The 994,961-nt window shown below is 39.5% G+C and overlaps 1 protein-coding gene across 11 annotated transcripts; it reads right to left on the bottom strand.

The window, feature by feature from the left end:
• Positions 1-47,831: 47,831 nt before the first annotated feature.
• NLGN1 (neuroligin 1) lies at positions 47,832-830,000 on the bottom strand. Of its 11 annotated transcripts, none has more exons than XM_060767500.2 (8): positions 829,187-830,000; positions 602,642-603,474; positions 602,118-602,177; positions 431,710-431,769; positions 412,056-412,208; positions 67,284-67,496; positions 53,295-54,084; positions 47,832-51,249 (listed from the first exon to the last, which is right to left on the bottom strand). In XM_060767500.2, the coding sequence occupies exons 2-8, from the start codon at positions 603,132-603,134 to the stop codon at positions 50,415-50,417; spliced, it is 2,604 nt and encodes an 867-aa protein (XP_060623483.1). In that variant the 5' UTR covers positions 603,135-603,474; positions 829,187-830,000; the 3' UTR covers positions 47,832-50,414. The 11 variants fall into 11 exon arrangements, with proteins under 11 accessions (XP_060623483.1, XP_067322149.1, XP_060623482.1 ...); XM_067466048.1 differs by lacking the exon at positions 829,187-830,000 and adding an exon at positions 699,534-699,557; XM_060767499.2 differs by lacking the exon at positions 829,187-830,000 and adding an exon at positions 641,168-641,974.
• Positions 830,001-994,961: the final 164,961 nt, after the last annotated feature.

Here is a 994,961-nt window from a genome sequence, read left to right as displayed (position 1 = left end):
ATGTGAACACTGGTGGAGTTTGTGGAAAATAGACCTTTGCATTTGGGAGTTGTAGTTGCTGGATTTATAGTTTGCCTACAATTAAAGAGTATTCTGAACCCCAGCAACAATAGAATTGGGCATAACTTCCCACACAGAACTCCCACAACCAACATAAAAGATTGTGTTTTCTGAAGGTCTTTGGCAACCCCTCTGACACCCCCTCGTGACCTCCCCCCCCTCAAAACTTCCAGGTTGAGAAACACAAAGCTAGAGTAACATCTCAATTTTTTCTAGCTCAGTTACATCTTTATTGGAAACCTGCTGCTTCAACTTAGCATTGAAAACCTCACAACCTCTGAGAACGCCTGCCATACATGCAGGTGAAATGTCGGGAGAGAATGCTTCTAGAACATGGCCATATAGCTCGAAAAACGTACAACAACCCAGTGATTCCAGCCATGGAAGCCTTTGACAATATATTTAAAGCCTGTGTTTCTTTAGCCCCCACCCCACCCCCACCCTTTGCTATTGTCTTGATGCTGATGATGTGCAAAAAGCTCCCACCAAGGCAAAAACAAAGAAGGAAAGGGCCTGAGTGTAAATCTCTCTCTCTCTCTCTCTCTCTCTCTCTCTCTCTCTATATATATATATATATATATATATATATAACTAGCTGTGCCCTGCCACACGTTGCTGTGGCCTATAGTAAAACTTATCAAAGTTGAGGTAGATATCTGGACTATTATGAAAGAGAGGTACCTACCTATTCCTTCCCCTTTTCCTCCCCCTTTCTCTCCTTTCTTCCTTCTCTACCTCTTTCTTTCTTTCCTTCTTTCACTACTTGGTTTCATCCTTCTCTCTTTCCTTCATTCCCTCCCCCTTTCTTCCTTTGCCTTTCTTTCTTCCCTCCCTGTTTGCTTCCTTCTTTCACTTTTTATTCTCTTTTATTTCACCACCATCATAACAATAACAATAATGCAATGCATTGCCTCTGGGACCTGACACCTCTCCCATTCCCCCTAAAAGGGTCTCATAGGAACAATAGCATCATAATAATAATAGAAATAACAACCTTTACCCGCCACGTGTTGCTGTGGCCAATCTTCCCTCTTTCTCTCCTTCTTTCCCTCCTTCTTTCCTTCCTTCCCTCCCATCTTTCCTTCTCCTCTTCTTTCTCTATCTCTTTCCTTCCTTCCCCCTTTTTCTTTCTTTTCTGCTGTCTCTCTTTTCTTTCCTTCCATCTTTCCTTTCCTTTCCTTTTCTTCTTCCTTCTTTCTCTAACTTTCCTTCCTTCCCCCTTTTTCTTTACCTCCCTTTCTCTTTCTTCCTTCTTTCCTTCTTTCCTTCCTTCCTGTCTTTCCTAGATTTTGACAGGGCGGGAAGGGGCGGGGTGAGGTTTGGAGGTGGCGTGAAGTAAAAGGAGGTAAGATTGGGGCGGGGGAGTGATGGAGCATGGGGTTGTGTGTGTGTGTGCGGCGGCGGGGGGGGGAGTGATGGAACGTGGGGTTGTGTGTGTGTGTGCGGCGGCGGGGGGAGTGGGGTTGCGTGTGTGCGTGCGGCGGCGGGGGGAGTGATGGAGCGTGGGGTTGCGTGTGTGTGTGCGGCGGCGGGGGGAGTGGGGTTGCGTGTGTGCGTGCGGTGGCGGGGGGAGTGATGGAGTGTGGGGTTGTATGTGTGTGTGCGGCGGCGGGGGGAGTGGGGTTGCGTGTGTGTGTGCGGCGGCGGGGGGAGTGATGGAGTGTGGGGTTGTGTGTGTATGTGCGGCAGGGGTGCGTGTGTGTGCGGGAAGTGGCGCGGCGGGGCTTGGAGTGGGCATGGTTTCCGCAGAGGGAACGTTGGCCGGAAGGGCATGTGCGCGCGCCAGGGAACTTGCGGCTGGGCGCCAATGCGCATGCTCAGTTGTTTTGCCATTTTGTGAGTGTGTTGTTGTGTTGTTTTTCATTTTGAGTAGATACGTTTGTACCTTGTGGGTTGTGTTATGGGCATGGGAATTTTGGTTAAGTTTCGTTGGGGTTTTTTTGAGTTTTGTTTTTTTGCCGTTTTGAGTGTGTTGTTGTGTTGTTTTTCATTTTGAGTAATATGTTTGTACCTTATGGGTTGTGTTATGAGCATGGGAATTTTGGTTAAGTTTCATTGTTTTTTTTTAGAGTTTTATCCTTTTGCCGTTTTGTGAGTGTGTTGTTGTGTTGTTTTTCATTTTGAGTAGATATGTTTGTACCTTGTGGGTTGTGTTATGAGCATGGGAATTTTGGTTAAGTTTCGTTGGGGGATTTTTGAGTTTTGTTGTTTTGCCGTTTTGTGAGTGTGTTGTTGTGTTGTTTTTCATTTTGAGTAGATATGTTTGTACCTTGTGGGTTGTGTTATGGGCATGGGAATTTTGGTTAAGTTTCGTTGGGGGATTTTTGAGTTTTGTTGTTTTGTCGTTTTGTGAGTGTGTTGTTGTGTTGTTTTTCATTTTGAGTAGATATGTTTGTACCTTGTGGGTTGTGTTATGGGCATGGGAATTTTGGTTAAGTTTCGTTGGGGGATTTTTGAGTTTTGTCATTTTGTGAGTGTGTTGTTGTGTTGTTTTTCATTTTGAGTAGATATGTTTGTACCTTGTGGGTTGTGTTATGGGCATGGGAATTTTGGTTAAGTTTCGTTGGGGGGTTTTTGAGTTTTGTTTCCTCGTTGGATGCCCCTAACAAATTTATATATATAGATGAGAGGGTTTAGAAATGAGATATGGGGGAACATTAACCAATTGGGCCCCTGCTGGTCATTCAGTAAATTAAAATAATACAAAATACTAACACCATAAATTAGAAGATAATAATAATTCCAACAACATTTTATTTATATTCCGCCCTATCTCCCCAAGGGGACTCACAATAAACATACATGGCAAACATTTAATACCATTTGGACAGACAAGAACAGAACAGATAGAAAGAAGGCATGTTGTGTTGAGTTGACCTTTGGAAGGTTGTGCTTGAAATCCAGCCACATGGGTTCTGTTCTTCCAGCCTCTATGACAAAACACCATCAGGACTTCCTCCTTCCTTTTTGGTCGCCGGCATTTCTGGTCTTTTTCTTTTCATGGTGTTGCAAAATGCCTCCCCACTTGTTATAGGGATACCTACTTTCTCTAATTATAGCACAAGCTGTTTTTTAACTGCTTAGGTCAACAGTAAGCTGGGCTTGATAGTCGGCAGCTCACGCTGACCTGGGGCTTTGAACTAGAAACCTTTCAGTTGGTAGATGTTATCATTGCTGGTGAATTTCCAGCTGCGCTAAATCCCAGCCCAAGGTACAGTCAGTCCTCCATAATTTCTGGAGTTATAAATCCTGGTCTGTTTTCCAGGAGCATAGTTTGCATTACCTTTTAGTTGCATGGGATAGTGTTCTTTTGCATTTCCCCAGGGCTGCTACAGACCCAGCAGCACCCTGGAAGTTAAACAGTATCAGAGTCTGCAAAGCCAGATGCAGGCCCTCTGCAGTTATTGGTTTAGGAAAGTATCTCTTTGGGTCTAGAGACCGCCCTTTTTCCAGGGGAAAGCCTCCTTCAGTAGAGAAAAAAAGCTTCAGATGTGCTGTTGGTCAGCTAGGTAGCTCTGAAAAAATCATTGTAAGTACAATTGAGTTAATTGAGTAAAGGAAAGGATTGAGTGATTGAGTTATATAGATAAAGAAGCTAATTGAGATAGATAGCAATTGAGTTATAGATAGCAATTGAGTTATAGATAGCAATTAGGATATAGAAATGTTATTGAATATTATTGAGCAGTACTTCATCTCTAAAGCTAACCTTGAGCTATAGATAGGAAAAACCTGTTTTTCTAACCATAGCAGCTCGGGGTTAGGGTGAAAGGATCCCAGGATATTTTCTACCTTTTGGGGAAGAGTTACCTCAGTAATTGAAGGAAAAAAGAATGAAAGATCATCTCTATGGTTTCACCAATTGACTGTTTTGTTTGTAACTTTGACAAGCTGTGCCAAGTCTGCAAGGACTTTGAGAAATAAATATTCTGTTTTGGTGTTCAAAACCTGTAGTAGCCTCAATTGCTGGGAATCTCAAGTTTCTAAAGAAAGACCCCCATGGTCCGCCCAGACAAAGAGAGAAGCACATCTTAGTTTTATTTTTATAGGATCTGGGTGTGATGGCACAAATCCAGTACCTCCATAAAAGTGAATACTATGAATAAAGAATTTGCTATTTTTTTTAACCAGAGAGAACACCTTGCTGGGAATTTCTAGGATTTTCCAGCATGACTCTATGACTTCCACTAGAAGCCGAACATACAATCATGATGTAGAACCTATAGGTTCACAAATAGGTTTTCTCCTTAGAAATGTCAATGTCGTCCATCATGATTGGAAGAAATTGACCATAGAGTCACACTGGAGGACCTACAGATTTCTAAGGAGAACAATCTAATCCAATTTGGAAATAACCAAATGTATAAATATCAAAACTGCAAATGTGTAGGAATAACTGTACGCATTTTTTTTACCCTCTTTTGAAGTATTTGAGGATTTTCTCCTGCACTGTGAGGAAGGGCAGGAAGTAAATGCTGACTGGCCCACGGTTTCTCTTGAGTAAAATGCTTGAGTGGAATTTTTGATCTGCAACTTTCCTTCACTTTCTGTCTTAACACCCTTAATTGCTACAACACACTGTGTCCTATTAAAGAAAGGGGAGGCTTGCCAGAGACTGCGAGCGTGAAAGGTGGCAATTCCTCATAAAGCTGAAGCAGCATGCTTGAATGTTACAGTTCTGTTTTTCCTCTTCCTTAATAACTCAGGACTGTATTTTTCTCCCACCTCCATTTCTTTCTTTCGACACCTCCCAGCCGCTACCACCTACACACTCCGATCTGTTTCTCCCTTAAAATCTTTCCTCCGTGTGCATAATTGTTCCAATTTTGAAGGAAATACAATAAAAGTTTGGAACACAGCCATTTGCCGTGCTTCAAGGCTGTTTTCCTAAACACATTTCTAGGGAGTAAATTCCTTTGAACACAGCTTTTACTATTTGTGATGTTATGTGTATATATGTGTGTGCTGCCATCTGGGTTTTTTTCTTATTATTTTGCATTACACTTTCTCCTCTCCAAAGAAAGCCTTAGAGCAGAATGGAGGAGATGTCACCTTTGGGTCCCATTCTTTTCCCAAAGCCCCACTTTTATGGCCCCAACATACTCTCCCCCCTTTTCCAGGCTCAGTTCTAGTGGAGTTTCCACCTCTAAATCATTCAAAATGCAAGAAACACACTTACAAATCCAGCAGGTTTAACTTTCTATAAAATCCCTTCCTGAATGGCTTTTTGGAAGCTTAAAATCAGTCCATAATTGAGACCAGAAGTGATGTGATGTCACTTTTGATGTGTTGCCAACATACCAGTGTAGCTGCCTTAGAATATGCCAGGCTTTTTAGCTAATAGAGAACATCTTTTAGAATTTTGATATGTATCTCTTGCGGATTTAATTGGATGCTCTCCAGTTTTTGTTCTCTTTTCCATTTATAATATATCACACACACATTAATGTACTGGATGTTGTTGGGGTTCCTCCAGCTATTTCCCAAGCCAGATAAATATCAAAACCTTTAGGTTCTTGTGGGTTTTTTTGGGCTATAGAGCCATGTTCTAGAGGCATTTCTCCTGACATTTCGCCTGCATCTATGGCAAGCATCCTCAGAGGTAGTGAGGTCTGCTGGAATTAGGACAATGGGTTTATATATCTGTGGAATGGCTGGGGTGGGGCAAGGAGCTCTTCTCTGCTGGAGCTAGGTATGAATGTTCCAACTGACCACCTTCATTAGCATTTGAATTAGCATTAGCATCAAAACCTTTGTATGTGTATGTGTGTGTTTGTGTGTGCAGTCAGATGATCCTCTTTATCACTAAGATGAACTCAGGATGTTTGTTAATTTGACTTGAGGCCGGAAATATGCCACTCCTGCAGAAAAGGAAGCTCAGCAAACATGAATTTCTGAATGGGCAACCAAGCCCTTGACTGTATGGAATTACCACCTTTGTCTTTTGGGTCTTGCGCCCTTTCTCTCACATGAAACTGGGCACTTGAGTTAATCCAAAACTCATCAGCATATCCACATTACTATTTCCTCCAGGTTCACACCCTCCCAAGGGGCATGTCTGCAATGGATCCTTTAAACTGACCAATTACGAGCTGTCTTTCTTCCTGCTATGGGAATCTCCTCCTGCAGACTGTGACATCAAGGGAACCCTGGGCAATCTTGACATGGGTCTTAGCCTGCCTCTCATGTCAGCCAATCAGGGGAGGGAAGTCTGAATAGCTGTCGGAACTGTGTAAAATAACATGTATTTTTCTGTGAATTTATGCTTGTTGAAGCATATTGTTTGCACCTACCAAATTTGGCCAAATTGTAATAAAGTTTTGCCTTCAACCCAGAGTGCTTGTTCTCCATCTGGGCTGGAAACTCAATCTGGGCACAGACCTCCTTATCCACTGTCCTATCTGAAATTTCAACACATGGATGCAGAGCTTGTAGCTGTGGAGAGCCGATTGTATATTCTTTATCTTCATGTCTCTGTTTAGTCACCTTTCAGAGAAAATGATAAAGATTTTAAAACCCTTGGTTGTAAAATAGACTTTCTGCTTTTTCTCCCCCAACCTTAAACATTGTATTGCCCTCTTAAACGATAAAAGTTATCTCTGAAATAATGCAATGAAATGCTGCTTGACATTGAAGAATCAGAGGATAATGTTTGACTGAACTGGGTTTTGTTTGGTACTTGACAAAATGACCCATTCTTAGGCAATCATTAAAATCACAGGCTACAAGCTCCTGTCCTCTGAAGCAAATTACAGCTTGCAGACTTTGCAGGTCATTCTCTTTTTAACACACCAAATGGAGCCTCAGCCACTGGGTTATTTCTAGTTTACTCCTTTGCAAGTCATGAAGTTTTAAAAATACCATGTTTGTAGGAACAAACAAAAATATTTTTACAGGTGTTTCGCAGTGTCCCTAGTGGGAATTGCCTGGTAACAGTAAGGGGTTTTCCTTCCTTCCTTCCTTCCTTCCTTCCTTCCTTCCTTCCTTCTTTAGCAGATTGAAAACAATTCCTTTGGGAAGATATGTTGTGCAGAGTTTTATGTGCATTATTAAGCACTACGCATTGCTTGCATGAATTCTTCCCCACAAACTAAAGCATGTTTATGTATAAAAATCCACATACAGGAAAATGTGCAAATTTGCAGGAGTTTTGTGCATCCATAGCTAGTAATAAAAATGCAGATTGCATCCAGCCCATAGCAAGTCCAGAAATGTGGAAAGGGGAAATTTGCATAAAGCACCTGCAAGAGCAGATTCCTCACGCAGCTATATCAACCACCTTTACAGGGTCATGCTTAGGCAGGCTCGAGACAGAGGTGTATGGAGCAATGCTAACACTAGGACAGATAAAGAGACTGCCACCAGTTGCCAAGACTGAACTTATTAACTGCTATGTGTGATGTTGCTTCCACAAGGAGAAAGCTCTAATTATATAGGGTTTATAAAGGGGTTTCTGGGTTATTGGCATTTCTCTAACCAGAAAAGAATGGTCCTATCTACACAGTCACATAATGTGGCATAGGAAACAGATTAGTCTGTGGCTAATTTGTTTTCACCTGGAATAAACCTGATTATCCAGGTTTATTTCAGGTTGGAAAAAGAAACCTGCAAAGGTCCAGATCTGAAAATGAAACTAGGAAGTCCCCCTAGTTTTCTCTGCATTTTTGGCAGTGTGGAAGGGCCCTATAAGGGGTTCTAGATTAAGCTGTCACAATACTGGACTAAATCTTATTGTAAATTCAAATTTAGAATAGACCTATTGAATAAATGGAATTTTTCCAGGTCAACATTCAGCAACTGATTTCATGACTCTCCTCTATTTGGACTTAGTGGACTAAGACTTTGGGAGACTATGGTCTGAATCCTCACCTGCTGTGTAAACCTATTAGATGACCCTCACAATTTTCCTGCCTCTTGTCAGGGGGTTAGACTGGATGGCCCATGAGGTCTCTTTCAACTGTTTGATTGTAGGATTCTACCTTGGGGAAATCAACCTTGGAGAAAGGTAAGGACAAAGTTCCTCTGGAAAAAAATCTTGCCTTCATACAAAAAATAAACTAGCACAGGATTAATAAACAAAAGTAGCTGAATCTGATCATTAGAATTGAGTTCTGTATCTATTATGCCTAGCATTGCTATGCGATCCTTAGTTCCCAGTTCTTGTCTTTGTTCATCCATGCTTCCAATGTAGTCCTAATACAGGGACCCCAAAATACCGAGGTCTGGGGATGGTCACAAGGTCCTTTGCTCAGCTCAAAATATCAAGGGGACTCCACTACCAGTGATTCCTCTCCCAGGGATTCATAAATACCAATAAGGGTGCAGCTGCAGTCTTGATTTGAATCTGGAAATGCTCCACTACCATCTCTTCACACAGTAGACCTCTCACTTGTAATCTTAAACTCATATAGTTGGAAATGTCACTTTTGGATTTCTAAAATCCTCCCCAAATGAAAGTGTCATGGTGGCAAGAAACCATTTACGGAGACTAGCAGGTCTGTGTTTGGACTTCTGTCAAGTCCTCTGATCCCCCCCCCTATTTGATCCACATTTTGACACTGTCTGGAAATGCCCACAACAAAAAACTTGTGAAAGCTTTCAAAGAGCAATATAAACCGGTTCATGGATGCAGCCCGTGTCGTCCATGGCAAGCACAGCACATGCCAATGCCTGGCATTCTACTTCAACAATGCCTGGAGAGCCAGAAGTAGTCCGTCCTTGCTATAGACAATATTGAGCTAGTTTGCTTATATGAAAGACAGCACTCTATGCAAGAGCTGTAGTCTGTGACATTTCTATGCAAAAGTCAAATGCATGCAAAGCAAGTAGAGTGACCATAAATAACTTCTATCCTGGTGATGTCACAGTCCCTCTAACTGTACATATAAAGTGAGAAAGAGAACCTGAGTTCCAGGTGATTCCCAAAACAGTTCTCCAATCCACAATCCACAACAACCACCCTGACAACTCTTGATGAATCAAGGCAATTATGTTGCTCCCATTTGTACTTTTGCAGTATTTATCTGTTCTTTCTCCAGAGCAGCTGGAGAGAAGGCACCAGCTGTGGAATACACAAGTTGAATTAAAGCAACTTTACGACTCCCTCCCCTCCAATTGCTTTTGATGCCTACACAAAAGACAGTGTTTCTTTCTTTATCTGGAACCAATTACCCATCCAATTGTCAATGAGGGTAGACATAAAAAGAAAAACAACTAAGCTGGTGGTGCTAGCAACATGAAAACCACATTGTCTGTACTAAAATTATGAGGTGTTAACATAAATCCTGCCAGTTGGCAATTAATTGTTTTGCTGTTTGGTTTGTTCTCATAGCTTCCCCTATCCCCTTAATTTTTGTTGTTGTCACTCTACCATGTTGACTCCAGCATATGGAGGCCTTATCATGGGATTTTCTTGGTAACATTTATTTAGACACTGTACCACATTGGCTGTGGCCCCTTCAATACAGAAATATGTAAGGAATTGAGAATGTGTAGTTGTTGTTCTGTGTAGTGGTCTGTGAACAGGTGCCAGTTTATGGCAGCTGGCTGCCAGTACACAAGAAGTGCACTAATATATTACCTGGAATTGTTGGGGGTAGGGGGTGGGGAGAACTGTCTTGCTACTGTACCAGGTATCTTAAGAAGTACTGCTTCATAGAAGCAGAGGAAGTTTGTTAACTTTTTGGAGTTCTATGCTTGTCATGATGGCTTTAGGTTTGAGGGAGCTATCATCCAGGAACATAGCCCCTTTAAAGCTCTAATTCTCTCTCCTGGACCGAAGGAGCAAAGGCACTGTTTTTATGCATCAGCTATATGAAGTGCCAGTAGGCTATTTCACTGCACAAAGAAGACCAAGTTCTGTATTATATACATTTTAAAAATAACAAAAGTGTGGGAATTGCTATCCTGTGCTTAATTCCTTTTAAGTCACCACGACCTGGTTGCACACTTACGTGCTCATAATAAAAATAAGGGCAACGATGTTGTTGTGTGCCTTCAAGATATTTTCAATTTATGACAACTGTAAGAGGTCTTCTTGGCAAGATTATTTTTGCTTTGCTCTGAGACTAAAACAATGTGACTTGCCCAAGCTTGTCTAGTGGTTTTCCATGGGCAAGTGGGGATTCAAACTCTGCCCTTCAGAAACACAGCCCTTTGCGCAAACCACTACACCACACCAAGTCATTAGTAGTGGGAAGGATAGTCAGTTGATTTATAAGAAACTTTAGAAGATTACTGAATGAGACCCATAATAGCTTGTGCCCATTGCGATTGATAGGGCAGGGGGCAATTAATTCTGGTCTTGCCTGTGGAACTCACTCCCCAGAAAAATTAGGTCAACTGCATCCCTCCTGTCTTTCAGGAAGAAGTTGAAAACATGGTTGTGGGACCAAGCCTTTGGATAGCAGGCTGACAATGATGACAATTATGACAATGCTATGGAGAATGGACTATGACAAGCTTTGCCCGAGTCGTTGGTCACAGAATTCACATTTAGATATGACCAACAGTTAATACTATTTAAACTGTATTTTAATGTAATTTAACCTAATGTTTCTACTCATTATGTTTTTACTCATTATGTAATTGTTATATTTACTATGTTTTGTATGTGGGGGCATTTGAATCGCTGCCGGCTGTAAGCTGCCCTGAGTCCCCCTCCAGGGATTGAGAAGGGCAGGGTACAAATATTTGAAATAAATAAATAAATGTCCTTTCCTCTTTCACTGAAATGACAACCTATTTGCATTTAACCTGAACATTTAACACCTAGATGGTTTGGTAGGGTACTAGGTATGACCTCCATCACTTTTCTATCTATTAAACAGGCAGGGAACTGTGCCCCATCTACCATAATCAACCAGTCTACACTGATCAGATTTTAAAAATCCTCATCTCATGCAGGCTCCTGTTTCTTATGGCAGCCAACAAAATGCCATGGCAAAGACTAACAAGGACATGAAGAAAACGTATCTGCCATTTTTCTCAGACACTATTATTCATTGGTATAGTGCAGACTTGAGAATGTAGAGCCCTCTAGCAAGTCCAGCAGCCTTAGCCATCTTAAGTAATGATGAGAGATGGCGGCTGCTCTCCTGTCTCCATATCTACACAAGACAATTAATCTTTATGATCAGTTGTAGTTGTCTGGGAAATTTAGTAACCTGTTTAATCCTCTTTGAAGATACTCTTTTGTGGCAATGAATTCTATAAATGAAAGAATCACAATATAAATATTTGTGCTATCTGTCCCACTGATACTTAAAAACAACAGTATGCCCGGGTTGTTGTAGGTTTTTTTGGGCTATATGGCCATGGTCTAGAGGCATTCTCTCCTGACGTTTCGCCTGCATCTATGGCAAGCATCCTCAGAGGTAGTGAGGTCTGTTGGAACTAGGCAAAAGGGTTTATATATCTGTGGAATGACCAGGGTGAGACAAAGGACTATTGTCTGCTGGAGCTAGGTGTGAATGTTTCAACTGACCACCTTGATTAGCATACAATGGCCTGACTGTGCCTGGGGCAAATGTTTTTGGAGAGGTAATTAGTATGCCTGTTACAACTGGCAGAGAAATACTTTTCTGAATTGCCTGAACAGCATCTGTCCTGATAACAGATCAAGAACATAAAGTTGAGAAGAGAAAAGCCAGGCACTGGGAAGCAAAAAAGGTCTTTGTGACTGTAATTTTAACCCCAGCCCACAATCCCCACAGATCTCATTTGTGTATGAATTGCATATGAATATATGAAATACAAAATATTGGACTTCTGATGCATCCATACAAGAAGGAAAATGAAAGACAATATCTGAGAGATAGAAATCTCTGTCCCTCTTTTTGTGGGATATGCTGCTTAGACTGAAGTAATTAAACAGTGGTGCTGTTGACCCATGGGAAGAGTTAGCAAATGTTGGATCATAGGGACTGTTGAAGGTTTTCATAGACTCTCCTATTGCACATAAGAATGTCTTATTGCAACTGGAGGCATTACTAAAATGAACTACTGCCTGACTTTGCTGCATCTTTTTATCCATTCCTCTTTCCTTGTGTGCCATATCTTTGAGATTGCAGCCCAGAGGATAAGGATTAACAAGTGATTTTTGTAAACTAGTGTTGTCGAAGGCTTTCGGGGCTGGAATCTCTGGGTTGCTGTGAGTTTTCCAGGCTGCATGGCCATGTTCCAGAAAACTTGCCTTGGAACTTTGTAAATTAACATTGGAACTTCTTTTGGGTTCTCCCAGAATGGACTAAGCTCCTGTCTTTCACTACTCTACCCAGAGAAAGGAGAGGTTCCTGTCTTTGATAAAAGTTAATATCATTCAGGTAGGTAGGTAGGTAGGTAGGTAGATAGATAGATAGATAGATAGATAGATAGATAGATAGAGGACCCATCCCCTTCTCTGAATTGAGTAGCAAAAAACCATTTTAAATTTCTGGGCAGGAAAAATGTGGAGGGATAGCTACAGCTGGTTGGCCCCTTGAGGTGGTGCTGGCTCTTCATAGAATGGTGCTTTGATATAACAAAATCCATAATTTTGACCTTCATATCTGCTTTCGATTTATACATTCGGTTTACTTATACACAATTATGTGCATATGTGGGTGGTAGAAAACTTTTCTCACTAGATATGTCACTTATTCTTTTCTACGTATACAGTAGGCCTGGGTAACAATGGAAAAATTTGTTTCTAAAATCGATTTGTATTTGGGGTTTTTTTTTGTTTTGATATTTAAAATAATTACAAAATTTTCCTTTTAAAAAGTTCGATATTTACAAAATTTCGTAAATGGTAAAAAATTAACGAATTGATTTCAGAAACAATAACGAATCGATTCGTTAATGGCGGACGCGACCGCGAAATACGCTAAAAAACCTCCAAAACCTTCTGAAGCTTCCCTCTCCCTCTGTTGTTGACTGTTGGTGTGATATTATAATTTTTTTCACTAATTAAACCATAAAACTGGCCCAGACATGCGGAAATAATAACGAAACGACCTCAAAACAATAACGAAACGAATACAATATCGAAATACGAAGCATTTACAAAACGTTTTTGAAAATTCGTTTTTTTTAATAATTGCTCCAGAATGGTTCTTTATCGTTTTGTAATTGAAAAAATTAACGAATAATTAACGAATTACGAATTAACGAAACGAAACCGCCCAGCCCTAGTATACAGTAATAAATAAGTCACATAAATAGCAGAACAGAGTCATGCTGAACACTTATATATACAAGTCACTGTTTTATGAGGTCTCTGTAGCAAAGTTGTAGTTGCTTGATTAAGAATTTACACTCGGTGTTTTCTATGCTTTCTTTGTGAAACACACACAAATACCATACTTTGTGAAACACACACAAATCAGGTGGATGGATGAATTCTTAAGATAGTTATATTGGAGAAGTTTCTAAAGTTCTTTTGGTCTGGTTATAGGTTGTCAGTTCTTTTACTAGTTCTTTTGAGTTAAATAAACCTGCTCTAACCATCACTTGAGGCAAATAAATTAAATAGAGCTGTCTTTCTCTTTCTTATGGGCTGCTGAACTCTGTGGCTTGCATGTTGAATTCAAACAGTGGAATGGAGAACAAATTGCAGATTCAGGACAGAGTGAATGACAAAATGCTTTCAAGTAGAACTAAGTCATTAATCTGTCTTGAGGAAACTCCTTTCATACAAGTGGACTGTATTATAATGGAGCTGATTGGATTTAAGATCAAATTTTACGTACTGACATTAAAGAGGTCTGGCAGAGAAATAAAAATGGAGCATTTTGTAGCATTATTATGGCATACATAATCCATGCAGCCTTGGGTGGCTGGCCATTCTTGTTGCTTGCTTAATTAATTGCTATTGATGCCTGCTAAATTTCAGAGCTTTCACAAGATCTAGACTAAGAGTTTTCACATCTTGTGGGATCTATATATGGCATGCATATAGAATTGTGAACCTTCGTGGGTGTACAAAATTCACTGGCAAGGTGTCAGTCAAGATAGGACAAAGGATCTATCCCATAACATTGCCTGAGATCCCCCATCATGGTTATTTGTTGTTTATTCATTCAGTCGCTTCTGACTCTTCGTGACCTCATGGATCAGCCCACGCCAGAGCTCCCTGTCAACTGTCACCACCCCCAGCTCCTTCAGAGTCAAGCCAGTCACTTCAAGGATACCATCCATCCATCTTGCCCTTAGTCGGGCCATCTTCCTTTTTCCTTCCATTTTCCCCAGCACCATTGTCTTCTATAAGCTTTCCTGTCTTCTCATGATGTGGTCAAAGTACTTCATCTTTGCCTCTAATATCCTTCCCTCCAATGAGCAGCCGGGCTTTATTTCCAGAAGTATGGACTGTTTGGATCTTCTTGGGGTCCAAGGCACTCTCAAAATTTTCCTCTAGCACCACAGTTCAATGGCATCTATCTTCCTTCGTTCAGTCTTCCTTATGGTCCAGCTCTCGAATCCATAGATTACTACGGGGAATACCATTGCTTTAACTATGCAGATCTTTGTTGCCAGTGTGATGTCTCTACTCTTCACTGCTTTATCGAGATTGGTCATTGCTCTCCTCCTGAGAAGTAAACATCTTCTGATTTCCTGGCTGCAGTCTGTGTCTGCAGTAATCTTTGCACATAGAAATAGAAAGTTTGTCACTGATTCTGATTTACCACTTTTTGCTGAATACTGGCATTGTGAAACCAATTTTTGCAAATGTGTCCAAGGACTTCTGCACACTAACCCCCCTCCCCCATTTTGTTTCATCACACAGGCAGTCCATTCTCCTTGATAAGGTATAATAAAAGCATCCTTAAATTGACTATGGAAGAAGTCGGCTGTGGTGGTATAAGGGTACTTATCCAATCAAGGCCCAGCTCCCATATGTTCATTGGGGTGAGGCCTCTTTAAAACTACAGAGTTACCTGAAACTGTTGATGTATTTTTCTCTTGGCAATTACTGGAAGGGGCTTTTAAATAAATTCCTGGTGGTGTGTGCTCCATTGCAGTATAAGCAAAATACTGAAATTTGAACAGTTTATCTGAGCACATGCCCTGAGTAGCGTACTTCCAACAGAACAATAACTGTTGCTGTTGTGGGGCCTCATTGTTGAACAGACTGCCTCCCTTTGCCGGTTTGGATCAAATGGCCACTATCAGGCCTCTCTCCATTAACTGGATGGGATTTGGTTATTACTTGTATCCATAATTCATTGTCAGTGAGATCCCACCTGAGCGTGGGAAATTTGGCTGCCTCTACACAGAAATGCTCATTGTACATTAGCTAAGTGTTGGCTGTGAAATCATAAGCCATATAGATAATGTTTAAATATTGAAAAGGAGAAAAGGCTCTTGCCAGATACGTCTTAACAATAATGCCAGTCTAGATAAAAAAAATCCGGTAGGCCAATTGGCCCAATTCCAATAAAAGAGGAAAATATGCTAACATATTCTGTCCATAATATTTTATATATGGTGTTTTGTACTAAGTGGCCACCTAGGGCTATCATATTAATTTGGCTAGAATTGGTGGTGGCTAGGTCGATGTATCCCCATGAAGTTTTGCAAAACCTATGGCACCTGGTTAAGGCTGAAAACCATCAGCTGGCTATGATGAAAGATAGCTCACTAAAGCCTGAGTTTCAGTGTGTGACTGTTGTTAGATCCCTCCAGCTTACATATTTTTATCCCCCGAAGGCCATTCAGTCCCCTCTTTGTTATCTGCCAAGGCCATACCTTCACTTGTGCTGGACATGCTTCCTGCCTTATTACCACTACTTTGTGCCTATTGGTTCCACCTCCTGTTCGCTTGAGAGCTGATAGACCTTGGCACCACCTCCTTATTGAGTACAGCTTTAGGATTTTTGATCCATATCATATGCCCGGAAGGTAATATTCAATTGATACTGTGCTGAATATTCATCCATGAAAAAAACTGATCTCTCTCTCTGTGCTATTGTTTTCAACAAATAATGATTATTTTCCCCACTCTCTGGCTGCTTTATCAGCTTCCAGTTCACACCTTTGGCCTGCATCAATTCCTTAATCATCTTAGTCAATCAGGGATCATATCATGTAAGCCATTATGATATGGTGCTCTGTAGCCAATCAGATTTGCCTACATGATACTGTGATTAAAGGCAAACACAGTCAATGCTTTGCTTTTCTCATCAGATAATGGATCTTATTTCTTCTTCCAATGCTGTTTCAGTATTAGCATCACCCTTCTTTTGGCTTGCTCCTTCCACCACTGATCATAGACAGTCAGGGACAATGTACTGTAGTAAAAGAGATGAAGTTGTAGTGCTATGTAGCCAGTTTAATTTCCATGCATAATGTTACAATTTCATAATGTTTACTATATTGTCCCTGAATGGTTATGATCAGAGATCTTCCAAGAAGCCAATGTTTTGCTATGGTTCATAAACCTACTTTAATCTCATGGGTGGGAGAGGAGGATATGCCTCCACTGCCAAGGCAATTGTATAGCATTGTAATAGTACCAAAAGAAACATATGCCTAGTTGCCACAGGAACAGTTGCTATGAATACTTTCACTCTTCTCAGGCACCTTTTCCAATAACTGGGCATCCCACTACAATACCTTGCCACAATCCAATGGTGGCTAGAGTTGCTAGTCCATACTGATCACAAGAAGAAACTCTGAAGAGAAGACTTGCATATTTTTACCTGCTCCTTTCATAGCAGATAAGTAGAGGTTTACTCATTGCTCCATTCATTGATCTTAATTGTTTTTGAAATGAGAACATTTTACGTGCCTGGAATTGTAATGCACTCAACCATCAACACCATACTGTACTTTTAACTTACCCAAGTCCCACTCATCCCCACTTGTCGTCCTCCTTCTTTTGCCACCTCTCCTTTGTCTCCTCCTTTTAAAAACAATTTGTAGTCAGGTTTTGAAATATACACTCACCTCTTGGAGCCAACTGTATCCTGATTAAAATTTATAACAGAAAATTATCAGTAGATTATTTCTGCTTCTTTCTCAATTGGCCCTAACCAATCAGTGTTCATAGGCAATCAGGGAAGTGAGTTTGAAAGTCCATAACTGGGGGAAATGTTTAAAGAATTTCCAGGGAAAGAAAATATCTGCAGAGATTAGTGCAATTGTATATCAAAAGTTGCTCATATATCTTTTAGTGTTCCTCAAGTTATTTCCCCATGAAAGATTGTGTTGAGATACATCTGGTCCCCATCTCAATCCAGAATCAATTTGCAATTTCCGAGTACAGTTAAATGGCGCAACTATTTTTTTCAGTTCATTTTTATTGACTTTTCAGAAATATGACCTCAAAAAGCAACTTACAAATAATAAAAATGGTTTGACATAAGGACAAGTACATAGGAAAAATACAGAGCTAATCAAAATGAGAAAATTAAGTCAAATGTAAGGTTCAATGAAACTCATATATCTCAATAGCCTATTCACCCCTGTTCTTTGTAGTCACTGATAGAGTTGATCTAGTGTTGGTTGGCTTCTCCCTTCAGTAAAGTCAATGGATGGTTGCTTACAGCTACAAATTAATTGGGCATGTTTTTGAACTGAACTAGACAAAAATGTAACCAGATTTTAGCAAAAGAATAGAAACAGTACCAAATGTGAATGTTGAAAAGCTGCTTTTGTTGTTTTGGTGCCAGAAGGGAATGACTGAATCTTTGAGAAACACACACAATATACAACCCCTTTTTTGCATGTTGACCCTTGGGAGCTGTAGTATAACATTGAAACTTTCCTGCATGGTGAACTCATCCTTGTTTCCTCAGCCTGTGCAAAATCAAACAGTTACTGAAGCAGAAAATATAAACTTCTCAGCGTCAAATTCAACAGCTTTTTTTCTGGTGGCAAGGACATAGTTTGACTTCTCTTTTGTGTAATGAGCCATCCTGATTTGAAATAGCCATATACAACAACAAAGGCTGGAGAGAAGACAAAACCAAACCACTGAATTAAAGAGAGGCAGATAGTGGTATTGTGCTTTAGTAAGGAGATTTATTTATTTATTTATTTATTTATTTATTTATTTATTTATTTATTTATTGCATTTCTATACCACTCTTTTCACCCCTGGGGGGACTCAGAGCAGTTACAACATGGCAAAAATGACCAAAATTCAATGCTGAACATACATATAAAAACAATACACAACACAACTAAATCAATAACATATAAATATGAATTAAAATCATTAAAAACCATTAAAACTATACAAAGATACATCATAACATAAACATAAAACATATTGAACAGGATACACATTTGGCATCCTCTGTGAAAACTACAAAATGAACCATGTCTAGGAGCAGAGAAAATTAAACAATATAGAAAGAATTAAAAAGATGCAATCATGCAAGATCTTAGACCAGATGTTTCCATACTGTGTTCCACAAGTGATAGTGAAGGGCTCAAGGGCACCATGCTACTTCCTGCCTCCTCCTCTTTCTTTCTATTCCTCCTCCTGTGAAACGGAGGGAAATGAAAGTTTGGAGTTGCAGAAACAGCAGCAATAGCTGTAACAGTAGTGTCCTAATATGGCACCCACCCTTTCCACCTGGCTGCCTTGCTGGCCAAACTCTTTTTTTTCACCACCCAGACCCTTCTCCCTTGCTTGCCAAAACCCTATCTCCCCACCACCACTCAGGGGGTGCTTGATTGTGCTTTCCTACATAACAGAAGGGGGTTGAGCTGGATGGCCCCTGGGGTTTCTATCATCATCATCATCAGCAGCAGCAGCAGCAGCAGTAGCATCATTATTATTATTTGAAACACAACACGATTAGTACACAGCAAACAAGGTCACTATGCTAGTTGTTGTATTGGATCACACGTTGGACACTTCCCAAGTGTCTAGGACTGTGTGATGTATCAGCGAATAATGTGTGCAGATCCCAGTAGGGTGACCTTTTGCAGCTGACAGATGGTAATTTTGTCAGCACGATTGTGTTTAAGTGCAGGCCAAGGTCTTTCGGCACTGTACTCAGTGTGCTGATCACCATTCGGACCACCTTTACTGGCTTGTGCCAGAGTCTTTGCAGTTCGATCTTTAAATCCTCATATTGTGTCAGCCTTTTCAGTTGTTTCTCTTCAATCCTGCTTTTGCCTGGTATTGCAACATCGACGATTCATACTTTGTTTTTTAACACGCTCGTGAGATCAGGAGTATTGTGCTTCAAAACTCTTGTCAGTCTGAATTCGGAAGTCCCAGAGTAGTTTCTTGTGTTCATTTTTTGTTATTATTATATAAATATTTCTTGGGGCTCCATGAGAAACTTCTGCTTCAAAAAAGGAATCTCTGGCTTGGATCATGTGAATTCTGCAGCATTAGAGTGCAGCATTAAATGTCCTTCCATCTAATTTTGTCTAATTTTCTATTTGTTTATTTTTGTTGTATTTGAATGTAAGTACTTTTGACTTCAGTTCCAGTGATTTGATCATAGGCCACACCTAATCCCATCACCTGTGATGTGAGTCCTATTGGTATGACCCAACCTTACCTTGTTTCATAGAACAGTAGGGACTTAGAGCTTGACTTCCTGAGTTCTATATCAATGTCCTAAACACCCAACTTATTAAAGTTTCGGCAGAAACAATAAATGTTCACACAAAGGTAACAACTAAAACCCGAGAAAAGTAAATAGAAAAAATATTTTAAAATATAGTAACTCCCAACTTTCTTTTCAACATATAATCATATAATATAATACTATCTAATATAACAATATTATGATAACTATTGTATATCATATTAATTTCCATAACCAACATTTTTGTGCCTCTAAATAGTTTACAAATGTATTTCAGTTATTTAAAGAAATATAGGGTTTTCTCTCCTATCAAAATGGATAATGCATTCATTTCTGCTAGCTCATTCAGTTTTTGTAACCATTCTTCTTCCATGGATATTAATGTATTCTTCTATGTCTGTGTATACAACTATCTTACTATCATGAAGAAGCATTATCATGGTGCCTTTCTGGTTGCTGCTCAATACATCTCAAAAGAAATGAAACATTGTAAATGCGGAGCAAATCTGGGACAGATAACTTAGTCAGTGGTACTCCAAAGAATAGACTGAAGACCAAATGGAAACTGCTGAGAAGCAAATTTCAGATCAACATACGAAGGTATATGAATGCTAGATTGGGGTGATGGTGGAAAAATTAATGGAAAGAATCCACCTCCCCATTTTTTTAACTTGAAGCATTTTTTTCTGAAAGAACAATGATAAAAATGAATATCTCTTTTAAAAGAAAGCATAACAGCTGGAATTTACAATTGGCACACCAAAACTGATGATTTAGCGTGAATAGCTGGTAAATCAGCTCCATAGCAGCTAAATGATGCACAGATCTGTTCTGGGTTAATGTGGGTCAAAACTACCTACCACAACCTCAAACTGTATTAACTAGATTGGTCCAAATTCTGCCCCAGACACTGGACCAAACCACATCTTTGGACCCATGCAAACAATTGGGTTGGTTCTGAGACAAAATGAGCTTCAATTGTTTATGTGACCACTCCATGTTACCTGAGCTTTGGAAGCCCAGAACAGGAAATGACACTCACTATCCCTCTCCCATTCTCCTTTTTGCGGTAACTAACAGGCACAGCATGGATCATGACAGTTGCTTGTTGCCTGGAGTGATGCTGGTTAGAACAATGAGGCCATTGGGTAAGGGATGGTGGAAAGGAGAGAACAATACCTCCTTCTCCCCACTCTCCCTTATCTCTCTGAGCCCCAGCCAATGTTACTCCAGCTGATGAGAGACCAGCACAACCCATGTCATACTGACTGGCCACTGCAACAAGCAGAATGGAAGAAAGTGTGAGGGTGGCCATCCAGTGATGCCAAACTGGGCTTGATGCCACTGGATGGTCAGGATTATTTTCCACCTTCACAGCAGCTGGTGGTTTGTGGTCTTACCACCCAGGGGCCAATCCAGCATTCGCCATTCTGGATTGACCCCAGGATAAGTGATCAATGTAGACGCACCCAACAACTGTTATGGATACAGAATGACTTCAGTTATATAGCTACATCGTATCTTCTTGCTTGAATTCCTCAATCTCTACTTACAACAGGGGTCTCTTTCTCTGTTAATCAAAAAGCAACTGAATGACATCCCCAACACTTCTGATGAATGATCCCCTTTGCAGCAGACATATGCAAGGTATCTGTTTCAATCCTACCTCTTGCTCATGTAGGGGAAGCTGAGAATGTCAACCCGTTGTTTCCTGATCATTGCAACAGTGACTCATTGATCACAGTGGCTGCTTCCCGGTAATTGGAGCTGGGGGAATTTCATGGTCCCTACATATTTAACTAGGGAATACATAGGGATCATGAATGGAAACCACAACTCTAATTATGCATTCATAATTGCCTTAATGAATTCTAGTCAAGGTTGTAAAATTGTGTATCTCTTCTTCCTTCTCCTCCTACATTTTTATATCTATTGTTCATGTATTTATTTCTACATTATTCCTGAAAGCTATGTTTTACACAAAGCTATGTTTGTGTATAATCATGCACATTGCACATCATTGCAATTCCTGGTCTTGGTTTCCCTTTCCCATTTGTTTTCATGGGCATGAGTGACACCCATAGAAAAGCTGAGACAATGGTTAACATTAGTCATGCTTAATATGAAGATTACACACACATACACACACACACACACACACACACACACTTTCTGCCATTCTCAGACTCAAGGTCTTTGGTTTTTTGCTCTGCCTCTCCATTCAGAATAATTTGCACGAAAAAGTGCATCCTAAGCATTTACAAATTCCTTGGGGCAAATTGATTGGTTCAAGTCAGTCTTTTTAAACATCAGCCAGAGATATTTGCATGCATCGGGGAACAAATATTGGCAGTTGCATCGTTCCTCTCGCATGCATAATCACTTGTGGAAAAGCCTAGGAGGCCAACCTGGTGGAAGTGCCTCCAATGCTATCAACTATATTAGAGTTGCATCTGTTCATGTCAGGTCTCAATTTGCTCTGTTCTTTCATTTCCAGCCCACCCACCCCCCCTTCCCTTGCCAAAATTAAAAGGCAGCTTAGCTGATTTAATCTGTTGGGGTTTTTCTTTTCCCTGCACAGTTCTGAGTCTGACTCATTCATCCTAATGCAGTCTAAAGCAATTGAGCTATTATTAAAGCCTTATAATTTCCAACACACTTCTGTGATTGCTATTTAGATGAGAATGCTTGAGTCTGAATCCCACATGATTTCCCTTAGTGCTGGCCTTGGCAGAAAGCATACTTTAAAAACAATCAAGATAAATAAAATGCTTCCAAAGTCAATGATGAGCTTGAAGAAAGAATGTCTGTTTTAAAGTGAATCCTTTTTCCATCCTCCTCTTTCTTGTTTCCACCTCAATTCCTCAAAATGGTAGTCTTAAATGAGGATTTTGGGGGTTGGTAACTAGAGACACACTGAGTTTCCAGATGGTGTGAATGAAATTTGAAAATGAGCTGAGATAAACAGAGAAGCAGGAGATTTTCAGGACGACCCCATAGGGAGTTAATTTCTTCTCCTAGTCTGATATTGGTTAGTAATGAGGGTCATTTAGCAATTTCTAACATCCTCAATTCATTTCGGTTATAGCATTATTTCCTGTGGCTAAGAATACTCCAAAGGTGAATAGGCGAACGAAGTACATACTGTTGTCCATTAAGAACTGATTCTTTCTTAGCTCGAACAAAAGATGTTTGTAGCTTAATTCATACTTAGAGGAAGTCTTTGTGTGTTAAAGAGCTTATTAAATGGTTTGATTTATTTATGTAATGAGTGAGAGTGTATAGCACAAGATAACAATTTATCATGGCGTGAAGGGTTTTTGAAGTGCAGATGTGCTATTAAAGGTACATAGAGAAAAATTACATAATTTGGGATGGTTTTCTGAAAGAAAATCATGTTTCTAGATATTCCTGCAAATATCCAATTTTGAAGGTTAAAATCTTCAAATTACAAGAGCACTGAACCTCTTTAAACACAATAAAATTTACTTCTCAGATAGGCTTGAAGGATGGCATCCAACTTCAAGGAGACTGACCTCCGAGTAAGGATTGCAAGATCATTCATAGGATAAGGCTGTGCAATTACAATCCCATGAACACTTGACAATAAGCACCATTGCATACAATGGGATAATGCCCAGTCTGCAGCTTCCTGGCAACAAAGGAAAATATAATAAAAAAGATATTAGCTAATCAATCTTAGAGCATGTGAAACAGATGCCTATCTTTCTTTACTATGTGTGTTCAAGTATTGAGTAGAAGGTGCTCATTTTTCAAATAAAGTTTGTTTTTCATCTTCCTTAACCTCCATGTAGTTTGTCAATTTAGACATATTTGCTTTGTCCCATAAGTTGATTTGGTAGTAACGTAAAAAAAGGCATTTTATCTTGCTTCCAATACAGGTTTTTGACAGAGGTGTCAGTTTTTTAACTAAAGAAGTTAATAACCTCTGCTGCAATTTTTCACTCATTTTGAGCATCATTTGAAAAAGTGGAAGTGCATTTTTGAAACAGGATTATTGGCAGTATATTCATTTGCACCTTAATGTTGGTTGCCTCTCATTTATTTAAGTGGGTGTAAAACTTATTTTAGTCTCAACCAGACTGCTTCAAGGTATCAAGAGTTTCCTTTTTTTATTGTACTTGCATATTAATGGGCTTGCAGCCAGGTTTCTCTCTCACCCTTGTATCTTGAGGCTTTATAATCACAGTGATGAAGCGCCTTAGCAATGGGGTAATTTTGCATTGGTGCAAACATTCCTATTTTATCTTTATCTCTTTTGAATCTCTGGCTGCTTCCACATAGCCAATTAATCTGAGCCAGGATTTAAGAAAACAGGTTTTTAGTGCCTACACAGGCACCCCATGAATTGACTGCAAGCTGCAAATGAGTCCATAATCTCCACTGATTCAGCATCTATTTGAACCAAAGTTTAGTTTTTTTTTCTTTGCTTCTCAGACAGGAAGTGATGCTACATTGTAAAAAGCAGCTGATCAGCACCTGCCAAAAGCAGAGCAGGGCAGGGCGAGGCATTGAAATCAAGCATTCTAATGGAACTACTGTGCTTTCCTTGCCGAGGGAAGACTTTTTAAACTTTCCTTGGAGCTTTGTATCTGGGTTCTTTCTGCAATCCCTGAAGCATTAACCTTTTACAGCATAGGTGTTTCAACAGGCTTTTGATCTTTGATATGTTGTTTAATTTGTGTTAGATTTTAGTTTGTTCTTGTAACCCACTCCGAGCCCTAGGGGAGTGGCGGCATATAAGTTTGAAATATAAATAAATAAATAAATAAATAAATAATTCAGGGCATTATCTGTCAGTTTACTCTGAAGTTAAGGAAGGGGAAAAGTCCATCTTCATATAGGAAATGTATATGAATCCATCTTCATATAGGACATGTATAAAAAGGGTGTATAGTTTACTATACAAGGTGAAAACACTTGTGTCTGTTTCATGAATTGGCAAGAAAAGAAGACAGTTTTGGCTGGAAGTTGTTTCCTCCAAACAAATCTGACTAGGAAGCAGGAAATCAATTGAGGAAAAAGGCAAAACTCAAGCTCAAGCAATATTTTAAGCAATGCATTCTGAGCAACATAAGCACCATTAAAATTAACAGAGAAATGCCATGCCACAAAAATATTCTATTGACAAACAACTTCTCTCAGAGGAAATACTTTTCTATGAAGCAGCACGACACATGAGCGATATTTGCTGTTATGTCCCTTCAAGTCATTCCTGACTTATAGTGACTCTAAGTGAACCTATCCCAGGGCCTTATGGGGAAGATTTCTTTAGAAGGGGGTTGTCTTTGCCTTCCTCTGAGGCTGAGAGAGTGTGACTTGCCTAAAGTCATGCAGGGGGTTTTAATGACTGGACAGTGATTCAAAGCCTGGTCATCTGAAGTCAGGTTCAATCTCCAGGCCACTTTGCTATTCTAGCTCTCCTGTGGGTAATATGCAAGGCCAAACATTTCCATCAGCCACATAGCATAACCAGACTGCTGAAGCATGGTTTTGGTTTTTTTTTAAGTGTAACTCTCAGGACTCCATGGTCATACTAGGTAAGGGGATCTGAGAAGTGTACTCCAAAAAGCAGTATGTCCATTATGAGTTATGATATACTCATGCTTTACACACAACTGTAACAGGAGACAAGGAGTTGAAAGAGAAAAAAAGTGTTATTGCATTGCAAGAACCACCCAACAGGTTGGTGGGATGTGGTTAACTTAGCGGATCACATGTTATGCAGGCATACTTTCTGAAATGACTGTGAAATTACCAAGGACAAGGAAAGTCAACTGGCAACACTTTGACTCAGGAGAGAGTCATTTGAGTCCTGCCTGGAAGGTAGCCCCAGCAGGCGAAGTGTTTGCTCTTGGTTTAATAGCATCCACAGCAGGCTAAAGAAGACCTAATCACTTCATTAGACTAACAAAATCATTAGAGGAAGATTTGGGTACGAGGAGCATATTTTTAGATATATTCCCTTGGATCGCATGAAGGCAGCCATCAAGATGAGGAGCAAGTGGCTCGAAGTTGCAGAGGTCATAACAACTCATAGCGAGCAGGAAAGTTGAAAAGAGGGAAGGTTTGAGAAAATCCTCCTTTCCTGTAACTTTAAAACATTAAGGACGATGCTGTGGTGGTTTTAAAATTTATAAGAGGTTTTTAATAGGGATTATTTCCTTGCAATGAAACATAGCATCTCTTTGAAATGTAAATACTAGTGTATCAAATCTGAGTATCCAGTTGGTGTCCTCACTAAAAAAAAGAATGTTTGATGTGCTTGTTTGTTGTTTTTTTGCTTTGCTTTTTTTCATGTCAGAAGCGACATCAGAAACTGCAAGTCACTTCTGGTGGGAAAAAAATTGGCCGTCTGCAAGGACATTGCCCAGGGGACATCCGGATGTTTTGATGTTTTACCATCCTTGTGGGAGGCTTCTCTCATGTCCCTGCATGGGGAGCTGGGGCTGATAGAGGGAGCTCATCCACGCTCTCCCTGGATTTCAACCTGTGACCTGTCGGTCTTCACTCCTGCCGGAACAAGGGTTTAACCCACTGCATCACCGGGGGCTCCTCTTTTTTTTTGCTTTGTCCACTATATTTATATCAATATTGTATTTTAGGGGGAAAAGATGGATGGATCAGATAAAATCCTGCTAACTTTGGAATTGGTGAAGCTGAGGTCTCGTTAGATAAATTCCTGTTCAGATAGAAAAGCTTAAAGTGTAAATTGTATATACCTGTGGGAATATCATACATTTACTATTCCACATAAATATTTTCAGCTATATTAAATACTTAAATATCACAATGATAACTGCATAAGTAGAGGGGTTTTTGTTTCCTACAACTTCTTTTTCTGCATATTGAGTTTTGCAGTGGTGTTACTATGCAAAGTGAAACCTGCACTAAATGATACCATCAGAGGGGTGATACCTAAATGTCTGTCTCATTGAGGTGCCTAACACATGTGACAGCAGGAGAATTCATCTGGCAGTGTGGCAAATCCATGGGGCACTGGGGGGAAACTGTTAGCCTGCGCCCTGCAATGCCACCTTCCCCATTACACGGGGGGAGTGTCGCTGCCTGGCTTACCCCCACACTGGCCCCATTGTCAGCTATGAGACAACACATAGCCCACCCATGTTCTCAGAGCTCCATCCTAGGATGCTTCCAGGATGGAGTCCCACAGGAAGTAGCCCTGCGTCATGTGAAGGGCTCCGTCCTGGAAGCATCCTAGGACAAAGCCAGAAGTCAGTGTGATGAGGCCCTAGGTTGGCTCTTCTGTTAATAAACTTTAGACAGCTGGTCAAAACAGAATTGATCAATTTACCTTTTATTGGCTAAAGCCATTCTTTATGTTTAAAAACATCCTCTTATTTGGCGACACATGTATATAATTTATTTCTGAAGTATTATCATTAACTTTACCTTCCATTCCAGAAATATTCAATTTTATTTACTCAGAATGATTGTGTTTTATTGCATATAAGTAAAAATCTATGGAACATGTTCAATAATTTTACAGATTTTCCTCATCCCTCTATGTTCCTTTTATGCTTTGTATTTGTGTTTATTGACTGGTATTGTGGATTAACATGTAGGTTGTGGCATTCCATTGGCACAATAGTGAAGTACTAATTTAGTAAACCAACCATCAATATAAAGATTTGAATTGTCTACTGGCTAGGAAAATATGGGCACACAGTGGAGAGGAGGTGGAGATCTCGAATCATGTTCCATTTCTTAAAACTGAATGTGTACTCTGTTTGATGGAGGCAAGCCAATTCAGTTTGTTTGTTTAGTTTCCTGGCTTCAGTCTGAAATGTGTTAAAAGCAAGAGGATATCATCTGCAATATTGTTTTGGTTAAATCAGAATTATTTGAGGAATTATTGAAGCTAGAACAAGCCAGGTCTTGCTCCAATTTACAGCTGAGGAGGTTATATACATATTGATGTTTCTTGCCATGCAATGAAATTTGCCCTGTGATGTATTCAAGCAATTTGCTACCGTATTGCAAATTCTATTGTTATTTCTGCCATCAACAATGGTCTGATAACACGTGGTTGCATATACACACACTGGAGTGCTGAATGAATAATATCAAGTTAGTGAGCAGCAATAATGCCAGGATGATTTTGCTTCAGTCTGTGTGATGGTTTATTTTATCAGCTCTGCTAGAATAGCTTGGATATCTTTTAGCCTTCATTGCCTGGTCTATTTTTGTACAACGTCCTCAACTTCTCGCTGATTTGCACACATGAGCGTACTGTTCCAAACATGTTCTTCCAATCTTCCTAATTCTCTTTTTATTCAATGAATCCATCTTGAAATCCACAGGCAGGCAATAGCCCCAGAATCCTCTGCTGTGTGACTTTCCAAGATGCCTTCATTATCTTGCTTCACATTGACAGGGGATGGAAAAAAATGAACAAAAAAGAATTTCCATATCTTCATTTCTGAATGCAAGAAACACACTTGGTTTTTCAGATAACTCCATTGTTACAGGATAATATAGAAAGGCAGGACTGAACCACTGCTCTTACAGAGAAGACAAATGGTGCTTAATGAACTATTTCCAGACCCCTCTATCATTCTTCTCACAGGGCAGGGGTATATAACCTCTGAGGATAGGAGTTGCTTTGTCCTGAGACTGTATCCATTGCCATGCCTGCAACTGGGGCGTGTAGTTACAACCCCTCGCCCCACCCAATTCTCCTTTTGAAAAGAGGTGAGGAGTGCATGATTGATTTAAAGTCAATCTACACCTCTAGGAAGAGTGTGGGTGGTTTTTTAAGCAAGGTGCATGCTCCCTGCACCCCTTGTTTGAAAGCAAAATTGTGAGTTCTTTAAACATCCTGCATTGCTAATATGCTTCTACAATATGACCATATTGAATCACATTCAAAAGCAAGATTGTAAGAGGAGACTGAAAGACACAAAAGCAATGACCATGCATGGAGCCCATGGGATGTATGGTGCCCAATCCTGTCATCATGGAATAATCACAGATCAATGGTGGACAGGCTTTGCATGCAAGTGCACATTGCCACCATCTGTAGATATCACTGAGCTGGATTGCAATCTGAAATTATGCTGTACTGAGGTGGTCCAACTCACTGTAAGGCATTCTTGCACAGCAGAGCCTGAAAAATCCTGTTATGTAGCTGAATTGTATCAAGGAACAGTGGAAAAGACCTAGCATTTTCTTCTCTTTGATCAATAGGTGCTCCAACATGATGTTCCCTGGTTCTCTTTAATTTAAAGCTAAAATCAAAAATAGCCTTGCTCAACATTTAGAAAAGTGAGAAGTATGTTTTAGACAAAAGAGATGACATTCTGAACAATTGTGTGCAACTTTCCAGTTTCTCTGTATTACAGGATTCACTGAGCTGGCATTTTGTAAATGAATCCTGGCAGAGAACTGTTGCTATCAGAGCAGATGGAAAATGTCCATTTTTGCAGGAGAGCAATGGCCCAATTCCAGATCTCTTTATGAGTAGCCATCAATGTTGGTCAAGCTGACAATTTGCCTAGGAATACATATGTGCGCCTAACCTCAGAAAAATCATTCCACACATCTTCCTGACTGCTTATGGAGTTTCTGCTCCAACATTCTACATTTGTAACTGTATAAGCTCTGTTGGAAAACATGGATAGGAGATTTGTGACTTTACAGACATTATTGGATTGCAAGTCCTATCATTCCTAAAGGTTTGAAATCACAGGAGCATCAGTCTTTAGATCAGTGGCTCTCAACCTGTGGGTCCACAGATGTTTTGGCCTTCAACTCCCAGAAATACTAACAGCTGGTAAACTGGCTGGGATTTCTGAGACTTGTAGGCTAAAACACCTGGGGACCCACAGGTTGAGAACCACTGCTTTAGATCTTTTCAAGGGCTTTTAGGAACCTTGTGCTTTCCTCAAGTTGCCCAGTTCATTCTCATGGTGAGCAGTGGAATTCTTATGCAATGCTAGTTAATAAAATAAGGCACTAATCTCAAATGACAGTGACACTAGTATATTCCGAGTGACAGGGCAATAAAATTGCATTAAAGATGGAAAGAATATTTAAGATATTTGAAAACATGTGGTTATTTCTTAATGTTGAGAAACTCTGAAGAGAAGAATCCTGGATGAATGAGAATCTTTGCAGTTCAGGACTTATTCTAGGCAAAATTCACATGGCTATTTTGTACATGAAATATCATATTCTGGAAAAGATTGTTTTCTGCACAGAAAATTATTGTAATTGGTGTCTTAAGTATGCCATTTTCATTTTTTCCCCTCTATGAAACAGCATTTTTTGTGCAGAAAATAGTTTCTATGTTCTAAAATTACTCATTGCTCCCTTTGAGTAGAAAGTATCATAATCACAACATTTTCAGTTTTAAAATGAATTGTCCAAGAGTGATCCTCAGGACTGAGATATTTCCTTGAATCTTAGAGCTAGATCCCTGGGAAGATGTTCTGTACCATGGACATGAAAGCCATCAGCCTCCACCCTCAGTCAAGACCAAGAAACATTATTTATTTGGATTAAGGTAAAGATAGGTAAAGGTTTTTCCCCTGATATTAAGTCCAGTTGTGTCCGACTCTGGGGTGTGGTGCTCATCTCCATGTCTAAGCCAAAGAGCCGGCGTTGTCCGTAGACATCTCCAAGGTCATGTGGCCAGCATGACTGCATGGAGCGCCGTTACCTTCCCACCGGAGTGGTACCTATTGATCTACTCACATTTGCATGTTTTTGAACTGCTAGGTTGGCAGAAGCTGGGGCTGACAGTGGAAGCTCATGCCGCTCCCCGGATTTAAACCTGCAACCTTTTGGTCAACAAGCTCAGCAGCTCAGAGCTTTAACCCACTGCACCACTGGGGGCCTATTTGGATTACAACACCCCAAATTCCTCAACAAGCATTTCAGAGTTCTGAAAATGAGATAACAGCAAAGCATCCTGATATGAACTGAACCTAGAACTAAATCCCAGACTTATGCAACGTTCACAGTTTGGAGACAGAGTAACAAATATGAAGGTTTTTTAACAGAGGCTGGATGACCATCTGTTGGGAGTGCTTTTGTTGTGCATTCCTACATAACAGAATGGTATTTGACTGGATGACCCTTGTGGTCTCTTCCAATTCTATCATTCTAGATAGAAAATATTCCATAAAACTCCTCCGTTACAAAACAACCTAGTGTTACCTTGAGAACAGAATGATAGAATTGGTGGGAGAGTACATTTTATTTCATTAGGAAATGGCGGGGCTGTTGGTGCGAAAGTAAGAGAAAGTCCAATTTCTTCACCCCAGGAACAAAATTGAAGATTGTATGTGTGATGAAGTGAATAATGCTTCATCGCAAGAGGCCATTTTCAACCAACCTCTACCCCCTGCATCTGTTAAAAATAAGGATTTTAAGTTTGGTACCTACTTTTCTAAATGGCTTTGCCCACTCTCACTTAAGGTCTCTGGAAGGCAAATGTAAAGATTTTTTTCTCCTTTTTGCAATTTCCTGTGCTCTCCAGAAAGCTGGCTATTTTTAGCAAGAGCTATTGTTCTCTCCCAAACAGGCAGCTGCCTGATTAATTATCTCCATTGTACGTGCAAAAGGAATATTCTTTTCTAGGTGAAAATGAAAGGCAGAAATGCAAGAGGGAAGTGATGAAAAATTAGTTCCAGTGCTGAGCAGTAGCTAGAGATATTAAGCAGGAATGAGATGAATTATTGAGACCGGGAAAGGCGGGGGGGGGGGGGGGGGGGGAGAAGTAGAATCCTACTGCCCAATTTTAGGATCTATCATCAGCACAGTGTCTTGAAGAAAATGGAAACATAGAAATTTGGGTTAAAAGGACACTTTCCTGAGAACCTGGTTGCATAGTGATACAGTCCCAAGCTGTTCCTAGAATGAACAGAAGCAGCGGAGAAGTGACTTGTGTCCATTGCAAAGGCCATTTGTCCTACCACCTTCTTGAGCTTCTTTGTTGAGAACAAAGGAGGGGGCCTTTTTGGTAGTTGCTCCCAGACGGTGGAACACCCTTTCTACAGAGACCAGGATGGCCCCATTCCAGCTCTCTGTTCAGCAGCAGATCAGAAAATCAGGCTTTTACAAACAATGTTGTCTGCTGCTGCTTTTAAGCATTATAATATTTCAATGTTGTAACTTATATATTGTTTACTTTTTTCAGTATTACTTTAAACTTCCTTTTGACTTTTGTAGTCTTTTTGCTGGTGGTGTTTTAACTATTTTGTTTGCTACATTGACTCTCAATGGGAGGAAGGCAGTAGATAAATGACATCGTCATTGTCATCATCAAAAAGGGAATTGATTTCTAGAGGTGCACTTTTCCCTCCATTTCTACCAATCTGTCCATTTCAGAACTTAGAAAATATATTTTGGATTGCAGCATCCAGAATCCAGCAGACAGCATGGCAACTGGCCATATTGTGCAGGGGACTCTAGAAACTGTAGTCCAGAACCAACATTCTTCAACCCTTTGTGTTTTTCAGGTCATCCTTATGACCCAAACTGCAAGAATATTCATTATTGACCAACCTGTCATGTGTTACCACAGATATAAAGGACAGACATGTGGGGGCAGCTGAGGTTACTTTTGGCTAAGAAGGCATCACCACCCATAAGAATTCTTCCCTCTAGTGAACGTTTGCTTCACTTCCTAAATGTCTAGCATCAGAATAAATTAAAACTTAATTTAGAAATACATCTAAATGAAGGGAAAAGCTAAAATTACAAAGGGAATGGAGACAAAAGGAAGAGTTCTAAGTCTAAATCATTTTCTCACTCTGTACAATGCTAGAAATCTCAGAATGAAAGAAAATGTCATGGAGGAGGCAGAATTCTTATTGTGGAGCAATGCTCCCATTTTGCTGTCTCAGTAGCTCTACTCCTGGAAAGGAACACATTGCACCTAGGCTTGCCAGACTGAATAGAAGATGGATGTCTGATGGCTTTAATCATTAACACAGCATGAATCTGGCAAATTATCGTAACATTAACTACGAAATATTTCCTTCCTCGCTCCCCCAATCCACTTTTAGCTGAGATACACCCCTTCCTAATAATATGCCTATCTCCTGGATGGTGAGATGGGAGTGTGTGGAAGCATCCAGTTGTGTTCCTGTATCTACCATAGGAACTGATATGTGTCCTGCCATATGAACCCTGCTGGATATTTGTGACACACTTCTGTTTTGCACAGTAGTCAGTAGTCACATTGAGGGGATGCTGCAGCAATTAATGTTGGGCTGAGAGGGATGCTGAGGGAGGAGACTGGCTACACTCCCACCTTGCCCAATGACCTGCATGACCATTTATTAGGAGTGCTTTGATTGTGTATTCCTGTATGACAGGGGGAAGGACTGAATGGCTTTTGTGCTCTCTCATAGAATCATAGAATCAAAGAGTTGGAAGAGACCTCATGGGCCATCCAGTCCAATCCCCTGCCAAGAAGCAGGAATATTGCATTCAAATCACCCCTGACAGATGGCCATCCAGCCTCTGTTTAAAAGCTTCCAAAGAAGGAGCCTCCATCACACTCTGGGGCAGAGAGTTCCACTGCTGAACAGCTCTCACAATCAGGAAGTTCTTCCTCGTGTTCAGATGGAATCTCCTCTCTTGTAGTTTGAAGCCATTGTTCCGCGTCCTAGTCTCCAAGGAAGCAGAAAACAAGCTTGCTCCCTCCTCCCTGTGGCTTCCTCTCACATATTTATACATGGCTATCATATCTCCTCTCAGCCTTCTCTTCTTCAGGCTAAACATGCCCAGCTCCTTAAGCCGCTCTTCATAGGGCTTGTTCTCCAGACCCTTAATCATTTTAGTCGCCCTCCTCTGGACACATTCCAGCTTGTCAATATTTCTCTTGAATTGTGGTGCCCAGAATTGGACACAATATTCCAGATGTGGTCTAACCAAAGCAGAATAGAGGGGTAGCATTACTTCCCTAGATCTAGACACTATGCTCCTATTGATGCAGGCCAAAATCCCATTGGCTTTTTTTTGCCGCCACATCACATTGTTGGCTCATGTCTAACTTGTTGTCCACGAGGACTCCAAGATCTTTTTCACACGTACTGCTCTCGAGCCAGGCGTCCCCCATTTTGTATCTTTGCATTTCGTTTTTCCTGCCAAAGTGGAGTATCTTGCATTTGTCCCTGTTGAACTTCATTTTGTTAGTTTTGGCCCATCTCTCTAATCTGTCAAGATCGTTTTGAATCCTGCTCCTGTCCTCTCCCACCTTTATGATTGTATTATTCTAACAAATAGAGCTGCAGGATTCGTGCCTTGTACTCAATGTGGCACCAGTACTTGCTCTTCCTGTTATAGGAGATCATTCCCATTTCTGGCAACTCTAATTGAGCAATAACATGATTGATGAATGCATGGGCTGTTTAAATCTCAAGCAATCTAATTCATGGGTCCAGATAGCCAGATCTATGAGTTTAAATTTGTCTCACTTAAAAAAAAATTCTTTCTCTGTCTTTTTTCTTCCTAACTTTCATTTAGAAATTATCACCCTAAGCAGGTCACACATCAAGAGTTACTACCAGAAAAACCCCATAATTAAATATGGTAGTTAAAAAGAACAATAATTAAGTGACCTTTGTCTGAAAACACTGTTGCACAAGAAACAGTCGTATCATTTCCCATCAAGAACATGTAGAAAGTTAAAAATTCTGACAAAATGTCATTGAACCATAACTAAAACGAGATGGTAACTCGTCATTTTTTTCTCCACAGTAAATAAAGCAGGACAGCCATGGCTTTTTAGAAAGTCAGATTGGGTCTTTAAGAAGCATAGTACTGCATGGCTTCAAACACTAGCTTTTGAAAAGATGTGCTATGACCTTTGAAATCAGAAAATAGTGGGTGAAACTAGTTCAAAAGCAAAACAATAAGGTAACCTTTCAGGAAAGGGGCATTTGCCAGGGGTCAAAGTCAAAAGTGGATTGAGTAAAAGCTACATAAACAACCTAATCATACACTTTGATACACACATACATCATGCGTACAGTTGAGAGCAATGGCGCTTTGGAATTGTGGCTGGATACTTTGAGAGAAGCTCTTTTTTCCTAGGCATACAGCACATGATAACTTTTTTGGTGGCCATAATGCATGGAGAAAGCATGATTAAGTTTTAGTTCCATAGTCTAAATTATTAACTTTTAGTTAACTTTTAGTATCAGACACAGTTCATAGAATTGTAGAGCTGGAAGAAACTGCAAGGACCATCCAGTCCAACCCCCAGTCATCCAGGAAAATCTCAATCACAGCAGTCAAACTATAGCAAATCTCCTCCCTCAAATCTCCCCACCCAAACCAACATTAACTGCTGCAGCATCTCCTCAAGAAGCTGGTGGACAGCATGGTAGCAGTGTCATTTAACAGATCTACTTTTACCTTCCTCTATTTTCTACCAGCAGAGCTTCCAGGCACACTAAGTAAATCACAGGTATCAGAGTTTATGGAACCCCAAGCAGTACTGATATCTAGAAGGGCATCACAATTGTATATGGGTTGCAGTAAAATGCCAAAGTGCTCTGGAGCTTCTGTCAACAGAATATAGTGGGGCAATATGATTAAGAGAGAGTTTTGCTACACCACACAAGGAAGGGGGGAAAGGACAATGAAGGAATGTCGTACAACATGTTAATAGATCCCAAGGAAGTCTTGTTAATCTACCAAAATATGAGAAGCCATTTTCATGCAGTATTAGGAGGCAGGGAGTGTGATAGTGGGGGGGGGGGGGTGTCGTTCCTCCATGCGATTTTCATGGCCTACTTTGCAAACAGACAGTGCAAAAGCTGGAACACTTCAAATGGCTTTTTCATGAAGCTTCCATGAGTCATAGACCTTAAGCTGGAGATGTAAATTTTTCACTCTGTTTGAGTTGTTCCAAGTATTATACATTCGAAGGCCAATGAGTTTCTTGATTGCTGTCAACTTAGAATGACAACCCAAAGGCTTTTTAAAAAAGAATTGTGACACAACACATATTTGATAAATGAGTCGCCGACAGGCTGAGAAAGGCGGTACACAAATACAGTAAATAAATAAATAAATAAATTTATATCTTAAAACACATCAGACTAAAATCTTCAATAGTTACAATACTTCACAGTTCAGAGGGTATTTTAGTGTTCTTATAGGCTAGGGATTGCCCCCCTGTTTCATTCCCAGGGTGAGGGAAAGGAATCTCAGGAACAGAGGGCAACTTTGTGAAGGTTTTTTTCCTCATCTACTATTTTTGCTCATCTTTTAGATATTTTGCTTGTTTGAATGATATACTGTGTGCAACAGTTGTAGAGTTTATTCCCTTCTTAATGAAATCACCTGGAGTTGCCTCTGTTGACACCACAAAGGGTCATCCCTAGTGCTCAGGTTTAAGGACTGAAATCTCAGGTCCTGGAATAGTCTTTAACCTAGCAGTTGTCCTGTAAAAAAATTATATGAACCATGTCAGCAATAAAACATAAGGGAATTTGAGAGCAAGGAGAGTTAAAAGAGTTTTGATCTCTCCTCCACTACTCAGGGGATTTCCTCATGCTGCTAAGCTGTTAGAAAGCCAAATAAAGTGGACCCACCTTTCAGCTACTGCAGGGAGTCCATTTGACACACAGTTGGACCCACAGCAGAAGCACCTGCATCCAGTCGTTTATCTGGCACAAGGGAAAACAGGATATATTCCAGAGCTTCCTGGTATTTTGGAGGTTTGGACAGTTGGATAAGGCTGGATTTAGTCTGCTCCAGCTTCCACAAATCCAACTGACCACCACTAAGCCATCGGTCAGAAGCAACACGCTCACAGAGCTTTGCTGCAATTGTCCTTTTTAGTGCCCAGCCATGTGAGCAGGATAAGTGACATCACCAGCAAGCTTCTGCAGGGGAGCTGTTTCTGGCCTGTGTCACAGAGGTGGTAGTGGCTTCAATGCACCCTCACCCTAACCAGTCACCAGGACACTAAAAGGGCTCGAGGTACACTCTCATGCTGCTTTGGGGTACCTCCAAAGAAGTTTACTCCAGAATATTTGGATAAGTATAGATTCAGTCAAATTTCACCCAAAATGAAATATGAAGACAAACTTGGAAGCTTCATAAATTTGTGATTAGTACAGCAATTACCCATTAGATTATCTGTCTATCTCTCTCTCTCACTACTTATGTATGTTTGCCAGTCTGATTGTAACATAAAGGCTGTTGCTAGGTGAAGTAGACCTCTGTGATGATAAAGAGAGTTTATCTAATATGAAGAAAACTAGCTGAATGGGGCCCTCTTTGACTGGGTCTCTCTCTATATAGAGAGGTGGAATTCAACACTTTGTTCATACACCAAAGCCTCTGCAGATACCGAGTGATAAAGAAGACCATCTTTTAAAATATATTATTTACTGTGAAATGTTAGGTTTTGACCTAAGACAGTAGCATGGGGCATAGCCTCAGTGTTTTTCATCCATTAACACAGTAGAAAATAAATGTTATACTTTATGATACCTGAAATATATAAAGCCTTTGATGACCCTCTTTGTGGAAGAAGTGGCTATGTCATCTCCCTATACTAGAAAGTACCAAGAAACAGAACCAGGCTGGAGGAATCTTTTAATAGTTTTCTAATGATATCCTTTTCTACTCATGTAGGGATAACCTAAACAATGGTACATTGAGGACCTTATCACATCCCCAAATTTCCCCATCATAGAACAAATCACTGACACAACCAGCATGGAGCCCACAGGATCCCATCACATGGCAAACAGATATTGTGCTGGCTGCATCGGCAAACTGTTCTAGGATGGGGAACTCTGAACACCGGAAACTACCTGTGTTCACATTGAAAATGCTGGGGACAGCACAGGAGCAAGGTGGAAAGGTATGTTTTCCAGCATGTGATGGGCAAGCAGATGATGCAGGCAATGGGTGACAGATTTGACCCACTGCCCCACATTTGCCCCATTGCCTGACAGATTCCCCACATCAAGGACCTCCATGTGATGAGGTTCCTAGACAGCTGCTATTTTTATTTCCCTAAATGCCCCCCCCCCCCACACACACATTATAGCTTTGCTTGGAGGCATTGTGAAACATTTAAAAAGAGAGCTCCATTGGCAAAGCAAGGAAGAGAAGCAACGTGGTTGAGCTCCTAGGGGCAATGATATGATGAATAGGGGCCAAAAATTGATTTGCCAATTTTTATTTCTATTGTTGCTTCATTATTTTATTTAGAGGTCATTTCTGCATTCTTTGGATTACTTCTTATGCATTTTGTAAAATATGTTCAGTATTAGAAAATGTGATAATTTTTGCTGTGATAGTTGTTCAAATTAGCAACAACTAAATATATTTTATGCATACCTTTATATAACAAACCCTCCAAAATTGACTTCTTAATTTTGAAGTGTTTCCTCTAATTGTAATTCTAATTGTCAAATGGTGTTTTTTTTTTAATGTATCTGCTTTTTGGGGGATGGGAAATTGATCTCTAAAGCTGGCTGAAGGGAATTGGCAAGTGCTTGAAATCTGAGAAATAATGTTCAGAGCATCAAGATTCTTTCACATCCCTAGTGATAACAAATTCAAATTTATCTCCAATCACTGTCTTGTTCCAGTATGATTACAGACATACAAAACCTGTATACCTAACATTTAGGGACTTCACCATCATGGATGCCAAGTACAGCTAAACTATTCCAACGGGAGCATAGAAAAGTGTATTAGCCATATGTTTCTTGCCTAAAGCAACCTTCATAATGAGAGGAGAGAAGAGACATAAATATATTATGAGAGGAGCTAACTACCAAATCATTACATAAAAAAACCCTCTATGCTTTCCAGATCCTGGATATTTTTCAATGCGGATTCTGTGACCTGGATTTTTTTAATGGAAGGTTCTGTATTTTGGAAAAGTGGATATTTAGAGAAGGGCTCCTAACATGGAATTTTCCAGTTTTCATGGGTGTCTTCCATACCCTCGAGTTTATCATCTTATATTTGTTTCTTTTCTTGAACAAAGGAAACTACCTTATATGAGATCTTGTTCATAGTAGGAGAATTCTAAAGCAACATTATAAAGATAACAGAGAATTAAAATCCTTTTCACACTGCATAATTATGGAAGATTCTTGACACTTTAATAGCTATTGTGATGTTCTACAGAATCCTGGGCTTTGTAGTTTGGTGGGGCACTAGAACACTCAGGTAGAAATTGCTGAATACTATAGATACCTCACCAAACTATAGATATCTCAGAAAACGATAGGTCCTAGGATTTTCTAGCATAGAGCATGGCAGGTACAAAGTGGTTTCAAAGTACTAAAATAGTGTGATGTGAAGGGGCTCCTCATGAAGGTCCATCTGTTAGGGTTGATTTGATTGCGCTTTTCCTGAATGGCAGAGGGTTGGACTGGATGGCCTGTCCAACCCTCTTCCAACTTTATGATTCTATGAGGTCCGTTCAACATTGTTAGATAAGGACAGGAAAACAATGGCCTCTTGCATTCCTATGGTATGGACAACAAATGGGATATGCATCATATATTGTCCATGAACCACAGTTTTCTAATCAGTACTGAATGTTCTGTTTCCTATACAAGTATCGAAGATGCTTTTTCACCTGGAACTTCTTGCAACATACCTTTAATTTGTTGACCAGGCAGAATAAGAATAAGAGATCTAGCACAGTGCAGTGCTGTGAGTGTTGTGCTAGGGCATTGAGAAAGTGAATCCCCACTTAACCATGGAAATACACTCGATGATTTGGGCAGGTCACATTTCCTCTGCTGAAGGCAACAGAAAATGTGCTCAGTATAAATCTTGCCAAGAAAAGTCTACAACAGAAGCTAAAAACAGTACTAGTGGCAGTGTAAGGTCTCTGAAGCAGAGCTAGAACGGTTAACCAAACACATAAATGATATCTACAATATCTAACCCGCAATAAAGCAGTAGATGCACTACAGTGCAAAGTTCCGTTATTAGCCATTTGAGTTATCCCAGTGAAATTTTTGTTATTCCATTTATCAAGTTAAAATCTTGGATTTAGATCAGTGGATGGAGTTGCTTTTTACCAAATCTCTGTCCTGACATCTCTATGGACCTCCAAATAATAAATCAAGTAGACAATAATATTAGCAAAAACCTATTGGGGTAAAAAAGCTGAACATCTGGTACTTGTGGTTTCTCCAGCAATTCTTCTTTATTGGTGCTGAGCAGTTTATCAGACACAACTCATTGTTGGCCTCCATTCCAGAACAGAATTGTACAAGAATTAAATCCAATGAGGAAATAAATCTGTTTCAATGAAGTGTGTTTGAAAGCAAGAAAAATTCATTGGAGACCACAAAAGGACCTCTAAATAGTGTGTTTTCATTTTGAGTGAAAGAAGAAATGCAATTCTCACCCACAGCTGCCAGAGAAATCATGACAAACTACTTGAAAAAAAATGAAATTAGAAATAATAAGAACTCACAGGAAAGTGGCTATACCTTTAAATTTTATTTTGTAGTTCTTGCTGTTCACTTTTCCAGTTATCACTGGATTATCTAATATCTGCCTATAAAAACAAGAGTGGAAAAGACTAATATGTTGAATTACTGTCAGAGAAGACAACAATCAGAATTAAAACCGTCAAAATATTTGGCATCTCCCTCAAATTTCCCCTTCTGTGCATCCAGAAATTTCCTGTTGAAATTAGAAGCAGATCTAATGTTTTTGTTGTGATGTATTTAGAACAAGCACATTTTGAAAGGGGTTTTAGTTTCCTATGTTTATGTGGTTTTGTGTATGTTCAAGGTGGAAAAATTCTATTTCCCCTTTCCATTGCTATATTAGTTTGCTCTGGATATTTTAAAGTCCACATGAAACTTCATATCACAATTATTTTCCACTTGAATACTCACTGTATGCAGTTTTGTAATTTATGCTATTTAAAAATAGTTGAAAACCATAATATGTTTGTGCATGCTGCTTTTCCAAATATGCCAATTTTGTATCCTCCCCCCCCCCCCCACAATTATGTATATGGAGTTGTGCATGCACTTTGATAGACTGGTCGCGTTGTTTGAATGCCTCATCATCATCTTCCAAAGCAGATACTTTGTTCTCAAGAACAGAAAATAGAATGTTGATAAAGAGCAAAAGAGATTTAAAGATGGGCTTAAAGCTAACATAAAAAAATATCCACCTGTCACGTAAGGCGCATTTTGAAAAACACTTTAAGACAATGATTATATCAAATCTTCGTTGCTTCAAGTTAAAAAAAGCACCACAGCCTGCATTGGCAAAGGTAAAAGGTTTTGAGAATGGAGATCCTCAACATCTGGAGGTTCAAATGTTGAAATACAGTAAATGCTCCACATATGGGGGTAAAAGGCACAACATTTCCACAAAAGTAGAAAACCCATAGATATAAAAAACTTCACATTTTTTAAATTTGGGAGAACACATCTCTAGGAATTTCCAGGTCCATCAGTGAAACTCTATGGCCACCTTCTGGTAGAAGTTGATGATAGAGTCTCACTGGAGGGCCTAGAGATTCTTTCAGAGACCTTATTAATTAAATCCACAAAATGCAGTAGGATAACTGCACTGATTTAGGATAAATGAATAATAGTTAATGCCTTGTATCCTGTTTCATCTTCCCAAAGAAATACTGCTTTTTCAGGTTTTTTTGCACTTTCCACAAAATTCTTAAAAATGTGAATCCTCTATATTTTTATTGATGGAAAATATGGCGGTAAATTTGAATGCTAACTACTAAGTAGGCACTCTGATTGGAATCCTATTGGTGGTTATTTTAGAAAAAGGTATCCACTATGGAACCCACCTCTCTGCTGCTGGGTGGGAAGAGGAGATTTTTTTTTTGAGGTCTGTAAAGGTTAAGTTGGGCATATGTACACTAAATAATTATCTCATAGCTTGGATATAAGTCAAATGCATAGCAACTACACGACTCACAGAGCTAATTCAGGTTAATGTGGTTTGAGGTCACTTAGTATAGCATCGAATCATATTAACTGAAGTTATCTTCATACATCTAACTATAGAAATACAGTCAGGTGCTATTTGGCCACTTCCCCTAGCAAAAAATGGAGGTAGCAACAGAGAGCTGTATTTTACTTGCAGGGGAAGGAAGAGGGAAAGATTATACATGGGAAAGCCTGGAAACAACCCAGAAAATTGGGGAAAATTATGGAAAAAATGTATAGAATATGTTCTTTTTCAATGATAAATAATATATCTATGACAAAGTATTCAAACTATATAACACGAAGAACCTAACGAAATATTTCTGAGACTTTTTGTTTCTACACATCCTCTGCCTAATTTTTCCAGAAAAAAAATTGCTTTGGGGAAAAAAACAGGGAAAAAGGTTTTTATTTTCCCCAATTTTGCTGGGGTTTTTCCCCCCAGGTTTTCCCATCTCTAGGGAAGTTTTCTGTCTGATAGTGCTTAATGCTTTGCTACTTTGGATCTTAATCAGCATTTAAATAAATATATTTTTGTTCAGTTCTAGACTCTTACAGATAGCGGTGAGAATCTGGCTTTGTCATCATAATTAGATATGATCTAATGGGGTCTCCAGAGGTCTCAAAAGATAATGGAATCATGTAACATCTGGCTATGGAGACATTTTTCTGTTCCCCCTGATCTCCAGCCATGAAATGACCATGAAGAAGAGGACAGCATTTCAGATGTAAGTACAGCAGGAGATTTGGTTTTTATGGAGGAAGCAAAGAAATACCAAAGGGGTACAATAGGATGTGTGCCCCTTTGCCACTGACAGGATGCCAGTCATTTTCTGCTCTAATATAATCCAAATAATACTAATACTACTAAAGTTACACTCGTTGTAGACCTTCAGTGGAGGTTCATATTCCTTACCAATACTGATACCGTTTTCTTCAACAGATGCTCAAAGGACCATCACCTTCATGATTGCTTTCCTCAATGGATAGTAACTCACCTCAGATGGAAAGGCTTCTGATCACATGGTGTTATTCTTTTCCTAAAGAGGCTAGAGAGCTGCCTAACACAAGCCCATAAGCAGGACTTGAGCACAATAGGCCCCTCTTGGTCATGATCTCCACACATGGTATACATACTCTTGATTAGTATTGCCCTGGCATTATATTTTATGGGGGGGGGGAGCTAAAGTGTTAAAGTGTTATGGTGATAGACACATCTTCAGTAGCAAATATTTACATAGTCATAACCTGCACACTAACAAAAATGTTTTTTTAATGGAAAACACAAAATCAAAATAAAGACATGCATCAGAAAATGTTCATAGTGACTGTTGGTGCATATGGATCAGGTTAAGAATTAGCCTATTCCTTTTAGAAACAGACTGCCTCACACCAATATTTCTTCTTCTTTCTTCTCCTCCTCACCCTCTTATAGGCATAATTCTTTATCAGCTAGTTAGTTAAGTATACTTAATGTAAAATCCCTTTGCATACTGATATACTTAGCTATGTAGCTGACACAGGTTTCTGGCCGTTGTAGTAGTAGTAGTAGTAGTAGTAGTAGTAGTAGCAACAGCAGCAGCAGTAATCTCTCCCCCCCCCACCCCAGCTGAAATTCAAAGTGACTTAGAAAAATTGCAGCAGATTCAGAGTGAAAAACACACATACAGCTAAAAATATACAAAATATGTTTTTAAAATATAATTAAACTGACTTTACAATGAAAACAATATGAAATATTGTCATTAAAAAGACAAGACATCACAATACAGTACATTACTAGAAACCTTGCAAACAGGTCTGAAAAGCATGTTTCCCCTAATAGGAATAACTTATTTTCATATGCCAATGGAACATAAACAAAGATGATGCTAGTCTAGCTGCCTAGGAAGGGAGTTTTCAATCTGAAAGCTGTCACCAAGAAAGTCTTCCCTATATCACTAGCACATATATCCACAGGGAAGTAAGACTGTGGACCTATTTATATGTGAACATAAATTATGTAGTTTGGACTGGGCCTGGAATCTGCAAAGGTGTTTTCATATTCTGCTCTCAAACTGAGGCAGAGGTGAGAGTGGAGTCCTGACCATCCAGTTCAGCTAAAACTGGTTTGAACGTGGAGGACAGTCATTCTTAACATTTCCATTATTTGCTGATTTTGATCTGGGGAAAGAAGGGGGAAAGGAGGGGATAATGACCTCCCTCCTTTCCCCAAGTTGTGCTGCTGGTACCTTTGCTGACATAATCAAAGGCACTTGGCAATGGTCAGATTCTCTCTAAAGGGCTGTGGGGCTGGTCCCAAGTTCCAGGGAGGCTCTGGAGCTTTCCTCAAATTTGTCTAACATGGGGTAAAATAAAGTTAACCAGTTTTGGGTTGTTGTAGGTTTTTTCAGGCTATATGGCCATGTTCTAGAGGCATTCTCTCCTGACGTTTTGCCTGCATCTATGGCAAGCATCCTCAGAGGTTGTGAAGATGCTTGCCATAGATGCAGGTGAAACGTCAGGAGATAATGCCTCTAGAACATGGCCATATAGCCTGAAAAAACCTACAACAATCCAGTGATTCCGGCCATGAAAGCCGTCAACAATATATTAACCGGTTTTATCATATATTAGGAACCAGAAGTCCCTGAATATTGTGTGGACATCCAGGAGTAATTTTTGGGATGTCCCAATTTGGGATATTTGGACTGTGTAAACATACCCTAAGAGAAAATCTTTCTGAAAAGATCTTAAAACGTGTGTTAGTTCATATGGGAGTACGTGTTTACACATAAAAAGTACATGTTGCTCTTTCACTCTTCAGAAAACAAATAGATTTGGGAACTGGAGGGGAACAGAGTATTAGTGCTGACATCACAGGCTTAAGCTAGTATGCATATACCACAACAGTAAACAGTTTTGCTTTTGCCTTTTCATCAGTTTACTATACAATAATGCAGAAAATATATGCATATGTCTCCACCACTAGAGTTTGTGCCATGGCTTTGAGAGAGAGAGAGGAGGCAGTAAGGATTGTGATAGCTGCTTTCAATGCTCTTAAGACTATTCATTTGTCTTCCCATATTGTTGTATGCAGATATGTCAGCACAACCTTCTCTGCATCTGTGAAGACTAGGAGTATCTTCTAGCCATAGTTTTTTCTTTTCATCAACTGCAAAGGGAATGTCATATGCTGCAACAAGGGCTGGTATATAACTATGACATCCCCAGGCTGTATCATAGATGGTGCTTAGGCAATGGCCTCTTTGCCCTTGACTTGATCCATTTATGCCCTGCTCCAGAAGCAAAACATGTCTGGTAGAACATTAATGTTAACTGAACTTTTGGCAAGGTAGGCAGTGAACTTCCAGTGACTAAAATGTCACTGTAGTGATGTACTGCTTCTTCTGGCTTTTATTCTTGAGGACATTTTCATGACTGCAATTTAAAGCGGTTCTGGATAGCTTTACTGTGATCTGTGGCCATTTTCTCTTTCTATCAGATCTCTGTTAACTGCATTCCCAATATTCTTCACTACAACTTGTGATACCTAATCAAAGCAGTTAAAGAGTCTATCTGAAAATAGTATTCAATTGTCCAATGTCTCTTTTCTTCAGAGGATTCTGAGGGCATTATTAGCCAACTTCATGCCTTCTCAAAAAGACTTTGGGGGAGGGGGTTTCTGATGGGGGTCCAATATCAACATGAATTTTACCCATTCTCATTTGAAGTTAGGGTTGAAAGCTTAACTGTTGTTTTTACCGTGGGCCCTTGGCATCCACTGAGGCTCAAGTTCCATTATGCACACAATAGTTGGAAATACAAAGTAGAAAAATACATCAGCGTTTGAAATCCAATTCAAAAATTAAATGGGAAATTTCTCAGAAAAAGCATATCACGCATGAATTAATTTTCGGAAACACATTTTTAAAAAGAAGAATCAAAGCATGCATATTTTGGATAGATAGAAATAAACTCCATAAAACATCTTCAAGGTTATTCAGTTAATTGCAACAATGTTTCATATTTTATATTTCATATTTTACCCTCAAAAACGTGATTTATTTATATTTTTTGCAATTATAGAGGGGCAAGCCAAATAAAGCTCTCAGTAATTCTCCAAAAGCTTTGTCTTCACTTCTGCTTCATGTGACCATTTCAATCCAGAGGTGTGTTGCAGGCACAGGGAGGTTGTGAAAACAGCTCTTCCAAGGTTTTTCTCTTTTCATGTCAATGGAGGAATTAAGCCTGCAAACCAAAAATCTCTTTCCCTCCATGAAAATAAGTGTGGGCATTTGCACACCCGAAACTTCGGTTTCTGCGTGAGAATATGGGGATGCAATGCTTCATTGTGTTCGTTCTTGAAGCAAGCAATTAATTAGTAGTTTTAGCATTTTTTTTCCTGCTGCAAGGCAGTCTTAAAAAAATGCTGTTTTTGAAGCATATTTGCAATTCATTATTCTGAACAAAATTCACAGGTAGAAAATAACATTTTCAGTGCAGAAAACTGCACTAATATGATAGTCTGTTACCTGTGCAGCAAATGCTGTTTACTATGGAAATTAATAATATGCACATAATACATCCCCAACTATAGTATAGATGTATTATTTTCTGCACAAAAAGTTGTGTACTGCATGAATAATGCTGTTTTTCATACAAAGAAATCATTTGTGAATTTTACGCACATGAATTGTAAATGTTCTCATCAGTCCTGGGTTAGAATTTCTGGATATTTCAAAACTGTATTTTCTAACCATTTCACAAATATTTTTAAATATTATTTCCATACATGAAATTGAGCAAGTTCATCCATAAAAATGAGAATAAGAGAATCCCTGTAACAGCCTGGTTAGTAATACTTATGACTGATTCTATATAGCAGGTATAGGCAAACCCTGGCCTGGGGGCCAGATTCGGCCCCTTGGGTTCTTTTCTCAGACCCTCCTCTCTCTCATCATCATATCCTTCCTTCCTTCCACCCTTCTCTCTTTCCTTCCTCCTTCTCCCACTCCCTTCCTTCCCTTTTTATTCTTCCCTCCTTCCTTCCCTTCCACCCTTTCGTCCTTATTTCCTTCCCTCTTTCCTCCCTCCTTCCCTCTCTTTCTCCTTCCTTCCTTCCTTCCTTCCTCCCTTCCTTCCTCCCTTCCTTCCCTTTTGTCTTTCCTTCCTTCTCTCTTCCCTTCCTCCTCACCTTTCCCCTTTTCATTCCCTCCCACACTTCCTTCCATCCATCTTTCCTTCTCTTTCTCCCTTTCTTCCTTCCTTTTCTTATTCCTTCCTCCTAGGGAATGTTTAGCTGGGAGAAGAGAAAGTAGAGAGGGAACATGAGAACCATATTTCAAGATTTAAAAGAATGTCCCATTGAGGAGAAGGGGGAAATTTCACTTTCTGCTGCTTTAGAGACCAGGGAACAAGGGAGCAATGGTTTCAAATGACAAGGAAAGAGATTAGACTGAATAGATTAGGAAGAACTTTCTGAGAGTAAGAGTTGTTGGAGAGTGGCATTGGCTGCCTGGGAGTATGGTGGACTCTCCTTCTCTGGAGGCTTTTCCACAGAGGCTGTCTATCGAGAGTGCTTTGATTGTGCCTTCTTGCATGGCAGGGGGTTGGACTGGATGGCCCTCAAGGGTCTCTTGCAGCTCTAGGATTCTATATCAGGAGTAGGCAATATGGGGTCTAATGTATATACTTTCTCTCTCCCATCCACCACCTCATCCTGAAAAAGGCTAACTCTTTTGGAATCTTAATGTTTCCCATCTTTCCTTCACTTTCTGTCTCCGAAAGAATAGAGGAAGGGGAAGAAAGGCAGGGAGGAGACTTGGAGAGGACCCCATCCACTCCTCTCTGGCCCACCATGTGGCCCCAAAGTTAGAAAATTTGCCCATGGCTGCTATATAGTTACACATGCATGTGTTTCATTGTCAACTGTGAAGAGTCACAACCATGGTTTGTGAACTGGTAAAAAGAGGAAGTTACATAGTTGCATTGCAATGCTCATTCTTCATATCATAATTATTGACTATCTCAATAATGCCTTAATATTTTCAATTAAAAAGTAAACAGTAATCAGAGGTTATATGGATAAGTACTATTAATACTATGGGAAAACATTCAATAGTAATAATGGTAACAAAACACATCAATATTGTTTTCCATTGTAGTTTTCCAATGTGTGATCATTGTTTTATAGCCATCTTTTATTTGAAGGTATTTTCCCCCATTTCCTTTCCAGCAATCAAGTAGCACAATACAATCCTCTGATTAAACAATAGCTATCTGATGGCAAACAATTCTTTTTATTGGTTTACATTTGGCAGGTCACAGTCACAACCACATCAGGCAAAAATTGCACATCGACCACCCTGAATTTTGAAGACTTGCCCTAATTCATCTTCTACAGGGGAAATTATTTTTTGACAAGCAGGGCCACCATTCTATGCTGCATTAAGAAATGTAGTTCAAAAATTAATGCTCAGGAATGTGTTTGCAATTAAGACATACTTTCCAGTTTCATTTTATGACTCCTATCCTTGAGATAACTGATTTTATTAATGCTTATCGGCTATATACCCTTTTATATGCAAATGTGAAATATTTTAAAATAACTCTGGGGGAGATTTTGAATGTTTTAAAGCATTCCAAAGCTTCTAGTAATGCCAACTTTATGCCAAATATATGGCCAAATATATTGTACACAGTTCAATCTTACACATATTTATTCAGAATTAAACCCAACTTTTTTCCGGTAAGCAATGCATACACTGGATTGCAGCTTATTACTTACACATTCACAATATGGTCACATTACATAAGGAACACAGTCCTTATGAAGAATTTTAAGGTGTTTCAGTCCAAAAAGTAAACAATTTTAGTTTAATTTTCACTGTAGGAGGCATACTGAAGTCTTCAAAAGCCAGACTGGTCTCAAGAAATAGCTCTTTATTCTGAGACAGCTACCGTTACTTCATTTTTTAAAAAATGACAAAACAGCAATAAACATTTGAGCTCTTTAATGAGCAAATATCAGGTCTCTTAGCATTGGAATAATTATAATATTCATTATCCAGATTAGCTTTATTTTTTTTCACTCAGTGGGGCCAACAAGAATGGCCCAGAAGTACAAAGAATTTTTTCCCATCAAGTAGTATACAATTTGTTGTGTGTGTAATAAGCTCTCAATCTTGAAAAAGAGTAACTGAAAAGAAACATTTCTGTTACTGCAGTTAGTTTGTCAGAGAAAGTTCTGCGCATTATCTTACAAACTATCAAAATTGCTAGTAATTTGAAAAAATGCAAAATAAAATAAAAATCACATAACTTTACTCTAATAGAAATATAATACAGGAAAAAGAGAGAATGTATTCATAAGGGATGTGCTCTTTAGTCCATCTCAATTTTTTCTCTTTTTTTATATAAATGTACATCTGATTACACATACAAACATTTTTAATGACTGTGACATACCATTTTCTTTAAACTTGAAAATAACAGGGTGAGGAACAAAGACCTTACTGTTATTTTAGACCATTCCTTTCAAATCAGGACCATGTTAACTAAGATGCAGAACTGAAAAATTTCCAGATTGTAATTGTACTCCTCATATAGCAAAATTATACTCTGCAGATATCGCTTTTCTGAAAATTCCAGTAAACTCAGAAATGCAGAAGATAAACAGAGCAAAAAGGAACCAGCTTGAACATACTCAAGCAAACTGGACCACATGCATTGTAATTCGTCAAAAAAGAAATAAATAAATCTAGAATTGTAATTGTGGAGATTATTTAGGGAGGGACATCTTTATATAGTCTAAAATATTCCTTGAAAATAAATCTTTGGAGTGTTTTATTCAACATATGGAAAATATGCTTCATTAAAAGATGACTTATTGATATTGTAAGCACTATAACTTAATCAGGCAGAAAAATACTATTGTCTATTGTCTTCTTTTGGAATTCCCATCCATATGGGTTCACTACTGTTGAGTACAGTCAAACAACGTAAGATATACTGCCTTCTATTATGGAGAAGCTACTGGAGATTTTGGGGTTGTCACTAAGATTTTTTTTTCCCTCTTCTTGAGAAGAAACTTTTTATAGGGCATGCCAATTGAGGGAAGAAGCTTCTATTGAGGACTCCAATGGAATAAGAAGAATTTTGATTACATCATAGTCAGTAGCACAGCCACCAAGCATAACAAATGATCATGCACATCGTGCTAAAAATATCCATTATCCTTTATTCCCATAATGTTTATACTGACAGCACTTATGTGATAATGTCATATCTGCCAGATTATAAAACTCCTTTCTTCCTTTTTTTAAATGGGCAGATCTCAGCTTATGACCCCCTTCCTAAGGCCTTTAACAACATTGGTGCTTTGTATACTTATCCAAATATGTAAATATGGTCTACACAAGAAAACAGTTCCAAACAAAACGGGTGAAAATTAGCTGACATTCCATTAATGTGTCCCTTGTGCATATTCAAAGAACTTTTTAAAGGAAAAAAACCCAATAATCAGTCATCATTTCTTTCCCACTTTTGTGTTGCACATGCCAAATGCCATTATGTAACTTAAATCCTCAAAAAAATTAATACTTGAATGTGAATGTAAAAAGTATCATTCAGGACAATTGCTTCAAGCAACTGCAAAAAGTTATACTTTTTTAAAAGTTCATTTGTATATATGTACAATGCATTTTCCCCAAATCCCCAAAGTTCTTGATATGTATATTCACATAATATCCCTCCATATTTAAATAGTAAGAGTCTTGTAGGTCAAAAGCCAAGTGAAGTCTTCTGTAATTATAACCCACTGTAATCCGCCAAAAAAATAAAAGTTTGTTTCATCTTGTTTTGGCTATACCCTAGTTGTTGAATGTGAATGGGGGTGTGGATGTGGATGTGGGTGAGGATGGGGCAGGGTGTTATTCTGTCCACCGGTAAATGTATTAAATGTGTGTAGTGGCTGAATCCCAGGTATAGTGTTGGGAATCATTGTAATGGTGTTTGGGGTCATTAAAGGAATATCATCAGGTGACCGCCTCATAGCTAGTGTGTAGTCTGGGGGGCAGGCGGTCCTGAGAACCACCTCATGTGGATGGATGGATTCACATTCATGACCCAAATCACTGTGCTTCATTTGGAGGGACATTATTTCCTCTTCTTGTGCATGGGTGAGATCATTGGTAGTTGTACGCTGAGGGCTACATCTCCGGTGGACGTCATGTCTTCTCTTATCCTTTTTGTAATATAATGCTGCAAAAGCTAATATGTTCAGGAACAGCAAAGAGGCTCCAACAGCAATAGTTACACTCAATTCCGTGGAATAGTCTCGTTGATCTCCAGAAATTAGGCTTGGTGGTTGTTTGGGATCATCTTGCTTGGCTGTAGGAAAGGCTGAAGTTACAGGTACCAGATTTTTCCGGGTTGGCCTGAAAGTAATATCAGTTGATGGCACTTTTGTTGTCGTAGAGGTATACTGTGAAATATCATTAAGATTGTGCAGGTGAGGTACAAGTTCCAACCACAGGTTCACCTTGTTGGCTCTGTAATGTTCTTTCACTCGTGGTTTTAATCCAATATGAAGGTAAAGTTGGTCTTTTTGAGAATATCTGGTCCATGCTACTTCCTCAAAACGATTGGGTTTTGTGTGAATGAACTTTGTATCTTGTGGGACTGGTTGATTTGGATCCCTAGAAAGAAACAAATGGACACATTAAGCTTTTATGAAAATTGTTCCATGCTTCCAAGGGGACCCTTTTCACCTTCACACATAGCACCAGCATGTCACAAAACACAGAATGATGAGAGTTTAATCTAAACATAATTATGCATTCAGAGTAAAACCACTGAAATAAATGGAACTTGCCAGTTAACTATCATTAGCATGACTATTGATTTAAGTAGTTCGGTTCTGAGTATATGGCTACATTTGGATCCATCTTTATTGCCTTTGGTTAAGTTCTCTAAAATATACAGAACTGCAGAAAGGCTTCCACTGTAAAATATGTAGGTCCATCTCACTTGCTAAAATAAAAAATGTTGTGACAAGCAAGATCATAAAAAGAGCTCTGTTAGATCAGAAAGTGCACGTAGTTTAGTACCAGCTTCAGAGTCAGTCAAATTATTAATCTGTTCTAGGTTTGAGCCCAAATTTTAAAGAAGTTATCATAGATTTGCCTCTAGGAAATCTACACTTTATGTCAATAGCACTAAATGTTTTTACCTACCAGCTCCTGGTATTCAGTGACAAGTTGTCTCTAAAGATTTACTCACTCATCATACCTACCTTGTCCTCCAATATTAGACAAGTTCCTGCATTTAAAGCCATTTACAACATCTATGTATCAGTACTCAGAAATAAGAGCTATTCTGTTCAGTGAGTGTATAGGATGCTGTAGTCTTTATTTTATTTTATATGCCCTATGAATTCATGTTAATTATTGAATTTAATGCACCTTCTGCTTGCCTGCTGTTCACCAAAAACAGAAATCTTAACAACAAAACAAGTGCTTAACTAGCACTTTTCAAAGTATTTGAAGTGGTTCAAATACCCTTATAATACCATTAAGTGGGGCAGTATTTGTCCTCATTTTGCAGAGGGTTTAACTAAAACCACCTAGTGTTTTCACAGCCAAGTTTAACAACCTCATTACACGCACCAAATTCAGTGTCTTAGGATGCTTCCATCCTGTTTTGGGGATGGAGCCCCACACTGGCCATCACACAATGTTATGTGACTTCTGGCAAAGGCCCCACCCTTAACCAGGGTGAAAATATCTTTGCATGCTTCCTGCCAATATGGGAGACTTCCCATTTGTTGGCACCAATGGAGACAGCACAGATTTCCCAGAAGGGCAGTGCTTTCCACATATGATGGGGGGAAGCATCACCAAAAGGGAGCTGTATGTGGCCCGTTGCCCCTCTGTTTCCTCCAGAAACCAGGCTACTTCACTTGGCCTTTGTAATAAGGCTATTAGACTCAGCCATCTGAAGACCCTTCACATTTATCTTCAAAAGACAAATGTCCATTATAAATCAGCATAATAAATATGCATGCTTTTGTTGTAACATAAATTGTTTTCAAGACATTTACATTATCCCAAATCTTAAATGTAATACATACAAAGGGAATAATTCATCTTCCATACGTGCTGATTACATATGTACGATGGCATTATTGTATCACTCAATGTGGTCCTTTGACAGTATTTGTGGTGAGATTTGAATGCATTTCCATATATAGATGTAATCCTACTTCTAATCCATATTTTGATTCTGATTTCCTCACTAAAAGTTCAGTTTGTGAGGCAGCGAATGCTTCTGTTTCTGTTATCTATGTTTCCCATGCTATGTCCCACTATCCAAGTAACTGGTTAACACATAAATACCCTACCCTATATAGAAGATAAAATGTCATCAGATTTTTTCCAAGTATATGTGTTATTATTTTCTTCAAACAGATCATAAGAGATAAACTGACCTCTTAGTAGTGATTACGTCTAGTTATGAATTCTACATTACACTTGCTTGATTATTTTATATGGGCAGCTCTTTATGAACATGTGATGCTTTAAGGTATGAAAGTATTTAATAAACTCACAGTGACCAATGTTAAAAACCTTGCACAAATAAATATTCCTTTTTTTGTGTTCTGGATAACATGCAAAAGGGTAGTATCTGATCTGACCAAATGTTTCATATGGATTGTTTGACTATATCATCAGCCAGTACTTACCCAGTTTTTGCAAAGTTTGTCCAGTACGTCATCACCACTGCACTTAGCATGACATCATTTTTTGAAAAATTACAAGGAAATAATTCTGTAGGACCAATCATTGGGATTCCTAATACATAAGGAACCTCATCTCCATGGGCAGCATCTGCCCATGCAGGTACCTGATCTGTTTGGCAATGATGATAAAAGGCATAAAAATATGTGGGTGATCCAAAATTCGAATGAAGATCAGCTGTAGCCACTGCTGGTGCAACCCACTGATGATCGGTAAACAGAGCCAAGAGTGTTTTCCTTCTTGTCTCAGGATTGTGTCTATCTGCCCAGTCAGTATACATAAATTTAATGGTTTCTCTCAATATATCTTTGCCTTCAGGGTATCCATATAAATTATCAACAAAGTTTGAAACTGCAAAGTCAAAGTCACTTGCAGATATGCCATCTTCACTATCAACAATGTTTTCAACAAATTTCAGCCCTTCTCCTTGGTTAACTCCCAGCATTATATCATAGTTCAGGAACTCTCCTTGCTCCATCAATATCTGAGGATCATCTGGGATCACATCTCCATCAATAACTGGCCCAAAGGCTATGTGGTATCGAGCTGGTTGGATATCCTGGTCAACAAGTTCTCGGTAAGGCTTCTTCTGTAGACATTCTACCAATTCAACAGTATCTGACACATTGCAACCAACTTTTGTAGCCAACATCCTTGCATATTTTGCAGGCTGGAAGCTGACTGCCCAGCTGGAGAGAGCTGTTCCACTTTGAGCAATTGCCCTTTGAAAGAGTCCTGTATAGGAAAGTAGAGGAGCAGGTTAGAAAAGTGACAATAAAGAAATAACTAAGTAGATGGATACATGCTTAAAATGTTTCAGCTGTCTAAAGAAGGCACCGTATCATTGCAATGTAAAATTTTGGGGTGGGGGTGGATGGGAGGAGCACTGAATTGTTAAGTGTGCAGTGAAATTATATGATAGTGTCATAAGTAATATGAATATCACTTTATTTATTGTAGATTAATAAGGAAAGTAAACAAAGTGGAAACCTTTCAGCAATATTATATATACACAGCAATAGGTGTTTTTTTCAGATATTTAATGGGGAGGAGAAAAGAATATGAAAAACTGGAGTGCTATTGGATGCAGAATTCTGCCGTACACTCAGTGACATTGGCCACAGAATAGAAGGACTGGGAAGGACTCATACAATTTATTTATTGCTGCCTATATTATAATAGTGTTTCCAAGAGGAAAATGGCTTGTCCTGAATTATATTGTTAAACCATACACTAAAATTTATAGGAACTGTTTCAGAATCTGATACGAAATGAGAAATATCTCATTTCCTCACCCATGAATAATGTGATTTCATTTGTTTAAAAGAAAAAAAGACCACATCAGACCTGCGTTTCTCACATCTAACAGGGCTAAAATTCTGAACTGACTAGACAAAATTTTTAACTCTCGGTATACTGTTTTTATAGGTATAGAATACATGCATACTACACAAATGCAACACCATTGTTCCGCTGTAAGTTGCCGTGGTTTCATCCTATGGAATCCAGGGTTTGTAGTTTGGTGAAACACTGGAAAACTAAAATCCTAAATACCTCTCCCTAAATTGCCAGTCCCAGAATTCCATGGAATGGAAACATGGCAGTCGAAGTGTAATAATAATGCTTTAATGGTATAGTGTGAATGGGCATTCAAACATTTTAAAGAGAATGTTTAACTAATGTTACCCTATATACACACATCCTTCCTTTCTTATATAGGTAGAAAGCAATTAATGAGTGTTGGACAACATTTTTGAGCATGTTCATTTAATTTTAAATATCTACCCTTTACACAATCAGATCAGATCAACCATTGGTTGTTTGTAAATGTAGTGCGTAAGCAAAATCTGCTGCAATTAACTAGCTTTCTGGAAAGAAATGCAAACAACATGCCCAATTCTGATAGCAATATTTAGTCAATATGACCAGTTTCAAACATTATCATGATTAATATACTTGTTTTTACAGGTAGACAGCAACTGTGTTTGATTTGGGCTAATTACTTAGTTCTGAGGACCTTGACCATTTTTGAGTGGGAATTTCAGTATGTTCAAATTTCTATATGAAATTATATTTTCTGTGCACCACTCAGGTTAATTGGAATTTTGTTATCCAACAGAGATTGCACTTTGCCATATGGTGCAACATTTTTCTTGACAGTTTAAAAAAGCATACAAAAGTGGATTTCAGTTTGTATGTTGACTGAAATATATGGCAAAATATATGCATTTTGCCATATATTTTAAAACATCCCAAGTAAATGCAAACATGGAACTGGATTATAGGAGGAATGAGAAAAAGAAGCATTGACTTCTGAGGTTTAGAGTTTATCTCAGAAGCAGTACCGTTTAGAAGTCAGTTAGTGTCAGTATGCTGAGTGTATAGTGAGTCTTTACTGAGTCAATGTTTAGTAATGTATTAGACTGAAGAGAATGTTAGTCTGTATGTAACAAAGAAGAAACTAAAAGAGAATGCCTAAAGAACAGTATAAACCAGGGGTCCTCAAACTAAGGCCCGGGGGCCGGATACGGCACTCCAAGGTCATTTACCCGGCCCTCGCTCAGGGTCAACCTAAGTCTGAAACAACTTGAAAGCACACAATAACAACAACAATCCTATCTCATCAGCCAAAAGCAGGTCCACACTTCCCACTGAAATACTAATAAGTTTATATTTGCTAAAAATGCTCTTCATTTTAATTATTGTATTGTTTTTGTGTGTTTTTTGCACTACAAATAAGATATGTGCGGTGAGCATTGGAATTCATTCTTCTTCTTTTTTCCAAATTATAATCTGGCCCTCCAACAGTTTGAGGGTCTGTGACCTGGCCCTCTGTTTAAAAAGTTTGAGGACCCCTGGTTTAAACTTTGAATTAATAAGCAATGTACTTGTATGCTGAATACATGAAATTCTGAAAGTAAATCACATACATTAGAATCATAGAATCAAAGAGTTGGAAGAGACCTCATTGGCCATCCAGTCCAACACCCTGCCAAGAAGCAGGAAAATTGCATTCAAAGCACCCCCAACAGATGGCCATTCAGCCTCTGTTTAAAAGCTTCCAAAGAAGGAGCCTCCACCACACTCTGGGGCAGAGAGTTCCACTGCTGAACAGCTCTCACAGTCAGGAAGTTCTTCCTCATGCTCAGATGTAATCTCCTTTCTTGTAGTTTGAAGCCATCCTAGTCTCCAGGGAAGCAGAAAACAAGCTTGCTCCCTCCTCCCTTCCTCTCACCTGAATTCCCCTCACATATTTTTACATGGCAACCATGTCTGCTCTCAGCCTTCTATTCTTCAGGCTAAATATACCCAGCTCTTTAAGCCGCTCCTCATACAGCTTGTTCTCCAGACCCTTGATCATTTTAGTCACTCTCCTCTGGACACATTCCAGCTTGTCAATATCTCTCTTCAATTGTGGTGCCCAGAATTGGACACAATATTCCAGGTGTGGTTTGACCAAGGCAGAAGGGAGGGGTAGCATGACTTCCCTGGATCTAGACACTATATTCCTATTGATGCAGGCCAAAATCCCATTGGCTTTTTTTGCTGCCATTAACTTAATGAAGATTTCTTCTTTTTTTTTTTTTTTGGTCTTTTGAGAGTATGATTTAAAACCAATATATTTTATGGGAGAGTAGATATTTTCTTTTGGGCAACTGAAATAACACTTCTGAAGATTTGCTATATATTTTATGCATTGACATATCTTTGTTCCTAGCAGTTCAAAGAGAAAACCAGGAATATCAGTCTAATAACAGAGGGTGGTTATATACAGCCCTTTTATCTGGGAACAATCATATTATAAAAATGTGATTGTTCTCTGGTTCTAGTCCACCCCCATCTCCACCCCACACATACACAAAAGCACATGATTTTCTTGCGGGGGGGGGGGGGGGAAGCTATCCACATGTCTTGCTGGGCTTTTCAGACATTTGGAAAGCACGTGTTAAACAGGAACCCTTTAACCCAAATCCTTCTAAAAAAAAGTGCACCTTTCCATGTTTTTGTAATACCTGTAGGCATGAAAAGCATATGCTTTTCTTTCCTCCCCTGTAGACTTCTTCTGTGGCCACATTTCCCTCTCAACTTACCAGAGGAAGGCTCCAATGAAGGCCTGGTGCCTCTTCCCCTCTCCCTCCTTCCTGGAAGAACCAACAGGAGGAGAAATCCCCCTACCCAACATCCTCTTTTGACTCTTCCAAGGGAGTAGGGAAGAAAGGAAAAAGACTGCAGGCTCAAATGAAGTCTTCCTCTGGTAAGTTGAAAGGGAAATGGGAGTAGGGAGGAGGAAGCCTTCCTGATCTTGGACCAGCAGAGGAGATCATCTAGTCACTATCTCCCTGCAAAATCCCAGGGTTTGGGCCAGTTGTGTGGCCTCCATTCTGAGAGGAAGTGAGATTTAAAATCCCAATTCCTTTCGGATTTTTGGTCTGTGCAGAAGGGCCTTAAGACTCCAATATCTTTCTTCACATATACTGTTGTCAAGTCACACCACCCATCCTGTATTTGTGCATTTCATTTTTTTTTCTGCCAAAGTAAAGTATCTTACATTTCTCCTTGTTGAAATTTATTTTGTTCATTTTGGTCCAGTTCCACACTTTCACACCACCCTGCAGCCCATTTGAGTTCAATTGCTCTGCAACAGTTAAACCTCAGTTACTCTGCTTAACTAGTTTATGGGCAAGCCTGTAAAGAAATCCGCCTTTCCTGAAAGTGCTGATGTCAACTGAAAAGCTTGTTAAATGCTCCATTAATGGCTTGATTGAGTTAAACTGGTCAAAATTCTCAAACCATAAAGCTCTGTTCAGCTCTTTTAAAGAAGAAAATCCTTTTTCCATTGAACTGTGATAATGAAAATGGGTGAAAGAGTAGAAAAAGAGCTTGCAAAGGTGCTTTAAAAAGCAATTGGTACAAGGTCCAAAAGTAGTTAGTTATTACTATGATTCTAAACTTGAATTTTCTAGTTTCCTATTTTTCAAATAGTTACTTTTAGAGAGCAATGTTTACTAACATAATAACACAAGACCACTTAAGCCTACAAATACATAACTTCATCAGAGCCATGGAACAGCCTCCAGAGTTACAGAATAAACAATTGCAAAATAGACAGAGACAAATCGCAAGTCCAGTGGAACCCCAAGGTATGATTTGCACCGAGTAATAAATGCATAAACTGAGCCAACATTAAACAAATAAAAGTTGCACTGAGCCCAAACCTCTGTTAGTCTAGAGATTATGTGGCTGCTCTGACTACACATTTTAAACTATTTTAAGGACTTGTTTTAGTCCGTGTTAAAATGGTTTTATCGGGGCATTTCAAAATGTTTTCTGGGGTTTTAAATATTTTATCTGCCAGACATTGCCTTGAGGGTCCTACTAGGTTAACAGACGATAGATGTTGTATGTGTTTTAAATAAACAAATTGTTATTGTTGTCATATGATGTCAAATTGGCTTTGACTTATGGTTTTGACAATCCTAAGAGTGAGGGCCTTGAAAGAGGCCCTATCATTAGCAGATTTTACAAACTCAGAGCCACAGCTTCCTTGACTGATTCAATGCTGTTCTCTTCTTTTTGCATAGCCTTCACTAAACAGTAGAGCTGGGTAACCACGGAAAAAATTGTTTCTAAACTGGATTCGTTTTTAGGGGGGTTTTGCGTTTCGATTTTTAAAAGAATTCCGAAATTTTCCTTAAAAAAAGTTCGAAATTTACGAAATTTCAGAAATTACGAAACAATTACGAAACAATAACGAATCGATTCGTTAATGGCGGACGCGATTGCGCAATACGCTAAAAAAACCTCCAAATGGGACAGGGGGAACTTCTGAAGCTTCCCTCTCCCTCTGTTGTTGACTGTTGGTGCGATAATTATATTTTTTTTTTCACTGAGAAAACAAACAGCAACCCTAAAACTTGCACCAGACATGCAGAAATAATAACAAAATGATTTCGAAACGATTTCAAAACGATTTCGAACCAATTACGAAATAATTACGAAACGAATTAAAAAATTCGTTTCATTTTTTAGTTGCTCCTGAATGGTTCAATATTGCTTCGTTATCAAAAAAATAACGAATTAATAACGAATTACAAAATTAACGAACGAAATCGCCCAGCCCTACTAAACAGCATATTTTTTTCAAGTGAGCCACATCTTCTCTTGTTATGTCTGAAATACAATACAATTTGTTGCATCATTTTGTTTTGACAGTTCAGCTCCCTAAACCCTGGGCAGAATGGTCATTGATTATTCAAAATCTGAAGGCTCACATATGTATTGAGAACACTTCTCAACTGGGAGATGAAATGCATTGCTTTATGGATTCACATGCTTTAGCAATAAACTAGAAACACCATGAAAAGTCTGTGCAGCAGTCCCTATACATTTTATGTATGAGGTTGGTTCACATATGTTGTATGTGCAAATGAACTTTCAAAGGGAGGGGCATAACTCCTACAGCAATTCATATCTCTAAATCAGTGGTTCTAAACCTGTGGGTCCCCAGGTGTTTTGGCCTACAACTCCCAGAAATCCCAATTTACCAGCTGTTAGGATTTCTGGGAGTTGAAAGCCAAAACATCTGGGGACCTACAGGTTGAGAACCACTGCTCTACATGTTTAAAGTTATCTGAGCAGAGCAGTGGGCTGGATTTAACTTCCACATGTTGAAAGTTTGCTCTATCAGATGAAAGAGGGGCAGATGAATCCGAAAATTTAAGAAAACTTGGATTTCAAGCCAGCACCATGACCTCCTCTCCCCAATTGTCCATTCTGGTGAGTGTTACGGGGTGTAAGAGGAAAGAAAGATACCAGAAAAATGTCTCACCATAAGTAGGAGTAACTATCTCCAATAATTTTCCTCTTCACTGCCCATTAACAAAATATTTAGATTTCTAAAAACAAAAGTAGGAAATATGGGAGCTACTAGTCCAATGGAACTATGGAAAAGCTCCAGGAAGTCTTGTTTACAACTCATAAATATTCCTTGCCTGAAACCCTGTCCTTTTCATGCTCTGGACACTAGTGAATTAATAGTGTGTTGACGTGATGTGCCAGGGGTTTTGGGTCCCCTCTTTCTCTCTCCAAAACCCTTGGCACATCACATCAACACACTGGGACTTCTGGAGAAGCCTTTTACGGTATATTTTGGGGTGAAATGGGGGGGGGGCAGGGGGCACTGTAATCCCTCTTCTGCAGGCTGCCAGAGTCCCCAGAGGTGGAATGGGCATGGGGACTGCCCCCTTGGATAGTAGTTTAAAAAATCTGTCTTTTCCCAGCTTCAGATAAATATTAAGCCATTAAGAAATAAACAACAGAAATATATGAATGCATGAATTAGGGGAATGCCGCCCATGCTGACACTATTAATTCACTAGTGTGCATCAACAAAGTTCACATGTGTCTGGCAGGTGCTGGTTGTGCCAAATACAGATATAATTACATCTAATGAATTGTTTATCAGGAAGTGCCTCTGCCTTCTGAAAATATATTTGGGTACTATCACTTTTAAGCATGGGGCATCAATCATCTATTATCTTCTGCATATCAAAGAGATAATAAGAAGTGACAGTGTGATGCAGCAGTAAGGAAGAGGTTTGAAAAAGGGAGTGGTAATGATCTGCATTTATTCAGTTTTGAAGGTTTAATTGCAAATAATTATTTAGGTGCCCACTGTTTCTTGCTTTCTCCTAGGACAGTGCAAGTGTTTTTGAATTCAGTTCAGAGCCAAATCTGGTGATTTGGATCAAGTTCCAATTCCATATTCCATACAGATTCATTTACATCTAATCAAATGCCACCCAGACCTTTAAAAAATGAGATTTAGAAATTTGTTTTCCATGTTTTTGCATCCCAAAATTAAGGGTTTGGTCTGAGAAGATGCAGGGTGCTTTCACCTTACAAATTTATAGCACTATGATTCCACTTCACCACCACAGTCTCATCCTGTGAAATCCTGTTGTATGTGGTTCTGTGTTTTCTCTGTATTTTAATTTAGGAAGGAACTAGAGATCTCTAGCCAAGAATACTAATACCTCTTCCTTTAAGAAAATCACCTAAGGGCCTTCCTACACTTAACTAAAAACCTGAGTGGAAACAGGCTACCCCCCTCCCCCCCACACACTTTCCCCCAAGTTTTAGTCCCCATCCTCTCCCACAACCCAGGGCTTTCCCTCAGAGGGTGACTAGTAGATGCAATCCTCCAAGTGCCAGGAGATCCGTGCAGAGGGCCCCTCCAGTAATTGGGGAGGGGAGGGGGGAGGGGAGGGGGGAGGGAAGGGGCTGCCCTCCTGCTCTTTTGGGTTCCAGGAGGCATGGTTATGGGAATTGACTGGAACGTGTCCCTGGGAGTCAATCCCCACAGGGCCAGTACCTCAACAGATCTGGACTTTTCAGTAAGATCTGGATCTGTGTAGGTATTTTATTAATCCAAAGTAAACTGGAAAAATCCAATTTACTTGGATTAATCTGGATTTACCTGAGCTGTCATTTGGAAACCCCTTAATTATCATGGGTTTGGGCCTTTGTAGAAGGGCCCTAAAATTGGAAATAACCCTGCCCCCATAAGTGTGCCTCCCACATGAGCGCAACTTGATCACCCCTTATCCAGAATTCTGAAATTGAAAAACACCTCTCTCTTCCCCTGCTCTCTATCTGTGTTTTTATGTGTGTGTAGGGTGTAGATATTTAACTTTATAAAAATGAAAATTTGATAGATGTTGAAGAGAAGCAGAGGGTGCTGAACTCCAAGCTTTCGCTATCATATTTGGACATATCATGAAATAGTTTGACTCATTGGGAGAGAAAAACACATACAATAATGTTTAATAAAGTGGAACGCAGTAGGAAAACCACATGGCACATGAATTTCTTTAGTAAAGAAAGCGATGGCCAGTGACCACAAGTTTGTAAGACCTGAGCAATTCTTTTAATTGCCAAGGATCCATCAGTCATTGGGTTGCCATAAGACAAAGTTGATTTGACAACACATAACAACAAAAAGAGGACTTTAGAAAAAGAGTAGCTTCAGAAGCTTTTGTATTAAGCACTTTTACAATTTCTTTCCCTCTTCATCTCACCCCCAAACACCACCATTTCAATGGAATCCTTTAATTTGTAGCTTGTTGTGGCACCAAAAGTCTCTGACAAGAAATAGTAAAAATCACACAAAATTACAAGTTCCAGAATTCCATAGCACTGAGCTATGACAATTAACATAGTGTCAAACTGTTATAATTCTGCAGTGTAGATATAGCCCTAGAGTTCTCGTTCATAACTAATATGTATTCACAGTACCTACCTACTTAATAGTGTAGAAATCATAAAAATGACCCAGTCCTGACTCACTAGGTAACAGCTGCTGTAAGTGATAGAGGTCTGTTGATCATCCCACAAGCATTATCTTCTGCAAGCAAGAATTGCAAAGGAGTACTCTTCTGATTGTTTCTTGAGAGTATGCTACTGAGCAAGGGTTGAAATCATCAGCCTGTTGAGCTTCAATTAATACGGGATCATAACCATCACTTACATCACCTTCTGCCCTGGAGGTCTGGATTGGGGTGGGGTTCACACCAAGAGATGCCATTCTCAGCCCTTCACAATCACTGGGGTTAGGGCAGTGGTTCTAAACCTGTGGGTCCCCAGGTGTTTTGGCCTACAAGTCCAAGAAATCCCAGTCAGTTTACCAGGTGTTAGGATTTCTGGGAGTTGAAGGTGAAAACATCTGGGGACCCACAGGTTGAGAACTTCTGGGTTAGGGGCATAGGCCCCCAATGAAGGTGGGAAAATCACAAATAAAAAGTGTTATTTTTTATCTTAGACAATACCTCCCTAGTAACCATTAGGTTATCTCTTACAACTCTGTGATCAACTTCTAATTGATCTGGATGCTGACCATAGAGTTGTGTTAGAGGATCTAGAGATTGCTAAAGAGATGTTCTCTTTAAGAACCTCTAGGTTCTCCAGAACAGCTATATAATCAACTTCTGTTGGAAGCAGATCATAGAGTTATACTGGAGATCTAATAAATTCTTAAAGAACATTAATCCAATTTGTGAATAATCAAATCTGCAAAAGTCAAATCCACAAATGTGGAAGGTTGGCTGTACTTAGATTGCTGATAATCTACAATCTTGGCCATCGTGTTTTGCTTTTATTTGTTTACATGTAGAACATTTTGTATACACAAAATTTTGTAAAGGGAGCCCGTATATAAAATAAATCTAATAAACCAACAAAGCACATGAAGTAAATTACAGTTCCTCTTCCCTGAAATGTTTCATGGGTGGAGGATTTATCAAACGACACGGATGATAGCCTGAGGAACCATATGCTTTTTTTTGTCTTGTTGCTTGCCTTTTCTACATGAGAAAAGAGATATACCAACTCTAGAGCAAGTGGGAGAAGACATAGAAGTGACCTTGATACTTTGACAAATGGATCACACATGGGGAAAAACACTTGATCTTTCCTTGGAAGGCAAGGAGTGAAATTCACAACACATTCAGACAAAAGACTTCTGAACTAAGTGCCCATTTTCTTCACAGTAGATAACAGTTTGCAGTGGCCCTGCCATTAGTCTTGAGAAAGAGAGCTGTGTCGCTGAACTTTCCCACAGACAATTCTGCTCATATAAAGCTAAACAAGCCCTTGATGACTGTTGATATACACTTGGGGTCATGTACACTGTGAATGTCACTAACTTTCTTTCCAAAGAAAGCACCCTTAGGAGACTAAGATAGGGATGTAACAATTCTAGGTTTTAGTGTTATGAAGCCTAGAGTAGAGATATTTCCACCAAGTTCCACAGGAAACAGGAAATCAGCTGTTTCCAACATCATAGACAAGCTCATAAAGTCCTATTCAGCCAGATACGTCGTTTCCCTTAGTGACCAAATGATATCCACTGAAATTCTCATTAAAGACCCTGCCCCTTATTTCACCTGGCAAGCCTAAGTAGACTATAGTTTATTCTTAATCTTAAAATGCATCATGTTTAATGATGACTCCAATATCTTGACAATCAATAATAATCAAGAACTAGATTATTAATAGGAGAGGTACACATAGCACTTAATACAATATTAATTGTGCAATGCTACCTGTTAATTCTTAAGAGACCTCATTATTGACATTTTTGTGATGGATGATGATGGATGTAGATAACCTTGAGGGCTCCTTCTGCTAGACACAGTTGGTCATACATTGTTGATGTGTGCCTTCAAGTCATTTTTGACCCATAGTGACCTAATGCCAGGTTTTTTTTTTTTACAAAAATCAACTTCAACTTAAAATCACACCATGGTACAATTTTTTTTAAAAAAAATGAATGAGTAAAACCACTCTTAAATTAAAAGAAAAAAAAATCCAAAATAAAAACACAGTTGCGGTATACAATATTCAAGGCATTCCCAATAGGGGTAGAGAAAGTAGCAATATACATTCCCTAAAGCAGTGGTTCTCAACCTGGGGTCCTCAGATGTTTTTGGCCTTCAATTCCCAGAAATCCTAACAGCTGGTAAACTGGCTGGGATTTCTGGAGTTGTAGGCCAAAAACATCTGGGGATCCCAGGTTGAGAACCACTGCCCTAAAGCCATTTTGAGCTTTCCAGGGATTTCCACAGCTACCCATTTTTCATTATATATATGTGTGTATGTGTGTGCATGCATAGTAAAAGCAAAGAAAGATGGAATTTTCTGCTATCAGTAATTTTATTTATTATTTTTGGTTGCATTGATTTATTACTGTTATTAATAACATTTTATTGAAAGTATTTTATTGATAACATTAATAAAACATTTTTAAAACAGTAATTCCATTCTGTTCTTCCTTGGTCAGATCACACCTGGAATACTATGTCCAATTCTGGACACTGCAATTGAAGGGAGATGTTGACAAGCTGGAATATGTCCAGAGGAGGGCAACTAAAAAGATCAAGGGTGTGGAGAACAAGCCATATGAGGAGCGGCTTAAAGAGCTGGGCATGTTTAGCCTGCAGAAGAGAAGGCTCAAGGGAAACATGATGGCCATGTATAAATATGTGAGGGGAAGTCATAGGGAGGAGAGAGGGAGTTTTTTTCCTGCTGCTCCTGAGATTTGGACGCGGAACAATGATTTAGTAAAGGAGATTCCACCTTAACATGAGGAATAACTTCCTGATTGTGAGAGCTGTTCAGCAGTGGAATTCTCTGCCCCAGAGTGTGGTGGAGGCTCCTTCTTTGGAGGCTTTTAAACAGAGGCTGCATGGCCATCTGTCGGGGGTGCTTTCAATGTGATTTTCCTGCTTCTTGACAGGGGGTTGGACTGGATGGCCCACAATGTCTCTTCCAACTCTTCAATCATCCATTTCCAAGTAGTTAGATAAGTGAAGAGGAAGTGAAAGACTGCAAAAAGTATGGATGTATTCAGGATCACACAGATTCTAATAGGCTTTAAGGAGTAGGAGTATTTTTGTATGGTTTCAAACATTATAATTTTCTGTATGAATTTAAGGCAAAATGTTTGGCCTTCAAATTCTAAACCAGTAAGAAGGCAAATCAATTCAATGGTTTTAAATTTTTAAAGTGCATCTACACTACACTATGTTTGGTGTAGGGGGCCGCATTATCCTGAGGCATCCAAATTATACCTCAAAATAATGCAGTTTGATCCAGAATCCAGAAGTTGTTCATTTAAATAACGTTCACGATTATCTAGTTTCCTGCTTTCATGGTAAGTTCAAGAACATTTCCCCATCTATAGAGAGGCCATACTATATTAATCTGTATTGCCTACTTGTTTCATACTGTAACATCTAGCAAAATTAATTTACTCAAGTCAAGTCATTAGGGCCTTTTTCATGGCTGCTTCAAAACTTTGGAACTTTTTCTCCAGAGAGACCAGAAGGTCCCTGCATGCCTTTTGTGAAAATGTTCATCGCCATTGGACATTTATGGACTGAGAGGTGGGCTTTGAGGGATGGTCACTGGGATTTTAGTGTAGATGTGGAGTTTTAACAGTTTAATGTTCAACGGTTTAAATGTCATAGATAATTTAATTTTTTTTATTTTTATATTTTAATGCATTTACATTATTTTAATTTGCATTGTTTCATATTTATTCTTTGCTGCCTTGATCCCCCTATATTGTGGGGAAAGGTGGGATATAAATAAACATATAAAGTATGTCATTTAATACGCAGCTGTTCTAATATTTCCTGTCACACTTATTATGCTATATCTTGAACTTATTTTTGTAGTCCTTCCTTTTTTTGTTATTGTATAGAACTGATTTCACCTCACCTCTGACTTTTTTTATTTATTCAAGAAAAGCCTTTATTTAACCAGAATATTGTCATTTCTAGTTTTAAAAAAAGACCTCTCTGTGCCTAAAACAATATGGGGAAGGGACCCATCTGCTATGAAGTTGCCTTTCACATCTCTTAGGGTTTGTTTTTGTTTTTTTGGGGGGGGGGGCTTTCTGAGAGTGGAACAGGTTGTTGTGTGTGTAGCCCTCCAAGACTCTATGGGCAACCAGTGCATTTCCTGATATCATATTAGTTACCCCTGATGTTCATTATTTCCATCTTACTGTGATACATTTTCTCCCATTCAGATTATGAAATGTATACCTGACACAGATCTCTTGCTCTACAACTTGCTCATTCATTTCATAACAGAATGGAAAACAAAAGAATAACCTTATGGTTGCCCATTACAACCAGAATGAAGTTATATAAACTAGGAAGAGGTTATCCTGTTTACACCTCTGTGTGCCAGTTATTTCCATCCACCCCATCTCTCCAAAATGTAGGAGTATTAATATTTGCAAATTGAATTGGTTTTGGCATTCCTTAAACACAGAGCAAGATACAATATACAAGAGCAACACATAAAAATCATGATGGTGGCATGCAGACACCAAAATCGTCAAAATTTGCAACCTGCAATAATACCTTTGGTTGAATTGCTCCAACGGTTACCTTCAGAATAATGGGATAAAGTCAAGAGATTGACACATGAACCACCGGCACCAGATCCAAAAACAGTTATTCTCAGCGGATCGCCCCCAAAGAACCCAATGTTCTCACTTGTCCACCTCAAAGCCTGAATGAGATCAAGAAGCCCATAGTTTCCTTTAGCTGCTTGATCACCAGTGCTCAAGAAACCTGCAAGTGAAAACAGAAGAGAAAAAAAGAGAATGAAAAAGGATTTAGAGCATGTTATATTTCAGATTACGCTTGTTGTGCCGTTATCATCGGACGACTGCTTTCAAATATAACAGGAGTTAAGCGCTATGTAAATACATTGTGTTCTTTATCCACTTGGCAACAATTTACAAGTGACTCATCGTTCCCACTACAAATCCTTCGGTGTTTATTATAATAACGTTATGCATGATAAACAACTGCATGCATTATGCAGGCACTTTTGAGGAAGATAGCCTGCTTTCAGCACAAAATGAAATGCTAACTTCTCCTGCAATCTGTTTCTCAGTGTGTGTGTGCAAGGCCCCATTTCCAAACTAAGCAGGCCCATCGGGATCACTTACAATACACAGCAAGGAGGAGGCAGAGGTATTTACCTAGTATAGCCTTTTTCTTGTTCTGTTGTTAAAATTCAGCAATTGATTGTCATCTATCCAAAGTAGGCTGATATTCTCCAACAAAAATGGCCCACTAGTAGATCACCATTTCTTTTCTGTCTACTTCTGATTTAGCACTTTTATTTGTATCAGCAATGGATAGGGGAATGGAATCAAAAACAAGTAACAAAAAATCATTTCCCTTCATCCATAAACTTGGAATGATTCAAACAATGTTAACACCAGCTGGCATTTTAGTATGTTTTTGTTATAGTCCAGGAAAGCAGAAAATAAAGCAAGCAAAATGTGCATGCCAACACTAATTTTGCACTTCCTTCATACAGATATTTATCACTTTCCTGTATGTGTGTGTGTGTGTTTTGGTGTTATATTTATTTTTCAAATTCTCTCACTTGCAAACGTTTTTGAAGTTTTAGAGACATGGTGGATACTGAAAACAAAGAAAAGATCACCACATTTCAAGTTAGCTAATAAGTTTACTGAATTAAAATGCAATTTTCTCAGGATCAATCAGAAAAAAGTTTTAAAATTGGAATTTGAGCCATATGTACAAAATATCAAATTGTATGATGTTCCTATGTTTTCAAAGTTTCTTGTCCTAGAAATAACTTAGTGCTTTTGGTTCAACCTTCTTTATTGGTTCTGAACATCGGAATCTTTGATGTTATTCAGGTTTCTGGTCTCCTTCCCTTTCCTTTCCTTCTCTTCTCTTTCCCTGTCTTTCTCATTTCTCTTTTTCTTTTAGAAATATTTGTTGTTCTTCCCTGTTTGATAAGGTGTTTTGATAAGGTGTTATTTTTTTTCTGCCAATCATATTTGTTTACTAATTTAATCATTTGACCACTAAATGTTTAACTTTTAAGTTTCATCTTAGAATTGAAGAAATATAGTTTACAAAAACAGGTGGGAAGTGTTTCTGGAGCGCCACAAATTTGAGATCCAAAGGTTGCATGTAGACCAACAACCATGAAATGTCCATTCCCTCTTTTCAGATTTCCTCACTGATAAGACAAGTTTTACGGTGAATCTCTGCACAAAAGTTCTTATCTTTTGCAAAGGACATCACACACTATATATAGGGTTAGATCCAGTTATCTAAACTACAATAACAATGAAATAAATGGGACTAGGGTTAGTAATGAGCAACAAGCTCCATTAATTGGAGACTGAGCCAAAGCAAAGCTAACAATGGAATTCAAAATAACAAAGGTATATTGTGCTGTTTTGTTTTACAGTTTGCATATTGTCTTTTAGCTTTAACTGTATACATGGTTTAATTGTTTTAATTTTTTATGTTTTTTCCTGTTTATTGATTTTGCACACTTTTAATCTGTGTTGTTTATAATATATTGGGAGGCATCTTGAGTCTCACTTATCCAACATAAACTGGCTAGCAGAATATAAGGGAACATGTTGGATAGTAAAGAGGGATTAAGGAGAAGCCTATTAAACGTCAAATTATATTATGATTTTACAAATTAAGCACCAAAACATCATGTTTTCCAACAAATCGACAGAAAAAGCAGTTCAATACATGGTAACATTATGTAGCAATTACTGTATTTATGAATTTAGCACCAAAACATTGCAATGTATTAAAACCGCTGTGGCTCTGGACAGGAGGCAGACAGCGTTAGATAATTCAAAATGTTGGATGAGAGAAGACTGAATAAATGAGACTCTACTGTATAAGTAAAATTAATGAAATAAATAAATAAATATTTTGTACCTATTGCACAATGTCTGCCATTGAAACCTATCTGTCATTTAGTATCAAACCTATAGCATCGTTTTTGCCCTTGACATTCCAGTGTCCTCAAGCACAGCTCTTTCTCTTTCCACATCAAAAGAAATACCACAGTGAAAGAGTACACTTGTACACTTGCTCCCCTATATCCACTAATTCAAGCAACCATCACTTGAAAACATTCTCCTTTCTGCCACCATCCCATCCCCAACAATCCTAAATGCAAATTTAGCTTTTGCCACTTTGTATAAGAGAAGCAATTTTATTAAACCATTGTACACAATGGGACTTGAGCATCCACTGCTTCTGGTATCCAAGGGGAATAGGGGTCCTGGTCTTCAATGACTAAAATAAGACTAGTATCAATGTATCCAAGGGGAATAGGGGTCCTGGTCTTCAATGACTAAAATAAGACTAGTATCAATGTAAACACATAAGACTAGTATCAATGTAAACAAATTGCAGGCCAAATGCCTGCAATTGATATGCTATTCTCTTGTCCCTGGTGACACCATTCATTGGCAGCTTCTTCCTGGTCATATAAACCCATCCTTTCTCTTTCATATTGGATTCTATTTCTCTAAAAATCTCTTCAAACTAAAGAATTGTGGAACATTAAAAACAGAGCATATATGTAAGATTGCAAGTCTTAATTAATATCTCTAAAATCAAATCCATACAGACTTTCATCTGTCAGTGTAGTACATTTTCTCCTTCCTCACTTTAGTTCCAAGCACCACCTCAAAACTGACTATATACTTTCTTGTTTTGGGGTGCACTGTAGTGAAGAGGGGGCCCATCCTCCTCAATTTCTTTATGGAAGGAGTTTCATCAGCTCAACCATCCATTGAATTCTGACCATTATATTTAAATACACACAGAGAAAGACACATGAACTTAAACCTCTGCCTTTGTTCATGTGAGCAAGCTTAATATAGTTACAAATTCTTACCAGATTTCAAATTGTCTCTCATCTCTGTGTTCTATAGCATTCAGTAGCTTAGAGACTCTTTCTTATGCTATTAGCAAACATTGTTTAAGAAGAGCAGCTATAAGCTGCAAAAATTGCAAATGTCGATCTTTAACCTTCTAGTTCATCAATCAAGCAGAGGAGCACTTGGATCAAATCCCTCAACTTTTCCAGAGGGCATCTGGCTACAGGGTGCTTCAGAAAGACCAAAAATGTCAGACCTTTCATTAATTTTTAAAAGGAGTACTTCTGTTCATAACTACGTTTAATTGCAGAAAATGAGGAAACAACCTTTAATTATGATGAGGAGTGGACAAAATTACCATTCTAATCAAAAAAGAAGATGGCCTATCTGCAATGCCCTTTTCATACTGGGTATCAGTGATTGAATCTTATTAACAAACCATAAGGGGGCAGGGGTGGGGGAATCAAGAAAGAAAGGGAATTCTTACAGGTACATCATCGCAAACTATCTAGATAAAATACTTAATCACAAACATATTTTATCCTGGACCACTCTGGAATTTTGAAAAGTTGGAATTATATATAAATGTTGGGAACAAGAAACACAGATACATTTTAATTTTAAAATATACCATAGGGGTTGAACAGAAGGGGTTCATTTAATGCTTGTGATGCAAGTTGGATATTCGCATAATTTCAAAATGACATACACACATGCGCACCTGATATTACTTCATGATGTTTTTCATGCACAATATTTATACAGTCTGCTTCCAGAGATCTACAAGAACAGCCACAACTCAGGGATTAATCGTATCCAACTAGGCAGGGTGCATCTATAGGCAGCCCTCCAGATCTATGGATTCTGGATTGACCGATTCAACCATCTATGGTGTGTGTGTGTGTGTGTAAGATACAAATTAAAATTTATAAAAATATAGTATGATCCCTGTATTCACAGGAAATACATCCCTGGACTTTGTGAGGATATGCAGATAGTAATTGTAATAGTAAACCTTATTGAAATGAAGGACTACTCCCCCAAAATGCTATAGACTTGTGCTAGAGAATATAGAAAATGTCTAAAGGAGAAATATTTTGGCAGACATGGAAAAATGACACCGTGGGTACCAGTCTCATGGGTAAGGGGTGCATACTATTAGAGATTACTGATGGCTTATTTGCTAGACCTGCTAGAATAGATCACATAAATTAATGCCATTTTCCTATGTTGAATCCCTCATTTTAAAAACTGATGCAATTTATCTATTCTATTTAGGATTCACCAATAGGACTTGTTTTCAGTTTTTGCTAGCATGTTAAATCTGGAAAACTTGGATTCAAATTTCAAATTAACAGACAATCATAGAGTGCCTTTCTCATTGCGAAAATACAGAGGAGCATTGTTGAAAAATATTATTCTTAAATATCTTCAGAAAGGAGTGCTTCCTAGTATCACTGTTGAACTCCTCTGAATGTTATGATGTTTTTCTTCTCCTAAAACCTACCATTTTATACATTATGCCAAGTAGATCCAAGCTTATCCCGAGACCGCAGTCTTTGTCTTTCTCCTTTTCTTTGTAACAGAAGATATTTGAAGATATTTGTAATGTTTCCTTTTAGCCTTCTCTTATCAAAACTGAAAGCACCCATGTCCTTCAGTTTTTCCTCATAGTCATAAGCATCTTGGTTGCCCTGCTCTAAAATATGGGACTTTGAAGGTTGTGTCTATGTGGGACAAATAAAATGGGATTTGCAACTGCTGTGGGTAGACCACAAGATGTATGACTGGATTCCAGAGGTTAATACAAAACGAAGGTAAACAGACTTTCCTCTGGATCTTCCAAGAGTCTCTAGTACAGGCCTGCACAACCTGTGGCGCTCCAGGTGTTTTGGACTTCAGCTCCCAAAATCCCTGATCGTTGGACAACTGGCTAAGGCTTCTGGGGGTTTGAGTCACAGACACATGTGCAGGCATGTGCTAGTATGATCCAGGTGATTTTTAGGAATAGACAGCTGGATTGTCCACACATCCAAAAGACACATAGTATATTATAATAATTAAAAACAAAGTCAAATGATGTCAATATTGTCCAAAATGTAACATTTTCTAGTTAAAGCCTCCTATCCACATATTGTATTGTGCTAAAAGGTTGACTTTTTATCAACAAGTCCTGTACAAGGAAGATTGCTATCCTTACATTTTAATTTGAAAGAATGTAATTCATACCCTCCTGAGGTAGAAGACACCTGTTTAGGAAAGTCTGAATAATGTGCTTCAGAAAACCTTTGCCCTATTACATACAGGAACAAAACTGATTTTACATAATTATGTTGATCCTCAATGGTACAGAAGTAGCCTGACATGCTGTTATATCATTTTATTAGATGGTTAGGCTGACTTATTCAATAGACAGTTCAAGCCCAAGAGGTAATATTTCATTACTTTTAAGGCAATATCATCAATTTTCTAGTCAAAATCAACAGAGACAAAAATGTCAACTTTCTACTCTCATCACTTCAAAGAAATGTATCTGACATCCAAGCTTGTGGAGGCCCACATACTCCTCTGCCTGGCAAGCATCTATGTAGCATATGTTTGCAGGAAGCATAGCACATAATATTTCTTCCCACTCCAATTATACCGTGCAACTATAATTTCATTTGAAAGTGATTAACAGCAGAATATCTTTAGAAATAAGTTCTACTGAGTTCCATGCAGCTAACTTCCATTGTAGTTCTGTGTTATTAGATTATAGCCTTAGGCAACATCATTTGCATTAAAAAAAGTAGTTCAGTTATTGCATGAACACTAGGAATAAAATGTCTCAGGTAATAAAATGTTGACTTCTGACCTTAGAGAGCTGTCACTGAGTCTGATCAGACAATATAAGGATACTGTGAACAAGTCTGAATCCATTCTCAGAAAAATGTACATGTCTTTAAATCAGATCTTTGGAAGCTAAGAATGCCTCACTTTTGTTGGGCCAGTTGAGACCCTCAAAGTAAGCTAGAATTCCCAAGGACCCTTCCTGAGAACTAATTTCAACAAAGTAGTTCAGGTGAAGGGGTACAATGCATGATCATCAAGTTTGCAGATGACACCAAGTTGGGAGGGATAGGTAATACCCCATAAGACAGGATCAGAATTCAAAACAATCTTAACAGATTAGAGAGATGGGCCAAATCTAACAAAATGAAGTTCAGCAGGGACAAATGCAAGATTTTTCACTTAGGCAAAAAAGAAAGAAAGAAAGAAAGAAAGAAAGAAAGAAAGAAAAAGGAATGCAAATATACTTAATGGTGGATGCCTGGCTCAGCAGCAGTATGTGTGAAAAAGATCTTGGAGTCCTCATGGACAACATGTTAAACATGAGCCAACAATGTCATGCAGGTGGCAAAAAAAAAAAAAAGCCAGTGGGATTTCGGCCTGCATAAATAGCCATATAGTGCCTAGATCCAGGGAAGTCATGTTACTCCTCTATTCTGCCTTGGTCAGACCACATCTGGAATCACATTCTGGGCACCGCAATTGAAGAGAGATGTTGGCAAGCTGGAATGTGTCCAGAGAGGGGTGACTAAAATAATCAAGGGTCTGGAGAACAAAACCTATGAGGAGTGGCTTAAAGAGTTGGGCACGTTTAGTCTGCAGAAAAGAAGGCTGAGAGGACACATGATGGCCATATATAAATATGTGAGGGGAAGCCATAGGAAGGAGGGAGAAAGCTTGTTTTCCGGTGCCCTGGAGACTAGGACATGAAACAATAGGTTAAAACTACAGGAAAGGAGATTCCACCTGAACATGAGAAAGAACTTCCTAACTGTGAGAACCGTTCAGCAGTGGAACTCTCTGCCCTAGAATGTGGTGGAGGCTCCTTCTTTGGAGGGTTTTAAACAGAGGCTGGATGGTCATCTGTTGGGGGTGCTCTGAATGTGATTTCCCTGCTTCTTGCCAGGGGGTTGGACTTAATGGCACACAAGGTCTCTTCCAACTCTATGATTCTATGCTTCTAGGTGAATGAAATTCTTCCTGGATGATAACCTGTGTGTTTCTTTGTCATTTGAAACATCATACAGACACACGTTCTGGGGAATGTGACACTCCTGCTCCTCATTTTGTGGAGATTTAAAAGAACAATAATCCGTCTATCCTACTGTGGCCTTTGAGGCAAAGAAAGAACCATCTCTTCCTAGGGGACCTTCAGCACTGAGAACTAATGTACATTGTATGTTTTTATTATTTATTTTGTGCCTGTGAGGCTATGTAGTGATGTAGATACATCATTTCCAACCCACTGGCAGAGACCCTGGTGTCCCAATGCAACGTACATCCATTTCAAAGCAGTATCGATCTCGTTCACATCAGCTGCAGAGGAACCTAGTACAAACAAGCTTGCCTTCTTTTAATGCTGCACAAGTTCTCTTCCCGGAGGATCTGTTGCTGAGTTTCCTGAACAAGCCATTACTCTTCCCCTAAGCGCCTTCTCAAAAGGTGTCTGGGTTTAAAGATTTCCCCTGGATGGGTAAGGGACAAAAGCAAAAATTCAAACATGATGGTGGTGTCTGGGGGAGAGGAACAAATGAAGCTAGCATTTGCTCTTTTTAGAAAGCATTGATTTGCAATTCTATACTACTCTTGTGCTGGTTTCCCTAGATAGATGAAACATGAAAGCCATGTGCAGAGTTAAAAAGAAATACAAAAATGGGGAACTACATATCTATATGCAGTGAAGCCCTGGCAAGCCCTTTCCCCTTTGAAAAGTACCCTTAGAAAAAGGTCCAAGACAAAGTGGAGTTATTTAATTGTATCACTCTAAGGTCCCTTCCACACAGCCCCAAATACTGTGGTGGGTCACGTAAATGACACCTCAGAAAATCCAAATTAATCTGGAGTAAACTGGATTGAAATATTCACTGAGGACTGGATCTTTCAAGGTATTAAATTAATCTGGAGTAAACTGAGATTTCCCAGTATACCCCAGATTAAGTTAACACCTGGAAAGATCTGAACTTTACTGAAAGGTCTGGATTTTTTTCAGATGTGAGCCTGTGGGGATTGACACCCAGGAATGTGTTTGGGATCCCAGGGGTCAATCCTCATTGCCATCCTGGTTCTTTAGGATGACACCCCTTCCCCTCCTAGTCCCCTCCATTTCCCCCCAAAATTTACCTGAGGAACTTGACTGCATGCTCAAGCCCTTCAGTGAAAGCTCCTGATGCATGAAAATGATATATTGGGAGGTTTGGAGAGCCCCCCCCCCCCCTCTCCAAACCTCCTGACATGTCATTTTGACACATCGGGAGCTTTCTCCGAGGGACCTAAGAATGCAGCAAGGCCCCACCAATTCGTTTAGAGGGTAAATGGGGGGGGGGGACTGGGGAGTGTGTCTCAGAGTCTGAAGAACCAGGATGGCCGAAAGCAGTTCTGAGAGTCAATCCCCACAGACCCAACACCTTACAGTAAGGTGTGGATCTGTTAATCTGGAGTAAATTGGGAAATCACAGATTACTCCAGAATAATTTGAGGTGTCATTTGGATGCCTCAGATTAATTTGGAACCCATTATGGATTTAGGCCTGTCTGAGATGCCCCTAAGAGGCTTTTAGGTCATGTTTAATCATTTTACGGACTTTAATATGTATATGCATATTGACCCAAAACATTGTTGCTTATACATTTTTGGATTTCAAATTTTATTTTTTAGCTAAAACTTGTCAGTTATATTTGAAAATATCTGAAAAATTGCTAAAAGCCATATTTTATGAATGTAAAGATATCCTGATAAAAAGAATAATGGATAACTAGATTCTTTGCAGTTCAAGACCTATGCTATACAAAAACCTTCCTGTAGTTGATTTGCACAGAAAACAACTATCTAATAAAGGTGTGCAAAAATGGCAGAAATACGTTTTGAATAACGCTTTGAAATTTGGATGCCTCCCATTTTGTTTTGAGAAGATTTGGGAAGATTGCGGGGGGGGGGGGGTGTGTGGAGGTGTTTCAATTTATAATTCAAATTCTGAAGTTTCATTACTGTTTTGGCAAGATTCATTCCATTAGCAGCAATGGGAAAAATTTGAGGCTCATTCCTTTGTCATTTTTATGGCTAACTTACCAAACTTTTAGGCCACATTCACGACTGTGAGCCTGCCATGTTTCATAATGTTTGACCATCCATTAATTTTTAGGAAAGTTTTTAACTTTTTAGAAATAACATTTCTTTAAAAAAAACCAAAGGTGTATCCCATTGAATTTCTTAAAAGTGACAGAACATGTGTAGGGCATCATTCCTGCCCAGTTTGAGAAATATCCAGTCATCCACTGATTTTTAGTACCCTTTTTCCAAATTTACCACCTTGGGCAAATCCACTCTCTCAGCTTCAGAGGCTTGAAAAATTAAATTTATGATGGCTATCAGAATAAAATTTGCCACACTTATACGCACGTTCCAGTCATCCACTGATTGTTAGGAAAATTATAAGTTTTTTTACAAATATTTTTTAAAAACAACTAAAAGAGGTATCCCCTTGAGTTTCTGAACAATGAGACATTATTTATTTATTTATTTATTTATACCCCGCTTTATCTCTCCTGCAGGAGACTCAAAGCATCTTAACATAAAGCATCAGCATATATTTAAAAATATACAAATATACAAACATTAAAATGGGATTAAATATAAACAGTATTAAAAACTCCCCGTTAAAAACAATGAAAACACATTAAAACACATTCACAATTAAAAACCAAAGCACCCCCTGAATTGATCTTACAAACCTTCTTCTTTAAAAGCCTGTCCGAATAAAAAGATTTTAGCCTATCACCAGAAGCAGGACATAAGAAAGGTTTCATAAAGATTCATTCATCTACTGATTTTTAGGATTTTTTTTCTATTTAAGCACAAGTGACTAGGCACTGGTTTTAATCAGAGGCTGGATGGCCATTTTCCAGGAGGCCTTGGATGGTGCCCCCTTGCCTGTTAAGTAGAATTGGACTAAATGGCCTTTGGGGATTCCTTTAAACTCTCAGCATGATATTATTCTATAAACAGCATCTGGATGGCCATCTGTCAGGAATGATTTAATAGGGCCTTTCTTTTGGGTAGAATAGGGTCAGAATGGGTGGCTCTTGGGTTTTCTCCCAACTCCACAAGTCTAATAATAATAATAATAATAATAATAATAATAATAATAATAATAAATAGATAATTATATAATAGTAATTTCATCTTCCTGCTTGGCAGAATGGGGTGGGGCTGGATGTTCTTTGGGATCCTTTCCAATTATGAGTCTAAAAATAAATAATGAATTAACAATTTAATAATAATAATAATAATAATAATAATAATAATAATAATAATAATGGAATTCTATCTTCCTACTAGGGCTAGGAAAGAGAAGTATAATTTTAATCACTTTCTAAGATCCCCAAATCCAAGGCCGAATGATAGAGGAGTGTAATTTTAAATCACTTTCTAAGTTTAACAAACCAAAAAGATCTCTCAACCACTGAGGGGACCAATCTATATTTGGAAGACACCCTGAGTGCCTTCAGGGAGAGAGGCATGGATTAGAGATAAAATTTTGTTGTTGTTGTTGTTGTTGTTCTGCAGCTGCCACGTTCAGCACCCTGCTTCCCTCCCATCCAAGGCAATGTTGTTATATTGTAAAAAATGCTCCAAATCATGGAATCATATATGAATTTTCAGAGGGACCTGTTTCAAATCATATTGCTTTGGAGGCTGGTTTGCCGGTTCATATTTTGGTGATTTGTTACTTCGAATTGCCCAAATCTTCTGAAATACAAAGTGACCTCCGAAATTTTGCACACCCCTACTTTCTAAATCAACCACATACAATTTTGAGCAGACTAAATCAAACTGCAAATAGGTTTTTCTTTAAAAAAAACTTTAATTATTGCCTGCTTTGATAAGAAAATTACAGAAAATTACATCACAGCTGGTGATGGTGGGAGAGTTCCTATTAACAGAGTACACACTCTGAAGAGTTCTCCCTGTTCCAGTTTTATCTGTGGTCTCCTTGTAAACTGGCAAGTTTTCAGGGCATCCTTGCCACAATTTATAGCTCTGTTGAGCCTTTAGAGAAGTGGTTCTCCACCTGTGGGTCCCCAGATGTTTTGGCCTTCAACTCCCAAAAATCCTAACAGCTGATAAACTGGCTGGGATTTCTGGGGGTTGTAGGCCAAAACACTTGAGGACCCACAGGTTGAGAACCACTGCTTTAGAGTCATACATTTTAGATCTAGCCTGGCTGTAGACAAGAGGCTATGACATTAGTAATGAATCTGAGGCTGGTCCACCTAGTAAGCATATGGACAACAACTATGTCGGTGCTAATCAATAGTCATGCTCACACAGCTGCTGTGTGAGGGGGATTTTGGCTTTTTTTAAAAAAAGAAAAACAAAAAACAAAGCCTATTGACTTTTTAAAAGCTATTTTTTTAAAAAAAGCATTAAAAAGAATGTGTTAATAACCTGCCACTTGCTATTTACAAGATGTCAGTAATATAAACAAGTTGCATTCTACTCATAGAAAATAACAGCAAACGAGTAACATGTTGCATTTTCCTGGGAGCATTCCAAGTTCTGATCGAAGCTGTGAAGAAATGGCTTCATTTGTCAATTTGCAGTCTTTTATTTTACATTAGCCATAAATAAGAGCCTTTAAGAAGAGGTAGATTGCAAATATGAATGCATGCACACAATCCCGCCGTATTTAACTCCAGCTGTAGCCATGGATATAAGTCACTCAAGCTGGTACGTGTGTACTTTCTCAGTGCTGTCTGAAATACATTATGCTGTAATGAATTAATATAAAGGAATAAGTGAGTTTGTTTTGTTTTGCTTCATTTTTGTTTGCTGAGCAAACCCTTCAGATAGCATCCATGGTAATATTTCCATCTCTGTGGATTAAGAGCATCAGCACTCCCACTTTAAAGGAGCACACCTGCAAATTTGCCTTTTATCAAAAATCTTGCCTTGTTGGCTGTTGCTCTGCTTACGGCTATTTCAGTTTTCACTTGAGAATGGGAATCATTTTTCATAAAGTGAAGGGCTAGATAAAGCATTGATTGAATTCTAGTACCTCTCTTTTTAAAACATCATATATAAACCAAGGTGAAATAGACACTGGGTTTCATTGTAAAAATAAAATAAAATAAAATGGGTGTTCAATATCATAAAGACCAGATGTGCCGCTCCTTTTTTCTGGAATGCAGCTAGGAGCAAAATGAGTTCTTTCCATGTAAAAGACTGCCTGATGTCATATGAATCCATCAGTTCCTTGTTGGAGATAGTCCCCATTTTCTTGGATTCTTGGGAAAAAATGACTGGGAATGAAATTGCAAATTATTTTCACAAGTTTACAGTCCTTTGGGTGACAAATCAAATCATTTTTATTGTTATGAACACTCGATCTGATTTTATGTCGAGCTACTTTCTCTTTAGGACCCTCTTACGGTAATTGTTCTTGCTGATGCTGATACGGTTTTTAAGGAAACTATGTATAGCATGATTCCTGTATCTATGGATTTGCTATCCATGCTTTTATTTATCCATATCCAACAAAATATGCCCTCCCAAGGTATTTTCTATATGCTTCAAAATGACGCTATGGTGTTCTTGGGCAGAGGTCCTTCATTTCAATAGGTTTCACTATTATCCATTGTTTCACATATTCATGCTAAGTTCAGGAATGTATACCACGTGGATACAGGGTCCAAACTTTATTTAATATTTTTTAAATCTTTCAACCTATGGTATTGTATAGATACTTAGAATTTACTTAGGAGTATGTCCACATGAGCTCTCTTCTTCACCCATGGTATACGTTTGTGCTGCAAATAACTAATAAATCTTATCAAAACTAATATCTTACTCAAAAGTAGACTTGAAATATGAGGGTTATCCAGAAAGTAAGGTTACAAGATTTTTTAAAAAATACAAAGAATGAATATATTTTAATAAAACTTGCATGGATTGTAGCATAGGTATTATATTATTTTCCACATAATTACCATTCAGTTAAATACATTTTGGCATCAGTAGAATGAGTTTTTGATGCCCGTGTCATAGAAGTTTACCTATGGCTTTTTCAGCCAGTTTGTCACTCCAATTTTCACCTCCTCATCATCAGAAAAGTGTTCTCCACCAAGGTGTTCCTTCAATTTAGTGAACAGATAATAATCACTGGGTGAGAGATTGGAGCTGTGAGAGGGGTGGCTTAAAACATCCTAACCAAATTAAATCAACAACTCTTGTGCTGCATGAACGGTGTGTGGACATGCATTGTAATGAAGGAGATAGACTTCTTGCTTCAGCATCCCACAAAGTTTGTTTTAGATGGCTCTGTGAAGTTTCTTCATGGTCTCACAATATATTCCATACCCATTTTGTCACATGCCATCTTGACGTTATGTCCTCTCAATAAACTGAAAGGATTTTGTGATGAATCGCAGTGGCGTTCATGCCCTTAGCATTTAGGTAGTGTATTACAGTGGGTGGAGAGAAACAGAACACTAACAAGTATCAAAGCCACTGAGTGAAGGAGAAATTGTATGGGATGTAAAATATTTCTGTAGACTGATGAAAGATGTAAATATTAATATATCCTTCTGGGGAGTATTATTATTATTATTTATTATTCTAGGGTTCCTAGTACTCTGTGTTCCACCCCACATGAACTATTCAAAATAAGAGTCTATCTACACTATACAGTTATAGCACTTTAATATCATTTTATTTGACTTGGGTTTATTCTATGAAATAGATAGGAAGTTCACTAGAAATATCCAATTACCACACCATATTGCAAATGTCAGAATACCATAGAAAGTTGCCACATCAGCACACTATAAATCCCAGAATTCCACAGGATGGAACTGTTGCACTTGGTATCAACTGATACATTTGTGTAGAGTGGATATGACCTAAATCTTGAACTTAAGTATCTACAATTTGCTGCAGGCTCTTCTTGCTTTCATTCTTTAAAATCTCTCCTTGACATTGTGTTTCTCCTTCACTGTGATAAGTCACCACATGAAAGATATCTCAGCCTTCAAGAAGGGATGAGGCACTTTTTCACATTCCTGGGTGCACTGCATAAGTTCTACAGAATGCTTCTCAAGGGCAAAGGACGCATGCCTATAAACTGAGTAGCATCCAGTAGCATCATTCTGCTTTCAAATTCCCTCCATCCTTTCTTGTTCCTGAAGAGTTTAGGAAATTTGGGTGCTATTTTCTTATGCTTTTTGTTTACTACACGAAATTCTTGGGGTTTGGCACACACAATGAAAAACAATCCAGTACAAGATTTGTTTTTAAAAAACAACAAAACAACAATTTTAATTGTTTGAAGTCTTTTCTTGCAGCAAAAAGAATATTGCTATAATTACTTGTTGCTTCCATTAAGAAAAAAAAGTATGAAGAATTGCATCCCTACTCTATGGCATATGCCACATCCACTATAATTGCAATCCAGTCCTGTCAGTTTCATCATAAACCGAAGTCTGGGTGCAATTGTGTCAACTGCCCTTACTAAAATTTCATAGGGACAGTTAAGTCTCTATAGAATTGCCAAAGCTATCTGCCAGAAAATCCTCCAAAACTTCAGCCTCTATAAGTCCCTTATGGTAATAGCCTCATTTCATCTCTGAAGGAAGGCTAAAAAAACTTAACAAGGAAATTATCTGTCACTGATATCTTCAATCCTCCCCTCATCAATTCATATCTCCCTCTACCTGTTAGAGATCCAGTGTGGTGTAGTCATTATAGCCTTGCACTAAAACCCTGGAAACCAGGACTTGAATCTCTGCTGAGCCCTCTGAGACCTTGGATAGTACACTCTATGAGTCATAGAATCATAGAATTGGAAGAGATCTCATGGACCATCTAGTCCAACCCCCTGCCAAGAAGCAGGAAAATCACATTCAAAGCACCTCCGACAGATGTCCATCCAGCATCTGTTGAAAAGCCTCCAAAGAAGAAGTCTCCTCCACACTCTGGGGCAGAGCGTTCCATTGCTGGTGATATGATTCCATATTATCTTGGTTCTCAATTAGAATCAATGTGATTTTTGTAAATTAACAATAATTTAAGTTCCATTATTTCAGTGGGCCTAATCTAGAATGGATTATAGACCTTAGTGGCATTGGTTTCTTCCAAAGAAAGTGCTGAAAAAGCAATAAATAGAATGTTGGGATTGGCTTTGCAAAACAGTTCTATATAAAAAAAACCCTTTTGTTGTATTTTATTAATGTATATTAGTATCAGTAATTTGGAAAAGAGAAACAGACCAAAATGAACTGAGGACAGATTGATAAATTCTGTATGTGCCATGTTCTGGGCAAAATGTACAAATTTTCAAATGGTGCAAGGAAGAAGTGTTGAGGCATTGGCTCCACTTTGGAAGGAGGACCATGTAGTTCTGAACATCAAGATCTGGGTATAAATTTGGATGAGGAGCATTCTGAAAGCATTCCTATTTGATATAAAATGGAAAAAGCTACAGAAAGAGAGATATATCAGTCACTTAGTCATTGCCAAAAAGACCGAGAAGAAGAAACAATGTATCACTATAAAGTACCAAAGCCAGCTCTCAAATGCATAACATTAGGGAAAATTGACATGCCTTGGTAGCATCTAGCTCAGTTTGAATCATCCTCAGGAGATGAAACTAAAAATATTTCTGATGGTTCATAAAGGGATGTGGTGAAAAAGGGTCATGAGCATGTAAAAAACATGATAGTCAATCAAACTAGGTCATGAATTGTAAGTGCCTGCATCAGAGACACTAATACCTCCATGCGTGAAAGCCTTGTAGGAGTTGTTGTCATTTTCATTATTGTTTCAGCAGACCTTTTAATCATGTTCTGTATTGTCCATATTTCTTGCATGTCAGTGGGTATGCTTTGAAATTGCTTTTAACTCTATTAATGGTTTAATTACATATGAGCTTGTGCCTATTTTAAGTGATGTGAACTGTTGTGTGTAATTTTTGTAAGTCACCTTGAGCACTAAAACTAAAGAAAAGAAAGGACCATTTGCACCAGCTTTTGAGAAGAAACATCATGTACAGTATGTCCTATGTATCTATGGGTCCAGTATCTATAATTTCATTTCCCCACGTCTGAAAAAAATGTTCTCTCTAGGTATGTTGCAGATCCTCCAGCATGATTCTATAAAATGCTTCTGTCTGAAGTTAACCTTAGAGTCACACTGGAGGTATTCTTTATAGTAATCTTCTAGGTCCTCCAGTGCATTTCTATGGCATAATTCCACCAGATGCTGACCACAGAATTGCACTGGAGGACCTAGAAATGCTTTAGACACATTCTCTAGGCATATTCAGGTTCTCCAGTAAGATTTTATAGTAAGTGTTTGCTGAAATTCATTCATTTCAATAGAGTTCACTATTATTTGTGGTTTCATAAGTCCAGGAGTGTATTTTCCACACGTATGGGGGTCACACTGTATAAGGGTTCCTATGCCAATGTCAGAAGGCCCTAAGCCAATACAGGAAGATTAGAGTGATTGGATTTAAGACAAAATAGAGATATGGGACCTCAGCACATGAGGTTTGGGCTCCACCGTAGGACACTTCCAGGATGGAGCCAGGACAGAGCCCGCCAGAGCTCATCACATGATCCAGGGCTGCTTCTGGTGGAACTCCAGACTCTAGACTCCTGGCTCTATCCTGGAAGCATCCTAGAACTGAGCCCTGAGAACATGGGTGGCTACCTGTGTTCTCATTAGGTAAGCCAGGGACAGCGCAGGGGGAAGCTGGGTATTCCTCTGTGTGATGGGGATGGCAGTGATGGGAGTGATGCAGGGTGTAGGATGACAGTTTTCCACACTGCTCAACAGATTTGCCCTGATACCCCACAGATATTCCAGATGTCCTCTGGCTTGAGGACCTCCGTGTGATGAGATGCTTAGAGAAAATCAGAGGGATGCAGTTATATCTGGATATTAACTGCAATTGATAATCAAGAAGAGCATACTGAAAATGATATCCCTCTTTCATTTCGCATATGCAAGTTGTGTTTACAAGGGAACAAATCTTTCATAGAATTTCTATGAGTATGACAACACCAGACACTAAAAGTAACAATGACATTGGCCTGCCTCCATTACGGTAGAGCCTGTAGCTGAAGCTGAGATGGTAGCAGATCTAGGACAAATATATTGCAGTACTACTTCACAATGTAAATACCCGAACAGTAGAATTCATTACCCCAAGATGTAGCTATGGCCACCTATTTGAAGACAGCTTTAAAAAAGGAACTTGAGTAAATTCATGGAGGATGGGATTAAGACTAGTAGCTATATATCACCTGCCATTACAGAGACAACATGCTTCTGAATATTAGTGGTCAGGGAGTGTAAGACCAAGTAACATGGATGTGGAAAGATGGTAAGCCTTCGGTTTGTTCCAGTATGGTTAATTCTTACGTTCTTTCATTCTTATTTGCATATGTTAATATATTTGTGTCAATGAATATTTATAAATACTCTAAATTAAATAGAATATGATAACCTCAGCTTAGAGGGCAAGAATGTGAGCAAATTACATGGGTTTGCCTGCTTTATTTGTAACCTAGCTGCTATCTATTGATTGGCAGCTTTAAGGTTTCTACTTGATAATGTAAACTTTTAGTGAACAGACTTCCAAGCAGGGCTCCATCCTCTGTAAAGCAGGTCAATATGACCATTTTGAACCTACACATATTTACTATATGGGCACAAGAAGAAATTTGCCAGTTTGGACCAAAAGTCTATTGACCACACCATTTTGTTTCTTAAAGAGAATGCCTCTAGTAACTCCACAAACAGATCACAACAGCTCCATTTTGTGCTTTACAGTAATTGGTATTCAAAGGATGCTGGATCTAGAAAGTCATAATGACATGTAGGCAATGATAACTATTGGTATCCTCCAAGAATCTGTTTAATCCTCTTTTAAAACCATCAACCATACGAATATAATTATAGTTATACATGCACAGTACATGCAGAAGTACTGTTAATAATACAAGGCCTACCATTATTCTTAGACGACTTTGATTAGAAACAGACAGCTCTGTCTAGCCATCTACCCCTCTCTCCCTCTCTCAAATTTTCTGAGATCATTTAAATAAATACAAGATGTCAAACAATACTCCCCCATTCAGGGAGGAATAGAGAGGAAATGAAAAAAAGCAGGGTGAGTGTTCAGTTCCTTTCCAGTTAATTGAACTTAGAATGATTCCTGATACATGTATGAAAATTTCACATTGGTGCACTTCAATTAAGGCATAATAAGAGTGCGAAGTAATTTATACTCATAGATTAGATGTCGTCTGTGAAAAATTACTGATTAACTCGAAGTGGGCCTCTGGAGTACTAGCGAGCAATTTAGTGAGGATCTCAATTTGTTGGTTCCCTTCCTACTTGGATTTCTTTCTCCTCTCCCCTGTTCCAAGACACAATTCTGATTCCCTTAGAAATTATATCATAATATTAGGAAGTTTGAACCACAGAATGTGCAGCTCATATAATTAGTAGATCTCAGTGGTAATTTTATTCATTAAGAGTTATGCGATTCAAAATTATATAACTCTAATTTTAAAGGAGCTATCCAATATCTCTATGTGCAATATCCACCCCTTTTCTGCAATCTTCCGAGCACCTTTTGTTGGCCTGGGTGCGGGGGGGGGGGGGGGGCAGTGAGACACCCAACTGGAAAATAAGTAGGAAAAGACTAAGAAGGTGGCCAGGCAGCTTCTGACAGCAGTATTGTGTGTATGCATCACTTACAGTGCTCCATGGCCCATAAATGTGTACTTAGGAGCTGCTGGGAAGGTGGTGTAATGATAATAATGATAATGATAATGATAATGATAATGATAATGATAATGATAATGATAATACTTTATTCTTGTGCCCCGCCTCCAACGCCCCAAATGGACTCGGGGCAGCTTACATGAGGACAAGCCTGAAGTTCAACATGGCTAAAATAACAACAAAATTCATAAAAACATTTCAAACAGCATAAAACAACCACAGAATGCATTGTATAGCAAACATCTAGCAACCTTCAGTGGTCTGAATAGTGCACAATATTGAATTTGGATGTTACACAAGGAGGTACCAAATACCTCCTTTGGAATATTTTTTAAAAAGGACATATGGATGTCAACAGCATGACCTGGGGTGACTCATGTTCATGTCATGTTGCTGTTCATCAAAATACAAAACAATACAATTAAAAACAACAATATTTGTAAGATTTTTTACCATCTAAATTGGAGTGAAAACATGAGAACAGCTTTCTTTATTCTTGTACCCCGTTTCTGCTTTTTAAATAAAATAATAAGATAGCAACCACCATAGATTGCAGCCACACTATACCATTATAGCAATTTGATTCTAGGGCCTCATCTACATTGACCGTGTAATGCAGTTTCATTGAAGAAAGTGGTTTCACTGTGCAGGTAACTACATCAGAAATCCTAGAACCAATTTGGGCCCAGATGGTGATTGCACAAATGACATTAAAATGTTTCTTTTATGCACTTTTGTGGAAGTTTGTTATCTGGCCAGCACAGCTTGCAACTGCATTAAATAATCCATGTAGATGGAGCCCACTTGAACTGCTTCAGCTTCATCCGATGGAAATTTGAGATTATAACTTTGTTGAAGAATAAAGAATTATTTACTGCACTTCCCGTGAACCAAACACTAAAGCATTCTGACAGAGAAGGAAAAATATCTGTTTTGGTCTTTAAAATGTAACTATGCAGACTTATGGCCATCCATAGGATGTAGCTATGACAATTAATGTGATATAAAAGTGTTATAATTGTAGTGTGAATACTCCCACAAGGACAAAAATAATAATTGTTTACATAAAAATATTTACCTCAATTTATACAGAGTTCAATAAAACTCTTCAGAAATTCGTAAAACATTTTTGCAACCTTATTCAGCAGGGAGTAAAGAAAATATTTGAGTTGTGCCATTCCTGTAAGCGGGAACATTTTTTTAACATTCCTCCCAGGTTTTTTTTTCTCATGCAAGTGAGCCAAATCCATGAGAATCAATAACCTAAAATTAATTGCTGCAGAGGTGCCCTGGTTAAGATGCCATGTACATTGCACAGTTTACTATGTATGATACTTGATGATCACCAGAGCCAGGATACTTTGAAATGCAGAGCAATGAATAGGAACAGCATACGAGGATAAGAAGCTGCTGCAATGAACTCTGCATTGTGAAAAGTTCCATAGCAAAGTTAATGTTTCATATTTCAGCAACTGTAAGTCTATGAGATGAACCATGACTGTACCAATGCATTGTGCATAGCCTTTAGAAATGCAAGAAAGAATAGAAGGAAAGAGTACACTGTAGCTAAAATAGGATGTGTGGGGGTGGTCTTTATTTCTGATGAAAAGAATGTTCAAAAATATTCAAAAATGTGAAAAGCACATTTTCCAAGTGTTGAAAAATCTTGATTGACTGACAAGAATTTTTGCAGTGATTCTGAATAAAATTTGCACATAGTTGTTTTACATGGAAGTGCTTTTCTGTGTAAAAAATTATATTTCTGTCTTGAAATACTTTTCATACAGAAAATCCAGTTTTCCACATAAAAACATCACATGTTAATTTTGGACAGAATAAGTCCTAAACTGGAAGAAGAAGGAAGAAAATAGCTGAAATTACTTAGAGAAGAAACTTAGTGAATAGTTACATCCCTACTGCCCAGATGAGTTCAATGAAAGGTGGCTCTTGTCATGGTGGGAGAACAATGAATGTGTGCAAAGCTCCGGACTGAACACACAACAACTCTCAATGGCTAGGGATTTTATCAAAACCCAGGAATCAGCTCATCATCAAGTTCTGTCAATATATTCAACTGTCTCTGATTAGCAAGTATCAATGTTTAGCAAGTAACTCAGAGCTATTTCTTGCATCTGTCACCCAAGCTGCATTTACAATGTACAAATAATGCAGTTTGAAACTAATTTAACTGCCATGGTTGAATGCTATGTATTCCTGGGAGTTGTAATTTGGTGAGGCACTAGTATCCTTTGACAGAGAATGTTAAAAATCTTGTAAAACTGATCTCCCCTTCATCTATTGTATCTCAATTTGTTCTGTATAGGGATGAATTTAAAGAGAACAGGGCTTCATAACTTTTTCCATTCATTACCCCTTTTTGCTTGAGTAACTTTAAAGTGACTCCCAGGTATATAGGTACATAAAAATAGCTTTATAAATCAAACATTTATTGATGAAAATAATAAAGGAATTTATTTAAAACAATTCTTAGGTATCTATTAGGTATGTGCGATCCGTTAAAAAATGGTTGTATACTCCTTCCAAAAGTAGGGAGTGCTGGCACTTCATTTCTATAGTCTTTCTGAATTTTGGGTGGTTAAAAGTTTGGAACCTCATGGAACTTACAAATTTTCATAAGTACTTCATTAAGTACTTATGACAGGCCTTTGATTTTTGATATTGCTGTTTTTAAATTGTTTTAAATTGTTTTTAAATTATGTTAGATTTTAGCCATTCTTAAGGCGCTCCGAGCCCAGAGGAGTGGTGGCATATAAGTTCAAATAAATAAATAAATAAATAAATAAATAAATAAATGGCAGTACAATACTATAGCATTGAACAAAACATGCAGAATAAGTACAGGATGCCTTAAATATACACCTGTTGACAAACTCTACAAACTAGCTGGCATCCCCCCCCCCCCGCTTCTTGATGTGCGATGGGAAGTTGCTACTAAATGTGAGAGAAATAAGGTTGAATACTGTGAAAGCCATCCACTACATGGCTACCAGCCTCCTCCCAGCAGACTCAAATCAAGGAAAAGCTTTATGAGAACTACCACTCCTCTTGGCGTCCCCCCAGCAACAGCAAGGGTATCCCCCTGGGCAGATAATCCAGGAAATCCCAACTGGATGGCCCCCCACAAGGGTCTTCCTCCAGGGGCAAACCAAGAATGGGCTACCTGGAAGTCCCTGAATAGACTCAGAAGCGGAGTGGGCAGATCAAAAGACAACCTGGCAAAATGGCACTACCTAAAAGAATTCCATACCTTGTGTGACTGTGGAGCAGAACAGACAGCTCTGCATCTGTATGCTTGTCCATTGTGGCCTACCTCATGTACACAGGAGGAATTGTTGGAGGCTATAGACAATGCCATTGCTTTTGCCCGTTTTTGGTCAAAAGATATTTAGCCGCCTGCATGCCTTCTATTTTTATCAGTTTTATACTAATTTATGCAATGCTTTTGATATGAAATAAATAAATAAATAAATGGCAGTTCCACATGCTCAATAAGGGAGACATCATTGCCAGTGGGGAAACTTCGGGGGGTTCCTACCCCTCTCATTTTTAAAGTTATTGAGGTGAAAGTTGCTACCATGGTAGAACACATTTACCACTGTTCACTCCCTAAAGTTCATAACATTTGACTTATTTACCAATTTTTGGTGAATTTTCAAAGTTTTTATAAAAATATTTTAATAATAAAGAAAATGTGTTCCTGGTTTGAAAGTGTTATTTCCTGTTTCATTGTGTGGACTTTCCTTTGAAAGTCATTGTTCTACTCCAGAAACTTTGTTTTGTGGCAGAAACCATGTTAAATTGGTGGAGATTCAAAAAGCAAAATGTGATATATATATGACAATGTCCCTTGCGCAAAGACAAAGTTTCCATATAATAAACTTTCACCATATTTTTATGACAAAACTAATTAGTAACTGCCATTTATAACCCAGGAACAGAAATCACAGTACAGACACCATCAAGGGACATCTTGACTGACCCCTTCTTCTGGGCAGAAAGGCACCATTCAAACTCTCCTGACATCAAATTACTATGCTTCCCCTATTGACACACAACCACATAACTAAAACTTAACACAGATTTATATTATTACTTACTTAAGTTCTCTTTGCAGATTCCATGACTTTATATATTATATAATTAGACTGACTTTAAACACCATGGCTTGCTTCTGTAGTCCAATGCATTCTGGGAAATGTAGTTTAGCACAGGCATATGGTTTCTCTTTGCTTCCCATTAAACTACTGTAAATGGGGAAAATTCAGGGCTCCTGACTCCCTCATTTTTAAAGCTATTGGAATGAAACTTTCTAGAATGGTAAAATTGACCACTCTTTGCCCATCAAGTTTCATAACATTTCATTTATCCACTGAATTTTGGGGAGTTTTAAAATCTTTTAAAAACAACATTTTAAAAAAAACCTACAAGAGCTAGCTCCTTGAATTTTCTATCCAATGACACAAGATGACAGGGGATCCCCCCTCCCCCCCAAAAAACTTTCGGAAATACTAATACATCTATTGATTTTAGGGATTTAATTTTATTTTTGAGAATAGCAAACTGTTTAGAGGAGGGACTATTCATCGCTCCTCTTCTGAATGATGCATTCTAATTCTGATGCAGACTGGGAAATGTAGTTTAAGGCAGAGCCTTTTGAATTCTTTGGCATAGGGCTTCTCCCCTTTCCCCAAGTTCTGTGCTGCTCCAGAAATGCAATGCTTCATTCCGAGAAGCAAGCCATGAAGTTTCAAGCAGAGACACCATTTACAGGGAGAGGAATGCCAAAGGAGGCAGGTATCATAGCTTTATGCTGCCTTTCATGAAGAGAAGCTTGCTTTTTTGCCTTGCACGCAAGGCAACTGACTGGGAGTCTTCTGAGCTTTACAAAACAGAAACAAAAAAAAATTATGAGGGGGTCAGCTTCAATTCTTAAGTTTTTGGAGTGGGCAATACTGACACTTCAAAAAGACTTTCAACTTACAAAACTTCAGATTTTTTTCTGATTTCCGATTTTTACGAGTCATTTGCACACCTTTACTATCTATAGTTCTATATCTATATCTAGCTATAATCTCTCTATAATTTTCCATTTATTAAAGATTAGGGAAATTTTCATACTAATGAGGTTGTAGTTGTACTTGTTCCTTTTTATATAAGGAATTAAATCTTGACTGAACATTTGTTACTGCAGGATGTAGAGCATCATCAACATTGTTCATTCCATAATGACGTGTTTACTTTGCAGCCTCAAGTGGTAGAATATGTAAATGTCTAAAGCAACCACTAGGTCGCAAACTGCACTAATTTTTGTGACCCCCACATTTTGTTTGGGAACCCCAAATGGGGTTGTGGCCCTCAGTTTAGTAAGAAAATCCAGTAATTCTAACTGCCCAGTTATCTGACTATGTATTGAACAAGGTAATTGTTTAGATCACACTGTATTAACTTTGAAAAACATTGTTGTAGTGTTGTTGGGAAGAAAACTTCTTTAATGAGTTTAAAATTTCATTTAATCATTCATTGTATTTTGAGGTTGATCAATCAGACAAGTCTTTTTTTACAGACCATTAGTCCTGAAATGTAAATGTAAAATGATAACAGGAGACAAACCTGGTTTTCTTTCACACCATGCAATGATAGCACTATAATTGTACTTTAACTGTCACAATTCCATCCTATGATATACTGGGGTATGCAGTTTAGGGGTGGATGTTTAGGATTCCCAAAGAGGCAATTTAGGTACTTCACTAAACTACAAACCCCAGAATTCCACAAAATACAGCCATAGTATTTAAAATGGAATTATAGTGCTAATACAACTATAAACTTTAGAAATGAAAACACTAAACTCAGCTTCTTTCTGCCAGAATTTGTTGCCATTTTAGCTGACATATGCATGGCCATAAGTCTACATAGTAACATTTTAAAGACCAAACAAAAACTAAGCTTCTTTAGATTTAAAATCTAGGTTTCTGGAATTGAAAAATCAGCATCCAAGACCATTATCAGAATATTGAGCATGATGAATAATGGAAAACAAGCATTTCAATTGATACATAATTAACTGAGATGATTGCTAGCATAATATTTCATTGTTTCTATCAGCAAGATGGCAAATGACACTGCCTAACCTGCAATTATATCATATGACACCCACCTCCCCAAAAAATGAAAGAGCTGTTGTGTCTTCCAGTAAGATTACAAGCAATGAGAACTGCTAAACTGAAAAGCAGCCAAATGCTCACCTAAGCTGCCAAAGAAGTCATACAATAATGCCAAATGACATAGCAGTCAGAAATAAAAGCAACACAATCACAAAAGAGGGGGGAAAGAATGAACAGTGTACTTGGGCAGCTACACACAGATGAGAAGAATCCACCATTCTGACAGTGCAGGAAAACATAGCTAAAGCATGCCCAGAGGTGGCCATCCAATTTCTGCTTAAAAGCTTTGGGTATATTCCACTACCAAACAATTCTTGTTACATTGATTCTTCCTAATGTTTAGTCAGGCAGCATCTACACTGCCCTATATCCCAGGATCAGATCCCAAATTATTTTATTTGAACTGGATTATAGGAATCTACAATGCCAGATTATCTGGGATAAGCAGATAATCTGGGTTCTGATATTGGGATATAGGGCAGTGCAGATCAAGCCACAGAGCGTCTTTTCCTAGAATTTGCCTCTATTGGTTCGGATCCAATTCCTTGGAGCAACATAAAGCAAGTTCAACTTCCACATGGAGGCTCTTCAGATATTAAAATTATGCCAAATCTTATTCTTTTCTTCTCCATACTAAACATACCCAGCTCTGAAACCACCATTTCTCTAACTGCCTTCTTGTCTCTTTTCCTGCTCTCTGGTGGCTTCAGACTATATTGCCCCAGATTTCTCTGGATCTTGGTTACTATCATGCCCCCTGTTTTTGGTGCCTTTGTGATATTCTGTTTTTCTCCCTTCAAGGATTCTTTTTAAAGCACTACCGATAGTTCATACTCCTACCTCACATATTCTTAGCAACTACACTTAGATGTAGCCAACATTTGCAGGTTTCACTTTTGGAGACTTGATTATCCATCATTTTTATTACACCATTATCTCTAAGAATCTCTAGGACCTCATCACACTAGAGCATAGACCCACTTTAAATCCAGTTGCTGTCTCCTGCAGAATTTTAGGGCTTGTAGTTTAGGGGAGTGGCCTTTAAACAGCTCAGGTATAGAGGTCCTGGGCCTCACTAAATTACAAACCCCAGAACTTTGTAGGAGGTGGCAACTTGATTTAAAATTGATCCATGCTCTAGTGCAGGCATAGACAAACTTTGACCCTCCAGGTGTTTTGGACTTCAACTCCCACAATTCATAACAGCATCAGAAAGGGGCTGTTTGAAGTCCAAAACACCTGGAGGGCTGAAGCTTGCCCATGCCTGCTCTAGTGTGACGAGGCAATAAGTCTCAATATTCAACTTGCACTAGAAAGCTGTGTGACACAATGTTCCCCTGTGAGAGGAATGGAAATGTTATCGCATCCAAGAGAAGGCTGGAAATCTAGCAGTTTCCCCTTCACCATCTGTAGAGATAAACATGAACCCTGTCATACTCTGAACCCTAAGGTTATGCCTGGAGCAATGGAAATAGGACCAATACTGAAATTATTCTCTTGGGTTCCATAGCATTTGTACACAAGACAAAAACAGTCTCAAATTTTTCAAAAAGAAGGGTTTCCAGTTTCCATTGGAGGCTTTGTCTTTTGATTGTAACAGTAAGGTTTTTGTAATTCCTACTTTGTAACATACACCTTAAATAGCTAGTGCCACCTTATTATGACCTCACAATTCCTTGTTTGTGATAATAGAAAATGGAAGTATAAAGAATACTCACAAGCATCTCATTCTTGATAGAAGAGGATGTCTCAAACATACAACCACACCACTGGGAAAAGATTCTTTACACTGTGGGAATTTGCTTGGCATGTTTGGTTTTGAAAACAAAGCAAAATACTGATCCTTATTTGCACAGAAATATTTTTTTCGATATTACAACCTATTTTTCTGAACCAGAAGCAACATTTTTGCTAATACACAGGGCAAAAAATGCTATGCTTTTTTGTTTGTGTTAACACCAAGTCTTGTGCACAGAAATGCACACTTTTGTTTTGCTTTGTTTTTGTACACATAATATCAGAAAAAATTCCCCAAGTGCAAAATGGCATCAAAAGCTGCTCAAAACATCCTAATGCAACAGGGAGGGGAAAAATCCACTTGAAATTATTTGTTCTTACATGCGAAAATTAAATAAGGGAAGATTTGCATCCCTAGCAGACAGTCTTTGAACCCTCAAAAAAGGAATATTTAAGTATGTAGACACCTATTTATTATTTAAATTGTACAGAATTCAAGGAGGCTTGCAATAAAGTAATAAAAAAATGAAACAAAAACATGAAAATGCAAAGATGAAGAATAAAAATGAATGGTTACCACTGTACTAGTCTCCCCCCCCCCTTTTAAATTGCTATTATTATTTGATCTGTATGGTTGTTGTTGTTGTATGCCTTTCAAATTATGGTAACCCCAAGGAAAAGGAAAATCTATAACAGCATTTTCTTGATTTGTTCAGAACAGATTTGCCTTTGCCTTCCTCTGCAGCAGAGAGATTGTGGCTTCTCCAAAGTTATCTAAAGGTTTTCCATGGATGATCAGGATTTGAACCCTGGTCCCCAGAGTCATCATCCCATGCTCAAACCACTCTAATATATGGATTCTCTTCATTGGCATCATTTGCACTGAAACCTTTTGGGATTCATTTGACCAGATATCCAAAGAGGAAGAATGGGATTCAATCTGAGAAAAATGTACGAAATGGGCTAAAGTCACATGAATGAGTTGAGCAGTTTGCTTACAGATTTTTTATATTGCAGGGCCCCATCTCACACCTAAATTGTCACAGAGAAAAAGATATCTTGAAGCCCATCTCAAAATCAGAAATGTCATCTAATAAATGATAGAGGATGGGACAAGAATTGCAGAAGGATAGCTTTCTTGAAAAATGTGTGTACCTTTTCAGCAGAATTCTGTCCTTTCAATAGTGATCTAGTCATTCTTTTCATTGCATGTAGACTATGTCAGTTTAGACACCAGTGAATGAGAAACTAGAATAAAGATTTCTAAAGAAATTGGGAGAATATAATAGGTTTCTGTTTGGGAATAGATAGGCAGCATGTTTACTAACAGCTGAGTGGATTTTGATATTTCTGATACAATACTGGACTTCCCATTTTGGTAATCTCCACTCCATAAAGCATCCTCATTGTTCCATGGTGAGAGTGAACAAAGCAAGATCCCACATTGAAAGGAGGCTTACCAGATTTTGGATCTCAACTCTGCTTTAAATGCTTATTCTGATATTCTTGGTTGTCTCATACAAATGACCCTATGGGGAAATAGACCATTTTCTAGTCTTGGGATTCAATCCTCTGAACTCAGCTATGGTTGCCAGATTATTTATAATATAATACAAAAATGAGGGAATTATGACACCCAACCCACATTTTTTCTTCCTTTTCTCATTTTTTTCTAGTTAATTTTGGCAGCCAGTACATAGTTACAAAGCCTGTCACGAGTCTGCTATTATTAAAACTGACTGTGACTCACTCTTCATGCAATATCTCTGTGTGAAACCAAGGGCTATATTTGGGTCAGGCCAAAGTGGGTGGAAAGAAAAAGAAAAAAATGTAAATAGTTACAAATCAGAGGCATAAATCCCTTTTCTACTTAGAAACCATTGCATCTCCTGACATTGGCTGTTACATAAATATTTCTCTGATACACTTTGTATTGAAGCCCTGGAGCGGTTTGTTCTGACGTGATTAATATCTTTAAGAAAGCACTCATTATGAAATAAATCACTTATTATTTCATAGCCAATTCACACTGCACATGTTTACTGTATCGAATTATCCAGAAGTGGCATGGAGGCAGGGAATTCATCAAGGTAGTGGTCTACTTCATCCATTTTTAAATTACTGAAACAGCTGCCTCCAGTATCGACTACATAAGGGGCATATGAATGAACTTCTCACCCATGGATCTTTTTGTATTGAAAACACTGTATTACCCACAAGACACAGTAAAAAAAATCTAGAGGGTTTTCTCCCATCCCAGGTACTTAAAATGAGTTTCAATATAATATATGCAACTGGGTACTATAAATTCAAGTCAACTGTGTCACACTTGGAAACAGATGTTGGATGTACAGTAGTTGAAGACAGAACTGTGTTATTCTGTAGTATTTAATTTCCTTTTTTAAAAAAACAAAAAAACAAAAACAAAACCTAATGTTGAAAATGTACTAGGAAACCATGGCCTATATGCAAGTGTTGCCACCCATGTGACACTTTTTCACCCAAAATGAACGGCTAATTAGTCCAAATATAGCTCAACCAACAGGAATCAATCAATGGATTTAAAGTTTATTAAAGAAAAGAGGGTTATATAGAAAAAATCTAGTTCAATAGTAAATTCCAGAATACAAAATAGCAAAATATTTCCAAAGTACAGGGTCTCGCTTATCCAACCTTCACTCATCCAATGTTCTGAATTATCCATTGCAGTCTGCCTCCCACCCGGATCCACAGTTGTTTCAATACATTGCAATGTTTGGTGCTAAATTCATAAATACAGTAATTACTACATAACGTTACTGTGTACTGAACTGCCTTTTCTGTAGATTTGTTGTAAAACATGATGTTTGGGTGCCTAATTTGTTTAAGGAGCTCCACTGGCTGCCATTTATTTTCCGAGCCCAATTCAAGGTGCAGGTGCTCACCTACAAAGCCCTAAACGGTTTGGGACCACCCTACCTGCGTGACCGCATCTCCATCTACGAACCCACACGCTCGCTTCGATCATCTGGGGAGATGGACGCGCTTGGTGGGGACACGGGACAGGGCCTTCTCCGTGGCGGCCCCCAGACTTTGGAACGCCCTTCCAAAAGATCTCCGACAGGCCCCTACATTAGCAGTTTTCAGAAGGAATTTGAAAACTTGGCTGTTCCGTTGTGCCTTCTCGGATTAGGAATCCCCATCCCAAGTCCTAGTAGCACTTTAGCACAATTAACATTGCTGCACACCGTACTTTAATATCTATGCCCCTCCTGCCATTTCAGCACTTTTAACCCTGTACCCCTTTTGCCGGCCGAACCAGTTTTAATATGTCTTGATGTATTGTTATTGCTGTTTTGCTTAATTGTGGATTTGCTTTGTTATTGCTTTATTATGTTTTCTATTGTATTGTGTTTTTGTGGCTTCGGCCTCTGTAAGCCGCATCGAGTCCTTCGGGAGATGCTCGTGGGGTACAAATAAAGTTAATAATAATAATAATAATAATAATAATAATTTGTAAAATTAAAATGTAATTTGGTGTTTAATAGGCTTTTCCTTAATCCCTCCTTATTATCCAACATTTTACTTATCCAATGTTCTGCTGGCTCAATTATGTTGCATAAGTGAGACTCTACTGTATACATAAAAGGTAAAAGCAAAAGTGCATTCCAAATACTGGCTTAAAAACATTTCAAAATATAGTTTACAGTCATATCAATCTTGATGCAACAAACAACAGAGTCCAATACTGAAAGTAAAGCCAAAAATCCATACAATGTAGCAAAGAGTTGTATGCAAAACATGGTTCCCTAATTCCAAGCAAGAAAACATGACATGAAAACAAGGCCAGAAGCTCCTATCCTGGAGCACATGAAAAATGTGGCTTTCTCTTGGAAATTCAAAGTTTCTCTCGCACTGAACAACTAGGGGGCTAACTTTTTTTTAAAAAAAATGAATCCATTCTCATGGAGATGCTATCAGTCTAACACCTGGCATTTTTTTGTTTATCTTTCAAACTCTGGGAAAACCTTAATTGCCTTTCCTTGGCTATCTCTCAGTAACTGGAGATGCTGAATTATAGACAGCAACCTAGCCTCTTCCATCTCCCTAGCCTATTTTTCAGGGTCAGGAAGGGCCTCTGGCAACATTTCCTGGGAAACATTCTGATACAAAGCAGATCTATCTATGAGGCAATTCCCATCATCAAGAGAAGAGATATTTCTCCCTGAGGCACTACAGGAGTGGTGGGCTCCAATTCAGACTCCAATTCAGGAGCACAAGGCCCCACCACCAAAGGGTCCTCCTCCTCCTCAGACCAGACCTCAACACCCAGGATCTAATCCTAGATTATCTGCTTTGAAGTGGGTTCTATGAGTCTATACTCTCAGATAATCTGGGATAATCAGATAATCTGAGATCAGATCTTTGGATATAGGGCAGTGTCCTTTGATCCCAAACATTTGGCATGATGGTTATTTAATGAGGAAAATTAGTTGTTTTACTATTGATTAGGGTGACATTTTACAGCTTCTTGGAGTAAAACGATTATCCATACTATTAATATAGGGTCATCTACGCTGTAGAATTGATGCATTTAACACTACTTAAAGAATCTTGGCCTAAATCTAAAAACAATCTGTGCTGATACACTATCACTCTCTGACAGAGAAGGCAGAAGACCTTACATGACTTCATGACACTGAGTCATGGCACTTAAAGTGATTTGAAATTGCATTAATTCTACAGAGTAGGTGCACCCATATTTTCACCTGGCTCAAAGTATTTATACATTTAGCCTGGATCCAACTAAAACATAGGTTTTGAATTCTCAAGAATTCTCAAGAAGAAGAATGTCATAACAGTGCTTCATGGATTACAAAATGAAGACAGAGACTATTGCCAAGCTAATGGAAGATTTGGCAGGTCAGTATGTCTGCCATGTTGTCAGGATGGGCTGATTTAAGCAGAGGGCCACTGAGAGTGAAAAAAAAAAAGCCTGCTCAAACGTAAAGTTGCTGTCAAAACTATTCATCTGCAGCGTTGCCCTGACTATTAAGAACACAAACAGCTTCCCTACAGGTCTAATTGGATTTTCTTGTGTTGTGTGCAACCCACAGTGCTCAGGACAAATACATTCTACTTTTGGTTTCTATTTATTCTACATGAGTGACTTCATATAATAGACTTACCTGTATGGAGAATAGAAGAATAAAGCAATAAGCTAAGTCAACATACAAACATTTGCCATGCTGCTGAGTGGTTTGAATGCTCTTCACTAACCACATGTTATTATTATTATTATTTTTTAAATAAATCAGGACATTAAACACTTTAATGCACAATGTAGCTTTCAGACACCAGGGTGTTTAACAGAGAGTTGGATCAGACAATACACTATCAGATTACAAGATTTTCTATGTTGCTGAGTAAGAATGGGGTAAGAACAACCCTGTTTTGTCTCTAAACTAACTAGCAATTCACAGAAGATTCTAACATTCGTATGGAGCCTAACAGGTGCACATTCAATCCCACATGCACCACCTAGGAGAATGCCAACATTTCAAAGATGGTATATTTTAAAACATGGTACTCATTAAATTTGAAACGGAACTCATTTATTATATTCAAAGTTTAAAAGAGCTAGAGAGCAGTAATGTGGGAAAACACCTGCAGAAATAATATTAAATCCAACTTTTGCTATGATTTGTCAATGTTCAATGAGGCACGGAAGAGCTTAGAGTTGCATATACAGGATGGGCATCTCTTATTCAAAGTGCTTGGGGTTAGGACAGTTTTCAATTTTGATTCCCCCCCCCCCCCCCCCCAGATTTTGGAATACTTATATTTGCATATACATACATGATGAGATATCTTGGAGATGAAACCAAGTCTAGCCATGAAATGTATTTAGGTTTAATATCTACCTCATACGCATAGCCTGGAGATAGGTTTATATAATATTTGAAATAATGTTGTGCATATACCAAATTTTGAGTAGATTCAACCATTATGAAGCAAGGGTGCCACTAGCTCAGCCATCCACATTGTCAGTTAAAGATTTTTGGAGATGCCCAATTTGTGTAGTGGGCCAACAATATTCACTGGGGTTGGGTTGCAGAACTCCTCGGGGGTATCAAAATCCATGGATGGTCAAATCCCATTACATACATTAGCTGTATATACATAGAATCACAAAATCAAGGTTTTCTTTTGGATTTTTTTGTACCATAGTTGGTAGAATCCATGGATGTAGGATCTGTGGCTATGGGGGGCTCTCTGTACAACCTTTCCTTATATACTGTCCACAAATGGTAGCAGTAAAAGGAATGGCCAGTCAAAACCTTGAGAAAAAACAGCTATCCTGAAGAAAATTAGAATAAAACAGAGGAAAAATGGATATTGTGATCTGTTAACTGAATCAAGAAAAAAAAACATTATTGTGTAGAACTTCACTGAAGAGAGCAAGTATTACAATTGATCTCCTGTCACCCTGTGGCTTTTCTGCTAGCATGGACAACTGCAGGGTGCCAGGAAAATGTCATGGCCAACAGAAGACATAGTAACCCATTAGCACCCTCTGAGCATTTATATTAGTGCAGGTTCAAGAAGGGTAGAATAGAAAAGGATAAAGCACTTCCCTTTATTTCTGTACATGGGCTGATGGTTTCAGATCATAAAGCCTGGGTCAAGAAGCTCTAGAGCAGAGGTGATGAATTTATGGCTCTCCAGGTGTTTGGGCCTCCAACTCCCAAAAGTCTTAGTCAACCTGTCAAATGGCAAGGAATTCTGGGAGTTGAAATCCATAACGCCTGAAGGACCACATGTTTAACACCACTGCTCTAGAATAATGCTGGGCATATAGTGTATTGCTTTTCTTTCATCTAAATAGCATTTAATGGCCTTTCAAACTCTACAGATCTATGGCTGCGATTCTGAATGAACGGCAACGATGCATAACTTTACATGATGGACCAAATTCTGTGACATCGTATGTAGTTATGCTAGTGTGTTGTGATGATGCAGAAGTATGATGCACCAAGTCCCGCTATTCAAACTGCACAATGTGTCCTGATGAACAGGACTGCTCTCTATACACACTAGGTCTTGATCAGGCATTAGTCCCTATGTAAAACATGTCCTAATACACAATGTATTCTGATGCACATCAGAACATATTGTGCATTGGGATGCATTCTGCATGGAGACATGTTATGCATTGAGATTCATTTTGCAAGGAGACAATTGCACAACATGTTTCAGAGATGTAGCTATGTCTCTACTCCCCATTCTGAGAATAAATGCATTGAGTCACATCGAAATTCACCCTTACACGATCCTATGTTGGTTTACAATTATGTAAATATCTAACAGGATACCAGTCATTGACTGTAGGATTCTTGGTACACATGTTCGATCAGCTACATCATTTTCTTCCTTCCACCAACAGAAACTAATAATGTCAAAAATGGATGATAAATGGGCAAGGTAATGATGTCTAGATAGAGAATAAGCAATAATATATACACTAGTGAGTAAAGGAGAACTCCCTAGGAGCTTAGATGACTAAATTGAGGCTGTTGCACATTTCATGAGAACACATGGATCACTAGTAAAAATGATAATTCTTGAAAAGATAGAAGGCAATAGGAAAAGAGGAGGACTGAATACCAGATGGATAGACTGAGGGTGTATCTACACTGCAGGATTAATGCCACTTGGCATTACTTTAACTACTATGGCTCCATGCTATGGAATCATGGGGGTTGTAGTTTTACAAGGTCTTTTAACTTCTCTGCCTAACAGTGCTAGTATCTTACCTAATATAACTCCTAGGATTCCATAATATTGAGTCATGGCAATGAGGCTCCATCTACACTGCCAAACAATGCAATTTGAACTATATTATAATAGTCAGTGTAGACTCTTATAATGCAGATTGAACTACATTGAACTGGATTACATGAGTCCACACTGCCATATAATCCAGTTCAATGCAGTCAATCTCCATTCTGAAACTGGATTATATACCTTGGTGGTGCCAAACAGCACTAACTCTATATTGTATTCTTTATCAAGGAAGAGAAGGCCCTGAGGATGCAAGACTTGATGGTCTTTCATTCATAGGGTTGCCATAAATCAAAAACCATCTGATAGCAGTTAACAGCAATGATAGTTTTCTTGGGACTATTAAACGGTCTCTCTCCCTGTAGATAAAAAACTGTTTCAGGAAGAAAAACCGATTGTTTTCCCATCTGAAAATCTAGAATTAGTGATGTTGTTATTTTCATGTATTGCTTGTGGGTTTTCAGCAGATATCTGGCTTGCAAATGTTGGAAAGAAAGTGGTGAATATATTATGGAGACCCTTTAATCAATAAATCAATAACAACAATGTTAGCAGGAGCTAACAATTCAATTTAGGCCTTGATTAAGTCAATTGATCTCTTATTGTTTTGTTTACTTGTTTGAAGCATTATTGGCCAGAGAGTGGTGGCCATCTAAGTTAACAGTATTTGAGTATTCTGAAAAGGTAGCAAATCTTTGGTTATTATTGCATTGTGATTGCATAGGGTTGTCAGATAGAGTAGAGGAAAGGTGTCCTGTATCTTTAATAGCTCTGTAGGAGAGAGAATTTCAGCAGGTTTTGCTTGCCACAAGGTACAAGAACCCTGGGCACATCTACATTGACAACTAAATGCCACACCGGGGGGGGGGGGGGGGTTGATCAGTGTAACTTGGGGAACGTTGCTAAATGCTGCTATCAAGGCAGCTCAGGGACTCCCTCTCAGGCTGCAAAACAGCCCAATCCACAGTTTGAGATGCCATATTAGGCCTGCTTTATAGTTCAGTGTAGATGTAGAAAGGTCCCTGTCTTCTTCTATTTTGCCTGGCAACCTTAATTACCAAAGTTGGAGAAAGATATTTATGGATATAATTTTTTTTTGCATCATTTGCCAGACAATGATGAATTTGGGTACCATCAACCATGACTTGAGTGAATGAGAAGAGACATTTGCTGCTGTGTCTCAAACTGTAAATTATCTAAGCTCAGCCCAGCTATTCCTGCACTGTGTTTTGTTCAAACTGTGGAATCCACTGTCTCAGGATGCAGCAATGGGTTTCAACTTGATTTAAAACCAAATCAGATCAATATATTGCAGTTTGCACTACAAATGCCTATAAGTCAGGTTACTTACATATCACCTTCAATGTCAGAGAAAGAATTGCTCTGTAGGCCTTTTACACAAATACCAACATTCAATTTGAAGCCAGCTCGAGGTTGGGGTGTTTACAAAATAAACATCCAATGCAAAATGCAACATGATCAAGCCAAATTGAAAAATCTCACTGGAATTTCTGGATCAAGTCATAAAATCTGCTGAAGCTGATCAGTGTATGCAGCATGCAAAATAGGAATCAGAGATCAAAATGTGGAGTGCTTGTGAAGACAGGGTTAGCACTGAAGCATTTGTAGAAAGAAACTGGACACACAACTCAGCCGAAAAGGAAATAAACACTTTCCCAGAGAGAAAACCATAGTGTTCCCTTTCCCTTTCTTGCTTTACTTTGCTTCAGTTCAACGCTGATTCTTGTTAATTGGTGCATCTCACCAGAAGAAGTAGGAAAAAAATTATAGCTTGGATCGAATCGACCTGCAATCAGTGGATCTTTGTGGGCACTGTCCCAGCTTGGAACTGATTTATGGTGTGCCTGTGTAGGCACCAAACCACAAACCAGTTCTCTTCAATCTCTGACCTGACCCATATTAAATGGCTATGTAGAAGCAGCCTGTGTTATCAGTTGCTGAGGAACATTGGCTGGTAGTTCCCATGTCAGTGACCTGAGAATTTACTTTGGGGGTTTAGTCTAAACTTTAAATGAGCTATTGATTGTGCTAATGTCTTTGGGAGATACGACTCAACACTTTGGATAACTGGGATTATTTAAATCTAATTTCCCATTGTTCTTGTTAAGTTCTTACAACTGGACTACTGGTGTCACACTGGTTGTGGAATCAGACAGATTTCTTTCACTTTCCCAAAGGAAAGTCTTGAGCAATCAATTTTCTAGTAATGCATCATACATGTGTGATTATGCATATTCATGATAATTTAGGCATGATGATTATACATATACTACGTGTTTCAGAATTGTGCCATTGTCTTATTTTTATAATCAGTGACCTACATTTCAACATGTTCAAATTTAAAACAGCGTCAAAACCATGATTCCTATTTAAGAAAGATGCTCACGCCACTTGCTCAGTTTCTTGTTTGAATGAGACAGAATCAATCACATACAAAAACACCAAATGACCTTACTACTAATTCTTCATTTACAAGCCTTTGGAGTGATGGCTGCAGATCCGCAGCACAATTAAATACTTTTACTGCCAATTATCCTTAATTTAAAGATGTTGTATTTCTGGACACCATTTTAACTGACTCCTCAACACTTTGCACCCGCAGAACTACGTTTAAGATTACTGTCACTGAATTGTAATTGTAGTGGTGTGACCTATTATGCCATATTTTTAGAAATGTCTTGGTTTGTTCTTTATTTGTTTTATTTGCATGGCCAACATACCACCTTGAATTAAGGATTTAAGGTTTGCAAGTTTCATCCTTGTAGGCAAGAACAAATGAATTTGCTATTTTTTTTCCTTTGCGAAAGGGAATAGGCCAAAAACTGTGCAGGTTTTAAGAGTATTTGCAACTTGGGAATTACTGTTTGACATCTTAGTAATGACATAAACCAGTGCAAGTCTGGTTTATGTATTTTTTTTAATATAACCACTGCAAACACTGGTATTCTCTTTCCCCATCCTTCAAGCTCTCAATGTTTTACTCTAATAGCCCTGCTTTCGCCATAGCCAATCAGTGGCTAGTGGAAATCTGGGAGATCACAGAAATGTCTGGGTATGGCAACAGGCATTGAATAATTAGATCACACGCTGAGACTTCTGAAGTATCCTCTCATATCACTATAGTTGACAGAATTGGTCTATATCTGAATATGGGAAAATAGGTGAGTGCTCCTCAAATCCCCCATGCTTGTCCTGTCCCTGAATAGTGTAGGCAGAGAAGGTAATTTTGCCCTCATTCAAAGTTGATTTTTGTCTCCCTTCCTGATTTTTTAAAAAGACTTCCCCCAAAAATGACCACAGTTCTTAAAGTATGGTGAAATTGTTCCTACCTTTCTATATGGCATTTTTTTTTAAAAAAAACCAAACATGTAGGTGGGGACCCCAATATAATTGCAGAATTTCAAGTTCCCCTTGGGGAGTAATGCCATGCTCCAGTCCCTAGCAGTAATCCCTCTCAAGGATTATGGTTAGGATGGATTTCCATCAAACACGTGTGGGGGTTTCAACTTTTTTAGACTGTTACCTATACCAAATGTTGGGATCTATACCTATATCCCATCACTGGGGCTACCAAATGTATACTCTTAACCCACCCAATGTAAAGACTTCCACAGTACTTTTTGCAAATACTAATGTGAAGGTCTTCCCTTATGGTCATCTCTCCAATATGCAAGAATTTCCTCCTTGTGTGACACCAAATGTGGAAATATCAATGTTCCCATGAGGATTTATATTACTATGTAGTACTCCAACAGGACTCCATCCTTCCACGTTCGATGCTGCCATTGGAGACATCTTGTCTGAATATGAATTCAGGTCTTCATAGCCAGAGATTCTGTTTCACCCTGCCACCATTACCCTGTTGCTGGCCTTCTCCTGGTGCCTAGAATGACACACCAGGAGAAGGAGCAATTTTCCACCTCCCTCTTCTCCTGGCACATCATATCTACGTAAGTATGGCTTTAAGGGGTTTTGGGGAGGGGGCTGTCTTGGGGTTTCCAGTCTCCAGGAGCCCAAAAATCCCAAGACAGTTGTGTGGATGGGGCCTGGAAGTTGCACAATGCAATCCCCTGGCCGAATCCACACAGAGCCCACAGCTGGAAAAACCCAGATCTTCTGAAAGTACCAGGTCTTTTCAGAAGTCAAATTAATTTGGCACAAAACAGGATTTTCCTACTTTGTACTGAATTAATTCGCTGTTACCTGAGGCATCGTTTGGACACCTCAGGTAAAAATGCGGGAGCTTGCACATTTTGTGAGCTGTCTGGACGCACCTGGGGACATCACTAATATGCCAATGTATATAATGGGACTTGAGCATCAATTGATTACAGTATCCAGGTAGGGTCCTGGAACCAATTGCCAGCAAGATACCAAGGTTCCATTTATGAACAAAAACAAAACTTTCAAAAGTTAAATATTAAACATCAGATTGTTTTTGTATCTCACTTAAAACACCATACGCTCTTCTCACAAGCTAAATCATACACTTACCAATCACACCACTCAAACTCATTTCTCTCAGTAACTCCACCTCCTCTCAAACACATTTTCTAGCTGTACTCCTCTAAAATCCCAGTCTAAATTTCAATTTTTGCTCAAACCAAAGACCAGTTCTCATTCACCCATTGCCTCATGCATATCTCCTCAAATATTTGACCAATGAGCATCCATCACAATAATCCATTCTCTCTCTCTTCCCAACAACTACTTTTATACAACATTTTATATAAAGAACACATGACATCATAATCCCCGCTACCTTCCATCATCCCATAGATGAGTCACCCCTGAATCCGCAAACACACCATCTGTAATAGTTAGCTAGTAGCTACCGCTAGCTAGTCATCCCATGTAAAGAAGGTCACCCAGAACATATATCCAGGAAAAAGGGAAGACCTGTCAAACAATTATTTTCTTTTAGTACTGGACTTAAAGGAAATGTCAGTTAATGCCCTTTGACTATTTAAGGTCTCCTTAATGTTCTACATAATGCAAGGGAACCCATGCTCCTATGCAAGGAGAAAAAAATGGAAGGAAAAAGAAAGAAAGAAAAAAGAAAGAAAGAATGAAAGAATGAATGAAAGAAAGAGGGAGGGAGGGAGATGCTGAATGTGAATATTCAAATATGAGCTGTTTCAATAGTGCAGTGTGGAATTAAATCTAAACAGGCAAATTCCAGTTTACGACCCAATAGCCTTAATCATAGCAATATATTTGCTGTCTGGGGCCATATTCTTAATTTGAAGATTTACTTAAGAGATTTTGCTGTTCACAGGTCTCAGTGCCAAAGCTAGAGTTAAGAAAAACAATTTCTGTAAATTGCAAACTTGTTGTGGGCTGTGCATTTTGAAAAGCTCAGCAGCCAATTAGCAAACCATGTGGTAACAAAATTGTTAAAACATACAATTCTAAATAGCTCCTATTTTCTGCTTGGGGGAAAACTGATAATCAAAGCGAAGAAGAGCCTTAGAGTCACCCTCAGGCTAATCATATTTTGCAGTGGGTAAAAGATGATTGGAAAATAGTGAACAACTCAAGTTGCAGTCGACATTTTTCTACAATTAGGAGAATAAATCATGAATACGTCCTGGAAGTACTATGAGAAAAACTCTTAAAGGCTTTGTAAAAGGCCCTTAAATGGATGCCCAAAGGTGTGAAGGACACAATGCTGTGGAATGAAACCACATGAATTCCATGTCTTTCTACAATATCAAATATGATCATATGGATTATTTTCACAATGCCATTCCTACCATACTACCCCATCCCCATGCCAGAACATTCAAATCCATGCTTAATGTACTCCCATGCTTCGAATCCATGCTTAATGTACTCCTAGGGGCTAAAACATTATGTCCAGAAGCAGGGAAACCCAATGAATTTGAAGACAGTATCTATCATAAACTGATCTGAAGTTGAGTAAATAGTTCAAAAGCATGAGAAATTTGGAAAGCTGAAGGAAGATGGAGTGGTAAAGCTCCATTATAGCTGAAAGGCTAAATATAATAAATAAATAAATAAATAAATAAATAAACAAACAAACAAATAAATAAATGTGTTTCTTTACAGAAAAAGGCACCCCTTGGCCAAAAGTTGTAACAGATGTACACTAGATTTTAGAGCTCCTAAATATAAAAATGCCAACAATTCCTTTTCCTGGAGGTCTATTTGTAGCATGCTTTTCATTTGACTGGATTTACTGCTGGAAAGGAGGCCATAAAGGAATTTCCCAACAAAATTCATTAAACTAGATTTAGTAAATGAGTGGTGTGTGTGTCCAAGTTTCTTATCAATTTATGATGATCCTATAATTTTTTTCTGAGGTTTATTAGACAAGGGATACTAAAAAGTGGTTTGGCCAGTTCCTTCCTCTGAAATATAGCCTACAACGGTTGATATTGCTGGGTAGCCTTCCATCTAAGTATCAATCAGTGCTGTCCTATTTTTGAAGATCTAAAGGGCTGTCAACACAATTTCAGTGAAACATTAGGAAGGACTTCCAGGTGTCACCATTGTCTGAGGCCCCATCTACACTGCCATATGATCCAGTTTTAGAATGCAGATTGACTGCATTATTTATTTATTTATTTATTTGCCATATTTATATCCTGCCTTTCTCACCCTGGGGGGCGGGGGGACTCAAGGCAGCTTTAAAACAGGCAGCAATTCGATGCCATACACCCAAGTATCAAATAAATCTTTACAATTAAAACATGAAATATTAAAACATCAATTAAAATCATGCCATCCAAAACATAATCCAGGGCTGTTCCATTTAGGAATCATATTGATACTTGGTAACTTATTGTACTGCATCAAAAGCTTGGTCCCACAACTACATCTTTTTTTTTTTACTGGAGCTCAGGAGAGAAGGGGCTGATCTAATCTAGTTGTGGAGGGAGTTCCACAGATGAGGGGTCACCACTGAATCGCCCTGTCTCTCATCCTCATCAGTTGCACCTGTGAAGAAGATGGGACTGAGAGCAGGGCCTCCCCAGACAATCTTAACCTCCAAGATGGTTCCTAGAGTTAGATACATTCGAACAGGTAAACTGGGCATTGAACTGGATTATATGGCAGTGTAGATTCATATAATCCAGCTTGAAGCAGATAATCTGGATTCAGAAACTGGATTATGTGATAATGTAGATCCAGGCTAATAGACTAACTCAGAAGATGCTGAAACTCTCTTTACTGAGATGTTAAAGCACGATCCAGGAATGCTTTGGTGGTACATTTCCTGAACTGCCAGGTGGTTGGAATAAATGATCCTTGGAGTATCTTCCTATTCTACAATTCTATGATGCTACTATATTGGTAGTTCCATCTATTACACAAAAGCTGACACAAATTTAAGTAGAATGACCCTCTCCTAGGGATTTCTCAGCTTGATAGGTTCCGAGGAGGTTTGTCATTGCCTTTCTCTAAAAGATGGTGTTCCTTATACATAATTAATTACCGATCCAAGATAATGTAATGGATTTCCATGTCTGAATGGGGATTCAAAATTTGGTCCATCAGAGTCATAATACAATACCACCGTACCATGTTGACCATCAAGTTTATCAAGTCTGATGTAAGTTGAATAGAGAAATGTGGAAAAAATATGGGTAATCAGCACTTATAATGAACATAATGAAACAAAAGTGAATGTACAATGAGACTGCATTATCTCGTGAACCCTCTACACAATTCACATTGTAAAAGAGGTAGGGAGTAATAAAAAAACCTCCCACTGAGTCATTTTGTAATTTAATTGTAAAATTGAATTATAATTCTATGATCAGATGTGTTGTCCCTTTTTGACCCAGACTGTGTCCCAGAAGTTGTTATGTTCTCATTGAGTAAATCCCCTTGATATTAAAGTCACCTAGCTGTAAATTGGCTTTTCTCCCAAGCTAATAACTTAAGAGTCTGCCTTTAAAACAAATGGAATATTAAAATACAGACAGCTGACCTAAACTTGGCCCATGAGGGCAGGTCTGCAATTTCCTGAACTGCACTTTCTTTAGTCTCTCATTTGTTAAGTTTTGCAATATCAGGATTTATTTTTTTTTACAAAAACTGTCGCTCCTCTATTCTGCATAAATGGTTGTTGAATACTAATGGTCTGTCTTCTGTTTGACAAATGATATAATCTGATGGATTATGGTGACAAGCATGATAGGAACAAATTGCTTACAGGTTTAAATTTTGTACATAATCATTCTATTAGTAGTTTGACTTGGAGGAGAGGATTTATATAACAAAGACTTCAAATTCCTTTGCTACATTGCTGGTTTGTCATAGTGAATGGGTATATCTGAATGGGTGGAAGAAACCAGAAATATATTCAATGAGTGAAATAGTGGCAAAATTAGAAGGCTCTCACCATGGTAGTTCCTGTCACAACAACTCAAGTTTATTTATTTATATTTAAAATGCAGATCCTTGTATTGAAATTGTCCAGGCTTCCCACATCTTTTGATGTCTTGCATTTGACAATTTGTTCTTTCAACAGATATATTATGTCTTTGTACTGAACAAACTCCAGTCCACTCTTTAAGCCATATGTTATTGGGTTTTTTTCAACTCAGCATTGCCTCCTCCCCCAAAATCAACTTGATATCCTGTCTTAGTTGACTTGGCACCACTAAATAGTCAATGTTGCATTTGCAAGCTAAAATGAAAAACTGGGTTCTGCTTTTCAACCATTCTCAGTTTTTCACAGTGTCTTGGTCCCTAATCTGTTGAATAAGAGGGGGAGGTCTGTAACAGTTTTCATTTCCAGGAGTCATAGGTATTTTATAAAGTAAATTAGTCTTTCCCTCTGAACACCAATGTGATTTTAGGTTGCATCAATAGGTTTATAGTGTCTAGATTGGGCTTGGGCAAACTTCGACCGCCAGGTGTTTTGGACTTCCACAATTCCTAACAGCCATGCCTAGTCTAGATTGAGAAAAATAATAGTCCTGTTTTGGATAGATCTCACCTAGAATACCGTATCCCATTCTGAGTACTTCAATGCATGAAGAATATTGACAACCTGGAACACATCCAGAGAAGGGCAACCAAAATGTTCAAATGTTTGGAAACCAAGCCCTATGAGGAATGGCTTAGGGAGCTGGGTATGTTTAGCCTGGAAACAATTTAAGAGGTGACTTGATAGCCATGTTGAAATATTTGCCAGTAGGGTGAAGCTTTGTTTTCTGCTTAAGATCGGGACATGGAAGAATGAATTCAAACTGTAGGAAAAAAGATGCCACCTAACTATTATGAAGAACTTACTGATGATAAGAGCTATTTGGCAGCAGAAAATGCCACCTCAGAGTGTGACAAAGTCTCCTTTTTTTGAAGGTTTTTAAACAGAGGATGAATGTTGGTTTCTGAAATAAACCTCATGTGAATTTTGTGCAAAGTATATCTCTAATTAATTATGGCAATATTTTTGCAAATGAAGTGCCATTTTCTGCTCGAAAAATAATATTTATTTTCTGCATAGGAAGTGCTATTTTCTATGCAAAACAACTATACACAAATCTGCACAGAATATATCTGGAACTGTGATTACTGTTTTCTTTGCAATACAACTATGTGCAAATTAGCATAAAATAAGTCCAGACTAGAGAAAATTCTCATTTACCACAGAGAACATGTTGCTTACTGTACACAAAAGCTATGTACAGTTTTCTGTAAAATAATTCTTGATCTGAGGTTATTCTTCTCATCAAGGTTTCTCAACTCTCATGAAATATATTTTTGACAATATTTCAAATGATTTTCAAATTTTCAAATATTCTTTAAATCCCATTGAGGAGAAAGTAGCTAAACTCGGATGAAATGAAGGAATTGTAGAAATGGTATCACCTTTGCTGATCAAATGGTTCTAAAGCTTTGACTGACATATCCTGATTTTGATGGGCTATATTCATGTAAAATATGGTTTTAACCACCAAAATTTCACAGAATGTCCTGGTATGTAAACATAAATACAGACATACAGACTTATAGTAATTGACCATTTCCTTTCTCATCACAGATGAGGAAGTTTACAAACTTTTCATTTCCCTAAACCCAAGGTATCTGATAGTTGTCATAATTTGGGAAGGCTGACATATTCATCAACAGCTACTTCAGAATCTATTCCTCTATTTTCTGTTTTCCACCAAAGCCACCTTCATATTATGTCTTTGTTTTCTAACATGACCTTCTATCTGCAAAAGCAGAACTGTTGGTAATTTTTTTTTCCTATGAACAAAATTTTATAGGTATTTTAAGGGAAGCTTTTCACAATTCCTGAAAAAAAATTGCTTCAATTTTCCAATTCAGTTGGACATTTTGTTGGCCAAGCAGTAGGTCTATCTGTTCCATATCTTCAGTATGATATTGCAGGATATAAAATTCCATATTATTTCACATACATTAATATTAAAGCATTTTTTAAATTATAGAATGATCTTTCCATCCCTCATTAAGTGAAATAAGGCATACTCTATGTATAGCAATAAGAGGTTGGAAATATGTCTATTAATACTTATCTTTTCCTACTGTGATCCCAAACATCACCTGCCACCTAATTTGTCACTCCCTGTTGGAATTCAACTGTCACAATATCAAGTGTGGAAAATCTGCATTAAAAAACACATCAAGGCTAGTTTATGATGACTAAAGTTTTGGAAATGGACTATGATAAGCTAAATGAATTTATTAATTACGGACTTGGCAAAATGATGGCCACTATGCTGGCTTTTTATTGTATTTTTATTGTATTAATGTAATGTTTTAATAATAATAATAATAATAATAATAATAATAATAATAACAACAACAACAACAACACTTTATTTCTACCCCGCTACCATCTCCCCAAGGGACTCAGTGCGGCTTTCATGAGGCCGAGGCCGAATACAACAATACAAGCAGAACAACAACAGTACAAGCAATTAAAATAAAACATAGACAATAAAATATACAACATTATCAATAAGACAACACGCAGTTAAAAACAGTGGGAAGGCCACATGTAAAGTTAAAATGGATATAATGCTGGGACATGGACGAAAGGTGATAGTGGCGTTTGTAGAAGGGCATATGAGAAGATCTAAAAAGTGTAAAGTGCTTATAATTGTTATAATTATTATTACTATGTATTTTATTGTGTGAATTGTAGGCATCAACGTATGCCGGTTGGGAGCCGCCCTGAGTCCCCCTTAGGGGGTTGGGTTGAGAAGGGCGGGGTAGAAGTACCCAAAATAAATAAATAAATAAATAAATTTATAAGCATTAGCATAGTCCCAGATGCAATATCTGCTCAAAAACAAGGTAAAGGTGTGTGTCCCCCCACATACCTTGTTTTTAAAGAAGCAGAAAAACAATTGCAGCATTTTCAGCAGTTATTTCAGCTTTTCAGCAACAAATCAGCAGTTTTAAAACCTGAAGGGATTTTTTTTTATTCCTACTGCAGTTCTGCTAAAATTCAGTATATTCATGGAGATATACCTTTTACCCCCAGGAAATGGCTACCTGTAGTTTACAGATTCACAGTACTAGAGAGCTGAAATACTAAACTTGCAATCAGAAATATAATCACACTGTCTGATAAGCTAAGTTTTCAGTTTCAATGAAAGCCTTGTTTTAAAAACCTTTCATAACTTCAGCAAATAGAACAATTTATAAACTATAACCCAGACCACCTCTTACTGTAACCAAAAGACTTTAGCATGCAGTGTATAGATTTGTATTTCAGTATGCCCATGCAAAAAAAATAATCCAGATCCCCCTATAGCTATACCCCTTTTTTGGGGCTTGTGGGGCATGAACAGTCTTCTTTTGCAGAGGCCATGTAACTGTGGAGCACAGTAGAAGTGGTTCCCTGCCCAAAAATCAAAGGTAGTAGTACTTCAATCTTATCGCAAAGGCCAAAGTGTCCCGCTTTGCCTGTCTTTATGGAGGTAAGAGAGGAACAGCAGGGCAAATCTGTCACCTCACACATAGCTCCCTCTTGGCAACACTTTCCTCATCACACATGGAAAGTGTCTTCCTTCTTGGGGGGATCTGGTCTAGCTCCATTGAAGTCAGCACAACACAAGAACCTTCCCGTGTTGTGAGGGAAGCATCCAAGGACACTTCCACCTTAGTCGGGGGTGGGGCCTCCGCTAGAATTTATATGACATTTTGTGATGGCCAGCATGGTACTCAGTCCCCAAAACAGTCCCCAAAACAAGCATATAGGACACTAAATTTCATAAGTGTGATGAGGTTGATTGAAAAAGCAATTTACTTTCTATTTTGCTGCTGCCCCAGGACCTACACTTCAAGAGCTGATGGACTGAATGTCATTCTATGTTTTGACTTCTCTGCCCATACGCTTGATGATCAAACAGTTCAGCATTACCACAATCATTTGTAAACACAATTGGATGGGTCAATTGGCTTCCTTGGTCATAGGCTTTCTGTTTCCTCTATAAAAATTAATGTTTTATTTTGCCTTGTCTCCCTGAACTCTCTGGACTCTGAGGACTTTACCACACTATGATCAAATTTAGTTGTTGCAAACCCATCCTTATAGAAAGCTAGACACATCCCAATCACAGAGCAGTAGCACTACTGATTTGGGACCTCATCAGACTGAGGTCCTCAAGCCAAGTGACAGCAGGGGGATTCACCACACAGCATGGTGAATCTGGTGGACAGTGGGGGGAAATTGTTGCCCCATGCCCCACATTGTCCACTGCTCCTCTTACCTTACTCCATGGGAGAAGTGTTACCAATGGCTTCTCCTGTTCTTCCTAATGAGAACAGGGGAAGCCTCCCGTGTTCTCTGGGAAGCATCCTAGCACCCTGTCAGGATGCTTCCTCTATGGAACCCCACTGGAAATAGCCTTACGTCATGTGATGGCATCTGGAAGGCTCTATTGAGGAAGTGTCCTTGATGCATCCTTATAGCACCAGTGGCAAAAGTGGAATAAAGACTATATATGGGTTTCCCCCATGCACTAAAAATACAGCCAAATAATAAGGAGAAAACCTGAAATACCACTGTTTTGAAATGACATCATGTCAATGACAAAATTTACACTCATTGTTACTCTGAGTTTCTAGTGTGTACCCCAAATCTCATGTAAGAATTTGTTAGTTTATTATCCTTTTCTTTGGTGACCTGCCTGCCTACTCTGATTCCTCAATTCCTTCTCATACATGCCAATTCATTTCATACCCACCAAGGACATCTTTCCTTAGTTAGCTAACCAAAATTAGAGTAGGAATACAGGTCAAGAAAGATGGAGAACACAGTCTCAATGCCCTGAAAGTTCCTGGAGCACATTATAAAAAAAAACCAGCCAAAACATAGTGAGAAGGGGAGACAACAGGAGAGCAGCAGCCATGGTGGGGATGATGCAAATTAGAGGACATAACAGTGATATTTTCCACAGTTATGGTGCATAACTTTAGGGTTTAGCATTCTACTTTTTCAATGTTGAAAATGTGTTTACAAAAAAAAAACATACACAATTTTAATTAGCATAGGTGTGCAATATTATCTTGGAGAGTTGTGTTGTATTCTAACTGTACAGCTTTTAAGGTTACATGGAGTTGACTACATTGTGCTGTCTTTCTGTGCCAAAAATAATTTAAAAGTTCCTGCAAGGTATGAAAACTTTCCAAGTGCTGTTTTCATTTCTATCACTGTTTCCCAAGTGGTTGGGAACACCAAATTTCAGAAAAGTTGTGACCTTCTTTATACAATAACTTTGTTCTCCCACACCCTCATCTATCCTTAACCACTAGGTATATACTCTCTTTTTTGAAAATATGTTTAATACCAGAAGTAGACATATAGAGAGACTAGTAAAGCACAACCTGAAACTATGCATCAAAATCATTGCAGGCTCCACTAAATTAGTCATGTTCTCCTCTGGGTTGTGAATGCTGCCCTTAGAAAAGTCCTTTGAAACAAAAGAACTCGTGAAGACTTAAATAATGTTCCAGATTCCTCACATGCCCTGTGATTCTCACCAACAACTCTTGAAATTTTAATGCCACCTTAAACCTCAGGAGCTTGTCATCATTGTGATCCCAACAGGTTTACTATTTTGAAAACAGGCTTAAACAAAGTCTATTTGAAGCACATTTCTGCTTTTCAACCTGTGTTCTGATGAGACAATACATCATTACAGGAAAGGGGCCATGATGATAAACTACTACAGTATATCTTCAAAGTGGCATACTTCTCTGTAATGCATGCTTTCCATGATATATCATCAAGGGTTTGCTGGCCAGAATGTAAGTCCAAAAACAGATATAATCTGTGATCAGTATTAATGGGTTACCATGGGATGGCTTTCAGTATAATCCAAAGGAATAAACACACCAAGGCACACAGAGGCTAAGAAAATATTAAAATGAAGCCGCTTGAGGCAGGATTACTTCATTAGAGAGGAATTCAGATTTCATTTAAATGTTAACTATGTCGTACCTACTACAAAAGTTGTGTAGGGTGAGACAGAGTTACACATTCAACATATCATTTAAAATATCACAATCAGGTTGATTAATGAGAGTCAGCATTGTGTAGTGATTTAAGCATTGGCTGTGACTTTGGAGAGCAGGCTTTCAATCCCTACTCAAACATGGAAACTTACGGAATGAAATCACAATCTCTCAAGTTTCAGAAGAAGCTGTTCTGAACCCCATGATAGGTTTACCTTGAGGTCATATATTGGAAAGCTGATTAACCAGTTAGAAGCATTGGCCTACATCTCTTAGTTAAAGCCAATTATAATAGACCCAATAAATCACCAAGAATCTGATACACCAGCTATTTATATGGGTTCCATTGAGTCAATAAGTTTGTTGTAGTTGAGGTTAATCATCATATTTCTAATACTGTCATTATCCTATAATCGACATGCAAAAAGCCAAAGAGTCTAATGCGAGATTTAGCTGGGCAAAAAGAGGTCTGTCACTGGAAAAACATAATGGCCCTGAAGAACAAAGTAAAGGAGGAGCAAATGAACTTTCTACCCCAACTTCTGAAAAAAGGACCTCATTGTTCCAATGCATCACACACATATTAATTGCACAGCACCGAGAACCCACTAATATTAGGAACCTCTTCACACTGGCCACTGAAATCACCACGCATTGTGGCGAATCCAGAAACTGTCGCTGGGCCCCATACAGAATCTGTTGTGTCACACCCCGTATCGCCTGGCTTACCCACAAGGCACTGCCATGGAAGAAGCACCGGCCATCTGGCTTCTGCCCATTGCTCCAAGGCAATATGGGAAGCCTCCCATGTTGCTGCAGTGGTGGCATGCTCCTCTTTGCCACCCCTTTAAGCACGGAACCCTGCTGGATGTAGTAGTACATCGTATAATGGGAGCCAATGGGCTCTGTGCTTAAAGTGGTGGCAAAGTGGAGCATGCCACCAATTCTTCTCCTGTCTGATGAGGACTGGTATGACTAAATTTGTCTATGAATTCTAGAATGTCATACATTCCCACTGTCCCAGTTTTGCAGAGACTGCCCCAATTAATTCTCTATTGTTTTACCTTTTCAATTTTTTCTTCAACCCAACTTTCCCTTTTCTTTCACTTGATTTTAATATCTGTAAAGTGAATTCAAAGTCCAAAAGTTGTTCGCACTCAGTTAACTCAGCATGGGAGGCCAGGAAAGTAGAGGCAGAATCTTGCCCTTCCCAATAGACTCAGGCAAAGTCAAACTACTGCAGCCCTAGTCTGTGTTTTTCTTCTGCTGCCCATCATGTTGACCACACTATGATGTCCCTTCATTACATGTGTCCCAGTTATCATCTGTGGGATGCTGGAAGTTACAATATGTATGTGAATAAAAGAACCAGAGGAATTGTTTTGAGCAAGAGACTGGGAAGGAGATATATTTTTAGGTGTTAATTTTCTCCCTGTATGGTAGTTATATCTGGAGGCCTGTTTTGTTGAGGCTGTGGGGATGTAAGGCTGGGACATTAGAAAATGTAAAATGTTATGAGTGAGAAAGAGGGTAAATAATTCCATTAAGAAACACACAAGAAAGGGGTTTTCAGTAAAAAAAAAATCATCTCTTGAACCAAATACCATCTTCTAAATAGAATCCATATATTATAGTAGTTTAAATATGCCTGCTTCTATGTACTAGGCTGTTTGACAATGGTGGAATTATAATGTGTGGGAAGGAACTGGTTTGACAACCATTAAAGTTTGCATTTGTGTTCACTGTTAGTATATTTAGTAAATGTAGCTCTATTTGAACTCACTATAACCTCACTTTGTAACTTTTCACACACAATATAAGTCATAAATGCATATATATCACCAAGCCATCCTTATTACGTGCCCTGGAAAAGGTTGCTGCTAGCATGCCTTCCGCCTCTGTATCTGGCTCACAAAAGCCCCATTGTCCTCTTCCTGACAAATGATGTGCAACAAATCGACAATCCTCATCCTTTGCAGTTGCTGTGGCTTAAAAAATTTATATCATCAAATGCACTGCCTCAAAGACAGGAGTCTTGCCTCAAAAAATTCAAAATATTGCAGGCTAATAAAAATTTTAAAAGCCCAAGCCTTTCTCCTGGGAAAAGCTGTCAAACATCTTTTGAAGGAAGAGACACAAACTCCACCCTAGAGTAGGAATGCTTCGGCTTTATGGTGGGAGCATATATACATCTTTAAAAGGACAGAAATGGGTTCACTCTCACTGAAATTTGAAGTACAAGGTAAATGTGATACAAAAGTATGTTTTTCCATGTGAAAATTATAGATTTGATCTGCTCTTGAAGATCAATACATCCCATACTCCATAATCCACATTCTTATCTAATCTTCATGAAGATGCTCATTCTGAAGAAAGAAAGGAAAATGTGCAAAAATTTGCTTTAAGCATGATTTTCCCCTCTGCTTAATTATTTTATTTCACTGGCTTCACCATTTTTGACAAAAAGCAAAGTTCATTTTAGTCCAGAAGTTCTTCAAAATAGAACCACCCATCACAGAAACTGTATGTGTATAATGATAATAATCCAGAAATAATCCCTGTTGTCTCAAGAGACAACATTTAACAAGTCTATGTACCCAGGGAAAGAGGAGATACATCTTTGTGAAGGGGTGGTTAACAGCAATGTACATGCTTTACATTCACAAAACTCCTTGTTCACTTCCAGTCCTTGTTGTTTGGAAAGATAAATATAATGGGAAAAACCAGTGCTGAAACCTTGAAGAGCTGTTGCCAGTCAGAAAGGATGACAAATGTCCACCTAGTCTACTATAGGTTTTGACATTTATGTTTCAGCGGGAAATGTATGAGCAAGTCCACACAAAATGCCACTCACTCCAGAATGATTTGTCAAGAACTGTAGACAAGCATATCAGTAGCAGATGTCCAAACATTCCTTCTGAATACACCATTACCTGCCAACTTGGTCTACCTCTATTTCTGATAAGGTCATTGGACAACTGCCCTCTGGTTGACTGGGTCCTACTATTAGGCAGAGTTGAGGATTGTCTTAAGTAGAAGAAGCTAGGATGAAAGAGTAACAATCTTTTGCTCCATTACAAGCACTGGTAAGTTTCAATTGCCAGTCCAGCTGCCTCCTGTATGAGAAATGAGACAAGTGGAGCAACTCATCCCTGGGAGCAGGAAAAAAAATTAAGCTGTCTCTGTTCTCTCATAACCCAAGTGAACTACGATACCCTTGGCACATGATAGATTGGAAGTGATAATATTAATTGGAAAAGTGAGCAGAAATAGGTTGCCAGGAGTCAAGACATGGGACATAAGAAGATGCCCAAAGATGGCATTTAGGAAGAGGGGTGCTCTAGCATCAAACAAACAAACAAACAAAATCAAATTAATTAACTTTAATTGTAGATAAGAATCCCTTGAGACTTGAGAGAGAAGGATACGTAGGGACAAAAAGCAATTGCTCTATCATTTAATGAAGCTTGGATTTCTGGTGCCAAGCTGATCTGGATTCCTTGTGAGATTTCTCAAACATATCCAGGAAACACTGCTTCAAGTACTCAGCTCTATGTAGAAGAGCAGTTTCAGTGCTTACACATTATGAGTAGCCAAGAATCAAATGACGAAGCTCACTATGCCTTTCCTGCAAAATCAATGCAATAGTTTTCTCACAGGATCCAGAAGAAACAAGACAAAACAGGTTTTTCTTTAATGAAACTGATAATAGTGCATTAAAAAAAGAACAACCCTCAGTTCTGAGAATTCTTGCAGCTTAGGAAGGGGCCTTGGGTGAGAAGACAGAGTATTAATTTTTTAAAATTTCAGTCCACCAGTCAATAAAAAAGAGATTTTTAATGAAAACACACATACACAACAACAGCACCTACCCAGCACATACATTCATAGTGAAGTTACAAAACAACAAAAACTGTTGCTTCTTCTATGTTGCAGTAAGAAAATATTTAATCCCTCAGTTTAAAAAATGATGAGGTAGGTGGAGGAATGCAAGAAATAAAAGAAAAACATATGACTGGAATTGCTGTTTTCATTACAGAATAATAACATCATCAACAAAGAGAGCCTTTAATTTCCTCCCATGGGAAGATGAGGTTAGAAGTACTACCATATATTTATCTGCAATTGTTCCATATCATATGATTCACATAACAATAGCAATAATTGTTCTAGACATATGGCTCAAACATGCCTAATTCAGATCTTGGTATGTGTGTCAAAAACACCCCAACCACATGCAAGAAATGTTTACAATATAACAACCTATTATATTTTTCTGGACACATCTGTCTCTTCACAAAAAGTCTTATGAATCTATGGGGAGTCTATCTCTAAGAAACTAGAATTTGGCTCTTCTGTTCCTTTGGTAGTTCAAATGATCTTGAAAATCGTTGATCAGTCAGGATACTTTGATTGTGCTTTTCCTGCATGGTAAGGGGCTGGACTAGTTTACCCATGTAGTCTCTTTCCATAACTGCAATTTTGGTTGATTCACTGCCATATGTCATGCTAATGTTAGACTGAACATTTGTGTTTCTTCATTCACAATGTTTTCACAAATTCTGATGGAGGTGATAGTATCATAATACAACAGTTGCCTTCATTTATGAAGTATACCATAATATGTTAATTTTGTGGAACTTTAGTCTTCTGTCTCAACAAATGCCACCAAATGAGGGTCATAGTTGCATAAAAGGACCAAAGCACTAAGAAGTACACAATTACTCCATTTGTAATTTTAGTTAAAATAATCAACCCAAAACTCTGGATCAACTTATCCATAGGTCAATATGAGTAAGATACAGTAAAGTCTCACTTATCCAACATAAATGGGCTGGCAGAATGTTGGATAAGTGAAAATGTTGGATAATAAGGAGGGATTAAGAAAAAGCCTATTAAACATCAAATTACATTATGACTTTACAAATTAAGCACCAAAACATCTTGTGTTGGATAATACAGAACGTTGGATGAGTGAAGGTTGGATAAGTGAGACTCTACTACACTTTAATTCTTATTTAAAAGAAACCATTCCCTTCTCAAGCAAAATGCGAAATCTTAGTTTGTCTCAGGAAAGTCTAAAATAAGCACTGACCCCATCTGCTCTCTCTGTCATGCTACTTCTAACCTTTCTTAATTGCTTGCATGGGTGGCCATGGCCAATTGGCTCATAAAACAACATTGGTGCTTTCCCCTGTTTGTGGAATGACCCTCAATTTATCCATCCATATCAAAATCCATAATTTTGACCCCAAAACCTGCCCATAACTTATACATGAGTTCATATAATAGTACAGTGCAGTCTCGCTTATCCAACATAAACAGGCCAGCAGAATGTTGGATAAACGGAAATATTGGATAATAAGGAGGGATTAAGGAAAAGCCTATTAAATGTCAAATTATGTTATGACTTTACAAATTAAACATCAAAGCATCATTTTTTACAACAAATCAACAGAAAAAAAGCAGTTCAATACATGGTAACGTTATGTAGTAATTACTGTATTTACGAATTTGACACCAAAACATCACAATGTATTGAAACAGTTGTGGATCCGGGCTGGAGGCAGACTGCATTGGATAATATAGAACTTTGGATGAGCCAAGGCTGGATAAGTGAAACTCTATTATATAACCAAACCTCTGAAATCCATGTGTTTATTTTTTTCCAATACTGAATACAAGTTGGAATCTTGCAACATTGCAATAGGTAAAATCTATTGTGTGTACAATAATAATGGAAACATTTATTATAAATCCCAGCATGTGGTGCCAAACAATAATTGGGAAATCAACTCCACATAAAACTTCACATATTAGTAAAAACAGTAAACAAATATGTACTTTTAAAGAAGTGACAGTCTGACAGAAATGTATTTTGAGCAAAAAAAAAACTTACACTAAAACCAATTCTTAGTTCCACCAAATAAATGGGAATTTATAGCAACACTTACAGAAAACAAATTGATTCAATGGGTCCACTCTGCAAGAAGAAATTGGATTAGCCTCAAGACATGTAACAAGAACTAATGGAGAAAGTAAGACACACAGTGGACATTCAGTAATGTCCTATTTTTTTTATAAGCTTCATCATATGTTACCATGAACTGGACAATATTTTTGTTGCCTATACTATATTATTTGATGTCAATTCAACTTGTCTAGCAATCTTATAAATGTGAGGCTTCAAGAGTCCTGGTCATCAACCGGTCTTGCAAACTGAGTGGCTTCCTTGATTGAATCAATCCACCTATACTGCTATCAATTTATTTTCCTAGTGCCTTCCATTTTATCAGTGAGTCACATTGTCTCATGATATGTCCAAAGTACTCAATTCAGTCGTCTTGATTCCAAATGAGAGACTTCAAGCTTTATTTGCTTTGAGACCCATTTATTTGTCTTTCTTGTCAGTCCATGTTATCCATAGAAGTCTCGTCCAGAACCACATTTCAAATGCATTGCTTTTCTTCCTGCCAATTGTCTTTACTGTCCAGCTTTCACAACCACACATAGCAATTGGAAATATTTCACTCTAACTTTGATATCTACTGATACATCTTTACATTATTATCCAGTTCCAAATCTTGGCCTATCTACCTAATCCAAAAGAAATGGGTGGGGGGAATAGACATCCAAATGATTATTTTTTTTGTTGTGTCAGGAGTGACTTGAAAAACTGCAAGTCGCTTCTGGTGTGAGGTAATTGACCGTCTGCAAGGATGTTGCCCAGGGGATGCCCAGATGATTTGATGTTTTTATCATCCTTGTGGGAGGGTTCTCTCATGTCCCCGTATGAGGAGCTGGACCTCTCCTCAGATTCAAACCAGTGACCTGTCAGTCTTCAGTCCTGCCAGCACAGGGGTTTAACCCACTGTGCCACTGGGGGCTCCAAATGATACATGAGGTCTATTCTCCATAACATCCACTAAGACCAATTAACCAACATTTTTTAAAAAAAATCACAGAGTGCTCCAAAGTTTCCTAAAGCTCAGGAGCTCACCCACACTTTATGGTGATATGAACAGTTGGGGCAGTTCAAATTTGAATCAGCCACAGCTATTCAGTTGTTTTCCATGGATTTGGGTGGCCCAGGGAAAGAAGTGGCACTTTCCCACCACCTTCTCTATTTCTCTGGTGCTCCAGCCACCGTGAGTACATGTGATGAGCAATGATCACTAGCAATTTTACTACTAAGCCAAGAACAAGAGGGAGGAAGTAAGAGTAGCAATCCAGCACTGCTGAATCTTGGCCATGCGGACTTCGGTCATGTCAATGAGTTTTAGTATTTTTCTGCTATTGACTAATTACTTTTGATTGATGATTGAGCATATGTATCCAAAGAATATGACCAAAAGGTAACATATTTGAATCTGGGGAGTGGCATGAGCTCCTGCTGTTAGCCCCAGCTTCTGCCAACCTAGCAGTTTGAAAATATGCAAATGTGAGTAGATCAATAGGTACCACTCTGGCAGGAAGGTAACAGTGCTCCATGCAGTCATGCCGACCACATGACCTTGAAGGTGTCTACAGACAATCCTGGTTCTTTGGCTTAGAAATGGAGATGAGCACCAACCGCCAAAGTCAGACATGACTGGACTTAATGTCAGGAGAAACCTTTACCTTTACTTTATGTATCCAAATAATAATCATCTATCCTGAAGTTTTCATTGCCTTCTTTATAATTGTGTAACTCAACTGTGACCACTACTGCAGTTTTCTTAATGTTTAACCGTAGCCTATGCTCTGAAGACAATAGCATCATAGATATATAACTAGACAGACAGACAGACAGACAGATGATAGATAGATATTCTATTGTTAGTCCCATTTAGAATTGACCCATTATATCAGTGGGATTTACATCAGGGTTACCTTACCACACAACAGCTTTTTCAATAAATCCGCTCTAGAAACTCAAGAACAGGATCTAATATTCAAAAAAATTACAAAGAAATAAGTTTGCTGCTCTCAACCTGAGAGGTTAGTCCTCAGTGCTGAATCTTTATTTGATTATCTGATTATAAAACCACACTTTATATGACATTAAGGGGCAATTTCTAATTGTGGCAGAAGGCTAGGTGTGATCTGAGCAATGATCCATTACATAAGGGCAGGTGGAACCTGTCACTATCTTATATAGCCTGCTAACATCTACTGGGATGCTTTAAGGCAATATATTAAAATTTATCCAATGCAAAATACAACTGTAAGACCAGAAGAATCCTTGTGGGTCACACTAGATTATGATCTAGTTCAGCATTGTGTTCCTATAGTGGCCAACAATTTGCTTATGGCCAGGTCAGAACCAAAACATAAATGCACACATGATCAACAGTTCTCCAGCACTTAATGCGCTCTGGTACTTGAATAAAATAGATCCACCATTATTGAGTCGCCGATTTAGGCTGAGATATTAGCGGTATACAAGTGTACTAATAAATAAATAAATAAATAAATTTAAGAAACCAGAGGTAAAAGGTATTCTTGGTAGACACGGATTATCTAGACCCGGCACAGTCTGGCTTTAGGCCGGGGCATGGTACCGAGACAGCCTTGGTCGCCTTAGTGGATGATCTGCGCCGGGAGCTCGACAGGGGGAGTGTGTCCCTGTTGGTGCTGCTTGACCTCTCAGCAGCCTTCGATACCGTCGACCACGGTATCCTTCTGGGACGCCTCGCAGGGATGGGTCTTGGAGGTACTGTTTTGCAGTGGCTCCGGTCATTCCTGGAGGGTCGATCTCAGAAGGTGTTGTTGGGGGACACCTGTTCAACCCCACAACCATTGTCTTGTGGGGTTCCTCAGGGCTCAATATTGTCTCCCATGTTGTTTAACATCTACATGAAGCCGCTGGGGGAGATCATCCGGAGTTTCGGGGTACGGTGTCATCTGTACGCGGATGATGTCCAACTCTGTCACTCCTTTCCACCTGCTACTAAGGAGGCTGTCCAGGTCCTGAACCGGTGCCTGGCCGCTGTGACGGTCTGGATGAGGGCGAACAAATTAAAATTGAATCCAGACAAGACAGAGGTACTCCTGGTCAGTCACAAGGCCGAACAGGGCATAGGGTTACAGCCTGTGTTGGATGGGGCCGCACTCCCCCTGAAGATGCAGGTTCGCAGCTTGGGTGTGACCCTGGACTCATCGCTGAGCCTGGAACCCCAGGTTTCGGCGGTGACCAGGGGAGCATTTGCACAGCTAAAGCTTGTGCGCCAGCTGCGCCCATACCTTGGGAAGTCTGACTTGGCCACGGTAGTCCACGCTCTGGTTACATCCCGTTTAGACTACTGCAACGCTCTCTATGTGGGGTTGCCTTTGAAGACAGCTCGGAAGCTCCAACTAGTCCAACGCTCGGCAGCCATGATTTTAACAGGAGCGGAGCGCAGGGAGCATACAACCCCCCTGTTGCGCCAACTCCACTGGCTACCAATCTGCTACCGGGCTGAATTCAAAGTGCTGGCGTTGGCCTTTAAAGCCCTAAACGGTTCCGGCCCAAGCTACCTATCCGACCGCATCTCTGCCTATGAACCCACGAGGAGTTTGAGATCTTCCGGGGAGACCCTGCTCTCGATCCCGCCTGCTTCTCAAGCTCGGCTGGCGGGGACGAGAGATAGGGCCTTCTCGGTGGTGGCTCCTCGGCTGTGGAACGCCCTTCCTACGGACATTAGACTAGCACCATCTCTAATGGTATTCCGCAAAAAGGTGAAGACCTGGATGTTTGTGCAGGCGTTTGAGTAATTTAGTGCAATCTGGTAATGGAACATAGGAATGGAACAATGGACGACGAACCTGGACTACGCTTGGATGATGAGAAGATTGGGTACGGTTGTTTTTTGTAATAATTGTGCATTGTAATTGCTTATTGGTAATTTATGGATAATGTGTTAAGTCAATTGTTCTATGTTGTATGGAACCACTGCTGTTTCTACTGTTTTTACTGTTTGTGAACCGCCGTGAGTCGCCTTCGGGCTTGAGATACAGCGGTATATAAGCAAAGTAAATAAATAAATAAATAAATAAAAGCTCTCAATGTATTTTCAGCCTGAAATATTTCTGTGGTCTGACAGTTTGCTGTTCATTGCCACTCCTCCAGGGATTTTTCCTATTGCATTGATAAAGTGAATGAACAACTCAGAGCCAAATGCTTTGCAATTTGTTTCATACACATAATTATCTGTTAATTTGGTTCTCAAAGGTAGCAATGGGTAAGATTATAAATTTTCTCCCCACTGCAAGATCTTCAAAAGCTGCATTGTTCACAGTTTGAGAATCATTCTGCACACAATTTGTAGGAACAGTATTTCCTGCACACACAAAAAATGTTAGCTCTGCATAGAGATATTATTTTCTGTGCAGAATATACTGTTTCAAGCATAGAATATGCTATAGTAGGGTGCTTGTGCCTTTTGGATACTAAACAGGATTTTTGTGGTATTTTTATGATACCCAACATTTTATTCCTACACATGGATTGCACGACATTACTGTAGGCTATGTGTATGTTGAAGATTACAAACAGGAAAATGTAAGAACTGCTCTGAGCATATCTTTTTTTAAAAAGTATAGCTTCGCCTTAACGTTAGGCATAGCAAAGCTGTCTCAGTCAGCAGATGTGGGATGTCATTTAGTGTGACATTTTTGTATGTTTCCTGATGCGGATGGGGAGAAGTGCCTATGAAATGTGCTGACACATATACCAGCTTACCTTGACTGGCTTTGTGCATCATAACACAGGGTGATGGGTGCCATTTGCAATTCTCCCTCAGGCAGAAAATTATCTTATTTTGAAAAAGTAAGTCTAACAATGGCCCATGTAACATGCTACAAAGTATATTGCTTTTTCTCCAAACAACAATGGAGTTAAACCTGTCTAGGTCAAACAACTTAGGCAAGTGGAAATCACATATGAACTCTTTTATTATTAGAAATTCTTTGTACCTTTTACCTGAATAGGACGCTTGACATTTATCCTCAAAATATGCTTTTTTCAAACCATTTTGTGAGAGTCTAATCTGTGCCAGTGATAAATTTATGATGTTATAAACTTCCCTTAGCCAGAAAAGCTGATATTTACTAGTCATTATTAATATTTTAGGAGGCCAATGGGAAATTAGCACCAAAGGGCAGAAATGGATTGAGTCATCAAACTTGTGCTATCAAGTGTATATCATTGATGAGGTGAATATTTCCAGATGAATATCTTTTGACTCAAAAATTCAGCTGTGGGAGGTAAAAGGAGAGTTGTTTAGATGGGTGTACAAAAATGTCTCAAATACACATAGGAATGTTGTCTTCTACTAAGCCAGTCTTCAGGTCCATCTAACCTAGAATTTTCTTCTCTGACTGACACCGGTTCATTAGGCCTTCTGAAAGATCTCCTTTCAGCCCTGTTTGGTGAAAGATGTTATGAGCTAAACCTTCAAACTTCTGCATTTCATGTCTAAGACTAAGCAATCTTAGTGATATATTACTATTCCTTACAGAAATGACTTTTTTTCTACTTGGTGTGTGTGTGTGTTGCCACTGCAAGAGACAATGGCAGGTAGCATCCCAACTCTTCTAGATACCTTGCTAATGGACCAAATTGTTCTCCACTGAAAGCAAACAGATGGTACTCTTTTTGGAACGAATGATTAGTGGCTGCCATCACATATACTCAAACTGTTCTAATTTGGCAGAAAAAGTCCTAATTAATCTTAGGTCATCCCATTGTGCAGCTGATTTAAAATGACTCAGTTTCTCTGTTGTCCTCCAACTTTCCTTGTTCATCCTAGCTTATTTCAGTTGTTACAGAGTTCAAAGAGCAGAGGTAGTTAGCACTTGGTGAAACATCAAGTTTGGTTGGGAGACTACACAAACATTTTATAGACAGTTATTTTGGTGTCACCCTCTCTGACGGTGTCACCCAGTATGGCCTACACCCATCACACCACCCTAATGACATCTTGTACAGATAACTGTAGCTACTCTTATTCCTCATTAATAACTTTTGCTAACTCAATCACTATCCTAGATTGCTTGGCCATATGTGTCCCAGCTTTCATTTGTAAAATGTTAAAAGATATGCCATCAAGCAGTCAACAAGAGCTTCCCAAGTACCACAGCTGCTTGTGCTATCAGCCCTGAGCAAAATAAAATGACAATCACTCATACACAAACACACGTACATACAGAATGAGCAGTCTAAGCATCCTGGAGCACTTGATGCCAAATTTGTCAATCCCTTAAAATCACTGAAATTACTTTTGCTAAATTTAGAGGCAAATCTGAAACTCATTTTTTTTATTTAATACTACAAAGGTGCCTTGGAAAACACTGACATTATTGGAAAACAAAGTTGATTCCTGGTCACAAGCTAACTATACTGGATTACTACTCATATATCTCAGAGAATCTCATCAATGTTCTCATCATGACTTTGGTTTGCATCTTAAATAACCATGTCATAGAAACAAGAATAAAATTAGAGAAGAGATCCAGGAGCTGTGTCTGGACTTCATACAAACACACTAGATGTTTAACAGAATGTGATAGTTAACTATATTACTTTTACTTATGGGAATGTATTGCTATTTGTAAATGTACTTAAAATCCAAATATGAAAGTATTTTTTTAATCCATGTGCTCAATGGAAATTCCTGGTAGGCCTGAAATTTGCCATCCACATAAAGTGGCACCTCACACTTCAGGGAATCTCATCTATTCTTATCATTATGAAGACTTTTGTATGGAACAGTCATGACCACAATTATGAATGAATAAGATCGAGCTGCCTTGCAACTGGTTCGTATTTACAATTTTAAAATATTCAATAATATAATGAATACATAGCAATCATAAAAGTTCTCCAATCCTGCTGTATTGGGCAATAGCCACTGTGAATAATGTGGATCTGGTCTTTTGATTAAGATAGAACTGGTTGAAATATTCACTTCAACTTGTTCACTGTGAGGATAAATTATGACAGAGATCCTGCTTCTAATTATTGCACCAGAAATCACTCATAGGAATAGAGGTGGAAACATCAGTATGCGGTGTTCCAATTGATAGAAGAACACATCCCTGTTGTTTACTCTAGTTGCTGCCTCGTATATAAGAATTGGATAGATAAGTGGGCTGGGAGATGCTACTTAACTACCTAATTAAAATAGTTACATAATGAAGTTGCTCATTTAGGATCTCAACCTACATTTTTAAATTAACTAATCTTATCTGCACCTTCTAAATTAATTAGTAGATTAAGTAGTATTTTCATTGGTATTTTCAATTTCTGTATGTTGATTTGCAAAATTTGGAACGATATCCAGCCAAATATATGCTTTATGATAAAATGCATATGAACAAATATTCTACAGTATCATTCGTATCAAAATCAATACAAATCTTCATGTAAATTTCACTCCTGAAGTAAATGCAAGTTCATGAAGTTGTCAGAACCGGTTTATGAACGAACATGAGTAAAAATGATACCAACCCAACTGTAGAATGATTGGAACATGTTTACTTTCCCATCTATGATCAGAAGAAAAAAAACCAGTGAGAACATTACTTGAATTTAAAAAAAGGATATGCATCTTCAAAAGGAAAAGAAATTAGCAAGCAATATGTAGCTTCTCCAATTGACTGGCATGGCATTAGTCATATTAATATGGTATTAGTCATATTATATTTACAGAGCCCTCATTGTTTTTACTGAAGTATATTTGGAAAAATAAATAAGTCAAAAGATCCTGTTAGCTTAGTTACTCCTGTTGGGTGTCTAGGCAGTAATTCTGGCATCATACATAATTAATTCTATGTCCTGGAGTCTAAATAAAATACATTTTAGAAATTATGAGGTGATAAAAAAGAAATAAGCCACTCGTCAACATGCTACCTAGAATTTCAGCAGTACATGGGAAATCCCTATGGTGAAGATGAATAAACAATTCTTGTAGAATTATATTTCAGATTCTGTTTATTACAAAACAAGATAGTGGACAGACACTGAGCTTTATTGACAAATGACCACCCTGTGATCTTAGATGGAGAGTCTTCTCAGAGAATGTTCCCTTCCCCACAGAAGGGCATGAAACTTCTCTCATGAATTGAGATAAGACAAGAAATGACAAAAAAAACCACACCAAAAAAACAAACAAATTTCACATACTTAATTTATGACTGATTTCACCTAATTATTTTGTTTACTAGATACCTGCATTCAAAGATGTGGTGCTGTTTTTGAGACACCGTGTGAAATGAAGGCATATTTATCTTGGTCTATCAACAACAATATGCAATCCTGTTCATTCAACCCTCACTCCAACTCTAGGTCTTATGTCAGATTCCCTATGCATACTACACTACTTTCAACCTTATTTCCAACTGGTTTTCTCCAGCAAGTATTTCCTTTAAGAATTATCTCCTTAGGGCCTTCAGGATTTAATACTATCTGATACGACATTACTGGTGGACCAAATGAAAGATGTTTGTCATTGTAGTAGGTTGCCTTCTCCTAGGGCACCATGTATGAACGTTATTACCAATTTGTTACAGCGTTGTATGTGTAAGTAAAGTACTTAAGTAAATTCCATCCCACTTCATATTAATCTGAATTAAACACACACACACCCATTGGCATTCATTGAAGCTAAAGGCTCCAAATCTTCAGTGAATGATTCTAAACAGGTAGTGGACAAGGTTTGACTTTTGCCAGATTTCCAGAGAAGTTGAACTGCAATTAAAGAAAAACCACAAAAGTCAAAATCTTAGAGAAAAGCTGAGCAAGTGTTCAAAATTGCTTTTAAGAGACCATTGTTCCCCCATCCTTAAGAGACACTTGTTTGAATGAAGAAAAAAGATAGAATAAAATCAGTAGTAGTTATCATGCATGTTAAATGGATTTCTAGTATTTTGCTGGCAAAGCTATGAGAACAAGTTGGCCCAGATTTAGATGCTAACTAAACACTGTGAAGTATTTTCTTCCCTTCTTGGTTACTCTGCAAGGATTGTCACCACTTGTGACTCTACTACATGATGGCAGCATTACAAATGGGTTGTGGCACTCTGGTATTTTACAAAGGTTCTTGTCTCTTTTTATTTCAGTCTATCACTTTAATACATGACAGAGTATAAATGCTGTGGTTTCATATCTAACAAGAGCTTAATGGGAGATGAAACTGTTTCATTCTTTGAAAAACTTCAAGCTAACATTACTATTGTCCATATAGTCTATTTCTGCCCTACACACTATTTAGACAGTCTTGAAAATGTGTTGCCTGGCAAGTGACACATGCAGAAATCCTCACATTCCCCAAACTATATGAGATATTGAATAGAAACTTCTCTATAAAGAGTATTTGGTCCAGATTTGTGTGCCATAACATTATACTCTCTGGCTATTGGGAAGAACAGGGGAAGGGCTGAATCAGTTTCCTTGATTCTATGTTTCTAATAGCAGTATTCATCCATAACATCACTCCCAAGAACATAATGGAAAATTAGATGGTGGACCATATCTAGCACTAAAAAAGGATAATTGTCAGAGCAAGAGCATCACATAAATATATGGCAAAATTATATGCAAAGTTTTAGCTACATTCCAGTAAGTAGTATGTCACATGCCACCCTTTTAAAAAATCAAAAGTCAAGGCAACCACATGTCCTAACAAAATTTGGTTGAAAAAATGAGGTAAGTAGATTAAGTTAATATGGAATTATCTTTCACAAAGCAACTTGACTTTAATGTTATTTAACCTGGTTAGTCGTGTAATTCAGGCCTCATCTACAATGTCATATAATCCTGTTTCAGAATGCAGTTTAATTGCATTGAACTTGATTATATGGCAGTGTAGAGCCATATACTCCAGCTTACTGAAGTTCAATCTGCAGTATATGAGTCTACACCGACCATTATAATGCAGTTCGAACTGATTATATGGCTGTGTAGATAGGGCCTCAGGTTATTGTAAGAAGTTGTAACTTCCAAAGGTCTCAAGCTTTTTTTCACATCATATTCTGCCTCAGTTCTTCATGTGTGTATATCCTGCATCTCCAGCTAGTCTCTCCAGTGGTGAGGGCTGATGGGACCAGTTGATGTGCACATCTGGATAGTATTCTCCCAGGGTCCTTCCACTCTATATCTCAGAATATCAAGGTAGGAAATCCCACATTATCTGAGTGTGGACTAAGAAAACCCAGATCAAAGCAGATATAGTGGGATTTTCAGCCTTTATATTCTGGGATATAGGACTGTGTGGAAGGGCCCCCAGGGAAGTATGTGTTCCCTCATTGTGGGCCCTTCCAGAAAGCCGCTTAATCCAGAGTAAGGAAATAGAATAAAAAATCTTGGTATCACAAGGAGAGTCAACACAGAGAGCTATTTGTCCCAGAAAATGCTACTACAGTGTCCCAAAATATTTGGTTAACAAGAGCTAAAGGGAATGTCAAAAAGTACGGTGAGAAATCTGTTGGAAGTTATCTTTCTTTTTTTTCCTGAATGACTCCCCTAGATGTGTTGCACCTCATATCATTTTGTCAAACTTGCAGCTCTAATGTGAATATAATAAAATCTGCACAAGCAGATTTTCTGTCATTATGTCTCCTCAGGTTTGCCCACTTGAACCCCATTTCCTTTTGGGCTCACTTGCCTGTGACATGCTGGTGTGGACTGTGTAATTTCAAGCTTTGTTTCCTTTCAGTAATACATAAGAAATGAGAAGAAAGGAGTGGTTGGAGAGAGTTTTCATGGTTATTGCTTTCCTCTTGTGCTTCCATTTAGGCCCCTTCTATACTGCCAGATAATCCAGGTTAACAAAGCAGAAAATCCACATTATCTGATTTGAACTGGATTATCGTAGTCTACACAGCCATATAACCCAATTCAAAGCAAATAATGTGGATTTTATACAGCTGTGTAGAAGTGGCCTTAGATACTTGTGTGAATGTGACTCCATCTGTTTACATCCCTCTATCAGCTGTTTCAGGATTTTAAGGGCTGAGATTTACAGTGCTTCATAGCAACACCTTTTCACTCCATATTGAATTTTATGCAAACCTTTTTGTCATGTGTTTTTCATGCAGTCCCATGATCAAGCATGCATTATTGGTGCATGTTTTTAAACCACCCCCTTTTTTTTATTCCACTTCCTACCAGATTTTCAGGCATGTATAGATGGGCCCTGATCTAGAAACCTTCTTGAGCCTTTCATAATAGTCCAGAAGCGAGCCTTTATTAATTTCTTTTGTAGAACTAACCACCACAGAGAAAGGAAATTAGAACGAAAAGGAAAAAAAATAATCATGAACTTTTACCATCTTACAAGTTAGAATATCCCTTGGAGCAGCTGGGTAAATCTTGTAAGCATTTGTCTTTTTAGCCTATAAGCAGTGATAGTTTTTAATTGGGTCTCCTACAGCACCACATGCATCACCATAATGAAATCATAATGGGCCAGTTGTGCCTTTAATGACACAGGCATAAATCTTGAGCTATTTCACTGACTTCAGAAGAGTTGCTCTAATTTATACCAAAAGAAATGAAATACAGCCCCCACTTTTCAGGGTATATAATGCAGTTGCTGATGCTAAGATTAAATAGGTAGCAGGTGGGTGGGTGAGAGGAGAGTATTCAGTTTTGCACCACATACCTAAACATTTTTTTTAATTTTCCTTTGTAATACAACATGATACTACCGCTCTATTTTGCTTTGATCTGAGTGCTCCAGTGCACCTGAATACTGTGCCCACTTATGGGCACTACAGTTCAAGAAAGATATTGACAAGCTGGAAGATATGCAGAGTACTGTGAGTAAAATGGTCAAAAGGGTAGGAGATGCAGCTTAGGGAAGGTGATATGATAACCACATTCAACTATTTGAAAGAATGTCACATAGAAACAAGAAAAAATATTTTTTTTCTGCTACAGAAAGTAGGGCATGGAGCAATTGATGAACTTACTGATGGGAAGTTCTGTTCAAAAGTGAAATTCAGCTTCATCTTTCAAGAGTAGGATCCTGTTTGGTCATGGAAATCCACTTGATTTCCTTGGACAGGTCCCATCATCTGATGAAGGAGACAATGTATATCAGGAGGGAATATCTGACTTTAAATATCTCCCTCCCAGCCATTGTCTCACCAACATTAGAACTCAGACATTTGTAGAATGTCTTAGGACCTTATCCCATTGGGAGGGGGGGGATCATAATGACATTTAGTCCTATAGCATTACAAAGCACAAAGTTCTGTTTGTCATTCCTTATCACATGTTGTTCTTTCTTACCTTTTCTCCTGAAATAATCCATTTTAAGATTTATCACACCAGCAAGTGAAGTTACTATCCACTCCATTAAAAAAAAAAAAGAAGAAAATATTAGGAAAAAAACTCTGGAGCTCCCGGAGCTTTTCCCACTCTCTTATCCTGTTGCTCTGGAGGAGAAGAAAGGCATGGATTTATTTCTAAGACAGTAGAGAAATCCCTTGGAATTCAGATCTCTGAATAAGAGAGAGATGGAGGGAGTGAAGGGGGGAAAGCAGGAGGATCCCTGAAATGTTTCTTGTGCTGTGTTTGAAGCAACCCAATGAAATGCACCCATTACAACTGTGTCCTTGTATGGCTGGTAGGTGGGGACGCATCCACACAGCACCCAAAATGCGGGCCCTCTTGGAATTTTACACGAGGCAACCAAATAAAGGTTCCGGGAGGGCATTTAGACACACTCCGCCAAAAGTGTGTTTTTTTAAGCCAGCGTGGGGAAAGAAGTCCTTCCTGACCCAGGTTTTTTATTCTTGTGTTGGAGCTGACTTTTCCCCTATATGGAAGTAGCCTGGGAGAACAGACTTTGCTGGTGTATCTCTTGCATCACAAAGCTTTTCTTTAGGCAGAAGAGTTTACCAAAGCTCATTGCTCCCTCTTTCTTTGCATTTTTTAATTACGCCCCCAACTCCTCATACAAAAGAACGGTAATGTAGAGAACTTATTTGTGAAGCTTAAAGAACTCAGCAAAAGATGACCAGTTACTGCCTTCCTGACCTGCATTTACATGGGGAAATAGGCAGGAAAAAGCAGTGTGAAGGAATAATTAAAGAGATGGCACTCTGGGGATTCTCTGATCTCAGTACTCTCAGTTGCAGAAGTCGGAAATTTAAGAACTTAGCAGTACAGACAGAAAAAATGAAGATATTTTGAAGTTTTGGAATTTTGAATGATTACATTGATTGAAAAACTGTGCCAGGATCATAAAGCAGAATGTTGAGAGAAATGTCAATGCTTGGTAGGGGACCACCTACAGGAAAAGCCCTTACTCCACTCACTGAAGCGATTCAATCCAGAAAAATTTGACAGCTTCCTCATGTGTTTGGGTATGTTTTTAGCAGTACTGAAAATGGAATTAGTTTCTTAACAATTGGTGGCCTCAGGATATGAAAAGAAATCATTATAATAAGCCACTCAATAATAATTTTCTTAAAGTATCACATTTTCTGAAGATGCTCCTGTAGAAATATTTCCCCACTTCTTATTCTTTTTTAATATCTTTATTAGAAAATTTTCAGTTCCCAGTCCTTACTCTTCAATAACTCTTGGAATTCTTAGTCAGTAAACATATAAGATATTTCCATCCCCCAAACGGCAGCTTTACGATTAAGAATAGCATTAAATCTTCTCCTTTTCATATTTAAACGAGCAGACAACATTAAGAGACTCTGTCTGCAGCCAAGTGCAATGCTTTAGGCAAGTTATAATCTGTGGAAAGGTCACCATCCTTAACATCCCCATTGACGAATAGGCTAGTTTGGCAATGACCAAATGGCCATTAAAGTGCATAGTGATTAGGTAAGCACATTCAATTACCCAGTAGCAAATTATCATCTCTATTTTTTTCCCCAAAAAAAATGTAATAAGAGACTTCAATCAGTGATTGTCTTTCTAATTTGGCAATGCTTTTGGATGGAGTAAAAATTGTGCGATGTGTCAAGTTCAATCCATGGTGTCCCCTGTTAAAAGATCTCAAGTTGAAGAACTAAAGAAGATATCTGTTGAGACTTTGGATTGCCACTTCCAATCGATGCAGTAGTCAATACTGGGATAAGTGGACCATCAACTGTATCAGTATAACTATGAATCTACATAGGGCAGGTTACTTCAGTGTATTTTCTCTGCTGGCAGAGAGATTCTGGGAGTTGTAATCTAAAATAACTTTATAAATACTATCCCAGCTTCATAGATCAGCTTCATAGCTTCATAGTTCTGCCCTTCTCTCAGAGTTGGTAGCTTAGGTGAAATGTAACTAGGGATGTACATAGATACTAACTTTATTCTTGAAGGTAGCAATTAGTAATTTTAGCAATTTTCTTCCTGCTGCAAATATAGTTTTTAAAGACAATTTTAGTTTGGGAAATATACTTTGAAAGATTCACCCTTCTGTGGAGAAAAAAAAGACATCCATGCAGAATATAATGTTTCTTTAAAACTGTTTTAATTTTTGTGCAAAAATTATTGTAGCTTGGTCCTTAATCTGTGCAAACACTGCCAGTTGATTATTCATGCAAAACACAATCTATTTCTATTGCGACCTCCTCCCATACAAATTTGACACACTTGCAAAGTTGTAGTTCTATATCCAATGCATGTTAAATGGAGAAAAATGAAATTCTCATCATGTGTAGTGGGTACAATCAACAGGCACAATTATCTCTAAGTATGAAGATATCATGAGATATCTTTAAATCAATGTTAAAGATAAAAAAATAATCAGATAAAGGTGAATTCACATCCAAAATTAAATAAATCCTTTATAAAGAGTTCATAAAAGCCTCAGTTAATTGGGTGTCAGGTTCACTTCTCTTCCATCTCCCCTTCTTCTCTATCTTCAGATTATTATTTTTTTTAAAAAAATAAAAATCCCCCCAAAGTTTTGCATTTTTTCAAATAATATTATACCTTCAACATGATTCAATATTTCAGTAATAGAGAATTCTCTTTCTCTGGAAGAAAGATGGAATATGAATTCAATAAATAAACAAACTAATAATTTTTCAAATAATCACCATACCTAATATTAGCTGCTAAAGTGTGTAACATTTTTGGGATATTGTGCATGTGTGCATGAATAATCTTTCCATCTACTTCCTGAAGAAAAAGAAGACGGAGGAGGAGCAGGAAGAAGAGGAGGAGGACCACTTTTCTGGGTTGTTGGTACACCATCCTTTTACTGTAGCTCAGAGTAACATATATTTCAGAAATGGACAGTTGCACGTAAAGTTACAGAACAGCATTCTTATATATATATATATATATATATATATATATATATATATATATATAGTTTTAAATGAATGCCTCCATATAAACTGTCTATTTCCATAAAAGTTGGGGCCAGGAAAATAAAGATACCCAGCATTATGTGGACAATAAGAATGGTGGCATATGTAATAACATTTAGTGGAACAGTATGGAGAGTCATAGAATTTCAGCAGAACATTAAATTGCTCTTTCATAATGAAAATGACTAACAGAGTCTCTTCAAAGATAGAGCAGGCCAATTAAACTGGGAGAGAAACAGTTCAGGTCTGCAATTGTCTGTGAAAGGATGAGTCAGGTAGTGCAGAGCACAATTCCAGTAACAGTTTTCAGAATTGTAATTTTCTCAGTTCTTGTGGGTTTTTTCGGGCTAATTTTCTCATTTTGAAAAGTCCCTGCTTGGTTCCAATTTTTTAAGGAAAGCTGGGAAAGTTAGAATTTGGTACTGACAGTGTTGAAAACTACTTGGAAACTGAATTTAAAATTCCAAGTACCATTTTAATTCTACAAAAAATCATGGAACAATGTTATTCCTTGATACAGCATTATTTTGAGTTGAATCAATAGGCAAAATGGCTATTGCTAGTCCCTTTGTCCCCAGATTTCCCTCAGGCCCCATCTAAACAGTCACATAACGTGGCATAGGAAATGGATTGGCATGGGTAGGTATCTGGTCATCCCCCAGCCAGAGAGATTTGGGGTTCCCTGTGTGGCCCCAAATACGAGTGGCATTGGAATTTTGAACACCAATTCCTCTCACATTTTGGGCAGTGTAGAAGGGCCCCCAGAACACTATACCATGACCTCTTATCCACTTCAAAGGTTTTAAAATGAGAGCAGACTGTCAAACCCTTTCACTTCCAATTATCTCTTCTCCCCTGCAAATCCATGGCATTGGATCCTCTTCCTAGACCACACTATCTCTAGGGTGTTCTGGCCAAATCTTAAATGGAACAGGAAATCTCAGATTAAATTTACTCCACTTCTCACAGAATAGTAATTGTTTAGGTTGGGTGAGGTGGGTCAAATGATGTAGATATCATGGTGAGCAACTTTCTCCATTATAAAGAGCTCAGAATTCTGGGCAAAAGAATAAAGTAAATACATTAATATCCTACATTACTAGTTATTTATTAAATTAAGTGACTTTTCAGGCCTGACCCTCCAAACCCACCTTAGCTGCCAGCAGCCATACTGGACAATATTTTTTTCAGTTGTTGACTGGGGCAGAGGAAATGAGGATTGCAGCCTCTTGTTACCATTGGAGTGAGATAGTTGGAAAGGCATCCAGCTGTGCTCCAGTTGCAACCTGAACAGACCTTAGTCACTCAATGTGGCTGCTGGCTGTTCAGATAGGCTTGAAGGGGGCATTTATAAACATGACAATAGTGTCATGATCATAAATATGTAGCATTGCTGGAAATGGAGCAGTTAAAAATTCATACATTCTGGTAATTACTCCATTGCCACAATACAGGAGGCCAGTCATCATTCTTAAATGATGACTGGCACAACCTGGGGATCACAACCAGATACAGTGAAGACATCTCCCATTGTGCTTTGCTACTCTGCTGCTGAGTATTCATGCCCAGTGTGGAAAACTTCTTACCACACTAAGACAGTGGATGCTGCATTGTCACAGTAAGTCTATGCCCTACAGCACTGGAGAAATTATACTCTTTAGCCAGTATTGTATCACCTGACATCCACTGGGAAGTAGCAGCCAATAATGAAAGGACCAAGGCATAGATATCTCCAGCCCATCCCCTGTTCGGATATCAGCCAGCATGCCAACACCTTAAATCAAGAAATAGTTTTCAAAGATCTACAGAGATACTCACAGGAACACCTCAGCAAGCGAGAGTCCTAAAATGGCAGGCTAAAACTCAGAACTTTAACCCATGGCTGAAACCAAATGAGAGACTCCCTCCTGGGCACACAGAAGACTTGGCAACTTGGAAGGTGCTGAACAGCCTGAGCTCTGGCACCATGAGATACAGAGCCAACCATAAGAAATGGGGCCACAAGTGGAGTCCATGACATGCGCGTGTGGAGAAGAGCAAACCACAGACCACCTATTACAATGCAGTCTGAACCCTGCCACATGCACAATGGAGGACCTTCTTACAGCAATACCAGAAGTCACTACTGGTCAAAGGACATTTAGAATAATATCATTTTATAAACTCTGTTTTTAAAAAATAGATTACAACTGTATCCTCTGTTTGCTTCTAATAAGATAGATGATGATGATGATGATGATGATGATGATGATGATAGCATTCTTAAATTCACTGCCCATTTCCCATTTGAGGTATATAATTGCCTACATCCAAACATGTTGGGTTGTTTCCCCCCTTTTTTTGGTAAAGCCATCATGTTTGGAAAACCAGAGAATTCAAAAATAACAATACTTTTATGTAACATGTCTCCCCCTGCACATAGACCTAATTAGCAGCCCTGTGGCAAATGCATATGGCAAACTTTGCCAAGGAGGTCTAATGAAACATTCTTTTTTTCATCTCCAGTTCCTTCCTTTCCAGAGAACCCATTCCCCTTTTTGAGCACAAATGAACACAGTGAAGATAAGACAGGCACAGGGGACATTAAAATGTCAAAGCCAGAGTGTGTTTGTGCTTGAGTCGAAGAGCTGCCTCTGTTTCATCAAAATGCAAGTGTAAGTTGTTGTTTACAGGAAAAAGAAATCACCCAGCCATCCATGTACATGAAAAGAAAAATACCAACAATGACATTTAAGAATAATAATTTTCGAACTATATTTTGATATCCTGGATTGATATTCCATATAGAAGTCAGGGGTTGAACCACAGTTTTCCAGCTCAATTGGAATGGGAAATTGGTTTAAGAACCCTTGAAACCTCCCATTATTACACTGTGACAGGGAAAGGAAGGAGGGAACATGGGGGGGGGGGGAACAATGTCCAAGCCAGACTTGCTGAATTTCCAAGTAGACAATATTCACATTTATAACCAAAGAACTCTTTAGAAATGGGAGTCCTTAGCAATCTTTTATTTTTCCCTGTTGAACTATCCTGCTGCTGTTACAGCACCAATTAAGTAAACTTGCTTTTCTATGCATTGTAGGTAAGTCCCATCAAATTACATCTCTTATCTTCATTGCCTGAAGGCTTAACACTTTCATCATGCAGGATTTTTAAAGCAGTTTATAAGTAATCTTCTCAACTAAGGAGGCATGTAGATAGATACTTCAATTTTCACAGCTGTCAGTCACATGAAAATCTGTCTTGATCCAACACCCTCAAAAGAGTCATTCAAACAATTTGGATCTGATTCTATCAGAGAACAACGACTGAATAGATCATATATAAAACACTGAAATGAGAAAATAAACAGCTGCCAAAATGGGTTATGTCGGGGGTCCACAAACTTTTTAAACAGAGGGCCAGGTCACAGTCCCTCAAACTGTTGGAAATGTGGGCGTGCTTTTGGCTGATGAGATAGGAATTTTATTGTTGTTATGTGCTTTCAAGTTGTTTCAGACTTAGGTTGACCCTGAGTGAGGGCCAGGTAAATGACCTTGACCTTATTTTGAGGACCCCTGGGTTATGTGATTGTCTCATCCTATGAAACTCCATGACTTCACAGTTTGGCTTTATCCAAAAAGCACCCAAAATCTGTGATTCTTGGTGATATTAAAAAATGGATAAGGAAGTAGAGATTTTGTGATATGTGTTTTATTGATACTCAATGGTATCACTACATCTGGCATTATGATATAACATCAAGATATCATTGCTTATATTGATAAAATATTACAGGAAAAGGGAGCAGAATTCAACATGGGTGTGGTCCTTTCCTTTTCATTGGCAACAGTGCCACCTGTAGCGTCTTCTCTGCCTAGCAAATCAGTGATCTTCAGACATTATTGGAATAAAATGGATTACAAATCTGATGATCTATTCCAGAGGCATTTGTTATTTCCATTTTTTTTAAAAAAATCTAGAATTCTTTTATACTTCAAACAGTATTATCTTCACATCCTCATCTAAACTTTGGCTCTCGTTATGAATCTTGGGCCCCTTCTACACAGCTGTATAAAATTCATGTTCTCTGCTTTTAACTGGATTATATGGCAGTGTAGACTCAGATAATCCAGTTTAAATCCGATAACGTAGGTCATAATAATAATTTTATTTTTATACCCCTCCTCCATCTCCCCGAAGGGACTCAGGGTGGCTTATATAGGGACAATCCTGATAAACATAGTTAAAATATAAAATAACAAATTTCATCAATTAGATTTTCTGCTTTGATAACTTGGATTATCTGGCAGTGTAGAAGAGACCTTCAATATCTTTTGTTGTTATATATTTTGCTATCCTTTTTTTAAAAAAAAATGTGATAAATAAAGTTGTTAGAATAGTGTTCTCAGAGCCCTCAATCCTGCAAAACTCTGGGGTTCATGCAGTGAATATTCCCAGATCCGTCCTACTTACACTATAGGACTGTAAGCAGGAAGGTATTAATACTGGAGGCAAATAAAAAAGAACTAAAAAAAATCATAGATATGAAAAAATGAACTTATTTTAAGTACTGAAGCTTAGATGTTAACATGATTTGTGATGAAATGATTCCCTGGCCCACAAGAGCTTCCTCAACAATACATTTGTTAATTTTAAAGTTGTCATACTACTCTGTTGCTTTTCCTGTAACAGAACAATATGGCTACTAGTCTGGAATGTGAGTTCATACTAGCCTGAACTGATATTTTAGAATATGTTCCTAAAGACAAAAACATCATGACAGGAGTCAACACATAGAACACTACCCTCAATAAGACCAAAACTATGTAACCTGAAAACTGGGAATAGTTGTACCTATTACTGTAACAAAATCTCCAAAGCAGTAGTCTTGCCTGCGAGTTAATTCCACTCAACTGAAAACTCTCTCTGTTGATCCCAATGAAAAGGCAAACTATGTATCAACTCTATATCAGTTGGAATGTTTAAGAAGGATCTAGACAAAAGTGATGAGACTGTAAGATATTGAAATTACAGATAAGGAATTTCCAGATAAGGACAGAAATCACCTTATTGTTCTCAATCCATGGACTACTGTTTGCTTGGCTTCTCGAGATGGACTCTGATGATTTGCCTTATTGCCAGTATAAATTAAACAAAAGAATATCACATGGGATGGGGGAGTCAATAAAAAGAGAGTGTCTTCATTTCCATTGTTCAGCCCTAACGACTTCCATAGAGGTTGTGGTCAAGCTCAATATAGAGAGATACCCAGAGCTAGAGGATGAATATTTAAATTGAAAGGAGAAGAGCATTGATTTTTTACTAGAACAGTGATTCCCCCCAGGAAAGGCATGGAAAATCATGCCTGCCCAGACTAAATTGGGACAAATGGAGCATAGGATATAAAACTGCTGGGATTAATGCCACTAGGTAGAGGCAAATTAAGTGATCAAAAGCAAGAGACATAGCAAATTTCATTGACTCTATTCAGGACACGTGTACAGTTTTAACTATACCGCTGCCATCAACTCTGCTGGACTGGCCACGTTGTCCGAATGTCCGATCACCATCTCCCAAAGCAGTTACTGTACCCCCAACTCAAGAACAGAAAAGGGAATGTTGGTGGACAGGAAAAGAGATTTAAAGATAGGCATAAAGCCAACCTTAAAAACTGTGACATAGACACAGAGAACTGGGAAGCCCTGGTCCTTGAGTGCTCTAACTGGTGGTCAGCTGTGACCAGCAGTGCTGTGGAATTATAAGAGCCACAAATAGAGGGTGAAAATGAGAAACATGCCAAGAGGAAGGCGCATCAAGCCAAACCTCACCAGAACAGCCTTCACCTGGAAACCAATACCCTCACTGTGGAAGAACATGTGGATCAAGAATAGGGCTCCATAGTCACCTACAAATCCACCATCAAGACACTACACTTGGAAGGGAATCATACCCGGGCAGAGAGGGATCACCTAAGTAAATAAGTAGAGTTCTAACATATCCATCGCATGCCAGTTCAGCACACACACAATTTTGGCAATTATAATTTGCATGGATGGGCAAAGTGTGCCCCCTTAGTAGCATGCAGCGCTCAAACCTCCATACTGATTAAGCTATGGAATTGAGCACAGTCACAACTATGGTCCATATTGTTGAAATTGTCATCAGTCATGCAAAAAATAGCTCACCCTTTTCATCACTCTTTTTAGCAATGGAACACTGTAGGGTAATTGAGGTGTATAATTTAGGTAACCCCCAGGCCATTTTTGGTGTCCAGATTGTAGATGGCCCCCTATTCTGTTTTCCAGGAGCTGCCTGAATTTGGGAGGGCAAAAGGCCATTTTTTTGATCCAGCAACTGGAAGTTTAGTTTCCATTCTAGGAAGGAATGCCCATTGGCACAATGGAGGAACTTCCTATGCTCCCCTTTCCTTCATTTAAATGGCCAAACTTGGAGGACACATTCACCACTGCTAGCCCAAAACGTTTGGCTCATCCACTGATTTTAAGGAAATTCTTAAACGTTCTAAAAATAAAAACTCAATTTAAAAATCAAAAAAGGTATCTTGTGGAAGGATCTGATTGAAATTCAGTAGTACCTCTCTCTCTCTGGCTTTTGTTCTGACCACTTGACTCAGCATCACCTACATCACAGCCACACCTCTATCTATCTATCTATCTATCTATCTATCTATCTATCTGGTAGATAGGCTCAGACTTCTTGCATGAGGGAAGGTGCACACTCACACAGAAGTCACAAGAAAAATACTAGAGAGTGTCAAAGAGGAACAACAAACAATTTACACTGCCCATGCCATTAATGGGAGATCCAATAACCAAAAATGCCAAATCATCAGGAGCCCGTTTTAAAAAACGGATCGGTACGCAGCCCTATAAGTCAACACCTCTAGGTCTCACTGGGTTCTATGGTGCAGGGAATTAACTGCCATCCTTCTGCACCATGAGGATTCTGGTATTGCCAGCTCTGGAATGGTTCAATCCCTGAAAGTATATGGAGGGAGCAATGTTATCATCCAACACAATTGAGTTTTTCACCATACTTCCAGATACTACTTAGCAGATTCTGCATGTAAAAGAGTTTTCCCTCTGTGTGCCATATGCTCCAACAATTCCCAGCTGAAAACCAGGACAAGAATTATCAGAATGTGTCCAAGGTGGCAGGGATAAGGTTACCTTTCTCTTATTACATGATTCACTAACATGCATAACTTACACCTGATTTCAAAAATATCTCTCCCCCAGGAAAAAATGTCTCTGTTCTTTTCCACACTCATTGTTTATTTTTAAAACATCCCTACTGTTAAATACTATTTTGTCACACCAGCTAAAACACAAAGGTTTTTTTGATCCACCATGCCCTACTGTCCTTGGACTATTCTCAATGCAGTGATTCTGCACCATTTTTTTGTGTGTGAATGGCTATTTTCCCATGTGGAAAGAAAGCTGAAAGTGGGCCTTATTGAACAAAATGGGCTCATTTCATGATTCATTACCCCTTTTTTGTCCTCCTGCATAAGCAGGCCTCTTTCAAATCCACAGCAGGGATGGGCACACAATGGGGGTGGTACAGAGTTATAAAAAAAAAGTTCTGAAAATTCTTACTCATCCAGTGGAAGACCTCATATATGCTTAAGATGATATTTCTCATTCTCTACTCTGATCTACTTTATTATGCTCCACATCATCTATTCTTCTGACACAAAAATGACAGATGCTTGAAAAAGGTTCTTAAATACGTTAAGTGTTTCTATGTTACTGCAACAGTATTTTTGATTAAATTCATCACAAGAAAATGAGTGTCCATAATAATAATAATAATAATAATAATAATAATAATAATAATACTTTATTTGTACCCCGCTACCATCTCCCCATGGGACTCGGTGCGGCTTACATGTGGCCACGGCCAAAATACATCAAACAACATCAATAACACAACATTAATAAACAATCAATAAAATACAAATCATATAAATCACATAACAAAACAACTATCAATAGTAACATATAAACAGTTTTAAAATGGCTGGGCCAAATGTAATAGATTAAAATTGAAAAATATGCTGACGTGAACAGGTAAAAATATAACTGGATAGGATTTTTCAGAGAGAAACGAGGGAACAACCATCCTAAGTCAGTATTAAAGTGCATTATGAGGGCATATTGCTGAGAGTTCCCCTTATTCTGGGAAGGCATACTGGAACAACCACGTTTTTAAGCTTCTCTTAAAGACTGCTAATGTTGGAGCATGTCTAATGTCCCTGGGAAGTGAGTTCCAGAGTTGAGGGGCCACTAATGAGAAGGCCCTCTCCCTCAACCCCACTAATTAAGTCTGCAAGGGAGGTGGGAGCATGAGCAGGGCCTCTCCAGATGATTGAAGAGATTGTGTGGGTTTGTACATAGAAATGTGTTCACGTAGGTAGGCGGGTCCTAAACCATTCAGGGCTTTGTAGGTCAGAACCTGCACCTTGAATTGGGACCGGAAAATGAACGGCGGCCATAACATTCATAACATAACATAACATGTCCATAACATTCCTATTCATCAAATCTCCATACATTCCACAGAATGCAATCACAGCTCCTGAACACCAAGAAGAGCACATACATTTAAATGGATGGAACTGGACCCTGAGTGTTGTTTTCCTCTTGAATATGAAATCTGGTGCAAAATTTGATTGTTATTCTTAACTGCTAAGTCATCTTTGACCCATGACAACTCTATGAATGAAAGATCTCCAAATCAAGCCTGTTCTCAACAGCCCTACTCATATTCTTGCATATTCCAGACTGTTGCTTCCTCAATTGAATGGGTCCATCCTGAACACAGTCTTGAAATTGACCATTACTTTACCAAGCATTGCCATCTTTTCTAGTGAGCCATCTCTTTTCATGATATGACCAAAGTACACCAGTCTCCGTTTAGTCATCTTGACTTCTAGGGAGAGTTCAGGTCTGATTGTTTTAGGACCCATTTATTTGTATTTTTAGCAGTCCATGCACAGTTCCCCAGCACCGCATCTGAAAGAGATTATTTTCTTCCTAACAGCTTTTTTCACTGTCCAACTTTCAATAGCATATATAGAAATACTATTCAATGATAAACATTTACACATCAGGATCTTTTCTAGTTCCTTCAGAGCTGCCTGTCCAACTTTTAGCAAATTTTGAAAAATTCTTCAAAAACAAACTGAAATAAGATTCTCTCCCATGTGTACTGACCAAGTTCAATAAATTATTAATTCACAGTATGGGAAGGAACTTGTTTATACCTGTCTGAATCCAGGTGTTAAAGGTTAGCAACAACTCAAGAAAAAAAGTCATTGCATACACAAGGTATGAAATTTTCAACCTCATCATGTGCACTGATGGAATTGCCACACATCGTGGTGAAGCCGGCAGTGCTTGTTGGGGGCATAGGGAATTCAATACCCCACGCCCACATTACCCGACTTACCTATTGCCCCATTCCACAGGGGGAAGTGTCGGCTGCCTGTTAACCCCCTCCCACCCCCTCCCCCATTGATCCAATACAACATGGGAAGCTTTCACTGGAAGTAGCTCTACATTGTGGGATGGGAGCCGATGGACTTTGTCATGAAAATGAAGAAAATCCAGTACCACAAAACCAACCCCACAGGAGTTTTAACCCTTACCTTTGCTATCCAAAGCATATCTGTCTGTCCGTCTGTCTGTCTGTCTCTCTGTGTCTATCTATCTATCTATCTATCTATCTATCTATCTATCATCTATCTATGGTTGGTGTTATACTTTAAAATGTACCTGTGTTCAAATTCAGTTCTCTAATTATATGTGATGGTCGGTTATCATCTACAGCCTTTGGGGCCCCAGTCATAATACAGTCACTTGTATTAAACTTATTAAAATCCAAAAATGAACTTTTTAAAATATATCTTTTTATTGCCGACAGGTAGAAACATATATGAACTAAATATGTTTTTAGCGTTGCCATCTTCTAAATTGGAGGATTTTTCTACCAACTGCTTCCTGGAGAGTTTTGGTGAATAGACTTTCAGTTGCACCATGTAAATAGGGAAAGTATGAACATTATGAGCTCACCAGGGAGTGTAGGCAAAAGAATCTGCAGCAGGATAGTCTACCATAAGATTCATGAATCTAAACTCCTATCTCTGAGTTACAGGATGGCAACATTATCTCTGGCAGGGTTGTGATTACTCAGATGACAGCAAAGCAGATAAGGAATAAATAATGGAAGAGCATACACTTGAAGACAGCATAAGCCATGAAGGGAACAGCAGGAGCAAATACACTTTTGGGCCTGAACTAGTGGCATTTTTTGTTTATAGTTGTATCTGCGTTTGTGCAAAGCTTCATCTTAAAAAGCTGGCTCAGCATGTTCTTGGAGAATTTGGCAACTCAGACTTTTAAATGAGCTTGTTCCTCCTTTGCTGTGTGGTTCTTTAAGTAAACATTTGATAGTTGGCAGCCATCCCTAGTTTTGATCTCCTGCGAAAACACAACCCAGATGAACTGATAGCAGAATGAAATTAAGATAATGTTTGTCATAACCAGGAATTAATAGAAATATCCTTTGTAAAACTTTCAGTTTTCACAATGCAGTTGCAGAGACTGGGAAAGTTGCCATTATTGACTATTTCTCCTAAGGCCTCATTAGACACGGCAATTTAAGTGTTCTAGGATGCTTCCATCTTGTCTTGGGGATGGAGCCCATGCTGGCCATCATAAGGGCATCATAAGGGCCAGGCTGTAGTACAGCTGGTTAATCACCAGCAGCAATAGATCACTGCCGACCAGAAGGTGGCAAGTTTGAAGCCTGAGTCAGATTAAGAACCCAACTGTTAAGCCTAGCTTACTGTCTACCTAAGAAGTTCGAAAACAGCTGAGCTATGAGTAGAGCAATTAGGGACCACTTAAAGTGGAGAGGTATTTTACGACACCATAAAAATGCAGGCGATCAAAGAACAAGGAGGAAAAACTATGATCAAATGGGCACAGTGTCTTAGTGGCTGAAGCGACAGCACCTTCTGTGGCTGGAATAGAGCATACACTCCAGGCCAACAAACCTCTATCTGTCTTGTATGTCTAGAAAAGGCACTGAACGTTTGCCATGTCTGTATGTTTTGTGATCCACCCTGAGTCCCCTTCAGAGTGATAGGGTGGAATGTAAACACTGTAAATGAAATGAATAAATAAGATGTTGTGTGACTTCTAGCAGAGGCCCTGCACTCAACTGGGGTAGAAGTGTCCTTGAGCACTTCCCACACAACAGAGGAGCCTGCTCATGTTGTGATGGCTGCAATGGAGTCAGCACCGGTCCTCACTGGGAGGGAGATACCATGTGATGTGAGAAGCATCACCATGAAGGAGCAGTGCATGGGACAAGAAATTCATCCTGTTGCCCCCTCTGTCCGGCAGTGAAGTGGGATGCTTTGCCTGGCCTTTGTGATGAGTTTACCACAGGCCATGCTGTCTGAGTGATTGTGGGAGTTGCAATCCCAAAGATATTTGCCCCACAGTCTGCAGATGTCTTCTGCTGAATCAGATCATCGGTCCGGTTATAAATAGTAAGCATACAATGTCCATCAGCAGCACTTTATGAACTCGGTTGAAAAAAAAATGCATTTCCCATCTCCATTGCCTATGACCCATGTTACTGGAAAGAGTAATTGTTCATGGGATCCTCTCCATCTAAAGCACACAAACGATAGCTGAATCCTAAATTCCTCTTACAATGCTTATAATACACTTAGACCCCTTTTATGAAACTAATTGGCTTGTCAACAGTAGATGTGAGAGAAGTCTAACAGTATTAGTAGACAAAAATCTGAACAACAGTTAATAGTGTGATACATCAACTAAAACAACCAATGTAATTCAAGGCAGCATCAATAGATCATGGGAATTAATAATACTACTGTATTCTGCTTTGGTCAGATTTGGAATACTATGCTCTGTTCTTGGCACAACAATTCAAGAAGGATATTGGCTGGCTGGGCTGTATCCAAAGGAGGGTGATCAACATGGTAAAAGCTTGGAAACATTTCCTATGAGGAGCAGCTTAGGGGGTTGTATGTTCATTCCAGAGAAAGAAGGTTAAGAGGTGACATTGTAACCATGTTTAAATAATTGCAGGGATGTAATATGGAAGATGGAGCAAACTTGTTTTCTGCTGCTCCAGAGACTCATGGGTTATAGAATCATAGGCTTGGAAGAGACCACAAGGGCCAGTTCAAACTAGAGAAAAAAAACTCCACCTAAACATTAGAAAAAACTTTTTGATGGTAAAATACACTTCCTCAGACTGAGGTGGACTCTCCTTTGGAGGTTTTCTAACAGAAACTGTATGACCATCTGCTGGAAGTGCTTTCATTCTGAAAGGTTAGACTGGATACCCCGGGGGGGGGGGGGTCTCTTCTAAGTAAGATTCGATGATCCACCAGTCACACAGAGTTTCAGATATGGATGTATAAACTGTAAACAGGAGAAAATTCTCCCACACACTCTTTCACACAGAGACTTCACACACACACAAAGAGAGAGAGAGAGAGAGAGAAAAGATGCAGGATTGCATTAATTTCACACATGCTCATTTGTAATGGGTTGTGGTGCAGCTAGTTAGTAGCCAGCTGCATTAAATCACTACTAACCGAGAGGTCATGAATTCGAAGCCAGTCTGGGTCTGAGTAAGCTCCCAACCATTACGAGTGTATCTTGCTATTGACCTATTCAGCCTGAAAGACAGTTGCATCTGTCAAGTAGGAAATTTTGGTACCGCTTTATGCGGGGAGGCTAATTTAACTAATTTGTGATGCCATAAAACCTTCCAGCAGCACACAGAAGACTGAGGAAGTACTTCATCAAAGGACCCGGTGTCACAAGTGGATGGTGAAATGGCAGCTCTCTGTGTGGCCGGACCTGAGCATACCCTCATGAAGCCGGAAAAAGCTGGAATATTAATTTGCTTCTGTGTCTGTCTATATATGTTGTATGTCTAAATGGTATTGAATGTTTGCCGTGTATATATGCATTGTAAACCGCCCTGAGTCCCCATGGGGTGAGAAGGGTGAAATATAAATGCTGTAAATAAATAAATAAAAATAATACTCATACACATTTACAATAGATCCTATAATTTTGATCTGAAAACCCCACAGTATATATCACCACCAAGGGGAAATGTGAGAACAAATGACTTGTCTCTATTGGTTCTCCAGGTGTTGACTGCTCATCAGTCTTGGCATGGTGATATTTTTGGCAGAGCCAACATAACCTGGTTGACTCTGAGTTCTAGTATTAATGATGAGAGAGAAAATTGTCCATCATTTCTCTGTTCTCTTTTGACTGCGAGACATAGATTCAAATCTCTTTTATATCAAATTGTGCTTATCTACCCATAGCTCCTGTTATCAGTAAGCTGATTATTAGAACTGATAAATAGGTTATTGCCTTGCTGGGTTGCTCCCAGCACTGCAATGCATTGACCTTTTGCATTTCATTCCCCAGATTCTATATTAGAAGAGCTTTTAAAATTCCAAGTTACCTGTTTCATCTAGATTTCATACCAGCTCTACTCTGTGGGTTTATTAGTTCTCGTTCTCATTAAGCTAAGTGAAACCCCTGTGGCCTTTGCATATTGAATGCCCCTATGGTATGGTGCATCCTTCCTAGCACGTCTCTTACCGCTGAAGGAGCAAAACTATTCTCTTATAATATCCAGGTCAAACACTGAGCAAGGGCAGCTGATGAAATGTTGTCCTTGTCTTTCTTTTATGAGCATTAATGATCATCCGTATGAGGAGCTCAAAAAGCACAGTGCTGCCTTTGCTTTGGGAGGTCTATCCCCTTATAATGGCTTAAAACAAAGTCACCGCAAAACTTGAAGGACAAATATGGCACACTGTAATCAGGGGGGTATTTCAAATTTCATCCCCTAAACCCTCCTTTTTCCTAGGAGAGGTTATTATTGAGCAAGGCTGCTAGATTATCAACAGAGAGGTTAAAAGAAGGAAAGAAAGAATGACTCCCTCAAGGTTGGAAAACATAAGAAAACACATTCAGATTGTTCCATCTTCTCAGGGTGTGAATGAGTCCTGGATCTATTGAAATTGTTCCATGTAAAGAGGAGCAAATGGGTTGAATGCAGGCTTAGACTGCAATCAGAAGAAACCAGATTGAGTCTCAGTGGAGCAATTCACTCCCTGGCTAACATTAACCTAGTCACTGTCTCTAAGACTAACCTATCTCACATGGTTGTTGTGAAGATAAAGCGAAGTCCTCTCTGTACTGCTTCGAGGTTGCTTGTAGAAAGATTGGTTATACATAAAATGAATACATGAAAATAAATCATTCCTGGAAGTAAACTCCATAGAACTGAAGGGCACTGGCCTCTGAGCAAGCAGAGGATGGAACAGTGCTGTGCTGACAGTAAAATTCTATAGTACTGGTAGAATCATCCTATACATAACCAGTCAACATATGTTCCCCTGAGTTCAAGAATGATAACCTGTCCCCATTAATACCAATGAATTTTATGGGTAAATTTTAGGATGCATTTTACCAGGGTGTATTTGTTATGTGTACAAATATATTTTGTATCAAAATATTTGACAAACACATTTAACACGTACAACATACAACCCACATTACAACCAAAGTTAAAATAAGCAAGCTGTTAATAAGGGGTCAAGATCCTGATCCAGATCAAATATCTGCATCACCCCTACAATTTACACCAGTCGACTCCAAATATTAAGTTCTCAGCTGAGTTGCTTTAAATAGAAAAAGGCTGTTTTGTATGTTATTTTAGCATCCTGTAGTTTTAATATAAGGATCCCAGTGTGCCTTTTCTATAATGTACGGCCCGAGTTAATACCAATGCATTCAGTGAAAATACCCAATTGAAATCACCTAAGAAATGAGTGGAATCATGGATATTTCAATGGGGTTTGCTATTATTTGTGGTTTTGCATATCCCTAGGAGCATATCCCCTTTGTGCACATTGCCATGTGCATAATAAGATAGTTCTGTGCTTTCATGTTGGAGCATCCAAGAAATCAGTTAATGTGTGTGTGTGTCAACTGTAACATAAGATGCATGAATCTGATTGGTTGGGTAATGCTCAGGAAGCAGGCTGAGCCTGGGACTTTTGGTTACTATAACATTTTGTTCAGGCTTGAACTATGCCGGTGCAGAGGGCAATGAAGAGAGAAGCAGAGAGAGACAGTACTCTTGTTCCATGAGCTGCTGAAGGAGTTTATTCACATGGACAAAGAAAGACCATTTTAAATCTCCGAGTCGATGCAACTGATCACATGATTGAAAATATGTTTTTCTGATTTACGAAGAGTAATCTACTTGTTCTTCATTGTTCATCCGTGTGGCATATTTTCGTTATCCTGCAAGGCAGTGTGTGATATAAGGGTCAACTTATCCGTCTCATGGCCAAGAGTCTTTAATCTGTAGCTATACTGATGTGAGAGACTTTGGGTGCACAAATTTGGAAAAATGATGTTTAGTTTACACCAAGGATGAACATGCTTTTTTGGACTGATTTTGACTGAAACTCTCATAATTAGCTGTGTTATAATTATATTGTCGAAGGCTTTCATGGCCATTATAGCCCACTGGGTTGTTGTAGGTGTTTTGGGCTATATGGCCATGTTCTATATGGCTCACAACATTGCCATAGATCAGGCCCGTAGCCAGGATTTCATTTTGGGGGGGGGGGTGAATTTTTTTCAGGGGGGGGGGGTTCGGGGGGGGGCTGAGTTTCGGGGGGGGCTGAGTCTGAGTGAAAGAGGGTCTAGCCTAGCAAACCTTTGGTATCATTACCCCAATACCCCCATGCATATGGGATATATTGAGTATGGTGATCAGATCATGATATGAATAAACATAACAGTTAGCTGTGTTATAATTATATTGTCGAAGGCTTTCATGGCCATTATAGCCCACTGGGTTGTTGTAGGTGTTTTGGGCTATATGGCCATGTTCTATATGGCTCACACATTGCCATAGATCAGGCCCGTAGCCAGGATTTCATTTCGGGGGGGGGGTGAATTTTTTTCAGGGGGGGGTTCGGGGGGGGGCTGAGTTTCGGGGGGGGCTGAGTCTGAGTGAAAGAGGGTCTAGCCTAGCAAACCTTTGGTATCATTACCCCAATACCCCCATGCATATGGGATATATTGAGTATGGTGATCAGATCATGATATGAATAAACATAACAGTTAGCTGTGTTATAATTATATTGTCAAAGGCTTTCATGGCCATTATAGCCCACTGGGTTGTTGTAGGTGTTTTGGGCTATATGGCCATGTTCTATATGGCTCACAACATTGCCATAGATCAGGCCCGTAGCCAGGATTTCATTTCGGGGGGGGGGGGTGAATTTTTTTCAGGGGGGGTTTCGGGGGGGGCTGAGTTTCGGGGGGGGCTGAGTCTGAGTGAAAGAGGGTCTAGCCTAGCAAACCTTTGGTATCATTACCCCAATACCCCCATGCATATGGGATATATTGAATATGGTGATCAGATCATGATATGAATAAACATAACAGTTTAAATAATGCACCAGTAAGGCCTTTTCGCAAACCACCATGAGAATTCCGGGGGGGGGGGGCTGAAGCCCCTCAAGCCCCCCTCCCCCTCCCCCCCCCCCCGGCTACATGCCTGCCATAGATGCAGACCTTGCAATAGATGCAGGTGAAAGGTCAGGAGAGAATGCTTCTAGAACATGGCTTCTAGAACATGGCCATATAGCCCAAAAATCCTACAACAACTCTTTGTTAGAACTGATGGGCACTATAGGCAAAAAGAAAAACATTGGGAGAACCACTGTTACCAACCTGCAGTTTATATAAACCATTGAGTTAAAAATGAGATTAACTAATTTATGTATGTAATTATTTAATACTCTAATGTCTGGTACAGAATATGCTTGGTGCAAAGTCACATTAAAAAAATGCAACAAATCAAAATTATTAATAATGAAAATACCAAAGCACAGAAATGACCACTTGACCTCATAAAATCCAAATAGAAATAGAAATCAAAAAGATCTCAAATAAGCAACAAACACAAAACCTATCCAATCATACTGAAAGTAAGCTAAATAAACACATGGGAAGAAGAAGAAGCTAGCTTTACTTCCACTGTTGATCATGTAGAAAGTTTTGATCTTCATTATGCACAGAGGCTTCACACATTGGGCATCATACGGTTACTCGCCATACTCTTTCTTCCTTTGTTTGTCAACCACTAATGATCTCTATGTGTTTCATAACATTAAAAAAACTAAATCATGTACTGCATCATATTTGCAGCCTTCATGCACACAGGAGAGTCTTCTTGCTCAACCACGAGTCTCCATCTGAGGAGAATGACATAAACATGTCAGCCGTGGAATGAGTTTGATGCTTCCCCAATTTGTGCAAATTTTTTAGCCTACCTTCAGAACACCTGAATAGGAGTTTAAGGTTAGAAAAATCTTACTGGAAAGAGAATTCCAAAGTCAGATTGCCATTATAGTCCTGCTGGATCATGTGTATTGATGGTAGCACTCAATGAGACAGATTTTCATATAAAAGTCGCTTCATGTGGAATAGGACAGATTTCTAAATACACATGTATATAACACATTTATCTTGACTATGTATTATTTACAGAGACAGTACTGGTTATTATGGGTCTATGCATACTCATCACATGAAATATTCCAAAGCAACATTCATAAGCAACATTTTCTAAGTGAGTGTTGGAACTGACTTCAGTGTTTGTTTTTTGTAATAATCATAACTGCAGCAGGTATACTATTAAAGCACACCATGAATCTCAAACATACATCCCTTAGAAGAAAAACATAAGTCCAACTCCGAATCCATCACAACCTCACCAATGCACAAAATTGTAAGCATCTTAAAAGCAAAGGGTATGGAAAAGAAAGATTTTCCCCCTTGCCATCATTCTGCATCTGGTAAAAACAGCCTTGGGCAATCTGACTTTTCATTTAACCTATAGGGCAAACTTGAAGCTTGGATGAATTTATTTTACATGGGAAAAAAAAACTGGGATTAAATCTATGGTACTCCTCAAAATGTCCTTAAGGTTCTGAACTGCTAGTTCCCCTATTAATCACCTGACAGACTTCAGTGTCAATCAGTTTATTTTTACAAGGTTGATTGATTCTATGCTCTATTACTGCTGCTATGTGAGGAATCATAGTTTACCTCTCCTTCTTTTTGGGTGATGAAGTAGGAATAGTATATATTTTAGTTTTCTTCCTCCAGAGCTGGGCAGGTAACGGAGCTAGCCAACAGTGGGAACACATTCCCAAGAGTTTCTCCCAAAAATTAATACATGTTTGCTGAAATTAAATCTCTGGCATCTCTGTAAGCAATTTGAAGTTTAGTGCTGAAAGCTTGGCTCAATAACAGGCTCAATTACAAAGTTAGAAAATAATGCCAAAGTTACTTGCAGAAGGTATACAGAAATTATAGTTAATTAAATTCAGCATATTAGCTGTTCACAAGTAAAGACAGCCCTGTTTTTCCCAGTCATTAGGAACCTGCCAATAGTCTGTTAAAGACTTAACGATGTGATAGCATTTGACTTTGTGAAAAGCAAAACAAAAAGGGATATATTGTCCTAAATTGGTAATCTATGTGTATATGCAATTTCTCGTATGACTCAACTGACCGGAACATCTAAGATTATTGAAATGATAATACCAACGTTGTTCTCTAATTAGTGTCTATGGTACTACAAAGTCCTTTGCATACTGATATTCCAAACCAACTCCGCTAGATATTTGATTTTTTTTATTGAAATTCGGTTTTCTGCCTGATTGTTCATTTGTTAACATGTTGCCATGTCATTCTTGGCTCTTGGTTTCTCAAAATAAACATTTAAATATGTATTTTTAAGCAAGTGGAGCCCCCGGTGGCACAGGAGGCTAAACCACTGAGCTGCTGAACTTGCTGACTGAAAGGTCGGTGATTCAAATCCAGGGAGTGGGATGAGCTTCCACTGTTAGCCATAGCTTCTGCCAACCTAGAAGTTCGAAAACATGCAAATGTGAGTAGATCAATAGATACTGCTTTCGGCGGAAAGGTAACAGCACTCCATAAAGTCATCCTGGCCACATGACCTTGGAGGCATCTACAGACAATGCTGGCTCTTCAGCTTAGATGAGTACCACCCCCCAGAGTCGGACACAACTAGACTTAATGTCAAGGGGAAACCTTTACCTTTACCTTTTGAAGAAAGTGCACATTTAAATGCACATTTTGAAAATACTCAATTTGAAATTTTAAACAGTCGCATGCCCATCCTGTTCAGTCTCTCTCAAAGATTGGAATTTTGAAAACGTGTGTATAAAAATGCACAAGAACATTCATTTCTCTCATATTCACATAGAGTTTTGCCACTTACACACATTGAACTAAATCCAACTGCTAGTCAAGCAGACTAAATCAACTCCTAAAACTCAACACTTACATAAATCTCACGGGTTTCAATGGACCTGATTTAGTGCAGACAAGACATTGGATTTAGGTCACTTCTTAGATCTACTCTTTCTTTCTATATTAGTATCAGAATAAAATGAGGACTACAGCAACGTATTTCATTGATACAGATTTAGAATAAAATCTCAACACACTGGGAGATGACAACTCTCTATAGACTCTCACTGCTTCACTGAATCCTTTCCCCTCCTAAGGTTAGATCTTAATATGAAAGCATACTGTACAGCATAGACAATTTCTATGCTAACCCCAATTCATTCTAGTTTACTAGGTATTCCGCATATTTAGTAGAATGCCAATGTAACTGACATCAATGAAATCACACACTCAGTACGATGGATTGGCAAACTGCCAGACATCTAATCCACTGTGGGGTAAAGAGGTAAAGACATGACTGACAACAGTTTAGTCCCAAAAGGAGAAAGCTTCAAATTTGGGGGTTGGGGGCACCAACCACCACAATACTTTTTGTTTCTGAAGCTATATTTGGATTCAAATCATAGTCTTTTCAAAGTAAGTTATTTCTGCTGAGATTTTCTAAAATCCTTATGTTGTTATTTTCCTTTCTCAAGCTGGAAAAGATATTGCTATGTTATAATTCTTTGCAGATGATAGTGTTTCAAAGAGGCACAGCTTGGGAAAGTAACTATTAGGACCAAAATTCCCACTAAATTCATTAAAACTACTTCCTGAAAGCCTGGCAACAATAAGTCATTCCTTGCATTTGAGAGTTTGACTTTTGCAGATTTGATTATTTATGGTACTTGGATCAACTGTCACCAGAAGCTGGTCTAAGACTCATGCTGGAAGAGCTAGAGATTCCTAGAGAACTATTCTCAGGTAACAAAATAGCCATTTTTATTTGCAGTTTTTCACTTTGGGGGGGGGGGTCTATGACCCCTAATTGTAGCAAATGTGAAAGACTGACTTTAGAAGGATGGCAAAACTTTAGCCTTGATGCTAAGCTGTTGTTCCAGCTTAGCCTTCTGAGCCTTCCCAGATAGTTATACTTCATGACACCCTTTTCCCAGAAATTTCCCAACCTTTTTATATTTCCCCCATTCTAAAACCGTTCCTAGAACCTAGTTGCTGTCATCACATTTTTTAAGGAGAAATGGTGGTACATTAAGACTCATCCTTTCCTATTATCCTACTCAGCACTGGACTATGCCCCCCAAAACCATGAATTTGCATGGTAACATCAAAAAGAAAGGGATATCCTACTTGGAGTGTAATATATAGATAGAAGTTTCCCACATATAATTAATAAGTCTATGAATTTGTAGTATTTCACTCATCTTCAATCCTGTTTCTTGCTGTGGGGAGAAAGGGGGGTACTATCAAGCTTAGTTCAGTTAGGAAAGAAATGCAATCTAGAGAAGCATGATGGCAGAGGGAAGGGGTAGATTTGCTTTGCACCACTCTCCTTTCACCCATAAAACTTTATGGGTTTTTAAATAGTTTGTAATAAAGACATTAGACAATATTTGCAATTTAAAGTATATTATTCTCATGGTATCATTTGCCTTTAGTCTTTTCAAATGTATTATTCTGAAGTCAAATTCAAGGTCGAAAGAAAGAAGAAGGGAGAAAAAAAATCCTCTCCAGAACAGACATGGATAGCTGCCAACCTCCAAGAATGCCGCATATGTACCACAGCACTAATAAACTGAATTGCATTAGGCATTACCTAAAGAGAATGTTAACTTATGAAGATTTCACTCAATACACTGCACCTCCTTGTCTGATGCCCAGCACAATATACTACCTTAAATGCCACATCCATTCTGATAAGCATAATGAGACAAAATTTATTATTGCATATGCAAATTGGTAGATGTCATGATTTTTTTTTATTTAAAAAGTGAAGAAACTTTCTTGAGACTTTTTTTTCTCTTGTCCCCCTTTGAACTGAAGAATCACAACTGGAATATAGCCTAAATTTGAGTACCAGTGAATCTGCTGACATAATATCCCTGCAATGCTGCAGTGATGTATATCAGAATACTGCATTCAAACTATAAGCATTGTGACCCATCATAAGGTCACTATCTATCCCATAAAAAACTCGATTTCCAACATTGGCATTTTTCAAAATTATAATCAAAAGAATTTTGAAAGTACCCTCAGGTTTTAGTCACTTGTCACCCTGTTTTTTTTATTTTAAATCATATATAAGGTCTTTGCACACTACAAAGTTGTAGCACTATGATTCCTATGGAATCGTAGAGCTTACAGATCCATGATAGCTCTCTAGATGACAATCATGCTATGATTATGGTGGAAAACCCCATGACTGAGACAAAAGATCTCCAAGCAAATCTACTGATTTATTTTAAAAAATCAGAATTCTCTGATCTTTTGGTCTGCATCTACACCTACTGAAATAATCTGGGGTTATAATCATAGACTATTGCTCATGGCCGAATATGGTTGTCTTCCAAGTATAGGGTCTTGGCGGTGGGTCCATAGGTGACTGTAGACACCTATTATTGATCTGCATATTTTTTCACAGTGAGGACATCAGTTTCCAAATGAAATTCAAGCTTTGACTTGATGTGCCTTCCTCTTGATACCTTTCTCCTTTTTGCCTTCCATTCATGCTTCTTTGAATTCCACAGCATTGTTGGTAACAGCTGACCTGGGATACATCCAGAATATGATATGGAAGCACCCCAAAGCCATGTTGCAGTCCACACAGCCAGCAGACCATGGATTAGCACTGGTGTCCTGTCATCTGGGGGTGGGGGCACCACCTTTGTTTTGCTGACCAGCTTCCTGGTAAAACCTTGATGACAGTGTCATTTCTGGTGGGGTTGCAAACAGTTAACCCATTCATGTGACCATCAGAAGTCATGTAGCCAGGAGAGTTCTTCTTTCTGCTTCTGGCCGGTGAAACAATTGAAACAATGAAAACAAGATCACCCTGGATCCAGCCTGATACAAGTGACCACACACCGAAAACACTGGAGGTACTTTGGAGGATCCTGCAATCTCTGGGGTAACATTCAATTCTTCTTGTGCTAAATTAACAACTAGAAGCAGTGCTTCTATTGTGAAGCTGGTTGTACATCATGTGGACTGCTCACAAAGGCTTCAACATAAATCTGCTTTATTTTGCTTGTGTAGACACAGGTCTCAGCCATTAATATATTGTGTCAATACTGTTCCATGACATTTTCGATTCAAAACATGATTCAGAAAAAAAAATATTTTGTTTTAGGTTTTGTGCTCTTGACTGAGAAATGCCCCCTTCCCAGAAAGAGGGGAACAAGAAGACAACTGTTCTCTAGTTACTATATTATTTAACTAGAATAAGGAGATATCCTGCACATGAAAAAAAAAACCCTATGTAATTTCTTTGAAGTTAGAGAATGCCCTGGAAGATACAAAGTTTGCATAAAGAAAGTCAGTGCTATTTGGTAACAATTGCTCAGAACATGAGCATACCCTCATTACAAGTGCAGGGACAAGCCTCTGGAATGCCTCTGGGCATATATGGAAGAGATTGCTGTCTTAATCCAAAGGGCCATAAGACCTAGATAAAGATGAAGAATCAAGGGACAATACTGGAGTCATGAGACATAGGGATGGAAGGACCTGGTGCAAAGATGCACAAACAGTTCACTATATAGTTTCCCAGAGACATCAGAGCCAAAGAAAGATGCAAACAAAGAAACAGTGTTTTTAATTACTCCTCACAGGAAGCATCCCTTACTACATATGCCATAAAAACAGAGGACACGGAATAGGATGAAGTGTACCAAAGCTGAAGAGTGGAATCCCCTAAAGACATAATTTAATCTTTTGCTCTTAGAAGAGTTATACTATTCAGCATATAACATATGGTGATGAGCATGGAGCCTTAGCTGAAAAAGATGTGTAGTCCAAAACCAAACTACTTGAGAAAGATGTTGGCTCAACTCTAGCCCCAGATATGAGAACAGGTTAGCTCAGAAAGTGTACAGTTCTAAAAGAACATCTTCTAAAAGTCCTTTGATGTGTTTCTTGAGGATTCATTGAGGCCTGGTCAGCTGATCAGATGGAATAAGAGAATATAGTTAAAAGTCATGATAGATAACTTTTCTAGAATCAGAGGCTTTGTGTAACAGCTATGTTTGTATGATACAAAATGATACAATGCAAGAGGAATGTGAAATGTGTTATTTGTAAGTTTTTCACAAGCAGCTATTTAGCCAGTGTCAACAGAATATTGCCTAGACATGTGTTGACCCCTTTAGTCTTATTGTCTTTTGGGCATATTCCTTTAGGGATGTCAGCACATTTACCAAAACATGGGGTCTTTGGTGAATATATAGGAACTTCAACATTTCAAAACATTCCAAAGGTGTTGGTAGGAACTGATGATTTCCCCCCATGGCTGGAGGTGTAGAATTCACAAATGGAATCTGACTTGGGGATTCCAAAGATCCACACTCAGATTAAGGAATGTAGAAATGAGTATAGAATGCAACCAAAAACAAAGAGCTCCTCTATAAGCAGGCAGGCTGGCCTAGTGTAAATCTGGATCCAGAAGAGCCCTGGATCCAGATCAACTCACTCCCAATCTGACATCAGCAAATGTGGTGGGCAAGTGCTTGGACTGAGCTTTGTGGCTGGATCAAAGTGACGGTGAGACAGGAATGAGCCATCCCCTTTGGTTGCACCGATTAGCAGAGGGAAAGGTGATGGTGGAGCTGTCCACCTAGGCAACAGACTGGCTCAAACTGGACATGATCCAGCCACCCAGACAGCCCTGAATGTCTGATATACTCTGGAATTTTAAGCCAACTTTGGAAAAACCTCTGACTTTGCCAAAAGTGAGGCAAATGAGGACTATATTCAAAAACCTGTGATACTCACTGGAAGTCACTGTGTATTGTGAAGATGACAAGGTATCAATTCAGACTGAGTGTAGGGTTTTCACCCCATGCAGATAAGCTCTAAATGAGCAGTTGAATTAAGTGTTGTAAACTAGGTCTGGATGAGAATGTGTGTGGGTACAAATAATAGTTGTACAGGTTTCTACCTGTAAGAATACCTGCTTTCACTTGTAGTCTCCCAGGGTTTTTAATAGCTACAAAGTGAGGAGATGTTAGGAGAAAGCTATGCTTGCTCAGCTGTACTGTAACTATTAAGAGCCAAAGGAGCTCCCTTTAGGTCAAGAATTGGTTTCCCTTGAGGCTGAGAAAAGGTGTCATAGGCTTTATTGGTTCATTTCAAGTGTGTCCCAGTGCAATATAAAATGACAAATTGTGCAAGGAAAAGAGTTAAGGTTACACAAAGCAGATCAGAGCAAACAACTCCTTAAAAGAGCTACACATCTTCCCGCTTTCCCTCCGAGTCCTGGCCTCTGGACCCAGAGAGATTGTCTCTGTCAGGAGCACAGAACCTGATCTGAAGTAAACTCCCAATAAAATTGTAACCTTTTTTTAAATGGAAGCTGGTTTTAACTAGAGCCAGTAATGGAAGCAAGTCACAGAATAGATTACATAGTGTCAGAGCAGCAGGGGTTGATATGAGGAAAAGTAGAACTCTAGATGGAGATAAACCCCAATAAGATACAATGCCAAGGGGAATTGAATTTAATAACTTCAAAATAAGGGAGAAGCACTAGTAAAGGGAAACCATACAAGAGACCATTCACTGCTTCAGATTGCAGCATTAAAAGTCTTCCATGGATTTACTTGGCCTACATTTCTACATTCAATGTATCACAGTCCAATAAGGTATTTGTGTAAAGCCTGGAAAAGAAAGGAATTTGCAGAAAAGAGCCAGAAAGGAAGTAAAGCATGTAACAAATTCTTTACCTATTGTTATACATACAGAGTTTTTCATAAAGTTATTCAAATAAAGGAGATTACATATATACAAATCTTTTATAAGAATTCATGAAAATAATGTTCCTAAATCTTTGAAATCTCCCCAAACTTACTCAATACTTTACTTCCTCCAAATCTATTACATTTAATTTTGTCTCTGTTACTACCTCACAGCCATGGTCCAAAACCTCTGCATTTCAAACCTAGAGCTCCCAAAACATCCTTTGAAAATATTATTGATCCTGAGCAATAATGCAGAGTTTTAGAATACTCAAAGAGCTTCAAGACTTTATTGCATGAATCAGGCAAATTGGCATTGGAGCTGGATTTCTGACAGCCATCCCTGTCACATAATGCCTGGGCATCTTGCTGTTGGTCTGTAGGGCTGTGCAAACTTTTCAGAACTCGTCGTAAGTCAGATCAAATTCATTAGATTCGCATTAAGATGAGATAGCCAAGGTGCGGGCACTATCCATGTCAAAACATTAAGAATCAAAACTTTAGCCTAGTTTTTTTTTTTTCATAAACTGTGACACAGTTTTCATTCACAGAGCAACCAAGCACTGCCAGAAGGAGAAGCCAAACATGTTGCCATGTCTCTCAGTCAATCAGGGTGAGGAGGTGAAGGTAGAGTCACAGCCACTGCTCATTAAATTCCCCAGCACCTCGCTGCACCCCCCACGCACACTTGGGAAGGAAAAGAGAGAGAAGCACTGTGCTGGGTTAGCTTTCCAGGCAGGCAGGCAGGCAGGCAGGCATAGGGCACAGGGTTGCACCAGAGACAAGACTCCACTAGCTTACTATAGCTGAGGCTGACTCTTTCTGCTGGGGAAAGAGAAGTGGAGAGAAGGTTTGCATGCAGTAGAGACACTGAGAAAGGCACTGGCAGGCAGGAGCTTACTTATCCTTTTTGGGGGCGGGTGGGCATCTTTTGCCTTATGACTGTTTTATATTTTTTGTTGTATTTTAGAGAATCTTTGAGGGTTATTGCCTGGTTCTCTCTGTGTGCTGTGTGTTCATAGATCCAAAAAGCACACAACCATTTTTTTCACCCAGCCACAACTTGCCTTGGCAGCATTCTCTGTTGTTTTACTCAGGAACAAGTTCCCTTAGCTGTTTTTCCTAGCACAGGTGTGATCTCTGTGTGCATAACTCAGCAAAAAAGAACACAACCACTTTTTTACTCTTGCACAAGTTGCCTTAGCTGCTGCTTCTATGGCTGGTGTGATCTCTGTGGGCATAATCCAGCAGCAGCAGCAGACCACTTGATTAATTCAGGCACAAGTTGTCTTAAAATGTTTAAAATCAATGCCAATGGGAAGTCCATCATCAGCATATGGGAAGTCCATTTGTCTATAAATGCCTATGGGAAGTCCATCATCAACATATGAGTGCAACAAAACCCTACATTTTGTGTTTCCCAGCATCTCTTCTATAAAGGCATTCTGCCAGTTACCAGACCACACACACACACACACACACACATTTCCTTTGTGACTAGTAGTAGCCATTAATGCCACAACCTCCCTGAATTTATCAAAACACATTTTAAAACCATTCACACTGATAACCACCATGATATCCTGTAGTAATGAACCTCATTTTCAAAATACACTGTGTGAAGAAGCATTATCTTTTGTCTGCCCTGAATCTCCCAGTGTTCAGCTTTCTATCTAAGCACACATTGCTGAATAGTGGGACATTGGAACAAATTGCCCCAGGAGATATCCCCCAACTGTCCTTATTTGTCAGGGACATTCTTAGTTAACCCCATCACCTCATTTTGCAGTTCTTTAAAAATGTCCCAGTTACTCTCTTGTCCTCTTATTTTTCCTTGTCATCCTAAGATGACCACAAACTTACTGCTACAAACTGAGTTCAAGCTGCAAAAATAGTTAGTTTATCAGTGGGGAGGGCAGAGGGCAAAGTCTTGTCCTTCCCAGTAGGCTCAGGCAAAAGGAAATGGCTGTTGCTTTTCCTAGCTTGTGTGTTTTTCTCATTACTAAGGGGTGTACTCTTGACTACACTCTCATGTTGTTTGGCAATATGCACTCCCATTTTCACCTGTGAAATGTTTGGATAAAGCATTCTTAGATAGCTCGATAGTGTTACAGCCTCATCACACTAGCATGGATCAACTTTAAATCCAATTTCTGCCTCCTGCAGAATTCTGGGGTTTGTAGTTTAGTGAGGCCTTAGAGCCTGTCTGGCTGAACACTTTAAAAGGCCCCTTCCAAAACTAACAATCTCAGAATTCTCCAGGAGGCAGGAACTGGATTTAAAGTGGATCCATGCTCTAGTGCGATGAGGGCCTCAGTCATTTAAAAAAGGGTAGTCCTGCTTGATGTATTTGCAAGAAAGAATAAGCATAAATGAGCTGGAGCTCTTTCCAAAATAAAGCCCAGTTGTTAGAACATCTACTGCAATGACTAAAGGATTTCAACAAGAATTTCATCAAGTTTTCTATATGCAAATCCTGACTGAAAAGTGTAGCTTGCTGGGCTATTACAAGATGTTGCATGTATATGCATAAAAGGGCATCAACCCAAAACTACTGCATGGAAGTAATGGTGCCTGTAGGATACCAGATGCATCAAAAGCAGTAAACTGTGACCCTCAAGCTCCTGTGAAGAGGCAGATGATGCCACATGAAAGAGTCCTTCAAAGATCTTGATGGGAGTGGGGAGAGAAGAACTGAGAATATGAAATTTCCCACTGCAAAAGACACCCTGCTGTTTCTTCCCAGAGGGACTTCAGATATGCTTTTATGACAGCCGGGCTTTTAAAGTGTATCTCCCCTTCTGTTATCAAGCTTCGGTAATTGGAAACAAGTTTGTAATGTTAAAAAGCCTAATTGTAAACATTTACAAGAGAAGCAAAACATGCACAACATTCATGATACTGTTGAAACCTGAGGGGAGGCTTAGCACCTCCAGATGACTGAGGGGAGGGGGGGGGGGGTTATATTATTGAACTTTAAAGAAGACGAGTTTATTTGGAAGCACCATATTAAGTTCCTGCATTGTTGTTTTGTGCACCCCCACTTGCTGAAGGCACAAAAGAAGGGAGGGAGGGAGGGAGGGAGGGAGGGAGGGAGGGAGGGAGGGAGGGAGGAGAAATGAGCTGGCTGACAACCAAGCATGAGACTAACAAGGAAATATTTTGTGTTGCCTCAAAAACTTTCTAATAAGCTTTACGTGACATACATTTTTGCAGATTCTGGCCCACTTCATCAGGTGCAACTGATGAAGTGGGCTAGAGTCCATAAAACTTTATGCCAAGAAAAAGTGTTTTATTTGTTAAAGTGCCAGAAAACACCACATTCGTTTTGCAGCAAATAGAATAATATAACTGTCCTACCGCCTTTGGAAAAAACTTAAACCCAGGAAAGACAGAATGTAGCATCTGGACAATACCAGCCAACCTGGACAATATCCAAGGAAGGCCCAAAACAGGGCTGGAAAAATATTTGAAAATACTTTTAAAAATTGGATACTAAGAAAAGTCCCAATGAAGAGAAATGTGAAGTGACAAGAATCTTTGCAGTTTCAGGGTTTTGCCTGTATAGAATCTCCACATGTACTAAAAAACCCTCTAAAATTATAACAGTCAATAAAAAAGAAAACTCAAAAACAGCCAGAAAAACCCATCTCCACATGTGTTTGCGCAGAAAATTGTATTTTTGAGTCACAATACAGGATAATGACACCATCCACTGAAACCTTTGGAAAACCACCACAAGCCTGAGCAGATGATATCATTGTTCTATATCTGTCAGTAAAAAAATAGTAATAAAAATTAAAAATCTACCATTAAAATTTAACTAAATTCAACTTAGAACTACTAGACAGCAAAACCACAAATTATAACATTATTAGATTTCTAATTGCTAAAAAAAAGTCCATTGATAGTTTCCACTGTCTTTCAGAAAAAAGATCGGTTGGTTTGCATTTTCAAATGAACATCAATTTCTCAACCTGGACAAATTTACAAACTTTATTCTTGGGCAAACACTTTTCTTGCAGCTGTTATCACATATCAAAGAAGTAGTCCATATTTTTTATCCAGTTCTTTATCAATAATGCCAAACAAAAATAAATTCTAGTGATCTTGCAAATTCTCCCTTTACATTTTTTGAATTAACATATAAATCTTAGGTCAAGAAACATTCACCTTCTTGCAAGTCCAACACATGAGAAAAAATCCTTCCTTAATATTTGTTGACATTTTTGACAATCTATCTGGCATCAAATACAATCTATATACATCTTTCTACACAAAGTAAAATTAATATCTTTAGACTCACACTTTCCCCCATATATCAATTTGCACGTTACGCCCAAAATTTTGGGCTCACCTTATTGTGTCTGTTTTTATAGATTAATCTTGTATCCATGATGTCAAAAATAATGTATACAGTGGAGAGAGAGAACACTTCTAGAACATGGCCATACAGCCTGAAAAAACCTACAACAACCCAGTTATTCTAGCCATGAAAGCCTTCAACAATACACAATGTATGCTGTTTTTGAATTACAGGATCATCATATAAATTTAACTAAGGCTCCATCTACACTGTCATATAACCCACTTTCAGAATACATTGAACTGGATGGCATTGTAGACTCATATAATCCAATGCATTGGGGCCTTAGCTAACAAAGTAGCTAACAGATTGCCAATTATGTATTTCAGGGTGCACTGTTTCATGTTTCTGCCTTATCAGTTACACCTCTAATAGGAAATACTCTTTCCATAATCTCTGGGATTCCATAACAATAGCAATTTTGACATCAGTTGTATATGACTCCTCGATACTGATCTTCACATACAAAAAAGTCTCCACATTCAGAATGTCAGTTTTCCTGATTCAGGGCACGAGGGTCAGTAATAAGTTGAACTGACAACACTGTGACACAAGATTTACAGTCACTCCTCCTCAGTGTGTTTTATAGCTGCTCTATGAGATTTTATTTCAGGGAAGAAGCTACATTGATGAAGAGGTTTAATTGTCTGTCAGTGTGCCTTATGGTGTAGTTGCTACATTTACTTCAAGAAAGAATCCACTCCCTTGGTTTTCCAGGCAGCCGTCCAGCTTAGGAACGGTACGTCATTAGGGCAAGTAGTATGTGAAAAGTTCTCCCTCTCCTCCCCGACATCCTTTCTATCCTTCCCCTGGATCTAATAGACTATCGATTTTCCATCATCAGAGATCAGACTCCACTTTTACCACTCATTCCTCTGATTAGCTGTCCATTCACTTGAATTCTCTGGACTGTTGACACCTACAGCTCTGTCCATTCAGCTAATCAACACAAAGATAATGGCTTCAATTATATATCACTTTGAAAACTCCAGCAATGGCATTCCATGTATATATGCTGTGACTCTTCTATTGTTTTTCACAAGAAACATTTATTCCTACCTGCGCCCCTCCCCCACTATTTAGCATCTGAATAGCCCTTGTATTTCTCAACTACTGCATTGAAAAAGAATATACTTACAATTCAAATCAGGATTAAGTTAAGCATTGGTGATTTGTGCTATTTCTACCTCATTTCTAAACCTGTAGTGTTGAGGAGACCAAGGTGGTGTAGTTGCTTGACCACTAGACTCTGGAGAGCAGGATTTGAATTTCTGCTTGGCCATAGACACCCAATAGTTGATGTTGGGCAAGTCATGCTCTGCTAGCCACAGAGGAAGACAAAGTCAAACCCTGTCTGAACCAATCTTACCATGGAAACCCTATGATAGGGCCACCGTAAGTCGAAATTGACTTGAAAGCACACAGCAACAAAATCAACAATACTGATAAATCACATTGCATCATAACCATGCGGTATTTGTCAAAGTAAAGAAACTCATTGAGTTTGGGGAATAATTTTTAAAGTTAATCTCAGGTCTGCATATTTTCTGCATTTTTAAAATATAGTCATTTACACAGCATTTTCATTCTATTTTTTGTTTGTTTTTCAAAAAGTAAATAGCTGAAGTTACACGAAAATTAAATAGGAACAGACTTGAGTGAAGAGAAGACACTACAAATAGGAGGCACATACACTTTCTTGGGGGATCATAAGATTTCAAAAGTGAGAATATTTGTGAATATTTACAGCCCCTACATTACTGTCTGCATAGGAACCCAAAAGAAGTGGGCTTCCCCATCGCTTGTCCCTATTGCAATGCAATAACTACCACGCTGGAATGGAGACAACCCAAATCCCCCCCAAAGGGATTTGGGGAGGGAGTGGAACCCAAAGAAGCAAATTGGGCTGTGCAAATTGACCACTTGGTAGTTCCAGGACTACCCAGGAATCAGTCCCCACAGGACCTGTACTCCATTAGATCTGGGTCTTTGAGGAAGATCTGGGTCTAATGGAGTAGCTAAATAATTCATGACAAAGCATGGTTTTCCTGCTTTGTCACAAATTATTCCTCTTTTACTGGAGGCATTGTTTGGACTCCTCCAGTAAAAACACAAGAGCTCGCACATATTGGGCCCTGTCTGGATGGGCCCAGAGAACCATACAAGATTAGTGCTTCTAATTTCATGGAAGTCTACGAACATGTGGAGACCCGTGGCAGGAAACTGTATGACATTCAAGATAGAGTCTTCTGCTTCTTTTACCTTGGAAACCATGTCACATAACCACCATGTTAGAGGAATCTGATGCCATCCTTCTGGGGCTGGCATGTTCTGAGGAGAAAGCTTGAAAGGAGATAGCCATTGGAGCAAGCTCTTTAAAGAGTCAGTGGCCATTAAGGCACAGTCAGTACTGATTGCTGTTGAAAGCAACTAGAAGTCTCTTTTGTCAAACCAAGTTATTGGTAACTAGTGGTCAATGTAGAAGGTGTTGAGAAATTAAATGTAGAAGATGCTGAGAAATTCAAGAACCCTTCTAAACTTCTGTCCCTGGTGGTTCACCACATGAATGGCAGGGAAAGCATTGCTCCAAAATGTCTATCTTCTTTGAAGCATTGCTTCAAAGGTTTCCAGCAATGCCAAAAAAAATAAGGGAACAATTTGACAGTCTGATCATATTTACCACAACTTAAGAGGAAATACTTTTTTAAGATAGAGGAAGGGATAGAGCAGTATAAATAGTGTAGGGAAAATGTATTGGATTGTTTGGCTGGAGATGCACAATTCCTTGGGAAGTTCTACAGATACAGTGGAAGCAGAGACAATAACATCTTTAATGTGCATGACAAGTCTTGAAAAATCTTCATATTCAAGTCTGAGATTGCGCGGTAAATTATATTTGTTGTTTAAATGAACTTGTTATGCATGGATTATATAATTGGACACAAACTGAACATGTGCTGTAACACCTTGTCCTTCTAGATCGCCTCACATTTGGTGCTTACAACAATCAGTTTGAATCAGTGGAACAAGAGGACTCTAACAAAAGTGAATGCCCAGGAGAAAGTCTTCTATAGACAAAAAGCTGAAAAGACAGTTTGGCAAAGCTTTAGAAGGTGACAAACAATATGCTTTCTTTTGACTTCTCCACATTTCACAATAGACGAAAGCTCATTTTATATTCTACCAAGCTGTTTTCTTGTGAGATTTTGTGAAAGAACTAGGGACAAGTTAGCATTCATGCACATTCTGCCTGCCATGTTGTGTTCAGCTCAGGCATTTTGTTGTTAAACTGTTACAATCTTTAAAAGTGTAATTTTCAGTGTCCTGCCATACAATATTAATTCTATGCACTCTTTGCTGGATATTTCCTTCTTTGCTGCAGTGCAATGAAAATTAATAGTTTTAGCATATTTGAAATCTGAATGTCAAATTATGAAAAATGCTGTATAGCAAGCTCATTTTTCTTTTCAAACAACAATTCATAGATAAATAGTCATGTACCTTTGCTATCATATGGATAGATGTAGATATAGATATTATAGAAGCAAGCCCAGAAGATACTGATATTTTAACTTTTTGCAAGAAAATAGCTCTGGACTCTTCCATGCCAAGCTTTGACAGTAGTATATACCCTGCAGTATCACTTTAATAATAAACTGTGGTGGAACAAATTCAACTGTTACAAAGTTCATTTTTAAATATTTCCCAGTGTCTTTATTACAATGATTATAAACTTATTTTTCCAGTAGTACTATAAATCAAGCATTCTTAGTTGTTTCATTTTTTAATATTTATAGTTAATGTATATGTTTTCCTACTAATTGTTTGCTGTAGTTTTCTTTTCTTTTCTTTTCTTTCTTTCTTTCTTTCTTTCTTTCTTTCTTTCTTTCTATGTCTTCAAGTCACTTTTATCTTCTGGTGATCCTAAGGCAAACTTATCATAGTTTTGAGGGGCAGAATCTGTCTTCCTCTGAGGCTGGGAAAGTGTGACTGGCCAAGGTCCCCCATTGGGTTTCCCTGGCTAAGGTCTCCAAAATCCTAATCCAGTGCTCAAATCATGTGAAAGATATGCAAATTCTTTAAGAGTGATGTTGGGGATATGCCTAATTTCCATAAGTTTGGAATAGAAATTTAGGTCAATTGGCATCATAACCATCCCTAGAAGGATATGCCCCATATGCTCTGGGTCCAGGTAAAAAGCAGTTCCAGGAAGAGGTGAGATTATCACACTTTATGGGTCCTTGCTTATTGACCACTCAGTTATGGTACGTCACAGGTGTCTAGAGTCATTTCTGATCAGCATTGCAATCCTAGCCAATTAGACAAACAAACTGCAGCAATATTAGACATAGGCACAAATATTATCTGATGAATTGATCATGTGGATTGATCTCAAAGGTCTTTTGACAGGGCAACCTGCCAGTAGAAGAGCCCAAAATGTGGTGGGAAAAGTATGGGGGAATGAAAACAAAAGCGTTATGACAGCTCTAAGCCCTGTCCAGACAATAAAGTTTCAGCTCCAGAAACTTGAGCTGTGACCATATGGACCAAATAAAATGGACTCACCTTTCAACTGCTCTGGCAGTCCACATGACATACAACTGGATTCATAGTGGAAACACTGAATCCAGTAGTTAAGGGGAAATAGGATTTACTCCCTAGATTCCAGGATGCTCCTGAATGATCTTGACATTTTGGAGCCATGGGCACTACAGCTGTATGCAGATGGACTGGATTTGATCCAGTATCCACACTTCAAAAAACAAACAAACTATCACTGTGTCGCTAGCCTGAAGCAGCTCCTTGCAGAAGTTTGCTGGTGACATCACTTCTGATGAGGTTACAACAGGGTGCCAACACATGTGGTAAGGAGAAGCACATTACTTATCAAGCATCTGTGAGGAAGCTCCTTCTGAGCAGCAACACAGCAATAGCAGTGGTGTCAGCTCCAATGTGCCCTCAGCTCAGTCAGCTTTTTGGATACCAAAACTGGTCCAGGGATGCTTCCAGGCAGTTTTAGAGCAGTTTACCCAAGAATACCTGAGTAAGTGTAGACCCAACCATTACTGGCCCATCAAGCTGGAGAACAGCTTCTCAACCTGGCTAAAATGCTTGAGGACAGTATATTTCCCTCATCATTATTAATATAACCCATGTGAGGTCAAATTATGTTTACAACTGAGAGAGACACTAAACCAGGGGACCTTCCCCACAATAGAATCATAGCAGTATTGTCTCACTTCAACTGGAATGGTTCTATTATACCGCATTCTGGGATTTGCAATTTGGGAAAAGTCATTTAGTGGTTTGTCAGACTAAAAATCCCAACATTCCATACAAGGCAGCCATGATAGTTAACTTGGAATCGAAATGCAGTGTGAAAGAGTCCTAAGATTAAAAATGAAAATGGTGAAAGGACCAAAGGGGTAATTAATGCTCTCTTCTGTTTTAATGGAGTCATTCTCATTTCTAAACATATTGTCTTTCCTTTTAAAAATGAAAAGAAATGACAATTTGTCCATAGGTAGAAACTACTGGCTATATTTTAATTCAACCACTGTCTTTTTCATGTGTTCCTTTCAGCGTTCCTTCCGTAGCCCTATAATTAGCTGGTGCTGCTTTGACCAGTCTTTCCAGATTTAGTTTATTATTCTTAATATTGGGACGACCATGTGTGCACTTGATTCATCACCTACAAAGAACCTTCATAACTTCCCCTTAGAATGTGTGCCAGTAATTTTCAAGATTAATTTGTCTTTAATGTCATGCTCTGTTCAAGCTCCTCTTAAAGCTTCTACCTCTGTACCTTTCACTGAAGAAGTCAATGTCATTCCTTGATGAACCTGCAAATTAATGTCAGACAGCTCACTCCCCTACCTTTTTGATTGTAGAGAATAAGGTAGCACTTAGGAAAAATTGCTGGCTAACTATCATCTATTGTTGAAGGGTCTCTGTTTCACCTTCTGATCTAAATTTTCTACAAGTATAATGATAACCTGGCTATTGAATACTTCACATTATTATATACTGCAATGCTGATCAGATTATAGTGAATTGCTTACAAAAAGCTTCAGCATATTTTAGATTTCTTGGAATTACTTGTTTTTCTATGGCTTTCCCTCTCTCTCTCCCTCCCTCCCACTCTTCCTCCTCCTCTCTTCCTCTCCCTTTCCCTCCCACCCTGTCAGAGATGCTCTCACTGGAGATCCTGTACTGAGCAATAGGTTGGACCTCATGGACCATAGGATCCCTTCCAAATATATATTTTCTATGCTTCTTTCTTTCTTTCTTTCTTTCTTTCTTTCTTTCTTTCTTCCTGAACAAAACCCTATGATCTTTCAGCCAGAAAAAAATGCAACATAGTTTATTCAGTGGTACGGAGGAAAGACAAAAATGGAGTTTAGGTGATCAGATCCAGTTTATTGTATTACCACATGATATATACCTTTGGATTATAGCCATTTATTTCCAATGATCTAAATGTGTGTGTGTGTGTGTGTGTGTGTATCTTTCAAATATCTTCAAACCACTTCTCCCATTTTTTTTAAAAAGTCTCAACTACTATGAAATTATTTGCCTTTGAGCAGAAGCACAAACACCGATGTGTTGGTTATCTTTTAGTGTTAGTAACAGGAATAATAACAAAATAAATAAATATTCAAACGAATGCACAAAAAAAGTTATATTTTGCAAAGTATTGTGTTTCCAGCAAAAAAAGTTTGAATGAAAACATTGTGACTGTAATTGGCAATGATACAAATGGTTTTATCCAATATAAGCTTGCAGAAGGGATTTGGCACATGTGATGTCATTATGCTTGACTGTACAATGCATATGGATATGAGCACACACTGCACACCAATGCAAATCTAATTCACACATGATTGCATATTGCCCATGCAGACATGTCATAGATATTAGGTTGCACATTAGGTTACACAACATCACAATTCATTATCAATTTGGCACTGTGCAAGTGCTGTGAAATGATGAGCATACACATAATCTTCTCAATGTGGTATCCCATATCCCATCCAGGCAGGCCCAAAAACCAGGACCTGTTTCACTTTTTACTAGAGGCGTCCAAACGATGCTTCCGGTAAAAGCACATTAATTCGGAACAAACCAAGATTTCCTAAAAGTAACTTGAAAGAGGGTTATCATGCTTTGGCATGAATTTTGGCACAGTGTGGGAGCACCGCCGTGTGTACTTTGCACAGGATATTGCAGATTTTTTAAACATACAAATACCTCATTGGAATTCCACAAAGAAGTCCCAATGAGTGATACGTCCATCAAAATGTGAAGAAACTTTTGCAGTTTCACCCAGATGCGTCCCCTACATTTTCTTACCCTGTAGGGAGAAAACTTGATCTTTTTTTCATTTCTTTTGTGCATGAATGAAACAATTTAAAGTTTATATCCCAACATCTGGGTTACTGCAGATGTGGGATTCTGAGAAATTCATTTATGGAACTAGGGAATAAGAGGAATATTTTAGTGCAGCTGTTAAAAACTGAACATCAGAAGCTCTTGCTGACATAAACAAAATAATGCAATGATCTAGAGATCCATGTCTAGCAGGGAAAGGGTAATACATAACCATGCACTAAAATCAACACATTACTTATTAAGAAATTTGAGATGGTGAACCAGAACCTATCTGGTCTATAAATGCAGAGACTTCCTTGCTCCCTGCACAGACATACTTATGAGTATAGACGTCTATGTCAATGGACACAAATAAAGCTCTTCCTTCATGCAAACAATACAAAACTCTTGTAAGTGCAAGGTTTTGGGTATTAGTGGATGTTTAAACATTCCTTGTCTAAGAAAACCCTGTGAAATTCAAGGCCAACAGGCACATTGAAAACACTTACATAAGGACTCTTAGGACTTGTCTACACTGGCACTATACCACAAAAGTGCACCAGAATTCACACCTGGATGTCTATATAATGTCCAAGGATTTCCAGTCATTTATGTGAGGTAAATCAGGTTAACCAGTTTAACCTTGGGCTAAGCAAAGTTGGGAATGGTCCGGAGTTTTCCATCTCCTTCTTCTTAGTCACACAGATGCTTTTGCTGATATTAACAAAATCAGCTGACAATGACCAGGAGCTATCCTGGAGCTCAGCGATTATCCAACAGTAGTAATGGAAACAGGAAATATGATATTTTAAGCCTAGCTGGATTATCTGGACTCTAATTTGCAATGTGTGGCCACTTCTGAGGCCAGTTTGAAGTACTGTTTATCCAGACTGACCCCGGATTCAGTGGTTTGTGTAGATGAGCTCTAATAGCTGGTTCACCCATTAGGAAAATTGCTGTCCTCAAGAGTAATGAAAGACTCCAAACTTCTGCACATGAAAAAATGGAGGAGGGTAACATTGCTCCATGCACCAAAATGACTTGGGCCATCATGTGCATCAGATTCTTTTGGTAGAGAAGAACAAGTTGAAGTCAAATTCATTTCTTCTTGGAAGCAATGTTCAAGTTGTTTTTGAATGAAACCATTTTTTTAAAAAAAATCAAGAGAATTTACCCTCAATTAATGGTATTCAAGCCCAGAATCATAGGCCAAATAAATAAATATCCAGTGCTGAGCCTGTTTCATCAGAACAGGCCTGCACAGGGAAGTGTAAATAAGGAGTAGAGAAATCTATGTTGTATAGAGGCTCTTAAAGTCAAGTTATCTATTTTATTGCACAACACTTAACTTCTTTTGCGTTATGGCCCGGAGTTAAATGAATGCCAATCGTGCTCTGGGACTGGAGTACTATGAATTTATATTAAAAATGCAGACAGTACAGTACACACCGAGGTGCAATCTATTGACTATGTCAGTAATAGCAGCTTTTTCATTTTCCCCTTGTAATAGAAGTCATTGCATGCATTCAGAATGGATTCTCAGCCTTTATTAATCTCATCAAAGAAGCTGCCTTGGTTTTGGAATGCTATTGATTTATTTTTTAAAGAGAGAGTCAGTATTTCTTTTCCTGTGTCTTCTTCACAATCTATTTCATGTTTGTCATTTTAAAAACAAAACAAAGAAAAACCCAACAAATTATAGGCCAACTGAAGAAAACCAAAATGATTTGCAACATCTTTAGAAAATTTGGGAAGGATTTGTGATGGAAAAAGATGCTTCAAGAGACTTGTAGCTACCACCAAATGGGACAACAGAAAATGAATATCTTGTAGCTGGCGACATATGGAAAATTAAATGCCAGCAAAATAGACAGATAGTTCTTAACAAATTGATGACTATGTGTGTATACATTTCTACCAGCACATGCACTTTAGAAGATGTTCATATTTTTATCGAGTCATATTTATTTGGGAAATTTCTATATCACCTTTCTCCAATGGACTCAAGGTGGTTTACAACAGTGTAGAAACATACAATATAAAATAGACCATTACAATTAATCTAAATAGGTTACGTAGTCCTTCCTTGTAGCTTTTAAAATTATAATTAAAATAAAAAAACATTTTAAAACTTCTCAAATGTAGAGAAGATATAATTAAAAGTGCTATAAATCCTGGACTCCTGTTACAGATCAATTAAAAGCTATTCCAAATAGGAAAGTCTTCAGATTTTTCCTAAAGCACATGAGGTTGGGGTTGCTATAATCTCTTCTGGCAGTGCATTCCAGAGCTTTGGTGCCATGCCCAAGAAAGTGCTATCTCTGGAGTGTTTTGAGTGAAGACTGTCATTAATCTGGGTAGAGATTAGCATCTCACTACTTGATCTCAAGGGTCTGCCCAATCTACATGGTAAGACACAGTGTCTCAAGTAGCCTGGACCAAGACCATGTAGGGTTTTATAGGCTGAAGCCAGCACTTTAAATTTAGCCTGGAAACTAATCAAGTGCTAGTGGAGCTGTTCAAGGAAGTGGTTGCTCCCAGTGAGCAATCTGGCTGCTGTGCACTGAACCAATTGCAGTTTCTGGATACTTTTTAAGGGCAGTCTCATAGAGAGCACATTGCAGTAGTTCAACTCTGATGCAACCAATGCATGTACTACTGTGACTAGGCCAGGTTTCTCCAGAAACGGGTGCAGCTGGCGCACAAGTTTTAATTGTGCAAAGTCAGTTCTGGTCACCACTGCCACCTGGACTTCCATATTTATAGTGGAGCCCAGGGCCACCCTCAAACGGTGAACCTGAGATTTCAGGGGGAGTGTAGCCCCACCTAGTTCAAGTTGTAACCCCATTTCCAGATCGATCCTGCACAAGATCTGCACTACTTCTGTTTTGTCTGGATTAAGTTTTAATTTGTTTGGCTTTTCCAGTCCATTACTGTCCTTAGGCAACAGTTCAGGTGTGAAACCACTTTCTTGGCGTCAGATGGAAAGGAGTAGTAGAGCTGAGCATCATTTGCGTACAGATGGTACCGAACTCCAAAACTCTGGCAAGGCAGTTCCTATGCACCTTCCTTGCTCCAATGTATGTCTATAGTGTGAAAAATATCTCAGAATGTATTTATATTGCTCATATTTATATCACTCATATCTAGTTATGGCACTTTCATTATATTAATAGTTCTCTCTGATGTATGTATTTTCTCCTAGAACATGAATGTATTTCATTGACTGAGGCTGGACCTACACTGCCCTATATCACAGGATCTGATCTCAAATTATCGGCTTTGAACTGGATTATGCGTGTCTACACTACCAGATAATCTGGGATAAACAGATAATCTGGGATCAGATCCTGGAATATAGGGCAATGTAGATCCAGACTGAGTGTGTCCTTTTCAACTGCATGCTTGCAAAACCATTCTCCCTTTTGCAATGCAATTCTGTTTCTGAGTGTAGTGTATTTCTCTAAAGAAATAACCCATGAAACGATTACAAATGTGCAGATTGATGAGGGCATGACATATTTTGTAAAATAGTGTGGAGTGGAGCCTTTAATATAGAATCTCGGTTCCAACAAAATACTTTTCCATTTCTAAAACAGCCTGTCTAGGTTTTTGAGGGACTGTCCCATTCATATCTCTGATCAAGGGGTCAGAAGAAACCATACCTTCTCATTGGTAACTTCATGCTTGTGGAACTCACTCTTAGTGAGAGTATTTCATTTCTTCTAACCTAGTCCATTTAAAATCATTTTTAATCCATGATCTGTTTTCTTATGAAGTTTTTGTATATAACATTCTTCATATTTTAATGGCCATAATAATTACAGCAACAATCACACACTGAAACAATAAACAAAAATAATCAGCAATATGTTTTTTGTTGCTTATTTTCATTCTCTGGCTGGATTGATTTATGTCATGCTGCCATTTCTTTAATTACCAAGCATATTTGGGGTGTGCTTGTGTGTGTATCCCAACAGTGGAATGTTTGGGTTTTAGACAAAAAGAGGACCCTTCCAGACAGGCCCTACATCCCAGGATATGATCCTACGTTTTCTTATTTAAACTGGATTATATGAGTCTTCACTGCCACATAATCTGGGATAAACAAAAAACCTGGGATCAGAACCTGGCATATAGGGTCTCTTTGGAATGGCCCCAATAGGCCTATTTGTAGATCATGATACAACAAGGCAAAAGACTACAATTTTGCTCCTTTCCAGTTTTCTGGCAAGCTGATTTCTGGTACATCCAGCTTCCTAGAGCCCACATTGGGTCTTTGGGAAAACTCTGCGAATTGTAGGACACATCTAAGCTGGGACTGGTGTTGAAGTCTGGCACCCTAATTGTGCCATTCCTGGAAGGCAGGGGCTTGGACTAGATGTCTCATGTGGTCTCTTCCAACTCTATCATTCTATGATTCTATGAAGCATGAGAGCCTCACTCAGGTCAAATATTGACTAAAATAAATCAAAGCTAAGCTGCAAAGTTGAATGGAAGCATTTAAATCAATAACATGTTTTAAATGCCATTGAATATTGCAGAAGATTACAGTTTCATGCAGCACAGAATGAATGGGTTAACCAATTTTACCTTTAATCACCTGGATTTGAAATAAAACTTGCTTCCCAAACACCAGGGAGTGATGAAACAAGGGTTTTAAGATTCGAAAGAAAGTGTGTGTGTGTGTGGGGGGGGGGGGGGGGATCAATTGCCTCAAAGAAGATAACCGAACATGCCAGAAAATTTCACTTGGTGTTCTCAGATTAATTAGGTTCTGCTGCAAACAAATCTTGACTGACAGAAGATTTAAATCCTTGAAGAGGCATGCATCTATTTTAAAGAAAAGAGAAAACAACAACAAAAAACCCAGAACAGAGCACTAAAGTGGATATTTGATTTACAATTGAAACTCGAGAATCATTTATGCAAAAATCAGTGGTATTACCATAAGAGCGATTTCCAAACTTCTAAATGCTATAGTCCCAAAATTGTGTATGTTGCTTTTCTGCCAAAAATGGCACTCTTGGGAGCTAAATTCACAAAGTAATGATAACATTGTCTTTCTTGTGGATGTCAGTAAGGCAAAACATAAAGCAAAATGTGGAAGGGCACAACTGCATAAACCACATTCTTCATGCTTTGCACACTTAAGATTTGACATTCAGTCTCTGACATCACCAGCTAAAAAGGATCTTAGGCATCACATCATTGAAAAGACTTTTGCCTAAAATCAAGTAGAACAATTGTTGAAATTGAGACAGATGGAGAAAATCTTAATCCTGCTGAATGTTGCATAAGCAAAGAAATACAAGAGTTAAAAAAGACAAAAGGGCTATTCAGTTTAATCTATTGCCATGCAGAAATGCATAATCAAAGCACACTTCACACATGGCCATCCAGGCTCTGTTTAGAAACCTCCAAAGAAGACTGCACAACACTCCAATGGAGTGTATGATACTTTTGGATAGTTCTTCCCATCAGGATTTTGTTTTCCTGTAATTTGAAGTTGTTCTATGTCCAAGTCTCTGGAGTAGCAGAAACAAGCTTGCTCTACCTTCACTGAGGGTGCTTCCAGACAGTGTCACAATACGAATTTTAAAGTGGGGGAGAAGTAAAAAACAAACACTGAGACCAGGCATGTAGCCGGGGGGGGGGGCTTGAGGGGCTTGAGGGGCTTCAGCCCCCCCCCCCCCAAATTCTCATGGTGGTTCGCAAAAAGGCCTTACTGGTGCATTATTTCAACTGTTATGTTTATTCATATCATGATCTGATCACCATACGCAATATATTCCATATGCATGGGGGCAGTGGGGTAATGATACAAAAGGTTGCTAGGGTAGACCCTCTTTCACTCAGACTCAGCCCCCCCCCAAACCCCTCCTGAAAAAAACTCAGCCCCCCCCCCCCCAAAATCGAAATCCTGGCTACAGGCCTGCCTGAGACTTCAGAGCAGGTCCCCACACAGATTTACCATCCTGGGCTTTCTTCCCCCACCATCCACTTGTTTGTCTCGGGATAAAATGGAGGGCAGATGGGGGGCATCTATCAGAGGTTTTTTTATATATATATAATCACTCTATTATGTGCTGATACTCATATACGCACATGCAAATATCTCAATGTAAAAAAATAAAGATTCCCATGTGTGCATTTAAGCATCAGCACATAAAAGCAAGATTTTTTAAAAATCCACCAGATTTCCCTCTTTCCCCAATTGCTTATTCACAATCTATCTAATACTATAAGTTTAAAATCAATACTTTCAGAGGCCTCTAATGGCTCTCCACTTCTCCTCTCTTTAAACCAGCTGGAAATCAGCTGTGTCTCTGTGGAAGCCTGGACAGCTAATCAGCTGTTTTGGGCTTTTTAAAACCAGCATGGGTGAGTGGAAAGTCATCTCTACAGGGGGTAAAGAGGGAAATCCTGATCTTTACATGACTACAGAACCACACAGTCATGGGAAAATAAGTTTTTTTCACCCAGAACTGGGATAAAGGTGAACCTTTTTGAAATGGTTTTTCACTCCATTCCTGCAATTGAGCACACATTTAAAGCAAACGTCATGTGAGCCCCCCCCCCTTTTAACCGATTATCTCCCAAATTATAGCTACTGTGTGGAAGGGCCCTATGATATCTTTACAAATATTTAAAAATGACTCATGTTCAGTTTGTGGTCTACTAAGGGCCCTTCCGCACAGCCATATAACTCAGAATATCAAGGCAGATAATCCACAAAATCTGCTTTGAATCAGATTATCGGAGCCCACAATGGCATGTAATCCAGTTCAATGTGGACTTTGTACAGCTGTGTGGAAGGGGCCTAAGACTCCTAGATTCCTTTCACTATTGTCAAGGTAGGTATCTCCCATCTTATATCTTTTATTTAATTTTTCTGCCTAAGTGTACTTTCTTAACAAATATCAAGATAGTTGAAATTTCCCATTACTGCTAGATTTCTCCTTTGCAAATGTTTGATCCTCTGTTTCAGGAAATCATCATGGAACTCCTTCATTTTTCTTGTGGGTCTGTAATTGACCCCACAATGATATAACTTTTCTCTCTCTTTCTCTTAATCTTTATCTAGATACTCTTAACCTTACTTCCAGAATTTCAGTCATAGATCTCTTCACACATGCATATATTTTACCATATAATTCTAATCTTATTCTTTTCCTGTTTGGTCTATTTCTCTTTACAATCTTATACTCCTTTATTACTACATTCTCATCATGAGACACATCCCACCGGTTTCAGTGATGCCAATTACATTATATATTTTTTCTGGCTTAAGACTTCATCTTATTTATTTCCCATCCTCTGCATATTAGTGTAGGAAAATATAAGACAAGTCCTTCTCCATAGTGCTTATTTAAGATTTTCTTCCCCTCCTAGTTTTGTGTTCTTGTATTATTTGCTGAGTTCTGTCTGTAATATTCTGGCTATTATTTTCAGCATTTGATGAACTCCTGCCCTCAAGAATACTGTCTACCTCCCCCACATAACTCTGTTCAAAGTCCTCCTTATCAGATTCTGATACTCTTGGCAAAAACGTTTCTGCTAACTGGCACTCCTGAAACCCATCACTTGCTGAAAGTCCATCTTCATAAAACTACAGACCACTGTCCAAGAAGCCAAATAGTTTCCAGCAGTACCAACTGCAGGACCATTTATTCACCTTCACTATTGGAGGAGCAATGACATGACAACCTGTGTATCAAGGTCCTTAATCTCCCTACTCCGAACCTCATAATTCCTTGTGATTTTCTGAAAGCTATGTTTTATAATACCATTGGTTCCCCCTTAGAACAAAAAGAAGAAACAATGGCCATTGGGCTTGATCAGTCTAGTCAGCCTCTTCATTACATTATTGGCTTGATTGGTCTAGTCACATGTAATATGTTAATATGGACTCAAGAAAACTCATTTGTCTTTTTCCCCATGCCTTACATTGGTAGGAAGGAAAATACAAAGGGTTTTCAACAAGTTTCTGCACTTTTATATTTTTATTGGAAATGGAAATGGTGAGGGTAAAGGGACTAGTAATCGATCATGTCTGAGAGTGTCATCTGACTAGTTTGCCTGGCAAGTCAGCTGATTTTGCAATTTAATATAAGAGCTATTATGTTGTGATGAAGATGACTTCAAAATGTATAAATTGCACCAAGGAAGAACAGCATTCTGCCATACCATCTTGTGGGCAGAAGGTGTGGTGGGAGTACAAACTCATCTGTGTATGTGCGCTCAGTAGGGGGATAAAGTTCTCTCATGGAATCATGTATGAATGGATTGAAATGTTTGAAATGGTCGTACTGGTGTGACAGAAGTAGAGTGCTCCAGATATCCAGCTACAGCCATGACAAATTAGAAAGAACCCTGGAACTTATATCAGTACATCAGTCCAGTCACTATGTAAGTGCTCAACCAAAGACATTTTTTGCTGATGGTATTAAAAACTTGGTATGATGCTGGGAAAATGTGTTGCAAAGGAAGGTGACTTATGTAGAAAAGAGATGCAATTTGTGTTTGAATTTTGTAAAAAAAACCCTCAATTTAAAAAAAACATGGAAAGTTTTTGCAGGATCTTCATGTATGAAGATTGTAAGTGGTTCTTGAGAGGATCATTCAATACATTTGCTGTATACTGTAAAAAGGAATAACATATATTTTAAAACAAATTGAATTGCTTGACTTTTCTGTGGAAGAGGAATGTGTTGGTCAAGGGAGTAAACTAGGCCAGAGATGGAACAATAGAATAATAGCTGCAGAGTTGTGTTAACATAGACCAACTCTCTAAAGAGGGAATTCTGTGACAGAAGACCTCAAAAGGTCATTTACTGCCCAACGGCAGTTAAATCCTTCACTGAGTTGGTTTTATCCATGACAGTGCCTCAATGCCACTTTACATTGTGGAGGGAATCAGATATAAGGTAATCTCAGCAGGAATATGCTGTGTAAAGCAAGTCAGAGGTTTTTAAAGTGTCTGGGTGTACTGTATGCTCAAGCAAAGTTACAAATTAATCCCCAGAAAGTAAAGAAAGACAAAGATCAGTACCGCAATCTTTGTAGCAGTCTGGAGGAGGACAAGGCATCAGGAACAAAAGGTTCATGGTTGTGTTGTTCTGACCTTTCAACTTACAAGGCACTTCAGAGACAAGAAAAGAGGAGAACAGCAGGTTGTTGGGATAATGTGCTCATGTTCGTGGCTGGCTAAAAGATATAAAGAATCATGCTGAATGTATTTCACCTTATACATTGCAGGGATAACCATTTTCTATCATTAAATCACAAACAGGATACAAATGATGCATGCATCCTTTAAGTAACAACAGATAACTAATCGGCCCTCCCACTGTTGTGAAGTAGAAATGATGGTCTATTTCAGTCATTTGTATATACCACATTAAAATATATCAATAAGTAGATGCAGTTTGATGCACACTGTAAACTAAAGCCCCCCATCCACCATTATTTTTGTTTTTTCTAAGGAAATTAACCTAGTGCTAACTACAATAGACATATTTCTTTTCAGTTATTTATTCCCAAATGTTAATGATTTTTTTTCAAAGGTTTTCTCTCCTACTGGATGAGATTACAAGATATTTATTGTGTTTTTAATAAAAAAAATTCCCCACACTTCAGGACTTTCTACAAAAATGTTACAATTTATTGAAAAAGAATGTATTGCCTTTTCAATATAAGAAAAATTATACAAAAATAATTTAGTACATAATAAGTTTCTTGTGCAATAGAAAGGAGCTGAGAACAAAAGAAATCCAGACTGTTTTGTCAGATTAAAACACATTGGATTGGAATAAACCGGGAATAGGTTGAAAGGAAAAAAGAGCCACCAATTCAGAGAAAGTTTAGAGTAGTGATGGAAATTTACTTGATAAATGTATCCAGCCTAGCAATGTTATGTTATGAAGCACAAGCCTTGAAATAAAAACTTTTTGTGAAATAGATTTACTAGACCCTGGATGAACAAGGCCTTGTAAATCTATGGAGACATAGACCACACACAATGGTGTATTTTGCAGTAATCTTATTTTCCTTGTGACAATTCATCAGTGGGTTCTCAAGTAGGATTAAAATGGGATCTTTTTCTAGAACATGATTTCAGAGATGAGACACAGCATGATGCAGTAGCTTCACTTGAGCATTGTGTAACAACTTAGAGTTTTAGCTAGGAACTTGGAAAGCCAAGTTCAAGTTCCAGCTAAGCCATACAATTCATTGAGTGACCTTGGCCCCAGTTACTTTCTCTCTGGCTGATAGCACTCAGTTGTTGATCAACTGGGGACAGATCCAGACAGGTCTTTATCCCAGGAGAATCCATGTTTTAAAAATGCAGATCTTCCTGTCCACACCCACCCCAGAAAGCGCACACTTTCTGGAGTGGGTGTCCAGATGCTTTCATGGGATTGGCTCACAAGAACATCTGGAGGCCCTATCACCCTACCCTGAAGCCCCCAGACCACTTTGAAAAGTAAAATAAACTTACCCGCCCTCCAGTACACTCTCAGAGCAGCTCCCCCAGCGCATAGAAATGACATGCCAGGAGAGTGGGGGAGGGAAAGTCATGATGACCTCTCCATGTTGATTGGTGGTTAGATATAAATGCATCTCTCTCTCTTTATTTTTATTTTTAAAAAGATGAACCTGAATCCTATTCTGTTCCTAATGACCCAACTTTAGAAGTAGGAAAGTAGTCATGACATGCTTCAAGAGCTGCTGGTACAATATCCTATCCATCACAAGTTCCACTGTGTACATTTGTTTACTTATCTCTTCCAATCAACAGGACTAACTTCTGGAAAAATCACTTTGAGACTGGAATGAAACATTATTTTCACAATTCAATGTATGTGTTCCAGAGATAGATTATCTACCATTCAGAGCTCTAGACAAGCATGTTATAGGCAAACTATACATCAAGCTGAATCAATAGCAGATTCTCCCAAAGCAAAACAGAAGACATTTTCAAAGAAAGTTTGATACCAATCAGCCCCATGTTTGTGCTGGTGTTTATATTCAGGCTCCCCTGCCACATTTTATGTCCTACATAATATTTGCAAAAATATAAAAAGAACATAATGGGGTAGAGGGTGTGGGCAGTATGTAGAGAATATCAAATGACAGTTTTCTGTATGGCAACTAATATGCAGATGACTCTGGATAAAGACTGAGTAGGAGTGTTAAATTTATGCAGCATATAGAAGGTGGAAAGAAAACCTCAAGCAATGCGTAATGATGATATTGTGTCTGTGTATATGGAGGAGGTAGCTTAGTTACATCTTTTGTCTGCGTTGCTTATTCTTCAGTTTTGATATCTACCTTGCAATTAGCACATAACACATGCCAGGAAGCATGGCAAAATACCAGGTGGGGCTTGTGCACTGCATCACTGATCAATGATCGTTCAGTGGGGTTTTCTTCTCAGAACCTTTCTTCTTTACTTTACTTTCAATGTTCTTAGCTTTACATGACCACAACTGATTTAAATCTTGGTTTATTTCATTCTTACACATGAGAATAAAACATTTCAAACATTTATTCATTGTATGTAAGATTAATGGTGCTTTTGCACAGTTTTAATCATTTTAGGGCTTTGAAAAAAAGGAAAGATGGGTCGGGGTTTGCACATTGTTTTGTGTTTTTCTTTAAAAACATGGGCTAGAATCATGTTGGTGACATATAAAATCAAATTTGCAAATTATGATTACAAATATTCAGTTTTGGTTGCCAAGAATGCCCACTATCTACATCAAGTGCCTGCCCATAATGCCCAGCTTCTCACTGGCTGCAGAACTCCCCCCGCCTCTTCTTTAGTGACTGGAGTACAAGTCAGAAGACCCCAAATCATTCAGGAAGATAATGCTGTTGTTGTGTGTCTAGCAGCAAGAAAAGAATGGGAGTTGGGGTGAAAATCCAGTGTGCAAGGTGGTAGACACATATGGAAAGAATGAGAAAGATCTTAGTATTTTTCATAAATGCACCACTGAACTTTTTGGTTCTTGGAGTAAGTTCTCATGGCAGACAATTTATTTCCTGCCTAGAGAAACAGGTTATCTCAACATGCCAAGAGAACCTCCTTTATTGAGGGCAAGTTAATTTGTGAACCTTATTGAAACCCCTTCTACCCATACTTTGATTAGTTTGAAATGACAGTGGATACCTAGTAGTTTTGTTTCTGCGCACATGTGATGACATCATATCAGACATAAAACATGGTGCAAGCCATCCCTACCAATTGTGTAAAAAGAGAGAAATGATGCCAAGGGAGTTAAGAACAGATACAGCAAACAACAAAATAGCACTGAAATAAAGACCATTGTGAATATGTGTGTCAGTGACTAGAAATAACTGTCAACAGAGGAGGAAGAGGGGGTGAGGGTTTTTTTTTGGGGGGGGGGTTGATGCTATTTGTATGGCACCAGCATGAAACAAGTAAAGTCATATTTTCCCTTTCTTATTTTCTCTGTCGTTGTCACTGTTTTCATCTGTAAAAAGCTAAGAGGCTCTAAATGAAGTGGTGCCAATTTCAAAATGGTCTTAATGCAGGAAATGAGTCAGGACAAAATTCAAAGAGCGACTGTTGGCACAGAGATGATTCTGAAGTTATCCAACCACAGAATTAGCAATTAATAACTATAAATACAGAGAGAAAGAAACAATTTCTGAGAGCAGTAGCCTTTGAATCAAGTGAAAGTCACATCAAAAGAACTCTTTACACAATCAAAGTCTGAGGAAAATAAAAAAATGCACACATTTCTGGTTCTCTGATGAGTAACAACTTTAGAACTAACTACAGAGTAGAATTACTTTCATCACCAGATTACTGGAAGCATGTTAATCTCTAACAGCACATGTGATCTACAAAATGGGGGGTGGAGAGGGAGAGGGAGAGAGAGAGAGAGAGAGAGAGAGAGAGAGAGAGAGAGAGAGATCTTCTGATGTTGTTGGTCTACAATTTCCACCAGCCCAAACCAAAATTGACAATGATGAATGATCATAGAGTTTATAGTCTAATAATGCCTGGTGGGACACAGTTGCCCATCCCATTTATTAAAGCTGGTTTACAAGTCAATCAAAGATGATCGCTTGCAATTCTCATTCAGCAGCACTTTCCTTTCTACATTATTTATCACTTTGATGAGAGTCGCTATATCTTAAACTCAGAAACATCATCATAAGTGTATGTCATAAGAATGAAGTGCAAACATGTTTGATTTTCCACAGGTGCTCAGACATCTTGTATTCAATATAAAGTACAGTTGGCTCATTTGTAAAACTATGGAAAAACCAAAACAATATCCACTAGGACCACCATTTTGTACCATAGTTTATACATTAAAGCGGGATGGTCATCTATGGCATGTACTACATTTCAAAACATGTATACTGGCCGAGGACCTAAGAGAGATCCTTCTCAATGGCTGTTCCCTTCCATGGGTGTTCCACTTTAGCTCTTTTTCCACCAAAACCTCCAAGACTTTTCTATTTAGGCAGGTCTTTAATTTTTAACCACGTAACAGAAGACTGTTTGAAGGTGGTGTGCGGTGTGTTGGGTTTTTTTAAAAAACAAAATAGTGTGGTATTATAGTTTGACCATTGGACTAGGACTTAGAGGACCGAAGTTCAAATCCCTGCTCAGCTATGGAAACACGAAAGGGAATGTCAAACCCCTCTGAACACTTCATGATGCAGTTACGTTAGGATTGTCAAACAACTTGAAGGCACACAACAATAACAATCCTTTAAGTTTTTAATGCATTTTAATCTGTTTTAATCATGTTAAAACAGAAAGCTGTCTCTTTTATAACTTTTGGAAAATAAGATGCTAGTTAAACTTTCTTTTTAAATTTTTGTAAGCCACTTTGTATCACATACCAGGAAGAAAGCAGGGTATACATTAAAGAAACATATAAGATTAATGAAGGAAATATTTTCTTCATAGCAAAGGAGCTCTGAAACTCCATATTCCATTTCTACATCCTATACAAAGATCTTTGCCAATTTAATGAGGTGAATTGAGAATGTTGTTGAATTAATTTATGATTCTCCTGAGCAGGTGATTATAATGGCCACTTGACACATGCTGTAAATCTGATACTTTGTAATGGCAATACCTTTTCTGTGTTGAGGAAGAAAGATAAGGAACAGTTTCAGATGTAACTATGCTTGATATGTCTGAAACCATTGCGTCATAAAATTGGAAAAGACCACAAGAGGCATTCGGTCCAACCCCATTCTGCCATGCAGGAATAAACAACCAAAGAACTCTTAACAGATGGTCATTCAGCCTCTGTTTTTAAATGTCCAAGAAAGAACCTCCACCACACTCCAAGTCAGCATCCAGAATTTCACTGTCAAACAGTTTTCACAATCAGGATTTTTTTTCCTAATGTTAAGGTAGATTTTCCTGTAGTTTGAATTCATTGTTCTGTGTCATAATCTCTGGAACAGCTGAAAAGAAACTGGCTCCACCTTCAAGATGCCATTCTTTCACATATTTAAACAAAGTTATTATGTCTTTTCTTAACCTTCTCTTTCTACAGGCTAAATATACACTGCTTCCTAAACTCCTTCTCATAGGGCTTGGGTTACAAACTTTTGACCATTTTGGTTGCCTTTTGCTAGGCAACTTTCATCATGTCAATATTCTTCTTGAATTGTACTGCCCAGAATATGGACATAGTGTTCCAGATTTCCTTCACACCGCTGCCAAGCCTTCTAGATTTCAAAACACCTTCAATAGTACAAGGCCACCTGTCCTTTCAAGGTCACTGTTTACCTTAGAATAAAACACATTCCTATATAAGTCTATTTCAGATCAGTTTCTTGATGTTCAAAGGTCCTTCGAAAGGTAGAGAGGAACAAAGGTGCTTCTGAGGCTCTCCTTAGCTGAAAATTTTCATTGGTTTTTAGGATTTGAAATCACCTCATGAACCCATAAGGTTTTTTCCCCGGTATACTGTTTCCTCAAGTTTTGTAGAGATAGCCATGGAAGTGAGAAGTTCAGTGCTATTTATTTCTGACCTCTTCTCTTCCACAATATCAATGGAAACATGTGAAACAATAAAATAATCAAACAAATAGACAAATAATAATGAAACATTATCTGAAAAAGCAATTATGCACATGATTGGATCAATGTTATCTTGGTGTTGGGTTTCACCAGGACATATAGTTACATCAGTAAACTACTCAACAGGCACATCAATATTACTTTATTTCCCCTCATCTTAGCAGGGGGATAAGCATGCATAGATAATTCACAGAGGGGGAAACAGAGCAACGGAAATGAGAGCGATATGTGCTCTGATTCTGGAAATGATTTGATAAATTTCTCTTATGAAACAGGAATTCAGCAGGGAATGTGATACAAGGTGGTGCAAACTCACAGAATAATAAAATAGCATGGTTGTAAAGACTTCTTTTTGGGATAAGACAGCTCTGTCCACTAAAAATATTTTCAATTCCACAAAATGAATTCTGCCCAATCTTTTCATTTTGTGCAAAGTTTTATCAAAAACCCCACTTTCATCCTTACTTAAGCGTGAAATCCAGTCGGCTAAAGTGTTTGTACCACATTAGGTAGACTATGCACAAAGGCATAGTCTTGCCACTTGGACTTTTTTTTGTGCTAAAGCAATGGTTCTCAACCTGGGGTCCCCAGATATTTTGGTCTTCACCTCCCAGAAATCCTAACAGCTGGTAAAATGTCCGGGATTTCTTGGAGTTGTAGGCCAAAACACCTGGGGACCCACAGGTTGAGAACCAATATACTAAAGGATTGGACTGAGCAATATGAATGGCTTTCAGTGGTATTATTTGCATTAGTATGGTAGAATTAGGTATCCACTGAAACTTAAACTGGTTCAAAGGAGAGAGAAAAATATTTCAGTAAGCAATGGAAAATATTCAGAAGAATGTATCTCCTCTCCTTCATCACAATGAACAATAATGGCAAATTGTCTCATGGGGAACAAAGGTTGATTGTTTCAAAGTACAAAGGAGTCACAAGAGCCAGAATGGTCTAGTGGTCCAATGATTTATTACAACTTGGGCAGACCAAGTTCAAAATCCTGCTTAGGCATGGAAACCCACTGGACTTAACTTGACAAGTTATACTTGCTAAGATTTGGATAATGGAAGAAAGCAAATCTTCTTTGGATAAAATTAACCAAGAAAACCCAAGACTCTCAAGGGTAGGTAAAAGGGATCCCTAGAACTACCCATCACTGTCCATAGCTGTTTGTGTGGCCACGAATCCATCAATATTCCTTATACTACCCTTCTTTCGGCAAATAAAAATAATCACTTGCCTCTTCTTAAAATCTCCATGAGTAAAAACAATTATTAAAGGGATCAAAGATTCTGCCTGAAATGTTTGGCATTTTTTAAAAAAGAATTTTTTAGATTTGTTTCTGAATTCTTGGTAGTCCATTCAGTCTTTAGATAGCCCTGAGATCAGGTAATTGGACTCACCTGCTCTCCCTATATGCTTTGTACCACTGATGAGATGAATGAAAACAAACTTCCTATTTATCAGTATAAATCACTGAAACTCTAGCATGCTGTCCAGGATTAACAATCTATCGTGTCTAAATTAAAACAAAAACAACCAGGAAATGACTATGCTTTAATTGGATTAGCTATTGCTGAAATGTTTTGCTTGGAAATCACCCAAATGAACCCACACTGGAATTACTCTGATGTAAGCAGTGCCAGGATTAAGGCTTAGATAGTGTTGAATTCTATAACGGATTACTCTACCCTATAAAAGAAATTGCGTGTTTTAATCAGGGTGCCAGCAACCCGTCACAGCGATCTGTTGTATCTTACATTGACAAATGGCTTATTTTCTGAGCCATTTGCTACTTAAAAGTTTTATCAGAAAAATCGGTCTTTTCCCCTCTGCTCTCCTGAAGGCTGCTTTGTCGCCAATTTTGCAAGAAGGATAGAGAGAAGAAGAAGCCATACAGTTCTTTTCCGAGCCATCTTGCTGCCAAGTTTGCTAGCCTCAAATGACTTTTGTGCTTTTCATTGAGTTTGGAATAATTGGTTGCCCGTTAAGTGAACAGCTGTATGATTTTTGTTTATACATTTTTTATAGAAATGTCTGTGGCTGCCTTCCTGAGATCTGTCAGTCAAGGAAAGATGTGAGCGCAATCTATTTGAGAGTGCCTCAAGCACTGCAAATGAGGTTCTCTTATTTCTCAATGCTTTCCCTTTGATATCTTCAGGCCTTCATTGTAAACACGGGTCCTTTGTGTGATAAGTGCGGAAATCTGAGTGATGGGGATAGATATCTTGTCACTGGAACAGCAGCTGCAATGTATTTATGGTTGAAAGCCATTTTAATAGTGCGTCACTTTGCATTACATGCGCTAATTCCTTGATGTTAATGTGCTGTCTGGCTGAGCATACTTGAAGCAGTCGAATCAACTTGGATTTTGACATAAGAAGCTAAATCCTGCAAGGTCAAAGGAATATTCTTTGCCCCCTCTTTGAATCAGCACTAACAGGGAGATAATGAAGAGACCATGTATATTAAGGACACTCTAAGCCCCATACCATACCAAGGGGTGTCCAGATGGCCCGGATTTCATGGGGTTGCAAAGTGCTTTACAGCACTTTATATGGGATTTCATATCCCATGTTTACTGCAAAAACTATGGTAGTTGAAGTAACACTTTGCATGATTACAATCCAAATGTTCAAGATGCTTTAGCCTGCAGTGGTGTCTCTATTGAAGGGAACTCCTTGTATATTGCATAGTGTATACACCAGAAGATACCTTCCCAGAATCCCAGAATGGCTTCTGCCCCTCCAGAGGAATAGTGGACTTGGGCTTCACTCCACGACAGCTCCAAGAAAAATGCAGGGAACAAAATCAAACTCTGTACATGGCTTTCATTGACCTTGCAAAGGCATTCGACACAGTGAATCATAGCGCTCTCTAGACAAACCTCTAAAAAATCAGGTGCCCTAACAAATTTATGAACATCTTGTGATTCCTCCATGATGACATGATGGCAACAGTCTTGGACAGCAGTGGCTCCCAAAGTGAGCAATTTAAGATGGAATCAAGTGTCAAAGAGGGATGTGTCATTACCCCAACTTTATTTTCCATCTTCATAGCAATGATACTTCAACTTGTTGATGGGAAGCTTCCCACCAGAGTGGAAATCATCTATCGGACAGATGGCAAGCTATTTAACTTTCAGAAGACTGAAAGCCAAAACCAAGGTCACAACAACATCTGTTATAGAACTCCAATATGCTGATGATAGCATAGTCTGTGCGCATTCAGAAGAAGACCTACAAGCCACTCTAAAAACCTTTGCAGAAGCATGCAAGAAGTTCAGCCTCTCACTGAACATTAACAAAACCAAAGTGCTCTTGCAGAAGTCACCAGCCAATCCCTCTGCAATACCAGAAATGCAGCTTAATGGTGTAACATTTGAAAATGTTGACAATTTCCACTAGAAATGATGCACCAAAAAAAGAGGGGGTGAGGAGAGAAATTGCAGCTCACCCCCCCCCCCCCACACCGGTGTCATTTCTATGTGCACGATGACTCTGGCACTAGGGAAACAGTCGCCGGGTAAGTTATTTTCTTTTTTAAGAGGTTTTAAAGAGGTTTGGGGAGGGGGTTACAGCCCTCTGGGTTTTCAATCCAGAAAACCTGATTTAACCCAGAAAACCTGAGCGGGCTTCCAAGGGGGAAGTCCATACAGGGCCCAAGTCTAATCCAGTACCTAATTAATTTGGGATAAAGCAGTATTAATTTGCTTTTACCGGAGGCCTCAAGTAAGTTACGTGAGCTCATGTTACGTGAGCTCATGTTTTTTGGGCCCTGTCTGGATGGGCCCTGAGTAAAGATGGCTGTAGGAGTGATCTGGAGATTTATTACTATTGTGACCATTGTGTCTATTCATTCTTTGTTTTATGATCACAAATATTGCAGATTGTATAAAACCCATGAAACTATTAGATCCAACCCCCCCCTCCCCCCCCCCCCCCAGAAAAAAGGTTCAGTACTGGGTTAGGTTCCATCACGTACCGCTTTGGGATCTGTGATAGGGATGAAATGAATTTTTTTCTACCACTGAACCTTTTCTATGAAATGACCTCACCTGAAGAATACATTATTACAAGGGCATTTCTGAGAAGTAAAGTGCATTTTAAAAAAGCATTTTAAAATGTGAAAAGCAAAAAAAAAAAAAAAAAAAAAAGAAAAAAAAAGAAAAAAAGCATTACTGAAAAAATCACAAAAATAAAGCTTAGTCAATGGGTCAAGCCTGCACAAATTAGGTATATTACAAAAATAAATATGCAAATTAGACACTTGTAAAAATGTGCAAAATTCTGTATCGGAAGAAGACATAAAGGCTGAGATCCTATATCATGTTTTTATTGTGTAAATCTATACTCAAAGTTGTGAGCAGTTCGCTTAACTCTTCTGCTGAATAGTAACATTGTGCAACTGATTTTGTATTCCCTAATACGCCTGTTCATTGTCTGTTGTACAATGGAGCATTCCCAATAACTCGAATGCCAGTGAATCAAGTGATATATTGAAGGCACTGACAAATAGTTATGTGCCATTCAAAACTGTGAAGCTGCATCCACATTATTATTATTATTATTTTGCAATTTCAAGACTCTGTTTACCCGACTGTGAATAGAATAAGAATGTTTCATAATGCCCCCCTCCACCTGGCAGCATGAATAAGGGAACTTATAAGTGTATGAAATGCCAATATTCCAAGCAAAGTCTCATAACTTGACATGAAAATACAATGGGAATAAAATGCAAGTGGGTAGAGAAGTCAACAAAATTGATTCGAAGGGTATTTTTACAGCCTGAGTTTGTGAAATGGCTGTAAAACTACAAGAAAGGAGATTCCATCTGAACATGCGGAAGAACTTCCCGACTGTGAGAGCCGTTCAGCAGTGGAACTCTCTGCCCCGGAGTGTGGTGGAGGCTCCTTCTTTGGAAGCTTTTAAACAGAGGCTGGATGGCCACCTGTCAGGGGTGATTTGAATGCAATATTCCTGCTTTTTGGCAGGGGGTTGGACTGGATGGCCCATGAGGTCTCTTCCAACTCTTTGATTCTATGATTCCAAACTTTTAAATACACACAAATATTGTGTTGTGCAGATACTTTAAGAGCTAATAGGCACGTGGGCAATACTTGCATCCCATCAATCATATTCCATTAGGAAACTGTGACAATGTAGTTATGTAAGAACACATGGTGGACTTGTCATTTCCCAGAAGATTCATTTGCTTACTCCCTTCTCCTTCCCTGTCATGAGAATGTTTTATTTGTTTGTTTGTTTGTTTGTTTATTTATTTATTTATTTATTTATTTATTGTAGAATCTATTCCTTACTATTTACATAAGAGATGATGGTACGGTATAACATATTATGACCCAATTTTTCACACATCTCACAGAACATCAAAGCACTGTCGCAATTAAGAAACATAATCCCAGTTTTAATTGGTTTAGTAATTATGAGCTGAAAGATGTGGTGTGAACAAGGAAGACAAAAGCATTGCCTTAGTTAGCTGTCAAGCATCTTTTGGCAATGGGGTACTCATACACCCACGGTATATTCTGATTTTGCAGATGTTGCTACCAAATTTGAAAACATTTTCACTCAATTCCCAGTAAATAAGACTATTATTTTATCTTAACCAATTTAAAACATTTAATTTTATTATATATTTTTTGCTATTATTGTGTATTATTTTGTATTATTCCTGATGTTGTTTGTTACTTTGTAAGGCATTGAATGTTTGCCTGTTTTTGTGCTGTAAACGACCCTGAGTCCCTTTCGGGAAAGAGGTGCGGTCCAGAAATAAAGTATTATGATTATTCATTCTGCCCCAATCTTTCTCTACCACAAATTATCCCTGCTTGCAGTCTTTATTCATCTTCTCACATCTGACAATCACCTTTTCTCTTTAAAATCTTTACCTTTTCCCAGGCTATCATTTGTCCTACTTTACTGAGGACAGTCCATCTATTAGCATGAATGTCTGAGGCCATTTATTCATTGGGAAGTGTCTACTAATTGATCAACTTTCAAGTCCATGTTGGCTTTTAAAATTAAAAACCTCCAAGGTGGGAGGCAAAGTTTTAATGTTTCCTTTCTGCAATTAGTACATGGCCAGCAGAGCAAGCAGACACACACTTCTCCTGGAACTGACCTTCTACAGCATGGGAAATGGATCTCATTTTTACTGAAACAGTTTTCCTCTCCCCAAGAAATGGGGAGAGAAAAAACATTTGTCTGCCTCACACGAGGCAGGGAGGAGTTCTGGAGGAACCCTCCAGAACATCCAGGGGCGTGGCCTGCTAACACAGGCCAGGCCCTCCCAGGCTCATTCCACGCCTGGAAGTTGGGGAGAGAGGTCGCAGAGAAGAGCGAAGACAAGAAGCCTGAAGAGGTTCAACAAAGAAGAGAAGAAAAGAGGTTAAGGGGATAAGAAGAGCATCTACAGGTCTGTACAGGGGTCCTGGGGGAGGTAGGCTTCACCCACCCCCCACCCCTCCCGGACGAAGGCTGGGCCCTTCAGGGCCCTTCACAGAGGCCTTGGTTATGGCAAACAAGGGCCCACGTGGCCAGGGGCCTGGAGCTGGGCGGCTTGGCATGTGGCTAGCTCGCAGCGTCAATTTTGGGCGCCGTCCGGGCCGTTGATGGAGGCCATTGTGGGAGATGGGGCGGCCGCCATTTTAGGATAGGCCCAATTTCGTTTGCCACATGGGGCAAAATGAAAGTGAAAGTTATTTCAATTACTTTATTTTGGGCCGGATGCGTGTATATGTAGTAGGTATGATGTTAAATATACACAGGTAATAGGGGAGTTATACCCTTGGCTACAGTGGTTGCTGACCTAAGGTCGATAGTTCTTATTTGGGAGCAGAGCGAGCTCCCGATGTTAGCCACAGCTCCCAAAAAATGGATCAGGGAGAGAGCTCCTGCTGTTAGATCCAGCTTCTGATACCAAAAAAAAATGGATCAGGGAGAGAGCTCCTGCTGTTAGATCCAGCTTCTGATACCAAAAAAAAAAATTAAAATAAAATAAAATAAAAATTATTAGTTTAAATAGGATCAGAGGGGGAGCTCCTGCTGTTTGATCCAGCTTCTGATACAAAAAAAATGGATCAGGGAGAGAGCTTCTGTTGTTAGATCCAGCTTTTGATACCAAATAAAATAAAATAAAAATTATTATTTTAAATAGGATCAGAGGGGGAGCTCCTGCTGTTTGATCCAGCTTCTGATACCAAAAAAAAATAAAAAAAATAAAAATAAAAAAAAATAAAAAATTTTTTTTTAATAATAATAAAATAAAATAAAAATTATTATTTTAAATAGGATCAGAGGGGGAGCTCCTGCTGTTTGATCCAGCTTCTGATACCTAAATAAATAAATAAATAAATATTATTATTTTAAATAGGATCAGAGGGGGAGCTCCTGCTGTTAGATCCAGCTTCTGATACCAAAAAAAAAAAATAAAAATTATTATTTTAAATAGGATCAGAGGGGGAGCTCCTGCTGTTTAATCCAGCTTCTGATACCAAAAAAAATGGATCAGGGAGAGAGCTCCTGCTGTTAGATCCAGCAATGAAGTCAAATGGGAAGGGATCAATAAGCCCTGTCGCGGGCCCTGGCCATAAGTATTGCAAGCTCCTGATGGGAGCCTTAACTTATGTGACCTCCCAATGGTACAGTCTTTGCCAGTTGCTACAGGTGAGCTCCCTTGGTTAGCCCCAAATTAGGTTGGCCTTACAGTCGGCCTGTATACTCAAAAAGGAAAATGACTAGAGCAATAAGCCCAGTGGCAGGCCTGGGTTGGTATAGGGGGGCGAGCTCCCGCGGTTAGCCTCTACTTATGTAAACCTTATAGTGGGACTAATTGCAAATGTGAGTAGATCAATAGGCCCCAACGATAGGCTCTGGCTACTGGGGTGCGGGTGAGCTCCGGTTGTCAGCCCCAACTTGTGATAACCTCACAGCAAGACTCAATGCAAATGGGAGTAGATCAATAGGCCCAATGGTAGGCTCCGGCTACTTGGGTGCGGGGCGAGCTCCTGATGTCAGCTCCAACTTGTGATAACCTCACAGCAAGACTCAATGCAAACGTGTTGCCCTATATGTTTAGATATATATAAGGGACAAAGTCTTCGTCAATTTGTTATACTGGCGCTATATACTTATTGACACAGTCACTGGTTATTTTCCTTTCAGGATGGCGCCGAAGAAGAATGTGGGCGGCCCTAAAGGATTACAGGGCCAAGGCCTTGTTTAAATATCAAAATCTAATATATGGGGCATATGTCAACTACACTGGTCAGGCGTGGCTTGTTTACGATAGCCTCTTTTGTTCTGAGGCTGCCACGATGCCTAACAAGCGATGGGACCTCATCGACAGTCAATTGTGGATGGAGGTAATGAATACAACCAGAGCAGTTTCTGGTGAGAAGGCCGATAGTGGCCATACTATACAAAACACTAAGAGAGTCAGCCCTTTCGACAGGGAGGCCCAGCACAACAGCTGCAAAGACAAAAGGGTATGTGAAAGATCAATAGGCCCAGCGATAGGCGCTGATTACGTGGGTGTGGGGTGAGCTCCTGATGTTAGCTCCAGCTTGCGATAGCCTCACAGTGAGATTTAATGCAAATGTGAATAGATCAATAGGCACAGCGATAGGCTCTGATTGCTTGGGTGTGGGGTGAGCTCCTGATGTCAGCCACAACTTGGGATAACCTCGCAGCAAGAAGCAATGCAAATGGGAGTTCATCAAGATTCCCGGTCTAGCCTTGGCTTCCCTTGCATGGCATTTTGAGAGCTCTGCCTTTAGGTAAAGCAAACACAAGTAAATAGCATATTAGTTGCTTGAACAGTGGGTCACTTGAAGGGCGAGCTTAGGGTGAGCCTCGGACTATTACGTTATAACTATATAAGAGTCGGTTAGGCACAGATTTAAGCAGTTATGCATTGCCCTATATATATAAGTGATAAAACATTGTCAATTTGTTTTACTGGCGCTTTATACTTGTCGGCCCAGGGAGCTTGCGCCCGCGATGACTGTAAATATCAGCACGCCTGTGCAATATGCCAGGGTAACCACGCAACCAATAGTTGTTACAAGGGAAAACCCACAAGAGGTGGGCCAAGAGGCGCCCAGTTCAGTAGAAGGAACCCAGGACAGGTTAATGTTCCAAAAGGGCCCCAGCCCGATCAAAGCGGGTCCGCTTAGTTGCTGGCTGGAAAGTTAGCCTTACAGAGCTGCAGCAAATTACTTGCGTTGCGGCTTTAGGAGGATTTTCAGATCCCGGCCCTTGAGCCATGTTCCCCACACATCATATTATGAATAGTTTTTATATCAGGCGGCGGCGTGGAATGCACGTTTTGCAGCTACGCGTGAGTGAATTGGTGACATTAGCCAATAACGATACCTCACACCGCGCATTTTTGGTTTCCGACATCAAAGTTTTTTAAGATAGTGTGGAAATCAGAAGTAGAACTTCCAAAACAGACCAGAAGTTACATACGGTTGGTTTCAGCCTAGTTATCATTACCGTCACAGGCCACGCAGGGCTGGCATATAGAAGAATGGTACTGGTCTGCGGACACAGTTATGTCTTCTGGGCAGTGAGGGAGGCCCACAGGACTGCCTATGGCCAGCACTTGGGTCTCTCTTCCACGGCAACGGTGGAATGGAGAGGCATGAGAAGCCTGCGTTGGGACGGTTTGTGCCCCTTTGTTGTTTGATGCCGGGAGTGGTTTTTCCTCCTGATGTGTTGGTTATCCACCTCGGTGGTAACGATGTGGGCCTGTTAGCAGGCAAAGCCCTCTTTTGGTAAGCACGGGCGGACATTCGAAGGATTTGTTGGTCATGGCCCAGGGTGCACGTCGTTTGGTCTGCTATCATACCTCGTTGCTAGTGGCTGGAAGGAGGCGACGTGGGAAGGCTCGAGAAAGCCAGAAAACGAGTGCACTGGGCCATGCGACTGTTCACGCAGGGCTGGCACATAGAAGAATGGTACTGGTCTGCGGACACAGTTATGTCTTCTGGGCAGTGAGAGAGGCCCACAGGACTGCCTATGGCCAGCACTTGGGTCTCTCTTCCACGGCAACGGTGGAATGGAGAGGCATGAGAAGCCTGCGTTGGGACGGTTTGTGCCCCCTTTGTTGTTTGATGCCGGGAGTGGTTTTTCCTCCTGATGTGTTGGTTATCCACCTCGGTGGTAACGATGTGGGCCTGTTAGCAGGCAAAGCCCTCTTTTGTAAGCACGGGCGGACATTCGAAGGATTTGTTGGTCATGGCCCAGGGTGCACGTCGTTTGGTCTGCTATCATACCTCGTTGCTAGTGGCTGGAAGGAGGCGACGTGGGAAGGCTCGAGAAAGCCAGAAAATGAGTGCACTGGGCCATGCGACTGTTCATGATCCAGCGGAGGGGTCATTACATTGAATACCCAAACATCACACGTGACGGCGAGAGGTTGTATTGTGGTGATTGAGTACATCTTTCAGAATTGGGCAACCAACGATTTTCATTAGATTTACAGGAAGGTATTAGAGGGGTGTTAGAGGAATTGGTGGGGGATGGGGGCTAAATGGACATTTGCCCCCAATCCGTGGCGTAAATAGATAGGGAAATTCCTTTAGTCGGTGTGCACCTAGGGCACCCCTTTAAGGGGTGAAAGGCCCTTAAGTTAAACACTCACCTACAGTGTAAAGGGTGAGGTGTGTTAATGGCCTTTATTTGGAAGGAGTCTTGATACAAGAGCTCTGGAAGAGACTCCTCATTCCTTTCCCTTGATGGTGATACGGTTTGATTACCGAAAACCAGGTGCTTCGCCCGGAAATTGTTATTGTCGGGTAGTGATGCTACCTGGGTTAGGTTACACCAGTTCCTTACACCCTTGAGTTAAGTTAAGAAATTAAATAGGTAACGTTAAATAAAAGTTGCCCAATTTGAATCCAAAACATTGGTGTTGTGTCTTCTATTCTCGTGCGTTTCTTCGTGGGTTGGCAGACAACAGTTTTCCTCTCCCCAAGAAATGGGGAGAGAAAAAACATTTGTCTGCCTCACACGAGGCAGGGAGGAGTTCTGGAGGAACCCTCCAGAACATCCGGGGGCGTGGCCTGCTTACACAGGCCAGGCCCTCCCAGGCTCATTCCACGCCTGGAAGTTGGCCCACCACTCCCGCCCATTAACAGTATAATTTGCGGTTGCTTGCGGAGCCGGGTAGGAATTTTTTCCTCTTCTTGTTTTATAGGAGAGGTTTTTTGCCCACCCTATACTGTTTAGGGGCTAGATAGAGGAAGTGGGCTACGCGTTAAATAGGCCAGGCTTAAATAGATAGGGAAATTCCTTTAGTCGGTGTGCACCTAGGGCACCCCTTTAAGGGGTGAAAGGCCCTTAAGTTAAACACTCACCTACAGTGTAAAGGGTGAGGTGTGTTAATGGCCTTTATTTGGAAGGAGTCTCGATACAAGAGCTCTGGAAGAGACTCCTCATTCCTTTCCCTTGATGGTGATACGGTTTGATTACCGAAAACCAGGTGCTTCGCCCGGAAATTGTTATTGTCGGGTAGTGATGCTACCTGGGTTAGGTTACACCAGTTCCTTACACCCTTGAGTTAAGTTAAGAAATTAAATAGGTAACGTTAAATAAAAGTTGCCCAATTTGAATCCAAAACATTGGTGTTGTGTCTTCTATTCTCGTGCGTTTCTTCGTGGGTTGGCAGACAAATAGAGCAATGATTTCTGTTTTTCCTTCTATACATATAAATATGAATTTGCTCATTTTCTGAAAATCTATTATTATTATTATTATTATTATTATTATTATTATTATTGGCATTTCTGTCCTGTCCTTCTCACCTCTGAAGAGGGACTCAGGACTGCTTAGAGCAAGAAGTCATTAGATGCCCCCCCCCCCAAAAAAAACCCCAATACATTGAAACACACACTTACAATTAACAGAATTAGAACAGTTATAAGCATTCAATTAAAAACACTCACTTGCAGCTGCAACACTCTCCCTTCTGCAGGAGTCTACCATGTACCATGCAGCTGTGGACAAGCCAACATAGGAACCACCAAACGCAGCATTGCCCAAACACAAATCAAGGAACATGAAAGGCACTGCAGACTACTTCAACCAGAGAAGTCAGCCATAGCACAGCACATGATGAACCAACCTGGACACAGCTTATTATCTGAGAACACAGAAATGCTAGACCCCTCTAACGACCACCATGTCAGACTACACAGAGAAGCCAATGTAATCCATAAGCATGTGGACAATTTCAACAGAAAGGAGGAAACCAGGAAAATGAACAAAATCTGGCTACGGGTATTTAAAAAGTCTAAAACTACAACAGCAAAACGACAGAGAGGAAACAATCTGAGACAGCTAATCACCTCTCAATGAAAGATTCCCCCAGGCACTAACAAGCCACACCAAAAAAATGCCAAGCTATCAAATGCTAATCAAGGTGGCCAATTGAAACATTCACACCTAGTTCCAACAGACAAGAGTCCTTTGTCCCACCCTGGTCATTCCACAGATATATAAACCCATTTTCCCAGTTCCAACAGACCTCACTACCTCTGAGGATGCTTGCCATAGATGCAGGAGAAACGTCAGGAAAGAATGCCTCTAGAACATAGCCGTATAGCCTTGAAAAAACTTACAACAACCCAGTGATTCCGGCCATGAAAGCCTTCGACAATACAATTAAAAACAGTTTGCTGGTTCAAAACATAATCCAAAATAGTCCAATCTATGTCTCTTTTAGCTTTCTTTTATTAGAGATGCATGAGTGTGCTTGTGCATGTGTGTGTGTGATATATCAATGGGTAACCTTTCATCCTTTATTCTTTTAATTGCCTCCAAAAACAAAAAGAGGTGTTTTGGTAGGCAAATCCCTCCTGAAAACTGAAATTTTACGGTTGTTCAACTACAGCAATTTCCATAGTCAAGGAAGACCTCAAAGATGTCACTTGGTTGTAGAAAGTTCTCCTTTGACAGCTGGGGATTTAGGATGCTTGGAAGCACTGCCTCATTCTTGAAATCAGTTTCACTAGAAATCAGCATATTTATTCCCTGATACTTGTCAAAATGGCTTTGTTTCTTTTCATGTCATGCTAAGAAGAATATTTGGCCAGTGCCCAGTGGGGCCCTTCTCCAAGTTCAAACCATCACTGTCATGAGAATGCTTTACAGGCATTTAGTTCCAAACTATATGCAAAAATAGGATACACATTTCAATTACAGAATGAATGGCCAAATCAGTGACATGAGATATATCTTGCTTAGGGACACCCATAACAAAATGGAACTGCTTGCACAGTTGGGGAAAAAACAGTGAGCTTCTATCACACAGTTTCCCTCCATTAAATTATATTGTATTTTGGATTGGGTCCTAGCTATAGGACCCATATACATCTGAATTGTGTTCAACCAGTTGTAGCCATGACAGATATTTTTGGCATTGGCACTAATAACAGAAAGTAGGGAAAAATAAAATCAAATCATATTGCATCCATTCAGAATTATAATACAACTATTTTGTGAATACTTAATTATCTAGTAAATCTTATCCTACTAGAGATATCAGTAAAATGCAGCTTATTCACCCCATGCCCCACAGTTTCCTCAAGACTGGAATAAGAACACTGACAATATCCGTTCCTCCAGCAGAAGAGTAATGCACAAAGACTTGTGAGAATGTGTCACAAATATTATCTCCAAGCCATACTAACACAAGATGTATGGTATGGAAGTTATTTTTTATGAGGAAAGTGTTACTAAACCTTTGCAAGATTAATTGGCGAGATGAACTCATTTATCACAGATTTCCCCACTTTAAGAAAGGGAGATTTTACGATATGGCTGTAAATAACTTCTGTAAATGGCTATGATGCAGGCAGTGCATTGAAAGTTATATCCCAAAATATAAGTTCTCTGTGTGGGCTAGTCAATTACAGAATCCCACAGATCTATTGTAAAGCAGGAAGCAGCAAGGTTTTCTTTTCTTATTGATAAAATTCATATAATTCAGTTTCACTCTTGCATAATGTGCTCTTCTGGTCTCATTGCAGAATATCACACATGTGTTTATATGTGCTGAAATGAAGTTTTACTGCAGCAATAAGAGTTCTATGGGACCTTTAAGACTGACCAACAACCACACAAATCTATGAGGTTTATTTAAATCTTTGAGTGTAACCATTTCCTTGAAGTTCCTGCAACCCTATAAGCTTTAATGAACTAAAGTCCACCTCAACTCTTATATTATCACCATTATTATAATTATTATAATTATTATAATTATTATTATTATTATTATTAATAATAACAATAATCTTTATTTATATCCCGCTCCATCTCCCCCAGGGGGACTTGGTGTGGCTTACATGAGGCCAAGTCCATCAGTGCATTACATACATTGTAATACAAAAACAGAACAATACCAAAACATAAATATATCAAATGCAAAGAAAAATAATAAACAACACAGACAGTATAAACCATGCCTTTAAAAACAGAGAATTTCACTGGGCAGGGCCACATTCAAGGCTAATGTTTTTTTAAAACGGGGAGATAGGACAATATAAATCATCAGGATGAGGATTCGATGATTACTGTTCTTTAAAAAACCCCATAAAAACCTTGACATGTCCTCAGATAAAACTGTTGCTATACAAAGCAAAGAGGGAAGCCACGTTCAATGCACTAAACATCATTATCAAAAGTACCAAGGGAAGAAAACATCGGTAGAATAACCATTCAGTAATGCAGAAACCCATCACTATTTTGAATTACTTGACATTTCTGAGGATCCTTCCAGACATGGTCCAAAATGTGGACCCTGACAGACTTTCACCACAGGTGTCCAAACGGCGGCTCCAGTAAAAGAGAATTAATTCAGGACAAAGCAGATAAACCCTGCTTTTCCCTGAATTAATTTGATACCCCATTAGACCTGGGCTTTCCTGATAAGCCCGCATCTAATGGGGTATGGGACCTGTGGGGACTCACCCAGGGGTAGACCCAGGGGTCAGTCCCCACTTCTCATCTTGCTTCCATCTCAGGCTGGAGAACTGAGAGGACACCCACCACCTCCCTCAACTCCCTCCAAAAAGCGCTTAAAATAAAAGAAAACTTACCAGGCTGACATTACACCTCTCTAGCAGATCTTCTGGCAGGTAGAAATGATACTCCTTCCCCCCCCCCCACCCCCTTGCCAACCAGGAGGTCTGCTGGAGAGGAGTATAAAGTAGTCTAACCTAGGGCTTGTCTATATAGGTATTATAACACAGATTCACCCTGACATCACTCTTGGCTGCCCCACTGATATTTTCCACTTCGGGTAAGTATTGCAAGTTAATTTATTTATTTATTTATTTATTTGCTGCATTTGTTAACCGCCGTTCTCAGCCCTAGGGCGACTCACGGCGGTGTACAACATATATAAACTTAAACTTAATAAAGCCACTTTGGTCCATGTTAGAAAGAGTTGGGGAATACTTAGCTCTGGAGTAACTGAGATTTCAGGGCAGTGTGGTCAGGAGGACTGGGGCTGATCCAGACTAGTCTGCTGTCCGAACAGAGCACCACTTCCATCTCCTTTTCCTATGCTCATCAACCCATGTTGCTACTGTTGGTGCACCCAGATGGTCATAGAGTTTCAAGTGGGCTCTTGGACATCACAAGCACTCTGTGCTGACATCAGCAAGTACAACAACAACAACAACAACAACAACAACAACAACAACAACGTGACCAGCTTGGAAGACCAATTCCCTTCTTCTGTGGGCACCTCTTGTGATGTCAGCATATTGACGCATAATGGCCAAAAGCCCTCCTTCCTGCTGGTTGTGTGGGCACCTCTTCTGACATCAGCCACAATGTCACCACTCCACAGAACCACTGACAACTGAGACACAGACAGTGAGGTGACCACGCATGGACCTTGTAGACTGTGATAGCCCCCACCAAGGTTCAGGATAATGTACGTTGTTGCCTCCAAGGCCAAAATGGACCATTTCTACTTGGACTGGTCCTAGATTTACTGGCCAATGTAAACATGACCTTAGATGTTAACCAGAATAAAGGTAACTTGTATATCTCCAAATATGAAACAGTCATATCAGTGTGGATATATCATTCTCAAAACTATGTTTTAGATTGCCTTGCATGGTAAAAATTGCTTGCTATATGGTTTAGAAAACATTCTAAAGATATAATCTCAGATATAAACTTTCATAAAAAAAACTTTCAGTTTAAAAAAAAAACAATTTTGCAACCCAGACATTTTTGGTGTTAAAGTTTTTGCATATGTGTGGAGGTATAGTTTGGTCTTACTATCTGGTTTGTGTGTTTTAATGTGGTATAAAATATTTGTGCTATGACATGGATGTTTTTTGTAGATTGTAATTGAAATTTTGACATCGTACTGTGGCTTAACTTTTGTGACAGGTTGCAAACTGTTGATAGTTTCATAGTTTATAAGTCAGCTCCTAACATTCTATGGGATGAAATAAGCTTTACACATTGGAGGGATGAAATAGATTGGAGTCCACAAATATGTTCCAGAAGATATGCTAGTATTTTAGGTATAGTGAATGTTTACTATAAAGTAGGGAAGTTTAACTCTGAACCAGTTGTACACCTGTAGAGTCGACTTATATGGATAAAAACAGGACAAAAGGAGAGGGCATAACCCTCCAGCTTTATTTCACCCTCTGTTTGGCAAAGGGAGCAAGTAAAGTTGGGTAATTTGGTCAGCAGGGTTAAAATTTAGCAGTTGTGGTAAATTGTTCCATGTATGGGAGCATGTTCTAATTATCACCAATTTCTATGTGTTAATTTTTCCCCTTTCCACAACCCCACCACCACCACACAGAAGCCTAACCATACTACAACCAAGTTGTCACTTGGCAAAAATCAGGAAAAGGATAATCAATCAATGAATAATTTATTACAGTTACAGATGATCATAAAGGATGAAAAGTCTGGTCCCTTCTTAATTTTCCCAAGAGACCCAGAGGCAATGCTGGGTGCCTCATTCTTCATTGACAGAGTCTCCAAAGCAAGGAGATTCCAAGGTGATGCACTGCACTCCCTTAGGGATCCTTGAAAATGTATAACAAAACAACACACACCATATGGTTTCCCGGATTAATGCTTGTGCATAATTATTATCTCATCATCATTATCTGAATAATGGCATGCTTTATTTTGCTTGCTGTTTTTCTTCATAATAGTTGACTTCATTTATAAAACTTGGCTATAAATGTCATTTAGTCTCTAAACTGTGTACAAATTTTAACGTATATAGAGCTGCTCATTTTTAAGCCCTCACACACATGCACAAACACATATCAATGTTTTAAGTTAGCATTGTCTATTCATTTTGTAACTGGTCCTTTTTTCTTGTGTTTTAGGGTGTCTTATTCTCTGTTAAAAAGCAAATTAAGTAGGACTCATCATGATGAGGGACATTTTGCTTGAGGACCAGGTCATAGATTTTTCTTGGTTGTCCAAGTTATTTATTCCAATGCCTCCAAGTTAAGATCAGTCTTGAACAATTACATCAATCAAACAATGACAGCCAGTCTTCACAATACCAATAACAACAAACCCCTGTTTATATTGTTCCTCTTTGTCTACTAGGTATTAACAACTTCTTGGGGCTTTCCTGAGAAGTATAATGACTTTTCCTGTACTCTAGTAAAAATACATCCTCACAAATCAAGAAGAAGCAGACTCCAACTAAGTGGCTGGGAAGATTTACATTCTATTGCTAACCCAGTTATTACTCTGCTGAAAACCCCACAGCATCAATATAATGAATCCCTCACCCTCTGTCGCCAGCACAATTTTTCTTCCCAACCTCATTGGCTCCCAACTTTCTGCTTGACCTTTTACAATCTGTGTGCAGCAGAACTTCATTACCACCTTTTAATGATTCACAAATGGCACACAACACCAAGGTCACAGCAGATCCCTGGCGATAACTTTTCAAGCACTACTAGAATAGAGATCAAGGAGATGTGGCTTAAAGAGACAGCATAACTGGGCAAAGGGAAACAACGACAGCACTGTTGCAATCCTTCAAGTTCCCTAGGCAGAGTATGAGAGGAGATCTTGAACATGTCATTGGTTCATTTTTATTGTAATCGACAACAGGTTGTAAAGGAGAGGAAATTCTTTTAGCAGCTAATGAATGGAATGGGCAATCTAAGAGAGCTATTGAATGGCAGAAGATAATACATCTTGACATGTGAGAATTCAAATCAATGTATGTACAAATGAATGGATGAGGTACTTAAGTTTACATTCATGTTCTACATTTTACAATCTGGATTACCAGTTTACTTTGACAGTGACAGCAAGAAAGGAGAAAACTGATGCTAAGATAGATATTCTTTGATTGGCTTTATGATTCATGTTTAGGAATGGATTTCCTTCATTTGTTTCAAATGAGATACTGGATTTGAAGACAACAATGCTGTATTCAATTGAGATCTGATTTGTTAGTTCTGTGTTTAAAAATCATTTTAGTTTAAAACAAATTGTGTGTTTGTCATTAAAAAGGGAGCATTAAATTCACAAAAGTGAATAGAAAGTGCTCTCAAAAAGGAGAATATGTAGTACCACAATCCATCAAAGCTCTTTTCTTGTTTGTATAAATACAAACATATAATCTGCTTGATAGATTGTTAGGAGTTTTAATTGTTTATATGCTTTGTTTATATTTCTATGAGATGTGTTTTATTGTTTACCTGTGCGGCATTGAATTTTTGTAAGCCTTGAGTCCCCTCTTGGGTCGAGAAAGGTGGGGTAGAAATGAAGGAAATAATAATAAATAATAATGCATGGGAGAAAAGAGACACTCTATAAAAGGTAAATGAAACATTTGAAAATCCTTGAGAAGCATGCTTTGTATTTTTTTTTTTTTGCCTTCAACTTGTTCAACTGGAAGAATTTGTTGCTCTTAGCTGGTGATCCAAAGACTGGAAGCCATCTTCCTCTTTCCTGTCAATGAATTCCAGAAATTAGCCATGTAGTTTATATTTTCTTTTGACACACAGTATTTGGTAATTTTTTTTAGCTGGCTATAAAATCCTATTTTGAATACTGATGATATGGTGCAAATCTCACTTATGCCAATTATTGTCTACAACAGTGCTTCTCAACTTGTGGGTCCCCAGATGTTTTGACCTTCAAGTCCCAGACATCCCAACAACTGGTAAACTGGCTGTGATTTCTGAGAATTGTAGGCCAAAACACCTGGGGACCCACAGGTTGAACACCACTTGTCTACAAGGTGGTTGGAATGGGATATTGCTCTCGATACAACTCTAAAAATACATCAAATGCATTAGTTTTCTATGTCTGCCTTTCCAAAATTACTCCTAGAAGTAATGTGATATCATTGTTTCCACTGGTGAGTGGGAGGAAGGAAAAGTAATGTAAGGGTTCAGGAGTGGGGATGGGGTGAGGAATTTATTTGCATATTTAGATGCATTTGAGGAGCTTTGAGTATGATTTAGGACCAATTTTAGGAGGTCAGGGAGTTGACTCAAGACTTTAGGAACATACAAATGGAACATGTAACTTCACTTTCCCCACCCCTGAGCTAGAACAGGTCAGCAGAAAGTCTTTTTTGAAAACTCATGAGTCTTCTAGGTAAACAGTTTCACTAATTCAGTTGCGGGCAGAATTGCTAAATGCTACCTGAAACTGCTGGCATTTCTGGAAATTGAGGAACTAACACAGCAATCTTAGCTAGAAGCAAGATCCATTGAGTTCAGCAGGCTTAACCCCATGTTAAATGGCTATAGCATTGTAGCATTTATCATTGTAGCACCTGTATACTATTTATATCCTTATTTCATTAATACTTCATGCAAATACAATGCCAAGAAAGATGAAAAAATCTTAGATTTCATTGTTACAGGTGTGAAATGTACAAGATTTAGGGGGGGGAAACCCAACATTTTTACTCATCAACCATGCTTGAAACCCTGTGGTGAACTCTTCCTCTGTTGCTTTATTAGACAGATTGTTCCAGTACAATTTTCTATTTCTCCCTCTCTTTTGATGGAACACCACACAGTCAACCGATGCATCATTACTAAATGTCAGATCAACCTTGCTTAATTTTGTTGTGATAAAAAAAACCACACAAGTTATGACTTACTTCACTTCTGTTCTAATTACAATTTAGGACCAATTAAAAACAAATTATGCTCATGGTGAGTTTTCTCTCCAGCACTAATAAGCACCCCTACACATACAGACACACACACACCACTACAACAGTACTGAAAATCACCATGCTGCAGTCACAATGCTTTGGATAGTAGTTTCATTTAAAAATTCCTTATCTTTCATAAAATGCTAAGAAAATGATAAAATGTTATCAAACCAGAGGAAGTAGGAACCAACACAAAATGTCAACATTAAGTAATGAATTTGAGGATGAATTTAACTAGCTGTTAAATTCAGGGTTAATTGGAAGGCAATCCAGAGATATGAAGAAGAAGAGATCCAGACAGTCTTTAAAGATGAATTTTAAATGTGTGTCCTTTGTTTGATCCCTCTTTTGTATATATTAAAATGTATTTTATAGAGATACTTTTTGGTGTGTAACTTTTATAGAGGTACGTTTTAATATGTGAATTGTGTTGTTTTTGTTTTGCTTATGTGTTTTAATTGTTCTGTCACCCACCTCGAGCTATGAGGAGAAGTGGGTAAGAATTATTATTATTATTATTATTATTATTATTATTATTATTATTATTTGAAATACAACAAGATGAGTCCACAGCAGACAAGATCACTCTGATGGCTGTTGTATTGGATCACATGTTGGACACTTCCCAAGTGTCTAGGACTGTGTGATGTATCAAATAATAATAATAATAATAATAATAATAATAATAATAATAATAATTTAAAACATACCAAGATTACTACACAGCAAACAAGGTCACTATGCTGGCTGTATTAAGCACTGCACCCAGTGTGCCAATCACCACTGGGACCACCTTGAATGGCTTGTGCCACAGTCTTTGCAGTTTGATTTTTAAATCCTCATATCGTGTCAGCTTTTCCAGTTGTTTCTCTTCAATCCTGCTGTCATCTGGGATTGCGACATTGACAATCCATACTTTATTTTTTAACACAATTGTGAGGTCAGGAGTATTGTGCTCCAAAACTCTGTCTTGTCTGAATTCAGAAGTCCAATAGTAGCATGAGATATTAATTCTCTGTAACATTTTTCCGGCTTGTGATCCCATCAGTTCTTTTGTGGCACAAGTTCCAATGAATCATCTGAGCAACGGTGTTATGCCTCTGCTTGTAGTCTGTCTGCACAATCTTGCAGCAGCTGAGGATGTGATCTATTGTTTCATTAACTTCCTTGCAGAGTCTACATTTGGGATCCGTTGTCGACTTTTCAATTCTGGCTTTGATGGCATTGGTTCTAATGGCTTGTCCTTGGGCTGCCATAAACAGGCCCTTCGTCTCCTTTTTCCAAGTTCCATGTATGAGCCACAGCCATGTTTTTCTTTGTCAATTTGGCTCTCAATTTTACCCAGGAACTGTCCATGTAAGGCCTTCTTTTGCCAGTTTTCTCTTCTGCTCTAAATTGTGGTATTCACTCTTTTGCACTTTAAGCAGTTTACTACTATTGACTTCCCTCAATGTTTGTTCTTGACTGCCTTTCACATAATCTGCCACTGCATGTTTCTCTTCTTCTACCATTTGTTTCACTTGCAGAAGCCCTCTGCCTCCTGATTTTCTCAGCAGGTAAAGTTTGTTGACGTTACTACGCGGGTGTAATGGGTAGTGGATTGTCATCAGTTTTATTGTTTTTCTGTCCAGATCATCCAGCTCTGCTTGTGTCCAGTTCACAATTCCAGCAGTGTATCTAATCATGGGGATGGCCCAGGTGTTGATAGCCTTGATCGTATTTCCGCCATTTACTTTGCTCTTCAAAACCTTTCTGACTATTTGGATATATTCTTTGCTGACCACATTTTTCATATGCCCAAGCTTGATAGTGTCCAACTGTAGTATCCCCAGATATTTATAGGCTTCAGGCTGTTTGCATTTTATGGTTTGTCCATTTGGCATCTCTATGCCCTTGCTGTGAGTCATTTTCCCTTTCTTTAATGCTACTGTGGCACATTTGTTTAGGCCAAACTTCATTCTGATGTCAGGGCTGAAAATTCTGACTGTGTTGGTCAGTGACCGGATTTCTGTTTCTGATTTTCCATAAAGCTTTAGATCATCCATGTACAGCAAGTGGGAAAATTTTGGTGAATTTCATGCTATTTGGCAGCCCAGGTTTATTTTCTGTAGAATGACTGACAGAGGGATCATTGCAATGATGAACAGCATTGGTGACATTGAGTCACCTTGGAAAATTCCTCTCTTGATGTTAGCAGTTCCATAGCTTTCGTTGCCAACGAACAACTCGGTTTTCCATTGTTCCATTGCATTTTCGGTGAACTTTCTAATATTTTCACAAACCCCAATGACATCTAGACATCTAGCACCAAGAGCTGCTAGTCAGAAAGGATTTGGTCACACATTTGATAACAGCAGTCAAGACAGGTAGCCTTTGGTCTTCTGACATCTCCAATAACAGTTTTGTTTGAGGGTAGTTTTGCATGTGCCTTTCATAGATATTCCCCATCAAAAAAAGATATTTTCACCCTCAAAATATATTTTCACATTCAAGGATTTACCTCAAATCCAATGCTGGATGCCCCCACTTGCTGATTTCTGGTGTCAGTGACCCCTTCCCCACAGCTAAATAAAATCCCACATTTTCTACTTTAACTGGAATATATAGCAGTGTGAACTCATACAACCCAGTTCAAAGCAAATATTATGGGATTTTCTGCCTTGATGTTCTTGGATATAGGGCTGTGTGGAAGGACCCATGGTTTCTTAAGATTAGCCCAACTTTGTCTTGCTTTGGGCAAAGTCAGGAAATATTCCAGAGCTTATGGAAACTCCAGAGTATCCCACACCTTTGGGGCAATCTAGACAGCAGAATTAGGGCCAATTCAGACTGATGCATTATCCAGATGGGACATTGGAACTATCTTACTTTCCTTGCACTGGTCAGTGAAGGAAATGGGATGGATCATGTTCATTTTGATGCCACTGCCACAGAACTCCCATCAGCTAAAGGTGGTGCTGTTTAATGCCAGGTCGGTAAACGGTAAAACTGCCATCATTCAAGACCTAATCCAAGAAGAACGAGCCGACCTGGCTTGTATAACGGAAACCTGGCTGGACGAGGGGGGAGGGGTTAATCTCTCCCAACTCTGTCCACCAGGTTATTCCGTGCAGCACCAACCAAGGCTTGGAGGGCGGGGAGGCGGAGTCGCAGTGGTCTATAAGGACTTTATTCCACTGATCAGGTGTCCCATCCCACAATCATCTTCCTTTGAATGTGCCGGCTTTAGGATAGGTGACCGGGACAGGATAGGGATTCTAGTAGTATACCGACCACCCCGCTGCACTACAGTCTCCCTACCTGAGCTAGCGGGAGTGGTCTCGGACATGGTGCTGAACTCCCAACGGCTTTTGGTCCTGGGAGACTTCAACATCCATGCCGAGGCCTCTCTCTCCGGAGCGGCTCAGGACTTTATGGCCTCCATGGCAACCATGGGCCTGTCCCAGTTAATATCTGGTCCCACCCATAATGCCGGACACACCCTAGATTTGGTCTTTACCCAAGGATGGGATGAGGGTGACGGAATGGAGGAGCCGACCATCGCCCCTTTGCCATGGACCGATCACCACCTGATCAGTTTTAGACTAACTGTGCCTTCTAACCTTCGCAGGGGTGGTGGACCCATTAGAATGGTCCGCCCCAGGAGACTGATGGATCCAAATGGTTTCCTGATGGCTCTTGGGGATTTTTCCACCTCCTTGGCTAGCGATACTGTCGATGCTCTGGTCTCTGGCTGGAATAGGGAGTTGACCAGGGCAATTGACACTATCGCTCCGGAACGCCCCCTCTCGAGTAACCGAGCTAAACCAGCTTCTTGGTTTACTGAGGAGCTGGCAGCAATGAAGCGAAAGAAGAGGAGGCTAGAGTGCGTGTGGCGCCAGAATCCCACCAATCTAGCTCAAATACACCTGAATGCCTTTTTAAGGTCCTACGGTGTGGCAATAGAGGCAGCTCAGAAAACATTCATCACAGCCAATATTGCATCAGCGAAGAATCGTCCAGCTGAGCTTTTCCGAGTTGTCAGGGGCCTGTTAAACCCGCCGAAAAGCGAGGCCCCGGATAACTCGGTGGCTCGCTGTGAAGCATTTGCTCGATCCTTCGCGGATAAAATTGAGCGGATTCGGTCTGGCTTCGACGTCATGTTAACGGCAGTCTCTGGGGATGTAACGAGAGCATCTGCTTGTCCAGTTTTGTTGGATTCATTTCAATTGGTTCAGCTTGAGGATGTGGACAGGATCCTTGGAGAGGTGCGACCCACCACATGCATCCTAGACCCCTGTCCTTCCTGGCTGATCAAGGAAGCCAGAGGGGGTTTGGCAGGGTGGGTGAAGGTGATGGTTAATACCTCCTTACAGAAAGGAGAGTTTCCAGCGAGCTTAAAGCAAGCTATTATAAAACCGCTGTTGAAGAAACCATCACTGGATCCCACTCAATTTGACAACTATCGGCCAGTTTCCAATCTCCCCTACTTGGGCAAAGTCATGGAACGTGTGGTGGCAACACAACTCCAGGGGTTTCTGGTAGACACTGATTATCTTGATCCGGCACAGTCTGGCTTTAGGCCGGGACATGGAACTGAGACAGCTTTGGTCGCCTTGGTAGATGATCTGCGCAGGGAACTAGACAGGGGGAGTGTGTCCCTGTTGGTTCTGCTGGACCTCTCAGCGGCCTTCGATACCGTCGATCACGGTATCCTTCTGGGCCGCCTCATGGACATGGGGCTCGGAGGCACTGCTTTGCGGTGGCTCCGATCCTTCCTTGAGGGACGGACCCAGAAGGTGTTATTGGGTGACACCTGTTCGGTCCCACAACCGTTGTTGTGTGGAGTCCCACAGGGTTCAATCTTGTCCCCGATGTTATTTAACATCTACATGAAGCCGTTGGGAGAGATCATTCGGAGTTTCGGACTAAGATGCTATCTCTACGCAGATGACGTCCAAATCTGTCACTCCTTCTCACCTGTCACCAAGGAGGCTGTCCAGACCTTGAACCGGTGTTTAGCCGCTGTGTCGGACTGGATGAGAGCTAACAAATTGAAATTGAATCCAGACAAGACAGAGGTCCTACTGGTCAGTCGGAAGGCCGAACAGGGTATTGGTTTACAGCCTGTGTTAGACGGGGTTACACTCCCCCTGAAGACGCAGGTTCGCAGCTTGGGAGTGATCCTGGACTCACCGCTGAGCCTGGAACCCCAGGTCTCAGCGGTGGCCGGGAGAGCTTTTGCACAATTAAAACTTGTGCGCCAGCTGCGCCCGTACCTTGGGAAGTCGGATCTGGCCACGGTAGTCCACGCTCTTGTCACATCCCGGCTGGATTACTGCAACGCACTCTACGTGGGGTTGCCTTTAAAGACTGCTCGGAAACTACAACTAGTCCAGCGAGAAGCAGCCAGGTTGCTCACCGGAGCGACGTACAGGGAGCACACCACCCCCCTGTTGCGTCAGCTCCACTGGCTGCCAATCCAATTCCGAGCAGAATTTAAAGTGCTGGTCTTGACCTATAAAACCCTATACGGTTCCGGCCCAGTGTATTTGTCCGAACGGATCTCCCTCTACATCCCACCTCGAAGTTTAAGATCTTCTGGGGAGGCCCTGCTCTCGACCCCGCCAGTCTCTCAAGCGAGGCTGGCGGGGACGAGGAGCAGGGCCTTCTCAGTGGCGGCCCCCCGCCTGTGGAACTCACTCCCCGGGGAGATTAGATCGGCGACCTCCCTCCTAGCATTTAGGAAAAGACTAAAGACCTGGATGTGGGACCAAGCTTTTGGTCACTCTGACAATTAACTCAAGGACCTGGGAATAGACAAAGACAAACGGAGCAGAACGGACTTATGGACTCTGATATATGGACCCTGACATGAGATTGTTTTAGGTTTTAGGATTTTAATATGTATTGATGTTTTAATTTAAGTGTTGAATTGTTATTTTTTGTATTACTTGTTATGTGTTCGGGCATCTAATTGTGCCCTCCCCTGTAAGCCGCCCTGAGTCCCCCCCGGGGTGAGAAGGGCGGGGTATAAGTGAATGAAATAAATAAATAAATAAATTTGTTTAACTGCCTTGCCATTAGGAGATGGAGAAGAATTCTAGCCTTGAATCCTGACTCATTTAGAGTATGTCTGTTTAATCAATTATTAATCTCCAAAGTCAACTCTGAGAATTGACATTAAGATTCAGATCCAAGCTCTAGTATTGTTATTGTTATTGCTTTTTTCAGATGATTGCCTTCAAAATGCCTTTTCTTGGAAATTCACACGTTTATGACTTTTGCATTATTTTATACACAAAAAATTAACACGTGCATCTTTTAAAAAATCTGAACTGCTAAAAATGCTTACTGTCTAAAAATATGAACAAAAATGTTTAAGTCAACAGATAAAATGTGCACATTTAGGATTGCTACAGTGAAAACTGGACTGGACAGGGATCCTGAAAACGTAATGGCTGTGCAGGAAGAAGGAGGTTTTTAAACAGAGGCTAGATGGCCATCTGTCAGGGGTGCTTTGAATGCAATATTCCTGATTCTTGGCAGGGGGTTGGACTGGATGGCCCATGAGGTCTCTTCCAACTCTTTGATTCTATGTTTCTAGGAGAGAGAGGAAAAAGGAGAGGAAAAAGAAAAAGGGACAGTGGGAGAGGGGAGACATGTAGGGGGAAAATAATAAAAATCTGTCAGTATAAAAAAATGGTTCTTTAAAAAAGCAATTCTCACAGATCAGGTGGAATAAAAAGGGGTTTTTCCATCTGTGAAAAGCTGGTAAAGAGGGTGTCAATTTAACGTCTCTGGGAAGGAAATCCCAGAGGCTGGAAGAAGCCAGTGAGAAGGCACTTCCCTGTTTTTCCACCAAATGTTCCTGTGAATGTGGTAGGACAGAGAGAGGAGCCACCCCCAGAACACTGGGAGGTTCGTATGTGAAAATGCAATCTTTCAAATTGGTTGTCTGATGAACAAAATCTGCTAAAATCCACTGTTCTGCATTAGCACCCTCTCCAGTTTTCATTCTGGCAATACTGAAGGACTTAGATTTCAATCTTATAACATTTTTGACTACAAATATGTGATAATCCTAAGGGGTTTACAAACTTTTCTTGCCACTGCATCAATGTGCTTTAGAGGGCAAATTAATATAGAAAGAATGATCTAATAATAGGAAGTCTGAATGCTATTGAGTACTTTTGTGGGTGCATCGATTGTCATTGGTTTCGTAAAGGTCAACCTTATATAAGAGGTTCAAGGTGGCAAAAAAAATCAGATATAGTCAGACTCAGTGTTCTGTCTTAACCCTCCCCATCCATGATAATGCATACACTTTACTCAATAAGAAAAGTACAATGTGAGTGTCTTTCATATTGCCATTATATGAACAATGTGTTCCTTTAAAGGATTTGCCTCAAAAATAACTGGCTGATTGATGGTGGTATTAAAAAAACTGCTGTTCTCCAAATTCTCAGTGGAAATGATCTGTGAATATGCTCTTTATTGCAGACAGTCAGGAGCCAAAGAAAATTAAAAGTGTCCCTTGGCTTTTGCCAGCTGTTTCAGCTGCCATTTTCTCTCCTTGTCACTTGTTAAGTTTGGAAAACTGTGCAGAAAATGAGGAGAGAAACTGGCAGAGGCAAAAGGTAGCTGCAGTGAGATAACCATGCTGTGCTGTTATGAGTTGAGCCAAAATCCAGAGTATGGTGTTCTTCACGTATAAAGGCTCAGAATCCATAACTGAATGTTTCTACTCCAAAAACATACATGATAAACTTTTTTCTGTATTTGTACGGAGTTCCTCTCAGACAGAAATATTTCTTGAGATGACAACAGTGTTTTATTTCAGTAGAACTATTGGGGTCTCAGAGTCTCCCACTACAACTCAAACTTATGATGCCTCTGAAAAGCAGAGTCTCCCATACAAATTGTACTTATTCTTCCTCTGAAAAGCAAGATGCTCCCTTCAATTTCTTAACTTTGAAATTCCCTACCATGCTTCAACACACCCCTCTGAATGCTGTAGACTTTTGGTCTACAGACTCAACTTCAGTCACACGTGGTAAACTTCAAAGAGACCTCTTGCTTTCCCTAAAACGAACAAGGATGGTATTGTTAAAAAGGTTGTCCACAAGGGCTCTTACAGATAACAATAGGTGATAACACATTTTTCACGTTCCAACATATGTAATTATAACTCTGTATTAGTCTCTGGGCCTCTATTCAGTATAAATTGATGTCAGGCTTCTTTTTCACCTCCTTCAAATCTTTGTAGGCTCCCAAACAGGCATCATAAGCTGTGTTTTGATACAATTTTCTTCTTCAGAACACTGGCCTGTTGTATTCTGCCACACTTCAATCCCTTTCAAACTTTCCATTTTACTCATTTTAAATGATAAATACACCCCAAAGGTAGTAATTTGCCAAAGTAGCTGATAGAAAGAATCCTGTTAACCCTCTAATGAAGTCCCCAGATTGGGTTCTGGAGAACAAAAGGGGAAATACATCTATGTGCTTCAGTGCTGTAGCTGGCCTGCTGAAGGATTTGTGTCCTACCTTGTTATAAATGAATGCTTTGGGTAAATTAGTCCATACCTGACAGACAAGATAGAAAGGAACCTTTCCCAGCTGGCCATACCATCAATGCTTTAAAGGAGGTACAGTAATATCTCAATACGAGTGTGCAGTTGCAAGTCAAAAAGTGACATTAATAAGCCACTGTGTGTCTGGTTGGAATCTCTGAAGCTTCAAGCAGAGTTTATGTAAAATGTATTCTTTTTAAAAGCTGTTCCAGCTGGAGAAGAGGAAAGTATAAAGTTTGGCTCAGACTATTGCTGGTATGCTTCTCATATAGTGGCCACTGGTAAACTCACCACGATGAGACCTCAAACCAAATGGTTGGGGAAGGCAAAGGAGGAAAGGTGCACATGACTGTGACATAGCCATTTCTGTTGAGATAATTTCCTCAGTCAAAATGGAACAACACCTTAAAACTTTACCTGGAGTAAAGATCTCCCTCTCCTCCTAGGTTGCTTTAAAAAATAAAGTAACAACAAATGTGTTTATTTTAGTTTATCTTGATTGTGATAAGCCTTCCTTTCCAAACTATGTTTCAGGACCTTTTTATAACTCTTATCTTTCAGAGAGTACAGGCAGATATATGGAAAGAAATCATAGATGCCATGGTTAACCAAGGTCCCTTCCACACAGTTGAATAAAATCACACATTATCTACTCTGAACTGGAATACATGGCAATGTGGACTCAGAGAACACAGTTCAAAGCAGATATTGTGGGATTTTCTACCTTGATATTCTGGGATATATGGCTGTGTGGAAGGCCCCTAAAAGCATCGATCCAATATGATCTTGGAAGCTAAGCAGGGTCAGCTCTGGTTAGCATCTGGATGGGAGACTACCAATGAGGGAGACAATTATCAGTTTCACTGCGGAACCATCTGTTTCTCCATAATATTTCTGACATCATATTTCTTTTTTTAAAAAAAAATGACCACAAGGGTCCTTATCATATGGAGGGCCTTGCTGTGGGGAACAGCCAGGGATCCATAGAGCAGCAGGGCAAATCATGGGCCAGCAGGGTGAATCCATCAGCCAATGCCCTGCATCGTCCACATCACCCGCTTGCCCATCATACGCTGGGAAATATATATTTCCAGGTTCCCTATCCCCAGCATTTTCAATCTGAACACAGGTAGTCTCCCATGTTCAGAGTTCCCCGTCATAGAACAGGACTGCCTGTGTTCACCAGCACAGGCAGCACAGAGCCCCACCAAAAGTAGCTGTGCGTCATGTGATGGGGTCCAGCAGGCTCTGTGCTGGCTGTATTGGCAAACTGTTCTAGGTTGGGGGGAAAGGGCAATGTGATGTGGTTGTAAATCAGTTAGGAATGAATCACCTAGATTCTAGAATTACACATTCATGACTGTTGCTCAAATCATGGTCAATCTGAAGCATAACGCTCCAGAATGGCCTCAGATTAAATAGACTGTGTAGACATGGTGTGGAATAATTTCAGCCTACTTGTATATTTCAATATTTTGGGGGATTCTTTTTAAAGCTTGAAGGAATGGTAAGGATATGCCCTTAAATAAGGTGTTACTGAACCCACACAATCCTTGTCCAACTCCTTGTTCTAGCTTCTCACAGTTCATTTCTCATTCATGATTTGTTCTGTCTCTCCACCTGTTCTTTTACTGCTGCAGAATGAAATGAAGCCTCACCACCACTTTACTTACCTAAAATATTGATGCTTCTACCTTCCTGGAATCATCATGTGCAATTTAGGCAGCCGGATATCAAAGAACATTATGTTCCATATGGCTCCGTCTTCAGCCCTCACTTCATTTAGCATTCTTTTTCATCAGCAATGTTTGCCTTGTCTGTTAAACACTACATTGCTCTTTCAGACCTTCTCTTTCAGACTAGATGTGAGATTTATGTTTTGTCATCAATATGTAGATCCTACAGGAAAGATAGTCACATTCACATAGAATTCCACATTTAGGGAACATTCTGGCCCCTGGGAAGCTATCAGTGGATGATAGATAGGGTTGTCAGAACCCTACCTGTGACATACCTATGGCTTTCTCACTCCCTGTGATTTTCAGGTCAAAACTGAGATTTAAAGGTTTTTCCTTTTGATCACATTAAGTCTTATGCATTCTAGTCTCACACATGTACACAAAGAGAATGAAAATAAGAAAACATATTTTCATGTTTGGAAATTAAAGACAGAAATCTTAGTTTATGAGGTTTTTCTCACATTAAGGGAAAAATGAACAAATCATTCCTTCTTTCTCACTTACATAAAGAAATAAAATAAGAAACATTTAATAAGCATTCCACCTTTCCCAAGTTCATTCCTTCAAGATCTCAAAATGGCAAAAAAAATCGATAGGAGGGGCTTAGTACCCTTGCAGGTGCTAAGCACTTTACAAAATTAATCTTCTCTCAGTCATGCCTTGAAAAAGAGCTCAACCCATTTTTATTTTGCAGTTTATTACTTAGGCAGTTATTGTATATTTTCCCCTAAATATTGAATTCCAATGTTGGAGTCCCTGTCTCTAATACTGTTTTTGTTTTGTTTGTTTTTGTTAATCAATTTGAAACCAGAATTTTATTTGGCAAGTGCAAGCAAGTCTTATAATTCTGTCACGGTGGGATGACAAACTGCTGAAAGTTTTCCACTGATTTCCCACACTTGTAGTAATTAGTAAAAAGTGTTTTTGCTTGGTAACATTATTTAAACTCCATTGCTCTACAAGCTTTTGCATTATTAAACTTTGAGTCTCTGAAGAGAGGCAGAGGATGGGATTCAATTTCCATTGCTGGTTTCACTGGCAAAAATCAGCACTATCCATATTCCCAACTGTGAAATAGGAGCCCCTGGTTCTGCAGTGGGTTAAACCCTTGTGCCAGCAGGACTGAAGACTGACAGGTCGGAGGTTCGAATCCAGAGAGAAGGTGGATGAGCTCCCTCTGTCAGCTCCAGCTCCCCATGCAGGGACATGAGAGAAGCCTCCCAAAAGGATGGTAAAACATCAAAACATCCAGACGTCCCCTGGGCAGACGGCCCATTCTCTCACACCAGAAGCAACTTGCAGTTTCTCAAGCCCTCATGAAAGCTGTGAAAGAGCAACATCCATTTAAGTGCAGGTAGGCTGGCCGCTCAAGTAAGCCACTGGTATCTACTCTGGCTTGAGATCAGAAGAGCCCCCCTGCCCAACCTGGTGGAGAGCAAAATTCATAGACACTCAAATCCAAATTCATATAGTGGCATAGAAAAATGGTGTTCCTTATACAAAATGACAAAGGCTAGGTGTGTCTTTTGGATTGTGTGTGTGTGTGTGTATTCAAGCTTGGGAAGGTTACATCCCTAGATGCAGAATCTGATAATATGAGGGGCTGACTGTAGACTAGAATACAGCTGGGATTATGGCCAGAGGAAGAACACATCACATAAAGAAAAAAAGTTACAAATGAGGAAAAATACACATTCCTCCATGCTTAGGTCTAGACTTGGGAGTCCCAAATATTTCTGCCATTTGTTGGCTCCACACTGCTTCCTAGCATTTACTTATCGGTGACAGGCTTTCTTCTACTTACTACACAAGTTATGGGCCAGACCTGCATCCCAATTTTAGTTATCTGGCTTTATGAGGGTATGTTCAATTCTGGCTTGATTCCGGCCACAGGAGGAGCTGCCAGTTCACCATCCACTGTGACACCCAGTCCTTTGATGGAGTACTTCCTCATTGTAGGTTTTATGGTGTTGTAAATTAGTTAAATTAGCCTCCCCACATAAAGCGGTACCTACATTTCCTACTTGACAAATGCAATAGTCTTTTGGGCTGCATAGATCAACAGCAAGCTAGACTAATGGACAGAAGCTCACTCTGACCCAGGCTGCCTTTGAACTCATGACCTCTCAGTCAGCAGTGATTTAATGCAGCTACCTCCCAGCTAGCTGTGCCTCAGATGAAGAGAGACAATTGATATTCAGGTAAAGGTTGAGAAGATGGGGCGCAGTGTGGGAGGACAGAGGAGCAGGAATACCAGGAGATATAATAACATGAGCTAGAGAGACACAGATGACAACATCTTTTAAAAATTACTGTCCATATTGCTGTTGTTTTAGACTGCATGATCTCACCTGCTTCTTCAAGTGTGGGTGTGTTGTAACATGGAATCAATTATATTTTTCATATAATAACTATTCTGACAAACAAACTGATATTAACAACCCACCAATCAGGGGTATAATGTTTAACCAATGCTCTGCTACTAGGGTTTCAGACAAGCTAGTCAGCTTAATTTATCTGTAATGTCTCATCAAATTAATTTGATGAGACATTACAGATTCATGGCTAAGAATTTTGCATTCCATGTGAAACTACAAGTCCCTGGGTTCCATAGGATGCAGTCATGGTAGTTAAACTGGTCTCAGTGCTATAGTAGAGATTTTCTACATCACTGCTCTTCACTTATCCTTGTGCCATCTCTACTTACGACAAGTAAGTAAAAGACTTGCATCTTGCTTATTTGTTCTTGCTCTTATTTGTCTTCCATCTCATTCTCTCATTTTCTCCCTTCCCTTTCCATATTTTCCTTTTTAGATAATAATCTTTTAAAGCTGGATTTATTTCATTTTTTCAAGCACCACCATAAATGTGATTTAACAAACAAAGGATGTTATGCATTGCTGAATGCATCCACAAAGTGTTTGTATGCTCAAGCAAATACTGTTTGCTTTTTTAAAATCTCCAGTCTGGTCTTAAAACATCCTCCACATTGGCATAAACATTAAAATTATGTACATTTCTCTAGCACTTTAAACATCACACTAAGTGCATGTTTCCCCTCAGCATTTTGTTCATGATGAATCAATTAACAATAAAGTTAATTGCCACCTATAAAATTGTTAATTGAGTCAAATTACAAGTGATGGCTTTTTAATTTGGAGGAATGATTGGCTGAAATGGATACCTCAAAAACGTATACAAGACCCTGCATTTAATTTTATGGACTGCATTCCAGGAAAACACATACATACATGATTCAATATTTCAAAGATGCTGATCAGCTGCCTCAAGTGTAGAACTATTCATGTGCACACAGGGCCTTTCTAGACAGGGCGTAAATGCAGGCCCTGTTGGACTTTTACTTGAGGCATTCAAACAATGATTCAGGTAAAAGCAAAGTCCCAGGAGTCAGTTTCCACAGCCCAACACACTTCTTCAGGCTGCATGAGCCCAGAAAAAGCAAAGAGGGGACCCCCCCCCCCCTAAATAAAGCCTTAAAAATAAAGAAAAAAACTTTCTGGGTCACCATGAAGTTGCTCCGGCAGGCCTCTTGGGGGGAAAAAATGATGCACCAGGAGGTGGTGGGGCAAATTGCTTCCACCCATCCACCCCCTGCCTCCTGGGCATTTCTACCTGCCAAGAGGGCTGGTGGAGCAGCCTCATGGCGACCCAGTATGTTTTTCTTCATTTTAAAGGCTTTTTGGGGGGGGGGGGAGTAGGGGGGCTCAATGCATGGGGACATGGGAAAACTCACCCAGGAAAGTCTGAGGATTTTTTTTTTGGGGGGGGGAGGTGTGAGGAGTTAAACCCCCTTTGGGGTGGGTTTCTTTAACCCACTCCAAATCAGTTTTAATCCCTGTGTGGAAGTGCCCATAGATTCCTCATCATCAGGGTGAGGCTATCACTGGAGAGCTAAGCACTGAACGTTCTCAGATCATTGTTTGAATTTCCCCAAGCATTAATCTGGTCCATAAGAGCTATAGTGGGATATTGGGCTTGTTTAGCCCAGTGTAAAGGTAAGTAAAGATAAGATGAGAAAGTTTCGGAATTCAAAATGACACCAACAGATTAGAAAATTCAGCCAAAACTAACAAAAATGGATTTCAACAAGGAGAAATGTAAGACACTACACATAGACAGAAAAAAAATGAAATACAACATTACAAGATGGGTGATACCTGGCTCAACAACAGTACATGTAAAAAAGGTGATTTACTTGCCCTCCACCCTAAACTTTAGACTTAGGGTCACCCTAAGTCTGAAACGACTTGAAGGCACAGAACAACAGCAATCCTAAGTTACTCAACTAATGTTGGTTTACATTGTTCTTCATTTTAAATATTGTATTATTCTTTCATGGGTTTTTTTTTTTTTTGCATTACAAATAATATATATGCAGTGTGCATAGGAATTCATTCTTTTTTTAAAAAAAAAACTTATGTCTGGCTCCCCAAAAGTTTGAGTGACCATGAACTGGTTGTCTGTTTAACTGCTCGAGAGCTTTGGTCCTGAACCAATGGATTGAAACATTAGGAAAAGAATTTCCGCTTCACATTAGGAAGAACATCCTGATGGTATAAGGAACAAATTATAGAATCAGAAGAAAACCCAAAGTCCATCCACTCCTTCTCCCTGTCATGTAGGATGGCTCAATCAAATTGCTTCTGGTAAATAGCCATCTCGCCTTTGTTCAAAAACTCAGAAGAAAGAGATTGCACTACACTCCAGGGCATGTTATTCCACTGTGAAACAACTCTGACCACCATGAAGCTTTTCCTAACTTTTAGGTGGATTCTTTTTTTCCCCTAAAAATTGAATCCATTGCTCAAATACTGATTTTTTCCCCAGCAGATATTGAAAGGCCTAATCAAGGATGCCAGAGAACATCTTGCTACCAGAAGGAAGCTGATCTTAACATATCCAATGAGAAATAAGAAAATGGTGTTAAATACAGAGCCCATGTGCATTCAAACAACAATGTAGACAGTTTTGCAGAAGCAAAGTTTAAACCTATATAATTTTGATGTGGATGGGAAGAACTAATGAATTTATGGAGACAAGGCAGGAAATTCTTGGCTCAAAATATGTATATTGAATTTCAGTGGGTGGGAGAAGGAGACAGAAAAATCAAGAGATCAAAAGGTGCTTTGGGGGTACTTTATACATCACACTAGGGTGTTATCAAAACCCTAATGTTACATGCAGGTCAGGCCCGCAGCCAGAATTTCGTTTCAGGGGGGGGGGGTGAATTTTTTTCAGGGGGGGTTGGGGGGGCTGAGTTTCGGGGGGAGGGGGGGCTGAGTCTGAGTGAAAGAGGGTCTAGCCTAGCAAACCTTTTGTATCATAACCTCAATACCCCCATGCATATGGGATATATTGAGTATGGTGATCAGATCATGATATGAATAAACATAACAGTTTAAATAATGCACCAGTAAGGCCTTTTCGCGAACCACCATGAGAATTTCGGGGGAGGGGGGGTGAGGCCCCCTGAGCCCCCCCCCCCCGGCTACATGCCTGATGCAGGTGGTCTTAAAGGTAATTGTTAGTGTGTGCCTTGAAGTAATGTCTGACTTATGGAGACCTTAAGGTGACCATAGGTAAAGATAAAGGTTTTCCCCTGACATTAACTCCAGTCGTGTCTGACTCTGGGGGTTGGTACTCATCTCCATTTCTAGGCCAAAGAGCTGGCATTGTCCATAGACACCTCCAAGGTCATATGGCCGGCATGACTGCATGGAGAGCCGTTACCTCATGGGATTTTCTTGGCACAATTTGTTCAGAGGGGAATTCCTTCCTTTTTTTGGTTTTAATTCCAAAAAAAAAGGGGGGGGGCGGGGCGGAAAAGGTGTTTCTTTAACTATAGCTCCCAAACTTTTGGAGTGTACCCTCCAGCATGTTAGCTAGAGGATTCTAGGGATTTTTATCAAAAAGGTAATCTATTTCCAAGCTCTACACATTTCCATTTCAATGAATCTCTATTCCTGTCTTTGCCAAAAAACATTTTTATTTTTATTTTAAATCTTCTTTTATAAACGTAAATTATAGATTGGCACTATACACAAACAGACCATGTGGGCAATTTTATTGATTTGCATAATTTCATTAGATTTACAGTCTGCTCTGTCCCATGGGCAGAGTGTAGATTATTATACTTTTCCCATATATCACCCATTTCTGCTCCCAAGAGATTCACAATTAAGCAAATTTAAGTAATTAAGGAGCTTAAAGATTTTTAAGGCCAAAATATTAAATGTTAGATTTTATAGCTATAAAAATTAAAATGATTAAGAGTCTTAACTCAATCCCATTCTCTGATGCCCCTTGTCTTATTATTCCCTGTTCTTCCCACTTTCACACCTGTTTTCTAATTTTTCTTTGCTGAGGTTTAACATTCCATTCCCAGTACTTTTATTCTTGAAAACAAAAACAAAAGTGAATAAGACACAATTAAAGTCTGGGTAAGATCAGCAAGAAAAACATCAAGTTCACTATTTCAATCCTGTTCATCACTCCAGCCAACATTAATGCTTCTCATTCTCTCTGATTCAGCTTCAGCAGGCCTTGTGTCAGTTCAGGTCATCTTTGGCTGCCTTGGTGAATTAGGACTGTGCTCTAAATAAATCACAAAATGTACTTTTCTCAAAACAAGGTTGTGATTCAATGAAGATATCCAACTTCCAATAATCCAAGTTTTTCTTGATCTTAAAAAAATCCTGTAGAACATGGCACATACAAGAATTAGAGTGGTAGAAAGTGCCTCCAGCTGACAAGAGAAGTATCTTTCTTGTACATCCATGAAGTATTCATTCTCATGATCTCAAAGCATTAAGACTGGGACAGGAACTAGGCAAGGGTCATAATGAATTACAGATGGCTGAATCAGAATTCCACAATGGTGGCTGTCTTCAGCATGATTGAGGACTAGACTTCTTATTCCCCTCACCATAAATTCCAGAAAGCGAAGCTAATTGGAGGCAACACCTGCTAGACTTTTGAGATAACAGCTGCTATGGCAATTGCAGAACTGTTAAGGTCAAAAGGAGTAAAGGCCATTGGTTTTGATCTCCATTTCTCAGACAGGGTCTTCCTTGTATGCACATCACACATTAACCTATACGTTCAGAGCATAGAGTGCCGCTAGTAAAGAGGCTTGAGGGATTCTTTTTTATTGCAAATCCGACCCAATTCACACCTCCTGAACTAATAAAAATTTTAGAACATAGGTGTTCGTTGGATTTCACACTTTTCCTGGATTTTGTGAAGCAATTAATTCCTTGAGAACCATATCCATATGCCATTTAAAAATGTAATTTGAGATATTACTCTTGGAAATGAATATTTTTGAGCAAAAATACATTCACTAACATGCATTTTAAGAGAAGATCCATTCAAAAATAGGAACTTAAGTGTTGAAATGCAAGCTGTCATGCATTCTTTTTATAAAATAATTGGTGATCACCTATAAAAGCATATTTCCATCATTTGGTGCCTCATGGATCACTAAACTTGGCATATCTCCTGTTGAATAGTTAATATATTTAATACTTGGTTCAAGTTCCAGAGTGCAGTGCATCTGAATTCTATAAGAAAATAGTTTTCCAGTTCTATATAATTTTTATTTTGTTGATTTGTGTAATGTTCATTTTAAAATAATAATAATTAAGGATTAACAGTTTTTGAATACGTTTCTTTTTTGCCAATTTCCAAGTGTTATTCATTACAACATTTTGAAATAAGCCTCCATGGAAATGACATCTGTCAGGACCTCAACTCCTATTATTTAAACACTACCTGGTACATAAGATAATCCCAAGCTAAAAACAGAGTTGTTGCCACCACCCTCCCTGTCTGAAAACTTTAATTATATAAATAATATAGCCTACAAACATCAGAACAGGAAAAGTGTGGAAAGATGAAAATAACTACAATAGGATAAAAAACAAGAAATGCATCCTCAACTGTGTTGCACTCACATGAGAGGATAAACTGAAATAAATGTATCTAAGCTGTGGGGAAAATGAATATTCCTCTGCAGCATTTGTCTCAAAATTAAACTTTCTGAAATGTTGAATAAAAATTATTTTCCAGAGAAACGTGTTTTCATGCCCCAACCTCCCCTGCTTTTTGTACAGAAAACAAGATTCTTGCATAGGAAACAGTGTTTTCTATGCAAGAAACCCACATTTCTCCACATGTGGGTACTCCATGATATTCCTGGGGAAAAAGCCCAACTTCTCACTGGAGGGAAGGATATTAGAGACAAAGATGAAGTACTTTTGCCACATAATGAGAAGACAGGAAAACTTGGAGAAGACAGTTATGCTGGGGAAAATCGAAGGAAAAAGGAAGAGGCACAGACCAAGGGCAAGATGGACGGGTGCTATCCTTGAAGTGACTGGTTTGACCTTGAAGGAGCTGGGGGTGGTGTCAGCCAACAGGGAGCTCTGGCATGGGCTGGTCCATGAGGTCACAAAGAGTCAGAAGTCACTGAACAAATACACAACAAAAAATTAGCATGCTCCAGGGGCTGGGGAAAACTTTCTCACGCTCAGGACCTGCCACAGACTATGCCAAACACTGCTTGGGGAAAATAAAACTGGAGGAGGGATAGAATGTGGACAAAGGTCAACAGTTGACCTCTAGATAGATAAAACCATCAGCCACACCATTGTTGTCATCATCAACAATAGCAGTAGTGGAAAGGCTATACAGTTTGTTTAAAGCATGACTGTATACTTGGCAGGCAAGTCCAGTGTAACTGTGTTGCAGTGTAGCCAGTACACATGTGCTAAATCCTGGACTTTTTTGTCAATGTGGACCAAGATTTCATTGGCCCCACTGGGCTGTTATCTTATTCTATTTATGGCTACTGCCACTTTGTGGCTGCTGCAGATACTGGAGGGTGTCCTGACTGTTCAGCAGCACTGAACATTATTTGATACCATTGAACAGTCATCCTTATTGTCCCCTCATATCCTCCATGCCAGGCAGTCTCCAGCCTCGACATGAATTTTGCTTGTCAACAGTCACTCACAGTGCCATCAGCTGGGGCAATGGATAGACAAGGAGAGGAGAGGGGGAAATTGTCTCCTCCTTTCCCTCATTCCTCCCCCACTTTATCTCCCAAGACAATGGTAAACAATTAGGATCTATGTTGTGTTCAGAGACTGAGACAACACAGAGGATGGGAGAGAACAGTAAGTGCCATTCTGTGTCCCCAGGCTGCCTGAGCATGAAAACCCAAGGAAGACCCAATGTTTGGATGGGCCCAAAGTCAAGGGATACTCTGAATTCTGACCCAAAATTTGGAGTATCCCTGACTTTGGTTAACACAGAATTAGATCACGTTAAAGTGGCCTTTTCTCACATAACCCCAAATCAACCCCATTCCACATTTGGCTGCCATAGAGCTGATCCAAGTCCATTCCAAACTAAGAAGTCAGCACAGATGTGACCCTTGACATAACATTCAACCTGAAAATAAAACTATAATTGTGTAGAATCATTAGCCCTAAAGTCATAATGAGCACTTTGAATTTTGCTTGGATCCTGACTAGTAGTCAACCAGAGAGTTATTGTATTTCACCATCCAATGAGGACATTAGCAATCTTTGTGAATGAATGGACTCGCACTGTCTCTCTTTTGGAAATGATTCAGAATCTTTTAATTTTGGCTCTCTTCTAGTAGATCTGAAGAAAGAACTATTTACGGGGTGGATGATGATTTTATAACATTAGCTTCATTCACTGTTTGATGTATCTTTCAAAACCATTTATATCGACTTTGCCTTTGGGATGTCATGTATTTTTATGTGCATCTGCTTCTATGCAGGCAGGGAGAATAAGCAGCATGGTAATTAATAAAGTAACAATTGAAATGGAAAATTATCTCTTTCTGCATGCAAGATCCAAATGGTCAGTTTTGACTGAGGACATGATTTTGAATGCAAATATACACCAAAGAGCAGAGATCCCTAAAATCCAATATGAGAAATAAGAATGAGCCAGTTCATTTCAACTTTATTGACCAGCTTTTATTGATTTGTGCTTCAGAAGAGCTCCACAAACATTTTTAATGTCAAAAACTTAATAAGAAGGCATAAAGCTTTCATTCTGTTACATGCCATTTTTCATAAATAACAAGTGTGGGGGGCAAAAGGCCAGCTCTCTGCAGTCAATAAGAGAAGTGTCATAGATCTCAGTGGAGAAAAGTGGGGTTTTCTGCCCCTACAATGGTTGATGTGGTCATGACATCAAACATTCTTTTGACTTGTTTGAACATGTCAGCTGGACACAGGAAACTGTTCTACATTGAATCAAATCATTGGTCCATTGGCATTTTCAAGTGTCAGATTGCCCATAATAGCACTGGCAACACTGCCATGTTTTTGTTATTTTTGAGCACAACAAAGCATATAGAGTGTTTTTTCCATTTCTTTTGGCTATACATAGAGTGCAGCGCAGCAGCCACATGCATGCATGGGTTTCCCTATGAGCCCTACCACCTGAGAAAATCAGAAGAAGAAAGCCACTCACGTGTCTTTTAGCCAAACTGACCTATAAATACTAGGGTGAACATCCTGGCTGTTGAGAGAGAAAAATTGTGTGTTTGCTAGCTCCGTTTGTTTTATCACTCATTGCCATCACTGCTTTGGATCACTTTTTGCCTCAGTTGTTTTCTTTTGGCGATTTAATTAAACTTTCTTAGTTTAATATCTTTCAGTCCTTTAAAATATTTTGCTAGGGAAATGAGGGTGGGCGTGCATGGGGGGGGGGCTCTGAAAGGGCATTTTATGAGGGTTTCGCTTGAATATTGGGGTGGTTTAATGAAGGGAGGGGATAGCCCCACTCCCCTTAGCCCCTGTAAGTTGTTTATTGTTCACCTCTTTGACTCTTGTTTTGTTTTGTTTTTGTGGCTTCTCTTTGTGTGGACTCCTTCTCTGACACAAGAAGCCTGAGCCTATTTCCCCAATATAATATAATATAATATAATATAATATAATATAATATAATATAATATAATATAATAATGTATTATATAATAAAATAACACATACATAGTAACAAATATATCCATACATAAATATAAATGTAATAACAATAACAATAATAAGGTGTGACTGTGGTGTGGGTGCTGCTGGGTCAAGCGGCCAGGCTTTCAGGGGAATGGAAGCTAGAGGGAGAGGACTCCTGAATCTCAATCAGTGTTGCAACTCAGGGTACTTTTCACCTTGCTCTCAAACACCACCACACCAAAGCTTTAGACTTTGTAGTTTATTGAGGAAAAGGAAAAGTCAAAACATGGCAAAGCAAATGCAATAGTTCCATAGGCAAAACACAGGTTTAAATGCAAAGACACAGTTCCCAAGATCCAAAGGCAAAAACATGAAACATAATCCTTTAAGCAATGGTCAAACAAGAGTCCATGGTAAAACAGTTGAACACAAGACCCAAAATCCCAGAATCAGGAAGCCATAAGCTTTCTGCTTAAGGCCAAGGTTAATCCATAGAAGTTTGCATGGAAAGAGCCACATTGAACTCACAATGCCTGTGTGTCAGTGAGAAGGCTAAATACCCTTTGCAATCATGAAAGCATTGCGATGACCCTTGGCCAACTTGGCCTCTCGCTTACTAGCTAAGCGAGAACTTAGCTAGTAAGACCCTTAATTGCAGGCGATCTTGCCTGCTCATTAATTCATTATCTTCAAGGCTCTCTAATTCCTTATATTGTTTTACCAGCTGGGCTGGATCACTGTGGGAAGGCAAAGGAGGCGAAGACATCTCCACCTGGTCGTGTGGGAATTCACTCTTGTTACCAGTCTCACTGACATTCTTTTCCCCTGAGAATTGACTTGCTGTTTCCCCTTCTGCAGCCTCACTGTCAACCCTGTCTGAGACATGAACAGAAATCTGTAACACATCATCCTCCTCATCAGGGAACTCTGGCTCACAAGACCCACAGGTCTCAGCTTCAGACTCAGAGTCAAACTGAGTCACAACAATCAGATCCTCCCACGGGACACCTTTTTACATATTTTAAAAGGAGATTTTATTTATAGAAACTTTAAGAATTTCCTAAAAATCAATGGGTAACACAAATGTTCTGAAACTTGATGGGCTTGCAGTGGCAAATTTGTTTGGACATTTTCATCTCAATGGAAAGAGGAGCCTGGGAAGTTTCCCCATTGCCACCAATAGGCCTGATCTTCCCAGATCGAAAACAGATCTTTGGGCAGCTGGATTGAAAAATGGCATTCAGGCAGCTCCCGATTAAATAAAAGGAATGGAGGCACCCAAAAACTAGACAGCAAAAACAGAATGGGGTTTACCCAAATGCACACCCCACTATCTGTCGGCTTTCATGAAAAATTGTCCCTGACTGAAGAAGCCTTGACTTATTGTGCAGACTTATTTCCGATTGATGTGTTTAAACTCAAAAGCTGAAATGAGTGTAGGGGCTGCTATCAGATAAATGATGACATAATCAAACTCTTACTATATCATCACAGACTCCAGTAAAGATAATGCAGACATACTTTAATACAAGAGGAAAACAGACACATGGGCAACACATAATTAAAACAGTAGAGAAGCCGAGTTTTAGTAGATACTAATTGATGTGTTTGGTTCTTAATTACTAGACTGACTTGCTTGCTCTTGATTTCATGTTAGAGATTAGCATAAGAGCCTTTTCATGTACTTTAAGATTTAATCAAGCAGGCAATGCCGAACAAGCATTTTTCTAGAGCTCAGTTCACTACAGTATGCTAAGCAGCATGTCTATATGCAAACTGACCAGCTGAAAGTAACAGAAACTTGATGGATTTAAAGGAAGTAATCTGGATTTTTAAAATAAAATATAGAAGAATTTCTTAGACAAAGAAAAAGCAAGTCCTGAAAGTAGATTTGATCTTAGCAACAGTTTTTTTCAGATATTCGGGGTTTTATTTTAAACTCAGCATGTTTTCCCACATGCTAATGGCTTTCTTGTTGATAAATATTCAACATTTCTAAATTCTAACAACACTGAATATTCAGTCTTGTGGGAATAATTGCTCGCCAGGTTTATGTAGATAGCTCTGTAGAAATGGGTCTCTTCCATAAGCCAAGCACTAATGAGCGAGCACAGGGGGAAAAATCCTAAAATCCAGAATAACTAAACAGTCTACTTGAACATTCTTTGCAACTGTCATTGGGAAAATGCCACATAGGAAAGCTGACAAGTTTGTGACCTGCTGCTCCATCTACTGACCAAACAGTCCTATAGCAATGGCAAGAAAACAGAACAGAAAAAGATCAGCCTGACAATCTTTCTCTCCAAGATACAGACAGAACTGAAAGCCTCCTTGCTCACAGAATCACCACTCTTCTGCCTAGATCTCAAACAACCTGCTTGCCTTAATAGAGATGGCATAAAATAAAAACACAAACAAAAGCTGGCTGAGTACAATGCAGGGCCTGTCACTATTTTCAGAAAAGAGACTTTCTCTGAGTCTGTTTCAGGGTGTTGCATTGTTGTAAATGAAGGAATGATTCCATTCTGCTGGAAAACATCATTATAATGTAACAGAGGGGCTAAGAAACCAAGCTGCAAATGATGATATCCTAGTTCAATTGCACTGCATTTATAGCCTTGCTTAGGTAGGCCATCTTACTCAGCCTCAACCTGGCATTTCCATTATGTGGACAGAATGAAGGACATGTATCTCAGATGAAGCTAGGGACCCCTTCACATGGGCTTGATTTTGGCAGCAGCGACAAGTTTTTTTAGTTCAGCCACAGAGCCCAATCAGAGTCAAGTACTTCTGGGGCAGCTTAGTGGGAAAAACAAACCCTGCCACCTCTAAAAAAAATGCTTGGGGTGCACAATGGGAGATTTCCTGTCTTTCCATTAGGAAAGATGGGTTGAGCCGGCTCAAGGAGGCTTCCTCCTGTATGATGAGACAGGGAGGAAGCAGGGACTGTGCAGGCCACGGAGTAACAAGTCTCCACACCCTCTGTGTGGGCACCACCAGAATACAGTGATACTGGCCAATTCCAGCAGTGCGTGTGACAAGATCCTTGGAAGTAATACACCAAAAACAAGATCATTAGAGTTCAACTTGACTCAAAATGATTTTTTTTTCTAGGAGCCATGCTCTGCTATTATACTTTCAGTGGAAAAATGGAGCACCAATGCAGTGGCCTTCCAGCTTTTTGAGAACTCTCCCTTTCCTTTCCACACCTCCACTCTCTTTGTAAGTCCCCCACAGAAAAACTTATCCTACCCATTCAAGCTATGGATTGTGCTCATTTTCAACGGAGAGAAGTCTTAATACAAACCCCCCTACTTCAGATCCCTCGACCCTATTGGATTATGAATAGGGAAGAAATCCAAATTCAAATTGAATTATAATTTGTCCACTTTGCACCCCTTCGACTCATACAGGGATTCAGTCCCAACCTGGGATCTGAAATCTACATGCTTATAAGTTTGAACTGTAATTTGGGCACAATCCCCATCCTAATGTGTCTGATTAAGTGGGTGGAAAGAATGTTTAAAATGTTCTGAAAATAGCCAGAAAACATACTTCTAAAGTGTCAGAAAGTCCTGTTAGTAAATGTTTGCTGTTTGAAACATATTCTGTGCCAAATTTAAATAGCTTTTTGGACTTAAGTGGTATTTTTTATCTGCCAAACAGCGAATCCTGGGCAGATTAAGTCATCAACACTAGCATTTTCTACACAGGAAACATCATTTTGTTCACAGAACATGATCTTGCTAAAAAAGAGGTAGTCACAGCACAATGGATACAATTTCACATGAAGAAGTATAACTACAAGACTTAGCATCTATGTTACTGGAGAGCAGGGAGATGAATGGTGAACATTTTGAAAAATTTGCCAAAGTTGTTTGTTGATTTATAAGAAACTCCTATGGATTTCACAGAGGGATCTTAGGCAAGAAAAGTTGGACATGATCCCATTAACTTCATAGTGTTTTCTAAGGCCCCTTCTACACTGCCCTACATCCCAGGATCTGATACCAGATTATGTTCTTATCCCAAATTATATAGCAGCAGAGACTCATATAATCCAGTTCAAAGCAGGTAATTTGGGGTAAGATCCTCGGATATAGGGCAGTGTAGATCATGTACTTTTGCCATTTTCTACTTCTGAAATATAGCCTTACAGTGCCTAGTATTAATTGACACATCAAATATGAATCAGAGCTGATTCTGCTTAGCTTCTAAAATCAAATTAATCTGGTGCCTTTATGTTATGGGAGTGGCAATACATACCTTACCAACACACACACACATATAGTTCAATATTCAAGAACATTCTTGGTATGATTAAGGAACACAACCTAGGGTAAAGATGGGCAGAAATCATTTTCATATCTAGCACCTTCCAGATATATGGCAATGTAATATATGCTCATATATGGCAATGTAAACAGAAGATTCAGATCCAATGATAGGTTGAGAAGAGGTTTCGTTCTAATTTGTATTCCTTGAGGAAATGAATGCAAAAGTGAGGGGATGGAGGAGAGATTGGTGCCTTCCATCTCTAGATTTCTCCCTCTCCCAGACTTTCACAGGTGTTTAATTAGTTGAAGAATAAATCATAGTTGCTTATTTGCTAAAGTACTGACCCTCTGCTATATTAATCACTCCAGATTTCAATACACAATTACTGATGGGTTACTTCTATACTGCATGTAGGTCACTCATCATAACAATGCTAACATATTACCAGTGACACCAAAAAAGCTGATGAAAATGACTGCAGGGTGTCCTATGCTTATTTACATATTTTAACAAGAAACAGGAGGAAAAATAAATTGTACTGAGAAATCATTTATCTACAGGGACCAGTGATCCTTTTGTCCCATTAAACTATATCACTATTAATTTTAATTGCCTGGTAGCAAGCAGGAAGGAAACAACTCTTGCTGAGAAAAATAAGATGAACCTACTTGCTGTGCTGAAGTTAGTCTGAACATCGCATATGGTATGTGTGTTTGAATTGCCTTTTTTGCAACTGTTGTTAAAAGCAATCATTGTATTATGAACTCGGGAAAGCAATAGTCATTCTTAATACAGCCTTTATATAATTGCATTTAGAATAAGGCATTCATTTCTGCTTACTTTAATATTATGAAGTGCTTACTAAATTGGAGGCAACGGGAGAAGAGCAATTAACATAATTATAAATCTAGAAAGATTTACGAAGAAAGATAAATCATGTGTGTGTGTGTGTGTGTGTGTTTGTGTGTGTATATGCACACACACATCTCACCCACAGTTATTATTAACTGAGGATATGCCTTGTATTATAAACAAGCATTTGTGGCTTCAGATAGCATGTGAAGAGATTATGTGAATGAATGGGATAAATAGAGATATGTAAGAGATATGCTTCAAAGTAGTTGTGTGGGATTTTTCTCCCCAACAAATCCCTTCTTTTAAAAAATAAAACACATATTTGAGATAAAGGGATAATGAAATTTAAACAATACAAATGCAGAAGAAAGTGAAATTGATAGATTTTCCCATTACCAGTTGAGTACAAAGTATGCATTACACATATTAGTACAAAATGGCTAATCTATATTTCCAATTGTCTCTATGCATTTCACTGACAAAACAGCAAAATCAACAGGACAAGTGAAAATGCATCATGCTTAATTCCCCATTTACTAACATCAACACTTAAGAATACAATATTCTTAAATGTTGCTTCTAAAACAGGACTGTATACAGGTGAAATATAAGGTTTCCCATAACACATGTTCCTTCCTAATCATGGACACTCACAAACACAAGTAAAGTCTAGTGTTTCACATAGAATTCCTCTGCAACCTGCACAACTGGCATATTTGGAAGTCTTAACAGCCTGAGGGGATCTTTCCCTCTCTGAAAGGTTCAGTGGAGAAGGACTTGATTGAAGATGATCTAATGAAGTGTGACTGGAGTGATTTCCACTTTTAGATTACTGACCACCTGGCATTTTAACTCCAAGTGCTACTGATGAACATACCTTACAGGCTTCTCAAATTCAGGTCATTTGGAAGAATTGCTATGTCACCTGTAGAGCAGTATGTCAGAACATGTATGACATTAATGAAGAAAAGATCTGCTGATCCCAAAAACTAGAAGTCATTATTCTGACAAGGGATTAGAACAACACTTTGATATTTATGCCTTAGTGTGTAGTCACAGTGATATAACCATTTGGAGGTACATCCATCCATCCACAATCTATGATAATGAGTAACAACCACTACACGTGGACTTATGAAGTTGCCTTGTACTGAGTTAGGTTATTGGTCTATCTAGTTTCTTTTTTGTCTATTCCAAGTGACCAACCAGCTCTTCGTGGTCTCAAGCAGAGTTCTTAGCTTATCTCCCTGGGGTCATTTCAATGAGAAATGCCCAGGGATCAAATCCAACACCTCACTCATGCAATGCTCTTAACTGTCACAGAGCTAAAATCTGTCTTATCTCCCTCACAGAGTTCTTGTACAAAATATCTTCATTTAGTGAGCAACTTAGCCTCCATGTTTTGCTGGAACATCATTGCAAGATTGTCTCTAATGCTACAACAGCTTTGAGAAAGGCAATTGTTTATAGTATCACATGTTAGACAGTGTTGTGCAGATGTTTTTCGTGTAGTTTTGATCACAGAAGAAAAGGGACACAGAAAGGAAGGAAAATGTTTATGGCAAATCTGTCTTTTGTCTATATATCATCTTGGCCTAGATGCTTCTTAAAAACTCTGGTGATCAATATATATTATTTAATGCCATGGTCCTGGGGTTTACAAAATCATCATTGGGTAATACAGCTTGCATCAATCCTAATAAACATTTATTAATTTATTTGTTGTATTTTGTTTCTAATAGATACTTTGAAATTACGGTAATATTTCTTAACAGATCTCAAGAATTCTGTATATGTGAACTGGGGACCTTGAGGGAGCTGGGGGTGGTGACGGCCGACAGGGAGCTCTGGCGTAGGCTGGTCCATGAGGTCACGAAGAGTCGGAGACGACTGAACGAATGAACAACAACGAACTGGGGAATTTAACATCCTTTGGAATGTATGCAGCTTAGAATTTGGGAGTTAATCGAAGTACAGCATGCCCAAGGAAAGGAAATTCACAAGCAAATGCATAGACAGAGCAATATAATTCATAGATGCATAAATATGTTCATTCTCATACTCCATGAAAATCATTCACAAGCCAACCTCTATTTACAATATGTCAATTGCTTGCTTTTTTCCACGGACCAAATTTCTGTTTGAAATCAAGGTACGATTATTTCAAGAAGGCTTCTGTGTTATTATATCTACCTCAAGAACTGTGATTAATCAGGTTTCCCATTGTACCGACAATTGTTATGATTCCTATTCCTTCTAATGGTAGACAACCAAAATAAAAACATTGAGACTTCTCATTCATTTTTATTTCGCATATTTTTCCAACTAGGTTCTAATTTGGCATTTCTGATGTATCAAAGAACTTGTACAGGGGGAAAAATTGTATTCTGGACATTCCCACAACTTGCAGAAACTTTGTTTTACATTCCCAGAACATCATAAAATACATTTTGTTTTCAAAATAAAAACTTTGCCAGGCTTGCAGTATTTTCATTATTCACAGAAAAATTGTAGTTCTGTGAAAAATAATCGTTTGCTTATATTGTTTTACACTCTACAATAGGTCAGTGAAGGATTAAAGATTCTGACTGATTTGAATGTTGCACAGTTTTCAGCTTTAATGGGGAAAATGTACAGTTTCCACTTCAAGCAAAGCAACACATACGACACAACATAAATAACAAACTAAATCCAACATCACATGAAGGTCCGATGTCTTTGAACCCTACTACCCAGTGCCTCCTGAAGTTTCTCTTGAGGTCGATCTGAGCTTTTTGGATCAGATTTGGAAACATGCATGAACTGCTGTGTGAAGTGATGTTCATATGTTCCACCAGTGATGTTCATTCTGCTTTGATCATATATGCTACAACCCAAAGTCATTTTATCATTTATCCTGCTATTTTATGTGTCTCTTTGAGGATAAACATGGTCTCATGGCAAGGGTACTTCTGAATTCTTCATAGTACAGAAGAGGCTTTTCATTTAAACATTGTAGGAAATCAAGAAACATACCCTTCAAAAATTATTTTCTTTCTAAACTCTAATCATTGTCAGGACACATTTGGTTATTATTTACACTTGAGCTCCATTATAGATTTCAACTTGTTTTTCCACAGTTGTAATTACCATATGTTTTCATTAATCTGATTTTGTTAGTTCTCTGTGTGCTTAAGCGATCATGGTGTCAATCAATTATTCTGCTAGCCCATGCATCAACCCAATTAGAAGAGCTCTTGGATTCCCTTACTTGAGTCCTTAATTCTGAAGATTAGTTGTCTGTGAAATAATCGACATCATTAGTGTATTCAAGAGAGGGCATATAAGAAAAAGAAATCAAAATGTTTTTCAAAACAATTTCTGAGTCTTGGTGAAGGGAATAGTAAGCAATTTTGTCCCATGATGTCTACTGAAAGACCTCATCAAATTCAGCAGAAAGAAAGAAATAATTCCAATGCATTAGTTTAATGAAAAAATATAGAGTTGGTGAAAACAGGGGAAAGTGGGGGAAATTCTTACATGTAAAATTGTCTTCTTTGTGTGGAAATCTCTCTTTAAAGAAGATGAAGAATTTACTTACCCCATCGCATAGGATCATCTTCTTCTGCACCATTTTTAAAACACACACAATTTCTGGGATATTTGACTTTCCCCCTCCAATCCTGTTGCTCTCAAGGAGAGAGAAGGCATTGTTCTTAAAGCAGATACCATTTCTCTCCATGGGTTCCTCTGCTTTCCCTCCTAATGCCCTTACTCTCAAGAAGACAGGAGACATCATTCTTAAGGCAGACCCCCCCCCCCCACCTTCTCTGGATTCCTTTCCTTTCCTCCCAATCTTATTACTCTCAATCACGAAAAGCTGAAAGTTAAAAAAACTATCAGTAGAGTAATTTCAAAAGCCGAGATTACTATGAAGGAGAAATGAGAGTAAAAACAAAATTGTGACATCTTTACATTTTGGTATTTCTAATGATTACATTAATTTTAAAAAATTACAATGCTAGGCTCAAGAAGCAGGGTTTTGGGAAAGAAATATTAATGCTTGGTAATGCTTGTGGAATAATGGGTGTTCCGCCCATAGGAACACCCATTATTCCACATCACTGAAGCGATTCAACATGGGCAAATTTGGTAGATCCCATCCATGTGTTTTCCCCACTTTCTCCTATTTCCACTCAAATCATGAGTTCAGAAGACAATTTATCCCCATATCCTGGTTATACAGAAATAAATAAATGGACCAAAATGACTCCTTAGTTCCACATTTTTGTGTCTTGCCTCATATTTTGTGATGGGGAGAAAGGTGCCACCTATTTGTCAGCAGCTGAAGGGATCAGATAACCACTGACTTCTTTCGAGTTACTGTGTGCTACAAAGCACTGACAAAACAAAGGAGAAGCCACAACCATATGTAAGCCACTGGTCAAAATTACATATCAGACCCTAATTCCCACTAGAAATGAAGATGACTGAAATGAAGCTCTGATGCTTTGAACATATCATGAGAAAATGGGACTCATTGGGAAGGATGCTGAATGTAGACAAAGTGAAAGGCAGTATGTAAAAAGGAGAACTGGTGGACTGATTCAATCAAGGAGGCCACAGTCATGTATCCACAAGATTTAAGCAGGACTGTTGATGAAAAGGTATCTTTCATTGAGTCAAACTCAACCTGATAGCAAACAACAACAAAATTCACATGTCTAAGACCTTTTTTATTTCACTTTGATAGTAAGAATTTAATAATTATTTCCAATTAGCATATAGTGTCACATTAAACAAAGTTGTGTGCTGATGAAGAGTCAAGGTTATTTCAAACTTTAAGGCTCAGTATTGTTTTAAGACAACTGGAATGCATTAGGTGTGAATGCAATTCCCATTTGAGGTCAGAAACAAAATTATAGTGACATAAAATGTGAGTCTGTTCTTTACTTGTTTAATATAACCCGACCAGTCCAACCTTAAGATTTGCTGAGTTAGCATAAAAATTGTATACATGAAATAATTTTCAACTACCGAATCAGCATACCATCACAAATGATATTATATTTGTAATGTAGAGTTGACACCTAACCCTTCTAGGCTAATAGGTTGGTAGTAACAATTATGATAGACATATACAAGTCCTAAACCTACAATTCACAGTCTTTACTAAGGAAAGAAAATGGGGAAGTATAAATGCAGACTCACACAAGAACAACTTTCAGCCAATGGTCTCTCTGCACTTCCCCTCCAGCTCATTTCCAGCATGCATGTCCTGCCACATGCTTGTATTGGTGGGCACTGGATGTGTGACTGGTCCCCTTTCCCTAAAGGCAGATTTGGGTGGCTGGTGGGAAAAAGTTCCAGTTTCTGGAGTATTTTAGATTTCAGATTTCCAGACAAGGGAGTCTCAACCTGAATTCCCAGAAATATATTTGGAGAAGAAAATCTCAGTGGAATACTTGTCAGTTAGGTATTGGAGTTTGGGGTTTTCCATAGTTACCAGATGGCCAAAAGGTGTGCTACAATTGTCTTCTCAGTAATTCTAAAATCATCTGTCTACAGAGCTCTAACCTTTCCAGCTTTCCATACTTCATTTTTTAAAAATCTATTCTTAGTTCTTCTAATGAGGCTTTGTAAAATGAGGAAGTACAGGCACCTCCAATTTGGCTTGAGATTTTAATGTATGTATGTGTATGCATGTGATTGTGCACACTTATATTTGCTTTTCTATTATTTGCAGCTTAATTCTATTGAAAAAGTTTAATCAAAAATTGGACGCAAACCCTGGAAAGTGTTATTATTGTAGCACATTTATCCAGTAAGAAATATTTGCCTTCTCTTTGCTTTGTTCAGGTGAAAAAGCAGGGATGCAAAAAAAAAAAAAAAAGCGATTATTGTGCAACTGCAGATATACAGTTATGGAGGATGGATGTGCATAATTTATGTTGGTTACTATAATAATGAACTACCCAGAGTGCCTGCTCTTGTACACAACATACAAAGTGCACCATCTGGCTGTAAAACAGATCTTACACGTTATGCACTTAGCAAATTTTGTTACAGTTCATCTAAAAGCAGAGATATCTAGAGCAGGTAGAGCAGATAGTGGTACATTTTTAAAGAAGCTGGGGAATGATCCTGCCTAAAAGGGCTTGGATAATAAGCATGTACGAATGTCATTCACCCAGACAATAAAACACCGAAAAACAAAATAGTGGAGTAAATGCTACAAATGGGCAAATAATGACTACAAATCATTGTAATGTCATTGAATCTGCAGATTGGATTTTCAGGGCCAGAAATTTGTTGGGTGAATGTGACAGCATAAAAATAGTTGTGAGTACTGTTGTGTTTCTTCAGATATTATATACATGCTATCCCTAGTGCCATCTGTTGCTTTGCAAGCACACAGAGAGGCCACATAGCTGTTTTTTCATTTCACTTGGTATGGGGGAAGTTATGTGACCATGATGCAATCAGTGGCCTCAAGATGTTGGCATTGTGAAAACAGTTGCACAACAGTGGGATTCACATCATGCTCAAGTTGTTTCATGATCATGGACATAATCTTCTGTACTCCAGTTCTTCTCAGCACATCTCAACACTGTCCAAAACATGTTACATATCCTTGTGCAGAGTGCCATTTACCCAATTGAAGCAAGTTTGGTGTAGAGAGTAGGTAGAGGGTAATTTCAAACCATGTAGGCATCCTACTAGTTTCAAAAGCAATCAATACTGAGTTGAATTGAAACAGTGTGCCAGGGTCAAGAGCCAAGGGACTTCGCAAGTCTGGAGCAAAATATCATAGATGGAGAGAATGATGCTGAAGCCAACAGTTTCATGTTGCCAGCTTGGATATTTTATAGCCAGCCATCTGGAGAAATGCAGCTGGTGCTGAATAAGTCAGCTTTTTCATTGTTAGCATCTCTTAAATCCTAGCTTAGTTCCAGCTGTCACTTGTGTCAGCATTTTTACATGGGTGAGATGGGTCAGCACCTTTACCCTCTTTCTTTTCTTAGGGGTGGAGAGATGGACCTGTCTCTTCTTGTCTCCAACATCCCCCAAAGTGGGTCACAGCTTCCATCTTCCTCTCTGATTCCTGCTGTTGCAGCCTACTATCCTCCACTAAGAAGGACTTTTCAAAATATGGCCTGAGAAAGTATGCTCGAGATTGTTCTTGTCTTATTCTGTTCCATGAAGAATTCTCTCACCTCTCTTGGGAATCAAAAGTTATGAAATTCTGCTCCCACTTGGGGATGATATCCATGGCTTTGCCAAAACAAGGCAATGCAAGGGTGACCTGTTTCAAAACTAAGCCAAAACACAATAAAGTGCATGTTGAAGGACCTCCCTATTCAAGCCAATGAGGCTTGTTCTATGGCATTATGGATAGCTATTAGATTACTTTTAGACTAGTTAATGCTTACTTCTCAGTATGACATAATTAGGCTCATTTTCAACATGAAAAGCTACATCACAGTTTTCTCGAAGGATTAGCAAAAGCAGTAAACCACGCAGAGCGATACTATTGCATATTTTCTGCCTGCCTCTGGGCTTGCCATCCAGCTGAGTCCTACCAGTGCTAAATGGAATTCTGTCCTAGAAAGGGAATCCACTGCAGTTTCATCTGACCTTGATGTTCAAAGGAGTGGAGACAATGTTGTGCCATGTCTAAAAGCTTACACCTTCATCTGACTGGCTGCCCTTGGAAAGCTGGTTGAACTAAATGGACTTTGCAACAATCAAACACAATGAATATTATAATTCCATTATGAAGAACTGAAACATATAGGCTTCCATTAGACAACAAGAAGAAGAACATTTCTGATCTGCCTTTCCCTATATATTGAGGCAGGGAACAGCAGATTAAACCACATCAACAATTAAACACATAAAAGAGTTTAAACCAAAAACACTAATTAAAAATGCAAAATCTGTTAGACAAGCATAACATCAATTTTAAAAAGCTTACATTAAAAACTATATAGTCATAATTTAAAATCTTGTTTAAAAGTCATCTGGATAGTAGGAGTGTGCAATTAGTCAAAAACCCATCCTGTTTTCGGTTCCATTTTTGTTTGCCCCCATTCCATTCACTGGGAAATTCCCAAAATTGGGAGGGGGAAAATACTGTTCCATGAAGTTCCATTTATGTTCTGGAAATATCTGGCCCATTGGTGGCAATGGGGGAACTTGAGAGAGTCCTCTTTCTGTCACTTTTATGGCAATCAAGATGAAAATTGCCACACTTGGAGGAAACATGTATGACTGCACGCCCCGCCCCCCCCAAGTTTCAGAACGTTCAGCTCATCGTAGTTAGTTGTTGAATATCCATGAAGGTTTTGAGCCAACATTAAAAACTCTGGCATAGATACTGAGAACTGGGAAGCCCTGGCCCTTGAGCTCTCCAGCTGGAGGTCAGTTGTGACCAGCAGTGCTGTAGAATTTGAAGAGGCATGAATGAAAAGAGAGAAACATGCCAAGAGGAAGGTGTGTCAAGCCAACCCCGACTAGGACTTCCTTCCACCTGGAAACCAATGCCCTCAGATCAAGAATAGGACTCCACGGTAACCTACAGACCCACCGCCAGTACACTGATCCTGGAAGACTATCCTACTCAGACAACATAAAAGCTCCTATTTTTGAGGAGCAGCTACCCCAGAACTACCATCTGGAACCTGCCTGAGAGGTACTACTAGAACCACGGCAGCACAGTGCTTCTGATTCCCAGCCCCTCCAAGCATTCCAGAAGGATACCACAGTCAACGGTATCAAAGGCCGCTGAGAGATCTAAAAGCACCAACAGAGACACACTCCCCCTGGTGGTGTTGAGAAGGAGATCATCCAGCTAGGCAACTATAGCAGTCTCAACTTTGTATCTTGCTCTGAAGCCTGTTTGAAATGGGTCAAGGAAGTGTGTGTCATCCAAGACTGCCTGGAGTTGAAGGACCATTACCTTCTCAATCACCTTGCCCAAAAAAAAAAAAAAAGGTTAGACACTGATCTGCAGTTATTAAGGTCCAGGGGATCCAGGGAGGGTGTTTTAAGCAGCGGTTGCACTACTGCTTCTTTAAAACAGGATGGAAAGTTTCCCTCCCTGAGAGATAAATTAATTTGTTATATTTCAGTTCAAATTGCATCTCTTCCTTGAACAACTAGCCAAGATGAGCAGGGATCAAGAAAACAGGTTTTCCTTCTTACTTGCCCAAGCAGCTTGGCCACATCAACAGTACTCATCAATTGAAACGGATCCAATGTAATCCTGCTTACAGAGTTGCTGGACACCTTGTTGTTGGCTTCTGTTCCAATGATAACATCTAAGTCAATTCTTTTGCAAGAGATTTTATCTGCAAAATTATTGTTAAAAGCATCACAGTGAGCTACCGAAGGTTCTAGCAATGAGTTCAAAGAGGAGGGCACCTGAGTTAATGCTCTCGCCACTCTGAACAGCTCAGCTGGATGTGAATCTGCAGACACATTGCTGCATATATTGCCATCTTATAGGAGCGAAGGTGACTTCTATACCATGTCTTGACACATAAAAGTTGAGTTTTCTGCCCTCTGCACTCCAGTCTTTTTCCTTTCTGTTTCATTTCCCTGAGGGTTTCTACATACCAGGGAGCCTGATTTGTAACAGGTTGGAGAGGACGTTTGGGAGTGATTGTGTCAATCACCCTGGCTAGATTTTGATTCCATTTATTGTCTCTGGAAGTGAGACACCATGAGCCTAGCTATTCTGAAACCAGTTTCATTAAATGGTTTACCCTGGGTGAAATAGCATTAGCCTGTATGCATTGTGTGGATACATGAAGGCGAATGAGACTCTATACCACGATACTTTGCAATGTAGATGTGTTTGCCTATTGATGTTATCAGAAGATGATTTTCTTTGGTTCTGCTTTGAAATGACTGAACTTGCCATCTCTGTTATATCAATATAACAGCTCCAGACTTTCCTCAAAGAGTTCATTCTCTTTCACACTCTAAAAACACACCTTTTTAGATATAAAACTGAAATATTCTTCCAACTGTAGTCCTCTGCATTGAATGTGCTGGAAACGTGATGATAATAATTACGATGCACATCATACAGAGATTTCAGCAAGACTGAAAATATCCATAATCTAACAACAACAACTCCATCCACAATAACTAAGAACCACAGAGAGAACAGGTCTCATACACAGTGTTTCTTAGCTCCCCCTTAATAATGGATATAGTATTTTCAGCTACTTTTGCAAAATGCCAGAAAGTTGGGGTTTTGGTTAGGTTTTTTTGCAACTTCATATTTGGACTTAGAAGTAACAGAAGAATTTCTAGGTCATCATGCTGAATAAAACATGCTCCATTGTAACTTTGACAGGGCTCATTATGCAAGTCACCTAGTTTGACATTCGTGGTAAAAGAAATGATGAAATTCATAAGCTCACATGTTCCTTGCTCAGGAAGCGACGCTTCCTGTCCCTTTACATTCTTAGACCTTGCATACCATGTGCCAGAAGCAAAAGGCATAAAACATCCTATGTAGGCATGCATAAAACATTTTTTCTTCTTCTAGATTCAGGACACCTTATAAATGTAACTGGAAGAAATCTGCTGACTGTTTCGTGAGTTACAATCAGGACCTGATACATCACATCCCAAATCCTGTAGCTGTAGCCTGATATATACACCTAATGTAAAACCAAAACCCAAGAGTAATTATGGAAAGGCACTTTAATTACAATGCAGACAACACAGCTACAAAAATGACTGCACATGCATTGTAGATGTTGTGTCATAAGATACAACAGTCTTAGAAAAGTGACTGAAAATGAAGCAAATGAGACCCCCATTTGCATCAGGATATAATTCTCCTCTAAGTTTCTTCTCAAAGGAAGCAACAATTATTTTAGTGATTTCCTTTCAGTTGCAAGACAGATTTTGAAACCCATGCAATTTTAAAAACCTATTCACAATTCAGGACTTCCCCTGTGCTAAATTTGCACAGAAAACAGCATTTTCTATGTAAGAAACAGCTATCCCTTTCATCCCTGCATTTAGAGAAGACCCCCATTCTGTTGTCCATCCAAAAAATAACTCAGACAAATGATTCAATATATGTCAAACCTCAAATCAGCAACACTAAAATAGTAATATAGGAATAACAGGGATTGCTGGATTCACAATATGACTTCTATATATTCAGGGGAGTTCTTCATCTATTGTGAAGGAGTAACAACAATTTAATTCTACATAAAAGGAAAAATTCATTTGTTCCCCATGTGCATTCATGGGGTCTCCCATGTCAGTGTGGCACTCCTGATTTTATTCCAGATACTTAAAGTTCCCAAATCAATCTTGGGGATAAGGTTCGGCACTGTGGATAGTGCTTTTAAAGTAAAGACCAAAGCCTGGAATAAATTAATTATTCTCTGATATGGAATTTGTCTGTTGCCATTGTAAAATGTATCCTAGTTCATAGACATTTCACTACTTTAAAACATGTCATGGGATTGATCTTTCTTTTAAATTGTTTCCTCTTTGAACAGTTGGCTAATGCAAGACCACAATGTTAGTAAGCTCCCCAATTCAGTGGGAACTTGATAAGTCAACATTTGTATATGTTCCCATGGTGCAATGTGTCTACTCTAGTTACTACTAAGATTTGGGTTTAGGTCCAAAGATGTAGAATTATGCAGCTTGACACCACTTTACCTGCCCTGATTCAATGCTATGGAATCATAAGAGTTGTAGTTTTATATAGTCTTTAGGTTCTCTGCCAAAGAGTGCAGGTGACTCACAAAACTACAGCCTCCAAGCAGGCATGTAGCCGGTGGGGGGGGGGGGGCCTCGAGGGGCTTCAGCCCCCCCCCCAAAAAATTCTCAGGGTGGTCCACGAGAAGGCCTTACTGGTGCATTAGATAAACTGTTATGTTTATTCATATAATGATCTGATCACCATGCTCAATGTATCCCATATGAATGGGGCTATTGGGATAACGATACAAAAGGTTTGCTAGGGTAGATCCTCAGTCCCCCCTTGAATCAAACTCAGCCCCCCCCCCCCCCCCAAATCAAACTCAGCACCCCCTGAATCAAAATCCTGGCTACGGGCCTGCCTCCAAGATTCCATAGGATTAAAGTAATGTCAGTGCAGATGCACCACAAGTCCTTTGAAAATAAGCAGAAGAGAGGAAGGCAGAATCACTAGACTGAGTATATTCGGAGCTATCTAATTTTCCCTCACTGTTGTGAAATATAACACATTTTATTTGAATTACAGTAATTGCTTGCAAATCTGCATATACACATAAACATTTTCACATGCAAATATGTACAGAAACGTTTTTTCTCTGTGGAAATGTTTTTTTTAAGGAGAGCACAAAGTAAGTCTTGAACTTTGAATACCTTTTGAAAACTGCAGTTTTCAATTATTTTTGTTTTGTTTTGTGTTTGTGTATGTGGGTGTGTGTGTTGGGTGGGGGGTGGTGGTAAAATTATCTGTTCTTGCCTGTGAGAACATAATTTATGAAGTTTTACATCTCTAGGGTGGATCTGAGCTGCAGAGCCTTCTTGAAGCAGTGCATCTTTTCCACCTCAACAAAGCCAGGCAGCTTAGAGCCCAAACCTTCCGAGAAGCCAAACAAGCTCACTGTTTTATTACTTTCCTACTCCCTGTGACTGAAATCGGCTGTTTTTCTGCTCCTAGGAATACTTCCATGTCCTTTTAGCATATTTTGGCTCGATCTGTACATGCAGCAGAATGAGGCAGGCATAAAAATATGATGACAGAACAGAGTTTATGCTATTTCAGATGCCAGCTGTCAAAACCACATTCTCCTTAAAGTTGGAAATTGGCAGATACAGGGCATCTATCCTTTCACCCTCTTATTCTGCATTTCCTTTACCATTTAATGTTTTATTTAGGAGAGCAATTTCAAAAACAGAGACTGGATGTCATTGATTACAAAAAAATTAATCACTCATAAGTCATTCCTTTCCCCAATTACAAAGATAACATTGGTTGTAGCTGAGTGGGAGATAAGGGGACAATTTGACATAAGGGCTACTTCAACATAGAGCAAGGAAAAACTACCATATAGCTCAAGAACTGTCTGATGCTATTCCCTGTGGTTTCTTGTGGGTGTTAAGATGTACAACAAAGTGTGGAGGGTGAAAGACAATTGTCAGTGGCATGTAGAATATAGTGTTTTTTTAAGTAAATAAAAATAGTCAGTCTGCGTTAGCTACACTGTCACAATCCCCAAGACTGACTGTTATGTTGTGACAGCCTCCTGCCTTGACCATACTGAGACCTGCTAAGATCTCCTGAAGCTCAGGAAATGATAGCAACGTAACTCCTTCTCCAGTCCCCACTGACTGATGGGGAACTACTGTCATGCAAGAATATGTCATGGATTTTCATTTGTTTGTTTGTTTGGCCATTTTAGAAGGAGGAGAAGAATACAAATCTCTACTACAGCCATAAGGTAGCTTCACACATTCAGGTTCTCAGCCTGAATGCGAAACAGACTCTCTTCTGGATTTGTAAGCTACGACTATGTGGGTTGAACAAAGTGGTTAATAAACTTTCCTCCCTGTTTTCTCTTGGTTTGCTCTCTGGCCTTGTTAGCCTTTACTTGATTTGCCATTCCCACCAGGCCGTTGGATAGCTCTGCTCCCTGCATCTGATGCTCTGACCTCTGATTTTATCTTGCCCCTTAGCCACACATTTGGGCAGCCTGCTAGAAAAGGTTTCATCCTGTGAAGATCTACACCTTTCTTCTCTCTTCCTGAAAGGCAATTACCCTCTCCAGTGCATGACACAGTTCTGCAGGGTTGCAGCATCAAAATCTATGTGTAGCTTACAATCTGATCTGTCATTCAAATACATTCCCTCTATACGTGATCTCTCTCACTTGTTCTTTGTAGCAGATTTGATTGGCAGCTTATGATATGGAATGTAAACAGAAGTGTTTTACTGTGCAGTCAATCTGACTTGGGGCTATATTAGAAATGTAACTAATGTGCATCAATGTGTCATGCTGCCAAAAGACGCATCGAGCTAAGCATTTTAAAATTCATGGTATAGGTTGATTATCCCTTTTCCGAAATGCTTGGAAATACCTGTATTTGTGCTTGTGTGCGTGTGTGTGCATGTGTGTATGTGCGTGTGTCTTGGAAATAGGGCACAAGTCTAAACATGAAATTCATTTATGTATCATATACACCTTATATACCCAGCTTAAAGATAATTGCATGCCATTTCTAATATATTTATTTTACATACAATAAAGTTTGTGTACATCAGTGAGCTATCACTATCTAGGCCACCTACACTGGCATTTTTGGATTTTGGGGTATAAGGAATGCTCAAGAAGTACATCTAACTTTATAAGACACAGGTATGTAGCGGGGGGGGGGGCTTCAGCCCCCCCCCCCCCCCCAAAAAAAAATCTCATGGTGGTTCGCGAAAAGGCCTTACTGGTGCATTATTTAAACTGTTATGTTTATTTATATCATGATCTGATCACCATATTCAATATATCCCATATGCATGGGGGTATTGGGGTAATGATACAAAAGGTTTGCTAGGCTAGAACCTCTTTCACTCAGACTCAGTCCCCCCCCCCCGAAACTCAGCCCCCCACGAAACCCCCCCTGAAAAAAAATTCACACACCCCCCCCGAAACGAAATCCTGGCTACGGGCCTGATAAGACACATGATATATATCCACTTAAAATAACATTTTATTGTCTTTCTAACTGTATCTATCCATCTATCTATCATTTACAGGGCAAAGTTAAACAATTTGTCAGTCTGTTTGCTAATATAATTTCTGTGCTGCTTTTCTGGGAAGAATTAGTGTATAAACCCCAAACACATTTTAAGAACAAAATCAGAGAAAATGGCTCATGGACCAACTTTAATTCAGAGAGAAAAAAACCAGGACCAAATCATCACAAGTCTGTACAAAAACAATGAAAACAATAACAATAGTTGATGCTGAAAGTTGAATATATATATATATATATATCTCCATTTGTGGGATTAACATAACTCAAAAACCACTGGATGCATTGACTTGAAATTCAGACACAAGACACCTATTACACCAATGAGTGACCATCACTCATAAAAACACTGAAAAACACAGTGGAAGGGACTTAAAAAGCCAAATATATATATTACAACACATACACAAAATCATATATATAAACACAAAAACACATATATACACAAATATTTGCAACACATATACACACACAAAACACAAACTAGGCCACAGCAACACGTGGCAGGGGACGGCTAGTGTGTGTGTGTGTGTGTGTGTGTGTATGTATATATATATATATATATATATATATATATATATATATATATATCGTTTGAAAAACATGAACATAGAATCATAGAATAATAGAGCTGGAAGACACCACATGGGCCATCTAGTTCAGCCCCCTGCCATGCAAGAAAAGCACAAAGTACTTCTGGCAGATGTCTATGCAGCCTTGGTTTAAAAGCCTTCAAGGAAGGTGCTTCTACCACACTATAAGACAGAGAGTTCCACTGTTGAACAGCTCTTGCAATCAGAAAGTTTGTCCTAATTTTCAGGTGGAATCTCTTTTCCCATAATTTGAACCCATTGCTCTGAGTCTTAGCCTCCAGGGCAGAAGAAAACAAGCCTGCTCCCCTTTCCTTATGACAGCCTTTCAAATATTTATACATGGCTACCATGTCTCCTCTCAATCTTCTCTTCTGCAGGTTGAACATTCCCAGGTCTTTAAACTGCTCCTTATAGGGCATGGTCACAAGACCTTTGATTTTTTTTAGTTGTCCTCCTCTGGATATATTCCAGCTTGTCAATAATATCCCTCTTAAATTGTGGTTCCCAGAGTTGGACACAGTATCCCAAGTGAGTTCTAACAAAAGCAGAACAAAGAGGCACCATTACTTCCCTCAATAGGCCATGAAACCACACAAAGTATGAATATGGAAGAACTGGCAAAGATAATTGCATTGCAATCATTTTACTTTCCAAGCTATCTTGAGTCCCAATCTTGGGGGAAAACTCAGAGTTTAAATAAAGTTAACAGCAATGGTAACAATTGCATTACTAGATCCTATTCCTCAAATGAATTCAGCATTTTTGATAGTTCCTTCCCAGTTCAAACTAAAACCCAGAATGGATTTGCACCCCTGTCATAGAAGCAGAAGCAGCCCTAGGTAATTTTCAACAGTAAGCAAACTATTTTGGCACCCCCTCCCTCCCAACCAATCACTGATATATATTTTCTGTTCATCGTGGGAGTTCTGTGTGCCATCTTTGGTTCGATTCCATCATTGGTGGAGTTCAGAATGCTCTTTGATTGTAGGTGAACTATACATCCCAGTAACTACAACTCGCATATGTCAATGTCCATTTTCCTCCAAGAGCATCTGAAGAGCGCCCCTGGGCAAAATCAACTATACTGCAAATGTTTACTTTGCATAATGGGTTGAGCCGCCCCTGCATAGAAGCCATTTGCCAACACGGAATTCAAACCCAGATTTCAGTGCTAAGCAGCATTCAGTGCTCTCTGTTTAAAGCAAAGTTTTTCAACCTGAGGGTTGGGACCCCTGGAGGGGGTTACAAGGGGGTGTCAGAGAGGTTGCCAAGGACCATCAGAAAACACAGTATTTTCTGTTTGTCAGGGGGGTTCTGTGTGGGAAGCTTGTCCCAATTCTATTGTCGGTGGGGTTCAGAATGCTCTTTGATTGTAGGTGAACTATAAGTCCCAGCAACCTCAACCCCCAAATGTCAAGGTCTGTTTTCCCCAAACTCCACCAGTGTTCATATTTGTGCATATTGAGTATTCATGCCAAGTTTAGTCCAGATTTAACATTGTCTGAGTCCACATTGCTCTCTGGATGTAGGTGAACTACAACTCCCAAACTCAAGGTCAATGACCACCAAACCCTTCCAGTATTTTCTTTTGGTCATGGGAGTTCTGTGTGCCAAATCTGGTTCAATTTCATCATTGGTGGAGTTCAGAATGCTCTTTGATTGTTAGCAAATTATAAATCCTAGAAAACTACAACTCCCAAATGACAAAATCAATCTCTGCCAATTGCACCAGTATTCAAATTTGTGAGTATCGTGTATTTGTGCCAAATTTGATCCAGTGAATGAAAATACATCCTGCATATCAGATATTTACATTATGATTCATGACAGTAGCAAAATTACAGTTATGAAGTAGCTATGAAAACAATTTTATGGTTGGATGGTCCCCTCAACACAAAGAACTGTATTAAGGGGTTGAGGCATTAAGAAGGTTGAAAACACTGGTTTAGAAGAATAAATCTGTAAGTTTCATTTTGTCCCATATTTGGATTTTATAATTTTCAGCTCCTTTGCATCTCCTAGAAGGATGTGCATGATTTTTATTTGTTCTTATCAAAATATGAGCTATACAATATTCTCTTTCATCTCTAAGCCCAGCTTTCAGCTGAAAACCTGTGCAATTGCATCAAAACCACTTCCACCACCTTTGTCCTCCTCTTTTTGCCCTCAGCCAAGCACTGCATTCACCCCTTTTTGCTGATTTCAATATCCTATTTAGCCCTAGAACATGTCAACAAAGAGACTGTTAACCTTGGGTTGTTCACTTCATAATCATGCCTCCATACATGTCTGATTATGGACAGGGACAAGTACTATTCCACAATGTACAAGGCAAATGAGTGTCTGAGTACACCGCACAGCTAATTCTCATCAGGTTAATGAATGAATTGAGGTAGGATGCTTTGTGCCTGCAAGAACAACGTGTATTGGGCAAACATCTCTCTTTCCTAGAAAAGAGGAGAAAAGAAACCTTTCTCTGCAGTGATAGCCATTACTGTTCCACTAGACCTAAATTTGCCAAGACTGCTCTCGCTCTTTCTTCTGCCATTTGATAAATTAATGCACTGTTCCTGCCAAGCCGGTTTATATGATCAACAATTTAATTGCAACACAGTAAATAATACTGAAACCCAGCCTCTTGTTGGTTATTATTTAAAAACAGAAAAAAATACACTTTGAATGGTCGCAAAGGCTTACAGATCTTTGAAAGAATAAACATCTTTATAGCAGTTATTTATAGTTTTGCATTAGCATCTATCCCTCTTTTATACTACTGATTTCTATAGAGGGCATAAAAAGGGTTATTATGATTGCTTCTATTTATATACAACAGCAGTTATGCTTTAGATTTGTCAGGAGAAGCACTAGAAATGTTTACCATCACATATACAAGTTCACATCCTCTGTGTTCTCTGCATTAAAAAGATCAAAGTAACAGCTATTTCTCCTTAAGACAATATGAAACAAAATCCAATAGGAGGATTTGGATGGTAAAAACTAGATTGTACCATTGTAGAGGATAAGAGGGAAGGCTATTTTGAAAGAATAACAACCAAAACACCCCTACCTCCCCCCACCTCCAACATTAAAGTGAGAACCCTTAACTCAGCCCATTTGTTTTGCATTAGTTTGCTACATCTAGATTATGGTGAAGATCTATCCCCAATGCCAGCAATACCGCTTAATGGTGTAACATTAGAAAATGTTGACCATTTCCGCTACCTTGGCAGCCACCTCTCCACCAAAGTCAACATCGACACCAAAATACAATACTGCCTGAGCTCTGCGAGTGCAGCATTTTTCCGAATGAAGCAGAGAGTGTTTGAGGACCGAGACATCCGTAGGGATACCAAGGTGCTTGTCTATAAAGCTATTATCCTCCCAACCCTGCTATATGCCTGCAAAACGTGGATTGTCTACAGGCGTCACATGCAACTCCTGGAACAATTACATCAGCACTGCCTCCAGAAAATCCTGCAAATCTCTTGGGAAGACAGGCGGATAAACGTCAGCATGCTGGAAGAAGCAAAGACCACCAGCATCAAAGCTATTGTCCTCTGCCATCAACTCCGCTGGACCGGCCACGTTGTCCGGATGCCCGAGCACCGTCTCCCAAAGCAGTTGCTCTACTCTGAACTCAAGAATGGAAAACAGAATGTTGGTGGACAGGAAAAGAGATTTAAAGATGGGCTCAAAGCCAACCTTAAAAACTCTGGCATAGACACTGAGAACTGGGAAGCCCTGGCCCTTGAGCGCTCCAGCTGGAGGTCAGCTGTGACCAGCAGTGCTGCAGAATTTGAAGAGGCACTAATGGTGGGTGAAAGAGAGAAACGTGCCAAGAGGAAGGTGTGTCAAGCCAACCCTGACCGAGACCACCTCCCACCTGGAAACCAATGCCCTCACTGTGGGAGAAGATGCAGGTCAAGAATAGGGCTCCACAGCCACCTACGGACCCACCCCCAGGACACCGAACTTGGAGGACCCTCATCCTCAGACTATGAGGGATCGCCTAAGTAAGTAAGTATATATAAAAAACTGAAATCCAATCTAAAGTGGGCTTTTTTAATTGCATCAGAAGCAACTTGAGAAACTGCAAGTCGCTTCTGATGTGAGAGAATTGGCCATCTGCAGAGACATTGCCCAGGGGATACCTGTGGAAGGTTTCTCTCATGTCCCTGCATGGGAAGCTGGAGCTGACAGACAGGATCTCACCCCGTCTCGCAGACTTGAACTGCTGACCTTCAGATCAGCAGTTCAGCCAGCACAAGGATTTAACTTATTGTGCCACCACGGCTCCCTATTTAAAATGATAAAGAGCGTCCATCACATCAGAAGGACAACTTTTTTCTAACATCAATCAAGTTAACTAGATTAGGTCAAAATTTTCATTTATTCATTCTGAAGAATAAACTGATAAAGTTGTTTCTAGATTGAATGTCTAGATTGCCTCATGTATTTATTTATTTATTCATTCATTTCAAATATTTCAAATATTTATATCCCATGCTTCTTAACCCCCCCCCCCCCGGGAGGGGCAGGCTCAGGGCGATTTACAACCGGCAGCCATTAGATGCCAACACAAAAAACAAACAAGAGCTATTTTCGCAAGACTTAAACATTAGTTAAAACATTAAATTTTAGAATATCCATTAACACATTGTTAACAACAATTATAACAATACAATCACATCCAAATCCAATTCGGCATCCAGAGTTCCAGTCCGAGGCCTGTCCATTGTCAATTCTCATGAGTCATTGCAATTATTACTGCTGAGCCTGCTATCTGAATGCCTGGTCCCATAGCCATGATTTGAGCTTTCTTTCTAAAGGAGAGGAGAGATGAGGTTGACCTAATTTCACTGGGAAGTGTGTTCCACTGATGGGGGCCCACCACAGAGATGGCCCTTTCTCTCTTCCCTGCCAATCGTGCTTGCGAGGGTGCCAGGATAGAGAGGAGAGCCTTTCCCAATGATCTTAAGCTCTGAGGTGGATCATAGAAGGAGATACATTCAGACAAGTAATCTGGACGTTTGTAAAGACCTTTTCTGGGTTTAGTTCAGAACCTGGATTTCCAGGCACTATACAATTACAGAGCTATTGCTTCACTTTAACATGGTTCCCTCCTATAAATCATGGGATTGGCACTTTAGTGAGTGCCAGCAGAATTCAAGGGGCATCACCTACATGGATAGACGGAAGCCCATTATTGTATCAAATGGAGCACAGTAGAAGGATGCTTCCCTTAAGTTTCAGGCACTCAAACTAGACAAAGAATTTACCTAGTTGAATATACTTAACTAACACAGAATTCTAACTTTTTTTTTTTGTAAGTGCCTGTCTATTTGCTCTCTTGAAGCAAGTGGCTCGTCATATGGTACTCTCTAAGAAATACTGGGTTTTCTTTCTTATGGAGGAAAGGATAGCCACAAAATGAGTGGTGATCAATTTTTAAAGAATCCATAGCAAAGATTTAAGAACCTTCAGTACTTCAACTTCCATCCCCTCCAGCCACTGTTTCTCAGGTCACTGCTGCTAGCAAACAGGCCTTTTTCCATCTACGACAAGCGAGGCAACTGGCACCCTACCTATCTGACGAGGCTCTGGCAACTCTCATCCATGCCACAGTCACATCTAGGCTGGACTATTGCAATGCCCTGTATGTTGGCCTTCCGATGTCTACGACCCAAAAGCTCCGTATTGTTCAGAATGCGGCAGCCAAGTTACTCACAAGAACGCCCATGAAATGCCATATAAAACCAGTGCTACATCATTTACATTGGCTTCCAACTGAGTACCGTGGCCTATATAAGATGTTATTTCTGACCTTTACAATTCTTTATGGTCAGGGTCCATTGTACATTAGGGACCGCCTCTCCTTCTCCCATAATCAGAGGTCGCAGCGACCAGCCCAACGCAACTTATTCTATATACCGGGTCCTAGAGAAGTGCACTTGGAAAGTACCAGACGCAGGGCTTTTTCTATTTCTGATCCTGCCTTATGGAATTTCTTGCCGCCCTATATGAGAGCCATGCGTGACTTAGGGCCTTTTACTCTAGCACTTAAGACCTGGCTTTTTACTAGAGCATTCCATCTCTGTTAATTTTTAAATTCTGTATGTATGTATTTTATCTTTTACAATTTAGCTGTAAATCGCCTAGAGCATTCTCGGATGGAGTAATTAAATATGATGATGATGATGATGATGATTCTGCTGTTGTTCTCAAACTACCACACCCCAAGGACAAGTGGGTAGTGGACTCAGGGCTCAGAGTCACAGTTCCATACCTTTTGGTGAACAAAAACGATGGCATCATCTGAATTCCCCAAGTGGACTCCTTTGTTCTGTCTGAGTTCACAGAAACTGGAGAGAAAGTTGATTTTCCTAGAAATCTCGTCACTATGAGCTATTCCTGTAAATATTTTTTCTGTGGCTTTGTCTTAAGAGTCAAGGTACATCAGCTTTACAAAAGACTTCATGCAAGTAGAGATACAAATGCCTACTGTATGAAAAATGTTCATATTTTTGTTTTGCACAGATAACAGATTTATTTTTTTTTTGCACAGAAATGTAGGAAATGCTGTTTCCAACACATTTATTTATTTATTTATTTCCAACATTTCTACCCTGTCCTCAATTCCTAAAATGGGACTCAGGACAGCTTACAATGCCAGCAATTTAATGCCAACAACATACAACACATTACATACAAAAATATGCAAAAGATAAAACATTAGATTAAAATACATTTAAAACATTATTATTATCATTTAGCTGAATCAAAGTCTGATTTAGCAACTGAGAGCCTAGTCCAAAGTCTGTTATAGTCAAAATCCCAACATTATAATTACTGCCAAACCTACTGTCCACAGGCTCAGTCCCACAACCATGTTTTGAGCTTCTTTCTAAAAGAGAGAAGGGATGGAGATGTCCTAATCTTGCTAGGGAGAGCATTCCATAGGCAGGGGGATACCACTGAGAAGGCCCTGTTCCTTGTCCCCACCAAACGAACTTGCAAAGAGGGCGGGACCAAGAGCAGGGCCTCCCTGGATCATCTTAAATTCAGAGGTGGGACATAGAGGGAGATACATTTGGACAGGTAAGCTGAATGATGTACATTTTTTTACTGAGAATAAGGTCAGTATTGTGAATAAGCTTTGAAACCTGCATATTTTCCAAGTCTTGCCTAAAATGGTGAAGAAATTCCAAATTTGACTTGTTCCTTTCTTAGAGACTAAAATCAATGATGGCTAGTACTGTACTAAATGTAGAATCTCTACTCATGCAGGAAAGCTCAAAATCACTTGAGAATATTCATCTTCTCAGCACAGGAAATGCTTAAAAGTTTTAAAGTAAAATCTTACTCTTAACTAGACACTGTGGCATTTAAAAAATATTTCATTTTCAAGTTTTCTGGAGGAGGGAAAATGTCCAGCATATTGCTATATGTTAATGCATTAAAAGTGAACATATACTCTCTGTACTTCATGTTACAGCTTGAAAAGGAATTGAGAAGAAGTGTGGGCGCTCATGGGTGAGAATGACTGTCTCTGACTCTAATGTTGAGAGAATTAAAGTCTGCAAAAGCTAAAATACACTTTAGATAAAGTTGCTTTTAGTTCTTTTTTTTCTATTGCTAAACAAAATTAGGAAGCTATTTGTAGCCTTCCATTGTTTCCTGTTTAATAACTACTTCGTCAAATATCATTTCACATCCTTGTAAATTAAAACCTCTCTGCAAATGGATGGGTAACATCTCTCAACAGCTGGAAACAGAATTTATTAGAGTCCTTTCGTAAACGGCACGCTGAGCCAAGTAATTGATGGAGCAATATAACAGATTATTAATGGTGCTGCCTACACTAATTCTATTGTATGCACTTTTAAAGACTACAGAGGTAATTTCGTTTTCTACTTTTCTTTGTGTGAATCGGGGAGAAACAGAATGTGTGTAACCACTTTTCATGCTTGATCTGGTCAAATATAGTTTATTGGTCTGAGCAGGTGATGAAGAAGAGATACAAGCAGAAATAGGAAGAAATGGTCAAATAGCCTGTAATTTTTAAATTAACATAAAATAAACTTCTGACAGTTTTTATTTAGCAAATCATGATCATGTTATCCTATGAAATGCATGTTTGTTTGTTTGTTTTTCATGTCAGGAGTGACTTGAGAAACTGCATGTCGCTTCTGGAAGCAATGAAACAGATAACATGATTAGAATGAAAAGTTGATCTCATTCATAATGTTGTTTGACATGTCCCCGGTGATTTTGACTGACCTCTTTTATTATAAAAAAGAGGAGAGATGAGGATGACCAAATTTCACTGGGAATTGTGTTCCACAGACAAGGGCCACCACCAAGAAGGCCCTGTCTCTCATCCCCACCAATTGCGCTTGTGAAGGTGGCAGGATAGAGAGCAAGGCCTCCCCCGATGATCTTAAGCTCCCAGGTGGATCATAGAGGGAAATACATTGGGGCAAGTAATCTGGACTTTTGTAAAGACTTTTGCTGGATTTAGTTCTGAACCTGGATTTCCAGGCACCCAGTCAAACTATACAATTACCTTTGAGAGAAATCGAAGCTTTCATATATTACCCAAATAAGCTAATAAAATATGGGCTAGGCAATGCTATTGTTTGTAAATTTGTAATTGCTTGTCCAACTGAACCCAAACAGTGTTCACCACTAGCTTCTCTTCATTCTGGAGAGATTACTTTTGAGAGAAACCGGGGCTTCCATATATTCTTGCAAATAAGCTTAAAAAATATGAGCTAGACAATGGTACTGTTTGATGAATTTGTAATTGTTTGTCCAACTGGACCCAAACAGTGTTCCACCAGTAGCTTCTCTTCATTCCGGAGAGATGTGACATGTCGAATACTACAGGATTCTGTCTTGGGGCCAGTGCTATTCAATATCTTTATTAATGATTTAGATGTTTGGCTCATTTATTTATTTAACTTACCTACTTAGGTGGTCCCTCATTATCCGAGTAAGATTGTCCCCCAAGGTCGATGTACTGATGGTGGGTACATAGGTGACTGTGGAGTCCTATGCTTGACCTCCATGTTCTCCCACATTGAGGGCATCAGTTTCCAGGTGGAAGGTGGTCCCGGTCGAGGTTGGCTTGACGTGCCTTCCTCTTGACACGTTTCTCTTTTTTTGCCTTCAATTCATGACTCTTCAAATTCTACAGCACTGCTGGTCACAGATGACCTCCAGCTGGAGCACTCAAGAGCCAGGGCTTCCCAGTTCTCAGTGTCTATGCCAGAGTTTTTAAGTTTGGCTTTATGCTAATCTTTGAATCTCTTTTCCTGTCCACCAACATTCCATTTTCCATTCTTGAGTTCAGAGTAGCGTAGCTGCTTTGGGAGATGGTGATTAGGCATTCAGACAACGTGGCCAGTCCAGTGGAGTTGATGGTGGAGGACCATCGCTTCAATGCTGGTGGTTTTTGCTTCTTCCAGCACACTGACATTTGTCTGCCTGTCTTCCCAAGAGATTTGCAGGATTATTTATTTAAATAGAGGAAATGCTTATCAAATTGCTTGTCACATTTGCGGAGGGTATGCTTATCAAATATCGGAGAGATAGCTAATGCCCCAGAGAACATGATCAGAATTCAAAATGACAGATTATAGAGCTTGGTCAAAACTAACAAAATGAATTGAAGACGGGAAGACACTACTGTACACTTATGACGTTATCAGGGGTAAAAATCAGCATACATCAGTTCCTCTTCAGTTTTGGGGTGGAGCCCACCGGCTCCCATCCCATGATGTACATCTACTTCCTGACAATAAGATCTGTTTGACAGTGGGATATTTTGCTTAACGGTATGGCAAAGTCTCCTTTTTTATTGTTTTTAAATAGAAGTTGAATTTCTCTGTCAGGAATGATTTGGTTGTGTATTCCCACATAGCTCTTGTGGTCTAACTATGATTCAATGATTCACATTACCACTATCAGCAGTCCACATCTACTGTCAGCAGTCCATTTTAGACCATAGCTTAAATTATGCATTATTTAATTGCTCTGTGGATAGTGACAATTCATGGCAGACATCAATTGACATCCATTTAATTCATCAGCCACATGGGTAGAATCTTTTTTTTTTATCTCCCCCTGAAAGCCAATTGTTCTATTCTTAAACTCCAACTTGGAGCAGGTTAGGAAGAGAGGGCACAGTCTGATTTTAACTGTCAGTCAACAGCTATTTAGAGATACTTGATACTAATTAAGCATATCAGCCAGGAAGCCAGTCTTCAATAAGACAAAGACTCCCCTCAGTTTGATAAGGCTCTGCTAGAAGGGTTGAAAATTAATTCGTAATTTCCTTTGTGTTTGTCATGTTTGCTGAAAATGGCCTGCCATTCAATTTTTCATAAGCTGTATGCATGTAGAAGAAGCTTAATTTTGGGCACTGCTCTGACAGGACTGAGTAGTTTGGTGAACAAATTATGATTACGCACAGCGATCGAGCCTCCGATAATTGGAGCTGCATGCTGAACTATCCAGTCTGCAAATATTAACTGACATCCCCAAAAGTCTCCTTGAATATGCACTATCTGAAGAATTTTGACTCCCTCATTCAGTTTAACACTTGGGATTAGAGCCAGGCATGGTCAAACTTCAGCTCTCCAGGTGTTTTGGACTTCAACTTCCAGAAATCCCAATCAGTGTACCGCCTGTTAGGAATTGTGGGAGCTGAAGTCCTAAAAACAAGGAGGGTCAATATTTGCCCATGCCTGGATTGGACCACAATTTTAGCAATAATGTACATTTATTTTGGCCATTAATTTCACTTTTTTATTACAAATTCTCCTGCATCATAATGGGCACCCTTCAACTTCCCATCAAGATTTTTTAAAGTTGAATCGATGAGATAATAAAGTCAATCCAAGTTATACTACTTGTTTAATTTGATAAACATAACTAGAAAACTGGAGATGGTGTTTTATGGGGTGGGGGAGAGAGAAAGAGAAAGACAAACACAAAGAGGAAGAGGAAGAGGGGGAGGGGAGAGAGAGAGAGAGAGAGAGAGAGAGAGAGAGAGAGAGAGCTATTCAGCCATGTATGTTAGCTAAGGCTTGTGCCTATAGTTTCCCAGATGATCAAACAAGCCAGTTCATTTTCTCCATTTCTCTTCTATGCCTTACCTATTTCCTATATGCTTTACCAATTTCTTATATTTTTGAATAGTTCCACAAGCAAGTAAACAATACTGGACTTCTAGAAACAGAAGGTTTGAATGATGTTTTTATTTACCTCGTTGGGGAGACATGAGAGAGGGCTATCTCTTTGGAACTCCCTCCACAGAGAATCCATCTTCACTTCCATATAATAGTTTAAACCTACATTATATGGTGAGTGTAGACTCATATAATGGAGTTTAACTGCATTATATGAGTCTACAGTGACCATATAATACAGTTGCATTAGATGATAGCATGGCCACCTCTTGTTGTCCTTCAGGCAGCAGGCTACAAGCCTTTTGTTCAAACAGGTTTTTAAAGCACATGGTTTAGAACAAACTAGGCGGTGCTGTATTCTTTTAAAATAAATTATTTAAATATTTTTCTCTTTTAATTGAATTTTATTATTTTAACTTAAACTGTTTTAATACTATAGATATCATCTGTTTAATGTTGTGAATAGTTTGACTCTTTTAATATTAACTTTTCATATGTTTTTGATTGTATTTATTTTTAAATTGTGAACTACTTTGAATTCTAATTTTTACCAATTTTTGGCAGTGGAATACAAATAGATATCATCATCCATTTTACTTGCACTCTGCCATGAGATCTTTTGATGTAGCAAATGGAACATAAATATTTTAATAAAATAAGTAAATTGTAATCAATAAAGGTGTAGCTCACTTTGTTGTTTCTGCAAAAGTATTATTCATCTTTACTGGAAATATTTATGACAATATTATTTCTTACTGTGTTTTCAACAGACACACAAAGCAAAGTCTGTTTTTTTTTTTTCTTTCCCAGGCTCCAAGGAGGAGATGAAGTGGATGCTACTAGAAGGAAGAGTATATGTAGGGATTCTACAGCAGGTACCTGTGATTTTCGGTTTCCTTGAAAATGATTTCAAATACTGAAGATGTAACAAAAACCTGTTGGAAGGACTAAATCTACACATGTATTTATTTGAAGTACATGTTACATACCATGGTTACCTAATTTGTACACAATACATTGTATTTATTTGGAATCTGCCACATTCCATACTGAAATGTAACCCATAATAAAAAGATAAAACAGCAGTGAGGAGTGGAAAGTCAGAAATTCAGGAAGGATTTATAGAAAAAGAAGGGAAATGAATGATATAGGAGGTTGAAACCAAATAGAAGAAAACACAAATCTGCTGCATTGACTGATATTTGCTTTTCAAAGGATTATTCTTTGCTTACACAGAGGAACACATTTCAAACTTTTGTGGGGAAATAACCATGTTAATTTATTACAGAAAGGAGAAGGAGGACAGCAACAGCAACAGCAGCAACAACAACAACAACAACACTTGATTTATCGTACAGACTAACAAGAAGCATTTGTGGATCATAGTGGGGTAAATTCTCTTAGATGTCTTACAGATAAGCCTGTATCATGAAACATGTTAGCCATGTATAAATATGTGAGAGGAAGTCATAGGGAGGAGGGAGCAATCTTGTTTTCTGCTGCCCTGGAGACTAGGACATGGAGCAACGGCTTCAAACTACAGGAAAGGAGAATCCACCTGAACATTAGGAAGAACTTCCTAACTGTGAGAGCTATTCAGCAGTGGAACTTTCTACCCCGAAGTGTGGTGAAGGCTCCTTTTATGGAGGCTGTTAAGCAGAGGCTGGATGGCCATCTGTTGGGGGTGCTTTTAACATGATTGTCCTTGGCAAGAGGTTGGACTGGATGGCCCATGAGCTCCCTTCCAACTCTATGATTTGATGATTCTATATATACAAGGGGGAGAAATGTCTGCCACCACACAAGCAGGCAGATGGGAGGTTGTGGGAATATCAGCTAACCAGAACATCAAAAGGGTAGAGCAAGAGATGTCACTTCTGAACAAATAAACAGGTAATGCAGAGGCAGCAGGCCTGTCACTGAATAATTGCTGTCACCACACTGTGGAAACTAGTAGGAGATGACAATGTCAGACAGAAAATAGCAGAATAAGGAGGATCAGTAGTCACGACTACTTGGGTGCCTGAGGGCCCTTCCAAACAGGCCCCAAAATGCAGTGCCTGTCCAGCTTTTACCTGAGGTGTCAGGAGGTTGGGGTGGGGGACTGAGGAGCAATTTTCCTCCTCACCTGCCTCCTGGCATGTCATTTTTATGTGCCAGAAGGACTCCAGGGGTGCCTTAATGTCAGCCGGGTAAGTTATTACTTCTTTTAAGGGCTTTTTTGGTGCTATTTTCTGGGTGGCTGCGTGCCATCCCAGTGTTCACCAGGATGGCAACTAAACACCCCACGGGAAAAGCCCAGTTTTGAGAGGAGGGTCATATGGATTTAAATGCACACCAAAGTGGTTTTTTTTTTTTAAAAAAAATGGATTTAAATATGTCTGGAAGTACCCTGAGCAGGCAATAAATGGAGAGGGTCATGAAATAAAGGAAGAGAAACAGGTGGAACAAACAAGGAGAATACACAAACAGGAAAGAGAGAGAGGATGCAGCCATGATAGGACATAGCAGCAGGATATGGAACTCATTTTCTCATTGTTTAATGACATATTTATTGCCATGTTGAAGAGCAGTATCAATGAAAAGTTGCATTGAAAGGCTGCACTTGAGTTGCAGTTATGAATGCCGGATCTCAGCCAAGTGTTGAAACTCTGGCTTCAAGAAGCCTACATTTTTAGAGAAAACGGGGGCTTTTCCTACTGGGTAAAATTATGAGTGCTTATGTGTCTCGCCGCCCATGACCCACCATTATCATAAGCTACTATTAATATCCTCACACTCTATCTTTATCTACAGCCTTAAACCTATATGTCAATTGATTACAACTAAAATGCAATCCAAAAATGCAACCAGTCTGCCTGTTCTTTTAAGCATAGAAACATATCCAAAAATGCCACACCAACCATCGTGTTGTCAGGTAGCCTAGATATTTTGTTCACTATTTCCATAAAATTAAAATAATTGTTTGAGGACAGAATGGTTCAGATACTGCACCTATTTGTCTGTGTCCTTTGGATCTCTAAACAGACTTGTAGAGAACTGTAGACTGAATTGTTTCACCAAGTCTCTCTGTTTCATTAAAAAATATTTAGTTGTATTTTAAACATTGGGAGTAAAGTGTTTCAGCCTTGAATGTGGTGTGTTGATTTCACTTAATTGTACACTATTGGAAGTTTTTTGTGCCAATTTTATAGCCTTAGTTTACCAGGGTTAGGCCTGATTATTTCTCTGCCACCCCAGTTTTTCAGCTGCTGTTAAAATGTCTCATTTTCTTTCTCTTCCCACTTTTTCCCTTTCTCCTTTGCTTACTTTCATTTCTGAAAACAAAGTCCAAGGTGCAAAAGGACAGAACGGTCCATAATTTTGCCATTTTCAAAAGTCTCAGGCAGAAGCAAAATGTTGCGGCCTCCTTTAGTACGTGTATTCTTCTTCATTAGTAACTTTTCCCATCTTGGCCACAGTCTGAAGTTGCTTGGTCACTCGCATGCCGGCTTTCATTTTTGTGCAATGTTGGAGAGAATTAGTCTGCAAACTGCCTGGAGATCAATGTTCATGAACGATGGTCTATAAATGTTCATGAAAAGAGAGACAAAATGATAGAAACAGAGACAGACAGAGAAACCAATTTTGTGAAAGGAGATGGAAAAGTAATCTTTTCAGCCTTAATGTAACTGTGAGTTAAAAGGAAGAAAAGAAGAACAGACCTTCTGCCTGCTGTTTCCCAGGCAGAATGAGGTGTTGGTATGAGGATAAAGAGAGTTTCCCTTCACAGACAAAAGGAGTGTTTATTTTCACAACCATTTTCATCCCACTCCCCAAAGAAAAAGCTTTTCAGTGTCTTATTGGTAAGAACTTCATGAGGCCTTGTTATTGATTGCTTCCTGTGGCACCTATACACCTCAATGTGGTTTTGCATCACACTGGAAAACAGCTGTGTGCAAACAACCACAGGTGATTAGTGATCAGTGAATTATTTTACCTGACAAGATAAACGCAGCCAAACATAAATGTTCATGAAAAGGGAATTTTTAGATTTCCTTCCCTGTGGTGCCTCAAAGGTGGGATTGTTTTCCCTTAAATAGAGGAAAATAAACCCCTACAATGAATCAATATTGCCTGTTGAGCTGCTTGCTGATTAAAAATGGGGAGTGGAAACCTTCATATTCCCCCCTTCACTATTATAAATCTTCAGGAAAAAAAACCATATTTTTTTCTATCATTTTTTAGAAGTATGTTCGGAGTTTGGAAAAAAAATATGTTGGATTTTATAAAATGAACCTTTGGTTTCACTGTGTTTGGAGGATACATACTATGTTGAGCACCTTTCAATATGACATCTCTCTTCATAGTGCAGTTGTGCTGATCCATCATTCCAGGGTCCTGCTATCATGCTTCCATATATCATTGTAACTCTGCCTTTCTGCACTACAATGTCTTGATTTTTAATTATTTTAAGCACAATTGTGCAATTCCAGTCATATATAATAAATAAAATATAGAAGGAAAGGATAGTGTTAAAGGGGGAGAGTGGGAGGTATTGAAAATCCCAGGTACCACTTCATCAGCAGAAATCTACCACAGGTGAGGGGAACATTGTGTCATTGGGAGTGATTGATGAGTTTTAACCATTAATAGGGATGAGAGAATCAACCAGCCTTTAGCTAGACAGGAATGACAAAGGACAGAATTGTGGGAGGGGTTCATTAGAAGGATAGTGCATGGTGGAAAGAATTTCCCCCATGTACTGCAATAGTAAAGAAACACAACCTTCCAAAAGAGGCAATAGAGTTTCATGTGACTATGGAATAAGCTTGTTTCACATTGATGCAAGCTGAGTAAACTCTGGCCACACTCCATGCAGCAACATACTTATTATTTTACATTCCTGGTATGGTTCCCAACCTTTGGTCCTCCTAGTGTTTCGGACTTCAAATCCCAGGAACCCTAACTATCTTACCAGCTGCTCGGAATTGTGGGATGTGAAGTCCAAAATACCTGGAGGACCAAAGGCTAAGAATAACTGGTTTGGAGGGAGGGAGAAAAGAGCCAGATAGACATCTAGGGCCCTTCCAGACAGGCCTTTAATCCAACACTTGTCTCCGTTTTTCCCAATGCCTCTGGTAAAAGTGAATTAATGTGGAGTAAACCAGGGTTTCCCAGTTTACTTCACATTAATAAAATGTGACTCTCTGGAGAGGCCTGCACTTACGCAGGCCCCTGATGCACGCTTTGGGGGAGGATGCCATCTTGGATCAACCTTTGATCCAGCATGGCATCTAGCCACCTGCCAAAGGAAAGCCAGGGATTATGAGAGGAGGTGGCAACTCAAATCCAGGAGAGGTAGGTTATTTTAACCCACTTCCTCCTTGATTTTAGTATAGTGCAGAAGCGCCCGCAGTTGGTTCTTGGTAAGAATTTTCAATCAGTTTATTTCAAAAGAACATTCACTAAAAGAAATAACTCTGCCATGAAGTCATGAATTTATTTGGATTACACACAAAGAAGGTAACCCCTTTGAGGTTAAAAACAGCATGGGAAGACATAGGCTATAGCAGTAATATTACTATATCCAGCTTTTGTTCTCATTCACAAAGATGTGTCTTCTTTTTTTGCCATGAAATTTTCTCAAGACATTTGTATGAAAAAATAATTTATGCAAAAACATATTTTTTGTTTAAAAACTGTGGCTGTCATACTGTTCAGCAGTTATAAAATCATTTGCTGATTTTAACTGCAGTGTAACATTTATGGTTCTGAACAACCCACACATTCCCTATCTGAAGCCAACATGGGGTCACCATAAACTGAAAGTGATTTGACAGCAATTAACAACAGCAGCATCAACAAGAGCATGATAAAGGAAAATCAAAAGAGATCAAAGGAAACTTCCACTTCCCCAATTTATGATGACCCTAGCATTCTCCCTAAACTCACCGTCTTGACTATATACCTATAGCTATGATAACATTACAAAAAAAATGGTGTAATACTTAAATTGATAGCCCCGGGACAAGGAGACCAAATCTCAGGTCTGTGAGTGATCTTTACCTGATCACTATCTCCCAGCCAAACCTATCTTTAATTGCTATGATGGGAATAAATGTAAAGAGGAGAACCATGCAATTCATCCTTACACACAGTAAATGGTCTATAAATTAATCATAATGATAGTGGCATTTTTGTTACACATAATACACCTAGTTGGTAGTAAACAACAGGGACTGCACAAAGGAATGTATAATTTTCTTCAGAGGTATGGATTAAACATTTATTTATTTGTTCTATTCAATTTTTCATCACTTTAAATGTGTTGATCTATTAATCTATTGTAGAATGTTTGCACTACCATGCAACTACTGATTGTTACCACCACCATTCATGTAATACTATTTTTCTTTGTTTCTTGGCTCATCCTTGCTGCTCTGTCTACTTCAATAAATGTCTTCATGGGCCTCCACTACCCACACCTCCAATTTTATGCATTTCCTCAACCACTGCTGCTTTTTGTAGCAGTGGGAGCAGCTAATCCACCTCTTTGCTGTCATAACTACTAGCTCCTCCTTCCACCCCTCTTCACCTGTGCATCAGTGGCAGAAACTGTTGCTCCATGTCCCTTTCCCCTTCTGACATCCCCTCCAGTCTCATTTATCCACCTACTTCCAAGACTGGAAAGGTGCTGGAAGAACAGGGAGGCAAGCAGATGTTTCCAAGTTGTGGTCATCAAGGGTGCTAGTCCCATTTCAAGCAATGGGAGACCTTGGGTTGTTACTCTCTGTGAAAGGCATTGCTTATTATGCTAGAGATGCCTTTGAGAGAACGTTGTGATATAAATAAAAAAGACAAATAATGAAAAAGTATTGTTGTCATCACCATCATGATGTCCTCATTTTTCCACGATCGAGGATTCCAGGTATCTTACAAAGCTCAAAGGAGACAGCTTTAAGTGCATATCAGGCAAAAAAAAAAGAGAATATAATTAAACTATAGTTAAAAGAAGAAAAAAGTAAAACAATTTTAAAATGTAAGAAATATAAAGTACAGCCATATTCCAAAGGGCTCCTTTACCTCTGAACCACAATCAAAGGTCTTCCCAAACAATAAAGTTTTTCACCACCCAGGAAAAGATAACATGAAGGGCATCAGTCTTACATGTCTAGGACATCCAGAGCCTGAAGGCCTTCTCCCATGTTCCCATCAGTTGTATGTCTGAAGGTGATGGGACAGAGAGAATGGCCTCCCCAGAAGATCCCCAAAACACAGGGAAACTCATATGGGAGTCTTTGGTCTGAACCGGAGCCATACAGGGCTTCATCCAACTACCAGAACTGTGAATTTTAGAAACATAAAATGATTTGAAATGTTGTAACAAGGGAGATATGTGCAATAATAAGGTTAGGCAACTGTGTGGGTATGCAGACTGGGTTTTGTTCCCAGTGTATCCCACCATATTGGAAGTGAAATTACATTATTCCCAGATGCCTGTTTTGGCTAAAAACTGAACAAAAGACAATGATTTGGAAGAAAATGACAAATTCTTGAAGAGGGATTGCAAATACTGCAATTTATGTGTGGTTAAGGATGAATTTCAAATATAAAAATGTTTATACTGTCATATTGTTTAAAATAAATAAATAATGGAAATGTTGAGTGCTGCAAAAGTAGGATTTGATTACCCCTGCCTTCTATGTGGCATGATTTCCCACACCCTTAGCACAAACCAAATTAAAGAAACAATATTGCTGCTAAAAAAAATACATCCAGTTTGCCACAGCTAAATAATTTAGGGTGCCACAAGACACCTGGCTATTTTTGTTTCAATGAACTAACCCGGCCATCTCCCTGGATATTTGAAAACTGTTCCTTTGTGTAAATAGGAGGAAAATATCAAAACCAGTACTATCTCAATAGGCTAGAGCTGTTTTTTTGCCATAATAGTGTTTGTTCATAATTTACTTCTCCTTTTCTTCAATATATATTTTTTCTACACTCTCATAACTCCACCTGTAATTGCTATTTTGCTTCCTTGATACGGATTGCAATGCAATAGATTATGGGATGGTGCATATATTAGCAGAGTAAAATACTAACATACTTAGGTGTAAAACCCACTGAACTTAGTTGTACCTTTCTCTCAAAAGACATTTCAAAGTGCTGCACCATATATTCCAGACAAATACATTTGGAATACTTCTTCCCAAACAACTTTATCATTTATTTATTATATGAAACCACCTTCTCAAAATCAGATTCAAAACAAATAGCTATCTCAATAAGCTTCTACATAGCTGTCTACTTATCTGTGCATACACAATCATAGACTTCTCAGAACTATTTCCTGTGCCCTGGCATTTTCCTGGAATCCTGAAGGCTACACGAAGGCTATTGGAGCAAAACCAGCCAAGCCAATGCATTTCAAATACTAATAATTTGATTATGGCATTTTACCGTGCTTTGCCTGAGTACATGTTGTTTGTTTCTATAGTCTGCTTTATTCCTTTCTAGGTTTTCTTTACAGCCTGTCTCATAAAAATAAATAAATACACAAACAATTAAACCTCAGCACCCTGATAACTGTCTCCCTCACCAAAGTATAAACTTAACCTACAAATTTGATTGAGATCGCTAATAAGGATCTCATCACATGGATGAGGTCCAGTGTCATGATTTACCAGCCTCTGTGGTGTATCTGGGTGGTTTCAGGGTGGCTTTTGTGTTGGCAGCAGAAGCGTCCCACCACGCTTCCATGTCAGTTCGCCCATGGAGCCCCACCAGAAGTCACCCTACGTCGTATTATGGGCGGCATGGGGCTCATATGGGTGAACTGGAGCAGAAGCTTCCTATGAAGCTTCTTCTGCCCCATATCATAAGGCAGTATCAAACAAACTGTGAGATTTTACTATCTAAACTGAATGTTTAGCAGGCTCATTTCTTGCCTAACTTTGAACAGTTTTGAAATGTATCTCAAGTTTCAGAAGGGTAAGAGACTTATTTTTCTTGAAAATGAATGCTTAGGATTTAGGCTACCTAATGGTCAAGATGGGCATGAATCTTGGTAGAACTGAGTAAAAGCTACCCAGCTGGGTAAGATGGCAACCCATAATAAATATTAGATGTTGCAAGGTAAAGAGCTATCCAAGCCATACAAATTTCTTTTCAGTTTTTCTTATACTCATTTGAGAAGAATTTAGAAGATGATGTGATCTTCCTATCCTTGATTGTTACACCCCTGGCTTCACATTGTACTCTGTTAGCTTGAAACATTTGTGAATTACTGGCCTTTCCATTGCTTTCCTCTTGTCTTAGATGCCTCCAGCAAAAGCCACATCACTATAACAATCCTTTTCACTTTCACTAGGCTAGACCTATTGTGACAGCTGTCACCAAAAACAAGCTCATAGTCTCAGCTCCTTTGGGTATCTTAACAATTTTATCAGGGTGAGCGCTTTGAGTCAGTAGGGCACCTTACACTTTACAAGCCTAAACGAGACTCATTCTAATGACACCTTCAGTTTAATTACTAGAATAAAATATAATGTAATCAGATTTTGATCCATGTGGCAAATGAAATAAACTCAGTTCAATGTATTACATATGTGTATTTAACTGCATTGTTATTTGTTTTCCTGGGTACACTTTTCAACTTAGGCAAATTAAAAAAAAAATCCTGCATTAATGGCTGGTTGGTTAAGTAAATGCCTTTTTTATTAGCTCTTGCACAGAAAGTTTGGCAGGTGCATTAAATGATAAGAACTAACCATCTCCCAAGATAAATGCAATTTACTCACTTACTTAACAGTGCATCCAGTCCTACAGCTTTTGTTAATAAGTCCAGCTAACAAAATAATCTAGTTAATCTACAAATATTTTCTTTGAGACACTTCAGCTATTGTTACAAAATTCTGGAGTAGCAGTCACAGAATGACACTCCTAGGAAAGTCTTATGAAAAGAATAATTATGATTCAGACAAAGCCTTTATAGATGGCAGTCTTAAACTATTACTTCGCAATTGGCTTTACTGATTATTTTATTCCTAGTTGTAATTGTAAGTTATTGTCACACATTAAAAATAAAATGTGGGACTTTGGGGGGGGGGGGCACTCACCCATATCTAAAGAATGAACTACTGCAATACGTTTAATGCCATGGTGCTGACTCAATGCTTACAGATAGCCAGTGCTATCCATATTATTGGCATAACTCGAAGATTGCAAATATCCTGTGAAACATGACTTTAGCAAAACCTTGTTCCAGTGCTAGTATTCTCAGTTCAGGATTGTCCCTGGCCCTGAAGCTTCTTTGCAAAAACCTAGGATGGCTCCTGGTGATGGCATTGATCAACCAAAGCTGCTTGCAGCCTGTTCTTCAAACATGCACACAAAAATACACACAAATACGACATATTTCTTTGCTTGGAAATTAAGACAGAAATTTTAGTTAAGGCGTCATTCAAAGAGAAAAATGAAATGAGGATATTATTCCTTCCCACATATTTAGGGAGATGTGACAAGAAGGATATTGACAAGCTGGAATGTGTTCAGAGAAGAGTGACTGAAATGACCAAAGGTTTGGAAACCAAGCCTTTTGAGGAGTAGCTTAGGGAGCTGGGTATGTTTTAGCTTGGAGAAAAGAAGGCTAAGAGGAGACATGATACTCATGTTTAAATATTTGAAGGGATGTCACATTGGGAATGGGACGAGCTTGGTTTTTGCTGCTCTAGAGACTAGGACATGGATCAATGGATTCCAATTACATGTAAAGATATTCCTGTCAGGAAAAAACTTGTTGACAGTAAGAATTATTTGACAGTTGAATATTCTGCCTTGGAGCATGGTGGAGCCACCTTCTCTGAAGTTTTTGAAAAGAAGCTGGATGGTCATTGTCGGGACTGTTTTGGTTGAGTTTTTCTACATGGCAGGGGCTTGGACTAGATGGTTCTTATGGTTTCTTTCAACAACGATTTTATGACAAAGACCTTGAGATGATTTGCAGTAGGTCAGTAGGATATTCTGGGATGTCCTATCCCTTACTAGCAGTAGTAGCAAAAGACAGATTTCTTTTCTAAGTAGACTTCTAAAACGAAGAAAGTTTAGGAGAAAATCAGTCATGAAGATGAATGTCGATGGACTATAAACTATCACTTGATACTATCATTGTTTTTATGCTACTTCAGCTATCAGTTATGTCAGTGTAGAATGCATGTGGATCTGCCTTTAATCACTTTTGTGCAAAACATGTCTGCCAGCCTTATACTGAGCTCAATCCCCATAAGGTACATAGCATAGCATTTCATGACCTCAGAAATATGACTTATTGTTCCACCCTGTAAATGATGAGAAAGGGTGTGAATGTGTATATGGGAGACGGAGACCACAGTTGTCTTATATTCATAAGCAGTTACAATATTTCAGAAATATTTATATTGAAATGTGAATTTTTCACTTTCCTAATTTTTGCATGAATCAGGACACAGTTATTGATACTCACTATTATGTTGTAGTTCATACAAAATGACGGAGGTCCTAAATGGGACACATAGGCCCAATGTTTTGGCTATCAGCTCTCTCCTGGTCTGGCCAACTGAAACTCATTTCACACTTCAGCCATTGCATCAACGTATAAGGTTTGTTGAGCAAGTGAGTGGGGTGCTAAAGGAATTCATTTTTCGCCCTCTCCTGCCAGGAATCAGTGATGATTTGGGAAGAAGTGAAGATCCCTTTGAAGTCCTATAACAACTCCTCGTCACACTGTTAGTCACTGCAAAGAAGAAGCCATTTGCATCATCCTTCAGCACTTTCTTTCCAGCACTACAGAACTCCATGTCTCACTGAATCCGGAGGAATTTTAAAGTGGATTTAAGAGTATTTCAATTGTGGCAATGGTATGATAATCTTTAATGTGAATAGGAAACAGCTGTGATTTCATTAGTCCAACCTGAGACACTACAACTTACTGAGAAAATGTTAGCAAATTTGTTTATTAGGGATTGTAAATTAGGGAACAATGCACACAATAATTGATTTTGTACAGAAGATCAAAATGCTTAGTCTATGGGGAAACTGCTTGCAAAAATGAAACACAAAACTAAAAATACATAGATCTTGAGAAATGCCTTTAAAATAGATAAATTATCATGTGGGCAGTTTTAAAAAAAATCTGCAACTTCCATGGATATGAGACAGAACAAACACATTGAGTGAAAAAACAAGAAACTGGGCTAAATCAGTCTTGAAAAAAGTGGGGGTTTTTTTCATCTTCTTGAGCTTTTGGAAATAAGTACATTTGAATTACCAATCAATAAAATTATGTGTCCATCAGATTACAGATCATTTTTCCTATTTTTTTAAAAAATCATTTTTTACATAACATATAGTAGCAATAACACAATTCCATAACAAGAATACCAATTTGTGCTATACAACTAATCTGATAAGAGTGAAAGCTTTCTCAAGACCATGGCATTATTACAGGAATGTCATAACAGAACTGTGCATACACCTTAAAAGCCTGTAAGAATGATGGGTATGACCATGCTAATTTCTGATTGCTAAGGAATGTTATTGCACCATAAAGGTCATTTCTTCAATCTTGTGGAACATCCTCATCTGAGAATGGCAATTTAGAACCTTTAGTTACACATTACAAGGGGAAAAAATCCAAAGACTTGATTTGTCCCCAGAGGTTTCTCATCTGCATAAAGGAACCACTAACTGAAAGCCTGTTTAAAAATTAAAGTTAATAATATGTTTTCCCTTCAAATAAGAAAAAGAAAAAACCCAAAAATCTTCAAGTCCACTTGCACTTAAAATTAATACCTCTTCACTTGACTATCACTATTTGGTTTTAGAAAATACAACATTAATTAAATATATCAATGGTATCTTGATATAGATATTTATTCAGGACGACTGACAGCCCATTCTGACTGAGTGTGTTGATCAGGTTAGGCATCTTGCGCATCCTTCATCCTACCTCAAAATGGACTACTTGGTTTACAAATTCTGTCAGGATGACACATCTGCTCCACCCAAAAGCTTAATGACCCACAAAGTGTAGGTATTAAACACAGAATTTGATACCATCTTGGAAAGGATACTATTGACTATTGTCTTGGATCCCACAATTGTTACTCAGCCAGCGGTTTTTTTACTATACCTGTCATCTTAAGGTAATATGTAACAATATCAGGATTTTTGGTTATGAAAATCTGAGAGTTGTAGTCCAAAAAGGAACTTTTTCAAGCTGTTACGACCCTAATACTCTCACATTAGCTCCCACGATAAGCTTTTTTTTGTTTTGTTTTGTATTGTTATAGACCCAGAATAACCAATAATTTCTTTTCCGAAGTAAGCAAATATATCATACAGCATCTACTCCATACACTCCTTTTACACAGTTTGGCAGTCTTGCCTGTGACCCTTTATAGCAGTGGTTCTCAACCTGTGGGTCCCCAGGTGTTTTGGCCTACAACTCCCAGAAGTCCCAACCAGTTAACCAGCTGTTAAGATTTCTGGGAGTTGAAGGCCAGAACATCTGGGGACCCACAGGTTGAGAACCACTGCTATAAAGGGTCACAGGCAAGACTGCCAAACTGTGTAAAAGGAGTGTATGGAGTAGATGCTGTATGATATATTTGCTTACTTCGGAAAAGAAATTATTGGTTATTATGGGTCTATAACAATGTCTTTGCTTGCTTAAGGAACAATATTTATTTGTTAAGTAACTAAAACTAAGTTACTTAACAAATAAATATTTTATAACTAAGCAGCTCCTAAGATAAATAAATTTATGGATGTTCATCAAAATAGGTTTCTTACCTTTTCTTCCCACTTGCAACTCCATGGCTCTTGAGAGGTGCTTTTGTAGTGTTTCTGATGGCTGGCATTGGGGGAGAGAATGTATGCAATTGCGTAGTTTTCCTAACATATATGACGGAGCATGGCATAATGATACAGGGTGCATCTAGATTGTAGAATTAAAGCAGTTTGGCACCACTTTAACTGCCATGGCTTAAGCTATGAAATCATGGGAGTTGTAGTTGGGCGGGGCACTGACAGTACTTGACAGAATGACTAAAGACTTTATAAAATTTCAACTCTCATAATTCCACAGCATTGAACCATGGCAGTAAACATGGTGTCAAGCTGCATAGATGCACACAAAGTTTCACAAAGTCTTGGAGAACCTTATTTGAAAGTTGCCCCAGTCTCTACCATTATGAATTGTATAGCATCTCAGCGATTACAGTTTGGTGAGACACTAAAGCTCAATGTTAGGCAAGAAAATAATAATAATAATAATAATAATAATAATAATAATAGAGAATAATAATATTCACATTTCTCAGGCATGGTAAACCATGGTGAGGAAAATCACAGACTAAAAAAAAAAAAACCTTTGCAGTTTGAGACCTAAATTATACAGAAAGATACTTTCCAACACAAAAAGGTCTGCTTCTAGTGCAAAAAAATGTTTTCTGTGCAAAATAATTGTCACATTAAAAATGTGTAGAACAACTCTTGAACTGCAAAAAAACCCCAAAACAAACCAACTCCCCCACCCCCAAATGTAGTTTTCAAAAACTTCTTCACAGTGAGGTGAAAATTGCTAAAAATGCTGATTATTTTCTTTGAGAACAAGACTGGCAAGGAATTACATCCCTACTTTTTTGTCTTTTCCCTAAACTTCAAATGTCGAATTCTAATATTTTAACAGGATCACATGGAAGCAGTTGGTTTCAGGAATAACATCATAAACAGCATTTTAATAAGACATTATTCACCTCCTTGGTTTATGTGATTTTTTTGATGAGTTAAATCCCCACATGGTTCCCTTCATGTGTATCTTGTAAGTCTGTGCTGTGGATGCCGCAGCTATTGAGAGGAGGGTGGAAAACTTACACAAATCTATACAATAGGTATGAACTTCTTTTTGACATGTAAGGAAGAAATTGGCCTTCTGGGTTTGAGCCAACTTGAGCCAGGTAGTTAGAAAAGAGAGAAGCCCCAAAGACTTGTAAATCTTTAGCTTACTGCTGGAAAATATTTTCACAGCCTACATTCAGCTCGATAGTGTTAGCTATTCAGAGATTGAACTGAATTGCTGAGTCTCATATAGAGGAATGTAAAGTTACTCGCACATTTTCTCCTTGTTGACGAAGTAAGATGTACTGTCACATTGGGACATCCTGACAATATAAATGACCAATGGCAACAAGATCATTTTGTTTTTGCATGTCAGGACCACAATGTATAAAAACGTTGGAAAAGGTTAGGAAATGGTATTAAGCAGATATAACGGAACAGCCTGGAGACATCTTTACTGCAGTGCAGATACGTTTTTATGGGATGCTGCAGAATGACGTGACCAATGAGCAAAGTCGCAATTAAAAGTTGTGACCAGTCTCCATGGGGGTTCCCTGCCTCTGCTCCCTCTCAGCATTGTTCACTGGCAGGATATCATTCTGCATTGCTCTGTTCATCAGGAGCAAAGTCCTCCATCACTCTGGACAACCAATTGGCCTTAAACATGGGCTTCATGGTCACCTATGGTTGAGACAATCGTACTAAGATCATAAATGAGAATATGAGACAGTTCCAATGTCTTAAGTCTAATTTACAAGATCATAACTCACTATCAGGATAGAAACCACTTTTTTTGCATGAAAGCATGTCATTTGTTCAAGAAACACTGCTTTCCATTAAAATAAAATTGCCCCTCCCCCCACCCCACTCCATTTTTTTCTTAATGGGCAAGGTAATTTGTGGTTGCCCTCTTTTACTAGACAGGTATTTCCAAGTGTTGGGAAATCAATTTTTCATTTGAAAAATGAAGAATAACAACCCCCATTATTATTCGTTTTAAAATTGCTTTGTGATCTGCTTTGTGCATTTCATTGGGATTGCATGGTTGAAAAACAAAATATAGCAGTATGTTAGCCTGCTAAATAAATGAATCAGTTAGTTAGAAGTATTGCTTGTCCAATCAGCCCTCAACATTTGCAGGTTTCACTTTTGGATTTGATTATTCATGAATTTGTTTAATAAATTCTCTCTAGGAATCTCTAGGTCATTATTGAGTTGCATTGGATTCTCAGATGGAATCTTCTGTAGGGATTAGGAGATTCTCCAGATCTATTTTATGGTTAATTTCTGGCCAAGATTGACCACAAAATAGCACTGGAGAGCCTAGACATCCCTAGAGAGGTGTTAACTCAGGTTAAAAAAAATGGATTTTCCATTATATCAGGGGCTCTGTTCCCTTAACTTTAGTGAATGTGGGGGAAATAACTTTACAGCAGAAAGTCAGCTTTTGTAGTAATGCTGTGACAAAGACATTGCGAGGAATAGTGTCTATGGGAAAGCCGCTGAAGGATAAGTGGTTCACTTTTCTCATTTTATCTTTATTAATCTTGTCATTAATCTTTTGGCCATAGCATAACCTTGCAAAATCCAACCACATTTACCACCAGTGAAATTCCAAGTTAATTTATTCCAATTCCAACATAATTTAAAATTGTGTCTGTGTTTATAAATAACTTTTTTCTAATACAAAAAGATTATATTACAATGCACTTAGCCAGCAATGGGTGACCATTGAGGACATCTACATTGACTGTGATTTGAGTTTATCTAAGCCTTTGGCTACTCTGCTGGTCCCTGAGAATGTAGAGAAATTGCTGGGTCAAAACTAATCAGTAGGCTTGCTTTTATTCATATTAGGTGTGGATAGACCTATTGTCAATCCCATTGAAGTTTATAATTAACACAGCAAAACTGGAATGACTGTGTTATTTCCAATTACTGCTGTTATGAATGGTCAATTTGCTCATTCATCACAGACTGTACAATTTTCATTTCATTGTCATTTCACTCCATTTATCTTTTAAATGTGTATTTGTATGTGTCAAGGACCTTAGAAAAGAATTCTAAAAAAGGTGTATTACTTTTATATATATATATATATATATATATATATATATATATATATATATATATTCATTTATTTATTTATTTATTTAAGTCTATCTCCCCACCCACCATTTATCAAACAATTCCATGGTGGCATAGAAAAACATAAATAAAAAAACCCAAAGTAAATTAGTATGAATAATTTTGGAACGCTATTTGGAACCATGTGTTAGATTAAAACAAATCATCTTAAAACATATTAAAATAGTTTAAGATAATTTAAAATGTTGTACATGTGTATATTTGGATTACATAAACTGGGCCTCAAAGACTTTAGTAGAAGTTTGTGTTTTCTTTATTGCTAGAATGACACCAGTAATGAACCACTTGGGCTTCCAAGGATAAGGAACAAAAGGAAGCAACAGCAGAGAAGGCCCTCTCTCATATTATGGTAATAGTTCCAATAATAGTTTCAAGAAGAAACAAAAGCAGCTAGTTACTCTTATAGCGGAACCACAAAAGAGGTATTTATTTCTAAAAATTTCAAAAGCAACAAAAAGAGTTAATTTTATACATTCTGAATGCTACAAGTGACTTGTCTATGGTATAAAGCACATTCACCTCCCTTCCACCTCATTCCCACATCAATAACTGTTGGGTTCACTCCTGCACTGCTGAAACCTTTGGTGATATCAAGTTCTCAGTCCTCAAAAAGTAGCTAGTCAGAGACAGGGCTAAGCTTAGGGAAATCTTTCCCTATACAATCCTGGGTATGCTCAAAAAGTCTTGTCTTTCGTCTCCACTATTTCCTCCCCTTTTGAGGTTGTAGCAATGGAATTATGTGGGGGAACTGCCTTTTGTTAAAGACTATCTACTGGCGAAAGCCATGCAATCTTGGGTTGCTATTTTGTCCTTCCTCCTTTTCTCTCTCTTACTCTCTTACTATCTTTTGCCTCTTTGTGAGCTCAAAATGTAAGTTTTTGGAGTTTTACCTTTTTACTCTCTCAGAAGATGAATCTTTAGTAAGCTAGTTAGCTCCAATAGCTACACATTTTTTTCTTTTCAGAGTGTACTTCCTTTTACTTTAATACATCTTTGAAATCTTAAGATTGCATTCTGCAATCCTTAGCCATCCTAAAGGGTAAAGCATATTTCTGCACACCACACAGTGAGTTTCTGCTGGTTATGAACTCTGCTATATTTTGGTGAAATTTTGCTAATTTAGGGTTATTTTGGGCTTAACTACCCCAGATTACACAACAATAACAAAGACTAAATGTCAAATTAAAGATAGACCAAAATTGTTTTCTGCTGCTCTAGAGACCAGAAATGGCTCTGCATGCACCATTTATCCCAGCTGATATGGAGTGTGAAATGCTGCGTCGGCCCCAGGATGGCTTAGACTGCTACCCACCTTTCCCTGGCTGCTGCTGAGGTGGGAGGGAAACTAGACTATCCAGCAGCAGTTTGGTGCCACTGGAAAGCCACTCTTACTGTCCCCCTCCTATTCTCATAAGAGAAGCAGCCAGAGAGTGTGACATGGATTGTTTTGGGCACTTGTTGCCTAGAGTGATGTCAGCAGAGGTTCCAGAGAGACTCAAGATAGGGGAGCGAAGAGGGGAAGAACTGCATGTGCTTCTCCCATTCCTTTCTTCAATTGCCTTGTTGCTTCAGCCATCATCACTCCAGGCAAGGAGCAACCAGCATGACTCCTCATGCTTTCTAGCCACTGCAATAATGAGAACAGGAGGGAGATGGTGAATGTCACCCTGTGTTCCCAGGTTGCTCAAACCCAGGGAAAACAAGATGGCAATGCAACCAGTTGCTTACATAGGTTTGAGTAACCCACATCTTTGGTTAGCAAGGTTTAATGCCGCATTAAGTAACTTTATCCCAGTTTAACCCAGTTCAGTTCCATTCATTGATTAGCCACAGTGGACTTAAATCACTGGCCCTTTGGGATAAGTGATCAGTGTAAATCACTGGTTCCCAACCTTTTTTTGATGAGGGACCACTTGACCAGGGACAACTCTTCAACATTAGTACCCAAGGGGTTACTAATCAGTTTTTGGTCAACTTTAGATTTGGTTTGGTTATTCGAGGTGCTGATTAAAAAAAAATTGCACTGAGTAGACCACATAAGCTCTAGTTTCTGATAGAGAACATATGCCATCCAGTAGTCACCATCTGCTTGCCCATATTTAATAAACTAGAGCTGATGTGGCCTATCCAATGCAATTTTCTTAATCAGCACTCCAAATAACTCCAGGAACAGGCCTACCAACCCCAGAGATCCCTCCTCTCTGAGGACCAAGATTTATTGGAAGTCCCCAGTTTTAAAACCTTGCATCTAACAACAACCAGACACAGAGCCTTCACAGTAGTGGCACCATCGCTATGGAACACCCTGCCACCAGAAGTCCATGCCTTACGGGATTTATCGGCTTTCCACAGGGCTTGTAAGACATATTTGTTTCGACAGGCTTTTGATCTTTGATATGTTGTTTAATTTGTGTTAGATTCTAGTTTGCTTTTGTAAGCCGCTGCGAGCCCTAGGGGAGTGGTGGCATATAAGTTTGAAATATAAATAAATAAATAAATGAAAACAAAGACACCAAGGCACCCCCACTTCCAGGTGCCACATGGAACAGCTCCGCTCAAGGGGAGGGAGAAGGAGGAGAAGCAGCAGTCAGAAGACTTGTCACACCTTTCATGGGTAGTCAGCCTCTTCCCTCCCAACATCCAAGTTGCCTCAGCATTATAAGACAGTTTGTGGGACCAGTCACTATTGTTCCAATGGTGTAGTTGAGGGAGCAGACCATATTTTAGTTCCACGGACCAATGATTGGGAACCACTGGTGTAGATACACCACAGGAGACAGAGTAATGGATTCAAATAATTGGAAATCGATACAGCTGAATATTAAACAGAACATCCTGGCAATAAAAGATGTTTGAAAGTGAAACATGCTACTTCATGTGGTGGTCTCCTTCTCTGGAGATGTTTAAATGAATGCCGCATTGCTATCTGTCAAGCTTGCAAATTCTGAGTTTTGTTTGTTTGTTTGTTTGTTTTTGTCTAAAATGTAATAAAATGTCTGGTTGCTGATGACACGATAAATAAACATAAATAAATAAATCTGTCAAGATTGCTTGGATTGCATATTCTTCCATGGCAGGGGTTGGATTAAATGGTCCTTGTGGTCTCTTCCAAATCTATGATCTAGTCTATGAATCTGTCATTCCACACAAAGGAAGCAATAGCACAAGGCACAACAGAAGGCAGCATTTGGACCATTCTGTTGGTACTCTTCTATAAAAGCAACTGAATATTTGATTTGCATAACAAAATAATTAAATCATTTCTTGCTACATTATAGTTGTGATATAGCTTATCTGCCCTTTAATTATTGGGCAAAATTAAAAGTAGTGTGTGATTTGCAACTATTTCTATTCAGCCTCTGGGGCATCTGTCAATTCACGTTGAGACTTTACACATTCCACCACAATAACATTGATGTTCACCACAGTACCATAACAACATGGTTGATTTTGATGTTTTTGCTTCCCTTGTTACAGATTAATTTAATTTGATCAGCTGACCATGAGATCGTTAATTATAACTGCTGGATAATAGCTTGATAACAGGAATAGCTGGTTAAATAGAAATATATACATAGATTGCGTTTACAGGACAAATAACTTTTAAATTGTTATTTATTAATACTTATGGTATTTTAAATTGTACTAAATGATAATTGTTTTTGTTATTGTAGTTTATCATGTATTGCTTATATTTTGGTATTATTGCTTGTTGTAAGTTGTCCTGAAACCCACATTGAACTGCATTATATGGCAGTGTGGACTCAGATAACCCAGTTCAAAGCCAATATTGTGGATTATCTACCTTGATATTCTGGGTTATATGGCTGTATGGAAGGTCCCTAAGTAACACTCTGTAGCATCCTGGGAAATTGTAAAAATGACCAGCTCTTGCCATCCAGTACTCCTTGGATACTGCCACATTCTCTCAGAAGTTCTAACAAAGGGGGGGGAGATAGAGGAGGCATTTTGCAAAGCACTCCCAAAACCTAGGATACTTCCAGATAGCACTAGATCATAGGTTTTAGTGAGGGGGGAAAACTCCCGGACTTCAGGAGAGGTCCAAATACAGACCTCTTGGTCCTGGGATTTCTGCCTCTGTTGTCCAGACTTGTTGCTTTATTCCAAGATTTAGAGGCTCCTAAGATGGCTGCTGCAGGACTTCTATCAGAAATCAGCCATTTAAAAAAAAACTTGTGAGATGCGGATACGCGGGTATGCAGGGTAGGACTACTTCTCTCCTAATCAGCGCTACACAATGAAACAGGAATTCACACTTTTAAGCCAGGAACAGAACTTTGTAATTATCTACTGTTTTTAGAGCCTGACTGGCCATCTGTCCAGACAGATTTGGTTGTGTACTTATGACATCAAACAACAGGGTGCTGTTCCTTGGTTATAAATGGCTGTTCCTGATTGTCCTACTTGTGAAAAGATGTACAGCATTGATTAAGGGGGCACAACTTTGTCCTGACAAGAGAAAATGTGCCCTCCAAATGTTTCATGAAGTTTCTGGCACACAAACAAAGTTTTTGCCTTCTAGTCAAGTGTCACCTTCTTTTTAGAAACTGACCAATCAAGAACAAGCATTTAAAACCCGGGAACAAATCCAGATTCCGTGGGAAAACCCGGGAACAAATCACGTGATTTCTGATTGCAGGGGCATACACAAATGCAACGATCCAGATATTTAGCTCAAAAACACAATATTCCCACACCTGGAAAGTTTTTGCCTTTTGTAGCAATTGCTTCCAGTTTTACAGGGAATGGTATTTAGTCACCTTCCTGTTTCCTGTGGAAGTTCCTGGGATAAAGCTACTGTCTGGATGGGCCCCTAGAGCCATGTCTCAACGGGAAAGGGGATCCTAATGATTACCTTATTATATTATTTCTCTTTATGACTTATTTGATTGATATATATCTCATTTGTTATTATTTCATCACTAGATATCAAACAGAATGGGAGAAGGTTCTTTTTTATTGAGTTTAGAATTGATACACCTTCCGCAGTTCCTGCTTTAACCCTACAATGATGTTATGGTGAGGCTTCCACTAGAAAATAAAACTACATTTTTAGTCCCGCTCCTTTTTGTTTGTCTCCTTCAGAGTCCTCTTTTCACAGGCTACATGAAAGAGCATTCCACCTACTTTTATTCCATTATCCTAAGTACTTAAATTTCATTTTCAATGAAGCAGAGCTTAATGAATATTTATGAATAGGTCCTGCAGTGTTCACTCAATGTGTAGACTTCCCCTCTCAGCAGGCTTCAGCTTTACATTATGCCTTTTATTACTAAAATGTTAGCCATACAAATCGATGTCACAAAGAAGAAAATAAGAAAATAACAGCTTCTCCTGTAAGTTTAACGCTTTTGTCTGAGGCATTTCATGCATCACACATTCCCTGGCCCCCCGAGCACTACCCAAATTTATACTTTTAAGACATGAGCTATTTAACTTTTAAAACACTCCTGTTACTTGGGTTTTTTTACAGTCGCAACTTCTGATCCACATTTTGCAAAACACAATGAAAAGTTATCTCAGAAAAGCTAGCCGTTAGACATAGCTGCTTACAATTATAGTATATATATTTTTTAAAAAATAGTTTTTATATGTATGTTCTGAAACAAAAAAAATCAACATTTGCAGAATTCAGAGACAAAGATTTCACTTTAGATTCTGGAGAAGGGCAGAGGTGAGCCAAATAGAAAGAAATGTTTACTACATGAAAACACTTTTGAAATTTGAACACAAGGTTACGATCTATTCACCCACAAAAGCATATGGAACATAAGACAGAATACCATGTAGAGCAGGCATGGGGAACCTTCGGCTCTCCAGCTGTGGTGGACTTCAACTCCCACAATTCCTTGAGGCTCGGCATTCGCCCCAAAGGCTTACCTTGGCCCAACGAGGTTTGTTTGGCTCTTTTTCATGGAGGACGGGCAGCAAAGGGGGAGAGACGAGCGTAACGTAGAGCCAAACAAACCTCGTTGGGCCAAGGTAAGCCTTTGGGGCAAATGCCGAGCCTCAAGGAATTGTGGGAGTTGAAGTCCACCACACCTGGAGAGCCGAAGGTTCCTGACCCCTGATGTAGAGCTTTCTCTGAGGATTATTTCGTGTTAGATAGGTACAGAGGATTATTTCGTGTTAGATAGGTACAGTAGAGTCTCACTTATCCAACATAAATGGGCCAGCAGAATGTTGGATAAGCGAAAATGTTGGATAAGAAGGAGAGATCATGGAAAAGCCTGTGCATCTGCATTTTTATCAATTATTGACCAATATCCTACATCAGAAGATGAAGCATAAATTTCTCCTCTTTTGGAATTATGCCACACCTTCTGCAATTTCCTGTTTCATGACCCATCTTCTCCTTGTTTACTGGCCATTTAGTGGCTGCTAGAGAACAGGAATGGCAAAAAAGCTTCTAGCTATATCTATAGCCAAATTCACAATTACGAAGTCATCCTTTAAGGTGTCAGTGAATGTCTTTGTCATTCCATCTCTGGCTTCAGGAATATAATCAGAAACTTCTCCAATGTTCTCATGAATCTGAAGCCCCTTAAATGGTTTTGGAGGGCAAGCCCTAGGAGGACTGAATTGGTGAATTTTGCTATATAAAGGAGATAGTGATCTTTTACTCCACATAGCAACCATAGAAAAACGTACACAGTTGTAAGATGGGAATACAACTGCATGTGCCTCTAAAATAATCTCAACCATCATTTTTGGAAACCAAAGTATTTGTCAATGCAAACTGGCATTGAAGCAAGAACATCTTATGATGCCATGTACAGTCCATTGCTTGTCCACCTCCTCCCCATGATTAACCCATACCTATAATTAACAGACAAAAACTTTTAGTGCTACCAATCCTGCCATATCCCATTACCTACCTTGCATGATGACAGAATTCCATCTATATGTCAGTATGCCAGCAATGAAGTGGCACAGGATGGCTAGATTCTCCTCCTGTCCCGACCATTATTCCAGAGCTGGAGGAGTTGTTTTTTTTTTTTTAAGGGTGCCTTATAAAAAAAATGATTTTTCCTGCTAGAATTCAGGAGGTTTCCAAAAATTGATTTTTTTGGGTGGGAGGAAGCACAAAAAATGGCACAGGGTTTAACCGAATTGCACACTCCTAATAGTTATATACAAATTTTGAATTTCAGGAAAGGTCATTTTATCAAGCTCAGGGAAATATAGGAAATAACCCCATGGCCAGTGATGTTAAAGGAAAAAGACAAAAAACATAGATTGGATTTCATTGAGTTGGATCTGATAAAAGCACAGTCACAAACAATTCAATGGAAGAAGGAACATAGGAAACATCTGAAATAACCAATATAGTTGCACATTAAACTGAAGTAGGAAATGAAAAGAGAAAATAGAATGTATCAAGAATGGAAGAAAGAATGAATCACCAAGGAAGAATACAGGCCAATGTTGGAAGATGGGTGTAAGGAAAGCTAACCATAAAAGAGCCTTGGAAAATTAGAATACTTGGCTGAAATTATTAAAATGTAATTCAGCAGATATAAATGCAAAATTCCATATTTAGTTAAGAGAAACCAAATGCACAGATATAAGAGGGGGATACTTGAATCAGAAGGACCACATGTAAAAAGTAATTTGGGATTATTGTTGATCATAAGTTGGACATGACCCAGCAGTGGGATGCTGCATCAAAAAGGCAAATGCTATCTTATAGGAGAGTTTATTTCAACAGAGCTGTAGAAGGAACTTCTTAATAGTGAGAGCAGTTTGGCAACCAAATCAGACATGATGGTGTCTTCTGCTCTGGACATCATCAAAAAGAGACTGAATAGCTAGATGCTGGGGATCATGTAGCTGGAGATCCTGTACTGGGCAGGGGGGTTAAACTTTCCAACGTATAGGGCCCCTTCCAACTCTATAATCATATGCTTTCCTTGGAGAAAACACTTAGTGATATAATTGGCAATTGATCCTTGATGGATAATTACAAAGATTCTCAGGATTGTTTTGGTTATCACTGAGACACAAAATAGAAGTATGTAAGCATTATGTCTACAGAGTGTTGCATTAATTTATGTTATTGCAAAAATATGGTCACAATGGAATTCTCAAAGTAGCTCACAATACAACTGAAAATAAAATATTACACATGAAAACTCAACCATAACTCAATAGTATTGTTGGTGGGGAGGGGGGATTACTTTCTTTGGTTGCAGGTTGCATAATTCCCCATTTCTTTTACAGCATGCAAACATGTTTTGTATACAGAGGGCACTCTCCACTTCAAACACTTCAGACACTTGCCTCCTCTATGTTCTGAATGATGAAAATGGTGATGGAGGAGGCAAAACATTGTCTTCGGATAGAAAAGGCTATGTAGGATGTGAAAATTGAATGCAACACCAATTCCCCCTCCTCACCAGTAGAATTTCTATGCTTTTTGAATGCCTACAGAGTGAAAACTACAAAGTGAGCTTGTAAAATTCTATTAATTGGGAACCGGACTTTTTAAGAGGCATGCCAAAAAACCCACTAATGAAACCATTAGGTATTGACGGACACTGTGGAACAAAGGTACAAAGTGAAGTATTGATTTCAATTTTCAACAGAGACTTTTATACAGGTCTCATTAAGAGGCTGTGAAATGCACATGCAGGTATGATATTTTTGTTTTGGAGGCTGTTTTCATCTAGGCGGCTTATTCAACTCTTTATGTTTTAGAGAGAGAGAAAAGAAAGGAGTTGTGTTCAATACTAATTTCTTCCATAAGCTTTTCTCTCTTGAAATAAGGCTGTCACTTTAGTAAAATATGATGTATAGGCTGTACTCTACTCTTTTTCAATCTGAGATGCCATACCAATAATATGACCTTCATGCATGTTGAATATAGAAAATTATTGTGACAAAAAGATAATTTGATACGTTAATTGTATGGTTATTTCTGGTTTATATTCTGTCTATTTTGTAAGGTTAGTAATTTAATGTGAGTGCTGAACAAGCTTGCTGTAGCTGAGGATTGCAGTGGCCAAATGTCACATGTGGCTGATCTGTGGTAATGCAAGATAAGGCCACTTTTACATGGCCCTGTCCCATTTTATCCAAAGCCAGATGAAAATCCAAAGTCAATCCCAGAATTGGGCTATCCTGTGTGTGGACAGTTCAGCCATTTACCAATAATAACCAATCTGCAATTGCCCCCACTTCCATCCTTTTTTTCCCAGCAGTCTCCTTCCCTCCTTCATCTGTTGAACCTACCTGTTCTCCATTGATTACTATAATGTCATCTGGGGATATGGTGGGCACTGGGAAGAGAAAGAAGGGAGATTCTTCCTCTTTCCCTCCCTTGGGCCCCATCTCCCTGGCAAACATCACAACAAGTGACAGGTAAGAAGTAGGACCGGCATCATGGCTGGAGACCACTGCAACGTAAGGGGCAAGAGATAGACAGTTATGATGACCACCCAGCATTGCCGAACTACATTCAGTGCTGCTGGTTGGTGGGGATTTTCTCCTACCTCCATAGAGGCTGGGGGAATCCTTGCGGAAGACAATACCTAGAACTGATCTGGAACCCTGCATGCCAGATCAGTCACAGGTTCTGGATCACTGTAGATCCACTCTAAGCAGAGTGATTTCTGGTTAATACTTGGAAGTGAGCCAATTAATACCAAGTGAATTTCAATCTCCTCCACAAACTTATTATCCCAACCCCCCAAGTAATAATATTCTGTCAAACTTTCATTTTATTTCTGGAATGGAATCTATTATACTGTTTCAAAAAACCTTTATCATTGTAGTGTTTGAAAAGTAATTTGTTGTATTGTTGAGTATTTTTGTTTTATTGGTAAGGTTGTTCACATTTAGGAGAGAATGCTGCAAAATGTGAAAAAAATCCAGGAACAATCTCTTTGTGTGTGTACCCTTTAAGGGCAGAATTAACTAAAAACTGCATTGGTTTTTTAGTTATTAAAATTATTTTTCTGTTCATTAAGTTTCTTTTTGAAATGTTTATTATTTCCAAGTATTGAAAGTATGAAAGAGGGTACTAATTTTACCCAGTTCTATTTCACATATAATGTGAATGAGACTCAGAAGCAGGAGTACCAGTTTAGAATAGTTAAGGGTGAGAGTTCAAATTATTATGTTTTTGTTAGTTATTATGGTAAACCAGAATTTTGTGGTTCTCAGATCACATATGTGATTTACTCTAACTCCATCACTAAGTTCCACCTATCAGAGTGAGTAACTAAGAAAATAAAGGAATCCACATTCAGGATTTATTTAAACATGTTAGAAATAGGATTGATGCCTATTTGATATCTTATAAAGTTAGAGGAGTGAATCCACCCTGAGTCCCTCTATTGGAAGAAAAACGAAATAAAAAGAAAGTAAATAAATATGTAAGTTAGCCAAGGTTTGTTCTTGGGTTGCAATTGTTGCTAGGAGAGCAGGTAGATAAAATAACCTGTTTTGCACAAAAACTCAACAAATCATGGTCTGATTAGCTGTTCTTAGTGCAGTAAAAAAAAATCTAAACACAAGTGACTGAGGACATTTTTGCATAGCCCTATCATGTGGACTGGAACCAGTTCTGAAATGCCAATTCTGTTCTGCATTTTGGCCAGGCAGGAATGCTCTGAGCTGCCTCAGTGGCAGGAGGACATCCTTACTGCTCATGGGAACTGGCCACCACTATCTGGACTGCCATAACTCAGGAGAAAGCCCAAATCCTGGTGCAGAGTTTAAACTTCCCATTGTGCAGGTGTACCTGGGGTGCAGTTGCATTAAGCAGCTTTTCCCAGATTAATCCAGATAGCCAACATGACTTTTGTGGCTGCTGTTTGATTGATCTGACTCCACACTGGCCCTACACGGTCAGTGTAGTGGAAGCCTGAGTGGCTCACTTGCTCATTCACAAAAAGCTAGAATTCTCGAAAATTTGAGCCACCAGGTAGAACTGGACAATAAGTAGAGCTGTCTTGCAACCTCATCACATGCAGGGAGAGAAGAATCTTCTCTCTGCTTCTCTCTTCTGCCACCCAAAGTCCATCTCATGATGCAGAGCTACTTCCAACAAGACTCCATAGGGCTCTTCCCAGCAGCTTTGCAGCAGCAGAGAACAGAGGAATCAAATGATTCCTCATAGAAAAAAGACATAGGAGTTGAAGAGGAAGCAGGGAAACAGTGTGAAAGGCAGAGGATGGACCCCAACAGTAGGGAACAGAGTGAGACGGTTCCCTACGTTGCCTCACAATTTCCCTTGTTATCCCTGGCTTAGCAAAAGTCTATCTGATGAGGACCTAGACTCACCTGATATCTAAGAGAAGCAAGCAGCTGGTTGCCTTTCATGTTGCTGTGAAGATGAACACATTTTATTGATAGAATAGATTTTTCAAAAAATCAAATAAATGATTGCATCCAATAATAACTAATTAGTTTGTTACCTGATTATGATTTTGTATGTGCCATCTGTTGTCTGTGGTAGTGTAGCAGGACTCAGTCATAAAACTTGCAGTATTGATAGTAAATGAGGCATTGCTAGGAAAGTTTTATGGAGCTGGCTCTTCTTCATCTTTTTTCTTTTTGAAATGCATTTATGCAAATTATTTTATAGGCTAATTTACAAATTCCTGTGCATTTCTGTTGATTCTAATCATTTACTTGTGCTTGCTTTAGCATTCTCTTGACAGCTTTGGGGGCATGCTAGATATGATAGAAGCAGCGAACTGTGCATTTGTCCCCCCCTCCCTCTTTCTCTCTCTCTCTCTCTCTCTCTCACACACACAAACACACACATATGCATATATATGCATCTATTTTTAAAAGCAAAACAGGTGTGTTGGTAAAGCAGTGGTGGGCATTGTGTGGCTTTCCAACTGTTGTTGAACTGAAATTTCTCGCATTTTTCACCATTTGCTAAACTGGCTAAGGTCCTTTGAATTGTAACTGAACAAATTTTTGAACATCAGGTATATATTATTTATAAAATTATTTATTATATTTAATTGAAACTTGCTTTTCTCTTTGATTGAGACCCACATGATCTTGAGGTTGGAAGCACTCATACAATACAAAATTATGTAACAAGTAGTGATTGTGTATACTTACCATCATTAGCACTTTTATGATTAGACTCCTTTACATTAATAGCATGGATTTGCTGATTGGAGGTCCTGTGGTCATATTTCACATAGCCTCATAACCTTTCTGCACTTCTGCTGCTTGATATTTTTTATTATTCATGTTTTAAGCATTTTCCAGCAGTAGCTAATTTGCTCCAGGAATATCTGGCCCATTGGCGACAATGGGAGAACTTCCAAGGCATTTCATCATTTTTTAGAGCACCAGTCTTAAGAAAACTCACTTTCTGGGGTCCTTTCCTCTAGATCTGGGTTAAGGCATCAGACTTACGAAACTACTTTTTCTCAGATCCTTTCCTCTGATGTCCTTCAATTAGACCTGGTTTATCAGACTTAAGAAACCACTTTTTCTGGGGTCCCTTTAATATCCTTCATCTAGACCTCGGTTAAGGCATCAGACTTAAGAAACCACCTTTTCTGGGGTCCTTTCCTCTAATATCCTTCATCTAGTCCTGGGTTAAGGCATCAGACTTAAAAAACTACTTTCTCTGGGGTCTTTTCTTTTAATATCCTTCCCTATATCTGGGTTAAAGCATCAGACTTATACTGTACTTTGATTCTAGTGGTCCCTTGTTCTTCCTCTACTTTTTGGTTTATCCATTCAGAAAATAACTGTTTCTTGCCTACTGAAATAAATACACTTTTATCAAAGAAATCTTGTTGATATCAATACTATCTTCCAAAATCTCTACCCTGCCAAAATAAATTCTCATATGATGTGATATTATGCATGCTTTGTAGGAATATTATTGTGAAGATTCAATGTTACCCATACTAAGCTCTAAAACTCATATGAAAAACAAGAATAGTGAGAATCCATAGATTATTCATGATCTCCTCATTATGCTCTAAGCAGTATATCTGCATTTATAATATGTTGACAGTGAACAAAATTTCGTGTAGACTAATCCAAGTCTGAAATGATGTTAGTCATGGATCAAGTCACTATGGACTGTCAGAATTCAAGCCCAGTAGGCAATGGCAAACCGCTTTTGAATAAATGTTGCCAACAAGACCCTGTGTTAGGTTTGCTTTAAGGTCACCAGAGGTCAGCAATGTCTTGAAGGTACAAAGCAACAACATTTATGTTTCCACTGCTCTACTTAATTGCTTCCTATGATCCACTGAACTGAGTCATTGAACTAAACTATATTAGGATTGTTATATTTATGAGTGAGTCTTCTTGAAACAAGAAGAATACAGGAAAATCCAGCAAACAACATCTTCCTTGCTTAATCAGGGCACTTTTTACATGTTAAATATTCTGGGGGAGACAGGGAAAAGTTAATTTTAAGTACTTTCTGTCAGTAAGGCTGCATAAAACATCTTGTTGAGATAAGGCAAAGATTCCTTTTCAGAACACTGCCCCTGAGACGTTTGATTTAATGGATTACTCTATTAAACCGAGTTACTAAACATCTATCTTCCCAGCCTGCAATTTCTCTTGTGCACCATATGCAAACATTATTTGTGTTGCAGAGTCATACTTCCCGCTTGACAACTCCCCTGAAATAGCTCCCAGCCCTTTGCTTGCACAACTGTCGGCACCTTTCAAACTAAAAACTGTCCCAAGGAGCTGGTACAGCACTGGCAACTCTATTGGGGTTCCACGTTCCTTGTTAAGACAGGAACCAAACTATGTTTCTCTTCCTCTCCTTGAGCAATTTCTTAAAAAACTCGAGGCCACACATTGCTGAATTATTGATCAGAACTTACTATGCAAACAAGGACTAAATAATTCTCTTTGAGCTTCCTGTGGAAAACACGGAAGCTAGGGGCAGATTGTCTATATGATAGCTGCATTATTTTACTTTTTTCCCCTGGAAAAACAAATTATGCTTTGCTCCCACCCCACCTTGGAAATATAAGGTTTAATTTTTACCTTATCTCAAATAGAAGTAGACATGCAGAAGTTGCATCTTCTCTCTTGTGCTTTTTTTCACTTTTGTCAGGACCATATGGGAACATCTGGTCTTGAAGTAATGATGTGAGAGTTATTAGGCAATGAGCTAAATAACACATCAATATCTGTGTTGCTTAAGCACAAAAGTCTCACTCGCCAATGATGCCTGCTTTCTGTGACAGGTTAAGGGGACATTATCTAATTATTAAAAGAAATTCATTTCATTTTGTTCACCAGGATGTGCAATGAATAGGTTTGAAGCTCAATCATGGTTCATCCCTTCCTTTCTATTCTGGGTGCTTTTTTACTCTTGTGATCCTTAACTGCATAAGAATAAGTGTGGAAATATAACAGCAAAGAATCTAAGTTGCACTTCTTTCTATTTCTCCAAGAACTTCTGATTTCTAGACACATATTGCCAAGGGCCACATATTCCTAAGGCCCACTCTGTACATAGTGTGGAAGCATTCATTATACATTTTACTTATTGATATGTTATTGTGGTTGATGTATTCCTTCGAGGTTGACTAATGATGGTTGTAACACAGTCTTGGCAAGATTTATTCCAGACTGTTTGCAATTGCCGTCTTCAGAGGCTATGAGAGTGTGACTGACTCAAGATCATCCACTGGGTTTCTAGACCACAGAGTTGCTGATTACGTCTACTTTCAGTTTAATTTCGCTACACATAGAGTGTGGAGAGGCAGCCGCATGCCTGCACAGGGTTTTCCTGTGAGCCCCGCCTATTGAGTCAGACAGAACAGAAGAAAGCCATGACATATCTAAAACCAAGCTTGTCCTCCATTTTTCTCTTGCGAGCAGGCTTTTAAGAGAGAGATCATGTTCCAGTCCATAGTTGATCTAATTTTTCAGTGCCAATCACAGCTCTGCATGACTTGCCTTGCTTTTTGACTCAAATAGCAATAAATGTTTGTACACATTTAAGAAACTTCACACAATGCAAGTTTCAAAGGTGGGATAGAAGTATCTTGCCATTTCTAAAGCCGCCATAATCTGGGGAGGTAATTTATATCTTTTTTTAAGAAGGGCTATTGCTCCTTCAAGTGGTGTGCCTTCTAATGAAATAAGTATTTTAAAAGGGTGCCCTTACTCAAGTTCATTGAAAGGGGGTTGAGGGCAAACAATGTCAAAAAAGGTGATTTATTAAGCCTAATGCCTTAAATCCAGTTCTTATGGAAGGATCTGAGCAGAAACGATCCCAGAAATTGTGGTTTCTTAAAACTGATGCCCTAAAAACAACAGAAAGGGGTACCTCGTAATTTCCCCATTGTCGCCAATGGGCTGGATCTTCCCAGAGTGAAAATTGATCTTTTGGTTGCCAGATTGAAAAACAGAATTTTGTCCAATCTAGAAGCTCCTGAAAAACAGATCAGGGGGCCACTGCAATCTGGACACCAAAAATGGCACAGGGTTTAACCGAATTGCACACCCCTAGTCACTAGTAACAATGGCATTAACATCAGTAAACAATTATATTTTTTCTGGAGTTGAGACCAAATTTTGAAGAATCTGTCCAAGATGGGGTAATTGTTTGGCCGATACAGTAGGAGACTGTACCTTGGGCAGCCTCTTTAAACTCCAGAGCAGATTTGTGATATCTTACATGCAAGTATAGCAAATGAGATCATCAGATGTAATTAGCATAATGGTGTTCTGATCATACAATGTAGTTAGCATAATGGTGGCAAAAAGAATTCCCGAACCACTTTATGGTGGCTCTAAGGGACCTCACTTGTCTATGTTAGTTCAGAGGAGGTTTACCTTTGCCTGTCTTTGAGGCTGGTTTGTTCAAGGTCATCTATTGGGCTTCATTCAAACTATGATTCCGGATACCAAGATTCAACACTATACTGACATTCAACATTATTTCATTTCTACCAGCAAGTGCCTCATTCTTCTCTCCATGTACAATGTTAATGTGTATCTGATGCATATTAATTAAATATGTGTATGTATATGAAGATATTGCCTTTTAGAAAAATTAAATAAAAAGAGATGATGTTTTGTAAATTTTGGGAGAGAGAAGAATGTGATAAATTGCTGAGCACAAAGCAGTTCTTAGGAGACAGAAAACAATAATTTGTAGTTGTGTAAACTAAGTATGCTTCACTTTACATTACCTGCAAAGCCAATGTAAAAATGGAGTCTGATTTGGTGGAATGAACTCCCCAAGGGGATGGAGATTGCTTTTTTGGATTCTTCAGATACAAAAGAAAAAAAATCCACATTTAAACGCTTTAAGACATGGCAGAACAAAACTGTCCACTGTTAGTATTAAGGAAGAATGAACATTTGTGTGCATCTTCCTGACACCTGTACTTATGGTAAGCCTATCATGGGTTTTCTTGGCAACATGTGATCAAAAGAAGATTTGTTATTGCCTTCCAACTGCACTGAGATTGAACACAGAGTTAGCTAGCACACAATCTCTCTCTCTCAAATGCCAGGATGACACAGAAAAATGGAGGAGTTCACCCTGGTATTCATAGATCAGCTTTGCAAATAGACTCATGATCCACTTCCTTCTTCTGATTGGCTCTGATAAGGCTGGGGGGGGGGGCTGTGTACAGTTGCTCTTGTCAATCATAGAGCAGCCAAATCTCCCAGATGTAGCCAAAAAATTCAGTGCCACATGATCCATTCCAGTTGAACCTTCGACTGCCCCCTCCCCTCAGCTAGTCTGTTTTTGGCAGTCCGGCTGCCGATTGCCGAATTTCCCTGAAACCTGTAATGCAAAACAGAATCATAAACACCCCTAATGTTATATATGATTTTAGTATTATTTTAATCTTCCATTTTGTATGCTTTTAATTGTAAACATCCAATGCCAGGAGAAAGAAATATATGCATGCACACATGTGTGTTTATATGTACTTTTCTTAGTATTCTTTTTTATTGTGTAAGCCACTTTGAGTCCCACTTTTGAGAAAAGGGTGGGATATAAATAAATTGACTGATTGAGTGATTCATAATCTATTATTTTTTTAAAATTGTTTTTGGAGAAAGAATGATTTATACTGTTTTCATATGTGTTCCATGAGACACTTTTTGCTGTGTGGTTACAGTGTGGCCTTCTGTCACACTGTGGATCACATTACACTTATACATGCTGTTTCTTTACAATTCAGTTGACCCAATCCAGGACCTTTTGGAGATCCATACAATCTGCTATAGTCTTTGTCACTCTAAATAAATGTGGAGTGGTGCTTGTAATTCATAGCTTTATACCTAGTTGCTCACAATCAATAGTTTCTGATCTCCATTTTCCTGAAGCTAGTGAAAATAAAATATATTATGAGATAGCTAAGAAATAATCAGAAACATTGCAAGAAATTCCAGCCATATATTGACAATTCCAAACCAGAAGGACGTTTACAAGTTATTATGAGAAAGCAGAAATATTCCACACTTTAAATGCTATGCACAAATCTAGTAGGCAGATCTGGGGGTGGGGGGCACCCTAACAATTTAAGTATGTGTGTATAGCTGCAGTACAAGGAATTAAGAACACATTTTAGATGTATAGAAAAATGATGATTAAGAGGACCTATAGAAAGGCTTACAAAATTGCTGGTCATGCATGGTGCTAGTGGAGCCCCAGAGTACGGCATTAGTAATTTTTAACATCTTATTTCTACAGATTTGTGAGATATATATATATATATATATATATATATAGAGAGAGAGAGAGAGAGAGAGAGAGAGAGAGAGAGAGATTATTGTTTTGTTTTGATTATATCCATCAGGGATAATAACATACCCAAGGCAATGTAAAGATGGAAAACATTTTTGCAATTCTTAGCAAATACAGGATTGTGAACAGTAGTGAAGGTGGAGTGCCTAGTGTTTTGGCTTTGTGTAATTGTAGAAATATTGGGATCTGTACTTTGGTGAAGTACTTAAAATTGTCTCAGAGAGAGCTCTGGTGGGCTTCTCTTGTGCAGCACTAGAGCATTCCAGAAAAGAATTCTTTTTTCACAAAGCTATGGAAACTAAAGTGGTATCAGACCATGTGTAATTATATGGTATAGGCCTGTGTGATCAATAAAAAAAATGTTTCAATACTCATTGCTAAATTAGGGGGAAGGGCAAATTGTTTCTAAAGTGTTTCTAAACTATTTGTTACTTTTTCGATATGTAATTGCACAAGTGGGTAAGCTTTCAGGACTCCTTTCTCCCTCATTTTAGAGCTATCCAGATGAAACTTGTTATTATTGTAGAACACATCTACCACTGTTACCCCCCCCCCCCAACAAGTTTCAAAGTTTCAAGTATCCAGTGATTTTTGAGCTCTTTTAAAAGTATATATGAACAAAAAACAATAATTTAAAGAACTACCAGAGCTATCTCCTTGAATTTCTATTTTCAGTCATACAACATAACTAGAGCACCATCACTCCAAATTTCAGAAGATTGGCACATCTACTGATTTTTAGGGAATTTTAACTAACATAAGCTTAACAGTCCTATTTCACCAGAAGCACCCAGGGACCATCCAGCCCAACTCCCTTCTGCCAGGCAGGAAAAGCACAGTCAAAGCAGCCCCAACAGAGGCCCATCCAGCAAAGTAACTTTCAAGCTGTGCAATTTGTGCAAATGAGCTCTTTCTGAAAATCTATTGTGATCTTTGAGTTTGGGGATGGAAAGCGATATGACTTGCATGGAGGAAATGGGAGAAATCCTTGTCTTCCACAAAGAGATTTATTACAAAATTCCTTTTAGAAAGGAATCAAATGAACATATGGAGGGTGAGAAGTTTAGCAATGTCTATTCATGTTGGTAGGTAAGCAAAATTTTCAAGTTTAGCAGCAATATACTTCTGACTGTTCCTTCTTCATCCTCACCTTCCACTATCTTGATTCTATCTTGCTTCAGCAGAAACATTCAAGTAATAATTCAAATACTATAGTATAATAGCCATATATCTGTGGGAGATACTGTCTAGGGCATTGAATGGGGGTATAAAATCACAAATAATAGCAAACTGTATTAAATGAAGAACTTCTGGCTTAAAAATATCATACAGTCATTTTGGAGGACCTAGAAAATGCCAAGAGAGCACATATTTTGTCAGATAAAATCATGGATACTGGTCCAGTGGATATGGACGTTGTACTGTACTTTTATTTTATTATGGAGAAAAATATTTTCCCATCAAACCTAAACACATAAAACTAAGATCAATTTTTGTTTCATTTTTCCTTTTATCTCTCTCTATCTCTGAAATTAGTAAGTGAAGTAAAATTTAAAATTTTTGAATTGAATTTTCTACCATTTTGAAATGCCCTGGAAGAAACATTTTTCAAAAGCAACTGGAAAGCATTGAGCAGAATCACAGCTAAGATGTGGAAGAGAAAAAGCAGAGCAATAATTAAATTGACTTCTGTGCTAGAGGCAATCCCCTCAGCTATGCTATATAGAATGACCATCAAAGCCAAAAATCACATTGTTTTAATAGAGCCATAGATGCAGCAGCTTACATATCAGGTTCTTGCTGTTCTATGTGCATATCTGACAAGTTGATTTGACCTCAGTGGCCTATTTATTGTAATTTTAAAAGAAACCTTCATGGATCCAGTTGCATTCCCTCTCTCACTCCCTCTCTCTGACAGCAAGGATTTCAGAAAGATTTTGGCTCTGACCAACACATTTGTCTGCCAGAAAAAGTCTCATTCATTTCAGTTGAGCTTAGGCATGTAATCTCCCAGTTCCCAGTACATTGGCTATAAAGTGTTCTAGTAAGATGTCTGTGATTCACAAAGCCCTGGCTATTTCTTAGCACAACTTCAATTTTTTTCCAGACCTATGTAGTTCTCTGGAAGGATTTTTTTCCCTTTCTTCAGAATGTTGGAAGCCTTTGGCCAAAGAATCTTCATTTGGCCTCTTTAACCTACAACAGCTTGGCTCCTTTCTCCATGTGGATATTCTTGATCTTTATGTGCAAAAAGAACATGATAATGTAGCTGGGTCTTTGGTGGTTTTTGCCCAATTGCAGCACTTTCTTTCTGCAATGAGTATGATGTATCTCATGCATAAACTTGATTATAAGATAGTTCTATGTTTACTCAGTCAATATGTGGCAGGATGGAATGTATCAAGTTTTTTACAGAGAAGCTAGATGGACCTCTTTCAAGTGCTATAGTTGTGTATTCCTATATAGCAGTCATGGGCAAACTTCAACCCTCCAGGAGCCCCCGGTGGTGCAGTGGGTTAAACCCCTGTGCCGGCAGGACTAAAGACCGACAGGTCGCAAGTTCGAATCCGGGGAGAGGCAGATGAGCTCCCTCTATCAGCTCCAGCTCCTCATACGGGGACATGAGAGAAGCCTCCCACAAGGATGATAAAAACATCACAATCATCCTGGCGTCCCCTGGGCAACATCCTTGCAGACGGTCAATTCTCTCACACCAGAAGCGACTTGCAGTTTCTCAAGTCGCTCCTGACACAACAAAAAAAAACCCTCCAGGAGTTTTGGACTTCAACTCTCACAATTCCCAACAGCCTGTAAGCTGGCTGGGATTTCTAGGAGTTGAAGTCCAAAATACCTGGAAAACTGAAGTTTCCTCATGCCTGCTATATAGTATGGGGTTGGAATAGAGGGCCCTTGTGATCCCCTCCAGCTTTATGAGTCTGTATGGGGTTGGAGTAGATGGCCCTCATGATCCGTTCCAGCTTTATGAGTCTGTAATTCAATTATTCAAAAATCCAAAAAAGTTGTTAGTTTAATGCTTTGGCTCATGGACATCAGAATTCAGATACTAAGGCTGTAATCCTAAACCAACAATGAATATAGAAACTTTTACTTTTTTAGTAGATATGAATAAGAAAACACTGTAAAACTCTAAAGACTTTCTCAGCAGTAAACTGTTGACTCTCATATTGGCAAATTCCTTTGTGGCATCAGTACATTGAAGTCAATGGGCTCTTGGGGATGAGGGGTGATAGCATATGACATCGTCAGAACAAGCCTTACATTATATAAAAAGAGATCAAACAGATGCATCTGTTGAACAAAAGAATGAAGAGAGATGCAGGAGGAAGTTGCATGAGCAAGGAAGGGAGAAAGAGAGTTAGGCAAGATGGAGAAGGTAGGTAGTGGTAGGCTCCTTGGCAGTCCCCTTGGTCTTAAGGTCCTGCTGATTAATGCCAGATCCGTTAATGGTAAGACTGCGGCCATCCAGGACTTGATCCTGGATGAGAGGGCGGATCTGGCATGCATTACCGAGACCTGGCTGGACGAGCTGGGGGGAGTAAATCTCTCTCAGCTGTGCCCACCAGGTTTTGGAGTGCATCAGCAGGCCAGACAAGGGGGGCGGGGAGGAGGGGTCGCAGTAGTCTTTCGGCAATCCATCGCCGTGATCAGATGCGCTGTTCCGCAGGCTTCTGGGTTCGAGTGTGTCCACTTGAAAGTGGGGAGCCGTGACAGTGTGGGGTTCCTGCTGGTGTACCGCCCACCCCGCAACCCAGCAGCTTCCCTGGCTGAGCTAGCGGAGGTGGTCTCCAATTCGGCCTTGGTTTCCCAGCGCCTGGTGGTACTGGGATATTTTAACATCCACGCCGAGACCACCCTATCTGGTGCAGCTCAGGACTTTATGGCCACCATGACGACCATAGGACTGTCACAGATAATATCCCACTCATCAAGCTGGACATACTCTTGACCTTGTTTTCGTGGCGGACAACGAAATGATTAGAGTGGAAGATCAAAACATCCTTCCGGTGTCATGGTCTGATCATTATCTGATCACTTTCAGACTTGCTGCGACTCTCAACCTCCGCAGGGGTGGAGGACAGATTAAAATGGTCCGCCCTAGGAGACTGATGGATCCGGACGGATTCCTGAGGAATCTTGGGGTTCTTCCTGCCTTGGAGCCTGGCGATTCTATCAACGCCTTGGTAACTCTCTATAATGGGGAGATGTCCAGGGCGCTAGATGTGATCGCACCCGAACGCTCCATCTCATTGCGTCGTGACAGGCCATCTCCCTGGTTCACCGGGGAGCTGACGGTGATGAAGCATACGAGAAGGGGGCTAGAGCGCTAATGGAGGAAATCTCGGGACGTCTCTGATCGAGCACGGGCTAAAGCCTCTCTTAAGACATACTCCGTGGCTATACGGGCGGCCAGGAAAACATTCACGACCACCCGTTTAGCGTCTGCAGCAAGCAGATCATCGGAGCTGTTTCGGGTCGTGGGGGAACTCCTCCACCCACCTGATGACCCAGCAGCTCGGTGTCGCGATTTCGCACACCATTTTGCAGATAAAGTCACTCAGATACGCCTCGAGCTCGACTCCAATTTCATCGCAGTGCCAGAGGAGGTGACGGAGGCACCTGCTTGTCCATCCTTGTGGGATTCTTTTAGGCTTGTTCTTCCTGAAACCGTAGAGGAGGTTCTTGGGGCTGTGAGGGCGACCACCTCACCTCTAGACCCATGCCCATCTTGGCTCATTAAATCTGCCAGGGAGGGGTTGGTTGATTGGTTTGTGTTGATTGTCAATGCATCGTTGGAGCAAGGGATTTTTCCATCTAATCTGAAACAGGCTGTGGTTCGTCCACTCCTCAAAAAAGCTTCCCTTGACTCCACGGTGCTGAGTAATTACAGGCCAATCTCCAACCTCCCTTTTCTGGGTAAGGTGCTGGAGCGGGTGGTCGCCTCCCAGCTCCAGAGCTTTTTAGACAATACCAACTACCTAGATCAGTCACAGTCCGGTTTCAGGCCTAGTCACGGCACTGAGACAGCCTTGGTCGCCTTGGTGGATGACCTCCGCAGAGAGCTGGACAGGGGGAGTGTGACTCTGCTGGTTCTCTTGGACATCTCAGCGGCTTTCGATACCATTGATCATGGTATCCTTCTGGGTCGTCTCTCTGGGATGGGCCTTGGGGGCGCGGTTTTGTTGTGGCTCCGGTCCTTCCTGGAGGGACGAACCCAGATGGTGAAGCTGGGAGACGCCTGCTCTGACCCCTGGCCTTTGACCTGTGGGGTCCCGCAAGGCTCTATCTTGTCGCCCATGCTCTTCAACATCTACATGAAACCGCTGGGAGAGGTCATCCGGAGTTTTGGAGTTGGGTGCCATCTTTATGCGGATGACACACAACTCCTACTCCTACTACTCCTTTCCACCTAATTCCAAGGAGGCTTCTCGGGTGCTGGACGAGTGCCTGGCCGCTGTGTCGATCTGGATGAGGAAGAACAAGCTGAAGATCAATCCCGACAAGACAGAGGTCCTCTTGGTCGATCGTAAACCGGATCGGGGTATAGGGTGGCAACCTGTGTTGGACGGGGTTACACTCCCCCTGAAGCCACAGGTCCGCAGTTTGGGTGTCCTCCTGGATTCTTCGCTTACACTTGAGGCTCAGGTGTCGGCGGTATCCGGGAGGGCCTTTGCACAACTGAGACTTGTGCGCCAGCTGCGACCGTACCTCGTGAAGGCAGATCTGGCCGGGGTGGTCCACGCCTTGGTCACCTCTAGAATGGATTACTGCAATGCGCTCTACGTGGGGCTGCCCTTGAAGACGGCTCGGAAACTTCAATTGGTCCAGCGGGCAGCAGCCAGGATGCTAACTGGAGCTCATTATCAAGAGAGGTCTACCCCTCTGTTTAGGGAGCTCCACTGGCTGCCATTTATTTTCCGAGCCCAATTCAAGGTGCAGGTGCTCACCTACAAAGCCCTGAACGGTTTGGGACCACCCTACCTGCGTGACCGCATCTCCATCTACGAACCCACACGCTCTCTTCGATCATCTGGGGATGCCCTGCTCGTGATCCCACCCACGTCGCAAGCGCGCTTGGTGGGGACACGGGACAGGGCCTTCTCTGTGGCGGCCCCCCGACTTTGGAATGCCTTTCCAAAAGATCTCCGACAGGCCTCCACCTTAGCAGTTTTCAGAAGGAACCTAAAAACCTGGCTGTTCCGATGTGCCTTCGCAGATTAGGAATCCCCATCCCAAGTCCTAGAAGCACTTTAGCACAACCAATGTTGCTGCACACCGCACTTTTAATCCTACGTTCCTCCTGCCATCTCAGCACTTTTAACCCTGTACCCCATTGCGCCGGCCGAACCAGTTTTAATAGTGTCTTGATGTACTGTTGTATTGTCATTGTTGTTATTTTGCTTAATTGTTTTGATTTGCTTTGTTTATTGTTGTGTTATGTTTTCTATTGTATTGTATTTTGAGGCTTCGGCCCGTGTAAGCCGCATCGAGTCCTTCGGGAGATGCTAGCGGGGTACAAATAAAGTTAATAATAATAATAATAATAATAATTGTTCAAGTTTCCATTCCACTAAAATCCATGACTTGTCAAACCAATGGGTCTTTGCTTTTAGGATAATAAAAATGGTTAAAATAGCAATTAAATAATGTGTTTTGATCACTATGCTATCATATCACATGTTTTCAAAATAGTAATATGGGATAGTAAAAAATCATTACATGCAAGGTTGACAAACAGGAAATAGCTATGAACAAGTTTGTCTCCTACCAAAATACCAAGTAAATGTACATGTTGAGTCTCCCTTATTTGAAATGCTTGGGAACAGAAGTTTCTCAGATTTTGTTTTTGTCCCTGCCCCCCCCCCCACACACACACACACACCACATTTTAATACCTATATTTGCATGTACAGTGAATAGGGGAAAAGGGGAAAAAGAGGTTAGTTGCACATCCAGCCCACACTGAGATTTCTCAGGAATACTGCAGTCTCAAATTTGATAGACGAAAGGGAAGAGTCAAGGATTCTGGATTCTGCTGTTAGATTTACACAAAGCCCTGTAAAAAGTAGACATCAGGAGAAAGGAAAAGTTCAAATGCATCCGACTGCCACAGGCTCAGGGAATGCTGAAAAGCTCTGTCTGTCCAGCTAAACTATACTAAGCTTGTGCTTCATTTTAGGACACCCACACTGCCTTGCCATTGGCTGCACAGAAGAAAAACATGATGAGGATTGCCCAGGCTTTGGAGTCTTTGAGATTGTGTAATGATTTCCATTAATTTAGCCATAAAATAATTTAATTTATAATAAATTAATTTAGCTATAAAATTAACATAATACACACACTCATAAATTACATTTCTATCTTCTGTTTCCTGGGTACACATCCTAAAATACAGGATTTTTGGCATCTTGATCACTTTGTACAAAATGGGAAAATCCCTTTCAACCATCAAAAAGGAGCCATCCCTTATACTAAAGGCCACTTGTAAGCTCCATAAGGTAGAAACAGTTCTCAGAATTGGGTTGTTGTGTGTTTTCCAAGCTGTATGGCCATGTTCCAGGAGCATTCTCTCCTGACATTTCACCCACATCTATGGCAGGCATCCTCAGAGGTTGTGAAGTCTGTTGGAAAGTAGGTAAGTGGGTTTTATATATCTGTGGAATATCCAGTGAGTGGCCATGCTAACCAAATGATATCAGGGATAGTAGATCCCTCCTCAACCTTTACAAGCTCTAGAGAAATCAAAGCAATATTAAGAGCAGCTGGTATATTCAAAGCAATAGTTTTGCTGTCCTATGTACCAGAGATGTCTTCTTATTGATATAATAGGGAATTGATTTACATACTAGTAATGACCTGGTTGCTGGCTCACATAAGAAAAAAGCAGGCATTGTAGCTATAGTATTGCTAGAGGGAAAACTGGAGGTAGCGCCTGTAACTGTAATATTTGTATAAAAGAGAACATATGACCAGGGGCCCATTTGCATTACACAGTTATAGTGATATGATGCCACTTCAATTGACATGACAACATTCCATGGAATCCTAGACTTGGCAGTTTAGCAGGGATATTTAGAAGTTTCAGCTGGAAAGCTCTAATGCAGTGGTTCTCAACCTGTGGGTCCCCAGATGTTTTGGCCTTCAATTGCCAGAAATCCTAACAGCTGGTAAACTGGCTGGGATTTCTGAGCGTTGTAACCCAAAACACTTGGGGACCCACAGGTTGAGAACCACTGCTCTAATGCCTCACAAAACTACAAAACCCAGGATTCCACAGGCTGTTGCTATGACAGCTAAAGTGGAATGTAGCCTTCTGTTTGTGTAGAATGAATGGAAGCAAAGTCTATTAAAATTCTCAAGTTTTTTTACTCTGGCAACCCTATAAATGTCTTAAGGTACAGAACGCACTTTCAATCGTTGGGACGCGGGTTTTGCCCCAAACAAATTTTTGCAGCCTCTTCAATGTAGTTGACATTCCCTCTCAGGAAGCAGAGGAACACATTTTTGAAGTGTGAATAAATAAGGGAGACTTTGTAGGGGGAGTGGGGGGCCCTTAAAAGCTTAACAGAAACAAACACGGCCAGAGACAAAAAGACGCTTTCACATGCTATGAATTTTTGGTGTCTTTTCAACAAGTATCAATGCAAGAGCCTTCCCTTTCACTTGGTAAACAGAGGAACCTTTGCTGAACCGATAGTGAGTCAGAACCAGTCAACAGAAACTGTCTGAGGTCACGTGATCTCCAAGAACCACTGTTGCTATGGCAACCACACTATGACAAATTAGTCCTGTCTCCGCTAAGCATTCTGTTTGCTTAGATGGCTTAGAAGAAGGTGTTGCAATCCATAGTTATTTATTTATTTGCACATAGAGACACTCGCCCGCCAATCCCTTCCTTTCCCTCTGCCGTTTCCCTTCTTTGCAAGCTTCTAACCTGACTGAACTTGCAGAGCAAGGGGTGCAGAAGCTCACTGCAATAAGACATCCTTGCATGTGATGCCTAGTTTGGTGAGATGTGAGAAGAAACTCCCTGCCATTTTAAATTGCCACGATATAGGTAGAATTAATGTTTTATATAATTACAAGTCATTTTCCCCTTGTGCAATCATACACCTAGGCAGACCGGTGAGATTGGAATCTTTATTTTTCAAAGGCTAAGTAGATTTCCACCAATCTATAAACATTTTCAAATTATTTCATTATCTTGGGTAAACTGCCAAACTTTACAGAGTTGGAAAATGAAGGAGGCTACTGGTGACACGAGAGCTTATAATGATCAGAACAACTTTTAAAAAATGAATACATTAAGACATTTACGTCTTCTTATTCCTATGCAGAATGTACAGTGGTTTCTTAACCTCCTGCCTCTTAAAGCATATTAGCTGGAGTTGTGCAATACGTTAAATTTTAGAGACATGGAGAATCAAATTGTATCACCTCTGGGATTCTGTCTGCTTATGCATTTTAATACATGCAACTGTTAGCATTGATTTTGGTGAATTATTTCACTGTATTAACTGCATGATAAATGATATATGATTTGGCACATGATGTGCTGAAAAGGCCATTCACAGATTTAGAATTGAACGGTGCAGTCCTAACTCAAAGATGTACCACTTTAGGGAGTTTGGATTTGAGGTAAGCTTCTTACATTGATTCTTTTGGCAGAAATGATCTTCTGCAGGCAGATGCCCCTTGGGCCTGTTACTCTTAAGATATCTGCAAACAGAAATCTAGTATCAGAAGTATAAAGTGAGGCAAAGAGGAAGGGGACAGACAGGGTTGTGGTGAAGGCAGAATTGAAGCAAATATTGGCCGACCCAGGGACGTAGTCACAAAGCCAATAGAAATGTGATGCTCAACCAAGTTATTTCCAACATCTCAAGATTGAGGGAGGGGTGTGTGTTGGAACTAGCACAACTTCATCTGGTCATCTTGGTTAACCTTTGATGCATTAAGGCTGTAATTATGTGAACTCTCATTATGAAAGACTTGTAGCTAAACTGCATGCAACAGTTGTAGAATATTCCTTATAAGTTTAACACATGATTCCTCCTCTCCCGTTATGATCCATTTCTCAGAACTTTTAAAACATTTCATGTTGGTGACACACCTTTTATGTTTCACGACATAAAAATTCAGTTTTACTAACAAAGTGGATGTTTAACCAACCCCTTATAAGAAACACAGACTAGGGGTTTGCAATTCAGCAAAAGCCCATGCCGTTTTTGGTGCCCAGTTATTGGCTGCCCCACATTTCATTTTTAGGGAACTTCCTAAATTTGGGAGGGGTTCCTGTTTTCATGCCAGAAAGATTCAGTTCATGGATACAGGAGATGGAGAAGATGGAGGGATGGGCGTGGGACTTCACGTGAAAAGTTGGGAGCAGCTGCAAGGGATAATCATGGGGCGGTGGTCAGCTCATGTTCTGATGAGGATGATGTGTAATAAAAGTGGACTCGGGAATGGGGAATCTTTACAGAAGGCAAGGTGTTGGTATACATTTGTGCATTGGGTACTGCCTCAACCTGTTGCTGCCTGTTCCGTGTTGGCATTGGGTTTGCTGCTCCTGTTCGTGTGTGCTTTCGACTCGGCTTGGATTCTCGTGAGTGTGGATTTCCCCCTTCCTTGACCTTGGACTGGTTTGACTACGACGCTGCATGCTGTTTTAAAGGGGCAGCATTCCTTTCTAAGGACTCACAAGCTTGACTGTTCAAGGATCTGTTTTCGAGAACACAGGCTCTTAGGGGAAACAGATATTTATTTATTTATTTATTTATTTATTTATTGCTATTGAAATAAATTAAATTAATAGTTTCTTGGGTCTAATTTTTCATATTTTTAAAGATGTGGACAATAGCCGCCTGCTGGGATCAATCCTGTTCTCAAACATTTTCATATATTAACTATAGTGGCTCTGAGATTGCATCTGCTATTACTGAGACTTGAGATAGTTTAAAGTTTGAAAGATATGGTTAATCTGGTCCTGGAGACTTGAATTCATTTAAGTACCTAAATATTCCTTAACTATCAATTTATCTGTTTTGTCTTCCATCTTGTTTTCCTTTTTGAAAAACATATAAGATCAATGATTTTATTCCATTTTGTTTTCCTTTTTGAAAAACATATAAAATCAAAGATCAGTGTAGATCTTAAGCAGTTCCACCATTTTTCCAATGTCCCTCTATAGTGGTCCTACCATTTCCCTTATTATTCATCTAACTCCAAACAACACTCTTTTATTATGTATAAGCTATCTAGCAAGTCTGAGATCTTTCTGACATTAGCCTGTCTTACTTTCTCCATGTTAGTACTGGCTATTTGCTTTCATTATTCTTTGGTGAATCCACTTTTCTTCTTGTATATCAGGGGTACTCAAACCTTTTAAACAGAGGGCCAGTTCACAGTCCGTCAAACTGTTGGAGGGCCGGATTATAATTTGAAAAAAAAACCATGAATGAATTTCTATGCACATGGCGCATATCTTATTTGTAGTGCAAAAACCACTTAAAAACAATATAATAATTAAGATGAAGAACAATTTTAAGAAACATAAATTTATTAGTATTTCAATGGGAAGTGTGGGCCTGCTTTTGGTTGATGAGATTGTTGTTGTTGTGTGTTTTCAAGTCATTACAGACTTAGGTTGACCCTGAGCGAGGGCCAGGTAAATGATCTTGGAGGGCCGCATCCAGCCCCCGGGCCTGAGTTTGAGGACCCCTGTTGTATATCAATAAATGGGGAGCCAAAAAAAAGAAAGTGCAACTGTGGACTTCCCATAGGAAAATGGCTGGTCACTATGTGAATATAATGTTGGAGCAAGTTGATTTTTGGTTTGATTAAACATAGTTCATCTTACAGACATATAGTTTTTGATAGAGTTGAACAGAGTAATAATTGACATTATCACCTGGTTAAAAGGAAAAGGAAAAAGGGAGTCTAAATGCAATATATGAAAAGTTTTGAATCAGAACCTGTACAGACTTGTAGCTTAACTTTCGGATAAAAATATGTTCATCTTTATTAAATTATCTTCCCTCTCTCTTTCTCTCCCTCTTTTTGGTAAAAGTGCTATAATGACATTTCAAGGCACAGATCAATCTCTTGTAAATGTACCATACTTTGCTTTTTAAAAATATGGATATGATAAATTATATTTCCTGATTTTTAGGGAGGAAATCCCTGAAGACCTCTTCATCTGTTAGCAGGTACTCAAACCTCCCACCAGCATTAATAGAAACTAAGACATGTATGTCAAGGGGCAGAGTCAAGCTAAATGCAGAGTGGCTCTCTTAATTAGAATATTTTAATAAAAATTACACTGACATTTGTGCAGTGGTAGCTAAAAATAGTATTTCATTGCTTTAGACAGATCTAGGACTTTGTCCTAAAGTGGAGCACAGCTTGCTTGGGTAGGCTTTTCTTATGCAAATATATCCCTGTTCAATTCAGGTAAAACTCATCATTGTGCTCATTTCAAGTAATATTTTAGATCCACTTCTAAAGCTAAAAGTGTATTTGTTTGTCCCAACATCAGTATTTTAAATATTTGCATTTGCATTTTACCTCTGCAGTTTCTTAACTGCCTTCCAACTTAAAGGAATTCAGGTTTGTAAAAAAGTGTCTAAACATACAAGAAAAAAAACATATTCAATGAATAAAAAATATGTATTAGGATACTTTTTGATTTTTATTTAATTTTTGAAATTATATTCCACTTTTCTCTCATGGTATGATACAAGACAAAGGAACAAGCATGGTATGGTGGTTTGAGTATTGTACGAGAGTAATGGGAAATCAAGGTCTGAATCCCCACTCAACTGTGAAAATTCACTGGATGATTGGAGGCAAGTCCCACTCTTTTTGTATCCATTATGTCAAAGGTTGATTTGAAAAAAGTTTTAACACACACACACACACACTCATACATACATACATACACTCATACATACATACATAAAATAGCTACTCAAGAAACCCACATTAAATTCAGATGGATGTCTCTGTAGCACCCAAATATAATCACAAAATTTGGATATATGGGAACCTAAAGCAAAACTAGTCTCACACTACTACTCGGGTTATGAAAAGTGATTATCTCATCTCTCATTATTGGTGGGTAAAACTCATTACTTGTTTGAAACCCTTCAACATTCTCATGAACTATCTTGGTATGATGAATCAATTACATTTCTGTGCTAGCATGCTGATAGCAATGTGATGACAGAGGTGGGATTCTCCTCTTTTTCCCACTCTCCTCCCTCCCGTTCTGTATTCTTGATCTGTTTTCTGTTTTATATTTTACTAGTATAAACCCTGGTATGCTTTATTTCTTCCCCTTAGAGGTTGCTGTCCTCCGCCGAAACAAGAAGGCAGTGCCGCCCACTTTTTTCCCCTTCTCCAGCTCACTGCCATCTTTGCCTTGTCATCTGAGAAGGCATTCCTTAGCAACACTCTCTCTGAGAGACTCCTAGAGACACTCCCTGCTGATGCTCTAGCCTTCTTCCATTTGTCATCTCTCCATCTGAATTAGCCTTGGGAAGAGGAGGCGGGATATAAATAAATTATTATTATTATTATTATTATTATTATTAGCCTTTCTATCTATATACTGCCCTCTCATGTTCTATCTGAGAGCTGCAGCGTTGGGATCATGAGCCATCAATATAGGTTGTTTTAAAAATAGGGCAGCGATATAAGGCAACAAACAAAAAGAATAGAGTGTTTAGTCAAACCCCATCAGCATTATAAGTTAGATAATGGAGGATATGTGTGCCAAGTTTGGTCCAGAACTATCAAGCCATTTAGAAGCATTTGAAGTACAAACATATTTTGCGATTGTGTGTGTGTGTGCGTGCGTGCATGTGTGTGTGTATGTGTGTGTGTTTATTTTCAAGGCCAAAATTGCAAAATTGTTCTAAAGTATTTTCAAAAGAATCAAATCAGCTCAATTATGCAATTGAAAAAGGTGCTCAACCTGATATGTATCCACAATCAATAGCAGTGGAATAGCAGGTTCATGAGATAGAATCCATAGATATGTGTGTTCATAGGGCTGGCTCACTCATAAAAACGCAACAACAGTTCAGATGAATTGTTCCACAGGTTCATCTATTCCATTTTCCCACAGCATTTTCCAAGATCCATTTTCCCATAGCAACCCAGACAGATGCTTCCAGAAAGCCTTAACAAAGTGCTGTAAAGAAAGAAGCCATATGTCCTACTCAGGCAGCCATGCCTCTTTAAAAGAAGATGCACACATGGCTAGTGTTTCTCTTGAAGTAGAACAGGTTGAGGAGTGCATTTTTCTTAACTTCATTCATTAACAAATTGTGCCACCACTCTTTTCATTTCTTTTCTATGCCAAAGATGGGAGGCACCTTAGAGCTATGTTAATTTAAACTAAATTAGAAAAGCACTATGAGGAAGCCTCAGGTGGGTCCAGAGAAGGGTCCCATTCCACACCTTTTATCTTGCCTTTCTTTTAAAACTTGTAGCAAAGAGAACAATGGAAGTATCTGAGACCAACTCAATGTTATATTTTGAATTCAAGTATAGATAAGGGAATAAAGGAATCACAATTACATTTAAGAATACAATAATTTTTATCTTTACAAGAAATTTTGACAACAACAACAATAACAACAGGAAGAGTGTTCAGGATTGGCGGGGGGGGGGGGGACGACACTGAATATTTTTACCAAAAAAGATGAAGGCAAAGTAAAAAAAGAAGCACAATCCCAAATTGTTCTGTTTTGTTCCCAGGTTGCAGCTATTATGAAATTATGCTGGCCCCTCAAGTATAAATACATGGCATTTGACATCAAAGTCCAAACACCAAACATCATGCCATGATATTTCTGATCTATATGTATGAATGTAAAGTCTGGAAAAGGAAGAAAGCTGACAGGAAGACAAAAAGAGCGCAATTCATTCAACATATAATACTGGAGGAAAGTTTAGCAGATACCAGAGACTACAAAAAGGCAGTAATAGATCCAGGAGGAAAACAAGTCTCAATTCCCACTGGGAGCCCAAGGTCACTGTACTTGTGGACATATCATGAAGCAACATGCCTCATTGGAAAATACAATAATGTTGGGGAAAGTTGAGGACAATGGGCAAAAAAAAAACAGAATTATAGGTCAATTGTCAAAATAAAGTGGGGATGGAGAATGTGTGGCTTGCATTTTTGTAGCTTCCAATGTCTGGAGAGGTCAGTGTTTAGAGACAAAAAATGGAGATGGTTCTTGAAGAGTGTGAGGGGAAATGTCTTCCTGATTTTGCCCCATGGGCTATTTGAGAGATAGGAAAGGCGTTTTTTCCAACATGAAGTTACTTAGACATTGACTTCCAGGTTATTTCCCATAAGAAAAAAAAATCCTCTGCAGGTCTTAAATGACCCAGAGAGATGTAAAATTGGATGAACTATGTAAGGCATTTTGGGGGCAATTTTTTTAGTTATGGGGGATGACCTTCCCACTTTGGATTCCAGGAAGAGTTCAGTCCTGATTTGTTTCTGTGGGAATTATTTATTTGGGGGTTTGCTTGTGTATGCGGGTGGGGTGGGAAGTTTATGATACTAGTAGAGCTCAGAATTAGGCTTGAAAAAAACACCTAATGGAGAGGAGTTGTAAAGAGAAATATTGATGCTAAATATCTATTAGGGCAAGTAGTGTGCAAGCCTACTCCCCAGAACCTGATTCTATCAGGGTCGAATCAAATATTAGTGAGGTATTTCTTTGTTCATTTTCTTCTCAGAGGAAGCAGTAAGTGCTATTGACAACTAACTTCCCCCTGTGAAAAAGTCTTTTCAAACTGCCAATTTGAAGACTATTTGGATTGAAGAAGTTATGCTGTGAAATATTCCAATGAACAGTACTGGAATTATCATTCATAATGTTATTATGTTGCATTAAAATTTATATTATTTGTTTACAGAGCAGAAAGTATTATTTCCTATGCTGAACAGTAGTAATGTACACCAAAAGGAAATTTGCACAGAATAACTCCTGAACTGCAAATATTCTTATCAATCCAGTTGGCTGTAAAAGTGTAGCTGGATTTTGCTTGGCTATGAAGCCTTCTCTTTCTCTTGTGTACCCAGTCATTAAAACTAGATAAGTACAAAAACATTTTTTTATTTTTATTAATTTCTTCATACAGATAACACAATAATACAATATGAACCTTAGCCATCTAAAAGGTAATATCAAAAACTGTTTACATTTTTTTATGACTCGGATGCAGATTCCAATTGTGCTACCCTTTGCCATATAACTCGATTATTTTACCCCTTTAAACCACCCAACCCCCCACCCACCCTTACCACCCTCTTCCCACCTCCCTCCCACCCCCATCTGGGTTTAATTAAGTCAGTACATTGATTTAATTGTCTGGAAGGCCTAATTTAAAGTTCTGTACCTATCTTTCCTTCCGTTTTATCGATTAAACAAGACCATTTCCTATACCAATCTTGTCTTGACTGAATATTCAAATATTTATTTTTCTTTTCATAGGTAGTCATTAATGAAATATTCAGAGAGATAAGACCACCAGGTTTTCAGGTCCCACCTTGTTTTATCTTTCCAACCTCTGCCGATTGTGCTATCCAATGGGGCATCTGATATTTCTTTTTCTTTTTTTCATTTTTCGTGCTCTTTTTGACAAGCCTAACCATGCTATCCCATATTTTAAGCCAGATTTGTCCTTTATCTTATCCCATTTTTTAATATCTCCATTGGGTTCCAACATGTCTCCTACCTTCTTTACCCCATTCTCTTTCAGGGACCTGATTAAATTCCTAAATGTTTTATCTTTATTTTCCAGGGTTTCTAGTGGAAAGGGGTCTATTTTATTTATTCGTAATTTATTTTGCCATTTCTTCCAAACATGCGATGTTGAGAGGAGGGGGCCATCTCTTAATTTTTTTAGCTTTTTTTAATCAATTTTTTCTCCCATAAATGAGCCCTTTTTCCAATCATTTAATTCTTTCTCTAATTTCACCCATTTCCCCCCCCCTTTCAGTACTAGTTCTATTAATTTGTTTCAAAGTTCACTCAAAGCTTCCCATTTATCACTGAGGTTTCTTAATCAATAAGGAATAAATGGATGATGTAACTGTGGCGAACTTCAGAAAAGCAAATAACCTGGACCCCCCCCCCCCCCCACTTTTTTTTTACATATAGTTAATGTAGTTTCTTGTGAAGAAAGAACAACGGCACAGCTCAAATAAAATATTTTAAAAGCACAAAGTAAATACTGGTCTATTCAGCAGAATAACATTTGATGTTAGTACATGTCACCTTCAATTAAGCTTGCTTATATATTTCTGTGTGTCTAATTTCAGACTCAAGATGAATGAAAGTGCCATGTAGCACAGAAGAATTATTCTGCATAAAACAATTCTAGAAAAAAATCGGTTTTCTGCATAGTTTCTTCTTGTGTAAGAAACTGGAATGAAAAATAATGATATGGAAATGAATACTAACACATATCATTTACCTTCCTAATACAGAAATAAAGTTGTAGTTAGGGCTCCCAATTGTCTTGCCAATCTCTGAAAATTGTAGAAATAGGGAGGGGTTCAGTTTTCTGATGTCATTATCCTTCTAGATAAGCTACTGCAGAAATCATGGAGTAGCACAAGAACTTGTGAATTAGGACCTTCAGTTTTTCACAACAAAACAAGCTTCATTAAGGAATCTACACTTACTCTCCTAGTGAAGAAGTCAGCAATTTCAACCTAGTTGAATATACTTTAAGCAAGTTATGGCTTTGCTTGGGAAAAACAACTTGGCTCATGCTAGAGGGAACTTGCCTTTTTGTGCTACAAGAGCATTGTGTGCACATCCCATTCTAGCTGTGAACAAGATCTGCACCTTGAGTGATTCACAAGAATGCAGTCTGTTATCTAGTGCAGAGAGTGAATCTGAATTTTCTATCTGCTATCAGCTATGTACTTTTCTTGACCCTTGCTCTGCAAGCTTTGAAGCCTTCTTTTTTAGTCTTACTAAGCTGAATGAAAAGTGTTGATGGCACTGCTCTACATTTCTTTATTTACATTCTGTTTTACTGTACTGCTGATGCTTTATTTAGCACCAGTGGTGTACTAGACAGCACCAGCCACATAAATAGCAGGATCACAGCCTAGAGATTTGCAAGAATATAACCAAGACACAAGTTGGAGTGAGGGATGATGTTAAGAATGGGCAACAGCTAATAGCAAGAGATATTCTGGGAAACAAAAAGCAAGGAAGGCAAAACTGGACTATTTCAGACATTGATTTGTTATTCAAATTGCTTTTGCTTAAAGAGAAAAAGTCAAAGAGGTCAAAAAGAGATGGGGAGACAGAGATGAGTCTCTTGTGTACAGGAAAAGCATGGCAGCTTACTGTTGTGTCCATTGTTATGTCAGAACCATGCTGAACAGCTATGGCATTAACATGGAAATGTCCCACACCTGTCTGTGTCTTAGCTTCTGCTGAGTCCCTAGACAACATATCAGAACCATTTGGTGTAATCACAAAGGACAGGTCTGTGCATATAGCATTACTCTGGCTTTGGCTGCCTTTTCTAAAGCGATTCACTGAATCCTGCTCTGAATCTTTTTATACCGCTGTTTAGTGTGAATAATTTCATAACCTCCATTGGACGTTTTACCAGAGGTCCTTCACTGTTGTTATTATGGTCATTTATAGAAGAATAAAGAAAATCCCCCTCCACACAGCATACAATGAAACAGCAGTATTTACTGCCACAAGACATGATGATAGTTGCCAACACAGATGTCTTTGCAAAGGACATTGAACAAATTTACGAAGAATGGGAACAATCAAAAGCTACCAGCTATGATGGTTATATAGTATTTCAAAGTTCAGAGACTGCTTTTTTTGACTAGAGCTACTAGGGAATATGAGAGTGAGGGTGCTCCTCCTGACCTGGGCTTCCCAGAGGCACCTGACTACCCCTTGTGGCAGAATAGGGTCCAGGTAGCCCACTCATCTGATCCAACACATTTTTTATATGGGGGGGGGGTATTCTTTGGGTACTAAGATTACAATATTTTCTGAGTTATGTGTGTTAAACATAAGCCTGAAATCTGATGCAATAAAGAATGATATAGAAATGTTTTTGCTAAATTTCATGAAATGGCTAGGAGTTTAGGGGACATGCAAGTACATCATCATTATCATCATCTGATAACATACCCCATCAGGAAGAAACTTGTGTTTCCAAGGGTGGGGTAGCAAATTCATGTTCAGATTCCTTTAAACATTGGTACTGGGGAAAACTCTGGGACAACTTGGAACAGCTACAGAGGATTACCTGCAAAATTAACATTGGATTCACCCCACTTATTTAAAGATGATCCATCTGCTGCCCTTGAGTCCATGATGTATGTGTGTATGGGTATGAAAATGAGAGGAAGGGAGGTAAAGCAAAACCCATTCAGGTTAGAAATCTTGGCTGAATCTACACTGCCATATAATCCAGTTTTTGAATCCAGATTATCTGCTTTGAACTGCATTGCATGACAGTGTAGACTCATATAATGCAGTTCAAAGCAGATAATCTAGATTCAGAAACTGGATTATATAGCAGTGTAGATAGGGTCTGAAAGAACAGGAATATGATAAACCCTGACACTTCATTTGAGGAAAGCAAAGATATGAAACAGAGGAGACAGTTTAATTGACGTAAAACAGATGAAACCCAATTCTGAAGGTTCAGGACTACTAGTATGTTGAAATTATATAACCAAACTGGGTTACACCACTTACAGGTGTCTAATCAAAAAAATCACCATCAAGGGACATTGTGACACCCTGACACCTGTAATGTCATTTCAGCTGAAAAGCTGAAATTCTGGCAGAGCTCTGGCTGACAAAGGATGGCTGAGGCTGAAAATTTCCAAGGGAACAGATAATGTCCTGGCCTTTCTGACCACAAAGGCCAGCATAGCAGGTGGCATCTTTGCAAGCCGGCAGCTGTGAATTGTGTTTTTGGCCTGGATAGATTCTCTTGGAAAAAGAGTAGAAGAAGAATATTTCAAACTTTTGGTGCCCTCTCAAAGGTGTGTGTTAAATAAAAATATCACCCAATATCCAAAGAACCTTTATATCCCATTCTGAGCTCAGTATGATATGATGTAAAAATGTTACTAGGGTCACATAGGCTTCATAGAGGGCTCAAATGAAATGCTGTTATTGAAGAATAAAGCTAAGTTAAAACTTATCACCACAATTCAAAAAAAGTTCCAACACAAGGGCAAATAGTTTGCTCACACTGTTGGGGTTTTAGTTTGTTGATATGTATGTAGATTAATATAGGCTTGATTTAGGAATGTAAATTACCCACTAGACTTCTTATTGCAAGTGAAAATGAGAAATCAGTTTCTCTCTTTGCATGCAGGATGGCAAAACTATGTACTGTCATTTCCATCAAGAATCCTCATATCTAAGTGTTTTTGTGCAAATGGCAAAGCTATGCAGTTATGTAAAAAGTAACTGTTCAGTAACAGAGTTTACTGCACAAAACTATTATCTTTTCCATCAGTCTTTTTTTAATCAACTAGCCAATCCTTCTATTCTTACTGTGTGGGTGTGTGTTTTATACAGATATGTTTTGCACACATTCCAAGACCTCATCAAAATGCAAAGCACTGGAGGAGAGAACTCTCATAGAAAGGGGCATATTCCCACTAAGCTGTCTGTTCATTCAGGGAAAGTATTTTAATCTGTCAGAAGCTTCTGCTAATGGCAACAGGAGAGAGCAACATTTCTCCCATTCCTCTGAGACCCTTTATGAAGGATCGGGGACTCTTCAGAATGGTACAGCAAGTGGTGGAGAGAACTTCTTTGCATGAAGAATTGAGCCCTGTTCTGCTCAAAACAGGTCAGGGCCAAAATGGCAAAGGCAATCTGTCTAAGCACCCTCCCACAACCACCATTTCAGGCTTGGCCAGCTCTGAAAAGCCATATATTAGTTGTTTCTCCTTTGATGCATTTTTCTAGCAGAAGAAATGTGTTTCTCCAGACCTCACATAGGCCTTATTCTGGAAAACAAGGGTAACTGCTTTTAAAAACTAAAAAGCAGTTGGTGAGGTTCCCTAGACAGTGACACGGTCCTTCTCATGATGGGGAGGGCACCTTGAGTTGTAAGAGTCAATTCTGACCAAGCAAGGAAAATCAGCAGGTAATCTAGGTCTTTTGGGGAATGAGAAGTAGAACACAGCTCCTTACAGAAGGGGCAACCATACTGGATGAATATTGCAAATCACCAGCAACTATCCATCTGAAGCACGTTGAGAAAATCAAAGGAGATTAATGATGTTAATGAGATAGTTTCTCAAAGATGTTCAGTACACACCTTTGTTATACTAGACCCATCACCTGTTTTTGGTGACATAAGTCAATAACAACCTGCAATGTAGAATCTGATTATCTTCTTCTGCACAGTAATTGAAACTGAAAGCTCCAGGAACAGCTAGGTACAGAGTCAACTCTTCTAATTTGTTAAGGGCCTAACAGCATTTACTGTACAAAGCATATGCTTTATGTTAATGAACTTGTTTTGTAGACTTTTATTGTCTTTCTTTGTGCCTGTACTGCTTGGGAGATCTTCTCCTTGTGGCACTGACATCTCTTTTTCCTTCTAAGATTTGTTATTTGGGACACTGGCATGAAAAAGTCAACCTTTGTCTAGTGCCAAACCTAGCAGAATTTCCAATTTGGACCTCTGGTACAAACCCAAAAGGACACAGATATGGACAATTTCAGGTGAAAGAGGAGCATTTGCCTCAAACTTTGGGACAAGTTACTTCATTATAGCAAAAACAGTGTTTTCCATAGAAAAAGCTGGATGAGGGGGTTTAAAAGATTGGTTAAAAGATTCTAGAGGCCATGGTCAAAAAAGTGATTTTTCCTAGTTCCGATCTTGTATTCAACAAACTGTAGCCTAAATCAAATTATTAAAGCCAACTATATTTAAATGTCTTGACTCAAATGAATTTATTGAAATACCAAGTTCCTACTGGGTCTTTTGCTATTGCCATTAACAATCTGGACCCATGTTGTCACCTTTGCAAGACTACAGAATATAATATTTTGGCCTTCTTCAAAAGTTCTAGTTTCAGACAACTACATGTCAGTATCTGACTTATGGGCAATCCTTTCAGGATCAGGTGTTGAGATTTAATGAGCTCTGATAGGATTGAGGGCAGTAATTGAGATGTGCCACACTGGAAAATTCAAGGTTTTACTGGGGAAAGTATTAGCAACAACCTGTATTGTGAAAACAATCCCTATACTCAAAGCCAAATGGACTAATGTAAAATACCTGAAAAACTGTTCACAGAAGCCTTGGATCAAGACAAAGGAATGAAGGAGGCTTTAGATGATGAAACAATCCGGTATTGTTTACTTTGTCTAGAGATGTACAAATCTGGGAAGCTTAGTCTTGTTGGGATTCTTATTTTTCCACTACCACACTTGTTCTGTCTGGAGACCAAATCAGATTATGAGCTTCCCCTGTTGCAAAAAAAATCCACTCACTGAATGAAGGCTTAGGTTAGAAAAATGTGTGTGTTTATCTGCATATTTTTCAGGCACATGCATTTCTATGCCTTTTCCCTTCTGATAATATGTGTCTGTGTACACTTTTTAAACTTCTACAGATTTTATTTGCATTTCTAAAAAAGGTGTATCCTTTTTGAATATTTTTTTTCCATTTACCTTTGTCCTTTTCCCCAGCTGCTCTGAGAAACAGAAAGCACTGCTGCAATTTCTCCTGACACTGTTTCATAAAACAATGTTTTGCACAGAAGATACAACTGTGAGCTTCTTTAACATTTGGGCAGTGAAATCACTCCAGGTTTCAGTCTAAATTTCAAGATTCTAAATCTGTTTAGGCTGACTCTTTGAAAGCTCACATAAAATCCCTGTATGGATTTTCTGCTTCACTAATATTGGAACCACCAGACACTGTTGCACAGGCTACTTCATCACACTAGAGAATGAATTTGCTTTAAAACCAGTTTCTGCCTCCTGCAGAATTCTGGATTGAAGTTTCTGGAGGAGACTTTAACAGCCTCACTAAACTACAAACCCCAGAATTCTGCAGATTTAAAGTGGATTCATTCTCTAGTGCAGTGGTTCTCAACCTGTGGGTCCAGCCAGCTTACCAGCTGTTAGGATTTCTGGGAGTTGAAGGCCAAAACATCTGGGGACCCACAGGTTGAGAACCACTGTTCTAGTGTGATGAAGCAGAGGGTCAGAAATTGAGTGGTATGTGAAGAAGGTACAATGGTTTTGTGTGTATGACCACCTTCATCCTTCAAAGCCATGTTGGCTCCAGTAAACCAATAAGGAACACAAAGTGTTTTATTTAGTCCGTTTCTGGAATTTCAGCTATCTTATTTCACTTCCTTCAGAGAAATAAAAATACAGTCAACCAAATTAAAAGTTATCTCTTGTTGGTAGATAATGTATAACTATTGATCCCATAAATCTTGCCTTTCATAAAGAAAAGGGTTTCAATCTTATTGCATGGTAGACTTTGCAAGTGAGGCTCCCGCTCCAGCTTAGATATGATTCATAATGTAAGCCTGTGCCACACTGTAAAAATACTAATATAAGATAAAGCAAAGGTTGGAAGGTCATTTTTTATTTCAGTATGTGCTGAAGCAGATGCTTGAAAAGAATCTGTTTCGATGCTTGGATTTATAGAATACAAAGCAAGAACCTCCTGGGATGCACAAACTGACCTCCTGTGCCTTCCTTCCTGCTCTGATTGTCAAGATCTCTGAAAAAAAGGACAGCTACATCTGACTATATATATATTAAAAAGCCAAAACAATATAGCAAGCAAGGTCATAATAGCAAGATGGCCAGGAGAGGCTGATACACTTGCCAGGAGTTCACAATTTGTCTTCCTAGCTAAGCATCTTGACATGTGGCATTGCATGCAAAGCGTAACTTTGCTGGCATGCGTTCCTTGCAAATCATATCTCCTCTAATAAATGTCACATTCATCCAAAAGGTTGCCTTTTCACATCCTTTATTCCATTTGTCTGAACAGCCATCAGGAGGGTAACAGCATTCTGCATCATAAAAAAACCCATTTTCGAACAATAGAAAGGCAGGTTGGAGACTGAATGAAGTCCTACTACTCTAGGAATCACTGCTGGTCACCTTGATGCCATGAAAACAAGGGTGACAACATGAAAGCAGTCTGATGTTAAATTCAATTTAAGTCCATGCCTGGACATACTGAGATTCAGCATCAGATATGTTTGTACCAAGTCCTGTTGCCTGCACAAAGACTGCTGTTCCAAACTTCTGAAGAATTCATTGTTCTAAACTTCTGAAGAATTCATTGAAGCCAATGAAATGTATTTGCTTTGCTATGCTTTTTACATCAAAGAAATCAAATATAAAGGTCCCTTTCACACATTTACAAAGTGAGTGATCCCAAAAGTGGGAGAGGGAGGGGAGACTATGGAATGAATATCTCAAAATATTTGTAAAAAATGGTCAAAAAGACTTTTTTCAAGTGTTATAGAAACCTTCATGAAACAAATCCTGACTGCTGAGGAGAACCTCAAGGACTTTTTCTCCATAATATTTGCATGTGGTTGTTTGGGCAGAAAACACCATTTCATGTGCAACAAATAGCTGTTTCTACAGAGTAAACAACATTTATATACGGCTTTTTCTGCACAGCTTTTTTACATTCCAAAACTTGTTTCCTACACAGAAAATGCTGTAATTGTGGACTTACTCTGCACAAAATGCATACACCATTGAAATGATTTACGTTGAAAATGACATTTTGTCTGCAAGGAAACTATATTTCTGCACAGATGGTTGTGTAGTGTTTAAGAACCTTCTTTCAGCTTAATGAAAATGGCTAAAATGTGATTATTCAACTGTGCCCTTAGTGGAGTCAAATGTACTGATTCCATCTTCTTCCACTGCAGTTCTTGTTCACCATTCATGTGTAGAGGATGGCCATTTCAGACACTGAACTTTATTTGTACATGAAGATCTAGGATCCTAAGAAGAAGAACACTATAAATCTGTGTATTTATTGAGAAGTAAGCTTCACTAATCTTAAGATTTTCTTTAGAATCAACATATGTAGCAAATGAAAGTTCAACTTTGCTTCTTTCATACCAATTTTATGCTAAGCAAGCATGGAAATGCCCCAAAGCCATTATTTCTAAATAGATAGTTTATTTATATTATATGTTTAATGCAACACAGAGAGACTTTCACACAGACGCTCATACTTTTCTTGTAGATGTATAATCCTCAAGGACATTTGTCCTCCCAGCACAACCAACCAAGCAAATTATATTGCTCAAAGTATCAAATACAATAGTCCACAATGGAAATGATATCCTATTTAACTCCTAATTGAGAAAAAGGAAAGCATCTTGTACTTATTATTCCAAATCATTAGACAAATGCTTCATTTCTCAATGCTGCAATTTCCTACCTGCTTTGCTTCCTTCTTCCAATATTACCCTCTTTCAGCAGTGGGAGGAAACTAGTTACAAGAAAACTAGTTCTAAAGCAACAAGTTACTTGTAATTTGTTACTCTACACACTAGTTGAAGGTATAATAAACAAGCCCTCCAAATTCCTCTTCTTTAGACAACTATTATAGGTACAGAAGACCTCTGCAATTTTCCTTCTGGAAACTGTCCTTATACAAGTATAATGTTTGCATAGCTTTGATAACTTTGACTACCCATGGGTTGTTGTAAGTTTTTTGATCTTTGTCTTGACTCTCTTGGCTTGTTCTCAGTCTTGCAGCTCTTCTGATGTCTGAGGTGGAGTATTCATTGGCCTGTAGAGCCCAGTTGAGGTGGTTCGGTTCATCTTGGAGGAGGTGGGGTTCACAGATTCTTTTTGCATGGTCTGCCAAGGCTTTAATGGTGCTTCTTTTTTGACTTGGATGATGGTTGGAGTTTTTATGTAGATAATATCTGTCTTTGTGTGTGGGTTTTCTGTAAAGACAAAGATCCACCGAGAGGAAAAGTGTTCTTGCCATACATCAAGGGAACCACTGACCGCATAGGGAAGCTGATGAGGAAATACAAAATACAAACTATCTACAGACACACCAAGAAAATCCAACAAATGCTATGTTCAGCAAAGGACAAGAGGAATCCTCTCACTTCTGCAGGAGTCTACTGTATACCATGTAGCTGTGGACAAGTCTACATAGGGAACACCAAACGCAGCATTGCCCAAACACGAATCAAGGAACATGAAAGGCACTGCAGACTACTTCAACCAGAGAAGTCAGCTATAGCAGAGCACCTGATGAACCAATCTGGACACAGCATATTATTTGAGAACACAGAAATGCTGGACCACTCTAACAACCACCATGTCAGACTACACAGAGAAGCCATTGAAATCCATAAGCAAGTGGACAATTTCAACAGAAAGGAGGAAACCATGAAAATGAACAAAACCTGGCTACCAGTATTAAAAACTCTAAAATTACAACAGCAAAACAATAGAGAGGAAACAATCTGGGACAGCTAATCACCTCTCAACAAAAGATTGCCCCAGGCACTGCCAGGCCATCAAATGCTAATCAAGGTGGTCAGTTGAAACATTCAAACCCAGCTCCAGCGACAAGAGTTCTTTGTCCCACCCTGATCATTCCACATATATATAAACCCATTTTTCTCGTTTCAACAGACCTCACTACCTCTGAGGATGCTTGCCATAGATGCAGGTGAAACGTCAGGAGAGAATGCCTCTAGAACATGGCCATATAGCCCGAAAAAACCTACAACAACCCAGTGATTCTGGCCATGAAAGCCTTCGACAATACTTTGACTACCCATTTTCTCCAGTTGTCTAAAATACATTGACAACTGCTTATCTGAAGTTTTAAGTTACTGCAGTGCTAGGAATTTGGGGATTAAAGGTAAAGTTAATTTAGAGAACAAGAATTCCTATTCTGGCGTACTTGTATATGCATATACATGCATCAAGGAGTCTAAACACTAAATTCACTTACATTTCATATATTCCTTATATACATATCCTGAAAGTAATTTAAACCATATTTTTAATAACTTAATGCATGAAACTACATTTTTTACATTTAATCATTAGAAAGCAAAAGTGGCACAATATCAGACACCCATTTTGACAATTTTAGATATTGGAGTATTTTGGAATTCCAGATAAGGGATGCTCAGCCTTTACTGCAGTTCATCTGGGCACTTGAAACGGCTTTCCCTCAACTCTTTTCTCATTTTTCCAATCTAAAAGCAGGATCCCCTTTTCCTTTTAAAAATTCAAAGACCTTTTGCAGCAGATCATTAGATGGCTTTCTTTACAGCAATGCTCTATCCTGTGGCAATCCACAGATTGGGGCCAATCTATAACCACTAGCTGTCAATCCAGGAAAGCAATAAAGAGATGCACCCAATGCAAATTACTACGATACTGGTCCTTGGCGAATTGTGGGGTGTGGACATGCTGGTTCCCCACTTCAGATAGCACAAGCATAGAGATCTCAACAAGAAATGAATATCCTACATCTGAATGCAGTTTTTTACTTGATGGATAGGAAAAAAAAACATACATGAAGTCTGCCATCTAGTGACTGAAGTTGGAAATGCAGATGTTACAGTTGAAACCTGTAGCGAATTACTTTTGCCACTAATCAAGCCATAGTGATGTTCTCTTGTAAAGGAGAATTACTTGTTGTTTGGACTGTGTGGGAACGTATGATAGCAAGGATCCATAACTAAAACTACTTTTTCCTTCCCATTTTGGTATGACATGCCAGCATAGGGATAATCTAGTTTTGCCTTATGAAATAATTTGCGAGAACTTTCTGCTCCACATTCCCTTCCATTTCTTTCATTAGTAGAGGGATATGGAAACACTGGAAGATTTTCAAGAGAACTGGTTTGGCATCATACAGAGACAGCTTTCTAGTAAGTGTTGCTGCTGCTGTCAGGATTTGGGGAGTATAGCAGCAGCCCTTCTGGGTGGACTAGAGGAACATTACATAGTTCAGGAAATGTTGATTCTGACATACTTCCTGAATCACACTGTGGCACAATGGATGCATAGATGAAATGGAAGTAATGTGAAAAAGTTCTGATATAGAACTCCTGTCTTTTGATGATACTTCCTCTTCACCTGGCCAACTTGTCAGATAACGGTGAGAAAAGATGTAAAAAATCTCTTACTTAGATAACAGCATTCTTCCAAATAAGCACTGGCACTAAGCATAAAAAGGATATGAGAATGCAATTTATTACCTAGGGGGAGGAAGGTAGCAGAACCTATACCAAACCACAAACAGACCCCAATGAATTACATAATAGAGCAATTTTAAGAGTAATATTTAATATTTAAGAGTCATATTCTAAACTCTGCTACAAAGATAGTTTAATTAAATAAATGAATTTACTCATAAAATCTAAACTAATTAGAAGATGCACTCCCAAGATTGCCTTATAATTCCTGTTTAAATATTTAGGTTTCATGGGTTTGCAACCATGGCTGAAATAAAAAAGCATGGGGCAGGGAAAATAGTTCCTTTTATTGTGATAGGTAACCCCACAACACTGAAATCATGTAAATGGAACAACTATATCAGTATTTTTCTACACCTCTCTAGTTCCTTTCCCCCCTTAAAATCTCTGTCTTTTAGTATGAATTCCCAATTTCTCTCTTAACTCTTCATTTTTGTTTGCACTCTCATGATATGTGCCTTACTTTCACTTAGGAAAAGTTGTTCAAAGTGTGCCTCCTAAACATGGCCAAAATGAAAAACGAATCCTGTTTCTCCTTTCAACACTTAATTGTCATGTTGTACGTCAAGATCAATTAAATTTGTTCCTGTTGGCTCTGTTGATAATGCCATGCCATGCCATATGGAAGGCTCAAAGCTTTAAAACCGTGCTGGGACCTTGTATTTTTTTTGCCAAGAAAGGCAGAACAGCAGCAAATATAAGACTTGGCTTCTGAGAATGCAAAATGCAAGCTACGTTTCTCTTTGATGTCCCCTGCTGGCTCATCCATGAATGACATTAGGGACCTCTGCAGGCTGCTTTTCCTCGCAGGCATGAAGTTCAGCGTACAGCCGAATGACACATCTCATGTCCAACTACACTCAAAGTGTAAGTTTAAATCAATTCCCCATGCACATCATTTACTCCTACATATGTTTTCTTATGTTTGGGCAATGAATTGCCATCACTTGATCATGCTTCCCAAACAGAAGCCTGGCAAATGAAAATGGGAGCTTTTCCAGATAAATGGAAAAAATGTTGATCAAATCTTTTACCTTTTAAAATGAGCCAAGCTGATGGCAACAAATCAGGGTGCATTTGAATAAAGAACCATACTTTTATAAAGAACTATTACCTCTGTGCAGGAGCCATAATAAAAAGAACCATAAAGGCTCCTGAACAGAATTATTATTATTATTATTATTATTATTATTATTATTATTACTACTATTACTACTATTATTACATACATTTCTACCCTGCCCTTCTCCCCATAAGGGGACTCAGGGCAGCCAGAATCTAAAAATGAGCTCATATATTTTAAAAAAAATTAACATGATAGGTATTAAGATCATCATTTATGAAGGATATGAAGAAGTATGCACACACAAAGATACAATGGTCGAGATTCTACATGTGTACTCAGCACATCCACATCTATGTTCATTCATGGCCTGACAATTGTCAAGGGCTTGAAGGAGGTTCAGCTGTTAGAGCTTACTGGTGGGGAAGGAAGGGATAGAAGAAGTTATTTGCAGCTGGTCTCCACTTAGTGGGAAAAGAAATGACGGTTCACCTCCCTTTCCTCCCAAAGGACCTCAGAGCAGCCAGATCTTCATCATCTCCTCTTGCCTTAAGAAGGGCCATGGCATCCATAAGTTCTTCTTTCTTTTCTACTGGCCTAGACTGTACCAAGCATTGACATCTTGGTCATTTCACCAGTTGATGGTGAAAAGCAAACCTGTTATATTACAGAGCTTGTCAAAGTTACTTTTTGACAAATGAATTATATACAGAGCTTGGGCTAATTATTTCACTTCAGACAGCATGAACATTGGCTTGTAACTATAGTCTCCCAAAGTTATTTTTGCAGACTATGATCACATATATCATAATGACAGCAAAACCAGAGCTGGGTTAAACATGTTGATTCAGATATCTTTAACCATTTACAGTGGATGTCATTGGGAAATTCCCATTTGAGGTGTTAGCTTTCTCCAGAATTGTTATTAAGTAAGTTATTGGTTAAATAAAAATTTAACAATGCAAAAGATACAATGAAATTTATATTACCCAGTTGATATTATACAAACCTAGCTCAGATAGTTGCAAGATTATTTGTGTTAGTTCTTCATGTTGAGGCATATCATGGTTTGCAAACACAATATACCCAAACATTACTCAAGAGTAGTTCCAGAGAGGCAAATTTGTTTAGTCAAGTCAAACTTAACATTCAGAGCAACTGATTTTTCAAATTCATTTCTGAAAATAATAAACAATTATCACTACTAAAAGCAGATACTTCATCAGTATAAATCTGAAATAACTCAAAATGTTTTAGAAATATGTGAAATCCATGTGAAAAGGCCAAATTGAAAGTAAAACACATTAAAAACATACTTTCAGAGAACTTTCTCTTCCACTCTGCAACATAGTTTTTGTCTCAAAGGCACTGCTATCAACAATTGAGCCATGATTTTGTTTTTCATTTATGAAATTATATGCAGGATCAAGACCATGAGATTGCCATTTTGTTACTCTTCCAGTTTTTCTCTCCACCTCCCCTGTTTTCATCTTTTCCTGAATAATGTGTTAAATGGAAAAAGATGAAATATTTGAGAACTTAAATATATAGGTCTTGCAATGTTTCCTCTGAAGGTACAACATATGCTCTTATATAATAATATATTGCATACACAATGATTATTTAATTATGATGTATGCCTTTTCTCCTTTAGGTTGTATGGCATTTTTAACAAATAAAAATGTAAGGATTTTTTGCTCTGCTTCTTTTTTCTTTCCTTTTTTTGTATCAGGAGTGACTTGAGAAACTGTAAGTCACTTCTGGTGTGTGAGAATTGTCCATCTGCAAGGACGTTGCCCAGAGAATGCCCAGATGTTTTGATGTTCTACCATCCTTGTGGGAGGCTTCTCTCATGTCCCTGCATGGGGAATTAGAGCTGACAGAGGCAGCTCCTCCACGCTCTCCCTGGATTCGAACCTCCAACCTGTCGGTCTTCAGTCCTGCCAGCACAAGGGTTTAACCCATTGCATTGCTGAGAGCTCCGGTGCTTCTGATGTCCAGAAATTTCATTTTAAATATGTTCAGCTTTCTTAAGTAACTTGAGTAAATCAAAGATCTGGCACATTTCGATCACCCTAGGTATGGTTTCTAATCTAATAGATGCTATGAACAAATCAAAACACATACATGTAATGGAAACCATTTGAGAATCATTTTGGAATGGTTCCTTGAAAATGTGCCTTTTTATGATGGTTTTTTTGAAGATGTTCCTCTTTCATAAAGTGAAAATAAATTGATTAGTTATAACCATTTGCAGTAAATTAACTTTAATCTTCTACAGAATGTCTAAGTGGTTGCTAATAGAAGCTTCATATTTTTCAATTATTTTCAATTTCTGCGATAAAACCATAAAATAAGAAATTAATTTTTGCACATCTATTTTTTGTTTCTTTTATAGAATAATTACGTTTTCTCAAAAATATAGCTTGCCTAAAACTGCCTGTTTGTTTCAAGGAATCGTCCTTGTGCTAGAATTTTAATTTGATACTGAAAATTTCTGTCTAACATAGTTATTTCCTCAATAACTAAGGAAAATTATAAATAGTACAGAATTAATAAGATTCAGAGATTCAAAATGGATACTTCTATTGATAATCATGGCACATGCTAATTGCTTTTCAACCCCAATGACCAGGCCTGTTGTCTTTATGAGTGGTTTAGGATATGGTAACTGGACATGAAGTACAAAACTTCGAGAAAAGCAAATTTTCTCTGAAGGTGCTGAACTCTCCCAATATGAATAGAGATCTTGGACCATTACAGTTTTAGACAACAGTCAGAAAAGAAATCAAGAGTTACAGTGAATTGTAACTGGTGGCTTCACTATAGGTTAAACTAAACTTGAATGGAAATATCCAAAGTGCTGAACCTATTGTGGGTTAGAGGCCAGGACCTTGGATAGTTCCTTTCAGCAGCTGTACTTCCAGAAACAATTTCAGTGGAAAGAGAGAGAAATGCTCTCTTAAGATCATGCATTAATCAAAGTGTGTTTGTGGATGGATAACATGAAACAGGACTATAAGTCTTTTAACTAGCTAAGGAGCTTTTCCAGCACATCATTATATAGAAATAATGGTCAGTGAGCATTCCCTGTATGAAGTTGTTTTTTGGAGTCTATAGAAAGATGAGAATCAGTGTGGTGTAATGATTTGAGTGTTAAAATAGGACCCTGGGAGACCATGATTAAAATGTTTCCATGGTCCAGTCAGCCATTAAAAACCCAATGGATGGTGTTGGACAAGCCTTATTTTCACATTCATGGCAAACTACCTATGAATAAATCTTGCCAGGAAAACCCTATGATAGAGTGATTTAATCTTGGAGTCTGCTTGAAGGCACTGAACAACAACAGACACACTCAAAGAAATATAGATGATACTTTCCATAATGATGTGGTAGTGAATCAATTCTAGTTCTAGCCAAGATTTTAAAGGAGCTATTTTGGAGAGTGGGTTTGTCATAATGCAAGGTTTCTTTAAGCTCAACCAAAACCCAAGGAGAATTCAGCATGAAAACACACAACATGAATGCTATCACAAGTACACATGCAGTTGTATAATCACACATGCAACATATGTTTAAACAAATGGATTGTTAGTGCATAGTTTTATGCTGCTGCTTTTTTGTTAAATGCTATTTTTCAGTGGTGCCTGCACCTCCAGGTTGTTGGAGATCACTGTGTTTCAAAAGGAGAGATTCAATTATTCATTGCATGTTGGACGCAGCATAGAACACTATGAGGTCATACTTTGAAATGGCTCACTCATCCTATTTCTTCCTGTGCTGTTTCCAAGTCAGTGTTATGTGCTTAGCCTTTGAAAGTGAGCACTCCTGGCTGCTGCAATTCATTTAAACGACTGGCAATTTGTTAAATAAATTGCAACAAAATGTTTGCATAATTGCTGAGAATTCCTTCAAATGTCACAAGATATCAGAATTTCAAGTCCCCCGGCTATCCTGTACATAAATAGAACAAGAGAGGGAGAAAGGGTTTTTGAAAAAGTTGGCTGCACAGAGAACCTCAAGAGCTGGAGGCAAGCATCTCAGATGACATCAGGATGGAAGGAGAGAAAGAGAGAGAGAGGGAGGGAGGGAGGCCTTGGGCTGTTAAACAGCACACTGGCTAGTAAAAGGAAAACACAACAAAAGAAAACTAGAATACTGGTTTTGGTTTTTCGCTTTTTTAAAATGCATGAGCCTTCATGCCTGGAGCCCGCTCAGCTCTGCCTAGCTCAGAAAGAAACAACTAGGAGCTAACAGTTTCCTCAGCTCAATTGAAAAAAAAAATACTGGTGGCACAAGGAAAAAAACTCTCCAAAATACAGCCTTATTTAGGCCAGGGTTCCTCCACTGTAGTTGCTTTGAGCATGAAGACTCACCTTTGGAATACGTAAAGCACAGAGACTACCATTGCATCATTCTTCATAGATGATTAATCCCTCAGCACTTGCTCTCTATCACAGCTATGCCCTTTTCTTCGGGGTTAATTGGCAGGCTGATACAACTTGAGTTCATTAGGACTATGAGACTTGGACACTAAGCAAAACACCCTGAGGGCTGTAAACTCCACTGCCTTGGATTCATTAGTAATACAAAAATGGTTGTGCCCAGCTTTAAAACCTGGCATGTATTTCTGCATTTTATTTGGGACCTTGATTTCCATTTATGCCTCGCATTTGTGAAGATACACTGTTTTAACTTGACCTGCATGGACAATTGTGCAGATACATTGTCCTTAGGAAAGATCCCGAGACATGTACTTGTTGGCATTTGTTGCTGATTTTGTATAATTTGTTGCCTTGATATTTTGTCATTGTTCTTTGTTAAAATGTACTTGAGAACCCATAATATCCCCCCATCACAATGTCCCACACACCATTTCCAGAGCTTGGTAAACTTTTTGAAGTACAATTCCCCATAACCTTCTGCTTATGCTGGGTAAAAGATTTTGGCAGTTGTGGTCCAAAAGCATAACTCCAAGCTCTAAATTTAAATAAATTATTTTTCAGCCATAAAAGCAAAACAAACAAACAAACAAAAACAAACAACCCCCAATTTACTATTTTAAAATCACCAACAACATAAGAGTCTATTATGTCACTTCAAATTGTTGTTATGCCTTCACTATTTCATAATGTACTGTCGTAACATGGTATACTATGGAATAATGAAAGTCACCTGTAGCATTCTACTTCCAGCACTTGCATAAAAGCAGCAGATTGCCAGTCTTCATGATGGAAATGCATCTTCTTATAGCAGAATCTGGTCTGCCACATGGAGGGGAGTGGGAGCACACCAAAATTGAAAAATCATAGGCTGCATGTCCCTACACCCACCCCAAAATTGTTTAATTGCCTTGACCTGGTAAGTGAAGGAAAAGGAGCAGGTAGGAATACATAAATAATCAAGAAAACCAAAAGAAATTATGAGAGGCGAAAGAGGAAAAGAAGAGATTTCTACTAAAATAGAAAGAGGTAGCTGGCAAACATTAGGAAATATTGTACTTCCTCAAACATCTGAGGTGAAAATAAGCAGACAAGGTGAAAAAAAATCCTTATATCTTCAAGCATTAGAATGCCTCCCAATAGAACATATCCCTAAATTATTTACAAGAGCAGGAGAGTTGCAAGATTTGAAATTCACACTTCAACATTCGTCTGTAGCATCTGTGACTCCTAAACCTTGGGAAAAAATGTCAAGCCCCATGAGGAATGCCTTAAATCTGATCTTGTTTTACAAAGTGAGCATTCTACTATCTACTCTTCACTATCCTCTGGATACCATCATACCCATCACTTGGTATATCTGGCTTTCTATGCTGAGAGTCACTCCTGCCTCTTTTCTCTTGTTTGTAATCTCTCAGACTGCAGATTATGCTGCCGACAGCTGTTATTTAGCAACATGGAATGAAGAGAGCTTTGTGTGTATCCTCTATGAACCCAACTAAGACAGTCTTCGAAAACACAGCAAGAGCTAAAGGCATCCCCCCACATTTATCTTGCAGGGTATCATAATATATCTCATGTTCTTTCTGAAGAAACATGGTGGCTTTGGTAAGCATGTCTTATACCATATCCCAACAGAACTTCCTCTCTGTTTACATTGGCTAAATTGAGTAAATACAGCAACAGGTGGAGCAGTCATTTTTAATTTTGTTTTTCACTTTTGGGAACTTTTTGAAAAACTTACTTTGTGGAAAACATTGCCCCCTCCCCCAACCCCCCCCCCCCCCCCCAATATTAATGAAAAACGTTTTTTCTTACAGTAAACAAAACACAGATTCCTATACAAATGCAATTTTTTTGCAAAACAAATGCACAAAAAGGAAGGAAAAAAAACCTTGCATGCTAACCATGGCAAACAAGTTTAAGAAACAGCTGGCCATTTTCTCTCATTTCTCATCAAGGGAAAATGTGTAAGCATCCTTTATGTCCCTAAGTTTCATATGCTTAAAATGTGTATAACCCATGACAGTGCATCAAAGAGCAGAGATTGAAAACTCATGAAGGGGAAATCTTCATGGAAGAGATCTACAAATTAGATCTGAGCAACTTGCTATATCTAGAAAGTGTTGGTCTTCATTTCCCATCAACCAGAACTACAATAGATAAAACAAAAAAATATCTTGATATCTTGGTTTTTAGGCCTGCTTCCGGGGTTCTTTGAGGTACATTGGATAGACTGCATCAGCTCTAGTTACTTAGATACGGTTATCATTGTTTCTATTGGTGGGCATATGGTGACTGGTAGATGACATTTATTTAGTCTCTTAAAAACTAGAGCTGATAGTCAAAAACTGGTGCCATTTTTGGAATGATCAGGTCAAATAACCCTAGAAATAAGTCTAATATTTGAGGCATCAAGATGTGTATTGAACAGTGTTATATGTGACTAATCCAGGGGAAAAAACCTGAAGGCCATAAAGGGTCATTGTCTATTTCTCTAATGGGAATATGGAATTCACATTGCCTCTGAACTCAGACATCTATTTAGATGTTGTTGTTTACAGCTGTGGAATTGATTTGCCCTCTGTGTATCTTGTGAGAGCCAGCATAGAAAAATGGTCTGAGAGCTGGGCTATGATCCCAGAGACTAGGTTTCAAACTAGTCATGGGAGAACAGTGGATGAAATAGTGGAAGTCAAACCCTCTTGGCCTGTGAAGGAATCAAAGACAAACCCTATCTGAACAAATCTTGCAAGAAAATCCCATGATAAGTTCACATTAAGGTCACCATAGTCTGAAAATGACTTGAAGGCACACAAAAACAGCAAAGGATTTTACTGGCATCCTTGCTGAATGAATATTGGATGACTGAAAAGCTTGAGGATGTTTTGGGAGTTTTTTTGGACAATATTTCTAAAAATCCCACTGTGACCATGCTGGTTGGTGAAATCTGGGACATGCAAAATTTCCAAGATGTCTTGAATGCCATAGATGACTGATACCATATATGTCAAAATCTACTACCTCATTTTGTGACTGTTAATTACATATAGTGAAAACAGATTTTTCACAGCTTTTCATTCGTGTAACAAACCAGTAGGCCTGGGTAACAACGGAAAATTTGTTTCTAAAATCGATTCGTTTTTTGGGGGGTTTTGCGTTTCGTTATTTAAAATAATTTCAAAATTTTCCTTTTAAAAAGTTTGATATTTACGAAATTTTGTTATTATTAATGAATCGATTCGTTAAGATGGCGGACCGCCCACGCATGGGGCAAAAACAGCCACAACAACTGGGTGAAACAGCTTGTGTTTCACCACCAAAGAGAAATGTTTTTTTTTTGTTTTTTTTTGGAATATTTTTTAATTTTTTTTAATAATAAAAGAAATATTTAGCAGAAAAAGAAAATTAACAAAATGCTAGCCCTGAAGTGGGGCAAAAACAGCCACAACAACTGGGTGAAACAGCTTGTGTTTCACCACCAAAGAGAAATGTTTTTTTCTTTTTTTTGGAATATTTTTTAATTTGTTTTAATAATAAAAGAAATATTTAGCAGAAAAAGAAAATTTACAAAATGCTAGCCAAAAACAGCCACAGGCACACACACAACTGGGTGAAACAGAGCTTTTGTTTCACCAAAGACAAACAGTCAAACAGTCAAACAGTGTAGTGGGGCAAAAACAGCCACAGGCAGGCACACAACAACTGGGTGAAACACACACACACAGCAAGCAATGCCTCCTGCTCTCTCCCACCCTCCTCGCTCTCCCTAGTCCCAAGCAGCAGCCAGCAATGCTTTAAAGCCTCCCAACCCGCTCCTCCCGGCTCCTTGCCTCAGCCCAGAATGAGAAATGCGGCCACATGGAGCCGCTTTTAAAGGGCAGCCCGCCCAATCAGAATGAGCCACGGTGCTTGGGAGCGCCGGATTGGCTCCCGGCGCACCCAGCATCCTCCATCCTTAAACGTCATTTCCGAAACGGGCGGAAGCTCGTAAAAAAAATGGAAGATGCCGTTTTGCTATTTAAAAACACTTCCGGGTTTGAAAATAAGTTTTTAAATCATTTTGTAATTGTTAAAAATAACGAATAATTAACGAATTACAAAATTAACGAACGAAACCGCCCAGCCCTACAAACCAGCTATTATAACCACCACCACCACCACCCATTGTAATTGTTAATTGTTGCAGCTCAAGGTTGTCCAGGCATACATAGGGAATTGCTCTCAGCAGGTCACCAAGGTCTCCTACATGTTCACACGCAGCAGCAGAAAAAAACATTTCCTTGTCTCATATTTTTAAATGAATCACCTGTTCTAGAGTTATGCTCAAGTTTGGGATACGAAAACTAGGAATGAATGTGTTTGCGAACTCAATTCAGAAGCAAATCACTGCAGAGAGCAGTGGACTTTTTTCCACCAGCATTATAGGACAGAGGCTATCATCTGCCAATCATCTGAGTTGCTCCTGCAGAATTCTGGGAAATGTAGTTCAGAGTGGAGACTTTGGAATTCTCAGCTAGAGTGCTTCTCAGCTTACTTAAACTGCATTTCCCAGAATTTTCCAGGAGCAGATTGGATGAATAGCCTCTGTCCCATAAAGCTGGTGGGAAAACATCCATGGCTTAATATAACCTTAAAGGCACATTTATCCCTTAATTCTAGATATACCCCTGCCACTATTTTGCTCCTGGCTCCAGCTACTGGACTTCAGAATTCTACTGGGGGAAGACCCCAAAACTAAATAAACTTCATAAGCCTGAAATCTTCCTGGTTCACTTATAGGGGTGTGGGGTATCATTTGGTTTTTAAAAAATAATTTACTCGCCCCATCACCAACTGCTGCTCTGAGACCAGAGTGAAGAGAGGGGGCAGGAAGACAGTTCCACCTTGTCTACTGCACCGTGCTAATAATATAATATAATATAATATAATATAATATAATATAATATAATATAATATAATATAATGTATATACATATAGTATTAATAATATTATAATGCAATACAATATCATCATCATCATCATCATCATTTAATTACTTATTAATCGCCCTCCATCCAATAATGCTCTAGGCAATTTACAGCTAAATTGTAAAAGATAAAATACATACATACAAAAATTAAAAATTAACAGGGATCAAATGCTCTAGTAAAAAGCCAGGTCTTAAGTGCTAGAGTAAAAGGCCCTAAGTTACGCATGGCTCTCATGTAGGGCGGCAAGGAATTCCACAAGGCAGGGGCAGAAATAGAAAAAGCCCTGCGTCTGGTCCTTTCCAAGTGCACTTCTCTAGGACCCGGTATATAGAGTAAGTCATGTTGGGCTAGTCGTTGCGACCTCCGATGATGGGAGAAGGAGAGGTGGTCCCTAAGGTACGAGGGACCCTGGCCGTAAAGGATTTTAAAGGTCAGAACTAACATCTTATACAGGCTACGGTACTCAGTTGGAAGCCAATGTAAATGTTGCAGCACTGGTGTTTTATGGCATTTCATGGGCGTTCTTGTGAGTAACCTGGCTGCCGCGTTCTGAACGATACGAAGCTTTCGGGTCGTAGACATCAGAAGGCCAACATACAGGGCGTTGCAATAGTCCAGCCTAGACGTGACCGTGGCATGGATGACAGTTGCCAGAGCCTCGTCAGATAGGTAGGGTGCCAGTTGCCTCGCTTGTCGTAGATGGAAAAAGGCCTGTTTGCTGGCAGCAGCGACCTGATACTAATACTAATACTAATAATACAATATTATAATTATCTATATTATATTACTTGTAATATTACTAATATTACAGTATAATGGTATAGTACAATATAGAAATATATAATACTAATATTGTGCTATGGTAATAATATAATATATTGTATTTACATATAACTTGTAAGCCACTCTGAGTCCCCTTCGGAATGAGAAGGGCGGCATATAAATGTGGTAAATAAATAAATACATACATAAAGATGAATTACTTCTTACTGTGTTTATTATTCCATTTCACATGGTTGATTCCTATATCCAGCTTAAAAGAAAAAGAATGAAACCACTACCTCAACAAGATATTGTATGAAATCTGAAATCAATCAAACAGCTACAAGATCTTTTCAATTTCATTATTTTTGCCTCTTTTTCCAAGACATAAAAAGTAACCAGAGCCATTCAATGGCACCAACAAGAGTGGCAGCAACATGGCAATAACAGCTGGCACTTTCACCTGCTCCAGTGACCCTGGTGCTAATTCATTTAGCTAATTAGTTTTTAAAGCCCCCCTGTGCTCCTTTTGTTACAAGAGAAGTTGTTCTTCTGGGTGGCTCCCTTCGCATTAAATCTGGACCTTTTCCGAGGGTCTGGCTAAGCTCACATAAAGGACACAGCAGCTAAAAGTGTCTGTAATGGACAGCCTATTTAATCAAATTAAGCACTTCATTAAGAAAAATAGTTCTTTTCATTTGCTGATGGTTTGGGGAAATTAATAGTGGATGACAGCTGATGTTTCTCAGTCCATGCACAATTTCAGGTTTTTTTCCCCTCTCTCTTTCTCTTGCACGCATACAAACATCCTTCTACACAGAGACACAATAAAACCACAACATAACCAGTTTCAATTGTGATTTTCCTAATGGTGGACTAATATGAAAAACCTGTCCTGAACATCTTTTAGAATGTCTCCTATGCCATCATTTTTGTCTTTTTTGCACAGTCTATAACATAAGAGAACAGACTCATTTTTGTAACGCATTTGTTAATTCTGAAACCATTTTTGGATAAACATAGCTAGAGGAAGGTTTAGCTTTTCTCCCTGATGCAAAGTTTAATTTTTAGCAGCAACATCATGAGTAGGGTCACCTTGCTTTGAAATACCAATATAAAGGTTGTAACTGTGTGCAACCACTGATCACTATGCCAACTTTGACTTTAAATACTCCAACTATATATGCGGTGATAATTGCTACTGGAAAAATTCCTAACCTTCATTGTTTTTAAATATCAACCATTTTAATTAATTATTTAATGATATTTAGTAATGTCAACAGAAATACAGACAAAAATATTTAGCTCTGAGAAAAAGAGCGTTTCTGGGGAAAGGAAGAGGTATGGTAAATGAACACATGAGGAATACAACAGGCACCCATATCTGCCTGGATACATTCTTTCCTGTGTCTAATTTTAGTACCAGGAAAAAAGTGATTTGAAGTGAAGAATCAGTGGATCTGTCAAAGGTTAACAGGCTATCTGGATGCAGATATAGTCCAATACATGGCTGCTTTTAGCACTGCCACCATAACCCCCCAATAGCAGGAGACAGATTTGTGATTTTCCATCATCATGTCCACTTTAGCCCTTGGTCTGACCTGAAACCACAATTTTCTAGTTTGCTTGTCAGGAAGATGTAGAGGATGTTTTCCATGCTGAAAGGATACGCGTGTTAGTTTGTTTCAGGAACAATAAAGGAAGTCCTTAAGGTGCTACAAAATTCAACAGATTTATTATGGCATAAGATTTTGTAGACAAGAGCCCCTTCCATCAGATGGAGTGGCCTGTAAGCCACAAGACTTACTCCACAATAAATCTGTTTGCTTTTTAGGGTGCCACAAGACTCTTTCTCTTTCTCTCTCTCTCTTTCCCAGCTCTCATTCCCCCTCCCTACCCCAGCCTTCCACTTTTTTTATATAGCATGATGAATTTGCTGTTTGTGTCAAGCACACAAGGTCTACTGTCTCTGTAATCAAAGTTTACTTTAGCTGCTGATACTATTTGTTAAAGAGAGATTATGGCAGCAATTCTTGCAGAAACTATTGCTGTTGAAAGACAGAAAATGCTTTCCTAAGGTCACACACTGATCAAAGGTATGTTTGTAGGAAAACAACATGAAACATCATTTTTGAGTCTTTTAACTATCCAAGGAGGTGAGAATTCATCCCATCTATCATTACATAACAATGTGGGTTAGCAGAAAGCAGTGCCTGACTTCTTGCTCCCACATATGGGTTATATATTATTATATGCTTCTAGAGCTTCTATATATGATTATATCTTCCATAGACAGTGTGCTGGTTTAGTTTGTTGTGCAGGTGCTAACTTCTAATGGACAACTTCAAGGCCCATATCTTACAAAAGAAAGAGGACAGTTTGGTATTCTTTGGCATGCATATATTTCTAATATCAATACATATTAATCTGGTAGCAATTTGCATTACTAGTTAATAGCCCATGATGGGAGTTAATTAACAGAATGTATATGTGTCTGTTTTATATTCCAGTGCTCTGCCACATCTTGTGAAATACTCTCAACCACAATTTCAAAATTCTATGCAATTCTGGCATTTATGTTTTAAGGAGGGATAGTTAGAATTTTCAGACTTAAATACTAGTGCTTCATGAATGACATACCCCAGGATTCCACAGTTATAGCAATTAAAATAGAACCACAGTTCTATTGTTACAGACTAGATATTTTTGATTGCCAGCTTTATGGCAAGGAGATAGAAAAAGAAAGTACAGTGTACAACAAGTGTAACCAATAGAGCAGGCGTGTTAAATTCATTTTCACAAAAGGTATTTGCTGGATGGTGTTACACTCCTACTGAAGACATAGGTCCACAGTTTGGGGGTCTTCCTGGACTCAGTGTTGAACCTGGAGGTCCAGGTGTCAGCAGTGGCTGGGAGTCCCTTTGCACAATTAAAACTTGTGTGCCAACTGAATCTGTTCCTTGAGAAGTCAGATCTGGCCACGGTGATACATGCCTTAGTTACATACTGTCTGGATTACTCTAACACACTCTATGTGGAGCTGACTCTGAAGAGTGCTTTGAAACTTCAGGTGGTCCAAAGAGCTACAACCAGGTGGCCAACTGAAGCTGGCGTCAGGGACTGGTAACAACTCCCCCCCCCCCATCAGAGCAGTTCAGGGCACATTCAAAGTGCTGGTTATGACCCTTAAAGCCCTAGACAGTTCAACTTCAAACTATTTGACTGACCGCATCCTCTTGTACAAACCTGTCCAGGTCCTGAGTTCTTCAGGAGAAACTCTTTTTTCAGTCCCATCTCCATCTCAAGTCTGGAGCTCCCTGCCCACGAAGCCAGAATGGTCCCTTCCGTGCTGTCATTGCGGCAGCAGGATGAAACCTTCTTATTCATGCAGGTTTTTAAAGAATAAAGTTTTTAAGATCATGTCACGGGCTTCTGTTGTTATGGATTTAATCTGAATTGTTTTAAATACTAATGATGTTTATTACTTTTTAAATATTTGTATATTTGAGCATTTAAAATTGTATTCTAATGCTTTTAATGTTAGCAGCTTTGATCTCCTTATGAGAGAAAAAAACGGGACATAAATAAACATTATCATCAGTCTTATAGTTGCCTTCAAATTGTAATTGCAAGACTGTACAGGACAACTGGTAACTATGTTGTCCTGGCATTGAAAACCTCATTGGCCATATAAAACGATGTGGTGGGCTGGATTTGCCTTATGTTTAACATGTGTGCAATAGAGGATAGCATATAAGAGATGTATTAGTTTTTGTAGGTGCATTTGTAAAGATTTGGCAGAAGCTTACATCTGGGAAACCACCTATTCAGTGCACAGCCCAACAACAACAAAAATGTTTTCTTGGTGTCTCGGTGTTTAGACCTGTTCCTGGGATTATTTGAGGCACTGATTCAAAAAAAGACAATAGACAGACTGCATTAACTCTCTCTCTCTCTCTCTCTCTCTCTCTCTCTCTCTCTCTATATATATATATATATATGTGTGTGTGTGTGTGTGTGTGTGTGTGTGTGTGTGTGTATCACACTCATGATTTTATATAGGTGAGCAACTGAGGACTGGTATATGGCTATTTATGTTTCTCAAAAACTTGAGTTAATAGGGAAAATCTGGCACCATTTTTGGAATCTATTGGTCAAATATATCCAGAAACAGGTCTAACATTTGAGGCACCGAAATATGTGTTGGCCAGTGTTATCAATAAAGGGTGATTGAAAATAGCCTCAAATAGTGGCTATGAGCAGATGTGACCTGTAATAACCCTTTGAAGATATAAATAGTTGTATATAAGATAAGAAGATGGCTGATGTAATCCAGATGCCAAGCAGTCAATGACTTCGAACATACCACAGGTAGGATTATACTTGAGGATTTTTGTTTTGATTGGATATCATGTTTACTGATTGAATGAATGACAACCTGGGTGAGGTTAAAATGAGAATAATGAGAAACAGCGACTCATGGCTCAGTTATAAACATTCTGCCTAAAAGCCAGGAAACAGCAAGGACAGATGTGTGTTGATGCCTTAAAACCCATGAGGCTTCATGGAGCTCTGATGCAGTATAGCAAATATGAGTGGATGAAAGGTGGCAATATGAGTTTCTCTTTTCCCCCTTTTGTCCAATATTATATTTAACTTATCTTGACCTTTGAGATGTTTTCCTTGTGCTCAACTGATCTTGTTCTAAATATTTTTACAGTTCCATAAAATATGTACGTTTCTTGTGCAAACTTCTTCAAATCAACTGATTTTTGTACATTTTAAGCCTAAACTACACATTTCTCCTAATGTCAGTTGACAAAAGAATGAATTCTATTTTTCAGTCCAGATTGTTGATTCCATTGTCAAAACCTTCTTACCAGTGAGAGGTTCCTCCTAACGTATAACTTAAATGTGCTCTATTTTTGCAATGTGAATATTGTTTTGCACTCTTCAGTCTCATGGCATTTAGATGCTCAAGGCTGAAGTGTTCCACTTAATTGCTCTGGATTTTCCACATTGATAAGATAGCATTTATGCCTCCTTCCAGCTCTTTGATGCTATGATTTTGGACTACGTAAAATGGCATTTGTGTCCCCTTTGAGCACATAAATGGTTTGATTTTGATTATAGGAAAGGGATTGTATGCATAGTTAATATGTGGGTACAGTTTTTATCAGGGCACAGAACATTTATGAGAACAGCTCTTTAAATTTTAAAATCCACAAAGAAGCATAACACAAACCTTTTGTTTGCTTGCTAAGCCTTAGTGTTCCAGACAACAAGAGACCAAGGACCTTGGAGCAAGCTGCAGGGCTTTTAGTGGGACAAGCAAAATTTCTCACAGAAGCCTCAAGGCAAAATTCATTTAACCACCCACCCCCCCAACATTTCAGCAAAACTGCATAGAGGGGTCACCTTTGGTGTGAGTCTTTACACTCGTTGGGGTCATTTCAGCTCATGCTGAAAAAATTATCTGTGCACTCTTGCACTCTTTTTGGACAGAAATGAGGAACAATATATGATAATGCTACTGAAGTAACCTTTCCCAGATGTCATCTATAGACAAGCAAAATACTAGAGTACTGGGGCTCAATGACATAACACTGAAAGCCTAGATAAGATATGCATCAATCGGAAAACAAATGCACAAATGGGCACAAGTTGTAGGAGTTAAATAAAACCTCCATATGCAGATTTCCAGAGTGGTGGTCATGCAGGCTAGAGGATTCTGTGGACTGTGCAATATAGTCTCTTTATCCATGGATTCAATATTAATGGTTTCACTTACTCAAGCTCCAAAAAGAGAACACACACACAGAGAGAAGTGATATTTGTGGGTTTCTCTGGATCCTCTCGAGTGTTTCTGTGGCCCCATCCAAATATATAGAAATATACGATTTACTCCCCTCCCCCCCCCAAAAAAAAGTATTCAGAAATATTTTGTTTATATTGACTCGGAATGGGCAAAGGGAGACCAAAGGCACCAGTATAGGTTCTCACTACATTCATATATTTATGCTACATCATCATCTCATTAAATTCATGAACAAGGTTCTTTTGTGCTTTTTAGATGGCACTGTGTTTTGTTCAGCCACATCATGATAGAAGCCCCCAATGGCACAGTGGGTTAAACCCTTGTGCCAGCAGAACTGAAGACCTACAGGTCACAGGTTTGAATCTAGGGAAAGTGTGGATGAGCTCCCTTCTGTCAGCTCCAGTTCCCTATGCAGGGACTTGAGAGAAGCCTCCCAAAAGGATGATTAAAAAAATCAAAACATCCGGGCATCCCCTCGGCAACATCCCTGCAGACGGCCAATTCTCTCACACCACAGGCTATCTGCAGTTTCTCAAGTCGCTCCTGACATGAAAACAAAAACATGATAGAAATAACAATGACAAGTTCAGGAAGAATACCCACTTGCATAGAAATCTGTAAACTTGCAGAAACATCTTTTTCTAGAAAAGACTGGTATTCAGATGTTTTTGGTTGAGAACTCTCAGACTGTAGTCCACAGAGATAATGGTACTTGCAAATCAGTAGTATCTGGGGCTCACTGTTGCTCACACCTTGATGCCAGGGATCTTGGTTTGGCTTACCATACTCTTGTTTTCAAGTTCACCACTCTTAGTGTCAAGATTGAACAAGTCCTTTCACAACATTGAGTCTTCAAGTGTCACTGTACCACAATTCCCACCATCATCAGAAAGCTTTAAAAGAGTGATAAGGGCCACAATCCCTAGAAATCAGCATTAGGAACCAATGCCTTCACATGAACCTTGAATAGTAAAGTTGTTTTCTTTGGGTAGGAAATGGCTCCATGAGCGCAATTCTGACCCCTCAAACTTAAGAAAACTCCTCACTGCTTGCCCTGCCTTTTTGTGATTTCGATTGCCTTATGTCTCAGCTCCATTAACTGCCAGTTTCTGACACTGATTCAATTACTGTGGTTAAATGCCTTCATAATGTCAGCATAATTAAATCAGGAAAAATTATGAAAACACAGTATTACTCATCAAAACGAGGGGTCGGTTTATCTGCTATGTGCTGCCAAACCTCACTTTTTCTTGCTGCAAGTGACAGATACTTCACTTTGCGTCCACTTTATTTGCTTTATTGTTCCTCATCAGTTATTGGCGCATTTAACTGCTGCAGATTTTCACAAAGTAAGCAAACTGCATTTCAGAAGCAAGTTTAATGGCAAGCTGGAGGAGAATTCTATATAATGGATTAAGTATTACTCACTTAAAATCCATCACTCTTGTGCCTTAAAACCAGAAACATACACTTGGAAAAAATTGCCATGAGACAAATTTGACTGTTTGGTTTTTGCTTGCAGGATTTCAACATTGCCATAAAAGAAATATTTCTTTGAGGACTTAATTCATCATTTAATTTTTAAGTCAGAAACATAAAATATTTCCTTATTTACTGAACATATAATATGGGCACATAAAAAGCATATTTGAAAACAGCTGTATTATTCAGGTATTGAGGAGATACAGCCATTGAAAACACAGGCTCTGTTCTGGTTCAGTTCTGGTTCTAGTTCAGGATTGTATAACTCTGTGGTTTATTTTTTTATTGTACAGATAATTTAAAATTGGATTATGACACAGTTTGACCCCACATTGACAGGGTTTAGAAAAAGCATGGTTAATAGCAACCCTTTTTGAGCAATTGGCTTCAAATGGAAACATAGAGAGTTGTGTTGAGGATGGACGAAATGCTTGGAGATGGCATTTCTCTAGTCATCACTACATCCTCCAGCACAATTCTATGATCAATATCTGGCGGAAGTATACTATAAACAATTCTATGATCAATAGCTGATGGAAGTACAAGTTTACTATAAACTCACACTGGAGGATATAGGAAGTGCCTAGAGTGGGCATATTTTATCAGATATAGATAGATAAATGAAACCATAGAAAGTGATGTTCTGGATACAGGGGTTTGCACTGTATTTGTGAACCACTTTTGAACCTATGGAGATGCATTTCCTGCAGTGCACCATAATGGTTTTTATGTAGAAAGGGTCTAAAGAAAAGACCTATGGCTCCTCCCAAAGTTGTATTTGAGTTTGGTTTGTTCAGATTACTTTGTTTCTATTGTAAATCGTTAAGTCACTGGTTTCTGCACCACGACATTGCAAACAATCCTTAAAAATAGCCACATAAACAAAGTGGCTATTCTTGGAAGAATCTTTGCTAGTATCCAAAGGGGAACAAACCTTTAGGCGAAGACACTCAGGGAAGCCTGAGGCAAAATAAGTGATTTAATTAGAGATGCTTGAGGAATTTGATCTTTGTGGATTTCTGTATCATCAAGTTACCTGATCTTTATCTCTCAGATTACCGTAAAGATCAGAATGTAGCTATCCATCACATTTTACTGAATTGCAAAATTCAGTTCCTAGGAGATTAAACTGAGCTGAATTATGTGCTTCTGAGAGTTTCTGAATCTTTCCTCCTTTTTCTCACCCTAACCAAAAAGAACACAGTGTCCTTCTCTTTTTGACACCATCCCAGAAGGATGCTATTAATCTAGAGCATCATGGGGCATGTAAATGGTGGTTGGGAGAAGCCTAACAGAGCATGGCTGATTCTTCTCTTCTAGGATATTTTAGGTTCTGGTTTCACTGTGATCCAGAAAGAGAGACAGAGTTCTTCCTCAATAGGTTTTTGAGTTCAGGATCAAGTTCAGCTTCCTGGTGTATGGGCATGCATTATAGGAATGAAATCTGCTCAGTTGCTTCAACCTGTAATGTGTCTATACATCCCAGGTATAGGTTCAAGGAAAGTACTGCCATAATATGTATGGTGGCAAACAAGCTATGCTAAGAACCAAGAAGTAACTGGTTTGAATATTTCCTTTGCCATTAACTCATCAGGTGGTTCAGAGAAGCCTTTCACCAGTGATATCGGCACTCTAAGAATATCATTAATCAATCACTAAATGGCTTTACAAAGGCTGTTATTCCTATTATTCAATACGACAAATTCCTTATAGAAACACTGTAGAAATTCATAATCTATATGGGCCACTGACCATAAATAAAGATAAATAAGATTAATTAATTAATTAATAGTGATGATGGTGGTGGTTGTGGTGGTGGGGATGAGGAAGAAGAGAAGAACTGTTATAATACTTTGAACTAATTCATTCTTCCCCACATTCAAACTGCCCCAATAGCTCACTAAAATCATAATTACATAAATGAAGTAAAAATGACTTTTTTGCAGAATAAATAAGTGGAGATAATCATGAAGCCTTCCAAATGTTGTTGGATTACAACTCCCAACAACCTACACTATTGGCTATGTTGGTTAGAATTGCTGAGTCTTGTAGTCCAAAATCATCTAGAGGGCCACAGGACTCCCATAGCGGTATAAATAACAGATTAAAGGAACTCTTAGCCTCTTCTACCAAGGTCTTCCTATTATCATTTCTTGGCCTGTTCCTGTTACACAGCAGTGACTACAGCAAAAAGCAGTCTGGTGTGAGCCACCAATGATAGAGATCTGAAGATTCAAAGCAATTACCGTACATGGGTTATATTTTGTAACTGCCGCAAAAGGTTAGAACTGCTAGAAGAACCAGTGCCCTGACAATGATGATAAATCAACCATTTAAAAATCTGTTATTGCTCCCAAGTGAGCAGAAGTCAAATGTGTACAACGTTGGGGCTTCCCCTTTAAAGCGTGTAATGGTTAGGGTAAAAATCATCTTACGATAAGAGAATACAGTGCCTAAGGAGAAGAAATTTGTCACCCGTGATGCAAATAGATTAAAGACAATGGAAGATCACATTCTAATTAAAAATGTGACAGTAAATGATAATCTACTGAACAAATTGCCAATATGTACATCTATTAGCTGTCATGGCAATGAACTGCAACAAATTTCTTGAGCATTGCTTACATCTCATTTCCACAACTGAGACAAAGGTAATTCTTACTGTCAAACAATAAGATAGACGACAAAGGAAACGATGCCTGCTAGTTGATTGTTGTACAAATAGAGATGCTCGGGGCAAAAGTTTGACAAGAAAGCATCAGACAAATGCGCTTTTGCACTACAGGCAATGATAATTGCAACATTATGGATCGAGAGTATCTGAAAGACCATATTTCCACTGGCCATTAGTCTGTCAGAGTTCTGAAATTTTGGAGGGCTGATGTCATATGGCCAGTCTTTGATCTCTTTCCTGAAATAAGGAAGTGGCGTGCAAAGTATATTTGCCCCACCATGCTCATAAGCATGTTTGGTAAGGGCATGGGACAGGATCTTTTCAGTGGTTGCTTTCAAACTGTGGAATTCTTTTCTCAGATTGTTCCCTGTCTATTCAACAGGCAAAAACTTTTTCATTCAGACAGGACTTTGACTGCTAAGAGGCTTCTGCAGAAGGACCCATCGTCATCACCATCCTCATCATCTTAATAGGAAATGCTACCCCCCTTTTTAAAATACAAGTACTTATATTGTATTATATTTTATTTCACAGCTTTGATGATGAGGATGAGGGTGAGGGCAAGGATGATGATTCCCCCTTTTCCCAATCTGGGATTCAAAAGGCTTCCAACATTTAAAAGAAATACAACTGAAAATATATAAAGTGGGAAAGTTAAAACTATCATTACACTATCCATAACATTAAAAGCAGTTAAAAATTTAAAACAACTACATTTGCGGTTTTGACTGTTGTGGATTCATTTATTCATAAACTTGATTTTAACCCTATGGTCAATTTCCTGGTCTCATTGTGGAGGACATAGGGATTTCTAGAAATAACTCCTCTCTAGGAATATTTAGTACTCCAGTACAATTTTATGGTTAGCTTCTAGCAGAAGTCTGATGGAAGACCTAGAAATCCCCAGAGAGGTGTTCTTACAAGTAAAAATAATAGTGATTTTTTAAATTTGTGGTTTTTCACTTTCATGAGGATCCCACTCTTCTAACTCCAGTGAACAGTGAGGTCTGATTCTAACAAACAAAACACATATGGTCAATGCATCACAATTCTGCAAGGTCCAGTCTTCTTAATGCATGTGTTTTAATGTTATAACCCCCTTGATGGACTGTCACCTTGTTGTGGTGAGGGAACAATGAATGGAGTTATGCACTTCCAGATGTGGCCGCGGGGGAGGTTTCAGACCAAGCACAATCTGAAGACCCGAAGACCTCAACAGCAGAACAGGAAGAGGATAACATGGTACATGAATCGCCCTCGGGCTGAGAATGGCGGTATAGAAGCTTAGTAAATAAATAAATAAATAAATAAATAAATAAATAAATAAAATGACTGTGAAGGCAGAGGAAGGCTGCAACAGATTGCGACGCTGTGGTCATCGTGTTAACCATGCCACTAGATGGAACCTCATTCTGTGAAGACTGTGTGTTGATCAGCTGTGCACTGAACTCCACACATTAAAAAAAAAACCTCACACACAGGCATCTTCCAAGAAAAATAAAAACAAACCAAAAAAGTCCCATGGTAATCAGTGAGTGGCGACAGGGGCAGCAAGTGGCGACAGGGGCCCTAGTTGGAGGTCACCTGTGACCAGCAGTGCTGTAGAATTTGAAGAGACATGAATGAAGGGTGAAAGAGAAATGTACTAAGAGGAAGGCGTGTCAAGCCAACCCCGACTGAGACTGCCTTCTACCTGGAAACTGATGCCCTCACTGTGGGAGAACTTGCAGGTCAAGAATCAGTCACCTACGTACCTGCCGCCAGGACACCAAACTCGAACTGGGTCAGTGTTCACTCAAATAATGCAGTTAACCTGCATTATGTAAGTCTATACTGCCCATATAATGCAGTTTCAGGATGTATTCTATGGCAGTGTGGGTGGGGCCTTAGAATACCTGTGAAGCATTAAAAGGGTCTCAGAGTTTGTCCTCAGCATCTCCAGAAAATATTGGGGGGAAAATCATTTTGTGAGAAGTTCTGGACAGCTGCATCTCTTCCAACACTAAAATTCTATGAGCATCATACTGTACTCAAATATTTTAGTGAAATTATGAGTAGCCAGTTTACTTCTAGTTTTCTAGAAGGCCTATGTTTGTATGCAAAACGTTGCCAGAAAAATATGCTTTGCTTTATAGAAAGGGAGCCAACATTATGGTATCCTGTGGCCAGTAATTCTCCCCAACTTACCTAATGGCTACATTCCTCAAAGCAAATACAAATCTCTCTCTCAAAATAGTGACAGGAATTGACTCCAAATAGAACATGAGCTATCTGGCATAACAGAAGGTCTCAGGTACTGTATGATAGGAGTAAATTCAAATGTTTTCGTGCATCACAGAACTTTCTGTGTTGTTTGGGGACAAAAAATGCCCCCAAACATATCCTATGCAAGATACATTCCAAAACAAAAAAAACACATCCAATTTTAAAAGAATATTTTGAGTGGTTGAGAGACCTTTGGGGAATGGGGGCTTTTCATGAACCAAAAAAGGTAGAGCCCAGGTCTTCGTGTGGCCCCAGGTTCCACTATAATGAACCCAATCTTCATGAGAAAATCCTGATATAATTTTCTTTTTCTGCCAAATATTCATATATGCAGTAAAATTGAGCTAGGTCGACCAATGGTCTGATTTACTATAAGACAGCATATGATGTTTTCAGAAATGCTTTCGTATTATTATGATTGTTTTCAACATATTGTCATAACACTGTCAATCTTCCTAAATCATATGTAATCTGTCAGTTCCTGAATACATTTTCTGTTTCTCACATACTTTGTAAAAAGACCTACAGTTTACGTGCTTACAGCTTTTTCCAAGAATAGCCTATTCTTATTGTGTATGTTTTTCCTTTTCTTTTTGTTGCAGTGATTAGTTAATGAATTCCAGTAATCACTGAGTTAATCCCAAATACTCAGCAATTCTACTGATTCAATGGATTGAGTTGCTGTATACCACTGGCCTTTCCCCTTAAAATTCAATAATTAATTACATCCTATTTTTAAAAGCCTTAATATTAATTTAACCCATTCACACTTTCAGGTTAGTTAGCTAGATCTCCCTTCACCTACTCCCTATTTGTAAGGTATGCAAGAAAGATGGGCTTCTGTGACTTACCTTTGACAATAATACTTAGGCTAGTGGGTTTCTTTAACTACAAAAACTGGAAGAATATGATTTCCCAATTCTGATTTACAGTTACCAGGGGCACATGTTCACATACCCCAAAATCTATGACCAATCCAGAGTAGCAATACTCCAGACTGACCTAAAAAGTTGTCTGTCTATCCTGCAGTAGTAGCAGTGGGCAGGGTGCAAACTAGCACTTCAGCAACATTGAACTTCCTCACCTTCCCTTGACTGTCCACGTCATTGCTGCGAGTTAGCTCAGATAATCATGACAAGTACATGAAAAAGGGAGTTGTGACACTAGGCCATGTAAGCAGACTAATTCAGACTAGTGTTTTCCACACTACCCTGTATGTAGTGTGGGGCTCCTCTAGAGTTTCAATGACACATTTCCCAACCTTGCAGCACTCCTGGATTTTGCATAATGTGGGCTAAAACTGGGTTAACCTGTTTTACTCTGTTTCCATACTGGGCATTCCTGGGCTTCATTAAGATATCCAGATTAAACCTGTGGTCCAGGGCAGGGGTTTATGCCAGTCCATATGAGATCAAAGTCCCAGTTTTACACCACATTACTTTACAAGACTAGGCAAAGATTTGCCCTGACATTAAGTCTAGTCATGTCCAATTCTGGAGGGTGGTGCTTATCTCCATTTCTAAGACAAAGAGCTGGCATTGTCCATAGACACCTCCAAGGCCATGTGGCTGGCATGACTGCATGTAGCGCTGTTACCTTCCCACAGAAGTGGTACCTATTTATCTACTCACATTCGCATGTTTTCGAACTGCTAGGTTAGCAGAAGCTGTGTCTAACAGTCACTCCGCTCCTTGGATTCGAACAGCCAACCTTTTGGTCAGCAAGTTCAGCAGCTCACCAATTTAACCTGCTGTGCACCAGGGAGCCCTTTACAAGAATAGTTGTATTTATATCCAGCTGGTCTTGTGCAAAACTTTACTCAGTCTTTTAGCTTTACAACCGCTTGTGCTAATTCAGACTGGTCCAAGGTCCCCTACAAATGAAATTATGACAAAGCAAAATGGATTTTCTAAGAAACCAGTAACTTTATGCAAAATACTTCCCAAGCCTTTTCAAACAAAGAAAATATGGGTGATACGATAATTTAAAGCAACTGCATGGGGGCCAGGAGCAAATTCCCACTTCAGCCTTCCCACCATGAACTTTACTTTTTCATAGCAAGCCCAAATACTCTGAAATTCCTTTGCAGTCCCTTTCAAAATAGCAATAAGAAGAGATATTGCATCACATGCTCTTAACATTTTGTTAGGAAGTGCAGAGGAAAATGGATGGAACTGGGGATTGTCAGGAGTAGGCTGCCAGCATGATGTAGTGGCTCGAATGCTGAATTACAACTCTAAAGATCCTTTTCCATCCCTCTGATATACAAGACACAGACACATGCAGTAAGATGGAAAACTAATGGGTGTCTCTCTTGTTGTCAGTTTGTTAATATGGAGACTATTGACTCCAAGGCATCCAATACAAAAAGGTCATTCAGACATAATATTTAAAGATTTTAAGTTAAACCTGACATTCAAAAAGGTAATGAAAAAGGCATACAGCTTGAGAAATACTGAAGTGTATTTATGCCGGGTTCCATATTTGAATGACCAACAGTCAATTTGTTTCTTATTCACCAAATCAAAAGTGAAGCAGAAGGCTGCGTATTCTCCAACTCTCCCAATTTGCCATCTATAGTCCTGATTAATCCTCTGTTGTTCTGCATTTTCAGCTGCTTTTAAAATGTCCCAATCCCCACCCACCCCTTCATCCTCAGTTTATTTCAACTGCTGCAACCTGAATTAAAATTGTAAAAGTGCTTTACACTAACAGAGGCTGGATGGCCATCTGTCATTGGTGCTTTGAATGTGATTACCCTGCTTCTTGGCAGGGGGTTGGACTAGATTTCCCATGAGGTCTCTTCCAACTCTTATGATTCTATGATTCTAAATTTGTATACATTTAACCACTAAAAATCAAAGATGCCATCCATGTGGATAATTCTGGAATAATGTATTGCCGAAGGCTTTCATGGCTGGAATCACTGGGTTGTTGTAAGTTTTTTTTCAGGCTATGTGGCCATGTTCTAAAGGCATTCTCTCCTGTCGTTTTGCCTGCATCTATGGCAAGCATCCTCAGAGGTAATGAGATCCTCACTACCTCTGAGGATGCTTGCCATAGATGCAGGCGAAACGTCAGGGGAAAATGCCTCTAGAACATGGCCATATAGCCCAAAAAAACATACAACAATCCAATTCTGGAATATTTTGGATGTTTGAATTCCAGATAATGGTCACTCAGCTTAGTTCCTACTAACAACTTCAATGTCTGGAGTACATTCCCATTCTTGGTTTGACATGGACATCCTTAATGATCTCAGCATGTTCTCTCCACAAGAACATTAGACCACCTTTATGCTTGAAATGTCTGGATCTGAGATACTCCTGACCTGGTTATCCCAAGTGTGATATAGGCATAAATAATTGCATGAAAATAGCCCTGACCTACCTTAGAGGGATGCTGTGACAGTGAGTCCAGTGCTGAGTGGAGGAAATCACTTTGCATTTTTTTAAAAACCAGATAAATCATGCATGGGAATAGGAGGTTGTGGCACAGTGGTGGACTTATTAGGCCAACAAAGGAGCCAGCTGCCTGCTGGGTGAGTTTCATGTAACAAAGAAGGAGATAAGCCAGATTTTCTTCTCAGGAACCCCTGTTCAGGCTTGAAAAGCTGACGGAGAAGGGGTGGTTGTATCAGGAGGCACTGCCTTTTGCTAAAATCCTGTATGCCCGCAGTGCATAATCTCTAAGGAGATTATCTCACACCCCGTGTAAGAAATACACTTTTAGAATATTAAAGAGTGAAAGCTACATCACAGCAACTAGGGAGGGGGGAAAAAAACTTTAAGAGCAGTAACCTTGTTTGATATGAAAAAGAAAATCCCTGCCTGAGAAGAGATGGCTGAATATTCTGATTCAGTCATTGTTACATTTATGAAAGAAAAAAGGCAGGAGCAGAAAAGGAGGGAGAGGAAGTGAGGATATCCTGGGTGACTCAAGCTGCTCATCAAATTTTAGTGTACTCCTGGATAATAGAATATTTCTATATGAAAAGTGCACATATTAAAAATCATGAAAACATCCCATATTTACAAGTAACCTTCACAAGAGTTTTAATTCCTCTCCTCTGTTCATATTTTACTGTCTCTGGGATGTAAAAAAGACTGCTGCTCAATGAGTGCTACATTAACAGAGGGCAATAGCTATTCAGCAGAGAAATTAATCTGCCCCAGGTTTGACTCCACACTTTATAAGGCTAGGGATGCTGAACCTTCGCCTTAAAATAAGTTCAGCACCTTGAGGAGCTCCTTTAAAGCTATCTAAGGCTATATCTAGGAGCCCCCGGTGGCGCGGTGGGTTAAAGCACTGAGCTGCTGAGCTTGTTGATCGAAAGGTCGCAGGTTTGATTCCAGTGAGTGGCGTGAGCTTCCGCTGTCAGCCCCAGCTTCTGCCAACCTAGCAGTTCGAAAACATGCAAATGTGAGTAGATCAATAGGTACCGCTCCGGCGGGAAGGTAACGGCGCTCCATGCAGTCATGCCGGCCACATGACCTTGGAGGTGTCTACGAACAACGCTGGCTCTTCGGCTTAGAAATGGAGATGAGCACCACATCCCAGAGTCAGATATGACTGGACTTAATGTCAGGGGACTACCTTTACCTAAGGCTATATCTACTCAGCCAAATATTGTTGTGTAGAGTTGCATTAGCTTGCATGCATCCAGACAACACACATAAGCTAATGGGATTTAACTCTGAATTAGCTGCTTAACGGGACCTCACCCTGGGTTAAAAAATCACAGGGGAAAGTCTGAATTCTTCTCCAGGATTTGGATATTCCCCCCGTGCTGGGGCAGTTGGGACAGCACCCTGGATCCCTATGCTGGATCCAGGCTCTCTCTCTCCACAGCCATCCCATGTTTCCCAGGCTCAAGCAGCAAAGAGAGATGGGATGGCAGTCCCTTCCTGATTTTCCCCTAGAGAAGAAAAAAAAAAACAACACTCAATTTCCTGGTTCCATGTCATGTGACTGGAATGAAACAAGCCAAAATCCATAATTTGAGACCTAAAACTTGCCGTTGGCTTATATATCATGTTGACTTATCCACGAGTATAAAAACTCTAGTTCCATGAGAATCTTTCACTGATACAATTGTTGCCAATATCACCTGCCATTAAAACTGCATGCACTGTAAGGTGGAATTCTGGAATCTAGCTCTCCATTTAGGAGGAATGCTTGTTGTTGTTGTTGTTGTTGTTGTTGTTGTTGTTGTTATATAACCCACTTATCTCTCCCAAAAGAGACTCAAAAGTGGCTCAACATGAAAGCATTAGAATACAACCTAAAATATACAAATATGCAAACATTAAAACACATGTGCAAGATACATTTTCTTGTACAGTACTAACAAGGAGGCATAAATTTGCTATGTATATGACAGTCCTCTGGGCTTTCATAATCTACAGTTCTATTCTGTAATATCAGGATGTGACCGTTTCAACTGATAAATTATTTCTAGGCAATGCTACAAGAACCATCAGCTGAAAATACTTTTAAAAAATGTAACAAGGCCTAATTAATCCCTTCTTGTGTGTGTGTGCATTTGTGTAATTTACACTACTGGATATGATTTTATTTCTTCTTATTTTTACTCCCACTGTCAAGCGGCACCTGGCAAAAAACAGCTTAACAGGGATCCAATCAAATGGTAATTAATGAAAAATGCTTTAGACACAACTTATATATACATGATTCTAAATTAACAGTTAAAATGAAGTCCTGATGAAAACAGAAAAACAACAGCAGGCGACTAGCTTATTAATGTCTATTTTTAGGACAAATTATTTTTATGTCAGCAGGAAACCATCTACTCTTGTTTGCTTTGAAAATAAACTGGAGATACAGAGGAAGAAATCAGATGTAGGTACAGACTGGCTGAATTGTGAACATGGCAAATAAATTACTGTTTGGAATATGAGAGAGAAGAGAACTGCCTGAAATCTAAGACACAAAATATAAATCTTAGTATTCTAGGATATAGGTCAGAAAATATTAGCAGAAAATATTTTGAGTTGTTGTAGGTTTTTTTGGGCTGTAGGGCCATGTTCTAGAGCAGTGGTTCTTAACCTTCCTAATGCCATGACCCCTTAGTACAGTTCCTCCTGTTGTGTTGACCCCCAACCATGTGAGAGCTCTCCAGAGGAGTTAGCACCTGGCTTCCTTAATGAGGATAGAGACAGATTTGGAAAAACAGGAGTGAATCGCAGAATCTGCGAAGGTCAAGCAGATTAAAGGAAAGGGAAACACAGACTTCAAAGCCTGGAGGCGTGTCACAAAACAGTTTCTTCAGTTTTAAGTGCCTCTCACTGGGTTGTCTCGTTAGATCAGGCATCGTTTAGACCAGTGGTTCTTAACCTTCCTAATGTCATGACCCCTTAGTACAGTTCCTCCTGTTGTGTTGACCCCCAACCATAACATTACTTTCGTTGCTACTTCATAACTGTAATTTTGCTACTGTTATGAATTGTAATGTAAATATTTGATATGCAGGATGGATTTTAATTCACTGGACCAAATTTGGCACAAATACCCAATACGCCCAAATTTGAATACTGGTGGGGTTGGGGGGGGGGATTGATTTTGTCATTTGGGAGTTGTAGTTGCTGGGATTGATAGTTCACCTACAATCAAAGAGTATTCTGAAGTTCACCAACGATGGAATTGAACCAAACTTGGCACACAGAACTCCCAAGACCAAGAGGAAATACTGGGAGGGTCTGTTGGACATTGACTTTGAATTTTTGGAGTTGTAGTTCACCTACATCCAGAGAACACTGTGGATTCAAACAATGATGGATCTAGACTAAACTTGGCACAAATACTCAATATGCCCAAATGTGAACACTGGTGGAGTTTGGGGGAAATAGACCTCAGCAATTGGGAGTTGTAGTTGCTGGGATTTATAGTTCACCCACAATGAAATAGCATTCTGAACCTCACCAACGATAGAATTGGAGCAGACTTCCCACACAGAACCCCCATGACCAACATAAAATTCTGTGTTTTCTGATGGTCTTTGGCGACCCCTCTGACACCCCCTCGCGACCCCCACAGGGGTCCCGACCCCCAGGTTGAGAAACACTGTTCTAGAGGCATTCTCTTGCCGTTTCACTTGCATCTATGCAGAGGTAGAGGATTCTTGCCATAGATGCAGGTGAAACATCAGGAGAGAATGCCTCTAGAACAGTGGTTCTCAACCTGTGGATCCCCAGGTGTTTTGGCCTAAAACTCCCAGAAATCCCAGCCAGTTTACCAGCTCCTAGGATTTCTGGGATTTGAAGCCCAAAACATCTGGGGACCCACAGGTTGAGAACCACTGTTCCAGAACATGACCATACAGCCCGAAAAAACCTACCACAACCCAGTTATTCTAGCCATGAAAGCCTTCGACAAGAAAATATGTTTCACTCCAACTCCTAGTGAAGAGAAAAAGCTGCATATAAATAAATATAAATATCAGCATCAACACAACAACACATGTTCAATGTTCTCTGTGCCCAAAGAAAATCACTAGATAGGAGCAATTGAACCCCATGGTGATGGTCTTCAAACATTTGATGCTCCGCTGCACAGAAGGCTGTGAACATTTCAGTTTTATTGATCCAGACAGCAAGACTAGAAGTAGTGGATACAATTTTAATGAAAGTGGGTTTGAGTTAAGCAGTTGGAAGTGCATCTTAATGAAAAGAATCAAATATCATAATTAGTAGTTGGAGCTTCATTTCCTAGAATTATTTAAGCATAGGCTAATACTATCTGTCAGTGATATCCTTTACCACAAGTCCTGAGTTGGACATGGTCTTTTCCATTTCTATGGTTCTATTAAATTAAGGAGGAAATATATGGGAGCATTAGAGACTACACAAAGTCAAATAACTCCTCCTAGCTGTATCTCAAGCTCAAAGAACTTACGGGTTATAGACTTCTGAGACAAAGTAGCAAATTGGATTCAAGTGGGAGAAGGCCATAAATGCCTCAAAAGTATAAAGTTTACAAGGCCCGTGTGATCTGAAGTATCATGGAAAATTACAGGATAAGTTGCTGAAATAAAGATAATGGGAACAATTTGGTCTCGTATGACAAATCTTTTCCTGATCCAGATAATGCCATTCATTTGAAAAGTTCAAATGCATACACTTTAACTATGACATTTTGTCTGTCAGACCCGGATGACTGAGCATGGTATTTGGAGATATGCTGTTGTGGTTCTGTTTGTCTGTGTTCCAGAGTCTGTCAAGTCTTTTTCTAATCTATAGAAACATTAAATCATGTCAATGATCTGTTTTTGTCTGATCTTCAAATCTAGGAAGTGGACTGTTGATGCCTTTGCAAATGCTCATGTGTTGTGCATGACTGAAACATCGTGTATTTTTTTATGCAGCATCACAATTCATGGTGTGATGCTGTGCAAGTGCCACACAGCATAAATTACACTTTGTGTTTATATATACTAGGAAAAAATCCCAGACTCACTCTGAATGAAAGGTTGTTTGTTTTCACAAAACCTCTGTTGAGTATCTTTGGGTTTGGGTATTTAAACAAGTTTTGCCCCATTGCAGGTAAAGTTGGAGTTTGCTGAACGTATTTGCTTTGTGACATTTGGAACCACTGAATTGGGACTGATTTGGCCCATTTTGCTATCTAGATGGAAGATAATTTTCTGTGTTCAACAGCACCCATGTTCACCAGTGCAGGGAAAAGGGATTGATCTTGGATGTGCTGCTGCCGCCGCCACAACAAGGTGACCTTAAAGGTCTGTCTCCACTCCTGACTCTCATGGGTGTCTCTGCTGATATCAGAATGGGGCAACCACGTGACCACCATGAAGAAGGGGAATGAACATCCCTCCTTCTTTCTGGTCCTGCAGACGTCTTGACTGATCTCAGAAGAAGATGCTCGTGCAAACAGGAAGAGGAGGAGGGGGTCTACCCTCCCTTCTTCATGCTGGTCATTTTTATGCAGGGAATTCCACAGAGCTCAGTGGCTACCTAGGAGTGGTGGTGGCAGCAACATGAAGGATCAATCAATAGTCCTTGATTGAGCACAAACATACTGGATCCAGAACTGTTACAGAGCCCATTTACATTGGGTTAAACTACCTGGTGTAGATGAATACTCTTTCTTGGCCTATAATTGTCATTGACTCATAAGTGTCACAAACTGCCATTATTAAAAAAAAAATACATATGAACATCTCTGTTTCGTGTCCCTGGGTGTTTTCTTTTGACATGTGAAGCAATGACATTCTCATTTGATCTACCATACTCTGCCATTCTATTTTGTTGCTTGCTTATACATCATGGCCCTGGAGATCTGCACTGCTACTTCTCTGTCATCACTGTTTCCCTTACTGTTGTGGTTTTGTCAGGTACTCCGTTTCTGCTATCATGTTTCTTTTAAATACTGAACATAGTGGAAACACATTGCACATTGTTTTTCTGCTGATCAGCTGGATAGAAAGCTGCAGACAGTTCTCAGATTATTGTTCTGCTATCCTTACAAGCATCAGGAAACAATGATGTTGGATCCTTGAACATGCTAACAATCCTCTACTGTAATCCAAATGCAGTGAGCATCACTGTTTCTACATTATGTAATCATAGAATCATAGATTGGAAGGTACCACAAGGGCCTAGTATTCCAACCTCATTCTGCCATGCGGGAATACTCAATCAAAGAGCTCCCAACAAATGAGTCTCTGCTTAAAAAGCAATCAAGAAAGAGATTCTACCATATTCTGACACAATGTATTCCACTTTGAACAGAATTTCTTCCTAACATATAGATGAAATCTCTTTTTCTGTAGTTTATTGCTCTTAGTCTCTGAGCAGCAGAAAACAAGCCTGCTCCCTCTTCAATATGACATCTTTTCTAATATTTAAACAGGACTACCATGTCACTTCTTAACCTTCTCTTAACCTTCTTTTATCCAGGCAAAAGATAACCAGATCACTAAGTTAGTCCTCACAGGACATGCTTTCAGACCTTTGATCATAATAGTGTGTTCTGGACAGTCTGGGTGGATGCAGAATATTTGTGCAGATCCACCTATCACAAATCTGCCATCATTTCTTCCATCTAATTCTGCCACATAACTTCTCAAAGGACTTCCCTTTGTAAATACAGCCTTTAAAAAGTTTCCATACCTAATTTAAAGGAAACTACTCATTACAAAAGTGTACAGAATGTGCTTGCATAGATATAATTATAGAACCATTGACTATACAGTTCATGTAGCTTGCACACTTTCTTGAAACATGTGCATTCATAATGCAACCCACAAATGTCTAATCTGTCACAAATGTAGTTTAGGAAGACTAAGAGGAGGCAGATTTAATGCTTCATTATATGCTACTTTACATGCAAACTTGGTAGGTTATAATGGCCAGGCAGAACTGAGTTTGAATCTCATAAATTGCAGAAACAACTGGAAGAACTTTACTTATCTGACCTGTCTAATTAAGAGACCAATGAGCTCTTTCTTTTCTTAAAAGCTGGCCATGAATTTTATGGCTTTCTGTATTACCCTAAGTCAACAGTAGCTGAGAAACAAGAACAGTTTCCAGAGATTGATGTTGCTGCACACACACACACGCACAGAGAGAGAGAGAGAGACCATGGTTGTTTATGTAATAGACAATGGCATGTTTTAACCTTTCTGAAAATTAAAGGGAAATAATAGAAAAAGCAGTAATGCATTGGACCATGGCCATTCGCCCATAGAAATCAATAAGAAGGGCTTGTTCACCTGCTTTTCACATCTTGATCATGTCTGAAGTTTACTTGCCAACTGCTCCAATTTGCAGGGGTAGTCTTGATTAATCCTTTGTCACTGCACTTTTTCCAGCTGCCTTGAAAATGTCCTTCCACCTCAATTTACTTTAATCAGGGCAAACTAAGGCCGTGTCAATTCCAGCTAGGCTATTCCTGTGTAAATCTGGCCCAGAACAGCCTCCGATCCAGCATGCATGTCTTCATAGGCTGTGACCATATTGTCTTTACTAGGCTGCCATGTTATTCTCTGTGTCTCTACTGTTGCTCCCCACCACCATGGAACTCTGTCCGAGCCCTTAATCCTCACAGATTGCTTATGTTGACATCAGAAATAGGATCAACATAAAAAAGGGGACATTGATCTTCTGATATCAGTGATGGCCAGGCACTTGGTAAGGATGATGGTGGTGGTGCCCATCTGGACAGAGAATCAGTCTGAAATAAACCTATCCAGCCAGTACAGACTGCTGTGAAGATCTAATATACTCTGAAATTTCCAGTGAAAGCCATAGCAATGTATTGGTAAGAGTCTGGATTTTTTGGCTAGTCTAGACAAGTTCGAAACACAAAAGTCATTTTCACTTAATTGACTCAGCAGAGGAAAGGGAGATGGAATCTCACCCTTTCCCATAGACTCAGGTCAAAGCAAATTGTTGCAGTCTCTCCTGATTTATACATTTTTCTGCAATAATGCCCTCTAACATCTTGACCACATCCTGATTGACAAACATATCTTGATTTTTACCTCTGAAAATTTGGAAGTGAAGGGATGGATGGAACACTAAATGGGAATACAATGTTTTATGGCCTAGGTATAGGACAAGGGCTGGTTTAGCCACACGTGCCTCAGTTTTTATCTGTGAAGTGTTGGAAAGTTTGCTGAAGTCACAACAGGTTGGGGTTGGTGAGCCATGAAAGTCCTAGTAGTAGTCATAATAGCAGTAGCAGCAACATTAATCTGGCAGTTAAAAGGATGGAAACAATAAAATGGATGGAAATAATAAAATATGAGTCACCTGAGGAAAAAAACCAAAGAATGTTTCCAGCTTACTAAACAAACAAGAAGAATCAATTCACTATGAACACATTTGAATCATGTTTGACTGCCAAACAGCTAAAAGGTGTTCCTTTTTGTGCCCTCTCAGCAACAGAGGGCTCACATACTGACTCTAAATGAAAATACAGATGATGGTAAGACTCAATCTGTATATATTATAAAAGGTTGCACAGTGTGTCAAGGAAAGGCTTATATATGTTCCAAGAAATGCAGTGTTTTAATACAGGCAGTCTCCATGTTACATATAAGTTGAATTTGTAAGTCAGAACAGGTCCATTTTAAAATGTAACACTAGCCAAATAAATATATATATTTAGCTTTGGATAGCATAGAGAAGAATTAACACCCCTGTGGAGTTTGTTTTGCTATCTGTGTCCCTGTTCAGAAGATTTCACTTCACTTTCTGTCACTATGATAACTGGATTTTGGAAAAAAAATGCTTTGTTGTGGAAACAAGGATTGGTGAGAAAGCTTTGGCTGAGAAACCATTTCTCCATGATAACTCTTTCAGGAGTGAATTTCCCTTCCTAGGTATGGATTTCTCTCACTTCCAGTTGTCTCACCCCTATTCTAGAGTATAAGTCGTTTGTAAGTCAAATGTTTGTAACTTGGGGACTGTCTACATTACTATTTTATTCTATTCTATTTTTACCAACTACTGTCGAGCAGAGATCCTGCCCTCAATCCAGCATCAGGGACTGTAGGTAGTGTTGCCTAGCAACATTAACATGCACCACTTTAATGTTCCTTGTGGGAACAGTAGAAACCCTTTGTAATGGATTTGCTTATCCTGAAGGTTTGGTGTGTAAAGGATTAGTGTAAAAGGCAGAAGCCAGGCACAGCTTGCTGATGCTATGCAGAGCGTAGGGGTGGAGCAATCAAGCTGACTCTAAGACAGAAGTGCAGTTTGATTGGCTGATAAAATTGGAGGGAAAAACTCAGTAGTTGGAGATGAGCGGAGCCAAAGGAAGAAGACAGCAGCCATTTTAAGTTCAGTTAGGGTTTTGGTAAAGAAGAAGGAGGAGGAGGAGGAAGAGGAGGAGCTAAGAGTCTGAAAGGAAGGAAGGGAGGAAGAATTTGGGGAACTGTTTTGGGTTATAAGAAAGAAATCTCTTTGATGAATAATAGTTATTAGGCCTCTATGATGTTTAGAGTGCTGTGAAGGAAGGAAGGGAGAGTTTAAAAGGTTTTAAAAGATTCCTGTTTGAGTTTCCATGTGTGGAACTTTGTTTAAAGAAACTCAAGAATATAAGTACTACCCTCTGCATTGAAGAAAAGCCTGGCAAGTTATTCTACAAACATTATGCGTATTGACTATTCTAAATAGACAACTTTTTTTGTTTTATTCCAGCTGAAGTCTTTGTGTGGCTTTATAAACATCCCAGTAAAGAAGGTGGCCTAATGATTTAATAAATTGGTGGCAGCAGAAGAAAGAAAACTTTAAGAAATAACTGAAAGGAGCAAAGGCAAAGTAAAAAAAAAAATAAAGTGGAGGATTTCCACTGTTTGGCTTTGTGTGAGTGAAGGTGTGTGCATGCTCTAATTTCCTCATGGCCTCACCTTGGCCCAAGCCTTGTTGTTTGCCTTTTGTCCTCCATCTTGTGTGTTGGTGTACCTGAGGCAGATTCTCCCTTCTGTCCCTCCATTGCTTGTCTTAATTGGGGGCAATTGGTTATAACTGGTGGCACTTGGTGGGATATCCCAGGTTGTTGGGACATATCTTTGCTATACCCTTCATTTTGATCGTGCACTATTTGAGTGGAAAGCAAACTGTACTTGGCTGATTTGTTTGTGTCAATCATTATTGCTATTTGCATAAATAATCCTATCCCTTTCATCTACATAGCCTCGTTCCAGAATGGCTTCTTGAATCATGATGAAATCTCCAGACTACTGGGACAGATTGTTGGGAAGTGAAAGCATCCATGCATCAATTTCAATACTGTACATTAACTCTTATCAAGAAAAACGATCCACCTTTTTCTTGATAAGAGTTGTGAAAGGCAAGAGCTTAGTCCACCCTGGAGAAAAAAACAAAAGAAGCATTGTATTGTCGAAGGCTTTCATGGCTGGAATCACTAAGCATTGACCACCCTACTCTTGCCACTTCAGCACTGCTTCTGGCCTTTGTAAACCAAGTAGGAAAAATGGTAGCTGTGAAAGCTCTTTGGTACTTCCCCTTAAATGGGCACTGAGCTAGTAGAGGGGCTCCTATTTTTTTCCTGGGGCAGTCAATGCTCTCATCTTTTGCCATTCCACTTAGATAACTGTTCTTTTTTGGCAATAGTTTTTTTACTTTTATGTAAAAAAAAGAACCATCCTCTTCTCTAAGTAGAGTGGTGACAGGTCTTTTTGAGAGCCTGCATGGGAAAATGGTGGCAGCAGCCAGAGGAATCTGGTCCCTTGCAGTGTTGATGCCTGTCCTTCTCTCTAGGTTGACTCTCAACTTATCCATGGGTTATATCAACATCCATAATTCTGACTCCCAAACTTGTCCTCTCTTTATTCATGAGGTTGACTTATACATGAGTGTAGATCTTATCCGATTTGTCGTTGATCCACTCCACTGGGCTACTATGTATGATAGTGATTAAAAGGAAATAACAAAGATTTGGGTTTGGGAATCTAAAACAGCTTTTGCTATTCAAATCAGAGGTTATTTTCAGCTGAAAAAAAGCCCTGTTTATTGCATTTATTTTTTAAAACGAAATATTAGAATGGTGAGTGCCCAAAGATTACATTGGAGTTGAGAAGGTCCAAAGAACACCCAAGGTCCAGAAGCTATTTTTGGGACAAGTTTTCTAACCCTGTCATAGTGTGCCACATGTGCTTCAACTTCCAATCTAAAATTCTTTACCGTTTGCCTGTATAGAAAATAATTTTAGACTTGTTTTGTATTATTTCCTCTTAAAAGAATATATTGTGCTTCTTACTCCACCTCCATCATTCCAAGTTTAAAAGCAGAAGAGTTTTCATTTTAAAATACCCCTGACAAATCTCACATTTTTAAAAGTAGGATATCAAAGGTTTTGCTGCACAATCAAATGTGCCACCCCTGGATGAATGATGTGCTATTTAAAAGACTCCTAGAAGGAGCAGAGCTTCCATTTTGTTCCTCTGCCAGCCTTCGGCATTCCAGAGGGAATGATTCTCAGCTTCACTGTATTTGACATGTTCACCTGCTAGCGCTCATTATGGTCATTATGAGCCATTACTATTCATTATAGTGTTAGACAGATGACATCAAACTTCGCTCCATTCATAGCACTCAGAATGTGGGAAAGCACTTTGCATGAAACACCCACATCACCTTGAGTTTTGGGGAAAGGTGGTACATAAATATTTTAGAATGGTTTTAAAATCTAAAGAGGTAAATCAGAAATCCCCTAGTATTAATGCCTAGCTTTTCAAAAAAGACGTATAAGTCATGAACCTTCTAGTGCATAATGATCAAATCAAGCCATTCCATAGGAGAAAATACAGATGAGCCTGTAAAATTCCTCTTTTTACCCAAAGCAATTTGCAGAGCCTTCCCTCTCATAGCACATTGCTGAAGATTCTGTTTTATATTAATGCTCTATACAATCTATATACAGGCAATTGTCAATGTTAACATTAACTTTTGGAGATTCTTCTGCTTTCTCCATGAAGATTCGGTGGCTATGTGTGAATAGGGGAGTGCTTGTGTGAACTGCCTTTAGACATGTACATTGTACAATATTTGCAGCAACAGGAGTAAAGCTGAGGCCAAAAGAGAAAAGTGGAAATACCCCTGTATTTTAAATACTGGGGTATTTTAAAATGTGGAATGACAAGTGATTTAGTGGCACTCTCTCCACTAAATTGGGACAGTGGGAGGCTGTACATGTGCTTTGGAAAATACAGCTTTGCCTGTGCTTGTTCAAAGTGTCAAACAATTTTAAGTCCATTGTTCTTTTTAATAGGAACAGTTTAAGAGGAGAAAATGGAATACAACAACAATAATGTATGTTGATGCCCATTAAGTTAGATAGAAATTTTATCCTCTATCAACAGAAGTGCACATCTCCTTTCTCTCTTTTAGTAATTCCTATTACTAATTTCATAAACTACTGTAACTAAATTATCAGGGTAGGATGGGGTGGGAATCTCATTAAATTCAAACAGAATGACAGGATATTTTTCTGCTACATTTTCATTCAATCTCATTATAATCATGATGGCATATTTCACAACGGTATTTGACTTAATACAGTAAAAACAACAACAATTATTTATTCATATCCTGTTTTATCTCTCCTACAATTTCAAGTAGCTTTGGGTGTTTCAATTTAAGTACTATCCAAGCCAAATATTGAAATACTATTTATATAGATCATTGTTGAACTCTACAAGTTCATGTGTAAATCCAATGAACTACACAAGAAGATGCTATAGGATGTATTGTCCTGATCCTGATGGGGATAGGCTCTGCTCTCACATGGAAGACTTCTACATCAGTCCATGTGCAGAGCTGCTGCTCATAACTGTAGCATAAACAGGAAGCTGGTAGCAATACTGAAAATAGTCCCACAAAAACCTCACAAATTTCTATAAGCACATGGGAGTTTGGCTGATTCCCCCACTTTCTATCTTAATCCAATTTTCCTCAAAAGGTCATTACAGGAATCCACCAGATGAGAGATATCTGTATAGCAGCTCTCTAGACGGAGTCTCCCATGCTTTCTCCTAAACCACATCTTCTCTCTGATAGATCAATTTGTGAGTTATACTTAGGAGAGATTACATTTTTCTAAACTATGGCTGCAAGTCGTATATCTAGATAGAAAAAAAGAGTTGGAAAAGCGGATGGACTACAGGTACTCTAGCCATATATTCCCCCTACAGCAAAAAGGAAAGCTCGTTTATTCAGCCCTCACATACACTACCCTTCCCAGCTCACTTCCCCTCATGGCACACAATTCAACACAACATAGCAGGTTTGTGACATAAAATCCAAAATTACAGTCTCAGAAGCCAATACTATATTACATTGTGGAGGTGAGGGGGGCAATGTTACACATTCTTTAGTATACAGTGTAAATCAGGAAGCTTACACGAAAAAGGTCCATTTCTAGTTGCTCGAGGACAAACCAAGAAAGAGGAAAACACATAACATCCCATCTCATTGTGAATGTTATTTTTCATGGAGCATGCAGAAGCATTTCAAGACAAGGGTGGTCAGTTCCAGTAAAAACCATGAAGCCAATACACTCCAAGCCTTGTGATTTGACAGAGACAGTCCTGATTATTCCTCTAATGTCCCACATTTTCAGCTGCTTTCGAAATATCTCTTCTCTTCCTATTTTCCCTTTTGTCCTCAGACTGCATCAACTATTGTAAATAGCATTCAAAGTACAAAACTAGTTTGCTCAACTCAGCAGATGACAGGGCAGGAAAAAGGCAAACTGGTCTAGCCTCCCCTAGCCTCCATATATTAATAGCTTTCGCCATTTTAACCATATTCTGAAGTTGCTTGGCCACTTGGTTTCCACCTGAGGGGGAAAGCAGAGGGAATCATCCTAACCCATTCAATCCCATCTTTCCTCATCTTCAGGGAGGGTTAGCCAACTCATGTGCTTCCCCTGTCTTCTTCCCACCTTAACCCGTCTTTCTCTATCAAGAGTCAATTGACACCTGACTCCTGATAAAGGTCTTTGGGCTCCGTTTCAATGTGCTTCATGTGATGGCCTCCATGGGCTCCATTTCCTATGCACATGGAATGGAGCCTAGCAGCAATTTGGTGAGGTCCTTTATGACACCAGCATGTTGTCTCATAATCATCACATTGTTTAAGCAAATGGAAACCTATCGATATGGAAACAATCAAGGTTCACTGCTATTGTGCTATGGGGTTCTTTGGTGAGGCACAGTCATATAATCACTCTTCTACACTGCCTCACTAAACCCATCTTCCATGTATACCCTTCTCAAGGTATGTACATCTTTCAATTTTTATTTACTTTTGCTATGATTGAGCTATGGCACAAAACAATAGAAGAAAGGTAATACAAAAAGAAAAGAAAATTGTAGTAAAAGTAATTCCACTGTGTTTGGAAATAGTGAGGGGAAGAGTCAGGCATGTAGCTGGGGGGGGGGGCTTTGGGGGCTTCACCCCCCCCCCCATTCTCATGGTGGTCTGCGAAAAGGCCTTACTGGTACATTATTTAAACTGTTATGTTTATTCATATCTGATCTGATCATGGGGGTACAAAAGGTTTGCTAGGGTAGACCCTCTTTCACTCAGACTCAGCCCCCCCCCCCCCGAATCAAAATCCTGGCTACGGGCCTGGGAAGAGTAAAAGAATCATGCACACTCCTGATGCATAAATGCCAAAATATCAGAACTGTGGTGGAAGGGATTAACAAACAGTGATATTGGGACCCACTGGTAGTTTTTTTCCCCCCATCAATGAAATATGTGCTGCAGTAAGAATTGAAATTCCAAACAGCAGCAGGAGAGACATGATGTTGAAATATAAGTTCCAACTATAGATGGTATTATCCTACTGTATTGCAACTGTGTGGCCCTGTGCAATAAAGCCCTTAGTCAGGAAAAAGGCTAATGCAATTGTAAAAATAGGGATGGCCATATATCAGAAGTGTGAAAATCACTTATTCTCAATATTATTGAGCTTCTCTGAATACAACTTGCATTCTCTTCTATTCTTCTCCTTTTTTTTTGTTTTAGTATGAAGAGTACTTTCCATATCAACATTTATGAAATTTATAAAGCATTCATCCCATTTATTTGCATAATTTACCTCATACACACAATTGTTGCCCATTAACTAAGATCTGCCTATCCGTCTTTCTCTCAATTATGTACACTTCAGCCACTTTTACTTTATAGTGCATATTACGGTATTTTGCATATGCTTTGTTTCTTAGGGCCCGTCCAGACAGTACCTTTATTGCAGTAACTCCCACAATAAAGAAAGGGTTGTCCAGAAAATATTCTGGACAATCTCAAATTAATTTGCAACAAACCAAGAAAGCCCTTGTTTGTAGTGAATTAATTAAATAGTGGATTTTTTCCATGCCTTTTTGGGAGGTGCGGGATAAACCCACTATTTCCGGTATCTGGACTGCAGTCTAGACACCATTCCCACAGTTTTCCAGAATAAATTAGTTCAGAAAACTGAGGGAATACTCACCCCTTCCCCAATGCCCCCAAACCCCTTTAAAAAGTAAAGAAAACTTACCCAGCCTCCAATACACTCTTGGAGCAGCTCTCCTGGTGTGCCAGGAGAGTGGGGGGGGGGGGAGACAATCGCCCCCCTCCCCGCTCTCCTGGCACGTCATTTCTACGCACCGGGAGAGGTGTTACAAGGCTGTAATAGAGGCTGGGTAAGTTTTTTTTACTTTTCAAAGGGGTTTGGGGGCTTTGGGGGTGGGTGCAGGGTCCCCAGATGTTTTGTCAGGCTAGTCCCAGCTGAACATCTGGGGTGGGTGTAGACAGCTCCCCAGGAACACCCACATTTTAAAAACGTGGATGATCCTGGGATAAAGGGCTGTCTTGAACCACCCTATGAAATCTCCTGCAAATCTTCCCTTAAACACCACTGAGCCAAAATTAGTCTTGAGTCAGAAACTCTGCATATAGGAATGAAGCCATTCTTCCTTTTTCACCAGGAGAGAAAGAAAAAGGTCTTCCACTTTAATTTTCATACAAAGAGGGGAAATGTTGCCAAATCGAGACAAAAAATGCCCAGAAAGTATTTGACTTCACAGTTGGAAAAGCAAATCAATGAGTTCATTTTGACTTTCCTACTTTTCACACTTATGTACAAAAACAAGACAAAAATCAAAATAAGACTGAAGGTCACTGGTTATACAAGTATCATTAAGGAACACGTGGAGACAAAAAAATGTGCAGTGACATTTGTTCAAGCTAAGGAAGCCCTAGTAAAATTAATACAGTGTTTTTCAATCCCTTTCTCCAAGTTGTTTACCAATATTTTCAGGTTGGGACTAAAAACCCATCTTTGCCATTCCACATGCTTCAGTTCACCCTCCATCTAACCACTCATCCATCCAAACTTTAGTTATGCAAGGAGGGACTGTATATAGGTTATCAGAAGTGCCATTTGATTATTGTTGTCCTGAAGCTGGGGACAGGGTTGCAACAACAATAAGGATAAGGTGGTGAGGATAATCAATTTGTCTAGCACCTGGTTCAAAAGTAAAGAAAACAAAATGATTTGTACTTCAGGTTTGTGAAAGGAGCATTGCTTAAACAACAACCAACTCTTCTCCTTCTTGCAAAAGAAATGGAACATTCATCCTTCAGGGTTTCATACATCTTGGGCATGATATAGTCACCATCACTGCTATATATTATGTATGGTTAAAGACCCAGCTTTTCATAACAAGGAATGCAATTTGGACATGGTTTTTAACTGTTTCTTTTAATTCTCTGTAATTTGTTAATTGTTGTTTTTAGAAGAGTAGTTTGTTATTGTTGAAGGTTTTTTTATTAGGCCTGGGTAACAACGGAAAAATTTGTTTCTAAAATCGATTCTTTTTTGGGTTTTTTTGCGTTTCGTTTTTTAAAATAATTACAAAATTTTCCTTAAAAAAAGTTAGATATTTACGAAATTTCGTAAATGGTAAAAAATTTACGAAGCAATAATGAAACAATAACAAATCGATTCGTTAATGGTGGCCGCGATCGCGCAATACGCTAAAAAAACTTCTGAAGCTTCCCTCTCCCTCTGTTGTTGACTGTTGGTGTGATATTATAATTTTTTTTCACTAATTAAACAAAAAACAACTATAAAACTTGCCCCAGACATGCGGAAATAATAACGAAATGACCTCAAACCAATAACGAAACGAATACATAACGAAATACGAAGCATTTACAAAACGTATTTAAAAATTCGTTTCGTTTTTAAGTTGCTCCAGAATGGTTCGTTATCGCTTCGTTATTAAAAAAAATAATGAATTTTTAATGAATTACGAATTAATGAAACGAAACCGCCCAGCCCTATTTTTTATTATTTATAGGAACTGTCAAGTCTATTCTGGTACTTTTACAGCACTGAACATTTGTGTTTTATGTTGTGAACCGCCCTGAGTCCCCATGGGCAGATAGGGTGGGATAGCAATAAAATTTTACTTACTTACTTACTTACTTACTATGTATAGTTTTCTGAAAAATCCTGAAACTGAATCTGAGGCTGGAGCTACACTGCCATATAATCCACTTCAATGCAGTTAATACACATTCTGAAACTGCATCATGTGCCAGTGTAGCTCCAGCTGGAGCATACTGGTGCAAAATAAACTCAACCCTCCGGGTTTTTTATTTACCATTTCATCTACAACTAGATACTACTTTTGATTTCATAGATACTCACCTGATTTATCTCAGTTAGATGAAAATTAATCAAATTTGATGCAGGGACATTTTTGTAAACGTAATTGATATGCTTTTGGGGATAAACATAAACAACACTTGGCCTACATTAATGCATGTACAAACCACTTCTGTCAATTTGGCAGGGACAGGTCCAATTAATCTTCTGTCATCCCAATTTCTTAGATGCTTTTAAATGTCCCATTTTCACTTTTCTCCTTTGTGTGTTCCCCTGTGTCCTCAGCTCAGTTTTCATTTCCCAAAGCCTCAGGTCAGACTGTTAAAAATAAAATAGATCTATACAAAACAGTCTATAAATATTAGTCAGTGCCAAAAGGGCAAATCCCTACCATGTTGACAGTTATCTCTCATTATTCATTTACTGCATTGTTTAAAGTGGACCTTCACTCTTCAAGATAACACGTTGGCATATAATTGAAATAATGCATAATGCAGTTCAAACATTGACATCACACCTACCAAATTACTAGTATTACCATAACAAAGAAAGTAGGAAATTCAACATAAAATAGGGTGGGATCACTACGTACAAGGCCTGAATAACCAGCAAGATTTGAAAGGATACAGGGCTTCCCCCAATTTTTGGCACCAGCTACATCTCAGTGGGTATCCTTTCGCCACAGTACTAGAATGGAGAAGTCTTTTTTCCTTGTTGACTCAGATTGTACCAAGGTGTTTGGAGATTAAATGCAACATGTACAATATCATACTTTAATTTCTGACTTTGATCTAAAATCTATTCCCCCCCACAATAAATACACACCCTCATGCAACTGTTGCTTTGCAAATGGGAAGCTTTGAAGATCACTCCTGCTGATGGCAGAGGATTTTTGACAGATAACTCTACATAATGATCCGCACCTACATATTTTAGTTCAAAAAGGCTTCCATCAAGGACAAAATGATACTCTTTTTGATATATGAATCCAGGCTGTGTGATAGATACTGTCAGGTCAAACCATGTTAGGAATGTAATTAAAAGATATTGGCATATTTAAAAAAGAATTCCGGTTTTAACAGCCATATGCCACTGGGACTCCTGTTGATAGAAATATCTGTATATGCATGTCAAACCTTGTTGAATGGCAAATCACAGAGACGTTGGACTGAAATTCCCAGGTCTTTTTTTCAGTTCTCTATTGTGTAAAATATATGAAAAAGTCCCTACACTTATTAAATAATAAGACTAAGAACCAAGAGGCACTAAGATGTGTTGGTGCACATATAGCTTCTTGAAAAGGGATGTCCTGTTATGCCCACAAAGTGATATCTTTCCATTTCTCCCTTAGCACAGATTTATGTGTCATACGGGGGTTCCACTTTTTCAGCCAGTATCATATTTATGATCTCATCACATGGAGACAGAGAAGCATCTTCACCCGCTTCTTGGTGCTGCTGGCACATTGTTGGCGTGGAGTCTGCCAGAGCCCATCAATATTTTTTTCAGATTCAGGGGCAATTTGAGAGACTGCAAGTCACTTCTGGTGTGAGAGAATTGGCCATCTGCAAGGATGTTGCCCAGGGGACACCCAGATGTTTTGATGTTTTACCATCCTTGTGGGAGGCTTCTCTCATGTCCCCACATGGGGAGCTGAAGCTGACAGAGGGAGCTCATCCACACTCTCCCCGGATTTGAACCTCTGACTTGTCAGTCTTCAGTACTGCTGGCACAAGGGTTTTATCTATTGCATCACCAGTGGCTCTTAGCCCATCAAATGACGCAGGGCTACTTCTGGCAGGGCTGCATTGGGCTACATGCTGTTAGCATGCCGGCAATGCAAAGACACAGGAATTGGATATACTTTGGAATTGTATATACACCCAAATCCTCTTAGAAAAAAAAGCCAAGGGGGGTGCAGGAGGAAGCTGGGGACAATGGAAAAAAGTTGTGAGAAGGGATCCCATGACCAACCACAGTAAAGGAACAAAATGGTACGTTGCCCCACAGCTTCACCTGCTATCCCCCGGCTTCTTGGCCTCCATGTGATGAAGTCTTTCGTAATTTTACACTCAATTTTGAGGGAGATTGAAGTATACTCACAAGATAGCTGACATCCTGGGGATGAAGTCTTCTTACTGACCTTGCTTCTGTAGTGACTGCCATTATAAAAGTCACTCCCAGAAGAAGATCTTCAATTCAGTAAAGTATGCCATGGACAGTCCAACATCTCTTTTAATAAGTACTGTATAATCCTTATTATAGGGTTGCTGTCAGTTTTCCATGCTGCATGGCCATGTTCCAGAAGCATTATCTCCTGATGTTTCACCCACATCTATGGCAGGTATGCTCAGAAGTTGTGAGGTTTGTTGGAAACTAGACAAGTGAGGTTTATAAATCTGTGGAATGTCCAAGGTGGGAGAAAGAGCTCTTGTTTGTTTGAGGCAGGTGCGAATGTTGCAATTGGCCACCTTGATTAGTACTGAATTGACAACACATCCTTATCATACCATTTTAAAGAGGGCTGCCATTTCACACCCCTTAAAATGTTTCCTTCTAATAAAGCATTTTGAGAACTTGAAGACAAAAGAGAAACTGAAATGAGGTAAATCCTGACCCAGAGCCTCAGCTGACCCAATTTGGCAAGGGGAGCCTCAGTTATCTTCTGTTGGCCCACTTTTTAGCACCTTTTAAAATGTCCTGGTTTCTTTCTCTTCCTCAAAATTCGCCATATTTCCTCAGCTTTCTTAATTCCAATTGCAAAGAAACTTCTAGTCAAGTTATTCAGGAGGGAATAGAACTGGCAAAACAACTTTGGAGGATTACTTGTCATAAGAACCACCTGAAAACATAGAGCTGCCAAGACACATGAAACTCAACCAAGGAGGCATCAACAGGAGGGGTGGAATCTTCCAAGTAGGCTCAGGCAAAAGCAAACTGTTGCAGCTTCTCCTGGCATATGTGTTCTTCCTCGTGAATAACCTTTCCTATCTTAACAATGCTCTGAAGTTATTTTGCCACCCTTGTCCTGGTTCATATCCATAGTAAACAAGACAACAAAGCAATTTTTGTCTTCATGTTGAGATTGTTTGGTAGATTAAGGGCACTGTCAAAAATACTTTTTCCAGTGAATATGGCATTGATGATTGGGCAATGCTTCTACGTGTATAAGATTCCATTTTTTGCTTGTTATTGCTGACACTTCACTCGATGATGTCACCAGATTCTGATTTCTTACTGCATGTGCATAGGACTGAATTCAGTCTACTTCTTACATGATCCCTAATTTCCTGATGTTTCTCATGGACTGTTCCTGGGGTTATTTGGGGTGCTGATAAAAAAATGCATTGGATAGATTGCATCCACTCTAGTTTCTTAGATATAGTTATCATGATTTCTTATGGACAAGTAGCCCAAGAGTGGTATATAGCATATGTTCTGTATTTCAAAAATTAGATGTTCTGAATTTCAAAAACAGGTGCCATTTGTGGAATTGGCAGGCCAAATATACCTAAAAACTGATCTAACATTTGGGGCAACAAAATGGGTATTGGCCAGTATTATATGTGACTAATCCTGGAAAGAAAATGAACCGAAAGAAAAGAATAGACTACAGTAGTAATGTTAAGTAATGAAGACATCTCACCATTTTCAGCATCTGTCATTTCACCAGACCCTCTTACTTTGTATCTTTTTAAGTGGACAGTTTGATACAATACATATATCCATCATAAGAGAAATTAAACATTTTCTACAGAAACAGATGATTGGTTATTCACCCTGACCAATTCAGGTGTGCTGTATAAACCATATTCTCTGTCATAATCATTCTGTCACCTTTATAACACTCTCAAGCTTTTATTATTCTTTAAAGAATATCAAGGAATTTAACAGAGAAAGGATTCGAGAAGTTTTTTTTCCCAGGGAAGATCACTCTTTCTTCCTCCCTTCTTTGATTCATTTTTTGCAAACTCTCTAACAAGTCTCTCTCTCCCCCCCCCCCCCCCAATTTGGGGTGCTTTCTCTAAGCTTTAATAGTATTAATTCATCCTTCTTGCAAAATGAGGAATTTAATAGGCAGAACAAATTTGACTAAAGAGAGGGAAACTGTATTTGTATTGGGTTCATTCCATCCAGTTTGTCAATATCTATAAGTATATAACCATTAGTGGGAACACTTAACAGTATATTGCAGGCTTTTATGACCCCAAGCTAGGTTAGACTTTCCAAATACTCTTAAAAGAACTTCATTTTTCACAGATTAGAAAGACAAAGAACCAAGAAATATGTACCCTGTCCCTTACGAGAAATAAAAGGATCTCCTCCTGAAAATGTGCTAATTTCACTATTTAACCTTTTCATGGGCGGGCTGAAGAAATTTTGCACAGAAAAAAAGATTCTCATTCCATGTATGAATTGGTCACTGAATTTTACTTCAGTGATGACTCATGCAAAAACGTCTTCCTTTAAGGAACATTAGAAGGAAATTAATAAATAGCAATAATGGCTTAGAGAGATGGCTTAGGTTTCTGTCTTCAAAAAGAGGCCTAAAAGCTAGCTGCTATGGGTATTATAGCTGAAGATCCTGCAATGAGCCGTAGATGGACCTGATGGACCTTCCAACTAAGGTTCTGTGATTCTATGATTGGGTACTAGAAGTATTAGACAAATATTACCTCCAGGATCAAAGACTTTGGACACCAGTCACAATTGAGCGTAGAACCTTAACTGCTCTGTGTGAGTCATTGCTGTCATATTCTTTTTGCATCTGGTTGTCCATAGTGGGAAATAAATGCTTGATAGGACAGGCCCTTTTTTCTGAACTATCAGTAATAAATAAATTATGCTATTTTTAACTTATTTTTTGAACCTGATTCACAACGTGCCACTCTAACTTATGTTTAGAATGGATTCGTAAAAGCCTGCTGCATCATCATTTTCAAAACATTATCAGTTGTAATTGGCCAATTTAATTATTCTCTAGTCCCTAGGGGTGTTTCGTCAAGGAGCATATTTGGCATCAATAAAGATATGATGCAAAGGATTTTGTATTTTGGCAATGTTATTTAAAGTGAGCATCTGCTTATTGAGGGGGCAGTTTCCAAAGAGAAATCTCTCAAAGTGATCAACTTTTAAAACACATGAAACTCAAATATGTCCCAAATTAGAATAAGGAGATGGTGTAGTGAGATTGTTATAACTCAGTTTTACAGCACAGAGTTGTAAAATTCAAGATTCAATTCCAGCTATCACTAGGAGAAAGATGTACCCATGGTAGTCATTTCACACAGGAAAATTTGTATATTTCCCAAAGCAGAATGTCATAACTGAGCAATAGATTTCCAAGGAATTGTTTACTCTCTGCAGAGAACAAAAGATCTGTTAACATATATAAGACTACAAGAAGCACTAGAGGCAATGGCAGTGCTATTAAATGGAGCTGGATCTCTGAATTTTGGATTATCTCCTTTCCCCAAAAAGGTGCACCAAACTCAGTACCAAACACATATTAATAAATGAAATGTACTGGGCGGGGGCGCAGTAACCGTAGCTGTCCTGTGTAGTGAGGACCCCCTCTTGCCTCAAGGCCAACTCAGTACCAAACACATATTAATAAATGAAATGTATCTTCGATGTCTGTGATGATAGAAGTCCTGCGTGCAAAGAAAATATATCCTCCAAATGGCCCATTTTTGCAAGCACTATGCATATCAATCCTCACCTATCCCCCTTTTGCAGCAGTTTTGAAAATGTCCCAAGGCCATCTACACTGACCACTTAATATGAAGGGCCCTTAAATTAGCTCTGCGGCAGCCAAACTATTCATGAAGCTGATCCAAGGTAACACAGGGCAAGGCCATCTTAACCTTGACTCGGATTAACCAAAGTCATGGGTTGCTCCAAACTGTGCCCCAGAATGTAGAGCAACCTGCAATTTTGGGGCCATGTATATAGTTGGATCAATTCTGAGACCCCAAAAGCTGAGGGTCAATCAAAATTCTGCCCAAGGAATGAGCTGGCAACCTCCAGTTCTGTGTTACTGAGGTCTTCAGGTGCAACATGAGTCCTGTTGGTCACTCATTGACTGCAATGATATTGGCCAGGGTGACCAGGCAATCAGGGAAGGGTGGGGTGATTCCTCCTTCCCTCCTCACCCCTCTTGCACCTTGGCCAACATACAGACTGGAAGGACCCATGTTGTACCTGGAGACCACTGGAACAAGGATAATGGGGGCGGGGGCGCAGTAACCGTAGCTGTCCTGTGTAGTGAGGACCCCCTCTTGCCTCAAGGCCAACTCAGCAAATGCCACACACGGTTGGCCCCAGGATAATGTTGATACACTCCCAGCTTATATCTCCCTATTTGCTCCTTTTTGGCTTACTTCACTTGCTGGAAATAGAGTTCAAACTGCAAAGTACAGTGCACTCAATGAATAGGCTTGATTGATTAAAAAAAAGTTCAAAACTCATTTAAGATGTAGGGAGCACTGGTGGTTCGATTCTAAAATCACTTCTGAATTTTTTTAAAAAATCAAAACTTTCCGAAACTTCGTTAATGGCAGATGTGCATGCGCAGTAGGAAAAAACCAACACTGGCACTGGGGAAACTTCAGGGGATTCTCCCTCCCTCATTTTAGACCAATCCTGATGAAACTTGCTACAGTGGTAGAACGCATGGAGCACAATGGCCAGAACAGCCCTGCTAGAGGGAAAAGAATAACTGGTTTCCTGCTGGGAAGTGAATAAGTATAAATTCCGAATCACTATTGCCACAGAGCAGTCGGTGGCTCCCTGAGAGAGCACATTGTCCCAGAACCGGGAAGTCACAAGTTTGATCCCTGCCAGGGAAAATTTTTCAAAGTTTTTTTTTTTTATAAAAAAACATTTTTAATAATAAAGAAAATCTGTTCCTGGTTTGAAAGTGTTATTTCTGTCCTGAGTTGCCCTTTTCGAAAATAAGTTGAAAGTAAAAGAAAAATCCTTTACTTCAGCAGACACAAAGGATAAGCAAATGCAATTGAAAGGTGCAAAAGAAAGCAAGGAAGTCTTAATCCAGACACAAATTAAAGTCTCTTACAAAGTCCCAAAAGAAACAGCAGTTTTCCATCAGACAACGGGCAATGATCACTAAGTCCATTCCAACAGACACAAAGCAGGTTCCATTGGAGTGAAAGAATCAGTATCAGGATCGTTGTTAGCAGTAAAAGCTGACTGCTCCTGCTTTTGATTTATAGCCTTGAATTCCCCACGCAGGAGGTGCTAGGGCATTTCCCAATTAGCTCAGCGTTTTTAGCAGCTATTCTAGCTGAACACTGTCTGTGCTCTGTTTCGTTTCATCTCTCTAGAAATGTGGGCATTTTCAAAACCGCACTGCCTGATTCTTCTTCTCCCTCCAATTCCTAAGCACTTCCCTGCTCCCCTTCCTCTATGTAAGATGAGGAATCCCTAACAATTTTCTGTTTCGTTGTGTGGTCCTTACTTTGAAAGTAGTTGTTCTACTCCAGAAACTTTGTTTGTGTAGCACAAACTGTGTTAAATTGGTGGAGAACAGAAATCATATACAGAGAGACCCCATCAAGGGACATCTAGAGTGAATGAGTGTAAGTTCCAAATCCCTATTGCCACAGAGCGGTCGGTGGCTCCCTGACAGAGTGCACAGCTCCAGAACCGGGAGGTCGCGAATTCGATCCCTGCCAGGGAAAAATGCCAAAAAGGAAAAAACATGGCAAATGGTGGCAAATAATGGCAAACAGGGCATGGGACACCAAGGCACACGTTTTGCCGAAAACGAAGGTGTGGGGAGTCATGGAGGCTCCCCTTTTGTGGTGGACACGTATCTTTATTGCAGGGATGACAGAAAAAGAAACAGTTAGGGTTGCTTATTGCTTTGCTACCTTCTCTGTAGACACTAGGCCTGGGTAACAACGGAAAAATTTGTTTCTAAAATCGATTCGTTTTTTGCGGGGTTTTGCGTTTCGTTATTTAAAATAATTACAAAATTTTCCTTTTAAAAAGTTCGATATTTACGAAATTTCGTAAATGTGAAAAAATTACAAAACATTAACGAAACGATTTCCGAAACAATAACGAATCGATTCGTTAATGGTGGACGCGACCGCGAAATACGCTAAAAAACCTCCAAATGGGACAGGGGGAACTTCTGAAGCTTCCCTCTCCCTCTGCTGTTGACTGTTGGTGTGATATTATAATTTTTTTTCACTAATTAAACAAAAAACAACTATAAAACTTGCCCCAGACATGCGGAAATAATAACGAAACGACCTCAAAACGATAACGAAACGAATACATAACGAATTACGAAGCATTTACAAAACGTATTTAAAAATTCGTTTTTTAAATAAATTGCTCCAGAATGGTTTGTTATCGCTTCGTAATCAAGAAAATTAACGAAATAATAACGAATTATGAATTAACGAAACGAAACCGCCCAGCCCTAGTAGACACCTTTGTAGATTCAATCAGTTTATTTTATATTTAGACGAAGACTGCTACAGACAGCTAGCTACTGAGCTATAGAGGTCTTTCAGCCATTCTGGCTAATGAGCAGCAAGGCAGTATGGAAAATATAATTTAAAAGCCAGGCCTTTTGCACTTTCTAACAATTGGGGCCTGGCCTTCACAAACTACAACAATGGCTGTGCTTAGCCACACCCACCTCATCCATCCTTGCCTTGTTGATGGAAAGCACAAGATTTTAAAACTTTTTAGGTTTTACCAAGTTGCTTAATGGTTGTGAACATTAAAATAACCTTGGGAGACACCCAAACATTATGGAATATTTACGGAAAAAAAGGTAAGTGGTTCAAATTTGGATTTGCCCCTCCCACCTTTCCTGCATGGTTCAAAACTGCTTCAAAAGTCAAAAGTCGGAAGGTTTTTACGATTTTAGGCTCTTTCGAACAAACCTATCCAGGGTTTGTTCAAGGGATGAAGACAAGAAGAATCAGAATCTTTTCCTTCCCAGTAAGGAAAGGACAAAGGGCAAAGATGCTGCAGCTCCCCTCAGGTTGTTTGTTTTCTTTCATAACTTTTGCTAACTTGACCCCACATTCTGACTTTGCTTGGCCACAATTATCTCAGTTTTCATGTATTACATATTGGAGGGAATGGGGACATTATTTGCCATTTCAGGAGATTTCCTTCTCCAGGTTGGATTTATGATGTTTCAGAAATTTTTAAAGCAAAAACCTTTTTCAAAAAAGGCGAAAAACAAAACAAATACCAGTTAATGCTTAGAATAGACATTGTTACCTTATTAAAAGCTGTCAAATATCACTACTGGGAAATATAATTTCTGAAGAGCCTGTGATGGCAAGGTGAGAGGAGCCCAGGCTTCTTCCAGTCTCGTCACAAGCAAGTGTATAGCACTGATGCAATATGCATTAAATTGTACCATGTTATGTCATAGTCATGACCTGAGGAAAAAATACTACAAATGAGAATCCAAATTAGGTGACTGGGAAAGCAACATTTTGCAAATTTAGTGTGGGCAGGTAAGAAAGTTAATTGATTTGATCTAATAAATCAGCTCAATTGAGTTCAGCACCAGTAGGTGTAGTGTGTAGTTCTTTGGCACCATAGCTGATACAATGCAGTGGAAGAACAGAAAAGGAGAAAAGGATTTTAGTCCTGTGCCAGTAGCATAGCAAAATAGTTCCAGGGTAAAGAAATTGGGCCTATGGAATGAAGAAGAGAAAAGTAAAAGGGGTGGATTTAGTTTCATATTGGTTTTGCATACCCTCCATCTGTCCTAGTTAATCCTCTGATGTTCCATTTTTTTTCCAGCTGCTTTTAAGATATTTCAGTTTCTCTCTCATTCGTCCATCTGGGACCCTTTTATTTGTCCTTTTGGCAGCCCATACTCAGCTTACTCTGAATAATGCAAACTGGACTCAAAAGGGGAAAAGTTGTGGTTTTTAATGCCATCAAGTTGACTTCAATTTATGACAACCCTATACATGAAACTCCGGTTCAGCATGTTATCAACAGCTCTGCTTAGATCTTGAAAACTCAGGGCTGTAGCTTCCTTGATTGTGTCTATCCATCTATAGATTAGCCATATTACTTTGTTACTGCCTTCTATTTTGCCAAGCATTTTTTCTTTTCTATTGAATTTTGTATTATCATGACATGTCCAAAGTATGACAGTCATTTCATTGTCTTCAGCCATGGAGCCCAGTGGCTCCCATCACACCCCAGGAAAGTACTTCTGGGGCAGCTCCGTGGCTGAAATGCCACAAAAATCCTGCCACCACCACCAAATTGTCAACAGCAGTCAATGGGCAGCTCCTCGTCTTTTAATTAGGAAAGATGAGTCGAGCCAGCTCAAGAAGGCTTCCCCTCATGTGAAGACGGGGGGGGGGGGAGCTGCAATGGTGTGGGGCACGGGGTGACAGCCCTGCATGGGCATCGCCAGGATTGCTGCAATACACAGTGATCCACAACCATTCTGGTGGCATGTGTGAATAAGTCATGTTAGCTTCTAGGAGGGTTTCAGCCTTAATTTGATTGGGGACCTATTCATTTGTCCTTTTAGTAGTCTGTTTTTTCACAAAAGACAGAACTCTTTCCAAACACCACATTTCAAATGTGATAATTCTTTTATTATTATTTTTACTGTACAGCTTTCACAAGCATACATTGAAATTAAACATAGAATAACATAGGCAATCCTGACTGTGATATCTAATGATATATCTTTACACTTGAGTATCTTGTCCAGTTCTTTTAGAGCTTCCACCTCTGCCTTGAAATGTTTGGGAAGTATTAAATGCATTACGATTAACTATGACACTATTAGCAAAGAAAGAAAAAAGATGTTATTAACCAAGTAAGTAATGTGCCAAGAGGTGGTAGGGATATGGAATATTTTGCTGTCAGAGAGACTGGCATCAGAGTAGGCAACCAGCATGGCTAGAGATTATCCAAGGGCCACCAGAGGTCTACCTCTGTCTAAGAATTAAATCTCAAATTCACTTTTTTGGGGTAATATTTTCCTCTTTGTTTTTTTTTTTAAAAAAAAAACCTCTTCAGATAATATTTCTCTTTCTGTAGCTAAGTGCAAACATACAGAAATGACAAATTTATTCCATTCAACACAACTCTATTTCAACAAGCCATTTTAAAATATATTTTAGCATTTATGGAAATGTTCAAAGATACACCAAAAATATTCCAAATTTGTGTAATCCATGTATATGTGTGCATAATATTGCCACATCACAATGGAGACGACCCCCACCTCCCACCCCGTTATTTTCCCATGGAATGAATGATGATGAATCAAGTCAGAATTTCTATCCCTGGTGGATGTATTGTCATTTTTAATGCATTATGTTCAAGCCCTGAGCAGGAACACTTCAGTTCCTGGCATCTTCAATTAAAGAATTTAAAGGGAAAAGGCCTGGGAAAAACTTTCTTTGCCTGAAAGATTAGAGAACTGCTGCTAACCAGAACAGAGAACATTAGTTAAACAGAACAGTCAACTGACTCAGCATAAGGCAGGATGACATGTTCAACTGCGGAGAATACTCAGGAGCAGTGAACCTCAAGATGAATGGGGAATCCCAGAGCTTTGGTGCAACCACTGAGAATACATCTATTTTCTACATGCATTAGCACTTCAAAAGGTGCGGCTGGCTGCTCTTAGAGATCAAGCCAGAATGCCAGAGAGTAGGAGGAGACCTTTAAATACACAGAGGCTTGCCATTGAAAAATGCTGTACTCATTTCCCTTTTAGCACCAAAAGAGCATTAAAGTGCTTTCAGAAATTGAGAAGTGTTTTCAAATGCACTTTTATTGGTTTTAAGGAAGTGCTGTAAGACATTTAAAGGATGTTTATTAGTCTACTAGAAAATCAATACACTCTTTCTTAATTGAGGTTTGACCAGTTCTTTAAGAGATTTCAGATGGCAATTTCTTAGGGCAGCAGTGTCCTCTAACTTGCAATGTAACACCCCTTCATTATTTTTTTTTTAAAATGATCTGGTGATTCAGTTTGATTTCTGTGGTGGCTAGAGTCTGGGAATATATAAGAAAAGGCCCATTGTAAAAGTTAAGTGTATGCAATGCCTTCATTCCCATGGAGTATTCTGTTGTTTGGTATAGTTATTTCTGGTTCAACTCCCAGAAATCCCAGCCATCTTACCAGTTGTTAGGAATTAGGGGAGTTGAGGTCCAAAAGACAGGGCTGTAGTTGGGGGGGGGGGTAGGGATTCAACCCCACCCCCCCCCAAAAATCCAGCTTAAAAAATAACCTGATTTGCTCATGAACTTTAACTGCTTACCCTAATCCCAATGCAAAGTCTATGAGAAGCAAAAATTAAACAAGTCCCTCCAGAACTGCAAGCATTATCTCAAGCAAATTTTGACAATTTCTTCTCACTGTAATTACTTGCAGCAATAGCTGATATAGTGGAGACAACCAAGTTGGCCCATCCATAATTGGCAGGCAAAGCCCAAGGCATGGGGGCGGGGGGAGAGAGAGACACATGAAGGTCCTCATGAAGAAGACCAGATTTGATGGGGGTGATTGACATGGGTGGAGTTGCAGGCTATTTGAGGCTGCTCCATCCCCCTGCTGTATTCTTTGCTTCAGTGAGAGGTAGGAAGTAGGTTTCTAATGAGGAAGTAAACCTTTCCCTACTTGTTCCTTCCCCTCCCCTTTTTCTGAGGATAGTAGGGTGTTCAGCTTAATAGCCTTTGCCAATATATTAGGAAGCCAGGTCTCCATTTTGTTCATACCTCATGTTGGGCTTCATGCCTTTGGACTGTTGCAGCCTCAGGCTGGGACCATTCTGGAGGGGGCCCATTCTGGAGCCAACCCTGACTGGGACAACCTTCCACCTAGAAATCTATGTCCTCACTGTGGGAGAACATGGGGATCAAGAATATGGCTCCACAGCCACCTACGGACCCACTTCCAAGACACTACACTTGGAGGACCATCATCCTACGAGGGATCACCCAATGAATGAATGGCAGTGTCTTTTAGGGCTGTGCTTTTGTTTTATGCCAAGTTTCATCCATTTGGTGGATTGTAATCCCAAAAAACTCCATAAGAAAACCATAAGTTTAAATACACTTTAATTTCTCCTAAACTATCAAGTAATTTTTGAATAACGAGGTACTAGATTAAAGGTAATTTATGTAGTTTCTAAAAATTGATAATATGTATGGGTCATTGATCTTGATTTTTAGATATACCAATTTAAACGGTGTATGTGTGTGTGTGTATGTGTGTGTGAGAGAGTATGTATATATATATATATAGAGAGAGAGAGAGAGAGAGAGAGAGAGAGAGAGATCATTTTCAACTCTTAAACGTTTAAAAACGTAGATAAGAAGCACAATGGGGCAAGAAAAGACTGACAGGATTTGCAATCTTGAGTGTCCAATAAAGTTTATCAATGGAGCCTGATTTCTCTCAAAGTGCATTGACACAGTTTTCAAGTGTTTCCAACAGACATTGCAGTACTTTTGGAACTATAAATTACCAATTAACAGTCATTTTCAGTTATTTTAAGACTTGAAACTTTGTAACTAAAATAGAATATCTATTTAATTATGTCTATATAAAAATATAGAATCAACCCTACTATTTTGTCTTATGGAACACACATCGATATTTTTTTTCTAGCTACAGCCCTGCCTGGAGGACCAAAGGTTAGAAATCACTGCTCTAGATGGCAAAGACACTGATGATACATCTTGACAGGACAGAAATGGTGATGTAGATTTGGAGTGAGGGACTCAGGATTAGCATTGCTGCAGGCTAAACTGCTCACTCTCAAGTGGCTCAAGAGCTAGACAGAGCTATGCCCCCAAACTATCCTGGCGACTGGATGGTGGTTGCATGGGCAACCAGCGGCACCAGGACCAGTTTAGGGCTGCTTTCCCACAACACTTATGTTGTCAACCCATGATCTTGTATTTGTAGTGCCCACTAAGCATGAAAATGGTAATCACTTAGCACCTGGAATGGCCAATGACAAAAGTGACATCTCTGCACTTTTGATATCATTCACTAAAACATGAATACTGGGATTTTTGTGCCCAACAGCAAGGTAGGTGCCACCCTCTGTCCCTGGACTCCCTGAGCCTGGGGAAAGCAGGATGGCATGTCATCAACCGTGCTGCTTCCTGAACAGAAAGTGATATACTTGATTACATCAGCCCAGAGATATGAGTTACTTTGGAGTATTGGGAAAGCACCTGAGTTAACATGGTTCAGGGCCTTGATCTGTGTTACACCAAATCAGCTCTATGCATCTTGTCATGGCCATGGAGCTGATTCAGCCCCCTATGGCTTGAAGTGCCAGTGAAGATGCACCCTGGGTCATCAAAGAAAAAGGAAACAATGATCTGGGACCAAACTGAAGAGGGAGTGAATCCCAGGATTGCTATCTGCTTTCACTTGTGACAATAAATGTGTTCGGGTAAATTGCCAAACCCTCCTCTAACATATCAAGAGTCAGCACTTAGTACTAGTCACGGGGCAGCACAGATTCTAAACAGTCTCACTAAATCACTTTAAGGAAAGATTCATAGAGTTAAGACAAAGAGCAAAGAATCCCTTGGTGGCAGCTGCTTCAAGTCTTTCATTTCTCAGAACCTTAAAAAGACAAGTTTCCAGTGAAAATGCATATCACCAAATGTCCTGGGATAGGCGGGGGGATCAACAACTGGATTTCATCATTGGGACTGCTTGTAAAGCATCTATATTGTTCCTACTTCCTTATGCTGTGACACTGAATCTCAGCAGTTGTACTACTGGTTGCACTCTTGAAGTAAATTGTGATTTCATTTTCATTATTATATGTGAGCATTAGTTGACTTATGCACTGTTCTTGTCATTCTGACTCAAGAAGCAACTACCAAAAGGATACCAATGCTCTACCCCCCTGCCTCTTTCTCTATGGTTCTGCTTCCCCGTTCTTTCCAGTGCTGCTGCTGCTGCCTGTTTGGTGTTCTGCTGCTTTTGATCTTCTTTGAAGCAGTTCAATTGTAGAAGTGGGCTATACTTTAAAGGGACAGTGGCAGGAGGCTGGGATGATGTGCCAGAACAAAAGTAGCATGGATAACTTGGACAAAATAGTTAGTGGCTTTTAAAATTTGCTGTTGTTTTTTTTCAAAACAAGAATGTAAAGTGTCTTGCATAAAACCCTCTAAACAATTGGATTGTTTATTCCATCCATTGGAGTCTCCAATGTTAATTCAGATATATAGTACAGAGGGGTTGGGGAATCCCCAAATATTACATTTCTGAGCCTCAATTTGGATTCAAAGTTCTAATTAATCCAAATCAAATAGGGCTGAAATGTGATTCAGCAAACTGAGCTCCAAATCAAACTGGGACACCTATGTACAGCTCTAATTTAAAGAGCCCGTTTTGACATTTTATTAAAGTAAAGACAACATAGTAGAATGTTTGTGGAGCATTTCTCCCTTGAGCAGGTAGCAAACTGTGCTACTTATCTGGTTAAAAGCAATGCAAAGTGCAAAAAAGAAAAGACTTCTTTTTTCCCATTCAGAGGACTATGCAATAATAAAGGTCCTTATTATAATAGCATTAAGAGGCTCCTGGGTATTTTTAGAGCATCATTAGAACACTATGTGGGTAGTTGAAAGTACATGGCCTTTGGCCTTATGTATCCCAACACACACAAGGCATGCATTAATGGATCTATAAAGTATGGCCAGTAATGTACTTATGCCTTAATAAACACTTCATGCTCAAACGCTCAACTACTTTCAAATCTGCCATTGTGTTTTTCATATTGTTGCATCAAAGACATAAATAGAAACTACCATTTCAGTTCTATGCATCAGTTCCTATTTATGGAACTATTCATGTGTTAAGAGTTGCAAATCCATGACCTCAAGAAGTTTGTGTACCTTTCATAGCTATGTGAGGCATTTCTCTATTATGACTCAGTATTAGAAAATGTGGGATCTATATATTTTTATTTTAAAAATTGTGTCAGTACCCTCCCCATCTTCAGACAGTATGATGACATAAAGGAAACAAATCTATAGTTCAAAGGTAAGCAGCATGATGCCCTCTGGATATTTTGGACTATAGCTCCAATAACTCCTGAGCATTGGTCCACTGGAGAACTACCACCATGGGAGCCAATGTTTTTATTCCTTGGTGTAGTTGGTTGAGTGCTGCTCCTGGCTCAAACACTAACAGTGTGTTAATTTAATAAATCCACTCTTTGATTATCACGTTCAATGAAGAGGTCTTCTTAGATGCATTTTCTGCTCAGAACTCCATTCACAACATGGACCATGAGGCACAGGTAGTGGAAGAGAATGTGGGAAGGGAGTAGGATAATGAATTTGGCTACTCTGCCTTAATGCCCCATCCAAAGCTAACTTATCTTTGTAGATATTATGAATCTGGTTCTTTGATGTCACTAACTTATGTAACAACACAACTTAGAACCACACAACGACATGTAACCTCCAGGGATGACATACAAGCAGCCATTACCTTGCAGTCAGGAAACAGCTCCTTGGGTATAGCTAAGACAAGTGTATAAATAAGGAAGACAATTGCTGCTTGGATCCAGATGAGCAAGGTAATTTTTCTATCAATCCTCATCATTACCTAGTTGAAAGAGAATCCTTTACTATCTAGAGAAAAAGCTCTAGATAGTTATTTCCTGGAGTTCAAGTGTCTTAATCATGTGAAGAGGCTGTCCAGAGTATCACGAATGCTCAAGTCCAGTCCCAGAAGCTCCTCTTAGGAGTTATGGATAGCTCAGTTAGGGGGTGAGAGAACACACATCAAGAACAACAATGCATGTGTGTCTTAACATGGCAAATTCATTTGCTTGAACATTAAGGCCCTCTATTACACTCTGCCTAGCAATTCACACACTGTGTGTACTGCAACGTATTTTGAGTTGCAGTTAATATACATTTCTTCCTCTTTCTTTCCAATAAATATGTAAGCAAAAGTATAGTCAAACTCAAGTAGACATTCTACAGAATGAGATTCAATTCCTGCAGTTTCGAGTCTGTTTCCTGACCCTTCATGTATCGTGTTAGATGCCTCGATCAGCTTGGTGGATGACCTACATCGGGAGTTAAATGCCAGAATGCATACCTGTTGGCCCTACTGGATCTTCCAGTGGAAGAGGGCAGAGAAATGTGGTTAAAGATAAATGGCGTGTATGTATTAAATGTATAACATCTACTCACAAAGTGAAATATAATATTAATAAAAATACATTTTTTAAAAAAAATCTTTTTCAAAAAAGGTAAGCTGACAATACCCAGCTCTTGCTCTCTCATTTAAACTGATGCCAAAAAGGTCACAGTAGTATGTTTTGTTTTGTTTTAGCTGCAGGTGAGCTGTTTTCTAGCTGAATAGACTGAGGCTGTCAGTTTTGCTATTCAGTTTTAATCTCATAAACACTATGAAGAAATGCACGATTCTAAGATGTTCACCTTGAGGAAATAAAGCAAATACAATTCTTAGCTATCTATAAAAACTACAGCTCCACTCTTGTGAAATCTTAGTGCGTTGCAAATGTAGTCAATTTGGGAAAGGAGGATTTTTTAAGCCATGTAGCATTCAGCACTCTTTTAAGATACTTTCCCCTTAAAGCTTGGGAAAGGCTGGGGCTTTTATAGAAGGGAAAGGAGAAAAAGGGGAGGAGGAAGGAGGAGGAGGAGGAAAGTGGATGTGTGAAGGAAAACTGTAATTTCCATGATGCTCCAGGCAGCTTGTTGGTCAAGGTTTTGGGAGGATTCTAGGAATGGGTTGCTGTGAGTTTTCCAGGTTGTATGGCCAAGTTTTAAGAAGCATTCTCTCCTGATGTTTCACCCACATTTATGACAGGCGTCCTCAGAGTTTGTGAAAGCCTTCGACAAGACAGATTCTGGAAATCATAATCTAAATATTAATTTTGATAAGATTTTTTCATTGGTGTTCCATGTGGAAGAGAACAGTAATTTCAAACCATACTATTGTTTCTTGAGATAATTCTCTTCCAACTAAGCTATGAATTACATTCTGAAAATTCAAGCCTAATACAGGAAGGGAGTGGCACGACCCATCCATAAATGTAGTGAATGCAGCAAAGCTACATAATAGGACTTTCCTTCCCCAAACACACAACTTCATTTTTATATAGATGCTTTTTCTTGTCATGAACATCCCCATCTGCTTGTTACTAGAAGCTTTGACCTCTTTCAATAAAAACATTTCTGTTCATCAGTGACAGTGCATTTCTATGCAATCCTAATAATATGAAATACCTCTCAGTAAGCACTATTGAAAGGCATGAGATGGAGTCATTTCACAAACCTAACAATTTCATTTTTTTGGATTTTGAATGAGTTAAATAAGTCAAACTTACACTGGGGATATATTCTGTATGTATAGGGCTTTTGCACATAATGTAAATCACTCAGAAGAGGACTGCTTGCTCACCATATTTTATATGCTCTCTCAGGAGCCCTGACATATAGGCCAATAAACCAAAACAACAACTTTTGTGCAAAATCTTTTGACTTTGCAACCATCTTTTCTCTTTTTACGGAATGCAAACGATAGTGGGGTAGATACTGATTTTGGCAATTGTACAGTATGAGTGTCAATTTTGCAATGTGCATCGAATGCACATTTTTTTAAAAACCAATATTATATACATGTTTCTAGTCCTTATAAATGCAAAGATCAGTCTGTAAACACAGTGAGGATAGCTTCTCTGTTGTACAGTTCTGGGGTCTGTAGAATTTAGACCATCATTTTTAAGTGCTTTAAATCATATTTAGCATATGAAAGGTGATAATAGGATAAATAGACATGTGCGATTAACCTTAACCCATCTCATTTTGTGTTGTGCTTTTAAAAAGAAAGAGAGCATAAAAGACCTATATATTGTTTTGTCTAAGAAGCTTTTAGCTTGCTGGTGTTAGAAGCATAATGCTAGTGATCTTCAAAATGCTTCAGAAAGAGGTGTTAGTGCTTATTATTTGGGGGGGGGGGGGAGCCTTTAGGCAATTTCATAACATGCAATGCTCTTAAAACATCTGTGTGTAATTTACCGCACAGACCCAAATAAATTCTATAGTATTCTAACAGCTTGTCATATAATTATACTTTTAAGGTCACATCTAAGCAAAAAAGAAGGATGTTATTTCCTTGACAGGAATTTGAGGGGTGCAAGATAAGAAAAAGGCATGTCAAAAATGTGTAGATTTGTTTATTCTCAGTTGGAATTTAATGCAAATTGCTCCATTATGCGGCATCATATTCCATCCTCAGCTCCTACAGCTGACAGTTACCAAGGGACCACCCATCAAAATGAAGGAAATAATTCAGGGCTCTGTTTTGCCCTTAGTACTGTCAAGAGATCTTGGAGTCCTGGAACTTAGGAACCTATTGTCCGATATATGACGTATTTTAAGCCAATAAGACACATTGTTGTGGACCGTAACAAGGGAGTTAGGGTTTTAAAGAGACAGTAACTTGAACCTGTACTTCATGGGTCTTCTGCAGACTCAGGATGGAGTTGTTATCTGAATTTACAAACAGTTCTTCATGCATAAAACATTTCTTAATTTACTAGGGTTCAATTACCCTTCTTTTGTCTTTCCAGATTGAGGATAAGTAGTAACATGTCATCCTTTCCGATCCTTTGTCCTCCATCTACTTCTTTCTTTTTCTTTATCTCACTGTCTTTGGCTGAGATTTCACATTATGCTTGAGTATTATAAATCTATACTAATGTAGAGATGAGTGGTTGTGTCATACCATCTTTTTGCTGATAACCAAATTATGAAATTAACATGTACACCAATTGGTCTACTTATTACTTGAGCTCATTGAACACAATGTCCGTTATAAATGAAGAGATTTTAATGCTATAGAATCATGCTGGAGGCATAGTGCAAACCCTTGTCTAGACATTTTCTTGGTCCTCCAGAGCAATTCTATAGTATGCCTAACATGACATGAAGGGTCCTGGAGTGGATCCCTCACATAATACACAGGCCTACTGTATCTGGTAATGCTCCTGTTTAATTCTCCCTATATTGTAAATCATGCACCATTAGCCATCACCTACAGTTGTTAATACTATCCTTTCCATTTACTCCAAAATATTAATGTAGTGACACAGAATGGAGAAAAGTAGCAGAAGATAGGCTATGCCCATGCTGGCTGGTGGAATTCTGAGAGATAAAGTCCCCATAAAGATCATGTCCACAATCTATAATTTCATATATAAGGGGAAATGAAACTGTCTTTTCCTGAGCCAGTGACTATTCATTTATTTTGGGCATTTCTATCCTGTCCTTCTCATCTCCGAAGAGGGACTCAGGATGGCTTATAGCAGGCAGTCATTAGATGCCAAAAAACACAGTTACAATTAACACAACTGAAACAATTATAAGCATTCAATTAAAAACGGTTCAAAACATAATCCAAATCAGTCCATTGCAATACACTAAAACTGTGATTGAAATTCTATACCATATCGACACAGTGTAGATGTATTGTCGAAGGCTTTCATGGCTGGAATCACTAGGTTCTTGTGGGTTTTTTCGGGCTATAAGGCCATGTTCTAGAGGCATTTCTCCTGATGTTTCGCCTGCATCTATGGCAAGAATCCTTAGAGGTAGTGAGGTCACTACCTCTGAGGATGCTTGCCATAGATGCAGGCAAAACGTCAGGAGAAATGCCTTTAGAACATGGCCCTATAGCCCGAAAAAACCCAAAAGAACACAGTGTAGATGTACAGTCATATACAATGATTGTATTGCAACTCCCTTCAGCCGCATACCAACATTGTGCAATTGATGGTGTTTTTGCTCATGGCTCTGATTATTGTCCTTTTGTATAATGCAGAATGTATAATGGCTGTTTATGAAATCCCAGTGAATCAAGTGATGCATTGATGAGATTGATGAATAGTACACACCACCTAAGAATGTGCAAAAACTTGGCTGGTAGCCTGTTAGCTAATTCTAAAGAGAGTAAATCCACTCAATCAACTGCTGAATAGTGAACCAGTACTTGGTAAATCCAGCTTGTTCAGTTGTTCTGCTTTAGCTGGGAACCAACAATATGATCTGGAAACACTTGTGAAACTCCACTTATATGACCTTGCACAGTCTTCCAAACACTTTACACATTTTAGACACATGTCATTTCACAACACAGTAACTTAGTTTTACTCACAGACTAAAACTATGACTAGAGATTAAACTAACCCCTTATAAGAGATACAGATACATACATAAATTGTAATAATGAAATGTCTGGGGACACAACATATCTCATGAAAGCCTTTCATTTATATATTTAAAATATGTAATTTGTTGATTATTTCACAAAGAATCAGAAGAGTTTGTTCGACATACCCTATAGGCAACACAATAATGTATTGCAACATAAAGTTTGGAAAGCTCTTCCTTACATTCTTAAAGTGAATGCATTCATTGTACATTGTCAAAAAAAATACAACTGTATTTGTAAGAAGCTGAGAAATTTGCAAATATTTGGGTAAAGCATTCTTAGTTGAAATAACCTCATACTGTGCCCATAATTTTTGTGTCACCATGCAAAAGCAATAGCCTGTAATTCAGTAGGGTGGAAAACCCTTACAACCCTTACAAATATTACTGTTATATACTCAGACAGTGAAAGCGGTGGGGTAAGCACAGAAAAAAAATGCTAGGAAATGGAATGTTGCATTTTCCCAGCACACCATATTAATGTCTTTGCCTCTCTGTGCTCATGTTTGTTTGCCAGGGTGTCCATAAGTGTCTTGCCTAGAGGGCTCAGCAGTTGGTCTCTTAAGATCCTTGTGACAATGTTATTGTTTACTTTAAGTTCATTTTGTCCTTTTGATTCTATGATTCTATGATGGTACAGATTCAAGCATGGCAATCTCTTCTTCTAATTCTTCTTCCCTACATACATGTCCACCTTTAGCTAGAGGCATATAATAAAGATTGACTTCATGCCATGAATTCAAGCAGGTCTGAGAGCTGAAGACTAATCCTATTAACTGACCTAAGAAATTAGAACATTGTAAATCTAGGTGAGCTGTGGTTGAAGCTTCAGATGATTTGGGTTATCCCAAGGTTGAGTCTAACATTAAAGAAAGAGGGGTCATATCTATGCTCTGCATTCCTAATGAGTTCCTGCTGAAGTTTGCAAAGAGCACAGGCACAGCCAGTGAGGACAAGAACTGACAGAGATTGAATATTTATATTCTGAAAGTTCCAGATTGTTGTATGTATGTCTGTACATACACATATACAACAATCTCCTACAGCTATGGCTATTACAGGATCATTTATTTGTTTAATCTACACCCATTTTTCTGTTTGTACAGAACCCAAAGTAGCTTACATCCAATTAGAAACAAGGTGTACAAGAAAAAAAAACACTTCTATAATTTTTTTTATTAAAGCACAGAGTTAACATATAGTTTAAAACACAATAAAACTTAATAATAAAATGATAAAACTATGGCCCCGTTAAAAGTCTCTTTTGTCACATGAATAATGATCTGTGCCTGCTGATAAAAAGAAAGAAGAAAAGGGGCCATGTGAATTTCCCATGAGAGGTGTCGTAGCTATGGCATTGCTGCTTTATAGTTGGGGTTGATTTCAAGCATTCAAACCCCCTTCGCGGAAGCTGCGCCCCGTTGAGAAGAATAATACAATCCACAGAAGACAAGCTTTCTTCCAATAAAGTAAATGTTTATGCAATAGTCACAAATAACAGTTTCAATCCATCGATCCCAATATTCCAGCAAACCTTCCTTGAGCTTTTACAGGAATCTATTCCTCTTCTTCTAGCTCTTGCTGTCTTCACAGTCTCATCATCACCATCAGCATTCTCTGCTCTATCTCTGCTCTATCTGCTGTACTCTCTACATTTTCAGTCTCTTAATTTGTAGTAGCTAAGCTTTCACAGGTGGCTTGACTGTTGCTGGTCATACAATGACTGGACATGATTCTTGCAATCACTTACCCAATTTTCACTTAAGAAATGATCTAAACAATATAAAACTCTGACAAGAGGCAATTCCATAAGTTGGGAGCTGCCACAAGGAAGTCTCTCTCCAGTGTCCTCAACAAATATGTCTGTGATGATTGTGGGAAAATGTGGGAAGCATATTTTAGGGAGATACAAGTTTTCAGACAAAGTAAACCCAAGCCATATAGGGTTTTAGATGTCTCAGTAGTCCAAAGAAATAATTATTCGAAGTCTGGTGGGTTTTTTTATAGGTCTAGCCATCTGTAGTATGGATAAAGACAGCTTACTTAATCACCAGATGAACCACAGTTTCATGCTATACTGGGTATCTGGTGCCAATTGCTGTCCTTTCACACCACGGGTCAACATTATTTTCTAGGGACTTCTTCATGTGGCCCTTTTGGGCCATGCCATTGCACCAGCAATCAGCAGCCTGTAGCGTCCCATGTGTCCTCCCTGCTCTCCTCATCACATGGAGAGGATGGAAAAGGGTGCTTCAGCATCCTTCCTCTCTCTCCCCCACTTCAGATGGAAGAAAGGTCAGCAACACACAGCAAAAAAGGGAGAAAAGTTCAGGTAGCTCAGTTGGAGCTACCTAACTACACTTTCCTCCCCGTAATGGAGCAGAAAGTGCCTTTTAGTGCTTTTCCACTTTGGGAGGAATGTGGACAAAGCCTGCCCATCCTTGCTGTGCATAACAGTGCAGAACGGTGCAAAAACGGTGCAAAAACAGTGCAAAAATACTCCATGTGAAGAGGGGGTAGGTCTAAAACTCAAAACAAAACTTTCTGTTTCTTTTATCAAAAACCGCATTGCAAACAGGTCTGTCGAGGCTACTAGCTCATCAAACATGTTTTATAAAACTGCCTTTTATAAAAAAAAAGAAAAAAGAAAAGGCTACCCTAGAATAATAATACCCAAAGTTGGGTCCCAGATGTTGTTGAACCTGTTCTTCACCAAGACAGCTAATATTCACAAATACTATATTTTTATGTAACAGTAGCTTCCTCAAATTTGTTTCTCTAATTACGTCTTGCAACCAATGTTTTGAAAGCATTGTTCTAAAAGGAAAAAAGGGGGAGCACAGTATTTTTAATTCAAAAAAAGGAAATAGTTCTTACATGCAAGTGGTTGTTGCCAAGCTTGTTTTAAACTAAACTGGGGACTAAATTACAGTGTATAATGTCACTGTTGATACAAGGAGGCAATTAGTTACAGAATATTAGAGAATACACCAATTACATGGTTGAACTAGGAGATAAATGGGGGAGGGTGTTCCCAGCCTCCTTATCATTGTTGATGGGCCTTTTTGTTATTACATACCCTCAAACTGTTCCAATTTGGCAGGGACAGTCCTGGCGAATGAGCAGCTGAAATGTAGCTGAAAAGGTGGAATGGTAGATTCAACAAACTCTCTTTGAGGATTGGAGGGCATGGAGAACTTGTTTCCAACTAAAAAAGAAACAGTGATGGAAAAAAGTCATAATAGAAATGAATATCAATAATAGACTTTGGGGGAAAAAAAACCCACCAGCAACAGAATAGTATCTCCAAAGACAAACAAACAAATGATCATCAGCAGAGCAAAAATGCTAAAAAAAAAACACCAGTAAGGAGTTCTGATAAATTTCAGATAAAGTAAGACGTGAATGAATATACACAATTTCTCCTTGGTGAAAGGTACTTCACCTACTGGTATCATGTACATTAGCAATTGTAAACTTCCTGTTTCACACCTTCTGCTGCAAGCCCTATCTGTACTTATGCAGATATATTTTGAATTTGCCTTTTACACATTTCTTCATTCATGTAGGATCTCCTTGTTGAATTCCTAATTAAATTAGAAAATGAACCAATCATTTGATGCTACATACATATGGGCACAACTGAAATCCAGATGCCACCCCACGTATTTTTGGGAAATGCTGCATGCCTGTATTCCATATAATACAGTGAGCCAGCTAAGGTATCAACATTGTTTGAATGGATTCAGGAATAGCTGGATCCGAAATCTGATCCTTCCTGCCTCTTCTCAAAGTTACAGTAGTGGTTAGAGCCGTGTTACTCACATTGTGATCTTTCAGGTGCCTGGATCTTCATCTCCCAGAAATCCTGATCATTGGCCAAAACTATTGGGACTTCTGGAAGCTGAAGTTGGAAATACGTGGAGAACTAGAGTTAAGGAATCTCTGGGTTAGAGACTACCTATCAGTAAGGCAATAAACTTATTCTAGATTTTCATATAGCTATAAAAGGGACTATTTGAGATGCTGAACCTATTTCAGACATGAAATTCAGCACACTGGAGAGTGCCTTAAAAATTGAGATATAAACATGGTGCAGATTTGCTCCCCATCTACCTGGAAGACACAAACCAACCACAGCAATAAAGACAAAAAGAAGGAGCACGGGAGACAAAATGTTCCCTAAGATACAGTAGACCACAGCCAGGCTTTGAAGGTAAGCACCAGCACTTTGAAATGGGCCAGGAAACTTTGAGGCAGTCTATGAACTTAAGCTAAAATAAATGAGAGAATTGCTCTTTGAGGCTTGTCCCAAAACAGTGAGTCCTGTACATATTGCACCTTCTGAACTTTCTTTGAAGGTAATCCTTCATGGGGAACATTGCAATAACCTAGACTAAAGGCAAATTCCTCAGGTTGTGATTTGTGATTACTGATGGGACTAGAAGACAACATAGCAACCAAATACTGCTCACAAGTCTTTGATCCCTTACATTTTGCTCTCTTTGATCAGCCAACTCCAGTGCCTCAGATGGAAACAGGATTTCACCAGGATAACTGTGTCTCTTTCATTGATCTTAGGAACGTTTGTGTGTCTCCTATGTCCCAAAATAAAGTCAAAATATCCAGGTTTTGTAGCACAGCAATTCAAATTCTGGACTAGTTTGAAGTAAATGACAGCAAATATGAATTAACAGTATTTCTGCTTATATATACAGAATGGTAAATTGACTGGTGTTTTAAATCTCATTTTGAGTGGGGGGGGGGGTTATACTGTGTCCAGAATGAGGCAAAATATAGTCCATGGACTGTATTTCATTCACCTCATCAAACGTGGGCTGTTGCAAGTTTTTCAGGCTGTATGGCCAGGTTCCATAAGCATTCTCTCCTGACGTTTTGCCTGCATCTATGGAAGACATCCTCAGAGGTTGTGAGGTCTGATGGAAACTAGGAAAATTCAGTTTATATTTCTGTGGAATGTCCAGGGTGGGAAAAATAACTCTTGTCTGTTGGAGGTAGGTGTGAATGTTTCAATTGGCCATCTTGATCAAGCTTTTAATGCCCTAGAAGTTTAAAGATGTGGCTTCTTACTGCCTGGAAAAAATCCTTTAAGAGGTGATTAGCTGTCCCTGATTATTTCTCTTCTGGGGTTCCCCTGTTTTTGAGTGTTGTTATTTATTTATTATTATGATTTTAGAGATTTTTAATACTGGTAAACAGATTTATTTAGTTGTTATTTTGGGATGCAAAAACAACTAAACCCACCACATTAGTGATAACAAGCAGCAATTCACCCAGCAGCATCAGAAACTATATATTGCCCCTCCTCAACACTCACCCACCAGCTGTAATGTCTAACTTTTTGTGCCAGGGTCTGCTGCTTGAGCTGGCATCAGCATATTCAGTTTTACAGGTACAGCCTCGATTAATTCTCTGTTGCCTCACTTCTTCAACTGCTTATAAAATGCCCTTGTTTTTTCTCTCTTCTTCCCACCTTCCTCCTTAGTTTGCTTCCATTGGTACAAATTGAAGCATGCAGCTTGGTGCTACCCTGCTTTCCTCTCACATGGTGAAAGTCAGTGACAATGAATTGGGATTATGTCAAAAATAATTATGCCTTTTATGGTTTTCTTTTACCAGATCAGCCATTTCCAATGTTCCACTAAATGTTTTTTGGATGATAGCACCCAGAATTCCTAACTGTTGGTAATTCTAGTGGGAATTGATAGAATGTGAATTTCAATATTTTGGGGAACATGTTGTGTTGGGTAAGGCTGTGGCAGACAAATTCAGTTTGTCAATACTATGTATGCACCTTTGTATCTAAGTAATTAGGGATCTCATCCCATGGAGTCTGAGCTCTTTCCATGTGCTTCAGAAATTGAATCCCATAGAGGCCATCACATGAAATCTGTGGGACTCCATTTCCACAATATATGGAAAACAGCAATTCATCATTTTGATGAGCCAGGTGCTACTCAACTCCAAATGGGGGAAAGCGGGAAAGGCAGACCTTGATGAAGAAAGGACATGGGATAGCTGGCCATCCCAGAAGATCAACCTCGATGGAAGGAAGTGGGGCAAGACAGTTCCCCCCACTTTCCCTCATGGGATGAAGTCCTAGGTCTAAGGGATGCATGGCATGCCTATAAATACACCACAGACACTGGGCATTCCTTATGAGGGCAATTCTGAGAACATACTTTTTGGATAACCCCTGCATTTTGGAACCTGGAGAAACTCTTTTGCCAAGTGAAATAGATAAGCAGTTATCAGATCAAATCATTTGTGCTATTAGACTGAGGTGCAAATAACCATGAAAAAGCTGTTCAAATGTCATTGTTATGGGGTCCCTAATAGAGCTATAAATTGTCATTGATGGGTGTTGAAATACAAGAAGCTCAAATAAGACAGTTCCTATTAGTCCTGCATATTGATGTGTTTTGCTATTAATTTCCCATCTTTACTTTCATTTTAATGTACCTTTAATTAGGCAATAACATACTATCTTCCAATCATTTATCATTTCTGCTCAAAGCAGGGGGCGGAGAACTCAGGGTGGCACTGCGGAGAGAGACTAAATAAAATGCCAACTCTTGACAGCACCTTTAATGTGTCATAAAAGATAATGGATGTGCCAGTCACTCACGTTCTAACGATTTAACATTTTCCTAAGTTTTACTTCAGATTGTAGCATGAACTGTAAAACAGGAAATGGTAAGGTAGTGCCATGGATAGAAATAAAAGCTGTTACATGAAGAGTATCCAAGTCATGGTCATGACAGTGACTGAGTGGAGAGAAAACCCCACAAAGTATTGATTAAGCAGGCCAGGGAGTTTATAGAAGATGAATAAGTAATGGAGACAGGATGGGTGTAACAAATACTTCCTCCAATACTGCTATGAAGCCTGACAGCAAGCCATTTTCAGGATCACCAAGCTTCTCTTCTGCTTCTTGTCATTTGACATATTTCTTCCCATGGAAACCTTCTTTTAGTTAACTAGGTTATCTGTGGCATTTGTGTCTCTTGCCAAGAGAAAGGTGTAGTGTAAAATAGATAGATAGGTAGATAGGTAGATAGGTAGATAGGTAGATAGATAGATAGATAGATAGATAGATAGATAGATTACAACTCCTGCCTTAGTGGGGCCAGTATCTATGGATCCATTTATCCATGTCTGCAAAATATGCACACTCTTGGCATGTTATAGGGACCTCCTCATCAAATAGGCAGGGGGAAAGCAGAGGGAACTGTCTACCTTAGTTACCTACTGTGTTTCCCTATCTTATGGGATGATCTCCCATCCCATGGGAGTTGCTGTCCTTTCTCTGCTTCCTTTTTGTGTTCCTCCAAAGTCATCCCGTCCTCCATTTCTGCACATTGGTGAAATGAAGCCCCGCAGAGTCTTGTCGGAAATTGTCCTACATCACATGATGGGCTCAGTGGGACTCTGTTTTGTGAACGTGCAGAAACGAGGAGGAGACACAGTCTTATCTACATCTGATAAGGTCCTTAATCCTCTAGCTTGACTCCCTGGTATTCTTGGGGGCAGAGGTCCTTCATTTCAAAACTGTAGCCATCTGCAGTTTTGTATATCTACACAAAGTCTGGGAACACATCCCCCACAGATATAGGGGTCATACAAAAAATAAATAAAATCCTCTTATTAGTATGGACTGAAGTTCACTCATTTTGGAATTTGGGGGCAAAACACCAAAATCTTTCCAACTTCCCACAAGGAGGCTGACATATAAATAATGTTATTGATCACAAAGGCTTCATCTTTGGGTGATCTGTGCATAGCACAAATGAGAAGAAAAAATGGTTGCTTTTTAAAAATTCAATTGGAAGCATTAATAAAATAAAACAGAACAAATAGCCTAGGCTTCAGTCAACAACTCCTTCATAAACACATGCCATGTGGTGGTGAAATTAAATCAAAATAAAGTGCTCCTCAAGACTGCAATTCTCATTCTGGTCTTATTAGCCAGCTAGCACTCAAGGCCTCCTGAGCTGCTGTACAGAAAATGAAGATTCCTGAAAGCAGTTTGTTCATTTCATCAAGCACAAAAAGACTTGGAAAGGTGTCTGGAGAGGGAAAATGTAAAATGAGACTAATTCATTCCCAGGCTATTTTCCTTTTCTTGTTTTTGAACATTAATATCTATCAGCAAGAAATAAACAAAAACTAGAAGACAGCAACCAGGGCAAGCGCCTCCATTCCTAGTGAACACCCCCACATGTATCTCAATATTTTCAAGGAGAAAGACCTTGGAATGTGAGGGCAGGCTGTGGGCCATGCTAGGAAACCCCAATATTTTGTATTGCATTTCCCCTTTTTATGTGAATATATAGCAGTGGTTCCCAACTTTTTTTTTATGAGGGACCACTTTGACCAAGGGCCACTTGACCAAGGACCACTATAACCAGGAACCACTTCACCAGGGATCACTCTCTGACATTTGCACGAAAGGGTTATGAATCAGGTTTTGGTTAACTTTAGATTAGGTTTGGGGTGCTAATTCAGAAAATTGCATTGGATAGACCACATCAGCTCTAGTTTCTAATACAGAACACATGCCATGGTCAATTATAGGGAAGGAGTGGGAAGTGGAGTGAAAGGAGCAGAAATAAAATAAAATAAAGAGGAAGGAGGCTCACTGACCAGATTTTCATCCTTGTGGCTCACTGGTGGTCTGCGGCCCACAGGTTAAGAACCACTGATATATAAGATGTCCCAACCACTTATATCTAGGATGGACTCTTGCTTTTTTCAGTAGGCTCGTGTAAAATCAAATGACGCAGGCCATTTTTAGTTGTGTATTCTTCTTCATTAATACGTTTTGCCATCCTGGCCACAACCTGGTATTGCTTGGCCAACGTGTCCCAGTTTTTATCTCCAAAGTATTACAGGCTATGCAATGTTAGAGATGGCAAGAAGCATACACAACCCATGAATGGCTGTAAATCAAGGTATATGTTTTATGTTCAAGTTTTATGTCTTTAGATAATTTTGTTTTCTTACATTTTGTTTAAGTTATTGATGTTAGGTTATAATTTTATGCTTACATGTGGGATTATTCGGGATGATTTTATTGGTACCTCTTTGTTTTATCAAGACATTGAATGTTTGGCCTTTTTGTATGTTGGAATCCACTCTGAGTTCCCCTGGGGAGATAGGACGAAATACAAATAAAGATGATGATGATTGTGATGGTTGTTGTTGTTGTCGTTGTTATTGCTTCATTGTAAAAGCCTATCCAAATTCATCTTCAGATACACAGGGATTTTCAAATTATCTATGAAAAGGCCCTATGCAACAAAACACATCTGATCTTCCAAATAAAACACCTCACAATTAAATGCTACACATTTGGGGCATTGGATATAATCTTTGGCTAAATGTTTACGAGTTTGAAGGAGAGAAAGACATCCAATACAAAACCTTGAACTAGGTTCAGCATTTGCAAGAAGGAAAATGTTCACATGAATCACACTGGTAACCTCCAAGCAATTTACTGATGAGAGAGACTAAAGGCTTCCTAAACATTCTTCTCCTTGGAGTCCCATTACAGTCCTTAGAAGGGAGAAATTCATCCAAAAGCTGCACAAATAGAATGTAATACAGGAAAAGAAGGCAAGATATAAAATAGTCAAGGACAATAGATATCCGTCTTTTTAGTAAAGCCAGATGAATTGGATGGCAAAGCTGAACAAGGAAGGGAAATACAAATATGTCCTTCATTTAATGATTTCTTTTCCCAAACTGGCCAGAGGGGAAATGATACTGCAAACAATGTGTGGGAATGAATCCATGGGACTGTCATTCACTTTTTCATTTATACATGACCTTTAATATTGTGCTGCACTGCTGTTTTTCTTTTTCATAGATATATTTATATGTTAATACCTCAGCATTCTTTTCCATTCTATTGATAGTTTAATTATATTTTAACTTGTGTATGATGCAAACATTTAGCTATCTATTTAACACTTCTCTAAATCACCTTAACTCCCAAGGCTGGGATGAAGGAAGACTATAAAAAAGGTAGTATTAATAGCAATATTATAATCAGATTTGCAATCTCTGATGTGTTACCAACTGGAAATCTGGTCCATCGAAAATTCAGATTATATCCAGAAATCTTGGGATCAGTGGTATATCGTTGGATAATGTGGCACACAGCAAGTCATGTTGCTCTGTGTAATTATGCTATTGTAATTCTGTCACTGTTTCATGCAGATGTCAGCTATTTGGAATCGCTCCCAGAATACCTATCACTCCTGGGAAAACAGTTGCTTTCTTTTCCCAGAGGTGCTGAATCTCAATTTATAGGTCTTGATATTTCATAATCTTTCCCCCTCGTTTTGTTTTTTTATTCTGTTGCTTGCCAGAGCTGCCATGTTTATAATGAAAGGTTTCTTTTTCCCAGCCACAGTTTTGTCTGGCATGCCGTGTTCTAATCACTTGCCAGTTTGCAAGTGATTATATCCATATGCATAAGGGGCATATGAAAAAAATGAATTTCATATTTAGATTTGAGCTGAATTCCTATCTGTTTGGAAACACAATGGTGCCATCCCAGGATTCAACAAGCTGAGGTCCAACAATATCTGGAGAGCTCGGTTTGAAAAAAAAAATAGTTTATGTAGATTGAGGCATAGATGTCTTTCCTACTCCATGCATGGCAGCCCCCTTCCACATGATTATAATATTCTCAAAACCAAATCTGGCAGCCATCTAGATTAATATAGCAGTAATTCAGAACCCTGAATCTTCATATGTTATCAGACTACACCATGTCTTCCAAAAGTCCCAATTTGGTAGGGACAGAGTCTATTAATCTTCTGCTTTCTTGTTTTCTTAAATGTCATTAAAATGTCCCAGTTTCACTCTCCTCCTCCCATTTTCCCCCTTTGTCCTTAGCCTACTCCAATTGCTGCAGACTGAGTTCATAATACAAAGGCAACATGCATCCATTTAACTCAACAGTTCATCTGCAAACCGTTAGAGCAGGTATTACACCTCCCAGAAGCACTCCACGTCCATGCTAGTTAAGTGTTTTGGGAATGATGTTCATTCATATTTTGTAATGATAATGCACAGCATAGCAGGGGAAATTCGGGGGGAGGGGGGTTAGATGGAGAAAAGAAGAGTAGTATCATATATTCCTTACTCCTGAATCTCATTTCATTTCCTGAGCAGTCTGAAGAGCAGGACATGTGTGACAAAAGAAAAGAAAAGAAGCACAACCCATTCAAACAAGTCCTGGAAGATCTCCAGAGGTTTTAGACTACACAACCCATATCCCGCAACTATTTGTCATCCTGTATGGAGTTGGTAGAAATTGTAGTTGAGCATATGCAACTCATTGAGTTTCATTTTGCTTCTGTGAAGTGCACACAGAGACTCCCCTTCGGACATCTTATAAATTAAAAACAAAGCATATCCATCTGTTTTGTTAATGAGGGAGAGGGGTTCTTAGGAACTGCTTCTTTTCTCTCTCTAAAACTTTGTGAAAATACAGTAGGACCCTCATATCCACTCATGTTTGATTCCAGGACTTGCTGTGGATGTCAAAATCCAAGGCTCTCCAAGTATATACAACTGTGTAGTAAAATGGTGTCCCTTCTATAAAATTGCAAAATCACATTTTGCTTTTTCAATTTTTTTTCTCGAGTATTTCCATGTTATGGATGGTTGAATCCATGAATATGAAGGGCCAACTGCATAACAGAAATTTCAAAGAGATATTGAAAGGGTTCTAAATAGATGAACTCAAAAATCTTCCCATCTATTACAATGTTGATGCCCTTTTGCAAGTCATTTCTATTTTAAACACATGCACATAAAATAAGCCATAACATCATCTTAGGTCTTTATGCAGAGCTTTCCTTGAGAGCCCCAGGAGTTCAAGGATATCAGAATTTTCCACGTACTATCCATCAGTAAAACAGACAGCTCACACTGGCTTGCATTTCAACAGAACAAAATGGTCACAGAGGCAGAAAAGGTGCATTTTCCTTATGTCCATTGTTAGGCTCTGCTCATTATTTCCAGCATCTAGAAGTCATGCATAAGGTATAGAGGTAAAGTGCAATGAATCAACGTAAACTAACTCCCAAGTGAAGATAACAGATTTTTGTGGTGCAGGAAGGTATAGTGTGATTACATTCCTAACATGTAGACTAGCTTCATTTGTGAACATAGCTCACAGAAATGCCCTAAAATGAGCTGGGTGAGATATAGCTGGTAGGCACTTCACTTCATTCCACTGGAATAGAGTGACCAGTACAAAAACTTTGCTACATGTAGAAGTAGACAAGACCGGCTGGAGTATTCTGCCATTAGAGATGCTGCCTTTTGTATCCTCTCTCCCTCCCCCCCTCCCCTCCTCTCTCTCATCTACCTACCTACCTACCTACCTACCTACCTACCTAGCTACTGTTTTATATTGTGATCCTACTATCATTAAAACACTTTCTGTTTAGCTGCCAGGTAACCTTCTCAGGAAAATTTTCATCCTCATCACCTGGAGAAGACCCAGGGAAAGTGGAGAAATGGGTCTAGGCCTTGAGATCTGGCAGCACTAGTCTTGCAACCTTTCTGACCAATAAAATCTTGCAAACTTGGGTTCAAATGTCATGACAAGGAAACAAACAGTAGAGCTCTGCAGTATCCTTTAATAGATCCCAGAGTTATAAATAGACCAGAGTTTGATCATGTCAGATCAGATTACAAAATTGGCACCCTGACTGCTTGTTCTTGGAGAGATGCAAAACTGCACCCAACCATTTTGTTATTGTGGCTTTGTGGCTGCATATGATTTATGGGATTCAAGATTCCTGCACTACTCCAATGATTTTAACTAGGAGACTGAAAAACACTGACAGTAGAGTAGGGGGTTGGATTTGCAAAGTGATTCATTCAAAAATGTGGGGAAAACACTTTGCTTTGCACCTTTTAAAAAGTCCTGCTGAAACTACAGGGTTGATTTAACATTGCATTGCTACACTATGAGATAGCAAAAAAAAAAATCCTGGCATTATAGTTCTCAGCAGTTATCTGCCAAGATTATAATGAGGCAGGGAAGAGCAGAAAAGCAATGATGGTTATCCCTTAAATCACCAGATTGTGGAAGCAATAAAATATGAGGCCTTTTTTTCCTTTCCACCTTTCTTCACAATAGTCATGATAAGAGCTACCCAGAATGATTAACCCTGAGCCATGGAGCAGGCAAACAGTAATTTTACAGGCAAGAAAAATGTATTCCATGTTGATAACTACTTGTTTTCTGTGAGTCTTGTATATTGTCTACAGCCAGAGAGATGCTGTAAATGAAGGCACTAACTCAGATAAATGGACAAATATTGCACCTCCATAAACAAAAAAACAAGCACATTGAATTAATACTGAATTAATGTTAAAGGTAGGATTGACATGAAATCTATTTCAGAAAAAGAAATACAAGAAATGCTAGGCATTATACCAAAATAATCATTTCCAACTTAATCCCAATCAAGGAAGAATGAGACAAGTGTGGCCCATGGGGTTGCCAGAATAAAAATCGGAAAGAGCACCTGCCCTGTAATATTCAAATAGATTAGCAGATTTCAAGTAGTGGTATGCCAAGTAAAATCAACTGCTGTTGAAATTCCTCTACCATGTAACTATTAAAAGTAAAGCAGCCTTTCCCAGTGTTCTGTATGGCAATATTCGTAACCTGTGGACAGTCTGCGGCTATTGGGACACATTTATGTAACTCCTGAAATTCCAGTCCCTGAATATCAATCAATCCACCCTCAGAAGAAAATTGCCTAAAAACAATGCCCAAAGCCACTCCAATGCATGCAGACCTGCAAAAAAATCCCCCTCCACAATCCCCCCAATTCCTCAGAACTTCTGCCATCTCTCAGATCTTCTTCTCTCGGTTTCTTCAAAATGGTGAGAAAATGGTATTTTGGTGTGCGCAGTCAGGGTTGGAAAAATGTCATATACAATTGCCCACTCTTGCAATAAAGTAGGTAAAGGTAAAGGCTTTCCCCTGACATTAAGTCCAGTCATGTCCGACTCTGGGGTGTGCTGCTCATCTCCATTTCTAAGCCGAAGAGCCGGCATTGTCCGTAAACATCTCCAAGGTCACATGGCCGGCATGACTGCATGGAACACCATTAACTTCCCACCAGAGCGGTACCTAGTAGGGCTGGGCGGTTTCGTTTCGTTAATTCGTAATTCGTTAATAATTCATTAATTTTCTTGATTACGAAGCGATAACAAACCATTCTGGAGCAATTTTTTAAAAAACCGAATTTTTAAATACGTTTTGTAAATGCTTCATAATTCGCTATGTATTCGTTTCATTATCGTTTTGAGGTCGTTTCGTTATTATTTCCGCATGTCTGGGGCAAGTTTTATAGTTGTTTTTTGTTTAATTAGTGAAAAAAATTATAATATCACACCAACAGTCAACAACAGAGGGAGAGGGAATCTTCAGACGTTCCCCCTGTCCCATTTGGAGGTTTTTTAGCGTATTTCGCGGTCGCGTCCGCCATTAACGAATCGATTCGTTATTGTTTCGGAAATCGTTTTGTTAATGTTTTGTAATTTTTTCACATTTACGAAATTTCGTAAATATCGAACCTTTTAAAAGGAAAAAATTGTAATTATTTTAAATAACGAAACGCAAAACCCCCCAAAAAACGAATCGATTTTAGAAACAAATTTTTCCGTTGTTACCCAGGCCTAGTACCTAGTGATCTACTCGTATTTGCATGTTTTTGAACTGCTAGGGTGGCAGAAGCTGGGGCTGACATGCTGCTCCCTGGAGTTGAAACTGTGACCTTTCAGTCAACAAGCTCAGCAGCTCAGCACTTTAACCCACTGTGCCACCAGGGGCTCCATTGCAATAAAAGTAGCAGCACAATTAAAACAATGAATTTAATGTGAAGCAGAAATTGCTGTATCCCATATGATGAAATGCTGTCCAGTCTGCATGGACATTGGGAGGATTCTCAAGCAAGTCATTCTGTCAGTCCCTCCCAAATCCAGACCATCAGAGCTACTTTGATAAAACATAACTTCACACGGAATTCTTGCCAGCTGAAATTATCACTTGAAAAAAAAAAAGGATGTGTTTGTCTCTGTGGGTGTGAAGTTTGATTGGAAAAGCTCCAACACATATTGGGTATTTTCTTAATTTGGGTTGTGGAAGGACTTACATTTTATGTTCCATTTCAAGACAACTGTGAAAGTACATTGTGGCATGCACACACACACACCAAACATATGTACTAGCAACTATACCACCAGGTGGACCCAAATCTCCAGTTTGAAAGGACCTCTTAGGCATCAGATCACACTCAAAAGTAAGATTAGTCTATAAAAAGATATTTTACTTTCTCTCTAATGAAACACAAAATACTGTATTTATTTATTTATTTATTTATTGCATTTATTGACCGCCCCTCTCAGCCCGAGGGCGACTCGGGGCGGTGAACAACAACAAGGAAGACAGTGTACAGTGAGCCGTGACGATACAAACCAGACAATACAACATAACATATACTTATACTAAAAATCCGCTTCGTCAGGTCCTGGGGTCATAGCCAAAATTCGTAGTCCAAGTTCATTCCATTGTCATTCAATACACTCAGTTGAAGGCCTGCTCGAAGAGCCATGTTTTTAGGCCCCTACGAAAGGCCATCAAGGAGGGCGCCTGTCTAACTTCAGCAGGGAGGGTGTTCCACAGCCGGGGGGCCACCACCGAGAAGGCCCGCTCCCTCGTCCCCGCCAAACGTGCCTGTGAGGCAGGCGGGACCGAGAGAAGGGCCTCCCCGGATGATCTCAAGGCCCTCGTGGGCTCGTAGGCCGAGATGCGGTCTGCAAGGTATTTTGGGCCGGAACCGTTTAGGGCTTTGTAGGATAACACCAGCACCTTAAATTGGGCCCGGTAGCAGATCGGCAGCCAGTGGAGCTGGGACAGCAGGGGCGTTGTATGCTCTCTGCGTCCAGCTCCCGTTAGCAACATGGCTGCCGCGCGCTGGACTAGCTGGAGCTTCCGGACCGTCTGGAAGACTGTACAGGATTCCCCTCTATTTTATCCCCCAAACCAACCCGTGAGGTATGTTGGGCTTACAATGAGTGCAGTGGTGTACCTACAGGTTGAATAAAGACAGTCTTCCTAATTCAAATGAATCTCCTCTGCTTCAGAATGACTCTTTGTTCAATTGATTTTGGAAATCACTGATCACAAGAGGACATAACCCAAGATACATTATAACTGCAATGCACTGAAGGATGATATCACTACTTCTGCAGTGCAACTCTTTTACAATGATGTTATCTCTTTTGTAGCAAGGATCTATAGGAGTCCATTGTTTCTATCATTCTATGTTAGCAAAAAAATACTATTTTAGTTTATTTCCGATAACAATATAATAAAGATTTATTTTTTTAAAAAAACCTGCAACTTTAACTGCAGTTGACTCTTTTTTTTGGGGGGGGGGGCATAGATGCAGAACAAAGTACTTTTAAAATTCACATGCCAGGTTCTGCATGCAATAGCCTGGATCTTCACTGAAACAACAATTAAGCATAACTTTCTAGTTTGGAATCTCTGGGACAGGATAATTATGGTTAATCTTTTACTCCTTTTGACACGGATGATTAATATTGGAATTGTTTTGTCTGAGCAGCTGAAACTAACTTGCTTTGGTTATTTACTGGAGAATCCAACTGATACAGTTACAAGATCTGAATGGTGACACAAATTAGTGAAAAGGGGAGGCTCGTGTTCATACAACATGGCCGTTGTGAGAAAATCTAGCAAAAATTAATTATGGTTAAACTCCCATTTCTATGTAATTAGCTAGGTTTTTCAGAGCTTTCTTGAGAGAACACTTGGGAAGAGATCATGTTAGCAAATCAGGAATGATGTGATGAACCTCTTCACATGGGGCAAATTTCAGCAGCAACTCCGGTTCTGCAGCAGCTTTCCTACAGAGCCCACCAGCTCCCATCACACACCAGAGAAGTACTTCCTAGGTGGCTTCATGACAAAACTCCTGTGGAACCAGAGTTGCTACCGAAAAAAGCAGGCAGAAGCAACACAGGAAGCTTCCTGTTTTGGAATGACCTCAAAGAGGGTTTTGGATTGTTGTTGTTTTTTTGCAAATCTCCACAGTTTTTGCAAATCCCCACAGGCCAAAATTTGTACTTCTGTGCAGAATAATTTCTCAATACCACTTTGGGATGTATAACTATTCAGTGAAAACTGCACACAGTTCTACTAATTGATTCTTCTCTGCTAGCTTTTCTGAAACTCCATATTTTGATCAGAAAATGAATGATTGAGACATTTCCATCCCTACCCCCAAGTAGCATGTGCAGTATTTTCATTTTAAATTTGTGGTGGTATTTTCTAGAAAATTTAGATGTCACTACATAATCAGATGGGAGACATCTTGCAGGACTTCTCCTAAGGATCAGACCTTCATAACCATGCTAAGGGTTCATTGTTTCTGAGAAACATGAACATTGGTATTCTAGTTGGTGTCACTGAGGATTGTAGTAGATATTCCTGAGCATGCTGTAGAACACCCTAAGGATAAAGCAAACAAAACCACAAAAGAATGCTTTAAATATCCATGTTGAATCAAACCAAGGAGACATCTAAACCAATCTTCTTTTTATGCAGCGGGCAGTCATTTGTCTATGGGAAGTCAGTCAGCAAGGGAAGACTGCAACTTCCATCTACTATGATCAGTAAGACTTACCTTCAATTCCCTATTTCTCAAGAGGAAGTTCAATTTGGATATGGAGAGTAACAGCACTTGTCATGTGTTTTGATCTTAGTGGGTTTACGAGAAATCCTTGAATTGACTAGTTGAAAGTCCCCATACTATTTTCTCTAGTTTAACAACATCACTAATAGAAATTGTTGTTTGTTCCTTTCCATCAGAGAAATCAAGCACAGCTGAGTTACTAAATCTATTGCTGACATTTGATTAATTAACCATGGGCATAGAGTGGCACCTGTCCCGACTGAAAGGAGGTAACATCAATACTCATAATTAATAATACATTAATCATGCAAAACATGAGTGTAGGTGTGTGGGTTTTATATCCATTCATTATAATAGGATGAAAATGTAGCCAGTGAATACATCATCAATAAAGCCTCTATACACAAGGGCACAGAAATCAGAAACAAGAACCATATGCAAAACAGAAAGATGATCTTGCAAGCTGACTGCAGGAGTGAATTGTAAATTAATACGCAACATGGCCCCAGAGATTCAAAGTCAATATGTAATTGTCCCGAAAAAGCAAGTAAAATGCCACATAACTATGCAGAAAAAATCTGATACAAATCAAAGCAAGGTTTGGATACTGAACATGGTGTTGCATGCACCTATTACATTGCACTAGTCCCTGTGTTAGTGAAAAAAGAAAGATCCTCATTTGAGGCAACCAGAATTGCCCCATGTTTGATTATTTTAATGGATAGTAACACTGAGAAAGTAAAATTCATTCGCTTGCCAGTGTGTCATTTTAATAAAACCACTAAGTAGAAGCTGCTGAAGTTTCCTCCACAAAAACTAATAACAGCAAATTAATCATGGAAACCAGGTAAATTCCAAAGATATGTTTTCAGAAACAGAATGAACAATGATGAAGCAGTCTTTTTCTTAGTAGTAAGAAAAGAAAAAAGACCAATACGACAAACCACAGGTTATAAATCACACAACAATTTCTTTATGAAATGATTTGGAGGCAATGTACCTATTATACCTCCACAAAATGTTAATGGTGCTTTCACAGCCTTGTATTAAGTAAATCTCTTGGTATACATGTGTGGCAAAGATTCAGAAGAAAACAACACATCACATCAAATTTTCTCTGCTAAAATCAGCAATGAGCAATCTATGTCACAAAACAACTAAACAATTGGGTGCAGCCTTTTGGAAACACAAGCTTACATAAAATATAGTTCTGCATTAAAATGTATTCATGTCTGTCACACAAAACAATATTAGCACAAGATATTTCTCAAAGATTAAAGCAACAAAGATTAAAACTAAAATAAACATATTCTCTTTTAATCAACATAACTCATCCAGAAAGATTGTAAACTGGATAGATGCATTCTGCTTGAGCCACCAAAAGAAATGAAAAAGCACAGACTCTCAGACTACACATTTCCCAAACATTCTTACTATACAAAAATCCAGGAGAGAGAAAAAAATAACATAATGAACCTGTCAGCAGAATATCCAGGCTTTTGTCTCATCACAAAGAGAAACAATTGCATCTCACTTTGCACTTGTCATGTGTTTTAAATCCCTCAACAATATGTGCAACTAATTACTGTAATGTGAATACAGGATTCATGGAAACAACAATGCACTATATCATTCTGAGAGCATCTGTACCGTGTTTCTTTCATCAAAGAGGAGTATAATTGCAAGCAAATCTGCATAGTAACAAATGGAAATCCACCAAATACAAACCTTTCCTCTTTTAAAATGAAAGACTCTTCCAATGAGCAGAAGAATCTGAACATAATCTTCTAATAACTATAAAGAGGATTGACTGCATGAGGCCAGAACAAATTAAAATCTGATTCTCTCTTACCAAGTACCCCAAGCCGGTAGTTGACGGTGATGACAATCACATTGCCATAACTTGCCAGTACACTGCCATCATACAAATTTCCAGTGCCTTCCATGTAGGACCCTCCATGAATATACACCATCACTGGTTTGGGCCCCCCACTATCTCGAATGTCTGCAAGAAAAACAGTGAGAAATATATTATCTCAAAGAATGCTGTGATGTGCACAGAATTCCTAGTTTGCGTCTTTCTTTTTTCTCTTTTCCCAGGCTGTTTGTTTGAAGTGTTTCCCAAGCAACATATGTGAAATACCACATGATTGTTTGAAGATAACTTTCAAGTTAAAAAAAATAGCTGTCAGCAGATCAGCCATCTCAGTTATAGGAGATTAAGACTTCTCAAAAATGATACACCTTCTCAGGTTAGCAATACTTGCTATCTTTTCAGGGCTGGTTGTTGTGACATTGGCTGCAAATGCATTTGCAGCTATAACCTCTGCAGAGAAATCTGTTTTGCTCTTCATGCGGAGCTTTATGTGTGCTTTGCCTTTGCACTGGGCCTCATCTTGTTGTTGATAGACTTACAATGTGGGTAGAATGCTAAAAAATATGTAGTACATCAAGTTTGTGCAGTCAACTTTACACTTGCTGGATATATTAAGGTTGTCAGTTAGGAAGTATAGTGAGCTTTAAAATTTCAGAATCAAATATCATACCTTGTGTCATGACAGCCTCTGTCACAAGAGGTAGGATCTGGTGATGTCATTAAGCATGATATATGAAGTATCAACCATAGTTTGCTCAAAATGTGGGGAAGTATTCTATGTCAGCTACTTAACTATATTTAACAAAGTAACCCCTTCTGGTCCATCCTTCTTCAAGCCTTATGAGTGTCATTCACTCATGTTCCAGTCACAGCCAGAATAGACTTTCTTCTTTATATTCAGTCAATGCTTTGTAAAACATATTGGTGGCAATAGTAGCACAATCACAATTAAGTAATTATAATGAATATGAAACAATTACTGTTTTGTAATTGTTTTGTATTCATGATCACAACTTAACCATGACTGTGCTGCTGAAGGTTTGTTGGTGACTGGACACAAAGACACAGACAGCATGGCTCTATGGATAGGTGTTACTGTCAAATACCATTTAATTGCCATGGTTCCATCTTATGGACTCCTGAGTTTTGTAGTTTGTTTTATTACTTTGATTGGCACTCCTCCAGGACTCTCATTCCATATAGTGTCGCAAGTCGTCTTCTTCCTTGCCTCATGGATTCCTTCCCAATTCATATGTATATTGCTGAAAACAGATGTGCATTTGAACACATTTTTCTATAGCATGCATTTTTGCATGTGTTCTTTCCATTGACTTAAATGTATTAGAGCACTTTTTAAAAATATGTGCATTTTAGTGATGAGCATTTTGCAAACATCCTGACACACTGGCATCCTGTTGGTGAATTCTAACAGTGTAAGTCATGCTGTTTTCAAATCACTGCAATGTTTGGAAGTTTGTTCCAAACACGCAGTGACCAAAATAATCCTTTCAAACCCACCTTCTTAGCAGAACAGTCCCCTGCCCACTTGCCTCATGGATTCCTTCCCAATTCATATGTATATTTCTGAAAACACTCTTTCCCTGGATCTACACATAATGCAAGGATGTCATCTGGAGGGATTTCTTTGGGGTGCCCAGTGCCTGATGGTTCTTGACATGTTTGTTGCAGCATGTTCAATAACAGCAAAATAGTGGGACATATGCCTCTGATGACATGGAAATGACTGTGTTGTGTATGACTATGCTCCTTACGAGATGGGGTTTGATGGAACAGAATATGAAGCCTGGACATGTCTTAATATAATAGAGGAGGGATCTTTTTTAAAAAACTGAAAAGTATAGCAAGACTTAGGAATATATTGGGTTTTTTTTCCATATTGCTAGTCTCAGGATGGACAAAATTGTTATTTTTATATAGCAAAATGTGACTCTAATGAATCCCTCCACCTCCCATCTCTAATAAGTGGTCGTCCCTGGGGCAGTCAAGAGCGCTGGATGAACCAATAAGTATACAGTTCTTATGTGAAGCTATTTATATTTGCCTCTGCAATAAAATGTTTGTTTCTGACTCTCAAATTTCAACAAAGAGCCTGCAGAACCTTTCAGGTACCTTCCAAGCTATCAATGGTTCTTTACCTATGGGCTTGTCTTCTTATTTTCTGTCATGGACATAAAATGAAAGCACCAATAATAAATTATTAATTTGAACCTGCTAAATGACTGTTCACAGCAGAACTGTATATGCCTAATTGTATGCTTGGAGGTAGCACAGGAGGAGATTGTTTAAGAATTCATCTTTAATTAAAATTACATAGTATTACAGAGCACCAGCTGTGAATAGTAATGGAATCCGGCTAGTACCATTTGGTTTATGTGGGCAAAAAGATTTAAGATCCTTGGGTATTTTTGAAGGAATAGGGTGACTTTTCTAAAAGAAAAGTATGATTGTATATATGTACATGTGTGTGCACCGGGGTGTGTGTGTATGTGTGTGTGTGGTGTACACATTGAGATGGAGGGAAGGAAGAGGCGGGGGGGGGGGGGGAGAGATAAGTAAGCACTTGAATATTTTTGTCTGATGTACATGTGTGTGTGTATTGTGTGTATTTATATACACACAGAGTGACTTAACATTGCAACATAAAGCTGAGTTCAAGATATAAAAGATTCTCTGAATAATTCAGCCTATATAATGCCTTTTTTATGACTTCATTCAGAATAATATGCTCCAAAAGGTTAAGGACAGGCAGTACTGCAAACTCCTCTCAATTTATCCACATGCCAGAGCAGATAAGAATAGAGATGATATAAATTTTCTTCACGCTACACTGTCAAAGATCTCAGCACTGACCTACAGAAATTCCACTTCTTCTGTGAACAGAGAGATTGTTCTTTCCTCTCCAAAACAGAGAATACTAAGAAAAATACTCTTGGGCATTCCAAATCCCTAGTGGTTTGAAAGAAGATAGATGCAGCATTCATACATAAATTCTGAGCCATGATGTAGTATTATTCAAAGAAGGCCTTCAACTTAGTCCCATTTCCTAGTTTCTCCATTCCTGCTTTTGTGTGTGCAGTGAAACACTGTTTTTCCTTGATAAGAGAATAAACTGTGGCTAAGCCATCAAATATAAATTCAGAACAATATAAAACATTGCATTCTGCAGGGAGAATACATTTACACTCATATAAGATGGAAGGCACCTGCTTTGACAAGAATTGAGACTACCAGTAGGAAACAAGCTAGCTGTAGCTGTATAATATCGTAGCTAAACTATGAATGAAATTCTATGTTGCATCAAGACACAGATAATATCAAGTTTGCTGAAAAGAATGGTATTACTCTATTCTGAATGGACAGACCTCATTTAGAGTTTGTGCACCATGCTGAAATTTGTTCCTACAAAAGTGACAATGATGGTGGGTGGCCTGGAAATCAAGTTCTATTAAGAAAGGTTTGAACAGTTGGGTATATTATGTGCATTGAACATATGTGCATTGAACATATGAGCATATGTGCAGAAGTTCATGTAATTTCATATTTTGTTGTTGAGGGTTGCAATTCACTTAAAGATGGCATTGCGTAACTCTGTGAACATAAAACTGTGCTGTATTTCTCAGTCTAGGATCTTGGCCTATGTCTCTGCAATTCATGGTTGAGCAATCACACTGTCTCTGCACACTCGAATAACCTAAATTGTCCTCTAGGCAAATCATAGCTTGCTCATTCAGACAAAAGCGGAGGAGTCGGCAAACCAACTGCATGTTATACCTGACCTGAAATAGACTCCCAAATTTGGCAAACTGGTTTTCTGGCAAGAAACCAGACATCACATTTTATTTCTTTGAGGCATGAAAATAGATGGTGGTGTGGAATACTTTCTACTATAGTGTCTTCCCCTTCTTTTTTTCTTCTCCTTTATTTATTTGTTTATTTTGAATGAGACAGGTAGTGCCTAAAGCATCCCAAAGAAGAGACATCCAGAGAACAGTCCTTCTTTCTGGCAACAACTTGACAGTTGAACTCTCCCCCAAGGGAGATCGCATAACTTCTGAGTTTTTAGTAGGCAGCAAACATTTTGCTGTTTCACATGACCTTTGGTTCATAAAATCAGAAGCTGTTTTGAATTGGTTTTTGGAAAAATTGGAAAAAAAACTTAAACAATGTTTTTAATAATGTATTTAATGTTCCAAATGTACATTGCCTTGAGGGAGCAGAGGCTGGTGGATGGACAAGGAAAAACAAAAAGAAAGAAATAATTAAGTATTGAGGGGAAACCCAATTTCCAAATACGTTTTCTAGAGAGGAAATTCAAAAACAAGTACATATACAAATACATATTATAATTGTGCATTGGACTAGGGTGATCTGGTTTGTTGTTGTTGTTGTTGTTGTTGTTGTTGTTGTTGTTGTTGTGTGTGCCTTCAAGTCATTTTTGACCTGTGGTGACCTATCATAAGGTTTTATTGGCAACATTTGTTCAGAATGAGGTTTCCCATATGAATCAGCTTATGTGATTTTCCAAGACCATCTAGTGGATTTCATAGCTGAAGGGAGATTCAGACCCTGATCTCCAGAGTTGTAGCCCTACTATTCCTATGGTTGGGAAAGGTTATTGCACCTTACCCATTCCCCCCATGTCCTGTTTTTGCACTACTCCTTTAATTTACCCTTTTAATTTACCTAGACCCATTTTAATTTACCTAGGCCCATTTTTTACATTCTTGCCCTAACAGTAATTTTTCCATGAAAAATTGGGTGGGATTGGTTTTTAATGTATTTGTGTTGTTTTGATAATTCTATGCTTATGTTTTAAATACTGTGTATGTTGGTGCTTTTCTATTTGGAAACCACCCTGAGTCCCCTAGGGGAAATAGAGTGGTATATAAATAAATTATTATTATTATTATTATTATTATTATTATTATTATTATTGTCCAATGCTCAAGCCACTTCACTTTATTGGCTCTCCAATCTGACCATACCGGTAGCATAAAACTGGGAATACTCAGTTTTCATCAATATATTCTTGTCACCTAGAAGAATCATAGAGTTGGACCATCTAGTCCAACCCCTTGATAAGAAGAGGAAAGCTGAAATAGAAAGTTATTGTTTGATTCCATAAGAGCTATCAGATCTTTAGAGCAGAGTACTATTTTATGAAGCTTTTATGCTAGGAACAAGAGAGAAGGACCTCTTGGTGGTCGCTCCCAGATTTTGGAACTCTCACCCTATAGAAGTAATGATAGTCTCCTTTTGCCAGCAAGTGAATAATAATACATTTTTTGCTGCTTACTTTAAAAACTCACTGTGGTGTGGGCTGCTAATGGTGTGCTACATTATTTGGTTGGTTTATAATCTTTCCAGTCTAAAGATCCTAAAGGTACCAAATCTTATCTGATCATGGAGGCAAAGTAGGGTCTTCTCTGGTTAGCAATTGAATATCAGCCAATCAGCAAATACCATATGCCATAAGCTTTACTTCAAAGGATGGAAAAGGCAAAAGAACCAACTGGGTATTCCTCATCAAAGAAAACTCTGAGAGATTAATGTGGTTGTCATATTGACATATGACTTGGAGTTATATAGTCATTTAATAAATCATAATGGTTTCAACTCTATAAATTCTTATGTGTTTTAAAAATAACTTTTACATATTTAATTTTGATTACTTTTTTATAATTTTAAGCTGTATTGTTTTCAATGAGCTGTAGAATGCCTTAAGTCAGGGGTCCCCAAACTACGGCCCGCGGGCCACTTCCGGCCCGCCAAGGGCACCTATCCGGCCCGCGGGGGAGGAGCGCCCCCCCCCACACAGCCCCCCTCCCTTGGCAGGCTCACGTTGCCCATCGGGGGCGATGCGCAGCGTGAGCCAGCCAAGGGAAGCTGCTCCGCGGGGTCTACTCGCGCGTAAACACCTCAGGAGGTGCTTTACGCACGAGTAGACCCCGCAGAGCAGAGCCAGCCAAGGGAGGCGGCTCCGTGGGGTCTACTCACGTGTAAAGCACCTCGCGAGGTGTTTACGCGCGAGTACGCGGTGCGGTGCTGCTCCTCCCTTGGCAGGCTCAGGCTGCCCATCAGGGCCAATGCGCAGTATGAGCCAGCCAAGGGAGGCTGCTCCGCGGGGTCTACTCGCGTATAAAGCACCTCGCGAGGTGCTTTACGTGTGAGCGCGCGGTGCTGCTCCATGCAGCCATGCCGGCCACAATATCTGCTTTGAACTGGGTTATCCACACTGCCATATATTCCAGTTCAAAGCAGATATTGTGGATTTTTTTTTGCCTTGATATTCTGGGATAGAGGGCTGTTTGGAAGGGTCCCCAGAATATCAAGGAAGAAAACCCCACAATATCTGCTTTGAACTGGGTTATCTGAATCCACACTGCCATATATTCCAGTTCAAAGCAGATATTGTGGATTTTTTTTTGCCTTGATATTCTGGGATAGAGGGCTGTTTGGAAGGGTCCCCAGAATATCAAGGAAGAAAACCCCACAATATCTGCTTTGAACTGGGTTATCTGAATCCACACTGCCATATATTCCAGTTCAAAGCAGATATTGTGGGTTTTTTTTGCTTGATATTCTGGGATAGAGGGCTGTTTGGAAGGGTCCCCAGAATATCAAGGAAGAAAACCCCACAATATCTGCTTTGAACTGGGTTATCTGAATCCACACTGCCATATATTCCAGTTCAAAGCAGATATTGTGGGGTTTTTTTTTGCCTTGATATTCTGGGATAGAGGGCTGTTTGGAAGGGTCCCCAGAATATCAAGGAAGAAAACCCCACAATATCTGCTTTGAACTGGGTTATCTGAATCCACACTGCCATATATTCCAGTTCAAAGCAGATATTGTGGGGTTTTTTTGCTTGATATTCTGGGATAGAGGGCTGTGTGGAAGGGTCCCCAGAATATCAAGGAAGGAAACCCCACAATATCTGCTTTGAACTGGGTTATCTGCATCCACACTGCCATATATTCCAGTTCAAAGCAGATATTGTGGCATTTTTTGGCCTTGATATTCTGGGATAGAGGGCTGTTTGGAAGGGTCCCAGAATATCAAGGAAGAAAACCCCACAATATCTGCTTTGAACTGGGTTATCTGAATCCACACTGCCATATATTCCAGTTCAAAGCAGATATTGTGGGGTTTTTTTGCTTGATATTCTGGGATAGAGGGCTGTTTGGAAGGGTCCCCAGAATATCAAGGAAGAAAACCCCACAATATCTGCTTTGAACTGGGTTATCTGAATCCACACTGCCATATATTCCAGTTCAAAGCAGATATTGTGGGTTTTTTTTGCTTGATATTCTGGGATAGAGGGCTGTTTGGAAGGGTCCCCAGAATATCAAGGAAGAAAACCCCACAATATCTGCTTTGAACTGGGTTATCTGAATCCACACTGCCATATATTCCAGTTCAAAGCAGATATTGTGGGGTTTTTTTGCTTGATATTCTGGGATAGAGGGCTGTTTGGAAGGGTCCCCAGAATATCAAGGAAGAAAACCCCACAATATCTGCTTTGAACTGGGTTATCTGAATCCACACTGCCATATATTCCAGTTCAAAGCAGATATTGTGGGGTTTTTTTGCTTGATATTCTGGGATAGAGGGCTGTTTGGAAGGGTCCCCAGAATATCAAGGAAGAAAACCCCACAATATCTGCTTTGAACTGGGTTATCTGAATCCACACTGCCATATATTCCAGTTCAAAGCACATATTGTGGGTTTTTTTTTTTGCCTTGATATTCTGGGATGAGGGCTGTGTGGAATGGTCCCCAGAATATCAAGGAAGAAAACCCCACAATATCTGCTTTGAACTGGGATATATGGCAGTGTGGATTCAGATAACCCAGTTCAAAGCAGATTTTATGTGGGATTTTATTCAGTTGCGTGGAGGGGCTCTGAGTTGCAAAAAGCTGAACTTTTTGAAGACTGCTAACATGTATTGGAGCACCCTGTGGCACAGTGGGTTAAACCACTGAGCTACTAAACTTGTTGACCAAAAGGTTGCAGGTTCGAATCTGGGGAGCAGCATAAGCTTCCGATGTCAGCCCCAGCTTCTGCCAACCTAGCAGTTCAAAAACATGAAAATGTGAGTAGATCAATAGGTACCGCTCCGGCGGGAAGGTAACGGTGCTCCATGCTGGCCACATGACCTTGGAGGTGTCTACGGACAACGCCGGCTCTTCAACTTAGAAATGAAGATGAGCACCACCCCCCAGAGTTGGACACGATTGGACTTCATGTCAGAGGAAAACCTTTAACTAGGAAAATTGTGGAACATCTGGGGTGGGAGAAAGAACTCTTGTCTGTTGGAGGTAGGTATGAATGTTTCAATTGGCCACCTTGATTACCATTTCATAGCCTGACAGTTTTTAGGGAGAATCCTTTGTTGAGAGGTGATTAGCTGGCCCTGATTGTTTCTTGTCTGGAGTTCCCCTGTGTTTGAGTGTTGTTCTTTATTTACAGTTATAATTTTAGAGTTTTTTTTAATACTGGTAGCCAGATTTTGTTCAGACTAGAAATAGTACGATTTCCCATTCTCTGCTCCTGGAATTATTGCCTAAAGAGGGCTAGAAAGAACCCCCTCTTAGGGCCTTTCCACACAGCAAAATAAGATATGTGCCATGTGCATAGGAATATTTTATTGATTTTTTTAAATAAAAAAACTATAGTCCGGCCCTCCAACGGTCTGAGGGACAGTGAACTGGCCCCCGGTTTAAAAAGTTTGAGGACCCCTGCCTTAAGTCTTAATAGGGCAAAAACAGGCTTACAAATTAATTAAAATCAATAAAGTTGCTCAAGGGAGAGAAAAATTCATCTTTTTAAAAAACTGGATCAGAATTAGATAGAGCTGTTGATTGATATATCTTAACAAACAAATAAAAAAGATAATGTTGTAGATTAGAAGGAAGTCATTTTTGAAGGAGTGTAATGTGATTAACACTTATGAATTACATAGTATCTAAGGCCCATTTAGGACTTTAGATACTATGCATGTGAGAGATGAAGGGAAGGCATTAACCCCATTCCTTCTGCACACATTTCTGCCCTTTTCTTCAAATGGAGAATGACATGGTGAGAAAGCCTTTGAGCCTTAAGGTCTTTCATACAATCTAGAGAGTAATGGTTTTAAAGGGATGTGGTGGACATGTATGAGGACAATGCAGTACTAGCACACTCCTCACATCTTCATGTTAGAGCAACTGAATATTTTTATGAAATGGCGTTGTCACCTTTGGAAGTTTCCATGTAGTGATGTAATTCTACTCTTTCTTGGAGGTCGCAACAAGTAATTTTTAAAATATTTTTTTTCCAAATATTTTGAGTATTGTTTGAATATTTTTCTGTTTCCACATACTGCAGTGGTTCTCAACCTGTGGATCCCCAGATGTTTTGGCCTTCAACGCCCAGAAATCCTAACAGATAGTAAACTGGCTGAGATTTCTGGGAATTCTAGGCCAAAACACCTGGGGACCCACAGGTTGAGAATCACTGATATAGTGGAACAGAAAAATTGTACTAGGCTTACTCCAAATTTTAAAGGAAGCTTTCCAAGGAAATGGAACTTGTTTTCAAGTCACCTTGGATGAGTCTTTCAAAATTCAGACTCAAAGACAGAACTGAGTCCTCTGTCACAAAAGCTATTAATCGCCACTGCTCTTCACCACTTATTCCACCTTCTCTTGCTATGCATATCCAAAGGGAAAAGTTTTGACTAGGACCTTTCAGGATTTGAGGGAGCACCTTACGAATCTGTTCATGTTCCACATCATATAAACCTGCTCTTGACATTTGAAAATACATTTCTAAAGTATTGGGCATAATTAGGAGACTTTTTAACTGTAATAGCAGCAAAATTCCCTCAACCAGATTTGTATGACAGGTCTGAGAGACTTGATATTTCCCACTTCATTTAAATAGCTGCTGCAAATCTGACAGGGCAAATATCCATTAAAAATCACATAAAATAACGTTGCTCAAAGATGTCAGTAAATGATGTCCTGGGAACTTCCTACTTTTAAATCCCTGCACCTTGGCATTTTGCTCTTGAATTTTAGATATATAAGCTAATTGCATATTTTAGGTGGTCTGGTTTTTTTCTGTATAATTGAAGAGAAAGCTTTTTGGATCATGGAAATAAAATGAGGATGATACTGATAACAACAAGTTCCAGATGCCTATAATTAATTCCACCCTATGGTGCCAACATATTAAGAAAAGATAGAACAATGATTAATTATAGGCAAATGGAACATGTTAACTTGATGAAAGTAGAAATGTAATTCTTCAATAATTTTCTTTTCTAATGAGCAACATGTAATTTTAGCAATTTCCTTCTTGCTGCAAACAAGTCTTGGAAAGCTGCGTAGTAACAAATCCATTTCCTGAACAAAAAAATATAGCAGTTGGGGACCTATTCTGCCCAAAATGTACCTGTAAATCTTTTACACAGAAAACATTTTATGTCAAGGAAAACCTGTTTCCTGTGGAGGTTTTTTTTATATGCAAAACATGCATATAATAGGCATATTTTGTATGGAATAAGTCTGCTATTGTTCTTGTCTACAAAGAGATTTATATTTCTTCTGTCTGACAGTAGAGTACACTGGTGAGGTCTCCTTCTCTGGAAGTTTATAAATAGAAGATGAACATCCATTGGGGGTGTTTTGATTGAGTATTCCTGCACAACAAGGGTTTGGATGACCCTTGGGGCCTCTTCCATCTATGATTCTAAATCTGCAAAAATGTTTTTTTTTTCCCTGTGTAATCTCACCATGTGTATCCTTTGTGTAGCATATGTACCAAATGGCAAAGATTTTCATGACTCAAGTATTCTTCCCATCAGGTTTTCTCAGGTATTTTACAATTATTTTAAACTTTTCTTTTTATCTATAGACTAGCCTAAGTACCCGGTGTTGCCTGGGTTAATTGAAAAAGTCATTTTTTAAAATTGTACAAAATGCATTAGATTGTGAGTGAACTATAACTCACATCAAGCCAGGTTAACCCTGAAAAATTCAATCAGTACTCTAAATTTGTTATGTTGGGCAAGCTTGCTCTAGATGCATCATCGGTGGGGTTCAGTGTGCTCTCTGGCTGTAAGGTAAACTACAATTCCCACTAAGGTGAGTCAGTCCCCCCAAATCCCTCCAGGTGGTTGAGTTTGTCATGGGGATTGTTTGTGCCAAGTTTGGTCCAGGTCCATCATTGGTGGAAGTCACAGTTTCTGTGGTTGTGGCTGAACTACAACTCCCAGAAAGGAAGGTCAGTTCCCCCCAAACCCATACAGTAATTAAATTTCAGCATATAAGGTATGTGTGCCAAGTTTTGTCCAAATCCATCGGTGTTTGGGTTCATTGTGCTCTCTGGGTATAGATGAACTACAACTCCCCCAAATCAAGGTGAATTTTCCCCAAAAACATCCAGTATTTTTTGCTGGCCATGGGGTCTCTGTGTGCCAAGTTTGTCCAATTCCCTCTTTGGTGGAGTTCAGAGTGCTCATTCATTGCAGGTGAACTATAAATCTCACTACCTACAACTCCAAAATGTCCAGGCCAATTTCTCTCATAACCCACCAGTATTCAAATTTGGGGATATTGGGTATGCATGCCAAGTTTGGTCCAGATCCATCACTGCTTGGGTTCATAGTGCTCTCTGGATGTAGGTGAATTACAACTCCTATAAATCCCACCAAAAACCTACAGTATTTTTTTGTTGATCATGGGGTTTCCGTGTGCCAAGTCAGTTCCAGGTCACTTGGTGGAGTTCAGAGTCCAGTTCTTAGACTGCAAGTGAGCTATAATCCTAGTACCTACAATTCCTATAAATCATGGTGAATTTTCCTCAAATCTCTTTAGTATGTTCAGTTGCTCTGTTTGCTGTGTGTCATAGAAAAAAATAGGAAAGTGTTAAGAGGGGGGCAGTGAGCGGGGTGATGCAAATTCTCTGGAAGCAACACAAACTTTCAGAAATACCTCTGAAACCTTGTTGGAATTCTATTTTAAACCCTCTATTTTAAACCTATTTAAACTGTGATTTGCTGCTCCTGGATGCTTCAAGAGAGATACTTTTATTTTTGTTTTATGTCAGAAAATCAGCCATTTGCAGAATCTGGAGGAGTCAAAGGCCACAAAAGCAGAATTCCAGCCCTGGAGCTACACTTTGCCACCCCTAAAAGCAACAGTGAATCAGTTTAAATTGTAGAATATGGAAGGAGAAGGTTTTCTTAATGGGGATTTTAAGTTTTAAAAGGAGACTGCTATGGAAATTTCTAATTAGAGTAAGACACGAACCCTTATATTGCTTATCTGCTCCTTGAAATGTAGACTAGACAATGGAAATGCTGACAGGCCCTTCATTGCTGATAATTATATGGGAGCGCCTTGCTTGAAAGCTTTGTCATGGATTATTCCCTACCTATTTTCAAATGTTACCAATACAATTATATTAATTCAGTGCAAATTCTATCTTTGTCAGAGGGAAAAATGTAGGTAATGGCAAATGTGAAAGTGCAAATAATGTGGAATTTTTAAAATGGATATTCTCATGATCATAAAATGAGGATCTAAAGGTTCTTTTGCTGATGTGATATAAATGCACAGTATGTGCAAAGTTTGAAAACAAGTGATTACAAATGCAATATTTATTTATTTATAAAATTAAAAATACACTCAGAACTTAGAAAAGCTACATTTTGGACACGAATTGCAACAACCCCTAGTGAGAAATGTGAATCTTACTGGAGGTGAAGTATAGAAAATAACTTTTCAAAGCTCTTTCACTCCTTATTTTTTTAGTCTTCTCAATTCTATTTAATATCATCAAGTCAATATAGCAAAAGTTTGGATGAAAGCATGAAGGGTCAAACTGACCACATCATGTACCCTCATCGTTGCCATCTCTAAGTAGGTATGAGTTTTCAAAATATGTAAAACAGCAATCTTAAAACACCACATAGATATGTAAACTTCGGTTTATTCTGAAGAGGGACACCTCAGTGACATAGTTTTTAGATTGGCAGAGTACAACCAAGCAGAACCATATTCAAATGCTCACTCGGTTTTGAAGCCTATTGGGACTGCAATCCTTTTAAGCATTCTTAGCAACAAATAACATTGATATCTCATATCAGAAGGATTCCTGGCCCTCCTGAAGCTTTAGTCCTGAGAACTAAAAGAACAGGATGTGGTTTACTTTGAAACCCTGCTATTATAGCAATGAGATTTTAATAAATTAAGGGTAGCAATGTACTGAGGTGTGTGAGCAGGAAACTGAGCTGGATTGGATTCAAGTTCCTTTCAACTCAGTGATTCTGTGATTGTGATCAGAGCTATTTAAGACTTGTTTAAGTAATCAGACCTGCAATATATGTTTCTGGGCAGTCCAAAGGCAGATAAAAGGATAGAAATCTGACCTATGTTTTATCAGGTTACACCCCCACTGCAGGCTCAGATTATACTCCTGAATTCAACCTTGATGCTTACACTTCAGTAGCAGCCAGGAACATGCTTGGATTGGTAAAATCAAATGTGACATTCCTGAGAATGTCAGACATAGCCATGGTAACACATTTCCAGTTTGGACTAATGTGTCACCTAGGACTTCATCAGATGCGGGGGATTTATCATCCTAGGACATTTTCAACCCATCTAATGAGTGGAGCCTACACTGGACATCATATGACATCATGAGACTTCTAGTAGAGGACCCATCCCCAACCGGGGTGAAGGCATCACTGGACACTTTCCCCACAACATGGGAGAGACAGGGCCTCACCACTTTCCCCAAGTGATGGGGAAAGCACTGCCAAGTGAGAGCGGTACATGAGGGTGACGGATTCTCCCTGCTGCCCCTCTTCTTTTTTGGTGAAGCCAGGCAAAGCGTTCCACTTTGCCTGGCCTTTGTGATGAAGCCCCTGTTATCTTCTTTATCAAGGAACCAGTGGATTTTTACATTTAAAGGAGCTATCCAAGGTGCTGAACCATCTCCTCAAAAGTGGTTTAACACTTTGGAGAGCTGTAGAGTTCTATGTTTGTTGCTGCTCCATGCTATGGAGTTGTTGGTCTGGCATTCTGTTAGTGACACACATATGCAAGACCACACTGTACATGTGGAATAAACTATTTTAATGCCTAATAGCATGTGAGGAGGCCTTTTATGGGGAATGTTCTTTATTTAAAAATATTTGTGTGCTTTTTATTGATTTTGTACTGTTTTCATGTGATTATTGTAATTTTGTTTTTACATTTTTATTCTTAAGTGTTAATTGATGCCTTTTAGTAAAAATGTATTGGATAGTAGCCATGTTTTTCATGTTTTGATTAGACTTGCATCCATCTACTGAGGTAGTCATAGACCAAGAGGCTAAAAAGCTAAAATAGACATCTTGTTTTTAATTGCATGTTGTCTTATTGATAATGTTGTATATTTTATTGTCTATGTTTTTATTTTAATTTCTTGTACTGTTGTTGTTTTGCTTGTATTGTTGTATCTGGGCTCGGCCTCATGTAAGCCACACCGAGTCCCTTGGGGAGATGGTAGCGGGGTACAAATAAACTGTTGTTATTGTTGTTGTTGTTGTTGTTGGTATTATTATTATTATTATTATTATTATTATTATTATTATTAGATGGATGCACATATCACTGTTCCTTTCACAAAGGGTGAAAATAGCAGACTATTTCAACAATTGTTCAAGTGTGTGTGTTTGTGTGTGAGAGAGAGAGTATTTGCATTAAATAGCAGTGAAATATCAGGAATGCAAAGAGAGTTCTTATTTATAGTTGCCAGCTTGTGACTGGCATCTCTCCACAAACTGGTGGGTTCACCATGATATGTCATGCAATATCACCATCATGAGATCTCAGTAGGGATACAGTGATCACTACTAGAAAGATTTCTCTTTGCGACTTCTACAAAGTTGGTATTTAGAGAAAACACAGGAAAGAGAGATGAACAGCCTGCTGCCATTGTTTCCTATTATTTAGAATGTTATGATTTTATTTTATATTAACAAATATGATAGAAAATAAACAGATTTGTAGGAAAGCAAAGAGAAATGGCTATTTTTAATACTTGGGGTGGGGGCAGAGTTAGTGAAAATCTTGTTACCAAACTGTTGAACTACAGGCCATTAGCCTCTAATGTGCCCTAGGTTCCTTTAGGGTCTTTTGAAAGCAAACATGAAAAATGATCTAATTAGAGCTGGGTTAGCTGTCAAGCCCATGCTTGTTGCTGCTCCATGCTATATAGATTGGGAAAGACCAAATATAAAGTGGTGACCAGCATTTTCTTTTCTTTTATTAATAGAAAAGAACATGGAAAAGAAACCACTTCACCTATTATTATTACAGATACGGTTGAAGTATACTTCACAGTTAGAGTGGTGCTCCAGAATAGGCTGAAAATGTGCTATCTAAGTGATCCACTGATACAGATTTTATTACAGAGTTAGATTTATGCTGCTTGGATTTGCTAAGCAGATTTAGTTAGTTTCCTCGCTGTCATTTTTTATGATTTATTAGCTCTGGCTCTCATTTCTCCTTAGAAGTCATACATTCGATTTCTAGTCTTTTAAGGCAGAACCAACTGCTTGAAACTACTTCGTCCTCCTTTCAGAAACCTCACCTCTGCATCCTTTCTTTTCTGCTTAACAACTAGTGAAGTAAAAACACAAGAGTATTTCAGTGTTAGTTAAAGTACAAGGTGCCCCCTTCAAATATATTTCAAAAATGAATACTGCCTTAACAAGATTAAACATTACGATAATAGAGAAGTGCTTTGTAATTACAAAAGCAACTTTAAGGGTCTGTCTACCTGTCAAATCCAGCATTGGCAATCTACACCAGTGCTTCTTAAACTGTGGGTCCTGACCCCACATGGGGACCCCTTAACTCAGTGTTGGGATTCCTGAAAACATTGGCAACACTAATGGTTTCAGATTGCTGCCCATTTAGACAGACCTGTTAGCAACAATGTGATGTGTTGTTTACAGTGGAGTCTGCCAAATTTGCTTCAGCTGTACTCCACAAAAAGGAAAATCAGTGATTATTAGCAAATCTTGCAAATGCTGATTTATTATCAGTAAATGTTTGATTTGTATACCTACTTATATGCCTGAGGTCATGTAAAACATTCACAGGCAGAAAGGGGGAAAAGTGACTGGAAAAAGTTAAAATAACTCTTGTCTACACAATGCAGGAAACACTGGAGTATCCTGGATTGTTACGGCCATCCAGACTACTGGAATAGGTCCTTTTTCCCCTGATCAACTGTCCAGATACACACTTTCCATTACCCTTTCACTGCTCTGATCAGCACAAGGAAGAGGATGAGTTGTCCTTGGGATCCACTACAACTTTTCACCTGCCATAGAGCTCACTGTGAGTGCCAGGCTATAACCTGTCACATTTTCTGAGAACAGAATGGATTGTCCATAAAATTCAAGAAAAAAGAGGATGTTGCTCTACCCACTGCTTACAAATCATGTGGACACCTTGTTATGATTTCAGCAGATGTGACAGCCGGGCACTAACAGGGAACTCCATGGCTAGTGAGGAGCAATAGTGTCAACACAGGAGCAAGAGGACAGGCCACAAAGGGGACAGACTGGACCATCTAGATATATGGCCCCAGATTCAGAAGGTACATGTGAGATTGAGGCAACTCTAGAGTACAAATATCCTGTGCTTCGGCAATGCAAGTAGTGTGTTGTTGCACTGTGATGACCTTTTATGAATTTGTAATTTAAGATGGAATTTGTAACTGAATAATTTTTATTATAACATTTATTACTCTATATAAATGCATTTACGTAGCCTTGAAATAATCATCATAGAAGTTATATACATTTTTGGAATAACTTGGATTTGAATTATGAATTGCATAGTGTGAAAGGTAATCATAGCACATGATAGGTTCTTCCTTCCACATATGCACATTTAATAATTTGTAGGGGAAAATATTCAAATCCCACCTTCAGGAAATAACCCCATTGACCCATTACTTCTTTCACAGAGTTTAAGATGCTTACATTTTGTAATGGTTATTTGGTTAATTTAATGGCAGGGAAAGCACAATTTCTATTCAATCTTATTAATTTTATAGAGGAAAATGAATATTTTCATTTTGCTATTTCTATGAAGAAGTTATGTATCAGAAGATCTAAAGAGTATCCATAGAGTATATTTTTTCTCATGCTTGCAATATCCCAGTTCTTGATTTCTTTTCTGTCACTCACAATGACGTTTTTAAAAAAATATCATCAGTAGTGCACAACCAGTGGTCTTTCAGGCATCTGGGACTCCAACTGCCAAAAGCCCTAGTTTGTCCAATTGCCAGGAATTCCGGGTGCTGAAGTCCAAAACACCAGGAGGGTGACAGGTTGTGTATCACTGGTTTAAGAGGTGATGGAACCAAAATTGGAAGGAGTGGGCAAAGTTAATCCTTTGACTGCTGGGGTCTTCTTTATGGGAATTCTATAAATCTCATTCATTCATTCATTCATTCATTCATATAGTCTAGCCAGTGTGGGAGACCAGGATTTAAATCTGTACATGGTCATGGAATCTTACTACTTGACCTTGGGCAAGTCACATACTCTCAGAGCCAGAGGACAGCAAAGGCAACCCTTTTCTAAATAAATCTTGCCAAGAAAATCCCATGATATAGCCACCATGCATCTTGCTTCGCAAAGTGCAGGTACTGCTATCATTGTTATGAAAGTTAACGAGGTTGAAAAGATAACAAACAAAATGTAACAGAACATCTAAGGAAATATGTGTTAGAGCAAGAGCCTTGGACCACAAACAGATGGTTCCATTTGAAGAACCCACAAATTGTACGCCTGTTGGAGGACCACCAAGGGGTCGTCATTTGTATCTCAGCAGTGGAGAAAATACAGTGGGATAGGACATGTTGTGACACACTATTAGTAATGCTCTCTTCCTGGAGGCTTGGTTGGCATCACTGTTGGTTCTTTTCAATGACAGAGAAATACACGACTTTTTATTAGAGATATTAGGACATAATCGACTCTTAAGCACGTACATGGTTTTAATGCTTTTCACCTTTTAAAGCTCTTTTAACTTGTTTGAACTATGTAATGTGTTTTTAAATCTTGTTTAAATTATTTATTGATTTTAATTTGAAACTGTTTAAATGGCTTATAGTATTTTATCGGTTTGCCACCTTGAGGTCTCATAATAACAGGTTGTAATTAAAATATTTTAATTTATAAATATGAAGCAGATCTGTGCAACCCACTGATTCTCCAAGCCAAATAAGACAATTATCCATTATGGAGCACCTAAAAATCTAATAAACCTATTGCTGTGCAGGATAACAAAAATACCTAACAAGTTTCAACATTTTCCATAGCAATTCCTATAATGCACTTTTACTGAGGTATTTATGGGATTGTAGTACCAAAATGACTTTTTTCTGAGTTCTAGTAGTCTTCATTAGCTTCAGTGAATCGCAGTTTGGGCAAGCATGCACTTGAGGATTACTCAAGAAAAATGAAACCACAATTTTTGGAGATGATTCCACTTGAGTCCCCTTGAAAGGAGGGAAAGCCATAGAACTGCTGTAAAATGTGTCTATGTAAACTGAACAATCTCTTTTGTGGACAATTGTAGAAGATTATGGGTAAAAAAAAATGAGTCCAGGAAGAAGTAGCTTCACTCTTGATGTGCAGATATTTGAAGCAAAATTAAAACTAGTTTAATAGGAAATTTCTGTATATTGTGTCAAGATGAAATAATTATTGTTTGTTATCGGTGGAATTCATCAATTTCAGAACTTTCATTACCAATGGTTCCATAGATTTCAACATAAATACTCTCAGTTCAAGTAGTAAAGATTTTGCTAACCTGATGACCTCTGAATATGTTGGTCTATGGCTTTCATTCTACCCAAGCAGAATGGCCACTATTGTCTGTACGAATGAAGTTTGTAGTCCAAGACATCTGATATATACCAGCTTTTTGGAGGACTAATTAGTGTAAAGCTAATTCATGTCTTAATCTGAATTAGGGTTAAAGCGTGTTTGAACACTAGAAGCCAAAGTAAACAATTCCAGTAATATTTCAGTTGCTTGAGATACACTTTTAGAACAGCCCTCATCACACTTTCATCCTCAAATACAACATTTCAATATTGATTAAAGCTGACATAGGTGGGTAGCAAAAAGAAAGAAAAAAAAACACATTTCCATTGTATTTGGTGAAATATATCAAAACAGAGGTTAGAAAACATGCAAAAAAGGTGTATAGATAGACTGTTTCCAAAGCGTGTTTGTTAGTTATTATGGACAAAATTCAGTCAAAAGTGGGATGCAACATAGCAAGACCCTGTTCCAAGGAAACCAAAAGTAAAATATCCTCCGTTTCTTTTAAACACTGTTATTGTAAGAACTTAACAACATTCTTTTTTTTAAGAAAAAATAAAATATGTAACAACAAGCAAGAAGACAAAACACATCAAAAATGGGAATTAAAAAACAAATCTTCAAAAGAAGACAAGAAGTAAAAAAAAAGAGGGGACAAAAAAGATTTTTCAAGGGGTCCTTCTCATGCAAATCAGTTTGGTGGGGAAAAAATACCTTCATCCTCCGCACCTTCATTATCACCTAAATCATCTGTCTGTTTCTTTGTTAGGGGACCTAGGATTGAGAATGGAGAAAATGGAGGAAAAAGACAATTCAAGAATATACAAGACTGAGAAAAAAATGTCAATATTCAACTTCCATGGATGTTTTAAGAAAAACATTTAGGGGTTGTATTCATTTTGGTCTGCTCAAAAAGTTTTTTTCCAGAAGAATATTCTTTGTTGAATAGAATTCCATCTATATCTGTAGTCATATATCTTTACACACAATATATATATAATGTCTAAAGCAAAAAAGCAAATATGTGTACTATTAAAAGGTGACAGATCAATATTCATCATCACTTTTTTAGAAAAAATCAAAATGTACCCATCATATGCAACAATCACAGTGAAGCAACTTTAATCTGCTTAATCTTTTGGTTCATTTCAAAAATTTAAACTAATAACATGAAGAAAGAACTCAGTTCTTGGTTGTGATTAAAGTGATCTCTACCCAGCGAACAAAAATGAGTCTTAATTTACAGTGTATTCACTTCAAAAGAAATATCACACAAAATGGAAATTCCATTTTGCAAATCCAGCTAATACTTCCCGGTGATAAGCATGGAGTGGATTTTATTCATTTCAGTTAGAATTTAAATACTACCATGAATAGGGGGGGAAAATCCCCTTTCCAACCTTTTGAATACCTGCTGACATATTTGTTGAAAAAATGAGGTATCAAAATGGGATTAAAATCCAGATATCTGAAGGGTTCTTTTCAGAGTGTTTATTACATGTCCCAGCAGGTCAAAGTATGATCAGACTATCGATTTTTAAGAATAAAAGAATTAAATCTTAATATCATTCCATGCCTAGGACACAGAGGCAATTAATGAATATTACGGGATTAATCATACTGTGCAGGAGAAAATGGCTAGTCTTCCCTTCCGTCACACAGCATAGACAGGCTGGTTGTTGTTCTTGTTATTGAATACTCCAGAAGGAAATTCAAAGGCCATCAAAAGCACTAGTTCCATATGTCATGTATTTTCTGCACATTAAAGCTCAAGCAATACCGGCTGAAACTCTCAACATTAGTTTTCCTTCTGAGAACTAGTGCAGTTCTGTGACATTCTACAATCTGCATGCAATGCACATACACATGCCCTCCCTCTGCTAAAATCAAGTATAACCATGGAACTTTTAAGTTTAAAAAGGCAGCCAAGCACAGAGCTGAGAAAGAAGAGAGGAAAATCTCATGCATAAAATAACAGTAGACGGAAACATGGGGCAAAGACGAGGGAGAGGAAGAGAAGGAGATGAAGATTAAAGGTGAACGTTGATACCTAGAGCACAGATAGGAAAGAGGCATGCATCGGCTCACAGAAGTGTTGAAACATTTGTATTTTAAAAGCTCCCTTCGTCCTCTTTTTTATGTGAATGCACACCAGTACATCAACATGAAATCTACAGGATAAAAAATAATACTATCTTTTTGAGTCGGGAGCTTATATGGAAATCAGCATCTACTGAACATTATATGACTTTGAGATTTTTTTTTACCTGGGTTTGGCAATCCAAGATATTTTTTTTCACATCAGACAAAGGACAAGATGGCATTCCCCCTATTCCTCCCAGTCATCCCTTTTCAAATCCACATGCAGGAGGAGTTTACTTGATTGTACTTCAAGCCTACTATTAGGCAGAGTGAGTTGGCTGCCTCAGGCAATTCATTTGGGGGCTGGGTCATCAAAGGGTTCCAAAGTGATGGTTATTCAATTTATTACAGCATTAATACTGCCAAAGAGGAGCGCTTGTGGGATTTGCTGCCTCAGGTGTCAAAATAATTTGACTGGGTGCTACAGACCTTGACATGCCTGGGCATGGCAAGGGGGATGACTTACTGCTTTTGCCTCAGGTAGCAAAATGTAATGGACTGATCCTAAATACTGGCATTAAAGAAGCATAGCTGAGAAAGGGAAGACCATCTGATACAAGACAGGCTTCAAGGTACATCCACCTTTGTCCTGAAGTGTCTTCTATCTGCTCCTTACAACATGATATCTAATGAAAGGGGGATCCATTTAGCTTCATCTAATGGTAGAACCAGCAACAATTAAAGCATAATTAAGAAATTATGGAAGCCAGTTAAGCTAAATACCTTTATGTGTAAGTGGTCTTAAACTAGGAATTCTAGTGAGAGGGATCTAAGTAGCTAATTGTTGTTTGTCAGAGCCTAAGTCAGGGGTGTAAGCACACGACTCCCCTTCAAATAAACATTCTGTCACCCTAATGGGTATTTATTTTAGTCCTAAAATTTCTAGCACTACAGAGAGCAAGACACTGAAATGTTTTAACAACTGGCATTTGCTGTGTTTCCATTACTTTGGTAACTTGACTGTTGTTTTTCTTTGGAGGCCTAAACTATATTCCTAAATGTTTTGCTGCAGTGTTAAGTTACTACAATGCTAGAAATTAGGGAATCATGTCAATGGGAGAGGGCAAAATTCTTATGGGGAGGGGGGGGGAGGCAATGCCATCATCCACCTGCTCACAAACTCCCCGAGCTACACCTCTGGTCTAACTTCTTTTTGTGTTTCAGTGCTACTGCTGTGGTGATCCAGAATGTGGCACTGTAACAGTTACCAGTAGACAGAAAGAAACTTCAGTGCTCTTCTTCGCCCTATACATCTACTTCATTTGGTTCATGACCCCCATGGATGCTAAAATCCCTGGATCTGAAGCCTCATTATATATTATCGTGTAGTAAAATAGTATTCCTTATATACAATGAAAAACTGAGGGGGGGTTGGGGAGAGTATTTTTTCAAGCCATTGATGGTTGACACTGATACTTAGTTACCTGTGCTGAAGAGCAAGACCAGTGGTTCTCAACTTGTGGATCCCCAGGTGTTTTGGCCTACAACTCCCAGAAATCCTAGCCAGTTTAACAACTGTTAGGATTTCTGGGAGTAGAAGGCCAAAACATCTGGGGACCTACAGGTTGAGCACCACTGAGCTAGATCAAAGCCAATACAGTCAACTTTCTTTATCCATAAATTCTGCTTCTCAAACTACTCACAGTCATTCACCTATCAGAGTATCAGTTTGCTTCTTGGCATGAGTCTGAGACTGACTCTTGATCACAAACCTTTATAATAGCTGTTGCAAGCAGAACCTACAAGAGAGTAGTTTGTACTCACATTAACCATAGCATTTGTAAAAGATCTACACCGCAAATTGACATCATCCATCAAGGTGGTGTTTATACTAGAAGGTATGGAAATATGGAGGACAACCAGCACTATCAATTTCAGAATCCATCCTACCCTTTAAATGCATGATTGGTAACAAAATTCAAGTCGTATAAATCTATAATGCATATTCAAACTAATGTTTGACCTGGAGGAAGGATGGGGGTCCTTTATCCAATGAAGGTGCATTATCCGCTGACATCTAACAAATTTAGCCAAACCATACCCCAAAAATATCCTTTTATAAAAACTAGATTAGGGAATTCAAAGCATCACAAAAGGACTTCACTCCCTCTCCTCTTGACATTGAAATCTGAGCTCTTGAAGTCATGCACACCTTTGGGAAAAGCTAAAATTCTATCCAATAAATGATGAGAATAAACGCTCCACATACCTTTCTGTAATAAATAAATGACAGCTTTAAATAAATTCATATCACTTCAGGAAATTGCTTAGGCTCAGATTTTCCCTGATCATTGGCAGATGGAGAGAAGAAAGAGTAGGAATAAACAATTCCATCTTTACACTGTAAGAGCACTGCCTTTCCTCCCCATCTCCTGTGCAGGCTTCAGATATAAAAACATTGCAAGGATGCCAGTTTTTCTTTAATCACCTGCAAAATTCTCTTACTTTGAAATACTTCTCTCTCCCTATAGGGTTAAAGGCTCTTGTGGCTCCATTGACCATGTTGTGTTGAAACCACTTAAGATGTCATCCTAGTCTTTAAAGGAGGTAGCCAAGGTGCTCCAGTGAAACATCCATTTTATTTATTAGTTAAAAATTAAATACATGCACACACACATTTTATGCAAGTATAAATAATATGGTGGTGTACATTATTCTTCTTCCTGGTTCATTCTCACAACAACATTGTGAAGGTAAATTAGGGCAAAGAAAGACTTTGGCTCAAAATCAGCTAATGGGTTTTGAAGGCATATAACCTGGATTACCTAAATCCAGAACAATTTTCAAGTCACTGGCAAAGTAGGAAAAATGGGCTTTTGAATATTTACCCACACTGCCAACTATAAGGATCCAGGGATGTTTCCAGATCCTTTAGGTACACTTCATCCATTTAATACCCATGCTAATTTTTCATTTTTACCACACTTTAACAAATAATTCCATCTCATTTCAGATTACTCTCTCTTCACTATTTACAGAAATCAGGATAGCTGGGAGGGGGTTTGTTTGGAACATCCATTCAAATAGTTTTCAAAAACATCATTTTAAATACTTGAACTATGGTACTAGATCCCATTAAGATGAAATAAATTATAGTTGGTTCTAAAAGTTAGAAATACTATAAAACCATGCAGATGACAGGTATGTGAACATTTGTAAAGTTTGATCACAAACAAGTTCCTGCTTGGACTTTCATCCACAAAAGCCATGAAAATGTGTACATTTTTCTGTGTATAGGTTTTTTTTTTGTTTTTAAGATTATTTTAGATGCATATTTAGGTGCATTTTCTTTTGTGTACACATTTTCACATAGACTAAGGTGCATTTGCCTGCCAACCCCCGAAATAACGAGACCACACCAGTATTTTGGATTTAAAATATGGGCAACTTTTATTTATTGTTACCTGTTTAACTTTGACTGGATCTCGATCTATGGATCTTGAACTTGGTGGCAAAGCCGAGGTAGCCTCCCTGTCCGGCCTACCCCTCGGATAGTTCGGGCAAAACACCCGGGTCCCCTGGTCAACCACTCTAGGCAACTTCTGAAGGAAATGTGTCAGAGAAGTCTCTCTCAGTGTATCTGAGACCATATTTTCTTTATTTCTAGGCCATTATAATTCCCCTCCCCTAATCAAATTGGATCTTGGGTGAGTGTTTTAGTTAATGGCCTTCACCCCTGAAAATTGGGCGTATACCAATTTTTAGTTTTTCCTAACTGATTATCGTGACCACCTATGTAATGCCACACCATCCCAATTTGCCCTGTAACAGTATAGGGTAGGCAAAAAACCCTCCTAGAACATAAGAGGGAAAAAAATCCTACCCGGTCCCCTAATGGCAACCAAATATACTGTTTAATGGGCGGGAGTGGTGGGTTGACGCTCAGCTTCAGAATGAGGAAAGGGGGCCAGTCAGGGCAAAGAGCCTGGCTCTGCCCCCTTCCAGATAGTTCCATCCGGAACTAGAAGTCTCTCTTCGCGAGTGGAGGCAAACTCCTCGCCCTCCGCAGCTTCGCCGTGGAGGTAAAGTTCCTTCTGCCCATTTTCACACTGCATACATGTCTGTGTACTCTTATTTCCATATTAGCAGAACTATATGAAATTTCAAAGGTAAATTGAATTCAGTTCCAGGAGATATGAATATGGTAATCTTGCACTATAATGAGAACTGAATATCTTTTTTTTTTTTTGCCACCCTCATGAGGTAAAGGGGCTGCAATGAAATGACAGGGTTTTGAAGCAGGTTGTTGTTAATATAGATTAAAGACCTGGATGAACTGCTTCAAAGATCCATTAATCATACTTTTGCGCCACGTAAAGTCTGTTGCAACAAATGACAAAACCAGAGATTAAAAATTAATACACAGGTTATAACAAGAATAGAGCAAGCATCTAAATGAAAAGCAAACTATATTTTCATCAAATACATGATCCCAAGAAGAGAGGAACACCTTTGCTGTTGTTAATGGTGAAGTATTTAATTAGATATAAGGAAAGTGAGAGGAGAGCGAGCAATACCTTTGGATAAAAATATATTGCATTTGAATGGAATGGAAGAGAAAGCGGCTGACTGTGTCTCCAGTTTAGAACAAACTTGTTCATCTGAGGTAGGTCCTACTAAGTTCACTGGGATTACAGAATGTAATATTACTATTTTATTACCAACCTCCAACAGTGCTATACATGTCTACTGAAAATTAATCACTATTAAGTAGCTATTCTCAGATAAGTTTCTATAAGACTGAGGCCTAAATCTTCACTACAGTAGAACCATGAAATAATTGAGATTTCTCTTTGTCTCAACCCACAATTCAACCATTGCCTGAATATGTTTGGTCTAGTTGGAACCAACTAACAATGTGCCATCCCTAGCTTTTAAAAATCAACAGCGTCTTATGGTAAATTTTTATATATTTTCAAGGGCAAGAGCAACACCCCCCTCCCACACACACACACACACACACACACACCCCGAACAAAATAAAGAGTCTCACACAAAGATGTTGGGATAATCAAAGGCCACAACTTGTTTATTGTTATAACTGAACACAGAGTTGGCAGCTATACATGGGTCCTGGATCAAGATAGCAGATAGCCCAATGCTGACTGATGTACCGAGGATAGGGGGCATAGTGCAGGTTCCCCTTTACAGCTACATGCAGACTTCCCCTGCTCTGCACTGGAGAGGGGGGACGGGACACAGCAACAAAGCCAACCAAATTGAAGGTGGGAGAAAGCTCAAAGGCAACTAAGCTGCAAGACCCAGGGTACCTCCTTAAATATGTAGCAGGCAGACCAGAGGGAAGAGGTCTTCCCTCCAGTCCACCTGCTGTAGCCAATCAGAGTGCAGGGTTGAGCCTACCTGGGATTGGCTGGCAAAACAGGGGCATGCTGGGAGCACACTCAGCAAAGGATTCTCTGGGAAGACTGAATCCTGCTTAGATGACTGCCTGCTAAGTAGGATATGGTGTTTCTACTAAGAATTCACCTAACTGTGAAGTTTTTGCCCAATATTCATATATAGGGTATTTTGCACATAAAGTGTGGGATTTGCACAAATAAAATTTGTTTCTATGCCCCAACTGTTTGTAGAAATACAGTTTTTGTACAAAATCATGGTGGGTTTTACTAAAGAAAAGTGTACTTTTTTTTGCAGAAACAAGTATATTTCCAGACATAGGAACTCAAATTCAAGATCAGACTTACTGATGCATAAATGGAGCTGAGTATCCATAACAGATGTGTATACAACTACTCTGTTCTGCTGGTAAGTAGGTACTTACCAGGCAGTTAGTCCATGACAGGGAGGTGCAATAAGGATTCTGCTTCTAATTATTAGAGCTTTGCTGAATGATTGGAGGAAGGTGGCAATGTCATCTGCCTGCTTCTTGATTACCATCAAAATGGAACCCCTTTTCTCCATGTGGCTTGGGGCCCAGGCCCAGATTGGGAGACACTACTTTGGTAGCAACTATAGTGGAATCCTAACCAATAAAAAAGCCTATTTTCCAAACAAAAAAAGTATATCTGGAAACTGAGAAGTTGTTGTTTTAAATGCAAAATGTTTCTTTACAGAATAATTTCTCTAAACACTTACATCTCTGTAAGCACCAAACCAAAACTTAGCAAACTTTTCATTCCTGTGTTATTATTCTAGATTTTCCAAATTTTGGGAAACCTACATTTTGGCCAGGAGGCAAAGAGCAGCAGAGCTTCTTCCTCCCCAACACAGGGAGATCTTTCTCAGCCACTGTTCCACTGAACTGAGTTGCTGGGTACAAAACATGGCAAGGAAAACAAGCTCTTTATCAGTTTAAACCCACACCGGAGTTATGTGACCTTTCCTTCAAACCCTTTCCTCCCTTGTCTCCATGACCCCAGTAACTCACTATTGCTCCAAACTATAATTAGATTTTTTTATTTAAAAATAAGGGAAGTATTATTTAGTTTTAAGCAATGTAAACATTACATGGTCCTATCTGTCAAGTAAATCAAGAAGGCTAAATCATAAATAAAACAATGGTTCTCAGCTTTCACAATGCCAATCCAGGGGTGATTTATTTTTTAATCAAGTGCCACTGCCAGCTCCAACCCCCCACCATGCTTGTGATTCTCATTATCCCTAATGGGAAAATGGACCCACATGTCAGTCAGTGCAAAGAAAAAATGGAGCAAAAGGGATGACTGCATTTGGCATCTCATCAAGACGATGAATAGACTTGGTGCAGAAACAAGAGAACTACTGTCTCTAAAGGGAGAAACCCCAAATGAACTCTGAACTCATTTAATTTTTCTGTACTGAGTGGTCTACCATTACTAAAAGCATAACTCAACCTTTTTACTCCAACTCAAAAGCAGCGAGTGTTAAAAAGGAGGGCAGGGCACATTTTACCCTTTTAGTATTTGACAGTGGCGCCTGCAGGAACATATTTAAGTGTCTAATCACATGGGTAAGGCATCTCTGCAGTAATATGGATGCATTTTAATTATTTTAGAGCAAACAATTATTTTCCATTTAACAAGATAGCAAAGCAATCCTTCCCCTCTTTCCTCTTGAAAGAGATTGGAATGCAAACCTTGTTTCAAACCAGAGCATTGCCAGGTAGAGAGAAGTTAAAATGTGTTGAATCCTGCTTATCGATGGCTAGACAACCTGAATAACACAATGCAAACAGTTTTTAATCAGTACTTCCCCTTTGGAATCCTAACTATGCATTTCTAAGCCTCCAATAAATAACAAGAAAAACTAATATTCTCAACAAATGTGTATAGACTTTTCAATTTAACTAACTCTAGCAGACAAGATACATAGTCCAAAGGGGACCCACACATACAGATATAAAACTCTTTGTTGTAAGCACAGTAATGCGTGGCATTTATTAACCCAAACAGAACCAAATAAGTTAAGACCAGAAAAACCCCTTCTTCATCCTACACCACTGTTTGCATTCCTAATGGTCCTCCAAAAGTATCTTTCCCAATATGATGACCAAAAGTGATGCTGCATTAATTGCTAGCACAATTCTGTGAAGTTCTCAGACAAAATTAGAAGTAACCAAGGTCTAAGAGGTTTCCTGAGTGAAGCTAGGGTGTTCTACATTATGGTCTGAGAGAAGCCATGAGAAGGCCATTTCCCTTGAGCCTACCAAGCAGGTTTGAGGAGATGGTAAGACAAAAGAGAAGGGCCTCTTCAGATAACCTCAGAGCCCTACTAGCTCTATATCTGTATCAGTATAAGTCCTATTAAGGAACACCTCTTTTTCCCAACAGTGAGACTCAAGGCAACTGCACGTTGGAGCTGACCATACTACTCTAGATGGACCAATAGTCTGAATCAGTTTAAGGCAACTTTTTAATAGCTGGCAGGATTATGGGAGCTGTAGTTCTAAAATGTAACTACTTCAAGCCCTGGAAAAAGGCATGACAGATTTTTTAACGTTTTCTTCAGGAGGTATCAGGGGTGCCCACTGAAGAGGATAACATGTTGTTCACTCTTTTTGCATTACTAATAGCTAAGTGTGACAAAAACATACATACTGTGACAAATACATACTGGTCAGCTTGGGGCCATGCCAAGCATTATCCTCTTTGTTTCAGTTAACACATTTATTATAATATGGGCTAACCATATTTATTTTATTTATTTGCCATACTTTTACCCCTAACAGTAAAAGTTGGGTCTCTACCCTAACAGGGGGGCTCAACATGGCTTACAATGGCACAACATTGTGCCTCAAAGCAATCACCTAACATTTCAAAAATTGCAACATATTAAACTGTGTTAAAATAGATTTAAAAAGTTAAAAACTTAGAAAACATGCCATCCAAGTTCATGGTCTGAGTGTGTTCCAAGATCAATTGCACAAGGTTTCAATTAAAAATACTGCATTGCATTAGTTTCTCAAGGCCTGCTCACAATACCAATGAAATCTCAACTCAAAGATCTACTGTCTCCTTGAGATAGGGTGAGATACAAACCTCTTCTACAAGAAGTGGCTTTCTGATGACTGATTTCAGAAATTTGTCAAGAAAGTTAGCTGCTAACAGAACATCTTAAAATATGCAGGGAAGGAGCAGGGCATACTGGCAAGAGGTGGTGTTGTGGTATCCTGATCTACACCTATCTATATCTATCAGTGATGACTGTTCATGACTTCCACTTAAAGTATTGGTCGCTGACTTGCAAGTCAACTACCCATGGAAAGTGGGTTTGCATCTGTGAAGACAAGTTCATTGTTTAGCCCATATGTTGGCAATGTTTCACTTACTTTTCCAGTAGCACAACCTTGCTAACCATAAATAAGGAGGCTCCCCATGCCTAGTCCACAAGAATAAGTTTCCCTGCTCCTTAATCTTCATGTCACCAACAATCTGTCATCACCAGTAAAGAGCAGCTTCTCTGCTCCTTACTCTTCATGATACCAACAACCTGTCATTCATTTTTATGTCTTCATTTCTAAATGTTGCTTAATTGTCTTATTAATTATGTTTAATTGTCTTATTGGTTATTGGTTATTGGTTATGTCTTCATTTCTAAATGTTGCTTAACTGTCTTATTAATTATGTTTAATTGTCTTATTGGTTTAACACATAGTTATATGTTTTGTTTAGATTTATGATTTGGTTTTATATGTATGTTAGGCATTGAATTTTGCCATTATTTGTTGTAAACCGCTTTGAGTCCCCCAGGGGTGAGAAAAGCAGTATATAAATACACTTAATAATAATAATAATAATAATAACAACAACAACAACAGTAGTAGTAGTAATCTGTCCAAATCAAAGTGTGTAACCTGTTTTGGGGATAGTTCAGTACCTTGGATAACTTCTTCAAAATGTAAACAACTTCCACCACTTTCCCAGACACATTTTCCAGGAGCAAGGGCCTTCTTGGTCACTGTTCCCAACTTTGAAAACTCCTCTCACCTCAGGAAAGCCAGAAGCTCCCTCCTTGTTTTTCTGCTAGGAAGTAGCAAGGGCGATGGTGGTGGTGGTGACAGCATTTTAGAATTGACTTCAATCAACTTCTAGCAGAGTTTAAAAATAACCCTTCTACCATCTAATGGATTCAGAATGGTTTTAATTGTTTTATAAATAAACTTGGAAGTTTTTGTTCATGTTTTTTTTGTATTTTAATTTGTCTTTGTAGTCCTTTCCAGTCACAGAATTAAAGAAAAAGTAGAATAATAAGTCTATTGATGAGGACGATGACTATGACAATCATGACAACTTGTTATATGCTTCAAACTAATTCCAACTTATGTTTGTTTAATTTTCTTCTGGCAGGGGAAATTGACATAGCCTACTCATAAGAGATTTCTTGCCACCTTCCTCTGAGACTGACAGAAAAAGACTTGTCCAAAGTCAGCCAATAGATTTTAAACCCTGGCCTTGCAGAGCACTCAAACCACTGCACCATGCTGACTATCAATAATAACTATTGAGTAAATTCACTTCCCACTGATACAGAAGCCTTTAGCATCATGCTATTGCAAGGAGTAGTGCACTAAAACAGATACAAATGAGACAGAGCACTTTATATTTTGAAGAATCCTTGATCATATTTTCTGTATAGACTTCCTGGATTAGATACTGATGATCCTGAACTCACATATTTGTTATATGGCTGTGAGGAAAACAGAGCACCTTGCAGAGCCTGACTTAGATATAGGTTGTTTGCACAGCACAGGAAAATCAATGTACCTGGTTATAGGAGGTCTATTCTATCATTTCTGCAAAAAGAGAAAGTGAGAATTCAGCAGTGAGATATGAATCTACCTAGAGAGCTGACCTGGTTAACCCTTTAATAAAGACTGAGTGACTGGTACTGAAAAAAAACCTTCTTGTGTACCTTGAAGGCAAGGATGGTTGAAATTTTCCATCATCCAAAGATAGAATTCAGAGAGATCTGACTTTACACAGGTTTTAGTTTTACAGATGGAGAAAAATTGCAATGCATTTAGGTCTCCCAAGCTTCTCCCTTTCCTTCCCACTCACAAGAGCACTACAACCCATAATCACAGTTAATTAAACTAATTGCTGACTGTGACTGTGTTATTTCACCACACTTTACTGCCTCCAAATATTTATTTCCCCAACAGGAAGTAGGAGAATGAGCAGAAAACAATAGATATTGTTATCCAATTCATTCAAGTGACAATGCTTCTGGTAATATGATGAAACATAGGATGAGCAGCCCATGAGAGAAGGAACTATGCTGGATGCTGTAGGAAGCAACAAGGAATGGTCACTATTTTGACTTGAACCTTAACTCATGATTCAGGGAATTTGCACACTTAGCCATAGGAGCAATGCAGAAGGAACAGCCTCACATACCATTCCTGGATCTCAAAGTGAAAGTGAGGAATGTGTGCCTGGTTCACAAGTTGGTCAAGAAATGAAAAAAAAGAGATATAAGTTCAAATACCAAACCATGAGCAAATTTATTTCTGTACATTTTATGTACTTATTTTGTTATATGCCTCACCTAATTCCTATGGTTAAGAAAGTAGTTCTCCACATTTGCATGGGATAGAGTTTCAGGATCCCTGCAAAAGTGGAAAAACCACAAATATAAATAGAAATCACTATTTTTTTTTTACTTGAAAGAACACTGCTCCAGACATTTGTAGGTTCTCCAGTGTGATTCTATGGTCAACTTCCATCAGAATTTGATCATAAAATCATGCTGGAAGATCTACAGAGACCTAAAGAGAATTTTTCTCAGTCATGTGTAGGATACCTGAAGAGACAATGGCAAATGTAACAATCTTCAAATAATCAAATCTGTGAATGTTTAATCTGCAAAAGTGAAGTGATATCTGTCTATACTAGGTCTCTGGTAGGTTATCAGAATAGCCCTTCTTCTACATCAAAGGTGGGCATTTATGGCACATCTCAGTGCCAATTTTCTATCCCTTGGTCTCTTGGCAGAGAAGGCTAAAGACCTAATTAAACAATAATTCCCAGGATTCAAACTGTATTCATTCTTTAATGTAGTTGCATCTTAGGAGGAACAATTCCGACCCCCCCCCCACGCTAAAACAAGTGTAGTGGTTACAGCTACAACATCATGGTTGTCCAACCCAGTTGTACGGCACTAATACAACCTTACTCTAGTTTCAGCAAATAGAGAGAGAAAAAAATGGCAATCAGAAAGAGCATCAAAAATAGTGTGGGGTAAAGAATCTAAGAAACACTTAAAATATGAAATGGTATGAACAGAGCTGTCAGCTTCAAAAACTGATTCAAGGGAATAATCTTTAGAAGCTAGACAGGAAGGAAAGAGGAGTAGATTGTTTTAAATAGTGTGGAGCCATCCCTACCTATCAAGGTTTTTTTTTTCTTTTTGCACATGTCCAAAAACATCACACACACACAAAATTCAGATAAAGTTTTTAAATGCTATTTATATTATCTGGTTACAGAATAAAACAGAAGATATTTTTAAAAACGCTCCTACCAAAGAAGGAAGCACTAGAATTTACACTTCATAAAAAATATTTATGCTAATTAGCCTAATAATTTCAATTGCATGTTTCCGTGTCAAAATATTTCAATGTTTATCTTGTTTATTTATTTAACAGTTCCTTTTGTGAATGTAGAAACAGATTAAACCAGGGTTGTGTTTGACAAGAAACAACTTTCTAACAATTTGGGGTATAACAATTGGTCACTATGGTATTCAATCTTCACCCCTTGAAAAGTGTGGAAAATTTAGTGATGCAATTATCTCAAATCATATATGTCGCTAATGCAGAAAGCAACATCTTCATTTTCATATCCACTTGGCATTGTTTTATAACAGTAATTATGTTGTATACTTAAATATGATTAGTTGCGCACTCTCATAATGTCAGCATTACAAGATTCCTGATTGTTTGGCATCATTTTGGAAAGATAAAAGAAATTCCAGCCATACAGTTGTACAAAATTATTTTCTTTCCATGACCTTTTTAAGCTTTGTTGGCCATTATCCTGTATAAGCTTCGGAGAGAGTGCCAAATATACCTTGATCCTATTTCCAACCTCTCTTCTTGACATAGAATAGAGAGCTGTTGCTCCTAGTGCACAAACCTCGTGGCCAGTAAGTGAATAGGGAATGATGAGGACACCCAGACATTTCTTCAGCACAGAGATGACCCTATCCTCTTAGATCTCACGTAAGTAGAGAGTCTCTATGCAAGAAGGTACTAATACAGTATGGCCCCATATCAATGGAGCATATGTTCTTGAACTTACTATGGAAACAGGAAACTATGGGTAATGAACAATTTCCACAGGAAGTTACCATGAGTTGTGCTGAAAAACCTAGAAAATTTCTAGAGTGGTATCTGCTCTGGAAAATTGCATTGAGACTCTATAAGATTCAATTGCATTGAGACTCTGTAAGTAACTTCTAGCAAAGCATACTTTAAAATTGCCTGGGAGAAAATTCGTAGTGAGGACATATTTTTTCAGATGTGGGTGGATGAAACCGCAGGTACTGGTTCTACAGATACAGGGATTGTACGGTATCTCCTTGGCCAATGATCTCAAATCTATTTATACAAGCATAATGGGAGTTTAGGTTTGCATATATAACCAAGATTCGAACCTATTTTTGAGCCCTCTATTTGGGGTTCAAACACAAAATTGATGAACATTTGGCATAGCCCTTGTTAAAAGGAATGAAAATGTAAACCTGTGTCATACTGTGTTGCTGGGGGGAGGGGTTGGGGCTGGGGGTTCTTAGAAGTAAATAAGGGACTCCTCATGGAGGAGATCAGTTGGTATAGGCAAATGACCTTGTATAAAGGTGACCTATACTACTGCTTGTCTTGCTATGAACTTACAAAGGAACATTGGTTATGAAGTTCCCCAAAAGTACTGAGCAAGCCAAATATAGCACTTTGATAACAAACAGGTTAATGTGGAAAGCATTCTATGATGACAAAAACTTTGAGGACCACTCTCCATCTGCTCATTCACAAAATCCTGAGCTGAATGAATACACAACAGAGCTTTGGCAAAATATAAAAGCAGAATGGAGACACCAGAAAATATTCAAGTCTGTGTCATAAGGAGACATTTGCTTTCTGAGATGCCTTTGACGCTGTCAAAACCTAGTCATGTATTTTGAATGACAGTTGCCTGTTCAGTTTCTGATGGACATATAGCTACTTAAAGTGTTTGTTTGTAATGTTTTTCTAATGTTCAGTAGAGCTTAAAGGGTGCTGCAAATCCACTAAGAAAGCATGGAAGTATAAAGCTAATATTCAGACCATGCTCTTTTTCTCCCCATCACCATCTTCCTGATTCCCATCTTAAGTTCCCACTGGACGTTGATTTCCACAGTGAAAAGTTCTTCTTCTGCTCTAGCCACTGAATAATTGACTATTTTAAAACTAAAACCCATGTAGGCGGGTTTTGTAAAATCTCCCCAGTCTGTCACACTATTTTTTTATTGAACTTTTAAGAGCAAAATGCCAAATCAGCTTTTTCTTCTACTCTTATTAAGGTGAGAGAGATGACACCTTAATTACAAATATTTATGGCTTTATGTGATAAGCACATAAAGAATTGGTCAAAGGAGAGGACAAACACACTAGGGATCTGTCAGAAAGAGTGACCACACTAACACAGCAAATGTCTCTGATATGCCTAATCAGCTCCAGTCTTCAGATATCACCATTACACAGAAAAAAGAAAGTGGAATACATTTTATAGCTAATATGGCATTTGGGCTCAAAGATTCATTGGGTTTTCCCTCAAGCATCTTCTTCACTTTATTCCTCACCATGTATGTGCAGAAGAGCTTTGGCTTTTCCAGAAGCAACAGTAACTTCAACTTTTGTTGCAGCAAGAGGGCCACTCAACAGGCAAGGGTATAACCACTATTCTGAATTTGTAGGGTTGTTCTGTGGATTTCACAGATAGAAGAGCTATCCTTCTGGGAATGTCTGGAGTTTGATGGTGGAGTGTAGACTGAAAGAGGCACAGCTTGAGTCTCCTCATCCAGAATTCTGAAATCTAAAATGCTTCAAAATTGTCCATATCAGATAGCTACAGCTTTGTTTCCTGGTCATCCAATGTACACAGGCTTTGTTTCAGCAAAAACTTATTAACAACATTGTTTATAATGTTCCCTTCAGGCTATGGGCAACATAAATTAATTTCATGTTTAGCCTCGGGTCTCATCTGCAAGATATCTCATTATATATGCATATGCAAATATGGATATTCCAAAATTTGAATTAAAAAATCACAGTACAAAACATTTGGTACCAAGCATTTCCAATAAAGAATACTTAGCCAGTAGCAGGTTCCTTTTTATGGTAATCCCTGCTGGAAGTAGCAAGGAATTTCTCCTAGTTATTCTGTTGTGCTCAATTGGTTCATTATCAATTTTATCATAGATGACTTTGTGGGCATAAGACCACTATATGGTAAGGTGACTGTTGATTTTTTGGGTGTCCATTGAGCATGTTTTCTAATCACTCTAAATCAGAAGTAGCAGAAATGCATCCTGTGGTGCACCAGTGGTCCATTTTGCAACCCCAGGTCCCCCAGGGATCTCAAATGCCACTACAACCTCCATTTATAGAAAATAGAGTAGAAAAGACCAGAAATTTACAGCGAAAAAATCAAATAGCTGCATAAATATTGTAGCTTGTCAACACTTTTTCCTCACTGACTAACAAAACCCACACATACTGAGTAGAATTTTCAGTAGCTATCAGAATTGGAAGTGATACCACATCACCATTGGTTGGGTGCCACTAAGTGGCCAGAGAGGGGAAAGGCTGGCTGGAGGTAATGCACTCTCAACTCTCTGGTATTACATGTTCTCCCAATCCCCCAAAAATGTGATAATTGTCTAAAGATTTTGAGAACCGTAGTTCTAATACAGGACATGTGAAGGCCACCAAGTTGGAGACATCTTGAGACTTTTCAAATGACACAGTTTTATTGCTGTGATTCCAATTGAACTGCCTTGGCTGCAGCCTATGGGATGTTTAGCGAGGCACTCCTCTGGCAGATAATTTTAAATATCCTTCTTTTTTCCCCATAGGATGGAACCACAGAAGTTAAAGAGGAATGAGAGTACTGTAAGTGTACAGTGTGAATGGGCCTCCAATTTAAACGTAAGGAGAACTAGCAGCTCTCAAGAGAAGATACCTGCTTCTACAGGGCAGAGAGAAACTATTAGCAGTACAAGTAGCTGATTTTTCTCCACTGTTGCTATGCCAGTTTTTCAATTCAGGCCACATAGTGGCAACCACTAGAATTCTTAGGTGTTTGATAAACTCCATTATCTTTGGAGCATCCTTACAAAATAGCCCTTCCAATTTAAGCTGCCACTCCTCCCTTATGCTGCCCAAAGTCATATATTTTAACACAGAACTGGGACATAATTATATTGTGTTTACATTGCATTCAAAAGGTAATGCATTAAACACATGGCTGTAAGGCACTTTTCTGTAAATACCTCACTCCTGGATAATGCTATTAAACACAAACACACACTAAACCCCTGAGAGCGACTGTAATTATGTTAGGATTATTATTACTATTTTGTAGCAGAGTGTTATAATATGGGGAAAATTGTTTGATTACAAACTGAATTTCTTTCAGCCTTAGATGTGGAAGGAGGTGAGGGAAAAAATAAATTATGTCATCTTCTCAATGAATACATAGTCTGAAAGCAGCATTCCTCTCAATATTTTTTGCCCTTTTATTGGAATCTGAGGGTCAATAGAGGATAAGAGGCAGCATGCTGCTGAAAGATATATAACATATTGAATTTATTTCCCATCCCTTGCTTCTACTATATTGTTTTATATTCCCTCCATAACACAAAATCTTCTAAGGTTGATAAGGAGGATGAAAGGAAAATGAGAGCAATATTGTTGATAAATAACCTGTAAATAACATGCATGAGATTCAGAATCAAAGTACTGTACTAATGTTTCATAATTTTGTGAAAATATCAGACTTTCACAAGGGTTCAACATAGCTTCTGTTTGCTTTCTTTTATTTTTTTTCCCCTCCACCATTTCATTCCAGATAAATAGAAAACAAAATTTCTCTTCTCTCCACTGCATTCTATGAAAATTAGTTAAGAAATGTTTAAGAAGTATTGTATTGCAGGGAACACATGATTATGGAAGTGAGCTTCCAGTCTTGGGTCTGCAGATCATACAGCAGGCATATGTACAAATTGACTGAGAGGCTGCATCAAGGAGAGGGGGTAAATATTCAGTCCCATGGGCTTATGTGACCATCATATAAAATTGTTCGATTTGTGAATTGCATTGGTGTGATGGAAACTGTGAGGGTATGTATACAATGCACATCTCTACTCACATTGTCCATGAACAATAGCATCATAGTAAGACCCCTGAACCCATAGAGGATACATTCCCAGCTGTATCACAGACACAACCAAATGCCACCAAGGACTTCATTGTATATGCCACTGGAATCACTGCAGTGCCCAGCAAAGGGCAGGGGGCACCCACTGCCCCATGTCACCTGACTAACTCTAGACCCCATCCCACAGAGGGAGGCATCCACTGTCTGGCTTCCCACCATTGATCCCAATGCAACACGGGAAGCCTCCTATGTTACTGCAGCAGCGGCATACACCGGTTCCTCTTCAGTTTTGCAATGAAGCCGTGCCAGAAGCAGCTCTGCAGCATGGGATGGAAGCCAATAGTCTCCATAGCAAAACTGAAAAGGAACCACCATATGCTGCCATTTTTTCCCCCATCTGATGAGGTTATAAGATACTTTTCCTCCAGTCTCATCATACCATAGAGTTGCATTGGAAAACTCAGTAATATCTTCTCTATGAATTTGGTAGGTTCTCCACCACAATTCCATGGTAACATCCAAGGAAACTATACCATAGCAATGTTGGTGGCCATAAAGAAAGGGGAAACTGAATTTCTCGTCAAGAAAATCAGTGTAAATAACACACTTTGGATGAAGCTATCCTGTAAAATTAATGCTTTTGACACCAATTTAGCTGCCATGGCACAATGTTATGGAAGCCTCAGAGTTTAGTTTAGTGAGGCGCCAGCATTCTTTGGCCAGATCTACACTGCCAAATAATACAGTTCTGAACTGCATTATATGGCTCTACAAAGACCATTTAATGCAGCTAAAACTGTATTATTTGGCATTGTAGATCCACCTTTTAGCAGAGAAGGATAAAGACCTTGTAAAACTCCCATAATTCCATAGCCTTTAGCCATAGCAATTAAGATGCTGTCAAACTGCATTATTTTCAGTGTAGATGCACCCTTAGTTTTAAAACATAATCATACTGTATTGTCGAAGGTTTTCATGGCTGGAATCACCAGGTTCTTGTGGGTTTTTTCGGGCTATAGAGCCATGTTCTAGAGGCATTTCTCCTGACGTCTCGCCTTCATCTATGGCAAGCATCCTCAGAGGTAGTGAGGATGCTTGCCATAGATGCAGACAAAATGTCAGGAGAAATGCCTCTAGAACATGGCTCTATAGCCCAAAAAAACCCACAAGAACCTCATAATCATACTGCCAGAATTGTCTCAGAAACATGAACTGTGATTTAAAACAAAGTACTTACTTTCCTTCTCTTTGTGCATACACCTTTTCTTGAAAATAAATTTGTCTTGTTTCAAATGCCATGCCACCAAAAATGTAATGGCAAATTGGACTGCATGGTGACAGTGAGGATGGCTCCATTGGATATTGGAGCAAAATTCAGCATCGAGATCTATGGAAATTCCTTGCTTTTGCATGTTCTTTACTCTGCCCAGATAGGGATGCATGGACACAGAACACAGCAACTATATGTATGTGTCTTGTAATGCTTTACCTCACATATTATTTCAGTATGCTAAGAGGTTCATCTGTGTCTGAATACTGTCAATGCAGACTAAAAGCAGCAGGACACAGAACTCTGTGTCAGCCTATGCCGATTAGGTGCTGTAGCGCTTGTCACTGCCCCCCCCTCTTTACTCATACGTCTACTTACCAACCTGAGCTGATTAGGTAAATCTTTGATGTCGGCACTCCCACTCAGATTGCCATTGTGAGAGCTTAGTAGGTTCAAATATGAAAACTGAGAAAAGGATAGCAGAAGAGGATTGAGCTAGGGGAGGCTTATGTCATAACAGCCCAAGCATACAGGCAAGACAGAAGGTGAGGACTGATCCATTGCTCTGATGTCTAATTGCTGAAACAACACTTACTATGAGTCTCTGTTACAACAAACTCCTTCCATTGCTCTCATTGAGTGATAAGTGAGACAAATTCTTGAAATTTAGTGCCATCAAATCATTTGCTGGAGAGCATCAGCAGGAGGGTGCAGTAATGCTCATGTGCTGTTGGTGAGCTTCCCATAGGTAAATAATAAATGAATGTATGGTAAAAAAAAATAATTGGTCTAGAAGATAGAGCTTTTGTCTGACCCAGCATGACTTTCCTTATGATTTTATGCATTGTGTTCTGATAAAACCTTCTCCTTATCATTCTATCTAAAGTGATGGGAATTATGAGGGAGATGCTGTTGCAAGTCATATTTACGAGAAATATACATTCTGATATTTTCTACTTTTCCAACAATCCCTTACTACACCCATATCTGCAAAGAAATTCAGGTGCCAATTAGATACATTTGCACATATTTGGAATGATCAAAATAGCCATACATATATATGTTAGCCTGTTCTATGGTTACAGTGCACCATACATGGTTCTGTCTCAGAAAACCTCCAGAAATTCCATTGTTTTAGAATGCAGTAGCATTTTGGATTACATCTGAACTTGGACTGACAGATCTCAAATGAAAACATGTAGCTAATAACTGGGATTGAATGGCATGTGTGTGGAACCTGACCTCCCAATTCCAAATGGCAGTTCAACTCTTCTTCACCAATGATTTGCCAATAAATGGTGGTAATACTGGCATCATCATTATGCCCCTGTGAAAAGTAGCTGATTAGAAGAAACATTAAATCACTGTTGTACTCTTACTTGGCTCCTCTTGAGGCTCCACCAAATGACAACTTGCAACTTGCTAACTGTGAAAGGGGTCGCAATGTTGGTACAATAACATCGCTAACTTAGTGTTGGTGTAGTTAAACATCCTTCAAATAACCCCCTTGGCTGGAATTCTGTCCCCAGTCCCTGCAAATATATCTTAATGGGTGTAGAGGCATTTCTACCACGTTTGAGTAATCTCCTACTTTCAAAGTTAGCAAAACTATTTTTGCAAAAAAAAAGTCCCCAAATGCGCCACAATGTCCACTGGGCAGTAAGGGTTACATTTCCATCACATTTTATAGACTCCTTGTTTCAATTTCAAAATAATGCTTGTTCTTGTTGTTAAAAATACCCTTCCTGGGCCCAGAAAATCCCCACAATCTGGCTAAAATGCCCCCATATCCCCAAGAAGGAGCTGGAAGAGGGCAATAATTTTGATGTGTTGGAGACTTGCAGACCTCGCATTGTCCTGGGCTACTAATGTGCCCTTAGTTTTCCACGGTTGCTCACCCTTGGCTTAGAAAATTAATTTTGTGATCTGGTAGCAGCTTCTTATGACAAATAGTCTGACCCTATACATTACGACTTCCAAAAATGTATGCCTTGGCAGTCTCCAACACCAGAAAGAAAAGCAACCAACAATTCAAGACAATGTGAATTGTAGCGTTTTGGCTGGAACTTCTCTTTAACAACAGCTCCTCAGTGGGCTGATAGGCCTGGTCCTATTGTTCCATCTCAGCAAGGAGTGGATTCAATTAAAAGAGCATTAGCTGCTCTACATATGAGTTAGCCATATGATCTGCTGATGTGCCCCTTTAATAACTAAAACAATATTAACACACCATGAGGTAAAAGAATTGCTTGATGTAATAACTGCAGATATAAAAGCATTAAGCACACCATTAATAACCATCTGTCTTGGAAAATGGTACCCAAGGTAGCACTGGAATTTCTCCTGTTTAGTACATAACCCAGCCAACATTTTCCCCCTGAAGGAGGCTTGTATTTAAAAGGATTATCCCTCAAGGGTGTTAGACAGAAATGTAAAAGATTCTCATGGGTTTCAATAAGCTTTTACTCAGAATCTTTACATATTTAAACTGAAACTATTACAACTTCAAGCACGATCTCCTGTGTAAAGACTTAAGGGCTGAGATTCAAACAATACCTCAGACATTAAAGCTGGCAGAGGCTGCCCTTCAAGAGACAACCTAGAACTAAATGTTAGGCACTCCTTTATGGAGTCAAAAGTGTGTGGGCCATGTGTGTGGGCATTTGTTTTAATGACAGATGAACTTTTAATTTGGCTCTCTTTTACACAAGTCCAGTTTTCTAAAATTTTTCATTTCTTCAGGCATTTGAAGAAAAAAAAACCCTTTCTTTTTAAATAAAACCTAATGTGAAGTATGCAAAGGTGACAAATGAATATGGAAGTAGGCAAAGGTGACAGATAGATGTTCAATCCTGGTGTACGCAGGGCTACCTATGATAATGGAGCCCCCGGTGGTGCAGTGGGTTAAACCCCTGTGCCGGCAGGACTGAAAGACTGACAGGTCGCTGGTTCGAATCCGGAGAGAGGCGGATGAGCTCCCTCTATTAGCTCCAGCTCCTCATGTGGGGACATGAGAGAAGCCTCCCACAAGGATGATAAAACATCAAAAATCATCCAGGTGTCCCCTGGGCAACGTCCTTGCAGACAGCCAATTCTCTCACAACAGGAGCGGTTGCTCCTGACACGACACACAAAAAAAAAAACCCAAAAAACAAAAACCTATGATAATGAATTGTGGTTGCCATTTTCACCCTCAATACTTCAGATGCATCAATTTTCTCTGTACTGGAAATTAATGTACTTAATGAATTTTTCTAGTGTAGAATTATATTGAGTCATTTTTGATACAAACTTTCCAGTAATCCAATGGTTCTTAACCTGTGGATCCCCAGGTGTTTTGGCCTACAACTCCCAGAAATCCCAGTCATTTCTAGGAGTTGAAGGCCAAAACATCTGGGGACCCACAGGTTGAGAGCCACTGCACAAATCCATACACTTTATGTTTTTGTAGGAATGAATTTAAATCATTTTTAATCATCAAATGTGAAAGACACTGACAACAATAGGCAGTCATAGAGTTATTTTTGTTTGTTTGTTTGTTTGTTTTTGGAGGAGAAAAGAAATGATGGTACTGTGCTCTGCCCCTCCTCTCTGCACATTCTATGGATGTTGCCAATGCTCCTATGCATAGTGACTCTTTTGGGGAGGAATACAAATCCTCAAAAACATTATGGAGGTTGGGTTATATCCAAGGAAAAAGATAAAGGTGTCAAATTTCACTGCTCCCTTCTACAGAAGCACATTATGGTCCTGAAAGAGTGTTATGGGGGTTGAAGAGCATTCATGAAAAGTATGGGATGAGGCACTAGAAGAGAAGGAGTCATTGGCACATCACCACTGCTCTTACTCCAGTGGGAGTCTTTCTTGGAGCCTAACTCCTTTAAGAATAGAAAACAACCTACCCCATACAGTGAGCATTTGAAATAAGCATGCTTTAAAAGTATTATACCCCAGGCATATGCTTTATTTATTATATGTTCTTTGTTCTTTGTCAGAAAAGCAGAAGGAGACTTTTTGATTTCAAAATACAAACTATAGCCAAGCTAACAAAAAAAAGAAAAGAAAGCAAGAGAGAAAGAATGAAAGAAGTTCGTGAAAATATTGACATCAACGTAAATCTTAAATTTAATTTAGATAAGCATCTTGTATCTATGTTATATCTATTATCAGAGTGGTTCTTTATGTTTTGCATTCTGCGATTAAGATAATCTCAGGTAATTAAAATGGTTACTCCCCTACACCTCAGAAAGTTCTTCTGATATAGATGTTTAGTTGTGTACATTTTTCCAAGACTCCTGTCCAAAGCCTTGGATGAAGCTTTCAGAAGTACCACAACCACCTATATATTATATAATAGCCTTGGGCTTGTGAGAGGGAACAAAAAGAACCACCACCATCACTGTTGGTTGTTATGTGTCCAGGGGGAGGGGGGGGCATGCCGTGTCACTGGCAACAAAGCATAAATAGTGGTCTGTCATTGGTGAGACAGATAGTCAGCATCCAACCTTCTGCTGGATACTGAAACAAATCAAGGTCCCCATCACCCTGAAAAAAAGGAGCCCTTGGTGGCACAATAGGTTAAAACCTTCTGCCAGCAGGACTGAAGACTGACAGGTCGGAGGTTCGAATCTGAGGAGAGCGTGGATGAGCACCCTCTGTCAGCTCAGCTCCCCATGCAGGGATATGAAAGAAACCTCCCACAAGGATGGTAAAACATCAAAACATCCAAGCATCCCCTGGGCAACGTCCTTACAGAAGGTCACTTATCTCACACCAGAAGTGACTTGCAGTTTCTCAAGTCACTCCTGACATGGGGAAGAAAAAACCCTGAAGAAGAGTAGGAAGCTGCCTGCTTTCTTCCAGGTGACAAAACAGAAAAAGGACTCTACCACACAGGAGAAGGTGGGGGTGACACTCTACCTTCTCATGTATAATGAAGCAGAGCAACCTCAGTTAATTTTCCTGCATAGGCAAAGAAATAGCCAGAAAAGTGGACAACACAAAAATTCGAACATTCACTGTGGCCTACAGTTTCATGGATTTGTGGGTATTCCTAGAACATATTCCCCATAGATACAGGGGTCATACTGTAGCTTTTGATGTTAGATGTAATGTAGAATCACCGTGACTTCACAAAAGTGTTATCCTTTTTCCTCCAAGAATTTGTTTAATCATCTTTTAAAGCTATCTAAGCTTTTAGCCATCACTTCATGCTGTTACAGCAAATCCCACACTTTAACACCACTTGCCAAATCAGTAGGCTTGCAGATTCTGAAGGTAACTAAAAAGTGGGCAATCACTTCCATCCTATCAGGCTGTTCTGGCACTGGATAGAAATCTCCACTTGCCCACTAAAGAGGAAGCCAATTGTGTAGTGCAATGCAAACCATGCATAGAGTATTTCTTTGCATGCCATATGGCACCACCATTTTATGCTGCCAATTTCTCAAATAAGGATAAGAAATAAGAAAAAAGAAAAAAAAACAGTAGAACTTGATGTGAAGGCACATTCAGCAGAGTAAAGGTGTCTTCTGTTGCATTTTTCACGATGAATCTGAATTTGTTGAGCAAGCAAGAAAAAAGCAGAATATTTGTTGTAAAACCCAGAAACACTGTGATTAAATGTTAGTGGTGTTTTTTAGAAGAAGAGATCTATAGCATTTTTGTTATTTTCGATATTTTTGATTATTTTTATTACTATTATTTTTATAAGACTTGGTAGCCCATTCACTGTGACTCCTAAACTCAATAGGGATGATCACAAACCTGTTTCTAAAGAAAATTATAAGGCAAACATATATACAGTGGATACTTTGCTCAAAATCATATATATCAATTATTTTATTCTAAACCATATGCTACAAGTAATCTATTAGTGGCTGACACTTTTCTAGCCTCATTTTAATACTTTCGAAAATTAAGCAAGATTTTACAATTTTCCAAGCAGTTCTACTCAAAGAGATCTTACATTTAGAAAATTATCTTAATAAATAAGAACTAACTTCCTTGCTTTGAATCCCTATGGCACTCTAATCAATAAAAGATGCATCCCTTTAACTACTATATATTACACAATTAATTATCTGGCTGTGACAACACTGCGTAACCTGTTTTCTTGCAATTTTGTGTTCATTCAGAAGGAATACAAAGGACACTAGAACTACACATGCAGGGATCACAACATTTGGGAACCATCAGTCCAGATCTCGAGCACAGAACAAGATTGGGGCTCTACTAGCTGCTTGTCTTTAGAATAAAGGAGACATTGATAATCACACACTTTAGATGCCATGTCAATGAGTTATCATTAAAAAAAAAAACAATATGACTTCCAGAGTATTTTGTGACCCTATGATATTTTTAATGTAAATATATTAAATAAGATTAGGATTAGGGTTAAAGTTAACTTTACAAATTATGTATTTCCTCAGTCCATGGCTGACCCATTGTGGTAATCTCTAACAGAATTGTGACTTGTACTTTTCAGCATCATCACTTGGTGACACAAATAAACAATTTCAAATCTGAGGGCACTGTTTACAACATTTTTTAGTTATGAAGTAATAAAATGCCTAGATATGTCTAGATCTGTGAATTCTGCAACAAAACAAAGCTATGGAGGAGTAACATGTATTGATGGATTACAGTAAAAAAAAAGCAGAGATAAGTTTGTTTGCTTGCTTGCTTGCTCTTTCTTTCTTTCTTTCTTTCTTTCTTTCTTTCTTTCCTCTCTCCCTCCATCATTTCCTCCCCCTTATAATTTGCCTTTTCCTTCATGAAGAATTTGGTATCTGTGAAGGTTTTTATGTCAGGTAATATTCCCTAACTTGTTCTACTAGGAACATTTTTGTGAGTTAGTTTGTATTCCTTTGAGATGGCCATGTTGACTGGGAGATTCTGGGAACTGATGCCTGGTAAAGTAATCATTTCCTAGCTGGACACGCACACCTAAATTCCTAGGAATTGAAAACAGGGACAAAAGAACCAAAGAACACGAGGGACAAAAGAACCAAAGTACATGAGGAGGAAGCCTTTATCTATTCTCCCTCTTCCAAACTCCAATTCTGGTGAAAAAAACCCATCTCCTTAGATGCCATTTGATGTGGGAGACATGCTGCTACTCTGAGGCCAAATGAAGTGTCTCTTCCATAGCTAATAATAGTGGGGTGTACAATTTTGGCCAATGCAGGTGAGGAAAGCAGGCCAACCTTTTCCTAATGTGTTTTGGTCCTGATCCTGCCTGCATCAATTCTTCAAAGACAAAAAAGAACATACGACTAGTGTTACTTTTAGTTTGGCACACTGAACAAATACATGAATAGCAAGCACTTTTGCATGTTTAGATGCAAAAGAACAGGCCATAAAATATGTGGATCGACCCACACTCCCTCTCTCCTAGGATTTGAAAACAGAGATGATGGGAATGTTTGCAAAGAAGGAACTTCACCTAATGATAGGCATATTTCCAAACAGAAGTCTGAAAAGCAGCTGCATGGTAGCAATGGACAAGTAGCTCATTCAATGAACACTAGATATTGGACAAAAGGTGACTGAGAACAACAATGCTGCAAAGCGTAAAAGAGGACTACTCTCAAGATTTGCCATAAAGAACATGCCAGTGTTAAGTCCCAGTAATGAACTCTCTTTTCCTGTTGTGTGCATTAAGCTGAAAGACACACCACTGGCAGGTAATATATCTTGACACCTGCACTCCTGCACGCACCCCTACAAATAAAGACAGGATCACACTGAATTGTTTTATTTGGTGACAGTAGACTGGTGTAATACCAAATCAAAGTAAGTCAATACTGTCTGGTAGGATGCCCCACATCGTGACCTTATTTGAGGATTTCACTAATCTAAAATACAAAGCAGAGCTAAATGTCAAGCCCAAAGCCCCACAGAATGGTAATTGAGAAAAGAACTGACGATCAGAGCTTTTCTGTCAACCCCCCCCCCCCCCCCAAGATCAAGACTGGGAGGAATAAATGGACAGAGTGTCATTTGCACTTCTTTTCCTCATGCTTGCTTAGTCATTCACTAAATTGAATAGGTAGGAAACCTGCAGCCCCTAGATGTTGTTTGCTGTGACTTCCATCACGCCTTACATTGGCCAGCCTTGTTTGGGATGATAGGAATAGGACTTCAATAATATTTGGAGGGTCATGTATTTCACCAACCCTGTATTAAAACTCCTGAGAATCCTGTTTGCTTTCAAAATCAAACAGTGTTGCTCTCATTCTAGCAATGTGTACTGAAAGTTAATGTTTCACAGTTCTGCACTCTGAATCAAAAAAAAGCCCTACTGTGTGTGAAAAAAAAAGCAGACTTTCACCTGGAACAAATGAAAGCATAGATGCAGCTTCCAACAAGACCACTGTTCCTCAAGTATAAATTCTGGCCCCTAAAATTTAATGTTGCTTCATTCTCTAAATTGCAAGCATTGCAGAGAGAGAGGCATTAAATATCAACTACATCTCGAACTCATACTTGCTGTGTTGCTTGAACCGTATTTCTCAATGCTCAACTCAAGCACATGATTTCCTGAGCAAAACAGCTATTTTCTGTGCAGAAAGCCACACTTTCTGGACAGAAAAACCTTCCAGCATTTAACGTAAAGTGGTGCAACTTGCATATCCATGAGGGATATGTTCCTGAGCTTACCATGGCAGTAGGAAGCCATAGCTAAGAGCCAATTCCCAGAGAGATATCCTCTCTAGGAAATTGTTAGCTTCATTCAACAGAAGCATGCCATAAAATTACTGAGGAAAACTAGAAAATTACTAGAAAGGGCATATTCTGTTGGATGTGGGTAGATGGCATTGTGGGTAACAGTTGTAGTTAATATATGTATTTTCTATAATGTTTTATGAAGTGCTTTAAATATATCATTGCTATTATTATTATTCAACAACAGATAAAAAGTCATACTGTATTTTATGCATAGGAAATTTTCTTGTGCAATAAATCATACCTTCTAAACACACACAGTTAGATATACCAACGTGCAGAGTGTTATTTGCTCAGAGTAAGTCATGGAAAACAAATACTTTCTCATATTGTGAAACATTGATGAAATAATTTGTTTGTTTCCTATGCAAATGAAATTATTGAAGATTTACATTGAACTGGTGAAATAAGTTCACTCATTATTTATGTTTTTTTTAATCATATCTATACCCCGCCCTTCTCACCCTGGAAGGGACTCAAGGCGGCCTTACAATAGGCAACAATCTGATGCCATTCACATATATATTAAAAATAAACAATTACAATTAAAACTAAACAATTAAAACATCAATCATTAAACATAAATTAATATCATGCCATCCAAATCATAATCCAAGAAAGTCCCATTTGTGAATCACATTGATTCAAGATCACTTATGGCACTGCTCCATTACTATTTTCTACTCAGTAAAAACTGTGGTAGTGACATGTGAAATAATGAAGATGTGCACTAGCAAAAATTAAGATGCTGGTCTAAAAATCCAATCAAGTTATTTAGGGTAAGACTAAGCATTTAAGGCAAATCCTATAAATTTCAAAAGGAGACTTTGACCAACAGTTCCCATCTCTTCCATGAGTGGGATCAATAGGGCATACCTTTCCCTAGATTAACCTCTTGATTCATCCCCACCTCTTCCCCTCGCCGACTCCCATCGAATAAGAAAAACTAACTATGTGAAGAAAGAGCGCAATTTAAAAGCCATTGCGGTGAACAGCAGATTCAACCTCAGCACTTCCCTCACACCTTGTTATTTTTGTGGTTGAGCAGCAGGAGAATTAGTCAAAACCTTAATTAGTATCAGGATAAAGAAAACTGGAGTCTTTCCAACAACATTTTGAAATCTGTTCCTCTCTCTCTCTTTTTAACGATTGGAAACCACATTAAGGAGACTAATAAAAATGTGTTATGGATTTTGTTTCCATTCTGGCCAATAGCAATGATTGATACATTCATCAAAGAGAAATATAGAATTTTTATGAGGTTACACTCATTTGTCCTCTGGTCAAATTTAAAAACAAGCAAGATAGGCAGTTACTGGTACAGTGCCACTAAATTATTGTACAGCTCCATTTTCTCCCCTCTAGTGTGTTAGCTATCGAATCATATGGCCACATTTCTCAGAGACTATTATCTGTCATGTCTTTATTACAATTACATTATTTTTCCATGTTTCCTCCAGAGGTTCAGGGCAACACACACACTTAGGGACTGATTTTTTTTTTTTAAGCAAAGATAGCAAAAACTCTATGTTGAGAAACAATTTACTCACCCAAGCAGAAGGCATTACATGAATATCTATGTATTTAATTACATTTCTGGAACTGTGTTGAAACTCTAATTTCTTTTTTTTTTCTTTTAAAGACAACATTTAACACAGGTAGGCAGATGGTCCTCCCTTTGCTGGAGAAAGATTTACCAATTAACTGGGTTGGTGAAGAAAGTTGGAGATTTTGTTTCTTTTGTTTTTGAAAGGATGCTGCCATAATTTAAATATTTTTTTTCATAAAGAGAAGAGAAAGAACGTAAGATTAGAGAGCCGGGTTGAAACTAGCGAATGAATTTCAACAGGAAATATAAGGTACTACACTTATTGAAATGCACCGTTATAGAATGGGTGACACCCGGCTTGGAAATAGTGCATTTGAAAGTGATCTAGGAGCCTTAGCAGATCACAAACTGAACATGAGCCAACAATGTGATTCAGCAGCTAAAAAACAATGGGATTTTGGGCTGCATCAAAAGAAGTATTGTGTCTACTGGCTAGAACAAGGGAAAGAATGGTGCCTCTCTATTCTGCTTGGTTAGATCTCACCTGGAATACTGTGTTTAGTTCTGGGCACTCCAATTCAGGAATGATATTGACAAGCTTTTTGTGTGTCTATCAGGAGCGACTTGAGAATCTGTAAGTCGCTTCTGGTGTGAGATAATTGGCCGTCTGTAAGGACGTTCCCAAGGAGACACCAGGATGTTTTGATGTACCATTGTGGGAGGCTTCTCTCATGTCCCTGCATGGGGAGTTGGAGCTGACAGAGGGAGCTCATCCACACTCTCCCCATATTTAAACCTGCGACCCATCGGTCTTCAGTCTTGCTTAGCACAAGGATTTAACCCATTGTGCCACATGTCCATAGGGGAGTGATCAGAATGCTCAAAGATCTGGAAGCCAAGACCTATGGGGAGCAGCTTAGGTGCCTGGGTATGTTTAGCCTGGAGAATAAAATGTTTAAAGGTGAATGATAGCCATGTTTAAATATTTTAAAGGATGACATATTGAACATAAAGTCATCTTATTTTCTGCTGATCCAGAGATTAGGACATTGATCCATAGATTTGAATTACAGGAAAAACATTCCAACAAAACTTTATGAAGATCTCCCTGATGGTAAGAGCTATTTGACTACAAAATATGCTACCCCGGGAGAGTCTGCAGGTTTTTAAATGGCAGGTGTACTTTTACTGTGGATTCCTGCATGGTAGGGGGTTGGACTAGATGATCCTTGTGATCTATTCCATGTGATTCTATTATTCGATGAAGGAGCAGCCTTGATGAAGCTAAATAAGTGTAGGGCAGATGAATACTGTCATAGCCGATCACATGGAAACACATGCACATGGAATCCCATGCACCATTATTTGATAAGATAAAATAAGTTAATGGATGTTATGGATGATATACATAAAGAGACCCTATATGATCACATTCTAGAAGTGAGATGGTCAGAGGAAAGAGAGTACAGGCTTACTCTAGTTTGAATGCAATAAAGACTTGTTCAGTCGATACAACCAGTAATGTGCCCTTTGATTTTGAAAGTGTTGCATTTTGTTTGCATCATACTTGATACTTTTGTAGCATATTGAAATAATATTCCTTTCTAAAGTGTGACTTCAAAGACTAAACACAGAGTACATCTAGATGGACACTTTATCCCAAAAAAAAGGGTAGGCTGTGTGTGAATCAACCCTCCTGGCAATTACATGATGTATGGAGCTGATTCTAGTTAACACAGCCCTGAATTACAGTAACAAAAGTTGTGGGTTGATATAGATTTACCCCGACAATCCTAAGCAAACTATGATGCCAGAAGCATGCAAATGCTTTTGATATAGAACCATTAACATAGCAATCCCATATTCTCAAAGCTACAACACTTACTCTCCCCTCCTGTCTTTGTCGCAGTGGCAGCCTCATCACCTGGAGTGACTTTGGCCAAGCATAAGGACAATTGGAGAAGGAAAGGGGGAAAGGAAAAATGATCTTCTGCCCTCTCACATGTCATTCTGGTGTCTTGGAAACGTCACTCCAGGTGATGAATGATGCCCAGTGGCTGCCACAATTATAAGAACATGAGGAGCATGGTCAGGGCTCCTTCCCACCTAAACAGATTGGGGATGTCAGTGATAATTGTGGAAAGGACTCCCTTCCATCTTCACAGAGGTCCAGATGCTGGTGGCAACAACCATCCCAGGGGCATTCTGAAGTTACAAATTCTGGATCAGCCCCAGGATGAAGTGTCCGTGTCATATATGTCAGCCCTAATTGTTCTGGATATGCCTTTAATTGTAGTGTCTGTCCTGGCCCAGATCGATTACTGTGTAGCAAGAGAAGTAGTTGAGGTGATGACATTCAACCTAAAAAAGCAGGACAAGCCCCATTAGAAGGAAGAATGAGAAAAGTGCCTCAGGAGGGTAGGTGCTGGAGGTGATGGCAGGAGTCCCCTGGACCTTTCTTCCTGAGCTCCCTGCTAAAGAATTGTGCTTGTCTGTTTCCCTGTGCTACATGGCATGTCCTGTGGCCCCCCAAACCAGCCTGGTGCCTCTAATATGATAGTGGATCTTATCCCATCAACTGTCCATCCCATAAGTTTCTGAACATGGAATAAGAACAGGACACTACCTTGTCCTTTGCTTTAAGCACAACAGCATCTCAGTTTGGCAATGTTTGCACTCCTAATTTAGAGAAATCTACTCATGTTATTTCTTTAAAAAGATGTGACAATGCAATCAAAACAAGTTGAGCAATGTTGTCAAGTGTCTTTGTCACAGTCAGGCACTTTGCAATGGGATCTTTCTCTCTTCTTGGGTGGTGTTTTGACAAGATCAGAAGTCTTAACACTTCCATGATAACTTTTGGGGAAATTATTTTTGCATGCACTAACGAGATAATATTTGAAGTACTGTTTGCAGTTTTGGCAGACAGATTATAGGAAGCATATTGCAGAGTCTGAAAATATGCAACAGATGTCAACCAAAGTGACTCAGGGCTAAGAATGTAAATTAGAATGAAAGTGTTCTAAAACTAGCAACCAAACTTCAGAGAGCAGAAGGCGAACAAAGTATTGGAGAAGAGTAAGAACAGATAGATGCCAAAGAATGTGTTAAACAAAAGCTAAGCCTGAGCCAATGCCTCAGAACAAAGTTGAGGCATTGACTCAGGCTTGAGTATACCTTACATGAAAAGACTGGGACCAGTTTTGTTTTGGATTTCAGATTATTCGAGATTTTAGGATACCTCTATTTGTATATACATTCATGAGATATCTAGGAGATGAACCGAAGTCTAAACACAAAATGTGTATACTATAATACACATAGCCTGAAGGTAGCTTTGTAGGCAACATCTTTAAATAATTTTGTGCATGAAATGATGTTTGTTTACAGCAAACTATCAGAAAAAAAAATGAGCCAGTCTCTCAGCCCTTTATGTGGACAGTTTGAATTTTTGAAGTATTTTGGATTTTGAATGGGATACTCAACTTGTAAGCCATACATCAGAAACAATAACTCCTAAAAGCACACTGAAGAAACCAACTAAATCACAAATCATTAGTAGAAGACATTCATCCACTAAATTAGTAGCCTCAGTGATCTTCCAGACGTTGTTTTAATACAACACCCATTGTGTCTGTAGTACTAGCAAGGCCAGTGGTGGTAACATGGCTCTAATAGTGAAAAGCATAATTTTCCATGATGTGCCAATCACAAAATTAAGCAGTAAGACAGTCATAATTGTATCTTCAGGCTTTGTTAAATGAACGCGCCAAAGGTGAGTGCTGCCTGAACTATGACTTTGAATCTGAAGGTCGCCACATACTGCATAAAATCTGTATACAGACTTCCAAATGAACATTTATCCCATAGGAATACATATTCTGGTTTCTGTCATCATCAATGGCAGTCTTTTTTAACTGGGTGCCTTCCTTAGCTATCTTATGTGAGAACCTATATTTTTGTCCACCATGCCAGGGAATTAGTACAATTTGGAGCCACCTGGTACAATTTGTTTTTCTTCTAGAATCTCTCCAAGGATCAGCAGCTGATGGCATGCGAACCATCACCAATCCATGGACCACTATTTTGCATGCCCCTACTTAGAGATTTTGGTCTGTAAAACCATCTGTTTCAACCAATGTGGTCAGGGATCATCCAAAGTATTTAGTGGGCAGCAGGTTAGAAAAACCTGGAATGGAAGGTATAGGTCCAGATAACAGCTGCAGAAAGCAACCTGGTCCAACGCTTGGCCAGAGAAGAAGATGTGAGAAGGACCCCTCTTGCAAGAAAGGAAGTTTAAATTAAATAAAAGCCCTTGGCTTGTTAGTGCACAACTAAAGCCGCAAGACAAGTCTTATCTATCCTTTTGTATTCTGTTAAATTTGAGCCATCACTTGCCAGAAAACAGCAAGGGAAGATCAGTCTGGCCAGTTTATAGTTCAGCATCTTGTTCTGCCCTTCAAAAGTTTCCTTTTCCTGTTTCCTCTCCCTTTTCATGTGTCTTGTCTTTTCAACTTAGACACTGAGTAGCAGGCCTGTCTCTCCTATTTCTTGATGAGATCCCCTCTGGGGAAGAATGATTGCCTGGAAAGTGGTGTACAAAGATAGCAAGCAAACAAACAATTATGCATGGTCAAGGGCAGGGCCTGATGCCACAATCCTGTCCCCTCCTGTCCCTTGCTTTGAGTGATTGTTTTGGACTTTCCCATCTAGTGCCAATGGGATACCTAAAAGCTAACACCACACACTGTCTGAGTTTTATGTAGAGTCTTATTTCCAAACCAGGATGCTACAGAATACCAGAAACCAGAACACACGTTAGGAATTCAGCTCCCTGTCTAAACTAAGCATAAGTAGATATAGCTGAAATAATCACCCATTCTTCCCCATTTGCTCCTGCCTCATGCCCCCCTCAGCTATTTTGAAGCGTTAAATTTTAAATTACAAGCTCATGGCTTGGTGCACAACTTAAGCAAGCAGGACAAGCCCTATCTATCTTTTTGTATTCTGTAAAAGGCTGTGTACAATGATGGGGCAGCAGCGTTGGCAACAACATAAACATCTCACACTGTCTGCAATACTGAAGAAAATTAGAGGGTTTTTTTAAAAAAATCATTCCTTCAGTAGTAGATAATTCCCTAATTCTTTTTCACCTTGGAGCCAAAATAATTTTTCTATATCTAAGGGGGAAAAAACAGGCTGCTGTTCATACAGAGAGGATTTGTTGCTGGGCTAGATACTTCATTATCATTGACATCCCTAAGCAATATGAGTTTTCTGAAACCGTGAAGACTTAGTGGGGTATGAAGTGCTTTTTTCTTGTCCCTTCTTTTCTTTTTGCTTTTTTTCTTCCTTCTTTGAGTTCATTTTACACAGAACAACGAGAGAAAACCTAAAAACCTTGTGTGTAAGTCTTTTGAATTAGACTACTATATTTTATCATATAACAGTCGCCATCGCATAATAATTGCATCCCCATTTTCAGGGTGGCAAAATTGGTATATTTGAATTCATAGAATCATAGAATCAAAGAGTTGGAAAAGACCTCATGGGCCATCTACTCCAACCCCCTGCCAAGAAGCAGGAATATTGCATTCAAATCACCCCTGACAGATGGCCATCCAGCCTCTGTTTAAAAGATTCCAAAGAAAGAGCCTCCACCACACTCCGGGGCAGAGAGTTCCACTGCTGAACGGCTCTCACAGTCAGGAAGTTCTTCCTCATGTTCAGATGGAATCTCCTCTCTTGTAGTTTAAAGCCATTGTTCCGCGTCCTCCAAGGAAGCAGAAAACAAGCTTGCTCCCTCCTCCCTGTGGCTTCCTCTCACATATTTATACATGGCTATCATATTTCCTCTCAGCCTTCTCTTCTTCAGGCTAAACATGCCCAGCTCCTTAAGCCGTTCCTCATAGGGCTTGTTCTCCAGACCCTTGATCATTGAATGATTCCTCTGGAATCATTCCAGCTTGTCAATATCTCTCTTGAATTGTGGTGCCCAGAATTGGACACAATAATAGTTGTTTCCTTAGTTCATTCAGGTATGACTATTAAGCAAAGCAGACAGGCAGAGGCCGCACCCATTCACATGTTACTATGCGGCTTGCCTCACCTGCCAGTCAATGCAAGCCTTGTCCTTTCAGGGGAAAGTGGCAGGTGGGCCTGCCTGCCTCTCCCCTCAATGGTATAATAAGACTTGCCTTGCTAGGGAAAGGCTCTACAGCTCAGAGGAGAGAGGTGAAGTCATCTACCCATCCACTTCTCCCATTCACAGCTACAAAGCTGAGCTTTGCAGAGATAAGGCTCTGTAGCTCAATGAACTCACTTTTTCCTCTGAGCAGAAGAGCCTTGCCTCACAAAGGCAAGTCCTATAGCATTGAAGGGAGAGGCCACTTGTGGGAACCAGAGATAATTTTCCTGTATTTTCCAGTGGCACAAAAGTAACAGTAAATGTAACTTGTTACTAATCTGTAAACCAATATTTACCTTTCTGAACTGCAATAAATGATCTGTTAAATTAGCAAAGTAATGTAGCTAGTTCCTTGTTAAAAGTTGTCATATCATACTCTGATGTTATTTATAGGCATTATTTCTAAGTTTCAGTCCAGACATATAAAATAGTATACTCTAGTGCAGGGGTCCACAAACGTTTTAAACAGAGGGCCAGGTCACAGTCCCTTAAACTGTTGGAGTGCCGGATTATAATTTGAAAAAAAAAACACGAATGAATTCCCATGCACACGGCACATAGATTTGTAGTGCAAAAACCACTTAAAAACAATACAATAATTAAAATGAATATAAATTTAATAGTATTTCAATGGGAAGTGTGGGCCTGCTTTTGGCTGATGAAATAGGGGTGTTGTTGTTGTGCGCTTTCAAGTTGTTACAGACTTAGGTTGACTCTAAGCGAGGGCCGGGTAAATGACCTTGGAGGGCCACATTCAGCCCCCGGGCCTTAGTTTGAGGACCCCTGCTCTAGTGTATATCCTCTTGTGACCTTTTAGTCTGGGGGAGAGTTGGGTATTTCTCATTTTTTGCTATTTTATAAAGAAGGAATGCACCCTATCCAATAGCTTGAAAGCACAAAGTAGAATGCCTATAACTTACAACCCCACAATTTAAAAATCTCCCCATTTATTCAAATTAGTCTATAATCATTTATTGACTATTAATGTCATTAATTGACTATTAAAACTTCTAGGCTTCACAAAAAGGAGAGAGGCACTTTCATCAAGCATAGATAGTCTGCCCCCTTCCTTTATTCCAACTGTCGATCTTGGACCTTTTAATGCCATGTCCCACTATGTAGAAGTTTCTATGTTCTGTTCCTGTTCATACTGGTTCACCCATCTAAGCCCATGAGGAACATATTGTCTTCCACACATCCTACTTCTGTCCTTCAAACACTCTCAAACCAAAATACCATATTATGTGTTCAAGTGTGACTTGGAGATGTCACTGTTTGTTCTGTTTCTCAAAAGACCGGGGGGGGGGGGTGCGAAGAAAGAATACTTAATAGGGCTTCAATCTCTGATTTGATCAAAGCCATGGAAAGAAAGTGCACCAGTTTCTTGTCTTTCTTACAGAAAAGGCTCTTTATTGTCTTGGTCAGCAGAGCTGAACCACCTTCAAAGTACTATTCCTTTTATAGTACTCATTGAAGAATGCATATCTTTTTACTGACGATCTTGTATAATCAAGGTCTAAATGTGAAGGTGAACTGGAATGATGGACAGCCCCCAAAACTATCCATCAAAGGACAGTGCACACCTATTCCACTTTTCCCTTTTTATAGATGCTTTGTAGAAAAGGAAAATTTGAAAGATTCAGTGGGTAAACATAGGAGAGTTAGAAATGTTAGAGAATATAATATAAATGCTTGTGAATGAAATAAGGCAGTGATATAAAAAAAAGGCTTTGTCTGGAAGCACTTCCATTTTTAACAATGTGGGTGTTCATTTTGAGGGTTATCAATTCAGGATTGTCCCGCACCTTGAGATTTTGGAGATAAAATCTGAGATTGAAGGATAGATCTTAGTGATGCTATTTCACAGTTTGTCATTCAAATGACACTGTTCTAGAAATTTAAATTGAGGGGATTATTCCTTCCCATCTACTCTGTGAAATGGGATAAGGAACCTTTCACTTACTGTACTTGCTCTCAGCCAGAAAGTGAAAACAGAGCAGAGTGGAAGTAAGTCCTAGTGCCAGAATGATTGGGCAGGAAAGAGGAAATTAGAAATCTGGAGAGGCTTTGCAAGTTGAAGCGATAAATCAATTCCACCTTGTTGCAAGCTTCTGCTTTGTGAGCAGAGTTGGAGATTTGCACCCAGTCCTTCCTTCTTGCAGGTAGATAGATCTTCCCAAGTTAGATGGTCTGCATCTTCATCACCTATTTGAAGATGCCTTATGAAAATTGGAGAGTGAAGAGGCTCTATAATGTAGAATTAATGCAGTTTCAGACCACTTTACTTATCATGGTTCAATACTATGGTCTCATGGGAGCGGTAGTTTTACAAAGTTTTTTAGCCTCCTCTGCAAAAGAGTGCTGATGCCTCACCAAACTTCATCTCCCTGGATTTAATAGCACTGAACCATGGCACTTAAAAGTGATCTTAAACTACACTAATCTGCAGTGTAGATGCACCCTATGTCTCTGTCATGAAATTTCTTTCTCTGTAATAAAAGGAGTGAATGAAACAATTACATCTATATTTTCGCAGGAACAAGTTATAATGTTTTCTGCTTCCTTGTAGAACCGTAGCTGGAATCACATTAAATCCTGAACAACTTTAAATCCTCAATATCTGGGCTTTAAAAACTTTTTAAATTGAAGTCCCAACAAATCCAGGCTCATATTTTTTTCTGAATTTACTCATCACAGCTGCCACTACCAAAGCAAAACAATACTCGAATGGGCTTCAATCAAATCTTGGGAAAGCAAATGTTTTGTGGCTTTAAAAAACTGTCTATCAACAGAGAGCCTGAAGCACATTACAAGGGTTCCACGCCAGTGAACGACTGAGCAGTCCGGAAATGCCAGCAGCGTCTTAATTAAGGCAGAAGACTCGCACATCATTTGCGCATAATATCTGTACAATTATCCTTCAGGTAAAATAGGTAAAGTGAGAAGGGAAGCAACACAGTGGTAGAAAGGCACCTTAAGCCATAACTGGCAAAACAACAAATGGATTCTGACAGGCAGCTCTTTTTGCATGTAGGATAAATATATAAGCTTATTATTATTCCTTCCCTATCCTATTTCTAACAAATCCGTGTGGAAGCATCTAATGTCAGGAACATATTTAGTCAGATTATATTCAGCTGCTTTTCGCCCCCTCCCTCTGCCACCCCCAGCTGAGCCAAAGTAGTTGAGGGCGGGTGGGAGAGGAAACGGGGAACTGAAGAATCTGGATATCCACCTACGTCTGTGAATTTAAGCTGGCAGTTTTGAGCCTATGAGCCCCCCACTTTAGGCTTTCTCTCAAGAGACTTTGCACTCTTGCAGCCCAGGTCAGCCTGTTCAAAAAGAAAAGCTTCCTCCTAAAGTCCTGTTAAAGTCTGTGACCTTTCACTCTCTCGCCAACTCTCCTGGAACTGTGAGAGACAGGCAACATGATCATGAAACTGGGATCTGACATAAGCAGAAAGAGAGTCTGTTATCAGTCTAATGACCTGATTCAAGGAGCAGCTATACCTGCCAATAGGTGGGATGCGCCAGCTTTCTCACATCCACTCTTTATGTCAATTTATTTATTGCAGCCAGAGCTGGTGCAATTTTGCACAATGGTGGAAAATTCAGCCCACATAATAAACAGTTGTAACCTTCCAAGCTTTTGGCAATTCTACCATGTTTTGGCAGCAACAGCTGGAGGTTTAATGAGGCAACCATAACTGGAGACTGACTGCAACCAAGGTTCGCTCTACACCATGCTGTAGAATTAATGTAATATGAAATCACTATAACATCTATGGAAGTATGCTATGGAATTCCAGGGTCTGTAGTTTGGTGCGGCACCAGGCCTTTTTGGCAGAGAAGGCTAAACATCTTGTAAAACTACAGCTCCCACAATTCCATATACTGATCCATAGAAGTTACAGTGATGTCAAACTGCACCACAAGGAAACTGAAATTAATTTGGTATTTTACTATGAGTTTGATTTTTGCAAATCTGTGTCAAGTGCGTAACTCTGTGTGTGTAAGAGAAAGAGAAAGATGGAAAAGTGTGCAAGCCTAAATCCTATTGGTTAGTCCCAACTAGAATAGACAGTTTGTTTAATGGCAAGTCAACATATAGAGAAGGAGCCCCCAGTGGTGAAATGGGTTAAACCCTTGTGCTGGCAGGACTGCTGACCGAAAGGTCAGTGGTTCGAATCCAGGGAGAGTGGGTTGAGCTCCCTTTGTCAGCTCCCCTTGCAGGGACATAAGAGAAGCCCCCCACAAGGATGGGAAAACATCAAACATCCAGGCATCCCTGGGCAACATCTTTACAGATGGCCAATTCTCTCACACCAGAAGCAACTTGAAGTTTAAGTCACTCCTGACACACACACAAATATAGAGAAAATTCTTAGATTACTAACTGGGACCATTAGCAGAATTCTACTAGTTTTGTTCTTGAAAGAAGAACTGAGTAATTTTACAAATGTCATTGATGTGAGAAATTCTTCAAAAATTGGTTTTTTAGAGTGTTTACAGTTCATGGCTTGTTCTGCACAAAATTGCCTGTGATTTTTTTGTGACAAAAATACTGTCTTTTAAACTGAAAATGTTGTTTGCTACATTTCAAAGGTGTAGTTGGGGACTTATTCTGTGTGAATTTCACGCATTTGTTTTGCCCAGAAGATTGCATTTTTCCAGTGGAGGCGACATTTTTGACTGGGCTCCCCCCACACCCACACCCACCCACTTTTTTTTTGTATGCCTTCAATCTGCATTTCTGCATCCCGTAAAATCAGATAGTACTTCAAAGCTCCCAATTCTCCTCTTCCATCTACCTTTAGTATCTTACAAATGATATCTGGTACATATAAGTATATGTGTGTTTAATACATGTGATATGGGTCATGCTGTATCTGTTTGCCTTGTAGCAGTTAGCTTGACTGAGAGGTAAAGAAGTACAAAGTAACTCTTAATCAGTAATATAAACAGGGCTGAATACACAGAGATTGAGTTAAGTACTCAAAGGCCTGGCCTAGATGCATGAATTGGTCCATTTCAATTTCTCCCTAATGTGTTTTTCTTAAAAAACAAACAAACAAACAAACAAACAGAAGTTCTTTTCATCTTCAATACTAACATCTGTGTAGATTTGGGTAACATAGTATTGAATATATTCTGAAACAAAACTTTCAGGCATGCATCACCCAAAGATTAAGGGAGTGGAGAAATTCTGGACTACGAAGGCCATGACCTGGTAAATACGATAATGCAGCGAGGTAGCCACTGCATTTGACACTATAATCCTGTTCAATAAAGCTGACAAGTGGGTGCAGCCTTTCAATTCTTCAGTCATCTGGGAGTAAGGTAGGTCACAGAACCCTATGGAGTGGAGTGTTTCCCTTGGTAGCAAAAGCTGATTCAAAGATTACTCTATTAGCAATCAGTATTAGGTGCATTTTTATTCACGTGAAAATGCATGAGTTTTCTTACATAAGTTACATATCACTACGTACAATTCACTATAAATTTGTGCATTCTTACCTCTTTGAATGACAGGCCCTGTGCGTTTGTTTCCCCCCTAAGTATTTTCCTCCTGCTGATCCTAACCACCTTTTATTGAGAATATCATTTTTAAAAGACATTTTATGTTTGACAAGAATAAAGTGCTTTTCAAAACCATTATCTGAAAAGCTTTTGCTGCAGCTTTCTATTGTATGACTCTGAAAGAAGCAGATACTAGGATTCAAGACCCTTCCCTCCTCCTACAAAAGATTCACAAAAAGAGCAACTAAACTATGACAAGGGACATAAGAATGTTTGTGTTTCCCTGCCAATAGCTAGGATAATCAACATTTCCTCAAAGGATGAATATAATGAGTCAGATCCTGTCATTTGTATGCATATTAATACCAAGACTCAATATACATGTTGTAAAGTTGCTGCGGTTTCTGTATCCCACTGAAATCTTCAAAAATGGCTCCTGAGATACAATCTGGAAGCTAGAAAGGCTGGTACACAGCTGAATGGTACAATGTGCTTTCCATACACACAATCCTATGTTCAATCTCATGAAGGATGGTGACTCCACATAACTGAGCAATTGATCTTTTCTCAGTTTTAGCTGGGACTAAAACAGACCCTCCACTTTTATGGAGGCTAGGGTAAGAGTGGCTGTACCAAAGTGATGAAAACTTGTCTCAAAATAGGTTGAGCACCTTGAATAGATCCTTTAAAAACTAAGGGTGGATTTACATCATAGAATGAATGAAGTTTGACATCACGCTAATTGCTGTGGCTCACCACTAATGAATACTTAAATCTGTAGTTTGATGAGACACCAGCACTTTGGGGCAGAGATGGCTGGTCAGTGGTAATGAATCCAAGCCCCCATAAAATCTATACTCTGCAATGAGAAGTAAAAAATGAGACTCCCAAAGTGATAAAACTGCCTGCAATGATGGTGTGTAAGAGATAAGATCCTCAAAGTGGGGACAGGAGCTACTTGTCTCCTTTGTTTTTCCTAAAAGAACTTCATTGCAGTTTTTCCTGCTGCCATCATCTCAAGTGATAAAGCCTGAACAACTCTCCCTGACCCTGTAATTAGAAAAAGAGACAAATGGCACATCTTCCATATCACAGCCAGGCCACTGCTAGTAAATGTCAGTCTAAAAAGGCAAGCACTTAGTATCCACGGAATAGTTTCAGCTTCATCAGATGCCACTCAAAGGGAGGAAGCTAATGGCTTAATTGCTCTGTCTTTAAGAAGCACCTGCTGGATCATGGCTGGCTACCCACCTGCCTCTTTAAGCAAGCAAATAATGTGCCACTCTCAATCCCTTGTCTGTCTAATCTCCTCCAGTTGAAAAGTTTCCTTGGGAGGAAAACAAGAGGAGGGGCTCCAGCATCAAATTTTCTTGCTATAAATCTTTGTGCTTCAACTCATGCCTTGGGGACAGGTGCCATGAAGAGAGCTATAGATACCTTGGTGGTGGAGACAGGTGGGCAAGGGAAGATTTATAGAGCCTTCACTTACCAGGACAAGCAACTTGGAGAGATTTATATGATGGTTTCCAGAGAGAACAGGCAACTCAGGGAGATTTATTTGCCCCTTCCCAATAGATGAGGGACCGCCACTACAACTGCACTTAGTAAACCTGCAAAATCAAGGAGCTGGGCCCTGGGCCCTGATCTCTGCTGTCAATTTGTGACAGCCGCAAGCCGAATAGTTAGGAGCAATAATGTTCTCTGTGACACAAAACTTCCTAAATCTGGCTCCAGGTGAGCTGTACTGCAACTTCCATTTTCTGCAGCCAGTGTGGCCAAAGAGCTCCTTGGTTGGGGATGGTGGGGCTGTTGTCAAATACATCTGGAGGGCATCAAGTCAAGGGGGAAGAGCTCCAACCGATGGCACTACTAAGATTTGAATGTTGGTGGATACAACTCTTTGGAATATGAATTTCAGTCTTACAATAAATTATACAATTGACTCTTTTAGCTCTGGTACTGTTAACGCCAGAGGTAGCCAAACTGGCATCTCCCAGTATTCTGGATGACAACTATTCTCAGACTCTATAACTAAAAGTCATGTTCAATGCAGTTAAAAGGATGCAGCTGATTTGCCTGCATCTCACAGTTTTATTTTTCCTTAGGGATGCCTTCCCTGTGAAAGTAAAAGCTATACCAGTTGAATGTTAGCAGTTTCAGTCATGCAACTGCTTTTAAAATACACCTCATTTCATAACACAGACTACTCAGTTGTCATTCAAACTTTGAAGGGAGAAAACTTCTATATATTTCATTCTACTCATTGAGTTTTTGCTTAACCTATTTTCCCATTCAACCTATTCAAATAATCAAATACCTCAAATTCAAACAATAATTCATGTCCATGCCACACTGTTTAAGTTCACTGAATGCTATTACCAGCATATTCTTTTAAAATTAAATTTCCAGTAAAAGAAACAATTCTTCTTACATGCCTCCAACTAACAATGTCCTTACTAACAAAAACCAATCCATCCAAATAACTCCATATTCTACCATTTCACTATTTACATAGACTCCATTCCATGATGCATTTTAATGTGTATACTGAGTGACTAAGTTAACAGGGGTTTTTTTTGAAGATAGCATGGGCTATGGATATCAGTTCAAGGGCTCTTTCACTGCTCTGAGTAAGTTATTCAATTTAAAAGTCTAAGACAGCGGTTTTCAATCTGGAGGTTGTGATCTCTGGAGGGGTCGATCTCCAATTTGAGAGGGGTCATGATACACGCGGCGAGAAGGGAGAGGGAGGTGGGCTCATAGAGCAGGTCTCCACTTGCGTAGAAGCCTCGAAGAGTGACAGGAGGAGCACAGGGCAGAAGCAGCACAGCAGCAGGGAAGCCTGCCCTTCTCCTCCAGGCTCTTCCTCCTCCTCTCCATTCTCTTCCAGTGGTGTGTCCAAATGGAGAGGAGGAGAAGGTTGAGGAAGAAAAACCTGAAGGAGAAGGACAGGCCTCCCATGCTCTTCTCACCACCTTTTGAGGCTTCCATGCAAGCAGAGGACTGCTTTACATCAGGTATTTGTGCCAACTTTTGTCTAGATCCATAGTTTTTTGGGTTCACAGTGCTCTCTGGATGAAGATGAACTACATCTTTCCTAAATCACTGTCAATTTCTCCCAAACCTCTCCAATATTTTCTGTTGGTCACGGGAGTTCAGCATGCCAAGTTTGGTTCAATTTCATTTTTGGTGAAGTTCAGAATGCTCTTTGATGACAGGTGAGTTATTACTCCAAGGAACTGCAACTCCCAAATGTCAGGGTCTATTTTCCCCAAACTCTCCAATATTTTCTGTTGGTCATAAGAGTTCTGCATGCCAATTTTGGTTCTATACCATTGTTGGTGAGGTTCAGAATGCTCTTTGATGGCAGGTGAACTATAAATCCAAGCAACTGCAACTCCAGAATATCAGGGTCTATGTTTCCCAAACTCCACCAGTGTTCAAATGTTGGCATATTGAGAATTTGTGCCAAGTTTGGTCCAGATCCATAGTTGTTTGGGTTCACAGTGCTCTCTGGATGTAGGTGAACTACCCAAACCCTTCCAGTATTTTCTGTTGGCCATGGGAGTTCTGTGTGCCAAGTTTGGTCCAGGTATGTAATTTATGGGGTCTCAGTGGTCTATGGAAGTCAGAGCTGAATCAGTTGAAGATACTACAAATCCCATCACCCATTGTCCATATTCCCTCAAACATATTGTTTTGTGATTAATCACTATGTTTTAATTATGTCCAATTTATAACAAAGAAAATACAGCCTGCGTATCAGATATTTACATTATGATTCATATCATCACAGTAGCAAAATTACAGTTATAAAGTAGCAACAAAAATAATGTTATGGTTGGAGGGTCACCACAACATGAGAAACTGTATTTAGGGGTCAAGGCATTAGAAAGGTTGAGAGATGAAAATGGATGCATATGTATACACACACACACTCATGGAAGCCTCTGTGGTATAGTGGTTTGAGCACTGAACTAAGACTATAGGGACTAGAGACCAAATCCCCACTCATCCATGGAAACCAAGTGGGTTACCAAAGAACACATTCCAAGATCTTATTAGTTCAAAAATAATAAACTATAGCAGCTACATATCAACCCAAAGGTAAATTCTACTGATTCAATAGTATTACTCTGACCAGAAATAACAGCAAAATGCAAGCTGACATACTATATATGTGAGTAATTCAAGTCAATACCTTTAATGTAAGATTCTTCCCATAAGAACTTCCTAAAACTTGCCCCCCCCCCCCACCGCTAGGGCTTTGACCCTTTTCTTTGCTGTATTTACCCTCCTTAGTTTTCTTTCCCACTTTCCTTTGAGACACACCCTCTTTCTACTCTTTTTTCATACGATCAATTTGCAATGACTCCTTTGCTTAGTGCCCCTAGATTCCCGCATCGTCTTTCCTAGATCTGTTTCTTACAACATCTGGCATAGTTGCTTTTAGTGGTTCAGTTCCTCAACACAAGTTGTGCCTTAGCCAATGAGTAGTCAGATATTCTTCCGCTTGGCGTGCTTTTATCTGGCATCGGAGAAACTCAGCCAATCATTTCTCAGCCAACACAAACCTTCCTTAGTGGTTTGCAATAAAGATTGTTATAGCCTGCTATTCAGATATAGCTTAGTCTTTAATCAAGTATGGGCATATAATTACCTGCTGGGAATATTTATGCGAAATACACTCACCTCAGACAAACCTAACAATGGTATTGCTAATCCACTACTACTGTACAATGACAGGGAGTAACATAGCGCTACAAAAGAAACCTAAGATAAGAGAAAATTCCACCATTTGTCTCTGGAGTGTTTAAACAAGTCAATTTGTATTCTGTTCATTCACACTCTACTCTTGTTAGGTATTATGATTTTAAATATTAACACAGACATAAAACATTAATGAGAAAAATATATTCAATTAAGACTGCAGAAGACAATTGTCACTTTGCTACTGCTCCTAGAAGAATTCATTTTCTAAATGTATTTTTAAAAGCCTTCAAAATGAGAAAAATACTAACAATTCTGCAAATTTCAAGATTATCTAGGTGACAGTAGTGATTATTTATCTCCAATTCCTAATGGTTGCTTAGCTTTAGCTCCCAAGGTTCTCTTAAGAATGTAATTCTTCTTTAGGTTTCTTCCTTAAGGTAGCAACAACTACTTTTAGAAATCGTCTTCCTGCTACAAGAAATTATTTGAAAAGCACACAGTTTTAGAAGGCCATTAACAATTCTGAACTTATTTTGCATAACATCCACACAGGATACTTTTGCACATAAAACAGCATTTTCTGTTCTGGAATCAGCATTTTTTAAATGGAAAATAACATTTCAATAGAGAAATATTAATCCCTGTGTAGAATATGTATTACATGGACCATCAGGACATAGCTAGACACACCAGTTATTTGTTTTGCGGCTCCAAAGGGGCCACAACAATACAAAAACACAATTTTAGTTTGAATGCAGATGTAAATTCATGCCACTGGACTGATGGAAACAGATCTGCCCACCTCCTCCCTATCACATCAATTTCTTAAATTGCCAGAAATCCTATACAGAGAGCCTCCCCCCAACAGTAAACGGTGATACTTTCTGTCAGTAAACCCCTTCTATTTATAGAAAGCACATATTAAGTCCAACAATGCTCACTATTTATGTCTCACACCAGTTACTATATGATGTCTCTCTATGTAATCATATTCCTATAAATATTACTGGTGGAGAACCCAACACAGAACGAATGGACGAATGACCCTAGCATACCATGTGGTATACCATGTGTAACATCTTTGCTTTACAAAGGTTTCTGCTATCTATTTTTCTGCTTTAGTCTGACATTTAATTATGAATTCTTTAGGAGCTTTTTTGACTCCATGTCAGAAGGGCTTTCTCTGAAAAGATCTTGACGTCATGCCCACACATCCCTTGATTCTTCTTATCTGTCTGGTATTACATCTTGAACTATTGTAAGCAAACTCATAGGCTGTCAAAATCAACAATTCAATTTCCGTTCTCTTCTTTCCAATTAGGAATGTTTCTGCTACAGCAATTGACAGTGTTCTGGGATTACAAATTGCCTTCATGTCACCACTGCAGCTATCCCTGATTCATTCTTCACCTTCATTTGGAACACAAACTTGGAACAAGAATTTATCTCTTCGCCTTGCAAATCGAATTCTCCCAGTTTAACCAAAGACAGGACTTACAGGAGCCCAATGGATGCACTCACATATGTGCAGGAAGCCATTGTCCCCGTCCTCCTGTTATAATTACAATTAACAGGAGGCAAATTCACTTGTTAAACATGCTGCAAATCTTTGATTCAATACTGTAATTATCTTTATCATATTGTTTAGCTGTTACTTTGCCAAAATGACTGAAAAACAAATATGGTGCTCAATTTAGAATGATTTAATATTTTTTTCTTTCATTTTTATCCACAGAAAGACTCATTGGCTACATTTATTCTACTGAAGATAGAAATAGTCCAGAGAAGTGATCTCTTACTAATAAACAATGCACCTCAGTGTTACATCTTTCCAAACCACCATCAATAATGTTCATATTAGTTATCTATCCTAATTGTCCTAAAATATTAGGAACAGAGTCAAAACAGATTTATAGCCCTGCATGATTTCATAAAATGCATCATATTCCCTTGTTATTCTTTTTTAGTAGTTTTTTGAGGATTCTGATCAATCTGCATTTTGAAGTGAACCAAGCTGATCTGCATTAGGGATGAAAGCATGTTAGTTATAATTTGTTCCCAGGTCAAAAAAAGGGCCTTCCAACAATTAGCAAACACTGTCAAGAAGTATAATAGATTAGCAAGAACCTTGAACAATTTTCTCTCTATATTCAAACACAGTATTGTGGAAGAAACTTTCTGTGTGGAAAAATACATAGTTTTTGTTCTTGTGCTTCCTTGCACAAAAAAATTCCGCCCAATCCATATCCCCTTTTAGTGCATAAAACCCACTTTCCTGTGTATAATTTTTTTTTCTCTATAGAAAGTAGAGAGTGAAAATTTACACAAAATATCAATTTCTTTCTTCTGTACAAAAAAAAAAAATTACAGAATGGGCAGAATTCAGATATAACAAAATACAGGGAGAACACGGTTGATGATTTTTTTTTTTACAATTAAAATCTGGACTTTAGACCTTTTGTAACACTGTTCTTGTGCTTTTAAAAAGGATACCAATACCACTCACATTTTTAGACCAATATTTTTAGAAATATGTGTTTTGAAGGAAAAGATTTCAAAATATGTACAGTAGAGCCCCGGTTATCCAACCTCCGCTCATCCAACAGTCCGTATTATTTGATACCACCATGTGGCCGATTGGAAATATTGCACCCTTTAATATGTGCTCATGAGAGCAGCCTTCTTTTCCGTGCGCAAAAACTGGGAGGAGAGGGAGGAGGAAAGTGCATCTTCAAAGGGAAGGGAAGGGAAGGCAGTGAATCAAAAGAGAAATGGATGGAAGGGGAAAAAGCAAGGGGGAGGAGGGAAAAAGGAAACACAATTGCTCTCCTTCTCTCACACACTGCTCTAGGTGCACACAGAGCCTTGCTCTTCTTCTGTGGAGACTTCTCTCCAACCCAGCCTTGTTTCCAAATCAAGGGGTGGGGGGGCTTGTGGCTGTAAGGAAGGAAAGGGGGTGAGACAAGCCTTGTTGCCTTGATGGGCGGAGGATCACCCTTTTCATCCTGCACACGCACATTTTTCTCCAGATCCTCTCTCTCCCTCTCCCCCTTCCTCCCCCCACACTTTCTCTCTTCCTCCTCTTCCTCTTCCGTCTTTTACTGTTGACAGCCTTGCAGCAACTTGCACTTTTGGCCTTCTCTTCTAACCCAAGCAAGGATAATACAGGCATAGAATCCTAGAAACGTAAGAGACCCCTTCCCTTAAGAGAGTATCCTGTCCAGCCCCATTCTGCTAGGCCAGAAGGCACAAGCCAAGACCTCCCAACACAGAGACACCCAGCTCCAGATGAGATTCTGGAGACAGTTGACCAATATCAGTGTTTGTTGTAGCTCAGCAAGCTGAAGATGATGTGGAGGGGATTGATATAGTGCAGCCAGCTGTGGATGTTGATGAGGGGTCTGGGAGTGCAGGCCCTGATGTTTTTGAAGGTGTTCAGGCAGAGGATATGTTGAAACAGGATGGTAATTCCCCAGTTGGGAGAACAGAGGACTCTCTGTGTGAAAACGAAACTGTTTTGCAGGATGACAGGCAAGAAGAGAGATTAGATAGGGAAGCAAGACTTCTTATGCATGGGAAAAATTCCAGGTGCAAGTCAGGCGATGTGAAAAAGTAGCCAAAGGCCAAAAGAATGCTTTCAGGCATTGCTGTCTTTAATAAGGGGGAAAACTACTTTCGGTTTCTTAGATCAAGCAAGTTTGCAATTAGAGCAAGGATCTCTTATCTTGGTTCTCACTTCTAGTCATATCCTGGTCAAGTGTTGCTTTTAGTCTTGGGGATTTTACCACGAACTAAAGCTAATGTATTGTTCTTTGATGCCCGGATCACTTAAGTGGATATTTTATTCCTCGCCTTTGGATTATCTAACCTTATGAGTTTACCCTACTCCTTGGATTTTTATTCATGCTTTAACCTTTGCATTGGAGTTTTACCTCTGGTATATTGAGATTTTTTTTATCTTGCCTATATGGATTTTTTACTCTTTTACTGTGTGTGCTTTTTCAATAAACTGTTTATTTCTACGTTGGGTTTTCTGATGAGTGCTTGAGCAAGGTGAACCACAGCTGAAATGCAACATTGTTTAGCAAACTTTGGTTTTCCAGTGTTGCCATTCCTCTATGCTCAATATGGGATTCTAGAGACAGTTAATCAACAGTATATCAGTGTGTTTCTAACTCTGGTCTTCCAGGTGTTTTGGATTTCAAGTATGATGTTTTGGTGCTTAATTTGTAAAACCATAATGTAATATGACATTGAATAGGCTTTTCCTTAATCCCTTGTTATTATCCAACATTTTCACTTATCCAACATTCTGCCAGCCCATTTATGTTGGATAAGTGAGACATCAAAGCCACTTTAAACTCATTTTGGGGAGAGCAGAAAAAATAAGTATCAATGTAAGCAAATTCTTCTTCAGCAGCTGGAGCCAGCATTGAACATTGCTTGCTTTATGTGTGACAGGGATGGGAAACAGGTGGTTTCTAGATGTTGCTGGACTGCAGTTGTCACGAGCCTTTGCCTGCTTTACTCAATGGATTTGGATAGTGAGAACTGTAATCTAGCCATATCCTGAGGAACATATTCTCCCCTTCTCTTACATGGGAAATGCAGAGTTAGCAAGGATGCAATGATTTCAGCTTCACCACATGACCAGTTGATCACAGATAAACAATTTCTCCAATTTGCTACAAAATAAAACTGTCAGTATAGCCATTGTGAGATGTCTGGCATCACTCAGATTCTCCACGACTACAATGTTGTTAAGTCTGAACATAGCAGGTGTTATTCTTCAAAAAGTATAGAGCAAATAAATCACCCATGACATTTTGTCACAAATCTATGACCCATTGTTTTGTTAGTATACAGCTGGAGATCACACTCTGGCTGTTCCAGAGCCTATTGTATGGCTAAGTTATGCACATTAAATGCTATATGATTGCCACAATGGAAACTCATCTCCATTGCTATGCTTTAACTGCAGAATTTTATATTCACACTATTCCTATGTTTTACAAGCTGCAATATTACAATATATTAAGTGACCCTTGTGAGTTTATCCAGAAATAACAAAAGTCCTCAGAAACCACTTTGTTTCTAATTGTGCAATATATCTCCTCTCATGATGCCAACACTTAGCAGTCAGATATCTACAGCACTTACAACCATTGCTTGAAAGTATGCCTGCAGGAGTCTTCTGAAGTCTACATAGACTATATATCTCAGGCAATCAAGTTGTGCTCAGTTTTGTTAGAAATATAGAGGGAGATCCTTCACCACAGGCAAAGTTGTATATATATATAATGCCAGAGCTACAGCACACATATAACAGAGAACCATTCTAGTGAATTGTGATAATGTAACACCGGGCACTGTGCAGGATATTCCAGGTTGTAATGAAAGGTGTCCATTATACATTGCCAAATGTGCAGTATGTCCTGACATGTTATGCATCAAATAAATGGTTTGCTAAGAACAGATGAGCAGGGCTTCTCACTGAACAAATTGTTTTGAACACATTTCCCAATGATCCATCAAGGGCATTATCAGTCCCTTTTCTAGGCTCTATTTGTGGTGATTACATGAACATTTAATACCCTCAAGGGCTAAAGATTGGTCAGCTGCAAAAATAAATAAATAAATAAATAAATAAATAAATAAATAATATCTGATCCTTTAAATTCCTGCCCAATTACCATGGAAGACTCTGTTCTGTGATCAATGTCTACCAAAAAAGATCATTTGGCAGTACTCTATAGATTATACCTGGAAGAAAGATCCGCCTGTGATCAGTAACATTTAGACCCCCCAAGGTTGAGGATATATAGTGAAGTGTAGGATCTCACACTTAAATTCCAACTCATATAAAATACTACTTTTCTGTATAGAAAAGTGCATCAGTCTGTTTTTAGTTCATGTAATTTTCTTGTACATCTACACTATATTTGGGGGGGGGGGTTGTGAACAGACAGAAAAATTGATAGTTATCTACCATCTTTCTCAAATCCTGTGACTTTGGATCGCATAAAATGAAATCATAAAAAATTAGAATATAATTAAGCTATGAAAAAGATTACGTGCAATCTAGAACTGGTTGCATGAGTTCTAATAAAAGTGTAGAGATAGAAAAAAATATTTAAATGTAAACCCCAAATGATCAGAAAACAGGTTGTGTGTGTGCGCATGCCAATGAATGGTTATGAAAATAATACTGGATTAAAAAAATTCTAGCAATCCACACAAAAACAAAATTAGGGGTACAATAAATTTTCTTTTACGCTCAAAACAACGTCATGTGAATTGTGTACAGAATAAATCCCAAATCATGAACATACTTTGAAAACTGCTAGTACAATTTTCTTACATTGGAAACAAAATGGCTAAAACTTACTTGTTACTCTTTTGAGAAGAAAATTGAGAAGAACTACACCCCTACTATAAACTAAACTAAACCAAAACAGGCAGATGAATTGAATTTGCATTTCATCATTTCAGTCTTTATAATTTTTTTCCTTCTACCCCCCCCCCCAAAAAAAAATCCAAAAGTTGTTATCTACAAAACCCCACAGCAGGGTAAAGAAATGTAGTCATATTCCTTAAAGGTAACAGTATATGTTCACCTCTGCAAATCACATATTTTTGGAGATTTTCAGGTATAGCAAATATATCTTTAAAGAATATATCACACTGTAACATTCACTCACTTTTTAATTATCCCAATTATAGATGCAAGAAAAATGTTTTATCCATGTGTGCATTTTTTAAAAAGAGAAAAAGGGTGCCTGATATTGATGTACATCTGTCACCAACAGTACTAATCAGAGCTGCAGAATGTATTTGCATTTCCTGCCCTGACACCATACATGCAGGAGAAAGAAAGAGCTATTAGCAGATTTCAAACAGCATGTGGATTGCTTTTATAACACAGCCTGATTGCCCGTATCTTACACCTACACAACTTATGTTCTTTGCTAGAACAATTTAAAGACATTTTAAAAAGAAAAAAAGAAACCTTCAGGATCTCAAGTCCTAAAAACTTGCTGAAAGTAACTCTACAGATAGTACCTCTAAACACACAGTGGAACTAATGATGAGACACTTTCAAACACAAAATGTTCTGTTGTATCAGTGTTTGATTCTGAGAGTCCAGCTATAACATTTGCATAAGTGATTCTGTGGTGAAGACAAATTGGGAAAGCTACCTATTGTATATGCTTGTTAGCTGTCATGCAGAGGTCCTCTCAGACTGTGAGGTTGAGGCATTTTTGTTTCATAAGGCATATTTTCTGAGAGAATGGATGAAATAGTTTTCTTTGCTCACCTTGGGAAAAGCTGGCTGCTCTGGAGAACTTACTTCAGATATGGCTACCATCCTTTCCACTATCCAGCATGCTCCAACACTCTCCTATGATGATACTATGATGTTAGATTATTATGGAGAATCCTAATGGATAAAAAGGCTACCAGCATACTGAGGATGGAAGGAAGGAATTAGCTAGTTATACCATTTTCCATTTTACCTTTTAGAAATGGCTGGAGAATTTCTCATATTGATGGAAAATAAATGGTCAAATGATTCTCACAATGTATTGGCTCAGAAATAGAATAGCTTGTTTTATTTGTACGCAATTATATTTCAGAGACTCTCTGCTAGACAGCTTCTAGGGAAAAGGGAAGATGCCCCAGTCATAGAATCCTCTTTCAAAATATATATATCCTTACACCTGTTCCAATAATAATTCTTAACTAAGTGAATAACTTTTTTTAAAAAAAAAGTCAAGTTTTAAAATCCGTTTCAGCTCAAATGTGTTTCTAATATTTTTCAAATTATTGCTGTGCTCCTTTATCTTTCACTGTCAATAGAAGTATCGCAAAGCCTATTCTTATCCCAAGCAAAAAACACTGACCAAATTACCCTCTGAATAGTCATCCAATCTTTGTTCAAAACCTCAGGGATTCAATGGTTCTGCTATAGCTAGTGTTTGCTTATCTAATTCATGTATTTAATTTATATTCTGCCTTTCTGCCAAATGGAACTCATCATGGATTTGTAAAGGACCAGAAGTAAAGGAGGAGGCTCTCTGATGCACTAAAGGATTGACATTCCTGGTTTAAAAGAGGACATGGAAACAAACAAAATTCTCTGAAGTAACACTAATAAGATTCTTTACATTTTGGAATGGAGAAATAAGAGGTCATAGGAGAGATCTTTTGGGATATTAGGTGCAGACCCAGAGAGAAATATGGACAATTAATGTAGAAAAATTAGGAGAGGCTCTCTCTCACTCACTGCAGCAATGATTTCCGAAGCAGGAGAAAAGGCATGAATTCAGGGTAGTATAAAGCACCAATGCTACCCATTACACTGGTTGACACAGTGTGAAAAAATTGTAGAAGACTCATAAGTTGCTTACATAGAACCACAGAGTTGGAAGATATCCCAATGGCCATCCAGTCAAACCCCATCACTGCAATAATGCACAGTCAAAGTACTCTGGATAAATGACTAAGAATATCAAGAGAAAGAGACTCCACTATACTCCAAAGCAGCATGTTTAATTGCCAAAAAACTCTTACCCTCAGGAAGTTATCGGAGGAATCTTTCCCTGTAGTTTGAACCTAGTGCTTTGTGTCCCATTCTCTGTAGCAACAGAAAACAAGCTTTCTCCATGCTGAATATAACATCCTTTCAAATATTTAAACATAGCTATCATGTCCCCTCTTAACCTTCCTTACTCTGGACTAAACATTCCAGCTCCCTAGCTTCTCATAGACCATGGCTTCCAGATCTTTAATAATTTTGGTCACTCTCCTCTGAACACATTTGTAAAAGTGTTGAGGAAAAAAGAACAAAATGGGACTGTCATGGAGCCTTTGGATGGATATTAGGTATAGACTTGGGCAGTGTTGAGGACACTTCAGCTAATATGACATTATTTGTGAATCAGTTTAAAATCACACCAAAACTGAACTGAAACAACAATCTCCCCCAATGCCAGCGACAAGTCTATTATATGAGGAGAGTTGGTGTCATCATGTGCCTGAGGATAGTTATGCAAATGTTTTTTCCCCCCTATCTATATAAATTGTCCAGAACCTGTAAAAACATGTTACAGCAAAGCAAAGATTATGAACAGTGAGTTGCTGGCCCAGGCCCTCCTCTAGTGCAGAGAAAGAGCAGAAGTGACAGCAAAGACTTGTATAGGGGATTCTAGGACATGTAGCTTGACACATAGAGATGCTCCCTCAAGACCTCTAGGTCCTAGTGTTCTTTAATTCCTTCTGGCATTTACGATACACAAATAGGAGGAATTAAATAGGCAGCAGAAAGAAAAATCGTCATAATAATCAGGGACAATGAGATCCCAAGGTCAGTGGGATACTGTAGTGTTGACAAAATATGCAGGCCCCATAGAATACATCAGAGCTAATTATTGTTTTCCAGAGTATGCATACCATATATACTTCTGTATAAGTCAATCTCATGTATTAGTTGAGGGCAGGTTTTGAGAGCAAAATTATGGATTTTAACATGATCCATGGATAAGTTGGGGATCATTGCACAGAGAGGGAAAAGGGCCAGTGCCACCATTTTAATGCCCAAGCATTTTATAAAAGGGCAGAAGAGGTAATGCAGTAAAGAAAATAGAGGAGACTAGTGCTTCTCTTGAATTCCCAGAATACATGCTAAGCTCTTGCCTTTTGCCACCCTGATCCAAGAAGGGAATGGTTCTGTGTGTGTGTGTGTGTGCATGCACACGCACACATTGAACAGTACTCACATTAATCCATAGATAAATCAACCCAAGTTGTTGTTTTTTTTGGGGGGGGGGTGAATTTTTGATTAAAATTTCTAGACTTGAATACATATTGTAATTTTGTACAAATAATTCAAATACAGGGGGACATTTCAGTCAGCACAGACATATACACACCTACCAGGAAACAAAGGTGAAATGAAGGAGTGAAATGATTCAAGGAAATGGCAAAGCCAGAGTTAAGTAAAGGTAAAGGTTTGCCCTGACATTAAGTCTAGTTGTGTCTGATTCTGGGGGATGGCACTTATCTCAGTTTATAAGCCAAAGAGCCAGATTTGTCCATAGGTCATGTGGCCAGCATGAGTGCATGAAGCATCATTACCTTCCTGCAGAAGTGGTATCTATTGATCTACTCACATTTACATGGTTTCGAATGGCAAGGTTGGCAGAAGCTGGACTTAACAGTGGGAGCTCACCCCACTCCCCGGATTCAAACCACCAACCTTTCGGTCAGCAAGTTCAACAGCTCAGCAGTTTAACTCACTGCATCACCAGGGGGGCCTTGGAAAAGTTATGTTTTTGGTATTCCATATCCCTGAATGTACTAGTCAGTATGCCACTTTTAGCTGGGAGTTAATCTTAATCATTAACATTCCAAGCACTGGGCAAAGCAATTAGAGGTCTATCATTCTAGCATGGCAGGGAGACTCCTATTTTAAAAAATCTTGATAACTTTTTTTTTTTTTACATTTAACAGATCTCTCTTAAGCTGCCAGTTTTGCTGTTGGCCTTGGCAGACAGCAGGGTGGTGGCAGCAAGATTCCAGCTGCATCCATTTCCCATCCCAAAATGCTTCAGTAGCTGCCCAAGGATGTCATGTGGTGTCAACAGGCCTGGATGACCCATTTATTTCAGTAACCTGAAGCTATGCATTCTGCAGGCACTTTGGCACGATGCCCTTTGTTTGCCAGGAGCATCCAGTGTTCTTCACACACAGGGCTCTGAATAGTACTATATCTTAAAATGAAAGAGAGAAGTAGTGTAGATATGAAGGGATAACAGCCTGAGATCAGACATTTAAATTTTTGGGTAGCTTCCAGGTTTGCAAGTCCTTGTTACATATTACAATTGAAGTGACCATCCTTCATCATCAATTGGAGAGGTCCTTCCATAATGTGCCCCTGACTTTTACCAATACAATTTCCAGAAGAGACCAAAAAAAAAAAAAAAAAAAGGAAATGTGCTGATCTTTGGCAAACATTTTTCTATTCCATGGCATAAAGCTTCTCTGTTCCTTTGGAAAGGAGATAAGGTGAGTATAGCTGCTCCCATGCAATAAACTTCTATTTTATTTTCTGTTCTGTTACTGTACATTGGTTGCTATTAATTTTAAACTTTCCTTGCATTTTGTAGGTCATAAAAAGAGCAATAAAACTGTTCTTTTCTGCAAAATGTGCAGTTCTAATGCCCTCTTTTTAATATAGACCAGCATGCTTTAAGAGGTGCGTATAGCTCTCTCTCTGCTTTTAAATACAGTTGTATGTAAGCATTGACAACTGCATATTCCAGAAAGAAGAGAGCCAATGTATTATGTGGGCAGTGTTGTGCTTAGTTATGCCTTGGAGACTTCGGTAATTGGCAGCACAATGTGGATGAGCTAAGAAATTCATAGTGGAATAGTTAAAGTAATTCAAGTGCCCAGGTCAGCATACCTTGCTGGTTTAATACTGCCAACAAAAGGGAAAGAGGTCACAGAGAGGTTTATAGGGCAACGCCATCCGGGTTTCTGGAAGATAGTGTTCAGTCAACCCTTGCTGTGGCATTTTTAGTGCATTGCAATGTAATCTTAATCAGTCTTGTCCAAAGCCAAGGAATAATAGTTCCCTGGGAACTGACAATAAAAAGGCATTGAAGCACCTTTAAAGTATCTATTTTGAGATCTGCACTTTGGTAGCACTACAGCCCACCCTGCCTTGACCCCACAAGAGTTCTGTGACTAGGGATCCTTGTTTATCTCAATTACTTTCAGAAGAATGAAATATCTCAAAATTTATTTCCTTAACAGTGAAAGTGTTTGGCACATTTTTTAAAAGTTTGCATTATTTGCACAAATAGTGCAAGTATGTTTATGTTAAATGTAATTGCTACTTAGTTTGCGCAGCACAAGTACCATATTTATGGTTTGTACCTTTCTGGTCAATAAAATGCTTGCTAGGCATGCTTGTGCTTTGCTAATCAAAAGAGAAAACAGGTAATTTTGTGCAGAAGACTCCTGTGCAAATTGTGCAGATGGAAGAGAGGAGGAAAGGATTAATCATTTTGCTCTCCTGCCGAAATTAACTCAATCTCATGGCACTTGCCGGTTTTCTCTCACTTCTCATCAAGGATAAGAAATTTGGCAACAATTTATAATTATCCCTATCTGTGACCCAAATTTTATAAGAAAATAAATCTATCATCTTCCTGAGTAGAGGACTTGGGAAAACATGTTCAATGTTCATATTAGGTATTGAAAAGAATAGTCATAATTATTCATTCCTAGGCTGGAAACCAAGCTTCCTGACAGTTGAGAATTCCCTTCAGAAAGAATAATAGACCTGTGAGAATTTAACTCAAGTTTCTCCTGGTTTTTGAAATATCCTAAATCGTAAGGAATTACATTGTGGAGAAAAATACATGGGTTTTTGCACACACATGCATTTACCTTTTGATAACCCTTTTCCAGCTGGCACATATCTTTTTCTTTAATCAGGCCCTCATTTTTAACCTGTCATGCCGGAAGAGCCTTCTAATGAGATGTCCCCTACCTTTACCTTTTATGTTTTATTTGCTGTTCTTGTGTGACTCTAGGGGCTCATATATACCTATCCAAAAATCCATCGCCAGTCTAGAACAGAAATGCTCCCAATTTGGATGGATCCAAATAATATGTTGTACAGATGTCAAGTATTACATGTTTACTGGGTATCTAGCACACACATTGCTGCATTTCTGGATGGCCATCTTTCTGCCTATGTTTTCATTGTGGGAAGGTTTCTAGCCTCTTATGCTAAGTGACCCTTTTGCAGACCAAACAAAGCAGGGTTACAACCATATTGGGGACTAGCAATAATGAAAAGCAAAAATTGACTACTGTAAAAATGCTCTCTCTATCTAACTTTCCCTTACTTTCCATTCCCTGAGCAATAAACAGTAACATATATTTGATTTCCTGGCTCTTCGTGTCTGATATCACTTTCCTTTATTTTCATTTACCAGAAGATGTTTTACAAGTCTGCAGATAAAAGTAGCAATTCAACCTAGATGACTTCAAGTTTGATTAATGAACTAAGTTCAACAAAGCTGCTTTCTAAAGGTAAACATTACTGTTCTGTCTGGAGAGCGGAGTTGCATCTACGGGAATTATGCTACTTAAATCTTCTTTAGTTGGGAGGCAAGCTTATTTACCCCCCTTAATTGCCTTCCCTTTGGAATAATGCTGCAAGAGAGCAGGACTCAGGAGTGGTTAAAGCCATCTGCTCATCGACAGTCATTTAACAAAAGTAACTTACATTGTAGCTGGAGGGGAAATCAGATAGCAGAAATGAATTTGGACCAGCAAATCAAAGTATCAGTTTCATTAGTGCCCATCAAAACAAATTGCTAGGCTGAGGGCCTTTGTGTTTTATTAGCTCCACCATCATGCTAAAGCAACAGGAGAGTGTGAAAATCTCGTGTGACAGCTATTGATGGAAGACTTCAAAGTTGGCTATCAAACAGACTGTCAAAGAAAAGGTTGCTTATACACACACACACACACACACACACACACACACACCAAATGCCTGATCCACAGTTTAGTCTTGTAAGACCCCAGGAATGAATAAACTAATTCAGATGACATAATAATACTATCAACTCATATATGGTCTTGAGGGGATCAACGTTAATAGGACATCCTATAACAACCATGTTCAAGTTTTCTGGAGGGAAACTGGGATACAAAGGCAAGAATTTGAAACCAAAACTGAATGTGCGTTATATATGTCTGGTTTTCTTGCTTGTTTTTACAGTCTTAGTCCTATGCCTAACTATGAATGTGAAAAATCTCTGTTCAGTTTGCTTATCAATAAATAAACAAACAAGCAAACATAAATGTGCCAATTGCTTCATAAATATTTTCATAGGATTTTCCCAGGATATGCAAGTTGATTTACAACAGACTGGAAATAATTTAAGTAATTGTTTTGATTTGTTTTAATAAATTAAATGATTTCATTATATTTAGCAAGAATGAAGATTCAACCATCCAGGCAAAGGGTAATAGCTTAGCTAATATTCTCAAAGTCTGGATTTGGATTCCTGCATATTTAGATATATTTGTGGTGCTGGACTGGTTTTACAGTATCTTTTTTTATCTGATAGGCCCCTTATCTATAACAGCTGCATAGTAAGCTAGTACAACATGGTCTTGTGCCTATTGGGAATAGCTGTACCTATTAAATTTGACACCACCTGCTACACATAGATAAGAAATCAAGATTTCATGCCTATGTTTTGCAGTCATGCCATTGCTTCCAACATAATAGCTGAAAGTCCCCAGATCCTGTCTGAAGCTAAGCACGGTAAGACCTGGCTAGCATTTGGATGGGAGCTACCTAACAAGTACCATGTGCTGTGGGCTGCATTGTTTGCCTAACAAAACTCCATGGAATACATACATCAACACGAAACTTGAAGGTGTGTACTATGCATAAGAGGGGTATTAAAACTATATCAGCACATTTTCCTATAACTTAAATAGCAAGAATTATTGTTTAAAAAATATTTTGATGGAAGAAAGTGAAAGTGCCAGATTGGTTCCCTGCTACTTTTAGTATATGTAGCAAAATCAACCGCAAATAATGTTAAAGAAACAACTAATAATTTCAAAGTTTCTGCCTATTTGGTGAAATTACATTGATTTTTGTGAATTGTGATTTTTCACATTTTGGAACCTTTGGGCAGAAAAAACACTGTACAAAAAACTTGGTTTTATTGTTTTGTTTTTTTTTATAATTTTTATTGAAAGTTTTCTTTGTGTTACAACAAATCAAAAAAGCTAGATAGATAATAGTTATGAAAGAAGTGAATTACCAGAAAAAGAGAGTGCAAGGGGGTATCAAAGGGATGGGTTGGGCGGATGTGGGAAGGGAAAGAGGGATAGATATAAGGCCAGGAGGGGGAAGGGGAAAGTATAGAAGGAAAAGTAGAGAGAAATGTAGAGGAAAAGATAATAGATAAAGAGAAATAAAAAATAAAGGTTGGAGACCGATGGAAAATGTCTCTCTCGGTGACTTCCTTCAATATCTTCTGGGTGGATGTTCCTTTTCCTTCTTCTATTCTTGATCTCTTCATCCTTCTCTCTTCTCCTTATTCTTCTGTGTTTTTACTTAAGTGGTCTGTATAATCTATCACTCTTGTCCAATCAGTTTCTTTTATCGGGGTTCCTTTACTTTTGGTTATCAGGTATGTTAGCCTGTCCATATTTTTAATACCTAATACTTTTCCAATCCAATCTTTTATTTCGGGGGTTTCTTCTTTCTTCCAAATTTTCGCGTAGCACATTCTTGCCGCAGTGTTCATTAGGAATAGTAGTTTATCTGTATTGTTTTCCATTTTTGAGTCATTCATTCCCAATAGAAATGTTTCTGGTTTATAAGAAAAGTTCTCATTTAAGATTTCCTGTGTTGTTTTATGAATGCTTTTCCAATATCTTTGTGCTTTTGGGCACGACCACCACATGTGGAAGTACGTGCCCTCTAATTTTCCACACTTCCAGCATCTTGTGTTTAGGTTTTTGTATGAATCATTTAATTTTTTAGGAGTCATATACCACCTGTGAGCTACTTTTAGCCAGTTCTCCTTCAGGTCCACTGCGTAGGTGTATCTGATCTTTGTTTTCCATATTTTTTCCCAGTCTTCTTTCCTGATTGTTCTGCCCAAATTCTCATTCCATCTCTTCATATAATTTTTCTCTCCTTCTTCCTCTGAGTTCCATTCCCTTAATGTCTTGTATAACTTTGTTATGATCTTATTATTGGAGTTTAGTATCTTTTCCCAGAACGTCTCTTGATCCTCGAACCCAATTTTTATATCTTTTTTATAGCTCTCTTTTATTTGTCTATACTGAAACCACGATATATTTTTGCTTATCATGTTCATTTCTTGTTGTGTCTTCATTACCATTACATCTCCTTCTTTCTTTAATAGCTCTTTATATTTTGGCCAGTTATGCCATCCCATTTCCCTTCTTTGTGTGGATTCCAATGGGGATAACCATAATGGGTTTTTTTTTACATAATTTTAGTTTATATTTCTGCCAAATTTTTATAATAGCGGATCTAATGAAATGATTCCCAAATTTTTTCTCTTTCTGCGGATCTCCATACCATATGTAGTGGTGCCAGCCTGTTCTAAGTTCAAATCCTTCTAGGGTGAGTAATTTTTCTTTCTTCAGTTCCGCCCAATCTTTCACCCACATCAGAGCACACGCTTCGAAATAGATCCTTAAATCCGGTACTCCGAAGCCCCCCCTTTTTGTATCTTCCGTCATATTTTTAGAATTTATCCTCGCTTTTTTGCCTTGCCAGATGTATTTCATTATTTCTCTGTTCCATTCTTTTAGTAGTTTTTGACTTCTAAGAATAGGGAGATTTTGAAAAAGGAAAATAAATTTAGGTAATATTTTCATCTTAATGCTGGCAATTCTTCCCAATAGTGATAGATTCAGGTTTTTCCAATTATCTATTTCTTTTTTCATTTTTTTCCAACCCTCTATATAGTTATTTTGTAATAACTGTGAATTTTTTGCGGTCAGTATTATGCCTAAATATTTCAATTTGGTTACGATTTGGATATTCCAATTTCCTTGAAGTTTCTCTCTTTCTTTTTGTGTCATATTCTTCGTCAATGCTTTTGTTTTGTCTAGATTTAATTTGAATCCCGCCACTTCACCAAATTCATTTATTGTTTGAATCCATTTTTCCAAATTTTTCTCCGGGTCTTCTATCACACAGATAATATCATCGGCATATGCCCTTAATTTGAAATCTTGACCCTGGATTTTTGCCCCTTTTAATTCTTTGTCTTCTCTAATTTTATCTAATAAGACCTCTAATGATAAGATAAACAATAGGGGGGAAAGGGGGCATCCCTGCCTTGTCCCCTTTTCTATTTCTATTTTTTCCGTCTCTTGTCCATTGATCCAAATTTTGGCTTCTTGTTTTTCATAAATTGCAGTTATCATATTTTGAAAATATAATCCGATATCCATTTCGCACATAAGAGCCTTAAAAAAATCCCAATTTACCTTATCGAAGGCTTTCTCCGCGTCCAGTGCTAGTAACATTACTTTTTTTTGATTATTGACGTCATAATATTCAATTAAGTCTACTATTGTCCTAACATTTTCTTTCTGTTGCCTATTTGGGAGAAAGCCGGATTGTTCTTCTTTAATTCTTTTTGAAAGTAATTTTTTTAATCTTTCCGCAATTAAGAAGCTAAATATTTTATAGTCTAAATTTAGAAGTGATATAGGTCTGTAGTTTCCTACTTTTTCTGGGTCAGAGTTTTCTTTATGAAGCACTGAAATATTCGCTTGTCTCCATGAATTTGGGATTGTCTTTGTGTCTCTAATCATATTCATAATTTTTCTTAGGTAGGGGGTTAATTCCTCTTGGAAAGTTTTATAGTATGTGGCTGAAAAGCCGTCCGGGCCGGGGGCCTTGTCTGTTTTCAGCTTTTTAATTGCCTCTCTTATCTCTGGATCTGAAAATTCTTTATTAAGATCTTCCCTTTCTTCTTCCGAAATTCTTTCTATTTTTCTTTTCCCTAGATATTTTGAGATCTCTTCTTTGTCTATTTCATCTTTTTTGTATAATTTTTCATAGAACTCTTTAAATTGCTTTTTTATCTCCACTTCTTGAGTGTATAATTTGTCCCCATCTCTCAATTTTGTCACAAATGTTGATTCTCTTTTTTTTCTCAATTTTCTTGACAGCCACTTCCCCGGTTTGTTTGCGTTCATAAAGTAATTTTGCTTTAAATATTTTAGATCTTTTGCTCTTTCTTCTAATTCTAAGTGCTCTCTTCGTTTATGTAATATTTTCAATTTGTCTACGTTGTTTTTATTTCTCGGGTTTCTTTTAAGATTTTCTTCCTCCAGTTTAATTTCTTCCATTACAGCTTCCCATTCTTGTCTTTTCATCTTGTTCTTTCTTGCTTGCTGTTGAATGAAGTTACCCCGCATTACGGCTTTACTGGCCTCCCATATCGTGTATAGATGTGTTTCTTCTTTGTCATTTATTTCGAAAAATTCCTTCAATTTTTTCCTGTTGCTTTCTATATCCTCCTCCTTTTTTAATAGATTCTCATCTAATCTCCATTTTCTTGTTATTTTGGATATACGTATCCTCATTACTAATGGGCAGTGATCAGATTCTATTCTTGGTAATATCTTTATTTCTTTTACTTTGGCAGTCAGGGAGTTAGATGTCCATATCATATCTATTCTGGACCAGCTTCTAAAGCGGTCCGAATAGAAGGTATAATCAATTTCTTTTTCGTTTTTTAGTCTCCAAGTATCTTGTAATTTGTATTCACTTTTCCAATTTAGGATTGATCTAGGTAGGTTTCCACTAATTGAGGTTCTGTTACCTTTCTGTTTTGTGTTTTTGCTTCTGTCTAATTTGCCGTCTATTACTCCATTAAAATCCCCTAATATTATTAGATGGTCAAATTTTTGGCTGTCTATCTGTCTTTTTATCTTTTCAGAAAATGTTGTTTTCGAATCGTTTGGGGCATAAATATTGCAGATTAGTATTATTTTTTCTTGAACCCTAATGTTGACTCCTAGGAATCTTCCCTCTTCATCTTTAAATACCATGGATGCTGGGATATTTGAATCTATATATGTTGCCACCCCTCTTTTCTTTTCACTTGCCGAAGCGTAGAAGACTCTTCCTAATTTTTTATTATTAAGATGTGCTACATGTTTATGTGTAATATGAGTTTCTTGAAGGGCAATCACATGAAACTTTTCCTTTTTTAGCCTGTCAAATATTTTATTTCTTTTATTCTGGGAATTAATCCCGTTAATATTATTTGAGTAGATTTTTAATTCTCCAAACATTCTTCTTTCTGTGTCTCCTCCTCATGCTCTCCTTCCTCCCTCTCTGATTCTCCATATGCCTCTTCTTCTTCTTCCGATCTCTCCTCTTCTTCAGGTTTCGTTTCATCCATTCTTCTTATTCTTTCATCTTCTGTGACTCTTTCTGTTGTTGTTCTCTTCATCCTTTCTGATTGTTCGTTTGATCTATCCAGTCCGTTTTGTCTTTCTGGGGTGTACCTTCCTTGTCTGTTCTTTTTTCTTCTTTCTCTCTCATTTTCCTCTCTTCTCTTTCTTGTCTCTCTTTTTATTCTATCGAAGAAGTCTTTTGCACATTCTTCATTTAGGATCCAGTGTCGTTGTTCTTTATATGTAACCATGAGACCATCACCTCTTTCCCACCGGAATCTGATGTTTTGTTTCTTTAATTCTTCCGTTAAAAAGTTGTATTTCCTTCTTTTGTTCAAAGTTGCTTTTGGGTATTCCCTCAATATTGCCACTTTTATCCCTTTGTAGTATATGTTTTTATTGCTGTTTATTCTTAAGACTTCATCTCGAACTGTTTTTTTCGTGAAGTTCACAATTACATCTCGTGCGGTTTTGTTCTTTTTTGCATAAATAGTGTTGATCCGATATATTCTGTCTGTGTGGTTTATCACTTCTTGTTCTGTCCAGTTTAGCATCTCTGAGAGGATTTCTATTACTTTCTCTTGTATGTTTTCTTTCGTTTCTTCGACGATATTTCTTAATCTCAACTGACATTCCAGATTCCTGGCTTCTATAGCCTCCTGTCTTTCTTCTATCCGGTAACTTTTTAGGTCCATGGTTTTTATTTTTACTGCTATCTCTTCCTGTTCCTTCTTCAGTTCTTGTTTTTCCTTTTTTAGATCCTTTAGTTCTCTTTGAATAGAAGCTATGCTTCCTTTCATTGCTCCTAATTCTTCCTTTAAATTAGCCATCTGCAGTTGGGCAATGCTTTGATAAGCATCCTGCTTTTCCTGCATTTTATCTTGTTTTTCTTGCATCGTGTGTATTTCTGCTAAGATCTTCTTCATCATTTCTTTTATGTTCATATCTTTAGGGATTGCTTCTTCTGACATTGAATTCTTCCTAGATGGTCCTTTCATTTCCTTCATCTCCTTCTCTTTCTCCCCTTTTCCTTTCGGTGTTGTCATTTTTTTTCCTTTCTTTCCTCTTTCTGTATCTTCCTTCTCTTTTTTCCTTTTTAATCTCCTCTCCTCTTTCTATCTGAGACAATCAGTAGACTTTATCTTGTTTCTGGTTCAGTTGTTGTCTTTATATATATATATAGTTCTTATAATTACCTGGAGAGTTATGGATAGAGGATTTGGTGGGGTGAGGATTGTTATTGCCTTACAAATTAATGGAGTGTTTAATTGATTAAATGTTTCCTTACCCTTAGTTCCCGTGCCCGTTCCTTAATTTCTTCTTCTCTGGGTATCTGTCTTATGGTTCTCTCTCTATTCGTTGTTTGTCTTCTTGCTTCTTACTCCTTCAATTCTTGTGTTTATTTCTCCTTTATCTTTCTCCCTCTTTCGGCTTTAGACTCAGTTCTCGCGTTATTTTCTAGACCCTTATGATTTTCATGAATTTCCGCCTTCTTTCCGCCACACTTCGCCCTTCTCTCGTCAACTCTCGCGATGTTTCTCTCCTCACTCACTTCTCGCTGTTTCTCCCTTCCTCTCGCGGTGTCTACCTTCCTCCCGCCGCGTCGCGTCGTGCAGCCTTCAATTGTCTCCTGATTTCTCCCTCCCACGCGGTTTGCAAACTGTTTATCTTCTGTGCCTCGGCTTATCACTTATCTTCACCCAGGTTGGCGTTTTCAAGGTCGGTTTTCTTTCCCTGCCCGTCTGTGTCTCTTAATATATTTCTTTATTTTCTCCTCGTTTAAATTGTGTTAATATAATTTGAATTCGTTCAATATATTGATATATTTCCTATTGGTACTCTTAAATTCTTTACTCGTTCAAACTTAATCTGAACTTCAGTTGGAATCTTCTTTTAAGCCAATCTCTGCTTATTTCTCTATTTCTCTGCTTCCAACACTCTTATTTCTCTACTTACTCTGCTTTCTCCGCTTCCTTACTTCTCTATTGGCTCTATTGACTCTTTCTCCTTCTCTCCCGCCTCCCTTTTCTCTTTCCTTCTTCCCCTCTTCCCTTTGTCCCGTTCTATTTCGTAGTAGCTTTTCTTCTCTGCAGTTCTCCAGGTTTCCTTTGGACAGGTTAAAACGTTCCTTTCTTTGTTTCTATTTTTTTCTCTATCTTTCACTTCTCTTCTTTCCTTTCCTCCCCGGGTATTGTACCCTTTCTTATTTTATTCTTTATTCTTTATGGTTCTTACCTTCTTATCAATTCTACCTTTCTTCTCTCAGATTTTAGAAGAGCCTTCTTCTCCACCCTTCCGATACTTTCTTCTGACTTCAGTCATTCCTTCTCATCTTATATTTTCTTGTAATTAAATGTGCACGCTCGGAGATCTGCAGGGATATAATACCCTGCGCGCTACTGCAGCAGCCCGCCTTACCTCGGGGACCTATTTGCCGGGTTCTTTGGGAGCCCCCCCTTGAGGGGAGAGCCCCTCTTAGAACCGTCGGCCGGTCCCCTTGCGGTTCCGCAGTTTTCCTCACTTCGATCCGTGAGGAAAAGGGAGCTTTCGCTCTACCCGGCTGCTTGCAGAGCTGACACCTCTCCTCTGAGATTATGGTGTCCGTCTCTCCGCCATCGCGGACAGGAGGGGAGATGCCCTCTTTTTCCACATAAGATGTTTTGTGCAAAAAAAAGGCTGTCTTCTAAATTTGATATGTTAAGTTTAGGGATGTTTTTTTTTTCTTAAAGGAAACAATGAATAACTTTATCAATTTTCTTCCCACCTACAAAGTTTCTTAAAGTTGTGTTTTATTCTATGCAAAATCTGGGATTCATTCCATACAAAATTCACATGTTAATTTTTTACACAGAAATAGCATTTTTGCACAGGAAAAATAGTATTATTCTTTTGCATGACATGCTGATTTGTATACAATTTAACCATCTTGATTATTTTTGTTGGATCAACACAAACAGCATTTTCTGCACACAAAATAGTATTTCTGAATAGAAACACTATGTCCTATACAGAAAATTCTATTTCCTGAATAGAAATGTATGTTTTAAGTGCAGTTAAACCAGTGTAGATGCATCCATTGACATTATTTTCATATTTCCTCTTATTTTTCTTACTAATTGTGGGAATACATAGTCCTGCATTTTTTTATTCATTTGTGATTATCTGAATAAAAATGAATAAATTCCTTCCTTTAATAACTCCCAGCAGATTCTTTATTCCAGGGCGGGAAATCATGATAAAACGTAACAATAGTAATGGCTGTAAATTTATGTACAATTAACTTTCATTACTCTGGCACGAATTATTCTAACGGCTTCCATGTAACAATTCACTTGGCAGATTCTTGAGAAAATGGCCACAATTTCAAAGGGGCATCAAAGTCCAATGTCTTTCGGCAATTAAACCCTGCAGAATATCCTAGTAAAATTAGCTGTGGAAAACGAAGCACTCCAATGCTGTTTGAGGCTTATTATTGCACTATTGCAATTACATTTTCAAAGAAGGGCAATCTGAAGAGTTTAAAGGATTTTTCATTAATATTAACATATACTTGCAGTAAAGTCAGGCATTGGCTTAATTCCCTGGTATATGAACAAGCCCTACATTTGCATCTTTCTCAGTCACATCTGTTGTCAGTTGACTGGAAGCAAGTTGTCTATAGTTACCTTTAGAAAACTTCATTTTTTTCTTAACATTCTCAGGGAAGCTCAGATTGTCTGGGAGGGAGGAGATTTCTTTTCAAGGTGACCTCCACAGGCTGCCAGTTTGCTACCGGGCACAATTCAAAGTGCTGGTTTTAGCCTATAAAGCCCTAAACAGTTCAGGCCCAGCCTACCTATCAGAACATATCTCTCCTTATGAACCAACTAGGAATTCAAGATCTTCTGGGGAGGCCCTGCTCTCTATCCCACCTTTGTTGCAACAGGACCTTCTCAGTGGTGGCTCCTCGGCTATGGAACTCCTTCCCTAGGGATATTAGATCAGCCCTACTGACATTCTGAAAAAAAAAACCTGACTTTTTGAACTAGTCTTTGAAAACACAGTGTAATGGATGAATATGGAATCCAGGAAGAAACAACATGGAACGGCTTGACAATGTCCTTGGAAAACGAGCTGATAGGAAGTTACTGGTGATTAGATGTTTTTAATTATTTTTACCTGGTTTTTATAATGTGCATTAAATGTTTTTAATTTTGTGGCTTCGAATCATGCCAGTGTAAGCTGCCTTGAGTCACCTTCGGACTGAGAAAGGTGGCATAGTAATTCAGTAAATAAATAAATAAATAAATAGGCAGCTCTAGACCATTGTGCATTCTCCACAACACTGGTTAAAACTATGGTTTGAGATGAAGCCACAATGACATACCATGTTTTGATACAGGTAGGCCCAGCTCCATCACATCTAGGACCATAAGTTGATAAAAGGCCCACCCTCCATTATAGATGCCACTGCCTTACTAGCACAATATGGCTGGGATAGGCAATGCATGCCACAATATGTCTCTGCCCATATTGATTGCAATAACTGTGGCAACTCTATTGACAATGTTTCTTGGTCAATTAAGGTGAAATACTGGGGAAATAATGGAATTTTGGATCACATGGATCCATGGTTGTCCAATCCAGAATCACTTTGTTATTTTGCTTGCTAGAATTGGCAGGAAGTTTCCAGCAGGAGATCTATGGTAGTTTTCCAGAAACATAGTAGGAAGGATCTGTTGCTCAAAAGATAGTAGTCTTTTTCTGTAAGTAGACAGGCATTCACACAATATCCTACAGTCTCTCAGTCAGGTGCCTGAGAAAGAGAGAATTGCTCTCTAAGTTATTTCTTCCTTACTCACTAATCAATTCCAAATCACCAAAAGAATGTATTTTGCATAATGGTGGGCGAACATATATTGTCAAAAATTATCCCTTTCCAATCATTTAACTTTATGGCTCTGTGTTGTGTGATTCCTCAGGATATGTGAGGTAATGTGCAGGGATGAGAAGTATGTACTTCTGAGTAATTAGATTTGGAGCAGTTTGATCAATATGGGGATCACAAAATGGCCCTTCTTATGTTTTTGAATTGTATTTTGTTGTGTTGCTGAGGACACAATGAGGTGACAGAAAGAGAGGTAACATTTTACAAGTCATATAATTTTAATGATTTTGGAAAATGTAATAAAAGGCAATCTTTTATTTACTCCTGAAAAATTGAAAATCAAGAAGCTACTTTTTGAAAGGTTACTATGATTGTTACTAATTGCTTTTGCTAGACCCTGGGACTATAACCATAACTCCTTAATTTCAAAAAGTAACTTTCCAAGACATAAATACTGGAACTAATAACACTTTATCACACACCTCTTGAATACTTTCCAATACAATTTTAACATGATTTTCAATAAGCCAAAGAACAACAGAGCTACATCTGTTATCCATGAACTGCATATTAATACATAATTTATAAATGAAACCCTTTATTTCAAAATGTTACCAATTAACTAAACAACCACTGCTTTTGCAATTAAACCACAGTCCCCACAAAACTGCCAGACACAAATTACTAATGCTGTAACCTTTAGAAAATACTAGATACATAAAAAGCAAGGCAAGAATAGATGTGACATAAAAGAACTGGGAGGGGGGAAGACCCTTAATAGAGTAACTTCAGAATGGCATGGATATTCTACAGAACTGCTGACAAGACTCCTTAAATAGGCACTTTTGAAGACCTTAATGTAAAATATATGTACCCTACAGCTTTTAGCAGAACAGAAGCCCCACATAAATGAATATGTAAATACACTGGAACAATAACAAAAATAGGTTACCAAGTTTCTTTGTAAATCTTGAACTGGGGAAAAAAGCATCTTGAAAAATGTAGATTTGCTCATCTTCCCTCCAAAAGCCTGGCAGTTTGTTTTGTGATAGAAAGGACACAAAAATAAGGTGTATCTACATCCTAGAATTAATACAGTTTGATACCACTTTAACTACCATTGATCAGCAATCATTGGGGTTGTAGTTCTACAATGTTTTAGCCTTCTGTGACAAAGAGTACTGGTGTCTTACCAACTCCAATTTTCCTTATTTCATAGCATTGAGCCATGGAAGTTGAAGAGATGTCAACATGCATTAATTCTGCAGTGTAGATGCACTCTAAGTTATGGACCTGCACTGCTGGCACTTGGGTAGCATTCAGAACACAGAAGACTCATGCACAATTGCCCTGACTCTTCTAGTTAGGAGCAAAGTATAGAGGACAGTGACAGCATAACTTTCCTGCCATGTTTGTGTCACCTGAGTTATCAAATTTGGTGGTGAATCCACTCTAGGTTTTAATCAGAACTCTGCCCTCCCCAGGGTGCTGAATCAGTGCAGGGGTTCAGCACACTGGATAGCTCATTTCATGCTCAGACTGACTCTTGGAAATGATTCACAACCCCATTGGCATGGAAGCCATCGGCTGGCAGAAACGGTAGGGGAACTCATTTGATGTAGTCACCAGCCAATTATGCAAATATTATTTCATACCTCCTGGTTAGAAGCATATAACAGGGTAATTTTTGCTTGGTTGCCCTGCAGTAAAATACATGATCCGGTTATTAACTCCCCTTCTTCTAGTCATCCATCCAGGTTTAACATTTCATCAGTTCAGCTTACATGAAGGCAGACAGAGAGTGATGTCTCTGCTTCCAACATAATTTCAAACATTTTGATCTGCCATTTTCAAGTCATGAATGGTGGGAGAAGCCACATCAACTCTTGCCACAAGTGCATGCATGTTGAAGACAGCAGATATAATGAAAATCAAAGAATTATAGAATGATAGAATAGGAAGAAATCTCATGGGCCATCCAGTCCAACTCCATGCCAAGAAGCAGGAAAATTGCATTCAAAGCACCCCTGACAGATGGCCATCCAGCCTCTGTTTAAAAGCCTCCAAAGGAGCCACCACCATACTCCAGGGCAGAGAGTTCCACTGCTGAACAGCTCTCACAGTTAGGAAGTTCTTCCTCATGTTCAGGTAGAATCTCCTTTCCTGTAGTTTGAAGCCATTGTTCCATGTCCCAATGGTTAGAAGGACTCACAACCTGGAGATGATGATGATGTAATGATGAAAGGGAAATCTAGAGTTTTGTAGCCCTTGAAAATAACAATAACAACAACAACAACAACACAATATTTATTTGTTCCCTTCCTCTCCCCATCAATTGAATTGACCTCAGGGGACCAGTGGTGGCCTCACTCACTTTCCATCCCCTTTCTACATAGTGAGGATGTGAAACCTTTGAATCATGCCTGGGTTTTCCACAGCAGCCCATAATACCTCTCAAAAGAAGGCCCCAGCCATGGTCTTAGAATGGACTGGGACAAGCTATAGGAATGGGCAAAGTTCAAATGCAAGGGGTCATACTTAAAGGAGACCATCCTATATAAATCAAGATTGCTTTGATTCTGCAGAATAGGTCATGAAGATTCCTCTTTAAAAAAAACAAGTAATCCTGCAACTGTTTCATACCTATGACAAAATGCCTATGAAAAGCCCACAATTGAGGCATGAAATTAATGGTTTTCTTCTGGTGGCATTCTATATCTCTGAACCTACTACTTCATCACACTAGAGAAAAAAAATCCACTTATAATCCAATTTCTGCCCCCTGCAGAATTCTGGGGTTTGTAGTTTAGTGAGACTGTTACAGGCTCCTCCCAAAACTACAAACCCCAGAATTCTGCAGGAGGCAGAAACTGAATTTTAAGTGGATTTTTTTCTCTAGTGTGATGTAGTAAGCAGTGTCTATAATGACAAGTAAAAACAATTGGTGGCCTCATCACCCATGAATTTCTCTGATGTCCTTTTAAAGCCTCTTATGCCAGGTGCCATGACTCTCTTGTGCCAGAAAATTAAAAGAAAAATAATTAATCCCACTCTCTTACATGCACACGTACACACACACTTGTATGTTTGTAGATGGGGCAGTTTGTGCCTTTTGTTTTGGATTCTCTAGGGCTAGCTCAAGCAAATCACTGTGTTTTGCATAACTGCCCCTACCCCCCAAAAGTGATGAAAGTATAGGTGTGATTGATATTTTATGTGTGTGTTGTCTCAGTGCTTTCCCATGAGTATGGGAAAGCACAATGACTTCAAACGACAAGAGAGGAGATTCCATCTGAACATGAAGAAGAACTTCCTGACTGTGAGAGCTGTTCAGCAGTGGAACTCTCTGCCCCGGAGTGTGGTGGAGGCTCTTTCTTTGGAAGCTTTTAAGCAGAGGCTGGATGGCCATTTGTCAGGGGTGATTTGAATGCAATATTCCTGCTTCTTGGCAGGGGGTTGGACTGGATGGCCCAGGAGGTCTCTTCCAACTCTTTGATTCTATGATTCTATGAGTATGTTTTACATCCCTAATGGTGGCTAGATGTATAAAGGCCCTTTTTTTCTCCCATCTTGCTTGAATATGGTCTTTGTAGTAGAGCAAGATTCTGTAGCAGAGTGGATTTTTCCTACATGGTCCACCATGTACAGGGCACTAGGGCTCACGAAAAATACAACACTACCATTGGGAAAAATCCCATTTTACTGACATAAAAAACCTTCAAAAACTTACTATTATTCTTTAGAAAAGGTCTAAGTTAAACCAGGACATTAAACCTGTCCTCTAGATCACAGATCTCCTTTTTTATTTCCGGATTCAAATATTTATACCCCATCTTGCATAATAGAATCTCAAAACAGTGTACAAACAAAATCAATTGAAGCAATGTTAAGCAGTTTTACTAACCATTCTCATACTAAATTACACAAATAAAGAGTGTTGTGTTTATTTAAAAAAAAACAGCAAAGAAATGAGCACAACATTCCTGCAATACTGGAATTAGTTTTCACAGTCATATTTCAGTCTTTGTAAAAGGCTAGAGTTTGTTTTCATAATCATATTTCAGTCTCTCTCATAGAAACAATAGAAGGCAAGCACGTGAACTAAGATGAACCCTTTTGAAACTAAACTTAGTAACTGGCTGCAGGCTAACATCATGTCCACAGTCTCCATCAACATGCAGCTGATGGATGTGCTAAACTGATGACAGACGATAACACAAAATCTCATTCTCAAACACCATTTTGCTAAAGCAGGGATACACTTCACATCACCATAATCGGTTCAAGTAGGTGAGGAAGTCTTTGAAATCCATACAGCAAGAAGGTACATCATAATGTAAAAGAGGAAAAAACACCCTTGAGCAAAAGGGTCAGCTCAGAAGATCCAGAAACTAGGTGAAAACTGGGGAGGGGGAGGAGGGCTAGCCCTTGAAATGAGAGCTGAAGTGAAAAGATAAAATTAGGTTGCAGCAACTATCTGAAATAATAGATACTATAGCCTGATATCGTTTTGCTACAGTAGATGCTATGGTATAATACGGGGAAGGCAGGAAATATCTTTGGAGCCATATGTGGCCATCAAAAGTAAATTTTCTGATCTTCAATTCCTCCAGACTCTCTAGATTGACTGTTTATGCCCCCAAAAGGTGAACTGAATCAAGTAGAAGTCTTTGTTGTTGTTTATTCAGTCGCTTCCAACTCTTTGTGACCTCATTGACCAGCCCACACTGTAGCTCCCTGTTGGCCATTGCCAGGCATGTAGCCGGGGGGGGAGGGGGCTTGGGGGGCTTCAGTCCCACCCCCCCCCAAATTCTCATGGTGGTTCGCGAAAAGGCCTTACTGGTACATTATTTAAACTGTTATGTTTATTCATATCATGATCTGATCACCCTACTCAATATATCCCATATGCATGGGGGTATTGGGGTAACGATACAAAAGGGTTGCTAGGGTAGACCCTCTTTCACTCGGACTCAGCCCCCCCCCCCGCCCGAAACAAACTCAGCCCCCCCCCCCCCCCGCCCGAATTGAAATCCTGGCTACGGGCCTGGCCATTGCCATCCCCAGCTCCTTCAAGGTCAAGCCAGTCACTTCAAGGATATCATCCATCCATCATGTACTTGGTCAGCCCCTCTTCCTTTTTCCTTCCATTTTCCCCAGCAACATTTTCTTCTCCAAGTTTTCCTGATATTTGAAGTTTAAAAACTGGATTATGTGAAGAAAAGGACCATTCAGTTTGTCATTGCCTTTATCTGAGCCTGAGAGGTTATGACTATACTATAGTATACTATATAGAGAGAGTATATAGTATAGTATATAGTATAGTGTACTATAGCAGTTTGTGTCTTCAGCTAGGACTCTAGTAGACCAGGGCACGAATCCCTACTCAGACATGGGCCAGTCATATCCTCTCAGCCTCAGAGAAAGGCAATGACAAACTGAATTAATCTTGATAACAGTACCTTTTGATAGCTCACTATAAATCAGAGTTGAGTTGAAGGCACATAACAACAACGAGGCAAAATTCCTACTTTTGCACACAGTTGTTATATGGTAAGCATATAAAGTCTACATCAAGAAAGCTTCTTTTTTTACACTTCCAATGCTTTCCAAAGAACAACACCCCAGGGCATAAGCAGATACACCGGTTATGGTTTTGAATGTTCCTGAAGAATAAAAGTCCCTGATGAACCATTTTATTCCCAATTCATCTAATTGTCACACAACAACAGAGCATGAGGCACACAAAACCAGGCAGTCTTAGAAGCAAAGGATATGGCGCCATCATTTTTTAGTGAGGCCACACTCCTATAAGAGTAAGGGTAACAGAACCAGTTTGAGTTACATCTGGTAGCAGTGGATGATCTCTTGTCAAATTACAACACTGGGAAACACAATTCTTGTTGAGTTAGATCTGACACTTGTTTTTTACTAACTTCTGGTATCTGAATCCAAAAATAACCCCATTTTTTTCTATCATGTCAACTTTTTAAAGTACGGGATACTCTCTCTCTCTCTGTCCTCTAAACCATACAAAATGCACATACAAAGGAAAACAAAGAAAAATATACTGTTTATTTGGACTTACTTCATTCACACAAAGACTATATATTATTACTGTAAGTCAAATTGTGGACACATAGTAAAATTATGCTATCAAACATACTTATTAAGGTACAAATGTATGCTTATAGCTTTTCCTGAAATGTTTAAGATGATGGTAGACTAGAATACTGTATTGTATATTTATTTTTCTTGTTATATTCTGACGTGTGCACTATACAAAAGTAACAGTCACTGGAATGAACTCTGGACTCCCGCCAAATCGCAGGTATACCAAATAGCAATGTATCACGTGTTCCCTTCATCCACATCTGTATTTCTTGACACACTGCTTGCACACCTTGTGAGGGGCCCAAGACATAGCTTGATCACCAAGTTTTACTTTAAAATATGCAAAATAGGTTTGCGTGAGAAATGCACTGATGTTTGTCCTCTGACTTGGAATGGTGAAACTGCCACAGATAAAACAAAACAAATCAGGGTTGATTGGACACTTACAATGAGAAATAGCATAGACACACATGATCTGAAGGAAAGGAAATAAGTACTTGTATAGATTTTAAAAAAATAATTTTTGCTAATGTCTTATATACAGACAAAAACTTGGACTACACTTTGGAATACAATTCACTATAGAGCGGCACACAACCTTTTCCCACACTGTGTCCCACGTGTAACAGAATAGTCTAGACAAGTATGAACCTTTTGCTGGTCTCCGAGGTCATCCCGCATCCCTCCCGACTCAAGGGAGGTTTGTTCTCAGCCAATAGGAGACCATTAGTGCTTCCCTCAATAGCCTAGAGTGGTCATATTAAAATAATCTGTAGAGAAAAAACTTGACTTGATAGAAGAAAACTAACTGCATTTTTGAAACCAGCACACTTTAAAGTCTAAAACAGCTGAAAAATCGAACTCAACAGGAATTATGTTAAAAATTCCTCCCCAGTGAATTGACACATAGTGGAGTTGTGCTTTCATTATCGCAAATAATTAATTCTAGTAACTGGTTTCTTGCTATTACTTTCTTAGTAATGATATTCAAAATAATTATTTTTAATAGTTGCTTCCAAGTTTTTAAGTTATCTCATAATGAAAAATGACTATGAAAATAAGTTCTAGTCTGTCTCGTCTCAAAGTGAAAATAAATTATAGCCTCAAAATAACACTGTCTGCTGATTTGCATTATTTCTTAATCTCAACAAAATTGCCCCCATCTTTTCAATGGAGCCAAATATGCATGTGTAATCATTTACCTTATGGCTCCTTGTGGATTCCATGAGAGTAAGTCTTCAGATGCTAAAATAGGGAAGTCTGTCCAAAGTTAACATAAATAATATTTAGCATCTTCCCTGTCCAGCTCATGCACCTGATACTATAGTAATTTCTAGGCAATGAAAATTCATTTTGCAAGATATCATTGGTTTTGCAATTGCGGGGGTGATACACTTTTCACCATAAGCTGGCATGGCTACCTTTTAAAAGTCCCTTCTAGACAAAATCATTTGTCAGGCAACACACATATGCACACGCACACTTTTTCTGACTACAAATCACTTGCCAGTCAACTATTCATTAAACCTGCCCTTTGTCAACATGTGATAAGCCATCTATTAAAGTAAATGCTGCTGCATTACAAACCACTTTCAATTACAAACCATAATGGAAAGGATTGTTTTCTTTCCAAGAGCAGGTGGCAGAACCACAGTAAAACTCACCAGTGATCAGCCTGTTCCAGCAGCTCCATTCCAAAATTATCCCATATCCCATTGGGGTTAACACTGGCTGCCAGCACACTACAATTTTGCAGGCTGCTAATTACCCATATCCATTAATTTAACTATTTTATCACACTGGTGAAACAGGGCAGCCTTTTGTTTGCATCTCAGTTTCCTACCCTTTCTTTTCTTCTCCCTAGGGCATATGTGATAAACGCATTATAAACAATCAAGAAGCACAACATATAATGGGCAACTGCTTACTTAGTTAAGGAAATGAAACTGATAGCCACAGCAAACGCCATTCAAAGATACTCTGCACTGTTCTCAAATATTGTGTTTTACATTGAGTTTACAATACATGCATTCAACACCCAACAAATCTCCAGTCAAATTTCTTTACAATGTTATAATAGTTGTAGAGAGGGATAGAAAGTTATGCAGAGCACCAACACCTTTTCTTTCTGCAACACCAATGCTACTTGCTTTCAGTTATTGACAGTATGCACACATATATTATTGTATGTAAGAAGTACACTTTTAAAAAAATCCAAAGGAAAACTGTGAGGTCGCACAGACAGGTGAAATCTGAGGTTATTCTGTATTTGTGTATGCCCTTGCTTCTGGTAGTGGCTATCCTCCAAAGTGCTCCCTTGGTGTTTCAACCCTCTTTGTTTCATTACTATAGTAAACTCTCAGTTAACTGGAACTCAAGTAACCAGAATTGAAGAAACAATGCCTTAAATAAACATTAAATTAAAATCAATTTTTATAATACAGGAAAATCAGTTTTTATAACACAGTAAAACTATATTACATTAATTTACATTCATCTTAATTTGCTTTTAATAACTGTATTTCAATATCAATATCAAGTTAATACAGGCTTTATGGTATGACATAGTATTAGTTATCCAGCATCTACCAATCTCCAAGAGTGCCAGCTAACTCAGAATTTACTGTAGTTTCTTCCAGTTGGTTCTGTAGGATCAATCCCCTATCTCTTCTATCCAGAAAGTGATGTTCTCTGATGTTCTCATGTTCATTGCAGCAGAAAATAACAGAGATGTCTTCATCCATCCCTGCAGTTATTTTGATTTTCAAATTGTAATAATTCTTACTGATATGACTGGTCCTCAGAGACTGAGCTCCACAGACTGTAGCACAGTTATATACCGCTAATGACTGGTAGTTCTGTTCCCATACTAATAACACAGAGAGAGAGAGAGAGAATCAAGGATGATCCATAAAGCACAACTCACCTTCTGCTCTCTCCTAGCAGCATTCTGCAATAAGCATTATTGGTGACAAATTATGCAGAAAATGGTATGCAGCAAAGGAACACTGCAGCCCTTTTGCTGATGGGGACAAGCATCCCTCTGATCCAATGGTAGAACTGCGCCCACAAACAAAATATATCCAGACTCAAATAGCAGTCAAATTCAGTTCCCATTTTATCCTGCCTCAGCCAGGGTTGATAGAAGATGGTCTCCCAAGGCTTGTATAGTGCAGAAGCAAACAATTCCTAAGTATGCAAACATGAGCCACTTTCTTATTACAACTATGATAAGTGTGCAAGCAGGTTAGCAAGAAGGGGGAGACACTCCCCCATTCTCAACCTTCCCAGGCTCAAACTGCCACTACTACCAATGGACATTTTTATGCCACTGGCACAAATGTCAACATTTGGCCATGTACAAAGACTCTATAACCCATCTGCCTGGTGCAGAGGTCCAGCACGCTACAGTGCAAATGAAAATGACTTAGAGATTTTAGTAAATAATAAGTTCCAAGACAAATCATCAGCATGTCTAAAATTTCTAAAGCAAGATGTCAAGAGATGTACATCATTCCCATCATGAGAAATCATGGCATTATTCAACTTTGAAGAGACTTCCCCTTAAGCTTTAACCTATAAAGCCCTAAACGGTTCCAGCCCAGCTTATCTATCCAAACACATCCCTCCCTATGAACCCACCAGGGAGTTGAAATCATCGGAGGAGGCCTTTTTCTCAATCCTGCCTGCTTCACAAGCACATTTGGTGGGGACAAGAGATAGGGCCTTCTCTGTGGTGACCCCCAGGCTGTGGAACTCCCTACCTAGGGATATTAGATCGGCTCCCTCCCTCCTGACCTTTCAAACCTGAAAACTTGGCTTTTTGAGAAAGCCTTCAGAACCTCAGTATAACTTAGACAAACTTGAATTGGAAATGACCTAGGAACATCTATGACGATGGAATGGATGAGGCCTGAACATGAAGACATAGTTTTAATTTTTTATTGCTCACTGTTGTTATGTTTTAAATGCTTGTAATGTCTTCCTTTTTATTGATGCATGTATTTTATATATGGCATCGAATTATGCCGACTGTCCGCCGCCCCGATACCAACTGCTTCTGGCTTCCGCGAGCGACCCTTACCAAGCAGAGCTTTGTAGACCTCCAGGGAAAAAGGAGTTCAGGTTTCAGTGATGGCTGACTGAAGTCCCTCAGCGAAGGAGCTGTAAGGCTGTATATCTTGAGAAGCTTTCCATGCAGGACATAATACCAAGAGCTCCTGTAGAAAGCTTCGTCTTCTATGGCTTGGTCGGAGAGATATACAGCCTACGGCTTGGCCGAGTCACCTTTGGGCTGATATGGGCGGGATAGCGTAAATAAATAAAAAAAAAATAAGTATGGGATCTAGTTAGGGGAAGTGCATTTTCAGAAAAATATTGAGTAGTTGAGGCAAAGACAGACTGCCCAGATTAGAAGTTAAGGATTTCCCTATTAACTAAAATACAGTTTATGAAGATAGTGCCTGTTCTCTGTGGACAAGCTTGAGAGAGAGCCAATAGACTGTTAAGAAAGCCTTAAAGTACCTGTTTGTGTGCTCTCTAGTTATGCTCCCAGTTGAGTATTTGCATTCTGCAATGAGTGAGACTTGTCCAATCTCAATATAAAATAATGAAAAATGTTTTGATTTATAACCATCTATATTCTGCCATTGTGTGCACTGGATGACTTTTTCTGATCACCATCTCCCAGGTTCTGCCATCTCACATTCAACTGTGGCCGTGTTTTCCTTGCTTGTAAAATAGTGTTGAACATCCCTTATATGAAATGCTTGGGACTAGAAGTGTTTTGGATTTGAGGGGTTTTTTTTTCAGATTTTGGAAAAAAACTATATTTGTATTTATGTACTTACTGAAATATCATATTTAGATCCAAGTCTACAGACAAAATTTGTTTATGCTTCTTACACATCTTGTTCACTTAGCTGGAAGATAATTGTATATACAATAATCTTAGTAATGTTGAGTATGAAACAAAATGTGTATACACTGAGTGATCAGAAAGCACGGCTGCCACTATGTTTGACCTCCCCCCCACCTCAGAAAAAAAAGTGAACATCTTTATGTCTGGAAGGATTGTGGATTTCAGAATTCCAAATAAGAGATGCTTAACCTCAACATCATGTATTCATTATGTTGAACCTCCCCGCTCTCTGAATAAAATATATTTACTCCTTTGGATAGTTTGTTTAAAGTTCAGACTAAATCCCAAAGTGGATTAGCCAACCTACTTTATTGCACTAGTCACACACAACATTTCATGATTGATTTTTTTCCCCCAAAAGAAGTATAAGGGAGCTGCCAACTGTGCCCACAAGTGTCCTTTCGCCATTTGGTCAGCCTTCTCTATCTATTGTTTGTGAGTTCCACTTGTTTACACTGATTGAAATTTGCAAGATCATGTTTTCCCACCATCCCCCAACTCTTAAGACAGAACAAATTTCTCTTTATTCGGGAGTTGCAATAAGCTTAATTAATGTAATAGAAATCACCTAAAGCTCATACAATGCCTAAAAAATGAGCATCAGTCTTTTCAAGTGGGAAGGGTGAAGTTGAGGTCAACAAGAAAGGCTGCAGGAGAAAAAAAGTATTAAGGAATTGCATTTTAGACATTTTTATCTATTCTTATCATTCATTGACCTGTGGGGCAAATAACTTAACAGCACTCAGGAAGTTATGTTACATTCCCAAACTGTACTGCATATGAATAGTTCTAGTTCCTTTATTAAGAATTATAGAGATCTAAATTCCCTATATTGGCTACTGATGGTTGAAAAAAATCAAAAGATTCAGATGGATATTTTTTTTAATGCAAGGTTTCTTTCACAGCAGTGAGCGACTGTGTATGTGATTTAAGAATAAGTAGTGACACTGTCACTAATTGCTCTAAGGATCAGAATTGGATAATCCATAAGGCATTTCAACAAAAGGCTTTATGCAGGTAGGACTATAAAACCTAATTATTTCTCACAAAGCAGGCCACTCCAGTTAAAATAAAAGACAGCTATGAGCAATATGGCCATGCCATTAACAATTAGTCTTCTGCACACATGATTAGACTCAAAGAGATAAAGCAGCCTCTAAATTTAATGACAAATCCCATATTTCTGGTCAGGTTCAATATTTTCTGGTAATTACGCAGAAAGACCTTGTGCTATTTAAAAAGTACCAAGACTGCAAATATGACACCCCTCTCCATAGATTCACTGTTAGCACTTAACATCTAACCCTAGGTATTTTTTAATACAAGGAAATTAATATTGCCTTTCAAGAGTTCCTTCTCGGCCACTCCCCTCCCTACTGACTTGTTGAGAAAACAGGATCATTCCGAGAAGCTTTAAACGATACAGTTCCAAGAGCTGTTTGCTAATGAGGATCTTCTCAGACACAGATTGAAGACACATGTTGCCCTAAATGAAAATGAGCCCAGAACACGAATTCCCATAAAAGAGGAAGGGACTCAGATGCTGTAACAGAGGCATCAGGGGAAATGCTAAAGCCTGGCACTTAGCAAGAAAGACAACCTAATGGGCAACACAATTCTAGTTAATGCAAAGATTGTTGACTAGCTTCCACAGAGAAAGCCATTGAATTGATAATACCAAGGCCATTAATTCTCTGAAAGAGAATTTTGAGAAGGCTCAAAAATATGTTTCATATTCCATAGGATTGTTCTTATTGGAAACATGCACACCTACTCACTGGTTCTGAGTGGACACTATTTCTTACTAATGATATCACCTTAGGAATATGGATGGATTCTCTTTCATCTGATTTTTCATATTAACATTCTGGCTGGAATCCCTTTGTTTTCTTATATGTGTACATTGTCTTATTGAAGTCATCGGACAATTTTGTCTGATGTGGAATCTCTACATTAAATCTAAGATGGTAAGAAGAAGAGTTGGGTATGTGTGCTACTGTACATGCATATGAGGGTTGATAGCTGCACATTAGATACCCATAGGATGTATATTAGCATTTGCCAGTGTACTTGGGTTTGTTTTCACTCTATACAACATAGTTATCCATCCTGTTTAGGCTGTGTAACCCTCGTGTTGGATCCATTAACCCTTTCACAGTGGGCAGTCATAGGTGATTCCACTTTAACTACCATTGCTGCATCCTGTGGAATTCTGAGATTTGCAGTTTAGGAAAGAGTACCTGGATTTCGCAGTCAGGGTCATAATCCCCAACAAACTACAAACTCCAGGATTCCATAGGATGCAGTCATGATAGCTAAAGTGAAATCATAGTGCTATAACTGTATAGTGTAAAAGGGCCCCAGATGAGATTGGCAAACCGTCCTAGGACTGTTTCACACTGGCACAAATTTGGTGGTGGTGATGAGTTTTTTCTACTTTAGCTGCAGAGTCTGCAGGCTCCCAGAAAAGAACTTTCGGGGCATCTCCATGGCTGAAATGTCACAAAAACCCTGCCTTCATCATAAAAATTGCTAGTGGCACACAATAGGAGGCTCCCTCTCTTTCCATAGGGAAAGATGGGTCAAGCCAGCTTAAAGAGACTTCCCCCTGTGTGATAAGGTAGGAAGTCAGAGCTGTGTGATAAGTTAGGAAGCCAGAACAACAACAGGTACCCCCCCCCCCCCACCCGCTGAGTGGATGCCACCAAGATCACTGTGATCCGTGGTGATTCCAGAGGCACAAGTGACAAGGTCCCTAGTGCTTCCTCCACCTAGGAGTTAAGGTAATTGGAGTTCACTCTAGTAGACATTTTCAAGTTGACTATTCATGGTCCACACTACCCAGACAGAACATAGATCAGAAATGCTTTATATTCTGAATTGTCCACACTTGGTTGCAGTTCATCCAATAAAAATATGGATGTCTGAAAAATTCACATCAAAATGCACCAGTTTAATATATATATATAAAACACAGCTCAGATATATTTTCATTAAGAGGGGTGCATGCATGCAATCCATGCAATTTAGAAAATATCCCCAAAAATATTTTTTTTATTTAAAAATGAAAAAGCAGAAGTGATGATGGGAAGAACAAGAAAGGTATGGCGGAGGAAGTCCACTGATGTGGACTGATGAAATCTATATTTCCTGTCTCCATCTGTAAAATAAACTTCATACAGTTGTAAGGTGAGTGGGATAATACAACCTGCCTTTACCACTTCAGGCAACTCTATTGAAAATTCAATTCCACATTATTTTACATAGATACATTATGAGGAATGATATTCAGTGAAAAGGAAAAGATGAGATATCAAAATAAAACAGTGAACTGAATAGCCGATCTTTAATCTATTCTACAACTTCATAAAGCAATAATAATTTATCACAGGTCACTACTGGTAATATCATAATGTACTCCTTAATACTGTATAGATAATCTGTATTGCCCAATGAATGAGATTAATACTTTCCCATTTTCTTTCTCTCGTTCTCAAACAATTTGGTAGTTCTTAATATTTTCAGAATATGCCAATCTTTAATTAACTGTTGCTTTATTGATGCAATTTTCTTTTGACTTCCAATTTCTTGAAATAAAGATCCGCACAATTATTGATTGATGAAAGATTAGTCCAGTCATATCCTCTTCTCCTTCGGAAGGCTAGTGAAATCCTGGTTATGGAACGAAGCATTCCCAGAATAATGGCTGAGACTAGTTACAGACCAAAGTGAGCGACCACATATGCGCACTGAGTTGAACGTGATTTTACCTTGATGATTTGGTATATATGTATTTTATCTATATGTATTTTAATCTTGTATTGTTATATGATGTTTTAACTTGTATTAGTAGCATTGAATCCTTGTTGTAAGCTGGACTGAGTCCCTCTACGGAGGTGAGAAAATCAGGATACAACATTTTTAAATAAATATAGAAAATAGTCCATTGAGAAAGTCTAATAAAAAAACTGGATGCATAAGAAATAATGGTCTAAATGCAATGTCATGGTAATGCAACATCAGGATCCAAGCTTCATTTTGGGGCCCTGAAACAATTCGTATATTCCCCCTTTTCCATATCAATAACAAATACCATGAGCCATTAAAATGTTTATATCTTACTGACTTTGGAAACAGGCATGTAGTTGGGGGGGGGGGGGGGGGGGGTTGAGGGGCTTCAGCCCCCCCCCCAAAAAAAATTCTCATGGTGGTTCGTGAAAAGGCCTTACTGGTGCATTATTTAAACTGTTATGTTTATTCATATCATGATCTGATCACCATACTCAATATATCCCATATGCATGGGGGTATTGGGTTAACGATACAGAAGGTTTGCTAGGATAGACCCTCTTTCACTCAGACTCAGCCCCCCCCCCCGAAACTCAGCCCCCCCTCCGAACCCCCCCCCCCCCCCGAAAAAACTCAGCCCCCCCCCCCCAAAAATCGAAATCCTGGCTACAGGCCTGTTTGGAAATATTCCTGGTTTGATCATATTTATTCATAACATTTATATTCTGCCCTTCTCAACCCAAAGAGGACTCAGGGCAGACCACAAAACATATATATGTATAAAGATAGAGGTATACATAGGCTTTCTCATTATTGGCATCTAGGAGGCTGTGTTTGGTTCCTGCAATGGGCAGGAGGGGGTGGTGCTGTTACTCCTCTTTCCCTGTCGAAGAGCTTCGTTCATAAACTTCCTCCTTGCTTGAATCGTCAGCATTTTTCTGGCATTTCCTTATGGGTGTCTTAAATAAATTCCCACTTAAGTGGTACCTATTTATCTACTCGCATTTGCTTTCAAACTGCTAGGTAGGCAGAAGCTTGGCTAAAGGCCAAGAGCTCACATTGACCCGGGCTTTGAACTGTCAACCTTTTGATTGGCAAAATTTACTGCAGCTGGCGGTTAACATGCTGTGGTAAAGCCCAGCCCCCATGCTTATAATTTGTTAACTTCTCTTTCACCCCCCTTCTTCTTCTTCTTCTTCTTCTTCATCATCATCATCATCATCATCATCATCATCATCTCACCTTTCTCCCAATAATAGGATTCAAAGTGGCTAACGACATATTTATGATTTATAAGTATACAAAGCCTCCAGAAAAATACAAAAACAAGCAAATAATTTTGTAATGTTAAAACATTTAAGCTGTACAAACCAAAAATAAAAGGCAGAACACACCATTAAAAGCCCACTGTATTCAGCTTCTAAGCCAGTGGTTCTCAACCTGGGGTCCCCAGATGTTTTTGGCCTACAACTCCCAGAAATCCCAGCCAGTTTACCAGCTGTTAGGATTTCTGGGAGCTGTAGGCCAAAACACCTGGGGACCCACAGGTTGAGAACCACTGTTAGTTGCTGATGGAGGGAGAACAAGGAGGAAATTCTCCTGGCCTCTCTAGCCAGGGACTTCCAAGATAGGGGCAGCCACCAAGAAGGTCCTCTCCCTTGTTCCCACCTAAAGATCCCAAGAAGCTGTTGGGACATTGACAAGGGAATCTCAAAGCCTTGATTCTTTTGATTCTAATGGGCCACAAGGCTACAGAAATTGGGTCAATTAAAGTTTTATTTTACTAGTTTTTTATTGTAAGCTCATGATTATAGCTCCCCAAAGTCAATTTCTGACAAAATTTGAAACTAAGCATCTTGACCTTTTTTGGCCTGTTGCAGCACATTAGCAATTTATGGTGAGTACCACCTTGCTAAAGTCTCTCTCTGCTTTTGCATCTGCTTCTGCTACTGCATTGGCTATGGGCAAATAAAACAAAATATAAAATAAAATAGTCAGTGTATTGACCTTTTACTGAAAACTGCTTACAGATGCTTCTTATAAATCCTATTTAGCAATGTAATTGGGAGTAGTTCATATTATATTCCTCAAAACTGAATTGAAAATGTCTCCCCCACCCCACACCCACCCATGATGCCAATATATTTTACAAGAAAAATCCTTAGAAATCTTTATGAGAGACTTGTGAAGTCAGCACATTCTAAAACTATTTCTGCAGTGTGTTGAATGCTGCACTATGACTATGGAAACCAGGTTCAAAGCACCATTCAGCCATGGAAACCTATTGGACCATAGTCTCTCAATCTCAGAGGAAAGGATAGCAAACCACCTTCAAACAAATCTTCTCAGGTAGATCCTTAGATAGGCATGCACCAGCAACTGCTGTGGTAGACTTAGGCTGGATCTACGCTGCCCTATATCCCAGGATCTCATCCCAGATTATCTGCTTTGAACTGGGTTATATGAGCCTCCATTGCCATATAATATGGAATAAGCAGATAATCTGGGATCAGATCTTGGGATATGATCTTGTCCCCCATGTTGTTTAACATTTACATGTAGCCGATGGGAGAGATCATCTGGAGTTTTGGGGTGAGATGCTATCTGTACGTGGATGATGTCCAGCTCTATCACTCCTTCCCACCTATTACTAAGGAGGCTGTGCAGGTCCTGAACTGCTGTGTTGGGCTGGATGAGGGTGAACAAATTGAAACTGAATCCAGACAAGGCAGAGGTACACCTGGTCAGTCAAAAGGCTGAACAGGGCATAGGGTTACAGCCTGTGTTGGGCGGGGTTACAATCCCCCTGAAGACACAGGTTCACAGCTTGGGAGTGATCCTGGATTCATCACTGAGCCTGGAACCCCAGGTCTCAGCGATGGCCAGGAGAGCTTTTACGCAATTAAAATTTGTGCACCAGCTGCACTCGTACCTTGGGAAGTCTGACTTGGCCACAGTGGTCCACGCTGTTGTTACATCCTGAATAGACTACTGCAATGCACTCTACATGGGGCTGCCTCTGAAGACTGTCCAGAAGCTTCAATTAGTCCAACGGTCAGCAGTCAGATTGTTCACCAGAGAGGCGTAGCAGGAATCATACAACTCCTATGTTATAGCAGCTCCACTGGCTGCCAATCAGCTTCTGAACACAATTCAAAGTGCTGGTTTTAACTTTTAAGTCCCTAAACGGTTCTGAATCCAAACGAATCATCACAAAATTTAACATCATCCGGAGAGGCCCTGCTCTCGATCCCACCACCATCGCAAACGCAACTGGTGGGGACGAGGGACAGGGCCTTCTCTGCAATGCCTTCTCTGCAGTGGCTCCCGTCTGTGGAACTCCCTCCCCAGGGACATCAGATTGGCCACCTTCCTCCTGTCTTTCAGAAGGAAACTTAAGACCTGGCTATGGGACCAAGCGTTCAACCAGTAATAACAGCAAATGAAAGAAGATTTAAGACAATGAATTGACCCAGACTGGACTCTGGATTCTGGATTCTAGATTCTGATTTTAACAGACGTGTTTTAATTAACTGTTTAATTACTGTTTTTAATGTATTGCTGATGGTTTTTATGATGCCGACATGGGATGATGTTTTTGTGATGCCACCCTGAATTCCCCCCTCGGGGGTGAGAAGGGTGGGGTAAATGTATAGGAAATAAATAAGGAAATAAATATAGAGCAGTGTAGATAAGCCTTAGTCACATCTTCCAGATGTCCAGGCTCTTGTGTCATATGTTTTAGGACTGAACAGAATGTACTGTTCAGTCCTAAAACATATGACACAAGAGCCTGGACAGTCAACTATTACTGGTAATTTTGAATCTGTACTTGAATGAGCAGGTAAATTTTTTCCCAGGCATTGAAACAGTGACTTTGAATAAATTCAGCACTTAGTCATGGGGCTCCAAATCCTACCAGAAGAAGCAGCAGCAGCATTTGCATGCATAATTCTTGCCTATGTCTAAGAGACTCTGGGGCATATAGTTCTGTATATAACATATCCGCCTGAATCTCCCTGAATAAGTCTTGCCAAGAAAAGATCATGATAAATTCATTTTAAAGTTGCCATAAACTGGAAATGACTTGAAAACACACAGCAGCAGCAAAACAACTCTTCTCAGTGTCAGCATCTCATCTTAAAGCATGCATACTCAGTAAATGTTGGGGATTTCTGTGTCAGCCATGTTTAAGTAGGCAAATTCAGAGATGCCATCCAAGATATGGAGCTCAATTCCTCTCAAAGAATTCAGCATCTTGTATAACTCCTTTAAAAATTGGAGTGAACCCATTGTAGACACCATCCTACCACCATGGAAGATAGCAGCTGCCACTGACCACAATAAGCTGTAACTTGTATAAAAGCAAGATTTCATATTGTTCATTGGAATGCTATTGAGAATCCACCTTCCAAACAAAAAATGTTCTTATATTTCTGTGTATATGTATCAATATGTGAACACAAAGATAAAATGAGCATGTGCATAAGCCAACATTTCATGTAGGGTGACTTTTATTCCAACAACCATTAATGCGATTGGATGTGGGTACATTTCAGATGACAAAAGCTGGCAGAGGAATTGCCACAACATCTCTGGAGCCAGAATAATATGCATTCCTACCCTTACAATACAAGCCATCCAACCTGCTAGTGGCATTTGGTTTAATGCAGTGGTTCTTAACCTCTGGGTCCCCAGGTGTTTTGGCCTACAACTCCCAGAAATCTCAGCCACATTACCAGCTGATAGGATTTCTGGGAGTTGAAGTCCAAAACATCTGGGATCCACAGGTTGAGAATCTCTGGTTTAATGGCAAATGCAGCTGTGGAAGTTCAACTAGTGCTGCAGGGGAGAGGATGGGTAAACCATTTCCCCTGTTGAAATCCTCCTTCCCTGTTGCCCATATGCCAATATATACAGAAAAATGAAAGTTGCTAATACAAATTCATTCTTCCTAGTAGACACCCCATTCCTTGGTGAAGCAACACTTATCCCTAAATTTCCTAATTTCTGGGCCTTTTATAATTGTTGACAACACTGCAGCTATTTAAGATGTGACTGCAATCATCATCTTTTCTAGAAATGAAATGTTGGCCATGATCCATAATTCAATAAGCGCAAGTCATCCTCGATCTAAATAAAGCCCATGACCCACATGCCTCTGGAACAAGAAAGCTGCTTATGTGGTTATGATCTTAAAATGCAGAAGAAATTATCCTCCCTCCTCCCCACCAGCTTCTTCTACAATTTACCATAATCTAGTCATCTGTGCTTGAATTCACATATCATAGCAACCTCTTCTGCTCTAAATTATTGACAAAATGCTTTCTATCTAATTGAACATGAGTTAGCAGAACATATATATTTAACTTTCAACACTGCACTGTCTTTTTTTCAAAGCCTTTTCCCAGAAGATGTACATTTTATCTTTTGGCATGTTTTTCTTCCAAGATGATTACAAACCCCTCTCTCCCAACGTCAGCAAATATTTGATACTGATAATGTCAAATATTGCTGGGATAGATCTAGCAGTTCTTCCAGTTTTACATTTTGTTATGATCTTTTGCAGGAAAAACAACACATCGTCTGGACCAATGGAGACTTAACATATTCAGCATAATATTACCAGGAAAATGCCTGATATATTTCAGTTGGAGTCCAGTATGGGAGTAGGCAGGAAAGGATCCCCAGGGCAACAGATGTGGTCAGAGGTGGGTTGGAGGTTAGTTGCTGAATAGTACAGACTAGGGTTAAAATGCCAAAGGCAAGAGAAGTGGTCATGGACAAAGTAGAAGTCAGACACGCCATTGGACGGGTGAGGATCAGAGGACTAGAGGCAATTGTGGAAGGAAGGCCAAGCAAAAGGTCAAGTTCCAAGGCTGCAACAGAGAGCTTACGGGCCAGAAGCATAAGAGGATGGAAGGTCAAAGGCAGTCAAGCAGGGGAAAACAGTTCAAGACAGATAACAGCAAAACAGAACAGAATTTTCACACTATAGCTACAAGTGATGAGCTGGTTTGGTTGCTAGAGCATTCTAGGATTCGGCATCTCCTAATTGGCTCCAAAAGTCAGCTGACAGTATTAAAGCCAGGAGGGCAAGTAATTCTCCTCAGTTCTTCAGGATAGAACGGCAGTCTAAATATATACTTATTTTTGAAAGGCATATTCTGCCCAACTAATTAATAATGGACATAACAACAATACAGTATGCCCCCCATACATGGATTAAATACCGCACTCCAAAAATATTCCTGCCTTCCAAACATGTTTGTAGGCTTCTCTAGTTTTTCCAGTGTGAGTGTATGGCATGCTTCCAGTCCAAGTCTAGTCAAAATTTAAGTTTCACTACCATCTATGGTTTCAGGTATTTACAAAAAGTCTTAGAATACATCCCCTGCAGATAAGGTTACTTGAAATTTGCCTCAATAAAGGTAGAACTGAGTGGATTTATTGTTTGAAATTGCTGCTGTCTGATAGCAATGCATTTCTTCCTACAAGATTAAGTTGCTACAAAGCTTTGGGGCATGATTCTTCTTCTTAAAGTTTCTTGCTTTAAACAGACCTTTAGTTTTATATTGTGTTTTCTCACCTTTTCCTCTTTTCAGCCATGCTCCATATTCCATCCCTCCCTTTTCACAATGTCCTCACCCTGGATGGTTTGGGATCTCTTTAAGTCACAGAATCACCCTGTGTGATGTGAAAGGATCTGACAAGGAATTCCATGGAACAAAACAAATTATTCATTTAGAGCTGAGCCGAGCCAACTGAAACAATTTGGACACCAGGGGACAGGGAGAATATGAGTCTGTGAAGAAGGTGATTGTCAGTGAAGATATTCCCTCTGGATGACTTCCTTCCTTTACAAAACCATCGTTGTCATAACCATCGTCATCATTGTCATCATCATTGTCATTGTCACCATCATCATCACATCTCTGTTCACAAATAAGACCAACTGAGTTCAATGTGTGTTATAAGTTGTAGACGTGTGTGATGCAAGAAAGTGTAGGTTATTTTTGGTGGTACTTATTGGTATTAGTGACAAGTTAATTACTTTGGGACTTCAACATCCTATGCCATATTATGCCTTTAAGGGTGTAGTTGTACTGCAATATGCAGATGAAATATGACTTTATGGACTGTCATTGATAAGTTAAATGAAAGGTTCTCTCAAATTACGGATGCAAAGTATCTCCATAAAATTTCATATTGTTTGTGGAAGACAAACTGTTTAAAAATTGCCAGACAATACAAAAATAAAATGATGGAGGGGAGAATTATAGTTTCAGCATTTTCACAAAAAGGCTTTCCAGAAAACTATTCCCATTTCTCTCTGTAAAGCAAAACACATCTGTATTCTACAAGCACACAGGGACTACTTTATTTATACAAAAAGATGTGAACTACCCAAATCAGATTTCCCATTTTGGAAAAGTCAAAGCAACATCTCCTGCCTGGAGATAAAAAACAAAACAAAACAGGAGACTCAGGGCCAGGGCCTGAAATCAGGCAACACTGAAGTATGATAAAGATTTCCTAACCTAGTCCAAAACTATCTGATTCACCAAACCTGTTCTTAATATTTTAAAAAAAGTGATCTGTGGCCCATCATGACAGGAGAAAGGCAAGACTAGATAGATATCTAGAAAGACAGATAGATAGACAGAACTATATAAAAAGGGTAAAGGAGAGATATCAAGACGGAAGTTAATTGTTTTGGCAAACTGGCAATGTGCTGTAGAGCAGATGGTTCAGAACCAGAAGGAGGAGGGACACTCAAATTAGAAATTTCCCTATGATTTTATGGAATCTGATTTGACCTTGTCTGTCTGCTTGTTTCAAGAGTCTTCCTTTAGCAGTTGTGCATGGTCTTATTTTCCTTTGCCCAGAACTGAGTGATTGTATATAGGCCAAGTTCAAGGTCTGCTTCTCTCAAGTCTTAACCAACTTGATTTCTGTAGTGTTCATGACCATGTTACCTAGTGGTGTGATTGGAGCCATCATACCTTCATTCTAAACACAATTATCTGGTATATAATTCACGGGAGGCCTCAACAACTCTCAGTCCTTGTTTGATTGCTCAGGAAAAATAGAAATATTAATATCTGCCCTTTAGAAGAATTAGATCAGGATTATTTCATAAATCCTTCTGCATGCTGAAATGCTTAGCAGTTGTGAAGTATAATATTTGAAAACTATGAAAACTAAATTCTGATTTAAGAAAATAAAGCAGAATATTTGGCACCTTGGAGCACTAATATCAGGCCAGAAATGTAGATCACAATGGACTATGCTTTCCAAGTCAGAAAAATCAGAGTCTACATTTGTCGTTGTCTATGCGAATAATGTTAATTTATTTATTTATTTGGTACACTTGTATACCGCTAATATCTCAGCCTGTGCGGCGACTCATTGCAGTTTACAACATATTTAAAAATACAATAATCTCCTTGAAAGTATTAACAAAGCAATCATTCTCAGCAAAAACACATGTATTGAATATTTTCATCATTGCGTGTGTTCCCTCTGTAATTTTACAATAATCCTATAAGTGTGACCAGTATTAATATCCCCATGTCAAAGATAGTGAAGACTGAAGGCTATGGAAATAATAAAGTGCCTCAGGTTATGTACCTCATTCATTGGTGACTTCTTGGTTCTCAGCTCAGTTTCCAACAGGCCTAGTACAATTTAATTGTATCAACTATAACTCCTACATGATTCATTGGACCATGGAATTCTGGGTACTGTTGTCCATAAAAAGTCTTATTTCTGGTCTCTAGGCTAGGCTGCTGTGCTCATCTCAACTCAAATTCAGCCAACAGGGAAGGCAAACAGGAGTGTTTTGTGTGGATTTGCTGGGAGAGACAGCATAACATGAGCTTGTATCTGTTGGGTTAAACATTTCTGTGAAATTGGAGCTACAGAATCAATTTGAAGCTCTCTCCATTATCAGTGAAGATGGAGAACAGGAACAAGAGCAACACTAGGAGTTATCTCCTGGTCAGGAATTTTTTAAAAAAGAGAAAGAAGTTTATGATAGATGGGAGTTTCTTAAAAATAAAATACTTAAGGCATGATTTCAATCAGTTGCAATGAGGAGGAAAATGGGAGGAGTCTAAAGGATCAAGGATGAGTGTCTAAAGAACTTTCAACTGAGCAAAGATTTAAAAGAGAAAATTAGAAAAGCAAAAGCTTGCTAGAAAGATCAAAATTAAAAACAAAGTGTTTTTATATGCCCATAACAAAAGGAAGAACAAGGAACTGGTATGGACAAATAGAAAAGAAAGAACTATTCAACAACTTCTTTGCTTCAGACTTTCCCAAAATGAAAATTGTGTTCAATATGAAGGAAATTGAATATATAGTGCTGTTGGAGAAATGACATCTAATCATTAGGAAAAAAAAACTTTTTTACAGTCAGAGCTGTTCAACAGGGGGATGTGCTGCTTCCTAGGAGTGTGGTGTATCTCCTTTGCTGAAGGTTTTTGAACATAGACTGAATGGCCATCTCTTGGGAGCATATTGATTGTGTGTTCCTGCATGGCAGAATGGGGTTAGACTGGATGGCTTTGTGGTATACTCCAACTCTATGGTTCTATTATTCTCTTTCTGATTTCCTTTTAATAACTTTAGTTTTACCAGAGGATTTGCATCATCAAATATTTACCTGGGGAGAAGCTCAGAAGAGGTGGAAATATCATTAGCAATTGCATACATTATACTGACAAATGCTGAGGTATAAAACTGGATTTAATGAAGAAGCAGAAATGCTGACCTCTGTAAAAGTGCATACTATATAGTACACCAGTGGAAAACTAATATTCCTCATCATGCTAATGATAATGCAAAAGTTGCTAAGGACGGCCAGTCAAGGGTTTTAAAATAATATTCACTTATTTCATTCTTGTGCATGAGAAAAAAATATGGAAAGGCTTCTCGTTTCTCAGTGAGATTACAAAAGGTTTTGATATGTTTAAGGATTATGTTCCCCTTTTTGGAACTTGTGTCAAACATGATGGAGATATATATAGTGGCTTTATTTTCAAAGCACTCAAGTTTTGAGCAAAAGCTCTTTTCCATTTTTGCACAGGCCCATTATGTGAAAATTCTTATCTTTTGGTTAAAATTTTTGTCAATGAGAAAATTTGAGAATATTCTTTATATCCTGGCCATCCATAGGTGTTCTTTTGAAACTGTACATATAAAGGTCCAGAAATATGGGGATGTGGGAGCAGACTATCAATTCAATACTCTCCAAGGTTCAGGACTGTGATCAGAGATCTTTCTCTGAGGAGACAGGACATATATTTTGAAGTTCTAAAGTTAAACATGAGAGCCCCTCTCTCTGCATAATCATGCCCCAAAGATAGTAATGTCTGTTCTGTAAATATGCTTATATTTTACAGCTTCTAAATCTTTTAGGATTCTAATTTTCCAAATTTCAATAGCTGTGCTGACTAGGAGATTCTGTGAATTGTACTCAAAAAGGCTAATGTCTCCAAACCCAGTGATATCTATGTCTATCACACGTGCCACTGGAATGAAGGCATTTTGTGTCTCCCGGCAGTGGTCATGTTGGGGGTGTGGGGGCCTGTTGTCCAATGTTTTGCGCTACTGTGGCTTCCCCCCCTGCCCTATCACAGGGGGGAAAGCCTTTTTTCAACAGCTCAACCCATCTTTCCCTATGCCTGTGGTGGAATAGAAAGAAAAAAAATGTGCTGCTGAAAATAAGGTAAGTGTGAAGAGATTCCTAACCTCTCCAGGGAAGGGAAAATAGCAACTAACTCCAGAATAACAAACATGATTGAATACACACTGCCTCTTTTAAGCATAGAGAGGCATGGAGCTTATCACATGATGTTAAACCACCTCCAGCTGCCATGTGTAGCCCTGCATGGTTGAAAAGAGGCTAAAGTGTCCTGAAAGGAAGCAACTCAAAATAGGACTATGGGTGATTGAGAGGGATGATTCTCTGCAATACAAGAATGGTCCTCAATCCTTTGTGAGCTCAATGCAAAGAGGACCATGGATTGGTTATTGAAGGTTGAGCTTATCTAACCCTTTTCTCCATCAGAAACCGAGACTGTGCCTTTTTTAAAAAGAGAGTACCCATGTTCTGGGAATGCAGGAGACATCGTATCCTGGGCTTTTAATGCTAGAATCAATTTAAAACAGCTGTCATATTTCCCACTTATGATGCAAACACCAGGTTTCCCATGGGCATACTAACCTCTGAATGACATCCTACACAACACTTTGCTCTGAATGTGACAAGACTGCTTGGCATCTCTTTATGCTGGAGAACTGGAATTAAATGCACTATGTCATTCAAGCATTCCCTCTGCCCAAGTGCTCAAAGCAAGGAAATGTGTATCTTTTCTTTTGGCCCTATCCCAAGGTGAAGTATGTGCCAAGACAGTCAAACTTAGCATGACAGAAAATGATACCCCATTTGTATAATTGTACAAAACTCTAGCAACTTCAATTCTATCATAGATGAAATTGCCATTACTGTGATAATTTTTCTTCTGGAGTTATGTGAACTGGACATATTCTTGAGCTAACTTCTTTGGAGAATATTTCCACTTTTTATGCATACCTTCAGTTCACCTGTTGACATACAGTGACCCCATGGTAGGTAAATTAAAATTAAAATGCATACATACAAACTACCATCCATGATTTTTTACAACACAGCTAATGGACAAACTATTCTTAGGCTATGGGTAAACATAGGCATGTAAAGAAAGTTGCTGGTTTCAATAGTCTTAATCATGGAAGCATTTTTCTACCTTCCAAGATTTGTGAATATTCCTTTCATGTTGTTTCCATGAAATAAAATGCTACAATAATGCACTTATTTGTAAATGTGAACAGCTAAAATGCACATACCTGGGATGGGGAGGTGAGAAAAATTTAAAAAAGAAATGTTAGGAAGTTGGGTAAAATGCAGAAATAAAAAAATGATAGAAGAAAATTACAGGATAATTTTTCAACATCCATATTTGTACACCAAAGCTACTACACTATAACTCCTTCCCATATCATTTAGCCATACAGTGGATACCTGACTCATATGATGCAAATAGTTCAAGTGATTTCTACAGATCTACAGGTAGGGTTGGTTCTCCACATAACTCTCTGGAGACAAGATTATTCTGCGTACAGATGGTAGCTGATGCCATGGCCAATTTCATTCTTTCTTCAATCACAGAATATTAGATTGTCTACCATAAAGTTAAAACAAGAAACAAGATTGTCTCAAGGGTTGAAAGTTAATTGAGGTAGACACAGGCATGTAGCCGGGGGGGGGGGGGAGGGGGCTCGGGGGGCTCCAGCCCCCCCCCGAAATTCTCATGGTGGTTCGCGAAAAGGCCTTACTGGTGCATTATTTAAACTGTTACATTTATTCATATCATGATCTGATCACCATACTCAATATATCCCATATGCATGGGGGTATTGGGGTAATGATACAAAAAGTTTGTTAGGGTGGACCCTCTTTCACTCAGACTCAGCCCCCCCCCGAAATTCAGCCCCCCCGAAACCCCCCCTGAAAAATTTTAGCCTCCCCCCCCCCCCGAAACGAAATCCTGGCTACGGGCCTGGGTAGACATGTTTGTGATAGTGGTGGAGCTTGCCCACTAACCCCCAATCACCACCATCCTGTCATGGAAATGAAGTAAACAGACAGAGCCTTTTGTGATGGGCCCAAAGGAAGGAAACACTCTAGATTTGTTCTGAACCATATAAAGGGTAAACTATAGTTGCCACCAATGTTTAGAACACCTGTGGTGACTCAGGTTGCCAATTTAGGATCATCCCAAGTGATATTGTTAAACTTTATGTATTACGTTCCTCTCATTCCTTCTCACACACAGATAATGTATTTTCCTGTTTGATACAACTCTTAATTAAAGAGGTTGTTCCCAGATCAGGGTGAAATGAGGGCATTATTCTTTCTTACTTATTTCAGGATCAGATAAGTAACCTTTAATCAAGCCTGCTTGCTTCTAGCCACAAAATAGATGCCTAAGAGAGTGGAGGGTAAGCCCCGGGAATAGGAGGAAAGATGAAAGCCAGTTGAATAAATACACATATTCTGGGAAGCCTTTGAAAATTGGAGCACCTAATAAATTAAGTCTTGCAAATTTTAGCAAGCTGCTTCTCTACTAGTTGAGCTGGAGATTTTCATGCAACCCTTACTTCTTTCTTGGATATTGGTCCACCAAAACTGGAGATTTTTCACCTCCCATTTCCTACCTGAACATGACCTATGAAAACTGGAGGCTCTAGTCCTGAGAACTAGTGGCAACTCTAGAGGTGAAGGTAGAAAATCTGGCAGTTGTCGCCCAATTTAATAGTAGAAGCAACAACTTTAATGGCAATTTACACTGTAACCCAATGAGTTACAATGTAGACCCCAATCTCAGAAAATATTAATCCTCATTCTACTGCCTTTCTTTTTAAACTTCTCATTTCATTCTTTTCTGAACTATAACTTGCCTAATGGTTAGAAGTCACAGATTTAGCTATTTCCGTTGGATCTAAAACAGCTTCCATGAAAATGGCTCAGTTCTTAGAATAACTATTCTTTGACCTCCCCCTAAACCTGCACACAAAACTTGTCCCCATTTGATGACATAATTTTGTTTCCTCTGCAACCCAAGCCTTGTTGCATTAGAGGCCACTTTGAACTCCAGATAACTGTCCAATTTGTGCAGTTTTCTATTATGGCACTACAATTTCATCTTGACCCAATTTTTTTAAACAATTTTCTTTTATTGTAACAGTACAAAGTTGTCATCCCAAGGTGGGCTAAAAATCTTGCCTCCATTTCTATTTAAAGTACAAGAACATTTTTCTTGGTAGAATTCCCCATTGTGCAAATTAGGCAGGGAGTCTTTTTAGAAACTGTGTGGAAGCATTGACCGGCGGTCAACTTCTTATCTGAAGAAACACACTCCTTTCACTCATGCCATGGTTTATGAGGCATCCTAATTAGAGGCTCTTTCACCTTTATGTCTTCCAGGCTTGCTGGATTAAGAAATAAGTAAAAACAATATGAGTCTACAACTTACGAGCATTCTCTTAGTGTGCTAGTGTTCCTTGAGGACATTTACATCATTTCCATTCATATAGTAATACATTTGGTGAACCAACCCTCAGCATTAGCATACAAGCTTTCCATTGCAATATCCTACACACAGTTCTTACCATCTCCATTTTTTTATGATTTAAGGTAGGAAATGGCCCCTGCCTGAGATCCTGGAGAGTTGCTGCCAATAGAAAGAAGAAGGTTTGATAGATCAATGGCATGAAATTAATACACTTGAAATGGGATAACACGGAGCGTTTTGCAAAAGGCACATCTGTTCTCATTAGACACTGCCAAGGATAGCTCACTTTGTCAACACCTATTGTTACATTACCAGTATATTCGGTATTGATTCTCCATTGAGAAAATGGCTACAGATCCCAGCATGATCTTATTACCATGAACATCTCAGAGTAGAAATGAACCATCAGAACCCAAATGGGATGTTATCTGTCACCAAGCTGTGCCACTTCATGTTCCAGGCAAGAGGCAGCATGTCTGAACATTTGTCATTATTTGTTACATTTATATAATGGATGGGCCAGATACATTCCTAGTGTTCCATGTGCTCCTGAACACTGTTTTTAATGGCCCTTAATCTGTCTTCCATTGTTTAACATTTTAAGAAAACTACTTTTCAAAACTAGATGTTTGCTTATCATTTGAGACATTTGTGTCAGTCCTTATGGTCCATGGATGGTCTCATGAGCAGAATTTTACCCCCTGAACCCACAGCAGTTGGCCACCTTGAGTTATATCTTGCATCCCCATTATAAAAGGTCCAATGTGGCTAACAACAGCTAATATAAATTATTCTCACTCTTTGCTCAAGGAGTCTAACATGTCAGGCACTATAGACTTAGCTCCTGTAGGCATGCAGATTTTATTTTCTATAAATATGAGTGAGGAAAGGTTGTAGTTCAGTGTTCTGCATGTGGGAAATCCCATGTTTAGTCTCTAGCATCTTGATGCAAGGCTAAGAAAGAGCCAACTACAAGGGGTACTGAGTCACAGCTTGTCAACTGGTTATATAGGCCAATGGTTTGATCCTGCATATGTCAGTTTCCCATGTTCCTAAGGTCAGATATTTTTAAAAAATATCTAAATTACAAATCTACCAAAAGATGCAAGATCTAACTGCGATGGTCTTTTATTTCCTTGTGTGCCTAAGCCAGGTGTTGATAGTATGTGGCCCACTAAAATGTTTGCAGAATAATTTGATTTGTCTTACACAGAGGAGTGGGATGACAACAGAGGCACTTCTCAACATCTGGGAAGGATTTCTCTGGTCAGGAAAGCACCCTTCCATCTAGGATGTCCCAGTTATGCTTACTGAATTGGCACAAAGAAGAGTTAGGATATTGGACTAGGTTAGAGTATTGGGCTAGGTTTTTGAAAGTGTAGGTTCAAGTTCCCACTCAGCACTCTAAGTGTGCCATATCTTCCCTCTCAATCTGTCCTACCTTTGGATTTCTCTTGAGGAGAGAGTGGGGAAAAGGAAAACACCTTAAACACAGTGAAATATTAACACATTATACAGGTAACAAACATAAATCAGAAGCCATGTACAGCTTCCTAGTGGCTTGTCTGCAACAGATGGAGAGAAACTCTCCCCCAGGATTCCAACAGCCATGGCCCTGGCCTCTGTGGGTGAGAAGGGCAACCATCACCTGCTGGACTGAATCCCTTCTCCCACTGCCACACTTATTTCCTTGCATGTCATGTCTCATTTAGAAAATGTCAAATTAACACTTTGTAAGATGCTTTGGGAGCTTTTTTGGCTGAATGACAGGGCATCAATATTTCAATAGATGATTATTTTTGTTGTATGTCTTCAAGTTGCTTCTGACTTATGGTAACCCTGGGGTTCACAAGGTTTTAGAGACCCACAGGGTTTTCCTGGTAAAAAAAATGTTCATCAAGGAGCTTGCCTTTTCCTTTCCTTGAGGCTCAGTGTGACTTATCCAGGATCACACTGTCTGAGCAGAGAATTGACCCTCCAGAGTCTTGGTCCAACACTCAAACCACTACAACACACTGATTTTATATACCTAAATTGAATGAATATATATGACAGATCAATAGACAGACAGACAGACAAACGAAACAAGGCCATTTATAGTACTGGAGTCTTCAAAATGGAATTTTGTGGCAGTAGGACAGGGGTGGCCGGCCTTGGGCTTACTGGACCTAAACTCTATTTCTTCAGGATTGCTCTGAAACTTGGGGATAGTGTAATTTCTTCACCACTGATCTCAACAGGATTTTTAGAAATATGCAGGAAGAAATACAGGATCCTTCTGCAACCACCCACTTCTCTCCCTGGCTGGCATAAGACAGCAGTGCTTTGCAATTGTCAACGGCCTCCTATTTCTCACCATCACCCCAACCCCACTTAGAAGTTTGTTTATGATTCTGCTGCAGTTTTCCATTTTCTGTGGACTGTCACCACTGCTTTGATTTGCTTTTACTTGCTGTGTTGCGAAACTGATTGGTTTCTTCTCAGCATTCCATTTTTATTGTTCCTGTATTGTTGCTTTATGTGTAATTTTTAATCTTCTTGAATCACACTGTGAATGCCTGAATACCACTGTGACACAGAACAGTGACAGAGAAATGTTCAAAGATCTAAATAAAGTATCTACTAGACCACAAAATACCAGAGTTTCAATTCTTGAGGCACATGCTATTTTCAGTTACTTTGGAAGGCAGGCTGACCAAACAGCACTGGCTTGGAAACCTATGCACACTGACCTGAAACACCCATGAACATAGTCAGGGCTTGCATCCAAGCAGACAGATGTGCAGCACTGATGTATTTACTGAATGAAAGGAGGCCAGACTAGGCCAGTTATTCATACAGAGGCATAGCATGGAACCATTGCTGTGTTGGATTTCTTTTAAAATCACAATAAATCAGGGCATCTAACCCCACTGCTACAGCTTCTGATTTTATATCTCTGAGATCCAAATACAGATTTTACGACAAACGTTCAACAATAAGCGAATGTACTGCTTCTGCAAAAGACTTCCAGCATTTCCCATTCTCTTCTAAAGGTTGTAACAATTTCTGCTGATGCCATAGCCACCATTTTGCCCTGTCTAGGGATTAAATTTTGTAGCAAAATATTGATCCTTGCAAGGACATTTGTGGATACTTCCCTTTCCCCACCCCAATTTTGTAAAAGAAATTTGTATAAATATGGAACATCAAAATTAGCAATTAGCCAAGTTATTAAATGCAGTTTAGTGGGTTGTTTCTCAATCTGAAAGTGTACATTTCTACAAAACCTTGTTTAAAGTTTGCTGGTAGAACATTACACCCTGTCAGCACCTACAAACATCTAGAACAGAGGTGAAGAAAGGACAACTCACAAACCATCTCCCAAGCTTAATGCCCTCACAGAAATCACAAACCCCTTCAATTTTGCTTTAAATTGCTAAATAGGAAGCAAAGACACCCAAACAAAAAACCCCAAAACAACAACAACCAAAAACACTTCACATATGCTCAAATGAACATCATAAATGTAGTGTTTGCTTCTCCTGACTTCAGTGTTTGCTTTCACCCCAAACCTCCAAATATCGCTAAAACTAAAAATAACATTGTATCATTTCCAGTCAGTCTGGGTGAAGCTATGCAGCTCAGAACTGTGTTTCCCTTCTCTGATCTAAACAGCTATAGGTTAGAAAAGGTTGGCCTAGATATTATGGTTGGGGAAAATGCAGCCCCAAGATTGTAAGTGAACAATGGATCCCACCTTTGGGGCTTCTGTCCCAATGCCGCCTCCTCCCCCCCCCCCCATCACATTATGTGTTTTTAAAAGATTTTGCAATTTTAAAGAACTTTTCCAAATATAATTAAACAGACCTGCCCCAACACTCATGATGGTAGAAAGGGTGCTATAAACAAAGGTTGTTGAAAATACATGATACACCAATAAGTGATCCAGAACTCATCTACTACCTTGAAATGCGTCTATCTTCCTTTGAAGTAGCAACAGGAAGAGACAAAATTTATGCATAACTTCCTGTGGCCATTTTGAGAAGGTCTGAAGAAGAGATACCTCCAAGTCATTATCAGAAAAGCAATAGGAAGACATGTACATTCACATCTTATTGGTATTGTGGTTTTGCAGAGCAAAATGGGAGTGTTTAGGGTGGTTCCTCCCATGGAAATTGCCTGACTTACCCAGAAGCCCATTCCACAGGGGAAATTGCACACCACCAGGCTTCCCTCCATTGTTTCAAAGCCTCCTGTGTTGCCACGGCAGTGGTGTACATTGCTTGCTCTCCCCTTTCACCTTGGAGCCCAGCCAGAAGTAGGTGTGTGTCGTATAATGGGCTCCGTGGTGAAAGGGGAGTGCATGCGGCATACAATGGACAAATTGCCCCATCCGATGAAGCCGTGGTTCTAATGAGAGTAGTTCCAGCGGTCCACACCTATCCTGAAATGTGGGACTGCTTTAGAGTTTCAAGGCACCTCTAGAGTATTCCCCAACATTTGCTAATGTGCAGTAAAACTGGGCTAACACATTTCCTCCACATTATAGGTTGGAAATTCCTGATCACTGTGTGGATGTCCAAGAGGGTCTTCCAATTTATTTCAGGGTTTTTGGCCTGTATAGACAGGTCCTATCTCTCTCACAGTTTCCTACCGCTTTCCTTAGGTGAAGCAGTAGTGTGGTTGTTGACAAGGCCTGCTCTTATGCACCTACATCAAACAAAGATTGTTCTTTCTCATCCATATTTCCTTCTAATGAAACATAAGAAGTTGCACCAAACAGCTTTTTAGGCAAACATATACTTTCTGGGCAAACATATGCTTTCAATAATTTATTAGACCTGCAACTTGCATATCAACCATGATAATATAAACAATCAAGGGATTAACAGAGTGGCCATTTAGATAATCCAATAAAAGTATCTTCTGTCACTTCAAAACAAAAAACAAAAAAACCTTCTGTATGTAATATTAGGTGACTAAGATTATTTTACTGCACTACTATTGTCTTGGTAAGTATCATTATGACTCTGTTTCTATGTACCATTCTAGTGTTCCTTCTCATTTGAAATTAACCACTAAACAAAACCCTATCCGTGTTTTTTGAAATGTCAATTAGATTAAAAAGCTTGCTGCTTTGGAACCATGTTTACATATTCTACATCCCTTTTTCAAAATGCTTAGTTTCAGAAGTATTTTGGATTTTTTTGGTAGATTTTTGAATAATTGTATTTGCACATAGGCACATAATGAGATACCTTGGTGCTGGAAGCAAAATCCAAGTACAGAACTCGTTTAGGTTTCGTATACATCTAGACTGAAGGTAATTGTATACAATATTTTCAATAAGTTTGTGCATGAAACAAAATTTGTCTACAGTGAACCATCAGAAAGCAAAGGAATCAATATCTCAGCCACCCATTTGGCAAATTTGGATTTTGGAATATTTTGAATTTCCTGATAAGAGATGCTCAAATTGTATTTCAGTATTTGTTTTCTAGGCATTTCAAAAGCAATGGAAAACAGAAGGGAAAACTTGAAAAAGAGGTCTGAACAAATTGTCTTGATTACTGGTGCCTTAAAATACACACAGAGTACTAGAAAATATGTTGTGTCAAGTGTCAGAAACAACTGTGGCAAATCACATTTACATTTAAAAGGCTGTTGCACTTTAGTTAAGAATTGGAGCAATTGTGGAGGGGTGTTTCTCTCACATTACTTGGCATGAAAATATATAAAATAGCATGTAGAAGTCCTACTTATTAAGAACTACATTTAATTGGTGAGCCATATGATTAGCAGGAGATGATTATACATTAAAGGAATGAAGAAAGATTGACATCCTCTGGTGTCACTTAACTTGGAAAAATTTAATGGGGTGTGAGTAAACCGAAGCAACATAACATCATTTATGTTTCCGCACTCTAGGGAGACCGATTTTATATTGAGCACTCTGCCAGAGGAAAGTATATTAAAAGCACTGTGACCATTGATTGACAGGTATGTACTCTTCAAAGTTGTCTAGACACCTGCAGTGTATAGAAAATGCTTTGCACCTGGTACTATTTCATCGTAAAGGCAATATTTTTCTCCTGATGCTAATGAAGAGTGGGAAAATGCTTGTTGTTTTTTCCACTCTGCTTTAAGGCCCTTCTGCATGTTGTATCTGATGTGCAGCGAGAAACTGATAACACATTACTCTCTTGCAGTGTATCACAGCACAAGCAATCCCTACCAGGTTTGAAACTGTAAAAGGATTTTTCATGGTGGTGAACTTAATCTGAAATATATGTTTAGCACTTTGAATACTCCTTTAAAGCTATCCACCACTCTACTGATATTGGAGGCATGAGCCACTGCTGCTATACATACTGCCAAGTAAGGTTTTTTGAAGGGGGGAGGTGGGAATTTTGAACTTCCCAAATGCATATGGAAACCAAAACACAGTTATAATTCATTACTAATCTTTCTCTGGTTTGTCTGCTGAAAGTCTCCTTTAAAAATGTCTATACACACACATGGATATGTGCACACAAATGTGCATGTATTGGTGAAAAAAATATACAGTAGTATCAGTAGTATCGCCCTATCTGTGGGGATACATTCCAAGATGCAATGGCTGCCTGAAACTGGGGATTGTACAAGTTATATTTTCAGACCATAGTTGATTACTTAAACTTAAGCCACCATTACATAGTTAAATGGGGGTTTGGAAGCAACACTTTCCATGGCTGGAGGGGATCCCCACTGGCACAGAGGGCAAGGAACTAATCTACTGCTGAGTTTTGCTTCCTCAATAGACACAAAACACAAGTGGAAACTGAGAAGTCAACTTCCAGCCCAAACACGTCATAAAATTGCACTAGAGAACTGAGAGGCGTCTACAAACTTAGATTTTCTTGGTAACAACAGCTGTGGTATCTGAAACCATGGAAAGTGACCCCACTGATAAGGTGGCCTCATTGTACATACTGTACATTTATATTAAAATGCATTCAATTTTGTGAGACTTTTTAAACATTTCAAAAACAAAATGGGACTTTTCAAAAGTAAGGCAAAATTTGTTAACCTTAGATGTTGCACCATAGTATCTTGAGTCTCTACAAATATCAACTTGGTTTAGGATTAAAATTTCATTCCACTTTTTTTTCAAGCACAAGGTATTAGCAAGAATTAATCTAATATAAAATGTAAAATAATTAAAATATAAAATAAAAGCAAATCTGATAACATGCCACAGCATTTCATCAAAACAATATCTGACCAAAGTTTACAAAAGTTACAGTCTAAAAAAGGGTAACTCTTCTAAACTCTGATTCTTTCAAACTCTCCATCCAATCCCCAATATATACACTTAGTGTATTACACTACCATGTTCGCCTCTTTTTTCTGAAATGGCCCCATCTTACATGAAGAAATCTGGCAATATGTGAAAAGACTTTTTTACACTCATGCTTAGAATAAATGAAAAAGCTTTCTCAGAAGTGGCACCGCAGCATAGTTTCAGCTACATAACTGACAGTTTCAGAATCCTCTGTATAAGGACACTATAGGTACTGCATAATAAGATCCACTATTGCTGTTTTCCCTGTGTTTAGAAAAGTGAATGACAGACAGAAAAAAATAAAATTGCTCCACCAGTTATGTCAGGATTGGGAAAAGAAGAAGTGTCAGTTGAAACCTCATACTCATACACACACACACACAAACACTCATCAGACAGGGGAGTTTCCCTGTCTTTGCAAGTTGCTGGAATGGAGTCCGGCAGAGCCAGAGCCCATCATATGACGATGGGCTACTTCCAGCAGCATGCTAAAAGAAGCCGGGCAAAGCACGGGAGGAAGCCAAGGACAGCTGGGAAACGTCATGGGATGGCAGCCCATGACTAACCATGGTAAAGGAATGAAGCTCAGGGCTGCCACATGGTTTCCCCCTCTGTTCCCCAGCTTTTGAAGGACCACCTGATGTGGTCCTTAAAAAACAAGGTAACAAATCTTACTCGCAAAAGGCAATGCACATACCTATTTACTTGAATCTAATGTTTATCTTTTTTTCCCCGCTCAATTATCTTGCAAAAAATAGGGTGCACATTAGATTCACATAGTATGCTGAGCCAAATCTAAAAGGGAAAGCTGCGCTTGAAGCAGCTTGAGCTCCTATTTGAGGAACCTCATATCTAATTTAATGGCCATGGCTCAAAACAATACGAACCTGGGATTTGTAGTTTGGTGAGGCATCAGTATTCTTTGGCACAGAAGGCTCAAGACCTGTCACATTGCCGGGGCTCTGCCAATATTTAGGCAGAGATGAACTAAACTCCCAGTTTGTGTTAAACAATTTAATTAAAACGGCACTTACTTTCTGGCTGTTTTAATAGTCTAAAACATAAAACATAAAGATAGCACTCAGCCACAGAATATAAAACAAAAACTGATAGCAAATGCTACACCGTAGTCAAAGGATCCAGTCCAGTGGTCAAATGCCAAGAGTTCAATGAGCAAAGTCCAGGGATCAAGAGTCTATATACCATAGTCAAAAGCCAGTCCAAAGGTTCAAGGTTCCAGGATTCCAAAGGTTCTCCCAAAGATCAGTCCCAAGGCTAGCTCCTTATATCCAGAAACATCCAGCTGCAACCTATCTCTTGCATACCTCCACCCTTAATTGCTTTCACCCATGAACTCTTACTTACAGATTACTCAACTTTTTAGAACTAAGACTTACATTAACCCTTCCATCACCAACTGCTAGGCCTGCCACCACCAACCACCATCAACTGCATAACATGGTACATGACAAGACCTTGTAAAAATATAGGCCTCATGATTCCATAGCATTGAACCAAGGCAATTAAGGTGGATAGATGCACCCCAAAGTTTTCCTTTCCATTGCTGGAAGCTTTGGCAGTCTGACACTTTGGTTTTTCAAGAAAAAATTCTAAGCAGACAGAAATTTTAATAGCATCTTTTTATATTATATTAGGCTGCAAATACCTTTTTTGGTTTCAGGGTTTTGAAAATTGAGGTGCAAATTTGATTTGATGGTGCATTAAACTCGAATAAATACAATACTATACTTTTCCCTTCAAAAGTCTGGTAGGCATAATAGCCTGGAACTTAATGTGTGGCTGAGCTACTTGAGATTTCAATGTGAACTTGGGTTCTCATATTTGCACTAATGTGTGAGGGTTTGTATAATTCAAGGGTTGGTGCTCTGACCCTGTGTGTCCTAGTGGAAGGAAGAAGGCATGCAATGCCAAGGCATCGCTTAAAAGGAGCCTTCCAGCAATTTCAGTGCTTCACTGTTATGCCTTCCCGCTGCAAGAAGGCATAAAGTTTGATGTAACAATAGTAATGCATAGATTCAAGAAGAAAAATAATAATGCAGTTTTAGCTTGCAAAAGAACATGATGTGCTTTGGGAGTTAAATCTTTGCACATTCTAATAAGAAACCAACTTAATCCACACCTTTGGGACTAATAAGCAATTCAGAATTCAGTTATCCATGAGCTTTCACACCTCCCAAATGTTCTTATGTACTTCTCACCTCTAAGAATGAAAATGAAGTATCCATTTAGAAATGCATGCTTAAATATTATTTACATGGTTTTTTTTTACATGTATTGCAAGATGGAATGGCCTTTGGGTGAATATAACCAAACCTAACACAGTCTGGAATTGGATTCATTCCCTAGAAGTATGACTAGGGCTAACTCTGAGCAAGGCTAGGTACTTTTGATCATTTTAACCTGGGTTTCCCTGCCACCTGATTTGCTATGCAGTGGCAGATCAATGCAAATATCCAAATACAGTAATCTACTCTTATAAAACTGCCAAGAGCAATACCAGGATCAGTGTGTCTCCAATCCAATAAAGCATGCATATGCTTAAAGATGGAACATGAATGCAGAGGAAATGGCATATTATACCTAACCAAAACCATGTCTGTGCCAATGCTGTCTTCTCAATATACAGCCATGAAACAGTTTCTGATGAGAACCCTCCAGGGGACCTGAATACAACAAGTCCTAGAAAATGGTATACAGAAGCATACCACCTCTGATACTGACTTCCAGCTATTGATGGCTTTAACACCCCATGAATTCATCCAACCTCTTGTAAAGCCACCCAACTTGCTAACGATTACTACATCTTGCAGCAGAGAGTTACAGTGTAAGTATTCACTGTGCCAATGAAGTACTTCCCTTCTTCTCTCGTAAATTGCCCGGTGTTCAGCTTCAGTGGGCAATCCCAGGTTTTAATAATATATGTTAAGAAGAGAAAGCTTTTGCCCAACTAATTTATCCACATTGCGGATAATTTCATACATCCTTACCCATCATTAAATAGTCCCACACATTTCAAGCTTTCTTCTTTAGACCATTTGTTTCTGCTGGTCATTTTGGCTATACTTCTTTCATTCCTGCAGTATGAATCAACTGCATTGTCTTTCACGTTTGCCTGAGGTTAATGAACAGTGAATGCCATTAGCAATCCAGATGCATTTCAGGTTTTAGCATCCTATGAATATCAGCAGAAGAAGAGGGGTTATTTGCTTGATTTACCCAGATTGGCCAAGTACCAGTTAGAAGCACAGCTACCTTGACTGTAACAATTTTTCCCAGTCCAATTTAAAAGTAATAATCAGGTTTTATTATCTTTTAAATTTTTACAATCATTCACATCTTTCCAACCAGTGTGCATATGCATAATGATAAAGCACTGAAAATGTGACCATATGTATATCATACCCTAAAATAATACACTCAGAGAGAGAAAGATTTACAATCCAGTAATATCCACTTTATTGACAGTGTCTCAGTGCATATAAGTGCATATATGGTTTCTGATTGAGTCCCTGAATTCAGTTTGGAGCCAATTTTGCAATCAGGTTTATCTCAACCCAAGTTGTTCCTATCCAGACCCAACATTTGAAACAAAATTCAGGAATATCGATCACCAGGCCTCCTGCATTGATTTGCACTGGATAACCACACATCTGCATTCAGTGTGGAAACATTTTAAAATAGGATTTAGCTAGTTCAAATTTAGAAAGTTAAGCTAGTAAATTTTGGGCTGTGCACCTGTGAAATAATAAAACCAAAAGCAGTGTTGGGAAGCTGTTGTTTACTTCTCAATCATGATTTCTGATTTGTGCATTTGTATGGGCACTGCCCCCTTAGAGCAGCAATCAGATAAGGTTAGAAATTTTATCCCAGATATATGATAATGGTAACTACACTAAAATGAGAGCATACTTGAAAAAAAGGCTGGTTTTTTTTTGTTTGTTTGTTTTGTTTCATTCTGCCAGTAGCACCAGGGTGGAGGGTTACGATACCTGGTCAAGTCCCTCAGGTTAATTGTCCTACTCTCATAAGGAATTTCATAAAATTTTCATTGATGACCTCCTCCACTCCACTTTTCCTCCAGAGGTGCCTCCTAAATCTAAACTTTTCTTCCATGTCTACTGTGCTGCAGCTGGTGCTCCAAGAGGTTTCTTCCACCGCAGCTCATTTGTAATGAAGGCAGATAGCAATCCTGAGATGTGCCCCCCACCTCAAAGTGACCCCAGACAATTATGAACAAACTATCTTAAGTAACCAAAAAAAGAAGCAATACCAAAACAAAATAATTACAGCAGTTGGAATGTAGGGATATATAATGTTTTCTACTTAAACACAGATTCATAAACAGACAAACTAACAAAAACAGAAGATTTTTGTTAGTTTATTCATTATTTAAAGAAAACTCAGAGTATAATAATTTTAAAAAACACTTAGTATATGTGTTTTTGACAACCTCTATTAGCAAAGAATTAAAAATAGCCAGGACATGATACGATAACCTAGGATAATCCTGCCCCACATATATTGGAAATGGAGGGTGCTGCTGTGAATCTTGTCTCAGATGCCACAATAGTTCTACTCCCCTTTCTCTGCAAACCACCATCTTGGCATTTTCCTATATAATCAGTTGGAAGCATATTGTGTATCTTTCTCCCACTTACTTTTTAACATCTCGATCTCTAGATCCATCTGAAGCACTTGGAATGATGCCATTCCACTCCAGTACTGAATTGGTCCAATCTGTTCCAACCCAAGCTCATAAAAATTGGCTGAAGTCAGCCAGAACAACCAAGTGCACTTCCCTGGCACATAAGCATCTGTCAACACCAAAAACAAATGTTGATATGATTATAACTTAGATAATATTAACATAGCTCTTTAATTTCTTAAAAAGCATTTTATTGATGTTCACATGTGTGTGTGTGCACGCGCGCAAAGCTTACAGGGATAGAAAATTGTAGCAAGCTACCTCTGTGCAGTAAATGTGGAAATGAAAAATAGTAACCATGGAGAATTTCTTATTGGTTCCTCAGCAATAAAGGAGGCCAAAAAAATTGGAAGGCAGGCAGAGTTTTGGATGAGTAACCTTTGTAAGTATCTAATGAGAAAAGTCTGTATGATGACAAACCAAATGTAACAGAAACTACCAGTTGACCATAGATTTTAGTGGCAAATCCAAACCTGTTCACCCAAATCAATTGCGATGGTCTGTCTCGATGGAGTAGAATGCAAGGAGTTGCAAAATTACAAATAATCACTTGGAGCTTGAATTTTAAATACATATATTTAAAATCACTAACAGTATCAGCAACGGTAATGCATTCTTGCTTTTCAGAAAATATACTGGAATGTAGGAAAAAAGCAAAGTGTCAATTATTATCCATCAAGACATCAATCTCCTTCCTTCTCTTTTTCAAACTTTGAAGCTGGGCCATAAAGACGTTTTATGTCACCTTGCCACCAGCTAAATTCGGGTATTTTCATTTATTTTCTTGGCATTTCTTTTTTTAAAAGTCTTTGGCACATCAAACAGGATTCCTTCTCTTCTGTTAGATGAAAAGAAAAAGATATGTTAACTGCAGCCTTCACAGTAAAGCAAATTGAAAGGCTAAAATAGATTTTTCCCCATTGTTATCCTTAATGGTTTTTTAAAAGATGATGAAAAGGAGCATGGAAAGAACTTTCTATTGCCAGCTGTTAATTTGCTTAGGTGGAGGAGCAAGAGACCTGGATATTTGCTATGGGAGACTGAACAGAATGTATGAGTGCCTTAAAGTGGAAGTATTTTTCAGACTGTTTAAATGATATTATGCTACCATAGTATTGAGTATTATAAAGGGGTGCTTTAATTGTTTCTTTTTTAAAAAAGGGGGTGACAACTCTGCCAAGTTAGGCTGTTGGCTTTACTCACTATCAGCTATTCTTTGTAAATCAAAGCAAGTATTGCCTAGTGGAAAATGCCCAGTGTCCTATGTGCCTACAATGGTTTGAGATAATTTCAAAAATAAGAGGGATCTAAGTAAGAGGGAAAAATGTACAGAAGTACAGGAATGTAGGTACAGTCATATTCAGGCATATGTACCCTCATGTAATTGGGTGTCCCTTTTAGGTCATTGTGCAAGGTGTATATCATTATAACTGCACATTCAGAGCTGTGTCAGCATAATCTAAGTATGAGCATTTGCACTTTCAAGATAGGGATGAGTATCAGGGACCAGTACCCCACTGATCCTCCTATGTTCCCCATTCTACCAAATTAACCAAATTCTGCAGTATTTTGGGCCCTCTCCTTAGGATTTCAGCTGAAAATTGCCTTTAAAAACATGGGGGCGGGGCATGAAATAAACCAGAGGTCAATTCCCAGGCCCTTCCTGATTTTAAAGGGCTTCTCATGGAACTAATATGACTTGAGGAACAGAAGAATAGGAAAAGATACTGGCTTGTGGGAGCCCTGAGGCACTAAAAACTGCCTTGAAGAACTGCACTTCCAATAGCTGTGTAAGGCCTCACAGAAGTGCATCCCCTAAAACACTTAAAGAAGGGGCATCTTAACTGTTGCGCAATGGAAGCTTGCTGTTAATTATGCAGTTGATTGCATATATACATAAGCCATAGTATGTCAGTGGCATCACTACTGTTAGTTTTACCCTGTGCAGGTAAACAATGGCAACACAAGAGAATCCAGCTACCTTCTTTGCCCCAGAATAGCCCTACCACAAGTTGGCTAAGTGCTACTGAGGCCATGAAAGCAGAAGGAAAGATGGGGCTCTTCTCCTGGATAGAAATGCCCTTCCTTGGCTGCCACTGATTCAACAGTAAGTGACTCCCTGCCAGAACGTTTTTAATTGATCAACACCGCAGTATTTGATTGGTGACAGGTTCAGCTCTGGGCAGCTAGGAGAAGAAAGGAGATTGCAGTCAAAAGGAGCTAGGCCATCTGGAGTGAAAAAGCGAAGAGGTGAAAAATAGAGGAGAAGGAGAGTCCCCCCCCCCTCCCCAACGCAGACACCACTCATTATTTCCACTCAGAGCAGGTGGAATGCCAGCAAGCATGCCCCATCTGGGGAGCACAGCCATTTTGGTGACATGCCCTCTGATGGTACCACCCAGTGAAGACCTCATATTATACAACTCCATTAATGATGCCACTGCAGTGTGTAATGGCTAATTGACCTTGTTTCCTCACTACCCCTTTTTCCAATCCACTCATGAGGATGAGCCTTATGATCAAACAAATAAGGAGCCCTTCTTTCCAACGCATAGCTGGACAGCCTAAAGGCCCTGCTTGCTTTGCAAAAAGTAAACAGAATAAGACAGGCCACTGATGTTTGTAAACTGATCCTTGTACAAATGCAGTGCTAGATATTTGAATGACAAAAGTCAGTGTTGCGGAACAATCTATGATACGTAGTCCTCGGCTGCCTGTCCCCTTTGTCTCTTGTCAACGTGCTGTTTGAAACTGACATATATTCTGCTGCATTAAAAATGAAGGTGAGCTTTCTTCACCCATTCGCTTATTAGCAAGCCTGATACAGCAGGGGATTTTCCTTGAAATCTTTTTCTTCATGTTAAGGTCCTCTGACATTTTAAATATCAGCCATAATGATGAACATCTCTTCCATCCGCCAGAAGGAAAAAGCAGCATGCAGCCACCTACAGTGACACCTTTAAACATGCAAACACTCAAGAAGCTACTCATTTCCCAACCCACTACCTGGATATGGCATTTATGACAAGACTGCAAAAGCATTTGCTATATCGTTTGGCAGCTTGATATATTATGAAGGCTACATTTAAACTCAAACTCAAATAACATGGTGAATGTGCTACCTTCAAGGTATATCCTCATCAATTTCAGGTAATGCATGCTGTTAAACTGGGCATAGGACTATGGAAAATGATGTCTATCTTCTGATTTAGTTATCCAGCATGCCTAGTATTCTTGTATTTCATGAAAGGATGAACACTGGTCTCAGTGATGCTTAACTGAGAACCAAATTCAAGTCACAACTGTATTACCTTCCGCTGGATACTGTCTGCTTCAGCCTGAATGACCTCATAGGACTTTTGTAAAAATGTATTTCTCCAAACAAAAGCATGGAACACATGTTTCATTTTCAAGGATCAGGCAGCATAGTGAGAAGTATTTTTTTAAATGTGCTCAAGGTCAAGAAGTTATGATATATCACATCAACCAGACAAGCAACCCAGATGTTTTGGACAACATCTCCACCCCCATAATTCTTGATCAATGACCATCCTAACTGTGGCTTGAGAGACTTGACCAAAATAAGTAGAGGGCACTAAGCTGTGCTGAATTTACCGCTGTGCTTAGGTGTGCTTAAACACAGGACCCCGTTGGCCAGGGGGCTATCTTCCTGCCCCCAATTTTTTTTTTTTTACGATGGATTTTGTTTATGTGGTGCAATTCTAAATTTGAAGGTGTTCTGTTTTGGAGCAATTCTAGACATAATGATAAGTTGATTGTCTATGAGAGTGTGCCACAAAGCAGGCAGTGTAGTAGACTTGTGCATTTCGGCCAAACTTCAAGCTATTTCTGCTATCCGGATTCTGGGAAGGCCACGGTTCCGTTTTTGCATGCCTCCCGAAAATGGGCAGGTACCTGAAAGGGCATTTTTGGCCCGCATCTGGAAAATGTGGCTAAATCCAGCCCATTAACAGCAATGGGGGGTCTTCATGGGCTCCCCTTCCTGTCATTTTCAGCACTATTGGGATGAAAATGCCCACACTTGGAGGACACATCTACCACTGTCAGCCCACCAAGTTTCATAATGTTTGGAGTTGATGGCGGAGGACCATCACTTCAGTGCTGATGGTCTTTGCTTCTTCCAGCACGCTGACATTTGTCCGCCTGTCTTCTCAAGAGATTTGCAGGATTTTTCAGAGACGATGCTGATGGAATTGTTTCAGGAGTCGCATGTGATGTCTGTAGATAGTCCACATTTCGCAGGCATATAGCAGGATTGGGAGGACAACAGCTTTATAAACAAGCACCTTGGTATCCCTATGGATGTCTTGGTCCTCATACACACTGTGCTTCATTTGGAAAAATGCTGCACTCATAGAGCTCAGGAAGTGTTACATGTCAGTGTCAATGTTGACTTTTGTGGAGAGGTGGCTGCCAAGGTAGCAGAAATTGTCAACAGTTTCTAATGTTACACCATTAAGCTGTATTTCTGGCATTGGAGAGGGATTGGCTGGTGACTGCTGGATGAGCACTTTGGTTTTCTCGATGTTCAATGACAGACAAAACTTTTCGTATGCTTCTGTGAAGGTGTTTAGAGTGGCTTGTAGGTCTTCTTCGGAATGCACACAGAAGACATCATCAGCTCCAGCCCCAAATGGGGGGAAAAATATGATGATGATAATGATGAGAGTGGGTGATGTGAGCATAATAAGAATAGTGCCAAAGTATTTGCCATAATTCCTACCACCATGCAAATGGATTTTAGAATCCCTTTAGACATTCCTGGTTTAAACAACCAGTGCCTCTCCTACATTTTTTGGGTAATTTGAAGCCATTTCTGCATTAGTTCCAGCATCTCCAGATGTGTTTGGAATTCAGAATTCACCCATAATACACCCATTGTGATGTGCCCTAGAGCCAACCCAGAAATACATTTTTTCCACTTCAAAAGAAGTGTATATTTCTTAGATGTGCCAAGGTACATCTATGTTATCTCCAGGTTTGGAGGGCTTAGCTCATCAGATATACATACACTGTGATATCTGTGTCTGAATAAAATGCACGTTCAGGCAGAATGTAGCCGTAATATTTATGAAACACTGCCATTACTCTAATGTTTGGAGCTGCTCTGGCCACCTCCCTGGGAATTTCATCTCGCTATTTTTAGGACATAAACTAATATTCTTTGTGAAAATGCCAGAGATCAAAAGAGATTAGTATTACAAGCTCTCCTCGTGGGGGGAAAAAGCCCTCAGCCCTTCTAACACGAAAATAAGTCATTTACATCTAAACCAGAAAGTTCAGGTACAGGAAAATTTATAATAATGAAACGATGCTGATCAAAGTTGACATTTTCAAATAGTACACAGCCTACCTGCATTGGGGCTTACGAAATGATGTGAGTTATTGTGTGACACGTAATTCATATACAATGTATCTTTCATCTCAATCCATAATGATTCCCACTTTTAGAGCTGGTGCAAACCAGAGAATCATTTGACCACCTTCCCATTTTATTTTCATTTTTAAAATTGAAAATAGTTTACAGATTTCAGGGGCAGGGTCTTGCCCATTTCTCCCCTGGCTTGATTCTAAGACTAGCATTTTATGGCACTGGGTTTTCAATACACTTAAATAACATTACAAAATGAGGCATAAGCTATGGTCTTCATTTATCTTTGCCTCTTTTTAGATGGAAATTACTTTTGTGCTGTCTAATGGTGGGCTCAGGTCATTAGTCTTAATTGGTCCTATTCATCAATTAATGCTTTAAAATAATATGTTCACTGAAGAGTAAAAATACCAATGAATTATGTTATATGAAACTGTATTTATGCACTGCCATACTTTGTGTAATTGATTTATTGGTCAATTAAAGGTTTGAATGCAACACAATTAATCATTGATGGCCAAATCTTTCCAAGTGACCTAATCTGGATTAATCTTACAACATTCCTATTTATTTTAGTCTGGAAGTACTTTGGAGAGAGAGAAAAGCATATCTTGAGGAATGCACTGATACATACAGCAGTCATATATAGAAGATACCAATGAAATCAAGGGGATTAAAGTAACCCTGTCTGCCTTAAATCCCATAGATGTCTGTGGGTCTGTTCTAAGTATGATGAAATCTGGAACTTCTATTCAGATGTTTACTTATATTATAACTTACAAATCAGAGACGGATAGAAATGTTTCTAATTCCCTTTCTACTGCAATCCTATAATCTTTATATATGAAAGTCTAGAATATAAGAGAAAGAGATAGAGTACAATGAGACTTAGTTGAAGTAGTAAAAGCTGGGTTGCAGCTAAACATAAGAAAACCAAGATTATGGCAATAAGAATGATTGATAACTGGCAAATAGAGGGAGAAAACGTGGAGGCAAAGATTACTGCAGACACAGACTGCAGCCAGGAAATCAGGAGATGCTTACTTCTTGGGAGGAAAGCAATGACCAATCTCAATATAATACTGAAGAGTAGAGACACCACATTGGCAATGAAGATCCGCATAGTAAAAGCAATGGTATTCCCCGTAGTCACCTATGGATGTGAGAGCTGGACCATAGGGAAGGCTGAGCAAAGGAAGATAGATGCTTTTGAATTGTGGTGTTGGAGGAAAGTTCTGAGTGCCTTGGACCACCAGAAAATCCAACCAGTCCACACTTCAAGAAATAAAGCCCACTGGAGGGAAGGATATTAGAGGCAAAGATGAAGTATTTTGGCCACACAATGAGAAGACAGGAAAGCTTAGAGAAGACAAGGATGCTTGGGAAAATGGAAGGAAAAAGGAAGAGGGACCGACCAAGGGCAAGATGAATGAATGACATCCTTGAAGTGACTGGCTTGACCTTGAAGGAGCTGGAGGTGGTGACAGCTGACAGGGAGCTCTGGCGAGGGCTGGTTCATGAGGTTACGAAGAGTCGAAAGCGACTGAATGAATGAACAACAAGAGACACAATTTAAGGAAAATGAATTGGCACTTTGGGGCAGAACTAGACGTCATCGGATACCCTATTACACAGTGCCTGAATGTAATTTTTAGGGACTTCAGCTCTCACAGTTCCCCAACCAACATGGCCAATGTCCCTACATGACAAAATAGCCAGACTCATTTTTTTCCCTGGAAACTGATAGTAAAGCAAAGTAATTCCATCCAAGTACTGTATATTGCATACCAAATCAAACTGAGTCAGATAATAGTAGTGTAATGATATTATGACATTATGCCATGTTATATCTTTATATAATATCAGAACAGAGTATCCATGTGACTACCGTTCAACAATGTCTCCCAGAAATCTTGACCATCATGATGCTAAGGCTTGGAGTGAAGCAACATCTCGAGAAACCTATCTGTGAGTCACCACTCTGTTTCAAGAAGGCTGCCAGCTGGAATCTAATTTAGAGATTCTGAACTATCAGAAGGTTGCTTTTCAAGAGTAGAACCTCAATAACAGACTGAGTAGGCATCTAATTTAACAAGTTTTCCATGTCTACCAATGTATTGGGGGTGGGCAATCCTGTGTGGCTCAATATAGCACAGTAATTCAGCATGCAGATCTTTACTAGGTTGAGGAATATGCCACCCCATGGAATTCATAGAATCATAGAGTTGGAAGAGACCTCATGGGCCATCCAGTCCAACCCCCTGCCAAGAAGCAGTTAATTTTCATTCAAAGCACCCCCGACAGATGGCCATCCAGTTTAAAACAGAGGCTGGATTACTGTGCTATATTGAGCCAAAGATGGAGCCTCTACCACGCTCCAGGGCAGAGAGTTCCACTGCTGAACAGCTCTCACAGTCAGGAAGCTTTCCTAATGTTCAGATGCAATCTCCTTTCTTGTTGTTTGAAGCCATTGTTCTGTTTCCTACTCTCCAGGGCAGCAGAAAACAAGTTTGCTCCTTTGAGTAAATATGGGTATATAGTCGTGTATACAAAAGGAGGGAGCAGAACAAAATATAGAATAAATTGGAAATGAATGCATTGTTTGTATCCACTCCTTTACAAAAATGAATTGAGCCAGGGATTAGCGCTTTTTTTTAAAGATGGCAGCATGCTGGGAGGAACTGTAACCCTTCAACTAATTTTTATAGAAAACCCTGATCTGATGATTGATAGATAGATAGATAGATAGATAGATAGATAGATAGATAGATAGATAGACACAAACTGCAATATAAAAGGCAAATGCATATGTGAAATACACTAAAGGTTCTTATCAATGAAAGCAACCTCTGTAAAATAAGATGCAGTTATATGCACAGATAATAGCTTTACAGTTATGAAAGAATACAACTTGAAAAAGTTTCTTTTGTTGGGGACTACAAATCGTAGGATGGCTTCACTTGCCTGGCCTATGTGGATTATTAGAAATGTAATTTGGCTGCATTTCGAAAACTGTGGAGCATAGCCAAAATATGAAGACGTGCCAGCTTTTCATCCCAAGCCCACAATTCCTTCTTTAAAGAGAATTCTGTAAGTACCAACTGCCTCAACTTTATATTGCAGGCTGGTAAAATGAATCCTTTTCTTAAAAGAAAAAAAGAAAAGGGGAAGAAAAGAAAGATGATTTTACAGATCAAAGAGACGTACAACATTTTGCATACTGAATCCAATTACTTATTAATAAATCAGGCTATTTTAGATGACATTGCTCCAAGCAAAGTAAGGCAAATATGGTGCATAACCCCATCTCGGTAACATAAAACTCTAAGTATAAAACAGTCTCGAGGAGACAGGATTTTCTTTACACCTAAAATTGAGTGGCATTATCCTTCCTCCAATTGTGTGTGTATGTCAGGAGTTACTTGAGAAAATGAAAGTCGCCTCTGGTGTGAGAGAATTGGCCATCTGCAAAGATGGTGCACAGGGGACGCCCGGATGTTTTGATGTTTTACCATCCTTGTGGGAGGCTTCTCTCATGTTCCCTTCATGGGGAGCTGCAGCTGACAGAGGGAGCTGAACCCACTCTTCCTGGTTTCAAACCGCTGACCTATCAGTCAGCAGTTCTGGCAGCACAAGGATTTAAGCCATTGCACCATTGGGGGCTCCATCCACTGGGGGCTTCCTCCAGTTGTAAAACATAGACACAAACTTTATATTTCATCTGACTGATGCTGGAGTCAGACAGAGATTGATAAAATGGAGGTAGTCCATGGGAATTCTATGGGCATCACATGGAATATTTTGTGTGTGTGTGTGTCAGCAGCACCTTGAGAAGTCACTTCTGGTGTGAGCAAATTGGTTGTCTGCAAATACGTCGCCCAGGGGACGCTCAGGTGTTTTACCATCCTGTAGAAAGCTACAGGAAGATTTAGCTGCAAGCTGTGGTTCAAGTGAAGAATTTCTAAGGATGGTGAATCTGTCAATTTCACTTTCTCCCACACTCGATTTGAGAAAATACTGCTAAAATTGAACATTGAAATTCTCAGTCACCAGCACTGGCGTAGCCAGTATTAGTTGGAACAGTTCTTCCAATTTAGTAAATAACAATATTGGATTTCTTGTATACTGTTCAAAATGAGCAGCTTATCAAGAAAAAGAGTGGTGGCCTTCCTAACTGAACACCAGAAATCTGTTTTATTACGCATGGATTCAAAGCCAGATTTTTAAGGACGAAGCATGCAGAACTGTGTGCTTGAAGATGGAAGTCCACCAGTTTTCTCCCGTGTTTAGAGAAATACCATGTTCTTTTGTATTGCTGAAATGAATAAATTTGCAAATGTGCAACATGAGAGCACAAAGAATAGAAGCCTACATTCTACTGTCATAGTTCTGAATTCAAGGGACCTCTCATCTTATATGGAATGGCACATTATTAAGCCCCATTGACTGCAATGAGGCTCGCTTAGTAATGTAATCCAGGAGGGGGACCACAAGTGTGTAAATTTACTTATGTCCTGACAGTTTTATGCCTTTAGCAATCAACTCACAGTGGAATCTAATTAACAGGAAGCTGATCAGATCTAATTAGCAGAGAACTAAACCATAATCATATGCTTCTGGCATTTATTATGCCCTTTACCCCTGACAAAATTGGCCACACATGAATTTTGTGCTAATCTTCTCTTATTTCTGAAAACATGGGTTCAGCCCTTCTGGGAGGGAGTTGATATTGAGGGAATAGTCTCAGTGTCTGAACATTTCCCCTAATTTTCAAGCATGTGTAGATATATAATTATTATGACAAAGTAGTCTCTTAGCAGAGATACAGTCAAATAAAAGTATCAAAGCTAGGAGACCCATGAATGAACTACCAAGTGTGGTCAGTGGAATACATATGAGAAAACTGATTAGAAGCGCACTCGCACATTATTTGGAGTGGAAGATAAGTGCTCCGGCTCAATTTATTTTTCGTTCTTTCAAATTGTACTGTTGTACTCCTTCTGGTATTATGATACTATTACTCCATGAGATTTACAAAAAAGAAAAAGAAAGAGTAAGGAAATTCTTTGAACACATGTAATTACAGATGTTTGCATACTTGGCTGATTAACAGCTGAACCAAGGACTCAGCTAGATGTGACATGGAAGGGATGATGCTGCATTTCCGGATTGCCTAAAGATTATTGTATTGTACATGCTGACTGTCTGCTGTTGCATTTGCTGTGGTCATACATTTATACTGAGAAATTCAGCTGGTTCAGGCAGTCCTGAGAAGTAACAGTTTAGATGACATGAGGGAATTGAACCTCCCTTTAACCTTTTTACTTGCCTGGTGGTTCAGCTATGCACAAATTTTTGGTGTGAGATAGGGTTGTAGAGACAATTATTGATGTCTAGTCTGACATAGGTACAGTCAAAAGAGCTGTACCACATAATATTCTGAACCTCTGGTTTGGCTCACCTAAAATGGAGGAGATGTGTATGAATGTGAAGACTTTGGAAAGCATGTTTGTATTGACTGATTCACTGATTGAATGTATATCCCATCTTTCTCTCAAAGGGAGATTAAAGATGTCTCAAGGAATGTTTTTAATATATTATTATTATTATTATTATTATTATTTTCTTTATTTATACCCTAACTTTCTCCTCATGGGGACTCAAGGTGGTCAACAATCCCACACTTTGGCCATAGTTTTTAAAAGTGCAATATGATTTTTTTTCCAGAAGTAGTTGTACATCATGTAATGGGCTCCATGGCTAAAAGGGAGAGCAAGCAGTGTATGATGGGCAAATTAGCCCATATGGTGAGGTTGTAGAATACACACAGGCCCGATCCCCCAAATCCCACCCACACTTTCCCAGATGCCTGCTGGCAGATGAAGGTCTTGACCTCCTTGTGGAAGGCGAGCAGGGATGGTGCTATCCTAGTCTCTCTGGAAAGGGAGTTCCACAGAGTGGGAGCAACCACCAAAAAGGCCCTCTCCTTTTCGGTGGCTGCTCCCACTCTGTGGAACTCCCTTTCCACAGCAACACACTTGAATAGATAGTAGGACAGAGAGAAAGGAGTTCCACAGAGTGAGAGCAGCCACCAAAAAGGCCCTCATCTGTGTTCCCAGCAAATGCACTTGAGTGAGTGGTGGGACAAAGAGAAGACCCTCCCCTTCTTTTTCCTGCTTCTTGGCAGGGGGTTGGACTGGATGGCCCATGAGGTCTTTCCCAACTCTATGATTCTATGATTCCCCAGTTTATCATAAATTTATATGATATAATTTATATAATGGCTGCACATACCAGGACAAGAAGCTTTGGCACTGCGTACATTGACACATTCATACTATCCAGCGCCCTGAGAAACCAGGCTCTTCAATCATGTGGAAAGCCTTCATACACAATATTGTGCATCTGTATAGTCCAAGGCAAGACAAGAATACCTCCCTTCATGGGATGATGGACAAGATGTTAATCCCTTTCCATTCCATTCCACAAATAAAAGCCAAATGCATGGGCAGTTGACTCTTTCTTCAGCACTGGCAATATCTACACCACCATTTAAGAAGCAGACTAAGGTCTTTTCAAAAAGAGAAGCAGTCAGAGAATTTATAAAGCCAAGGAGATTGCTATCTTTCTTCCTAACTACATTGGCCAACTGAAGAGATTGCCTCACTTTGTCTAATGGCAGGGTTGGGCCAGAAGGCTCCCCTACAAAGATACCCAGTCAACCAAAATACATTCTGGTAGTCTCCAGTGACCACCCTTTACTATCAAGGTATTTTGTTTATAGGTTCAATTTCTTGAGGACCTAATCTCACTCAAACTCACTCATATTTGAAGCATTTTCAAACCCACTTTAATCATACTGTACAACAAACTCCTCAGTATTTAACCTCTACACATCATAGATTTCACATTCAGTTGCAGGTGTTGTTCTGTTGTTCCTCTGTGTGGTACTATGGCTTTTAACAGCGGCTGATGTTTTATTGTGATGGGTTTGGAAATGGTTTTATATTGACATACTGAATTGAGTTTTAATACTTTCTTTCTTGCAATTTTAACATTTTATTATATTTTTCCCATCTTTATAGTTTGAGTAGACTTTGACCACAATTATTTATTACTTTTATTTATTTCACATATTTGTATTCCTCTCTTCTAACCCTAAAAGGGGACTCAGAATTAAACATTAATTATTAAAACATCAATTAAAACCACATAATCCAGATTGTGGTCCAAGGATAGTTTATAATTTTAGTAAGTAAATAAATAAATAAAAACAAGAACAAGCAAATAATTTTGATCCTCCTGTATGAAATCCATCCTGAGACTATTAGATATACATTTTGTTTCTTCTCTCTTGATCTATTCCTGTCCTTATTAGGACCATGCTATGAGCCAGGATGGGAAACAAAGTTGCCAGAGCAGAAGGAAGTACACAAGTGTATTTCACTCATTCTTGAACATTGATTATTTATAAAAAGTTGATGTGGAAATCTGATATTGCTGATACTACTGTTTTTACTGAGGAAACACCAATGGGCATGCAATTGTTATTGATCCATTATTCCCTTGCAGTCCAAATGTGTTAATTAGCTCTGTGCTTCACTGTTGGGAATTCTAAAGTCAGCAAACTTAAGTCAGGATTAAAAGAAAATGGAAGTGCTCAAGAGGTAGATAAGTGTTCGAGACACTTTGAAATGAAATTGTCCTGGTTCAGGTTTCAACACACTCACAGACTGTTGCTAAGGAAGAAGTAATTAATTCTGAGCTCCACTAGATAATGGCAGCTCAGGCAGGAAAGTAAATGAAACAAAGGTCTCTGAGAACATTCTACCCTGTAAGTACTAGTTGCAAGGGAAAGAAATCAGGAAAGAAATCAAGCTAGCCTAAAATTTTCTGAGTCAAGCAAGGTCATCAGACAGTCCAAGGGTTCAAGAGTCAAGAAGGGTTGTCAGCTAGTCCAATGGTCAGGGTCTTGGGAATCCAGAGCAATAACATAGAAACACCAAATTAGAGCTGGAAATTAGACTATTCTTTTCAGTAGGAAACAAGGCTCAGAACTATGTTTACAATTGACTACAGCCAGCCGACCATGATTAAGGACGTCATCACATTGATGAGGTCCCACAGGGAAATTTGTCACCCTCTGTGGGGAATCAGCAAGGCAGCAATCTAAGAGCCCTTTGCCCCACCTCATCCACAGCAACACTTCCCCATAACACATTAGCAAGTGTTGTCATACAGCTTCCCCCCACGCTGGCCCTTACGGAACACAGGAAGCCTCCTATGTTCTGGGTGCAGTGTTGTAGGATGCTTGAGAGGAGACATAATTCTTCTGCGGAGCCCCACAGAAGTGAGCCTGTGTTGTTTGATGGGTGGCATGTGGTTCCATAGAACAACTATGTTGCAAGCATCCTACAACACTTGCTGCCCCATGTGTGATGAAGTTGTAAGAGTGCTCCCTCTGTTGTTTGGCAGACAGCCTTATAAACTGGCATTGCTCTTCTCTGTTTTCTCCTTGAGGGGTTTAAGGCCCTGTGGGGCTACATTTCTTCCTCTGATTGCTTCAAATGTTTCAAAGTCTCCTGGCTTTGTGTCTCCTAAGGCTACTATTGTACAGGGTAAGTCACAAGATTTTCCTCATTCCTCTGTCTTTGATAATGACAGAAATGGTGGAATCAATTCTGAGTTAAATAGTTACCAATCTCAAATATTACAAATGTTGGAGATTTTTTTAAAAAAACTGAAAACATTCTAACTCGGGTAAATAGATGAGAAAGGATGGACATGATAGCTCAACAACCTTTCACTGCAGTCCTCTGGGTTTGCAGTGGCAAAAAAGCCAACGGGATTTTGGCCTGCATCAATAGGAGTATAGTATCTAGATTGAGAGAAGTCATGCATTCTACCTTGGTCAGATCCCACCTGGAATACTGTGTCCAATTCTAGGCATCACAATGGAAGGGAGATGTTGACAAGCTGAATGTGTCCAGAGCACGGTGACTGAAATCATCAAGGGTCTGGAGAACAAGCCCTATGAAGAGTGGCTTAAAGAGCTGGGCATATTTAGCCTGCAGCAGAGATGGTTGAGAGGAGACATAATGGCCATGTGAGGGGAAGTCATAGGGAGGAGAGTGCAAGCTGCTCTAGAGACTAGGATGCGGAACAATGGCTCCAAACTACAGGAAAGAGATTCCACCTGAACAACTGCCTGTTCAGCAGTGCAGCACTCTGCCCCAGACTGTGGTGGAGGCTTCTTCTTTGGATGCTTTAAAATAGAGACTGGATGGCCATCTGTCAGCGGTGCTTTGAATGTGATTTTCCTGCTTCTTGGCAGGGGGTTGGACTGGATGGCCAACATGGGCTCTTCCAACTTTATGATTCTATGATTCTAAGAGATTATATGGAATCATTGACGGCTTCCTCTTTGAGTGCTCCATGGTTCTTACTCAGAAGAAGGTGCCTCCACTAATACCAAAGATTTTTCCATTCAAACTGTCATGTTTTACACCTGGAGCTTGACAGAAGTCATGATGGGAGCATACTTGCCCTTCACCCAACATTTCACCTGTTATCAACCAGAGCTTCTGAATTGGGTTTAAGATTAGCTTGTGATTTTCCACACAAATGGAGGCTTACTGTTTAGCTTCTTCACAAACACATTCCTATACATAATATAGAGTCATATAATCTCCCAGAAGCTCTTCCTTTTGGAGCCTAAACCCAAAAGCATCCTCTTTATAGAGTTATAGCTTTGCCACGAGGTTTTTTTTTAAAGAAAAAAACTAGAGCAATTTTTGTTTCTCTAGGAGAGTCACTAGAAATATTTTGTCTCCAGCCTGACAAACAGGAAAGGTCATTGCTCAGCCAAAATGGCCACAATCTGTCTTTGTTAGATAAGTGGCTGCCTCCAACTCATCTAATATCTACTGTGGACATTCCACAAGCCTCAATGGGGACTTGAGTGATTCACTCTATACTGTAAAACCCATCTGCATTCTTTCAGGTTGCCTTTGGAAAACAGGCCTATTGAACTGGATGTCTAGCCTGGCTTTAACATTAGTCATCTGGTGTAACTTTCACAATATTGTCCTGGGACTTTGGAAATGAGTAAATGCAGCCTATTTACGGTTCACGTGGGCATATTGGTTCCAAGGAAACCTGCCTCTCACTTTTGTATTTCTGATTCCTGAGTCAGGGACTCTAATGCATATAGAATGAGTTCCAAAGTATAGATGAGGAAAATTAGGGCCTTGCCCCAACCCTCATAAAATAATCTGCCAATCCCCAAAATTGTAGCATTGCAGAGAGTTAAGACTGTGAACATATGGAGTCATTTTATTTGCTGTGTTCACATTCCCTTGGCTCTTCTTTCTACATGCTCCACTGAAGTTTTAAGTGATTTAAATGCTAGAAACTTGCAAGGTGAAGACAGATTTCTTCTTCTAGTCAAGATCTCAGGTGATGCCATAAAATAGGAAAGCAAACAAACTGGGCAGAAAGTATAGAATTCTGTTGTTCTGTTTCCTACATATTTCAAGCACCAGACTTTGGAAAATGATAATCACAAATGGAACCCAAAAATCACAGAGAGATTTTTCCCTGTAGATATATGATTTCTGGTGATGCAGCAGGTTAAACCACTGAGCTGCTGAACTTGCTGACCGAAGGGTTGGCAGATCGAATTTGGGGGGCGGGGTGAGCTCCCACTGTTAGTCCCAGCTTCTCCCAACCTAGCAGTTCAAAAACATGCAAATGTGAGTAGATCAATAGGGGGAAGGTAACAGCTCTCCATGCAGACATGCTGGCCACATGACATTGAAGATGTCTAATGACAATGCTGGCTCTTCGGCTTAGAAATGGAGATGAGCACCACCCTCCAGAGTTGGACACAGCTATGCTTAATGTGAGGGGAAACCTTTATCTTTTATAATATGATTTCTACCTGTCCTCTATCTACATTTGCCATGCAGCTCACTTTTTGTCATTTTCAGCTTCTTTATTTATATCTCTATATATCTATCAGTCTTTTAATCCTACTATATAAAAACATCAGCCATTAAGAAGAACCAAAATACAAGAACTTTGAAGGCAAGAAGTTGCCTTACACCAAATTACTGTCCCAGTAACATCTTTTCTCCTGAGTCTCAAACAGAAGGCTTTCCTGTCTCCTGCTGATTGAGGTTTTGAAAGCTGCAGATGCCTAGGACATTTGATGCAACACATGTGCACTAAATCTTCCCAATTATATAAACATTCCATTAAATATACAAATGACATGTCCGATATTACCAATGTGTGCATACCCATTTGCCATATGTGTTACATGCACTCACAAACATCTTGACAAAACATAGACCTCAAGAAATGAAAGGGAACAAAAAAAACTACCAAAAAAGAAGACTAATTCAAAAAGAACCTTTGGCTGTCTCGCTCCAAGGCTTAAGTAGTTGTTGCTCAAGATATACAGTACACAGTTGTATTTGCTGTACAGAGAGTTCATCTTTAGGCTTTCAAGAAAGAAAGCTTTCTGGCTCAGCAGGTAAATCAACAATATCAGCAAGGTACACCTTTGTCCTCTTTAAAGCAGCACTGGTGTTTAATTTCCGCACAGTCCCTACGGCTTGTTTGTTGCTAGCTTGCTCTGTACTTTCAGCAGATATAGTTAAATGCCTTTAAACTGCTGCACAGGGAGCCCTTTGTTTATTACACACAGAATATGCAAAGTTAGAATTCTTACTGCCAGCCTGAACAACCTGAGATGGATTTCTTCTATTTTACAGTTCTCCCTTTGCTTAATGGCTTTATTACTTTTGTATTTTTATAGGTTTTAACCTTTTTTCTACAGAAAAGTGGGGGTTACTATCTTTATCTCCATTTTTGTCACTTGGATTACAGTTAGAGCTTTCATAGCCCACATGTCAAACTGAGGGAGTACAGAAATGTCATTTGCATCTTGCTCCAACTGCTCCAAATTGGCAAGGACTGTCCCAATTACTTCCCTGGCATCTCCCTTTTTATGCATGCCCAGTGTGGAACATATCTCACCATGCTAAAACAGTGGATGTGGCTCTCAATGGGACATGTCACATTATCACAGGATGTCTACACCCCACACCACTGGAGAAATTATACTGTCTAGCCGATATTGGACAACCTGACATCTGCAGGGAAGTAGCAGCCAATAATGAAAGCACCAAGGCAGTGACATCTCTGGCCCATCCCCTGTTTGGCTATCAACCAGCACACCAATTCCTTAAATCAAGAAATAGTTTTCTAAGATCTATAGAGATACTGACAGGAACACCTCAGCAAGAGAGAATCCAAAAGTAACAGGTTAAATCTGGAACCTCAACCCATGGTTGATACCGAATGAGAGACTCCCCCTGGGCACACAGAAGACTGGGCGACTTGGAAGTCACTGAACAGATTGCACTCTGGCACCACGTGATGCAGAGCCAACCTTAAGAAATGGAGCCACAAAGTGGAGTCCACAACATGTGAGTGTGGAGAAGAGCAAACCAAACAACACCTATTACAATGCAGTCTGAACCCTGCACAGTGGAGAACCTTCTTATAGCAACACCAGAGGCACTCCAAGTGGCCAGCTTCTAGTCAAAGGACATTTATAATAATTGCAAGTTTTTTAAACTTTTGTGTTTTTACAAAACATTACAACTGTACCCTCGGTTCGCTTCTGATATGATAATTACAAGAAAATCCAACTTTTTCAGTTTGTACTTAAATGTTCTATTTTCTCTCACCACATTCTCCTTCCCCCTTTTATCTTCATCTTTCTTCAGCTGCTGAAAATGATGATCAAAGTGCCAAAATTATTTGCATTTGGTTAACTAAGCAGGAGGGGGGAGAGAGGAGAAGGTGAAATTTTGTCCTTCCCAGGAGGCTCATGCAAAAGCAGTAGAAGAAACTTTAATACTTTAATACATCCTCTCTCTCTGACAGGTCTGAAACAGAGAGTGAGCTCACAAGGGTAAAAACATTTAGAAAGTGGAAAGGGGGGCGTCAAACCAGGAAATGTGGTGGCAGTGGAAATACAAAATATTGTATAAAATCATTTAGCCACTTTAGACAATAATCAGAGAATGATACTGAAGCTGTTTTAAACAGGCAAGCCACTAAGTGGTTTTCTCTAAGTGTAAGAATCATGTATCCTTCGAGATTATATTGTGCCCAATTCTGGGCACCACAATTGAAGAGAGATATTGACAAGCTGGAATGTCTCCAGAGGAGTGCGACTAAAATGATCAAGGGTTCTGGAGAACAAGCCCTATGAAGAGCGGCTTAAAGAGCTGGGCATGTTTAGCCTGAAGAAGAGAAAGCTGAGAGGAGATATGATAGCCATGTATAAATATGTGAGAGGAAGTCACAGGGAGGAGGGAGCAAGCTTGTTTTCTGCTTCCCTGGAGACTAGGACACGGAACAATGGCTTGAAACTACAAGAAAGGAGATTCCATCTGAACATCAGGAAGAACTTCCTGACTGTGAGAGCCGTTCAGCAGTGGAACTCTTGCCCCGGAGTATGGTGGAGGCTCCTTCTTTGGAAGCTTTTACACAGAAGCTGGATGACCATCTGTCAGGAGTGCTTTGAATGCAATATTCCTGCTTCTTGGCAGGGGGTTGGACTGGATGGCCCATGAGGTCTCTTCCAACTCTATGATTCTATGATTCTATGAACTGCAACTTCCAGCAGCCCTAAGTGGTATAGCAAATGATGAAGAATTATAGAAGTTGCATTTCTACAATAGTTGGAAAGTCATTTCATTGTCACCCCTTGCATCCCATGGTGCTTTTTTCTTAGTTGTAGTAAACAGACAAAAGAGGTGGGGCAATTTTGACTTTTTGATCTTCCTTGGCTCCTTCGATATTCATTGCTTACCCTGAACTTGGACTCTTGTCTGATTTGGACCACACAGTTCTTCCTCCCACAGAACACTTGTATGCAGGACCTCGGAGGCAGGAACTGTCCCATGCCTCTCCTAGATCACTAGCAATAATGTGTCCATGAAAGAGAGGGACGTCAGTCTCTCAAATAGTTTTTAAGACTGCTGCTTACTTTGCTTATGTCAGATTAAAATTTTCTTCTGTTATATATTTTGAAACAGTGGGCAGTTTGAAATGTTTTATTGTTTAAACAGATGGAGAAATATAATTGTCACAAATTTAAACCTCAAATATTGGCAAAACTAGTGCTGTCTAATCTTTTAAATGTATCAGAGAAAGCAGAGTCCCCTTCTTGAGCCAAAATGTCATCTGCAGAGGAAAGCAGGAGACTGCTTAATGAGTACGGGTGACAATCTCCAATAGGATCAATATACTCTCGGATATATCAGGTCCTCTCCTGCAGAAGAGTCAATAGTTGGATGTGGAAACACAGATTAAAGGGGGGAATCGGCTAGTGTCTTAATACTATTAGCCAGGAAGGAGGTATTTTATTTTCAGAAACCAGAAGATCATACATTCTTTTTTTTGGCAGCTTTATCTCCTACAGATAGCTTATTCCTTTATTGGCTACAATCTGTGTGAACATTTGCTTTACATGGTTGCTTTCTCCTTAGCTGAGCTTTAAACTAGGCTAAACTCTTTGTGGATGAGCAGAACTACAAGGTCGATTGTTGCTTGCTCGAATCCATTGCTAATCATAACATTTTGAAGGGAAGGCAAGACTGTGTTACCCAGTTTGGAAAGCTTGTAGGAGAGCTTACAAAAATATGAACAATAGGTAAAGAAAACATGTTTTATGGAATGCTGTTCTCTTATCTCCTAAGGCAGGGCTTGGCAAATTGTGTTAAGACTGTGAATTACAAATGACCTGCTACCCTGACAGAAAGCATGTTCAAATATTTGAAATGTTGTCATAAGGAAGAGGGAGCTGGCTTGTTTTCTGCTGCCCTGGAGACTAGTGACCTCATCAGACAGGGGTAGATTTGGGAGCATTCTCCTCTTCACTTTCCCAGCCGGCTCCCATTACACTACTGGCAGGGTACGATGCTTAAAGGGAAGGCAAAGTGGAGCATGTCACTACAGTGGCAACACAGGAGACTTCCCATGTTCCACCAGGAACAATAAGGGCAAGCCAGCTTCCCCCTGTGGGATGTTGATTTTGGTGTTGGGTGATGCAGGGTGTAGGGTGACGGGTTCCCCATGCTCCTGACATGCACTGCTAGACTCGTCACGATGCATGGTGATTCCAGCAGCCTTTGGGTTGAGGTCCTAGGACTTGGAGCAATGAGGTTAAATTACAGGAAACGGAATTCCACCTGAATATTTGGAAAAACCTCCTGACCATGAGAGCTATCAACAGTGGAACTCTCTGACTCAGAATGTGGTGGAAGCTCCTTCCTTGGAGGCTTTTAAACAGAGGCTGGGTGGCCATCAGTTGGGGGCACTTTGATTGTGCTTTTCCTGCACGGCAGGTGATCAAAAATGGCAGCGGCAAAGGGTAACTTCCAATCACCATTTTGATCAATATGTCAGAATTGTATTTTCTACATGCGTTGAGGTCTGTGTGCTAAACTAGGCCAACCATTTTTAAAATTCTAAGGTTTGGAAGAATGACAAGGACTCTGGGGACTATAAAAGTGGATCTGGGGTTGCTTAAGGTCCTCGGGTCATACACATACACATGGATCCACATGGTTCCAAGGGGAATAACTTTGTGTCCAGGGATATATTAATGTGGTGATTCTTTAGGACTACAAGTACATAATAAATAATAAAATATATAAATAGGTAGAGATAACCTCTTCTCCAGAATTTCATCTTTCATTCCACATCAATCAAAAGAACAGCTGAAGATTTCCAGTGATCATGTACATAATCCACTACTCCAATTATAGCTCTCCCCTTCTCCACTTGACTATTTATGACCACATAACACCCACATGGGAACATGTTTACCTCTAGCACTAAGCTTGTTCTTCTTCCCACATGTCTTTTTTTATTATGTTGTCACTTAGTGTTGTACAATGCCTCACATTTCCTAGGAATTCCACTATAGAGGTTTCACATGACTGCACAGTCTAAAAATCATAGAATCATAGAGTTGGAAGAGACCTCATGGGCCATCCAGTCCAACCCCCTGCCAAGAAGCAGGAATATTGCATTCAAAGCACCCCTGACAGATGGCCATCCAGCCTCTGTTTCATTATGTGTTTCATTACATTTATTTAAAGTCAGTTATCTTTGCAACAGAGATTCTTGTGTTAATATAAGTATATAGCATTTTTTTACAGATCAGCCAAGTGACTTATAGTGTGGTTTGGAGTCCATTTTGGGTGGCACCTCAAAGTTGTATGGCTTGGAGGGCTTGGAGCTTTACTGGGTGGTTGGTTCCCTCTTGTAGGCCTGGGATTGAGACAGCCTTTAAGCATGATTGTACCAGAGTGAGCAAACAATTTTTAGTCGGACTTGTCCTTGAGATCTGGCAATTTGCTCAGGGTGTGAAAGATATGGTCATGACATCTGACCCTCAACTTAACACCTGCATTAGGTTGCCCCCATCCCCCTCCTCAAAAAGAAATAGTTGGCACTTGCCCGTGAAAGATTGGTTTGGAAGTTAAGTCAATAAATGACCTATTATTTATCCACATATTTATGCCTGGTATTTCATGGTGAGTCTTCAAATAATCACATAAAAGGATGGTTCTGTCCCCCACAAAGCTGACGAAGAGCAAGGGCATAGCTCTGATGAATCTTTCCTCACTGCCCACTGTTAGATGTCAAGATCTCAAAAGCCTTGAGAAAATATTATCAGATTACACATACACATTAGCAGGCTCCACATTCCATCTGATCTTGGAAGTTAAGCAGGTTGAGCCCTGATTATACTTGGATGGACTACCACAGACCCTTCCATGTCATAATTACATCTTATTAAATAATGAGGTTTTCTGTTTAGGAAAGGGCATTTACACTTCTCAACCAAAGAGTTCTAGTGCATCACTAAACTACAAACCAAGGATTCCAGGTAAGTCAAAATTGAATTTGTGTGTTATAATAAGGTAAAGCAAAACAACCCTACCAGTGAATGCAAGGTGCTGCAGGCTATATTTCTGAGGAAGGACCTGGCATAACCACTGTCAAGTATTTCTTGCATAAGAAAACCCAAGGACATTAATGGGGTCATCGTAAGTTGACAGGTGACTTCAAGGCACATACATGCATACATTAACTACATAAACTGTATACCACTCAGAAAAGCATTCAGAAAACTTTATAGACTGTATTTAAAGCAGAGATGGACAGTGAAAGGGCTTATTCCAGCAAGAATGGTGCAGAATTAGCAACAGAGCAGCATCCCTTTTAAAACCAAATACATATTTTGTTTGCAAACAAAACAATACAAAAAGCCATTAAAGAAAGAGGGCTGAAGACAATCTTCACCTCCCTAAAGACAGGAAAGAGCTGGCCTCCCGAGGCAGTCAAAGTAGTTTTTCCTTCAGCTGTGGTTGTATTTTAATGCCTTTATGAATGGAAATAAGCATTCCCCTTTCACTGGAAAGCAAAGTGAGATCACATCAGAAATTTAGGATGTATCAAAATGACAGCACAGTAAGGTCAATTCAGGATCAGAATTGAAAGTGAACATTCAAATGGTGAGGGGTAAGCCAGGAGAAGGAGGCAAATATGGTTAAAATTACTACATGACATGCATCAGCGATATCTCAATGTCCTAAGAGCTCTATGAAACTGGATGTTGTATCATCCAGTCATGTGAGAGAAAGAGAGAGAAGTTAAACAGATTTCTATGATCTCCAATGGGGTCTAAATATTTAATGAATTGTTGCCCAAAATAGGATCAGGACAGCTCTCAGGAAGAAAGATGCAATATCTTTGGGGGAAGAAACTCCCCCCACCCGCCAAAAAAGGCACAAGTCATAATACTAGTGCCTAAAGTAGTTAGATTGGAATGTTTTTAATTAAATTGCCAGCCTTGGTTGTTCAATATTAAAAATGAAGTTGCAGTAAGGGTGAGGATACTTACTCTAAAGTGAGCATACATGGAATAATGACCCTGTAAAGCAGCCTCTCCTGTGCCACTTGATGTTCTACAGATGGACTAGACTACTGGTGGATCTACACCAGGCATGGGCAAGCTAAGGCCCAGGAGCCATATGCAGCCCCCTTTGCACTAACCTCAGCCCCTCCTAATTTTTCCTGACGTCTTGGCATAAGGACACTGCGGCCTCTGTATCACTCTCAACCACTCCTCCTGGCATAAGGACAGGGCAAGGAGCAAGCCATTCAGGGGGGATGGCTCAAGGAAGTCGCAAAGTGGCCAAGAGCCCTCCAGAGCAATCTCTGTTGCCACCTGTCTTGTCCTCCTCCCAGCATAATGCCACGAGGACAGTCAGAGGATCAGGGGAAGAGGATGTGAAGGAGAATCAGGGCAGTAGCTGGATGCCTTGCCTTCTTCCTGGCATAAGGATGGGATGAGCAGTCCCATCCATATACTGCGAAGACAATCTGAGAATGACCTAGGCCTTGCTCTGCCCTCTCCTGGGCCATCTTCCTCCTATGGCTGCCATGCCCAGCATATGCCCAGCTGTTCTCCTTCCTGGCCCAGCCCTTCTAGCCCAGCCCACAATGCAGCCCCAAAGCTGACAAATTTGCCCCTGCCTGATCTACACTAACCACTTATTCTGCTAGACTGCCACACATGCACCTGGAGGCAGGAGGGAGTCCTGACTCTCCAATGATGATGAATAGCTTCTCTTTCCTCTTCCCTTCTCCAATCACCTCATTGCTCTGGTCAGCATCACTCCAGGTGAAGAGGGCTCAGCACAACCTATTCAAGAGTGCTTTAGCTGTGGATTACTTCATGGCAGGGGATATGATGAGAGGGCCCTTAGGATTCTTTCCAACTTCACACAAAAATTTGGCAATCTATTAAGGGCAGCTCATAGATTTGGCTGCATAAACTAGCATCACTAAATACATATTAAGTGGCCTTTACAATTGTATTGTATCTAGTTTTCCAGGAGATGATAGGATGAACAATGAAAGAAGGCAAATACTGAGGCTTCACAGTTTTGCAGATTGGATAGATGCCCCACATGAACCACTTGAAGATTCCCTTCCCTCTGCAAATGCCAGACCAAAGACATCTACAATTTCTTGCTTTTTCACAGCTGTTAGGCTTTAATCAAGTGAATGATGGATGTGCTGCAGCTACCAGCACTAAACAGCAGTATAAGCACCAATAACATTGATCAGTTGTTAGTTGCCAACTGTGCTGATCAGCTGGTAAATGTTCTGATAAGTGATGTCAGCACTAAAAGCCTCAACCCTGTTTTGTGCCGGAGGCTAATTGGGTTTGAACCGGTATAGCATATTTTATTATTCTGTATGCAAATGCAGTTCATACCCAGATGGAGTCCTACAATTTTGGACAATTTTCCTGTTTTCTAAAGAGCTTAGATTACTGGGATTAAAGTGTATTTACTTATGTGTTCCATGGAAGAACATAAATATCTGTCTAGGCATGAGTCAACTTCCCATTGAGGTAATTGCTTCAATTCCAAACATATTTATTTGGAACCATAGGCCTGTTTTCCAGTTTGTGTTGACATCTAACAGCTAGCAAAGAAGATGTGTACGCAAAGCTGTCTTTGAAACAGACTTCCATTTTAAAAACAAAACAGGAGAGGTCCTGTACTATAGACAACTGAAACAAAGATGGAAATCCAAATGGTAAAGCTTTTTATGGGAAGAAAATGCAATTGGGATAGCATTATTTCATGGTAGTCTGATGCAGCTCTGAAAAGGAAGTGAGAAAAATGACCCACCAGATGTTGACAGGTTGTAGTTCCCACCATCCTCGCCATTAACTAAGGCTAATGGGAGTTGAGGTTCAAGGTCATTTGGAGGATCTCTAGATGTCCACTGCTATGTTCAAGGCTTAGAGAATTTGCCTCAGTTACACCACTGTGTGAGAAGCATAACTGCTTCTGAAAAACTGAAAACAGTAAGTTTTGCTCATAAATGCTTCTCAGAATGTATTGTTTTCAATCTTAATGAATTTAGAGTTTAATGGAATGAAGAATTAGATTGTCTGGCTTAATTAACCAATTGAAACATGCCCTGGATTTAATTTGGAAAGTCTCTTCAAAATTAAAACTATAGCTGCATCTACACTGAGAAGGTTACTATGGTGTAAATCTGTAGTGGATCCAGCACATACATGCTGAATCCAGGACTGGCTTCCAGACAGGCCAGGAGTGCATTGGCCCTGCTGAACCATAACCATTACCTCCATGTTGCCAGTCACCCCTTCCTACTGCCCATGGCTCATTGCAAGCACATGGCCATCACCTCTCACATCTGCTACTATTAGAACAGAGTGCCCAGGTGATCAGCAAGAAAGAGTGAGTAGATCAATTCCTTGCCGTGATCGGTTCGGACAGCTCCAGAAATGGATGCAGCTGGAAGATGAAATGTAGAAACCTGAACATCCAGATTCAGGGTTGAGTCGAGAACTACGCCCTAACTATGAGCTTGTTTCTTCAGGGGGAGTATAATCCTAGACAATACTGAGTGGCAGAATCTGAAAAGGCATTCCAATTTTATTCTACTTGAATGCAAACAGAACTCTCCATACAATCATGGGTCTTAATAAAGCAGAGCCTTTGACTGCATTCAACAGGAGCAGAATTCTTATTCAAACTCTAGCAGCTCAACAGCCTAGAGGGGAGTTGCCATAGGGACAAGGGTGCCCTTTCTTCCTTTGGGACTTAGTGAGAAAGGCCTCTTTCTATTGCTTAAGGATGGGCTGCCTAACATGCCTTATGGTTATTTCATTTCTTTCTCCTTCAGGAAAAGAGTTTGATGTGTACAAGATACCATATTGTTAGGTTCTTAATGCAAACCACTTAGTGACACTTTCAATTTTATTATTTACTTCTCCAATTTTGAATGTGAACCATTTTGAGCATTGTAGTGGTGGCTCTCCAGTCACCAGGGCTGTGGGGTCAATACACCAAAGCTTCTGCTTGGACTTTAACACCCACTCCTCTGTTTTTGCACTGCCTGACTCTTACACCTTCACAAATGGCAAAAGTGTATTAATTAGGAAAAGAAGATTTTATGAAGCGAAATGGTAGTGCAAGGCTTCTCATCACCACCATGTAATTAGATGGTTGGAATGAAAAACGTTTTTGCTCAAAATTTCTGAATAAGAACACTTTCCTAGATCCCTATGAAAGTAAATATGCAACAAACTTGGCCACAGTGAGCCATGCTCTTTTGACAACCCAAATAGATTACTGCAATGCACTCTTTGTGGGGTTGCCTTTGAAGACTGCTTGGAAGCTCTAACTAGTCCAACAGATGGCAGCTAGGTTAATCACCGAAGCGGCATACAGAGAATATACAACCCCTCTGCTACGCCAGCTCCACTGGTTGCCAATCTGCTACCAAGCACAATTCAAAATGCTGGCTTTAGCCTATAAGGCCCTGAACAGTTCTGACCAGTTTACCTGTCTGAACATAACTCCTTCTATGAACCATCATGAAGTATAAGTTCGATGGGAGAGGCCCTGCTCTCGGTTCCACCATCCTTGCAAACACAACTGGTGGAGATGCCTGTGGAACTCTTTACCCAGTGACATTAGATTGGCCTCCTCCCTCTTGTCTTTTAGAATGAAACTCAAAACCTGGTTATGGGACCAAGTGTTCGAACAGTAGAAGCAGCAATTTAGAATGAGACCCAATTTGTGTGAATGACAATGGACTGACCTGGACTATGATTTCAAGCCTGCGTGATTTAAACAATGTTTTAGTAATGTTTAAAGCATTAATTAATTGTTTTAATGGCTTTTATCAATTATTATTGTTGTTGCCATTGAATGAATACCTGTTGTGAAGTCGCCCTGAGTCTCCCTCCGATAGTGAGAAGGACAGGATACAAATATGCAAAATAAATAAGTAAATAAAACTAGGCATTTTGTAAATTGGAATGTTAAAATATAGGTCAAAATGCTCTATTTATCATATTTTGTAACAATATTACAGGTTTTTCTTTCGAAGTTGGGGTTGGGATCAATGCATTTCTATCCATTTTGACTCTTCCTAAAATTGCTGCCCGTGATTCCATAGCCTAAGTCAACATTTATACTGAATTTAGAAGATGTAGCTTCAAACTTCTACTTTGCTATGAAATTCACTAGTCACACTGGATGAGTCACTATCTCTCAGTGTAATCAACATTACAGATAGAAAAAGGAATTGAAGTAAAAAAAAGGATATGGGTCAGGGCTGCAGCAAGATTTTCTGAAGTTGTATACCTCTGATAGATTATCATATAACTACAAGAAGGTTCACCTTGTATAAGAACAGAATGGCACAAAATTATGTAAACAGAGTAGAAGCAAGAAGAGAAAAATCTCCCATTGGCTGTGAGGTTGGGCAAGGACGCTAAAACCAAAAGAGAGGAACAAGCAAATGCAGTGAAAACATTTACAGTAGGTTAGTGACATTAATTTATTTATTGTCCTTTGTTTTATCCTGCTTTCTTGGCAGATGTCCAATCTCTCTAGTTTTAAGGGAAGCAATTCACTAGCTATTTTTGGGTGCTTGTACTAGCAGTGCTGGCAACTCTCGGTGCCAAAGTGATTTAATAATACACTACAAGGCAGCAAAGAAGGAGCCCTCATAGCCCTGAGTAGAGTGTTATCCTGTGGTTTTTCATTTGATCTTCCTGGTATTATTTATCCAATTCCTTTTTTAATGGCTTTTTAAAAATCCCTGACAATTTGAGGTGCAGAATGTCTTTACAGGCATCAATGACCATGTATATTTCAAACACAGAGACGGGAGCAAACCTGCAAGCCAGCACAACTAAATCACCAAAAGGTTTACTCGAAGTAGATTATTCTTATTGAAAATATTGAGACTTATTTCTTCATTCTGAGCACATTTACAATATAGAATGAATGCAGTTTGACACTACTTTAATTGCCATGGCTCGATGCTATGGAATCAGATGAGTTGTAGTTTTACAAGGTTTTATTTATTAATTTATTTACGAAATTTCTATCCCATCTTTCTCAACACCAGAGGGGACTCAAGGCGACTTTAGTCATAGGCAACTATTTGATGTCTTTAAACAATGTACAATTAAAATAAACATTTTAAAACAGAATTATAAAATGCATTAAAACATTTTTAAACATTTCAAACAATAGCCCCAGCATTAACTATGCTATCCACAGTCGTAATCCGGACCATTCGAATAGTCATTGCACATAATTCCAAATCTATCTATTCCACAGGTTCTCCAAAGGCTTGTTCACAAACCAACATTTTCACTCTTTTATGGAAGGTCAGGAAAGAGGGAGCGGATATAATACCCCTGGAGAGGTAATTCCACAGGACCACCACTGAGAAGGCCCTGTCTCTCATCCCTGCTAGTCACACCTGCAAAGAAGGCGGGACCAAGAGCACAGCTTCCCCAGATGATCTTAAACTCCAAGATGGTTTATAAGGGAAGATCCGTTCAGACAGGTAAACTGGGCTGGAACCATTTAGGGCAGTGGTTCTCAACCTGGGGTCCCCAGATGTTTTTGGCCTTCAACTCCCAGAAATCCTAACAGCTGGTAATCTGGCTAGGATTTCTGGGAGTTGTAGGCCAAAAACATCTGGGGTCCCCAGGTTGAGAACCACTGATTTAGGGCTTTTGAATTGTGCTCAGTAGCAGACTGGCACAATTCAAGCTGACATAACAGTGGGGTTGTACACTCCCTGTATGCCGCTCTGGTGAGCAATCTGGCTGCCACCCGTTGGACATTTGAAGCTTCCGAACAGTCTTCAAAGGTAACCGCACGTAGAACACATTGCAGTACTCTATTTCAGATGTAACCAGAGTGTGGACTACCCTGGCCAAGGTTTTAACCTTCTTTCTGCTATAGAGTGCTAGTGCCTCACCAAACTACAAATCTTCAGGGTCCATAGCATTGAGCCATGGCAATTAAAATGGTCTCATACTTCACTTTTGATGCATCCCATCTGTCATTTTTCTGTTACTTTAATGATTACAGAACTGTGACCTCCCTGAATGGTTCATTTTAAAAAACAAAGATAAAGGGAAAAATCATTATTCTCTCATGTTTGTTCACCAAAGCTATATACAATTGGGTTGGTCAATAACACAAGGTAGTAATTTTACTGTAGAAATGATTGTAGATTGCCTCAATCCTCCCGGATAAGTCTGCAAATTGAAGTAGTTTGTCACTGAATCTTAACCTGAGCTAAGAAAAATCAATGAAATATAAATTTTTAGAGGTGGAGAGAGAAGGCGGAACACTGAAGCAGGTTTCATTATTTGTATAAACTTTGCTTATATTTAATCTGCAAGAGTATATATCTGTCTAGTCATCTGCAACTGTACCGCTAAACATTATAATGACTCTGAAAGATGAATCCCACTGAAGGTAGAACTGCTGATTTCAATTGACAAGAGGACACTGCTTAGAGACATGACTCCCATATCAGGTATTCTGTGCCACTGTCAGTAAGAAAACTCACCAAGGGTGAGATGTCATTACGTTGTCAACTCCCCCAGGATAGCCATATGGCCTATGCTACAGAAGATTGTCCTCTATCTGAAGAGCTGTCAGCTGTCCTGTACTTTCCCTGTTTGCAGAGCTGCCCAGTCCAGTTCTGGCTTGAAAAGTAGAACTTTAATAAAAGAAACTAGAGACCTTCAAATTGGTTACCAACAGTTAGCATCTGGACAACAGACTGCATAGGTGCTTTGCTGTTACCCAGAGAGGAAGATATCCTGGTATATTACCATGTATTTGTTGTATTTCTGTATTTCTGATCTTTGATTTTAATTTTTTATCATAAAGCTAACAGGAGTGCTTATGTAAGAGATGTAATACACTGAAATATATACATTACACTTTATGATCTATGAAATGCTAGCTGTCATATATGTTTTAGATCTTAGAAAATTAAACCAAGACAATAACATGAGTACAGTAGGCCCTCAGTATTTACGAAGATCCTTCCAAAGATTATAGACATGGCATAGTAAAATGGCATCTGATATGTATAAGGGCAAAATCAAGGTTTGCTTTGGGGACTTGTGCTTTTTATTTGAGAGATTATATTTTCAAGCTATGGATACAGAGACCCAACTGGGAGAAATGGGAGAAATGCTGAGTTGAGGCCATCACCTTTTGGGAGATGGTAGCTATATATAAATAAAGTTGTTGCAGGTGAAAGGTTAGGAGAGAATGCCTCTAGAACATGGCCATATAGCCCGAAAAAACCTACAACAACCCAAAGTTGTTGTTGTTGTTATTTGATACACAACAAGATTAGTACACAGAAAACAAGATCATTATGCTGGCTTTTGTTTATTAGTATTAGTATGAATATTAGTATTAGCATGAGTATTAGTATTAGTATATACATGAACAATGGATGCATTGCAAGGGACTGAGAGAAGACAGCACATTGACCAGAAGGAGAAAAATGTTAGTCACCAGAAAGAACTGTTGTTGACAGAGGTGATCCTAACAGAAATTCTTTCCCAGAGGCTTATTTCCAAATGATCCTCCCTCTCAAAACAGTGTTAAGGCCATGCTGCCAAGCAACATAGGTGCCATAAGCAACAACAATAATCCCCTTTATTAAAGGAAATAGCCCACTGGCTGAAAAAGATGAAGCACCTTGGATAGTTCTTATGGACTTGTTTCTGATATGTTCCTCCCGCAGAAGACTAGCTCATCAGAAGGAAGTCCATAACACTGTATGTATGCCTGATAGTCTTCTTTTAACTATTCATGCTCTCTCTTGTGGTTAGCTTTCCAGATTGAGTAGAGTATATATGTTCACTGAGTGATTGTACCTTTGTGTGTGGTTAGTAACATGCCACTCTCTCATGCTTACTGAGGTATATCTCCCCCTCCTTCTCTCCTTGCTTCTGTTCTGGCTCTGTTGCTCCTCAAATTCAAAACTCTCTATCTTTTGGCCCGTGAAAAGAAAATTAGTCTCATTAAAAAACCTCATAGTGTCTCGCACTCCTGGTTTTGGTTTGATTTCAGTGTTACACTTGGTTTATTACATATCACTTTTATGGTCTATTTCACTGTTACAATAAAGTGTATTTAACTCACTGTAATTGGAGTCTTAATCTCCTTGATTGGATGGTCATGCAAGACTTGAACATGAGCTATATATCCCCTAAGCCCTGGACTGCAATAGAAATCCAGCTTCTGTGTATGTGTGCCAGGTGCCTTCAAGTGATTTCTGTCTTATGGTGACCTTAAAGCCTTCCTGGCAAGATTTGTTCAGGGAGGTTTTCCATTGCCTTTCTTAGATGCTGAGAAAGTGTGACTTCCCCTGTGGGTTTTCATGGTGAAATTGGGCTTAGAAACCCATTTTCCAGATTCCTAGTTCAACACCCAAACCACTACAGAATTCTTGCCTTTCAGTTCAAATCCAGCTAAGGCAACATATATGCCACAGTCTATAATGTTTACCCCAGATTTTATTAGATGTTTTGGGTCTCCTATCGGGAGAAACGTGCAAAATAAATCAAATAAAAAGAACATTCATCCCAGTTAACATCCTAGCTAAGGGATACAAGCTATAGTTCTAATTAACAATCTGGTAACTTACAGTAATGTATATTATATATTTCAACTATCATTGGAAAATTTTATGCAACTGAGTCCTTTTTTGTCCTATTTTTTTGTGTTTCCTTTTCTTGAGCCATACTGATTTTTCCAACCTCTCCTATCAATGACTCGGTGACTGGCATAACTGGAAAATAACAATGTCCTAGCACAATTATATTCATGAAAATATAAAAAGTTAGTAATTGGGGCAGTGTTTGGTGGCATCTTTTGCTCAGTTTAAAACTCTCAATATTGGGATTGTGTTTTCAGTATCTCATGTTGAACTTGAGAAAAAGGAAGAGATTGATTCCTATCCTATCTCAGCAAGGGATGGCAAGCAATTTCTTTAGACTCATAAGTCTCAATGAAGGTAACAATTTCGTGTTTCCTGAAACATACTGCAAGAAATTCACATTTCAACTTGAAATGGGTACATTTGTGAGGCTTATAAGCCATTTTCAAGAAATAAAGAACAAGATCCTGCATCTGAGGCTACATACATAGCTGAAAGATGATGGAGCTATGTTATTGACACAATACACAACCATGCTACTTAACAGCAGCAATGCACAATATAGCATTGCACAAAATGCCCAATGGCATATCAGATTTAGAGACTCCTATCAGGTCCACTGTGTATCAAGACTTATACACTAGGACATGTTTCACATTCTGACTATTGTACAGTGACCTCGATACTGGTTCTGCTGGTAAAATGGTACTAGCAGCATAGCTATGTTTCTGCTCTCCTCCTGGAAATAGACACATTGAACAAGAGCACAATTATGATGACACAAATTCCCAACAATATCCACAAAAGTGGATATTTAAAATATTAATAGCTGAAAAGAGGTAGAATTGGAGTTAAAAGATATATGTGTTTGCCTCAATAAGAAAAAAAACTGTATACATAAAATTAATGGTGCAGATAAATGTGGAAATAAACAAAATAAATTTCTGCATATTTCAGAGCAAGAAGAGTATACAAAACAAACAAAGATTGGAAGTAAATGTTTTTGGGATTTAGAGACTCACAAAAAAAACCAAATCTGAGATACCTTCTAGGCAGGCCTTAAAATTTAAGAGAAACTGGGATAAAAGGATGAGTGGCTAGATGAGGCTTGCCAAAAATGTACACCGAATCACATAATCAGCTGGAAAACACAAATTTAAAAGATCTGCTTAAAATCCAAGATTAAACAAATATGTTTGCATATATTTGCATCACTGTATATACGTGCACTCAAGAAAAAACATGGGACTTTGTTGTAATACACTGGTGTGAACTGTTCCAGCACATGGGCACATTTTAAAATGCTGAAACAGTTGATGTGGGTTGTAAACAGATAGAGCCATGGACAAACAGGTGGCTAAATGGAAGCACAACTGGAAAGCAATTTCCATGAGAACATTCCTTTGTTCTCATATTTATGAAATTAAAGAGTCCTTGAATTTACAAAGTGATCACTAGCATGGTAGGCAAATGACCCCAAAGGGAAGCAAGGCTCTAGACGGCAAACGTAAAGGCAGCAGGAGGGTGAGGAGATATCTGCTCGTGTGCACATTTGTCTATATGCATGAGCACCCATGAGGTCTAGCACATCTTGGAGCATCTATTTTTAAAAAAAGAAAAGAAAATTTCTGAGGGATGTTCCACATCCATTTTGTGGATTTCTAAAATCTGCTACAAACAAACCTTTCAGGATGCCAGGGGACTATTTGCAAGGACTGACAGCTCCATGTTTAGACTTGCTTTCAGATACCATGATTTTTTTGCCCCACTTCCTTGTCCCAGATTATGAGGCTGTCTGGAAGAGCCCTGAGATAGCTTAACATCCCTCCTCTTAGTCTGGTATTTCTGGCCACACCTTGACCATACTGTAAAATGGAAGCTATAATAACAAGAATGAATTGGTTCACAATTTGGTTCCAATACACTCCCTGCTTCACTTTTTTCACTCTGCTGCTGAACCGCCTGCCTTTCCACTTCCTTTGCTTCACCTTGAATCCATGCCATGGTTCATTTTCTTGTACCTATATCTGAAATTTCCACCGTGCCTTGCTTCTACTATCCATGGTGCATCCCTGTCCATCTTCTAAGAAAACACTCTAACAGGGCAGACAGGTGATGCAAAGCAAGGAGCAAAGAGGGAGATGACAGAAGGGGCAACAGTGAGGAGAAAAGGTAATGAGTGGAGAAAAGATGAAATATGATGTTTTCATCTTGCACAAGCAGTGGAAGATGTCCTTGATAAAATGAAAATTGATTTTCCCCAAAAAGTCCAGAAAATTGATAAAATTGTTAAGTGAAATCATGCAAAAACAAGCCAGCCAAAACTACAGCCTCAAAGGAATCCAAATTATTGACACATGTGATGGTGGTAGCAGCTTCAATTGTGCTAAACATTTGCTGAGATGGTTCCATTGCTTTTTTGCACATTGTTTTCGAGGGAGCTCCGCAAAGCAGAACTCAGCTTTTTTACCCTGTAAAAGTTAAATTCCCCCGTTTCTGTTGCAAAATTCACCCAGGAAACTAGGATAGGATGGGCCAAGCTCTACAAAGATGTCAGCCATTGGAATAAGCTATCACTCATTGCTTAATGGATTGAAAGGAAATCCAGCCAGTCTTTCATTTCCATGGATTCCACATTTAAAAATTCAACAATCCACAGCTTGAAAATATCTCTCCTACACAAAAATAATTCCTTGATTTTGATATAACAAACACTATTTTACCATGTCATTGAATATAATGAAAACTCATCATCAATGGATTTGGAAATTCATGGGAGGTCCTGGAGCTAAATCTCAAAAGGTCCACTGCATGAAAGTGTAGCATAGTACCATATTTCACCATGAAATGCCACATTTTTTATCCCTTTTTCATCAGTGCCATTATTACATACACTGCTAGAAAATCAGCAAGACATGCAGGCCCTGGACGTGATGGTGGCCAAGATGATCTTCATGCCTCCTACACCCTGCTCCAGAGGGAGGTCATGAGCAGGAGTAGGCTGCTGTTCTGGTAAGATCCAGTCTGGCAGGGCTTTCCTCTGCTGAATCCCTCACAACTGCTGAAGCAATATTGTGCCTCTCTTCACTCAGTGCTTTCGGACTCAATCCAGGGTAGGGAGTGACGATCTTGGTTCAACTATTATGTGAAGAAAGAAAAACCCAAATTTGGGATCCCAAAGAAGAGGTGCAACTATTTTGCAAAATTGACTATCACATGGTGAAATATGGTAATCGTTCATTTTGCCCCCATCTTGTGACTCTGCCTCTATTTAGAGAAAATTTGGATCTAGACCAACTAATCCTGCAAATGGGCACTATGTACATAGATTTTGGGTAAAACCCATCCAACCAAATAACATAGGAAGCCTACCTATGAGAGAAGAAGAAATGAGTAGCTGAGTTCAAACCTTAGGCCTGTCGCAACTCAGGGTAGTTATCACCTTGCTCAAGACTCCACCACACACCAAGGCTGTATGTTTTGTAGTTTATTGAGAAAAAGCAAAATCAAAACAAAGAAATAAAGATGCAAAAGTTCAATAGGCAAAACAGAGTCTTAAATGCAAAAGCAAAGTTCCCAAGATCCAAAGGCAAATAACATGAAGCATAATTTCTTAGCAATGGTCAAACAAGAGTCCATGGTAGACAGGTAACATCAGGATCAAAATCCAAGTCTCAAAGAAGCCAGAAGTGTTCCGTAAAAGCCAAGGTAGTTCCACAGAAGTTAACCAAGGAAAGAGCAGCATTGGACTGACAGAAAATGCCTGTTGCCTACATCATTAAATAAGTTTCCCTGACATGAAAGCATTGTGTTGACCTTTGGCTTCACGCTTGCAAGCAAGGTGTGTGCTTCTGCAAACTCTTAATTGTAAATGATCCTGTCTACTCATTAATTCACTATTATCTTCAAGGCTAGACAATAGGGCTGGGCGGTTTCGTTTCGTTAATTCGTAATTCGTTAAAAATTCGTTATTTTTTTTTATAATGAAGCGATAACGAACCATTCTGGAGCAACTTAATTCGTTTCGTAAATGTCTTGGATTCGTTATGTATTCGTTTCATTATCGGTTTGAGGTCGTTTTATTATTATTTCCGCATGTCTGGGGCAAGTTTTATAGTTGTTTTTTGTTTAATTAGTGAAAAAAAATTATAATATCACACCAACAGTCAACAACAGAGTTAGAGGGAAGCTTCAGAAGTTCCCCCTGTCCCATTTGGAGGTTTTTTAGCGTATTGCGCGGTCGTGTCCGCCATTAACGAATTGATTCGTTATTGTTTCGTATTTGTTTCGTTAATGTTTCGTAATTTTTTTAACATTTACGAAATTTCGTAAATATTGAACTTTTTAAAAGAAAAAATTCGGAATTCTTTTAAATATCGAAACGCAAAAACCCCCAAAAAACGAATCGATTTTAGAAACAAATTTTTCCGTTGTTACCCAGGCCTACTAGACAACTCATTATCTCGGCCCAGCTGGGCCTGATCACCCTGGGAACCAAAAGGAGTCTCCACCTGCAGTTGTGGAGTTTCACTATCTTTATCTAAAGGCACATTCCTTTCTCCAGGGAACAGGCTTGCTGTTTCTTCCTCAGAAGCCACACTATCAGCCCCGTCTGGAACATGTACAGAAATCTTCCTCGTCATCCTGCAGAAAGTCAGGCTCAGAAGGCCCAGCAAGCCCAGAAGGCCCAGCGTAAGGCCCAAACAGTTCAGGCTCAGACTGAGCCACAACATGGCCTACTTGTGCCCTAACCTTCAACCACAGTTTGTGTTTGCTGGGCCAAAATTGTACAATGAATGCAAATGGCCAAATACATATTCCACCTTCTCTTCACCCTTTCCTTCCTAATATAGCTTTCTGAAATTATAGTTTGGAGTTTATGGTTTTATTTTAGTTTGTTGTCATTGCATGCCATCAAATGAATGGGGGAGGAGAAATAGTTTCTGATTTTCACATAATTTTTTCAGCCAGTTCACAGTCTGTGGTAATAATTCCTGACATTTCCATTAAAATAATGTACGGGCCTTTCAGACTGCACCAGGTTCACTCATGCCAGTTTATGAAGGATTTCTGGAATGTGCTCCAAATACATCATTATCATCTACAATTACGTTATAATTGCAGTTTTTAATGAAATAATTATAGGTACACCACAGCACATGCATAGATATAATTATAGTAATTGCATAAATACCTGATTTCTAGTGAACACTTACCTACAAAGAGACTCTTAAAATATTGGTAAAATGTCATCTTCAGAAACTTGTCCTCAAATGAATGATACACATTGAAATTTATTTATATGGCATATTATTTCCTCCAATTAAATCTCTTACATATCTCTTCTAAATCCCCAAACAAGTGACTGTACAAGGAAGGTTTATATCAAGCTTTCAAAATCATACTAATGCAGGAATGTGAGAACTTTAGCCCTCCAGATATTTTGGATATCACCTTCAGGAAGTCTCTGGAAGTGTGGCCAATGCTGAAGTATTGTGGCTTCAGACTCCCAGAGGGTTTCCCACTTTCTTGTATGAAAAGGCCTAGGTTTCATGTCTACTGGAAAACCATAGGTTAATTCCACAGCAAAATGACCTTCCCTTCCAGGCACATTTTCAGAGCCACACATAGCATGGGGCATGCAATTGTAATCTAAGCTGCTTTTTAACAATGTTTTAAAAGGTCTTTTAAAAGTTCTTTGTAGACATATGTAAGAGATATCAATGTGAAGACCAGTACTTGTGCTCAAGCTACCATTTCTAATCTTCTTTACAAACACTGTGGATCACATTCCCAAGTCAAGTAAGGTGAGCCAAGAGTCAAGAGATTGCATTCAGGTGTTAATATCTGTTACAGCAAATTCATTCTTATTATCAATTATCCATTGTCCCATCTTTTCCCCTGATCACAACATGTATGTAATTTCCCATTCCCCCGTTCTACCCTCACAACAACCTGCTGAATTGAATAAGTCAAGGAAATAGGGACTAGCCTGTCACCCAGTGAAGTGCAGCACGGATTGAAGCTGAATTTGTGTCTCCACTATCCTTGTCTAAAAGTCAAACTTACACCACGCAGAATATCATTACAGCTATCTCTAAGCCATCTGGCTTACCCTGGCAGGGGAAAAAAACAGCGGAAACCCTATTTCAGCTACACAAACATGGCTGAATCAACAAGGATTCAAGGGCAAACTTTTAAGAGCTAAGCACTCCAAGCTCTTTGCCTAATATTAACTTTATGGATGAATTTGCTAAATTTGCATTTTGATCTCCACTTTTTGTTGTTCTATGCCTTAAAGACTTTTCTGAGTTATGGTGACCATAAAATGGCCCTATCACATTGTTTTCTGGGCCACCAAGTGGGTTTCCATGATCCAGCAGGTAATCAATACTCCAATACTCAAACCATACTGAGTCTCTTCACTATTACCACGACAAAATGTTATTGGATTATTTCATTTTGCTGATATGATTTAGCTCTTGTCAACTCTGTTTTAATCCTATTCGCTTATTTAGCATGTTTCTCCTTCTCCAACTTTCTATGATATCCACATGCTTCCCTATCCCAACTGACACTTCCCATACTGTAGCTTCTTTATCATTTTAGCCAAACCATTATTAATCTGATCGAAACATTAGACTTGTGCACCACATGTTCCATAATTTATCCCTTCAATATAGTATTATTCAAATACAAAAGAATCTCAGCCATGACTCAATGACTTGCTTTATATTTCTGCTTCCAATAGCATTTCTGCTGCCAGCATGTCATGGCACACAGTGACTTAAAGTTAAAGATTCCAACATATGTCATTCAGGCATCTCACTGTATCAGAACCCTATAAGCATAGAATGATAGAGTTAGAGGAGAACCATGTGGGCCATCTAGTCCAAGCACCTGCCATACAGGAAACACACAATTGAAGTACCCCTGACACATGGCCATCTAGCCGCTTATTTAAGAGCTTCCACCACACTCAGTGGCAGAGATTTTCACCATTGAACAGCTTGTACAGCTAGAAAGATCTTCCTAATGTTCAGGTAGAATCTCCTTTCCTGTAATTTGAACCAATTGCTTTGAGTCCTAGTTTCGAGGGCAGCAGAAAACAAGCCTACTTCCTCTTCCTTATGGCATCATTTTACATATTTATACATGGCTCTCATGTCTCCTCTCAACCTTCCCTTCTGCAGGCAAAACATGCCCTGTTCTTTAAGATGGTCCTCATAGGGCATGGTCTCCAGACCTTTGATCATTTTAGTTGCCCTTCTCTGGACACCTAACCAAAGCTGAATTGAGAGGCACCATGACTTCCCTCCATCAAGACACTATACTTCTTATGATACAGCCCAAAATCCCATTGTCTTTTTAACTGTTATATCACACTGTTGGCTCATGTTCAACTTGTTGTTCATGAAGACTCAAAGATCTTTTTCACATGTACTGTTTTTAAGCCAGCCATCACCCATCCTGTATTTTTGCATTTCATTTTTTTCTGCCTAGGTGTAGTATCTTACATTTGTCCTTGAAATTCGTTTTGTTATTTTTGGCCCAGCTCTCTAATCTGTTGAGGTCATTTTGAATTCTGATCTTGTCCTCTGGACAAGATACCTTCTAATTTTGTGTCATCTGCACACTTGATATGCATGCTCTCTAAACCTTCTTTCAAGTCATTAATAAAGTTGTTGAACAGAACTGGGCCCAGGACTGAACCCTGTGGCACTCCACTAGTCACTTCTTTCCAGAATGAGGGGGAACCACTGGTGAGCACCCTTTGAGTTTAGTTGCTTAACCAATTACAGATTCACCTAATAGTATCATTGCCTAGCCCACATTTGACTAGTTTGCTTGCAAGATGGTCATAGGGGACTTTGTTGAGAACCTTACTGAAATCAAGATATGCTACATTCTGAGAATTCCCTGCATCTACCAAGCTTGGAACTCTATCAAACAAAGAGATAAGGTTAGTCTGGCAAGACTTGTTTTGAGAAATCCATTTTGACTTTCAGTAATCACAGCATTCCTTGACTTTCAGTAATCACAGCTATCCAGTGATTGCAGACTGTCTCCTTAACAATCTGCACCAGAATCTTTCCTGGTATTGATGTCAGGCTGACTGGATGGTAATTTCCCCTTCTTGAAGATAGGGACAACATTTGCCCTCCTCCAATCTGCTGGGACTGCTCCTGTTCTCCAGGAATTCTCATTGTTAATACAGATGTATCGATAAGAACATGGTGTAAAAAAGCATTAATGATTTTACACCCGATAACACTGCAGCAGCATAAACAAAATTTCATGGGCTTTCACTATGGTTGCACTTCAAGACTCACATTGTCCTTACAAAATGGCTATCAGACATTCCCTTGGCTAGCACTGAAAAGAAGGCTGTACATCCAATTAATCAATAGATAAATGGTTAACACTATCCATGTTTTTCTATGATTGAGAAGTATCACTAAACCATGATAAATGGGAAGAAAAGTGAAAAATATGCCAGAGATGGGAAAGGCCTGGACACCAGAGACAACTGACAAGCTGATGATGCTTATAATAGCTAGAGACCTACCCTTGTGATAGAACATGTAGGTCCAAGAGCACAAGGGATATAAGTGCAATCTTTGTAAACAACTACCATCTTGTCAGTCATAGGACAGAGCAGGTAATATAGATAGACCTCATTGGCAGGAGAACCAAAACTAGAGTATCTCCCAGTCCAATCATTGCTAATGTTCCCAATATTAGTTTCTTTTCAAGAAAACCATTTTTAAATCCACAGCAGATGTTAATGTCACTGAACAAGCTATACTGACATTAAGCATAACAGGAAGAATTTAAGTATACTGTACCATTAACATTAGATTTACAAAAGCTGAAGAAACAGAGCACATGGAAGGGAAGGTTGAAACATATAATCTGACAACATACACTGAATGGGACAAAAGGAATGATCAGATTTATTTAATTTTTTTAGAAGTATGAAGAATGTTATGGTTCAGCATTAAGTAGATTATTAACAATGTTCTAATAATGAAATGTTCTCAAAGAAATGGCTTATTAAAACATTTAAGCCAGATTTCCAACTATATGCAAGGAATTGTTCAGGACATGCTGAGCTCAGTGGACACAACTAATTACAAACTGAGACTTGTGGAGAATCTTAGAACCAATAGGGCTTAAAGTTAATCTTAGATGTGTAAATTCTAACACAGAGTGATTAGATACAGATATACCTTTCAAGAGTGCTTGCTACCATTAGGCAGAGTTATAAAGAATATTTTCTCATCATTTGTTATTTTGTATTTTTGCTTAGCTGTAAAATGTACTTAAGTAACCCTTTGGTTCTCTTAAAAAACAATCTACTGGCCCATGCACCTCAAATAGGTGGGAGCTCCATTTGCTCTTTCAAGCAGCAAATGTCTTGGGCCATTTTGCTCGAGAGACATGTTTTACATGGTTGCCTCTATGCAGAAACAGAAAGGAACCAAAGAATATAATGGGTTCATCTTTTCCCAAACACAGGTATTGCTAGGCATAGCATTTTGGAAAAGCAACCCATCTTTTCACATGTCCTGATGCCAATGGAAACAGCAAAAAAAGAGTCACAAGGAAGACATAAGGGGCCATGAGTTGATGACATTCAGGTAGTTTCATGGATGAAAATCAATATTTCTCTGCCATCAGGGGAATAATTCTATTATTCACAAATAGATTCTGAGAACTTGAAATCATACTTTTGAATCTTCTGTTGACTTTTGTTTTGTAGTCATTTCCCCACTAACATTGTGTTGCATGCCTCATCACATTATTTCTCAGGTGACATGAAGAGATATTTAATGCAAGGCAACAGATAGGCTTAAAAACAGATTGGACTTGACCCACATTCAGTTATAATTAGATACAAATTCAATTATACTTAGAAATGACTAAGGTTAGTCATGACTACCTTGAATGTATTAGGGACCTGTTCACTTTGTACAACTATAGCTCTGTGATTCCATTTGAAATGCCATGTCAACAAACTATGGAATTGTGGGGTTTGTAGTCTGGTAAGACACTTCTGCTTTGGGCTGAGAGTTCTAAATACCCCTCCATAAACTAAAAGTCCCAGGTGCCACAAGCTGCTACCATGACAATTACAATATAGTATAGTCCAGTAATTGTGCATTGTAAATGGACTTTGGTCTTTTTCAAGTACTGTGATACCTTGACTTAAAGAGTGTAAGCCAAACATACCAGGAATAAAAACCACACAAATTAAACGCACAAAAAGTTCCTCAAAGTGGATAAGAGCAAAGCAGAGAAGCAACCTCCCAAAGTGGGCAAAGTCACGAGGCACAAAAGCTGCTCCCTTGAAACCCTAAAGCCCTGTACTCTCACCCTAGCACTCCCTCTAGCACTAGCTCTTAAATCAAAATGCTGCTCTTATGTCAAAGTGAAACCAGGGGTGAGCAACAGCTCTTAATCCAGAATGCTTTCCAGTTGGGATGCTCTTCCTTAGTCATGATGCAACCTAATGTGCATATATCTTCAACACAGCTTCTTGAATACAAAGATAATTCTATGGTAGCTTTAAGTTAGGGAGGGAATCTTCAGTCCTGTGGCTGAATCTGGTCTTTCCAGTGTTCTCAAGCAGCCCTGCTTCCTCTGTCTTGATACTGTAATTGGTGATTTCCCAACATTTATATGATTTTCTCTCATTTCAAAAAGTTGAAATGACTCTTGTAAAATGTAGATACAGGCAATTCGACCTTTAGGCATATACATTTTTGGTTCTAGCCTTTTGGCTCAAAGTCCATCTACCACTGGAATGTGGTCCCCAACAACACCTGTGAAAACTGAATTTGTGGCTTAGGTTGAAAAAGGTTGCATAGCCCTGTTCTAGGTGCCCTATTGACAGGGAATCACAGAGATGTTAACAAAAAGAGAATAATATGGTTTCTTTCTTAAACATGACTTCATTTGGTATGGACAGAAAAGAGAAATTGCTGGCAATTTCACATTTCAAGTCTGGCAGCAATACTATAAACACTGTAAACTGACACAAATGGTTTCAGATTGCACCAGGATGAAAAGTTCTGCATTATACAATGTCTTGTTCATTATCTTGGGGTGTGTAGCTGAAAAGTTTGACAGAAAAGGTCTCTACGGTATTTAGACTATAGACAGGGGAAGTCAGGGAGAAAACTGAAACAAGCTGTGCTAGAAATGTCAACAACAAAATAGATATGTTGCTTACCATTGTAAGAAATGATAAGGTATTGTTTTCACTTTTTTATGTTTCCTGAAAGAATTGGGTTTTGGAGTTGCAAATACATCCATTAAAATACTGTGCTGAACCAGAAAGTCGCAAAGTTTTACAGTTGGAATGGGTCTCAAGAAGCAACCTAATCTAACCTGCCCCTCACTAATGTAGGAACAAAGCATCCCTGGCAGATAGCCAACCAATCTCTCTTATGCAAGACAGCCAATCATCACATTCCAAGATGATGTAGAGGAACTGGATTTCCCAGTAATTCTAGGAGAAATTACAAGGCCATACTGGTGAATCAAAGGAAAGAGTCTAAGTCTTGGCATATGTACAACTACAGGAACCTCCCTAGCCAAAAAAGTAACCTTCCCAACTCTAATTGGGATAGATCCTTTCAAACATTTTATGCTTTGCCAAGCAGTACTGATTGCTTGTTGAAACTAAGCCTGAAATGTGGACTTTTTTTGGGGTGGGGTGGGGGGGGGACTGAGTGAGAGTAACAAGCAGAAGAACTTGGAACAAGAATTATAGCAACTGGACGATTAGTTTAAAATGATACAGCTCTCACTACAAATGGAGGGGGTTGAACATTTTTTTTAATTCCAATATTAGGACTTCATCATATTAAATGAATAATGGGTTGATTCAGGTTGATCTGGACCTTGCCAGTAGTATTTAGTGTTAGCCCACATTTAAATAAAATGGAGAATTACTTCTCAACTGCTACATTTGTTCTTCTTATCCAGATTTGCCCACTTCTTTTGCTGTCGCACTCATTGGCGTAGTCCCCACCCATCCCACTTCCCCCACCATTTTTTCCCCTTAAAAGACCCACCCACTGCACAAAAACAGGAGTATGAATCCTCTGCAGGGCAGAGAACTTAATAAGGATGACACTGCAACAGCGGCTGTTGTTCAGGCTGCCTGACTACTGAAAGGGGGGGGGGGGGTGTCTACAATTACTACTTACTTATTTTGTAGCTTGCATTGGTTAATGAAGATGAGTGGGGGGGGGGTCCAGATATTGTAATGTAAAACATTTCTTTTAAGAAGAGGGGACTTACCATCAACTGCAGGGACTAACAGTAATGATAGATCTGAGGGAGTAATGGTGGCAAGAGAAGATTTATGATTAATGGTTGTAACCACCCACTTTTTGCCCAACAACAGACATCATACCGTGATCAGTTGCTACCACATGGGAAAATCCATGGGTTTTTGTCCACATCTAGGTGCATACAGACATTTGGAGATAGTAGATTGATTGCTCCAAGTGATGCACATTTTTTGAATGAAATTTCTGGGGACCATTGGGCTACCAATGGAAGTAGGCTTGCATCATGTGATGGTAATCAAGGCAATTCAATTTAACAGTGTCTAAAAATGGGGAAATTGCCTAATGTGATGAAGTCCTTAAGAGTAAAAACTCTATCTTTTTAAAAAGAGATTGATGGGAAGGGGAGTGGATAATAGTAGGAACCAGAGTTCCAAGATGTGTCTACAGTGCCTCCAATAAAGAAATGGGAGTCACCACACAAAGGGCACAAGTCCATTATCCTATCATCAAAACTGTGGGTTCAGCAACTAAAAGCTACCAATGACTGAGGATGTTATAAATTGGGGGAGAGAGGAATATCGGCAGTCCCTAAAATATGCTAAGGTTAAATTCTCCAGAGATCTATTTTTTTAAAAACAAAAGAAAATCACTCATTAACAACTGGAATATCAACCAAGAAAATTACATTATAAATTGTTAGCACAAACTGCAATGTAAAGGGGAAGGTAAGAAACATTAAGCAGAAAAACATTACCGAAATATCACACAAACTCTTTCTGCATGCCAGTCAGGGATCATAATAGAATATGACATATTTACCAGACTATTCTGTCTTAAACAACAGATTGAGGAATGCCAAGGAATGTAAAACTAGCAAGCTGGAGAAAATGGAGAGAAGCAAACACAATGCTACCAGGTTAAATAATTGCTTTTATACTGACATGCATTGATAGAAATATAGATTGAGTACTTCTTAATCTGAAATATTTGAGACCAGAAGTGTTTTGGATTTCAGATTTTTGAATAACTGCATTTGTGTATATGTACATAATGAGATATCTTGGAGATAGTTTAAACACAAAATGCATTTTTTTGTTTCAAGTGTACTTTATGCACTTATCCTAAATGTAAAATTATACATACCCATTTTAATTATTGTCTGCATGAAATAAACTATGCACCATTGAACCATAAGAAAGCAAAGATGTTATGACCTCATCCAGTTATTTGGATAATTTTGAATTTAGAGTATTTTGGAATTCCAGAGAAGAGGAGCTCGACCTGTACTTTCCCATCTGTTGTATGCTAAGGCCACAGAGTGCCCTTCTCTTTTTGCAGCTAATGTAATTGCTCTCAATTTTATATCTAGTTTTAATAAGAGCAATGCTCGGCTACACAGAAAGATATAACTGCTTTTCTAGAGCACTTCACTCGAGTGTCAGGCAGGTCTTACAATTTTCCATTACAACTTTAAGTCATCCCCCACTCTCACCCAAGGAATAGCAATGCAACTAACGTTTCAATCAAGTACCATTGCTAAGAGAAAGTGTTAATGAACATAAATTATGCCCTGCCTTCAATACCTAATTATTTTTTTCTGTTTATAGGTTATCATACCTATCAAAGAATCTGAAAGGTGCATACCAAGACTGCCACAGGTGGTTTTCACCTCCCATTATATTTCTAGAAAAAATGTATGTGGTTCCATAACATGAAGTGAATTGCATCCCACAAAAACATATGCTAAATAAAACCTGCTCATCTTCAAAGAAACATGAGACTCTGCTGTTCTGGTGAAATAGTTCAGACTGAACAGATTAGGGAATGTGACTGATCCAAGGTAGGGCCAACCTGATCTCACTCAACTTCTATTTTTCCCATTGGAGAAAAATGCTCATCTAACCCAGCCCACTGCCAATGCAAGAAACCACAGCTAAAGGATTTGTGAGAGGTGGCCATTCAACTTTTGCACCCTCAGCTCCCAAGACTATTGACAAGCATGAGAAAGTAAAATGACTACTGAGTCTGTGGGGCAGATCCTGGTCCATTTTAGGCTAGATTGGGTTTCTCACCCATAGAGTCCCCTTTCCCCAGCTTAACTATTATCATTTTAGAAGGATTTGTAGATTGTCCCATTCTTCCAAGAGCAATATGTACTTGATGCACAGAACTGCTCTGCAGCAAAGACAAATATAAAACTAATTGTGGATAGGGTTTTTCTATAATATTATGAGCTATTTCTCTCTTTAAAAAAAAGAACCAGAATGGAAGTCTTGCATAGCAAGGCAAAACAAACAAAACCAAAATACATCTCAAAACAATCTGTGTCTTCATCTACAAATCTTCAACTGTAAAGGACAGAAGAGAGGTTTCCAAAGGCAGCAAGAACAACACACACACACACACACACACAAAGTAATGAAGGCAATTTGTTCTATAGAATTGTATTGCATGGTGTTGTTTGTCATGCCTAGTCTGAAAGCTAAAACCGAAACAAGGATCTGTAATGGTTGTTAAGTTTTAATGACCTGTTTTCCAGTTCTGTGTGTAATGAATATAATGAAGATGTGACTGTTTACAAATTATTGTAGAGTGATTGTAGAAAACCTCTTGATGTCCTACTCATTTTGCTCTATTGATGCCAGGAACCACAGCATCATCCATCTATTAAGAATGCAGGGATTTTCCTTCTACCAGATCACATTAGTGGTCCATCTTAGAGTCGTTTCTAGGCACATCAACAAAGAGAAGAGTGTTGATACAGACCCATGTGTATCCCCTCATTAAATTAAGCAGATAGATGTTTTCTGAGAAGGAAAGTAAAGCATCCATGCTATTTATTTATTTATTTATTTATTTGCGGCATTTATATGCTGCCCTTCTCACCCTGAAGGGGACACAGAGCGGCTTAAAATATATATTTTCATACAATATATTATATTATTAGCATAGTACAATATCAGTATTATATATTACTATATTGCACTATACCATTACATTGTAATATTATTAGTAATATTACATGTAATGTAAATATATAATTATAATTATAATATTGTATTATTATTACTAGTATTATATTGTATTACATTATAATATTATAAATATTAGTAGTATATACATATGCTAGTAGTCAGTTAAAGATATTGATGTATAACTGTCCTCATTCCACAAAAAGTGTAATATGTATCCAGGCCATGAATCCCTTATCATGCATCAGTAATCAACAGGATGCCAGCTTTCACTTTTTCTGGATTACAACTTCCAGAATTACTCAGGTAGTATAGCCACATTAGTGGGGGAGGGCATACTGGGAGCTGTCCACCCAAACATGTTCCAAGTTAGAATAATGTTTCTTGCCCTCATATTTTAGTGAGGAAAAGGAAGATCACCAGAAGAAGCAAGATGGACTATGAACACTGCCAGTCAGGTCAAGGACAAATCAGGTGGGGAATGGGATGAACTAGGAAGTCATCCATGCTGCCATTCTACCATAGCAATCCTTTAACCCAGTGGTTCCCCACCTGTTTTTGCCCAGGGACCACTTTGACCAGGGACCACTCTCCAACAGTATTACCAAAAGAGTTATCAATCAGATTTTGGTTACCATTAGATTTGGTTTGGTTATTTGGGGTGCTGATCCAGAAAACTGCATTGGATATACCACATCTGCTCTAGTTTCTGATACAGAACTTATGTCATCCAGTAGTCACCATCTGCTCGCCCACAGAAAACCATATTTAATAATCTAGAGCTGATGTGGTATATCTAAGGGGGCAGGGCTAGTCAGGGAAAGGGAAGGAGTGTCAGGCACAGTGAAAGGAGTAGAAATAAAATAAAATAAATAAATAAAGAGGAAGGAGGCTCACAGACCTGATTTTCATCCTCATGGCCACAGGTTAAGAACCACTGTTTTAACCCAATGGAGTTCACTCGTAAACATTTGGAGTGAACAGACTAGAGAACAGACTAGAACTTAGAAGAAAAGCTTCTTTATCCACTCCCCCCCTTGCTACTAAGTTAAGTTGCTACTGCAACTACCCACACATTCTTTTTAGCCTTCTCATTTTCCTGTTGCTTTGGGCCATTTCGTTATTTATTTATTTATTTAATGTCTCTTGGGCTATAGTACATTTAAAAGCACTGGAGCCCTGCATTTTTATTTATGACTATATAAAATCAATGCCTGGTAATAGAAGGTAAAAGTCACTCAGCTAATAACACATGCTTGATGAACAGCATAACAACAACAGCCATTGCTGCACTGCATGCAAGCCAAAGCATGTAAATTACTGCAGTTACTCTCACCCAAAAGAGATATGGGAATGCAAAAGGGTTTGTTCTGAGGAACACCCTAATTTCCCCTGGTACAGATTTGTCTGGTCATCGGCATCCCTGGATGGTAATAAATGGCATCTTCACACCACCAAGTACGAAGAAATAGCCATAGCATATTAAAGCCTGACTGAAATAAATATAATGTATTATCTCATTGCAGAGTCTACTAAAGCTCAATTAAGATTGGCCTTATATTCTGTTTTTGAAATTATAACAGGCCAGATCTATAAGAAGTAGACTGAAGTTTCTCTCACCTTAAAAAAAACTTTTAAAAGACCTCACAGATGACAGATGCTTTTGGTTCAGAGTAGCACTGTTTGGTTCAAAGAGGTGCTATAGGCAAGTAGAGAGCACCATCTCAGCAACCTTCCCATTCATCTTTAGTGCTATACAGAGAGCCCTTTGTTTCTGGAGGAAGATGAATGGGCAGGAGCAAGACAGAGAGAAGGTTAGAAAAATTACATTTTCCCATACTAACAAGTGCTGCAGTCAATCAGTGACTTCTCAGCATGTGGAGGTGCCATTTAGGCCTCAAGGACCTGACTTTCAACTGTGGTACATCCTCACATCCAGTGAAAGCATCAGACATTTCATATGCCTTAAAACCTTGAAAGCTAAAGCTAGGCTCACATGGCTATTTCATACCATATAACAGTTACCGGAAAATTCAGCACTGCATAATTATGATCACACAGTTTGATCATCTTGCTATTTTGGACTTCAGTTTCCAGAGGCCCCAGTAAATATAGCTGGCCAGCTGTTGGAGATTGTGGAATTTGTATCACATACAAGGGTCCAAATGTTCTGTGTTCATTCATACTCATGACTGTGGTCACGTCGATCAAAGAATTGACTGGTCTCTAATGAAGTTAAGCAACCTAGTACCTTCCAGAAGTTTTATATGCAGTCCAAGTTATCCTGGCATCACCATTGTGAACCATCACATATGATGGTTCACAATATTTGTTCGTATTTCCCTAACACAGTTGTGGCATATGACCATGCCTGACATACTGCATGGCCAGAGGTTGCATTAAATACCTTCTTATGTGGCTAGTAAAGCTGTCTTTATGCTAGGCAGGATAACACAGCGTAACAGAGTGCAACCATTGGAGTGGGACCATTTAATTTAATATTATGCATTTTGTTCATAATTCATCATGTGGAATGTTCACACCAAACTGCAAAAGATAATGATATATTTCTAATGGATACCCTCTACCTATCTTCTCAAGGACCACACGAAGAAAGCCGTAAGATTGTTAACACCAAGTCCAGTGTCTATGCAGACATACAAACATACCCTGTATACTGATTGCACATATCTATGCATATAGAGCTCCTCCACAGAAAGAGAGATCCTGTGAGTAAGGTATCTTATGTACATATGATGGTACATATGTGCAGCTCCTTCTCATGTATGAGCAGACAGTGGAAAATTAGGCCACTGAATGAGGATGGGAGACAAACAAAATGAAAAAGGATTTCTTTACATTTAACAATGACAAGGAAACCAACTTTTTGCACATTACAAGATTTGATGGGAATAGAATCTCTCCCTTGAACATTCACTTATTTGTGAAGCTTTTGAAAAATTTCATAGAAATGGGTTGTGCAAAACAATACTGCACATGTTGTTACGAACACAGTATTTTCTTTTTTTAGAAAGGTTTCATCCAACAGGGTAAAATTAATTAGTATATATATTTGTGTATAAGTAAAAAAAAGTTTGACAAAAATAAATCACCCCAAAGCTCTGAACAGAGTTCATCATCAACAAGGGGGAGCCATTTCAAACACTTGAGGCGGAGCAAAAGGACAGCAAGCATTCTTAACAATGGCTTTCTGCATCAGCTTCCCTGCAGAGAGACTACAGTGACCATTTTACTCATAAAAAGAGCTTACTACTAAAAAAAATCTATTAAAATGGCTGATGCAGTCTGTCTGCAGAAAAGCTTGTGAAGAAAGCTCTTATTAAAAATGGCTGCTGCTATTCCGCTCTACCTCAAGAACCTAAAATAACTCCCCATATTGCTAATGAATTCCACTGACTGAAAAGAAGAGAGAAAGGACTACTTTTGGGTTGTTGTAGGTTTTTCCGGGCTATATGGCCATGTTCTGGAGGCAATTTTGCAAAATTGCCTCCAGAACATGGCCATATAGCCTGGAAAAAACCTACAACAACCCATGGATTCCGGCCATGAAAGCCTTCGACAATACAGGACTACTTTTCTTCCTCCAGTTTGAGCAAGGAAGGAGTGATAAAGTGAAAGTGCTTCTGACATCTGCTCCTTGTCATTGATTTTGTCCTAGGTCCATCTCCTTGCTCTCTTCCTCCTCTTTTTTTCAGGCTGCATTCTCATTATTTTTCCTCATTTTATATTCTGATCCCTACCTGAATTTGTATCTCATTTTAGATCAACAATGCATTTCACCCCCTCCCCCAATTGTAACCCCTCAAATAAATATATCTTATTTTTTAGAAAGAGAGGAAAATATTTGCTTGTTACATGCCCTTTCCATCAGCCAAAACAAAATCCATAATAACCTGCTTTCAACTTAAACATGATGTTCACTTTTAAATGAGGACAGTGATACCTCGACTTATGAATGACACAACTTGCAGGTTTTTTGAGATATGTGTCTTTGTTCAACTTGTTTCTTGCTTCAAGATACAAGCTGAGATCCAAGTTACAAGCTAGATATTCCTTTTTGAGGCCTCGTTCTCCTCCAACATCTCCCTTCCCACAAATCCCTCTCAAACCCACCTGCCACTCTTTTTTCTCTCTTCCCTACCCTTCCCTACCCTTCTTTTTCCCCACCTCCTCATGATGGCAGGCAGCAGCATTGGTGGGACAAGGCAAAGGGTGGGGAGCAGATTGTGCACACAGCTTTGAGGGGGCAGGAGCATAGCCACACAGCTTTGAGGGGGCAGGAGCATAGCCACAAGGTGGCATGAGCATCCCCTTCATCAACGACCGCTGAAGAGGAGGGAGGGAGGTAGTGGTGTTTGAGAAGAAGGAAAGAAGCATAGGAGAAGGTCTTCCTCCCCCCCCCCCCCAGTGAGCTACTTGGGCTGGTGAAGGAGCAGTGGGGTTTCTCTCTCTCTCTCTCTTCCCCTTTCTGAACAGTCCCAGTTTCCAGAAAAGCGGTCCCATCTTCTTCCCTCACCCCAGCCAGCAAATGATTTCAGTATGAGCTGCCAACAGGAGACCCTGGTAGGTGTCCACGCCATGCCCAGTGCAGCAGACACCATGCCTCCACTGCCTCAGGCCCTCCACAACAACAGCAGCAACAACCCTTGCAACTGCCACCCCCAGAGAGGAAAAACAACACCGTCACTGCCACTGAGGAACAGGATAAGAAGAAAATGAAGGACTGAAAAGGGAGAGAGACACAGAAGAGGAGGAAAAGACAGAAAAGGGAGGGAGAGGGAAAATGTTTGGGCAATTGTGGCCTCTGTTTCGGTTTGCTGTGTGGCTATGGGGGCTTTGATGAGTTGGTTGTGGGTCCCTCTTGACAGACTTTTGGAAGGAAGGAAGCGGAGGAGGAGGAGGCAGCCTTCCTTTCCCCCCCCCCCCCCCAGCAAGCTCCCTGATCTTGACAAAAATAATTGGTATGTTTTGTTTTTTGTTTTTGTTTTTTGGGGGGGGGGGAGGCTGGAAGGGATGGATAGCATTTCAATTCATTTCAATTTGGAAATTTGATTTGGCATATGAGCAAATTGAGTTACAAGTTTTGTCACAGAACCAATTACACTCTTATGTTAAGCTATTACTGTATATGATAGGTAAATAAAATAAATGTGCATATTATGTACCAATTTCCATATGAGGAAAATCCAGTACATCTTGCAGCTCAACATGTAACATGGACAAGGATGTATTTGCAAGAGGAATATGGAAAAAATCAACAAGATCAAAACAGAGATCCCTAAGTTGAACTAGTCCATATGGTACTGTGATATTTTTTCAAAATAGCAAAAGTTGAAATTCGTGATGTGCAAGGCTGACAAGCATGAAATAGCTGTTAACAAGTTCACATTCTGCCTAAATACCAAATGAAATACTGATTTTACTTAATTGTGTGCTTCTCTGTAAAATTTACATAATGTTCACTTTCATAAATTACATGATGCATACCTGTTTATCCTTATGAAGAGCCCATACCATAAAATACAGGATTTTCTGACATTTTTTTCCTGCCTAAATGCAAGGAAAAGTTTTATATCCCTGAGAGAAGAGAAATTTCTTAAAAGTAGGAGCACTTGCTAATCCTATACGTGGCAAACCTTTTGATCCTCAACCAAAGAGATACTTGACAACCCTAAACCATGAGCTCTCCCTATATGTTTCTTGAAACTACAGTGAAAGATAATATATTAATATAATTCCTATATGCAAATTTTTGCATGCCTATCCAATTCTCATCAGATGAAATTAACACATGTACCTGTTCTGAGAGGAGTGCATGAAAAAGACAAATGGAAGCCAACTGCCTATATGCTATCACTTTGTTCAGTGCACTGGAGGCACAGAAATCAATGCAAAGAAATTAAACTATGAAGCAGTCCATTTCCCAGTCAATGCAGTATAGTCAGCCTTCCACATTTGTTGGGGTTAATGACACGGGACTACCATGAAAATGAAAACCCATTAATAAAAAGGCTATATATTTTTACTTGAGAGGACACCTGTCTAGGACTATCTATCTAGGTTTTCCTGCAAGGCCACAGAATTGCAATGGAAGGCCTAGAGATTCCTGGAAAAAACATTTTAATCAAATCCATGAATAATAAAATTCACAAATGTACAAGGTCGATTGTGTTACAGTCAAGTACACAGATACAAGCACTCGTTGTATTAATTCAATCACAAATAAAACTGATAAGGTATTGCTTAAGGTTTATCTATATTTTCAAAATACTATGTCAGAATGGTTCAAGATTGGGAAAGGCGTACGGCAAGGCTGCATCCTCTCACCCAACCTTTTTAACTTGTATGCAGAACACATCATGCGATGTGCGGGGCTGGATGAATGCAAAGCTGGGGTGAAAATTGCTGGAAGAAACATTAACAACCTCAGATATGCAGATGACACCACCCTGATGGCCGAAAGCGAGGAGGAGCTGAGGAGCCTTCTAATCAAGGTGAAAGAAGAAAGCGCAAAAGCCGGGTTGCAGCTAAACGTCAAAAAAACCAAGATTATGGCAACAAGAATGATTGACAACTGGAAAATAGAGGGAGAAACCGTGGAGGCCGTGACAGACTTTGTATTTCTAGGTGCAAAGATTACTGCAGATGCAGACTGTAGCCAGGAAATCAGAAGACGCTTACTTCTTGGGAGGAGAGCAATGTCCAATCTCGATAAAATAGTAAAGAGTAGAGACATCAGACTGGCAACAAAGATCCGCCTAGTCAAAGCCATGGTATTCCCTGTAGTAACCTACGGATGTGAGAGCTGGACCTTAGGGAAGGCTGAGCGAAGGAAGATAGATGCTTTTGAGCTCTGGTGTTGGAGGAAAGTTCTGAGAGTGCCTTGGACTGCGAGAAGATCCAACCAGTCCATCCTCCAGGAAATAAAGCCCGACTGCTCACTGGAGGGAAAGATACTAGAGACAAAGTTGAAGTACTTTGGCCACATCATGAGGAGACAGGAAAGCCTAGAGAAGACAATTATGCTGGGGAAAGTGGAAGGCAAAAGGAAGAGGGGCCGACCAAGGGCAAGATGGATGGATGGCATCCTTGAAGTGACTGGACTGACCTTGAGGGAGCTGGGGGTGGTAACGGCCGACAGGGAGCTCTGGCGTGGGCTGGTCCATGAGGTCACGAAGAGTCGGAGACGACTGAACGAATGAACAACAACATGTCAGAATGAAATGTAGATTAATGACTTTTAAAATGGAAAGAATGGGGTGGGGCATATTTCTCCTTTCAAATGGTTCCTCCCTATCCCAAGGCTTGAACAGAAAACCATGGATTTGTGGGGAAAATTATAAACCAAATGCATTTCTGTTCTCTCTTGGTTATGTGGAATACTTCTAAACCAGCTTCTAATGTAATATTGTTATAGATAACTCCTACAGCTGCAGATCTCTTAAATTCCAGAAGTGGTAAAGTAAATGATAGTGTCACTGCTATTGTGTTTAATTGGATTAGTAAACAAAAGTACATTCTTAATGCTTTAAGCTGGAAATGAACTTTTTAACTCTGCAGAATATGGAACATCTTTCTCAGAGTCTCTGTTATGACTGACAGAGCTTGGTCTGCAATTTCCAAGATGATTGGCCACGATGAATTGGGGATTCCAGGAGTTGTAATTTTCCCAAACTCTTTTGTACGATCATGGCTATGCCTTGGCATAAAAATGACCTTTATTTCTCTTTCTTCAGACCTTCTTCAAATCGCTCTACTTCCTGGATTCACATGGATACACAGTGAATTGACTCATAAATAAGAATGAAGATGAAGATGAACGAAAGTGAACATGAACCAAAATGATCCTCCATTCTGTATTCTTCATTCCTTCTGTTGCTCACTCCCTTTAAGATGAAAGTCATGACTTGTATTAAGCCAGGGTTCACTATGATGTATGAATTGAATGATTCTGTCTTAATGTTGGTACACAATCCAGAGTTTAAATCTCATTCATAGTTCCAACGAGAGAAGAGTCACTCAACAAATTTTTTAATTGTGAATACTTATGTAATTCTCATTTTTTAAAAAACATGTCAGAAGCGAATTAAGAATATACTGCAAGTTGCTTCTGGTGTGAGAGAACTGGCCATCTACAGAGACATTGCCCAGAATATGCCTGGATGTGTTACCATCCTGTGGGATGCTTCTCTCATATCCCCACATGGGAAGCTAGGGTTGACAGATGGGAGCTCATCCCATCTCGCAGATTCAAACCTCAGACTTTCAGGTCTTCAGGTCAGCAGTTCACCCGGCACAAGGGTCTAATCCATTGTGCTACTGTGGCTCCCTGTAATTCTCATTGAGCCAATGGGTCTGCTTCAGTTGAGACTACCAGGGAGATGTATGCCCGTTAATCAGGAAAATAATCTAAAAAGTTGTAAGCTTTAATACAAACTGTTTTTTCCTATTCTGATGACAACCTCTTGAGGGAGAATGGAAGGGTGTGGAAATGAAGTAGTTTGCTCTAGTGCATTTTTGGAAAGTTTAAGTCTCAAAACTACTCTGAATTCTGCAAATATCAAGGAAGAAGTCAACCAATATGAAAAATGTTTTTCACTTCCTGCAAATATGGTCTTGGGAAAAATAGTTAATTGGAGTTTATGGCTGCTATGACAATGATGTCAAAAGATGATAATGTATTTCTGAGGAGTGAAAAGTTATAGCAAAGATTAGCTATTGACCAGATTTATTGATATGCCAATATAGACATTCTTATTTTCTGAGCTGTTTTCCATGAAAATATTAATTTCGTTTCTTCATTATAACTAGTCTACACACTGGCTGAAATTCAAATAACTATTTTAAATGTGGCCAAGGACTTGAGTATGTCAAGTTGGATTTTTCTTCTCTCCCGATTTCGGGCAGAACTTCAACAATATATTGCAGACCACCAAAATGTATCTTAATTTCAAGAGAAGTTTTCTATGGGCACAGAATACTGGCAATTGGGACTCCAATGAACCTGTTAGGAATAAGATTCAGTACCTTGGATAGCCCTTTTAAAGTCTGGATTAAAATCTGGAACAGATTCAGCACCAGCAAAGATTGACAAAACCCATCAATTCCCAAAGCCTTCTTCAACATACAAATAAATTGGACATTGTTGGAATTGGGCTACTACTTCCATTCCTAGATAATAAATATGAATACTATCCTGTTAGGTATTTAGATTATCCACCAAGTTAGTCTGATGCATAATTTTGGCCTTCATTATTGTTATTTCCTATGTTGGGGATGTTTTCTATTTTTAAAGTTCTCTAATTCTCTAGCTTCTCTAAATCTACCATGTTGTCCATCTCCAACTTGAAGTATATTCATAATTATTGTTTACACCATTGTACAAGTAAATCTGTAATTGTTGTTTATTCTGTTGTATTATAAATAATGGGGAAAGGTTGGGATATAAAGTTAATAATTGTTGTAAATATTGTTGAGCAGAATTAATCCATTGAGTCTTTTCAGCAGCATAAATATATCAGACATTAGCAGTTGCTCTAAAAAAGACTTAATACAGTCCTACAAAATGCAATCCTTTGAATGCAGCATGTTTCTTTTGTGTAACCTTCAACAGGCTTATACTGCAAGTGGTATGTAATATGGCTCACATTTGGGCAAAAGTTAAACAGACATTGCATTTGTTTCATAATCCTTTCAAATTCTATTTCCTGTGAAAAACAAGCTAAGGGATGGCACAGTTTTCTCTATAGGTTCTACGTTTCTGACTGCCCATTCCACATCCACAATTTTCATCTCTCCTCCTTCCAGGTTAGGAAAACACATCCTGAAGAAGGTTTTTGTTTTTTTAGCAAATTGTGAAATATCATAATTAAATCATTGCGCAAAAATTGAAAAGACTATGATAACTAATAGTGCAATACTGAGATTTTTATACTTTTTCATTCATCAGTCAATCAATCAATCAATCAATCACATCTTCCCCATCAATCAGCTAGAATTTTTGTTCTTCTTATAGGTGTGTGATGTCTTTTAGAAAGGGAAAAGACAGCTCTTTTGCTCCCAGACTTTCTTTTATCACAAATTACAAAAGCCTTCCTGAAAAGGAAAGTGCTCTTGTTATGCTTTTGCATTGGAAGCAAGAACTGTGGCAGTTTGTCAGCAAACTGTCTCAGCATGTCAGGAAAAACTCTCTTGCTGAAATTTTTTTGAGAAGATACTCCATATCTCTATTCTATGTCAAATCCAACCTCAATTCTTTTTTAAATGCAAACACATATTTGCATGTATAATTACATTCCTTGAATGCATCTCATTCCAACAGATATACAGCATTTGGGTCACATTTGAAATGTTCCACTTTCCTTTGGGCATTTTGTTTCTCAGAGAAATGGACTGCACCCATCCATTAACATGGGGCTTCTGGAGAGCAAATGTAATCCCCACTTCATAAAATATGGGAAATATGGTCCATTAAACCTTAAAATGGAAACTTGCTTGATCACATATTCCTGGGTTGTATCCTGTGCCATTTCTAAATGTTTAGGTTGTTTCCTTTAGTAGGTGAGCTCTTACAAACACATGGAAATGAATACAGAAATAGATATTTTAGTCACAGAATTGAAATTATAGCCTAGTTCACTGCATTGGCAGAAGGGGACCCACATCTTTCAAAATAAAATATGAACACAAAGTGTATGATGTTTCTTTAACAATCTGCTAACATTGTCAAACACACTGTTGCAAATTGAAATCACCTAGCAATGAAGTTCAAGATACAACAAACAATGAGTAACTAAAAACACACGTACCACTAGAGTGAATTGTTAGCTTAGTTTTAGTCCCCTTTAGATCCCAAAGTGCTGCATGATTTACAAAAAGAGTGGTATGACCAGTTTTATTCCATTCCCATGCAATGGCTTACTAATCACAAAACTTTACATCAGAACTCCTGTTCTGTATCATTTTTGGACAATTAATTTACTTGCATTTCAGAATTGAAATTCATAATTAATTTCTCCCTCATATATGCCAGTAGTAATTTATTGATAGATTTCTGCATCTGAAATTCTGTGTCCTAAACTTTACTAAACAAATTTATTGGAAGAGCTTCCAATTCTGTATTGTAGCTCTTGAGTGAACTCCTTGAAATCTGAAACGTTCCCATGAATTCTGAAATTGTATGATCCCCCCTTCACTATAAGCAATAGCTAGAGATGTATCCATCCACTGTACCTAGCCCTGAATTCAAATATATAACTTCATAATACTAGCAGTAACAAGGCCCAGCATGAAAACCAATGCTACATTACTGTTGCCATATAAATAATATAGAATTATAATAAACATAAATGGCATTGTAAAATCCCTACATAATTTATTATCTTTTTCTGTCTAAAGAAAATAGCTGGTATCCTACCAGCCTGGAAATTGTATTTACACCTTACACCAGCTGGAAAGAGGGGAAAATCACATGTTAGCAATCACTGATGAAATATATGATCTCTTAAGAGAACAGCTACAAAAAAAAGTTTTGATGGAATCAGATGTTCGTCTATCCTTGCTACATTTACTAGACACTATGCCACAATCCTAAATCCACACATCAAACACACACACTACAACTATGTTTGATACCTCTGACAATCACATTCAGAACAAACTTTCAGATAAACTAGTAGAAGACAATAAGGACAAGATCTTTAGGCTTTTGTGCGGAGCAGATAGGATAGACACTTTCCTTCTCTCTCACTCTTCTTAAACTTTTCCTTATTTAAACTAGTTTAACAGATCCATTTATCACAAGCTATTTCTTCTTTCTGCACAGCTACCAACCAACAAAAGTGAAGTTTACTGTTCTTTTAAGATGTGTTAATTTGATCTTCCTCTGCATAGGTTTAATGTGCTTTTTTCCAACCCAGGTTTCGTTTTGTGACCACTTTATACATACCTCCTTTTCTACAAATTTTCTTGCCGGGTTTTCTGGCACATTCCTTGGATATTCTTTTGACTGAAAAATGAATAGAAGACTAGAAAATAACATGGAGCTCCGTGACAGACAGTAGGAGCATGCAATACCACTAGCTAACTTCAAGATGACCTGCTTTTTTATGTATTTATTGGTTAGGTGCAGAAGAGGTTTGACTCCTTTTTGCCTATCCATGCAATGGATCAAGATGTTGATGCATCTTTCCCAGAACTCAATGGGTGGGAATGGGAATTAGGTACCAACTTTGACCCAAGAGTACACGTGCTAAAGGACAAAGAAAACAGACAAGAGAAGAGAAGGGACAATAGAGGCTAAGAACTGATGCATACATAGAAAAGCCACATGCATACAAATTTGGGAGAAAAAAATGCTAGCATGCAGACAAGAAAGCCGTGCTGGCTACCAGTACATATGATTTAAGAGTAAATAACTTCATAGGAAAGTAAAAACAAAAGATCTCCCTGCTTCTCCTGTAAATAACTCACCATCTTCAGTTGGGACATATATATTCAAATAGAGGCAGTCTTCATTCTGATCCTGAACATAGGTAGAAACTATATCCAAGTTATTAGTGAACCAGACAGGAAGCATGACTTCAGGTAACCGGCCCTCTATAATGTTCTGGGGACACACTGGGGCAAACTGTGTAGCATTTTTGATGTCTGGCCAAGGAGATGGTGGTTCAGGAGGCTGAAATCGACGCTCTCCAGTTGGTGGGGCAGCATAAGGAACCCCAAAAAACTGAATGACAGGCCCCAGAATTTCATTGTTCAATTCCTTCTTCATCCCTCGAACCTTTCCAAAGCTGGTGGTCACCACAGGGTCAGTATCATCCAATTTTTGTGACGACACGGCAGCAGCATGAAGCAAGAACCCAAGTACACAAAGAGTAAATGTTGCATCCAGTCCCATATGCAACAAGCGGACTAGTATCGCTCGCCATACACAGTTCAGCCACATGGATCTTGGAAAGGCCATGGTCCCACATCAGTTGTATAGCTATGACAACCTTATTTGTATCCGTTTCCTGGGAAGGGAGGTGATAAACTAGGGTTTTTCACAAGAGACCCATGAAATGAAATGTATGTGTTGGGTCTCCAAAATCCGAGCCTGTCAGAAAACTCTCTCAACGCTCTTCACACGATAAGCATCTTCCATTGATTTCATTCTTGCTGAGATAACATCTTCACGCAGGCCTATTTATCAGACTACATTCAATTGACAATTCTGTTTTCCACAGTAGCAATATGAAGAGAGCATCCATTTACTGCAGATTCCCCATTTATAAATCAATTCCAGTTAGCTGCAGGTCTGTATCCTGGAGAAAACGAAAAAATAAATCATTAGTATGAAAAGCTAATATAGGCAGAATAATAACCAGATGTTTTACAAGTTACTATACAAACATTAATAGTCACAAGAGTCGTGTAAGTAAAATTATGCAGTAAGTAGTTTATGATTCCTTGGGATGACAGGTAAAATATGAATTCCCAAGATATTTATTATCTTGCCCTACCGAGTTTATTTTACAGACTTCGAAAGACGGCTTTAAATTTCACTTTTTCTGAAACCAAACACATGGATTCAAAGGCCAGATTAAATGCATTTTTAATGTTGTATTTTTAAATCTGTCTCAGAGGGACTTGCAATCAATTGTAAACTTGTTACTAGAGGATGGTTTAACAACAACCACAAATCAATTATAATTTTATACAATCTTAAGAGATGCAGTAAATACAAAATAGACCACAGAGCTCCATAGAAAAACATGTAAAGTGTTCTGAGATCAATCGACAGGAGGTATGGCTGATTTCCCTCACCCCCTCCATGGAGCTGCCTCAGGATGACAACTCCAAATTAATTTCTGAAGTTATGGTTGCAATCTGATGTAATTATTTGGAGTATTATTTAATTATAAAATAAATTATGTTTAATCTGATTTAATTCAGCAAACATGTACATAATTCAATAATGCATATAATAGACATAGTTCAAGAATAACATGGTCACTTTCACTCTCCTATTGCCTTCATTCTCACACAGACATGAGCCAATTTTCTAGGAAACCATCCTGCACTACTGAAGAATGTATGTTAATTAAACACCATGTGGACAGGACCAGTCACTGGGCTGTTAATGGGGAACTATTTTTACCAGTGGGATAGGAAATGAATTGTATTATTGGTTGAGCCTAGATACTTCTTAAATGCTCTCTCTCTCTCTCACACACACACACATCTCAGAGCATCATGGAGTTATGCCATATGGATGCAACACACATACTGCACTTATAAATGATTAGACAACATCAAAATTAGGTTGACAAATTGACCAACTTTAGAGGATAGAAGGTCCTGTATCTGAAATCAGAAGTTAATGGATGACAGAATCATATAATCATTGAGTTGGAAGAAACCTCGTGGGGCATCCAGTCCAACCCCTTGCCAAGAAACAGGAAAATAACATTCAAAGCACCTCCAACAAATGGCCATCCAGCCTCTGTTTAAAAGCCTCCAAAGAAGGAGCCTCATAAGAAAGGAAGGTCATAAACTTGCCCATCAACAATCAGTCCTTAGACAACAGGATGAAGAGACACGGAGTTTCCTTCATCACAGTCTTCCTCACCATGGTGAGATGTAGTAGATGGTGTTATTTCTAATCAAAGAACAGCAATTTTGTTGAAATTGCCACTTCTAGATATAAATTACAATATGCCTATGTGTGTGTGCTCTTTTGTGGTGATATATTTTGTTATTTCCTGGCAATTTATTAGTGACTTTCTTACTTAGGATTGCCAAATAAATATATGACTGAAAAATATAATACTAGACTTTGCCTCTGAACTACCCTCATGAGTGATGACCTGGCCCCAGGGAATCATTCACTAGTTGGTAAAGGTTCAGCTCTTTCATGTGCTTACTTTCTAACAGGTTGTTTCCATGTCTATCTTTTCTCTCTCTCTCATCAGTTAAGAAAAACAGTTAAGAAGCAGTCTATACTTCTATTTCTACAAAAGAAAAGTCACTTTCTTCTTAAAAAACAAAACAAAAGAAGACAAGTTACTTTCTTCTTCAGAAAAAAATTAAATGATAAGTCATATTGATGATAGAAATGCTAATGTAGAACTACACATTCACAACTTATATAATCTCAATGATAAGTTAGACCATTATACACTTGCAAGTCCGGGGCAGTGAGAGAATAACAACAATCTATTAGAGATTTGTGTAATGTTTGTGTAATGACAGCCCTCAAAGTCAACCCAATTGTGTAGAACATGTGGCCTCCAGATGTTATGGACTTCAGCTCCCAGAATTCTTGATGATAGGACAAACTGGTTAGGGCTTCTGGGAGTTGGGAGTCCTAAATACCTGGAAGGCCACAAGTTTGACACCATTGCATGAGCCCATTGCAGAGCCAAGACTGTTGTTCTATTGCCAACAGTAATTAAGAATTACCTGTCAGCTAGCACTCTGATCAGATTGTACATTGAATGTGGAGAGTGTCATATAGTACTTCCTCAGCCTCAGGCTGAAGCTCCCTAAGCACCCCCCCCCCCCCAAATTCTCATTAATATATTATTTAAACTGTTATGTTTATTCATATCATGATCTGATCACCATACTCAATATATCCCATATGCATGGGGGTATTGGGGTAATGATACAAAAGGTTTGCTAGGGTGGACCCTCTTTTACTCATTCTCAGCCCCCCCTCCCCCCCCCCCGAATCAAACTCAGCTCCCCCCGAAACAAAATCCTGGCTCCAGGCCTGCTCAGTCTTTACCTCTTAGGAGTGTTTTCTTCAAATTTGCCCAACTCATTCCCTGTGTTTCCTTGTCCTGCACACAGACTTCTCCTGTGGTTTGGCATTATAGCTGTACACTTGCTTCATAAAAGCTTGTTTTCATTCATAGAAGCTTACTTCGTGAAAGCTTCTCCAAAAAAAAATGGATCCAAACCAATAGATCTTTATCACAAGAAAAGAGATTTGAACTAAATATTGTGAAAAACATTGTGATTTGAAGAGCTGTTTGGCAGTGGAACAGACTTTCTCCAAATATGGTGAGTTCTCCTTTATTGTAGCTACTTAAACAGACATTAGATGGCTCCCTTGATGCTTTCATTGTGGATTCCAGATGCAGTGTGGGATTAGACTACATGGCCTTTGGGCTCCCATCCAGCTCGGCAATTCTATATGCCTTCTGGCGTGAGATTTCTTATCTACAGTAGCCCAGATCCCAGAGGTAGAGCATCCAAACTAGATCATTTTAAGGCTTTATTTTCAGCACAGCTTAGGAGGTAGATATAAAAACATTTCTTTCATCATGGGTGATATTACATTTGCCAAGAAGGTTCTGTGGAAGATTTACAACACTGTTTACTCTGTTTATAAGGCCCCAAGGTCAAAATACTGGGATCTTTTATTTATGGCAGGGAAAATGGCCAGTCTTTACCTCAAGAGAAAACTGTGGGGTTCTCCCCCTTTTCTTCACTTACTGAACAGCTGCTCATGCTCATGCTGCTAGAAAAAGAATATCAAAAGTCTGTATCTGAGAATATCATTATGATTATAAGGCAGAGTCAATTTTCTTAGTCTTTCATTCTAATGATTTGGCTTTTTTAAAAGGAAATGTGTGAGCTATATTTATGAGTGTAATGTTTGATGGTTAAAAAAGTTATTTCATGGCCATCAGTTTAGACCATGGTGGGCAAAATGTCACCCCTGGAGCCCAGTTTTGTGGTCCTTAAAGATTCCCAAACATTTTTGAAAAAACTGACACAAATTACAGATTATTTTTGCCCAAACTATGCAACCCTTCATTCCATCAAAATACAGTACACCTCCACAAACACCCCAGAATCCCTTACAAACCACAAATGTCTGCATTGTCCCCACAGATACGCTGAATTCCTAAAGTAATAGTGCATAACCTAATGTAACAGTGCACAACCTTCTCGCTTTCCTCCCTCCCTCCCTCCCTTATTTCCTTCCTTTCCTCTTTCTTCCTCCCTCCCTTCTTCCTTCCCTACCACCCTTTCCTCCTTCCTTCCCTCTCTCTGTTTCTCCTTCCTTCCTTCCTTCCTTCCTTCCTTCCTTCTCTTTTGTCTTTCCTTTCTTCTCTTTTTCCTCCCTCCCTTCCACCCTTCCTTTTGTCCCTCTCTTTTTGCTTCCTTCTTTCCTCCTGGGGGATGTTTACCTGGGTGAAAAGAAGGTAAAGAGGAAACATGAGAACCATGTTTCAAGATTTAAAAGGGTGTCCCATTGAGGAAGAGGGAGGGGGGAATGACTTTCTGTTGCTCTAGAGACCAGGGCACAAGGGAGCAATGGTTTCAAATAGCAGGGAAAGAGATTTGACTGAAAAGATTAGGAAGAATTCCCTGAGACTAAGCTGTTGGAGAGTGGCATAGGCTGCCTTGGTGTATGGTGGAGTGTCCTTCCCTGGAGGTTTTTCCGCAGAAGTTGTCTATTGGGAGTGCTTTGGTTATGTCTTCTTGCATAGCAGGAGGTTGGACTGGATAGTCCTTGGGGGTCTCTTCCAGCTCTAGAATTGTAGGATTCTATATCAGGAGTAGGCAATACAGGGTCTAATAAATACATTTTTTCTCTCCCATCCACCATCTCATCCTTACCAAGGCTAACCCTTTTGGAATCCAAATGATTCCTGTCTTTCCTTTACTTTCTGCCTCCAAAAAAGAAGAGGTAGGGGAGGAAAGGGCAGGGAGGAGACTTGAGGAGAACCCCCTCCCTCCCGGCCTGCCAACCCCACTCTGATTTGCCGTGCGGTCCCCAAGTTAGAAAGTTTGCCCATGTCTGGTTTAAAAGAAGTCTAATAGTTGACTGTAGTCTTTGGGTTCAAAAAGTCCAATAGGACCATATGCATAGCACAAAAAGTATTCAACTAATACACTCGGGATTTTTTTAGACAGTAAAACTGTATTGCTTATCGAGGAAAAAACAGGGTACTTTAGTCTGTTCACATATATGTGTTTTCTTTTTTGAAAGGAAAGTTAGTAACCATTGAGGATTTATTTTATCACTTCCTTCCATAATTTTGCTGAGGGAATTTCAGAGGAGAGACTGCCAAAAAGTGCAACTGCCCCTGCCATTCAAATCATTACAGAAGGTGATTGTAAAAGCTATATTCAACAGCAAGAGATTTGGTGCATGTTTAGTATTTCTTCAGAGCTGAACAGTCTTTCTCGGATGGCAATAAGGAGTTAGATGGAGCTTTTGAACCATTTCACTCATGCTCTATCTCTCGTCTAATTTTAATAAAATCTTTGCTGTGAAACTGTATTAAGGCAGGCTTATGCCCTTCATTCTCCCACACTAGAGTCAAAGGATTTGTCAGAACATGGGGATTTAGCTGCACAAAATCTTTTTGCTCCTTTCTTTTTTTACAGGATAGTGTATGCATTTAGATCTACCTTAATATACTTGGCCAGAGTGCTAGCTTGGACCCAGTTACATCCCTAAAAATTTCTCTAACATACCAGTTCACACAGAAAGCTAACTGTAGGGGAATGGAAAGGTAGAGAAGAACATACATAATGTACACATTATTGTTGTGGTCAACTAATTCATTTCAAACTTATGGCAGCCCTATCACAGGATTTTCTCAGCAAGATTTGTTGATAAGGGCTTTGCCTTTGCTTTCCTCTGGGACTGTAATTTTCCCAATGTTGGGCTGTTGTAGGTTTTTTCGGGCTGTATGGCCATGGTCTAGAGGCATTCTCTCCTGACATTTCGCCTGCATCTATGGCAAGCATCCTCAGAGGTAGTGAGCTCACTACCTCTGAGGATGCTTGCCATAGATGCAGGCGAAATGTCAGGAGAAAAATTGCCTCCAGAACATGGCCATACAGCCTGAAAAAACCTACAACAACCCAGTGATTCCAGCCATGAAAGCCTTCGACAATACATTTCCCAATGTTATTCATGAATTTAGCATTCTATGATGTTTTCACCCTGTCTAGACAATGGAGCCCCATGCCAGACATCACATGATGTTGTGTGAGTTCCAGCAGAGATCCCACCCCCAACCAGGGTGAAAGCACCCCCCCCCCCCAACATAGGAGGCTTCCCATTTTGTGCTAGCTCCACTGGAGCCAGCATGAGGTCTCTCTGTGAGGATGACACTTCCCTCATGTGATGGGGAATGCATGGCGGAGAGAGAGCAGTGAGCAGGGCAAGAAATTTGCCCCGCTGCTCTCTCTTTCCTCCTGGATGCTAGGTGAAGTAGAACACTTATGATGAGGCTGTAAATCTTCCTACTGTGCTACACTGGCTCTCACATATATACATGAATGTGTATATACATTTATTCAGATTCTCAATTCAAAACGGATTACTTGCTTTCTATTACAAGTTGAAGAAACCCTGCCATTTACACCTTTAACAATGTTTCAGAACATTAACATCCTCAACAAGAGAGGATGCCTCAAAATGTGACAATGTTCCTTCTAACTGTTCCAGTTTGGAATGGACAATCATATGACTTCCCACTTTTTTCAACTGTTTCTCAAGTGTCTCAGTTTCTTTCTCCTGTCACTACTTTCCTTCTTCATCCTAAACTTACTTCAATTCCTTGCAAACTGATACCAGAATACACAAGCAGTTTCAACTCAGCTCAGGAGAAGGAAAAGGCAAGGCTGTATCTTGCTCTTCCCAGGAGGCTCAGGTAAAAGCATATTGCTTTCGGCCACATGTGCCCCAATTTTCAGCTATGAAATGTTGGGGGGTATAGAGAGCCTGTCAATGACTTTTCACATTGCACAAGACACACATTTACATTTACAACAGTTATACACACATTTTCTGTGGGCTGTGGTTCACAGTTAGGACAGAGAGACATATGATGGTGTACACACACACACACACACACACTATTATCAATATTATCAGTATAAATAACACAATTTCTAATCATAATCACTGTAAAACTTTCAAAGCTAAAGAAAAATACATTAAGCTTCTCCTCTTAAAGCCATTGTATAGCTCGAATGTATATGAGAGCTATTATTTGTGTGTATGTGTGTGAATGCAGTGTCGTGCTTGTTTTAATTACTACAGTTTGCTTTGTTTATCTGCTTTAATTTGAAAGCACAGTTTCATTGCTATACTGTCACCCTGAATTGCATTTTTATTAGAACTCATTTTGGTTATTATTTTAATAGAAAGTGAGGTATACATATTAAATAAGCTGCACTGATATCCAGACACAACACCAGAATGAAAAGTAAATTGTATTAGAATATAATATTTAGAATAAAATCAGTAAAAAAGAGAGAGAAAAAAGAATGCCTTCTCTTTGTTACTAATACATCAAATCTGTAAATATTTCATACATTGAGCCTGATCTCCCACTTTATATATGCAATCAGGCCATTTCCTGGGCTATGGCTCTATGCTAATAACAGTTTTGTTGTTCATTCAGTACAGATGCTAAATAATCCAAAAAATAATCCAAAAGAAAAGGAGGGCATGTTCTGATATTGACAGTGTGATGTTATGCAACAACAAGCAATGATAGGATGAGACTATCTGACATGACCTTAAAGTTTTATCACTGTTGTGAATCATTGAATACTAGCAAACCCCAGGTTGTGAAAAGCCAGCATGTTCATAGAAAATCAAAATCAATAAGTGCATGGAAACGACTAAACCCATTTCATTTCCTCACTCAAAAGCATTTTCCCCTTTTCAGTTGCTCATAAGAGCTTCAACTGCTCATATGCTCTAACAGAGAAGGCTACAGTTTTGAAACTCCTTCTCGAAGGCAAAGGAGTGTTTGGAGGAACTTGGCAACCTCTGACCAGAATTCATTACACTGCATCTCCTCTTACATACAATGATACAGTGTCAGACATGAACCTCACAAAGAGAACTTTGTTTCTGTTTCATCTACTGTTTGCAAGGACACAAGTTCTGTCAACTTGAAAGCTTAAAGGACTTTTCTCTGAAGCTCCAAAATGAGCTCTACCTGCTGAGTCGCTGCTCCACTGTCCACTGGCATTACTTGATGCAATTCCATTTTGAAAATGTGTAAATGTCACAAAATACAAAGACACATGTGAGGTAAGTAGGGATGAAAATAGTATTTGTAAAAATTTAGAAAATTGTAAAAAAAAAAATCATGTTTGATAATTCCAGACAAGAAGAATCTTGGCTAGACTGGAATATTTGCATTTTGGATAATATTCTGCACAAAATCCACATGCAGATTTTCTGAGAGAAACATAGTATTCCAAAGTAGAAATGTTAATCCTGGTAATAGCCCAGACTAAAGAGTCTGAAATATTAATTTAGACAATTACAGACAATAGTTTAATTGAGACTTTATTCTGCATCAAATTAGAAACCTTTTGATTTGCCTAAAAAATACAATTTTCTGCACAGAAAAAATATTTCTGTGTTAAAATATTATTTTCCACAAATTTTGTGGAAAATAATATGACAAATTGTGAACCGAATAAGTCCCAAATTGCAAATAGCATTCAAAAACTTCATGGTTTTCAAAGGCTTTCACACAGCAGAAAAGATAACTGCTGAAATTTCTCATTGATGATTCCGAGAACTTACTTAGTGAAGAATTACTTCCCTAAAGAATTACTTTCCAGGATGAGGCAGACATTGACTGGTTCACTAGAAACTTGAATCTGGAGCCCCTTCTACAGTGACCTAGGTCCCAGGATCTGATCCCAGAGCTAACCTTAAGAAATGGAGCTACTGAGTGGAGTCCACGACATACAAGTGCAGAGAAGAGTAAAGCACAGACCATCTACTATAATGCAACCTGCCACATGCACAATGGAGGACCTCCTCACAGAGACACCAGAGGCACTCCAAGTGGCCAGCTTCTGGTCAAAGGACATTTAACATCATGTCAAGTTTTTGTTAAAAAAAAACTTTTTTTAAATGAATTTTAATGGTACTCTCAACTCACTTCTGACACAATAAATAAAATCCCAGATTATCTGCTCTGAACCAGATTATATGAGTCTCAACTGCCAGATAAACTGGGATAATCAGATAATCTGGCATCAGGGCAGTGTAGAAGAGACCACAATCTTCCAAGTCCCACAACAACAAGCTAACTACAGCATTACACTGCATCTTCTTTTTTTAAAAAAAAGACTGACTTGGGCCCCTTCTACACTGCCATATGAATTCCAGATTACTTCCTTTGAACTGGATTATATAGCAGTATAAACTTGTATATTTCAATTCAAAGCAGATCATCTGGATTATCTGATTTGATAATCTGGATTATATGGTAATATAGAAGGGGCCTGGAAGCATTAAAATTTTGTATTGTATTATATTTTTAAAGAAGTATCCCTGCTTTTATAAGCGTCTCCCTTCCTTATTGAAAAATAACTGATTTTTCTGTATAAGCAAACCCCATTAATTGCAACAATATTTATTTTCAAAGGCCCCTTCCACACTGTGATATAAAATCCATATGATCTGCTTTGAACTAGATTATATGACAATGAAGATTCATATAATCCAGTTTAAGTCAGATAATGTGGGTTATCTACTTCGATCATTATATGGCAATGTAGAAGGGGCCTCATATAATCCAGGATTACCTACTTTGATAATCTGGATGATATGGCAGTGTAGAAGAGACCTAAGTTTCCTAAAGTTTAGATGAGCTATAGCAATTTGCTCAGTAAGGAGGCAGCCAAAGTTGTTATTCTTTTTCCGCATAACAGAAAGAATAGATAATTCTTTTCACTTATGTGCAAAGTATTAGACAGCTAAGTAACACAGATTTAAATTAAAAATGACAGATGCACTGGCTCAGAATATAATGGGTACTGAAGTGAATGTTTATTCCTCTTAGCAGTTTGTGGTTAACTCTTAAACGATCCAAATATTATAGGCAATTTTCAGATCTGTAAATATGCTACTAGCTGCAATCTACTGTGGGGTCAGTGGGTGTTCATTACAATAATGCCCCAAGTTGCAAAGAACATGGGGAAGAAACCAAAGTCATAAGCAGGCTTCATTTTAAAATTGCTGTTTATAGGGTGGGGGAGCAGGAGAAATAATTTAGGATATCCAAATGCTGTAGGATCTGTCTTTCTGCATGCTGAAAAACAGAGCTTAGCATTAACCCAATATCACCAACTTAGTATTTCTAAACTTTTAAAGTAGTGTTATTTCTATACTATTAAAATAATGTTATATTTTTACTGAAACATTTGCTATATTGTTGCAGCCTTTAATGGCCGGAATCACTGGTCGTTGTGAGTTTTCTGGGCTATATGTCCATGTTCTAGAAGCATTCTCTCCTGACATTTCACCTACATCTATGGAAGGCATTCTCAGAGGTTGTGAGGTCTTCACAACCTCTGAGAATGCGAGTCATAGATGAAGGTGAAACATCAGGAGAGAATGCTTCTGGAACATGGCCATACAGCCCGGAAAACTCACAACTATCCATTTGTTGTATTATTTAAAAATAAATAGTACGATTGTCATACTATTTCTCCTATACATGAGTAGGGTACATTATAGGCACATTAAACAGAATTATTTCAATGTATTGTTTTGAAGACTTCTCTTTCTCCCCAAGAAGTAATGAAAGATAATGATAATGAATGATAACCATTTTTAAGCTTTGGATTTGCATCCTAAATCCTCTTTTCATGGTTTTGTGATGGTTTTTGTGCTACTTTTTCATTATTTGCAGAGGATGAAATTAGAGCCATTTTTGTGTCACTCTCTTACCCCATCCTAAAATGTTTCCCCTTACAAAAAAGAATAAAAACTACTGAAATGAGGAATGGGTAATGGCATGTACTTCTTTTATTAAAACCCCCAAACATTGTCAATTTGGTGGCTTCATAATGAACTACACAATGAATCTTTTTTAAAGGTAAACATATCAGTCTGCCCAGGAATCTCTGGGATCTTTCTCTCCTTTAAAAAAAGCTACTTTTCTAGTCCTCTTGAGAGAAGCCAGTAAGCCAAGTGCTTCTGTTTACTAAAAAGTGCAGATACTATAATGGATTTAAAATAGGTTTCAAGTAGCAAAGGTAAGGGATTTGTCTTCCTATTCACTCATCATCCTATCCTTAACAGAATTTCAACTTCTGTTTATCAATATCTGTGGGGACAAAAAGAGTGCATTCATGATCCTAGTAAGTATTCTGCTCCTCTAAATTGATTTAGTCTCTGGATTTCTTGGACTGCACAAAGTAAGACATCGAGAACCATTCACAATTAGAACTCATATTCAAATGTATTCACATTTGCCACCCCCTCCTCCTTTTCTTTTTTCTTTCTTTCTTTCTTTTCTTTCTTTCTTTCTTTCTTTTTTTTTTTGAATACTTAAAGCATATTTCTAAAAACTCATCTAAAGTTTGAAGTTGTTACAATGCTAGAAATTTTGGTGAAGAATAATTTGTTTATTTCTTTAGGTTCGTGTTTTGTCCTTCTTCCAGCACAAGATTCATGGCATGATAGAATTCTTCTTTGATCAATCTCTCCTATGCTCTCTAAAAATTTGCTGTCAGTGTCAGACTTACAACCTGCATTTCTGTCAATTACTCCTTTCGCATCAGAAGAGAGACCCATTACCCAATATGAATGCTGCAATCTCTAAGTTGCTCTTCCTAGTTTCGTTGTTAGTTATATCTGTTTTGTGAATTTCTGGCCTATTTTCTTTTAATACAGAAAATTCATGGTTAAAAAAATGTTTCCAGATTTCAGCTTCAGACTTTTCTTCTATAATTTAGAGAATGAAGATGAAGTATCTCTGGGTGAGAGCCATGCCTTGATAGATGTGTACTTGTTGGTTTATATCTGAATGTGTAATTGTAGTTGAGCCTTAATATTATCATATTTAATGATATTTGGGTTTGCCCAAGGCATGGACAAACTTCGGCCCTCCAAGTGTTTTGGATTTTAACTCTCACAATTCCTAACAGCTGGCCCATTCCTGGTCTACCCCATCCAACATCACCAGTCTTATAAGGAGTAAGCTCCAGATTTTAGATTTTGGCACTGAAACCTCATGGCATGTGGTTAGTTCTGGCTTGACAACCTGACTAAAAAGCTTCTAAAAATAAGAACAACCTAATCCCACCATCAAAAGGAATGAAAATGTTTCCAGTATAATATTAAACCAAGAACCAAAAAGTCCCTTCAGAGAAACATCAGAGTAAATTCCAAAGGCCTTCTCCTACAGCCAATAATTTGCCTGCCATCTGAAGGGGCACAAAGAAAAAACACACAAAATGGCCCCAGCAGATGGAGAAAGATGTAAAACCTCCTGGAGCTTGTTTTGGGGAGGACTGCAAGAGAGAAGAAAGTTCTTCATGCATGTTCCAGCATTATGTTGGTTTTGGCCCTTTGGTGTGCATCTCATAAATCTGGTGTAATTTCTATGTGAAAAGTTTAATGTTGCATCATTTATAATGCTTATAATCACCATAGAGTTTTTAGATTCCTAACCTTTGAGGTTTTTAGCTGTTGTTCTCAAAAATAAATGTAGACTTAGGCCAGCCAAGGCTAATAGCAAAGAACAGATATTTCAAATGCACATGAACATACGTTGCCGAAATTTCTACTAAAAGGCATTCACCTCGACTTATCCAAAATCAGTCAATTCCCCTTTTTGTGGGCAATCAACATTAAAAGCACAGCCCCCACCTAAAATTACTAAAAAATGTGGCCTTGAAGTGAGAAAAGGATTAAGTGCTATAATTAGAACTCAATTGAGTAAGGCCAGGACTAATCACAGAATAGGGTAAGCAGGATTTGACCTCCAATATGCTGTTCAGCAAATAAATCCAGGCATTCACATTAGAAGTTAGAGTCATGCCAAGCAGAGAGGTTTCCCTCCTCCTGCCCTCAGCTAATGTTTTAATAAGAAGGAAATGAACACAACTAAGACTGAACAGCCAGCCCTCTGAATCAAATTCTGTATCTACAGAATTAACCTACACCCCACTCTACCACCCTACTAAACACTCTCTCACGCAAGAGTGGGAACATTGGTCAAATCTATGACCTTTGGCATTACTAAAATCTCTCAAGTCTATCCAGATTGAATCTATGAAGAAATCTGTGAACTCTGTTATAACTTCTTATCAAAGAGGAATCCAAACAAAGTTTTCCACCATATGTGCTGGCCAAATTCAATAACCATAGAACCATTGGAAGATACCACAAAGCTATCTAGTCCTACCCCTTTCTGCTACAGTCATTTGTCATCAGTGCTTGGATTGAATATACAATCTAAGCATTCATGATAAATGGCCAGAAAGACACCACATCACTTCTAATGAGCATTTGAAACCAGAGGAAAATATGTGCACTTCCGTGAGTGGATTGATACATCTTTCTACAAAGTGCAGTTCTGGAAGAATGCAACAATTATTTCCTTTGAATTGTTGGGTAGATTGCACTGTGTGTGTCTTTCAAACATTACTGTTGTGCCATTTTTGTGTTGTACTTAGCTTCAATAAGGATGAATATACTAGTACTATGTTGTAACACCTGTTTTACGCAGATTATATTTGAGAAATTTCTGAAAACCATGACAAACATAAATCTTGGCCATGCTCTTGCTCTAAAAGCAAGATCTCTCATGGGGGTTCCCAAACAGTTCTTTAAACTCATAGTGTACATCTGGCCACCATGAACCTGAAGAGCATTTTATTTATTTTATTTATTTCTGTTGTTTTATAATTACAACCCTGCCATTTAAGAACAGCAGAAGCTTTTTCAGAAGCAGAAGGCTCTTGGTCTTCAAAACCCCAAGGAGTCTACTCTGCACACAACCAGCTGTCTGTTTGGCTTGGACAGCCTTTCCTAACTCCTGGTGATTCTTTTAGTCCTCTTGTAATACAGTGAAGCATTTCAATCTCCCAAAATTACATTTTAGCATAATTTGCATGGAAGTAGATGTACAACACTGACCACTTAAGGCAGTGTCACCTATTACATTGTAAAGAATTGCATAAATCCAACTATTGCCCCTAATTATATATGCATGGAATCAGTAGAATTTAACTAATCATTGGCCTGGCCTAGCATTCATTATGAAAATCAAAGCCAGTGTAGTATGAGTGATATGGGTTCTGGACTAGGACTTTGGGTCTAGGAGAACCCCTATCAGCCATGGAAATGCACTATATGACTTTTGATAAGTCACACACTCTCAGATTTGGAGAAAGATAATGGAAAGTCTCTTATGAATAAATCTTGACAAAGAAATCCCCATTTTTAATTATCATTGCAGTATATCCTTATACATGCCAATGTAATATAGTGGGATTTAAAAAAAAAGGCCCAAGGCAAGATTTTGATGAACCGTAATGCAACAAAGTAAAAGTGCTCTACTATCTTTTAACGTAAGACTGGTTCCATTTGAGAGAAAATTCAATTTCTTCCATTTGAGGAACACTGGAATTCACTGCCACAAGACTAATATCTTGTTTTATCATGTTATGCTATTTTTATTTTCAACATATGCCTTTTGTATCTGGGTGGATCATATTAGACTCTACAGAGACACTCGCTGGAACACCCCAGCAAGCGAGAGTCCAAAAGTGGCAGGATCAAACCCAGAACCTCAATCAATGGCTGATACCCAATGAGAGATTCCCCCCTGGGCACACAGAAGACTGGGTGACTTGGAAGGCGCTGAACAGACTGCACTCTGGCACCACCAGAGCCAACCTTCAGAAATGGGGCTACAAAGTGAAATCCACAACATGCAAGTGTGGAGAAGAGCAAACTACAGACCACCTGCTGCAATGCAACCTGAGCCCTGCTACATGCACAATGGAGGACCTTCTTGCGGCAACACCAGAAGCGCTCCAAGTGGCCAGATACTGGTCAAAGGACATTTAATCAACTACCAAGCTTGCAAACTCTGTGACTTTTGTATGTTTGTTTGTTTGTTCTGCCAAAAATGTAATACAACTGTTCGGTTGCCTGACACGATAAATAAAAATAAATAAAAATACTAGACTCTCTACACAAAGACATTTGTGGACACAGAACCAGTATTTTCAGATCTCAAGGTCTGGAACTTCTTCTGCAGCCCTCTTGGCATGGGATAGAATCCCAGGGTGAGAGCTCTGCCTTGAAAATTATACATAAAACAGAATTAGGAAAAGTGTTTGTTTATTCTTTCTCAGTACAAGGCTTGGAAAACTTAATTTGCAACCAAATGTTTTTCTCATTCTTTAGACCTTTTTATTATTTAATTTATATGCTCTGAGGATATATGACTGGTGTTTAACGAATCACATTTAATGAAATTACCAAAGTCCTTTGCCTATCATCAACATTGGGGCATCTCTAGGTCTCAGCTTTACGGCTTTGAAATGTTATGGCCTATGATACTCCAATCTTATACTGTAGAATACACTGGTATTTTCATTGGTTCATAATGAGAAATTGAAATTCAGTTTCACACTCAAGTAATTTAAGTATTTCAATCTAGTGCCTGACAGCTAACTAAAGATCCCGAAGACTAAACCTGGGATTGTCCACGAGCAAGGATGGCATGAGCTAAAATTGTGTTTCTCCCATTTGCTTCTTTGGTTGCAACTTAACTTGCATTTGTTCCAAAAAATGAATTTCATGCTTAGCTTGTTTTTCTTAATTAAAACTTCCTTTTAGCTGTCTCTAATAGGTGTATTAAGACTCATTAGCCTCATTCGCTCTTGTCTCTCATTCCTGGTGTGTGCATATTCTTGGTTGCTTTATATAGGCAGAAAATTAAATAATAAATATGGAAGCCAGATATTTTTTATGAGTTTCAGTATGAGAAAGTGGCTGCAAGGCCCATAAGATTTCATACAAAAAAGCATTACAGCTAAAGCTAACATGCTGACACATCCCTGATCTATAAAGTCTCTAGTAATGACAGCAGTAAAATGTTTTGCCACAGACTGGGAATTTTTCTCTCACATGAAAATAGAAATAGGTAGAGAAAAGACTGCATTTATTATTGTTCAAAAAAAATTTCCCCCAAGCTTTTTTTTTAATAAAACGTCTACAATGATTTACTATTTTTACCTGCCAATTCCTTTAGTTCTCAAGTGACAAAAGACTCTCATTTAAAGCAGCAAATAAATAGATCTCAAATCATATTATGGTCAATTTCTGCAGGTCCTCTTCATTATTCCTGCTCGAGACAACACAGCTATGCCACTTGATACAGCTATTCAGGGTCTTTCTGGGTAACTATGTCCATTTTGATGGGCTGGTGGGAACCAGTAAAACCATACATTGCCTTTTTGGCAACATGATTGAGGATCATTCTACGCACTATATTAAACAGGTTGCCTGTTGCTAAATTGCACTTTATTTTTTCATGCTGAAGTAAAAGCAGCTGATCTGATTTCATATCCTCCAATATTCAGATGAAAACCAGGGCACATGTGACCAACAACAACAACAACAACAACACTTTATTTATATTCTGCCCTTCTCACCCTGAAGGAGACTCAGGGCTGTTCACACTACACATACATGGCAAACACTCAATACTGCTTTGTATAGACAATACACAGACAGATCAAGTTTATGAACAAGATGGCAAAAAGTATTGATGCTATTAATGAGGAAGAACACACAAACCAGGAGAGGCTGCAGTAGTTTGCTGTTGCCAGGGGCGGCTCAACCATTACACAAAGTAAGCATTCGCAGTATAGTTGATTTTGCCCAAGGGTGCTCTTGAGGCGCTCTTGGGGGAAAACAGACCTTGACATATGTGAGTTGTAGTTACTGGGATGTATAGTTCACCTAAAATCAAAGAGCATTCTGAACTCCACCAATGATGGAATTGAACCAAATATGGCACACAGAACTCCCACGACGAACAGAAAATATATATCAGTGATTGGTTTGGGGGGGGGGGCACCAAAACACTGCTTGCTTACCATTGAAAATTACCTAGGGCCACCTCTGGCTGTTGCCTGAGACTACTGGGAAGGACAAGAGATTCTATCATCTTCTTTTCACTTCTGCAGATAAGTTAATGGAGCACAAGGTACTTGGGTACTTTAACCTCAGTTTGCACAAGAGAAGGGAGGAGAGTAAAACTGGAACATTTTGAAAGCTGTTTAAAATGGGACAACAAAGGATTAATTGGGACAGCATGATAGGGACCAAGCCTTTGGATTGATTAGTACAATATGTGAACATTGGAAGGTGCAATGATAATTGGAACAGCCTGGACTATGATATAAGATTATATGATTGTAATAATTTTAATGTTTAAAGTATACACAACACCATGAAGTAGATGGAAGTCAAACTGTTTTAGTTTTTTTTCTTTTTCCATGTATGTGTTTTTCAGTTTTTACCTTCTATATCTAACGTTTTTATTATATTGTAAATACTAAATATCCTATATTATTAATAAATTGTTTTTAAATTAATGTTGTGTGTTTTTAGCAGATGTTTTAATGTTTATGTTTTGTATTTGCTGGATATGTATTGTATATAATGTATGGAATCGAATTCTTCCTCTGTGTGTGCCACTCTGAGTTCCCTTCTGGGTTGAGAAGGTTGGGATATAAATACGGCAAATAAATAAGTAATAATAATAGGGACAGTCTCTGAATTTACTAACGAGTTTTAAAAAGGGAACACATGTAGCTGGTAAATGTATTTCAAGTATATGTATATGTAGCCTGATACAATGTAGTAAAGAAAGGCCCACTGAAAAAGCTGTTGTTTACCTCACTTTCAGAAGCTTCCTGACTCAAACCCTACCTCCACTCTAGTCTAGGACTATTTGCAACCATTATAGCAAGTGGATCCCACTTGAATTGCCATGGCTACCATCTATGGAATTTGGGGAGTTTGACTACAGTAAGTTAACCAGAACTCTCTCACTAAATATCTCAGTGGTTCCCAATCTTTGGTCCTCTAGTTGTTTTGGACTTCAGCTTCCAAAAATCCTAGACATCTTACCAAACTACAAATCCCAAAATGCTATAGGCTGGAACTATGGCAGTTAAAGAGTTATCAAGTTGCTATAATTCTGCAGTATAGATGGGAGGTCAATGTATAAACTCTTTGTAAGGAGTACAGCTAGAGAATGCATGTTGAACATGTCAGACACTTGAAAGCATTGGTCGTGATGGCAACAATAGTTATCCAGGTACATCTAGAAGTTTGGTGATCATTCAACGCAGGGTAGACAAAAGTAGCCCTCAGGTTTTGCTGACCAACCCTTCCTATAATCCCTTACAATTGACTAGTTGCTGTCCAACACAATCTGGAGGCTTATAAGTGCCCACCCCAGCCCATTTGACAGAATGCTAGTTGTAAAGAGAACACTTTCAAGACACACATTTCAAGAAACACAATACCACCCACTCAGAATTAGTAAAAAGAAAAGCTCAGCATAGAAACGCTGCATGAGTCAGAAAGCTGTAGGAGCTGAATTCAAGTCGTTCTTTGATTATAGCTTTGGGAAAGTGCTACTTAGGCTATAACCTAATGATAGAACACACATATAATACTTATAGGTGAATAAATAAATGGAAGAAAATGTACTCTCTCTCCCCTCTTTCTTAGAGATTCTTCAAACTGCGAGGCCTTGTACTCCAACCTACTACCTGATACAGGTACATCCAGAGGCAGATCAACCACAACAAATGACTATTCCAATAGGTTGATTGTGGAAGAATTTCAAACATCAAGCAATTTCTCTGGATGTTTAACTCTCTCCTTCATGTTAAGCCCACTGGGACAGCAAACTCATCTACGGAAAAGTCATTTGGGTATTGAAATCACACTGCCATGACCTCTCAGTCTTTTCTTCATCAAATTAAAAATACTCGGGTCTTCCAACCATTTATCCCAAGACAACTGTTCTCATTACCTTCATATTAATTTCTCTTAAACTGCTGCCAAATGTAAGAAAATCACAAAGCCTGGTGGGAGGGGAATTTACCCACACTCCTCAAAACACCATACAGGCAAACCAGCATGTGCTGCCTCTGAATAAACAGTTAGCTGGGAAATTGGATTTCTTTCTTTCTACATTTAGATTGTGCTCTTTTTATTGTTTCAACTTGTAATTTGTTTATTGCTTCTGATTTATTTGTTAGTATAGAAGATTTATAGGCCACCCTTCAGGAAGACTTCCATGGTGGCATGCAATCCAAAATGACAGTCGCAATTTCGAAAATGGCATAAAAAGAGCAAGAATAATGTTTAGAGCACACAAAGAGAAGAACCACAAAAATCAGTCCATCTGATGGTGACACAAAACACAAAACCATGTTGGAACAGATACAGAAATGTTAGAAGAAATAGAAATGCATTTTCCTAGATCAGAAACTTCAGAAAAACTTCCCTGAAGATGGACAACCCATAAGTTATGTACCACAATAACAAAGGTCTTTTCCAATCTAAGATGGGAAAGATATTCATTGGATTCATTCATTCATATATATATATATATATATATATATATATATATATATATATATATATATATATATATCTTTTCCTTCTGAGATTGCCCACAGTACAGAATGCATCTTGCCTTTCAAATGCATACATTTTAGGGGGTTGCAATACATTTCTGAGGAATAAATGCTCCCTCCCTCAAAGCTACTCATACATTTTTTACAATCTGCTTGTGACTAGAGATATATGCATTTGAAATGCCCGACTGCCATTCTTTAATCAATGGCAAAACTTCATGCAAAACATGTATGGCAAAAAAATGCACACACATTTCTAGATTGATGTGAAAATCTTGTTACCCGATATGGAAATGGTAGAGAAATGAGAACGTGGGTGAAAAATTAAGAAGTTCAATTACAAGAAGTGTGACATCATCATCATCATCATCATCATCATCATCATCTTTATTTATACCCCACCACCATCTCCCCGAAGGGACTTGGGGCAGCTCACAAAAAGCAGAGTAAGATTCATACAAACTCCCCAAACCAAAGCGCAGCCAAGTGTCACTGTTAATACCTTTATGTAATTGAGATCATCTATCAGGCTATCTGCCATAGTCAGCTCTTAATTTGAGGGGAAACTACCTCTTTCATTCTCATATCTAAGAATAAGGAATTTCAAAAATGTTTCCCCACTAGATGAGGCTGTAAGAGCTTTCTACATGTTTATGTTTTGCATTTTGAGGACTAGATTATTCTAATGAACTTTTTAAAACTACATCACTAAAATATTTTAGACAGGATTCTAAGCACCACACTAAATTGCAATATTAATGAGCTGTGACACCTAAACTGGTATGCTATAGGTTCACCGTGTAGTGTAGATACCCCTTGATCAAGAATTGAATCCTACAAGTTTCTTTGGAAGTGATTTCTAACTCAAGATGCAATATTATGCATTAATACTATGCTGCGCCCTGTCTCAAGTCATGAGGAGAGTTAGGTAACAAATAAAATGATGATGATGATTATTATTATTAATAGAGGGGACCTACGCAGGATTGTGCACTGTAAAAATACTTCCCAAGATAAAAACACATTCAATCAAATGATGCAGAAATACTTCCTTTTAGTTTCTCATCTAAATATTAAGTTAATATCTGGTGCAAGGATAAAGTATTTTCAGACACTTGTACTAAAAATGAGTGTTGGTAATTCTTGGAAGAGAGGGGAATGATTTGATGCATGAATTTTTATGCATTTTTCCTGTGGCTTCCTAAAAATTGGAACACATTTTTGCTTCTGAGGCAGCCCCCTCACCCCCAGTGGCTTTGGTTGCACAGCACAGCATTACCTATTAAATCTATAATTATGAAAAGCGGGGAATGTTAAGAAAACATGTAGGTTTTCAAAGGCAGGTGCAAAAAGCAGTGCTGAGTCACCGGAAAAAAGCCAAGATGATTTCTCCTCAATAACAGTAATTTCACAGTCGGTTGTTGAAGGTGATTTAGTCCTGCCACTCCTCAAGAAGGCTGCAGGAACACTTTGCAGTTTGCTGCAGTTGCCAAACTTCCCTGCATCAATACATACCTCATTCTCAATTCAGTTCTAGTTCCTTGGAAGTAAGTTGTTAATGTCCAACACTGTTCCATGAGCACATCATGGGAAAGTGAATTCAATTCAGAGCAATGGAAAATTTACAGCAGCACGTACTGCACAATGTTTGCCATATCTACCCAGAAGTCAGTTCTTCTATGCTCATTGGAACACATTACTTCTGAGGGCAACACTAATTTTAAACAGTTGAATTCAATGGGCTGCCAATCTTCAGGATGCACAGTGTTTCTGGCAAGGATCCAAAGTATTTTGCTCATAATGTTGAGGCTCGCTGCCGTACCCCCTTGTTAAGTAGCCCAAAATCCTTTAGAGCTTTTTTTACCCAATCAACCTCTGGAAGCCAAGGAGACCGTTCAATAAGTTTAATTGATCAAGTCGCCTTGCTGGATGGGGCAACTAAGAAAAGTGCCATATTGAATTGATGTGCAGTTCAGTTTTATTGTCAGAACTTTTGGAGCATGTGCAAAGTTCAGTGAACATTTACTTCCTTTGTTCTCTTTTATTAGCAACGTTTGTGCCTGCTTTCTCAGTAGCTTGCATTTTCCCCCCTCTCTCTCTCCCTGCTGAGCTTGTCCTGGCTGCAGATCCATAGAATGAAATCCACTTGTAGCCAAAGCTTGAAACAGATTCCTTTATTCCAGATCATTACAGGTTGGAGAAAAAGTTACTTCTGAGCTTTATGCATGAAACCTATTGTTCATATTCCCAAGCACCACACCTTCCTCCCTCTGGCCTCCTACCTGCTTTGTTTACATTTTCCCAGGCCTCAAAGTTCCCAATCTATCTACATCAAAACCCAACACTATCACATTCAATTGTTATGTCTCTAACTCTTTTTTTTTCAGCCTTTATTATGCCAGATGGCCCTACTTAAAAGCTTGTTGTAAAATTTCCATCCTGGCATGGATTCCTCTGAAGTTATCATTTTCAAGGTGCAGAGGGGTTCATGACAGAGCCCTCTGTTTTCAACTGGTATTTTTCCACCTCAAGGCCCTCTTAGTCCCTCTATATTAACCCCCCCCCCCAATTCTGGCTTGTAGGTCATCAAGCCCCTTTTTAAAATGTCTCCTAATTTTTAGTTCTCTCACTCTCTGCTGCTTCAACACACGTGAGACTTCTTCTAAACTTTATTTTGATGGTAATTCTTTATTTTCCCAGGCTCCAGTCCCTTCAACCTCACTAAGAAAATATGTTGAATACTCTGGAATTTGCAGTAATCTTTGGAATATCCATGGGTTTTACAGCCCTCTGAACAACCGTATTGGCCTGATTTTTTTGTCCATGTGCACACTGCCACCATTACTCTTCCCATGTACTGATAAGCACAGTAAAGGAGACATGGATTGTACAGGAATCTCCATGACCACTCTTCACTGCCACTGGGCACTACAATTAAAGGGAGATGTTCACAAGCTGGAATGTGTCCAGAGGAAAATGACTAAAATGACCAAGAGCCTGGAGAACAAGACCTATGAGGAGTGGCTTAAAAAGCTGGGCATGTTTAGCTTTCAGAAGAAAAGACTGAGAGAAGACATGATTGCCATGTATAAATATGTGAAGGGGAGTTGTAGGGAGGAGAAAACAAGCTTGCTTTCTGCTGCCCTGGAGACTAGGACGTGGAGCAATGGCTTCAAACTACAGGAAAGGAGATTCCACCTGAGCATTAGGAAGAAATTCCTCACTGTGAGCGCTCTTCAGCAGTGGAACTCTCTTCCCCAAAGTGTGCTGGAGCCTTCTTTGGAGGCTTTTAAACAGAGGCAGGGTGGCCATCGGTTGAAGGTGCTTTGAATGGGATTTTCCTACTTCTTGGCAGGGGGTTGGACTGGATGGCACATGAGATCTCTTCCAACTCTATGATTCTATGGAGATTCCTGTTAGTATTTGGCTATCATGGTTGCACCTGCTGATCCTCTCCTAGCCCTGTTATGATCTCAGCAGATATGACAGATGATGGTCAGATAATCTCAATGAGCTGCATGGTCAGGAAGGAGTGATCATGCTGACAAGCAGACAAGGGGATGAGACAGCAAGACTGGACAATATGGACACATGACCCTGGATTCAGCAAACATGATGGATCTGGAGTAGCTCTAGGGAATATTTGCCCTTGATTAACATGCTCCATGTTAGGATGTTTCAGGCTGGTGTCATGAAGGCTTATTTAGAGTCACATCTTATGTATGCCCTGAATCCAGAAATGAATGGGAAAGTCTGCAAGCCTATTTACACCAATGTAAGCCTACTTATCCATTCAGATCTCCTTATCCTGGTCTCTTTCTATCAACTTCGTTTCCATCTTTCAGTGAAACTGCCAGAAAATCCTGCTTAAATTGTCCATTTTTCTTCTTCTTATAAAAAAGAAACCAGTGTTACTCTTTTTTCCTAATCACATTGCTACAAGAATGGCAACATTTTGATTTGATTTAAAGCTGTACAAAACCATAACAACCACCAGTATTTCACTATCTAATCCTTTTCCTTTTATTACTATATTTTCCTTGAGCATAAACTGTTACATTTCTAGATGATGCTATGAATTGTTAAAACGCTGAATAATGAAATATGAGGCTGTTTACCAGAAAAGATTAAACTGCGTTTGTGCAGCGTTTCTCTCCCCAACCTTTTCTTTAAAAAAAGGATCTTCACCCATAGCACTTTTCTAATGAATCCATGATTATCTATTGCTGCCATTTCAATGACTCACCACACCATGCTGATCCTCCCTTTTATTGAGTATTAAAAGAGTTCTGCTTTTATGTGTCCGACAAAACACAATCAATAGGGCATCTAACAAATTATTCTAATGAAGTTGGACAATTGCAATAAATGGGCTGTAGATTATTAAAAGCAAAAGTGCATTGTTGCCTAATGAAGGAAATAGTACCTCTTTAAAATAATTATAAGCATGCATCCGCTCTTGGCTGCCTGGTTGTTTATCTGCATTCCTCCCCTCTCCCTCCCCTTGCCCTGAACTTGGGTCTAAGATTGCCACTGCTGTTGCCTGCTGACAAATAAGTGGTTATGGAATATGCAAATAAGGCTACACAAAATTAACACCATCATCCCAAAGCACCATCTACATCCATGTCAGGTTCTCAACCTCCTGCTCTACTTCAGTCTCTCAAATCAACCCCGTCAAGCTATTTCATTGACCTCCAATCAAATAATCCCCAGTGGCATCCCAGGAAGTCTCATCCCTAGCTGGTCTGAAATACTGAATCTAAAATTATCAAAATACTGTCACTGTACCAGAATGACAGGGAATGTGCCTCTGCAGCTAGCTTCATCCTGACCTCCTTGTTCTCTTTCTTTTGAAAGATGTCTTTGGATAGACCCCTTTGTTTTAGGGATACATTCCAAGCAGAGGTCTTCAGCCAAGCACACTTAAGACAGCAGAGTCTTGCTTATTCACAACATAAAGGGGCCGGCAGAATGTTGGATAAGTGAAAATGTTGGATACTAAGGAGGGTTTAAGGAAAAGCCTATTAAATGTCAAATTACATGATTTTTCAAATTAAGCACCAAAACATCATGTTTTATAACAAATTGAAAGAAAAATCAGTTCAATACATGGTAACGTTATGTAGTAATTACTGTAATTACAAATTTAGAACCAAAAAATCACAATGCATTAAAACAGGTGTGGATCCGGGCAGGAGGCAGACTGTGTTGGATAATACAGAACGTTGATGAGGAAAGGTTGGATAAGCAAGACTCTAACGTACAATCACCTCCAAATTCTTTCTCCTTCCCCTGCCAGTTTCTGCATATGCTTCCCCTTCTGGGAATAATATTAAACATGTTCCAATTTATTCCAGAGCTGATCTATTTTCTCAAGTACAGCGCAAAAGGAGTCAGGCAGAGCCATCAAAAAATTTCCATCCCTTTTCATGGAGATTACACAACTGGGCTCATTGGATCATGACTTCGGAGTCCAGTTTAAGGATGAGCTCTTTTTCTAGTGTTCATGCTTCTCAGAAAACGCTTGTGTGAAAAATATGGAATGGAATGGGATGGAATACTTCACTGAAGTGCTAAGATTAAATGGCTTGTGAAGTCTATAAGTGATGAAAGGCAACAGCCTATTTCACAACATTTTTTCCCAGTGATTAGTATTCATGTTGTTGCTATGTGACTTCAGGTCAACTCTGATTTACTGTGACCCTTTTAGAGCAGGAGTCATTCAGAGATGGTTTGCTGTTGCTTTTCTCATAGGCTAAGAAAATGTGACTTCTCCAAAGTCACCAGTAGCTTTCCATGGCTGAACAGAGATTTGAACCCTGGTTTCTCAGAGTCCTAATCCAATACTCAAACCCCTATCCACAATGGTTCTCAAATTACATAGCGTTTTCAAATGGTCCTGAACCTTCCATGAGATTGTCTAGAATTTCAAAACATCTGAAAGGCATATTTTTCTCTCATTTTAAGAATATTGGACTACCTTTTATCAAAAGCAAGCAGACATAGTGCCACATACAGAGTTCCATTTTACCTGAGATGCAATATTTTTCAGGCTAAATTAATCCATACTTTCATTAATGACTAATCAAACCTTTGCAGATATTATCTGTCAGGGCTATCCTCCATATGTCAACTCAAACATTGGTCCCACAAAGTTCAACACACCCAGGAAAATGTTGTAAGACTGCATCACCAATGTCTCAAGATTATGAAAAGATCTACCAGATGCAGCAGCTGAAAAGGCCAATGTGATTCTAGACTGCATCAGACGAAGTATAGTGTCTAGAATGAAGTCATCGTACCTCTCTATTCTGTATTGGTCAGATGTAACCGAGAATACTGTGTTTAGTTCTGGGCACCACAATTCAATGGGAAGTGTTACATATGTGACATTTGGCTTTTAAGTCCTGATTCTTCCCCTCAAAAAAGGACCATTCCCCCAGATCTTCTCTTTTAAGATACAATACAAGAGACAATTTTCACAATAAAATGCTGGAAAATGCCCAAGGAAAGGTGACCAAAATGATCAAAGACCTACAAACCAACCTATGAGTCTAAGACAGTGGTTCTCAACCTGTGGGTCCCCAGGTGGTTTGGCCTACAACTCCCAGAAATCCCAGCTGTTAGGATTTCTGGGAGTTGAAGGCCAAAACATCTGGGGACCCACAGGTTGAGAACCACTGGTCTAAGGGATTTTGTAGCATGTTTGTGTCTAACTGTAGGGAAGATAATGGTAACATAAGCTTTCATAGGTTTAAGTCTGCTTTATCATTTGTATCATTTTAACCAACTTTTTCTCTTATTTGGTCTAGGGTTGGTGCTACAAAATCCCTTTGCACATTTATGAGAGAGAGAGAGAGAGAGAGAGAGAGAGAAGTAACATCTTAAAGGAGGCATCTGTTTCATTCTTTATCACAGCAGATAATGCCTCTTCTAAGATGGTGCCTGCTGTGGCACAATATGCAGAAAATGTTTAATTTACTAAGAATTCCATAATTGCAGGGAATGGATAATATAACCATGATCCTGGTCCAAAACATAGATATGTCACATATGTTCTGATGTGTGTCCATATGTATATTATCTATATATGAGAAAAATGCTTTGAATTTAATTAGTATTTTGTATTTTTGTTACATATAGCAAACAGTGAGTACAGACAGGGACTGAGAGTAAGCAATAAAATGCAGAGAAAGGGAGAGTAAAGGACAAGAACAAAATGGGAAAGGAAATAAAAATGGGGATATATAAACATGGAATAATGATGTTGGCTTGGCATGATCTATTAATATATACAAAATACATTTTATTTCTTGGAATTGATTCCATAAGCTACACATTCATATAGAAACCAAGCAGAAAAGATTGCCTAACCATTGAACAATAGATGGTGAAAGTTTTGTCTTTGTATCCTTGGGGTATGAGTTCTTAATATAAATATGCCTACACTTCTAATTTTTTTTCATTAATAATATCTGCATAAAGAGTTTTGTACTTTCATTTGTAGTATTATTGTGGCTTACATATAAAAAAGCATTTCATTTTCTACTAAACTGAGCAAGAAAGTTAACAGTTTAATTTAAATTAATTGAAAATTATCACAAATTTAGGGACAGGTTTTTTTTGGGGGGGGGGTTGTCGAGAAACTGCTGCTTCTTGTATTGCACACCATATTAACTCAAATGAAAATGTTTGAATTAAAAGTTAGATGCAAAATGGAATTCTTAGTTCCAGTTGGGTTTCATCCCTGGACTGCACAAGTCTGTGTGCCATCATGTTTCTAGTCCTCAATGAGTAGCTAGGCTAGAGACAGGGCTAAACTGAGGGATTATTTCCCCCACAAATTAATAGCATGTTTCCCCAAAAGGGCTTTGCCTTTCTTCTCTGCTAGCCACTGTCTCCTCCCCCTGTGATAGTACAGTAATGGATGTGAGAGAACTTCCTCTTAAGTTCAAAGCTGCCCTGGGTTGACCATGTGGTCTCCCCCATTTTAGGGACTTTTGCTTTTCTTCCTTCCAGTAAGGATGCATTTTGCCTCTCTCTCTCTAGGCAAATGTAGCTGCATGGACCTTTTTTTTACTTTTTACCTCCTTTAGAAGATGAGACTTAGTAGTCTAGTTAGCTCAAAGACCTTTTCTATCTAAAATGTATTTCTTTTACTTCAATAAATATTTTGGGATCTGACTCTGCAATGCTGAGCCATCCTAAGGAATAGAAGGCTCTCCCTTTTCACTACCTGTAACTTTCTGCTGGTTATGGAGTTTACTCCTGATATTGTTATATTTTTGGTGGCATTGCCCCAACTGAGGGTTATTTTTGAGCCTAGCATCTCAGATTCCCCAACAGTTCCAATGTGCAAATATGCATAAGCATATCCCCTGTATTTTCTTTAAGTAAAGCTCAGAATTTATTTCCTTTTTCTCTATTGCAAACTTGCCATATCAGTGTTTCTGTGCAATTCATTTCTCTTCTGCCAAGGAAACCTGTTGATGTCAACTGTGTACTAAATAGCAGTGAGGAATAAATGAACCTCTCTACTATAAACTTGGTTCATTCTCAACACACAGAGGCTCACAATAACTTTAGATACATTCTGGGCAGGTTTCTAATGGCCCTTGAGTTGGCTGCCACAGTTGGCAATCTGATCTGCATTCAGCAGACTGGGGCATTTTCCAAGGTGTTTTCTCCAGGCCACAAATGGCTAATATGTTTTGTGTGGACAAGCAACCAAGCGAGAAAAACATTCCATAGGGTAGTAACTGCGGTGCCCTCATCGGAAGTGGCAAGGACCTAACTTGCACTAGAGAAAAGCAGAAGTGGCAAAGACCTTTCAGTTCAGGTTGCCAACTTCTCAAGGCAATGTTCTTCCATAGAGTACATACCATGTACATTTATGGTGATACATCTGTTGAATGCAACTTTTAAGATTTTAGATTAAGAGGAATTTTAGCTTAACCTCTTCAGCTAAAATTCAGCTTCCAAAAACTGCTCTGAATATTTTAAAACCAAAGCTATCATTGAAGAAAACCATACAGTATTTTTTCTTCAAAAACAAAAAAAACTCTAGAATCAGGACGGTAAATAAAGAGCAACACTCAAACAACAGGGGAGTTCCAGACAGGAAACAATCAGGGACAGCTAACACCGCCCAATAAAGGATTCCCCATGCAGGAAGCAGCCACACTTTGAAGCTGCAAGGCTATTCAATGCTAATCAAGGTGGCCAATTGCAACATTCACACTTGCCCCAGTCAAGAGTTCTTTCTCCCACCTTAGACATTCCACAGATATATAAACCTCACTTGCCTAGTTTCCAACAGACCTCACAAACTCTGAGGATGCTTGCCATAGATGTAGGTGAAACATCAGGAGATAATGCTTCTGGAAAATGGCCATACAGCCTGGAAAACAACCCAAAAACATACCTGTTTGGAGGTAATTTCAAACAATGGCTTATTGTAATGACAACAGGCTTTAATTCCTTTTGAGACCTCAACTAGCCTACCTCATGCCTCCTCCCTATTTTAAAGCAGCCATGAGAGAGGGACATCTCCAGTGTAGACAAACGGGGTTAATTCCCATCATGAGAAATCTTTAGTTATCAGATATCTAAATGTAGTCACTGTGCCCTCAATTCTATGTTTCCCTTTGGACAAGGAATGAGTGTATGCTCCACCTTTTTCCTGCATCCCATTTCTGCCTTGCAACTCCCCTGCAGATACAGAGAATAGACAGATCCTGCCTTCTGAAGGGAAACTGGCATCTGGAATATTCTGAAGGCTTTTAAAATGTCTGACCATTTGCAGAGGACAATTGGCATGCATAGCAAAATTCCACTCTCCTGTCTATAAATCATACCTTGCAAATTGTCTACCCTGCATTCACTTTTAAGCGACAGATGTGTTTTTTGGAAATGTGTTTGCTGGTAAAACATGTCTATGTGTTTATTGGAAATTTTGCTGGTATAACATGCCAAAGCACCCATTAGAAGATGGGGGTGTGAAAGGTTTGATGGTGAAAGGTTTCAGCATCCTTTTTTCCTAGCATAGCTGCTCTCCTTTAAAGTAACACAAATCCTGACAGTTCTTGATTTCCACTGTGTTGCAGCTATGAATGAACTAAGTAAGATCCATAAATATAAACACGTATCATTCAATACTAAAACCAAAATAAGGTCACAAGCCACGGTACTTTGGATTTCTATGTATAGATGTAAAACCTAACCAATGAAAACAACTGACAGAAAATAAACTCATCTAAAATGTGGTGCTGGAAGAGAGTTCAGTGGATACTATGAACAGCTAAAAAGGTAAATGAATGGGCCTCACAGCAAAGCAAGCCTGAATTCTCACTAAAATCCAAGATGACTAACCAGAGGCTGTTGTATTTTGGACAGATCATGAAATTACCAGATTCACAACAAAAGGTGCCAATTTGCAGTAAAATGGAAGGCAGTTACAAAGAGGAAGACCACAGAACAGGTGGATTGATTCAAACAAGAAAGCCATGGCTCTCAGCAAGAAAGCTGGTGGCCAGGGATCTTAGAAGTCTTTGAACATCATTTCTTCCAAGCTTTGATCAATATGGCCAATGACAAGAGACTATGGGAACTGTAGTTACGAAATCCGAAGACACAAAGGTTTCCCACTCCTACATTAAAGTGCAACTAATTCATCATTTTATTGGGATTAAGATTGGTTATGGAAAAAACAAAATTCGATGGGATTGAACTGCTCCTCCATTCAAAATGTATCATTTTCCAGAGTTCTAGGCTGGATCTACACTGCAGAAAGATAGCACTTTGACACTATTGTAACTGCCATGGATCAATGCTATGGATTTTGGGGATTTATGGTTATTTAAGATCAGTGGTTCCCAGCCATTTTTTAACCAGGGACCACTTGACCAGGGATTGGCCTTTCCCTTCCTGACATTCCTATTGCCTTGGCACTATAAGAGGGTTTTGCAAGACCAGTCACTCTCATTGCCGCGTGATTTCAAGGCAACAAGATTGTAATGGTGAGGCCGCAGACCACATTTTCATTCTTGCGGATCACTGGTGGTCCATGGACCACAGATTGGGAACCACTGTTTTAGATATTTTGAGAGCTTTGACACAACAAACTACAAATCCCAAGATTCCATAGGATACATCCGTGACAATTACAGTTCTCATTCTGCAGTCTGAATGGAAAGCTAGTCTAGCATTCAAAGTACTACTCAGTACTGGCTTTAAGCTTAGTAACAACTGGTTCCCAAATCTTCAGAAACCAAGTCCAACTTCTACCCTGTTGACCCAAGGAGTTACAACAATCAAGAAACCAGACGTTCAAAAAGCTTGAAATACGGTTTGCAATTTGTTCGTGAATAAATATTTCCTAATATGAATTACCCATGTTTATTCATGAGGAACAGACAGATGTATATGCGAAACTTAGCAAACTATTTTGAACAGAACAGTGTTGTATGGCATTTGCTGAATGCCATAGCCAAGCATTTCCTCTTAGCATAGAAAAGCTGCTCTGAGTCCCCTCTTGGGGGTGAGAAGGGTGGGGTAAAAATGCTGTAAATAAAATAAATTAAAAAAAACCTTTATTTATGGACACATGGAATTAAGACAGCAACTGCAATTTTAAAGAGAGGATTCTTGAAACATAAAAATCTGAGGTGGGATTATTTTTGAAAAGCCTGCTGGGAGTCTGAAAAGGGGGTTTATGAAAGTGATGTTCCATGAAGCAAGAAGATTGCTACAGTTAAAATCGACCTGCTTAAATAAATAAATTATTTTAACTTAATTGGTCATGCAGCCTTAAAATGATTTGAGATAATGCCCTTTCTCCAGATTCCAAGGTAACTTCTAGCTTTAATTAAAAGTCAATTAATATTAAGTAATCTGACTAATTTTAATTAAACCTGTTGAAAATTGATTTTCCTTCAGCCAAGCAAAGACGAAATCCTAATACAATCTCCTGTAGGGGAAAAAAAAATCCACACCATTAAAGGCTTACATTTCCAAGCCAATCCAATATCTAGTTGTGTGGTAGAGGGAGGATGCTGTTCTGGTTACTGTTGCTGCTGCTTTTGAGGAGCATTTGGACTGCCCTACTTACAACAGCCAAGATGAAAATACTAGTAAATGAAAAGGCAAACACATGTGACAATGTCTTAAGAGAAATATATTTACAGCCGTTTATTCCCCACCCTGCCTCCCAGGATGACATAAAGATTAAGGTTGCAAAGTCTGAATTCAATACTGTTTACAAATAGACAGGATCTATTCCACACGGAAAGTCATGCAACCCAAAAATGTATGACAGGGATCTTTTTGAGAAGTTATATGTCATAGACTCTAGCAGGACTTACACACAAGTAAATCTGAAAGGGTTGCAGACTTTTCCTCCAACCTTATCCATATGTTGTTGAAAGCTTTCACGGCCAGAATCACTGGGTTGTTGTGAGTTTTCTGGGCTGTATGGCCATTTTTCAGAAGCAATCTCCCCTGATGCCTGAATAAAAACTCCAACCATAACCAAGTAAAAAAGAAGCACAATTGAAGGCCAGGCAAACCATGCAAAAAGACTCTGCAAACCCCACCTCCTCCATGGGGAACTGAACCACCTAAATTGGGCTCTACAGGCCAATGGAGACTCCACCACAGACATGGGAAGAGCTGCAAGAGCTGCAACAGCAAGCCATGAGAGTAAAGACAAAGATCCACCCAGAGGAAAAGTGTTGTTGTATACATCAAGGGAACCACTGATGACATAGGGAAGCTGATGAAGAAACACAACCTACAAACTATCTACAGATCCACTAAAAAATCCAACTAATGCTATGTTCAGCAAAGGACAAGAGGGAGCCTCTTACCTCTTCAGGAGTCTACCATATACCATGCAGCTGTGGACAAGTCTACATAGGGACCACTAAACAAAGCATTGCCCAGACATGAATCAAGTAACATGAAAGACACTGCAGACTAATTCAACCAGAGAAGTCAGCCTTAGCAGAGCACCTGATGAACCAACCTGGACACAGCATATTATTTGAGAACACAGAAATGCGAGACCACTCTCACAACCACCATGTCAGACTACACAGAGAAGCCATTGAAATCCACAAGCATGTGGACAATTTCAACAGAAAAGATGAAACCATGAAAATGAACAAAATCTGGCTATCAATATTTAAAAACTCTAAAATCAGGAAAGTAAATAAAGAACAACACTCAAAATGAGAATGCCAGACAAGAAATAATCAGGGCCAGCTAATCACCTCCCAACAAAGGATTCCCTGGGGCAGTAAGCAGCCAGACCTTGAAGCTGCAAGGCCATTGAATGCTAATTAAGGTGGCCAATTGAAACAGTCACACCTGCCTCAAACAGACAAGAGTTCTTTCTCCCACCCTGGACACATTCCACAGATATATAAACCCATTTTCCTAGTTCCCAACAAACCTCACAACCTCTGAGGATTCCTGCCATAGATAAAGGTGAAACGTCAGGAGAGAATACTTCTGGAACACGGCCATACAGCTTGGAAAATTCACAACAACCCAACCTTATCCATGTTTATTCAGCAGTGACCTCCACCGAATTCAAAAGAGTTTACTTCCATCTAAGTATGGCCAGCATCACAGCCTTAAATACATTTATTTCTCTTGAAAAAGATTTCCAAAAGGCACAGTTGTCTGTTGCAGCAAAAAAAAAACCCAAAAAAACACACAATCAAGAGCCCAGTGGCATCGTAGAGACAAATGCTTTACAGAATGAGCTTTCATGGTCTATGAAAGCTCTCTGTATGATGAATTAGTCTTTAAAGCACCACAGAAATCTTTGTCGTGATCAAAGATGACTTTTCAGCCTCATCATTTTGAATTTCAGCGGCACGAAATTAGCATTTACATACATCAGCTGCTCAATTCTACAAAAAAAAATTGAATTCACATCCAGACCAGTGTCAGAAACCAAAGGCAGCAAAGGGCACAGGAAAACCAACCAGAAGTATTGATTTTTCACCCCCATACAAACTGGCAATGTGTGTCTTTTGATGCTTCAAAACACACCTCGGAGGTGCATTATTAACCTGTTGACTGCAGTGTTTGTTTCATGGAAGCCTATTTATTTCTCTGTGTGTGCCTTTCTTACACATTCCTCTGCCCCAAATGGTACAGCTTGAGCATCCCTTATCTGGCCTTCTGAAATCCAACTCCAAAATTGTCCATACAGGTGGCTGAGATAGTGACACCTTTGCTTTTTGGTGGTTCAGTGCACCCCTCTCCTTCCTCTGGAGTAGGAGATTTCAGGAAGACTCCTTCAATTTGTTGTAATGGCAGGAACAGCTGGGTTGCTGTAAGTTTTCTGGGCTGTATGGCCATATTCCAGAAGCATTCTCTCCTGATGTTTCGCCTGCATCTATGGCAGGCTTCTGAAAACAGGGTAATTCCAGACATGAAACAATCAGAACCAGCTAACACCTCCCAACAAAGGATTGCCCCAGGAAGGAATCAGTCAGGCCTTGAAACTGCAAGGCTTTGCGATGCTAATTACAACATTCACACTTACCTCCAACAGACAAGAGTTCTTTGTCCCACCTTGGACCTTCAACAGATATATAAACCTTCCTTATCTGGTTTCCAATATACCTCACAAACCTCTAAGGATTCCTGCCATAGAAATGGGTGAAATGCCAGGAGAGAATACTTCTGGAAAATGGCCATACAGCCTCGAAAACTCACAGCAACCCACTCCTTCAATTGTTGAAGGGGAAGCAGCATCAGTGACCAGCCAAGACTGTGGGGAATCTGGGTTACTGTGACTTTTCCGGATTGTATGGCTATGTTCCAGAAGCATTCTCTCCTGATGCTTCACCCACATCTATGGCAGGTACCCTCAGAGGTTGTGAGGTCTGTTGGAAACTAGGACAAGTGGGGGTTATATATCTGTGAAATGTCCTCTTGTCTGTTTGAGGGAAGTGTGAAGGTTGCAACAGGCCACCTTGATTAGCATTTAATGGCCTTGCAGATTCAAGGTCTGGCTGATTCCTGCCTGGGGGAATCCTTTCTTGGATTCCCTCAGCTGATCCTGAATGTTTCTTGTCTGGAATTCCCCTCTTTTTGAGTGTTGTTCTTTATTTACTGTTTTGATTTTAGAGGGGTTTTTAAATACTGGTAGCCAGATTTTGTTCATTTTCATGGTTTTCTCCTTTCTGTGGGGAATTTTTTGCCTACCTTTAAAGCCCTGCTGCTGGTTTTATTCTTATCCCCTTCCAGCTGGATGAGACCTAAAAGGGAGACCAAGCACTGACTTATGCAGATTAAGAGGGCGGGGCTACAGAGGTGGGCGGAGTTAGGCTTTAAGAAAGGGGGGGCAAGGGAAGGAGCAGGTTCTTCCTCGCTGCCTCCTGTCCCAGGGGCTGCCTTATAGTTTGACAGTATGTCAGCAGTTCGAATCTGGGGAGAGTGGGTTGAGCTCCCTCTGTCAGCTCCAGCTCCCCATGCGGAGACATGAGAAAACCCTTCCACAAGGATGGTAAAGCATCAAAAACATCAGGCCTCCCCTGGGCAATGTCGGCCAATTCTCTCACACCAGAAGCAACTTGCAGTTTCTCAAGTCGCTGCAGACATGAAAGAATAACATACTACTAATAATAAATAAATAAATAAATAAAGATGATGATGATTTATTTATTACCCGACTCTCCTTACGGCTCAAAGAACGGAAGGTTATCTTCCTGAAATCTCAGGAAATATAGGAAGCAGGGGCTGGAGCTGAAATGCCGAGGGATGCTAACCTGGGGAAACCTGGAAATAGTGGTGCAGGAGGGAGAAATAATACAGAGGGAGGGTGTCCTTAAAAGGAAAGAGCAAAAGAGCTAAAGAAGAAAAGACCACTGGGGGTGGATGATGAGATGGAGCCTTTTTCTGAAAGACTTGGGACCAGGAGAGGTCTTGGAGCTGCAACCCAAATCTGAGAAAGACACTGCTGTTTCCAACTGACCCCCTCAACTTCTTGAGGGTTTTTTGTGTCAGGAGCGACTTGAGAAACTGCAAGTTGCTTCCAGTGCGAGAGAATTGGCCGTCTGCAAGGACGTTACCCAGGGGACGCCCGGATGTTTTGATGGTCTATCATCCCACAAGGATGATTAAACATCCGGGCGTCCCCTGGCCAACGTCCTTGCAGACAGCCAATTCTCTCAAACCAGAAGCGACTTGCAGTTCCTCAAGTCGCTCCTGACATACACAGAAAAAAGCATCCTTGTGGGAGGCTTCTCTCAAGTCTCGCCTGGGGAGCCGGAGCTGACGAAGGGAGCTCCCCTGATTCGAACCCCTGTCGGTCTTCAGTCCTCTGAGGATGCCTGCCATAGATGTGGGCGAAACCTCAGGAGAGGATGTTTTTGGAACACGGCCATACAGCCCGGAAAACTCACAGCAACCCAGGCTGGGCTTTCCACAGATAGAGAAACCCTAGTTCCCAGCAGAGCTCACAATCCCTGAGGTTGCCTGCCATATATGCAGGCGAAACGTCAGGAGAAAATGCTTCTAGAGCATGGCCATACAGCCCGAAAAACCTACAACATCCTCACAGCAACACATTACTGTCTAGGGGCCCTTACACACAGCACTATATCCCAGAATATCAAGGCGGAAAATTCCACAATATCTGCTTTGAACTGGGTTATCAGAGTCCACACTCAGATAATGTGGGATTTTCTGCCATGGTATTCTGGGATATAGGGCTGCGTGGAAGGGTACTATGTATCCCTGGTCCACCTGCGTGGACGGATGGATGGATGGATGGAGGGCAGGCTACGGGTGGGGGATTCCGTCCCTGATCATGCTGGGAAGCAGCCCCTCCTTGGGGGTCTCCAGAGGGAGGCTTCTTCCTCCCCACTCCCCACAAATACACGCTTTGAGCCCTTCCACACGGAATATCAAGGCAGAAAATCTCAGAATATCTGCTTAGAACTGAGATGTGTGGAGTCAGGTAACCCAGTTCTAAGCAGATATTGTGGGATTTTCTAAGCAGATATTGTGGGGGTGCTTTGAATGCCATTTCCCTGCTTCTTGGCAGGGGGTTGGACTGGATGGCCCAGGAGGTCCCTTCCAACCCTATGATTCTATGATTCTGCCTTGGTGTTCTGGGTTACATGGCTGTGTGGAAGGGCCCACGGCCCGAGAAGTTAAAACCGCATCCCCACAGGGGAGGCAAAGCCAGAAGAGGAAGGGAAGGAAAGAGAGGCGAGAGAGAGGAAGAGGAGGAGGAGAAAGGCCCCGAGTGGGGCTGCGTGTCTTCCCTGCCTCACGCCACCTCCCCACGCACGTCCTTCCCACGCCTTAGCAAATCCGCCTCGCATTTCGGGTTGGGAGGGGGAGGGTTTGGGGAGAAAAGTGTCCCCTTCTCCCCCCCCCCCCTCCAGAAGAGGAAGTCGGGCGAGAAGGAGGGCAGCCCGCAAAGTTGAGCCAGGTTTCGCCCTCTTGCTCGGCACCCTCGAGGGAAAACGCTTTTGCAAGTCACAAGCAGCAGCAGCAGGGAGTGAGTTGTGACACACACACAACCGGCCTCCCGCTTTCGGACACAGCTTGAGACACCCAGATCCTATATACCGTCACTGAAGAGGGGATTCAAAACACAAACGCTCTGCGAAAGAAACAACAGAGGAGAGAGAGGGAGAGAGAGAGGAAGAGAGAGGAAAGGAAGAGAGAGGGGGAGAGGAAGAGAGAGAGAAAGGGGGGGGAGAGGGAGAAGAAGGGAGAAAGGAAGAGAGAGGAGGGGAGAGGAAGAGAGAGAGAAAGAGAGGGGGAGAGGGGAGATGGAGAGAGAAGGGGAGAGAGAGGAAGAGAAAGAGAGAGGGGGAGAGGAAGAGAGAGAAAGAGGGGGGAGAGAGGGAGAGGAAGAGAGAAGGAAGAGAGAGGAGGGGAGAGGAAGAGAGAGAGAAAGAGAGGGGGAGAGGGGAGATGGAGAGAGAAGGGGAGAGAGAGGAAGAGAAAGAGAGAGGGGGAGAGGAAGAGAGAGAAAGAGGGGGGAGAGAGGGAGAGGAAGAGAGAAGGAAGAGAGAGGAGGGGAGAGGAAGAGAGAGAGAAAGAGAGGGGGAGAGGTGAGATGGAGAGAGAGGGGGAGAGAAAGGAAGAGGAAGAGAGAAAGGAAGAGAGGGGGAGAGGGAAAGGAAGAGAGAGAGAAAGAGAGGGGGGAGAGAGGGAGAGGAAGAGAGAAGGAAGAGAGGGGGAGAGGGAAAGGAAGAGAGGAAGAGAGAGAGAGAAAGAGAAAGAGAGGGGGGAGAGGAAGAGAGAGGGGGAGAGGAAGAGAGAAAGGAAGAGGGGGGAGAGGAAAAGAGAGGGAGGGGGGAGAGAGAGAGAGAGAGAGAAGCGCGCACACACAACACCCAAGATGCCTCCTTGGCCGGTGCCTTAGTCATAATAATACACGCAGAATGGGGACTTAACATACATCTCTCTCTCTCTCTCTCTCTCTATACACATACACGTACACACACTGTACCCAAAAAGGAAGGAATAAGTATTATTTACCCATTCCCCAGAGGTCGCTTTTTTTCCTCCTCTCCTTTCTTTTTTCTTTCTCTCTTAAAAAAGCCAAGTCCAGTGCTAAAGCCGTAATTCCTTCACTGGGTTTTCTTTCCTTCTTTCCTTCCAGGCGTCCTCTTCCGCGAAGCAGCTGTAACCCCGAGGTTCTTAAATCATTCCCCGGACACTTCCAAATTGTATCGATTTAGAGGATTTTCCTCCTCTTCGCCTCTTCTCCTTCCTCCTCTTCCCCTCCTCCTCCTCCACCTCCTCTTCCTCCTCCTCCTCCCTGGCTCCCTCTTTCCCTCCTGCCCTCTTCCCAAGACTGCGAAAAAAAGGAGACGAAGAAGACGAAGAAGAGGAGGAAGAAGAAGAAGAAGGAGGAGAAGCAGGGGGAGAGAAATCCCATCCGGAATTCATCAGCATCCAGCATCTGTACCGAGCCGCCGCCACCTCCATTTAAATCCCACCATCAGGCAAAGAACTAGAAATGATCAAACGTTACTTCTTTTTTCGGCTGCAATCAGATAATCCGACTAATCCAATAGATTTATCTCGATTTGAAATTGCCCTCCAGATGAATCCCCTTTGCTTGATGTTGTCCAGTTGTGGGCGATTTCGCAGCGGGAGAGGGGGCCTCGGGGTGGGGGTGGTTGAGACACAGAGGGTTGCTTTCCGAAGGAAATAATCTCCCCTTTTTCCGGGTCCCCGGCGCGCTGCTCGCTACAAGGGGGAAAAAGGGGGGAAATGCCGAGAACCTTGATTTCCCCCGATTCGAGGTTTCAACTCCAAATTGCTGCCGAGATGAAAAATGGTACAAAGGTACCCCTAGTGGCCCAGAGGAGAACTGCAAGGCATCCCTCTCCCTCGCCTTCCCTCGCCCCCACCTCTCCTCTTCTGCTCTTCCTTTGGCAAGAAGGAGGCCTGCCTGGATGGAGGAGCCCTGGGAAGGTGGCCCTCATCCAGCCCACCTCTCTGGATCATGCAAGGCCAGAAGAATGGGCACTAGGCTCTTTTCTCTGTGTCTCCATCAAAAGGAAGGAAGGCTGATGCTTTCAGCATCCTGCACTATCCAAATTCTGGATCATGCCAGGCCAGAAGAATGAGTATTAGGCTCTTGGTTCTTGTGGGTTTTTTCGGGCTATAGGGCCATGTTCTAGAGGTATTTCTCCTGACGTTTCGCCTGCATCTATGGCAAGCATCCTCAGAGGTAGTGAGGTCTGTTGGAATTAGGACAATTAAAAAAGTCTAAAATTACAACAGCAAAACAGCAGAGAGGAAACAACCAGGCACATCTTAACACCTCTCAACAAAAGATTTTCCCAGGCTCAGCCAGGCCTTCAAATGCTAATGAAGGTGGTCAGTTGAAACATTCACACCTAGCTCTAGCAGAGAAAAGCTCTTTGCCCCACCCCAGCCATTCCACAGATATATAAACCCATTGTCCTAATTCCAACAGACCTCACTACCTCTGAGGATGCTTGCCATAGATGCAGGCGAAACGTCAGGAGAAATGCCTCTAGAAGATGGCCCTATAGCCCGAAAAAACCCACAAGAACCTAGTGATTCCAGCCATGAAAGCCTTCGACAATATATTAGGCTCTTCTAGCCAATGGGATTTTGGCCTGCATCAATAGGAGCATAGTATCTAGATCTAGGGAAGTAATGCTACCCCTCTATTCTCTTTTGGTTAGACCACATCTGGAATATTGTGTCCAATTCTGGGCACCACAATTAAAGAGAGATATTGACAAGCTGGAATGTGTCCAGAGGAGAGCGACTAAAATGATAAAAGGTCTGGAGAACAAGCCCTATGAGGAGCGGCTTAAGGAGCTGGGCATGTTTAGCCTGAAGAAGAGAAGGCTGAGAGGGGATATGATAGTCATGTATAAATATGTGAGAGGAAGCCACAGGGAGGAGGGAGCAAGCTTGTTTTCTGCTTCCTTGGAGACTAGGGCGTGAAACAATGGCTTCAAACTACAAGAAAGGAGATTCCATCTGAACATGAGGAAGAACTTCCTGACTGTGAGAGCCATTCAGCAGTGGAACTCTCTGCCCCGGAGTGTGGTGGAGGCTCCTTCTTTGGAAGCTTTTAAACAGAGGCTGGATGGCCATCTGTCAGGGGTGATTTGAATGCAGTATTCCTGCTTCTTGGCAGGGGGTTGGACTGGATGGCCCATGAGGTCTCTTCCAACTGTTTGATTCTATGATTCTACGATTCTATGATTCTCTGTGACTCCATCACCGTCTATCTACCTCAGTTTTGCAGGTAAATAATAGTAGAGCACCGAAGCGCAACAATCTCAAACATACCAGGAAGGAAGGAAGGATGGATGGAAGGAAGGAAGGGCTGATGCATTCAGCATCATACATTATCCAAACTGTGGATAACGCTAAGCCAGAAGAATGGGTATTAGGCTCTTTTCTATGTCTCCATCAGAAGGAAGAAAGGCTGATGCTTTCAGCATCCTGCAATATCCAAACTATAGGTAATGCCAGGGCAGAAGAATGAGTATTAGGCTCTTCTCTGTATCTCCATCACTGTCTATCTACCTCAATTTTGCAGGTAAATAATATTAGGGTACCAGAGCATGACAATCTCAAACATACCAGGAAGGGAGGGAGGGTAGAAGGAAGGGTTGATGCATTCAGCATCATACATTATCCAAACTCTGAATAACACCAAGCCAGAAGACTGGGTATTAGGCTCTTTTCTATGTCTCCATTAGAAGGAAGGCTTATGCTTTCAGCATCCTGCATTATCCAAACTATGAGTAATGCCAGGGCAGAAGAATGAGTATTAGGCTCTTTTCTTTGTCTCCATCACTGTCTATCTACCTCAATCTTTCAGATAAATAATAGTAGGGCACTGAAGAGCTACAATCCCAAACACACTAGACAGGAAGGAAGGAAGGAAGGAAGGAAGGAAGGAAGGAAGGAAGGAGGGAGGGAGGGAGGGAGGGAGGGAGGGAGGGAGGGAGGGAGGAAGGAAGGAAGGAAGGAAGGAAGGAAGGAAGGAAGGAAGGAAGGAAGGAAGGAAGGAAGGAAGGGCTGATGCATTCAGGATCATACATTATCCAAACTCTGAATAATGCTAAGCCAGAAGAATTGGTATTAGGCTCTTTTCTGTGTCTCCATCAAAAGGAAGGAAGGAAGGAAGGAAGGAAGGAAGGAAGGAAGGAAGGAAGGAAGGAAGGAAGGAAGGAAGAAAGAGCTGGTTCATTCAACATAATGCATTATCCAAACTCTAGATAATGCTAAGCTAGAAGAATGGGTATTAGACTCTTTTCTATGTCTCCATCAGAAGGAAGGAAGCTGATGCTTTCAGCATCCTGTATTATCCAAACTCTGGATAATGCCAGGCCAGAAGAATGGGTATCAGGCTCTTTTCTGTGTCTCCATCAGAAGGAAGGAAGGATGAGCTGATGCATTCAGCATAATGCATTATCCAAACTCTGGATAATGCCAGACTCTTTTCTGTGTCTCCATCACTGTCTATCTACCTCAATTTTGCAGGTAAATAATAGTAAGGCACCAAAGAGCTACAATCTCAAACAACCAGGATAGATGGGAGGAAGGGAGGATGGATGGAAAGGCTGATGCATTCAGCATAATGCATTAACCAAACTCTGGATGATGCCAAGCCAGAAGAATAGGTATTAGGCCATCAGAAGGAAGGAAGGACGAGCTGATGCATTCAGCATAATGCATTATCCAAACTCTGGATAATGCCAGTCCAGTATTAGGCTCTTTTCTGTGTCTTCTTCACTGTCTAGCTACCTCAATTTTGCAGGTAAATAATAGTAGGGCACTGAAGAGCTACAATCTCAAACACACCAGGAAGGAAGGAAGGAAGGAAGGAAGGAAGGAAGGAAGGAAGGAAGGAAGGAAGGAAGGAAGGAAGGAAGGGCTGATGCATTCAGCATCATGCATTACCCAAACTCTGGATAATGCCAGGCCAGAAGAATGAGTATTAGGCTATTTTCCCTGTCTCCATCACCGTCTGTGACCACATTTTTGATGGTAAATAACAATAGTTCACTGAAGAGTTACAATCTCAAACACACCAGAAAGGAAGGAAGGAAGAGCCGATGCATTCAGCATAATGCATTATTCAAATTCCGGATACTGCCAGGCCAGAAGAATGAGCTTTAGGTTCTCCTGTATCTCCATCCCTCTCTAGCTATCTTGTTGTGGTGGCACAAGGGGTTAAGCTGTTGAACTGTTGACTCTGTTGACTAAAAGGTTGGCAGTTCAAAGCTGCGGGTCTGAGTGAGTTCCCGCAGTTATCCCTAGCTCCTGCCAACCTAACAGTTTGAAAACATGCAAATGTGAGTAGATGAATAGGTACCGCTTTGGTGGGAAGGTAATAAAGGCTCCCATTCAGCCATGCCAGCAACATGACCAGGAGGTGTCTATGGACAACAGACTCCTCAGCTTGGAAATGGAACAAGAGCACCTCCCCATGGCCCGTGTTGAGCATCACCTCCAGAAGCCGGATATGAAAGGTGAAGCTTTTACCTTTGTTATTTGTATGTCATTGTTATTTCACTGTATTAAATAAAAGGCATCAAATCTTTGCCTATCTGTGTATGTTGTAATCCACACTGCTGAGAACCCTTCAGCCTTATGCTCCATGCATTAACTGATTCTTCTTTCCTTGTGTTGTGAAAGGTTTTCATGGCTGGAATCAATGGGTTGCTGTGAGTTCTTTGGGCTGTATGGCCATGTTCCAGTAGTATTCTCTCCTGACATTTCGCCTGCATCTATAGCCAGCATCTTCAGACCACTGAAGATGCCAGCCATAGATGCAGGTGAAATATCAGGAGATGTTACTGGAACATGGCCATACCACCCAAAGAACTCACAGCAACCCACTGATTCCAGCCATGAAAACCTTTCACAACACAAGGAAGAAAGAATCAATGTATGGAGCATGAGGCTGAAGGGTTCCCAACAGTGTACCTCCACATATAACCCAACACAATATTTATTTTCTTCTTTTGCAGGGACTGAACTTATCAGCTGTCTGTAACTGTTGTCATAAATGCAAGGCAAGCTGTTGATGCTGGTGCTGATCTATATATAACTGGACCCACAACCAAAACTTCAGATGATCCCAAGAGTGGCAGCCAGATTATTAACTGGGGCTGGCTACAGGAGCATACAACTCTTCTGTTGCAACAGCTCCACTAGCTGCCAGTCCACTTCTGGGTACAAATCAAAGTGCTGGTTTTTGACCCATAAAACCCAATGCAGCTTTGGTCCAGGTTATTTGAAAGACTGTATCTCTCTTTATGAGAACAGTAAGGTCATATGTGGAGGACCTTTTGCCTTGCCCAACATCCTCTCAAGCATGTTTGGTTTAAACAAGGGAAGGGATTTTTTCCATGGCTGTTCCCAGACTCTGGAATCCCTCCTTAGAGGCAGGCAGGTGAAAACATAGCTCTCCTAACAGGCATTCAGTGAATTATGATATGAGGGGCAGGCTGTTGGGGGTGCTGTGAGTGGGATTTTGAGATTTTAAATGTAATTTTATTGTATTTTAATTTTTACATTCATGACACAAATACTTAATTGTTTTTTTTTTTTTAATTTCCCTTCTATTGTGACACTTTTAGACACCTTAAGTCCCTATGGGAGGAAAGGTGTGATAAAAAATAAAGTAAAATATTCTTATTATGGTTTTTACTATTCTTACTGTTCTTACTATTATTTTACTACCCCTTCCAAATGAAAGGACTCCTGATCAGGAATCCAACCATTCCATCGAAACAAGATATTCTAATCCTTTCTCATGCCACCATTGTAATCTTCCACACATGCACGCTATATATTGTAGTTATTCTGTAAATTATTCAATCCAAAATCTTGTTTCAGTGGGTTTATCTTTTAGTGATACATGTGCACACACTTGTGTAGGTAAGCATACATATACACATAGATATATACATATAGACATATTTGAAAAGCTCAGAGATTCCCTGTCCACACCCTAGCATATCATTTCCTTGCTCTTCAGCAATTACAGATTTTGTCTAAAAGTCTTCAAAACCCCATATAGCCCACTGGAGGGTTTTAATACCCATGAAAATGAGGCAGTAAATCTATCCCAGATTTTAGTCCACTTTCCAAGATGCTGAATCTATTTTAAAGAATAGGCTATGCCTCTTCTAAGAAAATAATTGCCATATGAAGGTTTTAGAAGTATTCTCTCTCTCTCTCTCTCTATCTATCTATATGAAGATTGCGTGGTTATAATTAGGGCTAGCTATACAGCCAACAAGACTGCTTTCAAACAGTTCACCAAGCCAATTAATTAACACATTCTTACTACTCTACTATTTAGAATGTCCTTTCTCTCCTGTTGACATCACCATACTAATTCCTACTGTTGTAACAGCAGGAAAATTATTCCTGCAAAGAAAATATAAGATAGGATTTGGTAATTAAGGACTTTTTGGACTATGCTGGCCTCTTCTAGACAGACATCCACTGGGCTCAACAGCAGTAAGTTTAGATCTGGGGTAAGGATCTTGTATCCTACATTTGGTTAAACTGCAAACCCAACAACCCTAACCAGCATGTGCAATGAGGAGTTACAGTTCAACTGTTACAAATAGCAACTTTCCCAAGCATCCACTAGTCGTTTGTTATGTATATAATTGTTTATTGTATTGTATATGTGTGCATTGGTATGCAATTTGACCTTAACTCTTTGTTGTGGGAGGGGCTGGTGACTGTGTGATCAGGTCTGGGCTTGGTTAGGGCTCAGACTCCATTTTAGAACAGTGTTCAGTTTAGACTTCAGTAGGAACAGATGAATGCTTAGAGACACCATTGGACTTTGGACTATTGATTATAAGAATGATGCCCTGTGTTACCTACACAGAGAAACTACTTCAAATCTGCTTGTAACTGGATTGATAAGAAAAATAACTATATGCTGAATACATGAAGTTTGTGAGTAAGTCAACGATGTTACTTTTAAATAAGTCCTTTTATTTTGTCTCCTGGGGGCATGATTTAAAGGCAAATATATTTTAAGGGCGAGTAGATGGTTTTGGGCAACTAAAAAAGAACACTTCTGAAACTCTGCTCTGTGTGCGTATATGTATATGAATGCTGGTGAATCCCATTTTCCAAAAAGATTATAACTCTAACAGGTAATGCTTTTACCAAGAGGTTATGGCATCATTTTTTTCAAAAGGTTGTGACTTCTAACAAGGTCATGCCTTTCCAAAGATAATAAAATATCCAAAACTTTCTGGAGATTTCCATTTTCCAAAACCAATAATATCTGGAAAGATTCAGGATTCCCATTGTGGGTTTAGGGGCAAACCTAGATTGCATTTTTTTGCAGATGATCCCCTGGCAATTCTACTGTGTGTGTGAGAGATATATAATTCAAAAACAAGCTCTGAATGGAACATGCAGACTAACCAATGGCAAGGCAATTTTAGTCCATGCGACAATGAATTTTCTCAGAATACATCTCCAATGAAACCAATTCCCCAACTAAGCAACCACATTGCAGGGAGCGCTGGCTGAAGAAAACTACTGAAATGGAAATGCACTGAAAGAACTTTCCTGTTTAAAATTCCTCTGAGACAACTCATCAGTATGGCTACACTGGTTGGAGGTGGATAAGGCTTGTGATCCAAAACATCTGAAGAGTTCCAAGTTGGAGGAGGAAAGATGGATTAAAATTCCATTTCTACTGCATGACACTTTTCTAACAGTTGCTTTAGTTCTCGGGGAAAAGAACAGAAATAGAGGCAAATACACTTGTTATTTTCTTTTTCTAAAATGTTGAACTCTGCACCTGGAATCCTTTTGGTGACATTTGCTGGCACAACTATATGACATTTTGTGGCTGTTGTGTAAGGATTTCCTTGTCAAACTGTTCTTCCCAGACTACACAATGACAACAGGATGGCATCAGCCACAACTCTTGCCATTCCCTAGCCTCTAGGCCTGGGTAACAACGCAAAAATTTGTTTCTAAAATCGATTTGTAATTGGGGTGTTTTTTTGTTTCGATATTTAAAACAATTACAAAATTTTCCAAAAAAAAGTTCGGTATTTACGAAATTTCGTAAATATTTACAAAACATTTTGTAAAGATGGCGCCCTTTTTTTTTCAATATTTTTAAAATATTTTTTAAAATTTAATTATTAATTTAGTAGAATAGGGAGGAGAAATTATTATTGAGGGAAGGCAGGCACTCACTCTGGCGGGCCCTCTCGCTTGCCGCTTGCTCGCCGCTCGCCCTCTCGCTCGCCGCTCGCCCTCTCGCTCGCCCTCTCGCTAGGATGGGTTCCTTCCAGGAGGGGCTCTTTTTCCCAGGCTGCCAAACTACAACTCCCAGGATGCTACAGCATTGAGCCAATGAAAGAAAGAGAAGGAGACCTCCCTCTCGCCCTCTCGCTCGCCCTCTCGCTCGCCCTCTCACTCGCCCTCTCACTCGCCGCTCGCCCTCGCCCTCTCGCTCGCCGCTCGCCCTCTCACTCGCCCTCTCGCTCGCCGCTCACCCTCGCCCTCGCCCTCTCGCTCGCCGCTCGCCCTCTCACTCGCCCTCTCGCTCGCCGCTCGCCCTCGCCCTCGCCCTCTCGCTCGCCCTCTCGCTCGCCGCTCGCCCTCGCCCTCTCACTCGCCGCTCGCCCTCTCGCTCGCCCTCTCGCTTGCTCAGCCGGCGCCGAGAGAGGAGAGCCCCCAGCAAGCCAGGCGGCCATCTTACGTATTTCCGAAATGGACGGAAATACAAAATTTTTTGGCACCTGCCGTTTCGATATTTAAAAACACTTCCAGGTTTAAAAATAAGTTTTGTAATCGTTTCGTAATTCAAAAATTAACGAATTTTTTAACGAATTACGAATTAACGAAACGAATTGACCAGCCCTACTAGCCTCTAAAGAACATCTCTTGTCAAGGTGGTTCCTCTCAGAGAGGTCTGTTGCACCATCACTCTCCCTCCTGGACCTCTTTTAGCTGGACTTTTTTTGCTTCTTATATAACTGTGATTGGCACTCTACAGACTAAACCAGAATGTTGGTCTTTATACACAGTGATTTGGACCCAGACTATGCACGGTGAAATGAATGCATTTTGACACCACTCTAATTGCCATGGTACAGTGAGGCACCAGAACTCTTTGGCAGACAAGGTTAAAGAATGTGTAAAACTACAGCTCCCATGATTTCATAGTTTTGAGCCATGGCAGTCAAAGTGGCCTAAAACTGCATTACTACTTCTACAGTGGACATGCACTTGAGCTGATCTTAGATTGAACTCACTGTTCCAGCCACTAGCAATTAATTTTGGAATATAATAAAATTTATTTACTTATTTATGGTATTTCTAGCCCACTTTTCTCAGCCCTAAGGTGACTCAAGGTGGATTAATATTTCCTCAGTATCCTCTGAGGCTGGTTTCAGGATTCTCTATGGATACCAAAACCTGTGGATGCTCAAGACCCATTATATACCACTGCATATCATAGTAAAATGGTGTCCTTTATATAAACATATACAAAATTAATTCCACACCTGGAATATTGTGTCCAATTCTGGGCACCACAATTGAAGAGAGATATTGACAAGCTGGAATGTGTCCAGAGGAGGGCGACTAAAATGATCAAGGGACTGGAGAACAAGCCCTATGAGGAGCGGCTTAAGGAGCTGGGCATGTTTAGCCTGAAGAAGAGAAGGACGAGAGGAGATATGATAGCCATGTATAAATATGTGAGAGGAAGCCACAGGGAGGAGGGAGCAAGCTTGTTTTCTGCTTCCTTGGAGACTAGGACACGAAACAATGGCTTCAAACTACAAGAGAGGAGATTCCATCTGAACATGAGGAAGAACTTCCTGACTGTGAGAGCCGTTCAGCAGTGGAACTCTCTAGCCTGAAATGTGGTGGAGGCTCCTTCTTTGGAAGCTTTTAAGCAGAGGCTGTATAGCCATCTGCCAGGGGTGATTTAAATGCAATATTCCTGCTTCTTGGCAGGGGGTTGGACTAGATGGCCCATGAGGTCTCTTCCAATTCTTTGATTCTATGATTCTATGATTCTAAAACAGCAAAAAACAAGGTTTATGTTTTGGATTTAAAAAAATCCAAAAAATCAGGTCATGGATGGTTGGATCCACAGATGGAAATCTGTGGAGATATAAGGTTGAATGCAATACACTATGCTATAAGTAAAGCTAAATTTTTCTCCCTTGGTATTATGTCTAGTCATGTCCAACTCTGGGGTTGGTGCTTATCTCCATTTCTAAGCCAAAGAGCTGATATGGTCTGTAGACACCTCTAAGGTCATGTGGCCAGCATGACTGCATGGAGTGTCGTTAACTTCCCGCTGGAAAGGTACCTATCGATCTACTCACATTTGTATGTTTTCGAACTGCTAGGTTGGCAGAAGCTGGGGCTAACAGTGGGAGCTCACCCCACTCCCAGGATTCAAACTACCAACCTTTCAGTCAGCAAGTTCAGCGGCTAAGGAGTAGTGGTTTAACCCACTGCACCATAGCTCACACTATGCTATACTAAATAATACTACAACAATCTTACATGGCTCTTTCACGGTGTCTCAGCTCACCCGAGGCAGCAAATGATATGGCCAGCCTTGGATCAAAATTGATCTGATTGTTAATTCAGAAGGTTATTTCCCTCCTTTCATACTCAAGCCATTCGATTTTGTCTATTTACATTATATATAATATTATTTACACCATTCAATGCTAAATAATATTATATATAATATAAATAGAAAAAAATGGCTTGAGTATGAAAGGAGGGAAATAACCTTCTGAATTTACAATTAGATCAATTTTGATCCAAGGCTGGCCATATCATTTGCTGCCTCGGGTGAGCTGAGACACCATGAAAGAGCCATGTAAGAGTGTTACTGGTAGTTACATTTTTATGGCCAGAAGCAGAAGACATTTGTGGGTTTTTCCATTTCAGATATGAAAACAACTTGGTTTGCATTGCTTACTATTTATCTTGACTACAAAAGTACAATTTGCTCTACTGCTTCAGGCAGCAAAATGTCTTGACAACTCCTGATGATGATGATAATAATGATGATGATGATGATGATGATTATTATTTCAAACATTTGTACCCTGTCTTTCTCAACCCCCGAGGGGGACTCAGGGTGGCTTACACCAGCAACAATTTGATGCCAACATACAACATAGCAATAAAACACAATTAAAACATTGATTAAAACATTAAATATAAATAGGCAGTTAAAACATTATTAACAATAATATGGCTGCATCCAAATTCGATTCAACATTCAGGGACTTAGTCCATAGCCTGTCCATTATGAGTTGAAATATATCAACTGTGATTGCTGCTAATCCTGCTGTCCAAATGCCTGGTCCCACAACCATGATTTGAGCTTTTTCCTGAAGGAAACGAGAGATGCCACAAACCTAATTTCACTGGGGAGTGAGTTCCACAGATGGGGGGCCACCACCAAGAAGGCTTTGTCTCTCGATCCCACCAACTGCGTCTGCAAAGAAGGCAGGATCGAGAGCAGGGCCTCCCCGGACGATCTTAAATTTTGAGGTGGATTGTAGAGGGAGATGCATTCGGACAAGTAGGCTAGGCTTGAACCATATAGGGCTTTATAGGTCAAAACCAGCACTTTGAATTGTGCTCGGAACTGGATTGGCAGCCAGTGGAGCTGACATAACAGGGGGGTGGTATGTTCCCTGTACGCCAATCCAGAGAGCAGTCTAGCTGCCACCCATTGGACAATTGAAGTTTCTGAACAGTCTTCAAAGGCAACCCTACATAGAGTGAATTGCAGTAATCTATTTGGGATGTAACCAGAGCACTGACCACCATGGCCAGATCAGACTTCCCAAAGTACGGGCGCAGCTGGCACACAAGCTTCCTTGGCCACCACTGAGACCTGGGGTTCTAGGCTCAGTGATGAATTCAGGATCACTCCTAAGCTGATTACATCCATGCTTCCCTTTTGAGCAAGAGATTGTCAGATGTCTCAAAGATGCCACTAAATTAAGCATTCCCCTTGCTGGTCCCTACCCCATGACCTTCAAAGTTATGCTGCATTTTAGGGAGGTTCCACTTAGTAATCAGAGCCATTGACAGCCATATCCTCCATGAATTTGTCAAATCCTTTTTCAAAGCTCTCCACACCATATATTCAATCAATGTGTAAAAATGTAGCTGTTAAATATCCCTATTCTGGGAAGTCACTCATATATCATTCCTCAAGGAAGGGCAAGCTTCTCTCTCTCGTACATTATAAGTTACAGGTTGTTATTTTTTCAAAATGTCTTTCTGACTTTAAAATAGTAATATTTAGCCAAGCACCCCAAATGCATTCACAAGTCCAGTGTGCACAGAGCCCCAGGCAAGGTCTAAAGGTGCCAGGAAATTTAACAAAACCTTTTCTGCCTCTGAGATTTGGTGGCAGGCAATTGTAGATTAATGTTTGCAGCGGTGACAACTTAATTCTGTGCAAAGCTTGTCTAGCTTGCTTGAGATATTGGAACCACAGTGCCCTGCATGTGTTTTGAATTTAGCATGATTTTGTAATCCAGTAAGGATTTCATTGTAGGGCTGGGTTGGGTACATTTTGAAGCATTAAGAGTTTGCACTGGAAATGAAATATTTGCAGAAATGACAGCTGAACACACACACACACACACACACACTTGATTTGGCCTGGCTAAATCAGTTTCATTCATCTGCATTACTGATATCTTGAATTATTACTTTCATCAGCACTACCAACATGGCAAGTGGTCAAAAATGACAGGCACTGTAATCCATAGTATCTTGCAGGTGTTGTAAAAGGAAGGATAAAAGTGTCTTTTATTCTGGTAAGTTGACTAGTTCCCATCTAGCCTTCACCTTGGTTATCTAGGGGCCCTTCCACACAGCCATATAACCCAGAATATCAAGGCAGAAAATCCCACATAATCTGCTTTGAACTGAAATGTATGGCACTGTGGACTTAGATAACCCAGTTAAAAGCAAATATAGATTAGGGCTTCTTAAACCTTTTCCACTCATGATCCCTATTTGACTGAGATTTTGTCATGATTCTAGGTTATAGGTATATAAAATAGGTATCAAACATTTACTGATAATAAACCAGCATTTGCAAGGTGTGCTAAACAGTCTGATTTATGAAGTACAGCTGAAGTATTTTCTGCAGTGTCCACCATAATCACTGCAATTGGTTGCTAACAGATTCATGTAAATGTCAAGTTGACATTCAGAATCCTTCACTGTTGCAATGTTTTTTCTGACTTGAGCGAAGGGTCAGGGCCCACAGTTTAAGAAGTAGTGATTTGCATACAACCTGAGTGAGCTGTGCTGATCTAAAATTCATTCATGATCCATTATTGTCATATGACGGTCAGTTGGCAGACCATAGGTCAAGCCTGCACAACCTGTGGCCCTCCGGCTGTTTTGGCCTCCAACTCACAGAAACCTTAGCCAGCTTGTCCAATGGCCAGGAATTCTGGGAGTTAGAGGCCAAAAAAAAAAAAAAACAAAAACAAAAACAAATGGGGGCCACAACTTGTGTAGGCCACCATAGGACATACAGGATGGGTTTGGAAATGGCACTGGAAGACAAAGCTATGTGACATCCATGTGTTTCCCAATGCAAGACCTCAACCAGTATTTTGGGAGCAGGGGGATATGATATTTTTTGTTCAGATTACATTTTTTCACACAAAACACTGTTGCTATAATTTGCAAAGAACATCATGACTGGGAGGGGAAAATTCTAGACTTTTTGGCAAAATGTCTCAAATGTGTGAAAATTATTTTTAAAAATGAAAAACAAGAACACTTGCAATCACACCTGGGGAATAATATTTATTTATTTTTTATTTCAGTAGGCAAGATTAAAATAAATGAAGATCCTGCTGAGGGTTTTCTTTTCACATGTATGCCCCTCTTTTTTCCTTCAAGAAGCTCTTCACACCAGCCTCCTCAGGTAAGTTAGTTTCTGACATAGTAGCTGTCCTAATATTATCTGTGAAAGCATGCAAAACCCTTTCTGTACTGTCATATAATCCAGATTATCAAATCAGATAATCCACATTATCTGTTTTGAACTGGGTTATATAAGTCTACACTGCCAGATAATCCAGTTCAAAGCAAGTAATCTGAATTTTATCCAGAGGTAGAAGGGACCTAAGTTGTTAGAGAGAGATATCTGACTGTTCAGCAACCAATTCAGAAATAGAAATGTGCAACCAACAGTAAAAGAGACTCTATTCACTATAAAGGTAAAGAGTTGACTTGCATCTGTTTTATTGGGTTTCATTACAGAGCTTGACCAGATGAAAACTTTCATCTTGCTAACAAGAGGACCTTACTATTGAAGAAGTGCTACGGTGGAACAAGCCAAGGCCCATAAAGTCTAATACTTTTACAGCATTCAAAAAGCAGAGTGTGCTGGAAAGAGCTCTCGCCTATTGTCTGTCCCCACCATCTGGTATCCTGCCAGTGCACACACAGGTCCCATTGAGTTGTCATGGTTAATAGCCTCTGTCTGTGTCTTGGAATTTGTCTATGCCTTAAAAGCCTACAAAGCTTGCGGTCATCAGCACATCTTGTGGCTGAATTGTAATTAAATGAAGCACAGTGTGAAGTATTTCCTTGTGTTTGTCCTGAATCTACAGCTGGTTGGAGCCATTCGGCACATTATGTATAATGAGGTGGTAACATTCTGGATCCCAACCCCTTTGGTCTGGAAGCAGAAGGTTATTCAATCTGAAAACTCTCTCATGTGCCAAGCTTCCTGCATGCCGGATGCCATGTGTTAGGGGCTTAGATCTCTCTCTCTCTCTCTCTCTCTCTCTCTCTCTCTCTCTCTCTCTCTCTCTCACTCTCATATACTAGATTGCTATATGTAAGGATTTATGTATGGGCATTCAAAAATACAACCTTCTCCTCAAGTACTTGCATCCTGATGTGATGGATCACATGCCTGACTATCCCCCCTTTTCTTTCTTTTTAATCTATTCTGAGATTCATATAATTCTTGGGTTTCATACTAGGATGGAGGAAATGAAATGAAATCAAATTCACTCCCTTCATGTTGCTATCAGAGTAGTAGAAAGGAGGTGGTTGCTTGCACTTTAGCAAACAGAAGAAATGCATAAGAAAAGAATGAAGAAATGAAAGACACATTTGCACTAAATGTGCATGCTAAAAATTATATGAATATGTTGACCGCATGGGCTGCATTCTCCATTTTGCAACTCCCAAAGATACCCTCCAGATCCCTCTGCCCTTGCTATCGTAATGAGATATTGACAGAAACAGCCTTTTCTTCATGGATTTCTTTTCAAAGTATCGCAAATGTGCACATGCACCTTGTCTCCCTAGCTAAAAGCATTCCCAGAAGTCCCCTGGAAGTGTTCTTGGCTTTGTAAACAAAGTTCATCCATGCATCTATTTTCTAATGAAAAACAGCACTTATGGGAGCATTATTACCATCAGTAGCAAGGCCCTTGTGATAGGCATGTTTTACAACACAGGATAAGATTGTTCCTAAAATGTTTCCGGGGGGGGGGGGGGGGTATTGGCTTGGGAAAGAAGGCATGCACAAACATATCTATCTTGATCTTAAATGTTTTCCTCTTATTTTTCAAAAAAAGAGGAGAGGGGTGAATAGGTTATGTTTTCCTGTTGTCAAGAGGAGCCTGCCAAATATTTGGTCAATATGGAGGAGAGAGAAAAAGATTTGGTTCTCAGATCCGAAATTGTCCACACCCCTGACCTAAATGCAAATTTTGAAAGGCTGCAATTCACAAATGGTTATAAAGTATCTCCTTGTAATGGGAAATAATGTGGCCAGGTGGCCTGCATGCCTGCTCAGTCAACCGACCAGGTGCTAAAACCTGATGTGCAACTTAAGAACCCTTTGTCTCCTTCTAATGATTCTTCATCTTTGAAAGTGATTCCACCCAGGTATCCTAAGGACTCTTTAAAATGGAGGACTTTAATTGCAGCCATATTCTTTATACCGGGGTTGGCAAAGCGCTGTCCCGGGGTTGAATATAGCATCCAAAACAGCCAATACTCGAAATGGAGAGGCCATATAACAATTATGGGTTGAAATAAGGGGAACTTTTATTAACTATTACCTAATTAAACTTTGTAACTTTATATATTTCTAAGGGTGGCATAAAATTAGTGTGGATAGTGTCCCTGCCCAGCCTACACCTCGGCTAATTAGGGAGAAACACCTGGGTCTCCTGTGGACCTAACCCAGGCAACCTTTAAGGGAAATGTGCTGGAAAAGTCTGCCCCAAGGATGTTGAGGCCAGACTCTCCCCATTCCTAGGTCATTCCTTTCACCTTTACCTCGGCTGACCACAGGTGAGGGTTTCCATGCATGGCCTTCACCTCAAAGGGAGGTGCCTTAGGTGTATATCAAATTCTAAGTTCCATAGCTGTTTTTCGTTATGGCCTATTTAAGACTACACCAACCCAATTTGCCCTCTGAGAACAGTATAGGGTAGGTGAAAAACCCTCCTAGAACATAGGAGGGGGAAAAAATCCTACCCATCCCCAAAAGATGACCAACTGATTATAGTGTTAATGGGTGGGTGTGGTGGGTTGATGACGAACAAGGAATGAACTGGAGAGGGACAGATGATTTCCTCCTAGCTCTGCCCCACAAAAGGCAGTTCTGGCCAGAACTACTTTAAGTCTGTCTCCTCCTCTGGCAAACCTCTTTCCTCCCCCAGCTGTATGGAGGGAGGAAAGATAATTGTAAACCGTATCCCTTCCAAGTGGTTTGGATCACTCTTTTTCTTGCCCAAGTGATGAATTTCCTCACTTAGGCTGGATCTCACTGCCGTATATCCCAGATTATCTGCTTATCCCAGATTATCTGGCAGTGCAGACTCATATACTCCAGTTCAAATAAGATAATTTGTGGATCAGATCCTGGGATATAGGGCAGTGGAGGTCCTGCCCTACGTTCCTTCCAGACAGGTCCTATATCCTAGGATCTGATCCCAGGTTTTCTGCTTTAAACTGGATTATATGAGTCCACACTGCCAGTTAATCTGGGATAAACAGAAAACCTGGGATCAGATCCTGGGATATAGGGCCTATCTGGAAGGGCCCCTTAGAAGCTTCCAGAAGTAATGATTCACCTTTCCAATAGGTTGTAGCATGTGTGTTTGCATATGTTTTAACATGTTTTAAAATACAATATTTTTCCAAACCAGAAGTGGATTATAATTATTCGAGACTTCTGGTTTTGTTTTACTTTTAGTTTGACGTATTTTGGGCAGAATATGTGGCCCCTTGAGGGTTCAGTGGTAGAAAGGTGGCCCTTAAATCTTCAGTAGGTTTGGTGTTGCCTATTATCCCCTAGTTCTTCCATTAGAAGAGTCTATCATGTCCCTCATAGCCACCTTTCCTCTCTGTCTAAAGTGTAATGTGCTCCAGTCTTTACTGGTAATGGAGATGTTTCCAGTGCTTGATCATTTGGAATTGAGAAAGGGAGGACACCATTTGCAACTCGCTTTTCATGGTGTGTGTGTGTGGGGGGGGGGACCCCTCTCTTTTTATGTGGGGAACCTTGTAAGGCACTTAAGCTTTGGGACATGAGTGCATGGAGGGCTCCTTTTTAAAAAAGAGAAAGATGTGGAACATATATAAAGTTGAATATTAGAAAGTCTTTTTGGTTCTTAGAATTCAGATATGTGTAAATATCAAATGTCTGAGTAACAAATTGCCTTAGAAGCTGATATGATTTTTACAGGAAGAGTCAGCTATGCCACATCAATAAGCTGCTTAATCAAAAACGAACAACTAAGCACTTGGCTTGTATTGATTGTCAGGTAGGATTTTCATCTTGCAAAGCCAAATATTCCAGAAGTCCTAGTCCGTCCCCCAGTTACAAACTGGCACTGCACTCTGCACAAGAATGAGCCTGCACAAGCTGATGGGCATTCCAAGCACATGCAGTTTTAATCTTTGCTAGATGAACCCAAACATGAATGTTGAAATAGAAGCAGACACTTTAACCGTGCCTCTTGTCCCAAGCTTCTTCACCCCATCTGTTCTAGTCAGAGAAGACAGATCAATAAATTCCTATAACACAAAGGTGAAGATGCATATATACAATTGCCAATGTCTTATCATACTCCAGTACACCATTGAATGGGAATGATAGGAGATGTAGTCTATCACATCTGGAGAGTACCAGCTTACATGGCAGGCTGTTTTACTCTGTCTTCCATTCTTTCTTCAGTGAGAAGACCTTCCCATTCCTACCTGAAATGGACACCAGAGATAAAATCTGATAGTGTCATATCAGACGTCATACCTTTTCCTCTTGTTTCTCCAAAGTACCTAGTCCAAAACATTCTCTTTAGCCCCTGAAGCAACAGCTGAATCATTTGTTTCCAGGCTATCTCTGCTTAAAGAGGCAGAAACACCACTAGGTTGACAGGGCTGAATGCTTTCAACATGATCTTCATCTACTTCATCAATAGAATGAGAAAGCCTTCATGATTTCAGGAAGCAGCCATTTGTTCCATGCCTTTTACCATCATCCAAATCATCTTCAGATATTCACCATGGGCTGCTTCTTCTTAGCCACCCCAATAGTTTCAGGAATATTGGATATTTTCTTTGGTTCATTTCCCAATCAATCAACTGAAAGAGACTCTTTCAAAAACTGTTCAAACTGTTTGTCTAAGTCTTCTTTTGGAAATCTATGGGCCATGGTCAATCACTGGGACTGAAAACTTCTAAATTACTAAAATAATAGTTTACATGAGGTAAGTGCTCCTTTGCTGAGTTAGAACTTTTGGGGCTTGTCTACACAAGCCCAAAACCCCATGCTCACCTCTAATGGAAGGTTATCTGTCTTCATAACACATACCTATTTCCAGTGATTATACTGGTTTTATAGGTTTGAACTGGCTTTGCTCCACTTTAGACAAAGTCAGGGGATAGTTCAGACTTTGCTGAAAACCCCAGAGTATTATGCAGCTTCTGAGCAGTATGGACAATGGATCAATCATGAGTCAGCCTGATCTGCTGTCCAGACAGGATACCAGCATCTTTACTCTTTTCTTGCACTAATCAGCCCAAAGAAGGGAATGGAGCATGTATTTGTTGCCGCCATAGCCCCTAGGTGACGGCAGAGCTCAATGAGAACTCCTGGCTCTTGTGGGTGTTTCTGCTGACATCAGAATAGGACACTCATGTGACCATCATGAAAACAGAGACAATCCCCACTCCTTTTTCCTGATCATGCAAGAGCCCTGTTCTACTATTGGCAGTGGCATCTGTGACATTAGGTGATTGTCCCTTCTTTATACTGGCCACATGGGCTCCTCATTCTGCTGTAAGTACAAGTGCCTTCAATGACCAGGATCTCTCATAGAACTCTGTGGCCAACCAGGAGTAGCACCAACATGTAGGAGGTAAAGTAAGGTAAGTGTTGCCCTAGAGGAGCAGCTGCACTCCTTGACCATGCAAACAAAATGCCAGATTTCATACATCTGCTCGATCTTGCTTTCATCCTAATTTAGATTGGAATCCTGTATCAGTTAGTTAAGTATAAGAAATAGTTACACATGAGTAAGTATAGAAAACAGTTGTGGATAAATAAATCTTGGTAACGTTCATATTCATGATTACTACTTAGTGATAATTGTGACACTATTGTGACATTTGTAAATCCTCGTTTACTGGACATCATCTGCATGAGAAGAAGGAAACCCATGCTGCTGGCTATTGGAGTGTGGATAAAGAATGTTTTCACCGTGTTGTGAGTTGGTGAGCAGTGAGAGTTACTTCTTCATGTTGTTATATTTTCCAACATATGCCGACCCTAAAATGAACCTTTCACTGGGTTTTCTGTCGCTGGCAATGTGTGACTCAACCATGCAAGCATAGTTAACTTTTACTTAAGCATATTCTTAACTATAACTATACTCAGCTAGATAGCTGACACAGGATTCCAATGAATATATAATTAACAAACAGAAGTATGTAAACATACAAGAGAGGAGATTCCATCTGAACATTAGGAAGAACTTCCTGACTGTGAGAGCCGTTCAGCAGTGGAACTCTCTGCCCCGGAGTGTGGTGGAGGCTTCTTCTTTGGAAGCTTTTAAGCAGAGGCTGGATGGCCATCTGTCAGGGGTGATTTGAATGCAATATTCCTGCTTCTTGGCAGGGGGTTGGACTGGATGGCCCATGAGGTCTCTTCCAACTCTTTGATTCTATGATTCTATATAGTGAAATGAACACACTTATTTTTGTGCATTTGTTTCAGTATGAAAGGTGGCACTTGAATACATCTCCAAGCCTACTTTTCTAAATGAATTTTCTTCTGAAGATGCGCTCTTAATGCATTTGGCTATGGTTTCTGAGCTCAGAACAGTCTTGGAATACTGGGGATATGCAAAATCCAATAAGGTATTTACATTCCAGTTTGCACATTCGTTTAAGAACTCCTCATTCATCCGTAGTCATCAGTGCCTTTGTAATATTAAAATCCATTATACCAGACTCCACCCTTATGCCAGTCTTACTTACATATTCAGTAAGCAACATGCACTCAAATTGCAGAAAGGAGCCAGACACTTTGTGCTTAAGAAATCTTGAAGCTACAAACCAAGCTGCAAGAAAGGAAAGCAGTAAAACCCCGTCAAACTACTTTACACACATGTGAAGAGTTTGGTGGTCATTTCGATTGTATCCAATCTGTTTTACTGGATTTTTAAAAAAGTCTGCTTGGTGCTTTATTTAGAAGGATTGAATCATATTTCAAAGTTCACGAGTTGTTACATAACACACACTTCACCATCCTTTCTTAGCCTCTTCATTTCCACAGACGTAAACACACTTTGCTATCTTTTCTTCCCAGCTGTACTTTGCTGTCTCAGAATAGGTCTGCATGGCAAACCTAAGCTGGCATAACTGCCATGGCTCCCCTCCTGTCACCTTGGGGACTTCAATGAGGTTGCGGAATAATTCCTCTCACAGGCTGGAATAGCAACAGCCGGGGATGACACCCAATAAAAAAGGAGCAACCTAAGGGTTAGTTTGTCCCTGACATTTTAAAGCAACCAATAGGTTGGTTATGCATGACAGGCTGCGGCTTAGAATACTATTTTGGAGTATAATTGGGGAAAATGTTTATTCTAGGGACTCTAATCTAGAAATAGGAGAAGTTTTTAGGTGCTATACTTTCTATATGCTTTGAAGAGGACAATGGGAGGATTTCACCTTGAAAACCTAATTTCAAGGAAAGAGTAGATCAAAATAGCATACAAAAGGGAACCCGACCAGTATTTTCACCACTGATGTGCCCTGTAGTTACAAAATCATTAATGTAAATATTGTTGCTCTTCTTTTTCAATAATAATAACAACAACAACAACAATAACAATAATACTTTATATATATCCTGCCACCATCTCCCATAGGGACTCAGAGCGACTTACAAAATGGCACACAAAGATGCCATGCATAAAATACATAATACATAAAATAAAATACATCAACTTGAAAACAATAATACATTACATAAACCAGGTATATAAATTGGATAAAACAACCTCCATTAAAAATATAATTAGTTAAAAGATTAATGCAATCAATATAGCAGCCCAGCTGAATGCACAGAATGTAGATATGAAGTGCTCAGTGATTGGCAATCAGTTCTGGTTACTGTCTAAACATGATCATTTAGGGCTCTATAAGTGATAACCTGTATTTTGAATTGGGACCAGAAACTTATCGGCAGCCAGTGGAGCTGCTTCAATAGGGGCATGGTATGTTCCGAATAATTAGCTCCAGTTAGTAACCTGGCTGTTGATCTTTGTACCAACTGCTATTTTTGAGCTGTCTTCAAAGGCAGCCCCATGTAGAGTGCATTACAGTAATCCATTCTAGATGTCACTAAGGAGTGGACCACCATGGTCAAGTCAGGCTTTTTGAGGTACAGTTGCAGCTGGTACACAAGTTTTAACTGTGTGAATGCCCTCCCAGCCACCAAAGATACCTGAGCTTCAAGCATCATCAGTGAATCCAGGAGAACATCCAGACTGCAGACCTGTGTCCTTGGGAGGGGGGGGGGACTGTAACCCCATTGAGCACAGGTTGCCACCCTATAACCCGATCAGCCTCACAACTGACCGGAAGGACCTCTGTCTTGTCTGGATTAAGACTCAGCTTGTCGGCCCTCATCCAGTCCTTCACAGCTTCCTTGGAGTGAGGTGAAAAAGAGTAGTAGAGTTGTGTGTCACCTGCATTGAGATGGTACCCAACTCTAAAACTTTAGATGATCTCTCCCAGCAGTTTCATGTAGATGTTAAAAAACATGGGGAAAAGAATAGAACCTTGTGGGACCCCACTGGACAATGGCCAAGAATCCAAGCGGGTGTCCCCAAGCACCACCATCTAGGTCTGATCCTCCAGGAAGAAGCAGAGCCACTGCAGTGCAGTGACCCCAATACTCATTCCAGAAGGCCGACCCAGAAGCATACTGTGACGGAAAAGCTAATTATAATGGAGGCTTATTAATGTTGATATTATGGCAAGGGCAGGCAGGAGTTGGCTACATATGATTGGTTGGTGCATCACGATGGTTGTGTAGCCTCTGCAGTAGACATTTATCCATTTTAGAGTGGCTAGCAAGAAAAAGGGGGCTGTATCTGACTGTTACAGATACCATGGTTGATGGTATCAAAAGCCACTGAGATGTCCAAGAGAACGAGCAGGGATACAGGTTTATCAATAAGATGGATATCATGGTTGTCCCTCTGGAGTCATTTTATTGACAAGATATTAATATCTCTAGGATTCCTTCTCAGAATCGCACCTAAACATTCTTGCTTTTTTGGGGGTACCCCATCTGCCTCTAACTGACTGGGGGGCAAGCAGGGCTCCAAGAGGGGGATTGTTGACTAATATTTAACTACAACTTGAAGATGTTCCCCTTTAAGCTAGGTTTCTTGTGCAACATGGATAGGGAATATTTAGTGTTTTAAATCTTGCTAATCAACAACTCCCATCATCCGTTACCATTGGCTACTTGATTAGTGCTAATAGGAGCTGTGGTCCCCCTCTGAAATTCCACTGGCTATTTGTGCTTTAATCTCTTAAGTATTGCCTCAATTTTCTTTCAGTGGAACATCTTACTTTTCTCCCATGCCACCTGCTCAGTTGGTGGGGAGCATTTGACTCCATGGGGTACACACTAGGTGACACTAACCATTGGGACACCACTCGCTGAAGTAAGCATGGGGGGCGAGAACTAGAGGCTGAGGATCGCCACTTCCTCTGCTTCTTTCTCTCTCACATTATTTATTCTCTCTCTCTCTCTCTCATTTTGACAGGACTATTTCTTGTCTTCTTCCTCCCCACTCACCAGGTTATCTGGGGTGGGATAGACAAGCCTAGAAAAACTAACTCTAAGAATTCCCAAATCAGTATAGCCACTAACCAACATCAAAAGTGGCACATTTTTGTCCTCTTGGCAAAGGTCTGAACTGATAGCTCACAGAGGTCTTTTGCAACAAGGCCAAGGTCATATGTATCTCAAAGGCAGCAAGTTACCCCCTTTGGATGCAACTGAAATATCTTTGACTTCAAAATATACAGACAGATGGCAAGGGAACCATGATTGTTAAACCATTTTTAAAATAAAATAAAATAAAAACTAGTCTGATTTTTTTGGAGAACAGAATATTTAGCATTTCACATGCCCACCACATGGTTAATATCAAATGTTGCATTTTTTTAAAAAAAAAATGAGAATGTCCACGTTGCCTTGAAAGAGAGGTTGATTGCAGCTATGATTGTATTTTATGATTTCAATCATTCTTCCTGTGTTCCTTTTCCTGCCAAGAGAGAGTGTTACATTCTTGGGTGCATTTAAGCTTATGCAAACCATTTGGCCCCGGCCTTCCCTGCACTGAGAAAATAGCTCACATACTCATTTTAAAAAGTCAGTCTAATATGACTTGGCAAAGGAAACCTGCTTCTGTGCCCAGTCTCTCTGCCTTGATTGGAATCTCTTGGTCTCCAGTTAGGAACCTACTGACCCCTCTCATAAGCCTGTCTGCCATCATGGTTGCATTCCAGAACGAGTAAAACGGAGCAAATTGTTCTGGTGTTGTTACATTACATGTATATTCTCAGCTCTGAGCTTTTAGGATAGATAGTGTTAGGAATGTAGAGAATAACTGTTAATTTTCTTTTTTATCCATGCCGATTAAAAAAAAAATGCCTCAACATTTAAGATGCCCTCACAAAAATGCTGTTCAATCTCTGCCAATCAACATTTTTTATGTCTGGGATATTAATTTAGGCTAAAATTGTTGTTATTGTTGTTGTTGGCATAGAAAATGCTTTTTCTACACAGAAGGTAAGATATCTCTCCAGAAGGCACAAAGCCCCAGTGTTGATAATATCTTTATGAATGTTTTAGGATGCATCTACACTATAGAATTAATGCAGTTTGACATTATCTTAACTACCATGCTATGGAATCACAGAAGTTATGGTTTTCAAAGGTCTTTATCCTTCTGGGCCAAAAAGTGCTAGTGCTTCATCACACTACAACTCTCTTGGCTCTATAGTACTATTGAGCCATGGCAGTCAAAGCAATGTCAAACTGCAGAATCAGAATTCAAGACTAGACAGATCAGAAGTATTGAACCAAAACTAACACAATTAATTTCAACTGGGAGCCCCCGGTGGCGCAGTGGGTTAAAGCCCTGTGCCGACAGGACTGAAGGCCGACAGGTCACAGGTTTGAATCCGAGGAGAGGCAGATGAGCTCCCTCTATCAGCTCCAGCTCCTCATGCAGGGACATGAGAGAAGCCTCCCACAAGGATGATAAAAAAACATCAAATCATCCGGGCGTCCCCTGGGCAATGTTCTTGCAGACGTCCAATTCTCTCACAACAGGAGCGACTTGCAGTTTCTCAGGTCACTCCTGACAGGACAAAAAAAAATTAAGGTACCACCTTTAGGCAGGAAAAAAATGAAATATACAAATGTAAGGCGGATGATACCCAATTTTAAAGTAGTACATGTGGAAAGAACTGAGGGGGCCTTACCAGACAACAAGTGAAACATGATTCCACAGTGTGATGTGGTTGCTTTAAGAGCTAATGCAGTCCTAGGCTTCATCAATAGGATAGTGCCCAGATCAAGGGAAGGAGTACTCTTATTTGCTCTATCCTGCTTTGCCCAGACCTCACTTGGAAGACCGTGTCCAGTTCTGGGCATTCCAATTCAAAAGGATACTGACAAGCTGGAACATATCTGGAAAAGAACTAAGATGGCCACATTTCTGGAAACCAAGTCTCATGAGGAATGAATCAGAGAGCTGGGTATGTTTAGTTTGGAGGGGAGACGACTGAGAAGTGACACATCTCTCAGGGGTGCTGTAGTTGTATATTCCTGGATGGGAGGGGTTGGACTAGGTGGCCCTTGTGGTCCCTTCCAACTTTAAAATTCTGTGATTCTATGAAAACATGTGCCAGTAGCACTATGTAAATCCTACAGCTTCCTGCACAAAAAAGGTCACTCTTTTTACAGAAATATTTTTCTGATTTATACACAAAGAAAACATGCTTTTTGACACACAAAAACCCCTGAATTTTAAAATAAATTCAGTTTTCTGAGAAAAAAACCCAAGGTCTGTAAAGTCATTGAAAAGAATGAGACTCTGTTAATTCTTTCATGGCAAGCAGAAATATTTAAATAACCAATTCTTGTGCATGAAAATGAAATAAGCAAGGGTTCAGATTCCTAAGTACAGTAGACCCATGTGTTATATGAAGGATCTGTTCCAAGACCATTCATGTAATACAATTTCCAAATGATCTGGAACCCTATTTTTCTTACCTGAAATGATGACATTTTGGGGTTCTGGCAAAAATATACCACAGAATTCCTCTAGGATGCCTAGAAAATATCTAGAGAAGTGCTATCTCTAGACCTCCAGTGCAAGGCTGAATCTACATTGCTATATAATACAGTTTCAGAATGCAGATTAACTGACTTGAACTGAAATATATGACAGGGTAGACTCATATAATCCAGTTTGATTCAGTTAATCTGCATTCTGAAAGTGTATTATATAGCAGTATAGATCTAGCCCAAGGACCTCATCAGACAGAGGTGAATAAGCTGTGAGGTAATGGGGGAAACTGTTGGGCAGGATCCTGCATCTCCCCCTTACCTTCCCACACAATTTCCCATCTGTCCTCGGCTTGGTCCTGCGCTGTCTCTCAGAACATGGGTAGTCACCTGTATTCTCAGGGCTGCCTCTTAGCATGCTACTGAGATGCAGCATGCATAGAGCCAGGATGGAGTCCCACTGGAAGTAGCCCTGCATTGTGTGATGGGCTCCATTGGGCTCCATCCTGGCTGTATCCCAGCAGCATCTTAGAACAGGCAAAAAGCCCCATGTGATGAAGTCCCTAGACTATGTTCAACTTCCAATGAAACTTCTGATTCTAACATGAATAGGTAATTCTTGTAGGTTGCATGCCAGTGAGTAGGGATGAAATTGTGAGGTTTAAAAGGCTGTTCTCTCTTTGTCACGCTCATCCATTTCTACAAAGTAATCTACCACAAAGTGCACTAAAGCATAGATCTCTCTTCCCAGAAGAACCAATTGTATCTAGAAGGTTTTTCAAAATAGGATAAGGACTATAGATTGATTTAGGATTGCAATAAATGTAGGCCTTTTTTCTTGAATAGCATTCAAAGTATTCAAGCCATTTCGGAAACGTTGCTCTACATACATTAATGTACACCACCTAATGATAGCATTAGGCAAGCTATGGCATCAAAAAGCCATTACCTTGCTTTAAAAATGTTGAGAACGATTATAATGGTGCTTTTATTCTAGATGGACCTAGGTTATGAGCAAATGCATGTCAACAAGATCCAGCCGCCCCGAGTCCCTCCGGGTAGACAGGAAGAGGAGCATAAATAAAGCTTATTATTATTATTATTATTCAGAGTGCTGAATTAATTGACTGATAGATGATTCATCTCATATCTTGCCTTTCTCCCAATATGGCACCCAAAGTAGTTTACAATTTAAGGAAAACAAAATAGCAAAAACCACATTATTAAAAAAAAGTTTTAAAAAGCATTAAGCAACCACTCCAATTAAAATAATTATTCAAAATAATTAAAACAAAATCAGCACATCTACTGAACATCTTCCTGACCCAACTACTTAAATGCTGAAGGCCTGTTTAAACATGAAGGTCTTTGGCAGCTGGAGATAAAAGCAGAGATGGAACCAACCAAGTCCCCCTTGGGAGGAGATTCTATAGTTGAGGAGCTGCCATTGTTCCTCTCCATATGAGCCTATAAGATCATGACACTTTAGAATTATAGCAATTTGGAACCACATAAACTACCATAACTCCATCATATTGAGTACTTGGATTTGGCACCAGAGGTTCCCGAACAACTGAAATTCCGGATAATCAGTTCTGTGGGTATGTGATCATACTGTGATCTGTTCCCCCTGTTCCTCTCCATATGAGCCTAAGAGATCACACACACACACTGTAGAATTATAGCAATTTGGCACCACTAAACTATCATAGCTCCATCAAATTGAATTCTGGGATTTGTAGTTTGTTATGGAACCAGAGATTTCTGAACAAAGGAAACTCTGGATAATCAGTTCTATGGATATGGGAGTCATATTGTGATCCTGTTTGAGACCATACACACCTTCTTTTTGCAAACATAAATGCAACTGGATTAGAAAGGTCTGACATAGTCTATGGCATCTTGTTATATTATACTTAAAAGATGTGGTTTGCATAGATTTGCTGCTTTCATTTCCATGCATCATTCAGGTTTTTCACCTATGTATCCATGTTAAAAGAAGAATGATGTCTGGGGAACTGTTCAAAGCAAACACTGTTCATAGCTTTAACTTTTTTTTTTTCATTTTCTGTATAGAAAAGTTGGAAGGGGTTTCACAAAAAAGCAATTGCAAGGTTCTATAGCAACCTTGAAGGACATAATTCACTTGATGACAGGCCTTGTAGAACGGTATTGTTCCACGTGTGATATGGCCATATTACTGCATCTGTAAGGGGCACTTTTCAATCAGTAATTTTTCCCCTTGGCAATCAGCCTGCCGCAGAAGGTCTAACAATGAAGCCAGCAGGAATGCTTTTATAATATATATCTGTGGCTAAATTGGGTTCCCACTTCCAAAAAAGGCGTGACAGATACCTTGCATTTGCATTTACAAATCTTTTGAAAGGCAGTTTTGTCTGCAGAGCAACATTTTTAAGGATACTAATTTCCACAGCTCATGTTCACTCAATGAGCAAAGCCCTTAGTGTTTAAAACAGAGGATCTTATACAGTGCTGAACATCCTTTTAGAAACACCTCTGCTTTGGGGGGCTTCGATGACTGCCAAAAAAGAGCTGCCATTTTTTCCCCAACAACTTTTAAATAAAGGCTTTTTTTAAAAAAAAAACAACACAAAATTATTACAACTCTCCAAAACAATAACAGTGGCCATACTACCTGCAGTATTCTAGAACCTATAAGCTTCCAAAATCACATTTTCAAGTTCTGCATTTAATACAAAGCAACATACAACTTAAAAAAAAGAAGTACATCTATCAATGCTGCAGCAGTGGATAATATTATCTATGTGTTCCTCAACTATCATCTTAGTCAAGCCCTTCTCTTACCTCACATCCCCCCCACCCCACCCCCCACCCTAGTTTCTTTGTACAAAACCCACACTAGGGCAGGGAAGAAGACAGTTGAGAGTAAATGAAATGGCTGCTGGGTAAAAGCAGGGAACGCGATGGTTGTAGTGTATCTGGATTTCAGTAAGGCCTTTGACAAAGTCCCCTATTACCTTCTGGCAAACAAACTAGTCAAATGTGGGCAAGACAAAACTATGGTTAGGTGGATCTGTACTTGGTTAAGTGAACTCTGCTCACAAAGGGTACTCTGTTCACCAATGCTTCCACTTCATCCTGGAAAGAAGTTGAGTTGAGTGCCGCAGGGTTCCATTCTGGACCCGGTCCTGTTCAACATCTTTATTAATGACTTAGATGAAGGGTTAGAAGGCATGATCATTAAGTTTGCAAATGACACCAAATTGGGAGGTATATATAATACCTCAGAAGACAGGAGCAGAATTCAAAATGATCTTAACAGATTAGCGAGATGGGCCAAAACAAACAAAATGAAGTTCAATAGACAAATGCAAGATACTCCACTTAGGCAAAAAAAAAATGAAATGAAAAGATACAGAATGGGGGACGCCTGGCTCAACAGCAGTGCATGTGAAAAAGATCTTGGTGTCCTCATGGACGAGAAGTTAAACATGAGTCAACAATGTCATGTGGCAGCAAAAAAAAAAGCCAGTGAAATTTTGGCCTGCATCAAAAGATCCTTGGAAGTCATGCTACCCCACTATTCTGCCTTAGTCAGACCACTTGTGGAATACGGTGTCCAATTCTGGGCACCACAATTGAAGGGAGATGTTTACAAGCTGGTATGTGTCTAGAGGAGAGCAACTAAAATTATCAAAGGTGGAGAACAAGCCCTATGAGGAGTGGCTTAAAGAGCTTGGCATGTTTAGCCTGAAGAAGAGAAGGCTGAGAGGAGACATCATGGCCATGTATAAATATGTGAGGGGAAATCATAGGGAAGAGGGAACTAGCTTGTTTTCTGCAACTCTGGAGACTAGGACACTGAATAACGGCTTCAAACTACAGGAAAGGAGATTCCACCTGAACATTAGGAATAACTTCCTCACTGTTTGAGCTGTTCAGCAGTGGAACTCTCTGGCCTGGAGTCTGATGGAGGCTCCTTCTTTGGAGGCTTTTAAACAGAGGTTGGATGACCATTTGTCGGGGGTGCTTTGAATGACATTTTCCTGCTTCTTGGCAGGGGATTGGACTGGATGTCCCACAAGTCCCTTCTAGGTTTATGATTCCATGATTCTGTGCTCCAAACTCCTCATCCTATCCAACTATGGTAAAGTGCAATTGTATCAATTTGCTGTACGCTACCGGAGGGCACAAATCTCTAAATGCTGTGGGGATGACTGGGATTAGCATCCAGTAGCTTCCATGCTAGTAGTGTGTTTTATTCAAGACTTTAAAGGAGCTATCTAAGATGGTGAACCTATTGGGGGAAAGGATTCAGAACTCTGGATAGCTCTTTTAATATCTTGAATCAAGCTTAAAGTAGATTTACTGCCACCTTGAAATTAACATTGAAGGTTACAAATGGAGACAGAAGTTCACCATTAGCACCAACAGTGCTATCTATTTTTTCTCTCTCTCTTAGCTGCTACCATAAGCAGCAACAGTTAAAGAAGGATATTGTCAAGTTGGAACATGTCCAGAGAAAGTTGACCAAGATGTTTAAAGCTCTGGAAATTGAGAACTATGTGGCTTAAGGAGATGGGTATATTTAGCTTGGAGAAGAGAAGACTGATGACCTTATCAGACCAGAGCACGGATCCACTTTAAATCCAGTTTCTGCCTCCTGCAGAACTCTGGGGCTTGTAGTTTAGGGGGGGGGGCCTTTAAGCAGCTCAGCCAGAGAACTCCCGGGCCCCACTAAACTATAAGCCCCAGAATTCCACAGAAAGCAGCAGTGGATTTAATGTGGATAGATGTTTTATTGTGGTGGTTCTAAAACCTGTAGGTCCACGGTTATTTTGGTCTACAACTCCCAGAAATCCCAGCCAGTTTATCAGCTGTTAGGATTTCTGGAAGTTAAAGCCCAAAACATCTGGGGACCCACAGGTTAAGAACCAGTGGTTTGTTGTGATGAGGTCATGAAAGGTTACATGATAACCCTAAATATTTTTAGGAATATCATGTAGAAGATGAAGTACACTTGTTTTCTGATGCTCCAGGCACCAGATTATGAATCAGTGGATTCAAATCACTAGAAAGAATATTCCAGATAAACATGAGGAAGCACTTCTTTACTGTAAGAGGTATTTGTCAGTTGAATCACCTACATTCGCCCTAGGGCTGAGAGTGGCGGTTAATAAGTGCAAGTAATAAATAAATAAATAAATAATACATTGGTCATGGGGTGCAGAAAACTACTTCTTTAAACAGAGGGTGAATGGGCACCTTTCAGGAGTGCTGTAGTTGCATATTTCTGGATGGCAGTGGATTGGATTATATAGTCCTTGTTCTCCTTTCCAAAGGTATAATTCTTTTAATAACGTAAGAGACCCTACATTGGCAACCCATAATTTTGTATCTCCCACAATGCCCTCAGGGTGTTTCTTTTCTGGGTGTTTTGTAAAGTGATAATGGGAGGTATTTGAAGAATATTCCAGGGAAAGGGGACTTTTTGAGGTCAAAATTTCTGAAGTTTTTTCAGAAAAATGTATTCTGTGAATTTTATGATTCATTAATTTTGTTTCTCAAAAGGAAACATTTTTATTTCTCAAGGGAAATAAAAATCCTGTGTGCTATACAAGATCCCAACTTGCAGAGAAAGCCTGTGCCTACTGTGCAGTGCAATGGAATGTAAAGGAATTTTCTTCAATGACTGCAAATCTAAATAGTAAGAACAAAAGAAAAGAAGGATATTGTTTACCCAGAGAAACATACCCTCTTAAGACAACAATGGAAGTCATGTCATCTTCCAGATATTGTTGGACTGCAACTTCCAGCAGCCCTAACCAGCATTTCCAAGTGTGATGGATGATGGGAGCAGAAGTGCATCTGGAAGGTGACTTGATTCATTTCTCTGTTTCAGAGACCACAATTGCCAGCTTCAGAAGTATACAGGTAGTCAATGGGAAAAATATATATTTTCTATCAACAGCATAGTTGTAGAATATTCTCTACCATGTTCTTAGTACAAGCTGAAGACTATTTTATTTTTCTATTACTGAGGATAACATACATTTCATCTTCCTTTAATGAGCTACAACAGTGTATGTGATTCTCTTCCACCTCATTTTAACCTCACAGTCAAATTAAGAAAGTGATTGGACTAATAACACCCACTGAGTTTCATCACCACTCACTGAGGACAGAAACGTAATTTCTCCATACATGATTTGTTCTGGGCATTTTCTGAATACTAAGTACATTTTCTTTTTTCCCCAGCTGCAGCTTTGGGGCAGTGGGGAATAGATTTTGGACTTGTCAGATCCAATGTTCTGTTTCCCAAACCTCTCAAGAACCACCCACTGAAAACCTATACAAAATGGTGGCTCAGGGGGAAGAAATAACGTAATTATGTATTGGAACCATGCATATACCAGAATGGCTGCATGCAATAATAAAAATCTACATTTGAGGTCCTACAGACTGAGGTCAAATTTAGAACGAATTTGCCTTGTTAAAATGTTGACTGAAAAGCACTTTGAGATTTGCCCCTAAGTCTCTTGTTTATGTGCAAGGTAGATGATTCACACTACAATCTGCTACTTGAGACTACAACTGTGAAACTAGCTTCCTCTGCCTGTTCTCTTCTTTCTGTACCAAGTATGGTACCATGTATGTCACCCACTTGTTGAGGAAGATAGCGAAAACCAAAGAATCCCAACAAGTAAGTGCAAGGGAGAAGGTACAGTGGCTGGTTATTTCCTCTATGATCTATTTCAAGGTTTAGTACTGAGTTAGAAATCTCATATAAGTCAGCTTGGCTTCGAAGTACATGCACGACATCACAAGAACATTCCCTGATTCCTTTTCCATTTTATTTTACATCCAGAGCGTTCAGCATCAATTTTTTATTTAGGGAACAGGAGGTTTTATACAAAGTCAATCTCTACCTTGTTTCTTTTGACTCTGTTTTGTCTACACAGTCTGGCAGATGGTCTGCAGGATTTGAGACTGGAGCTGCTTTTCACATCCCTGGGTAATGAACCTAGTACATTGGCATGGAGTTCATATTCTCTTATTTGCTAATCAAATCATTTCTGGGAATATGAAAGCTTCCTTATGGCAATTCGTATAATTGCTCCAATTATCTAGTTTATTATTGTTTACACAGACTGGTTGAAACTTCAGTGTTTCAAATAGATACCTTTGTCAGTCATATCTGGAGACATCAAGAATTTGGTATCTCTAACCCTAAACTTTTAACACCAAGCAAAGGTCCTCCCCCATTATCATTCTTATCAAATTTATTTATATCTTGCCATTTTCCTAGTTGAGACTAAAGACAGTTTATAACATATTATAAAATATTCATATTTACATGAGTATAATGCACCACTGAATCTAGTATGCACCGTAATTTCCAAAACCCTGAGACCAAAAACAAAGGATTTGCTGCCAAATGTAATGTGCAGTGGCAAAAAGTGCAATCTGTAATTTTGCCAAAAATGGTGGACATTGATGTTGTTGCCTGCTTAGAATTCCTTCACTATAAATAATTGTGTTAGAACACCAAAGCTTCCTGCAACAGAATAAAAAACCTTTGGGTGCATTTATGCAGTAGAATGAATCCACTTTAATATCCTTTGTTCAATGCTAAGGAATCCGGAGTCTGTATTGTGACAAGATTTTGAGCTTTTTCTGCCAAAGAATGCTGGTGCCTCACTGAACTACAAATCCCAGCCATGGTAATTAAATAAGAGCCATGGTAATTAAATAAGAGATGACATCCCTCAAAGAGGAGCTCCAGGTGCAGCTCCTTAAGCACTTACCCTTTTGCTTTGGCTCAGCACTAAGATTACCGTATAATGCCAATCTAATGCACACCATAATTTTGGCAAGCTCATTCAGCAAAAAAGGTGAGCATTAGATTTGAATAAATATGGTAGTTAATTTTTTTTTAAAAATGAAAGTATATTATATTATACCATATACATGGAAACCAACTAAAAACATGAACTGTAAAAGACCTACAACAGCAAAATGAAATAACAGATGGAAAATTCAGGATATTATATGAAGTTTATCCTAAACAATCAGTTATTGCGAGCCTCTTAGACTAGCATTTCCATTGAAACAGAAAAGTTTTCACCTGTTTGCAGGAAGAAAGCCTGGGTACAGCCACTGTGAAGGCTGTCCCCAGAGTCCCCTCCAGATGTATTTGTGTGGGTGATATGGATGAGAGAAGCCTTCTTTCCCCAGTCTCAGAGTATGCCAGGTTCATCATAATTTGGATCTGAATCAGATAAGGCTTTATAGGTCAAAACCAGACATTTAAGTTGTAACTAGAAATGAAGCAATAGACAGAGGAGTTGTCACAACAAGTGAGTTGTGTCTCCCCAGGTAGCAGCTCATAGAACCAGTTGAAAATTTCTAAACAGTCTCCAAAGGCAGCCTCTTGTGGAGTGTAGGCCTTGGCAGCAATAACAATGGAAGTACTACAACTCCTCAAATTCCTCATCAGCTCCTTCATCCCAACTGGAGGATTTGGGAAGATGAAGAAATCAAAAGAAGACCAGGACTTGGAAGGATAGCTGTGAAAGATGCCATGGTATTTCCTGTTTCTATGTATGGTTCTAAAGATGGAGAGTGAAGAAAACTCAGAAACTAATTTGACTAATTTGAAATTTGACATAGGAGGAATGGTATAAAGATACTATGTACTGCCAAAAAGGGAAATAAATGGGTTTGAGAGCAAACTGAGCCTGAACTCTCCTTAGAAGCCAAAAATGATCAAACTGAGGCCATTGTACTTTGACATATCATTTGATGACAAAACTCATTATAAAAGATAATTATCCTTGGTAAAAATGAAGGGAGGAAGGCCAGATTGTAGGTGGATATACTCAGTTAAAGAAGTCATAGCCCTGAGTCTGTAAAATCTTTACACAGCCTTAAATAACAGGATGTTTTTGTCATGGTGTTCCTGTCAGTCAAAGCCAACTTGACAGCAATTAAAAACATCACCATCCTCACCAAACACCATCCAAACCCCCCCCCCCCCACCTTTGTCAGGCTCTGTGGGTAGATATTCCAGGCATAAGATTTCTTGTAACATTGCAGAAAGTTTAAATTATGGTATTGGCCAGCTGGGTCTTTAAAAGGGAACTCCAGTAAAAGCAGCTGTATATGACTAGACTGGTCCTCCTGACTACTTGTTTTAGCAGCATGACCTGAAGGTTTGTCAGACTACATAAAATGAATCAGCTCAATTCCAGAAGGTTACTTGATAAGAAGAGGATTTATTGTACTGTTGCAAGTCATCAGGACATACATACATACATACATACATACATACATACATATAAATAAATAAAATCTGCCTTTTGCTTCTTGAGATCATTAATCCAACTAGCTTAATATTGTCAACTCTCAGGGCTTCATGCAGGATTCTCTCTCAGCCCTTCACAAAATCCCATGGCATTCCCTGGTGGATTTCCATCAAAGTACAGTTGGTCATCTACTTTTGCAGGAGATAGGAGTACAAGGTCTCCACAAAACTCCAAACACTGAGAATCACAAATGCTATTTATGATCTGGATTTGATGAAAATGTTATTTCTAGTAATATCTAGGTCCTCCAGCATGACTCTATAGTAAACATTCATTGAAACCTACAGAGTCACCCTAGAGGGCCCATAGATTTCTAAAGTATTCTTGTAATCTCTAGGTTGCTGCAGTAATGTCTAGATCCTCCAGCATGACTCTCTAGTCACCACAGAGTCATCCTGGAGGACCTAGATATTACTAGAAATAACATTTTCATCAAATCCAGATCAAAAATAACAAATCTGCAAATAAGAAACCCATACATGGGGGGGGGGGGCGCATGAATTTTATTAACCAAATCTGATGCTGCTTAGCTTCAGAAATGATATCAGATTAGCATGTTCAGTGTAGTATAAAGTTAAGCCAATTTAGATCGACTCTATCTGAAAAAAAACTTGTATCTCTCTATAAAAGCCTGACCACTTCTTAAGATACTCAGAGGCAGGCATGTAGCATGGGGGGCTTCACCCCCCCCCCCCCGAAATTCTCATGGTGGTTCGCAAGAAGGCCTTACTGGTACGTTATTTAAACTGTTATATTTATTCATATCATGATCTGATCACCATGCTCAATACATCCCATATGCATGGGGGTATTGGGGTAACAATACAAAAGGTTTGCTAAGGTAGACCCTCTTTCACTCAGACTCAGCCCCCCCGAATCAAACTCAGCTCCCCCCAAAACGAAATCCTGGCTACAGGTCTGCTCAGAGGGGTGATTTTTCATGGCCCTATGATTGTCTCAGGTCCGTTTGGTGGGTACACATGGAAGAGCCTTCTTGGTGGTTACTCCAAACTGCAGAATTATCTCCTGGAGGAAGCTAGGTTGGTCTTTTCTCTGTCACATCACTAGACTTTTTAAATTAGTAGACATTTGATGATTAACAGGTTTATGTAAGGGTTTTAATTATTTGTGTGTGCTGCATTTATCTCTTTGTTATGTCTTGTAATACAGTTTTAAATCATTGTATTTTTACAAGCTAGTGAATTTAATTGTTTTTTTTTTAAAAAAAAACAACTTGTGTATTATAAGGTTTGATTGTATCTTACTTTAATCTCATTGTAAGTCATCTGTCAGGAAAAAGGCAGGATGTACATGGAAATGAATAAACAAATACAGCAAGCAAGCAAGCTGCCTAACCCATTATTGTGCACTCCAAGCAGCCATAATTTTACAAACATTCAGGTAGAGGTCTTTCCATTTTTACAACCTGAGATTCTTAAGTAGAAATAATAGAAACCAAATCCACCAGCCCACCTGTGGTTAGGGACACAGATCATCTGCAAAAATGAAAAACCATGAATAAAAAAACCTGCTATTAATCTTTAGAAAATTCTTCTCATGGAATATTGAGTTTCTCCAGCACAACTCTATGGTCAACATTCAGCAGAAGTTCACCACAGCTCCTAAATTCCTAAATTAATGTTCTCTCTAAGAATCTCTAGGCTCATGACTGTACGGCCATAGAGTGGTACCGAAGGATGAAGGGATTCCTAGAGAGAACATTTGAATAACAAAATCTATAAAAGTCAAATCCTCAAATGTCACAGGTAAGTGTAAAAGAACTTCTAGAGTAGCTGTAGTCAAGGAAACAGAAGGTCAAGTCAAGTCGCTCAGAACCTTTACAGAACTACAAAGGACTATTATTATTATTTTTCTACTGCTAACTTTGGTCAAGATTTCACCACCTCTTAATTTATTTTAACTCAAAACACCTTGCATTGTCTAAGGAATGTGGGAGTAATTTGTTCCATACCCCCCAGGCTATGTTTAGGCTTAGGAGATGGATTCTTGAACAAGAAAATGATTCCTCATCTATTTTGTCTTTTGAAAATAGGATTTTCTTGGAACAAAACCTACCCCAAAATATGGCAGAATTGTTTTTCTGACTACACTCTGGTAGCATGGGCATTTTTAGCAAAATAATAAAATGATATGCCTTGAGGGCCTGGAAAAGACCTTGGGGGGCGAATATATCCTTATGCAAGACTTTTTATCATACCTATTCCACAGGAGAAGCATGTCTTCTCCAGCCTGCTATACACTTACAACCTATTCTCTCAAATAAGTAGGTTTGGTTCATAGCATTGCTTAGTTTTATTTTGTTCCACTGAATATTCTGTACAGTAGGAGTTATTTCCCTTAAGAATATGAACAGTCGTTAAAAAGTTAACACAGATTTATCACTGCAAATTATTTTGCTTTACATATATGGGATTCTATATAAAATTGGCACTAAGCATCTACAATTTCTAACATATTTGCAGTGTCAAAGGTTAGAACTGGCCTTCAATACTTTTTATGAGATCTTTAGCTAATAAATCTAAAAGTTAAAAAGAAAGAGTGTCAGAGTGTGTGTGGATATGCACACACACTAAATAATTGGCAAATGGCTGTCTTTCCATGATATTCCAGAATCTGTTACTGGGGACAAGTAGTATCACTTTAGGACTGGCCCTGGATTAAAGGTTGTATCCCCGGGAGAAATAAATAAAATATGTTTGAACACTCAGCAAGCTATATAAAGGTTCAGAATTTAATGAGTGAAGCTGTCTTGGCCTTAAGCATATCAGGTGTGCAATAAAGCATGAAAATTATATTTCAGAAATAATATTTTATAATGCTGGACTGGTGCCCTATTCACACATTATTTTCTTGTGTCCCACAGAAAACACAAATAGAGTTCCTTCTTAGTCTCACCCCTGTCCATACCTAGTTTTGTCATTCCCCTAAACACAGAGGGCAATGGGGTCAGAACATGGATGGTGACAGGAGACCACAGGTTTTTTCTCTACTGTCCTAGAAGTTAGGGCCAAATATAATGGTTTCAAGTTACAAGAGTTTGATGTCTTGATGTTAAGAGTAGTTTAGTAATGAAACTAATCATTCAGAGCAGTAGTAAGGTCTCTTTCTCCTGACATCTTCAAAAAGAAGCTGGACAACTATTTGTGGGCTGTGATCGAATGGAAATTCCTTCAAGGAGTGGAAGAGTGGAATTTGTGGCCTATGGAGCCCTTCCAACTCTATGATTTTCCAGAGTTCCAATTTATGGGTAGAGGCTCCTTCCTCAGACTTGTTGTTTTCAATATATAGAAGTATAACTAAACAAGAGATGAAAGCATAGGGTTAGGTAGCCATGCTAGCTTGAGAACTTTCAGAGTTGTGGTCTAGAAGAGCTAACTTTTCCTATCTCTGTGTTATTCACAGAACCTCTTGCTAGATTCCTGGATGCATTGGATTGTAAAGCATGAGATGCAGGGTGCAAGATCAGATAGACATTTGATCTGGTCCAACACAGCATCAGGCCCGTAGCCAGGATTTTGTTTCGGGGGGGGGGGGGGGGGGAGGGTCTGATTTTTTCAGGGGGGGTTTTGGGGGGCTGAGTTTGGGGGGGGGGGCTGAGTCTGAATGAAAGAGGGTCTACCCTAGCAAACCTTTTGTATCATTACCCCAATACCCCCCATGCATATGGGATATATTGAGTATGGTGATCAGATCATGATATGAATAAACATAACAGTTTAAGTAATGCACCAGTAAGGCCTTTTCGTGAACCACCATGAGAATTTCGGGGGGGGGGGGGGGCTGAAGCCCCCCGAGCCCCCCCCCCCCCCCCCGGCTACATGCCTGCACAGCATTTTAACAATTGTGAAACTTGGAAAGTTATATGCAAAAGTTGTGGCCAGAAACACCAACAGTAAAACAATTCTCTTTCACACTCCACATATTTAGTGGCAATGACAAGATACCTTTCTCTTGCCACCACAAATATCAGGATTTCATATGATGGTGCCATTATACTTAAAGTGGTATCAAATGATAATTAATATATCAGAGAATTCTGGTGTCCAACCAAACAGATCTCATAATTCTTTTGAATGGTGACATGGGAGAAAAAAATTAATAATAGTACTGTAACAGTATAGTGTAAAAGAGATCCCAGTCTTGTTTTAAAATTGCGGGGGGGGGGGGTAGGGAATAGAAAGGACCATTTATGACCTGTACATTGGCTAACTTCTATTTTGGAAGAGAGCACATGGATCATCCTGTCCAACCCTGTTATGCAGAAACACACAATCAAAACAGGCAGAGTGTTGAACTGGATATCTATTTTCCAGTGTGAGCCTGTCTGGACTTTGAGATCCTTCAGGCGAGACAGTTATCTTGGTCTTGCCACCTTCGGATGTATGGTTGCTGGGTGTGCAAGAAATAACACTACTGGTGACCACTCCAAGGTTCCTCTTGTCTTTCCACACAAGGGCCTTTTTATTCATGCAGAATTTTCACACAAATTTGGGTAATTGCAGAAGGGATTGAAAGATTTTCTTCTAATCGAATATGAATTTTAATTCTTCCAATTCATCTTACACATCAAGTTTTTTTAATTGTATTTCCTTTAATTCAATTTTGTTTTTATCCACCTAAAGTCCTCTCTGGGGTAAGTTGAAGCAAGATTTGACTTGGTCAATAATTGGAAGTCACAATTTAAACAAAGATAGGTAGGGTGTAGAGCTTCATATTTTGGACTGCAACTCTCCTAAATATCAGCCAAGTGAGACAGCAGTGTGAGGTTGTTGGAGTGACATTGCCTTTGTTTGGTTTAACTCTTTCCACAAAGGTAATGCTGTTCAAATCTCAAAAATTACAAATGGGTTGTATTATATTTCATTTAGAAGCATAATGTTCTTGCTATGCATATTAAGAAAGGTTGTCACAGATTTACAGGGATAAGTTTACACCGAAAGGCAGCAGAGATATAAGTAGCTAAACAAACACTTGAACTCCCATAGTACAAAATGTTAGCTCCTTCCTTACAGCAGAAATAGTAAAAACATGATTGCTCACAAAAGAAAACCAAGTTGTATGAACAAGGCTAAATCTAAGTAAGATTTAGACTCCAACTCTCCGTAAATGATAATTATAAGTCTGCTGTGGACTCATCTTGTTGTGTTTCTAATAATAATAATAATAATAATAATAATAATAATGTTTAAAAAGTGTCCCCAAGACAGCCCTATTAATAAAGACTAGAGAAATTGTCAGTTTTTATATAATTTATGGTAGGTAGAAGGGCACAAAATGTGGCTTTTAATCATAAATTACTGTTTAAGATAATTAATCAGGCTCTTTACATCTTGAGAGAGGAAATGACTCATTGATGAGAAATTGGGACAACAGCAGGCTACATATAAAAAGAGGAGGAGCCAGACATGCTAATTAGAAGGCCAGAAGAATACAGTAGTATTTTCTCTTTTTCTTTTTAAAGGATCTTTCAATGCCCAAATTCTGTGTTTTCTTTCTTAAACAAATAACTTCCTGTCAAGGTTCAACACCAGTTCAAGGTATCTTATGTTGGTCTGCTTACAATGCCTTGGTGGAAAAAAAATTGGGAAAAGTCTGGGATAGGTGTGTCTGTATTAGGGTACATAGTTTGCATGGAGAAGGAACCATATTCAATCCTTGATGTCTCTAGGAAAGACTGGAAAAACTCCAATCTTGTGACTCTGGAGAACCAAAAACAAAAACAAAACACCAGTGTTTGCTCAGAACATTAGGCTACACGTTTGTTTGTTGATTTGTCTACTACATTTCACACAATTCTGGAAGGTAAGACAGACTGGACGACAAAGGGCCCTTCCATTCAGTCCTATATCCCAGAATATCAAGGCAAAAAATCGCACAATATCTGCTTTGAACTAGGTTATCTGAGTCCACACTCAGATAATGTGCAATTTTTTGCCTTCATATTGTGGGATATAGGGCTGTGTGGAAAGGTTCAAAAAGAGTTAATAATCCAAAGTCCACCAATTAGTGCCAAGGTTCACTGAGAACCTGAACCCAGATTTTCTAGACGGAAGTCTAACACACTGAACCATGGCATCTTAATGGCTATATGTTTTGATTTGGTATTACAGCTCCTAAATTCTGCTGATATCTGAAGTCTCTTCTACACTGCCATATAATTCAGACTTATCAGGGCAAATATCAACATAATCTGCTTTGAACTGGATTATCTGAGTCTACACTGCTGTATAATCCAGTTTAAAGCAGATAATCTGGATTTTATATAGCTGTGTTGAAGGGGCCTGAGTTCTGTTTTTCCTAAGCCTGTCTGGGACTTTTTATATACTGCTCTACTGAATTATGGACACTCCTCAAAAGGGCATGTTAAAAACATTAAAGATGTATATTGCCTAGTTGATCAATCACCTTCATTTTGCTAACTTTAATATAAGAATAGATTACTATACAAAATGCGTGTTTCCTAGATACAGAACTACAACTGTTAACATTTCCTTGATAATTCCTCCCATGCTTCAGGGGAGAACATGCATACAGAAGCAAAGATTTGGCGAGTGCATTCCTAGTAAAATGAAGGACCATTCTCACAAGAACCTCAACTGTTTTAGCAATCCCATGTAAGGTAGACCTATTTTATTAAGGGGATTTACATATGTGTTGATTCACTGTTCAGCAATTGAATTTAACAAGTTTGCTGTAAACAGGGCTGCTAATAGGATTCTAGCCATAGAGAGCTACCCACATGTTTCTTTTCCATGTCCCAGCTGCCAGGATTGTGCTGATATATTGCTGATCAACCATTTGGAAGGGGGAGAGAGATGTACTTCATGCTTAGTTAGCACAGTTACTAACTGATATCTTTTTCAAGCACTGTTCCTCTGAGACATTTTGTGGATTGCAGTGGGACATCAAATGCCTCCTTTCTGCCCCATTCATTATTCTGCCACTCCTATCCAACTGAATTTTATCAACCGAAGTAGCCAGCTTCACTTCATTGCAGTCCTGTGAGTCCTATGATCAGAGAATCAACTCTCCAAAAGTTGATCAGCACTATTATTTTTCAACCACTGCAATTCACGTGCTTTTTTTTTTTTTTTTGGTTGTGTCAGGAGTGACTCCTGGTGTGAGAGAATTGGCTGTCTGCAAGGACGTTGCCCAGGGAACGCCCGGATGATTTGATGTTTTTGTCATCCTTGTGGGAGGTTTCTCTCATGTCCCCGCATGAGGAGCTGGAGCTGATAGAGGGAGCTCATCCGCCTCTCCCCGGATTCGAACCTGCGACCTGTCGGTCTTCAGTCCTACTGGCACAGGGGTTTTACTCACTGCGCCACCGGGGGCTCCAATTCACATGCTATATATCTATATCTACATCAGGCTATGAGTGGGGTGGGGATGGCTAATCCAATAAAAAGGGTACTTATACTCAAATAAGTAGAGCCTAGTAGCTAATTTAAATTCATACAAAGTGTTATCCAGTAGGTGATACTGGTGGCCAGGAAACTGAGAGAGGAAAAGGCAACAATTTTCCTACCTTCTGCCCTTAATTACAAAGAGATAAATTATTAGACCGAGGAGGAGGAGGAGGAGGAGGAGGAGGAGGAGGAGGAGGAGGAGGAGGAGGAGGCGGAGGAGGCGGCGGCGGCGGCGGAGGAGGAGGAGGAGGAGGAGGAGGAGTGAAGTTCCAGCATTCTTTTCCAGGATTGCCTGTCCATTTGCAACAACCAGAAATGAAACAAAATTGCCCATGTATCTCAAGTTATACACAGTTTGGGAAAAATACATTTCAATGATAAGTTTAAACTTCTAAGAACAAAACTAGGCAAATGACAGAAAGCATCCAAGAAGAGGCAGAATGACACAAAATATCACTGGGGAAAACCTTCTTCTTTGGCAAGAGTTAATTTATCAGGCAGATAATGACCTCATGCCTTCATGACAGCAGTGAAAGCACATTTACCCAAATAAAGGTCTAGGAGAGCCCAGGGATCTAATTATGATGAAAAAGCTTCTGAGATGTCCAAACCAGAAGCCAACTGAACAGACAATATACATACTGATCTATCAGATGAGGAACAGTTCCATTCACTTTTACCACAGTGGGTCTTCTGTGAGATATGAATTCCAAGAAAATTGTACACACGGAGAAAGAATTCAGTCTGAAATCTAGAAGACTTTTTTACTCTTATTTTCTTATGGTTGCAGGCTACTGGCTCAATTGAGGTCTTGTATACTTGGTGGAAATAGTGTGGCCTGCTAAATGTTGCCACTGTTACTATTGACTAGGTAGGAATCCTTTCCACTTCATTCCAACAACATTCAGATGGTTGCTCCCATTCCTATTTAATCAATTGCATATGAATGAGAAATTGCCAAGGAAGAACATGGGAATCCATCTTACATGAGACTGAGCATAAGTTCCTCCAGGTCATCAATATCTCCACTGACTATGGCAGCAGCTGTACACATTTCCAGCAGGATTTTTTTGAAGTCTGATGGCTAAGGTTGCTATATTTTCCAAAGAAAAAAGACACATTCCCTGACTGCCTACTTCAAACCACCAATTTCTATGGCAACTCTCACTTTAAATATCCCTGCTATGTAAGCTTTGATAATTGCTACTAGAAATAGTCCTATTCTTCATTATATTGAAAATGTTTTTGCATTTTCTTCCTCTTTCTTACTTCTTACAACACCCATGTCACCTGCTTCACCAAGCCACCCTGTTCCATCATCCCTTTATAATCTCTCTCAGTCAAAGTTATTTGCAAAGATATTAGAAGAAATGGAATGCAGTGGTTCTCAACGTGTGGGTCTCCAGATGTTTTGGCCTTCAACATAAAGCCTAACAGCTGGTTAACTGGCTGCTGTTTCTGAGAGTTGTAGACCAAAATACCTGGGGACCCACACGTTGAGAACCACTGATCTAATGGATATATTTTGAACTTTTGTTATGAGATAAACCCACACAGACATGAGTTTGTGACATATATTATGAGCTGAAATGTAGGCTTTCATTCCCCCCCCCCCCCGCCAAGGTTTCTAGAAATAAAGGGGACATGGAAACTTGGATTTCTTTCTCTAACACACCACAAACACACAGGTTGTAAAAAGTATGGCAAAAACATTTGCATGATAACAAAGAAGGAATCCATGCATAAGATATTTGGAACGATGGGCTAGGAAGGAACCGTTGGCAAGTATGAACATCATGGAGGCTATTTATTTATTTATTTATTTATTTACTGCATGTATATACCATCCCTCTCAGCCTGCAGGCGACTCAGGACAGTTTACAGTTGGTACCAAGACCATAAAATACAAATTCAATATAGTAAAACAATTGAATAATAAAATCATAACAGAATCAATAAAATCAATAAAAACATTATGGTCTCCTCGTTAAAAAACATAGTCCAATCATATCATCAAATGTTTCCATTTTCTTATGTCTGTTATACTGTATTTACAAATGCCTGCTCAAAAAGCCAAGTTTTAGCTCTCTTCTGAAATCTTAAAAGGGAGGGGGTTGATCTGATGTGCTTAGAGAGGGCATTCCATAGCCGAGGGGCCACCACTGAGAAGGAAATGTTAAGCCAATATGTTCATCTCTCTCTGGCAACTCAAGATACCCTTTTCTTGTGTTTTCCTTCTACTTTTCATTATGTATTCCCACTTACTTCTGCAATCTACCATATGTCATTAATTAATCCTTGAGTTGTTACTTCCAGCATGGATTTTGGTCATGAAGAGGCCTCCTTGTGGCTCTATTGTCTGGCCATGGTACCCCCCCCCCCCATCCCATGAAAATTTAAAGTTAAAAATAAAAATATGATTTTTTTTTACTTTTTAAAAATCTTTTCCAGACTTTCACAAATTTGAGGCACTGGGAAATTGAGAGCAGACCAGCGGCAGCTTCAACCGCCTAAAGACTCTAACATATCTAATCCTTCAATGAACTGTGTCGATTTTTTAATGATTTTATGTGCAACTTGTATATTTTGACTGTATCTCCTTTTATATAAAATATAAAACTGCTTTAAAAGATGTATCAAGATGTAGACCAAAGACAATCAACTATCTGTAACCCTGCTGAAATAATTCTCTGGGAAAAAGAAAGTTGGACAAATTCATCTGGTCATTTCCCAGGCCAGATAATCATCAAGTCCAGTGTGTGTGTGTGTGTGTGTGTGTGTGTGTGTGTGTGTGTGTGTTTATGCAAAGATAATTGACTTCTGTGCCAGCCAAGATTAGCCCAAGATTTTTTGAATAGTTATATGGTTCACTTGAGACTGAGAGACAGCTTGTCTTCAACCTAGTAGGTTGGTTTTCTGTCCTGGCCCTTTTGGTATAGGATACATTCAGCAAGCATGGATTCCTTTATATACAGTCCTGGCTAACCAGTACAGCTCAAGCAATAGGGAGGTTCCATGAATTGACTCCAATTTCAGTGATGGTCTCCTCCCTTCCTTCCTAAGGCTGCTTTTACTACTTTTATCCCATAACCAGGAGCTTTTGTTGAAGCATATGAGTGACCTCCTTGATTTAAAATCTTGGCAGCAGCTTTCTAGGAGACCAACATCAAGATAAGCTTAAAATTCAGGTAAAGGTAGAAACCATGATAATGCTAATTATAGCTAATATCATCACTAGGTAATGAGTCTAGTGAAGGTACACATTCACCAGATTAGAAGAAACAGCAAAGACTAAAGCAGAGTTAAGAAAATACACTGTTACATCTGTACCAATCCTTAGTGATTTGGTAGCAAAACTGTTATAATTTTTTAAAGCAGTTCACATTTATAATGCCTAAATGTGAAAATGTGTACTCTGCATGGATGGAAATGTAAATTTAGAGGAAGTTAATACTTCAGAAGTTCTCAGTGCAAGGCTGTCGTATCCTGCCCAAGCTCATTTGGTGTGCAGGCTCTCCTAATACGAGTCCCTTGTTTACTTCCTGCAAAGCCAAAGTGCTTATTTTTGCTGTCAAATATAAAAGGATGTGCTATTATTCCTTCTAAGCCTGCACATTTGTAAATAAACAGGTTTTTCTGTTTTTATTTCTGCAAAAGCACTATGTACCTTCAACGAAAATGGAAATACCGGATTGAAAGTTGTACTATGGAAAATACATTTTTGTTCATCGGATGAGGTTAAGGTAGTAATCCAGGAAGGACCCATACCCCACAAAAACAGGAAGGGCTATCATGTACATATTCTCAGTCCCAGGTCTAGGGGTAGGGGTAAAGTGTGTTATCAGTAGGTGGTGTTGCTAGTAAGAAAGCTGTGTGGAAACTAAGCATGGAGTATGAGTGAGCATGCCTCTTTATTCTTTTCACTTCTCCAGTCTTCTCCACCACATTCATATTCCTCTGGGGGTTTGATTTTGATTCCCAGTCATTTAAGACAAATACTATCCCTACCCGGGGAAAAGAAGGTAATTCCAAAAGATTATCTGACAGTCAACTATTCCAGAGCCTCAGTGAGTCTACGATATTAATAATGTAAGAACTCTCATACACATTTTCTCCTCTGGGCTTCTCAGGGTATCCTGCATGTTCACCGTCTGTCTAGCTTAGATTGTCAGTTCTTCTTTTGGCGAAGGCAGCCTCTGTAATACCTTTCATGCTTTCAGCAGTTCTTGCAGACTATGCTCAGTGTGTGTCATAAAAGGATCCTTTCTTCCTCCACTCTTTATATTCCTGCTTTTGACATAAATATTTTGAGCAAATGTTGGGGATTTTGAAGCAACACCTACATTTCCTTTCAATTCATTCTTTCCTGCTTATAATCCATTCACATTGTATTTTGATAGAGAGATTAGCCTCTCAGAAGTAGCCTCAATTGATTCTAATAATTTGCCAGCAGCAAATCATTTATACTTTGGAATCTCATACTAAGCATCATTTCCAGTTCAAAAGATCTACACATTATTAGGTAAAAGTGGGGAGTCACATTTAATTATTATTTTATTATTTTTCTCATTCATATCTTAACTTTGTCTTAAAGTGGGCCCCAAAGTGGCTGTAGATCAGGCATGAGCAAACTTTGGTGCTCCATGTGTTTTGGAAATCCAGTACGCTAATAGGAATTGTGAGAGCTGAAGTCCAAAATACCTGATACTGTGGTCACTAATAACCACAGTATCAGGTATCCAACAAGGGATCTTGTAATGCCATATGTACCTAGATTGCACTGTATATATAAAAAAAACCTCCTTAAACAAAATGGACTTTGCCAGCCAACAAAAGGAGAACAAAGAGATGGCCAGTTTAGGCTTCCATGGAAGAATTCCAGCTATTGAGAGCCTGTGGTGATGGCTGGACCAAAAAAAACTCTCTGTGGTATAGTACGAGACAATTTCTCACATCTCCAGTTTGAAAGTATCAGGTTAGCATGGCCAGAGAAGTTTCCTGCTTGTGAACCCTATCTTTAGGGGCAGGATGGCGAGCAAGGTGAGCAAGCAAACAGGGAGCAGGCAGATTGGTGGGATGGTGAGCAGGGAGTGGGTAGGTGAGTAAGCAAACACGGAGGGCAGGCAAATAGGTGTGATTGTGAGTGGGGCAGGAGAGCAGGTGAGCAAGCAAGAAAAGGGCAGGCAACAGGTGAGTGAGCAGGGGTAAAGATGGCAGGTGGGTGAGTGGGCGAACAAAGAAGGGGCAGGCAAACAGGTAGGCAAATGGGTGAACTAGCGAATAAGTGGGGAGGAGGCAGGATAGCAAGTGAGGGTGGGCTGTGTCCCCCTTCTGGCACATATGCCATTGGTTCACTACCACTGCCATAGGTCAATGTAATTTATCTTTTCAAGTCTGTAGCCCTTAAGTTGTGTTAGAAACTAACTACGAACTTTTTCCACTACAAAATTTGATGATGAAGGATGATGGGATTGCAGTCCACAAGATCTGGGGAGCTCTGGGACCCAATTAGGGCAAAGCTGGAGTAAGTAATTTTTGGGACCATTTCCAACTTTGCAATTCAAATTTCACAAGGAAGACGGATATGGAAGAACAACAAACTAAGTTCACTGGATTTTGAGTAAACTGTTCTCCAATTCTTACTTAGTGTTCCACAGGCCTTTGCTCTGTGGCTTGTATAATGATGAGTGTCATTCCTCTAAATGCCTCCCAATACTCCCAACTGAAGTTCAATCACCATTCATCAGACTACCAATGGAGACTTATATCAGGTCTTCCTCACTACTGGCAGAAAAGGCCTTCAGAAGAGAGTGATTGGCGGCACAATTTGCAGGCTAAGAGGAGCTTCATATGCTGACCTGATCTATCGCCTTGGTATACAGCTTATAAGCTTCTCTTGGAACATCAGTCATCACTAATGATCTATCTAAGGGTACCACCATTCACAAGCTATTCATCATAGGCTGCTTCTGACATTATTATTGGTCCTTTTTGACTACAAAACCACTGGCCATCCAAATTCATTATTGTCAAGTTTTAACAACTGCTGTGCTAGTTAACAGAAAGCAAAGGTCTCCTAAAAGCCTGAAGAAAGAATAATGGAATTGCACCATTCCTTTGAGTGGAGAATTATAGTGATCAAGTTATAAGACAGCCGGAAACTTCCAGAAAGGAATAGGATATTGGTGGTGGTGATATTGGTACAGAGCACACCATTATGTAGAATTCAGCCATAATTGTAGGAGTTCCTTTGCCTTGGCTCCCATATTTCTATTGTTTGCATATCAGAGTTTTGGAAATGACAGTTTTAATGCATACAGTATACATATTTGTAATACACACAGCATACACATATTCATTCTGTTCTTGCATACATTTGCATTTCTCTTTCTCATTACATAAACGGTTCCCAAATGCTGTTCCCTATACAAGGAGCAAAATGAAATGTATATTAGGGAATGGAGATGGAATGAGTGTAAAGGGAGAATTGCATCACTGTAGAATGTAGAACTTCTCATATGCTTAGTATATGTATGGCTCAAAAGCGAGTATTCTACTCTTGCATGAACTTGTATGGCTGTGTGTGTAGCAGTTTGTGAGTGTTTACCTAGAAAACTTGCTGATGCCAAAAATACATAAAAGACTGCAGAAGTATACCCCAAACTTTCTGATACAAAGGCTGAAAAGGAGCAACCAAATAAATGTGCTGAACATCCCCAAACATCCCTGATAGGTTGCCTACAATGAAAAAAAAAACAAAGTAAAAATCAAGTGGAAGAAACAACAGGAAGTCTGGATCAGAAAGATGATTCTAAGCCTAGGGGGGATGGTAATAAACGTTGCAATCTATTTCAATTATAAGGATCTCTTTTTCACAACAGAATTCATATGCATTGGACAATCCTCTCCATTCTGTCTAGTAAGCACAACAATCAGGAACGATCAGGCAATTGAATAGGTGAGGCAGATTGCAAGTCTAAACCAGCTGATCATCTTGAATCATTGAATGTTTCAGCTATATTTCCAGTATGGCAGAATGTGGAACCTCTCCAGTATCCATTCTCTCATTACATAATCACTTTTTTCCTTCTGTATTGTTCTAGTCTAAAAAACGGGTAAAAAGAGGTACTGGTATTGGTGTTGTTACTGCAATGTATTTATTTTATAATAACCAGTAGTGAAAGGACCAAGGCAGTGACATCTCTGGCTCATCCTCTATTTGGGTATCAGCCAGCACGCCAATGACTTAAATCAAGAAATAGTTTTCTAATATCTACAGGGACACTCGCTGGAACACTTCAGCAAGTGGGAGTCCAAAAGTGGCAGTCTAAAACCCAGAACCTTAATCAATGACTGATAACAAATGAGAGACTCCCTCCTGGGCATACAGAAAACTGGACGACTTGGAAAGCACTGAACAGACTGTGTTCTGGTACCATGAAATGCAGAGCCAACCTTAAGAAATGGGGCTACAAAATGGAGTCCACAACATGTGAGTGTGGAGAAGAGCAAACCACAGACCACCTATAACACTGCAACCTGACCCCTACCACATGTACAATGGAGGACCTTCTTATAGCAACACCAGAGGCACTCCAAGTGTCCAGCTCCTGGTCAAAGAACATTTAACAGAATGCAAAATTTGCATACTTTGTGTTTTTTTTTGTTTCTAAATACAACTGTTTGGTTTTCTCCTGATACAATAAATAAATAGAAACCCCATCTTCTGTACCATCAGAAAAGTATATGTTTAGCATCTCAACACTGATCTCCTTAACTAGGAGAAAACATTACCAAAATTAAAATAAATTGTTCTTTGGATACACCCCACATTTTATAGGAAACATACTGAAGGGAGCCTGTATGAACATAGAGAAAGTCAGGCTTTCTGAATCTTTTGTTGCTATCTGCGGAACCTTTTTTTACCATCAGAAGTGAGGTCTATTTCCATTACCCCATTTCATCATCATGACCATTTATGCAATGTCTTAATATTCATTTGTAATGCCTTTGATATGTCCTTCAGAATATTAAAAAAATCAATTTTGACTTCATTGTCAAAATAAGCACTGAGCACATGGCACTAAGAGCCATTAAGTCTTAATGTTCTATTGAAAGCTAAAAGGGGAGAAACATGGCAAGGGAGGCCTAGTGATGGTGACAGGTATAATGAAGAACACCTCTCTTTTATCTTAGCATTTGAAAATAACTCCAAGTTCTTTCCAACTTCTGGTGACCCCCATCAGGAGCTTTTCATGCCAAGATTTTTTTCAAACGGGGTTGTCATTGGCTTTCTCCAAACCTGAGAAAGTGTGACTTGCCCAAGGTCATGAGCAAGTGGGTTTTAATGGCTGAGTATGGATAAAAACTCTGGTCTGCTATAGCTCAGACACATTACAAAATTCAAGCTTAATTACATCATTCAACTTAAATTACATAGTACCATCCAGTGGAATTCTGAGATTTACACTTGAGGGAGGAACATATTTTTAATTTTCAGCCAGAGCATCCCAGCAACTCACCCATAAACCCTAGGATTCCAAATGATAAAATTATGACATTTAAAGATGGCATCTATGAGACATGTACATTCCTGCATGACAGGGATTGGACTAGATGGATCCTTTTGAGCTTTTCCAATTGCAGAATTCTATGATTCTATACATGGAATAATAGTACTATACTTCTCTAGTGTGAATGGGATTCTGAAGTCCTATTTCAAAACCACTACACTGCACTGATTCACAATGAAAGGAGACCCATGGAAAAGAATCAAGACAGACTTGAGAATGTTATACGTCTCCCTATATATTTTTAAATTAGAAAAGATGACCTGCTCATTTTTATCTTTTCTTCTTTGAAACTAATATATCAATTAGTTTCCTTTTCAGGACCAACCATAACAATAATCTCAATCAACTTTGAAGGCATGTCAGCTGCCAAAGAACAACTGCTCTATGAACTGTGCCAAGATAAGAAATGTGATGTGCCGTATGTCCAAGAACACACAGGGATGAACAACAGAAATGACCAAAAGTTCCAGGAAAGACCACATGCGCAGTATGGAAGCGTTGCCTTTGTAAAACCAGGCCTCCAAGTCAGCAGTGCCCACAACACTGAAGAAAACAATATAGAGTTTATAACAGTAGAGCATAATAACATCACAATCACCTCTCTGTACAAGCCCCCAAATGAAGAGTTTTGTTTCTCCTCCCCCGAGAACTTTGATAGGCACCAAAAGAGCAGTAGTAATTGTTGACTTTAACAGCCAAAGCCATGTATGGGGCTATGCTCAAGAGGACAAAAATGGAAAGGCTGTCCTCTCCTGGTCTGAACTGTGTGAACTATCACTCATTCGTGATAGTAAGCTCCCACCATCCTACAACAGTGGGAGAGGGCACCGAGGTTATAACCCAGACTTCCTATTTGTGAGCGACAGCATTGGACAGTAATACACTAAATCAGTGGGACCACCAATTCCAAACACACAGCACTGACCAATAGTATGCCAACTGTTCCCAACTATAAGGCCTCAGGAAGTTCGATTTAAACAAAGATTCAACTTCAGAAAGGCAGATTGGACTAAATTCTCAGACATGTTAGATGACATGATCATAATGGTCGCACCAAACCCTGGGGAATACGAGCACTTTATTGAAATAGTGAAAACCTGCTCACAGGTCTCTATACTGAGAGTCTGCAGAACCAACTACCTTCAGGGGATTACTCCTGAAACAGCTGCCTTGTTGGAAAACTATTACAGGTTCCACAACGAAAACCCATTTAGTGAGCAAACTCTTCAGGCAGTGCAGAGTATTGTGTCCTCCATCTCTGAAGCCAAGAAAGAACAGTGGATTAAGCTGATCACAGAGGTCGACATGGGCAGGAACAGCCAGAAGGCGTGGTGGCTGCTAAGACAGCTGAGCAATGATCCCTCACAAACTAATACCCATGCCAACATGAAGGCAGATCAGATAGCCGGTATTGCACCACCTGACATCCGCCGGGAAGTATCAGCCAATAGTGAAAGGACCAAGGCAGTGGCATCTCCAGCTCATCCCTTGTTTGGGTATCAGCCAGCACATCAACTACTTAAATCAAGAAATCATAGAATCATAGAATCAAAGAGTTGGAAGAGACCTCATGGGCCATCCAGTCCAACCCCCTGCCAAGAAGCAGGAATATTGCATTCAAATCACCCCTGACAGATGGCCATCCAGCCTCTGCTTAAAAGCTTCCAAAGAAGGAGCCTCCACCACACTCCGGGGCAGAGAGTTCCACTGCTGAACGGCTCTCACAGTCAAGAAGTTCTTCCTAATGTTCAGATGGAATCTCCTCTCTTGTAGTTTGAAGCCATTGTTCCGCGTCCTAGTCTCCAAGGAAGCAGAAAACAAGCTTGCTCCCTCCTCCCTGTGGCTTCCTCTCACATATTTATACATGGCTATCATATCTCCTCTCAGCCTTCTCTTCTTCAGGCTAAACATGCCCAGTTCCCTAAGCTGCTCCTCATAGGGCTTGTTCTCCAGACCCTTGATCATTTTAGTCGCCCTCCTCTGGACACATTCCAGCTTGTCAATATCTCTCTTGAATTGTGGTGCCCAGAATTGGACACAATATTCCAGATGTGGTCTAACCAAAGCAGAATAGAGGGGTAGCATTACTTCCTTAGATCAAGACACTATGCTCCTATTGATGCAGGCCAAAATCCCATTGGCTTTTTTTGCCGCCACATCACATTGTTGGCTCATGTTTAACTTGTTGTCCACGAGGACTCCAAGATCTTTTTCACACGTACTGCTCTCGAGCCAGGCGTCCCCCATTCTGTATCTTTGCATTTCATTTTTTTCTGCCAAAGTGGAGTATCTTGCATTTGTCACTGTTGAACTTCATTTTGTTAGTTTTGGCCCATCTCTCTAATCTGTCAAGATCGTTTTGAATTCTGCTCCTGTCCTCTGGACTATTGGCTATCCCTCCCAATTTGGTGTCGTCTGCAAACTTGATGATCATGCCTTCTAGCCCTTCATCTAAGTCATTAATAAAGATGTTGAACAGGACCGGGCCCAGGACGGAACCCTGCGGCACTCCACTTGTCACTTCTTTCCAAGATGAAGAGGAAGCATTAGTGAGCACTCTCTGTGTTCATCCACTTAACCAATTACAGATCCACCTCACCGTAGTTTTGCCTAGCCCACATTGGACTAGTTTCCTCGCCAGAAGGTCATGGGGGACCTTGTCGAAGGCCTTACTGAAATCCAGGTACGCTACATCCACGGCATTCCCCACATCTACCCAGCTTGTAGCTCTATCGAAGAAAGAGATCAGATTAGTCTGGCATAGTTTTCTAAGATCTACAGAGACACTCGTTGGAGCACCTCAGCAAGAGAGAGTCCAAAAGTGGCAGGCTCAAACCCAGAACCTCAATCAATGGCTGATATCAAATGAGGGACTCCCCCCTGGGCACACAGAAAACTGGGCGACTGGACACAGCATATTATTTGAGAACATAGAAATGCTGGACCACTCTAACAACCACCATGTCAGAAAGGAGGAAACCATGAAAATGAACAAAATCTGGCTACCAGTATTTAAAAAACTCTAAAATTACAACAGCAAAACAACAGAGAAAAAACAATCAGGGACATCTAATCACCTCTCAATATAAGACTGCCCCAGGCATTGCCAGGCCATCAAATGCTAATCAAGGTGGTCAGTTGAAACATTCACATCTAGCTCCAGCAGACAAAAGTTCTTTGTCCCACCTTGGTCATTCCACAGATATATAAACCCATTTTCCTAGTTCCAACAGACCTCCCTACCTCTGAGGATGCTTGCCATAGATGGAGGCGAAATGTCAGGAGGGAATGCCTCTAGAACATGGCCATATAGCCCGAAAAAACCTACAACAACACACTAAGGAAACTAAGTTCATTTGAAAAATATCACCAAAGGGCACCGGGTAGATGGAAAGTGATGGCTAAGCACTCGATATTTAGACTAATCCTGGCTTTTCTTAAGTTATAGCAGGGAACACAGACAGGACAGCTGTACAAACAGCTCAATGTATTTGCATTATATGGAATAGATTATCAGGCAGCCTACAGATGATTCCTCATTTTTAGTCATGTGACTTGAACTTTTACACTGAAGGCCTGAAAACTGATCTTTGGGAACTGCTGAGTATGCTCTCATGTGGTGGGCTAGAGAATTCAGCCTGTAATATTGGTGCTAGCTACTTTCAACTCTGCTCAGAAGTAAAAAGTAAATTGCATATGTCTGCAATTAACCATCGGTCAAGTATTCAGAAACCTATTTCTGAATGGTATTTCTGAACATTTTTTTCAAAGGCTGCATCATGTAAACTCCTTTACAGTAACCCAATTGGATTGTGAGCAAGGTATATGCCACCAGACTGGTGATCATTACAAAGAGACATGGTTGTCACAATAGCCTTACCTGTGCAAATACTCTCCTGTCCAGAACTGAAACCTGGGAATTCAGGAATAATATAGCTGTAAATTTGAGACTTCAAAGATACAGTAAGGTCAAATACTAATTACTAAATCTTCCTTCCAGCTTACTAAGGGAAAGATGTCAATGTATTGCAAAGGAATTGAGAAGGAAATATATTGGGCACTAAAGGCTATACTGTTAAACAGGAGTCTCCAGCTTCACCTTCTGAATTTAAGTTCAGAACCCATCTCAGAAAAGCAACTCAAAATAATACCATAGCCAACAAATTAATAAGCCACAGAGTGGTCCAATAGAACCAAAAGATACATTTTCTTTGTCCACTTGCTTAGGGAGATTACCCACCAAAGGGAACTATTCAATCTCTGATCCATGACCAGAGCAAAAGTCATGCTGAAATGACTCTAGATCACTTGTTCCATCCAGAAACCTTGTGATCCCCTCTGTGACCCTCCCATAAGATTTTTATTTTATACAAGACAGAAGAGATTTCTTTCCTCTCTAATTATAGCTGGGGAGGAGCATCAAGAGCATTTATTATATCTGATCACAGATCAAGGTCCAATTGGTGCCATGGGGTGCCACTTTCATTATTCAAAGTCATGGTACTCAAGCCTAATGCTTTCTTACATTATAGAGAAGGAAGAGAGGAAGCACACAAACCGCCTAATGATCCTTTCCCTCTCTTCCTCGTGCTGTGAAACAGATGAAAATCTGCATGTTTGATGAATAGGCAGATAGGTTTGGGGGAATGGTTACTATCAGAACTAGTCTATCACAGTCATGGCAATTTTGCAAGGATGGGGGGCACTCTCTGTTTTCTGAAACCCTCCGCATATTGTGCTAGCCCTCAAAATGCAATGCATACATGCATTTTTATGCTAAAAATATCAGTTTTTTTTAATATCTCATTCTTATTTAAAAGAGTGGGTATTGGCCATGATTCTGATCCTCCCTCCAAAAACAAAAACACGAAAGCTCTCATTACTGGAAGTATCAAGAAGAGGAAAAAATATTTCTTTTTACAGAGACTTTTGAAGGAGGCACAAAGGGATGGAATATTGGCACAAAGAGTTTTAAGACATTATGCTTGGCCACTGAATTATGTCACCTCCCAACCATCTTGGTGTACTGATTATGGTTTTATATTTGGAATACCTGAATTAAAATGAATTAAATGTCTTGTTGGCCATAATCTCATAGACTTTATCTACTCTGTTTTCCAATTAAAGTGAATTGGCACCCCCACCTGCAGAATGCCTTCCAGAGGGAGATATACATAACAATCATTGGTGAGTTTTTAAAACAAGTTTTCAGAACTTCATTATTTCAAAGGGCTTTGAGGGGGTTTTGCTGCACCTTGTGTGGCCTGTTTTGATGGTGCTTCAGGCTTTTGGGGAGGTGAGGACCTGGTTGCATCTGATGTTACCCTCAAAACAAGAAAAGTCCCTGAAAGGGAAGCACATTCAAGTCATGAAGGAGAGGTCGGGTCAAACAGATCAAATCCTGTCAAGGTAAATAAGTCAAGGCAAAAGCTCTCTCACACAAACCGCAGATCAAAACAGGACCTTGGGCAGCATCAAGTGAGCACTGCTGGATTTCTCTCTGGCTACAAGGCAAAGTCTTGAAAGGAAAATTCTGAAGCTGCAGGACACATATTATAGGAACATAGAATGTGAGAAGAAGGAAATGGAAGAAGCTAAACACTGTTAAACAAGAAATGGAACCAGTAAACACTGCAATATTCAGAGTAAGTGAGCTAAAGTGGACAGGAGTAGAACGTTTTTTTCTATCCTGAAACTACAGTGTTTATTTAGGAAATAAAAATCTAATAAGAAATAGTAAGAAGAGAGCAGTTTATTTATTTATTTATTTACAGCATTTTTACTCCGCCCTTCTCAACCCCCAAGGGCGGAATCAGAGCAGCTAACAAAGGCAGCAATTTGATGCCACAATCAATAACACAGTATAAAAACATAAAGACATACAGAGTTAAAACAATAGCAGTTAATTATAACCAAATTATCATAAGTTATTAAAACAATACTCAGTCCACAAACCCACTGAAGGATGCACTCCAAAATCTGACCAAATAATATTAATAAGACTTTGGGGAAAACCCATAAATAACCATAACCAATAACAAAGTTTATGCTCCAAGTACGATGACAGAACAGGAAGAAATTGAAATGAAAATTCTGTACTGGAGCCAAGAAGGAAAAACAGGACATATTGGCAATCATAAGTGATTGAAATGCAAACATATAAAACAGAGCACAATCAAATACTGTAAAATAATTTGGTCTATAATCAAGAAATGAAGGAGATTGACTGATTTCTGTTGTTAATTTTGTGAAGCCAACAGTTTTTTCATCACAAGCACACAAGCAAAGAAGCCCTGTATAAATGGATATCACCAGGTGGCCATATAGAAATTAAAAAGACTATATAATTAGAGCTAGAATATGAAGAAACTCCATTCCCTCTGCAAAAACAAGACCAGGAGCAGATGGGTTCGTACTGACCATGAACTACTAATAACAAAATACAATCTGTATCAAAATACAATCATGAGAACATCCCTGTAGATTTTAATGATAATTTAAAAACAGATTTGTATTATTAAGCTCAATTGGTTGTGAGCCAGAAATACTTTGGCTCACAACCAATTGAATTGAATACTGAATCCAGGAACATTGAGGGAAAAATGTAAAATGGCAATATTTGCAGGCAAAACAAAACAAAAATTTCACTGGATGAGAAATGAAGCTCTTCAAGCTGGTAAGGCAGAATGGAAGCAAGTGTAAAACGCAACAAAAACAGGACAAAAGCAATTGGTCAACAACTTATCAGTGGGGAATATGTTCCCAAATGTTGCATGATTAATAGCAAAACCTATCAAAATGAAGAACTTCTGGCCCAAGAATACCATAAAGTTGTACTGAAAGACCTAGAAAATGCCCAGAGAGGACATATTTTGTTGAACATGGTAAATGAAACCATGCATAACATTCTCACAGTTATGGGTTCATACTGATTGTTTTTTATCAGTTGGTTTGTAATCCATTTTAGGAGTCGAATCAATGAATTCTAAAAACAATGAATTCTAAAAACAAATATGTGCATTGGTTATAAGGCAGAATAGGTATTATGGTGAGCTAATCCATCAGAAATGTCAAGAAAAGATGGTTATTTCTTACTTTGTGCTAAGAAACATACAGAATGTGCTTCTGGGTGGTAATATGACCTCTTCACTTGTTCACACTGTCAATTTTAGGAAACATCAATCTGAAAGTTGAAAAAGATACCTTGGGAATGAAACTTTTAGGTAAAGAATAACTCTCCCAGAATCTAGTTTAATATCCCTATTTCTACTAATTATTTTTTTATTTATCTATGTATATTTCTATTTATTTATATTTCATTTACAGTCTGCTTTACTTCCAAAAGGGATTTCAAAGAAGAGCAAGAAAGGGATTCCTTACAGAAATCGGTAGTTTGACTAATTTTCTTCAGGAGTCATACAAACAGTGCATACAGGGAGTGGGGATTCTCATAAAAACTTGCCTTTTTATGTAATTCCTTCCCTAGGATTTTCCCTGAAACTACTGGGAAGACTTTTGAAATGCATTGATTTTCTTTTATCTGGTGTGTGTGTGTGTTTGGGGGGGGGGGGGTATACAGTAATAAAAAGATAAAAGAAAAACAATGCTGTGCTCCTCAGATAATGATCAATACTGTAAGCGGGTGTAATAAATGGTGTGTCCTGCCCCGAAGCAAAGGTTGCACCACAGTATTTTTGCTTCCTGATGAAAAGTCAGATGCAAAAAATGCCTGACCCAATTGTTAATCCAAACAACTAGCAATTTAGAGAGCAGTTAATTCTGATTTTAAAAAAGATGCTTGCCATGTGGAGTCGTGCCTTTAGGCCTCCTGTCTGCCCTCTCAATTTCCAAAGGTCTGATGCTGAAACTCCACATCTTTTATCACAGCCAGATAATTTCACTGGTGTACCTGGGACCTGCACATCCCTCTGCCCTGTTAGCCCAAAATGAATTCTTCATATGACATTTTACTGCGAGCAAAAAAATCCTGATTCTCAAATGACGTGGGCTAAAAATGCCCAACATTTAGTAGCTGGAACAATGGTAATATTTTACTGAAGCTAGAATAGATGGGATGCTAAGATCTTGGCTTGGTGGTGGAAGAACACCAGGGAGGAGATCAGTCCAAAATGCCACAATCTGAGGGCAGCCACTGAGAAGGCCCTCTCATTTTTCTTCACTACCAAACATGTCTAGAATAGCAATGGGGCAAAGAGAAAGCCACCAAGGTCTTAGAAATAAAGACAGGCTCCTGTAATAAGGTACTGTCTTTAGAAACCAGTGAGCTGTTATAACAAGGAGGTTTTCTGATTGGCCTATGAGATGTACAACTAGACACTGATTGCTGTTTATCTGCTTTGCAGTATGCTTTTACTCTTGTACTTTTCTAGTTCTTGCAAGCCAAAGTGGGCAGTCACACCAGGTGAATCCATGGCAGATGAAGGAGAAGGAGAAGGAGAAGGGGCATGATGCCATTGTTCAGATGATCCATTGGAACTTGTGCCACAAATACCATCTGCCTGTGACAAAGTATCGGTGGGATCACAAGCCTGACAAAGTTACAGAAAATGAACCCATCAAACTACTCTGGGACATCCAAATTCAAACTGACAAAGTTTTGGAGCACAATACTCTTGACTTCATGATTGTGGAAAAAAAACAAAGTATATATCATTGATGTTGCAATTCTAGGTGACAGCAGAATTTACAAGAAGCAATTGCAAAACTTACACGATACAAGGATTTGAAGATCAAACTGCAGACTCTGGCACAAGCCAGTAAAGGTGGTCTCAGACCTTGGCCTACACTTAAAAACAACCAGCACTGACAAAATTGCCATCTGTCAGTTGGAAAAGGTGACCCTACTTGTATCTGCATGCATTATTCACTGATACATCATACAGTGTCCAATGTGTGATCCAATACAAAAGCCAGCATAGAAATCTTGTTTGCTGTGTACAAATCTTGTTGTGTATCAAACAATAATAATTTTATTTCTTTCCCATCTCTCTTCATGGCTCAAGGTGGGTTACAGCATAGTTAAAATACATAAACATTGCAAAGATTCTATAAATATACATATTAAATGTATTTCTATAAAAGATATGTATTAAAACATATTTCTATAAAATACATATTAAATTGGCATGCCAGCAGAGATAGGTCTTTAGATTTTTTAAAAATGCAGACAGCTTATGTTGTTTCATAGTCTAGCTTTGTATGGCACAGTTTGACCAAAGGTGAGCTAAGGAAAAGGAATAGTTGGTCCTTTTACTGACCATTGACCCATAAAGATTTCTGTAGTTGCTCCAGCCCCACCCAACCAGTTTCACCCATTCAGACCAAGTTCACTCTGAGGGCACCCAAATGTGACAAAAAGAAGCAAGCAACAGCATTTCTAAACAAAAGTACACGTAGAAGATGTCAGCCTGAAGATGTGACCTCCTCACATCTTTTAGGTTCAAAATAAAAAGGATGCACAGCATTTGCAATATGAATTAACATTGGCCAGGTAATATTCACCAGGTTTATCACAAACCCAACTGAGGCAAAAGTGCAATTTCTTTCCATAATAATCCTCTCAGGAGAGGTTTCAAATATCAGCACAAAGAGGAAACAAATGTTCATCCCAACCACAACCTACTGTAGATTTGAACCACATAGAGTGAGGCTCAAATATCATGTTTCCTTGCTGTGATGATCCTATCTGTTCTTTGTACAATGACAAATGCAAGATACTCAACAGGTAGAAAAAAATGAAATGCAAAGATACAGAATGGGAGACACTTGGCTTGACAGCAGTACATGTGCAAAAGTTCTTGGAGTCCTCACGGACAACAAGTTAAACATAAACCAACAATGTCATGCAGTGGCAAAAAGGCCAATGGGATTTTGACCTGCATAAATAGGAGTATATTGTCTAGATCCAGGGAAGTAATGCTACCCTTCTATACTGCCTTATTCAGATCGCTGTGTCCAATTCTGGGCGCCACAATTGAAGGGAGATGTTAGCAAGCTGGAGTGTGTCCAGAGGAGGGGGATTACAATGATCAAGGGTATGGAGAAAAGCTCTATGAGGAGTGGTTTAAAGAGCTGGACACAGCCTGCAGAACATAAGGCGGAGGGGAGACATGATAGCCATGTATAAACATGTGAGGGGAAGTCATAGGGAGAAGGGACCAAGCTTGTTTTCTGCTGTTCTGGAGACTAGGATGCAGAACAATGACTTCAAACTACAGCAAAGGATATTCCACCTGAACATGAGGAAGAACTATCTCACTGTGAGAGCTGTTCAGCAGTGGAACCTTCTGCTCCAGAGTGTGGTGGAGGCTTCTTCTTTGGAGGCTTTTAAACAGAGGCTGGATGGCCCACTGTCGGGGTTGCTTTGAATGTGATTTTCCTGCTTCTTGGCAGGGGGTTGGACTGGATGGCCCATGAGGTCTCTTCCAACTCTATGAGTCTATGATACTATGATTCTATGAAGTCAGCTTCAAAGGGCCTCTTCAATAACATAGCATTTGACTCAGTAAAGTTGACAGCAGTGGTGCACTGATAAATTTCAAAATATGGGGTCTCATCAAGCCCTTGCTTTCCCTGGTTGAACTATACATATTTGTGTGAGAGAGAGTGTAAACACACTTGTGTAGCAGCATGTCAGCATCAGTAAATCTCCTTTTAAGAGAATATATGTATAATGTATTGTCGAAGGCTTTCATGGCTGGAATCACTAGGTTCTTGTGGGTTTTTTCGGGCTATAGGGCCATGTTCTAGAGGTATTTCTCCTGACGTTTCGCCTGCATCTATGGCAAGCATCCTCAGAGGTAGTGAGGTCACTACCTCTGAGGATGCTTGCCATAGATGCAGGTGAAACATCAGGATAAATGCCTCTAGAACATGGCCCTATAGCCCAAAAAAACCCACAAGAACCTAATATATGTATATTCATATGCACAAGGGGTATGGATGAAATAATATGAAGGATTTGAAATGCGGACCAGTACCTAATGGTCCAATACCAATTATGATGATGTCACCACAAAGTGTGTGATATGTATGGAATCAAAGGGGTCTATGCAGGGTCAATTTGGACTGGGAAAATATTATGCCAAACAGTTAGTGCATATAAACTCTTAATGGCATACTCCCTTTCTGAACCCCTAACAAACTGGAATCTGGGTTTTAAATCTAGAGCCTTGAACACATGCATAATTATCCCATACTAAACACACACACTATCACTAATCCATAACAAACTTCAATGCCATACACAATGATGGGCATCTATTTTCCATGCCTCTGTAGATTGTGCCCCCAGAAGGCACCATGTTGCCTATCCTAATTATGTTGCTGTGCTTAATGCAATACTTCTCGCCCTTGCTCTGTTTTCTTTGTTCCAGTTCATCAGATATCAGAGTTCCTGAAGCAGCCCACTCAGGTCCATCGATCTTAGAGAAGCAGTTAGCCTCTTGGGTCAAATGAGAAATGAAAATAAATCAAATAGTGAAACTTTCCTGTAGCTAGTAATAACAGCTCAACAATCCCTGGAACTGCTTGAATTTGATCCAGTAGTTGCTGATCTTAAGCTATGGTACAGGACCTCCACAATACCAATAAATATTATAGCATGTGGGGGCTAGCTCTTAACACTGGGCAATAACCATATCCTGAGATGAGCAAAATTACAAGGAAGAAAGCCAAAGTGATACAGCTCAAGATAGCAGCATGCAGGAGCTTTATGTTGCTGTACCATGGGAATATTTAATTGGATACTCAGGCAGGAAAAGCAAAGAAAACTTCTTCCAAATAAGCCAATGAAACAAAATCTTGTCTTTTCCATTTGTTAATGTTTAGTCTCCTCTTTCTTTCTGCCAGGGCCAAGAACATCTAAAGAGAGCAGAAAGCAAGCAAAAAAATCCCAAAGGGTCTAGGATTGCTAACCAAATAAAGGGCCCTTTCACAGTCCACCATTACCTCACCATGATTTGCACCAAATTACAGAACCCAATTTTCATAGGATACAGTCATTGCAGTTAAAATGGAATTATAAGACTATAACTATGCCATGTGAAGGAACCCCAAAAAGAGAACAAGAAAGAAGAAAGAAGATAAACTTCTATTTCCAGAGAAAGGGTAGTCAAACCGAATAAGCGCAAACAGTTTTTGAAAAGTATGCATAGATTGGTTATTATGAAGCCCATTATTCTAGACTGGGCATCCAGTATAGAAATTTGTCTGAAAATAGCAAGGGGCACCCACCTACACACACACACACACACACACACACACACACAATTCTGACCATGGGCTTTTAGTGTTCTGAGCTGAGGTTGTAAGAAACTCATCAGAACACTCATTAGATATATCAATGGTCCCCAACCTTGGGTCCTCCAGGTGTTTTGGACTTCAGCTCCCAGAAATCCTAGCCATTTTACCAGGTCTTAGTAATTGTGGGAGTTGAAGTCCAAAATGCCTGGACAACCAAAGGTTGGGAACCACTGAGACACATGTTCTACAAATTCTACACATTTGTAGCACTATGTTGTATTTTAACTGACATAGTTCCATCATGTAAGTAAAGGTAAAGGTCTTCCTCTGACATTAAGTCCAGTCGTATCCGACTCTGGGGTGTGGTGCTCATCTTCATTTCTAAGCTAAAGAGCCAGCGTTGTCTGTAGACACCTCCAAGGTCATGTGGCTGGCATGACTGCATGGAGTGCCATTACCTTCCCACCAGAGTGGTACCTATTGATCTACTCACATTTGCATGTTTTCAAACTGCTAGGTTGGCAGAAGCTGGGGCTGACAGCGGAAGCTCACGCCACTCCCCGGATTCGAATCTGTGACCTTTCGGTCAACAAGCTCAGCAGCTCAGTGCTTTAACCCACTGCGCCACCATGTAGAACCCTGGTAATTGCAATTTAAGGAGATGACTTAGAATGATCCAGTGCCTTATCAAACTACAAACCTCAGAATTCCAGAGAACCAAGATAGATAAAGTGGAATAACAGCACTACAATTGTGGAGTGTGAATGGGCATTGGATCAAGGTATTAGTTTAGTTATAGTTATTTGGGTCAACAGAAGCCTCAGAGCACTTTTCAAACGCAGCAAATTACAATAATCCAAATGTGATGTAACCCAAATATGATTATCACTGGCTAGTTCAAACATCTCTAAGAATGAGGGCATATTATATTTGATTCTGAAAATGTGTTATCTAAGCATCCGGCCACAGGGATGAATATGAACTATATACAACTATATATTTTGGAGAATGTAACCCCAATGCAGCACATACAGATCACCAAGGGCCTGTCCAGACAGGGCCTTTATTACGGGAACTCCCACAATAAAGAAGGGGCTGTCCAGACAACGTTCTGGACAGTCCCTCATTAATTTGCTACAAAACAGGAAAACCCTGGTTTTTAGTGAATTAATTTGATAGTGCATTTATTTTGCACCTTCTTGGATAAGTGCACTATTTCCGATGTCTGGACTACAGTTCAGACTCCATTCCCACAGTTTACTGGGCTAAATAAGCCCGGTAAACTGTGGGAACACCCACCCCCTTCCCCCCAAGCCCCCAGACCCTGTAGAAAAGTAAAATAAAGCTTACAGTGCTGCAGTTTTCCCCCAGAGCGGCTCTCCTGACATATACAAATGATGCACCAGGAGAGTAAGGAGAGTGGGGGGAAGGAGGAAAATTGCTCCCCCCTCCTCTCCTGGCTGGTCATTTGTATGCACCAGGATTGCTGCTCGACCGGGGCGGGGGGGGGGGGGGCTGCAGCCCTGGTAATTTCTTTTTTTTTACTTTTCTAAGGGGTCTGGGGGCTTGGGGGTAGGGCCTCCACACATTCTCTTGGGCTAGTCCTGAGAGAACATGTGGACAACCCACCCCAGAAAGTGTGCCCTTTCTAGGGTGGGTGCAGGCAGCTCCCCAAAAATATCCACATTTTTAATGCAGATGCTTTTGGGATAAAGGCCTGTCTGGAACCACCCAAACTTGCCCAGTGGTAACTCACGGATAGCTGATGGCACAAAACCTTTGGAACAGAGAGAAATCACTTAATGCCTCCATAATGCTAAATAACTAAAGATGATAACATAAAGATTTTTTTAATGTAATCAGTTTTTTGTTTGCCTTGGTCTTTTTGGCAGCATTTCCATAGATACTGATTTGGATTTAGAAATACATTTTTAGCTAAATAAGAGAACAAGCTGAACGTTTTCTAAGGAAATAGTGTCACCCCCTTCCGTGCATGCACACATTTCAAAATGGACTTTAAAAGAAGCTGTTTCTTCTTCCTCCTCCCAAGAAATGCATATCTGAAAATTGGTATGAAATAAATACAGTTTTAAAGCCAAGTGCATTAAAGGAGTACAATCTCTCCTTGTCTCAGTGAAAAAGTGCCTGCAGTGTTCTTCACAATGGAAGAGAAAAGAAGTCAATGGGAGGAAAAGGAGAAGGAAGAACACTATATCAAGGATATATATGGGAAGAAAGAAAGAAAGAAAGAAAAAAGCCCGACAGTCTTAAAACGTACAGAGGATCTGGGAAACAGGAGGATTATGTAAATGACGACAAGAGCCCGAGGCAATCAAAAATACTTGAGGAAGCCAAATTGAAAAATGAGCATCAAATAGCAGCTAATACCAAGGAACATTTTAAGCATAATTATACACCAAGAGACTGACAGTGGGGAAGTAAAGGAACAGGAAGACTCCTTTGCAGCCATTGTTTCTGCACCTGTCTTTTAAAAGGGAAGAGGGCAGCTGTTCCTTCCCCTGAAGACATGATGTGCTGATATGAATGAAGGCTGAACAAGGAGGAGGAGCTGAAACCTGCAATTAACTGGATTGCTCTTGATAAAGCGGATCAGTCCAGGACGTAAAACATTTTTTTTTCAAAGGCAGTCTTCATAAGAGAAGAAAGATGGTCAGACATCCCATTTCATTTTTAAGGGCAACAGGCCAGAATGAGAGCATCCTCACAAGTACAGTCTGAGTCTGAATGAACTCTTCTTTCACCCAGGTAAAGCTGTTCAACAAAGAGGCAGAGTAGTGCAGTGGTTTAAACGTTTTACTATAAATCTGAAGAACAAGGTTCAAATCCCCAATTGGCCATGGAAATTCACTCAGAGGAAGGCAAAAGGAAAACCCCTCTTGCCAAGAAAACACCTTTAAAGCTTCACCTTTGGGTTGTCACCACTCAGAAATGATTTGATGGCATGAACCAACAACAACAACTGCCATAGCTCTGAACAGATTTGGGAAATTTGCAACAGATGTCACCTATGACTGCTGTCAACTGACTACCCAAGATGGTGACCAAAAACAGATGCAAGAGGTGGCTATGTCATACCATTGTGGTGCTAACCAACAGTGAATCCAATTTTTTTTGTTGTGTCAGGAGCAAGTCGCTTCTGGTGTGAGAGAATTGGCCATCTGCAAGGACATTGCCCAGGGGACACCTGGATGATTTGATGTTTTTATCATCCTTGTGGGAGGCTTCTCTCATGTCCCTGCATGAGGAGCTGGAGCTGATAGAGCAGCGGTTCTCAACCTGGGGGTCGCGACCCCCAGGGGGGTCACTGGGTCATTTTTGGGGGGTCGCGAAGGCACCTCGTTTAGCCCCGCCCCCTCCAAAATGGCTGCCGGCCCCTGTGCCAGCCAAACATGCAGGCACTCCTGGTCGGCTCCTCCTCCTCTTCCCACAAGGCTTTATGGAGTCAAGAGGAGGAGCTTAGAGGCAAAGGCGCGCAAGGGAGAAGGTCCACTATTTTTGGAGACCTTCTTGGGCCCTCCCCTCCCCGTGAGCTTAGAAGGGGTGGGGGTCGAGTGGAAGGCTCCCCGTATGGGCTGGCTCTTGCTGCCCAAGTTTGACCCAGGACCATCATGGGGGGAGGTCAATTTCTCTGGTGTGGGTGAGCTACAACTCACCAAAACAAAGGTCAGTTCCCCCATGAAGAAGAGGAGGAAGAAGAGGAGAAACCGCGGAGGCCGCACAGGGGCCGCTGCGGCTGTTTCTCCTCTTCTTGCTCCTCCTCCTCCAGCTGGCCATCAAGGAGAAAGAGAAGGAAAAAGAGGAGAAGGGGCTCTACTGCTCTTTCTTCTCCTCTAACTGGCCATGGAAGAGGAAGAAGTGGAGAAACTGCAGCAGTGTCCCTTCTCCTCGTCCTCCTCCTCGATGGGCAACTGGAGGAAGAGGAAAAGGGTCCTGCTGATTTGCCCCGCCTCCCCCCTCCCTGGCTCGAAGGCTCTGCCTGTTGTTGTTGCTGCAAGGTTAGTGAGTGGACCAGCTGGTTGCTCCCTGGGTAAAAAACGTCTTAGCTGTTGGGGAAGGGGGAGCCCACACAGCCAGATAATCCACTTCAGTGTGTATTTTATACAGTTGTATGGAAGGGGACCCAAATAACCCAGGCCCCTTCCACACAGATGAATGAAATCCCACATTATCTGCTTTGAACTGGATTATCTGTGTCCACACAGCCAGATAATCCACTTCAGTGTGTATTTTATGCAGCTGTATGGAAGGGGACCCAAATAACCCAGGCCCCTTCCACACAGCTGAAAGAAATCCCACATTATCTGCTTTGAACTGGATTATCTGTGTCCACACAGCCAGATAATCCACTTCAGTGTGTATTTTATGCATCTGTATGGAAGGGGACCCAAATAACCCAGGCCTCTTCCACACAGATGAGTGAAATCCCACGTTATCTGCTTTGAACTGGATTATCTGTGTTTACACAGCCAGATAATCCACTTCAGTGTGTATTTTATGCAGCTGTATGGAAGGGGCCCCAAATAACCTAGGCCCATTCCACACAGATGAATGAAATCCCACATTATCTGCTTTGAACTGTATTATCTGTGTCCACACAGCCAGATAATCCACTTCAGTGTGTATTTTATACAGTTGTATGGAAGGGGACCCAAATAACCCAGGCCTCTTCCACACAGATGAATGAAATCCCACATTATCTGCTTTGAACTGGATTATCTGTGTCCACACAGCCAGATAATCCACTTCAGTGTGTATTTTATGCATCTGTATGGAAGGGGACCCAAATAACCTAGGCCTCTTCCACACAGATGAATGAAATCCCACATTATCTGCTTTGAACTGGATTATCTGTGTCCACACAGCCAGATAATCCACTTCAGTGTGTATTTTATGCATCTGTATGGAAGGGGACCCAAATAACCCAGGCCTCTCCCACACAGATGAGTGAAATCCCAAGTTATCTGCTTTGAACTAGATTATCTGTGTTTACACAGCCAGATAATCCACTTCAGTGTGTATTTTATGCATCTGTATGGAAGGGGACCCAAATAACCCAGGCCTCTCCCACACAGATGAGTGAAATCCCAAGTTATCTGCTTTGAACTAGATTATCTGTGTTTACACAGCCAGATAATCCACTTCAGTGTGTATTTTATGCAGCTGTATGGAAGGGGCCCCAAATAACCCAGGCCCCTTCCACACAGATGAATGAAATCCCACATTATCTGCTTTGAACTGGATTATCTGTGTCCACACAGCCAGATAATCCACTTCAATGTGTATTTTATGCAGCTGTATGGAAGGGGACCCAAATAACCCAGGCCTCTTCCACACAGATGAATGAAATCCCACATTATCTGCTTTGAACTGGATTATCTGTGTCCACACAGCCAGATAATCCACTTCAGTGTGTATTTTATGCAGCTGTATGGAAGGGGCCTCAGAGAACCCAGGCCCCTTCCACACAGCTCAAGTTTGGTCCAATTTAATTGTGGTTGAATTTCAGAATGGTCTTTGATGGCTGGGGAACTATACATCCCAACAACTCCCAAATGCCAAGGTCTATTTTCCCCAAACTCCACCAGTCTTCAGATTTGAGCATACTGAGTATTTGTGCCAAGTTCTGTCCAGATCCATAGTAATTTGGGTTCACAGTGCTGTCTGGATGTAGGTGAACTACCTCTCCCATAATTCACTATCAGTTCCCCCCAACCCCCTCCAGTATTTTCTGTTGGTCATTAGGGTTCTGTGTGCCAAGTTTGGTCCAAGCCTGTATTTCGGGGGGGGGGGGGGGTGTCTCAATGGTCTCTGGAAGTCAGAGCTGCATCAGTTGAAGGTACTTCAGATCCCATCATCCGTTGCCCACACTCCCCCAAACATATTGTTTTTGTGATTAATCACTATGCTTTAATTATGTTCAATTTGTAACAATGAAAATACATCCTTCATATCAGACATTTACATTTCATAACAGTAGCAAAATTACTGTTATGAAGTAGCAACGAAAATGTGGTTGGGGGTCACCACAACATGAGGAACTTTATTTAGGGGTCACGGCATTAGAAAGGTTGAGAACCACTGTGATAGAGGGAGCTCATCCGCCTCTCCCCGGATTCGAACCTGCGACCTGTTGGTCTTCAGTCCTGCCGGCACAGGGGTTTAACCCACTGCGCCACCGGGGGCAATGAATCCAATGAATCACTTCAAAAGAGAAGGCAATCATATAATGGAGAATATTTAGTGATTGATTGATTTAAACTATTTATATACCGCTTTTCTCACGCCTAGGGGGACGCCTAGGGGGACTCTAAGACTGAGAACAAAAGACATCAGATCCCACCTGATCTTGAAAGCCAAGCAGGATCAACTCTGACTAGGACCTGGATGTGACATTGCCAATGATTATCAGATGTAAGCAATATTTCAAAGGAAGAAATGGGCAAAACCATTCTTATCTAAGAAAATTCTATAAAAGCTATGGCATCACCATAGGTTGACAAGTGACTTAAAGACACAATCATAGACAAAGCTATGAAGAGGTGATAATCCTCATGGATCAGAGGTGATGACATTCTGAACAAAACTGTTGCTGAGCAACAGCAACATTTCTTCCCATATGCCATTTTCCCTAACATATGCATTTTGTATACAACTTTCCCCTAATATGTGCTTTTTTGTGCACAATCTGGAGAAATGCACAATCCAAATGATTTCTTTTTTTGGCTTAAATATGCAGGCCCAATGAAATTCTTATTGGCAAGAAACATAAACATGCAGATGGAGTGCTTGAAAGAAAAAAAATACTTATGAAAACAACACTTAGAACAGAAAATGAAGTAAGGACACCAGCTCATCTATAAACACAAAGTGGTAGAACTGTTTAGCTTGTGGGATCTTCAAATAACCCTAAAAACTACATCTAACCTACAACATCTATGAACACTCACATTACCTTTTTAAAATTTTTAAATTGTATTGACTTAATATTTTTAACTATATGTAATTGTTTTTTTTTTATGTACTTTAATTATGTGTACATAGAGGCATTGAATTGTTGCCGGCTGGAAGCTGCCCTGAGTCCCCCCCCCCCCCCCGGGGATTGAGAAGGGCGGGGTAAAAATATTTTAAATAAATAAATAAATAAATAATCTAAGTGTTGCAACTCCAACAATCCTCTGAATTCATATCTTGTCTGATCCATATAAGCTCTGATGTCACCAAGACCCATTCCCTTATCTTGTTTGTATCCCCTGGAAAAAAAAGTATATCATCAATTTCTGGCTTGGGAGAAAGCCATGTTTACATACGATGGCTGTGAATAAGCTCTTACATATTCTATATTCTATTTTATCTTTAGGACATTCATTGCTGCTCTCACATAAAGGTGATTGCCATGTATGTGTATATGCCTTTCATATTGCCTGTCAATTTATGACAATCTCAACAACATCATAGGGTTTCCTAAAGCAAGAAATAAACAGAAGCTGTTTGCCATACATTGATGGATGACTTGAATGAATGCACACATGCAAACACACATACACACAAAGGATACACTGCATGTCTCACAAAAATATCCACACAAACATGTTGTTTTTCAATTGTTACACAAGGGCTTTTCTATTATGAAACTAAAAGGAAAACATTTCAGCTCTCAGACAGAAACTATAAATTGGGTTTCCTTCCACAATATTCTGCAGAGGCCATAATAGTAAACGATATAAATCAGCTAGATCAAAAAAATCATATTAGCAATAGCAAACATATTGAGAACGCTTTCAAAATGCTTGGAGAAAAACATGTCTTTTGAGTGTAAACAGTCTCAAATGAGAAAACAGAATTAATAGGAGTGTTTGCTGTTTGAGCTTATATTGGGCTAACTTTACATGTGATACCCGTGCAGAAATATTATTTTCTGGACAGAAAATACTGTTCCCTGCACAGAAAATGCTATTTTCTATGCAAAACAACAGTGTGATGAGTCTGTTCCACTTCTGTACTAACATGCCAGCAGCAAAATGGTGGCAGGGGGCAGGATTCTCCTCCCCCCACACCCTTGATATAACCACACTGTTTGTTTTCCATTTATTCCACATATTATATTTTTCCTTTTTGTTTCACTTTTTAAAGCTGGACTGAAATTGCAAAACTGATCTAAAATAAAATAAAAAGGAACTTTTTTATCATATGTGGTGGACATGTCTTAAAGCAAAAAAAAAAAGGATTATAATTCATAAGAACACTGAAAACATCCTAAAAAAATAAAGTATACTAGAGTCAGAACCCCTTCTGTTGGGACTTACAAATTCAATACTACCAAAAAATTCTGATACTCTCTTTATACATTGCAAATGTTAGAAGGATTGTGTATTGGAAACAAGAAGAAAATCCCATGCAAGATTTATGGATTACAAAAATGTTGTTATGGCAGAGATGGAAAATCTGTCTACGCTTACACAATCGGCAGACTCTTCCAAAGAATGATAGCTTCTTACTGACTATTTTAAAGATGGGGAAAAAATGAAAACACAAGGGGGTGTGTGAGAGAGAGTTTACAGCATTAAAGGGAAGTTAGTACAGGGATCTAGGAATAACAAGAAAAGAAAAAAAAATAGAGAAGTTAGTGGGAAGAATAACAATGATATCCAAGGGATCCTGGAAAGTTAATTTACCAGAGATAAGATGATTTATGACAAAAGGATAGATTGTTATATTATGAGGAAGACAGCAGTGTCAGGATAGGAAACATTAGTTAGGGCTTTCAGTTTTCCATATCTCAACTTTTCTATCTCCTTTGTTTCAAAACATTTTTCTATCCTTCTGTTTCAGATTAGAAATTAAATGTTCTCTTCTTTCTTCCTTTCTTTTTAAACATGATAGAAACCATTTTGTATTAGATAAACATGGAAGGAAATAAAGTTGTAAGATGTTAAAAATGCTCCTGTTTTATATCCTCTCTTATGCCCTTCCCCATTGCTTATACGTATCTTTGCAATAAAAATTATATGGAAATAAGTAAATAAGTGTAGGAAGGTGTGGTTATGATGCTATTTGGAAAGATGATTGCAGGACCATTGTGAGGCATGACATCAAAGGGGCTCAACTTGGTGGGAATATACTATCACTGATAGTGCAACTGAAATGGAATGATGAGTTCATGTGATAAAGTTCTAAGACTAGAACAAGAGTCAATGGATTCAAATAGAAGAAAAGGATTTATACCTGAATATTATGACAAACTCTTGTCTCAGATTGTGGTGGACTCTCCTTCTATGGAGATCTTTAAACAGAATTGGATGGGCATCTGTCAGGAGTTCTTTTCTCATATATTCCTGCATGGCAAAGAGATAAACTAGGTGGTCCGTTCGCGTTCTAAGATTCTATGATTCCATCTGGTTGTCAGAATTATTTTTCAGGAGACAAAAGAACTGTCATTATGAATTTCTCAAAAATCAGCTGAGTTCACATTTGCTAAAGTGTGATCCATGCTTGTGACGAATGCCTGGAGAATGACTCATTGGCTGCAAACTGAATTCTCCTGGATAACAAAATAAAAGTGTGGCCAATTGTGCACTTCTATGTTCATGGAAATTGTCCACATGCTAGAACTCACTGAGGGTATAACTGTCTAAGTTGGCAAAGGGATAAATGTCAAATGCATTGATCATTTGTATTGTCCTGATACAAACAAACAGGCAAAAGCAAAGTATTTGGCTAGCTTCAAGGAAGCAATAGATGATACAAACTCAAATGGCCCCTTTAATGTATCTCTCCAAGGTTTAAAATACACTTATTCAATCAAATTACTTTAGCGAATGGCACTTCTCATCAAAATGACAGATGAGCCCCAAATGTTTGTAAGGAAAAGCTCACAGAAAGAGCAAATAAAAATAGAGATGTGTCAGACTCTTTGTCTATACAAAAATAGTGAGAAAAGAGGACATTCAGAATCAATTACTTCAGACAGATAGATTTTGCTTATTCTTTTCACATACAATGCACAATTGCTTTTCCTGATCAACAATTAATAAAATAATACACAGCACACACACCTGGAAGTTGATCCTGACACAGTGCTGCCAGGTTGCATCCTTAATGGGGCTCCTGCATCTTTAATCACTAACAGATACTAAATCAGGAAGATGTGCTATAAAATACTCTATGTATCTTACCTTCCCCCAAAACACACTGCTTAGCTGCTGCAGCCTCATATGGAAAGTGGGAAGGAGAAAAGTCCAGCTGTGCTCCTTTAGTTGTGCATCTTTAGAAGGCAAAGCTAACAGGCATTATGGAAGGAATGTGCTAACAGGCATTATGGAAGGAATGATCTTTAAAAATAACTATTTCTGAAAGCTGAATGGCAGCAAGGGCATGACTGGATGTGGGTAGCACTGGTACCAGATTTGGAGATGGCTGTTGTTTTTCCCTCTTTTTTAGCCACCACTTTCAGTTTTTCCTTGTCTTCTTCTATCTTCTCCCTCTGCCTTTCAGTCAGGCTTATTTGCTGTCCAGCAGAGTGCCATGATGACAGATTTCTCTTGCCTATGAACCAACTGCTACCTGTGTTCTTTTTAAATAAGGCAAGGGGTATTATTCAGCAAATAGCCCTAAGACTGCAGGTTGCTCACTTTAAGATGTACAATTCATGCTCATCTGATGATGACTTGGTATAAGCTAGTTTATTTACCAAACAGATAAGTAAGAAGGAGAACAATAAAGAGTGGTCAGGCTTGACATATTTTCCCAACGTCAGTACCAAGATGGCAAAATCAAGAACAAACAGGAGGGAAAGTATTTTTTTCTCACTAGTGATCTCATCACACTCCCCAAAATCCTAGGATGCTTCCAGCCTGTTTTAGGAATGGAGCCCCACACTAGACATCACATGATGTTGTGTGACTTCCGGCAGAGACACCGCCCCCAACTGGGGTGGAAGCATTCTTATGCACTTCACTCACAACACAGGAGGGTTCCTGTGTTGTGCTGGCTCCAATGGATCCTCCCTAGAAGAGCATCACTTCTCATCTGTCATGGGGGAAGTACTCACAAGAGGTAGATAGATATATGGAAGGATGTGCCAGAGGAATGAAAGATGTCACTGCATTTCATTTTTAAAGACTAGGGAAACCGTTGCAAGGCATTTTTTAAAGGAATTGCAACAAGCATTCTGATAAATTCAAGGGTTGCTTACTGTAAAATTGCTCTGGTATATGAGTATGGGAGATTATTGTTTACTTATTGCAATTTTTATAGCTTATTTTTATTATGAGGTTTTATTCTGTTTTATTGTCTTGGAGGCTATTATGGTGTGTGTGTGTGTGTGTGTGTATCTCAAGTTCCTGGAACTTCACTGGATAAAGTTGGGCTAGATAAGCCACTTACCGATACTATGTGATACTAACGACTATCATGAAAGAGGCAACAGACTCTTTGCCATAGTTTGACCCATTTCTCAAGTGCACTAGAACTCTGTAGCAGAGAACTGTAAGTAGCAAAGTGAATGAGAAATTCCAGAATTCCACAAGATGGAGTTACTACAGTTAAAAGTGGCATGGAACTAGAACAGGATGAGGATTCCTTATTCAAAATGGCTAGAACCAGAGGTGTCTTGGATTTCTCACCTATATTTGCATATAAAATAATTGAGTTGGAAGAGACCACATGGGCCACAAAGTCCAATCCCCTGACATAAGTCATCTTGGGCAGATAATCCACATTGAATCTACACAGCCACATAATCAAGTTCAAAGCAGTTAATCTTGATTTTATATGACAGTGTTGAAGGGGCCTTGGAGATGGGACTTGCATTTTAATATCTTTTTGGAGCATTTTTTATAGTATTTATGTTTTTTTGTCTGCGATGGGACCCACCTCGAGTCATGTGAGAGGTGGATAAGAAATAAAATTATTATTATTATCTTTGTTGTTGTTGTTACACATACACTTTACACATATACACTTAGAACCTGGAGGCAATTTTAGATAGAATATTTAAATAACTGTATAAAACAAAGTTTGTGTACACTGAACCATCAGAAAGCAAAAGTATCACTATCTCAGGCCTCATCTAGACAGCCCCTTTATTGCAGAAATGTCTGCAATAAAAAAGTGTCTGTCCAGTTGACATTCTGACCAGCTCACAATCAATTTGCCACAAACTAGGAAAACCCTGGTTTGTGGCGAATTAATTAGATAGTGGATTTATCCAAGAAGGCGCAAGATAAACTTCCAGTGTCTGGACTGCAGTCCAGACACTATTCCCCCAGTTTTCCAAGTCCCCAGGAACATCCGTGTTTTCTAAACATGGACGCTCCTGGGATAAAGGGCTGTCCGGAAGTGCGCTCAGACACCCATGTGAACAGCTTTGGATTTTGGAATACTTCAAATTTTAGAATTCCAGATCATAGAATCATAGAATCATAGAACCAAAGAGTTGGAAGAAACCTCATGGGCCATCCAGTCCAACCCCCTGCCAAGAAGAGGGAATACTGCATTCAAATCACCCCTGACAGATGGCCATCCAGCCTCTGTTTAAAAGCTTCCAAAGAAGGTGCCTCTACCAGAGGGGCAGAGAGTTCCACTGCTGAACGGCTCTCACAGTCAGGTAGTTCTTCCTCATGTTCAGATGGAATCTCCTTTCTTGTAGATGAGAGATGCTCAAACGCTTAAAAAAATAGGGACAGCTATAGAGCAGAAGCATTCTGCAAGCTTTTGATGTGTATTTTTTAGTGAATGGTTTTATTCTTATGAGGCAAAATGGCTGCAAAACAAGGCCATTTTCATTTGTTTGTGCTTTTTTCATTGGAAAATCAAGGCTCCCCTTTTTATGAGTTCTCACTTAACAAAATAAACCGCTAGACAGTTTAGCCACCTTACCCTCATTGTAGAACACCTGTAGTATGTGGTGATAGTAGCAATATAGAGACAGCATTCTTTTATGTATCAGAAAGTAGGCAAATAGGGTCTGTAGGAGAAGAGAATATGTTTCTATGATACTACTCTGTAAGCACGTTCAAATGCTGTTATTCTGATTTACATCAACCAAGCCTTGGGCCCCAATTTCTTTTAAATTTAGGAACAGGGTAGAGTTTAAATTATGTTAGAATCCCAATGCAAGAGTGATGTGTAATTTGTAATGAATCAGTCTTTCAGTCTGAGGTCTATTTTTTTAAAATATCACACACACACAGAGCTAAGTTGATAACTCATTCCCTTGACAGGTTTATTGCTGAAAGAATCTCTAGCAGTTTGCATCATAAAACACTTTCCCGCCCTTGGAAACTCTAAGCAAACCAATATATGACTATTTGAGCCATTTCTGTGACTGCATTAATGCACAGTGATTAATACATATACATTCTGATTTGACTCGTCCCTATTTAGATTAAAACCCAGCAAATTGGGAAAACTAATAATGCTTTTAAAACATATGCCTGGACAATATCCAGGACTCGTTTTTCCTTTACCATATTTCATCATCACATCCCAGAATAATGGTTTGGAAATTGTCTATTTTGCATAAGAATCCTTCCACTTTTCTTTCACTTTGAGAGGCATTCAGGCCTGGAAGCAAATGAGGATTGGTCTTTATGTTGCAAACAATTCAGGGCACCCACCGAAATGCAGAGATTTAATCCTGTAAAATGTGGAACAAGTTCCCATAAATCATGCTTCAATTAATTTAAAAGGATTTATGAGTCTATACTGTATTGTTTCATTGAATTTTAACTTTTTAAATTTTTTTAAATATAGCTTATGTTATGTCAATATAGGCAAACACAGCTTTTGTGTTGCTTCTGGGCCTAACAAAAAGTGTTCAGCTTTCCCACAAGGCAATCACACACTTAGAGAACTGCTCCTCATACATTGGAAAAAACTCTGTAGATATACGCTCCATTATTATACTCTCAGGCACACTTAAAATATGCATTGTCATCTACTGGCATCCATATCAATGGATTACATACTCGGGTTTTCTATCCAGATTTTGAGGAAAAAATAACTGTATTTTTGCATGGTGGAAGAGGGGGGAATGACTAAATGGCCTTTGTGGTCCCATCCACCTCTCTAAGATTCCATGATCTTAGGATATGAATTAATATGAAATCAATACTGTGGAATCATGGGATTTATAATTTAATGAGGCAGCAGCACTCTTTGTCAGAGAAGGCTTATGACTTTGTCATATGGCCACCAAAAATGTTTCACATTGCCAGGGGGCTTGGGGAACCCAACACTCCATGACTCGCATCATCCGGCTCCAGGTGAGAGCAATTCCATGGGGGAAGCGTGGAGTCCATGTGGAATATGGAGCTTCCCATTGATTCTATGACAATACAGGAAGCCTCCCATATAACCACAGTGACGGCATGTGCCGGCTCCACCTTACGTCACCCACAGAGCCCTGCTAGCAGGCTACATGGGTGAAGTAGAGAGAAGCTGGTGTATGACACAAAAAAGTGCCATTTCTGATAAGGTTGTAAGTATGATTTAAAACTACAACTATCATCATTCCATAGCATTGAACCTTAAAAGTTAAAGTGAGTCAATGCCGTAGTGTATATGCACTCACCATCATACTGTTATGGAAGGCATCCATTGCCACTGGAAATATGATATGAAGTTTCCAAGGCATTCAGGGTGGTTTGTGGCACCTTCCCCTGTCCCATGCATGTGATGAAGGGAGGAAGGAGGATGCACAGGGTGCCACAAGTCACCCTGCATGCCTGCCCTTTTACTGGTGAATGCCAGCGTAACAGCACAATCATGTAAAGAGGTTGTATGTGTGTGTCTTCAGGTTACCAGTGGACTTATGATGATCCCATATATTTTTTGGGGTTTTCTTAGGCAAATACTACTCAGAAATGGTTTACCATTACCTTCCTTTGAAATATAGCCTACAGCACATAATATCTATTGATGGTTTCCCCTCAAAATACTAACTAGGGTGGATCCTGCTTAGCTTCCAATGTCAGATGTGATCTGGTGCTTTTAGGGTATTTAGGTAATCAAGAAAATCATTGATTGAGTTTGGGATATTTTCTAGCCCCATTAGAATGTAAGGGTCGCTACTGTATGAGGGTTAACACTGTCTAGTCTTATAATGAACAAAAGAGAGTCAGAAAACACATATTGAAGGTTATTGCAAAACGTGGGGAGAACAATTAATTTTTTATGTGTTGAAAATCAACAGGATTTCCATATTAAAGAATTAAATGAGCACCAGTTCGCCAGTGTGGGGAGGGAGGAGCTGTATGCTTTCTTTCTTCCAGCTTGATTGATTTATAAAGAAGAAAAAAATGTAAATTTGAAGTTCATTAACCTTGATAGCTGAAAAAATGCATTGTACATCTAATGTGGAGGCCTCTTGCGACCCCTTGAAATGTAGATATGAAATCAATTCCCCATTTGCTAAAAGTGCACATAGCAGGCACACATCTATGCTGCTCTGATACAAAAGCTTTCCCCATAATTACTATTTCAAATTCTAATTTTCTTTCTGTGATATGTTTGCTTCTCTTTGTTTTTGAACTTCCTTCACAATCCCTATTACAGAAAGACCTTCAACTAGCTAATCTAAAATGCCAGATTCACCCTTGAAAAGATCAGTTCTTAGACAACTTTCTAACAATAAGTCCCCAAAGGTAATATACATTTTAAAACACTCAGAAAATATGCAATGTAGTAAAACCATAACTGAGAACACAGCTGTTCAACCTTCTTTCACAATCAAAACCCAGCAAAAGTATTTTCAAGTAAAGATCCTTCTGCTTACCAGCTGAAACCACAAAATGGAAGAGGCAATTCCATCTCTTGGGGAAGATATATTAAAAAGGGGGTAATATGACAAAGGGGGTATCTACACTGTAGAATTACTGTAGTTTGACACCATTTCACAATCATGGCTCACTATTATGAGATCATTGGAGCTGTAGCCTGATGATGCACCCATGACTCCTATGATTCCATAGCATTGAGCCATGATAATTAAATGGTGTCAAAAGGCATTAATTCCACAGGCTAGATGTACCCTCAGTATCAGAGAAAGGCAATGCCAAAGATCCTCTGAAATATATATATATATATATATATATATATATATATATATATATATATATATATATTTCAGAGGATCTTTGGCATTGCCTTTCTCTGATACTGAGGGTATATATATATATATATATATATATATATATATATATATATATATAACACTGCATTTTTGCCATAAGTCAAGAATTGACAAGAGGGCACATAATGGCAAAAAAAGCATTTATAGGTGCACCTTTGTGGCATCTTAAAGCTTTATTTGAACCTTATATCTGATTGTTACTGTATTTTCCCCCTTTTGACAGTGATTTTTCTTTTAAAACTACCTTTTTATCATTTTTAATTGTATGCTTCAAATTGTTTTAAAATGTTAATACTATAATTCTATTAAATGTTGTTTGAACCTTTTAATTACTTTGGATTCAATTTTGTAAACCATTTTTTGGAGAGAAAGTGCAACATAGACATGACAATTATGATTATGACCATTAGTCATGATTGAACAATTCTCATCCATTTCTTCCTCAACTATTAGACAGAAAAAGAAACATGCTTTCTGGAATGTTCCACTAGATATTTTCCTCCAGATGAAATTGACTTATGGTTTCATAAGCTTTTTCTGACACAGAGACAATGTATAAATATTTGGAAATATATTTCTTTAGGTCAGTGGTTCTCAACATTTGGGCCTCCAGGTGTTTTGGACTTCAACTTCCAGAAAACCCAGATAGCTTACCAGCTGTTAGGAACTGTGGGAGCTGAAGTCCGAAACTCCCGGAGGCCAAAAGGTTAGAAACCACTGCTTTAGATAGTACATGTCATCTTAGAGAAGCAAAACTGCATTACTCACCTAAAGTCCATGGTGTTTGAGCAACAGATCTCCAAGCACTTCAGCTGAAATCTTTCCCACCCCAACTGCTGGAAATCAAGACCTATTAGCTCCAGATGCTAAGAAGTGAACCATCATCAGTTGTCATGGAAGTCAGGTGTGCCTTAACTGACCTGCTTCCTCAGTGTTCTGATAGGTATACTTCCTAATGTTCGGTAACAAGAAAAACCTGGGATGATGTTTGTGCCCTAGACACATATCTGAGGTTAAAAGGTGGTACATCTTGTTCAAAACAGATTCTTCTTACTAGAATACTAAGCATTTTTACTCAGAGTTCAATGAGACTTAATTTCAGGACAAAATCAGAGAGTGCAACATAACAGTTCTTTTTTTTAAAAAAAAAAATCTTCTTTAAATGTAATAAATTTCATTGCCAATTAATACTAGTAGTAAAGGTTGATATCTCTTATATGGAATTCCAAAAATACTCAAAAATCCAAAATTGTCAACATGGGTCACTGAGATAATACAACCTTTGATTTCTGATAGTTCAATATACACAAATGTTGTTCCATGCACAAAACTATTGGAAACATTGTGTGTGCAATTACTTTCAGGTTATGTAAATAAGAAATACGAGGGTTGAATGAAAAGTAATGCCTCCACCTTCATTACTTGGGTTTGGATGGGAATATTTTAATAAATCAAACACAGAAATTATCCTTAGAATGTGATCTTTAAATACCACTATTCACTTTTCCAATCACCATACACTTGGATACATCCCGACAACGATGAACAAGTTTCCTGAAGCCCTCACAGAAGAAGTCGACACTCTGTTTCCACAATCAGTGTCTCACAGTTCTCTTAACGTCTTCATCAGAAGCATAATGATGTCCCCGCAGATCTTTGATTATCAGGAACAGATGGAAGTCAGATGGTGATAAATCTGGACTGTATGGAGGATGTCGAATAGTGGTGACATCCAATCTCTGAAGTTTCAAGTCTGTGTGCTTTCATTTCAGGCATCAGCATCCTGGGTACCCATGGTGCACAGATCTTCCGATAGCCAAGCAAAGCAATAATGTGACCCACACAGTCTTGCGAAATGCTGATTATGCTTGAAATTTCTCTCTGAGTGATATGACGTTCATCCTGAATCAATCCGTCAAATAGCTTTATAGACAAGCACCTTGATACCAACGTATGTCCTGGTCCTCAAACACTCTCTGCTTCATTTGGAAAAATGCTGTACTCTATTAACACAATCAAGCTGAGAACTCATGACATCCACTGGGATGTAGTGTTTAAGTATTGGACAGGGACTACAGCAGGCCAGGGTTCAAACCCCCACTCAGCTATTGAACCCCACTTAAGGTCACCATGACTCATACATGATTTGAAAGCACACAACAGTAGACAACAAGCTGAATATTTTATCAGATTGAACTGGACAAATAAACTGTGGACCAACAATTGCCCACATTCAACCTTCCACCATCCTTTAAAGTAAATTGCTGGATTTAATAGGAATTGCAGTGAGCTTCGTTCACCTGTTCCTTTAAAGGACAGGACAGAATTCTGACAAGGAAATATATGTAAGCAAATGAATGACTAAACAAGCCTATTCTGAAGCTAAGTTTGGCTTTTTGAAAAAAATATATAATAGGTTTCTGCCAGTTTCTGAGAATGAATTGGACACAATATAGTGTATGAGAGAAGAGGTGCTCTCAGCTAATCTTAAAGAAAGAAGATGCAAGAAGAAAAAATGGAAATGGAGGAGGAGGAGGAAGGTGGAAGAGATGTTTCCAGGGTGTATTTTATGTCTGCAAGAAGCCAGCTGTACCTATCACTTTTCCCCCTACGGAAAGATTTAGCTCATGTATTGTTCAATATGTAAATTCTAGTTACAGTCTAATGAGATTCCTACAAAATATCCTATTAACACTAAAGGCCCTGTGTGAAGATTGTACTTAAGGCATGTTGCTTATCTCTTTCCCATCAGGGATCTTTTGTGCTTTTGAATGCGTCGCTCCACTAAATCATTCTTGAGCATACAAATTATGAAGTTGCTTACCTACACTTCGAAGAGATTAACTCCTGAAATTCAACAGCACCTCCCCATGCTCTCTGCGGTGGTACGGAAAACAGCTACTTAGCTGCAATGGTACCACACTTGTCCCATTGTAGGGAGGATGGATAGGAAGCCCTGCTTCTAATTGCTTCATGCTCCAAAGAAACTGCCAAACCAGGAGAGTTTTTTTAAAAGAGGGAGGATGGAGAAAAAGTGCTTTACATGGTTCCAAAAGTAAACATCATTTTCCCCTATAAAACATGCATCTGATGAAACCTAATCTAGGACAGCTTATGCTACAAATGTTGTTCTTTCAATTAGATTTAAAGGTGCCACCAAGTCCCTTTGCACACAATCTTTCATTGAATTAGCCCACTGGCCCAATTTGCTAAGCACTGTTAGTTCTGACAGGTAATGCCTCTCAAAGGCCCCTTCTACACAGGCCTTAAAATCTGCAAAAACTGGGATAAAAGGGGGTGGGGTGGCTAGATGACGCTGACTGGAAATGCATGCTGGATTATGGAATCAGATGAAAAACGCATGTTTAAAAGGTACTCTTTGAATTCACAATTGGCTGAAAAATGAACTACTACGGAAGACTGTATATCCCTGCAGTCAAAAAATAAAACCATGACACTTGCATGTGATACTCTGGTGTTGACTGATCATTTTATAATCCCAAAACGGATGATGAGACAAATGGAGCCACACAGGTGGCTAAATGGAAGCACGAAAGGACAACAATTCCCATGAGGATTCTTTCCAACCATTTCCTTCTTCTCATGTGTATGAAATTAAATAGAACTTTACATTACACAGTGGACACCAACATGGCAGGCAAGTGACCCCAAAGAGAAACAGGGTTCAAGAGGGCAAATAACAGCAGCAGGCAGGTGAGGAGAGATCATGAAAAAAAAATCTGCTTGTATGCACTTTCTTATATCTGCATTAGGGTTTATGAAGTGGAGCATCTCGGAGCATCAATTTTTTAAAAAAATTAAACTTCCAGTGTATGTCCCTCTTCTATTTAAAAAAAATGCCATAACCAAGCCTTTCAGGATGCTGGGGGACCGTTTACCTGGACTAAGAGCTCTGTGTCTGGAATTTCCTTAAGGTACTGTGATTTTCTGCCCCACTTCTTTGTCCTGGATTATGAGGCTGTCTGGAAGGGCTCTCTCCTCTTCACCTCCTGGAAATGGAAGTGGGGTTGAGTGAGTTGGTGGCTGGAGGGGGTTGGAGCTTGCTCATTGGGCAGGTTAGGTCAAGACTCTCTGAACTGGATTTTATCAGTCTACCCTGCCCTATAATCTAGATTAATGCATTCAGTCTACATTCCGATACTGGATTATAGGGTAATAATAATAATAATAATAATAATAATAATAATAATGAGACAAATGGAGCCACACAGATGGCTAAATGGAAGCACGAAAGGACAACAATTCCCATGAGGATTCTTTCCAACCATTTCCTTCTTCTCATGTGTATGAAATTAAATAGAACTTTACATTACACAGTGGACACCATTATTATTATATTTTATTTATTCCCCACCACCATCTTCCAAAGGGACTCGGAGCGGCTTACAAGCACACAATGGTGTCATACAACATATAAAATACAATTTAACAACATTTAAACCAATAACACATTTAAAACCAAACGTGTAAAAATAACAAGATCAATAGAATCAATAAAATATGGCAATAGTTGTTAATTAAAAGATCCATCCATAGGGTAATATAGATCCAGCCTCTGCTGCGAAAAGACATACTGTTCAAACATGTCCCAGCATGGGGAGCTGAAGTTGACAGAGGGATCTCATCCGCCCTCTCCCCAGATTCAAACTTCCGATCTGTCGGTCTTCAGTACTGCCGGGACAAGGATTTAAGCCACTGTGGTGGTGGTGGTGGTGGTGATGATGATGATGATGTAGGGAGAGGAGCCCCTGAAAAGCAAATGGTCTCCTGGAATGTCCAGTTCAGAGCCTGGGAAAAAATGACATTTTAAACAACTCCCAGAATCCTCCAGATGCCATTGTCCTTTTCACTATCTATAGTGTCTGTAGAATGAAAAGTTATAGAGGGTCCAGCCCATAGTTTGAAAAATGGTTGTAGATCAGAGATGAGTGTGTTCAGTAGCTGGAAGGCTGCATTGTCTGATAGTTTTGTTCCATCTAAGCTCCGAGAGGCACAGTTGCAGTTTTGAGAACCATGGATATCATTTCGGCCATACTGAGCTCACTTTTTGGATTGATGGATTGATTCGATTTCCTGCAACCAAAAGTGTAACATGTAACATCTGATGATCTCTTAGGCTGTTGTGGGTTGTGTTTTTTTTAAGTCCCACAATATTTTTTGCATTGTACATGAGCTTTCCCAGGCAATTGTTTTTGAATGATGACACCTTTGATTCTTTGGCTTCTTTCTTTAACAACAACAAATAAACCTTTACTGTCTTGTCTGTGATTCTACCTGTTGTCTGCTTATGGTTTCCATACTAGACGGAAGTGAATCCATTCTGGGTTTTAGTCTGAATTTTAAAGGAGCTGGGTCCTATTACTCCAAATCCATTAGGCATTCTGCATAGTTCCTTTAATGTTCAGACTACAACCAGAAATGTATTCACTATCCCACTGACATAAGACTCATCAGTCTCCACTGCTTGTGCCACTTCTTTAAAGAAACAGATAAGAAGTAATAAAATAGAAAATTTCTGAGCATGTTCTGCCTTTCCTACAATATAGAACAATCAGAACTATCAAGCAGGATTCCACTCCAGGATAGATGGCCAAGTTCTTCTCTCAGCACCCACCCATTCATGAGAGCATTTTGAAAGCAGAAAAGCATTAAAAAATGAAGCTTATACCCTGACCTTAACTGCTCACTTTTACCACCATCTGGTGCACAAATGTGATTTTCCCCCTCTGACTTCTCCTTCTGCCAACTATAATGTCGTGGAAGGATTTTTTTAAAAAAGCAATTCAGAAAAGGAGCTTCCAGAAAGGGAATGTTGGTTGATATTTTTTGCCCAGATTGGCTCCCATGAGAGGAATTACAAATGAGACCAAGTAGAAATGAGTGAGAATGTCTTTATTAAGACTTTATTAAAAGATGTCGACGATGATGATGGCATTGATATTTATTTATATCATTCTCTTCATTTCCCCAGCGCATGACTCAATGTGGCTTATAATGGTTCAAAGATATATAGCTTTAAAATTCAAATCCCATAAATATTAAAACCATATTAAACTAATAACAGAAATGAAAGGAGTTGAAAGCAAGGCCATTTAAAATGAGATAAACATTCTGAAAGTCTTGTTTCCCCCTGAGCAATCAAACATTAAAGACCTGCCATAACAAAAAGGTCTTCCCATGGAAGGCACCTCACTAACTTCTCTACTAAGACATTTGAAGAGCTTGGAAATATCCTGAAATAGTTTGGAAGCCAGTGGAGCAGTGGTGACAAGGAGCTGTATACTTCCTGGAGCCAGTCCGGTGTAGCAATAACCGGGTGGTGTAATCAGTTGGTCATGCGTACATTTTGTTATAAGTATTTTAATAGTGTTTTAGCTGTCTGTTTTAACTGTATTTTAGCCACTTTGAGCCACAAGGAAAGATGGGAAATAAACTGATGATGATGGAAATAATTTTTGGATTTAAAGGTCTGGGTGTGAGAGAAACCAAAACTGACAGATTTATCCATCAAGCCCCAAGATACTATGTGCTGACTTCTTCAAGACTGAATTTCTGCTTGTTCAGACATAGCTGTGATGCTGAAATGGGGTCATTCTCCCATCAGTACAACGATATTAAAACACTTGTTTAGTAGGCAAGGTCCACAAAGTTCCTTTGTAAGGAATGGGACCCAGTATTTGCATGTTGCACCATTGCATTACAGTTTGCAGGAAATTATGTTACATCACTTCCAACTTGTGTTTTGCACCTGATCCAAGGTCTTAAAACATGGGTTAGAAAAGAAAACTACTGTACATGTGTGTAGATTTCATGCATTTTTGCCAGTTTGGGAGGGGGGGTGAAGGGAATACCCCCAAATAACCTTTTAAGTTTCTACTAAAATGTGACAGTGGGGAGTCATGATGCCGTCTTTCTTGCTATCATCAAGATATTGTTTAGTTGAGGATCAACCCATCATAAACAACATCTTCATTACAGATGTAGAGATTGCACTCTGGTGGGGACACAGAATTGCTAAAGCAGAGCACATTATGCTCTTCTTTATTGGAAGAGACTTTTTGACACAGTCCATATCTGTCCTATGTGTGACAGCAAACCACTTTACAGTCAGAATATAGTGATAATGGGATAGATAATAGATAACAGATACAGATAGGAGACAGATAATAGATGAAAAGAAACAAGAAGAGAAGGGGGCAGAGACAGAGGTTATTGAATGCTGAAGGAGTGTGAAGGGGAATACGCCACAGCTTTGTTAAATTTCACAGAGCTTCTCCAAAAGCACTTAGTTTCAAAAAGTTTAATCCAACCTAATTTTTTTCCTTTTAAAAAAATGCCTACCAAGTCAGAGTTAAAGGTCACCCCACCTACCTGCCCGTCCCATTTTTGAAGACCCAGGAAACTATATCAGCAAAATCTCCTAAATCCTAAAAAGTGGTGAACAATCCGCCTCGGCTAAAATTCCTGTTTACAGCATGTTAAAACTGAAGTGCAGTCAGCAAGTATGAGAGACAGGTATTTGTCAAGTATCAGCAGAAAGGCGTTCTGCTTCTCAGTGAATTTGAAAACAGCTTTAAAAACTCGGTTTTAAAGTCAGCCAGTGCAATTTACCTATTTGAAGCCATGAGAAGAAAAGCCATTAATGTCCTGTATATTAATTAGGCCAGACATCATGATGGTAGCAGGAGCAAAAACTGAAGGGAGGTCTAAGCCATTAAGAACTGAAATATAGTTTTGGCCGTAGCATCACCCATTGTTAAATAAGGAGAGCAATACTGCATCTTAAGTAGACTGACATCTGGAAAATGCTGTTATTATTAACTTACGGCACTGAACAAATTTGCACCAGAAGGATATATACATTGATCACATTTAGAAGAAATGGGGAAATGCTCTGTGGCTGCATATATCGAGGACATTAAGGCAATGCCTATAGAAGTACGACGCTGACTCAGACACTTTTGTAAATAAACCTCTCACTGTATACCATCTCGCCGGCATAGAATGTAACTTAATTTATATCCCACACACCCTGGTGTCCATGATATTAGAAGCAACGAGGCTGTTAGTGCTTCGAAACGCTCCAAAAATTTCCCACCTGAGTCCAAATCTAGACTTTGGTAAATAAATGGTGCTTAAACAGGGTCTCTCACTGATATTTTTGTTAGAACACACACACACACATTTGACTGGGATAAATTGTTATATTGCATAAAAAGGTCATGAATAAAGTTACATAGTAATATATCTATTATCTCTTGTCATCCATCCTTTGGTTTCCAGTTTGCTTGAGTGTTCTGTATGGAAAACAGTGGGATAATATCACAGCCCATGAACTGAGGCAGAAATGAGTAATGCCCAGCAAGGAACCAAAATATGACTTTTTCACAAAAATAAAAATGACAGTGCCTTCTGCACATACTGACAAAGATTCTTGAGAACAAATCTTTGGCTGCTATAAAATAATGATGTATTTGTTTATTCATTTATCCATTTCTATCATTTCCCTTTTGAACAGAGCTATCTTATCTAACCAAGAGGTTTGAAAAAATTTCTCATATTTCTATGACTAGGAAGTTCTGGAATTCATTCCGATTAACTGGTGTAAAAATAAATATCCTCTGTGGTGAAACCAAGAATTCTATGCACAGAACATTTTCCATGCCTGAACCTAATGGTTGTCCTACTTCTTTTGATAGCTAAGAGAATATATAGACCATTCCCAACATGGAAGGACATGGTTCAGTGCAAGTGCATGTGAAAGGTTCCAGCTTCAGTCACTGCCATCTCCAGCTCAAGCCATCAGCTAGCAGATTAGGAGAAGATTCGGAGAACCCAAAAAGTTACAATCAGACAGAACAAATAATACAAGCTAAAAAGATAAAGAATCTTGACCTGATATAAGGCAGTTGCCCATGCATTTGGAAGATGGACTCATAGGTCATTAGCAGCATATGGATTTGTCAAGAAAAAATCTAGCATTTCTAGTTAAAAATTAGAGTTTAGTTTTCTAATTGCATGTTGTTCCAGGTTTCCTGAAGATTTGTTCAATACAGAATGCTGACACAGATGGTATATAGTAGAAAAGCATCCCAGCAATTGCATCACTGAGCTCCATCATCCCCTCATATTCAGTCATAAACTAGGGCCCTAAAAATTCGCATGCCTGCCTAAATGAGGCCCCCAGACATGGGTGTATCTCAATTCAAGATGAGGTCAATGGGAGGGGAATTTCCAATAGTTACACAGTATAATCACTGTATCCATAGATTTGATATCCATCATCTCATTCCTCCAAGGAAGTGTCTATGGGTCCTTCAGTGTGATTATATGATATGATTCCATGCTTAAGTAAAATCAAAATATAGGGTTTATCCATGATTTCAGGTATCCACGGGGTGGGGACAAACTTGGAACATATCCTCCATGGATATGAGATGATATTGTGTAATGCAAAAGGAAACAAAGAAAATCAAGATGTAAAAGTATGACATATCTCCTCCACTCCATAACTATGATAACCTTTTAAGCAGTCCAGCAACAGAGAAAACTACACCCCTGTCTGTTCTCAGCTTCCACATCTTTTTCCAGGCCCAAAGTGTCATGCAAAAAGTATCAAACAAAGTCACTATTTTAAATAAACCAGATAGCAATTAATGGTTAGCAATCACAATATCAGGATGCCAAAACTATCTGCCTCTTGGCACCCTCAAGAGTATACAATAGACTAACATGGGCATGAACAATTATGGAGGATCTGAGGATAGCACCCACCTCATTTTCCACCCCCATGTTGGCTTCACAGTGGTTTTACCTACCCCTTTTCACCCAAAGTGGGAGTGATCAAAAGGTTATTTTTAATTAAAAAAATAATGTTTGAAGTCCAGGGATGTGCTTATTTCACAGTAAGTCATCTAACTTCAAAACAAGAGTGGATGGAATGCAGTCTCTTGGTTCCATGTATCCTTCAGCCCCTCTGTGGCTCCTGAAGCCCTATGCCAGTTCCCAAAAGCCTTCAAACCCCCTTACTGAAGAAAAATACATATATGTGTGGTTTGGAGAAAATACTTGTCCTCACATTGTGGAAGAAAACACCCCAAATGAATGAAAACACATGAAAATGCCCACACATGCATCTCAGAGAATTGCACTACTCTTAGGTATCTCCATTTTCTTTTGCAGTCTCAAGACTTACTCCAGCCAACTATGGAGCTCCACTGGTAATAACATTTCAGGGTTAGTTCTACCCTAAGGCAGAGTAATCACTTAAAGTGTAGCCTCTCCTGTATCTCCACAGTTTGACTGTTGCCCTCAGGTAAGATGGAGGATGCTGCCCCATCACTGATTTCTCACAGTCAGTCTGGTTTCTTTGTAGGTCAATTAGAATGAAGATGTCAAGAATGTATTTACACAGTCCAGAACATTTTATACTTGTGCCTTGATCAAAGGAACTCAGTTGACCAACATTTTGATCGTACAAGGCAATCCTGAATGCAGCCTGGATCACAGAAACAGCAATTGTCATCATTTTAGGATATTAATAATGAATCACAGTCCTTTGACAATGATCAACTTAGTAATTTTGTTTCTACGAATGTATCTGAAGATCACACCTTCCATTTAGAACAAGCTTTTATAACTGAAATCCACATTTCTTCCACTGACTAACTTACACCTTTTTGTTTCCCTGTGATCTGCCACCAGAGAGTTGGTCACAGGCAACTGCCCATGTATCAAGTAGAGGCCAATGCAAAGTCAGTGATGACTCATAAATTTCATGCAATTGGAAATTTATGCAAAGTAAATTCGTTCTCGTGCTTTCTCCACATGGGTTTCATTTCATCAGTTCAGAGAGTGTGCAGCACATCAGACACTCATTTAATTGATTCATCTCTGGCTGTGAAATTTTATTAAAAGAGTGGCTCAAATCACAAAGTCAGAAGAATGTTTCATTGGCCACACAATTCAGAATCAGAGCATAAATGTGCCTACACAGACAGGATAATCTGGAGTATTTGTGCCCTGGATCTGCCCTGAACATAATTACCAAATTTAGAGCCATATGTCCAGTCAGTCCAGCCTTGATGTCCTGTTCTATTGTCTCTGTGTTACTGCTGCCAATCCCTGCTGGCTATGCAGCTCCTTGCGGCAACTGGCCATTGCTTGCTGCATCTGCTGAAATCAGAACAGGTGCTACACAATCAGTAAAGAGGCTCGCATTTAATCCAACACTCAATGATCAGTCTTGTTATTCCATGGGTGGTCACCAATACCATGGAATAATGACACCAGTGGTTCTCAATCTGTGGGTCCCCGGGTGTTTTGGCCTACAACTCCCAGAAATCCCAGCCAGTTTACCAGCTGTTAGGATTTCTGGGAGTTGAAGGCCAAAACATCTCAGCACAAATGATACTCTATTAATTGAATATCAGAATCGGACTCAGTTAAGTGACATAAGTCAAGTTATATGTATATCTCTATTTACATGGTTTCACTCACAGTGACCATAATTTCTGCCCTATTCTAGGTGAATGTGCCTCACCTCTGCCACTAGTGAAAGGTTGAGATACAGTAAAAGGAAAAAAAGGCAGAGAGATTTCCAACCAATCAGAAACATTAAGCTCTTTCGTTAAGTCCCCATTTACCAATCTGTTGCCAGGTGATAGGCCCATTCACCTCAATCACAGTGGCTAAAACCCATAGTGGGACTATCTGTCATTTCTGTCAATGACAGGAGAACTCATTATAGGGCTGTTATGAGTCCCTGAACCTTTCATTCAACATTTGTGTTTAGTATCGTTATGGTTTACCAAATGGAAACACAAATCCTTTACTACAACATCGTAGTGTCCCAGAAAATGTTTGTATGTATGTACATTTGTTTACTCTAATCCCTCCAGATGAGGTATTTTTCAGGGTCAAAAGAAATATTGCATACATACAGTTGAAACAACTCATATGTAGAAGGCATTGGCTTAACATGCCTTATTCGAGAGCTATTTCTACTACTGATAGGTTGGTGGGATTTTTTTTTTGACATTTAACATTTGCTTCTTATTGGCAGCTGCCCTAATTGAACAAGACTGGCTGTTCAGGTAAATTGTCCAAATGGCATTAGACCGAGACTCCTCTCCTAGGAAAAGTGTAGAAGTAGGCTTGTGATAGAAAGGGCAAACTAAATGCAATGCCTCAAAATGTTGTCATGAAATCATAAATGTATAAAAATTTGAAGGATCCAAAGAATCATGTTATACAATAGGGGTGGGTGTATTTATGGAATAAAGATTCAAATAAGATTCACAGAATGCAAGAGTTGGAGGCAGAAAATCCCTTTTTATTTCTGTGGTCAGAAGGATGAAGCAGACCATGTGAAAGATGTCCACATAAGACACTGGACAAGTGGTGCCAAACAGAGTAGAACACTCTACTGGTTTAGAAATATGGGAATACCACATTTAACAAAGCCTCTGACAGTAAAGGTCCTTATTACAAAGTCTTTTTATGCTTTTCAAGCTTTCCTTTCTTTCCCATCCTCCAATTGGCTGGAAGTATTTTAGCAGCACTGGCATTGGAAGAATGTTGAAGGAAAGTTGGAGAAGTTCAGTAGAGTCTTGCTTATCCAACATAAATGGGCCAGCAGAACATTGGATAAGCAAAAAATGTTGGATAATAAGGAGGGATTAAAGAAAAGCCTATTAAATGTTAAATTACTTTATGATTTTACAAATTAAGCACCAAAACATGTTTTCCAACAAATAGCCAGAAAAAGCAGTTCAATACATGATAATGTTCTGTAGTAATTACTGTGTTTACGAATTTAATACCAAAACATTGCAATATTCTGAAACAGCTGTGGATCCGGGTGGGAGTCAGACTGTGTTGGATAATACAGAACTTTGGATGAGTGAAGGTTGGATAAGTGAGAGTCTACTGTATACATCTTGGCAGTCAATTTGCAGCAGAATATCTGCAATAAATAGTACAATAAATAAAAATTGAGAAAGCAAGCAGTAAGACTGTAGTGTAGCCAGCCCTAGTGTAGCCATACATGCCTGTCTGCAAGTTAAAAAGTACCTGCCTACAGAATCCCCTACTGAGCGCATAGGAATAGCAAACAAGGCAAAAGGAGAAAGCACACAAGTCTGTCTCATTAGCTATGCCCAGTATGTTTGGCACCCAAAATAAAAATCATATGAAAAGTGAAAGCTGCTAGAAAGGAAGTTATCCCTGAATGCTTTCTGGAAGGAATCCTTCCAGAACCTTCTAGAAGGTTCAAAACGTTTTGTTTATTTATGGCAGGTTTACTGATTTGGTTGTTGTATTCCACATGTGCATGTTATTAACTTGGAAAAAGAAAGCAAGTAACCATCATATTAGCTTTGCCTCCTAACTTGCTTTGACATTTCATATGTGCTTATCACTGCCAAAATTACTTAAGCCAAGTATAATGCCAACAAGGTGAGAACTGTGTAGTCTGTGAGCTATGTGCAGCCTTTTGGCACTGTCATATTTCAATATACCTCAATGGGGACTAAAGACCCTGGAAACTATTCTCTGAACAAAATGCTTAAAATTGTCATTTTAGCTTTTAAAAACCCAACAACTTTAAAACACTTACAAATCACATTTTGTGGCTGCAAAATGCTGTTTTGGAGGTTCGCTGTATCCTAAAACCATGGCTCAAATGCCCTGAAATGCAACCAAAAGGAATGTGACATCCCTTCTGGTCACCCGGAATGGCAGGTGTAATAGCATCCTGTTACAGCTCTTTGGAGCTTTTTATATGCCAACAGGTGACACAACCCTCCAGGTTTTGAAGTGAAACCAATCTGTTTTAAAGTAGTGGGTTGGGAGGGGAAAGATTAGTATACAGTTATCTACACTACAAACCGTTCCTCTCTTTTTGAACATTAATAGGCAACAAATATAAAAGCAATGAACTGGGAGGTGGGCCAAACATTCATTTCTGAGTGGCGTCATTATTATATGGTCTCAGCCATAGTTCTGTATTGTTTCTTCAGAAATCTGCAGATCTTTTTAAATCCTCAAAAAGTATGTTGGAAAAAAATGCTACTATCTACAAACACTGTTGAAATGATAATTTGAATATTAAAGATGTATGAAATCTATTGGACGTAAGCTTTGATCTCTACATTAGTTTAAGACTGACTATACCTTTTTTTTTTTTTAAAAAAAGGAATGTTTATATGTTCTGATTTGAGTTCAAGCTTCTCTTGGCCTCTGGGAGGAGAAAGTAAGAAAGCGGGCACTCACTGATTACTAGAAGTGACACCTGTTTGTCAAGCCTTGCCAGGATTTGTGGACCTCTTCCATTGCCCAATTCCCTGGGCCCCAAAATAGTGTGAATTATGAGCGCATCTCATGAATGAATCTGCCAGTGAGGATATTACACATGATACATTACAAACCATCTCATAAGACCAGAGAAGCTATTTGGCAGCATCTACATTCTCTGGGGCTGTTCTTATGTTCCTAAATCAATTACCTTTGTAATTGTCAAATTAAAATTAATTGCAAATCAAATGCTCCATTATAGCTGCAGTCTCTAATTTTCCTGCTGTATTCCAGATTCACAGCTGGAGAAAACATGCCGCCTAGTCACTATTAACATTCAGAACGCATTGGCCTCTTCTGTGTTTGTTTTCTAATGTTCTAATATTGATTGTCCTTCTCCCATGAACCCCCAAAGTTTTGTTTACATCTCTGTAGCATTGCTGACTTTGCATGGTGAAGGGACTTCCCCCAGCTTTCTTTTTGACAAGGATAGGCTTATTATCCTGATACTTCTGCTGTGCGCACAGCCTCATTCAGAATTCACCAGTGTGTTCTGCTTTATTAGCTCGATTTGTCTTCATTGTAATCCTGCTCTGTTGACCAATAAGGTATATGGCACCATCTGGTGCTTAAGTACCAATAGGGGTACTTGGGGCCTTATTCATTAGCAGATTGGACACCATTTACAACCACGTGCACAGAAGGGGGACCCAACAGATCCCAAGGCTCCAGTTTAACAACACACAAAAGACTTCTTGCTCTGCAAAGCAGTCAATAACTCTTTCCTTAACAATAAAACAAAGAAACTCCCAAGTCCACAGATGCTGGTAACACAACATGGTAGTCCAGCAAGGATGAAGTTTGAGGACTTGATTCTCTACTCAAATGCTTGTTTCAACCATGAGTAACATAGAGGGTGGCATGTAGTTCATTTTAGAGCTCCAGTAAATTTTTAAAAATCTGCCTTGCAACAACTTGACATTGCTTGTGAATTGGTTCTGGCACATTAAGATTTGTAACCGAGACTATAAGAAAACTACAGGCAAAGAAGCTAAGAAAGACTCAGGATGCTTCCATACTGGGGGTTCCAACTGTTGAGAAGTGAATGGCTCTGTGCAGCTATTTCCCTCTTTATTACATTTACTTGATTTTTGTGGTGAGGAGGAAAAAAGACAATGTAAATTGAAAATGATGACTGATTATCCCAGGAGATCCCAGGAGTAGGATACACCGGAAAGTGATTCTTCATTAAGTTGTTGTCAAAGGCAGCAATAAATAATTTCAGCAAGTTTTTCCCCTTTGTGAGAAAGTCTTAGAAAGCCATATTGTTTGCAAATATTTATTCTGCACAAAATGTATACTTGATTGTTTTGAGCAGAAAACAAGGTGTGCTATATAGGAATTGACATTTTCTGCAAGATTATTTCAACACAAATCATCAATGTGTGAATTTTTTACAGAATAAATCCCAACATCCCTTTCTGTCCAGAAAACCACATTTTCTGTACAGGAATTTATATTTCTGCTGTTTTCTGCACAGAAAATGCTGTTTTCTATGTAAAACAACAATGTAAGTAAAGTGATTGACTATTTGATTGTAAGTTTGTGAATTGGCCTTTTGGGCTGCATTAGCTGCATTAGCTGATAGGGTTTTGAGGAGTTGCTTATCTCTGAAGTGGGAACAGTGAACACTGGCAGTATGCTGGAATATCATAGCTGTAGGACTTCAACCTCCTATTTTTAAGTCAATTGAAATCTTTTTAAACACTAGTAAATGCATAGGTTCAATGGGAACCAAACTTGGGGCAAGTGCAGCTCACTGTAGAAACTCACTCCTATATTTTGTTACACAGGGCCCTTCTACACTGCCCTCATAAAATCTAGATTATCTGCTTTGAAGTGGATTATAAGGCAGTGTAGACTCATATAATCAAGTTCAACGCAGATCATGTTGATTAAATGATCATAGTTAAATTGTTGAAACACATTGGTCTACTTCGTTACTCCCAACGTTCCATCCCACTTTTTCAACATCGCCTCAGCCCTATTTAGGTATGAAATTTTGAAAAGATATTAGAGGAGCCAGGCATGTGTGCTTCTAATGCGCACTTATTCACCCACCCACTCCTAACTTCCCCATGTTGGTCGAAAAGGTCTGTAAAGGTGCTGCAACCACACGTAAATGAACATAGCTGTGCATTAACCCAGTTTAAATACTTTTGGAACTGTGTGAAGCAGAACATAGCTGCTGTTCCTTTTCAAATCTTCCCTTCCAATATGGAGAAGAAAGCATGAGGCTGGAGCATTCAACTTTTAATCCCTTTACATGAAGAGGTGGGGGTTAATAGGGTTCCCATTTCTAGACATATTGAAACTTGGTCACATCAAATGAGATGAGAAACAGGTTTAGACCAGCTCCAATGCTATATCTTAGAAAAAGTGCAATACTTGAGTTTCTCATAAGTAGGTAAAGTAGGGTTCCGAATACTTCCAGACATTAGCCTTTGGAATAATTACATCACCCAAGGACCAATGGGCCTTTTCTTCAAAACTCTACAGTAAGCTAGAATACCAAGATTGGGAAAAGCGAGATACAACATATATTTCTTTTTCCCTTCCTGTGAACTATCAATGCTTCTACTATTGGGACCTCCTTTTTTTCAGGAGCAGTGGAGAGCTGGTTTGAGGATCAGGAATTTTTGGAGAATTGTGAAAGAGAGTGTTGGCAGGAAACCAGGAATTCTTGTCTGGCTTAGATTGTAATGCAAACTGCAGAGGGAAACAACCTCAGAAGCTCATTCATTTTTGAGGCCATTATTGCAAGCAAACATGGACCATATCGGATGATAATCTTTCCTGAAATTTCTAGCACCATCTACTAATACACTACGGCCACTAGAAGCCCAAGCAGTAGCCATGTCTTGTGGCACCATTCATCTACTAATGCTAGTACACTCTACACTAACTGTGACTCCCCCGTGGAGAGAAATAGTATGGCCACAATGTTACTAGTTTCCAACAGACTTCACAACCTCTGAGGATGCCTGCCATAGATGCAGCCGAAACATCAGGAGAGAATGCTTCTAGAACATAGCCATACAGCCTGAAATACCTACAACAACCCAGTATGGCCACACTTACTCATGCCATGATAACTTATTTAAATCAACTGCCCTTGAAGTCTTCTCTCTCTCTCTCGCTCTCTCTCTCTCTCTCGCTCTCTCTCTCTCTGGTTAGGAGCGACTTGAGAGAAACTGCAAGTCGCTTCTGGTGTAAGAGAATTGTGCCGGCAGGACTGAAGACCCAACGGTTGTAGGTTAAAATCCAGGGAGAGTGTGGATGAGCTCCCTCTGTCAGCTCTGGCTCCCCATGCAGGGACATGAGAGAAGCCTCCCACAAGGATGGTAAAACATCAAATATCCGGGAGTCCCCTGGGCAATGTCCTTGCAGACAGCCAATTCTCTCACACCTTGAAATCATGAAACTGCTATTATTTCTGGTGGTGTAGAGGAGCCAGAGGTCAGAAGGCCAAAGCACTAGCACTTTTTGATTAACAGTACTATTCTCCCCTTTCCTTTTGAGTTGAACAACATCCCTTACAGTAGCTAGGAGACATTTGATTTTTTCGCCCAGAAGCAGTGTAAGTGTGGGCTATCCCATAGCTATTTAGGGAAGGCTGATTCTTGATCTGGTAATTAAATCCTATTATTGTTATAAAAGACAACATCCTGAATATAGAAACTGACTAAATGTGTTTTTTAATCAGAATGGCAGCCAGCCTTTTTGAACTTACTTGTTGGCATGACTGTTGAGGCTTCCATGATGAGTACCTGCACTTCAACATGTATTACATACCACTAGGTGTTTCTGAATATGGAAGTAAACCTGATAATTGGGGCTAGGTGTAGGAAATCCATTATGTCAATGTGGAAAGAGCAACACTTGTTGCTTCTCACTTTCCAAGTACATTTCAAAGTTTTGCTATTTCCTTTTAAAGCCTTATGTGCCTTAAGGACTGTCTTTTCATGGAAGCCTCCCTCTGTGCTGAGAACATAAAGAAAAACCCATCTGTGGTGCCTCTTCCTTCTAAAGTGAGGCAGGTGGTGACCCTGGGGGAAGAGTAGTGTGGTTATATGTCCCACTTTACAGAGGTCAGAATTTTATTCAAAGGGCTGTCAGGAGGCATTTCTACATTTGAAGATGCCCTCCTTTGAAGGACCATCCAGTCCTGATTGAAATACACACACACACACACACACACACACACACACACACACACAAAGCATAAGGGAAGGCAGGAGCCTTGAAAAGTTAGCCCCTGTTTACAGTCATCTCTGCTGTGCTGGGATGCATTGCATTTCTATTTAAACCAGGGACCAAAGTGCTGAATCTATCTGGGGATATAACATTCAACAACTTGGGCTGTTCCTTTAAAGTTCACACTAAAATCCAAAAACAGATTCCCCCTCCCCTTGGCATGGAAATCACCCGCTGCTATAATAATTGCATATGGTTTGATGACATGCACAATGATCCTAATAGCTGAACATAACAAATAGTACAGAGAACTCAAAACACAGGTTGTAGATGGTCTAGACCATTGGTTCTCAACCTGTGGACCCCCAGATGTTTTGGCTTTCAACTCCCGGAAATCCTAACAGCTGGTAAACTGGCTGGGATTTCTGGGAGTTGTAGGCCAAAACACCCACAGGTTGAGAACCACTGGTCTAGACCTTAGCTAGTACAGCTAATCTTTTTAATCTTGTGTAAAGAATGTGACCACCCTATTTCCTTAGCTGTCTATTAGCTGTTTCATATCAGTAGTTTCCATGGTGGAAAATGTACAAACTTTCAGGAAAAGGAGGGATAAGACATCAATGCTAGGATGCAGTGTTTGGTATCAATTCTGGATCAGTCACTAAACCCAGCTGTTCTGCTAGTGTGTCATGCTGAATTTGAGAAAATGCAGAATCAGATTCCACCCTTATCTCAGCCATGCCTAAAAGCTTAAGTTTTTCTGGGCTGCTGTTCCCCACCCGTAAAGAGAATAATGACAATGAACTTCTTAATACTTTGGTTTATGGCCCTAACCAGGGGGCAGGGGTTGCTAGACTGGTAGTGCCATCATGAGTCAATTCTTTTCCTGTCCTAAGGTGGATCTACATTGCCATATAACCCAATTCAATTCAGTTAATCCATATTATAAAATTGCATTATATGGTAATATAGATCCTGCACCACTCTCCCTCTTCCCACGAGTTGTTCCAGAAACTTTTTAAAAAACTACAGTAATATTTGGCTTAAAAAATAACCATAAGAAAAAAATGGTGAAATTACTTTGAAAATAATAATAAAATTTATGGAACAACAGAAATATAGTATGGTAGGATTATGAGGGTACGCAAAAGCATGCACAAGGAACATGGGTTAGCAAATCAATACTGTGAAAATGAAGATTGGAATGATGATGAGGATACACAGGCTGGTATGTATCTCGATTAAGCTTGGTGAAGGAAAGAATGAAAAGTGGCATGTTCACACTTTCTTAACAACTTAATAGTTGCCACAAAGATTAGCCATGTGCTTGTTTTCTGCTGTTCCAAGGGGTACAACCTGGTGTAATGGTTTGAAGTTACAGGAGGCTAGAATCTGATTGAACATTAGAAGGAATGCCTTGGCAGTTAAAGAGGTGGTGAGGCCTCCTTTCCTGAATGTATTCAAAACGATGCTGGACAGCTACCTACTAAGATTCTCTGGTAGGAGGTCCTGCACTGATTAGGGAGTGGAACCTGATGAACCATAAGTCCTCCTCCCACTCCATGATTATATATACACACACATTTCAAGACAGTGCTCTCCCCATGAGATTTCTTCCACTTGCCCTGATGAGAGAAAGGGTCAAACTCGGGGATCTGGAAAGCCTATTTGTGCAACTTCATAGAAGAATTTTATTTGTACAAATAAATGGCCCCAATTGTTCTGCAGTGTATCTTGGTACCAGCTAAGTAGCAAATGGACTAAAGAATTAGAGAACCAACTGTCCACAAGACCCAGGAGGACTGGAGGAGAGAATGCAGCAATCAATGCCAGCTGTAGCTATGATATTAGTCCAGCTGACATATCCATCCATGCAACATTGAACGGCTTATATACACCCTCTATTCTGTGAAACAGCTTCTACTTGAAATCTTATTGTCATTAGCCTCCTAATGAGGGAGAACAATACGTGGAACCATATCAGTTTGTGCATCAGTTACCAATCAAGTGAGTCCAAATTTCATTTCCACCCTTTCACAAAACAGGCTTTTCATTTTTGATTGTTATATCACAGTGTAGGTGTTCTTCTAAGCCCATTGACTCTTTATGGCTTATTTGAATTTTAGAAATGCTTTTCACTGCCTCCAATACTGCCAAACTGGTATCTCTCGCCAGACTCTCATTGGTCAGGCCAAAAACAGCCTTCATTTACATCAGATCAAAGTGCTTTCATTAGAATTACACCCAATATAATAGCTTGGGTTGTAAGGGTAACAATGGAGGATATCTTTCCTTCCTCAAATGCCAAACATTTTCTGGAGGTTTGTTATGAATCTTAATTATTTGGCACTTCCTAAATCTGTGCTCTCAGATGCTACCTGAGATGGTCCAAGGAAGCTACTTTGTTCTATCTGGGTTTTGTTTGTTTGTTTTCTTTTACAGAGGGTGCCAATGGTTGCTGACTCTATTGTCTGAAGAAAGATAAAAATAATGGGGAAATGTGAAAATGAGAAACTGGGACACAGTCTCCAAAGATAATTTGATATTGGGATTGTAATATGATGTGTGGGAAAGGCATGGGACAATAGACCGAGATGGCTGATCATCAGTGTTGCAATGAAGCCAGGGCTCATAGAACAGAAGTGCCAAGGTGTTTCTTTTCTTTAAAAGCAAAGATAATGACCTCATCTGCCAACCTACTTAGGCTTTCCTATTCTCTCAGAGACAGCAAGGCAAATCATTGTTTGCTTTGATATTAGCTTGCAAGTGAACAAGAATCGAAGTTTTTTCCTGGCAAAATATGATGACAGTGGACTTGCATATCACATGAGGGATTCATTCCAGGACCATTTGTGTAACACAATTTTTGCAAATGAACTGGAACCTTATTTTTCATATCTGTAAAGAACAAGGTATTGGGTTTCCAGCCAAAGTATACCATAGAATTGTACTGGAGAACCCACAGGTACCCAGAGAAATGTTCTCTCTAGGCCTCCAATGTGATCACCTTTCGGCAGAACTTCCAACAAAATGTCTGGCAGAAGTTGACCATTGAAACACTGGAGACCTAGAGAGAATACTTCTCTACACATCTGTAGGTCATCCAACAAGATTCTATGGTATTCAAAACTCTGTGTATAATTGAAATTGTATTCCATTGGCCCAAACAATAAGTGGTACAACCATGCAAGCTTCTGTCCTTGTTGAGATATTTTTGCCAAACATTCAGGAAGACTATTTTCTGTGTGTATGTGTGCTATTTTTGCAATAGTTTTCAGGCAGACAAGCTAGCAGTTTCTGCTCCTGCATCTGATGTGGATTGACAAGCAATGTAAGAATTTTTTTTTCCTCTTTTCAAAAGGGCTAGAAAATCTTACAAACCATAGGCTTCAATCCTGTGTGGCTCAACCCAACATGCAGACCTATGCTAGGCTGAGTCACATGCTAGCCCACCATTTACTGAACAGGATCTGAAGTTTCCCTGCACATGGCTATTCCATTTGCTGGAGCATTAAACATGACAAAGCCTAGGCTTTCCTAAAACTCGTTTCATTTACAACATCTCATATTGCAAACAAGTTTCATGCATTTACAACATATCATATTGCAAACAATCTTAATGCAGAGTGGACAGGATCACAGAAGTGTCTGCCGACATCACTATAGCCAGACATAAAACCGTAGAAACATAGAGCTGGAAGAGATCACAAGAACTATCTAGTCCAACCTCCTGCCATGCAAGAATACATACAATGAAAGCACTCGTGATAGATTGCCATCCACTTCTGTTAAAAGACCTCCAGAGAAAGATACTCCACCATCATCCATGGCAGCATATTCCAATTTCAGCAAAGTTCAATGTCATGAAGTTCTTCATAATGTTTAAGTAGAATCTCTATTCTAGTAGTTTAAATCCATTGCTTTGTATCCTCATCTCTGGAGCAAACAGAAAACATGCTGGCTCCATCTTCAATGTGACATCCTTTCAAATATTTAAACATGGCAATCATGGTCCCTCTTAACCTTCTCATACTCAGCTCCTTAAGCTACTCCTCACAGGGAACATTGTTTTCAGACCTAAATGATTGCAGAAGTGTTGAGATCAGTAGAAGATGCTGGCATATGGAGTGATGCTTCTGCAATCTTGTCTACTCCCTTTGAAGCAGGGAATTGCTGAGTGAGGGGCTTCAGGGGCTGTTCTGTAAGTCTGTGGGGCTTTGTGTGCTGTTGAAGGAGGAAGAGGAAATTGCATAGCATCCAAACATGGATGGCTGGATAGTTAAAGTTTTTAGAACAGCAGAAACAGATACATTGGCTATGATGAACAAGGGGGAAAAACTATCAAAGACTGGGAACTATTTCTAAGTTTTGTAAAAAAAGAAAAAAGAAAAAGAAAGAAAGAAAGAAAGCAGGAAAAAAATTATTGAAGGATTCATAATTTAAACTGTTAGAATTTTTGCATGCAATGTACATATAAAAACCATTATTCTAGAAGAAATAATGGGAAAAAATATTTCACTAGGAAGGAAGAACATAATTGTCTTCAACCCAAAGGATGGGAAGTTACTGTAAAAGGATGGGTGCGGGGAGGGGATAGCATAGTTACAAGTAATCACTATATAGATAGATGTTAGGAAATAATTGCTCTACAATACATAAGTATATTTGATGTGATATATATTTATTGTTATTCTTTTAGATAAATAAGCAAATTTAAAATAAAAAATGCAAAAATTGATGGTGGAATTTTTTTCCAGGTACTTTAGTTGAGTATAATTAAAGAAGTAATCTCTCCCAGTCCAGAGCTCCCATAAACCTGCATGAAATGTCCTTCACCTGCACTCTAATTGTCAGCAGAATCTCCTTCTTCTCATGTAGCTGATGTAGAATTTGGTGGTAGGAGAATTATCATTATGGTAAAAGTGTCACAGTGATAAACAAGTATTGATTGTGCATATGAAACACTTACCTAAATTTACTTAGCTGTAACTATTTCATATTCATAAGTTATCATAACTGCAACTTAGTCATGATTTTGGCACCATTGAACAAGAATTTATTTAGTTAAGTAAGTGACTGATTTAGGCTAATATAAGCATGTGTAAAGGAAACTAAAAAGTGCATATTCTTTTTAATAGGCAACCTGCCAGTCCGCCCCCCCCCCATGCATTAAGATACCCCTACCCACTAATAATCCTTTACATTCCTGTTCTAAGTGGAAATGTAAATTTTCAAGTATTTTATCCTGAAGTATTTGTCTGGCATTTATAAAGCAAATTATTCTGCATAGAAATGCATACCTCTCTTTGCATGAAAAGCATGCAATTTTGTGTGAAAAACATAGAAATACTGTTTCCAGAAGAACGTCTGTTTTAGAAAAAGTGTTTTCTGTGACAAATCCCATTAATTTTGTATGAAAAGCAAGTGATTGTTGACATTCTCTTTACATGAACACAAATATGCAGAATGATTTCCTGAAATATATCAAGATATATGAATGTCAGGCAAAAACTGCAACAATTCTCACCTTTTTCCCATCCGTTTTCCTGAGTGTCCAGAATCACATTATACAGTCAGGAAATGTACACCAATGACTATTTTTGCATCTCTGTTCTGAGGTTTGCTGCTGTCCTTGGGAGGAATAGATTTTTTCCCTGCCAAAGGATACTGCTGTGAACTACCCCTGTTGTAATGCAAAGTATTTTGGAGTGGCTTGGTGTTGAGGCCTCTTAGCTTTTTATCAATCAATGAACAAGTCAATACATCACACAGCTCATAGTAGAGATAAAAACTGCTAGAACTGATTTGTTGATATCTAACAAAGCTGCCTTCATATTCTCTCTCTCTCTCTCTCTCTCTCTAGAAAGGTCTCCTTATGGGGATAGTTATGAGAAATGTAAAAGCATACAACTGAATGACTGCTAATAGTTTTCCAACTGCATAATAGAACAGGCTAGAAAAAAACAGAGTCATAGAAGAGGCTAAAGGGCCATCTTGTCATGTAAGAATACGGAGTCCAAACTCTTCTGACAGACGTCTATATTTTAAAACCTCCAACGACAGAGACTCCAGCACATTCCAAGGCACCATATTCCACTGTCAAACAGCTCTTATCATCACGAAATTCTTCCCAATGTTTGGATGAAAATTGTTTTCCTGTGATTTCCAGAAAAACTAGAAAACTGTTGCCAGCCCAAGTAAGCTAGATGGACCAATTTGATGTACAAGAAAGTTTGGGCAATTCAATGTGCTTTGAAAGAACTTCTGCAAGTTATGGATTATTACATCCCTTATTTGAAGGTTTTTTATATTGTGTCAAAAACATTGCATAAATAATAGGCCTGTTTGATCAAGAAAAAATTTGTTTCTAAAATCGATTTGTAATTGGGGTGTTTTTTTGTTTCGATATTTAAAATAATTACAAAACTTTCCCCCCAAAAAGTTTTGGTATTTACGAAATTTTGTAAATATTAACGAATTTTTAGAATTTTTTTGTATTTTTTAAGAATAATATTAAAATAATATTAAAAAAATATTTTAAAATGGAAATGCCCTCTTTGGCAGGAGCCTCCTCCCCGCCCCTCTGCTGCTCCGTGGCTAAAAATTCCCTTCCTTCCCGGGGCTGGGCTCCCAAGCCTGCTGCCGCTGAGGGCGAGGAGGAGGCTACTGGCGAAGGGGGCCTCAGCGGCGGCAGCTTCCCCCTCGCCCCTTTGCTCCTCCGTCCTCCTTCTTCCCCAAGCTGGGCGCCAGGCTTGGGAGCCCAGCCCGGGGAGGAAGGAAACTTTTAGCCACGGAGCAGCAGAAGGGCGAGGGGGAAGCTGCCGCCGCTGAGGCCCTCTTCACCAGCAGCCTCCTCCTCGCCCTTCTGCTGCTCCGTGGCTAAAAATTCCCTTCCTTCCCGGGGCTGGGCTCCCAAGCCTGGCGCCCAGCCTGGGGAAGAAGGAGCACGGAGCAGCAAAGGGGCGAGGGGGAAGCTGCTGCCGCTGAGGGGGAAGCTCTTGCCAAAGAGGGCCTCAGCCTAAGGGCGAGCGCGCGCGGGCTGGCCAATCGGGAGCCGCGCTCGCGCCCAACAGGCAGGCGCGGGGCTTGGCTCACTGGGTGCGCGTTCGCGCCGCCCCTTCGCCCCTGCCCGCCCCATTTACGAAACGAGCGAAAGCTCGTTAAAACTGTGGGGGTTGCCGTTTCGATATTTAAAAACCCTTCCGGGTTTGAAAATATGTTTTGTTATCGTTTCGTATATGCAAAAATTAACGAATGTTTAACGAATTAACAAATTAACGAACGAAACCGCACAGGCCTAATAAATAAATATAAAATTGGTAAAATGGAGGGAGCACAAGCAGCTAAATAATTTTTTTTACCCAAAACGGGCAACACTGGGGGGACACATAAAGAGCCTTCTCAAAGACTGAGTAAATATAGCCTGGGCAACGTTTCTTGTAAACAGCTAATCTTTCCAACCCAGAAGCATTGTTTTACAATATTTGAAGGCCAGAAGGCATATCCCTAATAGTCCCTTTAATTATAAGGAATATTTCCTATCTGAAGGTTTGAAAGATTTTTCTTTCATACAGACTGAATAAGATGCCCCACATTCCTGTATTTAGGCTTGGGAAGTCACCATAAAGACAGGAATGTGTACTTCATGTAATGTATGGATGTAGAATATATCCTAATTCTACAATGATATACAAGCAAAGTTAACTGAAATCAACACATTACTTTCATTTGGCATTTAGATAGACCACAAACTTGTGAATAACAATTTCTTGATTATCAGCCATGAATGTTGACTTCACCTTATTGTTATTTTGAAAACTTTGCACACATAATCCACCACTAACATGCTTGGCACCAGTTGGCAACCACAACTGACAACTGAGCATCCAGAGTCCATCTGAAAGTACACCACAGAAGCATTTTGAGCTATTTCTCATGAGAGGGGAACTTGATTCAATCTGTGATCACTCTCATATATATCCTGTGACAAATCATAGGTTAAAGGTGAGACCCATGTGACCAAATAACTTGACGATGCATTCAAAATGGTAAAAGGTGTTAATGAGGGAGAATGTATAAGTTAACAGAGATGGTAACAGTTTGTGTCTGCCTGGCCCTATTGGAAAGGACAAGGTTTCACCCTCCTGTCCTCTCCTCACAGCTGAATTAATGGGGTGCAAAGTATTTATTATTTATCTATTTAATGTATTTATATACTGTTTTTCTCACCCCTGGGGGGACTCAAAGCGGTTTCCAACATAATCATGTAATGCAAATCATAATGCAAAAGTACTTTTGCAGCAATTGAATTAACATGAAGACAAAGGGGGAAAGTGGGAGGTGAAAAAAATGGGAACATTTTAAATTGCAAGAAAATTGAATAACAGACAATTAATTAGGATTTTCTCTAATAAAGTGAGATCGTTGGGAGAGTATGCTCTCATGTTATCATCCCTGCCTGCTAGAACAGGAGAAGGAGGGCGTCTTGGCTGCTTCACCCCCTACACCGGTGAGGAAAGCATGGGAAGCAAGAGGGAGAATGAGGCTTTAAAACTTCTGCCTCTCTGCTGCTCCCTTGTTTATCATCCCTGCCTGCTAGAACAGGAGAAAGAGGGCGTCCTGTTTGCTTCACCCCCTACACCGTTGAGAAAAACAAGAGAAGCAAGAGGGAGAATGAGGCTTTAAAACTTCTGCCTCTCTGCTGCTTCCTTGTTTATCATCCCTGCCTGCTAGAACAGGAGAAGGAGGACGTCCTGGCTGCTTCACCCCCTACACCGGTGAGAAAAGCAAGAGAAGCAAGAGGGAGAATGAGACTTTAAAACTTCTGCCTCCCAGCTGCTCCCTTGCTTATCATCCCTGCCTTTAATTGTATCCTTTAATTATATCCATCTCTGCTTGGTACAAGGACTATTCCCATTTGGACCAGGTCACCTGTAGTTATTATTGGGGAGTTGATTTACTGGAGCAGGGATGGGACTACTGTGATTCCAACTGGTGCTGGCTGGTTTTCCACGGGTTGCTTGGGTGGGCAGTTGAAGCTGCTCCTTTATAATTACATCATGACTACAGAGCTATGACATTGGTTTGACTAGCACAAATGGACATTATTATCATCTTCATTGTTCCATTAATTATAGAACTTGTTGACCTGTTTTTCTGCTATTGTTATTCTGCTGCTATAAGGGAATATAGTGAGGGGGGGCTTGAGGGGCTTCAGCCCCCCCCCCCAAATTCTCATGGTGGTCCGCGAGAAGGTCTTACTGGTGCATTATTTAAACTATTATGTTTATGCATATCATGATCTGATCACCATACTCAATATATCCCATATGCATGGGGGTATTGGGGTAACAATACAAAAGGTTTGCTAGGGTAGACCCTCTTTCACTCAGACTCACCCCCCCCCCGAATCAAACTCACCCCCCCCCCAAATCAAAATCCTGGCTACGGGCCTGCCATGCATAGAGGATTGATGTTGGTTTGGTGGGTTACAGTCTGTGTCAGTCCACTTTAATAAATTTGAATAATTTTGAATCCACGGTGCAAATGATAGAAATATGTACCCAGTCAAGCTACAGGACTGAGTTATTTTGTGCATTTTGATCCTTTCCAACAGGGGAGTGCAATTTCTAGGCTTCCATGTGTTGCTGGGCTGCAACTCCTATAAACCCTAGCCAGCACTACCAATTTGGGCTCGCCCAAGGAGACTTTTGGAACCGAGTAGGTTCCGGAATGCTCTGAGGGATCTAGAGCCTGCCAGCTACTCAATCGATGTGCAGGTGGACACATGGAACATCAGGCTATCCAATGCACTCGATGAGATCGCCCCTAGACGCCCTCTCAGACCCCGCCGAAATCGGTCTCCTTGGTTCACCGAGGAACTTCGACTGATGAAGCGGGAAAAGAGACAGCTGGAGGGCGTGTGGCGAGAACTCTGTGACGGAACATTGAGATCAGCTTATGAGGCATTCAGGGAATCCTATGTGCATGCTATCACTGAGGCAAAGCGAGTATATTATGCTTCTTTGATAGCGTCTGCTAGCTCACGCCCGGAAAAATTGTTCAAAATAATTCGATCTCTAACGACGGTTCCTACCGTCCCAAAAAGTGGTGATCAGGCCCCTCCAGCCGAGGTTTTTCAGAGCTATTTTGCAGACAAGATCTCGCTACTTCGCCGGGACCTCCCCGCCACAATTGATACAGTGAGAGAACTTGAGACCCCATGGCCACTTGCTGGGCCCATCCTCGACCGGTTCATCCCGCTGAATGCAGGGGCTGTCAATAGGCTCATAGCTGCAGCTAGACCGACCACTTGCTCCCTCGATCCGTGTCCCTCTTGGTTGGTGAAATCCTGCTTGGAGGGATTACGTGACCCTCTGTTGAAGATCATAAACAGCTCCCTTGAGCAAGGAGTCTTTCCAGAGGGTTTAAAAGAGGCGGTGGTCTCTCCTTTGCTGAAGAAACCAGATTTAGATCCCTCGGTTCCCTCCAGTTACCGCCCAGTTTCAAATCTCTCATTCCTGGGCAAGGTGATTGAGAGGGCAGCAGCGGAGCAGTTGCAGCAATTCCTAGACGACACAGCCGGACTAGATCCCTTCCAATCTGGCTTCCGTGCGGGGCACGGGACAGAGACTGTGCTGGTCTCCATCACGGATCACCTTCGATGCCAGCTTGACCAGGGTGGGTTAGCGCTGCTTGTGCTATTGGATCTCACAGCAGCATTTGACACAGTCGACCACAATCTCTTGACCCACCGCCTTGCTGTTGCTGGAATCAGGGGGACAGCTTTAAACTGGCTGGCCTCCTTTCTTCACAACCGTGGACAGCGAGTGGAGAGGGGAGGCCTGGTCTCTGAGAGGTCCCCTCTATCTTGTGGGGTTCCTCAGGGGGCCATTCTCTCCCCTCTGTTGTTTAACATCTATATGCGACCACTTGCTCAGCTGGTTCGAGGTTTTGGGTTTGAGTGTTATCAGTACGCCGATGACACTCAGCTGGTGCTGAAGATGGAAGGCTGACCGAACTCTGCACCCGATTGTTTCCATCAGTGCCTCGAGGCCGTGACTGGATGGCTGCGTGCCAGCAGGTTGAGGGTGAATCCAGCAAAGACGGAGATCCTATGGCTGGGTGGATCGGGCAGTGGGGACATCCATCTGCCCACCCTGGATGGCGAGGCGTTACGCCTGTCATCATTGGTCAAGAGTCTGGGAGTCCTTTTGGACCCTCTGCTGACAATGAAGGCCCAGGTCTCCACCGTGAGCAGAACCGCCTTCTTTCACCTGCGGCAGGCTAGACGGCTGGCCCCCTACCTGTCCAGGGACGACCTAGCTACGGTGATCCAGGCCACGGTCATCTCAAGACTGGACTACTGTAACGCCCTCTACATTGGCCTCCCTCTGTCGGTGATTCGGAAGCTCAAGTTGGTACAAAACGCAGCTGCTCAGCTTCTTGCGGGAATTCCGATGAGATGCCACATAACACCAATCTTACTACAGCTGCATTGGTTACCAATTGAGCACCGGATCACTTTCAAAGTGATGGTACTCACCTTTAAGGCCTTGCATGGTCTGGGGCCAATGTATCTGAGGGATCGTCTCACCCCCTACCAACCCCAGAGATCCCTCCGTTCTGAGGACCAAGATCTATTGGAGGTCCCCAGTGTCAAGACCTTGCATCTAGCGGCAACCAGACGCAGAGCCTTCACAGCAGTGGCGCCATCAGTCTGGAATGCTCTGCCACCTGAGGTTCGTGCCCTGCGGGACTTACCAGCTTTCCACAGGGCATGTAAGACATACCTGTTCCGACAGGATTTTAATGTTTGATACTGTTGTTTTTAAATTGTTTTAAATTGCTTTTAAATTTTGTTAGATTTTAGCCATTCTTGTAAGCCACTCCGAGCCCCAGGGGAGTGGCGGCATATAAGTTTAAATAATAATAATAATAATAATAATAATAATAATAATAATGATGATTATGAATGATGGTACATGCAGTCCACACGTTACTCACCCCTGCCTTTACATCAGCATCTTCTATGCACAACCTGTTTATAGCTTATATACAATGGATATTTCTTTTTAAAGTATCTTTTCTAATTGTTTTTCAAGATGAAAAATGGGATGATTAGCAAAATGCATCATAAACTATCAATCTTTTTTCAAGACAGCTTGCTTCGCATCTACTATCTCCTGGATGTTTAATGAAGTGACAGCCACATCACACAAGATGTGGGTTAAATTTATCAAAAGCCAACTAACACTTTTTTTTGCTGTAGTCTCTGTGCATTATGTAATTTAAAACAACAAAAAGCAAGATCTATAGCTGCAAAAATCCACAGTGAGCCCCCCCCCCCCCCCTTTTGCCTGGAAGTCAGAGATCTTTGCAGAGAGAAAATAATGATCAAAAGCATGACACAAAGAAACTGGCAATAATTAACTGCAACTTTGATCTTGCCTGTAGATTATTTGTTACATTGAGGAATGCTGCAATCTGTCATTTTTATTCCATCACTCCATAACCAAACAATTGTAATTAAAGGACAACTAAAACAGATGCCACATCTCTTGAAGGCAGCAAATAAGGTTATGGATAACATTCGGCTGACCACCTGCCTTGCAATTTATAAAGCAGTAGCACACAGCTTTTTTAGACCAAGAAATGTTTGACACAAGGCCAACTTCTGGTTTCAAAAACCAGGGAGAAAAAATCTCATGTAAAGTCCATTTTCTAACCAGGCATATTGCTAGTCTTTAGGGAATACAGCAGATGTACTACATCCAACCAACTATTTTAGCAGGATTTTCATGTTTCACAAATATTTACATGAGATCATCAGCAGCAATGTTGGTGATAGAACAAAATACTTTTATAGAAAGATCATTGAGCATAATACTGTTCTTTGGGAATCTAAGGGCTGAAATATTTGACCCCAGTTACCACCTTCATGTAAATGTTGTTTGTCGAACTGGCATTGAATGTTTGCCATATATGTGTTTACTGTAATCCGCCCTGAGTCCCCTGCGGGGTGAGAAGGGCGGAATATAAGAACTGTAAATAAATAAATAAATAAATAGTGTAATTTAAGGGTTCAGAGACCCACATGTCTAGCTTCTCAGAAGGTTGAAGCGATACAGATGAGTTGAAGGCAAAATCAGAGGTTTACTTCTCAAAAGCCAGAGAGGATGTCTGCAGAGAAAGCACTCCAAAGAACTGACATACCACAATTTTGGATACAGGGCATATTTATAATATTTTGATAGTTATTCAAGACCCTTGCACTCTCTCCTGATTAGTTCAGAAAGTGTCCAGATAGGATCCACTCCATGATTGGTCAGGTGTCATTCCTGCTTGGTCCCTGCCATGGCAGAAAACTTAACTAGACTGATATTGAATTATTTTGAAGAGACTGCTTGTTTATTGATCTGCCCCTGAGAGGGGTGTGATTGGAAAGGAATGTGGTGTTCCAATCGATAATGGGCTTAATGGTCTGGCTCCAGTGGATACTATGGTGTTAGTCCAGATCAGTGATTCCCAAAGTGGGTGTTACCGCCCCTGGTGAGTGTTGCAGCAATCCAGGGAGGGGGGGCAGTAATGGCCACAGGTGCATTTGGGGGCAATGAATAACTGTAAGGGGGCGGTGAAAGCATAAAAGAAGAGAAGATTTAGAAAAATTGATTTCCAGGGGGTAGGCCAAATAAGTTTGGGAATGACTGGTCCAGATAATCAATGGGTGCTTTATTTATTTATTTATTTATTTATTTATTTATTTATATACAGCATTTATATACTGCTTTTCTCACCCCTAGGGGGACTTTAGTGTAAAGACCATCTCAATGGGTGCTGAAAGGATGGACCTGGCTTGGGGCAGAAGAGGAAATGTTCCCAGACCATATCAGGTGAAACAGGAAAAAAGAATCCAGGGTCTCTGATGAAAGCCCATTGTGTGTTCCCCTGAGTTTCCCTAGTTCATTCTGAAAGGGTTATGATAATTTGCAGAATTATTTCATAGAATCATAGAATCAAAGAGTTGGAAGAGACCTCATTGGCCATCCAGTTCAACCCCCTGTCAAAAAGCAGGAATATTGCATTCAAATCACCCCTGACAGATGGCCATCCAGCCTCTGTTTAAAAGTTTCCAAAGAAGGAGCCTCCACCACACTCCGGGGCAGAGAGTCCCACTGCTGGATGGCTCTCACAGTTATTTATTTATTTATTTATTTATTTGCTGCATTTATTAACCGCCGCTCTCAGCCCTGGGGCGACTCGCGGCGGTGTACAACATATAAAAGACATTTACAATGAGCCAACATGACAGAAAAACAACATATCACTACTACACAAACATCTAATTACACTAAAATAATCCGCTTCGTCTTATAGTAGAATCATAATCAGTCTCGTAGTCATATTCCGTTCCAGTTGTCATTTCCAGTTACTATAGCACTTAATTGAATGCCTTCTCGAATAGCCATGTCTTCAGGCTCTTACGGAAGGACATAAGGGAGGGCGCCTGTCTGATGTCAACAGGGAGGGCGTTCCACAGCCGGGGGGCCACCACCGAGAAGGCCCTCTCTCTCGTCCCCGCCAGACGTGCCTGTGAGGCAGGCGGGATCGAGAGAATGGCCTCCCCAGACGATCTCAAGGTCCTCGTAGGCTCATAGGCCGAGATGCGGTCCGAAAGGTATTTTGGGCCGGAACCGTTTAGGGCTTTGTAGGATAACACCAGCACCTTAAATTGGGCCCGGTAGCAGATCGGCAGCCAGTGGAGCTGGAACAACAAGGGCGTTGTGTGCTCCCTGCGTCCCGCTCCAGTTAGTAACATGGCTGCCGCGCGCTGGACTAGTTGAAGCTTCCGGGCCGTCTTCAAGGGCAGCCCCACGTAGAGAGCGTTAGGAAGTTAGGAAGTTCTTCCTCATGTTCAGATGGAATCTCCTTTCTTGTAGTTTGAAGCCAATGTTCCTTGTTCTAATCTCCATGGAATCAGTAAACAAGCTTGCTCCCTCCTCCCTGTGGCTTCCTCTCACATATTTATACATGGCTATCATATCTCCTCTCAGCATTCTCTTCTTCAGGCTAAACATGCCCAGCTCCTTAAGCTCCTCCTCATAGGACTTGTTCTCCAGTCCCTTGATCATTTTAGTTGCCCTCCTCTGAACACATTCCAGCTTGTCAATATCTCTCTTGAATTGTGGTGCCCAGAATTGGACACAACATTCCAGATGTGGTCTAACCAAAGCAGAATAGATCTAGATCTAGACACTATGCTCCTATTGATGCAGGCCAAAATCCCATTGGCTTTCTTTGCCGCCACATCACATTGTTGGCTCATGTTTAACTTGTTGTCCATGAGGACTCCAAGATCTTTTTCACATGTACTGCTCTCGAGCCAGGCACTTTCCCGCATTCTGTATCTTTGCATTTTGTTAAGTGGAGTATCTTGCATTTGTCACTGTTGAACTTCATTTTGTTAGTTTTGGCCCATCTCTCTAATCTGTCAAGATTGTTTTGAATTCTGCTCCTGTCCTCTGGAGTATTGGCTATCTCTCCCAATTTGGTGTCATCTGCTAGAGATGGGGGTGTGTTAGGCAGCATTCCAAAGTAATTCATGAAGGGTTACTACAAAAAAATACAAATCAAACTTGTCACATCTCATAATTCATAATTTAGGGTCTGATTTTTCAATAACAGTAGACAGATTTGAATCATGTAGAGGGTTCCACAAATGGTTTCTTGTGGTCAATAATGGTTGGTGGCTTTCTTGTCAATAAATCCACTCTAGAATTTAGTCTGACCTTTGAAGGTACTCTGGAACTCAGTGGTCAAGCACATAGACGGTGTGCAAATGCTCTCAGATTCTATTCTTGCCATCTTCTTACGTGGATGGGAAAAACTGATGCACAAAGTCCTTCAATACAGTTGCTGGTCAATATGAGTCAACTGTTAGAACAGGAATGTAAATCTTGCCTTGATTCATATTTGAACCTTAAATTAGGAAATTTAAAAGAACATTTTTTTCTGTGTGCTTCACAGAAAAACCAAGAAGGTTTTTTGTGCGTTGCTCTATGTGTGCATCCTTTTATGTGACTATGATTTAAACTAAACAATCCCTGTCTATCTATCTGCTATCCAGTCTACTGTTTTAATAAAATGTTTAAAGAAATAGAAGAATGGAATGAAAGAGCTTTATTTTATTTTATTTTTAAAAGTGAGAGAAAAGTACTGTATATGTAAAATCAATGGAAAGCTTTAAAGATTTTTAAAACTTTTTAAAAGTGCTGAAGGTCACTTAAAGATCACAAGAGAAGAAAGGAAAGCAGAGTTCTTAGTGGAAGAAGTCCTAAAAGTCTGTGACCAATAAAAAGGATGTGTCCCTGGGATCAAACCACAGATAGACCTTAGTGACAGACAAGAGAGAAAGGCCTTTCAAGCTAAGAGCCCTGTTAGATTCCCACAAATAGAGCATCCTTCACATCTTCACGTCTAAACATTTCACATCTTTAGTTGAGAGCATCAGATGTAGCAGAACTTAAAACTATTTCAAAACTGGCCTGTCTAGTCTCGCACACATAGGATAATCAATTAATATGAAACAATCATCTACAGATTATAACTAGAGCATGGAAATGCTATTTTAATGGCAATTTTTGAGAGTTGTAATCCAAAAAAGTCTATTTGCAAAGTTTTGTTTGTAGCTTGCCAAGCTGCTCATCATACAAATGGTGCCCAAGCTGCCCACCATTTTTTTCTGCCTAAGTAAGAATAGAACAAAAGAGAGGAGGACTGTGAATCATCAGCCAGGCCATAGTGAAGTATTGGTAGCCTGGACAGGATTGGTGGCTGAATATGTAAATCCTATTTGACTGGCATGCCAGTTTAGGTCCATACTCTGGAACAGAATATTCTAGTATTTCAGCAATGTACCTTTATATTTTATCCATTAAAAAGAGAAGCTCTTAGCTTTATGACAGGGTAGATCAGGCAGCAATTTTAATAAATGTCAATGGTCTCTCTAATAACATGGCATTTTCACATTGCATGCAGTCCCTAAAGTTAAAAGGCCAGCCCCATAAAGGAAAATGATGACAGGACCCTGTGGGCAATTTTTCCTTCTGCATATGGATGGGGAAGGGGCAAAGGAGGGAAAGTCATGTGTAAATCGCTGGGATAGAGATCTAATTCTATGGTAAGAGCTATGTTCATTTGAAGAGTGGACCTCATATAGTCAAAGAACCAGTGTTTTTTAACAGCCCAGATGCTTATGACCCCTAAAGTAGTGGTTCTCAACTTGTGGGTGCCCAGGTGTTTTTGCCTACAACCAGTTTACCAGTTGTTAGGATTCCTGGGAATTGAAGGCCAAAACATATGGGGACCCAAAGATTGAGAACCACTGCCCTAAAAAATAAAAATAAAAAGTTCTTCTAATGCTTCACTTGCCTTCTCTCAAAGTAGCTGGCAGAGTGAGACTCCTAGTAGCAAGAGGAAGTGTTACTTTTGCAATACAAAGAAGTGTCTTAATTTTGGATGAGTCATGGAAACCCATTACGTATTTCAAAGGTCTTTCTCCTGAAAAGTTGAGTCTTGCTCCTGGAAGGGTTAGAATTGGTTTGTTGGTTAATTTAGCAGTCTGTATTTGCCTGTATGGTTTGCTGCATGGAAGTACCATTCTTTTTTAAAGGAAAAAGGAAAGACAAAAGAAATGTAAAAGAAAAGAAAAAGAAAAGAAAGGTGACTCTCTTCTGCCATGTTGAGTTTGTGGCAATAGGTCTGTGGATGTATTGGATGTCCCAATATCAGAAGTGTCTACAGCAGAGGTTCTCAATCTTTGGGTCCCCAGATGTTTTGGCCTTCAACTCCCAGAAATGCTAACAGCCGGTAAACTGGCTGGGGTTTCTGGGAGTTGTAGGCCAAAACACCTTAGGACCCACAGGTTGGGAAGTACTGGTCTACAGGGACAGACTGGCTTGGTCTCTTGGCCTCATCTCAGGAAAGTGGTGGCAGAGGGGGAGAACCCAAGCCTATATCATTTTAATGATTCTGAGGAATTGCAGAATGACACCCCAGATGGTTGGCTCCACGAGAGAGAGCTAGGTTTCCTGTCCACGTTACTGAGACTCTCAATATCTATGATCTTTTCTTCCTAAAGAAAAAGAAATATTTTTCCTATTGTGAATAAATGTCACAAGTGAACACTAGTTGAGAACTAATTTGCTGACACCATGAAAAAAGGCAGTATGTGTATACATATAGTCTGGTACTGGTAGTATTGCTACTTGTTTTTTGTTGCATGTGTTCAATTCATTTCTGACTTACTGTATGGCAATCTTAAAGTGAATTTATCAAGGGGTTTTCTTGAGATCATTGATTCAGAGGGGTTTACCGATGCCTTCTTCTGAGGCTGAGAATGCGTGACTTGCTCAAGCATACCCAATGAGTGTCATGGTCAAGTGGGGAATTATCTCTGGTTTCTGGAATTGTAGTCCAGTGCTCAAACCACTACACCATGGTGGCTTCTACTATTTGTGTGTGTGTGTCAAGATTGACTTGAGAAACTGCAAGTCACTTCTGGTGTGAGAGAACTGGCGGCCTGCAAGAACATTGCCCAGGGGACACCTGGATGTTTTTTGATGTTTTACCATCCTTTTGGGAGGCTTCTCTCATGTCCCTGCATGGGGAGCTAGAACTGACAAAGGGAGCTCATCTGCAGTCTCTCCTCAGATTCAAACCTCCCTCCTGTCGGTCTTGAGTCCTGCCAGCACAAGGGTTTAACCTATTGTGCAACCTATTGGTGCCACATGGCTTCTACTATGAATAACAATTATTGCTTACCGTGGGAACAAAGCTACAAAGAAGGTGACAACTACAATACCTGTAACAATATTAAGATGAAGTGCAATGCACAATAATTAATATTATTGAAACACTATATATTGTTTTTTTACACTGGTAAAAGATATGTAATTACTTTCAAATATGAGATTAATGATGGTTGTGAACACATGCAAAGTCAATTGTGATATGGAACTGAATTGCATACCAAATTTTACAAATACGTGTCCTGAGTATGGGATGATAAATATGCAGGATGATGGAAACAGCCATGGGAAGAAAAATATATTGGCTTCACTGAAGCCAAAACATTATTACTCTCTTTCACATATTGCAACAACGAAGGTTGGCAGGTTACACAGAAAAAGTGATGGGGTTGTGGCCTTTTCCAGTCTTGTAACTGTCACTGTCATGAAATTGCATTAATGCAATGCTGCGGCCCTCTCATCTACATTGCAGATTTACCCCTTGAGAACTCCCACCTCAGCACTTTTGTTTCTGACATATTTATGGGCAGAGTGGAGCATGATGCTCCTTTGACCTTTCAAGTGGCATGGAGTTGCTGATTCACCCTTGGCTTCGCTCCAGCTGCGTGGGACGCAAAATGCTTGTCCAAAGCCATAGATTAAAAATGGCTGGTGCAGGCAGAAACCTCCACTGTCATTTTGCATGTTGCGGCTCAGAAGGTGTCCTAATTAAGAAACAACGTGTTCGTTTTCCCTTCTGGCTGCCTGAGTGTCCCTAGGCTGTCTCGTTCAGAAGCAAATGAGTACCTTGCAATTGGGTAGACAGTTTGAATATGCCCGGAGCACCCTCCCAGACACAAATCCTTTCCCACAACTCCAGCAGATGAGTCAAAATTGATCTGATAATACAGCTCCCCCTTTACACCCCTCGCCTTCAGTACCTTGACATATGAAGGAGAAAGGATGGAAGAACCAATCTGGTCACCAAGCGTATCCTAATTTGCTTCCTTTTTCAGGGGGTCTTTACTGTTACATGTCAAGTTCATGTACAGCCTGGTATGTTGGAAAAGGTCAGTGAGTACAACTCGTATGCCTGGCAGAGTCAGAGTTAGATTTCATTTCAAGAGAAATGCAATGTCAAATGGGAGAAGGTGTAAAGAAAAAAAAAAGAGATTTGCACTGTATGTAGTTTAATGTTACTAATGGGTACACAATCTGTGGGTACCACCTGTCCTGATCCTGAAACTCAAGAAATCCTGCCCACTTTCCCCTATAGTCCACTGATCAGAAGGGATGTATAGGTAAAGCTGCTATTCGGGATTTTTGTTTTTTGTACCAGTAGTACCAGCGAGAAAACAATAAGGGCTGAAATTCACCATTGCTGTTATACATGTGTAACAGCACTATGAATCCATGAGGGATTTGTATTCATGATCCCCAGGTGTTCACGTTTATGGTGTTACTGCCATAAAATGTAGATACCCCCTAATTGTTTTTACTGGGGTGGCAGCTGCTGCAAACAGCTTTCCTATTGATCAGGGATCAGCAAAGTAAAATCTCTGCCGCAAAGAGGAATTGTGACAGAGATCCTGATTTTGATTGTTGCAATGGAGATGACTAAAAAGAGGCTGAGAAATAACAGTATACTGGACCCTGATTGAAAGATGAGCAACTCTATTCTTCTTGCAGCTGCTGCTGCTGCCTGGTGAATTAGGATGTGAGGGAAATGCCAGGATACGCTATTTAGTTAAATTTACTAAGCCAAGTAAAGAGCTAATCTAGGATCATGGCCAACTTTTCCACCTCTCCATCTGAGGACTTTTCCAGACAGGGCCCATATCCCGGGCCCTGTCAGATTTTTTCCTGAGGCGTCCAAATGATGCCTCAAGTAAAAGTGAATTCATTTAGGATGAAGAAGGTAAACCTTGCTTTGTCCCGAATGACTTTGATACTCCATTAGATCTGGGCTTTCCTGAAACTCTGGCCCTGCAGGGATAGGCCACTGTAAATGTTTCCACAGTCCTAGTAGTCTGTCCCCACAGCCCAATTTGCTCCTTTGGGCCCATGAGCATGAAGAAGCAAAGAGGGCATCCACACAACCTCCCCACCCCCAACCCTTAAAAATAAAGGAAAACTCACTGGGTTGCCATTAGTCTTCTCTGCAGGCTTCCTGGAACATACTAATGACATGCCAGGAGGTGTGGGGGACACAAATCACTCCCCCCCCCCGCCCCCAGCTGCCTTCTGGCACGTTATTGGTACCTTCCAGGAAGCCTGCAGAGAGGCCTAGGGGCAACCTGATAAGTTTTCCTTTATTTGTGAGGCTTTTAAGGGAGGAGTTGAGTGGCCCGTGCCAGCGCAGTAGTTACTGCACTGACATGGCGACAATCCCCAGGATAATCCACTTCTTTTGGGTGCCCGTGGGGATAACACAAGTGAAAATGGGTTACTTTAACCTATTTTTGCACACAATAAATTGCTGTTTGGTACTGCCCAAAGCTATTATTGAAGCATAAAAGGTATGGAAAGGTGGTTTAAATTTTCCTGGCCTTCTCACACTACACAGTTAAAGTGCTATATTCCACTTTAACTGTCATGGCACCATGCTATGGAATCCTGGATTTACAGTTTAGGAACAAGTGTCAAGATTATCAACCAGAGAGTCCTAATGTCTCCCTAACTACTCACCACAGATTTCCATAGCATACTTCCATGGCAATTTAAGTGGAGTCATGGTGATATAATGGTGTAGAAGTAAACTATCCCCTTGTTGCTTTGTACCAGTGATTGTGAGGGCATGTCAGAGAAATATTTTGTGTGCATGTGTATGTATGCTTGGTATGTATACATCTATTAACCCATCACTTTGGCACTAGATGAGGCCCTCAGTGATGAAAAGGCTATATATTTTTGATGTGGGTGTGGATTACAATACATAAAACCAAATTACATAGACATGGGAGCCATATTTGTTTCTATCCTAAACCTGCTAGGTGCTGCACTGATATTTGCTATGGAACCAAACAATATCTCTTTTTAAACTGACACAAGACATGTAAAATATGTGCACACTGTATTTAAGGCTAATGCTGGTCCCAAAGGCATTGTTAGCCTTGTGCAGAAGGTATTTCTGCCCGAAATGTCTTAACTCTGCTGAAAATATTGCATTGCACACCTGCAGTATGTAGGATTTTTTTTCCATCTTTGCTTTACACAGCTATCCAGAACATGTGCTGAATTTATACTGCATGTTTTCTCCCTTGAATGAATAGAGGGATCAATAGGTCTTATATTTTTCAGAAGCCAGATCTGCTACTTCATGCTATTTTGAAGCACATAATCCTAACTGGTACATCAATAGGAGATCTGTCCAGCTTTTTCACCAGGACAAGTTCACCCACCAAACAAAACATTATGCTCTGTCCAGTGTTTAACACCCCCCTTTTATTTTGCAATCCCAGGAAGATGAGGAACACTAAGGAGATCAGCAAAGTTGATCACCCTAGTGTTCCAGCATGCAGCATTGATGGTGGACTATACAGTTCAGTCCTTTAGCCAAGGGGAAGGGGGTTTTAAGGGTTCGATCCCCCCCCCAAATGTTTCAGGTTTTTTTAAAAAAAACATGATTTAATTATGAATTGGTTAACCAATTAACCAAGTTTTTTTAAACCTGAAAGATTCTTGGGGGGGGGGGGATTAAATGCTACACACACACACACACACACACACACACACACACACAGCTACAGGCCTACATCTGCATACTTATTTGTTTGGTCAAACATTCAGCAGGAACCCACTATGCATGAATATATTTCTGTGTGCAATAATAAGCTATAGTGAGGATTTGTTAAGATGAGCTTTCAGGATCTCTTCCAGTTAAGGTTTGTGACTCTCAAGAAGAAGGTTTTTAAGATGAGTTCAGAGGGTGCTGTGGTTTATAATTCAGTGTGTGCTGAGGGTGGGCTTAAGTGAAATAAGAGTTTTAAAAGCCATTTTAATGGATTTACAGTATTTTAATATTGTTTTAACCACACTGTTGCCATTTATTTGCTTTTTTAACTTTTGTATTGTACCTTTTAAACTTGTTTAGTGTGGAGTGTTAGTCGCCTTGAGTCCCTACAAGGAGAATGGCAAGGTATAAATAAAGACAACAACAACAACAACAACAATAATAAATCTTGACAGAGTAATGACTTAGTGTGGGAACCAGGACACCATCCCCTTTTAAGACTGCCAAAATATTGTTTATAGCCTGTAACTTTCCTATCATGTATCTTAGTGGAAGTGGCTAGGATGGCCTGAGGAGACACAGCTGTTGGTTAGAGATGAATCATACTTACGCCCCTGCACAAAAGAGTAGGAAGGAATGAGTCAGGTCTGTGTGTGTACGCAGGAAGCCAAAAGACGTACCTGCAATTTTGGAGGGGCTGTGAATGAATGAAAATATTACAAAACAACAGCCCCTGTAAATGCTTTCGAAAGAAAACCTATCCAGGGTAACCAATAGGATTCCTAAAATTTTCCAACTAAGGGCACTTCCAGACAGGACCATGGCAGGACATGTGTCGTGACCCACAGGACACAAAAAGTCTTTAACAGCAGTTGAAGGTCAAACTAAAGGTAGTTTAATATAAAACAAACTAAATATGGCACTTAAAAGTCAGTGCAACAGTTCAAGGAGCGTAATTAAACAGAAACACAAAATGCTAGATAAGCAGGCTTGAGTTGAGCCAAAAAATAACAGAAAATGCGATGAGCAGGAAGCAAAACACAAAACAAACAGTCTCTTTAGACGTTGCAAGGCATGAAGTTGAATCCAGGAATACAAACGCGTAGTCAATCAGTCCAGATGGTCGATAAGCCAGAAGTACACTCACGAAGGTTCCTTGGTCCGAAGCACGGCAGGGAAGCAGGAGACTGGAATCCAAAACAAGGTTAACGGCAGACAAGAACACCCAAACAACGCTTTGTCGTCTGCAAGGAGTAAGTCCCAGATTGCAGATTTTATTCACTGTCAGAACAATGAGACTCATTGCTCGCATCTGATTCATCTCCCGCAGCTGCAACATCTATTCCACGCCAAGCCTGCCACCTTTGATCTAGTGCCTGATCCTGCCAGTCAGTACCCTCATTCCCATTATCTCTAAAACCTTCAAAGTCATCGCTTGATGTAGCCTCATTACAGATGTCTCTGATGTTCTGCACTAAGGTCCAGTCCACAGCCTCCTCCATCTCATCCTCACTGTCACTGGAGTTATCTGCTGTGTCCCTGAGTCTCTTGGACATGGTGTCACTCTCACTGCCAGAGTCACTAGCCACTCTCTTCATTCCCCTGAGATCTACTTGCAAAGCCTCCTCTGGCCTGAACCCTGCGAAGCTTTCTTCATCAGAGGAAGCCAGGAAGATGTCTCTAATACGTTTCAGCTGGCGCTGATTCTCTTCTGATTCTGCCTCACTCCTTCTTCTCCTTCTACTATCAGTAGTAGGTAAGGTCTCAGGAAGCTGACTCACAACACTATCCCCCTCCCCAAAGGCCCCCACCGGCGAAGCCACAGGAGGGGAAATACGTTCAACAAGACGCGGGCGCGATTCCGAAGTCGCAGGTTTCAACAGGGAACGGTGGAAAACAGGGTGCACTTTGAGAGACGGGGGAAGACGCAAGCGGAACGCAACGGGAGAGATCTGTTTCACAATTGGATAAGGACCCAAAAACTTTGCTCCCAACTTCCCTCCAGGAGTCTTGAGATGTTTAGAGGAAAGCCAAACCAAATCCCCTTCATGAAGCTGCTCTCCTTCCTGGCGATGCTTATCTGCCTGTACCTTCTGGGTTTCTTTGGCTTCCTGCAAGATTTTACGGGCGACGTCGTGCAAAGCTAGGAATTCATTAGAACGGTACAGAGGGTCAGAAGCTACTACATTACGAGCCGGAGCCGGACCCCAACGGGGATGCATGCCATAGGTTAATTCAAACGGCGAGTGCTGGCTAACAGAGTGCGTCGCATTGTTGTACGCAAACTCCGCAACTGGGAGCCATTGGACCCAATCCCCACTTTGTTGGAGACAAAAGCATCTTAAGTACTGCTCCAGAAAACCATTTACCCTTTCTGTTTGCCCATCCGTCTGGGGGTGGAATGCTGAGGAAATGTTTAGTTTTGTCCCTAGTTGGGCCTGGAACTGCTGCCAAAAGCGTGAAACAAATTGAGGCGCACGGTCCGAAATTATAACCTCAGGAGCCCCATGTAAACGGAAAATGTGACGCATAAACAACCGTGCCAAAGTTATGGCAGATGGGACCTTGGAGCAAGGAATAAAATGGGACATCTTTGTAAACAGATCCACCACCACCCAAATACAAGTATAACCTTGTGCCCTGGGCAAATCTGAAATGAAGTCCATAGAAATGATTTGCCACGGTCTCTCTGGTACAGGTAATGGTGATAGTAACCCCCGAGGTCTCCCAGATGCAGATTTACACTGCTGACAAACGGCACAAGTATCACAATATTGTAAGATGTCCTGACGCATTTTGGGCCACCAGAAATTCCTAGTGATGAGCTGAACTGTTTTAAACCTTCCAAAATGCCCTGCTGCTGGCTCATCATGGTGGGCACGTATTATCTCCAAACGTAGCTTTCCCATGGGTACATATAGCTGTTCCCGACGCATCAAGACCCCGTCTAAGTCCCTCAAATTAGGTATTACGGTCTTCAACCCACCAGACAAAAGAGTTAATTGCTCCTGCACCCAGCGATCAGTCTTTTGACTGTCCTTAACTTGGTCACACAAATCGGCAGCACAGTCCAAAACATTAAGTGCCCTGGGTGGCAACACAGTTTGCATTACAGGTTCAGTGTCCGTTTTATACTCGGATTTGCGAGACAGAGCATCCGCTCTAACGTTAGCTTTACCTTCTACAAATTCTACCTGAAAATTAAATCTACTAAAAAATAAAGCCCAACGAATTTGTCGCTGGTTTAGCTTCCGTGCGGTCAATAAGTGTTCCAAATTACGGTGGTCAGAACGCACCACCACCCGGTGTTTAGCCCCTTCCAGCCAATGCCTCCAAACTTCAAAAGCCACCTTAATGGCTAAGAGTTCTTTCTCCCAGATGGTGTAGTTGCGTTCACAAGGAGACAACTGCCGTGAGTAAAACCCACAGGGACGCAGTTTACCAGACTGGTCCCTCTGAGACAGCACAGCTCCCAAGGCATAGTTCGAAGCATCTGCCTCTACAATGAACGGCTTGTCGACCTCCGGGTGAGCAAGGACTCTTCCACTGGCAAAGCTGCACTTCAAGGTCTCAAATGCCCTCTGAGCTTCCAGGTTCCAAACAAAGGGCTGATCTTTCTTCAGGAGTCTGGTCAGCGGGACTGTAATCTGGGCATAATAGGGGATAAATTCTCGATAGTAGTTAGCAAACCCCAGAAATCTCTGCACGTCCTTCTTGGACGTGAGTTCTTTCCAAGAGGCCACAGCATCCAACTTATGTGGATCCATCTTTACCTCCCGCCCCGAAATAATGTGACCCAGAAACTCCACCTCCGTGACGTGGAATAAACACTTGGAAGCCTTGGCGAACAGCCCGTTCTCCCTGAGTCTCTGCAAGACAGTCCGCACGTGACGTCTGTGAGCCTGCATATCGTGAGAAAACACAAGGATGTCATCAAGGTACACTACAACACAAGAGTCCAGAAGGTCCCGGAAAATGTCGTTCATGAGCCGCTGGAACACCGCTGGCGCTCCGGACAAACCAAAGGGCATAACTAAAAATTCAAAACAACCGAAACAGGTGTTAAATGCGGTCTTCCATTCGTCACCTTCCTTCATACGAACTAAATTATAAGCCCCCCTCAGGTCTAACTTGGAAAATACAGAAGCCCCCTGCACTCTGGAAATCAGTTCAGGAATTAGGGGCAAAGGATAACAGTCACGAACAGTATACTTGTTCAAAATACGATAGTCACAAACTAAACGTAAATCGCCAGTCTTCTTGGCTACAAAAAATACTGGGGCCGCCGTAGGAGAATTGGAAGGGCGAATAAAACCCTTGGCCAGGTGCTCATCGATGAACTCCTTTAAAGCCTGTCTCTCAGGCACAGATAATGCATACAGCCTACCAGATGGAAGTTTGGCCCCCTCCTCCAACCTAATCTGACAGTCATAAGGTCGGTGGGGTGGCAGCTTATCAGCGGACTGTTTGCTGAACACATCACTGAATTCCCTGTAACAGGCAGGCACACCTTCCAGATCTGCAGAATTAACTGTCAAAGTATTACAGCGAACTGGTTTTAACCAGATGGCCTTTGCTTCCCAGTCTATAGTAGGGTTAACCTTGGACAGCCAGTCCATGCCCAAAATAATGGTGTACCTGGGCAATCTGATGACATCCCAAATAAATCTGCCCTGCACACCTTGTGCCTCCCAAATCATAGGGCCAGTTTCCATGGTTACAGATTTACGCCCTACTAAGGTACCATCGGCTCCTTCTACCCATACTGGTTGTTTCTTTTTCCTAAGAGTCACTTGATGTTCCATAGCAAAGTCTCTGTCCATATAAGACCCTGTGGAACCAGAATCCACCAGAGCCCAAGTGGAAACCTTATTACCATTGCTGGAAATGAACTCAATCTGCAAAAAGACATGCTCCTTGCATCTGGGCCAACGAACAACAGGCCCTAGTGTGCTTGACCCCTGGCACACTAGAGCTGCCCGTTTCCCTGCACCTGAGAAGCCTTGGCAGGGCAACTCCTGGCGAAATGCCCCTCGCCACCGCAATATAGGCACAGGTGCAGCCGGCGTCTCCTCTCCTTCTCAGCTACAGTCAGCCGTCGTTGATTACCAAGCTGCATCGGTTCCTCCTCATCCTTTCGTTGTCCTCTGGTGCTGCTGCCGCTGCTGCCGCTGCTGCCGCTGCTGCCGCTGCTGCCGCTGCTGCCGCTGCTGTTGGACATCCGACCCCAAGACTGTGGGAACCCACACCGCCGTTGCAGCTCCTGACGGGCTTCCAAGCGCAAAGCAGACTTCACCAACTCATCCCAAGTGGTTGGGGTTTCAAACCGGGCTAACTCAAATTGGAGAGTTGGAGTCAAGCCTCCCATAAACAGAGCAATAAAAGCTTTTTCTCCCCAATCCAGTTGTTGCTTTAACTGGTTGAACCTGTTTACATAGTCCAGCACACAGTCCTTGCCTTGTTTAATACTTTGTATCTCCCTGCTGGCAATCTCAACACTCAAAGGGTCTCCAAAAGAGTCAGTCATAACTTTTTTAAACTCAGCCAGGTTGTTTAATACAGGACTGTTGTTGGTTACCATCATCACAGCCCATTTTCCTGCTCTTTCCGTGAGCAAACTCAGCATAAAGGAAATTTTAGCTGCATCAGTAGGATACTCTGAGGCTGCTATCTGGCCAAAATATAATTCCACTTGAGTAAAAAACAGAGGGAGTAGTTCCTTTTCTCCCTTGTAACGCTCAGGAAGAATAACACTCTTCTTTGGAGCAGCTGCAGGAACTCCAACACCCACAACTCCTTGTAAGGCTGTGAGTTGAGTTTGTAAATGAGCTACTTGGGTAGCCAAATCTTCTACTGACGCCATCTCACTGCTGTGTTTGTTAGGCAGACGACAATCTGTCGTGACCCACAGGACACAAAAAGTCTTTAACAGCAGTTGAAGGTCAAACTAAAGGTAGTTTAATATAAAACAAACTAAATATGGCACTTAAAAGTCAGTGCAACAGTTCAAGGAGCGTAATTAAACAGAAACACAAAATGCTAGATAAGCAGGCTTGAGTTGAGCCAAAAAATAACAGAAAATGCGATGAGCAGGAAGCAAAACACAAAACAAACAGTCTCTTTAGACGTTGCAAGGCATGAAGTTGAATCCAGGAATACAAACGCGTAGTCAATCAGTCCAGATGGTCGATAAGCCAGAAGTACACTCACGAAGGTTCCTTGGTCCGAAGCACGGCAGGGAAGCAGGAGACTGGAATCCAAAACAAGGTTAACGGCAGACAAGAACACCCAAACAACGCTTTGTCGTCTGCAAGGAGTAAGTCCCAGATTGCAGATTTTATTCACTGTCAGAACAATGAGACTCATTGCTCGCATCTGATTCATCTCCCGCAGCTGCAACATCTATTCCACGCCAAGCCTGCCACCTTTGATCTAGTGCCTGATCCTGCCAGTCAGTACCCTCATTCCCATTATCTCTAAAACCTTCAAAGTCATCGCTTGATGTAGCCTCATTACAGATGTCTCTGATGTTCTGCACTAAGGTCCAGTCCACAGCCTCCTCCATCTCATCCTCACTGTCACTGGAGTTATCTGCTGTGTCCCTGAGTCTCTTGGACATGGTGTCACTCTCACTGCCAGAGTCACTAGCCACTCTCTTCATTCCCCTGAGATCTACTTGCAAAGCCTCCTCTGGCCTGAACCCTGCGAAGCTTTCTTCATCAGAGGAAGCCAGGAAGATGTCTCTAATACGTTTCAGCTGGCGCTGATTCTCTTCTGATTCTGCCTCACTCCTTCTTCTCCTTCTACTATCAGTAGTAGGTAAGGTCTCAGGAAGCTGACTCACAACAACATGGGGACTTAAACCCCTGACAAAGCGGGTTTAAGTCCTGTCTGGAAGTGTCCTCAGAGGATAGGAATATATGTAGTATATAAATACTGTAGCATGAACAAATCAAATTGATTTTAAAAGTATCAGCTTCGGATGTTATGTGAGCTGCACACCTTCCTAGATTTGGAACACCTAAAGATGGTAGAGCATGCACTGATAACCTCAAAGTTGGACTTCTGCAATGCACTTTACACTGGGCTACCTTTGTACCAAGTTTGGAAACTCCTGTTGGTTCAAAATATGGCAGCCAGATTGGTTACAGGAACATCTAGGAGTGAGCACATTACACCTATTCTAATGTCACTCCACTGGCTGCCAATTAGTTTCCTGGCAAAGTACAAGATACTGGTTTTGAGCTTTAAAGCTCTACATTGTTTGGGTCCAGGTTACCTTCAGGATCACCTTCTCCCACACAATCTGCCCCAAACAATTAGGTCCTCTGGAAGGTGTCTGCTCCGCGTCCCAGAACTCAACTGTTGACCACCACTCAGAGGAACTTTTCATCAGCTACTCCAGGGCTCTGGATTGACCTACCAGTAGAGCTCTGACAGCTAAATCAACAGTTGGAATTTTAAAGACACATCTCTTCTGGCAGGTCTAGCCAGACAGTTTTTAACAATAAATCTTAAACTCATGCCCTTTGCTTGAGATCTGTTTTGTGTACTTTAATATGTATTCTATAGAAATGCAGTTTTAATGTGGATCTTTTATAGAAATATGTACCTCTGTTGAATTTTTGCAATGTTCATGTTTTTCAATTGTGTTGTAACCCGCTTCAAGCCACAGGGAGAGATAGATAAGAAATAAAATGATGATGATGATGAGTAGTAGTAGTAATATCCTGCATTAAGGTATATAATAATCTCTCAAAACAGTGGCAAGTCCCATTATACCTTGTCAGCACGGGCAGTAGAAAAGAATGCTGGGAGTCGCAGTTCACCAACAAGAGGAAAGCAGAATAATTGTAATTCTATTCTAAATCATGATGGCTGAAATCCAATGGCACAAAGTGATGTAGTGTCACTTTCTGCCACCCTGTTGGCAGAGACTGCAGAGGAAAATATAGGTATTTAGAGGTGATTTCATGGGGAAAAGATCTACGAAAAAGTATAGATTTCAACATTTAGGAAATCCTGTTAACGAAGGCTTCAAATTTACATTGGCGACTTCAGTTAGAGACAATTTATATAAAATGTTCCACAGATGTTATACAACCCCAGCTCTCCTAGCCAAAATTGATAACTCACAATCAGGATCCTGCTGGAGGTGCAATTTTTTTAAAAAGGGACCTTTTTTCACATACGGTGGTCTTGTGAATTGGTGCAGGTTTACTGGAAAAGAAAGTTAAACAAAGTTTTAAAAAAACAAGGGATGTGCCTATTAGGAATATTCAGAGATAGATTAGAGCCACCAGAAAGAGAAATCTGCCTATACAGCTTCATATTACAATTGCCAAAGATTGGAAGGGTGAGAATATAATAAGCATTAAAAATTGAAAGGATAAATTGTGTGATTACGCACAGATGGTCAAGATTTCTAGCTATTTGAAATATGAAAGTCACTACATTTTTAAAAGAAACTGGAATCTGGCCTTAGCATACTTGATGGGAGATCTTAAGAAATAAAACAAGGAGAATTTATTGAGCTAGAAATGCAGAGGGTTAAATAAAATGTGCACAAACGCTGCGAGGTTCAGTGACGGAAACCAAGGTGGTGGATAGCATTGGGGGGGGGGGGGGAGGGAGCTTGACATAAACCCCAGAAGTGGCCAGAACACCATTTATGGTTTTGAAGGAAAATATTTTTATTACATGATATTAAATAGTACAGTTCCATACAATATATTCAAAAGTTGACTTGCTGCTTCTGAAGGTTTCCAGGGAAAGCAATTCACCCTTTGTGAAGGGGAAGGTATCAGCAAAAAGGATGTTCCAGGGAGTCTTGAGGGATAAACGGCCACACACAAAAGAGCACATGGCCACAGGCTTCCACTTTTACCTGCCCATGGTCTAGAACAAGGGTTCTTAAAGGTTTTCCAGTTGTAACCTCTTTCCACCTGAGAATATTTTTTCATTACCCCTTTCTGCCTAACAAATTTTTACACAACCCTGACTATATGGGTATATAAAGGGTATAAAATATCAGTTATAAAACAGATTGATCTTCCATTTTATGAAGTACAGCTGAACCAATTTTTGCAGAGTCCACTGTAAACACTGCACGTTGTTTAAATGTCTAGATGGCATTCAGAAACTTTTTATAGTTGCTAAATTTTTCATAACCCCAACATTAAACTAAAGGGTCCCCATTTGGGGTTGGGACTGACAGTTTAAGGCACAATGATCTAGAAGGCCCAGTCCAAACGTATATCTTGTTACGAACCATCATGAAGTTTAAGATTAGCTGGAGAGGCCCTGCTTTTGATCCCACCACCATCACAAATGTGACTGGTGAGACGAGAGACAGGGCCTTCTCAGTGGTGGAACTCTCTCCCCAGTGACATCAGATTGGCTACCTCCCTCCTGTCCTTTAGAAAGAAACTCAAAACCTGGTTATTGGACCAAGTGTTTGAACGATTGAAGCTACAATCGACAATAAGACTCAAGTGATATGAATGACAATGGACTGACCCGGACTTGGATTTTAAACCTACGTGGTTTTAAATAAATGCCTTATTAATGTAAAGTTTTAATTGAATTGTTTTAAATGCATTTTATGAATGTGGATGGCACTGAATGAGTGCCTCTTGTGAAGCCCCCCCCCCCCTCCAGGGGTGAGAAGGATGGGGTACAAATGTATGAAATAAATAAATATTTGTTACAAAAGCAATTCCTGGGGCGGCATATTGGGTCTTTCGATATAAAAACAGCTGCAGTGTTTAAGGATAGTAGTGGGAAAATAAAATGGTTTACTCTCTGTATGCTATGGTGTTAATCATACTTATGTCTACCTCAACTGCTTCCCATCCTCCCTCCCTACCCCAAGTCACAGACGTTTACAAACTATTTCCCAGTCCATCCTCTCACTAATAAATTATCCTCTACTCGACTGTCTAATTTTATTAATAATGGTCATATGTTCTCTTAGTCATTTATCCAAGATCTTACTTGGTCTAAGGGTGGTTTAAATCTGCTCTGGCACATATAGCTAATAAATGGTTTCCTTACAACCTCAAACAAATTCTCTTTCACTTCTCTCTCTAATCTTATTTTATATCTTAATTTTTCAGATAAATCTATGGCCCATATTCTGTTTAATCAATTCTGTATTGATAAATTTTCTAAATTTTCCCTTACTTCAACTGTCTCTAACCTTGCAGCACATATCAGAAATACTATGCGTTCTTTATTCAGTAGATTAAAGACTCAGTTAAACACAAAACAACCATAGATATTATTGCTAAACATTCCATTAATACATTCCACAAGCCAAATTAAAAAATATATTTTTTAAAAAAATCATTAGAGACTATGGAAATTGTCCTACTGTCCAGCACAGTTACCCCTGAATTGTTTTATAGTGGAGCTTCATGATTAATTTGCGGCATCTTTTGGACACTTGGGTAACACTTTGGCAATTAACACAGGACGGAGTAAAGAAAGGAAAATGAAGGGACTAGGGCAGGGGTCCTCAAACTAAGGCCCGGGGGCCAGATGCGGCCCCCCAAGCTCATTTACTCGGCCTTCGCTCAGGGTCAACCTAAGTCTGAAATTATTTGAAAGCACACAACAACAACAATCCTATCTCATCTTCTGCCAAAAGCAGGGCCACACTTCCCATTGAAATACCAATAAGTTTATATTTGTCAAAATTGTTACTCATTTTAATTATTGTATTGTTTTTAAGTGGTTTTTTTTTTTTTTGCATTACAAATAAGATATGTGCAGTGTGCATAGGAATTCATTCAGGTTTTTTCCAAATTATAATCCGGCCCTCCAACAGTTTGAGGAACTGTGACCTGGCCCTCTATTTAAAAAGTTTGTGGACCCCTGGACTAGGGCCTGGATTGGAAAACTACCCACCATGACTAGTGGGGCTTGGAGTGGAAAGTTACCAACCAAAACAGAGAGCTCAGAGAAGGGGAAATTTCAAAAAGAAATTGCTTCAAGCAAGCAGGCATGGGGGGTGAAGGAGAAGGAATTGGTTGCTACGAAAAACAGGCACAGGAATGCTGAAAAGAGGTGGCATAAAAGGGGGACAAAGGAAGAGATAGAGCTGAGGCACAAATTGAAAAAAATATCCTGTGTACATGCTCAACGTGTTGACAAACCTTAGCTGCATCTTAGTTTTGTGTGGCACTTTTCCCTTTTGTTCATCTGGCAGGGTAATTTGATCAAATAAACAAGGTGAATGATCTTGCTTTCAATGTTTGATTGGGTAAAAGACCCTGGAAGTTTTTGAGCCATTTTGTAATAAAGGGACTTGGCAGTGCATCCCAACATTTTTCTCCATTTGATATTAAGTTTGATTTTAAGAGTGCATTTCCCATCAATATTTCAAATTAACATTGAATAAATAGCTACATTATTTATAATGCAATACTTTGGGGATGGGAGTAACAATTGTTTACATAATAACATTTTTAAAAGAATTTAACATTAATTATATTTTTGTGCAATGAGATCAGAGTGAAGAGAGGGGCCAGGATGGCAGTTCCATCTTGTCTCCTGCACTGTGTTATAACATAACATAACATAACATAACATAACATAATATATTGTATATACATATAATATTGATAATATTATAATGTAATACAATATAATAATAATATGATATCATAATTATATATATTTATATTAAATGTAATATTACTAATAATATTACAGTATAATGTTATGGTACAATGTAATATATAATATTAATACTGTGCTATGATAATAATATAATATATTGTATTTACTTTTTACTTATAAGCCCCTTCAGGGTGAGAAGGGTGGCTTATAAATGTCGTAAATAAATAAATAAAAATACCAAGTGACTTGGACTTGGTATTTTTTGGGGAACAATTTTTCAAATATTTTTAAGGTAGCATGTTAGTAAAATAGACTTTATTCTGAATGCATTGACATTAATAAAAGTAAAATCAGCCTTAAATTAGAAATTACTAAATATCCCTACAGAAGCTGATTTTAATGGATGGCAGCGAAGTGATGGAAAATCTGCCGAGAATTCAAAATCAATGGTTCATGATCAGCATGGAAAGGAGATGGATTTTTTTTCTTAATGGCCAGATTACTTAGATTTTAGCAGACTTACATTTGACTAAAGTGTCATCATATGATGGGAAGGTTCAGAATCCTCTGTTTCTCTCATTTTTATCGATTCTGGTTGGTTTTATTGTCTGCTTATTATGGATCTGTTTTGCTTCGCCCTTTCTGTCCTACAGTCTTTCCACCAAAATCTCAACTCACTCTCTCTCTCTCTCTCTCTCTCACACACACACACACACATACACACACACCTCTTTCAGCTAGAGAAGTTGAAATAGATATGAAAGCCACAAAATGGCCTCGGTGGCTGCCCATATCTCCTTTATATGATTAGGACCATATTGTGCAGTAAACTCTCCTCAGAGCTTTAGACAAATGTTCAGAGACTGACAATGACTTTCATGGATGCAACCCTACTTTCTGTTCTCCATGCATCCATTGCATTGGATATGTCAGAATAGGACATGGATGCAATTCGTAGCTAATAGAAAAATTAAAGAGAAAAGAAACAGAGGTTGTGTGAATAGGTAAGGCAGAACACAAAGCAGGTAAGGAGGGCAATCCACAACATTTACAAACATCCAACTTATAAATGACTCATAGTTAAGAACAAGGTTGAGACAACAGGAAGTGAGAGAAATCTACCATTCGGAAGGGAAATTCACTCCATGGGGGAAGGTGTCCCAACTGAAGCTTTATCGCCATTCCTTATTTCCACAACAAGCCATTTTAATCCAATTAACACAGGGAGAGAAAGTGAAGTGAAATCTTCAACCAAGACCACAGGGATGTTAAATCTTCCTTATGCTATCTAAAGCTAATATAAATATTTGGCTGGAGTTACACTTAAAAATCATACTTGTTCTGACTTTCATACATATTCAATTTAAGAACAAACCTACAGAACCTGTCTTGTCCATAACTTGGGGACTGCCTGTAGAAGGTCTTTAACAATCTATTTCATCTCAACTCCCTTTCTTTAACATAGAAAAATAGTAATATTTTCCTTATAAAAAATGAAAGCAAACAGAGAGTCATAAAAATCCAAGAGAGAGTCATAAAAATCCCACCAAACTACAAATCCCAAGATTCCACAAGATGGATTCAAATGGTAAAAACTAGTATTAAAACATGCTAGCTGTACAGTGCTGCCTAAAAATCAAGATCCAGAGTACACACAAATGATGGACAACATAAGGTATCGGAGTGCAAACATTTGATGAGGAAAAAGTCTAGATTAATGGTTCCCAAACTTTGGTCCACCAGGTGTTTGAGGTATATTTAAGAATTCCTAGCTGTTGGCCAAGCTGGATGCCATTCTGGGAATTGAAATCTCAAACACCTGGGGAACCACAGGTCTAGATTCTTCATTAAAAGCATACCAGTGAAGGATGAAGATTTAGCGTCAAGGGAAAGATAAAGTGTAAATAGGCAACCTTGCTTGATACAGAAACCTAAATCCCATTCCTAACCCCAGCCGATGAGTCTTAGGACTTCATCACACAACAGGATGCTTGCAACACAGCTGATAGATGGAGCCCCACACCACTCATCACATGGTGTAGGCTCACTTCCATGAACTGGAGCACAAATGTCCTACAATGCTGTGCCCAGAACATGGAAGGCTTCCCGTGTTCCACTGGAAACCACGGGGCCAGCGTGAGGGAGACAGATATTGATGCTTCCTCACATGTGATGGGAAAGCATCACTGCTGTTGAGGCGGGGTACCAGGATTGCCCCACTGCCCTGCCAATTCACCACAGAGGCTGGCAAATCACCACACGGGACCTCATCAATGCGATGTGGTCCTTAGAGAAGAACTGATTTGTCACTCAGTTGATCTAATCAAATTAGAAGTTTGCCACACAACAACACACGCTTTTTGTCCACTTTACATTTGCTTTACATTCTTAATTTTTTTGGGGGGGGAGGGGTGGTTCCAAAGAATATATATAACCTATACTGCACAGATGGATCACTCGACAAAACAAGGATTCCTAGCAGATGTAAAGACCATTTAAAAAGTACACCAACAACACAACTGATAAAGTGGTGTTCATTCCACTTTCTTGATTGTATCATATTAACTTGTGACATGTAATGACATGACATGCTAAAATGTCAATAATCAAGGTTTGGTCTTGTTACTTGGGGTTAGCAAAATCAATATCTGCCTGTAATTTATCTGCTGGAAATCTTGAGAAGATCTGATGAGGATAACTTGCATGCAAACCACTTTTCCATTTAATTATTCAGCCCCTTATCTCTGTGCTCTTCAGATAAATTGTCCTTGATTGTTTAATAACAAAGCTTTTGATGATGTACAGTCACACTGGCAGATTCCACATTGCTTCATTCATGTTCTGCTTATGAGGAAGCAAACCGAGATCAATTATGTACACACACTACATGATACAAGTTAGCATCAAGAATTTTGAAATCTGAAATACTCTGAAATCTGTTTTTTTTACTTTATTTACTTATTTTAAAACATTTAACATATACAATTGCCTTGCTATATCATCTCTTCCCAGATCTATACATGACCCTCACCCCCCAACATCATCCATATGCTGTTATAAAAAAAGTTTTATTACTTTTACGCATTCCAATTTTATCCATTGCATATAATTATTATATTTTGTAATTGTTAATTCACAATCTTTCTTGGTCATTTGGTGGTTTGAATTCACCATTACTTTTACACATGAAGCTGATAAATAGTCTCCACATATTATCAATTAGATCTTCCTTTATTTCTACTATTACTTATATTAATTTATAGCAGTGGTTCCCAACCTGTGGTCCGCGGACCACCAGTAGTCTTGGCCATGGTGGTCCATGCTCCGGTTACATCCCAAATAGATTACTGCAATGCACTCTACGTGGGGTTGCCTTTGAAGACTGTTCAGAGACTTCAACTAGTCCAACAGGCAGCAGCAAAATTACTCACTGGAGCGCCATACAGGGAGCACACCACTCCCTTGCTATGTCAGCTCCACTGGCTGCTGGTCCACCTTCGAGCATAATTCAAAGTGCTGGTCTTGGCCTATAAAACCCTATACGGCTCCGGCCCAGCTTACTTATCCGAATGTATCTCTCTCTACGTTCCACCTCATAATTTAAAATCTACTGGGGAGGCCCTGCTCTCGGTCCCACCGGCACCACAAACGCGTCTGGTGGGGACGAGGGACAGGGTCTTCTCAGTGGTTGTGAATTCCCCGCTTGTGGAATTCCCTCCCCAGCAAGATTAGATCGATGTCCTCCCCCCTTACTTTTAGGAAAAAACTAAAGTCATGGATTTGGAGCCAGGCTTTTGGCTAGGGGACATAGCAGCACTTTAGACACTGAACTGTTAGAATTGTTATGACAATTGGAAACAGATATGTGATTTTGATTAGGCGACTATGTTATTATATGAGTATGTGATTTTAATTAATGTTATTGTTTAATTTTTGATGTATTTGATTTTAAGTTGTTGTATTGATATTATGGCATTGAATTGTTGCCCATGTTAGCCGCCCTGAGTCCCCCCCCCCCGGGGGGGGTGAGAACGGTGGGGTAGAAATGATGTAAATAAATAATTTGGAGTTTTAATAATGAGGGCAATTCCTTTAAAGAGGTGATCCATTTTTTCGTTCAATGTTTCAAGCTGATGTGACAAAAGATTGAACAATTTTCCCAAGAGGTCACATAGATAGGATAAGTCATTCTTCCTATGAAATTCTAGTCCTGCCAATTCTAACGTCTCTAAGTCCTTCTTCTGGTAAGCACCCAAAAACTTCCTTCTACAACTTCACGTTCTTCACAATCCTTCTCTAACTTTACCAATTACCAGCCAGCCACTTCCTCAAACCTTATTCTTAACCTTCTCTCACCATCTCACACATTCTCCAAAAACTTACTTATACTTTCTATTTACCGTGACAACCATCCAATCTCACAGGACTCTCTCTTGGTCCAATTCACACTATTCACCTCTAATCCTATGTCATTCCTCTTCCTATGTATGTACCCCCCCCCCCCCAAATGTCTTCCTATCCTATACAACCCTTTCACAATCAGCAATTATTCCATAAAAACACACACATACACATATACACACTCACAGACAAAAAGGAAATAAAAATAAAAATGCAAAAAATAAAATAAAAATAAAGTCAAGATGGCAGCAGTGATAAAGAATTTGTCGACTTCACACAGCAGGAACGGCATCTCTCCCCCACCCCTGGATTGGCGGGTGGGGAAAGGCTCCTCAGCAGCAGCTGGCTTCTCTCTCTCCACCCCCGGTTCGGCAGGTGGGGAGTGCCCCTCAGCAGCGAGTTGGCTCCTTTACTCCCCACCCCTGGTTAGGTGGGTGGGGAGGGCTCCTCAGTGGCTGGATGGCTCCTCGGAGCAGGCTGGGCCCTTCACTTCCCACCCCCAGATCAGCGGGTGGGGACGGCTCCTTGGCCACGAGCTGGCGTCTTCACTCCCCACCCCCAGATCGGTGGGTGGGAAGGCTCCTCGGCGGCAGGATGGCTCCTCAGTGGCAGGCTGGGCCCTTCACTCCCCACCCCCGGATCGGCAGGTGGGGAGGCTCCTCGGCGGCAAGCTGGTCCTTTCACTTCCCACCCCCGGTTTGGCAGGTGGGGACGGCTCCTTGGCTGCGAGCTTGTTGTGTAATGCCTAACATAACATGTTTTCATGTGATGGTGTAAATCTGGATTATCCCATGCCCAGCTCTTTTATAGTTGGCCACATCCATTTGTAACCCTGGCCATTGGATTTGTTGAGCCTCTACTGATGGAGCTACAATAAAATGGGTTTTTAATATTTTTATCTTTAGTGTGTTTTAGTAGAATTTTTATATTTTATGCTGTTTTTAGTTGTTTATTTTGTCTGTTAAGTTTAATTAGAGTGTGTTATATTGTTGAATGTGTTTATCTTGTTGTAATTGTCTCTATGGTTTCTTTCCAGCAATTGGATGTTTATCTTACATGTTGGAGTCTCTTTGGGAAGATAGGATGGTATACAAATAAATTATTATTATTATTATTATTATTATTATTATTATTATTATTATCTGGAGCCCTTTCACATTATACAATGGTAGCACTCTCATCCCACATTAACAATCATAGGTTCCTCCGATGGAACCCCAAGATTTGCAATTTAGGGAGGGATATTTAGAATTCTTAGACAAACAACAAACTACAATCTCAAGTTTCCACAGGATGCAGTCAGGGAAGTTAAGCTGGATTCATAGGGGTATCATTATGTAATGTGAAAAGGCTACTGTTCAATAGTATTGGCACTACAGCATCGGAAATCTAGCCAGTAGTGTTGGCAGACTGTTGCCACAACGTATTTACTGAAAAGTGTGTAGAAGAATACAATACCACTAATGATATGTGAGGCTCCATCTAAACTGCAATATAAACCAGAATATCTGCTTTGAACTGGATTATGTGGCAGTGTAGACTCAAATAATCAAGTTCAAAGCAGATAATCTGCATTCAGATTATATGGCAGTGTAGATCCAGCCTGAGCTATAGTTCTGAAAACCTACAGAGAAAAGACTTTAAATTTACATGTTATATTACAAGAGATACAACCTTTAATGAAATTTGGAAAATATTTTTTAAAATAGTTACAATTATATTTATATAGGTCATTGATATTGTAGTTTAAGGGTAAAAGAATGAAATACATGACAGATCCATTTTCCCAATAAAACTTGCCTTATTCTTTCTTTCTTTTTTCCTCCCCCTTGATTCTCTCTCATCTTCCTTGCTGCCTTTCTGTTTTTCTCCTTTATGTGCAATAGACATTACACCCACTCATGAAAGCCAGCTTTAGGGGCTCTTCTACTAAAATATAGGTAATCTTCTTTTATCTATTGCCTTTTCTATTCCAGATGGATTTCCTGAAACAGTAAATGTAAGTTTTACTTGTTTTAACTGTACAAGGGCATCCTGAGTGTTTATCTCTTATTTCCTGTTACAAGCTCGTATCATTCTGGTTACACTGCACTCTGCTTGATATAGATACCAAATATTCATCTAAGACAGACAATGTAGCAGCCATTGAATTTCAATGGCAAATAGCCACCTTAAAATATGAGCATGGTAGCAAATTCAACAGGAGGGCAGTCCCTCATGGGTTTCACAGATCCAATGCAAAATCTCATCCTGATAAATTGTTTGCCTATGTGTGGACTCTTCCAAATATTGAACTTCAGCTGCTATCAGTCCCAGCCGGCATGACCAAAGAACAAGAATGATAGCTGCTGGCATTCAATAATTTCAAGAGACATAGTTTCTCCATGTCTGATATAGAGCTTTATAAGCAAGGTCCAGAATCTTCACTTCTATCCAGAAGAAAAGTGGTTACCAGGGAAGCTTTTCTAATAATCATAGTATATATTCCAAGTTGCTAGTTCCAATCAACAGCTGGTATACTGGTTTTGTACTTATTGTGGATTTTGAATTTTGACTTTCTGGAGGACAAGCATAAATGGTTCTTTAAAGTAGGAGTGGGCAATTTGTGGCTCTTCAGATGATTTTAATTGAAGTATAGTTCCAACTATCACATGAGTAACTTAGCTATCAAAAACTGCACTTAACCATAGGGAGAAATAATTTTAGCAACAGAATTGCAATATCTGGAGAACCACAAGATATCTACACCAGCCTTAAAGAAACGGTATCTTCTCCAAGCAGACAATTCAGCTATTCTCAGATCAACTGACCCACCTAACATCAATAGCTCCTCATTTTCTAGGTCAGGAGTGCATAACTTACAAAGCTATGGCCATATGTACTCAAAAAAATCCCTGTGTGGAATCACAAGATTCTGTTAACTTTCTCCTGTCACCCAGCTGATCCATGCCTCATGCTTTACCCTATGATCAATATTTATTTGGATTCCAAAAGTGGTAGAGGATGTGATCACACTAAGGTATGGGCACATCTGCATGCATATATGGGAATGGGTGTGTGGCCTTCAACTTCCCCTCCCTCAACTAGATGTAGTCTGAAGATAAGTCTGAAGACACCTGTGCTATAAAATATTTCAGCTTATTCTTCTTCATCGGGCCCACAATTTATTCTAGACAACTACTATATATAAGAAGTTGGCAACTGCTATATCTAAGAAATTGGATATGACCCAAATGGCAATTAGCTCTTGTGAGCCAGTGTGATACAGTGATTTCGTGGCAGGATTTCTTTGAAGGAGGTTCTGTCTTTGCTTACCCCTGAGGTTGTGTCAATTGCCCCAGGTCAATGGAATGATACTCCCATGCTAGCTCACATGAATAGAGTTGCAGCCATTTTCCAGTTTCTAACTCTGCGCCTTTAACAAGTCAAAGAAAGCCCCATGAATAATAATAATAATTATTATTATTATTATTATTATTATTATTATTATTATTATTTATACCTCACTTTATTTCTCCCAAAGGAGACTCAAAGCATGATCCCATTGAATACATGAGATCACCATAAGTGAATAGGCAAGTTGAATGCAACAACATTCCTCATATAATGCACTGTAGGTGATGGCTATGAGCAAAACTAGATATGGCCAGGCTCCTGATATCTAACTTATAATTGGTCTGTGAAAAGGGATTATTTATGGGAGCATTTGCTGGACATCTGAAGGAAATCAATTTTTAATGGACCAATTCTGCTTCAGAGATCTCAGGAGGGCACACTGCCTAGCAGAGACAGTCACCTGTTCTCTTTTCATGGCCAAGTTCATGCTTTCCCAGAGGCTGGGGTTGTTGGGAGGAATTCCCCTTAGAGACGGAACCTAAGAGAAGCTACTGGTGCCTGAATCACTTTTTCAGACAACAGGACATTCCTTGGGTTATTTGAGTAAGTTGTAATGTTTGTCCAAAGTTGGATATTCTGTGTTTCAGGAGGTTTTAACATGTAAGATTAGCTGATGACATCTGTGTGTGGTGCTGCTTCCCATAATCAGAAAGAGCCTTGGGCATATAACACTCAGAAGGCCCTCAAAAAGTCAGTATTCACAAACTGAGAATTCTCCTGGGCTAGATCTGATATTTTTTAAAACAGTAGGCCCACATATTCTATGACCTCATTGAACACCGTTTCAATTATACATGAAGAGCAGCAAATAATGCAAGATGACCTTGCAATGCCTGGAAAAGTATTCCCTATAGGACTCCAGTGCAATTCCATGATTAGCTTCTTCCAAAGGATTCACCTGAAGTTGACTATGATCCATCATTAGCATGTGGGTAACCATGAGGGTAGCATAGGCAATTAGTAAGGAGAAACACAACCTACAAACAATCCACTAAGAAAATTCAACAAATGCTACATTTATCAAAGACCAAGAAGGATCCTCTAACTGCTGCAGGAGTCTACAATATACTGTGCAGCTATGGACAAGTCTACATAGGGACCACCAAATGCAGCGTCTACATATGAATCAAAGAACATGAAAAGCACAGAAAACTAATTCAACCAGAAAAATCAGCAATAGCAGAACACATGGTAAACAAAGTGGTGCACAAAATATAGAATCATAAAATCATTGAGATGGAATAACCCTCTTGGGCCACCTAGTCCAATTCCTATTCCATGCAAGAAAAGCACAAAGTACCCCCGACAGATGGCCATCCAGCTTCTGTTTAAATATAATTTGAAAACACTGAAATTCTGGACCACTCTAATAACCACTATGTCAGACTTCACAGAAAAGCCATTAAAATCTACAAACACGTGGACGACAACAACAACAACAACAACAACAACAAAAGCAACAATAATGATAATAAAAACTTTATTTTTACCCCTTCACCATCTCCCCAAGGGGACTCGGGGCAACTTAAATGAGGCCAAGCCCAGCAATTACAATAATGCAAATATACAATATAAAAATACAGCAATAAAATATAATAAAAATAAAATACAAAAAAATACAAAGTAAAAACACAATGTAATATAAAATCACAATAAGTGGACACAGTGGGCAAATATTAAAAAGTTTAAAAACACTGGGCGAGATGAGGAATATAGTGTATTTGGGAGGAGGATCAAATGGGATGAAACAAAGGGGTTTAATTGCACTAGAGGATAAAATAAAATGCATCTGAGGGCATTTTATGCAGGGTTTGGTCAAGGTCAGGGAATAGTTGTTCATTCATTGAATGCACACTGGAACAACCAAGTATTTTTAGGCTTTTCCTGAAGAATGCCGGGGTGGGCGCTTGCCTAATTTCTCTGGGGAGCGAGTTCCAGAGCCACCACAGAGAAGGCCCTCTCCTTCATCCTCACAAGTCACGCTTGTGACAGGGGGTGGGAGCGAGAGAAGGGCCTCTCCGACAGATAGAACAGATTGTGTAGGTTCGTGGAAGGAAATGCGGTCACGAAGGTAGGCGGGTACCAGACCATTCAGGGTTTTGTAGGTAAGAACCTGCACCTTGAATTGGGACCAGGAGATAAATGGCAGCCAATGGAGCTCCTTAAACAGGGGGGTTGACCGCTCCCTGTAATTCGCACCAGTTAGTAGTCTGGCTGCCAATCGTTGGACCAATTGAAGTTTCTAGGCCGTCTTCAAGGGCAACCCCATGTAAACAAAATTTGACCATGAGTATTGAAAAACACTAGACTAAAGACAGTGACAAAAGAATGCCACGCAGACACAGGAGTCCTCCAGACAGCAAAGCAATCAAGGGCTAGTGAACACAACCAAGACAAAGGATGTCTCTAAGGAGCAAACAATTCAAAGGGAACAAAGGCCAGGCTACTTCTATGGATGCCCTCACTAATTGACTATGCTACCCTCATGGTGACTTACATGCTAATGGGTGGCTCCCACTCAACACTCACAAATCTAGCTTGCTAATTGTACCCTTTACACCTGTTTAACAGACAATTGTTCTTTTCTCCCACTCTGGGCATTCCACGTGTAATTATACTTCGCTTGCTTTGCTACAATCAGATCCTCTGAAGATTCCAACCAGAGATGCAAGTAAAAGGTCAGGAGAAAATGCTGATAGAACTCAGCCATACAGTCCAGAAACCACATAACACTCCAGAATAAAATACTATTTTGGTCATCTACACTGGCTGCTTAATTTAGGGCCAAACCCACTCCCATCTGGAAGCTGAAACAAACATGTTTTCTATTGCTCTTGAGAACTGGACCTGAAGCCATGGATTGAAAATTTCACATTATAACTAAATATCAGGAAGAACTTTATGATAATAAAAGTTGTTCAACAGTGGAGTATACTGCCTTGGCCGATGAAGTTACCATTGGATACCAAACTAAGAAACATCAAAAATGGTTTGATTAGAATGAAATGAGATCTAACATTTAATCAACAAGAAAAGGAAAGCCTTCCAAATGTGTCAAAAAGACATCAGATATGCTGCTAAGAAAAATATCTATGATAATGCAAAGCTGAGGTCAAAGAAGGACCAGAGAACTTAAGAACATCTGGTTGACAAAAAAGGCTCAAGTAATCCAACACTTCACAAATGTCCACAATGCATGGAGATTCTTTAAAGCCACAAATCATGACATACACCTCTACACGAATCAGATGGAGCCAAACTTCTAAAAGACAAAATACCAATTGCTCTACATTGGAAAAAGCAAAACATTACAAACCATGGATGAGCTTGCAGCACTGCCTACCTTGGAGGAAGCCAGTAAAACTATCAATCACCTAAAAAATAACAAATCCAGTGGACCTGATGGGATTCCTGCTGCTTTAAAGAAGGTGGACCTGCGCTGACACAACAACTCCACAAGCTTATTGAAAGTGTGAGTAACTGAAAAAGATTCCAGAAGACTTCAAGGATGTCATTATCATCACCTTTTTTCAAAAAGGGGGAAAGAACACACCTTGAAAAATATCAAGGGAGCTCCCTTTTGACCTCCATCTGGAAAACCCTAGCAAGAATCCTTGCAAGCTGCCTTCTACCTATTTCAGAAAACATCCTCCCTGAATCCCAGAATTACTTCCACCATTCCAGAGGAACAGTGCATATGATCTTTGCTCCACAACTCCAAGAAAAATGCAGGGAACAAAATCAACCCCTGTACATGGCATTCATTGATCTTGCAAAGGCCTTCAACACATTCAATTGCAATGTTTATTTATTATTTATTTATTAATGCACTTGTATACCGCTAATATCTCAGCCTAAATCGGCGACTCATTGCGGTTTACAACATTTAAAAAACAATATTCAGTTAAAAGCATAAAACACATATACAGTACAAATTATTGGGCCACCAATAACAATCCTATGCATCTCATAACTGGAATCGTAATCCAAAATTCATCGTCCGTGTATAACCAATCCTTAGTCATCACAATTCGTTACAACGGATTAACCGAATGCTTGTTTAAACATCCATGTCTTCAATCTTTTCCAAAACACCATCAGCGAAGGGGCTGATCGTACCTCTATGGGGAGGGTGTTCCAAAGCCGGGGGGCCACCACAGAAAAGGCCCTATCTCTCGTCCCCGCCAGCCGAGCTTGAGAAGCAGGCGGGATCGAGAGCAGGGTCTCCCCGGAAGATCTCAAACTCCTGGTGGGTTCATAGGCAGAGATGCGGTCGGATAGGTAGCTTGGGCCGGAACCGTTTAGGGCTTTAAAGGCCAACGCCAGCACTTTGAATTCAGCCCGGTAGCAGATCGGTAGCCAGTGGAGTTGGCGCAACAGGGGGGTTGTATGCTCCCTGCGCTCCGCTCCTGTTAAAATCATGGCTGCCGAGCGTTGGACTAGTTGGAGCTTCCGAGCTGTCTTCAAAGGCAACCCCACGTAGAGAGCATTGCAGTAGTCTAAACGGGATGTAACCAGAGCGTGGACTACCGTGGCCAAGTCAGACTTCCCAAGGTATGGGCGCAGCTGGCGCACAAGCTTTAGCTGTGCAAATGCTCCCCTGGTCACCGCCGAAACCTGGGGTTCCAGGCTCAGCGATGAGTCCAGGATCACACCCAAGCTGCGAACCTGCATCTTCAGGGGGAGTGTGGCCCCATCCAACACAGGCTGTAACCCTATGCCCTGTTCGGCCTTGCAACTGACCAGGAGTACCTCTGTCTTGTCTGGATTCAATTTCAATTTGTTCGCCCTCATCCAGACCGTCACAGCGGCCAGGCACCGGTTCAGGACCTGGACAGCCTCCTTAGTAGCAGGTGGAAAGGAGTGACTGAAAGTGGAAAGTGTCTGAACCATCCTCCTAAAAATGGAATGCCCTGCTAAATTTGTGAATATCCTATGACTCCTCCATGATGACAAGATGGCAACAGGATTGGACAACAATGACTCCCAAAGCAAGCCATTTGAGATGGGATCAGATGTCAAACAGGGATGTGTTGTTGAACCAACTTTATTTTCCATCTTCATCGCAATGATTATGCATTTTGTTGATGGTTCACTGGTATGGAAATCACCTATCAGATAGATAGCATGCTCTTTAACCAGCTGGCACCAACCAATCCCTCTACAATGCCAGAAATAAAGCTTAATGGCATAATGCTAGAAAATATTTCCACTACCTGGACTGCCACCTCTCTAAAAAAGCAGCACCAAAATACACCGTCTGTGCTCAATGAGTGCAGCAATTTTAATGAAGCAGGTATGCCAAGATGTTTCTTTATAAAGCTGCTGTCCTCCCAACTCTGTTGTACACCTGCGAAACATAGACCACCTACAAACATTACTCTCAACTTCTGGAACAATTCTATCAGCCTTAACTTCAAAAAATCTTGCAAATCTCTTGGGAAGACAGGCAGACAAACATCAACATTCTGGAGAAGCAAAGACCACCAGCATTGACACAATGATTCTCTACCATCAACTTCGCTGAACTGGCCATGTTGGCCAGTTCAGCTGGGAGTTACTTTACTCCCAGCTTAGGAACAGAAAACAGAATGTCAGGGTGCTTCCAGACAGCAATAAAGTCCACATCGACCTGAGTTTAAAAAAACAGATCAGGGCAGCCTTTAGTTGTCCCCCCCACCCCAAAGTGTGCACTTTCCCCAGCAGGTGTCTTGATGCCCTCCTGGTACCTTTCGGGAGAGCACCAAGGCTTTAAAATATAAAAGAATGCACCCAGCCACCACTAAGATCCTCCTGGAGTCCTGCTGACACAAAGAAAAGATATGCTGCGGGGGGGGGGGAGGAGGAAAATCTCTCCTCACCCCCCACTCTCCTGTCATGTGATTTCTATGCACCAGGAGGACTCCAGCAGGGCCTTAATGGCAGCCGGGTAAGTTCTTTTAATTTTTAAGGCCTTTGGGGGGTTGGGGGGGGGGTTGTGCCCTCTGGTTTTTCTGTGCTCATAGAGCCTGAAAAACCCAAGAGGGCTGTGTGGATTAGATCCAGGGACCACGTGACATAGTCCCCAGACCTAATCTACACAGTGCCCATAGCCCATTAGACTTGAACCTTTCATGAAGGTGCAGGTCTAATGGGCTATCAAATTAATTCAGGACAATCAGGGTTTTCCTGCTTAGTCCCAAATTAATTCAGTTTTACCAGAGACATCATGTGGGCACCTCCAGTAAAATTGTGGGAGCTCCCATGTTATGGGCCCTGTCTGGATAGGCCCTCAGAGGACAGCAAAAGAGATTTAATGACAGGCTTAAATATGGAAAAAACACCAAGAACTGAGTGAAGATCTGGCTCTAGAGCCTCTAATTGGAGGTCAGCTATTAACAACAGTGCTGAGGATTTTGAAGAGGCACAAATAGAGGACAAAGGGGAGAAACATGCAAAGAGGAAGGCATGTCAAGCAAACCCTTGTTGGGATTGCTTCCTATCTGGAAATGTATGTTTTCACTGTGAAAGAACATAGGGATCCAGAACAGGTGTCACGATCATGTGCGGACTCACCACCAAGGCTCTACACTTGGAAGACAATCGTATACTCAGCCACAAATGAAAGCCTATGATGAAACTGTCTTTGAAAATGCTCACTCTTTTTTATTGGAGATTCTTAAATATATCTTTGAGATCACATGATGATGTTTGGCATAATTACACTGGGATAACTGCATACTGTTAGAATCACAGAGTTGGAAGAGACTGGATGAGCTGTCTAACTCAACCCTATTCCATGCAGGAAAAGCACATTCAAAGTATCCCTGATAGATGCCCATCCAGCCTCTATTTCAAAGCGTCCAAAGAAGGCGCCTACATTATACTCTGAGACAGAGTCCTATTGCTGAACAGCTCTATGGGTTTATGATAGGATTCTATTATTTCTTCATGTATATCAGTTAAACATATATGAAATATCAATAAATCTTGAGGACGATGACATCTTTGAATGTGATCAGAAGGGCCATAGTACACAATTGTGTCAGTCTCCAGTAAAATGCTACTACAATTCTCCTCTTTCAGAGCTGGGCTGGGTTGATTTCCTAACAGCACTTAAATAGACTGGGAACTAAGTGACCCCTTAGCTCCAATAAATAGCAGACAGCTGCCATATTTTCTGTTTCATAATGCAATGTCTGCAAGGCAACATCAGCCACACTGTGCACTGCCTTATGGAATACTTTAAAAGCTTCCACCTTTATTAAATCAAATCTACAGGTTAGGATGGAAGAGAACAAGAGGCAGAGAGATTTGAGAGAGGAGAAACAAAGAGGAAAGAGAAGGTATGCAGAGGGGTAATGCTCAGTTATTTTGGTAGCTTGTAACTCTGGGGTGAGGATAATGTTGTTCTTTGGTTATGCATCATACATCCATTTATCATGCATCTATATTCAGATGAAAAAAAACCCAAACCCAATAATAGTTTACATCTGAGTATACTAATGAGTCCTGGCAGCATGATTGTCCCCACTTTAAAGGTAGCATATGTTTCCTCCAGCTACTACAAAAGATACCTGGAGACCAGCTAGGTATGGATCCTGCAACTAAAAACCAGACAATTTAAAACTAGTCTAAATGATGTTAAATAAATTAACCATGGGATATGTGAAGCCTGTTCAAAATCAGTAATGCTTGTAGACTTCAATAAAAAACCAGGTTTTGACTTGGCATCATTACTGCACACCGCACTTTTAATCCTACGTTCCTCCTGCCATCTCAGCACTTTTAACCCTGTACACCATTGCGCCGGCCGAATCAGTTTTAACAGTGTCTTGATGTACTGATGTATTGTCATTGTTGTTATTTTGCTTAATTGTTTTGATTTGCTTTGTTTATTGTTGTGTTATGTTTTCTATTGTATTGTGTTTGAGGCTTCGGCCCGTGTAAGCCACATCGAGTCCTTCGGGAGATGCTAGCGGGGTACAAATAAAGTTAATAATAATAATAATTATGATACCAATACTGGTGCCAATTGGGCCTCCAATGGGAGGAAATTTCACATCTAGAGTTCCACCACAGAAAAGTCCTCTCTCGATAGCCTCTCATAATGTAATTATCCTACTGATGGGACACAGAAGAGTGCTCTTCCAATAATCTCAATTTTGGGGCATATATAGAGAAGCACTCCCATGCCATCCTGGGTGCTAAATTTTATTACCAGTATTTTGAATTCATACTGGAAACATATTGGCAACCAATTCAATTCCTTCAGAACCGGTGCTTGATGGAACCTGTACAGAGTTCAGCTGCAAAATTTTGTGCTACCTCCAATTTCCAAGTTGTCTTCAAGTGCAGCCCCACACAGAGTACATTCCAATAGTCCAGTGCTTCCCAACTTTTTTGACCAGGGACCAGTTGACCAGAGACTACTTTACCGGGGAGCACTTTGACCAGGAACCATTCTCCAATATTAGTATCAAAAGGATTATGAATCAGTTTTTGTTCAACTTTTGATTCAATTTGGTTATTTTGGGGTTTTAATTGAGAAAATTGCATTAGATAGGCCACATCAGCTCTAGTTTCTGATACAAAACATATGCCATCCAGTAGTCGCCATCTGCTCTCCCACAGAAAATCATATTTAATAAGCTTCAGCACTATAAGAGGGTTTTGTAAGACCAGTCGCTCTCATTGCAACAGTGTTGTAACTGTGGGGCTGTGGACCATATTTTAGTTCTTGCAGACCACTGGTGGTCCACAGACCATAGGTTGGGAAACACTGCAATAGTTTAATTGGGAAGTCACCAGTGCATACTATGGGTAAACACTGTCTAGGAAAATGACAACTAGCCATAATCAGAATAACCCATAGATCCCAAATATTATATAGTTCAAGGAACTGTGGCATGTTCTAAAGTAAAAGAGAAAGATTTTTATCTCCTACTCTCTTGCAGCAGGAAGGCTCATGTAAGAATACAAACCAGGACAATTGATGATTTGCAAAGCAAACAAATTAGTAATGTGTGCTTGGTTTAAATATTTATCGGTGACAACTGTCACAGCCACATACATGATGCTGAATGATAAATATCAACTACAAGATGACAAACATTAAATCATGTCCTTCATTTAATACAGCCTTTTAAAATCAATCATATCATTTATAGTTACTGCATGCACAAATCAATGCAGGCTGCTTGGCAGGATATAGCTTTTAATGACAAAGTTCATAGGAGACAAACTTCTTCATAAAACTTAAAAAAGAGTTGAAAGGAAGCAAATTAAAAACATAATTTTGTTTAGATTACAAATAGGCTGAAAGATTCGGTGATGAATAATGCTGTGTTCTTTTTATTCTCTTTTGTTTTCAAAGAACAATGCAGCCCTCTCAATAGGAGAGGAAATTGCCTTTAAGTTTTACTCTTCTGAAGGAACAAATTGAAAAGCACTAAATACGTTAGTTAATCGTTTTCCCTCCCTTGCACATTAAAGTGTATTTCTCACTTTACAAAGAAATTATTAAAGTTCTAAGTCGAAAAGTTAACACACTGTCATCCGAATCAAATGCCAGTGAAGAGATACATGCCCTCAATTCATCTATCATATTTATTCCATACTAGGGGTTCTACATTTGTGGTTTATGGGTATCTAGAAGGTCCAGTGACTTGACATTATAAACTGTATATTTATTTGTTTGTTTTTTTGCATTCCTTCCTTTTTTAAAATTGAGTTTCAGTGATATCACTTTCACTAGATAGTTAAAGAATCCATAACACTGTGAACCACCCCAACATTAGTCCCCTTTGGGGTTGAGAAGGATGGTATACAAATCCCACAAATAAATAAATAAATGGGGAAAAACCCTTAGAATATACTGTCCTATACATTTTGAAGTCTCCAAATGTGTTGGATTACAATTCACTGAACTCCTCAGTCAAGACTGTTGTATAGAAAACACCAAACCTCCCTGCTAAATATTAAATACTCACTACACAATAGGCCTTTGTGATGGCATACTCACCTGTCATCAATTTCATTCCTGAGGGAAACAATGACTAATTTTAGCATCCCCCCCCCCCCAACCTCAATTAACTATTTGAAAGTTGCAGTTACTGGAACCCTAATCAGAGTTCAGGACTTATTCTGTACAAAATTCACACAGGACACAGGATTTTCTGTACAGAAAATAATATTTATGTGCAGAAACAGTCTTCACGTCCCTACTCATTTGTTTGCATTTAAAACTTATCCAGAAAAAGGGATGCTGCATGTTTATGGGAGATTTGCCATTGCTGGTAGTAGAATGCAGATTTATCTGTTTGTGTTTACTTGTGACTAAGATTCCATCTACACTACCATTATAATGCGGATTGAACTGTATTGTATTGTCAGTGTAGACTGATATAATGCAATTTGACTGCATTGAACTGGATTATTTGACCACATATCACAGTTCAATCTGCATTATAATGGCAGTGTAAATGGGGCCTAAGTCCTATTGTACTTGCTTCAGATTAATGTATAAAAAGAATTGCAGGTTTAGGCTGTAGAGAAGTAAAATAGGAAATTTTATAATTGTAGGTCATAGCTCAATTGTTGTACATAGGAAACAGGAAAATGTATGCTTTTAAAAAATGGGAAAAATATGTAGAGTATAACTTAACCAGTTTTCCTCATGAAGTTTAGAAGATAACATAGGCAACTCCAGGGAACATATATTTTAACATATATTTTAACAACTTGAAAAAAAAAGAAATAAAAAGTGTCATATATAATCACAATCATTCCTACTTGTTTCCATCCCTTTCCCACAATTTTCCCCCTCCCCTCCCTCTCCCATTCATCCCCTCCCTCCAAGAACAGTCATACATTTCCTTTATCGTTCCTTCTGTTTCTTGAATCGTAAGGGTAATCTGGTTTAATTTCTTATATTTTCTGTTGCCCTTAGCCTTGGCTATAGTATGGCTAGAGTATCCATTGGTATATTTATTGTTCCTATGATGTAATCGTGAAACATATAGTCTGCTAAATATTCATACAATTTTTGTATATCCCATTTTTTATGTTCTTTCCATCCCAGGGCAACCGTGGCTTGAGCTACAGCTAACATATATTTAGTTGTCTCACCCCAATTTTATTGCCACTTTTCACTTCCAGTTTCAGGGTAAAAAAAAAGTTTCTTATTCAACCCTATTTTTTGCTCTAATAATTCCTCCATCCCCCCCCCCTTATTTTCTATAGAATTCTGTACTTTGTGACAGTCCCACCACATATGAATAAATGTTCCAATTTCCTCACATTCATGCCAACAGATTTTAGATGTGCTTTTGGAATATGGGCTATTTGCTGGGAAGCCCTATACCATTTCATCATTATTTTCCATTATATTTCTTTGATCTTTAAATGTTTATGTTTTTGATTGAATTTATCAACAACTCTAAGTCCTTCTGATTAGTTTATTTCCTCCTTCCATATTTCAAACAGGGTGGGTTTCAAATCATATTGGTTATCTATTAGTTTGTTATGTATGAATCCCATGATGCCTTTCGCTTTCTCAGTTTTCCACTGTAATATTTGGTTTAAATGTCTTGGGACATTCCTTCTTCTAAATGTATGCTTAATTGGGAGATAAAACAACTAAAATTTTCCTGGCAAAGAATCATAGAGCCTGAATGAAACAATTACAGCTATCTATGTGGGGTTGCCTTTGAAGACTGCTTGGAAGTTTCAAATGGTCCAACGCTTGGCAGCCAGGATGCTAACAGGAGCGGCACTCAGGGAGCATACAACTCCTCTGTTGCGCTGGCTCCACTGGCTGCCAGTTTGCTACTGGGCACAATTCAAAGTGTTGGCATTAGCCTATAAAGCCCTAAACGGTTCTGGCCCAATTTACCTGTCCAAATGCATCTCCTCCTATGAACCAGCTAGGACATTAAGATCATCCAGGGAGGCCCTACTCTCAGTCCCACCTGCATCACAGGCATGCCTGACGGGGACAAGGGACAGGACCTTCTCAGTGGTGGCTCTTCAGCTGTGGAACGCCCTTCCTACAGATATTAGAGCAGCCCCCTCCCTACTGACATTTCGGAGGAAAGTGAAAACCTGGTTGTTCGAGCAGGCATTTGATTAGGCAGTGTAATGAATATAGGAACACGGAATAATGGATGATGAGATTGGATTTTGATTCTACTGATGAGATGCTAATGATTTGTTATATTGATGCTTAATTGTTTATTATGCTACTGTTTTAACTGTCCCTTAGTTGTTTTTATGATGTTTAGCATTGCATTTTTGCTGTTGTTAACCACTTTGAGTCGCCTAAGGGCTGAGAAAAGTGGCATATAAATGAAGTAAATAAATAAATAAATATCTGATCCAATACCTTGCCATATAGCTTAACATAGCTGAAGTACTGAAAGATGGCTATCCAACCTGTCTTTGAAGACCTTCAATCAATCAATTATGTAGCTTTTGAGAATGACATTCTAGAATTTCAGGTCTAAAAATATATTGGCCATAGTTTCAGGTACATATATAATACATATGCCAGAGAAACAGAGAGGGAGAGGGAGAGTATAGACCTGGAGGTCAAAGGAAGATGATGTACAGAAGTATATTTCAACATAAACAGCTTAGAGTTGCTTTGCACAACTGTAAACCATTCCACACCACTACAGTTCTCATTTTTAAGCTAGACAGTGAAGATAGGAAGAGAATTCATTTGAAATGTAGTTCTGGAGGTTCTGAAGATACTATGGCCTGCCAAAATGACAGATAAAAGGATCCTAGAGCAAATCAAGCCTGAAGTCTCCCTAGAAGAAAATATGACTAAAGTGAATCTGTTGGATGTTTGACATATCATGAGAAGACATGACTCACTAGAAAAGATAATAATACTTGGCAAGATAGAAAGCAGTAGAGAAAGAAGATTGCATTAACAGGGGATAGATTCTATCAAGGAGGCCATGGCCCTGAGTCTGCAAGACCTGAGCAGGGCTTTTGATAATGGGATGACCTGGAGGTCTGTCATTCATAGAGTCCCATAAGTTGCGGTCAATGTCACAACAGTTAACAACAAAACCATTCCACCACAGGAACATGTCATCCACGGTGTCTTTGCTATCATCGGCATTCACCAATAGGCAAAGTGAGGCAACTGTCTTAGCAAAAGGTTCAGGGAAATAGCTTTGCCTCAGACTTTGATAGCACTGAGTTAAATTAGACAATAGAGTAATTCAAGATGTCAGTGTTGTACATTATATACAAAGGAATGGTGAATATCATGTCATTTTATGTAGAATTCCTATTGTAAATCATGCAGTTGTAGTTTGAACCATTTTCCTCCATTTTCCTCTCCTCATTGGGGGACTTCTAGAATGAAATCAGCAGCCAAACGGATGAGGAGCACCACCAAATAATGCAATGATTTGCCCATCATTCCCCACCTAGCAGAAAGTCATGGAATTAAACTTGAGTTTTTGGGACATCTATAACAAAGCTCACACCTACACATCTAGAGCATAAATGCAGCCATATGTACCCTCCTGAACCTGCAACAGTGGTGGATCAAAGTCCATCAGCCCCTACTGGACCACCACCTTTCCATCTATGATACTACTCCCAGATGGCCATAGAGCTCCACGTGAATTCCATCCACCCACCCAGTTATGACAACAGCAGAGGTGCCCACATGATCAGGATAAAGACAGTAAGATCAGTCCCTTCCTTTGCTGATATTAGTACAGGATGCCCAAAATTGCCAAGAGTGTCATGGAGCTCTGTGGCCATCAGGAAGCAGTGATAGCAGCAACACGCACTATCTGTCCCCCTTTCCATGGGCTGAAACAGGCTTGATCCTGCTGTCCACACTGCCATAATGCATCTTCTGACTTTTTTTTTAACATAGGGCCAAACCGTATCAACCCAATTTACCCCACAATTCCTACCAGAAATGAAGGAATGTAATAAAGGAATCCAGGATTGAATTCACAGTGAGTACAGTTTATCCTGCCCCTGAATATGAGTCAAAGGCCTTTGAAAATCTAGTGCTAGTCAAAAAGAAGAACACTGGATTAAATGGATAGATGGATGCAGTGAAAAGGCTTTTTTTTAACTTTTTTTCCTGAGTGAATTGATGTCAGATGGTTGCAAAAGAAATATGTGGGTGTTTAAAAAACAATTTGATCCCACCCTTCAGTCAGAAACTAAAGGTGCTGATAGAGCAGCTTTCAAAAATCAATGAGAAAGGAAGACTGTGTTTTTATGTTTATAATCTTAAAAAGTGTGTCACAAAATAAAAATGGGGATAAGGTTTAAAAAACAAATGGGTTCATGTTCTTGAATATTAGATATTTGATTAGATCCCAACAAACAAAACACCTTTTCAGAAGTGGTTGTTGAGCTTATATGGCAGGACCAGACACAGGACCCCTACATCTGGAGACTTTAACCTGGAGCTTTGCCTTCTGAGTCTTTCTTGGAATCTAGCAGCATTTCCTCACTCCTGACATGGCCTTCCGAAATCACTTTAGAACAGATGGACTTCTGGTCCTAATGGAACATTTGGTTCTGACACACCACAATGAGAATTCTTTCAGCTAACCTGGGGAGAACCATAAGTAGACAGTGCATCTGACTTCATTTTCTCAGATTGCTTTGGGAATGTACTCCTTTTCACATAATGTGTAACATGCCCTCTTCAAGTGGCATCTAAAGTCACCACCTTTAATTTTCTGTACTATTCAGAACTTTGCAGAGTTCTTTTATTTGATCTTATGATATACCATCTCAGCTGTGTTTCCTATCATTATTTTATAGAACCAATGTGGCAAGAACAGCCTATATTGAATTTTGCATGAGGAAGAATTACTTTTCCAAGTTGTACAGCAGGGACTGTTTACTAGATTGGTGAGCAAAAGGTACATTCGGTGTAGGAATTCAAGCTTGACCCAGGAATGAAAATAGTAGCCAAGCTTTATTCCAGGTGCTTCTGGGAGATGGTGATATGAGCACAGCTTCTCCAGGGCTGAGATTACTGCAAACTGACATTCCTAATTTTCAGAAATAGGAAGGCTGCCACCTCATTAAAAGGAACACTGTGTTATTAGTCTCTTGGCACTGTACCAGCTGTGGAAAATGCGGCACACATTTCTTCGTGACCAAGGGAAAAACTGCTGAAAAGAGGCTGTGAGGAGATTATTTTGAGTAAGGGGGGTAGAAGGAAGAGAAGCTTTTCAATATTTCTGAGAAAATAGCTGGGCACAGAAAGCTTGCAGACTTGAGCAGCCCCACTGCATGGTGTCATTCTACCTTCTGTGATGCAAATCCATTGAGGCCGTTTCCCTCTTTGACTCATTAAGAATCCAAAACATGGGCCAAGATCCCACCCTGGGAATGCATAGTGTAAATCTCCACATGCAGAGATTTGCATTAATTGTACCATGCTACCTTGTGGTGAATTGCACCATTTTATAATGAACCAATACTAATACCCTATATCACCTCCAGGATTTTCCCACCTTTTGATGCCTTGCTTTCTGATGCCTTGCTCTTTCAGTACTTGCCAATTACAAACAAGTTCCATGCTCTTTCGTCAGTTCTTCTTGCCTATAGAGCTCACTTAGGAACTGCTTGAGCACACATGTGCACCCCCTAGGCTTGCCTATAAAAAAGAAGACCTCTCCTTGAATAATTTTTTAATGTTTATAAAAGCTCTTTTAGTTTTATCATGCAATCTGAAATGATATGTAATGTATTATTTATATTTTTCAGCAGCCAAAATGCAAACTTGGGCCCTGCTTTTTAACAAATTCTACTATCTGACAGCACTCTGGTCCCTGGCCTGTCAGATATATAGGAGGGTCTTGTTGATATAGGTAGCTGAAGAGTTATGAGAGGAGGGATAGAAGTTTTTAGGGCATACCAGTCATTCTCAATTTTTTTCTTCAGTTCCCCAAAATCCCAGTGCATGTAGTCATTAACAGGAATCCTGGAAATCAAAGTTCAAAACACCAAGAGGGCCAAATATCTGTTTTGGCAAGTCTTTAGCATTTTAGTAGCTTTCTTCTAGTGCAGTGATTCCCAACCTGTGGGTCCCCAGCTGTTTTGGCCTACAACTCCCGGAAATCCCAGCTAGTTTACCAGTGTTAGGATTTCTGGGAGTTGAAGGCCAAAACATCTGTGGACCCACAGGTTGAGAACCACTGTTCTAGTGCATAGTAATAAGGTGGCTGCTGCTTTCCATCTAGAAATGTAATTATTTGTCAAATCAGCTCTTGAAAGAAGTAATTAGTATTTTTTTATTTTTCCCCCACCGCAAAAACGTTTTCAGAAATTGTGGCAGTTTTCAAAAACAACTTGCAGTGCAGTACTTCGTCTGTGAAAATATTGACTCATTTGTGTGTGTGTGTGTGTGTGTGTGTGTGTCTGTGTGCAGAAAATGGCATTTTCTATGCCAACAGTAGAACATTATGTGCAGAAATATTATTTTCTCCAAGGAAAAATGCAGTTTTCTCTAAAGAAAATGCGGCTTTCTTCATGACAATACAGAACCAAATTTGGCACAGAACAAATCCTGAACTGCAAAGAGAGGTCTAGGATGCTTCTCAATGCCCAAGAAATGTGTTTTTATTTATTTTTCTCTACTGTTGTTTACACCCCTACTTCCATCTGCCTTAATCAAAGCAACTGACAGAAATAACACAAAATGTATGAGAGAAGTTTTGTTTCAGCTCCTTGGAAAAGTTCGTACTTTCCTACCAGGATGGTATGGTTGTCTCAGACCTTTTCGAATTACAGGGCTGTCTACATTCAGACAATCTGCAATATAGATAAAACAGTACCTACCTATCTATCTTTTCCCCCAAAAGCCTTCTCAGTGATGCATTTCTTCATATATTGGTTCCCTCATTTAAGCAAGCCTCTTTATCAACAGTCATGATGGCATGGGGACATTGGAGAAAAAGCTCCTGCATTCTTAACCTGTGTTAATTGGCATGTCATACACCTTGTTTCCATTTCATGTGAAGGATTACTTGCAAATGGAATGGTTTTGAAATGAATGGCTTTGTTCCATCAGTGTGTATGCTGCCCTTTTCAGAAGAAACAACTAATCTTAAAGATGCATTGTGTCTATTAGGGCTTACAACCTAACATTATCTAATTAGTCATGATATGTCATCCATCATAGTACAATCGTCTTCCTGGGACCAGCAAGAAGAAACTGCCACAAAACAAAACAAAACAAAACCCTAAATGTGTGAAAGATTAAAACAACTAATTTTGTTGCCCTAGTTTGGGGGTTTAGTGAGGGTTTTGTTTTTTTGTTTTTTTTGAGGGGGCAATTGAAGTTCTTGGAATGAACAAATCAAGTAACCATGGCAACTCAGATTACACAAAATTCATTACATCTTCATGCTAGAGAGAGTTCAATTTTCTTTGTGTTCCTACTGAAAGCATCCTACACTGCTTTAATTGATCATTAATAATTACAGCAACAGTGGTGGAGCTGTGCTGCTAATTAGTTAAAAATATCAATTAAGGAACTGAATATTATAAGGGCCCAGGTTTAGATGTGCCAATTGAACACCACAAGACACAATGGGTCGGACACAAAGTGATGGAACTTTCTTTTCTCTGTCATTTTTTTTCCAGATCTAGCTACGTGGATGCCAAAGTCTTTATTGTGGTGGTTATTTGGCTGATTTCTTTTGCTGCTAGCTAGACTGAAACCATGGTCTACAACATTATTGGCCAGACACTTCAATAATTAGCCTCACAACCAGATCTCTAATGAAGGCCTGATGAAATGGTTGCTTCTCATAAATATGGCAAAAAAAGCAGAGTTCTTGAGGGGTTGTCCCTCAGGAGAGAAGAATTAGCTGATTAATCACACTCAAGTTATTTGGCCCATTTACTATCATTTGCTCTACTGCTTGGTGCAAGGCCTGCCAGATATTCTGCACTTGCCGCTTAGGATTTCTATCCCTTAGAAGATGTTAAAAATCGACTGATCTATTTTTTCAAGAAGATGGCCTTTACATATACATATAGATTAAAATGTTTCTCCCTAATTTTTCCTGTGAGCCCTATGATGACAGGCTAGCTAACTGCATAAATCCTAATTGTGTTTATATATATAACCTGGGAAAGGAGTCTGTGTGGTATAGTGCTTTGAGTGCTGTGTTATGACTCTGGCGACCAAAGTTCTAATTCCTGCTTGGCCACGAAACCCATGGGGAGACCATTCACAAGTCACTCTCTCTCTCTCTGATGGGTGGTGGAGGGCAATGGCAAAGCAATCTTGCCAAGAATATCTTGTGTTAGGTCTGCCTTAGGGTTACTTTGGATTGAGAATAACTTGAAGGCACCCAAGATCTTGTACATGCTATAATTATCTTTAACACATCATCTTTATTCATATACTCCTGCATTAAAATTATTATCTCCTTTGCACCCAGACAAATTAACTTTTCAGATCACTGCCACAGACTGAACTGTTTCCTGCTTTCTTTTGCTGTGATGCATTTGTTAATATTACATAACACCTAAACAGCAGCTTGGATCTTGATTGAGAGAAAGGCAGGACAAATATCCAATTAAGTAATTAATTAAACACAGTTTGGCCAAATATTAAAATAAAAGCTATTGATAAGCACCAGCTACTTTTAGACTTGCGGCTGCATGATTGAAACATGTGCATATGACTGTATGTGTGTGTCTTCAAGTTGCCTGTAAACATATGGCAATTCCATGAATTTCATAGACAATGAATAATCAGAGGTGGTTTTGCTAGTTCCTTCCTCTGAAATATAGCTAATAGCACCTGGTATTTACTGGTGGTCTCCCATCCAAATACTAATTAAGATTCAACTGGTATTTAAGATATTTAGGGTCTATGTGTTTGATAGAAGAGAATGTATGTATTTATTCAACCAATACCTAAGCAATTTTCAATTTCCCGATTTTGTATTTATGGTCAGTCATCTTGCAAGAAGCTGATGGATATTCTTATTTAACCTTCTTTTCCTATGCCCACTTTAGGGATCACAACAATCTGGACCTAACACAACAAAACACATTCACTGAAGTGAGCTAAAATTCAATTACAGAAAGAATTCATTGGAGCAGGTGGTTCCTAGTGTATTTGCTGCCAGAAAGAGAGTTTTGCAACCAGGTAAAATCTTACTTCCAGTGCCAAGGAGTTAATCAAAAAGCTATTACAACTTATTACTGGTTTAATTCTGGGTCCACAAAGCATTGTAAACACTTTTGTGCTATTTATAAGACCATCTTATCTTTCTCTCACCCTGTTTGTTTCAAAATTAAGATTATGCGAAATGTATAAAAATATGCTGTTTGGCAAAATTCAACCAGGTGAAATCTATATCATGAAAAAAGTGTGATTGTTTTCTCCATCCACACCAAAAAGAAGCCTGAATCTATGAGAAACATATCCATTTGGTATCATCAGCAGACGGGGATATTCCTTCATTAACCAGAGTGAAGGACAGCCAGGAGAACATTCATCTCTGCCCACAATCTTCAACATTTCTTTGGAGCCAGACTTTAGGAAAAAGAATCTGACACCAGGCCATTTCTTAACCTTACTGTATTCTGTAGTTTCTACTTAATAGCACTAATTTTTTTTAAAAAAAGACAGACCAGAAATGGGACATAGGAAGTTCCTTTGTAATGAGTCAAATCATTGGTACATCTATTGGATCATGGGTCCAACTATGATTGGCAACAATGGGCTTCCAGTTTCTTGAAGCATTATGGCTAGTAAAGCCATACCTGGGGGTTCATAATATTCTCCCATCCAACTACTAACCACCCTTAAACTTGCCCAACTTCCAAAATCAGATGAATCATAGAATCACTAGGTTGGAAGAAACCGCATGGGCCATCCAGTCCAACCCCCTGCCAAGAAGCAGGAAAATCACATTCAAGTGTGTACAGTAATGAAATGGTGGTATATGAGTTCCTATAACTTATCAATGGATTTATCATACTAATCGATTTCTTGAAATATGTCTGGTCTGCACATCTATGTATAGGTTGGTTTTTTGGTATCACAAAAGGAGATTTGGTCCTGCATTTGTTGCTCTTATGCACAACCCAGGGAACCAACTCCATTGCAACCTTGCTGTTAAACATAATTTTTTAAATGCCTCTTTGCAGCAAGACCCAATTCAATTGTAATTCCTATTGCCTCCCCTACACCTACCTATTTCATCCATTTAGTCAAGCTGGCTTCCCAGTACACTGACATCAAATGTAGAGGGGGTGGCTGCCTTATGTTTGTATGAAAAACTTTAAAGGTCTACATTCAGTACCAATATTATAAAATGGAAACCCTAAAACCAGCAGGTGTAGACATTTCATGTAATTTCTGAAGGCCATCAGATTCCTGAAGATTTTGTGAATCCCATCCTTAGTAATTTTTTAAAAATCCACAGAGAGGAGCACGTTCTACACTAAGGAACATCTTTTTCAAAATGTTCCAATTAGGTTGATGTGTAAAGGCAGATCTTTCAGAAGTGGCATTTCCAAACTTCTTGGAAAGATTTGTTCCTTGAATGCCAAAGCTACTGTTTCTATAAAACAGCTTCCATTTTCACATGTGCTTTAAAGTAAATGCTTTCCTCTTCTGCTTCAAGGAAAGAAAGTTCACTGATCTTCAAAAACTGTGGCAGGAAGAAGGGGGAGAGAGGAAGGGAAAGCTGAAAACTCCACGACCTCAACTTCCAAATCATCTGACTCCTGCGGATGCAATTGCTTCTAAAAATCTGTGCTGAACTTTTTAAAGTAATATGTAACTAGCTTTCAAAGCAAAGAAATGAACAGACAAGCAGAGGTAATTGATACTGAGTCACTGATTTATTTTAATTCATGAATTTCTACCTTGCTTTCAGCCCACAGCCATCACAATTAGCATGTCATTTACAGTTCAAATCCACAATGCACAGTTTACAATGCAATAAAAACATTAGGGTGGTAAACTGAACCATCAAGAGAGAACACAAAAGATTTTTCAAAAAGTCTTCCACTGAAGAATGATGTCCACCAGTCTAATCACTTAAAGATTTCCCTAAAAACTGTCATCCAGTTTCCAAAGCTAGAAATGTGTGATCCAAATAGAGAGACAAACTTCCTTCAGCAAAGAGCTCCTTGAGGAAGGCATAAAATCACAGAAGGCCTCTCCTCTGAGAAGCACCCCATTTGCTTTAGAGGACAGTGAAACCTGTAGTATATCTAACTTATCAGATGGTCTCAAGGCATTGGGGATAGAAATACTTTACAATGTGGGAGCTGGTATCCAAGGTCTCAAGCAATCTTTCCTAGCCTAGTTCCCTCTGGGTGTTTCAAATTTTAAAGTCCAACACCCCCAACCAACAAGGCCAGTGGTCGGAATTTGGAAGGGATCACATTTGATGTCAGTATACTGGAAAGCCAGTTTGACTTAATGGATGAAATAGGTAGGTGTAGAGGAGAGAATAGGAATCGCAATTGAATTGGGTCTTGCTGCAATGAGGCATTTAAAGATTTATGCTTGATAGTCAGGTTGCAATGGAGTTGGTTCCCTGGGTTGTGCATAAGAGCAACATGTTTGTCCTTAAAGGCTTTTCTCATCCCTGCCTTAGAATCATTTCAGTCTTTTAAAATATGGCAGATGTGTATGGCAGATGTGTACAGTGGTTCTTAACCTGTGGGCCATGGACCACCACTGGGCTGTGAGGATGAAAATCTGGCCTGTAAGCCTCCTTTCTCTTTATTTATTTTATTTATTTTATTTCCACTCCTTTTATGCAGCTTGCCACTCCTTTTGTGTTGCTGACCAGCCCTGCCCCCTTGGATAGATCACACCAGCTCAAGATTAATAAGTATGGTTTTCTGTGGGTGAGCAGATAGTGACTACTGGATGACATATGTTCTGTACCAGAAACTAGAACTGATGTGGTCTGTCCAACGCAATTTTCTGAATCAGCATTCCAAATAATCAAAATAAATCTAAAGTTGACCAAAAACTGATTCGTAATCCTTTCGGTACTAATATTGGAAAATGGTCCCTGGTGAAAGTCATCCCTGGTGAAGTGGTCCCTGGTCAAAAAAAGAGTGGGAACCATTAGTGTATAACATGGTCAGAAAACACTAACTAATGGTTTTCATAGTTATTTGGAGAAGCCCAAAGAACCTTATAGGGAACCCATCGTTTCTGGATTCAGCCCTAAGTATGAGGTTCTCCATCTCTGGTATAAATGTCCTGGAGACCACTCTTATGGTAAAGTTGTTATTGTAAAATTTAGTCTAAAATATAGGCACTGCATCTAGCCTTTTTTGCAGGAAGACGGGAAGGAGGAATGTGTCTAATGGCCATGGTCCCCCTTGCTAGTGAGACCTGCCCACAATGAGTTGTAATATCTGTAGTAACATCAACCTGGAACACTATGGGGAGTTTTAAAATGGGAGGTGCCCTCATACCAAAACCCACCAGATGGTATTTTTCTATGGGCCCCCTTAGTCTTTGATCCAACTGGGCTTTAACATATCCCTCCCCTTCTCAGCTTGCAGTGACCACCCACTTCACACAGGCAGGTAAATCAAGCCTTTTTGTATAGTTCTTCTAACACAGTAGATTTGCCTTCTATCACTTTCTTTCTCTCTAGCATTTTATCTTCCCATATTAGACATCTCCCAAGTACTCATTACTATAACATATAGGATTTCACTAGGAACATGATAGCTTGTGGTAAGCACTTGGAACTGCTCATAACCAAATTCGGTGGCAAACTGATTGAATACAATTTGTTTAAAATCTATGAACTTGTCATCTGAGAAGCAGATCTGTTAAATCAATATCTTTTAAAGAAATATTCACCGGCTTTTTTATTCCTCTCTGTCTGATTAACTTGTGTGTTACATTCCCATAGTCATTACAGTTCCACTTGTCTGAAGCAAAAGGAGAAATGATTCAAAGCTCCAAAGACTACTTGAAGGCACAGCTTCCTAGCAAGTCATCTCTTTCTACGGCTGTTTATTAACACCTTCCTCTCTTCTGCTCACAGAGCTATTATACTTGTGCAATGACTTGCAATGCTAGCATTGTGTCTGAGGCCTAGAAATGGAAAGAATTATTTTGTGAGAGTTGAGATTCTTGATGAAAACATCCATTTTGTACCTCCTGAGACACATTGCAAGATAAATTACACATTGCTTCCAATATGTGCACATTTCTGAGGCTTGTGGGGACTTTTAGAGAACTAAAATATACATACACTGAAAGAACATTGAGCCCATTTGAAGAATGCAACCTGCTAAAATGCATATATGTGTGAAACATGTACAAACTATGGGGGAAAGTTGCAGAAAAATTACTTTTAATCAGCTGATAAACTTTGGATTAATTAGATATTATGTTGTTGTTCATTCGTTCAGTCATCTCTGACTCTTCGTGACCTCATGGACCAGTCCACGCCAGAGCTCCCTGTCGGCCGTCACCACCCCCAGCTCCTTCAAGGTCAGTCCAGTCACTTCAAGGATGCCATCCATCCATCTTGCCCTTGGTCGGCCTCTCTTCCTTTTGCCTTCCACTTTCCCCAGCATAATTGTCTTCTCTAGGCTTTGCTGTCTCCTCATGATGTGGCCAAAGTACTTCAACTTTGTCTCTAGTATCCTTCCCTCCAGTGAGCAGCCGGGCTTTATTTCCTGGAGGATGGACTGGTTGGATCTTCTCGCAGTCCAAGGCATTCTCAGAATTTTCCTCCAGCACCACAGCTCAAAAGCATTGATCTTCCTTCGCTCAGCCTTCCCTAAGGTAGATATTTATATGCATAATAAAAGTGAAAATACGTATGTGTGTGGCTGCGGTGTCCACTTACACAGATAAACTTTTGCCTCCGCAAAGAGCTATAGCTCCCACTGCTCAGGAGACACCAAAGACCATCCCTCCAATGACACGGCAGGTTATAGTGAGCACCATGAACATGTACAAGAACCTTGCTGATGTCCTCCACAAACACCATACTGCCCATCACCCATGTGAAGTCTTTCACACGAAACAATTTCATCCTAGATTTTATATGTATCCTCCACCACAGACATCCCAGTGTTTCTTATTCTCTCAATTGGTGTGGAATTTGTATGACCCCACCCACTGCCTTTCCCTTAACCCTTGGCACACAGCAAACAAGAACTGATCAGCAAGTGAACATACTAGAGAGGTTTGGGGAGAATTCATCATGATCTATAGGAGTTGTAGATACTGGAATGTATAGTTCACCTGCAACCTAAGAACACTCTGAACTCCACCAATGATGGACCTGGAACTAACTTGGCACACAAAACACCCATGGTCAAGAAAGAATACTGGATGTCTTTGGAGGGGTTTATAGGAATTGTAGTTCACCTACATCCAGAGCACACTATGAACCCAAACAATGATGGATCTGGACGAAACTTGGCATGCATACCTGATATGCCCAAATTTGAATACAGGTGGGTTTTGAGGGGGATTGGCCTGGACATTTTGGAGTTGTAGGTACTGGGATTTATTATTCACCAGCAATCTACAATACAATAAACTATTTAAAAACATATAAAACCAATGACTTCAGTATTCATTTTGTTATAAGCCCAAACTTATAACTTGACCAATTTTCAGCCAATCAGGGGAGGGAGTGGGTATTTTGAACAGCTGTCAAGGGGGATAAAATACCTTGCACTGCATTGCAAGGCTGTATTTGATTCTTTTAGATTGGAGACTCTGTACCAGACATTCTTTCAGGCCTGAAAGCTAGTAAACCTCTGTTTGTATCCTTCAAGCCCAGTCTGCATTTCATTATTGGCTGTCAATGCAGCAGGGCGCACCAGACAATAGATCCACACTGCTCCTTGAGCGGCTAGCTGAATTTTGGCTTCAGGAAGATAGTTTTGGATTATGGAATATTTCAAATTTCGGGATAAAAGATACTCAACCTATAGTGGGCAGGGTGCAGATTTCTCTCTCTCTCTTTATGACGCCATCTTCCCTCCCTATCCAGTGGCTGCCAGTCGAATGGCATCACTTTAACAAATATTCTGAGCTGAATGCTGCAGACGTATTTTGAAATTTGGCTAAAAGCCACAAAATTTGGGGATGAAGGCTGCTGGTTGTACAGCTGGGGTCTTAGAGCTGACTGAGAAAGAAAGATACATAATTTTGAGTGTAAACTGCACCTCCAGTTTCCATTCATAAACATGGCACTGCAGGCATTAAAAAGAAAGCTGGAGAAACACAATGTAGAAGCTGAAGAATAGGGAAGGAGCCAATTCGCTGATCTTTTTAAATAATGGAATTAACAGAATAGACTCCCCCCTCCCACTATGTGCATTCAACTCTTTGTAAAAGCTTACAAACAAGTATTTGTATCCCACTGATCACTATTTGGTAACACTTGACTAATTTACAGCTGTGTTCAGAGCCAGTGCTGGGAACAAATGCATACAGGTGCTATAAGAATTTCTGTATGTGCATAAAAATCACTGACAAGAGAGACAAAAATGAGGAGAAAAAATATTTTAAAATGTGTTTCTTGCTATCTTCTCTCTCTGTAAGATAATTTCTAAATTAGCAGCAGAAATGTATATGATTACTCAGGAGTACAAGCCACTGAGTTAAATGGAGCTTGCTCCCAGGTAAATGCGTGTAGAATTGCAGCTTTAGTCCTTTAAATTTGGCAGCAGAACTTGTACCACCCTGAACCAAGGAAGCAATGCATTTCATACTTGATTTAGCCCAAATATATGAAATTGGCAGGCATGCTTGTCCATTTCCAAACTCACTGCGGAGAATAAATTAGGCAATTCTGATTTCTCTTATCAAGTCCAACATAGCTGGGACACTCAGAGTTTGCTGGAGTCTTTCAGTACAGCTTCAGTTCCGCTCCGCACTATTGAAGTCAGTGACAGACTTGCCAATGACATATGAGAGCAAAGGATTAGGGAGGATTGTAAAGAGATGTCTGTATACCACGGCAATGCCTCTGTCCCCTATGGACAGACTTTCCACAAGAAGCATAGCATACTGGGTAAATTATGTCACAGCAAGTCCTAATCTAAAAATCCATTGCTCAGTCAAGAAATATCTGGCTCCAAAAGCTTAAGAAAATGGTTTGAAACCCACACAGATGGGACTCAAAGATGCCTCTGTGTGTTTATGAACAGATAGAAATACAGATTTATATTTACACACACACACATACAGGTAAGGACTGAAAGAGGAATAAAAACTTCAGATAGTGAAATGGAAGAAATGAATTCAATTTGTTTATTGAATTTCTAACCTGTTTTTCCCCAAAACGGGATTCAAGAGGGCTTAATATTTTTTAAAGATCACACCAAATAAAATGTTACTTTATAAAAGGTTAAATAATTTAACCAAACAGTATTTTAAAAGTCTTTCTAAAGCAGTTAAAATATTTTTTTATGATCTAGGACTACATATCGCATTGTCTTCAACATGACCAACAGTCAGGGATAACTGGGTTGCTGTGAGTTTTCCGGGCTGTATGGCCATGTTCCAGAAGCATTTTCTCCTGACGTTTTGCCCATATCTATGGCAGGCATCCTCAGAGGTTGATGGGTCTGTTGGAAATTAGGCAAGTAAGGTTTATATATCTGTAGAATGTCCAGGAAGAGAACAGGAACTCTTGTCTGCTTGAGGCAAGTGTGAAAATTGCAATTGGCCACTTTTATTAGCATTTAATGGCCTTGCAGCTTCAAAGCCTGGCTAATTGCAGCCTGGGGGAATCCTTTGTTTGGAGGCAGCAATTAGCCAGGCCTTGAAGCTTGCCTTCTAGAAGCTGAAACACATGGAATAACTTTGCCAAGCTCTGGGTATACCATGCAGATACTGTATTCAGATACAAAGTCCAGTTCTTGGAAACAGCATATCAGATTGCAAATCCGTTTGCCAAAACTACAAAAGCTGGTACAACTTCTTTATCTTAGTCTCAAAGGTGCTACAAGATACTCTGCATACTGATATTCCAGACTAACATGGCTATGTCTTTGAATTCTGATTGCAAGTCTGTACAACTTTCAGAGTTCAACTGAGTGCAAAGCTTGAAAAACTTATTTCAAATTATGTCGCATACTTTCCAGTGGTCATGTTGACTTGGGATTCTGGGAACTGTTGTCAAAATGTTTCTAAACTATGTGATAAATATTTAGGTCAATCCCCCTTTTTTTTAAAAAAAAAGTGATTATTAAAATATGCATATAAAGCAAAGTGCTGCTGTACACATTATTTTTAAATAAATCACATGGTACATCAGTCATAGTGACGGAAATCCCAAAGTAGCTTTCTTGGGATAGGGCGATACCCTTTATTTCACATACCTATAGATTGTGTTCAGTAATCGCTTCCACAGTTTGCCAGATGAAATATACATACAATATCTCCAGTACAATATCCCGCATTCAGTTGCTTCCCACATAATTTTGGATCTAAACTCCCCATGGAACATCCCATTGATTAAATTTTGTTACTTATTTTTTTCCCTGTTACCATCACAAAAGACTTTTTTTTTCCTACTAAGAGGTGAGCAAGTGGCTCCCTCTGGTGCCAAAACCTCTATCAGAGAATGTATTCTTCCAATTTCATGTGACACAAGCACCATATGGCAGAACCAGGGCCAGGAAATAAAACTAGAAAAAATCAAATTATGTACTTATCATACCGACCCATTATTTCTAAAGCTCTTAAAACAACACAACATGGGGGGGGGGGGGAGGATTGTAAATAATCATCATATTATTAGATTGAAAAGAAAAACTCCCTTGAACATGTTTATTTTGATGCACAGAAGGACTAGTTATGGAGGAAGAAAGTTTAAAATGTGATATAGTTATACATTACAATTCAGTTCCAGTTTTAATATAACACAGTCTCTGAGGGCCCCTTTCCAGAATATCAAGGCAGAAAATCCCACATTATCTGAGTGTGGGTTCAGATAACCCAGGTCAAAGCAGATATTGTGGGATTTTCTGCCTTGATATTCTGGGACATAGGGCTGTGTGGAAGGGCCCTAAACCTCACTCTCTGTGTTTAATGTGCTTTACTATTTGGCAGCAACAAGTCCCAGAATCTCCAGCTATCCAGATTCTAGCATAATTCTGGATTTTGTAGTCCATTTTTTTCCCCCAAGCATTGCTTTTTCCATACTATGCAAGTACATTTTCCACTCTGGTAATATCCTAGGAGTGATATTCTCATGCATGGAATCAGAAAGGATTTCTTTGTAGTACTATATATGTATTTGCATGTAAGGTTATGTAGCTATGAGTCCCCTTCGGGGTGAGAAGGGTGGTATACAAATGAAGTAAATAAATAAATATGTGTGTATATAATAAATAAATAAATCTTTATTTATACCCTGCCACCAGCCCAAGAATTACAATAAAGCAGCGTAAAATACATACAACAGATAATAACATCAAATCAAATGCAAACAATAACAAAATAATACAATAGGGTAAACACAAGCTATAAAAATAATAATAAAGGAATTGAACACAGTGGGCAGGGCCAAATGGAAAGGGCAAAATTATAAAACCCTGGGTGAGATAGATACGAGTAGTGTATCTGGTGGGAGATACATATAGGTTTGTGCATGCATTCAGGCAAAGCGATAATTAACCCCACCTCAAGTTCTAATTCAGGGTCCTCAGACTAAGGCCCATGGGCCTGCTGCAGCCCTCCAAGCTCATTTACCTGCTCCCTGCCCTAAACTTTAAACTTAGGGTCTCCCTAGGTCTGAAACACCCTGAAGGCACACAACAGCAACAATCCTAATTAACTTGATTCTCGCATCAGCCAAAAGCAGGCCCACACTTCCCACTGAAATACTAGTAAGTTCATGTTGGTTAAAATTGTTCTTCATTTTAAATATTGTATTGTTCTTTCAATTTTTGCACTACAAATAAGATACATGCACTGTGCATAGGAATTTGCTCATTTTTTTCAACCTCCCAACAGTTTGAGGGACTCTGAGCAGGACCTCTGTTTAACAGGTTGGAGGACCCCTATTCTAATCAATGCAATAAAATGTTTCAAAACAATTCCTGTTAAGGCTTCTTAGACTGTGTTTTCATCCATCATTTCAGTAAACCCAAAGACATTGTTGGACATAATTTGCTGATTTTTTTTTATAAATGATGTCACAGGTGTAACTATGTCGTGATATTATTAGGTAGTAGTTGTTATCTGTTCATGACATCTACCTGTGGGTGAGCAAAAAACACTTGAATGGTATGTCCAAGCACACATGTAGGATTAGATATCATCTGAGACAGGACTGTGGTTCCCATAAAATCCTATGCTAGTCATAGTGAGGCCAGAAAGTTAGCACTCCTCTAACTCAGTGGTTCAAACCTTTTGTCCTCCAACTGTTTTGAGCATCAAATCCCAGCACCCCCAGTCAGCTTAGACAAATACTGTGTCTACACTTACAGAAATACTGCAAAGGAAACTGCTCCAGTCTACTGTATGGAGTTCATATAGAAGGCTGATCTGACAGCACATTGTCCTTGATGCACTGTTGCCACCACTGTTTCGCTAGTCAGAAGCAACTCCAAGCAGATCATCAGAGCCTCATGGGCATTGCTTCTCCTGAGACCGCAATACATGCCCAGCCACATGATATCTAGAAATTGTGTCCTGAGCAAAATTATGCCATGAGGTGCTTCTGTTCAGTGAAACCATGCTGGGTATTTTTGAAGTGTGGACACTGTATCATACTAGATCCAGCCTGATCCGACTGTCCAAACTGTAATAAACACTGTGACTACTCAGGAGCTTTCAGGAAGCTCTGGAATAAATTCCAGTTCTCTTTGTGCCAGATTAAGAGCTAGAAGTAGTACATTGCTGCAAAATCAGCCGTACATCCTGTGGACTCCTTGAATCAGCTGCAAAGTGAGTCCACTTTATTTGACCCTGGGAAGACATGGCCGAAGTCTACTTCTTCAGATGTAGCTGAGGACATTCTCCCATGTGGTCCCATCCCCCATCCACCCGATGAGATGGGATGTGTCAAATTTGCCCGTGTTGAATTGCTTCAGTGACGTGGAGTAATGGGTGTTCCGATGGGCTGTCTCCTACTAAGCCCATGGGTCTTCTCTAAGTGGATGGGTGAGTTGAGAGGAGGCAATCCTGTGTGGTGGAGGTAAGTCAATTATTTGTCTTCTTTAAAAATGCAATCCCACACAAAGAAGATGATTCTACACACAAGAATACAATTTCCCCATTTTCCCCAACTCCTTCTGATGAAGTCCTTAATCTATGAAAGCTTATGTGATCACTTTATTCTCTAAGTTGCTTTCTAAAATGTTACATACTGACATTCCAGACTAACATGGCTATGTCTTTGAATTCTACTTCCTCCCATGTGACTCATGGAGCAACTCTCAATTACCTCCATTTGCCTTCACTGACATCAACAGTCAAGCTGATGTCATCTCATTCCATACATGAGTGAACAATTGGCTGGGATTGCCCATGTGATTGCACCATGAAGGAAAAAGGAATTTAAGAAATGAACCTGATGCTGAAGGAGGGAACAAGTAGCTTCAAGGAAAATGAAAACAATATCAGAGTGAAAGATTGATATTACATCACTTCTCTGAAAGTATGATGTTCCCACATCTCAGAACAGAAATGGACTAATGTTTGGCACACTCTTGCTCTTACATTATGCAGATTTTAATTCTAAATCTGTCATAGCCCACTTATTACATGCTTCCACAATTTCACTTTACAGATGCCTGCCCCTCCCATAGACTGGAGGGCACCTCTTGAATTGAGAAGTTTGCATTAGGTATTTGCACACAGCTTAGCCCAGTGAGTTGATGAGTTTTAGAGAGGCCTCTGAGTGCCCCTGAAACATGAGCAATAGCTAACAATAAGCACCGTTGAATGGATCTGAAGCTCTTCTCCTCTAACAGAGTGACTTTTCATTTTCACTGTACCACCAATTTAATGATAAAAATTGCCAGCCTTATATGGCTTTCGCTGGAGTTTCATCTGCAGTTAAGCCCCTTTTAACTTTAATTTTCTAATAAATATGCTTAATTAGAGGCATAGAGGGTTTTTCTCTCTAATTCTTTTTTTGAAATTTTTAAAAAAGTTAAACGATTCTCAGCTGGAGGTGAGACTTTATTGAAAACAGTGAGATAAGTTAATTCTGCCAAAGAAAACACTGAACACAAAAGGGAAATATGAGACAAGAAGCAGTCAACATCAAATAACACCAACTAATGTGGACTTCTTAAAGAGAGTAATTGCATTAAGTTCTCTTTATCTGAACTGCTTAAGTCTACTGAGTAACAGAAATTAATAGAGTGAAACTTTAAGAAGAGAGGGAAACCTTGTGCAGGAATTTAGATGATGTTGCATAAACTCCCCATGTTTAAACATTGTGTACCTCCAACAGACTTCAAAAAGAATGCGAAAGCAGTTCACTGCTGGATAGCCAGCGGGAACTGTGGATATTTCCCACTCCTTCTCCTACAGAACAGTGTTCTACAAAGGAAATAAATAAATAACTATGCAAATAGCTAAGTTACATGCTTCTAGACAACTAGCTTTCACTGAAGAAAGGCAGAGCATTACAGGTCTGGTGGAAGTGATTCATGAATGAAGATTCCAACACCCAGAATGAAAACACAAAACAAGAGACAGGACACATGAGAAATAAAATTTGGAAGATTGTTGAACTTTAGGATGCTTTATGGCCCCTGCTTATCTGTCAAGAAGGTGGCTCCATCCTGGCTTCAAACTAGTGGTTTTCCAAAGTGCCAGAAAGAGATGTCTCTATACTTCTAGCTATTTGAGCACAGTAAGACAGCAAAGCCTAGAGAAGACAATTATGCTGGGGAAAGTGGAAGGCAAAAGGAAGAGGGGCCGACCAAGGTCAAGATGGATGGATAGCATCCTTGAAGTGACTGGATTGACCTTGAAGGAGCTGGGGGTGGTGACGGCCGACAAGGAGCTCTGGCGTGGGCTGGTCCATGAGGTCACGAAGAGTCGGAGACGACTGAACGAATGAACAACAACAACAACAATCTTCTCTGTGATCCAGAATCCCTGAGCTAATCAAGATGTTTTCTTGCAAGAAAGAATTCTACATCCAACTCCTATATAGTCTTTCTGGGGCATGATGAATAAAAAGAGAAGGCAGTGGGCTAATGAGTCTGCTGAACAACTGATTTTGAGTCCAAATGTGCTTGCCCCACCTCCCCTTCCATTTCTGTTCCTCAGTAGTATTGTCAATGATGTGGGGAGCTTCCACAGCTAGAAAAGGTTTTCCTTTTTAGGAATTCAAGTTCACATTGCCACTAAATATATAACAGAGCGCAATAAAAGGAAGAAAAATGACAAGGTCTAGCCCAAGGCAAGGCCGTGAGGGGACCAGAGCACACACACCCTCACACGCTCAAGGCCAGACAGTGGGAAGCTACCACTATAGATTATAACTTCATTTGTTTCCACCAAATATATATTAGTTTCTTCTGCTGCCACCAATTTATTATTTCATAGGCCACCTCCTTAACTGGAATGTTTTAAAAGCCACACGAAGTCTTCAGTGGAAATAAAACCGGAATATGTTGTTTATTTTCTTCTGGAACAGTAAATAAGCATATCAGTTTCAATAGATTAACAGGCTTTAATTGGTCAGAGAAATAGTTATATAACTTGTGTTTCTTTAAACAAAGTTTAATCTTCCTTCCACATCAGCACTCTAATCACTATAGAGGCCTATTTTCCCCAAAGAGGTATCTTTTCACAACAAACAGTTCTCAAACTTTTCCTTCTTTCCTTCAGTTCAAAACCCCTGACCCTTCTTCCCATTCCAAAACTCCCAACTTCTAACTCCCAAATGAACTTAAAACGATTGCCTTAGCTTCTTCTCTTTCCCTCTGGCTCCAACCACCTTCAGTAGCTGAGCGTTTCCCTCCAATTTCTTCAGCCAATCAGACTGCACTTCTGGCCATGATGCTGCCTGATGGCTCCAACCCTCAGCTCTCCTTAGCTTTGCCAAGCCAGGCCAGTTTACTGCTTTTTACAATTCTTCAAGGTAGGTCAATCCTTTACACAGAGCATATGGTCAAAGGAGACATCTAAAGAACCAGCAAGTGTATGCCATTCTGCAAAACTTCCATGATTTTAGTGTACCTCTGGTGGGGAAGAGATAATATGGATTTGCCTCACCCAAACACACCCCATAATAGAAAATTCAGCAAGAAGCCTACGGGACTGCATTCTAATTTGTTACACACACAAATACCTATGCATCAAACAATATGAGGCAGGAAGCCATGCAATTTCTTGACCATGCCAAGCAATAAAAATTTCACGGCTATGCATGACCACAAAATATCTCCCCAGTCCTCTGCTTCAGTAACTGCACCTACACTAAAGCTTATGTCCTCATTGAAAGGAACTGCTGCTTTCTCGTAATTGAACAAATAAACTGTGAGGTGTCCCAAGAAAAATCTGTGTTGAGACTGGTGCATTTTACAGCATTTGTTCCAAAAGGAACTCTCCAAATTAGGTGAATGGTCAATAAAATGACAAATTAATTTAATGTACACAAACAACAGCTAATGCAAATTCAGGTAAAAGATTTCTTTTTAGTTACATATATATTATGGGGCTGAGTAGATAATAAAGATCAGGAAATTGACCTTGGATGTTGTGCTGAATACGTAAACAGAATGCCCAGTGAGCAGGAGATGTGAAAAAGCCAAATTTCACATTATGGAAAACAGAATTGTTACTATCATATTACCATTAAACAAATTGGAAATACAACCGCAATTAGAATACTGTGTTGTGTTCTGGTTGTTCTTGTACAAAAATATATTGTAAATTAACAAAGGTGACAACTGAAGTCAAATAACTGAGGTTGGAGCCATGTTCCAATGAAGAAAAGTTAAAACTTCTAACAATTACTAACTTTGAAGAAGGAGTACAGTATATTCTGGCGTATAAGACTACTTTTTAACCCAAGAAAATCTTCTCAAAAGTCAGGGGTCGTCTTATACGCGGGTGTAGTCTTATGCATGGGAGTCGTCTTAACTCTATATTTTAACTGGAAAAGTTGGGGGTCGTCTTATACGCCCAGTCGTCTTATATGCCGGAATATACGGTAAATAAGAGTAATAATAAGTCATATAGAAAATGGTGAAGTATCTAGTGAAGCTGAACAGTGGGAGATTCAGTGCAGACAAATGGACATGGTTTCTCTATGAGATTTGTGATCATAACACGTTGTAATGACTACTAATACCAGATTTAAAATAAGATCATACAAATTCATGAAAGCTCAGTTTATCAATGGTCATTGGTTAAGATGGCTATGTGAATATTCAAGATCTGAGAACACGTCCAGTTGTTGGAGAACAGTTGCATGACATGACTACTGCCTTCATACTTTCTTTTGCAGCTTTTCAAATGACATTTAGATATTTTAAATTTAAAATATTTGTTTAATTTTAAAATATTTCAATATTTTATTATAAAATATTTAATTCTTTAGTTCTAAAATATTTCATTTTCATATTTAGATTTTAAAAATCATTATTTAAATTACATTATTTTATTTTAATATTTCAAATTTCAAATTTCAAATTGTTTAATTTAAAGTATTTTATGTTAACATTTTAATTTTAAAACATTCCTTTAATTTTAATATTATAATTTATACATATTTAATATTTACATTTTATAATACTTTATTTTAATATTTTATTTTAATTATGAAATATTTAATTACTTAATACTTTGTTTTTAAAATAATTATTTAATTTTAAATTATTTAATTTTAATGTTTTAATTTTAAAAATATTTAATTGTTTACCTTTACACCATTTAAATCTAAAAATACTTAATTAACTTTAAAATATTGTACTGTTAGTATTTTAATTTAAAAAGTATTTAGTTGTTTACTTTTCAAATATTTTCCATATCACCAGGCTAGACAACAGCAACAAGTGGCCAGGAGGGAGGTTGGGGAGGGGGGAAGGGGGATCGCCACGGAAGGGGTCTTTTGATGCCTCACACGGAAAGACGGGCGCAGGAAACCCTTTGAGGTATAGGAAGGGGCCCCAAAGGTCATCCAGTCCAACCTCATTTTACAGTAAAGGAAGACACCATCAAAGCCCTCCCAACAGATGGTCAACCAATTGGAAGGGAGTCCCAGAGGCCATCCAGTCCAACCCCATTTGGCTGTAAAGCTGTCTGTCTGGCTGTATGTCCATCCATCCTTCCATCCATCAATCACTCCATCTACATATCTATCTACCTAGATACCTACCTATCTATCTATGTTCTATCCATCTACCTTCTATTCCATCTATCAATGTCCCTTCCATCTGTCCCTTCTGCCTATTGCTTCAACTGGAATAATTGTTTCTCTAGGACTCTTCCAGGGATACAAATCTCTAATTCTGAATTCTTTTAGAGCACTGGAAGACTGGTTCATACGAAATCTCTGAAGCCATACAAAACTGTTGGTTGAACCTAATGCAGCCAGTGGATCACAGAATCACATTTCTCTGATAGGATCAGAAGACTGGTTGTAAGGTGATCGTAGATGACACTGTTCATTTTTCCTATTTAATGTTCTCTATTTTTTTTGTCTTGAGCTTCTACAACTGGCCATCCATGGACAGGGAATAGTAAACTAAATGAATTAAATATAGCACAAAGGCAGAAATCCATTCCCAAGTTTGGTAAGTGAATCAGTTTAGCCACTAGAATAATTGAACCTCGGGTCAGGCCATCAGTGCATTCTTACACTAGACTAGATGCACTGGTCTCTTGAGTTTCGTTATCGATTGGGTGGTGCAATCAATTCCAGATCCACTAGCACTTAAGGGGATGGTTTAACAAATTGCCTTTGTGGCAAGGCATCATTTGACCTCTTGGTCCCACCTTGACATTTTGTTTCAGTGTGTTAGAAATGTATCAGCCATTACAATTTTCTGCTCTTTCGGGTTGTAGCTCATTTTCTTCAGTAATGTAAAGATGAAAAAACTTCTACCAAACTGTAGTTTGGATTAGCAATTAAAGATAACCTTGCATGATTAGGCAAATGCTAGTAAAATAATCACATTAATTTTAATTTATTAATTTATCAATAAAAGTAAATTCCAAGTGGATCCAATGGTTTTCAAGAAGAAATAACTCTATTCCTGATGAGGGAAGAACTTTCCATTTTATTATGGGCATAATAAGAGGCATTCTATGAGGAAGAGAAAAGGAAATTCTGGGAAATACAGTCCAAAAATGATGTTGATACTTTTCACCCCTTCCTGCACTATCCTACAAAAAAAAACTGAATAAAGAGAGCCTTGTGTAAATTGGAGGAAGATGTAATGAAGAAAGGTAAAAGTCAAAGCTCTCGTTCTGCCCACTTTTGGTTCCATCTACTTTATTACACATAATGATCAAATGATAATCAGACATATTTTAACCAGGACATCATAAATCAATGGGAAAATGTTTTGGCCAATCAATCATGAAAAATTTGCTTGATTGAAGGGGTTTAGTTGATATTATATCTCCTATTCTCATAGAATTGTAACAGACATCTGGCCCAACCTCCTACATGCAGAAACTTCTGAGAGACAGCTATCCAATCTCGGTCTAAACACCTCCAAGGATAGAGACTCCACTACTCTCTGAGGCAGTCTGTTCCACCATCAGATTGTACTGCCAGGAGATTCTGCCTAATGCTTAGGTGATATATCTTTTCCTACAATTTCTATTTATTTATATCCCAGGTTTTCTTTAACTCTCGAACGCAATGTGGCTTCTGAAAGTAAAAATAGATACTGACATTCTTTGTCACTAAAACATGCAATTATGTATATAATTATCAATATAATTAAAAGCAATTAAAAAGTATGCCCATTAACAACTACAACAAACACTGTAGATTTATTAAATTACTAGTTTGGGTACCCAGTGATGCCAACGTTGTTTGAAAAAGGCATTGCTTGTTTTTGGATGTTAGGTAATATCAGTTTGGTCAATTAATTCTATTTCTTAGAGAAAAACACAATCTTTGATTTTGTTTTTTATTAATGTTCCCATTAGAAAATGCATAAGTATATAGGTGAACTATAATTCCGAAAAATCTTGGGTCAAACCTCCCCAACCTCCCCCAGTATTCAAGTTAGACATGTTGGTTAAGTTTTCCAAGTTTGGTCAAGATTCGTTACCTATTGAATTAAGTGTTCTCTGAATATGGGAGAACTGTAACTCCCTGATGTCAAGGTCAATGACCTCCAAACCCCACCAGTATACAAAGTTGGCCATGTTGGGTCTGTGTGGCGAGTTTGATCCAGATCTGTGGGGTTCAGAGTGCTTTCTGGCTGCAGGGTGAACTGTAACTCTCACCTGGGTGGGTCAGAACATTATGTTTTCTTGGTCATCAGGGTTGTGTGTGCCAAGTATGGTCCAGATCCATTATTGGTGGGGTTCAGAATGCTTTCTGGATGCAGGGTAAACTACAACTCCCATAAGGATGGGTCAGTCTTCCAAACCCCTCCAGTATGTTCAGTTGGTCATTGGAGTTCTTTGTGCCAAGTATGACCCAGATCAATCAGTAATGGGGTTCAGAATGCTCTCTGGATGCTGGGTGGGTTGGTCATGGGGGGGAAGGGTTTGAGTGCCAAGTTTGCTCCATGGCCATATAGCCTGAAAAACCTACAACTCAACATGACAAAGCGTTTTGCTGCCATCCCTTTATCACCAGTAACTCCAGGATTTAATATTTCCTAACTGTAGCTTGTGGGTGGCATTTGACTCAGAATGATGAGTTGTGCAGTTGCAAAGTTTTCATTCAAGTTCTGAAGAAACTTTCTCCTGCTAGCTTAAAGTCAAGAGCAAATGCAAGGGAACTTCTTTTTTATCTCTACCACAAGTTACCCTTAACAGATTTAATTTACCATGCACCTAGATCAGCAATGTTCCCAATCCAATAATGAATTACTGAACTGGCCTCATGAACTCTAGCGTTTGCTTGCAATTCACTGTCATTTAGAATCACTTATTACTGCTGCATTCACGGGCATAGAATCTCAGAGGGTTTTATGATAGTTTACTAGCAAGACCAATTGCCTTAATGACAGTTGAGTCAGCTGTAACCAAAAAAACTTACCAACAAAATAATCTAGTTCTGCAAACACCATCCTCCTATTGTTGCTGGTGTTGCTGATATTATTATTCCCCCAACATTGTCAGACTCAGTTTTCCATAACTGCCTTGGATCCCATCCCAGGAGAAAAGCAGGATATAGATTCAATAAATAAATAAATCAATTTCTTCAGGAGACAGGAGAGAAAAACCACAAAATTGTTTCCTGGTTTCAGAGGCAGAATTCAAAATAACTTTTGGAAGACAATGGTTTATCAAAACCTGTAGGGGAAAAAATACATTTTCCACTCCCTCTCAGGCCACAATATTGCCTAACAATGCACATTTGGATTAACATAAATTCAGGATGGAACACCATAACAGAGAAATTTGAGGGGGGAATGGAACAGAAAGAAAGAAAGGTTCTTCCCATACAGTTTCTCAATGAACTCCAATCTCTACAGGTTAGATAGAATTCATTTCCCCTGGAGAAACTGTCAAAATACCCAGGGCAAATTTGGCACCTGAAAATGTACTTGAAAGAAGTGGACATTTCAGGACATTTTCCATTCACAACCCATCCATCACATAGTTTTCCTTACAGTAGGCTTGTGTATCACACAATGAATCTATTCCAGACCCTTACATACAATACAATGTTCATATAATCTCACCTGAGATTAATCATGCCTTAGGTTTCTAGCTGAAGCAAGCCATAGAATTATTCTAGGAGACCTCTCTAGGCCTTCTGCATGATTCAACAGAACCAATGAAAATTGACCACAGAATTGACCTAGAGAGAACAAGTTTGCAGGCATTTTCTAGCTCCATCAGAGCAATTCTATGATATTCAAAGCTCTTTGTGTATCAATGAAACACAGTTCAATGTGCTTACATGACAAGTGAACCTACTGTATTTGTAATGTCATGAAGTGCTATTGGACTGATCTGCTCATGAGAATCCCATAGATCACAGTTCAAGCAAGATGCTAAATTAGATAATCATGTAGCCTGGTTCAATGGAGAAATATCATAGCACATTGGTCTGTGGATTAGTATGGGAGACTAGAATTTAAATTGCCAAGTCAGTCATGGAAACCCATTGCGTGACTTTTGGCAAGTACTCTCTTGGTGACTTTTGCCTCTCTTCTCTCCATTGAAGAGAGGTAATGACACACACACACATTACCTCCCCATTGAAGAGAGGTAATGACACCCCCCATGAAGAAATTTTGCAAAGAAAACCTGCCATAAGTCAGAGTCAGCCTGAAGGAACACAACAACTGACTAATTGTATCTTTTTTCACTCTTATACAGTATGGTGAAAGAGTTGAACAACTGAAGGAAATTTGTGGGTAGCGAAGGAAGGAGTTACAGGTTGAGCATACCTTATATCTATAATTCAAAAATCCCCCCAAAAAATGGGGGGGAGGGGGGATGACCAAACACTTGCAAGAAGGAACAGCATAGCCATCTTCTCTGCCTGATAAGATCTTACATAGCCAGGTTGGAGAAGGAATCCCTGACTTAGACTTTGGAGAGCCACTACCAGACAAAGTAAATGATGTCAGACTGAATGGACCTCAGCTTGTAAGATGCAACTTTTGGAGTGCAATTCCCAAATTTCCTCAGTCAGCAGATTGTGATTATTCTGGCTTATTTATTTATGTATTTAAAACATTTATATTCCACCCTTCTCACCTTGTAGAGCCCTCAGGGCTGAACACAACATATATATATAGCAAACATTCAATGGCGGGACATAAACCCATAAATATATACAAACATTAAAATCACTTATATCCACTTTAAAATCGGTTGTTTAAAAACCATCTCAGGACACCATTCTATTATTGCCTCATTGCACTGCCCTAAAGGCTTGGTTCCACAACCAGGTCTTCACCATCCTTCTGAAGGACAGGAGGGAGGGAGGGAGGGGGCTGACCTAATATTGCCAGGAAGGGAGTTCCATAGCCAGGGGACAATAACTGAGAAGGCCCTGTCTCTCACCACTGCCAAACATGCCTGTGACAGTGGCGGGACTGAGAGCAGGGCCTCCCCAGAAGACCTTAGTCTTTGTTGTGGTTTGTAAATGGACATGCATTCAGACAGATAAACTTATGGTTCAAGAAAGTAACTATTCCAAGCTCTGAAAGATAGGCCAATGGACTGTTGTGATGCAATGCGGCTTTATACCTTCGCATAGGCAGGTGGTTGTTCATGGATTCTGGAACTCCCTTTTTGGGTAGAATAGAATGAACTACTTCTTGCAGCCCTTCAGTTGGAAGGCAAAACCTTTCTTTTATTCCAACAGGATCTTGAAAAGTAAAGATTTTAAAGAAAATGCTTTTTATGTCTTGAACTGATTGTATTTTAACTGTATTTTTCCAAACAGCTTTTTATCATTTTAACTGTATGCTTTAAATTGTTTGTAAATGTTGGCAGTTTCATTCCTTTTTAATGCTGATCTTTTCTATGTTTTAATTGGACTGTATTTTAATTTGTAAGCAGCCTTGAATCCTAATTTTGGGGGGAAATTGGAGTATAAATAAACAAATATGACAGTGGAGAGGAGGAAGAGGGACAATAACACCAGCATAGGAGGATGAGGAGAACAAGAGGTGGTGGAGATGTATTATTCTATTGTGACACATTTAGGCCAATCAAAGACAAATAGATAAACAAAAGGTTAAAAAATCAAATAACTAAATAGACTGGAACTGTTCCATGTGTGGTAGAGAAAGGAATAAAAAAGTCTACTTGACTTATGTTGTCTATCATGAGTATACCCATTTCTTTTTGAAAGATTAGTCCAACTTACCTGCCTTTAAATTAGGTGATTATTTTCTACCAAATTCCTTTAATACCTGAATGTGACACTTTGTCTGTGAATTGACTCATTCTGGGTTGCTATGAGTTTTCCGTGCCATGTTCCAGAAGCATTCTCTCCTCATGTTTCACCCACATCTATGGCAGGCATCCTCAGAGGTTGTGAGGTCTGTTGGAAACTAGGCAAGTGATTACTGCCTGGGGGGATGCTTTGTTGGCAGGTGTTAGCTGGTCCTAATGGATTTTTCTCTGGAATTTCTCTTTTTTTAGTGTTGCTCTTTATTTACTGTCTTGATTTTAGAAATTTTAATAGCACTGTCATTTTCATGGACAGCAATCAGCCAGGCTTTGAAGCTACAAGGCCACTCAATGCTAATCAAGGTGGCAAATTGCAACATTCACACTTGCCTCAAGCAGACAAGAGGGTTTTTTTCTCCCACCCTGGACATTTCACTGATATATAAACCTTACTTGCCTAGTTTCCAACAGACCTCTCAACCTCTGAGCATGCCTGTCATAGATGTGGGTGAAACATCATGAGCGAATGCTTCTGGAACATGGCCATACAGCCTGGAAAACTCACAGCAACCCAGTGATTCCGGCCATGAAAGCCTTTGACAACAAATTGACTCATTCTCTTTGAGTTACCTGCTTTGTAAGATATTCTTTGCTTTCGGATACTAGCAATGCTACAATATGACAGCCACCCTTTCTGTTGTAGGATAATAGGGTTTGGTATTTCCTGAATACTTACCTTTGTGTGTGGATTACAACACACATACTAGCTGTGGGATTGTGGGAATAAATAATTACTATTGTGTGTCTTCAAAGCACACCCAACTGATGGCAACTCATGGCAAGATATGATCAAAGAGTTGATGTTGGCTCTTTATGGGGCTGAGAGAATGTGACTTGTTCACAACTAAACAGTGGGTTTCCATGGCCAAATGGAGATTTGAACATTGGTGTCCAGAGTCATCATCCGGTAGACAAACCAATACACTACTTGATCTTTTAGTTATTTAAAAAAATCATAATGCTACAACCCTCAAGCTTGTGGTCCCAAAAATAAGGATGTAGTGAAGCCATATACATATCCTGGTAATTACAAAATTAAGATAATTGTCAATACACAGAAAAGGAGTATACTTATTTCTCATTAACTTTAAGACATATACATTGGTATTTTCAAAATGAAATTGCAGCCAATTCATTGAACAAATTACCACTAAGCTTTTATCATTTTGCTTAAATCAAAACAAAGTCAAAGCTGGATTTCAGAGCACATGACTCAGGAAACCAATTAGATTTGGAGGTGGGGTGCTTGTCAGGGCCTCTCTAGCTATCCGCTGATCAGATGAGACAGACAGAGAATTCATATAGCATGAATAAATTGAGATTTATAGAACCTAACATACGGATATATCATATGATATGACAGAAGGAAATCATGCATTCAGCAAAGTCAGTCATGAAGTTGGATACAAACAGGAGTCTTGAGGACATTTTGTTATAGAACAACACTGAGAACTGCATGTAGCCAATCTAATTTCTCTGTCCATTGTGACACCACAAGCTGAGAATCTATGTAATAGTATTTGCATAAGTGGTATGATTTCCACTTCTAGTTTCTCTTTTTTGGGGAAGCTGGAAGAGTTTGGGAAGCATCCTATGACCACAAAACAGAGCAGCACAATTTCTAGAGGCTTTCAGAAGGGATTTAGTATTAAAAAATAGAGGCATCACAAGAGTTTTATGGGTGTTCATAGAAATGGTTCTGAAGCCATAATATTCCCACCCCTGCACTATTAAAGGCATCTCACCCCATATATTGAAATAATGTGTGCAGCCATCATAGGGCCATAGCCTCATCCCTTTCTCAGAGGGCCAGCCCCTTCTAGTGCGATCTGATTCAGAAATGCTTCCTTCTTCTACATATTTGAATAAGGCATGTTAAAGCTCTGGCCTTAATGTCAACAGAATACCTTTCTTCGTGATGGGTTCTCTAATCATGAACATCAATGCACATGAAGAACTCTTTGAAAGTACCTTCATCAGAATTAAAGAGAAATTCTGTTTTCCTGTTTTCCTTTCATGCACAGAGCTGTGGGAAATTCTGGAGGTGTACTCCCCTCCAAAAAAAAGGGGGTCCCTGGGTGGTGCTGACTGAAAGGTTGGTGGTTTGAATCCAGGGAGTGGGGAGAGTTCCCGCTGTTAGGCCCAGCTTCTGCCAACCTAGCAATTCAAAAACATGCAAATGTGAGTAGATAAATAGACATCACTTCTGTGGGGAAAGTAGTGGTGCTCCATGCAGTCATGCTGGCCACATGACCTTGGATATGTCTATGGACAATGCCGGTTGTTCGACTTAGAAATGGAGATGAGCACCACCTCCCAGAGTCGGACACAAATAAATATAATATCAGGGAAAACCTTTATCTTTACCCCCAAAAAAGTTTTTTCCAAACTCTGCACAATAGAAGGTGGCTGGGAATGAGGCTCTAGCATGCATGAGGAAAGGGAAGGTGGTGTGTTTGCCTATGCTGTCCTGCTCACACTTTACAACTTTCAAGTTCAGAAAGTGGCATAGAAAAGTCATAGATAAGGAAGTAATGTGGAGAAATTGGGGTTCACCTAAAGCCCTGCAGTAATTTCACAGCACTGATGGAATGTGATTTGGGATTTCCTGGTCCATGATACAATGACTGGGCCTCAAATCCCTCTTGAAGACAGATGTAACCTGGGATGGCTCCTACCATTCAGTAGAGTGATCTACCTCTCTCAGGTGACAGATACTGTAAACCAGTGGTTCTCAGCCTGTGGGTCCCCAGATATTTTGGTCTTCAACTCCCAGAAATCCTAACAGCTGATAAACTGGCTGGGATTTCTGGGAGTTGTAGACCAAAACATCTGAGGTCCCACAGGTTGAGAACCACTGTTGTAAACCAATCATAAGGTGTTCGAGGAGAGTGAACTCAAGCAGCAAAATGTTTGGGGCTGATCCTGGTTATGGCCCATGCAAAGTAACCCCTATTGATTAAGATACTGGCTTCTACTCTGTCCAGTTGCCCCAGAACACGAGCAGTCATTTGATGTATTAGCTGAAGCGACATAAATATTAAACAGAAAAGCTACAAGGTAATTCTCTAGTTAAGAAATTAGTTTCATTGATTAATTATATTCAATACACGGGTGGCCTAGAGAGCTCACGTGATGAATAGAGCCTACATTTCTAATGATGTTTTCCTACAATGAATGATTTGTCAATACCGTTAAATGGAGCTCCAGCTGAATCGTGGCAAGATATACTTAAAACAAATGATTGGAGGCAATCAGATATACAACTGTTTGTCTTTAGTTTCAGCAGCAGGGTCTTTTAAAAAGACATTGGGAAGAAAGAGGAGGAGAAAAAAAATGAGGGAACGCTGGAAAATCTTTTGCTGGGCTCGTTTCTTGGCTTAGCAATAATAGCAGCAGTGTTATTATTTCTTGGTTTGTCTGGGGGTGCTATGGGAGATTCCTATTATTAATTCTAAATAAAGTTTGTTTTCATTAGCAGGAAGAAGAGAAGGAAATGGTTCATCAAATCCCATTAATACAGGGGAAAACTAAAGCTGAGACGTAGTGTAAGGATTGAAGGATATACATTGAGATACATACATACACATAAGCTACAATACCTCTTCCTCCAGCACTGCAGGAGCATTAAATATATTCTGCTGAAAAACTGAATGCCACACAGCTCCTGCCTTTATTTAAGAAGATTGCAAAGGCTAACACCCGAACTAGTAGGCTTACAACAACATTGTACTCTGCCCACTATCACCCCACCCCACTTTTAATCAAAACATGGAATCAGATGGTCAAAACGGGTGATTCACAGTTGATTTTCATGTTAAGTCACTCAAGCAAGTCTTTCAGGTGACTTCACTCTTTGTCTGATCCAAAGAGGATGTACATTTTTGATGCCCCTCTGGCTGCCCACCACTGTCATTATTCCTAAACCTCATACCCTTCTTGTCTAATACGTCCCTGTGATCATCCCACACAGAACAAGTGTTGAAATAGGTATGTGTGTGTGTGTATGTGTGTCAGAGCCAATAATCTATGATCCAATGCTATCCACCATTTCTTGAGACACCTTTATTACCAGGAACCTTTTAGTAGTTGTTCACAGCAATTAATTTTTGGGGAAAGAGATGCATTAAAAATGTTAACATTTATCTAAAGAGGAGCACAAGTCATTCGAGATAGATACAGTCTGCTTTATTAGCACAGAGAGATTTTATTTTAAGACCAAAGGAAAAAAAGAGAGAGACCATTAAATGTCATAAAATGCAGAATATTTCTGCAATTAGCTGCTTGCTGAAAGCCTTGCTCTTTCCCAAGTACAAACCTGGGACATAAAAACATAGCCCGGAGAGCACATTGATGAACAGGAAGAGAATCTATATTGCGAAGGCCAAGCCTAATCTCTTATCCCCTTCCTTTGATTCACCTCTTCTTGTCTGAGCTCTCAATTACATCATGTGAAATATATAACTTTAGCCCAGGGAAAAATAATTCTAAGACAAATGATTCTTTGCAAATCAAATACATTTTGACCAGGTGGTTCCCATCATCCCTTTTTCTCTCCCCCCCCCCTTCTAGTCCCTCCATATAAGAGGAGAAAGGACCTCTAGTACAGAATATTTCCCATCCCTCTAATAATGGACAACCAATGAGAATGACACTCCTGGAAACTAACCTGGGAGGGAAAACACTGTGGAAAGGAATATTGCAATCCAAAAGACAGAAAGATTAGAATGAAGAGGAGGCCAGATTGGGCTGAAGCTAGATCCAGAGACAGAAAACAAGTGTGACTGAACGTGTGCTCTTCTTAGTGGTGGCTTAACATGACAATGTCTTTCTGTAGCCACATGTTTGAGAGTGTATTTGAGAGAGTGAGTACAATCAAGTACAAGAGAGCACAGAGCCACAGTTGGAGTAGATCCATCTGCCACCAGGTGACTGACAGCCACTTTATTCAGTTAAGTTTAAATACACATACAAATCCACATGCCTGATGGAGAAGATCCTTGTTCGGATGAGATGCTTGCTCAGTTATTTTTGGTCCAACAGGAAAACCTCATCTTTATGTTTCTGTTTCCCCTTCCCTCCGATGATCTGCCTGATTCCTCTATAGTTCTTCAATATCCTCTTCCCTCCCTCCTTCCTTCTCTCCCAGCTGTTTCTCCCAGTTGTCTTTCAGCTGCCTTAGTAACTAGCAACTAGCACTATATGAACACACAGACCTCCAGTACCAATGTGGTCCTACCACTCTCTTGCAAGACAACGGGAAATAGACAGAAAGGGGTGCCCCCCCCCCCTTTTAAGTAGGTTTTCTCCTTGCCGCCATGAATAGCCCTTCAGTCTGTTAATATGGATCTCTTCCCAAGAAGACTTTTCTCTGTCCTTCCCAAACACACACACACAGAGACAGACTAATGATGGAACTGGTCACTCAGAAGTCAGACCAGGGTGAAGTAGAATTGCCAGGATTGTCAGAGGCTGAAGACCCGGAGAAAAGACAGGTCAAGGAAGCATGGATTTCAAACCAGATGGGTCTGATGCTATTTTTTTCCAGCTTTAGAGGGATGGTGCTGGGGAAGCTCAACATCTCATCCATTGCCATCAGCAAAAGAAAAAGAAGGGAGGGAGGGAGGGAGTGCTTCTTCCATAAAGCTTAAGAGCCCCAAATCTACCAATAAAGCCATAATCAATGTTCCCCTTTTCCTAAAGGAATTCTAGCTGTCTCCCTTTTCCAGCACCTCATCACTTTTCTCATTGCTGCTGAAATGATTTCTTCCCACAAAATATGCTTATAGAGGGTTGTTTTGAGTTTTCTGAGCTGTATAGCCATGTCCTAGAAGCATTCTCTTCTGACATTCCACCTGCATCTATGGCAGGCATCCTCAGAGGTTGTGAGGTCTGTTGGAAACTTCAAAAATGGGGTTTATATATCTGTTTATGTATATTTTCCTAATTTCCAACATACCTCACAACCTCTGAGAATGCCTGCTATAGAGTCAGGCATAACATCAGGAGATAATGCTTCTGGAACATGACCATACAGCCTGGAAATCTCACAGCAACCTAGTGATTCCAGCCATGAAACCCTTGACAATTATGCTTATAGAGCTTTGGAGAAAATCATGGGGTGCTGTGTAGGGAGATGGTACCACACTTCTCATTCCATTCATCAAGTTCTCCAGTTCATTGGAGGGGGGGGGGGCAGGGGGATGTAAAGGAGGGCCAAAACATGCATAAGCTTATGTCTCTGTGGTGTGAATGCAGAGGCTGAGGAAGAGAGAGAATGTATCCTCCCCACGAGAAAGAAAAAAAACACAGAAAGGAGAAGGAGGGGTGTCTGTTTCCTCAGAAGATCCTTTCATTGCAAGTGTATGGAGCAGGCATCAACTCAAAAAAACAAAAACATGGAGAGGGCTTCATTGGTAGGTTCGGGACTCTTAAGCTTTATGGAAGAAGCAGTCCTTTCCTTCCTTTCTTCTTTTCCTTTTGCTTAGGATGTCAGGGATGATGGCAATGGATGAGATGTTGAGCTTCCCCAGCATCATCCCTCCAAAGCTGGAAACAAAACCATCAAACCCAGAAGGATAGAATCACATTCTTGTACTAGAAACCAAGCCAAGAGAAATCAGAGAGAGCAGTGTGGGGATTCTCTGGGTGGGGAGAAGCGAGATCTGGAAGGAGGGTGTGAAGGATCAAGTTCTCTCAAGACCAGGAAGGGAGAGAGGAAGAAGAAGAAGACAGAAGCCTTACCTGCTCCAACTAGTCCTCCTTCGGAGGGGATCCGCAGCCACACATACTTGGAGACGAGGAGCCGAAGTTGAGGGGCCGCGAAGGGGAAAGCGTGGAAGGGGGAAAGCGTGCCTTCAGTGCCCCTCTTTGCCCACGCGAGCCCACCGGAGGCCGTGGGAACGGGAAGCCGGTCCTTTGGTATCCATTAGCTCCCCAGAACCTTGGAAGTCTCTTGGCGGAGGAGGAGGAGGAAGGGTGGAATGGGTGGGAAGATGCGCCTCTCCGTCTGCAAGGAAACCCACGGGCAAAGGGGGGGATGTGGGGGTTTCAGGAGACGTGCCTGGCTACAAACTTGGCAAGCCCAAGGGGTCCACGAGCCTCCTCCTCGCCAGAAGGAAAATCACATTTTTCACAAAAATAATACAAAAAGTCCTTTGCAGAAGGGCGCCGGGAGGCCATAGAAAGAACAGAAGCCGCTCCGAAGTGGGTTCAAAAATTGGTGATGGAAAGGGAGGGATTTGGGGGGAGGGAGAGGGAGAGAGAGGGGAGGAAGTGGTGGAAGGGTTGAGGAAAGGGGGGGGGGATCAAGAGGAAGCCGGACGCTCTCTGGGCAAAAGAGGAGGAGGAGGAGAGGGAGGAAGAGTCCGCGGGAAGAGCTCCCTTTAGCCAGCCATCACTCATCCATCCAGGCGTCCAAGGCAGCAGCAGCACCCAAGGGCTTCCAGATCCCTCTTGCTTCTCGCCTCCTGACGCCGCTGCTGCTGCTACCTGTAGACATTGAGAGAGAGAGCGAGAGAGAGGAAGCGGGAGCGAGCGGGAGAGAAGGAGCAGGCGCGGGCACGGCGGGAGCGCGCGCATGGCATGCGGGCACGCACGCACGCACGCGCTCTCTCTCTCTCTCTCCAGCTGTCCAAGAGAGGCGCCGGCGGACGCGCTTTAGCAGCAACCCAAGCAGAAGATGGGCCTCATCACACTAGAGAAGAAGAAGAAAAACCCACTTAAAATCCCGTTTCATGCCTCCTGCAGAATTCTGGGGTTTGTAGTTTAGGGAGGAGCCTTTCACAGAATTCTGCAGGAGGCAGAAACCAGATTTTAAGTGGATTTTTCCCCCCTCTCTAATGTGATGAACTCACAAGACACTTAGATAGATTCCCCACGACTATAGCCAAGCTGGAGTGATGTGGGGACTCTCTTTTGGGGACAAGAGGAGCATCCCTCGTGGGCGAGACTGAGGCAGAGAGCGTGTCGATGGAGGGAAGGAAGGAGGGAAGGAGGGAAGGAAGGAAAGAAGGAGGGAGATTGTCTTGGGGTGTCCGCGCGCGCCTGCGCACACTTCACGCCTTCCTCTCTCTCTCTTCTCTTTCTCTCCTTTCCCCCCATCCTTCTCCTTCTCACCCGCTTCGGCCGGCAGCCCTGAAGCGTGGCGAAGGTTCCCGTGTGGGTCGTGACGCGCCAGCCAGGAAAGGGAAGCCCCGGCTGAGACCTCGGAAGGAAGAAGCAGGCAGGAGGCGATGCGGCGCTGGGAGCGTGCGGGAGCGCGCCTGCCTGCCTGCCTTTTGCCAACCCTTTTCCGCCGCAGAAAGTTTTCCCCACCGAGTCCCCTTCCCACGCCTCCGCCCCGAGTACCTTTCTCCAGAAACTAAGTCTTAAAAACGAGAGGAAATGCAATGAGGAGGAAGACGAAGTGCTGCTATTACATCCCACCGATTCAACTCTCCATTCAACTCTTCTCATCATAGAGTTGGAAGAGACCTCGTGGGCCATCCAGTCCAACCCCCTGCCAAGAAGCAGGAAAATCGCATTCAAAGCACCCCCGACACATGGCCATCCAGCCTCTGCTTAAAAGCCTCCAAAGAAGTACCCTCCAGGGAGAGTTCCACTGCTGAACAGCTCTCTTCAATGAGGATTTATTTATTTTATTTTATTTATTTACAGCTTTTATATTCCGCCCTTCTCACCCCGCAGGGGACTCAGGGCGGATTACAATGTACACATATATGGCAAACATTCAATGCCAATTTTGACATACAACATATACAGACATAGACGGAGGCTATTTAACTTTTTCTGGCCACCAGGGGAGCTGTCGCTGTCATCGTCCATCTGCGATGCTGATGAAGCACTTCCCCATTCCCCGCATGCTTTTTGCTGGAGTGCTTGCTGGAGTCTTTTTTATGGTCTCATAACTTAGTTAATTTAGCCTGCCCACACTTTAAGGTGGTACCTAATTTTCCTACTTGACAGATGCAACTGTCTGTCAGGTTGCAAAGGTCGACAACAGGCTACACAATTAATTGGAAACCCACTGCAACCCGGGCTAGCTTCAAACTCATGACCTTTTGGTCAGAGTGATCTTAATGCAGCTGAGACTCAGCCAGCTGACACTCAGCCAGCTGCATCACAATCCCAAGATCTTCTTGCCATGCCTTTTAAATCTCTGCTTTTTCTTTCTAACACAAATTCAACTCTCCATTCAATTCTATCACCATAGAGTTGGAAGAGACCTCATGGGCCAACCCCCTGCTAAGAAGCAGGAAAAGTGCATTCAAAGGACCCCAACAGATGGCCATTGAGCCTCTGCTTAAAAGCCTCCAAAGAAGGAGCCTCCACCACACTCCAGGACAGAGTGTTCCACTCCTGAACAGCTCTCACAGTTAGGAAGTTCCTCCTCATGTTCAGGTGGAATCTCCTTTCTCATAGTGTGAAGCCATTGTTCCATGTCCTAGTCTCCAGGGCAGCAGAAAACAAGCTTGCTCCCTCCTCCTTATGACTTCCCCTCATGCATTTATACATGGCCATCATGTCCCCTCTTAACCTTCTCTTCTGCAGGCTAAACATGCCCAGTTCTTCTAAGTTGCTCCTCATACGGCTTGTTCTCCAGACCCTTTAGTCATCATCATCATGAGATATGAGACAAGCCTCCCACAAGGATGGTAGAACATCAAGCATCCGGGCGTCCCCTGGGCAGCATCCTTGCAGACAGCCAATTTTCTCACACCAGAAGTGACTTGCAGTTTCTCAAGTCACTCCTGACACACACATCATCATCATCATCATCATCTGGATCTGTAATTGGTTAAACAAACAAACCCAAAGGGTGCTCACCAAGGCTTCCTCTTTAACCTGGAAAAAAATGACAAGTGGGGTGTCACAGAGTTCTGCCCTGGGCCTGGTCCTGTTCAAAATCTTTATTAATGACTTAGATGGAGAGTTAGAAGGCATGATCATTAAGTTTTCAGATGATACCAAATTGGGAGGGATAGCCAATACCCCAGAGGACAGGAGCAGAATTCAAAATAATCTTAACAGATTAGAGAGATGGGGCAAAACTAACAAAATGAAGTTCAACACACACAAAGGCAAGATACTCCACTTGGCCACTCTGAGTCCTCTTCAGAGTGAGAAGGGCGGTATATAAATACAGTAAGTAAGTAAGTAAGTAAGTAAGTAAGACAGAAAAATGGAATGCAAAGATACAGAGTGAAGAACACCTGGCTGGACAGCAGTACGTGTGAAAAAGATCTTGGAGTCCTCCTGGCCAATGGGATTTTGACCTGCATAAATAGCATAGTGTCTACATCCAGGGAAGTCATTCTACCCCTCTATTCTGTTTTGGCCAGATCACACCTGGAATACTTTGTCCAATTCTGGGCACCACAGTTGACGGGAGATGTTGACAAGCTGGAATGTGTCCAGAGGAGGGTGACTAAAGTGAATGTTTAATGGGCCAAAGAGCAGCTTCTCCAAATCCAGCTTTATATTGCTGTGAGATCCACCTTGTCTATTGTCTGAAATTGTGTGTTACATGGAGACCCAGAAGGTCCAATGTTTGACTTTTCTTGAGCTGGGACGAAGGTGATAGTGGGACAGATTGGGAGTGGGAGTGGATACTCTCTTCTCTGCCACATATGACCACAAGTCTGCTCTCACACAAACCTTAGTCCTTGGGAACTGCTGAAAGGGCATGGCGGTAAACCTCAGTGCAATATGTCCAAAGATTATGTAACTGACCTTGTCTGAAGCCATGGAAAACCTATGCCATTGTGCTAATGCTAGCCGTATTGTGGTAACAATTGCTCATTTTAAGCAATAATGTGGTACCCAGTACATTTTTATACATCTAGAAAGTGTGCACCTTTTTGCCAACTGGGCACAACTTATTTGCGCTAGCAGTCAAACAGATGTAGAATCCAGTGCAAGTTCATTAGTGGAGGTTTTACTCCACGAGTGTCAAGTTGGATATAAGCCAGTGCAAAGCATTCTAAGCTGGACGGACTAATAGCCCAAGGTTCTTTACAAAATTGCAAAAACACTGGTCAAACAGATGTCTTCAGAAAATGCACAAGCAGGAGATTATGAAAACTAGCCTGTTTCCAGCCTTATCCAATGCCCCCCCCCCCCCCCTCGGGATCTCCCAGGTCTACTGGGTTTTTGCTGGGTTTTTGTCTGAACTACAAAGGATAAACTAGAATGTTGAACTCTATCCTCAAAATCAGTTCCCACTAGAGACAGAATAATAGGGTCATAGAGTTGCAAGAGTACCCAATGGCCATTCAGTCCAACCCCCTGTGATGTAGAAAGACACAATCAAAGCACTCCTGATAAATGGCCATCCAACCTCTGGCTAAAAACCTCCAATGAAGAAAATTGAGGGGATTTAGAAACTGCTTTAAATAATTAATTGCATTTAGAAATTCTAAGAGAAATGGAAGACCCAAAGGGTCTCAAAATAATGCTGAAATTGAAAATCAGTTTGCTAACAAGCAGTCTCTCTCTGAAGGACACAGTATTTGGCTGATAAGAAGCCTGGAACAGAAAGGAATAAAACTCCACTCCCTTTTGGTGAAAATTATTTTCCAGCATCTTATCACATTACTATATTCTGTTATTTCGCTCTGAATTACAATGGACAATAGAGTGCTTGTTAGAATAGCAACAAAAAAAATCTAAAGCCATGTACATTTCTGCCTATTGAAATTAACATGTGATTTTGGAAAAATGAATTAAGCTTTGCTTAGTGTGTGCAAGTCAGAAAAAAGGTTATAACAAGCCAGCACACCCAATTTGGGTGTGGCAGTTGGTTTTGCCAGCGAGAGTTGGGCTGTCACTTCTCTTGGCCAACAGCAAACTTTTGTGAAATCATCTGCTCCTGTCCGTCTGCTTCCTTCACCTGCATCCAAATAAATTTCCCTAACAAAATAGCTGCTTTAAATTGGGAGGATATATCGTCCTTATCAGCAAGAACTCTTCAGGGTATGAAGCCTTGTCTCCTACAGATTTAGCCTGTTAGTTAACTTTGCACAGTATACTGGACGTTTCCACTACACAGTGGTCTCTAAAATGTGAACCTCTAAGCATTTTGGAATTCCTGACTGTTGTCCAAATTTCTGGAGCTGAAGCCAAAAAAAAATTGAAGGACCAAGTTTGGAAACCACTGATTTCCAGATTTCAAAAGTCTGACTTGGCCATGGTAGTCCATGCTCTGGTTACATCCTGTATAGACTACTGCAACACACTCCATATGCAATTACCTTTTAAGACTGTTCGGAAGCTTCAAATGGTCCATCAGGCAACAGCAAAGTTGCTAATGGGAGGACACAACTCCTCAATTACACCAGCTCCACTGGATACCAATTTGCTACTGGGCACAATTCAAAGTGCTGGCTTTAGCCTATAAAGCCCTAAATGATTTCAGCCCAGCTTACCTGTCTGAAAGTATCTCTCCTTATGAACCATCTTAAGATCTTCTGGGGAGGCCCTGCTCTCTGTCCTGCCTCCTTTGCAGACGCATTTGGCAGGGATGAGAGATAGGGCCTTCTCAGTGGTGGCCCCTCAGCTGTGAAACGCCCATCCCAGGGATATAAGATCGGCCCCCTCCCTTCTGACATTCCGTAAAAAGGTTAAAACCAGGCTCTTCAAGCAAGCTTTCACTAATGCAGCATAATCAGGTAAATATGAAATCACTGAACAACTTGACGATGCAATTGGATAATGACCTTAGTAAGGAGATGCTCATGTTAATGTTTTTATAGCTTTGTACGGTCTTTATATTATATGCTCAATGTTTTAATTGTATTTTATAATTGTTGAGGCATCAAATTGTTGCCGACTGTGAACCGCTTTGAGTCACCTCCAGGCTGAGTAAGGTCGTATACAAATGTGGCAAATAAATAAATACATTTTGTTTTGTCAGAAATCATTTTCCTCCTCATGGACATCATGAATCACTACTGCATTTCACTACCAGCAGTAAATGGTAGTCAGCTAGACTCCATGGGATATCATGACATGAAGGCTCCATGGGATACATTGATACACAGATGAGATTAAATGATGGGAATGTATAGAATGATAAATCTGGAGATGGTCTAAATGGGTTTTTTTTTGGGGGGGGGGGTCCCATAAACTCAGTAACATAAAGTAGTAATGGTAACAGTAGTAATGGAATTCCAGTTTTCTTTTTCCTTCTTTTGTGTCTTTTACTGGCCAGTTGGTAACAGCAACTGCTATCCCTACGAAAGAGAAGTGAGGAAATGTCTGCTCAAAAATCCTCCCCCTTCTTCCCTAATGTGCTGGTAGAATCTGTGTTATCAATAAAGTTTTGAGAGAACACAAACAAGAGTAAGGTAGTGAGGGAAAGAACAAAATTGTACAAGAACTCTCCGAAATCTATTGATGGACTTGCAAACATGGCAGATATACTTTACACACCCCTTAGAGAGCATTGTTTTGGGGAAAATACAATGCCTGACAAATCCTGGAGGCATAAAAAAAATTGCATTCATTATTTCACTTGGCAACCCTAGGGTCAACCTGCATACAGGTATGCTTATTCATAAGTTCCCAGTAACTTCATTCCAGGGGAATGAAAATCCTAAATAAACGTTTGTACTCTTCCAGTATTTGTGCTCCGTGAATTGCGGTCTGGGAGCACTATGATATATATGCCAACTTCTCTGGATTTGCCACAGTGAACTAAAACTGTTACCAACCTCCTCTTCATTTTTTTGCCTTTTAATGTTTTGAGGTTTTTTCAAAAGTGCATTTTTCAAACAAAGAGCTGTATTCCATTTTCATTACAAGTGGGAGGCAATCAGAGCATTTTAAAAATAGTTGCACATCACAGCATTTTTAAATAGGTGACAGAATAATGCCGCACTTCACATTGCTGTACCCGCTATACTACTGTATACACACCCACACACATACATCCTAAACATGGTCAGAATTCTGTTCCTAAGATATCAACATACTTACTATGAGATTATGATGATGTGTTTCATATTTATAATGGCAATTAGTAGCATAGTTGACTTATGACAATTAGTAGGAGGGGAGCATCATTGATCTATGAGAATTCTATGAAGGAAAGACCTCCAAAACATGTCATTGACAGCCCCACTCAGGTCTTGTAGACTCGGGACCATGGCTTTCTTGACTGAGTCTATCCATCCGGAATGTGTTTTCTTCTTTTCCTTTCTAAACCTCACCATCTTTTCTAATGATTCATGTCATCTCATTATATGTCCAAAGTAATGGTAGCCTCAGTTTATGTTGCACCTCAGAGTAGATTCACCTTGTTGGAAACACCAAACTGCACACAGCCAGAAGTCTTTATGGTTTATTAAAAATAAAAGGTAAAAAGTTCATAAAAGCAAAGGTTAAGGTTCCAAAAGATCAGGATAACATAGCACTTGAAGCATAATCCAATAGGCATCAGCAAAGCCAGATCCAAGAGTACATGACAAAGTCCTGGAAACCATGAACACCAAGACTGCAAGGTAATCCAGGCTAGCCTAGGCAAGCTCCTTAGGTAAACGCAAAGTTCCTTTGACAAAAGATCTGGTCTCAAACACCCTGTTTAATACCCTTTGCAAAACATGAAGGCGTTTCTCTGGCCTCTCTCTTGTTTGTTATCCTCTCACTCCTTTGAACATGGAATTCCAACTGATCAGCCCGATCTAAAGTTCCCATATCGTCAAGGTCAATCTCCTCGTTAGTGTCAGCCTGTTTTCCTGCTTGCTCATTATCAGGCTGAGAACAAAGCAAATAACTGTCCTCCTCAATATGCACCTGGCTATTTTCAGTATCAACACTCTCATGACGTGCTATGGTAAACTGCACTTCTTCTTCACTGTTTATAGCAGGGGCATTTTGAACCAAACTGTGAACCTGAGTCCCATCATCTCTGATTCCAGCTGTGTCACAACAGTTTAGTCCTTTTGGCTTCTATGGAGAAATCAGCCCTATCTATCTATCTATCTATCTATCTATCTATCTATCAACAACAACAACAGCAGCAGCAGCAGCAGCAGCAACTTTATTTATACCTCCCCTTTCTCCTTTTGGAGACTCAAGGTGGCTAACAAACCCACTCCAGAGAAGTTTTTTTTTAAAAAAAAAAACAAATTAAACAGTAACAGTGTAGTAAAAAACAGAAATAAAATACAATAAATACACTTAAAATTGCTTTTAAAATATTCTAAAGACTCAATCCACAGATGGTAACATGGGGATCCTGTAAAAATGGATGCCAAGAAAACTATAATTTTGAAAGACTTTGGATAGAGCGTAAAAGTCCGTGAAATGGTCAAAATGGACAAACTAATTTTGGCTATATAACTAATAGCCACCAAAAAAAATTCAAGAGTGAGATTTCAGGATTTCTTGGCTAAAAATACTAATATTGCTCTATATATATGCTTTGTAATACTTATTACTGGAGAAAATGGAAGGAAAAAGGAAGAAAGGCTGACCAATGGCAAAATGGATGGGTGGTATCCTTGAAGTGACTGGTTTGACTCTGAAGGAGCTGGGGGTAATGACGGCTGACAGGGAGCTCTGGCATGGGCTAGTCCATGAAGTCACAAAGTGTTGGAAGAGATCAAGAGTAGCCAATCCCCTTGTTGCCTCTTCTACCTTCTGGACCATGAAATTGTCTGCAAGGCAAGCGAGGAATTTGTTGGACTTTGTACTCTTGGCCGAGTTTGTTTTCCAGCAAATATCGGGATAGTTGAAATCGCCCATGACTACTACATCTCTTCTCTGTGCCTGTTTGGTCAACTGTTGGCAGAAGACTTCATCAAGTTCTTCCTCCTGGCTTGGAGGTCTGTAGTAGACTCCTACAACAAGATCTTTTTGAGTCCCAGTTCCCTTGATTCTTATCCAGATGCTTTCAAGCTGGTTTCCCGGATTGCTGTCATGCATTTCTTCTGCAGCATAAGAGTTATTGACATATAAGGCTACTCCGCCTCCTCTCCCCTTTGTTCGGTTTCTGTGAAAGAGGTTATAGCCCTCGATGTCTACATTCCAGCGATAGGAGTCATCCCACCAGGTTTCAGTGATGCCTATGATATCATATTTGTGGTGTTGTGCTAAAAGTTGGAGTTCGTCATGTTTATTTCCCATGCTCTGTGCATTAGTGTAAAGACATGTGAGCCCCTGAGATCTTCCCCTGAGCTGTTTAATTGGGATTATTGTGCTTTCGGTACTTGGTCCTTTTTGTGTTTGTGCAGCCCTCCGTCTAGCCTTCTGGCGGTTCCCTGACATTATGGGTAAAGTAGTGTTCGCAAGGCTGTTGTCCCCCTCCCCCAGTGGGCCTAGTTTAAAGTGCGCCTAATGAGGTTTGTGAGTCTGTGAGCAAAAAGGTGTTTTCCTACTTGTGTGAGATGCACCCCATCCCTTGCCAGTAGGCCATCCTCCTGGAAAAGCAGGCCATGGTCAAGGAAGCCAAAGCGTTCCTCCTGACACCATTTTCTAAGCCAGTCATTGACCTGTACTATTTTTCTGGCCCTTGTAGGACCGTGTTTTATGACTGGGAGAAGGGATGAAAAGATCACCTGTACATTACATTGCTTTAGCTTTGTTCCTAGAGCTCGAAAATCATTTGTGATCTTTTGAACAGTATGCCTAGCAGTATCATTGGTTCCTACATGAATCAACATGAGGGGAGGACGGTGATGGGGCTTGAGGAGCCTGGTGAGCCTCTGAGTGATATGGTGTATTTTTGCCCCCGGTAGGCAGCATATTTCTCGAGCCATCCCATCCGGTCTGGAAATGACGGTTTCCATTCCTCTAAGGAAGGAGTCGCCTACTACCAAGACCTGTTTACTTTCAGGAATGGCAGGGCCCCTTTTGCGCATTGTAGTGTGTAGGTCCCCAGAAAAGTGATCCTGTTGGTGTGAATTGTGTAGGTGTAAAGTGTTGTCCTCCTCCTCGACATCCCCAGTGCATTCATCAAGGACAATCCATTGAGATTCATCCAAGAGCCTAGCGTTCTCCTGTATGTGTTCCTGTTGCACCTGGTCTATGGTTGGGGATGGTACACCTGCATGATTGTGTAAGTGTGAATGTTGTGAAGTGTTGTCCCAAACAGGGCTATCCCCCTCACACTGGTCAAAGACGAGCCACTGATCAGTATCTAAGCTATTCTGGTCTTCCTCAATGTGTTGTGTTTCTTGGTCAAGTGATAGCTGTGTGAGAATTTGGAATCTATTGTGTAACTGCAGCTGAGAAGAAGTATTCTGAGGAGGCTTCCGGGTCCTATGTCTCTTTCTAAGGGTGACATTCCTCCAAGCCTGAGGGTTGTCCACATCTGAGGTGATCTCCTCTTGAGCCTCCCCATAATGTTGATGTGATATGGGCTGCGTGTCTAGGACAGCATGCTGTGTGGTGTCTAAGAACGGCTCGAGTTCCTGAATGCCCTTAAGGGTCTTAATATGGTCCTCGAGTTGTCGGATCCTGTGTTCCATGTGAGTGATCTGTTTACACTTGGGGCAAATATAATTGAATAATTGTAGTGTGAAAAAGCTGAACATGCCACAGCTTGTGCATGAGACTGGAAGATTTCGTGTTTGTTCCATCTGGGGGTTGCTAATTACCTCCTCTTGGTGTGTGTTTTATGTTGTTGTCTGTATGCAGGGGTGAAAGTGTAGGTTACTGAGTGTATGAGTTTATATAGGGTAACCAGGAAGCAGAACAGGAAGCCCCGCCTCTCAAACAAAGCAGTTAATTTTTAAACACAGAGAGTTCCGCCTCTCAAACAAAGCAGTTAATTTTTAAACACTCATTCACTCAGATTTCTAGTGCCCTCTAAGACAAAGCTTATCCTGAAGCAGAAGGGAACAAAATGGATTCTGCTTCCTCAACTTCTGTGGGAGCCCAGCTGCCCCTTGACTTCAGACCCTGGTTTATATAGGGTAACCAGGAAGCAGAACAGGAAGCTCCGCCTCTCAAACAAAGCAGTTAATTTTTAAATACAGGAAGCTCTGCCTCTCAAACAAAGCAGTTAATTTTTAAACACTCACTTACTCAGATTTCTAGTGCCCTCTAAGACAAAGCTTATCCTGAAGCAGAAAGGAACAAAATGGATTCTGCTTCCTCAACTTCTGTGGCAACTCAGCTGCCCCTTGACTTCAGACCCTGGTTTATATAGGGTAACCAGGAAGCAGAACAGGAAGCCCCGCCTCTCAAACAAACTAGCTGGGTGGGTGCCTTCTAATGGGGGAGTCTAATATTCCAGTTATCATTTTTTATTCTCTCATCAGAGTTTTTATGGTAAAAGATACTTAGAAAGTAGTTTGCTGTTGCAGTCTTCTATATAGCAGCAGCAAGAGTAAGCTAAAGTTCCACTGCTATTGCCTCTGAGATCTCTCTCTCTTTCTCTCCCTCCCTCCCTCCCTCTCTCTCTCACTTGCACATGCTGCTGCTGTCCCCAGTAGCTGTTTGGCAGATATAGTCTGGCTCTCCACCAAAGGCCTGCCTGACCTGAGAAACCCTACCAGCTTCAATGCTCCCATCGACATAGCCTTTTGCCTCACAGGAGCATTCGATTCCATCAATCAGAAAGGTAGTGATATGTGTGTGCTAAGCGATTTTGTAGCAATCACTTTTTTTTGCAATGCAGAAATCAAAACTGGATAATAACTGGCCTCTTCTTGCTTTCCTTCCATATTGCCATATTGTTTGTTTGCCAGTATCTATTCAGCTCCCATTATCAAATGTCCTGCAGCTGCTATTTCCACTTCTCCTGTTGTAATACTTGTATACAGCACCCACATATCATCCTGTGGTCATGGTTACTTCATCCAAAATGCATCTGAGTCATCAATACAAAAGTGAACTGTAGTGCACTACATGTATATTTCATTTAACTTGTCAAGGCTAAGGTAATGCTGTAGCTCCACTGAGCTGCCATTGTAAGAGACAGAGTCATGCAGCTTTCCCAGAATTTGAGGAAGCTATTTGTTATGCAGCTCACATGACATTGGCTGTTGGACATGCTGGATGGGAATTCTGACAGGTAGAGTCCAAAAAGGTAACATTTCCAAGTTCGGAGTCTCCCCACAATTGGGATCCTCTGGATAATTTGAATTACAATTTTCATCTTCTCTTTAGCCAGCATGGTCCTTAACCTTGTTATATGGTAATAATAGAGTTTATAGTTCAATACATGTGGGAGGTATTGGGTGCTGCAGTGAGGCCGACCAATTTTCAGGGGTGATGTATGTTTAATGCAGCTAGAGCTCTTTTCTTCTCCCATCCATGACAGAAATGCAATACCACACTGAAAGCTGTTATGGTCCATAAGCAGGACTTTGACCAAGCAGTTGGACATCCGTGAGGTAAACATAATGTGCAAATCTGACCATAATCCATGTTCCTCTAGGCTGTAATAAATATATACCAAGAGCCTTTTATGATAAAACCAAAATAGCCCAACTGTTCAGTCCCTGTGATGAGATGAACAGAAGGAATGGAATGTTGTATTCTTTACCGGTTGTGTTAAGTATGGCAGTCTGGCTATTTCTGTGGAGAGTCCAAAAGATATCACACTTCCATGTGGTCACAGCCATTTGTTAAGCCCCGGAGTCCACAGGACATTGGGGCTCTATACCCCAAAACTGTCCAGCCGTGCCAAAAATGTGGTGCCTTTTCAGATGACCAGAGAAAAATATGATTTAACAGCAGAGAAATGTAAGGAGTTTGGACTCAGTTCTTCCTCTTTAAGTGCCAACAACTAGTTCTTTTGAAAAAAAGGGTCAGACATTCCATCTGCCACACAGCATGATACATGCTATTCAAGCATTATGAAAAACTATGTTAAATAAACATATGGATAGGTTGCTCATCAGAGAGGAAATCTTCTTCACACAGAGGCCACCAGTTTGCATATCTTCCAACTATCAGAAGTTGGAAGTGAGAATACTGATCAATCTTCTGTCATACCACTTTTCAACTGCTTTTATAATCCCCAGCTTTTTGCTGTTCTCATTTTACTTCAATAGCTTCAAAATGAGTTCAAAGAGGAAAAGTAGCTTGCACAGAATTAACTAAGTAAAGACTTGGCAACAGAAACTTTGAAGGGAATCTAGGAGTCTTAGGCTGGATCTGCATTGCCATATAATCCATATAAACCCCGATTATCCGAATTGAACTGGATTATACTAGTCTACACTGACATATAATCCAGTCCAAAGCAGATAATCTGGGATCAGATACTGGATTATATGGCAGTGCAGATGGGACCTTAGTAGACCACAAGCTGAACTTGATCAACAGTGTGATGGGGCAAAAGCCAATGGAATTTCAGGCAGCATAATAGGAATATAGTGTCTAAATCGAGGGAAGTAATAGCCCTATTCTATTTAGCTTTGGTCAGACCTCACCTGAAATACTGTGTCTAGTTCTAGGTGCAACAATTCAGGAAATATGTCACATTTCTACCAGAATGCTAAGAGGTCTGGAAAACATGATCTATGAGAAGTGGCTTAGAGAACTGATTGGGTTTAGCCTAGAAATGAGAATGTCAAGAGATAGCCATGTTTTAATGTTTGAAATAATGTCATATTGAAGAAGGGGCAAGCCTATTTACTGCTGTTCCAAAGATTTCTAGTACATCTACACAATAGAATTTATGACGTTTGAAACCATTTTAACTGACATGGCTCAATGCTATAGGATCCTAGGGGGTGTAGTTTGGTTTGGTTCCTGCACTTTTTGGCAGAGAAGGCTAAAGATTATGTAAAGCTACAGTTCCCATGGATTCAAAGCACTTCCACGCTAGTCCAGTAATAGATGGACATGCTCCTAATCACATGACATTGCTGGACTTCCGGTGGAGGCCTCACCCACAACCAGAGTGTAAGCATCCTAGGAACCTTCTCTCCAAACATGGGAGCCTGCCCAGCACGGATCCACGCTGCTTTGGTGATGCTTCCCTATGAGTCGGCCCTCATCCCTGCCATTTCACCACAGAGGCTAACAAAACTGCATGGGGGAGGGGGCAGAGTCCAAATTGGTATCAAACAGCAAACATTTTACACTATAGGTGTGCCCTAGGACACAGGGCCAAACATTTAAATTACAATCTAACTGTTAGGAAGAACTTCTGAAGGTGTTCAGCAGTGGGATATGCTACCTCAGAGTATAGCGGAGTTTCTTTGGATGTTTTTAAACAGACTACATGGCCATCTTTCAGGAATCATTTTGTTGTGTGTTCCTGCGGTGCAGGGGATTAGACTGGATAGCCCTTTTTGATCTCTTCCAGCTCTATGATTCTGTGATTTTATTCTATGATTAACTTGGGTACCCGGCAGTGCCTGGGTAATTTGAAAAAGGCATTTGTTTGTTTTGGTGTGCTAGGTAATATCATTTAGTTAATTAGTAACACTATTTATTAGAAAAAAGCCAGTTTTTGATTTCATTTTTTATAATGTTCCCATTAGAAAATACATAACTATGTGGGTGAACTACAATTCCCAGAATTGTGGATCAATCCTCCTCAAACCAGGTCTGCGTACACAGTTGGCCATGTCCGGTGTGTGTGCCAAGTTTGGTCCAGATCTGCTGTCGGCTGGGTTCAGTGATCTCTGGATAAGGATGAACTACAATTCCCATATGCCAAGGGTAGTCACCCCCAAATCCTGCCAGTATTTACAGTTGACCTCATTCCCCCAAACCCCTCCAGTCTGTTCAGTTGCTGATCAATTCCTCTGTGTTTGCTGTGTGACATAAGAAAGGGGAGGAAAGGGTTAGGGGGAAAGCAGTGGGCAGGGTCATGCAAATTCCACACAAGGAACCCTGGGATGCCTGCCTGTGGTGGAGGAAACACTTCAAATTTAGGATGAAATGGTCCCCAAATGAAAGCATTACTTGGGTGCTGGGTCGTAGAGTTTGAGGAGGACATTGGCAGGATTTGAGCTACATGTTCATGGTGCTCACTGTAACCTGCAATGTCAGCTGAAGGAGTGCTTTTGCAGGCTTCTCAGCAAACTGTATCCTGTTTGAGGAGGTCGGAGGCTATCTATATAAGTGGACACCTCCACTACATGCCCATATATACATTTTTCATTTTTATTATGTGTATACATAGATAGATTATATATGTTCAGGCACCAAGAGAGTTATGGAAAATGTAATTTAGTAAGGGTTGTAGTTTTTGATGCAACTGAGTGTACCATGTCTGCGTAGCTTATACTGACAATGGAGGCAACTCAGATCTGGAGCAAATATTGGTAAAGGTGATGAATATATCACTATGATTGATAACAGTATCATCTCTTATCAATAACAGTAGGATGTGTCTAGTGCCTTAGTATGCTAAGAAGTATTTTGTCCTAGTTTGCCATTTACATTATTGATACAGAGCAGGCAATAGTGGACAGAGAAGGAGGGAGAGGGTAAAAAAAGAAGCCAGCTTCTCCCTCTTAAACAAAAAGACTGAAATCCAATCTGGGAGCAAATAGCAAGGACAACATAAAGTCATTTCAACCACAAATAGAACCCTCTTCTCCAGCCAGTAATCACAGTTCTCTCTGCCACCTCTGTGCTCTTTCCAAATGTCTTAATTCTGAATCAGAGAGAACCTTCGCTAGAATTCAGAAAGAATAATGAGAAATAATTGCCTGTTTTAATATCAGAGGTAGGGGAAAGAAGACTTCTGTAATCATTATCTCAGTTTTCATAAGACACAAGAAATAGAGGGGGCTAAGTGAAGAGAAAACTATGTGCAGGCTTCTCCCCCCTCTTTCCCTACACAGACGCATACATAGCTCCCTCATTTTGTAGCGTAGTAGAATAATGCATGTTCTAACAATGCGGTAACTGTTCAAAGGACAATTGGGGACAAACATTCATTGCAGGAAAATGTACTAAAAAGGGAACACTTGTTAGTTTTTGGAAATTTAGTGGAGAGCTTCAAATGATTATATCAAAGCTCACTTTCTTTTGTTCTGTGTGTGTTATATGATTTAAGCTCCACTAAAATCATGGGTTCGGGACCTGGAGTGCCAAGCTTCCAAAGGACCAGATAAGACACAGACAGGCTGAAGGGAAAATTGGAGACTTTATTCTCAATGGCCAGAGGGGATGTCAGTGAATATAGACCTCCAAAGAACTGACATACCTCAATGCAAACATGCAGAAATATTTATACACTTTGACAGCAGTTTGAAACAAAGGACTTCTGCTGCCCTGAGTGTTGATTGGTCCAGGTCATAGCAGGCTAGGATCTGTAGGCAGATTGGCTGGGATGCACTTTCTGTCATTGTTGCTGATTGGTCTCCAAGGGTGGAATATAAGTGTTTCAAATAAATAAATAAAATAAATAATGGATGCTAATGATGGTAGTTTCCCCAGCCTGGGGAAGACAGTGGTCTGTGCTGGTGAAACAATGGGTAGCAATGGGTGTTAGCCAGCTTGTATGGGTTCCCAGGAGGAGGATAAAGGAAAGCACTGGGCAACTTCTATGACCTTTGGTTTGGTAGGAGTTGCAATCTTTGCCCTGATCAGATAAAAATTATGTTAAAACATACCTGGCCTAGATAACGAGATACTTATGTTATACATACCAACAGAAATGTTGATAGAAATGTTGATAGCTATATTAAGGGCATTGTTAGCGTCTTGAAGACAAGAAAGAGGATGTAGTATTAATAAAGACTGCAAACAATGAAGTTGGGGTGTGTTGTGGAAAGAATAAGAAAATGAAAAGAAGATTAAATAGTGGGATTACTTCTGTAGACCCTCAGTTGAAAAACTGCCTTAATTGTGAAAAAGTGAAATTGTGAAAAAGTGAAATTGTGAAAAAGTGAAATTGTGAAAAAGTGAAATTGTGAAAAAGTGAAATTGTGAAAAAGTGAAATTGTGAAAAAGTGAAATTGTGAAAAAGTGAAATTGTGAAAAAGTGAAATTGTGAAAAAGTGAAATTGTGAAAAAGTGAAATTGTGAAAAAGTGAAATTGTGAAAAAGTGAAATTGTGAAAAAGTGAAAACATCACAAATAAAAGCCCACTTATTTTCCCTGAAAGAACCTGTTTCTATGAATCTCTAGGTCCTCCAGCATGACTCTATGATCAGCATTTGCAAATCAACTCTGCAAATTTAAACCCACAAGTGTGGAAGCCAACTTTATTCATCTGCAGAAGTGAGGCAACCTTTCACATAACCTATCAAAATGTTTGGAGATAGGAAGTGATATCAAATTACACAAATGTTCAAAAACTGTGAAAAACATGTGGGGGTGGGGTGTTTATAATGGAATTATGTTTAGCAAATATTACTGTTATTAATGTTTGAGGAGACAGTCAGAAAAGACAATAGACCAGATGGGTTTCATTTGTAATTAGAACAACTTGGAAAGCAGTTTGGTAGCACAATACAAAAAAGTAACATGGTAAAATAAATCAGATGATTGCAGTGTACAGTCAGCCCCTCATATCGACAAATTTTCCATCCATTGATATACCATACATGGCTTGAGAATATATATAGGCCACCCTGAGTCCCCTTGTGGGGAGAAGGGTGGGGTAGAAATGTATGAAATAAATAAATAAATATTTCTTAAAAATCCCAAAAGCAAACCATGATTTTGCCAGTTTACATAAAGGACACCATTTTGCTATGCCATTGTATAGATAATAAGGCATTCATGGATGTTGGTATCCATGGGGCATCATGGAACCAAACCCCAACATATACCAACAGCCCATTGTACTACTGACAGCAGTAAAGTATCTAACAACAGGAAACTAGAATGAAGTTTATGTAAGAGAGACAGAGCTTTAAATTATATACCTGAACATAAATATCATTTTGGTGTCCTCCACCAAATTTTACCAAACTTCTCAGGGGGCTTCATGTGGGATTGTACACCTTCTTTCTTTTTTTATAGTTTTTTTTTTAATTTGGGAGGTTGGCAGTTGTAACACCAATTGGTCATTCATCACAGTAATCTCCTTGTACATCAATTCCAAGGCTCTGGGAGGTAGGGAGGCATGTTGACTACAAAACTGGACTAGAAAAGTCTATACTCATCTCATTCTCATATGGGTGGGGACCATATGGTCCACATGGGGAACACTTCATCCCAATTCTATGACCCTTCTAGCCTCTTGGTAATGTCCTATGAGCCCCTGCCCTCCCAGCCTCATAAAAACAGTAATTTCATATTATTTTCACTGGAAATATCTCACAAGGTCAAATAACCCACAAATGTTATAATTGGCTTCCTTGTCACCCAAATTTGCAAAATTTGGGATGAAAACTGAGACTGGCAAAGATGTGATGTCACCTCTAGTGTGTTCAGATGGACTAGAGCAAGTAGAGAGATGGGCAGGGTAAAATTTGGTCTCTGTGTGGGATATCTATCTCTCATTGTTGGGGAAAAAGAAAAAGAAACCTCTCAGAAATTTTCTTGGAAATTTGTTTCTGGAGAAATTTCAGCTCAGTTCCACCATGTGTATGTATAAATATCTAGCCAGCCATTATTGGAAGTGCAACTGCTGGAATAGATAAATGAGTCTGGTTCTATTCTACTGCTTTCCAGTCTTGAATCTCAAGATGTTGAAAGACTGCAGTTCCCATTTTCCCCTAAACATTAGCTATAATAGTTTGGCCAACCAGATGTCCTAGACTCCAATGCCCAGAAGCCCCAGCCAACTTAACCAGTGTTCAGGAACTCTGAGAATGGAAATAGCAAAAAATGGAAAGATTGAAGGCTGAAAACCACTACTCTAGAAATTAAAAGACGGGGAGACTAATTTTGCCTGCAATGTCCATCCAGCAGAATCATCATCATCATCATCTCCATCATCTCTATTTTTAACCTGCCCTCTCTCTCCAGAGGGACTCAGGTTGGCTTCCAAAAGCAAAACATGGCAAAAATTCAATGCAATGTTCAAATAACAAATTAAAACAATTAAAGCAATTAAATGCATGTCGTCTTGCCAACACTAAGATGCCATCTTATCAACAGCCAGCACTTTCTCAAGCTGCTCCCAGTGATATCTATTTTCAACTGTTCAGCACGATAACATTACAGAACATATTTCCTCCAGTACACCTTTGCCAAAATTACTTCTACTTTCAAATCATGTGATCAGATATAGCTATGGCTAGGCTCAGTTGACTAAACCCAGAATGACAATGAGCTCTTCCTTTCCATCTCATAACCCGGGCTTTCCAGATAATAAATATTGCTGAATGTGTTTGAATTGCGGTTATTTTATAAGCACGTTTAGGCTCATTGTGAGATTATTAGAGACTTGGAGAGAAAGAGAGAGAGAGAAAGCCTGCTCAGAGTTTTATCTTCTAGCAATGCAAAATGTGGCAGCTGATGAATCCAATGTCAATGCAGAGGTGAGTTCACTCTGGGAGTTAGGAGCTATATATGGTACTGAACCTATTTGGGGTTGAGGTTCAACATCTTTGCTAGTTCCATGAAAGTTTAGATTAAACCCCAGAGTGCATTCAAATCCCCACTGATTTGGAACTAGGAATAGACATAATATTCAAAAATAGTTGAAAAACATAGTTGGCTTCCCGGGAAACCCTGATGAAGAGAATCTTATGCAGACAAAATCTTTGCACGAGAAAAAGGCACGTGGTTTGTTTTGTGCAAAGGCCAGCATTTTCTATGCAGAAAGTAGTATTTCCTGTGCAAAAAAAATAACATTAAAACATGGCGTTTCAAGGCTAGTTCTGATATAAGACATGTAGTAAAGACTAGAGCCCTCAAACACCAGAGACCTAACAGGGCTTGGGGATGATCATACATTCCTGTTTGTTAGAATTCTGATGTTTCTTCAACCCCTTTCCCATGATCACACATCTCATTTCCATATCTGAGAATTCCAGATCCACTAGATGTAAGGGAGAGCTGTGATTGTCCTTCAACTTCATCTGACATTGTGATGTATGCTTTTTACTTGACACTGGAACATTTCTGCTGTTTTCCTCCTTTTAGCAGAAATAACACAGAGAGAAGCTTTTGAACATTCATAGATTCACTAAAAAAGTGCATGAGGAGTGATTATGTAATCCCCACATGCTAAGCTGGGAATCTTGCTGTCTCCACAGAATACAACAGTGTCTGGTTATACTACAAGTCCGGGATGCCATGCATTGCTCTGTTCCTTGGTTTGCTTGCTTGTGTGTGTGTGTGTGTGTGTGTGTGTTAATCCTGGCCTCTTTTTGTGAAGGCTAGTTAGCACATTAGGCAAATAAAGCACACGTTGTCTTGTAAGTAGGGCAGTTATTCTCCAATTCCAAGGCCATGCCAGTGTGCCACAAAAGAAGAACTCACATATCACATTAAATGAATGAAAGAAATCACAGGAAAGAAATTTTCTGTCAGGCTAGAGCACACATTTGCAGTGAAGAGGCTGCCATCACAACTCTCCATGATATGAAGTTTTGAGTTTCCCTTTTTATATGCACTAACTGGCATCCTGTTAGTCAAACTTATGCCTTTGCAGGTTTTGTTTATTTGTTTGATCAATACAGAAGTTAGTATTCGCTCCCTTCCTCCACAACAACCAAAGGACAGTTGCTCTACATCAGTGGTTCTCAACCTGGGGTCCCCAGATGTTTTTGGCCTTCAACTCCCAGAAATCCTAACAGCTGGTAAACTAGCTGGGATTTCTGGGAGTTGTAGGCCAAAACACCTGGGGACCCACAGGTTGAGAACCACTGCTCTACATGATCATTCTGTGCATGGTGGAAAATGGAGGGAGATAACAGAAGCAAGATGTCCCTGTGGCAAAATGTGAAATTATGACATCATTTATTGCGATCTCCAATGGACCTCAATGGATGATGCTAATCATTTCTTTTTTGGCTGTGAGGACATAGCCAAAGACTTCTCCAATACCAATACCCCACCCATTATGGGTTGGCCACAAAGGGGTTATTTCAGCTGGTCAAATATGAGTCAGGGGTTTAGTAAAAGGTCAGCTATAGTGTTATGATTGTAAAACTACTACTCTCTGCTAAACCATAGAGGATCCCAGCCATATTTGCTGATGGGAGAGGACACTGAAATCTTTTGGATTTCTGGGTTTAGTTGTGGGCAGGGCCAGATTTAGAACCAGGCAACTTCTACTAAACTTGGGGCATCTCTCTTCAAATGAACTCTTTAAACAAACGTATCTCTCCTTATGAACCATCCAGGAATTTAAGATCTTCTGGAGAGGCCCTGCTCTCTGTCCTGCCTTCTTCACAGGTTTGGTTGGCGGGGACGAGATATAGGGCCTTTTCAGTGGTGGCCCCTCGGCTATGGAATGCCCTCCCCAGATATTAGATCGGCTCCCACTCTCCTAACATTCCGAAAAAAAGTCAAAACCTGGCTTTGTGAGCAGGCTTTCTCAAATGCAATGTAGTAAATAATTACTTGACCTCAGAACGGCAGGACAATGCAATTGGATGAAGATTCTGGAAATTAGATATGGAGGATTTATGTTTTATTGATTTTATGGTGTATGGAATTTTATGGATGTTTATATGTTTTTAACTGTTTATATTACTGTGGCATCGAATTGTGCTGGTTTTGTAAACCGCCCTGAGTCGGCCTCGGGCTGAAAAGAGTGGTATAGAAATATAGTAAATAAATAAATAAATAAACTCCTATGGCTGACCAATGTTGACTGATGGTGCTCATTTCAATTAGTGGGGAAGCTGCTATCTATTTTAGTTCAGACCTTAAAGGAGCTTTCTATGGTGCTGAATCCTATGCCAAAAATAGGTTCAACGTCTTTGAAAATTCCAATTGAAATCTAGACTGGATTCACTGATCCAGTCTAGTGGATACAGCAGGAAAAAAAGATTGAGTATTTCTTATTTAGAATTCCAGAATCCAAAAGACTCCAAAATAATAAAAAAATGCACATAGGTTTCTGAGAAATTGACATCTTCCATTGTTCAATATCCACAAACTTTGTTTTGTGCACAAAACTAATTCAAATATTGTATAAAATGGCATTCAGGCTATCTGTATATAAATATATATATAAGAACATTTCATATTTAGACTTGGGTCTGATGATATCTCATTATATATCCCCAAATTCATAAAATCTGAAATAGAGAACACTTTTGGCCCTAGACATTTCAGATATGAGATGCTTAACCATTATGTAGTCTGGCTCGCAGTCTTAAGACTAGGCTTGTTAGTTCTTTATTTGGGTTCTACAAAAGGAAGTTGCCTTATACTGAGTTAGACCCTCTTGTCTAGCCTTTTCGGCACTATTTGGCTGCCACTCTCCAATGTTTCAGAGTGGAACCTTTCCTACTCCGCTCCAGAGATGACTGGGATTTAATTAGGCACCATCTGTATGTAAAGCACACACACTATCACTTTCTTCCCCTATCCTGATAGGTTTGCCTTTCACAGGAGACTGATGTATGGACATTAGCAGATGAGCACAATTCTTGACATGCTGTTAAAAACTTCACCTGTGGATCAATCTTCCCATCAGTCTGACTTATCTCAGTAAAGATACTAAAACAAATGAAAAAGGAGCCAATTTGTAAGTATCTTGATAATGATACAGTGATGAGTAGAAGCCAGCATGAATCTGTGGCAGGATCCCAAAGAAATCCTGCCAGACTACCATAATGATTCAGTTTCACCAAATTATTAGTGAATTGCGGGAATGCTCAAGATGTTATTTATCTTGATTTTAGCAAATAATTTTGACAGAGTGCTCCATGGTATTTTGGTTAACACATTGATAAAAAGATAGGTTCATGTAATATTGTCAGATAGCTTTACAATTAGTTACAAAGACATATTTTAAGAGTACTCTGCAATGTTTCTTCATTGAAATGGGAACATTTCAAATGGGAACACACATAATTTTATACTGTGTCCAATATTCTTCAACTTTTTAAACCAATGAGATAGATTAGGTGCTGGCAGACAGACCCATCACAATCCAATTTACTTTTAGCACAAAATTGAGAAGGATATCCTACATAGCAGAAGATGGGACTAAAATTCAAAATTATCTGGACAGAGTGAAAAAATGTAATAACATAATACTCAACTGGGATGGTGGTAGGGAGGGAGAACATTTTGTTATTGGACAAAATAAAATAAGCAGGGTGTGGTGTGTGAGTGTGTTGAAATATAATGTTCAACACAATCACACTAAATGCACAAGTATAAAGTGGGAGATAACTGAGTTGACATAAGTATAATTAGAAAGGACTTAGCAATTATATTGAACCATAACTTAAATCATAAGTCAACAGTGCTGTATGATTGCCAAAAACATATGCTTAATAGACTCATAGCTTCAAACACATAAATAATAATCCCAATTCATTTGGTACTAAGGGTCTATCCCCGCCCCAAAAAAACAGCTGTAATTCAGATTATTCAACCTAATTGCTGCCTTAAATTCACCCCATTAGTTACCCTATTGGTAATAATATGTCACACTAAAATAATATTGCTGTCCCCACACCATTTTGGAATCAGGAGCAGTTTTAGCAATTTACTTGGGAGTAAGTGTTTTACTTGGGGAAAAACCATGTATGCTTTCCCCCCTTAAATTAGACCAGTTCTTTGTCCTGCTCTAGTGGCAGTGATTTGCTCTTCTCCTCTGGCTACAAAGTGGCTGGATGGCCTATAGAGTTCTTCTAGCAACCACTGTCATTGCTGTTATGTGATGTGGCAGCTGCCGCCAGCCTTCAGACCCACCATGACCATCATGTCACTTGGGTGAGAAAGGCACGGTTGCAGTGGTGGCAGTAGCTGGTGAGATGGAAGCCAGTGCTAGCAAGTGTGGTTGAGTCTCTACTTGATTACTCATGACTAGGAGCCCTTCCAGGCAGGCCCTATATCCCAGGATTTGATCCCAGGTTTTCTGTTTATCCCAGATTATCATATAGTCCAGTTTAAAGCAGAAAACCTGGATTCAGATCCAGGGATATAGGGCCTGTCTGGAAGGGCCCTAAATCATCCTTTCCATATTCAGAGTAGGGATTGTGATATTCACAACAATTCAAAGGATCTGTAATGTTATAAATCAAACACTGCATTAAGAAATGTTCAAAACTGACACTGCTTGCTTCCCTAGCAACCTGTCCCACTCCCTTTGCCAAAGTCAGTCCCATCTGGATTGCATGCACATAGCAAAATAAAGTTTTGTTTTATCACATCAAACCCTAAAAGAAGGGGTTGTATGTCATGTGTCAGGATGAAGACAACTATGAAGTAATTACGGTTTTTTTCATCTTCATAGACAGGTCCTAAGACATCTGAAATTTCATGGGCATCATATTTTATAAAAGTTATACACAAGTGGAAGCTGGTTGCTTTTTATTCAGTAAATCATTCTTTGGATCTTCTGGATTAATAGTGGACCAGAGAGACTTTTCATATAAAGACACAACAAACCAACAGACAGACAAATAAGTATAATGAATCTATAGCTGAGCTGAAAAAAGTGTTGTGATAAATGCATATGTTGATGTTTTTCTTTTTCCTTACTCTCTTGCTTTATCTTTTCCTACTAGTTTGGTTGGAATCAAAAATGTAAGTTTTCCACCCTTGATCACCCTGCAAGTTTATTATACTGCGACGTGTTTCACTCCATGTTGCAATCAAATACCGGTAGGGTGTTTGTCCATTGGATAGTTCCTTACTTTATAGCTGTATGTTATTGAGGCCATTCTGAATGTCATTAAACGGGCTACTGGGGGAAGACTGGTGGGAGCAATAGAAGATGATAATAGCTTTCAGAATTTGATGAATTCTTCTTCTGATCATTTCTCCTTTCCTCCCCGAGACAAGTCCTCATCTGCATGTGTTCAAACACATGCAGGCACATGTACCCAAGATATGCTGTAGACCAAACCTGCGGCGATTTGTACAGGGAGGGGAGAACATTTCAAGAGGCTCTGGAAGGATAAGAAGCAAAGCGGTAATTGTGAGTGGTGGCTTAAATGAGAACAGTTGGAGACTTGTGCTTTCAGGCACAGGAAACTTCACCGCAAATTAAGTCCTGTTTCCTTTATGAGCTGCACCAGAATGACAGCTCTGACAGACATATGGATTGTTTACAGCCCTGAAGGCTTTTTTTCAGTTGTAAATGTTCCCAAAATTCACTCAGCTACACCGTGTGATGTAACTAACTACTCCATTATGACCAACTTCTTCAATATCATGTAATTGGAATGTGGCACTGAGACTAGGCGTAGGGTAACAGGAAAGTAGTAGTACTGGTGGTGGTTCATCATTAACATATTCATTATCATAGCAGATCATTGGGGAATTTTTTTTCCAGGTCAAATTAGCTCTAAGGAGAAGGTATCTCAAAATCAGGGCACCACCACAGAGAAGGACCTAGTTTGTCTCCCCATTTCCCTCCAGTAATAGGATAATGAGACAGGCTTCCCCCATAGATCAAAGAGTACTGGCTGGCTGGTAACTCACATTGAAGTCCTCAAGGCAGAATTAGAATAACATGACTAATGGTGTGTTTTCCCCACTGTGTCTCTTAACAGCTTCAGAGAAATACTGGTATACAGAAATCGAGATGGGCAGAGCAGAAGATTTAATGCCATCTCTGCCCCATCTCTACCAGAGCCCCAGGTCCAAATCAGCTCCCGATCTATATGTCTGCTTTTAGGAAAAGGAAATGCTACTGAAAGATCTGATTTTAATCAATTTTCTCCTTAGAGTGTAGAGCTGGCACGGTGTAGTGTTTTGAGTGGTAGACTATGAATTCCTACTCAATCATGAAAACTCACTGAGTGACCTTAGGTGAGTCACTCTCAGCCTCAGAGGAGGGAAATGGCAAACTCCTGTGAACAAAACTTGCCTAAAGAAGGGTCACCTTATGTCTCCATAATTTGTAAACAACTTGAAGGAACACAAAAAAAAGCAGCCGTTTTCTACCTTGGTTCTCCACAACTCTCAAAATTTGACCATCACATAAGATAGTGGGGCTTCTGAGAACAAAAGTACAAAATTCCTGGATCAGCAAAGGTTGGGAACACTGCCCTAGAGTCAGAAAGAGCTCCCTAGGATCAGATTTCTGGAATTGTAAAGAAAATTGAGAAGTGGATATATACCTGTTGATTAAAAACAATAGGGTAACTTGGGCCTGCTTATTTTCCAACCTATCAGGTCAGACACAGTTCATCAATAATGTTTGGTGAACCACAAATAACTTGGAAAGGCTTTCATGGGCTGTGAAATGGCAAATTTGATAAAGGGGCTGTCAAACCCCAGGTGGGTCACTTTCTGATAGTGAACTTCATTACTTAAAAAGACTATCCAGCCCAGTTTACAGACCAGGATGAAAAAAGCTGCTCACCAGAACTATGGTATCATGCTTTCCTCTATATAAGATCACTTCAGAGGGCTGATCTGTCAGAGAGAGCTAGGTGACAGCATGGGAAAGCTCCATTGCCACCAGGTTGGAGATACTGTCTTTCCTAGAGTAAGCTACCATAGTCTGAGAGGGGTACTTACAATGCCATGACAAGGAAAGCACTTCCTTGTCTTTCCAGGATGTCAGCTTGCACTCAAACACAGTCAGACTCATGGAGACATATGAAAAAAACTTCTTCCAAAATTTTTAGAGATGGGTGTCTTGATTTGTTTGCATTCAGCAGGGTAGTGACTCTGGTTTTGTAAGTTGTATCATAAGTACAAATTTGGTACTTGCAATTTATGACCTGCGTCAAAATTTTTGCACAGCTTTAATGGATAGGAGGGGATGAGAGGAAAAAAAATAAGGGAATTTTCCCCAATAAGAATTTTGCCCCCCAGTATCCAAATTCCTAGTACCTTGGCTGAACATCTAGGAAGACAGTTTAAGCATCCAAAGAATAAGGGCATGCTAATTTAGCAAGGGAATATGAACATACATAGCAAACATGAGTTGTGAATGATTTTCAGTGACTCACTCTCTGCCTTGCCAGAAGTGAGGTGACTGAAGGAGTGTGGGGAGAAGAATTCTTATTTGGGAGGCTCAGCGTATTATAACACCCTTTCTCAAGCTAGTGCCTCCCTATGTTAATTGTTGAAAGGCCATAGGTTATTTGTTTAGCCTGAACTATAAGGGAGCAAGCCAAGATCCTGAACTTATTTAACAGATTGGGTTCAGCACAAAATGAGGGGAATTTTATGGGTATAATTTCAGTACAGTCAATCTATGTGATATAGGCACTGGTACACACACACACACACACACACACACACACACACACACACATACATATATATATATATATATATATATATATATATATATATATATATATCATTCCCTTATCTTTCAGATGTGAGATTGGGACTGAGCTTCTGGTAGCAAAATATTTTGGTTTGGTTTAGTTAGTTCAGGCACTACCATCAGCCACCAAGGCTTTCCTTTCTGGCTTATTAATATATCAAACTAACAGGCACAGTGAAGAAATATCTTTTCAGTGGTAACCCCATTTGATTAGAACTCTCCCCCCCCCCCACTTTTTGCACATAATTGCAATTTATGGATTATTTTCAAAAGAAAAAATAAAGAAAATCATGTTTATCATTTTGCTTTGGGTTGAATACTCTTCCTGTTATCAAGTGTTTTTTAAATGTCTTAGGTGCCATTGCTCATTTTTAGCAAAAGTGCCTAAAGTGTTTTTGAGCGCACAGTGATTGGCACTGCGGCTTCATGCCATTTTAATTGTCAGAGCTCTGTTCTAAACATCGTGGTGAGTCAGTACTTTTGTGTGGTAGTCAAGTCACTTTGCAGAGAGACATCTTTTCGCATCAGATATGGAAACCTCATAGAAAAGCAAAGCTTTCCTTGTCTCACATTCACACTGGTAGCAAGAACTCTTGTGGAGGCTGCTGGTTTCTTGGCAGGCTGTCTTGATGTGTCAAGGCAGCTTTGCTCATCAAAACCAAGAAATTTTGTGACTATTATTCTCCTCAGTGCAAACTGATTATTGAGTGGTGGTGGTCGGAAATGAAAAGCAGGGGTGGGAGTTAATGGAATGGAATATATTTAATTACCGTTTGTTGCAGGTGATATAATGGCCATTAACCATTCATGCTTTGTGTGCCAAGTTCATATATAGACAAGGATATGGGTTTTTGTATTAGGAATGAGGATACGGGGGAAGGTGGGTAGTGGCCAAACTATTAGCTGGTTCTTGCATAACACTAGACTAAGATTGTCCTACATTGGTATATCTAACCCGGAATTTAGAACTAGACAGTGTAATACTCCATGGTAATCCTGAGCAAATGCTCTTCTTTCTTTTCCCCATCTGACTGTGAAGAGAATTTAACCAGTAGTTTGTTTCAGTGGCCATGCTTGGGACGTGCAGGTATGATATCTTGGTAAGCTCCATTTCCATCTCCCAGTCTGACCCTCTAAAACCCACCTTCAAAGCAATGCAGTGGTGTTGGGAAGTGGCCACTGTTCTTGAAGAACAGAAGAGGCACTACATCACTTTGGGTTGCTATTTTGTGGGGGAATCTTTATGTTTTGGTGTGAGAGATTCATTGAAGCAGCATATGTCTGTATTCCATAGGCTGCCCTCCCTCCTTTCTGTCTGTCTGTCTTTCTTTCTTTCCTTCTTTCCTTCTTTGTTTTTGGCTGAAAAAGGAGATTATTTGAAAAATTGGGATTTTCTGTGAGAATCCCAAGACTTGCTATGGGCTTCTGTGGGCCAAAAGTGATTCACAACTTGCACAACAGGCATGATGGTTCAGTTTTCCAGCTACTGAATGCAAACACTGTTACTGGAAGATACCACAGTGCACCAAAAATGAGTTGAATGCAAAATATTGCAAAAAAAAAAAAAACCCCTCAGGATTTAAGAAAGGCAACCCAACTGGACCTCATCCTCTGACCTGACAGCACTCCTCCTGACATTAGTTTCCAAAGTGCAGCAGTTATGTGCATCGACACAGTGGTGAAAGAAAGGCATTTGAGGTATGCTCAGAGGCTCACTAGTGTGTGACAGTTTAATTGGTGCTCAAAGTACTTCTGTACTCTTAGTGTCATTTATTATTAGCTCTCATGTTCTGGGGTGAAAGTTTTGGCCTCTTAAGACTAAGCCTAGTATGTTGCGAGACACTCATTAAGCTGTGGTCAAGTTGTGAAAGAAATGCTCCCCGCAAAAGTGTTGTAACCCACATAGATTTTCCCCTTCCTCTCTGAGATGAGGATTTGATTGTAGATCTCCAGATAAACACTTCACAAAGCTCCCTTGCTTTGTGAGCCCTTAATGGGAAGAAAGGCAAGCCATGGATTTCAACTGTTTGGGCTGGATCAGCCAATAACCCAAATGATGGCTAAGGCTTAACTATTTCTGATCCGTAAGAGTTATTTTATCCTACGATGGTTTTACATTGAGGTCTCCTTTTCCAGCCTTCCCTTTTAAGCCCATTCACTTTTATGAGGAAAATCTTGACACATGCCTCATAATACTCTTATAATTGTCATGGTTTTTGTTGTCTAGTTGTCTAGTAATTAGCAAAGAGGGAGAAAAGGAACGTAATTGCTCGAAGAAACATCTCATTCATAGGGATACAGAAAGAGGAGGGGGGAATAATTATTACCCGCATGCAGTGGGTGAAAACCTCAGCCTACAAATGCTACATGTTTTCCATTTGGATTCATGTGAAATCAGGATCTGCACACAGCAGCATTAGCTGCAAATAACAGAAGTGTTTCCTTTCTTAAGTGGCTTCTGAGGCTGGCACCCAGGAGGCTCTTGCTCATGCAGAAGATATTTTTAAATTTGAAAAGAATGGGGGAAAGAGTGTCTTTTCTTCCAATCTGCCCTTCAAGAAGCAAAAGCCTTTCATCATGGCTCTGTCTGCAACACAGTAGTGGTGATAGGCCGGGCTTGTGTTCCCCCCACCTTCTAATTCTTCCATCTCTGCATGGTCCTCTGTGCCATTTGAATGAAACAAATTAGATCAAACTCCTGCTGGGAGAGGAACACACTTCCAGACAACCAGAACAGTTTCTGTTGGGGAGGAAAGGGAAAACAGCCCATATATTATGTCCAACGACGGAATAATAGCTGGAAGATCTGGTGAGCTGTAGTCCAAAGAAAGCCAGTGTGGCATAGTGGTTTGAGCATAGAACGATGTCTCTGGAGACTAGTGCTCGAAGTCCCACCTAGCCATGAAAACTCACTATGTGATTTTAAGCAAATCACACATGTTCAGTCCCAGAAAACTTTGTGAAAGGCAACCCTATGCCATAAGTCAGAAACAACACAAAGGCAAACAAGTCCAAAAAGCTGATGTGTCAATCTCCAACTTAGATGGAGTTATCCAAAGTGCACATATATGTCTCCATCTATGTTATGTATGTACATGTATATATACAGAGTGTCACAAATTTGCGTGTATCTATACCTTTCAATAGTTGCGATGATGATTCTTTGAAGGCTAGATTATAATAATTTAATCAAAGTTAAAAATTCCTTTTTAAATTTAAATTTTATGTAATGCATTCAAAATTTTATCCCTGCACAACAGTGTCTTGCTCATGCTCTTAAAGCACACAGTTGCAACATCTTACAGATGGCCAATTATCTCACACCAGAAGCAACTTGCAGTTTCTTAAGTCGCTCCTGACATGAAAAAACCTCACTTTTAAACAATCCCCAAACTACAATTAAACTTTTATATGTATATGTGTATTCCTCCTTTGTTAGACTGAATGTTTATTTGCTACTATTTTTTGGGGGTGGGTGGGGGTGGGGGTTTAAATAGCATGTTCTGTCCAACTGTGAATGATTTTTAGAGCATCATCTTTGGGTATCATTAAAGACTGTGTTTTTTAACATGGCCCTTGTTAACATCTTTAGAACCAACTCTCTTTGAAATCATAAGATGTTGTCCAAAAGTCTGGTTTTAGTGCTGAACTCTCTGGGCTTTGCGTAGTCCTAACCTGGCAACACTACAATTACCTGTAATAATGTTGAACTCACTTGCACAGTTATTATAAAGAATGCAACAAAATAGTTGTATGTAAGGGGGAGAGGTAGATAGTTACCTTTGCTATTCTGTACACTTTGAATGCACAGGGGAGGTGATGGGACTGAAGGGTCCTATAGTTCAATTTCAACAAACCGTTATTTGTTAATCTCAACTCCAACATTCATTCATGTTAGAATGAAGACACGCAATATAAGTAGCACCCATCCATACGAACTTTTGGTTGATGGCTCTGAAGTAGTTGAACTACCTCCAATAAGAAGCTAGCTGACCACTTTCTCTGCTCTTCTTCTGCCAAAAGCCAAAGACTGCACGCATTCATTGAAGTGGTTCATTTTCTGTTCTCAATCATGAGAAATATTATATACTGGAAGAAAAGGGAAGAATCCTAAGCATTATACTCAGTAGTGCAGTGGAAACATGGCTGCCAGGGTCAAAACATCATGATTGTTTAACATTAGGGGCAATGCCAACATCTACCACACCTTTCAATCTTTGCTAAACTGAAGGAATCACAGTTTTTTGGAGAGAAGACACATATACCTGTTACTGGGAAAGGGCACTCTCATTAAACTGAATATTGTGTGTAGATTTATAGATATGGATCAACACCACCGCTTCAGTTTTGGCCAGTCAGTGCCCCCATAGTAGCTAGTGGCATCCTTGTCATCCTACTTTTGGTTTTAGTCCAACTTTTAAAGGAATGATCTAAGGTATAGAGCACTATGGAAATGAAATCTGAACTTTGCTGATCTTTTTTTAATTTTGGACTAAAATGTGGAGCAGATTTGCTTTCACAAACCCACCAACTGTCAATGCTATGCCTATACTGAATCCTGCAATATATAAAGCCTCTGGTAGATGTCTCCAGTAGTAGATTTTATTTGAAGGCATGGAAATGGGGACTGTTGTGATGGGCACCCACACTTCACAATTTACCATAACAGCATTTCTTATTATTTAACACTTGTCAGAGAGATAGGCATTGAGGCAAATATCCTCATTTGAACTGAGCGGAGTTCAGTGACTACACAAGAACTGGTTGTTAATAAGTAAATAAATCTCCTAACCTAGATTCACAGTTTGGGGATGCAAAGCCTTCAGCATGAAGGAAGGTGGAAAGGCATCTTATGTGCACTATTATGTGTGCATAAGGATGTTCAGCAGCTGGCATTGCGGAAAAGCAGATGGGAACAATACACAACCGAGGAGGAAGAATTTCCCTGCACTAAACAACATGTTTGTTTTCAGGGTATTTTTATTTATTTATTTATCCCCCTCCCTTTGTTCACTTGCTGTTGAGCAAAAGATGTCACAGTTCTTCACTGGCAGGAAGAAGTATTCATGTTAGCCACATCAGGTATATTTATTTACATGGATACATGCCAGCGTAAAGGAACAGATTATTGCAATGAGATCATTGGTGGAAAGCTTCCCATTCTCAGGATAAAAAGCCAGTCTAAAGAAGACTTCTTCAAACTGCTGCTCATCAGTGTTGGGTGCTACATCCCACCCATGCAATTCCACACCCCTCCCATCTAAAAAAGGCATCTTTCAAGCACATCTTTGGCCATTTTCTTGCCAGAAGGGACTGAAGTGGGGAATTCCCCTTGAGAAATATTTGGAAGTTACCGTTACTCCAAAATGAGACATCTAGGCTGTTCTTTTACTGTGTCCTTTACAAACCATACATCATCGGTCCTGAAGCAACTGACTTCCCACTTGCTTTTGAACTGAGCTTTTATGGAATAAAACTTTAAACATCTCGCTTGGGGCTAGGATATCTGAAAGACTATTTCCACCAAGACAAGGCTGCCTAGAATCTGATATTTCCTCAATAGAGACTATTTATCATATTCCCAAGTTGGGGCTTTCTCATCAACTGCAGAGCTTCTGTAGTCAGTAAGTTACAGAATCTTCCAAGAGACAATTGAAATTGTTTTACCCCACCAGGCTATTATCTTTCCAATTTTCAAAGTCTGTTTTGAAAGAATGTTTGCATTCTTCTGTGTATATACACTAAAGGCCAAGGTTTCCCCTTGACATTAAGTCTAGTTGTGTCTGACTCTGGGGGGTGGTGCTCATCTCCATTTCTAAGCTGAAGAGCCAGCATTGACTGTAGAGACCTCCAAAGTCACGTGCCCAGCATAACTGCATAGAGTGCTGTTACCTTCCCATCTGAGTTGTACCTATTGACTTACTCACATTTGCATGTTTTCAAACAGCTAGGTTGGCAGAAGCTGGGGCTAACAGTGGGAGCTCACCCCTCTCCTTGGATATATAGTTAGATCCCCATAATTGTTGAATTCATATGCCCGGTTTCACTTTCTGGGGGAGGGAGAGTTGGGGAGGGGGGTTCCATAGGAATTTACTAGGTCATCCAGGTGACTATATGATACACTTCCCCCAGAAGTTACCACAGAGTTATGTTGGAATACCTAGACAATTTCTAGATAAAACCTCTATAGAGATTTTTAGGTCTTCCAATACAAGAGACCAATTAGTTACCTTCATGCATGAAAAGTAGAGTCAAGAAAAACATCCCACAAGCTGAGAGGGGGCTGAGTTTTTCCCCCAAAGGCAAAACTGGATCACTCAGTCTCCTCAGGAGTGATCAGTCAGAAGTGAGCTAACCGATCAAGTGCTAAGAAATATTAAAACAGTAATTGTTGTTGGATCCTGCAAGGAATAAACGAAGCTGTCTGCAATTTATTGCATGCATGCCTACTTGGAACTAAGCTATGCTGAATACAGACAGGGCACTTTGTAGTACTTACAAGAATCTCCATATGAAATTATGTTAGAATAATGGATAGGAAAATAATAATGCCCACTACCTACAAGCAGGCAATAATAATAATAGACTGCCTACCAATCCTGGATCTTTCCACTATCTTATCTTTTATTATTGGGTTGTTGTTAGCATCCTCAGAGGGGCAAGCATCCTCAGAGGTTGGGAGGTCTGTTGGAAACTAGGAAACTTGGGTTTATATATCTGTGGAAGATCCAGGGTGGGAGAAAGAACTCTTGTCTGTTGGAACTAGGTGTGGATGTTTCAATTGGCCACCTTGTTTAGCATTTGATGGCCTGACAGTTTTTAAGTGTGGCTTGTTACTGCCTGGGAAATTCCTTTGTCAAGAGGTGATTAGGTGTTCCTGATTGTCTCTTGTCAGGAGTTCCCCTGTGTTTGAGTTTTGTTTTTTATTTTCTGTTATAATTTTAGAGTTTTTTTCGTACTGGCAGCCAGGTTTTATTCATTTTGATGGTTTCTTCCTTTCTGTTGAAATTGTCCACATGCTTGTGGATTTCAGTGGCTTCTCTGTGTAGTCTGACATGGTGGTTGTGAGAGTGGTCCAGCATTTCTGTGTTCTCAAATAATATGCTGTGTCCAGGTTGGTTCATCAGGTGCTCTGCTATGGCTGACTTCTCTGGTTGAAGTAGCCTGCAGTGTCTTTCATGTTCCTTGATTCATGTTTGGGTGCTGCATTTGGTGGTCCCTATGTAGACTTGTCCACAACTGAATGGGATCCACAACATACAAAAAAAACTAAAACAAGACACAACTTCCAAAATAACCAGAAAAACTAACACTCTGATCAAGAACTCCTCGATCAACTTTTACATGTAATAACAATTATGCAAATTGGAAGCCCTCCCACCTAGGCTTTATGGACTCCCAAAAATCCATAAGGACTTCACCCCACTCAGAACCATCATGAGTGTCATTGGAGCCCCCACATACGACTTAGCAAAATTTTTGGTTGCACAGTTACAAACCTATATTGGGCTCACTACACACTACATCAAGGACTCAGCCCACTTCATAGAAAAAATCAGCAACCTCAAGCTAAATACCAACAAAAAACTGATCAGCTTCGATGTAGTGTCTCTATTTACTATGGTCCCAGTAGCAGCCACCATCGCATTAATCAACCAGAAGTTCCCAGTGCCCTGTCCAAATGTATCCATACAGCCAGAAATACCTGCAACAACCCAGTGATTCCAGCCATGAAAGCCTTCAACAATATATTGTATTATAATTATTTAGACAAATTATTCTTCAGCAAAAGCTCCAAGAATGGCTAAAAAACCAAGTCTCTGAAGGCATTTGATGATGCATGGCCTCCCATATCCAGTGAGAAAGCACAATTAGGCCACAAATTATCTATGGGTTTAACCTACACTTAATGTACATTTGATCCTGTGTAAATCTATTCTGCTTTACTATTTGATGCCTCTCAAGCAATTTCATCTTTTTTAAGCTCTATGATTCTTTTGAACCATCTATATTAACTGCTTTATTTTCCTTATTCCTTTCTTGGTTTGTTTTTTACCCCCCCCCCCTCTAAAAATATAAACCTTGGAAATGTTAATGAAATATCACAATCCACATGTATTACCTGTTACCAAGGCAGTATTGTTTTGAAATTTGTAGAGGTGGAATTGCTTTCATATTATCTCAAGTGCTCTATTTTGATCTTGAATCTACACCTGCTTAGCAACAAAAAAGACATGTGTTCGCAGGACTCGCTCCAGCCCTGCACAAAGCCCACACTGAATTGCAATAGGACAGTCTTAAAGATCATTTAAACACATTTGAGCATGCTTTAAACATTGACCCAGCACTTTGCAGTGTGACATGATGTCAGCAGTATTTTATAGAGAAAGGAGTAGCTAAGATGCTGCATTGATCTGAAACTTTAGTCAGCCAAAGAGTTCCTCTCATCTCTCTTCTATTGAATTGGATGCCACTCAATCTCAAATCCAGATGCTGCCAACATCTTTGGTTGTGATTATGAACTGGAATAATGGGGGAAAGTGTGTGAATTGCATTGGGTGATACCATTGTGGAGAGTGACACCAAAATTACTGTCCATCAAATTTTTGTGCAGTATTCCAGCAGGAATGTATTATTCCTTTATTAAAAATATTCCTGCGGTTAGTTATAACCACCAAGTCATGTTTCATATAGTACAAGGTGCTTTGGTCAGATGTTTCACCAGATCATTTCTGATAGCAAAGCCAACTCTGTGCATTCTTTGGTCTTCTTCAGGCAGTCCCTTCCAGAAGAAGGTGTAGCCTCCTTTTTCTTCCTTCAGCTGTCCCTCTCCTGCTCTCCGGGTCTGCTGAAAGGCTGCTATGTTGATGTTAAAGCATCCCAGCTCCCTTGCAGTGATAGCAGGTCTGCATTCAGGGCATTCACTGTCAGAGTTGTCCATCAGTGTCTGTACGTTCCATGTACCAGTTCATTTTCCTTTTTGGCCGCAGGGTGGTGACTCCACTGGACGCGGCAGTCCAGTCAGAGATAAGAGAGGCAGACTATGTTTAGGGCACCTTTTCTAGCCCCTTCCCCATGTGGGGTGAGCAGAGTGGATCCTCAAAAGGGCTGCTTAGTCATGGATACAGCTGCCGAACTACTCAACTGCCTTGGACCTTGAGGTAGAACGACTGAGTCCGTATCCACTGCCCATGTGCCAGTCGGTAACTAGGGACTTCCAGATTTCACAGTCCTGCCCCTGTCGCCACTCGCTGATCGCCATGGGACTTTCGTTGGTTTGTTTTTATTTTCTTTGGAAGATGCCTGTGCATGAGTTTTTTTAATGTGTGGAGGTCAGTGCACAACTGATCAACACACAGTCTTCACAGAGTGAGGTTCCACTGGTGGTGTAGTTTAACACAATGACCGTGTCTTCTCAATCTGTTGCAGCCTTCTTCCACCTTCACAGCCGTTGTAACATGTACCATGTTTTCCTCCACCTGCTCCGCCATTGAGTCTTTGGGTCTTCGGACTGTGCTCGGTCTGGAACCTCTCCCACGGCCACTCCTGGGAGTGCACGACTCCAGTTGTTGTGCCCGCAGATTCATTGGAACATGCAAGCCCCCTCACCATGATGACAGTCCATCAAGGGGGCGTGCAGTTTACATGTACTATATCAATACACCTATTGCACATTTTGAACTTTCTAATGTGCAAGCATTCTGGTCACAGATGACATTATTACTGAATTGGAATGATGCTTGAAATCACATGATTTCATTTGCACTCGTTATGAGTGCACACTGTTGTTTTCATTGCTACTGTTTTTTAATACTTGCTTATATTTGTTATTACATATGGGGATTAGGATTTATGGGTCATATTAGTACAAATACATTACTAAGGATTCTCTGTGGTCTGGTATGGGAGAAGGTCCATGGACATGATATCAGTGGACGATATCAACCCTCATGACACCACTGATGCTCTACCTTACAGACCTAACAGCTCTACTCTAGATAGGTCTAGAAATTGGATTTAGGCCACCAATTTCTTCTGGTGTCCTCAAGAACATTCATATGTCACAACAAGAGAGGTTTTGAGAACCTGTGGAGGTGTGGTGGGAATCAGATTGTAAATGAATGGAGTCTATAGGCTGCCAAATGCTGGTGATTCTTCTCTGACCCAGGGATTGGAGGATGACATTACAGGGCTGACAGAAAGGCCATCATGGGGACTGATGAAGATACATTATTTACTACTATTCTTCTGTCAGAACTTGATGAAACATTATGGCCCATCCATTCTTTAAACAACAATCATGCTTTTTTATGGTTTAACATCATCAAAGGCTTTACAACTTGGACTAGATTGCTTTTGTGTGCCCTTTCAACTCTGTATGATTGTATTATTCTATGAGTATATGAAAAGAGAACCAGTACTTTTTGCATGTACAAATGTGTGCAAATGGCTTCATACCAGCTTGCCTTGCCGGAAAACTATTTTTCTTCATATTCCTTTTGGAATAAAATCCATTAAGAAGTGGAGCCACAGAGCGACAATAAAGCATCTGAGAGTAACTGACCTGTGGAATGGATATGTTTGATTCCTGGGCTGCCCCAGAATGAGCCATTTTGGGACCACCCTGGAAGGTTTATTCTGCAACAGCATTGCCACAGCAGGAAGCTAACCGGTACAGTTCTGTAAAGCCTGCCAATGTCCCATTTCCTGTGACTTCCTGGCTGTGGCATTTGCTGCAGTTGGCCAGTGGCCAGTTAGCCTCTCTAGAGCAGTCGCTTTGAGCACCTTCTGGCAAGAATACAACAAACAGACAAACAAGCGGATCATTAAAAAGGAGGGAAAATACTGGTTGGAATTATGGAATGGGGACAGCATTGTTGTTATTGCATGAATTCTAGCCAACAATGGCAAGAAAGAGTGGAAAATAAGTGATATTTCTTGCACTTTATATTTAGATGGGCTCAAAGCTTTTATGCACAAAGTTAATGTGTAGTACAGAATTTCAGTAGCCAGCATAATGTGATTTGGGCACTGGACCACAACTCTGGAGACCAGGGTTCAGTTCCCTGCTTGGCAATGAAACCCACCAGGTGATCTTGGGCAAGTTACACTTTTTCATCCTCAGAAGAAGGCTGAACAAATCTTGCCATGAAAATGTATTTATTTATTCATTTATTTCATTCATATGTTTCTTTTCCCAATAGGGACACAAAGTGGTTCACTACAAAGTAAATAGCAACATTCAGAGTATAAAATGCAATAAATAAATAAAATATCTCATAACAATAGATTAAAATGAGTAAACTATAAACATAAAACATAACATAAACAACATAATATAAACACTGGACATTTCACCAATCCTGAAGTTGTTATCTTAGGTTCTCCATAATTTGTAATGACTTGACGGTCCACAGCTATGACAACAGAATTTGAACAGTGGTGTATCTCAGGAGTTTTACCTGTGTGTTTTGTTTTTTGAAATACTGACTTTTGACTTTAGCTTTTGAAAAAAATGCAACCTTAGCAAGAATGGATGGATAGACGAACAGTATGTTTTGTACTACAGACTTGTAACTTACAGCACTCACATTTTAAAGAATACAACAGTTCTTTAGTTATTTAGGAAAAGCAAAACAAAAGTTACTTTAAATGTAATTATAATGAGAATGAGCTACTTATTTGTACTTTGGGTAATCATGGTAATTAATTCCCTTTTACTTTTTAACTAATTTCAATTTAATTTCAACTAATTTCTATTTAATTGCAAATCATTGACCTAGTAAAGACATAGGGAGATGATGGGCTTTGCATCTGCCCAGAAGTATTTCCTGACCAGTTACTCATCCAAGAGGGCAGTCACAATTCCCAGTTACAGCATTATAACCCCATTTTAACCACCATATTTCCATCCTTTGAAATCCTGTGTTTTGCATTTTAAAGAGAGGCATTTGGAACTCTCAGCCAGAGAGCACTATTGCTTCATCAACCTACAAACACCAGGATTTTATAGCATGTTGCTATGGGAATTAAAATGGAATATAGTGCTATAATTGTATAGTGTGAATGGGTGCAAGTTTGTCTCTGTCTATTCAATATATGAAGAAAGAAACGGAATTAAAGTTCAGTAAAATACAGCAAAATACAAAATTTGCAAACAGTGATACCAACTCCAAAGCAAGCTTTCAAAGATTCACTGTTTTTTTCATCAAAGATATTTAAAATCATACAGGAGAATAATGGTGACCATGTTAGAATCACAATCTGACATTCTGTCTGAGATGTTGTTAGTTAAAGTAGTAGTAGTAGTAGTAGTAGTAGTAGTAATTTTATTTCTTACCTGCCTCTCGTTGTAGCTTGAAGTGGATCGCAGCATAATTAAAACACGTAAACATTATAAAAATTCCACAAATATACATATTAAAATGTATTTCGATAAAATATACATATTAAAACATATTTCTATAAAATACATATTAAAATACACAGAACAGAGATTAAACACAAGAAACGAGTTTTAAAATTCATGCTTAAAACTGGATGAGTAGTAGCAAGGAATTTCAATATAGGCAAAAGCTACTTACCTTGTTGGCCTTGTGAGGACTGGGGACAAATGGTAATAAAAGAGAAGTAATAACATTCAGCTCCATTAGTAACAGAAAAAAACTTCTCTTGAGATCCAGTTGTCCCTGTCCTATTTGAAGCTAACTGTTCCTTTCTTGGACAGAGAACATTGTATTTCTCAAAATGTCTCTGGGAAATCTTTAACATGCTGTATAATAAAACAATTGAATAAAAGATGTTGGGCATAAAACAGAGATGACATTCTTTGTGGTGTTCAGGTTGCCAAATTCATCTCTCCATCTTACTGGATATTGGCAAAATTCTCATTCTTATCCTTACTATTCCCCATATATCTACTACATACATTTTGGAGGTAATCTTCTAAAAGGGGGATTTAATGCAACCCAATTTCAAATAAGACAATCCAGGATTGTGTGTGTGTGATAAGAATCATAACGTTTGCTATTGGGTCCCCCAATTTATTTTAAGTTGTTGTTGGCTGCCATGTATTTCCTTTCATGTTGCTTTGTTTTAGTACTTATGCCCAAGAGCAAGAATTGGAAACGTGCAATCTTTGAAGCCCATTTGGTTCCTACCCCCATTATCAGCCCCTAAAGCTTCCCAGGAGACCCTTACCAACCTGTCCTAAATTGTTTGGGCTTTTTTCTTTAAAAGGGGGCGTTTCCAAATTGCCCAGCCCATTACAAAAAAAAAATCCCTTGTCTGTTGTTGTTTATTCATTCAGTTGTTTCTGACACTTCATGACCTCATTGACCAACCCATGCCAAGCTCCCTGTCGGCTGTCATCACCCCCAGCTCCTTGAGAGTCAAGCCAGTCACTTTAAGGATACCCATCCATCCATCTTGCCCTTGGTCAGCCCCTCTTCCTTTTTCCTTCCATTTTCCCCAGTCTGCACTACCCAAACCCAAAAATATTAGTCATTTTTAGCCTTTAATCCATCCATCCTGGGAGCAATGCTGTGACATTTCTGGGGTGACCCCCATCACCCATGCTTGTCCTAAAGCATCACAACCCAGGTTCTGCATGGCCAGCAAAGGCTTATGGGAAAATCTACAAGGAGGATCTGAAACATGATATATACTGTTCTGATGATAATTCATGATTAGCTGCAGTACTGTGGGCTCAATTCTATTCAACACAGTAAATGAATGAGAATTTTAATTTTACAAAGACTCTTGCTTCTGTCAAAGAGTACTGAGAATTATGTACCTCACCAAACTTCCAGGAGTCCAGCGTACTGAGCCACAGCAGTTAAAGTGGTGTCAATTTGCATACATTCTACCATGGATGTTAGGGAGGTGCTAAACCTGCACTGGCTTTATTCCAAACTCCAAAGAACATCTCTAGCCTCTTAGACTTCTCCTTTGAAGTTCAGAGTAAAACCTGGAGGACCCATCACCCTAAGGACATTGGAACACTGATAACTACTAATCAATTACATATTACATTTATTATCTTCATAACAAAATTATGCGAAAACTCCAGGTTGAAAGAAGAGTCGATAAAAAGTGGTTCAAAATGTGTTTTTTCATGTATTGAGAAACTCCAGTGAAAAAAATATCCTCGAATGAAGACAATATTTGCAGTTTGGGACTGTTTCTACGCAAATTTCACTCATGAACATCTTGTGCAGAAAACAATGTTTATACATGAGAAATAGCATTGCTTGCAGAAGAAATAATATTTTTTTGCATCACATGGTGCTTAAATTCTTTTTTCTGTGCATAAAATGCTGCTTTTCTGCACAAAAAGTGTTTACTTTGCACAGAAGTCCTGAACTGAGAACAAATTTCCCAAACTACTTAGTGCTAAAATTATTCACTGCTTCTTTAAGAATTAAATTAAAAAATAACTGCATTGTTACTGAAGAAGTACGTTACTACTATTATTTATTATTATTATTATTATTATTATTATTATTATCCCCTTAACATTTTACTTAAACACTTCAGCCTTTATTAGGTAAGTTCATTGGAGTACTGTTTTCACATATATACTGCCAAGGATACAACACTTCTTAACTGTATGAACGCATTTAACTGGAATAAGAACACCCAAAAATAATGGCTGAGGAAACAAAGGAGTTTCAATTCATAAAAATCAAACAAAGGATTTGATATGTCAGAATGTATCCTTTTTACTGGCAGGGTTCTCTCAAGTTTGCAAAAGGATACTATACTATCCATTTTATTTATTTGATGACAATCCCAGGATCGTAACATTTATTTATGTACATATTAAAAAATATCAAGGGGAATCTTTATGGCCTGAATCTCACGGTAAGCTCCAAATAGAGCAGACCCATATGCATTATTTCACTTTTCATCTGTTGATTCTACTGATTTATGCTAGCTGAAACTAACCAAAATTATTCCTAAATATATAGTATAGCTGTAAAAATGGAAAGATTAATTAATGTGGCATTTAAGAAAAACATGTTCCATTTCATTTGGAGAGCAAACCAGATTTTTCAGCCCCAAACATTTCAAATTATAAAGCAAGTTGGTGATGAAATGTGTCAAGCCTTAACCCACCCACCATGTGCAGCTTTGACATTTTTGAGATGAATTTTAAAATTCCATCAGTGGTCTGATCTCTGATGAATGTGAAGAACAAACAAAGGAAAAGTCAGTCTCGCGAAAACCACCTTTGCTTTTTCACCTGTCCTCTATAAGCTAAACAGCCTCGAATTGATGAAGAATAGAGATGCAGGGAACCATGAAATGTAGGAGCTCCACCTTCTCTTTTTCCTGGACCAAAACTGTTTGATGGATCTCTTATTAAATTTGACCAGGCAGCTTACAATTTGTAACAGAGTGTATGAATCTAAAAAGGTCTAGGGAAAACATGAACTCAAAAAACTGCCATAGTTTCATAGCAGTCAGAAATTTTAGATGAATCAGATATCAAACATCAGGGGTTTTTTTCTCTTTGCTTCTAGGAAGAACAAATAAGCTAAAAGTTGTAGTTTCCAGTCAAGATAATAAACAAAACAACAACAACAATAATGACATATGTTATACACATTTCATCGCCTAGGCAACCATTTGGAGGTTAAATATAAAATGGCAAAACTCCCTGAAAAATCAGAGCCCTTCTACACATGTCTAAAATCATGGGAGTAACCAGGTTAAAATGATGAAGGGAGCTAAGCTACATTTAGCCAAAGTGCAGGTGGAATTGGGTTAACAGCTAAAATGCACGTGTTTAAAATGTGCACTTTTATTAAACAGAGCTTGAATTAACAATTGGCTGAAGAGAGAGATAAGAAATCTGCTTATGTTTACATTGTGATATTTGCATGTTCCCATATGACTTCCAGTGCATAATGGAGTGATTTTTTTTTAAAAAAAGCTTCAGTCAGATGTCCCCCATTTGCCATCCATCTTGATCCCCTTCAAAGGAAGATGCAAGAATGGCAGGGGACCATTTCCTGGGACTTACAGGTCTGTGTGTGGACCTGTTCTCAGGTCCCAGGATTTATTTATTTTTTTGCCCCAGATCTCAAAACACACATTTTGGCACTATCTGGAAGCACCTTCAGTGTAACTTTGACACATAACTTTCTTTGTAAGAGAAGCCATGACATTATATGCATTTTCTTAGAATTATGTTGCATTTAAGTACAAAAAAATCCAGTCAACAGACTATATAATGGATCCAAGTACCCATCTACACAGGTCTGAAAGTAGGATAAAAGGTGGGGGTGGCTATAAAATGCACACCCATAACACACACTTGATTGCGGGATGACATGAAAAATATGCAATGAAAAGTTTATCAGAGAAAAATGTGCAGCTACAGAGCACTCTATGTCCCAGTACTCTCCAAAAAAGCCCCAGGAGTTCTTTGTAGTACACTAGTGTTTGTTTGTTTTTTTCCAATTCCAAAGGAGCTGATGGAGGGATGTAAACAGATGGAGCCATGGGCACACAGGTGGCTAAATGAAAGCACAAGAAGAAAGCAATTCCCATGAAAATTCTCTCCAAGCATTCCTTCTTTTCCATTTCCTGTGTATTACTGAAAGGAAACGGAGCTTGAAATTACACAGTGAGTACCAGCATGTCACAGGCAAGTGATCCCAAAAGGGTTCAAGAGGGCAAACCTGCAGGCACCAGGAGTGAGGAAGAAGAGAAATGACAGAAAATCTACTTGTGCACACTGTATTATATTCACATCAGTGCTGCAACTTTGGCAAAATGCTTATGAGGTGCAGCTCATCTTGGAAAGTCATGGGGGGGGGGGGGGGATAAAACTTCCAGCGAATGTCCCACTCTACTTTTTGCGGTTTACTTCAATATGCATTAACTAAACCTTTCTGGATGCTGTGGGACCATTTCTCAGGACTAAGAACTCTGTGTGTGAACTTTCCTTGAGGTACCCGGATTTTTAATCCCACTTCCTTACTCTGGATTTAAGTGGCTGCTCGAAGTCACCTGAGTTCAACAAGGTTTACTCCAAGGAATGTGCATTCAGCATTACAGTCTCTGATGTTTTAACATTTTTATGGATTAATATATATATAGTGTATGTATGTATGTATGTGTGTGTGTGTGTGTGTGTGTGTGTGTGTGTATATATATATATATATATATATATATATATATATATAGTGTGTGTGTGAGAGAGAGAGAGATAAAGAGAGAGAGAGAAAGAGAGAGATATTGGCAGAGAGAGAAGGAGAATGACAGGTAAATAAATAGAAAGTAGTTGTATTTATTTTTCTCCCGTCTTTTGCCCAAAGGGAATAAGCACCCTTATCAATATCTATACAGCTACTGAAAATAACATCATTTTCTTTCTTTGAGTTCCAAATAGATGCATTATATGAGGGTGTTCGGGAATTATAGCTGCCCATGCTGAATGTCAAAAATTGTCATTACTCTCCAAACTGCTGTCATATATTGATTTAGCCTGTTAAAGGAGAGGAAGCATTTTTACAGCTCAGATTTTCAGTGAGGTTTAAAAACCTATTCCAGATGGAAGGAACGTCTCACATTTCCTGGTTCCTTTAATGGAGTAAAGGTTCAGACGTTGGGTCAGCCTTAATATAAACTAACATAAACGCACCTGTATCAAACAGCAGATTACATTTCTCTCTGCGCTGGAACAAAATGAGATATACAGTTCAAATCAGTGGAAGGCGAAACATCAAGAGTGCATGTAAAACTCATCTGCTCTGAAAATCCCTATGCCCCCAATTGTCTGGTAGTTCAGCAAAATAAATCGTTGTCCCAATTTTGGGATGGGTGGGAGGTTTGTGGGATATTACTCAGTTCATTTTGGTGTTCAAGACTCAGGAAGAGAGGATTAACTTGGGAAAGCTTGAATGGTTGGAGAGCTGAACTTTTTTTGTGTCTCTGTGTACATTGGTTTTTAAGTTTGGGGGGCAGAAAAGTTCGCATTCTCTTCCACTTTTACCTGGAGCAGAAAACACAGCATAATGTAGTTTTGCTAACAAGGGGACCATACAGTTATTGTGCAATTATTCTACTTCAGTCACCATGGTTCCATCTATGAAATCCTGGAATTTGCAGTTTAGGGAGGTTTTATCACTCAGTGTGCCAATGCCTCACCAAACTACAAATCCCGGAATTACACAAGATGGAACAATAGCATTTAAAGTATAGCACTTTCATTGTGTAGTGTGAATGGGTGCTTAATATTAGAAGAAGGTACAAAGTTTGATGCTTCCTTGACACTGTTATCTTGTCTCTCTGAGATGTTCAGTGTGCATAGATGAAATTATATATTTCACCAATCAAAAAACAATCTTTTTGTTTAATTCTTGGTTTTCTCTGTTGCATCACCTCAGTTATAGACTATCCTCCCCTTAGATGCTCCTTAGGACCATTACCATCATTCCAGTAGCAAATAAAATATGTTTTTTTAATGAAGCCTAATTGGTTTTACACTAACTTCCAAATGTAAATGGTTTAAAATTGTTTTAAACTGTTTTAGCTAGTTTTAATGTCTTTTGAACACATTTAAATGTGTTTAATATGGTTTTAGCTTTTAAAAACATTTTTACACTTACATTTGCCAGATTAATTTTATTGTACATCAACCTAAGATCTTTGCACAGAGGGTGAGAGATAAGTATATTAATTAATAAATAATAAACAACTGTCATGGAGAGAAGTAAAGCCAGTTAGGAGCATACAAACAAGGGTTGCGGGTTGGAAAAAGCTATTGCATTATTTGAACAGAGACCTTACCCTGACTCTCTCTAGATTTTTTTAATTTTGCTTTGCTTTGCTTCATGAGTAGGTATTTAATGCATTTTGAAGTCTTCAGGCCTTAGTCTGTTTCTTTGTCTCATTTTGTGAGAGGCTTCTGAATTTCTTTTCCACAGTTCTGAGCTCCTTTTGACCTTGATCATCTCATTCTAAGTCATTTTTTTGTGATCCAATGCAATTTACTGAATCAGCACCCCAAACAACCAAATCAATTCTAACGTTGGCCAAAAAGTGATTCATAACCCTTTTGGTATTATAGAGTGGTTCCTGGTCAAAGTAGTCCCTGGTCAAGTGGTTGCCAGTCAAGTGGTCCCTGGTCCAAAAAAAGACTGGGAACCACTGCTATAGGAGTAGTGGTAAGGTTTGATAGTCCCTATAGCCATGCCCTATTGAAGAACCCTCCCAAAAAGGCAAGCAGCTGTATCAACCCTTATCAGGAAATAAGTTCTGACAGTTTTCATTTTTGCCTGGGGCAACTCTTCAGTAAATCAAGTAGGTTTTCATTGAAAACCGAGGTCCAAACCACCCCAAAATGCTTTATATCATAACAGAAGTAGCTCACAAAATATTGCAGCTGGGAAAATACCTTTCTCCCCAGCTCAGGTACTCTGAGAATTGCAGTTAAGCTCAGAGGAATCAGATAAACCACTGAGGTTGGGGAAACAATGGAAGAGAAAAGGATATTCAACCTGTCAAGGAAAAATTGCTCTCTTTTTTTGGACTACAGCTCCCATAATCCTCATTATGGCAAAGTGATTCTTGGAGCTGTGGGAGGGAAAAAAAACAATTTTCCTAAACTCTAATAAAGTCTTTTTCCTCTACATTCGAAAAACCTGTCACTTACCATCTGCATCTAAATGATGTTGCTTGTGCTCTTCTCTATGACAAACTGATATGAATAGCTTTAAAACAGCATGAGCTGTCAGACATTCCTCTCTGTGGCTAGAAAGAAATTCCCACGCACACCCATCCAAAGGAATCATTGAGATTTTTTTTATTCCCCAGCCTTTCTTAGTCATCTTTTGTTGAATATGAATAAGGACTGGGGACGGGGGTAAGATGCAGTGGGATGATAATTATCCATTGTTCACATAGGTCAATTTAAATCTACCTGTACCCGAAGGTTGGCCAGGAGAACAATTGTAATGGTTTTTCAAATGATCATAATATTTTCTGCACTGCACAACCACTGAGGAGTGGCATAGATGCAAGGCAGAATAATATAATACTAAGTGGACAGTGGACTGGGGGAGTTGGAGGCTTCATAGCCAATCTTGAAGGTCACTCCAAGAAGAGTGGGTGGAAAGGGGAGCAAGAAGATATCATTTTATTCTGCATTGCTCTTTTTAGAAGGATCAGACTGAGGACTGTTATATGCTTCTTTGTAGCAAGATTGCACATTGTGTACCAACCAAGGACACTATGATTCACAGGCAATGTGCTGGGGCCTACAAAGTACTGGTTGGCGATCTTATCATTTGTCCCCAAAATCATTTGTTCACACAGTATGAAGAGAATTCCCAAATAGGAATTCTGTCCCCAATAACATTTTCTTTCAGTCCCAAAATTTCTTACATTACATTAATTTAAAAACTTCAGTCGAGTATTTAGAAATTCAATCCAGGCATCTAAAGCAAAAGGGCAGACAAAAGTACCAAGGGAATGTGAACACAGCAGATATAAAGGTTCCAGGTTAGGGATGTAATTCTTCACAATGTTTCTTCTTTTGCATAGCAATGAGGAATTGTAAAAATTTTCTTTCTACTGTGTGAAAATCTTCAAAACATCATGGCATTTTGAAGGCTATTCGCAATTCAGGACTTATCCCATACAAATTTCTCATTTAGTGTGGCGCAGCAGGTTAAAACACTGAGCTACTAAACTTGCTGACTGAAAGGTTGGTGATATGAATCTGGGGAGTGGGGTGAACTCCCACTGTTAGCCCCAGCTTCTGTCAACCTAGCAGTTCAAAAGCATGTATATAATTATATAATAATAACTTTATTTTTATACCCCACTGCCATCTCCCCAAAGGGACTTAGGGCAGTTTACACACCCTAAAAATACAAGGTAAAACATACACAATAAAATAAAATGAGAACAGATTAACATCAATAACAACATCAGAAAAACAGTTACAAACACCAGTGCATATTTTTAAACCAGTAAAATGGCTGAAAGATTAGGTGCCGAGTGTGGAGGGATCAGGCAATGTGCAATCATTTCTAGATAGGGCCCTGGAAAGTGCAAAATACAATTCAATTCAGTGCAGTGGATCACAGCTGGGAGGGTAACATCCTTAGGCATTTACAGTAACAGGATTACAAGTGGGAGGGCCAACAAAAGTGCAAGGGACTATGGTTAGATTGATCCATATGTGAGTAGATCAAGAAGTGCCGCTCCTGCTGGAAGGTAAAGGTGCTCCATGCAGACATGCTGGCCACATGACCTTGGAGGTGTCTATGGACAATGCCAGCTCTTTGGCTTAGAAATGGAGATGAGCATCATCCCCAGAGTTGGACATGATTAGACTTAATGTCAGGGGAAAACTTTTACCTTTATATTACATAAGAAACAACCACATAGGAATTACCTGTAGAAGAGAAAGCATTTGTGCATAGAAAGCAATATTTGACTATCAAAATATTAATTCATTGCCAGAAAATGCTGTTTTCTAGGCAAAGTAACAGTGTGTTAATTTTACTCAAAATGAAATTCCAGTTACAGCATTTTCTGTAGTCCCAGTATCAGATCCATGTAGTGTGCATGGCTGGCCAAGTGTCTTTGCTTCAAATTTTCCCCATGCGTGGGGAGTGTGAGTACATTTCTTTCCTTACCACAATCGATGACATGCGCTTCATAAGTAATTATAATCGCTGCACTCCAGGTCAATGGGACTGTTTGTGAGCAATATATATTCCTCACAGCTAGGTTCCTTAGAGGCCCACCTCAAAATGGACCAATTTTCTTCTTGTGAGAACATCGATGGGAAAGTTCCTCAGGCAAACTAAAAGATCTCCTTGATTGATACCAGTGGTGTCTGTGTTGAATCACTCACGCATTTAATTTTGAGTTTGTACACTGCATTTACTTAGAAAGCCTTAATGATGTTAATTATTTTTGTTGGCACACCATGACATTTCAAGATGTTCTATAATGACTCATGAAGAGGGCTGCTGTATGCTTGTTGAAATCTATGAAGTGGCTGTTGCTTTTCAGTGGACTCTTGGATGATTATCAGGCCTTGATTAAAGGACATTCTCTTTTTATACCAGTGAGGTAAGTGGAATATATGTATTTGGGATTTCCTTGCTATTTTAGCATTACTCCCTGTTACTAGTGGGCTACACACTTTCTTACTGACTTTGCATTGCCATGTTTTTGGGTCACATAAGGACAGATTGCTTGCAAGGCTCATATAAATGGAATTAAAAAATAAACATGATAGCACTTCTCCTGATGTTCAATGCAATTGAGATTGTGAGCATTGTTCTTTTGTCATGAGATTGCTTTAGGATTGCCTGCAAATGTGCCAGAACATAAGTGGGTGCATGTCTTTAGTCCCAGCTGTGCTATAGTCAAGGGCAGACTTGCACGTTCCCATTGCTTTTACATAACGGTTTTCTTCTTGACTGTAGACCACATACTGTGCCAGGCCCTGGACAGTCTTCCAGTGATTAGAGTTGCTCTGAATCACAAACTTAGAAATCCCCAAATGTATAATGCAATGCAACTACAAGTGAAAATTTATACATAATAACAGCCAGTGTGTATATTTGCATTTTACAAATTGTATGCCCCACAGCACAGTCTGGGGCACACAGTGTAGCAAAGTTGCTGAAACTGAAAAGGTTTGAATATGATTGTTGCCTTCTGGAGAAATCATGAAACCAGGTATACATGTCCTTAATATGAATAGAAGAAAGGTCAGATATAAATGACCTAATATAGGTTGAATATTGTCGAAGGCTTCATGGCTGGAAATCACCAGGTTGTTGTAGGTTTTTCAGGCTATATGGCCATGTTCTGGAAGCATTCTCTCCTAACATTTCGACTGCATCTATGGCAAGCATCCTCAGAGGTTGTGAGGTCTGACCTCCCATCCTCTGAGGATGCTTGCCATAGATGCAGGCAAAACGTAAGGAGAGAATGCTTCTAGAACATGGCCATATAGCCTGAAAAACCTCCAAGAACCCAGGTTGAATATCCTTTATCTAAAATTCTTGAGCTCCATCTTTTGAATTTTTAACAGATTTTAAAAGATTTTGAGATATTTATATTTGGGCATGGTGATCCACGCTCTCATTGCATCCTGAATAGACTACTGCAGTGTGCTCTATGTGAGGTTGCCTTTGAAGACGGTTCAGAAGCTTCAAGAGGTCCAACGGGTGGCAGTCAGATTCCTTATTGGAGCGGTGTACAGGGAACATACATCCCTCCTGTTACATCATCTCCACTGGCTGCCAGTCTGCTACTGAGCACAATTCAAAGTGCTGGCTTTAGCCTACAAGGCCCTAAACAGTTCTGGTCCAGTTTACCTGTCCGAATTCATCTCCCTCTATGAATCATCATGGAGGTTAAGATCTTCTGGGGAGGCCCTGCTCTGGGTCCCACTTCCTTCACAGGTGCGGTTGGTGAGGATGAGAAACAGGGCCTTCTCAGTAGTGGCCCCTTGGCTTTGGAACTTGGCTTTTCTCTCCAGTGAAATTAGATCAGCATCCTCCCTCTAGGCCTTCAGGGGGGGAAAGCAAAGACACAGCTGTGGGACCAAGCCTTTGGTCAGCAAAGTGATGCAGTGCAAGAAATGAACAGAGAATATATGCAATTGACAATTGGAATGGCTTTGGATTAAATAATAATAATAAAACAATAATAAAACTTTATTTGTATTCCAACCTATCTCCACAAGGTGATTCAGGGTGGATTCCAGCATATAAATGGCAAACATTCAATGCCTATATAAAACACACAATACTAACATAAAATCCTAGGAAAACCCCACATATTAAAGTAACATTAAAGCCTAACATCAAATTAAGACCTAACATCATAGAATCATAGAGTCATAGAATCAAAGAGTTGGAAGAGACCTCATGGGCCATCCAGTCCAACCCCCTGCCAAGAAGCAGGAAGTAAATCAGTAAATTACACCTGAAACATCAGTAAATTACACCTGAAATCAATAAATTAAACTACACGTAATCAGACAAAATTCTATAATAACATACATCTAAACAAAATATCCACATTACTGCACAACAGCCAGCAAGGGTTCACAAAATGGTGTGGGTTGGTTATGTAGTCAATGACTATAATTTTGGATTATGTGATTTTAATGTTTATACTAATATGTTTTAATTCTATGTCATAATGTCTTAATGTTTGTTCATGTCTCATGTTTTAATATGTTAATGGTTTTTCATTCATAGTGATAGGTTATCGTTTAGATATTATGTTTTGGTTTTCACATGTATGTTTTGCATTGAATTTTGCCATTATTATGTTGGAAACTGCCCCCCCCCCCCCCGGGGCCAGGGGTGAGAAAAGTGGTATAGATTTCTTTTTTGTCGTGTCAGGAGTAACTTGCAAAACTGCAAGTCGCTTCTGGTGTGAGAGAATTGGCCGTCTGAAAGGACAATGCCCAGGTGATGCCTGGATGATTTGATGTTTCATCATCCTTGTGGGAGGCTTCTCTCATGTCCCCACATGAGGAGCTGGAGCTGATAGAGGGAGCTCATCCGCCTCTCCCCGGATTTGAACCTGCGACCTGTGGGTCTTCAGTCCTGCCGGCACAGGGGTTTAACCCACTGCGCCACCAGGGGCTCCGGTAAATAAATAAATAAATGAGAAACCTTGGAAATTGGATGCAAATTTAAATACAAAATTGATTTATGTTTCATTTATACTTTGAACACATAGCTCAGTGGTTCTCAACCTGGGGTCCCCAGATGTTTTTGGCCTTAAACTCCCAGAAATCCCAACAGCTGGTAAACTGGCTGGGATTTCTGGGAGTTGTAGGCCAAAAACATCTGGGGACCCCAGGTTGAGAACCACTGACATAGCCAGAAAGTAATGTTATATGCAATATTTTAAACATTTTTGTACATGAACCAAGTTTGTATACCTGAATCGTTAGAATGCAGTGTTGACACCCGCTTGGACAATTTTGGACATGTAAGTATTTTGGATTACAGAATTCCTGCTAAAGGACACTCAAACTGCTATTGCATTTACATCATAGGCTTGGCAATTTATAGAAGGTGAGAAGATCCTCCAAGTTCACAATATACATGAATTATGTATTGCCTTTGTATTTCATGTTAAAGAGAAAGAATAGTAATGGAAGCAAGAGAATTGGTTCAAATTTGATGAGTTGTTCCTTCACAAAAGAATTTTTTTCTTGGATGAGTTCAAAATAGAAATCTATGCCTATCTATTATGCATAGAAAGCCAGTTCTCATTTTAAACCCCCAAGGCAAGCTGAGTTACTTCTGTAATTTCATCTTTGTATGCACAGGTAAGCATACATCTGAAAATGGCTTTAGCTCTGGACAGAGATAATTAATTATCTGACAGCAGATTAATTAATATGGACAGAAGATGCAATGTAATTTATCTGCAAGTTTCAGGAAATCCTTGATGAAGTTCCAGAAAACAGGTCATGCATAAACTAATGTGTCCAGAATTTACCGTAATGAATGGAAGCATATTGAGATGTATAATATCCATTTAAAGAAGAAAGCATTCCTATCTTAACATCTTCATATTCCCATAGATTATATGGACAGACAAATAGATCAAAGGATACAAAGGGCAGCGCATATATATATATATATATATATATATATATATATATATATATACACACACACTTTAATATAGAGCTGGGTGGCTTTTAGTGACCGTGGCTTCAAAGGCATTATGGTTGTAAGTGCCATTTACTAGGGAGTGATGGGGGGACGATGGAACCCACTATCTTCAGGCCCTGTTTTTGGTTGCCTAAAAGCATGTAAGAGTCCACTATGGAAAATCGGAAGCTGGACTAGATGAAGAAAATAGCACTATGGCAAACATAATTGTCTGATGGCAGTCTTTTGCAGCAGGAGGGAAAGGTTAAAATCCCTTCCCCTGTACTTACTTGAGTTCTGACCCAGAAGGAATGGGGCCGTGTCTATTAACTTTCCTTTAAAAGAGGGCAATTTAAAACAAATGATTCAAAAGGATGCTACTTCCAGTTCAACTGAGGACCCTTCCACAAAGCCCTATATCCCAGGCTACCAACGCAGAAAATCCCACAATATCTGCTTTAAATTGGGTTATCTGAGTCCACACTGCCCTACATCCCAGTTCTAAGCAGAAAATGTGGGATTTTATTCAGTTGTGTGGAAGGGGTTAGAAAGGATGACCAACCAGATCTTTTTAGGAAGCCTACAAGCACCACATGATGACAATAGCACCTCCCCTCACTATTGGACCCACAAACTAGGGCCCCTTCTACACTACCATATAAAATCCAGATTAGCTGCTTTGAATTGGGCCGAAGGTTTAGCAAGGCCGGAGGTTTAGCACAGCAACTATAAGATCTATCAACTGAAAGGTTACAAGTTTGAAGCCCCGGGTCAGCATGAGCACCCGACTGTCAGCCCTGCTCACTGTTTACCTAAGCAGTCAAAAACAGCTTTAGCTGTAATTAGAGAAATTAGGTACCACTAAAATCACGGGAGGTGTTTTATGATGTCATAAAGAAAGAAGACCAGAAAATGTTGGGCAACCAAATGTCAGGAGGAAGTCCTGACGGCTCTTCGTCATAGAGGATGGAGCAACAGCACCCCTGTGGTTAGACTTGAGCCCAACCTTCCATGGCATCAAAACAGCTGGAAACTGGGAAGAAACAACGCACCTCCTTCTGTTCTGTCTGTCTGAAGTGTAATATTAATCCATTTGATGGGCAAAGTATGGCCAGCAAGCTTCAAGCAGAAGACAGGACCATTTCTGTGGTCTCCTCCCCACTACCACTGATCAAAAATTCAAAAAACCTTTTTTTTTTTGTTCCCAAATGCCCTCAAATTTTGTCTAGGAGGCAAGGAAAGCCCCAAAATATTGTGAGAATTCTTCCATGTCCCAAAGGGCATTTTGGAAATTAAATTGATTTTTTTTTTTTTTTGTGGGAACAGGTTGCAGCTGGATTGAATTCATCTTTCCAGTCTTTCAGTGATGTCTAGACACTTTAACCACTTTGGGAGCGATGTGGGGTGTGTGTAGATTGAATATTAGTTTCCTATTTTAAGAACATATAATGTATTATGTATGATTTGTCTGGCATAAAATTATCATGTTTAATAAATTAAAAGAACAGTGTATTTGGACAGTGATCACAAAGTGAATTTCACACATGCATATGTTGTTGTTATTGGTGGTTGTGCTGTTACAAATGGAGTGACAGAGCCATGATAGATAAGAATTTGTTTGCCTTTTCTGTTTTATTAAGAGTAAACTGAAAGTTATAAAAGCAAGAACCCATCATCATTTGTACAACAGAGAAAATTGTTTTCATCTCCTCCAGTTGTCCATAACGTCAAGCAGATATAAAGCGTGCATTGTCATAAAAAGTACTGAGAAAAGAAAACAAGAAGTGGAAATGATCAGATACTAAACATTGTTTTCCATAAAGATCTTCCTTATCCTTGTTTTTAGAAATGAATGAGAGGTAATGGTTTGACAAATAAATGAACTTCATTGTTGGCACCCTCTTGCCAATTTATGATGTTGTGAACCCATTTAGGATTACACAGTTTAGAATTGTGTCATTGCACAATGGTCAGATTGCCTGGAAGGGAACACGTTATAGATTTTTTTGGAGACCATTGCACATATGCAGTGAACAACATGGCTGCCATGCAGTAGTTCAACAGTATGACATTTTCTGTACAGGCTCCCCTTGGAAAGATGGGGAATGCCCTCAAACAGAGCCGCGAGATGTGAGTGATCTAAATTACAGGGTGACAAAAAGCATAGATGCCTTCAAGCAGGCAAAGAAAAAGTCCTGCCTTTGATAGTATCCCACTGTCCAGTGTGATGCCTGTTGTGAAATGGGACATTGTCTACCACTCATTATGTGTTATCATAATTCTGTAACATGGCTGTCTATGACAAATGGACAGATTGCAGGAATTTTAACCTTGTACATTTTTCTAAAAGAAAGTAGAGTATACCCACTTAATCCCATCTGTGAGACCAGCACCTATGGTATCACCTATCCTCAGGTGACAAAATATGTTCTCTTTAAGGATTTTCAAGATGTTCCAGTCAGTTCTATTGTTCTATGGTATGATTCTACCAGAAGTTACTTGTATAAAGGAACTATATAGAATTCACTCCCCATTTTCTCTGCAGGATACAGATTTTTATTTAGATAAAATAATATTTTCACTTAGAAATAGAATCATAGATTTGGAAGAGACATTGTGTGCCATCCAGTCCAACCCCCTGTGAAGAAGCAGGAAAATGGCATTCAAAACACCCCCAACAGATGGCCATCCATCCTCTGTTTAAAAGCTTCCATAGAAGGAGCCTCCACCACATTTCGGGGTAGAGAGTTCAACTGCTGAACAGCTCTCACAGTCAGGAAGTTCTTCTTAATGTTCAGGTGGAATCTCCTTTCCTGTAATGTGATGGCATTGTTCTGCGTTCTGCGTCTCCAGGGCAGCAGAAAACAAGCTTGCTTGCTCCCCCCCCCCATGACTTCACCTCACATATCTATAAATGGCTACCATATCTCTTCTCAGTCTTCTCTTCTGCAGGCTAAACATGCCCAGCTCTTTAAGCCGCTCCTCATAGGGCTTGTTTTCCAGGCTGTTGGATCATTTGAGTCATCTTCCTCTGGACACATTTCAGCTTGTCAATATCAGTCTTCAGTTGTGGTGAAGAATTGGATGCAGTAAAAATACTTTTTTTTTTTGCAGAAAATATTGTTTTATACACAAATTTTGCATAATTGCCAAACTGCAATGATTCTTTTTAATCCTGCTCATGCTATTCACAACCTCTGCAAAATGTAGTTCTCAGCTATTTCTCATATATATTTGAATATTCAGTCCACCCCGAGTGTATAGAGTAGTAGTAATGCTTTCATTTCTAAAGTCTGTATCTATTTGGAAGAGGATTGATTGATAATGTGCTGGATACGAGCTGGCTTTTTAAAATTCATTTGTCTTAATAGCACAATTATTTATTTATTGCATTTATTATATCCCTATCGGTATATCTCAGAAAATGCCAGCACTGATCAAAGCTACAGTAACTAACTCTGTGGACCTGTAAGTGATTCTAATTTGAAAAAGACAAGAAAACCCTTTCCATGTAGCAGATGGACTCACTGTGGGATTTTCAGGGCCAGATAAATAATTATTGCTGTTTTCAATATTGCTGTTTTGATTGCATTTACTTCTGGCACAGTATGGCAACAGCTACAATTACAAACCCTAGTGGTGCCCATGTATGGGCTATTAGCTCTAGGTGCCTCCGCCACTCCTGCTGTGTTGGATGTATCTAGGCTTTTAGCCAAAAAAAAAAGGGGGGGGGGATTTTTATTTCTTAACATATCATGAAGAGTAGGTCTATAACACAAAATAATTTAAATTAGAATCATAGAATCATAAAATAATAGAGTTAAAGAGACCACATGGGCCATCTAGTCCAACCCTCTGTAATGCAGGAAAAGCACAATCAAACTACCCCTGACAGATGGCTCTCCAGCCTCTGTGTTAAAGCCTCCAAAGAAGGAGCTTCCACGACACTCTGAAACAGAGTGACGACTCATTCTATATTTTATATAGACTTAATTGAATCCAATTTCTATTTTAGCTACAAAGTTTCAAGTCTAAAACTCCCTGAAATTGGTAATTTAGTGGTTACAACAGCTGCTGGAAACACTTGAAAACTGTGTCAATGCACTTTGACTGAAATCAGGCTCCATTGGTCATCTTTGGTGGACACTCAACAGTGCAAGTCCAGTCAGTTTTTCTTGCCCCTTTGTGCTTTAGCAGCACTTCAGCAGACTTGGAGAGCAGGAGAGGGACAGCTTTGTACATGAAATAAGTAGGCTAACCAGGGAACTCATTTGGGTTCAAAAGTTGAATGCCTCTTCTTATCCAGAAGAAATACACATCCTGACAACAGAGTCCATGGATTTTCCACTAACTGAATTTTCACTTGGTTGTGTCCATATAAAGTCTATAGTCTAACAATGACACAGTTTCTTATCTTTGCTCCTGTTTCATGGTTTCTTTGGCAGGACTTGGATTAGATGAACCAGTGGTAGACACCTCAGTTTCCTCAATTCTCATCTGCAATCCAGACGTGCATGTTCTGGGTTCTTCATCAGTCCCAGCTGCTGTCTTCTGGGTCTTCAATATTTGCCTTTTTCTATATTGCCCTCAACCCGAAAACTTTTAGCTCCTTTGATAAACATTCAGGCATCTTCTGGAGTTGAGTGGATGAAAGAAAACACTAAGACACTAGCAGGTCTTTAAGTCTCAGAACAGCAATTCAAGATAGCACAGTAAGACAGCTGTGTTTGGAATGACCCACAGCTGCTTTCATGGATTTCTTATATACCTCTCAATGGGAGGAGCAAAAAGGCAGATATAAGAGAGAGAGAGAGAGTTCTGAAAGGGGGAAGAGCAAGAGAGCAGTGATGTGACTACTTTCAGGTGGGTTTTTGCATAAGATTTCAAAAACTATTAAAGATAATTACATAGGATAAAACAAATGAAACTACATAATTAAATCTATAATTCCGTCCAAATTTCACAAAAATGTTGATTAGAATCAGAGAGATAACATTTTGAAAGGTCTCTTATATATTCACTTTAAATTGGAATATCTAAAAATCAAGATCTTTGACCCTCACATATTACATTTTATAAACTACATAAAGTTCCTTTAATTTGTTACCTAATTATTCAAAAATACTTGATAGTTTTGGAGAAATTAAAGTATAGACTTTTAAAACAAGCACAAATAATCATAGTTTGTTATATGCCTGGAAATATCATACATTGTATTTAAATGTAATTTTTTCTTATAGAGTCTAACCTGGGGGTTCCGATTCTGGTGTCAGTTTCAGCAGATTACATCATCCTCCTGTCAAAATTGTTGATTAAGCATCTGTGATGTGAGAACATGGTCGCTTCCACTATGCCAGCTATTGCAGTGTAATTTGGCAGAAAAGTAGATAATGATATTGGAAATAAATGATCAAAATTTGGTTGAGATAGCATTTGCAGTTCTGGAGGAACTCTAATTTTTGCTTCTCATAGACTTAGCATGGGGATTTGGTTAACTACTTAAAATGCGTGAGTAAACCAATTTTAAAAACCTGAAAAATTAGGAGAGGGGATGTGTTATGTGCTTGGATATATTGGTTGTGCCTCCTAAGATACTCAAGCTGAGAAATATACTGATTAGCATCCTGTTGGGAAGTTACATCATTGTTAACTGACTTGGCAATCATGAAAAGTTGACTTGCACCATTGCACAACAATTGCATTATCAAACAGGGGGAAAGAGATGCAGCTACACCATCAGGATCCTTATAGAAATGGGGCCACTACAAAATGATCCCAATACATAATCCATCTCAATGCATAATGTATTATGTTGTAGCTCACACTGTACAACAAGATATCTTCTGCAGTGTCTTATTGTTCATCGTTGCAATTCACTAGCAGAAATTAATATTGGATCAGTGGCACAGGTTGTACATGCTCCTGTATATCCTCCCTCTCCTCCCTCTCTCTCTCTCTCATTTTTGGTTTTTCTGCAATTTTTGGTGACCTAAAGTGAACCTATCCCAGGGCTTTCTTTGCAAGATTTATTGAGAGCAGGTTTGGTTTTGCCTTCTTCCAAGATCACCTAACCTGATGGTCCCCAGTCTTAGACCAATTCTCATATCACTGTGCCATTCTTTGCCTATCTTCCTTCTATATATTTAACTCCAATACCAGATTTTAAAGTCCAAAGGTTTGTGAAGAATGCTACAGACAATTCACTGAGCTAATTCATTCATTTATAAATGAGTCACAGGTACAGAAGGACAAAAGGCAAGCCACACTGACTCAGACCAAAGGCTTTCTGGCCTCACTGCAGTTAATGTGGAAAACTATTGAGCAAGATATCAGTTCAAGTAGTGTGTGTTCTGTTTGCATTTCCCAGCATGCAGTCTCTGATATTAGAAGAAATATATAGCCACCGTATCTTGAAGATTTGAATCAAGTCAAATCAATGAGTTTAAGTGTGTTAATTCTGGGATTCAGAATGATGTAATCCTCATTGTGGAAAATAAGCAGCTCCCATCCTGTAGGGGAAAAAAAAAACATCTGCCACTTGGAACATCTGATCCAGCATAGCTTTAATTTAAGGGAGATGAACTTCCTTTCAGAGGCAGATTATGAAAATTCATTTTGCAGAATTTGCAATGTTCTAAATGTTGATGAGGGATAACTGGAAAATAGAGATCTGTAAACCTAGCATAATGTTTGAACAACAACAAAGTTGAAACAGCCCACAGCTTATGGCCAAATCATCATTTTAAACAGTAGAATTTTATATTTAAAGTCTTAGGCATGCAGAAATCCATTTTTGGCTGTTGCAAGGGTTGGTATTCCCTCCTTCCCTGTGCAGCATCCAAAGCTTCTCTCACAACGTATTGAAAGCCCCCAAAGCCATTCCATGTGGCCATTCTATGCTTTTCAACAAGCAGGCAGATTGAGAGAAGCATCTGACCATGTCCCCTTGGCCATAAGCACAACAATGACATTAACACTGAGATCTAGCAGGGCAGCCTAGGGGACTCAGTGTGGTTATGGTCATCCAGACAGGACCCATAATGTGGGAGCTCCCGTGGTTTTACTGGAGGCATCTAAGCAACATCTCCGGTAAAACCAAATTAATTTGAGACAAAGCAAGAAAATCCTGCTTTGCCCCAAACTAATATGATAAATAAATAAATATTTTGATGAAGGATAGAGGGCATGCTTACCAAGTGTGCAGATGACACTAAATTTGGAAGGATAACTAATAACTATTATGGTGGAAATCCTTATGCCCTCACTTTGGCTAATTATTCATGCATGTAAAGTAGCATTCCTAGCCATTTTAGAAAGCTAATTGTATAAAGGATAACTGTGGAATTTGCTCCCCGGGGAAATTAGGTCATTGTCATCCCTCCTCACCTTTAGAAAAAAGGTTAAAACATGGCTGTGGGACCAGGCCTTTGGGCAATTAGGTTAAAGGACAATTGATAATGTTTGACTACGGCATGGAAGAGGATTTGGATAAGTTAAACAGAGTAATCTTTAGTAGATGGCTAGATAAACAGCCACTAGATGGGCAATAGCTAATCAAAGTGTAAGTATATGGTTTAATCTTTATTTATTAATGTTCATGTTTAATTGTTATATTTGTTATTCTGTATTTTATGATGCGGCATTGAATTATTGCCAATTGTAAGCCACCCTGAGTCCCCCCAGGGGTTGAGAAGGGAGGGGTAAAAATGTTCGAAATAAAGAAATAAATAATAATAAAATAATCCAGAAGACAGGATCATAATTCAAAATGGCCTTAACAAATTAGAGAGCTGGGCCAAAACTAACAAAATGAATTTTACAAGGAAAAACATAAGATACTATACTTACACAGAAAAATGAAACATAAAGATACAGAGATACACTTGATTTGACAACAGTGAAAGAGATCTTGGAGTCTCAGTAGACCCCAAGTTGAACATAAGCCAACAATGTGATGCAGCAGATGGAGTTTGGAACTTGGATAGCTCCACCATCATATGTATTTTAAGGGTTCCCCACCACAACTTTTACCAAAAAGTTTATAACTCACCTCTGAAGGTAGGAGCAATTTCATCACCATTTTCGCCTTCTAAAATCATAGAAACACAAGGAACAGACTATAAGGGCATCCAGTATATCCATCTATTTTTTAAGATCAGAAGAGGGCTTTGGTTAATCAGGAAGCAATCAAGACAATCATTACTAACTTACTTCCTAATAACATAAAGACTTCTCTAGAGTGAAAAGAGTGGCCAAAAATATAGTGCAATTACACTTTTAGCCCTCATCACCACCAAATTGAAAACAACGATATTGGGGAGATCCTTTAGCGGTTTCAGAAATAATGTTGGCAAGAGAAGCAAGCCATCCACAGGACAGCACTTTCCTCACCTTTATCTTGCCCTTTGTTATTTGTTTTTTTCATACTTCTTGAAGACTTGGCTCTTCTTGTTTCAGTAAGCATTTGTTCTGGCCTTTATTTGGCTTTAATTAAATAGTTCTACAATGATTCTTAAAGTTGCTTTCTTTTCTTTTTAAATTTACAAAGTTTTAAAATGGTTTGACTGCATTGTTGTTGGGTTGTTTTTGTTTTTTTGTTTGTTTTTGTTTTTGTTTTTTTGCTTCATCATATTGAAGCAGAATCCGAAGCCATTGGACATGCAGTCAACAGCCACTCCTTCTCATCGATCAAAATTTCATTTTGTAGGTAGTAACTGAACTCTATTTATTTATTTATTTATTTATTTATTTATTTAGACCCATATTCTATGTCACCTACAAAGGATTTTATCAGGCATGGTATTCTCTGTTTCTATGCACTGCCAAAACGGAGTCCAATGGAGGCCATAACATGATGCAAGGCCACTTCTAGTGGTTGCCCATAGGATTCCATTGTGGTAGTGCAGAGAAATGGAGGAAAGACCGCACTGGCAGGAGTTGGGTTCTACCCAACTCTCAGTGGGAAAAGCTGGATAGAAGCAGGGAAAAGGCATAGGATGGTTACCATCCTTGAACACAGTAAGTCATGGGACTGGACAGTAAGGAATGAAAGAAAGACATTTCCTTCTGCTTTTCCCCACTTTTCCCACTTTCATTTGATGAGGTCCTTAGTTACATATGCATGATTAAGTTAAAATCTCTCAGACCTATCTTTCCACCCACAAGTTACTTTAAAATCCACACTAAAAGATTTGCAAAATTTTACAATGTTCCAATCACAAAAAAACCCTGACGCAATAATACAATTAGCTTGCTAAAATGGCTAGGAATGCTATTTTACATGCATGAATAATTAGCCAAACTGAAGGCATAAGGATTTCCACCATAATATTTTCATACATATGTAAACTTTTCCTCACTACTATCCCTCAAGGCAGGAGAAACTATCCAGTGAAACCAAATGTTCCAATAAAGAATCCTTAGCTTAACCTGAAATATTAAATATTATATGGTGATATTAGGAATAGCTAAATGAAGTTAGACAGCTTCATAAAAACCAGCGGAATGGACTCGTTTCGCTTCCTTTTCTGCAAAGAGGTAACTTGACTTTGCTCCACTCAGATGGAACAGCTCCAAGACACAGTGATAAATTGAAAATATAGGGGAGATGGCCCAGGGATAATAGAAGCATCCTGTTCTTAAGAAGTTTTGAAACCAGCCCAGATACATTTCCCACCCTTCTGCTGCCACTCCTGCCTTTACAAGAAGCATTGTCTTTTTCTTTCTTTTCCCAATTTCTCCGCCTCTATCATTCTTTCTCTCTCACGCCTCACCTCATCTCATCCAATTCAGTAGTCAAACTGTTTCTAAATTTCAGACCCATGATCCAGTTAGGTAAGCAAGTTAGAACCCACTATTTTCCCCAAAATTGACAAATCTCTTCACTAAGTATTGTTTTGAGGGGATGGGAGACACTCTGGAGCAAGTTGTTTTGCTTCATGGTGACTCCATGATGGAGGACAGATCTCCAGTTCTGGTAAACACAGTCAATCTAGCTTAAGTTAGATCTTTAAGAGGTTAGTGTTTTGGTTACAACTCCCAGAGTCCTTACTGACAGGGCATTTGGGAGTTGCTATATACATAAGAATATTCTGAGCTCGGGGCAAGACAGTTGCTTGTGATTGCCCCAAAAGAAAGAGGAATATCCATTTCTGAAATGTCCCTGAAAGGATGTAACATGTAAAATTGTGATACCATCTGTGGTGAATTCCCAATCTGTTAGGCTAGGAAAAGCTCAGAAAAGTAGGCCCAGGAAGTTCAGCAGATATTTTAGAAGGGTGCCTGGGAGCATCCATCTTAGAATCTCATTTCCTGGAGGGGGCGTACTTAGGAGCAGCTTGGAGGGAAATGAGGGGAGTTTGTGATTGGCTGGGAGAGAGTGGGTGGAGCTTAACTTGAGAAAAAATATATTTAAGGGTGTGTTTTAAAACCTGACAGCTCAGTTAGGGTCTATGTGTCAAAGAAAAAAGAGTTGGGGTCTGTGTGTCAAAGAAGAAGGAGTTAGGGAGTGTGTGTGTGTGTGAAGAAGAGCTAGTGCAGCCTTAAGTTGGTCAGTTAGTCAGCAGAGTTAGTTAGTGAGAAGATTATAGCTATTGGGAAAGGTAGCTGGTGGAGTGGTGAGATAGATCCAAAAGGGGAAGGACTGTCTGTGTGGAGTTTAGGATTACTAGGCAGAGAGGAATCCTGTCAGTAGGTTCTGGGGGGAGAAAGGAGTGTTATGTGCAACTAAGTTTTGAACTATTTAAAGAAACCATATGCTTTATTCAACATTGAAACAGCTAAGCTTAATGCCTATTTTGTTGAAGTTCTCCCAAATAAACAATACTGTTCTTTGTTCACAATCACTGCCTCAGTGTGCCTCTGTGAAAGAAGTTTTAAAGCAGTTTATAGAAGAAGTCAAAGTCTAATGGTGGCAGTGTGTATTTTAAAAAGAGAATCTCTTCAGTGTTACCTCAGAGTACAAAGCCTGAGTGCTAATCCAGCACATTTTAGCATAAAGATACCTCAAGACAAGACAAGGGCTTATCATTTCTTTTAAACGTGGTGATAGCCAGTGTCTTTTTAAAAGGTTATCCGGACAGAAGATTGTTCCAACTTATTCAGCATTTGATTTCTAATTAAATAGGCCACATTCCATTACAAGTGTTTGGCAAGTGATTGGGATTTGTTCACAGTACCTAACCATTATAAGTGATGCCATCTTGTGGGATTTGGTAATATATAAATCCCCCTAACCTTTATACCATCACAATGTTGATGGACTTCTGACAGAGGCACCACCCACAACTGGGAGCCTTCCCATGTTGCGCTGGCTCAAATCAAGCTGTATGATGAGGGAAGTGTCACCCCTCATCCTTACCATTTCTCCATGGAGGCTGGCAAAATGGCACCGGGGGAGGGGATCCCCTGTGTGATAAGGTCATTGGTTTGCTTATTTTTCAGGCTATTTTTAAAGGATTAAAAGAAAGCCATTTTGAGAGGACTACTTTGTCATCACCTTCTCTTTCCATCCAAGGACAGCCGAGTTGGAGGGAAGCAGTCAAAAAGTATTGGTAGAGCATTACATATACCAAAAAACAAAACAAAAAAAAACCCTCCACCTTTGCCACATGTGTTTATGGGCCAGGAGAAACTGATATTACCTGTGATAAAGCTAGGCAGTAAGTCCCCCCAAGGCCTTGTCACATACTTGTATGTCAAATCAGGATTACAATTTTGGTGCAAACTAATGACTCAGAATGTATTATTAATTTCCCATTTACAGACCCATTTTATCCTCAAGAGACTCAGTACACAACATAAGTGGGAGAAACCATTGCTGAACTTAAACCACACAGCCTATTAACCTGAGTTCTTATACTGAATTGTTAACACTCTTAGAAAAAAATGGCAGACACCCTCGATTATGGGAATCACTTTGATACAAATGGTAAATATACATGTAAAAACACTTCTACTTAAACTGCAAATTAATTTAGGTAAAGAATGGCTTTGAATGCTAAGCACCTTTGCTGGAGATAAATGAAAATGGAGTGGGTTTCTCCTATTCTCCGAGGAAGTATTTTACATCTGTTGTCAAGTTGTTGCTGAGATACCATATTAATAGCATGTATGTACAGTGATTTATGAAAAGGACATATTTTCTGTACATTATCCTTGATTGCCTACCTGCCCTCTTGAGCAATTTGTCTACAAGGAAGCTTGGGAACAGCCAGTCACACTAAAGTAATATGTCTGTGATAGTTTTGAGTAGAGATAATGTGTTTTTTTAAATAGCATCTATCTATTGTAATGCTACATAAGCAATCTGTCAATGAAATTATTTATTTTCTCTAAGAAGACTGGAATGGAACAAGGAATATGAGACTGGTTATGATTCCACTATGAGACGAAGCGGATTTTTTAGTGTAGTATGTAATTGTTGTATAGTTTATATGTTGTTGCAATTGGCTTCTTTGTAACTGTCTTTTACGTGTATTGTACACCGCCATGAGTCGCCCTAATGGGCTGAGAATGGCGGTTAATAAGTGCATCAAATAAATAAATAAATAAATAGGATGTAAGAAGAAAAGAAATACTCAAGTATCCATGGGCCCATCTCTGAGAGTCTCAGCATTAATTAACATTGCCACGGTAAGATAATGGCCACCTATCTGCACAAAACAATCAAATGAAGAACCAGATAAACACAACTCAGCTGCAAATAGTCATCACTGGTAACACTTCAACAATCAGCACTTTCAAGTAGCATAAAATTAGTGGCTTTCCCAGGTTATTTGGAAGAGTTTGGCACAGTGAAGCAAGTGAATTATGTACCATGTTTATATTCTTGGAATTACAGCATCACATATGTTCAAAAGAGGCACAAATATGTTCTCAAATGGTTGGAGGGAATGAGCAACAGTGGCTCTCCAGGTGTTCTTGTCCTGCAACTCCCAGCAGCCCTAGGTAGTAGGGCTGGGCGGTTTCGTTCGTTAATTTCGTAATTCGTTATTGATTCATATTTAAATTAGCTTACGATCCGATATTGAGCCATGCAGGAGCAACTAAAAATCGAAACGAATTTTTCAATTTATTTCGTAATTGTTTCGTAATTGGTTCGAAATCGTTTCGAAATCGTTTCAAAATCGTTTCAAAATTGTTTTGTTATTATTTCCGTATGTCTGGTGCAAGTTTTATAGTTGTTGTTTGTTTTATCAGTGATAAAAAAATAAATTATCACACCAACAGTCAACAACAGAGGGAGAGGGAAGCTTCAGAAGTTCCCCCTGTCCCATTTGGAGGGGTTTTTTAGCGTATTGCGCAATTGCATCCGCCATTAACGAATCAATTCGAAATTTACGAAATTTCGTAAATAACGAAAAAAAATTAAAGAAAAATTCGGAATTCTTTTAAAAAACGAAACGCAATGGACCCCCTAAAAACGAAACGAGTTTCGAAACAATTTTTTCCATTGTTACCCAGCCCTACTAGCTAGCACAGCCAATACAGAAGGATTATGGGATCTAATATTTGAAAATGTAGAGGGCAATAGTTGCTCACCTCTGTCTTCAACTGTAGAAGGGGTTGCACCAAGAAAAATAGATTCTGGTTTCATTGTTATAATTCTATTTATTTAGGTGCAGTCTTTTCTATTTCCCTAGGAATAGGCAACCATTATTGATTTATTGGATTTGTACTCTTCCTTTCTCCCAGATATATAGATGGAGATAGATCAGGGGTTCTTAACTGTTTTTGTTATATGAACCCCTTTGCCAGTTAAATGAAAACCATGGACTTCTTCTCAGAATGTTATTTTGTTGTAGTTACATTGATTATAATGGTGCAGAGAGAAATTTTCAATGTATATAATTTGCACCGACCCTGTGATTTATTCTCACAAAATGGTGCCCCTATATTTCAAAAGATTAAAGACACTGCTCAAGAGATCTCCTTTTGTTAGTCACCTATTTTGAGTTAAAAAATTAACAGCCTCATCACAAAGGGCAGATTTCAGTGACATGCGCTAGCTCTGCCCTACATCACCCATGGAGGCTCCTATCAAATGATACTGGCATGGCTCCATGGGTGATGTAGGGCACAACCAATGCATGCCATTGACATGGCAACACAGGGGGCTTCCTGTGTTGACATAAGAAGCAATGGGGGAAAGCTGCATGGTCAATGCTTCCCACAGGGGATCACCAAATTCTGGAGCTGGGCAATGTGAGTGTGAGGCATTGGGTTCCCCTTGCCCTCCCCCCCCCCGACAACATGAGGCAATTTCAACTGCCATGTGACAAGATCAATAGTTGGCCAATCATTAGACATCAGAAAAATAAAGGAAAGTTGATGTTCTTTGAATTCACACTCACTGACCTCCTGAAATCTTTCTATGGATCCCCAAGAAGTCCATGGACCCTTGGTAAAGAACCCCAAGTTAGATTGATATCTAACATGACTTCCCATTAACTGAAACTCCCATCCTTTAATACTATGGCTGTGGATGTGGGCTTGGACATGAACATTATCATGGGGCAAGGCGAGTGGAGGGTTGATGATGCAGCCTTCTCTGCAGACCCTCATCCTGTTCACTGGCAGCTGGTGAATCAGAGGGAGACCTGGGGAGGGAAAGAAGTTCTATGAGTTCCCCCACTTCATATTCAAAGACATTATCCTCCTCCTATGTTAGCTCTATAGGCAAATCCAACCCTGTGTCCAGCACAGAAACTGGAACTGGCAACGGGGACTGTAAGGGTCGAATTGCAGCAGTTCTACTGATACTAGTATCACTACCTCCATCACCCACAGTTGTATATTGCTTCTTGCAGGGTGCTCCCCTTCCTTGCTTCCCCCCTCAAGAACCATGGGCAGACCCAGAGGATGTACAACCCAACCAACTTCCTCCAGAACATTTCATATTGTATATCTTGGCACAACTTTGGTCAGACTACTTGTGTCTGACAGAGAAGGCAATAACACCAAGCAGTAACCATTAGCCCAAAAATGTAGCTGTGTGGCAGCTGTAATATTATACTCAGAATATCAATTTCAAAGTACATTCTTGCTTGCTAGACTCAAGATAATATATCTTCAATTTCCCAACAGGGTTGCCCCCCCCCCTTTTTTTTTTTTTGCAGGCCAGGTGTATCAGACAATGTGTGGCTAGCTGATATAATATTAGACTCTAAATATGGATTCAAGACTTGCTTGAATCCATAAGGCTAAACCTAAATTAATTTCAAATTATTTCCCAGTCAGTCAGTCAGTCGGCTTGCAAGTGTGGCCTGCCCATTGCCTGTAAGGCAGTCAAGGTAATAGCTAGAATATTAGACTCCAAAAGGGTTGCTTGCTTGTTGTAAGGCTAAACTCAAAATAATTTCAAATTATTTCCCAGTCAGTTGGCCAGGGCTTTGCAAAAGTTGCTTGCCTGGTGCTTGTTATATGGCTAAACTCAAATCAATTTGAAATTATTTCCCAATCACTCAACTTACCCTTTGCAGCAGTAATTTCCAACTAAGTTCTAATGTTATACTCAAGATAACATATTGGGTTGCTGCTCTAAGCTGAGACAGTGAGACACTGACAAGAGGCCACTTATGGCAGCTCTACCAGTGTCAGTGTGGTGCAACTTTTTACTATCAATTTCAGAATTGATTCTTGCTTGCTAGAAAACTAAAAAAAATAAATTTAAATGTCAAAAAATGCAGCAGGCTGGAAACAGCAAGCTCTTCCCCAGCACCCAAACTATGGACACTGGAGCAGCCAACTAGCTATTATTTCCATAAAAATTAAACTCAAAGTAATTTCAAAGTACTAAAGCCACTAGCCCATTTGTGCAAGAGCAGCAGCCACCAGCCAATCAGCAATCTGAAGAACTCGAGTCCAGCCTGAAGCCCCTGAGACCACAGCCACTCTCTTTCTTTCTTTCTTTCTTTCTTTCTTTCTTTCTTTCTTTCTTTCTTTCTTTCTTTCTTTCTTTCTTTCTTTCTTTGTCTATGTCTCCCTTCTCTGTCTCACTTGACTCCTTCTCCCTTCCTTCTTTGATGTGTCTCTCTCTCACTGTCTCTATCTCTATTCTGCCTGCCTGCCTCCCTTGAGCTCTTGCTGTCCTCTTCTCTCGATCCCTTCCAGACGACGAATGGAGTCTGCTCTGGCACGCTCTGGAATGTAAAGCCAAAATGGCATCCGCTCTGCCTTCCCCTCCCTCCTCCATCAGCCCTGATTGGCATGCCAACAAATTTGGCTGCACCTCTCAGCAGGGCTTGGTTGTCCTGTGAGTTTTAACTGCATCACAAGGGCCTTATGAAGAAATCAAAAATTAATAAACAAAGTAATCTTAAGTTTCAAATTCTTAATTTTTAGTGCGGACTGTGCATGAGCGTCAGATATCACATCTTATGTAGGAAAATAATGAAATCGATCTAACTTATGATGGAATATGACTTTTTTTTTTGCTCAAGTCTATTACATACAGCAGATCTTACTTCTAATCCCTCTAAATAGAATTGTGGATCTCCTCTTTAAAATTCACTGGAGTATCTCAAAGGTCATCTAGCAACCTTTCTACTTTTTCAGGAAATATACAGCAAAAGCCTTCCAAGATAGACCATTCTAGTGCTAAACCACATTTGCTATCAGGACATTTTCAGTGTTAGCAGAGATATCCTTGTCATATGAACCAATTAGCTTGGCTTGGACCTTACCCTTTGAAGGAGCGGAAAACACCATCATTCCACCTTCTATCTTACAACCCTTCAAATATTTGAAGATAGTGACGATACTGCATCTCAATTCTCTCTTATCTTAGCTAAGGTTGCTCAGCCCTCTCAACTGTTTCTCATAGGATTTAGTCTCCTGGCTCTTTACCAGAGAAATGGAAAGCCTGCAATCTGCAAGGCTTTTGGTTTTTTGTGTTACTGCCTTGGCTTTTGTTTAATTTTGTTTAATCTTTTTGCTGCCCCACTTCCTAGACATTCCCATCAGGAAAAAAAATACAGAATAATATCTTCAGCAAAATGCAAAAGAAGGCTATTCCAGAAAAGATTTTGCAGTCAGAAATGGTTTATAATATAGATATCATTTCTAAATGTTCATCTACATAAATTTTATGCAAATCTGTAATCTTTCATCCTCTTTTTAACTGATGTATTGTCTATTTTTAATGAAGAAATTTCCATGCCTAAAATGGAGTCTCCAACAAGTCTCTATGCCAACAATTCTTCAAAAGTGAGATGATGTGAATATTAAGTCTGTAGTATTAGTAAGCTGAAGCATCTCCAGAGTCCAACAGTTGTGGAAAAGAAGAACCAATAGGATCATAGGACTGAGGAAACTGTTCTACAAGCGGTTGAGTTGGCAAAGATTTGGGAAAGATAGATCAACCATGCATGATAAGGAAAAAGGAGACAAGACGGAGATGTTCTCACCCTTATCATATTGGAATCCAGGGTCATCCACTTACATTAAATAAAGGGCGACTCAGGAAAGAACACAGCAACTACATCTTCACAAATTGCACAAATTGCAGAACTCATATCCAGACAATTTAATGATAGTCACCAGCTTGGATACTCATAAATTTGTACTTGATGAGGAAGTCGATGTTTACTGTGTTGCCTCCAGTAAGTCCTCATTTTTCAGTTACTGGTAAATGTGAAATCAAGCATACAGAAGCACTCATGTCCTTGAGATAAGCTTCCCATGGGCAACCAGCAGTGTTTTGTGTGAACAGGATGTTGGACTAGAGAGGACCTTGGTCTGATCCAGTACAATTTTTCTTCTGATATTAGCTATTTGAGATTGAGCATAATAAATTGATCTTGAAAAGAAGGTTAGAGAGAGAGAGAGAGAGAGAGAGAGAGAGAGAGAGACCTTCTTCAAAGAATGAATGTTGTCCATGTACTTGGAAATATCTGAAAAAAGTACAGATTGATCAAGGGTCATAAAATGTCAGCCTGTCTTATGCTGTCAAGAAATGATATTCAGTAACAGAAGTTATAGGACAGTGTGAAGTATTGCTTCTTATCTATCATATTCTGGCCTGTGGAAACCCATGTGCAGAACTTGAAAACCTAACTTTTTTTTATTCTAACTCTCAGAATCCTACAGGTATCATAGCTAAAAAAACAATTTTTCCAAGAATGATCAATAACTGGATACTTGTGTTACTCAAATTTCACGTTTCCGAACTCTTGACATGTGGCAACATTTTCTCGGCTGATTTAATCTCCTGATTCATCATTTTTTCTGTGACACAATTCCATTCAGGAGGCAGAAGAAACAATAAATCTTGTGCGCCCCAGAACAATACTGGGGGTTTCAAATTAAGGAATTGCCTTCTCCACCAGCAGTCAAACCCCTGCCTTTCTAAAAGGTCTGATTGTTTTTTCTTAGTGAGGAGATCAGTGGACTGATAAGAAGGATCACTGTTGGCAGAGGCAAAACTGATTTTGAGAAAGTTCTGTGTTCAGAGGGGGGTAGGATAGGCTAGGGCTTGGCCTAAAAAAGGTTATCATTTTCAAACTGCAAGGAATGGCTCCTGTAATTCAATCCTGTAATTCCCCATTTTGAACTTTCCCCCAGTATTGGATTTATCTAGTGAAGATGTTGGAGCGATAAGAATTTACTAGAATTACAGTGTTTGGACAACAACTCTACTACAGTCTTACAACTGGGTGTCTTTGAGGTGTTTTGGATAGATGGATAAGTAGCTAGACAACCCTGTACTAAATGTTTGAGCCATCTTTTCTGGTTTTCAGTGCAAGGAGAATCAATCTCAGGATAACAGTTTTACCTTGAAATTTAGCTAGCTAGTTACCTAATACCTACCTACCTATCTAGCTAGCTTTCCATCTATAATCTCTCTCATATATTATTTTATCTATGAATGAGTAGGGAAAGTTAAAGAAATCTGTATTACTGATTACTCAGAGTATACATACTCCAATGGCTGTAAGCTGTTCTGAAGTGGCTAATGTAAACTGTTTTCTGTTTTAAAAAAGAGCCATTTTATCTTTCTTATTGCATATCCCTTTAGGAACCCAGCTGCACAGAAAAGTGATAAAATATTTAATAATAATAATGGCTGCATGGTTCTTCTTGTGGTTATGTGCCTCCAAGTTGGCTCGGAGTCATGGCAAACCTATCAAAGAATTTTCTTGCCAAGATTTATTCAGAGGAAGCTGCTTTTCTGTCAGGAGAAAAGAATGTAACTTACAAGAGGTCAGCCAAGGATTCCATGGCATAGAGAGAATCCAAACTTTAGCCTTCTGGACTTTCAGGGAGCATCAGCACTGTGGAATTAATGGTTGACATCAGTTTGACTGCTATGGTTCAATGCTATGGAATCCTGAGAATTCTCATTTTATAAGGTCTTTCACCTTTTCTACCAAAGAATGCTGATGCCTCACCAAACTACAACTTCAATGAATCCATAGAACTTGATCCATGGCAGTTAAAGTGATGCCAGACTGCATTAATATTACAGCACCCCTCATCTAACATTCAAATTATTATTATTATTATTATTATTATTATTATTATTATTATTACGGTTGCTTATACCCTGCCCTTCTCACCCGGGGGGACTCAGGGCGGCTTACACAAACAAGGCACAATTCGATGCCTGTATTACAAAAACATAACATCAAAAAACATAACATCAATAACAACAATAATTATAACACTGATAACAATTAATGTAAACAATCAATATTATCGGCAGGAGTAGCCATAAAACCCGTAAAAAACAGTTAAAACAATAAAAGCAATACAAACCTCATTGCTGGTCAGCGTTTAACCGACTCATAGTTAGGTTCTACTTTCCACACATTGTTGGTCCTATCATTCTGGTTCCGTGTCTAATTGTCAGGGTGCCCAAAGGCCTGGTCCCAGAGCCACGTCTTTACCTTCCTCCTGAAGGCAAGGAGGGAAGTTGAAGCCCTGATTTCCCCCGGGAGTGAGTTCCACAGATGGGGGGGGGGCATCACTGAGAAGGCCCTGCTCCTCGTCCCCACCAGCCTCACTTGTGATAGCGCTGGGGTCATGAGCAGGGCCTCCCCAGATGATCTCAAATTCCGAGATGGGACGTAGAGGGAGATACGTTCGGACAGATACGCTGGACCGGAACCGTAAAGGGTTTTGTAGGTCAAAACCAGCACCTTGAATTGTGCTCGGAACTGAATCGGCAGCCAGTGGAGCTGACATAACAGGGGGGTGGTGTGTTCCCTGTATGTCGCTCCAGTAAGCAGTCTGGCTGCCGCTCGTTGGACCAGTTGGAATTTCCGAACAGCTGGAATCTGTCCAGAGGAGGACAACTAAAATGATCAAGGGTCTGGAGAACAAGCCCTATGAGGAGTGGCTTAAAGAGCTGGGTATGTTTAGCCTGAACAAGAGAAGGCTGAGAGGAGACATGATTGCCATATATAAATATGTGAGGGTAAGTCATAGGGAGGAGGGAGCAAGCTTGTTTTCTGCTGCCCTGGAGACTAGGACACGGAACAATGTCTTCAAACTATAGGAAAGAAGATTCCACCTGAACTTGAGGAAGAACTTCCTAATTGTGAGAGCTGTTCAGCAGTGGAACTCTCTGTCCTGGTGGCTTTTAAACAGAGGCTGGATGGCCATCTGTTGGGGGTGTTTTGAATGCCATTTTCCTGCTTCTTGGCAGGGGGTTGGACTGGATGGCCCATGAGGTCTCTTCCAACTCTATGATTCTATGACACCAACAACAACTCAGCAATAACAACTGTGTATGGGATCGGGTGGGGGACAGGGGAGAAAATACAAATGTTATTGCAGTGGTGATATGTAGTCTGGGAGAAAATCCAAATGGGACTGAAAAACATACAAATAAATAGGATCACAATAGCACAATCATAACAAGCTCTGATAACTTTAACTTTTTTTTGTAAAAAAATTTATTCTTGCTAAATTTGATTTCACTTAAACCATTTAGATTCTATACAAAATCACTAAACTAATTGGCTCATCATCACCATCTATTATTATTTAGTAACTGACTGACAAAATATCTGAATGAAATACCATACATAGGGTCAGAACAGCAGAGTTGCAAAAAAGAAAAAAGATACTACTTGGAACATGCTACATGATTTGATAATATCTCACTGATATCTAGATCCTTGGATAGATTCTGGATCATTAATGCCCCCAAACACCGGCGACATCTGGTAGACCATGAAACTGAGGTAATTTGATGATGTTGGTGATGATGAACAATTATAATAACAAAACACCAACATTGTTTTCATCATCTTGATATTACCATGTGGGCACCTCTCCATGTTTCTGCCTCAGGCAATAGGGCCGTGCCTGCTTTTGAAATGTGTCTTCTTTCAAAAGACCACAACAATACATTTCTGCCTGATGTTCTATGTATTTCTATTCTGTTTTTTAGAGCTTCCTGTGGATTGCCTCTGAAGACTCTTAATACAGATCTTCCTTTTGACAGAAACAGATGCATACCATTTGTTCAAAGTATATCTCAGTTCGTTCTGAATTACTAAGGATCAATAGTTTTCATTATGGTGGATGAGAATTATTTTGGTGCCGCTCTTCAACAATTTGGCTTGTACAATCTCAAGGTGTGAAAAAAGCAGTTTATCTGGTATTTGAAAGCTTATTTCTGCAACCATTTCAGGCAATTGCTCTTTTAAACAAAATAGAGCAATGTAGTTTTCATAACAGATGTGATGCTGCAATAGAGAATAGCTGTGGACCTCACAGTCAAATCAATGGTGAAATTAAGACATTTAGATCAGACAGAGAGGATTTTATCCACAAAGTGTATTTTCACAGTTACAAAATAAGCATTGATTGCTGCAGACAAATGAATACCTAGTTTTCATATGTATTTTGCTGCTGAAAGCCCAATTGTAGCAAACGTAAAAACACAAACTCCTGACAGTAGTATTCTTTGAAAGCTTCATTATAATTAACCTTAAAAGCATCATTATATAAGAGGGTGGGGAGAAACATTGAAAAGTTGAGGCTAGAGTTACCAATAGACATTAAGCGAACCTGAAGACGCAGATCTGTTAGAACTTTCCAGACAGATATCTAGTTATAGCTAGATGAACAGAGAGAGATCTTCAACTCCTAGAAGTTTGCAACTAATGTGATCCCTTGCAGGTAATTTAGAAGGTGGTTGTTAAGCTCTGGGTCACATAAATTCCAGTAATTTCAGTAAGCCCGCATTCACATTTGGTGGGTTGTGAAAAAGTTTACTATTTCTTCCCATTAACATTGTGCTTCAAGTGTGAGGGTGTCCATCCCTACGGCACTAAATGTGCATTGATTGGTTATATCTGCCATCTTAATGATGACAGTTCTACTTCGAAAGTCCATACACTAAAGGCTCTTTGATACTACACAAGTATTGTACGATGATTCCACTTTAATTGCCCTGGTTGCATCCTATGGAATCTTGGGATCTGTAGTTTGGGGTGGTACTAGAACTCTCTGGCAGAGAATTCTAAATATCCTTCGCACTCAAAGTGCGATGAAGATGGAGGAGGAAATGCCTGTCAACTTAAAACTCTTTCCACGGAGCTTGGCTCAGCAATTTTGGAAGGAAATCAAGGTTTTGTTATGCCTAATGTGGGGTTGAGGGAATGAGGATGACTAATTGGGTCCTCATCCACCTGGAGATGATAAACCTTGTCCTCCATCTAGACACAGTGTGGTTTCAGCTTGTCCGCAGGAAGCAGAGGCTTCGAAAGTAGCCAATGTAATAAAAGCCAAAAGAACATCAAGTGGCATAATTGTAGTATCTGGTTTCTGCCATCTTATGGGTTCCTTTGTTACTCAAGCTATTTTATGATAAAGAAATGAGAATAAAGACTAAATACTGGAGCAATTTACATCTCTTTGCTTTGTTAAACATAACAGTGATTGTGAATTACCAAATCTGTACGCCATGCGAGGTATTTAATAAAGCAATGTTAATCTGTACTTGTCTTCCATTCATCCATGCAAATTGGAAATATCCTGATCAGCCTGACCCAGGGGTAAGATGCTTACAGGAAAAGCCTCCTCATTTATAGTAATAACATCATAATCATCAAGCCATTAGGTTACATGTAAGTGTGGCGTGTATATCTGTGTTAATTTTGATATGACTCCAATGGCACTTTAGAATTATCCACTCACTGAGCACGGAGGAAAAACTTACATTATCGCTTAACCACCACCACCATTATTACCAATAATAACAACACATTAAAAAGATATTTAAATAAATAGCTGTATCTTTCTAATTGCAGTTGTGTAGCACTTTAATTTGGGCAATAAGATCTAAACAAAAAAGTGTGAACAAAAAACTGCCTGAATCAAGCAACTGGCAAGGTTCATCCATATTTTTCCTCCTCTCTGAGTCTATGCTGAGAGTTGCCTTCTTCCATGTTGCACAATTTTATTTTTCAGTTTGATACCACTGCAGCTTTCATGACTGTTTCATGACCAATTACTGAGAGTGCTAATTTGTTGAGATAGTTAGAATTTGATGCTTTACCACATTGAACCTCAATTTGAGGGAAAATGGGATATAAATTTAATAATAATAATAATAATAATAATAATAATAATAATAATAATTTTATTTCTTACCCGCCTCTCTTCATGGTTTGAGGTGGGTTTACATCACTAAAAATGCACAATATTCTAAAAACATTATATAAAATACATATTAACATACACATTTCTACAAAACCACTTTTAATGGAAAATTCCCCTCCCTGAGAGATGCATTGATAATTTATTGTTTGTTTGTTTTTGTTTTGTTTTTTTGCAATAAATTTTGCTGTCCCTGAATGACACCATGAGGGTTTTCTGGTAAAGAATTCAAAGTACCTTATGAAACTAGCCATCTCAAGGTTTGACAGGACAACCCCACACAGTTTTAAAATGGCATTAAAGTACTACAAATGCATAGTAAATATCAGTGCTTCTTAAATCATATGATGTTTTCCAATGCCTCCATGACCACAAACAAGGGACTGGCAACATCGCTTTACCCATTGGCTACTATCCTTTCTTCTTTTTCAAGAAACATTTCATTGACCAACAGTCAGTAGGTTATAGACTTGACACCAGTCAATGGACCACCATGTTGAGTAGCAATTAATTAAACACCGAGTCATAGAGTTGGAAGAGACCTGCCAAGTCTCCTTGCATGCAGGGCATGAACACACAAAGTACCCCAACAGGTGGTCATCCAACCTCTGTTTAAAAACCTCCAAAGGATGAGATTCCATCACACTCCAAGGCAACATATTTCAATTCCAAGCAGCTCTTACCATTAGGAAGTCTTCCAAATACTTATATGAAATTACTTTTCTATAGTTCAAACCCATTGCGCTCTGTCCTTAAAGTCCATTCATTGAAAAGTCAAATTGGAAGCTAACATGGTTAGGGCATTTGGCAATTGTTGAGTCAGTATAGTACCATGGCTTGTCATAGTTTTGGTGCTGGTTCAAATTCCCACTCAGCAACAGAAACCCACTGAGTAACTTTGGGCAAGGCACTCTCAGCTCAGAGGAAAATATTGGCAAGTCTCAATAACCATACATTTTCCAGAAAATTCTGTGTTATGGTTAACATAAATCAGAAAAAAACTTGCAACTAATAACAGTTATATAAAAAAAGTAACATTTGCACTCAGCTATATTGTCATATCTTATTTTCTCTACAGATAGCACTTTTCACAATATGCTTTTTTTAAAAAAAATGTCTATGGATGTTGGGCAGGGAGCTAAATTCCTGAGACTTTTATCTATCAGTTTTCATAACCAGGGTCTTTTATCTATCAGTTAGACAGAGGATAAGGATATGACAAAATGACAGATGAAACTGTTCTGAAGCACATTTTTTTTCCCATTTGTATGCACCTATTTTTGTTTTGTACTCAATGCTGAAACTGACCAAGCAACTACAGCAATGTAACTGGTCTTATACTTTTTATTTTGCCTGGGAATATGATTGTCCTGTTTTGCTAGTGTGAGCAGTTCGACATTGCTCTGTGTTAAAAGGCTACTGCTTCAAGAAAGAAATATTACATAGCAATAAAAATGTCAGGATTTATAACATTTCAACCTCTCCAGTTGGAAAGTAAATTAATGCACATTCTGGAGATGGTATTTTGGAAGGTCTTTGGTGAGGCATTCTGTATGACCCCCCTGGCACATTAAGCATGGCAACCACAGAAGGACTCTTTTTGTTACTGAATGCACAACACGTCATCCTATCCTGTCAAGATACACTGGCAGGTCTCTGGCAGTCAAATTTCTGGTGATTTGAGCCTCAAATGGGCTGACCTATCCTGAGAAATGAGTTGTGATCAAATAATAAAGAAGGCACTTTTCCAGGTTTTAATAGTGTGGGATGGGAGAAAAGAGACCTTGCAGCACAGCTGATATTCATGACAACATTTAAAGACTTCAGTTATGATATATTCTGAATAGGGGCTAAAGCTTTAACCTCTTTCCCTCTCTATTGTCTTGGGCCTCTTTTACACTACACATTTATATCAGTATTATTATCAGTATGGCTATATTATCCACTATTCATTACTGGTAAGGTAGGTTCGATTAAAATGAGATAGCAGACCACCCATCTATGTCTACATTAGCTTTTCTTTTCCACAGAAATGCAGATCAACAGTAATAAGTATAGTACAAATCCGGATCCGTGGAGAATATATTCCAAAACTCTCAATGGATGCCTGGAACTGTTTGTTTTCTTTATGTGCATTACTTCATTTATAATGATTAGTTTACTTTATTGAATCTCTTGATATAGAGACTCAAGGCGGCTGACAATATATATATAACGCAAGGTGATTAAAACAAGGTGAATACATATAAATGAATTAAAATGTCAACTCAACTTGAAATCAATTACACCATCCTTAAAAACATGTTCCCTTTGAAGAATACATGTGTGCTCACACACACACACACATCTTCAGCAGTGAACTGGCTTTGCTTAACAATACAATGTACCTAATTCATGGATCAATGTAGATGTTGTGTGGTAATAAGAATAAAACCTTAGGATACTTTTCCATTTTCTTTATAGTTTTAGCACTGGAGTCTTCTGAGTTAATCAGTTTTTTTCAGAATAACATTCCTATTCTATTTCCTTTATGGATCCAGGATGAGGTTTTTTGTGTTGTTGCTAATATTACATTGTTTCTTAATCACATATATATCTACTAGGCATGTGCGATCGATAAAAAAAGTTTCAAAAGTCATTACAAAATTTGAGGGCACTAACATTTTGTTTCTAAAGCATTTCTAAAATATAACTAGTAAAGCTTTCATTATTATAATGAGAGTAATGCAATTCCTTTACTTTTTCATTATAGTAATTGTGCAAATGGGGAAAATTCAGGGCTCTTTTCTCCCTCATTTGTATAGCTATTGGGGTGAAACTTGTCACAATCGTAGAACACATTTACCACCGTTAGCCCATCAAGTTTCAGAACATCTCACTTATCCATGGATTTTTGGGGAATTTTCAAAGTTTTTATAAACAACATTTTTTAAAAATGACAAGAACAATATTTTTAAATTTTTCTGTACAATGACAGAAGATAACAGGGGATATTTTCCCCAACATTTAGAAAGATTTGTATATCTACTGATTTTAGACATTTTTAAAAATGTTTTGACAAAAATATCTCTTTTTTAAAGCCACAACAGCTATTTCATTGAATGTCTCTCATATTAACCAATAAAACTTCCATTTAGGGATTTCTTCCCAGCCCAGCACAGAGATTTACTTACTAGAAATATCAGTCAGTCCTACAGAGGGAAAATAGCTCTCCCCTAGTCTGATTGGGGCTTTCTGATGCTGAGCAGAATTCTGGGTAATGTAGATTAGGGCAAGGCCTTTTGAATTTTCTGGCATAGGGCTCCTGGCTTCCCCACACTACATTTCCCAGAATTCTGTGCTTTCTCAGTCTTTTTCCCAATGAACTCTGCTTTCTCCCTGCTGCTTCTCTCTCCTAATAGCAAGAGGCCATTAATTTGAAGAGGAAAAGCAGCCTTTTTGGTTTTGTTTTTCTTCCTTGTACTGAAAATAAAACTGACTTGGGGAGGCTTCCAAGATTTACAAAATGTGAACAAAAAGTATTGGGTAAGTTTGATTCAGATATCACATCGTAAGTACAAATTTAACAAATTTGATCCAACTTACAACTAATCAAAAATTGCATACCCCTAAACTCTACCATTCATGGATCTAACCATCCATGGCTTGAAAATGTTTTTGCAAATAAATTTAAAAAGCAAAGCTTGATTTTACCATTTTACATATATACAGAGCAACATTTTACACCATTGTATATATATCCACACATTTTGGTATCCACCAGGTGGAATGGGAGAGAGTCCTAGAGCCAAATGCTGGTGGACACAAAGGGCTTGAGTATTGAACTATGACTCGGGTTATATGGGCTTGAATCCCACACTATCATGCAACATCTTATGGAAACTGGGGATTTGTGATCCAGAAAGGCACCTTTGGTTGTGAATTTTAAACACAACTCCTTAAACAGTGAACTCAGATTTTTATGGAATGGAGCCATGGCAAATAAAATGGACTCCTAGTGAAATAGCTATGCTATGTGAAAGGGCCCTTGATAAGGCGTGCTGGCAGAATCCCTCACAGAATCCACAGGAACCAGATTTTCCCTCTTTCAAATGGGTGGCCTTCTCACTATGCAGGATTGTCTTGTCTCCACAGAATATCTGGTCAGATGAAAAGGATTCTCTCCCCAAGAAGCCTGCGGAGATCTTTCCTTACATCCCTCTAAAAAAATAATAATGCATTACTTTTGAAAGCAGGAGACAATGATGAAAGAGATGCAAATAAAAGAGAGAAGAAGCACTTTTTGCATTAAGAAATGCATATAAGTATCTGTATTAGCATGTTTTCTCAGAAAGTGCATATGATTTTGCTCATTATTTTTAACCCAAATGTTGCTATTATTGTTGAAAATGCAGAAACTGCTCTCTGTGGGTGATGGAGTGAACAAAAGTACCTGTCTGCAAAACATGTGGAAGTGGCTACAAAGACAGCCCCCCCCCCAATTACACACACACACCTATGACTTCATCACAGACATGGTGTCTGTCTTAAGAGTAAGGAGAGTGGGAGGGAAAAGAAAGGAGCCCATGGAAAGAAGTGGTGTCTGTCTTGAGAACAATGCCTCCTGTCTCTCCTTAACAGATGAGCTAGGAAGAGGCAATCCTGTGTGATGGGGTAAGTAAATTCTATTTCTTCTTTCAAGATGGAAAGCCATGTAAGGAAGACAATTCCACATGCAAATAGGATGATTTCCCCTGCTTTGCCTCATTTTCCCTGGCCCTGTCTGATGAAGTCCCTGGAATTCGATTGGTACTAAAACTGAATGTGTATCTGTACAGAAGTGTTTAAAATAATATGCTTATAACTGTATTTATGTTTGAAGTGTTTATAATAATATGCTTATAACTGTATTTATGTTTGAAGTGTTTATAATAATATGCTTATAACTGTATTTATGTTTGAATTGGTTGTTCGAAGGCGGGAGCAGCCTAGCTGTGAGAGATGTGTTACCATGGAAACAAGGCAGAAGAAGAAGTGGGAGGAGCTTAGAGAGAAAAGGTTTTGAAAAGTGACAGTTAAGTTCAGTTAGGGAGAAGACTCTGAAAGAGTGAGTCAGGCTTAAGACTCTGAGAGAGAGTCAGGGAATAGACTCTGAGAGAAGCAGAGTCAGCAGTTTTAGACTCTTAGGAGTGAAGAAGTGAATAGTAGAGATTTCTTCAGCTAGGAAGCTGAAGGGGAAAACCTTGTTAGTGGCTTTAGTTAGAAAAAACTAACATAGGTGTGATAGGATCGCCAGTCAGGAGGAAGACTGGAGTTCTGTGATTTGATCAAGTATAGATCAAACAGAAAGACTATTCATTGTAGGAAACACTGGTTAATAAAGCGCTTCACCACAGCAAGAGTTCATAAGTTGTAACATCGAAAGTCTGAACTGTATCGCAACCCAGTTACATGTAACCATCAAGTATTTGCCAAGCTTAACATCTTCATATTGCAACCATACGCTTGTTTAAAAATAAACTTGTTCTCTTTGGTTTTTTTAAAACTGCCTCATCTCCATTAATTTTACGTTCGGTGCACCCACTCTACCAAAATCACCTCACAACACAAACAGAGCCTTTAATACCAGAGCCTTTTACAAATTAGGGGCTCCTCTCTCCTAAACCTAGGCGCTTTCTCACTAATTGGTAGCGTCTCTTTACAGTATCACAGTTATATGATAAGCTGTATTGGAAGTACAGTTGACCATACATATTTGAGAGTTTAACTCTTGTAGATTTGATCATTCATGGATTAGATTTATATGTTCTCTCTAGGAATCTCCTGATCCTCCAGCATGACTCTCTGGTTACCATACACCAGAAATTGACTGAGATGCTTGAGGACCTAGAAATTCCTAGAGAATGCTTCTCTAGTCATTTGTAGATTCCAGAGTATGATTTTATGGTCAACTTTCAGTTAAGGCAGGGGTAGCTGACAGTGTAGTAAATAGTTGTCAGTTTGCATTTCTGGATGTGTTTCTAGTGCACCAAAAGGTCAGCAGTTCAAATCTGGGGAGAGTGAGTTGAGCTCCCTCTGTCAGCTCCACCTCCCCAGGCGAGGACATGAGAGAAACCACCCACAAGAATGGTAAAACTTCAAACATCCGGGCATTCCTTGCAGATGGCCAATTCTCTTACCCCAGAAGCGACTTGCAGTTTCTTAAGTTGCTCCTGACATGAAAAAAATACACATATACATAAGGGCACTGGGTATTATAATTTCACATTTGTTTACACATTCATTTGTGCAGTTTGTAATGCAGTGGTGTACAATTGTTATATTAATTATTAAATACACCCATTTGCTTTGATGGAAGATGTCAGCCTGAGCATCTTCTAGCCACTAATTTGACTGATATCAAGGAATTGTGGAATATTGCACTTCTGGGAAAGTGACTAAACCTGCAACATTTACAGAGTGTTTTGGCACATTTGTGATCTGATTCGGGCAAAATAATCATCCAGAAATCAAACTGGAGTTTTAAAAAATAAAATAAATAGGGATGTCCAGTTGTGCTCCAGGAACTGCAAAACTGAAGCTTGTGGGCTTCACTTCCCCCATTCCTGTATTAAGAGGTGTGTACTTTCTTGCCCAATGCAATAATAATAATAATAATAATAATAATAATAATAATAATAGTTCAGTTTTCTGGCATTGTATATTTCTTCTGCTTCTGTGATTGTTCATTTGTATTTTGATTCTGTAGCCCACTTGTTGATGGATGTCCAGGATCAGCAGCATCCACCATGGTTCTTTTTATCCTGGGCATCAATCGAGCCAGTATAGACTTTGTTTTGGTTTGTTTCTCCATAGTGTTAATAGGTTAGGTTGGACCTGCTGGTAGTTCCACTCCTCAGCTGAGACCTCTCTGGCTTGGTAGGACCTGCTGGTAGGTACACTACTGCCAGCACAGCTCTCAGCATCCTTGGAGCAGTTAAGCTCCCCACCACGACAAGGTGGCACCCATCGGGTGTCTGCACAAGAAAACTGCACTCCAAACCAGAGCTGACAGCTGGCACAACAAAGCATTGCATGGGCAGTTCCTTGACAAAATTGATGGAAAAGTTGACAAGGAGAAGACCTGGTTATGGCTCATGAATGGAACACTGAAGAAGGAGACAGAAGGCCTGATTCTTGCAGCCCAGGAGAAAGCCATCAGAACCAATGCAATTAAGGCCAGGATCGAAAAATCAGCAGATGACCCAAAATGTAGACTGTACAAGGAAGCTGATGAAACCATGGACCATATCCTCAGTTGTTGCAAGAAAATCACACAGACAGACTACAAACAGAGGTACAACTCTGTGGCCCAAATGATTTACTAGAACTTATGTCACAAGTACCACCTGCCAGCAGTAAAGAATTGGTGGGATCATAAACCCGCAAAGGTCGTGGAAAATGAACATACAAAAATACTGTGGGACTTTCAAATCCAGACTGACAAAGTTTTGGGAAACAATTGTGGAAAAGAAAAAAGTATGGATTGTCACCATTCCACAATTCACAATTGTGAGTTCTTTTCTACAATTCATGGTTGTGGAAAAGAAAAAAAGTATGGATAGTCGCCATTTCAGGTGACAGTCGCATTGAGGAAAAAGCAACAGGAAAAACTCAGCCGCTATCAAGACCTCAAAATCGAACTGCAAAGGCTCTGGCATAAACCAGTACAGGTGGTCCCAGTGGTCATTGGCGCACTGGGTGCCATGCCAAAAAAATCTCAGCCGGCATTTGGAAACAATAAACATCAACAAAATCATGATCTGTCAATTGCAAAAGGCCACCTGACTTGGATCTGCGTGCATCATTCAAAAATACATCACACAGTCCTAGATGCTTGGGAAGTGTTCGACTTGTGATTTTGTGATACGAAATCCAGCGTATAGATCTTGTTTGCTGTGACATACTGTGTTTTTGTGTCAATAACAATAATAATAATAGCTGTAAACCATTTAATTGAGACCATTATCTTCCTATTCTGATTGTTTTCCCCAGATCCTTGCTTCTAATTTTGCTTTCTTCAAGTCTGGGTTCCCCAACTATGGGGAAAAACTACAACTTCCAATTGCCTCAATTAAAACTCTGTCACCCTACGAATTCAATTGCTTTTGGGAAATGAGACAGTGGACCTTCTTGGTAGCTGCCCCTCAACTCTGGAACTCCCTGCCCAAGGAAGTCAGAATGGCCTCCACCCTGCTATTCTTCTTATGGCAGGCTAAAACCTTTTTATTCCAGCAGGCTTTTAAAGAAGCAGATTTTGAAGATCATGCCAGGGGGTGCTGTGGTTTTGATTATGAATAATCAGGGTTAAGGGTTTAAACTGTTGATTTGGGGCCATTGAATGTTTAGCCTTATATGTTGGAAATCACCCCGAGCCCCTTGGGGAGATACGGCAGTATACAAATAAAGTTTCCAGTCAGCAGTATGCTTGAAATTGGAGGACACCACACGATGTCCTTGAACTCTAACAAATCACTCAGAGATCTGGTTCTCCAGAACCATGCCTTAGGCACTTAGAAAACATTTCATATTGTTCCTGAACTAGATATAAAAGTTTTGTTAATGATTAAAAAGACATTTGCAAAATCCCTAAAGAAGTAAATTCTTTAAAAAAAATAGACTCATTTTAGTTTCAAACAAAAGGAGGACTTTAATGTAATAAGTTTAGTGTAAGGGGAAGAAATGTAATCATTCTACTAAATTGGTCTAACTTTTGCAGGTTTAAAGGTCATTCATAAGTAGTTACCTGTTTATAAAACACCTTCAGGGGAGTAACTAGGGAGGGGACAAAATAAGGACAGTAGATGCTTCAAATAATTCTGTTCCCCAAAATTCAAATTTTCTTCGGTCTCCAAATTTCTCAGGGTACATATTTTAAAAAGTGACTTGCATAATCAAAAGAAATATGTGTGCTGGAAACATATTTTGATGGGGAAAGTTGGATAAATTAGGTCAAATACACAAATAAATATGCAAACTAGGTGAAATATGTTATGAATATAAATGTAGATGAATTTGGAAAAACAAAATCTTACAACCTGAAATGAAAAAGAGGGGGGAGGGTGAGAATAGGGTTATAACTCTTTGCTGCATTTTCTTCTCAAAGGAAATAGCAGGTTATTTTAGCAATATCTTTTCACAGCAAGAAAGCATCCAAAATTATGGAGTTTTCAAAGAATCTTCGCACATTGTGACTTGTTTTGTGCAAAATTTGAACATAATATTTTTCTCATAGAAAACAGTATTTATGCACCTGAAACAGTATCTTCTGTGCTGAAAATAATTCATAATATGTGCATAAAGTGTTGTTTTCTTTCCAGAAAGTGTTGCTTTCTGCACAGAATATGCTGTTTTCTGTGCAAGCCAGCTATTTGTGAATTTTGCACATAATAAAGACTGAGCAATGAAGTTTCTCATCACACTTGGATTTTTCTCATCAGGGTTCCCGAACCCTTGAGAAATAAGTTTTTCATAAATATTATCAAATATTTTCAAATATGTGTTCAATGAAGCCATAGGAAAGAATGAATTTAGCTAAATTTAAATATATTATATTAAACTATACTGGCTGTCACCTAACCAGTACATTATGACCTCCCTTGGTCTAAACTCACATCAAGTTGCTTCTAGATTCAATGCATTTGGGGCATTTACCAGCATCCTAATCTGAAGCACCTCAGGTATGCTGCAGTTGGGATGATGTCCAAGAGTAAGTTTGGATTGATGGCATAGTCAGATAAAGCTTCAGTGATGGAAGTCAGCATTGTAGTTATGCCTGATGATACAGGATCTTTGCCACTAATTTTAAAGGATCTGAGTGTATAAGCTGTAAGGGCCATTCAAACATGGAGCAGAATAACATAGCATTATCTGTGAGTTGTTCTTCTGTTTCAAATGTTATTAATATGCATAATAGTTGTGTGAGTTTAAATACTTCCTTGCTATAACTTCAGGGACAATTAACATGGCAACATAAGATGCTAATTCTAAATTTTAAGAATAGTTGGGACTGATGTACCACACAGCACATCTCTGAATGCAAAGAACTAATTTGCATGTGGAAGAATGCTGCTAGCATATTGCAAAAACACGTTTTACACATGGTAGGCCCTGAGTTCAATTCCTAACATCCTCTTTTTTAAAAAAAAGATCTCAGCTGAAGACACCCAAAAGCTGTTATCTGCTACAGATGACAGGACTGGTGTAGATAGATGAATAATCCAACCAGGTATAAAGCCACTTCTTATGTTACCTTGATGCTTTGTGTGACAGCTCCTTTGTGAACGCTTAGAGCTGGTGTTTCACAGAAGTCTTTCCCTTTTCTGAAGCAGTTAGGTTTTGGGTTTTTTTCTGAATTTTGGTCAGAGCACCATTCCCATGCAGTTTCTTACTGCATGGTAGCCTTTTCCTTTCAAGATCACATTTATTGTACCTTGCATGGAAGGATCATTCTGCTGCATGCATTTTAAGAAATGGCATGTCTAGTTTTAAGTTTGATATGTAAAATTTATTATCTCACAAATATTTAACACTTATTATAGGGTTTATTCATTTTGGAAGCACGTTTTCGCTAAACAGAAATACTTGTGATTGTCTATGTGGACCTGTGAGCAAACATTTCCCTTTCAGAGTCAGCTGGGTTCCTCGCTGTGGTTGTAGATGCATTTTACAAGTCACCACAATTCAGATTGTTGCTGTATAACTGACTAGTTCACACCATTGTCATTTCATGTGGCCATGAGGCTGTGTTATTGGATGCATGGAGAAAACCAGCCTTCTCTCTGTGTTTGCTGTGTGAAAATGTACCCTGTAGAGGAAACACGGAGTGAGACAGCCCACTGTTCTGATCCAGCACAGCTGTTCTTACAGAAAGTGATCTCATTGTGGTGGAAGATAAATGCCAGCCAAATCCACCAACCTCAACTGGAAAATGAGTACATTTTAATATAATTAAAGCAAGAAGTCTGATTTCTCTCTCTCTCTCTCTTTTTAAAAAGCAGATACTTAGCCTCACAGGTACTGAGAACATTCTGTACTGGATACAACATTGAGCCATTACATCCCTTTGTAATTAGGCGAATGGCACCTGCTCATTTTGCTGTTGATATTGTCCATTTAGATTAAAGTGATAGGACTGCTTTGAACTGAAAATGTTGGAGCTAGAGGTGAGTAGATTGCCATTATATTTTAGCCATCATGTGTTATGAAGAGAGAGAGAGAGAGAGAGAGAATTGCTGTTCCATTTGTTCAGCAGGTTTAGAGTTCAAGGGCAGTGTAAAATTGCAGGTTGAACTTTACCTGAACTACAGCACTTTCTTGTATGTATTTAGGCCAACTATATTTAAAATGATCTAGTGTGACATACTTTGAAACTTTCATGTAATATGTATTAATTGTGCCATGGTCCGACCTTTATAAAAACCACAGCTGGGCTTTGCTTCAGAGGATCATTTTCTTTTCCATATTGGCAGCCTAAAGCCTGATTTAAAAAAAGAAAGAAAGAAAGAAAGAAAGAAAGAAAGAAAGAAAGAAAGAAGAAAACCCATTGTAAGTGGGTAAAAAGCCACTTGAGAAAAGGCAAAATGAGCTTCCCTAGATAAGAAGACACCACATCAGAAGAAACCTGCTGAATTAGAGGAGAATACCCTTCAACCTGTGAAGGAATTTTATTGAACATGGTCATGTACCAATATTGCTACAGCTGAGTTATGGTTTCTTCCTGAATGTAAGTCATGCAAGAAGATCGAATTCCATGCCCAGTATTGTGCAAATCATATAATCACTATCATATCTAGTAGCCATATCTTCGTTCTGGTCCCTTTTAAAGCCAACCAAGTGAGTCATCATCATTTTATTTTCTGATTTCAAACTCTATGTTACACGAAGAAATACTTCCAGTCATTCAACTTCACTGGATGACTTGGGCCTAAATTCAATGCTTAGTCCCAATTAAAGTAGATGCATTGAATAACTGGAACTTACATGACAGGTGATTTTTGAAATTCATATTGATTCAGTGAGTCTTCTGAAGTTGGGACTAACAACTGGAGTTCAACCCCAGGACTCTAGCATTTGGAGCAAAAAAGTCTTTCTCCAAGCTGTGCATAATTTTATGCATCATTGTTATGGTCTCTATGAAATCTTTACTAGGCTCAAGATTTCACTGTATGCATCACTTGGCAAGCAAAAAGAAATGAGCCAAGCTCTACTGAACTATAAAAACACTGTTGCACATGGCCAGAAACTGGCACAGCAACAGAAATTGGGTGACCTAAAGAGCCAAAAGAATTGTATCTGTAAGTCTACTATGGAGACTTATGCCCATATATGAACTTCCTTTTGATGAGACCACCTACCTCTGGACCATCAGCCAAGGAAACTCCTGATTTCCCATCAGACCCCCTATAAACTATGATATATATTAGAAAAGGAAAGCCAATAGCTTTATGTGATATTATGTGATTTTAGCTACCGCAATGACCACGAGTTTGAAGCTTGAAATGTCTAGCTCCCAAAGGATCAAATGAGACACAGACAGGATGAAGGTCATGATCAGAGACTTTATTCTCCTTGAAAAAAGAGGATGTCAGCAGAGTCAGTGCTCCAAAAACTGACATACTCGCAATTATGAACATACATATTTATTTATAGCACTTTGTCAGCTATTCAAAATAATGGTGCTCTATCATGCTGGCTTCTGATTGATCCAAAATGGTGCTAACTAGGATCCACACCCTAATAGGTCCAGGCAGGCCCGTAGCCAAGATTTTGATTTGGGAGGAGGGGCTGAGTTTGATTTGGGGGGGGGGTGAGTCTGAGTGAAAGAGGGTCTACCCTAGCAAACCTTTTGTATCGTTACACCAATACCCCCATGCATATGGGATATGTGGAGCATGGTGATCAGATCATGATATGAATAAACATAACAGTTTAAATAATGTACCAGTAAGGCCTTTTCGCAGACCACCATGAGAATTTCGGGGGGGGCTGAAGCCTCCCCCTCCCCCCCCCCCCCCCAGCTACATGCCTGGGTCCAGGGCTTCATCTGTTCTCATTGCTGATTGGCTCCAGTGATGGCAAGAAATGTAATAAACTGTCACTGGATCATTTAAAGACCTGTGTCTTTTTATTGATCCACCTAGGAGATTGGTGCATCCAAAAAGGAATGTAGCTGGGCAAAGGATAGGGGTTTGAAATAGGTTTTTTATGTCTCTATTTATATTAAAACAATGGGGGCCAGTCAGGTTGGTGAATTCAGTGAAGACCCCAAGGATAGTGTCTAATTTAGCAATAGGATTGAGGAAATGTTCCCGGGGGGGGGGGGGGATAAGATAATATCAGGAAAACCCTTTAGCTCTTCCTAGAACCCATTTCGTGTTCTGTCTGTCTTCTCAGGGTATGGTGAACAGGTTATGTTAGCTAAGTGGGGTCATTCCCTAAAGTCCAATGTGTTTGTAGTGGTTGTGCAGTATTCTAGAGAAGTTCAGTGGAAGGTGGATTGAAACTGGGAGAAAGGTCAAACCTGGGCTCCCTATTAATCTCTAAGGAGCTGAGGACTCTGGGGTTCATCTTTTCGAGTGCCAGTTTATGATAACAGATAGAAGTTGGTTACTTCCACATCAGTTGCACATCAGTAGCACTGTGAGACCCCTCTAGGTTTTATGGTGCCACAATATTATAAAATTATTGCGGTTTGACCACACTTTAACTGTCATGACTCAATGCTATAGAATCCTGATAGATGTAATTTGGGGAGAAGCCAGAATTCTTTGGCAGATCTTGTAAAACCACACCACCAATGATTCCATAGCTTTGAGCCATGGCAGTGGAATCAAACTGCTTAGATTCTGCAGTATAGATGCACCCCCTAGTCCAGGGTGCTGAACTTAACTTTCGAGGAGCAGATTCCACATTCACTGGCATCGCCATGCCTTCAATCCCTGCAATTCTTGGTGGTCATGACCAACATAGGGCATGCTGGAATAGGTTAAGCATTACTAACACAAGAGATTGCATATATATATATATATATATATATATATATATATATATATATCAGTGATCTTAAACTACATCTCTTGCAGTGGGAGTAGGTCTGAAAAGAACCTGAACATGTTTAAGTAACTCTTAAAGAAATTACCCTCCCACGTCTTCAGTTGTCAGGTTCCCTAGGTAACCTTGAGGGCAGAAGTTTCTTGTTTCAGTGAGCTTTCCTTTGAAACTCTGCAAAAGACAATCACCCCCAAGACACTGCTTGCATTTGAAAAGTATCTCCTGCATTTTCAGTTCTTTCACCCCCAATAGCAGGTAGTTGTTAGAAATCACAATGGGGTTCCTTTTGTAAGGGCAAAGAACAGAAAGAAGGCATAGCCAAAAGCAAACTCAAATAATGTTTTCCATTTTAAAAAACACAAATGGAGAGGTTAATAAATGAAGTGGGGCTAACTAATTCAGATTTATTCCTGAAGGAGTTATTAATGTTGAGAATAGGACAGGTGTGATTGAACCACAACTGAAAAAAAAGATAGGGAGACTAAGGGAGGAATGTTTTGTATTATTTGTTGTTTATATTTTTATTTCTGTTTAATACAGGCATTGAACGTTTGCCTTTATTATGTTAGAAGCTGCCCTGAGTCTCCTTGGGGAAATAAATCAGGTTACAAATAAAGTATTGCTATTATTATTATTATTATTATTATTATTATTATTATTATTATTATTTGATACATAACAAAATTAGTACACAGCAATCAAGATCACTATTCTGGCTTTTGTATTTGATCACACATTGGACACTTCCCAAGTGTCTAGGCCTGTGTGATGTATCGGTGAATAATGTGTGTAGATCCCAGTAAGGTGGCCTTTTGCAGCTGGCAGATGGTAATTTTGTCAGCACTGATTGTGTTTAAGTGCAGGCCAAGGTATTTAGGCACTGCACCCAGTGTGCCGATCACCACTGGGACCACCTTTACTGGTTTGTGCCAGAGTCTTTGCAGTTCTATCTATCTTTGCAGTTCTGTTATTATCTGTGCCCAGATCTTGCTTGTTACACACACAGGGAGCAAAGTTCTACAACTTTGAAGAGCAAGGATGTGAACTGTGCTGCCTTTGAGTTGCAGCTTTGGTTTTATTTGGAGTGGAGCATCCATTGACATCCCCATCAACAGCAGCAGCCAGATCCAAGAAAATATTTTTTCAGTCACCTCATCAATTGCAGACATGTTTTTAAAAACTTCACAGGACACTGTGATGTGTTTTGCAAAAGCAGGTTTTCTCCAATCTCAGAGAGTCCCTCTCATGCTCAGAATGGCCGCAAAGGTGTCTGGCAGTGATCGGTCATCACTTCCAATTGCCCAAATTAGTTGCTATGAGTTTGCAATGTGTCCCTGACTCCAGAGGAGTGGTAAAAATGATATGCATTTTCACATTTATTGCATTTATTAAAGAACTAAGCAAAGAAACATTGAGGCAAAAATTGGGGGGAAATGGCTTTAAAAATTAAAGGAACAAAAGGACCATTTGCCAATTAAATTCAATACAAACTCACTGGGAGATCTTGCACACGTCACACATCTCAGCCTACAAGGAAGACAATGGGAAAACTCCACTGAATAAATCTTGCCCCAAGCCCATAGAGTCACCCTATGTTAGAACTTGAAGGCATGTTAAAAAGAAAAAGATTTTATAAGTCTGAATGTTATAAGCATAAAGTTTTGAGAATGGGTTAAAGGGAGGGGAGGGGGGGATGAAAGAAGGAAGGAGTTGGAAAAAGATAGCATTGTCAGGCACATGAAAGAAGATGTATATGAAAGTTGAAGGAAGGTATCTCTGAGGTTTTCAAATATCTGGCATATACTATTCGAGCTGCCACTGTCATGTGAAACACTCCCCCCCCCCCAAATTTTCTTTCTAATTCTCCATCAGGCATGTTCAAAAGATACTTTTGTGGTGTCATTTTGAAATGTGTGTTTATTAACATATTTTTCAGGTATACATGGATCTGCTTCCAGCAGTTGTTTACTTTGCTGCAAGTCCACCAGGCATTGTAAAATGTGCCTTTTTCTTTCCCACATTTCCAACATCTGTACATCTTGGCTAGTCTCTTTGAAGGGAGATTCATGCAGTGTGTTTCATTCTTCTCTTCCATGTCTTTTCCCATTGGGCCATTTTTAATCTCTTGGCCTATGTTTTGAGTCCATCTAACCATCGAGTCTTTTACTACTTCCTCTTCTGTGTGCCAGTAGATTTGTATGTATATGTATATGTATATGTATATGTATGTATATATATATATATATATATATATATATATATATATATATATATATATATGATGTAAGTCATTTCATTTTCAGGAACATCGACAAATCAAACCATGTTTTCGCAGTCTGGAAGCCCAAGGTTCTAAGTTGTTCTTTAAATGTCTCGTGCAGCTGCCTATATAGAAGCCAATTACATTTAAGGCCCATTTTGTACAATTCTTCTGGGGTCTCACTTCTGGGTTTTCTAAGTCCGTCTGGATCAGCTCCCTTTAAGTAAACCATTTCCTTTGTAGGGTGTTCTCCCTTTTGTAGTATGCCTCATGTGGGGACATCCACTCTGATGTATTTGTGGAAATTCTTTTTTTATATCTATTCCAGGTGTTCAGAATTGGGCTCCGTATATAGTAGTCATTAAATATGCCTGTTGGTTTGGCCTTTTATATGTCTAAATATGCGTGCCATCCAAATGGAAGATTTGTGCCTTCTGACTCTAGTAGTGCATTGTCTTCTAGGGTTATCCATTCTTTAAACCAGTCCAAACAGCATGCGTGAAAATAGAGTTGTAAATTTGGAAGAGAAAAGCAACCTCTTGTTTTATCATCATTAAGTATCTTCATTTTTACTCTTGTTTTTTCCCCAGCCCAAATAAAATTTGAGATATCTTTTAGCCAGATTTTGAAAAAAAAAACCATTGTTGATGATTGGTATATTTTGAAACAAAATTAACATTTTCGGTAATGTTGTCATCTTAATGGATGATATCCTCCCTAGTAGGGAGAGCCCTCATTTGTCCCATTTCTCTAGTCCTTTCCTTACCTCTCTTCACACCCTTTTGTGGAATTGTTTGAATTTCATAGAAATGTTTTGGAAAACAGGATTGTTTTTCGAACAGAGAGGCACTGAAGTGAAGGACAGAGCTGGGAGGGGAAATGCTAAAAAGGAAAGGGGAGAGGTTTGGTTTATGTGTGTGCATGTTTACTCTGCTCTAGTCAACTACAAAACCCATGATGCAGATCAGTCTTTCTATTGCACACCCTTTAGTGTTACTCTGCATATCAAAGCTATTGTATTTTAAAATCTTCTCATCTCTAATGTCTGATTGGAATACTAGGGGTTTTGGGGGGCACCTAGCCTTAGCAGTGTAATGATAACAATATCAGAAGTAGCCTTTATAAACCAGTTGTGTGCTTGTCATGTTAGGATGAGATACATGAGAACTCAGAAACACAAAGCAAAACAAAAATCAAATTAGGATTTAGTTTGGTGTTCATGATAAAAGAACAAGTAACAGATGGCATTGTCAATTGTGTTGAAATAATCAGCATTTACAGAGCATAAAGATTAAATTTTGTTTAGTAATATCAAGTTATTTGCAGATATGACGCACCTAATGCTGAATATTTTTAGGGTTGGGCTGCGTCACATACAGAGGCTATTTTAGAAGATCTCCCTGTCAAAATGTGAGATTGATGTGAGGCAGAAATGCGGAGACCTGCTCTTAGGAAAGTAGCAGGCAGCACAGGGGAGGAAAGAGTGTGGAAAAAGGAAAGACTTCTGTGAAACACTAGCGCTAAGCATTCACAAAGGAGCTGTCATGCCAAAGCATCAAGGAAACATAAGAAGTTGCTTTATATTGGGCTGGATTATTCATTTATCTACATCAGTCCTGTCTTCTGCAGCTGATAACAGCTTTTGGGGGTCTTCAACTAAGTTTTTTTAAATAAATAAATAAATGAGGATGTTAGAAATTGAACCCAGACCTATCACATGCAAAACATGTGTTCTTGCAATATTTTAGTAGCATTCTTCCACATGGCATTAGCAATAAAGAAAGGGATGTTTGAGACAGAAGAACAACTAAAATGTATTGGTTGGTGTCATGTTCCTCTTGCCACATAGCATAAGGGAGAAGGAAGTGTAAGTTTTCAATTTCTGAGCTGTAATAGAATAGCAAAGACCTGAACAGAATAAATAGAAAACAACAGAAAGTGTGTGCAGTATGTTTTCTACACCTAGTATCTTTGAGAATCTAAATAGACTACCACCACCTCCAAATGAAACCCAAAGTGGCTAGAAGTCAATTTTAGGTTGTGAAAAATTGGAGTATGTGTAAAGCCATGCTCAGGGGTAGTGGAGTCTATAATCTATATGAAGGTAATTTGCCACTCCTGGATTTTTTTTTCCAAGAGTGCTAATTTACTATTTCTGGTGACAAATGACTGGGACAAGATTCTGGGGAAAATTTAGGGTTGAATGGCCTTCATCGTGTAATAGAGCCACCCCTGCCTTGGGGATAACCCCTTTCGATTAAATTCAGTGGTGGCAATGTTTGACTGTGTCATTTCAAGCTGTGGAACACATTGACTGGAATCCTGTTGGTATATTTAGCATGTCTAAATTCTCTGTGGAAGCAGTTGAAGCTTTTTGTCCAGTGCTCATCTGCACTCAGTTCAAAGTGCCACACCTGCATTCATATGTGCTGCAGCCGTACATTGTTTACTGGTGTGCAAGCTCTCTGTCCCTGCTGATATTGGCACTGTGTTCATTCATGTTGAGTGAGTGCTTTCCAGTCACCTTTTGACTTATGACAACCCCATAAATTTCATAGGCAAGGAATACACAGAGGTGGTTTTCCAATTCCTTCTTCTGAACGATACTTTATAGCACCTGGTATTTGTTGGCACTCTCCCATTCATGTACTAACTAAGACTGAGCCTGCTTAACTTGCAAGATTAGATGAGATCAGAAGGGTAAATAATAATAATCTTATGTTTATTATTTATGACCTGCCTCTCATTTTAGCTTTGATATTTTAAGTATACGTTCCTGTATCCGTTTCCTGAATTAGATTGACATTGATTGTTCTTTCCATTTTGCAGCACTGCTATTTAATACAAAGTTCATCTGGCAGGATCAATGAGTGTGTAAAGATTTACATGCAAAGATTTACTTTATGAAAACCTGATGTGGGATCTTGGCCACTGAACTTTAAGGCAAGATCTTCAGCTCACGGAAATGCCACCTGATAGGAGTCTCTGAAAACAGAAAAACACTGGTCCGCCACATCAGATAGCTGGAAAGAAAAACCTGATCTGTCCTAACCTTTAACAAATTCCACTACATTGGTCTCCATAAGCAACAAGAAATTTCATGAGAATGGCACTCTGATCAAAATTCGGAAATAAAAATAAAACCTATCTGCTTCAGAAAGAAGAGTAGGTAATTTGGAACTTTAAATATTTGAGGGGGAAAACTGAGAAATCTTTCTTTTATGCACCCTGAGCCATTGTATGGTCATTCAAAAGCAAATTCAGTGCAGAGCTTAGTAAGGTGGAAAGAACAAGTTACAGATTATATAATATATACCTGCACATTTTTGTCTTCCCCAAGTAGAAAGTGTATCTTCACACATCATCGCATACCCATTGAAAAAATGGTTAAGTTCCAAATCAGTTGTTCCTAGCATCCGAATTGGAGTTGGAGCAACATTCCATTTCAAAAATAACAGAAAGAAATGGGAACAGCCTTACCTGAGGCTTGTCTTCACTTGTTAAAATACACATTCATGGCCTGAATCTGGGGCTGGTGGTCTTCATAATGGTTGGCAGCTTCCAGTATTTAAGGTCTTTTGTCCTTAACCTTACTTTGCTTTACACTCAGTAAAGTGAGGGACTACTTCAGAATGTTCTGCAAACTCTGGAGCACCTGTGTGGTTTGTAGACATCTGGACAGGTAGCTCAGGTCTGTTTAGGTCCTATCCATTATCCCCATGGACACTCCTGCAATCACCCTTTCCTTGCATGGAGAAAGAGACAGGTCAGCCCCACCTCCTCATTGCAGCTCCTCACTAGCCACAGAGCTCCCTGAAAATATCTGACCATTCAATCGCAAACACTCCTGCAATCACCCTTTCCTTGCATGGTGAAAGAGACAGATCAGCCTCACCTCCTCATTGCAGCTCCTCACTAGCCACAGAGCTCCCTGAAAATATCTGACCATTCAATCGCAAACACTCCTGCAATCACCCTTTCCTTGCATGGTGAAAGAGACAGGTCAGCCTCACCTCCTCATTGCAGCTCCTCACTAGCCACAGAGCTCCCTGAAAATATCTGACCATTCAATTGCACCTCTGAGGTCAGACTGGGGTGATTGTGTGATGGAGGAGGTTGCTCTACCTCCTCCTTGCCTATCCAATCATCAAGAAAAGGATAGAGCAAGCCCCTTCCCCACATTTCTTGATGATCTTATGACCTCTGTAGAAGCAACCACGAAGATTAGACACTCCATGTCTTGCTACAACAGCATGGACAACAAGGAGATGGTGTAGTGACACCAATGCAATCTCACCTCAGTCTGGACAATAACACAGTGCAGCAGAAATGAAAGCCTAATATGTGTGGCTACCATCACAGTCGATCCTGGGGCCAGTTTTGAGCATAATTTTATTTACTGGCTCTGGATAAGCAGCCAGTCTAGGCAATCCCATTGTCATTGTAAAGAACACCTGTTTCTAATTGCAACACTTTTAAGCAAAACCTTTAAAAGGTATTTTGACAGCAATTGTATGTCATTTTAAGATATAGATGGTTTTTAATGTTAATTTTCCCCTTACTGCAAAGTAGTGAAAAGTAACAAAAAGGCAATAGGTAATGCTACAAGTAATTCAGGGTTACTTTTTAAACATTGAAATGAGCAATAATAACAAGTTTGTCTTTAAATGCTATAACTACTACAGTGTTCCCACACTACTTTGCAGTTTGCTGTTTCACGGTTTTTCAATAAATATGAATTTAAAATATTTATTGAAAATATTTTAAAGATTCTCCATAATTTCCTTCCCTTCTCCCCCACAACTTCCATGCACCTTTTCAGTCCTGAGCCCTGAGTCTTGCCTGTTACCTGTGAAGACCCCCACGCAGATTTGGTGGTCATGGTTGGTTAAAATCATCCCATCCTAACCCATGTTTCCCAGCGCAACCACTGCACTGACAAGGAAGTGGGGGAGAGTCATGGGGTGGGAGGTGGAAGAGGAATAGGAGGAGGAGGAGAGGAAGGTGAAGAAGGCATGCATGAGCAGGGAAGGAGGAGGGGGAGGAGGAGGAAGAGAGGGGGGGAACCAGGTGCGCAAGGAGGAACCAGCAGGAATTGTGGTGTGCAAGGGGAAGAGGGAGAGAAGGGGAAAGGGAGGAGGAAAGAGGAGAGGAAAGAGAAGGTGAAGGGATTGAGTGAGAGAGAGAGAGAGGAGGGGGGAGAGAAGAGTGGGCAGAGTCATTCTTAGGAGGGACTGTCTAAAAGTTGCTGCTCAACAAAAGTGACTGAAGGATATTGTTTATAAAGTAAAGGAAAACGGTTATGTATTGTATATGTGTATTGGGAGAGTTTATAAAGACGTAAAATAGTGTATAACTACTAAAATAATGTATAAATATTAAAATTAATATAGCGTCCCTACTTCATGGATTTTCACTTATCGCGGGTGGTTCTGGAACGTAAACCTGGAACGTACAGTGAAGGAACACTGTAATGAGAAGATTATCTATCTGTCTATCCCAGTATTTCTCAGACTCCTCCAGATGTTTTGACCTTTGGCTCCCATAATTTCTAACACCTGGAAAGCTAGCTGGGATTTCTGGAAGCTGAAGTTCAAAGCACCTGGAGAAGCAGACTTTAGGAAACACTGATCTATCTATCATCAATCGAGGACATCACATTGCAAGCTATGGTGCAATGAAGCTTACTCCTAGATCAGTTTACGTGGGATTACAAGTATGCTTGTCATTGATTATAACTGTAAAGAATGACAGATTGGTGAAATTGCTGTGGAATCCCCATAGCAGAGTCTACAATGTAGATGTTTCATTTCTTTTCAATTGAGCTTTCTCCTAAGTATATGGACATTGGTTTGTAGCCTTGATGTATCTACTCATAAGAAAAACACATTATGCCACTCAGCAGCTATATTCTGTCGCAACTGCAATTCTGTATTCTGTCATTACCTCTCAAGTCTGCTTCCAAACACAAATCTATCATGCCTCCCAAAATGCATGCTCAACTTATTATTGCTTTTTTCCTATTCCCTAAATCTAACCAAAGGAGTTAATATAATTCTATCTGTGTCTCTGCATGTGTGTGGTATTCTAAATCCATTTCAGTTAATTTTCAACTGAAAGACCATCACATATATTTCCATTTGCAGCCCAACGACTTTTCTGCAGACTTTATTGCAATCCTGCATACCGTTCAATTTCTGTATGTGCCCTTAGTGAAATATTTCTGCTGTTAAAAATCTGATTTGGACACAAAGGGGCTATTCACCTTTTATTTATGGAGGAGGATGAAGAGAAAAGCTGAAAGTGTAATTTCTCTTCTGTTCAAACCCCTTGATTCACTTTTTTTAAAGGAAAAGACAAGGATTTAAATCTTGGGACTGGGATGGGAGCCCACTTGGCTGTCAATAAATCTTGGCATAGATTTTGATTTGGATCTGTGAGGTTGATTTTATTCGACAGGGTAAACTAACCGTTGAGTAATTATAATGATCTGATAGCCAACACACACTTTGTACATCCTGAGGCATCTTCTGAAAGGGCAGAGTATGTGTGTCAAAAGCTGGCGCGACTGCTATAGGAACTGCTAGCTGTCTTTGCATTGACCCTTTCATACAATGGTATGAACCAAGGGAAGGGGGGGCATTCAATGATGTTGCAAAATGAGGTTTCATAGGGCTGAAGTAATGGGATTTTTGGTGAACATTGGTATGTATCTTTAACTTGGAACTGAGCACATTATTATATTATTATATATTTTGTGTCAAAAGCATTGCATAGAACTGTGCCTTTCCCCGGCTTTCCCTCACTTTCTCCAACTTTCTGCTGCTTGGAGTCGGGTAGAGCAAGTGAACTGGAGCTGGCTACAGGGAGCACACATCCTTCTCATTAAGGAATGTCATCTATGTGGTGGTTTTACTATTATTATTATTTCAATTAATTTATTATTATTACTGTCTGATTTTTAATGAAAACATTCACCTAACTCATGTTTGTAGACTACAATACCAATTATGGGGAACAAAATGTCCCTTGTGCCACCACAAACATTTCCTAAAGTTCATGATGCCTCTTGGGTTTTGTATCAGTGCTGTCAGATCCCAAGTTCTGAGGATTTTCCTCCCACTGCTTGTAGGTTTCTAAATGTCAGTAGAGATGATGCTAAGCACCAAAGTGCACATGTGCCCACATTCATTGAAGGAAAGGTCCATAGATATTTTGTACCAATATGTACTATACAGGAAAATCCCATTCACCTGTCACTACATAGCTTCCTTGACACAGAATGTCCCAATGTCTTTTGTCCCAATGATTCATTCATTTTAAGATCCCAAAACTAGAATTGAGAGTCAGGCTGTATATCTTATGTTCTGGCTAATTTGTAGACTATTTTCTTCCCACCCCAAATTTTTTAAAGATGAACTAGCTTGATGAGTGTTTTCTAGAAGCTGTGGAATACTCCAGTTTCCAGAAAACTGAAGTATCCTCCCAGCTTTGTTGAAAGCATGGCAAAAAACCCCAAAACCCCAGTGATATTCACTGGAAGTTGGCAAATACTGTGGTAACAGCCAGAAGTGAATTCTATGTGAGTACAGGCTTCACTGCCCATTTAGACTCATCCTTTGTCAGATCTCTTAAGCAAAGAAAGAGTTTTGTTTGTCATCTGATGATTTTGCTGTTCAGTATCATATCTTCCAGCATTTCAAACATGAAAACTGCAGTGTGTGCAGCCAAACAAAACTATAGTGTGCTCAAGTTGGCAAAAGCAATAAATGAGAAAGAAGAAGCAAGTTTGAGGATACCACAGCAGTTTGTTTTTGCCTGAGCCCACTGAGAAGGACAAGCTCTCTCCATGGTTAAGGTAGTACATACAGATTACTTTTGCATTTTGAGCTCCAATTGCAGCAACCGAAGTAAGCTTAGGACAGAGGGGGAAAGAAAGACAAGGTTGCTGAGACATTTTAAAGTAGCAAAAAGGAGGATGGCGGGAGATTAATTAGCACTGTTCCTCCCAAATCAGGAAAAATGGAGGTTGTGGAATACAAAGCAACTCAGCATTTTGATTTCATTCGATAATTGTGTAAAGGCAGAGAGGAGATATGATAGCCATGTATAAATATGTGAGAGGAAGCCACAGGGAGGAGGGAGCAAACTTGTTTTCTGCTTCCTTGGAGACTAGGACGTGGAACAATGGCTTCAAACTACAAGAGAGGAGATTCCATCTGAACATTAGGAACATTGCGATGGCAATTAAAGTGGAACTTCCTGACTGTGAGAGCCGTTCAGCAGTGGAACTCTCTGCCCCGGAGTGTGGTGGAGGCTCCTTCTTTGGAAGCTTTTAAGCAGAGGCTGGATGGCCATTTGTCAGGGGTGATTTGAATGCAATATTCCTGCTTCTTGGCAGGGGGTTGGACTGGATGGCCCATGAGGTCTCTTCCAACTTTTGATTCTATGATTCTATGAGATGGTCGAATGATAATGCTACCTGAAGTACATGTTTCATGTTGAATTATGGAAATTTCTCAAGAGGAACATTTTTGGAAATGGCCAGGTCCCTATCACATTAGACAGCACTGTGGTTCCACTTTAATTGCCATCGCAAGCAACACCCTATTGAATCCTGGGGTTTGCAGTTTAGAGATGGAATATTTAGAATTCTCAGCCAGAGATCTCTGGTGCCTCATCAGACTGCAGAACTCAGGATTCCTTTGGATGTTTCCAAGGAAGTTAAAGTAGAATCATAGTGCTATAATGACCCCCAGATTGTTTTTCTGCAATTATTCTCTTTCACAGAAGAAAAATATTGCTCAAGGAGAAGTGTTTGTGAAATTTTCTGTCGCAGATACTAATCAGCCCTATACAGCTTGATGTGTAGGAGTAGTTACATCTACTCTGACAGCAACATACTTTATTCAAAGCTTGTAAATTAACTAGTGAAGATGTGCCAGTTTCCTTCAGTCCATGTACTCCCTTGAAGAAAAATTCTCATCTCATCCCAGCTCAATGCAGCTCAGCCCAGTTAAGACCTTTTGGGATCAGAAGTTCTTGCTGCTTCCGGTCCCTCTGGAAATCATCTCCACATTTCTCTAGTTTGGAGATTTCAGTTTTATGCTTTAAACCTATTTGACATTGCTGGTGGGTTGAGTAAAATTGCTTATTTTGTGGCTACTTCAGTTCCATTAGAACACATTGCTCTAGTCTCCAATGTATTAGGCAAAATGTATTCCAACATTTCCACATTTCGCCTTAGGAAGTGAGGGATGTCTTGCAGTGCAACACAGATAGAGACAAGTATTGATGAGATTAAGATTTTGATGTCTTGTAACTAGGTTTGGCACTGGTGGTAATTGCTGTTCAAGACTTATTTGGGGGGCAACGGTAAAAGGAAAAGGAGCGATGGAATAGATTAGAATGCACCTCTGGTTTGGCTTATCATCTCATGATTATGTTTCATTTGAAGAGTAAACAGAGACATCCCACCCCTTCAACCTGGACCTCTGGATTCTGGAACGAGGGGATAAAGAAATGTTTGCTGCTGCCAGGCTGTGGTCGAGCAGCAAAAGAAATGAACAAATAAGGGAAAGTAGCAAAGTTGTACTTTCAATATCCCTACATCTAGTCCAGAATGTACCTTGATAAGATTGTGTTAGTTGCCTCAAGACAATGGGAGGTGATTTCCAGGCAGCACACAAAAGTGGTGTAAAGCAATTTTTCTCCTTCCTTGCCATCTACCAATACAGAACTGAATTCTAGTTAGGAAAGGAAAAGAGATCAATCAGAAGGCAGAAAAATTGTTACCGGGTCAAAAGCAATTGCACTCTTTTCTCATTTTAATTTTACTTACTACTCTGTCCTGCTTTTTTGCTACTCAATTTGTATTTGTTCTGGAGTCTTTGGGCCTTACTTTGCTTTTTTAACTTTCTCTTTGACTGAACATCCTTCTTAATTCAGCTTTTTTAACATACAAGAAGGTTTTTTTTTTATGCTTCGTGTATGGAGAAACATTTTCTGGATGTAGGATTTTAAATTAATTTCAATTTGTTTGCACTGATTTTACAGTGGGTTCAGTATGCCAGTACACAGTAACCCTTAAATTTCTTGCATAGCTCAGTTTTTTCTTGTTTACTTTTTTTTCAGTATATTCTGCTCTTTTCTTATAATTTTTATACAGAGATAGATTTTTCTTCAAGTAGGTAGATTTACAGCTTTTGTGCAATTTAAAATAAACCTTGCTATCTTGGATTTCCTTTCCTTTTTTCTCTTGCTTATGATCTTCTAGTGCAGTGGTTCCCAACCTTTTTTGACAAGGGACTACTTTGACCAGGGATCAATTTGAACTGGGACCACTTTACCCAGGGACCACGTGACCAGGGACCACTCTCCAACATTAGTACTGTAAGGGTTACAAATCAGTTTTTGGTCAACTTTGGATTTGGTTTGGTTGTTTGGGGTGCTGATTCAAAAAATTGCATTGGATAGACCACATCAGCTCTAGTTTCTTATGCAAAACATATACCATCCAGTAGTCGCCATCTGTTCACCCACAGAAAACCATATTTAATAATCTAGAGCTAATGTGGAATTTTCTGAATCAGCACCCCAAATAACCCCAGGAACAGTCCTAAAAACAAAGACACTAAGGCGCCCCCACTTCCAGGTGCCACATGGAATGACTCTGCTCAGGGAGAGAGAGAAGCAGCAGTCAGGAGACTAGTTGTTGTGCCTGTTGTGGGTAGTCAGCATCTCCCCTCCCAACATCCCCATTGCTTCAGCACTATAAGAGGGTTTTGCAAGACCAGTCACTCTTGTTGCTATGGTGTAGTAACAGTGAGGCCGCAGACCATATTTTAGTTCTTGGGGACAACTGGTGGCACATGGACCACAGGTTGGGAATCACTGTTCTAGTGAGATGCAACTTTCACAACATTATTTTGAGTGCAATTCTCCTGAATACTGGCAAAATCCTCTTCATGAACATTGAGGTTTAGGATGCATCTTTATATGAGCATCAAAAAAATGTTAAAATTACTCATGTCATAGTACACTAAATAAATCGTTTGACCCAGTATGACCTTGGTCTTTTAATTTTTCTCCTATTTTTCCTTGAAGTATGTTTTCCATTTAAATTTTCTTGACTTTAGATGTATTGTCCCCTGGATCAATCTTTCAACTGAGTCCTCAGGAAACGTCCTCAGAATAAGTTGCTACTAGTCTTTGTTATTCACTGTTTATGCCACACTAGCATATAAATGGGAACACAGCCATCTTTAACAGAACTAGTGGACAGTTAAAGAGAAGTGTTTTATTGAAGGACTGACTGTGACCAATTTGATTCTCGAAAATGTTCTTGGTATGAGCCAACCTCATTTAATGTTTAATCGAAATTGTAACATATTGTCCTTTGATTAAATATCTATGCTGTATTTGTTTCCTGGAAGTAATTTCTTATGTATTGTGCATTCACCTCATATTTCTTAGTCCCTGTTTATCTTGATTATTTCTCTGAATAGCCTTGGGACTTTTCTGGAGCAAATAAATAACCTAATTCCAATTGTGGTGGTGGTGATGGTGATGATGACAGCCTAAGACTGGCTAATAGTCCACCACCACAACTGTATTGCCACTGTTAATCCAGGTTTGCATGGAGCACTAGATCAGAGACAGCATGAAGTATTTCTCAATGTACATCCTCAATCACATCTTCCAGACCAAAGTATCCTAGACTTACAGAGTTGGAATGGTCTCCAAGGACTATCTATTCCAATATCCTGCAAGAATACGCATCAAAAGCACTCCTGAAAGATGCCTATTCAAACTCTGTTTAAAAACATCCTAAAGATGATTTTTGTGTGGAATCTCTTTACTTTCAATTTAAACTTGCTATAGTGCTCTGTTTTCTTGCTATGGCACTCTGTTTTACAGATAAACTTCTTATGTTTGAAGTGCAGAGAGAGAAGTCTTCTGGGTGAAGGCATCTTCAGTTTGAAAGTGAGTCCAATCTGCCTCCAGTTGAAAGATAAAGAGCTGTAAGAAAGAACAGCAGTGCCCTTGATATTGCCTATCAATAGTTTACAAAAGAACAGCAGACTGAGCAAGCACATGGGACACCTGCTCATAGTCTTCTCTCCGCCATTCTTATGAGCAAATGAAGGCAGAAACACAATCTGCTGTTCAGAGATTTCACTGGAATGAACAATTTTGTACTTCCATTCAAATTATAGTATAATTGGCTGGAATCTGGACTTAGTCATACTTCAAGGAGACCTACTGTCATCACAGAGTGACTCATTTGGCCAATGTAGATCCAGCCCATTTTTAAAATATGCATCTCTATTCACAAATTAATATATTAAAATTTGTGATATGTACCCTTTTAGGGATGACTCTGTTTCTCTTTTATAACCATGCATAAGCACATTGGACTAGCTGAAAATATTTGGCCCAGAGGTCTTCAAAATAAGAACTGCAAAACTGCATTGGGAGCCCTGTTTTGTTTTGTCTATCTGGGGGTGGAAGGAGGACTAGAAGAACTGGTGATGGATCTGTCCAGATGACTTGCTCTCTTTTGCTTATCTTTTTATCACAGCGAGCAGCCTTATGACATGAAATTGTGTGATAACAGTCATCATACCATTTAGCCCTCGGGCTTTATCTCTTTTAACCACTGGAAGACGCTAAAATTCATTCTGTTACAAACATGATGTATCTGCTGCCAGGGATGATCCCCAAAGCAGAATGTGTTAGTAACCTGGATTATCTTCCCGTCTGCTAAGTGATTTACGCCAAATGAAAGTGCAAAGCTAGGATTTCAGCTCAGTCAATTCCAGCTTTTGTTTACATTTTATCAAATAATTGGGTGCTGGTGGGTGTAGCCTATAAAAGAGATTATTTATTTAAGGATGTGATATTTCATGGCAATACATGGAATACAGAAGAATGTCAATAGGAAATCCCTATTGTGGCTAGGAAGGAGAAGTGTTAACATGAAGTTTTAAGACATTAAGTATAGAAAAGGGTTAGATTGATGATGAACACTTGAAGATACAAGTGTCTCTTGCTAGTATTGTTTCTGAATGACCAGAATATTCTCCATACGTGTTTGTTCCCCTTATAGGAAAACTATAACTAGTTAAAAAGGTTCAAACGGGCAGAGAAGTAAAAGGGGGTGGGGGTGGAAATACCATTCTACTTCCAGGAATTGAAGGAAACAAAATAAAAGAAAACAGAGCCAGCAGAAAGAACCAGATGGTGCACTCCATATTCAGGGCAGTTCAGAAACCCAAGGCTATTCAAAATAATTAATGTAATTAAAACACCACAAGTGGGTGTTTAACACAGCCTATTCTCAAATTTATACAAGAGTACACACACATTTTTACCTCTGAATTCCAGCAGGAAGCATGATTCAAGAAGTAATTTTTCTGACAACTGGGTATTCAACATCTCCTCATCCTGAAAATGCAGTTCACAACTTGTGGGCACACCTGGATTCAGTTCTGAGCCTACAGGCCAACGTTTCGGCAGTGACCAGGAGTTCATTTGCACAATTAAAGCTAGTGCGCCAACTGTACCTACTCCTGCAGAAGTTGGATCTGGCCACAGGGGTACATGCCTGGGTTACCTCCTGTTTGGATTATTACAATGCTCTCCACATGGGGTTGCCTTTAAAAGGGATTCAGCCTGATTGTTAAATAGGGAACCACAGGCTTTTCCTTTTCCCAGCACAATTCAAAGTGCTGGTTTTGACCTATAAAGCCCTCTACAGTTTGATTTCAAGTCATTTGAAGGACTGCATCTCCATTTATGAGCCCATCAGAACTTTAAGATCATCCAGAGAGGCTCTTCTCTGAGCCACAACATCTTCTCAGGTTCATCTGGTAGGAACAAAACTGGTGTTCCCAGACTTTGTAACGCCAGGAGAGGCCAGGATAATATCAGAAGCATATTTATTTATTTATTTAAAACATTTCTATTCTGCCCTTCTTACTCCAAAAGGGACTCAGGGTAGAGCACAATATATATATGGCAAACATTCAATGCTGGAATATAAAATAAACTATAAATATACATAAGCACTAAAATCAATTATCTTCACTTTATGTTGAAACTCAATTCATGTAAAATGTATGTTTATATATTTAGGTATTAATTGCATTCATATCTTGTATTATTCTAGGGTCTAAATTTGTTAGTTCAATGTGTATCTTACCTTAGGTTAATGGATTCGACTCTTTTGGAATCCTAATTGAGAGAAGTACTCTGTATGTAACTATATCTCTATTCCTACATCTCTTAGTCCTACTCTAGCTCAAATCCAACTTATAAATAGTGGAGCTCTCAAACCCAATCATTTTTGTATCCTTGGAAAGGAAGGGGAATCTGTGGAGATGTTACCAGCTATATTCCTGTTGTCAAACTCCAAACAAGCTTTTTTTTTTAATAACTTACTGTGCCACCATTACAATGTTCCTTCTGTTCTCCTGCCATGTAGACATTATGTGCCAGGATTGCAGAAGAGGGGAGTGGTGCAAGGAGTGATTTTGCACCAGGAAAACAGAAGGGATGTTAAAGTTTTTTAATTTTATTTTAAGGCTTGTTTTGGGGTTTTTGTGGGTGGACATCCCCCCCCCCCCAGTAAAGTCCAAGTTTGTTTTTTGGGGAGGTCAGGACTCAAATCTGCACCAAAGTGGGTTTTGGATTCTGATTTCATCCCATGCCCTTGTTCCTACAATTTGCATTATCCCATTCCCTTGTCTTGTTTACAATTTAGCCATGTCTTACAACAGTTGTCATCATAGGTTATTGGGCGTTGTTCTAAGTTTTAAATTGTTGTTTCATGTGCTATTGGCTTAATTTTTTTTTGTATTGTATTGTATGTTTATTTTATGTATTGTTTTTAGGCACCTCCCGAGTCCCTTCGGGGGGATGGAGGCAGAATACAAAAATAAAGTTGTTACTGTTGCTGCTGTTGTTGTTATCGTAATAATAATAATCATCGTCGTCATCATCATCATCATCATCATCATCATCCTGTCTTCTGGAGTATTGGCTATCCCTCCCAATTTGGTGTCATCTGCAAATATGATAAGCATGCCCTCTAAACCTTCATCCAAATCATCAATAGAGATGTTGAACAGCACTGGACCCAGGAAAGAACCCCACCCACACCCCACAGTGTTGGAAGCAGCAGAAAACAAGCTTCCTCCATCTTCTGTAGGACATCCCTTCAGATATTTAGAGATGGTTGCCAGGGCATATCTGTCTGCACCTGTTTTATATAACTATCTGTCTATTATCTATCTAATCATATATTTATTTTATTAATATACTATCTTTTTCCTGCCATGGGATCTCAGAGAGTTTACAAAAAACTAACATTTTAAAAAAAAACAAATAAAAAACTATTAAAATAGGAAGCTAAAACAATTTAAAATATAATTTTAAAAGACAAAAGGACAGCACATCCCATTGAAAAACAAACTAAGAAACCCTCTGTTGTCTACTCAATGAATCATCTCAGGAGTCAGAAGTGAACAGATGCAACACTTGTTCACAGGTATCCAGACCATTATTGCATCACCTTTGACGACCCTAAAATATTTTCCTGAGACCCTTCGTGGCTTCCTTGTCAAGATTTGCCCTAAGGGATGTACTGTGTAAACTTGAGATGTGGAGTGAAAATGGCAATGGAACTGTCTAGAATTAGCTTTCTTGTTCACCAAACATTTTGAAAAGCTGAGGAGCAGAAGAAATCTCTCAAAGAGATAAGGTCAACAACATGCTCACCTGCACATCAGGAGACAGCATAATAGCATTTACTGCTCCTTGAAAGGTTTCTGAGCCAAATTACAGTTCCTTTATTACAGGCAATGGCAGCATTCTGCTCTTGACTCTGTTAGATACAAACATTTGATCTACCTCCATCCCAGTTATTAAGAACTGTTTTATCTGGGGAGGGGGCAATCCCTTGTTGATCTTGGGGTCTTCATTTTATAAATTGTCTGCTATTCAGACAAGAAGATGGATTTCTTTAGCATTAACGTGCTTCTGATTGACCATATTGCTGCAGTGAGTGACACGGTTTCAGGTTATTTGGAGAAGCCAATTTTCAAGGTTAATGCCTCAATTGAGTGGAAGTATAGCTCCAATTTTCTTCTTTTTAAAATGTGCATCAAATTGCATTGTCTTTCTCCTCCTTGGCAAGAGTTTTATGATTTCGCAGGTGGATGCAACTGTGCTAAAGCTTTGTATAGAGCTGCCTACAGGCCTACAATTCAATTACAAACCCGATTCAGTGTTTTGGGTTTGAGCCCAATCTGGATGCAACTCAATCCAGAACAATCAAGTCCAGATTCATTCCCAAATCTGAACGATGTTACTTGGAAAGGCAGATCAGTTATTTTACTTTCCTCACTGAGAAAATAAAAACAACCATGGCTAGCTAGCAATATATTTGTTCATATAACCCAGTGGTTCCCAGCCTGTGGTCTGTGGACCACCAGTGGTTCGCAAGAACCAAACTATTGTCTGCAACCTCACCATTAATACACCTTTGCAATGAGAGCAACTGGTCTTGTGAAGCCCTCTTATAGTTCCAAGGTTTACTGTATTAAATGTGGTTTTCTGTGGGCAAGTAGATGGTGACTACTGGATGACATATGTTCTGTATCAGGAACTAGAGCTGATGTGATCTATCCATGGCAAATTTCTGAATCAGCACCCCAAATAACCAAACTGAATCTAAAGTTGACCAAAAACTGATTTGTAACCTTTTTGGTACTAATGTAGGAGAGTGGTCAAAAGAAGTTTGGGAACCACTGATATAACCACATAAAACCTGGAGACATGGTTTTTAAACACAACCAAACTTCAGGAAAGTGTTATTTTTCCTGTAAATGTTGCTGTTTTTCTTATAAGGAGAGACCTTTTGATACAACAGAGACCTTTTTTTTGTAATTTTTATCAATATTCTATCTGTCATCTACTCAGCAAAACATGTCAAGATGTTAAGAAGCATGGATCAGCATGTTTTGGACATGCTTAACTTGAAATCGCTGAAAGCTTCAAACATTTTCCATGTCTGAGCAAATTGTTTTTCTCCAATGTGGCTTTTTCTGCCATAGGTCATATAGTTACTGACTGATCTTTCCTTTCCTTTCCACCTGGGACATAGACTGTAACCTTTTTTAACAGAGAGAAGACAGGTCTGCTTTTTTGGCTCCCTTTAACTATGGGTTGGGACTCCTTTATTCAAACTTTTTGAGAGCAAAGATTTTTCAGATTTTAGAATTTTTCCCAGTTTTTTTTTTTTTTTGGAATTTCTGCATTTGCATATACATTGAGAATGAGGGATTGGAGAAAGGAGCGCTAGCTACACATCCAAACGCCACTTGAGATTTTCTCAAGGAGCTGTTACTCTACCACAGTCTGATGGGGAGAAAAGAAGCAGCATGGCTCTGGGTTGTGCTGCTACTCATACAAATTCCCGGTAAAAGCAGATGTTAGGGGAGGAAAAAGTCCAGAGTCTGTCCAGACAGTACCTTTATCCCAGGAGCTTCCGCAGCAAACAGGAAGGTGGCCAGAAGCCGTTCCCTATAAACATGGAAGCAGTCACTACGAACAGCAAAAAAACACAAGATTTTCAGATGTGGGAATATTGTGGTTTTGAGCTGAATTTGTGGATCTTCACATGTCTGTATATCCATCCAATCATAAATCACTGGATTTTTTATCTAGGTTTGTTCCCAGGTTTTAGATGTTTGTTCCTGATTGGTCGGTTCCTAAAAGAAGGCAACACTTGAGTAGAAGGCAAAAACTTTGTGTGCCAGAAACTTCATGAAACATCTGGAGAGCATAGTTCCTGTGGCCAGGACAAAGAACGGAACTTTTGCAGTGATTCACTGCCGTGATTCTCCACATATCTGCATATCTGCATTTTGAGAGTTTTTAAGAAAAAAATGCTGAAGTTTCAGGTGGAAGTCTCATGGCAGCCATCTTGGGAGCCTCTAAATCTCACAACAAAGCATCAGATCTGGACAATGGAGGCAGAAACCCCAGGACTGTATGTGGACCTCTTCTGGAGTTCCAGGATTTTTTGCCCCTATTTAAAACCTGTGATTTAATGCTGTCTGGAAGCACTCTCAGATAACATTGCAAAGCTCTAGTTGCCTGGCTAATCTATGCCATTTCTAAGTTACCCACCCTGTTTCACCATTGGCCAAGTGGAAGGAAAGCTCTACATAGATCATTAATTCATTAATTCATTAAAATAGGTTATATCAGTTTCACACTTTATACCGGGTGCTCTTGAATGGAGTGATTCAGTGATTCAATGAATCAGATTATTTCTAAGAATCTAAGAACCAGTAAGATGCTAATGGAAAATAAATGTTCCAATGAGCATTACTCTCTGCAGTTGTGTGATGATGATGATGATGATGATGATGATGATGATGATGATGTTTTTATTCAGGATTTTTTCAGTTTCAGTAACTCCAAATAATAGATGATGATTATGAATATTGATTGATTGATTACTGATTACTCTTCTAATTAATTCTTATGGAATCCAACTAGTTTATATGGCTTTTGAAAGACTAGTCAAACTCACCAAGAATAAGTCTGTCAAAAGCTTTTCTGGTAAATGGAACATTCAAGTTTGGAGAATATATAACTTTAGCTAGCAAATACAGAAGGCAGTCAGCAGAGAATGCCTACAATGCTCTGGCCTGTTTTTGAGTTTCAAGACGTATTTGACTCACATTAAAAGAAACAGAAAAATGAACTTGATGGCATGACCTTGTCCCATATTCTCAGTTCACTATTATTAAGATGAGTTGGAATGGATAAAAAAATCTAGGTTAGGGCCAATAACGTCTGTGCACCCAAATATCTCATTTCCTGTAATTCTGAGGAGTCTGTGAAGTAGTTCAAGGTCGTAATCTGCCCTAGCCAAACATTTCTGATTCAAAAATGAGTCATACTGAATTATTTGAAGTTGAACTCTCAAGATATGGCAATCCAAGACCATTGCTAATTAGCTGTGCTTTTGTCTTTATGAGAGAGAAACCATTTGAACTTTGAATCTGAATATTCAAAGCCAGCAGACACGATGATGAAAGAAAATGACACTTGTTACCGTCACAGTGGAATTTGCTTAGTTAGGCCCCTTCCACACAGCTTTATAAGGTTTTGTATTGTTATATTGTGTGTTGAGGCCTTGGCCTTTGTAAGCCGCATCAAGTCCTTCAGGAGATGCTAACGGGGTACAAATAAAGTTTAATAATAATAATAATAATAATAATAATAATAATAGCCACATTGAACAGGATTATATGGCAGTGTGGACTCACACAATCCAGTTCAAAGCAGATACTATAGATTATCTGCTGTGATATTCTGTGTTATTACTTACTTACTTAGGCGATCCCTCGTTGGACGAGTAAGATGGTCTTCCATCATGGGTTTCCTTGTGGGTCCGCATGTGGCTGTGGAGCCCTATTCTTGCTCTGCATCTTCTTCCGCAGTGAGGGCATTGGTTTCCAGGTGGAAGGCGGTCCCGGTCGGGGTTGGCTTGACGCGCCTTCCTCCTGGCACGTTTCTCTCTTTCACCCTCCACTCGTGCCTCCTCGAATTCTGCAGCACTGCTGGTCACAGCTGACCTCCAGCTGGAACGCTCAAGGGCCAGGGTCTCCCAGTTCTCAGTGTCTATGCCAGAGTTTTTAAGGTTGGCTTTGAGCCCATCTTTAAATCTCTTTTCCTGTCCACCAACATTCCGTTTTCCGTTCTTGAGTTCGGAGTAGAGCAACTGCTTTGGGAGACGGTGGTCAGGCATCCGGACAACGTGGCCTGTCCAGCGGAGTTGATGTTGGAGGACCATCGCTTCAATGCTGGTGGTCTTTGCTTCCTCCAGCACGCTGACGTTTGTCCGCTTGTCTTCCCAGGAGATTTGCAGGATTTTCCGGAGGCAGCGCTGATGGAATCGTTCCAGGAGCTGCATGTGACGTCTGTAGACAGTCCACGTCTCACAGGCATATAGCAGGGTTGGGAGGACAATAGCTTTATAGACAAGCACCTTAGTATCCCTACGGATGTCCCGGTCCTCAAACACTCTCTGCTTCATTCGGGAAAATGCTGCACTTGCAGAGCTCAGGCGGTGTTGTATTTCGGCGTCGATGTTGACTTTGGTGGAGAGGTGGCTGCCAAGGTAGCGGAAATGGTCGACATTTTCTAATGTTACACCATTAAGCTGTATCTCTGGCATTGGGGAGGGGACGGCTGGTGACTGCTGGAACAGCACTTTGGTTTTCTCGATGTTCAGTGACAGGCCAAGCTTTGTGTATGCTTCTGCAAAGGTGTTGAGAGTGGCTTGTAGATCTTCTTCTGAATGCGCACAGACGACATTGTCATCAGCATACTGGAGTTCTATAACAGATGTTGTTGTGACCTTGGTTTTGGCTTTCAGTCTGCTGAGGTTAAATAGCTTGCCGTCTGTCCGATAGATGATTTCCACTCCGGTGGGAAGCTTCCCATCAACAAGGTGAAGTATCATGGCGATGAAGATGGAGAATAAAGTTGGGGCAATAACACATCCCTGTTTGACACCCGATTCCACCTTAAATGGGTCACTTTGGGAGCCATTGCTGTCCAAGACTGTTGCCATCATGTCATCGTGGAGGAGCCGCAGGATGTTCACAAATTTGCTTGGGCACCCGATTTTTTGGAGGATGGTCCAGAGAGCGCTGCGATTCACTGTGTCGAATGCCTTTGCAAGGTCGATGAATGCCATGTACAGAGGTTGGTTTTGTTCCCTGCATTTTTCTTGGAGCTGTCGTGCAGTGAAGATCATGTCCACAGTTCCTCTGGAGGGGCGGAAGCCGTTCTGGGATTCTGGGAGGGTGTCTTCTGAGAGGGGCAGAAGGCGGTTTGCAAGGATTCTTGCGAGGATTTTCCCAGCGGAGGTTAGAAGGGAGATACCTCGATAGTTTCCGCAGTCTGTTCTTTCCCCTTTTTTGAAGAGGGTGATGATGGTGGCATCCTTGAAGTCTGCTGGGATTTTCTCGGTCACCCACACTTTTTCTATGAGCTGGTGGAGTTGGTGTGTCAGCGCAGGTCCTCCCTCTTTAAAGATTTCAGCAGGGATCCCATCCGGTCCGCTGGCTTTGTTGTTCTTTTGTTGGCTGATGGCATTGCTGACTTCTTCCAAACTAGGCACTGCTGCAAGCTCATCCCTGGTTTGTTGTTGCGGGATTTGTGAGAGGACCTCTTCGGCCACACTGGAGCTGCGGTTTAGGAGGCTTTGGTAGTGTTCTTTCCAACGTAGTGCAATTGACTTTTGGTCCTTCAGGAGTTTGGTTCCGTCTGATGAGCGTAGAGGCTGTATGCCATGGTTTCTTGGCCCATAGATGACCTTTGTGGCTTTGAAAAATCCTTGAGCATTATGGGTATCTGCCAGGTGTTGGATTTCTTCAGCCTTCTTTGTCCACCAGATGTTCTTGAGTTCTCTTGTCCTTCTTTGGACCTCAGCTTTTGCACTGGCGTAGATCTTTTTCTTAGCAGCACAGTTGATGTCTCTCTGCCATGTTTGGAAGGCTTTCCTTTTCTTGTCGATTAGCTGTTGGATCTCGATGTCATTTTCGTCAAACCAGTCTTGATGTTTCTTGGCTTGGTATCCAATAGATTCTTCGCAGGCTTGGATGATGGAGGTCTTCAGTTTGTTCCAATGTTCCTCAACATTTTCGGGGTGTACTGTGGGTAGATGGTCCTTGAGTGCTGTTTGGAGATGGGCTCGCCTGGAGGGCTCCTGAAGGGCTTGGGTGTTCATTTTGCGCCTTGTCTTTCTTCCTTGGAGTCTGCGCTTGGGGGCGATCTTGATAGCCATCGTGGATCGGATTAGCCTGTGGTCGGTCCAGCAGTCGTCAGCACCTGTCATGGCTCTTGTGAGGAGTACGTCACGCCGGTCTCTGGCACGTGTGATTACATAGTCTAAGAGGTGCCAGTGCTTTGACCGGGGGTGCTTCCATGATGTCTTGAACTTGTTTTTCTGGCGGAAGAGCGTGTTGGTGATGACAAGGTTGTGCTCCGCACATTTGGTGAGAAGCAGGATGCCATTCGAGTTGCTGTTTCCAACCCCGTCTTTTCCTATGGTGCCTGGCCACAGGTCGAAGTCTCGCCCGACTCTTGCATTGAAGTCCCCCAGGAGAATGATTTTGTCCTCCTTAGGTATCCCTGATAGGACGGTGTCCAGCTGACAGTAGAATTTCTCCTTGATGTCTTCGTCAGCATCTAGTGTTGGTGCATAGGCACTTATGATGGTTGCCCGTTGGTTTTTGGCAAGATCGATTCGGAGGGTTGAGAGTCGTTCGTTGATGCCAGTGGGTGCTTCGGACAGATGTTTCACCAGATCATTCCTGATGGCAAAGCCAACTCCATGCATTCTTTGGTCTTTTTCGGGCAGTCCCTTCCAGAAGAAGGTGTAGCCTCCTTTTTCTTCCTTCAGCTGTCCCTCTCCTGCTCTCCGGGTCTCTGTGTTATATGGCTATGTGGAAGGGTCCAAAGTGTCATCTTCCTTGTAATTCACTCCACAGTCAAATGCCCTTATATTTAAAACAGAGGGCGCATCTACATGTACACCAAAATCCGAGTATATTCTAAAGCATTTTTGCCCAGACAGGCATAGATTCCCAGAGCTGTTCAAGTGCTCTACCCCTGATCCATGGCATTAGCAGGAGCAGAGTTGTTTTTCTCATGTCAGGAGCAACTTGAGAATCTGCAAGTCACTTCTTGTGTGAGAGAATTGACCGTCTGCAAGAACATTGCCCAGGGGACATCCGGATGTTTTGATGTTTTACCATCCTTGCGGGAGGCTTCTCTCATGTCCCCCGCATGGGGAGCTGGAGCTGACAGAAGGAGCTCATCTGCGCTTTCCCTGGATTTGAACCTCTGACCTGCCAGCCACTATCCAATCAGGATGAACTCAGCTTAGCCTGGCTGGATGGTTATCCTTATCTTATCATTCTAATTGATAGATCATCTTAACTTGAACTGTACCTACCATTATATAAATTAATTGCTTCTGTGATATATTGGTGTTGCCCACATCAAGTATTGATGAAGTAACACAATATATCTAAACAGGATTAAGATGCCTTATCATTAGGAGACTCTACCAGACTCTGGGGCAGCATATTCCAATGTTGAACTTCACTTACTGTTGGGATATTCTTCCCAATGTTTAGATGAAATTTCTCCCTTTGCAATTTTAAGCCATTGAGCCATGTCATAGTTTCTAGAACAGCAGAAAACAAGATTTCATTTCCTGCAGTTTGCACAATGGTAAATTAGCACTCCACCTACACAAAGATCATGGACTGAGGGCTCTATTCACCTTGCAGAACAATTGACTTTATGAGGGACTACATGTATGCAACCTCTGTGAAATCACAGTGTATTGTCTTTGTCTTAGCCGAGTGCCCCTATAGCAAACTCCCAGGCTGGTTTGAAAACTGAACTCAAATTATGTACATCAAGCCTTTAATGTTGGCATTTCCCACTTTCCATTAGATGTCTCCACATTGCCTCTCACTATGGGACTTCTTGCAGTGTTTATGTCAAACTGGGTCTAGCCTATCACTAACATTTTGAAACAAGACCACCTAGATAGTCCTTTATCCACAGTTTATCTTGTTTTAAATCAAATCCATGTTAGTGCTTTGATTATCTTGTTTTGTACATATTTCCCCTGTTGGTATTGCTCTTGAGCCAACAGGAACATGAGCACAGCTGCCATGTTTGAAAAGAACGATTCAATTCAGCAGCTGTTCTGCCTGTCACTCCTGGTTGTACTATCTCTTATAGTCGAATTGGAAAATGTGTTCACTGAGAAAGCCTCTGCTGCGCTGTACTTTATACGTGCATCATCAAGGTTTCCTTTTAAAAGGTGTGCACAACTCTCTTGGATTTATATTTATTTTCTTGCAGAGTGTACAGCTTTTCCAGTCTGTTTGAAGGTCAGTTACTTTCTCCTCTCTTTACGTGCATAACTCTGAAATGTTTAATAAAAACATTGTTTTAAAAATAAAAGGCAGTGACAAGCTTTCACAACAAATTGTACCTAGATGCAACAACAATTATTTCTCTCCCTGGTACATCCGGAAATGTCCTTTGCCACCAAAACATTGCTCATTTTAAAATAGCCAAAGAGAAAACCAAGGCTTGTCTTGATTCTGTATTCTTTAGCTGCTTCTGTCCTTGCAAATCAAGATGTTCTTGCTCCTCAATACTTCACATCTTTTTTAAAGGCTGTTACTGCATGTGTAATAGTTTTTATTGATTGATTTATGGTCATCTTTCCACATTCACTGGGGTGCAGAGTGGGAAACCCATAAAGAAAGTGGTTAATATCCATCTGAGGTTGACCATTGGATTCTACCTGAGAGAAGTGTTATATCAAGTGTGGCTTCTTGTAAATGTGGACTATAGAGTTGCTCTGGAGCATCATGAGATTACTAGAGGGAATATATGAGTTCCCTTTGGGAAGATAAAGGGCTCTTCCACACAGTCATATATCCCAGAATATCTAGGCAGATAATCCACAATATATGTTTTTAACTGGATTATCTGAGTCCACACTGCCATATAATCCAGATCAATGTGGATTTGATAAAGCTGTGCAGAAGGGGTCAAGTGGGGTATAAATTATAATTACAATTATAATCAAATCCATGACTAATTAAATCTGCAAAAGCCAAACATGCAAATGTGGAAGGACAATTCTATGACTTTAATGCTGCAGTCATTTTACTTTCTCTGGGAGCAGGTCCCATGGAATTTAGTTGAATATCCTTCTGAGAAGAAATGCTTAAAACTGCATTGCTCATGCGCAAGTTTTTTTCTGAAAGCAAAGTCCTGCAAAAGAAGAGACTGCCTACCTCTGCCACGCTACTCCCAGCATCTTCTGCCTGGCAGTTACCTCCTTCTACCCAAAATGTATACATATGCTTTGCAATTTGTGACATCTTGGACAACTGGAAATTACATCATTCTAATCCTAGATGCTTTGGGAGACATTTTTAAACTGTTTGGGGGGAAGGATGCCTCCCAAAACTCTATTTCACTACAGCTTGGAAGGTAGTCAACACAGAAATAAAGACTTTAGGAAATTAGTAAGACTCCTTTTTTCCTTGGCTAGTGTTCTAGACTTTTGAAAACAGTGAGGTCTGGAAAGGTTCAATTATTGTTTTCCTGAGTGTATATCAGCTAACCAGATGCTCCCCAGGAGATGTGCACTGAGACATACTTAGACAGAAACAAGAAACCTGTGGGACAATTCATATCGAAAATGAAGACATTTGCTAGGAACAGGAACAAGGGGAAATCTCCACTCTACAAAGTGTACATCCCAGAAGTCATGTTCTGAAATCTGATTCAGGTACTGGAATCTTTTAATGCGCTGTTATCCAATGTTCTTCATGACATTCCTCCTCAGCCATAACTCTGCATAACCACATCTGGGATGTGGCCAATTTGTTCATTGAATTGTGTTGAATTGAAATGCATTATTTTCCCCCGCTGATGAGATTCAAGTACCACAATATATCCTTCTAACCTATACAATCTGTGTGTCTGTTACCCAAAGGAGTATTTCCCCCTATTCAGTATGTCTTATGGAACTCGCAGGGACAACAACATTTGACAAAATCCTACTTGTTATTCCTTTACCTTCCAAGCCATGCCAATAGGACTATTTGAGTTCTGCTTGCTTTGCCTGGCAGGGCTTTCCTCAATTAATTAACTTGGTTGGAATTAGCAATTGAATTTCGACCGCAAGATTCCTAACCAATGATTAGAAAACACTATTTTTTTTAAAAAAAGCTCCCAAAATATTGAAGTCAGAATAGCCAATAGCCATACTCTCTGGAAGATTTTGGGCATGGTAATATGAAAAGTAAAATATCCAAATTTTGTTCCTAAGAGCCTTTTGTGATTTTTTTAAGTAAGTATAATTTCTTTGTCCCCTGGAGGCTGATACAACTTTTGAGGACACTGTCCACGACATCTGCATCTACTAACTCAAGCAACCATGGCTCAAAAATATTAAAGAAAAAAATCAAGAAGCAAAACTTTGATTTTGTAATGCCATTGCATATAATGGGGCTTGAACAACCTCAGATTTTGATTTCCACAGGGAAGCAGACATCAGCAGATACTATGGACCCACTATACTTTCTTAGCTTCAGCCACTTAAATAAAGTTTCTTCTTGGATGTTCTGTTTTTAGAGTTTTTACCTGTGGTTTTTATCTAATTCCATGCAAGACCAGTCCTAACAGTGGACAGAGTGAGACAGACACCTCAAACAACAGATTCAAAGTGGACAAAAGAGGAGCAAATTATTAGTTATGCTTTTAATATTACTGTATTACTGCTACAAGGGAGAAAGATTTATTAGCATTCCTACCATAAGACATTCCTCCCAAAATAAAACTTGAGTCCTTGAGTTGGAGAAGTTGCCTCCTTTGCTACATGGAATCAGGTAGCAAAATATTTTCAGCTAGGCATAATTTTAAGGTTGGAGCAAGTACAGTTGGCTTTCCACGTGTATGAGTTTGCCATCTGCAAATTTGATTATTCACCAATTTGATTAATATGTTTTCTCTAGGAATCTCTAGATGCTCCAATGCAACTCAATGCCTCATGCTAGAAGACATAAAATTTCTAGAGAGAAATGGACATGGAAGTTGACCACAGAATTGCACTGGAGGACCTCTTAGTTTAAGGAAAATGTTTTCATTATTTGAGGATTTTTCGCCCATTTCCACAATGCTTCATTTCCACAATGCTTCAAACCCTAGTACTGTAAATATGGAGGGCTGGCTGTACATGCAAGAGAAGACAATCCCTCAGAAAATCAGGTTCCTGGCTAGTTTGGATTTCAGAGGCTAATACTGGCATTTGGAGTTGGACCCAGAAATGAACTGAAAGTCACTAAACTTTGTGTTTGTCTGTCTGTCTGACTAACTGACTATGCCCCTGTATGTGTTTGTGTGCCTATGCTTTTATCTCATTGACATAAGTCTATATGTGAAGGATTTTTTAATCAAAAAGGCAATGGGTTTGCATTTTCGTCACTGCAGCCCTAGTCCCTGTTTGATTTACTTCCCCACAAGAAGGTGACTGAAAGATTAAACTTTTGTGTAAGGTTGCCTAGTGATGGTATGTGGGCTGCAGTTCTAAATCTCTCTGCACATTTCTGCAGATTGATGGTAAGGAGTGCCCATGACCATTTTCAGGAGAGCAAAACCCTTTTATTGTAAAGGGAGGGAGAACACAGTTGAGCAAATATTACAGTTTGCTGATATTGGGCACATTCCAGGAGGATGTTCGCTTGCTGAAACAGCCCTATTGTGGCAACAGCAATATTGTAGAGCTCCTGAACAACAAACCAGGCAGTTGTGTCCTTTAAAAAGCAATCAGATATGAATCTGGAGCAGAGTTTAGGAGAGCTACTTTTTTCAACAAGAACTTCTGGATTCCAAATTCTTCTAGCCAGTGTTCAGGGCAAGTAGGCCAAAAAAGTCAGTTTTTCAAGCTCTCCTTTGGATTACATTCTGTAATGCAAACTAGGCAAACACTATTGAATGATTTCTCTCAATTCAAACAGTACAGTACAGATGCACTTTTTGGGTGCATCTACACTGTAGAATCAATGCAATTTGGCAGCACTTTAACTACCATGGCTGAATGCATGCACACTGAAACTGCTTTCTCCTATGCCGGTGTGAAACTGACTTAAGTAGTCAATGTAGATATGTATGTAGATGCACCTTTTGAATGACATGTTCAATGCTCCACTCATCTATGTGACCACCATAAATGATAAAATGATAAAATGAGAAGTGTAAATAATTTATGACACCTTGAGCTATTTAAGGGAACAATGGGATGTTGCGGGATTGCCAAACGTTTGGACTTTGCCCAAAGTCTCTGGAAAAAGAGTCCACTCTCTGGGCTGGAGGTGAGAACAGAAATCTCCAGAGAGATGAGCTGTGTCTTTCTTAAACAAAAGGAGGGGAACTCATCTTTTTTAATTGGGCATACAATATCCAGCAGGCCAGCTAATGAAAAGCCTGGCTAGTTCGCTGTCAGGATCTATCCAGGGGTGAACGATTGTTCCTTTCCCCCTTTTCCCATCCGATGCTTGCAGAACCGCTCATTAAGACCTTCTGCTTTGGCAAGCTTGAGTAAGGAAGGAAAAGGTAAGCTGCAGAGGTGAGGGCACATTGACACCTTTAACTGCAGCAGTTAGTTCGGCAACATGGTGCAACATTCAGAGAGAGAGAGAGAGAGAGAGAGAGAGAGAGAGAGAGAGAGAGAGGAGTTCTGAGGCCTGGACCATGTGTTTCAATGGCTAAAGAGTCCAGGCATACAGAGAAAGCTCTGTGAAGAAAGAACTGCATGATTTATGGAGGAAGTCTCTTTTTTCCTCCTTGCAGTTATGAGTCATTCTCTTTCTAGCACACTCCAGACTGGTTAAAGTTTGTCTATGCTTCTCCTAGCCTTCTCAGAACCAGCAGACGAAACACACTGCTTCGTTTCCAGAGGGAGTTCAAGAATTGTGTAGGCTGCAACTCTGCCACTTTGTTTTCAAGCAGCTGACCAGAAAGAAGATTTAGATGTCCTCATTTGATCTGGCAATTTGGCTGGCGATCAAGCTTTTCCTACTGATGCTAGCTGTTGTGTCCTCCTCTCCAATATTGGCTAGCATAACATAACATTATAACATAGATCTAGATCTCACAGTGTGGCTATGGTATGTGTGTCTATGAGCAGATGAAGTGAGTGGGAATTACTTCCCTTTTTCAGCTGATGTTAATTACTCCTCCTCTCTTATCCAAGGAAACTATTTTGGTTGGGGTTTTTTGTCATTATAATGAAGCTGAACCTTCCTCTTGTTTTAAAAGGCAGACAGAGTGGGAGATGGAAGTACAATAGTATCCCCATATGCACAGGGGATGTGTTGAAAGACTTTTTGTGGATACACGAAACCTCAGATAATAGTGAATCTTATTTAAATAAAAGACTTGTGGCCCAAATCACACAGTCATGTTGGAAGACCTAGAAAATGTCTATAGGGGACATATTTTGTCAGACATGAATAAATAAAACCATTGATACCTGTATGGGGGTTATACTGTACAGCAGGGGTCCACAAACCTTTTAAACAGAGGGCCAGGTCACAGTCCCTCGAACTGTTGGAGGGCTGGATTATAATTTGGAAAAAAATGAATGAATTCCTATGCATGCTGCACATATCTTATTTGTAGTGTAAAAAACACTTAAAAACAATACAATAATTAAAATGAGGAACAATGTTAACAAATATAAACTTATTAGTATTTCAATGGGAAATGTGGGCCTGCTTTTAGCTGATGAGATAGGGTTGTCGTTGTTGTTATGTGCTTTCAAGTCGTTTCAGACTTAGGTTGACCCTGAACGAGGGCTGAGCAAATGACCTTGGAGGGCCGCATCCGGCCCCCGGGCCTTAGTTTGAGGACCCCTGCTATACAGCCTGATAAGTTGTCTGGTTCTCCCCATCCTTCTCCTACAGTAACCAAACTCAAGTGTTTGATCTTTTATTTTATTTTTATTTTGCTGTGGCTGTAGCAACTGAAGTTAGGAATCTGAGGACATATCTACACTGCAGAATCAATAAAATTTGAGACCAATTTTATTGCCATGTCTCAATGCTATGGACCCTTGAGATTTGTAGTTTGGTGAAGCACCAGCACTCTGGCAGAGAAGACTAAGATCTTGGAAAATTACACCTTTCAGGATTCCACAGCATTGAGCCATGGCAGGTAAAGTAGTGTCATTAATTTCATAGTGTAGATTCACCTTAAGCAACACAGACAGTGTGGAAAGCAGGCATGTAGCCAGGGGGGGGGGGCTCGGGGGGCTTCAGCCCCCCCGAAATTCTCATGGTGGTTCGCGAAAAGGCCTTACTGGTGCATTATTTAAACTGTTATGTTTATTAATATCATGATTTGATCACCATTCTCAATATATCCCATATGTATGGGGGTATTGGGGTAATGATACAAAAGGTTTGCTAGGCTAGACCCTCTTTCACTCAGACTCAGCCCCCCCCCCGAAACTCAGCCCCCCCCCCCGAAACCCCCCCTGAAAATTTTTTAGCCCCCCCCCCCCCGAAACGAAATCCTGGCTACGGGCCTGGTGGAAAGCAGAGTTGAGGAGGTCTTCTTCTTTTAATTTCAAGTGGAGACAGATCAGTATCCTACTTCCATCCACCCAGCTTGAAAAGTGTAAGTAAAATCAATGCTGAACCAAATATTCATTGTTCCAATTGTTTTTGTTACTTTTTCCAAATGTTTTGTATGTCTATGTGTTTTTGCATAACCATGAGCTTCTTTAGCAAATGAATTGTTTAAGTTTGTTTCACATCAAAGACATTTTAAAAGGTGTGGTTAGAGGGTTGATAATGAAAGATCTGATCCAATTCCATAATAAGTTGTAAAGTCCCTTTGGGTAACCTTAAGATAGTGGTTCTCAACCTGTGAGTCCCCAGGTGTTTTAGCCTACAACTCCCAGAAATCCCAGCCAGTTTACCAGCTGTTTGGATTTCTTGGACTTGAAGATTAAAACATCTGGGGACACACAGGTTGAGAATCACTGCCTTAAGCCAATTACTCTCTCTTGCCCTGATTTACATCACAGGACTGTTGTAATGATACAGTGAAGAAGAGGTTTGCTATAACTTATTGGAATGGGGGATGGATATAAATATAAACATACAAGGCTTTTTATGCCTTGACCAGCCTGTATATGTCTGACTCCTAATCCAAAAAAAGACAGAGAACAAAAGAATTACCAACAAAAGAACAATGGTTAATCAAAATTATGGAAATTATGGACATGGAAACATTACTCCAACTAATATTGAAGAGTCCAGGAAAACCCATGAGGAGAACTGACTGGCAATTATTTAAAGATTGTATGAATAAAGAAAAAAAAGGTGATCATAATATAACCCAAGCAGACAACTATAGGGAAAACAGTCCCAACAAAGAGAGAGAGAAAGAGAAGCATATTAGGGAAAGAATAAGTGATTGGAGAAGGAATTGACCACAAAGAGGAAGACTGGAAGATTTATGCCTTGACTAGCCATTTTAATTGTACCCAGAAACATCTCCTTTTCTTTCTTTTCCTTCCCTCCCCCGAGACCCGAACCTTATTTTTCCTCTCACATCCTTTTTAGCCTTCCTATGTCTATCCTACTGCCATCCCTACACTATATCTGCCCCTTTTCTTTTTTTCATACTTATATGTACACATAGAAAACTTTTAATAAAAAATATTAAAAGGCAAAAAAAAAAGACAGAGGAGCTGAAGAAGAAGCATGAGACAGCAGGAAAACATTGTGAGAAGGCAGATCATGGATGCAGATGGCAGGAAACACAGCCAGACTGGTTCCCTACCCAGCCCCACAATTTTCCCCGCTGTCTCCTGCTTTATAAAGGGCCATCTGATGAGGTTTATGGGGATAGATCTAGATAATATCATTGAGGACCTCATCAGATGGTTGTTACAAAGTTGGGGAAAAGTTTCACACTGCATTGGAGGTCTTTGAGGATCATGTCTTCCCTTCCCACATTTCCCCACTGCTCCTTGCTTCTTCTTCACCTCCTCCATCTTTCTTGTATACCCAGCTTCCCTGGGCTACATTTCTCCACACTACCAGGACACAACCGGCATGGAGCCTCACAAAACCCCACCAGAAGTAGCCCTGTATTAAGACTAAAAGTCACTGCGGTCTACTGCTCTTCTAGCTGAACTGTACAGCCAGTCCACTGCAATTGTGGATTTAACTTTTGCAGGGATTGATTTCAAAAACAACCCTATGTACAATATGTACAGCCATCCAAGTGGGATGTAACCAAGGGACATATCACAGTGACTGACCAGTCCAAGCATTTCCAGTAATAGGCAGAGCTGCAGCCATAGTTTTAATTGTGCAAATACACTTCTGGACTCCACTAGAACTCAGGGCTGGCCCAAATATATACTCAAGTTTCAACAACAAAGTGTTGATTTACCAGACGTAATGTAGAAAATAATTTATTTTACAAATATCCTTAAACATAGGATTTTGTCTAAGAATCTTTATTCAAAGTAGTTGAATTGGTTTTATTAGTATCTCACAATAACAACATAGAATGGGCTTTCCAAAAATTAAAAACCACAACCATCACAGAGTCTTTGTCTAGTTCTGCAGTTAGTTTTCAGAGACAATATATCTGTCTGCAATCTCTCCAAATATAAAGGAGAGGAGGCCATTATTCTGAAATATAGACACCTGACTCTCATAAATCTTTAGCTGGATAGAAAAAAGGGATGTGCAAATCTGTCCGTCTCATTTTTGTTTCATTTCTAACAATACCACTGGCATCTCTTTTTTTCACCTCAGTTCAATATCAGTTTGTGGGGAGGAGTTTCCAGCTTCGGAGATTGGGTGTGTTTCCTTCTAAATGTGCATACTTTTTACCATTTTACCATTTTCCTAATCTATGCATTTTTCTAATTATGCAGTTTGGTACTCATTTCTACTTGCCAAGCAAAGTGTGGAAAATATGACCCTTCAGTTGCATACAGTCTGCAAGCTACATAAGAACAACATGTGGCCCCAATTTCCTGCCTTTACACTCCAAGAGTCCCCTGAAATAGATTTAGTTGCCAACACTCATCTGGCTTCCTAAGAGGGTAAGAAGAATATTTGCCTTATGCTTGTCTATCTATTGTACCTAGCACTCCTTAGTGTGTTCACCATTGTGATCACCTGAATTCCCTCATATTGTAATCAACAATATAGTCTAGTAGACAGATGGGTATCAATATTCTCCTTAAATATATCTTAAGCTTTGGACTTTCCAGATATTTATATTATAGGAGAATAAATAGACAGTGGCATATTTTTTTACATCACACTATTGATCTTATCACACAAGGGACTCCTCCCTCTGCTGTTTCACCAGCCTCTGTTTTGAAATGGTAGAGCTGAGAGGTTACTCTGTCACCCCGCATGCTATTTTGTTGTGGTGCCACGGATCCATGCAGGCTCCATTGAGAGCAGCACAATACGGGATGGTTCCCATGTTGTGAGAGAAGTGTCTTAAGATGCTCCCACTCCAGTTGTGGATGGGCCTCCATTGGAAGTCCAGAACATCATGTGATGGGCAGCATGCCCATCCATCACTGGACTGGTGGGGAAGCATCCGAGAATGCTAAAACACCATGTGTTCTGAGGTCAACAGGCTTTTTAATTTACCACCATTATTAATCCACTCAGTAATTTGCCCAAATAACTCTCAATTATGAGAATCTTTGTACCTCTCCATACTTCTGCAAGATAAATTTGGAAGAAAGTGGAAGTGGTATCAACCATTTTTATAAAGTAGCTGTGTCTGATCCAGAACAGAGTGTTTACGATGTATTCATGACCTCACATTTTGAGTGGTTAGACTTGCTGCTTGTGTGTCACAATGTCTCTTGTTGTTGCTCTGCCAGGTAATGTCTCAATATTCACCTTCTGCGACTCAATAGTGAACAAATAAATATAAAGCTTTGGATTTTTAATATTATCGAAACACTCATAAAGCTGTTCTTTTCCCTTTTCGCCCTGGGTTTTAAAAACAAAACTGAACAGAAGCCTCTCAAATGAGTGTCTTAAAATATACAGCTGAAGAAGGAGAGAACAAGAGATGATTTAGTACCAGGCAGGTGTGATCTCTAAGAGGCATGCAGGTGTGGGCAAATATGCTGGATCCAAAAAGAATACACAGCTAGTAGTCAGTAATTTATGGCCCTGCTGTCAGTGATTCTTAATTTTGCATCTCTTTTAAACTTTCTTGCATGAGGGGAAAAAATCGGTTCATCACATTACTGATTACTGTTAGGGAACATTACCACAGCTTGATTCTTCATTAAAGTATCAATAATCTTCCCAACGCCATTTGCCCCTGAATCTCCCATTAAATTGTAGCTTTAATTGTCTGCCTCCACTGACGGATAAGTAAAATGCAGAGCCCAAAACTGCAGTAATTGAGAGCATTTTCTTAATGTGGCATTACAGTGCAGGTTGGATTGTTTTGTTTCTATATAATGTATGAGCAGCTGACAAAAAAAACTTTACTCTAGTGGCATGCCTAAAATAATAATAAAAAAACTTTTAGTATGACAAATTGTATTGAACTGGCTGCATTCACTGGTACAGTTTCCTACTTGATTTGGCACTGGTTCAGCAGCAGATGGTGGCCTTCATTTCAGTGGGGCAGTGAATCCATGCTGGCTTTTAGTATACACTTTGAAGAGCCATGCAAAGTGCATTAATCCCCCCTTATCCATAGAGGATACATTCCAAGACATTCAGCAAGCACCTGAATCTAAAGATAGTACCTATATTTTTGAACTGGAGTTGTCAACCTAATCATAACTACTGCCACAGAGTTAAAAAGGACTTGAAAACTACATTCCCTGCAGCTGGGATGAACACACTTGCATGAACTTAGATGCTGCCCCACAGAGAGTGGGGCAACTAATCCATTGCCAACTTTCCCTTTGTTGCTTCCCCAGTAGATGTTTTTATAACAAGAGAAAGGCAAGAGGTCAACCAAGTCCAAGCATAGCATAGAAATGCAATGGAAGATCAATAGATGGCCACAAACATTAACATTTTCACATGACAACTTGTCCGTAGCCAGTATTTTGATTCGGGAGGGGGGGGGGTGAGTCTGATGAAAGAGGGTCTACCCAAGCAAACCTTTTCTATCGTTACCCCAATACCCCCATGCATTTGAGATATATTGAGCATGGTGATCAGATCATGATATGAATAAACATAACAGTTTAAATAATGTACCAGTAAGACCTTTTCGCAGACCACCATGAGAATTGGGGGGGGGCTGAAGCCCCCAAATGCCCTCCACCACCCCCACCACCACTCCCAGCTACATGCCTGAGTCTCCTAGTATATGGTATTATGACTACTGGTAACTGAAACTGTGGGAAACTAATTTGTGGGTGGAGGGGAGTCTACTGTATTTTGGGGATAAGGTTTAGCTGCTTGGAAACCTTGCTTTAAGTTCAGACTAAGAACTGCAGCAGATGGAAGCCATCAGGCGTAAAGACATTACTTGACTCAAGGCCATTTAGTCCCATTTAATACAGAAACAAAGACTGTGGTCAAATTCAAACTGGGATATTTACAATTTCATTATTTCTCATTTACTAACCTAACTGGAAACCACTAACGTAGTCAGGCTGGAATACTAAATTATATATGTATGTACAGAAACTGGAATGTCAGAACCCAAACCTGAGGAGAATTGGGGGGGGGGGGGGCAGTTAGGGAGGGAAACGCTTATAGAACAAATCTCTTCTGGCTGAAGAGTGAGATATTTTCAGACAGGTTGTCTAGCTGACAACAGCTTGTGCTCAATTATATCTCTCTGGTTGTTCCTTTTTATTAGGTTTGCTAATGTTTCTGGGCTGTTTTTAATTAAGGAAATGTTGGTGCCTTAACAGGCTTCTTAGCAATGGATTACATGATAATATAAGGCTTGCTGTAATTCGGCTATTCTTCTAGTATTATTGAATGTCTCAGTTTGTACCAATGTTCTCAGCCATTTTATCCATTACAGTTACCTAGCAATGCCACTGGGCAAATGTGAAAAATGTGTTGTTATTTTGAAGTTTATAGTAATTGCACTGATTCGATGAAATGAATCCTATGTGGGGAGTCTTTTGTATTTTACAGCCAGCTTATAAATAAAAGCACACTATGTGACTTATATCCATGGGGGGATACGTTGCTGAACTTATAATGGACACAGGAAATGGTGGATTATGGCAAATCCTATTAAAATGAATTACTTTTGCCGGAGGTTACTATAGAGTCAACCTGGAGAACCTGCACAATTCCTAGAGAAATATCCTCTTCATTCTGCAAAGAAGTGACTAGTGGAGTGCCATAAGTTTTTTGTGTTGCTCAACATCTTTATACATGACTTGGATGACTGAATAGAGGACATGCAGATGACACCAAATTGGGAAGGCTGGTCTCTCGTGCTTTGATTGTATCATGTGGTTGCATGACCCACTAGAAAAAAAAAACCAAGAATGTTTAGCCAAGTAGGAAAAAGGGGAAAATCACATTACAAAAAGATAGTCTCATGGCCTTTCCAGACAGAACCTATATCCCAGAATCTGATCCCAGGTTTTCTGTTTATCCTAGAGTATCTGGCAGTGCAGATTCATATTAACCAATTTAAAGCAGAAATCCTGGGATATAGGGCCTGTCTGGAAGGGCCCTCAATCAAGACAGAAATATTCCTGAATCTGTGAGATCTGAGCATGGTTGTTGATGTTGAACATTTAAAAATGGAAGCTGGGGAGAAAGCATAGGACAGAATGCTGTTTAGGATCTTTACATATCACACTGGCTTCTATTCTCCCTGCTCTAGTCTAAAGGAATTATTAAATATAGGCTATATCTGTTCATTACAACCCAGTTTGCCTAACATGCTTCCAGAACATGAACCTCATATTCTCTACCCCTATTCTGGACAAATTGTTTCTGTACACTCCCACCTAACTCAGACAAAGCTGGATGAAGACTGCTGCCTAAGATGGAGGATACCGCATGATGGACAAGCACTCACAGGGAGCTCCATGGCTGGCAGAGAGAGGTGATGGACACCAAGGAATGAAACAACCTCCTCCTCTGCAATGATCAGTACAAAGAAGAGGGATGGATCAGTGTTGATATAGACAATAGATCGAGCCAAAACAGACCCGATCCTACTGCCCAGACCACCACAAAGGCACAGGATGCTCTAGAGTTTCCTATCAAATCAAGAATACTCACCAGAAGCCATTTTGCAAACAAATTTAAGGTAGTATTTCATTTACTGCCTATGAACCTGCTCAACTTGAAGTGTTTTCTCTCCACCTTGGCACCATCACAGGCACATTTGGTGAGGGCAGATGAGACAGCCTTCTCAGTGGCCAGTTATTAAGAATGTATGATGGGTTATATGTGTATGCTGTATTTTCATGTTTATTACTATGATGTTTTTGTTTAAATGGATCACTGACCATAATTGTTTTGTAGCCTCTATTTTGGTTTAACCTATATTCTAAGCTGCCTTGGGAGAATGGCGGGATTTTATACAAACATCCAGTTTACAGAGTGGTTCAAATTCTCCAAGAAAGGATTACTTTGAGAAGCTACAATGCCCAGATCCCATGCTAGATGGAAGATTATGAGAATTACAATTTTTGTCCCCCATAAGGTACTGTTTCTAAGATCTGATATTGATATACATGTTTGCACGCATATCCTTATGCCATTCCATTTATAAAAAGTAACATTTCCATTGAATTAACGTTTTAGGGGGAAAATCCTGTAAACTCAAACGCAGAACGGAATCAAATAAGAGTATATTTGAGGATGGGAAGCTCTGAAGAGGGAAAAATGGGGGAGAGGGAAACTCAGAGATGCATCTTAAACTTGGCATATGTTATCAAGAACACTATAATCATATCATAATTATGTATAATACCTGAGAATTTTCTATTCATCCTACTTAGAAGTAATGTAATATGAGTCATTGAAATTATGAAATGAAATTGCCGTTTTAATTCTAGGATATTATTACCTCCCATTTGTTCAGCCCGGAGAGATATGACTAGGAATTATATTTTTAAACACATGTTTCTATTTACACAAGCTCTGGGAGGGAAAAGAAAGGAGGCAGGAAATAATCTAAGGACTTCTTGTTTTGAAACTGGGCTTTGTGGATCTGGGTGACCAGGGACTCAGCCGACTGAGATCTTTTTCCCTCGCCATCCACTCCCTTTTCTTGTTCCTTGCTACGTTTCCACTGTTATTTGCCAGCAACAAGATTGCAATGGAGGTCGGAATCCAGCGATCTGAGTGGGTGATATCTATCAATCTCATACCAAGCAGAAGCACAATTGCTAGGCAACCAGTGGCAACACGACACCCACATACTACAATTTCCTCCTGGTGATTTACTCTTTCACTCTTAATATATTAATTACATCAAACTTTCTCTCCTTTTTGTATATTTTGGGCAAACAATCATTCCTTTCATGTGCCAAGAATCCTTCCCATCTTGGATAGCAAGCAATCAGCAATGTTGCTGTTCAGGTTGCAAGGTCCTAGTCTTGCAAAATCCAAAAAAAATCCCAAAAGTCCCCTAACCTTATTTTTGAAAATATGCTAGTAACGTATGAATGGTCATTGATTTAGGGTGTATGTATGCTGTACAATCAATGCAGTTTTACACCACTTTAATTGCCATGACTCCATGCTATGTTCAGGAATCACAGTTGAGACATGGCTGTTAAGGTGATGTCAAATAGCATTAATTCTGCTATGTATTTATTTATTTATTTACTTATTTATTTACTTTATTTGTATACCGCTGTTCTCAGCCCGTAGGCGACTCACAGCGGTTAACAACAAACAGTAACATCATAACACCTAAACAATCCTATATAATTAACAACAATAACCATTCACTGGCGTCTCATCACTGAAAGCATGATCCAAATCCGTCATCCATTGTTCCATTCCTATGTTTATTACACTAATTGCACTAACTATTCAAACGCCTGCTCGAACAACCAGGTCTTCACTTTTTCGCAGAATACCAATAATGATGGAGCTAGTTTAATATCTGTGGGAAGGGAGTTCCACAGCCGAGGGGCCACCACCTAAAAGGCCCTATCTCTCGTCCCCGCCAGCCGTGCCTGTGAGGCAGGCGGGATCGAGAGCAGGGCCTCCCCGGAAGATCTCAAAGTCCTGGTGGGTTCATAGGCAGAGATGCGGTCGGATAGGTATCTTGGGCCAGAACCGTTTACGGCTTTAAAGGTCAACGCCAGCACTTTGAATCGAGCCCGGTAGCAAATCGGCAGCCAGTGGAGTTGGCGCAACAGGGGGTTTGTATGCTCCCTGCGTTCCGCTCCTGTTAGAATCATGGCTGCCGAACGTTGGACTAGTTGAAGCTTCCGAGCCATCTTCAAAGGCAACCCCACGTAGAGAGCCTTGCAGTAGTCTAAATGGGATGTAACCAGAGCGTGGACTACTGTGGATGTAGATGCACGCTTATATGTCTTTGAAGGGAGCTATTGATGGAATATAAACCTCTCAGTCCATAGCAATCATGACAGTTCTACACTGCCTCTAGCATAGTGTGGCATACTGTGAATCACAAGTTGAGAAGATAGCCATTGTATGCTTTCCAGAGACACCAGATTGACCACTGTGGAGATAAGGTCCTAAGAGATGTGACATCCCCTAATTCCAGGAGTGTGGAATCTTTGTTCTTTCAAATGTTTTAGATTACAACTCCCATAATCCCTGGTGACTATGGCTCATGGGAGTTATGGGCCAAATCACTTGGAATTAGAAGTCTTGTCATGAGCAAGAAGGAGACTTTATTGCCTCCCTCCCTCCCTCCTCTCATAGTTAGTTGTATTTGTTTCTCTTTCTTCATCCCCCAGTGTCGCAATGGGTTAAACCCTTGTGCCGGCAGGAATTAAGACCAACAGGCCGCGGGATCGAATTCAGGGACAGCGTGGATGAGCTCCCTCTGTCAGCTCCAGCTCCCCATGCGGGGACATGAGAGAAGCCTCCCACAAGGATGGTAAAACATCAAAACATCTGGGCATCCCCTGGGCAACATCCTTGTAGACAGCCAATTCTCTCTCATCAGAAGTTACTTGCAGTTTCTCAAGTCACTCATGACATGAAAAAAATCCCCAACTTGACAAATGTTGGGTCTGAAATCTTTTAAATTCCCCTGTATTTTATTCTAGAATTTAAACTAATCATGTTTCCAGTTCTTAAGTTGCTTCATCTTTAACATTAGACCTTCAGTTCCCACAAACTCTAGATATGTTTGCTCATACAGTCTTATGCCCATCTCTGGTTCCTTTTGCCTACTTGTGCATATGGGTCTATGACATGTTGCAAGGTCCGTTTTATCAGTAACCCATAAGCACTCATACAAACAGAATCTGCCAACAGCACCTTTTGTTAAATGGGAAATAATCAACTTAATTCATCCCTTGTTTTTCCAATTGTGTCAGTGATCATACACCCATCTGCAGCTTGTCAGCAGCTTGCCCTCTATGCCATTGACTTGTCACTTGGGGCATGTTTTGGGGTGGTCTTTTCATCCTGTTTGTACTCCCTTGCCTACAAGGCTGGCAGTTCACTTCTGGTGGCAGTCAGAGAAAGACCATAAGTAAAACCTTTTTAAAAAATTAAATAGAAACAGCCCAGCTCTGTAGGAACAAATAAGTGTCTTAACATTCCTCTATTGGGACAAAAAAACAAAGTAGAGCAAGATCTGTCTGACAAAAAAAGGGATGGGGACAGTGACCCAGAGGAACATCAGATGGATTGGAAAGAGTCATCTGCTGGCTATGTGATAAGTCAAAGGTGCATTATTTTACTATTTATGGAAAGAAGGGAAGTAGTTTGATGGGGTGAAGATGTATCTAATCCTCATCTAGCCTTCTTAAGTCATGGGCTGCTCTTTGGACCCCCCTCCCCATATGTGCCCTCCCCTCCATGGATGGTCATCCTTACGTTTATCATTATCACTGTAGCAGCAACCATGGAGTTCCAGAAAGCACCTGGCCATCACTGGGAGTGTTTGCTAATGTCTGTGATGTGGAGAGAGCAAATGAGGGAGCAATCCTTCTGAATTCTCCAAGTCACATGCACACCTTGGCTGACATTAGCAAAAGTGCCCAGTGAGAGCCAGAAGCTCTCTGGAGCTCTATGACTGCTGCTGAAGCAACCAACAGTTGGGCTGGTTCTAAATTAGAACTATACATGGGGTAAATACATGTCATCAGCTGGAGACCCTCCCCCATCAACAACTGCCACTCTGAAGGGGGGGGGCAGAGGACAGTTCCATCTTGTCTCCTGCATATGTGATCAGTTGGGAACCCCTCCCCCCCCCCAGCACCAATTGCCACTCTGGGCCAAAGTGAAGAGAGAAGGGGTCAGGGGACAGTTCCATCTTGTCTCCTGTATGTGTCATTAGCTGGGGATCCACTCCCCCATCAACTGCTGCTGCTCTGGCCAGAGTAAAGAGGGGGGGGGGGGCAGGGGACAGTTCCATCTTGTCTCCTGCATATGTCATCAGCTGGGGACCCCTTCCCCTAGAACCAACTGCCGCTCTGGGGCAGAGTGTAGAGAGGAAGGGCCAAGGGACAGTTCCATCTTGTCTCCTGCATATGTATCTTGTAAGCTGCTCTGAGTCTCCTTCGGGGTGAGAAGGGTGGCATATAAATGTCATAAATAAATAAATAAATAAATAATCACATTGGTCAGTTTTACACCATTTTAGTGGCCACAAGTTTCTGGACATTGTCTGAATGTCAAGGAGTAACCTCTGGTCCACTTTGGGGTATGTGGTTCATATAGAGAGTCCAAGGTAAGGGTAAAGGTTTCCCCCTGACATTAAGTTCAGTCATGTCCGACTTTGGGGGTTGGTGCTCATCTCCATTTCTAAACCGAAGAGCTAGCGTTGTCCGTAGACACCTCCAAGGTCATGTGGCCACTGGCATGACTGCTTGGAGTGTCATTACCTTCCTGCCGGAGCGGTACCTATTGATCTACTCATATTTGCATGTTTTCAAACTCCTAGGTTGGCAGAAGCTGGGGCTGACAGCGGGAGCTCCACAGATTTGAACCTGCAACCCTTCAGTCAACAAGTTCAGCAGCTCAGTGCTTTAACCAACGGTGCCACCAAGAAGTCCTAGGTCTGTCACAATCATTACATAAACATTACAACCTGATACCATTTTGTGTGTCCATGGCACATGCCGTGATGCTTCAGAAGAAGGAACACTATCAGCTTTTTGAAATATTTGCAAAATACTGTGAAATGTCCAAAGGACAGAGGAGGCCCACGCAGTCGTCTATAAAACTCCAGAATGGTTGTCAGCTGTTCCTGTGCTGAAACATAGCCTAGAAAGACAAATAAAGATATTTGTCTTAAAATGCCATTTAAACCATTTTCACAAGACTTCTGTATGCCATGTAATTCCATTTGAAACCCACTGCAGCCAGTATCATGAAGCCATCTGATTGTTGATGCTCAGTATTACACCTTTGCTGCTTATGTGCATTAAGAGTGCCATTTGCATGCTTTCCTTTTCATTTGCAATTAATAGCACCATTATCAACTTCTCACTTTGCGATTGGTTTGTCTTTTTTTTTTTTTTTTTTTACAATAGACTACTACCAAGCACAATTCAAAATGCTGGCTTTAGCCTATAAAGCCCTAAACGGTTCCAGCCCAGTTTACCTGTTTAAACGCATCTCCTCCTATGAATCATCTCAGATGAGACTGGCGGGGACGAGAGACAGGGTCTTCTCAGTGGTGGCCCCTCAGCTGTGGAACACTCTTCCCAGTGATATTAAATCAGCCCCCTCCCTTCTGACCTTCAGAAAGAGAGTGAAAATGTGGCTGTGGGATCAAGCCTTCGGAGAAGCGCAATAGAAGAACATGGAATATGTGCAATGGCTACTGGAATGTCCACGGATTACAGTTGTGGATGGCATGGTTTTAATAATTGATGTAATGTTTTTAACTGTTTTAATGTGTATTATTTTTACTCGTTATTTAAATATTTATTTTAATTTTATGTTGTTTAAGGCATTTAATAGTTGCCTGTTTGTAAGCTGTCTGGAGTCCCCTTCAGGGTTTTGAGAAGAGTGGGGTATAAATATGGTAAATAAATAAATAGGCAAATAAATAAATAAATAAAATTTCAACACTTATGATGGCACAACAGTACATGCCGCACGCATAACATGCCAATTATTCTAAGCACTACCAAAGGAAGCACTACCAAACATCTCCATCCAATCTGGTTACTGAATTGCTGCAGATTATTTCCAGTGTGTCGGAAAGACACATTTTCAATGACCCTGCAACACAAATAACCCTGGATGACACAAGCCTTGAAACATTTGCATAGTTGTGGCATTTTCCCTTGCAACAGCTATTTATTTATTCATTCATTTACTGCATATATTTACCACTTTTCTCACCCCAGGGGAGACTCAAACTTGTGTACATCAAGTAATGACAAGCTTCAATGGCAACATCCGGGGAGACCCTGCTCTCGATTCCGCCTTCTTCGCAAATACGTTTGGCGGGGACAAGAGACAGGGCCTTCTCGGTGGTGGCCCCCTGCTTGTGGAACACGCTCCTCAATGAAATTAGGTCAGCTCCATCACTCTTTTCCTTTAGGGAGAAGCTCAAATCATGGTTTTGGGACAAGGCATTTGGGTAGCAGGCTTGACAGTAATTGCAATGTTCATGAGATCCAACAATGGACAGGCTTTAGACTAAGTTTTGGACGCTGATTTGGACTTGGATATGGCTATATGATTGATAATAATGTTTTTAATGGTTTTTTAACATAATGTTTTTATCTAATGTGCAATGTTGCGGTATACTGTGTTTTGTATATGTTGGCATCGAATTGTTACCTATGTAAGCCACCCTGAGTCCCGCCCCAGAGATTGAGAAGCACTTGTTACAAATGTTTGAAAATAACAAATAATAAATAATAAAATCATATTAAACATAGAACATAAACATACATTTAAAACAATTGGAACATAGAATTAAAAACATCTTAATTTAACATTAAAATCACATAATCCAGAATCGTAATCCGTAGGCTTGGGCAATCCATGGTTCTAAATGGTTCTAAAGTACTTACAAAACTAAAGTTCTGGTGATGAAAATTTCAAAACTCTAACAAAACTCTCAAAATTTCATTATAAATGGCAGTTCCTAATTGGTTCTGTCATAAAAATCGCCAATAATGAAATAATAATTACATTTTGAAAGTTTTGTTAGAGTTCTGAAATTTTCACCACCAGAACTTTAGTTTTGTAAGTACTTTAGAACCATTTAGAACCCTGGATTGCCCAAGCCTAGTAATCCGAAGACATTCCTGTTTTCAATTGCACTTATTCTTATTCATTCTTGTACTGCTGTACTTTACATAGATGGCGTTTAGATGGGGTTCCCCTCACCCAAAAAAAAACTTGTTGGAGAATTTCTGTTTCCTCTGAAGAAACATAACAAAATGGTAGTAAAGTTTATTGATTAGTCCACTGACCATATCAACAGTAAAAGACAAAAACAAGAAAATACACAAATATTTGGATGGTGAACCAATAGAGCAAGTTCATACTTTTATGTACCCAGGAGTTGTTTTTTCCAAGACCAGTTTCTGACTCCCACACCTTCAAAGGAGCTCAGTCAGAGCAAAGAGTACGGGCAAATCAACTGCTTAAATTAACAAATCATAGCCAAACAGGATCCTTAGACCCACTTCTTAAAGTATACAAGGCTAAGGTTACCCCCATGCTCCTGTACGGAGCGGAAGTCTGAGGCCTAAATCAGGTATCATTATTAGAGCAATCTCAAGCACAGCACCTGCATCACTTTCTGGGAGTGGATAAAAGGACCCCAGCTGCAGCAGTGAGAGCAGAAATGGGAGTATACACAGTTGATGGTTTATCTAAAATTAGAGCATATAAATATTGGTCAAAACTAAATGCCATGGCAAATGATAGACTACTGAAACTGTGCCTGTTAGAGCAGACCAAAAATCAACATCAGTCCTCTTGGCTAGCTCAAGTGACAAAATACATTAGGAGTTGTGGACTTCCAATTCTAAATCTCCTAAAAGAACTAGATCCAAAAATAGTGGTACAACGAATACAGGATATAGAGGCTCAGGAAGACATTGCTACACTCAGTAAAGTCGTGTCACTGAAATGGCTAAGTCACTTCAAACACACTTTTCCAACAGCCGAATACCTAAAGACAGAAATAACAAAATGATTTCCAAATTCTCTCTAAGAACAAATAATCCTGAAGAATTTTGAGATACTATGTGTGCATGGTTCTAGTTTTTTTTTGTAGGATCTAATAATAGTGGTTATCCATTTAATCAATCTATCATCTATTTTTAAATCCAATTAACAATTGAGAACTAAATATGCATGTATGTATTAATGAATTCTTACCTACAAAAGATACCATAGCTATATTGTCATCTTCTTCTGCTAGGATAAAAAACAGCTTTTCCTTCACAGTCTTTCTTTTATACATAAAAAATGATCTCTATGGAAATATGGCTATTTTAGGTTAATAGGATTTATGTCTTGACTGTAGAGCCTGAAGATATACCTTTCTCCCACCTTTGAGTTCCACTGGCCTTGCAGAGCTACACATGCTGAGAGGCCCACATAAAAATCAGGATGAATTTTTTAAAATTAAATTGTTCCCTGATGCACGTTTTATGCAGGATACAAGTCTTAGTCAGAACTGGGAAAGCAGGCTGCATACGCTAATGCCTGCCAGCAACCTAATGAGGAAATGATACTGAGCTCCTCCTGATTCATTGTAGAAAATGTTTTTTTGCCTAGTGGTTTTGTTTTAGTTTTTGCTTAATGATTTTGTTTTGTTTTGTTGGGTTTTTTTTAAAGAAGACATGGAAGGAAAATAATATAAACTTCATGTAAAACAGTATAACCCCCATATCCGAGGGGGATATGTACCTAGGCATCATATGGATAAGTGAATATGTGGATAAAGCAAACCCTATTCCCACAAGGTACTGTTCTATCCCCGATGCTTGTTAATATTTACACGAGATTGCTGGGCGAAATCATCCATAGGCATGGGGCAAGTTGTTATCAGTATGCTGATGAGATCCATGCTTTCCAAAACAGCCTCAGCTAACGATAGTGTGTCTCCTCTGAATGAATGCTTGGATGAGGTAATGGGCTGGATGAGGAAAAACAAATTGAAACTGAATCCACACAAACCAAAGGCGCTGGCCATCAAGGCTCCTAATCTGGAGATGGAGGTATGTCCAGGGGCGACTCAACCCATTACGCAAAGTAAGCATTTGCAGTATAGTTGATTTTGCCCAGGGGCGCTCTTGAGGCACTCTTGGGGGAAAATAGACCTTGACATATGCGAGTTGTAGTTACTGGGATGTATAGTTCACCTACAATCAAAGAGCATTCTGAACTCCACCAATGATGGAATTGAACCAAATATGGCACGCAGAACTCCCACGATGAACAGAAAATATATATCAGTGATTGGTTGGGGGGGATACTGTTTGCTTACCATTGAAAATTACCTAGGGCCACCTCTGGGTATGTCAACCAGCCTTAGATTTATTTATTTCATATTAAAAGTCCTGGCTGAGGTTTCACTCCTGCTGAAAGAATGTATTCACAGCTTGGGAGTGCTCCTGGATCTGTCTCTCCAAATGTCAGCCCAGGTTGATGTGACAATCAGCAAGGCTTACTACCAGCTAAAGCTTATACACCAGTTGTGCTCCTTCCTAGACTTGGAGGACCTAAAGATGGTAGTGCACATGTTCATAATCTCAAGATTGGACTTCTGCAATATGCTTTACATTGGGCTAAATTTGGAAACTCCACCTGGTTCAAAATACGGCATCCAGATTGGTTACAGGAATATCCAGAAGTGAACATATTACACATATCCTAAAGTCACTCCACAAGCTGCCATTTAATTTCCGGGCAAAGCACAAAGTGATGGTTTTGACCTTTAAAGCCCTACATGGTTTGGGTCCAGGCTACTTACTGGATCACCTTCTCCCACACAATCCTACCTGTTTCTCTGGGAGGCAGCTACTCCATCCATCCAGAACCCAACTGGCAACCATCACCCAGATGACCTTTTCATCAGCTGCCCCAAGACCATGGAATGACTTGCTGGAGAAGTTCCAACAGCTAAATGAGTGGTTAGAATTTTAAAACAATCTAAACACCTACCTCTTCCAGCAGGCCTTCTAAGCCAGTTTTAATTACAAATTTTCTAACTTGTGTCTTTTTTTTGTTCTGTGTATTTTAATAAGTATTTTGTAGAAATATGTTTTAACATGTGTATTTTGTAGAATGTTTTTAGATGATTGTGTGTTTTTAGAGATGTAACCCTCCTCAAGCCATGAGGAGAGGTGGGTTAGAAATAAAAGTGTTTATTATTATTATTATTATTATTATTATTATTATTATTATTATTAGCAACGGTATGAACAATGGAGGTACCAAGAAACAGGCATAGCTTGTGCAGGAGGTCCTAAGGGAATAAGTGAAAACCCAACCCACAGCCAAAAAAGGGCAAGCCCATGAGACAGGGGGTGGGGGTGGGTGGGGTTGAATGCCCCGTCGAAGGATACCAGAATGGTTATGGTCACATCATCTTCAGTGTCCTGGCAATATGGGAAAGGTGAGATCAAGCCTATTTAAGGCTGATCCACCTCTCCTTCCTTGTGCTTTTGGCAGGTGGCTCACCCTCTCACCCTATGGACGGAGTATAGACTGGTTGTGTTGGGGCTGGGTAGGAATTTTCCCCCTTCAAGATATTTTGGGAGAGTGGGGGAGGGGTTCACCTACCCCACACTGTTTCAGATGGATTTGGTATTTGGCTTAAGGTGGGTCATTTAAGTAAGTGATAATGGCAGATAAATGGTTTATGATATCCTGGTAGGCACCATGGCACCTACCTTTGTGGTGAAGGTTGGGCTTCCATAGCAGTCTTTCTAAGTTCTGTGACTTGGGAAGCTGTTAATGGTTAGTTCCCCTTGGGGCTGAAATGAGGGCGTCTCACTCTTATAAAACTCTGGGAATGATCTTTTGGGATTGAGCACTTTCAAGATGGCCTTACACTATAGATTAGCCGAAGGCACAGCCAAATATTTGGGGTAGCCCTCAAGATTTTGGTGCTAGTACAAGGATGGTGCTCGGAGGTGGTCAACAAAAGTGACACCTAGCTGAAGGACATGCTTTCAAACTGCTTAGGTGGACAGTGAGCTGAGCGTTTTGTTTTTTTTAACAGCTTGGGTGCTCAACCCCAGCTCGGGCTTCGAACTTGCACCTTTTGGTTGGCAGTGATTTATTGTAGCTGTTTAACCAGTTGTGCTACCTTATCCACTTCCATGGATAAGGGAGTTCTTTCACTGGATTTCAAGCTTCAGATCACATTGAGTCACTATGGTGTAGTGATTTTGTTGTTGAAAACAGCACCCCCTTGTCTAATTAAAAATTATCTGTAGTTCTTCAAGGGCAAGGGGCTGAAATGAATAGCAGCAGCACTCTTCCCTTTAGATGAAGTCTTCTCCAATCCACCATGGGCCAGCAGCAGGCCACTCTCCCCAAGAAGTCCATTTTTGTATTTTTACACGTTTTGGCACAATGCTTTAATCTAAGCTGATATGGATCAGTGCAAGTTCAAAGAGAATCAGGACTCCTTAAATGTGTGCCCCAGGATCGAGTGTGGATCACATGGAGTTGAGTCCACCTGAGAGCCTCTCTTGTGAAGCCCAGGAATCTTTAACAGGCACCCCAGTCCTGACTTTGCCCTGATCTAAGGGATCCAACCCTGGCTCCCCAATCTATTCTGGTTCACACCAGCGCTTGTCTCATGGACCCTGGCCCCTGTGTGAGGTCTCTCTAGGGATGACAAAATATTCAGTTTACCAAAATGGAACATATCCTTTTGATGATGAAATGTATCTGTCTCCATGAACTTCATAACACTTTCTTTCCTTATGTCTCCATTTTCTTTTCTCTCTACTAGTATCAGCATATGCACAGGAGCCAGATAAAAAAGGGGGGGAAAGGGAAATAACCTTCCTAACCTTCTCATGCATGACTACTATGCAGCCATTTCGTTGCTCCCAGACCCCTGCTTCTTTCACCTATTTTCTTAACTATGAATTATGCTAGATCTCATTTCATTTTATTTTACTCCTATAAGTATATTAAATAGAAGGCAAACTTCAATGAACTCTTTTAATCTCTGCCCAACCCCTGGGCAGAGTCAACATTCCAATGCCTTAAGATGAAGACACAGCAAGGACAATTATCACTTGGACATTATCTATTTGCAATTAAGTTGATGTTCCTATGACTGTCATTCTGAGTCCCCTCAAGTGGGATCTGAGACATTAGCTAGACATAGCCACGGACAAACAAATACGATTACTCTGCTGTTCCCAATAGACAGAGTAATCATATTTGTTTGTTCAGTCAGGGAACAGGCATAAGGAATTGTTTGTTCAGCCTGGGAACAGGCATAAGGAATTGCCACCCTATGTTCCCAGCATCCTGGACTTGGCATTTGCCTAATCCCATGATTCCTGCACCCGTACATTCATTGTTTTTCAGATTCCATCTTGGGATGGATGCAGCTTCCTGAGAATCCTCTCCACCCCAACAGCCAATTCGAAGCCCCAGGTCTTCCCCACCTGGCTGGGAGGGAATCCCCAGCTGAGTCATCAGGGCTTCAACTAATTACAGCATGAGCTTACCTGAGCCTGCCCCTCAGCCAATCAGGAGTGGAGGCAGCAATCTTGTCTTCCTGTGCTTTGCCAATCAGGGATGGGGAGGAAATTTCAAAACTTGGCAGTGTTAATGCATGGTGTTTCTTCTGTATAAAGGTTAATGCATCTCCCATGTTGCTTATGCTTACACATTTTGGCATCAATTGTGGTACATTGCATTTCTTTTGAATAAAGTCTCTCTTGTTTGGGTTGTTGTAGGGTTTTTCAGGCTATATGGCCATTTTATAGAGGCATTCTCTCCTGACATTTTGTCTGCACCTATGGCAAGCATCCTCAGAGGTTGTGAGACCTCACAACCTCTGAGGATGCTTGCCATAGATGCAGGAGAAACGTCAGGAGAGAATGCCTCTAGAACATGGCTATATAGCCCGAAAAAACCTACAACAACCCAGTGATTCCAGCTATGAAAGCCTTTGACAATACATCAATACAGGTGTTTGCTTTCACCTGATGGCTCCTTATCTCTGTTCTGGAACACTGGAGGTTAGCAGAACCTGCCAGGTGGCCCTTGTTATCTGCAATCATTAGAAAACTAAATTTCATCTTCAATTTAAGTACTAGCTACAGTGTCCATGACACTATAGTTCAAATCCCCACTCGGCCATGGACATCTACTGGGTAACCATGGCCCAAGTTGCACTCTTTCAGTCTCAGAGGAAGACAATGGCTAAACAACTGTTACTAAGAAAACCCTGTGACAAGGTCATCCTATATCAGAAATGCCCTGAAGAAACAAACAAACAAGGATAATTTGACAGATAGAGGTGGTAAGGGGGAAGTTTTTCTTGACAGTGAGATAAACCGATAGAAAGAAATTTCACCTATTCATTGCAATCTTTCATACTCCTATAGGACTCCTCCAGAACATGAAAGAAGTACCCCCCCCCCCCATATCTTCCAGAATTCCAAGTCAAATTGGCAAGTTGAAGGAATTCTAGGAAATAATATATCCACCCCTTCTCCGTTACAGACATAGGCCTAGATCCCACATGACTGAAGATATTATATTAGAATTATTATATTATATTATTATATTAGTATATGCAGATTATATTAGAATTATTATAAAATAATTCAGCTGGATGAGCTCTGCTACAGCTTCCCCAGGACTCACTGTTTTATTTTGTGAGGGGGGTCAAAGAGCAACTAAAGAGGGTCCTGGGGGTGGACTTTCAGTAACGTGGAGGGAGGAAGAGAATGCCAACTGTTGCAACAACCAAATAAGATATGGAAAGATGTATTTTGGAGCTAGTACTGTATATGTCATTAACAGGATGCTACTCTTTGGTTTTTTTTTAAAAAGGCAGCAATGTCCATACGTAACAACAAAACCAAAAGTTTGGTAATGCTTTTATTAAGAGCACTAAAATATTTAAAAGTATTGCAAGATTTTGCATTGCTCAGACACTTATTTTGTCATAATTTAGTGCTCTTAATAAAGTTTAGTTTGAGCCTGGTCATTTGGATTAATTTTTAAGACTGCTTTTGACTAGCTTGCAAACAGCTGATCGGCTCAAATGCAAATTCAGCTTGCACATTCAAGATATTGCCATGAAATTCAGTAACAGAGCAGTCCTATTTATTTTCAGATCTTGTCTTTGCCTGAGAGTCCCTTGGGAGGCAAAGGACTGTTTAGAGCCCACATTTTGGAACCTAGGGAAGAAGTGCACTCCAGGGTATGTGAGAAGACCTCAATCTTCTAATAGGCAAAACAAAATTACAGGTACGCCAGTATTAAAATGAATTTGGGGAGGGGGGGGAGAAAGAAAGAGAAAGAGAGAGTTGTGGCATATCTTTAAATCTAATTGGTGACTAGTATATTCTTCAAAATATATAAATATATCTTTGGGTTTTTGTTATCCCTAGCATTTCCAAACAAAAGCTTTTTCTCAAGGGAACTGAGCTCTGACTTTTTGCAGTGGCTTTTAAAAGCTACCCAGGGCCCCATCTGCACTGACCATTTAATACAGCTTCAACCTAGCTTCAAAATGCAGCAGCAATAAAACGGATTCAGTAAAAGTATACTGTAGCACCCAGGCAGTTTTAATGACAAATTTTAAACTTCCATTCTATGTCTAATTATTGTTTTGTGTATTTTAATATGTATTTTATGGAAATATGCTTTAATATGTGTATTCTATGGAGTGTTTTTAAATTATTATGTGTGTTTTAGCAATGTTGTAATCCGCCATGAGCCATGAGGAGAGACAGGCAAGAAATAAAGGGAACCACTGACTGCATAGGGAAGCTGATGAGGAAACACAACATACAAACCATCTATAGACCCACCAAGAAAATCCAACAAATGCTACGTTCAGCAAAGGACAAGAGGGATCCTCTCACCTCTGCAAGAGTCTATCGTATACCATGCAGCTGTGGACAAGTCTACATAGGGACCACCAAACGCAGCATTGCCCAAACACGAATCAAGGAACATGAAAGGCACTGCAGACTACTTCAACCAGAGAAGTCAGCCATAGCAGAGCACCTGATGAACCAGCCTGGACACAGCATATTATTTGAGAACACAGAAATGCTGGACCACTCTCACAACCACCATATCAGACTACACAGAGAAGCCATTGAAATCCACAAGCATGTGGACAATTTCAACAGAAAGGAGGAAACCATGAAAATGAACAAAATCTGGCTACCAGTATTAAAAAAAAACTCTAAAGTTACAACAGCAAAACAACAGAGAGTAAACAACCAGGCACATCTAATCACCTCTCAATAAAAGATTCCCCCAGGCACTGCCAAGCCATCAAATACTAATTAAGGTGGTTAGTTGAAACATTCACACCCAGCTCCAGCAGACAAGAGTCCTTTGTCTCACCCTGGTCATTCCACAGATATATAAACCCATTTTCCTACTACCAACAGACCTCACTACCTCTGAGGATGCTTGCCATAGATGCAGGTGAAATGTCAGGAGAAAATGCCTCTAGAACACAGCCATAGAGCCTGGAAAAACCTACAAAAACCCAAGAAATAAAATTGTTATTATTATATTATTATTATTTAAACCCATTAATCCAAGATAAGCAAATTCAAGGGATACTCTGAAATTCATACTCTAGTGTAAATACATCCATAGCACTTTGTCCCTCCAAAGCACTTTACATTTTTAGGTCTGCTCCTATGTCTTTCACAAACGCCACTATCACCTTTTCGTCCATGTCTCAGTACTATTTCCAATTTTAATTTTACATTTGGCCTTCCCACAGTTTTAATTGTATGTTGTCTTATTGATAATGTTGTATGTTTATTACCTATGTTTTTATTTTAATTGCTTCTGTTGGTGTGATTATTGCTTGTATTGTTGTGTTTGGGCTCGGCCTCATGTAAGCCGCACCAAGTCCCTTGGGGAGATAGTAGCGGGGTACAAATAAAGTGTTATTATTATTATTATTATTAAACCTCATTGCATGGCAAAATGAGAAATACCATGGGTACACCCAACATTTTCCGTGATGCGCACATGTGCATTTTGGAAGACAGATTTTTTAAAAGCACATTCTTTTAGCTGTCAAGCAGTGGATTCTGCAGATCCTGGAACTGGTTTGAGATAAGCCTCTGTGGTATGTGCAGTCACCATCCTGGCCTCAAATAGGTTCCAGGATTACCAATCGAATCATCTACACCTTAAAACTGCTTTCTTCTACCCTGAATTGAAACTGATCTAAATGGCTAGTGGAGATGTTTCCTAGATCAACTTCTCTTCTTGTTCATTCAAGAATGTTGAGCTAGACCCTCTTGCAGCCTACATGAGAAACTTCCCACCATGATTTTGAAGAAAATAACAAGGAGGTGGATCTGAGGAGTCCTGAGTGGACTACGCATGTCTTGAGATCAGCTTAATCCAGCCCTCCCCATTCCCAATCACCAACGCCATCTTGCAATGAGATATGTCATCCATGTCAACTGTTGCAGTTTTATAAAGGCAGTCCCAATGAATTCTCTATCATTTCCCTTTTTAGCTGACTTTGGATAACCCAATTTCTTTCTTCCCTTTTTGTCCTCAACTGACTTTCATCCCTGCACACTGAGTTTTATTTGAATTTGGGGCTTTTGTTTTTGGTCTGTATTTTTCAGGAAGGGACATAGAATCTGTAGAGCTCTCCTCCAGCACCACATTGGAATTGGAATTGTCCAGAAATCTGCATCTGGTTTCATAAAATAACTTTTGGGGAATGAAACAAATCAGGATAGTATACTAAAAGAATTACTTTTCCTAGAGTTTCTTGGTGATAGTTTTTTTTTTATCCTGGTAGAAATAAGGGAAGAATTAAATAGCTTCACGAAATGACCGTGGGCCACATGTATCTGGCAGTCAACATGACGGCTACCCTTACTTTAACTCCTTTCCATAGCTCTTACTATGCTTCCTATAGCTGATGGGCAACACAATCCTTTAACACCCTGAGGACTGCATAGTTTTCCCATTGAATGTATATACACCAAAATCCTAACCTGCAATAAGGCAGCGTTTTGAGTTTCTAACTCAGAGCTCCATAAATAAATATCTTCTGAAACAAGGGGGATGGAGAATTGTGCACTGGTTAGTTAGACCATAAAATTTATATAGTATTTTACCTTCCAGTTTCCTATTAAATTCTTATTGCATTTGACAAGGGGCTGTAAATAAAATTTCTTTAAGAATTGTCTTCTTAAATTGCTTGCTGAGAATGGGTCTGAGCTACGTTCTCATCTGAGAGATATATAAATCAGTATAAATTGAGTCACATTTATGTAAAAACAGTAAAATTAAGGGGAGAATTGGGACTGTGTTTTTCCTCTATTCGGGTCAAACAAGGAAAAAGTCCTAAACTTTCTCTCCCAAATTTCATCCACTATTCTAATCAAGCAGTTCGATGTACTGTCTGTGCTCAAAAGTATTTCCTTTCTAATTGAATGTACAGTTTAATCCTGTGTCTAAAGTCATCCAATGATGTTCTCAGCATGGTCCACAAATTGATTTAATCATTCATTCCTCAGTATGTGGAACAGCGGACTGCACTGGTATGGGTCTAGGCAATAGGGAATTACTTATGCAGTACCTGTGTGACTTGTGTGCCATGTTCTAGTGAGAAAAATCATCTTTTCCTTGCTTGTGGAAATTACATAGTTCAAATGTTGTCATTGAGATAATAAGAGGCATTGCCTAATGCCTATGGTGACTTTTCATACAGTTGTTAACTGCCTTGAGTCCCCGCGAGGAGATAGGGCGGGATATAAATAAAGTTTTGTTGTTGTTGCTGTTGTTGTTATTGTTGTGTGTACATAAAATACAGCAATGGTGTGCAAAGACCATTCCATTTGGTGCAAAATATTGCTTTTCTCTCTCTTGTGAATACAATCCTTGGATTGTCAAGGACTGAGGATAAAGAGATTTGTAAATAATTTTTATACCACTGGTGTTTACGTGGGTGGCTGTTTTTTTGTAGGTGGACAGGTTGTTTCTTTGATTCTCTGTGTTTAAAGGCACTTTCGTATATGGAGTGGGGATTAGGCCCGTGTACTTGGGGATCTTTGGGAGATTAATGCTAGTGGTTTATGATTTTTTTTGTTATTTTAAAAGAAAATGGTATCACTCTGTATGTGTTTCTTTTACCATTTTCATTTTTCTTTCTGTAATTTTGCTTTGAGATACAAATATATAATTTGCCATTTGGAGGTCAAACTCCAACTCTTATCTGTGCTCTGGTTCCTGAGCAAGTAAATCTTTTAAGCCTGAACTTTGTCCTTCTGTGAAAATTGTGCCATGTTGAAACAGAAAACGTTAGTGCTGTGTTCTGCCTTTTTGTGTTTTTCATGCCATGGTAATCTTTAGATTTGGCCAAATAGCCTAAAGGGTTCCAAACTTATATTAACCTGACCCATTTTTGTGAATGTCAATACAGTTGGCACTCCCCATTTGCGTATTTGAGTTTTGCATATTAGCTAACACAACACAACAAAAAAAATAATCTTGGTGTCTTAGTTTTTAGACCTGTTAATGGGGTTATTTGGGGTGCTGATTAAAAAAAATTGCATTGAATAGACCACATCAGCTATGGTTCCTAAGCTATGGTTATCATGATGTTCTATGAGCAAGCTTATGAAGACATATGTTCTTTGTCTCAAAAACTAGAGCAGATAGACTGGCAGATAGACTGGTGCCATTTTTTGAAATCAGCAAGTCAAATATACCCAGAAACAGGGCTAATATTTGAGACAACAAAACATTTCTGGGACAGTGTTATTCACTGAATTAATTTGGTCTCTCTGGGAATTCCTAGGTCCTCCAGCATGACCCTATTTATTTATTTATTTATTTATTTATTTATTTATTTATTTGGTAGTTTTGTATACCGGTCTTCTCACCTCCATTCGAGGGACTCGGGCCGGTTTCCAACACTGACCTATTGTCAGTGTCAGCAATGCTGACTATATAATTGCACTGGAAGACATAAAGATTCCTAGGGACACCATAAAATAGGTTTTTAATTCAGTTTTTCCACTTCCATGGGGTCTTTCCCCCCTAACTCCAACAAGTCTGAAGGACTGACTATAGTCCTTTCTCAAAATTCTCCATCTGCTCACACTTCTCAAAAACGTTGGGGGAAAAGACAGGTTAATAAAAAAAAATAAAAGTTGAAGAGCATTGGGCTTACATTAAAGTTTAATTATATAAATTGGTCTGGAACAACAGAAGAGCGAGGGTAAGCTGAGAGATTTCAGCCCCAAAATCAACACATCCTGTAAGTTTTGTGGTGGAATGGGAATATGAACCGTGCATTTTTCCAAAATATTAAAGCAAGAGAACCACTAAACAGTGAGCAAAACATTGCTTTCTTTCCTTTCCTTCAAATTCCTATGGCCTGTCATCCTGTCTATAATACTTGAGTTCCTTTGGAAATGGAAAGTAGATTTTTGTAAACACAGAGCAGGTGTTACTGTGAAGAAACAAGAGTCTTCACTCAGGGTCAAATTGCATGCTCATTTATGCCAATCACTCTGACTGGGATATGAGTCAGGTCAGAACTTCATGCTCGCTTTGCCGTGGCAGGGGCATTGTGTGGGCTAGCAAGCCAAATGATTTATGGAAGGAATGCAGAGGGCAGATGGGGATCCCATCTGCAAATGGGACACAAAGGAGAAGTATCTTCACCTGGAGGATAACAGAGATTCTCTGTCCCCTCAAGCCTGCCCAAAGCAGGAAGGAGGGAGAACGTGGTGGCATCTCCAAGAATGAAGATTAATTGCTTCACGGTCAAAAACGTCTGCCCTGAATTTGTTCAATCAAAGAGAGACAGCCTGCTTAGCTGTGTTGATTCCTGGACAGAGAAGGTCAAGGCTAAAGCAAAAGGGTGAAAGAGGACTTCAAGTCAATGGTGCCCTCCTTCAAAAAAGCAAGAAACGGGGTGGATGTTGCCCGATGGTATTTTTGCAAAGTTTGTGCAAAGATCACAACACACCATTTTCATTATTGAGATAAGGTGTTTCAAACAACTAAAGCGTATATTTAATGGATGAAACTTGATCACACTAGAGCAGTGGTTCTCAACCTGTGGATCCCCAGATGTTTTGGCCTTCAACTCCCAGAAAACCTAACAGCTGATAACTGGCTGGGATTTCTGGGAGTTGTAGGCCAAAACACCTGGGGACCCACAGGTTGAGAACCACTGCACTAAAGAATGAATCCACTTTAAATCCGGTTTCTGCCTCCTGCAGAATTCTTGGGTTTGTAGTTTAGTGAGGCTGTTAAAGTCTCCTCCCTAAACTACAAATCTCAGAATTCTGCAGGAGTCAGTAACCGGATTTAAAGTGGATTCATTCTCTAGTGTGATGAAGTAGTAGAATAAATAGTAGTATAGAACTGACTAAATAAATTGTGGCAAGTTCTTGGTGGGATGGGCATACCAAGCCACCTTGTCTCTCTCCTGAGGAATCTATACAAGGACCAAGTAGCAACAGTCAGAACTGACCACGGAACAACAGACTGGTTCAAGATTGGGAAAGGCGTACGGCAAGGCTGCATCCTCTCACCCAACCTTTTTAACTTGTATGCAGAACACATCATGCAATGTGCGGGGCTGGATGAATGCAAAGCTGGGGTGAAAATTGCTGGAAGAAACATTAATAACCTCAGATATGCAGATGACACCACTCTGATGGCCGAAAGCGAGGAGGAGCTGAGGAGCCTTCTAATCAAGGTGAAAGAAGAAAGCGCAAAAGCCGGGTTGCAGCTAAATGTCAAAAAAACCAAGATTATGGCAACAAGAATGATTGACAACTGGAAAATAGAGGGAGAAACCGTGGAGGCCGTGACAGACTTTGTATTTCTAGGTGCAAAGATTACTGCAGATGCAGACTGTAGCCAGGAAATCAGAAGACGCTTACTTCTTGGGAGGAGAGCAATGTCCAGTCTCGATAAAATAGTGAAGAGTAGAGACATCAGACTGGCAACAAAGATTCGCCTAGTCAAAGCCATGGTATTCCCTGTAGTAACCTACGGATGTGAGAGCTGGACCTTAGGGAAGGCTGAGCGAAGGAAGATCGATGCTTTTGAGCTGTGGTGCTGGAGGAAAGTGCTGAGAGTGCCTTGGACTGCGAGAAGATCCAACCAGTCCATCCTCCAGGAAATAAAGCCCGACTGCTCACTGGAGGGAAAGATACTAGAGACAAAGTTGAAGTACTTTGGCCACATCATGAGGAGACAGGAAAGCCTAGAGAAGACAATTATGCTGGGGAAAGTGGAAGGCAAAAGGAAGAGGGGCCGACCAAGGACAAGATGGATGGATGGCATCCTTGAAGTGACTGGACTGACCTTGAGGGAGCTGGGGATGGTAACGGCCGACAGGGAGCTCTGGCGCAGGCTGGTCCATGAGGTCACGAAGAGTCGGAGACGACTGAACGTATGAACAACAACAACATAGAACTGACAGAGCTGTATTGTATATAACACTATGTGAATGGTAGGGTAGGGGTAAGTATAGATCTGTGAATATATGATGTAACAAGGCAATTGTATTATATAAAACAGTAATGCTCAAACCTCTTTTTCACTGGGTGGCAGATAGTTGATTTTGATAACACAGTTATGTGGAATGTGGTACTGAATTCATTGGGAGCCATGGCAATTAAAATAGTACCAAAATGCATTAATCCAGTGGTTCTCAGCCTGTGGGTCCTCAGGTGTTTTGGCCTACAACTCTCAGAAATCTCAGCCGGTTTACCAGCTGTTAGGATTTCTGGGAGTTGTAGGTCAAGCCATCTGGGGACCCACAGGTTGAGAACCAATGCATTAATTAGACAGTGTGGATACACCCTGAGTAGTCCTAATCCAACACTTTAACCCAGGATGGAGACTCCATGGTCTTCTAGTTATCTGACTCCAACTCCTATCACCCACATCCAGCATGGTCAACACTTGGCAATGGAAGTTGTGATCTAGAAACATGTAGACAGTCACAGATTTCATATGCGTTCTCTAACCACTGCATTATTTTTGGTCTTACATCCCGTTGGTGGCAAGCCATAAATAAAAAGCAACCTAAAATCTACTCTGCTGCATTTCAAGCTGTAGCCATAACATATTTTGGTCCTCCAACACGCAAGGCCTTCAATGAATTAGTAGAATCATAGAATTGGAAGAGACCTCGTAAGCCATCCAGTCCAACCTCCTGCCAAGAAGCAGGAAAAATGCATTCAAAGCAACATCAATTTGTGATTGTTTTTCTTATGTCAGGCTGCTTTCCACTGTGAGATCTCTTTATCTGGAATCCCGTGAAGCCCTTTGAGAAAAAACAGAGCTAGGTCCATCTAAAAGGAAATTGGTATCCTGAGCCATATAATTTCACCTCATTTCATTGTCCCCATCCATTGGGTTAGAGCAAACTTTAAGGACCTTGAGGAAAATTACTGCAGTGTACAAACAACTCTCTTAACACTGTACAACTCAGGAAGACTTCCTGTCATCACCTGCACTGTGTCCCAGCACTGCAAAGAATCAGGCTCAGCCATTATTCAGATATTCCAGGCGAATGAGAGTGTTGATGCCTGGGGGAGAAAAAGAAACACCATGGTGGTGAGTCAAAGCAGCCCAGGAATTCCCATCTAATGAGGCTGGCCATTCTCTTTGGGGAGTTCCAAGCAAAGGAATAAGTTTGCTGAAGCAGAAACTAGGAGTTAAGATACTGTCAGGATCTCCCAATGGAAAAGGGCTTTGTTATACAATATGAACATGTTGTTGCCAATTTAAGAAATGTACATCTCAATCTGAACATTTATAAATAACCATATTTTCTTTTATTAATTATTTTGCTTTGCTGCATGGAACTAAAAAACACAGCCCCATTCCTTTGCGTGTGCATGTGTACTGTAGAATTAACACAGGTTGACCAGGCTTTAACGGTCGTGGCTTAATACTAGGGAATCTGGGAGCTAGCCTTTTCTGCCCAAAAGTGCTAGTGCTTCATCATACTACAGTTCCCAGGATTCCATAGCATTGAGCATGATGGCAAGTAAAGTGGTGTCAAACTGCATTAATTCTACAGGGTAAATGCAGCCTACGTGTAGGGTATTAATTATTGCAGTATGAACATCAGAGAACATGATTAAGCTAAATATGCCCTCCTGCAATGGGATGTGCTTCTCTTTGTTTTTAACAGTGGCGACTATGCTGATCTGAGAAAGGGTTTTCTTAAAATTCACATGGCTCATCCATTTAATGAAGGATATCGGCCCCTTCATTAAAGATAGGAAAACAACCATAATGACATAGAATCATATCATACAATGTTTTGCCAGTATTTATCATATCAGAAGCTTATTGGGGATACAGTTGTAATGTATTTAAAAAACACAAAGTTAAAAAAAACTTGGCATTATACTAAATGTCATTTGATCAGTAGCTGGCCACTTGGAGTGTCTCTGATGGTGCTATAAGAAGGTTCCCATTGTGCACATGGCAGGGCTCTTTTGCCAGTGCAGGAACTCAAAAATCCACAACAATGTTCAGTCAATTTTATTTATTTATTTATTTCATATCAAAAGTATTGCATAAATAAGTATAACACTGATAAAAATAGAAGGAGCGCAAGCAGCTAAATATTTTTTGACCAAAAAAAAAAAAAGCAATAGTGACTGCATTGTTTGTAGCTTTAAACAATTATTCCTCTGTACAGGAGGCAGGACATTGTGGACAAGCATAGAGTTGTTAAGTTGTTTGTTCTGCTCTACAGTCATACAAGTTGGAGGATTCTTTTAGGTAATGCCATTTTGCCAGGTTGTCTTTTGATCTGCCCACTCAACTTCTTTCTTTTTAATGCAGTATTTTTTATTAAAGTTTTGACAGTGATACATAAAAAGGAAGAAAGAAAAAAAATGTTTGGGGGTATTGGTGAGGTGGAGAGAGAGGAGGGGGAAGGGTTGAGTTAGGGTTTAGGTTTAGGGGGAAGCAAAAAGCGGGCGGGGGAAGAGGGAAGAGGGAAAGAGGGAAAGAAAAAGAGGGAAAGAAAAAAACCAAAGGGTCGGGGGTGGGGGGAGGACTGGTGGTGAGAAGATGGTTGCAGTCTTCTTCCACTCTCCCGTTGGCCTGGTGGTGTTTCCTTTGTCAATCTTGCTGTTGTCAGATCCGTGATAAATCACCTTGTCTTCCCAGTTATCTCACAGATGAAGTTCTTGACAGTTGACCTGTTTGTTTTTTCTTGTGTCTTTAGTTGTTTGCTTCTTAAATATTGCCTACTCCACTTCTGAGTCTGTTCAGAGACTTCCAAGTTGCCCATTGACTGATAACTGCCCATGGTCCTCCTTTTCACCTTTTTCAAAAGATGAAGACAACATTTTCCCACTGGTGCACCTCTGTTTGGATCCAACTTATTTCTAAAACTTCACAAGGATTTTAGAGAGAGGCTCTGAGTTTATATTATTTTATTACTGTTGGAGAGAGTTCACCCGGCCCTGAAAACATGAATTCATTTAAAATACAGATAGGTATATTTTGGGTGTTCTGTACCATGCCTTTACTTATTTTGAGCTGCAGCCCACTCACTACATCATTTATTCTATTTTGACCATGTTCAGCAAAGTTTTCCTTTTGGGAGAAGGCAGAGGTAAAATAGGAACTGAACTATTATCTCCCATTAGCATTTCATCATCCTCTCTGTGCAATGGACCTACACTTCCTTGCTCTGAACATATCTGGGGGGGGGGGGGAAACTTTCTCATTATTTTTAACTTTCTTGCAAGTTCTTCCAGGGCTTTAGCATTCTTAACCTATTTCCTACAAGTACCAACTACTTGTTTGTACTCCTTGATGATTTTGCTGTTTCTTATGTATGCAACTTTAGAATCTTAGTTCATCAAAATGTGCTTATGCATCCATCCTGATTTCTTTAAATGCTTCTCACTTTTCCTTTGGAACATTTTGTGATGGTGCCTTCAGTATCCCAAATGCAAGAAGCTTCCATATATCTCTTTAAAAATTTCTTACTAGACTATCAAGTATTTCTTTAAGATTATTGAAAATTGCTTTGCTAAAGTATGCATCTGGCTTTGCATGGCTTTCTCCATCCCATGTATCCCAGGAGCATGTGGTCAGTGCCACCTAAGGTTCTCATTACTTCTAACCCATTGAATTGTTCTTCTTGATTGGTGAAAAGGGATTCAAAATAGTCAATCCCTTTGCGGCATTTTCTGCCTTCTGAAAAATGAAATTATCAGCAAGTGTAGAATTTATTGAACCTTATATTTATGTCAGTCTTTGACTTCCAAAAGATATTAGGGCAACTGAAGTTTCTTTCTTCATATCTCATTTGTGAATGTTTGATAATCTATTCTAAGGCATCACTCTTTGGAAGTCAAAAGAAGACTTTCACTCTGATATCTATTTATTTTTTTTCCTTACCTACTTTTTCACTAAATCCTTTCAACCTCTTTTCCATGCTCCAAGTTATGGATCTTCTGACAGTGTACACAACTTTTATATGTAATGCTACTTCCTTCCTGTTTAATCTATTCATTTTGAATATTCTATCCCACCCCCTGTGCTCAGTTATTACATACTAGATTGCAATAATACCTCATATTTCTTTGCCTGTTAAATGTTAAGAATTCAGGTTCATCTTATTTATTGTTAAGCTCCTTTAGGGTAATGTAGACACATCTGACACCATGGGTCACTCTGTCCAGCTCCTTCCTTATTTTATCCTAGCAATTGGTGGGTTAATTGAGAATGGCCCCTATTTCTCTTATGGCATGGGTGCTATTGTTGCTAGTATTTAATATCCATTATCTTCTGAAATCCTATATTACTCCACAGTAGGATTCAGTTTAAAGTCTTCTTAAGGCTTTCAGCACTCCTAGCAAACACAGTCTTACCTAATGTTATTAGGTACATCCCTCTGTTGCTAGAAATCCTTCATTAATGAAGTATAGCCATTGGTCCAAGAGCCAAAACTTCCCCAACAACACCATCTGCACAATCAATAATTTACTTTCAGTCCTCTTCTCAGTTTTCTTGGGACATCATCATCATGATTATATTTATTTCTATACCACTTTATCTCTCCTGAAGGAAACTCAAAGTGGCTTAATGTAAAAACATTAGCATACAGTTTAAAATATACAAATATACAAATATTAAAAAGAATTAAATATATCTTATTTAAAAATTAGGAAGAATTTCCTGACAGTAAGTGAAACACGTTGGAACTCTCTGCCCCGGAGTGTGGCAGAGGCTCCTTCTTTGGAAGCTTTTAAACAGAGGCTGGATGGCCATCTGTCAGGGGTGATTTGAATGCAACATTCCTGCTTCTTGGCGGGGGGTTGGACTGGATGGCCCATGAGGTCTCTTCCAACTCTTTGATTCTATGATTCTATGGCTCCAAGTACGGTGAACTCTTCTTGTCTGTAGACTTTTAAACAGAAGCTGGATGACCATCTGTTGGGGGTGCTTTGATTGTGTCTTCTGTATTGCAGGTGAGTTGCACTGGGTGGGTCTTGATTCTATGACCTTCAATGGGAAGGAGTGATGATTTTTTTTTAAAAAAACTGTGCCACAAGGTCCTTCAGCTTCTACCCAGAGTTACATAATGCCTGCCATATGTTGAAGTCTGGATCTGACGGTACCATGTATTCCCACATGTTTTAGAAGAAAGAGTTTATGATCAGTGATCTTGATGCGTCTTAGAAGCCTTTATATCACATCTTGAATTTTTGCACCAAGGAGATGACAAGATGTTATGTTAGACCATAAACTGGTACCTCTATCCTCTCCATTAGGGCAACACCTACTAATCATACAGTCTCCTCCTCCTGTGGGAAATGCCTATGTCTATGTTCTCTGAGATTTGTAACTGACCGTGTGGTCCAGAATCACTTTTCAGATTGTGCCTGGAATTGATTCCCAAGGCACAACTGTGTTCCTAATAGTCTTGCTTCTGTCTGTATGTCACATTCTTCCAAGCATTTCCTTTCTGAGTTTTGTAATTGTCCTTCCCCCTAGAGCTGCCATCCCCCATTGTTCATCTAGGAGAGGCCACTCTGCTTTAACAAAAAAAACTATTCATCTTCACTGTGTATACATGGGCCCCATGCTGTTTTATCTTCTCTTCCAGCAGGCAACTGGCTTGCTCTTGCTGCAGGTATAGCTTTCTACACCCTCAGGCAGGAAAACAAACATGGTCCAGATGTTGCAGGTCACTGCAGCAGCTTCTTCACATCTATGTCTCATTGTCTATATAAGCAATGAAACTCCAGGCCTTTTAAAAACTCCTTTTCACACATTGCCACTTGTGAGCTCACAGTGTTTGTGAGAGCAGCTACACATATAATGCTAAGGGCCACTCAGGGTTGTTACTATGCAGAGGGTAAAATGAAGGAATTAACCTCACCCCACCCCATAACAATTCTGCCCTCCCAAGTGAAATTTCACATCAATCCCCAAATTTTTAGCTTTGCGGTCACGTAAAAATTCAGACAAGAATTTAGAAATAAAAGAAGAAGGAAAGCAAATCACCAAGTCTGTTGTTGTTGTTCCGTCGTTGTGATTCAGTCGTTTCCGACTCTTCGTGACCTCATGGACCTGCCCACGCCAGAGCTCCCTGTCGGCCGTCACCTCCCCCAGCTCCTTCAGAGTCAAGCCAGTCACTTCAAGGATGCCATCCATCCGTCTTGCCCTTGGTCAGCCCCTCTTCCTTTTTCCTTCCATTTTCCCCAGCAACATTGTCTTCTTCAAGCTTTCCTTTCTTCTCATGATGTGGCCAAAGTACTTCATCTTGGCCTCTACTATTCTTCCCTCCAATGAGTAGTCAGGCTTTATTTCTTGAAGTATGGACTGGTTGGATCTTCTTGCTGTCTAGGGCACTCTCAGAACTTTCCTCCAGCATCACAGTTCAAAAGCATCTATCTTCCTTCGCTCAACCTTCCCTATGGTCCAGCTCTCACATCCATAGGTGACTACGGGGAATACCATTGCTTTAACTATGCGGATCTTTGTTGCCAGTGAAATGTCTTCACTATTTTATCAAGATTGGTTATTGCTCTCTTCCCAAGAAGTAAGCATTTCCTGATTTTCTGGCTGCAGTCTGCGCCTGCAGTAATCTTTGCACCTAGAAATACAAAGTCTGTCACTTCCTCCACGTTTTCTCCCTCTATTTCCCAGTTGTCAATCATTCTTGTTGCCATAATCTTGGTTTTCTTGATGTTTAACTGCAACCCAGCTTTTGCGCTTTCTTCTTTCACCTTGATTAGAAGGCTCCTCAGCTCCTCCTCACTTTCAGCCATCAAAGTGGTGTCATCTGCATATCTAAAGTCGTTAATGTTTCTTCCAGCAATTTTCACCTCAGTCTTGCATATAAAGTCTATAGGAAAGAGAAGTTTCCAATGCCCCACTCTCTTCAAAAATAAAAAATAGAGACTGAAGGAAAATCCCTTCTCTGTGGTAGTTGATGATCAGCATTAAAGGGCACCACCCTTAAGAAGAGGTTTCAATTCTCCATTTCTATAAAAGCCATTTCTGAAGGTTCTCTCACACTATAATATGGCCAAGAAGCAGAACCTAGAACTGATTTCTTATAAGGAACAGGCTCTACAAACAGGGTCAGCATCATTTCTAAATTGCTCCCACTGAGATCCATTTGATGGAGTAAATCTTGCCTGCTCTGCATACAGAAACTTATATTTATTCAGCACTAGGGAAGCAATGCTATATTTAAGACTCTTCTTCATATAACCATTACTGATATGCACAATTTTTCAACTTGAGTTGTGCTTGGCTTGACAATTAACAACCAACACTGGAAAACACAAGCATAGCATTGTGGATCTGCAAGGGCTTCTTTTCGGAAGAATGTATGACCCAGTCTGGCATAGCTGTTAAATTATTGGATGGAGACTTGGAAGATCCAACCTTTGGTTCCACTTGCTGAGCCTTAAAACTCACTAGGTGACGCTGGGTCAGCCATTCTCTCTCTCCACTTTAAAATTGTTGTGTGGGAGGAAAGAACCACTTGCCCAGTCTTCAGCTCATTAGAAGAAAGAATATAAATGAAATGAAATACATCTAATCTGCAGCTTAAAGAAAATAGAATGTTGCATTTTATGAACTCATAAAAAAATTCATTCCTCCTATAGAATTCCCACCACTGTGATAACACATCAAAGGCTTTTGGAAGGCCTATGAGGAGTGGTTTAGGAAACTGGATGTGTTTAGCCTGGAGGAGAGAAGGTTAAAATGTTATATGTTTTAATATTTGAAAGGATGTCATATTGAAGAACTTGTTTTCTGGTTCTCCAAAGACTAAAACACATAGTAATGGATTCAAACTATAAGAAAAGAGGTGCCACCTAAACATTAGGAAGAATTTCCTGTTGGGAAAAACTGTTTAACAGTGGAATACTTTGCCTCACAGTGTGGTGGAGTCTCCTACTCTGTGGGGTTTAAAACAAATGTTGGATGGCTATCTGTCAGAAATGCTTTGATTGTGTAATCCTGGATGGTAGGGCACTGGACTGGCTGACCCTTATGGTCTTTTCCATCTGTATGATTCTGTGGGTGCATCCACACTGTAGAATTCAGTGTGATACCACTTGTCATGGCTTAATGTTTCAGAATCATGGGAGTTATTGTTTGGCGAAGAAGCATCATTCTTTAATAGAGAACACAACATATCTTGTGAAACCACAACTCCCATGATTCCATAGCATTGGTCCATGGCAGTTAAAGTGACATCAAATTGCATTAATTCTACACTGTAGACCAGTGGTTCTCAACCTGTGGGTCCCCAGGTGTTTTGGCCTACAACTCCCAGAAATCCCAGTCAGTTTACCAGCTGTTAGGATTTCTGGGAGTTGAAGGCCAAAACATCTGGGGACCTACAGGTTGAGACCACTGCTGCAGATGCACCCTTTGTTACCATTGTGTTATTAAACAGCACCGTCAGGACTTATGTGGGGTTGTTCTAGAAATTATATACCTAGTTACTATAGCAATTGGTTTCCTCCATGTCAATGGGCTAGTGATCCTCCACATATCTTAATCTCAGCTTTAAAGGAGACACCTGAGGCTCTGAAATCTGTTTCCCAAGTGCATTCAGTATCTTGGATCGCTCCTTTGGTATTTAGGCTAAAACCCAGGGCAGATTCACTGTACTCACCAGCATGGAAGACTCTAGCTGCCTTTGTAAGTTAAAAGTGTTCTGGGTCAGCAGTAGATCAACAGCTGCCAACCAACTGCCAACACAGCAGCCACCATATCTAGCCATTTAGTCTGAAAAAATTGGACTGCTGAACACAAAGTAGGCAATGACACTTGTCATACACATGATTTCAGTTGCAAGCAGAGGACCATTTTCATGAGTAAAGGACCCTATCTTGAAAATATTTGTACACCACATTCTTATCGTCACGCTCAGTGGTGCCACAAGTCATAAAAGTTGGCATTTTTCTAGTTTTATAATACAAAGCCACACTTGAAGATGTTTCCGTAAGACAGCTATTACTTTTCTTCTACATTGGAAATATGGGAGGGGGGCAGGAGAGGGAGAGAGAATAGCCCAGCAACTCGTGTTTTCTTTTGCATCTTACTGAATCACGTGAACTTTTTTTCCATCAGCTATTAGCAAGAGACATGTTTCTAATAGTTCCAGCTGGGATACACAAAGCCAAGGCTGAACATTACTAATTTTCAAAGCAAGCTTCTTATCGCACAGTTGTATGGGCCGCAAACATTTAATGAACCAACCAGAGATTTCTCAGCCAAAGCCAATGAGCTAGAGCCTTTGACCTCTCTGGGTTTGTGTTTTGCTTTGTTTTTAATCCTTTGACGTCAACAAGGCCAGAAATATAATAAAAAGTACATAAATTTAGGGGAGAAATAATGGCTGTATCGATGTGTCCACAGTAACATTCTGAGCCACATGTGTGATTGACGATAAGACCAGCTGAGGTTATCGCCCAGTGCTTCTCAATGGATTGATTCTGGGATAATTGATTCAGCTGAAATGCCTTTTTTCCCTTAAGAACTACCTTTTCAGCACATTTTCAAGCTCAACTTCAAACTCAGGAAAGCCTGTTTGAATCTCTGGAGTATTTTGATACATTAAAAATGGCAATACAGCTTGAAGTGATTCATGCTGCAAGCCAAGACTGGATCAGCCATAAAGGCACAGAAGTCAACTTTTCCTCTACTCCAAAATCATACGTGTATAGCTATCAGGTATTTTGACATCATAGAAACCAAGTGAGCCTTACAATTCCTAATGGGAGAGAGTGAGATAACCTCACCTGGGAAATAGTGACAATTATTTCCCATGTTTCTCATTTTTCTCCTTTATCACCTATGCTGCAGAACAATTTGGATGCCATTTCCACTGAAATATGAGATGGTGCCCTCAACAATATTGAACATGTGGAATAGCAAGGCTACCACGCCCTTTACTTGCAGCAGCAAAATATCTTGGGATAGTTCCGATGGGTGATAATTCTGTTTCAGTGTTTCTCAATCAGGAAATTGGGACCCCTGGGGGGCGGGAGGGTTGTGAGGGAATGTCAGAGGGGTCACCATAGACCATCAGAAACACTTTTTTTTTTTATTATAGGGGTTCTGTGTTGGAAGTTTGACCCAATTCTATTATTGGTGGGGTTCAGAATGCTCTTTGATTGTAGGTTAACTATAAATCTCAGCAACTACAACTCTCCAAATGTCAAGGTCTATTTTTCCCAAACTCCACCAGTGTTCACATTTGGGCATATTGAGTATGCATGCCAAGTTTGGTCCAGATCTATCATTGTTTGAGTCCACAGTCCTCTCTGGATGTAGGTGAACTACAACTCCAAAACTCAAGGTCAGTGCCCACCAAACCCTTCCAGTATTTTCTGATTTTCATGGGAGTCCTATGTGCCAAGTTTGGTTCAATTGCATCATTGGTGGAGTTCAGAATGTTCTTTGATTGTAGGTGAACTATAAATCACAGCAACTACAACTCCCAAATTACAAATTCAATCCCCCCCCCACACACACACACACACACTCCACAAGTATTCAAACCCAATCCGTATTCAAATTGGGTTGTATTGGGTATTTGTGCCAAATTTGGTCCAAATTTTAGCCAGCACTTTGAATTGTGCTCGGTAGCAGACTAGCAACCAGTGGAGTTGGCATAACAGAGGGGTTGTATGCTTATTGTACCCTGCTCCAGTGAGTAATATGGCTGGCGCCCACTGGACCATTGAAGCTTCTGAACAGTCTTCACAGTCAACCCCATGTAGAGTGTGTTGCAGTAGTCTATACGGAATGTAACCAGAACTTGGACTACTGTGGTCAAGTCTAACTTCCCAACGTACGGGCGCAACTGGCACACAAGCTTTAGTTGTGCAGAAGCTCCCCTGGTAACCGTCAAAACCCTCCTCCTCTGCCTCAAAACCTGGGAAATGCACTGGAGGTTCCTGTGAATCATATAAATAGCCAATGTTGCATTTGTGCTGAGTTTTTTGGCTAAAGTAGACAAGGTCTAAGCTAAAGCCAGGACTTTGACAAAGAGAATGAGCTAACAAGATTGTCTGGCCAAAATCCCAGTTTCTGAACATCTGAGAGGGTGATTGTAGCTTTAAAATGTCCACAACATTCCAGGGGAACATCCCAGGTCATAGGTTTTGGCTCTGAGATCTCATGGCTTGGGATGCTCTTGACGTAACAACCCTAGCAGACATAACAACGCTTCCCATACTGAAGTGTATGTAATCGCTACTGTGACTCGATAACTTTCAGACAGGGGTACCCTATATAAGAAACAAAGCGCTACAATTGAAAAAGTTTGCTCTTTTTATAACATCCTACCTTCTCTTCCTTGGAAGAGAATATATCTGGAAAACATGAGCACAAAAGGAGATTCATGTGAAATAAAGTAGTCCTGAAGATATGAGAAGCAAAAACCAAGGTTTAAGATCTGCTAGAGGCTCTGTTCCAGATTTCATCTGCTTGAAATGTAAATTGAGCGTCTATCTGCCAGAGAACCTTGTCTGCAGGGACTCTGGAATTTCTATGAAAACTCTGCTTGTGTTCCTCCATGATATTATTTTAGAGGCAAGTAAAGCCATTTCAGTAATTTCAAATAGTTGGGGAAAGTTGGAAACATTTTGATTTTATTTTTTTTAAAAAATATAAATATTTGCTTTATTTTTAACAATCTTGTTTGTTTGCTTTATCTGTTTGTTTGTTTTTACCTTACAAACTTTCTTTGGAAACTGTTTTTAGGGAGGGAAATCAAAAAATGCTTTCAACATTTTTGCATGGAATAGGGAAAATATTCTATTGGCTTCCTTTTGAACCTCTTCTCTCATCTCTCCCTCCTCTTAGCGGGCTCCAAGGCTTCACATCAGTTGCTCCAAGGATTTGCAGCCTTGCAAGTTTGCTCATTTGAATTAGTATTTCCTCATCCTAAAGCAATGTTATTCAATGAGGTGCTTCTTCGTGCTATTATGAAGCTCTGTAATAGTATTACTCTCAGCCAATGCAATTATAAGCTGGAATTCAAGATCCGATTTACAAATACTTAAGCATCAGTTGCAGATCTCTTGCCCTGAGATTTCGCTCTTGGGGCTCCATGATTGGACTCTGATGGGAACTTTATTTAATGGTTCCCACCAGAGGGCGGGGGGGGGGGGGGGTTAGCACAGCTGGTAAATCACCAGCAATTATAAGATCTATCAACTGAAAGGTTGCAAGTTCGAAGCCCCAGGCCAGCATGAGCTGCCGACTGTCAGCCCAGCTTACTGTTGACTTAAGCAGTTTGAAAAAAACTTTAGCTTTAGCAGTTAGAGAAATTAGGTACCCTTAAAAGTGGGGGAGGTGTTTTACGACGCCATAAAGAAAGAAGATCAGAAAATGGTAGGCGACCAAAAGGAAGGAAAAAGTCCTAATGGCTCTTCGTCATAGAGAATGGAGCGACAGCACCCCCTGTGGCTGGATTCGAACCCAACCTTCCATAGCACCAAAAAAGCTGGACATTGAGTTGAAACAACACACCTCCTTCTGTTCGGTCTGTCTCTGTATTATCTATACAAAAATGGCATTGAATGATTGCCGTGTATGTGTACTGTGATCCGCCCTGAGTCCCCTTCGGGGTGAGAAGGGCGGAATATAAATAAAATGTTGTTGTTGTTGTTGTTGTTATTAACTGCAAGTTATTGAGGAATATAATTGGGATGAAGCTATTGCATTCATATCTTGCCTATGGGTTTTCCATGGTTGTTTACTGGCTCCAGTGATAACAGAACATTTATTGTTTTCATCTTTTAACTGTATTTTATCTTTTTTATGAGTAGTCTTAAATTATGCTAATATTCCCAACAGTTAATTCCACTTCAGTACTCACCATATTGTATATTTTACTTGTACTGTTTCTAAAGTGGAGTGGGGAAAAGCAGCACCAGTTATGTCTTTAGTCTGATCCGGCATAGCTTCATATTTTTAACAGTCTATTTTTAACATTCATGAGACAGCCTGCTTTTTTCACCAAAGGTAATGGGAAATTTTAATACAGGGAAAGATAGCATTTAATCTTGATTATATTTATACAAGGTATATGAATACTTAATTATTTAGCTGCATATACCATTTTTTCAGCTCTACCATTTCTGAAGCAGGTAGCCCATAAACATTGAAACAATAGATTCCACCAGAACTATTATAGGCAAGTGGGCTAAGAGTGTAATGTTAGAGAAAATTTTAAATTCAAAAAGATATTAAGCCCTAGTTTTCATGAATAGCAGATGAAGTTGATATTAAGTTGATCTCCTCCTCTCATGCTGCAGAACTAAAGACTGATTTTATCTACTACTTCAAAAGATGGCCAAGTGGGATGACTAGATGGATTTTTCTTCCATTGGGAAATCATGCTATTGCTGTGGTTATGCTCAAGTTCTATGTAGTCACCATATATTAATATTCACTCTGATCCCACAATCCTCTTGGCACTGTCAACAGCTTTGGGGGCAGATTTGCCCTCTGGTCATGCCCTTCCTGCTGGCTGGACCCCTATTCCCTGACCAACACTAAAGAAAAAGAGGTCTATCCATTAGTTGTTTTTTATTCATTCAGTCGCTTCCGACTCTTCTGTAGATCACAGATTTAATGAAATGTTTACATCCCTCTTATAGTCTTTTGCATAGCCATACTACTATCCACATACAGCTGCATATAGAATGGGTTGTTGTAGGTTTTTTCGGACTGTATGGCCATGGTCTAGGGCATTCTCTCCTGACGTTTCACCTGCATCTATGGCAAGCATCCTCAGAGGTAGTGAGGTCACTACCTCTGCATCTATGGCAAGCATCCTCACTACCTCTGAGGATGCTTGCCATAGATGCAGGCGAAACATCAGGAGAGAATGCCTCTAGACAATGGCCATACAGCCCGAAAAAACCTACAACAACCCAGTGATTCTGGCCATGAAAGCCTTCGACAATACATTACATATAGAATCTTTCCCACTAACCCTGAATGTTTAACCCTCAAAGGGTATGGTCAAAATCAGAAAAATGTGTGGTTGACTTTCTGCTCTTCTATTACATCTATTCATTTGCCTGTTCACTGGACATATGGAGAGTTCAACTGAACATCCTTAAAT

This window comes from Anolis sagrei, chromosome 3 (genome assembly GCF_037176765.1).
Source record: "Anolis sagrei isolate rAnoSag1 chromosome 3, rAnoSag1.mat, whole genome shotgun sequence".
Lineage (NCBI taxonomy): Eukaryota > Metazoa > Chordata > Lepidosauria > Squamata > Dactyloidae > Anolis > Anolis sagrei.
This window is presented reverse-complemented; position numbering and strand designations above follow the sequence as displayed.

Bases quoted from the DNA above. Each gene is read 5' to 3' on its own strand.
- NLGN1 (XM_060767500.2), bottom strand. From the start codon at position 603,134: ATGGCCTTTCCAAGATCCATGTGGCTGAACTGTGTATGGCGAGCGATA. The intron at 602,178-602,641 runs GTGAGTTATTTA...TTCATTTTTCAG, and splicing joins ATATGTCCCAACTGAAGATG to TCAAAAGAATATCCAAGGAA. The intron at 51,250-53,294 runs GTAAGTACTGGC...GTTTCTTTCTAG, and splicing joins ACAAACTTTGCAAAAACTGG to GGATCCAAATCAACCAGTCC.